We start from the raw sequence: 1,153,433 nt of genomic DNA, 5'->3' as shown, positions 1-1,153,433 counted from the left end.
CCAACCACAGTCTCATCTCCTACTGCAGCTGGTATAATTCCTTCGACCCGGATTTAGAAACTTCCCTGGCTTCCTCCTGCCCTCACGCTATGCCTCTGTAAGAAGTGGCTTCTCTTCACCCCCCCCGGCCTCCTCTTCCACTGCTTCCTACTTCCCTTCCTCTTCTCACCAATACTTGCCCTCATAGGTCTTTGACATGCTTTATGCCAAATCCTCTGCCGGGCATGCCATCATTCTCATCCTGCACGCACCCTGCCCCCGGTCCCTGCTCACTCTTGATCTCCTTCTTCAGATCTTAGCTATACCTTAATTTCCCAGGAGCTCTTTTTTGACCTCCAAGCCCAAGATGGTCCCTCTGTTTTATTCTGTCACTGCACGTTCTACTCTTTCACGGTCCTCTGACTATTTCTAATTACTTTTTCAGCACATCTCTCTACTCTGCTGGATTGTTAGCTTGTTCACTGCATTAACCCCAGGGCACAGCTCATTTCCTGGCGTAGGGTAGGTGTCCAATAAACATTTGTGGAATGAAGCAACATAATGGTAACTTCGAGCTGGAGTTGTTGACTCTTTGGGCCAGCCGTTATGGCGTGGCCCCGTTTCTTGGTACCTATTAGTTCTCTTACCTCTGTGAAATTCCTATATTGGGTTTGCAGTAGATTTTTGGCAGTAGCTTTCCCAAGTTTGCCATCAGGGTCAGAAAAGTTTCTGAAAATCATAGCGGCAGTGGCGATGGCTTTTTCCAGATCTGAACCATTGCGTAGAGCTGTGAAAGAAGAAATGTACAACTGTGTAGCCTAGGTTAGAAATGACCCTTCCCCAGACATGAGGCTCTACCTTCCAGGGGAACTTAGGGAACAGGGATGGAAGGTTTGTGTCAATGTGATCCTGGCCTTGGGCTCTTTGCCACCTATCTGGGAGTGGGACATGGGGGAGTCTGATCCTTGACCTTTAAACCATGGAGAACAAAAGTCCCTCAGTAGCAATTAGAATTAGTAGAATTAGGATGAGATTTATCACCCTCTTCCCCTGTGACCTTGGGAAAACACCTGACCTCTCTAAGCTTTGGTCTTCCGACGTGTAATTTCATTCAGTTATTCGACAAATCTTTATAGAGCATCTACCGTGTGCTTGGCTCAGTCCCTGGCATTAAGGATACCTCATTGAATAAGACAAAGTCCTGCTCTTGTGGAGTTTATATTCTGTGTCAGATAGAGCATCACCACATGCCAGTGTGATAAAGGAGAATGATATCCAGGACAAGTCCTTTGATATCATGATAGACAAGGGATCTCTCTGAATCATGGCCTCAATCACAGTGATCTAGCTGGTTTCTCTGATTTAAATTCCTTGAAAGGATGGTACTAGCTCAGTCCCTTCCAGTGGGTAGCACACAGTGAACTCTGAGAAGTGCACGAAGGACAATGAAGACAAATCTTACCCTCTCTGTTCTCTCAGTCCCCAATATATCCCCTATTATAGAACTTTTCCTGCTTTACACTTATTGCATGTTTAATCATCTTTCTCTCTAACTAGAATACAAGCTCCATGAGGCCAGAGATCATAGCTTTTTTTATCACTACATTCCCAGTGACCAGCACAAATGCCTGCTATGTAGTAGGCGCCAGTAAATGCTGTTGAATGAATGAATAGGAAGAAGAGAAAACAAAAGCCAACAGCTTTCTGCCCAGGTAAAGTGCAACAATCATGGATTCAAAGAAAGATGATCAGTCAGATATTTGTGACTTTTGTATTGAGCACTTACTGTGTTTCTGGTACTTTCTGTGCTGTTCAGCACATAGAAGTGACAGAACCAGATGTGGCCTCTGCCCTCATCTATATTACAATCTAGTGGGATAATAAATAATAATCAAGAGGATATGTGTGTATACATATATTTGTTTTATACATATTTGACAATTATTTGTTTATCCATATACACATATATTATGCATATTTGCAACTTGTATGAGGCAAAGAAGGTATAGAAACAGAAGAAACAGAAAATTACAGAGTAGGTCTCAGAGGAAAAGTACTGAGATAGGTTGTCTTGGAGGCATCTATTATATAAGTAGATTAATATTTAAGCTAAGACCAATACGGTGGGAAGGACCTGCCATCTAAAGGGTGGGGTGGGTCAGCCTGGGATTAGGGTTGTTTTGAGTGTTCCAGGCTCAGGTAACAGCATATGTGAAGGCTCAGATCAGGAGTCTGGCACATTGGAGGAGCTGAAAGGAGACAGTTGAGGCTGGAGTCTAGAGGCTGAAAGTGTGTTTCATTAGAAAGGTTGGCAGGGGCTAGACCATCCAGGGCTCCTAAGTTCTGGAAAGGAATCAGGATTTTCCATCAGATGTACAGAGAGGGCATTAAAAGGTTTTAAGCATTTAGTTGTTTTTTTTTTTTTAAATTAAAGTTCAATACACAACATGGTTAATCAACTATACCCCAATATAAAATAAAAATTTAAAAAAAAGTTAGATGGAATGACAAGAGTTAAGAGGAATGCATGAAGGGAAAACAACTGTGGACCTTCTCAGTTTTTACTGTATCTCTGAACAGGACTCCGACTAAACGGTAAAGGGTGTATATAAACATCTGCCAAAGCATTCTAATCAATGTGTTGGCCTCTCTCTCTCTTGCATGAGGAAATGTGTGTCCTCTCCATCCCCCCGTGTCATTTCACCCACAATTAGGCCGAAGCTTGAGGCATTCGGACTTCCTGGTCCCGCAAATGGATAACTCTTTTTTGGCCCCCACTCAAGAGTACCCACTTATTTGCTCCAAGCTAGAGCAAGTCAAGGACATGTGTGTAAGCAGCAATCTGGTTGGGATAGGAAGTTGGAGCTGCCATTTATTGTGCATCTATTGTGTGCCAGATACTTTAATAAATTGTATATTTACTTCTCATAACCACCATAGGGATTATTATACCATTTAAATTTTTATTGCATTTTTAACCTTTTTATTTTGATATGATTATAAATTTACAGGAAATTGCCAATGAATACGCAAAAACAATCTCCCGCACCTGTTCCCCCAAGAAACATCTTGCATAATTACAGTACAACATCCAAAGCAAGAAACTGACATTGATACAATCCACAGTTTGTTCAGATTTTACCAGTTACATATGCCCTCATCCTGTGTGTGTGTGTGTGTGTGTGTGTGTGTATTTCTAGGCAATATTACCAAATGTGTACCTTTGTGTAACTATCACCACAATCAATATACAGAACTGTACCACCAACATAAGATTCTCTCATAGTAACCCTTTATAGTAACAGCCAATCTTTCTACCTGGCCCCTCCCCCATTCCTAACCCCTGGCAATCACTGATCTGTTCTCCATCTTCATGTTATGAAACAACACATGTTCTGTGAATGGAATCATACAGAAGTTCTCTGAGAATGGGTTTTTAAACTCAGCATCATTCCTTTGAGTTTTTTTTTCTGTTTTTATTTTTTTATTGGGGTATAGTTGCTTTACAATGTTGTGATTCCCTTGCGTTTTTTAAAAAAATAAATTTATTTATTTGATTTTTGACTGCGTTGGGTCTCCGTTGCTGCGAGCAGGTTTTCTCTAGTTGCAGCGAGCAGAGCTACTCTTTGTTGCAGTGGGCAGGCTTCTCATTGTCGTGGCTTCTCTTGCTGTGGAGCACGGGCTCTAGGCGCACAGGCTTCAGTAGTTTGGCCACACAGGCTCAGTAGTTGTGGCACACAGGCTTTGTTGCTCCACGGCACGTGGGATCTTCCTGGACCAGGGCTCGAACCCATGTCCCCTGCACTGGCAGGCGGATTCTTAACTATTTCGCCACCAGGGAAGCCCCTCCCTTGCATTTTATCCAAGTTGTTGAATGTAGTGATGGTATTTTCCTTTTCATTGAGTAGTATTCCATGATATGTATGTACCACATTCACCAACAAAGGACATTTGAGATGTTTACAGTTTTGACTATTTTAGTCCCCTTCCCACATAAAGTTGAGAATAAGTTTGTCTGTTTTTTTTTTAAAACAACTTGAATGTTGTTATATTTCATTAAACTTAGAGAGCAACTTGGGGAGAACTGATATCTACTATGTTGACTCTTCCAACCCATGAACACTGTATGTCTCTCCATGATTATACCATCGTATAGATGAAGAAAGGATAGGATCTTGCTGAGGACACATTAATAAGTGGCAGAGCTTGAATATGAATCCATGTTGAAAACATAAGCCTTAAGAAGACAGGAATGTTTTGCCTGTCTTCTCTTCTGTGTAAACTTCAGCACTGAGAACAGTGCCTAGGATCTAGGAGGTGCTTCACGAATCTGTCGAATCAACGTCTGCAGAATCCGTGCCCTTAGCTTCTTACTCCTTGATTTCCTCTTTGGTTTCTGATCCTCAGTCCCATCCTGACCTGTGGCTTCTGTCTGCTAGTCCAGTGGCTGGCTCTCCATCTAGACTACTATCCCAGACTCAGAAAGTTCCCTGCTTCTTTGCATTCAATTTTTAGCTCTTTTCCCTCCTATCCTTATCCACCTCTTCCCTTCACTTCTGCCACATCCTGAAACCCACATTTAAAATTGGAATTTTTTGGCTTCCCTGGTGGCACAGTGGTTGGAAGTCCGCCTGCCAGTGCAGGGGACATGAGTTCGAGCCCTGGTCCAGGAAGATCCCACGTGCTGTGGAGCAACTGAGCCCGTGCGCCACAACTACTGAGGCTGCAAGCCACAACTACTGAAGCCCGCACGCCTAGAGCCGTGCTCCACAACAGGAGAGGCCACTGCAGTGAGAAGCCCGTGTGCCACAACTACTGAGCCTGTGCTCTAGAGCCCCCGTGCCACAACTACTGAAGCCCATGCACCACAACTACTGAAGCCCTCGCACCTAGAGCCCGTGCTCCGCAACAGGAGAAGCCACTGCAGTGAGAAGCCCGTACACCACAACGAAGAGTAGCCCCCGCTCACCACAACTAGAGAAAGCCTGCGCGCAGCAACGAAGACCCAACGCAGCCAAAAATAAATAAATTAAAAAAGTAAAATTGGGATTTTTTTCCTCAATTACTCAAGATTTTCCTGCTCATCAAAAACAAGGAGATGGCATATTTCTTTTAGCTCATGTCTCCCTTCCCTGGAAGGTGGGGTTGAGGTGGTGAGGAGCTGTATGGCGGTAACTTGGCATTTAAGCGGCTAAAGAATAAACTCTGTTTATAAATAGTCTTGCTTTTAAGAAGCAAAGTGCTTAGAAGAAACACCTTAATTCCTTCGGAGGTAAATGTCCGTTCTGTAACTTTTACCAGTTGATTTATTTATTCATAACCCAGAATAACTAGACAGGGCTTTAGTATGGGTTGTTTTGCTGGGTCTGAGACTTCTCATGGGGAACAGTAACCTCTTCCTCTCCTGGCTGTGCCCTTCTGGAAAGGAACGGGTGAGCTTCCAAGCTGTGAGTGAGCTTGCAAGTAATGATGGACACCTTTCTTTCTTTTTTTTTTTTTTTTTGCGGTACGCGGGCCTCTCACTGTTGTGGCCTCTCCCGTTGCGGAGCACAGGCTCTGGACGCGCAGGCTCAGCGACCATGGCTCACAGGCTCAGCTGCTCCGCGGCATGTGGGATCTTCCCGAACTGGGGCACGAACCCGTGTCCCCTCCATCGACAGGCGGACTCTCAACCACTGTGCCACCAGGGAAGCCCTAGACACCTTTCTTGCTTACTATGTGCCAGATGCCTTTCAAACATAAGCTTATTTAATGCTTCATAAACCCAGAAGGGTAGGTACTATTTGTGTCTCTATTTTACGTATTGGAAACTGACACATGGATAGATTAAGAATCTTAAGGTCACATTGCTCCCGGGTGGCAGAGGAAAGATTCGAAAGTCTGTCTGCCTTCAAAGGCCACAGAAAGATCTGCCACTTTGGAATAACTCCTTCTAAGGGCATCTCCATGGAGGCTGCGGAACCAGACGTTCCCCAGTCCTCTGATGAAGTTCAGGTCTGACGGCTCTCTAAATGGGGACTCCATCTGGACTAGCCCACTTCTCTTCCTTCTCCTCCATTCATTTTAACACAGCATGCATTTTCCCTGACTGTAAAATAACATATGCTCGTGGTAAAAACCAAACTAGAAAAAAATTGAAAATAAAAGATAAAAACGAACTCCGCTTATCCTACCAATACTGATGAGACTTTGTGAGGCGTTGTTTGGTTTCCTCTTTTTATGGTTGGGTTCTTCCCTTAATAAACTCAGTGTGCTGCCTCCTAATTCCTGCCCTGCCTGCCTCACAGAGCTGTGGGCGAATATGTGAAAGCATATTGTAAAGAGCGAAGCGCCATTAAAAATGCAAAGGATTGATGTTTCTTTTTGGGTCTTTTATTGCCTCTCTTGCCTTTGGAAGGCGGGTGGGGGGTGTTAATCCAGGCACATCACGTCTACATTTCCTGCTAGCTCCTACCTCGCTTTTTATGCTTTAATAATACTAAACTGTCTGCAGTTCCTTACACACTCTGTCCTCCCAGCAAGTACTTATTGCCGGGCCTTGTCCTAGTTCTGGGGACAGAGCAATATTAAGCGAGCAATATTAAGAGAACAACTCCTTGGTTCCTGGAGCTTGCATTGTGATGGACGATTATGGAGCCCACGCTCTGTATGCCAGCCACTTCTTTATGGGGTGTATATGATTTGACTCATTTAATTCTTACATCAGTCCTCCGAGGTGGGTTCCAGTATCATCTCCACTTTATAGATGAGGAAACTGAAGCACAGAGAGGTTAAGTAGCTTGCTTAAGGTCACACAGTCTGTTTCCTCACCGTGATGCATGATACCTCTAGATCTCGTTTTGCAGGCAGTGTATCCTGCAGGATTCTTTCCCAAACCCTGGGATAGGGCTACCTGCCCCTCCTTTGTGCTTTTCTACTTCCCTAAACATAAGCTTGTCATAACCTTCAGACTGAAACACTGTTTATCTGTCTCAATTACCCTCTAGATCAGTGCTGTCCAAAAGAAATGTAATACGAGCCCGAATTATAATGAATTTTTTTCTAAGTAGCCACATTAAAAAAGTAAAATGATTCAGATAAAATTATTTTAGAAATATATTATTTAACCTGATTTATCAAAATATCATTTCAGCATGTCATTAACGTGAACAAATTACTCAGATACGTTACACTTCTTTCTACTAAGTCTCTTAAATCTGTCATATATTTTAAACTTGCAGCACAACTGGATTCAAATTAGCCACATTTTAAGTGTCCCATATCCACAGGTGGCTAGTGGCTACCATATTGGACAGTGCAGCTCTAGACTGTATGTTCCCTGAGGGCAGTCACTGCATCTTATTTATCATTGCATTCATTCCCAGGCCCTGGCGTGTCGTAGGCCTTAGCATAGACATGTGCTGAACTGAGCTGACTTGAACTTGAGAACAATCCCTGCCTCTTTCTCCTCACTTGCCCTGAAAAGTGGAACCTAAAATGTGAAACACTTCATCTAGCGAGTTCCTAACACTTTAGTGTAGTAGAAACACAAACCTCAGTACAGCAAAGTGTCAGAATCACCTCATTTTAGAACTTTTCTTAATATTAGTTATTTTTTCAAACAAAGAAATGAAGACCTACAGGAGAAACGTGGTTTTTCCCAGTACGCATCAGTCGTACATGGCAGAACTAAAAATTAGATCTCTTCTGTTTTCTTGCTAGATCGATAGTTTCCCCAATACTCTAACACTTTTCAAACTTTTCCACTATAAAACTACTTTGGATGCTACAGGCAAATATGTTCTCAACACCCATTTCTATCCACCTCCCCCAAGAGATCAAGGGCATAAGCCCAAACAGCCAGAAGTGAAAATGTGGGTTGGTACTGACTTCTATTCCATGATCTAGCCCTGCTGGATTTCAGGGAATAACACTTAAAATTACCATTGAATAAAATGCATTCTGGCAAGATGAGCCATATTTATCCTGTGTTTTCTTAAGGCATGGGAATAAATGTGGCCCAGTTGTCTACTGTAAGGAGTCTGGTGCCAGGAATGGTGTGTGTGTGTGTGTGTGTGTGTGTGTGTGTGTGTGTGTGTGTGTGTGTGTGTGTGTGTGTGTGTGTGTGTGTGTGTGTGTGTGTGTGTGTCTGTGTATTGGTGGGCAGTGTGGATGATACAGAGTTACACTCCCCCCTCAGCCTCTCAGAGGAGGCTGTTATATGAGAAATGTCATGGGTATTTATCATGTCATGGACATGATATTTTGTCATTGACATTATCAAAAGTGCCTGAAATTGTGAAACAGAAATCATAGGTCTCTTGTGTTGTGATGGTGTAACAATAATATTCTCACCAAGATGAAGATTTATTTCAATAGAAATATAAAGCATCTCCTCTGGAGACATAGAGCAGCCATCTAGGAGGAAAAATAACTGCAATATAATAGAATCTAGCTGTGCTTGTTACTCTATAAAGAAGCCACATGTTTTGGAATAAGATAATGATCCCAGTGTATGAGTATATTTTTTCTTATACTGTTATTTCCATGACAGCATTGTTGGCTCTAAAAATATTTTACCTATAAAATGTAATGCTGATGGCAAATGTTTACACCTTGGGAGTTTGCCACACTATGTCTTGATCAATCAACAGAGGCAGTTGGGGACTGATTGCATCCTGAATACCACTGAACGTTTATGAGTCAGATGCTGACTTGGACACACTGAGGATACTGCCCATGGAGGGCCAACTGGCCATGGTGGGATGAACACTGAATTAGGAGTCAGGGATCCATGCTCCTATTATAGCTGGGCCTTTAAATTTGGGTGAGCTAATTCCTACCACTGGACCTCAATTTCCAAATGTTTAAAAAGAACATCAGGGACTTCCCTGATGGCGCAGTGGTTAAGAATCCGCCTGCCAATGCAAGGGACATGGGTTCGAGCCCTGGTCTGGGAAGATCCCACATGCCGTGGAGCAACAAAGCCTGTGTGCCACAAGTAGTGAGCCTGCTCTCTACAGCTCGCAAGCCACAACTATTGAAGCCTGCATGCCTAGAGCCCATGCTCCACAACAAAGAGAAGCCACCGCAATGAGAAGCCTGCACACCACAAGGAACAGTAGCCCCCGCTCGCCACAACTAGAGAAAGCCCGCGCGCAGCAACGAAGACCCAATGCAGCCCAAAATAAATAAATTTATAAAAAAATAAAAACAAGAATAAAAAGAACATCATAAATGCTTGATGATTTACCTACAAGTTCTCTTACATTGTTGGCATTCTTTGGTGTCCTATTATTTTTAACTCTTGGCATGCTCTCATGGTAGAGAAGAAACACATACATCTCTGTCACACCAGGCCTTACCTTTTATTAAAGCCAGTTGTTTGGATATTGAAATGCTGCCAACAAAATGATAGAAACATAATGATTCTAGGAGTTTGGGTATTGATATCAGCATCTAAAGTAGAGCAATATAATGATTTAAAAATTACTTTATTTTCAGTAAATCTGCCCTGAGCATTCTGGTGGAGCTGCCATCTGTCTTTCAAAATCCTTTCTCCCTTTGTCACATGGTAAAGAAGTACAATACTCGGCAATGGCTGGCCCACATATCCTAGCCTTTTGTGCAGCCTTTTGTGACCGTATGACCAAATGCCCTCCAATGGAAAAGGAGCAGAAGAGAAGTGGTTGCCTTCTATGCAGCCTCTTCCCGTGCCCTTTCCTGTTTCCAGCCAATTAACACAGAAATTATCAGGAGTACTTTGCAAGCCACAAGCCCCATCAGCCTGTGTCCCTACATGGTGGCATGGAGTAGGACTGCCATCCACCTGGAACCCTGACTCTGAACTGTCACATGAAAAAGAAAAAAATAACTTCTTGTTCTGTAGAAGACTGAGGATTTGAAGTGTTATTTGTTCCAGCAGCTTAGCCTCCCTAAGAATCTACATACTGTGCTAGGGCGTGGGGACGCATCAGTGAACGACTGAGATGTTCCCACGCTCTTGGGGCTTAGAGTCTAGCGCACAAGGCAGATGTTCAACCCGTGATTCAATACAGAGCAATGGCAGAGCGCATACAGAGGGCAGGGAAGGACGAACCCAGTCTACAGGTCAGGGTAATGGTATTTTATCTCAACCCAATGAATCATTAGGTGAAGAAGGAGGAAGAGTGTTCCAAGCAGAGGGAACAGTGCGTGCTGAGCCCCGGAAGCGGGAGAGAGCATGGCAAGATTGAAGAACCAGAGGAAGAACAGCATGGCTGGAACATGGAGAGGGAAGGAGAGAGTGGTGGAAGAGGAGGCTGCAGTCAAGGGTCAGGACCAGAGCACTTGGAGTGAGCCTTAGGATGGACCCAGGTTGTTAGCCTAAGGGTAGTGGGAAGGAAAGGGGTGGCATGATCAGATCTGCATTTGGGGAAGTTATTCCACCTGATATATGGGAAGTAGAGTGGAAAGGGACCAGACGGGAGGCAGGAAGATGGACCTTGCTGCTCCCTTATAAAAAGCAGACAAGGGCTTCCCTGGTGGCGCAGTGGTTGAGAGTCCGCCTGCCGATGCAGGGGACGCGGGTTCGTGTCCTAGTCCGGGAAGATCCCACATGCCGCGGAGCAACTAAGCCTGTGTGCCATGGCCGCTGAGCCTGCGCATCCGGAGCCTGTGCTCCGCAACGGGGGAGGCCACAGCAGTGAGAGGCCGGTGTACAGAAAAAAAAAAAAAAAGCAAACAACATTTGCTTGATACTTCAACCCCCAGTGGCTGGAGTGGTTTGGAGAAAGCCAGTAAGAACAGTAGAACTTGGTCATATCTTTGACAGCTCTTTAAAGGGAACTTTTGGGTTCGAGATCTGCTTTGGCACTAACTAGTTAAGAGATCGTGACCTTTGGGGACCTCATTTTTCTTACTTGTAAAGTTAGGAAGCTGGACTCTATGATATCTTGGACTTTTTACGGCCTTCTCCATGAGCTACTCCTAATTTTCAAAAAACTCTGCACCCAGGCTTCCCTGGTGGCGCAGTGGTCGAGAGTCCGCCTGCCGATGCAGGGGACGCGGGTTCGTGCCCCGGTCCGGGAGGGTCCCGCGTGCCACGGAGCGGCTGGGCCCATGGGCCGTGGCCGCTGGGCCTGCGTGTCCGGAGCCTGTGCTCTGCGGCGGGAGGGGCCACAGCGGTGAGAGGCCCGCGTACCGCAAAAAAACAAAACAAACAAACAAAAACACTCTGCACCCTTATCTCCTTCATAGGACAAAGGGTGTGCACTTTATCCTATGTACACTTTACACGACGTACACTTTACACGACGTACACTTGCAACATGGCTCGTGTTATTTTCTTTTGCCATGATCTCCTCCATCAGAGCGTGAGGCCCTTGACAGCAAGAGTTCTGCAGATTCTCCATAACTCCTACCCCTGGCCCAGCAGAATACCTGGCACCTGTCAAGTGTTCAAAAACTTTTTTGAACTAAAGTAGGTCCCCTAAAGGGAATTACGTAAGGAAGAATATTTTTCATTTATTAGGCATAAATTCACACATTTGCATGATCCGAAACAATTTCCCTCTCTCATGGATAATTTGAAAGAATATGTCATACCCTTAAAAGCATTACCAATTTTGATTTACAAATGTTTTTCAAGAGGCAATCAAAGACATTTGTGTTAATTGTATCACTTTTTCAGTTTGCAATCAAAGCTGTAAATTTGTTCTCTTTAATTTTCCAACTCAGTTGAAAGCGGGATTGAGGTGGGTAACAAGCGCCAAACTGGCACCATTTTGGCTACCAAGTTGTAGCCATGAGCTCTGGAAATAGACCTGCAAGCTTAAATGAAACTTGATAAAGGACAGTCAAGCGCCACTGACCTTCTGGGCATTGTCCTAGGTGCTAAAGTAGATGTTGCGGCTGCAGAAGGGTTGGGCTCCCCTTCCAAGTGGAGTGCTTGGTCCTGGGTACTGTGCATACAGCCATGCATACTCTGCTCTCCTGTTGTGTGTTGGCCCTTCCTAAGCGACAGTTACTTGCCCACTGTTACTACTGTCATTCGTTCCATGGCAACTATACAGTGGCCCTTGTAGAAGAGCCTTTCCCTAGTGTTATTTGCAGGCAGACATTAAACTAGTCATGCCATAGTCAATACATATTTGAGTGTCTGCTGTGGGCCAGACACCGTACAAGGTACTGGGGACACAACAGTGAGAAAACTCAGCCATGGACTTTGATCCCAGAGAGCTTAGTGGTCAAGACTGATATTAATCACGTAATCGCAAAAGAAGTCACCCCTGTGACAATACCGTACAAGGGGGATGCTATGAGGTTGGTCTCAGTCAGGGAGGTGAGGGAGACACCCCTGGGGAAGTGATGTTTGATGCCGAGTAGGATGGAATGAAGTAGGTGAAAGGGCAAGGGATCCACAGTGTAGGCAGATGGAACAGCCTGTGGTAAACCCAGTGGCAGGAGGGAGTGTGGTGATTGGGAGGGACTGAAAGAAGGCCAGGGTAGCTGGACCAGAGAGGCTGAGGGGGAGGGAGGCTCCAGGTGAGGATGAAGAGGAGGCACGGTGACTAGACGACGCAGGACCTGGGAGGCCACGGTAGGGAATTTTCACTTTATGTCAAGAGAATAGGAAACCATTTGTGAGTTTTAGGCAAGGAGGCTGATAAACTTAGATTTACAGTCTGGAGACGTCACTCAGTCTTCAGTGTGAACAATGGTTTAGAGAAACGAACAGAGTAAATTCAGCAAGACCAGTAGGAAGGCTATTTCTCTTGTGTTTGCTTAGAGCTTGCTCTGTAAAAGCTGGGGGATGTCAGCTCAGTCAAATGAGTCTGGGTCAGGGAAGACATGACCAGCGATTACTTAGATCGCTGGTGAGTTGATGGGTGAGAGGAGATAGATCTCAAGAGAAGCCAGGAATAGTCATTGTTCCGGCTTCCGCTTGGCTCCAGGGACACTGCTGTCATTACTGCATCACTGGTCACTGCTCCAGCATATGCCCACTCCACTTGCTCATTAATGGCCTGCTTCTCTTTATGGTTTTCTTTTCTGTCCTCCCTCTACCTCCTGACTAATTTCCTTAGCATTTTTCATTTAACTACGGGAAGGAGAGAGAGTTTGATTGATCTCACTAATTACTGTTGCCCGTACTGGTCAGAGTTTTAATGCCAGCCCGCCCCATCGGTTGTCAGTTAACCTATGCAATTAGCTCCCTCGGAGCAGGTGATGACACTAAGCCAGCTTCACTGCCCACGTTAAAACCAACAGCTGGTTTCCTCAGCGGAGAGCTCTGAGTAGGTTTCTGAGAATCTGGATTTGTAAGAAACATGCCAGATGATTCTGACATGGACTGTATTGCAGAACTGTTGGCAGTGGTTAAAAAGAGGCTCTGGAGTAGTTTGAATTCTGACTCTGCCATTTACTATTTGTGTTACCTGGGATAAGATCTTTAAAATGGCTAAGTCTACTTTCTCATTTATAAAATAATACTTTCCTCATGGAAATACGTTTCTCATGGAAAGCACAGTGTCTGATACACAGGGAGCAATCAATAATAGACACAGAGAAGATGACAGTAGAGATGACGTGTCATCAGGATCCTGGCAGGACACAGACTCTAACTCGGATGGCATCAGAGACACCCACGAAGGGATCACTCAGCGGTCACGGTTAGGAAAATAAACATGGATGTCGAGGCACCCAGAGACTAAAGCGAGGGGAGACTTATCACTCATGTCCTGAAGGAGCAAGGAGAGGAAATCAGATGATGGAGCCCAGAGAGGGCAGGATTCTTGGAGCAGGGGCCACTTGACAGAAGTTGTGGATGAAGGGAGACAGCAGCGGCTACAAATGAGGCAAATCAGGGAGGGAGTGGGGAAGAGATACCCCAGGCTCTGATCTCCAGCCTGTGCCTCCCGTTGACCAAACCAATCAGGGAACCAGCAGGAAGGAGGCCTGGGAGGTGGAGTCTGAGAAATCAACCTCTTGGGGCAGAGACTGGAATAGGAGGGTGGGGTAAACAAATGGGCAAGAAGCATGATGATGATGGTGATGATGATGATGATGGTGATGACGATGGTGCTGATGGAAGCAAAATACTGGGAATCAGGTTTATTCATAACCTCCTCCTCAAGACTGAATCAAACTTAGGCTCAAAAAGGCGTAGCAGGGCTTCCCTGGTGGCGCAGTGGTTAAGAATCTGCCTGCCAAGGCAGGGGACACGGGTTTGAGCCCTGGTCCAGGAAGATCCCACATGCCGCGGAGCAACTAAGCCCGTACGCCACAACTACTGAGCCCGTGCGCCACAACTACTGGGCCCGTGCTCTAGAGCCCGTGAGCCACAACTACTGAACCTGCGTGTCACAACTACTGAAGCCTGCATGCCTAGAGCCCGTGCTCCGCAACAAGAGAAGCCACCGCAATGAGAAGCCCATGCACCATAACGAAGAGTAGCCCCCGCTTGCCGCAACTAGAGAAAGCCCGCGCGAGCAACAAAGACCCAATGCAGCCCCCCCCCCAAAAAAAAACAAGGCATAGCAGTATTTACAGACAGTTCAGGTGATAATATATCATTTTCCCCTATACCTGAATTTCACAATATCATGGAACATTTAGACTATTTACACACAGTGTCAAAGCATCTGGAAAAAACATTAAAAAAATGTTTGGGGCTTCCCTGGTGGTGCAGTGGCTGACAGTCCGCCTGCCGATGCAGGGGACGTGGGTTCGTGCCCCAGTCCGGGAGGATCCCACATGCCGCGGGGCGGCCTGGGATATATGTTGCAAAAAGAAACCCCAGGGAATCCAGTGCCTTGTGGTTTGAATCCTGGAGTCCCTTAAGTCTGTCTTCTCTCCTCCACCTTTTACACTTGTGTTTGTTTTGCGTATAATGTCCAGGGTTTTTAGCTGTACTTAGTAGGAGGATTAGGGAAAATATGTCTACTCCATCTTCCCAGAAATGGAAGTCCCTGTGTAACTTTAGAAACATTAGCTTATTTAAATACTTGCAGTGTAATAACGAACAAGCTCAGAGAGCTTAAGTAACCTGCCCAAGAGCCTGTTTTCGGACCTGATACCTACAGCTTATATACCCTCACTCACGATGCTTCTTTGCCAATAACGGTACCCGCCTTCATGGAACTCCATGCATCCCGGTCAGTGTCCCAGTTGCCTCCACATACTGTGTAGCTGGGTCCTTATTTATTTATTTAGCCTCTATAATAACTTTGGTATCTACATTTTGTCAACCTATTTCTGTATGTCTGTGCTGTTGTGATGCCCTAATGGTCGGCATTGGGATGATCCTGTCTTTATAACGGGACCCTGCTATTAAACCCCTATGGTGACGGCCAGCACACTCCCACAGAAGGGTAGAGATTCAGGCTTTCTGAAAATACAGTTAGTACGTAGCAGAATTTGACCCTCACACGTTACATATTTTACGCGATATCTTTTTCGTCCGTCTGTTTTTAATCAAACAGTTATTTTGGATTTGTTATCCACAAGCCAGCAGGCACTGGGGCCCCAAGCTCGTCAACAATGCAAGGGGCTCCCTTGTCAGACTCTTCTCCTCTCTTTGGTTGGTCATTGTTGGCAAAACCACATGAAAAAAACAAAACAAAAACAAAAACGTGGCTTTGCTATGGGCCGAGCTGGTGAAGTTGCCAGCAGATGGCTTAAAGCATTTAACTACCTGCCCTGATGTAGTGAAAATTGGATTTCTGAATAAGAATGCTCGATGTTTTATTGGTCTGGGCTTTAATTATCTTACCATGTAATGGGAGAAGAAGTGAGAGCCTTTCATTTTCCACTGGTGACTGTCATTTTGCAGACCTTTCTGACGCTTGCTTGAGAGAGAAAACTGCTTCTACTGGTCACTGGAGCAGCCTGCGGCCCCTGCATGAATAAAACATGACGGGTAATTTCTGTGATGCGGCCAACACACATGTATGTAGAATCGATGCTTATTATCCCGTCAATTAACAGAGATAATTAAAAAGATTTTAAGCTTTGTGATTGTCGGGAATCCCCCACTCACGAAGAGGGTCTCTAATTTCTTTGGTTAATCCTTGGGTTCTTAATTTAGGATTTTAATGCCCACAGGGAAAAGGAATCAGACGAAAATGCTCAGCTCCAGAAAATATGCTTAAAGAGGTTTGACGTTCGAAAGACTGAAGGAATTGTTCATCCTGACGATGAAATGCTTGCTTGTATTCTCCTGAGATGGTACCTTAGGCGGGGAAAAGATTTGCTTTCAAAGTCATCTGGGAGTGTTTAATGATATACATTCAAACTTTTAATTTATTTTTTGAATAAATATCACATTTTCAGGCTTTAAACCAAACATATAAAAGGCATAGAGTAAAAATTTCCTTGCTATTACTGTGCCTCATTTCTCCAGTTTTTTTCTTTCCCCTTATAACCACCTTCATCTGAATTAGTTAGAAAGTCTGAATTTTTTTTTTTTTCCCTCAAAAAATCCCGTGCATGGTTCTCATACAGAATCGCGATTGTCTTACGTCCTTTAGGGGACCAGACACAGAATAAATGAGGACATAAATCCCGAACTATAAAACCAAGGATCGAGGGGAGACATGATAGAGTGATGTTTCCCCCTCTCTCTCCCTTGTGGACCTTTCAGAGGTTGTGTGCCTGCTGCCTGATTTCTAATAAGCCACTTTCTGTGTTTCCGAGAGCGGGAGAAGTCATGGCACTGCTAAGCTCAATAACTGGGAGTGTTTTGAGCCTTTGCTATTGTCCTGGTGGGAATCTTGGCCGTCCCCTCCCCTGTTTCCTTTACTCATTTTTTTTTTATATTGAAGTATGGTTGATTTACATTGTTGTGTTAATTTCTGCTGTACAGCAAAGCGATTGTTACACAAATATATACATTCTTTTTTTTCATATTCTTTTCCATTATGGTTTATCATGGGATACTGAATACAGTTACCTGTGTTATACAGTAGGACCTTGTTGCTTATCCATTCTATATATGATAGCTTACTTATCTACTCCTGACCTGCCCCAGGGAATTGCAGGGCTCAGCCTTCATTCAGGCCTTTCTTTTTCTCAGTTTATGTCTCCAGCACATGAATTTTCAAACCCAACAGAAGCTTTTTTCTACGCTGGTGTTAGAGTTTGAGACTAATCTGCACTGAAGAAGTAAAATATAGTATGATATAAATCTCCACTGGTGCTTCTGTGCTGAAGGGAATGTGATTTAACCTGGAGAGACTTGCATTCCCAAAATACTCGCAAGATCTATTTTCCTTTAGCACTTTTGTTTTACTCTATTTTGGACCACCTTCTCACCATAGTGTGTATATGGGGTTTAAATAGATGGTGTTGATCAAACTGTCCTTTTAAAACTTGAAACAGCTGGCAATATGTCTTCCTAGTGGTATGTTTGAAATTGGATGGATACAAATAAAGATAAGCAAGTTGTAAACAGAAATGGCCAATGTTGAGCCCAGCAGAGATATTAATACACTGAAGAATCTATTTGGAGGGTTCTAATTTCCCTAACACAGTATATTTCCTCCTGAGCTCTGACTCTGGGAAGTGGGGCATCAGCAAGTTGCCTTGAACCCCTTAGCGCCTGTCATGGTGATAAATTGTTACACAGCATGTCTGCTTGAGCAAATCCCACCAGCAATTTTAAGTTGCTAAGCCCTTTGTAGGATTCACAGAGCACAGAGTATACCTAAAAATAACACCTAAATAAAAATGAGCTGATACCTCCGTTACCTCCGCCTGACTATCACCGACACCACTTTTCAGCAAGAATTCCTATCTATTCGTACACTCTGAGATCACCTCTTTTCAAATATCTAATTTAGAACAAGTGTTACTTTTGGAAGGAACACACTTTGGAATCATTTCTTTAGAGTTGCATGAGTCAGAAGAGGTTCTTGCTTTATATATATATGTCCATCCATTCATCGATCCATCCATTTACAGAGTCATCCATCATTTGATGTTCATTAACCAACACAGGTTGGGTGCCAATTGTGTACCAGGCACTGTGTCAAGGGCTTAGGGCTATCTAAACGCAATAAAGTTAATTGAGAGTAAAAATTCAGTTCCTTCGTCATATTTTAAGTGATTAATAGCCACATGTGGCTAGAGGTTACCATACTGGACAGAAGTTGAATGTCTTTATCACTGTAGAAATTGTTATTGGACAGCACTGCACTAGATTTTAAATCCTGTGTCAACGGAGAATGTCTCAACTTTGTTTACTGCTGTATTTTGGGTATCAAGCACATAGTGCTTAGCATACGGGTACTCAATAAGCATGAATCGATTGATTGTTTAATTGGCTGGGAGGCTGTTTTGTGAGGAGAGTCAGCTGCACTCAAAAAATGAACTGAGGCTGCATAGTTATGTGTAGATAAAAAACATTCAAAACATCTCTCTTATCTGTGTCTTTCTAAAAGGTAATTCTGTACTGTCTGTGCTATTTCAGATGGGAATGATCTGAAACACCTGAACGATTTAATAGCTTTCATGTTTCCTTGGCAGTCCTTTCCCTGAATGGTTTCATGTTCCAGAATTTCCAAACAGTTGTGACTAAGCAAGTCGAGACATGCTCAGGTTTGTATTTTTTCCGCAATGGATGGAGTTGGTGCTTTTCCTAAAGGCCTCTAAGCATGAGAAAAGGCCTAGCTACAAATTCAGTGAATATAAAATGTTTAGTAATCATACACTGTCACTAAAAGAAATAGCTTAAGTGTTTAAGAGCTTCTATTCCAGATCACAGAGATCTGGATTTGAATTGTGGCTTCACCACTTAAAACCAATAGCATAAAAGTCCTAGTTTATTTCCTGACATCACACTATAAGGTGAGTACTACTTAAAGAAGAAAAAGGAAACTGAAGCAGAGAGGGGTTAAATTACTTGCCCAAGGTCACACAGCTAATAGTTGTGGTGGAGATGTGGGTGAAACCCAGGTAGTCTGATTCCAAGGTCAGTTTTTTTTAACTACAGTACTCCCATGTGTCTGATCTTGACTTCTTTGTGCCTCAGTTTCCTCATCTGTAAAATAGGGATAATGCTACCTAGCTCACATGAATTGTTGCAAAGATAAAACTCTTGGCCACAGTATCTGCCAGCTACTGTTGGAGTTGTTTTCTCTTAAAGGAAGGTATTCATTAAGAAAAACACTCAGTCGCATCACAAAATAAATATATAAACAACAAGGTTATAACAGTTGTCTTTTACCTATGAGACTGACAAAAACTGAAAATGAGATAACATCCTCATTTGGCTAGGGAGAGGTAAAAAGGGATGCCTGGGAGCTTCCGGGAAGATGGCGGAAGAGTAAGACGCGGAGATCACCTTCTTCCCCACAGATACACCAGAAATACATGTACACTTGGAACAACTCCTACAGAACACCTACTGAACGCTGGCAGAAGACCTCAGACCTCCCAAAAGGCAAGAAACCCGCCATGTACCTGGGTAGGGCAAAAGAAAAAAGAAAAAACAGAGACCAAAGGGTAGGGACGGGACCTGCACCAGTGGAAGGGAGCTGTGAAGGAGGAAAAGTTTCCACACACTCAAGCCCCTTCGCGGGCGGAGACTGCGGGTGGCGGAGAGAGGGAGCTTCGGCGCCGCGGAGGAGAGCACAGCAACAGGGGTGCGGAGGGCAAAGCGGAGAGATTCCCGCACAGAGAATCAGGGCCGACCAACACTCACCAGCTCAAGAGGCTTGTCTCCTCACCCTCCGGGGCGGGCGAGGCAGGGAGTTGAGGCTCGGGTTTCGGTCAAAGCGGAGCGCCGGGAAAGGACTGGGGTTGGCGTGCACACAGCCTGAAGCGGTTAGTGCGTCACAGCTAGCTGGGAGGGAGTCCGGGGAAAAGTCTGGACCTGCCGAAGAGGCAAGAGACTTTTTCTTCCCTCTTTGTTTCCTGGTGCGCGAGGAGAGGGGATTAAGAGCGCTGCTTAAAGGAGCTCTAGAGACGTGCGCGAGCCGCGGCTAAAAGCGTGGACAGCAGAGACGGGCATGGGACGCTAAGGCCGCTGCTGCCGCCACCAAGAAGCCTGTGTGCAAGCACAGGTCACTCTCCACACCCCCCTTCCGGGGAGCCTGTGCAGCCCGCCACTGCCAGGTTTCCGTGATTCAGGGACAACTTCCCCGGAAGAACGCACGGCGCGCCTCAGGCTGGTGCAACGTCACGCCGGCCTCTGCCGACGCAGGCCCGCCCCGCACTCCGTGCCCCTCCCTTCCCCCCCCACCCACGGCCTGAGTGAGCCAGAGCCCCCGAATCAGCGGCTCCTTTAACCCTGTCCTGTCTGAGCGAAGAACAGACGCCGTCCTGCGACCTACACGCAGTGGCGGGGCCAAATCCAAAGCTGAGACACGGGAGCTGTGAGAACAAAGAAGAGAAAGGGAAATCTCTCCCAGCAGCCTCAGGAGCAGCGGATTAAAGCTCCACAATCAACTTGATGTACCCTGCATCTGTGGAATACCTGAATAGACAACGAATCATCCCAAATTAAGGAGGTGGGCTTTGAGAGCAAGATTTATGATTTTTTCCCCTCTTCCTCTTTTTGTAAGTGTGTATGTGTATGCCTCTATGTGACATTTTGTCTGTATAGCTTTGCTTCCACCATTTGTTCTAGGGTTCTATCCGTCCGTTTTTTTTGTTTGTTTTGTTTACTTAATAATTATTTTTTAATTTTAATAACTTTATTATATTTTATCTTACTTTATTTTATTTTACTTTTCTTCTTTCTTTCTTTCTTTTTTTCCTTCCTTCCCTCCTTCCTTCCTCCCTCCCTCCCTCCCTCCTTTCTTTCTTTCTTTCTTTCTTTCTTTCTTTCTACTTCTACTAATTCTTTCTTTCTACTTTTTCTGTGTTTTATTCTGAGCCGTGTGGATGAAAGGCTCTTGGTGCTGCAGTCAGGAGTCAGTGCTGTGCCTCTGATGTGGGAGAGCCAACTTCAGGACACTGGTCCACAAGAGACCTCCCAGCTCCACATAATATCAAACGGCGAAAATCTCCCAGAGATCTCCATCTCAACACCAGCACCCAACTTCACTCAAAGACCAGCAAGCTACAGTGCTGGACACCCTGTGCCAAACAACTAGCAAGACAGGAACACAACCCCACCCATTAGCAGAGAGGCTGCCTAAAATCATAATAAGTCCACAGACACCCCAAAACACACCACCAGACGTGGACCTGCCCACCAGAAAGACAAGATCCAGACTCATCCACCAGAACACAGGCACTAGTCCCCTCCACCAGGAAGCCTACACAACCCACTGAACCAACCTTAGCCACTGGGGACAGACACCAAAAACAACGGGAACTACGAACCTGCAGCCTGCAAAAGGGAGACCCCAAACACAGTAAGATAAGCAAAATGAGAAGACAGAAAAACACACAGCAGTTGAAGGAGCAAGGTAAAAACCCACCAGACCTAACGATGAAGAGGAAATAGGCAGTCTACCTGAAAAAGAATTCAGAATAATGATAGTAAAGATGATCCAAAATCTTGGAAATACAATGGACAAAATGCAAGAAACATTTAACAAGGACCTAGAAGAACTAAAGGTGAAACAAACAACCATGAACAACACAATAAATGAAATCAAAAATACTCTAGGGCTTCCCTGGTGGCGCAGTGGTTGAGAGTCCGCCTGCCGATGCAGGGGAGACGGGTTTGGGCCCCAGTCTGGGAGGATCCCACATGCCGCGGAGTGGCTGGGCCCATGAGCCATGGCCGCTGGGCCTGTGCATCTGGAGCCTGTGCTCCGCAATGTGAGAGGCCACGGCAGTAAGAGGCCCGCGTACTGCAAAAAACAAAAAAAACAAAAAAACAAAAAAAACACAAAACTCTAGATGGGATCAATAGCAGAATAACTGAGACAGAAGAAGGGATAAGTGACCTGGAAGATAAAATAGTGGAAATAACTACTGCAGAGCAGAATAAAGAAAAAAGAATGAAAAGAACTGAGGACAGTCTTAGAGACCTCTGGGACAACATTAAACGCACCAACATTCGAATTATAGGGGTTCCAGAAGAAGAAGAGGAAAAGAAAGGGACTGAGAAAATATTTGAAGAGATCATAGTTGAAAACTTCCCTAATATGGGAAAGGAAATAGTTAATCAAGTCCAGGAAGCACAGAGAGTCCCATACAGGATAAATCCAAGGAGAAATACACCAAGACACATATTAATCAAACTGTCAAAAATTAAATACAAAGAAAACGTATTAAAAGCAGCAAGGGAAAAACAACAAATAACACACAAGGGAATCCCCATAAGGTTAACAGCTGATCTTTCAGCAGAAACTCTGCAAGCCAGAAGGGAGTGGCAGGACATATTGAAAGTGTTAAAGGAGAAAAACCTGCAACCAAGATTACTCTACCCAGCAAGGATCTCATTCAGATTTGATGGAGAAATTAAAACCTTTACAGACAAGCAAAAGCTGAGAGAGTTCAGCACCACCAAACCAGCTCTACAATAACTGCTCTAGGAACTTCTCTAGGCAAGAAACACAAAAGAAGGAAAAGACCTACAATAACGAACCCAAAACAATTAAGAAAATGGGAATAGGAATATACATGTCAAAAATTACCTTAAATGTAAATGGAGTAAATGCTCCCACCAAAAGACACAGATTGGCTGAATGGATACAAAAACAAGACCCATATATTTGCTGTCTACAAGAGACCCACTTCAGACCTAGAGACACATACAGACTGAAAGTAAGGGAATGGAAAAAGATATTTCATGCAAATGGAAACCAAAAGAAAGCTGGAGTAGCAATTCTCATATCAGACAAAATAGACTTTAAAATAAAGACTATTAGAAGAGACAAAGAAGGACACTACATAATGATCAAGGGATCGATCCAAGAAGAAGATATAACAATTGTTAATATTTATGCACCCAACATAGGAGCACCTCAATACATAAGGCAAATACTAAGAGCCATAAAAGGGGAAATCGACAGTAACACATTCATAGTAGGGGACTTTAACACCCCACTTTCACCAATCGACAGATCATCCAAAATGAAAATAAATAAGGAAACACAGCTTTAAATGATACATTAAACAAGAGGGACTTAATTGATATTTATAGGACATTGCATCCAAAAACAACAGAATACACATTTTTCTCAAGTGCTCATGGAACATTCTCCAGGATAGATCATATCTTGGGTCACAAGTCAAGCCTTGGTAAATTTAAGAAAATTGAAATCGTATCAAGTATCCTTTCCGACCACAACGCTATGAGACTAGATATCAATTATAGGAAGAGATCTGTAAAAAATACAAACACATGGAGGCTAAACAATACACTACTTAATAACGAAGTGATCACTGAAGAAATCAAAGAGGAAATTAAAAAATACCTAGAAACAAATGACAATGGAGACATGACGACCCAAAATCTATGGGATGCAGCAAAAGCAGTTCTAAGAGGGAAGTTTATAGCAATACAATCCTACCTTAAGAAACAGGAAACATCTCGAATAAACAACCTAACCTTGCACCTAAAGCAATTAGAGAAAGAACAACAAAAACACCCCAAAGTTAGCAGAAGGAGAGAAATCATAAAAATCAGATAAGAAATAAATGAAAAAGAAATGAAGGAAACGATAGCAAAGATCAATAAAACTAAAAGCTGGTTCTTTGAGAAGATAAACAAAATTGATAAACCATTAGCCAGACTCATCAAGAAAAAAAGGGAGAAGACTCAAATCAATAGAATTAGAAATGAAAAAGGAGAAGTAACAACTGACACTGCAGAAATACAAAAGATCATGAGAGATTACTACAAGCAACTCTATGCCAATAAAATGGACAACCTGGAAGAAATGGACAAATTCTTAGAAATGCCCAACCTGCCAAGACTGAATCAGGAAGAAATAGAAAATATGAACAGACCAATCACAAGCACTGAAATTGAAACTGTGATTAAAAATCTTCCAGCAAACAAAAGCCCAGGACCAGATGGCTTCATAAGCGAATTCTATCAAACATTTAGAGAAGAGCTAACACCTATCCTTCTCAAACTCTTCCAAAATATAGCAGAGGGAAGAACACTCCCAAACTCATTCTACGAGGCCACCATCACCTTGATACCAAAACCAGACAAGGATGTCACAAAGAAAAAAAACTACAGGCCAATATCACTGATGAACATAGATGCAAAAATCCTGAACAAAATACTAGCAAACAGAATCCAACAGCACATTAAAAGGATCATACACCATGATCAAGTGGGGTTTATCCCAGGAATGCAAGGATTCTTCAATATATGCAAAACAATCAATGTGATAAACCATATTAACAAATTGAAGGAGAAAAACCATATGATCATCTCAATAGATGCAGAGAAAGCTTTCGACAAAATTCAACACCCATTTATGATAAAAACCCTGCAGAAAGTAGGCATAGAGGGAACTTTCCTCAACATAGTAAAGGCCATATATGACAAACCCACAGCCAACATCGTTCTCAATGGTGAAAAACTGAAAGCATTTCCATTAAGATCAGGGACAAGACAAGGTTGCCCACTCTCACCACTCTTATTCAACATAGTTTTGGAAGTTTTAGCCACAGCAATCAGAGAAGAAAAGGAAATAAAAGGAATCCAAATCGGAAAAGAAGAAGTAAAGCTGTCACTGTTTGCAGATGACATTATACTATACATAGAGAATCCTAAAGATGCTACCGGAAAACTACTAGAGCTAATCAATGAATTTGGTAAAGTAGCAGGATACAAAATTAATGCACAGAAATCTCTGGCATTCCTATACACTAATGATGAAAAATCTGAAAGTGAAATCAAGAAAACACTCCCATTTACCACTGCAACAAAAAGAATAAAATATCTAGGAATAAACCTACCTAAGGAGACAAAAGACCTGTATGCAGAAAACTATAAGACACTGATGAAAGAAATTAAAGATGATACAAACAGACGGAGAGATATACGATGTTCTTGGATTGGAAGCATCAACATTGTGAAAATGACTCTACTACCCAAAGCAATCTACAGATCCAATGCAATCCCTATCAAACTATCACTGGTATTTTTCACAGAACTAGAACAAAAAATTTCACAATTTGTATGGAAACACAAAAGACCCTGAATAGCCAAAGTAATCTTGAGAACGAAAAACGGAGCTGGAGGAATCAGGCTCCCTGACTTCAGACTATACTACAAAGCTACCGTAATCAAGACAGTATGGTACTGGCACAAAAACAGAAAGATAGATCATGGAACAGGATAGAAAGCCCAGAGATAAACCCATGCACATATGGTCACCTTATCTTTGATAAAGGAGGCAGGAATGTACAGTGGAGAAAGGACAGCCTCTTCAGTAAATGGTGCTGGGATAACTGGACAGGTACATGTAAAAGTATGAGATTAGATCACTCCCTAACACCATACACAAAAATAAGCTCAAAATGGATTAAAGACCTAAATGTAAGGCCAGACACTGTCAAACTCTTAGAGGAAAACATAGGCAGAACACTCTATGACATAAATCACAGCAAGATCCTTTCTGACCCACCTCCCAGAGAAATGGAAATAAAAACAAAAATAAACAAATGGGACCGAATGAAACTTAAAAGCTTTTGCACATCAAAGGAAACCATAAACAAGACCAAAAGACAACCCTCAGAATGGGAGAACATATTTGCAAATGAAGCAACTGGCAAAGGATTAATCTCCAAAATTTATAAGCAGCTCATGCAGCTCAATAACAACAACAAAAAAAACCCAATCCAAAAATGGGCATAAGACCTAAATAGACATTTCTCCAAAGAAGATATACAGACTGCCAACAAACACATGAAAGAATGCTCAACATCATTAATCATTAGAGAAATGCAAATCAAAACTACAATGAGATATCATCTCACACCAGTCAGAATGGCCATCATCAAAAAATCTAGAAACAATAAATGCTGCAGAGGGTGTGGAGAAAAGGGAACCCTCTTGCACTGTTGGTGGGAATGTAAATTGATACAGCCACTGTGGAGAACAGTATGGAGGTTCCTTAAAAATCTACAAATAGAACTACCATATGACCCAGCAATCCCACTACTGGGCATATACCCTGAAAAAACCATAATTCAAAAAGAGTCATGTACCAAAATGTTCATTGCAGCTCTATTTACAATAGCCCGGAGATGGAAACAACCTAAGTGTCCATCATTGGATGAGTGGATAAAGAAGATGTGACACATATATACAATGGAATATTACTCAGCCATAAAAAGAAACGAAATTGAGCTATTTGTAATGAGGTGGATAGACCTAGAGTCTGTCATACAGAGTGAAGTAAGTCAGAAAGAGAAAGACAAATACCATTTTCTAACACATATATATGGAATTTAAGAAAAATGTCATGAAGAACCTAGGGGTAAGACTGGAATAAAGACACAGACCTACTAGAGAATGGACTTGAGGATATGGGGAGGGGGAAGGGTAAGCTGTGACAAAGCGAGAGAGAGGCATGGACATATATACACTACCAAACGTAAGGTAGATAGCTAGTGGGAAGCAGCCGCATAGCACAGGGAGATCAGCTCAGTGCTTTGTGGCCGCCTGGAGGGGTGGGATAGGGAGGGTGGGAGGGAGGGAGACGCAAGAGGGAAGAGATATGGGAACATATGTATATGTATAACTGATTCACTTTGTTATAAAGTAGAAACTAACACACCATTGTAAAGCAATTATACTCCAATAAAGATGTTAAAAAAATATTTACCTCTTGTAGTTATCATTATCTGTAAAAAAAAAAAAAAAAGGTATGCCTGTACATTGCTGGTGGGAGTATAAATGATGTAACCTCTAGGGAGGTTACATCAATTATAGGGAAGGAATTGGAAATATCTGTGAAGGTTAAGAATATACATATCTTTCGGCCCAAGAAACCCACTCCCATAAATTTATCTTTTAGATATTCTTGCAAATGTGCTCAAAGATATGTGTTCAAAAATATCAGTTGCTGTCATACTTGATGTAGCAGAAGATTGATCTAATAGTAGAGAATTTATTTGGTAGAGAATAAACCAGGGCTTGGCACACTTTTTCTGTAAAGGGCCAGACAGTAAACGTTTTAGGCTTTGTGGGTCACAAGGTCTCTGTCATAGTGTGAAAGCAGCCATAGACAATGTACAAACGAATGGCCATGGCTGTGTTCCCATAAAACGTGACTTACCAAAACGGGGTTGACTGCATTTGGCTGTGGGCTATCATCTGCTCACTCCTGGTCTGGATAAATCATGGTATGTCCACACAAGGGAATATTATGCAGCCATTAAAAGGAATATAGAGCAACCTCCAAGATATACTATTAAGTGGAAAAATCCTGATTTGGCAAGCATCTACAGAGTAACGACCATGTGCCAGACACTATTCTAAGTGCTTTACATGCATTAACTCATTCATATTCACAGTTACCCTATGAGGTAGGTAGTTACGACTACTATTACCCCTATTTTACAGATGAGAAAACCAAAGCAGGGCACATTAAGAAACTTGGTCAGCTTCCCACAACTAATATGTGTTGGAGTCAGGATTCAAACCACAATTTGAAACCCAAGACCAAGACAGGCTGTCTTCTAGAACAGGACACACCAGGGCAGCATACTGCCTCTCATGTACACAAGAAAGGGGAATTATACCAGCATTTCTTAACCTATTTTTCATAACATCTTCTGTAAGGAACCTTTTAAGATATTTTTTCCTAATGCCCCTCCAAGTGAAAATTTAATATCACAGATATTAGATCTGTTTATGTACTGTATTGTCTGCACTTTATACATAAACAGTAAGATATTTCTGCCCTCATGGAAAAAATGTTCACCCCTTTGGGGGCAATACTGCCCCCGTTGAGAATTAATGGATTATATATGTACTTAGATCTTCATGGACCATCTCTGGAAGGATCCATAAGAAATTGAGAACAATGGTTGCTTCTGGGGGTGCAGTCTGGGAGGCTCAGAAGGGGAGGACCTCTGATTATATTACTTTCCACAAAAAAAAAAAAAAAAAAAAAAAAGAAAATAAAGGTCTCTGAGTTGCCAAAAGAAGTAACCACGTAGTGAAGGAGGGAGAGGCCCCCCAAGGGAGTGCCTGCTGAGCCCCACCTTTGTCCTGGGCTGGCGGTGCTTCCGGAGCGCTAATGAGACCTCTGAGGTCCTGGGAAGCCCTTGGTTGGAGGAGGGCTGCTACTTTTTACAACTCGGGGGAGGGTTTGTTTGCCCAGCTTCAGTGGTTCAGTTGACAGCCTCTCCTTGCCTTTCCCACACAAGAGGCTTTCAGGATTCTCTGTTCCCCACACAACTCCAAATTGGGAAAAAAGAAATGATTTTTAGTGAGTTCTTTAACCCCTTGTTACAATGCACCTAGCCCTGCCTTTGTCTCTCCTGGACCCCAGAAATCCCCTCATGACAGCAAAGCAACCTCCCCACTTATTCTTTGTTTCCCAACAACTGAAGCCTCTGCTGGATGCAACAGTATATTTGGGGGAAGAAAAGGAGTCGTGGCAAAGAGAACTGCTTAGTACCAGGATAAACATCTTCTTCTAGGTTCTAAGCTTTGCTCTTTTGCACTAAACCACACCTCTGATCTGGTGTCAGAACTGTGTGTGTCATGGAGACTCTAATGACCTGGCTGAACCATTAGGGACCCTTTAGTGCACGTGAGTCAAGTGAGCGAAGAACAGCATTAAAAAACAAACGAAGTACCATGGAGTGGGATGGCATTGAATTTAGTGGAAAACAGAGTGTCTCGTGTGGTAAAGGTAAGATTTGTTTTGTGTAACTTTGAGTTTAGGGCTCTATGTACTGGAACACATTCAAAATGTATTTAATTTTTAAGAGTGCCTGTACCATGGAGAGATGACCCTTGTGCTTTGATGGTCCTTTTGTGATTGCCCGTAGCTTCCATATAAACATCTCACCCCTCCAGGAATCCTTTATTCCATCCCTCTTTTTCGTCTCCTCCATGGCTTATCAATATCTGCAATTTGCTTACTTGCTGCTTATTGGGGGATGAGTGGTACAGAGGGAGAGGAACGATGCCATGGATAGTCCTTAAATGGGCTTCAGGTCATTCCTGGCTTGCGATCTGGGGGTGGTGTAGTTTGCAAACAGGGGAATGTGAATCGGTGAGTCACGAGGGCCAAGAGTTGCGGGCCCCGCTGTGAGCTGTCTGTAAACATGCTGGAAACTTCAAAAGAGCATTAAGATTCTTCTTCCTCTCTGGCGAGTCGATCTGTTATATCACCTCTAAGTTTGCCTATTCTAATGCATCACATTATAGTTGTTCAACAAATATTTACTGAGTACCTAGTATAGTCTAGGTACTGTTCCAGGTGTTGAGGACACAGGTGTGTCCAGTCTAGTAAATAAAGTCCCAGCCCTTAGTGGAGTTTATATGGGAGCGGGAGAGATCTAAGGCACAAGTAAACAAATGAATACATAATGTAATTTCAGGTCTGTATGTAATCTCTCCCACTGGGCTGTAAGTACATTGAGGCAAGCATTGTATTCACCCAGCTGTTTCTCCAGCCGTGAGCTGGGCTGAAGGAATGTTTAGTACCTCAAGGATTGCATGTGTAAACAATGCCTTTTAATCTACTCCAGCACCTTAGCAGGGAATGCGATGAACATTGGCTACCTGATGGGAACGCAGGAGTTCCAGGAAGCCTTCTTCTGTTCTCATCTTGGCCTTTTAATGTCCAATGTCCATTATTCATGGAGGCCCAGAGAGGACTGGAGGAGCCAGGGCCGTTCTTGGAAGCACTTGCTGGCAACAGGCTCTGAGGAGCATTTAGCTGAGCCCGAAAACCCAGCAAAGCCTCAGACTCCAAGTCAGGCAGGTTAAGAAATAATTCTTCATTCAGCTGGACCTCTCACACTCTTAATGACTTAATGAACTTAGTGAATTGAGTTTGATTTTATTCACGTTGGCAAATGATTCTGACAAAAGCTATCCTTATATCTATGAGGGACTCAGCATCCCTATGGAAGGTCCAATGAAGCACTTGATGGTCTGGGTTATTGTTGAATGTACCCCAGTTGGACAAAGCACATCTGGCTTAAAATGTAGGAGAACAGTGGGGGGGTTGCACTGTTGTGGTTTAACAAGGTTTAGAGCAAGTTGTTTTGGACGCGGAGACCTGGATTTGAATTTGGCGTCTTCCCACTTCCACCTCAGTCATCTTGAGCTAAGAGGTTACTTGATCTTTATGAATCTCAGTTTTCTCATCTGCTCAACTGGTATAAAAATAGTACGTGATCTTGCATTATATAGGAAAGTGGAGATAAAGCGTGTGGCATTGTTCTCTGTGTAGACTAGATGCTCAGTAGATAGTAGCAATTAAGAATGATTTTTATTAGTGAAGGTACTCACAAGGATTTTGTTGTTATCTAACTTCCCTGACCTTTGGTTTTCTAACCTGATACATGGGAGTACTGCTAGCATCTATCTCATAGTGCTGTCGTGGTTAAATGCGAAATGCTTAGCTCAGTGGCTGGCACACTGTACGTGCTCAATAAATGTTACTTGTTACTTGATAGTTATTAAAAATTCTTATCTTCGGACAGCCAGATAAAAATCACATGGCATATTGAAATTAAAGTCTTATTTATATGCTGGGTAGACTGGGAGTTAATGGGAAAAAAAATCACTTAGGAAAGGGACAAGTTCTAGTATTTTTCCTGGCATTACTTGTCCATTATTTGAGCCTTTCAATCTTGAGTGTGAGCTCCAAGATGCCAGGAGCTGTATTTTGCTCACCTCACTATGATTAGAAGTCTTTGACTTATAAAATCTCAGGCTTATGTAAGTGTGGAGTAGACATTCAATAGACAACTAATATTTGTAGAGTGCTGTACAGTTCATCAACCTTTCCCGCACACCACCAGGTCGGTTCTTGTCATTACCCTATGAAGCAGGATTCTCTGCGTTCCCATCTTACATTCTAAGCAATAATAGTAACATTCATCCATCACTGATCACTGTAGTAGGTGATTTTGATGCTCTGGGCTGTTTTCTCTTGGCCAGTCTCTAACTTCAGCCGCAGTTGTGAGGGGTAGTTCCTGCTCACGTTGACAGTGACCTGCACCTTCTGTGGCTCCCGCCTCATCCTTCCTCAAGGCTACTGTCCCCGGGAATGGGGTAAATGGGGAAGGGGAGGGCGGTGATAGCACTCATGTCAGTTCCCCTCCTCCCACAGCCAGCATGCTGCCTAATAGTTGTTAGGACTCAAGGTCACAAGAGCCTGCTCAGTCTATAGGCAAGTGCAACCTGGAAATGTGGGAAAGTTATCAACCCTTTGGACAACTCTCAACCAGTTGAGGGGATGGAGGTTGGGAGATAAATATTCCCACTCTTGTCCCTTGCTTGAAAATTGCTGGAGTCACTCTGAACACTAGTCAGAGATCCTGACGGAACTGAGCTCCTATTGGTCTTACCAGCAACAACTAACGTGCTCTTTTAACGGATGGATTTTCCTCCTTTCCTGTCTCACTCTCCCCCCTTGTCAGTCCTGCATCATAGAATTACCTAGAACCCGGACTGAGAATGTGCCCACTGTATGCCAGAGGCTGCTATGATGTCTTTACACCGCTTACCTTTTTCATCCTGATACCAACCCTATGAGGCAGAGCTTATCTTCATTGTAGAGACAGGGGAACTGAATGAATGAGTTTAGCATCTTGCAAAGGCATTTACTGACCTGCCCACAATCCTCAGTGATTGAAGGTGGTGCCTAGGGTGTAAACTCCCCTGCGTTCCAGGGTGCACCCGCCTTCAGGTTGTGGCTCCACAGAAGTCCCTGGGCTTTGGAGAAGGCGCGGAGGAAGACAAAGGACAGGCAAGTAGATGGCAGCACAGGGATTCTACCCCAGGCGGCGGGATCTCAGAGCCCACTCTTTTTATTTGGATGCTTTACCTCCTCCGAGGAAACGAAGGCTCAGGAGGTGAAGTCACATCCTGAAATACAGCTACTGAGCAGAGAGGCTTCGATGCCAAATGAGGTCTACTGGAAACATAGACCCAAGGACTCCTACCACACTGATTACTCTCCTTTTCAAAAGGCCAGATCTACTGTTCTTTTCTTGGAACCAGAAGGAATAAAACCAGCTTAACGAACTCCCCGTTGGACTACAGCAGCATTTTACTGCAAATCTGCAGTGGACTCTGAAAGCATGTCTCTATCTGGACCAGGGTGGATAGTGCTTTCCATGACAGAGCCCCGATGTATTATGGGACTGTTAAGGTTAGTAAAAAGAACTGCTGATTCTGAGGATTTCTCCACTTTGGAGAATTCATGACAGCATAAGAATCAGAGGCCAGGGCTTCCCTGGTGGCGCAGTGGTTGAGAGTCCGCCTGCCGATGCAGGGGACACGGGTTCGTGCCCCAGTCCGGGAGGATCCCACATGCCGCGGAGCGGCTAGGCCCGTGAGCCATGGCCGCTGAGCCTGCGCGTCTGGAGCCTGTGCTCCGCAACGGGAGAGGCCACAACAGTGAGAGGCCCGCGTACCGCCAAAAAAAAAAAAAAAAAAAAAAAAAAATCAGAGGCCACTCTGTGCCCTGGACAGTGCTGAAGCAAGCAGTCCAATCCAGCCGCTATCCCGAGAAATCAGAGGTGGATGTGGGGAGAACTCATGCCTGTTCTCCCAGCCCACTGCCTAATGGGTGTTAGGTCAAAGGCCAGGATGTCCTCCACTCTATCCCGCACCCACCAAGATCTTGTCAAAATGCTGATCTCATCACGTCCCTCCTCTGCTTAAATCCTTCAGTGCTTTCCCTTAGCTTCTTTAGGATAAAGACAGAATTCTTGACCGTGGTGCCCAAGCGGGACACCCCCCCGCCCCCCCGCCGGCTCCAAAGCAGCGACACCTCTCTCAAAGCCCCCCTCACACATTATGTGCTACATAACCACCCTGTCTCCTGCCATCTGAGAGCTCTGCAAGCCTGCTCTCTGCCTGGGATACTCTCCCTTCCACCATGTCCTTGTGAAATTCTGCACTGTCTCGAGGCAGATTCAAGCTCCTTGACTTTCCCCTAAGCAGCTCGAGTTCCCCTGATAAGCATTCTCATAGAATCCTGTGTCTTTGTTGCACACAGTGTAACTGGGGTATGATTATTTTACTGTCTGTCTCCTCAATAGAATGTAAGTTTCCTGAGGTGGGGTGTGTTTCTGCTTTCGCTATTGTATCCCCAGTGCCCGGCAGAGCAGTGGGTATACAGGAGGTCCTGGAATGACGGAATCAACGAATGAACAGCCCTGGGCTCATAAAGTAAGGTCAGGGTGAGAGACTGGGAAGACTGTGCACTTATCCTTTGTTCTCTCATTGTTCAAGCTCACCAGGTTCTATTGCTGTAATTCTCCATTATCCAGCCAGCACTGTATGCAATAACTTTATTAAGGTCAAAGAGATATCACAATACAGATTTATCCAACAGGATCCAGAAATGGTTTATACATATCATCTAAGACACACAGCCGTTTTGGGCTAAGATATTTCCAACATCACAGATCACACAATGAGTTTATACATCGATAATGACTTTTATCTGGAAATACAGATGCTCAGCTTGCTCTCACTGTTGGGCCCTGGCATTTCAATTGAGTTAAAACAAACAGGCGAAGATTAACATTTTCTTGATAATGAATACATTCTGGGGAATATTTTTTTTTTTATTTTTTTTATTTTTTAACATCTTTATTGGGGTATAATTGCTTTACAATGGTGTGTTAGTTTCTGCTTTATAACAAAGTGAATCAGTCATACATAAACATATGTTCCCATATGTCTTCCCTCTTGCGTCTCTGGGGAATATTTAATGAGAAATATTTAATATTTAATGACAGAAAGGAAGTCATTTTTAATTTATGGGTAACATTCAAATCAGACTTTGTAAGTTGAGCTGAGACTTGAGAATTTTTAATAATTGGATCTAGGACATATTAGCTTTACAAATAAACAGGATTTAAAAGTTTAGCTAATAGTGTAGTTTCCACAGACTATCCTTCATAAATCAACATGTTAGCACACTATCTTGACTATGGTGTCTGATACCTACATCTCCATTATTCTAAGGAAAAAAAACTCCATCCACACTCATAGTTATTGGGCCCATTGTTCATGGTCCATAGAATAAAAGCCACAAAACACCATAGAAAGTTACAAGAATGTAAATATTTAGCTAACTAAATAGCATAAATATCGGGCAATTTCCATCTACAACACTGAATATCTACTAATCAGGGAAAAACAAAAACCCCAAATCTTAGTTACAATGCATTCAGAATTGGATAAAGCCAGAGAGACAAATTTGCAAGTATACAAAGTAGTGAATATATTTCTTTAAACGTCCATTTAACAAATACGTGGTACAAACTGGAAAATTTTCATAAATACAGTTCAAATGTTCATTTTGTGAGAAGATGCTTATTCATGCACTAAATCATATGAGCACTGATTCATCAAATAAAAAAAAATACAGAGTAATTGTCTGAAAGCAATACTTAGAGACTCACAATTCTACAGGGTCTGCAACTAAAGAATAATAATACATGCACGTTGTGATGCACCAAACAGTATTAGAGAAATCAGTAAAATGCCTTCCGCGTCAGAAATCGTAAGAAAACTCAATGCTGTTTAATTTACGTTATGCATATTACATACCAGAGACTTTAAGACAAAATGCTTCTACTATCTCAACACGCATACAAAACGACCATAAAAGTATCTGTGTATATAACAAGGTACTCTCCAATCAGCCACCTTGATGAATCATGTATCTCCTCATGTCATCTCATCTCTAAGTACCATTCATCACGACCCAGGCCGTGCTGCTTTAATGAGGACTACAGATCTCTTATTTACATTCAACACTCCCTGAATTAATAAATGATTGAAACTCTTAAAAAATTCTCCTGCCACTGACATGGAAGGTGGTGAGGCTGTCTTTGGAAGAATGCCAACACTACCCTGTTAAATCTGATTGGTAAAAGAAGCAGGGCCCCCGGGCTGTTGGCCAAACTCATCCGAGGATGGCCCCAAACTCGCCTGCTGGTTGTACCCACTGCTTGATCCATAGCTGTCTTGGTTGTACCCGCCTTGGTTATAGCTACTGGAGTGTCTCTCCACTGGGTCTGAAAGGTATCTCTGGCTCGAGGAATGCCAGCCGGTCTCCTTGAAAACAAACCAGATGTTTCCAGCCCAGAGAATAAAGTTCAAGAATCCAAAAACCTGAAGAAGGATCAAAGCAAGTGAGTTGATAGACTGGACAGAAACCCCAGAAAAATCTCAGTTTCAGAAAAATCCTTCACAACACAAAAGGTCACTTTTCACCTCAATGTGGAGGCCTCTCCCAATTTCACATTTGGAGTCTCTGTTTCATTTAGAATATCTGACTTTTCGCGAAGGCTTGCTACAATACATGTTAGGCACTGCATAAAAGGCTTTATGTATATCCATTCATTTAGGCAAAGAAGGTGCTCTTATTACACCCATATTAAAGATGTGAAAACTGAGGTTCAGCAAAGATAAGGATCTTATTCAAGGTCACGTGGCGTGGTTAGTAGTAGACCTGGGACAAGCCCTGTTCCATCTAACTCCATAGACAGAGCGCCTACCTAATCCATCACTACCTCCCCAGATGAGGTAATCCTCATGGTGTGTAAGATATATTCAGGGGACACAGGGTTGAGTATTTTCATTTTAATGATGGTGCATTAATTTATAAGGTTACCTTCACTTTAATGCTAGAGTTACTACTTTTCCATTTATTGAAATGATATAAATAAAATGAGTCAACCTAACAAGTATGGAGTGGGCTTCCCTGGTGGCGCAGTGGTTGAGAGTCCGCCTGCCGATGCAGGGGACGCAGGTTCGTGCCCTGGTCCGGGAAGATCCCACATGCCATGGAGCGGCTGGGCCCATGAGCCATGGCCGCTGGGCCTGCGCGTCCGGAGCCTGTGCTCTGCAACGGCAGAGGCCACAGCAGTGAGAGGCCCGCGTACCGCAAAAAAAAAAAAAAAAAAAAAAAAAAAAAAAAAAGTATGGAGTAAGCAATGGTACAGGTGGAATGCAGACAAGCACACGCATGGTAGTGTACACAGAGGTTGTGCTTCTTTGAATAATTTTACTTTCTGTGCCTCTCACAGTCAGAAGTGAATGCCCAAACCACACTCTGAATAAAGTTCAGGTTGCAGAGAGGTATGGAATGTTTTCTCAAGAACTGAATATGAGACTTTCCTATGGAAACTCCTCTCACTCTCCAGAAGGGTGTCCTTGGTGAGCCAGAGGACCGGGTATCACTTCTCTGGGGCCTGAGTGTTTGACAGAAGCAGAACTGTTTGCTTCTGTAAGAGGCCCAAACAGAACAGTTGTTCCCCAGCCTCTTCCAAGGCGGACTCATTGACTGGGAATTAAGCAAGACAGTCAGTTTTAACAGCCCGCTTTTGGAGACAGACAATGATAGTGTGACACAAAGCTGTGATGACATTAAAGTATATTTAATAGCCACTCCAGCACGATGGTGTCCAAACAAAATGGACTTGGGCAGAGGCCACAGCTCTGGAGTAGGCTTCTAGAAGTCCCTCGCAGTGTCAAAATAATTTATCCCTTATTTGTTGGATGGTGGGATGCTTCAGAGTGCCCTGGGGGTGGGAGTGGCAGGCTAGGTAGTCAAGATGAAGGACTTCGGGGGCTTGAAACATGGGCTCCAAACTTCAAAATTTTTGCAGCAAGTGGATCAGGACACACTACCTGAATCTCAGTCTTGGAGCCATCCCTCTGGCTTTGGAATTCGAGTGGCCTGGGCTCTGCAATCTTTTGCTTTATGATTCTGGACAAGGCAGTTAGCCTCTGAACATCAGCATTTTTTAAATTCTATGAAATGGAGACAATTATTCCTTCCTTGGGGGATAGTTGTGAGGATTAAAGAGGATGTGTGTGAAGCAGCTAGACAGTGCTGGACACGTTAGTAAATGCTTACTGATTGCTAAGCTATGCTATGAATCACTTTCTAAAATATTTCCATGAATTGTATTCAGTTGACTCTTTTGCTGAGGCATAAACTGAAGCAGGGCTTTGCGGCCATATTCTTGAGGTGTCAACAGCCAAAACTGAGCATCTAGGCGGCTAACCAATCGCATTGAAGACTGGGTTATCCAGACCTCCCTCCCTCCCTTCCTTCTTCTCTTTCCCCATCCCATCCTTTTGTCTTCCTTTAACCTTAACTGAGATTTATTTAACATAATTTTGTGCCATGTTCTAGGCTCCTTGCTGAGGAAGATACAAAACACAAATAAGGTACTTATAGTATAATAGTTGCATGATCAAAATGAATTAGGTAATCACTGACATAACTAATTTACATACAGGACATTTTAACCATGTGTACAATAACTAGGACACTTTCCATCAAAGGGGAGAGCTTGATTAAATTACACCTCTGTAAGTATAAGTTGATATATGAGTAGAAAAAATGATCTTGGAATCTTTTCAGATATGAAGGGATGGCTCTGCCCAGGGCTGTAATTTTACCTGTTTTCTATTCCTTGGTCCCTCCCTTTCCCCTGATGCTACTTTGTTTCTAAAAAAGGGATGCTCGAGAAGAGCCTAGAAATTAGGGAAATGCAACTTAAAAGTAAGTACATAAACAAGGCATTGCCATGGGCCTATTTAGGAGCGGTGATGTCTTTATCGTCATCACAGAGGTATCACAGATCTCTTGCCTGGCACATTTTAGGGGCACATGAGCCCTCGAATTTGTTCTTGCCGTTTTGTTGCAACTGAAATCAGAGTAGGGATTTTGATTCTAGCCTCGATGTGGGACAACAGAAAGAGAGACTGAAAAACACAGTACATAACATGAGAAAGAATGGAGAGAAGACATCTAGATGATCTGAGGACATGTACCATCATTGCTTCCGTGAAGCTGGAGGAACAGAAGTAGAAATTATGGATGGTTCGTCCGTTTCTGGTACTTGTGACCCAACCATTATACCCCATATAGACATGGGTACCAGAAGTGGGATACAAAGAACGGATTTTACGGATACGAAGACTGTTTTGCTTTAGCCAGTTTAAATGGAGTTTTCTCCCACTAGGAACTGGAGCACACAAACACAGATCCAGAACGATAACAGCACCAGACCTGCCCTTCCACACACGATATGCTTTGCTTTCCATCCATTCTTCTTTTGATTTTTAAGACACGTCACATTGCTTCTCATTCAAAATTTGCATCTCCTAGTCTAAACTTATTAGAGACATCAGAAGCAGAATTAAATGGACTGTGCAGGATGTCATAATTTACTAGAAGAACTAACAAACACACTGAATGATTTTATCTTTCTTCTCTTAAATTCAGAGATCAGGGTTATAATAACTTTTATTAAGCACTGCCTGTAAACAAACTACAGAAGTAGTGGAAAGTATTTTAATGTACACCTCAAACTATTCATCCATAGCTGTGGCCAGAAGTAAATAAAAATTACTGTGAGACCCTAATATATAGTTTATTTCAATGTTTACTATCTTATTACTAAGGCAAGATGCACAGTCAAATCACCAGCAGCTGATTAGCCACACTTTTTCCCTTCTTAAATGCCTTCTCAGATTAAATTCCAGAAAGCTGTAGAAACATAAGTTAACCTTGAAGCAAAGATAATTAATTTTTAAGGGTGGCTAAAGAATGTCGATCTTTTATCAAACACTCTTTTATCAAACACCGAGCCCTCTATTATTCTGTAACTACTGCTTTTTGCTGCTACTATAGCTTCTGTTTCTCAGATACGGTTTCTTTCTTTGGAGTAACACAAGTTCTTATACTCATAAAATAAGAATCCAATTTAGTGGCCCTGCTATCTGTCAGGTGTTCTGTCTCCCTGTAAGAGCCATACACTTGATGATAATATTTGACGGTTCAACTAATACAGTTTGGCTTTTCCAAAGTTATCAAGCAACTAAATCAGAAGCACGGAGAAGATTAAAAAAATTACCATAACTATTATAGGTATTTTTTATACTTTGCATTTCTATCTGTACCCTACTGCGTCTGCGTATTTTTCTCTAGACAATCAACTGGGTGTATTCTAACTATGTGTGGCTGGAACAGTGTTTTCTTTCCAGGAAACCTCTATGCCATCAAATATTCCTTTCAACTTCCGGCAGACTTCAGACTTAAGGTTTAGATTTTATATCTGCTTCTGGCTTAGAATTCTGACTTGACTGTCATCCAAGCAACAGCTGCCAGTACCTGCTGGGCTCTTATTAAGAACTCTTTAATTGGCAGCATTAAAGTCTATGGGTAGAAAACTGGAAGGCCAAAGGATCGTCTTGCCTGTGGAGTGAACTATCACCTTTTAGACTGGACTCATTTCAGAGGCAAAATTCCCCAGAAGACTCCTGAGATGTTTTTCTGACTCCTGTGACTGGCAAACAAAGATTTGGGAGGTAAAGCATAGAGGGAAACATACCACAGAAGTGTTTAGGCTGGACATCACAGGGCTGTGGACAGCCATGCATTTGTTGGACGGCTGTTTGCAAGCTGACATCAGTAACAATACTTCTTTGGGATCCGTAGCAACCTTGACATCAGACAGCCCTTTTGCCCAAGCTGATGAACCCACCAACCACAAGAAAGAAAAGACTACAGTGACGATGAAGTCCTACAGAGACAAACAGAAAGATAAAACAGGAAGAGAAAAGTGAGTTCTAGAAACAAATTGATTCGTTTATACAACTTTTTGGTTTGCCTTTTGAAAAATTCCAAGACCCCATAGCATTGAAACCATGTTGAGAAACAAATAAAAGAAAGTTTTGTGATACTGTATTTATATTTCTAGAAAATAGACTTATTAAAATCACAATAGTAATAACTTTTACTGAGCACTTATTATGTGAAGTATTATTCCAAGTTTACATGTATTAATTCATTTAATCCTAACAACAGCACTATGAAATAGATGCGAATCCTGTCCCCATTTAACAGTTGAGAAAACTGAGGCACAAAGAGGTTAAAAAAGATTCTGAGTCATGAGTTAGTAAGTGGGGTGGGGGGGCAGGATTCTAAGCCTGGTCGTCTGCTTCCAGGACCAGTGAGCTTGACTATTCTATACTGCTTTTCATGTCTGCTTTAAGGAACATTCATGTTTTTATTTAAAACAAGTACCTTAAGATAAAAACACTGAGGTCCTGCTTAAGTTAAATATGACACAATAGAAATGAATCACTTTCCATAAACAAACTTTATGGCTGAAGTCAGGATCTATGTCCTTGGAGTAAATATGTTATTTTGGGGAGCTAATGGAACCCTTTTCCCCCCTACTACCATTTTATACAGAGGGATGGTATACTGTACTAAGGTATCTCATATGAGTTAAAAGCTCAGTCTATCATCTATAGGCCTGGGGTTGAATCCTGACTTTGCTGCTTACTAGCTGTGTCCTTAGGCACTTTGCTAAACTATTAATACTTGAAGCCTCAATTTAACCCTCTGTCAATTGGGATAATAACAGTACCTGTCTCACTGGATGGTGGTGAGGAGTGAAAATGTGTGTGTTTGCCTCTTTTCCCCAGTGAGGGGTCAGCTCCGTGAGGGCAGGGCCTTTGTCTCTTTTGCTTATTGTTGGGTAATTGGCAGAAGAGGCGCCAGCAACATTTGTTGAGAAAATAAATGAAAGAATAAATGAATATACAAAATGGTCCCACCTGGGTTCTATAAACTTCTGTATAGGAGCTTACCAGGTGGTAACGGTAGGATTAAAGACGACTTTTGTTTTATATAAACTCGTGTATTTTAAAACATATTTTATAATTAGACCAAATAAAAACAGCATGGCAATGTGATCAAGGCACTGATTGATTATATCAATGGCTCACCCAGACAGAACTTCAGGTGGCCCTATTTGTCCTTACAGCAGCACCAGGATTTATAATTAGACCACATAATAAATGTCATTAGAATTGAGAGTTTTAGCATCAAAAGTTTCAGAAAGCAGCCTCAAGCCAAGTTTTCTATACCTGAGCAAAGTGTGACGATTTGGCACCTATGTCAAAATTCTAGCTAGAGTACAAATTAGCCTCAACTTTTTTTTTTGGTCTTTTGCTAAGCCTAAGTTTGAAGCTACATTCAGGGAGAGATGTGGGAGCAAAGCCCTGACCCCACTTTCCTCCCATTCTTTAATCTACCAAACCAGGTTCATTTTGCCCCATGCTCAGCAAGCCAAAAGCCTGACAGGCCTAGGACTGCAGCAAAGAAAAGATTTTTTTCCGCGATAGAGCCAAGCGCAGGGATGGGAGAACAAATCTCACATGCACCCCCCAGAAGGCGAGGGGCTGGTGGGTGACGGGGTATTTATGGGATGAGGAACAAAGCAGCAGGGCGGGCAGAGGCGTGCTGGGCGTGGGGAAAGGTGATTGGAAAAAGGTGCAGGAATCCTCATTCTGCACAGGCGTCACGAGGCTACAGGCCTCTGCACGTGGCGTTTTCGACACTCTGACGCCAAAAGGTCACCTAGAGGACACTGGCGCATGCCCAGTTGAAGGGTTGTTGGTCCCATCCTCTCTTGACCAGCTCATCTGGAACTAGACACAGCTGACTCCAAGTTCCTTCTGCCTGGAGGACAGGCAAGTCTTAAAACAACCTTGATTAAGGAAGGCAGGTGAAATGGATTTAACCCACGGTTTCCCTCCAATTGGCCAAACCCAATTGGAACCCCATGTGATCCATGCAAGTCACCTCTTGGACATAGAACATGGTGGACAGGGCAGCGTGTCCATCAAAAGCTGTCCCAAACTAGTGGCTGTCTTAGGAAACAGCTGCTGTCACATTAAATGTGCTGTCACATTTAGAGTGCTTCCTATATGCTAGGCACTCTGCTAACCACTTACAGACATCGTTAGCCTTACAGCGAGGTACTGAGGTTAGCCCTGCTTTTCTTAGGAGGAAACTGAAACACAGGTCAAATACTTTCCTTATAACTAGTGCCTGGCTTGACAACTGTGCGTATCATGAGCTCACCCTCACCCTCAGTGTAGCTGGATTCACTTTGCTAAGTCAGCTTTCAGGAATACCAGAATGAAGCTGTGAATCAGGGAACACAGAAATCAAACAGCAAGGTAGAAGCTCAGCTCACAGAACAGCTTTGGATTTTTCGAAGAGAGTATCACTAAGCAGTGGCTGGATGGGATAACTGTCTGGGTCCACTCACAGATTTATTTCATTATTTCATTTGGAACACTAATAAAAGTGACACCTGACTTCTAGAGAATGTCTAGTTTTTAACACACTATGGCAGAAGATCATTTGATCTTCACAATAACTGCATGAGGGCGAAGACAATTATACCCATTTTACAGATTCAGGGAAGTTAAATGATGTGTCCGAGTTGTCATAAGTAACAGAGATTTGAATTCAGGACATTGGGCTCCATGTTTAATGAGTGGTTTTCCATTATGCCCAGGTGTTCTGAAATTTGGGCTACCTAATTGTGGAGACACAGACATAGCAATAAATAACACTGAGCTACAGAGGAAGAAATGCTTTCTCCTTCAGGATTCTCTTGTAATCTGAGTAGTAAAGAAGAAAGTCTCAGCTGGATGTTAATATGTCTCTAACGCCTATTTAACAAATATTTAATACCTACCTATCAAAGAAAATTGGCCCCAGGCTCAGAGCCTTCAGGCAAACAATGGTACCTGGCTGGAATACAGTACTCTTTATTTTCTAATGATTCATTTCTATGTTTATCTTCTAATTATGTCAAATAATGCTGGATTTCTGTATCCAGGAGTGGTACAGGAGTTTCTTAAAAAATAAATTTTATTGAAGTTACCAAATAATTTAAAGAACAACAGTAAATAATTTCTGGCCCACATGACAGAAGCAGGGCAGAGAATGTCTGAGGTTTGGAAAGATCTGCATGGCCACATCCTGGGCTGGGAACACTGAGACTCTAACCCAGTGCTATCTCATAGGCATAGAATGGGAGCCAGAGATGTGAGTCACATATACAATTTTCAGTTTTACAGTAAACACATTAAAAAAAAAGCAAAAAGAGATTGGTGCAATTAATCATATTAATACATCACATGTATTTATATAATACAGTTCAATATATAAAAATATTATCATTTCATACATTATAAAATTATAAATAAGACATTTTACTTTTTTTGGTATTAAGTCTTTAAAAAATTTATACCTACAGCACACCTTAATTTGGTATCAGCTACATTTCAAGTGTTCAACAGTCACATGTGCTATGGGACAGCATAACACCAATCCACAATTAACAAGTGGAAGCCCTTGTTGAGGGTCCACTGAAAGTGATGCCCTTTGTCTTGTTTTGGGTCACTAATGTCACAATTTTTCTTGGTACTTGAGTCTGAGATGGCCCTGGTAGCCATCTTTCAGCTTAGCTTTTACAAGGCCAGCACGCCTCTTGCATGTGTCCTGGCCTATAGGATTTCTTGCGTAGGTTGATAGGATGGCATAATCCATTGCCCCAGTGGTCTGGTGGAGGACTGAAGGCAGATCCATGACCAAAGGGAGGCTTGGGTTTTTGGTACTGGCAGCCAAGGGAAGAGATGGGCCCACAGAAACAGCTCCACTAAGTGGGAGCTACATTTCAGCCTAGATGTAGGGGAAAAGTCTGACTTGACCCCTCTATTCTCAACACATGTGCCAGGATGGTGACTGGTGAAATGGGATGAAATATAAAGTCCCATTTTACAGATGGGATAAATTACTTCAACCCAGCTTGAAAGATGCAGAGCCAGGATTTGGACCCAGGGAGTTCAGCTCCAGAATCTGTGTTTTTTTTCTAAAATATTTATTGGAGGACAGTTGATTTACAATGCTGTGTTAGTTTCAGGTGTACAGCAAAGTGAATCAGTTACACGTATACATATATCAGAATCTGTGTTCTTAGTCTATTATAAAAGCACTCTGTTGCTTTTAGAGGCCCATGATTTTATTGACTCATAATAAAAATTAAGTTGCAATATTCATACTTATGGCTATCATTTACAGAGCAGTTACTATGTACCAGACACTGTATTTCACGTATCACTCATTTAAGTCTCATAATAACACTTTGAAGTGGCTATTGTTGACCCCACTTTACAGATGAGAAAATCAATGTTCAGAAAGATCAAGTGAGTTGCTGGAGGTCTGAGAGTCACTAAGTTGCTGAGCTTTGTTTGCGACCAAGGTTTGCAGGGCTTCAAAGTCTGTGTCTCTCATCAGAAGGTGAACGTCATTATATTCCAAACCAGCTTTGATGGGGGGCGCACCGTGTGTCAGGCCTGAGGTTGATGTGCTTTACACGTTTAGCCTCAGTTCAGCCTAACCACAACCCTATGGAGTAGCGTCAGTTTTTCTATTTTACAGATGAAGGAGGAGGGCTTAGAGAAGGTAAGTGATTAGAGGAATTGGGTACCAAATTCATACCTGACTCCAAATCCCATTGATTTGTTCATTCGTCCATCATTTTACTTGTCCCTTTTCCCAATCATATGTTCAGCATTGATTATTTTCCCACTCTGGGCTGGGTACTGTTCTAAAAATGGAGGAGGGGCTGGCAAACACCGGCCAAAGAACTGTTCCCGGCCCTCAGGTGGTTTACATCTTTGCCCTTTCTGCACTGTCTGGGTTGTTTTATGTTATTACTGCCAGATACACCATCAGCTAATCAGGATCTTGCAGAAAGAAAGCTGCAGTGGATGGGGTTGTTCTGTTACAGGGGCTGAGTAATAATCAGTCATCTGGTTTCACATGTGAAGAATCTGGCTGACACTGGAGAATCAATGTAGGATTTCATTTCTTTTTCTCTTCAGTTAAATTTGATTATGATCGACACACTGCACTTTTTCAGTCTGTTCCCAGAGAACTTTATCAATTGATTTGTGGTTGTTCAGCTGTGGAACTGAGGCCTCCTGTTTCTTCTTGTTTTCTTTTCTTATGAAAAGAAAAAAAAATTTATGCATCTCTCCCTGTAGCTCAGTGAGAGACAACTGATTTCATAATCTGGGTGCAAGAAGGAGGTGTTCTTGGCTGTTTGGCGATCTTGGAGTAGATGGCAAGGTCTTCAGTAGCTTTCTGCAATGCTGTTGTAAATCACAGGTTAAAAACATTCCTTACAACCTGCTCTGAATTCCAATCGATCCAGCCTAAACCTTTCATTACAAATAGCACAAACATTTCCAAACAAGTCCATAATAATATAAGAAAGTTAATAACTGCTCAAAATAAATGAATAGTAATAATGTTACTAGTAGTAGCTGCTATTGATTCAGTGTTTACTATAAGCCAAGCACGGTTCTAAGAACTTTACATACATTATTCTACTTTCTTCACCAAGAATTTGTGAGGTAGGTCTTATATATAGGTTTTTAGGAAAGAATCACCTAGTAGTTCACTCTACAGTCTTTGGAATCTGGTAGCCCTGGGTTCAAATCTCAACTCTTTCTAAGTAGCTCTGGGACCCTTTAAAGCCTCAGTTTTCCAATCTGTAAAAAGGAGCAATAATAACATATATTTTCATAGGGTTTTTGCTAAGGATAAATGAGTTAATTCAATAAAATGCTTTGCTCAGTGCTTAACACAGAGTAAGCCCTCAATGAATTCACACACACAAACACATATATAGGCAAATTCTATACATAATAATTAAATATATAACAGTATAGAAAAGTGTATTAGTATTATTCAGTGGGTTTTGATGGTCAAATTAGGTGGTTCATTCATTTATTCAACAAATCTCTAGTAAGAACCAATTAGATGCCAGGTCTTAGGAATACAGTAGTTAATAAAAACAGACATGGCCCCAGTATTCATCCTGTTGGAGGAGAACAACTGACTCACATAACCACAGAAGAATGTGTAATTGCAAATGGTGATAATGGCTTTGCAGGAAAGGGACTTGGTGTTTTTAAAACAAACAAAAAATGCGTGTGGGTCACTGGCCAGTCTAGAGGGACGGGGAAAGCTGCACAGATCTGGTTGAATCCAGAATTCTTTTAGGTTTGTCCCTTGGGTGGCTCTCAAAGCAGACTCATGTTGAATAATAAACACACTACAAAATGACTTATCTGGAAGGCCTATGAATTGTTGTGTAGAGGGAGCTTTGGGCTTCTCTTTACTACCTGCTTAATCTATGCCCAAGAAGGATGCATGTTGACAATGGCCAGGACCAAGAGGGAAGTTTGAGTGGGAGGCGGGGAAGCTTGTTTATTGGGAATTTTGGTGGCCCACATGTCTGCTGAGGCTATCAGCTTTCTGCACTTGCTTACCTGTAATTCTCTCCCTCTAAGAAAGCCAAGCAATAAACAGAGTGAGACCCAGGGGTAAAAAGATCTAGGATGGATCTGCTTATGTATCTAAATGTTGGCAGAAGCGTATTCCTGCCTTTCCGGACCCTTGTACTCTACAAGTTTGTAAGCCTAGGAAAACAATCAGGGATGCTACTGTTTCCAGGTGAGTTGCTAGCTTATGTAGAAAATGACACTCTTTCCAAATAGTTGGATACAGGTTTTGACACCTCTACCAGTAAGTACAGAAACAAGTAAGATGCCCAAGTCTTAGACCAGAGGTGAGGCAACTGCTGAAACCAGTTTAGATGTCTTAAAAATCATTGGGAAAAATCATATTTGTAGAGTTAGTCAAGGATAAGTCTGGAGATTTAGAGATGCTTATTGAGCATCTTATCAACCTTTTTTATTTTTATGTATTATTTAGCATTTCTAAAAGATATTTGGGCCTGCCATTAAGCAACTAGGTGAAAATACTAAGGTTTAAGCAATTAACCAGCTTTGTCCACTTAACGTGAAACATCTGGGCATAGTAAACATATCTGGAAAACATCACATGTCAGGCGGCATAGAGATGAAACAGCTGGAGGAAATGTAGTATATAGGAGACACGGTGGGAGGCTTGAAGTCAAAAGCAGCCCGATTTGAACTTCATCACTCACATGTACCTTGGACTACAATGTTCTTTCAATGTGTGAACAGATAGGTCGAGAGATAGATATGACTTGGGAGTCATATATATGTGACAGCACACACACACTTTTAAAAAAACAGGTGACACACAACTACTTTTTTTCCTCCATACAATGGCAAACAGTAGAGACATGGATAGTTAAACTATCAGGCAATCCAAAGTAATTTCTTAAACTGTCTAAAAATTTAAGTTGCCCCACCGCCAACCTATATTTAAGAATGGATACGTTTTATGGGAAATCATTTCAAGTAAGCTACACTGAGAAATTGTGACTCTGAAAATGCTAGCAGACCTTTTAGGGGCCACCTTCCGAAACAAGTCAGCTCCTTTTTGAACCCTGCTCTGTGCTCTCTTGCTATCACCTTCCCTGAAACTGAAAAAAAAAAATGCTTCTCCGGAATTACATAATATTAGAGTGGGAAGGAACTGCTGAGGAGATAAATCCAGGCTGTCAAATACTCCTTTGAAAACATAATCCTATTATTAACTTACTATTCTACACTTACTGAGATATCTCCAGATAGGACATGGAAGAATTGCTATGCACGGCTGGAAATAATACACAGACTTAGAAATTCTCTGGGCTTCAGTGTTGACATCTGTAACATGGAATAGGAGTGCTTACCTTACAGGATTGGTGTGAGGATTAAAATTAAATACAAATGTTAATCATGGAGACTGGAGTATTTTCATTGTTGCATTTATGATGGTGGTAAAGGTGATGTAAGCTTCAATAGACATGGCCTGATTATGTCATGGTCAGTGATATTTGACAATGAATTCAGCTGTAATGACTTGCTTTCCCCCCCCTCCCCACTCTGTATTCTGATGTTCTTTCAAAAATACATTCACTCTGCTGAGGTTAACTTCATATGGCCAAAACTTTGTATTTTCTTAATACAGTCTAAAGTTCGAGTCAGTGGTTCTTTGTGGGTAGAGCTTCAAACCTATTTGGCAACGACCAGGAGTGTGCCTGTCTGTGTGCGTGTGCGAGTGCGTGTACGTGTGTGTGAATATATCATCCGGTTACAATACATGATAGAAAAGAACTGGGATAATTGTGTTAAGACACGAAAGGCCATTTGAAGAAGAAGGTCTGCCTGGGATACGTTGGTCACTGCTACATTCTCAGAAGACACACAGTATGTGCTATTTAAATTCTGTTCCTATATTGACCTCATTCACTGGAACGTAAGTTCCTTGGGGATGGAACAGTCTTAGCCACCTGTGTCCCTGTGCCTAGCCAAACGTCTGGCGTGACTTCTCATCTATACCCACTGAATGCAAGAAGAAAGGGAAGAGACTTCACATTTGGCAGTCACCCAGAGTGGAAATCATTTGGATTTCAAAAATCTCACGTTTTGTAAATTATTTCGAAGATATAAGAAACTCCTAATACTGGCTGCCTATAAAAAATTACATGACTGGAAGAAAGGGATGGAAAAAGGGTTTGGGGGGTTTGTTTTTATTATTTTTCTTTAAATCTATCCCCCCGTATACCCTTTCAAATAACTGGATTTGAAAACTTTAGTATAATTTTAGAATAGGCATATTTTACTGGATTTGACCTTTGGCAATTGTGAGAAACTCTTCTGTTTAGGGGAATGATTATGATTATATTTCACACTTCCCTCCCACCGACATTTTTTTTTTTTTTGCAAGTGAGCAAGCGGTGTTAGCACAGTTAGGTTCATGAAAAGAGCTGTTATTTTTCAAGCATTGCTTCTGCCTTCCTAGAATTGAAGACCCATTATTCTGTCATATATCAACCCATCTGTCAGCCTGCAACAGATGGTTAAAACGAAGAACTTCTAAAATACCAACGAGGAAATTATCCTGCACTTCACCATCCACAGCTTAAATTCAGCCTGACTTAAGAAAATTCCTTCGCCACTTCCCCGCTCACCATACAAAGTGAAAACGAGGGAAAATACTACATTTGAATTACAAATTAGAAGCCATTTCCCGAGAGGATGGTTACTGGATTCATCGATGCTGGCTTCACTCTGCCAGTTGGGGAGAAGACAGACCCGGGTTCGAGCCTCATTTATGCTGGTTCTCAGCTGTGTAGCCTTTGGTAGTTTATTTGACCTTGTGGGTCCTTATTTCCTCAACTGAAATAGTAGACAGTTAATGGCCTGTCTTAGAGAGTTACTGTGGGAATGAAAAAAGAATGGCTAATCTGTGGGACAATATCTTGCACAACTAGGTACCCAATAAATGATAGGTATTATTATTTTCATCATCATTTCTTCCTTCTGTTCTTAGCCTATTTCTCATAAGTCTATTCCAGATGGAAGATTCTGTGTCCCTGGCAGGCAAGATTTGAGCAGGTGCCTAAGGACAGAAGGAAGGCAAACATGAAAAAGTGGCAAGGTGTGGATGAATCTGAGTGTGTGTCTGTCTGTAATGTGTTCTGCGTGCATAGTGTAACTCATGGAAACACGGTGTTGTTGTTTGGTGTGTGTTTGAGGTGAATGAACAGGGAGATGTGTGGAATTGAAATGTCATTGCCTTCTGCAGGAATCCGTTTTTTGTAAGCCTGAGGGGACCAGGGACTTCTGCCCAAACACTCCCCCAAAGAGTCATCATATGTTTTCCTGGTTTTCGTTTTCAGTCTGGATGAAATAAATATTTGTGATTTATACCCTGTCGAGGCATAAATATTAATGGAATCATAACTTATGTTTCTTGCTTTATTTAGCTGATTCCACTTATTTTTGTCAGTTCTATCATATTCCCAACATATAACTGTTAGAATGTAACGCTCACAGTTTTTTTGCAGTGGGAGTTTTGGGGAGGATAGCTTCCTTTTCCCCAGTGCTATTCTTTTCTAAGCGCCAATGTGTGTGATAAGAGAGAATGGCAGGCCTGAAAGCTCTGAGAAGCAAGGTGTGTCCGAGAGCTGCGCTTCTCCACTTTAGGTGCCACGGATCACCTGGGTATCTTGTTGAGATGTGGATTCTGATTCTGGTTCAGTAGGTCTGGAGTAGGTCTGAGAGTTTGTACTTCTAACAAGCTTCCAAGTGATGCCAGGGCTGCTGATCCAGGGACAAACTTTGAGAAGCAGCATCCTAGCCTATGTGGAAACTTCCTCCCTAAAAGTGACCCAGTCCACACCAGAATCCACTGCTCACCACTCCTGCTCTCAAGGGCTTTCCCGCTATTTGCACACATTGCCACCCTGCCTCACTTTCATATAGGTAGGTCTCATTTTCCCACTTCAATTTTAAGATAACTTTCTTCTTTTCTCTCTTCCAGCATTTATTAATTTCTATCCACCAGGCACTGTGCTGAGTGTTAACCTCATTTAATTCTCAGTGATAAGGTAGGTACTATTATTACCATCAATTAACAACTGAGAATACAGAGGTACAGTGAGTTGAAATAAATTGCCCAAGGTCACCCACCAAGCAAGTGGTAGGCCCAGGACATATACACAGTTTGACTCCAGAGCCTGGGCCTTCAACCATTATGGCTTTGCTAAGATTATGTCTTATTGAAACTGTGTCAAATATATTTTTATACCTACTGCCACACCTAGTCCAGTATTATTTTTAATAGATATAAGCAGAGAGAGTAAAAATCTGTTATACAAATAAAGAAGAAACATGTATGCTCTTTTTTCCCTTTTTTCCTTTTTGCTTCCCAAACTGATGGCTTAATGAAACCTGTGGAGTTGAGTATCAGGGGGTTAGGACTAACATTATCATACGAAAGTCCAATAATAGGCACTTAGCTAAAAACTGCATATTATTAGAATCTGGTCTCGAGAAGTTATGCTATGTGGACACAATTTGACCTATGGTATATTAAAATCTGCTATAATGAGATCTCATTATATGCCATATTGTGTCCTGTTGATGAGAGGAAGAAATGAGCTGTTAAAAAAGTGAAGGTTCTACATAAGATATTCTTAGTCACAAAGAGGACCCTGATTCCACACAGATTTGCAGAAATTAGTTGAAGATGTAATAATCTCACACCAGTTTGCAGAGCTGTCCCTGCTAAGTGCCGCTCATAATATTCTTTTTTTAAAGAGAAAAAATCTTTTCCACTATTACAAAAATGAAGCCAAAGAGAAAGTGGGTTTTTATTTTGGAGCACAAAGAAAGCTGCACCCTGTTCTGCAAGTAACTATATAACACCCTGGTTCCAGATTTCAGGAACCACCCTCATGCCATTTACGCACCGTGTCAAACAGTATTGAAACTAGCGGAAAACACCTGGGAAATAAACATTTTGCAAGTACCTTGTTTTGATGATTTGGAGAGAATCTGAAAGCTAAATTATGGTACCTGTTAAAGTAACTGTGTGTAGCTTAAGGTAAAAAGAAATCCTCACTTGCAATAATAATAACCTTTTAAAATGTGTTGGAAATATGAGTTGAATCATGCACAATTAGAGATGGGGTCTAAGGTTTTTTTGTAATGAGAAAAATCACCAAGAGTGGAAATAACCTTTGATAAACCTTTCAAGTCTCCCACACTGAGGGCTGTCCTAGCTGTTGTGTATGCATAAGGTTGTGGGCTTGTGTTTGGAGGCCATGTATGAAACATACGGAGCTCTGAGCCCTGGAATTGCTTCCGTTCAGGGAGATGCTCCCACTGAGATGGACCATGTTGCTGTGTTGATGCTTTTTGGTTGGATGGAAGACCAAGTGCCTACAGGGTGGAAGTGTTTTATGTTTCTATATATCTTTCTTTCTTTTTTTTTTTTCTATATATCTTTCTTATATGTGGGCACATGTTTTGTGAGTTTTTGCCTTTTTTTGTTTTTGAATTGATCATTGAATGATCATATGTCAGATGCACATACAGTGCACTCTGCTATGTTGTGGGCTTGGAATGGCCATCAGGTCTTTTTGTTTGTTTGGTTGGTTTTGTTTTAGTGACAACTCCCTGCCCCTACCTTACCCAAAGGTTTCAAAACAATGGTTCCCCACCTAGGGCTCCCTTGAAGCACTTTGTGAAGTGTCAGTTTGGAACTGAGACTGGATGAGTCTTGTTTCTGGTTTAGTATGTAGCTTTTCTGACCATATTCAGGACAGTGGTAGAAACACACCCCTTGGAGGTCACTTCTTTACCATTTTCCCATCTCCTTAGTTTTCATTCTTTAGAGGGTCAGGAGGGCATAGGGATTAACTGCTATAGTTTTAAAGTCAGTGCTGGATTCTTCATGGCTGATTCACCGTGTGACTTTAGCCAAGATCCCTGAACCCTCTCAACCTCAGTTTTCCCATCTGTAAAATGGTGGGACAATACCTACCTCTGAAAACTTTTGTGAGGATTAACTGAGAGGTCACACACGAAACACTCATTACAGGATGCCTGACTTTCATTAACTACTCAACAAATGTTGACTGCTAGCATTATTCCTTCCAGGTGAACTAGACACAGGGCAGAATTGTTTTACGAGGAGACATACTTGTCAAGAATGAGTTCCCAGAGCAGATCATTGGTGGCAGAGGTGCAGCCTTTCTGGAAGTGAGACTGTGGATGCTGGATGCCAACCCACTTGACTAGAATGAGAGCCACCCATTGGCTTTCAGGGCCAGAGACTGGCTGAGTGGTAACTGAATCTAACTAGTTTTGGCATCACTTTAATGAAAAGACTGACATTGGCTTCGGCTTCTTGGATGCTCAGCGGCAGTTGCCCAGCTGAATTCCTCCCTCTGAGGCCCCGGTACTGCACTGTGCACCTGGCTTTTGTGGGTATTTCTTTCTACTTATTCTGAGAGCGACACTGCCTTTCAACTCTCCACAGGCCATGCCTGATTTAGGATTTGTATTGCTATGAGCAAAGAATAGTTATTAAAGTATTTTTCTGAGTCACAGTTTCAGTTACCCCAAAGCACTTAATTCCATGAATTTGGGAAAAAAATGCAATCTTTCCCACAGATACTGTTGTGTTTGCTAAACCACCTGCGTTTTATCAGTACACATATTTTCCACAAGCAAGGCAAACTTTGTCACAACGGTGAGTCTGTCCTAAAGAGGTTTTGATTAACTTTGCTCATAAAAAAGTAGTGAAATAGAGAGCTTTCTTTTTCTAGCATTCACCAACTTCTTCGTTTCTAAATACAAAATGGATGCAAAGGCTAATTTCACCTCAGTTATTTGAGAGCACCTACCTCCATTGGGTCATATAGTAGCTACTTATGAATTTAATGAATGGGAAGACCTTGCAAATGAAAATTCCTAATTCGTTTTTCATAATTTTAAATGGAACAGTCCTCTAATCCACCCCACCCCTGCCATGCTTGGCATTCAAAACTAAAGAGAAATACCACAGTGTTCTTCCTTAAAATGATAGACAGCAAGTATTCTGTTTGTTTGTTTTTGTAGCTTAATACGAGGAACTAACCTCAAAAAGAATTTGAAATTACTTATTCACTTCAAGTGAGAACTAGAAAAATTATCTAGATAATCCAGGACAATTAAAAAAACCCAAAAGAAACAAAAAAATCAGTAAACATCATTGATCATTCATTTACTCTTCCACCGTGTGTCACGTGGGCTCCTAGACCCTAGAAATATAGGAGCGGACAAAAGCAGACAAAAATCCCTGCCTTGTAGAGTGTACTTTCTTGTGGAGGAGACAAAGAACAAGGTAAATAAGTGAAGTATGTAGTGGTCTGAATAGTGGTGAGTGTTATGGAGAAAAAATAATGCAGGGAAGAAGGAAAGGAAGGGCTGTGATGGGGAGGTGGATGCTGAAATTCTAGCTGGGGTGGCCAGGGAAACCTTATTAAGAAGGGAAGTTTTGAGTAAAGACCTGTAGAAAATAAGGGAACCAGCCACGTGGACATCTGGGTAGAACTTCTCAGGCAGAGAGAAAAGCAGGCTCCAAGGGCTCCAAGATGGGAGAGAGCCTGGTGGGTTTATCAATCTAGAGAAATGGAAGCTTGGAGTAATTCACTTTAAATGAACAGTGGTTCTTTACTTTGTTAGGGTCAGAGACCCTTTATAAGGATGTGATAGCAAATGTACATGTATTGCTCCTGGGAAATTGGATCTGGTGAAAAATGAGGAGGGGAAGTAGGAGATTATGGTCACATTGTCAAAAAGAAGTGACAGGGCTTCCCTGGTGGCGCAGTGGTTGAGAGTCTGCCTGCTGATGCAGGGGACACGGGTTCGTGCCCTGGTCTGGGAAGATCCCACATGCCGCGGAGCAGCTGGGCCTGTGAGCCATGGCCGCTGAGCCTGCGCATCCGGAGCCTGTGCTCCGCAATGGGAGAGGCCACAACATTGAGAGGCCCGTGTGCCGCAAAAAAAAAAAAAAAAAAAAAAAAAAAGTGCTACCATATTTCTAAATGTTCTCTTTGAATACGGATGATTCAGGAAAACCTCTCATTTATTCATTTTAAAATCTTTTAGATGGGAGGCCTTCTGATGGTCAGTTCTATTACCTTAAGTTCTTAAGAGTTCTCTTTAAGAGCCCCTTTCTTGTTTATCCCTAAAATATGGGAGTTTGTGAGGTCATAACTTCCCTTTTCACTCCCCTCTCTCCACACTCTCATCCACAGTCATGACCTCCTCTGAATTTCAGATCCGCATCCCCTTTCTTTGCTACTAGCCGCATATGGATGTCCTACACTCCTTCAATTTAACTTGTTGGAAAAAGAAGTCCGCCTCTTTCCTGAACCTACTTCTCCATCTGCAGGTATCAGCTTGGGTGAAGGCAAAATCTCCTGTCACACGGGGAAGCCTTCTTAATCTCCTTCCTATCCCTGCCTTCCTGTGGGATAGTGTCGGGTGGTGACTGCCAGCCCAGGCCCTGGATCAGACAGATGTGGTTTCACTCCTGGCTCAGCCATTCACCAGCCATATTACTGACCCTGGACCTCTCTTGAAATGGGGATTAAAACATTTAGCTCACAGGGTTTCTGTGAGCTTTAAACGAGTCATGCATGGGAAGCCCTTGGTTTCCCGCCTGGTGCTCAAGAAAAGTTGCTCAAGAAAGAGATGATGTTATGTTTCAGCTCTTATTGCTTCCTCTTTAGACTATTGCAATTGTCTGCTCTTCAGCCCCCCATCTCTAGTACCAGCATGTTATTTAATTGTTAATATAAACTTTTAAAAAACACAGGTTTGCTAATACCCTTCTCTGGCTGAAAACTTCCAATTGCATAGATAAGTGCATTAGAATTCATTGTGCCTTGGGAATATTTTTTGGGGGGGCAGGGGAGGAAGAAGGGTCAGAGATCTTTTATAGAATGTAAATCTATGCTCCATAATTAGGCTCATCCCACCTCTAATAACCTCAGGTTGTACTAATCCCCCACTTTTAAATACACTTACCGTCACTCACACATACCTACACTCACACATACACACTCCTTTCTGCTCTCTTCTGTCTGGCCCCTCACTCCACTTCTCTCCTCATAGAGGATGCTTCCCACCATATTTACCCATGGAAGCCAACCTATGTTCCCCTCTTTGACCTCTGCTCCTCAAAAAAAACTTCCCAAGTTTTTCCAGTTGAAATCAATCCCTTGTTCGTTCTTTCTTCCTCATTGCTTTTCCCTCATTTGCTTTCCCCTTATTATAGCCCTTGGCAGAGTGAATCAAAGAACTCTAAAGCTAGGACTCTATATTTCAGCTTTCTCAGAACCTAGCACAATGTTTTGCACATAACGATTTCCCAATAACTGTTTGTTGAATTCAATTAGAATGATTTCAGTTTCTGAGAGCTAAATGTAAACATCCAGACAGCATTTAAGCATTGCGTTTCCCCAGCCACCTGCTGCTCCCTGGTTCACAGTTTACCTTACAACTGAGTGTGAGAATCCTATTTGCATAGCCATCTGTCTTACACATTGCCAACAGGCCCGGATTTACCCAGTCTTTGCATCACTACACCTTATGTTTAGTTCTCCCCACCAGTGAGCCTTTTGGGTGAGATTTGCCACCTGACAGTTTAGACCAGAGATTAAAAACCAGTTCATCCAGTTTGACTCTCTAAAAAACGGTATTGATTAGGGGCAGAGTGAATGTGCAAACGGGTCCCGGGTTTCTGAGGCACACCTCTGTCCTGGTCAATATGTTTACCGATGATTGGGAAGAAGACTTAGCTAACATGTTTTCTATGCATGGGATAGTGTGGTCTGGCCTGACATACTGTTAAGCAGAATGATAGCACAGTTTTAAGAAAATCAGACAGGTGCTTTTCGAAACCTGGAAAGTCATTCCAACTGAGAATTCCCTTCCTAACTCTGGGTGAGAGAAATGGCCAAGAACTTTCCAAAATTAGCACCGATTCCCTTATCTTTATACAAATTACCATCTGGTGTTTGTTTCACGTACTCACAGAAAGCCAACTGGAATAGAGTATATCAACTACCAGTAACATTTTATTCTGAAAGGTCCACCTGATATCAAACTGATGTACAAAGTTGTGAAACCTCTAAATCTATACAAGGGTGATGGCCTCTGTTGATTTTGTGTCAAGGAGAATCTTTTTAATCTAGTGTAGGAAGAGGCAGTGCATTACAGGCTCAGTTGGGGATTTCTCTAATGCAGTAGTGTGTCAGATGGACTACAGAGTAAAGGAAGTCATTTTACCTAAAGTTAAAGATAGTAACTTTATTGTCCCTAATATTTACTCAGATATTATGACACTCTGGATGATAATAAAGTAGGTGTTTATTTTCACAATCACTGTCCTAAAAATTATAAACAATTGGTTCTTATTGAAAAAGAGTTTAGTACAAAAGCAACATAAGAAGTCAACTTGACGCCTTCTTTCAAAGCCTAGGCTTTGAGAAATCACAAACCAAACTCGTCATTTACCTTTACTCTTTAGCAAGTTTCTACATAAGATCTTCCTGACCCCCCAACAAAGAATGCCTGCGGCTGAAGATAACTTTACCTACCCAGAAAGCAGGAGGCCCAGACCTTCTGTCAGGTTTCCATGGGCTTGATGATTCAATTTCCTTTGAGTAAACTGACCGCAGAGTCTGTTTGAACATTGTCTCTTCTCTAAAGCTTTTCCCCCGCAATCCTAGCCAAGGTTAACCTTGCCCTTCTGTCTGTAACCACAGTACGGCAGAAACCCCAACTGGAGCTTGGAGCCGTGAAAACCACATCTGGGAAAGGTTACTTTTTAAATTTTATTTATTTATTTATTTTGCGGTATGCGGGCCTCTCACTGCTGCGGCCTCTCCCGTTGTGGAGCAGAGGCTCCGGACGCGCAGGCTCAGCGGCCATGGCTCACGGGCCCAGCCGCTCCGCGGCATGTGGGATCTTCCCGGACCGGGGCACGAACCCATGTCCCCTGCATCGGCAGGCGGACTCCCAACCACTGCGCCACCAGGGAAGCCCAGGTTACTTTTTAAAAAAAAATTTTATTTTATATTGGAGTATAGTTGATTTACAATGTTGTGTTAGTTTCAGGTGTAGAGCAAAGTGATTCAGTTATACATATACATACATCTTGTTCAGTTTCTTTTCCCATATAGGTTATTACAAACTATTGAGTAGAGTTCCCTGTGCTATACAGTAGGTCCTTGTTGATTATCTGTTTTATATTTAGTAGTGTGTATCTGCTAATCCCAACCTCCTAAATTATCCCTCCTCCACACCGGGAAAGGTTACTTTTATTTACAATCTCTAACTGGTTCCCATGCAGGGAGGACCCCTTGGTGACTGAGCAAGGCTAATGGGTTTGGGGATGCAAGCTGAGAGAGAGCTGCATGTTTGTGATAAAAAAGGGGAGCAGGGGCATCATGAAAGAAGCACCCTTTGGAAGGCTGGAGAGGCTGGTGGGGGGAAGTTCAAGAAGCGGAAGAGACAGGAGCTGGCCTCAGAGCACCTGCCAGAGGGTTGGCATGAAATGGGGGCCTGGGATGAAGACCCAGCCTCTGACAAAGTTTTACTTATTTATTGACATTAACTTTTTGTTGTGTGACATGCAGTGTAAACTTCTCCAGCAACTCATACCGTCTTCCATAGTCGAATCCCTCACGTGTCCCTCACGTGTGTCCTGGTGGATTCTGTGAAGCATCAGCGCCTGCTTCCTGCTGGGTTCAGTAATGTGTGGGCTGTAGAAGGGTTTCACCTGTCGCCCTGCCTCAGCTATTTCAAAGTGCTCACTTCCATTCTCAAAAGTGTATCTGTTTGGAGGATAACTTACAAGGTCACACAAAATAGCTCTCTTATCTGACCATACTCTGAAGACCAGACACATTTTATCCCCGAATTGCCTGTTTACTGATCTCCATTTCTGAGATCATGGGCTCTCTCAGGGATAGGATACTGTCTTCATTAATTCATTCAACACTATGTATGGAGTTCTGGGTTACATGCGTCAGGTACTGGGACACAATGAAAGATAAGTGGTTTCTGCACTCAAAAATCTTACAGTATGATGAGGGAGACTGATATATCTGACATATAACCAAACAATTACAAACCAGACAGAGCTCACCACAGGGCTCCTCTACCTCGGCACCACTGACATTTTGGACCAGATAATTCTTTATTGTATTAGGGTGTCCTGTGCACCCTAGGATGTCTACAGCATCGTGGGCCTCTACCACTAGATGCCAGTAGCACGCCCTCCAGTAGTGACAACCAAGAATGTCTCCAAACATTACTGGATTTCATACTCCCTTTAGTCCCCCCACCCCCAGGCCCCGCCATTGAGAACCACTCATTCCATTAAGGTTAGTCCCGAGGCATCCTGGGAGGAGCACCTAACTCAGACTTGAGCACAGTCTTATTAATTCTTCATGTTCAACACCTAGTCAATCCTCAGTAAGTACTTGATAAGTGAATGGAATGCATAATAGCATACTACCCTTCAGGAGTCTTAGAATGAAGTCTAGTAAGTTAGGGGGGTGTTTAAGTATGAGGCCTCAGGCAGAATTTGGCCAATGAATCTGAATCATCGGCACCAACATTGTTCCCAGAAACACCCTATGTTACCCCAGAGGGACTGGATGCCTAAATGTCACAGTGCAGATTTTCTAGCAGTTATTTTTCTGTTAATAAATACTGATTGTCAAGCACTTGGGCAAATATCAGCTGCATTAAATGCTAACTAGTCATTATAAAGCCACATAAATATTTTAGATTTCATCAGCCACAGCACGGAAAGAAAAGAACCCAGATTCTAAGGGGAAAAAAAAAAAAAAGCCCTGACATTCAACTAATGGCTTTACCTACTGATGCAACCCACCTGGTAGCTTGAGACCTAGTGCATCTTGGAAGTAAATGTTCTTTGCAAAATACAGCTAAATCTGTCCCAACTTTGGTTGAGGCATTTGTCCCCAAGTCAGATATTGTTTTGATGTAAATGAGGACAAAAAAAATTCACAGTACAACCCACATATTCCTTTCACAGAGCCTCTGCCCTGAACCAGACTGACATGAGGAATGGGACAGCGGGGCTGATTGGCAAGACAAGCTTGATCCACATGTTGGCCTATCCTCATGGATTTGGACGTGCTGAACAATAACGGAGTTTTCCAGAACAAGCTTTGTGACTCTGGGCAAGTGACAACTTCTCTGGGTAAGACAGAGGGTGTAGAAAGCAGTGATTTCAAAGCTGCTCACAGCACTCAAGATTATATTTACAGTTTTACATCCTTAAAGATTAATGGAATTGAGGGGTTCACAGCATTAATTTTGACTTTGGGGGTGGGGAAGAAATGTCAAACAAAAGCCAGCCTGTCAATAGTCCTGACATCCCTCCTTAATAATGTAATGTCAAAACTACAATAAGGTATCACCTCACACTGGTCAGAATGGCCATCACCAAAAAGTCTGCAAACAATAAATGTGGGAGAGGGCATGGAGAAAAGGGAACCCTCCTACACTGTTGGTGGGAATGTAAATTGGTACAACCACTATGGAGAACAGTATGGATGGTCCTTAAAAAAACTAAACATAGAAGTACCATATGATCCAGCAATCCCACTCCTGGGCATATATCCAGAGAAAACCATACTTTGAAAAATACATGCGCCTCAATGTTCATTGCAGCACTATTTACAACAGCCAAGACATGGAAGCAACCTAAATGTCCATCGACAGAGGCATGGATAAAGAAGATGTGGTACATACTGGCCAACCCTATAATATATATATATATATATATATATATATATATATATATGTATGTATATATACACACACACACACACATATATACATACATACATACACACAATGGAGTATTACTCACTCATAAAAAAGAAAGAAATAATGCCATTTGCACTAACATGGATGGACTTAGAGATTATCATACTAAGTGAGGTAAGTCAGACAGAGAAAGACAAATATCATGATATCACTTATATGTAGAATCTAAAAAAATGATACAAATGAACTTATTTACAAAACAGAAACAGACTCGCAGACTTCGAAAACAAATTTATGGTAACCAAAGGGGAAACATGATGGGGGGGAGGGATAAATTAGGAGTTTGGGATTAACATATACACACTACTATATATAAAATAGATAATCAACAAGGACCTACTGTATAGCACAGGGAACTCTACTCAGTATTGTGTAATAACCTATATGGGAAAAGAATCTGGGAACGAATGGATATATGTATATGTGTAACTAAATCACTTTGCTGTACATCTGAAACTAACACAATATTGTAAATCAACTCTACTCCAAGATAAAATAAAAATTAAATTTAAAAAAATAGTGTGATGTGACATCTGATGAAACCTCACAGAACAGAGTTCTGAGGTTGGCAGCCACAGAGAATGAATGGGCGTGATGACTGGCTTAGTCTGAGCTAGCTCCCAGCTGTCCTCTAGCTGGTATGGAGTTGACCATTATAGCACCCATGGACCGGAACATGATCCAGCTGGTAGCCCTGGGCTTTAGGTTATTAAATCTCTGGGAATTCTCTGAAACCTCTTCTTTCTCCCAAGATAAATATTCCCAGCGACTGCACGGAGACCCACTGATGTTATTTAGAAGTTGCAATTAATAATATTTCCCCCCTGGAGGAATTAGTTGTCCCCCTGATCGCCAAATCATCATTTCTTTGCTGACTCCCCAGAGATTCATGTTATTTGTAGCACTGTCAAAGCACACACAAAACTGGGCAGAAGAGCTGCTTCTTTGTTTTAATGTTGCTGCTAAGCTTAAAAAAAAAAAAATCTTCTCCCTCCTTTAATTCCTTCAGGAAACATCTCATTCTCAGTATTTATTAAAAATGGGGAAGCAGTCCTAGGAGGCTTTTGGAGGTCTAAGTTCATAAGGTGAATATGCATAAAGGCAGCAGAATATCAAATTTTTATAATTACACCTTTTCATGCACACAGTTCCTGGAGTGAAATTGGCTTTGATTTAGGCTGATTTAATATAGCCTTTCTAATTTAAATCTATCCCTTCACTTCTACTTAGCTGTTCTAGATGGGAAAAATGGGTTCCTATTTCTCACTTTAGCAAACCAATAAGAATTCTTTATGTCTAAACAAGAGTGCTGGGATAGCATTTAATATCTGACCTCTTCCCCTAACTCAAGAGCTACAGGGAAGGAAAGTATTTCTGTTTTGGAGAGATAAACTATTAAATGAGAGGGCAAACGAGGATGGAGAGAGACAGGCTTAGGTGACGGTGCCTCACATAATGCTTTACTCAGAGTCAGCAGGCACTAATCTTTGTTGCAAGAACAATGCCTAAGACAGGAGCAAAGTCTGAATAATCTCAGAGCAATGAGGCAGTTAAGAGCACATACAAAGCATACATAGTTAGAAACGGAATTTTGATGGAAAGGAAGGCCTGTTAGAGTAATTTGGTTCAGTAGGTAGAAAAAAACCAACTGGAAAGACTTTGAGTTGAATTACAACGGAAAAAGCCATCTGTTCTGCTAACCCAGCACCTATGGTAGCACGGAGAACTCTCACATAGATGTATGATTGCCTTAAACAGACAGACAAGTGGATGTAGGGGTCGGAATTCTAGTTAAAGGACCACGTACACACACATTGGAGCTTGGAGTTCATTCTATTAATAAGCGCTTAGTGAATTCCTGCTTTGACCCAGTTAGTGCTGGTTCTTCAGAGATAACAAACCCAGTCCTACCTTCAAGAAGCTCTTTTTCCAGCATAGGAAACTGACACACAAGCAGACAACTGAAAATGTGGCACTGTCCTGGGATCAGAGATGTGGACAGGGTCACCCTGTCCAGCCAGGAAAATTTTTTCTTCCAGGGAATTTCACTTGTTTCAAAGGAATAAGTTGACTTAACTTCCACTCACCCCAGCAATCCATTCATATATATTCTGTCATCAAATTACTTTATATCAGCAAGAGTATAAAGTCTTGGTGAATTAGCTTTTTTTTATTAGGCATGATAGAAAAGATGATTCTTTTATTTTACAAGCACTTGGCAAAGAGCTGCATTTTGAAGATAGAATATTACCAGATCTCGACTTCTTTGTGGAGAAAATTCATATCTGAGTCTTTAAGAGAATCGCTGTTATTCAAGAGTAATTCTTTAGTTTTCTGATTACGCATTTCCCAAATAATCTCTCACAAGCACAAAGCAGATAGGCGTCAGTAACCAGTGGCTGAAAGGATGCTTCAGAAGTTTATAAATTTGAATCTGCCTCGATGAAGTACAATTATAAATACCTCTTTTAAATGAACAGTATGAATTAAGGCCAAATTTCACATTTCAGAGAGGAACAAAGATGACAGGGATGCTAATGTACTATATTTTGATTCCATTTCCCGCTTACAAAATGCCTAATCAGAACAAAGTACACGACAGAGATACCTTAAGATACCTTGGTTGGGCAGACTCCTTGTACATTGTAGCATGCTTGCTGCAGGCGGAATCTGAGAAGAGCTAGGGCCCAACATTTTGAAACGGCAAGCTCAGTGTCTTCTGAGCTGAGGGACTGTCTTCATAACAATGATGCTTATTTCGATTTCTGGGATTCTGTTGCTTGAGTGCCAATGGATACCTCCAATATCTAGAGACCCAGATCTTGACAGTGCATATTCTATACTTCTGGCAGTTCTTCCTGTGTCTCTCTTGGAATACACATTGGCTGTGTGCAGCCAGTGTAACCACAGTTCCTGGCATGCAACAGGAACTCTCAACAAATACGTGCTGAAGGAATGCACACAACAGACCCTATCCTTGATGACCAGCTGGGAAGGTCATTCGTTTCACTTTCATACTGACTTTAGGGAACTATAGCTGTGTTAGAAATAGCCCTTGCCCTTCAGAAATTTGATGTTTAGTCATGGAATCCGACAAAACAACATCTAACTCAGGTACAAAGCAGTACTTGTACAAAGAAAGATTTCCACACAGAGGTATGGAAGTTTGAGGAGGGAGAACTCAGATACCTTCTGGAGGAAGGATGTGGACGATGAGGAAATACTGCAGGGAGCAGATAGCGTTTGAGCTGGGTCTTTGAGGATGACTCAGATTTTGATAGGCTGAGATAGGGGAGGAGATGAGAACCTTCCAGGTGGCAAGTGCTCAGTAATTATGCAGAAGTAGGCCTGTAAACAGCATGTTTAGGGAATGGTGAGTCATCCAGTTTGGTGAAAACTTGGGATATAGGGAATGGTAGGACATGGCTTTGAAGAGTAGGTGAAGGGCCATGGCTTAGGAGGGCCTTGAAGGCTGGAGTGAGGAGAGGTGAGCCAGAGATGGACCATGGCATAAACGCAGCTATGTTTGGACTGATGGCTGGAAGAATGCAAGACAGGAGGTGGGGGACCACTTCACTGAGAGTCTCCACAAATATGACCTAACATGAATCAATTCTCTCCTTTCCAGAGCCCCTCCCCCTGCCCGTTCCCTATAAACTTTGCCAATCCTCCAGGCCTGGGGGTTTCATAAAGCTCAGAATGGGGTTTTCAGCAGCCAGATCTTCTAATCAGGGACACGAATCCCATATAGTTTGGTCTTGGTTTTTTCAATCCTGAATCAACAATTTCTAGAACAAGTGAAAAAAAAAGGGAAGGAAGGCTGTGGGATATAGCTTAATTGGGGGTTTGAAAGAAGCCACCAGATTTATGCAGAAGCTCATGGGAGGCCGTTGGCAGCCGGGCAGGGCTGGACACAGATGCCCTGGTCCTGCTGCGCCCCGGCCATCTGAGGGCTTGCCACACACAGAGCTGCAGGCCTGAGAGACACCCCAGCATGAAACTTATAAAGCACTTCCTTATTTTAAAAAAGCATCCCATGCAACTTCTGTATGTTTGTTTTCTTCTTCTGTTTGTGGCCAGAGGAGGAGTTAATGATCTTGAATTTCACTTACTGAGCCTCAGTGAGAGGGGAGATTGCCAAAGCTAAAGGTATGCAGAGCCCACCTCTGGGGCCAGGTGTATGCTGCCATGCAGGTTAAAGCCTGTCTTGGGGATTCTCCCTAGTAATTAAAGCCTGAACTCCTGCATACTTAAACATGGCTTGAATTGAATTTTTGATGTCCCCTTAGTATCCCAAGTTTAAAAGAAAATGTTTCAGTGGAAGCCTCCTTAGAGCAAGTGGTTTTATTTTTTCTCCCTCAGAAGAAAATATTCTCTTTGCAGATCGTTTTTGGAAGAGCTCTTCTCCAACAGTGTAAGACTGAAGGGTCTACGGTAGAATCAAAATCTGGAATCCAAATTTTTCATTCAGATCAGAGGTAATTTGTTAGGGATATATTTTATATGAACTTAAAAAAATAGAAACTTCTATAAAAATCAAGAGAACAATCAATTTCTGAGTTTTTAATCCTAAAGAAATGATTTAAAATATATGTCAAGATTGAAGCACAAGGCTGATCATCACAGCATTGCTGAAGAGAGAGAAAAATTCAAAACCACGCAAAATTCAAAATCCAATAACGAGAGGCTGGTTAAATAGTTCATATTATCTCGTGATAATGGAATATTATGCAGCCATTACAAATGGAAAGAACTAGAGTTAAATAATAATGAATATTGAAGTACTGCCAGAGTTATTCTATCTTATTCTTTCTTGGTCCTATGAATAAATAAACTGTTTTTAAGCATCTACCATGTGCTTAGCACCTAACCATCATATTAGACATTTGTTATTTAATCCTAGCAAATATCTTTTGACGTATGGGTTCTTATAACGTTTTTTTTATAGAGGAGGCAGAAATTATGTATAGGTCAAGATTATTTCATTTGGCAAGTATGAGAAACCCCAAACTAGCAAGCACAAAGGGAAACTCAGTAACTTACAAAAATGGATAGTCTAGAGTGTGTCTGGCTTCAGGTATGGCTAAATCCAGGTGCTCATTTTTGTTTTTGGTCAAGTCACTCTGTCTCTCTCTACCTTTCTTTTGCTCCATATCTAGGATCTGCTTATCTCTGCTCAGCTTTATTCTTTTCACAGATTCCTTCCACATTGTGGGCAGTGTGACCACTATCAACTAAACTCACATCTTCCTAGCCTCACAATTCCAGAGGAAGAACTTCACTCCATAGATAAATCCCAGAGGAGACTCTGACTGCCTGGCTTGAGTCACCTGACCATTTTATGTTATTGGGTGAGGCACCATGACTGATAGTTCAGCAGGACTATATGAGTCTACGAAGGAAGGTGGCAGGCCAAGAGAAATGTCTACTATTATATTATTTCCCCCTACATTCTTGCTCAAGCCATTCCCCTAGTCAAAAAGCCCTTCCCTCCATCCAGCTGGTCTCTACTCTTTGTCAAGTCTCACAGACTCCATAAACCTTCTTTGACCACTCAAACCAATAAACGGCACTTGCGGTTTCCCATTGATTCCTACATGATGTCTCTATCACCAGCACTAGTAAAACACACTTCTGTTGTGCTTTTATCATGATGTGTCTTTGTCCTGCCTTATTGACTTGACTGTCAGTTGCAGTACAGTGAGGGTTTGTATATTTCATGCCACTGCAGGCCCCGAACGTCTTGCACATAGGGGATGCTGAATAGGCTGATAGACATTCTTAGATTTCATTTTCATACTTCCAGATAAAAATGGGGTGGCAGCAGAGTACCATGATGAAGAGTGTGTCTCTGAAGCCTCACTCTCTGTGCATCACAGTACAAGTTACTTAACCTCTGTAAATCTGATCCAGCATCTGTAAAATGGGCACAATAATACCCACCTTAAAGATGTTTGGAGAATTAAATGAGGTAACTACTGTCTAATTTAATTTCTGGCTTGTGGAAAGTGCTCGAGAGTAAACGGCAGCTCAAACAGTGGCATTTTAGCCTTCTTTTCCTTAGCCTCAACTGCAATTTTTCTAAGTTCTTTTTCCATTGTAATAATTTCCTTTTTTTTTTTTTTTTGGTCTTGTAATTTCTAGGTTGTCAATATCTACATACTTTTCTGCCTACAGGGGTGTGGCTAGTCAGTTCGGTAGTGGGCCCACAAAGCTATAAATAAAAGTCACTGCAATTCAGGCTTAGGTGTTCTTGAGGCAGTATATGAATCAATAAGATCTTTCTTAGACATTTCAGAATAACTTAGAGACAGATTCCAAGTTGCAGGTTTCAGATAACTAGGTGTTTGAGTGAAGGGGAGATCACAGCTTGGCCAAGCTCTCAGGTATTTTCAATTAACCATGTCCCTCATAAGGAATCCAAGCCAGTTTTACCTTGAGTCACATTCTCTTCTGTTCCCTGGGCAAGGTTTGAAGCTCTCTCCCTTGCATGGCTCTGTGGCTTTGATTAGAGTCCTGCTAATAAGCAATGGAAATGAAGATGCCCAGCTGGGAGAAAGAGCCGCAAAAAATCCAAGCTCTGGACTTTGTGCCAATTATTTGAAAGTTTAATGAACCATGGGTATTAGCGCAAGACATTACTGAACTGCTGAAAGCCCCAGTGAATCCAAGCTGCATGTGTGAGTGTCTGCTTGTTCTGGAATCAAAGAAATAAACTTAGCAAAGAGTAAGGATATTTTTGCCACCATGGGGGCGGGGTGAGGTGGGCGATACTTCATCACTTTCAAAATATGATAGGAGGAGGGTAAAAGTCTGAATCTAGTTTCTCAGTTGGATGCCCCCAAACAATCACATGTTCCACGTTTCTACCTGTTACACCACTTTGCTCTTCACACTCTGCTATTTTCAGACTTGCCAACTGACAAGGGATTCAAGCTCCTGTTCTCTGGAGCCTAGCTTATTTAATGGAACTGTGTTCTTTCCCCTCTTTCCCTAAAGTATGAGATCTGAGTGCCAGGATGGGGGTGGGAGAGCTGAAGGGAGGGGAACTGAGCGATGGGGACAGAGTGACCCCATCTTAGGGCTGACTGCATCTGTCTCTAATGACAACAGCTTATACTGAATTTGGAAGCTCTAAAAAACAACAAAAATAATATATGAGTGTTTGATGTCAACAGTGCAACAAGAAGCCTTCCAAAGCATTTCTCAAGACGAGAGTCAGAGAAGTTAGTATTTATCCACTTTGTTTTTCAGCCCGTCAGTCCACTGGAATGTAATAAACTCTAGCTGCGTGGACAGCGCAGTATGGACGCCAGACTACATGATGGAAAATAATGGCTTGCATTCATGAGCACTTGCTCCTGTTCTAATTGCTTTGTGTGCAATAACTCATTTAATCTGATCGACGACTTTCCGGGTTGGGAACCATCGTTATCTCTATTTCACAGGTGAAGAAACACAAGTACAGAGAGGTTCTATAACCCGTCCAAAGTCACACAGGTGACAGACAGTGGTGCTGAGATTTGGACACAAGCAGTATGGGTACAGAGCCTGAATTCTTAACCACTGGTATACCCTACTGTCTTCCCATGACAGATTTAGCCTTCAAGGGTAATAGGAATAAAGCAGGGAACTTGAGGCCAGCAGCTAGGTCTTACTCTGCAGTGTGTCCTTGGTGCCTAGCACAGGGCCTGGGACCCAGCAGGACTTAGACAGCCTTGATCATTACTCTTGAATCCAAGGAAGAGCTTTGTCTTGTAATCAAAAAGGAAACACATTTGGGGCTTTGCCAAATTTCCACTAGGTTCTGGTTTTTCTAATTGAATGATGAGTTCCCTGGAATGAGAGGAAATCTGACAAAAATGGATGGGGTCTGGACAAACACTCTCTGCTAGCCCTCTGAAGGCACTGGCTCCAACGCAGGACAGGAAGAGCTCTGGGCCCCTGAAGAATCACACTAATTCCATAAGCAGTTCACTGCTTTTATTAAGGCTACCGGACTACAGCTCATCTCTTTGTTTAACTAGTTAATTGGAGAAATGTGGTACCAAATACGGTGGGGATTAACGCTCCTCTAAACTGTAATTAAGAATCTGCTAATCATACGAAAGCTGGAAAAGAGCTGAGGATGTAAAATCTGATCAAACGTGTAGACGTTGTGCTGTGGGAACATTTAAAGCGGATCCATTTATTTGCCTTCATCTGTGGTGCCGATTCTGGAACGATGTATTTGTTGATGCAAAATATACAGTAGTTTAGATTAACAGTTCATGGTAAGGTTAGGTCCATGCCCTTTTTTTTTTTAAACATCTTTATTGGAGTATAATTGCTTTACAATGGTGTGCTAGTTGCTGCTGTATAACAAAGTGAATCAGCTATACATATACATATATCCCCATAACCCCTCCCTCTTGCGTCTCCCTCCCTCCCTCCCTATCCCACCCCTCTAGGTGGTCACAAAGCACCGAGCTGATCTCCCTGTGCTAAGCGGCTGCTTCCCACTAGCTAGCTATTTTACGTTTGGTAGTGTATATATGTCCATGCCACTCTCTCACAGCTTACCCTTCCCCCTCCCCGTGTCCTCAATTCCATTCTCTACATCTGCGTCTTTATTCCTGTCCTGCCACTAGGTTCTTCAGAAACTTTTTTTTTTTTAGATTCCATATATATGTGTTAGCATACGGTATTTGTTTTTCTCTTTCTGACTTACTTCACACTGTATGACAGACGCTAGGTCCATCCACCTCACTACAAAAAACTCAATTTCGTTTCTTTTTAGGTCCATGCCCCCCTTTTGTACTGCCAACACTTCTTGGTTCAAAGAGCGAGGAAGTGGAAACTACAGACACACACAGGCACGCACGCACACACACACACACCCCCACAAGCCAGAATGTCAGATTCTGACAGGTGTGCCTACCCCAACAAGATACACATTTGGGAGGCTTCAAATGATGGTATTCTTTTTTTGCACCAAATACATTATACTTGGGGCAGAATTTCAAAATAATCTCCTCCGTTTAATCTCCTCCGTTTATCCTCTCATCATCCACTACATGCTGTGGAGTTGTCTTTACTATTAGCCCAGCCCACCTGGGGAGGGAGTGCCTTGGCTTCCGGGTGGAGGTTCACTTCCTCCGCCAGGTAGGTCACCAAAGTCCATCTACATAACCTCTAGCAGGTCATTTGTAGGAGAGTCATAATTACTAAATAATTTTCCTCACCAGGCTGGATGCTTTTAGTTCACCCATATACACACATTGCTTGGCCTGTTGAAGATACAATTTAAGTGAAATACACTTAGACATGAAGTATAACTAACATGAGGAGAGAAGAGAGAAGAAAGAGGGAAGAAAGAGAAGAGAAGAGGGAAAAAGGGTGAGGAAAGGGAGGAGAGAGAAGAGGAGAGGCGAGAGAGGGGCTTCTCAGCAATTTCTGAATAGCTCAGAGACTGCAATTCTGATTTCCATCTCTAATGACAGCCAAGAAAGATGCAGTAGAGAGCAGGAACACGCACTGGATTCTCTGAGCATCCAGCTCTGTGCCTGCCTCCTATTCTCCTCTCCGTGATGGCCTTGGCCCCTACTTGACAATGGGGAGCCTTATTTTGTTACGGGGTTAAAAATCCACCTTCCAATCACCTCATAGAGCGGGGTTCCAGAAACAGAAAGGTTAACTGGAAGGCTCAACCTAGCAATTGCAATCTTAGAAGGAGTCCTGAGTCGAGCTTGATCGTGTGGGACTTGGCAGCGGGTGGGGGCCGAGGGAAGAAAGTGCCTGGGATAAGGGAACTGGAGGAGAGTAGGATTGTGAGGGCTGCAGGCAATTAAAGGAAGGTGCCTGCAATTCCTCTTCAGGGGGCTAAGGTACTACCTAGTAACGGGCAGGAGAAAAATTAACATGAGGATAACGACAGGGCTACAATTAGATACCATTAATCCATCACTGGCTGGCGTGCCTCTCCCTGTGCAAAGCTCTTTGTAGGCATTAACTCTTCCTTTTCTTACAGCAGCCTTGTGACATGTGTATTATTATTAGCTTCATTCTATAGATAAAGTCGTAGGCTTCCAACTGTTAAATAACAGGTCATACAGGGGGATTAAAATCCAGGACCCCAAAGTTTAGCCACTACCCTCAAGACCACTGGCCTAAGAGTCTGAGTCCTTGTTCTGCCATTAGCTTCTTTGACCACAGGCAAGGTCCCTAATCTCCCAGCGATTCATTTTCCCATGCCTGGTGCTTGATAAAGAGAAGTCACAGTGAATCTGTGGAATGAGGCTCATTGTAATCGCTCCACGTCTCTCTCAGGATTGTTTTGAGGTTGGATGGGGAATATGAAAATATTAGGAATGCATCGGGCATAAAACAAATGTGAGCCATGGTACCACCGCATGACCGCAACGGTTGTAAACACTTCTGGTCCCATAAACTGCCTCTGGTCAACCTGATCTCCTTTACGGGAAAAGGAGAGCTTCAACAACACAGCCCCTTCCCTTCCCACAAAATCTTAAAGTGAATATTGATTCTACTTGACATTTAGAGTAGTTACTTTAAACCAAATCTCTCCTGAGAAGGATTCACCAAAATGTGGGATGGTGTTTATTAGATACTCATTCTGAGAGCACTCTGTCAGCTCTGTAAGATAAGTTATTTTTTTAAACTACTTTACATTAATACTAAAAAAAAAAACACCCTAAAGCCTCACATCGTCACTATTTGACATGAGATCTGAAAATGGTTCAGAACATCCTGTCTCAGAAATCTAGGCAGGAGATTTGGCTTTAAAACTGTACTCTAAGGAACATGACAGAATGATACAACCAGAGGTGACATTTCAATTCCACAATCATGAACCATCCAGGTGGCCAATTCTGCTTTCTGAGAAAGATATTTATTCATCTGTACAAGAAGGCACTCACTGTGGTGACGTACAGTAGCTGGCTGAGTTTTTGGCCTGATTTTCTCACTATTGTGTCATTCAGCATCATTAACAATTATGTTACTTCTAAAGACATGCAGATTCTCGTTTTCACTTGAAGGTGGGCAATCTTGTCAAGCATATTCAGTAGAGAAAAAGATGCCTTAAAAAATAGCCATTGATCATAGCCATTGGCTCCAGTCTGCCTGACATTGCTCATGACTGCTTACAAATACACAGTAATCAGTCCTGGTAATCGCTGATTTATAACAGCCATTGATCTTGGGCATGTTTAAAGCCTGTTTTCTATCACTGACATCCCTTATGTGCAACAGAGATAAACAGCAGAACCCTCTAGTTATCCTAGCATCATAGATTCACGGCAGCCATTCTATAACTCCAAATGGATTCTGAAGGCAAATTTTAAAAAACCCTCTATGACAGTCAAAGAAGCAGAGAAGTCTAGGGGTTCTAGGGTTTGGTTTCTCTATATCCTGAGCAAGAAAATAACAGGAGCTGTCCAGGTGTATAAACCAATTTGTCCTACCCACCTATGCCCCTCCAAATTTGTAGCACGTTGCCTATCAGGATTTTGGACCCTCTTGCATGGTAGTTATGAATTTGGGCCCTGGATTTGGAGAGACCTGGGTTCAAACTCTACCCTCTGACTATTAGTAATGTGACCTGGGAGAGTTAATTGGGTAACTTCGAGCCTCCCTTTCCTCACCTATAAAAGTGTATAACAATACAAGCTACAGTTGTTGTGAGTATTAAATCAACTCTACACAGCGTAAGAAACTCTATCAATACCAGCCGGTATTATTGTTGTTACTATTATCAACACCATCACCATCCTCATCACTTTCCTCCACAGTGATCTTATCTGTGCATGATGTATCCTGTCATGTCCTAGAGGATTACAGAGAATCCCGAACTACAGAATAAAGGGGAAAAAAAATCCCTAAACAAACAAAGCAACAATAACAAAAGAATAGTTAGTGACAGGAACAGAGAGAACAAGTAATGATCAGTAGCCATCTTTCTGGCTTTAAAAAAGTACAATTTCTGTTAGTTTAGTATTTGAAGGTTTTCTTAGGTATGAACCACATTCTTGAGATCTTGCTCACACTGTGGACTGGCCTTAACCTACTAATTCACAGTTAAGGGTGGGTACCATAGCCCACCCCTCCCTCCCCAGTCACGGCCCCACTGTGGTGGGATTAGAAGTGGAAAGGCTTGTCATTTGCAGGTGCAATGGCATCATACTGATCCTCTACATTCATTCTGTCTCTGTGACTCTTAGGATTCGGGCTCGCTTTTAAATTAACTTTTATCTGCTAAGTAATGAGCACATCAGTTTTTTAATATCACTGAAGTCTCACCTAGGAGCCTTTCCCTTTTTATTACTAGAATTAACTCCCCGCTCCTCTCCTTCTTCCACGATGTAATAAAACAAAACCTACCCAGTGTAGTAAACAATTCAGGATTTCATAATATCCTGCTTGATGGGAAAGACTATTTATACAGAGATGAAGTAGCATGGCCTCACAAGGTTACTTCTTATGAGGAGAATGTAGTTTTATATAACAAAATAGAGCTTTTCCCACTTTATAGGCAAACTAACTGAGTCAGTTTCTTCTCTCTGGAAGTCAGAGTATTTCCTCAGACTTTAGAATTCTATGAGAGTGTCTGCATGTATCCAGGAATGGATGCATACATGTCAGTTTTATAGTATACATACACATACACACACACACACACACACACACACACACGTATCTCAACCTCTTTGATGTATCTATCTACACGTCATGCGAGGGTTAACCCCAAGGTAGGTGACACTGTTAAAGATCTTTTAAAATCATTAAGACCAGTAGCTCCAATTTGGGAGGGAAAATTAAAAAAAGACATCTGTCCAAAGGTTCAAGTTCTGCTGATTGACTCTTCTTTTTCCACAATAACATACTGAAGTGCTATAAAACAGATCTTTCCCCAGTCCCTTCAAACTTAATCATGACGTTTTACAAATAAGGGTTTCTCCCAGCTACCCTTCAAAACATGTTGATTTTAAGTTTCTGGTCTCTATAATATATAGATTAGACTAGAGATCTGTAAAATTTATTTCACTCATGTACTCCTTAAAAGAATTTGTAAAAACTGTGTGCCTATTCGTATAAAGTTGACATATAATTTTGTTTTTATTAGAAGTCTAAACAGTTGCAAGAGTGTAATGTTGGGCATAAGTATTGATATTTAAAAATATATCCCATTGTATCAATTTTTAGATGAATTCAATGGAATTGTTATTTGATACTCTCTATTACCCATTTAAAAATTATTAAACAAATTCCTCATTAACAGTCAGAATCTTTACATGTTCTTTTTGTTCTCCTTGAACTTGTATTTCCATTATACTTCCCCCACCGAGTCATAGCCTCATATAACATTTTTTTATACTGGAAAGCATTTTATCGATCACCCTGTTACATTTCTTTGCAACAAAAATATGTATATAAATTAAAATTACTCTTTGATTACCCATGACCCTAATGCTATCAAAAATTTTTCTTTTGAGCTGGGTAATAATTAAAAATGTTATTAATGCACAATTGTGCAAAACAACATAAAGATATTACAAATGTTAATAATTATTAAATTTTAAAAGTAAAATTTTTATTAGAAATGTATGGGACTGTTTTTTTCTTCAATTAGCTGATGTACTTTTGAGGGAAAAATATTACTTCTAACATGGGACTTGATTCAGCATAAATTCTATTTCCATTTCTCGTTGTACAGGTGTGTTGAGAAGGTTTGCTCACAGAAATGAGTAGATGAGAATGGATGGGGTTTTGTTATAGTGATGCCGTTAATTTCTCTGAATTCCTTCTGAGTAATATGTCCCAGACCACAGAGTGATCTGTCATCAAAAGTTACTTTTTAATGATCTATCAGCTGACATAGATTAGGAATTTCTATTTTATTGAAAGGAAAAAATTCGAAACCTCCTTAGATGCAAAAGGATACACTACCCAGCCATTTGAATAACTCACTTTTGTCAATACCAACACCGATATTTCAAATGGTCCTTTTTTTTTAGTGCCTCCAAGGCTTCGCAACCTAGCAATATCCCGTGTGTGGGGATGGAAAAGAAGGATGCTTTTAGTTTATAAAAGGGGAATAGGTGATTAAGAAAGAAGCATTAACATATTTTCAGAAGCAGGGCATTCTCAGTAAGATAAGTTTTAGGCAAATGTACATGAGAAAGCTGAAAATTTTTAAATGTATTTCCTTAAAGTTATCCACACTTATGTACCCCTCTGAGAGTTGTGTTCCCCTAGGTGTCTGTGTGTCCCTATTTGGACAGGCTGAGCTAGACTGGTTTCACCCAGGTGAGTCCTTGAACCATTGTGTAAGGAAAAGAAAGTGGGGGCGGGTTGGTGGTGGAAAGAGATAAGATAGAGACAGAGACAGAGACAGAGACAGAGACACACACAGAGAGAGAGAGAGAGAGAGAGAGAGAGAGAAAGGGAGATTCAGAGACAGAGAACTCCATCTTCAAACTAAACCATTCTATGACCAGTCTATCATATACCAAAGGAATAACACATTTCAATAAGTACAAGTCACACGGTCTAAACAACCAGTGAGAAAAAATGGTCGACTAACTCCATAATACCGGAATTATAAATAAATCTGCCGCAAGCCTCACTACTCTTTCCTTGATCTCATGAGATTTCCAAGCATTTATTGCAGAGGAGTTTCTAGCAACTCTTACAATACGTCTCCAGCGAAGGGGCACAAAAGAATGACAGGCATCATGTTTTCGTTTTAGATCTAAGAGATTTGGACGAAAAAGAATGTGATTGCCTTTCAAATACATGCCCTGAGGGCTCAGGTAACTCCAAAGACTTTAAGCACTGGAAAAAAGAAATTAGAAAGGACAGAAAAAGTTATTTCATAAAGCAAACCACTTACTATGAGTGGACCCCGGTTGTTTTCTCGATACTTGTTCTGGAAGAAAATGTAAACGACAGTGGCGGCCAAGGAATAGAGGAAGGCAAAGACAGCCACGGTGACGAAGAACTCTGCCGAAGATGAGGAGTCGCCAATCAGGGCCACCTTCTGCCGTTCCTTCCCCTCACAGGTGGGCACCTCAAACGTCACCTGGTGTAACCTAAAGTACCAGAGATACCAGAGAGGAGAATCGTTAAAATGCTCTGGAGAGAAAACTCGATGCCATAAGTGAGATGTGATTTGAGACCTTCATGGCATGCCTCTGTGACAAATTCATTAGAGAAATTACAGAGACTGTAGCTGGACTCGTGGAAGCAGATACTGCAGTTAAACATCATTCCATTAGGTTTCACAGTAGCTAGTCACTTTAGAGAGCGGGGAGGAGGGAAGGGGAAAGTGATCCTGAAATGATGATGGGTTAGACTATGACATCCTTCCCCTTAAGTTCTCCAGTGGTTTCTCATTATACTTGGACTCACACCCTAAATCCTAAGCGTGACCCACCAGGTTCTGGCTTACGGTCTTTTCACTGACTGTTCCCTTTCCTTCAATCACTCTGTCTCCTGACATTGCCCATGGCTGGTTCCTTCGTGGCATTCAGGTGACAGCTCAAAATGTTATCTCCTGGGAAAGCCTTCTCCTGACTATTAATCTAAAATAGTTCTTTTCCCTTAGACATTTCTATCACATCTCCCTGTTCAATGTCATTCATAGCGCCCATCACCAACCACACTTCCTTGGTAACGTATTTAATTACTTTTTTTTTTTTCTGTCTCCACTTGATTTGGGATCTTGACTTTCTTCTTCTCTGTAAATCCTGAATGCCTGACACTTGTTAGACACTCAGTAAACAGGACTTGGATAAGTGAACAAACATTCTTGATTCTGTAAGATGACTGATACGCCCTAGTTTAAGTGAACTTTGAGAACTTCTATTTTAGAGAATAAGTTCTGTCAGGACAGCCTCCAGGCCCAATATATTACTTAATAGAGAAAAATAAGATTTTGGAGGGCAGTACATTCTGCTCAATAAATGACACCTAAGGAAGATGTGTTATATCTAGTACATGGCTCATGCTGTGAACTGGGTGGTGATCTGTAATTCAATGTAGGAGCCAAAATTCTGCTTCTTCAGAAATGACTAAATTATTCCTTGAGTATTAGGGAGGCACTTGGAAATAGACATGAATGAGGCTTAGTGTTATCAGTAAAGGAACACCTGGAAAATTATTTATAGAACCAACAATGATGATAAAACCACTGACGAACACGATAAATTCCCAACTTATGCTTAAGAAGTATTTCTCTTACTAAGCAAAACTTGATTCCTTTAAAATATATTTTTTTGTGTACATTCTCTTACAATTCGGATAATGACAAAATGATAAAATAGTAATACTAATATCAACTAACATACTGGAGCATTTATGTGCTAGATATTGGTTTTTTTTTTTTTTTTTTTTTGATATGCGGGCCTCTCACTGCTGTGGCCTCTCCCGTTGCGGAGCACAGGCTCCGGACGCGCAGGCTCAGTGGCCATGGCTCACGGGCCCAGCCGCTCTGCAGCATGTGGGATCTTCCCGGACCGGGGCACGAACCCGTGTCCCCTGCATCGGCAGGTGGACTCTCAACCACTGTGCCACCAGGGAAGCCCTAGATATTGTGTTTTATATGTACTGTTTCATTTAATGCTCACAGCAGCCCTATGATGTAGGCATTTTATTGCCCCTTCCCCCTTTACACATGAAGAAACAGGCTTAGAAAAGATTAATTTGTGCTAAACCACAAAGCTAGTAAATAGGGCCAGGAACTTTTTAACTTCTACGTTAATCTGTTTCTATTAAATAATGAGGATATTAAAACTAGGATGAGTTTTTTAAAAAGTGGAGCCCACGGACAACTAACATCATAACTATGGGTCTTGTTAAAAATGTATATGCCAGAGTCTGCCCCAGACCTACTGAACTGAAATCTCTAGGGGTGTAGCCTAGCTGACAACCAAAGAAGAAAACTCCAGTCCCCCCAAGTTCCTTATTTCTCAGAAATCTATTCTTTTTCATTTATTGCTTGACTTGAGAAAACTGTTTACATAGCTTGATTTTGCTTATTTATACTGAAGATCCTCTTGTTTCTTGTCAACCAGAAAAGTGTACAGCTTCAGTAACATTCAGGAAAATAGAAGCATTCGTCATGGTTATGCTGTAGAGACCCTTCCTCCCCTTGCCAGAGATACTAACATATTTCTCAATAGCTGAGTCTGTGGGAATGCTGAAAAATGAAATAGATTGAAAAGGTAATCATGCCAATTATTCTGATAGAGGTGATTTTCAAATAATGAACACTTTTTTTCTCACTATCTTGTATACGTCATCCATGCAACATATTTTTTTAAAACATCTTTATTGGAGTATAATTGCTTTACAGTGTTGTGTTATTCTCTCACTTCGTCCCAGCTTACCCTTCTCCCTCCTTGTGTCCTCAAGTCCATTCTCTACATCTGTGTCTTTATTCCTGTCCTGCCCCTAGGTTCATCAGAACCATTTTTTTTTTTTAGATTCCATATATATATGTGTTAGCATACAGAGAAAGTTTTTCTCTTTCTGACTTACTTCACTCTGTATGACAGAGGGAACCCTCTTGCACTGTTGGTGGGAATGTAAATTGATACAGCCACTATGGAGAACATTACGGAGGTTCCTTAAAAAACTAAAAGTAAAACTACCATATGACCCAGCCATCCCTCTACTGGGCGTATACCCTGAGAAAACCATAATTCAAAAAGAGTCATGTACCACAATGTTCATTGCAGCACTATTTACAATAGCCAGGACAGGGACACAACCTAAATGTCCACTGACAGATGAATGGATAAAGAAGATGTGGCATATTTATACAATGGAATATTACTCAGCCAGAAAAAGAAACACTCAACCTGTATTTTTAACAAGAAGCTCTGTAGTTCACGCAATGTCTATATTCTGGGGATAACACAGGGAACAAAGATAGATGGGCTGGTCCCTGCTCATGTTGAACTTCAAATTTAGAGGGAAAAGATAGCTCTTCTGAGAGGAGCCCTAGGCTAGTCTGGGGGTGGGGTGGTCAGGGTAAGATTCCCTGTGGAAGTGATTTTTAAGCTGCAGCTTGAAAAGTGAGTAGAAATTGTCCAGATCAAAAGCTGAGAAAAAAGCACAATGAAATACAACTTCACACCTGCTAGGATGGCTACAATCAAAATGATTATAAAATTGGAATAAGAAGTGTTAGTGAGATTAGATTGGAATAACAAGATAGGATTGGAATAGTAAGTTCCAATTAGAAAGCTGGGAACTTTCATACATTGTTGGTGGAAATGTGAACGGTACAGTCACTTTGGAAAAACAGTCTGGCAGTTCTACAGGTGGTTAAACGTAAGAGTTATCACACGGTCTGACAATTCCACTCCTAGATACATATCCAAGAGAAATGATAACATTTGTCTGCACTAAACTTGTACTAGAATGTTCATATCAGCATTATTCATAACAGCCAAAAAGCGGAAACAACCCAAACATCTGTCAGCTGATGAATGGATAAATGAAATGTGGTATAGCCATAGGGTGGAATATTATTTGTCAATACGAAGGAATGAAGTACTGATCCAAGTTACAGCATAGATGATCCTTGAAAACATTATGCTAAGTGAAAGAAGCCCGTCACAAAGGACCACACATTGTATGATTCCATGTATAGGAAATGTTCAGAATAGACAAATTTATGGAGACAAAGAGTAGGTTAGTGTTTGCCTAGGGCTGATGAGGGAGGATTGGGGATGATGGCTTAGTGGTACAGGATTTCTTTTGGGGGTAACGAAAACACTTTAGAATCGATGGTGGTGATGGACACACACTCTGTGAATATATTAAAATCCATCCAATAGTACATTTTAAATGAATGAATTGTATGGTATGTGAATTATATTTCAATAAAGCTGTTAAAAAATAGAGATGAAAGAGCATGTAACAAGATCCTGAAAAGACAAGGAGCACAGCACATGGGATGAAATATGCCTAGGGATCTGGCATATGGCAGGAAAGGGGATGAGTGACGGAGGATGAGATGGAAAAGTAGCCAGAGACTCTCACTGCAGGGTCTTGTGGGTCAGGTTATAGACTTGGGTCTTTATAACTTTTAAAATTTTTCCTAGTGATGACAACTTTTAGGATTTATTCTCTTAACTTCCATATATAACATATAGTATGTTATATTTATCACGATGTACATTACATCCCTAGTACTTATTTACCTTATAACTGGAAATTTGTACCTTTTGAATGTCTTCATCCAATTCCCCCTCCCCGCAACCTCCACCCCCCAGTACCCACAAATCTGATTTTTTTTTCTGTGAGTTTGTTTGTTTTTGAAGTATAATTGACCTACAACACTATGTTAGTTCCTGTTGCACAACACAGTGATTTGATATTGCTATACATTTCAAGATGATCACCACGATAAGTCTAGTTATGATATTACAACACAAAGATATTACATAGTTATTGACTATATTCCCCACACTGTCACTCACTTATTTTGCAACTGGAAGTTTGTACCTCTTAATCTCCCTCAACTATTTCTCTCCTCCCTCCAGTCTCCTCCCTCTGGCAATCACCTATTTGTTCTCTGTATCTATAACTCTGTTTCTGTTTTGTTATGTTTGATCATTTGTTTTGTTTTTTAGATTCCACATGTAAGTGAAATCACACGGTATTTGTCTTTCTCTGTCTGACTTATTCCACTAAGCATAATACCCTTTAGGTTCATCCATGTTGTCGAAAATGGCAAGATTTCATTCTTTGTTATGGCTAATATTCCACTATATATATATATATATATATATATATATATATATATATATATATATGTCTTTGTCCTTTCATCTATTAATGGGCACTTAGGTCGCTTCCATATCTTGGCTATTGTAAATAATGATGCGGTGAATACAGGGGTGCATATATCCTTTCTACTTAGTATTTTTGTTTCTTTGGATAAATACCTAGGAGTGGATCTTTATCTGAAGACCAAGATTGGCAAGATTTTCTTATAATAAACGACATGTAAAACAAAAACAGCAGGCAGGACCACGTCACCTGTGGCAACTATTTAGAAGCACACACACGTGCTTTCCAGATGTTAGGATCAGCAACGCTTCCAAACGCCAGTTCCCTCAGCTCACACGTACAGACTGGGTCTGCAATTTTTGTGTACTCTGAGAGCAGCAGGAAGGGGGAGAATAAAATAAGTTTTTTCTGTGCAGTCAGCTGAATATCAACATTTTCCTCGTTGCTAACTTATCGCATTGATTTACAGTAAATGTTAATGGTGCTTATGGGCACAAGGCAAAAAAAATAATCACTAACAAATCTGCCATGCTTATTAATACCAGTGATCTATAGCTTGGCATTTAGCTCTCAAGCCACGTGGGGTAAAATCAGGAGCAAGAGGGAAAACAGAAGTGAAGCTCTATGCTGGTGTCTGTTCCGTGGAAGGCAATAGGGATCGTTTGTAAAGCAAGAGCACATCAGCTCAAAATGGTCTGAGCATAATAATTCATACCACTGAACATTTTGAATGCTATGGGATGGCATCTATTCCTAAATATATTTTACCAGAAAGGTTCTTTTAGGTAACAGTTACATACATATGCATAAATATATATGCTTTATTTTGGAGGGAGAGATTTTAGAATCAGCATGTGTTTAGCAGCTATAATAACTTTGGAAGCAAATAACATTCATTTAGAACCTAAACAAGGGAAAAACCGTTCTGTACAGACAGAGCGGGTCGGCTGATGGAATCTGGAAACTGACGGGGCCACCTCTGATCTTCTGAAGGACTAGTCAGGCGGCAACTGCTGAGCCTCCAACAGGATGAAATCCAATTTGTTCATTTCAAATGTATAATTCCCTCCTCAGCTGGCCTGACTCAGTCAAGGGGTAATTGAATTTTGTTGGGTTTTACTGCATTGTGTCAATCCACAAAAAAACCCTCCATGTGACAGTCGGTTCTTCTTTTTTCTTTTTAAAATTTTACCAACACTTAAACACAGCCTTTTAAGCATTTCACTCCTGCTTCAATTAAACTAAAGGAACTGCTGGGCACCCATAGTTTTTAGTTCTGTTTGTATGGCTTGGAAGAATATTAAGCAAGTTGGTGTTGCTTTATTAATAAAAATATTTATGACAACACCACCACCATTTTTCAACCTCCAGGCATTGTGTTAGCTTCTTTACTGGCTCATATCTCAATGCTCATAACAACTATCTTAAGTAGGTACTATCTGTCACCATTATACAGATGAGGAACTGAGGCTTGAGGTGGGTAGTGAGCTTGCTGTAGGTCACGTGGTAGTGGAGGGCAGAGGTGAGTCTGAATGCAAGCAGATTAGGAGGACCTATACTAGTAACTACGGCACATCCCTGCCTCTATGCTTCTATACACTACCAAACGTAAAATAGATAGCTAGTGGGAAGCAGCCGCATAGCACAGGGAGATCAGCTCGGTGCTTTGTGACTGCCTGGAGGTGTGGGATAGGGAGGGTGGGCAGGAGGGAGACGCAAGAGATATGGGGACATATGTATACGTATAACTGATTCACTTTGTTATAAAGCAGAAACTGACACACCATTGTAAAGTAATTATACTGCAGTAAAGATGTTAAAAAAAAAAAAGTTATAGCATCCTTAGATTTCCAGACAAAGGTCTGTATAAAAATGACTAAGCCAGCTTTCCCATGCCATCTAATCTAATGGTAGACGGATAGTTTACACTGAATAAAATTCTAAACCAACATTCGCTCTGCTTCCACCTCGAAGCACGTGAATTAGGCATCGTACAAGGTACCTAGCAATGATGGAATTGAATCCCTTTAGGCCGACCAACAGGAAGTCATTAAAAGCTTCCTAGTTTCCAAATTTTGTGCTGGGTTATTCTAACATTTCCTTTAGAAGCAAGTAGAGGGCAAACGAACCTGACTGCTTCACGTACTGAAATTGTGATCATCGTAGTGTCCATGGTTCTTTACAGGAGGGGGCTAGAGGCAGCACAAATTCATCTTCAGAGAGCACTGTACCATTAAGGGCATCTGGTAGTAAGACTTTTGAAGTTGTTGACAATATCTTTCACCGGGTGTGGAAGGAAATTGGACTAAAGCTCCTAATAGCACACTTGGGGGTGGTTCAGTGCAAGACAGTAAGGACACATCCCAAGGGTGGTGATCCTACCCAGGAGTTAATGTGGGAAGCATTAGGCTGTTGGGGAGCAAGCTGCTGCCACTGAATTTCTGACGGCCAGGATTCAAGTGGCCAAGGTGGGGACCAGAGGGCAACTGGCCAGTTGTGGTGCTGAGCACGTTTCTCTTCCCCAGATAATTTTCTACAGCCCCTGTTTCAATCCTTTTCGATCCCAGTTGATAAAGACTCTAACCCTCTTGCTCCAGTTCTTTCTCTCTTCCCAGTAGGAAATACTGGCATTTGTCTGGTTTTAGATTGACTTTTCCTTTGCTAGTCATGTGTGTGTGTGTGTGTGTGTGTATAATAAGTGCATTTGCCTGTGCATTTACACACTCACAGAGACCCCTACTCACTCAGTCTGTATGATTCACAACAGAAATCACTACAAGATCCTGGAAGTTTACACACACTTTCACACACTACATCTCATTTCCCCCCACTCCCCAGCAACCTTCTCCATTTGAGAGACGAGGAAGCTGGAGCTCAGACATCTTAAAAGAATCATCAAAGATCACCCAGTCGGCACAGAGAAGGTAAACTCCACTACGCTCAGGTCTTTCATTCATTCAGGAGGAATTTGTTGAGCCCTGCGTGCCAGGCATCAGAGAAGCTAAGATGGGAAGGCAATAAGTTGTGAATGATGCGAGTAGAGATTATGTATAGGACGTTGAAAAGGACAAGTCCCCTCTGACTGTCATTTCCCCTGGTTTTCTTACTGAACCTGAAACATGGCACTTGGTGACACTATAGTGATAGTGAGTCCACCTCTACTACCACTGAGTGCTAATCACCAACTGACAACATTATTGAGCACATACTAGGCCAGGCACCATGCTAAAGGTTTTCACGCATTATCTCACTTAAACCTTCAAACTTGATAAAGTGGGTACTATTTCCCTTCTTTTAGCAGTGAGGAAAGTGAGGAACAGAGTGGTAATACAACTTTTTGAAGCAAGGGCCTTGAAAAGAGTCTATCCAACCCCAAAGTTTTTACTCTTAGCCTCCCACATGAAAAAAATATAATGCTATTCACTGTTTTTATCACTCACATATTTACTGACTTCCCACACCATGGCTGCCTTTTCTGAGAGACTTCTTATAGTTGGCTCTCTCAATCTCTCCACTTCTGTTTGTTTCTCAACAGGACAGTGGTCATGGACTGAATGTCTGAATGTATGGGGTCCATGCTCCCCAGGCTCACGGGCAATTTCAAACTGTTTCTGAAGACTCACATGTTGATTAGAGCAAGGTTTTCCTTTATGCCACCAGCACCTCATAAGGCATATTTATATGCTGTGGTCAAAATCTGGGGAGTGTCTCACTTCACAGAGCCTCAGGTACAGGATCTACTTGGAGTGGACAAGGCAGAAGACGGGGACAAGGTGAGGACTGAGAAGAGTCTTGGGAAATACGCTGGCTGCAGTGAGAGCTGAGAGGAGGCTCCAGCATCTGCCCTCAGGTTGCTAAAGTTGGACACAAGTTTGAAGTCCTCATCTTGCAAAGAAGACTGGAGAGACTTTGTCTGAGATACAGGACTCAGTGACCGTAAGGTGATAAGGATCCGTTTACCTGGAATGCCTCTGTTGACAAAAGGGGTCATTACTAGGCTCTAGCCAACGTTAAAGAAACAGCAGAAATAGAAAACAATCCAGTTCAGAAATATCCTTCTAGAAGCACCTCAGGGATTTTAATGATGCTGTTTGTTCCCACGAAGGTCAGTGGACCTGGAGGTGGTACCTACACCCCTGTCTGCTAGACCTGAGAGCTGACTTCCAGCTCCCTTATTTTCAGGTAAATGGCATTGTCTAGGCAGCCAGAATCATTTTTCCAGATATTTTTGTCCTAACCTTGGTTGAGTCAAAACCAGCTTCATCTCCAAGACTTGCAACAAAAGCACATCAGGTATTCACTAAAAATATTTTACTAGAAGAAGAAATCAAAACTAAGGGAAAGACAAAATGCTGTATGCATTTCTGTTCTTTTTTTTTTTTTGCGGTACATGGGCCTCTCACTGTTGTGGCCTCTCCCGTTGTGGAGCACAGGCTCCAGATGCGCAGGCTCAGTGGCCATGGCTCACGGGCCCAGCCACTCCGCGGCATGTGGGATCTTCCTGGACCGGGGCACGAACCCGCGTCCCCTGCATCAGCAGGCGGACTCTTAACCACTGCGCCACCAGGGAAGCCCCTGCATTTCTGTTCTTAAACACAAGGGCATTTCTCCCTGGTGTGATTATGTATTAAATGTACTAAAGCTTACTGTTTCCATGGGAGGAACATTCCATTACTTTTTGTGCTCTTCACTTCACTGTTAGGGAAGATAGTTGTTTTCTTAGGGAGAGTAATAATAAATATCAGACAGAGGGAACTGAGCTAGACATTGGAAAATGCAGTCAGGATTACTGCAAACACTACTCTTTTCTACACAATTCACTGTGCTTGTTCATATGAGGACAAGGCTGGAAAGTGACCGGCTCTTCCCTCAGTGTGTGCGTGTCATCTCCATGGGCCACAAAGATATTTATCCAATTTACTGAAAGTGCGTTATACTAGAAGGATCTTTTCAAATTTCCTCCCTCCTCCCGCAAGTTTGCATTTATATAGATAAACATTTCAAAGTACAAAGGAAGACTCCAAGGTGATAAAAAAGGAATGGATCAGTGGAAGCCAGGGCATGGCCTGGAGCAGGACTGAAAGAAGAAAAACTCTATGAAACCCATGTAATGACTTGCAAAGAGGCACTGCCATTCTCAGTAAGCTGTGATTTATTAATTTTAGTTTCTTCAAATAGAATTTGAGTCATAGGGAACTCAGACTGCCCCTACATTGTCAAATTAAAATAGATAATGAGGTCATTATCTTATATTTCAGGGAAAATCGTTTTTTTTCCCCTCTTGTTTGCCTTCCCTGGACTGTGGTGCTGTACTCAAGTGAGTTATGAAACAAACAAGTCCCAGAGGTTTTTTCTACACTTGAATGTCCGAACAACTGCCTATCTCTGTCCATTTTATTTTGTTAGTATGGAAATGCTTCACGAATAAACAACTTAAAGGGTGTGACTAAAAGATATTTATGGGGGCTTCCCTGGTGGTGCAGTGGTTGAGAGTCTGCCTGCCAATGCAGGGGACACGGGTTCGTGCCCCAGACTGGGAGGATCCCACATGCCGCAGAGCGGCTAGGCCCGTGAGCCATGGCCGCTGAGCCTGCGCGTCCGGAGCCTGTGCTCCGCAACGGGAGAGGCCACAACAGTGAGGCCCGCGTACCGCAAAAAAAAAAAAAAAAAAAAAGATATTTATGACATTCAGAACACACACAGGTCGCATGGGAGAGGGCCACAGAAATCTATCTGAGCTAAAGTTTTGTTTAGAATTTAGGTCAAACTGATCTGACTCATTAACAGTCAAAACAGGCTATGTATAAAAATTCAGTCAATACAGAAATGATTAAAGGAGGAAAATGTAAGGTTCCTCATAATTTCATTCAGTATTAACAACTTAAAAAATAGAAATCAAACAGGTTCTTTAATCTGCCGTTTAGTACCTAATAATATGACCAGTAAATACCTTATTTTTAAGGAAGGTTTAGCTTATTCTTAACAGTCATAATATACCTACAGGATATATAAATTATATTGTGTAGAATGTTCTGTATTAGCACACGTTGCACAACGGTTTTCTTAATGATCCCCCAGTGGTGGAAATTTTGATTGTTTCTCATTTGTAACCATTAAAACAATGCCTTGAACGTATATTTTTGGATATCTGTATGATTGCTTTCTTTGGATAAATTTCTAGAAGCAGAGCTGCTGGGGAAAGGAGTATATTAGTCCGGGTTCTCCAGGGACTAATAGGATAGATATTTTAAGGGATTTAAGGAATTACTCACATGACTATGGGGGCTGGCAAGTCTGAAATGCACAGGGCAAGCCAGCAGGCTGGCGATCAGGTAAGAGTTGATGCTACCGACGAGAGTCCAAAAGCCTGGACAACTAGAATTTCTGCATTGCAGTCCGAAGACACAATTCCTCTTTTCACAAGAAACCTCAAGTTTTGCTCAGCAGACCTTCAACTGATTGGATGGGGCCCACTCACATTAGGAGATAATATAATACATTGCATTTATTGTAGTGCTTGCATGCAATGGGCAATTACAGCTACTACTACTAGGTGAACTGCAAACAGTTTCCAATGCTCAAAATTCAAGGTGTTAAGTCTAATTACTAAAGTTGATTTTAAGAACCCAAATGCTTTCAAAAAGCAGAATTCCGAGACCTAGAAATATGACGTGTTCTATTACTATATTGCTCTGTCAAAAAGTCACCCTATCAAAGCACTTATTTGGTCATTTTCTGCTGCTGCCTGCTGTCATTTCATTCTTCACATAATAATGACCTCATTGAATGTTCAGGATAGGGAAACTAACAACCCTTGCTGGGTAGGAAATTCAATATATCTGCCAGATTATAATAAAATAAGAAGAAATCGTTTATACACATAGAACAAAATGCAATCTCCTTTAAACCACTGAAAAGCTATTGCCCTGTCAAGCGGCTATGGAATTGTAAACCTCCAATTCTTCGGTTGTTAATATTGAATATTACCACAAGTACACAAATGCTTTTTGGAAAAAAAAAAGCCTGAGGCACAAGGAAACACTGTTCATCTTAGTTAACTAAACACAGTTTGTTCAATGTATTTATCAGCTCAGCATGGAAAAAGTGCTCTTCGTTGTTAGCAGATACAACGTCACCCATGTTTCCGATGCTTTGCCAGTGTCAGGGGATGAATCATACTTTTTTCAAGTTGCATCTGGAACATGACAGGTAAGAATTCATTTTCTGCACAGCAACCAGAAATCTCTTAGAAACATAAATAGGAGCGTGTCACTCCCCTACAAAAAGCTCTCCCTCAAGCTTCCCCTCCCACTCAGGGCCATATCCAAAGCCCTCATCGTGGCCTACAAGGACCGACATCATCTGGGTCTTGCCCACTTCTTTGCTGTCATCGGGCCCACTTGCCACTTTCTCTTCCTGAACACAACTACCCTCACCCACCGGGGCCTCTGAGCTGGCCTCTATGTTGTCCACAGTCAGCTTCATCTCTTCATTCGGGTTTCAGTGCAAATGTCACCACCTCTGAGAGGCCTCCCATGACCATCCAAAGTGCATGTCCCACCCCTAGTCATTATCTTTCACATTACCCCATTTCATTGCTTAATTTATCTTGTTGTTTGCTCTACTGTCTGTGTGAAATTTCCCTTCTTATTTGTGAAACTGTGTTTTGCCTGTCTCTCCCGCTAGGCGCTCTAAGTAGCATGAAAGCAGGGATCCAGTTTATTTTTGCTACCTCTCTGTGACTGAGCACCAGGGCAAATCTGGTTCCCAGTAAAGACCCCATATGTATTTGTTAAATTAAGAAGAAAGGAGGGATGCAGGGAAGGGATGCAGGGAAGAAGAAAGAGTAGAAAGAGAAGGGATAGATCTCATTAAATTCCTAAGAAGAGATATTTGTCTGGAAGCTGACCCTGTTTTTACCTTGCAGAAGAGTAGGAAGAGATGCCTCACCTGTTGTGTCAGAGGAAACCAAGACTCAGAGAGGTGCAGGCGCTGGATCAAAGTCACATACAGCAAGAATCACAACGCAAGCTCTCTGCTCCTAGATCGGGGGACCTTCCACTACGGTGAAATTCCTGTGAAGAAGAAACTCTCTGGTGGCCCAGAGAGGCCACACCTGGAGGCTCGAAGAGCCAGAGGACTAGAAGCCCCAAATGGAAGGCAACCTCGGGGGCCTGGGGGCCTGCTGGAGAAGCCCAACAAAGAGCCCGACCATCCAGGCCTTCTCAGGCATTCCCCATCGACCCTGAATGTCTGAGCCACACCTGTGCAGCTGGGTGCTGCCTTTGTCCCAGTCTGTCAGGACCAGGCTGCAGGATCACACACTTCCAGCCTATCCCCCACTCATTCATTTAGTCATCCAGCCAAATCCTACATGGAAACACTGTGCCAGAGATTACGGATATCAGAGCAAACAGTATGGAGATGGTCTCTGCTCTCAGTCTTTGTTCTAAGAAGAGGCAGACAACTGAACAATCCATTTCAATAAATGGAGATGAGGGGTTTAAGTCCAGGGGTTTATAGGGGCCCTAAGCTAATCTAGGCAACCAGAGAAGGCTTCCTGGGGGAGGTGATGTTTAAGTGAAGCCTGGAGGGTGAAGAGGGTATAGTGGCTAGAGAGCTGGGGAAGGGCGGGCTCCAGGCCTAGAGGTGAGAAAGTGTGTACTTTGAGGTACTGTTTTCTTTCAGAAAATGGCAACAGGATTGCCATAGTCACTTCTATCATTAATGGTGATAATAGTAACAATAACAGCTAGCAGGTATAGATCCCTGCCTTTGTGCCAGCCACTGCACTCTGTGCTTTACATACCATATTTCCTTTACCAGGGACCTGAGAGGTATAATCATTATTATCCCTGTTGTACAGATGAGGAGACTGAGGCCGATCATAGTCCTAAAAGGAATGAGCTGGCTTCCATCCCCACCCGTTCTGGCCTAATACAACTGGTCTGTCCAGAGAGACTCTTCTTGCACAATGGAGCGTTCTTCACCTTGCCTCTCCCAGGCATATGTTATGCTTTCCAGCAGACAGGATGTCTCCTCAGCTATTCCCAGGGGTTCATCTGAGCCAGTTCCCTATTCACCTGTAGTGGGGAGGAGCTGGGGAAAATTTTCAGAATGGTTGATGCACGAGAAACTAGCTTGTTAAAAATTAACTGGCTGTGGTGGTGGCGGTGTGATGAATTGGGCGATTGGGATTGACCTGTATACACTGATGTGTATAAAATGGATGACTAGTAAGAACCTGCTGTATAAAAAAATAAATAAAATAAAATTCAAAAAAAAATTAATTGGCTGAAAAACCAATCTGCCAAAGAATCAATTAACCTGAAACTGTCAAGGAGACTTTTACCACAGCCGTTTTGCCGCCATGTTTGAGGTTAAAGATGCTCCTCAACTGGAAGGCTGGTAAAGATGTAGGGGTGTGTGTGTGTGTGTGTGCGTGTGTGCGTGTGTGTGTGTGTTGGAGTGTGGTACAGGGCTTGGTCCAGTGCAGCTAATACACTGGAAATATTTTAGGAGGGAAAAATCTATCTTTCAGCAAAATGATTATTTGGGGAATTGGCTCAAGGGAAATGTCTTTCTTGCATATTTGGTTCTGGTGGGAATGAACAGAGACCCTCAGGGCCACCCCACACCATCCCTGGAAAAGAACTCTTAGGGACTGACTTGGTGCCTTTGAAGCTAACATCAAGAATGAGACTTTGTCCTTCACACTGCCCAGGGGAAGGCATGAGGTGGCTTCCTCCCATCGCCCATCCTAGTCTACATACATGTTTGTGGTCCCAGGCAGTCCTGTTCTATGTCCTGCTTAATCCCATCCTGCTTATCCAAGCCAGCCTCCTGAACTTCTGTCTCCAAATAACTCACCCCAATTTGGAGCAATCTTCCATGAAAGACCATTGTATAAAATGTCTAGCAAGGATTCTACCAGAAAGACTTTGAATTTTTCAATGAGGCCAGTGATACCAAGCTATTCATTGAAGGGTCCAAAAAGTCTTCAAAAGGAAAACAGTATTTAGTCATTGGAAAGATTTCAAACAAAACAAAACCAAAAATGCTTCTCCTATGTTTTTTCTTCTTGAGTCATAGAATGCTTAAATGGAAGAGAACAGAAGCTAAATCCAACTTCTTCCCCTGATAGTTAGAAATCAAGGTCTAAACCATGTGAATATATGCTGCACATAAGTCTTGCAAGTAATTTCATGTTCAATATTTTTATTTAGCTCCCTGGAAATACTTACTGTTTCTGAAAATTGTAGATCAGAACTCTTCAAACTGTGGTTCAAAGACCCCTGAGGATATCTGAAACCCTTCCAGGGGGGTCATGAAATCAAAACTATTTTCACAATAATACTAAGATACTATTTGTCATTTTCAATCTCATTCTCTTGCAGGTATATGGTGGAGTTTTCCAGAAGGAAAACTGTTGTGGGACGTAGCCATTGTTCTGATGGCTAATAAAAACGTGTATCTGCATATTTTTATATTTTATACATTTCTTAGCTTTGATTTCTAATACGGTGATCTTCTAAATATTCATAGACATATTCTACACAAGTGAACAGTTCTTTGTGGTCTTCAATCATTTTTAAGAATGTAGAGGGGTCTTGGGACTTAACGTTTGAGAAGCGCTGCTCTAAATGAAGATTTTTTACTTCCCCCAAATTTTTCATTTTTCTTATGCGCGTTTTTGATATTCAGGTTATATGGGCATGCACGGCCTGATACTGAGTACCTATCATGTGCACGTCATCAACCTAAGCAATCGTTTTTATTGTCATCAGCCAACGAGCGCGTAGAGTATGTATTAGCTCCCTGTCCTTGGCAAATACTGAATAAAGGGCTGTTGTATTGGAACTGTAGATGACACTACCTAGACATCCTTTATCCAGCTGACTGTGCATGTCTCACCTAGAGGGCATACACCTTTATCTCAGATTATGAGATGAAGATTTAGATGATAATAAACATAGAATTACATGCAATATTATATGTGCCTTACTCCATAACAAGGACCAGCTCTGTGTACTCTCCAATGAGGATATTTTGCTGAATTCATGCTCCTTATGTTACGGCTCCCTTCCGTCTTCCTCTTCCCCCGTCCTTATCATGCACAGGCTCGTTTCTTTTTCTGCACTTTCCCACTTAAAGTACTACTCAAGTACATTTCCACAATGAAGCCTTTTCTGAGGATTACATGCCTCACTACTTTCCCCATCTTTGCGTTACCCGTGCTTCTGTTTTCTGCACTTAGCCCTTCATGAGTAAAGTGTTGTTTAGACCCCTGGAGTCTGACTACCCACGTTCAAACCTCCACCATTTACTTGCTTTGTCGCCTTAGCAAATTTCTCAATTTCTTTGTCTGCAGAGGATGCTAATCCCAGTATCTACTTCTTAGGGTTGCTGCAAGGATTAAATGACATGATATACATAAAAAGCTTATTAGCACTGTGCCTGGTACAGAGTAAGTGCTCACTAAATACTATCATTATATCTGATGGAACGAATAGCTGTGTGCCATGTCGCGGACACAGGTGATGCCTTGTACTGTATTTCCTTGCCTACCTGAGTGCAGGTAGCTGCTGGAGATGTTGATAAAGCTCCCATCTTACGCTCTCTTCTCTGTCTGAGGGCCTCCCTTGGCCCGAGGAAGCCTGTTCTGCTGCAGGGAAGGGCAGTTGGAAGTGTGTGCGGGGTTAACTCTCTTGAATGCAGCCTGTAAACACTTGGGGATGAAAGTCCCAGCCTCCCTGGCCCCTGGTCTTAGGAGTCTTGGGTGTGTTCCACACAGTTTCTCAGAGGATGCCAGCAGGATTGGGTCCCAGTTGCCCATGGTGGTAACCTGCTCACTAATGCAAATTCTTTTGGCTTTTCTCCCTTCTCTGTCTCACTTTCTTCACTTTTTTGCTTGTGCCTCTTGGGATCACCTCACATAGGAGCTCCCTGTTCCCAAGTCTTTGTCACAAGGTCTGCCTTGTGGGGTACCCGAATTAAGACAGCTCCCAGCAGTTTCAACTGTTAGAGTCATTTCTCAGGGTACATTTACGTAAGGCAGGGATCTCACCCTTTTTCTTTTAATTGAGATGTAATTGACATACAACCTTGTATTATTTTTAGGTATACAACATAATGATTTATGTATATATTGCGAAATTATTACCATAGTAAGTTTAGTTAACATCCATGACCACATATAGTCACAATTTTTTTTCTTGTGATGAAAACTTTTATGATCTTAGCAACGTTCAAATACAGAATACGGTATTGTTAACTACAGTCAGCATGCTGTACATTATACCCCCAGGTAATACTTATTCATCTTATAGTTGGAAGTTTGCACCTTTTGACTGACTTCACCCATTTTCCCCATCCCGAACCCCTTGCCTCTGTATGGCTTGACATGTTTTGTGGACCTACACCCAAGAACTCCTTGCTGAGTGACTGATATATTTTGAGAAAATTTTTAGCATTTAGATTCAAGACAAGGAAGTCCTATGATAGTTCTCATCACAGCTGATGAGCTTAATTTTCTCTTTGTATTCCTGTTAGGTTCAAGTTTGGAATACAAAGTTATGAAAGCTTGACCCCTTTTTGGAAAATTTCACCTAGGAACTGTAAATTCTGAAAATGAGCCATAAACAGCGTATATTTATAAAAATAACTTCACACTTTGTTCGGTGGATTTTAGTTTGTTGAGGAATCGCCCATCTATTGAGTGACTAGTACTAACATACAACGATGCCAAAACATACACTACAAGCTACAGAGTTGTATATTTTTTTAAGTAATGGAAAACCTTCAAACTATGGAACTGAAAAATAGATGTCCTGGTATAGAGGTGGAAACAGAAATGGGGAAAAGAGAAAAGGCCTTTGTTTCCTTCTACTAAACAATGGCTGGAATAAATTAGGAGTCTGGTCAGGTGAGGTTCATTCTTTCCAGTAAGGTAGTTAGGCTCATGTTTGTTTCATTTATGGCTTACAGATGACCTGCCATTTTCAGAAATGTTTTGGTAACTGTAGATTATATAAACAATAAATAATGTTTAAAAAAGTGAAAAATAGAAAGAAAGGTATACTAATAGTGTGTAACATTAGTATTGAAGACTGTATGGGTAAACTATTGCCATGGTAAGTCTGCATAATAAATCATGCCCGAACTCAGAGGCTTATAACAACCTCCTGCCTTTGTGTCCCTAGGTTGGCTGGAGTAGCTCTGCTTGGTGTATTCATGTTAATCCTGGTGCTCAGGATGAAGGGGGCACAACCACCTGGAGGCCTTTTGTTGCTGATGGAAGAGGCACAGGAAGGTAAGCAGCAATACGCCATGCCTGTTAAGGTCTCATCTGGGAAATGACATACCATTCTGCTCACCTTCCATTGGCCAAAGCAAGTCACCTGCCAAACTCAACATCAACGGGTAGGGAAATATAATCTGTCTCTATGTGACCATGGTGACAAAAGGTGGCTTTGCAAAAACTAGTTTGGGGAAGCGGATAAAGAATTGTGACCAATAAGTCTGTCTGCCACAGGGAATAATATTAATGATCACACTGCTTTCTAATGTTCATTATGTCCCAGCCACCCTGTTCTCCTTCAGTTTACCAAACATCTTATCACCTTTACCTTAATTATTCTCTCTGCCTGAAATTATTTCCCCTTACATTTCTTCCACTTCTATAATGTAAACTCCATGAAGGCAATTTTTTGAGGGTCTGTTTTGCTCATGGATGGTGACTTCTCATCTCTCAGACGCCACCAGCTGCTTATATATTGGGATTTGAGTCCAAAAGTCTTATTGATCAAAATTCATTGTGTATTCTTTTTTTTTTTTTTTTTTTTTTTTTTTTTTTTGCGGTACGCGGGCCTCTCACCAATGTAGCCTCTCCCGCTGCGGAGCACAGGCTCCGGACGCGCAGGCTCAGCGGCCATGGCTCACAGGCCCAGCCGCTCCGCGGCATGTGGGATCTTCCCGGAGCGGGGCACAAACCCGTGTCCCCTGCATCGGCAGGCGGACTCTCAACCACTACGCCACCAGGGAAGCCCCATTGTATATTCTTAATCTATTTGTCTATGTGATAACTTTGTTCAGATGTTTCAACCCACAATGTGCTTAAGTAGCAGAGCATCGAGATATTGTTTTAGAAGGACAGTAATCTGGATAAAATTTATTCACCAGAGGCTCTATTTCCCACCACAAGAGACTTAAGATTCAAAGCTTAAAATATCTTGGGCTTATTGACAACCAAGACTAAATTCTCCAGTGAAATGTTTTAGGATCCTACAACATAGCTGGTTAATTGTACAAGAGTATTCCATGAAGTAGAAAAAATTACTTGTTCATCCTAGGGAGCTCAGCTTATCCTGAGACATGTAAGGACTGAGTTAGCGTCTCACATTTAGAAGGCCAATATTTATTTACTGTAGCGTTGATTTCCACAGGTAATCTGAATTTATCACACAAAAGTATTTAAGGTTTAAGTCCAAGACACTTTCTGAGATCAGACAATATCCTGATACCATAGAATCCATCAATGCGGAAACATTAAATTTTCTATCTTTAAGCATTTATTCATTTATTCAATCAGTAAACATTTCTAAGTACCCATTATGTGCCAGACATCGTACCATACCTCAAAACACAAAGACAATGCCTCAAGGAGCTTATACACTAGTGGGAACACAGACACTTAAACAGATAATTACCATGGAATATGATCTTTGCTGGAAAGAAGACGTGTATAACGTTCACTGGAACCTTCAGATAAAAGCAGCTCAAGGTTGAACTAGGGATTCAGGGAGATTTTCTAGTAGAGATGAAATCTAAGCCAACTCATGAAAGAGAAATAGAACACTTACACGGCAGGAAAGGGGTTAGAATGGGGAAAGGAAAGTGAGAAGAAGTTTGTAGACGAATGGTAAAGTGAGTGGATAGGTATAGAAATATATGAAAATAGCAAGTCTCGGGAACTACAAGTCACTCCACAAACTTACCATCACACAGGGATGATGACTGACCATGATTTTTAGGGTTAAGCAACAGCTTTATTGAAATATAATTAACCATAATATAATACCACAAAATTCACCTGTTTCAAGTGTGCAATTCAGTGTTTTTTGTATATTTATAGAGTTTAGTACAGTCACAGAGCAACTTACACCGCTGTCTAATTTTGGAACATTTTCATCACCCCCAAAGAAGTCTCCTATCTATTAGTAGTCATACTCCATTCTCCCATTCCTTACCCCTGGAAACTACTAATATACTCTGTTTCCATAAATTTGCATATTCTAGATATTTCATATAAATAGCATCATACAATATGTAGCATTTTGTGACTGGGTTTTTTACTTAGCATATATATATTTTTTTTTGGCTGTGCCACGCTGCATGCAGGATCTTACTTTCCCGACCAGGGATCGAACCTGTGCCCCCTGCAGTGGAAGCACAGAGTCTTGATCACTGCACTGCCAGGGAAGTCCCACTTAGCATAATGTTTTCAAAGTTCATCCGTGTTGTTGAACATTCCTTTTATATTGCTGAATAATATTCCATTGTATGGATATACCACTTCTTGCTTATCCATTCATTAGCTGATAGACATTTGGGTTGTTTCCACTTTTGGACTGTTAAAAATAATGCTGTACAAGGAACATCCTTGTACAGATTTTTGTTTGGATGTATGCTTTCACTTCTCTTAGGTATACACTGAGGAGTGGAATTGTTGGATCATATGATTTTACATAAACATACTCATATGTTTAACATGTAAGTTAAACATATGAGTATGTTTATGTAAAATCATATGATTTAACAACCTTGGGCAAGTTACACAATTTCTCTGACTCATATTTTCCTAATACTGAGAAACTGTCAAACCATTTCCAAGGTGGCTGTACCATTTACTATCCCACTAGCAATGTAGGAACATCCTATTTTTCCTCATCGTTGTCAATACTTGTTATTATCTGTCTTTTTAATTTTAGACATTTTAGTGGGGTTTGATTTGCATTTCCCTAATGACTAGTGATGTTGAGCATACTTTCATGTGCTTATTGGATATCTGTATGTCTTCTCTGGATAAATGTTTATTCAAATCCTTGCCCATTTAAAAACTGAATTGCCTGTTTATTGCCAAATTGTTAGAGTTATTTATATATTCTGGATTCAAGTCCCTTTTTCAGTTTATGACCTGCAAGATTTTTCTCCCATTCTGTGGGTTGTCTTTTCACTTTCTTGAAGTGTCCTTTGAAGCACAGAGTTGTTTTCTTTCTTTAATCTGATGTAATCCAATTGATTTGTTATTTCTTTTGTTGCTTATGCTTTAGGTGCCGTACCTAAAAAATCACTGCCTAACCCGAGATCATATAGATTTACTCCTATGTTTTCTTCTAAGAGTTTTACAGTTTTTAGCTTTTATAACATCTATGATCCATTTTGATATGGTGTGACGTAGGGGGTCCAACTTCATTCTCTTGCATGTCAGTATTCAGTCGTGCCTATACCATTTGTTGAAAAGACTATTCTTTCTCCATTAACAAGTCTGGAATCCTTGTTGAAAAATCAATTGACTGTAAAAGTAAAGGTTTATTTCTGGACTCAATTCTGCGCCATTTTTCTATATGTCTATTCTTATGCCAATACCACATTTTCTTGATTACTCTGATTAAAAAAAAAATGTCAGAGAACTACATTACACCTCTACCTTTAATAAACTATTCAAGAGGCAAACAGAGCCAAGGGTGGAAAAATTAATCAATTAGTGTTTTTAATCTCAATTTAGTCATAATATAACAACTGAAAACCATTTTCAGAGAAAGTAGAAAGAATTACAGGTCATCATGTTCTCTATAAAAAGCTCTTTTATGCTGATGGATCTTTTTCCCTACCCACAAAAATTTCCTGGAAGTCACATTTTTGAATCACATTTTAAATTCCTGCCTTTAATATGCACTTATTGAGAACCTGCTCTTTGCAAGTATATTTCATCTAAATGCTTCAGAAAATAATTTCTAAAGTTAATAACCATGTTTGTAATGGTATGTATTAATGTATGTGTAGTGTATTCATTTTCCACATCAGTATTTTCTGTATTTTATTTTATTATTTTACTTTCTGCCACTTAGCTGTACAACCTTGGGTAAGTTACGTAATTCCTCTGACCCCTATTTTCCTAATACTGAGAGTACCTCCTCTCACTGAGTTCTAATAAATATTAAATAAGAAATGCATATAAAGATCTTAGTAGAGTGTCTGACACACAGAAGCACTTAAAAGGCTTAGACTATTAGCTTTTACTATTAGAGTATTAGTAGGAGATGCACAATGATTATCTGTTGAAAAAATGTAATTTTCATGTGTTAATTAAAGAAACCGGAAATGGACAATAATGCAATTCCTAGAGTTCTATTTCACTAAATAAGCTCAGTTTGTTCATCCTTCCGCCTAGCTGTAACTTGGTCCCATACCCACATGAGAAAGTAGAAAGTGTTGACAGACATTCAGTTACCTTAATGTTTCCACCAACTCTAACTTCTGATTTGGTCTTTATTTGATGACTTCTTCCAAGATTGGTCCTTTTATCTTTCTATAAAAAAGATGGTTTTCTAAGCAATTTAACAGGTAAAAAACTCCTGAAATATGTGGGCAACACAAATGATGAATAAACTATTTGAAAGCACTTGTCCAAATGTACCACACTTGAATTTCAAGTCTAATCTACTTAAAAAATAAAAGTTTGCTAGTATCTCATCTTTCCCATCAGCTATAAGGGAGTTTCATTCCTTTAAATAGTTTTCTGACTTGTATATTTTCCAAGGTAAAAGTTAGTGGACATTAGCTGTGCTTTGGTTACCAAGCACTCATTCTCCTTTCTCTTATTAATAGCACCTTGATTTCTTTTGGAGAATCGCATCTCTTGGGGGATGGCATCTGTTCTACAAAAGGAACATTCCTGAGCCAAGAGGGGTGGGTGTGTGGCCCAGCTTAGACAACTAGATTATGTTTTTGGATTCTGGACCTTGAGTGACATTGCGTAAGAAGGGGATGAGGGGCTGAGTTGAATCATTCCTGTAGCAATGCACAGATTTGACTATGAAATGAAGCCATTCCTTAGTTTCAACCATATATATGTCCTGAGCTGCCTCGTTTCCTGTATTTTTTGCAGCCCAGTTCCTCAGCATTCCCTTTCATTATGTGAACTTCCCTAAATCCTTCCAAGAAATCACTTCACTTGTTACTCAAAGGCCATTTCTGTTACTTGCAACCTCCCAAACTCTGAGGGATACAAAGTCTGCCTCCATCCCTACCCATTTCCAGACCATCCAAAAGAAGTAGGGCTACTTTTAGCAAGTTTTCTGTATGCATTTGCTTGTTAACTCATTTAAGCTCCCCAAAAAACCATCCGTAAACTCCCTTGAAAGTCTCCTATTCCTTTTAAGTTTCAGAATCTCTTAAGAGTTCCAGAACTCTCCTCCAAAGTATTTGATTGAAACCATGTGTGATAGGACAAAAGTGATGTTTGATAATGATGGAGAAACCCACAAAATCCTCCTTTCCCCTCCATCCTTCAGTTTTTCAATAAATATCTAATGAGGGCATACTTGCCCTGTCCTAGATGCTAGAAATACAAAAATGACTAGGACTGAGTCTTGTCCCTTAGAGAGCCTAGAGTCTAGTAGGGGAGATAAGACACACAGAAATAGTGGTAATGCCAACAGAGACTGTGATAAGAGCTACAACTGACGTACAGATCAAGTGCTAAAAGAGCCCAAAGGAGGGAATATTAATTCAGGCTGGAAGGACTGGGGAAGATTTCAGGGGAGGAGGTGAAACCTCCAGCCGACTAATCCTCCTGTAAGTGTCCAGTGGCCAATTACCTCCAGGAAATGGAGTTTGCAAAATTAAGCCTGGCCTGCAGAAGATCATTTATTTTCTCTTAGCATGCCATATTACAGTTTCCAAGGTTTATGCCTTCTTGGCCAATGTACTAAATTGCTTAGGACAGGACTGAGAACATAAGGGTGTCAAACCTTGTCTCTGCCTAATATGTCTGGGGCCTGGTGTTTGCATCATTCTAGTCAGTGGGACCAAGAGACAACTGACCGTGGTCTGAATTGGGGCCAATGTGTTTCTCAGCAGTCTTTAAATATGGTTTAAAATTAACTACCACCTCCAAGTAGCCACGTGGGCTTCTTTTCTTCAAATGGGAACAGCGGCTACACCAAGCCTGCAACTCGTTTTCAGCTGCCTTGAAAACAGATATTCCTTTCACATCCTTTTATTTCCACATCTTCCTTTCTTCTGTCCACATAATATGGCCAACGTTCTTCTCCATTTTAACAGAGAAAGGATGCTCTGAATAAATCTGGGATGGACAATTGGTCTGACAGAACGGGCTTGAAAAACTTATTACTGTTCCCGGTCACACTGGCAGGGGTTTTGCGTGAAATGCTCCTTTCATGCTGCTAACCTTGAAGACATTAGGAGGCAGTGTTATTTGGCTGTTGTGTACCTAGGTGACAACGAATTCATCTATCTAGCCAGAGAGTATATAACTGAAAGACAGAAAGCCACTTCTTCTTTAAAAAAGTTCCCATTTTGGGCTTCCCTGGTGGCGCAGCGGTTGAGAGTCCGCCTGCCGATGCAGGGGACGCGGGTTCGTGCGCCGGTCCGGGAAGATCCCACATGCCGTGGAGCAGCTGGGCCCGTGAGCCATGGCTGCTGAGCCTGTGCGTCCGGAGCCTGTGCTCCGCAACGGGAGAGGCCACAACAGTGAGAGGCCCGCGTACCAAAAAAAAAAAAAAGTTCCCATTTTTCCAAGATTTAATTTTTAAATTTAATTAAAATTTATTTTAATTAAATAAATAAATAAATTTTAAATTTAATTTTCCAATTAAATTTGATAAAATAAGTAGCCCAGTGCCGCCTTTCACCTACCTACAAAATTCACATTGTGGACAGTGTTTACATTAGTCTTCTATTGGACAAGAGCAAAGGGAAAAAATGGAAGGCCACTGCTTCTTACCAAGTTTAGGAAGAAAGACTTTGTACGTCATTATTTTATTGAACTCTGCTGTGTGAACACATTAGGGATGGTGCTTCTGGGTCTCACACTCCCAGAAGCTCCTTGGGAACGACATAACATTCCTATGGAAGTCGGCATAAAAGAGGAAAGAAGGCTTCAGTGGGAATTCTAATGCTACCCTGATTTCCCCAGCCTCAGTGTCCTGAATTTCCAGCTTAGTTCAGTGACCAATGGGATGTCCTGACGATCTTTCATACTTGGGAAGGGGTGTAGATAGAGAAGGCAGAGGTCTTCAGCGCTGTGGTCCTTCATTTTTCCCAGTGGGAAAAAGTCATTTCTGAAGTTTATCCTATAGGGCAGAGGAGATTTCTGGGGCCCAAAGGGGGCATACATATTTGCTGTTATGCGTTGAATTGAGTCCTCCATAAAAGATATGCTGAATTCTTAATTCCCAGTACCTCAGACTGTGACCTTATTTGGAAAGAGGGTCACTGCAGATGTAATTAATTAAAATGATGCCATGCTGGAGTAGGATGGGCCCCTGATCCAATATGATTCGTACCCTTACAAGAAGATGGCCTCGTGAAGACAGAGACACAGGGAGAACGCCATGTGACGACTAAGCCAGGAAATGCCAAGGACTGCCAGCAAACCTCCAGGATCCAGGAAGAGGCCAGGAATGGTTCCCCTGCAGGTTTCAGAGGGAGCCTGGCCCTGTTGACACTTTGGTCTCAGACTTCTAGACTTCAGAACTATGAGATAATAAATATCTGTTGTTTTAAGCCATGCAGTTTGTGGTACTTTGTTACGGCAGCTCTGGGAAACTCATACATTTGCTTAAAACTCTCCTAGATTGTATTTTCTTGATACCTGAGACTCAGACATCCAGGTCAGTGGTCCACTTTATACATACCTCCTCCTCCAAACCGTGTCTTTTGTTCTACGCCCCCTGAGCATCTCCTAAGTTTCCCATATGCTTTCCCACTTCTGGGAGTGTGCTGCCTTCCTGGCACAGCCAGAACCCAGGACGCCGGGTCTGCTCAAAGTCTACTCATCATTCAAAGGCAGTTCAAAGGGAAAACTCCCCCATCAATCCTGAGTGAGCAAGAGTAACACTGCCCTCCAAAGTGGACTGTTTGTACCAGCACTCTGCTGGCCATTCAGCTAGCTGACTGCATGTCTAGGTTCCCTCCATATATTATAACTCTTTAAAAAGTTGAGACTGTTCACTTCCTTTTGTATCTCTGAGATGCTTGCTTCTCAAAGTACAGTCCTTAAACTAGGAGAATAAGTTCAGAGAATATTGGTCCCCATCCCAGACCCAAATCAGGATGTGCATTGTAACAAGCTCCTGTGAGATTGCATAGATAGTAAAATTTGAGAAGCAGCCCCTAGAGGACCTTGGCATACCAGCGACTATTTACTCAATGTATCCTTTGCATCTGCTACTTAGCTGAGTGTTTTTACTGATATTATTCCAAATTAGACAAGTCTATTAGCAATTCAAGGTACGTATTTATTACCCCATTACACAGATGAGAAGATTGGAGGGAAGCTAGATTGGAAACTGCAGGGAATATTCCCACCTCTCTTCCCAGTTCAACACAATTCCCACGACTTGGCCTACCTAGTGGTTTTTCAGGCAACAATCGTAGCTGTGCAGGGAGTTGGAATCTCAGGGGGAAATCTGAGCATCTGTTGCCGACATAGGCCTCTTTTTGCTAGTTTAACACTTAGCTGATGAACCCATGTCTCTCCAGATACTCCATCAAAAAAGGGTTCCATGGAAACACTCACTTTGGGAAATGCTGCAAATTACACAGCCTTCTTGAAGATTAATAGTGTACAGCCACCTATTAAAGGCTTCATTCTATGACCTCGGTAAATATACCTACTTAGCTTGGTTTAACTCAGTTTTCCGTAAAGTTTATTTGACTCCAAATTCAGGTTGTGTAACAGCCATTAACATTCTGTGAAGGGCACGTTGGTTTAAAATGAAATGTTAATGACAAAGGGAGATTAACAGAGAGGTTCAATTCATGGGTTGCTTTTTAATTGAGAGAGAAACAGACACACACAGAGAGAAAGACAGAGACAGAGAGAGAAAGAGAGATTTCTCTCCTGTAGTATTCTTCGAAGTGGAAGTTTTCTCAAAATGAGGTATTAGCATGTGGGAAGAGCTAGGAACCAGCATGAGCTCCTGAACCACTAGGAAGAACGGTTCATTTCTCTATGCATTATTTAATATAACGTCCTCCCTAGAATCTTCTGTTCCATGCTGTAACTCAAGACAAAGGCCTTGGATAAAATTAAGTAGGATGCTAACTCTGAAGCACAATGGGAAGATAAAGTGCCAGATTAAATCATACTAACTTTTAAAAATGATCACCAAGGTCATGGGCTTGACACATGGGGGGCGTGGTATGGCAAAGGAGCAGGATAAAGCCATGCAAAAGACATTAATTACCCATCAGGGGGTTGCTGGGGAGAGGGAGCAGGAAGCCTTATGCATTTGGCTACCAGAGGACATCTCTTTTCAAGGATTCTTTTCCTCTTGAGAGGAAGGGCTTCATTAAGAGGCTTTTTGCTCGGGGTGGACTCCGGGTAGTTCCAAGGGTAGATTTATCTGTATTCCTGGCACTGATGAAGAGCAGCTCCTGGTCCACAGAGCTTCTCAGGGTTCTGGCAAGTAATGCCCCCATTCTCTGGAGTTTTTTTTTTATCAAGGACAGGCATCCCTTTAATGCAAATCTAGGGCAGTGGTTGATCACTGCCTGTGCAATAACAATGGAAATGACAGGATGGGGTTTCCCAGGTATTTTCTTTTCAGAAATAAAGAGTGGATTTGAGGTTGTTATTTAGAAGTAGAGATGTCTTCCTGAAGCTCCTCTCTGTGAGGACATGGACACAATCGCCTGAAATGCCTTTTGGGTGATGCATCTGCCATCAGTTATACAAAGAGACACGAAAGCAGGCAGATTGCAAGTGCTACATGGGTTTTCCACTGAAGTCCATAGATATTTTTTTTCCCATTTAAAAAAATATTCCTTTATTCAAATAGTTTTTCAGGTTGTATCACATCTGGCCAGGGTTTGTGACTACAGAGGATGGGCATCACCTAGAAGCCACACTGAAACTGAAAAATGCGGATCATCACAGAGGAATATAAAGATTCTCAGGCTGTTGCCTAGCAGTGGAAACAACTCTGATCCCCATCACCTTTTCTGTGAGAAGGGCTTCTTCTATAAAATAGAAAATTTAATAACTTACAGACTTTTACCTCTTTACCCAAGCTCTTTCTCCTGGAAACATTAACAATTAATGATTTTTTATTTTTTATTTTTAAAAGAAAATAGCTTTTTATGGGGTTTGTGAATATCCTTAAGGAGATTTTTTTTTTTTTTTTTTTTAACTTGTGAGATGAAGCAGGATTTGTGGTTTTAAAGTAGTATCTTATTTGGGGTAAGATTTCAATTTTAGTTTGTTTTCCAGATTTTTCTTACAAGTTTTTTTTTTTCTTTTTCTTTTTAAAAAGGGGCATCCTTGAACCCTCTTAAGTTCTATGCAAAATTTCATGTTTCTGTTCATTTTTCTGGGGAGAAGGTCCAGTTTCTTCATGATCCACAACAATTTAAAATATACTGCCTTAGAGTATAGAGATTATAAGTAAGAATCCATCAATTATTACTGTTATAAAGAAGGTTTAGGTCAATGTGGTACAGAACTTTCAGGACAAAACAGAAAAATCTTTTTTAACTTTTACATAATTGCCACCATTTAATACCATAAGAACAGTGGTCATATTAATCAGGGTTAATAAAGCTGAAATTCTTAGGAAAACTGCTTCATAATGACAGAGCATATTCAGGGTGATTTTAAATGGGATTCTTGGTCTTTATGTCAATTATTATGAGACTAAACTTTGAGCAGTTCTACTTTGATTGTTTCTAGAATTTATAAGTTGCCCAAATAGCATGCTCTTAGTTTGATTTACCTTCCAAACCCCATTTTTACCTTATATTTAACAGTTCTTTTCAACTCAGATTGCAAGGGATGGGAACTAAGTTTTAAAAACCACTTATAGTGGGGCTTCCCTGGTGGCGCAGTGGTTGAGAATCTGCCTGCTAATGGAGGGGACACGGGTTCGAGCCCTGATCTGGGAGGATCTCACATGCCGCGGAGCAACTAGGCCCGTGAGCCACAACTACTGAGCCTGTACGTCTGGAGTCTGTGCTCCGCAACAAGAGAGGACGCGATAGTGAGAGGCCCGCGCACTGCGATGAAGAGTGGCCCCCGTTTGCCACAACTAGAGAAAGCCCTCGCACAGAAACAAAGACTCAACACAGCAAAAATAAATAAATAAATTAATAAACTCCTACCCCCAACATCTTCTTAAAAAAAAAAAAAACACTTATAATTCAGAACATTTTCTTTTATTCCCAGTGATTTGGGAACTCAAAACCTTGGCTGTCTCTTTCCCTATGACTGACTGCTGTAACCCACACTGAGAGATTCTGGTACCATGCTTATTTTGACAGAATGTGTTCAGTTTCTCTTTGCCCTCCGAATCACATCCTAACTTTACCCAGCAGTAAGTAGTAATATCCTTTAAGGAAGAGTCTGCTTTTCTTTCCAAGGGCACGAGGCCCCTCATATTTTCTTACCCAATCATGAAGAACAGATTTATAGTTACTGGTATGAAATCTTGTTTTCTTTTTTACCAGTCTACAGCATGGACTCTCTAAACTGGTAAATACTACTTTTTTGGTAGGAAAAGTCTGCCAAGAGGATAGCTGAACTCAGCCATGTTCAGCTACCCAAAACATAATTGGAAAGAGGAAATTACTGTACTGGATATATTCCCTCTCGGACATAATAATGATGAAACAATAGGGTTTATTAACAGGCTCAGTTCAAATGCTTAGCTTTAAGCACAACGAATATAATTTTGAGTTTCACTCTACCTACTGAAAACACCCAAACGAGCATTCCAGGTTGGCAACATTTATTCTGCAATTTAAATTCAGAAAGTCAGAATTTCCTTGTGTATTAAAATCCATCGCCGTTTCTACTTCTGCTGAAGATTTTCATTGGTTCAGCTTCCGATCTTCACCTCATGAGGACTCAGTCACAAAAGGCACAAGGCTAAAAATATTCACTTTACTTATCCTGTTGGGTCCACTTGCTCCAAAGGATTGATTATACAGCAGTGCACAGAAATAAAGACTATGGAAACCCTTCTGCAGCTTATAAGTTAATCACTATCCTTTATATTTTTTGTACATGAGGAAAGGTACAAACTTGATACCCACAATACTGTTTGCTTGTCATTTCTAGTCTGCAAAGTAAAGTTTGGGTTGAAAATCCACAGTCCAAAGAAACCTCCCCCGCCAAAGCCATTCCCTCCAAAGAGGGAGGTAATGGTCAGGTCTGATAACAAGGAAGAGTTCTGAGCCTGTAGAGGTGAATTCAGGAGACTTGCCTCTCTGGGCCACGGCAGCAACTCTTTTTAGTAAACTGTGCACTAATTGCTGCTGTCACTTGGCGTCAGCCCTCCAGTAATAAGCAAAATAAGGTCAACAAACTACCAAATCCCAAGTCCTCCAAGTGTCAAGAGCTTCCCTACTGCTGTGTCAGCGTGTCCCAGACAGAAACGATCTACTCCAAAACACCCCAGGAAGAAGGAGTAGAGCAAAGTGCTTAGGAAGTACTGTCCAGTACACTTTATACAAGGTTTATTCTCTCGTAGGAAGGTCCTAGGACTGGCACATTCGATTCCGTCCAGGGCGCGGCACTGGACGGAGGTGTGCTCCACACCACTGTAGGCCTGGCCACCGAACTTGAGACAGCCATAACCAAGTTCCTGGGAAGCCGTTGCATTTCCAACATGGTCCGCTGGGTCTTCACACTATAAATTCATCGGGTAGGTAAGAGCAAGGGATGACTGGAGAGTGGGGTGGCCATAGCCCTAGCTCACAGAGCAGGTGGCGCCCTCCGGGTGGGTAGCGCCAGCGGATGTGGGCTCGGGCTCGGTGGTAGTGTTGTGCCAGTGGCTCCGAGAGACACAATGCAGCAGAAGGAGATTCCCCATCAGCAAAGCCTCCTGGCCGCAGAGAAGTAACTCACTCACCGGGCAACCACCCAGCACCATCTTCCCGGGCCCAGTGGCGGAGACCCGGCCTCAACAGCAAACCCCGGCCAGCACTGCTGACCCAAGCCCCGCCTGGTCAGGCCTCTCCAAGCAGCCCCCCATAGATATTTTTTTTCACTGTGCCCTGTGAGCTCATTTCCATATATTATTTGCTGTTATTCTGCCTGGTGTTCCCTCTGTCCAGAATGCCTTGGTTTGGCCCCCATTTCTGCCTATTGAAATCTTACCCGTTCTTCAAGGTCCCATGCAAATTTCTCCTCTTCAGAGAAGGGTTTCCTGATTACCTCCAGAGAAACAAATGCTACCCTTCTGTGGTCTCTTTGGACCTTTCCTATAGCATTGATCACATTTTGATTTCTACTGTCATAGGGCCCATGGCTATCTCCGAGGTTCACCTTTGAAAATGGGATTGGATGCTATATCTCACTTACCCCCCAGTCACACTGAGCTCATAGCTGATGTTCAGCAAATGCCAGATGAATTGGACCTCAACACTGTAAGAAACTGCGGTTGCAGGTAGGCCAAGTTTATCATTCAGCATCCTGATTTGGATGACTAGATGATATTCCCCTTACTTCTAGGCTTGTGCTTCTTTCTTTGTTTGCCGATCTGCTTCTAGACCAGTGTTTCCCAAATGCCGGTCATTCGCATCACTCTCATGAGTCATATCACATCTGTGGATCACTTATGCCTCCACTTACTTAATATCTTTCTTTAAATTGATTCCTCTTTTCCTGACACTAACTCATTTAAAAAGTAGACCAGGGCTTCCCTGGTGGCGCAGTGGTTGGGAGTCCGCCTGCCGATGCAGGGGACATGGGTTCGTGCCCCGGTCTGGGAAGATCCCGCATGCCGCGGAGCGGCTGGGCCCGTGAGCCATGGCTGCTGAGCCTGCGTGTCCGGAGCCTGTTCTCCGCAGCGGGAGAGGCCGCAACAGTGAGAGGCCCGCATACCGCAAAAAAAAAAAAAAAAAAAAAAAAAAGTAGACCATTTACCTCGAATTAAAAGTCTAGTATCACTTGCCTTTAATAGAAAATAAATATACGTATGAATACAATCAGAATAAAACCTTATTGAATTCATTCATATGACAAACATTTATTGTGCATTCACTCTGTACTGGGCACTGTGCTAGGAGCTGGGATACAGCAGTGAACAAGTCCCAGCTCTTTGGGCTTACACTCTATCAGGGAAAATGGAAAATGAACCACCCAACAGGAAATATACCACAATAAAAGCTATAAGGCAAGTGAAGCAGAGCAAAGAGATGGAGAGGAAGTAGGGCACTATTTAGATAAAGAGGTCAGGAAGGGCCTCTCTGAGGAGGTGATATTTGAGCAGAGACCGGGAAGAGCAAATCAGGCAACTATATGGAAGCAGAGGCTTAAAGAGCCCAGGGAAGAGCAGACATCATGGTCCCGAGAAGGGAATCGCTCTTGGTGGTATCTCAAGGCCTCTGTGGAGGCGGATTTTATCTCAAGTCCTGGAGGAGGGGAGTGCGGCTGCAGGGTACTGAGGGAGGGAAGAGCACCAGGAAATGAGGTCAGAGACAGAAGCAAGAACAACAGCACGTCAAGCCTCACGGACTAAGGCAATGACTGATTCATAAAGGGACAGAGATTCTAGAACATGCCACTGCACTCTGGGAAATAACGCCTTTCGTTCAGTGAAGATCTCAGGGAAGTCTCCTTCGGCCTCCTAACTGGAACATCGTTCTTGGTTCATGACCAAACCCTGCAGTCAGCAGTCTTGTCTCCAAGAGATGGGAGCATTTCCGGGGACCCAAAGGGTTCATTGCCTTCTCTCTGGTTCCCTACACTCTTCGTCCCTTTTGGACAGTGCCAGGCGCACAGGAGACACACCTTTATCCTCGGTGGAAGGAAGGAAACGTGTACTGCTTCTGCCTTCCGGACTGTGTCTCTCTGCTATGGATCCTGCTACTGACCCCACCCTGCCAGAGCGCGCAGGGAAGAGAAGTATCATCAGGAAAGGCCACTGCCCTTGACTTCTCCTTCTAAAGCAGAGGTTCTCAGTGAGGGCTGTCCACCAAAACCATGTGGAGAGTTTTGTCAAGATACCGATACTGCCTGGGTCTCAGCTGCAGAGGTTTGGGCTTAACTGGTCTGGTGTAAGACCTGGGCATCTGTGGTTTCAAAAGGTCCACGGGTGATTCTAATGTGCTTCAGGTTGAGAACCACTGCTTCAAGGGAAGTAAGCATTTTCACCTCCATTTTCACAGAAGGAGAAATCAAGAATTTCGATTTTCTAGGCTTGCATAAAAACTAGTATTTTGAAGTGATATAGATACATGCGTGGGCAGGGAATAGGAACACACTAGATGTGAGACTCCCTGTGCCAGGCATAGAATATTAAACAAGACTGTATGTAAAGTGCTTTGAAACAAACATGTATTTTGTTATAGTCAGTGACTGCAAAGATCTGTGAAAAGTGTTCGGATCAGAGGGAACAGCAAGTGCAAAGGCCCTGAGGCAGTATTGTATTGGAGGAATTGTGGAACAGGGGAGAATGGTAAGAAATGAAGTCAGAGATGTTAATTTGATTCATTCCCTATTTATTACCCCAGCAAATGAGGTCTTTTTTCTTTATAAAAATTAACCTCCTGCATAAAGTCTCTTTATCATATGCTACTCTCCAGATACATTCTGCATAGCTGGAATGTCCTTCACCCTTTCTGGTTTACCATATCCTAGTCTAGATTCTCTATGTCCTTCAAAGTTCTATTCAGTTGCCACCACCTTCAGGAAGCCTTCCGTGATCATTCCAGATGGATGCAATCTCTCTCCTCTGTAAAGCACCACAGCCTATTCCTTTACCCTTCTAATGGACAGTAGCTCTCTTTGTCTTATTTATCTCTCCAGCCTGTTATGTACCCCCTACCCCCTGCCCCACTCGAAAGACTAGGTCCAGGTCTGAGATCTCTGGAAGTCCCTTTCTCTTTGCTTAGTGCTAGCCCTGCATTACACACAAAAGTAGGGCTCAAAAACATTTACTGAAGGGTTAGCTATGTGCCTTCAATTCTCTTCAACAAGAACAGCAATCCAACCAACCTAAGCACATCTACACAGTAATTAAAGCAACAAACAAAACTGTATTGGCTCTTGGACTCTGAGTGCATTCTTGACTTTCCGACAATGGTTTCTGATCATTCACCTTTGAAAGAACATATTGCAATTGAAACGAAACATATCAACCCAGACAGTTTCAGAAAAGCCAAGTCATTTGTTCACTAAGAAGGATCACGGTAGCCAGGAATGAAGACCACAAGGAAATGAAATGCTATCAGTTTCATCTATTTGAATAGTCACTTGGGAGTAGTGCAGAAAACAGAAGGTGGCGAGATGAAAAAAAGAGAACAGATAAAAAGCATTGTTGATATAGACAGTGGGTTGGCTTGCTGTGGTCGGTGGTGTGTGACTTTCTGTGGCCAACCTGATTTCTCCCACGCCTATGGATTCTCCCAGAAGGATTCCCTTTATGGTCGGGGACCCTAGTATTCAACGATTGACAAAACCAGTCTTGTTTAACCCAACCACTACTCTGAAGAATGGTCAGCATCGTCCCTGTATCACAAATGCTGAAATTGACCTGTGGCACTTGGAGGCACCATGGACTTGGGAGTGAGGGTTCCAGCCTTGGGGCTGAGTAGCTTGGGCTCCATTTCCAGCTCTGCCCACTTGCTGTGTGATCCTGAGCAATATTCAATGGTAATAGTAATAATTCCTTCTTCACAAAGTTGTTTTGAGGGTGGGCCGAGTCCACACATGTAAAACACTTAGGACAGGACCACAGATACAGGTGGCATTCAGTACATGTTAACTCAGTATTCAGAGAGGCTAGGTCACTTGTCCGAGGCTGGCAGGTGGTAGGGCTATGATTTGAATTTAGGTGTGTCTAAAGGGAAATACTTAGTAGTGATGGGCTACTGCAAATGGAGTTAGCAATACACTTGAAAGTAGAGAATTGCTCTAATTTTGCTCCCATGCTCACTTGAACATCACTGAATGGCCAGGGCATTTCCTTAGTACCTTCCTTTTCTTGTTTGTCCATGTTAGAGCCCTTTGCTGAGCAAGCAGGCCTCCAGGCCTGGGACACAGCTAGAGTCCTCCATAAACAAGGTTGTGTGTGCAAGGTGAAGTGGTGTGTCTGTTCCCTCCTCCAGATATTTCGAATCAAGAATTCAGGAATTTCAAGGTGTGGGTATTCCAGACATTATAGAATAATATAGGTGAGATAAAACTTATCAATCAAAGATGAAGGTATGTCTCCTGATAAGTTTCCATCCTTCCATATCCCCTGTTCCATTTCTCTCATATAGAGAAGGAGGATGGACTTAGTGGGAGAGGACATGGGTGATTCTTTGAGTTACCTGTAATCTGGGACTTTGATTTTGATGAAATACATGCCACATGGTTCACAGAATCTCCGAAGATTCTGAAAGACCCTGGGATCACTGCTGCACTTGTGAAATCATATTGTTTGCAGCCCTCCCTCCTCAATCTGCATCATGAAATCATTCCTTTCAGTATATGTGCATATTGTCACTCTTGCCACATTGCACTGTGCTCATTCATTTCCCTATTTGTCTTCTTTTCTACATTATGAGTGCTCAAGAGCACAGAATGTATCCAGCATACAGCAATGATTAGAATCTCTGGCTTTGGCGTCGGGTATTCCCAGCTAGAGCCCTCTCCCTTCTGACCGTGTTCAGATAAATGAAAATGTGTCTACAACCTCTATGTTTGGGGGTAATTTTAACCTGGAATAGATTGGTGCCCCCAAAGTTGCAAAATATGATGTGAATGTGCACGTTTCTATGGAGAATTCAAAGCTTCATCAGATTCTCAAATTGGGTGGGGGGAGGAAGGAACAAGGTTCCAAAAGAAGTGAAGAATTTCTCCTGTAATTAAATAAATTAAGTTTATGAAGTAACTCTGGGTTCTTCACAGTACTTCTTTTCTATAATAAAGAAAAAGGGATGCTATATCCTTGATGTCTACATTAGGAGAGGCAGTTTTTACATCCCTTTAATGCTTTTCCAGTACAGATTCACTTAGTGTATGATTTTTTTCTGTTTCTTAAAATATCTTTTCCTCCATGATCATCCACTGAGATCAAACTCAGGTTTGATCTCACCCTACTAAGCACCTGAAAGCACATGAACTCATTTAACCATTAGGATGATTCTCCAAGTAAACCTTACTATCCCCATTACACGGAAAAGGAAAATGAGACTTAGAGGTAAGATCAGTTCCAAAGCTTTCAATCTGTGCTGATAACCCCTATGCTATACTGTCCTCATCTTTGCTAGAGTCCTCAGTTTATGGATACAAGCTTGTCTAGTTCACTGTTTGGTTCCTAAACCATCTTTGGCTAGAGATGTCAGAATTCTCCTTAAGCATTCAGTCAATACATATGTAGAAAGATCACTCTAAAGCCCACAGTTTATTTTTCCTTTGACTCAGGACGTTAACATCCTCCAACAAGTAGTTCTTGCTTTGATAAACAGACTTTGCAAGGCAGGTTAAATGACATCCCATATATAACACTATTCAAAGCCTTCATGAATTTATATTACATTTTTTAGGCAAAGAGAAAAAAGAATAATACATCAAGGATTCTAGTGAAAATATGACCTACAAGTAAAACAAGAGAAATGTTGCTTTCTAACACTTGGAAAGCCAACCAAATTGATATTTAAAGAGAAAGAAAAAATTGACAGAACATAGAGCTAAGTGAGAGGCAGACTCTTCATGGCTTTTGGAACTCTGTTCTGAGTAGTTAAACTACAAAACTGAGTTATAGAGGGGAGTAAAGACCATGGTCTTTGGCATCAGGTAGAGATGGATTTGAATCTAGTTCAACTACAAAATGAAGGTGAAGCTTCACTATCTTATAAGATTGTTAAGAGAAAACAATGTCAGCACTGTATAGGTGGTCACTAAGCTTAATATTCCTTCTTCCTTTACAATTTCTCTTCTGATTTGGCATAAAACCAGTGTAACTGTTTCCAGTCGGCGGTTCTTTAAACATGAATTTGCCTCTGATACAACTGATGTCCTAGGGATACAGGACCTTGCTGATGAGTCATGAGGAGCCCTGGACCGTTCTTTAGAACCATTCTAAGAATCCAAGTGATATTTCCAAAGCATGTTCATCCAGAAAGAAGACCAATCCAGCGTTAGATGTCTAAGCTAAGGAAAGACCAGGAAAGAGACACTCTGACATGGGGTGTCCTTTTCTAACCCACCCAAGATGGGCAGCTTGAGTTAGTACCACTTTCTGGGTGTCTTTCTAAATAGCCAATGCTTACGAAACTTTTATATCCTTTGAACAGCAAATCTAATTTCAGAAATTTTTGTTGAAGAAATAATTTTTAAAAAAACTATGCTGGCTATGTATAAAGGATGCTGATTGCAGCATTGTTTATTTTAGTCCAATTAATTGCTGGACTAGTTGTTGATTGGAAACCAACTAATTGTTCACCTGTGGGAACTGGTTAAATAAGTTGTGGTCCATCTGTATAAGAGGGGGGCCTGTGGTCATGATGATGAGAAGAATATGTAATTTAAATGTTCACAGTGCATTAAGTTTAAGCATAAGTTAGAAAACTTATGCTTATGTTCAGGTTGACCCTATTTTGTGTGTGAAAATAGATTAATATGACGCTAGTATATACTATATACACAAAATTTGGAAGATGAAAACACATGTCATATGTCTTCTCAACTGTGTGTTTTTCTGAATTATCCAAATTCTCTACAACAATTTTTTGTTGGTTTGGTAATAAAAACAGAAGTGATTTAAAAAATCTCTAAGACTGTGATCATTCACAATACACATTCTAGTGTCTCAATCTTCCCTTTTCGTTTTCCCAGGCCAAAAGCACATGGATATGCCTCCATTTCTGCTAACAGGCAACCTGGGAAAAAGAACTCAACTATATTTCCATTCTTCCATTTAAGGAAACATTGTGTTCATTATTCATACCCAGATGACTAAGAGACAGAAAAGAATGAGAGGGAAGAAGGAGAATACGGTGATGCGAGGCTTCAAGATAATAATTAGAACCATCCCACTTAGCGCTGGGACAGCACCTCACATCTTCAAAGCTGTATCAGATGTTATCTAATTAAGCAAAGCGAGGAGGAATGACAAGAGTGGAGGATTTAATCTAAGAAGCACAAGGGGTAGTGTATATATGTCCATGCCACTCTCTCGGGCCTTTGGATACTGAGAGGCAGTAACAAGAGGGGCCAAGTGAGAAATTCAGTGCAAAGTCTGAGATACCAGAAGTTCACAGAGGTTTTGAGGGTTGAAAGCAAAAATCATAAATGGAAAAGAAAGACAAGGGGGGATAAAGGAATGATGAAACTAGTAGAAAGCTGCTGGAAAATTTAACACCACCATATTGTTTCTAGAACCCCACATCATTAATCCATTTAATTATGCCTTGTAAATATTTGAATGCAGAACGATTCCTGCGACCCTGCGACTCAGATAATTCCAAAAGCCTTAAACATTGGGCCTGCCAATCAGAATTACCGACGACATTTATCTCTGTTACAGGGAAAACATTAAACACACATCACAGACCCATGTTCTTGGGGGAAGCTTTAGAGCACTGCTGGCTCCTGCCCCATGACCCAATTTAAATGCACTGAGAAAACAAGCACATCAGAGGCTATCAAAAGAGCAAGTCATCCTAAAAGCACAAGGTTATTCATCAGGAGTTCTAGGAAATGTTGAAATAGAAAAATGTCATTTGGGACTCTGCAGTTCTTGGTTGGTCCAATTCTTATTTTTTTTTAAATAAATTTATTATATTTATTTTTGGCTGTGTTGGGTCTTCATTGCTGCACGCGGGCATTCTCTAGTTGCTGGAGCAGGGGCTACTCTTTGCTGTGGTGCGCGGGCTTCTCATTGCAGTGCCTTCTCTTGTTGTGGAGCATGGGCTCTAGGCTCACGGGCTTCGGTAGTTGTGGCTCGTGGGCTCAGTAGTTGTGGCTTGCGGGCTCAGTAGTTGTGGCTCGCGGGCTCTAGAGCGCAGGCTCAATAGTTGTGGCGCACGGGCTTAGTTGCTCCGCGGCATGTGGGATCTTCCCAGACCAGGGATCAAACCCGTGTCCCCTGCATTGGCAGGTGGATTCTTAACCACTGTGCCACCAGGGAAGCCCCCCAATTCTTATTAACACTGGTTCACATTCTCACTCAATTACTGGTCCCCAGTGGCTTTATCCTACAATAAATATCAATTATTCCAATTTAATAAGATCTGTGATGTGTTCCCTTGAAGTTCTATCCAGGGTAGGAAGACGAGAGGTAGATTTTGCAATGGGCCTTGATGAGGGGAGGAAAATCCAGAAGAGGGAGCAGCAGAAGCCAAGGCCATGTGTGTGCTGAAAAGCCGAAAGCCAAAGGCAGGCATTATACTACGGTCCAGCAGTTACCATAAGCAGAGATTTCTTAGAGTTTTGCTCCATTTTCCATGATTTTCCATGACTTACTCTGTCTCCTTCAGCATGTTTAAGGACAGGCAGTGATACACTACACATCCCCAAAATAGGCATCTCAACATCTGCTCTTTTTTTTTTTCCCCCCAAAACTTTCAAGCCTGCAGTTAAAATACAGCTGCCAATTATCAAGTATGAGCTTCCTGGCCCAACGGTAATTCACACATGTCAGAAGTCGGATGAGAAAAAGTCCAATGCAGTAAAATACGTGTGTACTGTGATTATACCTGTATGCGTTATTGCCTTTTTTTTTGGTTTTGTTTTTAGTGCTTTACTGATCAAAAAGAATCAGATTCCTAGCTCTCAGCTTGGGATACTGTTCACTGCATTTCAATATTTGACTTGAAACAGTGAGGGTGGTGAGAGTGGAGGCATGGCCAGCTTGTGTCATCGTAGTGGATACCAAGCACGTTCTGAGCATTTTCAGCTGTTCGTGAATTAAATATAAAGGGCTTAATGCCCTACACGGCATTGATCGAAAGGGGGCATTCAAAGGTCTCCACTGGTCATATCATGGTCTACTTTATCTGTCTTTTTTCCTCCTTCCCCCCGCTTCCTTCCTCCCTCCCTCCCTCCCTCCATCCCTTCCTTCCTTCCTTCCCTCCTTCCTTTGTCTATCTATTCATTCCTCTTATGCACAACCACTAAAAATCTATGATGCTATAGATCACCAGAGAGGATTCTGCATAAGCCTTCACTTTGCTTTGCCACTCATTTAACACTGGGTCTGCCTCTCTTCCATATATCCACTGGGAGCTGACTCTGAGGTATAAACTAATTTCATCATTTGTTTAAACAAAATGGCACTAGAAGATAAAAATCACAAAGCACATTCACAGAAATGGACACTGAAATGACTCCTGTGTGCTATATGGCTTTTGGGATCTGACCTAACATTCCTCTGTCTTCCCAGATGATTGACAGCTGGCCACTAGCCAAACGAAGGAGGGCAGGAGAACCAGTTGCTTTCACAACCTGTGTTTTAGTTTCCTAGGGCTGCCATAACAAATTGCCATTAACTGGGTGGCTTAAAATAACAGAAATTTATTCTGTCACAATTCTGAGGGCCAGAAATCAGAAGTCAGGTGTCAGCAGGGCTGTTTCCTTCTAGAGGCTCTGGGGGAGAGTCTATACCATGTCTCTCCCCTAGCTTCTGGTGGCTGTTGGTAATTCTTAGCATTCCTTGGCTTTTAGAGGCATCATTTCAATCTCAGCCTCCGTCTTCACATGGCCTTCCCCTGTGTCTCTGTGTGCTCTCTTTTTGTGCACTTATAAGGACACTTGTCATTGGATTTAGGGCCCACCCTAAATCTAGAATGATCTCATCTCAAGACCCTTAACTTAATTACATCTGCAACAACCTTGTTTCCAAATAAGGTCACATTCACAAGTACTGAGGGTTCAGACTTGCACATATTTGTTGGGGGGGGCACCATTCAATCCACTACGCCTATCCTTGTTCTATTCTCCATTGCACCCTCACATTACCAGTGTTGAGAAAAAAATCAAAAGCAAGTCCTATGACATGCACAGAGATATATCGAAGGACACAACGTTCAGTCTTCTTTGGAAGCAAAGATTGGAAACATCCTAAATGTCCATCAACAGGAAACACGGTTGAATGAGTTTGGTTCATCTACCCAATGGAATACCAGGCAGCTACTAAAAAGAACAAAGTAGGATTTTTATAAATTGAAATGAAAATATCCCCAAAATATGTTGTAAAGAGAATTAAGCAAATTATAGAACAAAATATATGTCACAAACCCATTCTAAAAAGCAAACTATGAACAACAAACCCACACAATCCTCCTTTGGGGGAAATGCTCTGTTCCCATGCCAGTTATGTGATTCTGAGGAGAAGGGCTGCCAATCACACCTCTTGATCCCCTTTCCCTGCCATAAAGAGTAATCAGATCTAGACAATTAGAGTACCTGATGCTGTTGACCATGGTGACAGGGATGGAGGTTGGCTGAAAACCAAGGTAGGCTAGTCAGAAGCCTTGCAAGGATTTTTAAAACTTTTTATTTTGAGGAGAAAAAGTCTCTTGCCTTTTGGGCCCTATATTAGGTCTCTCCAGCTGCTAGAACAAATTAGCACAAACTCAGTGGCTTAAAAGAACAGAAAATGTATTCTCTTATGATTATGTAGATCAGAAATATGACGCAAGTCTCAAAGTGTCAGTAGAGCTGTGCTCCCTTCTGGAGGATCCGAGGCGGGCCGGGGGGGATCCATTTCCTTGCCTTTTCCAGCTTCCAGAGGCATCCACTTCCGTGGCTCACAGCCCCACTCTTCCATCTTCAAAGGTCAGTTGATGAACAACTTTAATTCCATCTGCAGTTTTAATTCTCCTTTGCCATGTTAAGACAACATATTTACAGGTTCTGGGGATTAGGATGTCCACATTTTTGCAGGGAGATGGGGCATCATTTTGTCTTGAATCTAGAGCAAATCTGGGTCTGCAGATAGCTATCCTCCCCAACACCTGGAGAAAGCTAAGTGAGGGGGGAAAATGAGGCAGACGCACAGAAAGAGGACACGCTGAGAGAGAGAGAGATGAGAGAAAGAAAGACTAGCCTGTTGGACACCCTGGATCTGGCCATTCTTGAAGCTAATTCACCTCAATTAAGTATGATTATGTAAGCCAAGAGATTTCTCCTATTTCTCAAAAATTTTTTGAATTGGGCTGGTCTCATTTGCACTTTAAAGAGTCCTAATTACTCGTGTGTGTGTGTGTGTATGTGTGTGTGTGTGTGTGTGTGTTAATCATATATGTTTATATATGTCTAGAAAAATAGCAGAGAATAGAATTGAAGTGGTTGGTATGTGGTAGCTTTTATTTTTTTTGGCCGCGCTGCACGGCAGGATCCTAGTTCCCTGACCAGCGACTGAACCCATGCCCTCTGCGGTGGAAGCGCAGTCTTAACCACTGGACTGCCAGGGAAGTCCCAGGAGCTTTCATTTTTCACTTAATATATCTGTATTATTTGAATATTGTACAATGGGCATCTATTACTTTTGTGATTTTAAAAATGAAGTAAAAATACGAGACTGTAACATAAAAAGTAAGTTCCTCCAGGGCTCCAAGGCCTAGTTAAAGAGCAATCCTCATAAGTTTCTCTTTCATCTGGTGCTTTTAAACAGTACCTGAGTCCATTCGAGAGCCCATAATTACAAGTTATTTCTTAGGCCCTGATAATATACTTTATCCTTTAAGAAAAGCTATTTAGATGGGACCACAGATGATAAAAGGGCTATGCTCAGGGCGCAAACAAAGAACTTACTGGCTCACTTTTGGAGGCCTGACGTGTCCCTGCCCAGGTCCACATGGCAGGCCTTGAAAACACAAGTCTGTCCTAGTTCTCTTTCTTGCCTCCTTGGACTATAAATACGTGCATTATATGTATCCAAGTAAAAAGAAAAGGAGCAGAAACAAATGCCTGCATTCCCCTTAGCAAAACAAAGGGACAAAAGCAGCCTCTATGCCAGCTGCATTAAAAAATGGGAACAGAATAGTTTGTTAAAATGTCACAATTAAGAGATCTGAAGAATTCTCCTGCTGGACCCAGCACAGTGGGAGTTAGTATGCTGGATCCAAATTCCCTGGTCTTCTTGTTACAAAGTCTGATAGACAGAGAACCCTACACGCAGGGGGGCAGTTCAGTGTCCCTTCCCTAGAAGAGACCCTCTGAGCACCCCAGCCAGTGAGCAGACGCATCAGGATTCAAATCTGGGCCTTTCTGGCACCAGGATCTACGGTTCTCAATACCCAGTGGGCAGAAGAATCACTTAGGAACCTTATGAAACACACAGATTCTCAGGCTCCATCTTCCAAAGATCTGGAATCTAGAGATCTGGGGCTAGGTCCAAGACTCTCCATTCCAACAGGCACCTCACATAACCGGATGCAGGAAAAACACACACACAACATAGGACAAATTCCCTCTCTCTCTCTCTCTTTCTTTTTCTTTCTGTTGCACCTCTTTCCTTTTAACTTCTTTAAGGTATCTCAGACTGTGAAAAGCAGAGGTTGCAGGATTCCTTGTACACATTTCTGACAGCCACTCTTTTCTCACATCCCAGAGCAGAAAGAACTGCGATTGGAAGGTATTTCAATGAGTAACTATTATTGACCAAAAGTTTAAAAAAACAATGAATCTCATACTCCATCACAAGGAGAGTAAACAAAATTCACAAACCTCTAGAGAGAAGAAATCAATTTTTCAAATATGTTAAATTCACCAGGCTGTAGGTAATTATTCAAATTTCAGGGCAAGAAAGAATCAAACCCCATTGATCAAACCTTTCTGGACTCATGTCAAGAAATTGCAGGGCTCCCCTGGTGGCGCAGTGGTTGAGAGTCCGCCTGCCCATGCAGGGGACACGGGTTCGTGCCCCGGTCCGGGAGGATCCCACATGCCGCGGAGCGGCTGGGCCCGTGAGCCATGGCCACTGAGCCTGCGCGTCCGGAGCCTGTGCTCTGCAACGGGAGAGGCCACAACAGTGACAGACCCGCGTACCACAAAAATAAAAAAAAAAAAGAAATTGCAGTGGGCTGCATAATTTCAAAACCCTCCGTTTTCTGCTGAGATATCCTAGTCCTTGTAAGACAGCTCCTCCATATTTCTGCTTCGGTTAGCTGGAGGGCTGGCTGTTCAGAATGCTATCACCTCCTTTAAACCAGATGTTGAAAATTGCAGTCAGGGCCTTCCCTGGTGGCGCAGTGGTTAAGAGTCCGCCTGCTGATTCAGGGGACACGGGTTCGTGCCCCGGTCCGGGAAGATCCCACATGCTGCAGAGAGGCTGGGCCCGTGAGCCACGGCCGCTGAGCCTGCGCGTCCAGAGCCTGTGCTCCGCAACGGGAGAGGCCACAACAGCGAGAGGCCCGCGTACCGCAAAAAAAAAGAAAAAAAAGAAAATGGTAGTTAGGTGTTGCCCTCTATGACGGAGCTGCACTTGACCTTATTAAGTACTAAATAAGTCAAAGCAAAATATTGTTTTTACTTTCGCATTATTCCTTCCATTCAAAATTGTCTGTTGAAATTAAAGAATGGAAAGTACCAGAATGAAGCCATAGGTGATCTGGGTTTGATTTTAGGTCTTGCCTCTTTTAGCTTTCCTACCCCCAGCATATCTGAGTCACCTTACTCAGCTCTGTGCCCCTCACACCCTCACTTCATAGCACTTACTATCTTCTAATTACTGCATAATTTACTTATTTACTATAGCTACTGTTTATGTCAATCGCTCCCTCAAGAATGGAAGCTCCAGGAAGTTGGAAATTTTTGTCAGTTTTGTGCATAGCATAATGTCTGGAACATATAAATGCTCATAAGTGAGGAAAGGAAGGAGGAGTCTATAGTAGGAAAGAACAAAACACTCATGGGAAGCAGTAGAAATAATGCAAACAGAATGTGTCTTGATGGTGATAGATGTGTGTTGTTCAACATGGTAGCCACTTGCCACATGAGTCTATTGAGAACTGGAGAGGCAGCTAGTCTGAATTGAGGCTGGCTCTTGAAGACTTAGAGTGAGAAAGAATATAAAAGATCTCAGTAATTTTCTATATTGATTATATGTTGAAATGATAATATTTTTGATATCCTGAGTTGACTTACTAAAATTAATCTCACCAGTCATTTTTTTGCTTTAACTTGCTCCTAGAAAATTTAAAATGACATATGTGACTCATATTCACGGCTCACACTATATTTCTATAGGTTAGTGTGATGCTGGAGTTTCTGAATCCCATCATTTCCTTTTCTTTATTTTTCTGCTATGCTTATTTTTTAAACTCATTTTAGACTGATAGAAAATTTGCAAAAAATAGCATAAAGAGTTCATGTATATCCTTCCTCCACTTTCCCCTAATGTTAATATCTGAATATTTTTAACTAAACTATAGACCTTATTCAAATTTCAACTGTTTTCCTCTTAATGCCCCTTTTCTGTTCCAGGACACGATCCAGGATTCCACATTGCATTTAATTATTATGCCTCTTTAGTCTCCTTCAATTGGTGACAGTTCCTAGTTTCTCCCGGTCTTATGACTGTGGCACTTCTGATAATTACCAGTCAACTATTTCACAGAATCCCTCATTCTGGGTTTGCCTACTTTTTCCTCATGATTAGATTGAAGCTATGCATTTGTACCAAGAAGGCCACAGAAGCGATTTTGTGATCACAGTGCATCTTATCATGGGGTCCATGATGTCAATGCTATCTTATTGCTGGTGATGTTAACCTTGGTTAAGGTGGTGTCTGCTGGGCTTCTCCACTGTGAAGTTTGGTATTTTGTAATTTATAAATGTCTTTTATAAGTATCTTAGGAGAGATATTTGAAATTATGCAAATATCCAGGTCCTCCTCAAACTTTCCTGGACTGCTTTTAGCATCTGTCAGTGAGGATCCCATCATTTCTGAGGTGGTTCTTCTTAGACCTGAGTGACAGTGGCTGTTTCTCCATTCCTCTTGCACTGTGGTGTTTTTATACCCTGTCCACTTCATCATCGATGGCACCTGCCTGGCACTACTGCTATTTCAGCTTGCAGCCTCCTTGAAATGGGCCCATTATCTATGAAGCCAAGGATCTCACAGCCCAGTGCTCGTGAACTGCCAACAGAGTAGCTTCCTTAGAATCTCAGTCATTGCACGTGATTCTCTTAAACATTAAATGGGTTCTACAACAGCAACTCCTAATACAAATCCCAGTCCTCTCTTATTCTTGGGAGATGTTTATTTACTGCCTCAGAAGAGCTCAAGTTCACCCATGTTGTCTCATCCTCCCTATCTTGGTCACTATTTAGATCCTGTACTTGCTCTTCAGAGAGTAGGGGAAGGGAGGAAGCAAAGCTGTAAAGCCTAGTGCTTTTTCACGGGTGAGGTGTTGGGGCATAAGACTGGGACCTTCACTCATTAGTAAATTTTGTCTGGCCATATACTTATGAACTGTCTATTTACAATCAAGGAAAGTGGAGCACGATTAAGACACACCTCCAATTTATAATCTGCTAATTACTTGACCACCAAGATAAAATTACAGGAGACATCCTTGACCCCTTCTTCCCGCTCCATGTGCATTTGACCAACGTTTCTGTCACATCAGACACTTAATAGTCCTTAGATCTTTATCCACCTCTCTCAGCATCGCCACTAAGTCAGGCCAGCAGAGTTAGTACTCAATATAACACACTGATTAAGGAATGGACAACATAGATTTGAGTGTGTTAACCCATAGAACATCATTTCCATCCCCATCAAAGACAGATCCATAAAATGGAAAGTGTATGGGTCTGAGGCAGCATGGAAGCTTTTAATTTTTATTTTTAAATGATCCTTTTAAGAGATATAGCTCTTCTTTTGCAGCTGTAATGAAAATTCACTAATACCTAACTCAAGATTTCCAAAGTATGTTCTGGGGAAGTCTAGTTATGTGATGTTAATAGATGTTATAGTTTAAAACAAGGTTCTATGATCAAATGAGTTAGGGAGATGCTGGGTTAACAGAGATAAACAGATGTACACAGTGTACTATTCCAATGTGCACTGTGAAGGGGGCCAGTAAATGGTGTTTCTCCACATTTTAATTTTTCCCCCAGTCTTTCATTATTATTTATTTATTTTTCTAGCATTATTGAGATATAATTGATACATAACATTGTGTAAATTTAAGATGTACAGCATGATGATTTGATACAGGTATATATTGCAAAATGATTAGCACAATAACGTTAGTTAACACCTCCATCACCTCACATAATTACCTTTTTGTGTGTGTGTGGTGAGAATATTTAAGATCTTAGCAACTTTGAAGTATAGAATGCAGTACTGTTGACTATGGTCACCATGCTGTCCATTAGATCCCCAGAACCCGCTCATCTTACAACTGCAAGTTTGTATCCTTTGACCAGCATCTCCCCATTTACCTGACCCCCCCTACCCAGGCAACCACCCTCCTACTCTCTATTTCTGAGTTTGGCTTTTTTAGATTCCACACTTAAGTGAGATCATATAGTGTCTTTCTTTCTCTGTCTGATTTATTTCCCTTAGCATAATGCCCTCGAGGTCCACCCACATTGTTGCAAATGGCAAGACTTCTTTCCTTTTTATGGCTGAATAATATTCCACCGCCTATATATTTATACATACATATCAATATATGTATGTGATATATAAATATATGTGCACATATATATGAATGTGATATACATATATATTTTTTTTCTTTATCCATCCATTTGTTGATGTTTCCATGTCTTGGCTATTGTCAGTAATGGGGCAATGAACATGGAAGAACAGCTATTTCTTTGAGACAGTGTGAATCCTTCTTTGAAGAGCATTTCACAGGGCTAATGTTTCTCAAAAATCCCTTTGGGTATCACTGGCCAAACTTATCTACCTAGTGAGGCAAAGAGGTTTTTCTCAAAATATTTCAGAAGGGACATTCGGGGAATTTCGTGGCATGCAATTGGCAAATACCTGCGTTGGGGGCACACTGCTGAGAAGTAGGAATTGCAAACTTGGCAAGATGCATGTCTCCTCCATCAGCCACCTCAGGCCTGACCCACTGCCTCCTCAGGGTACTGGGGCCCACATCCAGCCAACAATTCCTTTCACATATTTGCTCTACAAGGCTCAGTCAGGAAGAGGCAAAAACACAGATGGAAGGAGGGAGGGAGGAAAGCAGGAAGCGAGAAAGGAAGGGAGGGAGGAAGGAAGGGAGAGATCAGGGTCTAAGTCTGAGGACACAATATGCACAGAAATAATCTCTGTGCTGTGTTAATATCCAGAAGGAATGACAAGTTAAGCCCAGAACAACAGAAGGAGGTGCATTTATTGACAGATAGAGGTTTCAGTTCAGGGATGAAATCGTCGGGGATGCGAAAATATAAAAATCAATAGAAAGGTCTACAAAGAAGGTCCCTTACAAGACATTACTGTCATTGATTGAACACCTCTCACTGCTGGAATGCTCTCCACTGAAACTTAGAGCCAAGTGGAGTAGAGTAATTTGCATAAGACGCGAGCTATTGAGAACCCATGAAACCATGCTTTCCTAGTAGGGTGAGGGGAGATTAAAATGTCTGTCTTGTGTCTAAACCATGTTACAATGTAAGCATGCTGTTGTAGAAATGGCCTTTACTCTACGGATTAACTTTTTTCTACAGATATAAAGTATTTAATGTAGACATATTTCAAGCTAAAAAGCAGACATACAAATTACCTGTGTATTCAAATGACTGGTTCTGCTCTATACCTAACCCTCAACCTTGCTTTGAAAAGCTCCTGGTCATTCCTTCCCCCATGGTGCCACCACCCTCATGGTGAGAAGCGGGTCCTGTCTGATGCAAGATCCCCCATGACATGTTTTCTCTTCCCTCCAATGTCATTGTGTAGATGTGTGGAAGGTGGAGGAAAGATTAAGTGCTTGGGGGCCAGGTAGAGTTGCTTTTGAAACCTCATTCCAAAATCTACTATTCTGTGTCCCTGGGAAAGGTATTAGGTGGAACCATCTGAAATTGCCGTACGCCAAGCAAAATATCGGCAATTTCATATGGTTCAACCTAACACCTAAGCTTCTGAGCCTTGGTTTTCTCATTTATAAAGGGGACTAATACTGCCTTTAATTGTGAAGATTACATGTGTGTCAAACACATGGCACAGTCCTGGAACAGCATGGGAGCTCAGTAAATGAGCTGTTATCACTGATTACTGAGCAAGTGCCACATTCTCTCTTCTTCCTTCCTTCCCAGTTCAGTTACTGACTGTCACTCGCACTCCATCTCTTTAAATAACTCCCCTCTTCTACATTTCACCTCTTCCTCGATCATCTCAGAAATCTCTCTATGCTGTCCCGCTCCTTTTCTGTTCCCTTTCCCCACCTTCTGTCCACCTGCGCCACAAAAGCACCTCAGCACAGTTGAGCCGAACAGTAATGAGGGGGGCGTACCCCAGTCAGTGAAAAGACAAACATTGAGAAACACTATTCGATGATAACAGAACCTTTGCAGTTAACCTCTGTGGTCCCTGAAAGTTTCTAAAGCAGCTCTAGGATGTCCACAGAAGTCCCTCCTACTCATTTTTCAGTTGCTAATTAAAAACTGCTTCTCATTTACACACATATAGACATTCTTTTTTTTAATATTCTTTTCCATTCTGGCTTATCACAGGATACTGATTATAGTTCCCTGTGCTATACAGTAGGACCTTGTTGTTTATCAATCCTATATATAATAGTTCACATCTGCTAATCCCATTGTAAATCAGCTATACTTCAATTTAAAAAATAAAAAAAAATAGCTACCCCCACACACAAAAATACTGCTTCTCTTCATACATGGATCTTCAAGACACTTTTTAAAGATGATCTTCAGTTCTGTAGCAATCTCTTTTAATTAATTTTCTTGCATCTGCGGTGGTCATTGTAAATGCATATACCATTTTAGCTGTTCGTGTGGCTTTATTGGGCTGGCCTTAGAACCTAACACTCACTGCATTCCAAGAGGACGACTGACTTGGAGATGAACTTTGGAAAAGCAAATCATTTGTAAATTTGGAGACGGGTATATTGTTAAAATCCTGTAGAACAAAGGAGGAAGGTGCAGGGGATGGGATTACAGAATCAGTGATGTTTCATTTTTTTTATTTTGTGAATTATGAATTCTAAGCTAAAGCAAGCTGGTGCTTAATACCTCTTTACAGGAAGTTACTTTGGGTGCTTCAGAACGGTTCTGGAATGTTGTTAAGAAAATCTCCATAAAGCAAAGCAGTTTCTCTCTGCTTTTAGCTGATAAGGGCTCTTCATTTAGAACCTTCTCCAAAGCTCAAATACCCAGACCTACACGTGGCCAAAACATGTGCAACCATATAAGATTTTAAAAGTTATCAATACATTATTTTATAAAATGTTTTCATTTCAAAAGTGAACTAAATTGACTCATTAAAAGGTCACCCTGGGGCTTCCCTGGTGGTGCAGTGGTTGAGTCCGCCTGCCGATGCAGGGGATACGGGTTCATGCCCCGGTCCGGGAAGATCCCACATGCCGCGGAGCGGCTGGGCCCGTGAGCCATGGCCGCTGAGCCTGCGTGTCCGGAGCCTGTGCTCCGCAACGGTAGAGGCCACAACAGTGAGAGGCCTGCGTACCGCAAAAAAAAAAAAAAAAAAGGTCACCTTGTTATATATACTGTCTACTTGATGGAGATTTGGGAATGTACATGTTATATAAGATTATTTTCAGTAAAAACCCACTGGATTCACAAATTAATACGGTATATTGTGTAGGACATGGTAATCAAGCATAATGGCACTACTGAAAGTATTTCACTGTTATAAATTAATCAAAATACTATTGATATTTAAACAATCCATCACTGTTTTAAGACTCATCACCTAATTTCCGCCACTGACTCCCCCTCAAGATTATTTATAACATTAATTATAACATTAGTCATTTCTGTGTTTGCTATTTTGTTAATTTTAAGGTAAACTGTCACTTTCTCAACTCTTTCATTCAGTGGAAACAACTATGTTAAATTTTATGTTACAAAGTAATGCATTTTAAATACTGTACACTAAGATACAAACAAATAACAGAACTAGATGACCAAACTCTACCCACTTAAAATCGTGCTTGCTATAAAACAATAAGTTTAGAAAGTGGTTTCAACAGATAAAAACTATTACAAAAATAGTTTACATTAAAATTCTGAAAAAACGTTGCTATTGTGAAGATGAGCCTGATACTTTGTCAACATTTGAACTATGAAATGGCTTAGATTAGTTCTGTCTCATAGAAATATAATGCAAACCACAATGGGGGCCACAGGTTTAATTTTATATTTTCTAGTAGCCCCATTATAAAAGTAAAAAGAAACAGGTAAAATGAGTTGAAATAATCTATTTAAACCAATATACCCCGAATATTACTATGTCAATGTCTAATCAATATAAAACATTATTAATGAAATTAAAAATTTTTTTTCACACTAAGTCTTTGAAATCTAGTATGCATTTCACACTTTACAGCATATCTCTGTTCAAACTAGCCACATTTCATGGGCTTGTGGCCACACATAGCTAGTGTATAATAGCACAAGTCTAGATTCTTATCAATAAAGAGCTTTAGGTATTCAAATCACACCAGATGCTAATCTCTCCTGTTTCTCATGTAGTATCTTTTGAACATCTATTATTCTCTAACACTATGCTAAACTCCTATAGTATTTTTTGAACAATGGAACAGAGACAACAACATAGACAATCAATTCCGATTTAACAGAGAATTTTCTACAACTAAGAATCCTGTCATCGAACCCTGCTTTATCCAAAATATGATGTCCTGTAATAAACACTGAGATAACAAAAGCTGATGAGGACAGCAAAGGCTTACATTTATTAAGCACTTATCATGTGCCAGACATTGTTTACATGTGAGAACTTTGATTTATTTCTCACAGTAACTCTAAGAGGTGGGTACTATGATACGTGGAATCATAGACTCCTAATAGATGTCACCAATGTGAAGAGCAATTCTCATCCTTCATGCAGTAAAATAATAGTGGCTGATATTTCTTTAGAGCTGTCTATGGCTCAGGCACTATATTAAACAATTAACTGTCATTATTTCACTAAAATTCACAAAACCCTTGCAAAATAGGGATTATTATTTCCATTTTACAAGTTAGGAAATAGATTCAGAGAGCTTTATTATCTCATACAAAGACTGTAGCCGAAAAGGGGCACTAAATCTTTGCTCATGCCACTCTGTACACTATAATGGACAGTCTATTTACAATAAACTCATTTGATAAAAGAAGGTGCCTTCTCTGGGGGCTCCCTCATACCCTTGGGAAGACAAGGCTTGCTTGCTAGAAATAATTGAAAATTATTTTGAGCACAGTCCAAATTTTGTGGTTCTGATAATAGTGAAGACAAGTTTAAAGAGCTGGAGGATTCTGGAGCACAGCTTAGATGAGAAAATATTCGTTTTGGTTTTTAAATGCCAGTATTGCCCCAGTGGCACTTACATTAGGAACCCACAGGTACAATCATTATGGTCCACAACTACATTCTCAATAAGCACTGCAATTTGTTAGGCACTTTGTCTTTTGCAAAGCATCTGAACATACCCTGGGGCTTATGTGATCTCTATAATCACTTTTTAAGATGGGCAGGGAAGGTATACAATCATTTTATTGCTGAGGGAGAAAGAGACTGATTTGCCCAGAACTGCACAGTAGCTTCTTGGTTAAGGAGCCAAGTTCAAAGTCAGATCTTGTAAATTTGAGTCTAGCGCTTTCCTCTCTATGTCACTGTTTCCAAAAATCTGGTACTTGTAGCCCTGGTGGTTGTGGTATGATTTTAGCCACATGCAGGTCGGCTTTCTATTTTCATACTCTGTATTTATTTTTATGAATATTAGAAAACGATGTAAATAGCAAACAAATCATTATTTCAGGGCTTTATTGCTTAGGATGAGGCAGCAGTATGTATCTAAGTTACAAAAGTGAGTTTAACTACGTGAAAACATTAAGTAAATAACAGTCCAGGTGGGATGCACATTCGGTAAAACCCATGATCAAAATATGGGAAACCTTATATAATGCCATATATTTCCTAATAGAAGTCATCATTTGCAGTTTCTATTACTTGATGCAGATGCCAACAGACAAGTTGTACATTTAATATTTTGCTTGCTTATAAAAGAACATGTAATACTAAATGGTAGATAAATAACATTTTAACCCCCTTAGCATTCCATTTGGACTTTACAGAACAGTTCTTTGCATTATTATCTTCTTTACTGGGCTGTGAACTCATTGAGGACGGTGACTTTATATGACTCATCTTTGTGGTCCTCAGTGTGTTGAGTTATTTATTTCAACTATGTTAGTTTATAGGAAAGAAACAGCAACCCACCTAAATTACATCAAGAAAACAGCATATTTTTGGAAGGGTACCTATGGACAGAACTAGAAAGTAAGAAAGTAGAGGCAGGTCTAGGGAGCAACAACTCACCTCACATCTCCCTCTCGGGCCATGTACCCTGACGACTCCTCAAGATGTATTTAACTCTTTTGATCTGATACTTTCCTTCCTCCAACTGGCTTCCCTTTTGATTCAGTTTCTGCTTCCTTATAATTTTGGCTCAGAGAGAGCTCTGCATGGCCTCTCTGGCTTTGGCTCATCTGCATCTCCCTCCCTCTCTCCAGTTTCTGAGTGCACCTACCACAAATAGGGAATCTGATTGGTCTACCACAGCTTTCTACAACAGGCCATTCATTCGTTTTAAAACAACAACTGTTGAATCTAATAGGCATCTCAACTTTACCTGTCCAAAATGGAACAATTGATCCATGTGCCACCAACCTCCCACTACTATCCTCCCCATTCTTGGACCCCAACCCTTGAATCCTTCTTTGCCTTGCCTGCTCCCCACATATAGTTTCTAGAAGCCAGTTCTATGTACCATCTCTTTAAATACATCCCAAATCTTTCCAGTTTTCTCCCTCTTAATCACTAAGACCCTATTTAAGACACTATCTTCTCTTGCCTAGATTAACTGAAAAATATATTTTGCACACAACAGCTAAAATAACTCTTAAAATATGTAAATCAGATCATGTCACTCCTTTAGTCTTAAGCGAAGGATTCCCACTGCATCCAGAATAAAATTCAAGTACCTTACATGGCCCGTGAGGCCCTTTCTCTTATTGGCCCCTGTGTGACTCACCGTACCCCACTCTCCCCTTTATCCACTGTGTTCTCCCTGCGCTATTCTTCTATCTGTTCCTCTACTGCACCAGGTTCCCTTCTGCCTTTCCACTTGCTCTTCCAACTTCATGTTCCACCTAGATCTTTCATGGTTCATCCTTCTTGTCATTCTCAGCTTAAATGTCTCCTCATAAGAGAGACCTCCTTGCCTACTCCATTCCCAGTTATTATCCACTGTATCACTCTGTTTAATTTTTGTCATCGTGCCTGTCTGACATGATCTTTGTCTTTGGCTTGTTTGCATGTTTCTTTTCTCTATTCCTTGCCCTCACTACAATGTTAAGCTCCAGGAGAAGACAGACCCAATGTAACTTGCTCTCCACTTGATCTCCATCACTAAGAACAGCTCCTTGCACAGAGTAGGCATTCAAAAAAATGTGCTATATATCTGGAGAAAACCATAATTCAAAAAGATAACATGCACTTCAATGCTCACTGCAGCACAGTCTACAATAGCCAAGACATGGAAGCAACCTAAATGTCCATCAACAGAGGTATGGATAAAGAAGACGTTGGATATACATATACAATGGAATATTACTCAGCCATAAAAAAGAATGAAATAATGCCATTTGCAGCAACATGATGGACCTAGAGATGATCATTCTAAGTGAAGTAAGTTAGACAAAGACAAATATCATATGATACCATTTATATGTGGAATCTAAAAAAATGATACAAATGAACTTATTTACAAAACAGAAACAGACTCACAGACTTTGAAAACTTTGAAAATTTATGGTTACCAACGGGGAAACGTGGTGGGGGGAGGGATAAATTAGGAGTTTGGGACCAGCAGATACACACTATTATATATAAAATAGATAATCAACAAGGACCTACTGTATAGCACAGGGAACTTTACTCAGTATTCTGTAATAACCTATATGGGAAAAGAATCTGAAAAAGAATGGATATATGTATATGTGTAACTGAATTACTTTGCTGTACACCTGAAACTAACACAACATTGTAAATCAACTACACTCCAATATAAAAGAACAATTAAATTTAAAAAATGTGCTAAATGAATGAATGAGTCTCTCTTTGTCCCAGCAACCATGTACAGATTGTTGACCAACTAATAATTTGGTGCCTACCCATCATTCAATTAGCTAAGATGGGTGGGGCCCCTAGGACCCAAACATGGCTGAGTATGGGCTGGATCTGCAGCAGAGGGCAAGCACGCTACACTCACCTGGTTCATGCACTGACTGACCAAATGAGTAAATGGACAAGTTCAAAAGTTCAACAAGTCTCTGAGGACTCCTGGTGATGTACAGTGAGACTCTGAAAGAGGAGCTGAGTATGCTTTTCTTTTCTTTTTTTTCATACTGTCTGTATTTCTCTTCCAGAAAGCATTATAAAAAGTGTTAGAGACACACATTGTTTATTTGGCTAGTGGCATTTGGTTGAAAATTGAAGTGATTTTTAAGACTACAGAAACACAGTCATCTGGGCACTAGTGATGAGCCTGAGCTAGAAAGTAATTCACATCACATTTTCATTTAGTCTTGTGCAGTAAGGCATTTACATTCATTTTCTTCTATGGTGCTGTTTGTTCCAATATGGAATACTTGTGCTTTACATTTTTTTTTAATCTGCATAAAGGAAACATTAAACTTTGTCATTTTTTTTCAGAGAACATTCAGTCTGCAGAGAGACTGAATTCCATCTCTAAAGACCATGGTAATCAGAGTAGTCATTTCAGGTTTCGAAATGGTAAAGTTCACGTCAGTCTAAGACGATGACTTAAACTGACAGAAAATCATATTTAATGGGGCACAAATGACAGAATTTATTTTCTCTTAACAATTGCTTATGGTGACTGGTGAAAAGATCAGAGAAATCAGTCCTTTCTCACTTTGACAAGCAAGAAACTAAACACAGAGATAAACAAGAGTAAACACTTAAAAATTAACCTCGAAGACAAATTCTTTTACGACATTTTTGTACCTGTAAAGGACCAGGGGTTGGCAAATGAGTTCTCTTTGCAATCACTATTGGGCAGACTCTTTTCAAAGCCAACACTTAATGAGGATTTGTTAAGATGAGCATTAATTTGATATATGAATTCTTAAAAAGTTCTATCACACTGTGTAAATATTAATTTGTCAATTTAGGCAATTTGTTCTAGACCCCCCTGTCGCTAGTAAAGATTAATAGGGCCTTAATTCTAATTATGTGCACTGTGACTCTGTACGTTGGTGATATTGGGAAAGGATTTCAGGGACATTAGTGCAAATTCCTGTAAAATTGAGGACTTGCTGTGGGTCCTGACGAGCCACGTATGTCTGAATTTCATCCTTGTATGAGTATTCTTTCAAAAGACTAAGCTCCATGGAAAGAGAACCTGTTCTCTTTTCATTTTTAAATTTCCATCATTGCCAGGCACCATGCCTGGCCCATAGTGAATGTTTCATCGATTAGCAAATCTCATCAGAGTGCACTGAGGAATGCTGATTTAATGAGGTAACAGGGGTGGGGGGAAGTGATCAGGTGAACATGTCAGGGATCAGACATAAAGAAAGATGAGTACACTGCTCTTCAAAAATTTTTGCCAGGAATACAAACGTTTACTAATTATATAACAACACACTTATCCTCACTAATAATTAAATATGTACCTCTATAGGATTCCATTATTGGGTAGAATGTGAAGAACCAGGCACCTTCATATCCTCCTGGTGGATATCTAATTGCTTTCTGGAGAGAAGTTTGGCAAAATCTCTGAAAATTTAAGGCTTATATACCTTCTGTCTCAGGAACTTACCTTACAAATGAATTTATAAAACTATGTTAATTGCAGCATTGTTTGTAACAGTGAAAAACGAAAACAACCTAAATATCTATCAATAAGTGATTGGCTTAATAAATTACGGTACAGCTATGAGGCTAAAGAATGCGGTAGATCCATAAAAGCTGATGTGGGAGGATATTTACAGTTGTTTTTTTAAAAAATAAGAATTAATTTACAAATGATATTTACACCAAAATCAGTTTGCATAAAAATGAGGACATTCAAAGAAAAAGTCTGAAATGATACACACTGCAACTCTTGATAGCGATTATCTCTGAGAAGTTACATTAAGGAGGATTCTGATATTCTACTTCATTAGTTTTTATACAATGGGGTTTTTATTTTAGTTTCTGAAGTTTTGAATTTCATTTTATTTATTTATACAGCAGGTTCTTACTAGTTATCCATTTTATACATATTAGTGTATATATGTCAATCCCAATCAATGGGGTTTTTTAGAACAGAAAAAATGTGTTCCTTTTTCTAATAAAAAAGAGATATTTAAAAATGTGGTTATAAACAACAGAATGTAAGTGTCTTAGACGATGGAATATCAAATGGTGGAAGAAAGGGTGGAAAATGAACCCCCAGTTCACTTATGGAGAGGTTGTTGAGCATAATTCTCAGCTAATTTCTAAAGAACCCTAGAGCTAATCAAGGACATCTCGGAAGAAGTCCGACCTCTGCACTTAAGGAAAAATGGTTCTCTGCACTTTTTCCTTACTTCTGATATTTCAGTGTTAGGCTTAAGGAGCGTTGTAACTAAAGATCCTTCACTGTGATCAAAGATGTTGAAGGTGGGCTCCCCTGGTGGCGCAGTGGTTGAGAGTCCGCCTGCCGATGCAGGGGACACGGGTTCGTGCCCCGGTCTGGGAAGATCCCACATGCCGCAGAGCGGCTGGGCCCGTGAGCTGTGGCCGCCGAGCCTGTGCGTCCGGAGCCTGTGCTCCGCAATGGGAGAGGCCACAACAGTGAGAGGCCCGCGTAGCGCAAAAAAAAAAAAAAAAAAAAAGGTGTTGAAGTCCCTCGATTGGTATCTGGGAAATCTCCATTCCCCAACTCCTGCTTCCCTCCACAATCCATCCCTTTGCTAGGGAAACGAGAATCTGTTGTAGCACTAAACCCTTTGGTGTAACTACATTCTTAGAAAACCCTGTCATTTATGTGAGTTCTTAACAGTCTCCAAGTGACAGCTGCTACTTTGGCACAGAATCTTTCAAATTAAAGAGTAAAATATTCTGCAAATGGTATGAGCAACAGCTCACTTCTTTCAAATTCTAGCCAGCTGCAAAAGGAAAAAGGGTGGTCATGACAGTCCCAGCCTGGGATTGTTTTGCTTTCAGAGTTTATTCCTGGACCTGGGAAATTAACTGGAAAATAAATGCCTGTAATTCTGAGTCCCAAGGAACACGATGTCCCCAAGAACCATTCCCTACATCCCTCCTGCCTGCCCAGCTTGCCTGCTGGTGGGAAGCAGGCTCGAAGTCTAGGAGTGAGGAAAGAATCTCTGCTATTGTGGTGGCTTGTCAACCCAAGGACATCACTGCTACTCCCCTCGGTGTGATGGTGAAGCACATGACCTTTGAGGGAAGCCAAACCCAGCTGTTAAAAGTCTGGTCCTGCCACTTATCAGCTGTGTGGCCTTAGGCAAGTTATTCAACCTCAGTGAGCTTTAGTTTTCTCACCCGTCAGGTGGAGTTCCGAGTAGCTATCCCACTGGGATGTTGTCAGCACTAAAGCATACAATACATGTGATGGGTTTCGTACAGTTCCTCACATATGGTAAAATGACCAATAAACAGTGGCTTTTGTTTGATGATAATGATGATGACGATGATGATCACCTTCATCATCATTCTTTGTTGTTAAAATAGAGGTTGGAGTAGTTGGTAAAAAACTCCATTGAGACACCCATGGAAGTCACAGACTTGGACAGGTTTCCAGGTTTGGCATTTACTAGTTGTGCGACCTTGAGAAAAGTTTTAAGGCTCTGTGTACTATCTGCAAAATGGGGGGAAAATACTCTAGCTCTGCCTCTGTTACAATGCTGTTGTGACGGTCAAGGGGATAATGACCCTACCAATAACTGTCAATCATTATATATATATGGAAATATATACATGTGTATGCGGGTATATACATATACACGCGTATATAAAATACACTAATACTTTTTTTTTTTTTTTTTGGCGGTATGCTCCAATATTCCTCTGGTTCCCAAAGAGAAGGAAGCAGAGGCGGAGCTTAACAGCATGGGGCAGGCACCTAGCATTTCCAAGGGACATACACACAGATGTGAGTGGGATGTTTCCTTCTGACATTCCTGGGCTACTGCTATAGCTGAATTCCTTTATCCTTTTCTAGGCACCTCAACCCTCGTCCCCCACCTCCTGCCCCCAATTCTAGGAAAGAAAACAGCTGAAAGGAAGAACTAGAATTTGCTTTTTATAACTTTGAAAAAAGCAATGTTTACATTCTTCTAGGGAGTAGCGCTTCTCCCAGGTAATGAGGCTCTGCCCACCACACTGCCCCACACCTGCTCTGTAAAATGACACACAGGGAGACCGAGAACTACAGAAAAGGCTCACCCAGCATACACTGATTTAATCTCTGCCACTTGTCACCTCCCTATGGGAGCTCAACAGAAACAACAGCCTTGATTATATAACCCGCAATTATTTTCAGAAACTGCCCAAATCCCGGTTTTAAAAGCCCTGTTCAGATTTTACCGAAATAGGATAAATATCAGAGGAAGCCCTATGAGGCTGAAAGAAAAAGACATATAGAGTAAGTCTGCTGAATTTTTATATTTTCTTCTGCTCTCTCTGAAGCAGCAGTGGCTGGGGTGCTATCCGGGTTCCCGGCCGAGGTCAAGTGTAACTGTTCCCCCTAAAAGGAAGTTAGGAAAATGTATTTCTGCTTTCATAGAATTAGAGGTCTAATTCTCTTAAGAAAGCATCAATCCAGTTTGTTCATTTTGTAGATGAGGAAACTGATGTTCAGAGAGGAACTCTGTGCTGGCCATTGCCTGTTTGTTCTCAATTCCACGATCTGCTCCTCCCCTGCTCTGCTCTGCATCTCAGGGGCCTGATTTCCTTTCCAACTGGCTTTCAGTTAGGCTGGGCCAATGGGCAGCTCTGGTGGGAGGCTAGAGGGCAGGAGCATGGGAGAAGCCAGAATATCTCTCCCCCTCTTTCTCTTGCTGCTTTGGGTCACATGTCCAGCAGTGGCTGCATCTCTACCTTGGTTCATGCTCCTCTGGACACCTCCTCCATCCATGGTCCCAGCTTCTGTCACACAGGTGCCCCATCTTGTGCTCTAATAAGACCACCTCTCCCTTTACGCCTCTTGCCCAGGGGTCAGTAAACTTCTCTTTTTAAAGGTACAGATAGTAAATACTTCAGGCTTTTCGGGCCAACGGGCAAAACCAAGGATATATTGTAGGTACTTACACAACTATAATGTTTAAAATGTAATCACTAAACAACGTAAAGCCATTCTTAGCTCATGGACTAAGTAAAAGCAGGCTGCACTCTGGCTGGATTTGGCTCAAGGGCTTGACTTTGCCATCCACGCTCTGGGCTTAGCGGTTGTGGTGGATTCCTAGTCACTAATCTCTGGATTGCCTCCTGATCCAAGCCCTGCCTCCCTAGTTCCCTATATTAACTTTTAAAAATTGAATCACTTGGCATGAGGTCTCCTTTCCTGACTGGACCCTGACTGATAGAGGCAATGAGTTGTTTCAAACCATATTCCATGAAGAGGAATTGTTATCCACTTCATATACTTATTGCTTTCAGAAACGCATTCACAAACATGTCTCGATGGAATCGTGTACGTTTCCTTTCACGTTAAGTCAGCTGGCTGCCTACTTGTGTTTTGACTGTCCTGGATGACATGCAGTGTTGAAAAACTAATGACCCTTCCCAAGGGGTTGCCCACAGCTAATATTGGGAACAAGAAACTGAAAATATTAAAGCTGATCCCCAGACTGACCAAATGCTACCCAACATCACTGGCAAAAGATGACAAACCGGGCTGGGTTGTAGACGCAAATTGCCATAAGAGGTGAGGCGTGGATGACCATGCAAATCTGACGCGCTACGTACCACACAGTACCCTCCCCACTGCGTCTACACGTGTCTAACCCCCCACTGTCTCTTCCCTGCACAGTTGCAGCTGCCTCCTAACCGGCCTCCCTGACTTCACCCCGCCCCATGCTCCCTTAAGACTATCTTCATAGCTGCAAGCCAGATCTTTTAAAAACATCAATTGCATGGCTCCACTGCACAAAACCTCCAATGACTTCCCACCTCACTCAGTATAAAATCCCGATTCGTCATGTTATCTCACCAGACCCTATGTGATCCAGCTGCTGCCGTCTTCTTCCAGCTCATCTCCTCGCTCCCTCCCTCCTCCTTCCAACCTGCAGTGCTGGTGTCCTCGCTGGTTCCCAGACTCTCCCCAAGCTCAGACATCAGGCCCCGCACTGGCTCTTCCCTCTCCCCGGAATACACCCTCAGGGACCTCTGAGGAGCACAGCTCTCTCTTCTCTCTCCTCTCTCTCTTAATTCTTGCAGGCCTGCACTCCACTGTCACTTCATCAGAGAGATTTTCCCCACCAGCTAACCTACTACAGCACAGTTCCATTCGTCGTCTTATCTCCTCGGCATGGCACGCGCCGTTCCCTTGGCTTAGATCATTCTTCCTCTCCTCCTTTGGTTCTTTTTCGTGTGTTTTAAAATTAAAAAAAAATTTTCTTTACTTAAGAATAGTTGATTTACAATGTTGTGTTTAATTTCTGCTGTACAGCAAAGTGATTCAGTTATACATATATATATATTTCATATTCTTTTCCATTATGGTTTATCACAACAGGATACTGAATATACTTCCCTGTGCTATACAGTAGGACCTTGTTGTTTATCCATCCTATATATACTAGTTTGCCTCTGCTAATCCCCAACTCCCAATCCTTCCCTGCCCACCTCCCTTCTTCTCCTCTTTCAACCGATGTCTTAAATGCCATCTCCTCAGGGAGGCCCTTCTGGATCATCCTGTATGGGTAGGTGTCCTTTAACCCTCTCCATCCCCATTTCACATTTCTGTACAATGTTCACCTTTTCTTATAAACCGCCACTACTGTGTGTGTGTGTATGTGAGTGTGTATGTGAGTGTGTGTTCTTTGTCTAGCTCTTTAATGTCTTCCTCCCATTCCCAAATGATTGTAAATTTCATGAGGGAAGAGGCTGCGTCTACTTTACCAACCAATACATACCAACAGCCTATATAGTTCAGGGCCTTGTACACTGTAAGTGCTCAGTAAATATTTATGGAGAGAAAGAATAAATGATCCAACATGGGATCAGTCATAGATTTGGAGAGATGATTAAAGAGGCTCCCCATTGTATTAGAAGCCATTCGTTGCCCACTCATATCTCTCTGGTACTCATCATTTCTGTATACGATGATGACTTTCTAAAGAAAGCATCATGATCTCTGCCTGAAGGCTTTCACGGGCTGCAAGTGCATGCTTGGTCTGCATGCACTGCTGGGGGGTTAATGCCTGTTGGAGCAGCTTTTGATGACCAACAGGAGTTGGTAGATAATTACCCCAGCTTCATCACTTGCCAGAAGTGAAGTGTGTTATCCACGCTTTCCTGGAAGTCTTAGTTGCCCCAGGGCCCACCGTGGTACCTTGCTCATTAATCCACTCTTCACTGGCTTTTTTCCCTTCCTTGTCTCACTATCCCACACCTTACTGGTATTTCCAGGGATCACCTGCCAAGAAAACTACAAATCCTTGTCTCAGCATGTGCTTTTGGGAGAACCCAAACTAAGACATCCTTCTATGGAATTCCCTACCACTGTCCTTTTGGAGAAGTGCTACAACAAAAATGTTCCCATTCTATCAGTTACTCAGGTTGCCAGGGGAACAGTGCGGTGGGGATGAGGTAAATGAATTGGTCATTCTCTGATTTTTTAATTTAACCCATTCCATGGCAGCAGCCAGTGTGCCACATTTTCTGTGATCTCTGCAGACATTCCCTACAAATGATAGCTCCTCTCTTTATTGTAGATATCTCCAAATAGGACTGTCCTGGGTCTACAGCTGTACTCTGCCAGGTCCTTGCACCAAATTCTATTGATACAATTAACAGCAAGGAAGACACCATTCGCTGAATACTTGATGTGCGCCAGACTCTGATTCACGAACAACTTGTATGACCTAATTGAATGCTTACAGCCATCCTATGAGGAAAGTACTCTCATTTCCTTCTTAGAGTAAGGAAACCTAGGCCCAGAGAGATTATAACTTGCCCATCTGCGGGGTGGCAGAGCTTGGACGTGAAGCCAGGGGTGTGGCCAGAGATCCACCATTAATCCTTTGGCTATACTATCTTCCAATCTCCCCACCTGCCTGCCCCAGAGAACCACCAGGTCTCAGCACATCCAAAATTTATTTGAAGGCATAACATGAAAATGAGATACTGTAGTTACAAAGTTTCTGAAATTTTAGCCAAAAAGAGTGAAACCCTCTGGCAATGAGAAACAATAAACACATGCTCAAATGTAATTGCAAATGCAGCATTTCCTGAACAGAAGATATAAAAAATTGCAGCTCTTAACATTTTTATTTTCCCCAATTTGGCCTTTATGATAAAAAAGAGTTTATCACCATCGCACTAGGGCAAGGATCTTAGGGGAAAAATTTTTTCCCCCATGACAGAGCTAGCATTACCAAATAAAGGCCCAAACTCCACAGCTTTCCTGGCATCAACCTCCACCCGTCCCCACATTCCAAACAGAAGTGGGCGAATCAGAGCAAGTGGCCAGAATCATAGAGAGAACAGTGCTTCTGCAGCCAGTGCCCAGCAAGCCGCCTCGGCTCACCTTTCCCTCAAAACAGAAGACCCATCGTAAATTCTGTTTCAAGGATCACAAAGATCAGACTCAGAATCTCATTCTCCCATCCCACTCCCACCAAACAACCCCGGGAAGATCATGCTTGTGCCACTGAGTGTTTCTGTTCTGTACTTTGGGAGCCCTTCATTCTCCCATTAGCTTAATGAGAAAAAAAAATACAGGCTCGATAAGAATACCTTCCAGGGCAACCCAAATAAGCGTCAAAGAGCTAAAGCAAGTTAATAAACGAGAGATAGTTAAATATGTACACATCTCTTAAAGTTTGCATATTGGGAGAGAGAGGTATAGGGAAGCTCCCATTCTGCGTAAAATATAACACAATAAAGGGGTCATTTTCTTGTCTTGAGGGTCATTTTGCTAATTAACTAGAACATCTTCTTCAGCTCTCTATTTTTAATTACCTTTTCTTGGTAATGAAAGTAAAAACAATATACTAAAAGAGACTTTATTGAGTGCCAGGCCTTGTGTTAACCATTTCCTATACATGATTCACTTAATACAACACTACTATGAAATAGTTAACACTGTCTCTGTTTTCCAGATAAGGAACAGAGGTGGTAAGCAATATTCTCAACAAAACACAGCAAGGAAGTTCCAGAGCGGGGATCTGAACCCAGGCGATCCACCTCTAGAGTTCAAGCTACATTATGTTGCTTCGGTAAATTCACAGTGTAAAAAGTCATAAAACTTACTGGAGAAAATCTGGAAAATGTGGACAAGTGTACAAAGAATATTTGATGCATTCATAATCTCACCACCTAGAAATAAATTAACATGTTGATGCAGTGATCATGACATAATCTCTATAAATAGGACATGGTTTTTGTTGTTATCCCGAGTGAAAAGCTGTGTGGTTAATCACCAAATGTGGAGAATATATTTGCGGTGGACGGACAAACTATGGAGTACGTTTTAGACAAAATTCATTTTGGAGGCCTCATGGATCATCTCCCAAATCTAAGCCATCATCTATTTTTCAGAAACGAAGGTTGAGTACATGCTATTATGACTGTCAATTGGAAAAGACCTACCACATATGCTAAGATACCATGAACAGAGAAAACCAACCGTGGCTTCAAATTTGAAACCTGAATTGAAAACCACTGAAGGAGATTTCTGACCAAGCTGGTTTTCATATGAGCAACAGTGTACAACATCTTTTAGAGTGAGAGAAAATAGGGATCGATCTGTCTGTCTGTCTATCTATCTATCTTCGATCTACCTATCTATCCATCTATCTACCTATCTGTACCTCTCTCTCTCTTTACCTATCTATCCATCCACCTGTCCATCCATCCATCCACCCACCCACTCACCTACCCATTCCTCCATCCACTTTCTTTAATGTTGGTAATTCACACAATGGTAGTGTCTTAGGTTGGATTACCCAGAAGCAGACCCTGAGATCAAGATTTGAGTGCAACTTGTTTTTGGAAGATTCATCTCTGGAAACACCAATAGGCCAGTGGAGAATTGAGACAGGAAAGGGAAAGCAGGTAGTAAAAGGTGTGTTAATTAATGACCATGTTTCCACTGTGGGAAGTACCTGCTGGGTATTCTGAGAGATGGTGTGGGACCTGGCTCAGAGCTGTGCCTCAGGAGAGGTGAGGCACTCAGGACATTTATCCTCCAACTCACATTTGTCATTGGATGAAGGCTGCTCCAGGAGATATTAACTCCCCAGCATTTCTGGCCTGCCCTGCATACTGACCAAGGAAGTTCCTGTGGCTTGAGAAAGCCCTTTAACAGCTATATGGGTTTACAATAAAAAGTGTAGGTGTGAATTGTGAGGGACTAACAGGTATGGGCAATGGCAGCCTGTGCTACAGCCAGCTAGTATAAAATAAAACAAAATTGGAATCATTATATATATATATATATATATATATATATATATATATATATATATATATATATACCCTTAAATGTTATTTGAGGAAATGACTTTCAGTGTCTGCCTACCACATTTTATTTAACTGATTCCCTATTTTTGGACACATAAGTTATTTCTAATTTTGAGGTACTTAGAATAATTCAACAATAAATACCTTTGTACACACTTCTTTATATCTCTGGTTATTTCTTTAGGATGAATTAATCAAGGGCAATTTTGTTAATTATCTAAAGCAGGGATTACTAATCCCATATCTAGAAGAGTGCTTGACACTGATAGAAAACTTAATATCTTTTTTATCCTGACAGGCGACTCCAGACGTAAAAGTGACATAACAACTTAATTTACTTTTCATGATGAATCTGCTGTTATTCTCTATACTCAGTTGTTCTCAAATGATGGAAGATTTTTATGCCTTTATTATGGAAACCTTTTTGACTATTTAGCCAAGGTGGCAAGTTTATCACCCATCATCAAATGAGCTGATTATTTTCAAGAAGCCAGAGATGAACGCCTTTCCTATAAGAAGGTCGTTAACAACCTTGCTCTCTTTCTTCACAAACATCACCTCACACAGGCTTAAGGGAAAATGGTTCGAGCCTTAGCATTTTGCATTTTACTTGTCTGAGGGAAAAACATACCGAATTCTATTTGCCATTCATTGTCCAACAGCCTGGCATGCTTTCCTTCCTACAGAAATATCTCATGAAATTCCTCAATGACCACCATTCATTACCTTCAGTGGCCTTTTAGTTTTCACTTTTCTTTGAAGTGCTGAGTGGTATCACTCATTCACGACGTATCCCTACCTTCTGTGAAGCCTACACTTGCCTGGTTGTCCCATCCGTTTTCCTTCTGCCTCTTCTTGGTCTCGCTCAGTCACTGCTCTCCTTCATTTCTTCAGTCACTGCTCTCCTTCATTTCTTCTAAGTGTGGGCATCTCCCATAGCTTAGCCCTGTGTGCCCACGCTTCCATCTGTCTTGAAGACCTCTCTTCATCTAGGACTTACTTCTCACTCCATGAAGATGACTCTTGGAGCCCCATTTCCAGGCTAACCCTATCTCTTCTTACATGGGGTTCAAGCATGAAACTTCTTGATAGAAAACACAAACTCAGCATGATCAAATCCAAATTTATCTTCTCCACTTTAAAATGGTTTTCCTTATTATTCTCTCTTTACCTTCTTGGACTCTTTCCCCATATTCAATCACATAGGAGTTCAAGGTCTTCTAAAATCTTGTCCAAAGTCATCTTTCCAGCTTTACCACTTTACTCCATCATTTTTGGCTCTACTCAGCATGTTTCAAACAACCCGAACATTGCTTTCTTCAGTTTTTATTCAAATTAGTAGATCATATTACACAACATATGAAATCCAAAATCTTGAGTTTGATTTTCTATGTGATGCTGAACAAATTTCTCTCAGCTTAGTCTTCTCAAACGGAACCTCAGAACCCCCTTCATAGAGATGGTGCAATAATTATGTAGTATACTCTGACCCTTCAAAACTAACCTTTGCCATGAAAACTTTTATTCCCATAGTCCCTAAGCTCTCCACTCTGATTTCCTCTGTCATGTGACAGGCATCATATATAAATGCAAAGTGTTAGTTGGTATTCCTCAAGTAGGCTTCCTCCAAATGTGTTAAATTTCTTTAAAATAAGAAACTCTACTTCCCATTTTTATGGATAAATAAAGTGCTAAAAATATTGAACACAGAACCCCTCCAAATTATCAAATGAGTTTTCTACGAAAGTAGCATATTACGGTAGATGAGGAAAACAGTTAAATGCTGTTTGGTCATTTTAATCACAGACCAAACAGGTCGGGTGACAAATGCTTTATTCCCATAGTAAAAGGACATATTGCTGAATTAAATTGCTCCTGATAGAAGCGTGCATGAAAAATGCATACATGTGGTGGTGTGAAGGAGTTGTAGTTTGGGCATATTTATTGGAAGCAGCACATGAATATTTTGTAAACTATCTATGATTTTGTAAATTGAGGTTATCTCACATTTGATAATCTGATAAGGGAGTTAAGTAGCTTCCTTTGATCTGTCATTTACAGACTAATTGTTTTTGTTCAAATGACTTGGCATTAGAGTTTACTGTCTTCCTTGTGTTTTCAATGAACGGAGTAATCAGAAACTGCTGAATACTCTCGTTTTGTTTCTAAGATTATGATCAAATCATTGACATTGGTTTGTAAAATTTTATTTTTAAAACTATTTATATTATTTTTTAATAGATCTTTATTGGAGTATAACTGCTTCACAATACTGTGTTAGTTTCTGTTGTACAATAAAGTGAATCAGCCATATGCATACATATATCCCCATATCCCCTCCCTTTTGAGCCTCCCTCCCACCCTCCCTATCTCACCCCTCTAGGTTGTCGCAAAGCACTGAGCTGAACTCCCTGTGCTTTGCTGCTGCTTCCCACTAGCTACTTATTTTACATTTGGTAGTGTATATATGTCGATGCTACTCTCACTTCGGCCCAGCTTCCCCCTCCCCGCAAGTCCATTCTCTATGTCTATGTCTTCATTCCTGCCCTGCCACTAGGTTCATCAGTACCATTATTCTTTTTTTTTAGATTCCATATATATGTGTTAGCATATGGTATTTCTTTTTCTCTTTCTGACTTACTTCACTCTGTATCACAGACTCTAGGTCCATCCACCTCACTACAAATAACTCAATTTCATTTCTTTTTATGGCTGAGTAATATTCCATTGTATATATGTGCCACATCTTCTTTATCCATTCATCTGTCGATGGACGTTTAGGTTATTTCCATGTCCTGGCTATTGTAAATAGAGCTGCAATGAACATTGTGATACATGTCTCTTTTTGAATTATGGTTTTCTCAGGGTATATAGCCAGTAGTGGGATTGCTGGGTCATATGGTAGTTCTATTTCTAGTTTTTTAAGGAACCTCCATACTGTTCTCCATAGTGGTTGTATCAATTTACATTCCCACCAACAGTGCAGGAAGGTTCCCTTTTCACCACAGCCTTTCCAGCATTTACTGTTTCTAGCTTTTTTGATAATGGCTATTGTGACTGATGTGAGGTGACACCGCATTGTAGTTTTGATTTGCATTTCTCTAATAATTAGTGATGTTGAGATTCTTTTCATGTGCCTCTTGGCCATCTGTATGTCTTCTTTGGTGAAATGTCTATTTAGGTCTTCTGCCCATTTTTTGATTGGATTGTTTGTTTTTTTGATATTGAGCTCCATGAGCTATTTATATATTTTGGAGATTAATCTTTTGTCCTTCGTTTCATTTGCAAATATTTTCTCCCATTCTGAGGGTTGTCTTTTCGTCTTGTTTATGGTTTCCTTTGCTGTGCAAAGACATTGGCTTGTAAAATTTTAGAAGAAAGTAACTTTTTGATGATATCCATCACCAGCATCTTGCTAACTCAACTTACTTCTGAAACAAATGACTTCAGAGTAATCTGAATAAATTCTAGATGTGTCTCTTACTACTGAAATCTTCCCCGAAAAGATAGTGGCACAATATTTTAAAGTACCCAAATGCACAACTGAAATTGCAACTCTAGTAAAATTGGGCCTCTTTGGAATGTATATCTCCTACATGGACATTAGTGGGACAAAAAGGTAAGACATTCTGTGGGAGGAGATAGGCTAATCTTGATTTCTTAACAGTACAGACAGTAAATATTGTACAGATGTGATCTGCAGAGTGGCAAAAGCTTTCCTGCTTTTTTCTAGAATGGTGGTTTTTAAAACGCTTCTAGGAGACCTAGGGTTCTGAGGAGATATGACAAGTGCGGTACAGCCGGGGGTGGGCAACGTGTGTGGCAGGGAGAGGGCTCAGGAAGACCAGCTGGATGCTTCAAGTCCCCTTCCTCCCCTTGTTCAACTTTTTCAATGACTCATATCTGTTATATAGAGAGAGCTTCAGAGCAAGATAAGGTACGGAAGAAAAGTTCTTCTATTAAAAAAAAAAAAAAGGTTCATAATTTTTGTTTCAGAACCCAAGTAAAAATCTTTCAAATGAGCAGGCCACTATACTTACAGATGGTAATAAACCTTTTAATCCAATTTCTCTAGCTGCTTTTAATTGGGCCAGTAATATATCTTAGGAAGAAAATGAAGAAGCCCAAGGCTGGAAAATGTTTGCGTGAAAGGCCTTTTCAAATTGTTCACTTAGCTAAGGACTGTGTGAAGTTAAATATCACCCTGCTCTCTACCACCACCCTAACCTAGGCACTGGTTTTCCATCTACACAGGTTTCTTGACTGGTAGATTTTAGTTTGAGGGACAGACAGACCTGTGTTCAATGTTCAGCGACCTGCTGCTCTTTAAATATTAAGGGACTGGGACTTCCCCGGTGGCGCAGCGGTTAAGAATCTGCCTGCCAATGCAGGGGACGCGGGTTCAATTCCCGGTCTGGGAAGATCCCACATGCCGCGGAGCAACTGAGCCTGTGTGCCACAACTACTGAGCCTGCGCTCTAGAGCCCGCGAGCCACAGCTACTGAAGCCCGTGCGCCTAGAGCCCGTGCTCCGCAAGAAGAGAAGCCACTGCAATGAGAAGCCCGCGCAATGTAACAAAGACCCAACACAGCCAATGAAGAAATTAATTAATTTATAAAAAAAAAATTAAGGGAAAATTCTCATCTCCTCTTCTAGATCCCCTGTGTTGATGAGTAAGCATGCATTGGCTTGGCCATTCCACACTAAAGCCAAGGAGTTCCTCCAGAACCTTCAGATGTGTCAAGCATCCCCACTCCCACTTCCACTAGCATAGGAAGCTCTGGTAATTACTAAATTACCAGGCATTCTATACTTAATATTTCTCTGCTTTGGACTCCCTTATTAGTTAATTAGGAGAGTATCTACTTGAGCAGAGGTGTTTGCAACTTTTATCACTGTATGACTCTTAAAAACCATTTAATACATTGGTATAAATGCCCTGTCTGCGTGATTTATGGGCTGTGAACTGAGGCACTTTTGTTTTGGACTAGGAAAAGTTCACTAGATCAGTATACTAAGGATGCGTTCCATGATATACAAATCTTCTGGGATGCTCAGTGAGAAAGGGTTTCTGTGGCCAAAAATGTTTGGGGAAACACTGTGTTCTTGGTGATTCAAAATGTGTATTAGAATGGCAAAGTGCTAAGAAGTATTTCTTAAACTTATTTTATCATATAATTAAAAAATTCTGGGAATTCCCTGGTGGCACAGTGGTTAAGAATCAGCCTGCCAACGCAGGGGACACGGGTTCGAGCCCTGGTCTGGGAATATCCCATATGCCGCGGAGCAACTAAGCCCGTGCGCCACAACTACTGAGCCCGCGCACCCAGAGCCCATGCTCTGCAACAAGAGAAGCCACCGCAATGAGAAGCCCGCACACCATGATGAAGAGTAGCCCACGCTCGCCACAATTAGAGAAAGCCCACGCACAGCAACAATGACCCAACACAGCCAAAAATAAATCAATAAATAGATAATAAATAAATAAATTTATAAAAAAATAATTCTGCCTCCCTCCCTCCCTCTCTCCTTCCTTCCCTCTCTCCCTCTTATTCTCTATTGCTTTCTTCTTACTTTCTTCCTCTTTTCTTTTTAGAAACATTAAATATGTAGGGCTCCATGGGATAGATTTTGAAAAACACTGTACTTGCCTATTTAAGCAAAGTTTTTAGGGGCTAATTTCTACTTTTCTCTGTAATTCCAGAGCCAGCACTGTGTCTGGCACAAAATGAATATTCGAAAAATGTTTGCTAAATTGAAGGGCACACATGAGAGTATATTAATAAGATGTCAAAATATTAGGTTGACAGTGTTTTACAAAATCACGCCAGTTATTTGGTACCAAGTGTTTGGTACTTTTACAGAAACAAATTATTTAGAAATTGAATTCAATTAATCCACTTTGGGTAGATGGATCAGAATCACAAGATGTCTGATTTGGGACAAGTCCTAGTAGGTATTTAGTCATCATTTTATAGACAGGTCTTATCTTTCATAGTGAATTTATAAAGAGGTTGAAAGAGTTATCTCAAGCAACTGAAGTACAGGAGTAAAGATGTGAGTTCTGGGCTTAACCCGAGTGCGCTCGAACACTGACTCTGCCACCTACTGGCCAAGGGAATGTGGGCAAATATATCTGCGCCTCAGTTTCCTCATTTGAAAATGGCAATGGTACTTGTACTACCCTCAAAAGGTCACTGTGATGACCTAATGAGATTCAAGCTAAGCACAATGGCACATGGAAACAATATTAATATCATTAAACGCATTATCAGACAAGATTGCATAGTCACTATGAAATGAGAGGTGACCACACAATTGCAGAGAGAATTTGGGAGACCTTAAAGAATTATGGACGGGAAGGAAGAAATTGTATAACTGAGATCTCCATATTGATGGACCCCAATACTGGGCAATCTGTAGCATTTTTGGGGGGAGGGAGAGTTAATTCTGCCTTGCAAGTACAACTCCCATGGAATAACTCTTCCCAGGGTAGGGTGTTAGGTGGGCATTTTACTTGTTCGGGCATTCTTCAGGCTCAGGAAGAATCCTCTCTTTTTACTCATAAGTCCCTGGGAGATTGCATTTTTAAAGAAACCACAGAAAGAAGAAAGTGCCCTGCCCCTCCGGGGGGAGACGAGTGAGCACAAGTCGCCATTCCCTACCTGAACGGGTAGGCAAATGCTACGTCAATGCTGAGGTTACTTTCCGTCTTGTTGACACAGTCCACACTCAGCCGCAGGCCTCCGGAATAGCCACCGCATGTTGCAAATGCAAAGATTGCAAAAAGCTGTGGAGAACAAAGAAACAAAAGAGAAGGCGGCTATTAGGATGGTGCTGATCTCACGAGATCTGTCAACAGGAGCTCAGCGTCTCACACTGAGAAAGGTTGGAGTTCTTCTAAAGTGCGGCATCTTAATTTGGTTCAGGCTGGAATGAAGGCCAGGGTGATGATGGGGAATGGGGTGGTGGGGTCTGAAAAAACTGTCTGGAAAGCTGGAGTAATTTTGTTTGTAGAAAAATTAAACACAAGGACAAAATATCTGTGTTTGAGGCCAAATATCGGTGTAAAGAGCTGTCACACCTCAGAAGGTAGAGAAGGTAATCTCACATCAAAGGCTCTGGAGAGCTACACACCAAGGGATTAATGATGGATACTTTCAGGTGGGAAGAATTTGGTATGTTTCCTTGCTTGCTTCTTTTTGTTTATCTGTATTTTTTGCAATACACATGTTTTGTCTTTTGGAATAATATAGATTTTTAAAAATGCATAGTCAGAGAATTTTAGAGTTGATGGGTAGAGGAAGAGGAGGTGAGTATCTAAAATATGCTATTCCAGAGGACAAGATCTCAGTATATGTCAGCCTCAATGCCCCTTTGGTGGTTCCAACTCTGTATTCCTTGCTCTTTCTGAGTCAACTACTAAAAGGTTCAGCTGGTTACGAACTAATGTCATAGTCTATCCTAGTGCAGAACATGCATCTATGGGAATTAGGTACTGAAAATTAAGAACAGGAACTCAGAGAAGTCTTCCAGAGAGAAGATACATCTGAGAAGGTGAGAATGGCCTAAGATGGGAAGGAAACAAATGACAAACTTTGTCCACTTAGTTTGGCTAAATTCAAAAGAACTTCCTGCTCATTTCCAAAGAAAGTCAATCAAGTGCACTTAACACTCACCCATTCTGTAATACTCCCATTTATTTTATTTTAATTTTGGAACTCAGCTTCTTATAGTAGCTTGGAGTCCCCATTAGGAACACCAGATCACTTTGCATAGCAAGAGGAATTCTTGTGTAAGGGTTAAGTGCATGGGCTCTGGAATGTGACCTTGGGAAAGTTGCTTAATTCACCTGTGAAGCCGGCTGGTCCTGAACTTTTGTTTGTTGGGGTTTTTTTGATTACTGATTCAATTTCATTACTAGTGATCAGTTTGTTCAGATTTTCTGTTTCTTCCTGATTCAGTCTTTTTTTGTATTTAATTTTTTTTATACAGCACGTTCTTCTTAGTTATCTATTTTATACATATTAGTGTATATATGTCAATCCCAGTCTCCCAATTCATCCCATCACCACCACATACACCCCCCCCCGCCCCTGCCCCGTCCCTGATTCAGTCTTGGAAGATTGTATGTTTCCAGGAATTTTTCCATTTCTTTGTGGTTATCTAATTTGTTGGCATATAATTGTTTGTAGTAATCTCTTATGATTTTTTCTATTTCTGTGGTGTCGGTTGTAACTTCTCTTTCATTTTTGATCTTATTCATTTGGGTCCTTTCTCTTTTTTTCTTGATGGGTCTAGCTAAAGGTTTATCAATTTTGTTTATCTTCTCAAAGAACCAGCTCTTAGTTTCATTGATCTTTTCTATTGGTTTTTAGTCTCTATTTCATTTATTACTACTTTGATCTCTATTATTTCTTTTTCTTCTACTCACTTTGGGCTTTGTTCTTCTTTTTCTAGTTCCTGTAGGTGTAATGTTAGATTGTTTATTTGAGATTTTTCTTGTTTCCTGATGTAGGCCTGTATTGCTATAAACTTCCCTCTTAGATCTGCCTTTGCTGAGTCCCACAGATTTTGGAATGTTTTGTTTCTATTTTCATTTGTCTCCAGGTATTTTGTGATTTCCTCTTTGATTTCTTCAGTGATCCCATGGACCAGGAGAAGCATATTTGGTAGCATGTTGTTTACCCTTTAAGTATTTGTGTTTTTCACAGCTTTCTTGTAATTGAGAGTCTAGTGTGATACCACTGTGGTGGGAAAGATGCTTAAAATGATTTCAGTCTTCTTACATTTGAGACTCATTTTTTCATCTAACATGTGATCTATCCTGGAGAATGTTCTAAGTGCATTTCAGAAAAATGCATATCCTGCTCTTTTGGGGTGGAATATTCTGTATTTATATATTAAGTCAATCAGATATAATGTGTCATTTAAGGTCAATGTTTCCTGATTGATTTTCTGTCTGGATGATCTATCCATTGATATAAGTGGGGTGTTAAAGTCCCCTACTATTATTGTATTGCTGTCAATTTCTCCTTTTACGTCTGTTAATATTTGCTTTACTGTTGGATTAATCTTTTCTATTATTATGTAAGGCCCTTCTTTGTCTCTTTTTACAGTCTTTGCTTTAAAGTCTATTTAATCTGATGTAAATATTGATACCCCAGCTTTCTTTTTGTTTCCATTTGCATAGAATATCTTTTTCTACTTCTTCACTGTGTGTCTTTCACTCTGAAGTGGCTCTGAGGCCCGACTGGGACTGTTGTGGGTATGCTGGTATGTGGGGCTGGACCCCTGGAGCAGGAGACACCTGGAGGGGTGCCAGTGCCAGCTGGGGATGCCTGCTGGGTAGAACGCGGCAGCAGCTGCTGTGGAAGAGCCAGGTGGGGCAGGCAGGTTGGGCAGGGTAGGTCCTCAGGGAAATACTTGGTTGGTGCACATGGTGTTAGTTAAGTTGATGGAGAGTGACAGAAATGGTACATGCTCGTGCTGGGCCCGCGAGGTGGATGGAGAGTTTAAAAAAAAAAATGGCACCTGCGACTTCTTCTGTCTCTGGAGAAAATTTCACCAGATCTCTGCTCCTCCAGCACATGCCTTAAAATTTAGTCAATTGAATCTCTGTCTTCTATGACACAGGCACTTCTTAAAAAAATTTTATTTATTTTTGGCTGCGTTGGGTCTTTGTTGCGTGCACAGGCTTTCTCTACTTGTGGTGAGTGGGGGCTGCTCTTCATTGCGGCGCGAGGGCTTCTCATTGCTGTGGCTTCTCTTGTTGCGGAGCACGGGCTCTGGGCATGCGGGCTTCAGTAGTTGTGGTTCGTGGGCTTAGTTGCTCCATGGCATGTGGGATCTTCCTGGACCAGGTCTCGAACCCATGTCCCCTGCACTGGCAGGCGGATTCTTAACGACTGCACCACCAGGGAAGCCTGACACAGGCACTTTTTAAGCTGCTGCTTCTGCACTGGGACTTGGAGAAAGTAAGTATGTATGTATGCTCTTCAAGAACTAAGTCTCAGTTTTCCACAGCCCTCCAGCTTTCCTGGACATAAGCCGCTCTGGCTTTCAAAGCCAGACGTTATAGGGGCTCATCTTTCTGGTGCAGCTCCCCCAGGCTGGGGAGCCCAATGTGGGGCTCAAACCCCTCGCTCTTCAGGGGAAACCACCATGGCTGTGATACCCCTCCCTCTGTGGGTCAGGGCACCAGGGGTGACAATGAGATCTCCGGAGGATAAAGCTCTGATTTATAGCATTTGCCAATTTCCATGGTGTAAATACTCCCACCATGGCCAATTCCACGCTACCAACATAACACCTCTGAACCTTGACTGGGAAGAGACCTTGGGCTTCTTTCACTGATTTCACTTCAATTATTCATTCATTTATCCATTCAATCACTTATTATTCACTTACTGATTTAGCTACTGTAGGAGAGACCGTTGATGCTCTGCTGAGATCCCCGCAGCCCACCCTACAGGCCACCTGCATTTTCAGGGGGACAGTCCTCATACCCATCAAAGGCTCCTCCTCAAACACTCGAGGCTCTCCGCTGAGGGCTTTCTCAGGCAGCAGGAATGCAGCCTGTGACTGGGGCACGGTGCGAGTCTCTGGGAGTCAATTCCCTGGCAGCTTCCAAACAATGTGGGATGGAAACTGGTGGATAAACCCCCAGTGTCCCTGTCTGTCTGTGGGGAAAGTTTGAGGCGTGTTCAGTATAGTTTCTTCCAATGGGATTAACCCCCTGTTGCCCACAGCAACATCTGCTCACAAACGACACCCTTGGTGGGTGTTTTCCTTTTTCTGTCTCATTTCCCCACTCATCATTGTGCTTCCTGGCATTACTTCTCAGGTGACCTTGCTGAGTCTAAATTCTTGTATTTTCAAAAAGCAGGTCTCAGGATCTGCTTTTGAGGAATGCAACTGAGACAGTTACCAAACACGGACCCAGCACCGATTACTCTCTAGGTACTGCAGTGGCCCTAGGACTGTATTAATGGAAGGACTGGTACCACTCAGCGCACCTTAGCTCATGCCTCTCAGCTTCTAGCTCGCCACGCTCTCATCTCTGCAGCCCTCTCCAAAGAAGCTGAGCTCCTTGGCAAACAGAAAGTCTTCTTGGACTACGTTGTCCAGAGGAGGGCTCCTGACCCCAGCCCACGCCACCCTGACTCCTATTATTCCCTGCTGCTGTTGTTGTTTACCTGAGCAGACATTTAAAAACCTGTATTTGGTCGGCATAGCGTATTCACCTGTTTATGTTTTGTCTGACCACTTCCCCGAGGAAAGGTGATACCCTTGTCTGTGTTTACTGATGAATCCCAGCCCTTGGCACGAAGTAGGTGCTCCCTAAACACACGTTGACTAAATATAGTCGGCTCCCCTACCTCCAGGGAACTTGCTGTCCATTTGGGGATGCAGACAAGTGGATGAACAGGTGCAGTGACAGTGCTTTATGGTGGCGGCAGTCACTGGAGCATGCTAGAGAAAAATGTGGTGCGTGCTTGCAGAGGAGTGGAGGGGATGTGCGGAGTGGAGTCTGGAGAAATGGACAGCTAAGCAGACAGCAGGCAAGCGTGCCAGGTTTAGCCACGTAAGAGGGAGAAAATGAGTGTTTTAGGCAGAGAGAGCAACAAGTCAAAGATACTCAAGTGAGCAAGCGAGGCACATCTCGGCTGTGCAGTTGGTAGGACAGGAGCAGACATTGTAAGATGGGAAGAAAGTGGTGACTCCATTCAGGAGGCAAGAGGGATGCGTCAGGTCTGGTCTAGGGAGGATCCAAAAACTAAGGCCCCTGAGCCATGTCCAGCCACACCCATTCACTCGCGTATGGTCTACGGCTGCTTTCAGGTTAGGATGATAGAAATGACTATGGACAGTAAAGATTCTACGGTCCAAAAAGGCAAACCTATTTACTATCTGGTCGTTAACAGAAATCGTCCGTCCGTACGAGGAAACCTGGGTTTTAGGAGGGGGTTGGGTTTTCGGCAGGGGAGGGGCGTGACAAATCTGCATTTCAGAAAAGCCACACTGGCAACAGTGGAGAGTGCGGATGGAGAGAGGGCAGGACCTGATGCTGGAGGATGAGCAAGTGTCTCACTTCCCCAGACAGTCTGCAGACGCTTCGCCAGCAGGACCGCACCTCAGTTCTCTTTGTATCCTTGCTGTGCCAAAACATGGTAGGCGGCTCATAAATGTTGTCAAGTGAATGAAAATATGAATGAATGAGCAAGACAAGATGAGAGGATGAAGGGCTTGAAAACGTGAACCCTGGCACCGAAGCCCAGAATAATAAACACTGTGAAGGCGACGATGACGGCAATGATAACGATGATGATAGCATTAAAAAAATCAACCGCATTTGATTCTCGGGGCCAGTCTCTTCAGTAAATACATTATTTATATGAGCCCATTTAATCCTCTCAACAACCCTCTGAAGTGGAAACATAACCCCTCATTTTTCACATGAAGAAACTGGGTCAAACTGCACGCCAAGATCACATGGGTTATTGGTATGTTAAGTAGTCATGGTTTGAACTCGGATCTGCCTTTCTCTAAAGTTTATCTTCCCTCTTCCCAACTCTCCCAGGGCTGTGAAGGGCATCTCACTTGGCTGGAGCAGGCTATGGAAAGACTAATATCAATTATGGGCTAGTTAAGGCTTTCTCTGTCACATCAATGCTCAGGAAGCCAAGTGAGGACTAAATGAAGCACCTGTAAGACAAAGTCCTGACCATCCACATGGATGCCAGCGGCAGCTCGTGGATCTTGCCTCAGCCTCACAAGCCTTCGCTCTGCAGTATCACAGGACATTAGGGGGGAGGAACTTAGAATCTGCTATGATAAAGACACTGGAGAAGCCTGCCAGGAGTAGTTCTGCCAATTACATTTAACAAGCCCCTCTTCCTAATTCTCAGCCACCCATGGTGGGTCGGGGGGCGGGGGGGGGCGTTCCTCACTTTCACTCCCGTCCATCATTCAACAGCTTATAGGTGAAAGAGACCCAGTTCCTGCCTCTGATGAACCCCTCTGGTGTCTTCTCCTTTTATGATTTGTCTTGGGCTGATGAGTCATTGGTCCTTAGCACCCCTGAGGAGCATTTCTGGGAACACAGCTGTTTAAAAGAGCTGATTACTCACTAGTAGCCCTGGAAAAGTGAGGAATACACACTGTCAGGATATTTTCTGGTGCAGAAACAGTGTTTGATTAACTGTGGCTTCCCTCATATCCCAGAGGCTGCCCAGGAGGCCCTCAGCTGACTGATGAACGCCTCTAAAACTTAATGTTCCAATTTTACTCATTTTGGTCCAATTCTTCGTTCTTCTACTGTTTCTTCTCTTATTGATAATTGGATTTTTCCAAAGAAATTGACAAAGCACCTATTCTGGCCATCAGTTTATGGTTACTGCAACACTCTGACCCAGAAAGTTTTTGTGAACAACCCTGTAAAATCTCAGATGAGACCTTCCTGTGAAGATAAAAACTGCAGGTCATCCCTGGAAGACAATATAATTCTATCTTATTTGGAGGCACTGAAAACCATGGTCAAAAAGCTCTCCCCCATAGAGCTGTATGTTTTTTCTTGTAGTTGTATATAACTATCTGTGTTCTTAACCAGCTCCAATATCTTCCACGCTGCTTTCCATTTCAGGCTACCTGTCAAGAATTGTATACTGTGCCCTTCTAGCTGCTTTGTGATTTACATGAAATCTTCCCAAGCAAAGGCAGCCTCCTAAAATTGGTACTTCATAGTAGCACCTGAGGAATTCTGACCAGGCCCTGCAGAAGGAGAACCCCAAAATACTCATATAGCATAAGAAGTTTCTGTTTTCATTTTCTTAAACCTGTAGCCTGGAGATGGATCACTTAATAACGTATTTGGGCACAGGTAACAGAAAGCTTGATAAATAGTGGTTTAAACAAAGAGGACTTTGTTTTTCATATGTATTGAGAAGTCCTGAACTAAGTGGCTGCTGGTATGAGGATGTCTGAGCCAACATCTCTTTGTTTCCTGTGGTCTCTGCCTCATCACCAAAAAATGGTTGCTGCATTTCCATGGATATCCTTAGCTGCACGGGAGCCTAAGAAGTGAATATTTGGCTTGCCTGGGCTGCAGAGGGGAGGCAGGCAATGGTACAAGGGCTGGGAATGGTTATTCAGTCAGCCAGGTGCCACTGTCTGCCCCAGAAATTTATGGGAGATGAAGAAGTAAAACAAGCATTTATGGCATTTTATAAAGGCAAGATAGCATAGTCAAGCCCATTCAGCATCTAGTCATTTCCTCTTCCCTGGACAGTACCTAGAAAGTCCTGTGCCTTATATGCTAAATTTAACACTTGCCCATGAAGAGAAATGTAAATTTCTGCTTGAATTTTATTTTCCAACATAAAGCCTGATATAAATTTTTAAAGTAAAATGCATGACTGAAATAGTAAAAATAAATTGCAAACTTCATGCCTATTAAAAAAATAATCAAATAAATTTTGAAGTAGTCAATCAATGAACTATTATGCGATACTTAAAAAGTATGAAAAGCAGTATAGAAAGTTATAGGTGATCTTATGTAAAGCAAAAAAAAAAAAAAAAGCAAATTGCCAAGTATGACATATGTGCATTACATTTTTGTAAAAGGAAGTATTTATAGATGTATACATTTTTAATGGACTTGAAAAGGTCTAGAAAGGTTGTACTGAAGTATTATCAGTTTTTAACATTAAGGAGTAAATTTTGGAAGCAGAATCTTATTTTTAAATTATTTTTGTATTGTTTCAACTTCTTCCAATAAGCATGCATAACTTTCGCAACTAAAAAAAAGATATTATTAAAGCAAATTTACTGTTACCAAAGGGGAGAGGGAGGGTGGGAAGGACAAATTAGGCATATGGGATTAACAGATACAAACTACTATACATAGAATAGATAAGCAATAGGACCTACTGTATAGCACAGGGAATTATATTCAATATCTTGTAATCTACAATGGAAAATAGTCTGAAAAAATATATAACTGAGTCACTTTGCTGTACACTGGAAACAAACCCAATATTGTAAATCAACTATACTTCAATTTTAAAAAAAGATCTTATTACAATTGCAAATTTAGACAACCTCTGGGTAACTTGAACAAAGTAAATTCAGGCCTGTCGTTAGACAGGTATGCTATTTTTAACCTCCATTTTGATGAAAAAAATGTAAAATCAAAGAAAACCCACTCCCTTTCAGAATTATCTTCATAATACCTTCAAATTATTTACATTTGGGGGAGGGACAATATAAGAATGGGGGGAAAAGGGTTATTATGGGATTATATGAAATCATGTGTGTGAAACTTCTGAAAATTGTAAAGCACTATAGAATTCAAAGAATCTTTCATTCAATAAAAAAAGTTAAAAAATTATTTACATTTATAGAGAGTGTAAATGGAATCACATTTTTGACTTGCTCATTTATTAAAATACTTTGGCAAAGTCACTGTTTACAATCAAGGTAAGACTATTTCAAAATATACCATGGGAATATATGCTTAAGAATGTGTCCATCTTTAGTTGAGTAAAAGTGTAACTTACCTTTTGTCAGATTCAGTGATGGTCATTGTTTTTAAAGGACTCCACTCCCATTCTCTCATATCCGTCATAACGGAGTAACAAGAAAAAATAAAAATTCCACAGAACTTCTCACTGAGAACTGAAACCATTTCTCTGACACCTGACTTAAAAGTCTTATGAATTAATTTCTTGCCTATTGCAGTGGTTTTGAACTTGACATTTTTCTGGAGAAATTTGATCTTAGATCACTGAAGAAAATCATTGATAGATATCTTAACTGCACACTTTTGCTTGATAGGAAAATTAGAGTGAGATAAACGCATGGAACACAGCCACTGTTCTATAATTTAATAACATGTATAGAATATGCTGGCATGAACTATTCCTTGCCAGAAGCCATGTTTTCATGATAATGTAGCATGTTTAGAATTTTTTTAAAACTAAAGTCACAATCCTTTAACCCCATTTTTTTTTTTTATAAAGAGCAGGCTTTAGTTACCATGTCTCTCAATAGAAAGTAAAAGTCAGGTTGGGATTCTATTCTGGATGAATTCGGTGTATTTCATGTGTCTTCTTTAAAATTCGAACATTTCATGAAACAGAGTTATATTTATATCCATAAAGCAAATTAGAATAACATAGGATTATTTGGGGGAAAAATACTGATCCATAACCAACTGGCCACATTCAATTAATTCTTTTCATTAGACTGTATGGCTCATTAAACAGAAGTTTCTCTCATTCACACTCCTTTAAAAAAAAATTAAAACAAAAAAATTTTGTCTTAAATGCAGCTTCACTTTAATGAAAGACAAGCACAGGGTCCCATGAAAAGAACAGAAGGAGCTGATTTTTTCTGCTTGTTTAGCCATTTTTATGCTTGTGGCTATATTATAAATAAATAAAATCCAGGGCTTATCAACTATAAGCCAGGAATATGAACAGGCATCATATTTAAGCTCATGAACTAAGAGGCAGAAACCCAGAATGAGTCATAAAACCATTTACTGTCAAAAGAATTTTTAAAACATGCAAATAACTATGTAGAGAGATTCAAAGGCCTTTCTACATTCTACTTGCTTTGCACACACCTCACTGGCAAGTTGCATTTCTCTACTGTTCATACTTCAAGATATTTGTGAAGTTCTGATTGTTCTGATTCTTGACCTGGGAATCAATGTCTGAACCTCCCAAACATAATGCACAGTCATCAAATCACCTCTGGAATAACAGGGCACTTGCTACCATGTATTATTTTGATTATGTAATGGAAAAGAAGCAAGCCTGACATAGGCAGTTAAAATGTAGCATTTATTCATTTGAAAAATACCCAAAATACTAGAGTAGAAGTTCTGGAGGAACAGTTTGAAGTATATTCTAAAGTAATATTTTCTAATTATAATTCTAATCATAACAACACAACTGCTGCTACCATTTAGGGAGCCTCTACTTGTGTCCGGCAATACACTTGTCTTTAATGACTGTAATGTGCTTTACAGACATTATCTCATTAAAATCTCATACCTCTGTGAGGTAGGTATCATCATCACCCCCATTTCAGAGCTGGGTAAGCCATGGCATTGAGGGGTTAAGTGACTCATCCAAGACCACACAGATAGAGAATGACAGTTTGAATCCAGGAGGTCATAACTATACTAAAAGGAACAATTTATCATAAAAATCGAATTGGTCACTGTTAGAGGATACTAGTGAACTAAAAAACTCGTAAATGAAAGGGAAGCATCAATCATTTATCTTGCCTTTTCTTTAAGAATGCTACTAGTAAGTGGCCTAATAGCAGAGAAGAAGTTTGCCTTCATAGAACTATTCAGCTAATAATGACAAAGAATTAGAATATCACCATTTTGCAACCTGTTATGGACTGAATATTTGTGCCTCTACCCTAATGCATATGTTGAATCCCTAACCCCCACTGTGGCTGTATTTGGGGATGATGCCTCTAAGGAAGTAATTCAGGTTAAATGAAGTTAAGGGTGGGGCCCCGATCCCATAGGATTAGTGTTCTTTTATTATTATTATTTTAATTAACGTATAGTTGACTTGCAATGTGTCTGCTGTGCAGCAAAGTGACTCAGTTATACACGTATAGACATTCTTTTTTTATATTCTTTTGCATTACAGTTTATAACAGGATATTGAACATAGTTCCCCGTGCTACACATTAGGACCTTGTTGTCTGTCCATTCTAAATGTAATAGTTTGCATCTAGCAACCCCAAACTCCCAGTCCATCCCTCCCCCTCCCGCCCTCCCTTACGACAACCAAAAGTCTGATCTCTATGTCTGTGAGCATGTTTCTGTTTTGTAGATAGGTTCATTTGTGCCATATTTTAGATTCCACGTATAAGTGATATCATACGGTATTTGTCTGCAACTAGAGATTATCATACTAAGTAAAGTAAGTCAGAAAGAGAAAGGATTAGTGTTCTTAAAAGAAGAAACACCAGGGCTTGCTCCCTTTCTCTGTATCTCTCCCTGTGTGTACTGACCAAGGAAAGGAGCACACAGCAAGGTGGCAGCCACTTACAAGCCAAGAGGAGAGGCCTCAGAATGAAATCTACCTTGCAAGCATGTTAATCTTGGACTTGTCAGCCTCCAGAACTGTGAGAAATAAATTTCTAATTTTTAAGCCACCCAGTCTTTGGTACTTTGTTATGGCAGCCCAAACTAAGACACAACCCTTAACAAATTAATCTAAACACTGATGACTGATAACACAAAAAGAGAGACAGCCAGATATTATGTGCCTCTAATGGAAGAAAATCTTACCAATTTTGAGGTATTCTTTGCAAAAAAACCCCCCAAACCTGAATTTGATCAAGTCTCTATGTCCAACTGCCAATTTACAAAAAAATGCAGGAGAGAGAGAGAGACATGTGTAAAACGACATCACAAGGGTGAAATCAGCAAAATCCAGATGCTGAGAAACTCTCCAGGTGTAAATACCTTGTTTGTTTAAGAATAACAACAATAAATTATTAAACTGTATGAATGACACAGAAGAGGAGACTGAGAGAGAAGAGCTTATGCATGAAAAGGTCTAAAAGATATATCAAAAATCCAGATTTCAGAAAACTAAGAAAAAAAGTCATGAGATTAAGAGAGAGATTTGGAAATTAATAGATATTTGATGACAACTGAATTATTGCTCATTTTTAAGACATGTGAAGTGGTATTGTAGTGTTTTTGTTTTCAGTACCTTTGAGAGATACACACCAATTTATTACAGAAGAAATGATCTAATGCTTGAGGAGTATAAAAGGAATAATGTTAGCTATGAGTTGATTATTGCTGGAATGATGAGGAAACAGAGGCTAATTATATTATTCTGTGTTTTTTATATGCTTGAAATTTTCCATTATTAAAAGTATTTTACAAATTTGAGATCATATTATAAACCAATCTAGATATACATGTCCATGTGTAGTCAAAATTCAATAGTTTTTAAAGTTTAATATGTATGTGAACAGTTTTCAAGATATTTCATTTAAGGATATTCAAGAATAATCTTAAAATTTCTGAGAGGATCACTTAAAAAAAATTTTTTATTGGAGTATAGTTGCTTCATAATGTTGTGTTAGTTTCTACTGTACAGCAAAGTGAATCAGCTATACGTATATATATATCCCCTCTGTTTTGGATTTCCTTCCCAATTAGGTCACCACAGAGCACTGAGTAGAGTTTCCTGTGCTATATAGTAGGTTCTCATTAGTTATCTATTTTATACATGGTATCAATAGTGTATATATGTCAATCCTAATCTCCCAATTCATCCCACCCCGTTTCCCCTTGGTATCCGTACGTTTGTTCTCTACGTCTGTGTCTCTATTTCTGCTTTGTAAATAAGATCGTCTATACCAATTTTTTTCAGATTCCACATATATGTGTTAATGTACGATATTTGTTTTTCTCTTTCTGACTTACTTCACTCTGTATGACAGTCTCTAGGTCCATCCACATCCTGAGAGGATCACTTTTTAAAGTAAGGAAGTCTCATTCTGTTTTATTATTATAATACTGCAGGACTTAGAGGAAAATACATTCTCTTTAACACAAATTTTTTCTTTTTTTTTTTTTTTTGTGGTACGCGGGCCTCTCACTGTTTTGGCCTCTCCCGTTGAGGAGCACAGGCTCCGGACGCGCAGGCTCAGCGGCCATGGCCACGGGCCCAGCCTCTCCGCGGCATGTGGTATCTTCCTGGACCGGGGCACGAACTCGTGTCCCCTGCATCGGCAGACGGAATCTCAACCACTGTGCCACCAGGGAAGCCCGAATTTTCTTTCTTAATAATCTTTTATTGATTGTTCCAAGAACCCATTTAGTTCTGCCTCATTATGAGAGAGCAGCCTTTTCTCACTATGTTTTAATGAGATGAAAGATCACCATAGCCTAAAGGACTATACATTCTATGTAAAGGACATTATTTCTTAGATAATAAGACAGAAATTCCCACCATCATTCAGTAATGTCTTTCTATTGATTAAATTCAAGAGATAAAAAAATATATCAACTTACTTAATATTTAACAGATTGGCTTTAGTTTCTGAGTACTAATGTTGTTAAGTGGAGTTCATATAGACCATACCCATAAGCACAGACATAAATACTATCCCAACTCCAACACTGAAGAAGAGCCTGCAAACATGTAGCCATCTAGTGACTATGGACAGAGTGACCTTTTCTAAACATCTTAGCTTCTGGATCCCAAGTTAAACTTAAACCACTTTTTAACACATCTAGCAAGGTTAAAATACCATCAGAGAATCATTTTATTTGTTCATGGGACTCAAAGACGATTCTGCAAAACAAAACAACAAAAAAAGTGACACAATTCTAAAAGAAGGGATTTGCATGGGCTAGAGAAAACTGGAAGATGTGGGAACAGAAATGTAAGTGGGAACTGTCTTGCAAATAGTTGATGTCCAATAAAAATGCACTTAATGAATGTGAGGGATAATTCTTCCTCTAAAGAACAAGAAGTAGTCACTGGATGGGGCTCCAGGGAATCATGTTGGGTTGGAAAGGAGGGAAATTGAGGAGTCCTATGTGAAAGGATCTTAATTTTCTTAGCGGATGGATAAGTGAAATCAAATAATGAATGGAAGTGAAGGAGGAGATTAGGAATTTGAGGAACTAGGAAAAAAAGCTCAAATACCTACTGAAGAGGTGGAAAGAAATGAACTAAAAATGAAACAAGAATTACAAAAGGGCATGATGTCATTATGCTATCTGCCTTGCTTGGTTGGAAGCCCTCTGAGGGCAGGGACCATCTCTTGGTTATCTTCACATCCCCCATATTGCAGAAGTGCTCTCATCACGTCTGTAAATTAAATAATCTCCTCAATTTGTGCCAGTACACCCAGAGCACGCCTCCAGGACCTGTCAGATACACACAGAAGTAAGCTAAAAAGTAGGATACAATAGTAGAGCCAAAGTTCTTTGATGAAGGTAAATAAAGAACAGCATGTCAGAACTGTCATCACGGTAAAAATACTTAGCTCATAGCAGGCATTTCATAGTAATTTTTTGAACTAATGAAAATACATCTCTTATCTCCCTCCAAACAGGGCGGGACCCACAAGTTTATATCAAAGTACTTGGTGCGAGGGCGGGTAGGGGGTCCACCAGAAGTGGTTAAAGTAAAAGAGTCTGGAAAGAAATAAGTAGAACTAGAAGAGGGGCCCTCTTTTGATCTCACTGAGCCTTACCACTGCATCTGGCAGATGCTGGGATGGAACCCAGAATCCTAAGAGAGCCAGTGGTCTGTGGGGAGAAGATTAGAAGCGATATTTTGAAACAAGCCCAGGAAAAGGCCAGAACAAAGATGTAAGAAGGTGTCAGACTTGCTCAAGTGAAAGAAGGAAGCTGCTGCATTTGGCTTTTATCGGTTGATGTGTTTATATTCCCTGGGAAGAAATGGGTGACAAACACCAGAGGGAAGTAGAAAGAGCTGGAAAATGTAGAGCTTGCTTCATAGGAAGCTGATCTCTTTAATGGTTATGATTATCACAGTGTTCTCATTTCTTAATGCTACAAGTTCAATGAAACATTGGAAATGAAATAACAAACCCATTTACCTGGTATGGCATAAAGACTCTGGGCTTAATGAGCATTTAAAGGCTGTGTTCCCTTGAACGTGGCTCCTAGAACCCATGAGAACAGCCTCCTTTGAGATATGCTCCATCTAAGCCCATGGTACCTCCTTCTGTCCCATTATCAAAGTCAAAAACCTGAGAGTCCTCCTTCACCTCATTCATTCAAACAGTCCCCTGGCTTTGTTGGTTCTGCATTCTTAATATTGATCAGAGCTTCTCTATTCACTTGCTACTTCTTTGACCCAGGCCACCATCACCACTGGCCCAGAGTAACGGTGCGGTCTCCTCTCAGCTGTACCTGCCTTCAACCTTGCCCTAGGACATCCAGGCTCCATTCTGCCGCAAGGGCCACCTTTCCAGAATCCAAGTTTAACTACCTTGCTTCCCTTTTCCACTTATCACCATTGAATGGCCCTCCACTGCCTACCAGATCAAGTGTGGCTTCCTTAGCATGGCACGCAAGGCCTTCTGTCTTCGGGTCCCTCCCTCCTGCCCTCTCTGGCCTCACCTCTCATTATTTTCTGTGAACAACAAATTACTTACGACCCACCCTGCCAGATTATTAGCCATTCTTTGCATGTAAGCCCTCACTTATGTGAGTGTCTTCATCATCTTTGTGTTTTAAGACTCAGTCCAAGTACCACTTTCTCCATGCAGCTCTCCTTATATCACTCCTTTATAACTTGGTGGTAGACAGAATAATGAACTCCCCCAAGGATATCCACGTACTATCTCCTAACATGTAATTATCTTACACAGTAAAAGGGACTTGGCAAATGTAATTAAATTAAGGACACTGAGATGGGGAGATTATGCTGGATTATCTGGGTGGGCTCAATGCAAGCACAAGGGTCCTTATAAGAGGGAGACAGGTCAGAGTCAGAGAAGATGTCATGACAGAAGGAGAGGTGAGAGAGGGAGAGAGAGAGCGAATTTCAAGGTGGCTGACCCAGGCTACCAGTTTTGAAGTTAGAAGAAGGGGCCACAAGGAATGCAGGAGGCTTCGAGAATTTGGAAAAAAGCAAAGAAAAATAATTCTCCCCTAGAGCCTCCAGAAGGAATGCAGCCCCAATGACACCTTGATTTTAAGATTTCTCATCTCCAGAACTCTAAGATAAACTGCCATTGTTTTGTCACAAATTTTGTGGTAATTGTGGCCATGGGAAACGAATACACATTCCCTGTCCTTCCTTCCCTCCACCACAAGGGAAAATTGACCCCTCTGTCTTTAAGCTTCTATTGGACCCTTCATACTTTATAATTTACATACCTTCCTCTCCTAACAAGAATATAAATGCTTAAAGTCAGAAACTGCATCTCTTGCATATTTATGCATGAGCATAGGGCTAGAACATACACGACTATTCATTTATTCATTCACTCATTTTCTCCTTCAAATATATACTATTTATTGAGTGTTTAATATGCACCAGACACTGCTATGTTCAGTAAATGCACTGAAGAGCAAAAACAGAGGCTTCCTGTCTTCAAGGAGCTTATAGCTTAATGGAAGAGTGAACATCAATTAAATCACCCCCAAAAGAATCTGAGGTGGCTGAAGGATGTATAAAAGTGGATGATGAAAGGTACTCAGGGTGGGCAGAGGGAACGGAACACGCAGAGGCTCTGTGGGAAGTGGAGCATTTGCGGAGCTGATCTGGATGAAGCAGGTCAGTAGGGGCACGATGGGAGGGCGCGATGTGGCGCAGCAGGCAGGGGCTAGATGCCACAGGGTCTATGGCTTCCACTAAAGATACTGACCTCTAACCTAACACTGAAAATTTACTGGAAGGTTTTAAGCAGGGGAGCTGGATGAGCAGCCTTGAATTGAGAAATGATTGCTCTTGTCACCATGTGGAGAATGCTTGGAGGATGATGTGGGTGGGCAGAAGAGTAAAAAAACGGTGAGACCTTTTATGGGAAGTTGCAAGAGAACAAGGGAAAGCGAGAGAGGTAAGAGTGGAGATGGAGAGAACTAGACAGATGAAGGGATATTCCGGAGGCAAAAGTGACAGGATTTAGTGTTCAGTTGGATGTTGATGGGCAAGCGAGGTGTCAAGGACAATGCTTTTGAATGAGGGAAGGCAGCGTGTTCCTAGAGCTTGGAAGTAGAGAAATCATAGTAGAGTACTGGATAGGTTGCAAAAATGGGTGGAATTCTTTGCAGCTACTCCCATCAAGAGGTAGAGTCTATTTTTCCAACTCTTGAATTTGTGGTGGCCTTGTGACTTGCCTTGAGCAATAGACTGTGATGAAAGTGACATTGTGTAAGTTTTACGCTTAAGCCTTTAAAGCGCTTGCAGTTTTCATGCTCACTCTTGGAAACTCAAGATTGCTATGGAAACAAACCTAAGCTAGCCTCCTAGATGTTGAGAGGTAGGTTGCCCAGTCATTGCCATTTCCCCAAGTGAGAGATAGTTCAGATAACCTCTAGAAAGAGAACCATCTTATTAACTAGAAAATGACCATAGATGCATCATGAGTGAGCTGGTCAAGACCAGCAGACATACTACTTAGCTGAGCTCAGGCCAACTTGTTGAGCCACAGAATCATGAGCTACATAAATAGTGTGGATTGAAGCCATGAAGTTCTGGGGTGGTTTGTTATGCAGCAAAAACTAACTGATAAATAAACTCTGAGAGAGAGAGAGAGAAAGAGAGAGAGAGGGGGAGAGGAGAAGAAGCAGAGGGCAGTGTTATCTAAGTAAAGTATATAAATTCAAGGAAGAATGAACCTTGTTAGTAGATTTTATGTGACTTTATTAATGTAACAATTCAATGACCTTATCATATATCAAAAACAAACTTTTAGGCCCCCAAATATCCTGATTTTCATAAAAGGTGTGTGCACAATAGGATTAGGAGTAGACGAGGTAAGAAGAAAATTAATTGAGCGTCTCAAAAGGAGAGTACGATTCATAAGAAGTAGGTTGAAAATTCCTCCATTTAGAGTAAACAAAGGCAAGTCAGGCAAGCCAATACAAACTTATTGTGATCAGTAATATCCAATCATCGGCCAGGAGTAAGGTAATTACATAACCTTCCATGTACCAGGCATGAACACTGTCCAGGCATTGGAGAGTTCCCCCTTCCTGGACCAATACTTGCTAAATATTTAATGTGCCCCTAATAGAGTTTGAGCTCTGTGGGCCTGTGTAATTCTTCAGGGAACCTTTTCCCTCTTTCTAAGGTAATGCAAATTGGAGTTTGCTCCACTGAGACTTTTGACCCTTTATTAAGTGCAGGAGTTTAATGACTTCCTTATTCTGCAAGTTCTTTTCACTTCTTCCTGTTTTCTAGCTAATAAAGTCAGTTTGTTAGATGCTGAGGCACTTGAAGCTCTCTTCAATCTTATTGTGACCTAATTTATTTTAGCGGATGCAAGAAACTTCACCGAAGAACTCATTAAAATGACACTTCTGTGCTTCTCGTGCTATGCGTATTGGTGAATTCTCACATGTCCTTAATTTCTTAGGGGAAAAACAATGACCTATTAGAACTTTAAGGAAGAAAAAGGAAATAATAAAAAAAAGGATCATTCTAAGTGGAAATATCAATTCAAGAGAATGAATTACTAGAATAAAAAACCTAACTGGAATTGAAAACTATCCTTGGTAAGTCAGGGTTTACACAAAAACACCGAAGGGTTTACCGGGAAGATGATTCTTGCCCTGAGAGAGGGAAAACAACAGCGCTCAGGCATGTATCAGAGCCTCAGATAACTCCCAGAGAGGTACTCTGAGGCAAGCTAGAGAAGACATTCTTAGTTTGGAGAATGATGACCCCAGATAAAGAGAAATGAGCAAAGGCCCAGGACGATAAGTGTACCGATTTAACTCCCAGCTGGGCTGGCCCTGCAGCACAGCCCAGGGGAGGCCACTGTTGAGGTGCCACTCAGCAAAGAGGGGATCTGCCCTGGGTCTACCAATTCTGGCAGAAAATGCAGGGCACTTTTTGTTGGTATTTGTGTTTGGTCCTCATTTAGGGTGCACAGCTCCAATCTTATAACAGCTGAGGGGGGGGTCTCAGGATGAATGTGAGGAAAAGGACTTCAAGGCAGGGGAAAACGAAGGAACAAACAAATAAACAAAACCAAAGAAACTAGTAGCTACCAAAGGGGAGAGGGAAAGAGGGAGGGGCAAATTAGGGGTATGAGATTAAGAGATACAAACTACTATGTATAAAATAAATAAGCAACAAGGATATATTGTATAGCACAGGGAATTATAGCCATTATCTTGTAATAACTTTTAATGGAGTATAATCTGTAAAAATACTGGATCACAATGCTGTACACCTGAGACTAATGTAATATTGTAAATCAACTATACTTCAACAACAAATAAACACAGTTAAACAGATAAACAAAACAAACAACCCCCCCACAAAAACAAACAAACAGAAATCGGCTGGCTGGAGAGTGGGTTCACCTGAGGAGTCTTAAAGGTACTGATGCAACGGAATGTTCCTGCTGAAAGAGCAAATTCTACATGGTTGTCAGTTATTCACTCGACAAACATTTACTGAGGGCCTCCTCTCTGCCAAGCACCATGACTCAGAGACGGTGGAATGACAGCAAAAAGAACAGGGCCTTGATATTTGAGGTTTATTTCAGAGTAAACAATTTAATGGGAACAGGATAAAACACTTGACGTTTAGCATTGAGATTACTGAAGATACACACACACACACACACACACACACACGACTATACACAAAGCAAAATGAGAGGAAAAATGGGGGCATGTTTTTTGAGGTTTAGTACAACTAACTTACTGTGTGAATAAATACACAAATCAGTTGGTGGATTCAGCAGAGTGTGGCTATTACCAACTTTCCATAAGAATTCAACATGCTGCAGGAATTAACAATTTTTTTAAAGAGGGAATAAGAACAGTGGTTAATCCAACAAGTACAATGAGTAGGGTTTTTTTTTTTAAAGAGCTTCTACTGTGTTTGCAAATAACAAAATATTATTATTTTCTAACACCATCAGGTCCCTCTACTCTTTTTATTTTAACTGTGGAAAGTGCACTTAATATGAGATCTACCCTCTTAATAAATTTTTCAGTGTACAATACATTATAGTTGACTAAGGTACAATGTCGTACAGCAGCTCTACAGAGCTTATTCCTCTAACTTGACTGAAACCTTATGCCCAGGTCTCTCTACTCTTGATATGTTCTGATTTCTAGCTCCAACCCATCTGCACATGGCAGACACCAAAGCTAACCTTGATGAACTATAGCTCTTAGCTTTGAGGACCTAGAAGAATGAGGCTAAAGAAAGATGCTTTCAGAACATTACTGTCTTTAAAATTATGATTACAGGGAAAATTGTCCTTCAATCATGCTGCATTATTTATGAACCAATTTCTTTTTAACTGACAATCTTAACTTAAAGTTGACACATTTCTGGATACATATCTGCCTTGTCAGAACTTTGGGGCCACATATATTAGAAAACCATGTGCACTGTGTGTTTAGCTGTTTGTACTGCCATCAAGGATGGCTGCATATACTGGATGTTTCCTATTGTTTCCTGAATTTTATGTTCCATATGTAGCTGGGGGGAAAAATGTAGCATTGTGTGCATGACTAACAAAGACATGACCAATTATGACAGTAGAAAATTTCATTATTTCATTAGAGAAATAATTGCAAGTGGAGTTTGAACAGTGTAATGTGAATTTTAACCTCAATGTAATAAGATGAGAAAATTAATGAGGCTGTTCTAGAGTCCAGAGGTAGCCATGGCTCCAGTGGAGCCCAGTTGTGTTCTAATCGTGCTGGAAGAGTTAACATAATAGTTAGATCCACTTCTAATATTTTTCTCTTTTAACATATTCTGTCTAGTATTGTCATTATTAGAGTGTAGCATTGTTTGTGGACTAGTGAGAGAATAAGAAGTAGAAATGTTACAGCCTCAAGGTACATTTGAATGTTTAGCTGGTAGAATTCACTAGGATATAATTCCAATTCTGAGTCAGTAAGAATAAACTGTTCCTAAGTTTTAATCAGAAGGTGTTAAGAGAGCAGTATTAGGAATAAAATGCTTAAAAATACCCTTCTAAAACCTAAGTAAAGTTGCTTTGGAAAATTCCATATGTTCCAAACTGTTCTGAAGCTGATGTTCCATGCTTCATAAATTCCATTTGCCATTATATTATTTAATTCCATTTTCATTCTCAGCACCATCATATTTAGACAATGGTAAGAGCTTAAACCTAAAATAACCTCAACAAGTCCCCACATTGCAGACCAATATTCTAGAGCCCTGACCTATATTTTACAAGGCTTTGTAGAGACTGTCAAATAAGGAGAGATTCTGCGGTAGAGTCCACTGTTGAATTCGCGGGGAGAGGATCTTTGCATTATCATTGACCAGTGGTAAACCTCTGGTCAATTGAAAATGTTTTTTCTGAGCCATAGTTTTGCTCCCTTGACAGAAAACTCAATAAACAACTAATCTGTTTGTTTCCTGGGGTTACTGTTAGTATCACATGGAATGATGCACGACGTTGTCAACTTTAAGGGAGGTGTGGAAAGGTGGTACCATTGGTCACTAAGTCTTGAATCAAGTTAAGTTTTTCCAACAGGCTGATTCTTCATTTTAAAGAAAACCTGGGGCTTCCCTGGTGGCGCAGTGGTTGAGAGTCCGCCTGCCGATGCAGGGGTCACGGGTTCATGCCCCGGTCCGGGAAGATCCCACATGCCGGGGAGCGGCTGGGCCCGTGAGCCATGGCCGCTGAGCGTGCGCGTCCGGAGACTGTGCTTAGCAACGGGAGAGGCCACAATAGTGAGAGGCCCGCGTACCGCAAAAAAAATAAATAAATAAAAAATAAAGAAAACCTAAAGATGAAATCCTAAAATTCACGAATGTGAAAAATAGTTATGTACACTTCTACAACTTTTCTGAAAGTTTCCCTTGATAAATTTACTGTTTAATTCAATTTATAAATATATGGGTTTGAAAGAACAGCCCATTCCCTCTACCTGATGTATCTAACAGCTCTGCCCACTATCTAACATTTTCTTTTCTTTGTTTATTATTGCCCATCTCCACCCTGCTGAGTAACATATAACACTGCTGCATCTCCAGTGCCTGGGAAAGTCCCTTGCACTTAGTAGAATCTTAATAAATGTTTGTTGAATGAATAAATGAATGAATGAATGAAATGATAAGATATATATGCTAAATTAAGTTAAACATCACTTCTAAAGTATTTCAAGTAGGTTTTTCTTTATAGCAACTAATCTATAATTTCATAATTATGTCATGATAATATAGACAATTTGAGAGTAGTGACTTTATAAAATTTCATTCAACAACCAATGATAATAATTACAATCTATTTAGTGTAGTACTCCATGCCACATACTTATATACACTATTGAGAACCTCACAACAGCATCTCCCTCCTCCCAACGGTGAGAATCCTTTCCTCATTTCACAGATGTTAAGTCACTTCATTAAAAATCACACAGCTGATGGGGAATGGGAACCAGAATCTGAAACCAAGGTCTGGATGGATCATTCCACAGAGATAGTTCCTCCCAAAAGAGGATTAATTAAATGTAAAAATTAAATGTGATTTAATGTAATCCGATAATGTCTTTACTGCATCCTTGTTCTGGATAAAAACCTTAGGAAGGATATTCAATGCTAATCTGACAGTCATTTTCTCCTGGTGTTTGAAGACACCGTTACACTATGTATTTTGGCATTTGCTGCTGTTCTGAGAATTCTGTTTTTAATCTAAGCATCATTTTAAATGAATTCCCCAGGTGATTCTGATATAGGTGGTCCACGGACCACAGTAGCAGACACAATTCTGGAGATAAAAGAGAGACTCAGAGCTTCTACAGAACCTTCCTCCCCAACAGCTCCAGGCTCCTCCATGGGATGACCTGTGATCCCATCCACGAGGAGGGTTAAAGTCATCTCCACTGAAGACACAGAGCAAAGAAAATCTGGGGAGATCAAACAACTGGTCAGTTAGCATCACAACCAGAGCTGAAAGCTGAAAGCCCAGTCTCTTAACTTGTTCTAGAGCTGAGCTTGTGAAACTTAACTGTGCATGTGAACCATATGGAGATCACATAAATGTGGATTTCAGTACTCAGTAGGTCTGGGGTGTAACTCGAGAGTCTGCATTTCCAGCAAGCTCCCAGGCGATGTCAGTGCTGCTGGTCCTTGGTCCATGCTTTGAATTGGAAGTTGTAGAAGCAGCTGGTGGTCCCCCTTGGAATATGCTTAAGGATTAAGCATATGTAAGGACACAACGCTCCTGGTCCCACAAGCTCCGATTTACTCCAAGAAGGATCACTGTATTTCTTACTCAGATGCACATTAACAAAACCCTCTCTGTCCCCATTCTAGAGTATTTTCCAGAATATGAGCCAAATGAGGAATGTCCTAATCAGCCTTTCACAGGTTATCATTGTGTTTAAGTGCCCAGGCTTGGGGTCAAACACACCTAAGCTATAGTCTCAGAATCACCACTCATAAAATGTGTGACCTTGTGACCTTGGACAAGCGGCTCAGGCTCTCTACATCTCCTTTTCCCCACCTTGGAAATACTAATAGCAATCCCTCAGGATGCTGTTGGGAAGGTTCAGACTGTGTGAGATGCAGAGCACAGTGCCTGGTAAACAGTAAGTGCTGTCTAAACGTCAGCTACGTGAACTCTTAGCATCATGTTGTGTGACCCTCATTCCAATATTCCTAGACTTAAGAAAGGAGTCCAAGCCTTTCAGGATTTTATGAGCTCTAATCCTTCCCTCTTCAAACCCCCTCAAAGAGTTATTATGAGGATTAAATGAATTAATATGCATGAAACGCTTGGAGCTGTGCCTGTCACATAATTAGTACCCAAGATGGCTTAGCTTTTATTTTTAGCCCTTACTACAATGATAATTAAGTCACTTTTGAGGGATTTTTAAATTGCCTCTTCCCTCATTAGACTGCAACTCTTAGCAGAGTAGGGACTACATCTGTTTTAGTCACTTCTGTATCCTACATCTTAACACTGTGCCTAGCACACAGTTGCTGCTCAATAAATATACAGTAGAAACATAAATGAATGTGTGAACAAATGAATGAGTGAATGATTGAGAAAACATGCTTGCCTTCCTGAAGAGATCCACAGGGAAAAAAAAAAAGCCTTGAGAAACACTCTCCTACAGTGTAGAGGCAGTGGGAGAGAGAGAAGGCAAGCATATTGGGAAACTGGTCTGGGGGAGGGTTGGAGGAGATGTCTTCCAAACTCCTCAGAGGATGAGGAATTTATAAATACCACTCAGAGGAAAGAGGTGAGTTGAGGGAAGGAGACTGGGAGAGGGCTGCCAGCAGATAATGCTCCTGGAAAAAATACCAGCTAACCAAGTTTTCGGATCAAATGTGTCAGGAGATGCTTTGAGGCAAATAAAATATGAGAAATGAGAAACCTTTGAATTTCCTACACCAGGGGCTAATGAGAAACTCAGGGTGGGCAGCAGGAGGCTTTCCCTGAGCTTTGATCCTTAGGGAGGAAAAAATTGGGATTTGTCAATTCACCTGAGGAGCTCTCTCAGGTGGAGAGAGAAGAGGGTTAAGGTCACACAATATCAGGTCAGAGATCATGTCAACCCCCCTCTTCCCATCCCCTCATAACGAATGGATTATGCCTGGACAGATGGCAGGGAAAGGCTTCCGAGGAAGTTGAAAGGGAAGCACAGAAGCATTCCCTGAGCTGAGCTGATTACAGGGAATTGCTTTATCCATATTGCATTTGGTTTTATTACAGTTATTCTTCAGTGAAGATACTCTGTCTCTGCAATTTATAGTATGAACATAAATCTCTGCTTGAGATAGAATTACCCATCAAACCACTGATAGACTACTGTAGACCCATCCCACAACTGCAGTCATTTTCTTGGTAGACTGGGGAAACGTTCCCCCTCACCTCATGCACACATCAAGGGCACCGAGTGAACACTGACAGCAGAATGAACTTGGATTACAGAGGGAAGGACATAATGATACAATTGTCTAGGCCCACGTGGTCTCCAAAGGGTTTTCTCATATCATTTATGAGAGCGATCCTCTCCAGAACTCTGGGGAGGGGACCCATTATTTCCATTTTACAGATGTGGAGACTGAGGCCCAGAGAAGACTAATGAATTGTCTAAGACCATGAGTGGCAGAGGCAGGATCTGGATCTATCTCCTCTCATTCTAAGTTCAGTTCTTGAAGACAATGCAGGCAGAAGACAGCTTTCTTGATGGGCACTCTGCCACAGCAATATGCTTGGAATGACTCTTATCTTGGCAAAAGCCACGAGGGTCTCAATAGTGACAGATACCTTTTAAAAGTTCATCAGATGATGAAGGATGTGGGCCCAGGTACAGTTGGAGGCCTTCTCCTGGGAAAGCCCTGCATCTATCCAAGCTCAGGAGTACATGTGATGAGCACCACTGCAAATTACTGCCTGTCTTTAATGTGTTCCAGATTCGTGTCCACAACTCTTTTAAGATCCATCCAGGAGCTCAAGGTCTCCTGTAGCCTCTAATGAGGCTGAAATATGGTTAAACTAACCCCAAAGATTCTTGGGTGTACCCAGTTCAAAACGTACGGTCCGATCTCAGGCACCCAGACTTCTGGTGATAACCCAGAACACATGCATTGCTGGCATGTGCCAGATCCATGAACTGGCCTTTCTCCATCTGAAATGATTCTTCAGCTCACTGGGCTGGAAGTACACTGAGCTCTGCTTTTATCATCCTTCTGTACTGATGTCACCATAAGGCCTGGAGAAACGCAACTCACCTTTCAGGGCTTCAATTTTCTGACTTAAATTAAGGTTTAATGTTTTACTGTCACTGGCAAGAGGTCAGATGGTTTGAGGATGTCATCTCTTCCTGCTGGGATGCTGACTCATTCAGTAGGTACATCTGACTTCAAAGCCCGTGCCCCATCCACTCTGCTGGACTGATCTCTAGAGCTTCCTGTGGTGTTTGTGATGTGTCACTCCACATTCCTTGAACTACTGAGGATGGGAATGAAGAAGCGATGCTGCTATTTGCTATTTGCACTAAGAGTGCAAAACCACCCAGTTAACAAATACTTAGTAAGGAGCCAAGCCTGTGGACCTCCATCCACAGCTACATTTCTATTATTTCCAGTACAGCCTCAAAGAGAGAGTGTGCTTTAAAAATACTTACCTTGGTTTTCTCATTAAATTTTATAACTCTGTAGAAAAACACTGGATTTTTGTGTCAGGACATCTGAGTATGAATCTAAGCTCTATCCACTATTAGTTGCAAGAATTTGGGCATATAGCAATTCTAAATGTCCATTTATTCATCTGTTAAAAGGTTATAATATTTTCCTATTGCCTCATTTGTTGATTGCTGGAATCAAATAGGACAAAATGTAAGGCAAATGAACATGGTAAAGTGTTATACAGAAGGGATATAATAGTAAAAAAAAAAAAGACTTAGAGATGCCTTACTTGTCTTTGTTAGACACGTTGTACAGAATATTTGGGGAAAACCACTGAAAAATCCTGGAGTTAACCATGCAGCAGTGTATCTGAAAGTCAGAGAAGTAGAAATGCTAAGGGAAGATTCAGTCAAAGCTGTTGGTTATTACTCAGTTTCTTGCAAGGTTTTAACTAGGGGTTACTTGGCATTGTCTGGAGATGATTTTGGTTCTTACAACTTGGTGGGTTGGGGGGGCATTTGGCTACTGACATCTAGTGGGTAGAGGCAAGGGATGCTGCAAAACACCCTGAAATGCTTATAACAGCCCCACATCAACGAATTATCTGGGCCAAAATGTTAATAGTGTTGAAGTTGAGAAATCCTGGCCTACTAGAAGCTGCTTGAGTTCAGAAACTAGTATACCATATTTATTACTGTGTTCTAGCACCTAGCGTTGCACTTGGCACAAAGTGAACACTATATATATATATATATATATATATTCTGAATAAATGAACACCCACAGAGAACCCGATAATGTCAGTTAGAACTAATCATACTGCCACTGCAAGTCTTATCTCCTCTAGGCACCCTCTCTGTCTACTCTTGTAGCTTCTTTACTTTTCTGTCCTGTTGTAGCTTCATCCCTCTTTCCCCCTCCCAACATCGGGCAAGAGTGAGAATAGCGTATCAAATCTGAGGATGCCTTGTAACGACAAATAATGCTTAGAAGGCACAACTACAAGACTTCCCCCGGCTCCCCACCTTCAGACCACTCCATTTCAGCCAGACGAATAATCACATCAGTAAAAAAATGGATTCACTCTCTGAAGGAAATGGATTCCTTCACTGAGCATAAACAGACAGGACCAAAAGCACATATTTCCTGCAAATGTCTTACTAGAACAGTTCAATTATGCTTTTAAAAAGACACATCCTGAGCCATGAAAAAGAAACTAGGTTTAGATGAGAAAAAGGAAAATGAAGGCATTTAGTTCTGGGAGCACAGTTATTATGTCTATCTGTTCATCACGGCATCTCTGAAGCCTAGTGTGGTACCTGGCACTTGGTAAGCATCCTTAAATATTTGCGGAATGCAAGAATAGCCTGGTGAAGTCAACACTCCAAGCATTCCCTCAAATCTGCCCCCAGTTAAAAAAAATTATTTTTTGGTCTCAACCATTCAATTTCATAGGAAGGCAAATTGAATGTCATAGGCTTTGAAAAATTATATCCCGTTTCTTCCCTCATCCAAAGCTAGATAAACATATATGGGTTCATCATTGAGAGGTAGATGTCACTATGGTGACTTGAAAAGTCCTCAAGTAATAATCTATATTGGGCACAAATGTTCTTAAAGCCATTTTTTACCAGAAATAAAACAAGTCTAAAATATTTGTCATATCTTTGCCAGAAAGCCTACTCAGAGACAGTGTGTGGTAATTTGGGAGGATTTAAAGATTCTGTAAGCAGGGCTAAAGAAGTCACATGCGGATTATCAATAGAAGCATTTTACCCCCAACCTACCAGTCCCCCCCGCCAAACTCTAATGAAATGATTACCCTCTTACATTTGGCCAACCCAAAGCTCCACAGTGAACTGATTGCCCCGTGTTGGGAATAAGCTTTCCAGAAACCGTAGTGGAATGCGTTTGAAGTTGCCCAGGAACCATTTTCCATTAAGACTTTTGGCTAGAATCTGTTCAAAAATGATCACTGTAAAATATATTAATTATGCAGATCCATCAGTCTGCAGAGTAGAGTGACTGAGGTGCTTCCATTCTCAACTCATCCCTAAACTTTAAACATTTAAAGGCACACCAATGACCAGGAGCCTCTTCTAGAGGACTGAATGCCTCATGTGTTCCTTTCAGGCTCAAAATCCTCCCTGATTCCATCTTCTTAGACAAGGATGGAACAGGCCCACCAGCTCTGTTTGTACACCAGCTTAGAATGTTTGATGACAAATTCAAGCCTCGTCCCACGCTCATTATGTCTTAACACCAGATGCTATTCCTGCATACTCAATAGATCATTCTTAAGCTCTTAAGGATCAACTTGATTAAGTACACACATCCACAGCCAAAGAAAAGGCAGAAGGAAATGTAGGTAAGATGAAAGAGTCTCTCCTGTGATTTATTTTGGATTTGGTCTCCTCTCGGAAGAAAGCTCTATCTTGGAGATGGAGACTGACATATGATGTGCTTTATAAAATTGTCTCTAAGCTTAGTTTTAAGGGATAAGCCTACATTTCATGCACACTGTGGATGAGTACAACATATTTCTTTAAAGTAAAAGTGCTCATTTGATGACTGTTAATATATTTAAAACTCTCACAGATGCTGGTGGAAAACGCAGATTGATTTAAATTTCTTTATCCTGACTGGCTCTAATACCACACTCTCTGATTAAACCATCCAATTATTATTATTTATTTATTTTTTGCGGTACGCGGGCCTCTCACTGTTGTGGCCTCTCCCGTTGAGGAGCACAGGCTCCGGACACGCAGGCAGGCTCAGCGGCCATGGCTCACGGGCCCAGCCGCTCCGTGGCATGTGGGATCTTCCCGGACCGGGGCACGAACCCGTGTCCCCTGCATTGGCAGGTGGACTCTCAACCACTGCGCCACAAGGGGAGCCCCCAGTTATTATTTTTTAAGAGCAAGAAAAAGAGGTCAATAAGTTTTACCTCTGACAAAAATGACTATCGTTTTGGAAACACATCTTACTGAGTACTGCACTCTGATCTCTTTAATTTACTCCAGGAGTAATTCAAAAGCTATCACTATTAGATGCAGCAGACCACACCAAGAAGTCAATATTGTGTCAACACTTCAAAACTGGACCCTTAATCCTCCCAATTTGGGATGGCTTGTTTTTGTTGGTTTGTTTGTTCATCTGTGTTTTTAGATCCCTCCGGTTTGGGGTGAAATAGAGCAAAAGTGTCCTAAGCTAGGTTCTCCCTTCTAGCAACATTTTCATCACTCACAATCCGTTCTCTCTCACTGAGGGAAGAAAATGCAGCATTTCACAGGCTCACCTCATGACGGGTGTGCCCTGCTTCTAGTCTGAAAACTGCCAGTGGAGGAGAAATTTCAAACATATTGATTCTACTCAGTTGCATTTTCCTCCTAAAAGATCCAGTTGAATTCTATTGGCTTAAATGGATTTCAAATGGAGAGTTCCGTGCTCAGGTGCAAAAGAATGCATCTGGGGCCTCTGAGTTTCAACTTTGTCACACTTCTCAGCATGCTTATTGGCAGCTGTTTTCAGTTTTTCATTACCCAGGTGGTAGAGGCGCTTTGCAATATTCTACCTGAAGGGCCACGTCAGTGCTTTCCAGCTGGCCACAAAGTGCGAGAAACTCATGCTGGGTGTGAGTAAGAAAAAAAAGGTGAGAATTTTACAAAGTCTCCACAAATACATCAATTCAGTAGCAACTGCTTTTTATATTTTGCATCAGTGATAAACCAGATACCTTGAGGTATTGATACGTGTGTTATCATCACATCTTAATTTTGACTCTATGTTCGAAAGATTGAAAACCAAAGGGATGGATTTCTTGTGATCAATTAAAAAAAGCTACCTTAATTCAGCCACTTCTGCATATAGCTCTCCCTAGACTGGCTCCCTCTTGTGAGATCCACATCTTTATAGTTGAGTGGAAATACAATGCACACTCGCTAGTTACAAACACATAATTAGCCTGGAGTCACAAAGGCAGAGCCTGAGAAGAAGGAGGCTATGTAGCTTCAGAGGGGGGGGGAAAGCACTAATGAAAATATGGTGTAAAAAAAAATATGGTGTGTTATGGTACACCCTGCAAGTCACTGCAGGCTAGGAGTCGGCTGTAGATTGTACTGATGAAGTGAAACCCTGGCTGAGGGGAGAGATGAAGAGCCTGACTCTGGAATGAGCCTGTCTGGCTCTGAGTTTCATCATTATCACCGTGTTGCCACAAACGAATGGCACACTTGCCCTCTGTCTCCGTTTTCTTATCTGTAAAACGGGGATTTATCTGTAAATCTCCCTCCTGGGATAGCTGTGAAGATTCAAGGAAACAAGCCACGTAAAATGCTTAGCACAGTGCCAGGCATACAGTAGGTACTTACTAAATGGAAACGACGACTGCATTCCTCATCTTGCTAAAAAGAATAAGTGGTCTCAACGTGAAATCAAAATTCCCTTTGTTATTCTCCCCTACATGGCACAGATTTTTATTCCTTTGAAGAGACTACAACAGTTTTGGGGGTAATGGCATTCTGGACTTTTCCAAAGGGATGCTTTCAAGACCAGGCACGTTCATCCTAAATCACACAAAAGGTCTTGACCTCTCCAAGATACAGATGCCCCACTGTCCTTCCTATATCAGTGGGTGCGAGCCTGCTGGGAGCCCTAACAGTTTTGTAAACTGGCAACCCGCAGGACAAGACAGATGCTTTCACCTGCAGGGTGACCCCCGCCTTCCACCGCCCAGATCTGCATTCACTTCTGTTACTGAACAGCTTCAGAGGATGATCAACTCCGTTTACAGCTAGCGACTTTGTACATAACCTGTTAATGACGGCCATGTAAAGAGAAAGATGACAAAAATATTAAGGGATGTTGGGGGAGTGGGTGTTTGGGGAGACAAAGACAGATGTTCAGTGCTGTTGAGTTTCCTTAGCGGTAAATGCTAACAGCCCAAGGATAGATGTTTTCTTTTTCAACAAACCACCAACTAAGGAACACTTGGTGCTCGTGAGGGTTTATGGCATCTAAGGCTGTTATAAGGAACATGCTTCTTGTGACCAGTAAGAGGCAATGTAAGTTCATATGGGTTTAGAAGATTTTTAAAAAATGTATAATGGTTTATTACTATACATTCAAATGAATACTTTAAATGTAGTCTTATTTCTTTTAAATTTTTACTGGAGGATTTTTGAGGCTGAACTCAATTAACCAAAATTCAAAATTCTGTTTGTCAGAATGAGTAGTTCCATTCCAGCTTGTAAAGGGTGTGTGAGGGGCAGAATGCCCAAAAGAAGCAGACGTGAGGACCACATTCCTATATTCCCAGACACTAGTGTTCCCATGAGCTGCCCCTAGATTACTTCAGGATCTGAATCATTGCTCTTCCGAAAAAGAATTCTATGCCTAAGAGGTCTAGGCACACACAACGTTCCTAACTTTACTTTCAAAATCTCTGAAGGATAGTCAGACCCCCTCTTGCTTCTTATTCAGTGGTGCCTTTAACTTTCATTATAAATATATTCTCTAATCCATTTCACCATGAAAAAGACTATGCAGATTTGTTGATTGTGTAACAAAAAGAGAAGATGAGAACCTCAGTTTATTTCCATTAGAGCAATTATTTAATCATCCAATCATCTCTGTCTAGGATAATTATATTGACAGACTTTCTCTCAGAGTTCTGAATTAACAACAAAGAATTCAGATCCTCTAACACTCTCTAGAAAAAGAGATGATAGAAAAAAAGCAGTTAACCAGGTAACGCCTTTAAAAATCATAACTAGCAGTGGCGAGCAGATCACGGTACGGCACTAGTTTGAATTGAATAACAGCAACTTTTCTCTTGATCAGCGTCAGATACAGAAACATGAGAGCCAGGGCTGGGCATTTGACAGACGGTGGCACAAACACACAGTGCAAAGACAGAAGAGAAGCAACAGCCACTTGTGATTAGATCTTTTCAAGGAATTCTAGAGATGTACTTTAATGATCTGAACACTTTTCATACATTCAGGTCTTTTAAAGGTGCACGTACCTCACCTTAGAGGAAACTCATCTCATCCATTCTACCCTGGCTTAAGGCCTCATGAAATTAGCACACCCCTTCTTGGCACAGCACAAAATATTTGGTAACTATTTATGGAGTTTATGAAATTCTTGCCCTGACATTGAGGAAGAAACTTTAATTAAAATGATATGCAGATTATGGCACAACGAACATACTTAAAGACATTAAACACTCCCGGTGGGAGGCAGAATGACGTTACATTTTTATGAAGCCAAATGTAAGTTTGCTTAAATAGTTTCCTTACTATGTTCAGAGAAACCCAGCGCATCCTTCAACAACTAAGGTAAGCATCACACTCTTATACAACAGAGCTCTCTGGCTTAGACAGATGAATATGAGCAAGCAAAGTAAGAAAAAAAAAGACATTGTCCCTAAAGATTTCAGAAAATGATATTTGGAAAGATACGTGACGGTACAGTCTAAATCTATGCAAACACACACACGCACACACGCGCACACACACACACACACACCCCACCCCAGCCAGCTGTAAATCAAGAGAGAGATAAAACTTACCGGAGCAAATATCACCATACACATTTACAAAAGAATTGATCATCCAACTTCCCTCTCCTGAAAGAAAATAGAGGCTCTCTCATACTAAAAATCAAGCTTCTCTGTCCACAGCACGAGCCACTGGTCCCTCTTTTTATGAAGCAAAGGAGGAGAACAAGAAAATCAATGAGGAGGGTAAGTGAGATGTTATACCAATCAGGTAGCAGCTTCTGCCTTATTTGCAGAGAGATGGCAAAACGGTCATATTATTAGACAGTGACAACCCACAGCCGAAGTACAGGAACCTGATACTTCCCTCTGGTGAAAGGCTGCCTGGCTTTTTGGGAGGTGGTTACCATCCCACACTTGGCTCTTTGCTCCCAACTGCAAGGGCAGGACCGGCTGCTTTGAGCAAGCCAGCTGCATCACCCAGGGAGCACCATCTCCCCCTTGAATCTGCGAGCCCCCTCCTCCCTCCACCCAGTGCTTAAAAACAAACTGGGAAATCAAAAGGAGCTGGGAATTTGTGTGTCCAGGGTGCGTGGGGGAAGTGGTGGTTTTAGAAAATCCTTATGAATAGATTTGCATACATTAAGGAGATGTGTATATGTTTGCTTAGAAAAAATTGCCCTCGTTTTTATGGAAATGCCTGGATGCGATGCCTGATGCCCATTTGGGAAATTCATACACCATCCATAAATAATCACTACGGTGATGGTACCTGAAGACAGGCTTTCCGGGCTCTGGCAACTGGGGAAGGGACGAATTATGACTCGGTTGCTTACTCGTCCCAGGAGTGTGACTTAAAGTCTCCCCAGCCAAATCTGAAAAGCGAAAAGGTTTCAGTGTGACCTGGGTCTGCTTTGTCTACAAATGGGCCTCTCTAGAGGGAGATGAGCTTGACAAGTTCAAGGGGCTGAAAGCATGGCATCCTGAGGCAGCACGATTTGGAGGGACTGGCAATGAATTCACGGACAGGGTGCCCACAGGTGAGACACTCTCCACACGCTGGCTTCCTGAGGACCCCTTCTCTCTGAGGTCTACACCACAGCAAAGGAGGAAGAAACCCGCATGCCTCTTCCCTTCACATTCCCCATCAGGAGCCCACTCGGGACAGGAATGGTGTTAGGATGGCCCAGGCATCTCTGCTTTATCTTTTGTGTGGTCGGTGATGGCCCGACGGAAACTCACCTCAGCTGGCCAGGCTTTTTATTGGTGGTTGTTAATTTGGACTCTGTCCTGAGTGTTTCTTTGGGTCCCCCTCTCTGTCTCTGTTTCACATACACACCAGCACGGCAACAGCAGTCATTACCATCACAGCTCCCTCCTCCCTCTCCCCCTCCAAACACACGGTAACAACTCAAGGACGTCGGGAACCAAACAAACAAACCAAACCTGATGAGGAGTCAGGCCACCCGGGGTCCAGCCCCAGCCTTCCACTGACTCGTCATGTGACTTGGGAAGTACCTTAAGGTCTCCTAGCCTCAGTTTGTCTTCTGTGTAATGGGTACACTAACACCTCATAGAGCTGCTGGTGGAGGGGAGGGGAACAGATGAAAAATGGCTAAGGCTTTCAGTGCACGTACAACCTGGGCTCAGCATCCTGCAGCCGTCTGTTTCCTCCTCCTCCTCCTGTGATGTGCCTGTTCCTCACACATCACCCTCCAGGAGACTCTTGAAAGTTTCAACCTGTACGTGGTCCCTTTGCAATTCTGATTGGAGTCTCATTCCCCCCACACTCTCCCCTCCACTCTCCCCACTGCCACTCTTCACCTGCCGGTTGAAAGATCACTGCATTTCAAGGAGAGGAGTTACTCAGGGGAGTAAATTAAGCAAATGAACCCAGTTGAAGCAAGGAAAAAAAAAAAAAAAAGGCTGAGAACCACCAGGCAGTTCCATTAGCTCTCAGTAGGCATTTGTGGAATAAATGAATGAAAGACTGACTGAAGGAATCGGGTCCCTGTGCTAAAGGCCACAGTTCCTGCCAGGCGGCTGGTGACCCGCCGTGTTAGAGCCCAGTTAAAGCGATGCAGTTCCAGCCACACACCTGCAGGGCAGAAGCACTCTTAACAGTTTCGGGTGGAGAGTGAGTCACTTTTATCAGGGTTTTGAATATTAAGAGCCCCATTTCCACTAAAAGAAGTTCTGAATTCCATATAATGATGCCAAACATTTCTTGAATATTTGTCTGTGTCAGGTGCTAGTCTAAGTTTTTTGTTTGTTTGTTTGTACAAGGGTGTTATCCTATGTGGGCCTCACAGAACCAAGAAAAGTTATGATTTTCATTCCGGTTTACTGAAGAGGAAACCCAAGACCCAAAGAGTTAAGTAACTTATCCAAAGGCACACAGTCAACAATGGGTAAAGCCAAGATTGGAACTCAGTTGGATGCCAGGCGCCCAGCCATGAACCTCTCTGTTCTAGATGTCACATTGCGGCATTTACATTTGTATTTACTCAGCCTCCAGGGTGGGCATGATCCACATATGGCTCCACGGACCCTGGCATAACTCCACAGCTCTTGCCACTGCTTGGATTCACACCACAGAGACTGGGAGGCCCAACTGTAGAAAGGGGGCCTACCAAGCTGCCACAGCCCCCGCCCGGGGTCTGCTGCATTCTGTGTGGACTTGACCTTATTTAAGCCCCTGGAAGACGGGAGGTGTGAGGCTCAGTCTCAGGATTGCCAGTGGCCTGCTCAGGGACCCTGGGCGTGTCCCTTCATTTGTCCATCTTTCAGGTTTTCTCATGTTAAATGGAAGGGTTTCCACTGAGTGATCTCTAAAGGGCTTGTGGGCTCAACTTTGACCAGATAAGGTTCTAAGACTAACGGTAGGATTCTATTCTGCTGCTGGGGTCTGCTCTTCCTGCCTCCTATTTTGTCCCAGATAAAGCGTCCACATTCTCTCCGGCTCCCCAACACCCCCTGCCTTCCTTCATCTCTCACCTGGGCCACTGTGATAGACCCCCTGCAGACCTCCCTGCCTTCACTCTTATCCCGATAAAGCATTCTCTATATGTTATCCAGATTGAGCTATTTAGAATATAAATTAGTTCATATCACTCGTCTGAGAAAAATAATTTCCGTCATCGTCCAGTAGGTTGCATGTAAAACTCAAACTCTTTACTGTGTCTCCAAAGCCTTATGTGATGCGGCTCTCATCTGCCTTTTTGTTTTTAATCTAATTCCAACCCTCTGCCTCCCCACTCTTCAGCCACACTAGCCTTTTATACCTTTGCACTCGCTATTTCTTCTGCCTGGAACATTCTTTCTTCAGATCTTTGCCAGCTCTCTTCCTTTGTCACTGGATCCTTAGTTCTATTGTCCACTCTTTAGAGGGTCCTTCTTCCCTGATCACCAGACCTAAAAACACCCTCTCTCTCCCCAGTCACTCTCTTTCATGTTACCTTGTATTTTGTTGTTGTGGTCGCTTGAGACAGAGGAAAAGAAACCTGCTTCTCAAAAGACCTTAGACTTGAAATGCAGCACAGGTGAACAAAGGTGATTGACTGACTCATACTGATGGACACAGACTGTACTTCCTCATTCGGGGAACGTTCTTGAAAGGTTGCAGATTTCTGCATCATGTTGATTTAAGTGGAGGCCGTGTCAAAGACAGTGGAGAGCTCCTTTTGTAAACCATATGGATCAGGTGTTCTATAGAAGCTTGGGTGCCCAGGGTTCAGTTTATCTAGGCCCACACAGATATTTGGATATTTGAATACCTGACTGTAAGTTTGTCATTAGAGAGCAAATAGTCTTGTCAGTCAGTCACTGATACTGTCCTGACTTCCATTCTAGCAGACAGTTCAGAAAGTCGGCTACCACTGTGCAACGTGCCATTAGAACTGACATGAATAAAGCAATATGCCATTGTTTGATGGTTCTTATTTGGAAAAAATGATACTAGCATTGTCACTACTGCCTTCAAAATAACATTTACCCATTATTAGACTATTAAAAATAGTACAGTGTTCTCTGAGTTGGGTATTTATAGAGAAGGTTAAATAGATGTAAATAATCTGTGATTCTCTGAAAACATCATCAGCAATGCTAATTTCCAATATGGTCAGATCTTCAACTCTGATCTTTCAACTGAGCGTGGCCTTCAGACAACTTCAAATGAATTTTTTTTCTAAACCGAAATGCTTGTCTCCCCTTTGGTGGACACACCACCTGGTAAATGCAACAGCTCCTTTCCCTTACAGCTTCTGTTTCCAAACATCTGGCTTCTCACAAGGGGTCCTTTCAGGCCTGTCTGCTTCAGGTTGGGATGGTGGGAGGTCTAGCTTTCTAAGCATTTAGCAAACACTGAAAGGAAAATTGCAGCACCATGAGGACCTCTCCCTCCATTGCTGCAGGGAGAGGAAGGTAATCCAAGACAAGAAGATTACTCTGGCCACACTAATAAATGACTGAGGGCATTAGCTAAGTTTCTTCCATTTTGCTCCCCAAACAATTTCAACTCTTTCAAGCTATAGTAATGAGAGCACTTATATTTAATCTACTTATGGAACAACCTTGAAATCTTTAATGGTACCTTCCTTACTCTGACTGCAAACAGCTCCTGGCAGGAATAAAAGGACATTTACTCTGACGTGGACAGGTAAATAGGGTCAGGGCAGAACTTTCTAGACCTCTTGTTATTTATTTCTCTGGAGGGAGAAAGAGTGTTTTCCTCCAACTCTGTCTCTTTTCTTTTTCAAAGACCTAATGAGAAAGTAATATCAATAACATTTGAACATTTATTAGGTTATGAGCTTTCCTCAGGAGAGTTCAAGGCTGGCAAACAGAAGCTGAACACAGAGAAGAAGTTTGTGGAAACAAGAGAAACTAAGAAATATAGTGGAACAAGGGTTGAGGAGTGTTTGGGTATTGGGGTGGAAACACAGCCCTGCCTAGGAGGACAAGGGAGACAAATGATAATGAACATAGCAAATGAAGCAGACAGAGAAAACAAACTATGCTTACCAAAGGAGAACGGCAGGGGAGGGATGAATTAGGAGTTTGGGATGAACAGATACAACTATATAAACTAGATAACCAACAAGGACCTACTGTAGAGCACAGGGAGCTACAGTCAATATCTTATAATAACCTAGAATGGAAAAGAATCTGCATAAGAACATATATATAACTGAATCACTTTACTGTAGACCTTAAGCATTGTAAATCAACTATACTTCAATAAAAAATGATAAAATTTAAAACAAAAACCAAAAAAAACCCCAGCAAGTGAAAAATGTTTGACAAATTCTCTGAAAACTGTGAGTGTAAGCAGTATCATACCGTATCCATCTCTGTACCCTCCAAAGCAAAGTGCCTGACACAGAGCAACCAAGCAAAGATGATTTGCTGAATGCGGGAGGACAGAAGGATTGCGGGGTAAGATACGTATGGTGAAGTGCACGACGACCTTTCGGGCAGACATTGTGCTGCACAGCTTCTATTTGTCCCTCCAGCTCCCCTTCCCCCCACTACTCTGTGTCCCAGGCTGACCTAACTGGACCACATGAATGAGCTCCCATCTCCTGAGGCATTCCAGTGGAGGCACAGCCAATGGGAAGTAATGCCAGGAGGTCTGAGGCCAAGAGGAGACTGAAGCCTGGGTACTTATTCTCTCGGTCCCTCGTGATGGGTTTCTAAGTGGGGTCCGTCCCTCTAGCAAAGGCTACAGGTGCTGTAAAGTTGCCTTCTCCACACACTTTGTCTCTCTTTCGGTCTCTCTGTCCTCCCCCGCTCCACTTGACCCTTTGGGCTTGGGGGGGTAACAGCTCGTCTCAGTTGCTATCCTTAAGGTGCTGCATGGGCACCATCCCTTTTTGCTTTACTTAAGTCTTCCCTTACTCCTTTTTAATAAGTCCCCTCCCCTTAAAAAAAAAAAAAACTCCCCTTAATCACCCAGTTTGAGTGTGCCAGCTCTTTCCTACCTGGAGCCTGACTACACAAACAGGTGGACCCGAGTTCCAGTTCTGTCCCTTACTCCATGTAGAGTCTTCTCACTCGCCATCACCTATAAGATCGAGTACTTGTAAACTACTGCATGCAGAGTGTAAGTACAGAGCAAACGCACAGCATCTAACAAGGTGGGGACAGTTATACTCCTGATAATGATACTTACTCTCTGCCAGGTTCTGTTTGCGTTATAGAGATGATGCCTGGCTGTTCCATTTCTCCTTTAGAGGGAAGAGATTGTCAGGGTTTGGAAAGAAAAGGACAGCCCATGCCTTGTTCAGAAAGACTTAACATATTTTCCTCAACTATGAGGGAGTTATGCGAATGACACTGAGGCATAAGGCTTAAAGTAAGTAAGTGTTTGTTGAAAATGGTTTTGAATGTTGACATTTCTGAATATTCATAGTATATACATGGGTCCATCTACTCAGTCTACAGAGCAGGTCTTTGGAGAGTTGCTTCCTTCTGACACTTCATGGACGGCAGTCTAGGGATTCCCCAATATCCATCCATGATCTCCTGGACTGCAGGCAATAACTCCAGAACTATTATAAGCTGGGTAATTTCTGCTTTCATCCCTGCTCTAATTAAATATTTCAAGCCAATGGAGGGATTGAGTACCTTTAGGAACGCTCTAGAGATCTCAGAAAAACCAACTCTGGAGAGAAGGGGACTCAGGTTTTATATATCACAGCTAAAGCCTACTTGGGGCTCATGCTTTCAATAGGGAAGAACAATCCTCAAATCCACAAGAACTTTGTTATTCTCCCACAATGAAAGGACAGTCATTCATTAGTCTAAAATTTCAGTTCAGCAATTGTTCATGGAATGAGTGCTATATGTCAGGCATGTGCTAAGTTCGGTGGATTCAGTGGTGAAAAAGATAAATAATAGTCTCTGCCTGATAGGTTCTTAGGATCTTTCTGATTTATCTGCATAAGTCAGGAACCTACCGGGGCTTGGTGCATAAATAGCGCTCAAAACATATTTGTTTAATGATTGAATGAATAGTGCTGAATTACTCTGATGTACTTCTTAATTATAGAGGTAAACACGTGAACATGTCGGCCTACCCTCACATGTAAAATATAACCATAAAATAAATATTGCTGTTAAATTCTTGTATGTACCAGAATATAGATAGTACATCCAAATGACCAGATCATCTCAGCTCACAATATAATTATAAGGATAATCTTTAATATCATAGCTTTCAAGCTGAATGCTAGGAATTCCATGGAACTGCTCCTTGGCACACAATGGAGGTGGGAAGATGGCGCAGGGGGCTCCACACCCTTCTTTGCTCCAACCCCTCCACTCCACTCCACTGGTTGCTATTCTATATCCCAGGCTTCTATATACGGTGGTATAAGAAGAGAATGTTCTATGTCTTAAGCAAAAAAGCATGGAGAACCACTGATGTAATGGAGGAATTTGGCAATTGTCATTTTATTTTTTAGCTGTAATAAAATCTCTAAATCTAAATCTTAATTATGACTTAAAAAATATTTTTATCGGCATATAATTGACTTACAAGGTTGTGTTAGTTTCAGGTGTACAGCAAAGTGAATCAGTTATACATATACATATATCCAATATTCTTTTTTTTTTAGATTCTTTTCCCATAAAGGCCATTACAGAGTATTGAGTAGAGTTCCCTGTGTTATACAGCAGGTTCTTATTAGTTATCTATTTTACATATAGTAGTGTGTATGTGTCAATCCCAATATTCCAATTTATCCCTCCCCCACCTTATACCCTGGTAACCGTAAGTTTGTTTTCTACATCTGTGACTCTACTTCTGTTTTGTACGTAAGTTCATTTGTACCCTTATTTTTGGATTCCACATATAAGCAGTATCATATGATATTTGTCTTTCTGTGTCCGACTTAACTTCACTCAGTATGACAATCTCTAGGCCCATCCATATTGCTGCAAATGGCATTATTTCATTCTTCTTTATGGCTGAGTAATATTACACTGTATATATGCACCACATCTTCTTTATCCATTCCTCTGTTTGGCAATTGTCATTTCTTGCAGTGGGTCTTTGTGATACAAATAACGATGCTAATGTTTATTCCTGGGTATTAGCCTAAGCTCTGTTCATGCACTATCTCATCTGATTATCATTCAGCCCTGTGATCTAGAAGCTATTGTTATTTTCATTTTACCAATGAGGAACCTAATGTTTACTGCAATTCAGAACTTGGCCCAAATCTGCACAGATAAACAGTGTTAGAGCTAGGGTTTGAACCTAGGTTGTCTGACTCAAAAGTCCTGGTTGTAAATCTCATTACCAGCCTTGCTAATGTGTGCAATTTTGGCATGTACTGTATATACAAGGTGGGCAGCTGACCGTCACTTCTCTGACTGAGCTTATACTTACTGGAAAACAAAAATGATGATGTATTTCAATGGCATAATTTCTGATGATAATATCTGCTGTTCTGCTGTAGAGGGTTAAAAGTGGTCTCACCAGAAACCCCTAGACAATAGACTCATTCTTCCCACTAATCTTGCACAGCACCCAGTTACTGCTCCGCATATAGTAGGTACTAAATACGTCTTTGTTAAATCAGGAAGAGAAAATGAATGAACTTTCTTAAGCCCACATTCATAACTCTAATCAGAAAGAGCAAAGATACAGCTCTCTGTTTTCATATCATTTTTTTTATAATAGAGAGAGCTCCATCAGCTTACAAGTTTGGCTGTTCCTGACACATATTTCTTAAAGCCTGGTGCAGAACCACAAGATGAATAGGGGTTGCTATGATAAGGATTAAGACTTTATATCAGAAAGAATCCCTGAGGTCCATTTTTTACATGAATCTTGCCGGTAATATAATAAGAGGGAGGGAAGAAAAACATGGAGACTATTTTCAATAATCTTGCTCAGTACACTGAGAAACGAATAGTAAATCAGATCATGAGCTGTGTGACTTCACTGATGGGCTCCCCATGAAGAGAGGGGTCATGGCCAAGTGTGTACACTTGTGGGCCCCTTTGAGCCTTTCTAAACTTCAATTTCTTCACCTGTAAAATGAGAATAATGCTGATGCTAACGTGTTATAAATAACACAGGGAAGGAAGCCTGAGGGTAATTATAACAACACAAGTGTCTTGTACTGTCTCTCCCTGCTAACGCTTAAGGCCAGATAGATCTAAGAATCAAATCCATGCAAAATGGCTTTCAGGTTTTCCTTTCCTTCCCAACAAACATGCCTCCAAAACCCACACTAAATTACAGCTCTTAATAAAATAGGGCGTCTGTAGGAAAGAGAATGAGGTCTGCGTCCACCCCACGTAGTTTACAAAATGTAGAATTTGAAAAATGAGAGCCGTGGAGCTCCAAGCATACTAGCCATGGCCAATTTGGTTGATTCCATCTGAAACTATTCCCAGTCCATCCCACCTTCCCACCGCAGCCCAGCTTAGGGATGTGATTTGTTATGATGGGGTGCAGCAAGAGAATGGGGTCCGTCAAAGAGACCTGGAGCATTATTTTAACTTAAGGGCTTATGAATCTTTGAAAAACCTCTCTTTTTGGCCTGAGTATGTCCTACCCAGAGGTGTCTCTGGATTCCTATGATATGGGATTTGGCCATTTGGCTTAAAGCAAATTAAGTCTCTGTTGGCCAATTCATCTGGCCAATAAAATCTCTCATAATTTTACAAACCCAAAAGATCCCTCCTATCTGGGGATGCTTCCTGCATTCTTAATTTATATTTTTCCCAAATCCTTGGATTCAGGACTACCAAGAAAGATGCTGCAGCCTTGGCTATCTCACAGGGCAGCTGTGATGCCAACACAAGACATCTTTGGTGAAAATACTCTGAGAATTGAAATTTACAATTCTAAAGAGAGTTCCTGTTCATGTCTGTGCTCAGTGTCTGCCTCCATAAACATACTATGCAACCATTCCCACTGTGTTAGTTGATTATTTATTATTGCAGGCCAGCTTAGAATGGTTCAACGTGCCATGTGCACTCACACAGAGGGAGTTTTCTTTTTCAGCTGTGCATCTATTTTTAAAACAGACTGCTTTACCAATGTCTCCCTTAAAATGTTAGCTCCTTCATAAACCATCCCCGAGTTGTTAAATGATACAAATTAAGAGAGCGAAGCTGAAGAACAGGACATTCTGATATTTCCAGAATGTCACTTATCTCAACGCTAAGAGCAGCCCTTTTCCTCCCATCTCTAGGGAACTGTGGGCACAGAAACTCCCTGTAAGGGACTAGAAACACAACTTGTTCTGACATTAGCTGTAGTAGTCTAAGGGAAGTCAGCCTTGCGTTCTGTTCAGAAAAAGAAGAAGAGTCCACCCTTTCTGTTCGGATACCACGTTGCTCTGGGACGTGGATCCTGGGGATCAGAGCCACTGCAAAGTACGGTTCTCAAACCTGGCTGCACATCTGGATCACCTGAGCAGCTCAGACGAGTCAGGAATTACCAGTTCCAAACTCAGACCTCCTGAATCATAAGCCAGAAGGGTCCCCACCTCGTTCTCCCCAGTGAGAATTGGATAGGACACAGGTGTTAGCGACCCCCTGCACAGTGGATGAGGTCAGTGCTTGGATTAAATTATAGTCAACACAGCCACGATGTTTGTCACACAAGGTGAGATCCATATTCACCCAAGGCTCTGAGTAGGAAGAAGACTCTCACCTCCAGAAAGGAAGGCTGCCTTCCAGAATCTGTGCCATGGGGGTGGGAGTGAGATTTCAGTAAGCACGCTCTCACACGCACAGACAAGAGGGGAGACCAATGCAAAGATAATGATGGCAATGACCATGCCGGGTATTTATGTGCCAGGCCCTGGCCTGAACACTTCATATGAATTAACTCATTTCATCCTTCTGAAAATATAACCAACTAAAAAAATCCAAGTCCCCCAACCAACAAAAATGCTCCTTGAGCCGTTTGCCAGAATCAGCCTGGATCCTGCCCTCTCCCATGAAACCAGCCCCAACCCTTTCCAGGAGCCAGGAGCAGGCTGTCTTCAGTTGTCTTCTCCAGCAAGCTTCCTCCTGAGACAATACTCTAAGGGCAAGTAGTTTATTCGGAAGGTGATTCGAGGAAAGGCAGGGAGGGATTAAGTCGGGGAAGGGAAGAGAGCTAGGAAAGGGAGCTAGCAAAGGATGCATTAATGGGTAGGTCACCATGAGGTGCAGGAAACTGGCCCAGTTATTTTCCAATCCTTTTTCGGCTCCCGCAAGCATTAAACACCCTGCCGATCCCGCTTGCGGGGTTAAATAAAGCCCTCAGGCTGAGAGGCCGGGTCCCTGGAGAATGATACCAAGGGCCTATGTTGGTGCAGTGAGCGCTCAGGATAAGGCATGGCCTCGGCACTGACTGCTGCACAGCTTACAGGTACCTTTGAAAGGTCTAAGTCATCAGCAGGAAAGGGAAAAAAAGGGAAGGAGGAAACCATGACTTTTTTTTATGAGGGCATCAAGGAAAGACTATGTTGGTTGTTGCTCTATTTCTCTCGTGTGACTGTTTTCTTTGTGTTTGTTTGGTTTTTAAGGGGCTTGGTGATTTTTGGAACAGACCAAGCTTCTCTTTTCACCTGTTTGCTTTAATGTTTCTGCTCCTTTGCTTGTGCTGTTCCTGCCAATAAAATGCCTTTACTTTTCCTCTTGGGTAACTACGTCCCTACTGGCCCTTCACAGACCAATGCAATTGCCTCTGCTATCCATTCTAGTTTGTTTTTTTCATTTATAGTCCCTATTTCCTTTGGTCTGACTCACAGTTAACCATCTTGATGTTTGTCTCTCCCTTTTAATCCATTTTTTTGCAAGTGATAGGTGCTCAATAAATGCGCATTCAATAGAGGGACAGACCACTTCTAAATAAAGAGATTTCAAGCTTCTTCCCTATGATTTATCTTCAGACCCTAGGCATATGGTGGCGGAAGGGATATCTTGTCCCTCTTTGTACAATTTCAAAATTCTGTTAGTTTATGCAGTGTTACGGATTTCTAGCATTTTCCTCCCCTTCCTTCATAAAGGCCCAATACTGCCTGATTGCAATGAGGGCTCAAATAACGTTTTAGTAGTGAGGTGGTGCAGGTGAGTTGACAAATCACACTAGTCAGTGAACTAGCTTTCCTGACGACAGTGAAAGAAATAGAGAGGCACTGTTGCCTCTGCTGAGAAGCATTGTTGACTCTGCTGAGAAGGGCAACAGCCTCACAAATCACCCTCCACTTTCAAAAGCAAATCTCCACATGTTTTTTGTTGAAAAGCCTCTTTCCCTGTTGGGGATTTGTTATTTGGTTTGGTTTGTGAACTCCTACTCATCCTTCGAAACCCAGCTCATTTGTCACCCCTCTGGTGAAGAGGAAAAGGAGAAAGGAGCTGTGGAGCACTTATTCTTTTCCAGGCACTGTGTGGGGCACTTATGTTCTTTTATTTTATTCTCCCAACAACACCGCAAGGCAGGCATTAGCCCCATTCTCCAGAAAAGAAAAGTGGGGCTAAACAAAAACCTAGCTAATATGTGATGAAATCAAGATTTGAATCCAAGTCTTGCCTTATATATAATACTTTATATAATAAGCTTTGAGTTTACATGTCCTTACTCAGGGTTATAATTAAATCCTCACAATAAAGCTGTTAGTTGGATATTATCAACCACACTTTACAGGGACAGAGAGACCTAGGGGGTCTTTTCTTGTCTCCATTTTCTCTTCTTCCATAGTGGCTGACATGTTTCAGTTACAGTATTTGTTTTAATATTTCACAATTATGTGCTTATATTTCTATTTTCCAAACAATAATACAGTTTCCATGTGGACAGGGTTTCTCTCACTGTGTGTGTGTATGCACACACATGTGCACACACACACATCTTCAGAGTAGAAGTAAATAAATGAATGTGTGGAATAAATGAACAAACTCACCCTGCACCCTAAATTATCATGTAAAAATAAGTCAATGCTTTGGAAAAGTCTGTAATTTATGTGACAAACTAACCTTTGGCAAAACAGGGTTATGGAATGTTTAACGTCCTTAGCACAGTGAGCCCACCTAGAATGTATTTTATTTATTCATTCCGGTCACTCATATCTTTTACCTCTTGGACACCTGATAATGTGCTTTGGATTTAATGTGCTTTGGATTCCCAGATCTGGCTCTTGTCTTTCCTTGGATAGAGGCAAGACCAAGAAAATAAGCAGGCAAAGGACATGTTACCAAGCTTCTGTACACTAAAGGTCACGCACCTTACTCAGATTAGAGGCTTCCTGGTCCTTACTCAGAGCGTAATTACTCTTATCCTACAAATAATCTTAATAAAGTGGGTTTTTCTAAGATGACAGCATATTAGAAGAGGCCAAGCAAAATGGAACAAACTGTCGGAGGCAGGCACTCTTAAAGCCCATGGGAGCAAGAGAGAGCACGGAAACAATAAAAAGGGGATAAGTGAGAACTTGAAAGCATAACATTCTCAGAATATTTTATGTAAGGGTGAAGAAACCCTACTTTGCTCCACAAAGATCTGAAGATGTCATTGCATTGTGGCAAAGAACAATATTGTCAAAAACTATGTTATGTTCAAATGGTTTTTATCAACTCTATTTTAAAACACAAGGACATGAACTTACACTTTTAAAGAATGACTTCCGTTCAAAATAGTTACAATCTTTTTTTAAAAAGGAACTAAAATTTTGGTTCTTAAATGGGCAAAACTTCAATTATCAGAAATCATGGCAATTAAAGAACAAATTGTTCCCTGGGGGTTCCAGAGATTGCTAAAGCGTTACAGATCTGAGACGGTGCCAGCTCTGGTAATATGCAGAGTGCCCAGAGAGCTAAGAATAATTGTACATCTCATGGCTAAATTCCACTTGAGATCCAAGGCCACTGGATGTATCTTAGAGAACTACTTTGGCAATTTCAGGATCTTTCCATTGTTACCCACTTGCATGCACTGCAGAACAGAAGGCTATATTGATTGGTTTGTGATATGCAAATTACGGATCCAATTCTCTCAGTATAGTGAGTAATGAAGTGGTTGATCTTATTCTCACTGTGGTTCCTCTTACTGTGTTTTTCCTTTCAATCACTGTTTATTGCACCAACAATGTTATAGCTACCTACATGAAGTAACAAAGTCATAAAGGAAAAGGAAAAAAAGCCCACAGCCCTAACTTATGAACATATCAGTTCTTTGCTTTTTTAAAATATGTCGTCCAGTTCTTGTTCGTATATGTGGTTTATTGATGCAAAAAAGTGATGCTCTGATTCCTTTCACCCACGCTCATTCAGTGACACTCTGTAACTCTTCTTATGTAAGAAATAGAGTCCACTTCTGTCCTGCTTGAATCTGGACTCACTGATTACTTCCTTTGGTCAATAGAATGTGGCAGAAGTGAAGTTGTGCCTGTTCTCAGCCTAGGTCTCAACTTATCTTGCAGTTTCCACTCTCTTTCTTGGAAGTTTTCCAAGCAAGCATGTGAATAATGCTGGGATAGCCTGATGAATGATTTGGAAAAGACCCATGGTCTAGTCACTACCTTGCCCAGCCAACAGCCAGCTGACCGCTTAAATATGGCCATGAGGTTGTTCTAGACTAGTGAGTCTCTGGCTGACTTGACAGCTGACTATAGACACAAGAGCAAGCCCAGCTCATCACCAGCAAGCCTGTTTATCCATAGATCAATGAGAAATAATAAATGCCTACTGTTATGTGGTTTGTTATGTAGCAATAGCTGACAAAATATGCATGCTTATAGTTGACCTAGTGGTAATCATGTTATAAGTCATGCTTTTTAATGGCTCTCTGACATGTCATACAATGGATATACAAAAATTTATTTAAATATTCCCTCTATTGCTGGATATTTAAATTGTCTACAGTTCCTTAGGAGAGGCAATGATGCAGTGCAATGAGCATGTTATTGGTCTTCTAATTTGCTGCACTGGCTCACAGAACTCAGGGAAACGCTTCACTTGCTATTACTGGTTTATTATAAAGGATATTATCAAGGATGCAAATGAACAGCCAGATGAAGAGGTACATAGGGCAAGGTCTGCGAGGATCCTGAGCACAGGAGCTTCTATTCCTGCGGAGCTGGAGTTATGCTACCCTTCTAGCACGTGGATGCAGTCACGAACCCGGCAGTTCTTTTTTTTTTAATTAATCAATTAATTAATTAATTTTTGCTGCGTTGGGTCTTGGTTGCTGCGCACGGGCTTTCTCTAGTTGCAGCGAGTGGGGGCTACTCTTCGTTATGGTGTGTGGGCTTCTCACTGCAGTGGCTTCTCTTATTGCGGAGCATGGGCTCTAGGAGAGCGGGCTTCAGTAGTTGTGGCTCGTGGGGTCAGTAGTTGTGGCTCATGGGCTTAGTTGCTCCGCAGCATCTGGACCAGGGCTCAAACCCATGTCCCCTGCATTGGCAGGCAGATTTTTAACCACTGAGCCACCAGGGAAGTCCCCCCAGGAGTTCTTTAAACCCCATCATTTAGGGGGTTTTATGAAGGTTTCATCACACAGGCGTGATGGATTATTAACTCAATCTTTAGCCCTTTTCCAGTCCTTGGAGGCTGGAGAGTGGGGCTGAAAGTTTTAAGCTTCTCATCAAGATTTGGTCTTTCTGGTAACCAGCCCCCATCTTGAAGCTATCTTGGGGCCTGCCTCATGAGAACAAAATACGTTCCTATCAGTCAGGAAATTGCAAGGGATTTAGGAGCTCTGTGTAAGACAGTCCTATCAGCCCCATCACTCAGAAATTTACAAGGTTTTAGGATCTCGGCGCAAAAAACTGGGGATGAAGACCAAAATATATATTTCTTGTGATATCGTAATATCACACGTTAAATATAAATAAGCAGATAGACAACAATGCATCTGAGGAAACCAGTGCTTAGAGGGAATTACGGGTTTACTCAGCTTCCATTTCATCTATTCAGTTTTTATTGAGACGAGAAGCACTGCAAGAATCAATGTCCGACAACAGTACAACTGTCCTCAACCTTGTAAATCAGAAATCAGCAGTCTGGTGGTTTCCAAACACCAACGCCTGGTAAGAACTAAGTGGGTATACAAGTCTGAGCCAACGAACTTCTTTAACATACAGATTCTTGAGAGGCACAAAGCCAAAGATTCTGAGGCAACAGGTCTGCAGTTGGGTCCGAGAATCTGTATGTTTTAAGATTTTGCCCATGTGATTCTGCTATACAGCCAGTTTGGCGAATCACTGCCTTATTAACCACCCCCTCCTCGCTTTTCAGATGGAAGATTGAGACCAGGAAAGATGAAATAAGAAGCTCAAATCTCCTTAGGGAGTCAAGCAATGGCTGAGCTGGGATTGGAACCTATGCCTTGGGACTTCTGAGCCACTGTTCCCATATGGCTTACAACTGGGAGAGTAATCCTGAGTTCATCAAAGGACAGAAATCTGCCGACACCCTTGTTCCAAGCACTTAACTTTTCTTCCCAAGGCCAGCCTTTACCTCATCTTCACTGATACATACGTTATACACTGGGAAAATGATTAATGTGAATATCTTTTTTTCTTCACTGAGAACATGTCCTCCGAACTGTAACCAAAGTAACTGACTTTCAGACAAGTTGAAATATATCAAGAACTAGTTTATCTTGTATATCAATATAGAGCTCAGTGTTCGCTTTCAAAAAAAGAAAGCAGTAAATAAAATCAAGACAACAGATTCTTCTAAATTTCATTGTCTCCATGAAGCTTTGTAATACTTTTTTTTAAGATAAAGAGCTTACCGCTGCATATAACTCATCCTTTCAAACAAATAGCACAAGATATGTTTTGTCTTCCACATTCGAGGTTTGGGAAGACATTCTTTTGTCATGTTATTTCTTTAAGAAATGGAGCTGTCAAGATAGGTATCACAACAAGAGTATTTATTTTGGTAGACCTGGAAGGATTGATAGGGTTTTAGAGTTATTTAAAAATTATTTTAAAGTAATTTGGAAGTTGAATTCCAGCTCAAAGCAAGTTAAATTATTTACAGGGACAAAAAGAAAAATTCCAGCCCAACTTAATTATCTGTAAAGTCTTAAGCTCCCTGTGGTTTAGCAATGAAAGTAATTCCTAGTATAAAGATTAAAAGCTTGACACTTGAGAAGGCAAGTGTTTGAATGCTTCTCTACTTAGAGACAAGGGACCTTGGAAAATAACTCAGCTTCTCTGAGCCTTAACATCTCCATCCATATAATGGGGATAATTATAGCACACTTTTTTTGAATGCTCAACATTTACCGCATATCATTATTTCATCTATTACTTATAAGAACTCTGATGTAGGTGCTACTGTTATCCCCTTTTATAGATGCAGAGACTGAGGCTCAGAGGGGTTAACTTGTCTAGGTCACATAGGCAGTGGGGGATAAATCTGAAACTAGGCAGGCTGATTCTGGAACCTAAGCTTGTAGCAACTAGGCTACAGTGACTCGGTCTTTATGAAGTGCTACAAGGAATAAATCAGATGTTCTCTACCAAGTGCTTGGAAATAGTGAGAGCTCAAAAACGGCGGTTCTTATACCATGATTGGCAGAGTGGTACCTTGAGATGGATTACTTACATGGGGAACCCTCTGCGAGAGCTGTAAGCTACCTTCATGTGTGCCTTTAATGATTCCTAGCGCATATACCTATAATAATAAATTAACTTACACCTGCGTCTTTTCCTTCTCTTTCAAATTATGTCTATTATGATCAGAAATATGCAGGAAAGTATTCACTGAATCCCACCATTCAGATAAATACTCTTTTAGTGAAGAGTAGATCCTTCCAGTCTCTTCTCTATGCAAATGAATATTCGCTCATTTTTTTTTTAACCAAAATGTGGATTACTCTACACATAGGATTTAATCTTGCCTTCCCTTCCTGACGATTATATTCTAAGTATTTCCCCCATTCCACACACTAGTCTGTGAAAACAGGATTTTTCAATGGCACATCATTTCATTTTATAAACAAACTGTGTAGCGAGGTAGGCAGACTGCCCTTTCCCTCTCCTGCCTCCTTAGAGGATGGGGCTAATGTGGCTGGGATCCTGCATACGCCCTAGTAAGAAAGATCACTGTGTTAAATATTCACACCCAGACCTCTTGCTTTCCCCTTGTCTCCCTCTCTTAATTTGGCTGAAGGAGGAAGATAACTGTCATTTGCACTTTCTCCTTTGTTCTCTCTGCTCTCTGGATAGAGCGTGGTGTAATGAGATTTGGCTTTGGATTTATGAAGAGTGGGAGAGAAAATTCTCCTGCGTAAACATAACGTCTAGTATACGGATATGCCTCCACTCTCCAAAGTGTCCTATATTGTCAAAGGGACTGTTAACATTGTGTACGTTTTACACACATTTACAAACATTATGTGTGTTTGTTAATAGAGGGATTAGAAACCTGTCCTGGGGCATTGGTATATTAAACTCAGACAATTCAAGGTTGCTTTTTTAAAAAAAAAAAAATTATTTATTTATTTTTGTCTGCGCTGGGTGTTTGTTGCTGCACGTGGGCTTTCTCTAGTTGCGGCGAGCGGGGTCTACTCTTCGTTGCGGTGCGCGGGCTTCTCATTGCGGTGGCTTCTCTTGTTGCGGAGCACAGGCTCTAGGCGCGCGGGCTTCAGTAGTTGTGGCTCGCAGGCTCTAGAGCCCATGCTCAGTAGTTGTGGTGCACGGGCTTAGTTGCTCCGCAGCATGTGGGATCTTCCTGGACCAGGGCTCGAACCCGTGTCCCCTGCATTGGCAGGTGGATTCTTTTTTTTTTTTTTTTGCGGTACGCGGGCCTCTCACTGTTGTGGCCTCTCCCGTTGCAGAGCATAGGCTCCAGATGCGCAGGCTCAGTGGCCATGCCGCTCTGCGGCATGTGGGATCTTCCCGGACCGGGGCACAAACCTGTGTCCCCTGCATCGGCAGGCGAACTCTCAACCACTGCGCCACCAGGGAAGCCCTGGCAGGTGGATTCTTAACCACTGCGCCACCAGTGAAGTCCCAAGCTTGCTTTTTTTAAAAAAAACAAATATGGATTCTGGATACTATGGTTTTCTTACCTGATACAAAACACATCTGAGGTAATAATAATTATAATAAAATTGGAGTAATAAGTACCTCTCTGCAACTCTCTCAACTTCTGACCCTGGTATGATAAACAAAATTCTAAGACGACTCTCAAGTTTCCCCACAGGTATACATATCCTATGTAATCCTCTCACCTTGAACGTGAATGAGACTTGTACAGAGGATAGAACAGCACTCTAGTGATTACGTTACATATGTGGCAAAGGTGAAGAAATTTTGCAAATATAATTAAGGTTCCTAATCAGTTGACTTAAGGTTCCCAATCAGGCTGATTAACTTGATTAAGTTAATCAAAAGGAAGGTCATCCCAGATGGGTCTGATCTAATCATGTGAGCCCTTTAAAAGAGGTTCTAAAGGTCAGAGAAAGAAGCCACAAAGATTTGAGAAAGCAGACAAGAAGAACCAAACTGCAGTGTTGTAGAGACAGCCACATAAAAAAGACAGCTGCCTGCAGAGTTTAGGGTCTCAATCCTACAGCTGCAAGGAACTGAATTCTGCCAACCAGAGATCTTGAAAGAGGACCCAGAGCCTCAAGAGTTTGCAGCCCTGATTTCAGCCTGAGCAGATAACCCAGCTAACTGCTGTCCTGTGGGAACTGTGAGATAATAAATGTGTTGCTTTAGGTCTGTAAGTAAGTTTGTTATAATTATCATGCAGTAATGGAAAATGAATACACCAGGTAACAAATGATCTGCTTTCTTTCACCAAAGATCAGTTTGCATTTTCTAGATTTTTTAAATTAATGGAATCATTCAGCATATAGTTTTCTTTCCCCTTTGGTCTGGATTTTCACTCAGCATAATAATTTTTCAGATTCACCCACTTTGTTGTATATCAGTACTTAGTTTCTATTCAGTGTATGGATACACCACATTTTGTCTATACATTCATGGACATTTAGGGAGTTTCCAGTTTTTTGGAAATTACAAATAAAACCACAAGTCTTATGTGGACATATGTTTTCATTTCTCTTATTTTAATTTGAATTTTCTTGATTGGTGCCACTGATTAATTTTTCCTATTTTATTGCCTCCTTGAATGTCCTCTCCTGTGAATGGCCTCTTACTATCTTCTGCAATTTTTCTGTTGGGTTATTTTGTGGTTTCTTCCTCACTGATTCATAAGATTTCTTCATGTATTAAAAATGCAAGTTCTTTGTTTATCCTTATACATGTTGAAAATGTCTTTTCCAAGTTGACTACTGTCTTTTAACTTTAAGATATCCATTGTCATATAAAATTTTAATTTTAATAAAGTCTAAGTAATTTATCTTAAAAATGTTTGTTTTTATTACTTGTTTTAAGAACCTCCTCCCAGACCTGTTATAAAGATGTTTTCTTAATTTTTTTTTTATCATAGTTTTAAGAGTTTTGTTTTTTCCCATTAACATCTTTAATCCTTCTGGAGTTTATTTTTGTATGAAGGGAGGTAGGGGCAAAATTATTTTTTTTTCTATAAGGAAAGCCAATTTTCTTAACTCTACTTACCAAATAGTTCATTCTTACTCCACTGATTTTCAATGTCTGATATAACAATTCTTATATGTGCATGGATCTATTTTTCAGCTTTCTATTCTGCTGCACTGGTGTACTTGATTATTAATGAACGAATATGACACTGTCTTAAATATAATATCTTTGCAATCAGCTTCATATGACATTTATGACATTTGCTTCTCTTTCATCTTTTTTTTAATTTGTAGACTTAAAAATTTTTTTTTAACATCTTTATTGGAGTATAATTTCTTTACAATGGTGTGTTAGTTTCTGCTGTATAACAAAGTGAATCAGCTATACATATACATATATCCCCATATTTCCTCCCTCTACCGTCTCCCTCCTACCCTCCCTATCCCACCCCTCTAGGTGGTCACAAAGCACCAAGCTGGATCTCCCTGTGCTATGCGGCTGCTTCCCACTAGCTATCTATTTTACATTTGGTAGTATAAATAAGTCCATGCCACTCTCTCACTTTGTCCCAGCTTACCCTTCCCCCTCCCCATGTCCTCAAATCCATTCTCTATGTTTGTATCTTTATTCCTGTCCTGCCCCTATGTTCTTCAGAACTTTTTTTTTTTTTTAGATTCCATATATATGTGTTAGCATACGGTTATTTCTTTTTCTCTTTCTGACTTACTTCACTCTGTATGACAGACTCTAGGTCCATCCACCTCACTACAAATAACTCAATTTCATTTCTTTTTATGGCTGAGTAATATTCCATTGCATATATGTGTCACATCTTCTTTACCCATTCATCTGTTGATGGACACTTAGGTTGCTTCCATGTCCTGGCTATTGTAAATAGAGCTGCAATGAATTGTGGTGCATGACTCTTTTTGAATTACGGTTTTCTCTGGGTATATGCTCAGTAGTGGGATTGCTGGGTCGTATGGTAGTTCTATTTGTAGTTTTTTAAGGAACCTCCATACTGTTCTCCATAGTGGCTGTATCAGTTTACCTTCCCACCAACAGTGCAAGAGGGTTCCCTTTTCTCCATACCCTCTCCAGCATTTATTGTTTCTAGATTTTTTGAGGATGGCCATTCTGACCGGTGTGAGGTGATACCTCATTGTAGTTTTGATTTGCATTTCTCTAATGATTAGTGATGTTGAGCATTCTTTCATGTGTTTGTTGGCAATCCGTATATCTTCTTTGGAGAAATGTCTTTTTGGGTCTTCTGCTCATTTTTGGATTGGGTTGTTTGTTTTTTTGATATTGAGCTGCATGAGCTGCCTGTAAATTTTGGAGATTAATCTGTTGTCAGTTGCTTCATTTGCAAATATTTTCTCCCATTCTGAGGGTTGTCTTTTGGTCTTATTTATGGTTGCCTTTGCTGTGCAAAAGCTTTTAAGTTTCATTAGGTCCTATTTGTTTATTTTTGTTTTTATTTCCATTTCTCTAGGAGATGGGTCAAAAAGGATCTTGCTGTGATTTATGTCATAGAGTGTTCTATGTTTTCCTCTAAGAGTTTTACAGTGTCTGGCCTTACATTTAGGTCTTTAATCCATTTTGAGTTTATTTTTGTGTATGGTGTTAGGGAGTGTTCTAATTTCATTCTTTTACATGTAGCTGTCCAGTTTTCCCAGCACCACTTATTGAAGAGGTTGTCTTTTCTCCACTGTATATTCATGCCTCCTTTATCAAAAATAAGGTGACCATATGTGCATGGTTTTATCTATGGGCTTTCTATCCTGTTCCATCGATCTCTATTTCTGTTTTTGTGCCAGTACCATACTGTCTTGATGACTGGAGCTTTGTAGTACAGTCTGAAGTCCAGGAGCCTGATTCCTCCAGCTCCGTTTTTATTTCTCAAGCTTGCTTTGGCTATTAGAAATTGTGAAATTTTTTGTTCTACTTCTGTGAAAAATGTCATTGGTAGTTTGATAGGGATTGCATTGAATCTGTAGATTGCTTTGCATAGTATAGTCATTTTCACAATGTTGATTCTTCCAATCCAAGAACATGGTATATCTCTCCATCTGTTTGTATCATCTTTAATTTCTTTCAACGGTGTCTTATAGTTTTCTGCATACAGGTCTTCTGTCTCCTTAGGTAGGTTTATTCCTAGGTATTTTATTCTTTTTGTTGCAATGGTATATGGAAGTGTTTCCTTAGTTTCTCTTTCAGATTTTTCATCATTAGTGTATAGGAATGCCAGAGATTTCTGTGCATTAATTTTGTATCCTGCTACTTTACCAAATTCATTGATTAGCTCTAGTAGTTTTCTGGTAGCATTTTTAGGATTCTCTATGTATAGTATCATGTCACCTGCAAACAGTGACAGCTTTACTTCTTCTTTTCCGATTTGGATTCCTTTTACTTGCTTTTCTTCTCTGATTGCTGTGGCTAAAACTTCCAAAACTATGTTGAATAAGAGTGGTGAGAGTGGGCAACCTTGTCTTGTTCCTGATCTTAATGGAAATGCTTTCAGTTTTTCACCATTGAGAACGATGTTGGCTGTGGGTTTGTCATATATGGCCTTTACTATGTTGAGGAAAGTTCCCTCTATGCCTACTTTCTGCAGGGTTTTTATCATAAATGGGTGTTGAATTTTGTCGAAAGCTTTTTCTGCATCTATTGAGATGATCATATGGTTTTTCTCCTTCAACATTAATATGGTTTATCACATTGATTTGCATATATTAAAGAATCCTTGCATTCCTGTGATAAACCCCACTTGATCGTGGTGTATGATCCTTTTAATGTGCTGTTGGATTCTGTTTGCTAATATATGGATGAGGATTTTTGCATCTATGTTCATCAGTGATATTGGCCTGTAGTTTTCTTTCTTTGTGACATCTTTGTTTGGTTTTGGTATCAGGGTGATGGTGGCCTTGTAGAATGAGTTTGGGAGAGTTCCTCCCTCTGCTCTATTTTGGAAGAGTTTCAGAAGGATAGGTGTTAGCTATTCTCTAAATGTTTGATAGAATTTGCCTATGAAGCCATCTGTTCCTGGGCTTTGGTTTGTTGGAAGATTTTAAATCACAGTTTCAATTTCAGTGCTTGTGATTGGTCTGTTTTACAGTTTCTATTACTTCCTGGTTCAGTCTTGGAAGGTTGTGCTTTTCTAAGAATTTCCATTTCTTCCAGATTGTCCATTTTATTGGCATAGAGTTGCTTGTAGCAATCTCTCACGATCCTTTGTATTTCTGCAGTGTCAGTTGTTCCTTCTCCTTTTTCATTTCTATGATTTGAGTCTTCTTCCTTTTTTTCTTCATGAGTCTGGCTAAAGGTTTATCAATTTTGTTTATCTTCTCAAAGAACCAGCTTTTAGTTTCACTGATCTTTGCTACTGTTTCCTTTATTTCTTTTTCATTTATTTGTGATCTGATCTTTATGATTTCTTTCCTTCTGCTAACTTTGGGGTTTTTTGTTCTTTCTCTAATTGCTTTAGGTGTAAGGTTAGGTTGTTTATTTGAGTTGTTTCTTGAGGTAGGACTGTAGTGCTATAAACTTCCCTCTTAGAACTGCTTTTGCTGTATCTCATAGGTTTTGGGCCATCGTGTTTCCATTATCATTTGTTTCTAGGTATTTTTTGATTTCCTTTTTGATTTCTTCAGTGATCTCTTGCCTATTTAGTAGCATATTGTTTAGCCTCCATGTGTTTGTATATTTTTACAGTTTTTTCCTGTAACTGATATCCAGTCTCATAGCCTTGTTGTCGGAAAAAATACTTGATATGATTTCAATTTTCTTAAATTTACCAAGGCTTGATTTGTGACCCAAGATATGATCTATCCCAGAAATGTTCTATGAGCACTTGAGAAGAAAGTGTATTCTGTTCTTTTTGGATGGAATGTCCCATAAATATCAATTAAGTCCATCTTGTTTAATGTATCATTTAAAGCTTGTATTTCCTTATTTATTTTCATTTTCTCCATTGGTGAAAGTGGGGTGTTAAAGTCCCTTACTATGATTGTGTTGCTGTCGGTCTCCCCTTTCATGGCTGTTAGTATTTGCCTTATGTATTGAGGTGCTCCTATGTTGGGTGCATAAATATTTACCAGTGTTTTATCTTCTTCTTGGATTGATCCCTTGATCATTATGTAGTGTCCTTCTTTGACTCTTGTAATAGTCTTTATTTTAAAGTCTATTTTGTCTGATATGAGAATTGCTACTCCAGCTTTCTTTTGATTTCCATTTGCATGGAATATCTTTTTCCATCCCCTCACTTTCAGTCTGTATGTGTCCCTAGGTCTGAAGTGGGTCTCTTGTAGACAGCATATATATGGATCTTGTTCTTGTATCCATTCAGCCAGTCTGTGTCTTTTGGTTGGAGCATTCAATCCATTTACAGTTAAGGTAATTATCGATATTACCATTTTCTTAACTGTTTTGGATTTATTATTGTAGGTCTTTTCGTTGTCTTGTGTTTCCTGCCTAGGGAAGTTCCTTTAGCATTTTGTTGTAAAGCTGCTTTGGTGGTGCTGAATTCTCTTAGCTTTTGCTTGTGTGTAAAGGTTTCAATTTCTCCGCCAAATCTGAATGAGATTCTTGCTGGGTAGAGTCATCTTGGTTGTAGGTTTTTCCCTTTCATCACTTTAAATATGTCCTGTCACTCTCTTCTGGCTTGCAGAGTTTCTGTGGAAAGATCAGCTGTTAACCTTGTGGGGATTCCCTTGTGTGTTATTTGTTGCTTTTCCCTTGCTGCTTTTAATATTTTTTCTTTGTATTTAATTTTTGATAGTTTGATTAGCATGTGTCTTGGCATGTTTCTCCTTGGATTTATCCTGTATGGGACTCTCTGTGTTTCCTGGACTTGACTATTTCCTTTCCCATATCAGGGAAGTTTTCAACTATAATCTCTTCAAATATTTTCTCAGTCCCTTTCTTTTTCTCTTCTTCTTCTGGGACCCCTATAATTTGAATGTTGGTGTGTTTAATATTGTCCCAGAGGTCTCTAAGACTGTCCTCAATTCCTTTCATTCTTTTTTCTTTATTCTGCTCTGCGGTAGTTATTTCCACTATTTTATCTTCCAGGTCACTTATCTGCCTCAGTTATTCTGCTAGAGAACTTTTAATTTCATTTATTGTGTTGTTCATCATTGTCTGTTTGCTGTTTAGTTCTTCTAGGTCCTTGTTAAACATTTCTTGTATTTTCTCCATTCTATTTCCAAGATTTCGGATCATCTTTACTATCATTACTCTGAATTATTTTTCAGGTAGACTGCCTATTTCCTCTTAGTTTGCTTGGCCTGGTGGGTTTTTACCTTGCTCCTTCATCTGCTGCGTATTTCTCTGTCTTCTCATTTTGCTTAACTTAACCGTGTTTGGGGTCTCCTTTTTGCAGGCTGCAGTTTCGTAGTTCCCATTGTTTTTGGTGTCTGTCCCCAGTGGCTAAGGTTGGTTCAGTGGGTTGTGTAGGCTTCCTGGTGAAGGTGACTGGTGCCTGTGTTCTGGTGGATGAGGCTGGACCTTGTCTTTCTGGTGGGCAGGACCGCATCCGGTGGTGTGTTTTGGGGTGTCTTGAACTTAGTATGATTTTAGGCAGCCTCTCTGCTAATGGGTGGGGTTGTGTTCCTGTCTTGCTAGTTGTTTGGCATGGGGTGTCGAGCACTGGAGTTTGCTGGTCATTGAGTCGAGCTGGGTCTTAGCGTTGAGATGGAGATCTCTGGGACAGCTCTTGCTGATTGATATTATGTGGGTCCAGGAGGTCTCTGGTGGCCCAATGTCTTGAACTTGGTTCTCCCACCTCAGAGGCTCAGGCCTGACACCCGTCCAGAGCACCAAGACCCTGTCAGCCACACGGCCAGGTACGTGGGGAGTTTCTTGTCTTTTGGGTAGTCTGAGGTCTTCTGCCAGCATTCAGTAGGTGTTCTGTAGGAGTTGTTCCACATGTAGATGTATTTTTGATATATTTGTGTGGAGGGAGGTGATCTCCATGTCTTACTCCTCAGCCATCTTGAAGGTCCCTATCTCTTTCATCTTCTCTTTCAGAATTATCTTGGCCTTTCCTGGATTTTACTTCTTCAGATAAAGTGGAAAATAAATTTATCTAAAAACATTTGATGCATTTTTTAACATTTGAATTGCATTGAATTTATAGACCAATTTGGAGAAATTTGCATCTTTACAATACTGAGTCTTCTCACCATGGGCATTTTTTTTAATCTAACCAATTTTTCTTGTCTTCTTTTAGATGTCTTAATAAAATTTTGCATTTTTTCCCATAAGATCTTACACTTCCTTTGTTAGATTTATTCCTATGTAGATACAGTCTTAAAATTTTATGCAAACCATCATGGCTATTTCCCTAGGAAGGTTTTACTGTGAAGAAACTGGAATTTCACCAAGTGGACTACTTTGAACAAATAAAATGAACCTACTCCTGGTATTGTTTATAAGCTGATGTCTACAATAATATTTTCTCTATCTTATGCTTAGAAGGTAGAGTGTTGTGATGCCTCATGTGAGAGTTCCATATGCCTTTCCTGGAAAATCATCTCCTATAGTCAGGATTCAAGGTATGATTATCCTATAACGTCCCTGACCCACTTAATTGAGGCAGCAGCTACTAGGCCCCAGATCCCACTGCAATCAGGAAATGTGAGGACCAAGGTTGCTAGACCTCAATTTTTCAAGAAAAGCTGGCAATCCAATATGAAGTTTTGACTTTTAAACACTGGCAAATAATTTTTAAGAAACACTAAACGTTATATGGGACAAATTATCAGGCTTGAGACCTGATATGACACAAGAGCTGCCAGTTTGCAACTCTAGGGGTAGCTCTGTCACCACAAGATTCTCAGTTTAGCCCCCCTCCTCCCCTTGCACCACTTTCCTTGAGCCCAGGAGGGTGGGCAAGGCAGTAATAACGTGCCTGGGAAACACTTTGTAGTTCTAAGTATCTGACATCACAGAGTGTGAACTGTAAGGGATATTAGACTAGACTTTGTCTAGTCCTACTTCCATTTTGGTGGTTATAGCAATTTTGAGGCTAAGGCAGGGAAACACCTAGTCCAGTTCAACCCAGTGACCTAGAGGCAAGGCCAGACCTAGAACTCAGGTGGGCTGAATCCACATCGAGTAGGCGTACCATTACTCACACTGTCTGATTATTTAGAGAGCCTTCGAGGGCCAGGCTGTGGCCCTTCCCACAAGCCCTCAAATAAATAAGTTTGTTTAACAGGTGAGATACTACAAAGGCACAGTTCCTTGTCAGCATGCATGTGGAGAAACCCTAGACAAAGTGGGAAGAACGCACAGGTACATAAATGTTGCCCTTCAAGACGAAATTAAAAATGCATACAAACTATTAAGGCTCTATTAAGCCAAATATTCCATTAAATCTTAGTGGCTCATGGGCCTAAAAGCTGGGCGGTTGTAATGCGACTTTCCAGATTATTGGGTGGAAAGACTGAGAACAGTGAGAATGTTCAGACCTTAGGCATGTTTGATGCATATCCTGTGTATGAGTGTATCTAGGTAGCTACACATAAACACACTCATATAAAATAGAATGAAATACAATACAATGCCAAGCTTCTTACTACATATAGCCATGTGAACTGAAATGGAATAATACAACACACGTGAATCACCCTAAGAGCACAGATTACAGTAAGAGGTAGTGAAATAATTAGAAAATGGTGACTTTTAAGTGTTTATTCTTTTTTTAATATAACCTATTCAGTTCTAAGTCTATACGATTTTATTTTTAAAAATGACCATGTTTAACAACCAGCTCACAGAGTCCTTGAAAACTGGACCATTGGCTCTTGGGAGCCAGGACAAGCCTCCTGCACACATCACTGAGTTTAGGAAATATTCACTGCTGAGAGAGAGAAAAAGAAAGCACTTTACTACCTTACTATAAGTTAGAAAGTGGTAAATTTCAAAATATACACATACACTTAAGGGGAAGACTTAAGCACGAACATGTTTGCTAAAGAACGTCATCTCATGTGCAAATGATTTGGTTGAATTACTATATATCTAACCTGAAAAGCTGCCGTTTATACAGTCAGTCAGCAATCAGACTCTCATACTCTCCATCCCAAATACATTCTCTTTTAACAACAACAACAACAACAAAACACCTCAGTAGCAGGTGGATTTCATCTTGATTGTTTCAAAATATTCAGTGGATAAATTTTCCAGTTTTTCATTAGTGATGGGTGGTTTTGAAAGTTATTGTAATCACCTTGAATACTGACAATATTTATAAATTGCAAAAATGAAGAGACAGGGGTAGGTTTTTTTTTGCCCCAACATTGCTGACATCTTCCTATCATTGTTCCCTTGATGAAGGCACTTGGCGGATTTGCTGTGTAAAATCTCTTTTTACACTTCTTCCAATTCAATAGACTTAGAACCTAGGCTCAGGGGAAACGTTCACAGCTTAATAAAACTCCAAAGAGTAAGGAGTTCATCAGATGGGTTTCTATTGTGTGTGTGTTTTTTAAAAAAGATATTGGATGTTTAATGTTGTTAAGAAAAAAGAAACACAAAACTAATTACTGTCAACTATATTTTAAGTTTTCAACTACCCAGCCAGCAGAAAGCCGTTCTTAAACCACTGTAAGCCTCCTTTGTTTTTCTTCCCACATAAGAATCATTTTTTATTCACAATATTGGCTTCATAACAGAGGCTGTCAATCAAGATACTCAAGTTACCACCTGAAAAACAACCATGGGTCTTTGTTTCTATTTCAGAGAGATATATATATGTTTTTTCTTCTTGGGGTTTCTTATTCTCACCTCCAATTGTCACTAAAGAAATAAACGGAGAAGTTTCCTTATTTGATGATACTGCAGCTCCTTGCTTTTAAGAGATCATTTCTTTTGTTAATGTTCAACTCCCCCATAATTTCCATAGCACCAGAACCTTTTAGCATCTGGGCAGCGTGGAAAACACATTTGGTGGCGATGTTTTTCCCCAGTCCCTTATTTCCTCTTTCTCAAGCAGCAATCACCTTGAGCAGCAGCTGCCAGCAACTTACATGTAACAACATACAGAACGACCAGCACTCACAGTGATTTGAATAGGCTAAGCCAGAAGCGTCCATAGTAGTGCTAGTTGAAGTCCTAGCTTAGCATAGCTGTTCTCTGTTGAAGTGGTACTTGGGGCTCTATTGTTCCAAGTATCTTGTCTTAACTTTTGTCCTCATCACCTACGTCAGTGAAGAAACATAAAATGGCTTTAGCCTAACCAGCAAAACTTAATTTTCTGTCTTGCTTTATTGGTGGACCAAATAAGTCATTACATAAGCCTGCAGGGACTCCTTCTTAGAATTTGTTCTCAATTATTTACTCATTTAAATTAAGACCAAACAAACCCAAACTTTTACCTCCAATAGCTACCTTCTGAGCCTTTGGCAAATTGTGGCAGAATGATGTAAGAGGACTTCATAGTTCAAGTCACCTATAGTCAAGACACGGCGAGTCATGGACCATGATAGGAGGTAATCTACATCGATTAAAGAGAGATTAAAGACACACTGTACCTTGTTCCAAATTTGCTTTGTGATGAGAATACGGCTGCTTAATGAGGAAGGTTATTTTACGGCTTCTAACAAGGGAGCAAGCCAATGACATTTTGTGATCGTTATCTAATTTAACCGTGAAAAGGATGAAGTATGCATTTTCTAACTGCCATGCTTCACATGAGATAAGATAATGACATGGACACTTGGAACCCTAAAGGTACTAATAAATATAAAATCCTCTACCGAAAAGATGCAGAGAGCAAGTTTGGATACTGGAGATTGATCTCTTGTTAAAGCCATCCACCTATCTATGCAAGACACAAATCTGATTCCATTCTCCCATTCTTGAAATGCTTCTGTGACACCTGGCAATTTTTAGGTTAAAGTTAAAAATGTTTATAGGATTGCTGATACCAGGATTCTGCCTAAATCTCTAGCCTCACCTTCTACTACTGCCCAGCCCCCAATTCCCTTGCTTCAGCCTTACTTAATAATATTGGTGATTCCTTAAGAACAATGTACTGACCGATGTCTCTAAGCCTTTGTAGCACTGTCCCCCATTCCCAGAACAAAACTCATACCTGTACCTCAACCCTAAAATACGCCCTCCAAAATGCACCTTTTTAAAGACTTCTGTCCATACCTCTACTACTTACATTTTATTATACTCGTGTCTTGACTCTTCTACTTGACAACTATACTATATGCTCCTCTAGGTCCGTGTCCCCTTCTTGTCTCTGTATGCCCACACTTGGTGCAAAGTCTATGCTCGATGACACTGAATTGAATAAGTGGGTGAATGCACCAAACTTGGGTTTTTCAGTCTGGATTTAGTCAGATTGTAGTTTCAGAAGATTCTGATTTTTTCCCCCCAGTTTTGTGGGGTTTTTTTGATTTTACTTATTTTTAATTGAAGTATAGTTGATTACAATATTGTGTTACTTTCAGGTATACTGCATAGTCATTCAGTATTTTTGCAGATTATATTCCATTATAGGTTATTACAAGATAATGGGTATAATTCCCTGTGCTATACAGTATATCCTTGTTGCTTATCTATTATATATAGATATATTTTATATAGTGTTAATAAAATGTGGTATATATACACAATGGAATATTAAAAAAATTACTCAGCTGTAAAAAGGAATGAAACACTGCCATTTGCAGCAATGTGGATGGACCTAGAGAATATTCTGCTTAGTAAGATAAGTCAGACAGAGAAAGACAAATACTACGTGATATCACTTATTTGCGGGATCTAAAAATTAATACAAATGAATGTATATGCAAAACAGAAACAGACTTACTGACACAGAAAGCAAACTTGTGGTTACCAAAGGGGAGAGGGGAGGGGGAAGGGACAAATTAGGGGTATGGGATTAACAGAAGATTCTGCCTTTGAGATCAATAGAGAGATATCTCCAGGGCAAAACTCTCTATGGAGCTTCAGATCTTCATATTCAGCTACCTCTGTACTTATTTCCTCCCTTGAATGTTACAAAGACACCCCAGTCTCAGCATGTACTGTCCCTGCTCTTTTGTTGCTCAAACTGTTGCTATTCCAATGGTCCTTATGTAAGTTGCCCAAGTCATAAAAGCTGGGGCCCACAAATCACATATCTAACTCATCGTGAAGTTCATTGATTTTCCTCCTCTCCATCTCTCCAATCCCTCTACCCTTCTCCATCTCTCTTGCCAATGCCCTAGCCTGATCTAGCAACCCACTCATGCCTAGACTATTGCAATAGGCTCCTAATTCACTCTCTTGTATTCATTCCACTCGTGGACCACATGCTCTGTCCCCACTATAATCAGCATGGCATTTCAGAATGCAAATCTGGCAGTGTTAGTGCATGACTTAATTCAAGAGCCTCCTGTGGATTTTCGGAAAAAGATCAAAATCCTTAATAGAGCTTCTGGACTCTACATGGCTTTCGCTGGCTCTGCTGTATCACTACAGCCTTAACCTCACTCCATTATCACCTTTTCTGTTCCCCTCAATCTCATCAGCTTTATAGTTCTTCAAACAGACCACGTTCACTCTGTCTCTGGCATCTGTGCACATGCTGCTCATATCTACTGGAATGTTCTTCTGCTGTGTCCCACCCCCTGCTTGTCCTTACTCTTCTGATCTCAGCTCCAAAATCACCTCCTCAGGAAGGTTTCACTGCTCTCCCACACTTGGTCATGTCATCCTATTATATGCACTTAGAACATCACTTTCTTTTATTATTCATTTGTAATTGTGTATTTGTTCATTACTGCAATCATTTGATTATGACCAGCCTTCCCATTACATAAAACTATTGGGATTATGCCTGGTTTATCCACCATTATATCCCCCGGTGCCCAGCGTGGAGACAGGCCCACAGTCTATGCTCTCTAAATATTTGTTGAATGACTAAATGAATGGATCTAAGAGTCATGGGCCTGCAGAAGGATGCTGTTCACCCCAATGTGTTCATGGGGAACCCGAGGCTTGCCTCCTTTTCAACCCTTCCCACCTTTGATCTCAGATTTCCTAGACTTTAATTCTCCACCTTCACACCCATGCACCTTTAGATTGCCATTTGCTGCTCTCTTTCCCCAGGATCTGGCTGGAAACTTTTCTGATGCAGCTTCCACACTGCATCAGCTGGGGCTCTTCCTTACCAGAAGCAGAAGCTGACTGTGGCTGATTAAGCAGAAAACAAGTTCATTAAAGGATAGTGGGTAGCTCACAGAATTATTGGGAGGTTTAGAGAACTGGGCTTAATGCCAAATTTCCAGAAATAATGTCCCAAATCATGTTCTAGAACTAGCCTGATGAGAAGAACGCTGCTCCCCCCAGCAGTGGTACTATTGAATGAGCTACTTTCAACACTGCAGCCTCATTACAGATGCAACACACATGCCAGGCACTCACCCCTGCCAGCACTGCTCTCAACACCGGGACCTCTCTGTTGCCCCTCCCCAGCTAAACGGATTCCACAGTAAGCCTTTTCCCTCTGATTGCTCATTTCTGAATTAAAGTCTAGAGGGGGTGAGTCTGCTTGGTAGAGAATTGTTATATGGCTCTGTGTTCTAGCTGCAAAGGAAGCTGTAAGTGAGTTTTCGGGCTCCCACACTGGGGAGGTGGGAACCATCAAGTGGGAAAATCCTGTAAACATAACAGGATTTAAAAGTTGCTAGGCAGCCAGAAAACATGACTGATGCCTTCCCCATAAAACATGGCCAAGTTCTGGCATCTTGTTCAGCCTCTCTTTGGTGGTGAGTCTAAGTTATTTTACTTTGTCCATTACAACTGAACTGACAACACATAAGGAATTTAGCCTGCTATGCTAAGATAGATGAGACCCAGCCCCTGAAAGATTTAAAAAACCAATTGTAAACTATTCTAGAAATCTCTGTTTGAGACAGTAGAATGCAGCATTTCAGAGCACAAACTCTGGAATCCAATGGTTTAAGTATGAAACCTAACTTAACCATTTCATGACTTTGGTGGATAAGTTGTCAGAGGCTATAACAATAAGTATCATGCTTTGTTTTTGCAGTACCTAGCCTATATCTGGCACAGAGTAGATATTCGCTAATCATCTATTGAATGAGTAAATGGATAAATAACTGCATGAATGAGTGACTTCTGTATTAATCAGGATGATCAAGGTCAAGTTAGGCTTACAAACAACCTCCAAAACCCAGTGGCTTAAAGCAACAAAGTTATCTTTCTTGTGTGTTATTACCTGTCCACTAAGGGTTAGACAGGGCTCTGCTCTATGTCATCCTTATTCCAGGATGTAAGTGAATTGAGTTTCCACCACCTGGAACGCATTGTTGAGACACAGAGAAAGAGAGTATGGTGAACTGTGCATTGACTCTCAGAGTTTCACCCATAAGTAACATGCATCACTTCTACTCATATTTACCAAATAAATTATATAGGTATACTTAATACCAAGGAGGTAGAACAGCACTTAAAAAGGGGAGCTGAAAATGTGATGAACAGCAAAAATGATGGCCTCAACTTTTCTGAATCTCAGTTTCCTCATCTGTAAAATAAGGATGAAAGATGTTGTGATGAATGTGAACTTCAGGAAACCCACATCACCCTAGTACTCGTATTATATCTTCGTGAGGGTATGATAGCAGAGCCCAGGGATCAGTGTCAGCATGGAGTCAAAGACAGGCAGCAACTTGCTGAAACCTGAAAATGGGACTCAGAATGAGCGGATGTAATGTAGCACGATAGGATCTTAAAACATCAATCATTGTACTTTTCTTCCTTTCCTTGATTATGACCCTTCATCCTATCAGTCAGAAGCACCACATTGCCTCAAGGAGAACTGGTGTGGTTACAGCAGAAATGTAAAAGGAACAAAAGAAACTGATGTTCAGTGTTTCTGAATTCCAAACTATGTTCTTGAAGCCCACATCAGAAACAACAGCTTTGAAACCATGGCTTTTGATATATAAGGAATGCTGTTGAGAGAAGAAAGGGCTTTTGAGAATCAAAATGGAAGCCTCTGAGGAATGAAGGAAGGAGATCAGGTTTATGTTCTGATCTTATCAGAAAGAGAAGAAAGAAAGCTGCAGACTGATCCATCTGTAGGGAGACAAGACAAGGGTGCCTCATCCCCAGAGGGCAGAGAAGACAGGAAGAGAGGAGTGGGGCTCAAAATCCCGAGGGACAGTGGTGGAGTCACAGAGGAGAGACTTCATGAAGAGTAGAGGGTAGCGTGAGTAGGGAGACTGCAGAGGCTCTCTGTGGGCGGCCATGGGGAAGCCAAGCCAAAGCCCATGAACTTCCAGGGGTGAGCACTCCGTGTCCCAGAGCTTTCTCAGAAGCCCAGTCGGCCGGTGTGCTAAAGATGTCTGTGAATCATTCAATAGAAAGATGCCCTCAGTAGGTCCAGCGTCTTTGCTGACCCCAATCCAAGTGGACAGTTTCAGCCCCTTCAAATGGACCTGGGTAGTCTAACCTTCTGAAAGACAGGCCATCAATATCAACATGGTGTTACTGCCGGGAGAGCCCAAGCATCTGTACTCTCCTTTCTCTCTCTCCCTCTCCCTCCCTCTCACCTCGCACCTCTGAGAGTGCGCCTTCTTCTGATTTTGATGTTGATAGTGTCCAAAAGCACCAAAGAGCAAAACTCTGCCAAGGAGGGAATCAGAAAAACAGCAGTTGATTCAGAAAGAGAACCATAGTGCCTTCCAGAGTGGACCACTCCCAGGAGCACCCACACAAGAAGACATTCAGTTAAGTCAGCCATGCCCATCATTAAACTATCTAAGCTAGGGAGAAAACAAAGATGATGCTTTGAAATTCATTCATAGGATTTCAAGACAAAGCTGGTTTTACCTAACTTTACAACAGCCAGTTTCCACTGAACCATGTCACAGCTCCACAAGAAAGGCCAAATGGCTCATTACGTGAAAAGTTCCAATGACTGTTTTTTAATGTTTAGCAGCGGTTTGCTTGGCTTGGCCACTGCAACAAATATTGCTGAACTGTTTAACTTACGAGAGACATTTAAAAGCTAAAAAGCCCAAATTCTAAATATGTAATTCATAAAACAGCATATTTTCTTTAATTCATTTTCTCAAAGTTTACAATATCTGTACTAATTCTCCGTAACTAGAAAATGAAGACACCCACTCTGCATTATAGCCTAACATCCAATTACCCTTTCTATTCACCCCGTTTGTTTTGCTCCCCAACAAAATTAGACTGCACCTCTGGATCCACCTCTCAAAAGAATGATTTCTGCATGTGTATTTCTTTTTTTTCTCTTGAGTAAAGGTATCTTTGGGCAATGATATAAGATTATATATAAATAAGGCATTTCACTTGTAAGTTATTAAAACTGACGAATAAGTAACAGCTAACACATGGAGCACTTACTATCTATACATCAGGTCTTACTCAGCACTTTAAGTGGAGTTATCGTACCACAGTATTATTTCCATTTTACAGGGGAGAAAACTGAGGGCAAGAGAGCTCAATGTCAAACACGTAGCTAGGATGATCTGAACCTAGACAATCTGATCTCAGCATCCAGAGGCTTGACCACTAAACTACACTGCCTCACTATACAGGAATAAGTTGCTCATCATTCCTGCTACTCTTCATTCATTCAAGCATTTTTTGAGAGCTTGCTGTAAATTAGACCCTCTATTAATCACAGGGATAAAGAAGCCACCTGGACAGAGCATTACTACTCTTGAACCACTCCTGGTCTATGCTGCAATGGGTTATTGCTGCTGCAGTCATATACGGGTCAGGTGACTGCTCCATGGAAAGCCAAGATGCAATGGAAATAACTTTGTGTAAGCTTTACCACCAGGGACATGTGTGACTTTCAATAGGTAAATAAGTTATTTAAACGGCCAGTGCTTCAGTCCTCCAATTTTAAGATCCTGGGGAAGGACAGACAGACTGAGTTGAGGTATCATCTACTCCAAGGAGACTCAGAGGTGAGCTAACATTCCTTGGACTCTCAATTATTCAACAAGCAATGACCTTTAACAATCCAAAGGGCACCAAACCACTTCTACCAGCAGTAAAAATATCTAGACTGGAACTTATGTTCTGGTCCTGACTTCTAATTGTTGTGGAGTTCAAAGTGGGGCACTAAAGCTAATAGAACACACTCCCGCTATCAAGGAACTTGGCACCAATGCAAAGAGAGGAGAACCCTGTTATTCTAATGAGACCTGCGGTGGGATTGCCCAGCTCCAAACTGTACACTCATTAAAGCTTTCCTTTTTCTTCTCTACTTTTTGCATCCTTGTTTCTTTCTGCCCCACGGTCTACCTGCCTTGCACATCTCTGTCCTACTTTTCTCTTCGAGAGGCAGCGGTGTGCTCTGCAAAGAGAACAAGAGCCTGGCTGGGCTCTGCCCTGTCCTAGAGGAATGACCTTGGACATAAAGCTAAACCACTGTCAATCTTGGGTTCTGAATCCATCAAATGGAACCACACCCCCTGCCACCTAGAGTTTCTTAGAAGATTAAAAATAATACATCCCCTGCACCTGGCAGAGTGAGAAATAAAAATGAAGCACCTAGAAAAGTACCTGGTATAGGTAAAGTACTGGATACCTAATCCATGCTTAGACTGTTAAATATTTGATTTCTTCCTTCTTTTTCTCTTTCCCACCCCAAACCTACGTTTTCTCCATAGCAAAAGGAGTAAATCTCATTGAAAACCCAAGGATATTGGTCCTGACAAGTAAACAGAGTATTGGTAGTAAAAAACAAACAAACTACACTCTTAGCCCACATACCTCAAGACTCAGGTGTTATATGAATCCCATTATTGGTCTCCAACATTTATTTCCGGCAAGGACATGGGCTCTGGAGTCAGACTGCCAGCACTCAAATCACGGCTCTGCCACCTACTCGTAGTGTGACCCTGGGCAAGAGATTCAACTTCCCTGGTCCCTAGTTTTCTCTCTCTGTCCCTGACAATGTCTAATTCATGGTGGTGGTGTGAAGATTAAATAAGAAGTGTTAATCAAAAGTGCTCTTCATGGAGTATACACCCAGTAAGTGCTATTATTATGATCGCTGTTATTATTTTGGTGTTATGGTTGAACCCAGCACATCGAAATGTTCTCCAGTAACACAGTATTGTTGAACCCAGCACATCGAAATGTTCTCCAGTAACACAGAAGTCAGTACAGTAAACCAAGTTCTGTGGATTCTGTTACTTAATGCTCTCTTCAAATCTATTTACTCTTTTTTACCCCTTAGCTCCAGCCACCACCATCTCCTACCCAGGATCTCGCAGGAAGGAGCCTCCAAACCACTCTCCCTGATGACAGCCTTGGTCTTTCCAAACCACTCAGCACATGGCAGCCTGGAGGAGCCTCCTCAAAGGTTAATCTGATCTGTTCGCTCTCTTGCTCAACACTTTTTATCTGCTTCTGATTGCTCTTAAGATAAAGTCCTGGCTGTCACAGGGTCCTAAACTTAGCTGAACTCAACACTAAGCATAGCTTCCTCCATCTTTCACAATCTGGCCTTACAGAACTATTTTCACTTCCTTGTGGGGGTCCCACACTCTTGCTTTCAGTGCTCTGCATCTGATGTTCACTCTTGCCCTACGTCTGCAGTTGGTACCACCTTCTATCAGTTGATAGGTCATTTCTGCTGGGAAGGTTTCCTTAACTCTTGTTGTATACCACCCATGTGATCCACAGTTTCAGGTATTTCTTCTGTTAGACTATTGATCACACCTATTGCATTCTGGAGACCTCCCATAGACGGTTATGGACAGGGACTGAGCCTCTCTTGTTCATCACTGTATGTCAACCACGTTTCTCAATTGGGATGGGGAGGGACAGCCATCTCCTGGGCTGCAGTAGCTGTCGTAGGGAGCCACTAATACCAATGGCAATATGTCCTTTTCCTTAGGAATGTCACCAAATAATGGTGTGGATTACTGCCCACTCCTCTTCCATGACACGTAACACTGGTAGGTCTGCAACAAATATTTTTGAATGAATGACTAAATAAATGCCAGGATGTTCGTTGACACTGCCTACTGGTAATTTGTGATTACAAAGAATTAGAGCAATGCCTCTCCCTTCTGTAGATTTTTAAATTCCAGCTTGAGAGGGTAGATTAAGCTTGCCTTACCTTCAAGGTTCATATGAAATGTGTTAAATACATGAAGCAGGTGCTCTATTTAAAAGAATCAAGTGACTTGATTCTTTTAAATAGAGCATCCTTTAAATAAATAAATAAGGAGGGCTCCTTCAATATTAAAAAAAGGAGGGCTCCTTCAATATTAAAAAAAGAATAAATATCTGCCTTAAATATTGATACTCCAAATTGTGATTTTAAAAAACACTAAAAATAAATTAAATAAAAATGTCTTATGAAGTAGATGATCATAGAAGTTATTGCAGAACCAGAGGCCCTGTAGTAGATAAAAAGCATGTAATTAAAATATCATTAAAATGATAGGCTAATAAAATCTGTGATATGACCCAGTTCTAAGGAAAATCAGAAGGATACAGCCTAAAATATTCCAATGAAACCTTGAGGCAGAGATTTAAGATAATTGGTTTTCTTTTAAATAAGGGATCCTGTCTCAAAACCTTTTTTTTATGATTTTCCTCAATATATCCTATATACTTCACGTGTGACTATTATCATTGTTACAGTCCTTTGTTAAGAAACCTATTTTACTCTAATTCTATTCACTGTAATTTTCTTAGTAACAGGCTGCTCTCTCTTTCTCTTAAAAACTATTAAAATGTCATTCACATCACATTCTAGATGTGGATCCAGCTATTCCCAATAACTATTCAAAAAACATAATCACCATAATTACTGTTGACATCTAATTAACATTCAGCTTCCTTTCTACAGCATCTACAACTGGACAAACCATCTATTCCAGGATAAAAACTAATGCTGTTGCCTCTTCTTCAGGATGCTATGCATCTCGGCTCAGTGTTTTTGTTCTCCCTGTAAATGGTGGTTGGGGGCTCCTCAGGTGGCACAGTGGTTGATAATCTGCCTGCCAATGCAGGGGACACGGGTTCGAGCCCTGGTCTGGGAAGATCCCACATGCCACGGAGCAACTAGGCCCATGAGCCACAACTACTGAGCCTGCGCGTCTGGAACCTGTGCTCCGCAACAAGAGAGGCCGCGACAGTGAGAGGCCCGTGCGCTGCGATGAAGAGTGGCCCCCGCTTGCCGCAACTAGAGAAAGCCCTCGCACAAGAACGAAGACCACACACAGCAAAAATAAATAAATAAATAATTTAAAAAAAAATGGTGGTTGAAGGTAGGACAGCTACCATGAATACCTTTCTAAATATTACCAACTGGTAAATTGGACCTGGTCATAGAACTTAAATCCATCCAATGGCTTATGGGATGGCTGATGTTAAGGTGCAATGTGAGAGTTGTGCTCCATTAAGGATGACTCCCAGAGTTTGCTAATGATGGTCTTTTGATGAGGTCTTCCTTGATCATCTTCCTTTCTATCTGGCTTACTTCATCCCTTGCCACCCGCTTCTTTGTTCTCTCCACATAATCCATCTGGACTCCTTCCAGCTTCCAACATCATGTTCTCTCTCACCTCTGTGACATCAACCATGCTACTCCTCTGTCTTCCTCCATTAGTGCGATGGTTCAGGGTGCGGCTCTAATATGAGAACATTCAGGTTCGTATCTCAGCTCTCCATACCACGAGCAGTATGACCTTGAGCAAGTTAGCTTAGCCTCTGGGTACCCATTTGATTTTCTCATTTGCTAAATGGCGATGGTGTCCAACAAAGGTACCCACTTCGTGGGGTTACTGCGAGGATTAAATGGGTTAATATATATATTCTAGAATATATATATATAGCTGTTTACTGTTTTAGTCTTTACTCCTGGCCAAAGCCTTCTGGTCTCATATTATATTATGAGACAGTTTAGATCTCCAAGCTCTGTGCTCACTCCCACGGCCCCCTGTATTTCCACATTTGCAATACCATCACACTTGTAATGACCATGTCAAGCATAGTATGCTGTACTCATTTGTACAACACAGATTGTTTGAGCTGCCACTCAGTGCCAGGCACAAGGAATACAGCAATGAATGAAAAAGATAAGATCCTTGCCCCAGTGGGGCTCACACTCTAGTGAGTGTTTGGAAATAGGAAATAAGTACCTGCTCAAACTAAGAAAACAAATTCAGAGGTGAAATATTGTGGTAAAAAAAACAAAAAAAGCAACAGTATAATGAGATAAGGCATGATTGAGGGGATGCATTATTTTTGGTTGGGTGGTCTCTGAAAAAGTGACATTTGAACTGAGCCCTGTTTGATCAAAAAGAACTAGCCATATGCAGATCTGTGAGAAGAGAGCTCCAGGCAGAGGAAACAGCTAAAGCAAAGGCTTGAAGGTAGACTTGTGGCCCTACTTGCTTCCCTCTCCTTCAGTGAAGGCACAGTCCACACCCCATCCACTTCCTCCATCTTGGAGTTATCAGAATGGGAGGGAGCCTCCCCAGCTCTGCCCACAAACAGACTGGCCCTTTCTCCTGTTAGGGGGAAGCTGCCAGAGGGGTTAATGCAGAAAAAAATGAGGAAAGGGCAGAGTTTCTAGAATCCTTCAGTGCTCTGATCATCATGGACAGACATGTTACAAAATACTTTTTCATTTTTGAGATGGGAACTGGAATTCATGTTGGAATTCAATCCTGTGATTTTTATCATCTAGAGCAGTGGTTTTCAACTGAGGGAGATTCTGCACCCTTTAAACACCCCAGGGAACTTGACAACATGCGAACACATGTTTGATTGTCACAGCTTAGTGGGGAGCGCTACTGGTGTCCAGAGGATAAGTTGCTAAGCATCTGATAATGCACAGGATGGACCCCACAACAAAGCATTATCTGGCCTCAAATGCCAATATTAGCTGATCTAGGAAGTGGTCTTCTTCAAACCCCTTTTGCTACTTCCACCTGCATCTTTAACTAGAACAGCAGGGGCTCCTTCTTCTGCAATAGGCCTGTTTCTTCATGAGTAGACAGGCTTGAATATATGAAATTAAGGATGAACAGCAGGGGTCTCTTTGGAATTTGGAATCTCTTCTTCATCAGCATTATAATTAAACCTTCTGTGTGTATTACATCTAGTTCTTGTGTCCTGAGCTTACCTCTGCCACTGGTCACTCTACTGCCAATTCTGCTTTCTTCTGGACAACCTCAGAGGATCTTCCATCACAGTATATCACACCACTCTGTCTTGCTGGAGCTCTTACACACATTACCCTATTCCTTTTCCTCAGGGCATATCAAGGGAGTCTAAGCCTACTTTACATGACATTTCCTCCTTTTGTGTTTATTTTTTGATTTCTCTGCTTCCACTTCCCCTTCCTTTAGCATTTTATTTTGAGAAATAACTCAAATATTTTTTGGGGGGGAACTACCTTATTTTATTTTGGGGAGCTACCTCTCCTGCATTTTGTTCGATTCAATGATCTCTTAACCTAGTACCTGCCTGTGGGGCTTTAAAATATGTCCAGATTCTTTGACACACCTACTTTTGAATGGTGGAGCGGAATTCTCCTCCCCTTAAGTGGGGGCTAAACTTAGAGACTCTTTTCAAAGGAATAGAATGTTGCAACAGTCATGGTGGGTGACTTCCCAATCCATCACCAAGAAGGAATTGGGGCCCCCTCTTTGAACTCTCTCTTGGGGAACTTCTTGCTGTGGGGAAGGCCAGCTGCCAGGGTTGTGAGGACACATGAGCAGGGAAGTCCATATGACAAGGAAATGAGGTGTTCTGCCAACAGACAGCTCCAGCTCACCATCCATGTGAGTAAGCTATCTTGGAAGGAAAACACCCAGCCCTTCAGGTAGTTGTAGCCCTGGCTGACATCTTAACTGTGGCTTCATGTAAAACCCCAAGTCAGATCCTTTCAACTAAACTGCTTCTGGATGCCTGACCCACAGAAATTATTTGGAATAATAAAAACTTACTATTATTTTGAGCCTTTAAGTTTGGGCTAATTTGCTATGCAGTGACAGATAACTAATACACTGTATCTCATTGAGAAAACAAGCTATTGCTGTGTAAGAGCCCCCAGATCTTGTTTGCATATAAATACCATCATTCTTTTCCTCACACATCTACAGGTCAGGTGGGATGGCTTGGTTGATCTTGGCTGAGCTCACTCATTTCTCTACAGAATTTGTTGGGGGTTGGCTCAGCTATATGGCTCTGCTTCCAGTGACTCTCATGTCCATTGAACAATAAAGGCATCGCCTTCTCACAGAAGTAGCAGAGGCACAAAAGAACAAGCAGAAATATGGGAAACCTTTCAAGGCACAGACTAGGAATTGACATGTCACTTCTACCTCTTTCGATTGGACAAAGCAACCTACATAGCTGAATACAAGACACAAAAAATAAATAATTTAGTGAAACGAACTACAAAGACATGTGGCAATGACTGTGGATGTATAACTCTGTTACGTGGGAGGAGGTAAAGTGTTGGCATGATAATCTAGTCTACCACAGCCAGATCCTCAATGCACTAGGCATTGTGACCTAAGCTGATCTAATCAGACACTTTCCACATGGGTTCTGCGTCTCAGACTGAATGGTTCAAGGTTGGAGAAACTTGCTCCAACATCTTGCATCTCATTTGTTCTAGCTGTAGGTCCTGGTGAGCTTTTCCTACCATAAAAGCAGTCATGTGTTCCTGCTTCCTCGCCCAAGAAATGTCTTCGTTTCTGCCTATTTCCCAGCCTGGGTCTCATTCAAACATTCCTCATGGGATGTGTTCTTTTTATTTATTTGTTTGTTTATTTATTTTATTTTATTTTTGTCTGCGTTGGGTCTTCATTGCTGCCCGCGGGCTTTCTCTAGTTGTGATGAGCGGGGGTACTCTTCATTGTGGTGTGCGGGCTTCTCACTGTGGTGGCTTCTCTTGTTGCGGAGCATGGGCTCCAGGCACGCAGGCCTTAGTAGTTGTGGCTCGCGGGCTCTAGAGCGCAGGCTCAGTAGTTGTGGTGCACGTGCTCCGCGGCATGTGGGATCTTCCCGGACCAGGGCTTGAACCCATGTCCCCTGCATTGGCAGGTGGATTCTTAACCACTGCACCACCAGGGAAGCCCCATGGGATGTGTTCTTCATTCCTGCCTCATTTAGTTGTCATCATCTGATAGATCCCTCTGAAAGAATACTCTCAAGTGGTCAGATTCAAATACAGTTCTTCGTGCATGTTTGAAGCAGCAGAGAGTAAAGAGAGCATATCTCTTTGTCATAGAGACCCGGCTTTTGTTAACAGGCCCAAGATGCCATTTGCTTTTACTGATCACTCAAAATCTTTTTATAAGGCACTGCTCCTAAGACACTTCCCCCATACTCTACTTACGCAGTCAAATTTGTCACCACTTGAAATGAAGAGTCCTCCCTTCCTTTGGCAACTGACTTCACTTACAGACGGTGAAGAACCATCAAACTTGGGCTAAGTCATGCTCCCAAGAGCCAAATTGGTTACTTGATCATTTTGTATCCTAGGTTCTTCTTTTTTTTTTTTTTTTTTTCTATTTTTTTCTTTTTTTTCTACGTTCTTCTAAGAAAACTTTCATCCTCCTCTTCATAAAACTCTCTTGGAACAGTGAAAAGCTTCTCCCTCCTCTGTCCATCTCCAAGGATAACTGGAAATTCTGTTTTCCATATGTTATGGGTATGTTACATACCCCCAGATTTCTTTGCCAAAGCTACTGGAATGCCTATCTCAATGTCACTTTTTACTTACTCCAAAGACAATTCTTGGGACACAGGAAAGAAGAGAATTAATATCTCTCGAACATTGGTCATGGGCTTTATTACTGTTTATTTTTTTGAGGAAGCACTCATCTTCCTCAGAAGAGAAAAGCGTTTTTGTAAAGAAGATAACTGACTTGTCCAACGTTCTGTGGCTAGCCCATGGCAGAGCATGGATTGAAACCCAAGTCTGCCTAATTCCCAAGTTGACAGTCTTTTTTTTCTACACCATGCTCAATGGCCTAATATTGACCTGGCTTCTGACATCAAAAATCTTCAGAACTAGTAAGACCTTAGGATTTGCTGAAAGCCATGATTTCCTAACTGTGACAATCTGGGTCCAAGAGTTCCTCAAAGGTACCTCAGAAGCTGCCAGAAGAGGAGAATGGGGGAGAAATCGGAGGAGGGGAAAGAAAAGGAAGAAATAAGTGAAATGAAGGCCCAAGCACTTTGGGCCCCTCAGTTCTACTTCAACCAGAGTTGAAGTAGATTTCTGTCTGCTTCATACATCAGAGTTCCAAGTAAGAGGTTGTTAAAGGGTTCCACTGCATTAAAAAGTTTAAAAACTACCAATTTGAATCAACTCTCTCATTTTCTAGATCCATGACTGGAGAGAGGTTAAGTGGTGGGCTCCAGGCCTCAGTAAACGCAGTGCCAAGATACCTTGTCACCCAACAAAACACTTCCTCTTGTCTCCCTTCTTTAAAGCCTCTTAGAGCTAACTTACTCCACCATATTTTCATGACAATGCCCTTAAGGCTTCAGACCGCTCCCTTATTCTATTACTAGAGAATCATAAGCAGAGAGTTCTCACAGAAAACAAGATAAAACACAGGTATGAAATAGTTAACTTTTACTATTTGCCTCTTTGTCAGATTTTGAGTACTGGTGGTCCCTGAGCTGGAGGGAGAACTCAGCCCCCCATCACACATCTTTTCAAACCAAAGACCTGACAGCCCAGAGACTTCATCAGGAGTGTTCTTGAGGGGTTAAGATGTTGTCAATCTGGGAATTGAAGATGTTGGTTGGAAAGAGACGATACCTGAACTAATACTGTTTCTGAATGGGAAGTTGATTTAAGGATGTCTCAGGAAGGAGTGATTGAAAACTTCTCCCGCACCCTCTCCCTCTAGACGTGGGATATTGACTAGCCCACAGAGTTGGTTTTATAATGTTCTTCCTCGGGTTTCTATAAAACCTGTTTTGTCAGAAAGGGAGCTCTCAAAGTTTCATTTTTAGACTAATAGCTTTTCTTGGAAGAAAGATCTTGAGGCGTCTTGTGATATGATGAATCACTGAACTGAAGGGCAGAGAGTCCTTTCATGGAGAGGGCATGCCAGCCTCAGAATTAATTAATTGTGGAGCTGATGTCATACAAGGGACTGTCCAATGTGTGGGTATAGTCACCCCAAGGGGGTAAATACGCAGCCAGCAACAGCTGGTCTCTGTCTGGGCAGGAGTTCAACTATAGATGGCTGGTTATGCTTGAGTGGTTATTATTAGGTTATTCTTAAGTAATAGCTAACTTTATTAGGCTGCTTACTATGGGCTGGGAATGCTCTCAATGCTTTCCATGTTTTCACTCATTAAATCCTTAAAAAGGATGAGGAAATTGGATATTGAATAGGAGAGATGCTCACCTTTACAATTAAGAAACATTTTTTTTTAACCCCAAGGGATGATTTTGTACCCACTAAATAAGAAAAAGAGAAGAAGATAGAAAGAAAATTTGAAGTACAATATCTAATGCAGATAAAGTTATAGTGATAAAGTTAAATACATTAAAAAGGTGATGTACAGATAACATATATATATAATATAATATATATAATATATAATGTCTATACATGCAATACTTGGTATATATTAAACATTCAATACTTGTTATCTGTTATTGCTAGTTAATACTACTGTTACTTCACATGTAATGGAGAGACAACACTTACGAGCTGTGTGACCTTAGGGAACTTGATTAGTCTCTCTGATTCTCTGAATCTCATCACCTCCATCTGGAAATAGGCATAATTATAGTACCTATGACACAGGGTTGTTGGGAGGTTCAGAAAAGATAATGTGTGTGTAAAGTGCTTAGCACAGTGCCTAACACACAACAACCACTCAACAAATAGAAGCTAGTCATTTTGTTACGGTTATTATTATTATTGCAGATATTTTGCCAGCAGCACTGAAAATGTGTGCCACCCTTCTGGAAAAACACTAGGATAAATTCACATACTAAGAGTCATAAAGAGGCTATTTCTACTTCTGGAAATTTATTATAAGGAAATAATTTAACAGAGTAAAGAAGCAACATGCAAGTTGCCTTTGGTAGCATTATCTTCAATAATCTTGTGGTTCAGGCAAAGAAGGATGGACATCCAACACAACTCTCTGAATAACATGGAAACTGGGGCCAGAAACCAGCAACCAGTATGATTTTCCCTTCAAGCATCAAAACTGTTTAATAATCAGTAGTCAAGCCCTGAAGCAAGTCTGATTTAAACCTAGTATTACCCACCATGTGTGGGTTATAATAGCACACTGCTTTTCATATGGTGGTATAAACTAGTAGATTCATATCCTGATGAATGTGCCTATTTAAACTGAAGATTTTGTCAAATAAACTTTGCCCCATAAATATGAGATAATTGTGAACTTTATCTGATGCTAAAGCTCAGAATTGCTTTAGTGGTTAATATTGGCTTTTGGCTAAAGCACTGTTTAAAGCATGATCACTTAAGACATTTTAATTTCTTTGAACATATTTCTATTCTCTCAGAGGTAAAACCCTGGAGAAGTGATTCTGAACAGAATAAGACTTGGTATTTCAGCTTTCTTTGGTTAGATATTGGCAGTGTGGCCTATAGCAATTCAACATGCTTACCGCCCACGGAAATCTGGGGAGCATTTCCTCTTTAGAAGAAAGCTGAATGGCTCCTTTGATCCAAAAATGTTGCAAATGGTTTGCTTTAAAGGTAAGAGATTTCACCATGATTTAAAAAAAAATGTGGATGCAATTGCCCAATTTTTAAGAAAGCAAGAACAAAAAGTTAAGTACACTTAGAATCTCATTCAATATTGTCCTCAGGGACCAAACCAGGAGATCCTCAATGTGAATGTAGTTTTCCATTTTTTCTAGTAATAATCCCTTGGACAGAGTCAAAACAAGATTTAATTTAGACCAAATTCTGGGTTAGAATGAGTAGAGTTAAAAACTAGACTCCAGGATGTGAGGGCGATCTGGCTGCGACATCTGTCACCCCATTGATCGCCAGGGTTGATTCGGCTGATCTGGTTGGCTAGGCGGGTGTCCCCTTCCTCCCTCACCGCTCCATGTGCGTCCCTCCCGAAGCTGCGCGCTCGGTCGAAGAGGACGACCTTCCCCGATAGAGGAGGACAGTTCTTCGGTCAAGGGTATACGAGTAGCTGCGCTCCCCTGCTAGAACCTCCAAACAAGCTCTCAAGGTCCATTTGTAGGAGAACGTAGGGTAGTCAAGCTTCCAAGACTCCAGCAATTATACCCCAAAAAAGATGTTAAAAAAAAAAAACAAACTAGACTCCAACATCAAATTAAACAAAAAGGAAGAACAAGCAGAAAATAGAATTACAAAATGTGTTACAGGTAAGGAAAAAGGCTAAGAGAGCTTTAAAAGACTTGTTCAAGGTCACTTCAGACTTGTTCCAAAGCTCATATGATCACCAAGCATATATTTATTTTTTACCTACTATGTGATAGTGCTGTGATCTGGGGAAAAGTATTGGCTAAGATGAAACACAATCCTGACCTTGGGGAGATTACATTCTGACAGGAGAAACAGATATAAAAAATAATGATTAGTCAAATAATTAATTAGCATTATGCCAGATGCAATGAAGGAAAAGCACATGGTGTCTTGAAGGAGTATACCAAGAGACCTGATCTGATCTGGGAGGTCAAAAAAGATTTCCCTGAGGAGGAGACATTTATGTAAGGACATGAACTATGAAAAGGAAAATTTTATTTATATACACTTTTAGATAGGTGTTAAAATTTTGCCTACTTAGAAAGTATTTATAATATGTATATAACAGACCAAAAATAGGAGCCATAATATGTAAAGAACTTTCACAAATCAATGAAAAAAGAAAATGCTCTGTAGACAAACAAAGGCTATGAAATAAAAAGCTCTCCATCAACAAGGAGATAGCAATGACATACCATTTATTATACATTAAATTAGCAAACATAAAGAAATACGCCAATATTTCCGTGAAAATGTGGGGGAATACTCACTCTCTAACACTGATGAAAGGAGTAAATATAAAATGTGCAGCCACTTCGGAGACCTGTATACTCTGTGACCCAATAACTGTACTTAGTATTTACCTTAGGAAAACACTCACATAACATGCAGAAGGAAACATGCATGAGACTATTTATTGTAGCCTTATCTATGTTATAGAGAAAGAAAGAAAGAAGGAAGGAAAGAAAGAAAGAAAGGAAGGAAGGAAGGAAGGAAGGGAGGGAGGGAGGGAGGGAGAAAAGAAAGAAAGAGAAAGAAAGAAAGAAAGAAAGGGAGAGAGAGAGGAAGGAAGGAAGGAAGGAAGGAAGGAAGGAAGGGAGGAAGCGAGAGAGGAAGGAAGCTATTTAACAGTAAGAAGAGGGATAAAATAAATGTTGGTATATTTGATCCTGTTCAAAATCACACAGCTTTTCCAGTGAATGGTTTATGTCTCTATGTAACAAAATAATAAATGTCCAAGCATATTTCCAGTGATTTATAGTTGAGTCCAGCTGCAGAACAATGCATACAGAATGATATCATTTATGCTAAAGATTCCCACCCATACCATTTAGTTTTCCAGGGCCATATACATATAGAAAAGCATAAAAAATGTCTAGAAGAATCAAAATAGACTCACTATAGTGCTTGCCTCTGAGGAAGGAGGCCAGGTGGGAAGTAGGATGTGAATCAAGAAAAACTGGAGATTTACCTATGCAATTTTAATTTAGTTTTTTTCCCAAGAATAATTCATTCATACATTACTTGTGTTAAGAAAAGCTAATAAAAAGAAAATGTTGCTTACTGAGTGACAGCATTAAGAAAATGGAGGCCTCGTTCATTATCACTTTACAGAAAAAGCAGAGTTTTCACTTGGGCGGGATATTATGGCTGAACCATCAGGCACCTGAGGTATAACTGAATTCCCAGGATGATGATGAATAATACCACTTTCCATTTGTTCAGCACTTCGCAGTTTTCAAAGTTCTTCCCCCATACATTATCTCCCCAGATTCTCACAGCAGCCTTATAAGGATGCAGTTCTATTCCCCAGATGATGCTCAAGACCACAGGGAAGACAACAGATTTCCAAAATTCCATAAACAGACACACACAGACACACAATGCCATTTCTTCAAGGATCATGAAGAGCCTTATTTTAGGGGTCCTTCTGTGTATATGGTCATCCCTCTGGTTGGGCAAATGTGGGATGGAAACCAGTAATTTGGAGAGTTTGTGTACAATAGTGTAACCTGAGAATCTATTTGATTTTTGCCTCTGAAACCAAAGAGCAGTATCATTTCTGAAAACTTGACTCTTAACTGCCTGGAATTAGGCAATCTAATATTCCACTCTGAGTATACTAATGCGAGACCTTGAAGGAGGGATGTGCGGTGCCATTACTGGGACTGATCCTTGTGTCTTCTCTTCTCCATGATAAATGTATCATTACACAAATAGTAATCATTGATAGGCCATTTTAGTTAGGCAATAGAGTTGCTAGTCCTAATGGAGGTGGAGATGACTGATAACATAAGCTCACACTTAGAAGGTTCTGCTCATCCCTCACGTCTGATAAGAGGCAGCACAGTTTAGGGAAGAGCAGTAGACATGGTCATCAAGGACCACCAAAGTTGGGCATACTTGAATTATTATTTCGCCTCTGTTATTTTTTAGCCATGAGACTCTGGGTACATAAAATTACTTTTATAAGTTACAGTCTCCTCATCTGTCAAATGGGGTTAGCAGAGGAGTTCAAGCAGACTCTGAACCCATTCATCTGGGTTCACACCTCAGCTCTGCCACTATCTTCCTGTGATCTCCAACGAGCTACTTAATATTTTTTTTGCCTCATTTTCCTCATCTTTAGGAGAGGTAATAATTGTACCCACCTCATAAGGTTGTTGTGAGAATTAAGCCAGTATGTATTTATATACACACCCACAAACACACAGACATACCTAACGTGTGTGTGGCACATAAATGCTCATAGGTATTAGCAATTATTATGATTGCCCTAATATAGTATACAGCACATAGTAAGTCCTCAGCTAATGGTAGTGGGTGCTAATGGTGCTATTGATACTACAGACCTTCAGAGAGAGAATTCTTCAAATTCAGATAAACATGAGGCCGGACTCCTCCATCCAGGTAGAGGTGCAAAGTGGTACTCAGTAAATTCCTGTTACCTGAATGACTAACAGATACAAATGTCCTCAGGAAGCCAAAATAAATGCCTATATGAAATGGAGAGTCACAAAGACACACTGGTGCCAGTTTTACGGACTTGCCATGTCACAATGAGGCAGAGTCTGCAGTGGCCTAGGGCGGGCCCCAGCAAGGGACTGGAAAGATGGGTGGCAGGTAGGAGTCCACCAGCCCATTTTCAAGCCTGGCTAGAATGCTCAGTAGAGATGGAGAGGATTCTAGGAAGATCCATCCCCGATGTTTTCCCCCATAAATAGGCCAAAAGCTTATTATTAGAAGCAGCTGGGTTGTGATGAAATTCAGTATATCTAATTTTAATGATAATTAATCCATTCAAAAAATACTGAGGACTTACTATGGCCCAGCACTATCCTTGGCATTAAGCATACACCTGGGAGCACAGTAGATATGATCCTGAGCTTCATGGGCTCACAGTCTACGGGGAAACACAAGAAAGAGGGCAGAGGGTTCTGGACCAGCACAGTGAACTGTGGAGGCATCAGGAAACCCAGGGAGCACAGAGAACTTCCAAGGAGGAGGAGGGCTTGGGTGAGTAGCTGGGAGAAGTTAGAGATGAGCATTCCAGGCAGAGCAAATGCTGTGAGAGAAGGCGCTGGGGAAAGGTGCGTTTTTAAGAGAATTAACAAAAAAATCAGGCTGGAGCCAGAGGATCACTAGGAATGTGTGAAAGGATGAAGACTCCGAGGTCTAGGGCATTAAAACATTTTGCCCAAGTTCACACAAGAGGATGCTTGCCCACGACTGTCCGACCACAACACTGCTCTATTTCCTCTTACATGGTGCTGCTGGCATTATATTCCCACGACGGCAAAGGAGATACATGTCCTCAGAAAGCAATCATCAATGACACTGTATCCTCTTTCAGAGATCCGCCCAGATCCCTTTCTTTCAGGTGTAAAGTCTCATTTATCTCTAACCTTTCAGTCACTCACATCAAAACCCATCACACGTGAATTTCATAGTCATTCATCCCTTTCTGGGTTTCCTGCCTTTGAGGTATTTAACAGCCACCTGGGTACCATTTGGAGAACGTATTCTTGCTACTCTGATTTGTTAAATGCACCATCAAGAGAAAGGCCTGACTGAAATTCTATCTACTTCTGTTCACTCTTTTGACTAAGATTCAAAATTGGGCTGCAAAACATATTTGTTGATCATGATCTTTAGAGAGAGAACTATTTCCCTGTTGCCAATCTGTGTGCAGGGTGGAAAATGCTGAGATATCACATGTTTTTTCTCTTCATGGTGCTAGGACAACGTTAACTATCCTATGAAAAGATGGATGTCATTAGTGATTGGTCCAATTTAAAGGCTTTTCATAGGTTCCTAATGGAAAGTGAGATAATACTGTGGAAACAGAATAGAACCCAGAGCGTGCTTGCTATTAACTGTAATGATAGTTCTTAATTAGTGAGCACCCCCTATGTTTCAAAGAGCTTTTATGTACACATCAACAACTATCATAACACCAATCCTGCCAAATCAGAATTATCAGCCCCATTTTATATATGAGAACAGTGAGGGGAAAAGAATAGAAGTAATTTGCCAAATAAAAGTGGCAGAGGTGTAATTTTCACTTTGGTATGAAAGGATGGTAGATGTTAGGTGTTTTAGCTGACTGGCATCCATATACCCCATATATTACAGCCAAAGAGCATCAGTCCCACAGAGTTGGCTGGAACCATCGATAGGGGAGACACTCTTTCTGTTCCGTACTTAAACTGGAATGATGTAAGCCCACGATCATCAACAGCCATCTTAGGGGGAGCCTGCCTGAGAAAGGAGCCAACCTGATAACATCATTTGCACTGGGCCCCAGTCATGATGAGACTCACAATTTTCTCTTTCCTCTCTTTTTTATGCTTAAGCTATGCTTTGTTTATGTGGAGCCCCCCAAAAAATTTTGTCTGGAGTCCAGACTCACACTCCATCCATTTAACGCCATGTGCTATGCACAAGGGGAGCTTAATGAAACATATTCTTTTATTCCTAATTTCTCTCACAGCAGTTCCAAAGATACCACCACTCTTACTCTTGCTGATCATAATTTCATAAAAATAAAAGTCCAGTTGTAGCCAAAATTCTAAATCTCCTCATACAAAGGCTAAAAAGATCTAATTTCAGAGATAAGGACCACTGTTTTGTTAAAATATAATAAAAACCATTTCTCCCTACCCCTTTTTTTCTACTTACGGAAATTTGTGTTATGTGAGCAGGTATCAATTAATAGGTTTGGGAATCTAATATTAAATTTCTGGGTATAAATCTAATAACTCCCTGGACCTCACGGGGCTCAGTCTCTGCACAGCCAGTGCTTAAATGTACCATTAAAAAAAAAAAAAATATATATATAGCTTGAAAAGTAACTCCAGATTTTACTTTAATATTAAATGGCATCCAGTTCATAATGCACAGTATGGTGGATGCTGTGATATGCCACCCAGATAGCCCTTCAGGAAGAAGGGACCTATCAACCCAAGCTGTGGGTCATGCTGCCAGCAGACAGCACCCGTCTGGCAGCCCCTTCAGGGATGGCTTCAGATGAAGAGGGCCGCCTTGCCCAGAGTCCTCTCGCCCTTTCCTGGGACAACCCACACGCAAGGGCTGACTGATGCGGGGACAGCTCTGAAGGGTCATCCTGCCTTCAGAACTCCTGCAGGCTCAGCTGAAGTCTTTCTCTGACTATACTGCGGCTCATCTTCTTCCTCTGCCCGATCCTGCTTCCTCTCCCCAGGGGTTGACTCAAGCCCTTGCTGATAAATGTCCTGTGTACTCATCTCTGACTCAGGGTCAACTTCCTGGGAAACTTAACCTTTCACACACAGCGATATACCCATCCCCAAGATGTTTCCCTCCCCTCGAGCTCTCACACCCACAGCGGCTTCGTACCTCTCATTTCAAACCCCCAGCTCCCTCCATAGCCTCCACCCCCTTTTTCCTGTTTCCCCAGCTCCCCCTTCTGGCCCAGCTCTTTGATAAACTGGGCCTCTTTGACTATGATTGTGTTCCTATATTCCTTCCCACTCTGTCTTTCTCTACCCACACTCCAAATTCTGAAGCTAGGTTAGTGAAGAGGAGTCTTTGGCTGGATGAGAAAGATTTAGGAGAATACATTCAAAGTTGTTCTAATCACATAGGATCACAGCAGTGCTAAAGTTCTCTTAACATAGTGGTAAACTTAAGTATGGAAAGAGGCAGGGGCTGCAGTGACATTTAGAGATCATTACGATGAACTTGCCAGTGGAAAATTCTAAAGGTTAAGAGACGTAAAGCCCATCTATGAGAAAATCACAGATTTGTACCCTTCCTTCCGAATATTTTGGCGCTTTACATCTTTACATTTATTTAAACAGTAGTGATTGAAAAAAAAATACCATTGTCTACTTGGATACAAGGTAGTACATGGATGTAATAAAAATTGCAGAGGTGGTATGCAAATAACTAAATGAGAGGAAACCCTCTCTTGTGGGGCTAGTGTGGGGATCAGGTCAAATCATTACATGAGCATAACGCTGTGTGTGAGTGCCAGACATTTGCTTTGCTCTATGAAACATCGCATGATCTGTTAAAGGATGGTCCCGACTTAGAGAGATGGCAGTTCTTCTAAGAGGACTACCAGGCCAGATACCACCTCACCCCAGAGACATGGGATTCTTGAGGGGCAAGACCATTTGTTCTGAAAAATCCTAATTATCTGGAAAGAAGAGCCGAGGCCAGTTGGCAGGGTCCCCGTTGTCTTGTCGAGGTTCTCCTATGGCCCGAGGCTCACCATGAGCCGCGGACGCCCGGCACAGCCTGATGTGCTGACCTTGGGCAGCCCCACGCTGCATTCCGCAGGACCAGCCCCCTGTGCCCAGCAGCTTGACCCTGGCTGGCTGTACAGCTACATCCCTTAAGGGTAAGCCCAGGTCAGTCACCCGCAACGGAACACAGTGAGTCACAGTCAGATTTGCATGTTAAGAAAAAGAAACAAAAGAAAAAGAAAAAAGGAAGTAAATATAATCCAACTCTGCTCTTACTCTCATAGAAGATAATTACAGCCAAACAAGAAAATTAACTGTCAAAGTGCCAGACTATATTATAATTAAACAAACACAAAGCAGGTTTCAGGAACATTAAGAATGCCATCGAAAAGATTCAAACAAAGCCTGCTAACGAGAAAAGCAGACACCTTGTCATTACTCCAGAACTCAGTACTTCCCCATGCCTTCTAAGATGGCAGGCGGCAAAGGAACATGTGGACTCCTACAGGGGAGAAGTTTATTTCTTTACTTTGGGGGTGAGACAATCAGGCTCAACAGCCAAGGCAGAAGCTATGGGGTCAATTAAAACAGAGTTCAAATGCCACTCAGCATAAGCACCCTCTGTGCCTCCTTTTTTTTTTTTTTTTTGCGGTACGCGGGCCTCTCACCGCCATGGCCTCTCCCATCACGGAGCACATGCTCCGAGCACGGACGCGCAGGCCGTGGCCATGGCCCACGGGCCCAGCCGCTCCACGGCACGTGGGATCCTCCCGGACCGGGGCACAAACCCGCGTCCCCCGCATCGGCAGGCGGACTCTCAACCACTGCGCCACCAGGGAAGCCCTGTGTCTCCATTTCTTATCCGTAAAATAAGGATAACAGGCGGTTATGAGAAATGTGGGAAGCCATCCACCATGGAGCTTCATCTGTAACAAGTACTCTGCACATGTTAGCTGTGTGCTACCACAGTAATTAGTACGGACCATAGACCTGATGCATTACAGGGAGCCAGGAGATGTTGAACAAGATGAAATTAAGGTTAATGACCTTCTAGCTAGTTATGATTCCCAAGATATAATTCGGCATTCATCGGGTATGCTCTATGATAGGGCGAACGTTTGGTCTTGAGTCTCTCAGCTTTGATAGTCTATGCAAGACTTTTAGTTCTGAGAGGTTAAGAACCATATTTGTTTTTTCTCCATAGAGTGACTTACATATAGCATGTGCTTCAAAAGAGTTGTTGACTGACTCCATCATTAAAAGAGCATTAAACAGCGTATCATGTATGTTTTCCCAAACTTGCAACAGAGGGTTTTCTCTTGGCCTCATAGAAAGTCTAAGCACATACTCCCAGTCCTCAGCCACTACCTCATTTGAAAACATTTTGTAGATAATTTTTGGAAAAAATATAAATTAGTGGTAGCAGAGAGGAGAGCTAGAGGTGCTATTAATGTTACAGCCAAATTATGAGTTTATGTTTCTTCAGTGTGAAGGGAAGTTCTAAAGGAAATTTCCAGTTTACTGAGTGATTTCATTTCCATGCTTCCATTTGATTTTGATGAACATTCTCAAAGAGTTTAAGCCAATGATCTTCAAATTGTGGGGCACGTTCTTAGAATGAGAGGTAATATTTAGGTGATACACTAAACTAATGACATCGAACCACATTATCAAAAATTACTCCCTTTTCCATTATTTTTCAGTATTTCTTATTACAGCCAGGAGAAAGTCTCAGTTTGGTGCTAGCACATCTTTAACACCTCCATAATTATTACTAAATAACCTTCAAGAAAGAAAGGGAAGGAGAGAAGAAGGGAGAGAAGGCAATGGAAGGATGGGGGAACATATGATTGTCATCTTCAAAGCAGTGAGTAGTATTTAGGAAGATATTAATAATACTTTCTTCTTCATTGTAGTTACCTTCAGAGTTATCTACTCAAAGAAGGATATCAGGTACATACTGAGTAAATAATAATACTGGAGGTAACAGTATAATGCAAAAATCGAGGAAGTGGTTTTAGGTGAGTAAAGTTCATATTTGCATCAAGTCATAAAGCTGTAAGTATGAAAGCTGAGGCCAGGGGGTCCTCTCAAATCTAAATCTTATGCTCTTCCCCATTTGCAGCAACATGGATGCAACTAGAGATTATCACACTAAGTGAAGTAAGTCAGAAAGAGAAAGACACATACCATATGATATCACTTCTAAGTGGAATCTAAAATATGACACAAGTAAACCTATCTATGAAACAGAAACAGACTCACAGACATAGAGAACAGACTTGTGGTTGCCAAGGGGGAGGGGGTTTGGGGAGGAATAGAGTGGGAGACTGGGGTTAGCAGACGTAAGCTATTATACACAGATTGGATAAACAACAAGGTCCTACTGTACAGCACAGGGAAATATATTCAGTATCCTATGATAAACCATGATGGAAAAGAATATTAAAAAAGGATGTGTATATATACATATATATATATGTATAAATGAATCACTTTATTGTACAGCAGAAATTAACACAACATTGTAAACCAACTCTACTTCAACTAAAAATTTTTGTTTTAAATCTTGTGCTCTTTCCACCTCAAGAATGCCTTCTAAATTATTAAGTCATTTCAAGGACAAGTGTGAAGAGAGGTTAAGAGTTCTCCTCTCTAGTTAGAAAGATCTGAAATTGAATCCAGTTTCAAAGCCAGTAGCTATGCTTCACTGGACAGGTTACTTAACATCTCTAACCCTCGGTCTCTATTTTTTAGTAAAGGAGGTAATAATGGCACCTAACTCACAGGGTTGTTATGGTGTCTGAAAGAGAAAAATCAATATCAAGCATTTGGCACAGTCCACGCACATAGGAACTCCATAAATTTCTACTAAAAAATACTGATTACATAGCTGGAGGCATCACACTTCCTTCTTCATACTATATTACAAACTGTGTTACAAAGCTACAGTCATTAAAACAGTATGGTACAGGCATAAAAACAGACACATATACCAATGGAACAGAATCAAGAACCCAGAAATAAACCCATGCATATATAGTCAACAAATCTTTGACAAGGGCACCAAGAACACACAATGAGGAAAGGATAGTCTCTTCAATAAATGGTTTTAGGGAAACTGGATATCCACATGCAAAGGAATGAAACTGGATTCCTATCTTCATATTCAAAAAACTTAACTCAAAATGGATTAAAAACTTAAATGTAAGACCTGACATGGTAAAAATCCTAAAAGAAAACATAGGGAAAAACCAGCTTGACACTGGTCTTGGCAGTGATTTTTTTAGATATGATACCCAAAGCACAGGAAACAAAAACAAAAATAAACGAGTGGGACCACATCAAACTGAAAAGCATCTGCACAGCATAGGAAATAACCAACCAAACGAAAAAGCAACCTAAGGAATGGGAGAAAATATTTGCAAACCATAAATATGATAAAGCATTAACATTCAAAATATATAAGGAATTCCTACAACTCAACAGCAAAAAAACAAACCACCCAATTAAAAAATGCGCAAAGGACCTGAACACACATTTTCCAAAGAAGACATGCAAACGGCCAACAGGTACATGAAAGGGTGCGCTACATCACTAATCACCAGGGAAATGCAGATCAAAACCACAATGACATGTCACCTCACATCTGTTAGGATGGATATCACCAAAAAAGACAAGAGATAACAGGTTGGGTAGGATGCAGGGAAAAGAAAACCTTTGTACATTATGGATGGGAATGTAAATTGGTACAGCCATTATGGAAAACAGTATGGAGGCTCCTCAAGAAATTAAACATAGAATTACCATATGATCCAGCAGCCTCACTTCTGGATGTATATCCAAAGAAAATGAAATTTCTATCTCGAAGAGATATCTACACTCCAGTGTTCACTGTTCCATTATTATGGAACCAACCAAAGTATCCATCAACATATGAAGAAAATGTGATATATTCAAATACATATATATATATATTTCACTTCTATCTATAAAAGACATATAATGAAATATTATTTATCTATATCAGAGAAGGAAATCCTGCCATTTGCATGAACCTGGAGGACATTATGCTAAGTAAAATGAGCGAGACACAAATAGGTAAATGCTGTGTGATTTCACTTACATATGGAATCAGAAAAAGTTGAACTCATAAAACCAGAGAGTAGAACGGTGGTTTCCAGAGGCTCGGACGTGGGCAAAATGGGGAGATGCTGGTCAAAGGGTACAAACTTCCAGTTATAAGATGAATGAGTTCTGGGGATCTAACGTACAGCATGGTGACTATAGTTCATACTATATTGTATACTTGAAATTCACTAAGAAAAGCTAACTGTGTGAGGTAATGGATGTGTTCATTAACTTGATTGTAGTAATCATTTCACAATACATACGTATATTAAATCATCATGTATGACACTTTAAAAAATCACGTGTACAACCTAAATACATACAATTTTTATTTGTCATTCATACCTCAATAAACTGGAAAAAATACTGACTGAAAGGCTTAACATCAGAACTTTGCCAAATGCTTGAACATTCTAGCATTATAATGGGTGGTTATTTTTACCACCATGAACCGGTCTACCTTAGGACATACTGTTAATTTCCTTTCTAGGACAAACTCTAACCATGGTTAAGGAATTCTAAGGCTTTTTCCTGAGACTGACTAGTTGAGATATAGGAAACTTGAAAACACATTTTGGTCAGGCAAAGATAATGTCATAAACAGACTCTGGGGAAGAAAGGGAGGTGAGAAATTGACCTTAATTGAATCTCAACAAAGGATGCTCTATTTAGAAGTAAAAGATACTATTTTGCAGGATGTAGATTAGCATCCAACAAATTTAAGAATGCTTAAGAAGCACTCACTCTGGGCTGCACTCTCCACTAGGTGCTGCGGATACAGCAATAAATAAGAGAGACCCGGGCCCTGCCTTCACAGTGCTGCAATGAAATGTTCTCAGACTCTAGCCCTGAGGTCACACAATCTCCCTAGCACTATTCGGGAAAAAGCATAGCCAGAAAGGAGCAACCGAATAGGCATTAGGTAACTGGAGTTCAGATCCAGCACTGATTGCCTTCAAATCATGTGATGCTTTGGACAAGGCGTTTTTCCTCTCTGGGTGTCCACATCGATACAACAATGTCATTAGGTGTTTAATCTGAGTATTACAAATATTAAGCATTTACCTAATGCTTAGTTATTATACAATTATTGTCATAGCTATATTTCACCATACCGTTCTTCACCTTTACATTCTTTATATTACTTCATGTTTTTATTTTAATCATTTATTTTTCAAAAGAAAGCCTCTATCACTATCATAATTAAAAACTGGTATCTTATGACATAAACAGAAGTCATCTGTAAAAAACAAACATTTTACTAAACTTTAGTAAAATTGTATTGACAGCTCTCCATTAAACTGTTGTAGAGGAGAAAGACAGGAAGCCAAGACGTGCTTCTTGGGATTGCAAGGAGGAGAGCTGTCACTACATACAGGCAGGAGTCCTACTAGGGTAACTAATGGCCTCTTCCATCCCTTTGCTCATGCTGCTCCAGGAGAGCTAGACTGACTTATCTGCTTAATGAATGTGGGAAGGATAAAGCAAAATCTTGGTTCAGATCCACTTCTTTCTCTTGGGAGCTAATAAGTCTCATGCTAAGTTGTTTTCCCCAATTAACACTTCAATGGCTGCCATGTACTTGCTACTCCTCGATTTTATGATCAATTTTGTTCAGAATGCCACTGGGTAAAAGGTGGGCTATTTTATCAGCACCAAAAGAGAACTGAATGTGAAAGTCATCAGGGAAAGTGGATAGGAAACTATATAATGGATGAGTAAAGCCAACAACTCCTTAGCTCTCTGATAAATCTGTACTTCCCTGAAAGTAAGAGATCCAGATGTTTAGCATCTCCTAGTGTGACGGTCACAGCACCATCTACAAAATATCTGTCTAAAGAATTAAACCCAGAACTAATCAAGTCTCTGGTTCTGTCAGCCTATGGAAATACAGGAAATAGAAGAACCTACTATATGATACATAAAAATGCAATCAGCAATCCAGAATGTTGGAAATTCTTCAAAACAAACAAAAAAATAAAAACGCTCCTTTTTCCAATAAATAAATGGCAGGAGAAGGGGATGAGGTGAGAATATAAAAACCAGCCGAGGGGAAAGATGGGAGTAGGCGTCGTTTTCATTATTCCTCACGCAAAGTACAACCACAAATTGTAGTTTGTAGTTTGGAAATTATATGGAAAACAGACATAAGAAGACTCTGAAAGGGAGAAAGGAAAAGGCAGGCTGCTAGGGAGCTCGCAACTGAAGAAACAACATGGCGGTGAGTTCCCTGGGTTTGCTTCTTGCCTATTTTATCCCAGACACAGAGATGAAGAAACCAGCACCCTGAAAACACCACGGGGTGCAGACCAAAACGTCCCTACTCTGTTTAGACAAAGGGCCAGGAAAAGAGCAGAGTCTCTCTCGTCTGATGATACTCCAAATCTCTGCTTTAACTGGCTTCCTCTGATACCACCCTAGGAGGAGTGGGGGAGGAGAATGCTGCCTCATTATTGCCAGATGGGAGGAGAAGTCCAAGTTCCCCACTGGGCCTCCAATGACACCTAAGAAGCAGAGGGTTACTTGTTAGTGTTGGTGGGAGCGGGAAATCCAGCCTCCGCCTAGGTCTCTGATGATCCTCCCTGGCTTGGAGCAGTATAAGTGTCTGGTTCCTGCTCTCTCCACTGACAACAGGGGAGTGCGGCACAGGTGCATCTCTACTAAGCTTCTTCTGATCCACTTCAGCAGGGATGGAAATCCAGGCTCCTTAGGTGGTTTTCTGGACCCTGCAGGGGGTGATGGAGCTTTGTTACTGCCCAGCAGGCAGGAAAGTCCTGGCTACCTACACAGCCTTCTCCCGTCACCCTGGTTGGGAGTGAGGAGTAGGTGGTTAGCGTTCCTCATTACAGCCTGGAGAATTTGGAAGTCTAGCCTTCCCACGTGACCTTTGCTGGCTCGGGGGAAAGTGGGGTCCACAGCTGTTTTCAGTGGTGTTTGGTATAGAATAGCTAGCGTCTAAAAGTTTTCTGTCTTGCTGATTGAACAGAGACTCAAGGATTTGTGGAACTAAAACAAAAGATCTAACGCTCATGTCATTGGAGTCCCAGAAGGAGAGAAGAAGAGGATAGAGCTGAAAAAGTGCTCCAGAGAATTATGGCTGAAAATTTCTAAAATTTAGCAAGAGACATAAACTTGGGCGATCAGTGTATGAACATACTATTCTCTTTTGTTTGTGCTTGCAAAATTCCATAATAGTTTTAAAGGGAGAAAGAATTTGACAGTGAATACCTTTTCCAGTCTATGATTTAATGTTATTTAATGCTATGACTTTGGGCAATGTAAAGTCACATAATGAAATATTGTATTAGATATCCAGTTATAATACTAATATTATAAATATCTGTAATTTTATCTAAATACACATATGGAGTTATTCCTTGTTGAAAATAGTCTACTAGATTGTATCATTTTTCTTTATAAAATGTTTGATTTTATGCTTATAGTAAATGTTATATGGATCCATAGATCAACTCTAAAGAATCATAACTTGAACTTTTTATTCTTTACTTTCTGAACCAATACTAATGAGACTTCTTAGTGAACCTGATCTGTTTAATATTTTGTGCCTATTTATTCTAACAGTCCAAGTTTCTTATTTTCCTCCAGTTTCCATTCTATTTGTTTATTAAAGATTCAACTTGGCAGTAAGGGTAAAAAAATCACAAAACACTGAACATTCTGTATAATAACTCTACAGTGCTCTGCTTAGTATAAAACCATATAATTAATGTTTTTGTTTAATAACATAGATTCCAATTTTCTGGAGCATTGTGACTTCATGAAGCAGGTTTTTTAAAGCATCTAAAATGTATCTCACTTGGTATGCTTCACCCTTGCTGTTTGATTCTTTAAAATTTTTTTTCATCTTTTGTTTTTTTAGTACACTAAAACAAAGACTTTAACTCAAAGTATGTGATTTCATTAAAGATGATATGTTGGCATTACCTTACCGAAATCTGCTATTGTCCTGAAGCTATTTTACTGTACCTTTCCAGGCTGTCAGTTTCACTTAAACCTGATAATTATACTTATAAAATAAGACTTCTTTTCTTACCTGAAAGTGACTTCTAACATGGAGCACGTTGCCCTTTAAACCTACAATTGTTAAATTTGTCTGTTTAAGCTTCAGGAAACTAGAGAACCACTGGCTAAAAAGCTGGAAGTAAAATGTCACATTGTGTAGAGAGATCTCAGTAAGAAAACATTTTTCTGGTGCTTAAATATTTATTTTTCATGTGCTCTTTGCTAAATAAATGTTTAAATCATTGACCAGCAGATGCTTTTCAAAAATGTCATCTCTATTATATAGCATCAGAATCTATAAACTCTATCAACATATATTAATCCTGGTTTTTCTCTAACCTTTTTACGGATGATTTAGAAATGAACTATCACCTCAACTCATACAGAGCTAAGTAAGCTGAAGTTGGTAAAAGGGAATATTTAAGAGGGAATGGTAAGGAGGGAAATTAGTCTAAGGCATGACTTTCTGGAAACCACTAAAATGAGCATACAACACTGACATGACTCTGCATCTAAGCATTTATTATGTGCCAGGAGCTGTGTTAGGCACTAGGAATATAATAGCAAATAAGACAAGTAGGGTCTTTGTTTTTGTAAAGCTTACATTGTAGTGGAGGAAAGAGTCAATAAACAAAGAAAGAAAAAGAATTTTTAGATGGTAACTAGTTGCATGAATCAAATATAAGGGAAGTGATAGAAAGAGAAGGGAGATGTATGTAGCTACTTTAGGTGAGATGATCAAGAAAGGTCACTCCCATAACTTGGTACCTGAGCTAAAGCCTGAATGAGGAGAAAGACCTCATCAAGGGAAGACATGAAAGAGAAGGGGAGTGGTAGGCAGGGCATTGTTTGGGGCTGAAATTCAGCAAGTGCAAAGGCATTGGGGTGGGAAGTTTTATGTATTTACAGAAATAGAAAGAGGCTCAGGGTGAAGGGAGAAGAGTGACTAAGGTAGAGAGAGGTGTATAGTGAGGTAGAGAGGTGGGCAAGAGGTCATATCATGTAGGACCATGTTACAGAGTCTGTATTTTACCCTAAGTGTAAGGAGAAACCATAAGAGGTTTCACAGGGAAGTGATGTGAACTGATTCACACTACAACAAGATCATTCCTGAAGCTGTTAAGGGAAATGGATTTGAAGGGGCAAGAGTAGAAGAAGGTTCAGGTTAGAAGACTAATACAGGGGAGGGGCAAGATAGGAGTAGGGGATTAGGAGGTACCAAATACTCTGTATAAAATAAATAAGCTACAAGGATATATTGTATAGCACAGAGAACATAGCCAATATTTTACAGTAACAATAAATGGTGTATAATCTATAAAAATTTTGAATCACAAAAAAATAAAAAAGAAGAGGATTGCAGGAGCCCTTTTGAAAGATGGTGATGGCTTGGACTAGGGTAGGAGTAGTGAAGATGGACAGGAGCAGATGGATTTGAGATATGTCCAAAAAGTGCTAGTGACAGCACTTGCTGATGAATTTGAAAGGGAAGGGAGAGAAAAGGAAAGAAACCAAGGTTGACTCTTAGGTTTGGGGCTGTTTAGTTGGGTGGCTGGTGGTGCTATGTCCTGATAGAAGAATTCTGGAGGAGCAGGTTTTAAGGTGGAAACCAAGAATTCCTTTTCTGGACATGTTAATTTTTAGATGCCTTAAGACATCCAAGTAGACATGTCTGGTGGACCATTACATATTCAAGTCTGGAATTTCAAGGGCAGGTCAGGGCTGGCGATAGGAGTTTTGGACACACTGGCATCTTGATAATATTTCTTTTAAAGTAGTACCCAATGAAATCACTATACTGACATTAAATATCATATAGGGCGACTGTGTAGAATACAATTTAATTGTAAACCTAAGTCTTCAGCAAAAACTGATGGTAGGCACTTCCATTTATACCAACTATAATCAAAATATCATATAAGTGTAACTGGAAACCCTGCAGGACTTGGAGACTCAGGGTCTAAAAGTGCTTTAATTATACAATCAAAAATGAGATTATTTAAATTTTCATTCACCGATGTGGCTTGGAGGATATTTTCTGAGCTTCTGAATGTACTCTATTTATACAGGATTCTTCAGCTCAGCACTAAATTTTTGCAAGGTTCTCACTCATGAATTCAGAGCTCAACCTGATAGTATAAAATATAAAATTTGAAAAACTTCCCTTATTTTGAAACCCAAAATGTGCCAAAAGATCCATCCTGCAGTTTTGCCTCTGACCTAGAAATTTCCAACTATGCACACAAATCATATAGAAAAAGCCATGTGGCCTCGGTCCGCTTTCATCCCAGCATGAAATGGGCACATTTAAGTTCCAGGATAATATTTGGGATAAGCACAAATTTTGTTTTCAGATCTCTACAGAAGATTATGAAGTTCTATTAAAAGACAGTGTCCAACAGATTCTTTATTGGTGCACTAGACAGCATGTTAATATGTTTTTTTTTTTGTTTTTGTTTTTGTTTTTTTTTTTGCGGTACGCGGGCCTCTCACTGCTGTGGCTTCTCCCGTTGCAGAGCACAGGCTCCGGACGCGCAGGCCCAGCGGCCAAGGCTCACGGGCCCAGCCGCTCCGCGGCATGTGGGACCCTCCCGGACCACTTTTGAATTTTATTCTCTGCTTCAGATAGGAAGATTCAAATAAGCTAATGTGAAGGAGTTCATCCATGACAAATCTCATGGGACAAGAAAAGGACTTGGACAAGCTCTGAGGTTCTGAATCTTTGGATACTGTGGGTGGGGAAGGAAAATCTGCTTAGTCTTCACTGGCCTGAATCAATCTCAGAATTTCATACAATGACGAAGAAACAAGAGGGAGTCTAAAAAATGCTTTAAAGTGGTAAGTAAAATATAGTACTAGATGACCGAGAAACATCCCAATTATGAGCAAATTAAGAAAAGGACATAGAAGGCCTTGAGAGCAATATCTCTCTCATTCACCTTCACACCAACAGATAGCAATTTATTAAGTAACAACAGCCACAAAAAGGCAGCAGAATGGAAAAAGAGATCAGACCTTAGGGAGTTTGAACACCTGGCTCCAAATTTCAAAGGAATGGATGGGTGTGTTCAGTGGAAAAAGACAAGAATTGAAATGTTTTAAGAAAAGTAAATGATCAAGAAATATCACATAGGTCAGGTTATTTGGCAATAAGCACTTAATTGTTTTAACTTCTCAACTGACTTTATACTGCTTCTGCATGTACAGTGTTCTTTTCCAGGCTGTCCCTCTTTGCACATTTACCTTTGTCCCCGCCTTGCAGACTGCCTTAGTCAGCTCTGGCTGCCAGAATACCACACACTGGGGGTTTACACAACACAAATTTACTTTCTCACAATTCTAGAGGCTCGAAGTCCAAGAGAATGTGTGAGGAGTGTTGGTTTCTCCTGAGGCCTCTCCCTGTGGCTTGCATATGACTGTCCTCTTGCTGCCTCATCACGTGCTCACCCACTGTGCACACACACCCTTGGCATCTTTCTCTTCTTGTAAGGACACTGGTCATATTGGGTTTGGACCCCATCCTAATGGCTCATTTTAATTCAATCAACTCTTTGAAGACCTTGCTTCCAAATACAGTTAAATTCTGAGTTACTAGGGGTTGGGACATCAACACGTGAATTTGGGGGAACAAAATTCAGCCCACAACACAGACCATAAGCACAGATGCTTTATTTCTTCCTAATCTTGAAAATAACGGCATCCTCACATAAAACTTGCTTCTCAACTCTAATAAACCCCCTGGCTCAGGTCTGCTTTGAGTATCTATCAACGAGAGGTCATCATTTTCACACTACAATCCCCGCAGCAAGTCTTTGCAATCTACTTGAAACAACACCATATAAATAAAAGAGCTCTTTCCAAAGCTACCGATAAAGTTCTTTGGCCACATTCAAGGACCATTTCTCCATCCTACTTCTCCTGGTTCATTCTGTAGCACTGGACACTGTTCGCTGCCTTCTTTTGGAAATACATTGCTTCCTTTGGGACCGTAACTTTCCACACCGAAGGGCTCCTCACTCTTCCAGGTCTTCTCTGTTCTCACTTTCCTTAAGAAAACGCTGCCCTTTTCACTTCAACATCACCTTCTACACAGGTGGCCCTGAAGTGATATCTCCAGACCTGAACTGCCTCCGAACTTGAGTCTCTTACATTCAATGCTAGGTTCTGCACCCGCAATTGTTTGAACACACACACACTAGTATATATAAAATAGACAACCAACAAGGACCTGCTGTATAGCACAGGGGACTCTACTCAATATTCTGTGACAACCTATATGGGTAAAGAATCGGAAAAAGAATGAATATACATATATGTATAACTGAGTCACTTTGCTGTACACCTGAAAGTAACACAACATTGTAAATCAACTATACTCCAATAAAATTAAAAAAAAAAAAAGAATCTGCAAAATCACATTCCTCTTTCCCTCAAACCAGCACCCTTGCCAGCACTCTCTTTGTTTCTGTGCAGGATACTCAGGCTGGAAGCTTGGCATTATCTTGGACATTCATCAATGTTTCCTACAAGTGTTTGGAGAGCCCTGCTGGGACATACACACTGTGCTAAGCAATGCAGATACAGTTGAATGAAAGAGACACAGTCCTTAGCCTTGCACCTGCTCCTGGTCTAGCCAACCCTCCTTTTCATGCCCCACAGCCTGACATTAATTTCCATAGAGCCTTCCTTCTACACATCACTCAGGTGCATCTCCTCTCTTTTTTTTTTTTTTTTTTTTACCATTCCTTACTGTCAAAACCCACATCTCGTTTCTCATTACATCATTTTTATCCCACTTGATGGATGTGATCATCTCCAAACTGATCCTAGGCCTCTTACCTGACTTGAACTTCACCAGCCAGTCTCTCCAAAATATCACTACAATGCCAGCCTTTAACCACCAGTGTTGTCATCGTCATCCCCTGCAGAAATTTTTCAGTGAGTATACCAGCCCTCTGAAAAACAAAATCCAAACTCCAGAGCTAGGAAGCCTGGACAAAAAGGACAGATTTGGGGCTTCCCTGGTGGCGCAGTGGTTGAGAGTCCACCTGCCGATGCAGGGGACACGGGTTCGTGCCCCGGTCCGGGAAGATCCCACGTGCCGCGGAGCGGCTGGGCCCGTGAGCCATGGTTGCTGAGCCTGTGTGTCCGGAGCCTGTGCTCTGCAGTGGGAGAGGCCACAGCAGTGAGAGGCCCGCGTACCGCAAAAAAAAAAAAAAAAAAAAAAAAAGGACAGATTTGAGCTCCCGCTTTGCCATTTCAATGTCTGGTGTCCCCAAGCAAGTCATTTACCCTCGCTGGGCCTGTTTCTCAACTGAAATATTAGGATCAAAACTGCTAAGGAGCTCATGGGGTTGATATGAAGGACATTGGCATGTGGTATTACTACTGCCACTGCCACCACCTGCTGTACAAGCTGACGCTCCAGAAGCACATCGTGTACCAGGCACCGTGATTACTGCTTACTATTTAGTATCTCATTTAATCCTCACTCTGTACACTCACTGTGTGATACTGGGCAAGTTTCTTAACCACTCTTGGGTGCTTTTTATTTTCAAAATGGGACATTGTAAGGAGCGAATGTGATAATATATGCAAGTGACAGTGCCTGGCACAGAGTAAGTTCTCACTAATGGTCCTATGACTCTTACTCAGCAACACTTATTGTAATTCCAGCATAGAGACTGTAAAACTACGTGTGTTCCAAGTGTATCCCTCTCCTATATCCTAGCCTAGACTGATGAGCTGCCAGCAAGAAGGAACTGTGTCTTCTATGTACCCTGTTTTCTGAACAGGAGCAAACAGCATATAGAAAGTATAATAAACCCTTGCTCAGTGAATGACAATGAATGATTTACCAGATGACAATGTTATCTTTAAAGGTGTACATTCTTTACTTGAAGATGTGATCCAGAAGTTTCTGAGAGTGACCTTTTTTTGGTTTATATCATATTTGGCTTTTTTCCTTTCATAGCATAGTGAAATTACTCTCTTCTAGCCCTATAATTGTAGTGATACTGATTGTCTAAATTTATCCAAGACAATAAATATTCCTCTCCTCATCCCACCCCCAGATAAAATTAGCATTTTAGAAGAAAAAGAAACCTATAGGGAAAAAGTAAACCCTCAATTTTATCCCAGGGAAGTCTTGAAAAGATTTAAATTCTAATTGAATTCAATACACAATCAGAGAATATATATGGGTTAATGAGTGCCAGGAGTAAAACTAAATAAGATTCTGCCTCTTTTGCAGAAAATAAAATAGGTTCAGCGTAATTGTCTCCCAAATCTTTTATCGATGTAATCACTAAATGCAAATATTAATGAATTATACAGACAATGTTCAGTATCATCTAAAATAGCAAAGAGCTGCTGCTGCAACAAAGGAAATCAGGGAAGAGAACATCAAAAGCTGCGCACAGATCATTTGCTCACCACGTTTATGTGAGAAATAATCAGAAGATGAGGCGTGTCCTTATTATAGACTCATCATGCTGAAGTGGTACCAAAGGTCAAAACACCTGCATTGCTTTTCAGCTAAATAGAAAGTGTAATAAAAGAACAATTTCATTCAGAAGATAGATAGATAGATAGATAGATAGATAGAGGCCTTTTTTTTTTGCCCTGGGTAACAGTTTTTCCCCAAATTAATGGGAAGAGCGCTGTATATGTTTCCTTCCTCTTTTAGCATCCTTTGGAGAAAATACACCCTGATGATATTTTTGACAGCAAATTGTAAGGCTGACAGACTTTTCAGGAATTCTTCAGCTTTATTTCCCCACGTTAAATTTTAATCAACCAGATTTAAAATTAAATTTCCCATACAAGCCTCTATTTGGACACCTGAAGTGTAAAAGAGATATCAGCAGAGCTGCTAGGGTTGAAGCTCCCTTGGGGGCAGGAATGCTGAGCACCATCAACTGCCTCCCCGACACAACCCCGAGTCAGGAAGCCTCCCTGTGGAACCCTGAGATCCACGCAACTCTGTTTGAGTACCTCTGGACTAGACTGCTGTAGATCATTGGAACTCCGAATTTTATTCTTCTAGAAGGACATTCTGGTTGTTGAACACACAGGGTGTCACACGGTGGAATCTGCGGGGTGAGTTATAAGCTGTACAGTTGAACTCTCGTCCCTTGGCAAATCGCCTGTGCGTCAGCTCACATTTGCTGGGCTGGAAGCCACAGCCCTCTGCTGGCATGGTTTTACTTTGCAGTCAGCCAACCTCTACATATTGCTTGTAATCACTGATCTTAAGCTATCACTCCCCCTTCATGTACTAGTGCCGATGGCTTTCCAGACCCTCCAAAGTAAACCTCTGCATTTACCCCTATGTTTTTGATGTCATTTCATTAAACTTGGCCTTGTTTCAGTTTATCCAGGTCACTTGAGATTATAATTGAGCCACCTAATGTATTCATTTATCCTCCAAGCTAATGTCATGTACAAGACTGATGAAAGTAACTTTTTTAAAGTAGAACACCCCAGGTCCCATCTCACGCCCACAGAATCATAATCTCCAACATTAGATCTAAGTAGTTTTATCTCCCCCATGTGCCCCTGGTAATTCAAATGTTTGGGAACCACTCCTTGAGGTCTTAATACAAGTTGTTGGTGGCAGTGCATGGATCAGGACCAAGGACAGAGACCATCTGAACTCTGGTGGCTTTTAATTTATAGTTTATGTTTGACAGCTCAACCAATTTAGAATTCACTGACTCTGTTATCCAAGCTGACAACAAGAATTTCTTGAGTGATTTTTCCAAATACCTTACTTACATCCAGACATATCCATTCAAAATTTCTTTTGATCTAACCTTATTTTTTTAAAGAGGCAGTGAAGTTTATACTTCTAGTTTACCTTCTTCCTTCTCTATGTGCTCATAAGCCATCTATCTATTGGATTATCTAAAATTTGCCACTGGATTGACATTAAGCTCCTGAATCTATAGGTCGTACTATCTACTTACCTCTCCCACCCCTTTTTAAAAAGCATCACCAATATCCAAACAAACTGAGAAGCTCGCTTATTACCTTGTACAAAAGTACAGTTCATCTAGAATAGACAAATGGACTCATCCAGGTTTCTGCCACTTCACATCAGTGTAGATGCAATATCCTTAGCAGTGACGTGTTTTACATTTCTAGACTGATGGTCCCTCTTTTTGTCAGCGAAAACAGGAAAAAGAACAGGAGCTGAGTATGGGAAAGCTTTTGCAGGTGGTAACTTCAATATTATTATTACTCAGTGGTATTTGTTAACATTTTATCATCCTTCCAAATCCAGGAACCTGCTTCTTTGGGGATAATAGTGCCAACAATAGTAATAAGGTAGTGGTGATAAGTTTCCTTTCATACTTAATGCTCTTCCTCATTATCATACACAATTTTCATAACTGGTGCAGGCAATGATTCTACAGAGGAGGTTATAAAAAAAGAGCAGAAGGAAATACTATTACGTGAGCCTTAAAGCACTTTCACTGTTACCTACTAGTCTGGATGTTACATAAAAGCAAAGACTGTCTTACTGAGGGCTGTATTCTGAGTATCTAGACATTACCTGAAACTGCGTGGGGTTCAAATAATACTTCAATGAATAAGTAAATAAATGATTACATGAGTACAAAGCAGCTCATCTTGTTTAATCCCTACAATAGCCCCAGGAGTTCGCTATCATTTTCTACGTTCTAGATGAGGAAAACGAGGCTCAGAAAGGTTAAGTGACTTGCCTAAGATCACAGAGAGAATCAGTGTAAGAGCAACAACACAAGCCCATGGACTTCGGCTGCCAGATTTTGAATACACCTCATCTGTCTCTAAGCCATGGTTTCAAGAGAATTGAATTTGCTTTGCTCTTCAGTCACCTACCAGCTACAATCCCTGGGAAAGTCTCAGAAACTTCTAGAGTCTTGGTATTCATACACAAAAGAAAGGAGAAAATGTTGCTGGCTCTGCTTATCTAATTTTTTAACACTCAAAGGAGAAGATGTGAAGTTAAACATGAGAAATTATTATTATTATTACTATTTCTCTTATCTTCCTTAGAAGAAAATAGCTAAATAGCTAAACATCAAAGAGCTGATATTTCCTCCTATAACACAGATGGTGTGCATGGAGAATTTTTTAAATTGCAGCACCAGATAGCAATAAAACAACTAATAATTATGGGAAATGATGCTGGCTTCCAATATTTTAAGTACACAAGAACATTACTCTGGATGGTATAAAAACCTAAAGCTGTATTTGCTACCATGAAGATCAGTTGCACATAAATACTGTAGAAATTTTTGCGTCATACTCACTACTACCCAGTCTCCATATTCAGGGAACTGTTTGGAATTCAGGTAATTCTATTGGTGCCAACAGTCACTTTCCTCAGGAATCATTCAGATAATGGCTTTGGCTCTCCATGAAATTTTGTCTTATTACTTGTCTATCAAGAGGCTGAAGGTATAGAGCAAGTTGTAGAAAGAAAGGACTGAAAGGAACAGATTTCAGAAAGTAGAATCAATATATAGTCATCCCTCCATACCCATGAGGGATTGATTCCAAGATACCTTCCTCCAGGCTCCCATACCAAAATCCATGGATGTTCAAGTCCCTTACATAAAATGGTGTAGTATTTGCATACAACCTATGCTCCTGTATACGTCAAATCATCTCAACATTATTTATAATACCTATCACAATGTAAATACTATGTAAGTAGTTGTAAATGCAGTGTAAATATTATTTAAATAGTTACCTGCCCATGGCAAACTCAAGTTTTGATTATTGGAACTTTCTGGAGTTCTTTTTCAAATATATTGACCCAAGGTTGGTTGAATCTATAGTCTATTCAATGACTATGGAGGAGGGTCAAGTGCCAAGTAAGGGGGAGAGAGCTACACAGTGCGTTTGGAGATGTAGCCAGTGTCTGGATAATGTTGGGTCCTGTAGGCCAAACTCAAGATGTTGGATTTTATTTTTAATGAAATGGAAAGTCATTAGAGGGTTCAAGGATAAGTGATATGTTTTAGTTTTGTTTTAAAAATAATTAATCTGACTTCTTTGCATAGAATAGAATTGGGACAGGGGCAAGAAGTGAAGCTGGGAGAAGAGATAAGAGATCATTGCAATGGTCCAGTTAAGATAGGAGGGCTTCTGTGTGGTTGACGTGTGGGAGGTGAGACGTGGTGAGAATCAGGTATAGGTTGAAGGCACGACTGAAGAATTTGCTGATGGACTGGATGTGAGGTGTGAGTAGAAGACAATGAAGCTGTCTATAAGATTTTTGGCTAAAGTAACTGGATGAAAGGGGATATGATTACAAAAATAGGGATGGCCAGGATTTGGAGGAAGAAGCAAATTTTATTTTATAAATATTAATTTTAAGGTGCCTATTATAACTCTAGGTGGAGATTTCACATGGCAGTTGGATATTAAGTCTGGATTTCAGAAGAGGGGTACAAACTGGGATGTATATTTGACAAGCTGATGAGACTAGCTTTTAATTCCTAATTCATGAATCCCCAGGACTGCTTAATTGTCATTCTTTGAGTATGCTTCTTTGTATTTTCACTAAATCTACCCACCAATTATGGGTAGATAACCTATGGGATCCCATAGATTATGGGATAACCCAAGTTATCCCATAATCTTCAAATAAATTCTCCACCTTGTGTCCCCTTACATTTACGAAAATAAGTTTCTGTTGTTTGCAACCGGAAACTGAGGCATATATTATTATCCCCATTCTGTAAATACGCATATAATTATTATTATTATCCCCATTCTGTAAATATGAATACTGAAGTCCAGAGACATTAAGAAACTTGACTAAAATCACACAGGTAGTCACAAAGAGCTGGGACTTGAAGCCAGATGTGTTTGTAAGATAACCACCTCTCTCTAAAGTCAGAATATTACACAGCTGCTGCCTGGTCTCCTTAGCAAGAAGTTTTCAAAGGCCTGGAGCCAACAGTGCGGTTCAAAGTGACTTCCTGGTGGCGAGGAGGGGCTGGAGAGAGGCACAACTTCAAACAGAAAAGAGCCTCTCTCTGGGAGAGCCAGCAGTTGCCAACCTGAAATTTCAGGAGACGTCTCAAAGCCACAGGGAGTTTGCTTTTTCTCCTTTGGTAGCACACTGTGATTTTACACTGAGCCTCTGTCACAAAGTGCAAACAATCCAACTTTGAGGTGAATTTTCCTAACAGTAGAGCTATTCTGAGGGTGGAGAGCTATTATTCTGTGCCCAGGTATAGACATTCAATTCACATTCAGATACTTAGAGGTGGGTATACTCTCTTGCTGGGAGAATCTGATAAAATTCTTCTACATGAAGTACAAGGTAAGGTCCTATGGAGATCTTATTGAAGGCCAGCCTCTCATTAGGTTACTACCTAGAAGAAGAAGGGTGTTTCTCTTGTTCACTCATGTGCTCCTCGGAGCCCCGCACAGTGTCTGGTATTCAGCATTTTTCTGTGTATATGTTGAAGAAAAACATGGAAAATATTTGCATTTCTTAATATCAGATAGAAGGCTTTTTACAAATTCTTAGTATCATAAAAAAATAATGGAAAGACATTAAATTTTATGTGAGACTCTTGAGGAAGGAGAGGTAGATCATAAAGTGCTTACCTTCAGTGGTTCTAATGTCAAACTGCCTGGGCCACTATCCTAGCTCAGCCAGAAACTAGCTAGGCCAGGCTCCAAGCTACGAGTGGAGATTCCAGAGAGGTTGGTAAGAGGCAGCCTAAAGTGGGAGGGATCTTTGGGTCTCAGATGGGAAAGCATACCGTGGGACTAGGGAACAGGGAGGGGGTGAGAGCCTTAGAGCAGCAGTAGAGCTAAGGGCTGTTCACCCCCCAGGCACAACCAGGGACAGAGCTAGGACACAGGATCCAAACCCTGCCAAAGCCAAGAAAGCCCATTCCAATTCCAGAGAAGTGAGAAACAGGTCTCTGATGTCTGGGCCAAGTCACAAAGGTTTGTATAATGATAGTTACTATTTGCAGGGCATTTTTCACGTGAAAAGCACTGTTTTAAGCATTTTTTACATGTTAAATCATTTCGGTCTTACAACAAGTCAATGAGGGTATAGATTTTATTATTACTTCTGCTTTGCTTACCTCTACTGATTTCCTTGCTTAGTTTCATTTGCCTTAATCTATTGGGAAAATCCTTCTTTTTCCATTTCTGAAGCTGCTTATGGGTTTGTATTGGGACAAATATATTTCATATTCGGTGAACATTAATTGGGTACTTGATATGTAGACATGGGGACTAGAAAGATGAGTGAGACCATTGGCTCTCACAGTCTCATGAGGAGAGGGGCAGTAATGGCAATGACACATGTCCTGAGTCCTTTGGGAGCACAGCAAAATGAGGAGGGCACTGACCCAGTCTCGGGGATTCAGGGAAGACACCATTGCCTATTGACCTTGAACAAATTGTTTTGCCTGTCTCTCTCAGTTTTATTCCCCCATCAGCAATAGAGAGAATGATAACAGAACCCTAAGAGCGTTATTCTGAGGTTTAAATGAGATAATGTTTGTAAAGCATTTAGAATAGTGTCTAACACATAGTAGGTGTTTAATGAATGCCATGCGATTGTTGTATTCCTTGAACAAAGTTCCAAAGAACCCCACAGAAGTTAGCCAAACACTCTTGATGAAACACTCTTGATGCCTTGTGATTCCAATGGTGTTTAGTGAAACAACTCTAACCAAGCTTCTTCACCAGCCCCTGTGCTGGCTGCTAGCAATACAATGAGCACGGCAGTCATTGCTAAGTTCATGGAGCTTACTGATTTGTACAAAAGGCAGATAATGAATAAAAAAGTTACAACTGTGGAAAGTACTACAGAAGAGAAGGATGAGGCAAGACAAGACTAACAATGCCATGTCCTGCTCCTTAAGGAGACAGGCTTGAGCTGAGACCAAGGATGAGTAGGAGGGAATTTGGAGTCCCAAGGCTGGGTGGCATGTAGAGAAGGTCACAGGTTGAAGAGCCACATCCTACCTGTGGCGACATCATACCCAACAGAGGGTCACAGCTTTGACAAGTGCTATTAATGCAGGTGAACAGCCCTGAGAGAATGCAGGCAAGAAGGAACTGACCTTCGGGGAGGACAGGGCACCTTCCTTGAGGAAGTGGTCTTCCAGGTTACAACATGGTACATGAGTCAAACAACCAGGTGGAGAGCCAGGGAGAGGCCCAGGCATGAGGAAGAACATTTGCAAAGGTCTCATGCTAAGGAAGGGGCCTGAGCAAGGGTTGGGGAAGTCAGAGCACCCAGAGGCAAGGGAGAATGGGAGGGGATGGAGGATGCAAAGCAAAGTAGGACCTGGAACATCAGGGTCTTGGAGGAGATGTTAAGAATCTTAAGATTTTTGAAAGAGTAACTTGTTCAAGATTTTATGCAGGTGAGTAGCATGCTCAAAATTGCATTTTTAAAGACTCACCCTGGCTGATGAGTGTAGAATGGATTGGGAAGTGGGGCCAGCGAAGATCTGGGACAACCAGTGGGAAAACTATTATCAACGGCCATTATCTTAGCCCTGGAAATCTGAATGATCTGGGAGGTGGGGGCTTAGGGCCTGCAGTAGATGCTGGTCTCACTGCCACAGGCTTTGAAGCCAGACACCTTGGGTGAAATCCTAAGATCTCTTGTCCTGTAAGTCTGCATCTGTGAGCTTCTGCCTCCTTACTTGCAAAAGGCAAAGTCATTCGCACTCCCCAGCTTTACTGTGAAGGTCACATTACATAATGGATATGAAAGCACACTCAACAAATATTGATGATGCTTATTATAAACATGCATGTCCCTAGCTTATAAAGCAGGCTCCATTCTGTCTCAAGATGCTAATGATCATTCCTGCAAAATTTTCTAGACCAAGACGACATTAGAAGAAGAATGGCGATAAAAAACAAGTCCTGATATAGCATTTACTATGTACCATGCACCTTTTGAAGCACTTAAGACATATTCATATATTTAATTCCCACAATAACATTATGTGTTGTGTGCATTATTTGTCTCCATTCTTCACTCCTCCCCGTAGCCACTCCCTTTGCCATACGACTTTGCAGTTCCTTTCACTGCAGGGGCAGAGTATATAACTCTGCCCTTTGACTTTGGGCTTGGCCATGTGCTTTGGTCAACAGGACAAGGCAGAAGTAATGGTGTGCCAATTCTAAGTCTACCTCTTAACAGACCTTATGTGCTTTTATCTTATGACTTTGCCATCATCATAAGAAGTGCCAGTCTGCTGGTCCAGGGAGTAGCAAACCCTAACTTGCAGTTTGGAGCGGAACCAGCCGAGGTGATCTCAGCTCAGCATAATCCACTAACCTCCAACTGACTCTTATTTATACAACTCAACCTCTGAGTTATAGGGTAGCCTGTTACGCAGCACTTTTATGGCAACTGCTAACTGATGCACTCTATAAGATAGTTATTATCATCAGAGCTCCTACAAAGAGGAAACTGAAGCACAGAGAAGTTCAGCAACTTGCCTAAGTTCTTGTAACGAGGAAGCGCCAGAGCTGAGATTTGAACACAGGCAGCGTGACCTCAGAATCTGTGTTCTTACCTTTCCTACATACAACCTCATAAGAAAGCCAAACCCTTCAAATTTAAAGTGTCAGTTGGTCTTTCTAAACATAACACAAAAAATAGATAATCAATAAGGACCTACTGTATAGCACAGGGAACTCTACTCAATATTCTGTAATAACTTATATGGGAAAAGAATCTAAAAAATAACATATATGTATATGTATAACTAAATCACTTTGCTTTATGTCAGAAACTAACAACATTGTAAATCAACTATACCCCAATATAAAATAAAAATTAAAAAAATAAATAAATGTAACATAAAGCATGAAAAGCAAGTAAGTGAAAAACAAGGAGCTGACAGCACTCTACTTTTGTGTATTAAAATTCACACAAAAAATTAGATCTCTCCATGCTAAGACAATGCCTCTTCATGGATTCCTATCATATCACCACCCCCAGCATTAAGAAGCCCGCCTCAGTCACCTAGCTGGATGCATTCACAGCTCAGAGTGATGTAAAACGTTTGTAAGTGGAGGGGATGGTTTGTTTCGAGTGGAGCTGAGGAGGGTTGGAGTCACCAGTGAGTCAGGCAGGAGTGTGACTACGGAGGGCCGGAATCATCCAACTGACCTGTCCTCACTGTGATCCAACTCCTGGCTAATCCCCAAAACTCCACTCAGTGCTGCATGACCGAGGACTCTATAACCCAGCATGAATGTTACATAAGCCCAGAATGTGCAGCTTAAACCACAGGAGGCTCAAGGCCAAAGTCAGAGGTTCCATTTTAGAAGGTAACCCATGGCACGCCTAACTATACGCAGCCTCGTGAAGTCTCCCTCACTGTCAAGGAGGACGAATAATGATGATCCAGCTTATTCCTGGGAGGACATCTCAACTCCTGTGGGTTGATAGCAATCTCTTTTCCCTCTGAATTCCCCTAATAAACTAGTTGTGCCTATCTTCCTTGATTATATGTTTCCTTGAGATGAAGACTCTTTGGTGGATTTCTATTTCACCCCCAGCACCTTGTATACAGTAGGTGTTAATAAATGTTTGCTCAATTAACAAATAAATGTACATGGAGAAAGGAAGACATGGATTTAGAAGGACTCACTTGTTTATCACTGTATCACCAGTGCCTAGCACAATGCCTGGCCCTTGGTTGATGCTTAATAACTAGGTGGTAATGAAAGGGTAAATAGCACTGGGAGGCAGAGTACCTGGCTTGGACTTGATCTCTACACTGCAGTGTCTGGAAAAGATGCCCCATTGTTTCTGCAAATCTAGCTGCCCAGAACATCTTTGGGTCTTGTTAATCAACTTCCCCTTGTTCCATTAGCTCCCCAGCTGCCTTCCATAAATTCTCTGTTTACTTCACTTAGCTGGAGTTGAAATCTGTTGCTTGCAACCACAGAACCCTAACTGATAAACCAGCGTTTTCTCAAAATGTGGTCCACGGACCCCTTGCAAAGGGAAGCCATGGAGCTTAAAGAGAAGGAGCCATAGGCCTCAACTTAGACCTGCGAATCAGAATTTCCAGCAGACTCTGCCTATCTGACAAGCTCCTTGGGAGATTCTTCTGCGAGCTTCAAGAACAACGGGGGGATGACACTAAAACTACAATTTTACGAGGCAAACAGCAGCTCCTTGCCAACACCTGCACGTCTTGATGCAAGGTTCCTCACCACCTCTTTCAGTGTATTTTCACCCCCTCTCCTCCCAGCTCTCCCCACTCCAGCTTCACTGGCATCGTTCCCACCCCAGGACCATCATACTTGCTGTCCCCTCTGTCTGGAACCCCTCCTCCAAGTCTTTGCCTGGCTGGCTCCTGCCTTTCATTCAGGTCAGCTCTAATGCCACCTCCTCAGAGAGCACGTTTCATATCACCTGAACCACACTGCCCCTCAAACTCCACACTGTCTATCATAGGATCTTAGCAGTTATAACTACCCGAATCAGTCATCATTCATTTGTTCACTTGTTTTACTTCACCCTTACTTAGAATGTAAGTTGCATGACCACACGGATGAGTTTTTCTTGTCTCTGCAGTATGCCTAGTGCCTAGAACTTTACTTATCATATAGCAAGTTCTTAGTTGGGGTTCAAATTAGTTGAATTAGTTGAATAAAGGAAACCATGAATATTAGATAATCTTTGAACACTATGTTACATAGGACATTACTCGAACTAGCCAGGATATCTTCAAGTCCATGCTCTAGTAGGTCTGTGTCTTTATTCCCGTCTTACCCCTAGGTACATCATGACCTTTTTTTTTTTTTCTTAGATTCCACAGATGTGTGTTAGCATACGGTATTTGTTTTTCTCTTTCTGACTTACTTCACTCTGTATGACAGACTATGGGGAGGGGGAAGGGTAAGCTGGGAAAAAGCGAGAGAGGGGCATGGACATATATACACTACCAAACGTAAAATAGATAGCTAGTGGGAAGCAGCCGCATAGCACAGGGAGATCAGCTCGGTGCTTTGTGACCACCTAGAGGGGTGGGATAGGGAGGGTGGGAGGGAGGGAGACGCAAGAGGGAAGAGATATGGGAACATATGTATACGTATAACTGATTCACTTTGTTATAAAGCAGAAACTAACACACCATTGTAAAGAAATTATACTCCAATAAAGATGTTTAAAAAAAAAACAAACTAGCTTGGGATTAACAAAACCAAATGTCACATCTACCTTTAGAAATTTGTCGTCGGTTTAGTATTTCTCAGTATATCATCCGCTGCTCCCAAATTTGATCTCTATTGCCTAAAAGTGCGAAAAAACCACTGCTTCTACTTTATCAGCTAGGACAAACCTGGCCTACATTTCCTTAAAGCAACAAATAACCAAGAATTCTTGCTTCTTGGAGCATTAGAGGAAAGCCAGCTGAAATGATTTCCCCGCTACTGCACACTCACACAGTTGATTTGAAAAGCACACCTGCCATCTACTGGATGTATATCATATTGCAGCTTGAACTCAAACTGTCAAACCCATTAGGCACAGAGTATCCTCTTATCCCTGAAACCAGATGAAGTAAGCAGATGAAAAGAGCAAGACCTGCAACAAATAAACGAGCAGTAACTCACGGTGCCTATCTGTTCTGAGGGTTAAATTCACCAAGACCAAGTGAGTGGATCACTCAGAATTCTGACCTACGAGACACTGAGCATATGTCTTCCTGCAAAACCAACAAAGATGAGAGATAACTGGTCACTTTAGGACAATCTAAGAAACAATTAGGATTAAGTACTAGAGGGAAAAATATGCAAGAGGGAAGCAAAGTGTCTCAGAAAAGGCACATAGTCAAGAAAGTGAGGATTTGACCTCAGGTAACCCCAGTGGGGGTCAAATTCCTCACGGGTGAAACAAGGAGGGATTAAGAGGGGCCCAGAGTAGCTGTACCTTGATAAGAGGTCAAGAAATCACTCACTGATGGGCTCTGGGGCAGCTCCAGGCTACAGACATGGTTCAGCCCACACAATGCTGGTTAAACTATTAACCACGAGTGGCAAGGGCTCTCCAAGTTGCCCCAGTGTGTCTGTCTCTCATGTGCACACATGCACACTTCTGTGATGTCACTACTGAGTGCAAGAGTCATTTCTATTTCACACATTGATGGTTTTCTAACAGCCAGCCTGCTTCCTGCATCATGTGACCTGCCTGGCCCCTGAGGCACCTGACTTTACACTTTTGCCTGATACCTTTGGGATGTTCTGCATAATGGTGAAACATCTCTGTCCTCTTCACCACAAAGCACACACTCACTCACAAACACACGACTGTAGCAATATGCATTTTCTTTCTCCCTCTATCATGGTATGCTCTGACGTCCTCATTTGCCAAAAAAAAAAAAAAAAAAAAAAAATGAACGAGACAGAACTCCCCTATTCCTAGTCTCTCATCCCCAGCAAACACCTTGTAGGCAATTTATCAAGCATGAGAAGCTAGGATGATACAGGTCCTTATTGTAAGGAAAAATCTCCCTGTCCACTGAAAAGTTAATAAGTGTGTGTTTGTGTGTGTGTGTGTGTGTGTGTGTGTGTGTGTGTGTAGGGGGGGATTAACCTACATGTTTTCCCTTCTCCTTAGTATTTGGAGTACTAATTATAACTGTAAATGTGATAATTAAGATTCCTTTCCTACAATGCTGTAGAAGGGATACTGAAACGGAAAATCATGACATGTTAGCTCTTCTTACCAGTTTCTGCATGAAGGGACTACAGAAAGACCTGCCTTTTAGAAATATAATGCCAGGGTATTAAGAACAGCTTACAGTTTAAGCTTTCATTAGCTTAAATATAATTGGACAAACTCAATGGCTTATTCCTATTTTTTGCATTTTACCTTTAAGAGAAAGACAAGAAAAAGAACCAGAATGGAACTAAAAGACAAATATGGAAAGCAAGGCAAAACAGCATCATTTGGTACCTGAGGCAGGTACAGCTGATTCACCCATGCTCTGCCACCTACTGGGCAAAGAGAACTGTTTAAAATGAGGCAGAAGGTCCTTCAGTTCTCAAACCAACAGAAAGAGGTCCGAGTAGATTCAGCAATAGTTTACTTACAGGAAGGAATCTGGTAGGTGTGGAATTCAGGCAGAAGATAAATAGGTCTTCATAAACCATCTCTAATCGTCCAGAAACTAGCCTGCCTCCTGCCGAAATTCAAACTAGAAATGAGGGAATTTATCCACAGCAACCAGATGAAAATGTTTTTCAACCACACATTTGCATTTCATTATTGCTGAATCATGCCTTTAATCTTACTACCTACTAGTCTGACTTTGAGTACTCGTCAGTTAAGATAGCTCTTCAGGGACTTCCCTGGTGGTCCAATGGCTAAGACTCTGCACTCCCTATGCAGGACCCTCCCAATGCAGGACCCTCCCAATGCAGGGTTCCATCCCTGGTCAGAGAACTAGATCCCATACGTTACAACTAAGAGTCCACATGCCACAACTAAAAAGATCCTGCATGCCGCAACTAAGACACGGTGCAGCCAAATAAATTCTTTTTTAAAAATAGTTCTTTAAAGAAATGGATTATTTAGGGCCATTGAGAAACCTTATAAATAATTAACATGAACCAAATGACATTAGGTACTTAGAATGTCCTCAGTTTTGTGTTACCTTCTCTCAATTTTTCTCAGTAATTCTCTGAAGTAAGTACAAGTATTATTCTTATTCTACAGATGAAGAAACTGAGATCTAGATAGTTTTAGCATCATATGTCTGAACAAGAGAATGTTTCCCTCACAAAATTATTCCTGAAGTAAAAAGGAACAGCCTTACATGTATATCATTACAAAATCTCTCAAATTATACGGTATTCCATCACCAAGTGCCACTTGGGGAAGGCACAACAGTTCTGAAGTGACCTCAGTCAATCCTACTTTTGTACACTTATTAAGGCAAGCTGATAGAATTGGTCAAAAGAGAAGCAAAGAAATTTAATACATATTTCATACTTTCTATTAGTATGACCTTTCAAGTAGAAGGAACAAATACCATTAAAAATAACCTCTTAAAATCATTTTTAGAAGTAAAACAGTAAGTAGTTATATAGCAAAGTATATAAACATAATTGATCTATAAGAAGAATGAAAAAATAATAATATGTGGAAGTCTGTTTGTGACTTGGGTAAAAAATTCCAGTAATAGGATCATAGAAAGATTTAGAAGTTCTATTATTTAAAAAGTGAAGATCTCATAGAACCATATTAGGTGACTCAGAGATGGCTCTAGTGATGAAAACAAAATTGATCCATGAATAGAGTTCAAATATAATAGTTTCAGTAAATGATGAAATTGACAAAGGCAATATTTCAAAATTAATATTTTAGGATAGAAATCTTTTAAAAACATATGAATTTGTCTCTCCAGATCCACTTCCCAGCTTTCTCTCCCCTATCCTCTCCCCAGGAGATAACCTAGGTAGACCACACCCATGGGCTCCCTTGGGCTCTGTTATGGGTTGGATTCAGCCAACGGGAGCCCAGCCAGAGATCGGAGGATGGGGAAGAGGGGGAGAGTGATTGATTCCTCAGCCTTGTTCCCACAAGGGCCCCTCGACCAGGCTATGCCCCTCACTGGAGGTCACCACTCTCTCATGACAGCTCCCTTTTTCCAGATTCCACAGGTGCTTCTTCCTGCATCCCTCTGGGCTTATGATGAGAACCTCTCTGCTGCTACAAACCCCAGGCAAATGCCCTGCCCCATGTGGTCCCCCTATACCAGCTACACTCTTATTAATACTCCCTTTGTAGTGAACCATCTTCTTTGACTCTACACCTGTTTCCCACTCGGATCTGAATACATTAAAGAAGGAATTAATCTATATATTAATATGGTAAGATTTAATATTATAATTACATATTAACTATTGCCTCTATATTTCAAAAAGTTTATGCATTGAAGTTGACCAAAAGAAATTTTGGGGGGACTTCCATATTAGGAAAAAAAGCAGAGCTTCTAAAATGAGGATCCAGGGCTTTCTGACTTGTGAGGTCAAGTGTCTGCCTCCTTATGAATCATAAAATAGGTAAGGAAAAGGGAGAGGCTGCAGACAATTGGACAATTGCGTCAAGTGGAAAATGGTGTATTCCATTATCTAAAGGGCTGTTGATACTGCGGATCTTTTTTTTTTTTATGCCCAGTTTGTTATTATAAGCAAATTCTGTCGAACACAAGAAGTTTGGTCATTACCTTTTATCAAAGTGTCAGGAGGGCAGATTTCAAAGGGAGCTAGACAATATGAGAGAACTTTCTTCCCGTCCACAGAATCTTTGAAATTGATTGCAAATGAATCGCTTCTGAACAGCATAGGAGCGGGGCTGAGAGCTTTCCTAATGATGTACATCTGTGAGGCTTCACTTGGGGTTTGGCTGCATTTCCATCACTATAAACTCTGCAATTACAGCTCGAGCCGTTTCCGGCACTGACACGAAGAATACGAATTGCAACAGCAGGTTTCCTGAGTTGGATTTCTGCCAGGAGCCTGAGTCACCGTCCCAGACATCTGTAGCACATTAAACTGTACTCTCAGTTATCTCTCAAAACTGAACAATGGCCTAAAGCTCTGAGAAAACAAACGGCTGAAGCCTTTTTGAGAAACCCTCTAACGTGAGGCTGGGAATTATGAGCCTGTACAAAAATTTTAGGCTCGTTAACGCTGTAGAAGAAAAGCCAAAATAGTGTTGCCCTGATTTTTGACTGTCTGATCTTTATTTAAACTTCAGGGATTTAGACGGTCTGAACTGCAGACTGAATGTCTGTGTCCCCCCAAATTCATGTTAAATCCTCATTTCCAATGTGATAGTATTTGGAAGTGGGGTCTTTGGGAGGTGATGAGGTTATAAATGGGATTAATACCCTTAAAAAGAGACCCCAGAAAGCTTCCCCACCTCTTCTGCCACGTGAGGACTGGGCAAGAAGATGGTCCTCTATCAGCCAGGAAACAGACCCCAAACCTGCCCCAACCTTGATCTTGGACTTCCCAGACTCCAGAACTATGAGGAATAAATTTCTGTTGTTTATAAGCCACCCAGTCTATGGTCTTTCTGGACAGAAGGAAAGAAAAAATATAGCTGAAATGATTTTTGATGGTCTGAACTTCATTTCAACTTTGCAAATTTAGATGGTCTGAAAAAAAAAGTAACTGTGCTGAAAGAGCAACCAAAAAGTATGGCTAATCCTCATCCTCAAGAGAAGAAGTTCAGGCCAGTTGGGCAAAGAGGGATAGAAACAGTATCTTCAAACCATGTTCCCACTCTGGCTCCAACTCTCCATCTTCCCAGCTACACCTCAGAGCCAAGCCACCATCCTTTTGGAGAGAAAACTGCCAACTCTTCATCACTTGTCTTCTGATTCGTGGCTCTCCTAGCATCCATTCCCCACATAGCAGCCATAACGATCTTTTATCAATATAAATTCAGGCATGGTTTCTCCTGCTTTAAACCATGCAACTATGTCCCACTTCTACAATAACATCTAAGGTCCTTCCCATGGCCCAAAGCCACCACATTCTCTAACCCCAGTCCTCCTCTCTCTTATAGCTTTTCCTACTCCGGCTGTTTTTCTCTTCCTTAAACATGCCAAGCTTGTCCCCTCCTCTGGGCCTTTGCACTGATGTCTCTCTCTGCCAGTAATGCTTTCTCCAGTTATCCACGGCTGGCTCCTTCAGATCTTAACTCACTTATCGCCTCCTTGGAGAGGCCTTTCCTTATCATCCTTGTTTTCTGTATTCATAACACTTATTATTTAAAAGCATGTGCAAAAGAATAATAAGGGAATATGACAAATAACTTTATACTCATAAATTCTACAGCTTAGAAGAAATGGACCAATTCTCCAAAACAATAAACTACCAAAACTCAATCAACGTGAAATAAACAATCTGGATAATGCTATAGCCATTAAAGAAATTGAATTTATAATTAAAGAACTTCCAATAAAGAAATCCTCATCCCAGAAGGTTTCACTAGAAATTCTACCAAACATTTAAAAAATAATTAACACCAATTTTACACCATCTCTTCCAGAAAACAGAAGAGAAAGGAACACTTTTCAACTCATTTTATGAGGCCAGCATCACCCTGACAAAGACATCACAGAATTAAAAACTGCAGACCAGTATCTCTCATGAATTTATACATAAAATCTTCAACAAAACATTAGCAAACTTTGTCCAACAATGTAGATAAATAATTATATACCATGACTAAGTGTATACCTGGTCACTGGTCATGATCAAGTATGTACCTAAAATTTACCCTAGGTATGCAAATTTGACTCACCACTCATCAATGTGACTCACCACATCAACAAACTAAACAAATAAAATTGTCCAATCATATCAGTCATTTGACAAAATCCAACAGCCATTCATGATTAAAAACTCCAGGCAAACTAGGACTAAAGAGGAACTTCTTCAGGTTGGTAAAGAACATCTACAATAATCAATACAATGCGGTATAGGAGAAACAATAGAAGACTAGACCAATGGCACTGATCAGAGAGCCCAGAAATAGACCTGTGTCAATAGAGTCAACTGATTTTGACAAAGGAACAAAGGCTATTCAATGAAGAAAGAACAGCGTTTTCAACAAATGGTGCTGGAGCAAGTACTTACTCCCCCACAAAAAAAAAAAAAAAAAAAAAAAAAAATCTAAACATGGACCTTACAACTTTCACAAAATTAACTTCAGTGAATAATACATCTCAATATAAAATGCAAAACTATAATATTTCTAGAAGATGACAAGAGAAGATCTAGTTGATTTGGATTTGCTAAAAACTTCTTAGATACAACACTAAAAACACAATGCATGAAAGAAAATAATTGATAAATTGGGCTTCATTAAAAGTTAAAAACTTTTGCTCTGTAAAAGACACTGTTAATAAAATGAAGAGGCATGCCACAGAATAGGAGAACATATTTGCAAAACCCTGTCTGATAAAGAACTTGTATCCAAGATATATAAAGAACTCTGAAAACTCAACAATAAAAAAACCAAACAACCCAATTAAAACTGGGTAAAAGGTCTGAACAGATATCTCACAGACAGCAAAAAAAAAAAAAAGCATATGAAAAGATGCTCAACATGAAATGTCATTAGGGAATTGCAAATTAAAGCCGTGAGATACCACAGCAACGAGTGGTTAAAATGCAAACACTCCCAACACCAAATGCTGATGAGGATGTGTAGCAACAGGAACTCTCGTTCATTGATGGTGGGAATGCAAAATGGTACAATCATTCTAGAACACAGTTGGGCAATTTCTCACAAAGTTGAACCTGGTCTACCATCCAATCCAGAAATTGTGTCCCCAGTACTCACTCCAATGAGTTGAAGCATACATTCACACAAAAACTGCCCACAGATGTTTATAGCAGTCTTATTGATAATTGCCAGAAACTGAAAGCAACCAGGATATCCTTCAATAGTTGAACGGATAAACAAACTGGGGTACCGCCAACCATGGAATATTATTCAGCAATAAAAAGAAAGGAGCTCTCAAGCCATGAAAGACATGGAAGAACCTTAAATGTACATTGGGAAGTGAAAGAAGCCAGCCTGAGAGGCCACATATTGTATAATTTCAGAGACAGTAAAAAGATCAGCGGTTGTCAGGGACCCCAGCAGGGATGAAGGGAGGGATGAATTGGCAGAGCGCAGAGGATTTTTAGGGTGCTGAAACTATTTTGTATGATACAGGAAGGTGTACACACGACACTGTGCGTTTGACAAAACTCGTAAGACTATGATACAGAGTGAATACCTAATGTAAAGTATGGACTTTAGTTAATAATAATCTATCAATATTGGTTTATTAATTGTAACAAATATACCACATGAATGCAAGATTGTAAATAATAGGGGAACTGTATACAGAGGAGGACGGGTATATGGAAACCCTCTACACTATCTGGTCAACCGTTCTGTAAACCAAGTACTGCTTTAAAAATAAAGCCTATTAATTAAAAAACTAATGATAGAATCTGGGTAGTGGGTATATAGGTGTTCACTGAAATTATTTCAACCTTGCCTTATGTTTGAAACATTTTATAATAAAATATGGAGAAGAAAAAAACTTACAGTCACACAAAACCTATACACAAATGTGCATTCCTAACAGCCATGAACCAAAACCAGCCTAGATATTCTTCAGTGAGTGAATTCTTAGACAAACTGGGCTCCATCTATACCATGGACTACTACTCAGCAATTAAAAGGACTAAATATTGATACACAGAACAACCTGGATCAATCTAAAGGGAATTACCCTTACTGAAGAAAGCCAGACCCCAAAGGTTACATACTGAAAGAGTCCATTTATATAACATTCTTAAAAAAGAAAAAATTACAGAAAAAGAGAACAGATCACTGGTTGCCAGGGGTTCAGGACAAGATGGGAAAGGGAGGTGAATATGGTTATAAAGGCAACACAAGAGATCCTTGATCCTTTTCTGTCTTGACTGTGGTGGAGGATACATGAGCCTGCACATGATAAAATCATATAGATGTGTAGACACACACACACACACACACACACACACACACACATACAAGTAAAACTGAGGAAGTCTTAAAAAGAAGGTGGACTGTATCAATGTCACTATCCTGGTTGTGATTTTGTACTATGATGTTGCTGTTGGAAGACAGTTTAATTCTGCAACAGGAATTGAGCCCCCAATATGGGTCCTGCACTGTCACATGTGGGATATATATTTCTTATACTTGCATGTGAATCTACAATTATCTCAACAAAAATTCAATTAAAAAATTAAATGCACTACAAAATTTGTTAATTTGCTTACTCTCTGTCTCTTCCCAGCAGAAAACAAGCACCACGTGAGCAGGGACATTGCCTGTTGTGTTCACTGCTGTATCCCCATCATGGCTCCCTGGAATTTAGTAGGTGCTTCATAAAAATGTGCTTACTAAATGACAATGACAACATGTCAGCATGAAATGACTGTTATGATAGACGTATTATTCCATTCATTCACTTATTCATCCGACAGAAGTTTATTGAGTGCTACCCAAGCACCTGACAGTGTACCAGACAACAGAGATGAAGCCAAGAAAAAGTCATCGTCTTCAGGGAATTAAAAGCCAAAGCATGAGGCAAGGATTCTAGAAAAGGGACTGTCTGCCTGACCTTAAATCATCAGTAGTGTCTCGACTGGGGGAGAAGGGAGGGTACCCTAACGTTCACTGGCGTGGTCACCCCACTTTGGACAGTGATGGAACTGCAATGCAAAGTAAGAGTTGAAGGAGGCAAGCAAAGCTAGAAAACGAGTTGGCATGTGGTGGGACTGCTGGATTCTGAGATGTCCCTGCCTCTGGGAAGCCCGTCTGAACAGAGCAGAGACGATGATCACTGGTCCCTGCAGTGTCACTATGTGTGTTCACCAGCTATGTGCCCTTTTGGGCAAACTACTCAGACTCCTTGAGCTGCAATTTTTCTCAGGTATAAATGGAATTAATAATCCTACTCCTGTGTGTATGTAACTCTTAGATTAGGATCTGGGCCATGGTTCTCTAATGGTTCTTACACATCAGGCTGTTGACAGAGATAAGCTTGAATTTGGAGCCTCTGAAAAACATTCAGAAGGCATCTGAGAAGGCTTTTCAGACAGATCTCCTACCAGGAGGTTTACTCTACTGTCATCAACTTGATTCGCTGTTTGAAGATGTTCAAAAAAGAAGAGAAGGGATGACCAAGAAAGCCAGATGCCCCCACCCCCAGGTGCTTTCTTTGGTATTTTGAGGGAACTAGACATCTAGACTTCCTCCCGCTTATGACTTGCCGTCTCGTGAATGTGAGTGGGTGAGAAGCCAGACTGGTAGGCCACAGGGCCAAATGTCAGAACAGAGTTTTTGAAGGGTTTATTGGAGGCCAGATTTCTTTCTAAAAAAAATGAATAGAGTTTTATTTCTCAGAGCAGTTTTAGGTTTACATAAAAATTGAACAGATAATTCTCATACATTCCCTCTCTCCACTGCCCCCCTCCACCATAAAACACATTTCCCCTATAATTAACATCTTGCATCGGTGTGGACATTTGTTACAACTGGGAAACCAATACTGATACAATATTATTAACTAAAGTCCATACTTCACACTAGGGCTCACTCTTTGTGATATATATTCTATGGGTTTGTCAAATGTGTGATGTCATGTATACACCATTATGGTATCACACAGAATAGTTTCACTGCCCTAAACACCCCTTAAGCTTCATCTATTCATCCCTCCCGAAGCCCTGGCAACCACTGATCATTTTACTATCTCTACAGTTTTGCCTTCCCTAAAATGTCATATAATTGGAATCACACAGTACGTAGCCTCTTCAGACCAGCTTCTTTCACTTACTAATATATGTTTAAGGTTCTTCCATGTCTTTTGTGGCTTGATAGCTCATTTCTTTTTATTGCTGAATAATATTTCAGTGTTCAGAGGTACCACAGTTTGTTTATCCATCCAACTATTGAAGGATATCTTGGTTGCTTCCAGTATTTGGCAGTTGTGAATAAGGCTGCTATAAACATTTGTGGGCCATGTTTTGTGTATGCATACGTTTTCAACTCATGTGGGTAAATATCTAGGGCACACTTGCTTCATCATATAGTGGGCTAGGTTTAGTTGTGTAAGAAACTGACAAACTGCCTTCCAGAGTAGAGACTATAAGTAGAGACTGCCTTCCACAGTGGCTGTAGAATTTTGCATTCCTACCATCAATGAATGAGAGTTCCTGTTGCTCCACATCCTCACCAGCATTTGGTGGTGTCATTGTTTTGCATTTTAGCCAATCTAACAGATATGTAGTGGTATCTCATTGTTGTTTTAATTTGCAATTCTCTAATGACATCTGATGTTGAGCATCTTTTCATATGAGCATTTTCCATTTACAATCTTCCTAAGCTAGGTGTCTATACAGTCTTTCATTGTTCTGTTATTGTTGTTTCAAGATTTAAAATATAGATATGTATCTTGGTTAGTAGGCCTTTATCAGATATGTGTTCCACAAATTTTTTCTCCCAGTCTGTGACTTCATTTTCTTAACAGTACCCTTCCCAGAGGAGAAGTTTTTTAAATTAATAAAGTTGAATTTTCAATTTTTTTTCTTTCATAGATCATATTTTTGGTGTTGTATCTAAAAAGTCATCACTAAACCCAGGGTCATCTAGACTTCCTCCTATGTCCTCTTTTAGAAGTTATATAATTTTGATCTTACATTTAGGTCTCTGATCCATTTTGACTTGAATTTTGCGAAAGCCATAAGTCAGTGTCTAGTTTTATTTTTTTTTATAAATGTCCAGTTGTTCCAGCACTATTTGTTAAAAGACTATCCTTTCTCCATTGGATTGCTTTGAGGCTAGATTTAAAAATAAAGTTTTTAGGTTATAAAAAATTAAATGTTTATGAATACCCAGAGGTGATCACTGTTAACACTTTGGTGAATATTTCATCAGTCTTTTACTCCATGTAGTGTGTGTATATGTGTATTTTACACATTTGGAATCCTGTTATGTATGATCTCTACCCTCCACCCCCTGTCCTCACTCAGTACTTTCTTGGGACAATTGCTAGTTTCATCCTAAAGCAGCAATTTGTGGCAGTGGCAACTGGAATATGTTACACATACTCTTTTATAATCTAATTTTTTGCTTAACTAAATATTATGAATATACTTTTAAGCAATTTTATATGTCATCACTTTTTGCTGTTGCCTATCATCCCATGATATATTTAACCAAATTCTAATGGTCAGACATTTAAGTTGTTTCCAATATTTCTATTTGTTGACAAATGAGACATAAGAAAGGAAGCTACTGTGAACTTGAGTGCAGCCAGGAAAGTGGCCTTTAAAAAAGATAGGAGACAGGCAAGCAGAAGAGTCTGCAGAGAACAATGGCCCAGACAGAACGTACAAGGCCAGGAGGGTGAGAGAGTTTTGTTAATCAAGAGAACACGTGAGTTAAGGCTACTGAGCTCAGAAGAAGCCCTCAGATGAACAGTTTTCCAAAGGCATGACTACTCCTAGGGCCCTGGGTCAACCAAACTCAAGGAAGGTGGAAAGCTCGTGGACTTCCAGATCTGGTGGGTTCTACTGGCCCAGCCCTCCGTCATGCCCACTTGCACTTGGTGCTCTGTCTACATAGCACCAAACCCAACACTGTCGTGACCACTGTTTCCCCTGGACTTTGTACCCCCGAGTACAGGCCTATTTCTCGGTTGGCTTTATACTCCAGAGGTTAGTGCAGGGCCCATTTTGGGGGCTCAGTCCCTGTTCCAGAATTAAACTGTCTTCCAGTAGCATGATTTCTAGGCATCTCCTAATGGAACTAATTTCAGCGGCTACAAGGAAGCAAAGGAAACACTCATTAGCAAGAGACTGGGTCAGGAGTGACTGCAGGGAAATAGCAATTATGAATCAGCCCAGGATTCAAAATCTGCACAATGGGTTTGTAAAAGCAAGAGAAGCATTTTCCTCTGAGGCACCCAGTTTTCCCTCTGAGTGCCTGTGACTAGTGAAGGGGCCTCTAAACACCATCATCTGCCTAGACACACACACACACACACACACACACACACACACTCTCTCTCTCTCTCTCTCTCTCCACTGAGACAACTCAGTCCAAACTTTAGCAGAGGAGCTAATGAAAGGTAGCCATGACAATGGCTGTTACGTGTACCTACCTGGTGTCTCTTGACTATATCCTTTGCCACACCAGGCAAACAGCAGTTATCTCCCATCTCACCAGACTCTCCCTTGTAGCAACCTCGTCCAAGCCATACCCTTTCCAGGTGGGCCACATTTTACAGTCACCCAAGGTTAACTTTCTGATTGTAAGAGTCAAAGCCAATTCCTGGTGGAGGTCTTATAAGCATATGGATTGCCTCTGACCCTGTTCCGCCTGCACGAGGCTCTTACATGCCAGAAGAAAAGATGTATTAGCTATTCTGAATTCCACTGCTAAACATTTGTAATTATATACTCCTGCCCTGCTCACTAAAACAGCTGTGAGCCAAAAATACTTTATATACGTGACTGAAATAGCACAGATTATTCTCTTTTAAAAAAATAATAGTAACCCTGTTTAAACTCTAAGAAGCTTTAGTAGGGTCTACCACCAGGTGTCACCAATTTCTCTATTAATACAGACCATTGCTTCATTCTCATAGAGTTTGTTTAGAAAATCTTTCAGTGAAACATTTCAGCTTTTAAAACAATTCCCCTTTGCACTGAATGTGAATAAACATATAAAAATGAGTTAGCTGGAAAAGACAAAATTTAGTTGCAGATTAAATTTTATAATTGTCTTTGGACTAGTGACTGCCATGAACGAAAAAGAGGTAATCTGATAGCAAATCAGAAATTCCCCCTTCAGTCTGAGCCATTACTTTAGTGCTTGGCTTCCCTTGAAATTGAGGCTATTGTCTTTGCTGTTCCGATTCAAAGATGACACCAGGCTGAGCTGAGGACAGCAGGAACTTTCTACTTGTCAAGTTTCTGAAAAGTCCAAAGAGAGAGTGTAACCAATGAAGAGTTCACCAGATTTGAAAGTTTCCTTAATTTGAATTCAGCAAAGGAAGGTTAAGATAAACATAAGGATGAGGAAAAAGCCTGTTCTTAAGAAAGTATGAATTTCAATCTGCTGTTTTTAGGAGGTGGCTTATTACTCTATGACAGTGGTTCTCAGCCAGGGATGATTTTGTCTCCCAGGGGACGTTGGCCCTGTCTGGAAACATTTTTGGAAATGGTAGTAGGGGAAGGTGCAACTGGCATCTATGAGTCGAGGCCAGGGATGCTGCCAAACATCCTACAGGGCACAAGGGAGTCCCAACAATAAAGGATTATGCGGCCCCAAATGTCAATAGAGCCAACGTTAAGAAACTCTGCTCTTGAATGATATAGACTCCAGGAAGAACCTTGGAGTCAGACAGAGGTGATATATCCTCTATGCATCACCTGATAGCAGAGTGATTTTAGGTGAGTTATGAAACCTTTCTGGGCTTTGATCTCTTATTTATAAAATAGGAATGATGAAACCTACATCTGAGGGAAATGAGAGAAGCAGCCTGGGACATCATAAGGGATCAATAAATGTTAGTCTCATTTTCATAATTATTATTAAGGTTAAGACCGTAAGTTGTATACTCTTCTTTTCTCTTGCATCCTCCTTCCCTTCTTTCTTCCTCCAATAAATATATTGAAGGGGTACTCTGAGCAAAGTACTGAACTAAGTCCTGGGGATCCAACAGGAGAAGGGACAGACATATTTTGACCCTCGTGGAGTTTACACTCCAGGGTGAGAAACAATCATTAAATGATCAGTTACTTTATGAGCCTAACACATGTGAGCTGCCCAGAGCCACACAGGCAATAAAGGAGACCAAATTTGAGGGCAGGAGTGGGAGGTGGCCATCAGGGAACACCTTCCTGCAGAAGGGAGGTTGGAGCTTCATGTAAAGGATGAGTCAGAGACATGAGCAAAGAGAAAGCCATGCCCTGGGAACCACAAGTCTCAAGTTTCCAAGGCAAGGAGGCATGAGACTCCAGGAAGTCCAATTAGAAGACTCAGCCATCTTATTCCCTTCCTCACTTGCTTGGTTTGGAACTTTTTATTCTAGATCTATATGGTAGATATCATTTGAAAGAGAACACAGTCCGGAGAGGATGAAACCACAGCCCTCAAGATTGCCCACAAGCTAAAGGTAACTTCAGGATTCATAGAGCACCTACTTGTTACCTCATCAGTGTTTTTTATTCGTCCTGTCTCGCCAATTAGAAAGTACATGCCAGATAGAAACACTGGCTTAAGCCTCTTTCAAACCCTCAGCTTCTAGGTTTGAACACGCAACCTGGACTGGAAAAGCTCAGTATATATTTGTAGATTTGTTGCTAGAAGCCTGAGATCCAGGACCCAATTCTGTTACTTCCAGCTGTGTAACTTTAGAAAAGTCTCTTGAACTCTCTGAGTTTCCATTTTCTCATAAAGGAAGTGGGAGAGTGTACTACCCAGAGCTTCTGAGAACAGGTTCAGGCCCTGTAAAGAATTTTTCAAGCTCCCCAGGTAAAAATATGTACCTGGGTTTGGAATGGAGCCCTAGACCCCTTCGAGACTTCTGGCTTGTCTCAGGAGTCCTAATGGAATGCACTTCAGAGAGTGGGTGCAAACGTACATGAACATATAAGAAGAGGGATTTATGGTATGTGATCACTATTTCTGTTCTTACTAGAAGAGGAGGAAAAAGGATGGAACAAACCAAACAGTTTGGCAGGATGAACTGGAGAACTGGTGAGAGAAGTCTTGAAGGATTCTTAGAACTACACTTGCTCATAGCAACTAATAAACTCTTGTGATTATGCTTTGTAATTATGCTTTCTGACTGCCTCAGCTGCCTCAGAAGAATTCTGAAACATTAGCCTTGGAAATGTCTTCAGCAATCTTTTAATCCTAGAATGGCAACAGGTTTCATTTTCACTTGTAAACTCTGTCCAATTAGCAAGGCTCCCTGGATTAGTGTGTGGAGAAGGATCCTGAGGCTGCATCCAGATTTAAGGGACAAATAATGTGATGATAGATTAGCAATGTCTGCCAGGGGAATAGAACGGGCATAATGGTGGTTGTGGTATGTGTGTTGTATATTTCAGATCCTCATCTAGACCAATACTTTCCTTATAATGAGGATGAAGAATTGGAGGGTTCAGTGACCTGTACACGTATGATTTAGGTCTATTGGACAATGTTAGTGACCTCTGTTATTGTCAGATTTTTGTCTGAACAGAAAGTTTTATTTTAGAATACTGTTTCTTCCTCATCTGGTGGAGCTATCCATTATTTGCCTCTAACTATATCCATAGTTAGACTCCCTGGGTTCAAATATCAGCTCACCTAAAGAAGATGTGGTACATATATACAATGGGATACTACCCAGCCATCAAAAAGAATGAAACAATGCCATTTACAGCAACATGGATGGACCTAGAGATTATCATACTAAGCGAAGTATTAATAAGTCAGAAAGAGAAAGACAAATATCATATGATATCACTTATATGTGGAATCTAAAATACAGTACAAATCAACATATGTATGAAACAAAAACAGATTCACAGACATAAAGAACAGATTTCTGGTTGCCACCAGGGAGGGAGGGGAGGGGAGGGAAGGAACGGGAGTTTGGGATTAGCAGAAGCAAACTATTATATATAGGATGGATAAAAAACAAGGTTCTACTGTATAGCACAGGGAACTATATTCAATATCCTGTGACAAATCATAATGGAAAAGAATATGAAAAATATATATATGTATAACTGAGTCACTTTGCTGTACAGAAGAAATTAACACACTGTAAATCAACTATACTTCACTAAATTTTTTTAAAAATCAGCTCACCAATTACAAGCTATATGACCTTGAACAAATTAATCTGTTTGTACCTCAGTTTCCTTATCTGTAAAATAGAGATAGTAATGCTACTAATAATTTTTCTTTCATACAGCTCACGGAGAGATTAAGTGAACTAATACATGTGAATAAAGTATTAAACTGTGACTAGCATATAAAAACACTTTTTTAAGTGTTCACCATCTCCTCTTTTATCTCTTGTTTGGCTAGAGCATTTATCTAAGGGCTGAAACGCACACAGAGAGCAGTGGTCTCTTTTTCTGAGGTCTCAAGCATGAAGAACTACGGAAGCTTGGACCTGGTTGTGATCATTGTGGCTGCGTGTAATTAGACTGTCTACAAATACAGGGAAGAACAGCCAAGAGATGGAGACAGACAGATCCCAAAGACATCATTTGAAATCCTGGAACTGGCCATATCTCATGCAGGAATCTGAACCCAGATTTTAAAGGATTTTTTATTTGTCTGCTTGTTTGTTTTGCCTAAGCCAGTTGAGGAATGTTTTTAACGCTCACAATTAGAAGAGTCCTCACTATTCCCATGAGGGGCATTTAACTCTTATGTAGAGGTCTGTTCCTGAAGTCCTGTGTTTCAGAAGAATGCACGCAAAGGACCTGGAGGAGACTGACCAGTCCCACCACCAAGGACTGACAGGGCCCCAGGACTGCTTTTCTGTAGGGTACATGGGCTGGATAAAAAGCTCCTGAGGGCTGAGAAGCACTTTAAAGGCCAGAAAGGGTCATTGAGCTTCCTGACAACACCAGGCACAGCTGAGCTGACACGTGTCAGATCACAGGATTCTCAGCTCAGCCAGCCCAATTTGATGCTAAAATCTCTGCCCAGATGCCCATAGCCCTGGGAACAAGGTGTTACATGGCCCCCTGCAGGCCATCTGATTTCAAGGCTGTGCTGTTACTTCCCTGCTCTAATAAGGGGAAGGTAAGAGAGGGGGCTGCTTGGCCAACCAAGGATCCCCTTTATGGGTAAAGCCCAGAGGTGCCTGGACAGCTTGTTTCTAGTCAAGCCGCAGCCTGGTCTTAATCCTGAAATCCCCGGATCAGATGAAAAAATTGGTCTCATCCTTGATAGATTCTAGACAACTGAGCTTTAATTGAGAAGTCTGGACATCTTTGGCAAAGACAAATATGTTCATAGGGTAACCATATAGTTTATTGTCCCGAGACACTTTAGTGAGTGAAAAGGAATACTGTGAACTGTTCCAGGCCCCAGGTGTAAACCAAGATGGTCTTAAACTTGTAATCCACCTTACTAGTCACTAGGAAGTACAGTCCTCTCCTTAAGAAATGTGTTGCATTACATTTGGAGATTTGGTCTGATTCAAGAAATAATTTGTATTAAGAACAAATTCATTCATTTTCTTCCAAATTACAACATCATGATGACTTGGTTAGCAGGTTAGTAAATTACAACATCATGATGACTTCCTAAAGGTTAGCAGAGCAGGTTGGTTAAAGGATTCGACTATTTTAGATATATTTATCTATTTTAGATCCTGGGTTCAAATACTGACTTGACCACTAAATGGCTGTGCCATTTTAGGCAAGTTACCTCTCTGTGCCTCAGTTGTCTCACCTGTAAAATAGGCCTAAGAAGAGTAGTTACCTCTTTGGGTTATTGTGAAAATTAAATTATAATGTAGGTTAAATGGTTAGTGGCTGATACATAGTGAGCTTTCAATTATTATTAGCTATTATTTTTAATATTTAAAAAACCCTCAACTATGAATTGAGAGCTCTGGAGCCAGGTTGCTGAATAGTCCAAGTCTTTCATTTATTTGCTTGAACAGGCAGTGTATTTTTCTAGGCTCATTGATAATAATTATTACTTTTGCACTAAGGACCTTGAGGACTGGCCCTAGTTTCCAGAACTGGGATAGCTGAGATCATCTGAAGGTTGGATTTGACTTACAGATTGTATTCAAATCATTCAAATAGGAAATATAATGTGCAGTTACTACAGTGCATCTTATTTGATAAATGTTGGAGATATGACAGTAAATTTGGAAAAACAGGTCCTGGACTCTCCTGGACATTATAATAAGTAAAAGGCAGAAAAAAAGTAAAGCCATCCAATACTCGTGTCTCCACACAAGCCACTAACAAACGTGGCAGGTTTATTTAATCATAGTGGCTTCAGACACCAGCTCTCAGGAATTCAGTTCTTCAGAGGTCACGTCCATCCTCCGGTCATATGCTGGTTTGCATGACCACAGTGCACAAGCCTCCACAGTTTTCCTGCTCAGCCCTAGAGCATTTCATTCTTCCCAGGACTGCTGGCTACTATTCTTAGTCACCAGCAATTTTGCTTTTATGCTCATCCTCTTGTCCATTTAAAAAACACATGATTGTGAGTCAAAGCCAGAGAGAACAGGCATGTTAGGGGAACTGGGGCCGGGAGCTCTCAACCCAGTGATTAAGTTTTTAGATCACGCTGGTACATTATGAATTCCTCCTTTTAAATATAGACCAGTTTCATTTGATATGAAATGGGCTGACTCAGGCTAGGAATGCTAAACGGGTCACCTAATTGTAGTGAAATGTGCTGCCTGAATAAAAGAATCTGGACAGACCCAAAGAGGGAGAGGACGGCTCTGAGCTTCTAGAGCCTGGGGATAAAGGGAAGAGTGAGAAGGATCTCTCTGCTTCTATCACAGTTTTTCTGAGGGTATGTATATTTTTTATGGCTTAGTATTGAACATCTTGAATGATATATCTGGTCTTATGACAGATATGAAATTTGTAGACTTTCGTAAAAGTAATGCTAACACCTAGTGATGGGCCCATGAAAATCTATTTTAGATTCAGCATACGTGACAGTCTATGTTTGAATAAAATTTCGCAATTTATATCTTATTCATTTGTTAACAATATTTAGTTTGCCCTGCTTTTTCCACCTGGCCCTCTCCTGGTCCTTTTCACACAGTTCCCTTTGCAAAGCAAATTTCTTGACCTATTACATACAGAAAAGTGCAAAAGAGCTCAATGAATTTTTACAGAGTGAACACATCGATCGACTCAGTTCCTAGATCAACAAAAAGAATATCATCAGAACCCCAGAAGTCCCATCCTACCCTCTTCCCAGCAAAGTTAGCTATTGTCTTGACTTCCAAGACCGTAGATCATTTTAAAAATTGAATTACCTACTATATTCTCTTCTGTATCTAGTTTCTTTTTATTTTTTGTGTGAAATTCATCCATGGTGTGTGAACTCAGTCTGATCATTCTTCTTGCTGTAAGCAGCTCAGTGTATAAATTCATCATAATGGATGTGCCTATCATGCTACTGATGAACATGTGTGGTTTTACAAATAGTCTGTTATGAACATATTTATTTGTATCTTTTGGGGAACACATACTTAAGAACTGCTTGGCCATGTAAGTTACATTACATATAATAATATATAATATTACTGTATATAATATATATTATATACAATTACATACTGCATATATATGATATACCTACATATATTCCACATGAACCTACATATATATCTACTTTAGTAGGTACTACTAAATAGTTATCCAAAGTCACAGCCACTGACATCCCCAACCAGCAGTGTAAGAAAGCTTCCATTCTTCTCTAACCTTGTTATCACGTAGTATTGTTTTGTTCATTTTAGTCATTTTGGTGGAGGCATATTTCCTTTTATAGTGTATATATTCATCTCAATTCATCAGTCAGTGGCTATTTTCCTCCTCCCAATTTGCACAAATGACTGCAACTTTAACATAGCTAGTAATTAATATATATCAAGTCACTGAAAAAGAAAACAAAATGCTAAAAATAAAATGTCAGTGGTTCATTTTATTTCTAGAAGGGATTTAGTCTTCTAATGGATTGAGAAAACATCACTACTAATTTTGGGAAAAGTTAGGAGTGGGGAAATGGATCTGATGGTCATTTAAATCCAAGATATTTCCGTATTACACATCCTAAAACCAGCCCAATGTAAACTTAATTAGCAAGAGTACAGGCACAACCCTTCAATTAACTTCCATGAGTTACTGAGTCCAGTTCTTGCCATGGACTTCTGCTTTCTTCTGAAGATCTCCAAGTTATTAACAACCACAACTCCCTTTCTTGGTGCTATTTAACAGAGAGACACCAATGGGGGATGAAGAAGACATGGGTATCGGGGCATCACTGTGGGAAGGTGAAGACCAAGGACCAGAATCTAGGCTTCCAGGCTTTCAGTTTCATCATGCCAGGATATCACCTTTGGGACAAGACTGGCCACTCGGTGATCTGGAGTAAACAAAGCAAAATCCCAACCAGTGACCTTCTGAAGTTCCTTTTAATCCACAAGAAATGGTGATGTCCTCTGGAACCCCAGCATAATCCCATTTGTATGAAGGAGACTTTCACAACACTGACATGGCTTAACTGTGGCTCCTGATAGCTGATAATGGAAAAATAAAGTCGTTCCATCACAAGGTAATTTGGTTCATACAACAGTCCCAAATACATACCCTGAGAAATAAGTTCTATGTGATTAACATAAGCCAGCCTCTGCCTCTACTACCTGGAGAGTGATGGGTAAGAAAGAGCTCACCGTTTGCAGTCAAACAGCTCTGTCCAAACTCCTGCACCGCTGCTGGCTTTAGTGGGACCTCTAACATGTTCCTTAACTTTTCAAGGCCTCATTTTTCTCATTAAAGTCATTGTTTCCATGACCAAGAGGTGTTGTGGAGATTAGAGATCACCCATGTGTGGCCGAATCATAATTTGAGGTCTTTACCAATCTCTTCTTTTACTCTCCCTGCCTCAGCCCCATTCAGGTGGGGAGACATGGGTCACCATTTGTCCTGGGGCTGGAGTCCTCAGAAGTGGACCAATGAATAAAAATGACAATTTCTCAGCTTCTGGTTCCATCTCAGACACACAGGGGTATGGAGACGAAATGAATCTCCTCTTATAGTCCCAAGACCTCCAGAGCCCTAAAGTGTTGTGAGGATGGGACCTGCAAAATTTCCCCTGGGTCTTAAGGGGGAAGTGAAAGTTGGCTGAGGAGGAGAGGTAAAATGGACCAGTACCAGGTCCTGTTACAGGCACAAGGAGCTAAGTGTGAGACACCCACTGTGTAGATAGTTTCCACTGGGAATAACGGGAGGATTGACCTTCACCTCACCAGGTTATCTGAGCCAGGAGTCTAATGGGGGCAAGTCAGAACTGGCAGATTAACTGGTCTCTATTTGCAGGTTTATAAAGATCTGATTAAGTGAATTTACATTGAGTGTAGGAGGCTAGCAGAGGGCCTGCCAGGTCCAGACAGAGAAGTGGACACCCAGTCCCTACTGTCAGCAGGTTGGCACTTTAGTAAGCTCTCCTGGGCTTAGTACCCTCCCCGGGTCAAAGGGAGGAATACACTGGAGGAAGGGTGATTCTGAACATGATTGAATTCCAAACCGGGCTTGACTAACACATTTCGGAATCACACCTTTCTTCAAAGTATGTGGATGATGTTCTGATCACTAGGTAGATTGCGGGCTCAAATTATTTTATTAAAGAAACTGTTAAGTTATGTTTCTTGTATACCCCAAGTGAGTCATGCTGAGAATTCATACCTTTTACATGTGAAAAAAATGCCTGGTACTAGTCAGTGGTCACTACTATTATCTGAGAGGTCTAATTAACATCCTGTCTCTCGTCACCGCAGAATTAAGTTGTAATTGCAGTGGCTGTTCTGCCATGCTATAAGTAGTTTTTACTAATACTGTACAAGCAGAGAATTTTTCAGCTTCTTACCTGCTGGGAGGACTTTTTGGCTATCAGGATATACAAATCCAGACAACCTACCAGATGGCCTCATTAAAAGAATATCTGATTTGTATAAAGCATTCTTCACCATTATCCATCTGAGTTCATATAACTGAGATAAAATGGGAAGAAAATACCTTGAGAGAATCAGAAACACACAACGCAAGTTTCCTGAGTCCATGGGAAGCCATGCGCCTCTCACTTGTGATATTTGTTGTGTTCTCTCTCGAGGTCCGTGGAGAACAGCCAGTTACCCATCACCATCTGGCCAGGCTAATTCTGGGTGGCTGCAGCTGCAACCCAGTGTCTGGTAATCACAGCTCCAGGTTCTCTCCATACTAAATAGCTCCTAGCTCAAGGGCCAGCAGATTCACTAAAGGCAGCCTCTCTCTCTAGCAAGCGATCCAGATTTCAAGGCACAAAGAGCCACGCTTATCATTCATAGACCCAATACTTTACGCTTCCTGTCTCTCCTCCCAGGGGTCTCTATTGCACTTTCAGCTTTCAGGACCAATTACCTGGACCACACATCTCACCTGGATAGGACCTCTTACATGGACTCTTGCAGTAGGTCCTAAAACTGCTCTCTCTCTCTTCTGATTTTCCATTCTATCAATATAATCTATCCAATGCCAGTTCCAGGTTAATCATCCAAAAACCCAGATCAAGCCATATCATCTCCCAGCTCACAAACCTTCATATTTCCATGTTAGCTACAGGAGTCATCTGGTCCCAGTCTTAGGAAGCAATACAATGTAATGGCTGAGGTCACTGATACTGATTCAGATCTGCTGCTCCCTTAACATCCTTTCATCAAGTTAGTTACTCTCTCAGTTTACTCATCTTAAAATGAAATTAATGATACTTACACAACTGTGGTGCGGATCAAGTCAAATCAAAGTGATTTGCCTAGTACCTTTACACTGAAAATACTCCCTGGGGGCAGGTGATAGTTATAATATTAAATTTTCAGTAGTATTACTTCTTGCTATTGGCCAATATTCCAGCCACAAAGGACTATCTATTGAGGCAGTATATTGTCCGTGGCTAAACATTAGGATTTTGCAATCAGACTGGGGTTAAATGACAAGTCTGCTATCTACTGTGTGACTTGAGCAACTTATTTAACCTTTCTGGACGTCACTGTCCTTGTCAGTAAAATGCAAATATTAATACCTATCTCGTGGAGAGGTTCTGAGTATTAAATGAGAGAATGCATGTGAAAAACTTAACATAATTCTTGGAACAAAGTAAGGGCTGAAGGAAAGTCAAGCATTACTTCCTGTCCTATTTTGAGCTTACTTTAATATAATCTCTTTGAATGTACCTTCTTTCATTTGCGTCTTTTGCTTTTGCTTTCCCCCCCTATTCTAGAACCACCATTCTGTTTATAACTCACCAGGTCCTATAGTCTTTAAATCCAGAACAACTACTCAAATGTTTCCTCCTCCAAGAAGCCTTTCCTGATGTCTTAGCAGGAAATCACCTCTCAGGAATAAATTACTCTGAGTATAAAGGAGTACTTTCCAACATAACTGAGGCATTCTGGTGTGGACAAAGAATGTTGCCTGCTATTTCAGTAAACGAAGAATGTTGCCTGTCATTCTGCGCAACAAGCCATCAGCCACTGGAGCCACCTTAATGGTGCACCCTGGGGGAATTCAGGATAGAGAAAAACAGGATACTGGCCCGAGACAGCCGAGATGCAAATGAAAGAAATAATTTCAGTGAGCCCAGACTCACTGAGATCATTAACTTAAGAAGTCTGTTTTTTTGTGATTAGCAGTAATCTTTTGATGTTTGACTACAAGTCTTCTTTTTTTTTTCTCCCTGAGCAAAAACTCCTATATATCCTGGTTCCTCCCTTACCTCTTGGGAACAGTTCCTCAGAGCTATCTGGGAGGTTGTCTCCTGGGCCATAGTCCTAAGTAAGGTCCAGGAATAAAACATAACTGTCAGCTTGTAGGCTGTGCCTTTTTTTAGTTGACAGTGAACTGTGTATAATTTTTTTGAATTTTATTTTATTTTTTTTATACAGCAGGTTCTTATTAGTTACCTATTTTATACATATTAGTGTATATATGTCAATCCAATCTCCCAATTCATCCCACCACCACCAACCCCCTCCCCGCTTTCCCCCCTTGGTGTCCATATGTTTCTTCTCTACATCTGTGTCTCTATTTCTGCCTTGCAAACCAGTTCATCTCTACCATTTTTCTAGATTCCACATATATGCGATAATATATGATATTTGTTGTTCTCTTTCTGACTTACTTCACTCTGTATGACAGTCTCTAGGTCCATCCATGTCTCTACAAATGACCTAATTTCGTTCCTTTTTATGGCTAATATTCCATTGTGTATATGTACCACATCTTCTTTATCCATTCGTCTGTCGATGGGCATTTAGGTTGCTTCTGTGACCTGGCTACTGTAAACAATGCTGCAATGAACATTGGGGCACATGTGTCTTTTTGAATTATGTTTTTCTCTGTGTACATGCCCAGTAGTGGGATTGCTGGGTCATATGGTAATTTTATTTTTAGTTTTTTAAGGAACCTCCATACTGTTTTCTATAGTGGTTGTATCGATTTACATTCCCACCAACAGTTCAAGAGGGTTCTCTTTTCTCCACACCCTCTCCAGCATTTGTTGTTTGTAGATTTTCTGATGATGCCCATTCTAACTGGTATGAGGTGATACTTCACTGTAGTTTTGATTTGCGTTTCTCTAATAATTAGTGATGTTGAGCAGCTTTTCATGTGCCTCTTGGCCATCTGTAGGTCTTCTTTGGAGAAATGTCTATTTAGGTCTTCTGCCCAGGTTTTGATTGGGTTGTTTGTTTTTTTAATATTGAGCTGCATGAGCTATTTATATATTTTGGAGATTAATCCTTTGTCCATTGATTCGTTTGCAAATATTTTCTCCCATTCTGAGGGCTGTCTTTTCGTCTTGTTTATGGTTTCCTTTGCTGTGCAAAAGCTTTTAAGTTTCATTAGGTCCCATGTGTTTATTTTTGTTTTTATTTCCATTACTGTAGGAGGTGTGTCAAAAAAGATCTTGCTGTGATTTATGTCAAAGAGTGTTCTTCCTATGTTTTCCTCTAAGAGTTTTATAGTGTCTGGTCTTACATTTAGGTCTTTAATCCATTTTAAGTTTACTTTTGTGTATGGTGTTAGGGAGTGTTCTAATTTCATGATTTTACATGTAGCTGTCCAGTTTTCCCAGCACCACTTACTGAAGAGACTGTCTTTTCTCCATTGTATATCCTTGCCTCCTTTGTCACAGATTAGTTGACCATAGGTGTGTGGGTTTAACTCTGGGCTTTCTATGCTGTTCCATTGATCTATATTTCTGTTTTTGTGCCAGTACCATATTGTCTTGATTACTGTAGCTTTGTAGTACAGTCTGAAGTCACAGAGTCTGATTCCTCCAGCTCCGTTTTTTTCCCCTCAAAACGGCTTTGGTTATTCGGGGTCTTTTGTGTCCCATACAAATTGTGAAATATTTTTGTTCTACTTCTATAAAAAATGCCATTGGTAATTTGATAGGGATTGCATTGAATCTGTAGATTGCTTTGCATAGTATAGTCATTTTCACAATGTTGATTCTTCCAATCCAAGAACATCGTATATCTCTCCATATGTTTGTGTCATCTTTGATTTCTTTAATCAGTGTCTTATAGTTTTCTGAGTACAAGTATTTTAACTCCTTAGGTAGGTTTACTACTAGGCATTTTATTCTTTTGTCACAATGGTGAATGGGATTGTTTCCTTAATTTCTCTTTCTGATCTTTTGTTGTTAGTATATAGGAATGCAAGAGATTTCCGTGCATTAATTTTGTATCCTGCTACTTTTCAATGAATTGCTACCCAATTCATTGATTAACTCTAGTGGTTTTCTGGTGGCATCTTTAGGATTCTCTATGTATAGTATCATGTATCTGCAAACAGTGACAGTTTTACTTCTTCTTTTCCAATTTGTATTTCTTTTATTTCTTTTTCTTCTCTTATTGCCATGGCTAAGACTTCCAAAACTACATTGAATAATAGTGGCAAAAGTGGACATCCTTGTCTTGTTCCTGATCTTAGAGGAAATGCTTTCAGTTTTCACCACTGAATATGATGTTTCCTGTGGGTTTGTCATATATGGCCTTTATTATGTTGAGGTAGATTCTCTCTATGCCCACTTTCTGGAGGGTTTTTATCATAAATGGGTGTTGAATTTTGTCGAAAGCTTTTTCTGCATCTATTGAGATGATCATATGGTTTTTATTCTTCAATTTGTTAATACGGTATATCACATTGATTGATTTGCGTATATTGAAGAATCCTTGCATCCCTGGGATAAATCCCACTTGATAATGATGTATGATCCTTTTAATGTGTTGTTGGATTCTGTTTGCTAGTATTTTGTTGAGGATTTCTGCATCCATATTCATCAGTGATATTGATCTCTAATTTTCTTTTTTTGTTGTATCTTTGTCTGGTTTTGGTATCAGGGTGATGGTGGCCCCATAGAATGAGTTTGGGAGTGTTCCTTCCTCTGCAATTTTTTGGAAGAGTTTGAGAAGGATGGGTGTTAGCTCTTCTCTAAATGTGTGACAGAATTCACCTGTGAAGCCATCTGGTCCTGGACTTTGGTTTGTTGGAAGATTTTTAATCACAGTTTCAATTTCATTACTTGTGATTGGTCTGTTCATATTTTCTATTCTTCCTGGTTCAGTCTTGGAGGGTTATACCTTTCTAAGAATTTGTCCATTTCTTCCATGTTGTCCATTTTATTGGCATAGAGTAGTAGTCTCTCATGAAGCTTTGCATTTCTGCGGTGTCTAGTGTAACTTCTCCTTTTTCATTTCTAATTTTATTGAGTCCTCTCCCTCTTTTTCTTGATGAGTCTGGCTAAAGGTTTATCAATTTTGTTTATCTTCACAAAGCACCAGCTTTTAGTTTTATTGATCTTTGCTATTGTTTTCTTTTTTCCTATTTCATTTATTTCTGCTCTGATCTTTATGATTTCTTTCCTTCTGCTAACTTTGGGTTTTGTTTGTTCTTCTTTCTCTAGTTCTTTTAGGTGTAAAGTTAAATTGTTTACTTGAGATTTTTCTTGTTTCTTGAGGTAGGATTTTTTTTTTTTTTTTTTTTTTGCGGTACGCGGGCCTCTCACTGTTGTGGCCTCTCCCGTTGCGGAGCACAGGCTCCTGACGCGCAGGCTCAGCGGCCATGGCTCACGGGTTCAGCCGCTCCGCGGCATGTGGAATCTTCCCGGACCGGGGCACAAACCCATGTCCCCTGCATCGGCAGGCGGACTCTCAACCACTGTGCCACTAGGGATGTCCCATGAGGTAGGATTTTATTGCTATAAGCTTCCCTCTTAGAACTGCTTTTGCTGCACCCCACAGATATCGGATCATCGTATTTTTGTTGTCATTTGTCTCTAGGTAATTTTTGACTTCCTCTTTGATTTCTTCAGTGATCTCTTGCTTATTTAGTAATGTATTCTTTAGCCTCCATGTGTTTGTGTTTTTTACGTTTTTCTCCCTGTAATTGATTTCTAATCTCACAGCATTGTGGTCGGAAAAGATGCTTGATATGATTTCAATTTTCTTAAATTTACCAAGGCTTGATTTGTGACCCAAGCTGTGATCTATCCTGGAGAATGTTCCGTGTGCACTTGAAAAGAAAGTGTAATCTGCTATTTTTGGATGGAATGTCCTATAAATATCAATTAAATATATCTGGTCTACTGTGTCATTTAAATCTCGTGTTTCCTTATTAATTTTCTGTCTGGATGATCTGTCCATTGGTGTAAGTGAGGTGCTAAAGTCCCCCACTGTTATTGCGTTACTGTCAATTTTCTCCTTTATAGCTGTTAGCATTTACCTTATGTATTGAGGTGCTCCTATGTTGGGTGCATATATATTTATAATTTTTATATCTTCTTCTTGGATTGATCCCTTGATCATTATGTAGTGTCTTTCCTTGTCTCTTATAACATTCTTTATTTTATTTATTTATTTTTTTATTAAACCTTTTTTTTAAAAAAAATTACGTATTTATTTATTTTTGGCCGTGTTGGGTCTTCATGGCTGCATGTGGGCTTCCTCTACTTGTGGTGAGTGGGGGCTACTCTTCGTTGTGGCGTGCGGTCTTCTCATTGTGGTGGCTTTTCTTCTTGAGGAGCACATGTTCTAGGTGCGCAAGCTTCAGTAGTTGTGGTACATGGGCTCAGTAGTTGTGGCTTGCAGGCTCTAGAGTGCAGGCTCTGTAGTTGTGGTGCATGGGCTTAGTTGCTCCGCAGCACGTGGGATCTTCCCAGACCAGGGATTGAACCCGTGTCCCCTGCATTGGCAGGCGGATTCTTAACCACTGCACCACCAGAGAAGTCCCAACACTCTTTACTTTACGTCTATTTTATCTGATATGACTATTGCTACTCCAGCTTTCTTTTGATTTCCACTTGCACGGAATATCTTTTTCCATCCCCTCACTTTCAGTCTGTATGTATTCCTAGGTCTGAAGTGGGTCTCTTGAAGACAGCTTTTTGTATCCATTCAGCAAGCTTGTGTCTTTTGTTTGCGGCATTTAATCCATTCACATTTAAGGTAATTATCAATATGTATGTTCCTATTACCATTTTCTTAATTGTTCTGGGTTTGTTTTTGTAGGTCCTTTTCTTCTCTTGTGTTTCCTACTTAAAGAAGTTCCTTTAGCATTTGTTGTGAAGCTGGTTTGGTGGTGCTAAATTCTCTTAGCTTTTGCTTGTCTGTAAAGCTTTTGATTTCTCCATCGAATCTGAATGAGATCCTTGCTGGGTAGAGCAATCTTGGTCATAGGCTTTTCCCTTTCAGCACTTTAAATATATCATACCACTCCCTTCTGGCTTGGCTTGTAGAGTTTCTGCTGAGAAATCAGCTGTTAACCTTATGGGAGTTCCCTGGTATACTGTTTGTTGTTTTTCCCTTGTTGCTTTTTGTGTGTGTGTGTGTGGTACGCAGGCCTCTCACTGTTGTGGCCTCTCCTGTTGCGGAGCACAGGCTCCGGACGCGCAGGCTCAGCGGCCATGGCTCATGGGCCCAGCCGCTCCGCGGCATGTGGGATCTTCCTGGACCGGGGCACGAACCTGTGTCCCCTGCATCGGCAGGCGGACTCTCAACCACTGTGCCACAAGGGAAGCCCTCCCTTGTTGTTTTTAATAATTTTTCTTTGTCTTTAATTTTCGGCAATTTGATTACTATGTGTCTTGGCACGTTTATCCTAGGGTTTATCCTGCCTGGGACTCTCTGTGCTTCCTGGACTTGGGTGGCTATTTCTTTTCCCATATTAGGGAAGTTTTCGACTATAATCTCTTCAAATATTTTCTTAGGTCCTTTCTCTCTCTCTTCTCCTTTTGGGACCCCTATAATGCAAATGTTGTTGCATTTAATGTTGTCCCAGAGGTCTGTTAGGCTGTCTTCATTTCTTTTCATTCTTTTTTCTTTATTCTGTTCCATGGCAGTGAATTCCACCATTCTATCTCCAGGTCACTTATCCATTCTTTTGCCTCAGTTATTCTGCTATTGATTCCTTCTAGTGTATTTTTCATTTCAGTTATTGTATTGTTCATCTCTCTTTGTTTGTTCTTTAATTCTTCTAGGTCTTCGTTAAACATTTTTTGCATCTTCTCGATCTTTGCCTCCATTCTTTTTCCGAGGTCCTGGATCATCTTCACTATCATTATTCTGAATTCTTTTTCTGTAAGGTTGCCTATCTCTACTTCATTTAGTTGTTTCTCTGGGGTTTTATCTTGTTCCTTCATCTAGTACATAGTCCTCTGCCTTTTCATTTTGTCTATCTTTCTTTGAATGTGGTTTTTGTTCCACAGGCTGCAGGACTGCAGTTCTTCTTGCATCTGCTGTCTGCCCTCTGGTGGATAAGGCTATCTAAGAGGCTTGTGCAAGTTTCTTGATGGGAGGGACTGGTGGTGGATAGAGCTGGGTGTTGCTCTGGTGGGCAGAGCTCAGAAAAACTTTAATCTGCTTGTCTGCTGATGGGGGGTGCTGAGTTCCCTCCCTGTTGTTTGTTTGGCCTGAGGCAACCCAGCACTGGAGACTACCTGGCTCTTTGGTGGGGCTAATGGTGGACTCTGGGAGGGTTCACGCCAAGGATTACTTCCCAGAACTTCTGCTGCCAGTGTCCTTGTCCTCATGGTGAGCCACAGTCACCCCCCGCCTCTGCAGGAGACCCTCCAACACTAGCAGGTAGGTCTGGCTCAGTCTCCCATGGGGTCACTGCTCCTTCCTCCTGGGTGCTGATGCGCACACTACTTTGCGTGTGCCCTCCAAGAGTGGAGTTTCTGTTTCCCCCAGACGTGTCAAAGACCTGCAATCAAATCCCACTAGCCTTCAAAATGTGATTCTCTGGGAATTCCTCCTCCCACTGCCAGACCCCCAGGTTGGGAATCCCAACGTGGGGCTCAGAACCTTCACTTCAGTGGGTGGACTTCTGTGGTATAATTGTTCTCCAGTTTGTGACTCACCCATCCAGCAGTTATGGGATTTGATTTTATTGTGATTGCGTCCCTCCTACCATGTCATTGCAGCTTCTCCTTTGTCTTTGGATGTGGGGTATCTTTTTTGGTGAGTTCCAGTCTCTTCCTGTTGATGACTGTTCAGCAGTTGGTTGTGATTCTGGTGCTCTTTCAAAAGGGAGTGAGCGCACATCCTTCCACTCAGCCATCTTAACTGAATCACTGAACTGTGTATATTTTATCTCAACAATTATCAAGTTCAAGGATAGAGACTTAATTTCATCTTTCATCTTTCTATCATAGTAGGAGTTCAGTGAATGCTCATGGAACTGACTATGTTTCATCCAGTTCCCAGCTGTTTTGCCAAAGGACCCAGAAGTTTAGAAACTGAAACCACAAAATGAAGAGAAAAATGGTGGACTGTCCATTGCAAAGTGAGCATCGCTAATCCTTGAGTCAATGTATATTATTCCGTTAGCCCTTTCTTATTTCCTCTGGAGCCAGCTTTTGAGCATTTTGTCCTTGAAAGAAAGCTTGCTGAGGATTCAAAAGCTCTGTTGTTGTTTCAAAAGGAACCAATGTCAAAAGATCTGCCCTGACAAATGGCACAGTGGCTCTGCAGCTAGAGTCCTGCTACTTGAATTCTATTGATGTGCTTAAACTACTCTTTCTGCCTGAGCCTTTCCTGGATCTTGAAAAAGAGGTCTCTTTGAGGTTTAAGGTCTTATCTTCCGGTCTTTTCTTTTCAGTGTCTACCTGAGCAAGCTCTTACTGGATCATGCCCAATGGATGGCCTCGCCCCGTTCCTTAACGGGATGATTATGCAGGAGAAATGCCCCATGGACAGGTGGCTCTTACCGTGACTTTGCAGCCTCTTCCAGGAAAGATCACTCCTAAGGAGCAAGTAAGTCTTCGATGGGGACTTGTAAATCTCTTTACATCTGTGTCTATTCGTCTCCGTGAGGAGCTTCTCAAGGGCAGGGGAGACACTGGGATTGAGGGAAAAGGGCTTGGCCTTTGACCCCACACAGATCTAAGCTGTAACACCGAAAGGCTGAGTGTCATGGGCAAGTGACTTGGCTCTTAGCACTTTAGTTTTTCCTTTGTAAGATGGGGGCGGAGTCGCCTAACTCACAGAGTCATTGTGGGGATTAAAGACTTAAAGACATATATAAAAAAAGCCTTTATATGATCAGTAATGTAACACTTCTAAATACATTTATATTTGTGGAGGCGGTACAGACCAGTGGTCAAGCATGCAGATTTTTGGGGTATCAGGTGGATGTGGATCCAAGCTCTCTTTTATCCTCTTCCAATTATATGACCTCAGAAGAGTGCTTCTCCTCTCTGACTTTGTTTCCTCATCTGGAAAGTGGAAATACCACCACTTACTTGAAAATCTATAGGAAATCAATGAGTTAGAGAAAGTAAAGTGCCTACCACAGTAACCAGTCCATATGTGGCTCTCAAAAGTGTGTGTCCGGGCTTCCCTGGTGGCGCAGTGGTTGAGAGTCCACCTGCCGATGCGGGGGACACGGGTTCGTGCCCCGGTCCGGGAGGATCACACATGCTGTGGAGCAGCTGGGCCCGTGAGCCATGGCCGCTGAGCCTGCGCGTCCTGAGCCTGTGCTCCGCAACGGGAGAGGCCATGGCAGCGAGAGGCCCGCATATCGCAAAAAAAAAAAAAAAAAGTGTGTGTCCATCTCCTCTGTTACATGTGCTCATATCTTCAGCATCTATACAAATGTTTGTGGGTGATATCATGGGAACCCTATATTCCTCTAAGCCCTGAATGCAAAGGATTGCTGTGAACGTCTCCAACTGGTGTCGGTTCTCCTACTATTCCTCCATTAGGAATAATTTCCTAGCGTTCTGGCCAAGCAGGGACACTGCAAGGCAACATCTCTCCCCACTGACTGTTGTCACAGACCTCACTGGGTGAGTAACAAGGGTGGACTGCCTTGGTGAAAAGAACAGCCACAACATCAACCTCCTTAGAGCTGAGAACTGCAAATTCCCCGGCAGCCAGCATGACATGGCTGCTTTTTAGCTGCCCGCTTCAAGGGAAACTTCAGAGGGCCCACTGGGAGCTTCTAACGTTAGGGCACAAGGAAACCTTCGGCTGATTTTATTCAAGGGGTGTTTTCTTTGTGTTCAGACTGGCTACCCACATGGAGACATGTGTGTACCCACACAGAGAACTTCCATGCATATACAGAGGGCTAGAAATTTAAACTCTTCTCCCTAAAAGGGAAGCAGAGAGAGTTTCTCCCGCTCTAGATGATAAAGCGTAAGCACCTACCATGTGCTAAGCAACGAACTGGTATTCGAATGACAGACAAAATAAAGCACAATCCATATTTTTAAGAAACCAGCAAACTCACAGGAGATTTGGACACACATACCACTCATCCTTCAGGGGCTCAAAATTAATTGCTCCTTTCTCTGTGCCCACAACTTGACTTTCATAATCTTTATAACAGTAATCACATTAATCTATTCCAGAAATAGAAATGGATTCTTACTGAAATATGTGACCCTCACAATTGTCAACAAAGCAAGATTAGAGAGAGAATAAAGCACACTTTCCTCTTTGATCTTTTCCCCAGGAGCCTCATTTTCCAACAGTAAAATAAGTTTTACTTACATACTAAGATGACAAAGAAAAGCGTTACTGTATTTATAGGTCATAATTGGACTAAGCCCCCGAAGGCATATTTTGACAAAATGAAAAGGCTATAAAATGTTGATATTTAAAAAAAAATAAGTCCAAAATATGTAAAATCTTTTCTATAATTGAAAGAAATTTCTGACGGGTATGCAGTCAGAAATTCCGAACTTCCAAATGCAGTCTAAGTAATTAGGTTATTTTGAGTTAAGAATCCAATCCACATCCAGCATGCTTATCCAAGCAATGCCCTTTGTTCTCCCGACTTCTCCATAATACATGTTTTCTAGCACTGTTACTGCTCCTGGCTTTTGGATTACAATTTCTTTGAAATGGTAGGGATTTCTGTAAAACCAAGTACTGCATCTTCATTTTACAGAGGGGGAAACAGAGAACAACAAGGTCACAGAGTAAAGCACAAAACTACGATTAAAAATTTCTGTCTCTCCAAGTGATGCCATTTCCATGCAGAAAGTCAGCAAAAAAATTCGTAATTACAATTCCTGAAATGTACGGATGAGTTATTAGGGTCTAAAAGTTCTGTTACACCAATCAGCTAATAATGGTTCATTCACTCACTCAGTCATTCACTAGACATCTCCTAACTTACTGGACTCAAAGTAGAGTGACAAAAATAACATGACCTTACAGAATTAAGTAGTTTTTCTAAATCCCAAATTCACATGTCTGTGAAAATGTGTTACTTCAAACCTCTTGAATAGGCTACAAGTTTTGACTCAGCAGAACGTTGTCAGAACTCTCCAGTGTTATATCCACGAAGTAAGGGCAATTTCAAATGGAAATTCTTCCATATTAATTTCTTACCACACAAGTAAGGAAAAGGGTTAAATTCATATAACATATTAAAATGTCTATTCATATCTTACTTTTCAGGTGAACTTGTATGTGACATTCAATTGGTTCTGAGAAGACAGTGCAAACTTTTCAAGAAGACCTGGATTAGAATCATGAAGACTCTGGGGTAATACCATAAAATTTAATCTCTAAATGTTTACGAGTCTGGCCTAGATAAAACATTAGGTCAACTTTTCTTCAGATGAAATGTTTCCCAAGTTAGGAAGATATTTGTTCACTCATTCATTCATTCGATTAACACATGATAACAGTATTTGGTACTCTGCTTGGCCCTGAGTATACCTTAGTCGTTAAAACAGAGTTGCTGCCATTATGAAGTTTCTAACTCTGTGAGGGAGACAATGAACAAAGGAACAACCCAAGAATCCTACAATGTCTACTGCGATCACTGCTGTGAAAGAAACAAGTGTGGTACTAATATAGAATCTATCAAGGTGAAGAGACATCTCCTGAGACTGTTACAGAAGCACTTGCAAAGGAAATGGAAATGTGAAAGATGGAATGTGGCCAGCCCTGGGGAGAGTGGAGGAAAGACCATTTCAGAAACAGGGACAAGAACGAGTCCTAAGACAGGAAAGAAGTTGCCCTTTTCAAGGAACTGAGATGGGGCTTGTGGCCAGGGAGTGGAGACCTTTGGGGAGCTCAGTACTGCAGACTTGGATGGGGCAAGGCCACTCCGGGAGAGGCAGGGATCCAGGACACAGGTGGACAGAACAGCAATGAGCAGGCCTGGAACCTCTTTCACGAAGGAAGGAGAAAAGTTATGTAAGTTATGTAAGTGGGTTTTATAGCAGGAAGTTGAAAGAAACGGGTTCTGTCTTCTCTGGAAGTAGGAAATGAGTGTGTCTGCCGGCAGGGAAGGGAGAGATGGATATGGCTGAAGTGTAAGATGTGGCCTAGTTTGCAACAGTCCCCCTAAACAGCAGAGAGAGCTGACTAAGGAAACAGAGAGAGTGCTGGGCAGCACTTAGATCCCAGCTGGTAAAAGGTCGTGAATTTATAGTTTTAGTAAGAGCAAATTAAGTCTTTGACCATCAGGTTACAGAACAGCAAGTACAGTCAATGTTAACATATGTAAAATCATATGCATGTATCTTTGGGCACAGAGGCAAAGAAAATCCTAGATGAAATTTCATCAACATGTCCAACACTATCCACTTACAGGGTGAGTGACTTTGATGTACACATTATTCTTTGCTGTTTGAATTATTCTATATGACTCACTTCAATGTTAGATTTATTTCCTAGTTGCACAGCATTGGACTTTATGATATTCCCAATGGGAGGGTCTAGAGAACCATGGAATTCTAGATCTGAAAAGAACCATCTTGTCTGCCTTTTCCTTTTAAAAATGAGGAAAGTGAGGCCCAGAAAGAGGAAGGGTTTTTTTTTTTGTTTTTTTTAAGTCTTACAAGGATTGAACTGCAGAGATAAATGTGTCCCAGGCCTCCTAACTGCCACACAAGAGTCTTTCCTATGCTAAGTTTAGATAGAGTATTAAATTGAAAATAATGCATAGAAAACTGGCTTTAACATGGGTGTTGAAGGTATTTTTTAGATAAAGACATATCCTGTGTAATATTTCAAAGTATGCATAGATGGATATGAATACGTGTATATATTTGTACATATATATGTTCATATATACATACACACAACTTTAGATTTGGATTGCATTATGTACATCATCTATTTTACCTTTGAGATCACCTATTTCTACAGATGCCACACTGGGCACGTCCATGGAAAAGTCTATCAGATTTCCTTCACCATCATTTTCCCTACTGTCAGCCAGTGGTTGTCAGAGGCACAGATGAAATTTCTCAAACCAACAACTGAGATTCTCTTATGAATGTAATTACATCTCATTTCTTCTTAGAGTAAGATGTTAAGGGGAAAGCCAGAAGTTAATTAAAAACACAAAGAAAGCAAAAAGATTTTTAAATGAAACTAAGCAACAAAACAACAAAAATACTACCACTGTCCCTTGCCTTCTGTTCACACGTGCACACTCAACTTTACACATCTGATTTTTGGCAGAATGTGGGAAGGACAACTGCATTAAATGATGTGTGTGTGTATTCTGGATGGCCTTGAGTTAGCTAGGCAAGAGCGTGCAGGGAACAGCCCACCAGCAGCCCCTCTAACACACTGGTCTGCACGTGTTTACCTCAGGCATCTGAAGCAAGACACTCTCACGGTCTGAGCTGGTCCCATGTGCCCCTTTCCTAATTTTATCAGGAAAACAAGCCCTCCCAACATTCATGCTGTGGTTCAGGTAGGACTCCCCTGCTGGTTCTAAGGCCTAAGCCAGCCAGTGCCCCACAGCAGCCTCAGGACTGGCTCAGTGTTGGGCACGTGAGTCCATCAGAGCCAGTGGGGCAGCATGAACCTTTTGTTAAGACCTTAGAGAACAAGAGTAGACATTTTTTCCAGTGGACTTGGACCTGAGAAGGCATAGGCTGGGGCTGCCATAGCCATCTTGACAACACGAGGTAGAATCTGTCTGACACAGAGAGCAAACTTATAGTTACCAAAGGGGAAAAGGCCGGGGCGGGGGGAATAATTAAGAGTTTGGGATTAGCAGGTACAAACTACTGTATATGAAACAGATAAAGAACAAGGTCCTACTGTATAGCACAGGGAACTATATTCAATATCCTGCGATAAACTATAATGGAAAATAATATAAAAAAGAATGTATACATATGTATAACTGAAAGCTTTATATGCTGAGAACTATAAAACATTAATAAAGGAAATTGAAGATGATTCAAAGAAATGGAAAGATAGCCCATGCTCCTGGATTGGAAGAATTAATCTTCTTAAAATGGCCATATTACGCAAGCAATCTACAGATTATTGTGATCCCTGTCAAATTACCCATACTTTTTTCACAGAATTAGAACAAATAATCCTAAAATTTATATGGAACCACAAAACACCCAGCATTGCCGAAGCAACCCTGAGGAAAAACAAAGCAGGAGGCATAACTCTCCCAGACTTCAAACAATATTACAAAGCTACAGTAATCAAAACAGTGTATTGGCACAAAAGTATTGGTATTGGCACAAAAGCAGACATATGGATCAATGGAACAGAATAGAGAACCCAAAATAAACCCACACACTTACAGTTGATTAATGTTCAACAAAGGAAGCAATAATATACAACGGAAAAAAGACGGTCTCTTCCACAATTGGTGTTGGGAAAGTTGGACAGCACGTAAATCAATGAAGTAAGAACACACCCTCACACCATACACAAAAATGAACTCAAAATGCCTTAAAGACTTAAGTATAAGACATGACACCATAAAACTCCTAGAAGAGAACACAGGCAAAACATTCTCTGACATAAATCGTACCAATGTTTTCTTAGTTCTATTATTTCTTATATTTAATGGATACTTAGGCCCTCAGTCTTCCTCTTCCTTAATATTTTCTAATATTATTAAAGATAATCTTCCTTTACTCTTTGTCCTTTAAAGTCCTTAACTTTGGTAAAAATCCTTATTCATTATTTTTCCCTAATGTGAGCCATGAACTATGTCCTTCCCAAGTCTGATATCAGATCGCTATTAGCCCCTTAATACCAACTGCAATTAGACTAGAGTTTAGCTTTTTCTTGAAAGAGAACTTTTTAAATAGACTCCCCCTAGGAATCTTATCAACACAGGATGTCTCACTTCATCTCATTGTGTGACCTCTGTTAAGACAATTTAATATACGAAAATCAAAATTTATAGAACTTGTAAATTGAGGGCTGATTATCTGCATGAGAAAGGATTTTCATGAAGAAATTTCTTCAACTTAAAATTGTTTGGCAGAGGTGAGATGACAGGGAAAGGAAAGACCACGAAACTGCCAGCTAGAAGCCGAGGAAGCTGCTAATTAAAGGGCAAAGAGAAAGGAGGATGAAACATTTCTGAAATTATATATCGGTCAATAAGAAAATATAAATAATGAGTATACATCTTCTGGGGAAACAAACATATTAAGGAATAAAGGAATTAAAGTGAACTTGACACTCTATCAATGTGTTAGTAACCATTTTTTAAATGATGTATGTAGAAGCAAATTGATTTCAATAGAAACCTCTTGTTTAAGAAGGTGGTGAGGGTGGTGGAGTAATGCAGTAGCTATGAACTTGGGTTTGGAAGTCGGACTGCCTGGGTTTGAATCCTGGATGATTCTTGTAGCTTGTGTGTGACCCCTGGGTGAGTCACTTCATCTCAGAGTCTCTACCTCCTCACTTGTAAAATGGAGACAGTAACTCCTCCTTTGTCTTACTGGGAAACTTAAGTTGAATAAAGCACTATCCGATATTGGATAAAGCACAAGACTACTTTAAATTCACAAAGGGATCATAGTGAGAAACTTCACCCAAAAGAGATGCATTCACTTAGCACAGATCCTAGAACAGACTAAGTATTCAATACATGACAACTAGTATTATTATTATTGCCCAGAAATGTCCTCCAGTTATTCTGCCTTCACCAGGGAGACTGTACATTTTATATTTTAGGAGAGCAAGCACAATAAAAATGAGGACAGTTGACTGGGCATATACCCAGAGAAAACCGTAATTCAAAAAACACATGCACCCCAATGTTAACTGCAGCACTATTTACAATAGCCAGGTCATGGAAGCAACCTAAATGTCCATCGACAGATGAATGGATAAAGAAGATGTGGTACATATATACAATGGAGTATTACTCCGCCATAAAAAAGGAACAAAACTGGGTCATTTGTAGAGATGTGGATGGACCTAGAGACTGTCATATAGAGTGAAGAAAGTCAGAAAGAGAAAAACAAATATCGTATATTAATGCGTATATGCGGAATCTAGAAAAATGGTACAGATGAACCGGTTCGCAAGGCAGAAATAGAGACACGGATGTTAGAGAACAAACGTATGGACACCAAGTGGGGAAGCAGGGGTGGGGGGCGATGAATTGGGAGATTGGGATTGACACATATACACCAATATGTATAAAATAGATAACTAATAAGAACCTGCTGTATAGCACAGGGAACTCCACTTTGCTGTACAGTAGAAACTAACACAACATTGTAAAATAACTATATTGCAATTAAAAAAAAAAAATGAAGACAGTTGAAAAGAAAAGCCTCCCTCCCCTCCCTAGGAGGGGGAATGAATTTGCCTTCCTCGAGTCGAAACCGAGTTGACGTCAAACCCATGATTAAAATTACCTGTCCCCCAAGGGCAGTCTTCTTTTTGTATAGAATCCATCTGAAGCTGGGCATAGAGAACTTCATCCTTTTCAAGGATGAGAGAGTGCTTTGATGGATTTCTTTGCATTTTGAAGTCCTAATTAAGCATATTGAGTTCCCTGCTACTTTGATCTTTATCATTATAATGAACTCCTTGGCAAATTTTAATGGGCCATCTACAAATTAATTTTATATTGTTTTTCATCATGGGTAAATCTGACAGACATAAGTCGGGTATAAGTGGCAGTCCCTAGGAAAATGTCAGTTCACTCTGCCCGTGAGGAACTGTCAGGTGTCAGGAAAGAAGTCACCTGCTTCTGTGCAGCGTCCTATTCATAACGGCAGCCTATTTACTGTTTCCAGAGTGAGGAATACAGGATTGCTTTAAATTCAAACATACTGAAAGGGAGCATATTAAGAAACCTCACTAAAGAGAGAGGCTTTCTTTCCTGCCCCAAAGGTTTGCTCCTTGGGGCTGCAGCAAGCTGGCACCTGATCTTGAATCCACACTTCAAATCAAGGAGCCTGACATTATGAGATGAATAAGACAGCAGTCCTTGCCTCCAGGAGTTTACAAAGGATAAAGAAGGTACAAATGTTACTTTTATAAGTTGCTGGAAAAGGAAACATGCTCTGAGAATCTAAAGGCTCTCAGGATTTTCAGAGGAACCCGAAAAGCTGTCTGGAATGGAGACGTGGCATCTGAACTGGGCCTTGAAGGTTGGGTGAGACGCTGACAGGTAGAGATGCAGAAACTGGGGTGAAGAGGGCATTCTGGTTGCAGAGGCTGGTATGGGAAGTTGCGAAAATGACCAATCCTCCTAGTGAGCCCACAACTGAGGGATTTCCTGGGACATAGGATTAGACCTGGGAAAAGTCCATAGCAAACCAGGATGGACTGTCATTCTAAGATATATAAGGACTGGAGTTGGTTCTGAGAGAAACAGCTCAGTTGGACAAGGGCAGAGTTTCTGTGAGCTGGTGTGTGGGTGCTTGTTAAAAAGAAAGATGCCTAAGCCCTGGCCTTGATTTATTAAGTCAGAATTTCTGGTGGTGGGGCCCAGGTATACTGTTTTTAAGCAAGTTCCCCAGGTGATTATTAATCACAATATAGTTTGAGAACTGACAGAAAACATAGGGTTTAGGTAAGGAAGAAAATCTAAGACACAAATCTCATATACTCCCTACTTAAATATTCAACAAGTTTTCAAATGTGTAGAGTATAAGAAATACTCTTGGGCTTCCCTGGTGGCGCAGTGGTTGAGAGTCTGCCTGCCGATGCAGGGGACGCGGGTTCATGCCCCGGTCCGGGAAGATCCCACATGCCGCGGAGCGGCTGGGCCCGTGAGCCATGGCCGCTGAGCCTGCGCATCCGGAGCCTGTGCTCCGCAACGGGAGAGGCCACAACAGTGAGAGGCTCGCGTACTGGAAAAAAAAAAAAAAAAAAAAGAAATACTCTTCTTCCTGTCGTCATGCATGTTGGTTATCAACTACTACGTAGCAAATTAGCTCAAAAATTAGCCACTTAAAATAACAAACATTTACTATTTCACATACTTTCTGGGCCGGGAACCCAGGAATGCTGAGCTGGATGATGCTGGCTCAGGGTGTGTCAGGAGACTCAGTCAAACTGTCAGCTTGGGCTAGAGGCATCTCAAGGCTCAACTCAGGGCTGGAGAATACACTTTTAAGGTCATTCATGTGTTTTTTTGGCAGGCCTCCTTTCCCCTCTGGCTGTTGGCCGGAGGTTTCAGTTTTCTGCCTCCCGGGCCGGGCCTCTCCACCGGACAGACTAATTCGGCGGAGTGTGGGAGGGGACCACACCAAGATGTGAACACCAGGAGGGAGGGTCATTGGGGACCATCCTGGAGAACAGCTAGTACATAATGTCATTCCAAAACCAGACCCATTATATACCTCTGGAAACTGAGGCTCAGAGAGAATATAAAACTTTCCCCATTGTTCTATAGGTAACGTGGCAGGATCAGGACTGAAATCAAGATCTACCCTAACCTTAAACTTTTTTTTTTTTTGGCCGCACCACATGGCTCGTGGGATTTTAGTTCCCCGACCAGGTATTGAACCTGGGCCCTCTCGGCAGTGAGAGCGAGGAGTCCTAACCACTAGACCGCCAGGGAATTCCCTTTTTTTTTTTAACTTTTTTTCCCCCCTGATCCTTAACTTGTGTAAAATCTTGTAATCACTATCGTAGTCTTCTTCACAAGAAGGATTTAATAAAAATTATCATATGAAATCATATTTACTAAGACACTAATTTGTCTTATCACTAAACAATACAATTATCCATTTTATATTAAACAATTAATAAAATTAAGTAACATAAATTTAACTTCCAGAAAGGCCAACCCTTCATTACCAATCCTCTCCTTCCAGTGAGACATAAATGTTTTCATTAAAAAAAAAGAATGGGGGAGATTGTGATACTTCTAGTCCCAAGAGGAAGAAAATGTTGAGTATTTTTTCATGAGTCATTCATACAATTCTCACTAGTCATTTTTTAAATCAGAGAACTCCAACTGGGAGGCTCTGAGAGGGACAAAATCTTTTAACAAGAAATGAACGGTTGTAGCAAGCCCTGCGACCTGAAGGATCAATTGCCTTGTAAGTTATGCCATTTCTCTGGCCTGGTCTTTGCTTTGCTCTTAGCAATTCTGACATTGTTTAAAGAGACAAACTACATCCAAATGACCAGTAATTTAAAATTTCTTTGACACCCACGCTTTTCTTACTCAAGGTGAGTGATTCTCAAGGTGACTGAAGGTCTTACAGTTGTTTGGGAAGCTGAGCTGGCATTGGTGATACCTTTCTCTCTCCCCTTAGTTCCCAAATGCTTTCTCCTATAACAGAACCCACTTGCAGAAAAGGATCTGCTAGCAGCCATTTACAATGCAATATAAAATGAACCCAGCTGTTACTTGTTTGAAGAAAATTTGCCATTCAAATGCTATCACTGACTGTGGAATGAATGGCTTTTTTGAACAGTCCTAGAATAAGAAAAGAAGCAAAGAAACACCAAAAGCACTCATTGGAGAATTCATGTGATGTTTCAAGGTAAAGTTGGTTGGTGCAGCTTTTTATGCTGGATCAGTTCTACAGCCCTTGGTAACAGCAGACTTTTGCTCCTCAGCTCCCCAGAATTACCCACTGAGAGGGTTTCATTAACTGCAGAGGATCTCATTGGGCCATGAACCCTTCAGCCCTTAACCCTCACAGAAGATGATGATGGCCAATGTCTGCAGATAACTCAGCTTTCTCTTGGTAAAACTCAAAAGGACCATTCAGCTCTATAGGAGATGACCAGGTAACACCAAACAATGATGTAGCTTTTTTCAAAACCTCACCCAAAATTGCTGGCAGAGTCTAACATGTCTGTAAAGTGAAAATGGATTTTTTTAAAAGGAGAAATAGAAGAAACTAAAGTCCTCATTCTTCATAACTCTTTATAGTAGCTAGCCTTTGCCTAGTACTTATCCTAAGTATTTTACATGCATTTAAAAATTTCATGGTCACAATAAATGTATGAGGTAGGTATATTAATCCCAGTTTTACAGATAAGATGAAAAACTTTCCCACATGTGGAAGTAACTGAGTTCAAACTTGAACATGAATCTGTCAGACTCCACAGGATAAATTACCTTCTGTGCATACAGAGTTTAGTAGGCATGATCACACACATGGCTCATATACTATTTGATCTCCAAAATCTGGGAAATAAGCTAAGCAGGTACCACTCACAGAGAGAAGTGCTTTGCCCAGGATCTCAACAGCTAGTACATGACAGAGTCAGGACCAGAATCAAGGTCTTTTGATGAACAAACTCAGGCCTCCCTCCCTCTATGTCACCCTGCTTCAAAGGGAAACTTGCACATAGGGCACCATGAAAATAGCAGTGATGTTTATAAGATAAGATCATACAGAGCATTTTATTCTCAGATTTTTTTTCTGAGTTCTGAATTACAGGTTAGAATATTTCTAAAGCCACTATTTCTATATGAATGTTTTGCAACTTTTTATACCTGATGATCTTCACCTCTGAAAATATACGTTTTTGAAAGTGAATTCTTTACTGTACTCACTGCTCATTTCTAAATTTAGGATGATGACCATCTATTACATTTATATTTAGAAAAAATTATTTTTAAATGAATAGGATAAATTATGCACATTTACTCAACGTGGCTGTTGAATAGTATCAATGCTTTATTTCAAAAATGAAAACCAATACATTAAAATTTTTGGTAAAAATTTATCTTTTACCGAAGAATGTAATATATGCCTAGATAATCTGAAGACTATTGAAATAAAGTGCCACAGAGGATTGCATAATAAACTTGGGGTCAGGCCCAATAAGATTTAATTCTGTTCCAATGACTTATAGTCCTGTGGCTTTGGACATAATGTTCATTATGTTTGAATAATAACAGGAAGAGATTCCTGCTGCAAAGCCTAGTTTATGTTGGGAAACACCAGCCTAACTCATTAGGGCAGACAGTGAAACCGTGAGTCTCCCAAAACAGGGTAAGAAATTTCTTTCATGAAAGTTCAAGTAAGTAAAAGGAACAATCTGAGAATCTGACATGGTTCTAGAAGAATGGGTAGAATTTCAACAGGGGAAAAAAATGATCAAACAAGGGATGCTGATGAGGAATGGCATTCCAGGTGGGAAAAGGACTAATTCATTTATTCATACATCCATTCACTTGGGAAATATCTGAGTGCCTGCAATGAAACAGGCACAGCTCTAGGTAATGGAATTGTAGAGGTGAAGTTCACAGATAGGCTTATCCTCATGAAGCATACATTCCAGTGAAGCTTGTGGTAACATTCAATATTAGAGTGAAATTAATTCATTAGACAGACAACAGGTGAGCAGCTGCTGCAGAAGATAAGATGGGAACTTGACAAAATCCAAAGGCATCAGAAAGTTACACAAATTCATGTCATAAGCATCCATTTGCTAGTTACTGCTAAGCTTCTATGGAGAATTTTCTAAAATAGTTCAACTCTCCTCCTTAAATCATATGTATTTAAGCATAAGCCTGCAGCAATATATGTGGAAGAGTTGTATATACTGCAACATGTCATTTCCAGAAGATTCATATCACAGCCCCAGGACAGAAGGTCTTTTACTCTGGTGAAGGAATACTGTAGGAAATTTTAATTGTTGATGCACTTCAGAACAAAAATAAATTTATCAAACCAGTGAATGTTGGTATATGCATGAAACCCAGTATGAGACAGTAAACCATGTCCTCTACCCATTTCTTCCCTACCAGTGCAACTTAAAAAAAAATAGCTAAATCCTTGTAATGGAACCTTTTCTAGGTTTTGTTCTATGGCTTGAGCTGTCTCTTAAGTAAGCCAATAGTTACAAACGTATGCCTTTTTAAGTATAAATATTTTTAAAGAATTGCTCAAAATTCACAACACTTTTAAGGGCCCACTCTACATTAGGTATAATAAGCACATCTTATTCTAAAGGTCATTCAAAACATTATATAAATATCCAGATCTATTTCTCCAACTTGTCACAGTAACACTACTAAAAAAAAGGATATGTCTACAAAACACCAGATTCGCAAGAGATGATGAAGGAAAGATCAGTACATACTCCTATTTTCCCAACGAGGGAGCGGAGGCTCAGAAAGTGACTTGTTTAAGGTCATGTGGGGGAACAGAAATTCAAGCCTGGATTTTCAAATCCAGTTCTCTTTTCACTAAATCTTACTTCACTGCATGTAACAGAACTACTTCCAACCCTCCACAGCTTCCTTCGCCAATACGCTTTTTAAAAAGTTGGGTCTAACGGCAGTAATATCCCTATCTTTGAACAGGTTCACTAGAGGCAGAGCCTGAGACAGAGATTGGAGTGCTCCTGATTTACCAGGGAAGTGCTCTCCAGGGAACAGTAGAGAGCTGTTTCCTGGAGAGCTCAAGGAAGGGGATGCTCAAGGATGTGGCGTCAGCCAGAGGCCAGCTTCAGTCTGACCCCGCCAGCTGCTCTCAAGTGTGAATTGTACCAGACATGGTCCCACCCTGAGGCAAGGGACCCAGTCTTTTGTGTACCCCAGTATTAGACAGTTACCAGCTGTAGGTTTCCCCTGGGGCAGAGAATAAGTTCCTAGTTTTGGTGGCTTTCATTCAGCCAAAGGCAATTTTCTGGGTAGGGGACAGCTGTGATCTGTTAGCAATCAACATTCACAATAGCTGAAGTTGGAAGTACAGGAACCCAGCACGATTATTTTATCCTTAAAGCATATCTGACATCAAGCTGGCATCAAGCTAGTGAATACCAACACCATGCCACATTTTTTTAAACCAAAGCATTTGAGTCAGCAGGTCCATGCTGACATTACCTTAGAATGAAGATGGATGGATGGATGAATGGATGGAGAGAGAGAGAATGTACCCTCTAGAATTCACGCTCAGAACTCAGAACACAAGTAGCATTTTTAAAAGGGGTTCTGGGTAACACATTTTATAAAATATCACTTGCCAAAGTACAATTTGCAAGGCATCACTTGGAGGTGAGTCATATTCCCGCCTTCTTCCACTCCCCATTTCTGTACCCCAACCAGCTCTTCTGTGAAGAGTTCTTCTGAAACTGGCAGGGAAACTTGGAACAGTTATCAAAAATATATCCCAATCACTCTGGAGCACCAGAGGAAAACATATTCCAATTCTGCAATCAAGGACACTCATCATCTGCTGCTAATTTTAATACCAAGCTCCTCTAATGATTAATGAATTCAACGATGCCACGTTCAAAACATGGAAGAGCCTCTTCCTGCTGCACAGGAGATGGTCTGAAAAGGAGTGTCCCCACCATCTAAGTGGCGGTCACCACCCACAGAGACACCTCATTTGTGCTCATTTCTCAATTATTGTGGAACTACTACCACCATTCTCCTGGGAGTTTGTGATTCAGCAATGATTACCAACCGCCTTGGGATTCTGCTTTCTTATAAATGTTGCAATTTCTCATACTTGAAGAAAGTCACTCGCAGTGAAGTAGAGATAGCAACCCTTTTCTCCCCACTCATTGCCCCTTCTAGAAGAATCTCCTTCCTTCCAACACTGGCTAGCCTCTGTATACTGTGTGGTCCTACTCCTTTGCCCAGATCTGGGGATAGAACCTTAGCTGAACCACACCAAAGGTGAGTCTGAGTCAGCCATTCTCCGTCTCTGGAGAATTTGTGCCAAGAGCAACAGTGCTGGATGCTCCTACTGTGTGGTTAGAATCAGGCAGGGGGCAGATGGTGCCTTCCTTGAATACAAAAAGCAGAGCAAGATACTGACAGTAAAAGTCAGAGAAATGGAGCCAAGATACAAAGAGGAGCGAAGAGCAAATGAAACAAGGGCGCGGCAAGACGATGGAGGGATTTTTCACCTCCCAGCTCTCCCTTTCCTCTTCCTCTCTCTCGTGAAGCCTGACTAATCTTGTTTTTTGATAACCCTAATTTCTTCCAATATATCCTATTTTTCCCCTAAGCCAGTTTGAATGGGTTCCTGTTCCTTGCAACCAAATGATTCCTGCTTAATGATCTCTGGTAAGGATCAGAAAAGATTTTTGCTTTAAAATATAAATTCAGCCAAAGCAAAGTGGAGAATTCAGCAACTATTTGAAAAATATCTGTTGAGGAGCTGTGTCAGAAACTGGTAACTCCCCAAGATCCAGTCTCTTCCTCTTCTTTAGTAACAGTTCTGTTGGAGGTATCAACACACCTAGCTACAGCCTTTTCCAGCCTCTTCAGAAATAGCAAGGTGACACAATTATAGCCAATGAGTGTTCTACGCTGGCCTCCAGTATCTCCCACTGGGATTAACCTTCAATTGCCAATGGTGGTAACATTTTAAATAATGTGTTCTCTATTGCCTCCCATTCCCTGTCCCATTTCTCCACCCCCTTACCAGTGTTTGCAGGAATTACCTGCCAAAGAAACTACTGTCATCCTTACCTCAGAGTGTGCTTTTGGGAAACTAAAACTAAGACAGGAGTTACTTTCCATGAGGCCACTCCTGAGTAACAGGGGCGGGAGCCAAAAGGTTACTATTTCCCCCTTTTGTCCCCAAGGTACTTAGTTCCGAGATGCATTGCATGAAGCTCTCTCAGGAAGCCCTATGAGTTATTGGTTATGCCTCCTTCCCATCCCCATTTCACTTCCCTGGTGCCTCATTCCTATTCCCTGGGATCACTTCCCAGTAAATTACCCTCATAGATGCTGCTTTTGACTTAGGTGTTGCTCTCAAGGGAACCCAAACAAAGACACTGCAAAACTAGGACACTAGGGCCAACTTGAAAATTCTATACTATCTATGGGTGACTGAAACAGCGGGCAAGCAGGGTGTGAGACATGTAGACTTGCTCACTTTCAGGTCTTGCTCATATGGCTGACACCACAATAGTGATGCATCTGTACCACTGTTGCTCTCTTGATCTGATTACCATGCTCTTATTCCTCTTAAATGTATACCTGCATGCTAATTATACTGCTCATATGGCCACTGTCAAAACATTACCAGACTACCTTGCTTATCATGGAATAAATAAATGTCTCAACATGATTTCTTGATAACTAAACCTTAAGGAAATTAATTTTTCTGCATAACATGATACTGAGCAATCTGTGTAACTTTTAGCCTGCTTCCCAAATAAAATGCATATCCTCATTAAAAAATAGTAACTATTATTATGAGATATTCTTGTGCTAACAAATTAGTACAAATTTTAACAACTGTCATCTTGCTTCATATCGGGGGCAAATGGAAAAGGTTATAGTTTGTTTTATCTTTTTATTTCAATCTATAAAATTGATGTATAAAGTTCACAAATATATGGAAATACATAAAATGCATAAAAAGCATAAAGGGCTGGTAAAGCTCAGAAAATTCAGGCAGGGTCTGATAAATTTCTAGAAGTTGGCTTGAAAAACTCCCTGCCACCAACTGTATGATGCATGTTGAAAAATAAATGTAAAATTGAATGTTTTAAAGAACAGAGCCAGTCCCTATTAAGTTTTTTGCTGAAGTTTAGCACGTCACCCTTGCAAGACAGGTAGATGGTCTGATTCTCTGCACACGGGCTGTCCAATATGGTAAACACTAGCTATTTAAATTTAAATTAATTATAAATAAATTGAATTAAAAATTTGGTGGCTCAGTTTCAAGTGACCCATAGCCACACATGGCTAGTGACTGCTACGCTGGACAGTGAAGAATAGAACACTTCCATTATTGCACAATGTTCTATTGGACAGTCTACTCTAGATATACAGACTTCTCCCCCATTAGTCACTGATTCCTTAAACTATAAACAATTAAACTGCACTTTTTATGAACAGAATTCTTTGAGATTACACTGATTGACTGAGAAATTCAGTTCTTCTCAATGCACTGTCTGGGACCCAGTGCTGTATTACTAACCTATCCTACATTGCTACTAGGAGCCATGGCCTCCATTCCCATTATGGTTTTGGTCCAAGACATAGACCTTATATTTTTATGCTTCCTAGATATTTAGTGAAAATAAATTTTTATTTTATCTGACAAAAGGCAAAAGGGATCCTTGAAGTCACTAATTCCATCATTTCAAAAACCAAGCTAGGGTTAATTTCTGAACACCAAAGTTCCCATTCATCCATCAGTCGATGGTTCCTGAGAACCTTCTGTGCAAGAGGAACTGGGCCAGGTCCTTGGGGGCACAGAGACAAAGCCTCCAGGTGCCAGGATTCTGGGGTTCAGTGGGAACAAGCTGGAGACTGTGGGCTACATCCAGAAGTCAGCCATGCTTTGTGTATTCTGCAGAGTATGGGCCTCCTGGTGTTTGAAAAATAGAAGACAGTTCCAACATTAAGACCTCCCAAGGAGAGGCTTCCCTGGTAGCACGCCTGCCAATGCAGGGGACATGGGTTCGAGCCCTGGGTCCAGGAAGATCCCACATGTCGCCGAGCAACTAAGCCCGTGCGCCACAACTACTGAAGCCCGCGCTCCACAACAAGAGAAGTCACCATATTGAGAAGCCCACGCACTGCGAAGAGTAGCCCCTGCTCACCGCAACTAGAGAAAGCCCGCCAGCAGCAGCAAAGACCCAGCGCAGCCAAAAATAAATAAATAAAATAAATAATTTTTTTTTAAAAAAAAAACCTCCCAAGGATAGCACCAGAATTCTTATTGCCGTTTTCTTAAGAAAAGTGGAAATTTCTAGACACTTTAGGCCTATGCTCTTGCTCAGCAACAGCTGGCTAGAGTGGAAGCAGCTGCATCTATAGGCAGAAATGCCATCACCTCTGGTCAGCAGTGTTGCCTCTTACGGCAGCCTGCTTTCTGCTTCCTCACACATTAGCTGCCTGGCCCCCAGCAAACCTGGTTTGCATTCTGGCCCCCAACATTTACCAGCCAGATGGCCATGGGCATGTTCCCCAGGTTCTTCCAAGGCAGGCTAACCAGTATGGGAGAGGAAACTGAGTGTCGCTCCAAACAAGGCAATAAAACAAAAGGTTTACAAGCTCAAGGATCTTTGCATTTTTACAAGCAGATGGGGGTCAGTTAAGGGGTGGCGGAGACCTTCCTGACAAACTGAAAAGGCAGGGAGCAACCAGTCCCTGGCTCTTTTTGAGTATTTTCCATCCTTTGCCTAGGCCACTGTGGTACTGATTTCTACAAATCAGAATTGCTTTTACAATTCAAAGCAAATAAAAACCATGCTTTCTTTCATTTATTGTTATATCAAGTGAATTCATTAGACATGCTTTTTTATTTTTACATCTTTATTGGAGTATAATTGTTTTACAATGGTGTGTTAGTTTCTGCTTTATAACAAAGTGAATCAGTTATACATATATATATGTTCCCATATCTCTTCCCTCTTGCGTCTCCCTCCCTCCCACCCTCCCTATCCCACCCCTCTAGGTCGTCACAAAGCACCGAGCTGATCTCCCGGTGCTATGTGGCTGCTTCCCACTAGCTATCTATTTTACGTTTGGTAGTGTATATATGTCCATGCCACTCTTTCGCTTTTAGACATGCTTGTTTAAAAAAAAGTACTTGCCTTTGAACTGCAAAGCTGCAAAGAGAACTGAAGAATTTTGCTCTGCCGGCCCACAAGAGAATTCCCCACCTAACTGAGAAAAATAAGTAGGTTCAGTCAAACCACCACCTTGGTGGATTTTGCCCTGACAGGTACCATCGGTCTGGCTAAATGGTTGGGACTGTCCCTCAGTTGGGTTCACTGAGGGCTACAGACAGCAGCCCTGTTGGCTGGGATGGTTCTTCCCATAGGGATCTGGTCTCTGGGAGAGAATGGGAACTCTTCTTCCTCTACAACTGCTAGGTGAAGCACACAGTATCTTTCTGAAGTACTGAAGACCTGGGTTCAAATCTCAGCTCTTTTGTTATCAACTACACACACTTAAACCGTACACAACTAAACTTGTTTTTCTAATCTTCAGATTTCTTGCCTGAAGAAGGGGAAATAATGATGTATGCCTTGTAATAGAGTCACTAGAATTAAATGGCATACTTGTTGAAAGCATTTTGCACAGGGCCTGGAGCTCAGTAAGTATACAGTGAACGTTAACAACTGTTATTTTAATTCAGAGAGGCCAAGGTGGCCCAAAATAGCCCTGCGTGAGGCACAGGCAGAGTGCAACCATAACGTTATCATTGTTAATAGCAAGTGTGGTCAGGAATGTGATCCGAGAGAGAGGAAATGCCCTTGGCATCAGGCAGCTGCTGAATTCATTTTATTTTATTGAAAGGGCATTCTACAATCATGAGCCAGATACACCCCACGATTCCTCAGATGATGCAATAGCACCCCATCCACTCTGCCTTCCCCTCAAAAGAGTTATTAAAGTTCCAAGTGCCTCAAACCCGAAGAAGGTATGTATAAATCTGTATGCCTAAGTCACTACATACCTATGCGTGAGCTTCACATTTCAGAAAGGTACTGAGTATGGACCAACACTTATGAGTATCATTTAAGGTGAAATAAGTTACTGATGATAAATAAGTTTAATATTAAAAATATAAATAAATGCAAATTGGATGATAAATTTAGATTATAAAGTTATATTATTAAAGATTCATAACACAGAAATTAACTTTGGTATGCTAAATATTACATAAATCTATTCTTATATAATGATTCAGAGAAAGGAAGGCTCAGTATTTGCCTCTCTACCCAAGTCAGAGTACAGCAATCTAAGTAATTTCCAAATGGTGGAGTAGTACAATGACCAAGAAAGATTAAGGCAGCAGCTTAAAAGCCCACGTGAACAGCATCATGAATTTGGCAGCCTCAGCTACTGCTTTACAAATCCATTCTGTCCATTAAAATGTTTCCAAATGAAAATGAGAAGATGAACAATCTTATAAAAAAATGTGCAATCTCACTGCAAATTAAAGAAGTACAAATTTAATCAAGATTACATTTTCGTCTATGAAATTAGGAAACCTTTTAACTGGTAATGCCCACAGTGGAAGCACCTCATTGGAGGGCAATCTGGCATTTGTTTCAAATACCTTAAAAATGCATAACCTTTTGAACAAGAAATTCTACATGTGGAAACTAAGTAAATAATAACAGAGGTACAGTAAACATTTATCTTTAAGAAGGGATTGTTTACAGGTTTTAAAAATAATATCCATTTAAAAACTATTAAAAGTAGAGACTAGTTAAATAATTTCTAGTATAGGCATACAGTGTAATAATACACAGCCATTAAAATTGTGAAGAAAGATATTTTATCTAGTGGCAAAGCAGATGACAAAGTAGTATCTATTCTAAGAACCCATCTGTTATGGGTTGAAGTGTGTCCTTCCAAGATTCATATGTTGAAATCCTTACTTTTAGTACCTAAGAATGTGACCTTATTTGGGAATAGGGTCATTGCAGATGTAATTAGTGAAGATGAAGTCACACTGGCATTGGGTGGGCCCTAATCCAATATGACTTGTGTTATATAAAGAGGGAAATGTGGACACAGATACAAACACAGGGAGAACACCATGTGAAGACAAAGGCAGAAATTCAGGCAATACATCATCTACAAGTTAAGGAACACCAAAGATTGACAGCAAACCACCAGAAACTAGGAGAAAGGTAAAGAACAGTTTCTCCCACGTGGTCTTCAGAAGAAACCAACTCTACCCACACCTTGATCTCAGATCTCTGGTCTCCAGAACTATGAGACAATAAATTTCTGTTGTTAAACCCACCCAGTTTGTGGTACTATGTTATGGCAACCCTAGCAATCTAACGCATCTTTTTTTTCAGGGAAAAAGGTACATCAACATGTCGGAAAGAATATTTTTCCAAATATTAACCTTAGTTGTCTCTCAGTAGGACATTGAGTAATTTTGCTTTACTAACTTTTGCTTATAGTTTTGTGATTTTAAATTACTAAACAAATAACTTATGCATAAAAATGGCTGTAAATAGCAAGTCAAAAGAAATCCATCCTCCAATACCCATATACATAGTATGTTTAGATCACAGCAGCGTGGGAGAGGCAGGAGGTCAAACATACGTGGCTTGAAATCCTGCCTTGGTCATCTATCAGCTCAGTAGCTTTGGGCAAGTGGACCTTATGAGGTCAAGAGTTGAATGAAATTGTAAATTGTATATATAATGTACATAGCACTGATTTAGGACAGCCTGGCACATAACAAGAGTGCATTTATTTATAGCCATTTAGTGAACTCCCACTGTTTATGGGGGCTTTTTCTTTAAAATAAAAAAGTATGTTATTCCTTTCAGAAAAGCAAATTCATGGTCATCTAGCCAAAGCCTGCAGACAGCCTGGGGCTCCAATGTGTCTGGGACACTGATCTAGGACTTGATGGTCTACTCTAATCATTGTCCTTGACGACCACACCTGCCGGATCATACTGTCCCATTTGAATTCATTTGGCTTAGGTACCTGCTCTTTATGGCCTTTAGTACAAAGAATGCGTGTGTGTGCATGTGTGTGTGTATGAAAGAGAGAGAGAGAGAGAGAGAGAGAGAGAGAGAGAGAGAGAGAGAGAACATGAGAACACCAAGGAACACCTAGAGAAACAAAAAGACTTGTGAAATTTTCCAGAATTTCACAAATTCTTTAGAAATTTACATTGGCAGTAAAACACATTCTGAGGGAAAGAAGGAAAGGAAATAAAAATGTACTGAGTGCTTGCTATGAGCCATCACTCTTTGCAAGTGTCATCTCATTTAACCAACACAATAATTCTTCCTGCTAATTATTATTATTTCTACTCTTATGTATATGAAAGGCCCAAAGGGGTTAAGTAAGGTGCCCAAGGTTACCTAGCTTGTCAGTGGTGGAGCTGACAGTCAAACCCAGTCATTCTTTCTGTTACCAAATGAGGGAAATGTAATGAATAAAGCCAGGCATTAAAAAGAAAACAGAAAGGGCCAGCAATTTAAAATAGTAATAAAAAGTATAAATAATATATATACTTGAAATTTATCATTCTTGCAAATAAGCATAGTCTTTGCCCCAGAAAGACTATACTTTTCCCTCTAAACTCTAGGTTAGAGTTTAATGCCACAAACAATTTCATATATATTCTTTGTTTTTTTAACCAATGAAGCACGTCATCTAAAATAGATTTCAAATACATATATTCATGTTTTGCTTTCAGTTCCTTCATAAATAGAATCTGTGATGCGATTCTGATGACAAAAGTTCTTCTACACAGTCTAGTCAATGATTATGAAACATGAACATATGCCTTCTCCCTTTCCTCAGATAACTGCAACTGTAGATGAAAAGTAAAAGTAACACATCAGGCATTGCTCCTATAGTAAAGAGTCCCCAGACACCTGGGCTTTAGTTTTCTAGATCTGGGAACATTCAATATTTATTGAGCCCTCTTATGGGAACTTCCATACATGTTGGCTCAGCTTATTTCACAAGTCTGTGTTCTAGATTTTATCCTCATTTTACAGTTCAACAAGTTGAGAGTCAGGGACAGAAAGGCAGTCTCATGGTAGACAAGATGGATGTGTGAGTGCTTCTTGTTAAAGCCATAGGGGGTATGTCTTCTTATTTGGCACACAAATCCTTCAAAGTAACAAATCCAAAGGATGGCAGCTCACACACACACATATGCACGCACACACACACACACACACACACACACACACACACAATGGGCAGACAGTTCATTTGCTCTTCCTGCATCCATGATGGAATCTGTTTGACTCAAGTAATTTATCAGGCATCCAAAGAAAATTTAAGTGTTCATCATCTTGCTAAATATCTGGATCCTTTCTGACTTCTACAAAACTCTTTACAGGCATGTTTCAACAACACATTTCTAAACCTGAATTTCTTTATGCAATGGATCAGTGAATAAAGATTTTGTTAGAAAAGGTACACAGACCACTAAAATTTTCTCAGGGGTTAGGAGTATTTTTGAGAAGGAAAAAGGTCCCTGAGAAGGTCTGGACATCCTTAGTCTTTATCGGGATGAGCATTTATATTTTTCTTTGTGCTCTGACAACATGAGATAGCAGAAAGGGACCTGAATGAGGAATAAGAAGACATGACTTTAAGAAGCAATTATATATATTGTCCTGGCTGTTTTCATTGGGGAAATCATTTAACTTCAAGATTCAGAGGTAATGAGTGATCACTACTAATGGGTGGTGCGTGATATGGAAAAATGATTAAGATCAAGGGGCCTGGCATCTAGATGCCTGGGTTCAAGTCCTAGCTCTCTCACATGCTCGCTATATGATTTTAAGCAAGTTGTTTGCCCTCTCTAGGCCTCAGTTCCTTCACATATAAAAAGGGTTATTATTTGGTCCTTCAAAAGTAAAGTGAGATCAAGTGAAATAACACATGTAGGGCACTTAGGTTAAGTCCTTGTCTCTATGTATTAGTGTTACTACTATTTGTGTATATTTTATGATTATCTCACAATGAAGAGAGAATAGAAATAAAAAACAATATGATGATAATATATTGACCAAACTTTATGTTTATACTCTCCTGAAAAATTTTGGAATGCTTAATTTTATTTACAGATAACATATCATTGTCTTTAACAACCTCTTCCTTAGTTACAGTTAGGGAGCCTCAATATAAACCAGATGCTCTGCTGGGGGTTTTATAAACACTCTCTTACTGAACCCTCACGGTAACCCAAAGATGTGACTTTCATGACCTTCATTTGACGGCCTCGGACCTGAGAACAAGCACAATCACGTAATCTGCTCAGTGTCCCATGGCTGGAGAGAAGAGCCAGGCTTCCAGCAAAAAGCTCATTCCAAAGCCCAGGCTCCTTCAAGCCCCATATTACCTTCCAGGTTTTTCATAGGATTCTTGCTTGTCAACCAATTCCTCCCCCATACCCTCCTGAAACAAACAGGACCCATCACACCAGGCAAGCCAATGACTCTCCCATGAGTAAACATTCAAGATAAAAAATTTTATTTGCATAGGGATATTAAATTAACCCCCCCCATCCATTCATGTTCTTCTACCATGTTAATAAACACAAGCAGATAACTGAGGTACTCATTAATGTAGTCTTCTAATGTTAAGGGCCAGTGTTGAATTAACCTACCAATTTATGAACAAAGATGAAATATGTGTGGTTTGGGGTTATACGTTTTCCTTCATGAGTCATGAGATAGCCTAAGGAAAAACCCCGTCGTTATTCTCAGAAAGAGGCTTTTCAACTGATGAACAAGCGGCACCAGCTGGCAGAGCCCACGTGTTGAAAGGGCAAAGGCACAGCCCCTCCAGATCACATTATCGGTGTGGATCCCCCCAATGGCCCCTCGTCAGAGCGAATTCCAGGAAGCCTGCTCCCCAAATCTCAAAGAGGCAATGTCTTCTCCTTAAGAAAATTACCAGTTCCGCCTTCTTCGTCCACAAGACACATACACCTCTCCCTGTGCCTAAAGTGCCCGGGACTTAAAGAACAGTCTAGGGGACATGTTTTGAATCTCATGACACTTTGTATTCAGGCCACAAGTGACAGGGACTCGCAGTGAACCTCTGGCCCAGGGCAGCCAATCCATAGCCTGATATGGCCTGGGGCCGACGGTTGTGTCCCCTGAGCAAATTATCCACTGAGCCAATCGTATTCCTTCTCTTAGGACGTGAGATGAGAATCACAGAAAGAATGAGCTCAACGAGCAGGAGAAAGGGAACACACCAAGAAGGCAGTGGGATGGCGGCCAAGGCACGATACCGGCAACACTCTTGCTAAGGCGTTGCCTTGAACCGAAGACCTGCAGCCTACGCCTGTGCCACTCCTCGTGCGATTATTTTCCCTAAGAGTTCTTTCTCCTTCTGCGCTGTGCAGTGGGCATGCCTGCAGCTGCCCTCCTTCCTTGACAGTTGAGTCAGGAGTTACTCTCCTCCACAACCAAGACTGACAGCTAAACCTTTGTTTCTATGGGAGTCCCTACAATTCCTCTTCACAATGGAGATCATGAAAGGTACTTGACACTCCACCCAATGTGTTCTCAAGGATTCATTTATTCATTCTCTATTCTCTTTCCTCCCTCCTTTTTTCCCTCACTTTCTTCAACCAGTACTTACTAAGCACCTACTGCCTGGATGTTTTAGGTTTTTTATTGAAGTACAGTTGATCTATAGTGTTGTGTTAATTTCTGCTGTACAGCAAAGTGATTCAGTTATATATATATATATATATATATATATATATATATATATATACATTCTTTTATTTATTTATTTATTTTTTTGCGGTATGCGGGCCTCTCACTGCTGTGGCCTCTCCCGTTGCAGAGCACAGGCTCCGGACACGCAGGCCCAGCGGCCATGGCCCATGGGCCCAGCCGCCCCGAGGCATATGGGATCCTCCCAGACTGGGGCACGAACCCGTGTCCCCTGCATCGGCAGGCGGACTGTCAACCACTGAGCCACCAGGGAAGCCCTATACATTCTTTTTTATATTCTTTTCCATTATGGTTTATCTCAGGATATTGAATATTGTCAATTGCCTGGTTCCTATGTTCAATTGCCTGGGTGTTTTGGTGGGACTTATGAATGCCCCTGGAGGTGTTCCTACCATGTGTCAAGCACTGTGTTAGATACTTAGAATGTACTGATGAACAAGACAAACAAGATCCTTGTTTTCACAGAGCCTTTAGTCTGTTTGAGGAGCTAAAATGTAAAAAAAAAAAGTCACTAAATAGTGTGCTCTGGGAGCCATCAGGAGACTGACTTCATCTGGAGGGACCTCCCTACTCAGAGAGGCCCTCCCAAAATAAGTGATGTTGGACTTCCCTGGTGGCGCAGTGGTTAAGAATCCACCTGCCGGGCTTCCCTGGTGGCGCAGTGGTTGAGAGTCCGCCGGCTGATGCAGTGGATGCGGGTTCGTGCCCCGGTCTGGGAAGAACCCACATGCCGCGGAGGGGCTGGGCCCGTGAGCCATGGCCGCTGAGCCTGCGCGTCCGGAGCCTGTGCTCCGCAACGGGAGAGGCCACAACAGTGAGAGGCCCAAGTACCGCAAAAAAAAAAAAAAAAAAAGCAGGGGGCATGGGTTCAATCCCTGGTCCGGGAAGATCCCACATGCCACAGAGCAACTAAGCCCACGTGCCACAGCTACTGAGGCTGCGCTCTAGAGCCCGCAAGCCACAACTACTGAAGCCCACGCACCTAGGGCCCGTACTCCTCAGCAAGAGAAACCACTGCAGTGAGAAGCCCGCACACCGCAATGAAGAGTAGTTCCCGCTCACCACAACTAGAGAAAGCCCACGTGCAACAAAGACCCAACGCAGCCAAAAATAAATAAATTAAAAAAAAAAAAGTCCAAAAGAAGTGATGTCTAAATTGACACCTGAAAAGAGAAGAGGAATTTGCCAGCCAAAGGGAGGTTGGTGAAAAGAGAGAGTGTGTGTTCTAAGCACAGGAAGGGGCATGTGCAAAAGTCCATCAGCCCAGCAAGAGACCATAACCAGGCCCCCGAAATATCTAATAAAGGTGAAATGTGTACAGAGCAAGAAACAGGCTTTTAGTGTGAGAGTGAAAAGGGTTGAGGGTGGATTTCCTCCAAGTTTTGATGATGCATCAGTTTCAACAGACAGCAGGTTCCAAAGAGATCAAAAAGACTGGGGCAAAAGCTAGAGGATGGAGAGTGGTTGAGAAGGGCTCAGCCCCGCAGGGAGCAGAGATACTTCACACCCCAGTCTTCATCAATTATCCCATGATATCCAGAGTCTCCTAGATTGGAGAAAATTGCCTCTTATCATCACCATCATCATGATCACAACTATCTTTTACTTTTGGAGGACATTTAGTAGTTTACAAAGTGTTTTACTTGCTTGTTCTTACTTAAAATTTCCAAAACTATGAGAAGGTAGGCAAGGGGTGTTGTCCCCAAAATTCAGTGAGGAAGTGAGGTTCTCACAGGATGGCTAAGCTAATAGAATGAACGAGAATAATTACAAATACAGCCAAGGTCAAAGACAGAAGGAGAAGACTCAAAGGAAAGTCATTGTGTTGTAGATATATTCCTTAGAGGCTTTTTATTATTTTTTTATATTAACATAAAACTATTTTTCCTACTTGAATCAGGAGGAAATGTGAATCCTCTGGGGAACAGAGAACTAAGGGTAATGTTTCTACTTGAGCATGAGAGCTGGGTTCTTCTCCTACTTTTATCTGGGTGATTCCCAAGAGCCAGGTGTACCTGGGTATTAGGGTGTGGTTAGTAAGCGCCTTATAGTGGTTGATGCTATAAGAACCTTTGTCTACACCCTGGAGAATTCAGTTGGATACATGTAACTCTTCGAAGAATAAGCAATGTCTATGGATTATGATTTCAGAAAGATCAGGAAAACTGTCTCCCCACACCTCAGCAAAAAATTCCTTAGAACTAAGTTCCTGCAATTCTTCTTTTCCTTTAGGTTCAACACTGGCCTCTCTGGAATGTTCCTTGAATGCAATTATTCCAAGGAGCAATTCCTTAGAGAGTCACACATGCTATGGTAAAAAAAAAATCCCTGGCAGCAAGGTATAAGTGGTGAGGGGCTCAAAAGAGGCACACACATAACTGTGAATATAGATTTTCTACGTCAGAACTTTGCCAAGGCTCTAACTTGCAAGAAGTTGCCATAATGTTATAAATTACTCTCCGGTAGATTTCTACTTCTTCCTTTTTCATCATTCCCAGAATCACTCAAATTGTTATCATCATTATCACCATCATCATCACCATGTCATCATCATCACCTTCACAATCATTTGCTGAGCACTTTTTATAGCCCAGGCACCATGCAAGGTGGTTTATGTGAATTAAGTCATTTATAGCAATCCTTTGAAGTAGCAACTATTGATGTTATCAGTCCCATTTTACAGATGAGAAAAAAATGATACCTAATACAGTTAAATAACTTGCCCAAGGTCACCAAGCTAGTGGAAGAATAAAATTGGGATTCAAATCCATACGCAGTATTTTAATCTTTTTTTCTGTATTCGTGGCGCAAAATACCAATGTCTTAATGAAACTCAGAAAAGCCTGAAGGGACAAATCCATTAGCCCACTGGGGAGCTGCTCTTTTATGAAAAGTGTATTTATTGATTCATATTTCATTTATACATGATTTTTGTCACTTGAGAAGCTAGCAGTTATAATTAAATCCAAATTAATGTAGCTTTGAAATTATATCCCACCCTCAGTGGCAGATTGCAGCTCGTAATTTAAACAAGTTGTATGTTAGAATTCCTGTGTTATTTATGCTTAGAAAAGAAGAGTTGTCTGACTCATGCACAGGTATTTTTAAAAAAATAGAAAAAAACGACCCATAAAATAAGGTTAAATTATTGGCTTTATAATCAAAATCTTTTTCTATGTATTTTAAATGAAAAGATACTGATTTTTAATTAGAACCTACTCTACCTTGGTTAATTAATAACCAACAGAAAATAAAACAATATCAAAGACAACTGTCGTCTCTTGAGTTAGTCTCTAAATATAAACACTCCTTGGCATTTTCAGAAGACGCCTGAAATACACATCAGAGTGGGTGAGATAAACACTGCAAAATCGGATAGCACCTGCCTTTTAACGTTTCTGAGGATTAGGGATAAGTTACAGCAGGTGCCTGTCGCACTGAAGGAAGCAGAAGAGTGTAGCATTTAAGAGAACACAGTTTGGAGTGAGAATGTCAAATCTTGGCTTTGCCATTTCCTACAATTTTGTCCCTGATGAGTTATAAACATCCCCTGAATTCCATGGTGAAATGGGAATGTAAGCCATACAGATTCAATACGATGATGTATGGAAAGCACTGGAATATAGTGCCTCATATGAAGGCTGCATGACAGAGGTAGCTACTGTTACTTCTCTCCTTAAGAGTTTAAAATGATAACTATATTATATTATATTTTATTATATCAAACATGCTTACTGTGTTATTATCAATAACATGATCAGAAATACTATTCATATCAAGCAAGCAGTATGACGTTTGAAAAACATAGATCAGAATTCAGATTCAGGAATGAAGATTAGAGAAGCAGGTATCTCCATTTAAATCAAGGAGCTCTATGCCTCGTACATCAGACATGCTGCATCTCTGGATAAGCTGGCCTCCTTTGGAAAGGCAGAAAGGAAAGGCAGAATGGAGATATGGAGCCCAGGGGTTGTAGCAGAAATGGTAGCAAAATGGGGGATGGAGGTCAGAGAATAAGAATTAGAGGAATCAAGCAAGTTGCCCCAGCAGTTAATTTTAGAGGGACGGAGTCTGGACCTGCCAGCCAAGCAAATATCATTTGGGGGAGCTGAAGTCCCTTTGATGCCCTTACATGTGCACCAACTCAAGTCCTGGACAATTTGGAACTGTTGGGGTCCCTACATTCCATTACACATAAATCCACAGGTGCAAATCCAGAGCCTTGTAAATAGTAGACAGAAAAAAGAATGTATTAAGAAAAATGCTTTAAAAGGAAAAAAAAAAGCAGGCCAAAATTCTACTGGCAAAGAATTGAAGTAGCAAAATAAGAATGATCAGTGGAAGGCAGGATTCTACACCAATTTAGTAAGTCTGAGAAATAAGGTAAGTTCAATTAAAAAAAATTTTTTTACCATCTCCAAATGATGGTTTAAGACATTTTTCTGGACCTATTTTATCATCAGGGAATAAACAAAACAGACCACCAGAGTCAGTGCTGTGTCCTGAATTTTGGTTTTGACCCAAAAGATAGCGGAAAGTCCCCTGACCTCATTTAAGTAGAGATTAAGGATTTGGAAGTTTTGCCTCAAGGTCTTTGAAATTGGCTAAAGCTTTTTCCCTGAAGACTTGACTTTTATACGTTTTTTAAACTTTAAATCTACTGTATACATGAGCCTTTCCTAAGCAAAGAACACATCAATAAAGTGCATTTTCCCCCCAAGGCAATAAATCTCAAAGTGGAGGATGTATTTAGAAGTAATACTGCTTCAAATGGTCAATCCATAGAAGATCATTTAAAATATAAGTTATTTTTTTTAATTACTCATGCGCACAACTGTGGACAAGTGATACGCCTGTGATTCTTCCTGAAGACCACAGCTTTCCTTCACCCTCTTCTCTCCCCACTGAATCTCAAATTACACCCTTTGGGAAAAACATCAGTTTTAACAGTTCAGAGGTATACATCTATGGTTATACAAATTACAAACACACGTGCCCACATTCACATACATAACTATATTTTCTTATTTTCTTTTTACAAAAATATTATATGCTATACATTAGTCTGAAATCTGACTGAATACATTTCCCATGCGTTGATTAAAAGAAGGAAAACCGAAAACCACTTTTTTCCACATAACAATTTCATCAAATACTAAGAATGAAACTCATTTTTCTGCACTTAATAATTTTATCAAACACAGTTACCTATGCTGACTGCCAGCACAATGCATATCAATTTAACCCATCTTTTTAACGACAGTATAATATTTCACAGCATGCATGAATCATACATTAACGATTTTCCTATTAACGGACTTACTAATTGTTTCTAGTTCTTTCCTCTACAAAGGATGTTGCAGTAAATAGCCTTGAGCATAGATCTTTACATACACCTTTACTTCTACAGAATAAATACTGAAAAAGAAAAAGGATTGTAGTTCAAAGTCTTTCAAGACTACCAACTTTGAAGCTGTCGCCCCACAGAACAGGAGAAACCAGGTGTTTTAGTGCTCTGTCACGGTCAATCTACACTTTTTGCTGATCACTACTGTTTACCGAGCACCATGAAAGGCACCTGTGGGGAACACAGAGGCAAGCAGAACAAATTTCCTGCCATCCAAGAGCTAGAACTCTCTCCTCACTCTCTCCCACAGAAAACAAAGACCTCAGAGTGACTCTTCACCCATGGCATGCACAGAAGAGATATTTTCCTTTCTCCATTTTGATAAACTTTCTCAAAGCTTCTATGTCCCTGCTCTCATCTCTTGACCTTAGCTCTTTCAAAAGGTAGTGATCAACTAACTTATCTGACCTTTTAAGGTTTCACTGGTCCATTATTCAGCTTCTCTCCCACAAATGAGAGGCTAATCGCTGATTTACAAGCAAAATACCTTCTTCCTTAGAGCCTCAGAGGCCCAGAAGAGAGGAAACCAACTATACATAAATCAAAAAAATATTTTAAATGTAATAAGTTCTCTCTCCCTCTCTCTCTCTCACACACACACACCAAGAAAAAACTATAAGGCAGTGTGATAAATTCTCATGAATAAATGAATGGATAAGATGTCATGGAAGCCCAAAGAGTGGGGTGAATCATTCAGTTTGGGGTAGAGGAAAGGGGAAGAACCAAATATTAGAGAAATCTTCACTGAGGAGGTAATCTTTAAGCTGAGGTTAAAAGACAAACATTTGTTCTCAGCTTGGGCTGTGAGGGCATTCCATATAGTATTAATAAGAATTACAAGAGCCTTAAGGTAAAAAGCGCTTTGGAGTTTGGGGGGCTCCTTGTATAGCTTAGGGTGGTAGTCCTCTAACTTTAATGTGCATAAGAATTATCTGGGGAGTTTGTTTAAAATCCAGATTCCTGGGCACCCACATTCCCAATATTTTTATTTTGTGTCCACAAATCTGCATGGAAAAAAAAATTCATCCAGGTTTACCACACTCTGAAAGATACTCATAGAGGCTGTGTGTGGGGAGTGACATGAAATAACGTTGCAACTGAAGGGGATACAAACTAATGTTTCAGGTGAGTGACAGTGTGAAACAATAAGAGATTCTGTCAGAAATGATGTCAGGCCTTTGAATTTTGTTTTGAGAGACAATGGCTTGACAATGGAGCCTTTACACTGAGCAAAAAAATCACTCTTCCACAGAGAATGTTTGTTGAATGGCTGAATGATCAAATGTGGACAGAACTCTGAGAAAGTCAACTGAAAGCTGCCCAGACTGTGACTCCTGCTTGCTTTAACCGGTGGCTGTGAGGAAAATAGTTTTAGAATAGCTATCCCCAAACCAATAGTTCAAGCCTTCCAAATGCTGTCCTGATGTTATGTGTGGTTGATATATTCGTGCATTTTTATGCAGGTTTACAAACAAGGCAAATGTGATTACCCTGTAGATCATCCACGTAAGCATGTACCACAGTTTGTGTTGCCAAAGCTGGATACTGGGCCTTGGAGCTAAGATCTGGGAGGACAGAACACGCTCTTACATAACTTCCCAGCTAGTCTGTGGTAGGGCCTGTGATTAATGCTACATGACGGGCTCTGAACTTTCTGTTCAGATAGGTTCGCTTGCCTTTCAGAGCTCCTAGCAAGAGAATGTGTGACCCGCAGATTTCACTCTGAATAACCATCATGCAAGCATTGACACTAACATGGCTCTGTGGCCCCCTGGGTAACTGTTTCTGCGCCTCACTCCTCTGCCAACAGATAAGTTGCCCTAGGACTATCAAGTTGTTTGTTAAGGGGACCGAAGAGAAGAGTACTATAACTTCCTAAAGCCCCGTCGCTGAAGCAAGCTCCACAGAGAAGGCTGGGAGGTTCTAGAAGAAATCAGAAAAGCCCTCGAGAGCAGCCAGGGTAGAGAAACTCTGAGATGGGAAGAAGGAGTCCCGCTCTCGACGGCAGTATCTTTCACAGCCTCGAAGCTTCTCTCTCCCTGGAGCTCCGGCTGCGGAGCGCGGATCACAGCGCTTCCAAGCATCCCGGGCGGGGCGGAGAGCTGCCCCAGTGCTCACCAACTTTCCCAGCTTGGCAAAGCCCTCCCCGCTCGCTACTCCGCTCAGCCCCGGTCCCTCCTCTCACGCCCTCACCCCCGCAATAATCCAGGTGAGCAGCTAGAGCCCAGCGGCAGCTCCCCCATCTGTTCCCCTCCCGGTCTCCCCAGGAGGCTTCTTTCCCCAGCCCCTGAGCGTGTGCAAGCGCCTCGGTGACATGAGACATGACACCTCGTCTAAGCGCCTGCAAAACCTCGTCCACGTTCCCGCCTCCAAGCCGGGACCCTACATCCTGTCCCCGCCATCCCGGAATGGCACCTGGGGAGTGGGGAGGATTGAAGGAAGCGGCTTTTGCATCCCAGGCTTGGAGCAGAACCGAGCAGACAGCACCGCACCCGACCTCTCCTCACCTACTGGTTCGCCGCCTTGGTCCCCTCCCCGCACACACACCGCTACTCACCAATTCCAGGGCTCGCAGGAAGGCAAGGGGCTCCTTCAGCACCCGGAAGGTGCCTGCCGAGGCCAGCTGTGGACCAAGGAGGCAAGAGAGAGAGACAGCGTGAGGAAGGGTCTGGAGACGCAGCATCCGGAGCCCGGGGGTCCCGCGGCATCACCCGCGCTGCCCAGTCGGTCCTACCTGGCTCACGGGGTCCATAGCTCGCCTCGCTCGCTCTTCTCAACCAGTGGTGCCTTTGAAAATGAAGTTTGAGGGCCACTACCGTCCTCGTCCTCAGAGCCAGAAGCCCCCTTTCCGAAAGAGCCGGAGGAGCTAGGCCGGGGAGTGCTGGGTGCCGGGCGCGGGCTCGCGGACGCTGGGTTCTCGAAGCCTGCGCGCGGCTGAGGTGAGCACAGGCGGCGAGAGTGGGAGGGGCGGGTGGGGAGGCGGAGCTGCGGTGGAGGCGGGAGACCGGGACGGCGCTGGAGCCCGCCCAGCGGCCCGGGGGAGGCTGCAATTGGCCAGCTGCGAGGTCCGGAAGGGAGGACGAGGAGGTGGGCGAGGCCCAACTGCGACCTTGGGAGCGGCGCTGCCGCTCGCGCCCGGTTCCCTGAGGCTCCAGGGCAACTTTGGGGCTGTAGGTTTGGGGAAAGCAGGCTGGCACCCTCAGGAAGACGGTCCCCTGCCTGAGGACGGGGTTTCCAGGTAAGAGAGAGAGGCAGCCCACACCTTACGTGGGGAGGTGTGTGCGTTCTGGTGACTTCTGAACACCAGAGAAAGACTGCTGGCTCGGTCATTCCTCTCAGCCTTCATGGAACGTTCTCCATGTGACCAAGCAGTGCCAGGTGCTGGGATACATCAAGGAACAGGCTAAACACTGCCCGTTACCTCAGGGGTAAGCAGAGGGTCAGGCCAGGGGGAAGGGAGCTAGAAGGGGGAGAGGGGAAACGAATAAATCATGAAAATATGGGACAGTGTGCCAGGCAGGTAATCCCATGGCCACTGTGTGAGGTCAGGAGAGAATTATAATGTCCATTTTTTAAAGTAGGAAAAACAAATAGACTTCGCGAGGCTGAATTAGCCAAGCTAACATAGCTCATGAAGGGCTAAACAGGGATTGGAATTCAAGTTCCTTCAAAACTCATGCTGTTTCTAGTGGGATACTTTGCCTAGGATACAACCCTCGAATGAAGCTCCCCCAGTCCGTCATAAATAGGCCTGAGTGCATCCCCACCTCAACTCGTACTCTTTCTCCCTTAGTCTGCTAAGCTTGCCAAAACTAGTAAACAACAACAAGACAATTGAGTTCTTTCTATGAATCAGAAATTGTGTTAAGGGCTTTATAAACATTACTTCATTAAATATTCACAAAACCCCATGGGTTAGTAGTAGTGTTATTCTCATTTTAGGGATGACGGAATTGAGGGCCATGGAAGGGGAGTGCAGAGACTGAAGCCAGAGTTGAATTCAAAATAATCAGAAAATTAGGAGGAGTCGTCTTCAGCACGCTTAGCCATTCCACCTTGTAGCTGATATGTCCCCTTCCTTCTCACTCCCTTTGGACTGGACCCCATGTATGAAGTGGTCTCCCAGCAACACAGATAGCCCATCTGTTTACTAATAAGATTTGCCAAAAAGGTCTGGAGTTGGGGGATGGGGGGAAGAGGAGGAGGGAGAGTAATTAATATTCAAGAGTTGGGGAGAAAGATGCAAATGAATAGTTTAGAGTCTGAGAAGGGGAGGCAGCGGGCCAAAACTGGGTAAGAAAGAGTGTCCCAATGTAGATGCCCCCTGCCCGTGGGTTTTGTTGGAGAAAAACTAGAAAGTTAGTGAGTCAGAACTCCAGAGGGCTAGTTGCACCATCTGCAGCCAGCCAGTTTTGTTCCTACTGCTCTTCCTACATGCAGATAGAGTCTAAAACAATTAGAAACAAGTTGTTTCAAAAATAAGCCATTATGCAACTACAAATACTTACTGTGTGTCCTGCAATTTTTGTATATGATTTTGTGTGTGAGGTTATCTAACGTCCTAAAGACCTCATGTTTTTAAAAATCTGTCAAAGGGAGCCAACAACATTAATTTAGCTGGTTGTTATGAGGACTCGATGAGGTTTTGTAGATAACGTATCTTGGGCAGAGTCTGGTACATCATAATCTCTCCGTGTGTATTAGTTGAATTTCTGACTGCTAACACTTCTACAGAAGCAAAGGTGAAGGCTCAGAGGCCCACATTAGAGGCGTGGTCGATTGTGGCACCGTCTTGTCACTCTCTGCAGTGCCCCTCCGCTATATATCCTTGCCCCTTTGAACTCAGGAGTTGCAGCGTTACTTGCTTTGGTCAGTGGTTGTGGGCAGAAGTGATGAATGCATTTCTGAGCGGAAGTTTTAAGAACTTCTTCATGATTTGCCATCTTGTTAATTTCCTTGAATACAATGTACAATATTACACAGAGGCTGCACTCACAGCCTGGATCTTGGCATAAGACTGATGTAGTGTAGAGCTGCAACTGGACCTTGATGGATGCGGAGCTGAGCAAGAAATTAAGTTGTAGCTGTAAGTAACTGAGATGTTAAAGTCTTTTTTTTACTACAATGCAGCATAACCTAGGCTGATTGATACAAGTGTTCACACAGCTAGTAAGTAGCTGAACCAAGATTCCACCCTGTGTGACTTCATTGTCCTTGAATCCTTCCTCTTTCCATTATTGTCAACTAGCTTATGCGGTGTAACACCTCCTGCATATGTTTAATAATGATGATAATTATCATAATAGCTTATATCAATTCAGTTCTCGCTACATGCCAGCCACTGTGCTAGGTACTTTAAATACATCATTTAAGCATCACTGCCATCCCCTCTTTTATGGATAGTATATCCAGGTTAGAAAGGCTAAGTGATGTGCCTAAGATCATCTAAACATTTGTATCTCTTTAGACAGAGAGATTGATTTATTTAAAATACCACCCACTTGCATTTCATTTGAGCTGAGAACTTGGCGAGGATGAAGTGTGATGACTGAGCCTATTCCCCCAGGCCTGTCTTCACACCCAACATTCCTCCTTGCTAATACGGTGGCAAATTTTCCAAGTCCTCTAAACACCACGTGAAGGGAGCCAGAACTGTGGCAAATGGCAATGTAGTCGCTTAGACAACAATTGCACATTGTCAGAGGATGCTTCTCACGTTCCAGAAATGTATGAGCTGTCAACAGCTGCGTCACCAAAATAACCCAGAGTTCCATATCCCATTTGCAATGTTAAATACTTTGTAGACATTGGGGCTAGAACCTCTGTATTCGGACCTGGAACTAACATTAGGTTCCTTTAAGAACTGGGTTGGGAGAAGTAGGAGGGATGATAAAACACTGCCACAATATTACTCTCAGTGACTGAGGGTGACCCCTTCTCTTCTGCCCCATGATGACGAAAGATAATTTCCCTCTTACAATAACAAATCTCTCGAAGTGATTCAATAATCCTGTTAACATTGGTGGAGAGTAAATGATCCATTTTAGTGCCCTGTATTGATTATGTAAATCAAATAGCTTCCAAATTCTTCATTCGTGTTCAGCCAGGAACTTATAGTTTGGAAGATTTCCTTTGACATGTCAAGGCAATACATTCACTTGCTGCAGTGGTTTCAATAAAGGGCAATGTGGACCCTTCCCTCCCCCAAAAGACATTTGGCAATAATTGGAGACATATGAGGTTGTCACAGCTGGGAGGGGTGGGTTGGTGCTACTGACACCTACTGGCATGTAGAGGGTAGAGGCCAACGATGTTGTTCAACATCCTACAATGCAGAAGACAGCTGCCCACAACAAAGAATCAAATGGAAAATGTCAGTAGTTGCCAAGGTTGGGAAACCTTGACTTATGCATTCGACAAGTAAGGACTGCCTTCTAATATGGGTTAGTATTGCTCTGTAAACTATAAACAGCTTGACAAAATTCCTGAATTCACAGGTCTTACCTTGTAGTGGGATATACCATAAGCCCAATTTGTTCAAGCTCCAATATTTGATGAGAAGAAAATAAACAAAATTCAAAAAACCATTTTGAATCTCAAAGAGTGTTAATCCTGAATCAAAACTACCAAAAACCAAAGTACCAACCTGCTGTAGACAGACTTGAGTTATTCAGGCAAATTAAATCTCATTCTCAGGGAATAACATACGTGGGTTTAATCTTCCTATATCTCTTGTGGCAAAAAGGAAAAAGTAATTTAAAATTTTATCCATAGCAACTTAATACAGGAGGAAATACTACCCACACATTATGATATTTAAAGTACTGGAAGTACGTAATGAGTGAAAGTCATTCAAAATATTACATATTTCACCCTCTGCTCATACTACTAACCTTATATTTCCAAATCTTTTCTTAACTAGTGAGGGTGAAAGCAAAAGCCAGTAGCGTGTTTGTGTAATATTTATTTGTGTGTTTGGTTTGCATGGGGTCACTGGTACACAGGACAGGAGATGGTGTGGAAGTATTTTCAAGATCTCTAATTTTACAATAAAGATAGCATTATCTCTCCACCCCATGATCGGGTAAAGCCATCTTTACTTACCTATGTTTCAGTCTTAAATGGCTTCAATAACATGTAAGGATGTGTGTTTTTTGTTTGGCTTAAAACTTCGTCACAAAATAAGATTCCATAGGCTTCCTATGGAATTTTTAGCATTCAAGTAGTATCATACTTAATTAACTATCAGAACTGATATAAAATTTCAAGGGTGGTTGGCCAGGGTGAACTCACATCATAAAATGCTTTTGCTATTTCTACTTCCATCTTTGTTTTAAACAAAAGTTATCTGTGTCAGTATGACCAAGCTTTAATACCTGCCCATTAGAGGACCAAAACTCATGTCAGAGGACTTATCATTGCCTGCAGGGAATAATGGTAACAGTAATCATAATAATGACTCTTGAAATGTGTTAAGTAGTTGCTGGACAGAATGCTAAGCACCCCTATAGGCATACCTCATTTAATATCCTCATCAACCATATACGTATGTACTGCTGTTTCTTGTTCAGACAAGAAAACACAGGCTCAAAGAAATTTAAAAATCTCAGCTAATCTTTTATGGATAGTAAACAGCAGAGTCATGATTTTTCTCCCACCCTCATAACTTTCCAAGAAAAAGAGGATATGCATTTTCCATTGCAAATCTGAAAAAGTCACAAGCTTTAGGCAAAAATATTTTTCTTGCTGAAACATAAACAAAATTCCTCTGCAGAAAGAAAGTAAAGATGGGCACCATAGTCTATTACTACTTTTATGACTACTACTACTGTTATTCCATGAACACAAGTAGAAAAATACCCTCCCCTCTCAAAGGCTCAATCATTCTAATTATTTTTGTCATTCATCATTAGCTGTATTTTCCAAAATGCTCATCATTTTTGATGTTCTCCTTGGATCACTCCCTCGTTTTCATAGACTCATGGATCACAACAGCATTGAGTTAATCTCACACCACTCACTGCAATTTTTTTTTTTTTTTTGCGGTACGCGGGCCTCTCACTGTTGTGGCCTCTCCCGTTGCGGAGCACAAGCTCCGGACGCGCAGGCTCAGCGGCCATGGCTCACGGGCCCAGCCGCTCCGCGGCATGTGGGATCTTCCCGGCCCGGGGCACGAACCCGTGTCCCCTGCATTGGCAGGCGGATTCTCAACCACTGCGCCACCAGGGAAGCCCTCACTGCAATTTTTGAGTGAGATAAATTCTTCTTTCCCAGGCAAGAGTCCAGCATAAAAGGTAATGACACAAGTTCTGGAATCAGATTCACTGAGTTCATCATATGCTGGCTTGATCACTTCCTAGGTGTGTGATCTTGAACAAGTAAGTCCCTTAAACTCTTGTCACTCAGTTTCCTTATCTGTAAAATGGGGTTAATAATTATACCACGCACATCACTTTGTAAGAAAGAATAAAGGAGTTACAAGTGAAGCACTCAGAAGAATCTAATACAGAAAGTTACTAAAAGGCCAAGAAATATGACCTACCTCAGTGGTAAGGAGATGGTCTATGATATTTGCACCCCAAGTAGTTATCACACAACCACTACTTATAATAAACACTTTAGAAAAATCATTTGTTTTCTTCTATTTCCCTTCTTCTTTTCATAATTCATATTTCTTTTCCCCCAAAATACTTCTCTCTTTTTGGTTGGTAAGAATATTGAGTCATTCAAAACATTTTTAGGAGGGAGGCTTCCTGATACACCTAAAAAAATAACAGTTCAATATGAAAGTTTTTTTATTTCTTTAATGTTTATAACTAGAGCTTTGGCAGGGATTTTTATAATTTTCTTAAAAAATACTTTTACTTGGCAGTGTTTGCAATCTCTAATAATTTTATTCTTGTTTTAAGAAACATTTATATATAAAAAACTTACAGATGATGAAGATAGAAAAGATCAGATCGATTCTCTCATATCTTTAATAAAAGTATGTAATCCAAATTGTATTGCATCCTTTTAATTTTAATAAATTCTCCAGATGGTCTTTAGACCTTGTGTTGCAGTATGACAAAATGGCTTTTGCATCTGCTCTGAACGAGGCAAAAGAAAACCTTACCCTGTACAGTGATTCTAAGAACACATTTACTTATTCCTTCCTAATCTAAACCTTTAAGTAAAAAAAAAAATTAAGTCAAATATGAAACATTAGAAAATTGGCTCCTTTGGTCCTTCATGGTCATATTCTCTGCTGGCCTGGGTTCTTTCACAGGGCATGACAGCTGTGTGAGGACCCTGCTGGAGCCACTCACATGGAGAGAAGCACAAATCCAGAACCTAAAATTAGGTTTTACTAAATTATATTGCACTGCACTGTACACCTGCTTGGCAAATAATACCCAGAAGAAAGGTACAATTACACAGGCTCTTTACCAGAAATAGAAGACAGGTTTAAAAAAAATACTAAAAAAGAGAGAAGGAAGGAAGAGAAGAAAAAAAGAAGGAAGAAAAAAAGGAAGAGAGAAAGAGGGAGATGAGACAGAAAATGAAAGAATCCTGTCCCCAAACCATGGTCAGCAGTTATCATCAACAGCATCCCTGGAAGTTACTTCTATTGAGAGTTTGCTATGTGCCAGGCACTATGATAAGCTCCTTATAACACTATGAGTTAGTTATTATCCATATTTCACAAATAATAAAACTGAAGCATCGACAGATGAATTGCTTGCCCAAGTTCATACATCTAAATGGAAGTGAAGCCAAGTTTGAAGCCAGTAATTCTTGAGAGTTTGAACTTATTTTAATACCTTCTAATTATCCAGAGTCTAAAATATGCATCTCTCAGACCCCAACTGGAAACTGGAGATATTGATGAGCCTTTTATTTCGTTACCAACCCCAATTACCTAATTAAATATTACAGAGATGATCACCTACATTCTCAACTGTTTCTAAATTGTGGTAAAGAACACATGGATATCCAGCCTCCCCAACACCTTTTGTTGAAGAGATTATCCTTTCCCGATTATGTAATCTTGGCAATCTTGTCGAAGATCTGTTAAATGTAAAATGCCTGTGTTTATTTCTGGGTTCTCGATTTTGTTCCATTGGTCTACGTCTGTCTTTATGTGGGTACCAACTATTTTAATTGCTGTAACTTTATAATGTATTTTGAAATCAGGAAGCGTGACACCTTCAGATTTGTTCTTCTTTCTAAAGATTGTTTTGGTTATTTAAGGTCTTTGTGATTCCATATGAATTTAGAAATTTTTTTCTGTTTCCGTGAAAAATGCACTTGGGACTTAAATAGGAATTGCGTTGATTGTAGATTGATTGCTTTGGGTGCTATGGACGTTTTTAACCTTATTAAGGATTCTAATCCATGAACACAGATGTCTTTCTGTTTATTTATGCCTTTGATTTCTTTCATCAGTGTTTATAATTTTCACTGTAAAAGTCTTTTACCTCCTTGGTTAAGTTTATTCTTATACATTCCACGTTCTCAATCTTTATATGCTTTTTAGTTTCAGTCTTCTGAGTAATGATTTTTGGAACATCATTTGTTCTCAAGAAAAGCACTGTTCTCATTTATTTTTCAAGATATCCAAAGGATATCTTGTTTTACCTTAGTGTTATAGGACGTTAAATGCTAATGAGGTGACATGAACATGCTTGATTAAAAAAATAAATTGAGCTATTAATTCATGAAAAGACATGGAGGAACCTTAAATGTACGTTTAAACATTGGAAGCCAATCTGAAAAGGCTACATACTGTATGATTCCAGCTATATGACATTCTGGAAAAGGCAAAACTATGGAGACAGGAAAAACAAGAGTGGTTTCCAGAGGTTAGGGTGGAGGGAGGGATGAATAGGTGGCACACAGAGGATTTTTAAGGCGATGAAGATACTCTGAATGATACCATAATGATGGATACATGTCATACATTTTTCCAGTCCCATATAATATGCAACACCAAGATTGACCATATTGTAAACTATGGACATTGGGTGATTATGTTGTATCAGTATAGCTTCATCAATTGTGAAAATTATACCACTCAGGTAGTGGAAGTTGATAACAGGGGAGGCTATGCTCATGGGGGTGGGGAGCAGGGGGTATATGAGAAATCGCTGTGCCTTCTGCTCAATTTTGCTGGGAACCTAAACTGCTCTAAAAAATAATTTAATTTTAAAATATGATAGATCTAGCAATTACAGGTTGATGTCTTGAAGTTAAAAAAAAAAATGTTAATCACTACTTAGTGCTGTTATTTCTCTAGCCAAGGACCTATTATGCCCAATGGTAGAATAAGAAATGGAGCATGTTTATGAAAATCTTCATTTAATAAAATGAGTGTTGGATTACTTTTTCCTTAGCATGGTTTAAATTAACCAAGAGAAAAATGTAATTGTCTCTGATGGCTTTTATCTCGCTGTATAAAGATTAATTGAAGGTAATGTTTTTTGATTTAATGTGTAAGTTGCACGTGTTTGTGCATATGGAGAGTTTATGGAGAGAAATACAAGCACATTAACACTTCTGGCAGCCTTTCTTCTCTTTATTTTACAGATATTTTAAAAGTAATACATATAAAATTTCAAATAATATAGAACTACTTAAGGTAGAAATCCCTCTTTTCTACCTGCTACTTCCATTGCCCAGAAGAATATACAATCTCCTGTATAGAGATATATGTGCATGTGTGTGTATATATAAGTGCATATATTAGATATATATACATAAAATATATGAATATATTTGCATATATTATGCATGTATATATCCCCCAAATATAATATGCATACATTATTATATACTTCAAATAGTATATATGCTATATTTTACAGAAATGAGATAATACCATATAGATTATTACATGGCCTACATTTTTCACTTTACATTTTATCATGGTGGGATCTTAGTTCCCCGACCAGGGATCGAACCCACGTCCCCTGCATTGGACCACCAGGGAAGTCCCAGGCTTTCCATATTTTAAAAGCAGTTGTGTGAATACTCATTTCAACTTGAACCCTCACACCTACCTTTCCATGGTCAAGCATTTGTGAGGAAAATTTGTCATTAGTTATTTTCTGTATTCATAAGCACATCATATCTTTATATTATTAGGAAAATAGAATTTATGCTTATATTATAATTGGTATAATATATATTGGGGATACTTAAATATATAAATGGGTTCTTAGTCATTTATTATTTTTTATAAATTTATTTCTTTTTATTTTTGGCTGTGTTGGGTCTTTGTTGCTGTGTGCGGGCTTCTCACTGTCGTGGCTTCTCTTGTTGCAGAGCATGGGCTCTAGGTGCGCGGGCTTCAGTAGTTGTGGCTGGCGGGGTCAGTAGTTGTGGCTTGCAGGCTCTAGAGTGCAGGCTCCGTAGTTGTGGTGCACAGGCTTAGTTGCTCTGTGGCATGTGGGATCCTCCCAGGCCAGGGATTGAACCTGCGTCCCCTGCATTGGCAGGCAGATTCTTAACCACTGTGCCACCAGGGAAGCCCTAGATTCTTAGTCATTTATTATCACTAAAGTTATTTAAAAAATCTTTTTCACAAATATTTCATATAAGTAAAATTACCTAGAAATTGAAGATTGACACAGTGAAGACATTACAAAAAATGGTATATTTGGGAGACTCACTTTGAATGCTAAACAACTCCATTCAACTCCCCATATGAAAACAGGTTTGATATTAAGTTCTCTAAATTTTCAAAATATTCCATATTTTCCATGAATATTTTTATATAAACAGAAACAATCACAATCAAACACATGCCTTGTATGTATCAAGAATGGACTGATTGACGTGATCAACGATCTACAACATGAAGTGGGGATTTGCTCAGCCCCCAGTCTTTCTGCTGCCTGGATGTCGTGTTATTATTGACTGGCACCTTCCTCTCTTTAAAGGCTCTTTGGGGACTCTTTTGCCTCACTTATGACTTGGCATGTAAAGTCACGTGTTAAATTCTGTGCTCATTTTGTCTGTTTGTTTGCATGAAGAATGATTATTCCATGATGTGAAATAATGAATATTCAAGTGACAGGAAATCTGAATTTGTGAAACCATTTCTGAAATTCTTAACCGTACCAGAATATTTTTGCTGAAATGGATGATACTGAACAAATTGCCAGGTTTTGTTTTGGTTTGTTTCCCTTCCCTTGATCCTCTTAAAATGTATTTGATGGAGGCGGGGAAGGTCCCTGAGGCCCCTGAAACAAACCTCAGGCATGACTGGATTGCTCTCTTAACAAAATGTTAGATGGTCATTTAAAATAGTCTTGATTCTGAAATGTAGACTTCCCATTCCCACATAATCATCAAAATGGCAAAACTGAGTAGAAGTTTACTGTTCTCCGATGCCCCAGCCAGGACCTAATGCAGGTAAGAAGCATACACATGGTGGAGGATGGTGTGGTTTGCTTCTTCTTCCTTTTTCTGGCCCTTCCTCTTCCCCTTGTTAACATCTTTCTGACAAAAACAAACAGAGGTCAGTGGAGCAGGAAAGCTCTTAGTTAACTGACATTGTTATAAATTGCTTTATTCTCTTTCAGCCTGAAAGATTTTCTCTTCTTCAAAATGACACTCCCAACTCCTGTTAGGGACCACTCACCTGGCCCCCCCTTAAGCTGAGGCATGTGCCCCTACCTTAGCTGGTCATGTCCTCCTTCTGCAGCTGCTTAGGAACCTGGCAGTCCCTTCAAGCACCCTTTTGTTGGGGTCCTATCGACAGTCCAGGAAAGCCCTATGACAGTGCTCTTAAATGCGGCCCAGGATTGGTCCACGGGAAAAACATATGAATCCTTTTTCCCAACAAACGTTGAGAGAGCATGTCCCCCACAGTTTCCACCACTGGCTTTGACTTCCCCCCCATACCTAACCCAGGTTATTTGTCAGATGGGAGCCAGACATCAGCTTACTATTTCCAACTGCCAGGGACACCCATTGAACCCCAATTTTCAATGAGCTCAGTGCACTTCTGTAGGGTCGCCTGTTCTTCAAGCAGCCTAGGAGAGCCAGGGCCACATCATGATTTTCTTGGACTCTGGGAAGTTTTGCCTTCATGGGCCCTTTCTCTACAAAAACATTAACAACTGTATTTTATGACTCTTTTGGTATAAGGATGAATGTAATCCAATCTGGATTGTTTCTTTTTTTCTACTGATTTTAAAAGAAATGAAACCATCTTCATGGTTCCTAGTCATTGTGCCTCTTGAGCAGAGTGGGCAAACCAGTCTCCATAGATGTAACCAGTATATAGAACAAGTGAGACTCAGGAGGATGCTGTAACAAATACAACTTTATATTTGTTTTCTTCCTGTTAAACTACTGGGTACCAGGAACTATGGTAACAAACACAACAGATACTTTTCAACATTTGAATGTAGCAGTTAAAAAAAAGTGATGTAAAGATAGAATAATAAGGCTAATGGTGCTTAAAAAAAAAAAAGAAATAACAAATGCTTGAATTTGTTTATGTGATACATTCTTCTCTATTCCAGGCCACATCCCACTTGGGGGAATGTGGGCACATGTTTGGTTTTGTAAGGGGTAGCCATGTTTCACACTGATAATGAGGATAGCAACGTCTTTGTTCACTTGGATGGGCGTCTACCTGGTTTGAATCACTACAACATCTGCGAACATTGGCAAGGTTTTCTAGATTTTGTGATTCTAGGCTCCATTTCTTCATTTGTAACCAAGGTTTAGAAGAGATGGTCTCTAAGGTGCCTGTTGCTCTGTAACAAGAAAAGGAAGCAAGGTAAAGTGTATTTTTAAATATAGATGAATCTGATTTAAATCCATTAAGTGGACATAGATTATGACTAAATATTGTTTCTTGAAACAAATGAAACATCTCATTCATTCAACAATTGTTTATTGAAGGTTTCCTTAACACAAACACAATACTAAGTATTGGCATTACAAGAATGAATGCAACAGGCATTGTTCCAGCAGTGCAGATGGAGTGTGAAAGTCTGGTGATCAAATACATCATCCTCTTCTCCACATATTAGTGTATTGAACATCATGGAAGCCAAGATTTTTATTACTGACTGAAAAATAAAAACAGTCCTTACCTAAGGAGACAAAAGACCTGTATGCAGAAAACTATAAGACACTGATGAAAGAAATTAAAGATGATACAAACAGATGGAGAGATATACCATGTTCTTGGATTGGAAGAATCAACATTGTGAAAATGACTATACTACCCAAAGCACTCTACAGATTCAATGCAATCCCTATCAAACTACCAATGGCATTTTTCACAGAAGTAGAACAAAAAATTTCACAATTTGTATGGAAACACAAAAGACCCCGAATAGCCAAAGCAATCTTGAGAAAGAAAACGGAGCTGGAGGAATCAGGCTCCTGGACTTCAGACTATACTACAAAGCTACAGTCATCAAGACAGTATGGTACTGGCACAAAAACAGAAATAGAGATCAGTGGAACAGGATAGAAAGCCCAGAGATAAACCCATGCACATATGGTCACCTTATTTTTGATAAAGGAGGTAAGAATATACAATGGAGAAAAGACAGCCACTTCAATAAGTGGTGCTGGGAAAACTGGACAGCTACATGTAAAGGAATGAAATTGGAACACTCCCTAACACTGTACACAAAAATAAACTCAAAATGGATTAAAGACCTAAATGTAAGGCCAGACACTATAAAACTTAGAGGAAAACATAGGCAGAACACTCTATGACGTAAATCACAGCAGGATCCTTTTTGACCCACCTCCTAGGGAAATGGAAATAAAAAAAAATAAACAAATGGGACCTAATGAAACTTGAAAGCTTTTGCACAGCAAAGGAAACCTTAAACAAGACGAAAAGACAACCCTCAGAATGGGAGAAGATATTTGCAAATGAAGCAACTGACAAAGGATTAATCTCCAAAATTTATAAGCAGCTCATGCAGCTCCATATCAAAAAAACAAACAACCCAATCCAGAAATGGGCAGAAGACCTAAATAGACATTTCTCCAAAGAAGATATACAGACTGCCAACAAACACGTGAAAGGATGCTCAACATCACTAATCATCAGAGAAATGCAAATCAAAACTACAATGAGGTATCACCTCACACCGGTCAGAATGGCCATAATCAAAAAATCTACAAACAATAAATGCTGGAGAGGGTGTGGAGACAAGGGAATCCTCTTGCACTGTTGGTAGGAATGTAAACTGATACAGCCACTATAGAGAACAGTATGGAGGTTCCTTAAAAAACTAAAAATAGAACTACCATATGACCCAGCAATCCCTCTATTGGGCATATACCCCTAGAAAACCATAATTCAAAAAGAGTCATGTACCACAATGTTCATTGCAGGACTATTTACAATAGCCAGGACATGGAAGCAACCTAAGTGTCCATCGACAGATGAATGGATAAAGAAGATGTGACACATATATACAATGGACTATTACTCAGCCATAAAAAGAAACGAAATTGAGTTATTCGTAGTGAGGTGGATGGATCTAGAGACTGTGATACAGAGTGAAGTAAGTCAGAAAGAGAAAAACAAATACCGTATGCTAACACGTATATATGGAATCTAATAAAAAAAGAAAATGGTTCTGAAGAACCTAGGGGCAGGGCAGGAATAAAGACGCAGACATAGAGAATGAACTTGAGGACACAGGGAGGGGGAAGGGTAAACTGGGACGAAGTGAGAGAGTGGCATGGACATATATACACTACCAAATGTAAAATAGTCAGCTAGTGGGAAGCAGCCACATGGCACAGGGAGATCAGCTTGGTGCTTTGTGACCACCTGGAAGGGTGGGATAGGGAGGGTGGGAGGGAGACGGAAGAGGGAGGAGATATGGGGATATATGTATATGTATAGCTGATTCACTTTGTTATAAAGCAGAAATGAACACACCATTGTAAAGCAGTTATACTCCAATGAGGATGTAAAAAAAAACCCCAAAACACCAAAAAAACAGCCCTTACATTGTTTCTCAGGATTAAAGAGTTTTTGTTTTTTAAAAACAGAAAGCACACCTTTGGAAGTTAAAGAATGTCGTTGGAAACCAAACTGCCACTCTACGCTGAACACTTTAAAACACATTTATTTCTATGACTTTGAATGGCTCCTGTGTTTTTCCTTCTAGGAAGAAATCTGTTCTGTCAACAAGCCAATAATGTGTCTTGCACCCTACTGAATTTTGAATATTTTTATATTTTGTGTTAGAGAGCAAGGGTTATTCTCAAAGGGTAGAACTGAGTTTCATGTTGAATATCTAAGTACCGCTTATAATTAAAATCACAGAAAAAAATACTAGACCCTATTTAGTATTCAGTTCTGGAGACATAAGAAAAAAACACACATACTCCTGCTATGTGCTGATAGGGCTTGTTTCAGCTTATAATAAAATTACTTTTCACTTAGAGCACTTTTCCTCTTAAAGGCTCAAAGAATTTCAGTTCATGCTTAAGGGATGTGCATCTCTATCTGGCATAATTTTTTCAAAAAAGTTAATAAGTCAAGAGTGACTTTCTCGTTATTATTTTGCTTCAATTCAAGCATGATATTGATCGTGTATCTGCTAATCCTTCCATATTTCTTCCACAGATTTCTGAGTTCCTTCACCTTTTCATCTACTCACTATCAGATGAGATCCCTACCCATATTTTTCTCAATTTATGGAACTCATGGGTCATTTACCCTTAAGCAACAAATCCTGACTATAAATTATGAAGGCTGTAGAGTTTTATATGCACTAATCACAAGAAGAGACAGAACAGCAGCGTCACTGGAGCCTGGCTGTGGACACAGGAAGACCTGGACTCAGGTCTTCGGTGACATGTAAAAGCTGTGTGACCTTGGGAAAAATTGATGAATATCTCTTTGTGTCAGTTGCCTTGTCTATAAGATTGGGATGTATTAATAGAAAATACACCTCATGTGGTTATTTGAAGATGTGGCAGTTTGAAACATGGCACCCCAATTTTTGGACACTTCTCTCATCAAATGAGTAGAGTCAGTGTCTCCTCCTATTTAATCTGGGCTTTATGGTCACTTCACCAGTGGAATACATGGTGTCAGATTCTGGAGCCTTAAGAAACTAGGAGCTCCACTTACTATCTCTTGGGATGCTTGTTCTAGGAACCCATCCACCCAGCCATGCTGAGAAGAAGACCTAGAAACTCATGGAGAGGAGTGGGGTCTCCTTGCCCTTGGCCATGACTGAGCTCCCAGCTGGCAGCCACACCAACTTGCCAGCCATGGAGTAACACATCCTGACAGCAGATTCTCCAACCCCAGTGAAGCTACCCCAACTGACACGACATGGAACAGACATGAGCCATCTCTGTTGATTGCTGTTTGAGCTGAAAATTCGTGAACTAAGTAAGTAATTGCTGTGGTTTTGAGCCACTATGTTTTAGAATGGTTTGTTATGCAACAATTTTAATTGGAACAAAGATTACATGAGATACTATAGTAAAGTGTTCACAGAATTCCAGCATACAGTCATCACTTAAAAATATTACCTGGGAAAAAAATTTGAAAAGGCAATTTAACTTGGACTTCAATATTTCAGAGAATGTTAAGGTTGAACGGATCTTAGAGACCATCTAGGTGAGAGATGACCAGTTGGTGGTCCAAATGGCTGGCAAGTGTATTGTGTTTGCTCAATACGTTTTTGCTGAATAGTGAATGCTTGACTAAAACTATATAAGTGAAACAGTTTGATAAAATCACACCTATGCTGATTACATTTGATGCACTCTGGTATTTTCTCTTGTGTATTTCTAATATTGGTTGCAACCACTAAATTGGTTTCATAACCCACTTTATTTTTTTTGAATTTTATTTATTTTTTATACAGCAGTTTCTTATTAGTTATCTATTTTATACATATTAGTGTATATATGTCAATCCCAATCTCCCAGTTCATCCCACCACCACCAAAACCCTCCCGGCTTTCCCCCTTTGGTGTCCACATGTTTGTTCTCTACATCTGTGTCTCTATTTCTGCCTCGCAAACCGGCTCATCTATACCGTTGTTCTAGATTCTACATAAATGCAATAATATGCGATATTTGTTTTTCTCTTTCTGACTTACTTCACAATGTATGACAGATTCTAGGTCCATCCACATCTCTACAAATGACCCAATTTTGTTCCTTTTTGTGGCCGAGTAATATTCCATTGTATATATGTACCACATCTTCTTTATCCATTTGTCTGTTGATGGGCATTTTGGTTGCTTCCATGACCTGTCTATTGTAAATGGTGCTGCAATGAACGTTGGGGTGCATGTGTCTTTTTGAATTTTGGTTTTCTCTGGGTATTTGCCCAGTAGTGGGATTGCTGGGCCATATGGTAATTTTATTTTTAGTTTTTGAAGGAACCTCCATACTGTTCTCCATAGTGGCAGTATCAGTTTACATTCCCACCAACAGTGCAAGAGGGTTCCCTTTTTTCCACACCTTTTCCAGCATTTGTTGTTTGTAGATTTTCTGATGATGTCCATTCTAACCATTGTGAAGTGATACTTCATTGTAGTTTTGATTTGCATTTCTCTAATAAGTAGTGATGTTGAGAAGCTTTTCATGTGCCTCTTGGCTATCTATGTGTCTTCTTTGGTGAAATGTCTATTTAGGTCTTCTGCCCATTTTTTGATTGTGTTGTTTGTTTTTTTAATATTGAGCTGCATGAGCTATTTATATATTTTGGAGATTAATCCTTTGTCCGTTGATTTGTTTGCAAATATTTTCTTCCATTCTGAGGGTTGTCTTTTTGTCTTGTTTATAGTTTCCTTTGCTGTGCAAAAGCTTTTAAGTTTTATTAGGTCCCACGTGTTTATTTTTGTTTTTATTTCCATTACTGTAGGAGGTGGGTCAAAAAGGATCTTGCTGTGATTTATGTCAAAGAGTGTTCTTCCTATGTTTTCTTCTAAGAGTTTTATGGTGTCCAGTCTTACATTTAGGTCTTTAATCCATTTTAAGTTTATTTTTGTGTATGGTGTCAGGGAGTGTTCTAATTTCATTCTTCTGCGTGTAGCTGTCCAGTTTTCCCAGCATCACTTACTGAAGAGACTGTCTTTTCTCCATTATATACCCTTGCCACCTTTGTCATAGATTAGTTGACCATAGGTGCCTGGTTTTATCTCTGGGGTTTCTATGCTGTTCCATTGATATATATTTCTGTTTTTGTGCCAGTACCATATTGTCTTAATTACTGTAGCTTTGTAGTATAATCTGAAGTCAGGGTGTCTGATTCCTCCAGCTCCATTTTTTTCCCTCAAGATTGCTCTGGCTATTCGGTCATGACCCACTTTAAATGCTGATCTAAAGTATTTAGAAATATAGCTTTAAAAATCTTATAGTTCCATATTTTAAAACAATTATAATATAGAGAATGCTACTGTAAGTCATTAGGTTGGTTTTTAACAGACAGGATAAAATTTATTCATCAAAATTAATTTAAAGTAGTCTGTTAGGAAGGCAATGCAATTGTTCAAAGGATGCTATAGTTTTTAAAACACTCAAGTTTCTTTGGGGGCTAGGCATTATTTCCTTCAGTGCTGTAGAGCAGTCATGTTATTTTAGTTATACCATGCTTTTTTTTTTACTGTAAATTTATTATCTAAATTGAGCGACTGCCTTATTCACCATACTTGACTGTAAATGGCCTTTGAGTGCTATTAAAATTTAAATTTATCCTTAAAGGGTGATGATTTGGTACCTGCTATGTCATTCAAAACAACGTGCCATAACGGTGGAAGTAATTCCCCCAAAATGACTTATTAAATGTTTTCTGTGACTTGGAATAACTATAGGATGACTTTGAAGGAACCATTCTTTATATGCGTATGTAAATTTTGATGATATGCCCAGTGTCTGTGACCTGTATGTTTGACCATATGCTAGAGTGTATGAAAATGTATGACTTTGTCCAATTCTTCAAATTACGCATCCTTATTCTGGTTATTGACGCGTTTTTAGGAAAGTTTTCTGTAGCTTTGTGGTGAGACAAGTTCGCATATCCACTTTTACAGAAATGATGGAGAGAGGGCAGTTTTCCCTTAAGGCAGATTGCAACACCTCTTCTCACTGAAAAAAAAAAAACCAAATGAATTCTCTTTGGCAGCTTTATGCTATACTCAAAAGATGTTAAAGACACATATTTTCATCCTATATTCTGAAATTATCAAAGTAAATGCTACATAAATGGAATTCTAATTAAATGTAATGGATCGCAAAACATGACTTAAGGATAAAGAGGATATTTTATTACATATAATAAATATATATCATAAAATAATATAAGCTCTTGGTTTAAAAGAAATCTTTATAAAATGGTATTAAATGAAGAGTCTCAGTTTCTAGAGGAAATCACAGTTAATCATTTCTTCCATATCCTGGGAACAGTTAGAACATATAACATTTTTATGCAAATGGAATGCACACTACTCAAATTGTTCTTTCTCTTGCCTTTTTTAATTTAAAGTTTATCTTGCAGATCTTTCACATTGGAGCATATATACTTGCCTCATTACTTTCAATAGCTGCACATTATTTCATGGTATGTGAAGTGAGAGACTCTCTCATCCCACTAACTCAGGCAAGGAAGACGTTCAGTCATCCTTAGTTTTCTTTAATTCAACTTAATTTTATTTTAGGATTCTATTCCCCTGGGCAGTCCAAACTTAATATCTGCCAATTCTGGGTCTGGCATTTAGCTGAGTTCCACGAGGCTTAGGTAGAACAGAGGTCGTGGCTGCAGAGTCTTGGCCTTGGTTGTTGACTTTCCATGCTGACAGATGCTGAGATGTATTTGTCCCATCTGGTCCTTCACCCTAGTAGATCTCTGGTGAGCATCTCTGGCTCTCACTCCAGTCCCGTTAGATCCTTCGGTTCTCCTTCATGTGTATAAGTCACTCTCACACACACACGGGATTACTTTGCCATGCTGTGACTGGGAGGAGGTCTTGCAGGCTCTTTAGACCCATCTTTTAGTTACACCAGGCAGCCATTCCGTTCCTACTCTTTTAACACTATGTCAGGATACTCTGAAAATGGCGGGGAGGGGATCAGGAGAGGGCTTGGTCGTTTCTAGGCATCTACCTAATGAGCAAATGTTCTTTTCGCTCAGACTCAGCAAAATAGTCTGTAGTTTTTGTTACTTCCCACCCCTGGATTCAGCCTTCAATGGAAGCTCCTTTCCAGTGCACGTATATGCTCCCCTTCTGACTTCCTCGTTTCCCCAAGCCAGGAAGTTTTTAATTTATGGGGCCAGATAGGTAAGTTTCTCTTATTTACTGCACAAGCTTCTAAATATCAGGGTCAAGCCTTTTGAAACTTTTTGAAACTCAAAAGCCAAACATTTTCTACTTATTTGACCTTTGCATTTTGCTCTGCCCTTTGATCCTGAAGCAAGGCATGCAGTATACCAGAGAGAAAAGAAATTCAAGCAAACAGCCCTCCCTAAACAGCTAACATTACCAAATATTATCTCACATATGTGCGAATATACTAATTATGACTCTTTATGGTTAGTAATTTATGTTGTTTCCATATGTTGTCGCTGTTACAAGCTACAGTAAATGTCCTTGCCTACGTAGCTTGGAAGTTTATGTACAGATATTGACAATAAAAATCCTAGCGTTGGAATTCATGGAAAAAGTGGGCAAGGGCAGGTGTATGGTAAATAGTAATGGACATCACCACATCTCCTTTCCAGAAAGGTTACAAAACCACAATCTTGTATAGAAATGCCTGTTTCTCCATAGTGTCATCCACTAGGTTTTCTTCCATGTTTAAAGTTTTTCCAAATTGATAGCTGAAAATATTATCTCTTTATTTTCTGATTTCCCGTGTCTTTAATTAAAAGAGAGATTGAACATATTATTACAGATGTTCCAGCATTTTGCACCTTGTGTTCCCTCAATTGCTTTTTTTTCTATTTGTTTGCTTTTTAAAAATTTTATTGAAGTATAGTTGATTTACAATGTTGTATTTAATTCTGCTGTACAGCAAAGTGACTCAGTTGTACATATATATATATTCTTTTCCATTATACTTTATAACAGGATATTGAATATAGTTCCCTGTGCTATACAGTAGGACCTTGTTGTTTATCCACCCTATATATGTTTGCATCGCCTTAATTGCTTATTGATATGAAAATGTGGTATTAAATAATTCTAAAGTGGTTTATATAGAATTTTTCTCAAGAGTTATATACTGATTGATTGAATGAGTTTTGTTTTGGGAGGCAGGTTGTATAGAGTTTAAGGCAACTACTACTTCTCAGTCTTTACTGCATTTGACAGCAACTGAATAAGTATTACATAAGGTTAGGAACAAAATAAATCTGAAGATGAAAAACTGAGTCACCGACACAGAGGCAATAATTATGCTCCAACAATGTTGTAATATCTCCACTCTGTAAACACAGAGCTAGTTCTCATCAAAACGGCATTCGATCCAACCGTCACATGATAGCAGACATGGGAGACAGCTAACAAAGCCAGTGAATGGCCCTTGAGCATGTGTAATTATGCAAGGATTCCAATAACTAATTAGCACAATGGATTTGGTCTCAATTCAAGTGTTGCAGAACATCCATTCACATGTCCCATGATGTCACTGCTTCAAAGAATTGCCACTATAATAGATTTGCTGCCGGTAAGCATTCCACAGAGAAGCTAAGACACGTAAGAACTTCAGGAGCAATGAATGAGAACTGATTGCCAACTGCGTGATTACGTTTTCAACATCTTAATCAAATCACGTAACATCTAAAATATCTGACTTCTCCCTCTTCAGATCTTCTCCATGTCCATTTCTTACATTTTCTATTTCATACTTACCTGTATCTTAACCAAATCAGCATCCTGTCTTCCAGGTAGAAAGCACCTTACAATCTGAGTAACTCCTTACAACCAGCACCCTGCCCCTTTTTCTTGATGATAATTGCTACCATGTCCTGAAGCCATACTGTGTGCCAGGCAACCCTGCTAGGTCATTATCATGACCCCCATTTTATAAATAGAGCCTGACACTCAGAGAGGTTGGAAAACTTGCCCAAAGTCAACATCCAGTAAGTTGCAGAGTCAGCAGTATCAGGTTGTGAGGTCTGATACATTCTGCAAGGGAAAAGGAAGGAGATTTTTAATATGAGTTGCAGCATTTCTCAGAGTAGACTTTGCTGAAACTGCTACTTAATAGCTAGCAATGCCGAAGCCTCTCTGTACATGATTTTGCCTGTGGGCAGTTAACTGTCCCTTCAATGCTCTGACTAGTTCTGTTTAATCCCATTTAAAGATTATATGGTTGGGTAAGGCAGTCTGTGCTGTATGACCCTTAGACTGCTTTTCAAACACGGAGAAAGATGCCGTATAAGGAATAGACTAGATTCCTGACTCCTCATCTCATTTTTTGGCCGCATTTTCCTCATGGAAATGGCTGAAGATGGACCCCTTCCTCTTCTGCCTTCTCCTTCTTGGTTCGCCCTCCCCCCACAGCCTTGTGACCCTTCATCTGACCATATTTACGCTGATTGATGGAAAGAGCTTGGAAAAATGGCTTTCCCTCTAGAGGCAGAAAGGGAAGGAGTAGGATTTGGGGAGAAAGGTTGGAAGGAGAATTAACCCTGTGGAAGGGACCCAAAAGTAGTCCAAGTGTTGGACTTAGACCTGGATGATGGAGCCCTTTGAAAATATCTCAAGAAGACAAGAATTTGGGGAAAGCATTGCTGTTGGGGTAAATGTAAACTGGGCAACCTTTTGGGATAGCACCTTGTCTGTACTATCACACTTCACAGCCAGTGGTCTTAGCCACCGAATTCCACGCTTTGTAATTCAGCCCCCAGCAAGCCTGATGGTCAAGTCCCTCATTACCCTTATCAGAAGTAAATATATATATTACATTTACAATGGATAAACAACAAGGTCCTAATGTATAGCACAGGGAACTATATTCAATATGCTGTGATAAACTGTAATGCAAAAGAATATAAAGAAAACGAATGTCCGTATGTGTATAACTGAGTCACTTTGCTGCACAGCAGAGATTGGCACCACATTGCAAATCAGCTATACTTCAATTAAAAAAGGAAGTAAATATAAAATTTCATTTTCAGGAATTTTCAAACAGGGAAACTAGCTCTCATACTACCTTGAAGACTTTAGACTGAAGTGACTGGTTTAACTTAATTTCCTCATTTTGCAAAACTTAAGGTCCATAAAGGGAAAACAGCTTATTCAGGACCACACAGAAAAAGAAACATTTCTACTCATGTTATAATGTTGGACTAATATTTAGAAGAGAGTTCTAGTTCAACATTCCTATGATCCGTTTCAATACACAAATGTTGCAGAAAACTCAAGTGTCCCTGAGAAGCATTTTTTCCCTGGTCATAGCTAACATTTATTGAACTCAGCACAATGCCAATTACAATGAATATCTTTGTCTGCACTCTCACTTAGTCTTTACAGTAACACTGGGAAGAAGGAAGTTGTAGGAATCCCCATTTTATAGGTGCTAAAATAAAGGCTCAGAGATTTCAAATCATTTGTCACTTGCTAATATACAGAATCTTATCCAAGTTTTCGAATTCCAAAAGTCAAGCGAGGTCTTAACTACTGTGTCATGCTGAGCCCCTAGACAACATTTGAAATATTTAAAGGGTCCAAACTCAGAGAGCTTGCCCATGCTCTTCCTTCCACCTGGAATACTCTTTCTCTAAATGCCCCATGAGGTTTAAACTTTCACTGACCTCAAGTCTCTGCTTATCAGTGAGGACTTTTCCAACCACTTTGTATAAAATACCCACCTGCTGTACACCCACGCTTCTGATCCCCTTCACCCTGCCTCATTTTTCTACATAGAATTTATCATCAGGCATATTCTGTACATATTTCTGCATTGTATCCATCTTTCCTAGCTAGAAATGTCATCTCTATGAGGTTGGGAACTTGGATCTGTTCCCTGGATCTCCAGTAGCTGGAAGAGTGCCTGGCACACAATAGATGCTCACAAAATATTTGTAGCATGAATGAGTGTGTGAATGAATGAATCAATCAACTTCAGTTACATCTCCCTCATCAGCCTCATACAGTATCTATCAGGAGCAGCTGGGGGACTCCAGGAAGTCTGATTTAAAAGGTGTCCGATTTTCTTTAAAAAAAATCCAGTTGAATAAAAGAATATTTAATTGTGTCAGTGGCTGGGATTAAACCATACGAGGGCATCCATTTTTTCTTCAAGCACTGACAGCTGGGAGAAGAATATACAAGTCTGCTCTCCTTGTCTGTCCTTGTGTTCCCTTCCTCCTTGCATAGCTCTGTATATTTAAATCATTGGAAATACTCATTCTGAGAAATGTGGAAGCAGCATTTTTTTCCCTTTTCATAAGCCAACACTTATTCCCAGTGGGTAACGTTTAGCAATGAAGTGTTTTTTGACTCCAGCACTTATCAGTGTTTCTGAAATATACAGTATAATTAAATTACTCGGAGGTGGTACTTTAATCAGGAGCAAATTTAATGAATATTCAAGCTGTTCACTGTTAGGAAATGAAAAAAGATTGTAGGAATTACAGCCTCAAAAGTCATACAGAAGAGGGTGCTAACGTTCTTTATGAAATATACACACGCACACACACAAACACACACACTCAAGAAAGCTTTCTTACATAACTGATCAAGTGATATCAACTATATGCACTGAACATTAAGTAGAGAATTTATAAACACAGGCAGTTCAAAAGTCAAAATCACTGCCTAACAATAGCACTAAATTTTTTAAAAATTGGGACAGTTTATAAAATCTACCTCAGTTTTAGACAGATTAGTTAACAGTTAACCACGTCACCACCAAAAGTAGCATACTTTCAATCCCAAAAATGCCCGTCAGAGTCAATGCTGTGATATTTCATTAAACCATTCACCTCTATCAAAGCTAAACGAAGATGAACAAAAGAAAAAATATTTTGGCTAAAATTTCATATTATAGCCCTTGATATCTTTTAAATAAAAAATAACATTTTATTTGATTAACTGCATATTCTTTGTTCAAAGGTTTTTCTTTTGAGGGTAGATAAAGATGACTACCAGTTATTGCTTAACTCTGACTCCAGAAAAATCATGTTATAGTTTCTGGTTATCTACTCCAAAGGAAAACAGAGTTTTACCATTGACATCTTTTCTGGTTCACTTACTCTAAAATAAAATTTCAGGAAGGATGAAGTTTCTGTGAAGTAAGTAAATCTCAAAATTCTCTTCTCCTTGTGCTTTAGAGATGTTATTTGAAGATAGCCATGGCAAAAACCCCTCTCACTTATGTTTCAAATGTGCCCTAATTTCTCTTCCTTCTCCAAGGTTTTCTAAGCTCCTGCCTTTATAGTTCAAGCAATTTGTATTTTGATTATTTCTTTGAAGCAGAACAGTCACGTGAACTGTAAATTTTCTGTGGGCAAAATAAATACAAATAAGAGGAACTTTCGATATCTGCCTTAAATGAGTTACTTAGAATACAAATAAGAAAAGCCATTCCAACAGGGAAAGCTACTTTTATACTCCACTGTAAGTTTCTAGGCGTAGCAGCTTTGAGAGGATATATATATTGCACAAAGCTCAGTAGATGGATGGTCTTAAATGAAGTTCCCATTTGTAGAGCTTGATTGGAAGAAGGCAAAGCCTTTTCCTCAAAGAGTAGTTCGTTTAGTCATTCACACCCAAAATGCACGTGCCACTTTCAAGCCACCACTGACTAGCCAGCTAAAACGGAGGAACTCAGGCAGATGGGAGAGTTAGAGAACAGAGCAGACACTGAACAGACCTCTGACACTGAACACGTCTGCCCTTACGCTCAAAGCCATTGCAGCCACTCACCTGACATCATCAGCTAAGGGTGAGCTGGGTCCATCACTTGGCTTTTGTTCCCAGATCCATTCTCTGCCCTTCTTTCCTCGGTTGTGTACTGGAGGACACTACATTTCCCAGGCTCTCTCGCTTTCTGCTTTTAGATGGGTTTAGCTAGTGGGAGACTCTGGGTGCAAGTGTGGGGAGCAAGAAGGGAAAAAGCCAGGATAGCCCCCATTCTGTTTCAGGTGGCAACTCCAGTACTTGATGTAATACCTGTGTGGCTCCAGTTCCTAGAGGATGTCCCCTCTCTCCATGGTCTCAGTTCTCTTCAGACAGGCCCACCAGGGACCCTGACTCCTGAGCTCTGATACAACCACCTCCTGCTTTTCACACTCCAGCCCTAGGTTGGTAATAGCTTCCTTGCTTTCGCTAAATGCAGGGTCGCTTCATAATACTGTTTAGTTCCTTAGCTATTCTATCATCTGAGTAAACAGTCCCTTGTATTAGATTCTTTTGGTTTGAAATATTTAAAGGGCTCTCTTTTTACTGATACAGAAGACCATCTTTTGTTCTCTAGGAATATTTGGAAAGGACTCACTGTCCTAGTTTAACCCAAATATTTTATTGCATAACTTCTTTAAATCAGTCTGGTTGGGCAGTGAGAAAACAAAGATTAGGTTAAAAATATATCTACTCCACCAGTTTCTACCTTGCTCACTGTACACACAAAAACAACCATATATATAACTCTGAAGCACTTACCACAATCTGACACTTCTGGGGCGGTTATAGTTGACACATATTTTGTATTATTATTCAACTTCCAAATGTTTATGGATTATTAAATATATGTCAGGAAAGAAACAACCTCCAAGCTTCACTCTTGATGAAGGTATGGTAAGAGATAGAGTTACAGGTAGAATTGTTTATGCCTCACCACTTTGAATATGTTATTCCATTGTCTTTTATTCATTGTTCTGTATTTATATGTGAAATGGGGATAGTAAGGTATTTTCCCCATCAGATTGTTATGAACATTAAATAAGAGATACCGAAAATACTGCCCAGCCTACAGCAACTACTTAAAAACATCAGCTCTTATTGCTGACTAGAAGTCTTTTGTCAGTCGAATAGTCATTCCTTTGTAGGAATATGTCTCTTAGTCTCTGGTAGCTTTTAAGAATTTTGCCTGTCTTTGATAGTCTGCAGTTTTATCACAATGATTCTTTTAGACGTGAGTTTGCTTGTCTCTGTCCTATATGGATATTGGGGTACTCTTTAAATCTTAGGATGCCTTAGATGACTATTTGTTCAATTCTGGAAAATTCTCAGCCATTTTCTCTTATAACATTAGGTCTCCCTCATACACTTTATTTTATCCTAGAACTCCTATCGGACATATATTAGACTCCATCTTCCTATCTTGCATGCCTCAACTTCTCTTGTTTTTATTTCTCTCTTCCACACTCTAGGTCACTTACTTAGATCTGTGTTCCAATATATACATTATTTTTGAGTGTGTATTTTTACTGTTGTTCAACTAGGTAATTGATTTTTAAAAATTGCAGTAATTTTGTGATTGTCATTTAAAGATTTCCATTGTATCCTTTCCCATTTCTCAAATCTGTCCTTTTTATACTGTTTTGTGCTTGCTTTATCTTTATTATTTCCTCTTTACCTATTTAAACATTTAAAAAATACTTATTTAAATCTTCTTTTAGATAATTCTATTATTTCTTGTTCGTACAAGGTTTTCTTTCTGTCGCACCATCCTATTCTCCTTCTCAGTGATTCACTTCCTTCCATGGTTTGAATCTTCAACTGGAAGCTCATCTTCAGTTGAGGCTTACTTCCCTGGCATCCTGGGCTCCCTGAGCTGTGGTATTTTCCCTGTTGTGTTATGGTGGCTTTGCCGCTTCTGAGAGTCCACGGGTTTCACTCATTCTGGGTCAGTTTTTATGTTGATTTCTCAGTTAGGAGCTTCTGCTCCACACTGATGGCATGAATTTGGACCTGCTCATTCACGTGGTGATGCATTTGAATTTCCTTGGGTTACTTTTCTCTAAATTCAACCTTGGATGTAAAACAAGCTTCCTTGCTGATTCCCCCACCTGGTGGGGCTGGAGTCTGCCCATCCGCATGACTCCTGGCTTGTTGCAGGTATCACAGCTCTAGTTCCCTGTATAAATAGTGTCTGTGTCCTAGACTAGCTTCTCTGCACAGGCATCCAAACCCCCAAATGCAGCTATTAGGGCCTACATCTGCTTCTCATAAAACTCTAATACATTTTCACCTAAGCCCCTTCCCACCTCTCTGATTCTGAGTTTGCTTTGCAATTCTGAAAATGGGTATTTCTATCTTCTGGTTTTGAATTTGCATATGTGTTCACCTAACTTTCACTTTCTTATATAATATTTTATCTATTCAGAGTCTAATTCGGGGAATCCTTTCCTCAGCTTTATTCCCCATATTGACCATGCTGAAAGAAAAAAACACTTGAAAATTACAGAAAGATTCTTTCATAGAGTGTCATCTGTGCAATCTCAGAACCACCTGGAATGGGGTGTAGGTATAGTCCATTACCAGAAAGAAGATACTGTTACTCCTTGCTGATCATGAATCCACAAGAAGTCCATGAAATGATGCAAAAGATTTCTTTTCTCATCAGGTAATTAATTCATTAGGTATGCTTTTGGCTGAAGGTAACAGAAAATTCAACGAAAATTGGCTTAAACAATAAGAAAGATTTGTTTTCTTATCTATCCAAGAGCTAAAAATAGGGCCATTTCAGAGTCGGTTAACTGAGTGTCTCAACCTCATTATTGCTGCAGCTCAAATTCTTCTCATACCTCCGGCTTTCCCCGCATGGTCACGAGATGACAGTAACAGTTCCAGGCGTGTCAACCTGAATATCTATCAAGATGGAGGAAAGGGGAGAAGAGAATTTAGTTCTTCCATAGGCGTATCTTTTTAAGAGAAAGGAAGAATGTCTAGAAGTCCTCGTGGTGTAGCCCTCATCTCTAATTGGTTAGAAATGTGTCATAGGCCCGTTCTCAAACCGATCCCTGACAAGGGAAATAGAGTTACCACAAATGGCAGAGATCAAATTAGACTCACTCTGGGGTTGGTAATGAGTCCAGGCTTCCCTGAAGTACAGGGTTGCCCCACGACTGAACAGGATCAGGAATCTCTTACCTTGGAGAGCGGGAAATAGCTCTTGGGCAAAGTCAGGTCTTTCAGAGTTGGCCTTAGGAGGGGTTCGGCAGGTCCCGTCTCTGGGCTCCTTTCCCCCTGTGTTTGCATCCCCTTTTCCTCCCCCAACCCCAGCCCCTGCTGAGGTACAAGCAACCTTCGACACTATCACTGTTTCTGTCTCTATCCTGTAAGAGTGAAGGTGGAACCTTGTGATTGGTACCACCTTGCAGCCTATGGAAAGCCTAGATGTTTTTCACGTCTTCAGACTGAACCATGTATGAGCTAAATAGGGGCCATACTCATCCCTGTCCTGCTTTAGAACTTGGTCTTCAGAGGTCTCATGGCATTGTCTAGAGGTGCACACACAGGGAGCCTTTGGATGGGGACAGTATAAAGTCTCACAGCATGGGGAGATGCTACTGCTGTGGGGAAGTGAGCTGGTGATGTGCTGGTATGAAGTGAACAGGGTTTCTATCGGTACAAACTGGAGTCCCGACTGGCACAGGCTGCATGGCCTGCATTATGAATAATGGGAAATTCTCACACGAAGGCTATGTGGGTGACTGGCAATGACTCCAAGACGCCGCAGGTCATAGGCCTTTTAACATGTCCTTTACAGTGATCCTCCTTTTGGTTCACTCACTGTGCATGTCACAGGTTATGATACAGTGCCCTCTGGAACGAGTGCCCCAGGGTCAGATCACTTGTATTTATCAGTCACCTCACTTATTTCCCCACCTCCAGACACACCTCCAGACCGTCTTTATCGCTCTGCACAAAAGGTGTGTCTCTTCGTTTATTTCCTTCTAGACTTCAGGGGACCATACATTCAGAGCACAAATCATAAGTCACAGGAAAAATTTTCTCTTTCCATAAGTGCAGGGAAAACTGCCTTTAACATTGTCTGCATGGTGAGGGAAAGCATTTGTTTTTCTCCTAGAGTGTAGACAGTAGAGGTGAGTGCTCTGTTAAAATGGAATGAATGCTTCTTATACAAAAAAAGGGAAAAACAGAAAACAGCTAAGTTTTTAGAGTAAAGAAGATTGCACATTTTATTCTGCTAAATAAGTAAATTCTTCTCTTGCCAGTATTGATTGATTTGTATGTTACGGCCTTAATGCATTTTGTATTTTTTAAAAATAGTAAAAAAACCCAAAACTCATGACGGGTGAGGAAGTAAGATATAAAGGAGTAAAAGAGATGCAGAAGATCAGACACCTGCCCCATCTCACATATAACCCCAGCCTAATTAAACTGAATCTCCTTAGCCCAATAGGGATAAAAAGAAAGAAGTGAGATTGTCAAGGACCTAAGTCCATCTCATAGTCTATCTCCTAAGTCTTTTAAGCATTAAACCGTTGCTTGACAATGGTAAGATGGCTACATAACACCAGTCACACTTTCCCAGTCAAGGGGGAGGGAAGGTGGATTTGAAGGACCAGTGCCAGAGTATTAGATGAAAATGTCAGCAAAGACAGATATTGAGTCCACATCTATAGAGAGAGCTGGAAAACACACACTACAACTTACACCCAACGGACAAGAGCCTGCACCTTATGGCCTAATTAGTGGTCAGCTCCATAGGAAGACAGAGTTTGTTTCCCTTCATTCTCTAAAACAATATTGCTCAATCTTGGTTTTGATCACACCTAAAAATCTTAACTCTAAACTTTTTGAAAGTTCAAAGTAAATGAACTATTATGATTAAAAACATAACAAAGCAGTGATAATTTTAGAATCCAGTCTTTAAAAATACTATAGTTTCCTCCAAGATACGAATATACTGAATTATCCTCTACCACACTTCAAAACTCACTGTTAGGAAATAATATCCTCACTTCTTTGCTGTCTGAAATTATGCCTTTAGGGCTCTGTTTTGTTTCACTTTGATTCCTATGAAATACAAATAACCTCTAAGAATGTTGAAACATATAAGCTCCATCAGTCAGTAAAATTAAGTGAATGAATGTCAGATCTCTTCTTATTGGAAAGCACAGAATTCATTTAATAGTACTACAAAACCACTGGTACCTAAAGCTCCCTGTTTTTTGTTTTCTTCCTTTGCGGTACGTGGGCCTCTCACTGTTGTGGCCTCTCCCGTTGCGGAGCACAGGCTCCGGACGCGCAGGCTCAGCGGCCATGGCTCACGGGCCCAGCCACTCCGCGGCATGTGGGATCTTTCCGGACCGGGGCACGAACTCATATCCCCTGCATCGGCAGGCGGACTCGCAACCACTGCGCCACCAGGGAAGCCCCATGGCTCCCTGTTTTATAGCTGCCTTTGTGTTTAACCTAACATGGAAGCTGTTTTGTTTTGTGTTTCTGCATTCCCTGCCACTGGTTTCTCCTGTTTAAAAATCATTCCAAAATTATACCTCCATAGATGGGAGGGTTAAAGGGGGGGCAAGAAAGGGGAGGTGGAGAGTGGAAAAAGAAGGAACTGCTGAGGAGAAAAAGGGGCAAAACCAATAAGGCTAATTAATGTTGCCTCTTCCCTATGGCAGATGGAAACTGACTCACAGAAAAAATGATGTGAATTATTTGTTTCAGTTGAGTTTTTTCCTTCCTTAAAATAAAATAGAGTGACTTCGGGTCAGAGCAAGATGGCGTAGATGAATTTCTCCCTGCTCCTCCCCACTCCACAGAAATATAAACCCTGGAAACCACACAAGAGACAACCAAGGAGAATGCTGAAAGGGTGTAAGACGAAGGTGAGAAGGTCTCCTCAGGACTTAAGGAATAAAATAGTGGCAGGGTGTCCCCCAACAGGGGCAGATGGCCTGGACCCATCATATCCCAATCCCTGACCTAACAAGAGAAGGCAGCCCAGATGGGGTCATTCTTCTCCCAGATGGAAAAGGAGTCATGCTTGCAACATCAGGCATAAACCAAGCAGACCAAAAAAATACCACAAAGGCTCTGAAAATTAAACTGCCGTTGAAACCACAGCCCACAAAGTAGGCCAAGATCTATAAGTGAAATCTAAACAGGTGACTGCCTGTTAAAATGGAAGATTTAGACAGGACCTAGAGTCTCCTAACATAATAGGCAAAATGTCCATAATACAACTTGAAATCATGTCACACCAAGAACCAAGAAAATCACAACTCGAAAGGCAGAAGACAGCCAACGGATGGCAACATCCACAGATGTAAATCAGATGTTGGAATTACCTGACCAGAATTTTAGAGCAGTCATCATAAAAATGATTCAGCAATCAATTATAAAGTCTCTTGAAACAAATGGAAAAATAGAAAGTTTCAGCAAGGAAATAAAATTAATTATCTTAAAAAAAATGGAAATTATAGAACTCAAAAATACAGCATCACCAATGAATCACTCAGTGGATAGAATCAAGAGTAGAGTGGAGATGACAGAGGATAAAAGTGGTGATCTTGAGGACACAGTAGAATTCACCCAATCTGCATAAGAGAGAAAATAGACTGAAAAAATAAGGCAAAGTGTATAAGGATCTCTCTGTATTCTTTCTTTCTTTTTTTTTTTTAATGAATATATGTGTTCTGTATTAGGATGCTCACAAGAATGACACAGTAGCACTGTCCTTCTGATGTGATAGAGAATACATACATCTGACCCACATCATGGCAGGAAATAGGCAAGGGGTAAGGGCTCTCAGAGCTGGTACCAAGTGTCTACTGAAGAAATCTCCATTCACCAAAGCAAGGATGTTCCCTTGAATTCCATCATCTTTGCTGTAGCTTCCAGTTCTCCATGACTGGCCCAGAATCCTCCATTCCAGAACCTCTTGCCACACCTTCAAGACCTAGGTCAACTGTCCCATGTCTCACTCACCAAGGCGCCTCGAATTTTGCAGCGTATCTCTTTGGTATGTTGCTGCCCTGCCACCCTCAGAGGCATAGGTGGGAGTTGGGGGGAAATATATTACCAAAAGCAAACAGCAGGGGTACATCAGAAACTGACTCTTGGGACATATACCCAACAACCTCACAGAATACATGCTTCCTCCCCAAATGATACATAATGTCCTAGAGAGCAAAGAAAACCCCTTGATTATTCAAACATGATCCTGTATGCTGGGCACAAGGGATACAAAGTGGACAGTGCTTACTTCCATCATGCCCTGCACAGTAGGAAGGTGGCACCTGAAAGCTGGAACCAAATCTCTACCTTGGCTCTTCCCTGCCTTTGAATGGTGTCACCCACCCTGCTTCCACCTGTTCTGGGCATGCATTTTCCAAAAGGGAGGATAAGATGGCAGAGAGAGAGTGGAAGTGGAGATTACAGGAGAGGCTGGGAAGGAGATGACAACCTAAAAACAAGACAAAAACAATACAAAAATACAAAAACCAAATTGAGCACTAAAATATTTTATAACAATAGAAGGTAGCTGGAAATACTATATGCTAACAGACAAACGATACATAACCCCTGGGGTAGCAGTCAGCAGCAGGGAGTGTGGCAGAGGCCACCTGTTTAGACTAAGAGCCTTTCAATGGACTGTTGGATGGATTGGATCTGCTGCTTCAGTTGTGAGCCTTCTTTGATGGTGACAGAACAGGCGATGACAGGCCTGGAGGCCCCACAGGCTCGCCCCAGGGCCTGCTTGGAGCGCACAAACACGTAGGGCACATTCTTGTCCTCACACAGCAGTGGGAGGTGCAGGATGATCTCCAGGGGCTCGGCGTCTGCAGCCATCACAATGAACTCAGAGATGCCTCTATTGAGGGTTTTTGTGGCCTCATTGGCTCCTTTTCGAAGCTGCTTGTAGTTACATGACTGCTGAACGAGGTCCAATAGTTTCTTGGTGAGGTGGGCATCTGCAAGAGGGTAGGCCTTCGGATTTACATCAGCCTCAGTCATTCCTGAGCACTGAGCAGTTCGCCCACAGCGGTGCCGTCTAACCCTGGGTTTGGAGGCTGCAGATTATACATGTGTGCGGTGCCGCGGTGCTGCGGCGGCACCGCGGTTCTAGGTGGTGATCCATGGGTGATGGCCCAGTGGGAACACTCACCATTGAGTCCGCCTCGGCGGTGTCCTGCCTGATGCTGCAAGGACCTCTGTATTATTTCTTAACAGTTACATGTGAACCTACAATTACATCAAGAAAAACTTTGTTAAGAAAGGAAATAGCTTTTCAGTATCACATTAATAATTGAAATTTTTACTACTGCATTTAACTGTTGCCTGTAACATGTACAAAACATCTTTTATGAGAAACAAGCAATCAGCACAGGCCACTTGGCCCAGAGCAGAACATACTGCACTCAGTTAACAAGAACTCTGCTTACAGGCAAGTTATCATTTCAATAGATATTGAAAAATAAATTTCAGAGCTTAGAAAGTCGACTTTTCTCATTTAACAGTTCTGCAGAGGGGCAGCTCCAGAGTTTCTATAGAGCTGGGCCTTCTTAGAGGCAGCCCTTTGTTCATTTTATAAATTGGGGAGAGCTAAACTGCTAAAAGACTACAACATCAGAATATGATTCCTTTTCTTCCATCTTGACCCTAAAACAATGCAGGGCAGAAGTTCTTGGTTAGGATGCCTGTTCTGTAGTCCTAAACCTTCCCTCCAGTGGTACCCAAAGGTCTAGCCGCAGTCTCCAACCAAGCTTTTGTCAGAAATAAAGTTGACATTTTGATCTTTATTTATACTTGCCCTGGGTCTATTGCTCAAGTATTTCTAAACTCAGGTAAAGAAGAAGGGGGCTTGAGGTCAGCCATGTGATTGGAAAGGGGAATGGCCGTGGCCATTGGCAACATTGCTATAGGCTGTCTCTGCACAGCAAACACTTGGAAAAAGTGGCGTATGGAAATGGGATAGAATAAATGCAGCCTGCAGAACAACTCTTGATGCTTCTGCCGTTGATCTCAATTTTGTGTAGCATTATCCTTTTCAGTTTCATTAATGATAAATAAAAATGGAATGATATTTCCAATCAAATTTAAGTTGGAGGAAGGCATATTCCATATAGAGTGAATAACGTTTAAATATGCAGAATCAATTGCATAGATTTCTAGGTGGAATTTAACGGTGGCAATAGTATCAATATGGGGCAGAGGCAAAGAGTAATAGAAGCACCAGGGCCTGGTGGCTGGGATGTAGCGTGTGGACCGTGAAGCACCTTGTGTGCTGTGCAAAGGAACGTGATCCTTATCTTGGAGTTGCCAGGAAACTGATGTTGTATTTATTTTCCACTTCTTGAGATGAAGAAAAGAGAATTTAACTTTGTACCTCTCCTCAAGGTTTAGAGATTTGCCTCCTAACTACACACCAGATTTATGATAATGCTCACATTCATACCATGCCTCTCAGGGAGCTAGAACATTGGTTTTTAAATTCCAGTGGGTTTCGGAATTAGCTGAGTTCTCCATTAACTGTGCTGACCCCTAGACCCTACCCTCAAAGAGCCTGGTTGAGTTGCTCTTGAGTGAGCTCTGGCAAGCTGGGTTGATTCTGAGGGCCCAGATCTTTGGATTACACTTTGAGGACTGTAAATGATTACAATTTAAACAAAACTCCCCCTACTCCTGTCCTGTGAACGAAAGGTCTGAATGTACTTTCAGATGGAATTTAGCAACGTTGCTTCCAGTCTCCACTAGAGGGTAGTATATCAGAATTCTGAGTTTTGAACAAAACTTGTTTAAATTGTGCGATTTTTTGTTGTTGTTGTTTTGGGGTGTTTTTTGTTTGTTTGTTGTTTTGAGAATCAGAGGGTTTAAAACTTTTTTTTAATGTGGATTTTTTCCCACATGGAAATGTTGAAAGGAAAAGCATTCTTTGGAAAACTTATTCTCCCTTTGTTTTTTTCTAGTTTAATCAAATGACTTGCTCAGATTAAAATATTTCCTCAGTTGCTAACGCACTGTCGTTCTGGGTGATGGAATTATAGGATGTTAGTGATAATACCTCCTCTGTTTTACAGATGAGAGACATGAACCCCAGGAATAAACTAGCTCAAGGCCTCTACAGTTAGTAGTGGAGTTGAGGATAGACCCCAGCTGGCCTGACCATCAATTCAACATCATGTTCCATAAACCATCTTATAAAAAATTTAGATAATTTTGGGAGTGCTGGGGATGGAGAAGGGAATGCTGCATTATCACATTTTAGTTCCTTTAGCTACAGTTCTAATGAGAGTCAGAACCTGAAATATTCATTTGAAACAGACTTGAGAGCTGTATGAAGTAACCATGCTTAATGACTTTATAAATCTGGTGTCTCCTCTGTAGATGAAGCTCCCCACTTCTCTTTTTCTCTTTTTCTGCTGGATTATACCAGTTCTGAGTTAAAACTCTTTGATTTCTGTCTTTTGATCTTGTGCGCATGGCTTTATTGTTGTTGTTTCTAAATGGTGGAAACATAGCTTCCAAGTAAGGACGAAATGAATTAGGATTTAAAAGAACAATAGCAAGTGAGCATTGTCAAATAAGGGAAAAATGGGTATAAATGTTCCAGTAGGTCAGCCAGTTTATATTTTAAGTTGTCTTGGCTTTGATAAAGAAATCTGTGCAAAAGAGTTGCACTCTCTCTCTCTCTCTCTCTTTTTTTTCCTTTCTTTTCTGACATGATGCATTTGCTTCCCTGAATGCCTTAGTGTCTGGTGAAGCCACGTGCTTTTTTTTTTTTTTGACATGGTTCTCACCCCCAAGAGCTGCTAAAAGAAAAAGTGACCTTTTTTTAGAAGGATGTTGACCACTTTCAATCTAGGTGCTAGTATTTGGCCAGCCCAACAATGGTATTATGGTATTATCCCCATGAGGAAGTAGCAATAGTGTTACTTCTTTGTTGTGATGGGAGTGATTTCCTGAGATGGAAGATTTAAGAATTTAATTGGGGTATAAGAAGGAGTCAATAGGCAGTAACCTAACATTTTCCCCTTTTTAATGGGAAACTACCGGTCATTTCATGCCCTTTAAAATGGTATCTCCTGAGCATCCCACTTATATAAAACCCTAAATTTCCAAGGTGTAAACCAGCCTTACTATTATAATAAAAGCGAATTTTGCCAAGCTCCTGGTAAGTGTCAAGCAATAGGCTAAGAGGTTAATCCATCAGATCTTATTTATCCCTCATAACCTTATAAGGTAATTGCTATTATTATCCCCATTTTACAGATGATGAAACTGAGACTGACATGGACTAAGGAATTAATATAAAAAACTAGAAGTAGATGAGTTGTTACTTAAATCCAGGCAGGCGAAGTACAAGTGCCTGCACTTCACCACTCTGTTGTCCCATGCTTAATTTACATACAGCCCCTAGGATGGCAACACAGAGAGAAGTGTATCCCATGGTGCAGAACCATTTAAAATTGAAACATGATGTGTATCTATCTTCTCTTTAAGGTTAACATGTTCTTAGCAGGGGGAAAAAAGGTTAATTATTGGCCACACCTCAGCCAGTAAGAATAGCCTGCAAAAGCTGAGATAGGGTTAATGTCTAGGATAAAATTCAAGCCAGACCTGATTTTCATGCTCTATTTACTGTAGCAGACCAGAATCCTTCCTTCAGAATCTCTGAAAACAGAAAGAATAAATAGCAAATATATTAAAAGGACCAGAACCTAAAATTGCAGTGCATATTTACATTAGAGACAGGTGTTATTTCAGATATAGCTTAAATTACATTTCTGGGGCATCAATTGGGTATGTGCCTCAATTCACAAGAGTTTAAAGCTCCATCTTTACAAGATTATCCAGAGCGTTCACTGAGACGTGCAAGAGGGAAAAGAAAAGCACTGGAAGGAAAGAGAAACACTGAAATTCCTACTCCAAGGATTGGCCTGGGTATATACTGGGTGGTCCATGTACCACAGGTGGTGTCTGAGATGATGCAAGATGGTACATGAATACATTTTTATAGAGAAATGTTAATAATTGCATAATAATTAAATGAGTTTTAGGGGGGGAAACCTAGCATCTAAAAGTCAGTGGTTTTTATGGATAGCTCTTAGGACAAGTCTGGGTTTTAAGGAGTGAGCAAACAAATTTGATTTGAACAAAAGTATTAAGTGAATAATATTCATAGAGATAGACAGATATGGGAAGAATTTTGAAGGTGTTATACAAGAGGAATTGAAGTTTGGGAAACTTTAGTGTGGCAGAATCAGTATATGATAAAGGATCTAGATATGTGGGTCCAATTTCTTGTTCTGAAATGGACCAACCATATGACTGGGGGTAAACCATTTCACACCTCTAATCCACAGTAGCTTTGACTAAAAAATGAGAGGTCTAGACCAGATCAGGGAGGCCCTTCCAGGGGCCAGGGACCCATAGAAGACCTTGGCATTACCACAAAGGATCTGAGAACTCATGTACTCAGTAAGCAATGACTCGAGATGCAATCAGTACATCCTAATGGTAAACATATGACTGATTTACAAAAGCATATAGATGCTGTCATGATTAGTTATGAATTTAATTAACTTGAACTAACTTAAGTGAAAACTCTACTGAATGCATAGGTACTTGAACTTAATGTACATTCTCCAAAAAACAGATACTAAAAGTACAATTGATATTTTTGATATCGTCACACATCCATGCAGATTTTCCCTATTAATACAGTTTAAACTTCCATACTGTGGAAAAATTACAACTGTGCACAACACAGAAAGGTGGCCCAAGAGATGGTGAATGGAAGCTAATTAGTTCCCCTGTTACATTAGTTCCCCTGTTCCCCTGCTGAGGGGAAAATACCCTCATTTGATCTTTTATCTGACCTAGAATATCTGCACACAGAAGAGACACACTCATCCTAATGACCTTACATACCCAGGCCAAATTTCAAAAAAGTAAATTTGTAGATAACTGTTTTGGATGGAAATTACCTTAATGATAACAATGGTAATAATGATTGAATTGCACCCATTTATTTAGTATATAATGTGTGTGTGTGTATATATCAGATGCTGTGCTCAGTAAATCTTTCAGTGTATGAACACCCTTAATTTGTAGTTGATGAAACTGTAAGTCAGGGAGGTTGAGGTTTGTGCCCAAGACCATAAATCCATAAGGTGCCAATACCAGGATTCAAATCCAGAGCTCTTTGGTTCCAAATGTCTACCATACTACGCTGTTTTCTGAGATACTGAAAGTGGAGAGTTCTAAACAGACATAGGCATAGGAGAAAGAGCTGTAAGTATAAGTTCAGCAGAATTTTCTTTGAAGGAAGATAAAGGCTCTGAAGTTAAAAGAAGAGATGATTCAATCATATAAGACCCATTGGGGGTCACTGTTAGGATTAGGCCAGGACTGAGAGTGAGTATTAAGTTTTCACAGCTAAGGTCCCATTACTGTATCTCCTGCCAATTATTGAAAAGTCTTTCTCAAAAGTTAGGCTACTGAATAATGACAGGATTCTGATGGCTGTCCCCATACTTATAGAACTGTTCAGACATATTTTTTGCAGCATCAGTTGGCATCATCCAACAACCTGGTAATTTGAGGGACTAGACTGATGTAGAAAGCTTATTGCTGATTGCTTGAATCAAACATTGTAATCATCATATATCCGTAGTTGTTCTCCTATGTCAAGGAAACGCCTGTGAGACAAGCCCAATGGGAAAGGAGTTAAATAATATTCTGGGTACACGATCACTTGTAGAATGGCTTGGGACATTGTTTGTTTGCACTCCAGCTACGCTGAATAGAAAAGAAACTCATTCATCCTTTCATTCAAAATACATTTGATGAGTTCCTATCATGTAGAAGTTACTAATTACTAAAGAATGCCAGTAAATGATACAGGAATCAGAGTCAGAGAAGTCCCAATCTTTACCCCTCACTGATCGTCAAGACTGATTTTCTAACTAAAAGTGCATGTTTTCTTCTGGCCACTGTTGTCTATATATAACAGTGATTTATGATACCATAGTTGTGAGAACACTGGACAAAGAGACAGGGAGAAGTGATCAAGTCCCAGTTTTCCTGCCTACCAGCTAAAGGACCTTGGATAAATTGGGAAACTCTGGGATTCAGAATATATGGAGATAAGAATATTTCAAGTCAAAGAAAGATCTAAAGCAATGATCCTTTCCCCCATCTTATAAAGACTATTTACTCTCCTCCAGATCTACATGAGAGAATCCCAGGGTTCAGAGAAGCTCATGAAATAACATCACTCCAAGATGTATGCAATCAAGCTATTTGCTGGTGTCTGGTGTCTCAGGTGGGCGGGAAGCAAAAACAAGTTTTACTTTTTCCTGTGCAACTCCTGGAGTAGCCGCTTGGTGGTGCCAGATGGCCTGTGTTTGTTTATTTGCAGACAAAACTTCCAGAAACAGTTTTTTTTTCTATACTTATAAGACTACCAGGGAGTCCTCTCCTCTTTGCTGTTTATACATATCTTCAGTCCGGGTTTAACCCATAAAAAGGTATTGAAGGGGACATCTGGAAATCTTAAGAGCATAGTAAACTGAGGAGAAAATAAATAAAGGAGAAATGAAACTAAGGAGAAAGATAGAGGAAGGAAACAAATGTAATACTCAGCAAAGTGTCACAAATGTCAGATTCAGAAACAAATTCAAGTAATTGCCTTTAACCATAAGTTAAAGAGGTGGTATGGTCGCTCGCAGGTGCAACTGTCTCATCTATAAAATGAAGATAATGATACCTTATCTTCCTAGAGGGAAGGCTGGCTTTCAGCTCCAAGACCGCAGGCTCTGTTAAAGGGACTGATCAAATTGAGACCGTGTTTACCTCTCAGAGGCCGCTCTCCCCTCATGGTAGGAGGAGTCTAAGCAGAATGGGTTTATCTGGCCAAGATGGCAGTTACACGTTCAAGTTTGGAGAGTCTTCATAAACCCCCTGTGCACTGCTGCCCCTGTCGCCTGAGCCATCTCATCTCCCTGGTGACCTAAGACAACAGCCTCCTATATGGCCTCCCCTCTCCCTCCCTTCCTCTCTATAACCCATTCTGCATCCAACTGCCTGAGTCAATTCAGTCATGCACTCTCCTCCTTCAAACCCTTCGATGGCCACCCGTCACATTTAGAATAAAATCCAAACTCCTTCCTGTGGATGCCAAGGTCCTACATGATCTGGTGTCTGCCTGCCTGTGGCAGGCAGTGCTGGTTGACTATCCAATACTGTATCAATGTTCTCTTCTTTCTTGTGAGCAGAAATCTGATGCTGTGAGTGACAGCATGAGCTCAGTCATAAACTCAACTCCTTGGATTCATGTGAGTTAGGAGTAGCCAGACAACCCATTTCTAGCTAAGGAAGTATGAGGGGAAGACTTCTGGTGAGGTCCTTCTGGGAAAGCTCTTGTTCCCCATCATTTCCGAAAAGGACAAATTCAGCATGCATGGCTCTTTTACCCTTCGCCTATCTTCTTCCTGCCTTGATTAGGAATGGAATACCCATAGGGAGAGTGACTATTTCATGACCATGAGGATAAAGCCTACATGCTCAATATAGAGAAGCAAAAGATAAAGGTATCTTGAGGCCCTGATAGCACAGAATGTGATACCACCTTGAACCCCATACCTCTAGATTTTTTCTAATGTGATAAAAATACACCTATATTCAGTTAAGTGACTGTTAAGTGACTGTTGTCTGGTTTTTGTTTCAAGTTGCCAAAAATAATTTTATGTAATATTCTCTCTCTGATTTTGTCTTTTATGTTTCTCCCTTACTCATCCCACTTGGTACAGGTGTGCTGTGCTGTGCATCCCAGATCTTCCCCTTCAAACAGAAAGGTCTGTTTTCCTACCTTTTAGGAAGATTAAGTAACAGTATTCACCTCTTAGACTTAGAGGATGGCCTTGTTTGAAGAGAGGCGTCTTTCCGAAAGTATCACACTCCTTCTGAGGCAGCCCACATGCAGTGTCTAAGAGGCTTAGGGATAGAAATCTCAGCCCCATCCTTTTTCCAAAGGGGACAACCATGAAGGACTATTCCAAATTCAGAGTTATTGTGGGGTTGGATGAGGCCTTTGTTGAGACTGTGTCATAGCCCAACTACTCTCTCTTTCCAACTTTGCTTCTTCCCTTCACTTCCAAAAATATCGATCCCCGAAGTATTCCCTAATAAACCTCCTGCGTGTTTTTTTTTTTTTTTTTTGCAACCTATATATTTTATTAATCCTCCTGCATGTTAATCACCATCTATGAGTCTTCTCAGGGAGCCCAACTTTCAAGGACCCATGTCCCTTCCAGGCTCAAGCAGGAAAACTCCCTGTGTTCTCGTGGAGCCTCTTCCCTTCCCCTGAGGAGTGTGGAGCCCAGGTTTGAGAGATGGGAACATAAGATCTCTGAGTCATCGCATGCAGTACAGCAGCCGAGGGACTGCTTGATCTACAGCAGATTTTGAGTCATCGAGAAATACATTCTTACGTGTTCAACCACTGAGATTTGGTGGTTGTTACCAAAGCCTAAAACTAGCCTAGCCTGTTACAGGGTTTTGACTACACAAATGTAACAAAAACTTTCCGGCACTTATTCTGAAATGCCTTTTGCTCGTCAAGATAAAAAAATGTGACTGGTCTTTTTTCAGCCACCTATAGACTCCCCCTTACACCTTGAGTTAAAAATCACAGGACAGAGGTCAGGAGGCATTTTGTAAGAGATGAGAATATTTTAAAATTTGAAATAGGCCCTTTTCCTCAAACTCAATGCATAACACCAGTTCTGACCTCCTCCGGATCAGTCTTTCTAAATGTTCACGGTATTGTCCTAGTCTTAGGTTCTGCCGTTTACCACCTTCCTTTTGGGTTTGGCTGAGCCACGAATTATCCTGAAACTTGGCAGTACGCTGTATAAGGAGTTGAGTTCTTTCATCTAGACAGCCAAGGCCATGCTCACAGCTGTTCACTGCTTGTCCCTTTATTAGGAAGAATATTTTGCTTAAAGGATCTCTAAAGTGGCAGAAGCTTGACACACAACTTCCATTAAACAAGAAGTCTACAGAAAGGAGCCATGCTCTGCTCAGCACTTTGCAAGAAACTGTTGGGTATGGACTCTCGCATAGAGGCATATAGGATATTCTTCTACTACTGTTCTGATGGCTGCCTTAACTACTACCATCAGCTGCCACTTATTGATAATCAACAATGTGCCTGGCTCTGTGCTACCCCTTTAGAGATGTTGCTTAATTTGGTTCTCCCTACATCAGTGTATGGTACAAATTCTTATTCCTATTTTACCACCAAGGAAACTGAGACTCAGAAAAGGCAAACTTTCCTAAAATTGTACAGCTGCATAGCATTAAAGCCAGGATTCAAATCTGGTTTTGCCGACTTAAGAGCCCATGCCTTTAACCACAGACCTCTGCCGACTTCCATGTGGGGAAAGAGGAGAGTCACAAATGCAGGGCTGAGATATGCTTCCCCTCAGTCTGTCTGTTTATCTCCTGGCTGCTTTGTGCTTTGCTTAGGATCTAGAAGGTCTGACACAGGAGATACTTTTTCAGCTTGGAAGGACTCATTTTCAATAAAAAAGAGTAGTTTGATGGCCCTTACTTCAGGGAAGGGAAAGGCATTTTAAAGCTAGTACAAGTGAGTTTTCCCCTTGAATTCAGTGTTAAATGGCTCTTGCAAGGACTCCCTGAAAGTTGTTTTCCCCCCACCAGCCAGATTTTGGCTGACAGATTACATCTTTGCCTGAGAAGTTGCTGCCAGGCTAAACACCGTCACACGTGCTCCTTTGTGCCAATGGCGTGTTGTCAGGGATGAGGATGCAACCAGCAAGCACGGCCAGAGAGGCTAAGATAGAGTCATACAGACCGTCTGCATGGCTCTCCAGCCTCCTGGGCTGCTTTGAGACCCTCCCAAGGACATCCTTTACACTGGGGTATTATCCACGAAGCACTGAAGAAGAATCTCCCCTTTCTGTAAGACACTCTCTGTCAGGGACTGGTGTTTATCTGTATCTTCCTTAAATTGCCAGTGACACTGCAGAGAAGACCTGTAAGACTGAACTTGGGTGGCGTCAAGTGGATGGAGACATCTGCTACATTATACAGCTAGCAGTTCAGCTCTTGCAGCTGACAGCAAAATGTCTTCACACGTTGCAGGGGTGATTCTGTTCCCTGCTCTCCTTTCCTGGGAGGTTGCCCTTCAGCATCTGGGTCTGAGAATGCCCGTCGGTCCGACATAGCCCGCAAGGAGGAACGTGTTCTCAGTGGTCCAGAGGAGACCCCCAGGGCCTGGCTGCTCACCACACTGCCTTCCCCGGCAGCATCCCTTGCATGGCTGAAGGGGAGCAGGATTAGACCAGTGTTTCCTAAAATATATTTGATTCTTTCTCATGAAAATTGTTGATTCACAGTGAGTATAAACATATTGAATAGCTACTCAATCCTAGGGCTCCTTTTTCTTGTGTCTCTAGGTGAAATCTCTTTTCATCTCTTTCCATTCTCTTTCAAGGTGAAATCATCCAGTCCCGTGGATCGAAAGTCTTGACTTCCCAAATGATATATCATTTAACCTTCTCCTTGGAACACTAAACTTATCTACCCTAGTGTCTGCTTGACAGCGCCACTTGCAGTTATCACAGGCTTTCAAACTAAAGATATTTAGTTCCAAATTCTTCACTTCTTCCCCTTCAATTTGATTTGTGCATCTTCCAGTCTTTCCCATACTCCTCTCAATCAAATTAGAAGCCAAGTGGATCGATCAGAGTCCAGTTGGGAGAGAAACCACAACAGTAAATTGAACAGAGACTTGTTCAAATACAAAGATATATTTGTATTTGATATATAGGTATAGAGTTGTTAACCAGATAATATGAATATGGCTGGTGAGGGCCTACTGTATAGCACAGGGGGAAAAAAAGGTACAGTCTGTTTGCAGGACATATATTAAGTTAATGCTAAAAATGCATTCCAGGGCTTCCCTGGTGGCACAGTGGTTGAGAGTCCGCCTGCCGATGCAGGGGACACGGGTTCGTGCCCCGGTCCGGGAAGATCCCACATGCCGCGGAGCGGCTGGGCCCGTGAGCCATGGCCGTTGAGCCTGCGCGTCCAAAGCCTGTGCTCCGCAACGGGAGAGGCCGCAACAGTGAGAGGCCTGCGTACTGCAAAAAAAAAAAAAAAAAAAAAAAATGCATTCCAATATACATTCAATGCAGACAAATACCATTTGATTCCACTTCTACGAGGTACCTAGAATAGTCAAATTCATAGAGTCATAAAGTACATTGGTAGATGCCAGGGGCCTGCGGGGAGGGGGAGGGGGAGTTAGTGTTTAATGGGGACAGAGTTTCAGTTTAGGAAGGTGAAAAAGCGGGAGATGGATGATGGTGAGAGTTGCACAACAATGTGAATGTACTTAGTGCCACTGAACTGTACAGTTAAATAGGGTTAAAATAGTATGTTTTATATTATGTGACTTCTACGACAATAAAAAACATTAAAAAAAAATTAGAGGTGAAGGTCAGACACCCCAGGAAGCAGTGCCAGTTGGCACTGGTGTCTCTGAAAGGAGGGCCATGAGGCTGGTTCTGTGAGTGTCGGAAAACTGCGACCTGGGTTAGCCTCTGCCACGGGCAGGAAGAGCTTCTGCTGGGGTCAAGAAGTCGGAGGCTGGAGTGATTTTTATGGGAGCAGAAAGCCTACAGGAAGGACCTGGGCCCTTCTCTTTCCTCCTGCTTTTCAGTCTCTCTGTCACACTTGCTATTGGCAGAGATTGACAGGGAGCAGCTGGGAAAGCAGAAAGGTGGTTTGTTGCGTTCCAGCCCCAGAACCACACGGTGGAGTGTAGAAGGGCAGCCTTCAAGCTGAGAGACAGTAACCTAATAATCAACCTATCCATTATTAGCCACTTGATAATTCAGTTATCCTTGGTTCTTTCTTCCTGTTTAACTACAGCAGCAAGTCCACCAGGAAGTCCTGATACTACTGTCTCCAAAATAGTCCTTAATTTTGTTGACTTTTTTCCTTCTTTCCTGACATAAACTTGATCTAAAGCTCCATAACCTCTAACCTGGACTCTGGCAATATCTGTCTAACTGGATTTCTAAATTTCACTCTTGCTCTCCTCCAAATTACATATTCATTCAATCAAGGTTCATTGGGCACCTATTATGCACCAGGAACCAACCCAGTCACTTTGATTACAACAGTGAAGAAAACAGATGAAGCCCTGTCCTTGTAGAGCTTTCGTTTTAGTCACTCTTGTCGACCCAGAGCAGCAAGGTGGCTCGATTATAATTGACTTTACACTGTGTAGCGTCAGAGGCTTTTCTATTTCAAATACTGTAGAACAAAAGCCAAACTCTATGAAGTATAAAGTCTGGTATGATCTGATGACTTCCCACCTCTTCAAACTCCGTGCTGTCCCTCTTCTTCTGTATGCTCTGAACACAGTGGCCAAGTTTCAGTTTCCTGGACATGCCAACATTTTAATTCTCGTCCTTGTTAGACATATGTCTCCCCCACTAGACTGAAAGTTTCATGAGAGCAGGATCAGTGTCTATAGGCTAGCAAATAGTGCAGTGCCAGCTATTCTATATTTGTAGAATGAATTAATCACTTAAAAGCTCCAAGAAGTCAGTTTAATGTTGTATAACCCAGCAATATCCAAACTTATTTGGCCACAGAATCATTCTTAACGTATTATCTCTCAACCCTCCTGAAGAACTCATGATTTGTTAATACACATTGGGGAACGCAAGCTTTCAGCTGGATCCTCTCTGGCCCCTTGCTTAACTCCAGTAAAAACACCTTTCAACCACAGAGTACTTAGAATCAAGTTTTACTCTCTCAAAATGCAAAGAGAAAAGGATTTATGGGTCCTTTTTATGAGACCCCAGGAGGCATCCTAGGTTGGAGACAAAGCTATGGTCATTGAGTTCTAAAAAGATTGGATTCCAATGCCAACTTTCATCTGTAAAGTGAAGATTACAATTCTGACATTTCAGGATAGTTGGAAAGGTATAATGAAATAAAACACACAAAGCACCTGGTATAATATGTGGCACAGAGTAGGTTCTCAATAAATATTAATTCCCACACTCTCACCTATTCCCTTTTGTCCATCTATTGAGACATAAATAGCTAACAGTCTGCAGGGAATAATGGAGAAATAGACAGCAAAACTTTGGTACAGATTTTATTAACTACTAGTGGAAAGGATTATCAACTAATGCATTTTTATAATTTTTCATCTGTATAATTTGCTCAGCTCTCCAGTAAATGTAAGACATGGTCCTGCCCTTGAGAATTTAAAAATAATTGGGGAAAAACAACTAACTGAAAAGAAATAACTAGAGAGATAAAAGATGCCAGTAAGAAATAAGAGTTATAAGAAAGGAGGCATAAGGTTTGACATATCTGAGGTTCTCTCATAAAGGCATGGATTTGCGATTCCTCTTAGGGAGCCTCCTATACTGAGCAGTTTCACAAACACTTTTGGATGGACTTGGGGAAATCCACCCCAAATAAAAGGAAATTCTGATTTAACAATGTGTCCTTCCAAGATCAAGGCACATATTAAGGAGTCTGTCCTCAAAAATCCCCAACTAAAGAAAGATCCAAACTACTTTCTAAAACCTGACTTCTCAGCAGAGTACTTCATTACAGATCCTGGTGAAATCAATTGGGTAATGATTACCCAGTAATTAGTTAAGTCCATGTCACCTGTAACCTGCCTTCGCTAATCAAGCTCGTTTTACTTGTTGCTACAAAAGCCTTGCTTGTCCTCCAAGGGGCACGTAGCCTTAACTGTAAGACGTTCACCTGAGTTGTTTTCCAGGAACTTGGACTCAGCTGTGTCTAGTTCTGGCTGAGCCTGTTACGCCAAGATAGGCCCACTGACCCTCCAACTGGGCATGTGCCAGTGTCCGCTCGGTGACCTTTTGACGTCAGAGGACGGAAAACTCCACCCTCAGATCGTGCTAAGCACCTCCAATTGCCCGTGCGGAGCCCTGTAGCCTAGTTACGCCTGCGCAGAAGGAAGATTCCCGCACCTTTTTCCAATCACCTTTCCCCACGCCCCACACGCCTCTGCCCGCCCTGCTGCTTTGTTCCTCATCCCATAAATACCCCACCCCAGGCTACTACCCTCCTCCAGCTTTTTGCCTTCCGGGCGGGCGGGAGGTGGGTTTGAGATGTGTTCTTCTGTTTTCTTTCTTGGCTTTCTGCTGAACCTCCTTTTTGCTGTAAACCTCGGGGTCTGGGCTTCTTGGGTTTGCTGAGTGCCAGGCAAAACGAAGCCGATTCAGGAACACTGGAAAGTTCAAATGGCAGGCTGATTTTTCTTCTTCACCAAAATTGAAAATCCCTTGAACTTTGAGAAGTCTCTGTTCTCTACTAAGGCGGATAGAAACTGAAGAGAACAAAATGACAGCAGGACTAACCTGTGCGGAGGGATGTCTGGAAGGGATTCCACAGAATACTATTTCTGCAAAAGGCTATCACCTTGGGTCTCCTTAGAAAAAGACATGAAGTGAAGGAAGGCACTGTGGTCCCTGTCCCACAAGTCTAATTTGTGAAAGTAAATGAAATTAGTTTGGGGAAGAGGCTGAAGGGTGGCCACAAGAGTTTGTTGCATACTGAGTGTGAGGTATCAGTGAAGCACCTAGGAAGACATTAAGTATGAAGTTAGATGACCAGAAGTGCTGTTCGTCTACAGTTAGGATAAAATTAAATCCAGTTTTTGAACTGGGTTCTGCTGAACCTTGTAATTTATCGAGGGGACACGGGGGAAAGAGAACGGGCAAATCAGTTGGCCTGCACCCCTCTGTCAGCCCAAGCAGCTTCAGTCTGTCTTACTGTCTTAATTCTGTGTCCGAAAAATGTGTTCGCTGCTTTCAAAAGACGAAGTTACAATCGTAGGTGACTTGAGGATTCTCCAGATTCTAAGTGTGGATCTACAGAACTGGGAGAGTTTCCAGTGTAAAACGGACCCTGCCTAAAGTTCCCCTAAAGGTGGTTACCTTCTGGGATTATGGCTTTTCTTCTGTGAGGTGATTTTCCACATTGCATTTCTTCAGTTTCCTATGACCTACTGACTTGATTACAGCTTTCAGTATTAGGCAGAATTTTTTCTATTAAAAACAGTCTAATGAAGAGAATCTTACATGGGATTTCTCAAATATAAACCAAGTCCTAGTTTAATGAATTGGCTAATGATTCATCTTTAACATTAAATTTTTGGTAGGAATGTGTGTTGGGCATACAAATGCTTGAGAATCCACAAAACAGTATATTGGTGAGAGACAGATAAAACAGCCATCAGATATTTAAGAAAATCCAAAGGAAGGATATACGGGAAGATGGAAAGAAAGAAACAAGGGTTAAAATACTAAATAAGAGGGAGGGGGAAAAAAGGGAGAGCAAAAACAAAAACAGCTTACAGAAAATCAAGATAAATGTCTTTTTTTTAAAGTAAAACCTAAGTGGTTTTACCTTCCTCCATCCTTTCTTCAGCTATTCTCCTGTTGCTCAGTCTTCTGAACAGCTGGTTAAAAGGGCAGGAATGGTGATTGTGAAAATGACTAAAAAGGAAAGGAAAAGAGAATGGAAAATAAGATTGTAGGAATCCAGACCAAGCAAATCTACTTTACTTGCCGCAAACATGATTTAGAGCAACCTTGCCAAGGTCTGATCCTGAGATACAGAGAAAAGAGGGAATTCAAAGGAGAGAACTTGTATAAAACAATTTTCATCGACAATCTATTTCACTTAGAATGAAATTTCTCTTAGGGCCTGATCAGTCCTAATTTCCATGAGGATTTAGCTTTTGGCTAGATGACTTGCTCCTGGAGGAAAGCAATCCCTAAAAATAGCCTTTTCATTATTCTTAGCACCAGGGCTTGCTTAGGAGGTGCAGCTGAGTTAAGTAAAAGTACTTAACTAATGCTGACCAGAGATATAAAAGGAAATAATGACTTTCATTAGTGAAATAGGTACAACTGAAATCTCTATTTTAATTACTCAAATGGTTTCCACAATGATGTTTGACTGTTTTTTCTCTTAGTAAAAACAATGTCCTGTTAGGGAAAAAATGTTAGCTAACATGAGTTCTGTGGCATTTTCTAAGCCCCGTTTAATTGGAAAAGCTGAATGAATCCAAGAAATATCAAAAAACAAAATACCCATCAAGCACAGGATTTTAGGCAGCACCGAGCAAGACCAACACCACCTACGTCTTGTGGAGCTTCCAGTCTATAGAGAAAGATGGTTATTAGGCCAATCATTACCTAATTATTTGATTAAAATTGTGTTGAATGCTACAGTGGAAGAAGGTGATGTAGCTGAACCCGTTAGCAAGGGAGAAGTAGCACCAAAAGGGTCTGAGAGGATGACAGAGGCCTGTAAGATTATGAGAAGCTGTCCCTAGCTGTGTCTTGTGTTAAGCTGAGCCCCAAATTACTCAGAAGTTTCCGTGGTAAGCCCTGGATTGTACATTAAAATTGTCAGTGTCTTGAACTTGTGACACAGCTGATTCTGGGGTACAAGGACTTATCCATTCTAAAATTTCTCCCATTGTTTACCTTTTCCTGACCTTTCAAATATAAAATGCTATGTAGATTTCCAGACCAGATGTGTAGTTTTGAATGATAGCTGAGTTTAGGTTTTTAAAAAATTCTGTTACTGAAGGAAGAAAGTAAACCTTAGAGAATGCAGGACAATAATCATTATCAAATTATGGTCTGTGAATGTAATACGGTGCTGTTACCAAGTCCAAGCTCCTACTTCTCGCCACAGGACTGGTCAGTAAGTCGAGAGACAAGGGGCAAGGAATAACAACTTCATTCAGGAAGCCAGCAAACCGAGCAGACACCGGACTAAAGTCGTAGAGAACCACCTTTACTAGGAGTGGAATTTGGGCTTCTTTTACACTAAGGGAAAAGGGGAAGCAGGAGGGTTCAAGATTAAAGGGTAAAGGCGGATTGCAGTCTTGGGGCCACCTGGGCGTCAAGGGAAGCTTAACACTTCTTTGTTCTTCTCACATAGGCTAGATCACAAGGCTTCTGTAAAACTTCAAGTTGTTCACGGTTATTTTCACTTTACGATTCTTGACTCTGCTTATTTACAAGGTTTCTGGGCTGCAAACTTCTCTACAACAAGTAATAGCTACAGCTAACTCGGAACTGCGGGATGGAAACTTTGTTAAGGGAACTTAATGAGCTCTTTGGGCACAAGCGACATTTCTCTAACGTTTAGCTCTTGACATGCAGAGCTAAAGTAATAGAATGCATACCCTAAAGAATGAGGGAGGCAGTTAAAACATGGCATTAGTTCTCTTCTTCCTCTGTTGCAGTGTTACCGAAGAACTTTTTTTTTAAGGTAAAACCTTTGGGGGAAATAGTAGGCTAAATAAAGGTAAATAGTTCCCTATCGAAGACTTCCTGAGCCTTTACTATTCTATCTAATCTGTGTTTCATACTAAGCTACTATATACCAATCTCAGACTGAGCCCAGGGGTATAGAATGACTGTGAAAGACCTAGTCCCTGACCTCATGTAGCAAGGTGGATTGTGATCCTCCAGAAGGGAAATAGCCTTTGCGGGACTTCCCAAGATTACTTGAGTGCAGAATATTTTTTCTTCATCAGAGCCTCTCAGAGGACATTATTTGAGAAATGCTTGCTAGTCCTATCTAGAAGAATCAGTACTAGGCATCCCCCAAACACGTAGATTGAGTTTTATGGAAACATTTTAAAAAATGCCAGACAAGACCTTGTTTCTTGGAGGCAAACCAGATAACATGTGGTAGGATGCCCTTTTTAACTAATGAAGAAGTAGCATCATTAGAAGACCATATGTGCCCCAGAGTGAGAAATAATAACTCCTATGCTGGATTTGATAGCAGCATTAGGGAGTTCTCGGGATAAGCATAGAAACCCACATCTTTCCTCATACCAACTCTGGAGACAAATCAGTTAAAGTTTCCCAAGTAATTTAAACCCCATGCCAGTTTTGCAATAATTAGGTCCTGGTGTGGTGTCTGTTGGATGCAATTTTAATTCAGAGAAGGGTATTACTCTAGATGTGAAGCTAATTTAAGACAACCATCTCTGTCCTCTAAAAGCAAACATATGTGGAAGTTGATGACTGTGTGTGTGTGTGTATGTGTGTGTGTCTAAAAGTAATGAAACACTTACCTTCTGGCCATCTCGAACCCAGAATCTCCTCTGAAGGGCTCTTCCCAGAGAACAAACACCAAATTGGCATTGCCCAAATAAATGAAGAAAATGGGCATCTTGCTGGGATAGAGCAGTGGAAAGAGCTGCTTAGTTTTCATATTATTTTAGGTCTGTTAAAGTTCATCATGCTTGATGGTGAGTTTTTGAATAGAAATTTCTTTTTTTTCTAAACTACTGAAGACAGTAATTAGACAGATTTACTGATATTAGAATCAAGAGACCAGATGATGACTTGTGTTTCAATTCTAGCATCTCAGTTTTCCTTTCTGATGAGCTATTTTTTCAAGAATTTTACTTCTTGTCGATCCTCACGATTCACACTACACTGAGTTATGGGTATTGTTTTGTGATTTTATTTAGGATACAAAAGATGGTTTATTTCAGAAATCCATGTCATGAAGATGTCTCAGTACATAAAAGGGGCTTAAGAATGCTTATTCAATTGTTAAATCTTGTTAGTGACAAATGTTGCCTATGAGTCATTTTCCCTTTGGTGACAATGCCATAAGTCGTCAAGTCAAAGATTAACTCCACCTGCTCTGGTTCCTGATTTCAAATATACTTTTAAGAGAATTAGTATTTTCAAACAATGTGACAGGAGAAACCAGACCAGAACACATGAAAATTAATACTGAGTTGAACACTTAAATACATGTCAGGCTGGTACATGCCATTGAATAAAAACCCAGTGAGATGTGTGGAGCCTTCATCCTCCCTACCTCATTCATCACCCAATTAATTCTGCACTTTTATTAACAAAAACCTTGGTTACAAGGATAACAAGAATACAAAAACTAAATGGCATTCTTTTACCAAAAAACATTGCACATTGCCCATCAGACCTGGTACCTGATACTGGAAAATCAGTAACTAAACTTCCTCCTTCTCCCTGAGAGCCTCGTGCTTCTTTTTATGCACGCATGTCATTCTGTCTTCATTCTGTTCTCTTCTGCAGAATGGTTTTCTCTACTTCTCTGTTGCAACTGGAGCAAGACGATAGCCATAAACCCAATCCCAGCCACAGCCCTAGGTGTTACTCCTGATTCCTGTTCTCAAAGCTAATTTAATTGGGTTAATCTGATTGGCCCAGCTCAGATCAGGTGCCTACTTCTGGTGGCATGATCTATGACCAGGATCAGTGCTCCTCACACAAGGAGAGGCATGGTACGCAAAGTGATTGGCGCGTCCCTTACACTTTGCATTCCTTTTCGAATCTAAATGCATTTCTATGTAGCATTCAAAGTTTTAGCTCCAACAATGCAAACTTTAAATGATTCAAATAAATCATATAAAACCTAAATATTGTAATTTTTCTATTGGGATGAATTAATAAAATACTCATTGAAGAAATCTTACCATAGATTTTTATCTTAAACTGGTCACTAAATTTTAGGGCACATAAGAATCCCCCATAATTTTGTTAAAAAGGAGGATTCCTCTGCCCTACCTTGGGAAGTCTAAGTAAGTCTGGGGAGAAATTAAGATTTGGACATGCTCTCACTAGGTGATTCAGTTGTAAATGGGCCGCAGTTTGAAAAAACGTGCATCTAGAGTAAAGAAAAGAAAAGAATAGGGGCTAAGAATTTCAGAGAAGGATCTTCAGTGGAAGGAAGAACAGAAGAAAAGCAGTCATATATTTCTGGGGAATCCTTTCCTTGCTAAAAACTCTCTCAACCACCAGGAGAACCATCAAACCCTTATTCCTGAACCAAGCTTACCCAGTGGATTTTCACCACTGTATTTAACATGCTCCTGGGGCTTGTGGTCAGACTCGTCCAGTTATTCCCATGAAAGTATGTGCAACATCTCATTTCAGGGGAGTTTCTAACTGAGCTAGATAGCACATTACGTACTCCTGCCAGGCTGGATAGCCAGAGCTATTGCTCATACAAGCTGTCGATACAAAGGCAGCTTTGCGATCAGACAGAGCTCAGTTCTCCTTAGAGATCCACCGAATGAAAATGATACAGCTTCTCTTTTCAAGCATCTGTTAAGGGAAGAGCATACGCGCTCCACAAAGGGGCTACAGACAGGAGCTGGCACTCAGAAGTGTGCCGATCGTTTCACTGTTTTGCAAGAGTCGACTTTAACAATGACAGGAACTTAACAGCGACTCCAAAATTCCAGAGGCACACCCAGCCCCCCACCATGAGTGAAGAGGAACACACCACACTGAGGGCGGTTCTGTTTCTTTCATTTTAGGCACTAGGTGGTACGTGAAAAGGTAGAGACTTCTTTCTGGAATGTCTGTTCAGAAAGGCTCTAATTTCATTGATTTTAGGATTCATTTGTCTATTCACATACATTATGGTAAACATATCAAGGCACAGTTTTCACTAAGCGGTGCTGGGGACTGTGCTCCGTGCTAGGGATACACCTGGATGCAGAACTGACACAGACCCTGTCTGTGAGGAAGGAAGGTGAGGAAGACGATGTGAAGACAAGAGTCACAGGTAAAATAGAAAATAACAAGTGGGGTAAATGCTATGGGACAGTATTGTGCGAGGCTAGGAAATGGAGCAGTGACGCTGGGAAAGAGCAGTAGGGTAATGGTTGGAGTAACCAGCTGAAGAATAGCCGGAAGGAAGAGTGTTTGCAGAGGTCTTGGGATGAAGGGCGTGGAGGAGATATCTAAGTAATTCAAGAAGTTGATGAAGACTCCTAACAGCAAGGTGTTATTTTGGGTTGAATCATGTCCCCCCAAAAGATATGCTGAAGTCCTAACCACTCGTACCTCAAAATATGCCCTTACTTGGAAGTAGGGTGATTGCAGATGTAACGGGCTAAGGTGAGGTCAGACTGGAGTAGGGTTGTTGGTTAATCCAATGTGATTGGTCATTATCAGACAAGGAAACAGACACAGAAAATGACCACGTGAAGACGGAGGTAGAGATTGGAGTTGTGCTGTAGTGAGTCAAGGGACACCTGGATGCCCCAGAAGGTGGAAAAGCAAGAAAGGATGCTCCCCTACAGGCTTCAGAGGGAACACGGCCCTGTCAACGCTTTGATTGCAGACTTGTAGCCTCCAGAACCGTGAGAATAAACTTCCGTAGCTGTAAGCCTTCCAATTTGTGGTAGTTTGTTATGGCAGCCCCAGAAAATGAGCATGTGAATTAAGACTGGTGTTTAACCAGTTGGAGCACAGATGAGGCCAGACCACACGGGGCCTAGGAGATCTTGTTAAAGGTCTTTCTCTTAAGAACAAGGGGGAGTTAAATTAATGTTTTGAAGCAGTGAGGCAATAATGACTAGGTACTGTGTGAGGACCAGTGTGCTTTTTTGCTCACCTGCATGTTTCTTCAGTAAATGAATTGGAAAGATATGAGACTTAGTTAGCCAACGTTGCAAATCACTGACCTTTCAAAACAGCCACCCAAATAGATCAGGTTTTTTCCCCCCAACTACCCCAGAGTACAGGAATCAAGCTTTCTGTACTGACTAATACAGAGCACCTGAACCGATGTTTCCAAATGGTGTTCCATGGAACACGAGTTCTGAGAAACACGTTTTAGAAAATGTTCCATAGTCCAAGAAGAGTTAAACACTAAGTTTCTTAGTGTTTCCTCTTGCTTGCAGAGTCATAATATGTATTAACATGAAGTCTCGGGGAAGTGCTACAGTAAAGAAAGAGTTGAACCCCAAATGTGTTTGATCATGAAATGCCCTTGGGTCAAACCAAAACCAGAAATAGGTAAGACTACCTGTTAACATCCTAACGAATTCACTTTGGGACATGCAGACAGGTTTTTAAAAAATATTTTCATGCTCTCAACCCACTTTGGGAACCAGGGAATTCTACCCAGTCCTGAGATGAAAGCTTGCTCTACTCTTACTCTCTTCCCTGAGTATGTGGCGTGCTGGGGGGATAGCTGCTTAGGATCTGTGAAGCTCGAATCTCCCTTCCCCTTCTCTTCTCCCATCTGAATCTCATCTGAGGGATCTGCCCTCAAGCAATTCTACAAGCAGAGTATGGGAAAAAATAAGTGGAACAAAAGGAATTGTAATGCTTTTTCAAACGACGGGTTCAAATGCGATTTGAAATGGGTAGCCCCAAACTTCAAAATGTTGGCCAGCATAACCAAGACCAACAATGCTGGAAAGGATTCCAGGAGTCATTTGGTTAAATAATGCTCATTTTGCTCATAAATAAATTAAGGCATAGATAGCCAGAGACAGCACCAAAGCCACACAGCTGATCAGATAGACAGCTGGAAGGAGATCAGAGCTGTCTGCTCCCAGCCCCCCTCCTCTTGAAATATATTTTCTGGGGCCTTTTAAAAAAACGTAAACTCCTGACAGCCTTTGATCCTGACATTAATAGCTAATGTAAAGAAGATCACCAAAAAGGCAATCTAATTAATTCGAGTCTCAATAGCACATACCTTCTCTGTGAGTGATGCTAATCAATGCAATAAACCAATTCAATAACACTTGGAAGAAACTTTGGCACATAGTAAAAATAATACCCTAGAAAGTTTTATGTACTAGTTACCCATGTACCACATAAATGATACCCTTTAAGTTACCACAAAATAACCCCTTTGACACTTTCATATATTCATTATAAGTTCTCTATTCTTGAAGGAGTTTATTTCCTTTAAACGAAATGTTAAAATGACTCTGAAAATTACCTCCTTTTTGATTTTCTTTTCTCTCCTTCCCTTCTGCAATTTCTGGTTGCAGATAGCAAGTATCTCCCAATCAGCATCACCCGTTTAAGAGAGGAAAGTTATGTTTTGCTATGTCTGCTCTTTCTACCATCCAGGCTGCTAAAAATCCTTATTAGTGCATTTATGGGAGTCAATTTCAGCTCATTCTGTCACTGCTGCCCCAGACAGATACATGTTTTGCATTTGTAATTCAACACCTAAGCCTTTCAGACAAGGTGATGGGGCCACAGCAGGAAGAAAGCTGCATCCCTGGAGATGGCGCTGCCTGAGCATGAGTTTCGGCTGCGAGACATGCACAGGCGTCTCTCCGGATGTGCACATCTTAGCCACTCAGAGAAGCAGTATCCATGCAGCACAGCCCCTTCGCACAAACCTGCTTCTCCACCTTGTACTCCACTGAAGGAGGAGCACTTTGTTCTAATACTGGAGCATAGCCAGGCTAAGGGAACCTGAGACAGTGGTTCAGTAACCATTTTATCTTTGTCAGGAATTTTTAAGGATCATTCTGGCTCTGTGCAATTTTCTCTTTTACTAGCTAGGTTTAGAACCTAATCCACACACAAAATGTATACTTCCACATGGAATTTCACCAAGATTAAACAGGAGTGATACTGCCTGGATACACCTAGAGTTACTCATGCCCATCTGCCTCTTGCTGGCCCATTTTGCTTCTTCTATTAAGACAGAACATTGGTATCATCCCTTTGGGCCAACTTAAAAACACATCCAGGTCCTAATGTTTGCTTATCTCAGAAAGCAGATAAATCTTCCAAAATGCTTGGGGAGCTGCCTTTAAAATGCTGCCACACCCATGGCAATAAACACCTTGAAGTTGGAGTCAGTATTTCTTTCTCTGATTCAGGTAGCAGCCCAGTGTACGGCAAGACTGAAAAATTAAAAAAGAAGCAAGAGTCTCAATCATGGTCCCACTACTTATTTGCTGAGGGACCTTGGATAAATGTCTTCATTATTCTGAGCTTGTTTCCCCATCTGTAAAATAAGTGATCATATTTACTCAGAATATTGTTGGGACAGCAACTGAGGCTTTACGAAATCTTTTCAGTTGCTGGCGTATCAAAACTCTCAGCATGTACACTTCCCCTTCCTTTCTCTGGCTCCTTTGAACTTCAGTATTCAACCCAAGTAGCTTCAGAAATTAAATGCCCAGCTGTGTATCTAAAAGAAAGTTCTTTGTGAAAGTTTAACCTAAAGGAATCTGTCATCCAGAGTCTGTAATATCTAGAGTTAAATACAATATCATTAAAGCAATGCATTGAGGAAACAATACAGAATACACAAGAAATTGCCTCCATGGAATGGCATAGTGAGGGCTAAGCTCCATGAATTGGAGCTTAAGAAAATCAAAATACTCAGTGCAGCATATAGGCCATATCAATTCCACTGTTACCTACAGGGAGAAGAATCATGGGGTTATTGGACAGATCCAGGATGCAATTAAATGCAGTGATTAACGGCATACATTTGGAGTCAAATACAGCTATGTTCCAGTCTCAGCTCTGCCACATACTAGCTGTGCCTGCTTAAGCAAGCTATTTACCTCTGTGAGTTTGAGTTTTCTCATCTGTAGAAAAGGGGTAATATAATAGTATTTAATTTATGGAGTTGTTTTGGGGAGTAATATTGTAATGAATACATAGTACTCTGCACAATATTAACCAAGTAGCAGGTGTTCAGTAAATGCTATCAATAATTATTGCTGTTCATGTTTTTTCTTTTTTTGAGACACTTAAGAGCAAATTTGATTCACCTGTAATCCGAGCTTCAGCCTTTCAGCGCCCCCAAATGCATAATAGGAACCCAATGCTTGGAGACAGAAACAAAAGAAAATCCTCCTCTCTGGTGGATGCTTCTCCTCTAAACAGTCAGGAAATTAGATGGTGACTATCAGTAGGGCAGGACAAATCTGAAGAACTATTTCTAGCCATCAAGAAACATACAGTAAGACAGAGTCCATGCTCTACAACCATCACACATGAGGTGTGAGTCTTGTGAAGCATGCTTGGTTTTTAGCTCGATTGTCAGCTTTTCTTCTAGAGCAAAAACTAAGATACTTAGCTGTGTAACCAGTGGGGAAGTTTTTGTCTTAGTCCTAGCCAAATGGCTGATATGACAGCTGAAATAATAGCACTTCTTTTTAGATAGGAAATCTAGATCTGTGTTAAATGGCAAGTATTCGAAGAGAAATCCAGCAGATGTACCCATGTTTCATGGGTAAAAACAAAGTAATTTTTTTCAGAAGGATCCCAGTTTTTCTTTACCTCATGGGAACATTGACAGCAAGTTGTTAATCATCATGGTGCGAGGATGAAACATCTCAGCCCCAGTCTAGAGCAGTGCAGGGGTTTAGCAAGGAAGACTAGTGTGATGTGGGATGAAAATAAAAGGAAATGTTTATTACATTACTGCTTTGTGTGAATACCAGTTGGGAAAAGAATATTTGGGGGGAAAAGTCCAATGAATGAAGTCAAACTCAAATGGATTGCTCTTGCTGATCCTAGACTGGATGTCCCAGGAGTCAATAGACTATTGTGGCCTCTCCTGTTGCAGAGCACAGGCTCTGGACGCACAGGCTCAGCGGCCATGGCTCACGGGCCCAGCCGCTCCGCGGCATGTGGGATCTTCCCAGACCGGGGCACGAACCCGCATACCCTGCATCGGCAGGCGGACTCTCAACCACTGCGCCACCAGGGAGGGAAGCCCTAATTTTACGTTATTTTTAAGTAGCAGGTATATATGGAAATTCATGTTATTTAATAGTAAGCATATGTTTATGTGTGTGTATACATATAATTTGACATTGAGGAGGCTAATTTGAAGTCTTAAAAGCACTGAAGTGCTGTGAAATTATAGAGTTTATAAGATCCAAATGAGAATGCCTCTGGGTTGGCTTTATACACAAATGTTTGACAGCTTTATTCATAATCATCAAAAGCTAGAAAAACCCAAATATTTTTCAGCCTATGAATGGATAAACAAAATGTAGCATATCTATATCGTGGAATACTACACAGTATAAAAGGAACAAATTAATAAAGCACATAACAACGTGAATAAATCCGAGAAGCATTGTGCTGAGTGAAAAAAGCCAACTCAACAGGCTGCATACTCTAGGAATACACTTATCTGACTTTCTGGAATAGGCAGGAAACCTAATCAGTGATCGCCAGGGGCCAGAGGTGGGGTTACGGATTGTCTACAAAGGGGCATGAGCATTTGGGGAGATCTTATATATCATGATTATGGTGATGTTTATGAAAGCTCATAGAACCATGGACTAAAAAGGATAAATATATATACCTACATTATATCTCAAATTTTAAACAAACTTGAGTTTAACAAAATTCCATTGGAGTCCAGCTGCTCAGACATAGCTGTGGATAGCCGAGGCCCCTTCGTAAGGCAACCTAAGTGACTAAGCAAGGCCTTATTGAGTTGCAGTTACCGGCTGGCTCACCAGGCAGTAAATCACTTCCACTTGGCCTCAATGCTCAGCCACAAGCACCAGTGAAGGTGGCAACAATTGCCCACCTGAGACACTGAGTTTCTCCCGCCTTCCCCTTGGAGTCCCCACGCTCCAGGCCCCAGCTGGATACTTCTGGTCCCCGTGTCAGGGCTTCTTCCCAGCTTCAGCACGTTAGTGACTCAACTCAGATACTGTCCAGATTCTTGGGCAGTCTCTTCCCTGAGACTTCTCCTTGTCTCCGTAGGCTAAAAAGTATCCGCAGGAGAAACCAACCTCCCACATCAGCCCACATTTCTAGACCAAGGCCTTAGGCACTGCAAGTGCCCCTTGTTTGAAACAGCAGAAAAACTCTTTGCTGGAGTTCTTCCAGAATAAATCAAAGGAAGAAAACAAGACTAGAATTAGGGCTCAGGTGTGTGAGAGACTAATCCTCAGGGCCTCCCAATGAAAAGTGCATTAATTAGGTAGGACTCAGTTAAGTAACAGGAATCAACTTGAGGTAGAGTGGTGATATTATATCTCAATGTATTAGTCTGTGCCCTGTATATATTTCCTTCTTCTAGAATGCCAAGGATATTGTCTTCCCTCTCCTAGTTCATACAGAAACAAAGGCAAAGGCTGAAAAATGCATATGTTGTATACCTGAAACTGAATGTTATGTCAATTGTATCTAATAAATATTCTGCCTCATGCTTAGGTCAGAATATTTATTAATTAGATACAACTGACAACATTATTAGTTTCAGGTATACAACATAATGATTTGATATTTGTATGTATTGCAAAATGATCACCACAGTAAGTCTAGTTAACATTCTCACACAGTTACGATTTTTTTTTCTTGTGATGAGAAATTCTAAAATCTACTCTCAGCAACTTTCAAATATGCAATATAGTATTACTAACTGTAGTCACCATGCTGTACTTAATATCCCCATGACTTATTTATTTTGTAACTAGAAGTTTGTATCTTCTGACCACCTTCACTCACTTTGTCCACACCCCACCCACTGTTGCTGGCAACCAAAAACCTCTTCTCTATATCTATGAGTTAATTTTTTGTTTATTTGGTTGGCTGGTTTTTAAGATTCCACATGTAAGTGATATGTTTTTCTTTCTCTGACTTATTTCACTTAGCATCCATTATGCTATCACAAATGGCAAGATTTCCTTTTTTATAGCTGAGTAATAATCCATTGTGTGTGTATATTTATATATACAAAATTATAATATTTAGTCATCTGTCAGTAGACACTTAGGTTACTTCCATATCTTGGGTATTGTAGATATAATGCTGCAATGAACATAGGGGGTGCATACATCTTTAAGTTCCTGGTTTTGTTTCCTTCAGATAAATTCCCAGAAGTGGGATTGCTGGACCGTATGGTAACTCTATTTTTAATTTTTTGAGGAAACTCCGTACTGCTTTCCACAGTGGCTGTACCAGTTTACATTCCCACCAACAGTGTAAACGGGTTCCCTTTTTTCCATGTCCTTACCAACATTTGTTGGTTTTTTTTTTTTTTTTTTTGTGGTACGCGGGCCTCTCACTGTTGTGGCCTCTCCCGTTGCGGAGCACAGACTCTGGACGCGCAGGCTCAGCGGCCATGGCTCACAGGCCTAGCCGCTCCGTGGCATGTGGGATCTTCCCGGACCGGGGCATGAACCCGTGTACCCTGCATCGGCAGGCGGACTCTCAACCACTGCACCACCAGGGAAGCCCTGTTGTTTGTTTTTATGATAATAGCCATTCTAACAGGTGAGGTGTATGTCCTTGTGGTTTTGACTTGCATTTCCCTGATTATTAGTGATGTTGAGGCAGAACTATCTAAATGCAGTTTTTATCAGCTAGTTCAAATTGAGATCTGCTATAGGTGAAAAATACATACCCATATTTTGAAGACTTGGTACAAAAAAGATAAAATAATTCAATTTTTCTGTTTTCATGTTGAAATGGTAACCTTTTGGATATACTGAGTTACATATATTTTAAAAATTAATTTCTTAGACTTTTTAATGTGGCTCTAGAAAAATATTAATTGCCTATGAAATCTAAAATTTGAAGTAAAAAATGTGAAATTTTGTGAGTCACATATTTCTGTTTGCTAGCACAGCTCTATAACCTTAGTAAATGAAGTTTCCTCTTTTGTAAATTGTAAGGATCAAAACTAATGAAGGTTAAGAACTTAGCGTAGTGTCTGGATCATAGGGAACTTTCAGAAGTGGTTGCTATAATTAACAGAAAACTATCGATTTAAGTACTTATTCACATACCATACAGGGCTTTCAAGAAGTGTCTAATTATTAAATGACTATAACAGAGAGAGAAGTTTCGGTGTAGCCAGATTATAGAGTTTAATTACCTTTCTTTGTAATTCATTAAAAGGCAAATTCCTTCAAAAGGCTTTGTAGGCAAGTCAGAGTTGTCACCCAAAGGGAGTGCGGGGCAGTAGGGGGAGCGTCATACAGAAATCTGGAAGGGCTCTATTTGAGGAAGAAAGCATATTCTCCGGAGTCTGGCAACACTGAGTCACTAAGTGGTTCTAGGGATGGTAGGGACCTGAATCCCACTCCGTGAACCACCCACGGGTCACAGAGCCCTGAAAGGAGAAAGCTGCGTAAACCGAGGCCCCGGGGAGCTGGGTGGAGTTCAGAGTCATGGGGAACCTCAACCGCAGGCTTTGCACAGAGAAAGCATGGGGATCAAGCTGACAGCACTAGAAGAGGCACCCTGGGGGACTAAGGACTAGGGACCCTTCCTCCTATTTCTGGATTCAATAAATCCAAGCATTTCTATATGATTTTAAGGTAGGAAAGGAAACAGACACACACTGGCAAGTGACTGAACTGGTTTAGAAAAATAAAGGATGTTATATTTCGTGCACCTCAAGTTCTATGTTACATACTCACAGTGGATTCCCAGATACAATTTTGTATACTCGTGGGAAAATATTTTGGTATATTTTCAGGTGTCATCATTCATTGTCTCTTGAGATGGGGTAGAAACTAGAGGGGGTTTCAATTTACTGTGTCACTTTTCTATATGTTTTGAGGACAGTGAAACTTATGCATTGCTATAATAATGATGATAATAATAATAATACCATTTGGGAAAAAATAAGCCCACAGTAAAAGCTTTGAGTTGTCAGTAATGTTTCCAGGACCTTCTCAGACTTAGATAAGAGTTTGTTTGCTAGTCTCCTGAGGGTTCTAGATGTCCTCAGATATTTGGTCTGTATCTACGAACTGAAAAGGACATGGCTTTCACTGGTCGCACCCTGAGCGGCCCCATTGATCAGAGTATTGCCACTTGCAATGGGAGAGCCTGGGCCATTGGCTTCAGAAGTTCCTCCTTAAGGCACAGAGTGTAGTCAAGCTCAGCTCTGGCTTTCATGGTTAGTCATTCAGGTAGCTCAGGTCATCAACCGTTGGCCCGTCTGCTTACGAACTCTTGCCAGGAACTGTCTGCAGGAGTGAGTTCCATGTTCTGCTGTGTCACCATGCACCTCTCACCATACTGGTCCACGGCTAGACACCTGGCTCAAACAGGGGCAATCTGATTCTGTGTCTCACAGTAATTTGATGGGGATGAAAAGGGTGTTGGTCTCAGACAGCCTCTGTGGTCTCAGACATGCATACTTACAGGCAGCAGAGAAAACTTTTAGAAAGCGGAAAGAAAGGATGGCAGCTGAGTAAGAAATGGGGGCAATTAGAACATCGGTCCTGATGGCTCAGCTGTGCCAAGTTCCAGTCTCTGCCCAAGGCCCCATGGTCTTTGGGTTCTGTGAGGAACCCCTGTACCTTGGAAAAATTTCCCTCATTTTGCTCAAATTGAATTCATTTGGTTTCAGTTGCTTACAATCAAAGGGTCCCAAGGAAGGAAGGAAACTCATCTCTACTCACAGTTTAAACAAGTGAGAAATACAGTTGACCCTTGAGGAAGGCAGAGGTTAGGGATGCCGACATTGTGTATAGTGGAAAATTGGAATATAAATTACAGTCAGCTCTGGTACCCAAGATTCCTGTGAATCCACGGCTGCACATTCACTGATTCAACCAACTGCAGATTGTGGAGTACCGTAGTATTTACTATTGAAAAATCCATGTATAAGTGGACCCACACAGTTCAAACCTTTGTTGCTAAAGGGTCAACTGTAATCCTCACTTGGGAGGGTCCATAAATAGGGGGAAAGATTTGTCTCCACCTTTTCACCGATAATAAGGACTCGTGATACATTTCTTCCCTGTGCAAATTATGAATTTATAGGAAAGACCAAAAATATTTGCTAGAGAATTTTGACAGACAATAGGATATTCTGACAACCCTGTGTAGACGATTACCGAATCCAAGCTGCTACTGCTCACAGGACAGGCCAATCGAGAGACCAGATGTCAGGGCAAGGAATAGCGACTTTATTCAGAAAACCAGCAGATGGAGAAGATGGTGAACTGGTGTCCCAAAGAACCATCTTGCCTGAGTTTGGATGTTGGGCATGGTCAGGATGTTTCCTATGAGCTAAACAAAGGTATTTTAGCTTTACTCATAGGCGTGGGAGGCAGGGTTCCTGGAGATGGACCATTAGGTGTACTTTAAGCTATAGGCAGCATCCCTTTAGTGATTAACTTGTAGCAAACGCAATAGAATACAAAGCTGAAAGTAAAAGAAACAGATCCAATATGGGGTCAGATTTGTTCTTCCCTCTTAATACATTCAGTCCACTCTCAGCATCCTTTAGCTACCCTGGCAGTCAGAGGTGATGCTAACAGCACCCTACTTTCCTCCGTATCTTATACAGAATAACTGCATCTGACTTTTCAGCCTAAGATATAATAATCTGCACTACTACTGTCAGGAAACAGAAGAGGGCACCCTAAGAATATTTAAGCAGCAGCAAACAGTACCTCCAAAGTAGTTTAAAGTATACAGTAAATGTTTTTTCTTAAGCATAGGAAAGCAAAGCATGGTCAGTTTTGCAACTAAAGTTATTCTGCAGAGCTCCGTGATGAAGGGATGAAGAGCAAGAATGCCCAAGTTCATCTCTGAGAAATAAGGCAAGGCCTAAAATAAAACTTAATATCTGTCAAACATGGTATATTCTCAAATAATCTAATTGAATTGTCACACTGGTTTAGTGAAAAAGGGTGCTCAGAGTTATTACTGTTTAATGAGTATGGAGAAGGAAATAATCAAACTTTTATAGAGCAATTTCTATATGCCAAACATATGTCTATGAACATGACTGAATATTCTACAGCAACTCAGAGGTAGGCACCGAACCCCCCTCCCCCCAACACTTCAGTAAGGAAGGGATCATTGTCACTAGCCCCTCTTCGGGCCCATCCAAATAGTCTCCTCCATAAGGATAGGATCGGAAATAAACAGATTATTTAAGAAATTTACGTTGAATTAAGAGGATGGAGAAACCAAGAGGAAGGAGAGAGATGAAGTTAACGAGAAGAAGGATAGGACCAGGCAGGTGGAGAGAAAGAAGCGGGGGAGGACGGAGGCGGGGGGACAAATGGAGAAGAAGGAGAGAAGAGACAGAGCAACAAAGGGAAAGAGAAGGAGGGAGGGGAGACTGGGGGGGAAGGCTGCTCCTGAGCCTTCAAAAAGGCCTCCATAGATCTGAGTGACCACCGTTCCCTTTATTCTCATACACACAAACAGCCCAAATACACATTTCAGAGGCCCAACATGATACCAGACAATGTCCACATAGGCTCCAGTGTCCACGCCTACTAGTGAATGCCTAGGAGGGAGCCAAATGCAGCTGCTAGAAGGGGAACCATCGAGGGAGGGTATTACTTGAGCAAGCTCGGGAAGCAGCCTTCACAGAAAGGCTTACCGGTCTCCAGCTGTTCATTAGTTAATGAATATGAAATATTGACTCAAGGATGGTCCCACAGGTGTTCAGGAAAACAATCTCATTTCAAACCAGTCAGTTGCCCTGAGCCGGAGGCTACGTGGGTGGGGGAGGGAGAGAGTCCTTTACCAGCCCCCCTTTACCTCTCCCCAGAGCCTCAGGATAACCTGGGTCATTGGATCCAGATACTTCCTCCCCTTCTCTTCTGGGGGGGCTCCTGAAATAAAGACAAAGGAACACATCTGTTCCCCTCCTCTTTCTAAACACTTCAGGACAGGGACAAATTGAGTCCCAAGGTTTGGCAATTGCTGTAGGTAAACCACTCCTCTACTCCCTTTTAAAAAAAATTAACTCCTGTGAATTTATTTCAAAGTATATTTGAAGAAAAATAAACTGGCACATGAAGCCCTCAATTTCACAACTATTGTGAAAGGAGCCAAAGGAGCCACTTATATCTTTTTAAAGTAGATATTCTAAAAAATTAGACCAAGTAGTGTGTAGTTATGACTATAAATATTGAGACCAGAGGGTTAATGGCTGCAGTTTGAGAAACACAGATTTAAGACAGATCAACTAGGAGTGTTGGAAAAATGGGTGGGTGGGTGGGTGGGTAGATGTGTACATGATTCAGGAGTGTTAGATGGATAGATGAGTGGATGGATGGATGGTTGGACTATTGGATGGTTGCATGAGGGATAAGTGTGTGATGTAAGATGTTCCCTTAGCTTAATTGTTTGCCCGTGCAAAGTGGGTGCTACTTGATTGAGAGGAAATGGAAAGGAGCGCATCTGATTCCCGTCCAGTGCACCTTGACAAATAAGGGTGGGGTAATCCCTTCACAAGTGAGCTGGCAACCTATGTTAATTAAAATATTTATTTTTCTTATGATCTCAGGATCTCACCAAAATTGTTAAGAGTGTGCGCTCTGGAATCAGATTTCCTTTGTTAACTTCTAGCTCTCACTTGCTGTTGACCTTGGGCAAGTTGCCTTACTTCAGTGCCCATGCCCCCTCAGCCGTAGAATGAGGCCCATCTTAGAACCTGCTCTGAAGTGTTGCTGTGAAGTTGACAAATAAAGGCATCCGAAACAATCAACCTATACAATCCAAATTGACATTAATTGATGGATGATTTTGCTTTGCTGGTATTAAATTGATGGAGTATAATAAAATGAAAAGATATTTGCATGTTTTAAGTTTCCCTTGTCAGTTTGAATTGATTATCAATTTTGCTGTTTTTTCCATTTTAACAATGAAGTTATTTTTCATCTCTAATCATTAGTTTGGTAAGCCATTCAATTTAATTGTGTACCCCCAAATACAGTATTGAATTTTTAAGTAGCTGTCTAATGAAAGATTTATTTTGACTTATATACTACTTTAAAATAACTTTTTTTGGTAGGCAGACTCTAAAATAGTTCCCAACCACCCCTCCTTGTTCCCACACTTTTATGTAGTCCCTTCCTCTTAGGTGTGGGCTAGACTAAGGGTCTCAGATCTAATGAATAGAATGTGGCAAAAGTGAAGGGATAGATCACTTCTGTGATTAGGCTATAAAAGACTCCAGTTTCTATCCTTCGTTCTCTCTTTGCCTCTGACCCCTGGCTCTGGGGAAAGCAAGCTGTGATGTCATGAGTAGCCTTATGGAGAGGTTCACATGGCAGGATCTGGTATCTCTGGACAATAGCCCATAACACGTGCCAACCGATGAGTAAATGGTGGTGGAAGCAGGTCCTCCTCCAGTCAAGTCTTGAAGTGACTACAGTGCCACTGATACTGTGATCACAGCTTTGTTAGAGACCCTGAGTCGGAGGCCTTGCCCCAGAGAAACTGTGGGATAGTGTACGTTGCTTGAAATTGCTAAATTTGGGGGTAATTTGTTATGCAGCAATGGAGAGCTAATACATTATCAAAATTTAAGAACCTATAGAACCTTAAAGAAACACTGTACTAAGTCACTAAGGTTCCTCAACCTATTGTGCATATAAGCTTTGGCCATTAACTCAACCTTTTTGAATTCTATTTCCTCATCCATGATATGGGAATAATAAACCCCATAACCCCACAAAATTGTTCATTTATTTAACCTTTGCTGTAAAACTGGTAGTAGAGTTTCTTACTCCACAAAGAAGTTTGTGAAAACACGAGCTCCCTGTTTGCTACATTCTGTGAAGGTGGAAACGGACGGCCTTTGTGAGGTTGCAGAATTTAAATACGAGGTTTTGGGACCTCCCTGGTGGCGTAGTGGTTAAGAATCCACCTGCCAATGCAGGGGACAAGGGTTTGAGCCCTGCTCTGGGAAGATCCCACATGTTGTGGAGCAACTAAGCCCGTGCCACACAACTACTGAGCCTGTGCTCTAGAGCCCACGAGCCACAACTACTGAGCCCGCGTATCACAACTACTGAAGCCCGTGCGCCTAGAGCCTGTGCTCCTCAACAAAAGAAGCCACCGCAGTGAGAGGCCCATGCACTGCAATAAAGAGTAGCCCCTGCTCACCGCAATGAGGGAAAGCCCGCGCGCAGCAATGAAGACCCAACGCGGCCAAAAATAAATAAATAAAATAAAATAAAAAGCAACAGTTTTTAAAATGGGTGTTTTATCTTGGGAAAACTAAACCTAGATCAATGTGCTCAACCTGCCTTTGAGTCCAAATAGGAATTCAAGTCCAAATTAAGTCTGACTTAACTGTCGCCTCCTTAAGGAGGTCTATCCAGATGACCTGGCAGGAAGTAGCTCCTCTTTTTATCTCTTCACGGCATTTAGCAGTTATGGAATTTATTGCGTTCGTTTGTTTCTTCTCCTCCCTCAGGAAAGTTAATATTTTGAGGGCAGGGACCTCTCTGCCTGGTTCATGGCTAGAACATTGCCAACATGCACTAGGAGCTCAATACAAAGGTACTGAGATTGCCTGCCTGACATGGAGGGGGGAAATGTGCTTCCTGCCTTTGTCATCCTGCCAAGAAAGAGTCACTGAGCCTTTAGGGTAAAGGACCTGATTAAAAATAAATAAATCATCGTTATGTTCAATTTAGGATTTTTCTGGTTTTCATAGGATTCAGTATAAATTATAATACAGAGGCTGTAAAAACTGTTGAAAAATCTGTAGCCCGGAAAGTGAGAGACGGACCAAAATATCTGAGGCCCTTCTACCTGCTAGCAATACCCTTTTGAAACACTTATGTTTCAAGGAAGGAAATTACCATGTTTTCCCTTCGCTGTCATTATTAATATTTGCTTAGGAAATAGACCCATTACTGGTTCATAGGTGGTTAAGTACCCATGTTCAGAACTTGTAATTGAGAGAAAGAGAGGTTAACTTCTGAAATTCTTATCTGGAAGGTTAATTTTCTTCTACAGAACCTCCATTTATCCTCTTCCTGGACTGTATCCTTTGTTGAGTGAGCAGGTGTGTGCATTCGTGTGAGTGTGTATGTTTGAGGGTTGGGGGGCTTTGAAAGAAAGAATGAGGGGAAACATGGATGTATTCACATTTTTAATAGTACCATAGTTGAAAAGCATTTCCATGTAACATTCTGGAAAAAGTACATCACTTATATCACTCCATTTGAGGCCCTGAAAGGATAACATGCAGTTGTACTAAATAAGTTGCTTTAGAAAGATGTTTAGAAAATAACAGCTCTATAGTCGTCTCTTCTTCATCTCAGGGAGTTCACTGAGTCTTTACCCTAAACAAAGGTCTAGCCTTCTCATTTAGTTTACCTTCTAAAGTAAACATCACAAGATGAAAGATTAATTTCGTGTTTTCACAGATGTGGGAAAGGGTTATGGGGAGGAGCTGTTTTCCATCTTACTTAACCCTTCTTCCCTCAGGCCTGATTCTGGATCTGAATAAAGACAATATGTTCCAAATTGCCAATCACATTCGTCTCTGTGTGGGCTGCTTAAAACATGCAAACGGCTCTGAAAAATGCCTCTCATCCTACAAAGATAAATGAAGGTATGCATCACCATCAATTGCAGTGGAAGTCAAAGGAGGACAGAAAGCATTGATAAACGAGGAATCTTTGCCTGTCCTCATAGACAAACATTCTGTAAGGAAACACGAGTGTTGATGGATGACTTCAGCCTCCTGACTGTATGCACACCTGTAGCCTCCACTGCAACCCACCCTCCCTGGCATTGCCGGGGAAATCTTCCTAAAGGACAGCTTCGTTTACTTTCATACTCAAACATCTTCATTGACTCCATACTGTCCATTAAGGAAATAAAGCCCGACTTTTTCATCCCAGTGTTCAAGGCCCCAATCAACCTGGCCATACTTATTAGCCACAGCTTCTCAATGTATTGCTTATATACTGGCCAAAGTCAACTACAAGGGATCCTTATTACCTTAGTATGTATCAGAGTCTCCGTAGTGATGATGTTCCCAAAGGGAATCAAAACTCTAAGTTTTGTGACCTCTTCATGGCCAATCTGTGAAAGTCAAGTATGAAGTGAAAGAGGTCAGTCATCTCATGTTACCGTACAATTGTGACAAAAGTATTGCGCACACACACACACACACACACACCCCTCAGCCTTGATCCATCGTTTAAGACTTAGCAAATGGCTGTGATTATAATTGACAGATTGTAAAATATAAACTTACTTTGTAAGTTTTTCATTTTTGAGAAATTTCCAATCAAATTTTCCTCCATTTATTTAGGAACTTTTGGTTCGCACTTGAAGTGGATTCCCTTTAATAACATAGGAGCAAGGACCAAAGGAAATTGCTATGTCAAAATATTCCATACTTTTCTATTCTTGCTGAAGTGTGCATCTTCCTTATCCTTCTAGGTACAGCTCAGATACTACTTCTTCTAAAACTCTTTCCTAACCTTTAATAAAAAGGAACCCTTCTCCTCAAAACACCCAGCAGATTTTGCTTGTAGCAGCTACAGAACATTTCAGATGTTGCCTTGAGTTATAGGTACTTGACTACATAGGCTAGGCCAAGGATAGGTTCATTCATTCATTCAGCTAATATTTGTTGAACTCTTTATGTATGAATCAGTGCTCTGGGGTTGGTGGGGAGATAATATCCTAAACCATATCTATATTGAATTCTATTTATCCAACAAACGGGCAGACAAGCCCATTTCCATTCTATGGGCTTTCCAAAAAAGAACAGAACAGTTACAAACTTGCATGCCACTTAGACAAAGGGAGATGGATTACTTTGCACTGTGGAACTCTGTATAAAAGGAAAAGGTGGGGGATGACAACTCCTCCTTTCGGGGGACCCGCACACAGGCCAGCTCCCGCCTTGTCTTAGTCCCACTGCATGGTTGCTGGTGATCTGCATCTCAGCCTCTGTGTGGCCAAAAGCAGAATCCGGCAGGTGGTGCTCTGGTGGAGTGGTGTCAGATGGAGCCACAGGTCCCATCCCTGGTGAATCCTGTAATTAGTTTGGGTTAGTTTCTGCAGAATTGGAAAGCTGTTTCTCAGCGTAACGTTGGCCAATAATTCACAAGTTGATCCAAGTTTGTGTCCAAGATCCTTCAAGGAGAGGATAGAGAAGGTGGTTCTTGGCTGGAATCTCCGTAACACTGATCAGCGTTCCATGTCAACCTTTGTAGAGAATCCAGAATTTAAAATGCCAAAGAACAGAGTTTAGTGGTTATGAATCACTCAGTGACTGTTGAGACCAGTCATGTGACATGAGTGCATCAAGCGGCCTCGGTATAGTAATGAGGACTGTGATAGGGTGAGCTAGAGATTGCACACCCCTTTTAAAGGGGTTCAAAGTCAATTTTTTTGTAAACTTGTGTGCTTAACACAACGTAATTTGGGGTTTGATGTGGCCTACGGATGCCAGTTTGCAAATCCTAATTTGACAACAATGAATCTTTATTTAAAAATTATTTTTCCTTCCTCCCTCCTTCCCTCCCTTCGATTTTTGCTGCTGAGGCGTCTTCCCAATATCTCTTTGTACTGAGAACAAGGTCATTTTTCCTTACGACAAATAATCAGTTCTTCTACTAAAGCGAAGGGGAAAGTGGTGGATATGTTATCCTAGAGTTTTAAATGTTGAACTCCAAGCTCGTGTGCATGCTTGGAACCAGCGTTGGGACTACAAACTGATTCTTGTAAATCTACTAACATGATAGGAAATGTGTAGACTGCTGTTCAGTGCTGCGGTGGCCCCAATGGCAGGCTAAAGCTGGAAGCGTGGCTGAACCCCCAGGGGTGTTTCTAGCAGTCTTTAGGAGGGGACTGTAGAAAAGATAGGCCTCGGTCGGCATCCCGTCTCCTGTTCACAAGGAGGGAGCTTCTCAAGAGGGGGGAAACCACAGGACACTTCCTTCCTGTCGTTCCCAGGACGAAGTGTCGTGAGAGTTTAAGTAGTTTGTCACTGAAGGTTTATCCCTTGCCACCAAATGTCATAAATATAATTGTAAAGGCTGCATAATGTTCTGTGTACATGTGATCATTTATTAAAACAGTCCTCTACACTTACACATTTTGGTAACTTTACCAAAGTTAATTTTATTTTATTTTTTTAAACAGCAGGTTCTTATTAGTCATCCATTTTACACATATTAGTGTATACATGTCAATCCCAGTCTCCCAATTCACCCACCACCACCACCACCCCCGTCTGCCCCCCGCTTTCCCCCCTTGGTGTCCATACGTTTGTTCTCTACATCAAACATGCTATAATGTTAGTAAGCATTTTTTGTACATTCCCCAAAGACCTAAATTTTATTTGTTCACTTATAAAACTTCATTAGTTTACTATACCCCTTAAGTCAGTAAAAACCTTAATTTATTTTCATCTTGCATAATTTCCTTAGAAATGTAACAAAATGGAATGTACTCGTGGATTATAAACCAGGTCACACTGCAGGACATACTGCAGAAGAATCATCTAGAGAGATTTTGAGCAATACAGGTTCCTGGATTCGTTCCGTAGGAAACTCTCATTTGTGAGATTGGATCTAGAGTCGGAGCCTCTGTATTTTAGCAGAGGCTGCCCAGGTGTGGCCGGTCTGTGTTCAGGCTTGGGTACCACTGTAACGTGTTATTATGAGAATGTCTCCATAACTCTCATGTACATATATATCATCGTCCTTCTTAAACTTGACACCTCTTATTTATAGCCAGCAACTCAAGAATTATTTGACCATGATGTTCCTTTTAAAATTATAATGGATTGTTGGAGCATCAGGTGCTTATAAATTAAAATTCATGATAGGATTAAAGTAAAATGTTCTTTCAGGTGAAATAACTGTGGCAAGAAACAATGAACATGTGACTATTCTGTTTAATATAGAATAAAATATATCACAAGTATGTTAGAATTATAAGGCATAAGATACATAACAGAGACCAGAGCTCATTAATAAGGTGGTATACCAGTCTAGGGGGAGCTGGTAAGTGTGTCTCAAGCATCCATTTACAGATTAATAGTATTGATGAATTGGGTATAGCCTTTCATGTTCCTTTTGATCTTCAGAATGGTGCCCCATTTCCCAAGTCAGTTACGTGTTTTTATTATGATACACTTACGTGCGTGTGTGCATACATATTAGAGAAACTTTGGAGAAAAAAATGAATGTTACCTTTAGAATACCTATACATTACAGAGAGCACTAGTACCAAGAAATGCAGTTTGGGAAATACTGAATTAGGGCATGTCCTGTTGCAAAGGGAAATACATTCAAACTAAGTCACACAACAAAGAGGTTTAAGGAAAGAATATAAGAACATTTCACACGAACCAGAAATGACAGCATCACAACTAGCACATAGTAAGTCCTTGCTAGGTTTAGTTGTTGAGATGGTGAACGCATTTCCCTGTAGACACCTGGAAATCAAAATACCAAGCTACCTAAGGTTTCATATTTAGTCTATCTCAGGAGAGAAATGAAGAAATGAACTCCAAGTTTCTGGGTGGAATGTGGTTCTATGTATTAGGCTAGCAAATGGGAATAGCATTTGGAAGATTATTCAAAAACCCAGAAGAGTAAGATAGTTAAAGTGGCAAACAATTATGTCTGTGATTTTTTTTTTTTTTTTTTTTTTTTTTTTTGCGGTACGCAGGCCTCTCACTGCTGTGGCCTCTCCCGTTGTAGAGCACAGGCTCCGGACGCACAGGCTCAGCAGCCATGGCTCACAGGCCTAGCCGCTCCGCGGCATGTGGGATCCTCCTGGACCGGGGCATGAACCCGCATCCCCTGCTTCGGCAGGCGGACTCTCAACCACTGCGCCACCAGGGAAGCCCTCTCTGTGATTCTTGAATGCAGACACACACAGTGGCTCCCAGCAGTGCACTGTTTTTTGTTTAGCCACTACTGTTTGAATTCCAAATGGAAAGGAAGACTTCTGTCAGTAGAAGTATGTACTGGTGAATAATTCAGGAATGATAAAGTTTTTGTTTTTAAAAACACTGAGTTTTTCTCTTTAAAAGGATGAAATTTTTTCTCTGAATATATATAATCATTCTAAAAATATCTAGTGAAAATCTCTTGCATCTCAAATCTACTGTCCCCAGAATTCATCACTACTAGTCATTCAATGTATGTATATACATACATTTTGTGGGCATATAGATTTAGTATTGATGGGCTAGTACCATACAATTATTCTATAATCTGCTTTTTTCACTTGACGTATTATTGACACCATATCAATAAACAGATATGACTGCAAAATTTTCCACACTACAGATGGACTATAATTTTTTTGACCACAGCCATTTCATGGACATCACTTTTCCTCCTGAATTGTTGCTATTATAAATATCTGCACAATAAGTTGCAATCATATACATTTACCTCCTTGTATTCTTGGGTAATTCTTAAAAGTGGAATTTCTGGATTGGTATCCGATTAGTTTGTGCCCAAGTTTGTGTGGCAGGCAGAATGATGTGCACCCCCTCCCCAAAGATGTTTATATCCTAATTCCCAGAACCTGTAAAAGTTAGGTTACGTGGCAAGGAGGAATTAAGGTTGCAGATGAAAGTAAGGTTGCTAATTAGATAAATGTTTAAAAGTGGAGATTATCCTGGATTATTTGGATAGTCCCAACATAATCGGGAAGCAAAAGAGAAAGTCAGAAGACGTGAGCACAGAAGGAAGGCACAGAGAGATGCAACTTTGTTGGCTTTAAAGGTGAAGGAAGAAATGAATGAATGAATGAATGAATGAAAGGAAGAAAGGTGAAGTAAGAGACCATGAGCCAAGGAATGTGGGCAGCCTGTAGCTGGAAAGGGCAAGGACATGGATTCTCCCCTAGAGCTTCCAGAAAGGAGCACAGCTCTGCCAACATCCTGATTTCTAGCCCAGGGAGACCGATGTCAGACCTCTAACCTACAGCACTGTAAGGCGATAAATGTGTGTTGTTTTCATTCACCAAATTTGTGGTGATTTGTTACAGCAATGATAGAAAGCTAATACAATCTACTCCCTGATTAACCGAGTCAGAGTCAGCATCATTTCTCGACTGGTTTTTATTTTTTGTTCCACTTTAGGGTGAAAGGATGGCTTCAGGGATCTCATGATACCATGGACTGTGGGCCTCCTCAAAAGGGGCCTTAAGTATCATAAAGGGATGAGATTTGGGAGGCTTATAAATATGATTTTCCAAATCTCACCACAGAGAGTTGACGGCGACAGTTATGACCCACGTCTCTGGGTTCCAGCCCATTGCCTTTTCCCCCACCATGTCTCCCCAGGCCCCAGCTGTGGCAGACGCCAGATGGCTTTGCTGAACTGCCAGTAACAACTCCCTCGGTCCTTACCTTCGTGTACTAGAAGCTGTAAAAGCCTCTGCAGTACCTTGCATGTGACATGACGTGGCTCTGTTCTGGCCAGTGAATGGAAGTCAGCCACCACACCTTCCTTCCTCATTTTTCTTACCTTGATTAAAGACACAAAGGCTAGATCTCCAACATCCATCTTGCAATAATCAGGGAAAGACCACGAGAATATCAGACATGCTGGCCCCGACATCACTGGGTCCCTGGGACAGATATCTTTACGTGAGAAAAATAAACTCCTATTTGCTTAAGCTACTGTTAATTATTTATCCGATGATTTGCATTCCTACCAGATAGATGCCCTTTCTATTCTTTACTCATACCCTACCCTCTTTTTCTCTTCCAATCTAATCCTATCCATCCTCAGTCAACCTCCCTCACGAAGCTTCCTTTGCATTAAGGCTCGTGAAAACTTCCACCTTCTCCCAACATCTCCAGCACCATTTAAGCTTGCTATTTTATGTTGTGTATTTTTCCGACTGCCTCATGTGTCTCATCCTTGGCCGCTCTCTAGAGCAGTGCTGTCCAATGGAACTCTCTGCCACGAGGGGAATTTCTGTATCTGTGCAGTCCGATACAGTAGTCACTAGCCACGTGTGGTCATTGAGTACTTGCAACGTGGCTAGTGCGACTGAGGAACTAAAATTTCATTTAATTTCATTTTAAATAGTTACATGTGGCAAGTAGCTACGATATTGGTTAGGCCAGCCCTCGAGTGACAGTTCCTTAAAAGAAACAATGATGATTCGTACACTTGTTTACTCTAGCAGAGGGGTAGGCAGCAAGTATGTAGTAAATCATTTTTAGATGACCTTTAATTATTCCACATCACCCACAGCTGAAGGGTGAATCAGTATGGTCAAATATTCCCATTTTTCAGGAAAATCTGGAATTCAGGATGCTTGGCTGAAAACATAAGATTTTTTTAATGTTGGTAATTCAAAACTTCAGAGAAAACAGCTTCGGGTCGCACACATAAAAGACATATGTTGGCCAAATGTGGCCAGAGGCCCACTAGTTTGAGGCCTCTGACCCATAAGATAAATTTCAGATTTTCACCAACATGGGCGAACTGCTGCCAGCCCAGGCTGGACTCCTGCTGTTCCTCCCCAGTGGCCCTAGCGCGCCTGCCGTTCCCCAACCCTGTATTCCTTGATGCCTTTGCTTCTGCCATTCTCGGTGCTTCTACAACACCCTCCCCTATGCATGCCTCAATACCCTTGACTTCATAGGCAAATCCCATTTATTACTCAGGGTTCAGCTCAGTCATCTCTCCTTCTATAAAGTCTTTCCTGAATCTGCACAAAACCAAAAGTCTAACATAGCCCATTGCACAGACAGCTGCTATTTGATTTCTTCTGTATTAGAGTTAGTTGCTTATCAAGCAGCTTTAGTAATAATTACTGCCAGTTTCCAAGCACTGTGCTAGGTGACTTGCATAACTAACTGTGCTAAGGGGTCTGCATAACTTACTACCTGTTCTCCCCAGGGTTAATTCTCAGTTGCTATTTCCGTCTCTGCAAAGAATAGGTAATGATAGTAACTACCTCCTGAGCTGGTGAAGAATAAAAGAGATAATGCATGTCCAGTGCCTAGTACAGGATCTGGAGCACAGTAACCTCTCAGTTTTCCCTCTTGGTCATCTCTTACCCTGGATATAGAGTATGCCCATATGGTCATGTGATCTGACTTAAGTTAGTTGGATGGTCTGACTTAAGATTTAAGATCCAAATTTGGTGGAAAATCCATGCAACTATTTTAACCTGAAATAGCAAGTAGATAAAACAATGTTGTTGATACAGAATGTCCAAAGCCACAGGGGTGTTAATGCAGGGATTTAAACTCAGGTCTGTTTGAAATTGAAGCCCGACAGTGGTAAAGCCTGGGAGATGGGCTGATCACCTATTTCCCAGGCTGGAAAAGCGACTAAAACAAGTAATGGCTACGGGACTTAGCAAGGGTTACGCTGCCAGAGCAGGAACCCGAGTCCAGGTGTCCTGCCTCCATGGCCTTCTTCCATTCTAGCCAGAGGCTTCTCCCTGCCTAAAAAGCAGTTTGCATTCAGGACCATCCTAAAGGAGGGATGGAGCTTCTGGGCGGCCTTTGTATTTCCTTAAGACACAGTCCTTGGAATAACAGCCTGGACCAGACCCGAGGATCATCCTGGAAGGCACTCAGGCTCTGAAGATGCCACGGGGCACGGCTGCCCTCCATGACAGCCAGCCCAAAGGGGAAGGGGCATGGGCCTGGATTCAAAGCTGATAAGCAGACCTCTCGGGACACTCAGCCCAGCTCTTCTTTGTTTCTTCTTGGGCCTTTGAAGAACCTGGAATATCTAGAAAGATCTGTTTCATGCCAACAAGAGCAGGCCCTCTGCCTCCCAAAATGAATAGCTTCATTTCTTAGAAGAATAGCATTCATAAGGCTGTGAGGCCTTTGGCTTCCAAGAATCCTTGAGTGGTAGAAAGTCACAATAAATCCTTTCTTATTTCCTTGGGGGGAGGGGAAATGGATTTTTTTTTTTATTGCGGTAAGAATGCTTAACATGAGATCTAATCTCTTAAATTTTAAGTGCACAGCACAGCATTGTTAATACAGGCACGGTATTGTAATGCTGCACATCTGTAGAACTGATTCATCTTGTATGACCGAAGCTTTATACCCCTTGAGAAGCAACTTCTCATTCCCCCCTCCTCGTAATCCCTGGCAACCACCTTTCTACTCTGTTTCGGAGTCTGACTATTTTAGATACTTCATATAAGTAGAATTATGCGGTATTTGTCTTTCTGTGACTGGGTAATTTTTCTTAGCATAATATCCTCCAGTTCCATCCAGGTTGTCACATACAGCAGGATTTCTTTCTTTTCTAAGGCTAATGATATTCCATTGTGTGTATATACCAAATTTTTTTTACCCATTTGTCTGTCAACGGACATTTAGGTTGTTTCTGTAGCTTGGTTATTGTGAATAATGCTACAACGAACATGGGAGGGCTAATATCTCTTCAAGATCCTGACTTCCATTCTTCTGGATATATACCCAGGAATGGGAGTGCTGGACGATATGGTAGTACTGTTTTCAACTCGAGGAAGCTAGATACTGTTTTCCCTAGTGAGCACAACATTTTGCATTCCCACCAACCGTGTACAAGAGTTCCAATTTCTCTACACTTACTACCTTTCGTTTTTTGATAATTGCCATCCTAACAGGTGTGAGATGATATCTCATTGTGGTTTTGGTTTGCATTTCCCTGATGGTTAGTGATGCTGAACATCTTTTCATCTATCTGTTGGCCATTGGTATGCTTCTTTAGAGAGATGCCTAGTCAAGTCCTTTGCCAATATTTTAAAATGAGTTGTTGTTATGCTATTGAATTATGAGAGTTTCTTTTTTTTCTTGGATATTAACCCCTTACCAGATATGTGACTAGCAAATATTTTCTCCCTTTCCACAAGTTCCATTTTCACTCCATTGACTGCTTCCTTTGCTATGTAGAAGGTTTACAGTTCGATGTAGTCCCATTTGCCTAATTTTGCTTTTGTTGCCTGTGCTCTTGGTATCATATCCAGAAAAATCATTACCTAGGTTGTCATCATGAAGCTTTCCCCGACGTTTTCTTTTAAGAATTTTATCATAAATAAAAACACAAAACTTGCAGGCTACAGCAAAAGCAGTACTAAGAGAAAAGCGATAAATACCTACATTAAAAAAACAAAGATCTTAATTTTACACCCGTAGAAACTAGAAAAAGGAGAACAAACTAATCCCACAGGTAGTAGGAGGAAAGAAATGATGAAGATTGGAACAAAAATAGAGAATAGAAAAACAGGAAAATCAACAAAACTAAGGGTTGGTTTTTGAGAGAGAAAACTGAAATGCTTAGTTAGATTAACTAATGAAGGAAAAGGAAGACTCAAAATAAAAATTGAATTGAGACATTACAACTGATGCCACAGAAATAAGGATCACAAGGGTCTGCCATGAACAATTACACACCAACAAATTTGTTAACCTAGTAGAAATGGATAGATTCCTAGAGACATACACCCTGCTGAGACTGAATCATAAAGAAATGGAAAATTTGAACAGACCAATGAAGTAAGAAGACTGAATCAGTAATCAAAAACCTGCCAACAGGGCTTCCCTGGTGGCGCAGTGGTTGGGAGTCCGCCTGCCGATGCAGGGGACGCGGGTTCGTGCCCCGGTCCGGGAAGATCCCACATGCCGCGGGGCGGCTGGGCCCGTGAGCCATGGCCGCTGGGCCTGCGCGTCCGGAGCCTGTGCTCCGTAAAGGGAGAGGCCCGCGTACCGCAAAAAAAAAAAAAAAAAAAAAACCTGCCAACAAAGAAAAGCCCAGGACAAGATGGCTTCACTGGTGAATTCTACCAAACATTTAAAGAAGACTAGGAGAGAATACAGATACTCCTGACCACAGCCCCAGACTGATGTTCACATGTTTGCCAGCCCGTCTTCCCTTTCTGGAGGATGACCCATGTGTCTACATTCCTGCTTCCCCCGCATCCAGCAGAGCACCAGGTGAACATACAGGAACTAGAAGATACACAGTGCTCGGCGAGTGTTGAGTGAGTGAACAACCCATTCCACAGGAAGGAGTTAAAGGAGTCTTCTCCCTAATAGCAGCACCCTTCCTCTTTCATCTTTATTTTTACACCATCCATCAAAGGCCCAGAGGAATCTGAGCATAATCACAACCCCACTTCAATAATTTTGTCATTTCCAGATAAGACCATTTACACCCAGTCTCAGCCTCAGCGCCCTGGACTTTGTCTGCAATGTAGGGTTCTCACGATGACAGCTCCTGCAGAAGAGGGCTGGGTGCTTTGGTGCAGGGCCTCCATGGTTAACCGCTGGGGGGGTGACCCCAGCAGCCCCTGCTCAGAGGTCCACGTTGCCATTCAGAGTTCTGCCTAGAGAGATGAAAAAGTAACCACAGTCCCCCGGAACTGAAAGCTCAAAGTCTGAAAAAATCTCTGCTTTGAGAAACAGACACCTGACAGGAGCTGCGAAGTCGGCAAATCTAATTTTAGACTACCTAGGGGAAAAAAAAATAGGATCCCAAATTCAGCTATAATGGCTTTGAGGAGAATTCAGAGGGCCTGGCGAGCACATATGTACATGTGAGCCGTGATTAGGAAGGCAGCTCCTTCCGAGAGCAGCCCACACCTTGTGGGGCCTCTTACCTTCACTGGCAATCATAGCAAACCAGAACTACAGGGAATTTGGACTGTCACATCTATCCATCTCATTTCACACCTGAGCAAGCCAAGGACAGGAAAGAAACCACTTTGCAGAGAGACACCGTGAGGCATGGACATTAGCCTCTCAGCTAATGGGTACATTTGTTCCCCCTAAAGCAACTGGTTGCATGAATCTGCTTCTCTGGCCTTGGGTGACCTAGGAACTTGAACTCTACAAATCTCCTGAATGGCCTGACATTCAAAAAGTCTGATCAACTTTCCCAGGGAAGAATCACTCCACACGAAGTGCTGAAATTCCTTATAGTATCTCTCATCAAGCTTTCTTGATCAGCCAGCATTAGTTTAAAAAGAATATTAGCTCATCCATGAATTTTCATCCAGACTCTGTGCTTGGAGGTAGCAGATACCTTTCAGCTTACACGTTCAACTTGTGGTGATACCCTTTCTCTGAGAAATACTCCTCTCCATACCCCCAGAGGACTTCTGCACACCCACTCCTATGCATATTTGTATCATGTGACTGTTTCGTTGCTCACAGTTGATTGGACCATGGATAATACCTAACTCAAGCTGAGCCAGTCAGATCCTCCTTTCTATGGATTGTGAAACCTGAGAGATTTAAGCAATTAGCCAGTCATCTGAGCTGGTCTCTTAAATGGAGAAAATATAATCTGGAGAGCTGTGAGGAAGGCTTAGCTATGAACATGAAAAGCAAAGAAAGCCAGTGGAAGGGAGAATAATAAGAGAGGAAGAGAATGATAAAAAGAGTGGGGGGGGGGGAAGGGAGCAAGAAAGGAAGAAACTGATGGAAGGAGACGGAGCCAGAGGCAAAGACACAGAGGGCAAAGGGCTGGGTGTGAGAGATTAAGAGATTAAAAACTACCTATTTCAAATTTCTTTTTCAAGTAATTGAAGAGGCCCAGGTGCTCTAGAGTTCCATGTTCTCACAATGTTAACACAATGTTCTCTCAATAATTCCCCCTTCTATAATTTGAGCTTTTGTTGTTTTCTGTTCATGGCAACGGAAGAGTTTTAACTCTAAACAGCTTGGCACTCATTCAAACAGCAGTGCTGGCGAAAAAGCAAAAAGAAAAAGAATACAAGCCCAAAAGTGACACATGATAGATTATGACATATTTGGAGACTACTTAGGATGCTTCTTATCCATTCAAACACTACCTAATTATCTTAGGTTAATAAAAACCTTCACCATCAAAAGCAGTTTAATTCAGCTCTGCCACTGGGAATGTCAGTTAAGAATTCTTTTGCTAGAACCATATGATGGGTTGAGCAAGTTAATGTATCCAAGTTTAAAGGAAATAGAACGGAGATGGCTAAAGAGAGCCGCATACTTAGTTAACATACTAGAGCCCAGCCCCAGGTGCTGAAGGCTTCTTTGAGAAAGTACCTCTGGAAACCAAAGTGGGAAGTAGGGGAAGTCAGTGGGTACCAGGAAGGTGGGGGCTGATGAATGGGGATTAACCCATTGTGTCGTCGCTGTGTGTCGTGTATGGCGTCGTCTGGCCACACTGTATATTATTTACAGTCACTCCCTTGGACTCAACCTTTGCATCCTCAATGCCTAAACACATCGTGCAGTTATGCAGTTTCATGCATCCATCTGTCTGTTTCTACCTTGCCTTTTCTCCACAATGCTCGTAACTTATTCCTCCATAGATTAACCCTGGTGCACCTTCCAAGGCTCTGCTTGAAACATTGTCCCCTCTGGTGCCTTCACCAGCCCAGCCTGGACAAATTGGGTCACCTCTTTGTCTGTTACCTCCATTTCATTCAGCATTTGATGTCTATCATCTGCCAGGCACAGTTCTAAATGATGGGAACAGAGCAAGAAGCAGAACCCTTGCTTCACTGGTGCCTGTATTCTACATTGGGAGACAGTAGGCACATAAGCAAATAAATATATATTTTTCGGTATTGATGAATACTATGAAAAAAGCTGTGTAAGGTAGTGATTGATGGGGACAGGAATGGGATCTTTTTTAACATCTTTATTGGAGTATAATTGCTTTACAGTTGTGTGTTAGTTTCTACTGTATAGCAAAGTGAATCAGCTATATGTATACATATATCCCCATATCCCCTCCCGCTTGCGTCTCCCTCCCACCCACCATATCCCACCTCTCTAGGTGGTCACAAAGCACCGAGCTGATCTCCCTGTGCTATGCGGCTGCTTCCCACTAGGTACCTATTTTACATTTGGTAGTGTATAAATGTCCATGCCACTCTCTCACTTCATCCCAGCTTACCCTCCCCCCGCCCCGTGTCCTAAGTCCATAAGGAATGGGATCTTATTCTAGTAATTTTAATATGTTAGATCTAGCTGTCTCTGTGGCTGTTCCACCAACTATGAGCTCTGAGAAGATCTTTGCCTGGGAAGTAGCATGTGCTCAGTAAATTCATAATAAAATTAGGACACATCAAGGCCACAAGTTCAGTGTTTCACAGTGACTGCTGTTCCAGGTTTTACAGACAGTAAGTGAGCTAGAGAGTTAACCGATTTCTCAGTGAATGACTAAAAATTATTTTGTTCCCTGAAAAATGTATCATATTTCTCTCTGATTTCACCCAAGAATGTAATTAACTGGAAAGCTCTCAGTACTGGTACCAAACATCAATATTCCATTTCTCAGTTTCATAAATAGCTGTGTAGACTTGGCCCCATGTTCCACTTTCACTGGCTTCAATTATTTAATGCCATGCTTTCCTGTCCCAAACCTGCTGTTTATTATCTATGTGTCTCGCATTCGTTTTTCAGCCACCAACCCAGCTAGGTTGTAACTTTCAGTTCCAGTACACTGGGGTTTGTTGTCTGACTTCCATTCCAAATACTGGTTGATTTGGCTATGGGGAACCTTGAGGGGCCGAACTGCTTGGCTGGAATAGGATGCATTTTGTTGAGCAAGAATATCCAACTCATTTCTGATTACAGGCATGAGGATGGAAGTATAGAAAATGCTCAGTAAGTTAGAGCATAGCATTAAAGAAGGCAGAGTCCGAGATTTGGAAGGCAGCAAAGGGCATAGGCTTTGGGACCATCTAGACCTCGGTTTGAATTTCTATTCTGCAACTTATTATTAATGTGTTCTTGGACAAACCAATCAAGGTTCCTCCTCTCAAAATGAGGAAAATAATACCTCCTTTTCAGTGTTGCTGCAACAATCAAATATAGTGTCTGCAAAACACCTAGAGGACTATCTCACACATAATATGCACCTATAAAATTATTAATAGACCTCGATCCAAGTGGACAATAATGTTAGAAGGAAATCTACATTCTATACAGTCTCCCTCAAGATCGTATCTCAAAACTGTGTCCAGTCATAGACAGCATAATATACTCGTACACTCTTGGTATCAAAGTAGAGAGAGGTATTCAAGAACACACTGCAGGACCACAGAGCCTAGGGACAAATTCCTTAACCTTGCAGTGAGTTCCTGTCTCCTCATCTGTAAAATGGAAATAGTCATGGCACCTATTTCATAGGATTATTGTGAGGTTGAGTGAATACATTCACGTTACTAAGCATAGGAATCAGGAACACCAACTGCTAGTTGCAGTGACACCAGGATCAGAAGTAGGACCTTAGACAAAGTTACTTAGCTCCCCTGTGCCTTCAGGTTCCCCTGTGCCTTCAGGGAAATTAAGGAACTGGAACTCAAGGATTGTGATGCTGCTTGAGATGAAGCTGGGTTTATTGCATCCCTCGGTTTAGCACTGTTAGAGAAATCTTCAGTGACCCATGCGTTCTCTGTTGAAATGACCTGACTGCTTTGTACTACTGACAATTTCCTGGGTAGGTAATGTTCTCATCTCAGCTAGGTGGGCAGTTATTTAAAGGCAGGAATGGTGCTCATTTTGTATTCCTTCTAGTGCCAGATTGTGAAAAAACTTGATTTTTATCTGCTTCATCTAAATAGGACAATATTTACTTTTTGAACAGAAAGAGACAGAGACAGAAAGAAGTATTGACAGAAGTGAAATCTTGTCACTCTGGAAGAACATACTCAGAGACCATCGCACAATCCCAGATTCACAATGTAAAAAGCTTTGTACAGACTTCCATCTTCCAACATGGAAAGCTCAGGATTCCTAGGATGAACCTATACCAAAAGTAAACCTCATTTTAATATTTTTTTTAAAACATGTTAATTTTTTAACATTTTAAATCTTTCTCTGATCATTAAAAAAAATCTTTTTTGGAGCCCTTACTAAAACAATGTGATAAACCCACCATTTGTTTAATTATAAAGGGCTAGCTCAAGTCATAGAATTAAGCCACTGACAAATTTAACATTCTATTTTTTAATTTATGCTAAACGTCTGACAACGCACCTTCTTTTTTATAGACTTTTCAGTTTTTTGTTGATGTCAACAGGCCTAGCCCTTTTACTAAGACACTCTTTTATTAATTTCTTCTCACTTGTTATTCCCTACACTAGTAGGAGGCATAAAGAGAAAGCTCCATTGCTGTGTGGATGTTGGGAAGCCAACTAGACTCGCTCATTAACCAAGAGATTCACCCTACATTAGTAGAGCTCTTCAGTGGCAAGCAACAGAAATCAATTCTGCCAACATGGAATTTCCTTAGAAGGATGAGGAAGGAGATCACAGAGTAAAAAGGAAAACCTGTGAATCAAGTGGTTGAGACAGAGACCTAATGCCCCACAAATCCTAAAATATTTGCTAGCTGGCCTTTTACAGAAAAAGTTTTGGTGATCCCTACTCCACATAACGGAAATGGATGGACAGTATTTTCAGGATATCACGATGGGGCTAGATCTTCCTCAATCACTTTCCATCCTTTTATCTCTTTATTTCAAGTTTCAAATTCCTAGGAGAGAGAGTCTGGCTGATTGAACTTGGGTCACATGCCTAGACCCTTCTCAGGGTTCCTTGGCTGACATTCCCACTATAGCAGTATCCAACACAGTGAGACACAGTGCCTCAAAGTAAACCCAAGAGCTCTTACTGAAGGATGGAGAAATAGGTGCCAGGCAGGCAAAAACAACAGATGTACAGTACACACACTCCCACACAGCAGGCTTGTTGCAACTCAGACTCGTGCTTCAGTAAAAATGAAAATATATGCACACATGCTACAAGTCAGGGAGCTTCAGGTTGTTCACAAGTAGTCAAAAGCAGAAATGGTAACTTTGAATTCCAAGGGTCTAATATACATTCCATTTCCCTTAGTCCCAAAGGCATTCGAAATAGCTCCTAAGGGTAAAACCGAACAGCACTGAATAGGCCTGACACTGATAAGCAAATCATGTCACCTCCCAAGAATCAGTTTCCCCAACCTTCTCTGCCTACCTAGCAGAGGTGGGGTAAGATTCAGAGTCAGGTATGGAATGGGTGCTCCCTAATTATTTGTAAAATGGTTGAGGATCTCATATGAATAAAGGGCGTTATGTATGGACAATTATTAGAAAAAGTAAGGCATGATTAAAAATCCAAAGCAAGCCATTTATAGTAGCATTTGACTGTCTCTAAATGCAGTATGCTACACTTCACACATTCTTTGCTTGTCAATCATTTCTTTCTATAGCCTGTAAGTATCAAGACTTTTCTCTCCCTCCCCCCCACCCCAAACCTATCCTCATCTCTCATGGGTGTGTCCCACCAGGGTAACATGGTAAACTTTGGACACCAATCCAATTTGTAGGATACAAGGAAATAATACTGACTTCAAGATACCTACCGCCTTCTTGGGAGTAGACAATGCCTCAAGCTCAGTTCATTGGAAGAAGTTTTCACAAAACTTTGCACAGACTGGACTCCTGAATAGCACAACCTTCAAGATGCCCACTCAGGTCAGCCTCACTTCTATCACCATAGCAACCTACTTTCTCATTATTCAGTGATGGTTGTTAATCTGATTTTGTATTCCTCACCAGAGCTCCTAAGACCCTGGTATGTGCAGCCCCAAGACTAATCAGTGCTTTAGATCCATCTAGTAATAGTAACAACCACAAATCCCTAACACTGTACCAAGCATTGTGTTAAGACTATCTATATATTTCATTTACTTGATACAAGGTATTTAGTTTTCCCGTTTGTTAAATGGTGCTAAGAGCAAGAAATATGTGACAAGCTGAAGGTCATACAGCTTGTAAGTGCTGGCACTCGGATTCAAGTCTAGAGTGTCACACAGGAGTTCTGTCGGGGACAGTGTTTCATCATTTAAGCCATCAGCAGTATCAAAGAAAAGGAGAGCACTAACGTTATGTAGATTAGGAAAAAATAAATACGGAAAGCAGTAAAGTATTCCAATTGAAATCAATTTCCTTTACCTTAGTCGTAAAATAAGAAAACACCAACTATAGATAGAGAAATCCAGAAAGTTATAATTCTGTACCACTCTGATATGTAGACTGAACAGGCCAGGGTGAAGTACGTTTGACATCTGTGTTGCATACCTCCGCTTTAAGCTAGGTGTTCAGTAGAACTGACCCTAGGCCTGGACTACTGGTAACTACTGTTTATCACTTCTTAACACAGTGTTCTTGGGTTCTGAAAAAAGGAAGGAAGAAAGAAAGAAAGGTAGTAGGAGGTCTGCCAGTTGACTCCTTCATAAACAAGGTGACTTCATCTGTTTGAAAACTGACCTACCCTCTGGTCAATTGTGTATGGATAGAACTGGTAAATTGAATAGGGATATTCCGGAGGAAATCAGAAAGGCTTGATCCTGGCCTGAAAAGAAAACCACTTACACAGCCAGTCACAGGCATGGCATGATTAAGCTTGGCAGCAGAGCGCTGGCCTGGGTTGGTAGCTTTTCACCCAGTCTGTGCCAGAGGGCATTTAGAAGCATGGGTCTGCCTTCTCAGGACTTTCGTTTTTCTCCAGCCCATATCTTGATTCTCTAGCCAACTGCCTTCTTGATAGCTCCATCTGAATGTCAGTTTCAACATGTCACAACAGTACATTTTTTTTTCCCTTACAAACTTGTTCCAGTTTCCTCATTTCTGTAATCAGCAGAACCACCCTTCTAATTGCTCAAGCCAGAAATCTTGGAATCCTTCCTAATTATAATTATTCTATCAATGAATCCTGTCAGTTTCACCTCCCACATATATCTTGAATTCATCAAATCCCCACTATTTCTACTGCTTATCCCTGAATTAAGCTACCATCTTCACCTTTGTGGTCCTCTGCAGTAGCTTCCTCTTTCCATTTTTGACTCTTAACAACGCATTGGCAAAAGAGACCTGTATAAAGCATAATATCTGATCCCATCATTCTCCTGCCTAAATGCCTTCAGTCACTTTCCATGGCTCAGAATCAAAACCAGCACCCTTCTTGGTCTACATGTTTTTTTTTTTTTTATCTCGTGTGCCTGCCCTCTCTCTCTTCCTCAGACTCCTCTAGGCATACTTGTCTTCCTTGAGTTGCTTTTTGCTTGGGACCTGCCTGTGTACCCCTTTATCTGCTGGTCTGACTCCATCCCACCCTCCAGGCTCAATTTCCCATACCAAGAAGGCTTACTGATTCAGCTCTTCCTGTTTGTTTCTCTCACGATGTCCTATTCCTCTCCTTTCTAGCACTTATTACAGAGATGTTAACTGCTTGCTTACATGTTTAATGTATGTCTCCCCTCTCAGGCTGCCCGCTCCACAAAGATGGGGGGCACCTCAACTGTCTGATTTACCACTAGTCTCCAGCCTTGAACACAGTGCCTAACACCTTCTAGACACTCAGTAAATATTAAATGAGTAAATAATGAAAGACCAAATCTACTTTTGATTTTTTACCATTTCTACTGTCTCATTTACGGTTTCACCAATTTGCTTCCTCCCATCTGCTTAGAGATTTATAGTTTGTGAAGCCCTTTCATTGTCTTTCTCTTACCTGTGAAGAAAGCAGAAAAGATGAGCTTATCCTTTTGATACAACTGGAAAAAAACAAGGTTTGGTTTGTTTCAGGGACTTGCTTAAGGCCTAAGAACAGCAAGCATGTGGCAGAACCAAAACTGGAACCCAAGATTTCGGACCTTTCCTTTAGTTCTCTTAAGCTGCGTTAAATGCCTTGAATTGTCTCTCCTAAGGGGTAAATGTTATCAACACAGAATTAAAAATACAATGAAACACAAAAGGATATTTCAAATAGAGATAGGAAAAAGCAGGAGTCCTATTTAGTCTCATTTGTATTGTTTGTCTTCAGGTAATAAGCAAATAAGGTTCATTTATGCCTTCTGCTCTAAGCAAAGCTAGACAGAAAAGCCTCTCTCTCGAATTCAGAATTGAAAACTCTTTTCAGGTTTTATGAAGATATATTACAAGTGAGACATTATCATGGGTAATAAAGCTAGCTTCATTGACTGCAGCAATGATGAAAAGTAATTAAAAACTGTGGCCATACTAGATTTTAATTATTGTAATGGACATGGCTAAAATGCAGGTATATCCATTCATTATTCTCTGAGAGTTCCATATTCTTGAAAGCATTAATGTGCAAAAGTATATCCCGAGACAGAATGGCTATGTGTAATGGATTATTTTAAACATGGACATTATTTTAAATTTTGGCCGAGGACAGTTAATATTTTCAGAAATATCATCTAGGTCATTTTTCTTTAACATCTTTATTGGAGTATAATTGCTTTACAATGGTGTGTTAGTTTCTGCTTTATAACAAAGTGAATCAGCTATACATATACATATATCCCCATATCCCCTCCCACTTGAGCCTCCCTCCCACCCTGCCTATCCCACCCGTCTAGGTGGACACAAGGCACCGAGCTGACCTCCCTGTGCTATGCGGCTGCTTCCCACTAGCTATCTCTTTTACATTTGGTAGCGTATATATAGGTCATCTTTAACGAAAAGTTTCCATTATCATAGAGCCACATTAGCCCCCTTCTTCCTCCATTAGCTTTCTACAAAAGCAACTTATCCCTTTCCTGTTTGTAGAAAAGAACATCAGCACTGTGTCCGAGCGTGGCTCTCCAAATGTCATAATTGAGCCATTTATTTTTATCTTTGAAAGTAACATCATGTGTGCAAAACAACGTGCCTCCTCCCCAGTCACCCTTCTTGACTTTTCCAAGGATAATCTAATCCACAGAAATATTTTAGTTCCAAAATATACAAATGGAGTTATCTGGTTTAGTTACCCGAAATGATTGAATTATCAAATGTAGACTGTCTGTAAAGACGGACGCCAAGAATTTCTCCCAGGCTTGTCCTGTCAATCCTTCCCTTGGAACCTATTCTCTCTCCTTGAATCTGAGCTGGGCCTGCAAGTTGCTTTAACCGAGAGAAGGTAACAGAAGCGGCATGGTGTATTCCAAACAACGAGGCCTTAAGACTATTAGCAGCTTTCAGTTTTGTCCTTTGGGGATCTAGGACCCATGTCAAGGAGCTCAGGTAATGCTACTAAATGATGCCTAGAGAGAGAGCGGTCCAGCCAGCCCCAGCCATTGCCGCCAACCCGGCTGAGATGCCAGACACGTGAGTGAATCTTAGATGCTCTAGTTCTCGCTGGATTCTCAGCTCAAGGAAGCCACATGTGTGACCCCAGCCAATGCCCCATAAGATAGGGACAAGCTGTACCCACTTGCCATGCTCTAGCTTCAGAATCATAAAAAAAAGGAATAGTTATTGTTTTAAGCCACCATACTTAGGAGTGGGTTCTTTTAGCCATCTGAAACACCAAGATAATCACGCTTATCTCTGTTCCATGTAGACATAAGCTAAGTTGGTCAGTTCAATACACATTTATTGAACAACTGCTGTGAGTGCTGGGGATACAACAATGACTAATCCATGGTTCTAATCTTTAAGTAGCTTCTTGTCTAAAGGAGGATACGAAGTACAATTGCAGAATTACAACAAGTTTGAAGGGTTAACACAGAGCTGTGCAGCTGAGGACCATGAAGGCCAATCTACTGAATCAGAGAAGGCTGTGGGAGGGAACAGTTGAGCTGAGTCTTGAAAAATAAGTAAGCACTAACCAGATGTAAAACGAGGTTATAGAAAAAGCAATTTAGGAGGGAGTGCTGGGCAGGGGGGATGTTGAGGAAGGGGCGCAGTGGAAGAACGAAAAGGAATTGGGTGTGTGTAGAGTGTGACAGGAAACTGGTAGTGATGGGAGGGAAGCCTGAGAAAGATGCAGAATGTGGTTAACCTCGTGTCATAATAAGGGCCTGGTCTATTCAGCACATTCAATAGACTGGACATTGAACATGAATCAACTAATTTTCTAAAGGGAGTCATCAGAATACATACATTAATGGGATCCACATTTATCATTGTAGTAGCCTGGACTCTTAGTTGTAACAGAATCTCAGTTCAAATTGCACTAAGTGAAACAGAATATATATATTTTTGGACTATGTGGCAGTGAAGGAAACTGAGGCAGCTCACAGATTGGAAGAAGAGCTGGAGAAACCTGGGACTGAAAGAACAGAACGAGAAACCCCAAGTCACCAGGACATACTCAACAACCCCAAGATACATTCACTTACTATCTCTTGATCTCCCCAGGGGCAACTACTGAAAACCCTTTAGCTGTTTCTTCTGGTTATTTTCCTGTATTTCTAAAAAAAAAAAAATGCCTAAGCTTCTTCTTGAATTCTCAAATTTAGACATTGTCCATTACTTCCTCTTTAAACAGATGTTGTTAGTACTATTACATTCCGTTTCCCTTACCTCTACCCCTTTCAATATAATTACATCACAATTTTTGATTAACTACACATCAGTGCTTTCACTATTATGACTATGTAAATACTTCTCACTGCTCAGTGAAGTAGTATACCGTCATTACATTTAATCTCTTATCCCACTTTGTCTCACATGGAGTTAAAATTGATTGCTTTTTATTGCTCCGTTTTATGTACATCAGTGAAATGTCTCCACACCTTGTAATAACTCTTCAAAACACTTTTCAATGACAAAGTTAGAATCTGTTAGTTTCAGTAGTTTCTTGAAGACATTTCTCCTTGTGCCCTCAACTCTGCTTTAATCGACACCGCCATCTCTGTAGCATAACTTGAACCTGGGGTTTCTCTTAGCTAACGTTATGGAAATTCCCTTAACCTGGGTTTGAAGCTCCTCCTCTCTGGATTCCATTCCTCTAGCTTAGTTCATTCTTCCATCTCTCCAGAACAAAGAGAAAAGGTGCATTGAAGGTAATTATTTTGAAACGTGAAAGTCTTAAAAGTGTCCCTCCGCTGTGGTCCCCGCACGCTTATACTTGATAGTTTAGAAGGCATAAAATTTGAGGTCCAATAACTTTGCCAGAATTTTGAAACTATTCTTTCATTCTCTCCTAACTTTCCCTAATGCCTTTCTGATTTCCTTTTTTTTTTTTTTTTAATGTGAATTGTACCCCCGCCCACTCTGGATAATTTGACGGTCTTATTTTCCTCCCTGGTCTTCTGAAATGTCATGACACCTCAGCATAGGTCTGTCTGTTGCCGTTGTGATGTGTACCTAGTTAGGTCTTTGAATCTGGAGACTCATGTTTTCCGGTCCTTGAAAATTTCGTAACCTTCTTTTTTTCTACTGCCCAAACTTGAGGCAGTGAATTTTATGCTTTAATTGAACATTTTATTGCTTATTGCTTTGCACTGCCCTTTAACTGTCTCAGATGTGTCCATGTTGTCCCCCTACACTGGAAGTTTCCTCACTCTAAGAACTGTGTCACAGCATCTTCTCTGGGCCTCACAGTGGATGGCATATTCTATAGTAAAGATACTTGTTTAATGGAATGATCCTAATTTACTTTAAAAACCTGAATAGACCAATCAGAGGTGCCTAGTTATTTCATCCAACCTTATGTAAACTCTATTTTTTTTTTGAGATTAAAACCTAGGTGTATTTTACTCCAAAGTATGCAGTATTCTTCGATTATTTTTGTAGCAGATGCTGATGCTGTATTTCCCTGTCCGTATCCTCTCAGCATTTGCCTCCACACCAAAGGTTACTATAGTAGGTGGAATAGTGTCCCCTCTAAATTCATGTCCACCTGGAACTTCACAATGTGACCTTATTTGGAAATAAACTCCTTGCAGATGTAGTTAGGTTAAGGATTGAGATATGACCATATTAGGTTAGGGTTGGCCCTAAATCCAATGGCCAGTGTCCTTACAAGGAGAGGAGAGGACACAGACACAGAAAAGACAATTTGACAACGGAGGGAGAGATTGGAGTGATGTGTCCACAAGCCAAGGAATGCCTAGGATTGCCAACAACCACCTGAAGCTGGGGTGGGGGAGAGGAATAGAATGGTTTCTCCCTATGCTTTCAGAGGGAACCATTCCTGCCCACACCTTGATTTTGGACTTCAGGTCTCCTGAGGTGTGAGAAAATAAATTTGTTGCATTTAACCACTCAGTTTTGTGGTAATTTGTTACAGTAGCCCTAGAAAACATATACAGCTACTTATTGTAAACTTCTGTGACTTTATCCATGAGTGATTTCTTTTTTTCTGGCCATGGAAACACATTTGGCTTACATGTGAACAAGCCAAATATCCCTGGAAGCTACCCTCAAACAGTGGCAAAATTATACCCTGCCCTTCTTTGCGGCTGGGATCCCAAGTCTGAAGCCTCTTTGGTTCATTTCCATCAGGGACCATTCTTTTCATCTTGTGAAGGGTCTTAAGAGATAGAGGTCTTGGGGCCTGCAGGTACAATTGTTCCTTATACTGACTTGGAAGAACATATTCCTGTTTTCAGTCACTACCTGATTGCCACAATCTGAAAAACCAGGTGCCTTCAATTCCTGAGCTTTCCTGAGGTTCTTCAGCACAATCTGACAGCTGAGTAAATGGTCATTTACCATACCTACGTATCTGCCTTCTGTTTTCATATGTTGTGGTTTGGGAGTTATATATTTAATCAAAGATGGTTTAATCCAAGGTGGAGTTTGTATTTCTGTATTCCTTGAAATTCTGGGGGTGATTTTCAAAAGGAGAAAGTTGACTTTACGTAAATAAATGGTGAAGCCAACTGATTTATAAGGAGGTAACTTTTACATTAATTAGAAATAGGGACTTCCTTGGTGGCGTAGTGGTTAAGAATCCACCTGCCAATGCAGGGGACATGGGTTTGATCCCTGGTCCGGGAAGATCCCACATGCCGCGGATCTAAGCCTGTGCACCACAACTACAGAGCCTGTGCTCTAGAGCCCGCGAGCCGCAACTACTGAGCACGCATGCCATAACTACTGAAGCCTGCATGCCTAGAGACTGTGCTCCACAGCAAGAGAAGCCACTGCAATGAGAAACCCGCACACCGCAACCAAGAGTAGCCCCCACTCACCGCAACTTGAGAAAGCCCGTGCGCAGCAACGAAGACCCGACACAGCCAAAAGAATAAATAAAATTAAAAAAAAAAAAAGGAAAGAAACGGAGACTAAAAATGGGAGCAATTTAAATAAAATCTTGTTCCTGTCTTACTACTTTTTGCATATAAACTTATAAGGTCTTAGAGGGCAGGGAACCCACACACTTCTATTATTTTTCACACTACTCCTAGCTATTTGATAAGTATTATATAAGGTAAATTAAGAATGGATAAAAAACCCACACATGCCTATAATTTTCCTCCAGGTTTAACATTGCTAGAGCACCATTCACATTGCCACCTTTGCAAACCCAATTTTCCCATTTCTTTCTTATCCACGGGGACGTCTGCAGTTTGCAAAATGGAAAGCTGACTTCATCTCCGTGTTTCAGAACGAAACTCTGCAACTCTTCAGGAAACAGCCACTGTCTCATATGTTAAGTCCAAACTATTAGTGACTCAATCCTCTATAAAAAGCAATTCACACCTCCCTCCACCCCTCTCAGTGTCCATAAACAAGAAGAGCTTCTGAAAAAGAAAAAATTTCATGACTTTTCAAGATGATCAGATAAGGAATGGCATGAGTACAATACATGAGGCCTGATTCCCAGGGAGAGAAGACAAGCCAGCAGTCATAGAAGGGCAGCCAAAGAGATGTCCAATAGAGAAAGCAACCTGTGTCACATACATTTGTCAATCACTGAATAAGTGTCCCCTTCTGGAAGAGTCTGAGCCCATTAAAGGCTCTGAGAAGTCCTGTAGTAAATAAAAACCGCTCAAATTGGTTTAATAAAGGGATTCCAAAATATATTTTAGAATATAACTTATTGTTTTCAAAATGATAATTAACCACTCCAAGACTTGGTTTCCTCTTCTGTAAAATAAAGGTAATCTAGTTCAAAAGAACATTTTAAGTATTTAATAAGGTAGCTTTAAAAATAATATTTAACCGGTGCGTGGTTGATAAAAAGCCTTTAGTAAATTTTAAATGTGGTAGTTTGTTGAATTATACTTTAGATGTGGTAGTTATGGGTTTTATTGTTGTTAATAATAATAATATAATACAGAATATGCCCTGGGAAATGCTATATGAGAAGTATGTCAATATTTGCATACCACAATCAATGAAACTTGGTAAGTGAGCAATCCTGAGACTGTTGCAAGTCTCCCACAGGATCGAAGGTTTCAATATGTCCCCTGAAGTCCTCTGACTTAATCGTTTAAGCATGCTATTCATGCTATTGGATCCTGTCAGTGTCCAATCTGACCTGGGTATCAGAGTCATGAAATCATCACACTGCGACTTCAGGAATACAATGTGGATGTGTGGAAAGAACAGCAGTTTTGGAGCCCGAACACATCTGGGCCCAGATCCTAGGTCTACTCTTTACTCTCTGTGTGATCAGAGACAGCTTCCTTAACCTCTCTGGGCCTTAACTTTCTCTGCTAGAAAATGAGAAAAGCTGTTTCTAGTTGATCAAATGGTTGGGTAGACGAACTGGGATTATTTGTAGAAAGTGAGTGACATAGTGCCTGTCCCTACGAGGTTAATTCCTGCTCAGTTTCTTGTGTATCCTGGCCTTCATGTTACTTACGCTGATGGCCTCTGCTCTACTGCTGGAATCTAGAAACTTAATCCTGCTGGTTACACAGAAGGATACCAGTTGTCTGTTGACTATACCTCTCCCTACCCTCATATCACCTCCCCAGCCTGTGTCTACTGAGCTCAACCACGTAGGGCATTAACCATGAGGATCCAAGCACTAAAATCTCACCACCTTAGCACAACTCCATGGTGGCTGTACCATTTGCTTGCAGAGGTTCCCATAAGGGAAAAAAATTGGAAACATTAGGGCCTTTTTGCACAATCAGGAAAATTTATATTCTAATTGACTCCAAACATAAGACTTGTATATACAAGCCTTGTCTCATTTCACATGCATAACAGCCCTATAAAGTAGATGCATCACTTTTTGTTATCCTCTATGTACAGAAGGAGAAAACAACTTCAGAATTGGTTTAGGATTTCCCCAAGGTCATATTATGCAGTGGAGCTAGTGCTAGAATCAAGTCTTTCGAACCCAAATAATACATAGCAATAATACATGAACTACTATGACAAGGACCGCCTTGGAGTGTTCAAGCCCTTCACTTGCATATCACCTTTCATCCTGAAAAACATCTCTGGGGGAAAGGTAACATTATCTCCCTTTCATAGGTGAAGAAACAGGGGCAGCTGGAAAGTGGCAGAGCCAGGATTTGAATTGATGTCTGTATGACTCCAAAGCCCTTGTCCTGCCCACTAAATTAGGTGAACTCCAGATAGAACCCTTGGATTCTGTTAACGGCATAAAGGCCTTCGGTTATATGTACTCCAGTAAACTAGCGCCCAGGGCTGCAAATGAGTTTTGATGAATACTTACTGTATACACACATCTCGTTGGCTGTTCTCTAAATACAGGTTTTGAGGTGCCTGGGAAGACTGGCAGAGTGAATAAGCTTTCATTAGGACTGAGTCAGCCACGTCGCAAAAATCTGCTAATGGCTGAGTCAGTGTTTGCCCAGCCCCCTTGGTTTTCTGGGTTCCACCCTCAGCCTCTGTTGATCCTGCTGTGCCCACCCTTGCACAGGACACTCCGCCTGCTGGGCTGCTTTGATGCTTTGCTTCATTTTTTCAGATCAGAAATAGACAATGATGGTAACAGTGAACATTTCCAGAGAATTTACCATGAGGCAGGCACCACGCAAAACTCTTTACCATCATTATTGTGTTTAACGTGCCTAAGTCTTCAGGGAGCTACTCTTCTCTCAGCCCAGTTTTGTCAACGAGAAAACAGATTGGGGGATGCTGTGTAACTTGCGCAAGGTCACATAGCGTGTACATGGTAGGGGCACGATTTAAACCTTGTCAGTCTAATTGCAAATGGCAGCCTTTCTGCCATTTTGCTCGACTACCTCTTCTTTAGAGAGAATGCAAAAAATATCACATTAAAAAACAACCCACAGGGCTTCCCTGGTGGCGCAGTGGTTGAGGGTCCGCCCGGTCCGGGAGGATCCCACATGCCGCGGAGCGGCTGGGCCCGTGAGCCGTGGCCGCTGAGCCTGCGCGTCCGGAGCCTGTGCTCCGCAGTGGGAGAGGCCACAACAGTGAGAGGCCCGCGTACCGCAAAACAAACAAACAAACAAAAAAAACCCACAGGGCTTCCCTGGTGGCGCAGTGGTTAAGAATCTGCCTGCCAATGCAGGGGACACCGGTTCGAGCCCTGGTCTGGGAAGATCCCACATGCCGCAGAGCAACTAAGCCCGTGCACCACAACTACTGAAGCCCGCGCGCCTAGAGCCCATGCACCGCAACGAAGAGTAGCCCCCACTCGCCGCAACTAAAAGAAAGCCCGCGCGCAGCAACAAAGACCCAGTGCAGCCAAAAATAAAATAAATTAAACAACAACAACAACCCACAAGAAATACCAGCTGCCTTGTCATTTATCTTCAAACACTGATTCCAATAAAACTAGAGAGGGGGGCTGAGAGCAGTTTAGATGACTTTGGAAGCACATACTAGAAGTGAAATTGATGATTTTTTTTTTACACCAAATTTTACCTCCAAAACCCTCCACCTCTGTGTCTTCCTGTGGATTACAGCCACCCAGGGGAGATACTATAGATGCATCCATCAAACACTGTGTCTTGAGGTCTTAAAAGGCTCACTGCATGCAGGCTGCCCAGAGAAACATGAGTAAATAATCCACCTCGCGAAGGGTAATTGCTTCACTTCCTTTGAGAATCCTATGTGTATTTCTTGCTGGATTATCTTGGTTTTAGAGTGTATTTGTTTTCTATTGCTGCTATAACAAATTATCACAAAGTTGTTGGTTTAAAACAACACAAATGTACTGTCTTCCAGTTCTGGAGGTCAGAAGTCTGAAATGGGTCTCACTGAGCTAAACTCAAGGTGTCATCAGGGCTGCATTGCCTTCTGAAGGCTCTAGGGAAAATCCATTTTCTTGGCCTTTTTCAAATTCTAGAGGCTGCCCACATTCCTTAGCTGTGGCTCCTTCCTCCACCTTCAAAGTCAACAATGACCTGTCGGTCTTGTGTTTCCCATGTTGCATCACTCTGATACTGACTCTACCACCTCTCTCTTCCACATTTAAGGACTCTTGTTAATGTCAGCTGATTACCACCTTTGCCATGTAACATAACATAATCCTAAATTCTAGAAATTAAGATATGGGCATCTTTGGGGGGCCATTCTTCTGCCCATCACATGGAGCTGTTTGTAAATTCTGTCTTCGGATGGAATGCTTCAGCAGTGTTCATAGTTGAGAACATAAAGGAGAACCTAAGCTAGAAGGATACTGATTTCAATGAAATGTAGTGTAAAACACATCATTGGCAGCATCCTTTATTTTCAGGAGCATTTCAGCATACAAAGCATTTTGCATGATAACTCGTTAATCTGCACCGCAAAACTTTAAGGTGGTCACTACCCACAGCACTTTAAGGGTGAAAGAATCCAAGGCCCAGAGGTAACACAGGAGCTGTGGCCAAGCTGGGTGCAAACCTAAGACACAGGACCCCATGACCTGCTCTCTGCCTACTACACACAACTACTCCAAGGAAGGGTTCCCACCTTCCAAGGTGTATTTATTGACAAAGGTCACTGCCTGCTGGGACTGAAAGTGCTGATTAACTAAAGCATATCTTGTAGGGTCAGGGCATATGGGAACAGATGCTCAGGGCGTCTTCAGCTGGAACATCCCCAGGTCTGTCCTTCCAAGCTCATCTCATGGATGAGCTGCTAAGGCAACAGGCTTCTCCTGGTTTCTTAGCTTCTCTGAATCCTGAGACAAGGTCTGTTCTCTTTGGGAATTTGGTGGGAAGGAGTCTGCAGCCCCAATTCTCTTTTCCTATTTGCCAGTCAAGGACAAATGCCCTAGGCTTCCCATTTGCCAATGCCTGTGGAAGGTAGGGAGAACAGCCTAACTTCCAGTTTTTAAAATGAGAAAGTCCTGGGGAAACCAAGGTATGTTGGTCACCCTAATAGGAGGAGAGACAATATTTTTTAAAGAGTCCTGAATTGGACCCCGGTGTTCTTTCTAAAATACCCATGGACTCTAATTGTTAAATCTTTATGGATATTAAAGTGAATATGTATGGCTTCTCAGATATATCTGGGTCAAAATCCAGCTCTGCTACTTACTAGCTGTGTAACCTTGGACAAGATGCTAAACTGTTCTGGCCCTCACTTTCCTCATCTGTGAAATGAGCATTTCCATCCTAAAGTGAGTGTGAGGATTGAATGAGACAACGCATGTACGTTTAGCATAGCACCAGGCTCTGAGTCATCAGTAGAAATTGCTACTCTTACCTAATTGGTTCAGTAAATATTTAAAAATTCCCCAGTAAAATTGGTCAGGGCAGCACAGTGCCAGGAGTGTGGCTACCTAGTCACACAAGTCTTTGTTCAAACTCCAACTTCTTTATTCCTTGAAGGATGACTGATGACACATTTTTACCTTCACTGAACCTCTTCTGTAGGAGAGAATGATAGTATCTCCCTCAAAATGTTATTGCTTTAATAAATAAATGAGATGCTATTTAGGTCTTAGCACACGTCCTGGCATATTATATTTAATAAGAGATGGACATTCTTCCTAAGGATAGGATATTAGGACTTCTTGATTGCAACTAGGAAAACCAAAGTAGGGATTTTATTGCCTTATGGCTTTCAAAATCCAGGGATACAGCTGGCCTGAATCATGCTGGACTTTCTAGATGCAAATAATGACATCACCAAGGATCTCTCTCTCTCCATGTCTGGGCACCATTTCGCTTTGGTGATAACTTCACTTTCAGCAAACTTCCCATAGGAAGGAAGGAGCCTAGCAAACCCTACAGAAGGGAAACTGCTTCCAACAAAATTTGGGAATTGACTATCACTGAACCAATATGACTTCTTTGCCTGTCCCAGCACCAGTCACTGTGGCTAGAATAATGGAATATGCTGATGGGCCGGGCCTGGGCCACCTGACCATGTCTGGACCTGAAGGAATGGATTAAAATCGTCAGTTCCACATGGACTAAGAGAGGTGAATGGGGGTTCCCAAGTGAAATTAGAAGAAAGTGGAATGGATCCTGGGCAGGCAAAACGGTAGTTATTCTTCATCATTGCATTATTAACACAGAATTATTTGAATTTTTTAAAAAGCCAACCCTGGCCAAGGAATAAAGGGCTATCAAACTGCCACCTAATGTGACACCTGAAAAAAATTTTCATGCAGTACAGTTTTGGCAATCTGGTTCTTTGTGCTGGCTTGAATTTCCCCCTTAGTGGATAATGTTTAAGCCAACCAAAGAGCAGGACTGTGGTGGTTTTAACATGCGTCCATCAGCTCCTGGACATTCCTCCTTTCAAGATTTGGAGCTTAATTCCACTCCCCTTGAAAAAAGGTGGGACTTAATGAATCACTGCAAATGAATAGAATATGGGAGGAGTGATGGTGTGTGACTTCTGAGCTAGGTCATAAAAGGCACTGCAGCTTCCTCGTGGCTCTCCCTCTTGAAAGAGTTTTTGGGGGAGATGAGCTGCCGTGTTGTGAAGACACTCAAGCAATCCTGGGGAAAGCTCCATGTGGTGAAGAAGGGAAGCTTCCTATCAACAGCCAGTGAGAAATGAAGGCCTCCAGTCAACAGCCAAGAGAGCACACCATGTTGGAAGGGGGTTCTCCAGTTCCAGTCCAGCCTTTATGCCCACAGCACCAGCCCACATCCTGACTGCAACCTCAAGAGAGACTCTGGGCCAGAAACACCCAGCCAAGCCTTTCCCTGACACCCAGAAACTGTGAGAAATTATGAGTGTTTGTTACTGGAAACCACTAATGGTTAAGGTAACTTGTTATGCAGAAATAGATAACTAATACAAGGACACCAGACTAAAGAGAATTGGAGTAATAGCATGGGGTAAGTACTAGAAGAAGTTTCAGGAGATGTGAGTTTGTGTTTTGGATCTAAAATTAAGCATCACTATCTTTGTACTAATGACTTAGTTTCTCTGAGCTTTAGTTTCTCCAAGTGTGAGCTGGGAAAACAGTACATCCCTGCATATTTCACAGGAACTAGTGATGATCCAACTATGTGATGTAGGCATCACTTAAGATACTAAAACAAACTTTGCAATTACCTTATTAATTTCATATAATCATATCACAATAGGTGAAAAAGCTTTTATTAGTTCTATAAAGAACTGGATCTTAGGATTGTAAGGGACCTCAATGTGTAGTTCGTTCACTTGTGCTTTTGGCATTTAAGATTTGTCTTTTAGTCACAAGGTCCAAGAAAGTTAAATGAATAGTTCAGGGTCATGGAGAAGCAACAGGGAAATGCAAGGTGGAGAAAACTCACACGTCAATCATTTTTATCCTTCATCACTCTCATGGGTTGGCCTCTCCTTGAAGTAGACTCTGAGACAAAGTTGAACATGTGAAGATTTTTTTTAAGGAGGGAGCTTGGGACAAACCCCTGTGGAGGGGAAGGAAACAGGATTGGGCAGAGGGAAACGTGGAGCTGCCACATAGGTCCAATGCCAGCCTGAACCGACCCCACAAGGAAAGTCTGACATCAAAACAGCCCATCAAAGCTGTCCTGCATTGGGCTGACTTGGCTCAGCCGTTATAGGGTCACCTTGATTCGTCAGTGAGGGAAGCTCGTGACCTTGGGGAAGGCAGCTCTCTGCAGCTGAGGCAAGTCCTAAAGGAGCTGATGAGAGAAGGCTGTCTGCCAAGGGCACGTTGAGCAGCTGCAGCACCAGCCTGCAGGGGGACCTGGGTGGCTCGTCACGGTGTTCACCACACTCATGATATATGTGCCTGGCACCTCATAGGCAATTAATAACTAAGAGCCACTCGCTGGCTCTGGCTCCGGGCCACTTTGTACAGCATTGCTGTGATCTCTGTCCCTGTAACCATGAGCCTCCAACTGCAGGGAGCCCAAACTGAAACCAGTGGACACAGAGTGAGTCTAGGAAACCCACACAATCAGAGGAGACTGCCCTTTCAATGTCCTAATGTTTACTAGGCAGGGAGTCTTGTTCTTAATGGGCCATTTCTAGGAGCTCTAGACCATGCAGGGATCTTGCTGGAATGCCTGAGATCTGGCGCAGAAAAGGACGCACTAGTGTGTGTGCTGCCAGGCACTATGTTTCCTTCCCCAGATTTTCTTCCTTGGTCTTCAGTTAGTACTGAAGCAGCTGACCTCGCCAATGACGGTCTATAGTCTGAGTCAATAGAGCAGGCAACTGTCCACAATGGAGGTGCAGGGCTCTCCGTCGGGGAAGTCTCAGCCAGCTCCTCCAGTGCAGGCACAAACAAGCCTGCTAATCCTCAGCTGCCACACTGTACAGGAGAAATCAGGTCAAAGGACTATCACAGGCAGCCTTGAAGGAAAAGAGAAATGACCAGCGCTGAACCTCGGGGACACGTGAAAAGGGAGGATGGCTGATTTTTCTTCCCTGAGAATGAAGGGTTTATGAGCAGGTTACACTTAGGAGCTGATTAACTCTCCATCCCCTCTGCCTCTCTCAGGCATTGCCAGGAATTTATGGGCAGAATTGGAGTGATCATCATTTTGTAACGACCGAGGGGCAGCTGTGAGCACACCACCATAGCAGGGACTTTCATTCATTTACTCATTCAGCAGATAGGCCACACTAGGCCTAGGGCTGCAGCAGGAAACAGACAGCAGTCCATTGTCTTAGCCACAGACTGTGATATTATAGGTCCTGTGTCTTGCAGCTGAAATTTGCCCCCACGTTAAGAGCATTGACCTCAAGTCTCTAATCGTCACTACCACCCTATCATCTCCACCTCTGCACCTCCCACCATGGATCTCTTCCCCCTCACCATTTTATTTTTTGTTGTTTACAGCATCTAAAACCCCAAGGTTTGTTGCACGTCAAACTTACTGTAGAAAGACAGGCAGCCTTGGAATTCCTAAGAAACGAAAATGCCTACGTCGCACACTTGTTGGAATAATGGAATTATAGACCCTCAGCACTGGAAGGGCCCCAACGTACCATGAGATCCAGTCCTCCCTTTCTCCTTCTACCCTGTCTCCTGCTTCATTTCTTTTTTTTTTTTTATTTTTTTTATTTTTATTTTTTTTTAACATCTTTATTGGAGTATAATTGCTTTACAATGGTATGTTAGTTTCAGCTTCACAACAAAATGAATCAGTTATATATATACATATATTCCCATATCTCTTCCCGCTTGCGTCTCCCTCCCTCCCACCCTCCCTATCCCACCCCTCCAGGCGGTCACAAAGCACCGAGCTGATCTCCCTGCGCTATGCGGCTGCTTCCCACTAGCTATCTACCTTACGTTTGGTAGTGTATATATGTCCATGCCTCTTTATCGCTTTGTCACCGTTTACACTTCCCCCTCCCCATAGCCTCAAGTCCATTCTCTAGTAAGTCTGTGTCTTTATTCCTGTTTCACCCCTAGGTTCTTCATGACATTTTTTTTTTTAAATTCCATATATATGTGTTAGCATACGGTATTTGTCTCTCTCTTTCTGACTTACTTCACTCTGTATGACAGACTCTAGGTCTATCCACCTCATTACAAATAGCTCAATTTCGTCTCTTTTTATGGCTGAGTAATATTCCATTGTATATATGTGCCACATCTTCTTTATCCATTCATCCGATGATGGACACTTAGGTTGTTTCCATCTCTGGGCTATTGTAAATAGAGCTGCAATGAACATTTTGGTACATGACTCTTTTTGAATTATGGTTTTCTCAGGGTATATGCCCAGTAGTGGGATTGCTGGGTCATATGGTAGTTCTATTTGTAGCTTTTTAAGGAACCTCCATACTGTTCTCCACAGTGGCTGTATCAATTTACATTCCCACCAACAGTGTAAGAGGGTTCCCTTTTCTCCACACCCTCTCCAGCATTTATTGTTTCTAGATTTTTTGATGATGGCCATTCTGACTGGTGTGAGATGATATCTCATTGTAGTTTTGATTTGCATTTCTCTCATGATTAGTGATGTTGAGCATTCTTTCATATGTTTGTTGGCACTCTGTATATCTTCTTTGGAGAAATGTCTATTTAGGTCTTCTGCCCATTTTTGGATTGGGTTGTTTGTTTTTTTGTTATTAAGCTGCATGAGCTGCTTATAAATTTTGGAGATCAATCCTTTGTCAGTTGCTTCATTTGCAAATATTTTCTCCCATTCTGAGGGTTGTCTTTTGGTCTTCTTTATGGTTTCCTTTGCTGCGCAAAAGCTTTTAAGTTTCATTAGGTCCCATTTGTTTACTCTTGTTTTTATTTCCATTACTCTAGGAGGTGGGTCAGAAAGAATCTTGCTGTGATTTATGTCATAGAGTGTTCTGCCTATGTTTTCCTCTAAGAGTTTGATAGTTTCTGGCCTTACATTTAGGTCTTTAATCCATTTTGAGCTTATTTTTGTGTATGGTGTTAGGGAGTGATCTAACTTCATACTTTTACATGTAGCTGTCCAGTTTTCCCAGCACCACTTATTGAATAGGCTGTCCTTTCTCCACGGTACATTTCTGCCTCCTTTGTCAAAGATAAGGTGACCATACGTGCGTGGGTTTATCTCTGGGCTTTCTATCCTGTTCCATTGATCTATCTTTCTGTTTTTGTGCCAGTACCATACCGTTTTGATAACTGTAGCTTTGTAGTATAGTCTGAAGTCTGGGAGCCTGATTCCTCCAGTTCCTTCTTTCGTTCTCAAGATTGCTTTGGCTATTCGGGGTCTTTTGTGTTTCCATACAAATTTGCTTCATTTCTTTAACCAGTATTTTTCTTGAGGGCCACCCAGCTTCTCACAACCTTTGTTAATCAGCAGGCCAGTTCATCTTTGGACAGATCTGAGTGGCAGAATTGTATTATTTACACTCAGCTAGAATCAATTTGCTCTCACAGCCTACCTCCATGGTCTGGTTTCTGCTTCCTTCCAACCTCTCCTCCAAGTGTCTCCCTTTTCTGCTTAGGCTACTGGCTTCCTTTCAGGTCCATGGAAGTACCAAATTCTTTGCACCTTCTCTGTTCCTTCTACTTGACATGCTTATCTCTTCTGTTCATCTGGCTGTGATGAAGGCATCCTTCAGGTCTAAATTTAAATGTCACTTCCTCAGGAAAACCTTTCATGACTCCAACAATTAGATTAAAATACTGAGTCCTGTGACTCTCTCCTTCCAGTTTGTTAGATGGGTGCGTGAATGGAATGGGTAGCGATTTTTTACTCATGACTTTTGATTCCATCTTTGAGGCTTCACTGAATAGGCTTGGTTCCACTTCTTTACAGGATCCCTTCCATTATTTGCAGGATGAGTTTATACCCTGTCTGACTTTTTTTACCATCTAAACATCCTCAGCACCTGTCTTCCATTGCATATCAAAGCATCAGCATGGCCTCTGTGTTGTCCATAAGGCACCTCTCATAGTTATATTTGATTCAAGGTGGTTTTGAACAGAATGGAATTTAATGCATGGGGGGAAAAGAATCCTTCACAGAGGCCAGCTGTGAATGAAAGGAGCAAGGGATGGAAAGAAGGACAGGAAATCAATATAGTAATATTGCCAAGAGCAGCTAAGTATAGAAAAGACTCACATTTATGTTATTTATAACATTCTTACAAATATCTCAAGACGTTTTACCAACCAGCCCTTTCCCCAGGAGGTCAAAATTTCCTCCTGATAGGGGGATGATGAGTCTATATGTAAAACTGACTGACTTTAAATAATAATGGCTTAGAGCCTTTTCTAACTTCTTTACTTTTAATATTTGTAAAAGTGTTGAAGTCATACTGCCTAGGTCCTCCTCCTGTCTCTTAATCCTTCTTTAGATCTAGAATCTCGCTTGAAAGAATCATTTCATCTCTGAGAGTCAATTTCCTCATCTGTTAAAAAGAGGATGGTAGCCCCTGTGTTAGTTGCCCCTAAAAGATCAAATGAGATAAAACAAAAGTGCTTTGCAAGCTGTGATGCCCCATACAAATAGAAGGTATGTTAGGGAGATGATTTTACTTAGTGAATAAGATGAAACACATTTTAAGTGAACCACCACGTTTCAAATGAATGTAACTCTGGGAAGGGTTTAATGTAAACTCTAAGCAGGTCACATTTCACAGGTGGGATATTGGTGGATATTTCTAGGGCTGTTGATTTGGTTTCGGGAGGCAGCCAGTGTGTGGTAAGATCGGCAAGAAAGATTCTCTGATGGTGAATTCCAGTTTATGGAGGCCAACATCTCATACCCAGAAGTGTGACTTTTCCTAACACACACAGAATCAGATTGTGGGCAGAGAAATCCTTTAAAGAATTGTGCTACTTCCACGTTGACATGAGTCAAGATCAAAAAATGAGTTTCAAACAATGATGGGATGCATTTTTAACTGTAATGTGAACTTATCAACATCATTGGATAAAACTGCCCTCAGATGCACTCGAGTCAATGTTTTATCAGATTTTAACCCTTGATCTTGTTCTTGAAGCTACTGAGATACTCTGCAGAAAAATGACACTGGAAGCATTTAAGGTACCGCAACTCCCCCTGAGCCATCCACCCAACACCAAATCTCAAGACTCAGTCTAACTGGTGTCTCCAGTTCCCCCCTTCTCCCCTTATCCATTCCCACAAGGCAGCCAAAGCGATCCCCTTAAAACACCAACTAGATCATGTTACCTTCATTCCCACCAACGTTGCCATGTTGCCTAAAATCCTGCTATGACTTTTCCTTATATTTAAAATACAGTTCAGACTCCCTACCATAGCCCATAAGGTCTGTCCGACTTTCTCACCTCTCCAGACTCATTCTGTGCTGGAGTTCCCATTGCTCAGTGTTGTGTAGACACCCCAGATTTAGAACAACACTAAGAACAAACCAAGAGTTCCTCTCTACCTAGAGCACCCCCTTCCCCGTCTTCATCCTACTCTGATCCCCAAAAGTTCAAGTTCAATGTCCCCTACTTCAGCGAGGCTTTCTCTAACAAGCTTATCTAAGAGAGCGCCCAATCCCCTTACCCTCTATCAAGGTACTTTGTGTCTGTCTTAAAGACTTGTTACAGCTGTCATTATTTTACTTATTTACACATTCACTGGCTTTTGGTCTAGCTCCCCGTGATAAATATAAGCTTCATGAAAACGGGAACCAGATCTTGAATCCAGAACACTGGGCATCAGCATCGCATCGTGTTTGGCTTATAGAAAAGCACTTAATGAAAATCGTTGTATGACTAACTGAATAAATCCAAGTTTCACCTGTTTTCCTTCATGGCCGGTCCGTGAAGACAACAGCCTGGCAGAGTGATCACCACTTGGTGGTGTTTATTCACTCAGTGTTTATTCACTTGAGAGGAAACACTTGCATATCACAGCCAAGCTTTCTCGGCAAATTAAGAGAAAAATTGAAGTTGTGAATATGGCCCATGGATTGCTACTGTAAATTCTCACAGTTAACCCTGGTGCAGTCAGATTAATTCCCTCCTTCCCCAACTCAGCCAAGAATACAGAGGAAGGGGCAGGTCTAGGTTTTGGGGTGTGACGCTTATATAGAGGGGGGCGGGGTGTCCATGGAGGCACGCTGCTCACATTTACCTTGCAGAGAAACTGCTGCAGGTGTCTAGGGGCCTGACAGTCTTCAGCTGCAGCACCTTTAGACCCCCTGGGACATCGTTGCCGAGGCCTCGCTTTCCTCTGGTTGTTCCAGCCAAGAACTGAGCGCAAGAGAGGTTCCAGAGCCCTACCATTTCTGCTTGATGCCACGCTCCTCTAAGGAGTAACCTTCTTCAAGGAACCTTGGCCTGGCCAAGGCTTTCTTTTAACTTGACTATGTTCTGAGGTTCTTTTCACCCAATCCCAAGTCTTCCTTTTTTTTCTCCCTTCATAGCTGTCAGGCCTGAATTGCAATCTAAAGGCTCTACCCACCTCCTCCTGCTTTCTCTCCCCTTTATCCTTCGTCAGTAAACTCTCTTGCTGTCCACATCTCAGAGGACCCAAACTGACTGAAGAGGCCTTCTCTGAGAAAAATAAATCATAAATACAAATTTAAATACACATCTTTGTACGCAATCTGTGTGGAAATGGCGAGCCCTGAGGCTTAAGCTTCATTAGCACCAGAGCAAAGTCTCCTCTGGCAGAGGAGCCAGATCAGGCTTCCCAAATGTGGGTGTATATTGGACATTTGAAAATGCTGATACCTGTTTCCCACCTGAGTCTGGAGTGTGGCTTTGGCATCAAGGTGATTGAAAGCGGAAAGGAGGATTCTGATGTTAGCCAAGGTTGAGAGCTACAGCTCTTCTTGGATTCCTGGAGAGGCAGCTGACCATAAGAATTGCCGATTTCTGGATTTACTTGTTTAGAAGATAGGACAAAATTCTGCTGCAGTGTTGCTTCCCCTACTAAGCAGCAACATGATGCCGAGCAAGACCCGTACTTTCTGAGGTTTTCTACACAGACCTGGAAAGTCGGAGTTGTATTACCAGGAAACAATGAGTATGACAACGCTTTTGGAATTACATTTTGGTTATTAACAACGGTGATGCAATGTGAATCTTGCCAGATACAAGTGTCTTTATAAACATGGTGTAGGAATAAGGATGTCCGGTAGAGATATATAAAACTTCCTGATCACTTAGCTCATCGAGAATGTTTATTCCTTTGGAGGCAGGGATCATCTTGAGTATTTGGAGGTACCAGTCAGTAGTAGGTAAGGACAGTACATTATAGGGAGGCAATTCGTTTTTGTTTAAATGAGCTAGACTGGTAGTAATTTCTCTTGGGTATTTCCCCTGCGTTAGAGCATCTTGGAGGTGCTGGTTTAAAATGTGGGTGCCTGAGCCCGTGTAAGACATTCAAAATAAGGATGAGGGAAGGTGAGGGATGGGGAAGAGTTTGCATTTTTAATAAACACCCCAGGTGATTCTTAAGCAAAGCAAGGTGCCACCTCACTTCTGTGCTTGGAGCCTAGTTAAAATAACAATGCCCTCCGTTTCCTTGTGAAAAATTCATTTCATCACAAACCTATTTTAGCACGAAATCCAGCCCACTTGAAAGGACCACTTGCTTGCAAATTATTTGATCAAGAGTACAATTGATTGTGCGCGTTAAAATGAAAATAATTTTGAAACGGGTTTAAGAATGCAGTGGATATAAAAAAAAAGAGAATGCAGTGGATACAGAAATAAACACTCAGCAGACGTACTGTGCTATTTAAGGATATAAATCTAAAATTCTCCATTCTGTAGCATTGATCCAGAAGAATCAGCAAAGTAAAAGAATAAGTCTTTTTATTGCTCCCTAGCACTTGACACAGTAAATCTAATTCCTGTTTTCACCATTTCTCACGTGGATATTGAAATATCTTCCTAAATGGTTTCCTGCCTAAGTCTTCCCCACCTCCTATGCCTAATAGGACCATCCCAGTACAGCGGGGTGATGTTGCTGGAATACCCGAGTATTCCCTGCTTCATTGTCTTCAGTGCTTCAATCTTTGTTCCTCAAAGCATGGGCTATGGGCCACCAGCACTGGCATCACCACAGAGCTTGTTAGAAATGCAGGCTCCCCAGAGGTACTGAATCAGAATCTACAAGCAAGATTCCCAGATGATCTGTATGTTATTACAATGTGAGAAGCCTTAGTCTACAGCATGAGGTTCAAGCTTAGCTTGGTAGGCCGAGCTCCTCCCTCGAGCTCTGCCCCGTGCCTTACTTTCCTTTTACTTTCAGCAACTGCGAACCATCCACAGTTCTGCAAACGTACTCTGCTCTTCCACGTCCACTTTCACACTTGCTGTTTCCACTGCCTAGAACTTGCCCGAGCATTCCTCTTCTGTGAAGCCCACCCTTGATTTCCCCAAGGGAGTTAGTGACGTTCCCCTCAGACCTTCTTCTGTATCATCTATATCACATGATGTTGTGATTGTTTCTCATTGGTTTTGCTTTCCTAGGTTGTGACCATTTTATTTTGAATCTTTGTATCCTTTGCCTAGTGCAATCTCTGGCTTAGAAATGTGACTCGATTAATAGTTAATGAATTGAGTTGAACACAGGAGATAAGTTGCTCAAGGACTTGGTGACTTTGAAGATCAGGGTCCACTGCATATGGTTATATAATGCAAACTGTGTTGTGACTATCACCCCCTTGTGTGGTGCAGTGAACCACCATACATGGCAGCTCTGGTAAAGACGAAGTTTGGTCTCTGTACTAGTTAGGTATCTGTGATGACAAGTGACAGAAACCACTCTGGTTTCTTGGCTAGCTTATGCCAAGAATGGGAACTTATTCTGAGAATAAAGGAATGACTTGGGGAATATAACCAGAATTTATGAAACCTACCTGGAACAGAAATTCAGAAACTTTCAGGACATCCTCTTTATTTCTCATGGCTCTTTTCCTTTGCATGCCAGTATTATTTGTCTTCTAGATGCAGACAGATATTATTTGTTCCTTGTTGCATACAAATTTACGGCCACCCCATAGCCCCCAAGTTTAGGTATTACTGGTTCAGCCAATCACAAGGACAGAGATAGGGCATACAAAATTGCCAGGGAAGATAATGTGATTGGCCCAGCTTGGGGTAGTGTTAATCCATTGACTAACCAGCTATATCTTGGGAAACGGTTATACAGTTCAAATATGACTGCTAGGGGCATATTTCTGTGGAGGTGTGCATGGCAGTGTCCCCTGAAAGATGGAATCATACCCCAAAGAAATGGTGTTCATTACACTGTAATTATGTAACACACTGTCTTTGCCTGCTTAACACTAGTAGTACTAAGGCAGGGGCCATAGGTTCCATCCCCACACGAGCAAGGGAGATTTGCTTGGCTATTTGTAAAGTGTCACACTGAGCCTTCAATTGTTGTCTCAATAATGTTTTAGTTAAGAGTCTCCCTTCATTCCTTTCCTAGTCTAGCTTCCACAAACTATAGAGAAGGAATGAAAAGTGAGGGGTAACAGACTCCAAGAGTATAAAGACCAAAATCTTCTGATGGACTTCACTGAGGGCAGGAAATGTATCTTATTTAATCTTTGTGTTCGTTTCGCTTCCCGGGAACTATAACACTTTATGGGCTGTATGCATCTTCTAGTGGATTGAATTAAAATGGACTGGACCAAGCCATTTTTACTCCAGACACAGAGTCCGATTAGAACACTATTGAAAGCAATGTGTAAGCAGAATGACATGAATTGTTGAATATGAAACAATTGCCTTATAAACTTTGTTTTAGTGGCTTCTAAATGAACGGGACCTTAACTTTTATTATGAATGTAATCGTGGTTTTGGATTCAGGTACAATGAGGTTTATATTGACTTTGCCATCTGCTAGCTTTGTCTCCAGGCAAATTATTTAACCCATCCAACCCTCATTTTCATCACCTACAAAATGGAGATGATAATTATACCTACCTTGTAGGATACTTGTGAGGACGGAATGGGAAAATGTGTATATTGTGTACATGGCACAGTGCTTAACATAAAATGAACATTCAACAATTAACTTATTGTTTTTATATACTTATTTCAAACATTGGCTAGCTAAGGGAAACTTTGCCAAGACTCTAGGTACCCACATGAGGGGCTTAATATTTCTGGGTTACATCATAATCCCAAAGCAACCGTGATGGCTTGGATACAATAATAATGCTTCAAACCTAACTAATTTGCCACTAGGGAGATTAACGAAAATAACACTGAATGAGAAAATGTACAGCCAATCTGCATGTATTAGTTCTAGAGCCTGCCCAATTCCCAAGGGACAAAAAGTCCAAGTCAATATTAAAGTATTGTAGAAGCTAAAAACATTGCAGAGTAAAAGCTAATGGCAGAATAACTAGTTTTCTCTTTCAGTATGCCCAAGCATCTACCTTCCTGTCTAATCTCCTGTAAATCACCTGGACTAAAACCTTGCCGCTGTTTAGGTCAGGAAGTAAATACCATCCCTCTAATTAGAAACTCTGGCATTCCAGAAATCTTGACCAAGCTCTCTTGGCTTCTTTTTTAGCATCTGTCAGCTAAAAGGTCCTCAGCGCATTCTTCAGTCTTTTCAATTATGTCTCCAAAATAGATGCTCCAATTGCCAATGGGGTTGTCTAAAACCAGAAAGCTGCAGTCTGAATAGTTTTCTTAATAAAGAATGAGAAGGCAGAGAGACAACTCACCAAACTGAAAGAAAACCCAGTGACAGCTGGTCCAATATTCTATAAGCAGGTTCTGTCTAAAGATCCAAAGTAAATTGGATTGGGTTAATTTACTGAAGGTATATAAAATATGAACCAGCCACCTATAACAAACTGAAACATTTCTAGTTCCTTCTCCCCATCTACTTTTATTCATTTGTGTTTTGTCTGTTTCCTCCATAATACCTGAAGCTCCATGGGGCAGAAACCACAGTGTATCATTTTACTGCTGAGAACCCACTACCTAGTACAGTGCCTGGCATATAATAGGCACTCAAGAATGTGTTGGTTAAATATGGATTATTTGGTGTTAATGGGAATATAAGTTTCTGTCACAGGTTGTGTTCTCTGGAAGCAGATTTTGAGTCAGAATTCGGGGTGCAAGATTTTTATTGGGGATCAATACTACTGAAAAGAAGGGAGGGGTCCAGGTTGGGCAGAGAAAGAAGCCAAACTGTGTTGCAGATCTAACAAGACTCGCCAACTTGGCAGGGAATCTTTGGAGCCAGTTTTGCCTATCAGAGTGTCTTGATCACCAAGATGGTAGCCCTTTATATCGCCAACTTGCTGAATCACTCCTTGCAGGCTTCCCCAGGAAGGGCATGACCACAGGTAGGGAAGCTCTCTGCAACCGAGGGCAACCTTGAAAGAGGTGAAATCTAGAGTCTGTCTGTTGACCCCATTCTCCCACAGCTAGACAGCAAGTCCTTCCTTGAAGGGGTAGCTGGGTGGTACATCTTTGTATATGCCACAGTCTCTTGTTACCAGAGCAGAAGGCTCTCTGTCGGCTGAATACATTAATGAATCTCCAGGTGGGAAAGGAGAGCAGTAATGAATCTCCGGATGTGTAAGAGAGATCCCAAACTGAATTTAGAGTTTGACTCAGACACAGATGAACTTTTCTTTATAATAAAGTAGGAGGCTTCTTTTTTTCCTAATTGCTGGAGGTTAGTGAGTAAAGAAATGGATGAAAACAATGTCGAGAAACTGAGCTGAAGACTGATGCTTGATGTCTGAATTAGCAGAAATGGTTAAAGAATTTAAGCCCTGAAACACATAATAGTTTTAAATTATCTGCATGCAAAGCTGCAGCATCACTTCCCAACTTCAGTGACTGTTACTCTGTTCCTTTATTTAAAAAGTATGCCTCCTGGGAGATCAGCTCAGTGCTTTGTGACCACCTTAGAGAGGTGGGATAGGGAGGGTGGGAGGGAGACCCAAGAAGGAGGGGATATGGGGATATATGTATACGTATAGCTGATTCACTTTGCTAAACGGCAGCAACTAACACAACAATGTAAAGCAATTATACTCCAATAAACATGTTAAAAAAAAAAGGAAGTATGCTACCTATCTACATGTATCTGTTTAGTCCATTGGGACTAAAGGTCAAGCTCTACACATTTTAGCTTTAAAAAACACACAATATATTAGTGTTAAGGATGTACAGCAGAGATGTAGCCAGAAAACATGGAGAAGATATCCACCAAACAGAGACACTTACAAGTCTATGAAAATGAATCTACCGAGATAACAGAACTGGAGCAGACCCAAATGAACCTGGCAATTACCCAATCTGATGAGGCTCTGTTTTTACCCTCCCTTTCCAGTGTGTGGGTCCAGGGGACATTGATCAATGTGATAGGTTCACCTGAGCCAAAAAATCAAGCTTCAAACCCAACAGTGACTGAATGAATACATATGAGCACACATAGACGTGTCTGCCTTTTAGTGACCACCCTTGTAGGGTTCATAGTCTGGGCACGTCCCCATGCCCACTGAGACCCCAAAAGTGATTTCGTGGAAATCAGGGAAAGAGAATTGAGTTTCATATGTGGGTCACATAGAACAGAGAAAAAGACACATCTGGGGAAGTTTAAACATCCACAGAGAGCAGGAAATTTCATCATGGGACCTTCTCCTTCTCCTTCTTCCTCATCTTTACCCACCAACTCTTCCAAAATATAAAAACCATTCTTAGATCACAGGCCATATAAAACCAGGCCTGTGGCTACACTGGGCCTTGGGGCTGTATTTTGTTGACCCTACGCTTCCCTGGCTTAAATCACTATGTGCTTACAGGAAAAGTTTGCTGATTCCTATGACAAAAGAGTGATCGTAAGATATAAAATACTGAATATGGTAGGAGAGCTGAGGGAGAGTACCAAAAAAGGACAGACTTCACCCGCTTCTCAAGGCTGCTGTTGAGTCGTCACCAGAGAAGGTATAGTTGCAGCTCACTAGGTGGTAGGAAAGTTCCCTGGTGTGTTGGGCCAGAGCTGGTCCACAGTGGCTGGGCAAGCAGGCAGCAACTCTTGGAGCAGGTGGTGTGGAGCTGGTAACTGGGCGTGCAAGCTTGCAGAAGGAGTTGGAAGGTTGAGGCATGGAGTCTAGATGTCAGTGTCCTATTGAAAGGACCTTGGGAAGACGAGACTAACTGGGGCTGCTAGGTCACTGAGGAACTCATGTTCTGAGCTCACCACAGGGGCAGAATCCCACCAGATGTCCCCCCATCCATACGGTGACTGCCACTGCCACTGCTGGAACCACCAGGAGAGCCCGTTTCCTCCTGAAATGTCCTTCCAGTGCCCTCTACAGAGAAGGCTTATCGTTGTGCTCACTGTAAAAGAGAAATGCTTAAATTCCATCCATTATCACAGAACAGATAGTGAAGGGTGAATTGGGCGCTGAGGGGCAGTACGTGGATAACTGGCACATGTGTAATTTTTCATAATCCTCATAATCAACCAGTAAGGAAGGGATAAAAATTTCTCACATTTTATAGCTGAGATTCAAATAAATAATTTTTCCACAGTCATACATGTAGGAAGATTGAAACCCAAGGAGACTGATTTCAGAGCCTGTGTTCCACAGGTACTGGCACACTGTGCCATTGCTCATATATATTTACATGCGTGTATATTGCTTCGTGTGTGTGTGTGTGCATAGTGTGTATATATATATATATATATATATATATATATATATTTGGATAACTCATTGTGAATTGAAGAGTTACCTCTGTTTTTTAGGGGAGGTGGGTATACCCGTGAAGCCTTTAAAAACATTGTCTCCCAAATGCAGCCAAGTAATATGCAACTGGCCAGCCAACTTGGCACTGGCCTCCCTTTCCCAATGGCTCCTCTTCTTCCTTTGTGTGTTGGATGTTGCCCATGGCTGGAAACACCCCAGGAAATATTTACAGATCAGAATAGAGGATCACATCACCATTCCTTTTTTCTCTTCAACTCTCGAGAAGCTGTTATTGTTCCTTTGGTCAAAGATGTTGAGATGTTGAACCTAAAAAGTATCGCCTCTTTGAAAAGCTTCACTTTTCTAGAGCTTCAAGGAGAAATGAAAGAGTGCTTTTAAAATTCCGATCACAGACACATCGATATTTTTATTCAATTTTATTACTGTCACAAATATTCAAAGTACTAAAGAACAGGAGATGGGTTTCCTGGAATGTGAGCATCTCTGAGCTTTGGTCTAAAATCTCATTCATCACTCTATTTACTACTTGGTCCTTGGACACTCTTATTTTGCAAAGCACATGAAATGATCATTTCCACACTTACCAAGTGCCTCTTCCTCATGAATCTTGCTTTACCAATACCAATAGAAGCTGAAAGCAGCCCTTGGGAAATAACATTTATGGGGTGTAAAGTGAATGTCAAGGTCCCTCGATTTCCATGGCCACTTTGTTGTTTTGACATTTGTATTAAATAGGCATTTGTAGACATGGGGTTTCTTTTTGTGAATTTGCTGGGACTGGGTTCTCTTACTTCTAAATTAATAGAATTGATTTTTAAATAAAAGCATCTGTATAAAAACTTAGTTTTAATTAGTTTTAGAACTTAGGTGAAAATATCTTTATAAATGTAACACAAGCGTATTGCCAAAAACTGAAACAATGCAGAAAAATATTTTTAAAAATCCAACCACATTTTCACTGCTCAGAGTCAGCCATGGTTAACATTTTGGAGTGTTTCCTTTCAGGCTTTTTCTTTCTAGGTGTGAAAGTTTAGCATGGTTGTGATAAAGCTCTCAATAAAGTTTAGTTTCTGCTTTTCTACAGAGGAGTTTTGTTTACCTCCTCTGAGCTTTATATTAGAATATAATGTACATACAGAAAAGTGCTCACTTCATACATGTACAAGCTGATGCATTTCCACCGACTAAACATGCCCACGTGACCACCATCCAGACCAATAAACAGAGGTCATTCGCACCCTTGCATCCTCCCACCCCCTGCCCGATGCCCTGCAGTTGCTACCCTGTCACAGGAGCAACCAGGATCCTTATTTCCATCCCCGTAGATGAGTTTGGCCTATTTTACAACTTTATATAAATGGTATGCAGCGTGTACTTTATCGTGTTTGGCTTTTTTTATTTAACAGTTTATGTGTGAGATCACCCATGATGTGTAGTAGCCCTTAGTTCATTCTCATTACTGTATACAAAGAACTTTTTAAAAATATGCAGGTGAGAAGAGTGAAGTTGTTGTTTATCCTAGTTGAGAAAACTGATCTCTGCCATCTCCCAGTAAGGCAGTGTTGTTCAGAATTATTTCTCTCAAGAGCTTCAGAGTGACTTTTTATTCAAGCGGAGAGCTAAAACGAAGAAGTATGGAAGATAACTTCCACAATGACCTCCAAAGATTATGTACTGTGTATGTTTCCAAGACTCCAAGAGTCCCTATGTCAGAGAGAGTTTTCTTTCTTAGAAATATGTGTTAAAAGCAGAATGCATAAAACATTGGGAGTAGAAAGAGCAAATTAATGAACTCCCAAGAACTTCCTTTATTCTAGATACCTCTATGGTGTGCTCACAGCTCAGAGATCTGTCAACTCATAAGACGGTTCCTTTCATGATCAGTTACAGCAGAAGTGCTACTCAGTGTGGTCCTTAGCTGGCAACATCAGCTTCATAGCAGAGCTTGAAGCCCCATCCTAGACCTACAGAATCAGAATCTCTGGGTACAGGGCCCAGAAATCTGGGTTTTAATGAGCCCTCCAGGCGATTGAGAAGCTGGTTGAAATTTGAGAAGCCCTGTTTTGGAGCAGGAGAGGGCAGTGGTGCAGCGCCTGGATTTTGAAGTTGAGGTGGGGTGGGTTTAAATTGAATTTCTGCCATTTAAAGTATTTGATCCTGGGCAAATTTCTTGACCTGCTGTGTTATGTATAAAGTGAGATCATAACCCCTACCTCGTAGGGTTTCTGTGAATTTCAGACAAAGACAGTCTACCTGAAAGGTTCGCCGCAGTGCTCAGCAAGAGGTTCTTCACGTTAGGCTTGAGTTTCCTGAGGGTCCGTATTTGGGCTTGAGGGTTTCCAATCTCTGACGGAACCCTATGTGGACAAAATGGACCAAATTTAGCTGATCCTGGGGATTTGGAGTCCCCAAAGATATGAGAATTTCAGTCTTCATTCACTGTTTGACTTGTGAATGTCAAGGGCAGGTGAATGACGAAACCCGGGGCAGCCATCTTCTGCATGTACAGAGATGGAGATATGGCAGGAGTGCTGGAAAAGAAAAAAATGAAGCTGAGGTGCAGAAATAAGGGGAAATGAGAGACCATCTGACCTCAGAAAGACAGTAGATGTTGGATTTCTCAGCCCAGTCTCTTCAGAGGTCAGACTGTAATTAACACAACTGTGTTCCATTAAATGCTCCTGGACCCTTGTACTATAACCCCCTTTATGTTTCATCTAATTTGGGGGGAGGGCATATGTTACTTGTAACACACAAAGTACAATTTCAACCTTGTCCCAACAAAAGCCCCCTGCTACCACTACCCGAACCAGCACCTGCCCGCGGGAAGGTCTTACCTGGTGCCTTGCTCCTGATGCATCAGCATCTTGAAAATAGAGCATCTCCGGCCAGCTGCACTAATAATCACAGTAGGGGGAATATTTACATGTTCAACATAACTGCCTGGAAGAATAAAGATGGAGATAAGGTTGTCTGTGGTTCATAGAGAAATAGGCCATAATTCTCTCTTATAATAATGAGAGATATTTATCCCCTGGAGTCTAATAATATCAAAGTGGCAGGCAAGTCTGCTCATTAGGCGATTTTTTTAATTCAGCAAATTTATTTCTAGCTTTCATGACATGTCTGGTAATGTAGGGACTCTGCTTATTCACAGTCCTCAAGGAAAGAGGCTGACAGAGGCTTTGACACCTTGACCCGGCACCATTGGGAACATGTGACAGGGTAAAAAGGGGATGGATGAGACACACAAACTGTTAACTACCTCAGCTCAGAAGTAACACAAGTCACATCTGCTCACAGATCATTGGCTAGATCTAGTCACATAGCCCCATTCTAACTGCAAGTGTTACCAAGTCCAAGCTCATACTGCTCGCCACACAACAGGCCAATAAACTGCTGGGGCGTATGTATGTCCATGCCACATATACGCCCCAGCACACTACCAAACATAAAATAGATAGCTAGTGGGAAGCAGCCGCATAGCACAGGGAGATCAGCTCAGTGCTTTGTGACCGCCTAGAGAGGTGGGATATGGAGGGTGGGAGGGAGGGATATGCAAGAGGGAAGAGATATGGGAACATATGTATACGTATAACTGATTCACTTTGTTATAAAGCAGAAACTAACATGCCATTGTAAAGCAATTATACTCCAATAAAGATGTTAAAAAAAAAAAAGAAAAACACCTGCTGGGGCAAGGAATAGCAACTTTATTTGGAAAGCCAGCAGATGGAGAAGATGGTGGACTGGCACCCCCAAAGAACCATCTTCCCCGAGTTAGAATTCAGCCTTCTTTTCTGCTAAAAGCATAGGGTGTAAAGTCCCTGGCCAGACTCAGCAGGGGATGTGTTAATTTCTTTCTTCCTGCAGCCATTCACAGGTGGGCCTGGTCAGGATGTTTCCTGTGAGCTAAACAAAGGGATTTTAGCTTTTAATGCTCATTACCTGGGAGGCAGGGCTCCCAGAGGTGGGCCATTAGGTATAATTTAAGCTTATAGGCAACATCCCTTTAGAGATTAACTTATAGTACTTATTTATCTTATATTTGGAAGTTTGTACCTTTTGACTGCATTAGGGTATTTTTGATGACTTTTTTGGCTAGTACCAGGGTGGGATGGGGGGAATTCTTTTCTTAAAAGTTGCAGATTATTTAGAGATGTAACAAATACTCGCAACAAGTCTGTCTCCTATATCTGATTTGCCTCTTCCCTAACCTGATTGACAGCTGACAAAACAGCACTTGGACTCCTACCTGGGCTTGCTTAGGCACAAGTGAAGTTGGGTTTTAGCCAACTTCACAGGGTAGGTATTGATTATACCTACAGACGATGCAGTGAATGGAAAATGGAAAGAAGCTTCTCTCCCAAGCCCACCATATGTGGGCTCCTTGAGAGCAAGAATCCAGACTATATTTAGAGTCCAGCAGAGCACCTGGATTATTCAAGGAGACTCTCCAGGGAGCTGGTGACATATGAAGTGGTTAATTTTCTCTTTGCCTTGCAGGGAGTAGGAATAAAATTAACAAAATATGACTATTAAACTCTCTGGGCTCCACCAAAGAAATTAAATTAGACATAATAAAAGGGAATGAAATGTGTAATATTTGCAAGATCCTTCTAAAAACTTCTTTTGTTCAGAAATTATGCTTACTTGCTGTTGAATGTTTCCATTAAGAGAAGAAGTTATACAAGTGGCATTTAGCCAATGCCATTATTGCCTAAAATTTCTGCTCTTGATACAGTAATAAAAAAGGGGGTCAGGGGCTTCCCTGGTGGCGCAGTGGTTGAGAGTCTGCCTGCCGATGCAGGGGACACGGGTTCATGCCCCGGTCTGGGAAGATCCCACATGCCGCGGAGCGGCTGAGCCCGTGAGCCATGGCCGCTGAGCCTGCGCGTCCGGAGCCTGTGCTCCGCAACAGGAGAGGCCACAACAGTGAGAGGCCCGCCCGCGTATCGGAAAAAAAAAAGGGGGGGGGGTGTCAGAGGTGGGTGGCCTGCTAACCAGATATCCTAATCCACCAGATTGTCCAAGTGACTTACAACTTGGGAAAGAGTAGTGAAAAGAAGGGGTGTCCAAGATGGCTCGGGCATTCAAAACAATCACACCTTCATCACAGGGCGGATGACAGTGGCCATAATAGCTCAATGATGATTTTCATACTAGAGACAGGATAAAGATGCAATTAAACTACTTTTTTAGAATGCTTGATTAATGTCTGTCTTGTCTACTTCCACATGTCCTGTAATTGTGTTTGAAAGAATCAAATTAAGGCTCATCCATGGAGTGAAGTTTCGTTTTGTTAAGTTTTAAAACATTTGTTCATTTCCACATTCACTTGTTCTACTAATTCTTTAGAAAGTATCTACTTCAACATCCTCGTTACACAGGTTAAAAGAAACCTGAGGTCAAGGAAGGTAAAGAAGCCTCGTCCAAACTAGCAAATGTCAGAGACATAACCCTAACCCAGTCTTCCTTATTCTCGGGCAATGGTGTTTTTCCCTTGCATCATAGTTTTGCTTCAGGCTGACCCTTGCTCTGTCCAAGATATGCTTAATACAGCTTTAAAAAATCCTGCAGATAAGGCTTTTCAAGTGACTGAAATGCTCATTGAGAGGTAAGATATTATACACTGGGCACCTTCTTCACCATGTCTGAGTCATTCTCTAGATGTAGGTTAAGCCCTGGAACAGCAAGTTTCCTTTTACTTCCGAAACAGAAACAGGGCCATGTCCCAGGAAGAAAAGCTGGAGGCGGGCCCAAGGGACTTGATCATCAACCATCAAACCAAAACTACACTAAAGAAACCATTTTATGCCAAGAAGGTGCCTGTTGTCAAACTTTCTAGAAAGTTAAGAATTATATATTTTTTTATTATTTTGCCTCAGGAAAAGGGTTTGTCTTATATTAAACATGTAGTTTACACTTGTTTCATGAATATTATTTTTCATTCTGTTTTCTCAGAATCCTTTGGGGACTTTCCCCTGGCTCTGACCCTAGGTGATTCTAGTGGGAGGTCACTCATGGGGTCCAGAGTCCCTGACTACAACTTAGGTGAAGGTCCCAAGAACTGATGACAAATCAAGTCTCTTCCTCCAGGAATTTGAACCATAGACAATTATATACATGAGGTGGCTGAGGCTGCATGACCAGATGGAAAAATCTTGGAGAGACTATTAATGAGGTCCTGCCACCAAGACCACTGAAGATACTTGTTCCCTTCTCTCCCAATGCCTAGGCCTTCAGCTCTTCCTTCAATTCATTAGTTGTCCAGTAAGCATCTTATTTGTCTGTCTATTTATGTGTCTATTGCTTAATCTACACGGGGTTGCTGTTGCTTGCAATCAAGTAACACCAGCCTTGCTCAACTACTGAATAGGGATGTGATCCTGAGCAATTTCCTTCCCCTCTCTGGGCCTCAATATTCTTATCTATATAATGGGCGTGATAGATTGGATTGGATGGTCTCTACACATGAGTAAATAAGGGAGTATGCATAAGATGATGAGCAAATTTTAAAAAGAAGAATGCCTATTTTAAGCTTTGTGCTAAGCCCAGAGGACTACAATGATAAATAAGACACAGAGGAGTGTTAAGACTCTCATTCTGGGCATCTAACTTTTTAGGTAACTGGCATAACAGAGCCAGTATTTCCAAATTTTCCTGATTGAAATAAGGAATTTTACTGTACAGAAATGATGAGGAACCACAAAAGGGCTCACAGAGTGAAATACCTTGAGTGTAGATATTTGCTGCAAGCAGTCTCTTGGTCCCTATTAGCCTTCCTGGCACCCCTGACGGAAGGATGGGCACACTGTTGTTGACTTGACGCCTCTGGAAACAGTGACTCTTACCCCAGAGCAGCTCCCACCGTGCGTCTCAAAGCTTTGAACCTTCACTGATGAATGCTTGGCTCAGCCAGGGCGGCTGTCAGTGGGTTGGCCCTATTTAATCCTCACATTGATGTTCATGGTATCAGGCAGGTTTTGAAGCTCTTACACACAGCTATGTACTCAGTCTGAATTTAAGAGAAAAACAGGAAATGCTACTTCATCACTTGCCTCCGAATTGGTCTTTTTTACTTCTCTTGAGCAAACCCCAAGTGACAGCCACTATGGGTGTATGGGTGAAGGTAGCAAGATGGCTGGAGCCTCCTTTGAAGATGTGGCTTATGGCCCACAATCACCCCACCCCACATCTGAACCTTCACCCATCTTCAGACTCAAGAGGGAGAATCTATAAGCATAAGCTTTCTTTTCTGAATTAATCAGATGAGTCAAGATGTATGAAACACCGTATTTTATATATCTCCTTTAAACTCACAAGAACCCAGTGAGGTAAGCATTACCCTGGTTTTCCAGTTGGGGAATCTGAGACTTAGTATCTACCAAGAGGAAAGCCAAGATTTGAATCCAAGTTGTCTGACTTCAACCTCTTGGCTTATCTTTTTTAGATGTTGGGGGTAGGAGTTTATGAATTAATTTATTTATTTTTGCTGTGTTGGGGCTTCGTTTCTGTGCAAGGGCTATCTCTAGCTGTGGCAAGCAGGGGCCACGCTTCATCGCGGTGCACGGGCCTCTCACTATCGCGGCCTCTCTTGCTGCGGAGCACAGGCTCCAGACACGCAGGCTCAGTAGTTGTGGCTCACGGGCCTAGTTGCTCCACGGCATGTGGGATCCTCCCAGACCAGGGCTCAAACCCGTGTCCCCTGCATTAGCAGGCAGATTCTCAACCACTGCGCCACCAGGGAAGCCCTCTTGGCTTATCTTAACCACTCTATTTTTCTGCCTTTTGCCTTTTCCTTTGGTAATGGGAAGCAGGGGAGGGAAATTGATAAGTAACTAGAGGCAAGATTAATAACTATACTCTTATGCTCTATGTGGCATGATTATGTAAGATTCATTACTAATAAACACTGGAAGCATTCCTACCTGAGCTTAAGCATAAATGTTAGACTTTGGAGCTGAGATCTTGGTGAGGCCATCCCAAGAAATAAAAGGCACTTGACTTTGTCTCCCATTCCTGCACCTTTAGACATTCGGCTTTCAATTATCCGCAGTAACATTTTCAATTCCAGACAGTTTCACCCCAACACTCATGGAACTTTGGAGATGAATTTCTCTTGTCCTCCTTTCCCTCTAGGTACAAATTCTATTTAATATTGAATTGTGAAAAAAAGCTAATAGAAAAGGAAACAATACACTCCTGCTAAATCCTACCATGCGTTACAAAGTTGAACAAAAAGATTGTGAGCAACTCATTCTCTGCTAGTCAATAGTATTGGCAGAAAAAATAATCATTCAGACCTCCAGGTTAGAATAACATAAGTACACAAGTACAACTGGAGAAAGTCCTTCAAAGTTATTAGCATGCTTGCTATTGGGTTTTCTTGAGGCCTTCTATCATGGATCTAATTTTCATATATTACAATTATTACCACTTAGTAAGCACCAACTGTGTGCCAAGCAGTGTGCAGAATTGCATATGAATACCACCATGTTTAAGCGAATAACAAGAGGTAGATAGATAACAAATGCTTCTGTTACCCTTGGGAAATTGAGGCATAGACATTTGCCCCAATAAATGGCACAGTCAAGACTCAAAGCCAGGAAAGTCTAATTTCAAAGCCTATATTCCTAAGCCCTGTGCTAGATGACTTCCACTCTTCCAAGAAAGGAAGTGTTTCTAGGTTTAGAAATCATTCTACCGATGGGTTCAATGTCATGCACTTTACAAATATTCCACCTCCCTCACTCCTACTTATCAGGCAATAGAGGAAACGTATAAAAATATCCAGTCACATTTGTCAAACATGATCTGTTTTTCATGACTGCAGTAAAGACTCAGTAGATTTCCACTGATATCAGCTGGAGAAATAATCAATTCCACTGCAAACTCACCTTGCACTTAATGTCATCCGTTTGCCCTTGTAGATGATTTAATAGACTTTCTGGGGACCTAAGTGTTCATACTATAAAAGGCCAATATTGAGAGATGTAAGAATGTGCTAGGAAAAAAAAAAAAAGATTCTACTTTCAAAAAGTCTCAGCTTCCTAGCACATTCTTTATGCCTATGTGAACTGGGTGACAATTAATAGGGCATAGTATTAGGGACTTCCGTTGGACCCAGGATACTGAGGGGCATGAGGTCTCAGGGACAGTGCAAAGGACAGTGCTTCACGAAAAGGCTGAGATCTCAGTCCAGCCTCTTTCACTTCTTCGGAATACAAAGTGTTTTCTCCCTTTCTTCCCTCTGCATCAATGTCACAACAGATCCAAAACAGCAAGACCCATAGCGAAGAACCAGCAGGGACACTGTCTCCACTGATGACCTGACTACTTGATATTTGGTCAATTACCTCCTTTCCACAGAATGTAGCTTAGATTTTCCTTCTATGTATTTGGTAAAAGCAAAAGTAACCGTCTCAACATCTGTCATATCAGGAAGACATTTTTTTTTTTTTACTCAAAATAGTATCTATTACCGAAAATGACAATAGCAACAAAAATAAAGCAGCAAAAAAAAAAAAAAAAAAAAAAAACATGCTTCAGCCGTGCTGAGTCCCAGCTTGGGATCGTCTTCAGTGACCATTAGTATGCCGTCTTCCATCACCTATATTTTTCTGCCATTGACTGCTGTGTTGGTAATTGAGTCTATTATTCAACTATTAAAAAATTGCCCAGGAGGGGAGTTTGAGACAGGTTCTGATGATACAAGTAGATAATGCTTGCCTTGTCTCCAACAGTTTATTCAGATGCCCACTGTCTTCAGAATTGAAAAGCTATCATTAAAATGACCCTAAAGGGGCTTCTTGGATTAGCTACATAGAGCTGAGGGTGCAAGGAAACTGAATGAACTAAAATTCTAGAAAGTGATAAGACCTTCCTAAGAGAGAGGAGAACAAATAGTTATTTTATCCTTGGTAGAATTGTGGTGGGGGAGAGGAATCTGTGAAAACATGGATTAAGATAAACCAGCCAAACATTTAACAAACTTTTAATGGCTGCATGAGAGCTGGCAGGAGCAATGAGAATCCTAAGAAGCCTCAACCATGGAGAAATTCTGCACCCATTCATCAACTCTTTCCCATAGGCTTTCACTAAATGCTTGAGGGTGTGACGCTGAAGACTGAAAATGGTGAGGGAGAGGTGACAGAAATTCTTTCAGGGGATCCCAGACTTTGAACAAGCTGTACTTCAGTGGTCCTCCAAAGGCCAAGGATGGGGCAGGAGGCCAAGAGAAATCCCCCAAGTACCCAGCACTGAGAGCAAAGAGAACTTCTCTGAGATCAAAATGCTGAGAAAGGCCGTAAAACGGAGAGGTCCAAGAAGTCTTTTACAGGACTCTGATCCCAAGCCCTTCTGAAGGGAAAACCCTTCAGGTGAACTGGATCTAACTAAAGTTAAGTCAAAGCTAAATATAGATTAGATTGACTCAGCTCCCGATATGATTAGCCCCACAGAATAAGGGACATACCATTTTCAGGAGACAAATAATATTTACTTACATTTCTGCTGGTCTTGGACACAGTATGTAGGACACAAGAAAAAAATGTGAGACCTTTTGAAGAAGCAAGAGCATGTGACCTGTGGTCACATAAGAAATAATCAGTAGACAGAAGACTCAGAGATGACCCAAATGTTAGTAATATAAGACAGGGAATTTAAAATAATGATGAAAATGGATTAAAGAGCTAGAAGGAATGGTGGACAATGTGTGTGAACAGATGGGGAATTTTAGCAGAAACTATAAAAAGAACCAAATTAAAATGCTAGAAATTAAAAAAAAAAAGTCAGAAGTAGAAAATTCATTTGGCTTTAACAGAAGACTAAATACAATAAATGCAGGGATCAGCAAGCTTGAAGATAGGTCAAGAAAAGTTACCCACACTGACCCAAAGAGAAGAAGAATGCAAAACATAAAACAAAGGATCAGCAATCTGTGGATTACTATCAAAACCATCTACCATATATGTAACTGGAGTCCCAGAAAAAGGAGAGAGAGAGAGAGAATAGGACAAAAAATACCTGAAGATGGATGAAAATCAACCCACAAATCTAGTCACCAGGATAAATCAGAAGGTACCCATTACTAGGCACAGAGAGGTCAAACTGCTAAAAAACAAAAATAAAGAAAAAAATTTTAAAGAAGCCAAAGCGAGAAAAAGAAATACTACATATTGAGGAACAATAATACAAATTATAGGTGACTTCTTACCAGAAAGAATAGAGGCAGAAGACAGCAAAACAACATCTTTAAAGTACTGAAAGAACAAACAGTCAAACTAGACTATGTTTAATGAAAATATTCTTCAAAAATGAAGGTAAAATAGAGACACTTTCATACATCTAAAAGTTGAGAATTCATTTTCAGCATGTCTGTATATTAAGAATGCTAAAAGAAATTCTTCCAGCTGAAAAGAAACATTAGATGAAAAGCCTGAATCTTTGGGAATGGAGAGCATCAAAAGAATAAATATGTAGGTAAATGTAAAGACCTTTTTATGACCTATTTGTATATCTACAATAATACCTTTCTTTAAAAATCTTTGGCTGTTTAAAAGAAGAAAGAATAAGAATATTCTGTGGGGCTTACAGAATGTGCAGAAGTAAAATATGAAAACAAGAAGACAAAAGATGAGAGATGGCAATGGAAGGGTACTGTTGTAATATACTACATCATGAAATCGTTCCATAGTATTTGAAGGTTGATAGCACTAAGTTAAAAGTGAACATTCTGGCCTCTGGAGCTATCACTGAAAAAATACATAAAGATATAAAACTAAAGAATTTTAAAAAGAAAATTCTAAAACCATTTCTATTCATCCAAAGACAAAAAGGAGAAACACACACACACAAACAGATGGGTCAAATGGAAAACAAATATCAAGATGGTAAGCTTAAACCCAACTATATCAATAATTACATAAAATGTAAACAGTTTATATTCTTCAATTAAAAGTGAGAGGGTATCAGACTGGATTTTGAAATGATGTTTGGAAGAAACACCACTTTAAGTGTGATGACACAGACAGGCTGAAAATAGGAGGGTGGAAAAGATAGACTATGCAAACACTTAGCATAAGAAAGCTGTAAGCACTACATTAATGTCAGACAAGGTAGACTTCAAGAAAAAGAGTATTACCAGCCATAAGAGGGCAAATTACCTAATTAAAAAGGGTCAACTCATCAAAAAGTCATAACCTGTTAAATTTATATGCATCCAATTCCAAGCTTTAAAATATGTAAAGCAAAATGTGACAGAACTAAGGAAAGAAATAGACAATTTCTGTCTCATGAATTAATAGAACACAAAGACCAAAAAACGGTCCAGCAAGCATAGAGAAAAGTTGAACAATTCTTTCAACAACTTTATCTAATAAACATTTGTAAAACACTATACCCAACAACTGCAGAATATATATGATTTTCAAATGCACATGGCACGTTCATTGTAAAATATACTGAGACTTGTTTTATGACCCAGTCCTAAGACTGAAATTCTCTTTACTGCAACAATATCGTTAGTTTTTAACAGTAAGATGTCCAGAAAACTCAGACGTCTGGAAATTAAACAACACGCTTATAAATAATCCATGGATCAAAATGGAAATCTCAAGGGAAATTAAAACATATTTTGAAGAGAAGTAAAATGAAAACACAGTAAATCAAAATTTGTGGCATGCAGCAAAAGTAGTGCTTATAGTGGAATATATAGGTTTCCAATGCCTATATTAGTAAACAAGAAAGCTCTAAAATCAAATGAGTAAGCTTCCATCTTCAGAAGCTAGTAAGAAGGACAGATTGAACCCAGATATAAGTAGAAGGCTCAACTAATCCCATTCCATCACCTTTCAGATGCCCAAAGTTAAGTAATTCGCATGAGGTCACACAACTAATCAAGAATGAAAGCAAAACTTTTAAAAACCCATTTCTTACAGATGATGTGCCTCCTCTCATACCTCAGCCTTCTGTTCTTCCATTTTACTTCCTGTGATTTAAAATTCTTCCTTTAAAGGACCCTGTTTCTTCCTGTAATGGGCAGCAGAACCCATCCAACCATCGTTGGGAAGTGAGGAAACTGAGCTTTCTTGTAGCAGTTTGAGGTGGTGACCAAACTCACAGATGCATTTCTGCTGAGGAGATGCCACCCTACTAAGTTCTGAAATGGAAGTCTTGCTGCAGGCCTTAGACCAGAGGCCAGAAAGGAAAAACTTCATTTTCTTTATGTGTCCTAATTTCAGTCATGATAAGGCTACTAGTGACCTAGAATGGAAAGCATGGACTTTTACTACCTCCCTTTCAGCTTCAAAACCCAGCACAGCATCCTGAGCTGTAACTGGGAAATCCATGGACCCAGCACTCGTTCACTCTTCTGAGGGCAGCCCCCCAATTTTTCCTCTGAATAACCCCCCCGATCCACTTAGAGTCCACCTTATTTATTTATTTAGCCGCACTGCTGGGCATGCAGGCTCCTAGTTCCCCCACCGGGGATAGAACCTGTGCCCCTTGCAGTGGAAGCAGAGTCTTAACCACTGGACCTCCAGGGAAGTCTGAGTCCACCCTGTTTATGCGGTATTAGTTTTAACTCATCTCTAGCGAGTTACTGAATCGTACCTACTTGAGCATTGCATCGCCTCCACGCTCAACCCAACAACTGAGATTGGATCAGGAATGGGCACATAACCCAATATGAGCCTTTAAGACACAGTCTGACTTCCTTTTGCTGGGGTTTATGTCTTGTTGAAGGATAGAGGGATAGTTTGTCTTTTTTGCTAAACTTAGAAACGTTAAAATGTAAGCTTTCAGCTTGCATGGGCTATATGAGGAAGGATTTTACGTGAGAGTGACTCTAACACAGAGGAGAGCTGAGCCCAGAGCAAAAGAGAGAAGGATGCTGGCACTCCATAACACTGCTAGTACTCTGAATCGAGCATAAGTATTTCCTTTTATTTTTAAACTGGTTTTTCATGTTGGATTTTTAAAAATATATTCAACTAAAAGAGTCCCAATGGATGAAGAGCCCAAAAAAGGACAATGTCTTAGAGACATATAAACTTCTAGATAGTACCCAAACTCTAGACAGGCATGGAACCAGCTCTGTTCCAAGGAGAGTGAGTACCCTGCCCAAAGCCCAGACAGTGGGCCTGGGTTAGGCGCTGGATGTAAAGGCAGCCAGTGAGCTGACTAACTGGATTCTTGCTCTCACCAATTTTAATTCGAAAACTCAGAAAAAAAAACAAAAAAATGAGATGGTGGGTATTCTGGGCTGAATGTTTGTGTCCCCTCAGAATATGTAAAATTTAACCTATCCCTCAATGTGATGGTATTAGAAGATGGGGCCTTTGGGAGGTAATTAGGATTAGATGAGGTCATGAGGGCAGAGCCCTCTTGAATGGAATTAGAGCCCTTGTAAGAATCACAAGACAGCTGTTTCACTGCCTTCTTTCCACTACGTGAGAATACAACAAGAAGTTAGCCATTAGCTGTCTTCAACCCGGAAGAGGATTCTCACCAGAGCTCAACTATGCTGGCTCTGAGCTCAGACTTCCAGCCTCCTGAACTGTGAGAAATCAATGTTTATAAGCTCTTCAGTCTATGGTTTTGTTTTTGTTTTTTGTAACAGCCCAAACTGACTAATATTGTTGGCAATAGGAACTAAAGCTTAAAGTATTAAATAGTTTTTTTTTTCCAAAGATGAAGATATAAGGTAGATTTAGTTCCTCTGAGGTAGAATTAGGATGCAAGAATCATGGTAACTCCAAGTTATGAAAGCAGCAGGATCCATAAGGAAGTGGAAGTCATGAGGTATAGAAAACAAATTGAGAGAAGAGGGAAGAAATACGCAAGTCAAGAGTGCAAGATAAACAGAAAATTAGCAAAAATAACAGAAGACCATGTGGTCCATGAGAGAGAAAGATGGAGAGAGAAATAAGATCTGAGATAATACTAAGTGTATTTCAAATTCCATTTCTCACCAGACCTAGCTTGTCTCCAGCAGTCCTTGGTTTTTGGATTCTACTAGACATAAGGACTCTGTTTTCATGTGGTCCTATATTCTCAGCTCAGTTCCTGTGCCTACTAACTTGGCGATCTTGAGCTAGTAATTTAAAATTCACTGTGACGCCTTTTCCTTGCCTGTAAAGTGGTATAATGATGGTACAAGCTTCACTGGATTGTTGTAAAGATAAACTAATCCATGTAAGGGTATTAGCATAGTAACTGGCACACAGTAAGTAATCAATGGAGCTTTTTTCACTTGTATTATTGTTTTTTTATTATTCATTCAAATATGTGTGGAGACTCTAATTTTGATAGTCCTCTACACACTGGGGATACAGTGATGAATGAAAACAAGACCCCTGTCCCACAGAAAATAAAACAAAGCAAAGCATATAAGCCATGAAGGTTACATGTTATCTTTCCTGTTTCATTTATTATCCTCCCAAAACATCCTTATGGTAGTTTACAACTCACCTCATTTGAATTGTCTTCTTTAAGACTCTATTCCTTTATCCAAAAATGTGTAACCCAAACCAGCAGCCTGGTAGAATGGAGATGTTAGGAATCTAGGGACATGCCTCTGGATCTAAAATGTCTCCTTTTGAAATTTTCTCAAATTCTCCATACCCTAATTTGCTTACATGGGAAATAACCAAAGAACATGAAAAATAAGTCATGGGGATTTTTTTGACCTCATTGGAAGAAAGATACTAGTTAGACTCAAGAAATTATAGTTATTTATCCATGTTACTATCAGTATTATTTCTACCATTCATGATTTAAAACTCAAAAGCATACACATTTAAGAAAATTTGTGGAGTATTTGTGACAGGAGCTCAGAGTCCAAAAATATTATTTTTCTTAATAATCTTGATTAAGAAGTCAGACATCCAAGGGTTGACAACATCAAAAAAACAACAACAACAACAACAACAAAAACCAGCTCTGGTGAGGTATATAGACAGAAATCTGATCCTTCTTGTACTTGAAAATTGTTATTCTCCTGTCCTTATTTTTGATGAGCTGATCAAAATCTGAAACTGTGTTTCTGCCAGAAATCAATCATTGAAAAATGGTGACTCAGATCTCATGAGCCAAAGAGAATTGTGCCTATTGTGACCTTTAGTTTTATATTCCATTTCATTAACTTATGTCTGAAAAGAATGAGAAATCAACAGCAAGTCTAGACTGAGTTCCAGCGTCAGCCATAACTGTGGAAAATAATGTGCCTGACAGCTCTTGTTTTATAACCATGCATCACTGAAGCCCAGTAAATGGGCATGTCAGACACCAAGTTCACTAGACAGAGGACAGTTCCTGAGACTCCATGGGGACAGACAATACCCTATACTCAGTAGATTTCCCAGTGGAGACGAGCATCAGCCTGGGGATCAGGAGAATTCAGTGTGATTCTTGGCTGCCATTGGCTCTTCTTGCTTATGGACGTGTCACATTCCCTGCTAAGTCTCTATTCCTCCTTTGTAGGTTGAGTTATAATACCTACTAGTTGTGAGGTTCAGCATCAAAATGAGACGGTAAACATGTCTGGAAAACACTAATTCTGTAGCGATTATATGTTGAATGAAATATGATACAAATGGGTTGGAAAACACTGTAAAAAGGGAATATATTTGAGCCAGCTGAGTAATTTCCATGAGCAACTTCAAAAATAGTGCTAAAATAATCTATTATATTATTACAGCCATAATATTAATTTCTTGTTGGGCTTTATACAAATTCCCTAAAAACTATGTCTCAATTTCCCATATGAGCAATAGATGAAAATGACAGACAGCAATCACATATACATACACACAGATATGCGCCCACACGTATAAAATATACCCACACGAGTGCTAAATTTCTTTTAAAATTCCTATATTCAGTCATTCACTCAACCATTCAGCAGATACTTTTTAAATTTCTACTGCCTGCCCAGCACGGTGCTAGCCACAGTAGACAAAGCAAACAACGAGACCCAAAGTTTGCCCCTCGTGGAGTTTACACTGTAGTATATTTGAACAAATGAATTGAGCACCATGTGATGGCTGGTGACGGGAAGTATGTGGGTTGTGTGCGATTGCATCGGGAGCCCTTGCCCTACTACATATTTTACTAAGAAAATCCCTCGAACCCAAACATTTCAGTGCTCTGGCTTTTCTAGGTAAGAGTTAATACCATCATCAAAGACTAGCAGTCTCCTTGAGCTCAGCTGTCTGCTGTGACATCTCTCACCGCAGATGACACTGGCTGTCAGAAACAATTGGATCTTTAAGAAAGGATGAAGAAAATTCCCCCTCTGGCTCTTAAGCGAGTGTGCCAGGTGTCAGTGGTATGTAGGAGGGGACTTTTCAAATCAGCAGCTACAGCAGAACTCAGAACAGCCTAGAAAGCAGCAGAGCCATCCATCAGGTGGCTGGCAAGCCTCCCTGCTGGAATGATGTACATTCTGTGCCAGTGAGGGAACGGGCCCTATTTATATCCAGTAGTGCACAGATCTTTCTTACAGGTTTAGGTACAGAATTTTATTCTTTTGCCTGCCCACAATTCACCAACCCCCATCTTTAGTAAAATACTCAAACTGTCTCGAGGAAATCACTCTCCTCTCTACTGACATGACATGATTTCTGGAAGAGCTGGGCAGAGGCCTATCTCTTGAAGCACCCTATCCTCTTAACCAGAGTGAATGGCTGGAGAAATGGGGACATTACCTAGGCCAAGCCAACACCTTCAGTCAAAACTAACCCAGTACTTTGCTTTGGGAAAAAAAAAAAAAGAAATAAGGTATTGCAGTTCTGAAGTTGAAACTGAATATAAGACTGGACTGACTTGTAGCCATCTTGTCATCCCATTAGGAAAGTGCATTTTTAGTTTTTTAAGGAACACCTGTACTGTTTTCCATAATGGTTGTATCAATTTACATTCCCACCAGCAGTGTAAGAGGGTTCCCTTTTCTCCACACCCTTTCCAGCCTTTATTGGAATAGAGCTACCATATGATGCAGTAATCCCACTCCTAGGTGTATATCTGGAGAAAACCACAATTGGAAAAGACACCTGCACCCCAGTGTTTATCGCAGCACTACTTACAATAGTCAAGACATGGAAACAAGCTAAGTGTCCATTGACAGAGGAATGGATAAAGAAGATGTGGTACATATATATAATAGAATATTACTCAGCCATAAAAAAGAATAAAATAATGCCATTTGCAGCAACATGGATGGACCTAGAGATTATCATTCTAAGTGAAGTAAGTCAGAGAAAGGCAAATATCATTTGGCATCACTTATAGGTGGAATCTAAAAAAAAATGATACAAATGAACTTATTTATAAAACAGAAACAGACTCACAGACTTCGAAAACAAACTTATGATTACCAAAGGGGAAATGTGGGGAGGAGGGGAGTGAGATAAGTTAGGAGTTTGGTATTAACATATAAACACTACTGTATATAAAATAGATAATCAACGAGGACCTACTGTATAGCACAGGGGACTCTACTCAATATTCCTATATGGAAAAGAATCTGAAAAAAGAATGGATATATGTATATAACTGAATCATTTTACTGTACACCTGAAACTAACACGACATTGTAAATCAACTATAATATCAAATAAAAATTTAAAAAAAAGAATGGAGCCAACAGGGAACAAAGTGTAGCCAAAAGAAACAGAGAGAGAACCTGGATCCCCATGAAATAATTTTCAGCTTGGAGCCCACTGTGCCTAAAACAGAACTCTTTTTTTTTTTAAAGAATTTGAATTGAATTTTTTGTTGTTTGCATTTGAGAAAATTATGGTGGATCTGGATGGTACATGTCTAATCACTACTAGGGCAAATGCTCTGGGTTACAGGTTGGTTTGAATTGTTTTATCCACCTTCTTTCTACACAAACCAACTATGTGATAGCTGAATTTGTACCCAGAGTTGTATGATTCCACAGCCCAGGTACATAACTGTTCTGTTAGATTTGCCTTCCTATCAATTAACATAGTCATCCTACCCAAGGATGTTTGAATTTTAAAAAGTGACACTTGGTTAAGAATTACATATCCCAAAGGGATGCATCTTTTTAACAATATTTGTAAGATGATTGAAATGTCTTCCCTTCCTCTCTCCTTATTGTTTATTGCTAAATCAAAATATATCTGAAAAATCTTAAGAAAAGAAACGTTATAAAATGGTTTTCCAAATCATACTACAGTCAGAACTTCCATTTCTCCCCCTTACTTCTAGCCAAAGATTTACCAAATGGCTGGATTTCAGGTATACAGTTTGGGAATCATATTAGTAAATGATCCTTAGCTTCTAGTTTAATGTGGATAAATCTTATGAAGACAGGTAGCGCTGAAATATCAGGGGCTTGTAGAAACCCCTGACTGTACGCAGGCCAGGCTGGAGCCCTCCATCACTGTGACAGAGTCGATAAATCATTCAGAGCCTTCTGATTGCCCATAGTGGGTATAGATGGAACGCCAAATTGTTGAAACACATAGGCTCTGAAGTTAGACAGCCCTCAGGTTAAATTCTAGCTCAGAAAACTAATACTTAACCCTTCTAAGCCTTGATGTCCTCTTCAGCAAAAGGGGTATAATCATAGGGCCTATCACATAGGGCTGTTGGGAAGATTAAATAAGATAATATAGGTAAAGAACTTGAGAACAGAAGAAAGGCTTAATCAACTTTAGCCATCATTAAAATATACAAATTATGCCTAAAGCCTTGAAGGAGTCCTCATTCATCAGAGTGCTATATTTCACTGCATTTGAGCCTTGAGAAGAGACAGGAAGGCTTTAAGAACTGACTTCCATGGCCCACTGGGTGTGAAACTAGAACCTTTTTCTCCATACTCGGAGTTCACTGTCTTTTTCTGCGCTGGAGTAGGTCACCAGCAGGGGTTCCTTTACAGCCAGGGGACGGCCAGACTCCTCCAGTGTTTGGAGGCTCTTAGTGTACGAAATACCAACATGTGATTCTAAACAATAGTGGTATGCATATGAATATATATAATTGTTTACATTAACAATTCACAGTGTACTTCAGGCAATGTGGTCCAGTAACAGGGCACAAGCGCAAGGCTGAAAGTTAAGCCTTTCTTTCTGTCTTGTCACTGTGCCTCCATAACTATATGGTAACCTTATCTTCACATAATTTTAAGTGACCCTCATGCTTCACTTCTCCTACCCCATGCTGGGTCCACATCACCAGAAGTGGAATTGATGTGTAAAGGAAAAATATTATAATCTCACTAATCAGCCATTTATTAGTTAACTATAAGAAGCCATACGTCAGATTTTTTCCTTCCCTTGTAGAATATGTTTTGTGACATTTAAGATGTAGCACAAGATAGAAAATATAACAGAAAGTTGTGTTCTTACTCCCCAGAGTAAGAAATAAAACATTACTAATATACTCGAAGCCTCTGTTCATAACATATTATTTTCAAGTGGGTCTACTTAAATTACAGAGAAATAGAAGGCATATTTCATTCATTCCCTCCAAATTACATAATCCATTGAGAGCACATCTTAATATGAAGGCAACAAGGGTTTTGTTGTACCGCTTTGGAGGCCAGAAGGCTTCCTGGCTCCACAAATTACACCCCTCTTCTCCAGATCTCCCTCTCTTCCCTGTGACTTAAACATCCCGAGCCTCCTTCCTCCCACATTATAGAAACTGCAGCCTGAAACACTGCAGTGTGAGTATTGATCCAATGGCAATCTCTCAAGCCATTGCAGATCCTAGTGGGACCTGGCTGAAAATGGCAAATCATCCAACAATAGGACTAAACTTAGAACTTAGGTGCCATGTCAGGTCTGAGCTTCTATCTGTAAATTCCCTATGTCCCCTTTGGACTTTTCATAAAGCACAGTGTGTCAGCTACTACTACAAAAACAACTTTGGCCTGGGAGATTAACCTGAAAAAACGTATTTTGGGTCTGGATTAGACATGATCCCCACCTCTGGCTTTCAGGAATGAGTATCAGTCATTAGGTATTACAGTTGTCTGACGACTCCTTAGTCGCACTCTAGCTTTCATCTCAGCTGAAGAATGAGAAACGGGTACAGACCTAGGGTTCAGGGTGAGTGCTTAAATGGATAGAACTCTAGTGATATTCAGGATGCCACTGGGCTCTGTGGTCTTTAGGTCTTGCTGGGTGGACCACACTTACCCACTAAAAACGCTTTACTCAGTGCTATCCGATACATCAACAGAAATGAAAACTTTGTTAATCTTTTTTTTTTAAAACCACAGTTTTCAGCCTATTCAGCTGGCATTTGAAAGTGTGCAATAACATCTGTGAAATCACTTTATAAACTCAACATCTCCGTGCCGGAGCAAGGAATTCTCATTGTTATGAAAAGCAATTTTCATTGACTTCTGTGTGGTAAACCATTTTGAATCGTTCAGGGCAAATGTGCCATGACCAACAAAGAGGAGGAGGGTGGTATGACCTGTGAGCCCTGGGGAAGCCAGTCAAGCATAAATCTGTCTCCTGGGATATAAATTTCCATAAAGGCAACCACAGATATGATTATTAAGTGAGCCTATGCCTTGCCGAAAGTCCCTAAAGGCAACATACGCTGCTAAGAGGGATGGCAAATCGCCTTCCATGATGATTTGCCTACAAATTAGATTCTTTATAATAAACAATTGGTTGTATGGAAAAGTACTTGAGATGATGGTACCTTGTTAGCATCTAGCCTCTTCAATTCCACACTTGTTTATTTAACACCTAATAGGTCTCTGCCAGAGTGCTAGGCACCGCTGGGGATGCAGCTATGAAAAAGACACAATCCCCAGATTTAAATAAGCTACATTCTAACAACATGGGTTTGAACTGCATGGGTCCACTTATATGTGGATTTTTTTCAATAAATATGTACAATAGTACTACATGATCCAATAGGCGGTTGAATCCGAGGATGTACAGCTGCTGCACGGAGGGCTGACTGTAAAGTCATACATGGAATTTTGACTGCGAGGAGGTCATCACCCCTAACCCCAGAGTTGTTCAAGGGTCAACTGTAGTTACATCCTAAACCAAGAACACAAATGGCTGTAATTCCATCAGAGATATCCTGAAAACTATTAGGGATTACAAGGATGAAGAGATTATGCAGTTGAGGGCTTCAAAAGAAAAAAAAAATTAATGACGTTTGTTCATATGATATAGACCTTGAAGGCTGCAGAGGATATTGACAGGTGATGATGAAAGAGAAAGACATTACAATCAGAACAAACATGAGCAAGATACAGAGATTTGAGCTGTGGGATACTTTTAGGAGAAAAGCAAGTAGTCCATTTTAATTACATCACAGATATCCACTAGGAAAAAAATGGAAAATGATGTCAACGTCAAGAAAACAGCAGTAGGGACTTCCCCAGGGGTCCAATGGTTGAGACTCTGCGCTTCCGTTGCAAGGGGTACAGGTTTGATTCCTGGTCGGGGAAAAAAAATCCCACGTGCTGCATGGTGTGGACAAAAAAAAAAGGGGGTGAATTTTTGCACAGCAGAGATTGGTATAACATTGTAAATCAACTATACTTCAACAAAAAAAATGTTTTTAAAACAGCAGTAATTGAATAATGGTGACAGTGAGCACAATAGAAACATTTATTGAGCTGGGCATCGTTCTAAGTTCTTTCTATTTAATAATCATAGACTAGGTGAGGAAATCAGCACATTTATACACCATGTAGATACAGTCGTCCCTTGTTATCCGTAGAGGGATGGGTTCTAGGACCCTCAAGGATGCCAAAGTCCATGGATGCTCAAGTGCCTTATATAAAATGGTGCAGTATTTGCATCTAACCTATGTACATCCTTTCCTATAATTAAATCATCTCTCTATTACTTATAATACCCAATACAATGTAAATACTATGTATATAGTTCCTGGGACGTTGCAAATTCAAGTTCTGCTTTCTGGAAATTTCTGTGATTAGGAAATATATACATTTGCCATTTGCAGTTGGTTGAATCTGTGGATGCAGAAACTGTGGATAGGGTGGGCTGACTGTACCTTCTTTCTTGGTGTCAATTTGCGAATATTAATTCAATAGACCTTGTTGGTTCACAAACTGACCCCTCTCACTGAAGCTCAAAGAGAGACTGAAGAGGGAGGTGGGCCACTCCAGACTGGTAGGTGATAGGTTTTAACAAGCAAGGGAACTTACTTACCAGGTTTTTCTTGGGTGTCACAAAGCAAGTAGATTTTTGCACCCACCTGCCACAATCTTAAAAGTTCATGTAGAGGCCTTAATGGGGTTCAGTCGCATAAACCATCCGGATGGTCTCAACAACACCTTACTCTCTCAAGGCCGTGTCCTTGAATATGGCTCTCACTGTCGGACGGGTGGGCAGAGCTTTCCTTCCAAGGATGAGGAGGGGGTGAGGAGGCTGTGATTGCTCAGGACTCAATCTAGGGTCAATCAGTGGTAACATCCTCTAGATCATCTTCTCCAACACACCTAAAGAAACACACACACACACATATTTAGATCCACCAGTTTCCTTTCAACTTACTCTAAGGGAAGAGTCACATATGCGCAGAGAGAGAGGTGTACAAGAATGTTCACTGCAGCACTGTTTACAAAATCAAAGATTTGGAATCAAAATTGCCCAACTGTAGGTAATTGAGGAAACAATTCTTGGAATATTATCCGGGCATTAAAAATGTTAAAATACATGAATTGAACTTTAAAGATCTTTCCAAATAGTTGGTAAGAGTGAAACAGAAGATCTGTTGATAATTCATAAAACAAATATGTTTTCTTTTTGGATATTAAACAGAAAAAAAAAATTCTGAAGGGTATAAACAAAATTCCTAAAACAATTAAATATGAATGTTTTGTATAAGCTGGATATTTATTTTCTCCTTTGTCTATCATAATTATACAGTATTTTTATAAGTATAACATAAAGTAAGATTTAAAGTGTAAAGACAGTAAAATATAAAAAATGAATTTGTGCTTTTAAGCAGATAGATCCTACTCTATATGTTTTCCTGGAATCATTGGTAGCTTATCCAAAGGATCTTAGGGCATCCGAGGATTTGGGGATCTCTATCACAGGGCACAAAGCAGCTGTCAGACCTTTAACTTAATAGGAGGGAATCTGAATTCATAGATCAGGTCAACTACATCCTTTCACATTCTCAACATTCTGTGAACTCTATGTGTACGTGATGCAAATGTTAGATGAGAGCGGAAGTGGTCACGAATAATTTCAATGGAATCTGAAAACGAGGAAGGATTTTGAAGGATGGTAGTTGGACTGAAAGACTCTCAGACTGGGGAGACCTGGAAAACACAGCAGATAAACTTCATGGAAGGACCTGAGGATGCTCGTTGTTTTAAATGGCATTATTTTTATTTAATTTTTACCACACCTGGATGAACTAAATACTATTATACTAATCTTGTAGATGAAGAAACTAAAGCTCAGAACTTGTAACTTTCCAGAGGTCCCTCAACAGGAGAATGTTGGAGCTTGCATACAACGCAAGCATGTAGAAATGATGGAGAAGTAGATTTCAGTTAAGCACAGAGAAGGGCAAGTAAGAAATGGGCCTCTACCGTATGTAGTGAGCTCATACGGTAGAGTTTGGTGGCAATCAAGTTCATCTTAGATTCCTTTTAGGCAGTGATTCAGAGGAGGAGACTATGTATTACTGATGGTGTGACACCATTTGAACACACAGTCCCTTACAACCTGAGAATTCTGTCATCTGACCTTCCTGTGCCGAGAATAAAATTAGGTCCCCTCCTAACATTCAGACAAAAAAGAGTTCAGAACCTCCCTTGGGGGCCTGAAATTCTAGGAATTGACAAAGGAATATTTTCCACATATTTCTCCTTTATCCTCACTACTATAATGTTCTTTTTCTTTTTATTCTTATTTTCCCTGTCCAAATTGCCTTATTCCATATCTGTTTCCTTCCCCCCCCCACCTCCATTCTGTCTCATGCTCTGTAGGAGACATCCTATGATTTCAGTTTTCCCTTTGCAGTACCCTTTTTAGACACTTTCAATCAATACACAGCAGCAAGGATGCAGGAAACAGCAGACAATGGGAGAAATAATGTCATCAAATACTGTTAGAAGTGCTCAGAACTCCTTTGTTCATGGAACTCAAAGCCAAGTTCTGCTATTTTCTCCCAGCCAACGTCCCGGAAGCCATTCTTGCAATGTTAGAGCAGGAATAGTGATCAAGGCCTGCTGTGATCTTACAGTTTAAAAAAAAGACAAAGGGGTAACTGGAACCAAAAAGGAAGCAAAGTGACACATAACCTTCCCTCAGATCTTCTCTACAGAAACAAGAGTTCAGGGTGGTCCTTGCTCTGTCCACCCATTCATTCGTTTCTTCATCAATTATATAAGATTCCACACCAAAGGAACCAAGTAAGACTTGGAAGAACAAAGGTGACCAAAGAGGATGCAGGAGGAAAAGAGCCTCCAGCAATAAATTCAAAGATAAATAAATGTCACAGGAAAAGCCACTGTTAGTCATAACAGACATCATAACATGATAGACAGTCATAACATGGATTCATTCAATCCCTCTGACTCTACAAGGAAAATCGTCCGAATCCCCATTTATAGGTGAATTACATGAGATTGAAAGAGGCTAAAAGACAAAACAAAACACCCTTAAGGTCACACAGCCCAGAAATGGACGGGTCTGGATTGGAATCTGTCTCCAAATTCTATGCTCTTGGCACGAGAGGTGAGGAGAAGTGAAAGAGTATGTATCTCTATGCTTTAGGGAAATTTGTTTTCACCACCCCTGTTTCCCGCCTTGAGGAAGCAGAAAGGCAAGATGAGAAATAAGGGCAGGATGGAGAGCCAAAGAAACAGAGAACAGGAGCCATTCCTGGCTTCCCTTGTCCCACAGCCCTTCCATCACATGCAGGGATGCAGGTATTAGCCCAACCGTGCTCTTGACCTCTCCCACTCACTGCATCTTGTTTCTCTTCCTTGACTATCTTTCCTAAATACTTAGGTCCTATCAAGGGAGGCAAATTTGGATTGAAACTCTGATTTTCATCAAATCCATATTTATTTATTTTAAAGATTTTTTTTGATGTGGACCATTTTTAAAGTCTTTGTTGAATTTGTTACAATATTGCTTCTGTTTTATGTTTTGGTTTTTTTGCTGCAAGGCATGTGGGATCCTAGCTCCCCAACCAGGGATCGAACCCGCACTCCCTGCATTGGAAGGTGAAGTCTGAACCACTGGACCGCCCGCGAAGTCCCCACTAAATCCATATTCAGACTATTGCTGATTGTTTTAGTTCAGAGTGTCACTCTTTTCTGAACTAAAATTCTATTAGATCCTACTAAATCCTGCCATTGGAATGACCTTGAATTTATACGCAAACATAGCTTGTCTAACAACTCTACCTGAAAAACCCAGAAAACAGAGATCTTGGTTTCCATGTCTTGATTTCCTGTTTTATAGCATGCCTGGGCACAGAGGTTTTTTTAAAAAACCTTCCTTGAAAGATACAATTGAGAACAGTTGGAAAAAATTGATAGTAGAACGTGAGTGGAAGCCATGTGGCAGCTCAGTGCAGTTGGCCAAGACGTAACATTCTTGTTTTTAAAATTGAAATATAGTTGATTTACAATGTTGTTAATTACTGCTGTACAGCAAAGTGATTCAGTTATACATATATACCCTTTTTTTGTGGGGGAGGGTGGCACACCACAGGGCTTGCAGGATCTTAGTTCCCCGGCCAGGGATCTAAGCCAGGCCCCAGCAGTGACAGCGTCAGGTCCTAATCACTGGACCGCCAAGGAATTCCCTGTATATTTTAAAAATATATTTTCTGTTATGGTTTATCATAGGATATTGAATATAGTTCTCTGTGCTATACAGTAGGACCTTGTTGTTTGTCTATTCTATATATAAAAGCTTCCAAGACCTAACATTCTTAGGGGGTGGTTTCAGACTTGATCAATCCAAACCATCTCCAGGAGGCACTGGAAAGGACTGGTAGAGTCTCCAATCTGGAGGGTTGACTGACTGACAGCAGGAATGAGAAACAATCCAAGCCTTGTCGATGTCATCTCTGAGCTCTGTCAAATCCAGCCTATTAAGCTGTAATGGGGACTGAGGCCTCAGCCAGGGAGGGACCTCAGAGTGAAACAAAGAGGCTGGATACCAGTTGATCAGCATTTCTCCCCAGGGGTTTTGGTTTTGTTTCTAAATAATCCAGAGAATTCTGAACTTGGGGGGAGTTTGCATATGGGAGTGGGAGAGAAAATACTGATGGCCTGGTCAACAGAAAATGGGGAATTGGAGAACAGTGCTCAAAAAGTGAAACAATATTTTGTTCCATTTTTTGATTGCTAATCCAATGGAACAGCTCCTGATACGAGACATTTTTCAGCTGAATTTGCAGTATTAATATTCTCTCCATAACTTTCTTAAGTTTTAGACAATCAACAGAACAATAAATCAAGCCCAGATTTGTAGCCTCTGCCGATTTCTGTGGTGTACATACTCCCACCATGTCCTCTTGCAAGCTACCAATGGGATATCCTGATGCTGGAATTAGAAAGAGGTAACAACTTACATAACCCATAGGGATGATCACGGCCATGCAGTAATTAGAAAACGAAGTTTTGAGTACTTACTGCTTTTGTTTTTAATTCACTTCATTTAATTTTAAGTTGACATAAATTAAACTTTAATAAAGGCTGTGTTTAACAACCAGCTTAAAAAACTCCTGAAAATTCAGCAGTCAGCTCTCTCAAGCAAGTGCGAGCCAATTCCAGAACAGAAACTATTCCCTCTTGCACTAGTAACTTTCTCATTATATTGAGACTTTTCATTATATACTTAGCAAAATCTAATATTACAGCATTTCTTTTGTACTTTAGTGTCTGTTTCCTGCACGTCTATAGAGCAGACCCCACAAGAGAAGCAGCCTTGCTGTGCTTCATTGGATTGTATTTCCAGCACCTGAAACAGCCCTGGCGCTACAGTACAAGGCTCAATAAATATCTACCAGAGTCTGAATAAATAGAGAATATGTTATACCTGCCAATTAATGTGAAAAAGACAAGTAAACTAATACGATCTGGTTTAGGGAGCTAGCAGGCGTTTCAGGTGAAGAAATTCATAAGGCCATAAACATAGGACAAGATGATCAACCTCAGCTAGAATTAAGAAAATGTCTTTATTACAATTACTATACACCTGCCCACAGCTGGGGACTGTTTCTCACCACACCTTCTCATTTGAAGATACACCTCTGCGCATCCCTCTTTTAAAATAAGCAGTGTGTCTATAAGCGATTCTGACTCAGGTGGCCCGTGACTGTATTTTTAACAAGTACCTTAGATGACTCTGATTTTCAAGGTAAAATTACTCTCTGGTAATTCAAAGAGCTCTTCTTTGAGAAGCACAGTTGACCGACGATGCAGTGTTCTTAACCCTGGCTGAGCTTAACCATTATCTGGGAGAGGAGGGGCAGAAGGGGGGAAAAAGGGACGTGGGATGGGTGGGGGAGGGAAGGGGGAGAAGTGATGAGAAGGGAGGGGAGAGAGGTGAGGAGAAGGGAATGCGGAGGGAGGGTATTAAAAATAGACACCTGGTCCCCATTGCTTCTTCTTATACACATTCATTGAAAATCTTTCCCTGAGCTTATTAAGGATCAATTTCGTGTGTGTGTGTGTGTGTGTGTGTGTGTGGGGGGGGGGGGGGGGGGGGGTTCCTTGCTCCCTGGTGAAATCTAAAGCCTAACATACAGCTAGAGTCTAACCTATAAGAAGACAGCCCTAGTTAAGCAACACTTCCTGTTTTATCTCCGTTAAGTATAAATACTACTGAAAGAATGAGTTTACTGGGCTAAAGAATTATAAAGCCACGTGTCTTAAATGTATTTCAGATTTTTCACCATTTAGGCTGAACTTTTCCATTGTCTATTCTGAAATATGTCTATTCATGAAACACACAAATATGTATGTCTTCAGCTTTGTAGCAACAGTTGCCTATGATTCTTCCGAGTGTGACTGCCTGGGATGGAATCCTAGCTCTGCCCCAAGCCAGGCCTGTGATTTTGAAGAGATTCTCTAACCTCTCATGCCTCAGTTTCCCACACAGGTTTGTTGTGAGGATTAAGCAACTCAGCACATCTGAAGTCTTAGAATAGTACCTGGAAAGGATTGAGGGGTCTGTTAGTATTCCTGTTAGATCATCAATCATCAGGATAGCCATAGCTCCATAAATGCGTGTTCTCGGAGGAGAGGAAGAGGCTGATACTAAACACGAAAAACCAACTGATGATTTGTTTTAAAATTGCACCAATCTGCATGCATCAGCACCTGCGCTCCCTAGCCCTTGCTCACTTGATAATAACTGTGACTATATAAACCACGTAATGGGTTGCATAGGTTGTCAGCAACTCCGCAAATTAATGCGGTTTTCTTCAGGTCTTCCAATGAGATGAACTTCAAGTGATCTTTTATTATTCCAGAACCAAAGTTTCAAGTGGCAGCCAGCACGATCTTTCAAGTGACTTCTCAAAAATGGGGGAAATGACACCATTTTCACTTCAAATCATTTCACCAGGAAATGGAAGCAGATTTGAAAAGGGAACCAGAGTCACCAAAAGAAATTCTAAAGACCATTGACATGGTACTGCTGTCATCATCCTGGAGACAAATGATCAAATTTTCCTGTATTCCCCCAAAGCCTTAGGGTTTTTGGTAGTTCAGTTTACAGAGTAAAATACTAATAGGGTTTATCCTACGCAATATAGTTTGGCTTCAAATAGGTTTTGTAGTTTATGTAAATAGCCTTATACTAGATGTGTTTCTGCTACGCTGTTTTCTTGCCAAAATTATGTTTTGAGAATCACCTTGCTGATTCACATGACCAGTTTATTTCAGTCATCTTCATTTTCCCTTTGTATGAGTTGACTGAAACTCATTAGTTATTATCTTTTTGATGGATATTTGGGTTTATGTCCAGTTTTTGGTTATTACAACCACTACTGGTACAATCTTTATTGTATATACCCCTGTGTTAAAATTATAAAGAAAAGCAAGAGAATGATAAACAAAAAATTCAGGACAGTGTTTCCTCCTGGAGGTGAGAAAGGGAAATTGGCGTTAGAAAGAGGGATGCGGGACCATCAAAGGAATGATAATGTTCTACTTTCTTAAGGTGGATGTCTAAATAGAGTTTTATAGTGTGTGTTTATACATATATATAGAGAGAGATACCCGTAAAATACAAATATACTTTGAAAAAACTTTAATTTTGAGATAATTTTAAGATAATTCATATTGAGTTATATGAAATAATACAGAGATCCCATATATTCTTCCCCCAAGTTTCCCCCAATAGTAACATCTTATATAACTGTAGTATTACAATATCAAAACCATGAAATTGCTATTAGTACTATCTATAGATTTGCTTCACCTGTTTTGCATACACTTATTTGTGTATGTATAGTTACTTGTATGCAATTCTATCATAAGTATAGATTCAGATAACTACTACCACAGTCAAGATACAGAACTGTGCCATCATAAAGGTCCCTCATGCTAGGTTTTTACAACCATAGCCACCTCTTTCCCTTCCCCTCTTCCTAACCCCTGGCAACCACTAGTATGTTCCCCATCTCTATAATTTTGTCATTTCAAGAATGCTGTTGTTGACTTAGAACAAATAGACTGCCAGTTAGTTCCCCAGCAAAAATGGGTTTATTTGATATCAGCAAAAAATTGCAGTTTGAGGTCTATAATCATGATGAGCCACATGGAAGTTCCCTCCGCAAACCCAACAAGGAGAGAATTCTTTTAAAGAGGGGAAAGGAAGTTGGGAGGGCTACAGCAAACAAAGAGTTCATTGGAGGGATTGAGAGTTCAAAGCAGAATGACTTCTCATTGGCAAAGTTGTGAAGGTCTCTCATTGGCTGAGTTCTTGCCAGGCAAACAGAGGAAGTCTTTCTTCTTCCTGCGGTGCATGAGATTTCCTGTTTCTGGGCTTCTGACTCTATTTTAATTGAGATCTCTGTTTACTAATTTTTGATACTCAATATATGAACCAAACATATATAATCTTTGGAGGCTGGCTTTTTTTTAAATTAATTATTTATATTCTTTTTTTTTTTTTTTGGCTACTTTGGGTCTTCACTGCTGTGTGTGGGCCCTCTCTAGTTGTGGCAAGCGGGGGCCACTCTGCACCGCTGTGCGCGGGCTTCTTTTTGCGGTGGCCTCTCCCGTTGCGGAGCAAGGGCTCTAGGCACGCAGACCTCAGTAACTGTGGCAGGAGGGCTCAGTAGTTGTGGCTCACAGGCTCTAGAGTGCAGGCTCAGTAGTTGTGGCGCACGGGCTTAGTTGCTCCGCGGCATGTGGGATCTTCCCCGACCAGGGCTGGAATCCGTGTCCCCTATGTTGGCAGGCGGATTCTTAACCATTGTGCCACCAGGGCAGCCCAGAGACTGGCTTTTGAAACTCAGTAACTTTAAAGATGCACTCAAGTTATTGTGTGTATCAACAGTCAATGCCTTTTTATTGCTGAGTAGTCGTCCATACATGTACTTTTAAACTGTACCATTATAAAAAAGGAAAATGTAACTGGGTGCTTTAGATGGTAGAGTTAAAAGGTTGGGATTAAACAACAGGAGAGAAGATTTTCAACCACTGTTGCTTTTTAAATCACCATATTTTAAAGCAAGAAAAAAAATGTATAATTGGCTGCCTGGGAGATGTGTGGACTAGGAAGAACTGTATGTGGCCTTACCAGTCTGACTCTGAGATTTTGATTTCTATTAATACATGATCAAGTGAATACTACTAATAATTTTCTACCACCATAATCAGCGAAAACCATAGTTTTCTTCAAAGAAGGTAAATAGTGTTGCTCTGGGTTCATTGCCTGGAAATGATTCTAAGAGGGTGGGGTGCTAAGATATGGGGCCTAGTAATTCTAATACAATTTGCAAATCTTGATAAGATGTTTAAGTCAAGGGAGGGAAATTTCTCTGAGGTGTCTGCCATCCTATCATTTTTGTTTTACTCATTCATGTAAGAATTCATCAATTCATTCATTCAACAAACTGTCTTAAGTGCCAATTGTATGCCAGCTCTAGACTTCCTGCCATAAAATACCAGATGATCTAATAAAGGAGAAGGATCAAAAGAATTGCAGTTCTCTCTCACCAAGTCCTCTGCTCTTTGACCAATATGTTTCTCCAGTTCATAGATGAGAAAATCAAGGCACAATGAAGGGAAGCATTTTATCCAGGCTCAGTAGTTGTGGCGCATGGGCTTGGTTGCTCCGTGGCATGTGGGATCTTCCCGGACCAGGGATCGAACCCTTGTCCCCTGCATTGGCAGGTGGATTCTTAACGACTCTGCCACCAGGAAAGTCCCTAGTGCTAGTTATTGAAGCAAATCCCTTTTAGGCATTGACACCAGCCTGTAATTTAAATGTCAAAGATTTTGATAAGAAATATGGAGACGGGGCTTCCTTAAATGTAGAAGTTGGAACTAGTGTATGCAGTGGATAAGGAGGGGTGTAGGGTGAGGCACAGTCTGCCGCAGATGCAGGCAATAAGGGGGTACATTGTCGGTGGGTAATTTCAAAAGAATAACAATCTAGACTAATAATAATCTAAACTAAAATGAGTCTTTTTTAATTATCACCAAGTATCAGAAATTCTAAACAATGTCATGGATCACACACTTCTCCCCACCCCTGGGGTATATCACTTCCACTACCAACCCCACACCTTGCCACTGGATGGAACTTTTCAAAAACGAGGTACTTTCTTTATGTATATTAACTCATTTAATAATTTTAGTAATAAACTATGAGGAACATATTCATGTTATCCCCATTTTATGGATGAGAATACTGAGAACCAAAGAAGCTTGTCAATGTGCCCAGAGTCACACAGCTAGTAAGTGATAGAGAGCTAAGACCTGAACCCAGAAGTCAAGCCCCAGGGTCTACGCTCATCATCACAAACCCAGATGGCCTTCAGTTATACACCACTGCCCCCCCCAAATTACAGCTGAGTAAATCTTTTGAGGAACCGTATCTCAATTCTCCTAATACATTAGGCATCTTTCTATCAGAAAATAGAGCAGCTTCAATGTTGACTAAATTTCCCTATAATACTAATATTGGGAAAATGTAACAATATAGCAAGTTGTCGGGTTCCCAGAGTAGCAAGCCTGTAGGTCAGAGCCATGATTCCATTGCCCAGATATCTGCAGTAGCAGACACAGAGCAAGGGCCTGAATAAATGTTTGTTGACGGAATAAGTGTTTACTGAGTCAGGCAGAGAAACGCTCAAAGGTCTGGCTCCTACAGATGTTTTCGCTTGCTTGTGGGCAGAAAGCAACATCTGCCACCCAGATGCCTAGGCTTTCCCCAGATGTTGAGAGGACACTAATCTGAGGTTGGTTTGTCTCAGTGTGAGTAAACATGTGCTCTGGCTTCTTCTGTGCTGAATAACGGTTTCATAGGGTCTATTTTCATAGATAAAAAGCAGTATCGATCATTCTATTTCACGATTGGGCGCAGAGGTTTTGGAGCAGAAATTGGCGTGATGTAACTCCAGGGAGGAGTAATTCGGATTCCCATGGAAATATCCTGCTTCTAAATTTGCTCCTGAAGACAACGTAGGGAAATCAAATGTGTGAGTCAGGCAAGGTTGTAACAATGAGCTCTATGCTAATTAAATGACAGACAAGCAAAGGGTTAAATGTGGGATGCTCACTCCTCAAGGAAAGACTTGAGGTGAGGGTGCCCCCCCTCACCTCCTCCATGACAGAGCTGTGCGGTGATAATTAATACCATTTCCCCATAAGATGGAATAAAATGAGAGAGGTTGAAAAGGGCTTACCTCTTTACCCATAGAGAGGTGGTCAATGAAAATACCATTTATCTGATATTTCAAAGAGATGAGCAGCACCATTTCAGTGTATTTTCAGATAGCAGAAGGGCCAACATTTCACTTTAATCATTCTTTTTGAAAGCTCTGGGTTACCCATTTTCCTACCATCCTAAGAAAAGCCCACAGCATTTTTGTGCTGATTTGGGGCTTACATAATGATAATTAGCTATAGGACTGTGCATAACAAAATAATACTCTCCAGTGTTCCTGACTCATTTTTCCCTTAAGCTTATACTAAATGGCTCCAGCCTGCTGTCCTTAGAGCTCATCTATCTTTGCTGTGTGTGTCACTTCCCCCGATGCCTGTGGGTTTATTTCTGGTGGTCTTGCCTTTTGGCCTATTCTTCATGCCTCTGCTCTTCTGTTGAAGTCTGGGAATCCAGATCACTACGCCTGTTAGAACTGTTCTGAACATAAGAGTGAACAGGTTCTAAATGAAGCAGTGGAAGGCTCTCCTATGAGTGAGGGGAAGAATTACATTGCCTTGATGATGACTGTTTTCAACCTTGAGCCTTCATCAGCCCCAGGAGAATGAGATCAAATCAACCTCAGATTAGTTTGCTTTTACTGTACTTTGTAAATAAAATTAATCTTGTCATTTATCCATAAAAAATAGAATATCTAGGTCAAATTATGCTTCCGAGTTTTACACTCAGCCCTGAATTCTAAACACAGAACACTCTTGACCTGGTGAGGCAGATAATCTTATTCCATGTTTTCAGATAATGAAATGATGACTCAAAGGGTTAACCAATTTGCTGAGAGCAGGCAAAGGGCTAGATCAAGAGCATAGGTATTGAAACTTGGCTGTGTATTAGAACACTGAGGACAGGTCCATCCCAGATGAATTATATCAGCATCTCTAGGCAGTACGGTCCACTCTCAGCACTGTTTAAAAGCTGCCCAGGTACCATGTTCAATGGCATCAAAATGTATCAGATACCAAAGAATAAATCTAACAAAAGATTGCAAGACTCTTTACTACCGAAAACTATGAAACACTATACAAGAAAACTTAAGTAAATATACCATGTACATGAGTAGGAAAAAGACAATATTCTAAATTGTCAAGTCTCCCAAACTGATCAATATGTCTAATGCAGTCCCAGTCAGAATTGCAACAGGTTCTTTTGTGTAAAAATTGGAAAGTTGATGCTAAACTTATAATGAAATGCAAAGAGTCAAGTGTAACCAAGACCATCTTGAAGAAGAACAAATCTGTAGGACTTACGCTCAGGCTCATAATAGGTCTTGGTATCTATGAGAGTTAAGCTAGTGTCGTATTGGTGTGAGGACACACAGATAGGAAGATGGAACAGAATAGAGTCCAGAAACAGATATACACATGTATGGTCACCTGATTTATAACAGAGGAAGACTAGTGAGTTGGGAAAGGTAAAGGAAGCTGGATCAACTGGATATCCAAATGGAAAAAAAAAAAATGTGTCTTGACCCCTACTTCACACTGTATTCAAATGCTGATTCCAAAAGGATTTCATGTCTAAAAGAAGAAAGTAAAATAATAAAACTTTTAGAAGAAAAAGTAAAACAAATATTACCATGAAGTAGATAAAAATTCTGTGAAATGACGCTAAAAGCACTAACTATAAAGAAATAGGTGATAAATCAGACTATATTAAAATTAAGAACTCTGTTCATTGAAACTGGGCAATAATATTTATAATACATAAATCCATCAGTGGCTCATATCCAGTATGTATAAGAACTCCCACAAATCAGGGAGAAAGAGACAGAAAGCCCAATAGGAAATGGGGCAAAAGACTAGAGCAGTAAATTTGAAACAGTGGTTATATAAAGGATCAGTAAGCATAGGAAAAGGTACTCAACTTCATTATTCATCAGGGAAGTGCACCTTAAAACTACAAAGCAATATGACTGCATACTCACCAAAAAGGTGCAAATGACAAAGACACTCGAAACTAAGTGTAGGGCTTCCCTGGTGGCGCAGTGGTTGAGAGTCCGCCTGCCGATGCAGGGGACATGGGTTCGTGCCCCGGTCCAGGAAGATCCCACATGCTGCGGAGCGGCTGGGCCCGTGAGCCATGGCCGCTGAGCCTGCGTGTCCAGAGCCTGTGCTCCGCAACGGGAGAGGCCACAACACTGAGAGGCCCAGGTACCACAAAAAAAAAAAACTAAGTGTAGATGAGGATGTGGAGCAAGCAGACTCTTCTGCACTGCAGGTGGGTATGGACAACAATGGGACTATTGCTTTGGAAAACCACTTGGCAAATCTACTAAAGCTGAACTTACACACGGCCTATGACCTAGAAATTTCACTCCAAACAGAAATATATCCCAACAGAAATGTCCCTATGCATGCCAAAAGACATATCCAAAAATGTTCACAACAGTACTATTCAAAACAGCCAAAAAAGAAGAGGAACCAATTGCCTTTGGAGATTACATAAATTTTGCATTCACACAAAGGAACACAATAAACAATGAGTATGAACAAACGAATGCCCCACACAGTATCTCAAACCTAATATTGAGTGAAAGAAGCCAGACAGCAGAGTATATGCTGGTAATTCCAATATGTATATTTCCAAAACAGCCAAAACTCATCTGCAAGTCCAGAAAGTGTTTCCCCTTTGTCCTGGGAGATGACTGGAAAGGGGCATAGGGGGAGCTTCTGAAATGGTGATGATGTTCTGTTTCTTAATGTGTGTCCATCAAGCTGTACACTAATGCTGTGGACAGTTCTCTTTATGCTTGTTATACTCAGTAAAAAATTAAAATGCACAGAAACTCTCTGAGTGAGTCTGAGATACAGGCAGTTGAAAACCATCTGTCGCTAGCTCAGATCAGGTTTCTTCCCTCTCTTTATTCCTTCCCTCCCCAGGTCCACCCTCGCAAGTCTTCCTCTCCCTAAGTCTCTAGCTCCAAAGTATCAAGTGCTGTTCTAGGTACAAAGGATACAGAGAGGAAGAAGCTATTATCCCTGCTTTCAAGGAGCTAAATGTTTTCTTGTCTATAACTTCAGCCTGCCACTTGACAATAAGATTCACCTGTCTACACTGCAGTTGTTACAAGGTGGAGTTAGTACTAATTCCAGCTGCAAGAAAAAGCCCCATGACCATCCTGAATAATTACAGTGCTAGCGCACAGGACATGACCACATTATGAGCAAGCTCAATTTCAACAGAAATTAATCACCTAGGATTGCATTGGGTACCATTTGACCCCAGGGGTAACAGAATTAGCAGAAAAATGGGCTGAGTTGCTGGCACAAGAGATCTAGAACCCGTTGATGTTTCAGTTGTATATGGCATAAGGATCATTCTGCTCCCAGTGGGACCGTCTTATTCCCAGTCAACACCACGTGCTTTCCTGAACACAAATTATGATCATCCTCGTTCTCTTGGTCTGTCTTTTGCAAGCAGTGTATGAAAGTTAGGCTTTCTTCCATTTATTATTTCGTCTGCCTCTCTCAACACTCTCGCTCTGAAGTGAATAAATAAACAAATAAGCAAGCAAGCAGGCAGTGTCTCTGCAGAATCTAGACTGCATTTCCAGATCACGTCTCCATGCTCCTATCTTTGTCCTGAGGCACTCCCGATAACCAAGGCACCGGCTGACTTAGAAAGTCAAAGCAAATCATCTTTATCTTTCACGGCACACACTGTCTTTTAAGAACCTGGCTACTGATTACTTGACCATGGTCATTATTCCAAGGTTTGGCTTTATAAACAAACAAAAGATGATCTAACCTTGGCCTGAATCCTGCCTTGAGTTCATACTCCCTCCGATGGCTGTAACCAGAAAGCCTAAATACTTAGGTGGCCAAGGGCTCTGAGAAGTTACCAATGGCTTCAACTTTGGGCACAAATTCCCTTCTGCCTATATCTTCTCTCTAACGTAGATAAACCACCCTGACAAGAAAATGTAAAATGTTTCCCAGGTATGGCTGTTCATTATTTCCCTGATGCCTGCCTACCCTCCAGGTCCCAGAGTGTATGTTACTTTCTAGGGCAATGCTCCTGAACCCTTCTGGAATAGTTTAGGTCCCCAGATTAAAAACTTTCACAGAATCATATAATTTTCCTTCACAGCACTTAGTTCAATTGCAGCTAATCAATTTTTGTGATTATTTGTGTCACTCACTGATGAATCTCCAGCACCTTGCACGATGCCTGCCTCATAGATGTTCAGTAAATATTGTTGAGTGAGTGACTGAACGAATGCATGAATGTGAGCCTCCTGAAGAATGTATGCTACTTTTTTCATTGTTGGGAGATCGTTTCTCTTCTCTAAGATTATGTTCTCTTGCTCTAGATAAAGTACATCCCCTCCTGCTCTGTCCTCAGTAGAGATGAATAGCAAACAGGTGGCCAGCAGCTTCCATGTCAGAGCCCTTCATATAATCATAAACCATGACAGAGATACTTATTCTGAGGGGTTTTTTAAAATAAATTTACTTATTTATTTTTAATATTTTTATTTTTGGCTGCATTGGGTCTTTGTTGTTGCGCGTGGGCTTTCTCTAGTTGAGGCGAGCAGGGGCTGCTCTTCGTTGCGGTGCGCAGGCTTCTCATAGCGGTGGCTCCTCTTGTTGTGGAGCACGGGCTCTAGGCACATGGGCTTCAGTAGTTGTGGCACGTGGGCTTCAGTAGTTGTCACTCGCGGGCTCTAGAGCGCAGGGTCAGTAGTTGTGGCACACGGGCTTAGTTGCTCCGCGGCACGTGGGATCTTCCCTGACAAGGTCTCGAACCCGTGTCCCCTGCATTGGCAGGCAGGTTCTTAACCACTGTGCCACCACGGAAGTCTTAATCTGAGGTTTTTGTCGTGATGATTTTCTCTGAAGGAGATCTAGGTCATGGTGTCAAACTCCAAGAGAAAGGAGGGGTGAGGAATAAAGTCATCTATATCCTCTGGTCATTGGCATTAGATTAGTAATTGGGACCATGGTGTGTCTGAGGCTTTTCTCGAGATCTTGACTAAGTCCTTCCCACTCTCTACTCTTGAGTCTCTTATCCACAAATCATGAAACTGGACTGGATCAAAACGAAGGGTACGCAGCACATATGAAGCTCTATACCTTTGCTTGTTCATCCATTCAATAAGTGTTTTTAAGAGACTAGAACGTGCTTAGTCTACACTAGGCTGTAGAGACCTACCAGTGATCTAGAGAAGCAGGGTCCTGCCTTGAAGGGATCCAGTCAAGACTGGGGAGAAGAGGGTGGTTAGGGAAGTCTTTCTGGCATAGGTGTTGCCTAGGTCCGTGATTCAGCATCTGTCCTAATCGACAGCAGGGCTTGTTAAAACACAGATTGCTGGACGCTACCCCCAACTTCTGATTGTCCAGAGTGGGCCTGAGATTCTGCATTTTTAACATGTTTCCAGGTGATGCTGCTGCTGCTACTGATCTGGGGACCACACTTTGAGGGCCACGGACCTGATGACATGACATATTAAGTTAGAACACAGTTAGGCTTAATAAATATTTGGATGGATAAATGAACGGGTGGATCAATCAGCCAATCAGGGCAAATCCATCACTACATCAATAGCGTAAAGTCCTGATAAAAGGAGACCACAGAGATAGCTTTTACAGTGGTTGTTTTTTTAATTGCAAAGCCATGAAAAGCTCTGCCCCTTCTCTCCCTATGGTCTTTCACGTGACTCATGGCTAATAAAAATGGTATGACTGGTATTTGTCAAGCTGTTTTTTCCCTATTTCTGTCTTGCTCTATGTGGAGTTGCAATGGGCATTGCCTCCTCTGGAGTGTAATTCAGGCTGACTCATTTCCCAAGTCACCGATGGGAAGGTCAGCGTGGCTCCAATTCACAGCTGAACGCATACCAGGAGCTACTGATCACGAGTTGCACATCAGATAGATTACCAGCTTCCTTTGTGTTCTTTCTTGGCCGTCTTGCCAAGAATCCAGCAGGTCAGTTGAATTAAAGGTTAAAAACTCACATTGGATGATACATGCAGTCAGCAGCAGAGAAAATTACATTAGTCAAATAGAGAGTGCTTAAGTGCATAAGCTTTGTTTATATCCAGACAGATACGCATAGGTCCTGATTCTGTCACCTAAGAGTTACACAGTCAACACCTCTGATCCTCAATTCCTTCACATAGGAGACGGACATAACAGTAATAATTAACTCATAGGATTGTTGCACATAAGGTGCATAATGTGTTTAGCCCAAAACTGACTTCGTATTAACCATTCAACACATGTTAGTTAGCATTATTATTCATAAGCTTCTCAAACTTCCTTTGTCACATCTATTAATGCTTTTATACATTATCTTCTGTAAATAATAAACTGAGACTCGGCATGTGCCCTTCAATTACCTTTAGACTGGATCTGTAGGAGGAATTTCAGGATTTTCAATTCCGAGCCAGAGAATGGAGTGATTCATACTCAGCTAATTTCTCTTTGCCACACAGTATATAGATTCCCACACTGGGCCAACATTCATTCCCTGTTAAAGGTATCAAGAAGAGAGCTGTAGAAGAGAGCCGTCTTCCTGAAAATCAGCTTTAAAAGGTAAAGACGGAATTCTTCAAGTTCCCCTCTCCTTGTCCTCCAAACTTCTTGAATCTAGTAGTTTTCCCGAGGATATGAACAGGTGAATGAGAAACATTCCATATCAGCTTGGGGGTCAGACACCCCTGGTTTCTAGTCCTTGTTCCACCACTACAAGCTGTGTGATCTTGGAAAAGTTACTTATGCTCTCTGTTTCTCTGTTCCCTCATTCTTAAAATAATAATCTTACTAATAATTATTGTGAGGATTAAATCAGTCAATGCATTTTCCAGTACCTGAAAAGGACTAGTGCTACATAAATGTCAGGTATATGCACTCTTAGCATCTTATCCTGTTGTGTGACCCTCATTTTAATATCTCTGGGTTTGTTGAAGGAGTCCCTGCCCTTCAGGATTGGAATGGTTTCAATTATATCTCCTTTCAACCTCCTCTTTTTAATATAAAAGCCCTAATCCTTTTAGAGAGTCCACATTTCTTTCATTCTTTTGAATGGTATAGTCGCCTGGTAATTTTTCCTAGAGCTGCCTTTTCAGTCTTTCTGGCAACACTACATAAGACCTTTCTAAGGTAGGCCTTTCATCTACTCTGCCAGATGCAGGGCCTTGTCCATAATAGGCACTCGATAAATATTTGTTGAATAGATGAATGAATAAAGACAGCCAAGACATTCAAAAGTAATTGTGGGGCTTGCCTGGTGGCACAGTGGTTGAGAGTCCGCCTGCCGATGCAGGCGACATGGGTTCGTGCCCCAGTCCGGGAGGATCCCACATGCCGCGTAGCGGCTGGGCCTGTGAGCCATGGCCACTGAGCCAGTGTGTCCGGAGCCTGTGCTCCACAACGGGAGAGGCCACAACAGTGAGAGGCCCGCGTACCGCAAAATAAATAAATAAATAAATAAATAAATAAATAAATAAATAAAAGTAATCGTGGCACTGAGCTAAAAATAAGGGCAGCTTTGTTCTTCTGTAGATACGCAGTGGGGCTAAGTTACCACATCCCTTTCAAAGAATTGTTCCAAATCAGTCATTCATGAGGAATTGTACAAAGCCCTATTAATCATAATGCTGTTACAAAACACAAGGGTAGAAAAGGGGACATCTCCTCTGCATTAGACATCTTTTGGTTCTTATCCTGGCCAAAAATCCACATCACCTAGAGAGAGCCAAGATCGAAGGGAAAACACCTCGGCTGTCATCTCCAGGTGCCTTGGTTGACTAAAACTTGGCAGAAGCTCAACTATAGTTTTGAACCCTGTGGACTGCTAGTGAGCTTTTAAAAAGATAAATTAGATTATTTTACCCCACTAATTAAAACTATCCAATGACATTCTGTGACACTTAAAACCTAAACTCTTTTCCATGGTCTAAAAGGCCCTATGTCATCTGGGTCCTGCCTGTCTTTTCACTCAAGTATCATTTTCTCACAGAGCCATCTCTTCACTCCACCACCAGACACTCTGTATCTTTTGAGATAGACTTTCCTGTGAAGGGACCGATAGTAAATATGTTAGACTTTGGGGACCATATCATCTCTGTGACTATATCATCTCTTACTCAATTTTTCCATTGTTGTATGAGAGCATCGATAGACTGCGTATAAATTCACGAGTATGCCTGTGCCCCAATAAAATTTTATTTACAAAAACAGCTGGCCATCTGCATTGGGTCCATGTTCCATAATTTGTCAACACCTCTCCTAAGATAAGACCCCTTCCATAACTTGCTACCCCCATACCCCATATCCTCCTTTAGTTTTTGTTACATATTTTCACATTTGTTTGTTACTTGTCTGGTTCAGTCACTAGAATATGAGCTTCATTTAGGATGGGACCTTTGTTTTGTGGACAGCCATGTCTCCAGCACCTAGGACAGTTCCTAGCACCTCTGTGTGTTCAGTGACTATTTGTTGAATTAATGACCTCATCTCTTGTGGCATTTGCTATCATGCACTACTGTGACCTTCCTTCAGTTCTCAGGACACTCCAGGGTCATTCTTGCCTCCTGGCCTTTGCACTTGCCTTTGTCCTCTGCCTTAGTATCCTTCCCCCTTATCTTTACACATCTACCTCTTCTCTTCATTTGGGTCTCAGATCTTTGGAGTAGCCTTTCCCAATCATGCTAAATAAAGTTTCCCAGGAGTCTCAGCCACTCTTATTTTCTTACTAAAACTTATTAATAACTGGAGTTATTTTTTACTTGATTCTTACAAATTCTCCCCCATGAATCCAGAAAGTTTCTCAGCTTCTTTTAAAGCCTAGAAAAGTATGTGACACAGAGGAGGTTTTCAATAAATATGTGTCTAGGACAGTGCTTTTCAAACTTTAATGTGTATTTGAATCACCTAAGTATCTTATTAAAATGCAAGTTCTGAGTTAGTAGGTTTGGGGTGGGGAGTGTCTTGAAATTCTGCATGTCTGACAAGCTTCCAGAAGATGCTGATTCTGAGGGTCCGTGGACCACTCTTTGAACAGGGGGAGTCTAGTGAATATTTTTACTGCTTCACCTATAGGGCAGGAAGTGGACTGTAAGCTGAGGATCCTTGAAAAAACATTAGAGTTGTTTGCCATCCTGCCAAAGACCAAAGCAAAAAAGAGCAATCCCATCTTTAAAAGGCACATCCAGTGCAAAATGGTAAGGACAGATTTTCCTGAGTCACTTATGTGGTTTTGGCGTCAGGCATCAGGTCTTCAATGAGCAGGAACTGGCAACATTTCCTGTATTAAATTCACCTTGAAAATGCTGAATCACCCATGGGAACCAAAATGAATCTATCTTCATTCCCTTTTCAGTTATGTCTCTGTTTCTTTCAGTCACTCTGTTGCATGCATTAGGGAGTTACCTGCTTTACACCTCATGTAGTAACCCTGAGAGACCTCATGTTTCTGAAGAAGAGTGGACCATGCTGGTAGTGTAATATGGCAGTGGCTTGACCTAAAAGAGGACTCCCACATCAAAACTGAAACGAAATGTATCCAACAGGGAAACACAGTATGGTGGACTGATTAAGAGCTGTTGGTCTGCAATCTGATTACTGCTTAATCTCTGTGTGACCTGGAGCACAGTACCTACTTTTTTTTTTTTTTTTTTTGCTGTGTTGGGTCTTCGTTTCTGTGCGAGAGCTTTCTCTAGTTGTGGCAAGCGGGCGCCGCTCTTCATCACGATGCACGGGCCTCTCTTGTTGCGGAGCACAGGCTCCAGACGCGCAGGCTCAGTAGTTGTGGCTCACGGGCCCAGTTGCTCCGCGGCATGTGGGATCTTCCCAGACCAGGGCTCAAACCCACGTCCCCTGCATTAGCAGGAAGACTCTCAACCACTGCGCCACCAGGGAAGCCCCAAGTACCTACTTTTAATACATCAATTTCTTATTCTTAAATGGGACATAATGGTGTCTGATTCATAGCACTGTTGTAATAATTAAGGGAGGCAATTCTTGTAAAGAAACTTGGCATACTTCATGCATGTGTGCATATTAATGAATATTGGCTAGAATTCTTATTCTGGTCCTCCATAGAATATTGTTACTGTATTTATTGAAAGTAACATTTTAGAATCCAGGAATTCCAATTCTGGGTATATACCAAAAGGAAAGAGAAATGAGAGTTTGACTAGATATATGCATTCCCATGTATATCATAGCATTATCCACAATAGCCAAGATATGAAAACAACCCATAGTGCCCATCAACAGACTAATGGATAAAAAAGATGAGATATATATACACAGTGGAAGATTATTCAGCCATGAGAAAGGAGGATATCTTGCCATTTGCAACGACATGGATGGGCCTTGAGCACATTATGCTGACTGAGGTATGTCAGACAAAGAAAGACAAGTACTGTATGATATCACTTATCTGTGGAATCCAAAAAGCCAAAACAATAGCAACAACAAAAACCAGAGAATAAAAAGGTGGTTACCAAGGGATGGGGGCCAGGAGGATAAGACTGATGGCATTTAAGGGTACAAACTTGCAATAAGCACTAAATAAGGCATAGAGATCTAATACACAGTATATTGAATATAGACAATCATATTGCTTTGTAAGTATGTAACGTGATAAATATCATTATTACAACAACCATATTACAATATATAAATGTGTCAAAGTAACATGTTGTACACCTTAAATTTACACAATATTGTATGTCGAATATATCCAATTAAAAAGAATTTGCAACTGGCTTTGAGCACAGTATTCAACACAGCTTTTATAATATTAATAGTTAAGGTGTGGAATGTTTACTCTGTACCAGGAAATATATTCAGTGCTTCTTTGTCCCATTTAATACTGAAAATAAATCTAAGAAGTAGATATGAGTCCCTCTGCTTTACAGATAGGGGAAACTGAGGCTTAGATTGGTGAAGGTTTGTGAAAGATCACTCAACTAGTAGGGTAGGAGTCAATATTTGAGCCCAGGTCTGGATGACCTCAGGGCTCCAGCAATACTATACCACCTTGCTTGTTATGTCATTCATATAAGTATGGACTTGTATGTCTTGGCTCCTGAACAGGAAATATTTCCATCACATCACCAACTCTTGGGGTGGTTTTCTCTTCTATAAATGAGAGAATTCTGGTTGAGGATCATCAGATGTACTTCCAATTAGCAGCCTAAGGTGCCGAGTTCTATTCTAAAGGATTTAGTTAGTTTACGTTCCATTTGTTTAGTGTTCGCCATTGTAAATATGTCCTGTTTGAAAGAGCTTTGGCCCAATGAACACCATCATGTCTTGAAGGCTCAGGGAATGCTCCCTGATGGCTATGCTGTCCCTGATGTTCTAGTTATCTATTGCTAATGGTTAGCAACCATCTCAAATTTCAGTGGTATAAAACAACAGCAGACTCTGAGCCGGGAATTTGGAAAGGGCTGAATAGTTACAGCTCTTCTGTGCTTATAACATCTGCGGACCTAGTTGAAAATACTTTGGAGCTAGGAGGTGACTGTATTGTCTAGAGCCTGGAGTCATCTAGCAGTATCTTCACTCACATGCCTGACACTTGGGCCAGGATGACTCAAGGGCTGGGATCGGCTGGGACCATGAACTGCACCTACCTGTGGGCTTTTCATGTAGCTTGGGCTTCTCCCAGCATGGCAGCTCAGTTCTGTGAGATAGTATCCCGAGTGGGAGCATCTGGAGAACAAGTGTTCACTCCAGTCTTCAGACGTATCTTTGGTGTCACTTCCTTTGTACTCTGTGGTAAAAGTGGATCACTAAGAAATACCCAGATTCAAGGAGAGAAGAATTAGATTCTGCCTCTTGATGGAGGGAAGCAAGGTCACAAGGCTGAAGAACACATGGAATGGGAGATATTGCTGTGTCAGTCTTTGGAAAATACAGTCTGTTACAATCTTCAACTTTACATTTTCCCTATTTTATCATATTGAATATCAAACACCTTGCAAGAGGCTAATAACTTCCCTGCCAGCCTCAAATGATCTGGCAATGAGGAGAAAAAGAGCTTATCCAATGTCTTGAACTCTCCCAGAAAAATATTACCCTCTGTATGGAGCATGCCTTAATTCATGAGCAGTAGTACTTATTGGAGGCTTCTGGAATTATCAAAAGGTCCTAAGTAACTGGTGGTAGCCAAGGATGTCCTAAAGTGAGAAAAATTGCTATAAAAGAACTATAATAAATAATTCTACCATTTATTTGCACCTTCCTGGCTACTCTTAATGTGCGTATAATCCTCACAAGCCAATAGGTAAATAATATTCCAAGTTCTCTATAGTAAGAAGAAAATTGAGGATTGGAAACCTTAGGTAACAGTTCAGGTTTCACCCAGATAAGAAGTGGTACAGCAAGGGTTCAGGTCCAACTCTTTCAGACAACCATAGATGTTCAGTGACAACCTGGTGATGTTCCTTGGACATCAGTTAGTCTCAAACTCTTTTTTGTCAGTCAGGACTCTTTTTGCTTTAGGTGATGAAAACACAACCAACATTGGCTCATGTAAGTGGCAAGTCATGCCAGTTATAGGAGCTTCAGACATGGCTGGATCCAGGAGCTCCAACTGTGTCCTTGTGAGTCTGTCCCTCTCCAACTCTTGGTTCTCCTTCCTTGTCTTTTGGTTTCATTCTCAAGCAGCATCTCCCTGTGTGGTGATAAAGATGGCCACTACCAGTTACAGGCCTATATCTTACCATTGGAACAAAGCCAACAGGTATTAATCTTCCCTGTTCTATAAATTTAAGAAAGTCTCTTGAACTTCTTATTTGGATTAACGCTAACTGATCTCAGTTGGATCGCAGATCCATTCTTGAATCAACCACCTGTGAGCTGGGAGATGAAATCAGATGGTCGCCACATTTAAGTCAGACCTTCACAAGCAATATGGACTGTGCATGAGGGAGGAGTGGTTTCCCAAAGGACTATCAGGGTGAAGGATCAAATGGCAAAGTAATGGTTATCGAGCAGGCAAAAACATCAGGTGCTGACTGTACCTTCATTCTGCAGATGGATAATCTTATAGCTGGAAGACGGATCCTTATTCCATTTTTATGAGTTCCTTCCCTCTGGCTCCCAGTGTTCTAGTACCGCATCTGTTCCTCCTTCCTTGAGGAAAAGAGTGGACAAATATATACACACTAAGGTGTGAGTCACCCAGTCACCAAGAATGCTTGTATTCTAGTTTCTATAATAAGCATTCACTTATTTGACTAGTATCTGTTGAGCACTCACTATGTGACAAGCCTGTGCTAGGTGAACACTGCACGTGCAGAAGTGAAATAAGACAGGTCTGACTTAGATAGATTTGAGTATGTATTAATATTATAATGGAAAAAATAAACTATTTTCATGTTTAAGATGCTGAGGTCATCAGGCAAAGGGCAGATACCCGGGTACTGTCGGATTGGAGGACTCCATAAATATTGCGTGGAGCTGCTTTCCGTCCTCCAGCCCCTCAGAGATTTGATTCAGTCAGTCTGGATGTTAAGACGCAGGAATCTGAATTTTTATAAAGCATTCCCAGGAAATTTTGATGAAGATGGTTCAGGGACCTTACTTTGAATCCCCCTGGCTTAACCCAAAGGAATTATTCTCTAATTGACTGTATGTCTAGAATATAGAAATCTCTGAATTTTTCTGGAAGAACAGAAACCTTAGAGCAAGAATGCCTTTCCCTTCAAAGCACACTGCCTAAGAAGTGTTGAATCTGGTCTCTTCATAAGCGTCCACCCCAATTTCCTTTGTGTTAGGATTTGCAAGGTGGATAAATGATGCTTTCAGGGCCCTGCCCAGTACCAATCTCTTCACGTTGAAGACTGCTTACTCTGACACCTGAGCCTCTGTCTGATGGTTTGGGGGGGGGTTACCTATTTTTTTAATTGAAGTATAGTTGATTTACAATGTTGTGTTATTTTCTGCTGTACACAAAGTGACTAAGTTATACTCATATATACATTCTTTTTTATATTCTTTTCCATTATGGTTTATCCCAGGATATTAGTTCCCTGTGCTATACAGTAGGACCTTGTTGTTTATCCATTCTAAAGGTAATAGTTTGCATCTACTCACCCCAAACTCCCAGTCCATCCCTCCCGCACCTCTCCTCCCCTCTTGGCAACCATAAGTCTGTTCTCTATAACTGTGAGTCTGTTTCTGTTTGGTCGATAGGTTTATTTGTGCCATATTTTAGATTCCACATATAGGTGATATCACATGGTATTTGTCTTTCTCTTTCTGACTTACTTCATTTAGTATGATAATCTCTAGTTGCATCCATGTTGCTGCAATGACATTACTTCGTTTCTTTAATGGCTGAGTAGTAGTCCATTGTATTTATGTACCACATCTTCTTTATCCACCCAACTGTCGATGGACATTTAGGTTGTTTCCATGTCTTGGCTATTGTGAATAGTGCTGCTATGAGCATAGGAGAGCATGTATCTTTCTGAATTATAGTTTTGTCTGGGTGTCTGAGGGTATTTTTGTCTGGCCGTGGAAAGAAACTTCACTTAGGTGTGTCCAGGTGAAAGACTGAAGAATAAGTGCCCCTAAGGCTGCCCTCAACCAATGTCAGTTGGTAAATACATACCCCAGCTCCTTCCTTCTTCATTGGGGTATTCCATTGTTCTATATCGTCTCTCAGGATCCCCCCAAAGTATCAAGCTGCAGTTGTCCACCATGGTAACTGGCTTGTGAAAGTTTCTTCCAGTGGCTTTCTTCCCTATTCCTCTACTGTTTCCTGTGATCAATTCCCTTATAAATGGGCACACTCTAATCCTTATCTCAGAGTCATGTTCTTGGGAAGCCCTAAGAAATACACATGTATGTCTAATTGTAAAATTCCTGTGCTGTGCTTCCATTGTTGTTAGAGATATTAAGTGCTGACAGTTGCCTTCAGATTAGATCAAGGAAGAGGTTCCAGTCAACTGTCTGAAGGAATCAAGCAAAGCCTTAAATTACAATGGATTCCTCAATATCTGACACAGAAACTAGTACACACACTCTCAGCTATCAAGCAGAAGATGGAGACCTTATTACTATTATTACTACTTTTACCATTAACTCTGAAAAAAGCATTCAGCCCAAATCATGCTAAATAGTTATTCCAAAGAAGCGGGGGTGGGGGGGGGGAAGGAACAGACTGATATTAAAATGTTATTGTACTAAAATAGTCATTGAAAGTGCAAAGAGTGTGTTGATTATGCAGAATGCATCCGAGAATGATTAGATGTTTGGCAGGAGAGAAACTAGGAGGGAGTGGAAAAAGCCAAGCAAAAGCCAGCCAGACCTAAAGACTTACTCAAAAATGAATGGATAGAAAACCGTTTCTTGGAATTTGAATGTTGATGAATAACTGGCATCTCCGTTCTTCATCTACTTTCAAATGGTAACAAGTCATTCTGATGATAAGTTCAGAATGTGTCTATTTTGGGCAATCTGATGGCCATGGAGATCATCCCATTTTGTGTTCTATTGATTACCGCCCCCAGGCTTTTAGAAGAATCTGAGAATAAACAGTAGCATCATGCTTTGTTCTCTGACATAAAGAGAAAAAGAAAAGAAAAATACTTGTTGAATGAAAGAACACATAAGTAATAAGAGAAAAACTTAAGTATGGAGGATAAGTTTATATTTACATATATATATAAACTCATATATACAATACATAAGTATATATATACAAATATATAGCAGGGGAGGGGCAAGGAGTGCTCTTTTAGACAAACATTCAGTATACCTGTTTCTGTTCTTGCTAGAACCATCAGGGAGAGATCAGTTTGGAAATTTGTTTTCAGTTCTACTGTCCAGGCATCCATTGGGTTGTAGAGGAAAATACACCATTGAAGAGCTTCTGAAAACAATTGTGCTGTATTTTTTTCTGAGAATTTCAGATAATGCTACTCTTCTGAAATTTCAGCCACCAGAGCTGGAATGAACCATCTCCAATGGCTTTTGCAGCCTTCGTGTCATGCCATTAAAGATTTAGAATACTAGGAAAAAAGAAAATTTGTCCAGCTTGTGTTACAGGTCTACCTCTTGGCAAGGGAGGGTGGTATACCTGGAATGACAATTCCACCAAAATGGCATGCAATGGAGGAGAACTCATTCCTCCAAAAGAAAACTAGTTACTGGAACCAGAAGAAGAGGGCTATAGAGCTAGGACTAGAGGTATTGATAAATGATTAATGAGTAAACAAGTTTGTTTTAAAAAAAAAAAAAAAGACCAGTCTTAGAGCTTTGCCTTACTATTGCATGGTCTTGCTATTTTTCTGCCTTGTCCAAAATACATCCTTTATAGCCCTAATAATTATCACAGCAACATTAGAATTTTCTGGAAATGCATCACTTTTGGAAGACACCCCCCTCTTACCACTAGCTGGCTTTTGCCCCCAAGCCCTGAAGCTTCACTACTCTTTCTCATTTATCCCTCCAAACTCTAAACACAGAGTAGCCCTTCCCATCTGCTCAGCCTCTGCACGCTGCGGCCTTAAAGACTCAAGTTTGAGGCACAAATTGTGACTCTCTGAGTTCGAGTACATGACCAACTGCTATGTGCTAGAAATCTGGCATTATATTCCCTGTGTTAGGTATTTTACATTTATATTCACCTTTGTGCAGATAAACCCTATAGCATAAAACAAAAAGTAATGATGGTAATACGACAGCCCTTGAAAGCTCAGTGGGATATTTTCCGAGGCCTTTGAAAACCACCACATTCTCAAGTATATCCCTTTGAATTATATTTTTCCCCACAAAATGCAGTAAAGCATAGTGGATAAAGTATAAATAATCCCCTTGGTCTTTAATGATTCTAGAAATACAGGACTAAAGTCATTTACACAGCCATTAGAATAAATACTGGCTGGAGCACTCACTGAAACAATTTCACAAATCCTTGTTCTTGCTTTCCTAATAGTACAGAGATCTGACTCGCTGCCAAACATAACATCTCCCCTTCTATGTCTTCAATACATGGAATGTCCAGAAGAAGTCCCAATTGTGTAAAGCTCTTCATGTTGACCACACATGCTGGAAGGAGGAAGTAAGCAAGGAGTTGGGCTCTGGAGTTTGACTTCCCAGGTTCAAATCCAGGCTGCACCACTTAGTACTGTGTGAACTTGACAAGACCTCTCTTGAGTAAGCTTCGTTTCCCTCACCTGGAAAATGGTTTCATGACAGCATCTTCATGTGAAATTTATTTTAAGCACTTCGTTAAGTGTCTGGTACTTCATAAATGCTCAGTATACATTAGCAACTACTTTTTTAAAAGGTTTTAAAAAATTATATTAGGAAAGCAATTGCTTCTGCAACAATGAATAGAGAACAGCAAAGCACCTTAAAATATATATGCTGGGTTTTCAGCGAAGCCCATTTACCAGCTAGATGACTCATCCCACACACACAACTTATATTTGTGTCCTAGAAAAATTTAAAATTCCTTTATGGTATTAACCTTCAGCGTCCCTTACAAATAACTGAAATCCTAAATCTGTATGCACCCAGGATCTAATGCAGAGTTGACAAATAATTGGGAAGTAAAATAGTGAACTTTTAGAAGGAATGTCCCTGAAATACCATCTGGCTTTGTGACAAAGACAAAAACATATTAATGTCTAACAAAGTAATTTAAAACATAACTGAGCTACAGAATGCTGTACTATGAAATTATGTAATCCTCTGAGTGCCTTATTAGAACTTCAGGATTAATACCAGGCTAAGTAGATTGTTCAGCTCACTGAAGCAATCATCCCATAATGATAATGTAGGGTTTCCCAGGAAACACATCAGAGTTGCCGAAATGGAGACAGAGCATAAAAAATAAGTCAAAGTCCCATGATTTTCTGTCTTCTTCCAAGAGGTGGCTTTAAAATATCATGGAAAACACATTCATGGTAAAGTCTATATTACTACTAACATCATAGTAAAAGCACTAACTGATGACAGCTATTTGGTGGCAAGAATTTCCCATTAATTTCCATGGAACATATTCTCCTGAGTTTACAATAGAAAAGTAGAAATGTGAACTCAAACACGGAGCTTGTGTCTGTACAGAATTTGCATCAGTAGAATGTGGTACAGTTTATAAATGGCTTTAGAGAAGATATATGACTCCAATTAAATAAGGAACCGAAAGATGTCAAATAAAAATTCCTCTCAAAGACTCCTCTCAGCCCAAGAAGCCCAGGAGATTTATCTAGAAGGAAATTTACTAGTAAGCACGTTACCTCTTTGGCAACACTACAGAGGAATAGCTTTCCAGCAAGGGAGATTTGCTTGATCTACTGCTGGGCATTGCCACGTTGCCTTGGGTCTCATTGATCCAGAGATATCTCTGCTCCTTCATCCAGGTGTCACAGCACCAAAACATATCGGCATTGTTCCTTCACTCCTTGGGCTTACCCATTCTCCTTGCAGCAGATCTTATGTAAAATACAAATACTCCTGGGAGGAGGCAACACATTATTACTATTGCCTTAGTATGAATTAATTCAGAGTAACCAAATCCCATTAACACATGGGGAATAGGCATAGAACGTCTACTGGTGCTATAGAAGGGATGGTGGTGCCACTGTGAAGCAAAAAAGGATGCAGCAAAAATAATTAGGTGGACACTTAAAGAAAATGCTGTTTTACTTGGATGCCAAATTTCCAAATTATGATAGGTGAGATTATTTTCAGCAAATACTTACTTCCCTACTTTGAGTGGAACACTTCCTGCCTCATTGACTTTGGGCCTGGACATGTGACTCATTTCGTCCAATAGAATGTGGACATGAAGTTAGTATCTCATATGTTGGCATGCTTTGGTTTTCTCTCTTGCACTCCTGCCATTTATCATAAGAGGGATCCCCAGGTAGACACTGATCCAGGGAGGATGAGCAGAACTGAACACAACCCATCGACTTGAGTGAGCCAGGACCAGTCAATCCACATCACAACACAGAACCTCTCCAGCTGACCTTCAGGCCCATGGGCAAGAAAAATAAATGCCTACTACTGTAAGCTGTTGAGTTAGGTGATTTTTTTTGTGCAGCATTACTGCACAATAGTTGACAGATTAATAGCAGCAGCTAATACCAACTGAGCTCTTCCACTGTGCCAGGTACTGAACTAAGGACTTAACATTCATGATTTTTAAAAATTTTTTAAACAATCTGGGGGGGTAGGAGTGATTCTTCTATTTAAAAAGTTAAGGGAGTGTCCTGAAGACATGATTAGCAAGCAGCAGTATCAAGCTTCAAATCCAGGGCAATCTGATTTTAGCGCCTAGTCACCTGCTACACCACCTCTGTAAATATTCATTCTTATCAGTGTTGAAGGGGCAAGACTCCATCTTTCTGCTGGTCTTGAATTCATTTGTCTTACATTAATAATTATTTATTGTGTACCTACTACATACTAGGCATTGAGTCTTGCGTATAGTAAGCACTCACTGCTTAAATGTATGGTACCTACTATTTTATCATGTGAGTATGTGAAAAAATTTTAAATGGACAATGAGATCTTAAAACAAAAAAGGGAGAAAATAATGTGGTTTTATGAAAAATATATTTGATGTAATTGAAGATAGAAACCACTTCTAGTTGTTCATGTTAAATGATTGATTGCCACCAAATAAAATCTCAGATTTAATTTCATTATCAGACCAAATAAATTCATCTGACACCTAGAAAAAAATTATATTCTAATTTTATCACCTTTTTAACTGACAGCTTTTATATTCTAAATTATCTCTTGGGCCCTAAGCTCGTTTAAAAAATAAAAACAAAAAACTGCCACAACAACATATAATCTCCTCAATCATCGATCTCTGTCTGTCTTTCTCTTTTTCTCCTTCTCCTGCTTCTAACATGAGGAGGAATTATATGGACGCCAGAATATCTCTACATAGGAAAAACTGTCTATATACCAAGCACTATTCTAGGGTGTACAAGGAAGACATTCTTCATAAGACTTTTCAAAGCTTTTAAGAGTTAGAAAGGACAAAATATTTCTTGAATAACTACTAGTTATCAGGTACTAATATAAATTCTGGGAATCTTAGCACTAATAAAACACCTTTGTTTTACATTTAAGAAAATCACAAAAAATACTCACAATGTCCCTGGTCACAGAGCTAGGCATAGTCAATGGAGACTTAGAATCAAAGTTCCCCTAATATAGCAAATAAAGCATCTTGTTTTGCCAGAACCAGATCAGAACTAAAAAAGTGATAAAAGTTGATCTGGGCCTGGCGCCAAAAATGCCAACATTTGCAAAGGTCATTGAGGTAAAGTAAATGAATGAAGGTGGCCAGGGGCAATGCCCCTGAAGAGGATTTGTGATAAGATGGAGAGCACAAACCCTGTGGCCATCCCTGTTGATTGCCCAGGACAAGTCACTCCTGAAACCCTTTCTCTTGCTAACAGAACCCTGACTGTTCAGGTCATAGTGTTCTCAAGCCCCCGGGATAAATCAGCATTGATGTAAACAAACTATTATATCCCATTACCCTTTGCTAGTAGTTAGGGGTGGACATGTGACCCAGCATCTGGCCAGTGAAATGCAGAGAAAGACTTTGAGGTGGCTTCTCAGAAATCTTTCTCTTCCTTGAAAAAGAGATAAATGGGAAGGAGCGCTCCCTTGAATGACCCCTTTCCCTTCTTATTGATATGATAGCAAAGAAAAAGAAAAAACCCAACACACTGAGAATGGCAGCAAAAGATACCATTGTTAAAGCTTTTGAATGAGGCCCCAAAACCTACCTTCAGGTTCCTTAAGCAAGCAATAGATGTCCCTGTGGGTTATGCCTCTATTACTTGCAGCAGAATGCACCCCTAACTGCTCCATGTCCCAACTACAGAGGCAGCTGCTGTTCAGCTCCTGCTGACTACCGATTACAGGAATGTGGGCCCACTGTTGCCACATCTTCCATTAAGTAGAAATCTAGATTTTTTAAAAATGTGAAATCATTCACTTTTAAAATACTGGCAACTATATCAAACTAGTAAAACATTGTGCATGCCAAACAAAACACACCTCCAAGCCAGGTCTGAGAGCTACAACTCTGCAGTTCCTGAGCACTATGCATATCGAGTTTGTAAACTCTGTCTTAAATTAACTACCCCTTTTTCAGGCTGGTCTTATAGGAAACCCACAAAAGGATCACCAAAGAACAATTATTATGTGAACACTAAATCCTGCAGATATGAGAAGCCAGATTTGCCTTCCTAGACTCAAGAAGAAAAGGAACAGCTTCTCCATAAAATTCTAGTCTTGGATTTCTAAAGAAGTTGAATCATTAGGTCATAGAGAGGATTGAATCTGTTCACACATTTCAATGGGTCTGTCTTCCAACTTGATTTGTCATCCTTTTGACAAGATCTCAGAAACTGATTGCAGAGCTACTTGGAGTTCAGGCTTCATGTAACTCATCAAAAGAGAAAGAAAAAAACACTCTCTATGTTAATTATCAAACCAGGGACTGGCTGCTAATCTCAGGTTTATTGTGTGGCTTCGGATACTGCCCGGGGCTGGAGTAAAAATAGCAGTGATGCTAGCAACTGCAACAATAACAGCAATGACTTCCATCTAATCTAAGCACTGAAGGAGATCTCTGTTGTTTTCATGTTGATGAAGTGCCCTCCCCTGCCCCATATGGTACCAGTGGAACTATAAATCCCAGGGGCTTGCCTACCTTACACATGCAAAGGAAAACACATGACTCAGACGTGGCCAGCCATCTTCCAGTCCCTGACAATACCATTTAATTCCCAAATCCAATGGTGCCTGAAAAATGTTCATCCCTTGGACATTCCAATTTAAGTAAGCCAATGAATTCCATAAGAATATTGCTAAAAACTTAGAATAAAAAGTAGCCATGCACTGAGGTGATGGAGCAATTAAATGTGAACTCTAATTGACTGACTAGGATGGGTGGAAGGACAGTTTTAATCCAGATGCCTATCAGAGAATTCTCAGTGGAAAGACAAGGAGCGTTGATAGGAACCAAAACAAAAAGAAGTTATACAGTACATAGAAATGACATATGATAATAATAAAAAAAAAATTCTCTGCTACCTATTCTTAAAAAATGACCCTGTCTTGAACTGTTGTCTTCTTTTGACTTCTTTTCTCCCCACTCCCTCCGAATGCGGTGTGTATTGTGCAGACAAAAGAGTATGACCTCCAGTGGATGATGATCTGCGGACAAGCATCCTACAGGCCATAGAAATCCTGTGTCTTTCTTAAGCCTTGTTCCTTGCTGATTGTTAACAAATTATTTCAATGTCAAGGGAGAATGACCACTTCATTCATTCTGAACCCAGGTGTTACGGTCAGGTAGATTTTGTTCAGAGTCTCAGCTCTGCCCCTGAGTAGCTGTGATTCTTAAGTAAGTTACTTAAATTCTATGAGTGTCTTGTCAACAGTAATATAGGTTTTGATGAGCATTACGCAAGCTATCGTGTGTAAAAACACACAACACAATGCCTTGCACATTGTATGAGCTCAAATCAAGAGGTTTTGGATGCTCGGTCCTTTTTTTCTCAGTTACTTTTTTGGCCCTCAGACTCTCAACCTCTTGGCTTTCTTTTCCTGTTAGTTCTCTCTTTACCAACGTTTCTGTGACCATACTTCTTTTGTTTCCCTCCCCAAATAGAGCATATTGGAGAACACAGAATGGCGTTGCGTAAATCCCCTGCCCCAACACATGCCTCGAGCTCCCATATTCTATCTTCAACTGCATCCTTGATGTCTCCACTTAGCTCTCCCATAGGCACCTGGAATTTAACATGGCCAAAATAGAACTCTTGATTTCCTTCATAGCCCCAGGACTGGTCTTCCCTCAGTCTTCTCCACCTGAGGAAATGGCACCACCACCTAGCCAGTGCCCAGCTGAGTTGGCTCTTTTATTCATCCCCCATATCCAAATCAGCAGCAAGTCTTACTGGTCCTACCTCCTAGATACATAATGACCCCACTTCTTCCATTACTGCCAATGCTATCACCCTAGTTCAAGTCACCATCACCTGTTGCCTGGTCTCCTAGCAACCCAACTAGTCTATCATTGAGTTCTGAGTTGCCCTAAACTGTTGACCATGGGACGGTTCTGATAAAGACAGAGGTGATTTCCAACATCAATACTGTTTCCCCTTGGACACCTTGAAGATCATATTCAACCAAGGATTATTCACTGCAAGTTAGAAAAGTCAAAGCACTATGTAATGAATTTTCTCAAAGCAGGACAAAGTCTAGGAATTCTTGAGAATCAGGAATCGGAGTGTCATGCTGAGGAAACTTGAGCTGACATAACCTGGCACCAGGTCATGTATATTCTTTCAAGCTTAGCCATTCTTCCTAGGGTTATTTTCCCACCCCCGTAACTCGAGGAGGGAGACCTGGCTTCTTAAGCTCTTGAGAAGTTCACCGGGAACCTGGTGAATTAATTAGACTCTTGTGAAGTTCAATCAATCACTGCCGAAAGCGCTGAAGAGAAAGGTAGTAATTCATCTCAGGTTTCTACTGCTCAAACAGGAGCATCTAGGCTACACAGAAATCTGGCAATTACAGCTACCCTCTAAGAACAGTAATATCCAGTGGAGCCATATGAAATTGCCATCTTTGTAGGTCAAAATGGTTGAATATTTAACCTAATAGCAACAAATGTTTATTCATTGTTTACTATGTGGTAGGAAATATATCAAATGCTTTATATGCATTATATGAAAGGACTTAACACAATTAAAGAGATTTATAATGACTGGCAGTAATTATAGTAGTTAATAATGCATCACTCAATCCCATAGTACTCCTACAGAGTATTATTACCTCATTTTGTAGATCAGGAAACTGAGAGTGAGAGAAGGTTAAGTGACTTGCCCCAATCTGACCTACTGATAAATGGCTGCGTCAGAAATATTGACAGGTCTCTCAGTAGCTAAAGGCTGTGAGTTACTGCTTTCTTGAGTACCTACTATGTACTGGGCACTTAGAATATACTATTTCTAATTTTTACAAAAAGTGCATGACAAGTAAAGATTATCCTCATTTTAAACAGAAGGTAATGGGGGGCATCCCTGGTGGCGCAGTGGTTAAGAATCCGCCTGCCAATGCAGGGGACACGGGTTCGAGCCCTGGTCTGGGAAGATCCTACATGCCGCGGAGCAACTAAGCCCGTGCGCCACAACTACTGAAGCCCGTGCGCCTCGAGCCCGTGCTCCGCAATAAGAGAAGCCACAGCAACGAGAAGCCCACACACCGCAATGAAGAGTAGCCCCTGCTCACCGCAACTAGAGAAAGCCCACGTGCAGCAATGAAGACCCAACACAGCCAAAAATAAATTAATTAATTAATTTAAAAAGATTAGAATGTTTAAAAAAAAAAAGAAGGTAATGGAGCCTCCAAGAGGTTAGGCGGTCTAAATCCAGGTAATACATGGCATAGCTGTGATTTAAACTCAGAGCTATCTGATTCTATAGTACTTACTTTTTTTCAGTATGCCAAACTGCCTTTCATACATGGAAGAAACTGTTTTGGGGATGGGGGGATAAACACACACACACAAACGCACATGTGCATGCATAGACACACATATATGTGTACACATAAATAAGTGTGTGTGTGCTTTGTTAAGATGAATCAGCTGGATTTGTAACAAAAGAAACCCATTTCCTTTCATTTTTGGAGACTATATGATTTGTATCATTGTCCCAAGAGTACAGTATCCAGGCTAATCAGCATGGCACTCAGGAATGAAAGCCAGGACCCTGTGCCCCAAGTTTGTTCTGGACAAAAGTGTTGCTGGTGGCTTCCTGCTCCCCAGTGAACTTCCAAGCCCTTCACTCTGGCTCAGAAGCCTTCCTGCCTCCTCACCTCCCCTCGGGGAACCAATGCCAACAATGTGTGTGGAATGACTCACCGCAATGTTGTGAAAAATGAATAGATCTTTCCGAGGCTGTCAGCCAACACCGAGAAATTTGGTACAGACCATCAGCCGCATGGAACTCGATTCATCTAATATTAGGATGACGGGAATGAGTCAATTCTTGGGAGCCTCGAACCTTTTATTTCAATTAGTCCCAATAATGTAAAGCAAATGCTTTTAAACCACTAGAATTCAACAAGCTGCCCACATCTCCCCATAAACACTCCACCTCCACTCTCCCCCTGCTTCCCTTTTCACAGACACAAGAGAATGCTGAAGTCCAAGGAGGGCCCTTGACTAGAATCAATTTCTCTCTACTCACATGCTGACTAAAGTCTAGAGTTGCCAGCATTCTCATCCTGTTAGCCACAATCTTTTCCATAAGATCACCCTAGGTGAAGAACTCAAAAGAGGAGAATTAGGGATCACCCCTGAAATCGAAAAAGAGGTGGATTGGAGTAATTCTTTACATCCTGGATAAACACAGGATAAACTATCCATTATGTGAAGACATGTGCACCTTTGCTCATTGTATTCATCCTAACGTTGAGGTGAAGAGCATGACTCTGAAATCAGACAGTCCTGGGTTCACATTCTGCCTCTAGCACATACTAGCTGTGTAGACACAGGTGGTTTTCTTAGAAACACCTCACCTCAATTCTCTCACCTGTCAAATGGGACTTAATATTAGTTCCTAGTTCATAGGATTTTTGGTAAAGATTAAACAAAATATAAAGTGTGTGAAGTGCTTTAGAACAATGTCTGGCACATAATAAGTGCTCCACAGGTGTTACATAGTATCTTATCATCCAGATGTTAGACAATAATCTTTTTGTTGTAAGAAAGAGAAATCCAGCTTAAACAGGTTAAAGCCAAAACTCACGTAAAGCAAAGATAAAAATAATAGGAATGTAAATCTGTAGACTCACATAACTTGCAAGTCGAGGGAACTGTTAGGTTCAGACATAGCTGCGTCCAGAACTTATATCATGAAGAGTGGGAGTACTCACCTGCAGCTTCTTTTTACCCTTGCAAATTGAATCCTCTCCCCAAGGTCCACAGAAAGTCCTAGGCCTGGCGTACAGTGAGCTAAGATGCCTACCTGACCATCTCTAAACTAATTGTCGTGGCTCTTAATATGCACGGCTGCCTCATGTTTCTGAGCCCAGAGGCAGTGGGAGGGAGCAAACCCCACCTGAACTCCATGGCCTAAGCATGTGGGAAAAAGGAGTCTCCAAAATAAAACTGAGACGCCATTACCAGATGAAGGAGGTCTGGGGCCAGAAAGGCACGTGTAGCAGATGGTCACTCAAGCCTCCAGGAGTTAAAACAGGTTTGAGATGGAAAGTCAAGCCAGGCAAGTTTCTTGTGATTCATCGTGTAGAAATCAGAGAACTTTGAGGATGACAAGAGTCTCTTTTTATTTTCTAAAAGCCATTCTCCATTTTGAACCCATTCTTAATGCACTAGATCAAGTAAATCACCTTTAGACTATTTTAAATTCTTCTCAAAGCTGTTGTAATATGAATGGCCGCATGTAGAATGGCATTTCCCAGGTCAGTTAAAATCACTTATAAATGTATGAGAATCTGGAGACGGCTTCCCTTGTGGACAGCAAGGTTATAGCCTGCATCTCTAAGTAGGTTATCACCATTTTACAGATGAGGAAACTGACAGTTGTCAGCTTTGAATGAATTGCCAAAGCCATGCAGATGTGAGCATGACCTAGTTGTGTTTCCAATCCAAAGTTGTCAGACTCCAAAGCTGATACTTTCCCTATAATAACGGGCCATTGTGCTTCTCGGAAAGAGTCATACTTCGTCCCCTTTTTGGCTCCATGTTCCATATTTGAAATGCTTTGTAAAAGAGGTGGCATAATCCTGAATGAGTCTGAGACGCTCCACACACAAGCGATCTTTTTGTAATGACACCAAATACAGGTGAAAAGGCCATTTCACAATAGCTACAGCTCTGCCACTTCGGAAAAAACAGCCACGCTCTTCAAACTGGAATGTCTCGCTCTCCATCTCAGCTCAAGGACAGGTGCTCTTAAAACATCGCAGGAAAATCCTTTGAGCCATTTTGAGTTGGGCAAGTGTGAGAGAGCAGACATTCTCCATTCCACAAAGAGCCTGTCCTACATTTCCTGTACTCATGTCACTATGGAAATTCTAACTCTCACAACAACTAATTTGACATGGGCGCAGATTGTGCTGAAGGGAAATACATCTTGCTGTAAGAATTGTTTTGTAGTTGTTGTTGAAGGATTTTATATTTATTGTCTTTTGAGTTGACAAGCACAGTGGTCATGGGCACCTCTTGCATTGACGAACAGGTGTGGGGTGTTTCTGGGAAATTTTACAAATGAGAGGAATTCCCGATTCAGGAGATTTTTTGTCAGAGTTGATGGTTTAGCTGAGACAACTGCTTTCCTTGAAATATGACTCAGATTATTTTATGTTACTCAAGGATTCCCGCCACGTAATTCCTCATTGACGTTCTCATTTAAGATGTAGAAAGCTTTAAAGCTGGATTTCCTGCCTCCAGAAGAATCGAAGAACATTCTAGAATGTGTCCCTCATCCTGTGAGGCTGAGGATAGGCACCATCCATCCATTTCTTCATTCACTTTATTTCTAGAGCTCTCAGCTGCATGACTGCCCACAGCCCATTCTCCATACAGTGACAGATGTGGCAGAAGGCTGCTGGGCATGGTGACCCTAATGGTTACCTTGATTACTTCTTTGCCAGCAGCTCTTCAGGGGTGGAATGGATTGGACCCTGGGGAGTATGCACATGAAAGCTGAGATTGTCAACTGTTCAAAAAAATGCTACCTGTATTTCCTTCAAAATGTGTGTAGGTAGTACGAAGATACACACATACACATCAGATACATAGATAGTCCACCAAGTTGGAACTGATAGTAAATATCAACATTATCAGCCCATAGATTTTTCTCTCAAGCCTACAATTAACATGAGAACTAAAAAGAAATGAAAATTTCCATTCTTTCTTCATTTCAAAGCAGGCCATGAAGTGCAGAGATTGACTTTTTAAAATTTGGGGCGCTCAGCACATAGCTGTGTGCGTGAGTTTGGCAGCTGCTCAGTAAGTAATTGTTAAAGAAAGAACAACTTAGACAGCTGTGTGATTCCTTGGCATTTGGTGACTTCTCGTGGCATTTCTGGAATGTGCAAAAAATGTTTAATGTTTAAGATTTTCTTAGTTTCCCTGGTAGCAGTCCACAAGACAAGGACTAGAGTTAAGTAACTTGAGGGGTGACTCCAGGAAGTACCAGTAAGGAGAGGAAGTGAAATATAGCTAGGGGGGATGAGGAATTGGAGAATGGGGGAAAACTAGTAAAGGGTGCTTTCACCAATAGTTACCACCCTGGGGAACTAAAGCTCAATGCCCACAGGGGCATCAGAGAAGCAGTGTAGCCTCAGAGTCCTGGAGTATTTATTCAACTACTCCCATCCTTTACAGATTGAGTTCTGTTCCTGGAGACAGTACCTCCCCAGTGCTCTGGTCTGTCCCACCTGTGAGCCAGGCATGCCCTTGTGGCCAGAGAAAGACCTTGGAGAGTTGCAAGTTCTTGAAGTGGTTTGCCATCGCGTGTACTAGAACGGTGTGTGCACTGTGTACCTGTAATGTATTCGTAGCCCACAGCCTCCACGCACCAGTGCTCCTTTTGGGATTTATACCCTTGTGTAATCCTCTTTTCTGGAGTGTGGGCTCGATCTAATGACTCAATTCTAAGGAAGAGAATATGGCAAAAGTGAGAGGATGCCATTTCCTGGCTGAAGTTACAAAAAAAACTCGTGCTCACCCTCGCTCTCTCTCTTTCTCTCATGGGAAAAGTGAAGAGCCTTGAGGCCCATGTGACATGGCCTTCAGACCAATAGTCCACAAGGGATGAAGACTGCCAACAACTATGGGAGTGAGCTTGGAAGTGGATCCAGTTTTGAGACAACCGCAAGCCAGACTGCCATCTTGACTACAAACTGGGAGGGAGGGACCCTGGGCCAGAGGCACATGATTCAGTCACACCCAGATTCCTGACCTACAGAAACTGTGAGATGATAAATATTTGTTGGTTTCAGCTGCTAAATTCTGGGGTAATTTGTTACACAGCAATATGTAACTAATACAGCTGCAGTATAAAGGCCAAAAGCTTTTTCTATGACTTTCTAATAACAAAGAGCTTCAGAAGAGGTATTAATTTTGTTTTTGTTTTTACTACTAAGGCGCACTAGCTTTCAAAAGAATTTCAGAGGAAGAATTTAAACAGGTCAGTGAAGCACTTGCCCAGCTTTCTGTAACTTTTTTATTGATTTAATTGGGCCTAACTTACCATCTAGAACAATGACTTGCTTATTGGACATAGTAACTGAAGTTATAATCTGAACAAATGTTTCTGAACAAAAATGTGTTACAGCCAAACGAGATTCAATTAACTTTACACAATTGATTCCTGACTCTTACATTTAGTATGTGTTTGTCAAACTTATCGAGTGAAACCCTGAGCCCTGCTACTCTTACTCTTGAAAAACTAAATCTAGGAAAACAGCCTTTAAATAACATAAAGTCTGGGTATATACAATATTGAAATACAGTTTGGAAGGTTGTAAATTTGAGAGCCTGGGGATTTGTTTCTTAACTTGGGACGGAACCATCATATAACACTTCAATTTCATTTCAAACTTGAGCATCCTACCTTGTCCTAGAAGGTAGTTAGTAAGCCAAGTTATTTTATTATGAAATGTACCTATTTTGAATACCTTCTTTTGATTCCACTAGTGAAGGAATCCCCGCCCTAGGGTTATGGGGGTGACCAAAGACATGTCACTTGATACTGGACAGATGAGATTGACAGCAATTTATTAGTCATCTATGATCTGTAGACTGGGGGAGAAGGGCACCATGTGCCATACAGGGCCAAATGGGGGCTGTGTGTGGGGATGGAGTGAATAGTCAGGGACCTCGGGAGGCAGGCTTTGTAGTATCAAGAAGGTGCGGTGACCCCGGTTCCTATGAGACGATGTAGTTGGCCGGTTGGGGAAATTCCATGGGCTGGCAGGGAACTGAAACCCACTACTCAGGAGAAGTAGGAACTGCATTCGGTCCATTTGATAAGAAGTTGAGTGGACCCTTTCCATGGAGGAAAATGGGGCCATTAGAGACTCCCCTGATTTCATCAGATATCAAGGAAGAGCATTATGTTAATTTTATGTCTCATGCTACAATACCCTTGGGACATGTCCCATCAAAAGACCAAGGAGGGCGTCCCTGGTGGCACAGTGGTTGAGAGTCTGCCTGCCGACGCAGGGGACACGGGTTCATGCCCCGGTCCGGGAAGATCCCACATGCCGCGGAGCGGCTGGGCCCGTGAGCCATGGTCACTGAGACTGCGCGTCTGGAGCCTGTGCTCCACAACGGGAGAGGCCACAACAGTGAGAGGCCCGCGTACCGCAAAAAAAAAAAAAAAAAAAAGACCAAGGAGTCTCTGTTCACAGTTCCTCTTGAGAGGTTGATGGGATAAACAGGCTGTATAAGCTGTTAGAGTTAAGTAAGACGTAATAGGATTTACATGCACTTTACTTGAAGATAAGCCAAATACCAAAGGACATACATATTCCTTTTCCAAATCCCCTGCTCACATCCCTTTTTGGTTTAGAAAACTTGCTTGATTTTTATGATTTTACAAAAGACACTCAAAGTCATCCCTCAAGGTTGCAGATGACACTAAAGACTGTTATTTGAAGCCTGGACCCACAATTTCAGCACTGCAGGGAACGAGGCAGGAGGCTGCATTTGCCTGGTCACGTTCACAGTCACAACTGCAGAGTTGCAGGCAACCCCTCTGTTGTCTGCCCCCAACAGTGAGACAGCTTGGCTCATTCTGGTGTCCAAGATCAATTGGGAAAATGAAGAATTCAGAGAGAACAGTTCTGGAAATTTTCTATATTGCCGAGCACTAGATTTGACAGGGAATAAAGGCATAGTCAGTTCCTCCCGGCAAGTTTCTGTCCCTTCTTAGTCCTGATAATAAGTATCAGTTGTAATCTTGCTTGAAGAAAGGAGCTGTCCTTAATTGGGGTAAAACACCCCTTGATGAGATAGTCAAGGAAACGGACCCAGCAGGGTGAAAGCTGCTTGAAGATCCCGAGGCTGGTTAATTGCTTTTAAAGGGTCTGTTCTCCAGGACACTGGGCAGTGTGTTAAGAGGAGCAAGGCATGAGTGTTGCAGTAAATGTCATCAGCATTTGAATCCCCGCTGTCCTGTCCACCCAAAATGCCACAATCAGCCCGTGATCTGAAGTTTCCTCTTGGGTATGAAAAGCTGGACATAGTACAATGCCTGACCCGGAGATTGTGTATATATTCACGTACTTATATTTTAATTTTCGTTGAGGTAAAGTGACAGTAAAATGCCTATGATCAACACAGTTAAGGCAGAGCTTGCTGCCTGGGATGTGTGACTCTCAATTCCTGAGCTCCTGGCACTGTGCCCACAGTTTCTCATTGAAGAGCAACCATGCCACTAGGCAAACCTCTCAGAGTGTTTTAGCACCTACAAAGTCACAGAGAGATACGGCATCACCAGAAAAATGTACCAGGAATATATTAGGTCCTCGAAATTAGTACTTTTTTTGCCGGTAACACTGACACGCTTTTCATCTCCTTGAGGAACACTCCCAAGGTGATAAATGAATATCTAATTTGATTGTACGTGTATCTAAAGCTAGAAAGCAAAGATAGATCATAGGTTAATGGGAAGATAGGTTGTAATAGATCTGGAATCATCTGAGTTCAAAAGCCTTTTGCACCTGTAATAGCACTTTACAGTTTGCAGTGCCTCTTCATAGAATTTTAAACATTTATTCCAGGAATAATTACTGCATGTCTACTATGCCTGTTATGTGCCAGGCACTGTTCTATTGGCCAAGAGTATAGCAGTAGACAAAATAAGACAAAACACCCTAACCTCATGCAGCTTAAATCCCAGTGGACAGGTAGAGAGGCTATAAACAAATGAGGAAATAAAAGCTGTTATCCAACATATCGTGGATGATAAGTGCTATGTCGGAAACTGAAGCAGGGAAAGAAGATAAGGGGTGTTGAGGGTGAGGGTTGAAATTTGAAATATGGTGATCTGAGAAGGCTGCTCTGAGATGACATTTGAGCTACGACTAGAAAGTGTTAAAAGATCAAGGGTGTTTCTGATATTGACCACAGCAAATGCAAAGGTCCTGGGGCAGAAGCGGAGCTGTACTTGCTGTTGTGTGTTCCAGGAAAAGCAAGGAGATCAATGTGGCTGAGGGCAGTGTCCATGGATGGAAGGCCAGGGCAGACTGTGAGGGACCTACAGGCCATGGTGAAGACTTTAGCTCCCACTCCGAGTGAGCTGGGAGGGTTAGGACATGGAAGTGGCATGGTCCAACGTATGTTTTAAAGGATCACTCTGGTTGCCAGGCTGGGAATAGATTGGGAGAATAGAAGGGGGGAGAACTGGACAGGGGGCCAAGGCAGAATCTAAGGGAGAGATAATGTTGGTTTCAATCACGATGGGAAGAGTGGAGTTGGCGAGAAGAAATGTGATTCTAGAAATATTTTAAAGGTAGAACCAACGGGATGTGCTGAGTTGAGAAGAGTAAAAGGAAGAGAAGATTTGTGGGCGACTCCGAAGGTTTTGGCCAGAGCAACTACAAGGAACAAGCAATATCTAAGTATGAGGAGAGGAAGGTGTCCATGAGATGGGGCCAGGAGTTAGCAGTTGGTGGACATGCTAAGTTTGAAATGCCTATTAGATGACCCAGTGGAGGATTTAAGGAGACAGCTGTAAGGAGTATGGACTTCAGCAAAGAGGGCCAGATTGAGAGACCTCCATTTGAAGACAAGGGCCTGAGCTCTGGGGCTTCCAGTGTTTGGGAGGGAGATGAGGAGAAACCAGCGCTCACAGCCTCACCCGCATCTTCTTCATGACGTGCAGAGCTTGTATTGTCCCCAGAACGTGTTCTTTCCGGAGCCTCCATTTCTCTGCAGGGACCAGGAAAGGCCCAGATGGGAAGCCTGGCTGGTAAAGAACACTTCTTAGGCAAGACAGAGACAAATTAGGAGGCACCCACGTCAGTGTCCCACAGCCTGTGGCCAAGCCGCCGAAGACGTAGCTCTCGTTCACTTCAGGCAGAGCAGAGGGAAAGGGACTTGTTTATTTGAGCTTAAGGACAAGAAGGAAGCCGCCCCTGTCACTCAAGCCCCCGTTCTCCCACCCCTGCACTCAGGACTGCTGTGGAAAGCACTGGGTATTTTTCCACTGGAGGAAGGCTTAGAGTGGATGCGGTGATAAAGCTCCTTCTTGAAGATGACTCAGCTGCTCTGGTGTTCTGCCAACGTCCTGTTCAAGAGAGCTGAAAGAGGCTCCAGACAGGGAGGGTAGACTGCCTGCAGCAGGAACTTCTATGGTGAGGAAGTCCACCGTTTACACACCCAAGAGACAGCTTAGAGAAGTAGTGAGCTGACATATCCAAGGTCCTTCTGAGCCTGTGCTCTGGACCCCCATGCTTTTGGCCTTTCTGAGCAGAACCGATTCCTCCTGGTGCCCTCCCCTCAGGTGTCTTGATATCAGGAACTCAGAGCTCTCTCTCTTTACCTCCCTTCTCTGTTAGACAATACCAGAGGCTTTTTACTCGTGGCTCAGCTGCTAACTCTTTTGTAAGGAAACAGTTTTGGGGGTAAAAGAGCAAAGCACACTTCTGGATAAGTCATTTCACCTTTGCAAAGCTACCTGTGATGTAGAATAGACTTGAAGCCCCAATCCTGCCTGTGTTTGGAACTCAAAACATTGGTAGTATGACATTGCTTGTTTTCCTAGGAGAGAAAAACCCAAGTATATCAAAAATCCCTCTGTTTGGCTTGATACTTCGTTCACCACTTGACCTCAACTCCCCAGTGTATATCATTGCTGCCATAAATACAGAGGTTCTCCCAGGTAAGAACATCTGTCATTGGAAGTTGCACGGAATGAAGAGGCGTCTTGGCTATGTCTCCTCACCTTCTCTGTCCCCGCCAGGGCCCTGAGCTGCACTGTTCTCAGATCCAGGGTAAAGAATGATTTTTTACCCCAAATGGGAACAATGTTTCTGTATTTATAAATCCCAGAGACTCAGACACATCTGCTCCTATTTATACCGATTCTGCTGCGGCTGTGAAATTGCATATGCTATTTTGATGAAACTTTATCTTAATTTCATTACCAGTCTGAGTAATGATGTGTTAATTGCCTGATTTCCAAGTGACTGGGCAAAAATGATATTTAGGGTTTTTTTTTTAAGTTTCTCTTTTTAGACCCATGGCTTTAATAAAATATTAGGCTATTTTACCTTCCTAAGTGGAAGTCAAAGTAATACATTTTCAAGCTGCTTATGAGTCTATACTTTGAGGGGAAAATGGTTGAATTTACCTTTAAGAGGGGGTCATTGATGGTCTTGGTGATGGTCCAATCCAGGCACAGAGAGCCCATTAACGTCCATTTGAAGTAAGAAAAGTATAAGAAAGAGCTCAAGATTTTGCATCAGATAGATCTGGGGCTGCAGCCAATTGCCTTCACTAACTAGTCATATCATCTTATGCAAATAAATCTGATAAATTTTCTGAGCTTTATTTTTCTCATCTAGAAAAAGGGCTTAAAAATTCCCATCTTCTGTGAATTTAGCAATTCCGTATATCAGGTACTTAGGATGATATCTAGGCATTATAGGTGCTTGATAAATGATAGCTTTAAATATTTCTATTATCACTTTCCAAACCGGTGCATATTCTGTTGTATCCAAACTGCTTGATGTGTTGTGATAAGAGATTTTTATCCAGTTCATCTGATTGAGACAATACATTGTTTTGCTGATTGCACTACACTTCCCTTGTTGGAATAGGAAACCAGGGCTACCACGTTGCACAACCCCACTCCAGAGTGTGCCATTCACATTTTAGTCCATGTGAATATCCTCTCTTTGAGTTAAGCATTGCAAAACCTGGAGGAACTTACCCTGGAACTCAGCAACCTATATAGATCCCAAAAGATCCCTCTCGCCTTCCAGGCTGACCCTGTCCTGCTGGCAGGCTTTGGGACCACCTGGAATCATGATGCTGCTACTCTATGGATTTTAAGTAGTCACTGTGAAGGAATCTCCTGTTGCCACACCTCGCTCACCAGGCTAGGTTCCTTGGATATGACCTTGGTTGAAATCAGCCTGAGTCTGTTATAACCCATTGGACATCTTCCTTAAGGCCGTCCGTCAGTGGTAGGGGCAAGCCCTACATCCTACAGACTGACTAGTTATCTCTAGCTCCAGTTCTGCCAAGTCTGTCCTGCTTTTCAGGTCAAAATATGCATTAGAGGCTATACATGCATAACACTTCTTTTGGTTTCAATTCAGACAAAACTGGGAAGTAAGCACCTTGAGTTCTAGTCCTAGTTCTTCTACAAATCAAAGGTGTGATTTTAGAAGTATTGCAAATTGCAAAATCATCACAAAGTCCTTTTCGTCTGTGTGCACAATCATTTGCCATGTGACTTTGCATCCCATCCCATCCCATCTCATCAGGAGGTATAATCTCGTTCTCTACCCCTTGAAGCCAGGCTTGGCTAAGTAGTGTGTTTCAGTCAATGGAAATAAATTAGCAAATAAATGTAAGCGGAGGTTTGAAAGTGCTTGCACACTGGGCTTTGCTGTCTCTGGCGGCTGAGACCCATTCTGCCATATGTGAGAAAGTTCAGGCTAGCCTGCTTAATGATGCTTGAATTTAAGCCTATAGCCAGACTGTGAATGAATGCTGTCCCACTAGACTAACCAGCATCCAAATGTGAGACTGTTCTAGATCATCTGACCCTAGTCAAGTCAACCCAAACCAGAAAACCCACCCAGGCAACCCACAAAATCATGAGCAAATACATGATTGTCCTTTTAAGCACAATGATGTTGGGGAAAGATTGTAAACAGCTACAGCCAACTGATACAGTAAGTCAGTTTCTTTCTCATGTCACATCTAGAAAATGAGAATACTGAAGTTGATCAATGCTGGTAAGTACAAGACAGAGAAACCACCATCCTCCTAACCCAAGGCCACATGAAATATTGTTAACTAAATAGTATACTTTCTCACTGGACCCAGAAACAGTGCTAGAATGATTCCCATTCCAACCCTCCAGTAGTTACATCCAATTTACAGTGTCAGCAGTGGGATGACACCCATTTGTCAACTTTGTTCCAAACCAGTAATTCCCAAGCCTGACCAATCATCACAGTCACCCAGGGAGAGGTATAGTACATCAGATTGTCTGGTTCTACTTTGTTGAAATAACATTCAGTAGTTTTGGGTCAGCCTGGGACTGTACATTGGTTGAAAGCTTTCCAGGTGATTCTGATCATGAGACAGGTGTGGGAACAGTAGACCGAATGATTCCTTTGGTGTTTTTCCAACTCTCTTCCTTGATTATTCTTAGCAAAGCATTTTCCTTAGCCTCAGATTTGACTAGATAATGACAATATCTTCTACCTCTCAGTAATCCTGTGCAAATATACGTGTGAATCTTCACATGAATTATCCACATCCCTTAGAGTAACATGAGGTTTTCCTCTCATATTCTTCTTTCAGTATGCAATAAGCCAGAATGAGAAGGCCTTCTTGGGCATTCAGAGGTAGGAGAGAGCAAGAGAGATTCCCAGATTCAGGGAAAGGGAATTAACTGGTTTCTTCTCTGGAGGCATATACGATGGAGCCTGCTCTGGGAGAGTTCAGAGTATTGTCAAGAAGGCAATCAATCCATACATGAGCTTCCTAACAGTTAGGGAGCTTCCTAACCTAGCATTTGAGATAGATGCAGTTACCTGCAAACCAAGGCTTCCAGATGAGAATACTGAAAGACAACCATGAACTCCCAGCCATAATAATGACATCTAATGTTTATTAAGCTTCTACTGTGTGCCAAGACCTTCTGTGTCATCTCACTGGATCGTCTCAATAACTGCCTGAGATGGGTACTTTTATTATCCCCATTTAATGGATGAAGAAAGTGGGTTCCAGAGGTAGAAGTGACTTACCAGGAGTCACATAGCTAGTGAGTGGCAGAGCCAGGCAGGGTGCCCATAGATCTGACTCCCCCACTCCACACCAGTGTGCCATACAACCTCAGGACGATGCCTCTATTAAAGCAAAGGAAACACAAGCAAGTTCCTGAAAGACATTCTTCTCAAACACAACTATGACAGCATGTTAAATTCAAAACCATGCAAAGAAAATAAAGCCCTGATTCTTTCCCCTTACATTTTCTCATCAAAATTCACAATCCCATTATGTGTATTGCTCCCTTTGTTCCAGTTTCTTCTTACAAAGAAGTTTTGATTGACGACTTCTTGGAAGTCACTATAATTCAATCTACTTACCTTCTCTTTTATCATTTTACTTTGTTTCCTCTCTCAAGTGTTTCTATACAAAGGGAGAAAAAGATCACTTTTCTTTCACTTTTTCTGCCTTGATCTATTTGGAAAATCTTGGACGGCTTTGTATGTTTTTCTTGACTTTTCCAAATTCCACCATTTCCAGGAAGAAAATCATATATTCTAGAGGATGAAAAGCAGGGGAGCTTGGCTCCAATTATTTGTTTTTCAAATAATTAGCTAAAAGAGGAAAAGACTACGGGCAAAAATATGCTAGGCAGAGAGAATAGCTCATGCAAGAGAATAGCTCCCTGTGGGGAGAAGGGTTTAAAAGAAGACCAGAGTCATTACAGCAGAAAATGAGGCAGTGAGTGTGCTATGACCCAAGAAGACAAAGAGGCAGACAGCCATGCTGGACATGGAGATCAGGATGTGGATTTTTGGATTTTATCTCCAGAACAGTGAACATATTGAAGGATAATAACACAGAGAGGATGGTTCACTCAGATTTGGATTGTGCCAAGATCACTCTAGCTGTAGTGATTTAAAAAATAGTTTCCCGTAGAAAGACCTGGCTCATCATCATGAATTTTGGTACACCAAAGCAAGCCTCACACAATTATTTTCCAGTAGACAGAGGTCTTGGCTTAAGTGGGATGATCTCAGGAACCTTAGTTCTCAAAATCCTTGCTACGGAGTTTAGCAGTGAAGGAATATACCCAAATACCATGTCATTAACAAAGAAGACAGCATCCTAAGCTCCCAAGAGCTAAGAGGATCTTAGCCAGGATTCGTTTCTCAATTTCTTGCAGTGATCAAGGTCCTTTGGAAATCATCGTGATCATCATCAGCATCTCTACATTTAAATAGCTCTTCCAGAGTTTATGCAACACTTTCACAGATGTTACTTGACATTAATAATTATAACGTACACTTGAGAACTAATCAAGTACGCCCAACTACCCTTATTTAATCCTTACCATATCTTGTAGGTAGGTAGGGAACACTTACGCTCATTTTAGAGATGAGGAATCTGAAATGCAGAGAGACGCAGTGAATTGCTGAAGGTAGCTCAGCTTACAACTAACCAGCCTGGAAAATCTCGGACGGCTTTGTATGTTTTTATTTACTTTCCCAGGTCTGCTGACTTCTAGTCGGAAACTTTACGACTACATATGTCAGCAGTTTATGGACTGCCTGGACTTAACTCTTGCCTTTACCATTTACTAACCATATGAACTTGAGCAAGTTTTTAACCTTTTCGAGGTTCAGCTTCCTGATCTATAAATGTAGATAATAGTAGAACAACTTAAAAGAGTTATAAAAATTAAATATATTAATAATTCATAACACACTTAGAACAGCTTAATACATAGTAAAGGCTCAATGAATCTTAGTTATTATTATTATCATTAGTAGTAGTATATATTCCACTATACCATGCTATTTTGGGTGGGGCAGGGAAATGCCTAAAAATAATAAAAATTTAAAATTTTTCAGGCACATATTCTTAGTGTTTAAAGGGTTTACAGTGAGGTAGGCGACAATATTATTCTCTTTACTGAGGAAGACATTGAGATTAAAAGTGACTTATTCAGAGCCCCTAAGCTAAGACGTGACAGGGCCAATTTTTGGAGCCAGATAAATCTTATCTCCAAGGCAGCAGTCCTGGAAACCTTACCAGTCTGCCTGAAAGCACCTAGATCTATTGAGAGGACCACAAAAATGAAAAGACCCAGGTGGCAAAGGTAGCCCGAGGGAACCAGGAGCTGAGAGGTGAGGGAAGAGAAGCTCGTTGGAAATGGATTTTCCTTCTCACTGGTTGAGTAACCTTAGAAAGTTTATAAAGGCTGAGAATTTTAAGGGCCTACACATCTATAAGGGAAGAACAGGATGATAATGAAAACATAAAATGTCTTTGTCAATAAGAGATTAGATATTTTTAGATGAAATGAATAAGCTAAAGCTTAGAAACTAAGGCCTAAAGGCTTCCCAGCTAAGATAAACAAAAGAGTATGTTTCCAATTGAAGGGATTATCCAGTGATCTAATATGGAATTGGTCTTGTTTGTTTCCAATGCATATTTTTGGTTTTTCCTTCTTAAAACCCTTTCTTGCTATTCACCCTGGCTTAACTCCATGCCTCAGGTTAGAAGGTTTAATTACTATTACTTGTTCAGTAAGATGGCTTTTGTTCCCAAGTCCGTGTCGAGCAATGCTAGACCCACTTTTTTATTTATTTTATTTTTATTTATTTTTGGCTGCGTTGGGTCTTTGTTGCTGCGCGGGCTTTCTCTAGTTGCAGCCAACGGGGGCTACTTTTCGTTATGGTGCGCAGGCTTCTCATTGCAGTGGCTTCTCTTGTTGGGGAGCACGGGCTCTAATCGCGGGGCTTCAGTAGTTGTGGCTCGCGGGCTTCTGTAGCTGTGGCTTGCAGGCTCTAGTGTGCAGGCTTAGTAGTTGTGGTGCACGGGCTTAGTAGTTGTGGCGCACGGGCTTAGTTGCTCCGCGGCATGTGGGATCTTCCCGGACCAGGACTTGAACCCATGTCCCCTGCATTGGCAGGCGGATTCTTAACCACTGCACCACCAGGTAAGCCCTAGTCCCACTTTTTTAAATGAATAGGTAATACTAACTCTCTTTGAAGAGCAAACAGCGTATTCATTTGACTGAAAAATGAAAATCTGATCCCTCAAACTGAGGTCTGACTGTTCTCTGGGCCATCTGAAGCTGAGAGATGGTCTTGTGGAATTCCTCTCCATGCCCCTCGATTTTAGGAACATTTCCATTTTGTTCTTCATGATGCCACCAAAGTTAAAGTTTAGTCACAGACCTGAGAGCCTCTCTTTATGGTGGGATATGATCACTGTCTATACTGAGTAAAATAATTAGATAAGAATCAACAAGAGAACAACTGGCCCTGTTGAAAAAAAAAAGTCTGTATGAATTTTTAATGCAGTTTGCCCATGTGGTCAAGATTGATTGATTTTATTTTAAAAATATGCTGGGATTGGACTACAAATGAATATTGTATAATTTCCCATTTAGAGCTTTCATAAAGACCATATTAGATGCTGGCAATATTATGTGCCGTTCCCTTTATTTGACCATAATCATATTTTGCCCTTAAGTGTTATTTACCTCACTGTGAAGGATAAGTGAGTATAATAAACAAGCAGGCGTTTCATAAAACACTCTAAATCATTCTAAATTATGCTCTTATAATACTTTAGCAGGAAACGCTTGGTTCTTTCAAAAGATCTTATTATACATGTCCATGTCTGAGCACATTTACATCTATTCTATAATTTATAGAAGGTAAGACCGTCTCAGCTTGACGTAAAATACATGATCTTTCTTATATAGAGACAAAGCTAAAGACCCATTAGTGTATCAAGACGTGTGCTTTAAATTTTCTCCCACTAGTAGCTGTAGGTCACAAAAATATTTTTAAATTCCTATTAAGGTACTTTAATCCCTCTAAAAAGGTTGTGAAAGGCCATGACAAATAGCATGAATTTCAAGATGGTGAATCAAGGTTAAGAGGGCAGTGAGTGGTCATCAGGGCTCAATCTTTTTCCATGTGAACCGTATCAACCATTCAATGTCAAATTCAAGTTTTGACCTCATTAGAACTTATTAGCTGAGAATCATAATTCTATAGACAAGGCCCTTCTTGCAATCTAAGAAAAACCCTGGATGTCTCTTCTCCTACCCAGCAATTACCAGTTGCTAAGTTGGGTTGTATGCATGTAAAAATAAGAAAGAATGAATTAGAGTGAGGCTAAATATAGAAGCCAAGATCGAGATTCTGTTGTATTAGAATTCCAGGACTCAACCATCTCTCATAGGTTAACAACCAGTCTAATTTTAAAACTATAGAGACTTTATAGCTGTAAAAAGTATTTCCTAATTAGGTAAGGAATTCGCCTGTCATTCTCCACTTTTGATAGTTACCATAAGGAAGTCATTTACATTTTGAACTCAACATTCAAATTGAAACTCCGAGAGTTTCCAGTTTTGTTCCAAGCCCCATTTGACTTCCAAGAACTGTGCCTAATTGTTTTACATGTGGTTGAATCACTAAACAGGGTGGGAACTGAGGGGGAATTTCCAGTAAGCAGAGATTTAACTACAATGAAAAGACTTAAGTGTCACTCATGCTGACCAAATCTCAAAAGCATAGTAAATGATAGAACCTCATTTAATTACCATTTATTCTTTCGTGACAGTAAAAATTGTAATAAATTATGCAGATAAGTAATTCATCATCGGGGATGTGCCAAAAAAGTTTGTGATGTTAAATAATGTTGACTCAGGGCTTTGTGAAAATTAAAATTATAGAGCAAGAGGATAAATTTTGCTCTAATAATAGGTACAAATGAAGTCTCTTGTCTTATTTGAATATCTCTAGTCTTAGCTACTCTACAATCATTGTTCAATTGTGCAGTGCAAAGAGATACTAAAAAATTCACAAAAATTTACTTCAAACCAATTGATGAGGTATTTATTCAGCATCTACTATGCGCAAAGCCTTGCAATAAACTCTGGTTCATAGGCCACTTTGGTCTCATTGGAATTCAAGGCTGTGCTGCCAGTTCGTTTCTTAGAGTGGTAAATAACAGCTCTTCCCTTATCCCAACAAAATTTCTCCTAAATTCTTGATACTTCAGCTTTCCAAATTCAGAAGGATTTGTTAAAATTTTTTCATTTAACCTTATCAAAGTCTGAAGTCCCAGCTTATGTGTTAGTGAACGAGATGTTTGCCTTCAAGTTCAGTGAGTTTTCCCTTACACAAGATGGCTTCTTCTAAAGTTGTAGCAATGGAACTGATCATGGAGGCCAGCACTATGACATATCTAAGAGGCTTGGGACAAGCAAGCTCTGATAGGAGTAACAAGGCATTGTGAGGGGGAGAGCAGCCTTAGGGTGACACTACTGGGGAGTGTAGGAGAACCAGAGAGAAGCAACAGTACCTCGGGAAGTCTTAAGAACTGGGATACTCCTTCAAGGAAAGAACACTGCAAAAGAAAGATGACAACAATGACTAGTACTACCAGCATTTTTAAATTTATTTATTTATTTTTTTTTGCGGTATGCGGGCCTCTCACTGCTGTGGTCTCTCCCGTTTTGGAGCACAGGCTCCGGACGCGCAGGCTCAGCGGCCATGGCTCACGGGCCCAGCCACTCAGCAGCATGTGGGATCTTCCCGGACAGGGGCACGAACCCATGTCTCCTGCATCGGCAGGCGGACTCTCAACCACTGCGCCACCAGGGAAGCCCTACTGCCGGCATTTTTGAATGCATAATGTCCCAGGAATTGTACTAAGCCTTTTATATGCATTATCTCATTCAATCCTCAACATTACAGCCATTCTCTACTGCTCATTTTTCAGTTGAGAAAACTGAGCCATAGAGAGGTTGATAAACTTGCCGAAGGACACACACAGCTGAGAAGTGGCAGAGCCAGGATTCAAACCCAAGGCTGCCTCCAGAGTTCAAATTCTTATTCACTATGTTCTAGTCCCTCACAAATACACATGTCACAAATCCAAGGGTGGGCAGTGCTTGGATCATGACAGTACGGGGGTGTGGACTTAGTCTCCACTCAGTAATGGCACCTCAAGTAGCCCAAGTCAAAACCTAGGAGCAATCCCTGGATAACTCTGTTCCATCTTTTACCCCCAGCTTCCAGTTCATCTTGTCAGTTCTACCTCCAAAGCGTATTCCAAATCCGTCCACCATTCCCCAGCTCCACTGTGTAGTCCTGAGCCCCGGAAGCCATCGTCTCTTCCCTAGACTACTATGAAGGATTGTAAATGGTCTCCTTGCTTTCACTCTCAACTCCCTACTCATTCTGCCAGAGCAATACTTTTTTAAAGTAAATTACATTATGACAGTACCCTGTTTAGAATTCTCTAATGGCTTTCCATTACTTATAGAATAAGATCCCAAATGCTTCCCAGTTTGGCAGGTCCTTCAGCATCTGCTGTGTCTAGTTCATATTCATCTTCAATAACTCTTATCCCATTACACTTTAATCCAGTTATAGTGGTCTTTCTGTTCCTTGAAGGTGCCAAGATGGGTTCCATACTGGAGCCATTGCTCCTCCCTTAACTGAGTGTGTTTTCCTCCACATCTTCTCCAGACAGGCTCTTCTTTGTCACTCAGGTTCCTGTTAAAGCATCATTTCCTTCATGAATCCTTCTTTGAACCCTCAGTTTCATTACCCGCCTTCTCCTAGACGCCTTGGTTTTGTTTCTTCATAGAACTTATAGTATGCCATTCATTACGTATTTATTATCTGCCCCTCCCAATTTCAAATATAATTTCTATGACAGTAAAGTCCTAGTCTGTCTTTTTCCCCTCCATTTGCCAACACTAAGAACACTACCTGGAAAATATTAGTTGCTCACAAAATACCAAAGATTGTATGACTGAATGAATAAATGAATGGAAAAAGTAAGGCTCAGGGAAATTAAGTGAGACTTAATCTGTGGTTCCACGGCCAGAACAAGGTGATGCAAGCTAAGGCCCCGAAGGTGCTGAGATCTCAAAGTGCTAGGGAGCACAGAGCTCAGGGGGTCAGGGGAGAGTTGGTATTAGTTAAGTCTCAAAGAGAGTAGTATTTGGTAGTGAAGTCATTGAGAATGGGGCAATCGAAGCAGAGGGGACAGAGTGGGCAAAGGCAGAGAGATGAAGAGGTTCAGGGCTGGCATTTTCCCCTACAAGAACAAAATATCAAATTGGCTGAGATGAGCAAAGAGAAAGAGGCTGCCACAGCCTCCCACTCTGCAGCCTTCAAGCTTGTGGGAGAATTTTTGCAACTGACACTGGAGGTAAGAGATTGTTAATTGTACATTTTAATTTTTTAGCTCGTCTATTGCCATGCCTAGGCTACTTCTATTCTGTCTCCATCATGAAACTCTCACACAGCTCAAATTTAATTACCACTATGTTACTTTAGACCCTGATAACACAGTTCTGGCAAAACTTGGTGGTGGGTGGGAAGGAGTGATCATCAAGAGATGTGGGCTCTTAACTTACCTTGGGACCTTAAGCAGATGTTTTCACCTCTGTATATATCAGTTTACTCTCCTGGTGAGATCTAGCTACATGTTAAATTTCTAAAACTCTGTGGTTTGATGTAGAGAATTGGTTACCATGCAACGAGTCCTCAAGTCATTCATTTATCTGTTCATGCATGCAGTGTTTAGTGGTTGTCTTCTTTTATGGGGAATGTATTTTTTTTTTAGGGCTACCACAAATTGGGTGGCTTAAAACAATAGGAATTTACTTTCTCATATTTCTGGAGGTCAGAAGTCCTAAATCAAGGTGTTTATATACAGAACCTCAAAGTATGCTTACCCTGATCGCGATACCCCAGGTGCTTTCTGTAGCCGAAGCAGCTGCATTCTCCACAAGACCTGGTCTCTGCTTGCTTCTGCAGCCTCGTTATTCATGAATTCATTCGGTAGATATTCTGGAGCAACAAGGCTGATCAATTTCATATCATGCAATCTTTTCGACACTGAGCACACTTCCAGTGACTCATCAGGTTTCTCAAAAAGAGATTTTTCTAGAATTTTTTAGTTCTGTCAGAGAATCCCAAGGAACCAGACCATGGCCTCTTTAGGCTACTATAGGACATGATCTCTCAAGATACAGGCCAAACGTGACAGACATGTTTTGTCCCTTCTGGAGAATTACACGTCTACAATATTGCATCATGAGGACGGAGAGTAGGGTGGGATTTCTGAGAGTGGACTAGAGAAAGCTCCCTGTCTGGAGCTTATCAATTTTTCCCCGGGTGTTTCAGGTTTGGTCTGTGTCACTGTCCTTGTTGTAGTCCCTGAGAGCCTGCCATTGGAGCAAATGCCTTAATTTATATTACCCCATAGCTCTGGAGACCAAGGTTAGAGCACGGCCCTGGGACTTTTCCATCACCTTCATTTGACTTAAACCTCCATAAATGATGGCAGCAACTGTGTCCGTTTTGTTTATCATCATGCCTGCCTCCTGGGATACAATCAGTATCCCAGCAAGTGTTCTTTGTGAAAAGAAGAGAGGAAGGAAGAAAGGTAAAAAGGAAAGGAAGGAAAAAAAGAAAGAAGGAAAGGATTATATCAAATACTCGTGACTGAGCTATGTTCCTTGCTCAGCTGTGACTTACTAGCTGTCTGCCCTGTTGGCATTAACTTTGTTTTCTAGCTGGTACTTTCTCATGATTTTAGATTCCTTCCAGCTACAGCTTACCATGATCTAACCCTGTTAGGGCCTCTCTTCTTATCCTTACAGCCTTGACTCCTACTAATTACCTCCTCTCTCTGTCTCCCAGTTCAAACTCCCAAGAGGTAATCACATTGGCTCATTTTCTCTTTTCTGTTTTTTAATCCTGCCACCTCACAAGTCATTAGTCATTAATGGCTTGACTCAGTTTATGTCAGATGCTCACCCTGAAGCCAGTCAGCTGTGGTTAGATTTATTAGGCAATTTGCAAGATATAATATTTACTTTATATAAACATTTTCCGAAGAGAAATGCAAAGCTTCCAAGATGAGTCCACTCAATGGCATACCAATTTTTAGCAGCAGTAGCTCATTGCCACGTTGGCCAATATATTTTTAAAAGACAGATACATCTGAGACCAGAATCATCTTATTAGAATGACAGTGAAACCAAGAAAACACATCATCCATATAGCTTAGGAGAGTAAGCCTGATCCATTCCTAGAAAACTGGCCCAATGGGAGTGCCTATAAAATCCTTCTCTGTTCCCCCACTCGCCACTCTGCATTATGTCCACATCAGTGAATTATTTTTGCACAGTGAAAGTACCCATATAGGAAAATTTTCCAAATGTAAATATGCTCACTCCTACTTGAGAACTTTATTGGCTTCTTTATTTCACAGAGTGCAACTTACACCATTTTCCCTGTTGCTCCACCCACTGACACAAGTGGAGAGAACCAGGTATGAAATAAATGGTCAGTTTCAAAGATATCATTGCCCTTTGGATAATAAAAAGGCCTAATGTTGGGGCAAACTTGAAGAAATAGTAAGTTTTTCTAATTTTTAGATGCTGAGATATGTGTCTAAGTGGAGAATTTGTGGCAATTAAGGGATCACCAAAGCTGAAATGATGTTACAGTTTGTAATGATACCAGAATCTGTGCTCAGCACGCACCGCATCCAGCTCTCCAAACCTCCCTTAAGCTTACAAATGATATTTTATTATTTTAAATCAATCAAGTGTCCCTAGAGGATTTCACCAGAAACCCAAATATAATTACATAAACACACAGGCTTCTTAGCTATGCATGTGTTATGCCAACAGAAAAATACAGCTTACGTGCAATGCAGAAAAAGTAAAGGTTTATAAAATGCATTCTAATGTCTTATGAATAACAGTATTAGAATTAGAGTTGGATACATATACCTTAGCAAAAAACAAAAAAAAGAATATGCACAGAGGTTGCGATTAGACCCTTAGTGTGGTTGGAATTACACAAGAGTACCCTCTCTTCATTTAAATGAAGTTTATTGTTTCATTTAGCCTTCATTTCAGTAACATACTTATTCATATCCTAGAAAATGGCTAACTTCATCAGCACTAGGCAATACAAGGGCCCAAGGATACAGCGAGTCTTTTATTTATTCATTAGATTTATATAACATCTCTATTCCAAAGAGCTCCGGGCACTGCAGAGAATGTTTAACTGATGTTAGACCAAGATTTCATGGAAATGAGAAGTGGAACTGTGTCTCTAGGGAGAAATGGCAAAAGACGAGAGAAAACAAGAAGAAACAGGGAGAGGAAATGGAGAAGCTTATGATGGGGGGAGGACAGAGCCGTCTTTAAAATGCCAAAATGAAAATGTGAAGTCCCAATGCCAACTCTCTGTAGTTAGTCCAGAAAACGTTGTGATGACAGAAGTTCTCCTTCTATAAAGGAACACATTGGAATCTCTTTCTTAGAATGATACATGTAGATTAAGCTTCTATGAATCTCATTTTTAACAGACATGTTAAATTCACAAGCTATATGCTGATGAAATTTAATGTTCATATCCAGTAATATTTATGTTAACACGTTTTAATATGTCCTTATTTAATGAATAAAATTCCATCCCACTTCTCCTGAGTCAGATGTGACCAAGTTTTTATCACGCCATTTAGGAAGTACTGAAAGTCAGAAAGGAGAATGGATGGACAGTGGCAGAGTTCCTATTTAGTAGACTGTAAAAGTCCGTAGGAACCTGGAAACTCTAGTGTGGCACGTTCCCCACATGTGTCATGCTGCTTCCCGGGCCAGGGAGTGGTAGGGGGGACTTCAGGTGAGATTCTTCACATAGAAGAGCCATCGTACTTCTTCTATGACATTTAATCTCTGCAAAATTTAGTGAATAGTGGATCCAGCCAGGCTTATGCCAGTTTCAACAGTAAAGAGAAAGTAAGGGAGTGGATTATGCTGAGATGATGGGAAATGGGTAGCATTTTAAAAACTTTATTTGTGAGAAAAACAGGAGCTGGAATAGTTTATACATTTTACACCCTTGTTGATCTTAAACATTATTTATTAAAGCACTGATAATCACTGGCTGTAAAACTTAAACTTGACATTTCAACAAATTACATGTAAATAATTAAGTCTAGTGCTGATGAAGAGGAATCAGAAAGGACAGACCCTGGGATTTTTCCTTTAACTTTGAGAGCCTGGCTAGTGGAAGATAAAAAATACGAGGATGTCCTTACTCCTAGAAAAATACTTCTTTCAGAACTATGTTGGGGAATCATGGAGAGACCAGTGCTTTTCTCTTGGACGAGCATTTTGGGTCAATTTAATTTAGTGCAATTCACTATTTGTTGGCTGCCTACATTGTGCTTGGAGCTAAGGCATGTCCCCAGCTCACACTGCTTGAAATATGAGTGGTTCCAGAGAGAAGCTTGACATGCCATACCATAAAATGTGTTTTCAGGGGTTTCTTTTTTTTTTTTTTGCGGTACGCGGACCTCTCACTGTTGTGGCCTCTCCCGTTTTGGAGCACAGGCTCCGGACGCGCGGGCTCAGCGGCCATAGCTCACGGGCCCAGCCACTCCCCGGCATGTGGGATCTTCCCGGACCGGGGCACGAACCCGTGTCCCCTGCATCGGCAGGGGGACTCTCAACCACTGCGCCACCAGGGAAGCCCTCAGGGGTTTCTTTGTATTTTCAAACAACCTCTGTTATCAGAACATTATAAGAAACCAGTAAAATAAGAATCTTTGCTCTCCATGAGCATTTTTTGAGGGGTTGAACAAAGAGCGTGACAAATTTTTATTCCCATTCTTTTAGAAAACAAATTTATCTTCATTGGCTCTCTGGAGAAAACTCATGTTTTACTCCACAGATCAGTAAATGAATTCCAAATCAGATGAATTAATTAGTAATGGTTTATTGTCATTGAATAAACACTTACTCAATTCATTATCTGCCAACTTATTGGCCCAACAAAATAAATGTTTAAGAATATCATGGCGAATGGAATGCAGGTAACTGAAATGAAGGTAAGAAACTTTAGCTCTTGCCTATTCTTTAAAAAGAAACTTAAAACCAGGTCCTTGTAACCAAAAGAGTCCATTAGAAAGCTGGATTAGGCTAAAGTTGGCATTGTATTACCTAAACTCAGGCACGTAGGCTCTCTGTTCCAGGTGTGTGAATCTTGAGTAAGTAGCAGAAAAGCAGAAGGAGTGGCCGATGGGGACTTACGCCAGCAAGTGTCCAGTTACAGACTCTCCCTGCCTCTGCAAAGATGTGTCCAGAGTCCTGGCTCTCTGCAGTTGCCTTAGAGCCTTCCTGTGCCCAGATCATGCCCCTGCAACTTTCATAGGTTTCACAAACTTCTGATGACCTTGCGGTACATTTCCTTTTGCTTAAGATAGGGTGCCCAGAGTTGGTTTCTGTTGCCTAAAACCAGGAAACTTGGTCAAGTATGTGTGAAATGGTCACCTGATTTTTTGTGGATTTCCAAATAATGAGATGTCTAGAGGAGAGGATGCTTTAATTTGGGGGCTTCCCTACCACACTTCTTGGGGTGTGTGAGTCAGAGGGAAAGAGGAGCTTGTTTATTTACTGATAGGCGTTACTCTGGACAGTGGTCAGTGAAGAGCATGAGAAGACCGTTGGGTGTCCTTCGATCAAGCAGCCATCCTCCTTCTTGGTGTTTTCTGACTGGCTTGCCCCTTTCAGTCCAAACTGCACCCAGGAAACTGAAACCAATGATCAAGGCTTAAAGAGATCAAAACGAACTTCTCGAAAGCATTTACTCAGGAATTTCCAAATCTAGGTTATGATGGATAGATTGAGAACTAAGGAGTGGAGTTTCCTGATTTTTGCCCATTAAATTTGAAAAAGAGAAGAGACAAAATGATAGGCCTTAAATATAATTGTGATGCTTATGTATTTCTTGACAGTTAAAATGGTGTTACTGTTGCAGCAAAAATAGAAATGAGATTTTTCTGGTAAACAAGGAAAATAAGGAAACAGTGAACAGGCTGGGGAAACAATATAAACAAGGAGCCAGATTTGGCAACATCGCTTTACCCTCATGTGATGTGTTGGGGGGGAAATAACAGAATGTCAAATTATACAACATATAATTAGAAATATTTAATTCTAGTAAAATCATTGGCGTGTCTCTGGGGGATTTAAAGACATTTTACACACTTGTTTTAAAACAAGCAGTCCTGAGAGTATTTTCAGATCATGCAGTGATACAAGTGTTTACACAGGTAATGGATTCCATTTCTAACTTTAACTGCTCTTATTTTTCCCCTTTGTTTCCTTTTCAATTTGTTGGTGGATACTTTTTTTTTCTTAACTACAATTCCACCTGGACTTCCCTTTCTTTTTGAGCACAGTCCAATTCAAAGGAGAACATTGCTTTCATATTCCTAGGTTGTTCTTTGTTGCCTCTTACCTGCAATTGATCTCAATAGAGACTTAATTAGCCATTTACAAGCCAACATGCTAAGATTTCTGATTAATGGTGGCTTGCCTTTCAAGTTAATATCCTTGCAAATTATCTCCTTCTAGAGATTATTACCATTTGCAGATGAAAAGCCATTATTTATTATGTAGGGGCCTTAACAGACACTAATTTTAAACATCAAGCAGAGGTGTCTCTAACCATGAAAACGTAAGCTCAAAAGACAGAATGTAAGATGAGAAATGTGTGTAGTCAAATTTACCCCCTTGACAAGCCCTTCAATGGCACTGCATTGGAGATCAACATTCTGGAGTCCATCAGGGCTGCACACCCACACAGACCACCCTTTTCTCTGGAAGAGCAATGGATTGGCATTTAGTAGACACGTTGAATGAAAAATGATTACTTTTAAATACTGGAATCCCATTAAGCATGGCAAGGTGCCCACCCTATGAGATAAACATAGAAATAGTAGGTTCCCATCACAGTAGATTCCCATCACATCTCAAGCTCAATCCAGAGGAGGCATACTGATGGGATATGGCCTGAATTTCCTGCATTATTTAAATTGTGCACTTTTTGTATTGCCTCCTTCCTACCCAGTACCTTTCTCTCTCTTTGCCAAGCCTATACAGATGAACTTAAGTAAGTTAAATAGGTACAGGATATGATACCACTGTAATATATTTTTAAGCAATTATAGTACTGATAGTTTCACGGCTTAACTTTGGCTCTCAGAGGTTGCCCTATTTTTATATTTGTATTATTTCTTTAATTAATAAAACCTATACTCCAATTTAAAATTTTCTACCAGAGCCTATACGTCAAAGTTTCAAAAGAAACCAAAGAACTTTACTTGAAATCAATTGGGATGGATAGATACCCAGTGGATTGTCTGTGATCTGAGGTCTGATGAATACTCACTCAGGAGAACCCCAAAGTTAGTTGAGAAACTTATTTTCAAGACAAGTACGTCATCTGCAGCTGGAAATGTTCCCTTTGTCTTTTTCTCCCAGGGATTTACGACGCACTGGCATTCCTGTAGGTCCTCAGAAAACATTTACTGAATGGAAAAGGAGGACAGGGAGAGAAGTAGGGAAAGAAGAACGGATGAAGGAAAGAGGAAGAAAGGAGAGAGTGAGGAGAGAAGGAAAGAAAGAAGGGAAGGAGTTAATGAGTTTGGGGGCTGGTTCTGCACACGTGGAACTCTATGACATTGGGCAAGTTACACTTCCTCTTTGATTCTCAGTGCATAGAGAGAAGTAAAATGCCTGGCATGTAGGGAGTCAGTAAATGGGAGTTTGACCTGCTCACCAGTTATCACTGGGCCATATTTAACATTCTGACCATTTTGAAACCTCACATATCTGCTCTATTCATAAAAAGTAAATTTATAAACGTTTATGTCTGCAGGTTAAAGTGTTGGCCAGTAAGTAGTTGTGTTGTCATGAACAGTCTGCTCGCAAAGACCATCATGAAGCATGCAAATTCTTCTGAAAGACCATCAAAAGACTTTGCCCTCACAGGCGAAGAGCACATAGTCAGGAAACAGTGATGTAACACTGTGAAATCATTACTAATGTTACTGAACACAAGTCCACGTGCTCAAGGCACAGTGAAGCCAAACAAACTGAAACATCAGAGTTTGGAGCAGAGAAAGGTTTATTGCAGGGCCATGCAAGGAGATGGGTGGCTCGTGCCCCCAAAAAAACCCTAATCCTTGAAGGGTTTCAGCAAAGCACTTTTAAAGGCAAGGTGAGGGAGGAGCGTGGTTAGTTGCAAACTTCTTGGTGTCACAATCCTTTATTCTTGTAGCTGTCCATGTAGGTCAGGTCATGACGTTCCTGTAAACCTCTCATAAAACAAATGTTATTCTCTGTTCTGCAACTTTTTGTCTTTATATGAATGGACTCTTAAAGGTCAGAGCCTTGGATTGTAGGGGAGGAGTCAAGATGGTGGTGTGGGAAGATGCGGAGTTAGTGTCTCTCCACAATTAGGGTGCCTGCCAGCCACTAATGGGGGACTCTGACCCCCAAGGAGATGGGAGGAACCCCAGAGTGAACTGGTAGGACGTAGGGGGACTGAGGGGGGAGAAAAAATGGGCATAGAGGGAACCTACCTCAACATAATATAGGCCATGTATGACAAACCCACAGCAAGCATCATACTCAATGGTGAAAAACTGAAAGCATTTCCACTACGATCAGGAACAAGACAAGGATGTCCACTCTCACCACTCTTATTCAACTTAGTTTTGGAAGTCCTAGCCACAGCAATCAGAGAACAAAAAGAAATAAAAGGAATACAAATTGGAAAAGAAGAAGTAAAACTGTCACTGTTTGCAGATGACATGATACTATACATAGAGAATCCTAAAGATGCCACCAGAAAACTACTAGAACTTATCAGTGAATTTGGTAACGTCGGAGGATACAAAATTAATGCACAGAAATCTCTGGCATTCCTATAAACCAACAACGAAAAATCAGAAAGAGAAATTAAGGAAACACTCCCATTTACCACTGCAACAAAATGAATAAAATACTTAGGAATAAACCTACCTAAGGAGACAAAAAACTTATACTCAGAAAACTATAAAACACTAATGAAAGAAATCAAAGATGATATAAACAGATGGAGAAATATACCATGTTCTTGGAATGGAAGAATCAGTATTGTGAAAATGACTATACTACCCAAAGCAATCTACAGATTCAATACAATTCCCATCAAACTACCAATGGCATTCTTCACAGAATTAGAGCAAAAAATTTCACAGTTTGTATGGAAACACAAATAGCCAAAGCAATCTTCAGAAAGAAAAATGGAGCTGGAGGAATCGGGCTCCCCGATTTCATACTATACCACAAAGCTACAGTAATCAAGACAGTATGGTACTGGCACAAAAACAGAAATATAGATCAATGGTACAGAATAGAATTCCTGGAGGTAAACTCACGCACATACGGTCACCTTATCTTTGATAAAGGAGGCAAAAACATACAATGGCGAAAAGACAGCCTCTTCAATAAGTGATGCTGGGAAAACTGGACAACTACGTGTAAAATAAACTCCAAATGGATTAAAGACTTAAATGTAAGACCAGACACTAAAAAAATTTTAGAGGAAAACATAGGAAAAGCACTCTTTGACATAAACCACAGCAAGATCTTTTTTGACTCACCTTGTAGAGTAATGGAAATAAAAACAGAAATAAACAAATGGGACCTAATGAAACTCAAAAGCTTTTGCACAGCAAAGGAAACTATAAACAAGCCAAAAGGACAACCCTCAGAATGGGAGAAAATATTTGCAAATGAAACAACAGACAAAGGATTAATCTCCAAAATATACAAACAGCTCATAGAGCCCAATATCAAAAAACAAACAATCCAGTTAAAAAATGGGTGGGAAACCTAAATAGACGTTTCACCAAAGAAGACATACAGATGGCCAAGAGGCACATGAAAAGATGCTCAACATCACTAATTATTAGAGAAATACAAATCAGAACTACAATGAGGTATCACCTCAACTGGTCAGAGTGGCCATTATCAAAAAAACTAGAAACAATAAATGCTGGAAAGGGTGTGGTGAAAAGGGAACCCTCCTGCACTGTTGGTGGGAATGTAAATTGATTCAACCACTATGGAGAACAGTATGGAGTTTCCTTAAAAAAACTAAAAATAGAACTGCCATATGACTCAGCATTCCTACTACTGGGCATATACCCTGAGAAAACCATAATTCAAAAAGAGACAGGCACCACAGTGTTCACTGCAGCACTATTTACAATAGCCAAGGACATGGAACCAACCTAAATGTCCATTGACAGATGAATGGATAAAGAAGATGTGGCACATATATACAATGGAATATTACTCAACCACAAAAAGAAATGAAATTGAGTTATTTGTAGTGAGGTGGATGGACCTAGAGTCTGTCATACAGAGTGAAGTAAGTCAGAAAGAGAAAAACAAATACTGTATGCTAACACATATATATATATATATATATGGAATTTAAAAAAAAAGGTACTGATGAACCTAGTTGCAGGGCAGGAATAAAGAGGTAGACATAGAGAATGGACTTGATGACATGGGGTAGGAGGGCGAAGCTGGGGCGAAGTGAGAGTAGCATCAACATATATACACTAACGAATGTAAAATAGTTGGCTGGTGGGAAGCAGCAGCATAGCACAGGGAGATCCACTCCGTGCTTTGTGATGACCCAGAGGGGTCGGATAGAGAGGGTGGGAGGGAGGCTCTAGAGGGAGGGGATATGGGGACATGTGTATGCCTATGGCTGATTTGCTTTGTTGTGCAACAGAAACTAACACGGTACTGTAAAGCAATTATACTCTAATAAAGATCTATTAAGAAAAAAAAAGGTCAGAGCCTTGAGAATAGGCTATCCTGTATATTTCAGGCTGTAGGCAACATTCTTTTTTAAAAGGTGCAGAGCCAGCATGACTAAGCACAGGCAATAGAGCACAAAGTTTAAAGTAAAAAGGAATAGATATAATATGGAGTCAGATTTGTTCTTCCCTGTTACACTAATAGAGCTGTGACTTGCTCTCATGTGCCACACATATAGTAGTCATCCTGATACCATTCAGTGAGGGAAGTGTAACTATTCTCATTTTTAAAAAAATATTTATTTATTTATTTTTTGGTTGCACCGGGTCTTAGTTGTGGCTCGCCAGCTTCTTAGTTGCAGCATTCGGACTCTTAGTTGTGGCACGCATGTGGAATCTAGTTCCCTGATCAGCGATCGAACCTGGGCCCCTTCCTCTGGGAGTGTGGAGGCTTATCCACTGCCACCAGGGAAGTCCCTCTCATTTTTCAGATAAGGAAATGGAATTCAGAGAAGTTGAGTAACTTCCCCAAGGTCACATAGGTGATAAGTATCAAAGCCTACATTCAATCTCCCCTCCCCTGACAGCGCCACACCCAGGCTTTTTCTCCCACACTGTCCTCACTCTCCTTATTGTAAGCCACCAGACTAACTCTACAGAAAGTATTCAGCTGTGCAAAGTAGACTGTTTATTGGAGACACAGCACTAGTAAAGAGATTGAGTATAGTTGTAGGTGTTGAAAGAAAGAGCTAAACATAATACAAGTGCACTCGTTCCCAGGTGTCCTTGGAGGACTTTTGTTTTGACAATATAAAGCACTGGCAAGTGATACTGAAGGACCCTGTACACGTAGGTCCTTGAATACTTATTATGTGCCAGGCGCTGTTCTACATACTCTTAGAGGTAGTAACTCACTTCATACTTACAGTTAACTCCTGGGAGCAGATACTGAAGCCCTGAATGTTGATATAACGTATAAGTAAAAGATAGAGTTGGTATTGAAACAAAAGCAGTCTGGCTCCAAGGACTTTGTTCTAAATAGCAGTATGTGTTGGTCTGATTGTTTTCCCATGCCAGGTCTGCCTCAGAGGGCTGGTGGGGAGATGGGGCAGCACAACACAGGCATCATTGCTTAGCGGTGAGCCAGGACTTTCTGAGAACGCTGATGTGGAAGTCAGAATATCTTGGACCTGCCATCTTCCATTTTCTAAGCCTTAATTACTTCATCCATAACGTATGGCTGATCATGCCCAGCTACACGACTTCCATGAGGATGCCCGATAAGAAACACAAAACGTAATTGTTAAAGCACAGGTGCCCAAATCAGACTGCCTGGGTTTGAATCCTGGCTCTACAATTTAGCAGCTGTGTGACCTTGCATAAGTTACTTAACCTCTCTGTGCGTCGGTTTCCTTACCTCCAAATAGTATCTACCTCATAGGGTTGTTTATAATATTACACATTCAGCGGCTGGGAGGTAGGAAGCAAACAGTACTATGAGTATCATTATTATTCACTGTGAAGGATTTATACATTTAGGAAGGGAGCACCAGTATTTCAGATACGTCAAGTTTAGATCAACAATTCAGGCAGTCCCCATTCTTCCTCGAAGCACTGTTGCTTCTTCCAAAAGCACTTGAAGCTGAGATAATAGAGAGAAATAGTATAAGGAGGAATGCAGTGGGTATAGGAAGGGGATCTTTCATCTGCTCTCTGCTTTGCTGCCTGAAAGAAAACTGCTTCAAACATGTCCTCTGCTGGTTGACATGTACTGCTTTCAAAGCCAAGTTTACATCTTGTCTGGCTTATATTAACACATTTACGGTGTCCCTCTTGGTACAATAAAGAGATGGCAGCCTCTGGGCTCCCCAAATTCACTGAACTGTTAGAAAAACATTTGTAGTATAAGAGCAGTAGGACATTATGAGAAAAGGTTGGGGGGCAAAGGGGAACAAGGCTGTACAATCATTTCCTCTTTATTTAAATACAGCACCCCAAATTTCCTCAATAAATAATCCCTTCCCCACTCACAGTCAATATGGTGTGCGTGAAATTAACATTACTCACCACTTCTTCCTTGATTGAGGGACAGGAATTGACTCAGGGCTGGCCAGTCAACATGTTGCATCCTCGTGGTGACTGAGGTTGGTCCAGGGATAGGCACTTGAGCCAAGTTAGACCAATGAGAATCAGCTCCGGAACAGTTTTTGATAGAATTAGCAAAGAGAGGGTCTTCTTCCTGCTGAGGTCACTACCTGGACAAAATAGCAAGTTGGAGGGACTTCCCTGGTGGCGCAGTGGTTGAGTCCGTCTGCCAATGCAGGGGACACGGGTGCGAGCCCTGGTCCAGGAAGATCCCACATGCCATGGAGCAACTAAGCCTGTGCACCACAACTACTGAGCCTGTGCTCTAGAGCCCGCGAGTGACGACTATTGAAGCCCGTGTGCCACAACTACTGAAGCCCACGTGTCTAGACCCCGTGCTCCACGAAAAGAGAAGCCACCGCTATGAGAGGCCTGTGCACCGCAATGAAGAGCAGACCCCGCTCATCACAACCAGAGAAAGCCCGCGTGCAGCAACGAAGACCCAATGTAGCCAAAAATAAAATAAATAAATTTATTAAAAAAAATAGAAAGTTGGAGAGATTGGCAGCCATCATGCCACCAGTTTAGGGACAACCTCATTGAAAATGGAGCCAAGCAAGAAGGAAGTAGAATGTAGAGAAAGTGAGATGGTTTCATGTGAACCCCTGAATCAACAACACCTGAGCCAGAACTGCCTCTAGACTTCTTTACAGGATCAGTAAATTCTCTCTGCTTTCTCTCTCTCTCTCTCTCCCTGCCTTCCTCCCTCTATTTCTCTCCCTTTCTTTCTTGGTTCCGGTTGGGATTCTTGTCATAGTGATGTGTGTTCTCAATTTCACCTCATGTCTGGCTCCAACCTTCCCAAGGTTATGGAAAGGCTGCATCTCTCTGTGGGCTCTGCAGCTCTATTCAAAAAATTCAGGCACAAGACATCAGAACGATTGCAAGACTAACTAACAGCTCGAGCAGAATCTCATTTTCCTGGGGGAATCGGTTCTCCAAATTAATAAAAATAGCCATGTCTACATTGTGGAACACAAACTCGTTTTCCCAGGTTTATAAACCTCCAGATATATATCCGACTCTATTAAAATGCTGATGGCTTTTATGAAGCTACACTGAAAAGGGGAAAAACAGATGCTTCCCTATGTGATAAGCTCGTGGGGCTCTTGAGTCCCATTCATCATTTCAGAGGTAACACAAGGAACATTGAGGGTGTTGGAGAAGTGAGGGGAACAACAAGGGGTCCTTTTCAAATCATTTCACTGTTCAAGCTGAAGTTGTAAAACAAGAAGCCAAGTTTTCATTGTGTCCATCTTGCCTTTCAGATGGAGAATACAAACCAAATTAGATTTGAAACATGATTGAAGAGAGAAGAAACTACACATAGCTTCTTAGGAGTCAGTGTCCCTTTGAACATTCCTAATGAAATAACCATAGCTGTTGGGTAATATACAGCATTGTGACTCTTATAGATGTCTAGTACTATTACTTTATAGATTATTTGTTAAGTTCTGGGATGATTGGCATACAATTGAAAAGTTTAAAAAGGACAAGAGAAAGGTTTTACTTGGAAAATTATTGAATTTGGGTTTTCTTCTTTGGCTTGATATCAGACATTAATTCCATTTGTTCAATATATATTTACTTCTTGAGCATTTACCACATGCCAAGCACAGTTCCAGGTACTGGGATATAGCAGAGGCCAGTACAGTCAAGGCCACTGTTCACGTGGAATTCACTTTCTAGGTGGAGACATCTGAAACAGGAAAGCCCTACAAATGAAAGTATAAGGTCACTTCAGAGAGTGTTAGTGCTTTGATAAATACAGTGTCAAGACAGAGTGACTGGTGGGCATGGCATCTTTAGAGAGGTAATTAGGTGATGCCTCCCTGGGCAAGTGAGAGAGGAGGGGACCCAGGCTGAGAAACAGCAAGTATAAGTGTCTGGGTTGGCCAACTAAAATATAGGACACCCAGTTAAAAGTGATTTTCAGATAAACACATACTTTTTATACTTCTAGTAACAAAGGGCTTTTTAAATCTAGCAACTCAAGGCTCAGAAGCAGGACTAAGCTTAGTATAATCAGCAGGGCTGGGACGGCTGGAGTCTGTGGGGAGGAGAGTGATGGGACATGAGGCTGAAAACTGGAAGTAATCAAGGTGAGAGGCTGGGATGTTAGTGTTAACGTGATGGAAAGTCATTGGGGGCCTTTATAAGGTGAATGGCCTAATCTGACTTGCAGTTTTAAGTGATGAAGGAGGCTAGGTCGTGGCAGGTGGGAACACGGAAGCTGGGAGCCAGGCAGAGGCTATTGTACTGGTCCAGTTGTGAGATGGTGGGTCCTCAGTCTGGGGGGATAGCAGTGGAGAAGAGAAGTGACCTGCATCTGTCGGGGATTTTAGTTGTCAGCACTAGAAACTGACTCTGGCATCTCTAGGACCAAAGGGAGTTTCGGCAAGGGTTGGGGCAGGGGAGCTGCATATGTGTGAAGGCTGAAGAAATAAACTCTGCAGATGCTCAGGGACTAAAGAAATATAGGCAGCAGGAACCCGCCAAGGCCACGCCATAAAAATAGCACCGGTGCAAGCAGCACACCTTGGCCCTTCAAAGCTGTATTCTCCATGTCACCACCTCTCTGTGAATATGTTTGCACTTTTCCTGTATCTTCACATTGTTTCCTTAAGATTTTAAGGCCCCGGCAGGATCATCTGAATGGCCAGCCCAGTCACAGGCCCGTACCTAGGCTGCCAGGGGCATGGAGAGGAATTCTTTGCCTCCTTTGGGTTTTGTAGGAGGAGGCTGGGGGCTCTGCTCCCCACCATGATTCAGTCTCATGATTTACCCCAAAGGAATCATGCCCAAACTGGGTAGTTCCAAAAATGGCCAATATCCGCTACATGGGTGATCGTTCTTCAGGATAGAAAAGTGAGCAAAATATCATAATTCTTGGAACTCTCTATAGTTTACCAAAGAACAAAGATCATAACAATGAGATGGAATATTTTTAATAAAGCACTATGTCCAAAAGTGCCACCTGTGTGTTTAGATAAGGGAGGAAATAAGACTTCTCAGTAACATGTATAAAAAAAGGACGGGGGATTTTAATGGCTGGTAGGCATATTCTGAGTCAACAGCGAGCTGTGGCTGACAAAACAGCATAAATCCCCATAGAAACGAAGCCAAAAGAGATTAGGAACCTCGGACAAAAAAACATACCTGAGGCTCTCTGTTCAATTCCTGGTTGACCCAGGTATTTTTGCAGAGTTTATTTTTATGGCTGAAATGAATGATCTGAATGCTCTGACCATCACTGAGCTCCCATTCTTTCTGGGATTATGAAGCTAAAGAGTGAAGTTGAAACCTTGCAAGGAAGTTAATATTTTAGGCTCTGTAGTCAGACAGACCTGAATTGGGCAAGTGATTTAAACTATGTCTTAGGGTTTTTTTCTTTTTTTTGCGGTACGCGGGCCTCTCACCGTTGTGGCCTCTCCCGTTGCGGAGCACAGGCTCCGGACGTGCAGGCTCAGCAGCCATGGCTCACGGGCCCAGCCGCTCCGCAGCATGTGGGATCTTCCCAGACCACGGCACGAACCCGTGTCCCCTGCATCGGCAGGCGGACTCTCAACCACTGCACCACCAGGGAAGCCCAAGGGTTTTTTTTTTTGATTGAAATATAGTTGATTTACAATATGATATTAGTTTCAGGTGGGCAACATAGTGATTCAATAATTTTATAGATTATACACAATACAAAGTTATTGTAAAATATTGTTTATATTTCCTGGGCTGTATATTACATCCCTGTGACTTACTAATTTTATAACTGGTAGTTTGTACCTCTTAATCACCTTCACTTGTTTCACTGGTCCTCCCACTCCTCCCCTCTGGTAACCACTAGTTTGTTCTCTTTATCTGTGAGTCTGTTTCTTTTTTGTTGTTTTAATTAATTTATTTTATTTTATTATTTATTTTTGGCCACATTGGGTCTTCGTTGCTGCACGCTGGCTTTCTCTAGTTGCAGCAAGCAGGGGCTACTCTTCGTTGCGGTGTGCAGGCTTCTCATTGCGGTGGCTTCTCTTGCTGCGGAGCACGGGCTCTAGGCACGTGGGCTTCAGTAGTTGTGGCACGTGGGCTCAGTAGTTGTGGCACGTGGGCTCAGTAGTTGTGGCTTGCGGGCTCTAGATGCAGGCTCAATAGTTGTGGCACACAGGCTTCGTTGCTCTGTGGCATGTGGGATCTTCCCGGACCAGGGCTGGGACCTGTGTCCCCTGCATTGGCAGGCAGATTCTTAACCACAGCACCACCAGGGAAGCCCTGTGAGTCTGTTTCTGTTTTGTTATATTTGTCAATTTGTTTCAGTTTTTAGATTCCACATATAAGTTAAAACATACAGTATTTGTCATTCTCTGACTTATTTTTCTAAGTATAATACTCTCCAGGTCTATCCATGTTGTCACAAATAGCAAGATTTAATTCTTTCTGGCTGAGTAATATTCCACTGTGTATATGTGTGTGTGTGTGTGTGTGATTATATATATAATCACAATTTTTTATCCATTCATCTGTTGATGGGAAGCACTTAGGTTGCGTCCATATCTTGGCTATTGTAAATAATGCTGGTATGAACATTGGGGTGCATACATCTTTTTGAATTAGTATCTTTGGCTAAATACCCAGGAGTAGAATTGCTGGATTGTATCCAATTTAAAAATGCGCAGAGGACCTGAATAGGTATTTTTCCGAAGAAGGCAGACAGATGGCCAACAGCCACATGAAAAGATGCTCAACCTCATGAATCATCAGGGGATGCAAATCAAAACCACTATGTGATACCATCTCATACCTTTCTATTGTGAGAAAAACAAGAAATAACAAGAGCTGGCAAGGATGTGGAGAAAAGGGAACCCTAGTATACTGTTGGTGGGAATGTAAATCAGTACAGCCACTAAGGAAAACAGTATGGAGGCTCCTCAAAAATTAAACATAGAACTGTCTAAGTCTTAGGTTAAAGGAAGACCCAAACTGGTAAAGTCACTGTAACGCCTAAGTGAGATAATACATGTAAATTAAGGTCTAGTGCCTAGCATGTAATAAGTGTTCAATAAGTGTCAGTTATTGCTTTCACAAAGAATGTTTTGCAGCTTCTAATAGCTAGTTGTGTCTCAGAATTGGACCCACATGGGCCAATTAATACATATTCATTGAGTTGAAATATCTGCCTAGACTTGCCTAGGGAAAGAAAAGGAGATTTGAAAACAAACACATACACAAAGGAAAGAACCTGGATGACCCAGTGTTAATACGTTTCTCATCTCAGGAGAAGGGTCTCTTTGCATTGGCAGGCTATTACTCAAAATTTATTTATCAAAGTCGTTGTTTCTGTGATTCTAACATAATCTTTAGAAACTCTACAAACATCCAAACCAGACGTAGCCACGATCAACGTGGATGTTGTACGCGTGGGCATGGACTTTGGCTCCGGGTCATACCCCATCTATTTCCACCTGACCTTTTCAGCCAGCTATCTAGAAATCTAGAATCAAATAATCATAAATAAAATTCCCAATCTGCCCTTACATGTTCTACTCATACCCCATTTTATGAGAATTTTGGAGGACAAAGTGAAGTAACAGTTGAGTTGTTCAGTTTGATGTAACAAGGAATATTTTATAGAGGGGAAATGCACCCGGTTACATCAAAACCAGAATATTGACAGCAGAATTCATCATATTCATTTACTGTCATGTATATGGTTTATATATTCTGCTTGATACTTTATACAAATATTTCAAATAAATCCTTAACTTTATAAGAGTGGGACAATGTTTGCCTTATTCATCTGACCCTTTAATTTTTCTCTTTCATGAAAAACTGATCAGTAGACCAGCTGGAAAGGAAGGCAGTAGGCAAGCTTTCTGAGCTTGGGAGCAGCAGGCATTCATGGGGGATATAAAACAACATGCATTAAATTCTAGGCCAAAGCTCCATAAAGTATATACATTGTCCCCCCCCAAAAAAATTGTGTTTTAATATGCCACAAGCAAGGGCATACTTGACTTGGCTGTATTTTTTGTGGGCTATCATGTAAACCATCTTTAATATCAAGTTTCTTTTTATCGTCTACATTCAGCCAGAGCTTATACTCGTCTCTGCAGGGCATTTTGATGGAGTCAATAAATTGAATTTCCAGCCAGCATCAGTAAGGAGTAATCAGAAATCAGATCTAGGAAAGACTACATTCCTATTCAGCTCCAAGTCAGAGATGCAGCTGGAAGGAGCTTTTTGTTTTGTTTTGTTTGTTTTAATGTTTCCAGTGAACAATAAGGCATTTTCTCGTAGTTCAGTTTATTTATCTCTGAACTTCAGCTTTCTTCTGTTATTTTGGTCACTGGCTTCTTAATGATGACTCTTCTGTTCTGAATATAATTTAGTTCTTTATTCATTTACTCATTCATTCATTCAATATGGATTTGAGGACAAGATGATGATAGGGAGTACGCTGTGTGCCGGACAGGCATAGAATAGACCCTGCCTTCCAACAGTTCTTTTTTCTTTTCTTTTTTTTTTTTTTTTTTGTGCGGTACGCGGGTTTCTCACTGTTGTGGCCTCTCCCCCGTTGTGGAGCACAGGCTCCGGACGCGCAGGATCAGTGGCCATGACTCACGGGCCCAGCCGCTCCGCGGCGTGTGGGATCTTCCCGGACCGGGGCACGAACCCGTGTCCCCTGCATTGGCAGGCGGACTCTCAACCACTGTGCCACCAGGGAAGTCCCTCAGCAGTTCTTAAGAACTGAATGCTTTAAAATTAAATATAATACTCATGATTGTATCCCCCATGGACCTGAACATTCCCATGGCTTTAGTCATTGCGTGGTTTTGTGGGCTGGGAGTCTGAAGCCATATTTGTAGTGTCAGATCTGTCATTACTCTCCCCTAGGACCTTAGATAAATCAATGAGCTCATTCTAGACTTCAACATCTTCATCTCAAAAATAAGTAGGTGGGATGAGAGATCCTCTAAATTCTCTTACGATTTCAAATTGGTTTGTGTTTCTGGTGCAAATCTTTCATAGGACTTGGCCAAGCCCTCCCAGCTGGGGAGTGGAAAGGAGAGACTGAAAAGTAAGCCTCCTGACAGTATGACCTACCAAGCCAGAGGCAACATCTTGGTAGGGAACTGATTAAATACAGCCACAGACCTAAGTTTTTGGTGAGGAAGGTGTTCTGTGTGCTTGTTTGTTTAGTTGAATTAATTGACAGTACATAAACATTGGGAGAGTTAATAAAACATGGATTCATGGCTTCCCTTACAAAGTAAGAACCTAGAAATACTGAGTTACATTCCCGTGTGTCAGTAATTGACAGGAGATAATTAGCAGCAACTCCTTCAAGTGATGTGTTCAGGCAAGTTTGCTGTAATCCTTACTACTCCCTATTGTCTTACATAGAGCTTTTTCTCCTCCTTTATGTTACTTCCCTTGTCTTTAAAGCAATGAGTTTGCAAACCCTATACTAAACTATAAATGGATATGTGAGTTTGTGTGTGTGCATGAGTGTGTGGGAGTGAAGAGGAAGGGAATATATCTTCATATAGGATTTACAACTATTATATCTGAACTAACAAAAGAACTAGGGAAAAAAAAACACGGATAGGTTTTATCTCCAGCTAAAAAATAATTAAAATTTTGGACTTAACATCTTTGAATCAACAGAACAGAAATGGAAATGCCATTCAGAACTTAGTTATCATTGAAATTACTCGCCAGCTTAGCTTTATAGATATTTCTGCTTTGATTCATCCTATCCAATAACCACAATACATATAGAGATACTTTCAGGTAAAACCCACGCTACAAAGGTAGAAAGCTTGATCATAAGAAATGATAGACTTCTCGTTGTTTGAGATTGTTTTCTTTAATGTCTGCCTTTGTAAAAATGATCACACAGCTAAAGTGATCATTTTCAATCTCCTTAAACACTTTAAACAGATTATCTTGCTAGCAGCCCAGGTTGGTTAATTAAAGAAGGAAATAAGGAAAATATTCTCATCTGATTTTAGTTCTATAATTCTTTTCTTAAAGTGCAAGCCATTTTCTTTATAGTTTTATTTAGTATTTCACTCCTGGTTGAGGTCAGTGTGACTTAGTATTTATTTTCTTTTGGTCTTCTATTTTTCTTTTTCTCAGTGAAAGATAAAGTAGTTAATTAAATGTTTATATTAAAGAGTGTGTTTAAGAGAAGAAATCACTTTTTTATTTGAATTTGCTCCCTTCTGGACATTTTTCATTATTTTTCAAATTAAACAGTCATCATTAACTGCACCTCATTCTTCTTATATATTTTTGGCCTCGTATCAATTAAAAAAAAAAAAATTTCTCACCTTATTCTCCACCAGCACTCCCAATGTCCCAATGATGTTTAGTCTTTCCTGTCTCTGAGTCCACTAAAGGAATTAAAATTAAAAGATTATCAGTTAGCAGACTTTTTTGTTCTTGTTGACAATTTGTTTGACACAAAGATCTGAGGAAAGGCGCAAATTGTGCAGTGTTTCTTCCTCTCCAAGGAAAAAATTTTTAAGGCAAAAACACCTCTCTACCCATATGAAGATCAGTCATTTGAATTCAGTGCAACCTTTCTCAAGATTATGATTTCTACTCTGATGCTGAGAATTTCTACAAATGTTATGCAAGGTCTTAAAATATCTTTGGTCTTTCCTCTGACAGCTTGTTGTTCTGCATCATTTACTGCTTTCAAACAATGTTTTTTTAAAGAGATGGCAGTTTTTCTAAGGAAAAGTGACAATGCATATAAGACATTTCCCCCTTATCCATAGATAAGAAAGGTATAATTTTGAGATTGAGTTTCTTTCCTCTAGCATCTGCAAGATGAGTTTCCCACAATATGCAATTATGTGGCTCAAGGCAAATAATTTCCCGGGTATAGCAGACTCAAGCTGACTGGAGAAAAGACGTTGGTGACATTTCATGAAAAGGTACAGGATGCATAATTCAAACATATGAGGACATTGAAAAGAATTCTAGAAAGCATGACTATTTCTATTCAACCTTTGCTGAACAACCTGCCTTTCCTCGCTATCAGTTTGTTTGCTCTTCCCTTCACCGTCCTAAGGAAGAATGGAGCAAATTAAAATCCACTGGCCATGGGAAAAATAGTTGTTTTCAGGCTTTCAGGTACCATTCATTTCTGTCCATTCTGGTATTTATATTCAAGGGATACTTTGATTTGTTTTTTACTCTGAAAAAGATGGAAAGCCATTAGCAGCCTCTGAACAGAGGGGTGATTTTATCCGACTCATGGATTATCGGAATCGTTCTGGCTTCTGCTTTAACAAAGACTGCGGAGGTGGAGGGGCAGAAACCAGGAGACCATGGCAACAGGAGACCGCTGAAACAAGACCCATGAGAGATGCTCATGGCTGGGGCCACAAGAGATTGTAAGTGGTTGAATTCTCCTACATTTGGAGGGAACAGTAGGATTTGCCAGTGGATTAGAGATGGAACATGAGAGACAGAAAGGAGCCAAGCATGACTCTAAGGTTTTTCTCCTGAGCAACGAAAAAGAAATTGAGTCCTATTGACTAAGATGGGAGGAATGGTATGAAGGAAATCAGGAGTTCTGATTCAGCTATGGTGAGTTTGAGAGGCCTGTTAAGAATTCAAGTGGAAATGTCAAATAAGCAGTTGGATATGTGAATATGGAATTCAGGGGAGATATTGGGACTGGAGATAGAAGTTGGGAGTTGCTGATATATAGTTAATATAAAGCCTGAGACTAGACAAAAATTACTTAATTGTTCCCAATGCTGGCTGTGCATTAGAATCACCTGGGGAGCTTTCAGAAAGTGTGAGGGCTGAGCCCTGCCCCAGATTAATTAAATCAAAACCTCTGAGAGTGATGCCAAGGCATCAGTATTTTTAAAAAGCCTCACGAGTGATTCTAAAAAGCAGCTGGGGTTGACAACCATTGATCTACAGAGTCAATGAAGAGAGGAAGGGAGGTATAAGAAGTAAGCCCTGGAAGGCTCTAGACTTCATAAATCTGGAAGATGAGAAGGGGCCAGCACAGGAGCCAAACACCAAGCAAGATAAATGGAATGTAGAGCAGGGGTCAGAAAACTCTTTGTAAAGAGGCAGATAGCAAAGTTTTTTTGGCTTTGTGGGCCATTCAGACCCTGTCGCCCTTATGAATTCTGCTGTTGTAGCATGAGAGCAGCCTTAGACAGTACGTAAATGAATGAAGGTGGCTGTGTGCCAATAAAACTTTATTTACAAGAGCAGCTGGTGGGCTATATTTGAGCCACGGACAATAGTTTGCCAACTTTGCCTGTAGAGCATCACAGGATTATTTTAGTGGTCTCCTAGTAAGATTACAACTGTGAGCTGGTGAGGTGAGAATGAAAAAGGAGCCCTTGCTGTGGCATGGGTGTCCTCTTCAGGGACACTCGTGAAGATATCAAAGCAGTTGGAAGAGCCGTTACTGGAGAATGTGGGCACTCATTTAAATATTTCAGAAAATTTTTCATTGAATCTTTTGTGTCTAATGTAATGCTTATCAGTGGAAGCATTTCGGTGGAAATTCAATAATAGGTTTATGTTTTTATAATTTCACAAAAGTCTTGCTCAAATAAGACAGAACAGAATGAGAAAACATAATAAAGTGGATCTATGAACTCACTGGTTAGTGTTTTCCCTTTAATGTTGAATATACTGATACTTTTAACATGGAGTGAGGGTGCATCATTCTCTCAAGAGCTCCTGTTTGGGGTTTCCCTGGAGAAGTTTATTTATTCTTCTCACTACACTTGCTAAAATGAGGCAGAATGTATTTCGTCTTACTTATAGGTCGTCCCAGACACGCAGGGGTAAACGCGTATTACCAATGTTGGAACCAGAAGCCTCTGGAAAATTGTGAGGAACCCATTGAAAATACAGCTTCCCACATAAGGAAAAAAAATCACAAAGGAAGTGATTTTTTTTGGTGACCCAGACTGCTGCTTTCACTCGATTAGCAGCTAAATTATGATAATCATGGTAATTTACAGCTTTGTAGGACCTTTAACTCAAATACCTCAAAGGGTTTTGGAAACCCAAACAAGCCTTATTATACCTCTGTGGCTAAAAAGCATGCAGTCTACAGAGACATGAAGGAAACGGCAGCAAGGCTGAAGTAAGTAGTTACTCTAAGTGGTCAGAGAGAATGACAGGTAGAAGCAAATGCTAGGAAAAGAATTTCAGAAATCTGGCCAATCCTAGATACAAGTAAGGTGCCATGCCCCTGTGAGTGCTAGAATTCCATAGGTGGCCTGGGGACTCCTGCACGAAGTCATGAGAGGAATCATTACACCGTAAGCCTACAACCAGAATTGGCTAGTTGAAAGTACACCAATCAGGTAATCAAGTCACAACTCTTCAACAATATACAGGTGGGTCAAATCAAGCAAAGCTTGGATTCCAAATCAACCAGCACTTACTGAGCACCTACTGTGTGCCAGCCCTCAGTTGGGTTATACTATTAAATGTTGATATTAAAACAGAATGGAGCAGAGGACTTCCAGTTCTGGGGAAGATAGAGTAGCCCCACTCCATCCAAGCTCTCCTTACAACTAAAAATCCCTGGACATAATATAATATACAGCATAAGAAAACTCTGAAAAGTGGAAGGAAGGAGGCAGACTGCTTAGGAATCTTAAAAATTGAGGAATGACACAGCAATTAGTTCCATGGGCTTCCTAATTTCTCCCCACTTCTGCAGGACAGGGCACTTCAGAAGCCTTCAGCTATGAACCACCAAACAGTACAGCCTAAAAAGAGTCAAGAAAAGCCTGTTGGGCTTCCCTGGTGGCACAGTCGTTGAGAATCTGCCTGCTAATGCAGGGGACACGGGCTCGAGTCCTGGTCTGGAAGGATCCCACATGCCATGGAGCAACTAGGCCCGTGAGCCACAACTACTGAGCCTGCGCGTCTGGAGCCTGTGTTCCGCAACAAGAGAGGCCGCGATAGTGAGAGGCCCCGCGCACCGCGATGAAGAGTGGCCCCCGCTTGCCACAACTAGAGAAAGCCCTCGCACAGAAACGAAGACCCAACACAGCAAAAATAAATAAATAAAATTAATAAACTCCTTCCCCCAACATCTTCTTTAAAAAAAAGAAAGAAAAGCCTGTTTTCCCCAACCAAAGGATGAGGAAAAGTGTAGGCTAACAACAGCAGAGCTTTTTGGTAATGCCCACCCTACACCAACCAAAAACCAGTAGAACAAACGCATCCTCCTCAAGCCCAACCCATCCAGGGCCCAAGCAAGGTGCATTCTGATTCCCCCACCCAAGTGGTGTAGGTGAGGCCAAGTGGGAAGCTGTTTTCCCATCCCCCGACTGGCTCGGCAGAAGTAGGCAGTTCTCAAATTCCCCTGCCAGGAGGTATCAACAACCCATGCAGGGAGCCTGGTTCTGACTACTATCACCATGGACTATCTTGCCCGTTCTTGAGCTTCATATAAATGGAAACATACAGTGTGTATTCTTTTGTGTCTGGCTTCTTTCCTGTAGCAAAACATTTTTGAGATTTGTCCAAGCAGTTGTATGTATCAGTAGTTAGCTCTTTTTTTTTAGTGAATAGTATCTCATTGTATGGATAGACACAATTTGTTTATGCATTCCCCTGTTGATTGACAGTTGCTTTGTTTGCAGTTTGGGGCCATTATTAAAAGCTACTATGAGCATTCTTGTGCAATCTTTGTACAGACGTAACTGACTTTGATTTGATGGTATAGACAACATTTCAGCTATATAGCAATCTCCTGGATGTTTTCATTTACTTTAACGATCTCTTTTAACTACCGTAACCAGATAATTCTTAAATTTTATATCATTTCATGCTGTTTAAAATCAACCTCAAAAGGAGAAAAAGAATGGGAGAATTAAGGGGTATGAACCTACTGTGGTTAAAAGCTATTTCAGGTCAAACTAATTCTATAAAGTACAGGTTTGTATTTCATCTAATCAACCAACTTACTGAATCTAATTAAGTAGCAACATGTTACGATGAATGGAGTTCCATCCTTGCTGCTGACGTGCTCACAGCCAAGTTACTTGATAGTATAAAAGTTAAACTACTTAATTTGAGGGAGTTTGGAGCTTGGGGGATATCTTACTGAATTCTCAGTCTTTGAATATTATTCTTCTATAAACATTTTCTGAAGTTGGAAGTGATGAAATTTCATGCAGAGCAAGAAAATGGATAAGCTTGTAAGATCAACAAACCAAAGGGAGTGATAAGAATTGAAATGGTCTCCGTTCTTGGAAAAGCAGAAGTTGATGTTATGTATGGGTAGAATGTCAATTCATCTTCACTGACGGGCCATTCCTAAGGTATTCTATTCTCTCCTCCATGAAAGAAAGAAAGAGAGTGGTAGGTAAGTCATTTTCAAAATAGACCAATGACATAGAGAACCCGTTCCTCCTAACAATTTAAAATCTGTACTTTGCCATAATTTAAAAGCTAGTCCTTGTAAGAAAATGTATTTTGAAGTAGAAACTAGAATGCCTGGCAACTGTGATTCAAGAAGGAAAAACGTCTTTTAAACACGTACGGGGGAAGTGAATCCCAACAATAACATTATCCCAATTTCTATCTTCATTCACAATTTTTAGTCGCATCCCTGCACCATACCCCCTCCGTAAGGACCCATTACGCTTCCATTATGGCTAATGGACTAGATTCAGAGTTTGCCTGGCATTTCTCTGAAAGGTTTGGTATACATTTCCTGTTAGATGCTGCTAAGTGCTAATCATTTTTATTAAGGAAGACATGGTTCAGCAGTAAAAGTCCTGCAGAAAGGAGCCGAAGCACAATGGGTGGCATTTCTAAACCCTTTAGACTAATTAGGCTTATTCTCAAGGGATCCCTGAAGGAGAAACTTGACTTACCTTGTTTCTGAGAAGCTCTGTGGACTCAAGTCCTCAACTGCTTTATTCTGACCTTCACAATATGCTTTTCTATTGATATTGTGCATCTCTGTGTGGTAAATTCACTTGAAGTACAATAAAGTCTTGATCAACTAAATTAAAAATAGTGGTTTCTTCTCTCTCATGCATCCTGCAAATTGTCTTTTGCCCATTAGCTAGTAATGGTTTCCCTTTCATTTTGCATGTCTTTGCAGTTTGGGAGATCTCTCTGGGCCCTCTCTGCACTCTACTTCTATGTTCTGCTTTTGGACTATCACCTCCACGTGAGTTTTTGCTTCTTTATTTGGTAGGAAAGAAAATTCCCCAGTTGTCATAGTGGAAAAGGTTAGCCATTTCTTCCTGTGTAAAAGCTTTAAGTACCACTTGGCCATAACATCTTAGGACCATGACAATCATTTTATGTCATATAATCAATCATTTTTAATCTACCCATGAAGGAATGACGTGGTAGTAAGTTCCCTGAGCTCCCAAGTTGGTCACAGATGCTATAACTGATTCTCTCTTTGAAATCTCCCATACCTATTGTGTTTCCTGTTACTAGAGGTAGGACATGCCTTAAACCTCTTTTCTAAGCCAAATGTTAGTTTAAAGGCCACTAGCCTGACATTCAATTCCAAGTGCCAAAGCCAGGTACAGCTATTCTAACCTGAAGTGTCATTCTACAGCAAATCCTGTTATAATGAGATTGCACTGTGCAATGTTTTCGAAAAATCAAGGCATCCTGACAATTACCGTAACGGCAGACATTCTAAATAAGAGGACACAAACCATTTGAATGACTGTTTGAGACATTCAAGATGACAAGCTTTGGTAGCTTAAGCTCTGGTTTATCCTGGATAAAATGAAAATTGCCTCCTGGCTGGTCTTGCATAAATTTGGATCGCAGGTAATAAGTGACAAGATGAATTTTCCTTTCTAGTCAAATCACTTGTCACCCTTCAGTCCACCTTCAATTACTTGTGCTATCTTTAGCATTCAAGAAATATTTCTATTTATATAACAAAGTGTGGGAAACTATTTTGGAGCTAGATTGGAATTTTCTTATGCTGATCTTTTTTGTATCCCCTGAATTGCAAAGTCATACATTTATGGCTTATTGCAATTCAAATCAACTCTACTGCTTAGTGAACATTTATTGAATGCCTACTTAGTTTAAACAAACAAACAAAATGCTGCTAATTCACCCAATGTGTATCACACTTTCGTGACTTTTGTGTTGATAGCCCTGTATCAGTTTACCTATAGTCCCTTGATTCAGTATCACTCTGATTAACAATCAGTACTTGAATTTCTTTCCTTGTGGATATTTATACAGCATCACCACCTATTTGCCTGGCCACTTGATCGATGTGTTTCACTTCTTGGTCACTAGTTGGAACACCTTAGAGTCATCCATACATTTTTGTCTATAGGTTTTGCCAGCAGGCATTGACCGTGAGTGGCTCACTTACATGCTTACACTGATTATTTAAAATAGCAAGTGTAATGGTAGCATTGCAAGCTAGCATAGATGAGATCCTGCAGGTTGGATCTGCCTGCGTTGTGAGTCCACTGTGCTGTGCTAGGTACCATGGAGACACAAAGATGAGCCTTGTGCTGTTCCCAAATTCAAGAAGATCCCACCCTGATGTGGGAGGAAGACGGTACAGCATAAAGCACAAGGAACAAGGCAGTGAATGTCTTAAGCAGAGCAGAGGAAGAGGTTAAATCTGAGAACAATCCTAGAAGCTAAAGGGAGGATGTGGCATTTGAGCCGGCCCTGAAAAGATAGGTAGGATGGTAAGGGGGATAAGTGGAGGGAAAGGTAAGTCCAGACAGAGCGAACATAAGCGAACTCTCGGAGCTGGGAAAGGGCAGATGTGTTCAGGGAACGAGAAGATGCTGGAAGTTGCTACTGATGGGGTAAAGAGGGGAGCGTGTTGCGGAGGGGCAAGAGGAAGACGAGTAGGATAGGGCCAATCTGGATGTGAAGCCCAGCTCTGCCTCTTATGTGACCTTGGACGCTGCAGTCAACCTCGTTAAGGCTCCCTGCCTCATTTTTTGAATAGGGAAAATAACTGTCTCATAGGATGGTTGTGAGGATGAAATGAGCTGAGGTGTCCATTGCATGTTAATACCCTTCCCTCATACCTCATTTTTCTTCTGAAATCACTGTACCTCCAAAGAAAGCAAAAGAAGAATTTAAATACTGATGTTTTTCAAAATGTAGGGTAACAGTCAGTGTCTATTGAGTGTTCAGTATATACCAGACACGGGGCTAAGTATTCCATCTGCATCCTCTCCAAGAGTTCTATTTTCATACCCATTTTGCAGAGGAGGAAGCAGGGACTTATAGAGATGAAGTGAATGTCCCCAAACTATTAAGCAGTAGAACAGGAACTTTGAGCTGGGCAGTCTGCCTCCATGGTCCCTGTTCTCAAACACCCCACTGACTTCTGCCCTGTTCACGTCCATCCATTTATTCAACAGAAATCCACTTGACACATAGTATGTGTCAGAGCCTGTCAGTGAACCCAAGAGACAAAGATCTCTGGCCTCTTGAACCTCTGGTCTTTACAGAAAGGAGGCCAATAGACAAGTAAGCAGGTTGTGTAATATTTGAGGAGATGTCAAGGGCTATGGGGCAAGAAGAAAGCAGGAGCAGACAGTAGGGGGTGTAGGAAGGGGTTACAGTGTTCAGATATAGCGGCCTCAGGGAAGGTTCCTGAGCCAAGGTGACACTGAGCAGAAACTTCAAGGAAGTCAAGGGGGGCCCTTGAGGATGCCTGGGAGACTACATGAAAGGGTCCTGAGGGGCGAGCAGGCTGGGCACCTTGTAGAAAGAACAAGGAGGTCAGTGTGGCTGCAGTGGGATGAGTGAGGAGGAGAGCGGCCAACCAAACCTTGGAAGGTCTTGTGGGCCCTGTAAGGACTTGGGCTTTTCTAAGAAGGAGCTGGGAGCCATGGGTGGGTTTTGAGCAGAGGAAGGGCATGATCTCATATTGCAAGAACATCCATCTGCCTTTGCTTTTGAGGCTCATGGAGCCATTTACAAGTACTGCAGCCACTCAGGCAAAATGAAGATGATAGATAAATGATGATAAAATAGGTGGGAACAGCAGCGGAATAAAAGTGGCAAGGGTCACATGATGTATCATGAAGGTGGAGCCAGTAGGGTTTGCTGATGGGTTAAATGGCGGGCTATGAGAGAAAAGTGGAGTCTGCCGATGAAGCCAAGGGTTTTTTGGAGCCTCTGTAACCGGACAGCTCCCTGGTGCTCCAGTCATCACGTGTTGGCTCCCACTAACCAGCTTACTCCACCAAGACAGGGAAACCTGCTCTCCTAGGACTCTCGCTTTGGGGTAATGACCTGGAGACAGTGAAAATAAGGCTTAGCGGAACACAGGTGTGCCAGGGTAGAACACAAAGTGACTGCAAAGTATGGAATTTGGGCTGCTGTTATTGCCCCTAAATAGAACAATAGAACTGTGTCTTCAGTCTCCCTGGCGCACACAAAGCTATTCAGTTTGAGAGGGAAGTGGCAGCCACTGATAGAACGTGGAATGTCTATCTGGGGAGTTTTGCTACCAGTTTTGCTTTAATTACTCTACTTTTTTTTTAAGCTGCAGAAAATAATCAAGGCTTACCTAGTCAGCCCAGCTTTCCCTGTGTGTCTTGGAAAAAGCCATTTCCTTTCACCTAATCTCTTCTTCTCTATGCAAATGCGTGCGTATTCTCCTTGAGGAGAATCCAGGGTTTCTGTACACAAGCACGTGGTCACACACATATCCTTAGTACCCACACATATCAAATGAGGAGCGATGCCATTTTTGGACCAGGTGCTTTCACACAGGTCATTAAAAGAGACTGTATATACCATCGTCCCTGGGTATCCACAGGGGTATTGATTCCAGGACCCCCGCCCCATACCAAGATCCCCAGATGCTGAAGTCCCTGATATGAAACAGATGGTACCGTCAGCCCTCTGTATCTGTGGTTTCGTATATTCTGACATGGAGGGCAGCTGTATATGGACTGGTTCTCCGAATTACCTGCTCTTTGCTCTAAGCCAAGTTCCTTAACCTAGAGGTACCCTTTGTCTTATTTGTATCATGGGGCCATTGCTAACACCAACCTCTTAGGTTTTTTATGAAGACTGAAAGAAAACATATAAATCCTTTAACTCAGGACCCGGCACCTAAAAAGTCCTCAATAAATAGTCTTTGCCATTTAATTATGATCATGGTTATGTTTGTGGTTAACCTTATTTATAAGCTTAATTAGATGGCTGAAATAAAGTAAGTGCTCAATAAATATTAATCCATTCTCTTTCTCTCTCGACAATGTTGGAATCAGAATCTTGCAAAACACCCAGGCCTCTTGAGGCCTAGACTTGGAGCTGGCCCACCGTCGTCTCTCCTACCACATTCTATTGAATATTTGCTGCAGCCAGTCACTGTCAACTATTGGCCATGCAATGAGCGTGGAGAAGGGGGGAGAGAAGGTAGGAAGGACTGAGGCTGTTTTACAATCGATTGCAGTTAATTACACATCAGCTTAATGCAAGTCAGTGCCTGCGTGGAAAGGAGAGGGCGTCAAACCATAACCCGAGTCTCATCTTGTGCTCAAGCTGGGTTGCCCTGCTACAAACTTAGGACAGACTGCCGGCCAATCATGCGAGTTATTTGTATCCTTCCTAATGATGGAAAAGTGGAGTTTTCAGCTACTTTCAGGCAGGATCCCTGTCCAACCTTCACCACCATCTCAGAGAACTCCACTTCATGGAGGCGATATTGAAAAGTTGGATGCAGATCCAACTGTTATAAATTGATCCTATTTCCCCAGAGCCCTGTTATGTTTGTTCTCATCATTTCTGATTGATCTTGGCAGGATCTGTGAGTCTCTGCTGTCCACTAACCCTTAGCTTCCAGATTTCTCTGATCCCAACCTCTCTGACAAGCTGATTTGTAAATGATTTGTCAACAAACACTTCCATTTATTGCACTTGTAAAGCAATTTGGTGACAAATCCTTGCTTCAGTCACCTGTCTGCTTTGGAAAATAGGATTTTTTTTAAATGAAGGCAGCCCTGGACATATTCCTTGGTAGATGCGGAAATCAGAGTAACTGCCTGAGCAGTGTTTACACTGAGGTTTCACCTAGAATCAAAACGTCATCCTTAAACCAATGAACTACTGCTTGGTGATTAAGTGATTGAATGGTCCCTTAAGTGAATGTGCAGAAACCACCTTCCAAGCAGACTAACTCGACGATTTCCTTACAAACTGTAATTTTAAGGCTATGGAAAATATATCCATTCATCTGCTCAGTGATAGCTGAAATTGATAGCACAGGCTCTTTTACATAATTAAATAAAGACTTAAATTGCAAATATCCTTGTTGGCTCGAACACAGCGTCTTGCATTCATATTAATGATATAATATGATTAAATAAGAAGATAGATTGATAGACTGATACTCTATCATCTATTTCTTTATTCACCAAATATATTCTGAGCACCTACTGTGTGTTCAGGTCCTTCCTTTCCTCTACTTTTTTTTCTTTAAAAATATCCTTTCCTTCTTGCTCCCATTCTTCCTTTCTTCTTTCCTTTCATTTTTTTTCTTTTCAATCCGAAGTGTCATGATGTTTTTTCCAATCCTCAGTGCAGAACTCTCATCCTTTAGAAAGGACAAGTAAGGATGTCATCTGGTGAACTAGTTAGCCCTTATGTAGAAAGCATGTCTTTTTATTCTGATGCTTTGACATCTTGGGGCCTTGCTGACACTGGAAAGGACTGCCCTTCCCAGAGTTATTACTTAATTCCTAGAGAAAACAAAAAACTCCCCAAGACTGCACCTTTTACATGGAAACTAACCATCCAGCGCCCAGATTCCCCAACCACATCCTTTATGTTCTTTATGTTCCTTTATGTCCTCTTATGTTCTAGGCTGACATCCACCTGTCCTAATCACCCCAGGCCAGGTAACAGACAACTAAGGTCAGCCCCCATGCCACAGAGTCTGCTAAAATTATTCACAGTAGCCAATTCTAAGCCTGTTTGCCCTGCCTCATACGTTTTCTTCCTGCAGGAACTACAGTAAAGGGTCTCTCCACATTTCCCCCCTCCTTCTGGCTCCTAAATGACTCTGGTGCTTCCCTATGTAGCCCTTTGTGGGAGTGATGTGTTTCCTGGTTCTAGGTATCTGTGAGATTTTAAAACTTCTTCCTTCATGACTGTCTTTTTTGTGTCTGCATGTCTTACCACATCAAATTCCAGCTGTGTTTTAATAAACCTTAACATCTAGAGTCAAACAGAAGATGAGAAGTGTCCATTTTTCCATCTCCCAGATCCTCTTCCGAGGCCCACACGAGTCAGCTCTGATCACTACAGTATGAAAAAAGTGGGCCCAAGGGATACCTACGAGTGACAAGGCAAATAGCCAAAGCAAGAGATGCATTAAGAGATTCTCAGTACCCAACACCTGAGTTGCGTAAGCTTCCTGCCCCAGGAGAGGAGGAGTGCCTGCGTTTCCATGCCAGGCATAAAGCAGTGATGTGCTGAGTGTCAGTTCATATTCTCTCTTCAGTGAAGAGTTTGGAGATAGAAAATTGAACATGTCCCTGCCCTGAAGGGGATCACCTGCTGGCGAGGGAGAGGGACAGTACATGAGGTAACTGCTGTAAGCATATTACTGCTTCACACAGCTCTCAGGGGAGCTGCCGGTACAGGTGGAATTTGCACTGGATCTTGAAGGGTGAGCAGAAGATTACTTGAAGAAGGTCAGGATGGATATCTTAGATAGAGGAGCATTATTTCTTTGCAAGAAAAAAAAGCGTGGGAAAGAGTTAGTTTTTAGAAACCTGATAGTGTTTCTGTGGTTTTACATTTTTCCTTAGCTTGTATTTTCTCCATCAGCCACTGCCATGTCAGCAAATCACAAAAGTAGAGCAGAAGTGCGGCACTGCAGTGTGTCAGTTTCAGGATTGTGACTTTGCAGATATGGGGAAGATCATTCCCTCTTTCCAGAGCTCAGACCCTGACTCAAGCGTCTAGGGCGCAGCGGGTAGGCAAGAGGGAGAAAGCAAGGTGGTTTGCATGTGTCTGGCCCTTTAAGAGCCACTTGAAATAATACCAAGAAGAGAAAAATGAGCTGGTGCATTTTTAGCAGCAGATTTACACTCCATATTACTGGCCTTGATTCTTCAGCAAACTGTTATGTGTCCAACCCAAAATATTGGGTGCGAGTGCGGGGGTAGCATTCTCAAGATGCCAGCTATTAAGCACAGCCGTCATATTTTTTCAGTGGCCCGGATCTTTGACATTCACTGATGTTCACCAGTTCCCAAATTCCAAAGGTTTACACAATGTAGCCCTCTTAACAGACTTAAGGCACTCCATTACTTTCAAATTGCTCTACTCTGTCCAGACCCAAGCTGTACTCATTTCCAAAGGAAATGACTCTTGAGAATCTGAAGGGCCTCAGTTATTCTAAATCACCCTACAAGGCAAACACAAAATTAATCGGGCCTCCTGTGTTTGGCATCAGTCAGGCATGCAGCGGAGAATGCCATAAATAAAAACAACGAGTCTGACTGTTGGCCAAACCTCAGGGAAGTCTGTTTTCAACTGGGTAAAAGAAAGCCATGCCAACCTTTCAACACATTCTTCTGTGAGAGGAAAAACTAGAAAATGTCTCAAACAAACAAAGCCCTGATTAGTGAAGGAGTTGCCCCTTCACTATTAACCCATTAACAGAGATATTGGCTAATTTTCTTAAAATGTTAAATAATCATCCTTATTTCCTGCTATTGGGTCAGCAGTGTTTCCAGCTAAACAGTAGTCAAGGTTTAGGGTCTTTTGATGCACATGACCACCACAGGGGCTAAAACACCTTTGGTCCTTTGTTGGCACTTGCTTCCTTGTTAATGTTTTAGAATTTGAGGATGCTTTAAGTGGAAGAGACCTTGACGATCTCCTTTGCAGAGGAGAGAAACACACACACATGAAAAAAAAAAAAAAATTCAGCAGATAAATCATCATCCTAAGCTTTTACCAAGCATTTATTACGTGTGAGACACTCTGATAAAAGCTTTACATGACAACTCTTGAATTCTCACAACAGCCCCATGAAGGAAGGCCTTTTATTGCCCCCATTTTATATATGGGAAACCTACACAGACTAAGTAATCCATCCAGGATGACACAACTCAGAAGTGGAGAAGCAGGGATTCAAGCCAAGTTCCTCTGCCCTCCAACCACAGGGCTGGACCACACTGGGTGCTGGGATAGGATAGCTGATAGCACCGGGATGCGTGGTGGGCCAGAAGGAGGACCCAGCCCTTCCAAATCCATTTACTTCTCCCCACACAAGGCTGGCTAGTAGAGTCACAGGACAAGAATATGCATTCTTTACTTTCAGCCCAGCTCAGATTAAGAGCTTCTTGGAGAAGATACTATGTTTCTTCTAATTGTATACCCAACACCTACTATAGTCAGGCCTTAGGTTATGGATCAACCAATGTTCCTTGAATAAGGGAATGAATGAATTTAACCAAAAGTTATGTTCCCTTTGACACTTCTCAAGTTTCAGGTAAAAAACACAGAGAAGTTCCAGAGATAAAAATTCCAAATACAATTTGGCTTCCAAAAGTATCCATGTATCCACTTAAAAAGCAGAGTCATTCCAAACTATCATCAATGTTCCACCCATCCTAACATGTATATTAGGCAGCAGGTGGACCAAAGGAGCTCAGGGTAATTATAGGGCTGTATTGGACAAGATGCTTGAATTTAAATGAAAGTCAACCCCAGTGGGGACAGATTCCTGGCCTCTGTCTCAGACGTAATTCAGCTGAGGGATAGAGGGGAGAATTGCAGTTGAAAATACAAGAGAACGTATTCAGGGGAGTTTCTTATTTCTCAAGGAAAACTACCTATAAAAAATAATGAAAATGTAAAGTTGATTATTCAATAGATAGCTTTCAAAGATAATTCCATGATAAGTAGGAGTTCATTAATTTTATATACTCAGTCCATTTTGTTTCTTTTCAGAACCGTAGCCACTCAATCCCCAAACACACCTTATCTCAGACTAACTAAGGGTCATTTCCCTTACCCAGTCTTGTGGATATATTCATAAAGGACTGTTTTCTGGAAGAAAGTGATGGGGGTGCAAGAATTAAGAACAGGGCAACTGAAATCAGTCTTTGAATCTTTTCCCTGCCACTTAGCAACTGTGGGACTTGGGCAAGTTATTTTATATCTTTGTGCCTTATTTTCCTTAGTTGTAAATAGGGATATAATGAGAGTACCAAGTACCCAATCCCATAGGAATGGCCTAAGGATTGAATAAAAAGATACATGCAGGACTTATAAAACAATGGCTAACCCATGGTAAATTCTTCAGAAAGGTTAAAGATCATTATTGATTTTCTGTTATTAATAATTTACTTTATTTCCTTAGTTCTCATTTGGAATAATGTGAATTGAGAGGGCTCTACCATTCAAGAGTTAGCTTTGGTAATAAAGCTGTCACCTTATTTGCCAGTTTAATCTGTTAGAGATTCAAGTACCATTTCCACAGCCCAGACAACATGCTATCACCATATGCTCAACACAAATGTACCTGAGTTGTCTGGGGATAAACTGAAGAAAACAAACAAAAATGATCTTACCTAAATATAGGAATAATAAAAGTGACCAATTATGATGACCTACTTTGTATTGCAATTTTATATAATTTCGAATCCTCACCACCTTAAAGGTAGATATTATTATTCTATTTTATTTTATTTATTTATTTTTTGGCCACGTGCCCCTCAGCTTGCAGGATCTTTGTTTCCCGACCAGGGATCTAACCTGGGCTCCCAGCAGTGGAAGCATGGAGTCCTAACCACTGGACTGCCAGGGAATTCCCTTATTATTCTATTTAATAAATGTAAACTCTGAAGCTGGGACAGGTTAAGTATTCTGCACCAGGTCACACAGCTAGCAAGTGACTGAGATGAGTTTTGAATCCTGCTTTTTCTGACCAAAGCCCACATTATATTATATACACACCCCTCCGTAAGACCGAGGTTCTCAGCCTTGAAAACTATCGATACTCAGGACTCATCTGAAACAACTGAATCACCTCAGCAGGGGGTGGAGGGAAAATAGGCACCTGTAATTTATAAACGTTTCCAGGTGGTTCTACTGTGCTGGCAGGTCTGAGAACCACTTATCTAGACTCTGCTCTCTTCTGAGATGTGTAAAATAACTATTAACCTAAAGCACCATCTTTCCCATTATGTATTCCATTAATTAGTTTAAAGTAGCTGAAGTGAAGACTCATTTACATCATTTACTCAATGAATTAATTTTCACTGTTTAGAGAGTCATCCATCCAAATTTGGATGAAGAATCTCATGTCACTTTGTTTCTAGATTATGAGCCATACAATCGTTTCTGGTGATCTTTTTCATTCAAAAAGTATTTTTGAGAGCCCTCTTTGTGTCCTTATTGTTACTTATGAGAGACATAAAGAAATATGAGCCACTGTTCTTCTCAGAGTTGGTGATCATTATTACAACATATACCTATAGAACATTTTATTGATACTGGTCACTATAAAACCCATCAGGTATATAGTGGCAAACATTATGTACGTGTAGCTACTGTCCTCTTGGAACTTACAGGCTAGTACAGAGATAGGAGATAAGCATGTAAATTGGTAAATAAATATGTAATTACAAAGTATGGCAAATGTTATGAAGAAATAAACAGAGAGGGTCTCCTTTAGGTTGGGTGATCAGGGATAGTTTCCATGCAACAGCTTCAAAGTCATGAGTCTCTTTGAGAATTGTCTGATGTATTCCTAATAGTTAATTTTATAACAGTGGGTATGCCCAGTATATCCTCTCTTGTGTCTGACTTCTTTACCTCAGCATGACGTTTTTGAGATGCATCATGTTACTGAGTACATTAACAGTTCATTTCTTATTATTGCTAAGCAGAATTCGATTGTATGAATATACTCGCGGTGATGTTTATGCACATGAAAATGTAAGAAGCACTGAATTTGATTGTTGCTTCTTTAAGGGCAGGAACAATGCCTAATACATTTATCGTACTTTCCAAAAAAATTGGCACAGGAGATTGCCGTTAGTAGGTATTAGATTGCCGTTAGTAGGTACACATTAGCTGATTGGATGAATTTTGATGCTCGGGGGTGAGACCTATTGTTCTCTCTCCAGTGTCCCTACTCACAATAATCATATGACTCTTTTTTCCAAAAAAAAAAAGTTGACTTAATTTGAGCCAACAAAAGACAGGAGTGATTGAGCATTTTCACACAATGCAAATGATTCATTTGAGGCGAAGGCGAGGAATCACATCAACAGCAGTGAGCCTGTTTATTTTCGGGATTCTTTAAAATCAAATGTGTATCTACCAAATGTAAAATAGATAGCTGGTGGGAAGCAGCTGCATAGCACAGGGAGATCAGCTCGGTGCTTTGTGACCACCTAGAGGGGTGGGATAGGGAGGGTGGGAGGGAGACGCAAGAGGGAGGAGATATGGGGATATATGTATATGTATAACTGATTCGCTTTGTTATAAAGCAGAAACTAACACACCATTGTAAAGCAATTATACTCCAATAAAGATGTAAAAAAAAATCAAATGTGTGTAACGCAGGTAGACATTGCCACATTCATAAACGTGTCTGTGGTTGGTTCTGACTCTTTAGCTGTGATGCTAATTAATTACACAAAATTCAGATGCATTGAGAGGTGAGGATGATACTGTAAGTTCCTAAGAAAATGGAGCTCGCCTTTATTCGTCTGTGCTTCCGCTACAGGCTGAGTCACAGCAGCTAGAATCTAGTAGGTGCTCAATAAAGGTTTCTGGAATTGAACTGAATGTAGACAAATTGCTTTAATACCAAATACAAATGTTTACAATGTACCTATCCATAATAAGTAGTTTGGGAACATTCAAAGAAACCCTCACCCAGCCTACATTTTAATGCAGGGTACATTTCTGAGCTGAGCCTGATGTTCTCCAGAATGACTCCCCTGAAACCAGGCTAACATTTAAAACAGGGTGCCAGAAGCAGTCTGGGAAACGTCAGTGTGGTTTGCAATTACGAGCTGGTCTAAATGAAGAAAACAAGCTCCCTTTAATAAACTGAAGCTTTATACAGACTGCAGAAATTTATTAAAATGAAGGGAGAAGGGCTTGACTAAACTAAAAGGCTTAGACATATTATTGCCTATTAAAATTTATTCATTAATTACAGGCTAAAACCATCAAGAGTGATTCCATTATGATAGGAGGCAGTTAGAAGATAGTTGTTGAGTGTTTTGAGCTCTGCAGTCAGAATTAGGTCTACCATGTCCTACCTGAGACCTAGGGCAATCCACCTAACCTCTCTGACCCTTAGTTCCCTGGCCTACAAAGAGGTGATAACATTAACAACCTCACTGTGCTGTACTCTGATTGAATCATATAACTCATTGTATAATGACTTTTTTTTTTTCAATTTAACATCTTTATTGGAGTATAATTGCTTTACAATGGTATGTTAGTTTCAGCTTCACAACAAAATGAATCAGTTATATATATACATATGTTCCCATATCTCTTCCCGCTTGCGTCTCCCTCCCTCCCACCCTCCCTATCCCACCCCTCCAGGCGGTCACAAAGCACCGGGCTGATCTCCCTGCTTCCCACTAGCTACCTGCCTTACGTTTGGTAGTGTATATGTGTCCATGCCTCTCTCTCGCTTTGTCACCGTTTACCCTTCCCCCTCCCCATAGCCTCAAGTCCATTCTCTAGTAAGTCTGTGTCTTTATTCCTGTTTCACCCCTAGGTTTTTCATCACATTTTTTTTCTTAAATTCCATGTATATGTGTTAGCATACGGTATTTGTCTCTCTCTTTCTGACTTACTTCACTCTGTATGACAGACTCTAGGTCTATCCACCTCATTACAAATAGCTCAATTTCGTTTCTTTTTATGGCTGAGTAATATTCCATTGTATATATGTGCCACATCTTCTTTATCCATTCATCCGATGATGGACACTTAGGTTGTTTCTATCTCTGGGCTATTGTAAATAGAGCTGCAATGAACATTTTGGTACATGACTCTTTTTGAATTATGGTTTTCTCAGGGTATATGCCCAATAGTGGGATTGCTGGGTCATATGGTAGTTCTATTTGTACTTTTTTAAGGAACCTCCATACTGTTCTCCACAGTGGCTGTATCAATTTACAGTCCTACCAACAGTGTAAGAGGGTTCCCTTTTCTCCACACCCTCTCCAGCATTTATTGTTTCTAGATTTTTTGATGATGGCCATTCTGACTGGTGTGAGATGATATCTCATTGTAGTTTTGATTTGCATTTCTCTAATGATTAGTGATGTTGAGCATTCTTTCATGTGTTTGTTGGCACTCTGTATATCTTCTTTGGAGAAATGTCTGTTTAGGTCTTCTGCCCATTTTTGGATTGGGTTGTTTGTTTTTTTGTTATTAAGCTGCATGTGCTCATAAATTTTGGAGATTAATCCTTTGTCAGTTGCTTCATTTGCAAATATTTTCTCCCATTCTGAGGGTTGTCTTTTGGTCTTCTTTATGGTTTCCTTTGCTGCGCAAAAGCTTTTAAGTTTCATTAGGTCCCATTTGTTTACTTTTGTTTTTATTTCCATTTCTCTAGGAGGTGGGTCAAAAAGGACCTTGCTGTGATTTATGTCATAGAGTGTCCTGCCTATGTTTTCCTCTAAGAGTTTGATATTTTCTGGCCTTACATTTAGGTCTTTAATCCATTTTGAGCTTATTTTTGTGTATGGTGTTAGGCAGTGATCTAATCTTATACTTTTACATGTAGCTGTCCAGTTTTCCCAGCACCACTTATTGAATAGGCTGTCCTTTCTCCACTGTACATTCCTGCCTCCTGTGTCAAAGATAAGGTGACCATATGTGCGTGGGTTTATCTCTGGGCTTTCTATCCTGTTCCATTGATCTATATTTCTGTTTTTGTGCCAGTACCATACTGTCTTGATTACTGTAGCTTTGTAGTATAGTCTGAAGTCAGGAAGCCTGATTCCTCCGGCTCCGTTTTTCTTTCTCAAGATTGCTTTGGCTATTCGGGGTCTTTTGTGTTTCCATACAAATTGTGAAATTTTTTGTTCTAGTTCTGTGAAAAATGCCAGTGGTAGTTTGATAGGGATTGCATTGAATCTGTAGATTGCTTTGGGTAGTAGAGTCATTTTCATTTTCACAATGTTGAGTCTTCCAATCCAAGAACATGGTATATCTCTCCATCTATTTGTATCATCTTTAATTTCTTTCATCAGTGTCTTATAATTTTCTGCATAGAGGTCTTTTGTCTCCTTAGGTAGGTTTATTCCTAGATATTTTATTCTTTTTGTTGCAATGGTAAATGGGAGTGTCTTCTTGATTTCACTTTCAGATTTTTCATCCTTAGTGTATAGGAATGCCAGAGATTTCTGTGCATTAATTTTGTATCCTGCTACTTTACCAAATTCATTGATTAGCTCTAGTAGTTTTCTGGTAGCATCTTTAGGATTCTCTATCTATAGTATCATGTCATCTGCAAACCATGACACCTTTACTTCTTCTTTTCCGATTTGGATTCCTTTTATTTCCTTTTCTTCTCTGATTGCTGTGGCTAAAACTTCCAAAACTATGTTGAATAAGAGTGGTGAGAGTGGGCAACCTTGTCTTGTTCCTGATCTTAGTGGAAATGCTTTCAGTTTTTCACCATTGAGGATGCTGTTGGCTGTGGGTTTGTCATATATGGCCTTTATTATGTTGAGGAAAGTTCCCTCTATGCCTACTTTCTGCAGGGTTTTTTATCATAAATGGGTGTTGAATTTTGTCAAAAGCTTTCTCTGCATCTATTGAGATGATCATATGGTTTTTCTCCTTCAATTTGTTAATATGGTGTATCACATTGATTGATTTGCGTATATTGAAGAATCCTTGCATTCCTGGAATAAACCCCACTTGATCATGGTGTATGATCCGTTTAATGTGCTGTTGGATTCTGTTTGCTAGTATTTTGTTGAGGATTTTTGCATCTATGTTCATCAGTGATATTGGCCTGTAATTTTCTTTCTTTGTGACATCCTTGTCTGGTTTTGGTATCAGGGTGATGGTGGCCTCATAGAATGAGTTGGAGAGTGTTCCTCCCTCTGCTATATTTTGGAAGAGTTTGAGAAGGATAGGTGATAGCTCTTCTCTAAATGTTTGATAGAATTCACCTGTGAAGCCATCTGGTCCTGGGCTTTTGCTTGTTGGAAGATTTTTAATCACAGTTTCAATTTCAGTGCTTGTGATTGGTCTGTTCATATTTTCTATTTCTTCCTGATTCAGTCTTGGCATGTTGTGCCTTTCTAAGAATTTGTCCATTTCTTCCAGGTTGTCCATTTTATTGGCATAGAGTTGCTTGTAGCAATCTCTCATGATCTTTTGTATTTCTGCAGTGCCAGTTGTTACTTCTCCTTTTTCATTTCTAATTCTATTGATTTGAGTCTTCTCCCTTTTTTTCTTGATGAGTCTGGCTAATGGTTTATCAATTTTGTTTATCCTTTCAAAGAACCAGCTTTTAGTTTTATTGATCTATGCTATCGTTTTCTTCATTTCTTTTTCATTTATTTCTGATCTGATTTTTATGATTTCTTTCCTTCTGCTAACTTTGGGTTTTTTTGTTCTTCTTTCTCTAATTGCTTTAGGTGCAAGGTTAGGTTGTTTATTCGAGATGTTTCCTGTTTCTTAAGGTAGGATTGTATTGCTATAAACTTCCCTCTTAGAACTGCTTTTGCTGCATCCCATAGATTTTGGGTCGTCGTGTCTCCATTGTCATTTGTTTCTAGGTATTTTTTGATTTCCTCTTTGATTTCTTCAGTGATCACTTCGTTATTAAGTAGTGTATTGTTTAGCCTCCATGTGATTGTATTTTTTACAGATCTTTTCCTGTAATTGATATCGAGTCTCATAGCGTTGTGGTCGGAAAAGATACTTGATACAATTTCAATTCTCTTAAATTTACCAAGGCTTGATTTGTGACCCAAGATATGATCTATCTTGGAGAATGTTCCATGAGCACTTGAGAAAAATGTGTATTCTGTTGTTTTTGGATGGAATGTCCTATAAATATCAATTAACTCCATCTCGTTTAATGTATCATTTAAAGCTTGTGTTTCCTTATTTATTTTCATTTTGGATGAACTGTCCATTGGTGGAAGTGGGGTGTTAAAGTCCCCTACTATGAATGTGTTACTGTCGATTTCCCCTTTTATGGCTGTCAGTATTTGCCTTATGTATTGAGGTGCTCCTATGTTGGGTGCATAAATATTTACAATGGTTATATCTTCTTCTTGGATCGATCCCTCGATCATTATGTAGTGTCCTTCTTTGTCTCTTCTAATAGTCTTTATTTTAAAGTCTATTTTGTCTGATATGAGAATTGCTACTCCAGCTTTCTTTTGGTTTCCATTTGCATGAAATACCTTTTTCCATCCCCTTACTTTCAGTCTGTATGTGTCTCTAGGTCTGAAGTGGGTCTCTTGTAGACAGCAAATATATGCGTCTTGTTTTTGTATCCATTCAGCTAATCTGTGTCTTTTGGTGGGAGCATTTAGTCCATTTACATTGAAGGTAATTATCGATATGTGTGTTCCCATTCCCATTTTCTTAATTGTTTTGGGTTCGTTATTGTAGGTCTTTTCCTTCTTTTGTGTTTCTTGCCTAGAGAAGTTCCTAGAGCAGTTATTGTAGAGCTGGTTTGGTGGTGCTGAACTCTCTCAGCTTTTGCTTGTCTGTAAAGGTTTTAACTTCTCCATCAAATCTGAATGAGATCCTTGCTGGGTAGAGTAATCTTGGTTGCAGGTTTTTCTCCTTTAACACTTTCAATATGTCCTGCCAGTCCCTTCTGGCTTGCAGAGTTTCTGCTGAAAGATCAGCTGTTAACCTTATGGGGATTCCCTTGTGTGTTATTTGTTGTTTTTCCCTTGCTGCTTTTAATACGTTTTCTTTGTATTTAATTTTTGACAGTTTGATTAATATGTGTCTTGGTGTATTTCTCCTTGGATTTATCCTGTATGGGACTCTCTGTGCTTCCTGGACTTGATTAACTATTTCCTTTCCCATATTAGGGAAGTTTTCAACTATGATCTCTTCAAATATTTTCTCAGTCCCTTTCTTTTCCTCTTCTTCTTCTGGAACCCCTATAATTCGAATGTTGGTGCGTTTAATGTTGTCCCAGAGGTCTCTGAGACTGTCCTCAGTTCTTTTCATTCTTTTCTTTTTATTCTGCTCTGCAGTAGTTATTTCCACTATTTTATCTTCCAGGTCACTTATCCGTTCTTCTGCCTCAGTTATTCTGCTATTGATCCCATCTAGTATTTTTCATTTCATTTATTGTGTTGTTCATCATTGTTTGTTTCATCTTTAGTTCTTCTAGGTCCTTGTTAACTGATTCTTGCCTTTTGTCTATTCTATTTCCAAGATTTTGGATCATCTTTACTATCATTATTCTGAATTCTTTTTCAGGTAGACTGCCTATTTCCTCTTCATTTGTTAGGTCTGGTGGGTTTTTATCTTGCTCCTTCATCTGCTGTGTGTTTTTCTGTCTTCTCATTTTGCTTATCTTACTGTGTTTGGGGTCTCCTTTTTTGCAGGCTGAAGGTTCGTAGTTCCTGTTGTTTTTGGTGTCTGTCCCCAGTGGCTAAGGTTGGTTCAGTGGGTTGTGTAGGCTTCCTGGTGGAGGGTACTAGTGCCTGTGTTCTGGTGGATGAGGCTGGATCTTGTCTTTCTGGTGGGCAGGTCCACGTCTGGTGGTGTGTTTTGGGGTGTCTGTAGACTTATTATGATTTTGGGCAGCCTCTCTGCTAATGGGTGGGGTTGTGTTCCTGTCTTGCTAGTTGTTTGGCATAGGATGTCCAGCACTGTAGCTTGCTGGGCATTGAGTGAAGCTGGGTGCTGGCGTTGAGATGGAGATCTCTGGGAGATTTTCGCTGTTTGATATTATGTGCAGCTGGGAGGCCTCTTGTGGACCAGTGTCCTGAAGTTGGCTCTCCCACCTCAGAGGCACAGCACTGACTCCTGGCTGCAGCACCAAGAGCCTTTCATCCACAGGGCTCCTTAATTTGGGATGATTCGTTGTCTATTCAGGTATTCCACAGATGCACGGTACATCAAGTTGATTGTGGAGCTTTAATCCGCTGCTTCTGAGGCTGCTGGGAGAGATTTCCCTTTCTCTTCTTTGCTCTCACAGCTCCCAGGGGCTCAGCTTTGGATTTGGCCCGGCCTGTGCGTGTAGGTCGCCGGAGGGCGTCTGTTCTTTGCTCAGACAGGACGGGGTTAAAGGAGCCGCTGATTCGGAGGCTCTGGCTCAGTCAGGCCGGGGGGGTAGGGAGGGTCACGGAGTGTGGGGCGGGCCTGCAGCGGCAGAGGCCGGCGTGACGTTGCACCAGCCTGAGGCGCGCCGTGCGTTCTCCCGGGGGAGTTGTCCCTGGATCCCGGGACCCTGGCAGTGGCGGGCTGCACAGGCTCCCCGGAAGGGGGTGTGGATAATAACCTGTGTTCACACACAGGCTTCTTGGTGGCGGCAGCAGCGGCCTTAGCATCTCATGTCTGTCTCTGGGCTCCGCACTTTTAGCCGCGGCTCGCGCCCGTCTCTGGAGCTCTCTTAAGCAGCGTTCTTAATCCCCTCTCCTCGTGCACCAGGAAACAAAGAGGGAAGAAAAAGTCTCTTGCCTCTTCGGCAGGTCCAGACTTTTCCCCGGACTCCCTCCCGGCTAGCCGCGGTGCACTAACGCCCTGCAGGCTGTGTTCAAGCCGCCAACCTAAGTCCTCTTCTGGCGCTCCGACAGAAGCCGGAGCCTCAGCTCCCAGCCCCACCCGCCCCTGCGGGCAAGCAGACAAGCCTCTCGGCTGGTGAGTGCCGGTCGGCCCCGATCTTCTGCGCTGGAATCTCTCCGCTTTGCCCTCCGCACCCCTGTTGCTGTGCTTTCCTCCGCGGCTCCCAAGCTCCCCCCTCCGCCACCCGCAGTCTCCACCCCCGAAGCTCCCGCACTCCGTCACCCGAAGTCTCCGCCCGCGAAGGGGCTTCCTAGTGTGTGGACACTTTTCCTCCTTCACAGCTCTCTCCCGCTGGTGCAGGACCCGTCCCTATCCTTTTGTCTCTGTTTAGTTTTTTCTTTTGCCCTAACCAGGTACGTGGGGGGTTCCTTGCCTTTTGGGAGGTCTGAGGTCTTCTGCCAGCGTTCAGTAGGTGCTCCGTAGGAGTTGTTCCACGTGTAGATGTATTTCTGGTGTATCTGTGGGGCTATAATGTCTTTAGACAAGTTGTGGACAGAAGTTCAGCACATCTGCATCATCTAAGAGCTTATTAGGAATGCAGAATCTTAAGTCCAACCCCAGACCTATTGAATCAGAAACTCCATTTTAGCAAGATCCCCAGCTGACTCGCATGCACATTAGAGTGTGAGAAAAGTGGATCTGAAGCATTTACACATGCCAGGCACACAGTAAATGCTCCATAAATATTTGCTATTATTATTGTAAGGAAAATTTTAGAAATATAAATAAAACATAGTTTTTCCCTCTCCCCAAAGATAGATGCGTTTCTTTACTATATTGTACTATATTGTACTATGATGTCTTTCATCTTCTTAAAATTGTTTCACCATTGCAAAGATCAATATACAACATTCAGTGTAAACACTGACTCTCTTAATTTTGACGATCATTTATAAAACCAGGGTTGAATAGTAGACACTGATCACCTAAAAAGCAGGCTAGATTTCTTTGTGGACTACAAACATGCAGCTTTATCAGAATTGGCCAGCTGATGTTAATATGAAATTATTAGTTGACCTTTCTTCTTCCTCACAGCCACAGACAGATATATTGGTTTTAAACAGATTCTTCACACTCTGGTACCTTGGTTCCTGCTTTCCACACCTACAATTGACCGAATAAGATGAAACGTAAGGGAACAAATAGTAAAAATTTAAGAGGTGATCATTTTTAGTTTTCTTGAGCCTATTTTAACAAAGATTGGGGGACAACAGCGCTTCCCTCATGGTTTTTTTTCCCCTCTGCATCAATACACTTGTGTGTGCTCTCTGAAAACCTCTGAGAGAAATAAGTAGTTCACCATTTGTCTTTAAGAATCCTCTATCTCACCTGAGTAGGAGCTGAGAGCATAGCAAAGACAATGCATTTCTTACGAACTTCAAATGAAAAGTACGAACCACTGAAATTTTTCAGGGAGGAAGTTAGCCCCAAAGCAAATGGGCTGAAGATGTCAGGCTGGAAAAAGTTAATGTACTGGAGTCTCTTCTAAGAACAGTCAAGTCATTTTAAATTCTAATGCAACATTTCTGTACAGTGCTTCCTCAACCCTAGGTGAACTGAAGAAGTAGGAGGCATTTACAATGGACGCTTTATAAAAGCAGTCTCAGAAGTTTGTGTTCCTGGTTGTGTGCTGACCTGAGCTGTTATCCCTCTCTGCCTTCACTGAGAATGTTTTCTGGAATCCTAAGAGTTGTACAGCCCACTGCATGGAGAGGAGATCTCCTGCACATTGTTGGTGGACTGTTATCTGGTCGTCAAAATTGAGAAAGTTCAATTTGTCTTCAGCGACCATTCCCTACACACACACACACACACGCACACGCACCCCCATGGGTGCACACATATTCCCTTCTTGGGTCCTTTGACCCCACTTTTAACAAATTTACCTTCATGGGGCCCTCAGGTTGTCCCAAGTCCCTCTTATCACAGACATGGTGAATCAAATAAAATAATTCACATTGCAATATCTGCATCAGATAACATCTGTCTTTTAAAGCATTTTGAGATGTTGAAGGCATACGCAAAAGGCACGAAGAATAGAGCTTTTCTACAAAACATACTCCAGAGACTTCTTAGCTCACAGAGAATAAACCCAAATTCCCGACACGGCCTTCCAGCCGTCTGTGAGACGCTTTCCCCACTTCCCACTGTTCTGGTCCTACCCCTCTCCACTCAGCCACTGCTGCTTCCCTGGTTGGGGCCCAGAACATTATCACACAATGTTCCCTTTACCTTCAGTACTCTCCTCCTAAATATCTGTTGGACTCCTTCCCCTGATTTCTTCAGCCCTCTCTGAAATGTCTCCTTATCTGAAAGGCCTTTCCTGACGACCCTGAATGAAACAGCTCTCTCTGCCCAACGCCAGGCTCAGTATCTCATATCCCCTTGGCCTGCTTTGTGTTTCTCCATAGCACCAATCACATACAGTATGTATTTAGTTGTGTACTTAAATACTGTCTGGTGGTCCTAACTAAAATGTTAGTTCCAGGAAGTCAGGGCTTTTGTCTGTTTTTTTCCTGCTATATTCCCCAAATCTAGAAAAGAACCTGAGACACAGTAGGTGCTCAATGAATAAGTGTAATGAATGAATGATTTCAGCTTTTTCTGCTCCCACCATCCAGCTCAAGAAAATTATAAATACATATAATCTAAATAAAATAAAAATTATGTATGTGTGTGTGTTACCCATGTAACTCATGTATCCTTCCTGGTTTCAGGTACCTTCCTCTCTCCTAGAAGTAACCACTATCTTGAATCTAGTGCTTATCATTTCCATGCATTTCTTTATCTTTCATAGACGTGTATTCTTTTTTTTTTTTTTTTTTTTTTTTTTTTTTTTTTTGCTGTACGCGGGCCCTCACTGTTGTGGCCTCTCCTGTTGCGGAGCACAGGCTCCGGACGCGCAGGCTCAGCGGTCATGGCTCACGGGCCCAGCCACTCCATGGCATGCGGGATCTTCCCGGACCGGGGCACGAACCCGTGTCCCCTGCATCGGCAGGCAGACTCTCAACCACTGCGCCACCAGGGAAGCCCATAGACATGTATTCTTAAGCAGTACATAACACTAAGTAGTTGTATACTGTACTAAAGCATAGCAAAGCACAACATGGCATAGTGGAGTATTAAAGTATAACATAATCTGATATAATCATATAAAGAAGAACAGCAGTTCTCAAACTTTGATTCATATCAGAATTACCAGGGCAGCTTTAAAAAAATCCCAGTCCCTCTATGAGTTTTATCTGAAAATCCTTGGGGGTGGGATCTCAGCAGTTTCTTTCAAGCTCCTAGCTGATTCCAATGGAAGCTGGGTTGGAGGACTAGTGGTATTGCCCACAACAGAGTGTAGTGGTCAGGAGTCAAGCTCAGGAGCCAGCCTGCCGGGGGTACAATCCTGCCCCCAAATCTCTCCAGGGTTTCTAAAGTTCGCCACACACCACACTCCGCCACCCCAGTTGGAGCAGCCCACAGAATCCCTTCTCAGAGATACTGACCAGAATCCAAAGCCAGCCCTTCAGCTAACCTCTCTTTGGCATTTTTCTGAAATACTCAACTCTCAGTCATTTTAATATGGTCTTCCATCTAAGTCATTGGCAATCCCCCCCACCAAAAAAAAAAGGTCAATTCCTTGCTTCAGAACACTCACTGGTGTCTCTGAATTTGTAAAATCTTTATTGAAATACAATAGATAAATCATCGCTGTATGGCCTGATGAATTTTCACAAACTGAACATGCACAGAACAAGCACCTAGATCAAGAAACAACATCCCCCAGGGCCCCTCTCAGGTCTCCTCCAGGCGCGACCCTCCCAAGAGTAACAACTCAGTTGCCATTGAATAATGGATTAATTTCCCCTGTTTTTGAACTTCACACAAATAAAATGATCCAGTATATACTCTTGCACCTGGTTCTTTCATTTGACGTAATACATATTCTTAATATCCGTTAGATTAAAAAGAAAGATGTATAAAAAGTAAAACCATGCAGGAAAGAAAGCAAGGCACTAATTATGAATAATGTATCTGATTCACTACCTAGAAAAATTGGAGAAACCATGTAAAAGGTTCAACAGTAATTTATTTCTTAAAAGACAGTTAACCATTTTTTCTGTAAAGAATAGAGAAACTTTTAGATTGCCTATTTTATCAACTCATTCATAGACCTGTCAGTGTGCTTTTGCATAATGTATATTACCTAGAAAACAGCATGTATATAGATTATTTGTAAAGGCAGTGCTAGAAAGGCAGGTGAGGCCAACTTTGCGTGCCCTGTTAGTAGATTATAATTAGTCCATAATCTAAGTTCATGTTTGTTTCATCTGGGGGCGTATGCTTTCAGGGATAAACGTGAACTCACACTGATCATTTTAAGCTAACAAAAATATTAGCCTGGGGCTTTCCTGGTGGCGCAGTGGTTGAGAGTCCGCCTGCCGATGCAGGGGACACGGGTTCGTGCCCCGCTCCGGGAAGATCCCACATGCCGCGGAGCGGCTGGGCCCGTGAGCCATGGCCGCTGAGCCTGCGCGTCCGGAGCCTGTGCTCCAAAACGGGAGAGGCCACAACAGTGAGAGGCCCGCGTACCGCAAAAAAAAAAAAAAAAAAAATATTAGCCTGAAATACCTCTTGATTCATTTATTCAACACATTTTGAGCACTGGTAACATACTGTTGACCAAGTAGAAACTTGGTCCCTCCCCTAATGGATTATACAGTCTAGTGAGAGACAGATATTAATCAAAGAATCATGCAAATAAATTTAAACTTAATGCTAATGTCTGAGTGACGGCAAGCACAGCCCTGTGAGAGTATATCAAAAGGGTGGACTGACTTGATTGGGAAAGTCAGAGACAGTTTTCCCAAGGAAGTGACAGTGGAGCTGATAATTCAAAAGCAGGATAACAAAAGAATAGTGCTGGAACTTAAAAAGAGCCTTGAAGGTTTGTCAACTACATAAACAGAAATTGAGTGCACCATCTGCAGGTTCTGTTTGCCTACAATATTCTGCATTATTCTCACTAGTATTGACTCCACGCACGCACACACACTTTGCTGTCTAGCTTTTACGCAACCTCAGGTGTCAGATGCAATTTCTCTTTCTTAAGGAAGAAGTTCCTGAATGTTCTTCATGCACCTAAAGTAGGTCAGGGTCCCCAGTTTCATGCTATTGTTCCTCACATCTTCTCTGTAGCATTTGTGTTAGATTTTTTCCCCTTTGTTTGTAAGGAATAATATGAGATTATCTGTGCTTCACACAGTGCCTTGCACACCATGAATATGCAGCAAACAGTAGCTCTTAGTGCATTTAATGTGTACAGTCTCTGCAGAAACACTGTAAGCTCTATGAGGGCAGGAACCATATGTCATGTTTTCTCCAGTAACCCCAATACTTGGCAGGGTGCTGGCACGAGTAGGCCAGCACAGCACAGTGCTAAGTGTAAGAACTGGGGTCAGACTGTCTGGGTTTGAATTCAGGGCTAGCAGCATGACCTTGGGCAATTTGTTCAAGTTCTCTTGTCTGCATGTCTCATCAGAGACTAGACTTCATGATAAAACCTACCTCATAGGTTTGTGAGTGTCAAATGACTTCATGTTTATAAATTGGAAGGAATTATCCTTAGGGATTCAATCACTACTACCATTCCACTCTGCCTCCTTTAATGCTATGCTAATAATATACTGTCAGAATCCAAGAAAATGAGAATTGAAACCTACAACACAGTTCACCCAGGGCCTCCTCATCCTTCCTGGGCCCTCCTCAGCTGAGTTAACTGAGGCTTGGAGTAGACCCATGAACTCATCAGGACTCCCTTGAAAAGGGCCTGAATTAATAACTCAATGAAGTCATCAACAGTAGAGTTTCAGTAGAAGCAATGTGTACATACTATTGGAACGAATCTCTCTATGAAGACACTGATACATGGGACTTGTGAAGCAAAGAGGAGAACTTATTAGAAAAAAGAGAAGCCATAATTCTCTCTGAGGTTAAGAGACCCAATGGATCACCTCTCCCTTTTCAATTTGAGAGCACTTTTAATTAGTTGGAAATTGTATGTTGTGACCATTTCAGTGTAAAAATTCCAACATGGTGAGAAGAGGGTCTGGAAATGTTAGATAGTCCTCATAAAGCACTTATCACACAAGTCACCCAGAACATCAGAGAATTGCTTCTTTAATTTGTGTTTATATTTTTCATTTAATAAACACTTATTGAAAAGATACACATGTTAAATACTTTGCACATACTCTCTCATGGGACTCATTACATCAACCCCATAGGGAACATGCTGTTATTATTCCCAGTTTACAGATAGTGGAATTGAGGCTGTGTTTCTCTAGATCTAGAGCTGTGTTATGCCAATGTGTACAAAGCACATAGATAAGAAAAATCGTAATGCACTGAAGGGATCCAAGGAAATTGGGTATGCCCAGAGGGAAGAAGCTCAGAATAAGAACTATATGGGTCAGATCCTCTGCTAAGCTAAGCCATGTGAATTTATCTTGAAGAAAAGGAGAAGCTACTAGGGGATTTTAAAACAGAAGACTGATAGGATGTTATTGTTGTTTTATAGCATATCAGCTAAAACTCTTTTTGTTGAACGCAAAAGAAAATCCAATCCAAACTGGAAATGTTAAAAAATATGTATTGGTTCATGTCATTGAAAAGCTCAACAGGCTTCAGGTAAGCTTTGATCTAGGTGCTGAAAAAAGTGTTACCAGGACTTCGTTTCTCTCTTTCCATTTCTTAATTCTGATTCCTCATTGCTGGATCTGTTTTGGGCAACCTCACTCCATGTGCTCCCAACATAAACAGCAACACTTTTCAGAATATTATGATTCCTTATCTACATCCAGTGGGAGGGAGAATGCCTGCTTCTCTAGGAGTTTACAAGAAATGCCTTTAGTTGAACCTCTGCCCTCATTTGGTGCTGTACCCATTTCTTATATAGGCAAGGGGAACAATCCTTCAATTGGCATAGGCCTGGGTCACAAGATCTGCACCTGGAGCTGGAGGTGGACTCAACTAAGATTGGAGCAGTCCCCAAGGAAGTTCAGAATCCTGGCTTAAGATGCCATTTTTGCTCTTAAGGAAATCAAAAGAGGTTGGCTGCTCTATGCCCCCTGATGACACCAGGCAAAGGGTGGTGGGTGCCTCTAGATACCTGATGCTGTGGTCAAAGCTTCATCTTTTGATATGACTTATAGGAAAATTTATTTATTTATTTGTTTATTTGGTAAGAACATTTTTATTCTAAAAAGATAAATTTCTGATGTGATGGTTATGTTAATTACCTAAATGGGGAGAATCTTTTTACAATGTATACCTACATCAAATCATCACAATGTACACTTTAAATATCTTACAATTTTATGGGTCAGTTATACCTATATGCCTATGGATTTTTTTTTTTTTTAATAAAGGAGAATTTCAGAAGTAGTAAGTGATATTGTGGCTGGTTAACTAATAGTCCAATAAAGGGAAGAGGGAGAGAAGAAGTGGTACAAAGCAAAGAGAAAATAGGTTGGATGTGGTTTGTCATTTTTACTGGTCAGGAGAAGAAATTCATCAATCTCCCCTCAAAATTGTAGCTATGGGACTTCCCTGGCGGTCCAGTGGTTAAGACTTCGCCTTCCAATGCAGGGGGTGCAGGTTCCATCCCTGGTCGGGGAGCTAAGATCCCACATACCTTGTGGCCAAAAAACCAAAACATAAAACAGAAGCAGTATTGTAATAAATTCAATAAGACTTTAAAAATTGTCCACATCAAAAAAATCTTAAAAAAAATTTTTAGCCGTGGCCAAAGGAGACATTTCATCATTATCATCACCTTGATTGGTTGGCCCTTTTCTATTGACAGTAACAATCTCTGTGTTGAGAACTAATGGCGAAATGAACTACCATTCTCAGCTCTTATAAGAAGCATTAAATTTCAACAGGAAAAAAAGAGTCTTTCTGTAAAACAAAACCAGCAAATATCTCCAACTAGGGAAGTTAGGTCTGAGAGAAAACTAGAGAAATTAAAGAGTGAGTTTCAGGCTGTGCATTACGTGTTTTATTTTCTAGTAATGATTTTTGCTGGTTAATTAGAATGATTCCTTATTAAACACTTGCCCCAAGGGATTTGGTAAATCTTTACTGTACTCTTTTATATTCCCAAGAAGTAAATTATATTTCCTTGTATTATTTCTACTTTTATGCCCTAACATTTTTCATAACAGATGCTTATAGAAACTGGTAGTTAATAAAACAGATTCTAATGAAATCTTGACAGAACAGTTTCTAGCAGGATCCAAATTCTCTCGGATTGAGAAGTTTAAAAGAAAAAAATAAAGCTATTTTAAAATAAAGCTATTTCATGAACTTTTTACAGTTCTGATATTATATTTCAGTTTCTGCCCTCATGCAAAGTAAAACAGAGGAATCAAGACACAAGGGCAAAATAAACAGATTGCCCCATATTTTATTGCACCTTGATATTAAGAACATCTGCTTGATGAAGCTATAAAATTCATATTTAAATCCCGCTAGACTAGAACATTAGCCTGATGAGGACAGGGGTGGTTCTGCTTATTTTCACTTTATCAATGTCTTGCCCATAACAGAAGTTTAAGAAATTTGTTGAGCAAATAAATTTAAGATGAGGAAACTGATTTCTACGGGTTAATTGAATATGCAAGTCTTAAAGCTATGAGAGGATCACAATTATGACATGCGTCTCTTAATTTACCCCAACCCAATGTTCTGTTATCTAATTAGAATGATAATAATGAAAAATAACATGCCTGGGCATACTACTGTATCCCCAGCATCATTTCCTTTTCTGCTTTCCCATTAGCTCCCAGTTTTCACTGGAGAGACACAGGATCTTTAAAAATCTGACTCCATTCCCAACTCCAGGAATACATGACCTAAGTTAAGCCAATCAGTGCATTCCAGCTTCTAGTTGCAGTGATTGGTTCAGAGAAGGCATGTGACCTAAGCCAATCCAATTAGACCGACTCTCAGAACTTCAACAAGAAATGTTCTTGCATATGCTTTCTCTCTCTAGATAGGACGGAGTGATTGAGTGAGGCCTAGAACTTAGGCAGGGATGTATAGAATAAGGCCTGTGGCTGATGCAGTCAGCCTTGTCATCATGTTGGAAGCCAGTCAGATGAAAATTCAGATTCACCTGGAGGGTATAACTAAGAAAATTAAGGGAAGAAGAACCAGAGTCTGTTGTAAATCTCTAGATCAAGCCACACCTAAAATTTTGACTTATCTTAGAATGTTCTGCCATGTGAAACAACACATTTCACTTTATTGTCTGAGTTGAAGTTTGGAGGGAAAAGGAGTTATGATCAACTCAGTGAAATCTGTAGAGCTCTCACCATGTGCAGGTATGGTGATAGGCACTTAACATGCAATATTTTATTTAACCTTTACAACATCTATATGAGGTAGTAGTTACATTATCCCATTTTACAGATGAAGAAACTAAGGCTCCAAGACAGTTAAATGATGTGCCCAAGATTACAGAGTGGTGAATTCTGGCTCCAGAGCCCACCCAATTAACTACTGTTCTAAAATCCCTAAAAGCACATTGCCTCCTTTCAGACCCTCCTTCCTACTTAGGGCCTTTTAACTCCTATTTCTCCCTGCTTAATTAAGAAGTTTGTTCTTGTCATTTATGTCTCAAGTCAGTTAACAACTCTGAAGTGGCCTCCCCTGACCACCTAATCTAAAGTAGCTCCCTCCCAGGAACTCTGTATCCCATCATCCTGTTTCTTTCCTTTAGTATATTCTTCTCATTCTGTGTTTATTCCCCACTAGAATGTAAGCTCCATGAAGGTAGAAATCTTGAAACTTGTTCACTCCTGTATTTTCAGTGCCTTGTCTAGAGCTTGGCATGGGGCTGGCACTCAATACATGTTTAATATTTTTGAATGAATAAATATCTCAATTAATTTAAAATGATTATGATTATTTAGATAATAATTTCACTCCCATTAACATATGTTAATGAAATAAAGCAGGGATGAAGAGAAAGAGAGATGCTTTAGAGCCCTTGGAGACCGTGATCGTTGGTAGATATGTTTTGCTGTGGCACTTAAGCAGCTTGATGAGTCAGCCGGTCTGCATTCCTCTGTGAATAGCCAAGTTATCGTTTTAAATGTCCTCTGTATCCAGTCATATGCCTTGCTGCCCAAACAGCTATTTAAGGGAAGAGGGGAAGGAGTGGACTCCAGGCTCTGTGTGATTCATGGGCACAAGGAGACTGAGGGGAAGGAAAATGGAATGAAAATGAGAGCTGAACAAGATCAGCTCTTGCCCAGGTTTGTGTAAACTCTGAGGACCTCTGTTTAGCATGCTCCTTCCTCAAACCCACTTCTGCCAGAGCGCTCTCAGAAAAACTTCCAGCCTACAGCTGTGCCCTGCAACACATCCCCTAAGCCCACCCAACTTCAGAACCTCTGTGATGGACAGTTCCATGCATATGCCCAATATCCCACCTTAAGCACACCCGCCTGGGGAAGTCTATCCACTTTTCTGCCTCAGAAGGAGAAATGGCCCCAAAATGTGGGGTCATTTGTGTCTGAGGCATAATCGTCAACCAGTGGAGGGTGAAAGTCAGAAGGGCCCCAGTCTCCCATTCTTTGATTGACAATTTGTGCAAATTTTCCTCAGAGGGTCCTCAGAGGAATTGAGCTCTAGTTGCCAACAGTGTGAAGCAGCTTACTAACGTAAACTCTACCGACTTTTCCCCTCCCTGTATCACTCTTTCTTTTTCACTGTGCTTTCTGGTGTCTCCTCCCAAATAAACTACTCGTTTCCAAGTCCTTTGCCCCAGGATTTGATTTTAGGGAAGATGTTGAACATATTACAAAGAAATTCTCCCAGATGTGTGTGAATGCAAACAGGAGACCACTCTGGTGGAAAAATTACAAAAAGCAAAAAGGCACCTCTTCCTTTGGGTCGACATAGACCCTCCCCGCCATAAGCATAGCTTGTATTTTAGCCCACCTGGTCTGTCTCCCGGGTGATTTTGTGCAGCCCCAAAATGCACAACGGTACGTGGCCTTCCTATCCTAGTCTCTTTCTGTATCTCTTCAGATGTAGCAAAAACATTTCTGAGGTGTATCAACTTCTATCAAATTCCAAAGTGACCATATGCCCCCCAATCCAATTTTTCCCATAGTAAATCTACCATGTGTGAATGTGTATATTTAAACCTCTTCTTATACACAACAATAATGATTACAGTGAAGGTTACATGTGTTTAGGTTTTGTTAACAAATTGCTATACCATACATTACCTCACAAGTTCATCACATGTGGATATTATTCCCATCGTACAGATGAGAATATTGAGACTCAGAGAGAATAACTAACTTGCCCAAAACAAAAACTAGCTAGTAGTCTAGGATATGGTTAACCCAATATTTTAACCCGGTCTTATGATTCCAAATCTTAAAACCTGTCCATCAGCCCAGGCAGCCTCAACAAGCAGCTCATGAGACAACCAGATATTTTTAGAACTTGGCTATCGTTTTTCTTACTCGACTGAGTTCTATAAATTTCCTGCTGATGTGCAAAGTAATTTTGAGGGGCAAGGATCTGGCATGTAAAACTCAGTATATATTTTTTCACTGAATGGATGAATGATTGAAAGGATGATTAAGGGGAGAATGGAAATACTCCCTTATTGATTCCCTAATATTGCAAATTAAAACCCAAATGATTAATTTATGACAACTACCATTTACCAAGAGACTCAAAAATGTAAAAAAAAAAGTATCCATTCTTTTTTTTTTTTAACATATCTGGATACTTGTATGGGTATAACAATCACTTTGCTGTATACCTGTAACTAACACAACATTGTTAATCAACTACACTCCAATATAAAATAAAAATTTAAAAAAAAAGATTCCAGACCAGAACTGGAATCTTTCCACTTATTAACATTGAGGTTTTGAGCAACTTACCTCACAGGGTTGCACTGAGAATTAAATGAGGTAATATTTTCCCCAATGTCTAGGGCAATTTCGGGAACATAGTAGACTCTCAACAATGAGATGTTTTAATTACTATATATTAAGTGTCTGCTCTATGCCAGTCACTGTGCAAGCCACAGGGAGGAACTAGTAGAAGACAGTCCCTGCCCTCAATGAGCCCACAGTCTGTGCTGTGTAGATTTGAAATGCTCTTGAGTTTGGAATGTCCCCTGGCCATGTGTTACAGTAAACATGCCCCTCATTGCCTTGTCACTCTCCTGTGAGTTCCAGGGAAATCACTCAGCTACTGTTTTGTTCAGGGTTGTGTATGAATTATGGTTTGTGCTAGGTTTCTCCGTCCCTTTCCCATTTTGGATCAGTCTGTATTTATCAAAGCCAACTGACTCAGGAAAGACCTGGAGCACAGAATCAAACAGCTAGATAATTTCCCACACTTCCCAGCTGTGGATTCTCAGAAGAGGAGTAAATAGGCTAAATAGACAGAGCCAGAGGTCCTGAGTTTTAACTAGTTCCTGTCCTGTGGCTAATGAAGACAGAGGGTATGATTTTCAGTTCATGAGCTTAGCTGCGCAAAAGAGAGAGAGAGAGAGTGTTACCGTAAAACAAACAAAACAAAACAAAATCCCTCTTTTCTTTATCTTCCTTCAATCCACTTGCTTCTAATTCAGAGTCCACACCTCCTGGCTAACTGGCAGAGAATGAGCTATTAGAGAGTTTCCTTCCTAGACATGATGGACATACTAGAGGCTGTGTAGCATCACAACCTCAGGAAAGCTTCTCTGATCATGAACTTTAACCTGTCCTAGTTAGCACTGAGAGTCCATGGTGCCTGCAGCCCACACCATCCCCCCAGTTCTGATGGCCGCAGTTCCTCAAGGCCACGCCTAGGGTCTTTGGGAAGGCTGGGGCTGCTGGGGTCTCCAACGACCCGAAGCACTCATTCCTCTTGGCAGTCGGGACATCTTCCAAGGCCGCTTCCAGGGACAGCTCAAATCTCTACTGCTTAGGGCAGGCACGCGCGCATGCACGCGCACACACACACAGCTCTGTCTCAAAAAATTTGTTTTTTAATCCAAAGTAAACATTTTCTTCCTTTCTACTCCTGTTTCCCATAGAGGCTCCTCTCCCTCTTCTCTCCCTGCCAGAAAGAGATCTAGTATCATCTATTAAGTGGACATAGACTTTTGAGATCCAGAGTCCAAAAGGGAACTGTCCCTCTCCTTTCTTTTTTGCTGCTAATGTTCCCAGAGGCAAGAGAGCAAGCCTTGTTACCTACTTGAGTGAGGCAAGGGAAAAGAAAAATGTATGGGAAAACCATGCAAATTAACATGTCTGTAGATGATTCTACCACAGCTCTATGCTCCTTGGGTTTCAATGCAGCAAGCAGGGTAGTCAAGTAGGGTTTTGACTACCTAAATGTTTGATATTATATAATCAAAGGAGGAGAATCATCTTATAATAGCATGTGTTTATAGATAATTAGAAGTTAGACATAAAAGGAAATTGCTGCTACAATGTTTGTATTTGAGAAGAATTGATTATGATGAGGTGTGAGAAAGGCTAGCCTGCAAGAAAGTAACACAAACCATCCAAGGCCTTTCCCTAGAGAGTCCGACTTGGCATCCAACAGCACACAAGAGGAAAAGATAGAGGAAGAGATATAGTTGCAATAGCCATCACTCACTGGGCGTTTACCATATGCCAGTAACTCTATAATATTATCATATTTAAACTTCACAAAAAGGCAAAATGTGAGCTCCATGTGGGAAAGGATTTTGTTTCTTTCACTGTTATACCCCACAGCCATAAACAGTGCCTGGCACATTATAGGTGTTCCTTACGTATTTGTTAAAAGAATGAATAGATTGAATTGTCTCCATTTTATAGATTAAAAACAGATTTGGGGTGGGGGTGGTGATTACATAGTAAAAAAAAAAAAAAATAGAATTTGGACCTAGATCAGTTTAGCACCAAAGATCCTACTCTTTCTAACCTAAACCCTGGGAATTGACCAAGAAAACTAATTCAAATTATGAAAATCAGAAATGCAAGAGGAGACATCTTTATAGAAGTAAAAAGAATTGTAAAGAAATAGTATTAAAAAAACAAATCAGATAACCTAAGTGAAATGGACAAATTCCTAGAAAGATACAAACTACTGAAAAAGACTCACTCAAAAAGAAATGGAAAATTTGAATAGACACATAACAAGAGATTGAGTTAGTCACTGTAAAACTTCCTCAAAAAAGAAGCCCAGGCCAAGATGGCTTTACTGCTGGATTCTTCGAAAAATTTAAAAAAGAACCAATAACAATTCATCACAAATGCTTCCCAAAAATGGAAGAGGAGGAAACACTTTCCACCTGGTACAACCAGTGATATGAGACTATGTACCTAACTCCATAGAACCCACAATAGTTATTAACACAATCTCCCAGCTACTCCAAATTCCAGGAAAACGAAAACTGAACTGAGTGTTTATGATCTGGATTATAGAGGATGCGGTGTCTCAACACAGAACATCCACTCAGACCCTTCACGACAGCCCAAGGGGGTGTAACTAAGACTGTAGAAATCGGAATATCAGGACTTGGATGGCAAGCGTGGCAGATTTTAGGTACCTGTTTGCCCCGCATCACAGGTGGTGTACTGTGATGTGTAATAAAGTGATCCTCCAGTGGATCTGTAATATAATCCTACAGCACCAAATAATGGTGCAGGCACAGCACGTTCCAAAGGAACTAAAGGGCTGTGGAGCATGGGAATCACATCCAAGTTTAAATCATGCAGCCCTGGTGGTTCAAGGTAGAGAATCTTAAAAGCCTGCGTTGGGGGGAGGAGATAGCCTGAGAGTGTTCAACGTGAGGGCCCCTGCTGCACCCCCCCAGCTCTCCCTTCAGTGAAGGACTCATTGCCCCAGCTGCCAGGAGGGGGGGGTCAGCACACAGCCTTCAGCTGTCAGTCCCTTCAAAGATGGCCTTGGCTATAGGGGTCACCTCCTTTTTCTGGGGTAGCCCATATCCAAAGGCCAATATAAAAAGAGATGGCCCGGAGTATAACAACCTGGCCACCTTAGCCCTACCTGAGACACCTCATTAGGGCCTTTCTGGCCCTGGAGCTCCTTGGACGTTTTGTGGAAGCTGTTGCTGGGCCTGCTTTGCGGCTCAGTTTCTCTCTCTGCTTAATCCTGCTTTATTCCTCTCCCTTCCACAAGTGTTGATCACAAGGTTGCTCCTTAGATAAACCTCCTGCATGATGACTTCTGTCTCAACAGCTACTTCCTGAGAACCCAATGCTTGACACTCCTTTAAAATTCTTGTCCCTGACACAGTCCCTGATCACTTTTGTATCATTTTTTGGTATCATCTGTTGACGGTCATCTTTAACGTCTAACAAAACTCCCGGGATGGCATTTTCCCTGGGGGTGGGGGGAGAAATTTGCTTGACTTGGAGAAGTGTGAGGCATTAGAACTTCAATTTATTTGTTTCATTAGCTTGTTAGCTTCTCTTTCTTATACCTAGAGCATTGGAGGGGAGGAAAAAGCTTTCCACAACCTTCTGAGAGTTCCTAGGTGGGTTGGAAAATTAAACTGACAAAGACAGATTGTTGGGAGAAATGCAGACACATTTATTTTATATAAGTTTTACATGGACATGGGAGCCTTCAAAATGAAATGAAGACCTGAAGAAACAGTTCAACCTGAGATCTTTCTGCTAGGTTTTATGAAGAGTGGACCATTGTGGAGAAATATGATAGGTCAGAGAGTAAGAAGTAAGTGGAGTAACCTGGGCGAAACTTAGCAAGACCTGTTCTGATTCTTCTCGGCATCCCTTTGTCTAAGGAGATAAGGATGCTCATTTCCTTCGGGGGTAGGGGGGCATCCCTCACAGAAGTGTTTTATGATCTACTTCAGGAGGGGGAAGGTCAGAGTGACCTTTCTACTGCTGCCATTTTCTCAAACTCCTTCATCTGATAATTCCATAGGCCAAGGTACCATATTTGGGGGTGGCATGTCCAGAACCCCATCAACATCAAGGTAACTTTATTCTTTCTCTTCAGAATCTTTATAGAATGAAGCATTCTCTGTCATTCACTTTCCCACAAGTGATTAAATTCACTTAAGCAGTTTTAACCTGTTCTTCCCCTCCCCCAGCCCCCAGTTTGGTTTTTATGTCTAGATTCATCCAGAATACAACAGTTAATGGTTAATAAACACCTAGTTTGTGCACACTGCAGGAATGGGAAGGAGAAACAGCTAAGCCATCCAGAGGCTCTCAGTGGTTTGTGTCTACCACGTGGGCCTCACCACTCAGTCCCTCTGCCTGGTTCCAGTGGACAGTCGTGGCCTCTCTTTAGTCAGAAATACCTAAAATTAACAGACACCCCTATGGGAGCCCTGGACCAATGACTGAGTGATGGTAGTTGGTGTATAAAGTCACCAGTACCCACAGCTCTCAGTGGGATCCTTCTGAGGCACATTTTCTTTTCTTTTCTTTTTATTTTGTGAATATTTTTTAACATCTTTATTGGAGTATAATTGTTTACAATGGTGTGTTAGTTTCTGCTTTACAACAAAATGAATCCGTTATATATATATATATATATTCCCATATCTCTTCCCTCTTGCGTCTCCCTCCCTCCCACCCTACGTATCCCACCCATCCAGGCGGTCACAAAGCACCGAGCTGATCTCCCTGTGCTATGCGGCTGCTTCCCACTAGCTATCTACCTTACGTTTGGTAGTGTATATATGTCTATGTGAGGCACATTTTCTACACCATTCCTCAGAGTTCCACAGCAGGACTCAACTCCAGGAGCTCTCTAGTGGTAGCTAGATGCTACCTACGTCATGACAACACAAGATGTCACTGCCTTCTCTTCCCTCTCTTGTTTCCTCGCTGCTCTACTGATTTCCTCACCCCCTAATAAACTACTGACACTCGAATCTTTGCTTCGAGATCTGTGTCTTAGGAAACAAAATTAAGGCATGTGTCATTCCCGAACATGAAGAATTTATAATCTATTAAATACTCAATTGACACACAACATAACATAAACATGCATGCAGATTTTCAATGTTCATCCAGGCTTTCTTTGAAATCAAATAAATAACAAATTAAAATTTCAGCTTAGCTCTTAGCTGTCTGTGGCTCCCACAGGGGGTTGTTCGCTAATCCCATCAAAGGCTGTCCTTCCTGATGAGAGGGCACAGCCCTCCTCCTGTTTCCTCCACCCTTTCCCAGCAGGGGCCATGCCACCATTAGCACCTCATTGATGGCAAATTCAGCAACTAGAGAAACAGAGAAAGGCTCCTTCTGGGAACCAAGGACACTGTTGCTGCTTTGGTCTCAGAATCAAAGAGAGGTTTCCATGTCAGAAGCTATGATTGAAATGATAAGCCTTTCTTTGAAAGTTTAAGAAAAAGTCACTTTCAGGGCCAGTTCTTTCTGAATAGCCTGGAAGGAAACACACACACACACACACACACACACAAACACACACACACACACACAGAGTAAGGAAGATGTTCATTGTCCAGGAATCTGGAGAGTAAGAAAAATAATAAAAAGAATACAATAATAGTTAACCTTTTCTGAGTATGTACAATGCACCTATCACTCTGCTTACGTCAACCCTAAGCGTTAGGCATTTTTATCCCCATTTTATAGATGAGAAAACTGAGCCTTAGAGAATGTAGTCACTTGCTCACATATTGAGGAAGAAAATAAATATAAGCTCCATGGAAATAGGGACTGTATCTTGTTCATGACTGTATCCTTTTAGCACATTGTTTAGTGCCTAATTAAACAGATCATTTAATAATTTCCTGAGGACCAAGTATTCAGTATCAGAGGAATCGTATAGGGTGGTGGCAGCAAAGTTTTTCTGTTAAAGGCCAGACAGTAAATATTTCAGGCTTTGCAGGCCATAAGGTCTCTTGGCCCTGCCATTGCAGTGGGAAAGCGGCCATAGACAACACGTAAGCAAATGGGCATGGCTGTGCTTCAATAAACGTTTATTTACCAAGCTGGTAGAGGGCCGGATTTGGCCCACTGGCTCTAGTTTGCTGACTGCTCGTCCAGGACCTTGTTCCTCAAAAGTAGTGTCTGTGGACTGGCTACACAGGCATCACCTGGGCCAGAAATGCAGTGTGAGCCCCAGCCCAGGCCTGCTAAATTAGAATCTAAATTCTAAAATTAATAAGAGCCCCAGGGATTCATATGCTCATAACATTTGAGAAGCACCACTTTAAGAGACTTGCATAGTGTTGACTATCAACCAGAATAATTATATGAGTTTTCAAATAAACTTTTATTTCCATTTAACATTGCCTGAGTGTAATTACAGCAGAAATTTGCTTGGTTTGATGTGCCCAGGTCCACACTGTTTATTCTTCCTGATGAGTGGAGAGAGGAATGTGAAAAGCTGAGGAGGATACGTTTTAAGGACTACAAAATTGGAACAGTTCACCAAATCTGGACGGTCTAATTCAGTGCAATTCACAAGTCATCACACCATTCCACAAAACCAAGAAGCCGCCAACGCCTTCTTTTCCTTTCCTCCCACAAAATGGAAACAGCTCTTACTGAACTGGACCAATCAGCTCTGAATCTGATTGCTCAAAAGCATGTACAAATAATTTAGGTGTCTTTGCCATCACAGGTCATTAAATGCCCACAAAGTGCACAGCTGTTCCCATAAAGGTCACTCTCAGAGCCTTGAAAAAAACAGAATGCCTCTCTCCAAGGACTGAAATGCCTACTCGTTAAACTTACTGATCATTTTATGTTCTGTCAAAGATGAATCCGTAGTAGAAAAGACAAAGGAGGGAGAGTGTGGGCTTGAGAGTACTGTCCTAGTGCAAAAACAATTGGCAAACTCTTCCGTCTCTTAGCAACCACATGAGCCTGAGTGAGGCACTTGGGTCCTCAGAACCAGTGTTCTCCAGTGGAAAACAGGCATTCAGATCACCAGATTCTATTTTCTCAGTACCTGTAAACATTTTACTGGCTTATAACTTCTGACCCAGCAGTTACACTACTAGGAATATGTTCTATAAAATGTTCATATAAGTATGCAAAGGTTTATGCTGACGTATATTCATCCAGTGTTATTTTTTAATAGTAAGTTTGGAAGCAATCTAAATGTTTAGCACTATGTGGGAAATATTCAGTAAATGTTCAAAAAATTGTGGGAGAGTTAACTATGTTATAATATGCAACAGTTTAAAGAGAAGTGGATCCATTTGCACTGACGTGAGAACATAACTGTGCTTCACTATTAATTGAAAAAATAAAATGCAAAACATTGCCATATTTCATTGATTTTAAAATGTGCATTTTTCACATTTTCACATCATTATGTCTTATAACGGATGGTGTCTTACAGTTGCTACTGGCCAGGCAACAGTCTTGATGGTGTTATATACAATAACGACAGATTGTGTAATCAGTGGCATCTTAGATTTAATACAGTATGCAAAAAGAACGGCATACATATGTGAGTGGATGTGTTCATATATGTTTCCTTTACACTATGTGTGTATATATATATATATATTTACAGTGTGTATATATATATACTTTGATATATATATATATATATATATATATATATATATCAAAGCATTGAAAAATGCCTAGAAATATGCATACCAAATGAACAGCAGTCACTTTGAAGGAGGAGAAGTAAGCAAATAGGGCTGGGAGTGAGTTGAGAGAGGTAGATTTGCTTTTCAGATTTTATACTTTTTACATTTTTTGCATTGTATTGACAGTGAACACATTTTACTTTTCAAATCACAAAAAAAGTATGATAGGGGCTTCCCTCGTGGCGCAGTGGTTGAGAGTCCTCCTGCCGATGCAGGAGACACGGGTTCGTGCCCCGGTCCGGGAAGATCCCACATGCCGCGGAGCGGCTAGGCCCGTGAGTCATGGCTGCTGAGCCTGCGCGTCTGGAGCCTGTGCTCCGCAATGGGAGAGGCCACAGTGGTGAGAGGCCTGCGTACCACACACACACACACAAAAAGTATGATAATAATAATGTCTTCATTCTTATTTCACAATACTGGAGCGACGAATGTTATCATACCAAAGTAATTGCTGTAGAGCTCTGTGGCCATTCTGTTTTCCTTTCTCTTCTACAGAGACCAGGCATAAGAGACAGAAATTGAAGACATTAAGTACAGCCACCTCTTTTATTTTGCCTCGAGTGCAACATTTATTCTGTGCAAAAATGAGCGGGGATGGCCCATGGCAAGAGGAGAAGCCAACCTTTGGCTCATTGGAATGTCACTTCTGATCTCGAATGTGTCATGAGGCATTCATTCATGAGGCAAATCATCAAGGAAATGTCAAAACATCAGGAAATGGTGAGTAAATAGACTCAGATGCTTTGGTGCAAACTTGCTGAGAACAGAGGCTGTGGTTTCCACATGCCTCTATAGACTCCAGTGGTAGAAGTCCTCATGAATAGTAACCACTTATACATTTCAGGGTCAATGATGGTGGCACAGCCAAGCATGCCAGGCCAACTGGTGAAGAAGGGCCTGGACTTTAGGTGGGAAGGACTGAAGGGAGGACAGTCCAGTTTGACAGTTCGAAGGCTTTCTCTGGGAGCCAGAGAAACAATGCCCAAAGCAGAGCCATTTTCTCAAAGAGGGACGTTCCATCACTTATGATAAAACTTAGGTCGGTGCTTTGCAAACTGTGTAGCATCCTGTTCCTTCCTATTGTGTAGGTAGGGGTGTACATCTCAGGACAGGGTCTATATGTTTAGCTACCTGGGACCTTGTGCTTCACTGTAACCAGGACCAAGCCCACTATAACAGGCACCAGGCAAATTTTCTTTCTTCAGCAAAATTAACAGAGCAAACTTGCCTCTTTAGAAGTATGGGACTATTTCAAGTTTGCCCTTGAGGATCTGCAGGGTGAGTTAACCTCAAGTGATCTATAGACAGAGAAGTCCAAATGGAAACCTGGAGCCAAAAGACATGAGCAAAAAGTGGGTGCAGTTAATGAAACAAGACTGATGTGCATTGATAATTGCTGAAGCTAGGTGATGGGTGTATAGAGACTTTTTGCTCTACTGTGATATATGTTTGATTTTTCCATAATTAAAGGTTAAATAAAGGAAAAATAACTGCGGGCCTCCTGAACAGGAGTGCTGAATTTGTATATCAGCAGGGGGGGCTAATGTGTCAGCCACATTCCTCTCATTATATTCTCAATTTCCTTACCTGAAAAAATGGAGGTAATATCAACTCACTGGGTTGTGACAGTTAAAGGAAGAAATGAATGTAAAATTCCCAGCACTGAGCCAGAAAGTGTGCTACCATTATTAAAATAAAATACGATAAAAATACATCTAAAATACCAGTGATTGACAATGACTATATTTTAATGATGGAAACATTTTTACTTGCTTTCTTTTATTTTCCCCATTTTCTATGTTGAGCATGTATAGAATTACAATTAGGAACGAGTGAAATAATATGTTCTTGAAATTAATGTTGGTTCATCTCTTCCCATACGCAAAGGCATCTGAAAAACTTGGACTACAAAACATTCAAGAACGTTCCTAATATTGTAATTTCAATTCCTCCCTGTCTGAAGTTTAAAGGCTTTTTCAAAAATAACTTTGGTTTAAAACTCCTTAAAGAACAATGAAAAAAAAAAAACACCCTGAATTATAACATACCCACCTCTTTCTACCTATTGGTTCCAAAAGGCATTTAAGTTAGCTGCTGGCTATTCCTGTGTAAAAATAGTTCGTGATTTTACTTGACAAGTGATGGGTTACATAGCTCACCCTGCAGTTCCCCAGGGAAAAGCATGAAATATTCTACTACTGTCAAAGAAGCCAGATTGCTGTTGGGTTTTTTGTCTAAAACGTATGTACCATATGCCTGTTGCTTCCGCTTTTATTTGGAACATAAAATAAATAGAAGACTGACTTCCAGGAGTTATCCATGTTGCTGCTGTTATGAAATGGTCTTATACACTGTATCAGTTATCAGTTTGCCATGGTGATGCTACATAACTAGGTGAAATTGACATAGCAACATCAGTTCCCTGAGAGTAGTAGAATATTTCATGTTTTCCCCTGGGGTAACTGCAAGGTCAGTTCCTGTAACCCTCAAACTATCTATAGACAGAGAAAATTCAGATGGAAACTCAGCAGCCTACAATAATAAGCATTGATTTAACTCCTGAGTCTGCAGGGTACCGTCGATCATGCTGGGCTTGGCTGATCTGAGTTGGACTCAATCTCATTCACATGTCTAAGGTCAGCTGACTGTGGGCTACTTCAGGGTAGCCTTGGCTGAAACAAAGGGGCCAGGGGCTCTGCTCTGCTCCAAATGATTTTTGTCCTCCAGGCTCTCCTAGGCATGGTCTCCGGATGGGAGAAGAGCAAGCACAAGCAAAAATGCCCAAGTGCTTTTTATTCCCTCATCATTTTTTTCAAAATACGTCTTATATTTTCCCCGTTTTTTTTTCAAGTGCCTTTTTAAGCATCTGTTGTGTCCTGTCTGCTAACATCCCCATGGCTAAAGCAAGTACCTAAGACAGCCCAGGCTCAAGGGTGAGGAAGTAGATTCTGCCTCTTTGGTGAAAGGAATTGCAGTCAAGTGGCAAAAGTTGAGGCTACAAGAGAGGGTTAAAAAAATTGAGGCCAATAACGCAATCAAAGTGCCATATAAAATTACATAATAAGAACTAGCATTTCTCTGTGATGTTGTGTGTTTGGCAAAACATTGTTATGCATCTTCTAATATCTAAGTACATCCCTAAGGACTGAAGAGGGTTAATCCTTTTAGGAAGGCACTATAAGTTGTTTCAATGTTGAAATTTATTTTTACTTCTACCATCTTATCCTTTGGTTTGCTCATATATGCAATGATAGTTTGAAGTTAAATTTTAGAGGTCAGTGAGTAAAATTGCGTCTTTGTTTTTGGCACATGCAGTTTGTGGTTGCCTGATAAACACCCATTCACCTTTCAAAACCCACTTATTACATCACCTCCTCTAGGAAGCCTCTCTGGTCCCTCCAGATAAAATTAATCATGCCCTCCTCTAATCTATCTTTGTGCCTGTGCTTGAGCCCGCTTTCACCCTTATCTATTGGTTTGAGCTGTGATCTGTCTCTCTACGAGCCTGAGCCCATTGAGGGTCACAGGTTTTGGGATCAGGCTACCAGAGTTCAAAAACCTGGGCTACCATTTTTTCCATGTGGGACCTTGGACAGCTTGGACAACTTATACAACTGGGGCTAGCGTGCCTCCTTTTTATCATCTGTATGATGGGAATAATAATTGTACTTGCTTAAAAGTGATATTGAAAGAATTAAATGAGTATTAAACATTTAGTAAAATATCTGACATGGGCTACTAAATAATATTAGCTGTTATTAATTATAGTCTTCTTATCCTTAGTGCTATTTAGTTGATTTTATACCACCTTGGGAGTAAAGTTACAACACTGGGTCTCGACTGGCAAAGTACCCCTAGATCCTTTTTGTTTTGTTTTGTTTTTCAAATATTTATTTATTTATTCGGCTGCATCAGGTCTCAGTTGGGGCATGCGGGATCTTCATTGTGGCATGCATGTGGGATCTAGTTCCCAGACCAGGGATCGAACCCAGGCCCCCTGCATTGGGAGCACAGAGTCTTAGCCACTGGACCACCAGGAAAGTACCCCCTAGATCCTTGAATCCTAAAAGGGTCTTTACAATTCTACTGTTCAGATCGAAAGTACAAATGATATTGTAATCAGCACCTGAAGGAGAAGGGGGCAGAAACTTAATAGCTGGGCCAAGGGACAAGCCTCTCGAGCCCACCTGGTTCTGACCCCAGCAGGTAATTCCATGAAGATAAAGAAAATAAAATACAGGAGGATCAAAATATACTCCATTAATATTCATCTTTATAGATCTCATTTCTAGATATTGTTTTTCTGTTCCTCTGAGCAGAAGTTTCTTTTCAGTCATTTCAATAAGCTCTGTTTGCCAAAAACCAAGTAATAAGATGAGGTAGGGACAGTGGGAAATCAAATGAAATGGCATAACCCATCCCTGAGGCTAGAAGAAGCAATGAAATAGAATTACAAAAGCCACCCCTAGGTCCAGAATTTGAATGTCACGTTTACTTTGAGATGTCTCATCTTCAAAATGGGTGAGCTGAGGATTAGAGGAATGGAACAGATGGCATCTTGATAAATTAATACTCTGGAAATGAGGGAGGAGACATATTGTCTACAAAATGCAGAAAGCATGAATAAAGCATATGGTATATTTTGATGCAGCTGAAGATTAATTTAAATGTTTATGTCATTGTCATTGTTATAGCATATTTGGGGGGAGAATGAATCTTAACAAATGGAAAAATACACTTTAGCATTTATTCACTGTGTCATAATGCTACCAAGTAGTAAATTGAAAAGATGTACTTGGTATATAAATAAAAAACATGCTATTGCTTGTCAAAGAAAGTAACTTTGTAGAATCATGTAATTGGGATTTTCAGTAGGTAAAATGTATACATAATAAAAGTAAAAAACACAAATAGTACAAAAGGATCTACAGTGAAAACTGTCTCCCTCCTAACTCTAATTCTCCATTCTTCAAGGAAAACACTATTACCAGTTTCTTCCTTTCTTTTCTTATATATGCTTATATATTCTAAAAACTGTATTACTGCTTGAGAGAATTAAAGCTTTTTTTAAATTTATACCTTCCTTTTGCATACATTAAAAAAACCCTAAAACGAAAGCCATGTAGCTTAGAGAATTTACATGCCCAATTTATATTTGGGCCAGTTGTATAGTGAATCAGTTAGGATTAGTTTGGTTTCAAGTAACCAAAAGAAAGCTATTAGACACACAGACACAGAAAACAAACTTATGGTTAGCGAAGAGGAAAGGTAGGGGGAACGGAAAAATTGGGAATTGGGATTGACATACACACACTGTTTCCTACAATACTGACTTGAATTCAATAGTACAATAATTCAGATTTTGGTCACTTTCCAACTGCTTTCAGAATCATTCCCAGCAAACACATGGTGATAGCTTTATATTTTTCTCCCTTTCAGGAAATCCATTATTGGAATGCTTCTTAGCCACTAAAACTAGCAATTAAATTTTTCCATCACCCAGATAGCATAAACATACACACTAAAGCCTATCAGAAATAAAAAAGATGAAAGGATACAGATGGCTTTTATCAAATTTGGGAAATAACAGGTGAGACTCAGAAGAAGTAAACCGGTAGGTAATACAAGGCAAAATGTCTCTTCCTTAAGTGTACATTTCAAGTGACATTTAAGACTGCTATTTACAATCAAAAAGCAATTCACTAACGTTGAAAATGTATTGCTTTTAACCTCAACACTGCAGCAGATTCAGGCAGGAATAGAGATCACCTAGTCTAGTGATCTGGATGTGGGACAGAGCAGACCACTGGGAAGAGAATTAACTCAGGTGCTAGCTTAAAGTGCAAATTGCTGGGCATGACCAAGAGCTAATGAGCTAACGATATGCAGGTGGGATCTGAGAACCCGAATATTAATTAGCTCAACTGGTGATGCTTATGAAGGCTACACTTGAAAAAATGTTGATAATCTAACTCCGTTTTATAAACAGGACCATAGAAGCGCAGAAAGGGGAAATGACTTGTCGGGAAATGGCAGAGCTGGGGCTATACCCATGTGTCTTGATTGCCCTACTCTTAACCTCATCTCTTGCTTTCTACCCATCTGTACATCCATTTCCACAGGGTCACTGAGAATGAATCTGGCTGACCAGACTGTCCAAGCTGGTGTGACATGCTATTAGAAAGATATCCGGTGGGGAAATTACCATATCAATGGGCTTTAACTGTCCCTGAGAGGATTCATTTTCCTGACTGTACAAAGCGTCCATCTGGTTTAATGATGAGTTAGTTGGTTCTTAAACAAAAGGGTTCAAGACAAGGAATGGTATTTCTCTTGGTCAAAAAGCCATATATTTCAAAGATACAAGATGGGACTCATTCAAATTCAGGGTACACTGTACCTGAAATGGGTCCACCTCATGGTACAGTTGATTCCTTTTGTGTTCTCTACAATAAAAGTGAAGAGAGACTGAGAAAACTTAAGTTAAAGCCTAGATTATAGTTTTCCTGGCTACCTTAGGCCTATTTCACCATACATAAAACTGTACCTGGACAATTTATTTGACCTGACATTTCAAACTGGAATTAAGCAGCCTCCACAATCTTTTAATTGTGGAGGATGAGATTTTCTCTTCCTTCCCTCTACTGTGACTGATTCAACTTTGTATCCTCTGCATCCAGCATAACGCCGAGTACATAATATCATGGCATTATATGGAGGTATATGTCACAATTCTAAAGAGAAAGGGCCACTGGTGCACTGGTGTTTAACAACTGGTTCCCTGGGAGAAAAAAGTCCCCCTGATTTGTAGCTTTTGCCTATTTCCCTGGTGTAAATAGCCAACCATCGCCAATTTCAATCTACCTATGTGATGTCATTGAATGCAGAGTTGCAAAAAGATATGCCGTAACACACCATTACACAGTATTTCCACCGTAGAGATTTAATATACAAAAATGACTTCAAGAGCAGGGATAAAGTAGAATGTACTAAAATAATTAGGAAGTGATGAGTTAGAGTTTTTATTACCTTTGTTTTATTGCAATTTATTTAGTCAAAAGTTTGTGTAATTTAATTTTTAGTAATGGCTGCATTTAGCAACGGGTGCTCAACATTGCTGAATATTTAACAGTTGGCTCTTATGAACCGATAGGATTTGACTTCAGTTGCCACTGGAAAAGGCTCTTGGGTCCACAAGATTAGGGTTTGTGTCCTGACTCCTTCAACTACTAACTCTGAGACTGAGCAAATCTACTTCACCTGCTTATGCCTCACTTTCCTTATCTGTATAATGGAATAATAGCAGCAAGTATGTCATAGGTGGTGTGAAGAATAGGTGAGAAAGTACCTGTAAAATTAGTGAAATTTTGTAAGAGTTCAACTAACATTAGCTTTTAGTAATAATAGTAATTATTATTATTATTATAATACATGCTGACTCAATGGTGAATGGATGGATGCATGGATGGACAGATACTTTTCAAGCAGGAGTAAAAAAAAGGCTTTTGGGCTTCCCTGGTGGCGCAGTGGTTGAGAGTCCGCCTGCCAATGCAGGGGACGCGGGTTCGTGCCCCGGTCCGGGAAGATCCCACATGCCACGGAGCGGCTGGGCCCGTGAGCCATGGCCGCTGAGCCTGCGCGTCTGGGGCCTGTGCTCCGCAACGGGAGAGGCCACAACAGTGAGAGGCCCGCGTACCGCAAAAAAAAAAAAAAAAAAAAAAAAAGGCTTTTGAGTGCAAAAATTACATATAAATAAAACTGAGCTGTGTTCACCCATAAAATGTCTCTGAGGAGGAAATGAAATCCTCCACTCTGAACTGCTGGGTGGATTTAATCAGCTCCTCTGCTTTCTGTGGAGCAATAGGCCTACTATTATATACTAAGAGACACAACATGACTGCTATCAATAGTGTCAGCAGCCACTGACAGAGTACGAAAAGAAGCCCCTGTTACTCACTCTTAACCTTCCCTGGGAGCACAAGTGTTAAATCCCGTCCTTCAGACCTCATTTCTGCGTGTCTAGGGCCTCTTCTCCTCAGAAAAGGGCTGTCTGTCTTTTTCAACATCACACCTCAGCTAACATCAAGAGGCATTGTTTTCCCTCCAGCTACTGCCTTCTCTCCCAAGACCACCTGAGGAAATGTCTCTCTCGGCTCACAGTGGATTGATCCCAGCACGCTGAACAGCACCTGTGCAATTTTCTCTCACTCAGGTGGAAAGTCTGAGCTATTAAGAACTGTGTTTCCTCTCAGACTGAGTAAAGCTCTTTTCCTTCTGAATAACCTCTTTCTCCTTGCTCCAGTTAAAGCTTTAGTTTACCCTCATACGCTAAGAGAGAGGAGAAAAGAGGGGCCTGACAACTGCGGTTTCTGGATTGTCCATGCAATACCGTCTCAGAAAAACCAGAAGTGGAGGCCCTGTTACCATAAAACTCAGCTTTTCTAAATCATTCAAGCAAATCCCCAAGTGGTGGTGCAACAGCAGTGAAAATAGGCGACCTGCAAAGAGACCTTTGACAAAAGCCGGCATCAGTTAGTTAGGTTGAGAATATTGACCTCCTCACTCGAAGTCCAGAGCTTTTTTGCGTTGACTCATGCTGCCTTTGGGTGGGGGAGGGGCGGGAGTTTGTGAGGAATTTCTTGACATATAAATAATGCCCTTGATTTTTGCATCTTTCAAAAGTTAGACACTGGGCTTCCCTGGTGGCACAGTGGTTAAGAATCTGCCTGCCAATGCAGGGGACACTGGTTCGATCCCTGGTCCGGGAAGATCCCACATGCTGCAGAGCAACTAAAACCATACGCCACGACTACTGAGCCCGTGTGCCACAATTACGGAAGCCCACGCGCCTAGAGCCCTTGCTCCGCAACAAGTGAAGCCACCGCAATGAGAAGCCCACGCACCACAACAAAGGGTAGACCCCGCTCCCCGCAACTAGAGAAAGCCCGCATGCAGCAACGGAGACCCAATGCAGCCAAAGATAAATATATAAAATAAATTTATTAATAAAAAAAGTTAAACACTGAGAGTATCTATGTGTTTGCCTGAGGACCCAAATCTAGTTCTGCTGTTCTAAACACTTTAAAACAAAGAAGACATTTTTAAGTATCTATAACAGGACTGGTAAACAAAAAGTTCCATCAGAGGACAATAATAGAATGTGGAGATTTGAAATAGAAGGAACATCTTTAACCAGAAAAGGTTACCTACTAAAGCCCTAGAGCAAGCCCCACACTTAATGGTGATGCACTCCTCTTAAAATCAAGGAAAACCCCCTCATATCCACTCTAACTTCTTCTGTTATCCTAGAGATTGCAGGAATTTGGAGTAAGACAAGAAAAAGAAAACAAAATTATAAAGTTTAGAGAGGAAGAAATGGAACTGTCATTGACAAATGATAAAACTCAAAAAGCTCAAAATCATCTTCAAATTATTAGAATGAATGATAGGAGAGTTTAAGAAAGGTAATTGGATATAAAATCAGTACAAAAAATAACTCTATACAGCTGCATCAAAGATTTAGAAAATTGATTTTAAAAGTCTTCATTTATAACATTTTTATGACACTGGGGAATAAAGCTAAAAAAATTGCTACCATGTGAACAGATAGGAATATTCTACTCTGGAAGTAAGTCAAGTCTCTCCAAAATTACCTGTACGTTAAATACTATTCCAACCTGAATTCTTTATTAAAATAATTTGATATTTGAAAGCAAAAATCTCTATCAGGAAACAGAACTAGAAACTCCTACGATGGCAGTGAAGGCACTAGGAGAACGAGCTTTGGAGTCAGAACAAACCTGATGTGTGTTCTGGGGCCAGTTACTTCAATTCTCTGAGTCTCTCTTTTCTTGTTCATAAACTGGGGGAAATAGTAACTACTTGTAGATTTGGGGGTTGGGAGAGCATCATGAAATCATGAATATAAAGTGCTAGTCTAGTGCTTTGTTATAATGAGTACTTAAAATAATACCTGTTATAGTATTAATAATACATTATCACTACCGTGAATTGACCCCTATGTTGCACCCATCATTCTATGCACATAGTTTCGTTTAATCCTCCCAACAGCCATGCAGTTGCTTGAAGGGCCAGGCTAAGCACTTTTCATGGTATGTGTGCTAGGAAACACATGGTGTGTGTACAGGAACAAGAGGACACATTCCAATTTGAAGAGACATTAATAAAGATGTTATTCACAAAGAGGAAGATAAGCCTGAAGCAACCGGGGGAAGGAAGGGTCATGAGAACATGGAGAGAACTCTATGAAGAGAGTCAACTAAGGGGAGCTGTGGCCTTTCTGAGGGGCAACCTAGAAGGGAGGGACCTGGAGAAATCAGTGTCCCGACCTCATGCTCCTCTTGCACTCAGGTCTCCTGCTGTTCTCCCACCGGTCAAGCAGAATCCACAGGGTGTGGGAGCCCGTTGAAGTAGTCCATATGGTCAGCATACCAGGCACAGAATGGGGTAGAAAGGGATGAAGAGAAGATTTGAGTGGAAGTGGTTCTGTCTTGCACACACAACTGATTATATAATCTTTGCAACAGCCCCAAGGAATGTGGACTACTATTATCCCACTTCACATGAGGAAACTGGAGCCTTGAGAGATTGGCAGCTGACATGTGATGGAGACGGGGTTCTGGGTCTAGACAGTCCCAGTCCTGAGCCGTGTAGCTCACCGGTAGAGTGAAGCTCGTGGCTCCCTCAGAGGTGAAGAGATTGTCTTAGATCAGGTGAAAAGCTGGACCAATGTCAAAAGAAAGGGCTAGCATTTCCCAGTTCTGCCTGGTTCCAAATGCCACATTCCACCCATAATGCCTTATGTGCGCCCATGACATGGCGACCCATGAGAGGCAAAGACTTGGGACTTTTCCTCATAATAACAAGGCAGAGAAACGAAGACACCTATAGTACCAGTTGAGGTTCTCAACTGGTTATCACCTGAGGCGAGAGGGCAGCCATCCTTAGAAAGGAACAGTCTTCATGGAATGAACAGTGACATGGAAAAGAGCCAGGAGTGGGCCAATATTTGCTAACCTGCATTTTGCAAACCCCCAGGAGTCACTGGAGGTATTCTGAGGGTTACATTGTTAGAGATGTTGGGGTATCCGCATTCATTTTGATTTTTTTTAACATCTTTATTGGAGTATAATTATAATATCAAATAATGAGGTGCAGTTTTTTTCCGTTAAAGAAACAACAGAAAGCAGAATACGCTGAGGACTTGCAGCTCTTATCATTAGCACTTTTAAGTTTACGTGGTCACTTTTCACTCAGCTAAACGCTGTTGACCAACTTAGGGGCTTTACAGTTACATAGCTTTGTTTGGTTTTTTATTATTGTTGTTCACATATTTTGCTTAATTTATACTCTTACTAGATGGAATAAAGATAGGAAGCAGGAGGAAAGCAAGACATTAATGATCATGCAAATGATAGCAAATCTACAATCTTTCCCAATTTTTGGTACCTTTCTAGATTCATACCTTGACTCATCTGATCAGAATTTTTTAAACCACACATGTCAGGATGACTCTATTGCCTTAACATGCCTCGCTCAATAAAAAACTTCAGTGGTGATTAGAGTCAACTTGGCTTTTGATTTATTGGAGATAATAATGACTACCCATATGATGGTTTGTTTGCAGAAAAACGTTGCAAATAGAAGCCCTGAAGTTTTTCACTAACTTGCCATTTGGAAACAAAACAGAAAAGCATTAAAAATAAACCAGTTAATTTTAAAGTGAAAAATCCAAGCCTTCCAAGCAATGGAGTCATGAAGCCATTTTTAAAAATCTATTTTTGATGCTGTAACACCTGTTAAATCCCGATCTCTATTTTAATAACCGTTCAGTCCTCAAACGAAAGAAGATATGATGTTCTTTTAAAATGCATTTTTCTTCCAGAATTGATTCAAAGTAGATTAACCAGTGTCTGCCCTCTTAAAGGAGAAAAGTTGCATTTCTTTTCACATATAAAGTGATTGCTAATGATGATCATTTAAAAATTTATTATATAATACAGATCTAAATTAAAAAATAAAATCACTTCTTCATGATATTCCATGAAAGAAATAATGAAGTTATTTATTAACCTGACAAGGGGATTCATGAAGCATCCCTGTGTGTAGTAGACATTTTTTACTTTTTTCCGGTCAGCATCATTTCCTCTTCTTCTGGCAACTTTGCCTGGAATCTCCTTTGAGAACTACTGCCTCCCAGTCCCAGTCCCATATGGTTTAGGTGACACTGACCTGACTCCCTGCCTTATTGATGGGCACCTTGACCCAGACCAAGAAAATCAGAATGTACAATGCCCCTTGCCAGTGATTGGTTCAGAACTAGGCCATGACCCAAACTGGGCTAATGACTTTTATTTGAACCAGTAGCATAAAGAAGCTCTCTTTTGGCTGGAGCCACTGAGTTGGAAGGAACGAAGACTAGAATTATCTCATCATTGCACGAGAAGAAAGCAACACAGAAAAAAGCAGAGCCAAGTGATGGATGGAGACAGATTGCTGATGACGTTTGAGCCCCTGGACCCAGCTGTTACTGTACTCAGTAGGCTTTTCACTCCTAGATTTCTCAGTTATATCGAACAATAACTTGACAGATGAACTTGAGCAAATCACTTTATTTCTCTGGACTTCAATGTCCTCATCAATAAAACAAAGGCGTTGGACTAGATGACTGCCTAAGATCTCTTTCAAATCTTACATATTTTGATACTGTGGCTGACCATGTATTAGTGACTCCTTTGATATAATTCTTGAATAGACCCAATTTTAATTGACAAAATAAAGGGTGCTGACCATCTCTGCCCTCTTCATGGATAAAAAAGGTAACTCATACAGTAGTCATAATTGTAGGGGTCTTGAGGGGTCATCTAGTCCTTCTTCTGAGTCTCTGATCTAAACTGAAAATATACAAAAACTGGTTTATACATGGTATCTTCGTTTTGATGGGGCTCAAGGGCAAAAGTCTAAGTTAACTTAATCAAAGATATCATTCACAACCCGTGTCATGATCCTAAGTATTCCTGCCCCCATTTTGGTGAATAAATCTGGCCGGCATCCATTTTGGTTTCACATGCATTTGATGAAATTCTCCTTGTACAATTTAGCAAATGCAATGAATAAACCCTTTTATATAATCTCACATAGTTTAATAATTCTTTGATAGACAGCATCCGTATCCCCTGCTAATTATTTTCCCCGTAAGGCAGGGTATTATACTTCCCAGAAGATGTTTTACAGGTGGGAACGCTTTTGAAAATATATAATATTTTGAACTTTTGAGATAAGAGATCTGTCGTGCAACTAGTCCTTTTTATTACCAGGGTGTCATTCAAAATAAAATAATACGTTTAGACATGTTGCCACAATTTACTTGCTATTACTCAAATCTTACCCTCTAATTAGAAGGAGAAATATGAAGCCTCATCAGTACATAATTTAACAAACTCAATGTCATGAAATTACCATATTTTATTCTTGCCTAGCACCAAAATTTGTGGGCATGGAGGAAAAATGTTCATTTCTAAAATGCAAGATATGACTTATAACAAAAGAACGCTCGAGAGGTGAGAGTACAGGTTCAGGCTAATCAAAGGTTTTGGATGAGTTCCAAAAGGCAGACTGTAAAATATGACTCAATCTCCTTACCCCATCTGCTCTGGGATGCAGGAGAAAAAGATACGAAGTCATTTAGGGAGAGAGAGAAAACTCTGAAAACCAGAACTTTTTAGAACACTGTTAGAAATGATAATGAAGCAATGGAGATGCTAGGAAGAATTCTCCAGGGAATTAGAGTTTCACCTCCAGGGAGAAAAACACATACCTGTGAAAGTGGCATTGGAGTCCCCACACTGGAAGCCAAGTGTACTTTGCTCTATCATCCCTCTATCCACCATCTACTTATTATACCCATACTAGGGTGGGTCAGAGGCTTTACAAGACAACCCTAAAATTATATTAGTGAACCTTCTACTTGGTCATTTCATCGTGTGGTTCCACCTTCCTCTAGGCCCTCAGGGTCCTCTTCGCTCAGCCAGCAGCAGGAAAAAGAGGATATAGGAAAAGCACACCCACATCTTAACTACTTTGAATTAGAAATGACACAAATCGTTTCTCTACACATTCTATTGGCCAGAACTCACTTGTACGTCTACATCCAAGTGAAACTGAGGCAGGGAGGTATAATCTAACTGCATATCAAGAGGAGAAGGGAAAGGTTTTGGTGAACATGTCATAGTCTCTGCCACACTCCCTCCCTCCCTCTCTTCCTTGCTTTCTCCATCCCTCTCTCATCTTTGCAGAAGTAATATTGCAGAGCAGTTAGGAATGCAGAGTTAAATATGCCCTCCAGTCAGACTACCAGGATTCAGATCCACGTTCTGCTTTCAGTAAGTATGTGATCTTGAGAAATTATGTAGGCTTTCTGTGTTTACTCTTCTGTAAAACAAGAATAAATGAAAGTACTTACTCATAGCATCCTTGTGAATATCAAATAAATTAATGTCTGTAAAAAACGTAGAATGTGCCTGGCACTTAGTTACTTCTCAGTATCTCATATTAGTCAGACTTCCAGCTTGCAATAAAAAAAAAAAATCTTGATGACTTAAGCAAAAGAGAAGTTATGAGGGGACCAGGCAGGCTGCAGAAACAGGCTTAGAAAACAAGCCCAAACCAAGCAACTCCTGGAGGGCCAGGCATCCTGGAACCAGAGCGGTTCTTCCAGTAGGAACAGGTCCATTCATATATCCACAGGCCACCTCTGCTGTGAAGATGATGATTTCCTTCAGATCCACCACACCCTACAGCACTTACTCAACTCAACTTCCAAGGGCTGTAAAGGACTGACCGATCGGCCACGCTGAAGTCAAATGCCTGCTCCTGAACTTGCCAGAACGGAAGTGAAGGGAATTTGGCCCCAATTGCTTTCCAGTTCCCAAGAATGCACACAATGACACATTTCTAAGAGGAGAAAAGAAGTTTTAATAGTTATAGTACCTTCCCAAGAGGGGATGCTGGACAATCAAATAAATAAATAATTAAATATTCATTGTAAGACCCATCTCCACATCTACTCATCCACCCATCCATCTACCTACTCAGCTAAATACCCAGCCATCCACCCGTCCAGCCAACCACCTACCCAGACATCCATTTACCCACCCATCTACCCATCCAGTCATCCATCCATCAGCTCAGCCTGGCAGCCAGCCATTTATCCATCTATCCACACATAGATACATATATATTTGACAAACACACATCATCAGATTTCAGTCATGTTCTTTATATCCAAGGGGCTGTAAAAAATGAGTCTTTCAGCGGAAGCTTTTATGGACCTAATTTTCCCCAAGGCTTATGTCTCCCTGAGCAGTAGATGAATAATATTGCAGACTGAAAAGACTTGACTTGAAAGAATTAGGGCCCCTGCCTAAATGCTTAACATAGTATAAAAGAGTGACTCTAGTCTCAGGGTGAACGGAATCTTATGTTTCATAAGGCAGGACATTTGCTACAATGGCAGGAGAAAATGGCCTCGGTCACATCTTAAATGCAGGATGCATCTAAAACAAGAATGTCACTTTCAAGTTCAGAGCCCAAATTCACATTAATGTGAATTCATAAATTCACGTTAACAGCAAACAGTGTTTATGAATTCTATTTACACGTCCCTTTACAGAAACGGATTAGAGTTGCCATTGATACCAAGCTTCTGTTCTACCTGAGACGTATTTAGTGATTTGAGCAGAGTTCACGGCTTTCTTCTGGAACTAACAACCTCATTTAATTTGCAGTTTCTATGTTAGAACTGACGTACTCAAAATAAAAGAAAAAATTACATTATTTTCTTCAGTGAAATTCTAAATTAGCCCTTGGGGTCTCCAACTATGACAGCCCGCACAAAAGATGCTGTATTTCAAGGGAGCTCATAATCTTGGCATTTTAATGCCCTGTTTTTGAGGAATTAAAATTCACTCACCAAAATGTGCCGTGATGCAACTGTAATAGACACCTTGTTTTGTCTGCCTCCCTCACGTTAATGGTTGGGTGCAGGGCGCCATATGCTAAGATATCTACGTACATCAGATCGTTTAGCCCTCTCAACAGCCCATGACGTAGGCTTTATTGCTTCCATTTTATACATGGGGAAGCTGAGACTTGCAACATCAAGTAGCCTTCCCAGCTTCACATACGTATAAATGATGAAACCAGAAGTCAAACCCAGTTGTCTGATTCTAGAACCCAGGTTCAACCACCACATAGCCTTGCAGATCCATTTACCTGTCTCACTCATTCAGATTGGCTCATTGGCAGCCATGCTTGGTATATGTGACCTCACCATCTTGATTCCCACCGTTCAGGTTAGGTGTCTCACCCGAGAAGGACGGACTGGGGTAATTCTGGAAATCTGGAATTGAGATCAAGAGACTGCTGCTTAGTCTGTGTTAACTTTAAAAGGTGGAAGAGATATAATCTGGGAAGGATTGGGTGGACATATTCTCCACATGATGTGGGGCTTAGGAGCAGGAAAACTTGGATGGCAGAGGGCAGAAGAATGAAGAAGATAAGCCAAGAGAAGTTTTGATATTTCTTTCTTTTTTTTTTTTTTTTTGCATGGAATACTTTTATTCACATGGAAATGGAAAAAAACTAGGAATAAATATTAAGTAATTAAAACTTGCAATTTTTAATTACAAATAAAAATTTAATGGTAGCATCAAGGAAGATAGGATATCAATGAAAATGTTTTGAACCAGTGATACTTTGTTTCTTTCCACTAATTCTCCAAATACTACTTTCCTTTTCTTTTTTTCCTTTTCGGGTTTACTTTTTTTTTTTTTAACAGATCTTTATTGGAGTATAATTGCTTCACAATACTGTGTTAGTTTCTGTTGTACAACAAAGTGAATCAGCCATATGCATACATATGTCCCCATATCCCCTCCCTCTTGAGCCTCCCTCCCACTCTCCCTATCCCACCCCTCTAGGTCATTGCAAAGCACCGAGCTGATCTCCCTGTGTGTGCTACGCGGCTGGGCTGCTTCCGACTAGCTATCTATTTTACATTCAGTAGTGTATATGTGTCGATGCTACTCTCACTTCCCCCCACCTTCCCCCTGCCCCACCACCCCGTGTCCTCAAGTTCATTCTCTATGTCTGTGTCTTTATTCCTGCCCTGCCACTAGGTTTATCGGTACCATTTTTTTTTTTTTTTTTTAGATTCTATATATATGTGTTAGCATATGGTATTTGGTTTTCTCTTTCTGACTTACTTCACTCTGTATGACGGACCATCCACCTCACTACAGATAACTCAGTTTCGTTTCTTTTTATGGCTGAGTAATATTCCATTGTATATATGTGCCATCTGTTGATAGACATTTAGGTTGTTTCCATGTCCTGGCTATTGTAAATAGTGCTGCAATGAACATTGTTTTACATATATCTTTTTGAATTATGGTTTTCTCAGGGTATATGCCCAGTAGTGGGATTGCTGGGTCATATGGTAGTTCTATTTTTAGTTTTTTAAGGAACCTCCATACTGTTCTCCATAGTGGTTGTATCAATTTACATTCCCACCAACAGTGCAGGAGGGTTCCCTTTTCACCACACCCTGTCCAGCATTTATTGTTTCTAGATTTTTTGATAATGGCCATTCTGACCGGCGTGAGCTGATACCTCATTGTAGTTTTGATTTGCATTTCTCTAATAATTAGTGATGTTGAACATGTTTTCATGTACCTCTTGGCCATCTGTATGTCTTCTTTGGTGAAATGTCTATTTAGGTCTTCTGCCCATTTTTTAATTGGATTGTTTGTTTTTCTAATACCGAGCTCTATGAGCTGTTTGTATATTTTGGAGAATAATCCTTTGTCCATTGTTTCATTTGCAAATATTTTCTCCCATTCTGAGGGTTTTCTTTTCATCTTGTTTATGATTTCCTTTGCTGTGCAAAAGCTTTGAAGTTTAATTAGGTCCCATTTGTTTATTTTTGTTTTTATTTCCATTACTCTAGGAGGTGAGTCAAAAAAGATCTTGCTGTGGTTTATGTCAAGATCTTTTAAGTCAAAAAAGATCTTGCTGTGGTTTATGTCAAAGGTTTGTTTTCCTCTAAGAGTTTTATAGTGTCTGGTCTTACATTTAGGTCTTTAATCCATTTGGAGTTTATTTTTGTGTATGGTGTTAAGTAGTGTTCTAATTTCATTCTTTTACATGTAGCTGTCCAGTTTTCCCAGCACCACTTATTGAAGCGGCTGTCTTTTCTCCATTGTATGTTTTTGCCTCCTGTGTCGTAAATTAGGTGACCATATGTGCGTGGGTTTATCTCTGGGCTTTCTATCCTGTACCATTGATCTATATTTCTGTTTTTGTGCCAGTACTGTACTGTCTTGATTACTGTAGCTTTTTGGTATACTTTGAAGTCAGGGAGTCTGATTCCTCCAGCTCCATTTTTTTCCCTCAAGACTGTTTTGGCTATTCAGGGTCTTTTGTGTCTCCATCCAAATTTTAAGATTTTTTGTTCTAGTTCCGTAAAAAATGCCATTGGTAATTTGATAGGGATTGCATTGAATCTGTAGATTGCTTTGGGTAGTATAGTCATTGTCACAATATTGATTCTTCGAGTCCAAGAATATGGTATATTTCTCCATCTGTTTATGTCATCTTTGATTTCTTTCATCAGTGTTTTATAGTTTTCTGAGTACAAGTCTTTTGCCTCCTTAGGTCGGTTTTTCGTAGGTATTCTATTCTTTTTTTTGCAATGGTAAATGGGATTGTTTCCTTAATTTCTCTTTTTGATTTTTTGTTGTTAGTGTATAGGAATGCCAGAGATTTCTGTGCATTAATTTTGTATCCTGCAACTTTGCCAAATTCATTGATTAGCTCTAGTAGTTTTCTGGTGGCATCTTTAGGATTTTCTATGTATCATGTCATCTGCAAACAGGGACAGTTTTTCTTCTTTTCCAATTTGTATTCTTTTTATTTCTTTTTCTTCTCTGATTGACGTGACTAGGACTTCCAAAACTAAGTTGAATAAGAGTGGCAAGGGTGGACATCCTTGTCTTGTTCCTGATCTTAGTGGAAAGAAAGGCTTTCAGTTTTTCACCATTGAATATGATGTTTGCTGTGGGTTTGTCACATCTGGCCTTTATTATTTTGAGGTAGGTTCCCTCTGTGCCCATTTTCTAGAGTGTTTTTTATCATAAATGGGTGTTGAATTTTGTCAAAAGCTTTTTCTGCATCTATTGAGATGATCATATGGTTTTTATTCCTTAATTTGTTAATATGGTGTAGCACACTAATTGATTTGCATATACTGAAGAATTCTTGCATCCCTGGGGTTATTTCTTAAACCATTTTCGAATTTGTTTAAATAGCATTTGCTGAAACAAGGATTTAGTGGCAGCCTCAATAGTAACAGCAATGCTGGAGACACCCCTTCCCAGATTTTTTAAAAATACAGTTATTTCAGTACTTAAGAAAATCTGTAGAATCTGATAAATTAGACAATACTACTGAAACCTGTATCTGTTATTTGCTTCACTATTATGCTTGTAACTGACATTTTTTAGCACTTCACTTAATTCATGTTAGCATTCCCAAAGGCACCCCATTTGTAGGTTAGTATTCTCAATAAAGCACTGGTACTTAACTCATTGTTTTCTCTTAGGGTCCCCTCTTAATGTGCCTTTTTCTTTATTACAAAACTTCTAAATGGCTTCCTAATCTTTATAAATTATGTTTAAATAATATATGTTTAAATATTATAAGCAGTATGTCAACCAAATACTACCCATGTTCTTTTTGGCTTTTCAGGAGTTCAAATCTCTCTTAAGCCCAGTTGCATTTCTTCCTTGGAGTTTTGGGATTTGCCCCCTTATCTATACAATGCATTTCCCAGTGTGCTTAAGATAGCTGGAATTGCTATCTGTTATTGCAACCCCGAGTGTCCTGATCCAGTAAGAATTAGGGGAGGAGCCCAGTATTTATCAAATGTTTACTACCTGCTAGGATATTAACATAAGTTTACTAATTTAATTCTCATGACAACTCTGGGACTATCAAATGCAAAACATTTAAGTGATTTGAAGTAGTCAGGATTATGGCTGTGGTCTCCTGAACTCCAGAGCCCCAAGCACTTTCTCCTACATCATGCTGTAAACTACCTCAGAAGTAACAGGGGAAAAAAAGAAAAACCTCAGAAGCTCAGAAATGTTAGTCAAAAGCTAAACGTCAACATTTGTGAATTATGAGGGTACAAAGAAAATATGATGACAGCCGCTTGCTTCTGAAATACATCCCTGCCCCCTCTAAAGCATTAATGAGTAAGTGCCTATTTTCTTTACTAGCCTCTGTACCCAGGGACTATAAAAGCCTACACAGTTACTGTCATAAATTGTTCAAAGCAAGAACGAAGAACTAGGCCCATCCTTCTGAGAAATGTAGGCAATGAGCAAGGAATAAACAAAAAAAGAAGAAAAGAAGACACAACTACGGGCAAAACTACAATGTACATAAAGTTGTACAGTTACATTTGTGCTTACTTTACATTAGCTCTTTGCCCGTAAGAAAGAGACTCAGACAAAATTATGGCAAGAAAGTTAATGGCCGGTCAGTAGACAGGGACCTCAAGCAGAAACCCGGGTGTGAATGGGCCTCAGAAAGACAAGAGGGGAAGCCAGAGCATCTCAAGAGACCTCGGCAGGACTTGAGCAGATCTTCCCACCAATGCTCAATACAGAAGGTGACTTGACTACTCGTCCCACCTTTGTGTATTTTTGCTTCTCTCACTGCTGACTAGCTTCCTTGCCCACTTCTCTGTTTCTCTCTACCTCATCACTTCTGTTACTCATGGCTTCTGCTCTCTTGTGACTTCCGTGTACTTATAGCTTCTCCTACATACTTAGTTTCATCATGGCCCCGGTTCCTCTACCTGGTACCTTTCAACTTCATCCAGGACAATTACAGCCTGGTGGGCTCCATGCTTCCCTGTTCAAAGTCCTGGAGCTAGCTTCTGACTGCCTGAGCTCATCTTTACTTGGACAGAAGTTTTGTTTGTTTGTTTGGGGGCTTTTTTGCCAGTTCCTCTCCTACAGAGCTGCCCAGGCCATGGATTGGCTGTGATGCACGTCCCTCATCCAAAGAACTCTGGTGTGTGTGTGTGTGTGTGTGTGTGTGTGTGTGTGTGCGCGCGCGCGCGCACGCATGCGAGGGTGGGGGGAATGGTAGAACCCGGATACAGTATAAAAATCATCCTGGCGTAAGACGACCCCCTCATCAGTGGCAGTGGTGGGAAAAGCTGTGACAGTCACCAGGACAGATGTGCTTATTCTGGGCTTTTCCTGAAGTCTCTCTGTATTAATAAAACAACAGGTATTATGTGTCAGCCCCTTCTGTGTGCTTGGCACTATTTTAAATGCCTTTTGCCCACAATCCTGTGAACTGCTAATCATAACTTTATGAAGTTGGCCCAAATTTTAAAGTATCATCCTACTTAGAGATAGAGAAACTGAGGCACAGACAGCTTGTACTCTTAGCCCCTACATAGATTAGGAGTTATTAGGGGACGTGACGTTCAGAAAGTGCAACAGGGCAAAGTGATTGCTTGTTTGGGGTATTTCTAACCCCTGATAAGACCTGAGGATTTTTTTAAGCCCCTAAACAAAAAAACAATCAAAAAGCCAAGAATGGAGGGGGTTCCACAGTTGATGTGGCAATGCCCTCAGCACACTGTTCAGGGTCCAAATACAGTATCTGACCCTAGGGATCATCTGGAGAAGGGTCTTCTCCAAAAGGAGGTTGGGAAAATGGACTCAGGAAAGCAATGGAGGTGTAATAGACAAGGACACTCAGGTCTTCCTCTCCTAACCCGGATCCTTGATTATAAAAAAGGAACAACGGGAAAAGCTAATTCAGATTCCACCTGCCCTTAAGATGTGCTAAGTTCGCCTCCTCCAGGAAGACTTCCCAGGTGATTGCAGGATCTCTCTGGCATTGGAACTCACATTGCCCTTATTCTGTGGCTAACACCATAATACTCTCCACAAAATAGAAAAGGAAGAAATAATCATGGGTCCAACGTCTGAGCTACTTTGTAGCAGCTTCAGCTGTGGCAGCAGCAGGGGCCACAGCAGCTGCTGACGTAACAGCACTAGCAATTTGGGTAGATGCCCAAAGCCAAAGGCAGACATGTGTCTGGATATTTTTTTAGTCCTTCTGCCGTGGCTGCTGTGTTCTCTTCCTCCTGGTGTTCCCATCTCTCTCTTTTCTCTTTGGAGGGCCCGGTCCCAGGTTCTGAGGATGCCGGCAGATCTGTGTGACCTGGTCAGAGACCGTTCTGCCTGGGTGAGTCCACTGGGTGGGCAGACGGAAGGGAAGACAAACAGAGCCAGGAAACAAGCTGTGAAATGAACTGAAACAAAACAGAAGGACATCACGAGACGGCTGCGGTCATGGTCCCTAGGCATTTGGCGATGTACCTACTGCAAAGGGAAGGGTTAAAGGAGACGGCCTCCCTCTCACGCCTCAGCAGATGCCTCCTGTGGCGAATGGGCTGTCTCCCATCCTCTTGAACACAGTCTGCTGACGCCTTTCAGGCTGCACCAAAGCCTTGGTAAAAAGAAATGCGCAGTTATGTTCAAAATCCATCCTCTTTCCCTGCCAGGAAATAGTTACTACTCTCTGTCGATCAATTGCAAGTCTTCTATCAGGGAAATGCCTAGGAGGCTTTCTTTCCTTTCTCTCAAACTTCAGAGTATTTTTTTTTAATGTATTTGCGTGCCTGTGTTTTCAAGGAACAAATTCCCTGCAGAAGCAAACACCTTATCACGTTTGCTGAATACTTGTCTATCAGTTATAGAATTGAAAAATGTGAAGACTTCAACATGGAGGCACTGTGTGTGTATGTGTGTATTTGTGTGTGTGTTTTATTAAGACCGAATTCTCTTTCTGAGCCAGAGTATTTCTGTATTTTAGAGAAGAACCACTGAGATCCAGTAAGTTTTTTGTTTTTGTTTTAACAGCACAGCGGTATTCTCTTTGGAGGAAAAATGCTTTTTAGGTTTTTAAAAAATAGACACCTACAAGTCTTTTCTTTGCTTAGTCCAGGGTTTCTCAGCCTCAGCACATGGCTGCTTTGGACCAGGTAACTCTTTGTTTGGGGGATGGTCCTATGCGTTGTAGGATATTTAACAGTATCAAGGATGCTACCCACTAGATGTCAGTTCAACTCCTCCCCAACCCCACAACAACTGTGGTAACCAAAAATATCTCCAGACATGACCAAATGTTCCCAAGGGGACAAAACACCCTTGGTTGAGGACCACTGACAGTGTAAAGGCACAGAGGTTTTACCCAAGAGGCACTCAATACAGGAATTTAATTGTGGGCAAACCAAAGTGTTTCCCTCTGCTCTTGAGGAGAAGGCAGAGCATCTAAACTTGGCCTTTTTGGCTAATCTGCTCTGGCCACAGCTCACCTGTCAATCTGGATCTTAAACCCATACACCCCCTGTTTTCTTTCCTTCGGCTACACTCCCCTCTGCATGGGGTTTATCACAAGCTGGTACCTCTATGTGGAAGGACCTTCCCTCACCTACTTTGCACACTAACTCCTGTTTATCCTTCAGAGCTCACTCAAGGGACGCTTCCTCAAGGAAATGACCATAAGGTCCTTCTTTATTGGATTTCACCTTTTATTACAGCCCCTCTCCACACCTCATGTCTCTCCTTCTTAGCTCTTGTCTTGGTTGAAAGCTTCCATTTGTCTGTGGATTTTTGATAAACGTCTCTCTGCCCCACTAGTTTATAAGCTCCCTGAGGGCAGGGACAGCGACCAGGCAGGTTTTGCTCTTTGATTCTCGTGTTTTCACCTCCATAGCCCAGCATCCAGAACAGTTCCTGGATCATCTTGAGATATAAGGTATTTGAATCAATGACTATATGATTAAATGAGTCAAAAGTCTGTTTCTGAACAGACTATTTCAAATATCCTACTTCCTTGTTCCAGTGGGTAAAGAGATTTGAAATCAAATAGATGCTGATAGCAAAAAGGTGTCCTTTTATTTTAAAATCTTTAATTAGCTTAATACACTCAATCGATCCCTCAAAGACGTGGAAAATAGCAAGAATTTGCACATGATAATTTGGAGTAGAATTAGCTAAATCAGAAACCCCCAGAGCCCTCTGATGCACTCAAAATTGGAGGGCTTGTGGAAACATCAAATTGCTGAGCCCCGCAGAGCTTCTCTCAGTAGGTCTGGGGTGGGGCCTGAGAATTTGCATTTCTAACAAGTTTCCAGGTGATGCTGAGAATTCGGTTGGAGTTCCACATTTTGAGAACCACTGTGCTAGAGCAAGCAGACGCATGGGAAGACTGTGGGAGTCCAGACTTCTCTTAGCTGTGGCTTTTCTGCAAACAAAACAGAACAAAACAACCCGGAAACAAACAAACAAGAAACTATTCTAATAACCATTTTACTGGAATTTGAGGTTCAGAATGGTGAAATGACTGGCCGTGACCACACAGCTAAGTAGTAAGCTATAGAGTCAAGACAGGGATCCTTTTTCTGATTGCAAAGCCCATGCTTTTTCCTCTCATACCCATGTGTCTCCAAGCTGCCTAACGGTTCCAACTGCAGAAGGCTCATGTTAAATATACAGGTGAATCTCCTGATGAATCAGGTTCAGGGAGCACTGCACTGGCTTTACTTCCGGCCTCCCGCTCAGAGACACGCTCTGGGGCTGGGTCTTCTCCAGCACCATCTTCTTCCAGAGCCGCCCCCAGCCTGTTCCATCACTCAACTGTGACACCAACCAACCTACTTGGTACTTCTTCAGCTGGGATCTCTCCAGAGATAAGCAAGCCTGGGTGGGAGTTATGCAAAGCTACAAGGTAAAAGGAGCTATTTTAATTTTTCTGAGCATCAAGTTTTATTCCTTCATGAGTAATTTAAGACATTAAAAACAGAGCTATTATAGACTGTGAGAGTAATTGTGTGTGTGCATGCGTGTGTGCGTGTGTGTGTGTGTGTGTGTGTGTGTGTATGCTTGTGGAACTCATTTTCCGTCATACAACCCTTTTTTCCTGCTCTTAGGGTGATTTCTTTTCTGCTGTTGGGGGAATTTGGTGACAAGTTTGAATGTTTTTTGGCTCAATATATGAGAGTATTTTAATAGCATCTAGGAAAACAGCGAGGACATCTAAGGATAATTTATTCTTTTTTTTTTTGCGGTACGCGGGCCTCTCACTGTTGTGGCCTCTGCCGTTGCGGAGCACAGGCTCCGGACCCGCAAGCTCCGTACGCGCAGGCTCAGCGGCCATGGCTCACGGGCCCAGCCGCTCCGCGGCGTGTGGGATCTTCCCGGACCGGGGCACAGAACCCTGTGTCCCCTGCATCGGCAGGCGGACTCTCAACCACTGCGCCACCAGGGAAGCCCAAGAATAATTTACTCTTAATCGGGGTTTGTGGGCCACTCTCATCCCTGAAAAGCAGAAGCAAATTGGACGTAGTACCTAATTTCAAGAAGTTACAGTTCAGTGGGGCTTGGGTTGCCAGATAAAATTCAGGAAGCCCAGTTAAATTTTAATGTCAGATAAGTATATCCCAGGCAAGACTTAGATATACTAAAAGATTAGTTATTATTTAACTAGATATCCTGTTGCTCCCCATCTACATCTAGCAATCCTACGTGGGGCAAGAAAGTGAGTATCCGTGCAAGTATAATACAGTTCCAGCAGTGATTAGACAATGAAAATTACTTCATTCATTACTTCAACCACAAAGGAAGTGGTTTCAAAGGAAGCAGAAGCCACATCTGACTGAGAAACTAAAGGAAGATGATGTAGGTGGTAGACTAGGAGTCGAGCCTTAAAGAATAAGCAAGATTTGGAAGCAGCAATATATGAGAGGGTGCTCCAAACAGTAGGAAAAAGTAGGAGACAGGAAAATATAGAGGAGATTTAGTTCACCAGAGTATAGATTTTTGTCAAGCACATAAAGTTAAGAAGGGGTTGATGAAGCCAGAGTATAGCGGTGAAGGCATTTAGGATTCATCAGCTCCATAGGTATGAGGGACAATCTGATGGTTTCATAGGATCTGGGCTTCAAAGAAGGTTAATTAGATAAGGGTCTATAGAATAGACTTGAAAGAGAAGGTTAATTAGCAGGCTATTCCAATGACCTGTGTCAGCTTTTTTCTGTGAGTCACAGCTTTTTAGTGGGTTGTGAAATCAGTTGAATCACTCATGACCAGCACTTTTAAAGAATGAAACAGAAAAAAAAGATTCAGAAATTTCAGTATATATCAGCAGTCATCACATTTAAGTGTCACTTTAGTAAATATTTGTTTGGCTTGTGTGTGTGTGTGTCTGATGGGGCATGAGGGAAAATGTGCTTCTTACAGAGTCACAGTCCAAAATGTCTGAAGACCACTGTTCTATACAGAGGATGGGTCTGTTGATTTCTTCACTTTGTGCACACCATCTTGCAAAGAACCCATTCTCTCCCGCTGACTTTGGCAGTGGCTGTTCAATGTGCTATATGATCCCTTGCTCGGACCAGGGTGAACATCTGACCCAAGAGGAACCACTATATCGACTGGATCTGAGCCAGTCATCCCATCCCTTGGAGAAGTCTTAGGAGACGTAGTCTGAATTGTGGCCTGCAGCCATAAATGCCTGTAATCTTATAGCTGGTGGCCACGTTAGGCCACTGGCAAACTGAAGCAACAAGTCAATAGGGAAATGAGCAAGCATGAGGGGAACAACCCAGTCCTCAAGAGGTGGAGAGAGGTGAAACCCAGCAAAGGCAGTGACAGACAGAGAGTAATTTTGTCTTCCAAATTTCCACTTCTGGTCCCTATGTGACCAGACTGTTATTTCTGACCCTTAGATGTCTGTGAGATTGCCTCTTTTGTCTGTGTGTTTTTATTTGCAATAAATTTCCCTTTTTCTTAGGCAAGCTTGAGCAGGTCCAGTTCCTTGTTACCAACTGGTCTCTCACGAAGGCAGACTATTTGGGCAATGATGAAGCACATAAGTAAATATTTATTGTGGAAGTACAGGGAAGGAGATGTACTAAGAGGATCTAACAGCTGAATAATAATAATAAATTATTGCTATTTATTTGTTACCTCTGTGTGACCAGAAACAGCAGGATGGATAATCCACTGGTTGTGACCGCCATAAATGTGAATCCTCACCAGCACTCTGCAAGTTCTATACTTCTACCTATGTAGATACTGACTCTCCAACTGATTAGGGAAATAGTCCTGGTCACCTCACTAGTAAGTGACAGCAGGGACTTGCCCAGGCTCATCATCCTCCATTCTTAGTGCTTGACCTCACTTGATGTGACCAGTGAAGGGCTAAGAGAGAGCCCAGATGATAAGACCCCCACAGCCCCAGGGACCATGAAAGTAGCCCAAACTCTAGCTGTGTTGCTCTTTCCCTTTTCATCTCTTTCAAATTACATTCCGACAGCAGTCAGTCAATCTTGCAGCAGGAGACTGTTTCCATACAACCCCAAATGAAGTGGAAATGACTGTTACATAATTTGATCAACAGTCAAGCCACACAATGAAGATTTACCAAAAAAAAATTTAAAAAAAAAAGAAATCTTTAGAAGTGATTTGTCTTCTCTGATTGCTTGGTTTCAGTGCTGCACTAGCTCCACGTGCACGATTAACAAGCCCCTGGTGAGACAGGCAGTGGGTACATAATGGTGTAACCCTTGAGCCCTCACAAATTCTCTAGGTCTGATTAGTAGTGTGCCCACCCCACCCTTTCTGTTGCCAATAACGGGAGGACCCAGGGCTGCTGTGTACTGTCTTCCTGCACCAAACGTTTAATGGCCCTTTCTCCTTCAGGATTTAATGCACTTCCTTAGTACGATATTCAGGTTCCTCCAGAACCTAAAACTGACCTGAAATGTAAGAACTCCCACCTTACATTCAATAGTCCATTCATGCATCCATGGACCTATGTATTTGTGCAGAGAACATTTATCATGTTCCTACCATGTGCCATCCATGTTCTAGCCACTGGGCATTCTGAAAGTAATAATAATAATAATCGGGATCATGATAACTAATATTTATCAACTGCCTAACACAGGCCAGGTACTAGACTAAGCAATTTATTTGCGCTAACCTATTTTGTGTTTATACGTGTAGGAGGTGGGTACTATTATCATCCATGTTACCATCGAGGAACTCAGAACAAAAAGAAGGTGTCAACCTTCCTATGGGTCACACAGTTAAAAAATGGCGGAGTCAAGATTCAAAGTCACACGTTTCTAACTCCAGAATCTAAATATTGAGCAGTTGTCCCTGCTGTATCTCCAGCATGAGATCTAGATAGTTCCTGTCCACAAGTAGCTTACTCTCCTGAAGGAGAAATAGGTGTGTAAATGTAATGAAATACAAATGGAAACTATCATGATGGAAGTATAGAAAAAGGGCTCAATCTCAACAAGTTTGTTGACTGGTTCTCCCCAGGGACCAGCAGCAAATGTTTACTCTGTGCCTTTGCTCACTGACCTTCCCCTGCCCAGAGTCCCCAGGCAACTTCTCTCAATTTGTCTAATCATTCTGCTGTTTTAAGGCAGGTTGTATCTTTCCTCTCCTACGGCAGACATAGCTAATCAAACACAAAGCTCTTTCCTGCCTAACCTGTATATACCTCAGGATTCTTCCCCATACAGCCTTCAGGGCAGCTGTTAGTAATTAGAGTTGGCACATAAATATATTTTGTCTCTCAATGCTAGTCTACCTTGATTCACGTTAAAAATGAGGAAGTTGAGGATTGGAGAGCCTGAGGTCCCCCAGTGAGGCAGAGACACACCTAGGTCTGGAAGTCGGGCATCCCCCGTCCCGATCTGGGACCCCCGTCCTCCTGCCCCACCTCCTCCCCATTCTTAGCCTGCCCTGTCACCTTTTGCCCATCATGAGAAACGATGATCAGTGAAGTCCAAGTATAAAACAGAGAGGGAGAAAAGAAGTAAAATGCCAATTACTCAGTCCCAACAGACTGGGTGCCTGCTTGCAAGCTGCATAGGGATACACCTACGGAAAATGTCTTTAATTAGAGCCAGATTCTGATGAAAGGTTGGCAGTGTCTCTGAAATCCTTGTTTGCATTTAAGTGCACAGAACACTATGTATGTATATCATTTCCGTGCCATATTTGAATTGAGGAATATTAAATATTTATTCTTTGTCAGTTACTGAGTAACACTCCTCAACTTCCCTATTTACTAACATGACTCATTTATTTAGTCCACAGCTGCGTTTCCAGTGGGATATTTGAAATATCACTTTCAGTAGATTCTTAGGTATTTAAAGAAAATGTCAGTTGACAAAAGAAGGCATAGGTCTTACACCTGTAAGACAAAGCACAAGCCTACTCATGGTTGTTTAATCCTGTGGTGTTATAGGAAGGGGCCTTAGCATCAGGAAAATTGAGGTTTGTCTCAAAATTCTGTTCTTTCCACCTGCATGACCTTGGACCAGTTAATCTCTGATTCTTGTTCCTCATCTCCCTCAGAGGTGCAAGACTGGTGTGAGATAAGAGGGACTATATTGTGTCTGACATTTTAATTTGCTTGCTGAAAATATTTTTTGCTTACTTTATGCTAAGGTAGTAATAGCCAATAATAAATAAGTACTTACTACATTCCAGGCCTGTGAATATGGGCCTGTGAATCATGTGGTCACTGTACATTTGTTAGTTTGGGCTTCCTCACTATGGAGGTGTCTGGGTCCCCGGGTGAGCATCCTGAGAGAGAGGAAGCGCCAGGCAATGTGACCTGGCCTTGAGGCATCACTTGTGCCACAGTTGATTGGTTGGAGCAGTCATGAGCCCACCCAGGTACAACAAGAAAGAAATAGGCTCCGCCCTGGGTAGAAGAGTGACAAAGTTCTCTTTGTGGAAGAATGTATGGGGCTAGAAATATCACTGGACCATTTTGGGGAAATACAATCTTGCTATACAATATAAGTGCCATGAGGGCAAGAAATGATGGATGTTTTGTTCCCCATGTGGTTTCCTTGTCTCGGAGAGAACTGACTCCTAGAAACCCAGAGTGCATTTTTGTGGCATGAATGAAAGAATGCCAGTTTGTAAGAACTTGTCAAACACCTTGTCTTATGGAAGATGAAACTGAGACCCATTGAAAAGAATGAATCTGTGCAAAGGCAAAGCTCGGACTAAATCTGCCATTCCTGCTTCCAGTCTCATGTTCTTTCCACACCCCAAATTCTGCCTCTCTTGGATGAAGTTACTGGGAAAGTCTGAGAGTAAAAAACCACATTGTGATTCAATGTCTGGCGATAATGACCAATTTTGGAGCTCCCGGAGAGCTTCTGGAAGTAACAACCCTTCTCCCAACAAAATATCAGCACTATAAATTGCTGCTTGTTAAGAAACTTGTGGGTGTGCACCATGTTCATAGAAATAGCTGGGAACCGAGAGAACAGTTATTACAGAATTTATCGCCCATGGCTCACCCCAGTGAGATTTGGATGGTCCTGTGTTGTGAGGTGCCAATGGACGAAATCATGTGATATTTTAGAGAAACCATTGATTGTCCTCTGAATAAGATTTGAAGCAATTTGAGCCAAAAGCTGCATGGGATTCCTGGTGAAATTTTTTGTGGCTCCTGTGAAATACATGTTTAGAAAGTAACTGCTAGGCTCGTCGAGATGATTTAGTGTTCTGGTTTCAGAAGACTGCACAGTGTTTATGTCATCCAATTAAACTAGTTTATTAGATTAGTATTAGATGATACTGTTAAATATCATCTAGAGCTCCAAGACAATAAATCAGAGGTCAGAGCAATGCCCACAACAATTCCCAGTTAGAGTACTAATAAGATGAAGGATAAACAAGATAAAAACTTGTGAGCAGCAGTAGAAGAGTGGTTAAGCACGTCGACTTTTCCACCAACTTCCCTGGACTCAAATCATCCCTCCATTACCTATAGCTGTTTGAATTTTGCAAGTTGCTTAAAATTCCTGTCCCACGGTTTCTATAATGGAGATAATCACAGCATATACCCGTAGTGTTGTTTGAAGATCGTGAAAAGTAATGAATACAAAGTATTTAGGGCAGTGCCTGGGATATACCAATGGCTCTATGAATGTTAGCTGTGATTATTATTATGCGAAGAAGTCATCCACCTAGACATTCGATCACCTCCCAACAAAGATTTGTGGTAAAGCTGAGACACAAACTCCAAAGTCCTGCACCCAAACTCTATGCCTTGACATCCTCCAGTAAGAAGGCTCTTTTTTTCCTCTCCGGGGAGCTGCGTTTGCAGTTATCATTCGTTGAACAAGTTATCCATCAGCTGGTGCAGTAGACCCTTTTCCTACAGACACTGGCAGATGGGGAGGGAGCAGAAGTTGAACTTCCAAGAACGAGTCTGAGGTTCACTGAGCTGAGAAGTTCCTCTAAAATGAGGCTGTGGGTAACAGGATGAGAGGAAGCAGCCCAAGGGACCCCCCCAGGCTGGAAAGAATTAAAGCTTGGTGGGAAGTATGGGCCATCTGCCTCTCCTTATGAAAGGAAAAGGCTTATGGCTCCTGCTTCATCCCTTGTGGTGGCTGGGTTAATGACATCCTCTGTGTTTGCCCCATAATCTCCATGTACACAGACTGAGGGCCCACCTGCCCTGACTTCTCTGCTAAATCCTCTTTTACGTAGGAAAGCTCTTGAGAGTCCAAGTGTAACTTCTTGCCTCTTCCTACAGAATCACTTCCAGAGTAAGGAGAGGGGGACATCAAGCCTTGACACTGAGCAGAAATCTGAGTTGCAGACCCATGTTACTTTACATAAAAATTTATGTACGTTGGAATATTACTCAGCCATAAAAAAAGAATGAAATTAATGCCATTTGCACCAATGTGGATGGACCTAGAGTACACTATGCTTAGTGAAAGAAGTCAGAAAAAGACAAATACTATATGACATCACTTGTATGTGGAATCTAAAAAGTGATACAAATGAATGTATTTGCAAAACAGAAACAGACTTAGATTTGTTTGACATGGAAAACAAACTTGTGGTTACAAAAGGGGAGAAGGAATGGGGGAGGGACAAATTAGGGGTTTGGGATTAACAGATACAAACTACGATATATCAAATAGATAAGCAACAAGGATTTACTGTACAGCACAGGGAATTATACCCAGTATCTTGTCATAACCTGTAATGGAGTATAATCTGCTAATATACTGACTCACTATGCTGTACACCTGAAGGAGACCCCAAGACCATGATTCATTTGCAAGTGATTTCTTCAGTGCTCTTAGGAGAAACCAGTGAAGGAATAGGGGAATCAGGACAGGGGATGGGAAGAAAGCCAATCACAGGTGCCATTTCAGACAAAATCTCAGCCTCAGACTGGTCGTGCCAGAGAGGTCTGGACCCTAAATTACCTCTCAGAGTTTGTCGCTACCCGAGGCAGGAGAGCTGGGCTTTCATACCCCACACCCGTTAGTCCTGCTCTATAGGATGCCCTGAGGAATGCCACCTCTCTACCTGAAGCAGCTCTGGTAGCGCCAGGCCAAAGATAGCAGGTGCTGGCTCACCCAGCAGACAGGGGAGGGGCCCAGGTGATAGGGATTCTAGGGGACCTGGGTGGGACATATACAGTGTCTACTCCCCTTCATTGTCTTTAACATTCAGTTTGGAACTTGATTGCTTTCTCTTTGGTTCTTTGTACTATCCGCCCCCAGACCCCCTTACGCCCACCCCCATGTCTCCCAGGTTTCTTCCTTCCCTCACATAGATATCAGTACGTTTATTGAGCACCTATAACAGACCAAGCACTGTGTCAGGGGCTATACATGGAGTTCACAACCCTCCGCTGCTTACAGAACAATGCCACGTATCTTCACCACATGAATGGCTGTAGCCAAAATCACCCCATTTGACATTTATTCTATTGAATGCTTTAACCAGTTAGAGGACTTAGAATTACCTGGTATTAATTAGGCATAGTACAGCTTATTTAATTCTCACGGGAACACAGTGGCATATGTATAATTTTCTTCATTCTACAAATAAGGTAAATGGGGCTCAGAGAGCTTAAGTGTTATGGAGCTTTAAATGGAGCAGCTGGGGTATGAACCCAGGCCAGAATCACCCCACAATCCATGCTCCTTTTTTTCTCTCTCTGGGAGAACGTGGGGTAGAAGGAGGTAGACTGGTCGTAGGGTGGGGTGCTCTGGCCAGGACTTCTATCCACCTTCTCTGGGCAGTCGGGGAGTTAGAAGAAGCCCTATCTATGGCTTGTGGCTTCCTCGTCTTGGGTAGTCGTAATCTGGTTTTAGGTAACTGTGGAATTGATTACCTTAAAATACATTTGATTTCATTATCTGAGATGCTTAGAATCTGTTAGGGTATTTAGAATTCCTCCCAGTTTTTGTCACCTACAGATTTGTTCAGTAACAAGTCATTGAGAAAAATGTTGATGGAGTCATATTTTAAAAATATATATCTATACATAGACTTCTCGGTTGGTACAAATGCAGTTAAATAGCTCTTCTGGAAGCAAGTGCTTCATCCACTCCACTTACCTGTACTATTGTCCTGGTCCATTTCTTCTCCTTTTTTTTTTTAATTTTGTGACAACATTTGTCACATTGATTTGATACAATCCAGATATGCTATGTCTGCATTATTCTCCTGACTTTCCAGACTTCTGACCTTCATAGAATTTCATGGGGAAAACACCAGCCTAGGATTTAGAAAACCTTGTTTCAAGTCCTGAATCTCTTTCATCTTACATGTTACCTGAGCAAAACTCTCTGAATCTCAGTTTTCTTGCTTATAAAATGGGAAAAAATAAAAAATATATATGACTACCTATCTCATAGGGATGTTACAAGTGCCTGGTAGGTACATACAAAGTGACCAATAAATGGTCACCATTATTAACTTCCTAGACTGTTTGCATTTTTAAGAAACAGGAAAGGAAGTTATAGTTTTGCATCTTTATCCATAAAGAGCTGTACTATATCAGTCATCTATGGCACAATAGAGTAACAACCAACCCCCAAACTTCATTGGTACACAGTGAAGTAATATTTATTTGTGCTCATACATCTATGGGTCAACTGGGTGTTTCTGCTGATCTGGACTGGATTCAACCCATCTAAGCTGGGTTCACTTATGTCTGAGGTCAGCTGGTGGGTTAGCTGGGGCTGGCTGGTCTCAGATGACCTCTCCTCCGTGCAGTCTCTCCTCCTCCAGCAGGCTAGCCTGAGTTTGTTCTCACTGCATGAGTCCAAAAGAGAGAGTAAAAGCACATAAGGTGTCTTGAAAGCCCAAACTCAGAAACGGTATACCATTTGTCTGCCACATGCTATTGGCTAAAGCAAGCCACAGGCCAGCCCATATTCAAGACGTAGGGAACTTGAACTCCATCACTTAATGGGAAATGTTGCAAAGTCACATTGCAAAGGCAATAGGTACAAGGAGGCCCTTAATGGGGGTCAAAAAATGGAATCCACCTACCACATAAAACTTCCATTTTTCCTTCCTCGTGCATGTCCTCTTCCTGGCATACAAGGCCTTCACTACTCTGTCTCCACCTTGCTAATCTGATGTTTTTGCCTTTACTCTTCAACATGAGCCTTCTACCCTAACTAGCTCAAGCTCTGAACTTTGTCTCAGTGGCTCCCCATCTCAGCTCCCAGGAGCAGCATAACCCCCCTCCCTCTCACCCATTCAAGACCTACTCATCCTTCTAGTCTTGGCTCAAGTCTTCCTTCCTATAACCATCCCAGACTTCTCTTGAGCCCTCCCTACCCTGAACGCTGGTTAATACCCATAAATCATTCAGGTCGACCTAGGAGTTAATAAAAGTTAGATGCTATCAGGAAATTTTAAAAATCCACTGGCCAACCCTAGAAGATGGCAGAGGAGAAAGCTCACATAGGGAAGCAGTATATAATACTTTGGCAATGTCTCAGCAGTCAGACCAACTTGGGTTGAATCCCTACTCACCCACTTATAAGCTGTGTTAGACAAGTTACTCAAACTCTCTGAACCTAAAATGTATCATCTGTTCAATAAAATACTCTATCATAGAGTTTTCTTGGGGATTAAACAAGATCACGTACGTAAAGCACTCAGCACAGTGCCTGACACATAGTGTTCAGTAAATGTTAGCTACAGCTATAACTGCCGCTACTAATAGTATTCCCTTATGTTAGTAATTTATTCAGCTTCTACCGTTCCCCTATACCTTTGTCTGAATGAGGTAAGTCAAAGTCACGAAACCACTCATTACCTCTTTATTTTGACTACCCTCGTGAGTTACACTAGAGAGAACCTTTGCTTATTTGATTAAACTGTTATTCAAGATGTCAAGATTTACTAGTTGGGAATGGGAGAAATCAAATGAGTTTATGTGGTATTATATTTTGTCACCTTGGCTGGTTTAATCACATTGAATTGGGCTCTAAACGCCAATCTAACCTTAGCTGTTTGGCAAGATTAATCATGATGACTGATCGTCTCCTGAGACTTGAGTCTTTCATGTAGCTCCTAAGATGGGCAGCCTCTTCCTGGGATAATCTGTTTTTCTCCAAAAGATTGCCACTTTCAGATGATTAGAAGCATGTCAGTGTTCTGAACCAAAGAAGTTTGTTTAAAACTTTATAATATGCGGGCTTCCCTGGTGGCGCGGTGGTTAAGGATCCACCTGCCAGTGCAGGGGACACAGGTTCGATCCCTGGTCTGGGAAGGTCCCACATGCCGCAGAGCAACTAAGCTCACGCACCACAACTACTGAGCCTGCACTCTAGAGCCCACGAGCCACAACTACTGAAGGCCGCGCTCTGCAACAAGAGAAGCCACCGCAATGAGAAGCCCGCGCACTGCAATGAAGAGTAGCCCCCGCTCTCTGCAACTGGAGAAAGCCTGCTCAGCAAGGAAGACCCAACGCAGCCAAAAGTAAATAAATAAATTAAATAAATAATTTTAAAAAATAAAACTTTATAATATGCATCACGTTTAGCTTAAATCCAAGAGAGAACAAAATGATACACAGACTTTCTGATCAGCTAGAATTGAATTGTATGCTCAACGGGGTCAAGGGGCATGATCATATTACCAAGTAATATATGTGCAACAACAGCACGGTGCCTGGCAAGCAGCAGACCACCAGTTCACACGTGTGGGATGCATGGATGAACGAATGAACTATATTACAATAAAACCCAAAGTTTCTAATGAGAGCAATATTGCAGGTCTTAAGCCACTCTGAATCCTTTAAGGATCAAGGCAGGATATTAATTAATTTACTAAAATCCCCAGTTTACCAGGCTAGTGGCTCTCTCAAGAAAAGGAAATCAGATTATGTTACAAATACTGTAATTACCTTAACAATCTTCCTCTGGGGCTTTTTTCCCCTTCTAATCTATACTACAAATCGCCTCTGAATTAATCTTCTTGGAATTTAATCTTTTATTAATTTCTTCCTCACACCACCTATCATTTCTTTCTCTCCTTCAACTCATTCATCAAAGATTTCAATTAGACAGTAATAACATTCTGTTTAAGGCTGATATTTCCATTTTAATGGGACTAGGTAATGCCCAAGGTAGAAATGTCTTAGAAAAGTACTGTCTGCCCAGAATGACAAATATCCCTCACAAACAATATATTTACCCTTTCACTCTCTTTTTATTGCAAACTTTAAACAATTAGGAAGCTCTCAGGAGCAAAGAGCATCATCCAGCAGGTTGAGATCCCCCTATGGCACGTGGCAAAAAACTAGACACGTGCAACTATTTTGAAAATAGAAATTTAGACTGATAACTGACTCTCTTAGAAAGGTAAACTTATGCACAACCCTCTTAGATTAGCTTTTTCTACTGTTAAGACCTTATGAAATAATTAGTATCCATTTCCCAGAATATAATTTCTTACCAATGATAATAACAACACCTGTTTGTCAAATACTTATTTGCATGTCAACCACTATGCTAAAGGTTCTACATCTGTTTATTGAAGTCTCACCTCTCTATGGAGTAGTTCCTGCTGTAATCGCAGTTTCATAGATGAAGAAGGTGAAGCTCAGAAATGTTGAGTAATTTGCCCAAGGTTACCCACATAGCAAGCAGCAGAACGGTACTCAAGAAGAAGCTGTCTAGTGCTTCCCTGGTGGCGCAGTGGTTGAGAGTCCGCCTGCCGATGCAGGGGACACGGGTTCATGCCCCGGTCCGGGAAGATCCCACATGGCGTGGAGCACCTGGGCCCGTGAGCCATGGCCGCTGAGCCTGCGCGTCTGGAGCCTGTGCTCTGCAATGGGAGGGGCCACAACAGTGAGAGGCCTGCGTACAGCAAAAAAAAAAAAACAAAAGAAGAAGAAGCTGTCTGACACTACTGTCTGCTCTCTTAATCCCTGGCTATCTCGACCTCATATGTTTCCTCTAAACGGCAGGAGGTTGGAAAGAGAAATGATGTGAATATTTCAACATTTCTTCTTTGATTCCTTCCATAAATATGGAAAGCCACTGCACTGGGCCCTGTTAACCATTCTGATCAATAGATCAATGAGTGTGGGCAAAGGAGAAGCGGAATGAATGCAAACATTTTAGCACTGAACATGTATTAGGACCTGTGCTAAGTGCTTTAAAAGTATTTCTTTTAACCAACACAGCAGCACTGCCCTTAACATAGTACCTGCCACAGAGTAAGTACCCACCAAATATGCATTGAATTGGACAGCCAAGCTAATACTTCAAAGTAGAGAGCATCAGGTGACAGATCTGGGAGTACTGCAATAGCTCATTCTTTGTTCCTTTCCACAAAATTTGTAGTGACTCAGGGAGATCAGCTTGGTGCTTTGTGACCACCTAGAGGGCTGAGATAGGGAAGATGGGAGGGAGATGCAAGAGGGAGGAGATATGTATATGTATGGCTGATTCACTTTGTTATAAAGCAGAAACTAACAAACACACCATTGTAGAGCAATTATACTCCAATAAAGATGTTAAAAAAAAAAAAAAAGATGATCTTTGAAAGTTTTCCAAGATAGATCAACTACTTGTTTGAGGGCTAAGGGGTATTTCTTTCTTGCTTTTTTTTCTTTTTTTAATAAATAAAAAAAATTTATTTATTAAAAAAAAAAATTTGTAGTGACTGAACCTCCCAATCAGGAGAGCTGTGAAAATACTCTTCATGAACAAGGACTGTTTAGATGGGAAAACAATAATGTAAAATGTGAATCTATATTTCAGACTGTAGATGTAGCTTAGCTATACTTCTGTAAACCACCAGAAATAATGGCCCAAAGTGCACTTCTTAAAATATGAAGGATGCGCGGGATCTACGACAGGGTCCAGAGTCCAATTTTATGGATTATTTGTCAAAGCAGAGGTTCCAGAGTTCAGAGAAGATGGCTGGAGTGGTCCCATGGGCACGGAGAGATGAAGGGGGCCCCACTCTAGGGAGAAAATTCAAACACAGGGACCAGACTTCTCACACCTCGTCTAACTCAGTGGCAAAGGATACGAACAAGAAGCAGCCTTCTACAAGATAGAGCAGATCTGCTGACCATTCCGTTCCCCGCCCCCATTAACGGCAGGCTCCTCCCACCTGCCTGCCAGCTCAGCAGCCCCGCCCCTTTCCAGATGTCCACCGGAAGCCACCTTTTGCAAACCTTTGGCTCACAGTCGGGCGTCCCTCTCACGCCTACCCCTTTCTTTTAATTCTCCAGGTATCTGAGAGTGATGCATGGAGAAAGAGAACCAGAAGCAGCTATCTTTATTTTTAGCTTATTTTATTCTTGGCTAACCTTAGGGTAATAGCGATAGCCACCAAGAGAACAGCTCAGAAAATGTGAAGGGCTTTGAAAATCCAATCCAGGAGTGAAGCCATGTCCCGCATTCTACAGATGGGAAAATGGAGGCTCAGAGGATGTAAGTAACTTGCTTGAGGTCATAGAGTGGGTGGCAGAGCTGGAATTTGAGTCCAGATCTCTCTCTCCAAAATGTATACTCTGATTCTGTGTAAAGAGGATAAAACAGAAAGCTTTCTAAAATATATGTTTAATTTGGAACTCAAAACAGATCTTATGGAGAGGTGGTGACAAAAATCAAGCAACAAGATTGATTTTGGACATTCTGCTTCAGCAAGAACTTCAGCACTAAAATAACTGGAGCTAAAACAACAGATTGGGGTGTGGAGCTTATGGGGCGGCACCAAACAGATTGTTTAAAGAACCTTGTTAAAGGAAACTATTATCTATTTGTAGAGCACTGAAGGTGGAAATGGGGGGGAGAAAAACCTATATCACACAATCTGCTGTGGTGGTGTTAAACTATTTGAATATTTTGGAACTGGAGGTTTAAATTATTTGTAAAATAAGTTAAACCAGAACTAAGATTATCTACCTAGCAGAAGAAAAATGTCACCAGCCAGAAACATCTTCTTCTTGGTCGTCATGACCTCCTACAATCAAAGGATTAATATGAAGAGAACAAAACTAGAAATGTTATTTGCCAAGTCATATAAATCCTAAGAAATATTTTGTCCTCATAAGAGCCACACACACACAAAAAAAAACAAAACCCACAGAAGAAGGCAATAATACAACAAGTCAAGCCCAGTTCAAAGGAGTAAACCTTGATAAAATCCTGAGTAGACTGCAATCCTTTCTAAAATAAAGGAAGACTTGGGAAATGGTCACAGGATGCAGGGAACTTGGGAGCATAACTAGAGATGTAGGAGGTATAATAACTAAATACAATGGAAATTCCCAAATTGGATCCTAGAACAGTAAGAGGACATTAATGGAAAAGCTGGTGAAATCCAAATAAAGTCTGAAGCTTGGTTAATAATGAGCCAATGTCACACAGTTTCTCGGTTTGACAGCTATACCATGGTAATATACAGTGGGGAAAGATAGGTGAGGGGTGTATGGAAACCACCTGTAACTATCTTTGTGACTTTTCTGTAAATCTAAAATCATTGCCAAACTAAAAATTTAACTTAAAATACCCTTTAGTGCCCCCTGTAATATTTTTGCAATGGTCTCCCAATTCAATATTCTCTTCCCCTATCATCATAGCAACCTGCATCCTATGACAAGTGGTGGGGTTACAAGAGAGGAGGAATAAGCAAGCAGGAAAGTACGACCTTGGTTCCCAATCGCCCAAAGAGGACTCCTCCAGCAAGTTTGTTTTTTATTGTTGGTACTTGGTATCTTGGGATATTTAACACCTGCCCACGAACATGGGAAATATTCCAGTTTGTGCTCCTGATTGTTTTGGCATTTAAGGATATTGCTTAGTTCATAAGTGTTGTTTCAAGTGTCAACAGTTGTATAAATGTTAGTATAACATACGTGTACAAATCCCATAGGGAGAAGGGCTGAACTTTCAAAGAAAAAGACAATCGGGAAGACCCTAACCTTAGATATAGCAATCTCAAAAGTTAGAAAGCTTTTGAGATTGCCAACTTAGAGATGAAAGAGAAAAAAAATTAACTGGGTAAACTCTAATTCTTTGAGAGAGAGGAGGAAAGATGAAAAAAAATCTGTCATAACTGGGAAAAATCCAGAAAGTATTCAGGACATTGGATGCTGTCTTCTGATAATTCTATTATTCAACATTGACTAGTTATTTACTAAATCCCCACTATGTGCTAATTGGACTCATGTGTATACATGATTCTTTTCACTTAAAGAGTGATTAACAGTTTTTAGAAAAAGTGTCTATAATAAACTGCCCAACAGAGGCATCATATTTGCTGAAATGTATGTGATTCCCCAAAATGGGAGATGAAACCAAAAACTATGATGCAAGCTGAATTCAGCATAAACTGAGGAAAGTATGTAAACTTCAACATGTGATACACATGTTACTTTTGATTTTAAATGTAATGAGATAGAAAATATTGTGTGACTTTTTTGTAGTATACCTGGGATAGAGAGGGTGCACTCCATCATAATATATGCAGTCATTCATGTAGACGGGTTTCAGGAGCCCTGTTGGATACCGAAATGCACGGATGCTCAAGTTTCTTATATGAAATGTCATGGTACAGTCAGCCGTCTGTATCCATGATGTGAAACCCCAGGATGTGGAGGGCAGGTTGCATATATTGCGTATGTATATATGTACACACATATAAATATATACACACAGACACGCATATATATATGCACATATGTAAGTATATATGTATATGTGTGTGTGTGTGTGTGTGTGTGTGTGTGTATATATATATATATATATATATATATATATATATATATATATATATACAGATCTTCCTCGACTTACAGTGAGATTATGTCCTGGTAAACCCATTGTAAATTGAAAATATCACAAGTTCAAAATGCATTTAATACACTTAACCTACCGAACATCATAGCCTACCGTAAACATTCTTTAGAACACTTACATTAACCTATAGTTGGGCAAAATCATTTAACACAAAGCCTATTCTATAATAGAGTAGTGAACGTCTCATGTAATTTATTGAATATGGTACTGAAAATGGACAACAGAATGGCTGTACATATATCGGTTGTTTACCCTGGTGACTGCGTGGCTGACTGGGAGCTGCAGTGGCTGCCTCTGCCGAGCATCACCAGGGAGCGCGCCTGCACATCGCTAGCCCAGGAAGAGATCCAAATTCCAAGTGCAGGTGCTGCTGAATGCATAGTGCATTGGCACCATGGGAAAGTGAAAACATTGGGAGTTGAACCGTCGTAAGTCAGGGACCATCTCTATCTGTGTGGCATGGGTGGGGGACATAATTTTACTATAACTCTTATTACAAATCAGTGAAGAGTATAATCTAAAGACTAAATAGTGCACTTCTTCACTGCAAGCCAAAGAATTAAGTCAGTTAATTTGATATTACCTCGATTTGAAATATTAAAATAATGTAATATCTTTTAAAAAAAAAAAGAAGGAAAGAAAACAAGTAAAAGAAAGAGGGAGAGAAGGAGGAAAGAGGCAAGAAAAGAAAAGGAGGCAGGGAAGGAGGGAGGGTGGGAGGAAAGAACAGATGTTTTAAAAACAGATACTGCCGGGGCTTAATTGAATACACCAGCATTTCTTCTCCCACTCAAAAAGCTTAAGAGTGTTCCTTTTCCAAGAATACTGAGTTTGAGAAGCACTCCCACAGTTTTAAGACGCTTTCTAAGAAGGAAGAAAGATAACAGATTTGTCTCTTTGGTCCTTGTCACAGTAACCCTTCCACTAGTCTCATGGGAATTGCCGTTCTGAAGGAGAGCTTTAGCAGGTTGCAGCCCAGCCTCACCTTTTTCTTGGGGTTAGTTATTATTTTTGGTCATAAGATGCTGGTTCTGAAGATCAGAAGATTATCAGTAGGAACTGGGCTAACCTCCCAGGTAACTCTGGCCAGGAGTGACATGCATGGACAGTTGTTGCCTTAAATCACCTTCTTCCCCCTTTGTTATTGCCTTTATTTAATAGGATTTTTTTTTTAAAGTATGAGTATAATATGTACTTAATCATGACAAGACTCACAAAAGTTAATATGCCCTTGCCTCCAAGCATCTCTCCCCATACCCTCTGGGTAACAAAGCCAATGTTAAGAGGTTAGTAGGTAGTAGCTATCTACTAACCTATTAACATGGCATCTGTGCTCATTCAAACATGTAAAAACATAAATGCCCACAAGTCGTTTTTAGACATAGTATTTTACAAAAATGGGATCATATCCCTCACTCTCCTCTGAAGCTTGTTTTTTCATTTGACGATTACATCATGAACATCCCTGTAGGCCCACACATAGAGGTCTAATATACTCGTTGTTTTTTTAATTTACAGCTATGTTGTACTTTATAGTATAAATGTGTCTAATTTAATCAACCAGCCCTCTATCCGTGGACTTGGTTTTTTGTTTTGTTTTGCACTACAGTGTTACAGTAAATACTCTATATATTTATATACTAGATATCTACATTTTTATATAAATGGGTATACATAGATACTTTATTTCTGTAAGAAAGATACCCCAAAATGAGATTACTGGCTCAAGGAAGCAACCTATTTTGCAATCCAGATGTAGAGGCAGTCATAACCACAAGTAACGATTGTCCTTCTTTTAATATTTGGGACCCCTTGAGGGTCCTATAGTAACATAAAAAAACAATGATCCGCAGAATTCAAAGTGAATTTATTGGCACAAATACCCTTCACATCACAGGACCAAGCAAAGTCCCCACCTGAGCTTGATGGAAAGAGCTTTTCACAGAGAATTCAGTTACCAAAGTGTGATGTTAGCTTCACTAGGCCTTTCATCATGGCCTGTCTCATCACCATGACAACTTCTTAGTGAAGGGAGTAGGTAAAGCTGTTTCTAATAGTATCTTAGCCAGGGTGTCCATCTCCTCCTTAAAATGCTAAATTTACCCATCGCTAGTTAATTACTATTTTGAAGAATCAAAGGCACCTAAAAGTTTTTTTAAAAAGTGAGACTGGACCCTTCTTTTGAGGGGAGCAGAGTTCGTGACAGCCTTTGGAAATAGCAGTTTTCGAAAGGGTTAGGGGCAATACAGATAACAAAGGGAGAGTCAGTTTTGTCTGCAGGGTGATAAAGCACTCTTGGATCTCAAGAAGGCTTGCTAGGGAAAGGGAAGAAGTTCATTCTCTTAGATTGGAGCCCAGTTGACATATTAGACTTCTTATACAGAATAACAGTTCTTTTATGATTACTAATGTTATACTTCAACAGAAGCCTTGGCACAGAGATGCTATGAAAATGGATCTTGAGGGCTTTAAATACCCAGCAGAGAAGAATTTGTACTGTGAATGCCCTCCCACTTCTGTTCAGTGTAATGGAAACTCTCCGCACTAGAAATCAGGAGATCTAGGTACCATTGAGCAAGTCATATAAATTCTCTGAGTTTCCATTTCCTTTCTGCAAAATGGGGCTAATACTTCCCCCTGCCCCCTGGGGTAACACCTCACTGCAGTCAATGAAACAACATACCTGGAAGAACATTGAAAACAAAGATAGAAGTTGAGAATACAGACTCTGGAGTCATCCAGTCTCTGTGGCTTTCCTGGTTCCTCCTCAGTAATCTTGATCCTATTACTTGCCCTCTGAGCGTCAGCTTCCCAAAAGAGGGAGAATATAACTACTTTGATGACTGATTTAAGAATGAGACGGGATCATGCCTTCAAAAGTGCAAGCACAGTGCCTGGCACATAATGAGATCTCAATAAATACAGAGCTATTATTTGTAAAGCGCTATTCAAATGTGATAATCCTTTTACGAAGCTCTAGATTTTTCTTCTGACGTTACTAAAGCATTTCTTTCCATTAAGTAGCTGCTTTTCTTCCTCTCCTGAGCCCTCTGTTCTTGCCAAGACCCAGTGACTCTGTCTCTGAGAGATAGATAGGGGCCTCAGTGCAATCAAGGCTGCAGAAAAGGGTTGAGAACGTGAGATCCAGCTTGTGGTTTGATTGCAAGCCAGTGGTCAGGAGCCCCTGCGCCCCTATTTAGGCCACACTGTGAACTGCATTAGCTCCTGACTGCTCTGTATCACAGAACAACCCAAGAGGTCAAAGAGCCACAGATAGGGCCCAATATAAGCAGAGAAATGTCCTTCCATCCACTCACAGATGTCGTGGAAGAGGGAGTTAAGGAATCAGCAAGTATATTCCCTTGGCTTGGCCTTTCACTAGCTGCCCTGTCATCTTGCTTTCTACATGTTGCCCTCAAGTTCAGGAAATAGAGATTATTTATCTGAGTCAGTCATTCCAGGACAAGAATGGAGGCCAATTTGTGTTTGCCTGGGCTGGGGCAGGATCATTTGACACTAGCTCTAGGGCAAGGGGCCTTATTCATAGGTAAGGAGGTCCTGTTCAAAATAATTATCACAGGAGAAGGTCAGATGGCCCTTGTAACACGGTGATAAATCAGAGGACTTGGAGACCCCCTTTGGAGGTGCGCAGTCCGCAGGCCCTACAAATACAATAGTAATAGTTATTATCCAATATTAAATGTTCCTTTTCTGCTTTATAATTCTGTTCCTTAAGTCTGTTAAATACCACAGCCCAGTTGTCATTGTGTTTTGAAGAGCTAAGAGAAGGGTCTGTAGTCATGCTTGGAGTGAATAAAACAAAGAGGGAAACACATCCCAGGATGGCAAAATTGACCCATGTTACCCTGAAAATGTAGTCGGGGGTGCCATGAAGCCTCCAAGACAGATTTCAGCATGTCCCGAAATTACCTAGGAAGGGGATTGTGGTCTGTTGAGAGTTGCCTCAGGATATTGTCTTGTTGGTTTTCAACAGAAGGGTGACTCCTGAAGGCTGGAGAACTTTGGGTCATCTGAGTAATGTAGTCATCATAATAGTGACCTCAGCAGCTGCCAGTTCTTGGCCACCAGCAGACACTGTGTCAAGGATATTAATGCTGATAGGAGGCAAGTTGTATTAACTGGACTTTACAGGTGACGATCTGAGGCTCATGCTTATCTGAGGTCCTGTTGTAGGGATGTGATGATCTGGGATTCGGATCAAGATCTGTGTGTCTCCAAAGACTGGGCTTTTTTAACACACAGGCAGTATCTTGTAGGATATCAAACCAGAGTTTTATATCCATCCCCACCTTTGCCAGGATCTCCTGCCAACAATGCAGCCAGGTTCCCTGCCTTAAAGCTCCCAGCAGAACTTAGGGGAGGGGGTAACGTTTATTGGCTGTTGACTCCTGCCTGATAAGACTGTAGAGATGCCCAGAACAGACAGTATGTAAAGGGAGGGAGCATGGAAGGGCAGCCACCATAGTGGGTAGGGATGCTTCATGCTCCAATTCCACTTCCCTTATCAAGGCTGGGAATGCTATTTGCAATTCATCTACTAGTGCCACCCAACAGAATTTTCTGGCAAGAATGGGATTGTTCTATATCTGAACTGGCCTCATGTGGCTACTGAAGACCTGAAATATGACTAGTGAGCTGACGAACTAAACTTTCATTTCGTTTCAGTTAATTTTAAATAGGCATATATGGCCAGTAACACATTGGACAGTGCAGGTGTGCTGCCCAGTATGGTCTGTCAAAATTGTGAGTTAAGGAGCTGGGTTCCTATTTTCATGTTTACATTCATGAAAATTAGTATCATTTCTAGAAGGGGCTCTGAGGTCAGACTGCCTGAGATTGAATCTTCCATTTACTGCCTGTGTAACCTCTCTGTGCCTCAATTTCCTCATCTGTAAAATGGAGATTACAAACTGTAACTGCTTCTTAGGGTTATTGTGAGGATTAAACGATTTAGCGTTTTAAAAAGTACTTTTTACATAGTTCCCAGAATAGAGTAAAACGATAAGGCTACAGAAATGAACAAGATCTATTCCCTACCCTTAGGAAGCTTTTGTACCACTGCTATGCCTTTAGAATTTTAATTTATTCCACTGCCCCCAATCCAGTGAGTCTAAATAGTATGCATAGACGAGCAGTATGAATCTAAATAGGTTGTACATGTCAGCATATTTGCTCTGTGTGTGTGTGTGTGTGTGTGTGTGTGTGTGTGTGTGTGTGTAGCACATGGTAGACGCTCACTAAATAATAGCAATTTTTCTCTTGTTAAATGAGATTTTGTGATATGCAGGAGCTAGAATGGAGCAAACTTTTGTGCAGTCCTCCTGTACATTGGGCTCTCCAGCAGTACAAGCAGGTGGTACCTGTTGCTCTTTTGCTTCTCTTCGTTTGGCCATATTTCAGAGGCTACATGAGATTTGGGATTGTGAGGGCCCTGGGGATAGTGGGTGGCCTCCAAATCCAGAAGTCCATCAGGGGCCTCACAGTCATCCTTTGTTTTGCCATATTATTTGAATAATACGTACTAGGGTTGTTTTGCTCCCCACCCCCACCGAGGTCCACTGATTTTCTTCTGAAGACCAAACAGTTATTTTCCTTGGGGAACCACTCCTTCCCGTTGCAGTTCACATCCTTTGGTGGGTGATTCTGACTCTAAGAGGAGGCATGTGATTATGGGTCACGTGATTATGGATCAGCTAATCAGAGCATGCATGCCCTTAGCCATGGTGATGGAGCACAAGCGGCATTTGGCCCAAATCAATCCAAGGAGGTTCAAGTCAAAACTTTTGGGGGACTCTTGGGAAGAAAGAATATTTCTTTCCAGAGGACTTCAACTGAAAGGATGTTGTCTGGGGTTGCCAGAGGATATTACATGGAGAAGCCCTGAGCTGGAGTAAAAGCAGCACAAAGCAAGGCAGAACTAGAGACAAAGGGACTGAATCTTGATGACATCTCTTAAGCTCTGGACGAACCATGCTTGAAGTGCTATTGCTGGACTTGAGGTGTGTGAGCCTTCTGTGTTTCAGCCAGTGTCAGCTGAGTTTCAGTTTCTTGTAACCAAAGCAGGATATTCACTCTGCCATTTCCTCATTGTAAGAGGCTTGCTCCCAGCAACTCTGTAGGAGTAGAGGTCAGATGACCTGCATTCTCCTTCCCTTGGTAACAGCCTCAGAGCTCTTATTGTAAAAGACCAAATGGCAAAAGCCATTCATATGCTCATGGCAGCAATTTTAAGGTTGTCCTGTGTGAGACTGACCCTAAGAAGGGATTCTAAAAAGGGCCTTGCTTATGTAATTGAAATTCTTAAAATAACTGCAGACGGAGTCTGAGAATCCTGCTGGGGCTCCAGACTGCCTACCCTAGGATGGAGGGGTCAGAGATTCTCTGTGAATGAATAATTGGCTGACAGCAAAACAGGCTAAGAACAAAATCACCACATACCCTCAGCAGAGCACAAGAGTGGGTCAGGACTCCAAGTGCCAAATGCATGACTTTGCATTTATTTAATGACTTCTCAAAACTACCTTTAGCAGCACAGGAAGAGAGCTGACCCATTTTGGGGTCTGGTATCAATAGACTAATAAAAGCAATCTTTAAAAATAGCTTTCCCTTCTTAAAATATATTTCCCATTGAGTAGGATCCAGAGGAAAATTTTTATCTGGGCCCTGACTCATTTTTCTGTGGACTGAAGCAGAGTGAGACCGAAGCCTTGGTGTATGAGGCAGTTATGCACCTGGATACTGTACACAGGGATTCCGTTCCTGAGTGCAGACTCCAGCCCCGATTTCCCAGCTCTCCCTAGTGAGCTGCTCCTCCAACCTCAGGTGGGGAGGAGGACCAGGCCTTTAAGGCTCCCAGACTTCACTTCTCCAAGCGATGCATCTGGTGTTCTCATCCTATTTCCATGAAACTGAAGCCTGGAACTGAGAGTAAGAAGCAGCGTCTGGAGTGCCGAGAATGACAAGTTGGAAGAGGGCAGGGAAGTCCTTGGGAGGAGTGGCTGCTTAGATTATCCTGGAGCTGATTGAACAGACGAGAGGGAAGAAATCGATCCTCAGAGCAAAGCAAATCCTTCAGGACAGGCGGTGATTTGTGGATAGTGTCATTTTCTGGGCCTTGGGTATTTCCTCATTCTGACTCCCTCAGAATGACAAGGTCATTAAGACCCCATTCTGGTTGTTTTTTCCCCAAGGATTCTCTTTCCTGCATACTTTGAAGAAAATATCTTTCTTTCTTCCATTTCTGTTCAGCACTTCCTGCACAAGTAATAATCTGAGATCTGTCCCTCTCCTCCATCCATGTATCTTAGGAATGAGAATTCCCTAAGGAGTATTTCTCAAAGGAAGGATATGGACCATTTGCACCAATGGGCGCCTGACAAAAACGTATATTCCAGAAACCCGCTATAGACCTAAGACATCAAAAACTTGACGGATGGAGCCCAGAAATTTCCATCTTTAAGATTGTTTCCAGGCATCCTTTATGCACACTAAAATCTGAAACTCATGGTCCAGTGGTGAGAGGAAATGTTTTGAGTTACCACAGGCAGATGCAAAGTAGGGCCTTGTACCACCATATGCCCTCCGACCTCCAGGCGAAGGCCCCACTTGAAGGTGTGGTGTTCAAACTTGATTGAGGGGAGAAGTAAAAAAGAAAGAAGTAGTGTAATGCTGCGTTTTCCTTCCCACCTCATTGTCAAAGCAATAGGTCCTGTTTCTCTCTAGTTTGTGGGGAGAGACTTACTTTGAAAATTCCAGAAGCTTCAAGCTCCTTCCTAAATTCAACTCAAAGTCACTTCCCATGAGATCTGTGGTTAATGCTGTTTTATGGGCTTTGGGGGTTTGGCAATCCCTCATGCCACCAGAGATGGCAGTGTGCCGTAAAAATCATTTTATTACCGACCATAACCTGCATTTTTGGTAAGGGGGAGAGTGATTAATTTACAACCATACCTTCTGAGCTCTAAGGCTGAATAATACCCATAGGAGGGACAATGAGAAACTTGTTTCCAAGTTTCTTAACTAGAATTTGGAAAGGATGGGAAGTGTGGACCAGAAGTTATCAGTGGGAGATGGAGTAAAAATTATTATCAGTTGCAAATTGCACCAAAGGGGCTTTCTAGGGAACAGAGAAAATAAGGTGAGAGTTGTCCATAATGGTATTTGAATGGTGTCTCACGGAAGCAAAATAAAGGTGCTAAAATGATGAGTGACCCCACAAGGTCAAATATCTTTACTGAGGAGCCCTCCGTTAAAGTGAGATTAAAAAAACCAAACCAAAAGGGGAGTCCTGAGCTCTGCTCTTGTTCGTAGTAGCTATATCCATCAGGAGTAGGGAGGAAAAAACTAGGTGATGATTATGATGAAATCTAACAGTTATGTTTCTTGAGCCTTACTTCTTAATCCTTGGAATGAGCCTATCAAGTAAATACCATAGCAGAGGAAACTTGGGACCTGAAATATTAAGTAACTTGCCCAAGACACACATCTTTGTCAGGTTGCTGTGGTAAAGGATTTGACTCAAATCTTTTAATGATGGCCTTTCTAATGACCAAGAAGCAGCCTTAGAACCTTATTTGCCCTACAGTGGTATATCAAGGTGTCTAACAGCACAAGTTCAAATCAAGACCCTCAGGCGCTTGTTTGGAAGAAAATGAGAGGAAACATATGAAACCCTTAGGGTCTGCATGGATGAAGCAGGCACCCCATAAACAAACATCATATCTGCCATCTTTATTATCATCAACAATATGTCATTATGATCATTACCATTATTCCCCAAAATAGACAAATTTTAAAGGTTACTTAATCTTAGACTTATTTAAAGCTAACAATAAAACTCTAAATTAAAAATACAATAACAAAGCAGGTTGTGAGTAGATTCAACTGCCCTAGGCGATTTCTACATGGTTGAATGTGAGCTAGAGAATCACAGAGTTGGGATTTGAACCCAGGTCCATCTGATTCCAGTGTCCGAATAGATCTTTCCATATGCCATTCTGCAATTTGCCCTTGAGCTTCTGTTCACAGAGTTCTCCCTGCCCAGAAAACCCCTTCTGTCCTCCTTCTCCTTTTAGAAAGGCATCACCTTAAAACCTTTCTGGCACTATCATAGAGACATATATCCATGTAAAGATTCTCCCCAGATCACACTCTTTGGTATATTTTCCATCTTTCAGATACACTGGACTATAACGCATTGTCAGCTGTTTTTCTAGTTCCGCATACTATTTCATATCCTGACTCACAGCTGATCCTGTAACTATAGGCTTACAGCTCTATCCTCAAACCTTCCAGAGGACATTATCATTTTTTTTTTATTGCCTGTTTTCCCAACTAGACTGTGAGCTTCTTGCAAGTGAAAAACTGGGCTCACTTGACTTTGTATTCTCAGGATCTAGCCCAGAATCTGGGACACAATAGGGGTTCAATAAAGGGTACAAATAGGTGTGTTCATTACACCAATGAAAAAAATAATTGAACTCCAGAGTCAAGAGTTACTTAACAAGCATTACTGGAAGTTTCCATATACCTGCCATAAACAGATGATTAGGATTATCTGAGCCCCTGCTCACAAAATCTAGCTTAAATGACAAGTGTTGCTGGGCCCAATGGTTAAAAAGACACCCGCATTTTAATTAGCAGAATCGAAGTGCCTTTGAGGTCCTGGAATGCACTTTCAGGGCGTATACACCAGAACTCTTGGCTCACTGCAAGGTTTCACATATAATTCTTGTCATTTAGCATCCTGAGGCTTGAAAATTGGCACATGCTGAAAGGAATCTCTGGGGTAAGAGAAAATCCTGATTCCCTGATATGTTCCAACAGGGACAGAAGGATTGCAGTTTCATTTCCTGCCAGTTTCTAAATTATGAATATTTTGGTATGATTATAAGTAAGCAAGACAAGCCTACCCAGGGAATCAAATAATCCAGGAACATGAAAACATAGATTATTGTTTTCCTTTCCTTTTCCTCTCAAGTTGATTTGTTTTGCCTTTGCAAAGGCAAATAAGGTCAGGTGGCAGGAAAATTACTTAGGGAAATTTAAATCTCCAAAATCATAGTGAGAAGAGATTTGTTCTCACTTACTCAATCACACCATCCAAGTGCATAAGTCTGCTCTGGTTTCCTTGGAATTATGGACAAATTATTTGATTAGATTAAGCCCTCTTTTATGTTAAAAAAAATCACCATGCTTGACCCGCCCCCCAAATACCTCTCCAGAGTAGGGAACGTCTTTAAGAACCACCTCTTTGAAATATTCATAGTAAAATATAGACTATTTTAAAAGAATTCAGAACAATAATAGAGGTGAGAACAGACTTCCTTTTAAGTTTCTAGAGTGAAATATAAAAGCTTAGATTTTGTGGCATCTTTTTGTAGTAACCTGAAACACGGTTTTGTTACGTTAATAAAACAGTACTATTTGAGGACTCACTAAATTTTCCTTTCATACAAAAGCACTTTCAGAATCCAGACAGATTAAGTTAGGACAAGACTACCTTTCCCATCACCATTTTATAAGCAAATCTTCCAACATCCAACATATGTTAGTTGAATTAATGTGAGCAATAAACAAAGAAACCAAGATTAGGGATGAATGGCACTCATTGGAAAACCTCATCTCAGTCTAAAGCCTTCTCTCTTTTTTTGTCATTTGAATGTTATGGCTAAATATAGGATGAGAATGCTTTCTTGTATACTTCCTTTATGTTTCAGTCTCGTTCACAGACTTTCTGACTCACCCCTATTCATGATCAAACACACATTTCACAAAAGGTTTAATTGCATCTAGACTTTAATAAATATTCTATTTGGGAATCTGCGAATAAGACTATAGGAAGGTGGGGGAATCTTTTTGTTATGCAAATACAAGCTAGTGGAGGCTCTTTCTAAAAGCTATTTAGCTGAGCCCTCAAAAAGCGATGTTTGAATGGCCTTTCTTTCTTTTTTTTTCTTCCAGGAATGTCAACCTCATTACAAGTCTGGATATAACATCCCTATTTTGTGGTCATTTGGCAAATAAGTATTTCCTCAGATGAATTTTGATAAAACATGTAAAGATAACTTCATGTGTTTTTATAAGCTATCTCAAATGAAGCTCTTTATTCAGGGATGGAAGCTTAAAATCTTGATAACAAAGAATTTTTGTAGAAGCTGTTCCAACAGGACCTGTCCTCTCTGCAGTGGGCAAGTGCTGGACACCTCTCTGTGTTTTGAGTTCTTCCACAGAGTTGGATACCAATTCATGTGTAATGTTGACAATAGCTTTCCTTTCCTGAACAGGTGTCAGCCATTGTGCTCAGCATTTTAGATGCATGAATTTGATTCACCTTCATAAAATCCCTATGGATTATTGGTACTTTTATTGCCACTTTTTTGTTGTTGTTTGTTTTTTGCGGTACACGGGCCTCTCACTGTTGTGGCCTCACCCGTTGCGGAGCACAGGCTCCAGACGACACGCAGGCTCAGCGGCCATGGCTCACGGGCCCAGCCGCTCTGCGGCATGTGGAATCTTCCCGGACCAGGGCACGAACCGGTGTCCCCTGCATCGGCAGGCGGACTCTCAACCACTGTGCCACCAGGGAAGCCCTATTGCCACTTTTAAGGTTGAAGGATTGAGGATCAAAGAACTATCTTTTTCAGGTCACACAGCTAAGAGCTAGGATTTGAACTCAAGTCTGATCCCAAAGCCACAACTCAAACCTTTGTGTAAAATTTGGTGTTTTAGATTCTTGGTTTGAGTTTCTTTTTTCTTTCTAGAAACAACTCGGTAAAACAGGTGGTATATAGACATGTTTTACCCAGTGAATCATGTCTATAAGAATTAGAAAAAAAATATACAAACCATGGCAATAGCAAAGGGAATAATGAGGTTGAAAAGACCAAATATTTGACCATGAAACTATATCAATGATTATGGAATATAAGGTTGATATGGAGATGTTAAAAGTTTTCTTTCATCACCAAAATGCCAGTTAACCTGGGCAAACCTAGGGATAAAAACAAACTCATAACAGGCTACAATTTCTCTTATTTTTTAAACTCGTTACTCCTATGAGAGATTAATTTTAAAGTCACATATTTTGTGTTATGAATTTGGGCACAGTCTGAACATTCATCACTTTCATCACCCAACTAGTAAATTGTCAGCAGGGGACTGACGACTCAACTGCCCTCAGTAACCTTGACTATATAGTTGAGCCCCATGATGGAGTTACTCCGTCTTGAAGCCATTCCCCCTGCCTGTGAAGTTGCCAAAGGTCATGCATATGTATGGATGGGGGAAAAATTATGACTCGGTTCTGTGTGATTACTCAGCCTATTGCCTGAAGGCATCAAGACACCTGTAAGGTCTTCCCTTTTCCGCACATTTTCTGAAGTAATCAAATAGGTTATGGCCACTGCACGGTAAATGCGCTGTTTTAATCGCTGACAGGCCAAATGACTTGGTGACTCATAGGAGTCTCATTTTGTTGTGCAGAATAAATAATAACGGGAGGAGAGATAAAGCCTTATGATTTGGGTCTAACTTTTTGCTGTCTCTTCACTATGAGTTGACTTTGGTGCAGAATATTCTTTAAACATTTATTGCATTTCCTATGGTGAGTTGTCTGAAATGGAGATTGGTTTTCACCAGTCCAAGGAAAATCTGTATGCTGGTCTTTTTTTTTTTTTTTTTTTTTTTTTTGTATGCTGGTCTTTTTATAGCATGAAGTCATGCCTTGCAAGAAAAAGGTAGGAAAGCATCTTTATGACAATTGATGTGCCTGTTTAAATACACTCCAAGGGTTCCCCTTAGAGTTCTAGCCAACTCTTCCAGCTTCACGACTTTGCCCCGTCCTTCACTTAACTCTCCTCCTTATGTTCGTATAACTTCTAAAAATGTGGAAGTAGGGCTTCCCTGGTGGTGCAGTGGTTGAGTCCACCTGCCGATGCAGGGGACACGGGTTCATGCCCCGGTCCGGGAAGATCCCACATGCCGCGGAGAGGCTGGGCCTGTGAGCCATGGCAGCTGGGCCTGCGCGTCCGGAGCCTGTGCTCCGCAACGGGAGAGGCCACAACAGTGAGAGGCCCGCGTACCGCAAAAAAATTAAATAATAAAAATAAATAAAATAAAAATGTAAAAGTAGATCAAGACATTAGAATGGGTGAAGAAGGGGAGGTATTAAATTTACACTGAAGGAACACAATGCCCACTTCCTCCAAGACCTGTATTGTAGCTCTGGTGCTGACTCTCATAGTCTGCTGTGGGCTTCCAATGCTAAGTTGTCTTTCTCTTAAGGGCAAGAGGTTCTCACTGGCCTTAGTGAACTATGCCCCTCTTCCCGCTTGCAAAAACTAGAACCTAGCCTTGTCATTTTCAGTAAGTTTCATAATAGTTACCAACAGCATCTCCATCTCCACCGACATTTAACAAATGCTTACTATATACTTACTATATAGTATACTATATACTTTGTTCCAAGCACACACATGCATTAACTCATTATCTCTTTCAAAGATATTGCCAAGAAAGTGCCAGAATTCCAAATAAATACAACCGATGGAGAGAGACCCACTCTTAAGAATCAAATACAGCGGTTCACCCGGGTTCTTGGTTGCAGGACAGCCAGGGATCTGAGAACCTGAGCCACTTGGTGAAAGGTGGTAGCTTGGGTTATGATCTCTCAGGGAGGAAGGCAAGCTTCTGGCTCTCTTCTCTCTCCTCCTCAAGAAGAGGGCATATTAATCAGATTTATCAGATAATATATACCAGTTGAAGCATGTTAATGAGTAGGCAGGTCACTGTGCATCAAAGAGCTGTGGCAGCCACGTATATCTCTTTTGTTTTCTTCTTCCATTTAACTGGGGTGAGTGGATTCGAGGCCTGCAGTCTTGGGGCAGGGCCTTCTCTCTCTCTTTTTGCAGGCATGCCTAATTGTTATTTCAGTTTTCTGTACCTTGCAACTGGTCAGAAAGTGGTAAAACATCAAAATATGAATTCTGGATGACAAAGGCAGAGATTCTGCTTAGATACAAAGCCTAAAATATATGTTTTACTCAAGTATTATCAGCCTTTTGCTAATGGCATGTGGGTGACTAGACCTGGTTTAAAGCATTTCTCCCAGCAGGTTAGCCTCTATTGACCTGTGACCCAGATGATAGTATCTACCCCTTAATGGGACCCATCCTTAGATTTTTGCTTGCTTTCCCTTCAGTCATCAAGCCTCTCTCAACTTTTGTTTCATACTCATTATCTTCCTCCAGAATATTAGCTACTCAAAAGACCCATATGTTTTAGGGTAGCCCAAGTTAAAGGAATTTACTATTTTCAATTGTTTAAAAACAAACTTGTTAATATGAAAATACCGTGATGTCAGTCATTCCTATGTACAAGCTGTTAAAAGCTTCCTGGTCTAAAGCCAATTAAATATAACCAAGACAATCAACCCAGAAAATTATTTTGAGAAGGTAAAGATATAATGGTAACAGCATATACCAGTGTAAGCCAAATTAGAGAATTGGGCTAATTAGAGGAATTATCTACCTAATATCTCATATGGAAACAGCTATACTGGTATTTTTTTTTTCTTTTATTTGCTGGCATGTCACTGTATCCCAGAATCAATGCAAAAGACTCAATCCTTCCCTTTGTCCACGTAAACACCAGCATAAACCATTTCAATCTATACCACATCTAGCTCCTACTTCTATTAAAAGAAATTGTATACACAAGCAATGTGATTACCCTTGTGAACAGTTGGTTTTCAGAATTCAAGTTAAATATTTATTGTAAAATACAGTGTTCCGTTCTTATCATCTTTTTTAACTAATAAGGTGGTTTTCTGAGACCAATTCCTGTAAGTAGTAGTATTTATCATTCCAAAACCGTTTGTTTTGTTGCCTGGAGTAAAAGAAAATGTTTTTATGTGGCTCGATTCTATTATTTTAGTCTTATGATTATCCTTTAATTCCATCTTAACCCACTTCATTTCACTTTAGCAAGGATTATTATATGATAAAGAGTAATGATGAAGAGCAGCTTTTGCAAACAAAAAACCATTTTCTAAGTCTCTGAAAATACTGTCTAAAACAAGATAGGGATCAATTAAATAAATACTGATAAGTAACTATTCTATTTTTCAAGGATCTATTTCTGGATTATGTGATTTTTTCTTTTTCTCTTCCATTTTTATTGAGGTATAATTGACATACAGCACCATATGCGTTTAAGGTGTATGGTAAAATGATCGCCACAATAATTTTAGTGAACATCCATCATCTCCATTTATATATAGATATAAAAGAAAAAGATGGTTTTCCTTGTGATGAGAACTCTTAGGATTTACTCTCTTAACTTTCACATATAGTATACAGCAATGTTAATTATCTTTATCATGGTATACATTACATTCCTAGTACTTACTTATCTTAAAACTGTAAATTTGTACCTTTTGACCACCTTCATCCAATTTCTCCTCCTCCCATCCCCTGCCTCTGGTAACCACAAATCTGATCTTTTCTTTAAATGAGTTTGTTGTTTGTTGTGAGGTATAATTGACTATAACACTATGTTAGTTTCTGGTGCACAATATTTCTATATTTCTCAATATTTCAATATTTCTATACATTACAACCACCTGTATCTATGACTCTGTTTCTCTTTTGTTACATTTGTACATTTGTTCTTTAGATTCCACAAATTTGTGGATTCATACAATATTTGTCTTTCTCTGACTTATTTCACTTAGTGTAGTACCCTCTAGGTCCACCTATGTTGTAGCAAATGGCAAGATTTCATTCTTTTTTTATGGCTAAGATTCCATTGTATATATACACCATATTTTCTTTATTCATCTATTGATGGGCACTTAGGTTGCTTCCATATCTTGGCTATTGTAAGTAATGCTGCAATGAATATATAATCTTTCCGAATTAGTGTTTTTTGTTTTCTTCAGATAAATACCTAGGAGTAGAATTGCTGGATGGTATGGTAGTCCTATTTTTAATTTTCTGAAGAACTTCCATACTGTTTTCCACAGTGGCTGCACCAATTTACATCCCCACTAACAGTGCACAAGGGTTCTCTTTGCTCCACATCTTCGCCAATCCTTGTTATTTGTTATCTTTTTGATAATAGCCATTCTGACAGGTTTTGTTTTGTTTTGTTTTGTTTTTTTCAGTACGCGGGCTTCTCACTGCTGTGGCCTCTCCCGTTGCGGAGCACGGGCTCCGGATGCGCAGGCCCAGCGGCCATGGCTCACGGGCCCATCGCTCCGCGGCATGTGGGATCTTCCCGGACCGGCGCACGAACCGGCGTCCCTGCATCGGCGGGCGGACTCTCAACCACTGCGCCGCCAGGGAAGCCCCATTCTGACAGGTTTGACATTGTGGTTTTGATTTGCATTTCTCCGAAAATTAGTGATGTTGAGCAGCTTTTCATGTGCCTGTTGCCCATCTGTATGGCTTCTTTGGAAAAATGTCTTGTCAGGTCCTCTGCCCATTTTTTAAATTTTTTTTTTTTTAATGTCGAATTGTATTTGTTCTCTGTATATTTGGATACTAACCCCTTATCAGACATAACATGTGCAAATGTCTTCTGTTCTGTAGGTGGCCTTTTCATTTTGTTAATAGTTTCCTTCTCTGTGCAGAATCTTTTCGTTTAATGTAGTCCCATTTATTTTGGATTTTTTTTCCCCTTGCCTGAGGAGACATACCCCCCAAAAGATTGCTAAGGTCGATGTCAAAGTGCACACTGCCTATGTTTTCTTCTAGGAGTTTTATGGTTTCATTTACATTAAGTCTTTAATCCATTTTTAGTTTATTTTTGGATATTGTGTGAGAAAGTTCGGCTATTTGATTTTTTAATGTTGTTTTTCCTTCCAGTTATGCATGTCCAATTTCTAGTCAGCTCATTTATTATAAGTCCATCTCCCACCAGTTGAAAAAAAGTTTAAACCTAAAATCTGTTGAAAATACTTTCCTTATAATATTGAATTTAATTTTCTTGTCATTCTGAGGGAAATGAGTACTACTATCCCTCATTTTACAGATGAGGAAACTGAGTCTGAGTCACTGAATAATTTTCTCAGAATAACTCTGCTATTAAGTAGCAAAGGCAGAACTGCCTGTGTCGAGAGCCCAAGCATTTAACTTGACTTTAGGCATACCGTAAGGTTCAAATTTACCCTTTTTGGTGTTTGTGAGTTATTCTTAAATTAAAAAAATATATATTGATTGGATGAGATGATTACATCTAGATAATATGAAATTTATTGTGAGATTTAAAAATACATAATTTGGCCAAACTGTCCTCTAGTAACAAACTGAGAAAAACATTAAGATGGGCATTAAACTCAGTTTTATCTGATTGAAACATGTTATATGAGTGACATAAAGAAGGAAGTGATTGTTTTTCACCAAAGTGTCTATTGATTGCCAACAAGTCAGCTATTCCTTCTTACTTGCAGCTTTTTACACAATCACAGCAAACGATTCAGGGAAGAATGAGGTTTAGAAATAATCAAGGTCCAGATTATAAAACCCTGGTTTAGTGTCTCAGTCATTTCTATTTCCTCTAGGTTTTGCTGGGATTTAAAAAATTCCATGTTATAACTTCTACTTTCATGATATGGTCTCCAGATGGCTGACTAAAATTTATTCTATCACCTTAAGGTTATTCAAGTTTCCTACAAAGCAGAACTGGAGGTAGAGGCAAACGTGCAAGCACCTAAAATAGCTTGTGTGAGCGTATAAATACTTATGTGTATCAGAATCTATGGTAGATTTGTATTTTAAAACAGAAGAATATGGGGCTTCCCTGGTGGCGCAGTGGTTGAGAGTCCACCTGCCGATGCAAGGGACACGGGTTCGTGCCCCGGTCCGGGAAGATCCCACATGCCGCGGAGCGGCTGGGCCCGTGAGCCATGGCCGCTGAGCCTGTGCGTCCGGAGCCTGTGCTCCACAACGGGAGAGGCCACAACAGTGAGAGGCCCACGTACTGCAAAAAAAATAAAATAAAATAAAATAAAAAGAAGAATATGGATGTCAACAAAAAGTAGGCAAATGTTCAGAGCCTTTGGATATGTTCTGGGGTTCTTTTCTTCCTTCATCAACATTTGCATCTAGGAAAGCCACAACTCCTGGTTTAGATGCTGAAGGAGTTTGGGTTGGCATATCTTATCTTCAGCAGTAGCAAAGAGTTATAATATCTCCCAGGACACTGAATTGACTTTCAGCTAAGGTAAAAAATACCTTTGAAGACATACATTTTAAAAGTCAGTAATGGACATGTTTTGAAAAAAAAGATTATAAAAGTATTTCCAGTAAAATTTAAGTCTCTTTGATTGAACGCTTATGGGTGTATTAAGAAGAGTGTTAGATTTATCTAAGCAACGTCATATTTAATACTGATATCATAGGTTTATATGATTAACACAAGGTAGATACTGAGTTTATGTTCTAATGAGTATAAATGGAAAAAAACCCCACAAAACTCAAAAAGATTTGTAAAAATACAAAACTAAACAAAAATGTACTACAGTGATTGAGAAATTCCAAATGGTTCTAAAGACAAGAGTTCATGATCACTCTTCTACCAGTGCCTAATGTGATGATACTTAAATGCCTTATCTTGCTTGAAAAATATCTAATTAGTAAATGGCTTTGTCTTGCCTTCAAAAGCACCTCCTCCACAAATCACCACATGCTCCCTAGCTAACAATTCATTTCTTTGTGTCCTAAATATGAACCCTCCCCCCCCACAATTTGGCCAAATGGATTATAATTTTAACTCTTTTTTTTCCTCCTCAATTCCCCCTTTCCTACCCACACACCATCTGCATAACACTCTGTACCTTACTTGGTCCTTTGTCCTATCACTATGTCTTTGCATGTCACCCTTTCCACTTATAATAGCTTCCCTTTTCACCATCCAGTTATATGGCTCCTTTCTTTAAAATTTAACTCTCTTTTGAGAAATATATGATTTTCTTCCACTCCCAGTTGCTTCATTCAAGCAAGCTTTTAGCAGTTTAGTAACTTGAATTGGTTGATATGTTGCCTTGAAATAAGTGTTGTTAATCTTTTTCACATACTTGTATCTCCCAAAGGAGATTTTAGACTCTTTAAGAGAATGTCTTCTAAAAATTCCACCTACCCCAAGCACCTAGAACAATGTTCACTCGTAAAAAGGTGCTAGATAATGGTTAATTTACTGATTGATTGGCCTACTATATTTCACATCCCAGGGAAACCAAGAAAACATAATTTGAACATCTTTTACTTCTTTAGAAAAAATTTAAAAGTGAGAACTGCCAACATATAACACTTTCCATGTTGCTGGATTACTTATTTTAAATTGATACAGAATGCATGATGACCACAAAAGTTTTGTCCTTGAGGTGAGTATGGTGGTGAAGTCAAGTATGAGCCATGTATATATTACTTAATTAAAAAAATTTAAACAGGATTTTGGAATTAATGTGGAGCTAGTTGTTTTAAATTCATTTTTAGGTCTCAAACAGACTAGCTAGAAAACTTCCTTTGAGTATCAAAGCCTACAGTAAAACTCATGGTAAATTTTAAAATACATAAAGACAGATGTGATATACACTTTAAATTCGTACTACACTTTAACAATAACTCCCACGAGTATCTACGAATAATTAGAGCACTGAAAATACATAAATGTAGGAGATGGGGTGAGGAAAAGCCAAGAGAGCTCTCTAGATAGCCTAAGATCAAAGGGTAAAAGGTGTTGGTTTGTTTTCAATCCATCTGCCTGTCGCTGATAAGATTCAGCACGCTGGCCAGCTCCCCCGTGAGCTGGGTTTTTTGGCTTAAGTGAAAGGAGCAGGGAGAAGGAAAGCACCATCTGCTGCTTTGAATTAATAGATAACGGAGAAGCAGGAAGGAAGACTGCGCGACAGCGTAAACGCATTAGATGTTGATGCACTCAGTTCTTAGGGTATCTTTGTCTGATCTTGGGGTCCCCAATCCTCCACCCAGATCTTCCAGCGAGCCATAATGGAGGAAGGGCTCAGCAACCAGAAACCCTTCTGTTGCTACGGTAGGCTCACCTCAGCATAAAGTATCACCAGTTCTTGGAATTGAAGAAGGCAGAGTAAACAGGGGCGGGGGGGTTTCTACTTAAATAGTTGAGCTGCATGGTCGATACGCCAATCCGCTCAGAATTGCATTCACCTGTATCTTAATGAGGGTGGGCGTATGGAAATCGCTGGCGTCAGAGTTTACACAGGTGGGACAAATAGGCTGCGCAGCCCCACTGCCCCCGTGTCCCAAGTGTGAAGAAAGCTGGGGATAGGAAATAGCCTCTTTCTTTCGCGTATAAGATCTCGCCGACTTCCTCTTAGTGAGACCTCTGAATTAAGAGTCTCCAACAGCCTACTCTTCGATGACAAAAAGTCATCACTGGTTTGTCTATTTCCTCCTCCCGCAAGAACTTTTTGTCCGCGGGAGGGGGAGAGAGGTCAGGCCAGGAGAGCTGGGCATCAAGGAGGAAATTATCCACAAAGGGGTGGGAGTGAGGAGAGCGGGAAAGCATTAGGGTCAGTACGGAAGCTCTGAGACTTTGGGGGATGCTCTGCGCTCTCCCCGCTCCAGCCCTCTGCAGCCACCCTTACGCCGCGGACAGGGGAGAGTTAAGCCAATAAACACGTAAGCGCCGCTCCCTCCCCAATCGGCAAGATGCCTCTTCGGCTCTAGGCTGCACCGACAGCTTGCAACACTCGGCATCTTTTCTGGAGGCGCCTCCTTCAGCGGCTGCAGATGGCATCCGGCTCCGGGCTCGGGGCTCGCAACTGACTCTCCCCCTTGCCCACCTCGGGTCCACGGACGCAACCCTCCCTCCCCCTCCTCCCCTCGTGCTTCTGAGTCTGAGCCCAGCTCTCGAACGCCGGGCGGAGGAAGCAGTCGCGGCGGCCGAGGCTGAGCAGCAGCGCGCTCGCTCCCTGATTTGGGGAGAAGCGGCCATCCGGGAGAGCCGACCCCCAGCTGCCTCCAGCGCCCCCCACCTTTTGCACCCCAAGCCAGGGGCTCCAGGGACCCCCCTCCCCAGGCGCCACCATGCTGGACCCTTCATCCAGCGAAGAGGAATCGGACGAGATCTTGGAGGAGGAGAGCGGCAAGGATGTGCTCGGCTCGGCCGCGTCCGGCGCGCGCCTGTCTCCCAGCCGCACCAGCGAAGGCTCGGGCGGCGGCGCCGGGCTGGGGGGCGGCGGCGGCGCCGGGGCCGGAGCTGGCGCCGGCGGCGGCGGGAGCAGCGGCGCGAGCAGCGGCGGCGGGGCCGGGGGACTGCAGCCCAGCAGCCGCGCCGGTGGCGGCCGGCCCTCCAGCCCCAGCCCGTCGGTCGCGAGCGAGAAGGAGAAGGAGGAGTTGGAACGGCTGCAGAAAGAGGAGGAGGAGAGGAAGAAGAGGCTGCAGCTCTACGTGTTCGTGATGCGCTGCATCGCCTACCCCTTCAACGCCAAGCAGCCCACCGATATGGCTCGCCGGCAGCAGAAGGTAGGTGCGCCTGGGAGGCCCAGCGAGTAGCGCCGGGATGTCGCCAGGCGGGCGGGGCGCACAATGGGAGCTGGCGGCGCAGCTGGCGAGGAGGAGCTGGAGGCAGAGGAGACCGCGCCCGGGGGAAGGGGTTACGAGGCCCCCTCTCCGCGGCTGGGCCTGGCCCAACCCAGCCCGGAGCGCGCCAGGAGCTGCCCGGGCCCGGCAAGGAGCCTGGAGCGTAGCATCCAGTGCCCGGTCTCCCTGTCGGGGAGCGAGGCGGGCAAGTCCCGCTTTGTGGCCCGGGAGGCTCGGGGAGTGATTTGCAGCCCGCGGCGCCCAGAGAGGCCTGGCTTGCTTGCAGGGCTCCCAGCACTCTCCGGCGCCGGGCGGCTGCGCTCAACTCCCGGCCCGCCCTCCTGGGCGTGCGCTGGGCGGGCGGGGGCACCCGGCAGAGTGGGGGGCTCCGGTGCGGAGCGAGTAGAGCGCCTCCGAGCCGCTCTCAGGCTAACGCGGGCAGAGAGCAACCGCAGGGGCAGGCGGGAGGAAGCGAGCCCAGAAGGCGAAGCTTCCCGTGATGCTGCGAAGGGCACCCTCCTCCTCCCTCCGCCTGGGTCAGCTGATCACCTATTAGGGTCGCCTCGGGGGTCCTTGGACATCGCTTCACTCTGGCTGGGCTTCCCTCCAATCTCCCTTCCCCTTGCTCACTGACCCCAGAGCAGGGGCACGCCCCTTCTGCCTTCCCCCCTCTGACCCCCTTCTTTTCCCAAGGTGACTTCGCCGCCACCTTCTGGTTCTGCGAGGCCCTCCAAGCCCTGGCGCTGCTAGCTTGATAAAGTGCAGCTGGAAAAAGCCTCGCAGTTATAAGCATCAAAAGCTTTTTGTGTCTGAGGCTGGCAAAGCTGAGGCGGCTCTGGGCTGCCTTTGATGTGTAAAAAGTGTCTATTTCTATCACCTGTTCTCCAGCCAGAGAAAGGAGGGGTTAGTTAATGCAGGTCGAGGGCGTCGGCCCAGAAGAGAAGGGGTCAGGTACCCAGCTGCAGTGAGTGAATGAAGAAAGCATCCCGTTCTGTCTGTTTTAGATGAATCTGCAGCAGCTGGACTAAGAAAAACCAGTGAAGCCCCTAGAGGGGCGGTGTGAGGGGTGATTAAAGCCAGCTGTAACCCCATCGAGGTTAGGAGACCAATTTCTTAAAATAGTGAATTTCTCGGTTGCTGCCATTTGAGACTGAATTACGTGCTGCCTGTAGTAGACTGCTGGGTTTTCCCATATTTATCTACCCTTATCTTGAGTTAGCACAGATTTCTCTGTTTGCTTTGCTTGTATACATACACACACCACCCAGAGCTGATGATTTATTTCGGCTGTCACAAGCTTGGGTATCAGTTTTATTAGAAATAAAACTCATTTCCTGGTTGAGAAAGAGCAGGTGGGCTACACACTGCACTCTCAAACCCCCATCAGTGGTCCCTTGCTTTTTCAACGAGGATTTTGAACTACAGTAGAGCAAAAGTATTCTCCGAACAGTACAAGTTTTTGGATATTCTTTTAAGGTTGGGTTTGGGTCCACAGGGCCTGATATTTCAAGTTTCAGGTTGGAATTATTTTGGTAATTGTGTCTTTATAGCAGGGGCAATTCCGTCTCCAAAATCTATCCCATTATTAACAGCACCCGCTAAAGATGTCCTGTTCTTTCGGCAATGAAAACTGTTGTCACTTAAAAGTTAAAAAACAAACTTCCCTTTATCAGTCAAAAGACTCTATAGCTCTGTCCTTCCAATAGAGGCTGAAATCCCAGCACCACAATGGGGAAAGAAATCCATTCTCATGAAGACCCATTTCTTCTAAACAGAACCTTCAGCCACCTGAGAAAGATTGTCATGAGGCTAGTTTTTCTGATCTGATTTGGTATGTTTTACCTGGATCCATTCAAAGCTGTGGTTTTGAGGGGCAAGTGAGTTCTGTTTTTACACATGACCTTAATATCAGACGGACTCCAGGACAGATTGATAACACTGGCATTTGGTCAAACTATTTTTAGTTGTTGCAGCATAAATACATATCCCGGCAAAGCTGCCTCACAGCTGTTGTCTATACTGGGAAGCTGAATATCTATCTCTTTATTACAACAGAAAACAAGTTCTCCCCATTACTATATCTTTAAGTGTTTTGTGCCTTTCTGGAAAAAGCTGTTCTGCTATTTTTCTCCAAGTAGAAAGCTTGAACTTTGAGTCTTGGAGAAATAAAAACTAGTTGTAAATGTGAGTTGGTAGTAGAATAGAAATGGATGAACTAGAAAAAGAGGAAAAATGATGTAGAGAAAGGGAATAGAGTGGCATGGGGTCGGGTAGAGAAAGAACTGCCTATGAAAAAGAATTGCTGAACTGCGGAAAAGGTCATATTGTCAAATCCTTATGCTGTATTCCTTAAAGTTACACAGTGTTCTATGTCAATTACATCTCCATAAAGTTGGGGGGGAAAAGGTCATACTGTACAGAGTTTAATAGACTTTATGAAACCAAATAGTCTATGTCATTAACACTGGCTGCCATTTTTCAAGTACCTACTATGTGCAAGGCACCTACCTTAGGTCATTTAAAAAAAATAGACTTTAGTTTTTCAGGAGTTTTAGATTTACTGAAAAATTGAGAAAAGTGTACAGAGAGTTTCCATACAACCCAGACGCAGTTTTCCCCTATAATTATCTTACAGCAGTATGGTACATGTGTTAAAATTAAAGAACCAATAGCGATACATTATTGTTAACTAAAATCTACAGTTTGTTTAAATTTCCTTAGTTTTTTACCTAACTTCCTATTTCTGTTCTTAGATCATTTTAAGTTCTCTTCATATTTTAGGAATTACATCCTCATTTTTAGAAAAGAAAGCTGAGACTCAGAGAGGTTTTGTAATTTGCCTAAAGCACCGTGTAGACAGGTGAAAGAGTGGGAATTTACGCATGGAGTTCTCTCATCCTATCTTTTTAATATACAACACTGGCCAGGAATATTCTAAAATGAAAAATAGAAGAGATAGCATGTCTCGTGTACTTGTTTACTCAGGATTATTTCTATTTGAGTTGAGAAAGACCTGCCCCTCCCCCTTTGGGCACCTATCAAGTAGTCAACATGGGCAAAATAATCGTTTAAGCACTAACTTCATAAAGAGTATGAAGGAGAGAAATGGGCTGTTAGCTGGTAAATCTCAACAGCAGACTGTTGTCAGTCTTTCTGTGCGGTTTGAGCTGGGGGAAAAAAAAGTATTTTAGCTCAGAACACTTGGGAAGTAGAGGAAAAAGGTGCTGTTGCTGGATCATTCTAATAGTTAATTACTCCAGTTTTACTTTTACTGGGAAAGAGAATGCCTAGACTTTCTAACACTCTTCCCACTTAAAAGAGGGGACTCGAAACAGACTATGTGAAAACATATCCTTACCGAACAAAGTTTGTGTGCCCGAGGCACAGTGAGGCCAAATAAATGGAAACGTAGGACTTTGGAGCAGAGAAAGGTTTATTGCAGAGCCAAGCAAGAAGAACAGGATGGCTTATGCTCAAAAATCCCGAAATCCCTGATGGTTTGGAGGGAGGTTTTTATAGGCAGAATTTGGGGTGAGGGCTGCAGGGTGTGTGACTTTCTTCTGGTTGGTTGGTGGTGATGTAACAGGGCGGTGCTCCCGGAATCTTGTGCTCAGCCAGAAGTTGCCCTCCTCCACCTGGGTGTGGGCCTTAGTTCTGCAAAAGAGCTCCAGGGTAGTGTTACAAATTCCTTGAGGAGGAACTAGGACCCTGACCCAAGGCTGCATTTTTGTTTCTTGCCTGCTCCCGCCTTGTCTCTGCATCCTCCCATCCCTTCCCTGATTAGCAACTGAACCTGCCCTTTGGAACTCAGGGAAGGTCATAGAGGTTAAGTGAAGCCTATTTCCTACAAACAAGAAAAGGGGGACACAGAAAGCATTTGTACCTGGGAGCCGCACAGAGTTTTGCTCGGTTTCAATATTTTATCATTTGTAGGTATATATTCCTTGTACTACTGTGAATCTAAATATAACATGGAGGTGATGATAATTTATGACCGCAACAAAAACCTAGTCATCAGGCTCTCACCATGTATGTTTCAGCAGCTGATACATGACAATTTGAAAAACAGTTCTGAACTTGTTTTTTCTTCTTTTGTCAGAATGCTAGAGTGAATACCTAGAAGTTGGCATGGCAGAGCTACACCATATGTTTCTAAGTTGTGTAGTAATGGTGATGAGTGGCTACCTCATGTGAACTAGCTACTCATAGGTGTTCCTGAGAGAATGTAAAAAAAAGCAGGCACTGTAAAGAATTCTGTGTAATTGACATGACTAGTTTTTTTGCCTTCTTTTTTTTTTTTTTTTAGTTAGCTAGGAACTATTCATAACGCCTGGGTTACAGAGGTCCAAAATGAATATTATGTGTGCATATGCAGGTGTGTATACATGTGTGTCTGTATGTATGTGATGAGAGAAAGGGGCAATCCTAAAGTTGTGTCAGTTCTATATGAATTCTTCATTCAAGAGAACTGTTGCCTAGGGCAAATGTGTTGTAAGTTCAAGTTACTCATTTCCATGTGATTCAGCTTATATTTTGCCCTAAAATTATGGCTAACATTGAGTCACTGTTAGCCAGAGAAATTCCTTCTTTATTCATTAACTTCTTTGACTTTGTTGTTCACTTATGACTCAAAAACCCATAACTTTCATAAAATTTAAGGCCTAGTGCTAGGGAACTATATATGTGTGTGAGTGTGTGTATTTTAAATCAATAATGGTGATGCATGCTTTCAGATGTGCTTTGAGGCACTTGGGTTAGCTCCACTATTCAAAGTTCTGAAGGGTTGTTTGTCAGGGCAACATACAATTTGCATTTAAAAAAATAAAATATTCTCACCTTTTGAGAAAACTAAATGACTGTTCAACCCAGGATTCCTTCAGAAAGAATTGTATGTTTTTCTCTGCTTCAGGGAAAGAATTGAATTCTTTCAATATGCTTTTTGGCATTTCCTCCCCGATCTTCTTGATGCAATGGGCAGGAACTGTTATGCACTCGTACAAGTAGAGACATTTTGAAGATGCAGGTTACCAAAAAAGTAATAAGAGACGTTTTTGCCTCATTACACACTTGGAATAGCCTTTTGCGTCCCTAAAACTGGACTGAAGAACAAAGGAAATTAAATCTTTCATTCCTAAAAAGTTGTACTGTGTAAAGTGGTAAATGTCAAATGATTCCAAGGTCTTTTTCTGGCAAAAGCAAATTTAATACACAACCATACGCCATCACATTGAAATATAACCAGTATTTGGGGCCCGGTGTCTATACAACTTAAGTTGGAATGATCAAGAGAGTTCTACTAACATAAAGCTAAGTTCTAAAAAAGACCAGTTCTCTCTCTGGCTTCGTGGCAGAACCAGAAGATAGCTTTGAGATATGCTTCTGAACTGTCAGCTTATGTTCTAGTTTGGAAGATACCAAATAAATTGAGAATAAGATGGTGTTTAATTGTAAGATGCTGATTACAAATACTAAAGTAGGGGAGGGGGACAGAGAGTATGTATGCGCGTGCACGCGTGCGCGCGCGCACACACACACACACACACACACACACACACACAGGATTGGATATAATAGTAGCGAAAATCTTCATGGGGGAAGTAGAGGAGGGTTAGTGATGCCGAAAAGTCAGCCTCTGTGCACTGGTGCCAAATCGAATCTCAGAGACAGACTTTTGGGTGAAGTAGAAAAGAATAGCTTTATTGCTTTGCCAGGCAAAGGGGGACACAGTGGGCTCGTGCCCTACGAAACTGTGGGTCCCAACTGGGGGGAATTCGGTGAGGAGCTTTATAGCAATGGTTGGGGGGGTGGTAATGGCGGGGGCGGTGTCGTGTTGCTGATAAGGATCAGGGTGTGTGTAGGGCCTGTATTCCTTTAATCTGGCCTCAGTTCTTCTCTCTGGAATGAAGAATGCTTCATCAAGTAGATAACATCTTCCATTTGTTGGGGGGTTCTAGTTCTGAAGAAGAGTTCAAAGATACTGTTGTGTGTATCTCTTGAGTCAGAACCAGGACCCTGTCCCAAGGCTGCACTATTGTTTCTTGGCTGCCCCTCCGTTGTCTCTGCATCCCCTCCCTTCCCTTATTAGCAACTGTTTGAACCTGACCTTTGGAAATCAGGGAAGATCATGGAGGCTGAAGCCTATTCCCTTCAAACCAGAAATGGGGGACACAGAAAGGCTTCCATGCCCAGGAGCCCCACAGTATCCTGCTCAGTTTCACTAGGTCTTAAGAAATTTGTATGATTTGTGTAAGCATAAAGAAAGGCAAGTATTCCCATTTGGAGAAGAGCATGATGTAGCAGGAATGTGGAAAGGAGTCATTGCTTCTGGGACTAATAGTCCCATTCTTTTGGTTGCAAGTGACAGAAACCCAACCGAAGTGGCTACATCATTAGGAAAATAAGGGGGAGGGGAAAGGTCTCCTGGTACTTGTAATTGAAAAATCCAGTGCAGGGTGATTGACTACTGGCATGGCTGGATCTAGGAGTTCAAATGACTTCCTTGACAGAATAAAGAAAGCTGGCTGATGAGGAGAAAGGTTATGTATTGAAACTTGTGTTTGAGCTCAAACTCTACCATTAATAAACCACTGATTGTGGGAAAGTCATTGTCTGTCTCTGGTGTAATTTCTTCATCTGCCTTATGAAGAGGGGATAGGGAAGCCTCAAATAATCTCTACTTTCACCTCTGCTTATAATAGTTGATATTTCTTTCTGGGAAATGAGGTTACTAATTATCGACTTATAATTTCATTCAAACTTGTATTTGGTATGTTTTCACATTGCAAAGTAAGGCATTGTCTTCAAAGAATCTGACATAAAGTTCACTATGTCTACCTTTTTAGATGAGGAGGTGAGATCTTAAGAGATGATAAGGCTACAGAAATACACAAGAGACTCAGCCTATGGGATGAAACTGACACAATATATATTTCGTTTTGTCTAAAATGTATTTTTCAAATTTTTGAATTCTCAGTATTTAAAGCTTTCAAGTTATTTCATGTAAAATGTATATTTCTGGCTTCTCTTATAATTGGAAGATGTGGCAAAGCTGAGGCTGAGTTTTTATGAGTCTGCAAGAAGAAATAGAAATAAGACTACCAGCCATCACTTAAATAATGGAATGTTAATCACTTTTAACTAAAATTATGCTTGTTCTAAAGGAACATCATATGTATATGGTTGTTAGGACACCAGCTATCTGGTTCTTGCCAACACTGTCTCTTCTTGCCATTGCTGCTCAGATATTGATGGTCTGACCCTGACCTCTGTAATGCATCCAAGAAAAAGATCTAGAATTTGGATCTCTGTGTTCCCTGTCTCTGGCAAGAGTTTCTCTGTTGGGATCAGATTTATAGTTTCTGCAGAATTGGAAGGCTGTCACAATTACCTTATTATGTTTTCTTTTGTAAGACCAAGCATATAACAGAATTACTTCTCTGTTGTTAGCAGGTAAAGAAAAGGGCATAAAGTCAGTCAATGACTCAAAGTCTGGTCATTGCTTGGGACATGCGATGGGTAGTGAAGGACGGTGGTTAAAAGCATAAACTCTGAAACTTGAATGCCTAGGTTTGCTTTCTTGGATGTACCCCAAACTGGCTCTGTGATTTGGGGCACCTTACTTAAACTCTCTGTGGCTCAGTTTACTCATCAGTAAAGTGGGGATAGTAATGGTAGCTCCATCATGGAGTTCCTGTGAAAATTCAGTGAGATAATACAGTAGAGCTCTTAGAACAATGCCTGGCCTGTGGTAAGTGGTATGTAAGTGTTTGTTCTTGTTATTGCTAAGTTGATATGTGCAATTTTGTGTTATTTTTGTTTGTGAAAGGGCTGTATGTGAAGTTCTGACCAGAGTAAGCCTTACTGATATCATCATCCTGATCATCATTATTGACATATAAGCCAACCCAGAAGGCAATGGTTACCATGATAGCATTGTCTACAGAATAGATGGGGTTGAGGGTACAATACATCCCTATTTCTCTTTTGCTGAGACACTTCATTAACTCTGCAGGCCATCAGTCTCTGATTCAAATCCCTGGTCAGTTTTGTGACCTAGTAGCAATAATGGTATTGTTGCATTTTTGTCCACCAAATGCCCCCATGCTATTTCAAACTACAATACCTATTTTCATGCTCTTCCTTCTGTTAGAACATCTTTCTCACTTGTCTTCACTTGATTTGCTCTTGTTTGTTTCTTAATTAACTCAGGTGTTACCTCCTTCGAGAAACCTTACCTAAATCTTTATGTTGGGCTAAGTGCTACCTTAATTCCCTCGTCTATTGCTCCTTTTCCTCCTATACATTATATTTAAATCACCTTTTCTGTGAGTGCCTCTTTCCCACTAGACTGTAGGAATCCCAAAGACAGGGACCACATTTTATTCCTCTTCGATTCCCCATCTCCTGAAACAGTGCCTGGAACACAGTAGGTGCTTGTAGACATTGACTGTTGAAATTCTGCGCTGATGCTTTATTTCCTAGGAAGTTTCTATGGAGAGGACATGAAGGGCTCTTAAATACAGTCTGCCTTTCTCATGGAGACACAACTCACATACTTTTACAAAAGCTTCTTAGTGGAAACCATGGAGGGTAATCCAGTTACCCCATGGTTTCAAAATAATTCATGTTGCAGAAAAATACCATCAGTCACCTCCCAGTCTGGTTTATTTATACCAACAACTGACAAATTTCTAGATCCGTTATAGAGGAAAGCTTCTTTCAAAGACCATAAGCAATGATGAATTTCTCGCAGTGGCTGACTCTCAGTTGAACTTGAATCACCGTAGTGCATGTTTAAGTGACCAAACTTTAAGCCAAGGTGAGAACTAAATCTCCACATTGGGCATATGTTTTATTTGACTTAATTCTTTCTGAAGAAAACAAAATAATGAGCAGTCAACAGCACTAACGAAAGTTAGGCTGTTGAAAATATTAGCAATCTCAATAATGCCAAAGTTATGTAATAGAATCTAAGTTCTATGTATTTAGACATAAGTAAATATGCTTCTTTTCTCTACTTTTATTCTCTTATGGGATTTTGGCACTGTTTTCTCTCTCACTGTAAGCTGTTTAAAGTCCCTTCAGAGTGTAGTTAGAATATAAGTAAATAATGACTGTAGTGCTATCGCATATTGGATGTGGTAATAAGAATATAAGATGGGGCTGAAATATCTGTAAAGAAAAACTGCTTAGGTATGGATTTTTCTGATGCCTTTCACTAGTCAAAGGGAAAATTATCTTTGCTAAGCCATTCCTTTCATTTTAACAAGGAGAGCAAACATTTGAGAAGTTTGAAAAATAAATTGAATTATCAAACCCCTAAGTGTTCCAAGCTTCCGGCTACCCTTCTAAAATTGAGAGACATGGAATAAACTGATAATATATTGATGTCCTCTAGAGCCTATGGGAGGAAAATGCAACCTGTCCATGTGGTGGTTTTCAGGACCACTTCATGCAGTAGGAAAGTTTTGAGATACTTTGCAGTTAACTTCTTTTTTTAATCCCTAAGTTTTTGGGGAGTACATGCTAAGTTTCAAACCCTCCAGGGGCTGTAGTGCTTTCAGAAAGACAATGGGACTTTGGAGAATATGCACAGTGGTACAGAGAAGATACTGTGCCACTTAAGAAAGCACAGGGAAAACACTGAAAATTCTTGCAAATAATTATGCCTTCTGTTGCCCATGCAGGGGAACAGCCTTTTGGTGTGGATGGTAGGCATAGAGTTGTTTAAGCAAATGAGTTAAAATATATCTTGAACATCTCCTTTGGCGATTTTTCTGACAAGTACAGCAACTGTTGCCTATAAGGCAGCGTGTCACAACATACTGTGCTCAAAACAGTTCTTAGGGGCTCTTCCATATTCAATTTTTGTTTGTTATACATCATCAGACGACATTGTTTTGAACCAGTTCTACATACAAGAAACTCACTAAATCCTGTAGGCAAAATATGGAAAAACATTTTAGACAGTTTTCCTGATCTCTAAGAACCTATCAGTCTGCTTGAGAAGTTGAGGTACATCAACACTGAACAGAGAGCTCATAGTGTAAGGCAGGATGTGGTAAGCGTCTGAATCTTAAATATTTTTTCAGGTCTTCATCTTTGGCTCACTTTTATGGGTTATGTCCCCCCAAAATCCATACGTTGAAGTCCTAACCCCCAGTACCTTAGAATAGGGACTTATTTGGAAATAAGGTCTTTGCAGATGTAATTAGTTAAGATGAGGTCATTAGGGTGGACCGTAATCCATTATAACTTGTGTCCTTATTGAGAGGGGAAATTTGGACATAGAGACAAGAACACAGGGAGAACAGCATGTGAAAAGGAAGGCAGAAATTGGGGTGATTCTTCTACAGGGGAGGAACACCAAAGATGGCCAGAAGCTAGGGGACAGATATGGAGTATATTCTTCCTTACAGCCCTCAGAAGGAGCCGACCCTGCCAACAGCTGTAAGACAATAAATTTCTGTTGTTTAAGCCACCTAGTTTGTGGTACTTTATTACAGCAGCCCTAGCAAACTAGTATAGCCCTCTTCTCATCTCTGTCCCGTCTCTCAGCAACCTCACCACTGATGATGGCTTTGGCTACTGACACCTCTACACTTGCATTCTCAAGTCCGGGGCTCCAGGACAGGCCTCTCACCAGACCTCAAATCCGTACATCAGTGCTGCTGAAGGGGTGGTCTCAGACTGCTGCAATCAGTGAATGTTTGGCCATGGGTCCACAACGAGATAAGGAACTTGCACTAGAATGTAAATCAACTCACTGCTTTCTTCCAGAAAGTCTTGCTACAGAAAAGTGTCAGCTAAATTGAACCGGTTGATGATAGAGTTGATGTAATTTCCAGTACTAGCACTTTATCTTGGTGCAGACCAGTAACGAGCAGGTCACAGATGGCACAGGTCTGCACATGACACCTGGAAGAGCGTTGACCTCCATCACATCTCCCCTAGGATGTCCTCAGACCACTCAACAGTGGAATTTCTCACTAAGACTCGTTCCCCCTCTATTTTCAAACTCAACGAAGATAAATGTATTGTCTTACAGTTCTGGTGCTCCTATATAACCAAGCTATTCAAGGCTGAAGTGCACAACTCAACTTCAGATCTTCACTGTTGGTCATCGCGTCCTTGCCACCAAAGGATACACACATCCTGTTGATGTTCCTCCTGATGAAGTTTTCATCTCTTTCTCCTCTTCATCACTGGTGCCCTGCTTTAGGCCCTCATGATGGCTTGCATGGACTTTTGCAATAACCTTTTAACTGTTCTCTCTGCTTGCTTTCTTGCCCTCATTCCATCCGTCTACCATAGTGATCATTCTGAAGCACCAGTCCAGTCATGACCTTTCCCTGCTCAGAATGCTTCTGCAGCTTTCTGTTGCCTACACAGGATAAACTCTAAACTCATTTGCATGGCATAACTGGGTCCTTCCTCCCCACCCAGCTTCAACTCCTGCAATTCTGCACACACCCTTGGCTTCAGCCTGTGTTAAGCCCTTAACATCCCTGCATTATCATATGCTCTTTTGTGCCACAGTGTCTTTGCACATGCTCTTCCTCCAGCTTGAAAAGCCCTTCCCATCTTGCCCATCACACTCATAGGCAGACAGTGGCACCTAGGCATTAAAAAGAACAGGAACGAATAGTGACTATTTATTGGATGTTTACTCTGTATACTCACTGTTCTATAAGTTTATAAGCGTTATCTCATTTATTCCTGATAAGAGATGTACTAATCCTCTTAACCCTACAGATGAGGAAACCAAGAGGCAAAGTAGTTAAGGAACTTGTACTAGGTCACACATTTAGTAAGAGGTAGAGGTGGGTTGGAGTCCAGGCGGTTTGACTGTAGCTGGTACTGTTAACCTTGTGCTGTTTTAATTATATTATGGCATTGGGCACATCTTACTTCAATGTACACCTGTTTCTCCTGGCTCTACGGAGATGATCATTTAGTATTCTCCAGCGTCCGGTAGATGGTGCACCGTAATAGGTGCTCAGTAAATAGTTCATGCATGAATTTATGCCAGTTGAATTCATGATTATTTAAAGTAATAAACATTCCCTACCATTTATAGCAAGTTCACTGAGATAACCTCATTTCTTCTTTAAAACAAGCTTTTTGCATACGTGGAGTATGTATTCTAACTCCCTGTTTTGGAGTGGGAGTGGGGTCCAGAGATGTCCTGCTGGCTGCACAGGGCCATAGAACACCAACCTGGGCCTCCGGAACACATCTAGGGCCCTCCCACCACGGAGCTGGTCTTGGAGTCACAGGGACACTGAAGACTTTTGAAAGTCATAGTGACTCACGTTTTTAGAAAGTCTCATATCAAATATATTAAAATGTACCTCACTTCCAACAGCCACTTATCTTTTTTATTATGAAAAAATAAAAGGATTTTTTTCAGTCTTGCTTTTGAAACTCTTTGTCTATATGACTTGGTTAATAAATGACTATGATTTCTCAGGAATCATAATATCTTCATAGGAACCTTGGCAAACTGAAAAAAAAACCAGCCTCACCAATTGTTGTTAATTGTAGTGATATTTTAGGAGCTCTAAATTTAACAATAAAGTTGACATACGTTTGGAAGTCATTTAAATAAACATTTATTAATTTTGGTTTTCCAGTTTTAGTTGTACATTTTGGAGACAGTACATTTCATTTGAGATCTTGGACTTTTTTTAGGCCCCTGGAAAATTTCGAGATTCTGGTCACTGTGCCTAAATTGCTTAACAGATAAAATAGGCTTTGACCAGGCTTGATGGAGGAAGTGACATTTGAATTAAGCCTCAAACTAACTGAGATCAAAGGATGGGGAGGTGATGTATTTTGGGAGGAATGAAAGATACTTGCATATATTCAGAGATGAGATAATGCAAAGCAAGTCTGAGGACGTCTGAACAAATAGGATTGTGTGAGATTCCAATATTGGGGATAAAAAGAAATAAGAACAAAGGTTTTGTTCATGACTGTGGAGGAACACCACCAGTGTGAAGGAGTGGGGCGGGGTCGGGGGTACTTTATCCTGTAGGCCATGGAGAACCACTGAAAATCTGAGCACAGCAAAGCCGTGACCACTAAATGGTTTTAAGGAGATTCATCTAAGCGTAGTGTGTGGAGAGTGTGGAGGAGGGAGGGGTGTAAATGTCTTCACAGTGTGAGGAAAGGTCTTGTATTAGGCTTGAATGTTTTAGCCAACACAGATCATCTTTATATTTTTGTGGGGAAATGTGTAGAAAATCTCAGAAAATTATTGCCTATGTATAGAAGCGTCTTCAATCACTAGTTCAAAGGCATTCCATTAGAACAACTGTTGACCCTTCTCTGCAGTTTATTAGAGTAATTTTTATGTATTTGTCATAATGCTTGGGGTATGAGTGTTCATTTCTCTTCTTACAAATCTTAAAAAAGCAAAACAAGGTGCCTGCCCTTTAAATTATATTGAATTTCAGTGACCAGTATCTGATACCTTCCTGTGCAGGTGCAGAAACACTCCTGCATAACATTGGGGAGGACATAATGACTCTTGAACAAAGATCATAGAGCTGGACCTGGTGTCATTTCAGAAAGTGTACATGTGATTCCACTGCGCAGTCCAGTTGACCTAAAGGATTCACATGGAGCTTAATCTGGCCGCAAGAGGGCCTGAGCCCCATAATAACGCCAGGTTTATATCAAGCCTACAGGAGGGCAATGGAGGGGGCCTGGCTTGTGGTACAGCTATGGGATCTGGAGAGAATGTTTCTAAGAGTGCCAACTGGACTAGGGGAGATTCTTGAACTTGTCCCTACCACCCTATGATTCTATTCCCCAAACTGACCCCAGTTTGCACAGGCATCTGTGGTGCTGGGGGTGGGTGGGTAGGGTACATTCACACTCGCCGCCCTTCCTCAGTTCTCAAGTGGAAAGATTCTGCTATTAGTGGTAATATTCCAGAAAAGATATTGGACTATATTTATTAGTGGTCAGAGTCCCTTACATTGAAAGGGAAGCACAAGGTTCCCAGTCGTCTTTTTTTTCTTCCTGCACATTGTTGGGTACTATCCTCTTTTCTACCTTTCACATGTTAATAGAGGTGGTAAAATTGGATGTAGGCCTAGGGGTAAAGAAGGGTTATGTGCTCCGGCCAAGTCTTCCAGGTTCTAATAATAAAGAGGGATTTGATTTTCCATTTGTCAGTGTCATCTGTGTGCATCATTCTCCTGAGAAGATGGGTGATTTTGGTCTAAGATAAGATTCAGGTATTCCTGGGTCAACAGGTTATGACAACATCTTAGAGCTTCAGGACACTACATTAATTACCGGAGGATCACAGTCGGCTTCCTGGAGGAGGGTGCACCGCAGCTGAGGAATACGTAGTATTTGAATACGGGGAGGCAGGAGAATAGGTATTCTAGGGAGAGCATGAGCAAAGACACAGAAGCCACACAAAGCTAGAACAAAGAGCACATACGAGGCATAAGATTAGAAACGGAGGTTGGGACCAGGCAGTGGTAAACACTGAATCCTAGTAGGCGTGTTGTTCTTTATTTGATAGGCAGTCGGGAGCCTTTGAAAATGACCTGTACCCCTGAGTAGCTCCCATGGAAGTACCACTAAACTGAGGCCTAGGGCCCATCGCAGATAATGCAGACATCTGAGCGATTGCCAAACGGTGGGGGGTGGGGGGTGGGGTGGGGGGGGTTGGGGGAGTGATTGGCCTTGATCTTGTCTAGATGTGATATGTTTTCCTATAAGGCAGCTGAAGCTTCAAATTTTCCAAAGAATATGTCGACACAAGCAGAATGTCTTATTTGCAAAGGACACAATTTGCTCCAGCATTTTTCCATGGCCAGGTTAGAAACTACTTCCTATGAGCTTTGACAATGACCCTACATTACCTGCCAGCTTTCTTTTCTATTTGCCTGGCAATGGAGAGAAGAAAAGGATTTCTTTCTCCTATCTACTCGCCTCAGGCAGCCTAGGTACTTCTGTGTGTTATGATTCAGCATTATAGACCTTCAGAGTAAACAGACACAGGTTAAGATTTGTACGTGTTTTAATTAATCAGAAGCACATTTCCCCTACCCCACCGAAGCAGCAGTTCTAAACAATTGTGAGTCTGTTGTTTGATCCAACGAGCTTTTTTTTTCGTATTTCTATGTGCTGAGACCTCAAATCTGTCTTTTAGTCAATATTCAATTAGGATTTGAGTTGGAAGGCTCTGCTGAGCTCTTTACAGGAGGGCAAAACATAGTAGTCACTTACTCTCACCTCTGTGTGCAGAAAACCATCCATTTTCACTAAAGAAAGAAATGTAGGTCTGCTGCAGCATAAGTTAAATATTATGCTAAATTAAGTGTCTGTTTACTTTTTATGACCTGGCAATAAACAACCATGTTCGAAAAGACTTGATGGAAAAGCATACCAAATTTAACATTCTGCATATTGTATACACCAAAATTTAGGGTGATTTATGATCCAGAACATTTTCCTCTTCTCCACTTACAGTAAGAACTCTGTGTGTTTCTGGCTTGTGTACTCTTCCAAATGCTTTTATATAAGGATTTCTCTAATCACTCTCCTCTGGCATAATCTTTGTTTCTGGCAAAATCTATTACTCAATATTATCTGTCATTGAGCTATGGTTTGGGAACAAAAACAGTTCACTCCTAGGATTTACAGTAAAAATCTTAACAGAGATTTTTTACAAATATGATAGCAACAAAGATATTTAGAGACTGCAGTAATTTATTTTGATTTTAGCTACACCAAATTTATCTGCCTACTTAAAATGCCAGATCCTTGGGGACAACAGCAATGTGAGACATTTATATTAATTTGGGTGAAAATTTACACTTGTTCCATGACCCCAAACTCATTTAAGCAAAACATATCATTAAAGTGATATGGATAATCCCCCAAATTATCCAGTGAATTTTAATCAGTATGATAAGCCAATTGAGATGATTCAAATGAAACTTTCAATTGTACCTTGTAAATACCAGAAATTGTTATTTTTAGTGGACAGTATTGGTTACCTACTTGTTATTCATGCCCTGATGCCAAACAGAATTATAGTTTCTTCAGGTAACTATTTTTCCCCATCCCTAGCTTCAGGAATAGATGGAGATTTGTCCAAGGCAATCAGCACACGACACTGTACTAAAAATGCAATTGGTTCATGGGTGACCACGTGACCTAAATTGATCCAGTGAGACTAAATGTAAGGACTTGTATTTCATGCTTGGGAGAAAAGTTTTACTTCTCCTCTCCTGATGGACACACCAAGGAAACATGTGCTGTCACTGCTACTGGCAACCATTTTAGAACCATGATAAATGGGATTGTTTCCTTAATTTCTCTTTCTGATCTTTTGTTGTTAGTGTATAGAAATGCAACAGATTTCTGTGTATTAATTTTCTATCCTGCAACTTTACCAAAGTCATTGATGAGCTCTAGTAGTTTTCTGGTAGCATCTTTGGGAGTTTCTTGGTAGAGGAGTGTCATGTCATCTGCAAGCAGTGATAATTTTACTTCTTCTTTTCCAATTTGTATTCCTTTTATTTCTTTTTCTTCTCTGATTGCCATGGCTAGGACTTCCAAAACTATGTTGAATAAAAGTGGCGAGACTGGACATCCTTGTCCTGTTCCTGATCTTAAAGGAAATGCTTTCGGCTTTTTACTGTTGAGTATGATGTTAGCTGTGGGTTTTTCATACATGGACTTTATTATGTTGAGGTATATTCCCTCTGTGCCCGCTTTCTGGAGAGTTTTCATCATAAATGGATGTTGAATTTTATCAAAAGCTTTCTCTGTATCTACTGAGATGATCATATGGTTTTTATTTTTCAATTTGATAATGTGATGTATCACATTGATTGATTTGCAGATATTGGAAAATCCTCACATCCCTGGGATAAATCCCACTTGATCATGGTGTATGATCCTTTTAAGGTATTGTTGGATTCAGTTTGCTAGTATTCTGTTGAAGATTTTTGCATCTATGTTCAGAGGTAATATTGGCCTGTAATTTTCTTTTTTTGTGGTATCTTTGGTTTTGGTATCAGGGTGACATTAGCCTCATAGAATGAGTTCAGAAGTGTTCCTTTCTCTGTAATTTTTGGAAGAGTTTGAGAAGGATAGGTGTTAACTCTTCTCTAAATGTTTGGTAGAATTTGCCTGTGAAGCCATCTGGTCCTGGACTTTTGTTTGTTGGGAGTTTTTAAATCACAGAATCAATTTCAGTACTTTTTTGTTTGTTTGTTTTTTGTTTTGCGGTATGTGGGCCTCTCACTGTTGTGGCCTCTCCCGTTGCGGAGCAGAGGCTCCGGATGCGCAGGCTCAGCGGCCAGGGCTCATGGGCCTAGCTGCTCCGCGGCATGTGGGATCTTCCCGGACCAGGGCACGAACCCGTGTCCCCTGCATCGGCAGGCGGACTCTCAACCGCTGCGCCATCAGGGAAGCCCAATTTCAGTACTTTTAATTGGTCTGTTCATATTTTCTATTTCTTCCTGGTTCAGTCTTGGGAGAGTGTACCTTTCTAGAAATTAGTCCATTTCTTCTAGGTTGTCCATTTTATCGGCATAGAGTTGCTGTGGTAGTCTCTGATGATCCTTCGTATTTCTGTGGTGTTGGTTGTAACTTCTTTTTCATTTCTGATTTTATTGATTTGGGTCCTCTCCCTTTTTTTCTTGATGAGTTTGGCTAAAGGCTGGTGGTAATGTAAATTGGTACAACCACTATGGAGAGTAGTATGGAGGTTCCTTAAAAAACTAAAAATGGAGGTACCGTATGATCCTGAAATCCCACTGCTGGGCATATATCTGGAGAAAACTATAATTTGAAATGATACATGCACCTCAGTGTTCATAGCAGCACTCTTTACAATAGTCAAGACATGGAAGCAACCTAAAGGTTCATCAACATATGAATGGATAAAGAAGATGTGGTATCACTTTGCTATACACCTGAAACTAACACAACATTGTAAATCAACTATACTTCAATTAAAAAAAAAAAAAAAAAAACACTGAGGAGCTAGGCTGAAGCCAAGGCTGAAAATAGTAAAATAGTTGAGATATGGAAATAACTTGAGTTTCTGATGATAGTAAAAAGCCAAAACATTAAGTCAGACTGGGAGCCTAACTTTTATCTGGACTTCCAGTAAGGTAGCAAATTCTGTTGTTCTGTAAGTAATGTTGAGGTACGGGCAAAACTAGCGTATCCATGCTGTATTTCTCCAAAACAGGAGTTCCAGGACTCAAATTATCAGGCCTTAACTCTCAAATTTATTTTTCATATTTAGATTCAGACATAGGTAGAAATAAAATCCTATTTATCATGTGAGAAGCAAAATAAGCATTATTTCCTTCCAATTCCATGTATAATTTGGCCAAAAATAAAGTTTGTTGATTAGATATAAATCATGTCTGACCACAGGGTTAGCTTTTATTATAACTAAAATGGTAAAATGAATTCAATGAAATAGTCTTCCTTAGTCTGACTTAAGTTGACTCGTTTACATATTTTTCTGTTAAAAAAAAAGTAAAACATGTTTATTACAGAAAAATCAAATAATATGGAAATATGTAAAGTAGAACTAAAAGTAATCCCCTTATCCCACCACCCAAAGACATCCACGCTACACATAAAACATATTTATATTACCTACATGGAGACAGAGAAGGAGACCAATATTTTATATATATACTTCATATGCAAGTAATAATTCTATATATGATGTTTGCATCCTGCATTTTTACAGGACAATATGTAAAGAAAATCTTTCCATGTCAGTAAATATAAAATATGTCTTCTGCTAAATAGCTTGTAGCAATCCAGTTTATGGATGAACCATAATTTTTTCAACACGTTGTTTATTGATTTCTGTGTCTTACTACTGTATGTGTTCCACAGTATCTTTGTGCACGTATCTTTCCACACTTCTTCAAATGTGTATGCCCTTAATATAAAGAGTATGTTTGTTTAAAATTTGTTACCAGTTTCCAAAGCATCTGTAAATATTTACACCCCCACCGGTGGGGCATGAGCATGTCTGATTCCCCATGTTAAAATTGGACATCATTTTTTGTTTTGTTTTGTTTTGCCAACAAGATGGGTGATTTTTAAAATTCTGTATTTACATTTCCTCTTTACATATTTATTGCACCTTTATAGTTCTTCTTTTACAAATTCTATGTTACATTCTATTCATTTTTCTATGTGTTATTTATTTTTAAAAGCTCTTTCTATTTTAGTGGTATTAACACTTTGTTGTATACATGCAATTTATGTTTTGTCATTCGTTGTTAGACCTTTTTAGTGTTTATTTGTTATGTTCTTGACCTATTTATGTTTAGCTGAACAGAATTTTTTAATGTAGTGAACTCTGTTCACTTTCCCCCTTTATGGTTTCTGGGTTTCATGCAAAGAAGTACCTGTTCTTCCCAAAGATTATAAAACTGTTTATGCATATTTTCTTCTACAACTTCTGTGGTTTCATTTTTTGCCTTTATATTTTCGACTCATCTGAAGTGTATAATGGTGTAATGAATGAAATATGAAACACACTTACTTTTCTTTTCAAACAACTAGCCACTTGTCTCAACATCATAGATTAAATAATCTATTTGGTTTTATTTTTGTGTCCTGGGTAGAAAGCCATTAATCTAAGTTTCCCTTCCTGCACCGTAACTACTTTATTTCATGACTGTAGCTTTTTGATAGGTTTTAAGATATAGTAACAGAGAAGTTCCTTTTATTACACTTCTTCAGAATATCCCTGTGTCTTCTTGCATTTTTTATTTTTTGGGAAAATAGTATTTAGTGATTCAATTTTAAAATAAAAGATCATTTGGATTTTGATTAAAATTCCATTGTATCTATACAATTTCCCTATAATGTAGGGAAAGCTGATATCTTTATGGCATTGAGTAATCCTGTCTAAGAATTAAAATCTCTGCATTAATTCAAATATTTCGATGTATCTCAGTTTATTTTTGTAGTTTTTCAAAATATATGCCCTAAATATTTATAGTAAAATTTATTTCTAATTAAACTATGATATTATTTGGGCGCTCTTAGGTGACTCCCTGCATTAACCAGAATTCTCTATTCCCTCTGCAAAGAAAAGATGCTCAGGGCTATTAGGCTGCTGTCTAATATACTTCTGCCCCTATCAGCTGAGATATTTGCTCATCAAGAGTAATTGTGCTTCCCAAATCTGTTTAGGCTAGTTTCTGTAGTTATTGTAATTCCATAATTCAATTAAATGTTATATAACTTAATGATATATGATTGCAAAAACAGAAGATAGTCTTTGTTTATTTTAACCAAGTTGATTGCTCTGGGAAGTTTCAATTACATCTGAAAATGTCATTAAATTATAGTTGGGCAAAGCTACAGCACAGTTTTGGTGGAAAAGTCATAAATATCTGAAGGATTTTTTGATCAGATTGCTTTGCAAGTTCCTTAATTTTTCCTCCTCTCTCAAGAAATAAAAATTGGAAATCATCTCTATATTATGTGTATTAATAAGGATGTGAAACCTATATATAAAGGCAAAGTTGTAACCATACATCAAAAAATCAGCAAATGAAGAATCATAAATTTTAAATAAAATTAGGTATTTGTTACCTTATGTGTTATGATTCTCTACTTCAACTACGTTTTCTTTTTAACCCACCAAATGCTGTCTTGATTGCATTGGACAAGAGGAATTCTTCAGTATTTTATGTTTTTGTTGCCATGTATAAAGCATACAAATCTTTCAAATATTTATTACTTGTCATTCTAAATAATTTTAGGATATTTTTTTGTATTTCTTGATAATGAATTATTTAAAATTAAAATAATAATTTTACTTCTTTTCCAATATGCTTACCTTTTCTTCCAATTTCCTTGGCTAACATTGACTTCTTTGTTACTACTATACATGGCAGGAGAATGCTTTCAGGTATATAAAATTTGAAAATAAAATCAGGACAACTAATTTTATTATAGTTATAGTTCTCTTTGAAAATAATTGGAACTTACGGGTAGTGAAAATTGAGTATACACCAAGAGAAGAGAGTCCAATTACCATGCTGAGATCTTTGTCTATTTTGAATAGGGTTCATTCTAAATACCTCATTCTAGACTAAAAGTTTAAAAATGTATTGAATGAATATTTCTATTTTTGCATATTTGAAATAAAAATGTTATAAAATATAAGAGTCAGCCAACTTTTAAAAAGTTAAAAAAACTAGCACTCCATCTGCATTTAAATTTCACTGTTATTTGTCTTTTTAATGAAGAATTTATCATGCACAAAGGAGAAGTATTTTCAGGCTCAGGGTAGCAGCTTCATATTGGAAAGAAGCTAAGGAAACGAACACATTTTCTTATGACCACACAATCCCATCCAAGCAAAAGATATATGCAATCTTTTGTAAACTAGACTTTTCTCACCCTGGTCATGTTTCTCACCCACATCCATTGAAGGAAAGCAACATGTAAAACTCCTAAGCTAGCTGTTAATAATCTGCTTACTGGTCTCTATGTTCTTGGACTGTAGAGAACACCCAATCTGAAAGGCATTTCCCAGAACCCCCTTTGTCATTAATGAGTGTCCTCCCTCAGAAAGGTGTGATCTGAAGCTTAAAATTACACACTTCATATTTAGAGACTCTGGAATAAAATTCCCTGCACCAAAACAGATGAATGTTCCTGCCACCAGATACATTGATTGCTTGCTGTGACCTTCATTCACAGGGCAAAACTATGAAAGGAACGTGCAGAGACACTTATTGTTTTAACAGAGAGATTAGTAATTTTGTTCTATCAGTTCCAGCCACATAGATTCTCTCAATCTACATATTAAAGAAGTGTTGAACTTGTGGGTTGGAGTTGTTGACCAGTGAGTCGCTTTTAAAGCTTTCTGAGCTGAGGTTTCTGTGTTTTAGTCATTCCAAATAAAACTTTTTTCTCTCTTCTTTTCTTTTTTTTTAACAAATGGCCTGAAAATGCTGAAATGGATGCCGTTCAAGTAGTTTGAGCATAAAAGGAAACGAAGAAAAGAGGATTCAGGCTTTCCTTTTACTTACTTGGTCATATATATTTTAGATGCCCTATCACAAAATATCACTATATTCTTGACTCTAGGCTATAAATACTGAATTGAAAAACAGTGTGATTGAGTATGATGGAATCCATTCTGACTTGACCTGGTAGAATTAGATTTTCCGGAGGTTCTTTCTTTCTTTATTGTTTTAGTTTGCCTGCAGAAAGAGGTGGTAAAAGTGGCAGTGATCACAGTGATGTTTCCCCCTGTTTGTTCTGTTATTCATTTAAGAATTCAGTTCATTCCCTTTGTGCAAAATTAATATGTCAAGTTTGAGATAAAGCATTTGAATCACTGCTTAGGTAGGCTTCCTAGGGCTTGCAGCTTATTTACTATCACTGGAGAATTGGGAGAAAAGATGCCAGAAGATATTATCAGTCCAGTATCTTTTAAACATTTTTTAAAATAAAAGAATAATTGAATATTGAAAATTCAGTAACATAGCTCTGATCTGAGTTATTATAAGTTTGTAGTTATTTATGCGTTCATTCTGTGCTACATAGACAAGTGGATGAGTAACTAACATATGAAATGTTGAGTAAAAAATGCCAGAAGGAAGAGACAAAGATGGTTCTTGGCTTGTGAAAGCTCCCAGAAGGAGGTAGCTTCTAACCTGAGTCCTGAACTATTACTGTGATTTCAAAAAAGTGGAAATGATGGATCAGCTTAAGCAAAGTCATGAAGGTGGAGAACTGTAGGACATTTTTAAAGAATTGAGGTGATATTGTTTGGTTTTAGAGTGGAATATGCTTCAGGCAATTCAAAGTGAAATGAGGGCTCACCGGGGCCAGATCATGGTGAACCTCGAAAATCAGGTCAGTAAATTTGGACTTATTTTGTATATAAGGAGAGATGAGTTTCTGAAGATTTTTAAATAAGGGAGAACTATGCTTACATGAGTTTTTTGGGGGGTAAGTCATTGGGGTGTGGGTGAGGAAAGATTAGAGAAAGTGGGTCAAGCTAAATAGGAAGAGTTAATCTCTTGATGGGGCCATTACGAATTGAACTTGACTCCTGGCAGAGGACAAAGAAATAAAGCATGGATGCAAAAGTCATCTAAAAGCAGTGCTGATGGGATTTTGTAACTGGAAGTGATGGGGCAAGAATATTTTGTCACATCAAAAAGCACGTTAGTTATCAACAAAGTTATCAGAGACTACTAGGGTCATGGCACACAGACTCAGGAGCTTAGTAAAATCGGCTCTGACTGGCCAAAGGGGGGGCCAGTTGACCATTAGTAAGGATAATAACTGCGATGATTTGAAACCCATCAAATTTATTCAGATCCCTAAGTTTATAATAATACTGGGAAGAAACACTCATCTCACTGGCCGTTTCCGGAGGATGCTAGAAAACCATTATACTTTGAAAACTATTAAAGGGATAGCATCAAACATTTATCCTCGCTTTCCTTATGGCTGTACTTTAGGCCAACCAGATAAGGAAGGGTTTTTCCTTATAGAACAGCGGTCCCCAACCTTTTCAGCACGAGGGACCGCTTTCGTGGAAGACAATTTCTCCACAGACGGTGGGGGTGAGCGATGCATCAGGCGGTAATGCACGTGGTTGGGAGCGGCCGATGAGGCTTCACTGGCTCGCCCGCCGCTCGCCTCCTGCTGTGCGGCCCGATTCCTAGCACGCCTTGGACTGGCACTGGTCCGCTGCCCTGGGGTTGAGGACCCCTGTTACAGAGCATGTCAAGTAACATACGAAAAAGGAATGATAGAATTGCAGTCCCTAATGAATGGATGGGTCTCGGTAAAAGCCTAAGTGCTGAAAAAATAAAAAGAGAAATAACTAGACATTATGTATCATTGTGTATGGAAGCACAGCACACTGCCTGTGGAGTAGTGGTGCCAGAAAATTGAACGGGAAACTGATCAGCCATCTAGATCCAGCTATCACAGTACAGGAAATACAAGTGAGAGAGGAACATGCCCCGTGACAAATGGGGATGAAATCAGGAAAACGTGGGTGTTATCAGATACTCCTCAGAATAAAACTCCCGGTCTCTTCAACAATAACAACAACAACAAAATCGCAAGGGAAGATAGATGATAGAGAAAGGGAGGAAGAAGGGGAAGAGGAGGAAACACTGATAGATTAAAAGAGATTTAAGGGACATATCAACCAATTACATCAAATGCTGCAGGGCAGCAGGGGTTAAATGGAGTTTGGAAATCTGAATTCTCAAAACCCATTCTTGATAATTATGATGCTAACAACAGCCATGAAAATCATTATCTTACTAATGTTGATGGAATCAAGCATTTTCCTTGTCTTTCCTCACAACTGCACATTAGGCCGAGATACTGAATGCTTATTCTGGGCTTTATAATTAACAGTTACATGTATAATCTCGTTTGATCTTCAAAACGACCCTATGAGATGTGCATTAATTATCTCCTTTTTAGAGGTAATGGGTCTGAGACTCAGAGCTAAAGTAACTTGCTCCAGATCACGTAAGTTGCAGATTCCTTATGAATGGCTACATTTTTGGCTGGCCAACCTCTTGAACACTTCTGTTTGGGGGAAATTGTAACAATGTTAAGTCTTGGGATTTGGGGCTCAGTTTTCTCTGACAGAAACTCAAGAGGCTATCTGACAAGGCCTGAAAATCTGACCTAAGATTGACCAGTATGGTGGGTGTTTCCTTCTGAGTGTGAAACAGTTGATGACAAGGAATAGAAACCCTTTCAACTTATTCCACCCACAGTGATAGCATCCTGTGTCCAGTGGTAATAAAGGCAGCAGAATGAAAAGCCCCACCGTGTAATGGTGAGTGTCCATGGCTGTTTCCAAGCTGATCTGCCTCTTTTCTCAGCAGCTTAGCTTTGGTTCCAGCCTGTTTTCCAAACCCATCTGCCTCCCTGAAGACCCTGAGGCCTCCCCAGTAGTTTTCCAGTAAGTTCCTTTTGCTGTTCACTTAACCAGAATTAGCTTCTCTTGTTTGCATTCGAGAACCTTGATTAGCTTGGCCGAGAGTTCGACCACAAGTTTGTCTGAAACTGAGCTTGTCACCTTGCCACATACTATAGGAGACTACCAGCCTGACAGTGGTCAGCTCTTTGTCTAGTTTATATATGACATTAAGAATCCATTTTCTCATTTACATTCATATGTTAAATAATCCACCCCTGAGATCTTTAAGTCTCTAGTCTTCAACTAGTTCAGAGGATATGATAACTATGGATCCTTGCGACTTCCTTAAATTTGTATTCACACTGAGATTTTTTGCTGTTCCCCTGCCAACTTGGCTCCTGTGTGTCATTGGCTTTGACAGGTGTGCACTGGGGGACGAGGTGCTCCTCAGTACAGGATAGTATAAAAGGAAAGGCAGAACAAATGGGAGACTTTTTTCAAGAACTGAACATTTTTAAAAAGCTAAAATAACCTATAGGAATAGGCAATTAATGTCAAAAAGGAGGCATTATCAACCCAAATCCAAATCAGATTTTTCTTTCATTGCACATTCCAGCCTGAATTCTTCTTCTAAACAAGATGATTTTACTGTTTTATATTTTCCCTTCTGTTACATTTTTATCAGGTCTAAGCCTTCTCTTGTTTGTCAGTTTTAAACTTGCTGAACTAAAGTTTGTGCTAATGGATGACACACATGCTTGCTAACTTTATCAGAAGAGGTCTAATCTTAACATCATTGTTTGGCACTGTTCCCCCCCTATTTTCCTAGACAATGGTGGTAGAGGCTCAATGAAAGACATTTTACAAGAGCATAACGGTGGTACCATTTGCTCTTATATATCTAAAATGTCTACATTTAGCTCTGGATTATGCAATTTGAATTAAGGTTTTAGATTTTGTATAGTTGCCAAGAGCCTAGATTTTGGGGTGAGAATACCTATGAAGCCCAAGGGCAATGTCTTATTTTAAAGGAAAAGAGTTTTGACCTTTGTACATTCTTAAGCTCTGGTAGAAACTTTTAATTTTCTTCTAACATCCATTCTCCTCTTCTTCCTAATAATGGGGCCCTATTTTTTAGCTGGAAAACAAAATAAAAGACACTTGCCAGCCCTCCTATTGTAGTTAGATATGGCATTGGGACTAAGATCTGGTCAATGGGATAAAAGCACAGGTGTCTGAGTGACTTCCAAAAAGTGTCATTTAAAAAAGCACCCCTCTCTTCCTCCTTTTTCATTCTTCCGACTGGTTAGAAAGCAGACCTGATGGCTGGAACTTGGGAAGCCATCTTGTACCATAAGGCAGAAGTTCTGTTTTGAAAGTGGTGGCGAAACAAAATGGAAGTTACTGGGGCCCAGATGAGGTTGAGTCCAACTCTGTACTGCTTTCCCCCATCGTTAGTTTGTGTGTGTGTGTGTGTCCCAGTACACACACATAGCAGCCACTATCTTGTTTACATCACTGTTATTTGGGGATATTTTATAATTCGATTGTGTTTCTTTTCGAAATACAAATGTGAAGTATTGTCTGTCTTTAACATAGAAAGCTCAGATATTTCTTTTTCTTGGCTGTGAGTCTTCATTATTCATGTCACTAATAATGTAAGATCCACGTGATTTTGGCCATAAAGAGAGTAAGGAAATTATGTGCAATTAATTGTTTTCTGTTTAATAGTGATTATTAATAATCACTGAAATGATTATTTGCCTTTAATACTTGGAAGGGTAATTCACTTTCACTTTAAACTGCATCATTTGTCTTATGGGAAAGATCATTCTTGATAGAATTACCTGTTAATGTTTTTGTAATTCAGGAAAAAAATAGGAAATTAATTATCCATTGGAACATAGAAGAAAAAATGTTTCATCACACCAGAGCCTGATAGTGATGCTAAACTTTATGATTAACCATCGTTTTTATTTTAAACATATTTGTCATGTGCTTTACAAAATACCATACCTTCCAGTGGCTCGGAAAACCATTAACTCACAACCAGGCTCATTGGGTACCTTCTAAGAACCTTGGTTAAGCAGCCATGGGTGTTTGCACTGCACACACAGGTATGGCTAATCTTGTGCATCATGAGGGTGAGTGTAAAACTTTTAAATGATCATAATTCTAAACAAAGTCTATGTCTGTAGAGTGAGATGGAGGCTGCGTATCATTATCAGAGGCCATGAAGTCTAGATTCCTGGCTCTCCACCTCTCTGTTTTTGACCCTAGGAAAAGTACTTTACTTCTCTGAGCATCAATTTCCTTACCTATAAAATGAGGCTAATTTCTGCCTTGCTAGAATTTTTATAAGAAATCAATTAAATGAGATAATCTAGGCATTGTACCTATTCTAGTGCTAGGCACATCATTGATATGTAATAAAAAGCTCTTATTGTTGTTAATATCACGATGAAGACGTTTAAATGGATAATTGAGGTGATCATGCAGAAAATTAAACTTGTAGTCTTGCTGTGAAATTAAAAACAGTATTAGCTTGATCTGTATATTGGACAGATTTACTGAAGAAAGTCCTCACTGCATAGTGGGTAAGAATACAGACTCTGGAACCAGACTGCCTAGGTTCCAAACTCATCTTTACTATTTACCAGCTCTTTGGGCAAATTACTTGACCTTCCTGTGCCTCAGTTTCCTCATCTGAAAAACAGGGATGATAGTACCTACCTCATTGGGCTCTTGCAAAAATTAGTTGAGATAATATTTATAAAGCTCTTAGAACAATGGCTTGGCCCTGGTAAGTGCTGTGTTAGTGTCAGCTCTTGTTATTGCCAAGTAGGTAAATGAACACTGTGCCCTCTCGACCAGGGATGAATGAGGTCCATGGAGATTTTGTCTTATAAAGTATCCCAGATGTCTTGTATTGTTTCAGTGAGGATTATCTGTCTTGGATGTGGGTTTAAATGACTTCTTCATATTTGGTTTTCGTCTGAGTGTATAGGTTGTCTAAATCTACCCTTGTGGCTAAAGTCCATGAATAGGAGAACTGTCATGGAAACATTTTTAGTAAGTGAACAATGGTCTTCACTTACAGGAAATAAATCATTTTTCTCAGTCCTCTTTTGTAATGGGAAAGAACCATAAGCCAGAAGGAAATATTGTATTGACTTATTTGGGAGACAACATTGTAAATAGTTGGCAGACATAGTTTCAAAGTGCCTTCTGAGGGAAGTCCTGGTATTACAAGGGGATGCCAGATAGCTTCAGGATTTTCTATCTTTTTTTAAATTTAATTTTTATTTTATACTGGAGTATAGTTGATTTACAGTGTTGCATTTCAGGTGTACAGCTAAATGATTCAGTTATACAGATATCCATTCTTTTTCAAATTCTTTTCCCATGTAGGTTATTACAGAATATTGAGTAGAGTTCCCTGTGCTATACAGTAGGTCCTTGTTGATTATTTCATATATAGTAGCGTATATATGTTCACACCAAATTCCTAATGTATCCCTCACCCCCCCGCCACCATTTCCTCTTTGGTAACCACAAGTTTGTTCTCTGTGTCTGTGAGTCTGTTTCTGTTTTGTAAATAAGTTGATTTGTATCTTTTTTTTTTTAAGATTCCACATATAAGTGATATCATAAGATACTTATTTTTCTCTGTCTGACTTACTTCACTTAGTATGATAATCTTTAGGTCCATTCATGTTGCTGCAAATGGCATTATCTCATTCTTTTTTATGGCTGAGTGATATTGCATTGTATGAATATACCACATCTTCTTTATCCATTCCTCTGTTGGTGGATGTTTAGGTTGCTTCCATGTTTTGGCTACTGTAAATAGTGCTGCAGTGAACTTCGGGGTGCATGTATCTTTTCGAATTATGGCTTTTTCCAGATATATGCGCAGGGGTGGGATTGCTGGACCATATGGTAATTCTATTAGAATTTTCTATCTTATTCCATTTCGATATGAGTTATTTTCTGGCTTTCAAGCCCAAGTGCCAAAATGAGTACCCAGGAAATAAGGATTTCTCCCTTTCCAAGAAGATACTTGTGAGACAAACCCATACATTATACTGGGTTTTCTTGTTTTGTTTTCGTTTTGTTTCTCTGTTGCAGAAAACCTTTTGCAAGTTGCTTTTTTTACATTGCCAACTTTAAAAAGGTTATTAAATTAAGTTAACTGGACAATAAACTAGGAAGAAATCACTTTACAAGAGGAGGGAAAGCCCCAAATGCCACTTTCTATAGAGAGCCCACAGGTCAGTTTTATTCAGAGCAAATTAATGAAAAAGAAAACACTCAGAAGAAACTGAGAAAAAGAAGAAACTCAGCCATAGGTTTGGAATCTGTACTCAAACTATACATGCAATGAGGACAGTAGGCTGCTAATACAATTGAACGGGCTGCACGTGTCACTCTGAGGAATGCCCAATGAGAATCTGGGCTGGTGGCCTTGCTTTTGTTTGTTTTGGACTAAAAGGTTTTCTTTCTTCTCTTCGTAGATGATATAAGTTTTCCTCTCAACGTTGCACATGCTGGTTGGTTGCCTAACAATGGATTTAGTTGAGACTTAGAGGAGATATTTGCTGGCAATAAGGGCTGTTAAAGAATAGAACGTGTTACAGGGAGGAATTTAGGCATCTCATTTACTACCTAGAGACAGGGAATGGAGTAAATCAGGTCCCTTTTGCTCAAAAGCGAATGGAGTTTGAGATGAATGAATACAAAGCCTGTCTGGTTCTTGGAGACACCAAGATGAGTACTATAAAACAGGATTTCGCCTGACTGATTCTATTGTGATTTCCTGACTTAGTTAATGTATCCTACAGGGTTGGCAGTAAGCCAGAAAATTAGATATGCAAACAAGAATCTGCATCTTTTGGGACCCAGGATTCACCAAATACCTTATATAATTGCCAGTCCTTAATTTTGACTATTGATTATTTCCTATGAGCCAGTTTTGCTGGTTAAAGGTTTATATTAAAGTATAAAAGCTTTTTATGAAAAGTATTACTTCCTTTAATTTACCCACCCCCAGGGACCCAGGCTGTTAATTAATTATTTCCCATCTGTACATGTGAGGGAGTACCCACTTCAGGTCACATACACACACACAAAACATACACAATATTGTGTTTTCCAGGAAAGAATTCTCAAAAAATAGACGTATGACATAGGAAAACTGAGTTCTCACTTATACGATTAAAATTCTCACGGCAATCTGGCTGTCATGTTAAACCATGCATTTCAGAGCTGTAATTGTCGTCTCGTTACTAAATCCTGTGGAAATCATTGTTGTATATGTCTCATCCCTTTGAATGTAATGCCATTTGATAATATTGTGTTAGATTTATGTGTCTGTCCCACGAAGTGCTCGATGTTTCATAGACAATTTCACTTTATACCCAAATATCTTATGAGTTGGAAATGAGGGGTGGTGATTATTCCCATTGAAGGGGACGGAACATTTAAGGCTGAGAGAGGTTAAATAAGAGCTTGTGAGGCCCATGCTAAAGGCAATAATAATGACGATAATCAGTTTTTTGTAGTTCATGAAGCAATCCATGTGCATTATCTAATTTAATCCTTATTAGAGACCTAGCCTGGATTCACTCAATATGTCCCCAATTTGCTCCAGCTCAGTGTATCCCATACCGAGCTCACCATCCCTGCCTGTCCCCCGCTGCACATATGCTTACCCCTCCTCACTCTCCTCATTTTCAGATGTTGGAACCACCATGTACCTAGTCATCCAAGCTAGAAACCTCAGTGGTTACACTTGAATGTGTCTCCCTTGCATCCCGTGTGTAATCAGTCACCACATCATTCCATGTTTATCTCTTCAATGTTTTGTGTAGCTTTCTTCCTCATAATATCCCCTCAGCCACAAACTCAGTTCATGCTTTGGCCTTAGTTCTTGCCACTCTCATTTCTCTCCACGTGTGTACTTCAAAACCTCTTATAATTAAGAAGTCTCTTTCCTTCAATCCCAGCCCTCTCCAACTCATTCTTCATCCCTCTAGGTACATCCTATAATGTTCCCTTCAGGGTGAATCTTAGCTGCTCTCCAAGGCATCCAGGCCCTTCATGGTCTAGCCCCACTGTACTGCTCCCTTCTCACCACTTTTTGTGTCATATTTTGGACTCCAGAACCGTGAATCCACTGTGGCCTCTCACACTTGCAGTGGTATTTCTTGTCTCTTGGCCTTTGCTAATATCTCTCCTTAAAGGACTCTGACCATTTCCTCCCTCTCCCTGAAATAACATCTTTGTAAGTAAAGCTTTCCTGGACTGGATCTTTCCCCACAACTGAATTAGCATCTCCCATCTGTGTCCCCATCATCCTCTGAATGTATCTTGTTACTGAATTTGCCAGTTAATTATAATTATATGTGTTTATTTTGTACTCATTTTCCCATCCCAGATCATGAGTTAATTCCTCCAGGGAAGCAGCGTTATCTTACCTTTATATTTAGAGGGCCTGCCCAGTGCCTGGAGCAAAACAGGTGTTCCAAAGCATTAGAGCTGGGAGGCATCCCATTTTATATATTGGACATCTGATGCCCAGATTTCTCAAGTGACTTGTTTATTAATTTTAGGGCAGGGTTGGTCCAGGACCCACAGACAAGCCATTCCTTTTACATCCAAGATGATGATGATGATTGGTGAACGCTGGCGATGCCCTAAGTACTTTTCTAAGTGTGTTCTAAATATTAACTCAGTTAATTATCATAACAACAGTATGAGGTAAGTTTTATTATTATTCCCAGAGAGGTTAAGCAACTTTCATAAAAATCACAGAGGTAGAAATTAGCAGAATCCAGATTTGAATGGAGTTCTAACCCTTTTGAAAATCTGAAGATTGTAGACTTTCTGCCCCCGAGACCCTCATACCCACACAGTGTTTTGCACATAGTTTTAGGAGTTTCATAGATTCCCTAAGGACCATCTAAGAGTCCCTGTCTGAGAACCTCAGCTAAATGACCCTAACATTGGATTTTCCTTCCTTTATAGTATCTCAAAGCTTTTATGTTGTCAAAGTATGGCGTGCTTTATACTTCCTCCCTCCTGCTTCCTGACTTTGACTTTTTAATTTACCTTCTATAAACCAAGTGCATTCTCTTTATAACTTTTTAAATCGTGTTGCCCGGCTCTGTGGAACCAGGAGACCCACACGTTTCGGAGGCATCTCCAAGACTCCTCATTCCATCACCCATTGGTTAGTGAGGACGGTAATACATCCAGCAAATGAAACCAGCCCCTGGGCTCATCTCCAGGTGTCCCACGAGTCGCCGTGGTTTTGCAACTCTGCACAGGTGCTGGGCGCTCAGAACTCACACCTCAATGACATACTTAGGGAGAATGTGAATTTCTCACCGTATCAGAGAGGGACATCTGTTTTCCTAAAAGCTAGTCCATGCCTGCATAGCCAGTCCTCTCTGTCAGCTTTAGCATGTCCCCTTCGGAGGCTGTTTCGCAAATGGCTAATTAATATCAATCTTTAGTCACATCAGAAGCGGGACACCCGTACGTTCATTCAGAGCTCACTCTGTGGCACGAGTTTGATTTTCATACACGATTTCTAGTGGTCACAATTTTCTGCGTTTTGTAGCTGAAGAAACTGAGACCCAAAGAGGGTAAGTCTTTCGCCCCAAGTCAACTCAGTTCCTAAGTGGTAAACAGAGATTCGGATTCGACAAAGTCCATATTCTCTGCTCTACGGTAGCTTGCTGTGTGGTCTTTCCATGTTAATACATATCGATTACTTGGCGATATCCTCATATTCTGGCACTGAATCACTGGATAATTTATTGTGAAACATGATATAGGGCAGCTCACAAGAGCAAAAGGAAACAACTGTATAAAGATGTTGGAACATTGAGTAGCCCAAGCTATGAATCAGGGGCTGTTCTATATTGCTTCTGGAACATACATCCAGTACATAAAGCTACCCTGGAAATAAACCCTGGATTGGTCCACATGCCTAGACCCTCATTAGCATTCATGAGGCTCTGTCTGTATAACTGGGAGGAACTGGTGATGCTTTCCTCATCTTTCTTTTTGGATTGATTTTATGGAGCTGTTGGAAGTGCCCCGGGAGATTGTTGTTGATGCTGTAGTTTTCTCCACTTCCCCTCTGCTATGAGGCCGGGGGGAGCAAAGGGTGTTGTCTCCGTGGGTCGAGGAATTGAAAAGTGTGAGAGGAAAGAGCTTTGCAGTCAGATTGGAGTTTTGTTTTGTTTTTTCTTTCAGTTTATTTTCCACCTTAATAAAATCTAAACACTGATTTTAGAGCTTTGTATTCCTCCCTTAAAATAAATATTATTTATTTTTAAGAATAAATATATTAAGAATTATGAGAAATAATATTTATTTGAACATATGTGAGTTTTCATCCCAGCTGTGTAATCTTGGGTGAGTTACTTCACTTCACCAAAGCCTCAGCTTCATCCTGTGTAAAATGAGAATAATAAATCACTTAGCAGACGTCACTATAAACATTAAATGTGCATAAATTCCCTGCCACATAGAATGTGATAGAAGTTATCAATATTAATGTTATTATTGTTGTTCTACCTGAAGGAGGAGTTTTAGTGCCCCTCAGATACTAAGACATGGTGTGAGGCATCCGCCTTCATCCTGAAAAGTTATCTACAAAATAGTTAATAAATTCTGGCTGAGGAGCAAGATGTCTACACTGGCATGAAGATGGGCAGAGAAACTGTTTACTGTAGATATCCTAGGCTGAACAAATGTGTCTTTCGTCAAAAGGCTTCAGGATTTGCTTCAAAACCAAACCTTACTAGTTTAAAGTTCTTCAGAAGCTTCTCCATAGCCTTCAGGATGAAGCTGCAACTCATGAGCATGGCAAACAACACTGCTTTATAGTCTAAGCCTAGCTTATCCCGCCTTGGTCCCAAATGCACCCTTTACTTGAGCCCCACTGAGAGACCCAGGGCTCTAAAGGTGCACAGCTCCTTCTCGTCTTATACCTTTGTACATGCTGTTCCCAACGACTGAAATGTCCTTGCCGTTATATAGACACACGTGCATGTGGACATACACATTATATATACGTATCTACACATGTGTATATATACACATGCACATTGATACATGCGTGTGTGTGCACTCATATATTTTATATGCGTGTATATATGTACACACATACACATACATACATGGGCTAATTGTAACTCAACCTTGAAAACTCAGGTTGCATTTACCTCCTTCACAAGATTTTTCCTTAAACCTGCATCCTGGCTGGTCAAAAGGCCTTCCTTTGGGGATCCCTTTGAATGCAGTGTTTATCTTCCTCTTTATTTTATTTTTATTGCTTATGTCTCCCACCAGACTATGCACTCTTGGGGGACAGGGCACTGTCTCTGTTGCCTCAGTTTCTGGTACATAATAGATACTCAATAACTATTTGAATAAAAGGAAGGAAGGAAAAAAGGAAGAAATGGTGCAAGGAATATTTTAGCTTAATTTTTTGTTTATTTGGGTCTGAATTTGCCTGATAATTTAGTAAGTTCCTGGAGATTGGGGGAAATGCCTGATTGATCTTTGAATCCCATGCATCTAGACCAGTTATTCTGAAACTTGGATGTGCACTGGATTCACCCGGGAGCTCTACAAGATCCAGAAGCGCAGGCATCAGTACGTTATTTTTACAATCTCCCTGGATGATTCAGTGTGCGTCCAAGGGTGAAGAAACACTGGATTAATCAGAAGGTGCTCAACAAATGTACAGTGGTTGAATCATCCAGTCAAAAGTCTCACCTGAGCAGTGTGTGTAAATAGATACAGGAGGACAGGAGAAGACCGGAGAGGAAGGGGCAGAGAGAAGAAGGGGCACCATTAGCTTTTGATTGAGTCACCTGAATGTGTTCGACTCCCTTCAGGAATACAGAATGATTTTCAAAACTAATTTAATGTAAACTCCCCTTTTTGTCTTTCATTGCTAATTTTGTTGGTCGTTGTCAAGTCTAGCTTCGGGGTAAGGAAGCTGAGTTTCCCTGAGATGTTGTGAGTGTATCTTGATAAGCATCACAGTAAATAGAAGGATGTCTGATGGGTCCTCTTGTCAAGACTACGCAGCTCAATTTTGCCTCTTCGGTGACTTTCCTTTGTGAGGTCCGCACAGCTGTGCTCCCTCATAATAAGACGGCCAATACTGGCCTGCATAGTTCAGGATTACAAGGTGTATAAATGTGATAATAAAGGAAACTGATATTTAATTTACACAGCCCCGTAGATTGTCATAAAGCACAAACAAATCACAGACTCAAAAGTAACAAGGAGGGTGTGTCTGGGTGTCATTTTACAGACATGATACAAGAAAACTGAATTTGCAGATTATGTGACTACCTGAATCGAAGTAGGTTTTTTGAAAATTCAACTGAGGTGTGGCATTTCACATGGAATTTTCTGAATTTGACATGCCAATCTTTTTACCATTTCCTGACTATTATCATTTGCTGCGGGGTAGGCTGCAATATCATTTCTTTCTATTTCTATTTCAAAATAGTATGTAATGGGGAGAGGGAACCTATCTTGTATATCTTCATTTATTTCCATGAAACTATTTTTAAAAAGTGCTTTAACTTCCTTTTTCCAATTCAAAACCTACCACTAGAATATTGTTTCTTATAAAATGGATTTATATTTTGCAAAGATTTAGAAAAATCTCAAATTAAATTTTATAAAGTTCTCTGCTTTATAATATTTTATGGTCTGTATTCCGAACAATGAACCTTGCTCCCTTCTCTTCCATCTTATCCCCTCTTCCAAGCAAATGGAAAATGGAAGTCAAATTCTGTATTTGAACTCTTATGACAGACCGGATTATGATACTACTGTCTGCTACCTGGGTGTATTTCTGTAAGAGAAGTGTCTTTGGGAGAACTTTGCAGCCTTAGTTTTCCCAAATGCCAGAGAAGCCTTTTACCTACCCCATCAGCTCATCCTCTATAGCTTGGCTGGACTTAAAATCAAATTCAATTTTGATGCTTCCAGGAAAAGCAGATAGATGGGAGGGGCAAAGGAAATATGCTAATAATACTTAATCATACTGATAAATGTTTGCTGAGACCAGACTAGGTCTAGCCCATGTGTTAGCTGCCATGCATGAGATTATTGGATCCAAGCCTCACAGTAACCCTGTATAGTAAGGTCCTGGCCCTGATGTTTCAGATGAAGGAGCAGAAGCGTGGAGAAGATAGGTGACTTGTCCATGGTTGTAGCTGGTGAGGGGTCTGACCTCAAAGTTGGTGCCCTTAACTACTGTGCTGCTGTCTCAGTTTGTCACTGAAGAAGGGTTAACAATGAGCAGTTGATTCAGAGGAACTCAGAAGACCTGATTTTCCATCCTGTGTGGTAGCCTCAGCAATCACTTCTCCTCTTCCTTTCTCATCTGTAAAATGAGGGCATCGGCTCAATGGGGTTAGATTGTTCTTTAAATATGAATTGCCTGCTACTGGATATACTATCTCCATCAAGTTGGAAATGGTGATTGTCTTAGGGATGCTGGGCGGGGCCAATTGAAAGCCAACAACTTGCCCTGAGCTGCAGAGATGCCCAAAGCAAATGCTTCCACACGGGAAGCAGGATGTCATCCTAGGCTGTGTCTAGGAGAGCATCTCTTCATGTGGTACCAAACTTCACACTGCCAAGGAGTTCTCAAACGTCCAAATTCGTTGAAAACATGGAGACTTCTTTAACCTACACTCGTGATTCATTTTTCTTCTTATAAAACCCCATGACAGAGAACTTAGAAACGTAGAAAACACAATTAAAACAGCAAAAATGTGAATTACCACTAATCACTAGTACCTTTTTTCTGTGCATTATAAATGCACATATGTATATTTTTATAAAATGAGATTATACTATATACGTGGTTAATGATCTCATTTTTTTCCCTAATTAATTTTTTCTTAGTAACTGAAATCGTTTTCTCAAAAACAATCTTATGCAGAGCCCTAATAGATAGATAAAAATGGAGATGCTCTCTTTTGAGGGAAGGGGTGTGGAGGGAGGGAGGGAGCATAGCTCAGCTCCAGTTTCTGTCTCCCTTATGTCCCCGTGAAGGATCCTGAAGCACTCCAGGGCAAAGCCCAGAACTTAGATAATGAATATCTTTTCCAAGATAAAAATTGTATTCAAAGGTACTAGTAGCCACAGTTGTTGCAACTATCATCTGTTAAAAATCTAAGAATAATAGAAAAATCTGTGTTCTCTTCTCCCAGGCTAGAAGAGTAGCCTGGACTCTCCCTAAGACCCGACCACTGAAAGAGAACTGGGGACAAAAGATAGTACCCTGTGGCTTTCCTACTCTTTCCTGATTTTAGACATTGAAACATATTTGAAACACTCCCTACCTAGAGGAAGCAATTCCTCCAAAAGTGAACAAGAAGAAGTTGTTGGTTGCTGTTGTTGTTTGAAAGAAGCAGAGGGGTCTTTATTCCTTCCAAGCAGGCATGGATCCGTAGCCAGCAAAAGCAGATGGCCCCTTCTGCTCTGCCCTTTAGTTTTACGACTGTGAGACTGGGAGATTTTTTCAGCACTTGCAATAGTTGGCTTCATCCATCACGCCAGGCAACGCCTCAGCTTGTCTTTTTACGTTTAGGTTCTATAGATATGGACTAAGCGCAGCTTCGTGTTTTCACATCAGAAGCTTTTGATGAGCTATGTGAGGTGAGACGGTTAAACAGATTCATCCTATCTCTCCATTCCTTGGTTCTGCTGGTAACGAGTGCGCTTCAAGCTGGAATTGATGGTGCTGGGTGAAAAGTCTGCCCTGAAATTTATCCTCTACAATGTCCTCTGGTGGAATGAAACCTTACCTTCCTGGTGACCTTTGATGCCATCAAGAGTAGCAGAAATATCTTTATCTTGAAATGTTCCCTGAGATCCAGGCCCTGGATTTCTGGATTCTGTTTTAACTTCATTGGATTTTATGGTATGACCTGGGCAAGTCATTTAAGCTCTCTTTTCCTCTCGGATCATAATGCCACCTCACTGAGCCCCGAAAGCTTAGCATAAAGCACTTCTTTAAGATACCTGCATGGATTGGTGGCTCTTAACCCTACTTGCACATAAGGACCACTTGGGGTACTTTTTTTAACTACCAGGACCAAGCTCCAGTGATTCTAAAGTATAGCCAGAATTTAGAAATACTAGCCCTGACAAACCCAATCAGAATTACTCTCAACTTCCTGTGTTTGTTCTCTTTCTTTTTTTTCATAACTCTTAACCCAACAGGTCTCTTTTTTTTTTCTGCCCATGACTTACCTATTGGCAATGAACTGTAAGCTTCTTCAGGAAAGAGACAGATGAGTAATCTGTCTTTGTGTTCCCATTGTATCTTGACCAGAGGGAACCTGATTTCAAAAACTAGCTCTAAGACTTAGCCGTGCAGTCTCGAGCAAGACACTTAGCTCTTGTGCATCTGTTTCCGTTCTTGCTTCACATGGATGGGAATTCAAATACCTATGCTTCTATGCTTCACCATGGTCTTGAGGCTTAAGGAAAGTATTTACATTACGCTAGTAGCACATAGTAAGTAATCAGCTCAGATCAGCTATGTCACAAATGTTTGCTGAATTTAATGCCTTTTGCATAGTGATTTTTCCTTTGTTGTGTCGTTCATTCACGCAACCAAAATTTTTTAGCACTTCCTACTATAGTTCTAGTTATTTGGGAGAGTATGATCATGGAATTTACATTCTAGAAGATCATATCTGTGACCTTTTAAAATTTTTACAAATAACTGTGTTTTCTTATGCCTGAATCATATGAGACCCTGAGGGTTAAGAGAAATTAAGTGATTTGAGGCCTCACAGTAATCTGGTGATGGAACCATGCCTGCAGTCCAGGTTTTCAGACTCGTACCCAATGCTCATTCCAGAGAACTTGATTGCCTACTCAGTGACTGACAATGGGACTGTAGTCATAGAAGCAACCTCATACAGGGGATAAGATGGTAGACTGCCCAGGTGTAACTAATGTGACTTTGGAAAAGTTACTTCACCTCTCTGAGTTTAAGTTTCCTCATCTAGGAAATGAAGATAATAATATTTACTTCAATGAATTTTTGTGAGCATTAAGTATATATAAAGTGCTACCCACTATGTTGCATATAGCACACAATAGATGTTAGCTATTTTGATGCTAATTATTATGTCTGTGGTTAAAAGTGAGGAGGCGCTATTAAAAAGCTGCCCAGGACTTTAAGGAGGTTCCATGCCCGGCCACTCTTAAAATGGTGAGGTTCTGTTAACAAGCAAATATCCTGGTTATCATCTTTGGAATGTACATACTTGTCTACAACAGTATGTCTAGGAGACACAACGATTCTGACATTTGTGCATATGAAAGAATAAATCCTCCCCAGCAAATTGGAATTGTTCCATGGACAGCAGTTGGTAAAGTCCACAATTTGCATGAGGATATGTGAGGATTTATACATCCATTTCTAAAAAGACTGACTGGATAATAGGAATATCCTATGGCATCTCTTGCCTGGGCTTGGACAAGAGGATCTCTTGTGTGTGTTTGTTTTCCTAATGTAAGAATAATCTAATCGATGTCTCCACAGAACATGTGGACTCTTAACCTCGGGAGAGAAATGTCCAGGTCCAGCACACCCCATCAGCCAGTGTAATAGCTTCAACATCACTGAAAAGGCCATGCATTGAAAGGTTTCTTAAACCAGGACTCTGCAGTTATAGAACCAATTTCCTGTAGGGAGACTTTGTTTATGACCGTCTGGGGTTGTGGGGTTTCTAATTAATTTAGCTTCTAGTCCTCAGTATAGCCATTCTCCTTCCACCTTGTTTTTCCTGTATTTACTTTTCCAGGGAAAGATGAGGAGGAGACAACAGCACGAGCATTTTCAACATTTCCCTCCTTGGTGTACCAGTTTGGCTGATAAGCGTATCCAAGGGGGGAGAAGGTTGCAGACGATTGAGATTAAAGTGGACTAGGCTTTTATCTCAGATGGGGGTAAATGTTGTCTTTTATGTTGAAAATGATCCTGATTTGTAAAAATGTCAGAACCCTAGAGAAGCAACTTTGGTGACTTGCTGTGGGCTAGAGGAGAGAGAGAATGACTTTCAAAGATGAGCGTGAGTTGGGCCTTTCAACAGGACCTACTGGGTGCCAGGCCTCCACCTGGGCCAGGATGGTGTGAAGATGCTTATGGTCTTCTGGAATGGAATGTTTCAATGCAATGTGATAGGTGCCTTAACAGAGCTAAGCACTAACACAGGATGTTATAGGAGCAAAGAGGATGACCCACCAACCTGGTGGTGGTAGACAGAAGAAAGGGATAAAATTTCAGCAGAGGAGATGCTGTTGTTTATCGACAACAGGTCGTGCATTGGGTGGGGATAGCTCCTGAATCAGGTGGAGAGTTGAAACAGCATCTCCTCCAACTTCTCTAGTCTTCATCTTGCATTCTTCTGAAGATGACTATTTTTTTGGTCCTCTATCAAAGAGTTGGCTGTCAAAACTGAATAGAGTACTCATTAATATTGAGTGTAAAGGCCAGAGAGCTAATACAGGCTCCAGGAAGCCTTGGCTTACTCATTATTCTGGCCCAGAAGCCAAGAACCAAGAGTATCTAGTAAATTGTAGGCCCTTGGTAAATAGTCTGTGTATGGGTGGATGCTGTACTTATCAAAGTGTTTTCACATCATCCATTCATTCAGTCTTCACAATTTAACATATGACATGGGGAACTTACACTAGTGTCATTTTTTTCCCTGGGAAACCAAGGTTTCAGAAGGTGAAAAGCCTGCATACTTCAACTGAAATACAGTTGATTTACAATGTTGTGTTAGTATCTGGTGTACAGCAAAGTGATTGAGTTATACATATTAATACATATTCTTTTCCATTATGATTTATTACAGGATATTGAATAGTTCCCTATGCTATACAATAGGACCTTGCTGTTTATCCATCCTATATGTACTAGTTCACGTCTGCTAATCCCAAACTCCCAGTCCATCCCTCCCCCGCCCCTCCCTTCCCCTTGGCAACCACAAGTCAGTTGTCTATGTCTGAGTGTCTTTCTGTTTTGTAGATAAGTTCATTTGTGTTATATTTTAGATTCCACATATAAGTGATATCATACGGTATTTGTCTTTCTCTTTCTGCCTTCATTTAGTATGATAATCTCTAGGTCCATCCATGTAGCTGCAGGTGGCATTATTTCATTCTTTTTTATGGCTGAGTAGTATTCCATTGTATATATGTACCACACCTTCTTTATCCATTCATCTGTTGATGGACATTTATGTTGTTTCCATGCCTTGGCTATTGTAAATAGAAGGCTGCACACTCTTAAATCATTAGCATCAGGCCCCTAATTCTTGATGTGCCATCATTTTCATGAATCCTCAAACTTTTTTTCTTGTATAATCAGCCTTAGACTGTGCGCCTTTACGTGGCCATCAGATTCGGTTGCCTACAGGAACTGTACATATAAGGTAAAAGATTAAAGTAAACTAAATGCAATCCAGTTGGGAGCGGTGGGGATTGTGATAAAAGGGAGCAGGCACACATATATACGTAGCAACTAAAGGAAACCAAAACCAAGATAAAAAACATAGGGAGGGGCTTCCCTGGTGGTGCAGTGGTTGAGAGTCCGCCTGCTGATGCAGGAGACGCGGGTTCTTGCCCCGGTCTGGGAAGATCCCACACGCCGCGGAGCGGCTGGGCCCGTGAGCCATGGCCGCTGAGCCTGCGCGTCTGGAGCCTGTGCTCCGCAACGGAAGAGGCTGCAGCAGTGAGAGGCCCGCGTACCACACAAAAAAAACCCCAAAAAAAACAAAACAAAAAAAAACAGGAAGGCCAAAGCAAACACTCCCATTTAATTGTAGGATTGGGTTCATAAGTAGCCAATTTGCAACCTCAGCAGAAAAATTGAAATATAAAATATGTCCTAAGCAGAATTATAAGTAGGACAGATAATTTTTAAAATCTGTTGATATGTATTTACATGTTATTAAAAGCATGCTAAAATAAAGATCTAATTTGGCTTCCCAACTGTAAACGTATCACTAAATTAAATGGAATATTAAAAGGACACTGATACGTGAGATAAATTTAGAACTAATCCTTGTGTTTTATAAGGCTCCTCTGCATCCATTTGCCCTTTGGTGGAGATTCCGGTAATTTATGTTAAAAAAACAATCCTACCTTTCATGGCAAAGGTAGGATTATCTCAGTGACCAACTGGTCATTTGCTCAGTTCCTTGGTGATAATCCTATCCTTCTGCCCAGTTGCTTGACAGTACTCTCCTTGACATGATGGTACCTGTTTGATGAAGACCACCCAACCCTGGTTCGGCCACTACACATTTGATGCCCTGACACAGTGATAGCATAGAAAGGGCACTGTAATTGCCACCTGGAGACCAGATTTGAGCCCCTGCTCCATGGCTTACCAAAGTGTGACCTCACCCTGACCCCTGCCATATGTCAGTGGCTCTCTATAGGGCATGGGGCGTTCAACTCCCTTAGGACCCATTTGAAAATGTGGTTGGATGTAGGGTTGGTGGTGACAATGACTAGTCAGAGCTCTTGGCGTTCAATGGGTGGGAGCCCAGGATGGCTACACATCCTGCAGTGCAGAAGACGGTCCCACACAGTGAAGCAGTGTCCTGGCCAAAACTCATAAGTTCCCTCTTTGAGAACCAGTGCTCTGGCAATTTGTTTGCCCTCTGTGAACCTCATTCTCCTCATTTGTGAAATGTCCTGCTGAGCTTATAGGATTATTATGAAGAGCAAATGAGATAATATATGTGAAAGTGCTTTGTAAGCCCTAAGGCATTGTATGCACGGGAGGTATTATAGTGATTATGCTAAGTGGCAAAGATAGGCAAAGAGCTTTACAACAAATTGTGAACCGTACAGATCTGTGATCTCCATCTTTTTTTTTTTCCACATGGTTTAATCTGAACCATCTGGGCCAAAATGGTTGTTTTGATCCTTTAAGGTCTTCTGGCTGTCTCTACTCTTAAAGAAAAAAACAAACAAACCCTCAGTTACCAGATGTATTTATTTTTGAAAGAATCAACTGTGATGGTCCTTTACCAGTATCTAACTTAATATCAAAGCTACTCAAAAGAATAGTTTCCGGATTATGAAAAATATACAATTAGAAAAGTCTGTATAACATACACACTGTAACTGCTAGATGTATGAATTTATAGTCGAAAGACATCCAGTTTGAGCTGTGACCTGCCACCACATCTTTCCTGTCTATGAGGTCATGGCGAATTCACTTTTCTAATCTTCAATTATCCGTAAAGTAGGGATTAAAGTGCTTACCTTGCGGGTGTTGTGAGGGTTAAATGATATGTCTTTGGCATGTGAGTGTTTCTAGTAAACACATACTTGCATCTTGTCCAGCCCCCAACATTTGCTTGAAGAGTGGCTATCCTGCCTCAGTTTTCACACCTCACCACCAATGAAAGCATTCATCTTATTTTCAGACTTCCTGGAAAGATATGCTTAGGGACTATAACGTATTTCCACTTACAGGGTGGAGAGATTCCTTCATAGAACTGGGGGAAAATCAAGCAATAGCCCTCACCTTGCCCTGCAGTATATTGTCTTATATATTGTCTGCCATCACATCATCTACTGGAAGGCCAGGATGTTATATCAAGCCTCCCACCAAAACCATTAACAGGTAGTCAGTTGATGTGACAGTCTTGGTGCCCAACAACAGCTCAGGTGTATTTTTAAATATTCCGTCTGGCAGCTCAGGAAAAAAAAAAAAGAAGAACTGAATAGGCAGCAACCAACAGATTTCTTTCCAACAACGATTCCCTCCCCACAACCTGTCCACCCCTTTCGAGGAAGGACTAAGTTGAACGATGCTGTACCAAAATAGCAGAGTGGCCTTGTTACCTAGCAACCATGCCTAAGGATGGGTGCTAGACACGCCCACTAATTACCAGATCAAGGAGACCCTCCCTCAGCTGTGGCTTTAACAATGAGGAAAAGCATGGGTTTTAGTGACTCCTGTGAAGGAATAAGATGATGTGAGAGCCTCCCTTTCAGCTGCCGGGAAGCGATTGGGATTCTAAGGCCCGGGAAGGGATGACATTTAAGGATTTGAAATAGCAGAGCCCTAGGTTACTTTCCTCAGACCACTTCCTGCCCTTCTTGCATGACACCAGTTTTTTTCCCCAGCTTTATTGAGGTCTGATTGGCAAATAAGAATTGTGTATATTTAGGTAGTATGACATGGTTTTTTTTAAGGTGTACCATGTGATGATATATGTCATGACATGATTACCACAGTCAAGTTAATTAACACACCCATTGCCTCACATTTACCTTTTGTGTGTGTGTGTGTGTGTGTTGAAAACACTTAAGAGCTACTCTTTTAGCAAATTTCAAGTATAAAAGACATTATCATTAATTATAGTCAGCATTTGATCTCCAGAATTTATCCATCTTATAACAAAGTTTTTACCCTTTGACCAACATCTCCCCATCTTCCCCATGCCCCCAATGACACCATTTTTTAAAAACCTTTCCTTCTGAGATCATTGTAGATTCACATACAGTTGTAAGAAATCATACAGAGAGATCCTGTATGCCCTTCACCCAGTTGCTCCCAGGGGTAACATTTCACACAGCGATGGTACCACGTCATAACCACAAAATTAGTACAAACCATCAACCTTATCCAAATCTCACCAGTTTTACATGCACGATGGTACCAATTTTAAGGAAAATATAAACCTAGCACAACAAAACCCCCTTTGAAAAATCTTTCTTGATAACTCTGATCAGCTGAACACAGTGGTCTTGGAAATGTCTCAGTAACTCCCCAAGAATCTGTCTGACTCTCCTCCGTCTCTTCTATCGCCCGACTCAGAATTCTTGCGTTGGAGTAAAGAGCTCTGTCTCAAGGTCACGTTAGGATTTAGGATCAGGCACGGCAGCCCATATTTCAGTTACTTATAAGCCTCTATCCTGTGTATAGTTGGGAGGCTAAAGTTTGAATTCTTTGAGATCAGAATCACGACGATCTGGTCATCACCCTGGGCTACTCTCCTGATGCTTTAAATGCTGCTCAAACTTCCCAGCTCACGTGTATGATGCTGTCTGTTGGACTGAGGGCTGAGGGTAAAAGAAGGTTGTGACTACAGGTGTATATAAAGAGGGAGACCCTCCATGCCTGGAAAGCTGCTTCCTCTCTGGGCAAGGCCAGGCAGAGCTGTTTGCAAAGTCTGAAGTTGTTTTCTATAGCCAACAGGATTTATACTGAAGGCTGCATGGAAGAGGTTTGAATGTTAGAAGCCTGAATTATTGGAGTTTAAATCTTTGCCCCATCGTTGACCGGCCGTGCGATAAATAATCTTACGTCTCTGAGCCTCGCTATTCTCGTCTAGAGGAAACTGGAGATGCACGTAACAACGCATACTTCATAAGGCAGTTATGACCTTTCAGTGATGGAAAACAGTGGTTCCCAAGCTTGAGCGTGCACTGGAATCACCTGGAGGGCTTGCCCCAACAGATTGCCGGGTCCCACCGCAGAGTTTCAGATTCTCTAGGCCTTGGGTGAGACCTGATAATGCATTACATTTCCAACAAGTTCCCGGGTGTTGCTGCTGCTGCTTTGGGGATCACACCTTGTAAAGCCCTGTGAGCCCTGTGTGATCACACTTTGCAAACCTCTAATATAAGGCTCATAAAGTGCCTCATAACATACCTGACCCTTGGTATTCACCCAGTGGTAGCAATTTCCCCTCTAAGCTAATAAGGAATGAGGTGCCTTCTCTAATAAAAAACGAAACAAAAAACCCAAACCTGAGTTCTCTGACTTTCCTGAAATTAACTCCCTGGTCAACATCTAAGCAGCAAAATGTAAAACCGAAGCCTGTGAAATTATTAAGTGTATTGGACAAGGGTACCCAGCCAATTTTGATATTTCCCAGTTTCAAAGTATTTTCCCCCTAAAAGCAAATTTAGGGTAAGAGGTCTCATGCTGGATGTACGTACACGTGTATGTGTTTGCAAGCACACAGGTACGCACACTTCTTTGCTTTCTATGTGCGAGCTTCACCCCCGACACATAATATTTTCACCAGGCAGGCCGAGCTTACGTGCTTTTTTTTTTTTTTTTTTTTGCCATGTGGATGTGGGAGAGATGTGGGAGAAGGAAGATGGAGAAAACAAGTGTTCTTAGAAGAACCTCAGAGAACCTCTCATTAGAGAAGAGAATTAAAATATTTCAGTCCCTGGGGTATTCTCTTTAAGTACACCAAATTACATCAGTTCTTGATAGAATAAACTGCAGTCTATAGAATTATCTTTTTTTTTTTTTAAAGTGCTGATATCCTTCGCTTGTGCTGTGAGCAATATAAAGAAAATCACTCTAAATGTTATTTTCTTTACCACCATGGATTTTTTTTTGTAAGAAAGGGAACCCCAGGTGTGAGCCTGAGGGATTATTTTAATAATCTTCAGTGCCCTGGGTCTCCTGCCACTGCATGCAACCCTTCATTTTTTTTTTATTAACTCACCCTGCAGACTCCATACATGCTCTGACTTGCGGCATTGGAGAGAACACTCTCACAGCCTCTGCGAGAACTCAGATTTATTGCCCTAGCCTCAAACTTGACTTCCAGATTCTAGGCTCTTAAACCCATTGCTGCCACATGTGGTATAATTGACTCCATTTTAGCAGATATTAACTGTTGAATATTCATGCTTTAAACAAGTATCAGTAACTTTAGCTTTCTGTCAAATATCTGGCTGTGTTTTGAAATATATGTAGCTTTGAAAGATACCTCCGGTCTTTTAAGGTTCTAGCAACAGGTACTGAAACACCAGCTGCAAAATGTTTCAGAATCGTGAGGTTTGAATGGTCATGGCGATCTCAGCCTTGGATATCAGCTTGGATTTGGTTCTTTGTCCGAGTCCTTCTAATCTGAGATTATTTCAGGTCATTTCCCCCTTGCGTATTATGTAATGCCTGCATGGCAGAAAAACACGGGTAGGGTTCCTTTAGGCTGTTGTGTGACTTACAAACCTGCAACCCCTTAAGGTCCAGCAAGGATGGAATTGACAAGGCTCCAGATCCCAATCAGTTCAACCCTAGAAAAGGAAACCAGCAGGAATTGAAATAGTAGTTGCTTTCCTTTAGTCAAAGAAATCGTGGATGAAACGGTTAAACAGATTAAGGTTTACTTACCTCCTACAGAACACCAGAATAAATGTAGTCTGGCTTTCCGATAGGACTGTAACTGCCGAAGGATTAAGCCCTTAGCCGGTGGAGAGAGGGGGTGGCCTTAAAATGTATTCAAATTTGTAAACTACAGCTGTGTATTTTAATCCTGGACCTACTCATTGATCTCCTCCTTCTTTGCAGTCTGTTGTTCTATTAGCTACAGGCTCTCTGCCCCCGACCACTATTTTTTACATTTAAAAAAAAAAAAAAAAGGATATTTTAAAAACCTCACTTGAAAATAGGACTTCATTGAATCACCCAAAGGGGAAATATAATTAAAGGTAACCATTTGCATTACCCTCCCTGAGGACAAACTTCACAAGGGTGATCAACTTGGAATACAAGAGTCTGGTCATTTCAGTATTGTGTATCTGAATTTTTTTTTCCCAGCCCATTCTGGATTTCGTCCTTACAAGGTAGCTGTTTTTCCATTTAGCAGTTCAGTTGAGGGCTGAGTGTAGGTTTTTCCTTTTAGCAACACAGATATGCCTGTTGGTTTAAGTCGCGTCAGCTGAGTTAGTACAGCTGCAAAAGGCACATTCTGTTTTCTCATTAGCTGTCATCCAACTGTCTGCACTTATTGTTTGAAAAGGTAATAGATATCCCTAGAGAAAGCAACAAAAAGTGGCAGAGTAAACGACAGGCCATTTCTCACGTGGTAACAGAAATTAAGCATTTATATGTTTCTGACTATCTTCCGTCAAGGGTCTGGGTTCCTTATCTCAACCTTGACATCTGGGTTTTACTCTGCAAACCCAATTTCTTCCCACCATTTTCCGGCCTGAAAACAAAAGTCCCATCAGCAAGACTGTGTTCCCTAATGTTTCTCTATCTGATGAACAAACTAATGCATCAACTACTGTATTGAACTAGAAGAAATCCCTCCATCTTTCCAGCCTCCCATCCATCCACCCAGCCATCCATCCATCCATATATCCATCCATTTGTTGATTCGTTTATTCAACAAGGGCCTTCTCAGTCTTATGCTTGGTGCTCAAGACACTGGCTGTGAACAATAAGCATTCATTTCCTGCCCTCTAGGAGCTTACAATCCAACATGGAAGACAAATTTTGAATAAGTAGTTAGACATTCGAGGAAAGCTGCAAAAGAGACTGGCAAAGGGACATATGGTGGGCAGAGTTACAAGAGTGACCCCCAGGGACCCTCACCCTTGTGTGATTTCCTCTGCTTTGCGTGTGGGTGGAAACTGTGAATAAAATATCGTTATTTCGATTATGTCAAATTATATGGCAAAAGGGAAATTATTCCAGTGGGCCTAATCTAATGATACGAGCCCTTTAAAAGCAAAGCATTTTCTCTAGCTGGTGGGCAGAAGGGGGAATCAGAGAGATTGCAGACATGGGAAGGATTAGATGCACAATTACTGGCTGGAAGAGGTGGGTAGCCACATGATGAAGAACACTGGTGCCCTCTAGTAGCTGAGAGCAGGCCCTGGCTGACAGCCAGCAGGGAAACAGAGACATCATTCCTGCAACGGCAAGGAACTGGATTCTGCCAACAGCTTGAATGAGCTTGGAAATGAATTCTTCCCCATAACTTCCAGATAAAAGTCCAGCCTTGCAGACACCTTGAATTCAACCTTGGGAGCGTGAGGGGTTGAATCCTTCCTACCATAAAAAGATACGTTGAGATCCTAACCCCCAGTCCCTTGCTAATTGGTGTGTAAAATGTAGCAACGTTGCTCCACAGCCTCTCTTAACACCAGTCGCCTGTCTTTTTAATTTTAGCTGTTCAAATATGTGTGTTTGACTCACCTACTTGAAATATTTGACGTACTTATTGTAGTTTAATTTGCATTTGCCTGATGGCTAAGGATGTTGAACATTTCTTCATAAACTTATTAGCCACTCTTGCATCTTCATTTGTGAGGTGTCTGTTCAAATCTTTTGCCTATTTTTTTCCTTTTTTAAAAAATTTATTTTATTGAAGTATAGTTGATTTACAATGCTGTGTTAATTTCTGCTGTATAGCAGACTGATTCAGTTACACATATATATATACATTCTTTTTCATATTCTTTTCTATTATGGTTTATTACAGGGTACTGAATATAGTTCCTGTGCTATGCCGTACGACCTTGTTGTTTATCCATCCTATATATAATAGTTTGCATCTGCTAATCCCCAACTCCCAATCCATCCCTCCCCTCCACCCACCAGCCCCACCATCCCTGGCAGCCACAAGTCTGATCTCTGTGTCTGTGAGTCTGTTTCTGTTTCATAGATAAGTTCATTTGTGCCGTATTTTAATTTCCATACATAAGTTATATCATATGATAGCTGTCTTTCTCTTTCTGACTTACTTCACGTAGTATGATAATCTACAGGTCCATCCATGTTGCTGAAAATGGCATTATTTCCTTCTTTTTGATGGCTGAGTAGTATTCCATTGTGCATATGCACCACATCTTCTTTATCCATTCATCTGTTGATGGACGTTTAGGCTGTTTCCATATCCTGGCTATTGTAAATAGTGCCGCTATGAACAAAGGGGTGCATGTATCTTTTCGAATTATAGTTTTCTCTGATATATGCCCAGCAGTGGGATTGCTGGATCATACGGCAACTCCATTTTTACTGTTTTGAGGAACCTCCATACTGTTTTCCATAGTGGCTGCACCAATTTACATTCCCACCAACAGTGTAGGAGGTCTTTTGCCTATTTTAAACGTTGGGTTTGACTTCTTATTACTGAGTGTAGCAGTGCTTCCTTGGCTTAGGCTTTCCTGAGATTTTGATACAGTATATGGAGTGGGGGTCTCCATATGACTCTGAAATCCAGACAAGCTTGAGGAAGATATGAGTTTGCTAAGACTTCAGCTGTTTGCAGCACCCATCATTTGAGACTTTCCCATCCAGAGGCTTGCTTGGTGATTATTTTAAATTGTTAAGAAAAACATTTGAAAAATGATTCTCAGCATGTGGTTTTCTTCTTGGTCTGGAGTTGGCATTGAATTTTAATGTCAAACTTCAGCTAGAAAATTCTTAGTTTGATTGGACACAGTCACTTAAAGCAAAAGTGGGTTGTATACAAGGTATTACTATCATTATCAAAGGGCCCATTGGTAGCAGCATTCTAAAGCACATCCTGTTTTACCTCTCTCAGTAGGAAATGTGGTAATGTTGACATTTGAATGTGGAAACCTATATGAAATTTGTTCTAAGTAAAACTGGTTTGAAAACCCCTTGAGCTTTGTGTTAACATTCATAGTGTACCAATCTGTCTAGGAGGCAACCTTCTTGACCCAGAATGTTAGGCTTGTACTCAGTAATTCCTTGGACCTTCATACTGATTCACAGAGTATATTGAACAAGCTACCTAATTAAGGACCCCTCTTTACCCTCAGAGGAAAATATTAAACAGTGGATTCCACCTAATTATTTAATAAGCCCTAGACATTTTTTCTGTAAAGGAAACTCCAGATTTGGAGTTGTTTTGACCTTGGTTCATGATTCTGGGAGGCTAAAGGGCTAAAGAATCGTAGTATCCAAGGAATCAAAAACTTTCTACAAGCTTAGGCAGCTGGAAATGTGCCAGCAGATTATCGTTCTTTTTCAGGGAGCCCTACTGCCTTAATAAGTTAATACAGAGATAGCTAGCAGGTAGATTGCATCTCATATGAAAATGCTGAATGATGTGGTTTCCTGGAGGGTCACACAGAGGTCCTTCCCTGTTCCTTAGGAAAGTGGGATGCAGTTGATTTGTGATGCCCACCATCTATGAGCAAGAAAGTACCTTTTTCAATACTGTGTACTTGACCTTTCAAGATATGAGGTTCTGAAGTTAGCCAGAGAGCAAAGGCAAACAAATTATGCAGTGTCTATCAAATATTCGGTTATCCCAATGTTTAGAAAGGCTCCTCAGTCAACTTTTGACTCTCCATCTAAGGGAGAGGAGATATTTTAAATCTTAGGGAAGAAAGATGTTCAAATCCTCAGAGACTCCAGATGATCTTTGCTCCAGGGGCCTCATCTGTCTCTGTTTTTATTTCCTGACCTTGGACATTTTCATGTTATTCCCACTAGGTCAACGTTGAGAAAGGCCAAGAAAAGTTCAACCCAGGTCCTTTACTTCATTTGCAACTCTGGTTGGAATATTTTGATAAGGAGAAGATGGAGGAAACCTGGGCTTTGACAAAGCTTCTGGGTCATTCAAAGATTTTCTTGTCATTGCAGACTGTGGAGATTTGAAAGATGGGGGAATTAGCACAAGATACTGAAATGTGAAGGGAATGATGACTGTGTGTCAGCTCTGTTTGAATTACTCCAGGAGAAATGGCATTTTTAAAAGTCTCCTGTGAAAAGACTTGAGGCTTTCTTTTTTTTAAATTATTTTTTTATTGAAGTGTAGTTCATTTACAATGTTGTGTTAGTTTCAGGTATACAGCAAAGTGATTCAGTTATATAAGTATATACATATTTTATATGTGTGTGTGTATATATATATATATACACACACACACACACACACACACACATATATATACTTTTTCAGATTCTTTTCCCATATAGGTTATTATAAAATATTGAGTATAGTTCCCTGTACTATACAGTACAGGGATTGATTATTCTATATATAGTAGTGTGTATTGATTATTCTATATATAGTAGTGTGTATATGTTATTCCCAAATTCCTAATTTATCCTCCCCCCGCCCACCTTCCCCTTTGGTAACCATAAGTTTGTTTTCTATATTTGCGAGTCTGTTTTGTAAATAAGTTCATTTTTATCATTTTTTCAGACTCCACATATAAGTGATATCATATGATATTTGCCTTTCTCTGTCTGACTTCACTTAGTATGATAATCTCTAGGTCCATCCCTGTTGCTGCAAATGGCCTTATTTCATTCTTTTTTATGGCTGAGTAATATTCCATTGACTATATATACCACAGCTTCTTTATCCATTCCTCTGTTGATGGACATTTAGGTTGCTTCCACGTCTTGGATATTGTAAATAGTGCTGCAGTGAACATTGGGGTGCATGTATCTTTTTGAATTATGTTTTCTCTCGATATATGCCCAGGAGTGGGATTGCTGGATCATGTGGTAGCACTATTTTTAGTTAACGTGAGGCTTTCTGAAAGCACAGTTTCATACTATTCTGCACTAAGTCAGGTTTCTGCAAAGATAGTGGAGTCATCTTACTCAGCAGTGCCAGGAAGTTTTCATTTAGCCACGCCTGATTTTTATTTTATTTTATTTCTTTAACTTGCCATTAAGGGGAAATTGCTTCCTTTTTTCTTACACTGGAGTATTGCATTTGCTCTAAGTGACTGTCCTAGGCTGTGAATAGAGTTGTTTTTTTTTTAAGTTGTGGACTCTGATTTCTATATGATGCTTTGAAATGAGATCATTTTAACCCAAGTTACTTTTGTGGGAGGGACTAATAAAATACCCACCTTTGTAAACAAATTTATTTGATGTTGGGTAGGAGTGGGTAGCAAGGGACAACCTCTTAAGTCCAGAATGTATTCAGTTCCTTGGTGACCGTATCCAAAGCCTGCAGCTAGATTACCATTTTCCTAAAGAGACAGGAAGGGTTGAAATGGGAAAGGGTTTTTTGCCATCACACACATATATATATATAGGTCTTGGTGTACAAAACACATTTTTTCATCCTTTTGGTCTTATCTATTGTCTTATAAGTATTCATAGTAAGGCAGGGTCAGAATGTTTATCACACAGTTGTTAATTTAAAGCTTTAGAAAAATATATCCCTCTCCTGTGATCATCTCTGTGAGACCGGGATGGGTGGAGAAAAATTGATGTCTCTTTCAGCTCAAATTGGAAAATGAAATGAGAAGTTGACAAAAAAAATTTTAACTCTTCAAGATACCCACATCATCATGAAAAGATTAATTTGAAGGTATCAAAGACAGTCCATAGCTGTTTTAATTCAAGCAGAAAAGTTTACTTATTGCTAATCTCTCCTTTTTTCAGTGAATTTGCACACCTGAAGAAGACAGAAGGCCCTAGAGACAGAAAGAGAGATAGAGACTGACAGAAAGAGAGAGAGAGAAAAAAAAAGGCACACGCACAGAAAGGAAAAAGTGCCTTATACAAAAGCCATATCAGTTGTTTTATCTCAACTTACTTAGATCAAAAAGGCAGAAGCAAGAAGCAGCATAAAGTGACCAATCTTTAGAAGAAACACATGAGATAGGAGTGTATGACACCAAGTTTCTAACTTTCTATGTGCCCTGTTATTTTTTATTTTTTTATTTTTTTTTTGCAGTACGCAGGCCTCTCACTGTTGTGGCCTCTCCCGTTGCGGAGCACAGGCTCCGGACGCGCAGGCTCAGCAGCCATGGCTCACGGGCCCAGCCACTCCGCGGCATGTGGGATCCTGCCAGACCGGGGCACGAACCCACGTCCCCTGCATCGGCAGGCGGACTCTCAACCACTGTGCCACCAGGGAAGCCCTGTGCCCCGTTATTTTTATGTAAATAGTATTGAAGTATAAAGGACATACAGAATATCACACAGATCTCACATGTACACATATACAGTCTGCACCCAGATCAAGGAAAAGGATGTCCCGTGGCAGCCTCTTCCAGCTCCGACCCAATCACTGCTCCCATGGAGGGTCACCACTATTCTGATTTCTAACGCTATGGATTAGTTTTGCCTGGCTTTGAACTTTATATGAATGGAATCATGGTGTGATGTCTCTGGTTTCTTTCACTCACTAATCTGTGGGTGAGGTGCATCCATGTTGTCGCATGTAGAGCAGTGGATTCATTTTCACTCTGTGTGTAGTTCATTGACTATCCCACCGTTTTTCACCCATTCTGCTGGTGATGGACATTTTAGCCGTTTGCAGTTTGAGACTATTACAATTTGTATCGCCATGATCAAGCACACATCTTTTGGTGAATACATGCATACATATTTTTTCCCCACTTATCTTTAGAACCATAGTCCCCTAGAAATCTAAGAAACAGAAATTTAAGTTTTTAAGAAATCTGTACACATCTTCAAGAGAAGGACAGAACAGTTTGAAAGGGGTTTGATGAGCTCCGATAAGGGAGGGACCAAAAAGAAGACAGAAATCAAGCAAAACCTGTCTGTGAGGTTTGTGTCTCTGCGGAGCCCTCAGAGTTGAGTTTGCTTTTAAAATGTGAAAATGTGTTTGGTGATTCATGTCATCGACTAATTGCTTTGATCTTTAAAGTAATGAGAACAGTTGAAGGAGGAAGAGAGTGCGTACTCCCTGTGCTCGATGATTCAGTTTCATGGAGTTAACCGCTAATGATTGCACAGCCCACAGAATACACTCCAGCCTCATTCAAAACCTGTTCTCGCGGTAACAAATGCACGTCTGCATTTTCAGAATATGGCTTGTTAGTTTGGAAGGAATTGTAAATTTGTAAACAACCGTAGTTAGGTTCTCCCACGGTGTAACTTCTTACTGAGATTTGCTTAGAGATTTTGGAAAGTTAGAAATCTGTGCTTTCCATGTAAAAATACAGACAGGTTTAGAAGAATTGTAGAAATAAAATGGAACTTCCTACATTGATTACATTTTAAATGATAATATTGTAGATGTGTTGGGTTAGATATAGTATTAAAATTAATTTCATCTATTTCTGTTTATTTCATTTATTTTATTAAGACAGCTACCAGAAAATTTTAAATTATATATGTGGCTCACGTTACATTTCTTATGGTGTGTGTAGACCTTCCCATCACCTTCCAAAGACTGGTGGTTTGGCCCAGAAAAAAACGAGCTTAGGTAACAACTTGGACTTGTGATTGGAATCAGAAGGAGAGGGGGCTGTCCAGTTAGACTGAGCCCTTAACCTGTGGAGTCTGACGCTGTCTCCAGAATTGAGTTAAACTTTGGACAATTGCTTGGTGTGGGGTAACCCCGTCAACACCCCGTATGTGTTGGAATTGGGTGTTAGAATCAAAATACCTACTTTAGGCACTTTTGACCAGTGCTTTTCTATTCCCATGCTTCCCCCTGCCCCCCACTGACACAAGCCTGTTTAATTTCTACCAGGAAGTCAGAGGGTCAAAAGGTCACCAACCAAGAGTGTTCTGGAAGGGGGTTCTTATGCACACATAAATCATTTGCTGGTAGACCCATGCCTTTGGCTAACGCTTCGGGGCACTGTCTCAAGTGGAGTGATGGAGAACTACTCAATCTCCTATAATTCAGAAAGGAAGCCAGCATCAGTTTTGTAAAGGAGCATGCTTATATTCTTGCCCGTGGAGAGTGTATATTTTGAACCACTTAATTGCTCCTGTGAGTGATTCGCATAATGCCTAAGAACCACCTAGACAGCCTGTGTGGACTGAGGCAGCAAACGCCCATTGTTTTCTCTGCTGCCTTTAAAATGAGATTGCATGCATATCTGAAGCTGAGACTTCTGTGGTTGCATCTTTACACTGACTCCAAATGTAAGAGATGGCTATCTGTTATTTGCTAACAGGAAGGAATCGTTTCTTAAGGGTGACAGTTTTTGGGTTCAAACTCGAGCACTAATACTCACTAGCTTATTAAGCTTGGGCATATTAGCTAGCCTGTCTGGGCATTGCCACCTCACCGTGGAAGGCCATCTTACAGATGAAGGCGAGAGGGCTCTTAAACAGGGACATCTCCGATTATACCAGTAAAATTATGCTCATTGTATAAAATGTACTCATGCAGAAAAGCATATAAAAATAAGTTTAAAATCACCTGTATTCCCACCACTGAAGAAAAATAGGTTAACATTTTTTGTGCATTTTCTTCCATTTGTTTTTTTGTTCGGTTGGTTTTTTTTTTCCATTTGTTTTTGAATACTATTTTTTTCATTATTGAGGTCATACTACATTTATATAAGTACGTATCCTGCCTTTTCATTTGACATTATTGTGTAAATATTTTTAGAATGAAATTTAGTAAATGTTATTGTGTAAAAATGTTTTCATAATGAAAAAATGTTAACATAATTTTGATTTCGTATATAATTTTTCATAGGGGTACATAGGTAGTTCAGAGACATTTAAGCCCTCGGAGGATATTTAAGTAAATAAAAGGCAATTTTAGAAATTTAGAGCAAAGCAAGTATAGCATTTTAAAAGTTTAATTCAAACTCCAACATAATGTATCTTTTGATTTTTTTTAAGGTTATAAATTAATTTGCTTAAACTGTGACACAGAGGTAATGGATGTCTTCATTTGGGAGAGAAAGATACTTTCTAACAAAAAGTAACTCAGTTATGATGATTTAATAATCACTAGTCCTTGCCCTAGGAAAGAATCGTGAATTATCAGTTTCAGTGCTTGGACAAAAATATTAGATGGCTTACCTGTGAGAGAAGGCTTCAGGAAGAGTTGGGTGGGCCATAGCTGGGCTTTGAAGGATGGGTTAGGATTGAAATAAGTCTCCATAATGCAGGGCGTTTGACAGTCACGTGGCATATCCCTTCATCTACAAATACTGGTTCTTGTGATTCTTTTAATACAAATAAATGTCAATCCGTACTGCCAGATGCATGCATTTCCTCACAGCTTGCAGCGTGGACAGGGTGGGCTTCTGAGAGAGGTAAATGCCAAGGAGCTAAATCTGGTGGTGATTACACAACGTACAGCACTGAAGGAAGGGGTGCGGGAGAGGAGGGCTTCAAAGATTTCTCATGAGATTGGAGGAGAGGGTGGGATCTGCGGAAATGAGAGGAAAGAGAAATTCGGTAAAACTATTAAGCCACTCTCTCAGTTAAATGTTAAAGGTGTCGTGAAGTGTTGGACTTGATTCATTTCCGTGTGCTTTACAGCGAACACTTTATGGAATTTACATCTCTGACTCTCAGCTTTTGTTGGGTGTTCAGCCTCCGTGAAAGCTAAGGACCCACTCCCACACCCATCACCGGAAAAAAACGACTGTATGCATTCCCATCTCAATATCTGCTTTTTTACTTACAGTGTCATAGGTTCCAGGGGAAGAAGGGCTGATTTAGAAACAGAGTATGGTTACGTAAAATACTATTTCCCTATTGTGAGTCTGGGCCCCCCTTTCTAATTCCTTTGGTTTTTTTAATCAGGCTCATTGGAAATGGAGAGGAGAGCTGCGCTTGACGGTGCACTTCTCCCCTCCCCGACCCCAGCTCTGTGCTTGGCATAGAACACACACTGGGGTTCTGAGTCCTCACAATAGACGGGAGTGGGTGACACCTCCACTGAAGAACTGGTTGTGGAGCATGGTTTTGATTCTATTTAGAAATATTAAGATGGAAACAAATATCGTATATTATTAACACATATATGTAGCATCTAGAAAATGGTATAGATGATCATATTTGAAAAGCAGAAATAAAGACACAGACGTAAAGAACAAATGTATGGATACCATAAGTGAAGGGGGGGTGGGAGGAATTGGGAGGTTGGGATTGACATATATACACTATTGATACCATGTATAAAATAGATAACTAATGAGAACCTACTGTATAGCACAGGGAACTCTACTTAATGCACTGTGGTGACCTAAATGGGAAGGAAATCCAAAAAAGAGGGTATATATGTATAGCTGATTCATTTTGCTGTACAGTAGAAACTAACACAACGTTGTAAAGCAACTATAATAATAATTGATTTTTTTAAAAAAGAAATACTCGGAATAAAACTGAGAATTCCTAAAACTACATATGATAAAATTTGATATTGCCTAAAAATTGATGGGAAATATCAATAACATCTTCTTGACAAAATTTAGATTTTGCAGAAGTTGGCCCAGGAAAATGTGCCTTAGTAGCGATAATGGCCAATGAGAAAATTCACTCTGGCAAAAACTCTTTGAAGTCATTGTGAAAAAAAATCTGATAAAAGAAGCAAATGTTTATGAAGGTTCAAAAAAAATGAGCTCACCCCTGTGAATATCATTTTGATAAAACTGAAAATGGAAAAATTGGAGATGATTCTCCTGTGCTGGATAGAAATTTGATTAAGGAATTAAATTTTCTTAATGTCATTTACCAGAGAAACTATTGCCTTGATAAAGATTCTCCAGTGTTGATTTAAATCTGATTAATGTTTGTAATCAAAATATTTGTGGCATTGAAATGGCAGGGTCAAACGTTGGGGTCAAAATGTTTTGTTCCCCGATAGGCCCATTTTATGCAATAATACACCATGAACACAACTGTCTTGAAAGTGCAAGAATTAATTGCTGTTCCAGAAGTTAAAGGCCCACGGAAATAATTCTTAATTTCAAAGTCCTTGATTTGAAAAACTGATCACTTCGGACTATAGCCTTTGCTGTCACAATTAGGACTGTAAATGTTAGAGAGGAAATAATTATGCCAGCATCTTATTCAGGAAGAGTTGTAGGTTCCTTGCCTGAGCAAGGACAATTTCTGAATTTGTGTCATATGAATGAGTACCTTTTCGGAAACAGTTCTCTCTAAAATGTGTTTGTTCTCATGCTTTTTTTTTTTTTTTTAATTGTCTTTGGTTGCATTTGGGGTTAATATTAGTCCAATTTGACTCTACTTTGATCTCTAAATGCAGTAATATGCTCTGCCAGTTACTGGTTGTATGGCCTTAAACAAGGTGCTTAATCTCGTTAATCTTGTTTCCTCAATCATAAATGGGGGCAGTAACACTCACACCATAGGATTATTGTGAAGATTAAGTGAGAGGAAGATTTTAATACTTTGGTTTAAAGTAGATGCTCAAATTGTAGTCTTTACTTTCACCACTATCATTAGTATATTTCATATTTTCTATGCTCAGCACATAATTACTCTAGCTGTTTGGTTTAAATGATTTGTTCCCCAATTAGGATAAACATTTTCCGAGACAAGGGTTAGGCTGTCTTCCTTTATTCGTTCTTTATATTCCTCCTTATCAGTCATCAGAGTCCTAGCAAAACAAAACAAAACAAAACAGCTTAGCTTACCCAGGTTGGGTAATTGAGGCATGCTGAATGAAGGGGTTATTTGAAGCAGAGTGGGCAGAAAAAGGGAAACCCATAAGGGATGAAGGAGCGGGGAGACCAGAGTGCCCAGAGGATGAAGAGGCAGGGGAGAAGGGCCACCCAACAAGAGCTTTAGGTAGAGAAGCACCAAACCGCTATCTGACAGGAAGGGAGCCACTAGGATAAATACCCCAACCTCTCTCTCATCCCACCCTCTGATCTCTTGGTGGCGCCTCTCATTGTCTGAACCCAACAGAAAGCCAGTAGACAAGGATGCTGATTAAGACCATGTAGAAATGACATCCCTAAGACAAAGCAGGGAGGAGAAAGGAGATTGAGTGGATCTGAGAAGTAAACTGCTTCTCTGGGCTCAGTCATTTAATATAGCTGCTTTACATACAGTGTGTGCCGATAAATGTTTGTGGAAGGAAAGGAAAAGAAAACTGATGGAAGGTGGTTCATAAAATGTTGAAAATTCATCTTTAATGTAGGTTGAGAAAGAGTCTTCCTCATAGCATAGTAGTTTGGAGGTAAGGTTTGGAATCCCACCAACCCCAGTTTGAATCACGCCTTTCGCCCTTCCTAACTGTACGATTGAGGGCAGTTACCAAGTGACTCAGCCTCACTTTCTTCCTTTGAGAAAGAAAGATGAGGTTAATATCTACTCCATAGGCTGCTTTTGAGGAGGAAATGAGATGATATTTATAGTATGCCTGGCACAGAAAAATTCTGAAAGCATATTAGCAAGTGAATTCTCAGTATTAGGGGCAGTTTTGCCCCTCAGGCATCACTCTGCAACATCAAAAGATGTTTTTGGTTGTAACAACTGAGGAGGTGCTATTGGCATCTAGTGGTAGAAGCCAAAGATACTACTAAACCTTCTTTGCCCAGGACAGCCCTCCACGACAAAGAATTATCTGACCCCAAATGTCAATAGTTCCAAGGTTCAGAAATCCTGGCCTAGAAGGTTTTCATCTCTGTATGTCTATCTTTGGGCCTCTGTGTTATTTGATACTAGTGCCTTGTTCATTCTCAGTAAATTTGAGATTTCTGTCCTCCTTCTTCCATAAAAAGATGAGGTGGCATTATGTACATAGCACTTCAATACTCGGTAACTTTGTCCTTCACTATGTTAAGTGAATAAATAAATAAAGCATAGATAAATAAGGAAAAAAATAGAAATCACTGTGATATGTCATGACCCAAACTACAACTACCCAGTATTAAAGCACTTATGTCAAATTCACATTATAGACTTGTAAGGCAGTAACAGTACAGAGCTATTTCTAGGGGCATTTCAAATCACCAGGGGGCAGTCTGTTGGAACTATTGTTATTCCTGAGCTGTAATCTCTGGTGAGGCTCTTTTCTATAGGAAACAAAAGCCACAGACTGATAAAACTAATGAATCTGAAATGGATGAGTAGAATTAAACATCATGTTAAATAAGGACCACCCTTAAGCCTAGTTTGACTGTGTTATTTTATCTATCCCTTTTCTCTCTCCTTCAGCTCAGTGCCATTCTATCCAGAGTTGTTGCCCCGGGCAACAGTAGACTTTCCTCTCAAGAAAGTTGAGGTTATTAAAGCAGAATGCCCTCGACCTCAAGATGGCTCTGGGGCTTCACTCTTCGTTTCATTTCCTCCAATCTCAAAGGAAGAGTGGTTCTCCCAGCCCTCCAGTGCATTCATTCATCAGTTTTCACTCCAGTCCTCAGTTAAGGCAGAACAAGCATACAACCTGCTGTGGGATGGAGCATTAATGAAGTAAACAAGCAAATTAATAAGTACCAATTGTGACCAGGGCTGTAAAAGAAGCAGAGGCCATGACAAAAACAAAACCAGAGTCCTCCTTCAGCAATCTGATCAAGGGAAGGGCTCTTTGAGGAGATGATATATAGGGTGAGGCAAGAAGGAAGAGAAGGGGTTTTCCAAGTGCAAGGCAGGGGAAGGGCCTCTAGGAAAGGGACTGGCATGTGCAAAGGCCTCCCAGGCAAGAAAGAGTTGGGTGTGTTCAGGGAATAAACATTGATGAGTGCGGCTTCTCTGGTAAGAGGATATGGAACAAGAGCCGCTGGAGAAGAGAGCAGGGTCTGTGAGGTGCTTGAAATTATTCTGAAAGCAGTGGGAAAATGGAAATATTTTCAACTGGGCAGAGACTTAATGTTTGTTAACATTGTGTGCATTTTCTATGGGCTGAGAGCAGTTTATACGTAGATGGTAACTCATTTAATACATCCATTTTGTGAGAAAAGACCTATGATTATACCCATTTTACAGATGAGAAAACAGAGGCATGGGGAACTTAAGAAACCGAAGGTCATATAGCTATACACCAGGGTTTCTCAACCTCACCACTATTGACATCTGCAACAGGGGCTAGAGTGTTGATTGTAGGATGTTTAACAGTAACCCTGCCCTCTCTCCATCAGATGCTAGTAGCAACCTCCCTTCTCCCTCTGGTTGTGACAACCAAAACATGTCCAGACTTCGTCAGATGTCCCTTAGCAGGGAGGGGACCAAAATCTTCCCCCAGGTTGAGAGCCCCTGCTTTAGAGAAAGAGAAAAAAATTAAATCCCCGCCAATCCCATCACCCGGTCATGCCTCCATTGATGTCTTGTGTGCTCCTCTCTAAGCTTTCCCTTCATTTGCTTCAAAACATCGTTCTTGCCAAGGTCAGCCACTTCCGAGCAATGGTTCCGTTCTTCCCCGGCTAGTGGGTACTTGAACCCCATGGACCTACCCGCTCATAAACTACCCAGCGAGAGTACTGATGTGGAGTTGCATGGCTCAGCTCTCCTGGGCACTGAAACAGACTTGGAAGGTGGAAGGATGGGATGTGCTGAAGGAGGCCACTGTTGTCTGCCTCACAGCCACTCCCCGTTGATGAGAGATCTCCTTGCTCATCTCAGAAGCCCACTCAGCACTACTGGGTGACCCAGGGGCAGTGCCACCACCAGCTCAGAACTAGTGCCTCTTAGCAATGTAGGGTACAGCTGGTGAAGACCTAGTTTGGGGACCCAAGAATGGTAGGAAAGAGAAGGACAGAAAAATGGAAAAAATGATATACTATTGTGATACACCATTAGCTTCAGATTCTTGATTTGAAAAGTGTGACGGTCTACCATTATGAGCGTCACTTAATAAGTGTCCATAAGTATTTGTTGGTTTATTCAAGTTATTCAGTATCTGGAATGTCAAGGGGGTGTCTTGATCCCTTTTCATTTTAAAACCATCTTCCTCACCCAGGGTACCTAACTCTACCCCCAGCGAAGTACAGCAGTTAAAGACTTGCTGATTCATTCAGTGAAAATATGTTGGTTGTCTATCATGGGCTGGGAAACACTTTCTCTGTCCTCGTGGAGTTTAAGGTGTAGTAGAAGAGAAAGAAGCCCATCGAAGAATCACATGAATAAATGTCAAATGACAGCTCTGACCACCACTTTGAAGGGGAAGGTGCTTGGTACCTATTAGGAGGCCTAGGGGGGGTTTGACCTAGCCTTGGAGTGAGGAGAGTAGAAAACTTCTCAGTGGATGCAAAGGCCGTTCAGAGATAGGATGAATGAGTAGAAGTGAATTAAGTGAAGTTAGAGGCACGGGAGACACTCCAGGCAGAGACTAAAGCATGTGCAAAGGCCCAGCAGACCGGATGACTTTATCGCGAGAAGCCCAAGATGATGTGTTTCACAGCTATGTGCGTTTGTATGTGTGCATGTGTGTTTTAATATGGCATCACTGGCCACTGCCCACCAGGTTACAACTTCATGTATTCTGTAGTTGAATCATATTTAAGGTCCATGTATGTGTATTATTTGCTTACACAGATAGACTTCTGCTGTTTAGCTCAGCTTTGGAAGCAAATATCTGAATCTTTGTCTTTATGAATGCCTCACTGAATAGACACTGGAAAGTAACATGTTAATACAAACAAAGGGAGACCAAAGAGTGATGCCTACAGGACTGTGTCCAAAAAATAATAATAATAACTCTAAAGAGAGGAAAATCAAGATCCAGGAGAATCTAGACAGGCCAGATGATCAAAACTGAAAGTAGTATGACACTGTGGAAAGAACATAAATTTTAAGGTCAGGCTCACCCAGATTCAAAACTCAGCTTCACTTCCCGTGCAACTCTGAACAAATTGCGTCACTTGTCTAAGCCTGTTTTCTTATCTGTAAAATGGGGTGATGATACCTACTTCATTGGGTTACTGTGAGGAGTAAGTATGATTGGTGAAAAACACCTGGCACATTGTTGGTGAAAAATAAATGGTAGCTACCATTATTATGATTAATGTGATAAAGTTGGGTTGTAAACACTGAACGACAGATTTCATGTAGAGCTTCCTGGTGTCCACAGCAAAATAGGAAATTTACATGATTGTGTCAGTGAAGTAAAAGCATAGAAATTCCTTGAGCAAGGTTATCTGGGAAGTTAGGCATGAAAGAAATGTCTTATCCAGGTCTTCACTGAGACCTCACTGGGTAACATCATTCCCGTGGCAAATAAACATAAATTCTATTCATTTATTCTTTCTTTAGTATTTCAGAGTAAGCCAAAGAGCATTTATTGGCAGGAATTGTCTTTAATTCAGCCTTATATCTGCCAAAATATTCTTGAATTGGTGGCAATTACTAAACAGGAATTGTCTTTAATTCAGCCTTATATCTGCCAAAATATTCTTGAATTGGTGGCAATTACTAAGTAGATCACCTATTTTTTTATTTTATAGGCACACATTTCAGTAGTGTGTGCTGATAGGTTATGAAGCACTATCCCTTGGTTAAACCTCCACGTTAAGTCTTAGAGGTATGTGTTACAATCCACATACTACAGATAAGGAAATGAGGGTTCACATTTCAAGGTTAGTCACAGAGATGGATGTAGGACTCGAACCAAGGTCCATGTAACTCATTCGATTCCATTCTAATCCTGTACCCTAGCCTGCCACCTTCACAAAGACACCTAGGCTTCGTGTTTCCCCTGACAAAGCGCTTCGTATAAAAATAGACAGAAAATGAAATTGGGGGTTCTAGGTGTAAAATTGTCTTATTACTAAGACATCAAAGAAGAATGTTTTATAAATGAGTTTTCTGGGAGCGATGTTTTAATCTTTTTGTTGCTATTGTTCTGGTTTATTCCAAATCATTTAACTAAAATGACACAGATTAAAAAGGATATTAACAAACACATTCAGCAAGATAACGGCAGTGCAATATATGCACCAAATTGCCCGGATGGCTCTGTTTTGAACTCTGTGTGTTCAAAACAAGCAGAAGCAAATGAACCTGTTTATATTAACGAGGCAAATGCAAATCTGCAGTTTGTAACCTAAATGTAATTCTATATTTAATCAGGTTAATGCATGTCCAGTAAACACACTCAGAGTTACCTGGCATTTAAAATATTTACCCAGTTAATTATATTTCCATTTATCTACATGATTCTGAGTGAAAACAGAATAAATTAGTTATAGTCATATATTAAACTCAAATGATGAGAGCCTTCATAGGGAGTGGTACCCCTGAATCACGTAAGGAGCTTCACTTTGGCTAAAGACCTTAATACTATAGGCTTTCAACATTTTCTTCTCTCCGAAGAATGATGATAAGGAGGATGATGCTCAAGAACTGTGAAGCGTCTGAGATTTTACTCTACTTGCAAAAGCTAACAAGTTAACTTGCCAGAGAGTCACAGATGCTGGCAGAGGACACAGAACTCCTGTGGCAGTGGCCAAGGGCTTTTCCACTCATGGCACAGCATGGAGCCTGTGCTTCCTTCCTGTTTACAGCGGCTCCCCACGTTCCCCACGCCCCATGGGGCCACAGGGAGGAGCCCAGGTAGATATTGCTTATTCAGTGGGTCTGCGTCGTAGCTGAGGAGCACTGAGGTTAGGAGACTCCAGTTTTATATGGGTGCTGCTAGCAAACCTGCCCGGTTTTTGTCCTGGAGGGAGACTGTATCTTTATAATTCTGGTGGGAAACAAATCTTCCCTCTGCCCTGTAGAGAAACCCTATCTCTGTCTTCCCAAAATGTTTGACATATAAACTAACTTGAAAGGATAATCAAGAAGAAAAGCTGTCACAAGGGGACTTCCCTGGTGGTGCAGTGATTAAGAATCCGCCTGCTAATGCAGGGGGTACGGGATCGAGCCCTGCTCAGGGAAGATCCCACATGACGCGGAGCAACTAAGCCTGTGCACCACAACTACTAAGCCTGCGCTCTAGAGCCCGTGAGCCACAACTACTGAGCCCGCGTGCCACAACTACTGAAGCCCGCGTGCCTAGAGCCCGTGCTCTGCAACAAAAGAAGCCACTGCAATGAGAAGCCCGCGCACCGCAACGAAGAGTAGACCCTGCTCACCGCAGCTAGAGAAAGCCCGCACGGAGCAACGAAGACCCAGTGCAGCCAAAAATAAAGAAAAAGAAAAAAAAGCTGTCACAAGAATTTTAACAACGTCATGGAGGATTATTTCCCTATCATGATGATTGTGGCAGCGTGGTGGTGGCTTACATCTATTGGCTCCCATTTCCCAGACATTGGGCCAAGCCCATGTCTCATTCAATCCTCATTTCAACCCTAGAAGTAAACAGTATATTCTCCACATTCATACATAAGCACAGTGGAGACTCAGAGAGGTTTAGCAGCCTTCTCAGGGTCCCGTACACAGAAAGTGGCAAAGCCAACTCTTGAATGCAGGTCTCCTTAACTCCAGAATCTGTGGAATTAAGGAATCCTGCTGTTATCTTGCTGCTTCACAAAATATACTTACATTTAAATATTTGCCATAGGGGAAATAAGTTATTATATAAAATAGATTTTAGATTGGGTCTGCAAAGGTATAACCTTTTTTCTTACCAGATGTCAAGAGAGTGTTTCACAAGTGAACTTATTGGGAGAGTAAGTGACAGAACCCAGATGTCAATCTAGGAAATCTGTCTGCAGAGTTGGAACACTTTGCCATGAGGCTAGATGATCAACAGTGGACAGATAACCCTCAGTTACAAAAGCCAGAGTTCACAGGTAACTCTGGGCGACTACCCACCTTGTCTGATGCTTTAACCTTCTATTTAAGAAATGCACAGGCCCTCGAAACATGAGGGTAAAGTGTTGTCAGTAATGGTGTACTACCTGTGCATCACTGCTCTTCTCCTGGAGAACGTGGGCAATTTAGAAACACGTGACCTTCATGGGCTATCCAGAGATGGACCATCGCAATAGGATGCTGGAAAATGACAAGCAGCCACAACTTACCAAGTAGTCCTATAGGGTAGCACCATCAGTGACTGGTGAAGTTAATGCCAGAATGTCTTATGTCTAGAGAGACTTGTGGATTGTCCATCAGCTCCTGAGAGATTCTGACACTTTAAGAGCCAGGACAGGTCATTCATTCATTCATTCTTTCAACAAATTCTTAAAGTAGGTCAATCATGTGTGAGATTTTTGGTTCTAGTCTGGGGTAAATACTGACAAGCAAGAATTATTAGAATACAAAGTGATACATTGAGTCAAGGAGCTGTGTGGAAAGTTCAATGGAAGAAGACAGGAAAAAGTAGCTAACATATCCCAGGGACATTGTGGGCAGCTTCACATGGGTAACACTTGGGTTGAGCTTTAAAACAAATGGGTAGAAATTTGATATCTCTGTTCATATTCTTCATTTCACTTATCTCAATTTGTAATGTTTAATTTATTCAACCCTTACTTGTATATGGTCTGTCTCCCACGTCTGTCTTACCCACGTTTGTATTCACAGTCCCAAGAATACTGCCAGAAACAGGGTAGATGCTCAGTATTTGTTGAACGAGTGAATAAGTGTTAAACATTCAGCTTTGCTTGTATTCTTCAAGATGGTGTACAAAAATTCCACATGTGCATTTTGTACTCCAGAAGATTCTTTTGTTGTAAGTAGGAAACCTTTAAATTTGCCTTCATGGCAATATCTCTCTTCCATACAAGACAGGAGACAAAGTGGAGTGAGAGTTGATTGAGTCAAGAAATGTTTTTTGAGTGTCTACTAGCAGTACATCCAAAGCTAGATGTTAATCAGTCATGTAGAAGGCAAAGAGTTGATCCCTATTCCTGAGAAATCAGACATAGCCATGGGACACGGTTTGTGGGCACACTGTGTAAGAAAGAACAAAATAAAGAGGCATAACTGAAAACAAAAAGTGTGGAGTTAAAACGCTATTTCTTAGACTTTCCCTGAGTAGAACCTCAGTACCTCGAATTTTGATTTTCTGGGAGGAAGACTTCTGGGTTGGATAATACAGATCAACTCTGTACATTATTCATTTCCCCACACTCTTTCTCATCCCCATCTTCCTTTTATTTTTCTCTTAGAAGAAAGGAAAAATTATGCAATTGATGAAATTATAAATATAAGCATGCTTACAGTTTAAAAAATAAGTTATGCTTAGAAATATCCTAGTATATATTTAGTTAGTAGGTGATTACTAATGAGTAAATTATTGAAAACTAGTGGTTTCATAGCAATGGGTTGTTTATCCAAATAATTTCTGTCACACATCTTTTCGATTCTAATGTTCCCTACATTTATTCAAGTTTTATTTTGTCTCTGCAGCACTAAAGCAGGCAAGTTTATTAAGTAGTCTAGCTTATTCTCAAGTGTGCTGATCCTGAGTGGTTATAAAATATTTATGCAGGTCATTTAAGTTGAATCAGAAATGGTTTCCAATCAAAATGAAATCATCTCTTAGCTTAAGCAAATGATGCCAGTATTAAAAAAAAAAAAAGGAGTTGCAATTATGCCCGTGCCTAGACACTAGACATACTCTTTGTTATGGGCCTTCTGCAGGAAAAAAAAAAAAAAATTAATGTCTTTTTAACTCAGCATTTGTATTCTTATGTAACTCCTTCCTTCCTCTTTCTCCTAAGCTGACCGAGTGTGAATTGCTGCCCTTCAGGAGCACAGGAAAGGAAATTTTGAGGTTGCTTTTTAAAAATCTAAATAATTTAACAGCTTCCCTGGAGATTTTACTCTCTGAATAAAACCCTCAATAGTTCCCCCTCGCTTATAGGATCAAGTTCAAGCTTTTTAGCACATGATTCATGACCATCCATGCCATCCGTTCCTCACACCTCACCATTTAATATTTAACCACTTAAGAGTTTTGCCACCATCATGATTTCTGTACCCTTGTTCACGCTCTTCCCTCTATCTGGAATGCCTGTTAACGTTTTCTTTACTTGACTGTCTCCCTCTTGTCTTTAAAAAACCAGCTCCTCTCTCACACCCTGCAGGAAGTCTCCTCCCCAACTCCCCCACCGCAGTGGTTTGGCTAAGAGTCCCTGTGTACTCCTTAATACCAGTGGCAGACAGAAGCTTCTGTTGAAATCATCTATGCACGTCTGCCACGCCCAGCAGACTAAAAGTTCCACAAGGGCCAGAATGTGTGTTTTGTTTGTTTGTTTGTTTTTTGTTTTTGGCATGAACCGGTGTCCCCTGCATCGGCAGGCGAACTCCCAACCACTGCGCCACCAGGGAAGCCCCAGAATGTGTTTTATTCATTTTTGTGCACCAATGTCTGGCACTTTGTAGATACTCAAAAAAACATTTGTTGAGTGAATAAATGAATGAACGAAGGCCCGTGAGGAAGAACTTGAGATGGGAAATCAATGGGGCAGAGAAGACCTTGAGAATTCAATTCTAGGCAGGCAAGAAGACAAGTGTGAGGGTGACAGCTAATGCAGAGAGGAGGACATGTATGTATTTGTTGAATCAATGTTTACTGAGCATCCGCGTGCTAACATAAGATGTGGAGCGACAGACAAGGTAAATAAGGACCCTATTCATGGAGCTTACCTCTAGGGCATAAGCCTAGATTATTACAAGAAGAAAAGAAGTAAGTGCTTTAAGGAAATAAATAAGGTGTAGGTGCTGAAAGGGTGGTAGAGGGGAGAGATTTAGATTGGATGGTTAAAGCAAGCTTCTCTGAGAGGAAGATTTTGGAGATGACACCTAAAAATGGTGGGATGGGGAGCCAGTCTTGTCAAGAGCTGCTGGGAGAGTACTCTAGTGGATGCAAAGGCCTTGAGGTGGGACAAATTCAAGATTTTGAGGAAGAGAAGGTCTATCATTGTATAGAAGTCAGGTTGGGGAATTGTAGGGCCTGAGTTTAGAAGGCAGATGGTTAGTAAAACTTAGGGTGGCTTGTCGGCAACTTGGAGACCAAAGACTCAGAAGCCTGCAGAGAAAGGATCCCTCAGGGCTCGTGAGGCTCCGGCAGGGAGACAAGGGTCTGAAGGAGAGTCTCCCACAGGCTAAAGACTGGCCCCTGCATTCTGTAAGCTGATGTGCAGGAGGAGAAGGGAGAAATTAGATTTGGGGAAATTCTTTACCTAAACCACTGAAACCACAACATTCATCGGAAAGGACTCTTGGATTCTTTACCACTTGCCCCTCCCTTGTAAATACAAACCACAGATTTTTCTAGCCCTCAAAAGTGTATCAGCAGGGCCCTACCTTCCCTAGGGAGGGACAGATAATGGCATAGGGACATTAGCAATGGTTTCTGCTCTAATTTTTATTACTGTCCAGCAAAAATGCAGTAGCAGTAATAGCTCATATCAATGACGATTTATGTCAAGCAACTCACAGCACAAGGGTTAACACGTGGGCTCTGGAGTGAGACTCCTTGAGTTAAAATACCACAGCCTGCACTTACCAGCTCTGTGGCTTTTGGCAAGTTACCAAGTATGTGTGCCTTCGTTTTCTCATCTGTAAAATGGGTGGAAGAGGAGATAACAAGACATGTCCTGTGGGGCACTGTGAGGCATAATTAGGTAATAGAGGAAAAGTGCTTAGAACAGTGCTTCAAACATACTGATATAAACAAAATATTCCCTAACTAACTTAATTATCACAACCACTTTATCAGGTGGGTAAGGTTGCTATCCCCAGTCTACATATGAGAAAACTTCAGCAGTTTTATGTCATTTGCCAAGGTGTCATAGCTAGTCAGTGGCATAGCTGGGATTTGAACCCAGACTGATTTCAGAGCCTAAAAACCTCATCCATTTATTCATGCTTTTGTTTTGGCGGGTTCTGAGTGTAGGTTTTATTTGTTTTGTGGGGCAGTAAGCGAAAAGGGGCATAATTCAATATCCTATAATAAACCATAATGGAAAAGAATAGGAGAAAGTATACATACATATAACTGAATCTCTTTGCTATATGGCGGAAACTAACACAACATTGTAAATCAACTGTACTTCAATAAAATACAAATTTTTTTTTAAAAAAAGGGAAGGGGGCATAGTGAACTGAGTAGCCAAGAGTCTTGGGTCTTGCCCGGACTCCTGGTTTCTGGGATAACCCAGAGAGTTCCTCAGGTCCATACAACAAATTAGATGCAACTGGAATTTCTGCTCTTCAACAGCTTATCCATGGTGTTATTTAAAGTTTATAATAATGATTCTGAGAAACAAAGTCATCAAACACATGTGTGTATACACACACATACCTCATCCTCAGATGGTTTCAGTTTTTTCTATAATTTTCTCCGAACATTGGAAATCTATAAACATATCTAGTAAAATTCTCTAAAAACCAGGTTAACTACCCTCAGACAATAACCATGTCCCTAATCCATGTGAGATAAGCAAGTTTTTTTTTCTGTAGGGAGGGTCAGGATGAGTCAGGGGAAAGGCCTCCCGTTATGTGGTGCAGTCATTTTCGAGCAGTGGTTTGTGTCAAAAGGTCTGTGTTCTGGTTTAATAGTCATGTTGGCAAATGAGAAAGGGAGCTTCATGGGACGGTCTGCTACATATATTAGCTCCAGCCTCTTCCATAATTCTTAATTCAGTTCATGGATAAATTTGATCCGCAGCACCGTTGAAACTGACTCTGTTTAATTCAGGTCTGTGTTGGATTCTTTCCAAGAAGACTCACAGCGAATGCCAAAAGGACCCTGCTTCATATAAATAAGCTTCTATTTCACCTTTAACAACAGCATTGACCCCAAAGAGACCATGGAGGAAAGTTTCCAATTAATAGACCTGTTCTAAGAAATCAAATAAGCAGTGATTCCGTATGCTACACCATATTAAATTTTGTGTATTATATTTCCCCAGCATTGTACATGCTTGTTGTCACTTGGCATTCACAAGTCCTTGCCACATTGGTTTGAAAAGTGAACAAAGTAGGAACAGAACTAATTAGCAAAGAAAAGTACTTCCAAACACTTCTTAAGCACATAACCTTTAGGCTTTTTTTCTTTTTTTAAGGTACATGTATATTTTCTTTTTATTCACCTCTAGTGTCTTTCTAGCTTATATTTGCTGAGCCCCTGGGTACCCAACACTCTACTGAGTGCTTTAAATGTATCATCTCATTTAATCTTTACACATTGCTGTGTGGTTGGTGTTACTGTTATTCCCATTTTACAGATGAAGAGACTAAGGCACAAGAAAAATTTGCTAATAGGTGACAGAGCTGGGCTTCCAGTCCAGGTAGCTGGACTGCAGAATCCATGCTGTAAATCTCTATGCCATACTGCCTCCCAGAAGGAAGTTATCAATAAGTATTTGTTAAATAAATGAATCATCATGTGAGCTGTAGTTGGGAGGACTTACCAAGGGCCTGTGACAGAGGACATATTTAATTAAAAATTAAATAGTACACTTTTTATTCACATGCGTCCATTATCTTATGATATTTTACTTAATGAAAAAAATGTGTCTCTACAGAAGATCTGTCTCTTCCTACCTGCTGAATTTGGGATGAGTGACATTCCCTGAGAATGCTGTGAGTCAGCATCTTTTCAGCATGGACTACCATTTACATTCTCATCTGCTGCAAAGGTCCATCTAAACAACTGGTGTAAGAGTGTGAATCTCCCGCAGCTCCATTTTTAGAGCCTTGTTAATTAAAGCAACAGCAACAAGGACCATTTATTGAGTGCTTGCCAGCCAGGTGCTCAGCTCTTAATGTTCATTATCTCATTTAATCTTTACAAATTGTTTCTATCTAAAGGATGGAAAACAGTCTCAGAGAAGTAAGATAACTTGCTCAAGATTTAGAAAGGGATGTTGCCAGAAGACTTTGATCCCAAGCTCATGCCCTTATCCCCCATGCTACGCTGCCCAGTGCTCATTCCGGTACCTTCTCTACTTTCCCTCCTGTGCCTAGTCCAGTGCCTGGTGCCATGGACAGATCCTAGTACCTGCTGATGATGGAAAGATCAGTTGGTTACTTGAGTGACTGATGAAATGGAAAGTTGAACTGTTGTCTCTAGAGTGGTGCTTCTCATATGTTAGTTTGCATATGAATCACCTGGGATCTTGTTCTTTTGTTTGTTTTTAAATTTAATTTTTATTTTATATTGGAGTATAGTTGATTTACAATGTTGTGTTAGTTCCAGCTTGTACAGCTAAGTGATTCATATGTGTGTGTGTATATATATATATATATATATATATATTTTTTTTTTTTTCTTTTCTTCTTCAGGTTCTTTTCCCATATATGTTATTATAGAGTATTGAGTAGAGCTCCCGGTGCTATACAGTAGGTCCCTGTTGATAATCTATTTTATATATAGTAGTGTGTATATGTTAATCCCAAACTCCTAATTTATCCCTCCCTCCTCCCCCACCCCACCACTGGCAACCGCAAGTCTGCTTTCAAAGTCTGTGAGTCTGTTTCTGTTTTGCAAATAAGTTCATTTGTATCATTTTTTTAAGATTCCACATATAAGTGACATCATATGAAATATATACATTGTATATATGTACCACATCTTTATCTCTTCCTCTGCTGATGGACATTTAGGTTGCTTCCACGTCTTGGCTGTTGTAAATAGTGCTGCAATGAACATTGGGGTGCATGTATCTTTTCGAATTAGGCTTTTCTTTGGCTATATGCCCAGGAGTGGGATTGCTGTATCGTATGGTAGTTCTAAGTTTAGTTTTTTAAGGAACCTCCATACTGTTCTCCATAGTGGCTGTATCAATTTACATTCCCACCATCAGTGTAGGAGGGTTTCCTTTTCTCCACACCCCCTCTAGCACTTATTGTTTGTAGACTTTTTGATTATGGCCATTCTGACCAAAGAGAGGTGATGACTCATTGTAGTTTTGATGTGCATTTCTCTAATAGTTAGTGATGTTGAGCATCTTTCCATGTGGTTTTTGGCCATCTGCATGTCTTCTTTGGAGAAATGTCTGTTTAGATCTTCTGCCCATTTTTTGGATTGGTTTCTTTTTTGTTTGGTATTGAACTCGATGAGCTGTTTGTGTATTTTGGAAATGAATCCCTAGTCGGTTGCTTCACTTGCAAATATTTTCTTCCATTCTGTGGGTTGTCCGAAGATCTTGTTAAAATGTACCATCGGGCTTCCCTGGTGGCGCAGTGGTTGAGAGTCCGCCTGCCGATGCAGGGGACACGGGTTCGTGCCCCGGTCCGGGAAGATTACACATGCCGCGGAGCGGCTGGGCCCGTGAGCCATGGCCGCTGAGCCTGCGCGTCCGGAGCCTGTGCTCTGCAACGGGAGAGGCCGCAACAGTGAGAGGCCCGCGTACCACACACACACACAAAAAGTACCATCTGGTTCAGTAGATTTTAGGTAGGAATGAGATTCTGCATTTCTAACAATCTCCCAGGTAACCCTGATGCTGCTGGTCATAGAACCACACTTTGCATTGCAAGGCTCTAACCCGAGCTGTCCAGTGTGGTAACCACTAGCTACGGTGTGGTTATTTAGATTTAAAACAATTAAAATTAAATAAAATTAAAATTCAGTTTCCCATGTGCACTAGTCACGCCTTTCAAGTGCTAAACAGCCACGTGTGGCTATTGTCTACCATATTGCACAAGCAGATATAGAGCACTTCCATTATCACAAAAAGTCCTGTGGGACTCCACTGCTGGGGAATGTCTCTTAAAGCAGAAATAATCTGCTTTAAGAATCCCAAATACATTTGTATCTTATTTTATGGGTCTGAAAAAGTGTCTCTTTTCTCATCATCTCTTATGTTATCTTCCCCATATATCAGATACCCAAATCTTTGATGGGAAATGTCAATATTGTACAAAGAATACGCATAAATATATTTTCACTTTTTAACTTAAGATCCAACACATGTGCTTGAAGGAAAAAAAAGGGCACTGTTTTTAAAATAACAAACCACACGATTGTCACGACTCCAAAAGCACCAGAACTTTATTGAAAATGTTCTAATTAGACTCAAAAAATATATGAGAACACATCTGCAAACCCAGCGCTTTCTGGTCCTTCTTAGTCACATTTATGACTTTTCTCCACACATATCTTGTCAAAGACTCAACTTCCATGCCTTGGGGTCTAGAGCTCATGGTCATTTTCAGCAGAGTAAGGAAAATCATTTTATTCATTGACAGTATACTAAAAAATCATTTTGTCCAAGCCTCTCATTTTACAGATGGGTAAACACAGGCTCAAAAAGAGATGGAAATTTCACTTAGCGTTAGTTAAAGCTGTTCTTAGGTGCAGGGTGATACTTGCTGAACTGATGTCAATCAGTCTTCCCCTCCTCGTCCCCCTGGGATAATCTGCCTTTGAATGACAGAGGGATCACTGAAGTACACTTTTTTTTTTTTTGGCGGTACGCAGGCCACTCACTGTTGCGGCCTCTCCCGTTGCAGAGCACAGGCTCCGGATGCGCAGGCTCAGCGGCCACGGCTCACGGGCCCAGCTGCTCCGCGGCATGTGGGATCTTCCCAGACCGGGGCACGAACCCGGGTCCCCTGCATCGGCAGGCGGACTCTCAAGCACGGCGCCAGCAGGGATTTTTTTTCCTTCTCCTCTCCTTGCATAATGTCAAAGATATACGTGGAGACATTTGGAAACAAATTGGCTGGAATGGAAACAAATAGGGCTACAACATTTACAAAGTAATTTCTTTTTGTATCAGTGGTACCTCCTCATTATAAGAATTTAGAAACTACACATAAGAAAAAAAAATAAAATTTAAATCACCTGTAACAGTTATTCAGCAATATTACTATGAATTTGATTATGTAGCCTTCTTATTTTTCTGTCTGAGATTTATAAAAATATATATCACGTACTCTTTTGCAATATCATGAACATTTTCCCAAATCATTTCGTAAGATTCTGAATCATTTCTAGTGGCTGAAGTAGTAATTCATTATAAGGTAATATCAAAACGTATCCATTTGAATCACAATTGTTCAACATTTATATTGCTTCTTCCTTTTATTTTAAACCAACCTGTGGTTTGTAGGAGTAATTGATATAATTTTCTTCATAAGTTCCTAAAAATGGAACTACTTGGTGAAGTATTTTTAAAGATTTTAAGCCTTCTGTTGCCAAGTTTCAAAGTCCCCTCCAAAGTGCTTGTATTCCTGGATCCAAGACAAAATATATAAAAGTAAACTCCCTGAGGATATGGGTTCTGGCTATTTTATTTCAGGCTATCTGCAGAACCTAGAATAGTACCTAACAGATAGTAGGCCCTCCGTACATATTTATTAGCCCAGAGGCTGACACATAATGATGTTTGATAAATGTTAATTACAGTATACTTTCTTTAAAGCTATTATTATTTTCACTGTTCACACATTCTCACTGCATGACATTTTTATAGGTTTATTTGGAATAATGTCTAAAAATAAACATAACACTCTTGAAAACTCCAGCCTAACCTCTTTAGTATTCTCCTGTGGGTTGTTTCCTTTGCTGAATATCTTTGGAACATGGTCAGTGTAGAGCTGGTTTCTGCCTTTTTTTTTGGCCAGTTTATTTGTAAAACTTCATGCTGTCACTTGATGTCTTTTCAGGCTCAAAGAATACAACTCGCTGAGGCAAATTTGCCTGAGCAAAATACTATTGAATTTATGAAAAAAAAAAAAAGAAAATGATCACAGACATGCCTTCTCCAATATTAGAGCTTTTTTGTGTGTCTACTGGTTGGACTCACATCGTCTTCCCCTTTTCCAGGGAATGTAGCAGGGTTATTGAAAACATTGGCTTTAGGTTAGAACTTGGGTCTACCATCTCTGTGACTTTGTGCAAACACAACATTGTAAATCAACTATACTCCAATAAAATTAAAATTTTTAAAAATGTAAAAAAGATGAAAATTAATAGTGAAAAAAAAATTACCCAGCCTCCATAAGTCTTGCTTTCCTCACTTGTAACAGTAGTGCCTATTTCTCAGAGTGGTCAAGAAGAGCCCCCAAGACGGTACATATAAAGCTCTTAGCACCAAGTCTAGATCAGAATGAACACCCAGTAAACAGTGGCCACTGATACTAGAACTTCATTGCCACCAGTGATTAAGCAGTGAATATATGTCCAGTTTTATGTTCCCGTGGTTCTATTTCATGGACTTGACATTGGCTTTTAAATTCTGAGATTAGTTCATTAGATTTTGCTGAGCTTACCACTTGGGGAAAGCTTGCAGCAAATTTTTACTGAGCCCATTTTTGACTAAAAGAAAAGAAGACCCAAGTTGCACAGCAAATGCTTCTGGCACTCCAGAGATCCAGAAAACTGTTGGAACTGGAACTCTAACCAAAGCATCTCCTTTCTCAATTCAAAGTATCAGACTACTTCATGATAGTCATGCTGGTAATAATGGTCATTCCAAGGCTGATGAAGGCGTGCATAAAATGAGTGCTTAGTTTTGGCTGGGAAGCATGCATTTATACATAGTATTACATTTAATTCTCACAACAACCACAAACGTAAGTGCTATTATTCCCAGAAGCTGAGAGGATTTATTAATTTCTCCAGGATCACATAGTCGGGAACTATGACCAGAAACCAGTTCTATCTAGACTGAAAACCTGTGCTCTTACCTACCACAGTTTGCTTTGTAAAACCAACCATTCGGAAGTTAGTCCCTGCTCTTAGCAGAAGTCAGTGAGGTCATTTTTTCCCTGATCGTTGAAAGGACTGCCAAATCACCGGGATTGAATGGGTAGCCAGAACAATATTAGAACCTGATCTCTGTTTCCTATTTTCAGTCCTATTTAAGTTCAGTGAAAAATATCCTAAGCCACTAGCCTTTCAAATCTGAAGTTCACTGGAATTTATTTTTTAAGTCTTCTTCGAAAAAGACCTGAGTGCAATCCCAATTTGCTTTGTAAGAAGAGATTTATTTTGCCTGTATTCATTAGCTCTCCAGTTGAGCACACAGAGAGAAACAAGACAGCAGATTATTCAAATAAACAAGTCATCTGATTGAAAACACACTAATAACCTCGTTATTGAGGGGAAGCCCTGTCTGCTGGAAGGTCTCTTTAGCAACAAGTCATGTCATTGAATCGGGAGCTAGAACAGGGACCAAAGGACACGTGTAATAGCTTTGCAGAATTGAAAAATGCAGCTGTGTGGTTCTCCCGGGTCATTCTGATCTTTAACATGCATGGATTGAAGGCATGAATCCTTGTTTTGTTTGTTTCTTTTTGAAGTATAATTGACCTACAACACGATATTAGTTCCAGATGCACAGCATAGTGATTTGGCATCTGTATACATTACAAAATGATCGCCACAATAATTGCGGTTACCATCTGTCCCCATATGAATTTATGATGATATTATTGGCTGTATTCCCCATGCTGTACATTTCATCCCTGTGACATACTTATTTTGTAAGTGGAAGTTTGTACTTCTTAGTCTCCCTAACCTATTTCACTCACAGACCCGCCCCCCACCGCCATCCTCCTCCCTCCTGGCAACCACCTATTTGTTTCTGAATCTCTGAGTTTGTTTCTGATTTGTTATGTGTGTTCATTTGTTTTGTTTCTCAATTCCACATGTAAGTGAAATCATTTGGTATGTCTTTCTCTGTCTGACTTATTTCTCTTAGCATAATACCCTCTAGGTCATTCCATGTTGTTACACATGGCAAGATTTCATTCTTTTTATGGCTGAATAATATTCCATTAGATAAATAGATAGTTGATAGATAGACAGATACCACATCTTCTTTATCCATTTATCCACTGATGGACACTTATGTTCCTACTCTATCTTGGCTATTGTGAATAATGCTACAGTGAGCATGGGGGTGCATATATGTTTTCGAGCTAATGTTTTTGTTTTTGTCGGAAGAATACCCAGAAGTGGAATTGCTGGATTACATGGTAGGTCTATTTGTAATTTTTTGAGGAACCTTCATACTATTTTCCATAATGGCTCTACCAATTCGCATTCCCACTAACAGTGCACAAGGGATCCCTTTCTTCCACATTCTTGCCAATGGTTGCTTTTGTTGTCTTTTAAAAATTTTTTTTAAATTTTATTTATTTTTGGCTGCATTGAGTCATCATTGCTGTGCGTGGGCTTTCTCTAGTTGCAGCAAGTGGGGGCTACTCTTCCTTGTGGTGCGCGGGCTTCTCATTGCAGTGGCTTCTCTTGTTGCAGAGCATGGGCTCTAGGCGCGCGGGCTTCAGTAGTTGTGGCACGCAGGTTCAGTAGTTGTGGCTCGTGGGCTCTAGAGCACAGGCTCAGTCATTGTGGCGCACGGGCTTAGTTGCTCCGCGGCATGTGGGATCTTCCTGGACCAGGGCTTGAACCCATATCCCCTGCGTTGGCAGGCGGATTCTTAACCACTGCGCCACCAGGGAAGTCCTTGTTGTCTTTTTGATAGTAACCATTGTAACAGGTTGAGGTGATATCTCATTGTGGTTTTAATTTGCATTTTCCTGCTGATTAGTGATGTTGGGAATCTTTTCATGTGGCTGATGGCCATCTGTATGTGTTCCTAGGAAAAATTTCTATTTAGGTCCTCTGCTTTTTAAAAAAATTTATTTATAAATTTATTTATTCATTTATTTTTGGCTGCATTGGGTCTTCGTTGCTGCATGCAGGCTTTCTCTAGTTGCAGCAAGTGGGGGCTACTCTTCATTGCAGTGCTCAGGCTTATTGCAATGACTTCTCTTGTTGTGGAGCATGGGCTCTAGGCCTGCAGGCTTCAGTAGTTGTGGCATGTAGGCTCAGTAGTTGTGGGTCACGGGCTCTAGAGTGCAGGCTCAGTAGTTGTAGCGTATGGGCTTAGGTGCTCCATGGCATGTGGGATCTTCCCAGACCAGGGCTTGAACCTGTGTTCCCTGCACTGGCAGGAGGATTCTTAACCTCTGCACCACCAGGGAGGTCCCCTCTGCTTATTTTTAAATTAAGTTTTTTTGTTTTTGTTTGATGTTGAGTTGTATGAGTTTTTGAATATTAACTCCTTATCAGATATATCATTTGCAAATATCTTCTCCCATTCAGTAGGCCAGTGTTTTGTTTTGTTGATAGTTTTTTTTTTCCCCTGTGCAAAAGCTTTTTAGTTTGATGTAGTGCCATTTGTGTATTTTTGCTTTTGTTTTCCTTGCCTCGGGAAACAGAGCCCCTCCAAAATATTGCTGAGGCCAGTATCAAAGAGCACACTGCTTATATTTTTCTAGGTGTTTTATGGTTTTCAGGTCTTTAATCCATTTTGAGTTTACTCTTGTATGTGGGATGAGAAAGTAGTCCAGTTTGATTCTTTTGCATGTAGCTGTCCAGTTTTCCCAACATTGTTTATTGAAGAAGCTGTCTTTTCCTCATTGTATGTTCTTGCCTCCTTTGTCATAGATTAATTATCCTGTTAGCATGTGTTTATTTCTGGGCTCTCTATTCTGTTCCATTGATCTATGTGTCTGTTTTTATGGCAGTACCATACCATTTTGATTACTGTAGCTTTGTAGTATAGTTTGAAGTCAGGGCACTTTGTTCTTCTTTCTCAAAATTGTTTTGGCTATTAAGGGTCTTTTCTGTTTACAAACAAATTTTAGAGTTATTTGTCCAAGTTCTGTGTAAAATGCTGTAGGGATTTTAACAAGGAACACACTGAATCTGTAGATTGCCTTGGGGAGTATGGTCATTTTAACTATATTAACTCTTCCAATTACTGAACCTAGTATATCTTTCCATTTGTTTGTGTGGTCTTTAATTTCTTTTATCAATGTCTTATAGTTTTCAGAGTACAGGTCTTTTACTTCCTTGGTTAGGATTATTCCTAGATATTTTATTCTTTTTGATGCAATTGTATATGGGATTGTTTTCTTAATTTCTCTTTCTGATAATTCATCATTAGTGTGTAGAAGGCATCACATTTCTGTATGTTAATTTTGTATTCTACAACTTTAGTGAATTCATTTATTCAAATAGCTTTTTGGTAGCAGTTTTAGGGTTTTTTATATATAGTATCATGTTCTGAAAACAGTGTCAGTTTTATTTCATCCTTTCCAATTTAAATTCCTTTTTTTTTTTTTTTTCGTCAGATTGCTGCCGCAGGATTTCCAATACTATGTTGTATAAAAGTGGCAAAAGTGGGCATCCTTGTCTTGTTCCTGATCTTAGAGGCAGTGCTTTCAACTTTATATCATTGGGTATGATGTTGGCTGTGGGCTTGCATATATGGCCCTTCTGTGTTGAGGCTTTGTTGAGCTTTTATTATAAATGGATATTGAATTTTGTCAAAAAGTTTTCTGTATCTATTGAGATGATTATATGATTTTTATTTTTCAATTTGTTAATGTGATGTATCACGGTGATTGACTTGAGCATATTGAATCACCTTTGCATCCCTGAAACACATCCCGCTTGATTATGGTGTATGGTCTTTTAAATATATTGTTGAATTTGGTTTGCTAATATTTTGTTGAGGATTTTTACATCTATGTTCATCAGTGATGTTGGTCGCTAATTTTCTCTTTTTGTCTGGTGTCTTAGTCTGATTTTGTTATCAGCATGATCCTGGCTTTGTAGAGTGAGTTTGGAAGCATTCCTTCCTCTTCAGTTTTTTGGAATAGTTTGAGAGGGCTGGGTATTAACTCTTATTTAACTGTTCGGTAGAATTCATCTGTGAAGACACCTGGTCCTAGACTTTTGTTTGTTGGGAATTTTTTATTATTATTTTAATTTCTTAATTTAATTTAATTTATTTTTTTTATACAGCAGGTTCTTTATTAGTCATAAGTTTTATACACGTCAGTGTATACATGTCAATCCCAATCACCCAATTCATCACACCCCCCCCCACCCCCACGGCTTTCCTCCCTTGGTGTCCATACGTTTGTTCTCTACATCTGTGTCTCTATTTCTGCCCTGCAAACCAGTTCATCTGTACCATTTTTCTAGGTTCCACATATATGCGTTAATATACGATATTTGTTTTTCTCTTTCTGACTTACTTCACTCTGTATGACAGTCTCTAGATCCATCCACGTCTCAACAAATGACCCAGTTTCGTTCCTTTTTATGGCTGAGCAATATTCCATTGTATATGTGTACCACATCTTTATCCATTCATCTGTCGGTGGGCATTTAGGTTGCTTCCGTGACCTGGGTATTGTAAATAGTGCCGCAATGAACATTGGGGTGCATGTGTCTTTTTGAATTATGGATTTCTCAGGGTATATGCCCAGTAGTGGGATTGCTGAATCATATGGTAATTCTATTTTTAGTTTTTTAAGGAACCTCCATACTGTTCTCCATAGTGGCTGTATCAATTTACATTCCCACCAACAGTGCAAGAGGGTTCCCTTTTCTCCACACCCTCTCCAGCATTTGTTGTTTGTAGATTTTCTGATGATGCCCATTCTAACTGGTGTGAGGTGATACCTCACTGTAGTTTTGATTTGCATTTCTCTAATAATTAGTGATGTTGAGCAGCTTGTCATGTGCTTCTTGGCCATCTGTATGTCCTCTTTGGAGAAATGTCTATTTAGGTCTTCTGCCCATTTTTTGATTGGGTTGTTTGTTTTTTTAATATTGAGCTGCATGAGCTGTTTATATATTTTGGAGATTAATCCTTTGTCCATTGATTCGTTTGCAAATATTTTCTCCCATTCTGAGGGTTGTCTTTTCGTCTTGTTTATGGTTTCCTTTGTTGTGCAAATGCTTTGAAGTTTCATTAGATCCCATTTGTTTATTTTTGTTTTTATTTCCATTACTATCAAAAAAGATCTTGCTGTGATTTAGGTCAAAGAGTGTTCTTCCTATGTTTTCCTCTAAAAGTTTATAGTGTCCGGTCTTACATTTAGGTCTCTAATCCACTTGGAGTTTATTTTTGTGTATGGTGTTAGGGAGTGTTCTAATTTCATTCTTTCACATGTAGCTGTCCAGTTTTCCCAGCACCACTTATTGAAGAGACTGTCTTTTTTCCACTGTATATCCTTGCCTCCTTTGTCATAGATTAGTTGGCCATAGGTGTGTGGGTTTATCTCTGGGCTTTCTATCTTGTTCCATTGATCTATGTTTCTGTTTCTGTGCCAGTACCATATTGTCTTGATTACTGTAGCTTTATACTATAGTCTGAAGTCAGGGAGTCTGATTCCTCCAGCTCCGTTTTTTTTCCCTCAAGACTGCTTTGGCTATTCGGGGTCTTTTGTGTTTCCATACAAATTTTAAGATTTTTTGTTCTAGTTCTGTAAAAAATGCTGTTGGTAATTTGATAGGGATTGCATTGAATCTGTAGATTGCTTTGGGTAATATAGTCATTGTCACAATGTTGATTTTTCCAGTCCAAGAACATGGTCTATTTCTCTGTCGGTATCATCTTTCATTTCTTTCATCAGTGTCTTACAGTTTTCTGCATACAGGTCTTTTGTCTCCCTAGGAAGGTTTATTCCTAGGTGTTTAATTCTTTTTGTTGCAGTGGTAAACGGGAGTGTTTCCTTAATTTCTCTTTCAGATTTTTCATCATTAGTGTATAGGAATGCAAGAGGTTTCTGTGCATTAATTTTGTATCCTGCAACTTTACCAAATTCATTGATTAGCTCTGGTAGTTTTCTGGTGGCATCTTTAGGATTCTCTAAGTATAGTATCATGTCATCTGCAAACAGTGACAGTTTTACTTTTTTCCAATTTGTATTCCTTTTATTTCTTTTTCTTCTCTGATTGCCATGGCTAGGACTTCCAAAACTATGTTGAATAATAGTGGTGAGAGTGGACATCCTTGTCTTGTTCGTGATCTTAGAGGAGATGCTTTCAGTTTTTCACCATTAAGAATGATGTTTGCTGTGGGTTTGGCATATATGGCCTTTATTATGATGAGATAGGTTCCCTCTATGCCCACTTTCTGGAGAGTTTTTATCATAAATGGGTGTTGAATTTTGTCAAAAGCTTTTTCAGCATTTATTGAGATGATCATATGGTTTTTCCTCTTCACTTTGTTAATATGGTGTATCACATTGATTGATTTGCGTATATTGAAGAATTCTTGCATCCCTGGGATAAATCCCACTTAATCATGGTGTATGATCCTTTTAATGTGTTGTTGGATTCTGTTTGCTGGTATGCTGTTGAGGATTTTTGTATCTATATTTATCAGTGATATTGGTCTCTAATTTTCTTTTTTTGTAGTATCTTTATCTGGTTTTGGTATCAGGGTGATGGTGGCCCCATAGAATGAGTTTGGGAGTGTTCCTTCCTCCGCAATTTTTTGGAAGAGTTTGAGAAGGATGGGTGTTAGCTCTTCTCTAAATGTTTGATAGAATTCACCTGTGAAGCCATCTGGTCCTGGACTTTGGTTTGTTGGAAGATTTTTAATCACAGTTTCAATTTCGTTACTTGTGATTTGGTCTGTTCATATTCTCTATTTCGTCCTGGTTCAGTCTTGGAAGGTTATACCTTTCTAAGAATTTGTCCATTTCTTCCAGGTTGTCCATTTTATTGGCATAGAGTTGCTTGTAGTAGTCTCTTAGGATGCTTTGTATTTCCGTGGTGTCCATTGTAACTTCTCCTTTTTCATTTCTAATTTTATTGATTTGAGTCCTCTCCCTCTTTTTCTTGATGAGTCTGGCTAATGGTTTATCAATTTTATCTTCTCAAAGAACCAGTTTTTTAAAAAATTAATTAATTTATTTTTGGCTGTGTTGGGTCTTCGTTAATGTGTGAGGGCTTTCTCTAGTTGCGGCAGGTGGGGGCCACTCTTCATTGCAGGGCGCGGACCTCTCACTGTCATGGCCTCTCTTGTTGCAGAGCACAAGCTCCAGACCCGCAGGCTCAGTAGTTGTGGCTCATGGGCCTAGTTGCTCCGCGGCATGTGGGATCTTCCCAGACCAGGGCTCGAACCCATGTCCCCTGCATTGGCAGGCAGATTCTCAACCACTGTGCCACCAGCGAAGCCCAGAACCAGCTTTTAGTTTTATTGATCTTTGCTGTTGTTTTCTTTGTTTCTATTTCATTTATTTCTGCTCTGATGTTTATGTTTTCTTTCCTTCTGCTAACTTTGGATTTTGTTTGTTCTTCTTTCTCCAGTTCCTTTAGGGGTAAGGTTAGATTGTTTGAGATTTTTCTTGTTTCTTGAGGTAGGCTTGTATAGCTATAAACTTCCCTCTTAGAACCGCTGTTGCTGCATCCCGTAGGTTTTGGATCATTGTGTTTTCATTGTCATTTGTCTCTAGGTGTTTTTTGATTTCCTCTTTGATTTCTTCAGTGATCTCTTGGTTATTTAGTAACGTATTGTTTAGCCTCCACGTGTTTGTGTTTTTTACGTTTTTCTCCCTGTAATTCATTTCTAATCTCATAGCTTTGTGGTCAGAAAAGATGCTTGATATGATTTCAATTTTCTTAAATTCACTGAGGCTTGATTTGTGACCCAAGATGTGATCTATCCTGGAAAATGTTCTATGCGCACTTGAGAAGAAAGTGTAATCTACTGGTTTTGGATGGAATATCCTATAAATATCAATTAAATCTATTTGGTCTATTGTGTCATTTAAAGCTCCTGTTTCCTTATTTATTTTCATTTTGGATGATCTGTCCATTGGTGTAAGTGAGGTGTTCAAGTCCCCCACTATCATTGTGTTACTGTCAGTTTCCTCTTTTAGAGCTGTTGGCAGTTGCCTTATGTATTGAGGTGCTCCTATGTTGAGTGCATATATATTTATAATTGTTATATCTTCTTCTTGGATTGATCCCTTGATCATTATGTACTGTCCTTCCTTGTCTCTTGTGACATTCTTTATTTTAAAGTCTATTTTATCTGATACGAGTATTGCTACTCCAGCTTTCTTTTGATTTCCATTTGCATGGAATATCTTTTTCCATCCCCTCACTTTCAGTCTGAATTTGTCCCTAGGTCTGAAGTGGGTCTCTTGTAGACAGCATATATATGGGTCTTGTTTTTGTATCCAATCAGCAAGTCTGTGTCTTTTGGTTGGAACATTTAATCCATTCACATTTAAGGTAATTATCAATATGTATGTTCTTATGACGATTTTCTGAATTGTTTTGGGTTTGTTTTTGTAGGTCCTTTTCTTCTCTTGTGTTTCCCACTTAGAGAAGTTCCTTTAGCATTTGTTGTAGAGCTGGTTTGGTGGTGCTGAATTCTCTCAGCTTTTGCTTGTCTGTAAAGCTTTTGATTTCTCCATCGAATCTGAATGAGATCCTTGCCAGGTAGAGTAGTCTTGGTTGTAGGTTCTTCCCTTTCAGCACTTTAAGTATATCACGCCACTGCCTTCTGGCTTGTAGAGTTTTTGCTGAGAAATCAGCTGTTAACATTATGGGAGTTCCCTTGTGTGTTATTTGTCACATTTCCCTTGCTGCTTTGAATAATTTTTCTTTGTCTTTAAGTTTTGCCAATTTGATTACTGTGTGTCTCGGAGTGTTTCTCCTTGGGTTTATGGGATTCTCTGCGCTCCCTGGACTTGGGTGGCTATTTCCTTTCCCATGTTAGGGAAGTTTTCGCCCATAATCTCTTCAGATATTTTCTTGGGTCTTTTCTCCCTTTCTTCTCCTTCTGGGACCCCTATAATGCGAATGTTGTTGTGTTTAATGTTGTCCCAGAGGTCTCTTAGGCTGTCTTAATTTCTTTTCATTCTTTTTTCTTTATTCTGTTCTGTAGCAGTGAATTCCACCATTCTGTCTTCCACGTTACTTATCCATTCTTCTGCCTCAGTTTTTCAGCTATTGATTCCTTCTAGTGTAGTTTTCATTTCTGTTATTGTATTGTTCATCTCTGTTTGTTTGTTCTTTAATTCTTCTAGGTTTTTGTTAAACATTTCTTGCATCTTCTCGATCTTTGCCTCCATTCTTTTTCCGAGGTCCTGGATCATCTTCACTATCATTATTCTGAGTTCTTTTTCTGGAAGGTTGCCAATCTCCACTTCATTTAGTTGTTTTTCTGGGGTTTTATCTTGTTCCTTCATCTGGTACATAGCCCTCTGCCTTTTCATCTTGTCTCTCTTTCTGTGGATGTGGTTTTTGTTCCACAGGCTGCAGGATTGTAGTTCTTGCTTCTGCTGTCTGCCCTCTGGTGGATGAGGCTATCTGAGGGGCTTGTGCAAGTTTCCTGATGGGAGGCACTGGTGGTGGGTAGAGCTTGGTGTTGCTCTGGTGGGCAGAGCTCAGTAAAACTTTAATCTGCTTGTCTGCTGATGGGTGGGGCTGGATTCCCTTCCTGTTGGTTGTTTGGCCTGAGGCAACCCAACACTGGAACCTACCTGGGCTCTTTGGTGGGGCTAATGGCAGCCTCTCGGAGGGCTCATGCCAAGAAGTACTTCCCAGAACTTCTGCTGCCAGTGTCCTTGTCCCCACGGTGAGCCACAGCCACGCTCCGCCTCTGCAGGAGACCCCCCAAAACTAGCAGATAGGTCTGGTTCAGTCTCCCCTGTTGTCACTGCTCCTTCCCCTGGGTCCCGATGCACACACTGCTTTGTGTGTGCCCTCCAAGAGTGGAGTCTCTGTTTCCCCCAGTTCTGTCGAAGTTCTGCAATCAAATCCCACTAGCCTTCAAAGTCTGATTCTCTAGGAATTCCTCCTCCTGTTGCCAGACCTCCCGGTTGGGAAGCCTGATATGGGACTCAGAACCTTCACTCCAGTGGGTGGACTTCTGTGGTATAAGTGTTCTCCAGTCTGTGAGTCACCCATCCAGCAGTTAATGGGATTTGATTTTACTGTGTTTGTGCCCCTCCTACCGTCTCATTGCAGCTTCTCCTTTGTCTTTGGATGTGGGGTATCTTTTTTGGTGAGTTCCAGTGTCTTCCTGTCGATGATTGTCCTGCAGCTAGTTGTGATTCTGGTGTTCTTGCAAGAGGGAGTGAGAGCACGTCCTTCTACTCCACCGTCTTGGTTTCCTGGATCTCGGGAATTGTTTTATTATTGATTCAATTTTATTACTGGTAATTGGTCTGTTCATATTTTTTATTTCTTCCTGATTCAGTGTTGGGAGAGTGTATGTTTCTAGAAATTTATCCATTTTTTCCAGCTCATCCATTTTATTGGTGTACAACTGTTGATAATAATCTCTGATGATCCCTTGTATTTCTGTTGTGTTGGTTGTAACTTCTCCTATTTCATTTCTGATTTTATTTACTTGGGACGTCTCTCATTTTATTTGATGAGTCTGGCTAAAGTCTTATCAATTTTTTTTGTCTTTTCAAAGAACCAAACTTAGTTTCATTGATCTTTTCTGTTGTTTTTTTAGTCCCTATCTCATTTATTTCTGCTCTGATCTTTATGATTTATTTCCTTCTACTAACTTTGCTTTTTGTTTGTTCTTCTTTTCCTAGTTCCTTTAGGTGTAAGATTAGGTTGTTTGAGTTTTTCTTGTTTCTGGTGTGAATCATTTAAGTGGACATTGACAAATGAGTAACTTTCTATGAGTCACCAACTTTCTGGGTATCCGCCTAATAAAGTGCATGCTTTTTTCAACTTCCTCTTAACTCAGTTTGTTCTCGTCTAAGGAAACCCAGGGATATAGAAACTGTATAATGCAGTGACATATGCAGAAACTGAGAGGAAGCTAGAGAAAGGATACATATGGTAAAAAGTGCTGTCATTATGCCCTGTCAGCTTTTTTCCAAGACCCTCTTATTTTTCATTCAAGTACTTTGTAAACAAATTAAGTGAGGTAACTAGTGAGGAAAGGTATTGCATCCTCTGCCCTTCAGTTATTTCAGAGTTGACTGTGTGTGATACATACCATGTCATTCAAAGGAGCCTTGAGGGACACCTGACCTAGTTGAGCAGCCGTGCTTTAATAAAACTGCCACAATAAGTTATGGAATTTCTTACACAAGTGTGAGATCCCCTCAAAGACACACTGAAGGTTACTTAAATTTTAATATTTAGAGCATAGCATAGATGGTAGTGACCAGATGGCTGGGTTGCATGACAATGATGATGACAGTGACATGATGAGCACGATTATGATGATGATAATGATGATGATGATAGTACCTATCATTTTAATATACTTACCATATGCCGAGGACAGAGTTACAATGTCGTATATTAGCTCATTTAATCTTTACAACATCATAATGAAGATGCTAAGAGTATACCTACTTTACAAATAAACGAATGTTTAAAAAAACTAATGCTGTTTTCTCAAGACCACATAGCTACTGGGTGGTGGATCCACAATTCAAACTCAGACAGTCTGATTCCAGATTGAAGATCTTTAATCACCGTATCTGTGGTCTCCAGACTTTTTTGAACACACACTCTGTCAGTAAAACATTTTGCTGATACCCCTTTTATGTTTATTTATTAATAACTAATACTATACTAATATACTATGTACATAATAAAAGCATGTAAAGTATAAATGAAGGATGGCCAAAAGATGAAATAATACTTGATTTTGTTATATTTCTCAATGGTATCAATACAAAGCATTTTTGATATCATAAAAAGGTAATAATTGATGTTTTGATGAAAGTTACATGCTTGAATATGTATGCTTCAGTATTTTTGAAATTTTTGTTTAATGCTTTCTCAATTAGTAGCTCAAAAGCTAAGTTCTGAGTTTTTTTCACTGCTTGGTCATAACTGGAAATGACGCATTAGAAAGATCCTTAGATCCAAATGGAAGATGGGCATCACTGGATGTATTTGTGAAATCAAGATATCTGTGTTTCAGTTCTTCCCACCAATTATGCAAAGATTTTTGTTGAAATCCACCTAGTGAATTGTCTTTTCCAATGTCAATCTATTGTTGTTCTGCAAATGTTGCATCTTTATATATTTTTAATTTGTTTAAGAATTATTAAAACTCTTAGTACAACACTTTTGAATACTGATTAATCAGGCTTATAAAATTTTTTCCAATATTTTAAAGAGATTTTTAGAGATACATCCAATATATGATGCACCCTGACATCACACAATAAAAGAATCATTTTGTTAATGATTTAATTTTTTAATGATTTAAACATTTAATGTTCCAAAAACATTATTTGCTTTCAAATTGCTCTCTCCATAACATCCTTTTTTTTTTTTTTAAAGCGTTTGTCTTTATGTCCAAGATGCTTGGTGTTTATATATCTTCCTACTTGTGATGGCTTGAAGCCATCATTAGCTAGTGTCTCCAGATAGCATGCATGGGACATAGTTCACTGTTGATGATGATTATCCATATATCAAATATTTTTCTTATTATTTTGCATTGGGGAGGGTTGGCCTCGTGATAGATTTGAAGAGCTCATCTTTGTAATTCTTAATAGGCTGATGAGGAGTGAGAGGGGAAGTTTGGATTCTGCCGTTTTCTTATTCATTTGTGCTGATATTGTTTATTAATGTAACCGCCTCAGGCAGGGTTGGGAGGTGGGAAACTGATGGATCTTTAATGGTGTTACACTGCGTTCTCTTCCTGGGTTCCTTCAGTTTGGGGAACGGCCAGAAATCTTACCGTATATGAAGTGGGTGAACACTGCAGTTCTATAAGAAGGCTATTTTGGTATCAACAACAATAAAAATTGCTGGATGACAAAAGCAAGGCTCAAAGTGTGGGACATTCACAATCCAGTTTTTCAAAATATTCAAAGTACAGTATGAGCAAATGAACCTCATGGGGTTGGGAGGTTGAGTCTCTCAGTATTATCATGGTGGGGAAGTTAAATTGCTATAAATAGCCCTGGTCACTGACATTCCCTGCCCCTGCCCCAAACACCACTGCCACCAGAGTTAGATCACTCAGTAACTTTTAGAAAAACTGTATGGAAATTATGGAAATGTCAAATGTATATACATAAGTAGAGAAGTTAGTGTCATGAACCCTATGTACCCATCCCTCAGTTTATTAACTGTTACTTCGTCGTCAGTCTGTTTTATCTATATTCCCCATACCTCCCTATTGAATTATTTTGAAGCAAATTCCAGACATAACATCATTACACCCATAAATATTTTAGTATGAATCTCCAAAATAGAAGGACCTGTTTTTGTAAACATAACCCATGGTACCATTATTATACTTGATAAGTTAACTTCCCTGAGGTCTCACGAATGTTTTTTAGTTTGTTCACTCAAATCAGTTTCCACATAAGGTCCATGTATTGTAATTGATTGATATGATGCTTGTGTGTCTTTTAATCTATAGAGTTTTCTCTCCCCTATTTTAAAGTGATTATTATTTTGCTTGCAATTTTTTTGTTGATACCAGGTCATTTGTCTTGAAGAGTTTCCCATAGACTGGATTTTGCTGATTGTACTCCCTTCGTATTATTTAACATGAGCGTCTGCAACCCCCATAAACTGGTAGTAGGATCCAGTGAATTATCACATTAAAATCTGATTCTTTTACAAGAATACCTCAAAGGCAGTGTTTGCATTTCTACCAGTAGTCATATAATAACTAGTTCTCTCCCTTTTGGGATCTTAATAGCCCTCGATGACAATTACCTAGATCCATTATTCTGAGGGGTTGCAACAGGTGATACTTTCTTTTTTCACCTACTAGCTGGAGCAAGTCTGTAAAGAGAAAATTTCCTTTATCAGTTTTTTGATTACTCTGAGGTACAGATCACACAAGAAAGGCAAAAAAAAAAAAAAAAAAAGGTTGATACTTTCTCTTCATTTGTATTACCAAAATAACAGGTTCGTTCCTTAGCAACCTTGGAAGGTAACCGATTATGGTTTTTGTTCTGTTTTGGTTGAATACTGTTATGATCTGAACATACTTTACATGACATTCTGTGTAGTCATTATTTTTATTGATTCTCAAATTATCTATGGCCAGTGTCAGGCTCCTCTAACTGGTTTCTGGATCCTTTTAAGAAGATCCCAGCAGTCTTTGATAGCTTCCTTAATTTCTGATAAGATAAGGGTCTTCATGTACATTACATGCCTCAGACACGGAATCAGCAGAGGAACCCTGGGCAATTTTCATGGGAAATTCAGAGATCACAGTCTGGAAATCATTTTCATTACAAGCTTTGGTTTATCCTCCATTTTTTAAATATAAGAGTGTGTGTGTATGTGTGTCTATTTCTCTTCCTTTCTCTTAGATGCATAGTACCATAAAATATGCACATGTCTCTGCCTGTCATTTTTTCTGTTAACAATGTGTACTGGAGGTCATTCCGTATCAGTATCTAAAATGATTCTTCATTCCTTTCTTATAATTATACTGTACTGCATTGCATGGTGATTCAATAGTTTCTTCAACCAGTTCCCAATAATGGGCATTTGCTATTATAAGTAATACTTCAATGAATAGCCTTGCATATATATTTTCTTAAACTTGTCTCACTTAACTTTATAATCATAACTAATAGGTTAAGTACATTGCCTGAGGTCACACAACTAATAAGTGATTATCTGAGATTTAAACCCGACCTTGTTGTCTAGCTCCCAAACCCAGGTTTCTATTTGCTGTCTCTTTATTATCGCAGGATAACTGAAACATTGGGCCTGGAATTATATCAGTTCAGTGTGGAGGTACTGCTGATCGGAAGCTCAAACTTTACTTGGCCTTTGATTAATAAAACTAAAGGAGAAAAGACTATTAGGTGTCAAATGCAGGGTTTTAGGAAGGAGACAACTTTCAAAACTTGGGTCCTTGGAGGGAAAAATAGAAGTTCTTGATGGTGGAAAAACTTGGGGTGCACCATTCCCAGCTGTGCTTGAAACTAATTCAGCCTTTTACTGGGGCACAGACCAGAAGCACACACATCAGTGAGACTCCCCCAGATCTCAGACTTGTCACTTGGGTCAGCTTTGTTCAAGGAGAGCCACACTCTTTGTTGTTTTCTTTTTGGAACCTCGGGAATATTCTGGAAGGATGGTGCTATTAGGAAGATAACAGTCTAGACTATATTCAAAACTCCTCAAATGCAATGCTTAAGCACCAAAGACTGTTTCTTTGGCTATTTTTCCTCCTGTCCAGGGTTACATAATACAACTCTGTATGTCCTTCCATAGAAAGGAATTTGGCTGTCTTCATAGCCAGATCTGACCCATTTTTTCCCTTTGGAGACTGTCTGGAAAATTATAAGTCAGAATTTACCTCTTCTTTTATTATACATTAAGTAAGATGTTGGACATGAACTCATACCATCCGTTGGGTATCATGAGGGTAATCCAGAATGGTAGTTCCAAAAGGGCAAGGTTTTTTCTTTTTTAAATTGCCATTGAATCCTCAGTGCTTAGAACAGCGCTTGACACATAATGGCGCTCAATAAATAACTCTTTGAATGTATGAATGAATGAATAAATGAATGAATAGATGGATGAATGAATTTGGGCTCCAGAAATTTGGTCAGTGTTGATATTAAACTTTAAGGATGGCCCATTAGTCTGCCTTGTGCAAAAATTACCAAGAGGGGGAAATGCTTTTTTCTTCTCACCTTTCTTCTTTTTCTTTCTCCTACCTTTGGACATCCTCTCCTTTTTCTAGAGTTTTTCAGCCAGTTCCAGAATGATGCTTCTCTTCTTCTCTACCCTCACCACAAGTCCAGACTTCTTAGTAGAGCAGATGTCAGCATAGTATTGGTGGGGCATTGGGGGAGACTAGAGGGAGGTGAGGAATATTAGGGTAGGATGATTAGAAATTAATATTCAGGTTTTTCTTTAAAAAGCTTCTTAGAACTAAGAAAAATGGGGGATGGGAGGTGGTGGTGGGATGAATTGGGAGATTGGGACTGACATATATACACTAATATGTATAAAATAGATAACTAATAAGAAAGAAAAAAAGAACTAAGAAAAACAAAAACAAAAGCAAAACTCAGTCAAATCTGGGGACCAAAAGGAAATAAGAAATTCTAGTGCAGCGGAGGATGTAAAGCCTACATCCTGGTCTCTTATTAATTTCTAAAATCAAAGAGGCAAACTTCCAGAAGGTGGTCTCTGAGATGCTAAGACTTGGAATGTCCGGCCTCTGCCATCTTGTGGTCTGCTTGGCTTTGTGTATGGCTTCCACGGGACACCTCGGATCACTCCCACTGCCATCTGCCCCCCTCTACCAACACAGCATGTCCTGGCCCCCAGGAGTAGTTTCCTCGGCACTCCAGTCCTTTGTGCCCTCCCAGCCTTCTGCTCTTTGCAGAAGCCTTGTCCCACATTGCCCCTCTTTCTATTTCTGCTCCAGGATTCTCGGCTACCCATGCTCGGTGTCCGCTGTGTCATCTTCCATTCATCCTGGTATATCAGAGGCCCACGAGGCTGACCCAACATTATCTGCTCTTCTCTGGGTTTCCACACCCAACTTCAAAGCTGCTTGTTCTTTGAAAGGAGGAGGTTTGTGTCGGAAAGGCTTCTGTATTTCTAAATGGAAGTGTGTCAATGCATGCACATCCTGACATACCCTCAGGTGTTTCCTACCTGCACATTCACTGCTCTTATGTTTGGCAACAGCCAACTCAGCTGCCACAGGGCTGGTGGCTTTGTCTGCTGTGAGCCCTCAGGGCAGTGAACACTCCTGAGGAAGACTGTGGAGTCTACCCTGGGACAAGCCTCCCAGTTATGTGTTATATGAGTAGATAAGTGTGTGTCCTCTCACCCAAGGTTGCCTGTTTCCAAGTTCATGCTTTATGTTAATATATAATAAATGCAAAGAGGCAGGGGAGGAGGGAATTCAGACAGAGGGGATCTAGCTTAGGGAGTAGGAGGGGCCATCAGAGAGAGGGGACTTTATTAGCATTTTGCCAGAAAAGTAAGCTTTAGCCAAGTGAAGAAAGTGAAGGGAGAGGGCAGAGGGAAATGCTCTCCAATGGCAGCAATAGCCAAAAAAAGAACAATGCATCAGTGGAGTTGTGAGGACTTACAGAAAAATGACAATTCGACTTCTTATTGCCCATAGGGGCAATATTCTAGACACAGCATAAAAGCATGTTGTTCCCCGACTGCAGACAAATATCCCAATGGGTAAAAAAGCAACTTTCCTTAAAGAGATTTCAGTGATATTCCACGCAGTCTGTCCACGTGCTTACCCGCACATGAAATCAACACTGCTTGTCTGTTTGTTAGGAAAAGTGGTATTGCTCAAATTGCAGGAAATTTACGCTCTCAGCCACTTCCAAAAGGAACCCACACTGTTTCTCTGTTGGACAGAGCAAGGGTAATTACATCACCAATGCTTTTAAATTATCAGTAACAGAATCTTGGGGGAGGGAATTGAGCCAATAAGAAATATCATTTTAATAAGCCAGAACTCATTTGTGGATGCAGAAAGGTCTTTGGAAACCTCTGTCCAATCCAGCTGGTTCATATTGCAACAAGGCGTTGGGCAGTGGAACTCGAGAGCACTGATGGCTTTTTACTCTTTGCTACTCTGAATCTCAGGACAAGCTTGAGTGGGAGGATTTTCTGTTCTCCCCTGTGCAGGCCTAGGGCTGCATTGTGCGTGCTGCTATATTTGGTTCCCTGTATAGAAAACTTGCACGTGTGTGTGTGTGTGTGTGTGTGTGTGTTGTGTGTGTTTAATCAACCTAGTTTATTTTTTAGAGCAGTTTTAGGTTTACAGAAAAATTGACTGGAAAGTACAGGGTTTCCACATACTCGGCATCCCCCCTTCCCTCAACAGTCTCCCCTATTATTAGCATCTTGCATTAGTGTGGGACATTGGTACAACTGATGAACCGATATTGATACAGTATTATTAACTAAAGTCCATCGTTTATATAAGGGTTTGCACTTGTGTCTTTAGTGTTTCCCAGCTTCAGAAAACCTCCCGACTTTGTCCTATTTCTTCCCTCTGCCACTCTGCATAATGATGAAGATTGTTGGAACCAGTTAAGATCTCCACATCCGTCCAAATACCATAGTAGCTTGAATGGTAACTGCTGATCTAGTGTACATTCTTTCACTGTCATGACCGACAGGACAAGGTTCTGACGTGCATCAGTTTTGGTGACGCCCCCCAGTTTGTGAGGTGTTACATTAAAGAATCTATTATAACTTCTACGTAGACTGCATTCAGATTTCCTCAGCTTTTTCTCTGGAAATAATTGCTACTGATACGTTCACTATTGAACCTGATAAGACTCACTGAACTGGTGTTCAGTGATTTCGTGATTCCACGTGTTGCCGTGCTGGCCTTTGCGATCTGGGCTCCAGCCAAGTGAAACTCTCTGCCGCTCCATTTCCAGTGGGTTGTTGTGACTTTATTTTTGGATCGTCCTGTTGTACACGCTGGATGCTTGTGCTAAGAGCACCTCTTTTTTTTTTGTTAATCAGCATGGTTTAAATTATAAACTGACAAAAGAAAGTCTTACTCTGTCCCCCCATATAGGTCCCACATTTTATCATCTCTCTCTCTCTTCTCTCCTTCTGTAACCCCCTCATGAATGCCCTTTTCATTCATTCTCCCACGTTCCGACCCTCCTTCCTTCTCCCCAGTATTCCTATCTCTGCCAACTAAGATTTTAGACACTATTCAAGACCCGCCTCTCCTTAGATGTCATTTAGATTGCGTGAAACCTTCTCCTGGTTCTTCTCTGAACCTGAGAACTCATGAGTGTTCTCTGATCCTGTGTGCTCTCTAATCATGTCAGATTTGACATGTCATGAAGGAAACATTTCAGTGGTTTTTGCCCATCCTACTTTGAGTTAAATCCTAACTCTGCACTTAGGCACGTAAGACCTTGCAGCATGTTCTGTTCCCCGCTTCCCTCTCTAAGACTGTACCCTTCCACTCTCCTCCTGGCTGCCTTCCTGGTAGCACTAATAGCTGGTCAAGGTTGGTGATTCGCTAGATCCCTCTGATAAGGTCCCAGAGTGTGGTCCATATACCCTTGGGGGTCTACAAGATGAGTTCCCTAGCAATACTAAGACACTATTTGCTTTTTTGCCCCAGTGTGTTGACATGTGCACTAATGGTGCAAAAGCCATGGTGAATGAACCTGCTAGTGCCAAACCATACTAGTCATTGTCGTCCTTACCGCCACTTACTCACTGTTTAAAAACTGCCAGACTCACTGGATACTCTTCTTCTTTTTTTTTCTTTTTTTTGCGGTACGCGGGCCTCTCACTGCTGTGGCCTCTCCCGTTGCGGAGCACAGGCTCCGGACGCGCAGGCTCAGCGGCCATGGCTCACGGGCCCAGCCGCTCTGCGGCACGTGGGATCCCCCCGGACCGGGGCACGAACCCGCGTCCCCTGCATCGGCAGGCGGACTCCCAACCACTGCGCCACCAGGGAAGCCCTGGGTACTCTTCTTGATGAAGCAGTAGACATTATTGGTTTCATTAAAATTTGACCCTGAGTACACCCTTTGAATACTCTGTATAATGAAATGGTAAATATACATAGAGCACTCAGACTGCATAACAAAAGCAGTGATTGTCTCCTGGAAAGGGACTGGACTGATTGAGTTGCCAATGAACTAGCCATTTTTTTTGTAATGGAGCATCAATTTTACTTTGAAAGATCAACTGAGAAAAAGGAAAAGAAAAGAAAGGAAAAACTGAGGTTATGCAAATTTAGTTGTTTTGCCAATGTTTTCTAGAAAATGAATGGAGGTAGCCTGTTAATTCAAGAAAAGCAATTGATAGTATTTTTTGCCAGTGATAAAATTTCCATCCACCAGTATAGCTTGACAGTTTCCTAACACCTAAATGCTTCTTTAGTTATGCCAGTATGATAGTAAATAACACGACTTTTTGTTATTGTGTAATGAAATATATCAATATTTGAAATATTTTCATAACTCAATGAACTACTTACTATTTCCCTATAACCAATGCATGATACTTTTAAAAAACCATGCATGGAGAAATGATTCATTCAAAGAGCAAGCTAGACCAATGAATTTTTTTTTTTTACATCTTTATTGGAGTATAATTTCTTGACAATTGTGTGTTAGTTTCTGCTTTATAACAAAGTGAATCAGTTATACATATGTTCCCATATCTCTTTTCTCTTGCGTCTCCCTCCCTCCAACCCTCCCTATCCCACCCCTCTAGGTGGTCACAAAGCACTGGGCTGATCTCCCTGTGCTATGCGGCTGCTTCCCACTAGCTATCTGTTTTACGTTTGGTAGTGTATATATGTCCATGCCTCCCTCTCGCTTTGTCACAGCTTACCCTTCCCCCTCACCATACCCTCAAGTCCATTCTCTAGTAGGTCTGTGTCTTTATTCCTGTCTTACCCCTATAGACCAATGAATTTTAATGTAATAGAGTACAGAAAGGTCACTGATGAGGTTTCCAATTTTACATTGCAACAAACTTTTAAGAAAGTACCACTAGTTGAGCTTTGGTATAGTATCAAAGATAATCCACATCTCTCTCAAAGGGCTATTAAAGTATCCCTCCATTTTCCAACAGCGTATCTGTGGGAGGTTTCTTCACATGCTTCCAGAATTTCTTCACATGCTTCAACCAAAACAGCATATTACAACAGATTGAATGCAGAAACAGATTTGAGAATCCAGCTGTCTTCTATTAATTTTTGAAAGAAATTTGCAATACTGTATCATGTTGCCAGCCATTTCACTAATTTTTGTTTTAGAAAATATAGTTATTTTCTTAGAGTGTTATTTAGGTTAACATGTAGAAAATGTATTGTTATTTTTGATTAATTCATCAATATTTTAAACTCCCCAGTTTTAATTTCTATTACAGTGCATATCAGTAGATGTAAACTGCATAAACAAAAGCTCCTTTGGAGTCTTCAGTAAATTTTCAACATGTAAAGAGACTTGAAACCAAAATATTTGAGACTCGTGGCAACTTGAACAACTCTCCATGAGGACTTTGAGTCTAAGAATTCATATCTGACCATCTGTCAGAAGATTCTGGGTGAATACTGCCTGAGTGCTTCCAAATTGGAAAAATATAATCTTATTTTTTAAAAAACTAGAAGTGTTGCATTCAAGGATGGGACCTTTGATCCAACTTTTAAGAGCTTTGCAGTGTGTATACAGGCTACTTTCTCCATCCCTTCTTTGCCTCTACCTGTATCCTTTACCTCCTCTCATCCCATCTTTAATCCAACTATTAGTCTGTCTCATTCTCTAAATTCATTTTTCCTAATTTTTTTCCTCTTCTACTAAATAAGTATTTTCTGAGAGAATTCCAGCTTGGTGTTTAAATTCTGTTCCCAAGGTCATTTTTCTTGGGTCATAGAACGCTTCGTTCTTTCTCTCCTGCCCAAATAGGTCTTTAGGAATAACACGTTGGTTGGTCTTTCTATTATTTAATGATTTAAAAATTCAAGTTGAAGTTTTAAAGGTAGTAATTAAGTTAAAGATATTTAGCTGCTGCCCTAAAATTTTGAAAAAGGAGCAAGAACTTTTATATATCGCAGATAAAAATTTTTTTTCTAAAGAAGCACTTTTAAAAATGTGGTAGATGGATAGAAGATAATAGTACATATCTGTGTAAGCTATAGCTAGTACATAAAACCTGTGATTTCACAAGTATTATTGCTTAGAGTTTCAGTTTAAAAATGAAGTTATTTGAAATATATTCAGGACAAAATTTAAGTAAATAGTAGCATGGTTGGTATATAGAGAGGGCATACTTAGGAAAACATTACTTGAATGGTTGAATTTAGGAAAATCATGTTCCAAAGAGAAAGCCAGGGTTACAGCCCTAGCATAACTTCTCCCTCTTCAATACTTTTGCCCTTTCAGCTTACATTTCAGAATTATTGTCATATTTTTCTGTGATGAAGCCTTTCAAATTGATTTATTTCCTCAAGCAAGTGAACAAAACTCACATAAAACAGCTTTTTTCAGGATATGTTGTATAATTGTACATAATATAGAAGGTGCTAAAAATTTTAGGGAAATAAGTAAATATTTGGTTAGGATGATATGATTTTTACTTTTCCTAAAAGCGAGACTTCATTTAGGGTAGAATATATTTTAGTCTGGTTGTAGGAAGAGATTTTATTTATGAATAAAATTAATGGACGAATATAAATTTTGATAACCTTCAAGGAAAGGAAATTAAATAAACATTGCCCTCATCTCTCTAGACTAACTTAAGCTTTTAAAGTACTAGTTGAGGGACTTCCCAGGTGGCGCAGTGGTTAAGAATCCACCTGCAAATGCAGGGGACACGAGTTCGATCCCTGGTCTGGGAAGATCCCACATGCCGCAGAGCAGCTAAGCCCATGCGCCGCAACTACTGAGCCTATGCTCTAGACATTATTCTCATTGTGGTGACTCATGTCACCACAATGGGAAGCCCACACACAGCAATGAAGACCCAACGCAGCCAAAAATAAATAAATAAATTTTAAAATAAATAAAATGAGTGATTTTAAAAAAATAAAAAATAAAGTACTTGACATTTTTGTCAGTTTTCTGTAATGGAATAATAGTTTCTTTTTTAAAAAAGAAAAAACATAGCTCACATTAATAGATTGTAATCTACAGTGCTCACCTTATACTTAAGAGAAGGACTTCATGTACGTGTATAATTGAAACATCTCTCGAACACCCCACACGATTTTCTACTGCCTTTTCCCTATGCTTAGAATGCTACCATTTTAGAGTCATTCTTTCTGGGTAAGCATTGCTTCTTTCCTCTTTCATAGCACAATTGCTGCTCTCATAGGAGGCATATTAACCAATCAGCACCTTAGGAAGTATGCTTTTTTTCATGCCTAGAGAAAGCCGTATGTATACATTAGGAAAGCATTTGGCTGCAAGTAAAAGAAAAAACACAATGACTTGAACAAATATCACTTCATTTTTTTCCTCACATAATGAGAAGGCCAGAGATGGACATTTTATAAATATTTGAGCAGCTCCACAAAAATATAAGTACCAACACAACCTTCCTTCATGGTTACACGGTAGACACCACAGCTCTAGACAATATATTTGTATCCTCAGCAGAAGAGGGAGGCAGCAAGAAAGGAAAAGGTTATACACGCAGATAGGTTCCTTTTTATGAGTATTTCATTCAAAAGCTTTTCCAGAAGACCCTCAATACCTTTCTGCCTCTGTCACATGGCTACCTATAGCTGCAATGGTGACAGGAAAAAAGTACTTGGCTTTTCAGCCTCTAAAATGGGAAGAACAAGAGGGGGTAAATGTAACTTCAAATGACTGAATAAACAAGAAAAAAGGAGCACTGAAATAAGATTAAAAGATTGAAAGGGGAAAGGAAAAACGAAATCCTAACAATAATACTTCTTAGTTTCGTTTATTAAGTCCTTACTCTGTGTCATATATGCTACATGTACCTTACATATATCATGTCATCTAGTTTTCACAAAAACCCTACAAGGTAGATAAGATTATTTCCGATTTACAGAGGAGAAAACCAGTGTTAACTACGTGCCCAAGGACTTGTATTCAAGCTGGGATTTGACCTGAGTTGGTCTAACTTCGACACTGCCTCTCCTGAGACCAGCACTTAGAACGTGTGGTTTTCTCCTCACTGTGGATCCCATTTCACACTTGTCCAGAATGCTGCAGTAGATTACAAACTGCCTGAAATGCAGTGGGAATCTTCAGGCCTGCCTAATGAGGTGGATTGAGCCAAGAATGCTTGAAGAGTTCTAGCAAATGCTGCTGCGGCAGCACTTCTCTCTGCAATAATTACCTTTCATCGGTTCAGGCTTTCTGCTCTCGGAACTCATTACTTCAATTCTGAATTCTGATCTGATGCACAAGTGGTTTCCTTACATATTGAATGCTTTGAGATGGCCTTCTATTTTAGGAGGATTCTGTTTGTAAGCGGCTCATAGAAGCCTGTTTGTCTATTTAAAGTTGTACCGTCAGTTACTCTGGGCCAATTATCTTGGTGTGTTCATGCAAGGTCACCTTCAGGATTCAATCCTATCGAGATCTGTTACTTTTATCTGTCCTACAGATCGGTTCTTAGACTTGTTATTTAAGGGAGTTCCTAAGAGAGATTTTCATTCACTTATACAGTCAGCAAAAGAATGCTAAGGAATCAAAAATGAATATGGTCTCTGACTATACTGTGCCTTGGTCGTTTTATATCTTCAGAGCTTAATACTGTGCCTGGGATATATTAAACACTCAGTAAGCATATGTATTCATTCAACGCATAATTGGTTAGAGCCCATTATGTGCCAGACACTAGGAGCACAGCACTAAACAAGACAGATGTGCTTCTTGTACCTGTGAAACAGATGCTCTTACAGGGAGATAGACAATGAAAAGAAAGCAGAATTGTAAAATAAAGAAACAAGGCCCAACTGTCCATCAATAAGAGAATGGATAAATAGTGGTAGAGTCATACCATGTTGTACTACTCAGCACTGAGGATGACCAAGGGATTGCTACCCCCAACCATCTGCCAGAATCTCGTAATGCTTGATTGCACTGACGTCAGGTTCAAAAACAGACAAAATCAATCTGTGATGATAGAAGTCAGGTCACCACAGAGGTAGAGAACAAACATGTGGACACCAAGAGGGGAAAGTGGCAGTGGTGCGTGGTGGGATGAACTGGGATATTGGGATTGACATATATGCACTAATATGTATAAAATAGATAACTAATAAGAACCTGCTGTATAAAAAATAAAAATAAAAAAATTAAAAAAAATAAAAGAGATAGCTAGTGGGAAGCCGCCGCATAGCACAGGGAGATCAGCTCGGTGCTTTGTGACCACCTAGAGGGGTGGGATAGGTAGGGTGAGAGGGAGGGAGACGCAAGAGGGAGGAGATATGGGGATATATGTATACATATAGCTGATTTACTTTGTTATACAGCAGAAACTACCACAACATTGTAAAGCAATTATACTCCAATGAAGATGTAAAAAAAAGAAAAGGTTGCCTTTGGAGGGGGGTAATGCCTTTGGGGACGTGCAGGAGCTTCTGGGGTCCAGGTCATGTTGTTTATCTTGATAAGAGGATTGGTTCCATGGGAAAGTTCACTTTGTGAAGATTTCTCATGCTTTGTGCTTATGAGGTATATTTTTCTACATGCACGTTATAATTCAATCACATAAATTTATCTTAGAAAAAGGTAAATACTGACTGTCATAAAGGCTGTGGAGGAAATGCATAGGGTCTAGGGCAACTTGGATTAGTTTGGGGGAGCATGATGGTAGGCAGGGTGGTCTGAGAAGACCTTCGTGGGACATGCTGGGTAGGCTGAGTCTTCAGGGGGAGAAGTTGGCAGCCATGGGGAGAGGCAGGGGAAGAGCAACTCAGGCAGGGGGAACGGCAAGTGCAAAGGCTCCTGGGCAAGAAAGGTTAGGGTGAATTTGAGAAGGAGAAAAGAGGCCAGTGTGGCCAGAGCAGAGTCATTGGAGAGCAGAGTGAGACGAGACAAAGCCAGGAGTGGACAGAGGCCACCTCATGAAGGGCCCTGGGGCATTTAGCCTGTGGCCTGCCCCTTATCATTGGACTCTTCTTTTGTCCCAGAGTGTGCTAAGATCCATGGCTACATCATCCCATTTCCTAGTCATCTTTCCAGCAACCCTAGGAAATAGGTTTTATAATCCCTATTTTATATTTGAAGAACCAAAGCTTAGGGAAGGTAGCTTTCCCAAGGTCAGCCACCTTGGAAATGAGTGGTATCACTAGGATTTGAACCCATATCCCTTTGACCCCAAGCCTACATTCTCAACTCCTGATCCTGCCTCTGAGCACTGGCGTTTAAGTAAAGAACTACTCCAGAGCATGATGCATGTGCCCTTAGGGTTGTGAACAAAGTCCTGAGCAAGTAGAAAACTCCAGCTGGGGAAGGCTGGGAAGGAGCCCATGGGCTGGATTTTGAAGATACATGTGGAATTTTCCCACGGGCATGCTTTCTCAAGGGCACAGTCTTTGCCTTTCTCAAGGCGAAGACTCAAGAGGATCAAGCTTCACAGCAGCTGATGTCCATTGAGCGTACATGGTGTGCCAGGTTCTGCAGTGGCTATTTTACGTATCGCAGTTAATCCTGACAACGATTGTATGAGGTCACCATTGGCACCATTTTACAGGTAAAAAATGCTGAGGTGTCCAGAGGTTAGCCGTTTGCCTAGTGGACACAGCTAGTGAGTTGATTAAGTGGACACTATGCTTGTTAAATTAGTGGTGAGAAAAGTAGTGAACACGGATGGGCAGGTGTCAAGCCCAGATGCAAACATAGCTCTGCTACGATAATCTGTCCCTAACTCTCCTGCCTGGAACTTGGGGTATCCAGGGAAGTGGCGTATGTTTTGTGGGGCTTCATGATGTGAGTTCTCTGAACTCAACTGAAATGAATGTTCCTGGAGGCCTTCTCTTTTTTTTTTAAACCATCCCATTTGTGGTAATTTTTTAAAAATTTTAATTTTATATCATAGTGTAGTTAATTTACAGTGTTGGATTAGTTTCAGGTATACAGCAAAGTAATTCAGTTATACATATATCTATTTTTCAAATTTCGTTTTGTGAATTTTATAGTCTGTAATCTCTCTCCTCTGAAACCCTAAACCGTACTTTTGTTTGTTTTTGGTATGCTGATACCCCAGTGCCTAGCCCTGGCCGGTGAGTTGAGAGGTCGAATGTATTTTGTTGACCTCAGGGCCTGGGGCAGGGCCAGGCAGGGGCTAGGTGCTCTGTAAATATTTCTTAAAATAAATGAACACTAGGCTTATTTAACAAAAGGTTAGGGTGATAATGGATTTGGCCTGAGTCAACAATCTTTATGCTTCAGATGGTGTGCACCTTATTTTGTTTCACATTACTTAAGCACTTAAGGCAAAAGCACGGTTTATGGATCTCCCTTCCCTCTCTTGCCCCATCACCCCACTCCACCCCACCTCCCAAATCATGCAGAGTTAATATGAATCCAGACTTGGAAGGAATTCTGAGCAAGAAATTCTGTGAGATGCCTCTGGTGGTGCTATGCTGTAAAGGTTTGAGACTTAAATCCACCTGCATAAAAGAAATTCACATGATGGTGTCATTTTTATGAGCAAATCAACCACTGCCTGATATTTCGGTGTAAATGATTTCAGGCACATACAAAATAACTATGATTTTCTGTATAACTCCTCTGATAACCAATATCGTTGCGTCAGAACAGGAAAGCTTAAGCGGCTTAGAAGTGAGTTCATTCCATGCGCTAGGCCCACGCTGTACAGTATGGTAGCTACTAGCCACATGTGGCTACTGAAAAGTTGCAGTGGGGTTATTCTGAATTGAGATGTACTTTAAGTGTACAGTACATTAGATTCAAAGACACAGTGTAAAAAAAGAATGTAAAATGTTTCATTAATAATTTCGCTAATGATTACATGTCAATGTGATATTATCTTGACATGTTGGGTCTAACAAAGTATATGAAAATTCATTTCACCTGCTTTTTACTTTTTTTAATGTGACTAGAAAATGTAAATTTACTAGAAAATGTAAAATTACACTGACATTGGGCAGTGGTGCTCTAGAACAAAACTACCCCCTCTATATCTGCGCCCCAATTCACTATTCCCCACTTCTCCCCAAGTACAAAAATTAGCTAAAGCACCCCGACTTTCATCTATGTCTGTTCTCAAAAGTCTGTTTTGATTCATTTCCTGATGGAGTTAAAGCTCCTGTGAGGCTTCAGTCTTCAATACTCTTCAATATAGCTTGAAGCTTTATTTTCTACTAACAAGACTTACATTGACTCTGATGATGCAAACACTCTAAATGAATATACAAACTCATAATTTTAAAGAACTCATGTGATTGAGTAGCTATAACTATCCCAAGATAGTGAGTAATAAGGATTATCATCATTTTTCAAGTGAGAAAACTGAGGCTAGGATAACATTCATTTATTTAAACCCGGCCCTATTCCAGAAAGGCTTTTAAGTCTGTGGCCAATTCTGAGAACCTAAGTGGCTTTTCCAAGATGACACAATGGTCGATAGAACTGAGCCTGGAATAATCTTCTTCCTCTTTCTACTAGAGCAGCAGTTCTCACAGTGTCCCATTGTTAATTAGGAAGTGTGACTTTGCATAAATAATGGTTAAAAGAGTAAAGTTTTTAGCTGACTTTCTTTTTCGATAAATTAGAACTGATGAAAGGATACTCAAAAATAATTTGTCTTCCATACACTTCATTTATTCACTCATTCATTTAACATGAATGCCTGCCATGTATTAAAGCACTAAGTTGGCCCTGGGGAAACATCAAAGAACAAAATAGCAAGGAAAGGCAGATCATCTAACAAATTTGACGTTAAATAACAAGTAGTTAGAATAAATGATGTGCCCCAGAATGACTTAGCAGGAAGATGTAGGCTAGGGTTTGGGAAGGGCTTCATAAGTTAGCACTGCTCATGCTGAGACTGAAGGACAGTGGGACACAGCCAGACAGAGAATGGAGGAGGAAGAATAAATAGGAATCTTTCAGGGCTTTCCTACGTGGGGAAGAAAGGGGGCTTGATGAGGCAGGGAATTACACATAACCTACTGCCCAAATTATCTATGCCACATCCTGGAAGTGTATCTTCGACCTAAATATCACCTTTCATGTGATCATGAATGTAACAACAGTAAAGTTTGAAAACCTTTGTATATTGCCATGCTGCACTTAGCAGGGTATTTTCCCCCAAGCTTTATTGAGATATTATTGAAATATAACATATATAAGTTTAAGATGTCTGATGTGACAATTTGATACATGTATATATTGTGAAATCTAACCACAATAAGGTTAGTTAACACTTTCATCCCCTCACATAATTACTGTTTTTCTCTTGCGGTAACAGCATGTAAGATTACTCTCTTCACAACTTTCAAGTACTTAATAGAGTATTGTTAACTATAGTCACTATGCTATACATATTAGATGCCCAGAACTTACTCATCTTATAGCTGGAAGTTTGCACCCTTGGACCCCATTTCCCCTCCCCCTCAACCCCCAGTAACCATTATTCTAGTCCCTCTTTTTATGAGTTCAGATTTTTTAGATTCCTCATATAAGTGAGAACGTACAGTATTTATCTTTGCCTGTCTGACTTATTTCACTTAGCGTAATGCCCTCAAGGTTCATACATGTTGTTGTAAAAGGCAGGATTTCCTTTTTTGTGGCTGAATAATATTCCAACGTGTGTGTCTGTGTCTCTGTGTATATAATAATCCAATGTGTGCCTGTTATATATATGTATACATGTGTATATATGTGTTTGTGTATTTATATGTGTGTGTACATATGTATATATATACACACGTGTGTGTGTGTGTATACATACATAGATCACATTTTCTTTATCCATTCATCCATTGATGGGCAGGTAGGTTGTTTCCATGTTCTGGCTGTTATAAATAATACTGCAACGAACATGGGAGTGTAGATATCTCTTCAGGATAGTGACTTCCTTTCCTTGGGATGTATACCTAGAAGTGGGATAGCTGGATCTTATGGTAGTTCTATTTTTAATTTTTTGAGGAACTACAGTGGCTACACCAATTTACATTACTACCAACAGTTCATGGGGTTCCCTTTTCTCAACACTTTTGCCAATACCTGTATCTTGTTTTTTTGATGATAGCTACTCTGGCAGGTGTGAGGTGATAGCTCATTTTGGTTTTGATTGGCATTTCCCTCATAATTAGTAAAATTGAGCACCTTTTCATGTACTTGCTGGCCATTTGCATGTCTTCTTTGAAAAATTGTCTATTCCAGTCCTCTGCACTTTTTTATTCTTTTTTTTTCCTATTGAGGTATATGAGTTCCTTACATACTTTGGATATTAACCCCTTATCAGATAGATGGTTTGCAAATATTTTCTCCTATTCCATAGGTTGCATTTTCATTTTGCTGATTATTTCTTTTGCTATGTGGAAGCTTTTGAGTTTGATGTAGTCCCACCTGTTTATTTTTGCTTTTATTCCTTGTGCTTTTGGTGTCATATCCAAAAAATCACTGCCAGGACCAATGTCAAGGAGCTTTTACTCTACGTTGTCCTCTAGAAGTCTTAAAGTTTCTGGTCTTACATTGAGGTCTTTAACCTATTTTGAATTAATTTTTGTGAGTGGTGTAAGATAGGAGTGCAGTTTCATTCTTATGCATGTGAATATCCGGTTTTCCAACATTATTTATTGAAGAGACTATCCTTTCCCCATTGAGTATTCTTAGCTCCCTTGTCAGATATTAGTTGGCCATATATACGTGGATTAATTTCTGGGTTCTCAATTTTGTTCCATTAATCTACGTGTCCGTTTTTATGTCAGTACCTTACTGTTTTGTTTATTATATCTTTGTAAAGCAGGATATTTCAGACCACCTGAGGGGCCCGTGCAATGGTGTGTTGAAAAAACCATCTCCCCAAAAAACAAAAACAAAACAAAACAAAAGAATCCAACCCTGATGTGTAGCATTTGCCAATTTCCATGGTGTAAACACTCCCACCTTGGCTGATGTCTAGCTTCCAATAAAAAAATCATTGAATGCAAAATTGGGAAGAAATGTGTGGTAGCACCACATTTTATATCATTTCCACCATACAAATACATAGATGTAAGTGACCTCAAAAACTCAGCTAATAGCAAATGTGATAAAATAACCAGGAAGCATTGAATTTTGAGTGTGTCTTACCCTTGTTTTCAATATAATTTAGCTGTAATTTATATTAATTTTTAGTAATGGCTTTGTTTAACAACTGCCTCACAGAATTCCCGTGAATATAATAATCAGCTCCCACACGCCTGTATAAGCCGGCTCTAGCACGTCAGTGGGCCTGGCATCTTCAACGTAAAGTAACCGTGATCCTTGTCTAGAGAAATTCCTCACTGTCCCCTACTTCTCTGTTTCTTACAGATCAGCAAACAGCAGCTGCAGACAGTCAAGGACCGGTTTCAGGCTTTTCTCAATGGGGAAACCCAAATCGTGGCTGACGAAGCCTTTATGAATGCTGTCCAGAGTTACTACGAGGTAAGATGCACCGGGCAGAAGAATGCCAAGACTGCTTGAGCCTGAAGCTCAGAGTTTCTGAACTACTGGTCGGTGAGAATAGTAGCCTTGGCCTTCTACAGGGCCATCCCTCCTGAGCCCAAGGGGTTGGTGATTGGTTACAATTTAAAGGAAAACAGCATTTTGTTCGGCAGGGTATGGGGGGAGTGGGGAAGAAAGGCTACTGTTTGCCAACCGATTGTTATAACAGGCAGAGTGGTGAGTACTTTATGTACCATTTCTTGTTTAATCTTGACAACAGTCTTTGAGTTAGGTACTGCCGTTATTCCCACTTTACTGATGAAGAGACTGAGGCTCAGAGAAGTTAGGTTAATTACTCAAGGTCACACAGCTGTTAAAATGCCACAGGCTAAGACTTGAACTCACTTGAAAGACTTGAAATGGGAAGCATTTTCCCACCACTTAACCCACTTTCTAGAGGATGGCAACACCTCCAAAGGATGTTGCCTTCACTAGCTTCCTTGTTCTTTCCGTTAAAATGGTGCTGTGAGTTCTTTTCTGCAAGTTAGAACAGCATCCAAAATGCAGCACTGTTCTCAGGTAGAAACCTATAAGTGAGAAAATATATCCTGAGTATATACCACAAGTGAATTTTCACCTCTAGACTTCAGAGGTTTAGTTATCAGTAAAGTGAAGTTGGAATTCCACTAGTATTTTAAATTTTGTAGTTATTCTTTCAAAATGTGCACATTTGCTATCGTTTGTACGTCATTAATGAAGTGAACATGCCATATCTTCCTATTGGTAATGTTTACCTCACATACATATCATTTGGTCTTTGAAAGACATTTAACTTTGTATTAATCTATTTTCATCTGAACCAGATATTCTCTGTATTTGGAATCCTGTGCCCCAAATGTCTTACCTATTGTCAAGGCTAGATTAAAACCATTAGAAACCACCCCCTAAGCATTAAAAAACTGATGGAATCCTGCCATATGCAATTCAACCTAATAACAATAAATTGTGAAGTAGGTGTTAGGAAACCCAACAGACTTCTGATTTTTCCCCTGTGGGATTGCTTTGCTGATTTTCTTCCTTCTTTTCTTTTTTCAATTATTAGGTGGAAAATTATTTTAAAACAAAAACATAGGTGCTCCCACTTTGCTGATGCTCCAGGTACATGCTTCTTCTGCCCATTGGGTGTTCCATTTCTCAGAAGATGCTTTAAAAAAGTTATTTGATTGATTCCGTAACACTCTCCTTCCTATTGCTCCAGCACTTGACTCCTTCTTTCATGGAGAGAGTTGAGCAAGATTGCAATTAGATCTTGTGAAAATATTATTGATTTGTTTCCTAATTAGCCTTTAATAGTAAACAGCCTTTGTCTCTGTGATGTTTGCTGGGTCCATCCACAGACTCATCTTGCACACCGTTTCCTCAATGAAATTTCTGTTTGGATCTGTTCTAGACATCTGGTTTGTTTTCATATGTGTCAAATTTAAACATTTTTTCATTAATACAAGTAGTATTAATGATTGCCAGTAAGGGTCGAACTTGGTGCTTTCTCTGATGTGACACATTTTTTGGTTGGATTTGAGGGAGAGTGGAAATGAGGTTTGTAATCACGGTGGTGGTGTGGTAGTGAATAACCTAAATATATTTAAGAAAAGTTCTGTTTAGAAACCACCAGGGAATGAAATTAATTTTTCTCCCTTTCGTCAAAATCCAAAACCCAGTTGAGACCAGGTAGTTCCTTATCAATAGTTCTCCATGTTTAAAGTCATTCACCAGTTTGTAAACTTGTAGATTGCAGATCTTAATGAGAAGGCTCATTTGACTAATGATATAAATTACAAGAAAGTGCCACTTCTGTCTGTTAATTAAATTTGAAAATTAATAGTCATCAACTTGCTAATGAGTCTCTGGAAATTACCACGACATCTATAGTGATCCTGATATCTTCCTCTATCGTGGCTAGTTTATTTGAAAGAGCTTCCTTTAAGTCTGGTGAGAATACAGACCTTAAGAAATTACTGAATATTTAATATTAAGATCTGAGCAACAGGAAATAATGTGGGGTATTAATTATTTACCATAGTCATTAGCAAAGCTTTAGAGAGTCTTAAGATTCATGTTTCCTGGGAAGCCTAATCCTCTGAAACAGAGGTCCCCAGTCAAGGGATCAGGATTAATCCTTCACTGGGGCACACTCCAGGTTGATTACCCATCCCTTTCTCTCTCTCCCTCTACTCTTGGGCAGTGGAGAAGCTCGTGTGTCTTTCTCTGCCCTCCTCTGGGATGCAGTTGTTTCCCTGTCAGTATCTGTCCCGGGCAGGACTCTTTGGATTACAAGTACAGACACCTAGGTCAAACTGGCTTAAGCCAATAATGAGATTTGTTTGCCCAAGCAGCTTAAAGTCCAGGGATAGATCTGGCTTTCGCTGGATCGATGTGGCTGGATCCAGAGACTCCAAAGATGCCAGCAGGGTGGGTATCTTTCCCCCCACACCTCGGCTTTGTTCTTCCCCGGTTGGCTGCATTCTTGGGCAGGTTCTTTCTATGTGAACAACACTGAAAGTTCCCATCCTGCCAGCTTAGCAACTCCAGGGGCAAAGAGAGTACTTCTTTGCTGAGAGTCCCAGCAAAAGGCCCCAGGTGACTTGGTTGGACCAACATGGGCCCTGTGTCCATTCTTGAACTAATCACTATAGATGAGGGGTGGCATAGACCGAGGACAGATAACACCGCTGGAGCCAGAGTGCAGGCTCGGTTGTACTGGAACCGGTTGTGTTGAAAATGGCCTGGTTTCCCATCAAGAAATTGGGCGTGCTTTTGAACAGAAGGGGGAATGTGTGCTCAACAGGCAAAACCAACAGATACTCTCCTTCTAAATTCTCAGCCGCCACCCCTCACATACACACACACACACACACACACACACGCACACACGCGCGCGCGCACACACACATACTCCACTCCACTGTTTGTATAAACACTGACACATCCCAATTTACCAGTGAAAATGACAATTTAAAAAAAACCAAACTTTTTCTCCAGAAACTGACTATAGTCAGTTACTATAAATTACTATAGTCAGTTACTAAAGTCAGTTTCAGGCAATGGCATTGTTTTGCTAAGACAATAATGGTTTGTCAACTTGCTAGAGTAGTAAAGAGCAATTTTTTAAAAGTAAAGCGAGTGGGGAGCCACTGTCCTTCTGCCATCTGTGCCCACCCATATCCAGCCCAGTCTGGCCCCAGCTGGCCAGCACTCCTTGCAAGCTGGTCTCCAGGATAGAGGGAGACCAAGGTTCCCTATGGCTCTCGCGAGTGTGCAGGTTTATTTTGTCCTTCCCGTGTGGCCCTGATTGGCAGAGCAGATCAAGCAGAGCAGGAGATTAATCCTTTAATCTCTTTCATTGTGGCTTGGAGGGTGGGCACTGAGATGGATGCTCTGAGATCTGGCCCTGCAACTTTATCCTGTTTTCACAGCCACGGTCCTAAGCCATCAGAGAGCCCACCCTTTTCTCCAGGGCCCCCTCATCTTTTCTAACTCTCAGCTCTTTTAAGACAAATTGTGAAACATAAGCCCTCCCACCCTCCATCCTCACCTCCCTCCCCATCTCCCTGCTTGATTTTGGTTCCTTCACACGCTGGCCCCGACATCATAGAAAAGAGGTGGATGGAAAGGTCTTACAGAACCTTCCTCACTGAGATCCTGCCAGGAAGGAAACATGGGGAGATATAGTGGGAAGAGGGAGTGTAGAATAAGGGAGAAGACATACCAACACTCATTTTAGAACAGGACAGCCGGTATCTGGACTTCCGCCAGCGCCACTGTTACAACTGAGTTTTGTTTCGTTTTGGTCTTAGCTGATCTTCTCTAACAAAGCCCCAGTTAGTTTTTGTCAAACTAGATTTGAATGGTGTATCAGACACAGTTCTTCGGTTGCTAGCAAAAGAAACTGACTGTGGCTGAATTAAGCCCTAATAATTACAACAACTGTTGTTTTGTTATTAAAGGAAATAACCAACCTAAAGAAAAGATGGAAACCAGGACAGCTTAGCCTCAGGAAGCCGGGTAGCAGGATTTAATGCACACGCCATCACTGGTATGAATCTACTCCAACCCCATTCCATTCTTAGGCCTCCGCACTCTGAATCTGAACCCCAGAAGGGGAAGTCTGATCGCCAGTCACAGGACCTTGTCCTTCCTTTGCAAGGTCCTGTGATTGACAGTCCCACTGAAACTGTGTGCAGTGACAAATGTGTTTTCGGACTGAGGTGCTGTCATCAGAAGGGGACGGACGGTTGGCAGGCAAAAACTGCAGGTGTTCTCTGCACAGGGTGACAAACGTTCGTTTGTCTTTATGACTGACCTTATTTTAATCTAAGAAAAGTAGACGTCAGGTCACACCTGGCTATTTTTCTAAAATAAAGCTACACATTTTCCAATAAGCAAAACCACTACAATTCCTCAGTGGCCTTGAAATAGATATATCCCTAGGAAAAGAGTAACTAGCCATTCTAAAGGCATTCATTCTTGTGAAAAAAGTCAGGCAAGGAAGGAGGGGGCAGAGGGCCAAGTGGTTAAGAGGATGAGTTGAGTGTCCAAAAGACGTGGAGTTGAACTCCATTTCTGCTGCACACGGGCTGTGAGACCTCAGCCACATCTGAGCCTCAGCTTCTTCATCTGTAGTGGGATCTTGCTTGCATAATTGTTGTCAAGACTAAATTACACACACATACACACAAACACACACACACACATACACACACACACACTCAGACACACAACCTCCCTGTAAATCTAGCAACTGGAAAGTGCTATTATGAATATATTAAGGTTAGAGGGGAAGAGTGGTGGTGTAGTGCCCACGTGCTGTATAGAAATAAATGAGAGGGACTTCCCTGGTGGCGCAGTGGATAAGACTCTGCACTCCCAATGCAGGGGGTCCGGGTTCGATCCCTGGTCAGGGAACTAGATCCCACATGCATGCTGCAACTAAGGGTTCGCATGCCACAACTAAGGAGCCCATGTGCCACAACTAAGGAGCTTGCTGGCCGCAACTAAGACCCAGTGCAACCAAATAAATAAATAATAAATATTAAGAAAAAAAAAGAAAGAAATAATAGAGGAGAGTTGAAAGTTATGGAATCAATCCACTCCCTAGTTTGGGGCCTGGACATTGGGTGTGGAAGATACAAGGTCAAGGAAGGGCAAAAGGGCATAGAAAGGGGAAAGAGAACTACTTTTGTTCCTAATCTACCATCATGTACCACAGCTCATGGCCCCAGATGTGCTTCCTAAATTTGCCCAGGACAACCTTACTTTCTGGTGAAGAATAACTTTAAGATCCAAAGATGCTTTTTATTTTAGAAATTAACATGCGCCTTGCCTCAGTGAAGGTAAAATTTCTCATTTTTCTATGTAGAAAGGGGTGTTTTAAATGACTGTGAAAGTCAAACATGCCAAATATAAAAATAGACAATGTAGGGAAAAATGTAAATGAAATGGTTAAGAAAAATACCTGTAATCCCATGATCCTAGACAACCACTATTACATTTTGGCATATATCTTTCCAGGTATTTTTTGATGTGTCTGTACACATAAAGATAGCTCCTTGATTTCCATGTTAAGATGGAAAGTAACTAAAAAATATTAATAACCCACTTGTTTCATTTCACAGTTGTTTTCTATCTTCTTTCGACTTCTGCAAAAGTCACACGTAAGATATACTCTCATCAGTAAACAGTGTTATTACCTGTGATGTTCTCAATCAAGGGTTATGCTCCTATGCCCCAGCCCCACTTCACCCCTACCATTGGAAGTCTCTGGTTTGACAGCATATCATGGACATCTTTGTGGGTTTTTTTTTTATTGGAGTTTAGTTGATTTACAATGTTGCGTTAGTTTCAGGTGTACAGCAAAGTGAATCTGTTATACATATACATATATCAACTCTTTTTTAGTTTCTTTTCCCATATAGGTCATTACAGAGTATTGAGTAGAGTTCCCTGTGCTGTACAGTAGGTCCTTATTAGTTATCTTTTTTTTTTTTTTTTTTTTTTTTGTGATACGCGGGCCTCTCACTGCTGTGGCCTCTCCCGTTGCGGAGCACAGGCTCTGTACGTGCAGGCTCAGCGGCCATGGCCCACGGGCCCAGCCGCTCCGTGGCATGTGGAATCTTCCCGGACCGGGGCACGAACCCGCGTCCCCTGCATCGGCAGGCGGACTCTCAACCACTGCGCCACCAGGGAAGCCCTAGTTATATTTTATATAGAGTAGTGTGTATGTGTCAATCCCAATCTCCCAATTTATCCCTCCCCCCCTTACCCCCTGGTAACCATAAGTTCATGGACATCTTTTGATGCTGATGAAAAAAAAAGTTACCTTTTTAATGGCTTCATGATACTCTATTTAAAAATAACAGGTAACTTTTATTACATTCTTGTAGTAGAGCACCATGCTCACCAGTTGACATTCATTGTCTCACTGAATCTTCACTCAAATCCTACACGGGAGGGTGATTGTGATTCCCATTTGAAAGATGATAAAACTGAAGCCCAGAAGGCTGAAGCAATTTGCTCAGCTGACCAAGCTAGCACCTGGTGGAACCAGGATTTGATCCCAGGTCATCTGACACTAAAGCCCGCTGCTCCCATTATGTGTGTGCCATTCATTAGTAAAACTCATTAGTAACCTGGTTGTTGTAGGTTTTTAAAATCTTATTTACTCTAGCATCTAGGTATTTTTCTTATTTATGTTGAAATGGTATGCTTTTGTAGAGCAGGAAAGGATCCATCTTGTGTTCTCAGCCTGTCTGTAAAGAAGCTGGAGATGGGTCAGCTTTACCCCGTATCGTCTACAATCATCAGTTACCGATGTGCTTGTGTGTTTCTAAAACAACCTTGAGGTTGCTTGGCTCTGGCGATGGAGCAAAGGACTGATGGATGGGGTTGAGTCGCTGAATTGACTGCCCTTCCCCTTTCCGTATTTATTTGTTTATCTGCCCTCTCCCATCATGACCTACCTGTCTGGGAGTTGGCAGACGGGTAGGGAGGATTTATGGATGTGCTGCATAGAGTTATGCCTGGAGTTGAAGCCTCTCGCAACAGTTACCAAAAAATGAAACAGAAAACAAAACCCAAAGTACCAGATAGAGCTCCCGGTACAAATGAGTTTCAGGGGTCGTTTTAGAGACACACAAGCATGTCACTGGCCCCACTTCCCTTCTGACAGACTGAGAAGCCAAGACAGATGATGTGCCTGGAAAATTAGTTTTCCGCTACCGCCTTCTCTCCCCGTGGCTGTCTTGCTGCCTTTTGGCACTTGGCTGTCACCTCGATGTTCCGCCTCCTTCCTCTATGCTCTTGACATTACACTCATCTCCTTTCGTTCTGGGGCCTGGCAGTTATATCCTACCTGTGGACAGAGGGAGCCTTCCAGTTTTCAGAGTCCTTTCAGTTTGATCCTCATCAAAGAAGTCTGGCTGGGTGAACCCCATGTGATGGCAAAGGAGAAAGTGGTTGACAGAAGTTAAGTGACTTATCTAAAGCCATCTGCTAGTAGTTCAACAAATATTTATTGAGTGGTTACTGTGTACAAAGGAAGGGACTGTGGGAAACAGATAATGTGCTCAGGGTCCAGGGGTCACCAGTTATGGATGCCATCTGGGACCAACGTGCCAATATCCTCATTTCTTACCCTGTGTTGTCAGGTCCCATGGAAAAATGTAGCGTCAGTCAATCGTTTTAAGAGACCATTATATTGTGCTTGTTGGTTTCTCCTTTACCTTCGTTCCCCCATCCAGATATAATCTCCATAGGGTCTCTGCTTTGAGATGTCTGCTTTGTTCGTGTTGTTCCTTCACCGATTCTGTCATTCAGCATAGCACCAGCTATGTGCCAGGCACTGTCTTAGGCACTTGGAATAAATAATAGGAAAAAAGCAGCTACAGTTCCTGCCTTCCTGGGACTTATAGTCTAGCTAGAGCCTCAGATATTAAGTAAATAGTCACAGAGACAAATGGCAGCTATGGAAGGGCTTTGGGAGAAAGGAATATGGTGCTGAGAGCTTATAACGGGGGCCTGCTACAGGTTTCTGGGACACTGATATGGACAAATGGGAGGAGGGTATGGCTTCATCATTGATTGAATGTTTTTAAGTCACCTCTGATAGTCGTTAGCGCTGACAACAAAGAATTAACCCCTTTGCAGCCCTGCCACCATCAGCACTCGCCTATGCTCATAAGGTGTCTCTCAGCTGGCCTCCTGCCTATTCTCTTGTCGCTCTTCAGGTCTGTTTTCCACATTAAAGCCAGAGAATGTGAACTTGATTGTGTCGTGTCCCAGCTTAAAGCCTTCAGTGGCTTCCCAGTGCCCTTCAGATGAAAACCAGTGTTCTTAATGGGGCCTCCCATGCCCTTGGCCAGCTGACCCCTTCTGCCCATCTTATACTGGTCATTCTCCTACCCCTCACTGCCCCAGCCATACTGGCTTCTCCTTATTTTCTCAGATCCTCAGTGTATTTACACATATTGTTCCTTCTTTCACTCTTTTCCTACCCATCTTTCACATTTCATGTCTCCTCCAGGAAGGCTTTCCTAACTGCATATTGGAATATATTCCTGGCTACGGGCACCCATGAACCTGTGTATTTTCCCTTGGCTAGCACTTGTCCCAGATTGTAATGATGTCTGTATGGGATGATTAGGACAATGTCATGGAGGCACGAGGGCTGGATCAGCATCTGTTTTGCTCCCCACTGTAACCGTGGCAGCTGGCACGTGCCCTCCCCCAGTGAGTGTCCAAAGAAAGGGTGAATGGGCTCATGGAGAAGAGTATAAACATTACAGCTGAAAAGACAAGTTCAAACTTTTATAGTTCAACTCCCTCAGTGTACAGAAAAGAAGTTAGAGGATCAGAGAAAGGAGGTAACTTACCCAAGGTCACACAGCAAGTTAGTGGCAGAGCTGGCCTGGGATCATGGTTTACAAGTCTTGTCACAATGTTATACTGCCTCTCCAGAAACTTCCTCTTTTGCTTCACAACTTTGATGTACTTTGAGATGTAGACCTATAGCTGAGGCACAGTGTGTTACATGGAGAAACTACCTGCATTAAGCATTACAGATTTTCGGGTGAATTCCTAGCTCATTAAAGCTCGTAAGGCCTGAGGATTCATTTGAAACTTTTTTTTTCTATAATTGATTTTTAAATGAACTCTAAGGTCTCAACTGAGTACCAGTTCCCAGGCACAGTGGAGCTGGCCATGGCCTCTAGCCTGTGAAGCACACCCTCAGCCCCCCTTCTCTCTAAATTAGTTCATTCAGTTGACAACAAATGGAACTCATCTTTCTAACATCTCTTCTCCCCAAGGAAGGCTTTGTGATGAAGCAGGAGGCAATGAGATGCCCCTCAAGCGATTGCCTACCAAAGGCATCCCCTGAAATCCGACAGGGGAGTGAACATTTCTTCCGCCTCTGGAAGGCTATTTATGCACCTACTGAAGTGTGACCAGGACACAGCTCAGAAGTGTCAGACGTTTCCTCTTTGTGAACGGGAAGCAGCAGCTTCACTGCCTTGTATGACACCCTAGAACTGTGTAGCTTGTATAAGCTCCCGAATGGTGGGCACTGGGGTGAAAGCAAATTATTCTTAATGGCTGCTTCATCCCAGGACCCAGGCAGCACCAGCAAAGCAACCAGGGGTTCTCCCACCAGGCAGGTGAGACCCGTAGGAAAGGGAGGAGCCAGGGTGAAGTCAAAAGACCGTGCGTTTAGAGTCAGCCAATTTGAGTTACCAAGAGCAAGTCCCTTCCCCTCTCTGGAGTCTTGGTTTTTCCTTCTACAAAACGGATCGAGTCTAATGCCTTGTCATTCACTCTCAAAGCGCCAGGCTCCCCTCTAGAGATGGATGATATTTGGGGGGACAAGAAAGGCACAGTCCTTGCCCACGTGGAGTTGACATTTGGGGAGGGGAGACAGGCGTTAAATACATATTTACCTAATCCTTGTTCAGTTTTAATTGTGATGAGTATCACTGAGAGGCTAAAATGAGATATAAATAGTGGACTATGTACTGTGTAAAGTGCTGTGTACCAGACATCATGCCAGATACTTTACATATAAAAATAATAACAACCACAACAACTTATATGGCATTAATATGAGCCACTTTTTAAAGTGCTCATCATATATTGACTCATTTAATCCTCATTTAAAAACACTTGTGCTGTAGAAACTACTGTTATCCCCATTTTATAGATGAGAAAACTGAGGTACAAAGAGGTTAATTTGCCAAAAGAAATACTGCCACTCAGTGGCACAGAAAGGCCCCAGGCTGTGTGAGCAATTGAGTCTCTACACTATATGCTGCTTCTCAGGATATGACTGTCTCATTTCATCCTTTCCACAACCTAGTAAATGCCATTGTTATTCCCATTTTTCAGATTTGGACACAAAGGCAAAACATGTAAAGGCCCTCTCTCAGTTCCCACAGCTAGGAGGTAGCGGGGCAGGATGCGATTCACACTGGTGCCTCCCGGGAGGCTCGTGAGGGGGTCCGCCCAGGCCCAGCCGCCAGCCTCCAGCCTCACAGGGAGTGTGTTACTGCCGGGCGGCTTCCTGATGTCTGTCCTGCCCTGCTGTTGCTCAGGTGTTCCTGAAGAGCGACCGCGTGGCCCGCATGGTGCAGAGTGGAGGCTGCTCCGCCAACGACTCGCGGGAGGTCTTCAAGAAGCACATCGAGAAGAGGGTGCGCAGCCTGCCCGAGATCGACGGCCTCAGCAAGGAGACCGTGCTGAGCTCCTGGATGGCCAAGTTTGATGCCATTTACCGCGGGGAAGAGGACCCCAGGAAGCAGCAGGCCCGGATGACAGCCAGCGCAGCTTCCGAGCTCATTCTGAGCAAAGAGCAACTCTACGAGATGTTCCAGAACATTCTTGGGATCAAGAAGTTCGAGCATCAGCTCTTGTACAACGCCTGCCAGGTAAGGTGTCTGTCACCTGGGCCCAGAGCTGTGAGTAAAGCAGGCCACATGATGATGTCTGTGTGCCCTAGGCATCACTGCCTTCATGTGCATTTCTTGATTAAAAAAAATATTTTTTATTACATCTTATAGCTGCATTGGTAAAAGTTGAATATAATCCAGGCTAGAATATATTCAGGTTTTTCTTCTGATTTTTAAAAAGAAATTTAAATGTTTTGTGAGCTCCTAAAAATCTCATGGACCCTGGGTATTATGTGTATTGTGTCTAAGGGGTCAATTGGCCCATGTGTGGAATGTGCCAAAAGATCAAAATGATGTTTGTTTGTTTGTTTGTTTAAAGATTATGTGCTTTTAAAATAGGTGGTATTTACCAGTTGAAGGGCTTGTATTTCCTCAGCTGGGGAGACAGCTGGACTTAGCACCTGGTTGTCAAGTGAAATTATTTAAAACAGAAAGCTTCCAGAACACCTGAGTTTGTCATACCCATATGTTAGTCACATCTACATTTCTGAGATGGCTAGCTGAGGCTCCACTTGGGCCCGCCCCAAAAATGAAGTTACATTTTCTCTGGATCACAGTTTGGGGGCGTGAAGTACCCTAGATCTTCATTGCCTGTGACCGTTTCCCTGTTACATTTCTTTATTCACCCACTATTTATCATGTGCCTACTTTGCAGTCTTTGCAGATTTTATTGAATGTCGCTTGGGAGCATTTTTAAAAGGCACATTTGCAGCCCACAGCCCTAGATTCCAGTTCTGCATGCTCAGGGCAGGGCCCAGGAATCTGCATTTTAAACAAGGGCCTCCCTTCCTGGTAATTTTGCTGCCCTTTGCCTTTTAAGAACCATTATAAAAATTCAGCTGTGCCCTGGTTTCCCTGTACCAACTCTGCCCCTAAAGTTGGTAAAGTGAAGACACTGTAGTATATTGGCTAAGAGTTGTTCCTTGCTCAGAATCCAGCAGACCTAGGTAAATCTTAAGATGGCCCCTCACTAGCTTTGGGGCCTTGGGAGTTAGTTAACCTCCCCACATATGAACTTGGGATGCAACTGTTACGAGAATTCATGTGTGTAAAGCCCAGAGTAACATGGGGCACTTTGTAAATGGTAGCAGTTAAAGTATGTTATAGTCTACTGGAAGAGGCAAAAAGTCAACAGACAACATCAGAACAGTGCCATAAATGTTTTTATTGGTTTTTAATTTTTAACGTTTTAAAATTTATTTTGGAGTATAGTTGATTTACGGTGTTGTGTTACTTTCTGCTGTACGGCCCAATGAATCAGTTATACATATCTCCACTCTTTTTTAGAATCTTTTCCCATATAGGTCATTACAGAGTATTGAGTTCCCTGTGCTATACAGTAGGTCCTTATTAGTTATCTGTTTTATATATAGTAATGGGTATTTGTCAATCCCAATCTCCCAATTTATCCACCCCCCTTTCCCCCTGGTAACCATAAGTTTGTTTTCTCCGTCTGTAACTCTATTTCTGTTTTGTAAGTAAGTTCATTTGTATCCTTTTTTTTAGATTCCACATATAAGTGATATCATATGATATTTGTCTTTGTCTGTCTGACTTACCTTCACTTAGAATGAGAATCGCTAGGTCCATCCATGTTGCTGCAAATGGCATTATTTCGTTCTTTCTTATGGTTGAGTTATATTCCACTGTATATAAGTAAATGTTTAACATGAGAGCTACAGGATTTTGAGGCTTCCTTATTCCTGCCTCCATGGCTACCCCCTAATTCAAGACACCCACATCTTTTACCTGGATGACCAGTGTCTACCCGACTGGTAACCCTGCCTCCCTTCTTGCCCCATGATAATGCACCCATCACGCACCAACTCAAGTGATCTTTTAAAATTGTAAATTGGATCATGACATTTCTGTGCCTAAAACCTTCCAGGGGCATCCCATCACCCCTAGAATGATATTCCAACTCGTCACTACGGCTTGAGGAAGAACAGGAATCAGCCCCGATCTATACCACTTTCCCTGCGTGCTTACTCACTGGCCTTCTTTCTGTTTCCCCAACACATCAGATTGGTTCTGGGCCTTTGCGTTTGCTCTTCCCTCAATTTAGAATGCTCTTTTGCCAAGACCTTTGCCTGACTGGAACAGCTCAAATGTCAACTTCTCCAAGAGGTTTTCCAAGACCACCCCATCTAAAGTTCCCCCTTGCCACACACCTCATCAAGTCATTCTCTTTCCCATTCCCCCATCCTATTTTTATCAAAGCCTTTACCACTATTTTCCATTTCTTGTTCATCTGTTTTTATCTGTTTACTATCTGTCTCACCCTCCCCGCCCATCTTTCACCAAAATGTTGGCCTCATCAGGGTGGCAGTTCATCTCTGCCTTATTTGCTAGTGTCTCCAATGCATGAAACAGTTCTTGGCACAAAGTAGGTGTTCAGTAAATGCCCACTGAATTAACAAATGGATCATGGCAGTTTGCTTTACCTGGTTAGTAGGGTCTTATCAACCATTGTAGCTGACCCAGAAATTTCTGGATGTTTTACTAAATAGGAATCTGTTTAGCATTTCATAATATAATATATACATTACATTGAAAGGAATTCCTGACACCCTACTTTCTTCTAAGCCCACTTCAATTCAGAGCACTATTGCCTACCTGAAGGTAGAGAGTTCCTGTGATGGGCCAAGAAGTATTTCGAAATTCTCAAATAAGTCTCAATGTGAAATTAAATTTAATTATTCTTTTTAATTAAAATGGTACTGCATCCCATGTGGCACTTGTAGAATAGGGTAAACGGGTGGCATTACCATCCATCACCACCATCTTCTCTACGGTAAGAAGATGGGTTGTCATAGCTTCAAAAAGATCGACAATCACCCAGCTGGGTGATAAGTAATACTCAAAATTACAGTTAGTCAAGTGTTCCTAAACCTGCTAGGCATAAAGTGATTCTAGGAATTCATTTTTCTTCTTATTGCAGCAGCTAGCTTATCATGCAAATATTCTGTTCTTGCTTAGACATCAGCGTCATTGGAAAGAGTCTATTGTTATGCCATTCTTACCTTGATGGCTTTGAACTTGTTGAATAGGGTTAAGAGGCAGCACCTTATTTTGCTCTTTTGTCATAAAAAATGAATTAATTTGACTCGTATTTTCAACATCTGTTCTATGAGTTAGAAAAAAATATAATAAAAGAATCATGTCCTCTCTCCCCAAAATAATGATTGTCCCCTTAGTTAAAAGAGAATTATAAGACATATAAAGGGAAGTACTTCTTGGGACAGGAATACTTAAGACATTTCTTATTATATTTTATACTCACACCTACATCTGATTATTGCTTCAGTGGTTCAACTCAGTAGAAATTAGGACAAATAGCATATGAAGAAGAAAAAAAACCCACAAATTAACTCTAAATACATGATTATTTTTAACTTCCATGTCTTTAGTCATCTGAGTTATGCAATTGTATTGACAAATACCAGAAATATTTTAAAAGAAATATAACATTGGTAATAATAATACATTACAAATGTTATAGAATTGGGTATTCTCATAACTTACTGGTGGAATAATTTATTATGGTAAACTTTCTATAGAATAATCTGTTAATTTGCAGCAAAACCCCTTTATAATGGGCAAACCATTTAACCTGGCAGCTCTCCCTCTAGGAATTTGTTATAAGGAGATACTTAGAGATGTGTACAAGAGTATTAAGTCCAAAGATGTTCATTGCAGCATTTTGTATGACAGTGAAAAAATGGAAGCAACTTTAATTCCCAGCAGTAGGAGATTAATTACCTAGATTTTGATTGAACGGTATGAGAGAATACTCTTCAGCCAGTAAAACAACTGAAGAAGAAAGCTTACCACATGGGGAAATGTTCAGGACATATTTCTAAGTGGAAAATCAGGCTATGAACCAGAGTGTGAAGACATAATCCCACTTTTATGGAAAAAGTACTGGATGGGTAAAAAATAAAACCTTCACTATGCTTATCTTTAGGGATAGCATTATGGTTGATTTTCATGGTTTTCATTTGTGCTTTCTGGCATTTCCAAATTTTCTTCCTGAAGCACATAGGTACTTTGTAAATAGAAACATATAGCAAAAATCTCAACAAAGAAACTATCAAAACAATGGGATAAGAAGAAAATCATCTTCAGCAATGTATTCTAGACTCCAGCCCTGTATACCACCTTGATGATTTTTTCCATTTCCAAGTATTACCTGTGTGATTATTTATTTAATATTCCTAATTAAGCCAACTCCTAACTCACTTTTTAAGCCTATCTTTATTCTTAGAAGTAATATACGTGAAATCACAGCTTTGGTGTACTAGATCTTTTTAAACAATAGGCATTAAAGTGAAACATAACCATTAAAATAGGAGCTCTTCGTTAGTCTGCCTCTTACATCATCTCACGCCACCAGTGATACAGGAGACCTGGCTATGGTGACCAGGGCCTTGAAGTACTGACGTCGGTGGGATAGATCCCTCTCACGCCATCCCTGAAAACAGTCCCAGACTGACGAGAACAGATTTCACCTGAAGTCTGTACTTCTCACACCCTGCAATCAGGTTTCAGAAATCATAGATTTACTCACTCGCTTTCTCAGAGATTACACTCAGCTCTGCAGAATTCGATCCACTTGTAGGGGCAAAGATACAGAACTGAAAATCGTATGACTTACGTTCACACCCTGCTTGTATCGGTTTTTGTTTTGTTTTATATTTTCTGGTCCTTCTCCTTACAAGACAGAGCAGTTCATAGGTGCTTCCAAATCCAGAAATACGCATGGTTCCTTGTACGCATATTGCATTTCAGGGGAAAGTGTAATCTGATTTCTGGTGTAGCTTTCTGATGGTCCCTATGATCTCTCTATGAGGTACTGCTGGGAACTGCAGTTTTTATCTCAAATGAGAAATGATGTTTAACAAAGAGTGATTCTATCACTTAGAATATCAGCTGTCTGTTATAACATGAACCATGTCTATCAATCCATTTTTTAAAAAGGAAGCTTAATAAATGTCTCCATATTTACTCATAGAATTTTTAAAAGTAGATTGTGTTTATCTGAGATTGCATGGGTCTGTCTCTTAGAAGAGCTTGCTCATACTCAACAGAATCATTGTAAAATCATTGGAAACCCTTATTGTGAAATCAGTGTTGTTTTTATTTTCCTAAACTGTTGAGAGGAGGCAGTCAGTTATGTAGCTATTTGAGCATTTGAGTTGAATTCTAAACCTAACTCAAAAAATGAGTTGAATTCTAAACCTAACTCAAAAACCTAACTCAAAAAATGAAGCAGTCAGTTACGTTGCTATTTGAGCATTTGAGTTGAATTCTAAACCTAACTCAAAAAATGTAGGATAACCTTTTTGAGAATGGGTGTTATCATCTGAGAAATGAGACCAATATAGACCTGCTTTCCATTTTCATAAAATGCAAAGATGATAATGATGTATTTTAAAAGTTTAAAGAATGCAAAGCACTGTTTTTCCTCATTTCTTTAGTAGCCTCCACATCTGGAGTTGACTTAATGACCAGTTAGAGGTACCAGATGTCTGCAACTTCCTACCCCCTCTTGTTAATTTTATGAGTTATCCTTAATTGCTTTGTTCTGAAATGCATGGGCATTTCCCCTTGAAAAACACCTCTGAGATGTTTTCATTTTCATATATTTTAAAATAAAGATAAATCCTTCTTAGGGAAGCAACCCAGCTAATTTTCAAGGGGATATGGATGAGTACAAGCTAAGAAAGTTAGTTGTTTCTTCATGTTTCAGTTCTGCTTTTTGAGAACAGCATTTCTGGTTGTGCCCTCACTAGTCTCACCTGTAGCTCCTGGAAATATCAGTAGTGTGACCCTGACCTTCTCCTCAGACATCATTTGTTTCTCCTGGGCAGCAGGCATAACCTACACACTCTAACTAATTGAAGATGACAGTATTCTCTTCATTTATCTTCTCCCGATTTCTAGAGATTTTTCACATAATCCAGAAGACTTGACTGGAGGCACATGGAATATAATTTCCCAATCTATAAACATCTTCGCATTTTCAATATTAAATTCCCCACCATTACTGAATTACTAACTTTCTTAACATTTCCTTTCCTGTCCTCCAGTCCGTCCTTGACGTACCTTTGATGGTGTGGTTGTCTTACTCCAGGGCTCTCTTCCTTGGACTTGGTTAACGTACCTTTGACGGTGTGGTTGTCTTACTCCAGGACTCTCTTCCTTGGACTTGGTTAACGTACCTTTGATGGTGTGGTTGTCTTACTCCAGGGCTCTCTTCCTTGGACTTGGTTAACCCTCGGCAGCTTTCCAGTTTATTAGACTGAGGAGAAACCTCAAATTATCAGCTTTCAGCTGTGACCCAGATTACTGGGTTGTATCTATACCTCATTATAGAGTCTTTCATCTCTATAGAAGTGCATATCTTTTTCCTAATCTAGAAGTTTCCAGGAGATCTGTTGTCTCAGAATTTGCTTCATGGCCAGGCTGTATTTCTTAATCACTTTTCTTGGCCCTCTGGCAGCAATACAGTTCTCTGTACCTAATGGTCTTCCAATAAGTATCTATTGAAGAAGTGTTTTAAAATCTGAGAGGGTGGACATAGCAGTCTACTATTAAGCACTTCTATTTAGCAACATTCTTTCATTATTCATAAATTCATTCATTCAACAGATGTTTTAAGTACCTGCTGTGCACTAACCACCACATGTCAGATACTGGGATGAAGCCTAAACTTTACTGTTTTCTCATATACAAGCCCCTGTTCTACCTCCTGGCTGTCTTCCTCCTTGCTCACCACAAAACAACTGCCAATGACTTTTATAGCATTTGCCTGCTCAGAGTATTGTATTTGTTTTCATTGTATTGCTATGTAAAAATTACCACAAACTTAGTGGCTTGAGAGAATACCCATGTATTATATCACAGTTTTCATAGATCAGAAGTCTAGCATTACTTAGCAGGGTTCTCTGCTCAGGGACTCATAAGGCTGGAATTCAGGAACTGACTGGGCTGTGTTCTCATCTGTAGGCGCAACAGGGAAGGATCCATTTCCCTGATCCCTCATCTTGTTGATCCATCTCATATCCTCGCAGCTGTAGGAGTCTTCCAAGCCAGCAACAGAGAGAGAGAACATCTCTGGTGCTTCAAGTCTTTGATTTCTAGACCCTCTTTTAAAAGAAGGTCTAAATCACCTGATTAAGTTGGTCCCGTCCCGGATAATCATCCTTTTCTATTAAAGTCAACCGATTAAGGACTTAAATTACATCTGCAAAATCTCTTCACTCTTGTCATATATTATCGATTAGAAGCAACTCATAGAGTCGCCCACCCTCAAGGGGAGGTGAATAGGGTGTGACTCACTGGGGATCATACTAGGGTTTTGGCCACAAGTGCTTTTCTCCCATCCCAGTATTCTTCTTAGAACTCCTTCCAGTATCAATTTAAATGTAACCTTTTAAGAGAAGCCCTCTCTTATCATCCTGCCTAAAATAGGCTTCTCCTTGTTTTGGGTTTGTTTGGTTTTTTTTTTTTCTGTAACAGTCCTTGTTTATTACCATCATAGAACTTCACACAGTCTGAAATTACCTTGCCTACTATTCGTTCTCTTATTGTCTGTCTCCCCCTCATGATTATCTCTTTAAGAGCAAGGGCCATGTCTGTTGCATTCACCACTATGCGGCCAATACTTATCACAATCCTAGGCACACAATAGATGTTCAACTAAATACTGACTAAATTAGTAAATGCAGGGGCCAAGGCATTAATGGTCTCCTGAGGCTTAAATGCCCACATTGCACAAAGGTGTGTGTTTGGTCGTTTGTTTCTCTTGAGTCAAAGTGCAGCAATGGAGCAGGCATGTCAATCTGAGACCTAAATCAACCTGCTGATTCTCTTATTTTATAGCGTGGATTTCACCTGAGGTTCACAGTATGTCTCTAGCCATAAACTTTCCTTCTGGTCACAGCCTGTCTCTCGCATCACAAGGTTGGAGGAAGAGGTACAGAAATTAAATCTTGTCTTTCCAAAGTCACGTGCTGCCTGTAAGTCATTAGATATTTGATGGACTGCTGGTTTTCAATGGCTTTGCTTGCCAGATGTACTCTAATTTCAGCATTCTTGAGATAAGGAATGAGATCAAGATGTATCCACCACATGAACATGTTCTACTCTGTTAGCAGGAGCAAAATTAGAGGGAATTAAAGATGTGGAGGGTACAGGGCAGAGAGGGCCAGAGAGCAATATTTAATTTCCCAGAGCAACAATTTTCTGATGACCCCATCAAGACTTTTCATCTTACTTCTCTATCCATTTTTCCTAGAACACATAGCCAGATATTTCTGTCTAACTGTACCTGCTATTATGGAGAGACAGACTGCAACGGAAAGTTGAAATTGAGAGGCAGTGGGAATTGGGTATTTTCTATGCAGGCTTCGAAACTGCTGTAGACATTTTAGAAAGCTCTTCCCTTTGTTGCCAAAGTGGAATTATAAATATACTCTTTTGGGCTTCCCTGGTGGCGCAGTGGTTGAGAGTCCGCCTGCCGATGCAGGGGACACGGGTTCGTGCCCCGGTCCGGGAAGATCCCACATGCCGCGGAGCGGCTGGGCCCGTGAGCCATGGCCGCTGAGCCTGCGCGTCCGGAACCTGTGCTCCGCAACGGGAGAGGCCACAACAGTGAGAGCCCCGCGTACCGCAAAAAAAAAAAAAAAAACAGACTCGCAGACCTAGGAAATAAACTTATGGTTACCAAAGGGGAAAGGGAGGAAGGGAAGGGATAAAATAGGAGTACGGGGGCTTCCCTGGTGGCGCAGTGGTTGAGAGTCCGCCTGCCGATGCAGGGGATGCGGGTTCGTGCCCCCCGTCTGGGAAGATCTCACATGCCGTGGAGTGGCTGGGCCCGTGAGCCATGGCCGCTGAGCCTGCGCGTCCGGAGCCTGTGCTCCGCGACGGGAGAGGCCACAGCAGTGAGAGGCCCGCGTACTGCAAAAAATAAAATATATATATATATATATATATATATATATACTCTTTTATTTGAAGTTCTTTTATAAGCCATGAACCACAAAATTGTAATCAGAGGTGTACTTTCAGAAAAGGACATACAGAAATAGTATTTTCTAATTTTGCCACTGCTCACCCAATGATGGAATCTATTATAAACCATATGACACAGCTATGCACAGGGAGACATCTGACAAGCATTCTGACGTACTTCACCAACCCAGACCCCTCATGCTCATTATTTGACTTTACCTTCTTCTTCTTTAATGATTCAGACCTACAGTTAGCAGAAACTTGGGTAATAGAGGGTAGTGCACTGGTTCATTTTTGTTGTTAACCTCTTGTTTTAACCCTTTCTGAAAGTATGCATAAAATATCATAGCTCTCTTTCCTGCCCAGCTTGTGAGTGATTCTGCATGTCTATCGTGGTGGGCTTTTATTCAGGGGAGGCCTCCCATCTATGTCCTGACCTCCAGTTGGAACAGTAATAATGCCTACCAGATATGAAGCCTTGACCACGTGCCAGGCACTAAGCCTAGTACTTTACATATATTATCATATTTAATCCTCATAATATGCCTGTAAGCTAGATAATTTTACCCACATTTTAATTAGCAACCTAAAAAAGAGAGAAAGAAGGTAAACAGTTTTTCCAAGGTCAAACAGCAAAATCTGGATTTGAAGTCAAGGTTATATGACTTTAAAATCATCTCTTCCACATAATGGCTGAAAATAGTGGCGATTTTCCATTGACATAAAAGGTTCTGGAGAGTAAGTAGTAAGTTTATTGGTCCAACCTGTATTCTAGGAAGACAGGTATGTGTGTGTTGTACTCAGTCTTTTAGGAGTCTCTTTTTATATAGCCTGTTCTTTTTTTTTTCAGGTTTTATTTTTTAATATCTTTATTGGAGTATAATTGCTTTCCAGTGTTGTATTAGTTTCTGCTGTAAAACAAAGTGAATCAGCTATACGTATACATATATCCCCATATCCCCTCCCTCTTGAGCCTCCCTCCCTCCCATCCTCCCTATCCCACCCCTCCAGGCGGTCACAAAGCACCGAGCTGATCTCCCTGTGCTGTGCAGCAGCTTCCTACTAGCCATCCATTTTACATTTGGTAGTGTATATATGTCAGTGCTACTTTCACACTTCGTCCCAGCTTCCCTTCCCCCCTTCTTGTCCTCAAGTCTGTTCTCTATGTCTGTGTCTTTATTCCTGCCCTGCCACTAGGTTCATCAGTACCGTTTTTTTTAAATTCCATATATGTGCGTTAGCATACGGTATTTGTTTTTCTCTTTCTGACTTACTTCACTCTGCATGACAGACTCTATGTCCATCTACCTCATTACAAATAACTCAATTTCGTTCCTTTTTATGGCTGAGTAATATTCCATTGTATATATGTGCCATCTGTTGATGGACATTTAGGTTGTTTCCATGTCCTGGCTATTGTAAATAGTGCTGCAATGAACATTGTTTTACATCTATCTTTTTGAATTATAGTTTTCTCAGGGTATATGCCCAGTAGTGGGATTGCTGGGTCATATGGTAGTTCTATTTTTAGTTTTTTAGGGACCCTCCATACTGTTCTCCATAGTGACTGTATCAATTTACATTCCCACCAACAGTGCAGGAGGGTTCCCTTTTCTCCACACCCTCTGCAGCATTTATTGTTTGTAGATTTTTTGATGATGGCCATTCTGACTAGTATGACATGATACCTCACTGTAGTTTTGATTTGCATTTCTCTAATAGTTAGTGATGTTGAGCATCTTTTCATGTGTTTGTTGGCAATCTGTATGTCTGCTTTGGAGAAATGTCTATTTAGGTCATCCGCCCATTTTTGGATTGGGTTGTTTGTCTTTTTGATATTGAGCTGCATGAGCTGCTTGTATATTTTGGAGATAATCCTTTGTCAGTTGCTCCATTTGCAAGTATTTTCTCCCCATTCTGAGGGTTTTCTTTTCATCTTGTTTATGGTTTTCTTTGCTGTGCAAAAGCTTTTAAGTTTCATTAGATCCCATTTGTTTATTTTTAATTTTATTTCCATTACTCTAGGAGGTGGGTCAAAAGGATCTTGCTGTGATTTATGTCATAGGATGCTCTGCCTATGTTTTCCTCTAAGAGTTTTATAGTGTGGGGCCTTAGATTTCGGTCTTTAATCCATTCTGAGTTTATTTTTGTGTACGGTGTTAGGGAGTGTTCTAATTTCATTCTTTTACATGTAGCTGTCCAGTTTTCCCAGCACCACTTGTTGAAGAGGCTGTCTTTTCTCCATTGTATATTCTTGCCTCCTTTGTCAAGGATAAGGCAACCGTATGTGCCTGGGTTTATCTCTGTAGCCTGTTCTTTTCTCCCTAAAATTTGTTGGAGGAAAAGAAAGGTCAGCTGAGGCTCGGTTCTGTGTATTTTCTTTTCTCTTTTTAAAAAATGTTTATTGGAGTATAGTTGATTTACAATGTTGTGTTAGTTTCAGGTGTACAGCAAAGTGAAGCAGTTATATATATACGTACATCCATTCTTTTTTAGATTCTTTTCCCATATAGGTCATTACAGAGTTTTGAGTAGAGTTCCCTGTGCTATGTAGTAGGTCCTTATTAGTTATCTGTTTTTTGTATAATAGTGTGTATATGTCAATCCCAATCTCCCAGTTTATCCCTCCCCCCTGCTTACCCCCGGTAACCATAAGTTTGTTTTCTACATCTGTAACTCTGTGTATTACATTTTCTAATTAGGATTTTAGTGGATGTGTCTGACCGATAAAGTTTACGTTTGCTTCACTCATCTAGGTTCTACTGTATCAGTACAAGTGTTTCCTGATTTCAATTTTGAAAACGTACTTAAAGCCCCACAGTGTTCAGCAGATAGTGAAGAACAGGAAGTGCTTGTCTTCCTTGTCTTGTCCTTGCTAGTGCATGATCGAGCCAATTGGATGACTTGAAAACATGACTGCTTTGTGTCTTGCGTCATGAGCGTCTTCCTGTCAGGGCCCAGTGACCCCAGAATTAAAACAAAGTTGCTCTTTGGAGAAAGAACACCCACAGAAGCGTGCGTGAACATTCACATTACAAAGCTGTTAAATGAAGAATTAAACCAGGGGTTGGGAAATATTTTAGGCTTTGTGGGCTCTGCAGCCTGTGTAGCAACCACTTAATTCTGTCATTGTAGTGAAAGCAGCCATGGACAGTATGCAGAGGAGTGGGCATGGCTGTCTATGTTCCAGTGAAACTACTGGCAGCTGGTGGATTTGACTCAAGGGCTGCCGTTTGTCAACCCCTGAGTTAAGTAATATGTCACATCATAACAGAAAGAATTCTTTCCTTTCCACAGAGTGGCCCTATGAATATGAGATGTAGCTTTTCAATCCACAAGGTTTTAACATAAAACTTAGCCTGGCAGTTCTGTGAACAGTGAAAAGTAATGGTGGTTTACAGTGTTGGAACTGAAGACAGTCATTACATAACACAGAAGTCAAGTGTGTTCTGTCAGATTCTTAATATACTAGACTCATCACAGTCTTTTTTTCTTTTTGATTGGTTGATTTTATAAGAGAAAAGTACATTTTAATAAAGAAGGACATCAGCGGTGAATTTACCTCACCACTGTACGTCTTGGACAAGTCACTTCCTTAAGCACTAGTGTGCTTCTCTGAAGAGTAAAAATAACAACAGAATGCGCTTTACTGCATTTGTTGTGATGCCGTGATAAGTTAATGAATAAATCACTTAGCACCATGCTTGGTATACACACATTTTTAAACTATCATTATTTGTTATCATAATTTATTATTACTACCACTTGAGTCAAGATTTTGTCCATCATTATGCTTGGTCTTTATAGAATTTCACAGCTACAACTTTCAGCATAGTTATAATTTAACTCTAGTATTGGACAGAAAGTAAACATTGAACAGCATGGGTTGAAAAAAATAGCACTCTAAAGTTAGAGATTTGGGGTTGCTTGTTCACTCTGCTACTTTGTGTTCATGAGCCAGTCACTTAACCTCTCTGAGCCTCACCTTTTGCATAAATAAAATGAGAATAATGATAGTACCCACCTAGTAAGATGGTTGGTGCTACTTATTATTAGCCACCATTAATGAATCTCATTCCTGTGTCTTAGGAAAGTTCCATTCTGTTGAATAATGATGTTTAGGATTGGGCTGGTTCTCTGAAATCAGTTCTTGAAATCAAACAATTAAATCACGTTAAGGAAAAATCTGAAGAAGCATAACACAGCGTCCTTGCCTTCAGTAACTGTACAGTGTAGTTAAGGAACAAAAGTAATACGCAAGCAAAATGCATCCACAATACAAAGTCATTATGTGACCAAGTAGTCATTTGTAATGTGTAGAAGCAGCATGATATGGTAGAGATATGTTTATAGACACATCCGGGTTTGAATCAGGCTCAGTTACTTATTATTATCTATTTAACCTTTAGTAATTTCATTAACATCTCTATAAAGCAAGGATATTAATAGCTACCAGGTAGAAATAAGAGCCTGCCACGTGCTAGAGATTCAGTAAACAGTAGCCTGAGTTGGTCACGGTAGTTAACGGCAGTGGTGATATGGCAGTGGAGGTGCTGGCCAAGGGATGTAAGCTTCAACAGCCGCAGGACTTTGGAGATCTCAGATAACAATGGGATTTGATTGGTCAGGAGCCACTTGATAGAGGAGGTACTAGTTGGTTTGGGTTTGAATGATCAGGGTATGGTTTAGGCTGAATGAAGAGAGATTATCTGAGATGTCTGTTATCCTTTTTTGTCCAGTGAGAGACCAGAGAAGAGAAGAAATTGTATCATACAGATAACATGGCTGATTAAATAATTAGTCTCAATTCCTCACTCACCTGTATTTAGAATGAAACATCCTGCCATTCTTTACGGGATTAAGTAAATTTATACACCTCTTAACTTTGGGCCCAGCCATCACATTTGCTTTGTCAATAGGCTGTCATCAGAGTTGAAAAGCAGAGGATTTGAAATATGCTTATATATGTGGTTTTGCTGCCATTGCATTTTGGTCATCTCCCAAGAGAAGAATATGCCTCAGGTTCACTCCTGAACACATCTCCAGCCTGGGCTTTAGAATCGGGTTGGCCAAAAGGTTCGTTCGTTTTTTTAACGTGAGATGGCTCTCGTAGCACTTAGTTGTGTTTAACTTCATTCGAAACAATTCTGTTAGATTGTATTGTGACAGCTGTCATATCAGCGTGCATTTTAAAAAAGACATCAAAATGGGTGAATTTTTGTGTAGCCATTTTAATATTGAAGGTGGAAGAAAAAAAAGCAACGTTATCAGCATATTATTTCAAGAAAGGTAAAAACACAACCGAAATGCACAAAAAGATGTGTGCAGTGTGTGGAGAAGGTGCTGTGACTGATTAAACGTGTCAAAAGTGGTTTGCGAAGTTTCACGCTGGAGATTTCTCACTGGACGATGCTCCACGGTCGGGTAGATCAGTTGAAGTTGATAGCGATCAAACTAATTGAGAACAATCAACGTTATACCACGCGGGAGATAGCCCACCTACTCAAAATATTCAGATCAAGCGTCGAGAATCATTTGCACCAGTTTGGTTATGTGAATCTCCATGATGTTTGGGTTCCCCATAAGTTAAGTGAAAAAAAAAAACCTTCTTGACTGTATTTCTGCTTGCGATTCACTATTTAAATGTAATGAAAACGTTCTGTTTTTAAAACAAATTGTGACAGGAGACGAAAAGTAGGTACAATAATGTGGAACGGAAGAGATCGTGGGGCAAGCGAAATGAACCACCACCAACCACACCAAAGGCCGGTCTTCATCCAAAGAAGGTGATGTTGTGTGTATGGTGGGATTGGAGGGGAATCCTCTATGATGAGCTTTTTCCAGAAAACCAAACGATTAATTCCAATGAGTACTGCTCCCAGTTAGACCAACTGAAAGCAGCACTCACGAAAAGCGTCCAGAATGAGTCAACAGAAAACGCATAGTCTTCCATCAGGATAATACCAGACCGCATGTTTCTTTAATGACGAGGCAAAAACTGTTACAGCTTGGCTGGGCTGTTCTGATTCATCCGCCTTATTTACCAGAAATTGCACCTTCAGATTTCCATTTATTTAGTTCTTTACAAACTTCTCTTAATGGAAAAAAATTCAATTCCCTGGAAGACTGCTAAAAGGCACCTGGAACAGTTCTTGGCTCAAGAAGATAAAAAGTTTTGCGAAGATGGAATTATGAAGTTGCCTGAAAAATGACAGAAGGTAGTGGAACAAAAGGGTGAGTACGTTGTTCGATAAAGTTCTTGGTGAAAATGAAAAACGTATCTTTTATTTTTACTTAGAAACCAAAGGCACTTTTTGGCCAACCCGATATAATACACGTGGAACAGAGCTGAACTGAACTGAACCCATAGTGTAGAACCAAGCCCAGCCAACTCTAAGTCTAAAGCGACCCACAGTCTAAAGCTTATAGCCAAGCCTAGTCTAGAGCAGCAGAACCCCAGGCCAGCTCACAGACTCATGAACACACAACCAACGTTGATTTGTGTAAGTTACTGAGTTTGGGAGCGATTTGTCATGCAACGTTATCATGGCGATAGCTGACTAACACAAACAACATTTGAAATAAGTATACATTATAAGTAGTAGATCACTAGTAAGATACGCTGTATACTGTAAAACTGCATCTTGTCAATCCTCAGGTATAGTGGGGGTCTATATTAACTACTAATTTTTCTTTACTGTTTCAACTGCTTAATCCAGAATCTCCTCTTTTGCCCCTCTCAGTTTCTATTTTTGACCTGAGTTGAACTTCTCAAAACTTCACTGATGTGCTGGCTTCCTGGTGTCAGTGTTAATGTGCTAACTTTAAAAGCTCCTTCTATGAAACAGGAAAGAAGATAGGTTGGCTGGGGGTATATAGTTGAGAAAGAAAGCTGTGTCATTTTACTCGTTATCCAAGAGTGAGGGTCGAGTCTGAATAGTTCTGGGAACTGGACAAGTGAACAGGATGTCTGAAATCCCCCTTTATTAAAGAGGCCAAGGCAAGTTAATAAGGATTGATAGAAATCTGCACAGCCCTTGTCCTTTTTTAAAAAATTTATTTATCTTCATTTATTTATTTTTGGCTGCTTTGGGTCTTCGTTGCTGGGCACGGGCTTTCTCTAGTTGCAGGGAGCGGGGGCTACTCTTCGTTGAATTGCGCAGGCTTCTCATTGTGGTGGCTTCTCTTGTTGCAGAGCACGGCCTCTAGGCCCTTAGGCTTCATTAGTTGTGGCATGAGGGCTCAGTAGTTGTGGCTCGCGGGCTCTAGAGCACAAGCTCAGAAGTTGTGGTGCACGGGCTTAGTTGCTCTGTGGCATGTGGGATCTTCCCGGACCAGGGCTCAAACCCGTGTCCCCTGCATTGCCAGGCAGATTCTTAACCACTGTGCCACCAGGGAAGCCCCCCAGCCCTTGTCTTTTAAGGGGTGCATTTATTTTACTGTTGTCAGGATGCCTGTATCTGTTGCCAGGATGCCTGTATCTGTTGCCGATTGCTGCCTAACAGCTCTCAAACTCAGTGGCTTAAAAGAGTGAGCATTTATTATTGCTCACAAGTCTACAAATGAGCTGTGTGGCTTCTCTGGTCTTGGACTCACTTATGTATTTATTGTCAGCTGTGGATCTGGTGGGAAGTTTTGTCCTCTTTGGGGATGAGTCGACCACAGATGGATTAGGGTGACTTTGGTGGGGATGACTTGGTTATCCTCCATGAGGTCCCACTCCCTGGACTTCTTCAAGTGGCTGCTAGACAGGGTACCAAGGGAGAGGACAGAAGCGTGCAAAGCCTCTGGAAGTCTTGGTTCAGGGCTGTCACACTGTCACTTCTCTTAGCTAAAGTAAGTCACAAGTTCAGCCAGGATTCAAGAAGAGGAGAAACAGACTCCATCTCTTGATGGGAGGAGCTGCAAAGTCACATTCCAGATGGTGTGGCTACAGTCAGTGAAGGGTCGTGGCCACCTTTGAATCTGCCACAGCTATTGTTGGCATCACTGTTACTAACACGCCCTAGTATTCAACTGTTTAAACCAGTATATGTGCAACATACTTCACCCATTTCTTTTAATGAATACAATAATAATATTTTTATTGCTATAGTATAAATAAATACCATATGTAACAGGAAATTAAACCCAAAGGTCCTTGACCTCTACTATTGAAATGTGAAGCAAAAATTTTAAATGCAGAAGTATTTTTGTTCTCAGGAAACTATTAGCAAATGTAGAAAGGTAAGTTTGAAAACGCTTTCAATTAGCAGTTGGGGTCGTCATCAGCTTTTTATTATTATTTCAAATGCCTTTCAGAGAAGAGGACATATTTTCCCTTCCTGATCCTTTTGTCATTGAGAAGTATTAGTTGCTTCATGATGTGGCTCTGAGATAAATAGTCATTGCTTTTCTATCTTAAAATACTGTCCTGATTATAATAAAACCTCATAAAACAGTGAGGTGAGAGTGAAATTAGGTGTGGAAGCCTGGATGCACCGATAGCGATAAGACATTCAATCATGCATTTATTCAACATGAATTGAATGTCTATTGTGTGCGAGATATTGTTCTAGGAACTGAGGATACAGCAGTGAAAGTGAAAGGCAAGATCCCTGGCCTCGTGAAGCTGACATTTAATGGGCAAGACAGGGCAGTGTCTGTGTGCACAGGAGTTAAGCTGTCTCACCAACAGCACATTCATCTTCAGCCCACAAGGAGAGAAAGAGGAAGTGGTAGGCAAGCTGCTTCTTTTGATGATGTAACTTAGAAGTGCGTTCAGCGCCTCTCCAATCCCATTGCAAGCGCTTAGTCATATGACCACGTGTCTTTACAAAGAAGCCTGACAAATGTAGTTTCTAGCTGGGCGTGCACATTTTCAAGTAAAACTTTTTGGGAATTGGGGTCTTCAAGTCCTGATAAGAAGAAAGTGAGCACAGATACTGGGGCTTGCCTAGCAATCTCCACCACTTTGACAGATTCTTTACTTATTCTTAGGTAATATTTAAGACATGCAGCATGATACAAAATAGAATATACCAACACTTGCATACCCATTACCCAAGTTAAAAGTAAATCTTATTAGTAAAGTTGAAGTCGCAGTCTCTCCTTGTGCCCCAAACATAGAGTAACCATTGTCTGCTATTGCTGTTTACTCTTTCCATGCATTTCTAAGTACTTTCATTATATATCTATATCTGTATCCATCCTTAGTAGGTCTTTAGTAAGTCTTTGGCACTGCATTTTGGGCTTATCATTATATTGAGAGATTCATTCATATTGATATGTGTAGCTCTATTTATTCATTTTCTGGATTATATTCCATTATAGACATATTGTCATTTACTCAATAAAGAAATTCCTTTCTTTGCTATTACAAAAATGGTGTTATGGATATTCCTATACATGTCTCCTTGTACACATGTATAAGAATTTCTCCAGGGAACATACCTAGAAGGATAATTTACTAGGACATGAGGTAATTGCATTTTAAAGTTATTAGGTATTACCAAACAATGCTTCAATCCGTTGTACATTGCCTTGAACAGCACAAAAGTAATGATTGTACTGTTTACAAATATCCATAGTTGAAAAGTAAAATTTAATTTTAATGAAGGAACTAGACCTCTCCTACATTGCTTTTGGGAGGATAAGACTGAGCAATTCCATCCCTTGGTACATACCCAAGAGAAATTAGTATACGTGTCCACCAAAAGATATTGCCAAGAATATTTATAGAAGCTTCATTGACAGTAGCCAAAAATTGGGAACAAACCAAATATCCATCAACAGTAGAATTGATACACAAACGACAGTACATTTATACAATGTAATACTCAAGCAATTTAAAAAAGAAGAAGAACAGTGGTGCATTCACCAAAGAGGATGCATTTCACAGACATTATATTGAGAAAATATATCCCAACCCAAAGAGTATATGTTCTATGATTTCATTTATATGAAATCCAAGATCAGGAAAAATTCATCTACGGTGATAGAAATCAGAAGAGAGATTATATCAGCAGGGGGAGGAGGGGAAACTGAGTAGGTATTGATTTGAAGATACTCAAACGCTAGGAATGTTCTGTATCTGTAACATCTCAAATGGCAACCACTAACCTCATTAAATAAAATTTTAAATTCACTTCTTTGTTCATACTAGCCATATTTCAAGTTCTCAATAGCCAAGTATGGCTTGTGGTTGTCAAAATGGACAGTGCAGACAGAACATTTCCATCATCGCACCAGGTTCTTTTGGATGACACTATTCCATATCTTGAGTTGAGTGGTGTTTACATGGTGCACGTATGCGAAAATTAACCAGGCTGTGGCCTTGAAATTTGCACTTGACAATAGGTATGCCTCATAAACAAAATATGCTTCAAAATAAATATATTATACCTCATAAAATAAGAGGAAAGAGAGCAAAAAAGGAAAGAAAAAACAAAAAATATAAATACGGACTTTTCAAATTGAATTTTGAAATTAAAATGTGACATGAACTCAGGAGAAAAAAAGCACAAGAGCTCTGCATAAAAATATCAAATAAAACTTTTAAAATGGAGATTATTTCCCATTAACTTTAATTAGGCTCCTTCTAGGTTTGCAGGTTTAGCAAATTATCAAACCCAAAATAAAAACCTTGGGCTCAGCTCTCAGGCACGTTTTCTCAAATTCTGAAGCATCCATGCATGCTCTTCTGGCATCATTGCCTTTGTTACATTTCTATGTAACTAATCTATGTTGCTAATTAGATTCCAGGATGAAGCATGGTTTCAATCATTTTCTGTCCAACACCAGCATCTTTGCTTGTGTAGAAATGCGTGACGCCCAACTGTGCACAAATACATGCAGGATAACGAGTTAGAGTGGTCTGGTTTCTGTTTTATGAAAGTTAATTGGAAGTATAACTTCACTCTTTGTCACAGAAACCTGATTAACCCATTGTCTATCTCACATTTGCTATAAGGAATTCCTTTCAACATATATTTGATTTTAGGTTATCAAGAGCATAAAAGAGAAACAGTCTGAGAATTGTAGGTCAAAATAGTCACACTGGAGATAAACACAGGTCCTTCTTCATGTGTTTGAACAGAGCAGGATGAATCAGAAGAGCTGTGTGACCTTGAGCAACTTCTTACCTTCTCTGAGCCTCAGTTTTCCTCACTTCCTGCCTTCCCTGACTCTGCCAAGAAGAGTCATTGTCTCCCTTCTGTTTGTTCCCAGCACAAGACATGGTGAGCACAGGAGTGGCACAGAGCACGGTGGTCCTATAATTTAGTACCATGCACATCGTCTTCCTCTATGAGACTATGAGCATCTGGGACTATGAAATTTATCTTTGTTTCCTTAGCATCTAGGCCACTGCCTGGCCTGCAGGGTATCTCAAGAAAGATTTGTTGCATAATTCAGTTGGTGAGTGAACGAATAAAAGAATGAACGCTCTATTATGTATTGCTGTATAACATATTACCCCAAAACTTAGTGGCTTGAAGCAACACACATTTATTATCTCATGATTCTGGACGGTCAGGAAGCTGGGCATAGCTTAGCTGGGTCTTCTTTTTCAGGGTTCCTCACAGTCTACAGTCAAGGTATTGGCTAGAGCTACAATCCTCCCCACTAGGGCTGGATCTGCTTGCAAGCTCACTCCGTAGTTGTTGAAAGGATTCAGTTCCTTGCAGGATGTTGGACTGCGCCTTTCCAGCATGGGACTGGGACTTTCCAGTGTGGCAGCCTGCACCAGCAAGAGAGAGAGTTTGCTAGGGAGGCAGAGTTTTCTATAATTTTTTATAGGCTAGTCACCGAATTGACATACCATAGCTTTTGCTGTGTTTCATTTATTAGAACCAAGTTACTAGGTCCAGACCTTACTCAAGGGGGAGAGATTCCACAAGGGTATGAATATCAAGGTGGGGATCCTTGGGAGGACATGTCAGAAGCTGCCTACCACAAATGCCTACTTCCCAAGACTTCGAGGAAGTTCAGAATGAGGCCATGTCTGTGAAAGATACCATACGCTTGCTGTTTGCTCTCCCTAGACTGTTCCTTTTCCTAGAATGAACTTCCCCACATCCTACTCATATTTCATGTTTTAGCTTAAGTGCTACCTCTGAGGGGCCTTCACTGAATATGAGCCGCTCTTTTAACCCAGCACCCGCTTATTTTTTTCCTTTCTGGCACAAATGGCCATTCATAATTATTTTACTTATGATCGGTCTCCTCCATGGGAAGGTAAGCTCCATGCGGGCAGGAACCCTGTCTGTCTGATCTCTCCTCTCTAACCAGTGCCTCACACATATTAGGCCTCAGTAACTATGTGTTGGGAAAAAACCCTGTTTCTTTAGATCCTTTTACAATTTATTTGCTTTGTAAAACTAGCGCCAGTTGGAGTCATCATCCTTTGAACAGTCTTCAGGGACTTGGAACAGAGCTGTCCCAGGGGAGGGGACTCTTTGCTCAGATTTGAGAGTATGCATCCCCAAAAAGCAAACCCTCTTTGGGGTGTAAGTTATTAATAACCTGCAATGATAAATTTGGCTTACCTCATTTGAGAGGTAAGAAAATATGAAAGCACTGTCACACAAACGATAGTGACATTTGTGTTTTCTTTTTGTCACCTCCCTTCTCTGCCCTCTCCTCCAAGCTTCAAACCTTTAAAGCAGCCGACAGCCCTGCACCTCCTGTGCCGTCCCTCTCAGCTCTGCTCCCCGCCCCAGCAGTAAGGGCTACGTTGTCCAATGCTGTAAGAGCCCCTGTTTATTGAGTAATAACTACATGCCAGGCATTGTACTAAAATGTTTACATATGTTCTTCCCAATTCTCACCACAACTTTTACTTTTATTTGAAGTACAAATAAGTTAAAATAAAAAATTCAGGGCAGGCAAACTTTCAAGGCCAAGCTAATTCCATCACCATCACCCACTCACCAAGCCCTCTCCCCTTCCCAAGGCATATTAGAAAAGACTGAAGATTTGGAGGTCAGTAGGAGGTCTGGGTTTTGGTCCTGGTGATCATGTTACCTCACATATGTCACTTTTATTTTTTTGCAGTACGCGGGCCTCTCACTGTTGTGGTCTCTCCCGTTGTGGGGCACAGGCCCCGGACGCGCAGGCTCAGCGGCCATGGCTCACAGGCCCAGCCGCTCCGCGGCATGTGGGATCTTCCCGGACCCGGGCACGAACCCATGTCCCCTGCATCGGCAGGCGGACTCTCAACCACTACGCCACCAGGGAAGCCCACATACATCACTTTTAAAGTCTGTCAAATATGATCATCTCTTTGAAGGAGACCTATTAGTAGTTCAGTTCAGGCTTTGCCTACAGGTATCAGACTGTCAGAAGCCTGGGTCCCAATGGACGTCTCAAACCTGTGTCAAATCCCCTTCCTTTCCAAGCCTTTACACTGACATGTTTAATGAGCCAGAGTATAGATTTTTCTGTAATGTTACCAGAAGACATGAGGCCAGTGTACGACTCAGTGGCCACCACGGCAGCTTGTGACAGAAGAATAGAACGAGGTTTCTGGAGGAGAAAGACGGCTTGTTTCTCCTGTAGTGTCTGGACTTCAGGCCTAGCTCAGCCCCTGGGGTACCCTTAGCAAGGGTGCTCAGCAGAATCTCGAGGCAGAATGTTGGTGGGTCCTAATGTGGCTTAGTGTCCCAGTTAACCACATGTGGTTGACAGATAAACATGGTCCCTGTGGCACGATAGGGACCCAGGTGTTGGGCAAGGGTTTAAGAGGGTAGGGGAAGCTCAGTGCTGGGCTAGGGTATTACTGACGTTCTCACTGGGTAATTCATTCTTGTGGGGGTTGCCCTGTGCATTGCAGGGTGTTCAGCAGCATCCCTGGCCTTTACTCTCGAGATGCCAGTAGTTCACACACTCCTCCCTTTGTGACAACCAAAATGTTCCCAGACGTTTCCAGATGTCTCTCAGGGGAGGGGCAAAATCACCACCAGCTGAAAACCGCTGGATCATCGGTAGAGATTTGGTGTGGTTAGGACTGGCTAGATAGGTTGTAGTAACAACCACCCCCCCCCCACCCCATATCTCAGTGGCTAAAAAGAAGCAAGAATCTGTTTCTTGCTCATGCTCTATGACCATTGTGGGGTGACAGAAGGACTCTGGACTTTACAGTTACCCGGAGGCTCAGGCTGATGGAATAGCCAACATGTCCAATGTCATGGGTGTCATGACAGAGAGAATAGAGTACGCTGGTGAGTCGCAAACCAGCAATTAAATGCTTCATCCCAGAAGTTTCACACCACTCGCTCTCACAACCTTTGATTATGGCTAGATTCACAAACCACAAGGAGACCAGGAAGTGTAGCCTTACCGTGAGTCCAGCAGAGAGAACTAGAAATATTTATCAAGTAGCACTAATGACCATTAGAGATGCAAAGGAGGTCGTCTTCCCCGTTGACACAGAATGAGAAAGTGTTAAAGGCAGAATATACAAGGTTACCCAGTATCTCCAGAAAACGACAAGAATAACTGTGATGTAGTAATAACAACAATTTAGATTGTGTTTATTATGTATCAGATAATCTGATTCTCACAAACAACCCAATGTGTGGAGTCCTTCCTTTCCTTTTACTGATTATGACATTGAGACACAGAATGCTTAAATAACTTGCCTAGAATCGCACAGCTAGTAAGCAGCAGGACTGCGATTTGATCGCAGGTCTCTCTGACATTAAAGACTGATCAGGGTTTCCCTGGTGGTGCAGTGGTTGAGAGTCCGCCTGCCAATGCAGGGGACACGGGTTCGTGCCCCGGTCTGGGAAGATTCCACATGCCGTGGAGCGGCTGGGCCCGTGAGCCATGGCCACTGAGCCTGCGCGTCCGGAGCCTGTGCTCCGCAACGGGAGAGGCCACAACAGTGAGAGGCCTGCGTACCACAAAAAAATAAAAAATAAAAAAGACTGAGCACTTAAACCCCACTTTACAAATCAATTTGGCTGTTGTGCAAACCACTTTCTCTCATTATGGGGCTGAATGAGCAAGTTGTCTCTCCAGTAACCTGCTCTGCCCTTTTGTGGTTTCCGTTGGAGGCATGTTTGAGGTGTTGTTTGCAAACTTGGTCCATCCTTCCATTCCCTGACCATTTTTCTTAAAGAATCCCACCATCTTAGAACCTTTGGAAGACAGCCAGCAGTCACTCCATCATTGGGTGATCGTGGTAAGAATGATTCCACATACTCAGAGGTAGCACTGAGCTCCGCATCAGTTTGGGTACTGAGAAAACAGACTCCTACACAAAGTCAGACAGTGGCCTCAGCGATGTGAATACTTGAGGATGCTGTAACCACCCCACTCAAATATACCTAGTGTTTTCAGATCCCAGATGCTAAGGCCAGCGGGTTAATTACAAAAGCTATTAACATTAACAATGACTAACATTTATGATAAGGATGGTTATAAGTATGCATTGTCTTATGCAAATAAATATGCTTAATATTACCATTTTTTGCTTTAAAATAGGCTTTAATAGATTAAGTTAATAGATTAGTGCACAAATACTTCTGAGCCTTTGGTATATAATATATATTGTTAATCACCCAGAGCTTGTATAGTAGTATTGGAGAGGAAGAAATTTTCCAGTATTACCAGTTTTTGGAGATGAGAAAACTAAAGCTGAGAGAAATAAACCAGCAGGTTTTTGGAGGGATTCCAGATTTGATTCCAAATTTCAAGCATTTACCCATCCTAGTGGATGTGTGAAGTTGCTTAACATTTTAAACATACACACACCTCTCTTTCTAGTGACTTCCATGCCCCTAAGATAAGCTTACAAAATTTATTTCTAAAGAAAGGGGAATAAAAGACAGATTTCATTTTTTTTTTCCCCTTGGTCCGAGGGGTTACCTGAGAATTGTTCAGTTCACCATATCTAAATACAAACATTCAGACTTTCCCAAGCAGCCTTCAGAATGAGATAACTCAACCACTTACTCAAGTTATTATCATGGAGAGAAGCTTTACATTCGGATATGAAATGACACTGGCTCCAAAGTTTCCCCCAATTTCAAACTCCAGTTTCCAATGCTATATTTGAGGGAGCTGTTAAAGATCTTTGGTAATAATTATTGTTAAGAGAGAAAGTTAAAGGAATGTGGATGTAGTAGGAAAAAGAAAAGATGAGAAATGACTCTTAGTATCTTCCAAAGAATTTAAATGAATATATTTAAGAAAAAAGCGAGATGAGTGTTAGATTTAAGAAAGACTTCCCTAATTAAGTTGAAAACAGATTGTTAAAGGTAATAAGGAGCATATAACATCTCCCTTCCTGCAAAAATCTGAGAAGAAGCCAATCCATGCCAGATGCAAAGAGCCAGTACAGTAGAGAATGTGGACTTTGCAGACAGACACTTCTGGTTTGAGTTCCAGCCCTGTCGCTTACTAGCTGTGTGACTTTTGAGTGTGGGCTTCACTTTACTAAAGCCTCAATTTCCCCACCTGCAAAAGAAAAATAGTAACATGTGCTCTCCTGACCTTGTAGGATTATATACGCAATTGAAAAAACATAACATCTCAATGGCCATTTATAAATTGTTAAGAGCTATGCAAGTGCAAGTTGAATCAAAATTGAGTTTATGCCGTTTCTTAAGACCTACCCCTGGGCTTCCCTGGTGGCGCAGTGGTTGAGAGTCCGCCTGCCGATGCAGGGGATGCAGGTTCGTGCCCCAGTCCGGGAAGATGCCACATGCCGCGGAGCGGCTGGGCCCGTGAGCCATGGCCGCTGAGCCTGCGCGTCCGAAGCCCGTGCTTTGCAACGGGAGAGGCCACAACAGTGAGGGGCCCACATACCGCAAAAAAAACAAAACAACAACAACAAATTCTACCCGTGCTCCTGAATTTACAGAAAAAGAACAAGACCAGCAATCAGAATGTTCTCATTTTAGTTTCACTCCAACTAAGTATTTGGGAGGAGGCTTCATCAGGATTTCCATTTTCTGTATCCAGTGTCCACCAGATGTATCACAGGCACCCAGGACTGAGATAATATTTGCTTCTAAATGAATGTTAGTCTTGTCCCTCAAGACAATGGGTATAAAAGGCCTCCATGGTGTTCTCATTCAAAGTTGTGTTAGTATTATCGTTTTTGTTTTTTTAACATCTTTATTGGAGTATATTTGCTTTATAATGGTGTGTTAGTTTCTGCTTTATAACAAAGTGAATCAGCTATACATATACGTATATCCCCGTATCTCCTCCCTCTTGCTTCTCTCCCTCCCACCCTCCCTATCCCACCCTCCCTATCCCACCCTCCCTATCCCACCCTTCTCGGTGGTTACAAAGCACCTTACAAAACCTTTCCCTAACGGGAAAACGTGTAGAAAGCCCCACATCACTGCAGGTACCACTTAAACAGGGCATTGGCCACTTTCCCAGGCAGCTGTTGAAAACAGCAATGCCTCTTCTGTTGAAGAGTTTACCCATTTGAGTCTGTGACTATTACTATGGAGACAAGTGTGAAATCAGGGAAAAACTAGGTATTGGGCTTTTCAAATCAACATTTCTCTCCAGATTGCCCACCAACTGAAACGGTTCTTGGGGATTAGTTTTGTCTGTTCTAACTTCCTGTAAATGAAATTATTAAATTTATTATTATTATTTTAATAAATTTATTTATTTTTGGCTGCATTGGGTCTTCCTTGCTACTCCCGGGCTTTCTCGAGTTGCAGCAAGGGGGCCACTCTTCATTGCGGTGCACAGGCTTCTCATTGCGGTGGCTTCTCTTCTTGTGGAGCACAGGCTCTACGTGCATGGGCTTCGGTAGTTGTGGCACACAGGCTCAGTAGTTGTGGCTTGCGGGCTCTAGAGCACAGGCTCAGTAGTTGTAGCGCATGGGCTTAGCTGCTCCACAGCATGTGGGATTTTCCTGGACCAGGGCTCAAACCTGTGTCCCCTGCATTGGCAGGTGGATTCCTAACCACTGAGCCACCAGGGAAGCCCTTAAATTTAAATCTATATCTACCTGTACTTCTCCTCTTGTGTCTTCCTTCTTTTTCCCAACTATACATCTTTGAGATGTATTTTTATTGTTGCAGGTAACTAAGAGTAGTTCATTCGCATTCATTCCGGTGTGTGAATACACCAAAATTTACCCATTCTACTGTTCATGAACACTTGGCTTATTTGCAGTTTGGAGCTACTACGGATAAAACTGTTAATACTCTTAGACATGCTATTTGATGGGTGTTAGAACCCAGTTTTTGGGTAGATAGTTAGGAGTGGAATTCTGGATCATGAGACATATAGATATACAGTCATACTTCAGTATCCATGAGGTATTGGTTCAAGGACCCACCACGGATGCCAAAATCCCCACATGCTCCAGTCTCACGGCTGGCCCAGTGTTCCGCAGGTTCTGCTTTTGCTTGGTTGAATCCACGGATGCAGAACCCTGGATACGGAGGGCCAACTTTATAGATATTCCGATGTTCTTCCTCAGTAGGTACTGTGAGACCGTTTTACAGAGTAGTTTTACCAATAAGCTGCTACCAGCAATGTAAGAGAATCTGGGTTCTTCACATTTTCACCCACAAATAGGCCTTGTCTATGTCATCTTAAAGCAATGACTTTTAAAAAAAGAGTTGCCTGTTAAAACCTGTATAATTCCACGTAACTCTCCCAAATCCCTGCCCATACTGGATAAAACCAAAAATAGAACAAGAACTTGACTCTCTGGTGGACGGTTCTTCAGGTTTTACTGTGACATTACAAAACAGAGGGAATTGTTGTTTGAGGATGAATTGGTTGGTAGCAAAAATATAAAGGAAGCAGAAGGGTTAATGACCTTGAGCTCAATACTGTTTTAACTTTCTTTTGCCAGAATCGTGTATTATTTATCACTGGCCATTGATCAATACACTTAACGGGTCACTTGAAGATATTGTACATCCCCTGCATAACTAGGAACTGAGCAATCTTGGATCCCTGTAATTAAGATGAAAGCAAATTAGCATTCCTAGTAGAGTATATCTCATGTCATAAGGTAATCCCGTGTCTCCTCCTGTGAAGGCCAGGTCGGTAGTCCCTGTCAGCCGTAGGCAATACTCCGTCCCTGTGATATTTGTGGCTAAGGCCTGGTCTAACCAGGAACCTCGGGATTGTTTTGTTGAGTCCGGGGGGTATGACTCTTTCATGTCATCTAGAGCCAGAGTTTTATTTCATATTGGATATAGGAAAGTCAGGAGTTGCAGTTTGGAGAAGGAGGTATAAAAGCATCATGCTGGGCTCCCCTGGTGGCGCAGTGGTTGAGAGTCGGCCTGCTGATGCAGGGGACACGGGTTCGTGCACCGGTCCGGGAGGATCCCACATGCCGCGGAGCGACTGGGCCTGTGAGCCATGGCCACTGAGCCTGCGCGTCCGGAGGGAGAGGCCACAACAGTGAGAGGCCCACGCACCACAAAAAAAAAAAAAAAAAAAAAAGCATTATGCTGTGAAGTGCTATGAAGGAAATCAGTGAAATTACTCTTCCAACCGAATGAATTGAAAAGCCCCTCTGTGGACTCAAAGTGGCCATTTCTTTCCCTGTCTCCTTACCAGGGTGGATCTATGGCAGGCCAGAGTCACCAACGATAGCTGCAGACAACCACAGTCCAGCAGCAACTTGCTGCTCCATGCTTTAATTATTTAAGGATGGAGCTCAAAAACTATCCACACGACTCCGCCCTCAGCCAGTTTCTCTCCCCTATCCATTTCTTCCGGGCCTTTTGTCAGAGTAGCATCCTTCATGAGAGGAGAGGCGTTAACCTCTCTTTGAAGGGGGCGGGGGTGGTGATAACAACTCCTGGTAGAGCAGCGAGTATCACGTGAGGTCCTGTAGAGCAGCTCTGCCACTGCTGCTGAGATTCCAGCGATCTGTCTTTGGGAGTGTGACACCTCCAGAACATCGTCTGAGGAGCAGGGACTAATCCCTATCTTTAGCAAGTAGTCCGAACTTAATCGCCAGGCCTTACGTGCAGTGTGAAGTAAGTAATGATAATGGCAAACACACCAGCGCTTCCTATAGGCCAGGTGGTATCTAAGCATTTGGCACGTGTTAACTCATTTCATCTTCGTCCAGCCCTACGAGGTGGGTACTATTATCATCCCTGTTTCACCGTTGAGGAAACGTTGACACAGAGTTGTTAAAACTTGTCCCAGGTCACATAGTTAATTAGTGCTAGAATTTGGGTTCAAACCCAGCGGATCTGGCTCTGCTACACTATACTTTCCCTTTGAACATTTATGGGAGAATTGACGTGGGCTGCAGGTTATTGTTATGTCTGCTCTCACAGAGAAAGGTCTAGACCTTCACTGTCCAGTGCAGTAGCCACCAGTCACATGTCGCTATCTAATTTAATGTTAAATTAATTAGAATTTACTAAAAATAAATATTTCATTCCTTGGTCATACTAGCTCTATTTCAAGTGCTCACCATAGCCACGTGGGGCTATTGGCTACCGTCTTAGCACAGATATGGAACGTATCCATCATCGAGGACAGTTCTGTTGGCATTTAGATTTGGGATAAAGCAAGCAAGATAGAGAAGTCCAGGTCGGGTGTTGAGGACAAGATCAGGAATTCAGATGGTGGCAGTCCGGGAGATGGGAAAGGAGGAAAGGCAGACAAATGAAGCCTTGCCGCCGGCCTACAGGGCAGCCAGCCCCGTGGGGAGCGTGTAGCTTACTGGCTCACAGCAGTGTCAGCAGTCATGTATGCCTGGGTTCAAACCCAGGCTCAGTCCAGAACTCGCTGTGTGACCCAGGAGAGTGATTTCACTTGCCTGTATTTCCCTTGCTCCGTGTGTTTCACCTTATCCTGAGGATAGTTGAGGGGCTATTGCAGGGTTTTCAGCAGTGGGGAGGTGTGATGAGATTTGCCTTTTAGGAAGGTGTCTGTTGGAGGTTTCATGGAGAGGGCTGATGAAAGAGAGAAATCAGTCGGGGAAATAAGTTGGGTTGCTGGTGCCCACGGGTGGGCCCTTGGACTGGTGACAGTTCTAGGCAGAATTGTCACTGATCCATCGAGAAATAAGGAAGGTAAAGACTGAGTGTATTGTTTTGTGTGTGACCATGTAGGTGAGAATTCCACTGTTCCATCTGTACTTTCTTGAGAAGCCCTTCTTATTCAGAGACTACTGCTTTTCTACTTTTTTGATGTTAAAATGACTTTTGTTTATGAAATAACGCTCATACTATTATAGAAGATGGTAGGGATTTTTTTTTTAATGTCCTTGCCTGACAAGACAAAATGTAGGTCTATGCCTTGGTTTGTTTCTAAATTATTATTTCCTAGTCCATGATGTCCCCAAATCTGGGAACTGCTGAGTTAGACAGTTTGGCGGTGATGCCCTGGTGAGAGCTGATGAGTTCTCAGGGGATGGAAGAGGCATGTTTCAGCGGGAACGAGACAGCCAGAGACAAGTGGATGAGAAAAAAATCAAGGAGGGGAGAGTAAAAAAAAAGAGGGTGGTCTCCAAAGAGTCTGTGGCTTCTCCCTGCGTGTGAGTGCGGGAGGGGGAGTGAGGATTGTCCTGAAGTCCTGCGGAGGTGCCTTCATTTCCGTGTCACCCCTGTGTTCCACGGGAGCTCCTGACCATCCATCCTGAGCACACACACATCAAGGTGAAGTGCATGCAGGGAAACACTTGGCTCCCATCCCATGGCACCAGAAAACCACAGGCAGGGCTCCCTTGGACACAGCAGGACCCAAGTGAGGCCACCTGACGTGTGATACCCTCTACCCGGCACCCTTCCTCTGCCCTGCCCCGGACAAATGGCCCTGGGGAGAACGCTGTCCGTAGCACCTCAATGAATCCTGCCCTTCTCTGAGACAGTGGCTTCCCTGTGCCTCTCAGACAGAACCTGCAGAGGAGGGAAGGGCACTGCCAGGCCCCCTGCAGCAGGCTTCTCACGTTTTAAGCAGCATATGCAAATTAAATTAGCAGGGGTTCCACTTCATCTCCCAAGCAGCTCAGCCGTACTCCCCAATAATTCCCAAGCTGAACTGACCCAGTTTGAAATTAAAATCAGGTTTATTTTTAGAGGGATATATTTTCCCCTTGCCTCAGTCTCAGTGGAGGCTTTTTCTGTGTGGCCTGATAAACATCCGAGTTCATTATCCCCAGACCCGCTGAGCCCTTCTGACAGCCACTTGACAGGTAAAAGGCCTCGTGGAGTCGAGCTCATACATATTCAGATGGTCAAGGCAAGCCCCTCACCCCGCGCTACTGAAGGGAGGCTGTGTACACTGGGTCCCCTTTTCTCCACCTGTCTGCCAATCTTAAGGCTGGCATCAGGGTTCCTTGACTTGAAAAAACCTTAGAGTTTAAGGTGATTTAGAGCCTGGTCACAGTCAAGTTCAGCAGAGTCTACTGGCATTCACTGGAGACCTATAACATCTCCTCTTGATAAAAATCTAGTCACTCAGAACTGCCTCTTTGCAGCCAGGTCCAAGAACATTTTTCATCCCAGCTGAAGGCTCTGTACTTTCCCTGTACTACTTTCTACAAGGAATGGTTCACAGAATTGTGTGGTTAACATCTGGTTCTTTTCTCAAAACTCCCTGAAGGCCCCAGCCATTTCTGACTTGCCCAGCACCATCCCCAGAACCTAATGCTATGATAGGTTCTCAGCAATGAGTGAAATTAGCTGCTGGACCAGTGGTTCTCAGCTCGGGACAGTTTGGACATCTATCCCCCCCGCCCCAACCCCTCCCAGATATTTTCAGTATTTGGAGACGTTTGGGGTTCAACTGTGGGGAGGGGTGCTACCGGAATCGGGTAGAGGCTAAAGGCCGTGATGCTGCTAAACGTCCGACTGGCACAGGTCAGCCTCCACCACAGAGAATTACCAGCCCCAAATGTCATTAGTGCTGAGCTTGAGAACCCCTTGCTGGATAAGTCCATTCATGGGTGGTTCTTCCTACGCTGGGGCAGGCCTGCTCTCTCCATGATTAGCAGCACGTGGCTTTTGGAGTAAGACAGAGTCAGGCTCCACCTCTCACAAGCAAGCTGAATTTGCACAATTTCCTTGACCTTCCTGAGCCTAATTTCTGCATCTGTAAACTGACAATAAAACTATTACCTCCTTTATACCATTTTTTTAAAAATGAGATTGACATAATTCCTCTAAAGCGTATAGAACCATCCCTGACACGTGGTAACTTTTCAATAAATGCTTATCATTCTTATTGTCCTTATTGTTCTTGTTCTTGTTACTTTTTAAGCAAGGAAGTTTGGATTCAGCTCTTACACCAGTCAGTTCAAGCTACACTGGGCTGTAGTAACAAACAGCCCCGAAATCTCAGTGGCTTCAAAGGCAAGGGCTTCTTTTTCTTTTTTTTTTTTAAGTTCTTAATATATTTTTTATTGAAGTATAGTTGATTTGCATTGTTGTGCAATCTCTGCTGTACTGCAAAATGACTCAGTTATACACATACATTCTTTTTTCATATTCTTTTCCATTATGGTTTATCACCAGATACTGAATATAGTTCCCTGTGCTCTACAGTAGGACCTTGTTGTTTATCCACCCTATATATAATAGTTTACATCTGCTAATCCCAAACTCCCTATCTTTCTTTTATGTTACATGTCCTCCATAGGTGGGCAAGGGGGCGCTGTTCATAATAATTACTCATTGACCCAGGTCGATGGTGCAGCTCCTGGTTCAAATGATGTTCCCACTGGGCCAGAGCAAAAGAAAGCTCTGGCGGGTCTTGAGCCAGCAAATAAACCTTCTACCCTGGAAAGGACACACGGCACATGGGCTCACAATTCATTGGCCACACGTAGTCTCGTAACTCCACCCAGTCCCACAAGTTATAGGAAGTTGACTCCTACCCTGTTAGCTTAGGTAGGGAGCTGGATAGCTTTGCTGAAAGAACGAATGAGCAGCGCAGACCTTTAGCATAATGATGGGATGAACTTTTTCTTTTGGTGATGGCTGCATTTTTCAGGATGTGTATTTTCCAGGCAAAAGCATCACCCTTATTAACAGATTACCCAATTATATTTAACAAATACTTGCTGAAGTTGGGCATTGTGCTAGGCACCGGGTATATGATGGTAAACAAAAATAGAAAATCCTTGTACCCGTGTACCTTACAGACCTTTGGGGGAAACCAAGATTAAAGATCTCACCAATGAGTTTGTAGTATTAAATTGAGATTAAAAAAAAAAACTCTAAAGGAAAGAAACGGGTCTCTGTGGGGGAATCAGATATAGATTAGGAGGTCAGGAGTCTTAACTGATGTTTGAGTTTGGTATATGAAGGATGAGTAGCATTCACAAAGTGAAGTACAGGGTGAGGGAGAAAACTGTAGGACGGGGGAAACAGTAGATGCAAAGGCCCTGGGCCGGAGAGGGACTAAATTTATGAGGAGTTGAAAGCAGGTCTGTTGGTGAGAGTAGGGCAGAGGAGAGGCGTGGTGGCTGGTGGAGCTGGAGAAAGAGGCAGAGACCAGGCCATACAGATCCCAGGCGAGGTCTGGTTAGGGTCTGATTCTTTATCTCCACTATGAGCTGAAGCCTTTGAAGGACGTAATGCAGGGGGCTGGCGTAGGAACCCAGATAACATGCCCATGAACTCTGAACTTACAAAGGAATCCTTGTGTTTGGAAGGGCCCTGATTCCTTTCCCTCACCAGCAGTGTTCTGAAATCACAGGTCCTTACCTTTACCTGCAGCATTTTAAGGCAAGCAGTCTGAGCCTCTCTACAGACCTGAATCCCAGAGCCACCTGCTGTGCAGCTAATGTGTCCCTTTCTGTTCGAACTTCTCAGGCTCATGGAGGCCTCCCACAGACTCTGAGACAGAAGAGTGACATATCCTCATAGCAGTGCAGCTGCCTGAGGGGAGCAAAACATTCCTAATGCAGCTGACAGTAGGCCATTCCCTCCTGGGAATGTAGGTTGCACTCAGTCTGTCAGATGGGGCGAGGGTTGGATGTGTCACCTCCTTAGCCTTGGAAGATTAGAGTTTCCACATCTCCTGCCAAAACTGTTGTGAGTCACTGAGCGCACCCAGTCTCACGTCTATGTCTTTACATAGATATGAAGAATAGAGCAACGGTTACTCAACTTGGAAGCATCCAGGATTCTCAAGCTAGCATTCTAGGAATTTCACCTGGCCATGCTCATCGTAGAGGAGAGAGAGAGTGTCTGGCTGTTGCCCTTCAGAGTTGGACAGAAGAACGGCAAACTGTCTGGTCATTCCCCTCTGAGTTGAAAGATACCGTTTAGGAACTCTGCAAGGGTAGAAATTGTTTAACCTTTGCACCCTCAGAAAAAAGGCTCCTGGTTTATAGTGGGCCCTCAGACATTTAAATGGATGGGTTTTTTTAAATGCACTGATTTGTTCATTATCATAGCCATCATTTATTGAGAACCTGCAATGAGCCAGATGCTGTGCTGGGATCTGGGGACGTGACCCATGTGAACAGGACAGATGTGCTTTTAGTTCCATGGAGCTTTCATTCTGGTGAAAGAAGACAGACAATAAACATGTAAATAATTAAATAAGATAGTTGCAGACGGTAGTAAGCGTTATGAATAAGATAAAAGACTATGGGATGGAGTGTCAGGACAGAGAGGAGCAATTCCTTTAGCTGGAGTGGCCAAGGGAAAAGTCACTCTAAGAGGTGACATTTGGCCCAAGAACTAACTCACAAGAAGGAGGCAGCCATGAGTTGTGTAGAAATAAGTTTCTGGGTGGAGGGAACAGCCAGGAGAAAATGAGCGTGGGGTGTCGTAGGAGCATGGAAAACAGAGAGGAAGGTGGTAAGAAATGACGTCAGAGAGATGGACAAGATCCAGATCTTATGGGGTCTCATAGTCTATGATCATGAGTTTGGATTGTGTTTTAGCTGCATCGGGATACCATTGGTGAATTTTAAGCAGAGTAGTAATAAGATTTCGTTTATGCCTTGAGAACATTCTGGCTGTTTTGTGGAAACTAAGCCACAGGGTGAGCAAACATGGACGTAGGGAGATCAGGGGGAACGTGAACAGTGGTCAAGTGAGAGATGACGGTGGTTTGGAGATACTGAAAAGCTGTCAGATTCAGCAGAAGGTACAGAAAAAGGACCAGAAAGAATTACTGCTAGACTGAATATGGGATGTGAGGGAAAAGAGGGTGATCCCCATGGTTTTAAACATGAACAATGGGATGGATGTAGGTGTTACTGTCCGAGATGAGAAAAGAGCAGGTTTGGGGGTGGTGGCGTCAAGGTTTCTCTTTTGTGCAAGTTAACTTTGATACATCTTTGAGGTATCTAAGTGTACATGTTTAGGAGGCATGCACATATGTATGGAGCACCGGGCTGCAGATACAATTGAGGTATTCAGTTGTGTAATAAATACCAAAAACTGGGCTTCCCTGGTGGCGCAGTGGTTGGGGGTCCGCCTGCCGATGCAGGGGACGCGGGTTCGTGCCCCGGTCCGGGAGGATCCCACATGCCGCGGAGCGGCTGGGCCCGTGGGCCATGGCCGCTGGGCCTGCGCGTCCGGAGCCTGTGCACTGCACTGGGAGACCCCACAGCAGTGAGAGGCCGGCATACCCCCCCCAAAAAAAAATAAATAAATAAATAAATAAATAAATAAATACCAAAAACCACAAAACTAATATGCATCGTTACCAGAACGTTTGACATTTCTCTATTCTTTCGTTCAACAAATAATGTGTTTGCTATGACAACATGGCAGGTTTTGCATTGAACTCTAGCAGATCTAGTCTCATTTTGGTTTGTGAGGGACAAGTAATACAACTCTTCATTGATTGTTTATCTGTCTAGTCTTCAGTGTAATGGGTCTATCGAAAGAGAGGAGAATGAATAGGAGATATTGGCATGTAGAAGGAGAAAAGCACAAAATCAATCCATTTCAATATGTTGACTTTCCATGGCTGTTTCTGCAAGAGTAAATTGCCTTGCCGCTGAGAAATTCTGAAACAACCTAAAATTGAAGAGCCGGCTTGAATGCCTCACTGCGGACTTCACCAGTCTTTTAAATATCTCTGCCTTCCTGGAGTTAGTCTGACGAGCCATTAATATTTCTAGAATCTGAATTTGTACCATCAGGAGATTAGAAAAAGAGGATCATTTGGTCCACGAACGCTAGATTTTCAGACTTTGTGTTGCTTTGACGCTCTCCAAAATATCCACTAATTCAGCCAAAAAGTCAGGCAAGCTACATGATAGAAGTTAGTCAAAGCAAGCAGGTGATGAGGGACCAATACACTCTTCAGCTAATTGTTCTGGTAACCTGTAAGTCTGATGTACAAGATAAAGATCACGTCGTCTTTCTGCCCCAGTTCTGTTATTTGTAAAGGTTTGGTTTTGATGTAGGCAAGTGGTAGAAAATAGCAGTGAAGTCTTCTTGTTTGGGTGACAGTATCTACTGTAATGCCACCTTCAGAAAATGGCAAAGTGATTTGATCTGTCAGAGTATGTAGCAAGCAAATGGTACGGAGTGTTCCAAGTTTGCATAAAGACCTAGCTCACATTTTAAAAACTATCATGCAGGGACCTGGACCCTAAGCTTTCTGGATTTTTCCAGAAATCCTCCTGTCATTCTCTACTGGGTCTAGATTTACAATAGTATAAATTGAAATGTTGTCCCATGCATTGCAATCTATTGTTTTCTCATCTGTGAACAAGAGATACATATGAATTTGCGTAGTCTGATAGTATTCTAAATGCTACACTGAATTTTAAATTACTAAGCTGAATGTCTTAATACTTCATTTTAAAAGACCTTATATATCCTCAAGTAGCATTTATATTTAATGTGCATGTGTTAAACACGTGACAAAGATTCCTAACATTCAGGAAAACTGTCTTTTACTGGAATACAGTGTAGATACGGTGTCTTTTCTGCCTTAAATAAATGTAATTTAATGCTTAATACCCGTACTTATTGAATTCCTTTTACTTACAGTATTCTAAGGAGGAAAAACAAGCACCCCAAAACATATCGAAGACACAATAGTCATTCAGTGAATGTTGAATGAATAAATACCTCAAAAAATTGTATATATTATTAATAATTATAATGGTACTAGTTAACATTGCTCAGTTTTTATAATATCTCAGGCTCTAGGCTAAGTACTTTACAGAGATTGTCAATTTAATATTTGCAAAAATGCTATAAGGTGTGCTTTATTATTATCTTGGTTTTAAAGATGAGAAAACTGAGATATAGAGAAAGTTAAAGTAACTTATCCAAGGCCCAACAGCTGAGTAGAAATGAGACTCACACAAAAGACATTCAGAGCCTAATAAATATTGCAGACATTGGCTAAACCGAAGAAATTAATTTCATGACACAGATCTATCATATATACAAAACAGTATATGTAATGTATAAAGAGTAATAATAAAATGACCACCTACACCTGGCTTAAGAAATGCATTTCACCCTTTTTTATTTAACTTTTTACTGTGGAATTTCTCTCACATGTGCTAAAGTAAAAATAGTATAATGAGCCCCCGTGAAGCTCAGCTTTTTACCACCTGTCACACAGTGAGTTATAGACATCCTTGTTTCATGTCTGTCCCACCTCAGCCTCTACCCTTAGATTATTTTGAAGGAAGTTTCAGACATCTTATCATCTGTATATATTTCAGTATATATCTTTAAAAGATAGGAACTCTTTAAAAAATAATTATCATAGCCACAAAACCATGATCACACCTTAAACAAATTTACAAGTGTTCTGTATCGTGTAATATCAAATGTGGTCACATTTCCCTGTTTTTTGGGGTATGCACCTCAATTTTTTTTATAGCTTGTTTGAATTGCTCTGCAACTGAGGTTTGTACATTGTGATTGGGTACCATCTCTCTCAAGTCCCTTTTTAATCTGTAAATAGGAACTTTACTTTTTTGAATAAAAGCTTTGCTCTCCTCAGGAAAAATCAGTAAGGAGATTTTGCATCAGCAAAGACTTGAAATGACGAAAATGTTGAGTTCTTGGGCGTCTTCTCTTTAGGACTCTAAGCTAGCCATATCTGTTTCTATCTGTGAATTTTGTCAAATACTGATTTTTTTAAAAATATTTTTTTTCTACCCATTTAATTGGTTTCTTGGAACCACTTGATATTTTGCAAGCAGGCTTCTTTTTATTTTTTTTTGTCTTAGGAGTCTCTTGCTTTGCACAAAGCAGTCTCCTCCCCCTCCCCCATTCCTTCCCTTTGCATTTGGAATCAGCCCTGCAGTGGTTGGATTTCCCAGGATTTCTTTTGGCCTCCATTTCACCACAGCTAAATAGCAGTTCCAAAGCAGTAAGTGGGAGGGCAAAGCCTCCCTTGTTAGGACCCCGAAATTGGCCAAATAGGAATTTTAGTTCCTCAAGCAATCTCTCCAAAATTAGGAATTTGGGTGTTGCAGGAAAAAAAATGGGGCACAAGAGGGTGGTCATGTCCCTGGTCTCAGGTGAGTCCCTGGGACTGGGCACCAAGTGAGGGTCCTTGGCTTCATATAAGAAGGAATTCAAGAGTAAGCCGAGGTAGAGTGAAAGCAGATTTTTTCAGGGAGATACACACTCCATAGACAGAGTATGGATCATCTCAGAAGGCGAGAGACCCCAGGGTATGGGGTTGTTAGCTTTTATGGGCTGGATAATTTCATAGGCTAATGAGTGAGAGGATTATTCCAGCTATTTTGTGGAAGGGGCAGGTATTTCCAAGAATTGGGTCACCACCCCTTTGTTGTGCTAATGTATTACAATGAGTGTACAATGAGGCTCAAGGTCTACTGGAAGTTGAATCTTCTGTCATCTTGAGCCTGGTTGGTTCTAACCAGTTGACGTCGTGTTCTCAACAGCTATGTCATTCTTTTAAAGGTTGTGCCCTGCCCCCTTCCCTCCTGTCTCTTGGGTAGCATAGGGTAGCAAAATGAGCAATTAATTAAACATGATATTAAGCTATTTAATACCGTATATGCAATTCCTTCATTAGGAGAAGGATTTTAAAATTCAACTACTGTAGTTTGTAACAGAGAAGTTAAAAGAAACTTTCAAAGTTTCTCTGCTTCCTTGCTTTTCCTCTGTTGCCAACTAACTGTGACCTAACTGTTACGTATCAGTGTTGAAGAGCTTTTTGGTATAGAACAGGTTTTTGGTAGTCCCCAACTTTGTAACTTACTTGTTGGGTGAGCCTCATCTGTACAATGGGACTAATAAAAAAAATTATGCAGACACTCTGGTTGATTTATCCAAAGGTGAAGGTATTGGAAGGAAATGTAGAATTCAGAGAATCAAAGAAATAGCCATAAACTACGTTCACATAAAGGCAGAAAGCCAAGTGGTTATAGGGATCTAAGTAGCAAGACCTAATGAAAAGCCCCACAGGTCACAACCCTGGTGAAGAATAAGCTCTAACAGAAAGATTTCAAGTCGCTGGAGAGTAGTCCTGGTCAGGGCTGGTCACAATATCCCTCCTTGACAAGGCTCCTTAATTGACAGGTCCCACCACGACTGAACAGTAAGGATGAGGTCATTCCCCCATCCCGACCCCCCAGAAATTGTTGTCCTTTACCAGGAAAAAGAGGGTTGGTGTGGACAGGAAAAAAAAATCTACAACAACGAAACAAATGCCCATCACATTATCTTATAGAGTTTTAATGAGCATTAAAGAAGATAACACATATAAAATTCACAGTATCTGGTATTGGTAAAAGCTCAATCAATGGTGGCCAGTATAAAGGAGAAAATGAGCAACAATGCAGCCATGATGCGAGGCTGTACAATCATTAGCAATTCCTTCACTACCAGAAAGTCCTGACATTGTAACTCTAGAATTCTCACAATTGGCCTGGCTTGATGTTGGCTTGTTTACATCCATTAACTTTACAACCTTGAGTCTTAAGCTTTCTGGCCAGTTCGTCCTTGTATGAAATGCTGGTGATAATACTTAGTCATGTCAGAGAACTACCGTAGAGCACAATTTCTGACCAATTGTCAAGGACTTAGGGAAATAGAGAGGGCCAGACATCTCCAGTGAAGTCAAAGAAAAGAATTGAGGCAAGTTGCATACAAATAGTTTACATATTTTTAAGTGCTTTTGTTTATAACTCTGACTTCATTCCAAAAGGATTGTTGACTGTTCATATTTTGTATAAGTAACAATGATGCAACTCTTAACTAATCATGTTAAGGATGCAAATTGGTAAAATGAAATTCAGAGGTGAGCAACAAGGCTTCCATTTTATTTTATTTTATTTTTTTGCTTCATCTGTAAATGGAGATAATAGTAATGCTTCCTACTTTATGGATTTGTTAAGGTTTAGAAGAGGTGTGTACAGTTCTTCCCACGAGTCTGGACTAGCTAAGTGTTCCAGGTGTGTTAACTATTATTTGTTTGTTTGTTTTGCGGTGCGCGGGCCTCTCACTGTTGTGGCCTCTCCCGTTGCGGAGCATAGGCTCCCGACGCGCAGGCTCAGCGGCCAAGGCTCACGGGCCCAGCTGCTCCGCGGCATGTGGGACCTTCCCGGACTGGGGCACGAACCTGTGTCCCCTGCATCGGCAGGTGGACTCTCAACCACTGTGCCACCAGGGAAGCCCCTGTCATCCCATTTTGTCACTATGTGTTTTTAGATATTTAAAAGGACTGAAAAGCTACAGCTCAGGAATCTGTTGTTTTTTTTCATTTGCTATTGAGCATCCACTATGAGGTTAATGAGGTCACAAAAGAAAATAAGACTGAATTCCTTGGACTTAAACTTTAAGTTATAATAGGAAGGAAATAACAGGTATGCATGTAGCTATTAGAATCTAAAGCGACACTATGAATAAATAATACAGTTAGTCAATAAATAGCAAATAGTTGGCAAAGCTGGTACAGACCAAGAGAACAATCAAGATATTCCTAGCTGCTAGGAAGATTGACATGGGGAAGGACCTGGAATTCAATCCCACTGACCAGCTGTGTGACCCTGGACAGTCACTTCAGCCCTCCTTATCTCAGCTTCCTTGTAGGTAATATGACCAAGCTTGCCCACCTAATCACCCTCACTAGCTAATGGTTTCTGGTCCAGAAAGTCACAATAAGACTAGAATTTGAAACTGTCTCGCTCAGGGGATTTAGGGAGACTTAAGGGGGTGTCCATAAATTGCATTCGAGGGGTCCATGAACTCAATAGGGAAAAAAAAGTACATCTTTATTTTTACCAGTCTTTACCTGAAACTTAACATATACTTCAATTATAAATGTAGGCAACCAACTATAATGGTATTAACAGCTACTATTATCTTCGCAGTTGCTGCAGATGCCTTGAAATACTGTTTATACTCATCACTCCATCAAAATTACCGTAGATAATAGATTTGTTGCTAGATCTTGTTATTTAATGAGTTATTAAATAAGCACATTTATTAAAAACGTTTCAAATTGTTTTGATATGTGTATATCAACATAATTAGTTGTCTTGGTAATCCTACATATCTGATTGTATGAATTTTAAAACATGATGAGAAGGAATCTATGGAATTCACCAGTCTGTGCCAAGGTATTTGTGGCACAGAAGAAATTAAGAATCTCCACCTGTTTCTTGTTTGCTTTCCTGCTGCAGCTAAAACCAGAGACTGGCTTCCTGGTAGGGGCACAAACCTCAGAAAGGTAGCAATTCACAGGGGAACCCTGACAGCATGAAGGAATAGGCACAGAGGAAATGATAAGTCAGAAATTGAAAGAAGCGATGAGCATGGGAAGCAGTGATGATAAGCTTGTGTTAGGCAGGAAGTGTTTCGTTTCCTCTTTGCCCTGGTAATTAACTCAATTAAGATTCATCCCGTTCTTTCCTATTCTCTGTCACCTCATGAAGAAACTGCCCAAAGACAAATTCACAAAAGTGATGGGAAGGGGCAGAGATGGAAAATCCAATGGTCTAGAATTTGAATTCTCAAACCTAGCTGTACATAGATTTTTTTTTTTTTAATTTTTGGCCGCATCACAAGGCATGTGGGATTTTAGTTCCCCGACCAGGGATTGAACCCGTACCCCCTGCATTAGAAGCGTGAGCCTTAACCACTGGACCACCAGGGAAGCCCTTGTATGTAGATTTTTAAAACATATCAGTGGGAGGGAGTAAGGGTCAGGTATGTTACTGACAAGAAGAGGCATAAGGAACCTTCCTAGATGGCCAGCAGTATTTCATGTCTTGATCTGGTGATGGTTAAATGGGTATATCTATGCATGCAAATTTATTGAGCTATACATTTAAGATTTGTTTGTGCGTTTATTTTCCAATTTTTAGAAAAACAGCAATTCTCAGGCCTCACCACTGAAAAGTCTAATTCAGTTGATCTGAACTAGAGCCCAGGAATCAGTATTTCTTTTTTTATTGTTTACTTCATTATTATTTTGTTTATTAAAGTATAGTCGATTTACAATATTGTGTTAGTTTCGGGTATACAGTGAAGTGATTCAGTTATACATACATATATATTTTTTTTTTTTCAGATTCTTTTCCCTTACAGGTTATTACAAAATATTGAGTAGAGTTCCCTGTGTTATACAGTAGGTCCTTGTTGGTTGTCTATTTTATATATAGTAGTGTGTATATGTTAATCCAAAACTCCTAATTTATTCCTCCCCCCACCCCACCTTTCCACTTTGGTAACCGTAAGTTTGTTTTCTATGTCTATGGGTATATTTCTGTTTTGTATGTAAGTTCATTTGTATCATTCTTTTTTTTTAGATTCCACATATAAGCAATATCATGAAATTCATCTTTCTCCGGCTTACTTCGCTTAGTGTGATAATCTCTAGGTCCATCCATGTTGCTGCCAATGGCATTATTTCATTCTTTTTATGGCTGAGTAATAGTCCATGGTATATATGTACCACATCTCCTTTATCCATTCATTTGTTGGTGGACATTTTGCTGGTTTCTGTGTCTTGGCTATTGTAAATAGTGCTGCAGTGAACATTGGGGTGTATGTGGTTTTCAAATTATGGTTTTCTCCAGATACAGGTATTTCTTTAAAAACTTCCCCTGCCTCCACCCAGTTGATTCTAATGTGCAACTAAGATTGAGAACCACCTAGAAGCTTCACAGGATGAAATCAGTCATTCAGTCATTAAGTCCAGGAATATTTGAGAGCTAATAAGGAGTGCAGCTAGGGAGAAAGAGAATCTCTCTTCTTCAGACATTTTATGAAGTGGAATAAAGTAATAATTAGCACTATTGATGTCAGCATGGAACCTGCGGGTTCTCTAGGTTTACTAGTCATCCTCAGACTCACCCGGGGAGCTTGTTGAAACTAAGGTTCCCAGGCTGCACCCCAGAGATTCTGATTTAGTAGGTCTGGACTGGGACCTAAGGAATGTGCTTAAGGAGTGATAAATAACACGAGGTCTGGCACATAGTAGGGGAAAAACAGTTATTGAATGTATGAGTTACTGGGCCAAGTGCTTCATATACAATATCTCATTTAATAAAAAGCAGCAGGGCTTCCCTGTTGGCGCAGTGGTTGAGAGACTGCCTGCCGATGCAGGGGACACGGGTTCGTGCCCCGGTCAGGGAGGATCCCGCGTGCCATGGAGCGGCTGGGCCCGTGGGCCATGGCTGCGGAGCCTGCACGTCTGGAGCCTGTGCTCTGCAACGGGAGAGGCCACAACAGTGAGAGGCCCGCGTACCGCAAAAAAAAAAAAAAAAAGAATCCGCCTGCCAATGCAGGGGGCACGGGTTCGATCCCTGGTCCAGGAAGATCCCACATGCCACGGAGCAACTAAGCCTGTGCGCCACAACTACTGAGCCTGCTTGCCACAACTACCGAAGCTCACACACCTAGAGCCCGTGCTGCACAGCAAGAGAAGCCACTGCAACGAGAAGCCCACGCACCGCAACAAAGAATAGCGCCCGCTCGCCACAGCTAGAGAAAGCCTGCGCGCAGCAACGTGGCAAAAAATAAAATACAATAAATAAATAAATTTATTAAAAATAATAATAAGCAACAATCCTCTGATGGTACGCATTAAATAAAACTCAGCTCTACAAAGAAGGAAACTGCAATTTGGAGACAAACAATCTGTCCAGGGTCCAGTAGTTAATAAGATAGGGAGTGGGGATTCAAGCACATGTCTCTCATAATGACTTCAAGTCTGAATGTTCATGAAAAAATGTAGTTTTGTTTTGTTCCCCTTCCTGAAGGGACCAGTATTACGGGAATAGAAGAGGAGGGAGTGACCTGATTCGTCAGACTCTTGCTTGGACACACCCCTCTGTTTGAGAGGGAGCTGGAGATATCCTCATTAAAGCCGGTATCAAGTGTAAGCTGCTGGAACACAGAATCTGGAAGGTCTGAGTTAGGTCTTGCAAGTACCTTCAGATGTCTTTGCAGTGAAAGGGAAGGCGTCCTGGCATGGGAGTGCCTTTCCTCACATCCCGTGGAGCTTTCTTCTGGGGCTGAGCCCTGCCAGAGAGAGGCCATTAGCTAAGTATTCTGTCAGTTCTTGCTTTCTGCTCCACTCCCAGGCCCTCCGGCTTCCCTGAAAGTCGAAAAGCACTTACTAATGCCCCTGCCCCTTTCTTTATCCTGTGTGCCTACGGCAGATGCCACAGCCTCTCACTTTCTGCTTCATCTTGATACAACAGTGGAGGCGATTATAGCAGGGTCACCAGTTACTCAGCTGAGTTTCTCGTTCATTGTGTCTGATCAGGCTCCATCCTAATGAAGATGGGGAAGGTAGTTGAATTTTCCTACACAGGGGTGGCGAGGGAGTTGTTCTACACTCCCCAACTTAGCCTTTGGCTCTCTTCAGTGCTTTTGCTGTCTCCAAATAGATAGCTGTCTTGTGAAAAGGAAGCAGTGTGTGAGTGAGTGTGCTCTGGGGCCAGGATGGCTGGGTTTAAATCCCCACTCATAGTGTCCCTGGGCAAGTTACCTGATCTGCAGTCCTTCACTTTCCTCATCTGTGAAATGGAGATGATAATAATAATAATAGGACTTCCCTGATGGCGCAGTGGTTAAGAATCTGCTTGCCAGTACCGGAGGCAAGGGTTTGAGCCCTGGTCCGGGAAGAACCCACATGCCGCAGAGCGACTAAGCCCATGCACCACAACTACTGAGCCCACATTCCACAACTACTGAGCCTGTGCTCTAGAGCCCACGAGCCGCAACTACTGAGCCCATGTGCCACAACTACTGAAGCCTGTGCACGTAGAACCCATGCTCCGCAACAAGAGAAGCCACCACAGTGAGAAGCCCGCGCACCACAACGAGGAATAGCCCCCGCTCGCCGCAACTAGAGAAAGCCCGCATGCAGCAACGAAGACCCAATGCAGCCAAAAATTAAATAAATAAATAAAACAAAGATTAAATAAGATTTTATATGTCCAGTACTTAGCACAGTGATGGATGCATAATAATAGATATACATACACACTACGTATGTACACTGGCAGTATATATATACATTCATACCAGTACACACAAAAATATTATTATTGGGCTTCCCTGGTGGCGCAGTGGTTGAGAGTCCGCCTGCCGATGCAGGGGACACGGGTTCGTGCCCCGGTCCAGGACGATCCCACATGCCGCGGAGCGGCTGGGCCCGTGAGCCATGGCCGCTGAGCCTGCGCATCTGGAGCCTGTGCTCCACAACAGGAGAGGCCACAGCAGTGAGAGGCCCGCGTACCGCAAAAAAAAAAAAAAATTTTAGTAGTCACATTAAAAGTAAAAATAAGCAGGTAGAATTAATTTTAATAATATTTTAAATTTTATTCAATATAACCAAAACATTTTTCAACAATATAATGAATATAAAAATTATTAAGAATACATTTTACTTTTTTTTTTTTTACCAAGTATTTGAAATCTGGAATGTATTTTGCAATTACAGCACAACTCCAGTCGGACTAAGCCTTATTTCAAGGGCTCAATAGCCACGTGGGGCTAAAGGCTAATGTATTTGACAGCATAACTTTTCCTCCTTTATGGAAAATTACCAATCCATTATTTCTCCTTCAGGGCCCATTATCAGCTTTTGATTTTTTCATTCATTCAGGAAATGTTTAAATGCCTACTACCTGTCAGGCACTGTGTTGAGTGTCATGGATGCAAAGTGACATAGTTTCCTGTTATGGAGTGAATAGTGTCTCCCAAAAACTCATGTTGAAAGTGTTAACCCTCAGTGAATGTGACCTTATTTGGAGATAGAGGCTTTACCGAGGTAATCCAGTTAAAATTGAAGTCACTAGTGTGGTCCCTAATGCAGTATGACTGGTGTCCTTATGATAAGGGGAAATTTGGACAGACATACAGGGAGAACGGCATGTGAAGACAGGCATTCTGTTGAAAGCAGAATGGATTGGAGGGGAGTCAGACAGGCTCCCTCTTAAGCCTCTCTGGCGGGCAATCAGGAGCTACTGAGGAAAGAAGAGTGAGCTGAAGGAGGTGGGTGTTTGTGGGCAAAGGAGAAGAATTCCTCACTGTGCCCAGCTGCCTATAAGGATAAGGATGCTGCCTTGGAGGGGAGAGAGGAACCCCAAATGACCTCATCCAGCCACTGGTACCTTTCCAGGTTTAGAGCATGTGACACAAATAGTGAAAGAATCCTGCAAAGACTATCGTCAAATTAAGGAGGGAAGCACAGCAAAGTGGGCTGATTTTATTAATTTTCCCCCAGAGCACTGTTCTGTCTGACTCACAGGAATATTACTATGGATTATTTTCTAATACCAATCTGGAATCACAAGCATTAGCAAAGTGCAGATATGCTGGGCTTGGTTAATTCATACGGGGGTTTCCTATTCTCTTGAACCTTCTGTTCTGCTGACTCTATTAGGAGCTATTTCCCTCTATTGGGCTTTCCAGAAGAGGTACAATGAGGAGGGGAGAGGGATCTTTCCAAGCTGCAGTTTGTATGTTGATTAAAATGTTGTCAATCTACAGAGCTTCTACAAATTCTATAAAAAACAGCCCTTCAAGTACTATTTGATACTGGATCCTCCTGTGCTGGCTACAATTTGATGGCATCATTTTAGAAGTTCAAGAGTGCTATGTCTGGCTGGTATTAGCTTTGTACTAGAGGAGGAAACCATCCTGAATAATCCCCAGCCCTTGTCATTGAGGGGAACTTGAATTTCCATGTAACAAATCCATCGTCATTAGCACTAAGTCCAGTTCAGAGCAGACAGATGAAGGAAGGCCTGCCAGATGAAAGGAAGAACAAATTAGGGATCTTCCTTGGAGGCAAACAAAGTGAAGAAAGAAAACAGTAGTTGAAATACATAGAACCACAGTGGATACCAGCTAATTTCCTTAGGTCTCATTAAAGCATAAGTGAGTCAAATGGAAAATAGAATGAGTCAAATCAAAGTGAAAGGTACACTCACACGAGTATAGCACAGACAGGCATCTCACAGCTACAATTTCCCAGGAGTGATTGGTAGAACAGATTCAGAGAGCAGGGAAAGAATATTCTCTGAGAGTAAAGAATGAAGTTACCCTTTGTCACTCAGGCCAAGAGAAATGTCCCCTATACAAGGAGACCATGGTATCATAACATCTGATTTTATTTTCTGCAGCACAGATACAATGAGCTGAAATTGTTTTCTTTGTTGAATTTTCCTGTTTTTTTGCCTTCTTTCCCCACTAGAATATTAGCTCCAAGTACAGACCTCACTCAGGTCGTTCAATGTTGTGTCCCCAGTACCTAAAATCTTGCCTGCCACAACATAGGTGTCCAATTAGTGGGTAAAGGGAATGAATGAAGTCAGAGTTAAGTCCTACAGCATGATGACCTGGCATTGCTTAGCTAAAAATTCTCATGTTGCCGGGAATTCACTTGTGGGTGCCCAGTTCTAGATGAGGGAACTTGCAAAGGGACACGCTTTACTGTAACAATAGGTCAACTGTATTAAACATTGTGTTACATACACCACTGGCTCATTGGGGGTCTTGACTCATCTTCCAAAATTTCACCTTTTGCAACTAAGGGAAAATACGACGTAGCATTTCATCTCAGTGTGATGTGCCTGCTTTTTGTCTTGGGAGTCACACATTATGTGACCTTGCCAGTGTTCTGGAGCTGTGCCACATCACACTAGGAGCCACTTGTTCAAATCTGTCTTAGAGCCCCGTAATTCACTATGACTCCTGCCCTAGGGTCTATCCCTTCTAAGATTTCTCTCTTCAACTTGCCACTAATCCTGCTGGAGAAAAAACTGGTGTCAGAATTCAATTTCAGCTTCCGGGTGGGATAGGCCAAAGATCAGCATCTTTGAGGACTGGAGAAGGATGTTCCCAGGAGCTTTCTGGCATCCACGCAACCATCTCCAGCGGTGAGCTCTAATGCCCATTCCCTACACTGGAAGCCAAAAAGTTCCCGTTCATTTCCCTTAAATGAACTACAGAACCCTCCTCCATGCCCACTGAGAGGTCCCTCCCTGGATTAAGTGACTTCTGGTAGGAAAGTGTTTGGAGTCCCTTAAGAAGTTTAATACAATTTCAGAATTCATTAAGTAGAGTCACTCAGTTGAAGGTGTGAACTCTCTCAGCCAAGTTCTGTAGATTTACCAAAAAGTTGAATCAGGATGTTCACACGTGTATTCATTTAAAGAACAAGCTGCCTTCATACCTTGTAAATAATTCTACTGTCAAAAATCTCGCAAACTTTTAACATCTTTGTTACATAATGGGGCTGATCTCTACAAAAAGGTTTGTGTGAACAGAATGCTGAGATAGTCATAGAGTGATTGAGAGCATGGGCTCTGGGGCCAGGATGTCTCAGGTCACATTCCGTTTACTGGTTAAGTCATACTCGTCCAGTGACTTCACTTCTGTGTGCCTCAGTTTCTTCATCTGTGAAATGGAGCTAAGGGTGGTACCCATTGCATAGACTCATTGTGAGAATTAAATGAGAAAATTCATTTAAGGTACTCTAAATATACATTAGGGACTTCCCTGGTGGTCCAGTGGTAAAGAATCCACCTTACAATGCAGGAGACGTGGGTTCAATCCCTGGTTAGAGAACTAAGATCCCGTATGCCGTGGGGCAACTAAGCCCACGCGCCACAACTACTGAGGTCGTGTGCCTCAACTAGAGAGACCGTGTGCCACAAACTACAGAGCCCATGTGCCCTGGAGATTGCGTGCCACAACTGGAGAAGAGAACACCTGCACGCCACAAGTAGAGAGAAGCCCGCACACCACAACAAAGAGCCCATGCCGCAACGAAAGATCCAGCGTGCCTCAACGAAGAACCCGCATACCGCAACTAAGACCCGATGCAACCAAAAGTAAATAAAATAAATGATAAATAAATCTTTAGATGCTTTTAATTAATGTACATTTTTTAAACATTTAACTCCTGAGTTGCATTAGCCACATTTCAAGTGTTCAATAGTTATGTGTGACTAACAGCTACCATATTGAACAAGAACAGATAAAACATTTCCATCATCATAGAAAATTCTGTTAGACAGAGATTGCCAGAAACAGACTGAAAATCAACCCAGTAACTCCTGCATTTCTTTTGCTTCCATCCAGTCAGTCACCACATACTCCTGAGTCCATATTTTTCTTGTGTGTTCCCTTCTCTCTGGTCTCATCACCACCAACCCATTTATTTCATTTTTTTAAATTGAAGTATAGTTGATTTACAGTGTTGTGTTAATTACTGCTGTACAGCAAAGTGATTCAGTTATACATATATATACATTTCTTTTTTTAATATTCTTTTCCATTATGGTTTATCATAGGATATTGAATACAGTTCCTGTGCTATACAGTAGGACCTTGTTGTTTATCCATTCTCTATATAAAAGCTTACATCTGCTAACTCCATCCCTTCCCTAGCCCCTTCCCCCTTGGCAACCACAAGTCTGTTCTCTGTGTCCTTGATTCTGTTTCATAGATAGGTTCATTTTGTTGTATTTTAGATTCTACATATAAGTGATATCATATGGTATTCGTCTGTTTCTTTCTGACTTACTTCACTTAGTATGATAGTCTCTAGTTTCATCCATGTTGCTACAAATGACCATTTATTTCTTGATGATACGGCTCAACTGGTCTCCCCATGCCTGTCCTCCTCTGTGTCATCCTTGGGAGCTCCCCCAAGCCAAGCCCCACTGCACTTTCTTCATTCCTCTTCTGTCTGGCTCAGCCCATAACATTGTAACTGGTCACTTGGGCTTTGGTCTTCATGGATCCTTAAAGGCAGAGACCATGTTTTACTTATTTTTGTGTCTCCCACTGTCCTTGGCATATAATAGGCATATAATAGGCATTTGAATGTTTGCATGAATGAATGATTTGGTGAATAAATGAACAAACCTCCCTCTGCTGGGGAACAGGAGGCTGTATCCTATTCTTAGTCATTCTGCAAGGCACCCTTCTCTGAACTGCTTCTGTGCCCCAACGCAGTGCCTCCAGGTATGAGCCTGTACATATCTTCCAGTGAAATCAGATGACAAGCAGGGCATCTCTTCCAAGGATCACTTTGCTTCAGGCTTTTCGGAGAGACTCCCAGCGGTCTCATGGTCCTCTGGCAGAGGCCAAGAGATATCCTTCCATCTGTGTTCTTGTCATCCCTGTGCCTTTAAATGGGATATCTCTGGGCCCCTCTACTGGGATTGTTTACTCCTGAACCCCTGCTCTCTGCAACTACAGACACTAATAATAATTTTTCCCCAAAGTAGCTGCTCTCTCTTGTCCTGGAAGAATAATGGGAGTGAGACTGCAGTTTCTGGGAGCCAACTAAGGGTTCCCACACTACCTCCACCACTTTCCGGCTGTGTTGCCTCGGGGACATTACTTAAAATTTCTGTGCTCCATTTCCCTAGCCATAAACTGAGGATAATAATGGTACAACCCTTATAGTGTTCCTGTGATGATTAAGCGAGCCATAGCATGTGAAGGGCAAGTACATTGCCGGGGACATGGTAAGAACTAAATAGAGACTGTTAGTCCTAGAATTCCCACTTTAATGGCACTAATGAGTCATAGGATTAGCTCCCCAATGCCTTCCTTTAAAAATGCAAAAATCATCCCCTAATAGGAGTGAGCCACTATCAAGGACTGAGTTATGATAACTGTACTGAGAACCAAAGTTTATGAAGGGGCACTTACTGTGTACCAGACACTATGCCAAATGCCTGACCCACTTTATCTAATTTAAACCCTGAGGGAACCCAGGAGAGAGAGCAACCAAGGTGGAAACCACAGTGCCCTTCTAAGACCTAGTCTCCAAAGTCACAGGTCATCACTTCTGCTGAATTCTCTTCCTTAGAAGTGGATCATTGTGTCCCGCTTCTAAGAGAAGAAGACTTAGGCTCCACCTCTTGAAGGGGAGACTACCAAAGACTTTGTAGACACGTTTTTCCAAACCACCACAGATACAAGTTGTACTTTGTACCCTAGGCAGTGGTCTAAAAAGTTTGAACATCACTTCTCTAGGTTGACTATATTATCTAATTTATCAGATAGGAATCGTGGATCCATAGTATGGTAGAGATAGAAGACCCATAGAGATCATACAGACCTTTAGAATAAGAGGTTGGCAAACTTTTTCTGTAAAGGGTCAGTTAGTAAATATTTTAGGCTTTGTGGGCCATATGGTCTTTGTCGCACTACTCTGCTTCAATAGTGCCATAGACAATATGTAAAGAAAAAAGTGACTCTGGGTCCCAATAAAACTGTATTTGTAAAAATAGTCCATTGGCCAGATTTGGCCCATAGGTTATAGTTTGTCAACCTCTGACCTACACAATATTGATGAACCCTGGCTTTAAAGTAGACTGAAGAGGATTTGTTCTCTTTTTTTTTTTTTTTTTTTTTTTTTTTTTTTTGCTGTACACGGGCCTCTCACTGTTGTGGCCTCTCCCGTTGCGGAGCACAGGCTCCAGACGCGCAGGCTCAGCGGCCATGGCTCACGGGTCCAGCCGCTCCGCGGCATGTGGGATCTTGCCGGACCGGGGCACGAACCCGTGTCCCCTGCATCGGCAGGTGGACTCTCAACCGCTGCGCCACCAGGGAAGCCCAGAAGAATCATTTTTGAGGTGTGTTTTACACTGTGCCAGGTGAATGCACATTTAAGAAATTCTTTGACAAGGCAGATGGGATATTCTGTGTGTGGGGTGTGTGTGTGTGTGTGTGTGTGTGTGTGTGTGTGTGTGTGTGTGTGTGTGTCTGTCCGACTCATGCAGTAATCCAGCCTAACCATGAATTGAGGTTTCCAAGCTGTAACCCTAAGGTCCAGGGCCCAGCCAGGTTGATAGGTACGAGCAGAATTTGGTGGGTGGAGGTTGGCTTACCACGATGCTTCAGTGAACAGAGAGATAGCCCAGGTGCTTCTTTTTAATTTTTCCAGGGAAGATGAGAACGGTCCCTGGATCTGCTGTATTTTATTGCCAAGTCAGGCATTGACATCCCCTGTGGCTCAGTTTCAGTCTCCCAGTCTATAAAGAAAGGAGCCCACTATTCACCTTGGAGGAGTTTTATGAGGAAGAAAATGTAAAGCTCTGTATGACCACCGTGATAGCAGAAAGGGTCTACTCCTGTATGTAGTCACTCACCTGTTTAATGAGCATCTACTATGTGCCAGGTCTGCTCCAAGGGCGAGCACTATAGCAATGAAGAACAAATAGTGGTCCTGCTCCCACAGGGTAATAGGAGAATATCTCAAGGGGGATTTGTGGTGGCAGCTGATGTTCGCGGTATATTTCCAAATAATGTTCATGGTTAATCATACAAATCTCCAGGTCATTCGTCTTGATGTCCAGCATCATATCATCAGTAAAATTCACCAATACTGTCTTCTTAAACATACGTATAACAGTGAGAATATTCGGGTAGCGAGCAACTTAAACTGATGCCAGCTAACTTAAACAACAGTGATTTTTTAAAGTGATGGTTAAGGGACAACAATCATACCTGGGGACAGGAATAGCACCACTCTGAGGGTAACAGCAGCAGATGCTACTGGGCACCATCATCTGAATGACTCAACTGAATTCTGTGCTCAGACTCCTCTGCTTAAGACTCTCAGGAGAAGCTCCGATGGGCTTTCTTGGGTCTTCTGCCCATGTTTTGGCTTGGGTAGGAGATTGGGGACAGTGCGTGGGAAGAACTTACTTGCTTGAGACTGCCATTCCTCCAGAACAAGATGGAATTAGGGAATGACCGTTCACTGAAAGAAAAGCAGTGCATCATTGACAAGAGAAAAGGATACCACTGTAGCCCAAGCAAAATCCAGAAAATTTCCACCCTGGATGCTCTGTTCTTTATCATGCAGAGGTGTGATGGTGGTTTGAGAAATTCAAGTGGTTGGTGTCAAAATGACAGATGAGTTTATAGAACAAAACCCACACATTCATGCCCAGCCCCAAACAAGGTTTCTCATTTTAAAAATATCTGGTAGTGTACACCGGATTTCAGAATGTTGGTGGCAATGGAAGGACTGGCTACTCTCTATGAGCACATTCCAGTATATGGCTGGGACTATTTTAAACAACTCTGTCTGATCCTTTAGTTCCTATGCTTATTTTTCACTTCGTGGCTTAGAAACCCTGGTGATTAAGCCTTTATGTAATTTATTTAATAGATTCATTAATATACATCATTCCTCAACTTTCTCTGAATCTGGCACCACCCCCATGGGGCCCTCTAAATTCAGTGGTCCTGCCTCAGGCCACAGCCTTCTCATTGTGGGTCCTTCTATCTCAGACTTCCCTGCTCTGCACCTCTCATCCTGCTTTGCTTCCTTGGTTTTTCTCTGGCTGCTCCTTCTCTGGCTCCTTCATGGTTTCCTCTTGGCTCCTTGCCATAGACTGAATGTGTGCCCCGAAAATTCAAAGGTTGAAACCCAACCCCTAATGTGATGGTATTTGGAGGCAGGGCCTTTAGAGGATGATTAGGTCATGAGGGTGGAGTCCTCATGAATGGGATTAGTGCCCTTATGAAAGAGACTCCAGAGAGATCCCTTGCTCCTTCTGCCATGTGAGGATTCAGGGAGATGATGGTCATCTGTGAGCCAGAAAGTGGGTCCTCACCAGACAGGGAATCTGCCAGTGCCTTGATCTTGACTGTGAGAAATAAATTTCTGTTGTTTATAAGCTGCTCAATTATGATTTTTTTTTATAATAATTTTTAGAGCAGGATTAACAAACTAAGACCCTCCTAAATGTTGCTCTTCCCATGGTTCATACATGGACTTCTATTCTTTCTACATACCGTCTCTCAGTTTTAGTGACCTTCCTTTCAATAATATCAAGTGCCTTTTCTTTTTTGTTTTTATTTATTTTTTTTTTTTTTGCGGTACGCAGGCCTCTCACTATTGTGGCCTCTCCCGTTGCGGAGCCCAGGCTCTGGACGCGCAGGCTCAGCGGCCATGGCTCAGGGACCCAGCCGCTCCGCGGCATGTGGGATCCTCCCGGGCTAGGGCACGAACCCGTGTCCCCTGCATCGGCAGGCGGACTTTCTACCACTGCGCCACCAGGGAAGCCCCTGTTTTTATTTTTTTTTAATTTTTATTTTATATTGGAGTATAGTTGATTAACAATGTTTTGTTAGTTTCAGGTGTACAGCAAAGTGTTTCAGTTATACATATAAATGTATCTATTCTTTTTCAAGTTCCTTTCCCATTTAGGTCATTACTGAATATTGTGCAGAGTTCCCTGTGCTATACAGTAGGTTCTTATTGGTTATCTATTTTAAATATAGAAGTGTGTACATGTCAATCAATCCAAAACTCCCAATCTATCCTCCCCGCCCCCCCTTCCCCCTGGTAACCATAAGTTCTCAACTGCATTTTCCATTCAGGTGATTCCCAATTCCCTGCCCTAGTCTCATATTTCCAATTAATCTGCCCAGTGTCCTTAACAACGCATATCCAAAATGAGCTCATCACTCACCTCAACACTCCAGTTCCTTCTAATTTTCCAGTTTCTGATGTCATATGCTCAGGAAGCTAGAATAAAAACCTCAAAATGTCATCTTCTTCACCCCTGCATCTGAGTTACTGCCCTCTCTATTGCTACTTCCGCTAGCCTGGTTTAAACCCTGTGAACTACAGTTACATGCTAATTCTGCTCTGTCTTGGAGCACTCTTCCTTCTTTTCCATCTGGTGTGGTTTCTTATGCCCCAACTGAGGTATAATTTTGGTCCTGTCACCCCCGGCCCCAAAAACCTTTTAAAATCTTCCCCTATTTAAAGCAGGGGTCATGATCTCAGATGCCGACAGAGTTAATAGAAATGAGTGAAGTGGGTCTGGTGCAAGAAAATTCAACTTGATTTTTCATGAGCCTCAGTATAAGAACAAAACACAATACAAACATGCATCTTCTTGGAGATTATGATTCTCTCCCATAAGAAAAAATTGACAATAAAGCAAAACTTCTTTTTTTCCTTGGTGTGTTGGGAAACAATAGGGAATGGTGGGGACTGTGGCCAACTGGAGAATAAACACCTCACCGAGTGGAGACAGCTGCTAATCAGGTTCTGCTCCAGCAGGATCATAAGCCCATTGCGGACAGATCGTCCAGATTTTTAAGAGAAGCTAAAAACCTTGATTAAAAAAAATATATATTGAACAGGACCAAAGCACATTTTTACTCCAAACATAGCGAACGAGGTACCTGTTTGGGACTCTAGTCTAAAGAAGAATCAGTACTCTTCCTGGCTAAAATGCTTGCTACTCTTTTGACCAGTTTTGCCCTGTGGTCAAACCAGACTACTCGTTATGCTTCTCAACTTGCTTTGAGTTTTCCTACCACCGTACTTCACTTATGCTGCTTCCTCGACCTGGAGTGCCCTCTCAGCTCATCTCCCATTGCCACCTCTTGAAATCTCACCCATCCTGCCCATCTTAGGAGCTGCTTTTTCCTAGAAGCTCTTCCAGTTATTAACAGAGAAATGTATCTGCTGGGAAAGATGACCCAAGAAGCTATTAGCACATTTGTGTGAATTGATTTATCAACCAGAAGCAGAAGCTAAGGCTTTGAAAGATTCGAACAGGGGTCTGATAAATTTTAGCGACTTGGCAGAAAGAAGTTCTATAATATCAAGTACACTTGGGTCCAAAGGGTTATACAAATACATCATCCAGATAGAAATTAATGTGTTGTGTTTGGTTTTATGCCTTACAACCCCCCTCCTGAGAATGATGGAGAATCGACTACATTTTATAAAGCAGAGATTCAGTTATCACTCAGGGAGCCCTAGGGCACTGACATTCAAGTGAAGGTCTTGGCTAATGCCCAACCTGTATATCTGGGCATCAGTTTTCTTTTTCCACACTTTTACAGCTGTTAGAGGTCATTATCTCATGATGACATTCCATCCTCTTGGCATTATCTCTTAATTATGTTTACATTATAATTTTTAAAGTTCATTGTGTACAGTCTCTTTAGATTCACATTTCCTATTATAGGGAAAGTGTTTATAAGCCATCTAAGGTAATGCCAGAAGAAAAGGGGGATGGAGGAATGCATTTATTTTCAGCTCAGGTGCAGCAGGGCAAAATTAATTGCACTGTTTTGCCTAGAGAACACACTTTGCTGCTTGGATGAAATCTAACTTTAGCCCTTCCTTGTTCAAGATGTATTCATTGTTAGCCCTAAGAAGTTTTTCTACAAATAAATATCACTAAAACTCTTGAAAGCTGTCAAATCACAGCCTAGTAACAAAGGAAGTCAAAAGATGAATCATTTGTCACACTTATTCACACTCTGGAAAGGTTTTTTTCCCCCTTCTGGGACTCATTTAGAGAAAATTGCTGACAATGTCAACTCATTTCTTCTCTTCCTCTCTTCCCACATCACCTCTCACTGCTGCCATAGACCCCTTGGGGACAGTGAGTTACAGGATCCCCAGTTCCTTCTGGCACTAGATATTCGGAGGGCTTTGTGATCCGTCGTGTGTGGGTTGTTCACAGAAAGGACAGCAGGATGTCACGGAGCCTCTGAGCACGGGACGTTCTAAAATGTCAGCCTGAGAAAAGCCTTTTCAAACCTGAAAGCTTCCTTACAAGTTAGGTGACAAGACATGAGGACAGACTAGGACAGGAAGATGTTTTCAGATGGCGAGAGCAAGAACAAGGTGGGATGGGAGGCTTGGAGGAGTGACCAGCTGGTGAAGCACAGGAGGCAGTATAGATAGAAGGCAAAGTCTGGAGGTTAAGTCCTGGATCTGACCCCACCTTCCTGTTGGCAGGTACACGGAAGGCACTCCGTAAGTATTGGATGACCTGAAAAAGAATCATTATACAGCAATGACATCTCTTGTTACTGGGCATTTCCGGTCAATTCATTAGCCACAGCAGGGCTGATGGGTGGAGACTGTTATACCCATTTTAGAGTTGAGGGACTGAGGCCAGAAATTCAGTTATCTCAGTGGTTCTCAATTGAGGTAACTTTGCACACACACACACACACACCCAACCAGGGACACTAGCCAATGTCTAGAAACACTCTGGGTTATCACAGGTGGGGGAGGAGTGCCCCTGGTTTCTATTGGGCAGAAGCCAGGGATGCTGCTAGACATCCTACAGTGCATAGGACAGTCCCCATGATAAAGAACTATGCATTCCAAAACGTTAGCCATGCTGAGAGTGAGAAATCTTGATGAACTGATGGAAAATTGGGATTAAATCCTGATCTCAGCTCCCAGGCATAGCCTCCTGACCACAGTACTTTTCCACCTCTGCACCTCAGCTCTGTAATGTGGTTGCACACCTAGCATAGTGCCTGCTCCCTGAATAGTTGTTGAATGAATGCATAATTGGATTAGATGAGTGATTTACCTTTCCAGGCCTCGATTTCCTCAACTGTAAAATGGGTATGACTTACGTCAGTCCTACCTACTTCACAGCACTGCTCTTGCCACCTACTGCACAGTCGTTATGTAGGGGAGATAATGTCTTTAAAAGTTCTTTGTAAATCCTAAAAAAAGAAAAAAAAAAGGGAGGCCGGTTGGGGTTTTTTTTGTTGTTGTTTTTTTTTTTTTTTTTTTTAAATAAGAAGGGATTTTTGCCATAGTCATGTTAAGGTGAAAACAAACAAAAAAAAAAAGTGAAAGGTAAGCAGGAAGCAGCAATAACGCACAATGTTGAAATTTAAGGACAAGATTTCAAAATACACAAAAGATAATATTAACAGAAAGGTGAAGGAGTCATGTTACCCAGCCCTGAAAATTGAAAATGTTCAAGCCGACCCACCCTGGCTCTAAATGCCTGGGGTCTCACGGGTCTCCCTTTCTGATTATGTACCTTCTCGTTGTTCAATTAAAAACAAGAAGAAATTCCTTTCCGTGGCAGCACTTAAGTGCTTTTTCTTAGAATTTCTTATCGGTCTCCCCCCAAAATGCCCCTGGCATTTGGAATGTTGATTGAAATCATTTCTACTTGAATCGGGTGACACTTTGCAGTATTTCCTGCCCCATTTGGGACTTTTTCACAAATTTCCCGAGGAGGTTAGTATGAACTTACAAACCTATAAATTGATATTGAGGGCAATGAGCAGGAAGTTTTAGCCATTTTAAATTGTTCACTGCTATCAGCCCTTTAGAAAAACAAGAACAGATGGGAGAGATTTGCCACCCCCCTGTGGGTGCCCCCTCGACCCTAATCTATACAAGCAAGACTGTTGATCCCTCTTCTCTGCCATAAACAAAGCTCCTCTGCTGTTTTAATCTTCAAGCCTTTGGCGGTAAAGGAAGTAATCCACTCCTGATGGCAGTTCCCAGGCTGTGGTGACAGCTGCTGCAGCTATGCTGCGTGGTGGCAACCCTCAGCCATCACCATTATCACAATTATGTTATTAAGAACTAGCTGAGGCCAGCATCTTCTGGGCATTACTGTATGGAGAGAAGCACGAGACCAAAGGGCATGTGCAGTGATGACAAATTCTCTGGTCCCTGCTGGCTTAAAATACATTCCTGCCTAATTACCCAATGCATTCTGGGATGCTCCCTAACTGAAAGATGTTATCAAAATGTATGATGTTGAATAAATGGCCACGGGGAAATACACACTAAAATACAAATGAGTTGGACATCACTTAAACAAGATAGGTGAGGCACCATTATGAAATATATTCCATAAACAGAATATTCAAAGAGGCAAACTCGGAAAGAAGGGACATGATAAATCCTGAAGCATACGCCATTATGAAACTGGGAGATTTTATTTGCCTCTGCTTCTCCTCAGACTAATCACTTCTTTCTTACATAATGACTTACAATGTACATTAACTCCCATGGCCAAAAAAAGAAGCTTCAGAAATTCCAGGGAAATATCTCTCATATTCACAGTTAACACATAAATGTGCTTCTGTTGTTTGCAACCAAAGATGTCTTCCTGCCCACTGATGTCAGCCGATCTGTTGAGTTCCTCCCCCACTTGACTTTCTTTTTCTTTTTTTTTTAAATTTTACTTTTTTATACAGCAGGTTCTTATTAGTTATCCATTTTATACATATTAGTGTATACGTGTCAATCCCAATCTCCCAGTTCATCACACCACCACCACCACCACCCCCCGCTTTCCCCCCTTGGTGTCCGTACGTATGTTCTCTACATCTGTTTCTCTCTTTCTGCCTTGCAAACCAGTTCATCTGTACCATTTTTCTAGATTCCACATGTATGTGTTAATATACGATGTTTGTTTTTCTCTTTCTGACTTACTTCACTCTGTATGACAGTCTCTAGGTCCATCCACATCTCTACAAATGACCCAATTTCATTCCTTTTCATGGCTGAGTAATATTCCATTTTATATATGTACCACATCTTCTTTATCCATTCATCTGTCGTTGGGCATTTAGGTTGCTTCCATGACCTGGCTATTGTAAATAGTGCTGCAATGAACATTGGGGTACATATGTCTTTTTGAATTATGGTCTTCTCAAGGTATATGCCCAGTAGTGGGATTGCTGGGTCATATGGTAATTCTATTTTAGTTTTTTAAGGAACCTCCATACTGTTCTCCATAGTGGCTGTATCAATTTACATTTCCACCAACAGTGCAGGAAGGTTCCCTGTACTTCGCACCCTCTCCAGCATTTGTTGTTTGTAGGTTTTCTGATGATGCCCATTCTAACTGGTGATATCTCATTGTAGTTTTTTTTTTAATAGATCTTTATTGGAGTATAACTGCTTCAGAATACTGTGTTAGTTTCTTTTGTACAACAAAGTGAATCAGCCATATGCATACATATGTCCCCATATCCCCTCCCTCTTGAGCCTACCTCCCATCCTCTCTATCCCATCCCTCTAGGTCATCACAAAGCAACAAACTGATCTCCCTGTGCTATGCTGCTGCTTCCCACTAGCTAACTATTTTACATGCGGTAGTGTATATATGTCGATGCAACTCTTACTTTGCCCTAGCTTCCCCCTGTTGCAGTGGTGAGTGTGATTATTTCCTTAATTTCTCTTTCTGATCTTTCATTGTTAGCATATAGGAATGCAAGAGATTTCTGTGCATTAATTTTGTATCCTGCAACTTTACCAAATTCATTGATTAGCTCTAGTAGTTTTCTGGTGGCATCTTTAGGATTCTCTGTGTATAGTATCATGTCATCTACAAACAGTAACAGTTTTACTTCTTTTCCAGTTTGTGTTCCTTTTATTTCTTTTACGTCTCTGATTGCCATGGCTAAGACTTCCAAAACTATGTTGAATAATAGTGGTGAGAGTGGACATCCTTGTCTTGTTCCTGATCTTAGAGGAAGTGCTTTCAGTTTTTCACCATTGAGGACGATGTTTGCTGTGGGTTTGTCATATATGGCCTTTATTATGCTGAGGTACGTTCCCTCTATACCCACTTTCTGGAGAGTTTTTATCATAAATGGGTGTTGAATTTTGTCAAAAGCTTTTTCTGTATCTATTGAAAGGATCATATGGTTTTTATTCTTCAATTTGATAATGTGGTGTATCACATTGATTGATTTGTGTATATTAAAGAATCCTTGCATCTCTGGGATAAATCCCACTTGATCATGGTGTATGGTCCTTTTAATGTGCTGCTGGATTCTGTTTGCTAGTATTTTGTTGAGGATTTTTGCATCTATATTCATCAGTGATATTGGTCTCTAATTTTCTTTTTTTGTAATATCTTTGTTTGGTTTTGGTATCAGGGTGATGATGGCCTTGTAGAATGAGTTTGAGAATGTTCCTTCCTCTGCAGTTTTTTGGAAGAGTTTGAGAAGGATGGGTGTTAGCTCTTCTCTAAATGTTTGATAGAATTCTCCTGTGAAGCCATCTGGTCCTGGACTTTGGTTTGTTGGAAGATTTTTAATGACAGTTTCAATTTCATTACTTGTGATTGGTCTGTTCATATTTTCTATTTCGTCCTGGTTCAGTCTTGGAAAGTTATACCTTTCTAAGAATTTGTCCATTTCTTCCAGGTTGTCCATTTTATTGGCATAGAGTTGCTTGTAGTAGTCTCTTAGGATGCTTTGTATTTCTGTGGTGTCCATTGTAACTTCTCCTTTTTCATTTCTAATTTTATTGATTTGAGTCCTCTCCCTCTTTTTCTTGATGAGTCTGGCTAAAGTTTTATCAATTTTGTTTATCTTCTGAAAGAGACAGCTTTTAGTTTTATTGATCTTTGCTATTGTTTTCTTTGTTTCTATTTCATTTATTTCTGCTCTGATCTTTATGATTTCTTTCCTTCTGCTAACTTTGGGTTTTGTTTGTTCTTTTTCTAGTTCCTTTAAGTGTAAGGTTAGATTGTTTATTTGAGATTTTTCCTGTTTCTTGAGGTAGGATTGTATTGCTATGAACTTCCCTCTTAGAACTGCTTTTGCTGCATCCCATAGGTTTGGGATCATTGTGTTTTTGTTGTCATTTGTCTCTAGGTATTTTTTGATTTCCTCTTTGATTTCTTCAGTGATCTCTTGCTTATTTAATAACGTACTGTTTAGCCTCCATCTGTTTGTATTTTTTACGTTTTTTTTTCACTGTAATTGATTTCTAAACTCATAGCATTGTGGTTGGAAAAGATGCTTGATATGATTTCAATTTTCTTAACTTTACCGAGGCTTGATTTGTGACCTAAGATGTGATCTCTCCTGGAGAATGTTCTGTGTGCACTTGAGAAGAAAGTGTAACCTGCTGTTTTCGAATGAAAGTCCTATAAATATCAATTAAATCTATCTCATCTATTGTGTCATTTAAAGCTTGTGTTTCCTTATTTTCTGTCCGGATGTTCTGTCCAATGGTATAAGTGAGGTGTTAAAGTCCCCCACTGTTATTGTGTTACTGTCAATTTCCTCTTTTTTTTTTTTTTTTTTTTTGCAGTATTTAGCCCTCTCACTGTTGCGCTCTCTCCTGTCGTGGAGCACAGGCTCTGGATGCGCAGGCTCAGCGGCCATGGCTCACAGGCTCAGCCGCTCTGTGGCATATGGGATGCTCCCGGACCGGGGCACGAACCCATGTCCCCTGCATCGGCAGGCGGACTCCCAACCACTGCGCCACCAGGAAGCCCCAATTTCCTCTTTTATAGCTGTTAGCAGTTGCCTTATGTATTGAGGTGCTCCTATGTTGGGTGCATATATATTTATAATTGTTATATCTTCTTCTTGGATTGATCCCTTGATCATTATGTACTGTCCTTCCTTCTCTCTTGTAACATTCTTTATTTTATTATTATTATTATTTTTGTGACATTCTTTATTTTAAAGTCTATTTTATCTGATACGAGTATTACTACTTCAGCTTTCTTTTGATTTCCATTTGCATGGAATATCTTTTTCCATCCCCTCACTTTCAGTCTGTATGTGTCTCTAGGTCTGAAGTGGGTCTCTTGTAGACAGCATATATACAGGTCTTGTTTTTGTATCTGTTTAGCAAGCCTGTATCTTTTGGTTGGAGCATTTAATCCATTGACATTTAAGGTAATTATCAATATATATGTTCTTATTACCTTAATTTTCTTAATTGTTTTGGGTTTCTTTTTGTAGGTCCTTTTCTTCTCTTGTGTCTCCCACTTAGAGAAGTTCCTTTAGCATTTGTTGTAGAGCTGGTTTGGTGGTGCTGAATTCTCTCAGGTTTTGCTTGTCTGTAAAGCTTTTGATTTCTCCATCGAATCTGAATGATCCAGGGCACGAACCCGTGTCCCCTGCATTGGCAGGCGGACTCTCAACCACTGCGACACCAGGGAAGCCCTTTCTAGTGTATTTTTCATTTCAGGTATTGTATTGTTCATCTCTGTTTAAACAAACAGAGATGTTTTTTCTTTAATTCTGTTTTAACAAACAGAGCTGTTTGTTCTTTAATTCTTCTAGGTTTTTGTTCTTTAATTCTTCTAGGTCTTTGTTAAACATTTCTTTCATCTTCCTGATCTTTGCCTTCCATCTTTTTCCGAGGTCTTGGATCATCTTCACTATCATTATTCTGAATTATTTTTATGGAAGGTTGCCCCTCTCCACCTCTTTTAGTTATTTTTCTGGGGGTTTATCATTTTCCTTCATCTTGTATATAGTCCTCTGCCTTTTCATCTTGTCTGTCTTTCTGTGAATGTGGTTTTCATTCCACAGGCTGCAGGATTGTAGTTCTTCTTGCTTCTGCTGTCTGCCCTCTGCTGGATGAGGCTATCTCAGAGGCTTGTGCAAGCTTCCTGATGAGAGGGACTGGTGGTGGGTAGAGCTTGGTGTTGCTCTGGTGGGCAGAGCTCAGTAAAACTTTAATCTGCTTGTCTGCTGATGGGTGAGGCTGAGTTTCCTCCCTGTTGGTTGTTTGGCCTGAGGTGACCCAGCACTGGAGCCTACCCGGGCTCTTTGATTGGGCTAATGGCGGACTCCAGGAGGTCTCATGCCAAGGAGTATTTCCCAGAACTTCTCTTGCCAGTGTCCTTGCCCCCAAGGTGAACCACAGCAAGCCCCCGCCTCAGCAGGAGACCCTCCAACACTAGCAGGTATGTCTGGTTCAGTCTCCTATGGGGTCACTGCTCCTTCCCCATGGGTCTTGATGAGCAGCTACTTTGTGTGTGCCCTCCAAGAGTGGAATCTCTGTTTTCCCCAGTCCTGTCAAAGTCCTGCAATCAAATCACACTAGCCTTCAAAGTCTGATTCTCTGGGAATTCCTCTCCCCGTTGCCGGACCCCCAGGTTGGGAAGTGTGACGTTGGGCTCAGAACCTTCACTCCAGTGGGTGGACTTCTATGGTATAATTGTTCTCCAGTTTGTGAGTCATCCACCCAGCGGTTATGGGATTTGACTTTATTGCGATTGTGCCCCTCTACCATGTCATTGCATCTTCTCCTTTGTCTTTGGTTGTGGGGTATCTTTTTTGGTGAGTTCCAGTATCTTCCTGTTGATGATTGTTCAGCAGTTAGTTGTGATTCTGGTGTTCTTGCAAGAGGGAGTGAGAGCACGTCCTTCTACTCTGCCATCTTCAACCAATCTCTCCCCCACTTGACTTTCTGAAATAACTTTAAAGAAATATTTTCTTTATTGTTGTTTACCTTCCATAGGAAGGCACAGCTATTTTATGCTTCTGAAGTGTTATACTGAAAAAAGTAAAATAGTGTTCTGTTTGCCAAAAACACATAGGTTTTTAAAAAAATTTTCATTCACTGGTATGCAGTTAACTTATTCTCTTAGCATGACTCTTCATTTGTGACTGTTCATTTCTTCACTGCCACTTTCTGGCAATGTGAATGAGTCACTTCACACTCTAGACTTCAATTTACTAACCTCTCAGCTGAAATGTTAGGATGAGATTATTATTTATTTATTTTAAAAAATTAATTAATTAATTTATTTTTTGGCTGTGTTGGGTCTTCATTTCTGTGCGAGGGCTTTCTCTAGTTGTGGCCAGCGGGGGCCACTCTTCATCACGGTGCGCGGGCCTCTCACTGTCGTGGCCTCTCTCATTGCGGAGCACAGGCTCCAGACGCACAGGCTCAGTAGCTGTGGCTCACGGGCCCAGTTGCTCCACGGCATGTGGGATCTTCCCAGACCAGGGCTCGAACCCATGTCCCCTGCATTGGCAGGCAGATTCTCAACCACTGCGCCCCAGGCAAGCCCCAGGATGAGATTATTTTTAAGCACCGCCCACCCCACTTCTCTTCTAAACATTAGAATCATTATCGCCACTTCTTTGGTTTATATGGTGCGTTTATACTTCACCAAATGCTTCCGTAGAAAGTCTATTAACTGTTTCTTTGATTATGCATTCCTTTATCCTTGGTCCCTTGTGTCGTGTGTGTGTGTGTGTGTGTGTGTGTGTGTGTGTGTGCGCGCGCGCGCATGCACGAGCACACTGTGCAAGTATGTATTAGCAGGCCAAGTTGGATACCTGCAAGGACCGGTTAGCTTTATTCTGCTACGTAACCACATCATGCCTTCCTCGCCCTCTTACATGGTATTAATTATGAAAACTGAACAAAGGAAGTAATCACAAAGGCAGAAAAGTCACTCCTCCCCTTACACATTTTTATAGCTTATTTTTAAACAAGGGGAATTAAATAACATGTTTATTGCAAAATAATATTTTTAAAAATCAGAAAACGACAGAGAAGGAAACAAGCAGCCCCAGGAATGTTCTGATTTAGTTTCTGTCACCACCTAACAAGCTACCCCCAAATTTTGGCTTAACAAAGCAACCGCTCTTATTATCTCTCAGGGTTCTATGGATTGGTTGGGTTTATTAGAAGGATAATTCTTTTGTTCTATGTGCTGTCACCTGGGATTGCACTGAGCTGGAATGTTGAAGATGCTTAGTCACATGGCTTACAGTTAGTACTGATGGTCTTTTTTTTTAATATATATTTATTTATTTATTATTTATCTACTTATTTTGGCTGTGCCGGGTCTTAGCTGTGGCACACGGGATCTTTGTTGAGGCATGTGGGCTCTTTAGTTGCAGCATGCGAACTTCTTAGTTGTGGCATGCAGACTCTTAGTTGTGGCATGCACGTGGGATCTAGTTCCCCAACCAGAGATCGAACCCAGGGCCCCTGCGTTGGGAGCACGGAGTGTTACCCACTGGACCACCGGGGAAGTCCTGTACTGATGGTCTTTACAGAGGGCTCTTATTCTCCTCTCACGTGTGTTGGGCTTTGCACAGCACAGCAGCTGGGCACCAAGACACAGGAAGTAGAAGCTTCCAGTCAATTTAAGCCTTAGGCTCAGAACTTCCAGCGCGTAATGAGCTACATCCTGTTGATCACAGCCATTGACAAAGACAGCCGACAATCAAGGGGAGAAGAAATAGAATCCACCTCCTGATACCAGGAGTGACGCAAGCCTACAAGGAGAAGGAACTAGTTAGAGGCCATATTTGGAGACCACTACTGTGAGCATTTTGATGTCTGTCTACATGTCCACTACTTCTCTGTCCTTAGGCAAGCACATGGATAGATGTCAGTGCCAAGTATGGATTTTAGTAAGTGCCATGCAGTTGTTTTTAGCAGCAGAATCCTTTTTTCAAATGAAATGTTTCATGGATTAAAGTCTAGAGCTGCTGTGCCTGAAGTGAGTGTGCAAAGTCTGGAGCCCCGCTCTCGGCCTCTATACAGCCCTCTCCTGTGGTCCCTGAGGGATCTACAGGGAACCCTGGGATCCAGTAGATCACAACTTGGAAATCACTGACTAAAGGATGCTGGATAAAACATACATGAGTACCATCATTCCTTCCAATCTAATCTCTCCAAACAAATAACTGGGGGGGGGGGGCAGTGAGGAGAGGAGATAATTACAAAATAATGTAAGTTGGATGATAGATAGACAAGAAGTAAATGATTTAGCAACCCCAAAGAAACATAATCCTAAACCAGCGATAAGGAAATCTGAGCACCCTAGGATATATATCCTTAAGTAGCTCAGGAATTGGTGCCAATATGTATCTCTGAAAGTGGGGATTTAAGAAGGAGCTAAAAATAAGGATTGGTTGAAAGTCTGAGAAGCATTGCTATCCTCAGAACTCCAGCCACACTCCTTGTGGAAAAGGACTGAAGGGGATAAAACACGGGGTCTCTGGACAGGGTACCTCAGGCACAGCTGAGAGTCTAGATTATATAGTGAAAGGAGATTAAGTGGACAGGTGCAAATTGGATGTTGAGATCCTCGGCTTTCCTCTGCCATATAGCAACCAGATACTGATAATTAGGCGTTCATCCTCCAAGCAGGAGACAGGAAGCATCTTCTCTGGGGAACCTGAAGCCCTCAGTAGGGCACATCAGGAGATAGTGACATTGGAGATTTCCGCCAAGTAAACCTCCTGGATCATCTTAAGTGAGCTCCGAGTTGAAAGCTCCCTCAAGTTCTCAGTACTTCCCACTAGAAGCATACTTCCCCACTCCCTTCTTAAAAATGACCAGAAACCAAAGATTACCAGACACCTGAGAAATGCCTCTAATAAGGAAGATAAAGACCAAAAGGAAAATCAGAGACAACTAGAAAATCAGAGAAAACATAGACCATGAGGAAGAAGAAAACATCAGCAGATGCTAACATCCTTGGTGGGGTCAGACAAAATATTGGAACAAGAACAGTGTATTACCAAAAAAAAAATAACAAAAAAAAGGAAAACAAAAAATTACTCTTGGAAATAAAATCTTTGATAGTAGCAATTAAAAACTCAGCAGAAAAATTGGAAGATAAATTGAGAAAATCTTTTAGAATATGAAGCAAAGACTTAAAGAGATTTTTTAAATAGGGAAGAAAACAAAAGAAAATGAGAGAAGCAGTTCAGGAGTTCCAACATCAGAATGACAGTTCCAGAAATAGAGACCAGAGAAAATGAAGGTGAGGAAATCATTAATAAGATAATTTCAAGGAAGTTTCACACAACTGAAGGAAATGTGGCCCAGATTGAAAGGTCCCACTAAGTGTCCAGCACAATGGATGAAAACAGACCCACACCAGAACCCTTAGACTCAAACTTCAGGACATCAGGAGCAAAGAAGAATCTTCAAGCTTCTGGAGGACAGGACAAGAATAGGTTTAAGTAACAAACAGTAATTTAAATGATTTTGAGTTTTTTGACAGCAACACTGAAAGCTAGAAGGCAAGGGATTGAAGCCTTCAAATTTCTAGAGACTAATGTTTCCAATCTAGGAAGTTGCATTCTCAAACTATCAATCAAGTATGAGGAAAGAAAATGGTAATTTTAAGACATGAAATGTTTCCCAAAATTTTATGTTCCATGCATTGTTTCCTAGAAAGCTACTGAAGGGAGTATTCCACCAAAACAGGGAAGTAACCCAAGAAGGAGGAATACTTAAAGCAAAAGGAGAGCCAACACAGGACAGGAGAAAAGTAAAGATAATCCTCCCTCCTCAGATGATCGGAAAGGGAGAATCCCAGGATGAAATCTTTGGATCAGTTGCAGAAGACAACCAGTCCTGATTGGAGAAGGTCAGAAAATTCAAAGAAAGGTGTCTTTAGGAAGATGAAATTGACGGAATAAATGATGAATCTGAACATCTTGAGAGGAAAGTTAAGATCAGAGAAGGATTTGGGATTGAATTTGTAAAAATGCCAAGTGGCACCTTTACTCTTTTTTTATTCCTTAAGATTCTTTGGAATGTCCTCCTATAGCAAGTCAGTTCATTAAAAGGCCACACATCTGGGCAATCCACCCTCAGTTTCTTTGGGAAGCATTGTAGAGGTAACCTTAATACCCTTGGCTTTGAGGATGGATATAAGAACTGGCCTTCAGAGGAATGGTCCTACATTGTTTGTGAAGCTACTCTGACGGACACCGACAGTCATGGAGTTCAAGGTCCCCTTTGCAAATTGTGCAGTGACAGGTTCCTCTCAAGAGTTCAGAACTGGCACTTTTGAAATTGATTATGAAAACAAAGTAATTCACCACATTCCTCATTTTTCCTTCTGTGATAGGAAATCCAGTATCCTGGTTATGCTCAATTTCAATACGTTTCCTGAACCTAAGTTTTTGAGTGAAACGATTGTTCCCAGTTTCTCGACCGACTCTTGTCCTGTAGAGGTTTGTTGCATCCATGCTTTGTAGGAAACCACCTAATTCTTTTCTGGAAGCAAAGTAGATGTATTATAAATTATAAGGAAATGAATTACCATCTTTAACTGGTAGCAGAATTTTCAACTCTATATGGTCTTATGCCCTACTTTGATTTTAAACTACTGAGTTCAAGGACAGAATCTCTGCCTTCTTTGTTTCCCTCACAAGGCACTGCACAGTCTTGTCCTGCAATAGGCTCTTCTTCCATTTCCATTCACATCCAGCAGGAAGAATTTTCCCCCAGCATCTCTCTCAGAAGAGCGAGAAAGTCTCTCACCCAGAAACCCTCTTGAAAATGTCATCTTGCCTCAGATTAGTGCATATACTTTATACCAAAGTATCCTGTCTGTGAGCTGATCACTGTGGCTGGGTACAGGGGATCTGCTGAATGGCTTAATCCAGAAGGGAGACCCTCACTTGGAGCTGAGGATAGGCTCAGCTTCCCTCAAAGTACATAGGCCAACTAGGGAAATGGTGGGTATGGAATGAAATTTAGAGTATTGTTACAAAGGAGAGTGGAGGAAAGGATGTTTGGTTGAATCTTGGCTAGGTCCTTTACTTGGGCGAGTCACTTATACTCTAATCATCAGTGTTCTCATCTGAATTGAGGATAAAAATCCTTTCCGCAGCGGCAATGAGCACATCCAGTGCCCATATCTTGGTTTCTAATACCATTGTTCCATAAAAGGAACCGGGGCTCCTTGGAAAAATGACTAATTCTAGGACTGGGGTAGGCAACATACAAGATGAACCTGGAACATCATGTAGTGCCAAAAAGTAAGGATGTGCTCAAAAAAAAAGCAAAACAACCCAGCATATGTAAGAGGGATACATGAACCAACGGGAAGAATTCCCAATGGCCAAATCTGTAACAATTACAGCAATATATTAAATAACACATTGGGTTATTCTAATGTAAGTAATAAAATATCCTTAAGTCCATACTATAATAAATAAATGAAAATAAATAAGTACATAAATGGAGGAGAAGAGACAAATGGGAGACAGATCTCCCATACAGAAGAATTCCAAGTAACTTATGTAGATAATAGTCACAGAGGAATATAATTTGCCCAGTTTGGCTGTACTTAGTGACTTTCTTCCAAAGAGAGCAGAGAGAGGCAGAGAAAGTAAATTCACAGTGGAGAAACCTGGAAAACATTACCTGAGCCAGGTGATCAAGGTTGATATCAATGACAAGGTGGATACCATGTTGATAGCAGGTACCCTCAATATGCTATGCAGAAAGTGCCTCTTCCCTTCTGTGGTTTCATCCTCAAAACCCATAGACCCAGTCTTTCTGTGAGAAAAAACTTGAATGAGGGACATTCTACAAAATACCTGACCACTACTCCTCAGAATTGTCAAGGTCGGGCTTCCCTGGTGGCGCGGTGGTTGGGAGTCCGCCTGCCGATGCAGGGGACGCGGATTCGTGCCCCGGTCCGGGAGGATCCCGCATGCCACGGAGCGGCTGAGCCCGTGAGCCATGGCCGCTGAGCCTGCGCGTCCGGAGCCTGTGCTCCGCAACGGGAGAGGCCACAACAGTGAGAGGCCTGCGTACCGCAAAAAAAAAAAATTATCGAGGTCATCAAAATCAAAGGAAGTCTGAGAAACTCTCACAGCCTAAGAGGAGTCTGATACATAATGGCAAAATGTAATGGGGTAGCCTTGATGGGATGTTGGAAACAGAAAAAGGACATTAGGGAAAAACTAAGGAAATCGACATAAATTATGGACTTTAGTTAATAATAATGTATCATTATCGGTTCATTGGTTTTGACAAATATACCATGGTACAGTAAGATATTAACAATAGGGGGACGTGGGTGTGGGGTATATGGGAACTCTCTGTACTATGTTTGCAACTTTTCTGTAAATTTTAAACTATTTTTAAATGAAAAGTTCAAATATTTTAAAAAGTCTCAAAAAAAAAGTCTTTATAGGATTGTAGTTCAATCAAATCAGTTTATGTACAGGACAAAGCACCTAGCCCAATCAGTGTAGGCACTTGTGTATTGAGTTGACTTGGCTGTATCAGTAGGATTCACCCTTAACCCTTCCAATCCGTTCTCCAGATGAGCCCTATGAAACCCCAGTCTGAGCTTCTCATCCCTCCTTTCCATGTTTCTCACGCTACCTTCCAGCTCTAACCCTTCCAGTGGTTTCCTGCTGCTTGTAGGATAAAGATGAATAGCCCTCCCATGACCTACAAAACCCCACACGCAGTCTTTCTATGACCCCATGCATGGCTTGACCCCTGTCTCTCTCTCCAGTCTTATTTTGTACAACTGTCCCCCTCACCCTGTACTCCAGCCACACCAAGATGCTTCCACATGTCCTCCTGCCACAGGCCCTATACACATGCAGTCATCCCTCAGTATCCACAGGGGACTGGTTGTCAGAGCCCGCACAGATACCAAAGTCCTCAGATGCTAAGTCCCTTCAGTAAAATGGCATTGTACCAAGAATACAGTTAGCCCTCCGTATTCACAGATATCGCATCTGCAGATTCAACCAACAATGACTGGATCCACGGATAGCGGGGTTCACAGTTGGGAAACCTGCGAATACAGAGGGTTGACTGTACTATGCCTGTCTGCTATGTGCTTCTTAATTCTTTGTCCAGTTAATCTCTATGTATCTTTTGTTCTCGATTCAAGAGCTGCTAGGCCAGACTTGTTTCACTGAATCTTGTTCTCATTCTTCGGAGCAATTACCTATTTGTAAGTTTACGTTGACGTGCATGCTTATGTGATTAATGTTGGCATCCCTCTCCAAATCATACATTCCATGAGGGAAGGACCACTTACGCTCATCACTCTATGCCTGACGCCTAGCATGTTGCCTCATACAACCTATGTTTAGTATTTGTGGAAAGAAGCAAATGAGGAAGGAAAGAATGCACTGCCTCTGTTATAATCCTTTTCAGAAAGGCTTTCCCAGAGAGCCAGATCTCTTAAATAAGAATTATGAAATGTTAAACTAGTTTCCTGGACTCTCAGCTTCCAACTCTGAGCTTTCAGCAAAGTAAGGGAGGGTATGAAAATGGACTAGTTTGGAAATCCTGTGACTTGCGGGACAGTAACCGTTTTCAGAGATGGTTTTTAAAGCACTAACATTTAAAGTGGAAAAACAGTGCTTGCAGAGGAAGTGTGCACGGCAGTGATGAAGAGCTAGCATCTCCAGTGCTCAGAGCTTCCTTGCAAAGATTCTCAGTTGAGCTCTTTTAGGATTTAAGTGCCTCACGTAACTGAGACTGAGCATGTCCATCCTTGCATTTTCTGGTCATTTGGTGATACACTGGCTTCCTAGGGGTATAGGTTCCCTATGCTAAAGTAGAATAAACAGTGAGAAAAATAGTGCCTGCACTTACCTTTACTGTCAAAAAAAAAAAAAAAGCTGAGTTCTTTCTGGAATAAAAATATTCCAGAAATACTTTTATTGTGGTATCAATGCACAGCCACAAAATCTGTGGACTGTGCAATAGGATTTCAGTGATTAAAGAAGGAAGCCTCCCCCTTTCTGAACTGACCATCCATTGTGCTGCTGCAACTTCTATTTTCTTACTGCCTTTGAATTTGTTAGTTAATAAGGCAGCCCTGCAATAAACAATGTTTAATACCTCTACAGGTGCAAACATGGTGTGTCTCTTTCAATATGATTGTTTTTCCCCCAAACAAGGGCCTCTGGAAGAAAAGTACCTAACATTTCATTCTTCCCTCTGTTTCATCCGTACCCAGCATCCCTTGTTCCCCTAGACCTATTGCCTAAGTCAGTGTGGAACAGAATTTAGAATAAGCAGGGGAATCTCAGAGATAGTGTAGACATATTGAAGCCATTGAGTTGGTGCCTGGAGAACCAGAGTTCTTCAAAACAAGATTTTGTAGGAGACTCTGAATGAGACACATCCGTGTGGGTTTGTTCCTGTGGGTTTGTCAGACAACAGAAATCTTGCCCACTGTTTCTTTCTTTCTTCACTGTTCAGAGATCGGGAGAGAAACCAGACATAATTCCTGCCCTCTGAAGTTTCTAGTCTCATAGGAGCATTAGATATGTGTGCAGATAATAATAACACCAAGTTCTGCAGTGGTAAATGTTGTGAGGGGGTCATTGGGCGTGCTCCATACGGAAGGTACATTTCCTTCTTTCTGTCCTCAAGAATTTATTAAACCCCTAACAGGCCACGCTCTATGCCAGTCTCTAAGGTTACCATGTAAGCACGAACCATGGGACTTACAGTCAAATGGAGAAAGAGACGTCGATCAGCGGTAACACGAATGGATGTACAGTTGCGCACTAACCTGAGTTCTCTGATGATGAGTGTGTGGTTTTCTGAGGGCCTTTGGGAAAGGAGTCTGAATGACAGGATGTGGTGGGAAGCCTGCCCTACAGAGCAGAGATGGCAGGGATCGCCTTAGGGTAGAGAGCGGTAGGAACATTCTAGACAGGGCAACAGCACATCTGAGGTGGGCTCTGGAGCCTGGGAGACCCTAGTCATGCAGCGATGTGTTTTCATGAGGGAGACCTTCTTCAGAAGCTCCCCGTCTCCCAACCACACCTCACTTCCTACCCCTGGGACTCCATTCCAGAGCCTCCCACTGCTGGGGTTCCCTGCACCAGCATGGGACACTCTAGGACCAGATCACGGCAAGATGGCTCTAGCTCAGCTACCTTTCTCTGTGTGCACGTGGTCCATCAGAATCCCATGCATCTTTGCCTCACCCAAACAGTCGTAGTCAAAATAGGCCATGGGTGCACCCCACCACCACCCTGCCGTCTTCCTCCAATTCTCTTTGTGTTTTAGATCTTCCTAACGAGACATAGATCAGCCAGTTGGTTGCAAGGCAGACATCCAACAGGAAAAATGAGATGACCCTGTTCTAACAGGCACCCCAATATCTCCAAGTTATTTTCTTAAAGGAGAAGTAGCAGGTAGCTCCCCAGGGGCGTAAACACAAACCATCGCCATGCCCCTAGATCAGTGTCCCAGGAACCCTGATAGGTCTTTCTTTCTGATTGTCCCCTCTCCTCTCCTTTCCCAGTCTTCTGCTTCCATAGTCACGGGAACAAAGGTGGTGCGGAGGGTGTCGGAAGGATGAGCAGGGTAGCAAGTCAGGCCAGACAGGTCTTCATAAGCCCTGGAGGGTGTGGATGTTTCCCTAACATTTATGTCTCCAATTCCTGAACAACAGAAACAGTCCCCATCAACACCCCACGGCAGACATTCCGTTGGGTCAACGTGTGTCTTATTTGCACCTTTGTTCGCATAGAAATTACATGTAAAGCTATGCATACATTTATGCTTCAAGAAAACTTTAACAAGGGACGGGTGATATAAGCCCAGCCCCCAGAATCTCAAGTTCCCACTCACTGCGAGGCTTATCAAAGAAGAGAAACTGGCTTAAGATGTTCTTTGGTGAAATGAATTCATTGCAAACTCTTTCTTCTGTACAAGATTAGCGTGGTTTCTCATTACAGTGGAATAATCTCCAGAAACACAGATGTTAGGATCCAGCATTATTATTTTTTTCTTCCTTATGAAGTAGTGACATTGGGAAACCTAAAAGGGTAACCAAAAATGGAATTTAGTGAGGAAGGAGGGCAAAATCTTTTGCCTGACTGGAAAAGAAATGGGTTTTTTTTCCACTTACATCTTAAAGTGAGTTAGATGAAAGGGACTGAAAGCATCGCCTACCTAGATATGGTCCTCCTTACCCATCCTTCCATCCTATCCCAGGTTTTCTACTTCTTGGGTTCTGGGAAGCATCTCAGGCTTTTAAATCAAGGAGAGGTGGTTGTATGTTTGGGTCACCCTTTCCCTCTGAGCAACAGGCTGGGGTTCTGGTTTGTGAGTATGTTACGATCACCGGACCCTTGATAGAATGCTCGAGAAGGTAGTGTGCTTCTGGGGACCCTGCTGCAGGTTTCTGCTGGAACAAGGAAGCCTGTGGTAAGAACATGCACAGGACACACTGGGGTTGATACACTTGGAACACTCTGGTTCAAGCTTCCAGTGGTTGACACTCGCTCCGCGCCCCCCGGCCCTGTCTTACACACACTGCAATGCAAGAACGTCTCAAGCAGGGTTCCACCAATACCTGCCGGGATTTCTTCCGCAAGCCTGGCATCTTCTGGAACACATTTTTTTAACCGCAGTCTGAACTGCCAAAATTCCCATTCTTATCTCTTTCTTTGCTCATAGTATTTCAGATCTCAGCCCGGCTGGTCACACTGGGAAGAGTTTAACAGCTAGAGGATTAACATGATGAAGTTAAGCCTCCATGTCAGTTTAGCTGTGTTCTCTTTGCCCCCATAATCAAATATTGTCAGGGCAAACAGCTTGCTTGCCCGAGGTCAGCGTCTACAGGACAGCTTCTCAACCTCAGCACTGTTGACACTTTGGGCCGGATGAGTCTTTGTGGTCGGGCCTGTCCTGTGCATTGTAGGATGTTGAGCAACATTCTTGGCCTCTTACACCCTAGGTGCCAGTAGCGCTCTCTCCTTCCATTGTGGCAACCAAAAATGTCTCCAAGCTTTACCAAATGCCCCCTGGGGAGCAAAATACCTCCCCCCAACCACTTCTGCCTGGTTAAGAAGCAAATCTAAACCATTTTTCGGGAACTTGTGATTAAGGAGAGACTTGATACCTTCATCTTATACATTAAGATGGCTAATGTCATGGTTTATGCTGAAGATTGTCTCCTGATTTTCTGTAGCCTTGCTTTTCCGAAAAGAAACTGAAAGTTGCCGTGAACTTAATTGCTTCAGAAAGGTTTGCAGAGGGAGGCGTAGCTCCAATCCTTGGCTGTTCCCAAGTGCTGGCCAGTGTGAATTGCCAGAGCTTGTTGGCTTGGAGGTTAATTATTAATGACAGGGAAGCTCATGAATCTTTCAGAATTTTTTCCTTGCTGGGCACTGCCATCCGACTTCCTGTCAGCTGCCTAGGATCCCTTCCAACTGTCCTACATCAAAGCCACAGGCTGTCACCCAGGTGTTCTCTTGTTCCGTGCAGGCTGGCTGCATATGTGGACTCTAAATTTTTTCATCAGCCATTTTCCAACTCAACTGCACATGTCAAACTGTAGAGACAGAATCCATTAAGCACCATCTGAAACCAGCAGGGGCCTGTGGCACCATGACTGAATATCACTAAGGCAGAATTTCACAGTAAGAAATTAGAGGAGCACACGTTTTGCTAAAACGTCAGCAAAATACCCGCAGAACTGAAAAGGAGGTAGAACCCTGACAACAACGACAAGGATAATCTCTGTACAGTCCTTTCAACTTTTTGAAGGATTTTCATATCTATTTAAGTATCGCATTTTCTCCAAACCCTCTACTTTTAGATCTCGCCCTTCCTTTTTTTGTTTGTTAATTTTTAAAAAGGTGCTTATTTTAGAGAAAACAAAGCAGTAGACTTGTAAAAACATATTATTTACTCCAAGTCATGAAAATGGAATATTTAGACCGTTTTTTAATTTAAAAAAATTTATTGAGGTATAGTTGATTTGCAATATTACATAAGTTTCACATATAAAGTATAGTGATTTACAATTTTTAAAGGTTATACTCCATTTATAGTTGTTATAAAATATTGGCTATCTTCACTGTGCTATGCAACCTCTCCATTTTTTTTACTCAAATAAAATGACAAGGCAGCTGATCCAGTCATCTCATAGAGAATATTTTTTTAATTTAAAAACACATAGATCAGCTCAGAATACTGAGGGTTCCCTGTTACATGGAAGACAAAATATTTATAGGCAGGGGGCTTCCTTGGTGGTGCAGCGGTTGAGAGTCCGCCTGCCAATGCAGGGGACATGGGTTCGTGCCCCGGTTCGGGAAGATCCCACATGCCGCGGAGCGGCTGGGCCTGTGAGCCATGGCCGCTGAGCCTGCGCGTCCGGAGCCTGTGCTCCGCAACGGGAGAGGCCACAACAGTGAGAGGCCCGCGTACCACAAAAAAAAAAAAAAAAAATATTTATAGGCAATCACTCAATAAATATATATTGAACACCTACGTTGTGTCAGGCACTAGCAGAGCTATTCACTTGAAAATCATTTGAGTTTCGCTTCATGTTAAAACCATTTCTCAGAAATGTATTTTTCCACTCTGCTGCTTTAGAATACAGTAAACATCTTGCTGAAAGTCATCGTCTTGCAAATCAATTCTGTGTCCAGGAATGCTAGCATAAAAAGGACAGGGCATTGACCTGATACATATATTTGGCATTGCTTTTTAAAAACACAAACCCCATTGTGAGTTTATTTTCCTTGTTCCTTTTTAAAAGGTATTTAAATGTGGTCCCTGACTAAATTTTTGTTTCCTTTGAGATTTTACAGTAATCTGTGAAGTGGGGAGAAATTTGCTACAATCGCTAGAAATTTTTTCTCTAAAAGACCTAGAAAGCATTCCCTTTGCTAAGCAAATTCAACTTAGGTGTTTTTGCAAATGTGAAAGGCCGACATCAGCAAATGGACTATCTAATCTTAAAAACTGTTTCACAGAGGATTAGTCTTGGATCTTAAGCGCAAATAAAATTTCAAGAGACGAGAAGTCATCTGTGTCGATGGTGGTCTACCACTCAAAGTATTTCTTAGCCTGTCGCTTTTGAGTCATTAGAAATAAATTAGATTATGAGACCCTAGGGCCATCTTGATTTGAACCTCTTCAGTGCCAGAATTGTGTATTTCAATCAATAATGTTTTAATTTATACTGGTTAAAATACTGTTTATTTGCAGTTTTCTCTCTCAGAGAAGAGTACTTCTTTAATTTCCCTCCTCTAAACCACAGCCATATTTGCCTTTCACAATACAGATTTAATTGTGTTTCACAAAGTTCAGTCATATTAACTTGAAACAATGTAGAATTGTCCACACAGGTCAGGTAAAATAGAGAATCGAACAATTTCCAGATATTCAAGATAGACTTTATATTATAAGCACTTTAACTAGAATCCATAGTAGCTTTTTGTGGCAGAAACAGCAATACAAAATATTTTATGTCTTCTTTTACATTTTCTAGCTTCCCTTGCAATTAGGTTAGGACCATGTGACTGGTTCCAGCAAACGGGCTGTGAGTAGTCCGTGCTCTGTGTTCCCCTGTCACAGTGAGCCTGGAAGCCACATGTTGAGATGGCAGTCACAAATAGTGGTGCTTCCATCTGCCTGGATCCCTGAGTAACTTTGTGGAACAGTGTCCCCCATAATCCACATTGGGCATGTAGGGTGAACAAGAACTAAACCATTGTTATCTTAAGACAGCAATGAGATTTCAGGGTTAATTTGTTACTCTGGAATAAATTAGGCTCTCCTGATGAATTTGTTCCCCTTTTCGAGTTTACTTTTTCAGTATTTCCTTATATTTTCAGTATAGCAGTATATCACATGTGTTAGAATAGATGACACCCTGATGCCTTTGCTCATCTTGAGCACATGATACAGATTATTGCAAGCAGGAAGCTGTCAGTAAATGCTGACAGTGTAATTTGGGTGGGGTTTTTTTGGTCATTTCTTTTCTCCCATCTGTTGGAAAGTTTGGAACCTCACTCCTTTTTTTTTTAAGATGTTGGGGGTAGGAGTTTATTAATTTTTTTTTTTTTTTTTTTGCTGTGTTGGGTCTTTGTTTTTTTTTTTTTTAACATCTTTATTGGGGTATAATTGCTTTACAATGGTGTGTTAGTTTCTGCTTTATAACAAAGTGAATCAGTCATACATAAACATATGTTCCCATATGTCTTCCGGGTCTTTGTTTCTGTGTGAGGGCTTTCTCTAGTTGTGGCAAGCAGGGGCCACTCTTCATCGCAGTGCGCGGGCCTCTCACTATCACGGCCTCTCTTGTTGCGGAGCACAGGCTCCAGACGCGCAGGCTCAGTAGTTGTGGCTCACGGGCCTAGTTGCTCCGCGGCATGTGGGATCTTCCCTGACCAGGGCTCAAACCCATGTCCCCTGAATTAGCAGGCAGATTCTCAACCACTGCGCCACCAGGGAAGCCCCTCACTCCTTTTTAATACTGCCTCTTCCTCTTGCCCACAGACGCCTTTAAAATAACTAATAAAAAATATATCTACTTAGTTATGGATTTGATAGCAGGAACTAACTGTTCCTTTGACAGGTCTTAATCAAGGTGAAACACACCCTTTATAAATATTTTTGGCTTTGAACAATCATATCACCAAGGAAGACACACACTCTTCAGGGCAGGCAAAATGAGATAATGATATATGTGGGTAGACGTATGAATAGACCTAGTTTCTACCAGGAACTTGTATAATGATCAGCCTGGGACTAGAAATTAAGCATATCTTGTATTTGTGACATGCTACTCAAAGGAAAGAGAGATGCATGTGACAGTCCTCACATGCCCTGGAAATTATACTACTTCACCTCAATTTTAATTGACGGGCTCTACGATTGAGAGCTCTGGATGTTTCCTACTGCTTGAGATCTCTGTTATACAAGTGCACATACACACACGGGTGCACACACACACACTCAGCTGCATGCACATACATATTCACTAAATCCATAATTGCAGAAGCTGGAAAACTGGATTTCATTTTGACCTTGTGAATAACTTTTATACTGCATTATCGATGTTTGAAAATGAAGTTCACTTCCTCTTAAAATAGTGGGCATTTTTAGCAAAAGCATTTGATTTTGTTAGTGTATAGAGGTATTTTAGGTATCATTGGATGTTTTCTGGATTTCCTGTTGAGTGCATTATCTTTGCCAGTTATAAATTGCTTTTCACTATGATTCAAAGCTTTTGAGGTATCAGAATGATTCAACAGCACAAAAAGACATTTTCTTTCCTATCATATTCATGTCAAACATCTCTTGTGGCTCATTTTGAAGTGATCATGTTTCATCGAATCAGTTGCCTGAACAGAATTTCAGAAATTAGTGAAAACTAAATTCAAAATTAATGACAATAAAAATAATTTACATTTGTGTAATAGTTTACTAATTGGAGGGTAACCCTTCTTTTTTGGTTTTGAAAAAATCGTGGAGGTTATCCCCACTGAGTGTTGTGACAGCAAGCTGGTTAAAAGCTTACACTCTGGATTCAGACAGAACTGAATTCATATCCCAGTTCTCCCACTTCTTTGAGATGTTACTGTGATCCCTCTGAGCCTCAGTTTTCTCATCTGTAAAGTGGTGTTGACTGTAAGAGTGATAGTAATAATCTCAAGGATTAAACATGACAATGAATGAAAATTCAGTACGATGCCAGGCCGTAGTTTATACTCAATATTCAATATACGTTGGTTCTCATGTGGACCATAAACTCATAGAAGACTAGTTCTATGTTTGTTCTACTTTCACATCTCATAGTACAATGCTTGATATAAGACAGGTGTTTAATGAATATTTTTTATATGGTGAGTTGAGTATTAATACTCCCAGTTTCCAGATGAGGAAGCTGTGCTCCCAGGGCTTAATTGGTTCAGACCTCTGTTACTGACACCCCCTTAGTCAGTTATTCTGTCCCTTAACAATTTCAGTTATGCATTCAACAAGGATTCAGTAAGTTTAAACTATGTGCATTCAGATTTCTATTTAGGTCATGATTTGAGCACCTATTAAGTGTCAGACACCACACTAAGTGCTTCAATAAACTTGTCTCATTAATTCATCAAAACTACCCTGCCAAGTGGACATTATTATCTCCATCTCAAAGTTAATTCTGCAAATACTTCTTACACACCTACCATGCATCAGTCTCTGGAGATTTTATAGTGAACTGGACAGACATGGTCCCTGTCATCAAGGCATTTATAGTCTCTCAGAGAACAGGAACTGGAGCAAATAATGCACATGTAATGAGAGTGATAAAAGAGGAGGTTCACGATGTTGTCGGGACCTTGAGGAAGTGACCTTGGCTGGGGCCAGGAAGAATCCTAAGGAAGCAACGTGGAGGCTGCTGGAAGTTGGGTTAATGAGTAAGTGTCAGTGAGATGAAGATGGCAGAGGAAGGCAGTGCAGGAGCATTGGCCTGGGGGCACAAACAAATATGTCATGTTTGGGAACCTAGAAGCATCACAGGATGGCCTGGGTCGGGAGGGTAAGACAAAGCATTGGGAGAAAAGGCTGGAAAGCTGTGCAAGAGCCAGATGGCAATGCTCCGTGAGGTTTCTTTTTTTAATTTTTATTTTATATTGGAGTATAGTTGATTAACAATGTTGTGTTAGTTTTAGGTGTACAGCAAAGTGATTCAGTTATACATATACAGGTATCTATTTTTTTTTTTGAATTCTTCTCCCATGTAGGTTATTACAGAATATTGAGCACAGTTCCCTGTGCTATACAGTAGGTCCTTGATGATTCTATTTAAAAAATAGTAATGAGTATATGTCAATCCCCAAATCCCAATTTATACCTCCCCACACGTTTCCCCTTTGGTAACCATAAATCTGTTTTCTAAGTCTGTGAGTCTATTTCTGTTTTGTAAGTAAGTTCATTTGTATTATTTTTTTTTTTTAGATTCTGCATATAAGCGATATCATATGATATTTGTCTTCGTCTGACTTACTTCACTTAGTATGATAATCTCCAGGTCCATCCATGTTGCTGCAAATGGCATTATTTCCTTCTTTTTAATGGCTGAGTAATAATCCATTGCATAAATGTACCATATGTTCTTTATCCATTCATCTGTCAGTGGACATTTAAGTTGCTTCCATGTCTTGGCTATTGTAAACAGTGCTGCAGGAACATTGGAGTGCATGTATCCTTTTGAACCGTGGTTTCCTCTGGATATATGCCCAGGAGTGGGATTGCTGGATCATATGGTAGCTCTATTTTAGTTTCTTAAGGAACCTCCATACTGTTCTCCATAGTGGCTATACTAATATACATTCCCACCAACAGTGTAGGAGGGTTCCCTTTTCTGTATATCCTCTCCAGCATTTATTGTTTGTAGACTTTTTGACTGGTATGAGGTGATACCTCATTGTAGTTTTGATTTGCATTTCTCTACTTATTAGCAATGTTGAGCATCTTTTCACATGCCTCTTGGCTATCTGTATGTCTTCTTTGGAGAAATGTCTATTTTGGTCTTCTGCCCATTTTTTGATTGGATTGTGTTTTTTTGTTGTTGTTGTTTTTTATATTGAGCTGCATGAGCTGTTTGTAGATTTTGGAGATTAATCCCTTGTCAGTCACATCATTTGCATATATTTTCTCCCATTCTGTGTGTTGTCTTTTCGTTTTGTTTATAGTTTCCTTTGCTGTGCAGAAGCTTTTGAGTTTGATTATGTCCTATTTGTTTATTTTTGTTATTTCTATTACTCTAGGAGACTGATTGAAAAAAATATTGCTGCAGTTTATGTCAGAGTGTTCTTCCTATGCTTTCCTCTAAGAGTTTTATAGTATCAGGTCTTACATTAGGTCTTTAATCCATTTTGAGTTTATTTTTGTGTATGGTGTTAAAGAATGCTCTTATTTCATTCTTTTACATGTAGCTGTCCAGTTTTCCCAGCACCACTTACTGAAGAGACTGTCTTTTCTCCATTTATAGTCTTGCCTCCTTTGTCATAGATTAACTGACCGTAGTTGTGTGGGTTTATTTCTGGGCTTTGTATTCTGTTCTATTGATCTGTATTTCTGTGTTTGTGTCAGTACCATACTGTTTTGATGACTGTAGCTTTGTAGTATAGTCTGCTTTGATAATGATCTGGGACTCCTGTTGCCAAGGAAAATGGAACATTATTGTAGGGTCTGAAGCAGGAGAGTAACGTGAGCATATGCACATTCCAGAAAGATGAGCAGAGTGCACTGCAGAGCATGGATTCTGTCCTTGCACTCAGAGTGTGGTTCTCAGCATCAGCATCACCCAGGAAGGGCAAATTCTTGGTTCTCACCCCAGACCTACTGAATCAAAACTCTCCAGGGATGAGGCCCACAACTCTGTGTTTTAACAAGTTCTCTGGTCGAGTCTCACCATAGTTTGAGAACCACTGACTTTTGGTAAAGGTTCTCAATCTTCACTGCACATTGGAATCACCTGAACCGTTAAAACAAACAGACAAAAACTGACGCCTGGGCCCCAACCCAAATGTCTGATTTAGTTGGTCTGGATGCAGTCTGGGTATCAAGTTTGTCTTTCATGTACCCTAGATGATTCTAATGTACAGCCAGGTTGAGAACTGCTGTGTCAGAGACGATGCCGGTAAACAGGTCAGCGCTTCACCATGGAGACAGTGGTGGCCTCCCCTAGGGAAGTGGATAAACAGAATAGATGGATTCAAGAGATACTGAAGATGTGACTTCATAGTTAAGAAGGAATAAATCAGCCGAGTCCCAAGCACAAAACCACCTGCTTCTTCCATCCCCTGAGCTTCAGCGGCCACACTCCCACCCTGAAAGACAGTGTCCATTCTCTTCTCTGAGTGGCTTAACGTTCTGTGTCTTCAGGATGGTGCAGGTGAATTGGACCATCTCCCAGCCCCAGCTGTGAAGACCATTAAGATGATCCGGAAAAGGCACAGCTGTGTCCATCATGCTGGATAAAAACCATAGTCTGTGGCCTCAGTAGTACTAAATCATAGCCTTGACTGTTTGGCCCTACATCATATTCGAGGCATCACGCTAAGTGCTTTACGAGTACTGTCTTCTTTTATTCTCATGACAAGCCTCTGCTGTTGGCATTGTTACTATTAGGACTCCCATTCTGCAGATGAAGCGGCAGACACAGGGAGTATATTGCCCAGTGTCACAGAGCTGGTAAATGGCAGAGCAAAGATTTGAGCCCAGGTCTGTTTCTAGTTCCCTAGGTTCCTGACCATTGTGCCCTGCAGCTATTCTGGCAGGAAGGGAAATCGGAAACATGTGGCACAGAGGAGGTTGAGATCCTAGACTGGCCAGTGCTGCCTACAAGAGCACGTTGATACATGGCCAAAGCAATCAAGGAGGGCTTCCCTAAAGAAAGCATGTCTGAAACCAGACCATACCCGGATGGTATGTCAGATTTGAAATGGTGGAAAGCAGAGGGGAGGTCATTGCAGGACTGGGGTGGGGATGGGGGAAGGCTGGTTGAGCACTGCAGGATCATAAAGGAATGGATTGGTTTTCCATCCAGAGTATTTTTATATATTTATTTGCTGCTCACTCCGAGAGTTACTGCATTTGGAGCTCTTGGGTTATATTTACTGCATTGCCAGAAGCCAGTAAAGACATAAAATGGGTGACTCGCATGCAGAGGATGTTCTCATTGGCTGGCAAACTCTGAGAGCTAAACCTTGCCTTATGCAGTCAAGGAGAAGTGCATCCTTCAGAATGGAGACTTTGACCTATTCAGGGTCTTCTCTTGGAGAGGAAATAAGGCACGGTAAGGAAAGGCACTAGTGATCTTATTTTAACTCGTCCACAAATGGGGTGGTATCTCCTTGGTTGAGTTTTAGAAAAACAATATAATTGTGTGTGCACAGGACATCAAACTCCACAAATAACCTTGGAAAAGAGCCCCAGTGAAGACTTACATCAGAGGCATGGCTGCAGATTTCATCAGATTCATCCCCAGTGATAATAATAGAAGTAATAGTAAACCTACAATATGTCGAACCCCTAGAGTGTGGAAATGTCTGTTACGATTATCATTACAGTAGTCCTCTGAGGGTATTATTTTAGAGCTCCAGGTATAGATGCTCAGAGAGGTAGAGTTCCCTGGCCCTGGTCACACAGTGAGTGTGTGACAAAGGTGGGGTTTGATCTTAAGGTTTTCTGATTCTAAAATCAATGCTCTGTTTTCTCAGGATTGTCCCCTCTGTGCAGATTCACCTATCTCTGAAACTACCGACAAACTACTTCATCTTTTTTTTTTTTTTTTTTTTTTTTGCGGTACGCGGACCTCTCACTGTTGCGGCCTCTCCCGTTGCGGAGCACAGGCTCCGGACGCGCAGGCTCAGCGGCCATGGCTCACGGGCCCAGCCGCTCCGTGGCATGTGGGATCTTCCCGGACCGGGGCACGAACCCGTGTCCCCTGCATCGGCAGGCGGACTCTCAACCACTGCACCACCAGGGAAGCCCTACTTCATCTTTTGAAGCATGGTTTCCTACCTGAAAGCTGGGGAAAACTGTTCTGCCACTTGAAGTGTTATTAGAATCAGAATTTGTGTGAGGGTGAAGAATTTGTGCTGCGGAATGCCACGTGCTAATAGCTGCTAAGATTTACAGAAAGTGACTGCATGCCAGGCACCCTGCTTAGCATCATACACATACCGTCTCATTTAACCTCTTATCAATCCTACGAGGGAGGTATTCTCATTATTATTCCCGCTGTAGAGTTAAGGGAGTTGAAAAAATTAAAAGTGAAGACGTGGAGAGACCTAATAACTTGTTCAATGTTGCTCGGCTTCAGAGTGGAAAGGCAACAACTGATCCTAGACAAGAGAGGTCTGACGCTATTCTACAGCCTCCACCTTAGAGGTGGAGAAAGGAGAGACAGGCTGTAAGAGATGGCAGGACAGGAGTTGGGAAGTGGCAGCCAGGCACTGAATGCAATAACGTAGCCAACATCCAAAGTTCAGTGCCTTCTTGAGGCTGGAGCTCGGGCACCCATATCCCCTGATTGGGAACTGACACTGTCGCAGCTGTAACTTTCCAGACTGCAGTGCACCAGGAAGGCACCATTGGCTGGAGCAGTTTGTGTCTGAAGGAGGATAAAAAACACAGGGCTTTGGAGGAAAGGGGGGCCGTGCCACTGATGAGAGTGCCGTATGGGAGGCGCCTCTACCCTCCTCCGCAGTCGCACCTCCTGCTCAGACACGAATCCGTGGGCACCGAGGGACCAGGCTGGGAAGTAAAGGGGAAACAAGGGGAACAGATGGAGCTCAACCCAGGTCGGCAGGTGGCTTGCACCGCAGCTGCTGACAGGCCCACCTGCCTCAGTCCCCCACAGTCTGGAATTAAGGATGCTTTATCAGTGATGTGACTGGTTATAGGCCAGCCAAGTTCAGTCTTTACCTATTTCTGCAGAAACTGGCACTTCCCAGGATGCAGCTGCTAAGCAGCAAGACATAGCATAGAAGTGAGCAGGTTGGGAACATGGTCCCAGCTCTCTCACTGATGATGGTGTTACTGTGGGTGGGCCGCTTTCCTTCTGGGTCACAGTTAATTGACTCAGTCCTTCAGTTGGCCATGCAGTCATCAGAGCCCACTCTGTATTTGGTGCTAGGCTAGGTGCCGGGGATGCAGAGGTGAGCGAAATCACATGCACCTGTCCTCACAGAGCTTACAGTCTGGTAGGTAGACATCACACAATCACATGAGTGGATGTAAAATTAAAATTGCAATAAACGCTAATAAAGGAGAGGTGCACAGTGCCAGGAGAACATATGACAGGAGAAACGCGCCGAGTCTGGAGGGGTCAGAAAAGACTTTGCTGCAAAGCTGAAGGATGAAGGAGGTTAGGGTTAGGGTTACCAGCCAATGGGGGAGACAAGGGAGAGTGTTCCAGGTGTGGGGGACAGGATGTGCAAAGATCTGGCAGCAGGAGAAAGCAAACCCTTCCAGAAGCCCCAGTGGGGACCCTGTGCAGCGGACTGAGTGGGGAGGTGGTGTCTGACAGGCCACAGAGCTCAGCAGGGCCTCCACCCCAACTTGAGGTCACTGCGGCACCTTTAAATCTCCTTCCAGCCACAGTCCTGGATCATGTCAGTATAGTCCTGAGGCTGAGCTTGGTCCATTTGCTTTGAGGCCGAGGCCTAGAGACTTGTTCAGAAATCAGAACAGTTACTCAAACAATGCATCAAGTAACCTGCCTGTTTATTTCAATTTTCTGCATATTTGAATCATGTCCTCTCTTTGCTTGATCGCAGGCTACCTGGTGGTAGAAACAGTGATGACTTTGGACGGGTCCAGAGTTGGACTCGCCTCCCCAGCATCATAATGTGTAAGCCCCAGAGAACTGAGGCATCCCTAGGGAAAGCCGGTACCCAGGCACACTGTCAAGGCCCAGGGCTTTGGGGTTAATGACGAGGCTGCATGCCTGGGCCCTGAGATGATATCTCCATCACCCCAGAGGTCAGACAGGGTGTTCCCGGATGGGCATTCCCTTTTCACTGAGATATAGACCTATTTACTTAGTGGGGTTGCTTCCTACCTGCCTCTATCTCTCCCTCCAAAATTCTGTCCGTGGACATGAGAGAAATGAAGCACATGAGAGAATTGCCTCGGTGAGCTTAGCCCAAAGTATGCCGGGGTGTTCAAACGTATTACCCACGTGTTCAGAGAAGTTTGGGAAATATGGGCCCACACAAGCTTGCCTTTGTGTAACATTTCTCACCAATGTGTCTTGTGGCTTCTCCAGGAAGGGGAGAGAGGGAGATTTTATTTGGCCACAGAACCCTTTCTCATAGAGGATCTGCGGGACCAGGCTTCCCCAGAATATAACTTTGAGAAATGCTCGTCTAGGCTTTTCAGAGACTCCTGCAACATAATCACTTAGGGTTTCTCATTTATCACATGAAGGGGCTGTGGACAGAGAGGTCGTGACCTTGGCCCGAGATCCGCCAGCTAAGGGTAAAGCGTGACCAGCACGCAGGCACCTCCCGTCCACGCCAGGGCTCCCCTGGTTTCTTTCATAAATCTCAAAGGGCAGGGAGGGGAGTGAACATCTGATGAGCGCCCACCCTCAAAAGGGATCATTCTAGAAACTCGTTGCTAAGCTATAGGACCTGCTACGTGCCAGCGCCACACTAGGTGCTGTGCATACGTGATCACCCCACTCCATCCTTCTGTCAACACACTGAGGTAGGTCTCTTATGTTCTCCCCCGTTTTACAGACAAGGAAGCTGAGGCTTAGAGAGGTTCAGCCACCTGTGTGATCCCTTTGAGTAAGGAAATTGCAGAGCCGAGATTTGGACCCAAGGAGGCCTGACTTCCTTTGAAACACATGGTCTCATTCAGTCCTCTCAGTAGCCATGCAAGATAAAAATGGTCCCCCCTCTACAGTCGAAGAAACCGGGGCTCAAAGAGGTTAAGAGGCATAACAAGGTCTTGCATACCAGGTAGTGGGATAGCTGGCTGCAGACTCCCCCGTACGGGGTCCTCCACCGCGCGGTGCTCCTGCCAGGGCGAACGAGCCCGACAGCGATGCTGGTCCGGGTTCTCATGTCTGCACTGACCGAAGGGACACAGCTGTGAGTGGAGAGAATCCCAGACCTCGGGATGGGCTTGAACCTGTGGCTTAGGTGGTACCTGTCTGCGCTTACCCAGCACCGAGCTGAGTTCTCCATCACTTTAAAAGAAGAGCCCAAGGAAATAGTTCCCTTTGCTTGGCTGGCAAATCAAAACAACCACAGTGCCTCTGTTTGACCTCCGCTAGTAGGAAGATTATTTGGCTAATTAGGTGAAAAGCCTTCTTGCACATGGCATATTTTAACCCCAATGAGCTGTCCCCGGGAAAGTTTGCCCTTGGCCTGGTTCGCCAGGGGATCTTTCCTTTCCTCAGTGGAAAAGACCAATGAGGTAAACAGAACCTCGTTTCCATGGAAGCTCACTCTCTGGCCTTTTCTTTCCAGCAGTTGAAAGGTAATTACTTGATTTCTCTTTATTTGGGGGGGTTTCATAGAGCGGGGCTGTCAAGGCTTTTGATGGAGGATGGCCTTCTCTCTCACACCAGGCTATTTTAGGGAGCTTCGGTTGCATTTCTGTTTCCATCTTCCCTTCAGCTCATTAGCTCTCAGGCAGCAGCGTCCTCCTTCTGGTCACTCCTGCTAATTAAAGTCTAATGGAGCAAAGGACTTGACCCTGGAGAAAGTAGGATACACTGAGAAGCCAAAGAAATTCATCCAGAGATGGAAGCCCCCATCACCTTCCTCTCCGGACACAGACTATCACACCAAGACCCCGCATCCACACCAGGGAAGGACACTAGCCCATCTGGCACTTTCTCACCTGAATCTTTGATGCCCCATTGTGGACCGCGTCAGAAATACAGCCAGCGTGGGCTGTTCTAATAACGCAAACAGCAGCCACTGTTTCCTGAGGGTTTGCTGAATGCCAGGCACTGGGCTGAAAGCTTTATATCTGTGGTCTCAGTGAATCCTCATGACAGCTTTGGGGTAGACTTATTATACTGATTAATCAGATGAGGAGGCCTGAGCACAGAGAGGTTAAGTAACTTGCCCAAGGTCACACAGCTACTAAGTGGCAAAGCCAGGTTAAGAACCTACCCATTACTGTTATTTCTTAGGTAGGGCTCTTGCACTGCAACAGCCTCCCCAGAAGAAACCAGTCATGATAGGAAGTGGACAGTAGACATTTCTCTGCCCCTGAGTGGCAGCTCTTTGTAGTAAACTGAACCACGTAGGAGTGTGGAGTTAGTTGTCAGGGCCAATTAGAAAACCAAAACAATACACTAAAGAAGAAAGTCAACATAAAGCAGAACAGAAGAGTTCCAGTCTGAGGCAGAGCCAACTCCCATTTCAAATGGCTCATGCCACTTTACCACATTCCTGAACCTTATAGAGACTTGGTGTCCTCGTCTGTCAAATGGGAATAATAGCGGTACATACCTCATAAAGTTGTTTTACTTGGGAATTTCTCAAACTGCTCTGTGAAATACTTGTCTTCAGTGAAAAAATTGTGTCAAAGGCAAAGTTAAACACAGTTAAACAAGATGATTTACTCTAGAATTTCTTCGAATCTTAATTATGCTAATACGTATTATAAATTTTCAGGAAGGAGCAGTGTCTCTTGACCCCAGAATCCTTTTCCTGGGAGAATGCACGTTAACATCTATTTCTTGGGACCCCTTAGAGAAGGCTTTAATATAGGTCATACAGTCCCTGGTCTTGAAATAGACATCAATAAATGCTAATCCCCTCTGTTTTGTGCCCAGATTATTCAAATAGCCATACCTGTTCTTGTTAGATTTAAGTTCCGTGGAGGCAGGAACTGGGTCTGTCTTGTTCCTTTCTGTATTCCAGTATCATGCATAGCAAGACATTCCATAAAAATTTGATGAATGAATAAATGAACCAATGAATGAAGCTTTGTGTAGACGTAGCCTGCTCATCTTCACTGCTGGCATCCTCTGCTGTTTCTAATTGTATTTGGTGAGGCCAGTGGGAGAATTCAGACACCTCTGAGAAATTTCATAATGGGGATGGTTCTGTTGGGTTGTTTTTTCTTTTCACTTTTAACCTCGAGCATCATATCTTCTGACAGAACCCCCCCAACTTTAGCCCCTAACCGAATCATTTTGCTTCTTCTCAGTGAAGTAGTCAGATGTTTTCTTTGCATATGTATTTTGAACAGGATATTTCTGAGTGTTCCCAGTGGGTTTGCACCTGGGTATGAAGAAGTCTTGGGCTTCCAAGGGAATAGAATAAAAACAGTTCATTGGAGCTTAAAACCAGCACGGAGGATACCATGTTTCCCACGTGTGCCTATTGCAAGTGGTGATGGAGGGACCACTGGTTAGTGGTGTGAACGCTCTCCAGTGGTTCTCTTGATTTATTTAGAACAGGATTTCCAACTCATGTTCTCTGGGCGTTATGCAAAAAATAAAAATTTAAGTTAAATAATAGTTGAGTTGGTCAAAATCTGACAGATTTCCTTACTGCTGAGCTTCTCAGAGATTTTGTGCATTTCGACACAGCATTTTACAAACTTATCTAGCCATTCTTTTTTTTTTTTTTTTTTTTTTTTTTTTGCGGTACGCGGGCCTCTCACTGTTGTGGCCTCTCCCGTTGTGGAGCACAGGCTCCCGGACGCGCAGGCTCAGCGGCCATGGCTCACGGGCCCAGCCGCTCCGCGGCATGTGGGATCTTCCCGGACCGGGGCACGAACCCGTGTCCCCTGCGCCGGCAGGCGAACCCCCAACCACTGCGCCACCAGGGAAACCCTCTAGCCCTTCTTTTGGAGCCCTTCTCGATCCTTTCTTCTGGAGTCTGTAATAAGGGTGTTGTTCAGCAGAACACCCGTTTGGAAATGCTACTTTAGAATATATGACCAAAAGTAACAATCCCATCTTTATGATCTAGAAAACAGTCCTGCTTATCAAAACTGTGGGAAAAAGAAGATAAGGCAACTCCTGAGTTGAACAGGGTGATAAAAATGCAGAGCAGAAAGCCAGATAGATTTTTATGTTTTGTATAACAAACCCAAGAAGACTATTCATGATGCTTCAAAACTATGACCATAAAGTGTCCAGTGTTCTTATTTACATCATATTAGAAATAACTTATTTTCTATACCACTTCATAGCATAGATTAGATTCTTTTTTAAGCATGGAGCTGGGTTTTCATTTTCAAATATCTGAATAAAATTCCATACTTTTCAGATTTCTGAATAAAAATGGCTTTTAAGAGAAAGGGACTTAGAAAACTCACATATTTCTTTATCTACTTTTTGTTGTGAGTTAATCTGTTCTGAAAAGAAGAATACAGTACATCCCATTTGAATGTCACTGTTCCCTACTTATTAAACTTTTCTGTGAATAAAATAATTTATCAGGTACTGAACAAAGCAGACTCAATTACAGCTTGACGTATAACGCTAGGCTTGCTTGGAAGTAAAGAGAGCACTTCAGTTCCTAGAGCAGGGATCAGTAACTATGGCCCGCCACCTGTTGTGCATAAAATTTTATTGGAACACAGCAGTGCTCATTCATTTACGTGTTGCCTGTGTCCATTTTCACATCTCATTGGAAGATGTGAGTCACTGCAACAGAGATCTTATGGCCCTCCAAGCCTAGAGTGTTAATTATATGGACCTTCGTAGAAATATTTGCCAATGTCTTTCATAGATTTATAGAAAGATGGGAGAGGGATGATGGAGATTACATAACCAACCCCTTCATTCTATGGATCGGAAAACTGACACTAGAGAAGTTAGCGAATTGTCTACCCATCAGAGAAGACAAAGATAGATTTCTTTTTTTTTTTTTTAAGCCAGATGTAAATTTAATGTAGATGTGGCAAAAATCACCTGAGTGGGTAACTATCTAAGTGCAAATTTCACAAGCAGATTACGGATGGCCTCCCGTTGAAGCATACTCTGTGTAGTTTCTAATGCATGCATTCAATTCGTTAGGAGAAGGAGGCTCGCACCTACTTCCACTTTACTGCTTAATTTTTTAAAGTAATTTTTGTTACAGTATAGTTGCTTTACAATGTTGTGTTAGTTTCTGCTGTACAGCAGAGTGAATCAGCTATACGTATATATATATCCCCTCCTTTTTGGATTTCCTTCCCATTTAGGTCACCACAGAGCATTGAGTAGAGGGAACTATGTGCTATACAGTAGCTTCTCATTAGTTATCTGTTTTATACCTAGTAGCGTATATAAGATATCAACACCAACTGAGAGGTAGCAGCCATTTGGAGTACTTGTTGAAAAGGTCTCAGGGCTCAGAGAGAAAGGATGCAATGATTAACTAATCATCCACGGTCCAGGGGTGGGAGAGCAGCAGGATATATGCCACGTAGGCGCCATGGATGCGGACTATGTCCGCTCGGTACGATACTAACAGTTATATTACCATCTCCTTCCTTGTACGTCTGCCCTGTAAACACTTCTTCGCTGGACCCCAAAACAGGAGAGCTGCGTCAGGCCCTCATTAGAAGCACTGCTGCCTAGAAGTTCAGAGGTGGTTCTTATTCAAGTGCATTTAGATGTCTTTCTTAGCAACAGCCTGCCTACCCCATCACATTCTCCTTAAAACGATTTAACTTGGGATTTCCCTCAAACTGGATTTGTGTGTCCCACGATTCTTACGTTTTAGTGGAATAGGTCTGTGGGGGCACAGAGTAGCTGGGTGTCAAGTCATGAGTTCCTTGGCTTTTGTCACCCAAACTGAAAGTCTCCACATTTGTGCTTTTGTGCAGCTGGACAATCCAGATGAGCAAGCGGCCCAGATCCGACGAGAGCTGGACGGACGTCTCCAAATGGCAGACCAAATAGCCAGGGTAAGGAAACGCTGGGGACATGTGCTGGGGGACCGGGCCAGAGCCCCACACCGGAAGTGCACTGATCGTTAAGGGCCGTGGAAAGATAAAACTGAGAATTTTACCTTCTCAGGAAGAAGAGGATAATCACCTGGTCGGGTCCTCAACCCTTCTTTCTCAGGGCAAGTGTCCTAGACACAGCTCATGTATTTCCTATCTTCCAATCAATACTCAAACTCCAGCCTCACCTTTCTTCTGAGTCCCAGACTTACATTTCCATCTGTCTGTCGAGCATTTCCACGTGGCCAGTCGCCTGCATTTCAGGTTGGATGTGTTCCAAATCTTAACTGCCCGCCGAGTACACACACCTGCATAGACTCCTCACGTGGCCTCCACGCAGTTACCATGGATGAAACCTCCCAGTCACTGTCAATTTCTCTTTCCTCCCCAGAACACTCCACACTCCCGTCTGCCACCTGGCTTCTTGATTCTGCCTCCCAAATGTGGGCCAGATCCCTTTACTGGTTTCCGGCACCACTGCTAGTGCTTTGATTCAGGCCCCTCATCTTCCACGCCTGGATCTTACAATAGCCTCCTAGTGGGTATATCCCTGGCTTCACTCCCTCCCTGTGTCCTGTCCATCCTGCATGTAATCATCATTCGAAACCTCATATATGAACATCTCATAACAGAGCCTCCAAATCCTTCAATAGAACCCTCCAGTGTCCCCAGAACAAGATCTCAGTGCTTTAGAATGATACTCAAGGCTCTTAATCCACAGACCATATCCTTCTTTATTGGCCTCACCTCCCACAACTTTCCCACCAGAGCTCCCCATTCCAGCTCTACAGAATGTCTCCCTCTGAATATCCCAGGCCCTTTCCAACCTCAGTGCCTTTGTAGCCACTAGTGTTTCAATGTGGATTGACCTTTCTCCTCTCCTGCACTTAGCAAGTTCTCCTACTCAGCCTTCAGTCCTCAACTGAAAATCCCTTGTCTAAGAGCTGAGCTCATCCTGCCCACTTTGTGCTTTCTTCTTGCCACGTGTAAACTTTTATTATGACAGTTCACTGAATGGTGACTATTCATTTACATGTCTGAGTCTCCCAGTAGATGGGATTGCTCCAGGGTTGGGATGTCTCCCTGTTGAGGACTGGGAGCCTAAGCATTATCTCCTGTTCTTTTTTTTTTTTTTTGCGGTACGCGGGCCTCTCACTGTTGTGGCCTCTCCCGTTGCGGAGCACAGGCTCCGGACGCGCAGGCTCAGCGGCCATGGCTCACGGGCCCAGCCACTCCGTGGCATGTGAGATCTTCCCGGACCGGGGCACGAACCTGTGTCCCCTGCATTGGCAGGCGGACTCTCAACCACTGCGCCACCAGGGAAGCCCCTATCTCCTATTCTAACTGTTCTACCATTTGTGTTAACAGTAATCGTGCTAGTGGCATTTCTTCAGCACTGACTCTGCGTCAAGCATGTTACATGCTTTACATATGCCATCTCATTCCATCCTCCAAACAGTTCCATAGGGGCATTTGTTATTCTTGTTTTAGAGATGGGAAAATCTAGGCTGGACATGAGAGGTACTAGTTAAGAGGCTACGGTGGACCCTTCACTCAAGTCTAAGTATCAGGACTGGGCTCACCCTACGTGCAAAATTTAAAAATGGGGGTCGGAGTGTGGGGAAGGATGAGCACAGGGTGGAGCTTGGTGTTCAGCCTTCCTCTCTATGGAAAGAAGCATCTCAGGATTTGTACCCGTGGAAAGGAATTCTACTGGAAGAGAAACTGAGGAGAGACTCCAAGAAGCAGGAAAATCCCTTTTCGTGCTCAAGCAGGAAAATCCCCTTTCGTGTGTTGAAACGTTCTGCATCTTGTTCTTGGACACCTTCAAAGTTTATGGTCGGGTCGTCTGGCTAAAAGTAGTATGTAGTTCTCTGGCTAAAGGTAGTGTAAAAGGCTCTTATATTTGAAAATCCTGCTTAATGTGGGAGTAAACATCAATAAGGCTTCGGAATGTACTTCTCTAAATTCAGCACCTCCTCAGCAGATTATCCAGAAAATAGAGGTCATTTGGTCCATGCCCTGCCCTTAGGCAACTATTATATCCCCAACTAATAAGTATTCGTGCCACTTAAAGAAAATTTTACACACACACACTTCAAAAACAAGCTCATGGCACCTTTATTTTAGTTGTCTTGTTTACTTTTAAGGCTTAACATGATAATTTTAGAAACTTGCGTAAGCTAATTTTAATTTTTAAAAGACCATGGGTGAACAACTGTTACATAGTGCGCCAAGTTGCTCATTTCTGAACAAAGATCAAAGAACTCTCGCGAGGAGCTTCAAGATGGCGGAAGAGTAAGACGCGGAGATCACCTGCCTCCCCACAAATACATCAGAAATACATCTACATGTGGAACAGCTCCTACAGAACACCTACTGAACACCGGCAGAAGGCCTCAGACCCCCCAACAGGCAAGAAACTCCCCACGTACCAGGGTAGGGCAAAAGAAAAAAGAAAAAACAGAGACGAAAGAATAGGGATGGGACCCGCACCAGAGGGAGGGAGCTGTGAAGGAGGAAAGGTTTCCACACACTAGGAAGCCCCTTCGCGGGCGGAGACTGCGGGTGGCGGAGGGGGAAGCTTCGGAGCCGCGGAGGAGAGCGCAGCAACGGGTGCGGAGGGCAAAACGGAGAGATTCCCGCACAGAGGATGGGGGCCGACCGGCACTCACCAGCCCGAGAGGCTTGTCTGCTCCCCCGCCGGGGCGGGCGGGGCTGCGAGCTGAGGCTCAGGTTTCGGTAGGAGCGCAGGGAGAGGACTGGGGTTGGCGGAGTGAACACAGCCTGCAGGGGGTTAGTGCACCATGGCTGGCCGGGAGGGAGTCCAGGAAAAAGTCTGGAGCTGCTGAAGAGGCAAGAGACTTTTTCTTGCCTCTGTGTTTCCTGGCGCGCGAGGAGAGGGGATTCAGAGCGCCGCTTAAAGGAGCTCCAGAGACGGGCGCGAGCCGCGGCTAACCGCGCGGACCCCAGAGACGGGCATGAGACGCTAAGGCTGCTGCTGCCGCCACCAAGAAGCCTCTGTGCGAGCACAGGTCACTCTCCACACCCCCCTTCTGGGGAGGCTGTGCAGCCCGCCACCGCCAGGGTCCTGGGATCCAGGGATCCAGGGACAACTTCCCCGGGAGAACGCACGGCGTGCCTCAGGCTGGTGCAATGTCACACCGGCCTCTGCCGCCGCAGGCTCGCCCTGCACTCCGTGCCCCTCCCTCCCCCCGGCCTGAGTGAGACAGAGCCCCCAAATCAGCGGCTCCTTTAACCCTGTCCTGTCTGAGCGAAGAACAGACGCCCTCAGGCGACCTACACGCAGAAGCGGGGCCAGATCCAAAGCTGAACCCCAGGAGCTGTGTGAACAAAGAAGAGAAAGGGAAATATCTCCCAGCAGCCTCAGGAGCAGCGGATTAAAGCTCCACAATTAACTTGATGTACCCTGCATCTGTGGAATCCATGAATAGACAACGAATCATCCCAAATTGAGGAGGTGGACTTTGGGAGCAACGATATATATATATTTTTTTTCCTTTTTTCTCTTTTCGTGAGTGTGTATGTGTATCCTTCTGTGTGTGATTTTGTCTGTATAGCTTTGCTTTTACCATTTGTCCTAGGTTCTGTCCTTTTTTTTCTTTTTTACTTATTAAAATTTTTTTCTTAATAATTATTTTTTACTTTAATAAATTTATTTTATTTTATTTTTACTTTATTTTATCTTCTTCTTTTTTTATCTCTTTCTTTTACCCCTTTTATTCTGAGCTGTGTGGATGACAGGATTTTGGTGCTCCAGCCAGGTGTCAGGGCCGTGCCTCTGAGGTGGGAGAGCCAAGTTCAGGACACTGGTCCACAAGAGACCTCCCAGCTCCACGTTATATCAAACAGCAAAAATCTCCCAGAGATCTCCATCTCAACGCCAAAACCCAGCTCCACGCAACAGCCAGCAAGCTACAGTGCTGGACACCTTATGCCAAACAACTAGCAGGACAGGAACACAACCCCATCCATCAGCAGAGAGGCTGCCTAAAATCATAATAAGCTCACAGACACCCCAAAACACACCACCAGCGTGGACCTGCCCACCAGAAAGACAAGATCCAGCCTCATCCACCAGAGCACAAGCACTAGTCCCCTCCATCAGGAAGCCTGCACAACCCACTAAACCAACCTTAGCCACAGGGGACAGACACCAAAAACAATGGGAATTATGAACCTGCAGTCTGCAAAAAGGAGACCCCAAACACAGTAAGTTAAGCAAAATGAGAAGACAGAGAAACACACAGCAGATGAAGGAGCAAGGTAAAAAACTCACCAGACGAAACAAATGAAGAGGAAATACGCAGTCTACCTGAAAAAGAATTCAGAGTAATGATAGTAAAGATGATCCAAAATCTTGGAAATAGAATGGAGAAAATACAAGAAACATTTAACAAGGACCTAGAAGAACCAAAGAGCAAACAAACAGTGATGAACAACACAGTAAATGAAATTAAAAATTCTCTAGAAGGGATCAACAGCAGAATAACTGAGGCAGAAGAACGGATAAGTGACCTGGAAGATAAAATAGTGGAAATAACTACTGTAGAGCAGAATAAAGAAAAAAGAATGAAAAGAATTGAGGGCAGTCTCAGAGACCTCTGGGACAATGTTAAATGCACCAGCATTCGAATTATAGGGGTCCCGGACGAAGAAGAGAAAAAGAAAGGGACTGAGAAAATATTTGAAGAGATTATAGTTGAAAACTTCTCTAATATGGGAAAGGAAATAATCAAGTCCAGGAAGCACAGAGAGTCCCATACAGGATAAATCCAAGGAGAAACACACCAAGACACATATTAAACTATCAAAAATTAAATACAGGGGGGCTTCCCTGGTGGCGCAGTGGTTGAGAGTCCGCCTGCTGATGCAGGGGACACGGGTTCATGCCCCCGTCCCAGAGGATCCCACATGCCGCGGAGTGGCTGAGCCCGTGAGCCATGGCCACTGAGCCTGCGCGTCCGGAACGGGAGAGGTCACAACAGTGAGAAGCCCGCATACTGCAAAAAAAAAAAAAAAAAATTCAGGGACTTCCCTGGTGGCACAGTGGTTGGGAATCCACCTGTAAATGCAGGGGACACGGGTTCGATCCCTGGTCCGGGAAGATCCCACATGCTGCAGAGCAACTAAGCCTGTGAGCCACAACTGCTGAGCCAACGCTCTGGAGCCTGCGAGCCACAACTACTGAGCCCGCATGCCTAGAGCCCATGCTCCGCAACAGAAGAAGCCACCACAATGAGAAACCCGCGCACCGCAGCGAAGAGTCGTCCCTGCTCGCCATAACTAGAGAAAGCCCTCGCACAGCAATGAAGACCCAACTCAGCCATAAATAAATAAACAAGCACTCTTACTTTAAAAAAAAATTAAATACAAAGAAAAAATATTAAAAGCAGCAAGGGAAAAACAACAAATAACACAAAAGTGAATCTCCATAAGGTTAACAGCTGATCTTTCAGCAGAAACTCTGCAAGCCGAAGGGAGTGGCCGGACATATTAAAAGTTATGAAGAAGAAAAACCTACAACCAAGATTACTCTACCCAGCAAGGATCTCATTCAGATTTGATAGAGAAATTAAAGCCTTTACAGACAAGCAAAAGCTAAGAGAATTCAGCCTCACCAAACCAGCTCTACAACAAGTGCTAAAGGAACTTCTCTAGGCAGGAAACACAAGAGAAGGAAAAGACCTACAATAACAAACCCAAAACAATTAAGAAAATTGTAATAGGAACATACATGTCGATAATTACCTTAAATGTAAATGGATTAAATGCTCCAACCAAAAGACACAGAGTGGCTGAATGGATACAAAAACAAGACCCATATATATGCTGTCTACAAGAGACCCACTTCAGACCTAGAGACACATACAGACTGAAAGTGAGGGGATGGAAAAAGATATTCCATACAAATGGAAATCAAACGAAAGCTGGAGTAGCAGTTCTCATATCAGACAAAATAGACTTTAAAACAAAGACTATTAGAAGAGACAAAGAAGGACACTGCATAATGATCAAGGGATCAATCCCAGGAGAAGATATAATAATCGTAAATATTTATGCACCCAACGTAGGAGCCCCTCAATACATAAGGCAAATACTAACAGCCATAAAAGGGGAAATCGACAGGGACGCAATCATAGTAGGGGACTTTAACACCCCACTTTCACCAATGGACAGATCATCCAAAATGAAAATAAATAAGGAAACACAAGCTTTAAATGACACATTAAACAAGATGGACTTGATTGATATTTATAGGACATTCCATCCAAAAACAACAGAATACGCATTTTTCTCAAATGCTCATGGAACATTCTCCAGGACAGATCTTATCTTGGGTCACAAATCAAGCCTTGGTAAATTTAAGAAAACTGAAATCGTATCAAGTATCTTCTCTGACCGCAACGCTATGAGCCTAGATATCAAATACAGGGGAAAATCTGTAAAAAATACAAACACATGGAGGCTAAACAACACACTACTTAATAACCAAGAGATCACTGAAGAAATCAAAGAGGAAATCAAAAAATACCTAAAAACAAATGACAGTGAAACACGATGACCCAAAACCTATAGGATACAGCAAAAGCAGTTTGAAGAGGGAAGTTTATAGCAATACAATCCTACCTTAAGAAACAAGAAACATCTCAAATAAACAACCTAACCATACACCTAAAGCTATTAGAGAAAGAAGAACAAAAAAACCCCCAAACTTAGCAGAAGGAAAGAAATCATAAAGATCAGATCAGAAATAAATGAAAAAGAAATGAAGGAAACGATAGCAAAGATCAATAAAACTAAAAACTGGTTCTTTGAGAAGATAAACAAAATTGATAAACCATTAACTAGACCCATCAAGAAAAAAAGGTAGAAGACTCAAATCAGCAGAATTAGAAATGAAAAAGGAGAAGTAACAACTGACTGCAGAAATGCAAAGGATCATGAGAGATTACTGCAAGCAACTCTATGCCAATAAGATGGACAACCTGGAACAAATGGACAAATTCTTAGAAATGCACAACCTTCCAAGACTGAACCAGGAAGAAATAGAAAATATGAACAGACCAATCACAAGCACTGAAACTGAAACCGTGATTAAAATTTTTCCAACAAACAAAACCGCAGGACCAGATGGCTTAACAGGCAAATTCTATCAAACATTTAGAGAAGAGCTAGCACCTATCCTTCTCAAACTCTTCCAAAATATAGCAGAGGGAGGAACACTCCCAAACGCATTCTACGAGGCCACCATCACCCTGATACCAAAACCAGACAAAGATGTCACAAAGAAAGAAAACTACAGGCCAATATCACCGATGAACGTAGATGCAAAAATCCTCAACAAAATACTAGCAAAGAGAATCCAGCAGCACATTAAAAGGATCATACACCATGATCAAGTGGGGTTTATCCCAGGGACGCAAGGATTCTTCAATATATGCAAATCAATCTATGTTATACACCATCTTAACAAATTAAAGGAGAAAAACAATATGATCATTTCAATAGATGCAGAAAAAGCTTTTGACAAAATTCAACACCCATTTATAATAAAACCCCCCTGAAAATAGGCATAGAGGGACCTTACCTCAACATAATAAAGGCCGTATATGACAAACCCACAGCCAACATCGTCCTCCATGTTGAAAAACTGAAACCATTTCCACTAAGATCAGGAACAAGACAAGGTTGCCCATTCTCACCACTATTATTCAACATAGTTTTGGAAGTTTTAGCCACAGCAATCAGAGAAGAAAGAGAAATAAAAGGAATCCAAATCGGAAAAGAAGAAGTAAAGCTGTCACTGTTTGCAGATGACATGATACTATACATAGAGAATCCTAAAGATGATACAAGAAAACTAGAAGAGCTGATCAATGAATTTGGTAAAGTAACAGGATACAAAATTAATGCACAGAAATCTAGCATTCCTATACACTAATGATAAAAAATCTGAAAGTGAAATTAAGAAAACTCTCCCATTTACCATTGCAACCAAAAGAATAAAATATCTAGGAATAAACCTACCTAAGGAGACAAAAGACCTGTATGCAGAAATTATAAGATACTGATGAAAGAAATTAATGATGATACAAAGAGATGGAGAGATATACCATGTTCTTGGACTGGAAGAATCAACATTGTGAAAAGGACTATACTACCCAAAGCAATCTACAGATTCAGTGGAATCCGTATTAAACTACCACTGGCATTTTTCACAGAACTAGAACAAAAAATTGCACAATTTGTATGGAAACACAAAAGACCCCGAATAGCCAAAGCAATCTTGAGAAAGAAAAATGGAGCTGGAAGAATCAGGCTCCCTGACTTCAGACTATACTACAAAGGTACAGTAATCAGGACAATATGGTACTGGCACAAAAACAGAAATATAGATCAATGGAACAGGATAGAAAGCCCAGAGAAAACCCACGCATGTATGGTCACCTTATCTTTGATAAAGCAGGCAAGAATATACAGTGGAGAAAAGATAGCCTCTTCAATAAGTGGTACTGGGAAGACTGGACAGCTACATGTAAAAGAATGAAATTAGAACACTCCCTAACACCATACACAAAAATAAACTGAAAGTGGATTAAAGACCTAAATGTAAGGCCAGACACTATCAAACTCTTAGAGGAAAACATAGGCAGAACACTCTATGACATAAATCACAGCAAGGTCCTTTTTGACCCACCTCCTAGAGAAATGGAAATAAAAATAAACAACTGGGACCTAATGAAACTTAAAAGCTTTTGCACAGCAAAGGAAACCATAAACAAGACGAAAAGACAACCCTCAGAATGGGAGAAAATATTTGCAAATGAAGCAACTGACAAAGGATTAATCTCCAAAATTTACAAGCAGCTCATGCAGCTCAATATCAAAAAAACAAACAACCCAATCCAAAAATGGGCAGAAGACCTAAATAGACATTTCTCCAAAGATATATAGATTGCCAACAAACACATGAAAGGATGCTCAACATCACTAATCATTAGGGAAATGCAAATCAAAACTACAATGAGGTATCACCTCACACCAATCAGAATGGCCATCATCAAAAAATCTACAAACAGTAAATGCTGGAGAGGGTGTGGAGAAAAGGGAACCCTCTTGCACTGTTGGTGGGAATGTCACTTGATACAGCCACTATGGAGAACAGTATGGAGGTTCCTTATAAAACTCTAAATAGAACTACCATACGACCCAGCAATCCCACTACTGGGCATATACCCTGAGAAAACCATAATTCAAAATGATACATGCACCCCAGTGTTCATTGCAGCTCTATTTACAATAGCCAGGACATGGAAACAACCTAAGTATCCATTGACAGATGAATGAATAAAGAAGATGTGGCACATAAATACAATGGAATATTACTCAGCTATAAAAAGAAATGAAATTGAGTTATTTGTAGTGAGGTGGATGGATCTAGAGTCTGTCATACAGAGTGAAGTAAGTCAGAGAAAAACAAATACCGTATGCTAACACATATATATGGAATCTAAAAAAAAAAAAAAATGTCATGAAGAACCTAGGGGCAAGTCGAGAATAAAGATGCAGACCTACTAGAGAATGGACTTGAGGTTACAGGGAAGGGGAATGGTAAGCTGGGACAAAGTGAGAGAGCTGTGTGGACATATATACACTACCAAACGTAAAATAGATAGCTAGTGGGAAGCAGCCGCATAGCACAGAGAATTCAGCTCGGTGCTTTGTGACCACCTAGAGGGGTGGGATAGGGAGGGTCGAAGGGAGGGAGACGCAAGGGGGAAGCGATACGGGGACATATGTATATGTATAATTGATTCACTTTGTTATAAAGCAGAAACTAACACACCATTGTAAAGCAATTATACTCCAATAAAGATGTTAAAAAAACCAAAAAAACTCTCTCCCTTGGCCCACACCACTGGGTATTTTGATACCTAATAGGATGTTACTGACAACTTAGAACTAGAGTTTCTTGGACAATGAAATAGACAACCAAAGTAAATCTTGGGCAAAGTATATGGAGGGTATATTTCAAAGTATGTGGAGGGTATATTTAAACATTCAGGACGATTTCTATGGGAATCTTCCCACTACTATCTCCTGTTCTCCTGGAAATTGACTGTCTTCTTTTGCAATATTCGTTCATGCCAATGGCCCCCTTGCCACAGTTACTTGGTTCTGGAAGTGGACTCCTCACCCAAGTGGAACCAATCACATCTCCCAGCCTGCCCCGGCCATTAGTGATTGGTCCAGAAATGGATGCAACTAAACCAATGAACCCCTTCACTGCGACCTGTGGACTGTAGGCCAACAGAGCTATGTCTTGTAGTGGTAGAAAGATGTCTGCAGCCATGTTCATTTCTTCAGTGTAGGGGAAAGAAGATAAAAGAGTGAAGCTAACATACATACAAAGATAAACAGAATATACTGAGATCCTCAGGGTGTTCAAGACACTGAATCTACTTCTTCCTGATCGTCAACTGTGTAACTGTTTTTCCTTCAGTTTAGTTGGATTCCAAGAAAAGGAAATTCTACTTCTGCTTAAACCAGCCCGGCTAATACTGAGGAAGAGTGAGAAGTATCTCATCTACTAAAAATTAAATACCAAGTTTTCAGATACAGGCTAGTTCCTGAAAAGATATTGAAACAAAGCACCCATGCTTATCTTCTTTTAGCATGCCCTGATTTTTCTATTTGTAGCATCACAGTGAATTTTATTGAGGGTATGCAATTCAACCCATATGGCTAAACGTCAGCTCCTGTAAATATCATAACCAGAAATTCCTGGAGATAGATGTCATCCATCATACATAATTCACTGTGTTCTCTGAATTATAAGATGGGTAGAGTGTCTTCATTGCAAATTAGAAGCACCAACTCAAGGAAGCTTTTAAGAGAGGGGATTGATTCTAGGGAGCAAGGAATGTCTCACAGAGCCCATGGGCAAGGTACAGCCAAGACCTAGGAAGGGAGTGGAGCCAGGGGCCACCAAGTGGTCAGGACTTTCTCCCTTCCCTTGAGCCTGTGTGTCCCATTCATTATTCCTTCTTTCTCTGCAGACCATCTTTCTTTGCTTCTCAGATGGGAAACATGGCAGTTCCACAGTTCTCCGTGTTTCCAGGATGGCCAAATAGAAAACCATTTAGCCAGTCAACCTCTGTCTCAAATCTTTCTCCCAATCTCCTCTTTCCGCTTTTCTCATTACCCCCTCACATTCACAATTTCAAGAGTCAGTCTTCTGACTGGCCCCGCTTAGTTCAAGGGCCAACCCCTAGAGCAGTCGACCAGTCCACCGTGGAAAGGGGGTGAGGTCTCGGTGAACACATGGATGCTAGAGATACATCACTGAGGGAGGGTGGTACCGACAAGGTAGGGCTCTGGGTGGGGTGCTCATTATGAATTGGGAGCCCCTCGAAGTTGTGTGCAAAATAACTTGCTTATGCGGTGTTTACCATGTGCCCAACTCTCTTCTAAGCATTTTACATTTGAGAACCTACCTAATCCTCCAACAACTTTATGAGAAGGGTGCTCCCAGTATCCCCATGTCATAGAGGCGGCTGAAGCACAGACATTAGAGGCCTTGGCCAAGCTCATTCACTGACCAGAACCTTCTCTCTTAACCACTATGCACACTACCATTACAAAATGCCTTCCCAAACATAGAGCCTCATTTCCCCATGGCCCCAATCCAAAGATCCAACATGCCCTTCACCCAGGACTTCACCTTTCTGCATCCTGACCTCTCTCTCTGCTGATCAGTCCTTTATTAATTTGCCCTGGCTATGCAATTCACGTGAACTCTCATTTAGACCTGTGACAAATGATCCTGCGAGTTAACGATGATTCTCCGCAGTTCAGGCACATCAAAGAGTTTAAGTGACGTATCAAAGTTGACGCAGCTAGTAAGTAGAAAGCCGAGTGCTTTAATTCCAAGTTTCACGTTCTTTCTTTTGAGTAGTCAGATGACAGGCAGTTACACCAGGACAGTTACACAGGCAGTTACACCAGGACAAGACTGCCCCCAGCTCCTCCCTCCCTGACGGTTGCCCCTCCAGGAAACTGCTTTCTCTCTTGCACGAAAATTTGCTGTGCCTTCCCTTCAGTTTATCCAGAAGCCCAAAGGAAGCAAAAGCAGCAGGCAGAATGGGCTCCTGGAATTCTGAATCCCTTCCACTTTGATTTCCTTGGCATCTGGGAAAGAGGTGGTGGAGACCTAGGTGGTTCCGCCAGCAGCATTCTTATCCTCACATGCTTACAGAAGGCAAATGTTTGTCTTTTCTTCCTGGGAGAGAAGGGAGGCAAGTGCAAGGTGGCTTTCCTCTACCCGCAACCCTACCCTGTAATCTATCAGTTCGGTCACACCAACCTCCAACGAACGAATCATCAGAGACGGCTGTGTGAGCCCTCACTGTGAACATCAGATACGCTGCCTTAAAGATCCATGAAGACATCTGAATGCATTTTTTAAATGTGGTAGAAAAGACTTCTTAATCCCTGCTCAAACATTTTCCCAAATCCTCTCATGTTGACGTTAAAGAGTCCCCAAATTTCACCCAGGAGTTAAGCCTAAGTTATTTAAATTGTGTGATTAGAAGTTGACATTGGAGCTTAAACAGGCAGCTTGTGGCATTAGTGCTGCTGTGATATTTGCCAGTCCTTTTGGCCACGTTTTGGGTAAAATTCCAAAATTCTTGAGCTGATTATATAAGACAAATACTACAGCTTTTAAAATAGAGGTAGAGGTCTGGGAGTGAAACACCATTGTTTTTTCAAGCTGTCATTTCAGTGGGGAGTTGCCATTTAAACCGCATTCTCTGCAGAAGCAAAATGACCATCTCATACCACGGTCCCATTGCAGGTATTAATGATGTGCCTAGGTGAGAAGTGACATCCACATATTTCCCTGATGGAAAAGTTCTGCTCCATACATTGCCAACAATCAGATAAAAGTGGAATCCTCTCCTACCAGAGAATGATAGCACCCCCAGCTTACAAATGAACGTTGTTGTACCCGGCATCTACCCTGTGTCCAAGCACATGGTAGAAATTTAGTTCAATTTTTGGCCTGCAAGAATGTGTGTAGGGAGCATCTCCCTGACTCTGGCCTTTGTAAGGCAGCTAAGAACCCAGAGGAATCTGAGTTCAAAGAAAAATCTAAATGCCAAGGGCGTTCATTCAAGGAAAAGGAAGTCCACCTAAATCAAAGAAGCTGAGGAAGTAAAACTAAGCCACTGAAGGACAGCTTTGAGTAAAAGGACCAATCCAGGAAACTACTAATATAATACCTGTGCCCAAAATGCCTTCTAATGTCTGTGAGGCTGCTTTTGAAATGTGTTTATAGTGGGACTGCCATTGAAAACCCCTTTAGAAAGTCAGCCTAGATTGACAGAATGCTATTCCTTCTCAAGGCTTAAGTACTCAGAGTAGAAAAATGGCCTTGTTTTCCCTTGCAGACTTCAGTGGGGTTTTTTTAAATTTATTATTTATTTATTTTATTTATATATATATATATATATATATATATATATATATGTATTTTTTTTTTTTTTTTTTTTTGTCTTCATTGCTGTGCGCGGGCTTTCTCTAGTTGAGGCGAGCGGGGGCTACTCTTTGTTGCGGTGCGTGGGCTTCTCACTGCGGTGGCTCCTCTTTTTGCGGAGCACGGGCTCTAGGCGCGCGGGCTTCTGTAGTTGTGGCTCTCGGGCTCTAGAGCACAGGCTCAGTAGTTGTGGCGCACGGGCTTAGTTGCTCCACAGTATGAGGGATCTTCCTGGACCAGGGATTGAACCCATGTCCCGTGCATTGGCAGATGGATTCTTAAGCCCTGCACCACCAGGGAAGTCCCCAGACTTCAGTTTTATAAGCATCTTTTTATGATGTCATTAGGAACTGTCCAAGTTCTGGGAGGAGTGGTCATTCTTTGGATTTTTCCAATATTCTCCTGCAGAAAGTTTGGTGGATGCCAGCTCTGGGCCAGAGTTGTGGTATCTGTAATCACTGGGTCTTCTTCCAAAATTTCAAGACTGTGGAGTTAAAAGGCCTTGAGTGAGTCCCAAAGATGGGTGTGATGAAGGGACTGCACTTGATAGTAAGGCTGATTGGCAGGAGAGAACCCACTTCACAGACACAATGGTTTTTCTCTCCATCTCCATGGCAACTGCAGGGCCAGCAGCTGCCAGTAAAATCAAAGGTACACTTACCCAGCTCCTCCAATATCCCATATAGTTAGAAGGTTTGGGCCCCAGTACCAGGAGGAAAGAGATAGATCAGTGTCCCAGCCTTCAGGCTGTTAGTATGTAACCTGTGCTGCTTGGCAGCCTTTAACATCAATTAACTTACCTCATTCTTCTCTTCACTCGTTAGAATGACCATGTTCAAAAGAAGAGGGGGAAGTATTTTGTGATCACGTTCAGTTATATAGACCTTCTTGGATTCATGGTTGCCTATTACATATTTCTCAGAAAAGAGCAAATAAAAGTGGCCCTGTCTCAGCCAACTCAACCCGGTGTCAAACGCTTCCTCATCCATCAGACTCTCAGCCTAAGGGTCACCTCCTCTGGAAGGCTACCCCTGATTCTCTCAGGAAGAGATCACTTCTCATCTACTTCCATCAACCATCTACCTTGAAGATCTTTAAAGATCTTTTAAAGATCTTTCCTTAAAGATCTTTCCTTAAAGATCTTTCTCTCTGCTAGCTGTAAAGCTCCAGGACAGTTCGCATCCTTTCATCATGATCTCCCCACGCCTAACACTGTGCCAGGCAGAGTTTGGGTGGCAGTAAATATTTTCTAAGTGATGATGGCCCAGCAGCCCAGGGCCTTTGTCATAAAGGATACCCACGTTTTTGAGGCTCACATTTGTCCTCTGATTGAGCCCAAGAATGATAAAACGCCAGCCCACTGTGCAAAAGTTTCGAAGATACGAGTCTTGAGTATTGAAAGGAAAATAAGAGAATCTCAGGCATCTAAACTGCAAGAGGAATAACTTGGCTTTCTTAGAATTAGAAAACCAATAAAAGTCAAAGCTCCTTTCTGTGACTCTAAATACCCTCCTCTCTCCTCTTCTCTTCCTTCCCTCCTCCCTCCCTCCTTCCTTCCTCTCTCTCACAGTCTCTCTCCCTCCTCTATCTCCCCATCTCTTTCTCGCTCTTTGTCAAGTTCTTACGGTGCTTCCACTTGGTCCAACATGGACAATATGGCAACCACCCAAGAGTCTATCTTTATGATCTTACTGTTGCAGTTTCACCACTGATCGCAATCTCAACATCTCTCACTTCAATTGCTTGAGTGATTAAATCCAGTTGATTGCTGGCCACTTAGTAGAATTAGCTGGATGACTTTAAGTCAGGTGCCCACATATTAGACATCTTATTTTTCTGCCACCCAGAATTGGCAAACCAATTCATGTTCCGTGGGACCCAGGTGGAGTTCTACCCTGAGCCACAGGGACAGAGGAAATAACGCAGGCCTAAGCGATTCAACATGACATCACTGGCCATGGAAACTGGTTCAGGGTATGCACATAAGTCAGACTTCAGGTGAGGATTCTGAGATAAAAGATCCTCCATCTTCTGTGAGCATTACAGGAGGAGATGTTCGCTCTTCCTTTAGATAGTGTGATGTGGTGTTGTGAGGTACAGATCTTTAGCAATCTTTTTGTCACATTAGAAGGAGCCAGACTGAGCATGAAGCCAGCCCAGAAGAACCCAAACCAAGTTTTGGAGGAAAAACTCAGTTATAATGATATTATCTGACTCCTAATTCCAGTCTTGTCTGAAGCTGGTTCTACCCTAGGACATTTTCAAACCTATACATTCCTTCATTGTTTAAGCCAGTTCAAGTGGATTTTTCTGTCACTTGCAAAAAAAAAAAAAAAGTCAAACTGATTTGATTTGCCACTCACCTGCTCATTTATGGAGCTGGGCTGCAGAGAGCACATTCATGTTTGAAGTGGGAAATGATTCTTTGAGAAGGTGATTGATCCAAACTCTATTCATCTGAGGCACCTGGACAACTCAGAGGTATGAAGCTGGCTAAAGCATGTTGCCATTACAACTGAACTCTTAAGGAATGAAAAAATATAGAGTTCAGTTCTGATACTGAATTGCTTTATCTTCTCTTCTAAGGAATTTTAATCATGTTTTTCATCACTTGTTTAATTTTTTTTCAATTTTTCTTCAAAACAGTTAACTATTCTTCTTAGAAATAGCCACAGGCTGTGTTGAAACATCTCAAATGAGCTCCTTTTGAATTATTCATGTGAAAAAATCTCTATAGATATCCAGAAATAGGGTGCTTTTCTGTCTCCTCAGCTTAAAAACAACTGGCTGCATTTTGCTGAAAAGAAAAACTGTTTGAATTGAGACCGGATTTGAAGAACATCACCCCATTTTTCTTTCCGTAGATCACATTTGCTGGAGAAAACTTGGGTGGGGGGAATAGAACTATAATAAAATATTTGCCTCTTACTTACTATATGTTTATGTATGTGTTTCTTACCTGTTAGAGATTATAAATAACTAGAAGGCAGGCAGCTGTCTACTCAACCCAGCTGAACCATTTTTCTAGCACGATGCCACAATATCTGGGCAAATGTCACTAGTGGTAGATGTCAGCAGAGGTCTGGACTGTGTTTACTCCTCTGCTCATTCCTTTCTCTTTCTTTACAAGGAACGCAAATTTCCCAAGTTTGTATCCAAAGAAATGGAAAACATGTACATTGAAGAGCTGAAGTCATCCGTCAACCTGCTCATGGCTAATTTGGAGAGCATGCCAGTTTCCAAAGGCGGCGAGTTCAAGCTTCAGAAACTCAAACGCAGCCACAACGCTTCCATCATCGACATGGGTGAGGAGAGTGAAAACCAGCTCTCCAAGTCAGACGTCGTGTTATCTTTCTCCCTGGAGGTAAAAGCCCTAGACCGTTGAAAGTTTCGCAGGCAGGACATGGGTGATGAGATGCCTCACAATCAGCTTGTTTTCCTCCTTGCACCCCAGGAGCAGTTATTAAAATAACAGCTTACTAAGCATAGCTCAGCTAATCGGCAAGTAATTTCCCATCTCCAGGAGACCATACTTTTTCCTTAGGAAATGTAGTCCTAAGAACCACTTACTAAATTTAATGTTGGGTTACTTTCCCCAACTTAAAGCAGCCCTTAAGGGTTTTGTAAATACCTTGTGCAATTTAGAGAGTTTAACATTTTGGCAACCTGTGTTACAAAAAAAGCAATCTAGTATCATTTCATGGTGGGTTGTCAATTTTCTCTTCCATTCTCTCTCCCTCTGGCTGCCCCATTAGAGAGTCCCTTGTTGCAGTGGAGACTCTTTTAGTTTGTCTCATCACCCCAAGAAAGAACCCATTTTGGCCAGAACTGTGGCAGAAGGCTCAACATGTCAATATTTCTCTGTAACTTTTACTCACATGTTTGTTTATCATACGTATAATCTAAGGAGTAGATCTGATCTACCTACGTCAGAATTATTGAAAACTGGTTCAGTATGCACATTTCCTGTGCCACCCAGAACTGTTGACCCAGAGCTCTAGAGGATGAGAATATAAAATGGTGTGGTCACTTTAGAAAACAGTTTGGTGGTTTCTCAAAAAGCTAAATATAAAATTACCATGTGATCCAGCAGTTCCACTCTTAGATATCTACCCAAGAGAGATGAAAACACGTCACCACAAAGACTTGCTTACAAATGTTTATAGCAGCATTATTCATATAGCCCAAAATGGAAACAACCTAAATGTCTATCAGCTGGTGAAAGGGCAAAATGTGGTTCATCCGTATGATAGAATACGCTTCACCAATTAAAAGGAACAAGCTACTGATACATGCTTTGATTTAGATGAACCTCCAAAACATTATGCTTAGTGAAAGAAGCCAGACGCAAGAGGCCACATATTGTTTGATTCCATTGATATAAAATGTCCAGAAAAGGTAAATATCCAGAAACAGAAAGTAGGTTAGTGTTGCCTGGGGCAGGAGGTAGAAACGGACATAAGGGACCTTATTGGGGGAGATAAAACTGTTCTGAAACTGATTTATGATGATGATTTCTACAACCTAGTAAATTTATTTATTTATTTTTAATATTTATTTATTTATTTGGTTGCACCAGGTCTTAGTTGCGGCAGGCGGTCTCCTTAGGTGTGGCTTGCAGGCTCCCTAGTTGCAGCACATGGGCCACTTAGTTGCAGCTCGCTAGCTCCTTAGTTGTGGCACGTGGCCTCCTTAGTTGTAGCATGCGAACTCTTAGTTGTGGCATGCATGTAGGATCTAGTTCCTCAATCAGGGGTCGAACCCAGTCCCCCTGCATTGGGAGCGTGGAGTGTTCACCACTGTGCCACCAGGGAAGTCCCTAAATCACTGTATTGTACACTTGAAATGTGTGAATTATATGATATGTAAAATATGCCTCAATAAAATTGTCAGGAATAAGAGCTCTAGGCAGAGTATAGCCCTGGAATGTGCATTTTAATGAGCTGCCCAGGTACTTCTTACACTCCAAAGTTTGAGAACCATTCGTAGCATATGAAAGCTCAACCCCAAAAGGATTTTATGATAATCCAACATTTAGGGAAACCAAGAGAATAGATCCGATTTCTATAGATTTAATTAAAATTTGTAAGACTAAATTAATATTTGAGAACATCATTAAGGCTTGCTGTGAATTAACTGCAGGTAATTTGTTTTACTGTGCTCAGTTCAGATTGAGATAGTCACATTACAGGGTTTTCAACATGTATTTTGCAGGTGGAAGAGGCAGTATTCCATTAAATATAGAGCACTTGGTGTGTGAAAAACTCATCAGTGTAATTTCACACAAACTTCCTTTCTTTTTTTTTTTTAATACCGCCACCTGAGATACTGAATGCTTTTTCTTAGGTGTCTTTGGATTTGATTACTGCCAATTAAAGGTGGCAATTTATTTCCTACTGCCTCTTGTCTTCCTCCTGAAAGGTGGGGGGTGGAAGTGATTTATTGATATTCATGGAGCTTTTAAATCTGCAATTTTCTAATTCTTCGTCAGTACTCAATATTACACAGCTGATTATCTAAAATATAGATGTGGGTGAGTCCCCAACCATACTGCCAGACGTACATGATTCAAACAGGCTGTAACTTGGAAGTACAAGTACCGAATGAAACGCTCTAGGGTTCCCAAATACTGTTTAATTAGAACACTAAATTGCACATCATACTAAACCAGCCAGCAAAAAGCATTGAGTATCTATTTGTGAATGTGTTTTGGCAGACACAGTTAGGGGGGTAAAAAGAGAGAGAGAGAGGCCTGTCACAGCATCAGGGCAGACTAGTTTGAATTTGCAGGTTGGTACAAGACTTATTTTATGTAATTATAGAATTGCATGGCTAGAAGGGACAGCAGAGAATAGTTACCTGGAGTAAGAGAACTGAGGTCCAGGATTACAAGTGACATGGCCCTGGGTGGGTGGAGTGCTCTGATGAAAACTAATAGGTATTTGTAGAATCCTTCACCATCATTCACTCAGTGAATCCTCACAACAGTCTTTCAAGGCATTTGCAGATGTGGAAACAAAGCCTTGGAGTGGTTAAGAACCTAGCAAATGATTACACAGCTAGTGAAAATGCAGATTCGGGATTTGAACGCATCTTTAAAATTCTAAAAATTGTCTTCTTTCTCCAGTGCCTCTCATTTCTTTTCATTTGATGGTTCTTTCCACCCAGTGTAAAAATTTCAATTACATACATCATCTCATATGATCCTCACACAACGGCCATGGAGAGAGAGAGAAGACGTATCGTTATCCCCACTATACAGATGAGGAAACTGAGGCTCAGGAGATTTGAAAGAAAAGTACAGTGACTTCCAGGTCAAGATCTGCCCAACATCACATGAGTAGTACCCTGGCTCCTGGATCAGCAGCATCAGGGAAATGGTTAGAAATGAAAAGTCTTACATACACACACTACTATATAGAACATAGATAACCAACAAGGACCTACTGTATAGCACAGGGAACTCTACTCAATATCCTGGGATAACCTATATGAGAAAAGAATCTGGAAAAGAATGAATATATGTATATATACAACTGAATCACTTTGCTGTACACCTGAAACTAGTACAACATTGTAAATCAACTATACTCCAACACAATTTTTTAAAAAAAGAAAGAAAATGAAAAGTCTTGGACTCCACCCCAGATCTCCTTGTCAGCAACTCGGGAGGTGAAGTCCAGCCGTGTCTGGTTTAACCAGCGCTCCAGGCGATTCTGATTCACACTAAGTTTGAGAACCCCTGGGCTATTCAGCAGCAAAACTGACCTGTGAATCCTGATTCAATGCCAGCCCTGTTGTACTTCCTTGCATCAAGCCCATTAAAAAGCGTACATTTTTTGCACACCCACATCCTTCTTGTGTAACGCCATTACCTCTTTTGGAGTACAATCCAGTAATTTTTTTTTTAATATACCTTGGTCTTTAGAGATCTCTGATTGTGAGTCATTTGTTTCCGATTTTTAAATCATTGTCTCTCTCCTCTCCTCCCCTCTGTCCCCTCCTCTCCTCTCTTCTCCCTTCTCTCTGATGAGCAGCACCTACCACTAAATATGAAAATAGCAGGTGATTGAATGGAGTTTGAGGGTAGTGGTGGGAAATGCCAGGAATTATAAATGATATAACTTGTTCCATCAAAACCCCAGCCTTTTCCCTCAGTCTAGACAGAGAGTATGCAACTGCAGGCTTTTTTTTTTTTTTTTTTTGACCCAACAATGTTGGCCTGCACAGAGTTTGTGTATTTTATTTCTCCCCTTTAAAATTATTGTCAAAATTTCAAAATCAGATTTCTGACTTTGATTCTGATTCATATTTCCATTTCTCAGTAAGAGAAATTGGAGTCTTTGGCAACTCTGGACTGGGGTAAAACAAGGCAACAGTGGGCTGCAACTGAGTAGCAACTGCTCCCTTTAAATGGAGTGCTCCCGTTTGCCACAGTCCCCACTACTCCCTGTTGTATCTCTGACTCTCATGCTAAATGGTACTTGCCCTTTATCTTAGCAGTTGTGTTATCACTTATTTTATTGTAAAGAGGAAAGTAAATTCCTTGGCCTATGTGTCCATCACGTTCTGAGTTAAAAGCTAGACTATATATATTTTTTAAATAGGAGAGTCTATTTCTTGTGGAAATGAAAAATCATCTTATGTGTGTGTGTGTGTTTTTAATTTTTATTTATTTATTTATTTATTTTTGGCTGTGTTGGGTCTTCGTTGCTGCGCACGGGCTTTCTCTAGTTGCGGTGAACGGGGGCTACTCTTCGTTGTGGGCGCGCAGGCTTCTCCTTGCAGTGGCTTCTCTTGTTGCAGAGCATGGGCTCTAGGCGCGCAGGCTTCATAGTTGTGGCACACGGGCTCAGTAGTTGTGGCTCATGGGCTCTAGAGCACAGGCTCGGTAGTTGTGGTGCACAGGCTTAGTTGCTCCGCGGCATGTGGGATCTTCCCGGACCAGGGCTCGAACCCGTGTCCCCTGCATTGGCAGGTGGATTCTTAAGCCCTGTGCCACCAGGGAAGTCCCCATCCTATGTGTTTAACACAGAAAAGAGTAGCCCGTTTCATATAACCTTTCTAGCTCCTATGAGCATTTGAGTTAGTGAACTTTGTCTTTCCATCTGCAAGGCAATGAGATACACTATGAAGAATTGTATCTTCATGCTGGACTTGTCCCAGCCTGGCTGGTAGAAACCTGAAAGAAACCATCAGATACCAGTTGGGATTTTTGTAACTTGTTATGTATATATTTTCCCCGGGTGATGCTGCCCATAGACTTTGTCAATAACCTCTGCTGTGTGTGACTCTGTTTCCAGGTGGTGATCATGGAAGTCCAAGGCCTCAAATCTTTAGCTCCAAATCGCATTGTATATTGCACGATGGAGGTGGAAGGAGGAGAGAAACTACAGACCGACCAGGCCGAGGCTTCAAAACCAACGTAAGTTATGTTTCTCCGTGGTTCGTCTTCCAGAAGATTCTTCTCATTGGCACCATTTTGGCCAACTGCAGATTAAAGGTTTGGTTTCCCCAGAAGGTTATATGAGACATACACCTTGTTTATTTTCCAAACAAAATGACTTGACTACATTTTTATTTGGCAGCCTTAATAAGGTTTCCAACTCCTTCAGAGAGGAGACCAGAAGGAAATTTAAGACACAGCCTCCTTTCTGGAGGCTCTATGTATCACCTTAGAGAGTTTAGTCACAACCTGCAGGCTTCAATAGGATGTGTGGGAGACTTTGATAGAAATCTGTTTTCATTATGTTTACCAAATAATATTTGGTTTATGGTATGTACAGTTTTTTTTCAAAATCTTTCTCTGTGCCACAGTTATGACTGTATCAGCAAAGCAGTATGTTACATTAGGCACAATCTATTAATTTGTTCGGTCAACACATATTTGTCAAATGCTCACTGTGCCTGTGTACAGGGTGCTGTTGAACAGCGGAAAGGAAGATAGTCCCTGTTGTTGCCCTACAGAGCTTATAGTTGAGTGGGGGAGCAGAAACATAATTGCACAAATTTATAGTTACAAATAGATATGAATGCTGAGAAAGAAAGAGTGCTTTGTGAGGAGACAGCAGGGGGACCTGAGCCAGTTTGTGGAGACAGAGTAGGAGCAGGCCTTCTTGAGGAGTTATAAGACATTTGGTCTAATATTTAAAAGTTGAGCCAAAGGGGTTGGGAGTAGAAAGAACATTCCAGGCAGAGTCAGCTTGTGCAGAGGCCCTGTGGTCAGCAGAGACCCTGTGGCAAGGAGGCATTGAAAGAAGGCCAGTGGGGCTGGAGTCCAGAGAACGAGGTATGCCATAAGCTGCCAGTGAGGCAGGAAGGGGCTACACCATGAAGGACCTTGCTAGGCCCCGGAGAGGAAGGATGGCCATGTATGATTAGATATGTGTTCTGAGAAGATTACTCTGCCTGCAGTGGAGAAGGCCAGAGTCGATGCAGGAGACCAGTTAGTATTCTATTGCATTGGTTCCCAGGAGCGATGATGATGAGAGTCAATAGACTCTCAGGCTGCAAAATTCTTGAGAGATCGCCACTCTCTTTCCTCCCTCCCCGCTGCCTCTCTCCTTTTCTTTTCTATCTCAATTAAGCCGGCCAAGGCTAATGAGCATCTTTTTTTATTGTTGTTAATTCAGAAGAAAGTCATAAAAAGGATAACCCATGACGGCAGCTCACTGCCTCTCCTCCCTCAAAGCACTAGGAGATGTTTGGCAGAACAGGAATACCGTACCAGGATGTTCAAACAAAATAGTTCAAAGAAAGCACTGAATGTTTCCCTGACTAGAGAAAAATCTGAGGGCATTGTGTGCCTTCAAGTGGTGCTTTGCATGAATAGGCAAAGGCCTCAGATGCTCAGATCTGGGTGCGATTAACAAGTGTGTGGAGGAGGAAATGGAAACCAAAGCAACTTGTTGCACACCATCCTTCCTCCCTTTTTGTAAACTGAGTTTCAATCTGAAAATGAATGCAACTTCTTTTTTACCACCATTGATAAAAATCCCAGTTTTTCCCCCAACTGTCACCACAGCCCGATCATAATCAATGCTATTATGCTGTTGCATTATTTATATGTGCCTTTGAAAAATGTGTCACTTAGGGGGAATAAAAACCTCTCTGGTGTTTACACTAACCTTTTAAGTTGTTGAGCCCAATATGGTATCATATGTTAGAGAAGGAAGGAGAAAGCTCTGATTATTCTAACAGGCTGTTGCTTCATTTAGGCTATTGTAACTCAAAATGTAATTTAGTTTATTGGGTTTAAAGGTTTCAGTTACCAGAGTAAGTGATGAAGCTGATTTTCATGTGCGTATGAATGTTTAAAACAGTTTCAGATTAGAAATAAATATGGAATGCTTTGGTCGAACTACTTGATATGCCTATATTTCACATATACACTTACTCATATCCATCCACATGCATTATGTCCATATGAATACATCTCACACTGAAGAAGTATAATTTTTTTATTCCTCTTCAGTCAGTGAGGGGGTATTACCAAAACCCCTCAGAGGGCTTGTTTGTGTTTTAATACAGTAAGAACGCAACTTTCATAACTCACGTCAAGTCAAATCAGTCTGTAGTGGCTATCCAAAGTGCTGTGTTGAGAAGTGTTCTGAAGCGAAGTCTGTATTCAGAGGAAAATGATGCATGATCGACTCATACAGGAAGACATACATGTGCCCTGTATTTGCCATTTCTAGAGTATCTCAAAGAGATATACCCAGAGTATGAAATCTACCAAAATGCATGTCTCTTCTTGTCTCTTCTTTTCTCCTTTCTAATATATACATTCTCCTTATAATCTCTACTCAGCTGCCTTCTAAAACCAAATTCTTCTTCCACTTCTTTTCTTTGCCGTTTTCTTGGTCATAATTCGCTAATACTTCTCCTCTGCCTCCACTTTTGTCTTGAGATGATGAATGAGCCTGTTTGTGCAGGTGCATTTTCTTCCTCGTCTCATGTTTGTACTTATTCTGCATCCTCTCCACCCTTTCTTTTCTTTGAAGCTTATATTTCTTCTCTTTTTCCTCCCTGCTTCTACTCGCAGTTTTTCCCATTACTGATCTCTAGCTGTCGTCTCTGCTACTTGATTTTGATTATCCCAAAAAGTACCCTTTGGAGGATCATCTTTCATGTGTCCTAATAACTCCACTTCATCATCTGACAAATTTAGCCTTTTTCCTGCCCTGTTCATCTTCTGATTCTTGTCTTTGACGATTCCTACAGCTAGCCGATGTCCATACTTTATCAATACATTCTAAAACCAAGGTTCCATTCAAGCCTGTTTTATTTACTGCTTATAAATTCTCTTGTTGCTGCTACCAAGTATTTTACCCAGTAACTGGAACTCTAATATCTTATCCTATAACGTGTCTACAAGGAATTTGGCTTTTTCTTTTTTTTCCAAGTACAGTCACAAAAGCAGGAGTACACTGCATGACCCAGTTTGTCCAAGAGTGTTTTTTAGAACTCTAATATGTAGACTACTCCAAGAAAAACAAGGATGGGGAGAGCGGTATTACAGTCAAGTGAGGCTGGGAAATGCCAGACATTACATTTTTTCTGAGTTATTTACAGCGTACTTTGGCATTTTAAAGGCTTTGAGGATTTAATTATAGAAAATAAAGCTTTTTACCTTTGTTTATTCATGAGTTTCCCAAACTTTTTTCAACTACCACCTATTAGCATCCATTGGAAATGCTGTTCTATATTGTTGAAACCTAGCAGTGGAGGGTCCAAGCTCTCTGTCACCTCCTCTATCAAGGTCACCTCTTCACTTATAACCAGGGCCCTGCCCCCAAGTGGTCATTTTGAATTAGGTGCATAATATAAGAAGGCTGTTTTCATGAGTGAGATGTGTTTTGTGGTTGGAAAACATGGCTGTGTGTGTGTGTGGCCCCCCTCATCCTTCATTTTACCAGTCTCTTTGCTACACATGGGTTATTTCCTAGCCGACTGTGGATCCTCTCAATGCTGTTGTCCTCCTCTCCTGGGTTTTTAATGCAGGAAGCCAGAATATGAAAATCAGAGTTTTTCACAAGATGTATTTACTTTCAAAAATATTGCCTCCATTTGTGAGCCACCATTGCTGCTTCTAGCAGGAAACCACTGAGGGTGCTGAGGCAGGGCATGAGTAATTGAAACCCTGTTTTGTCGTGAGCAATCTCAGGGAGTCATGGAAATGCAGACGGGAAATACCTTGTGGATTCAAGAACCCACCTCCTAAGAAATAGAACGGAGGAATTTTCTTACCATAAGACAGTGTTTTTTTTTTTTTTCAATTTTTGTTGAAATATCGTTAATTTACAATGTTGTGTTAGTTTCAGGTGTACAGCAAAGTAATTCAGTTATATATATATATATATATATATATATATATATTCTTTTTGAATATTCTCTTCCATTATAGTTTTTTTTTTTTTTACAAGATATTGAGTAGAGTTCCCTGTGCTATACAGTAGGTCCTTGTTGGTTACCTATTTTATATATAGTAGTTTGTATCTGCTAACCCCAAACTCCTAATTTATCCCTCCCCCCCACAACCTTCCCCTTTGGTAACTATAAGTTTGTTTTCTATGTCTGTGAGTCTGTTTCTGTTTAGTAAATACAATAAGTCCCCTACATACGAACAAGTTCCATTCTGGGAATGCATTCATAAGTCCAATTTGTTCATGAGTCCAACACAGTTAGCCAAGGTACCCACTAACACAATCGGCTATATAGTACTGTACTGTAATAGGTTTATAATACTTTTCACACAAATAATACATAAAAACAAACATTTTTAATCTTACATCACAGTACCTTGAAAAGTACAGTACAGTACCAGCTATATCACCACTGCTTTTATGCTTGCTTCTGGACATGTGGGCTTGAAATAAAGATGCTGTACTACTGTACTCTATACAGTACCGTACAGTAAAGTACACAAAAGCACAACAACTTGTAGAGGATGCACGCACGTGACAATCCACGCCAGAAACATGAACTAACTTACGTGATTGGACATGCAAACTCACGTTCACTTCTTTGAAAGTTCGCAACTTGAAGGTTTGTATATAGGGGACTTACTGTAGTTTCACTTCTGTCATATTTTAGATTCCACACATAAGTGATATCATATGGTGTTTGTCTTTCTCTTTCTGACACTGTTCCCTTAGTATGATCATCTCTAGGTCTATCCACGTGGCTGCGAATGGGATTATTTCATTCTTATTTATGGCTGAGTAATATTCCATTGTGTATGTATACCACTTCTTCTTTATCCATTTGTCTGTTGATGGAACTTAGGTTGCTTCCATGTCTTGGCTATTGTAAACAGTGCTGCTAGGAACATTGGGCTTCATGTATCTTTTTGAATTAGAGTTTTCTCCAGGTATATGCCCTGGGGTGGAATTGCGGGATCATATGGTAGTTCTGTTTTTAGTTTCTTAAGGAAACTCCATACTGTTCTCCATAGTGGTTGTACCACTTATGTTCCCACCAACAGTGTAGGAGTGTTCCCTTTTCTCCACACCTTCTCCAGCATTTATTACTTGTAGACTTTTTTAAAAAAAAATTAATTAATTAATTTATTTATTTAGGTTGTGCCAGGTCAGTTGCAGCTCGCAGGCTCCTTAGTTGTGGCATGCAAACTCCTGGTTGTGGCATGCATGTAGGATCTAGTTCCCTGACCAGTGATCAAACCCAGGCCCCCTGCATTGGGAGCATGAGTCTTAACCATTGTGCAACCGGGGGAGTCCCTACTTGTAGACTTTTTTGATGATGGCCTTTCTGACTGGCGTGAGGTGGTACCTCATTGTGGTTTTGATTTGCATTTCTTTAATAATTAGCAATGTTGAGCATCTTTTCATGTTCTTTTTAGCCATCTGTATGTTTTATTTGGAGAAAGTGAATTAATTTAAACGAAAAATAATATTAAGTAAAAAATAGCACAGGTGGTACCTAGATATGATAAACTATCATGAAACTATCTTGTTTGGTATGTGGAAATGGCATAGTTTGGGAAAACAATATGCAAATTACTTTAATTTGGGAGAAATGATGTAAGGAAACCTGATACATTCCCTGAGTACAAGATATACTCCCAAATGACTGTCTTTCTCAGTGTTTTCTTTCAGTGCATGTTACCCTCCAATGAAAGCATGTCCTGAGGACTAAATACAAGAGAAATTTAAGTGATTTTGCTGAAAAGAAAGGCAGTTTGAGTTAGCAGCCCAATATTGTGCTAACTTCTCTGAAATTGTATTCTTCTGAGTTGAAACCAAGGGTGCCGCTTGGTATTTGATTATTTAACAACTTTATTATTCCCTGACAAACCATGGGCTTTATGATACATGGATTTCATTACTGTCAAGAATTTGAAAATACAATCAAACCATTTCCTGCCATTTTCCAAGAGAATAAGAAAATAAAATACCCTAACAGGTAAATCTTGCTATAGCCCTAGCATCTTCTAATGGCATCTTATCTGATGAGAACATAGTTAAAAAAAAAAAAAAGAATAAAACACAATGACTTGCTATCACATTTTCTTCTGTGAAATATCTTATTTGTCCTAATGGCACAATTCAGAGTGGATTGTGCTTATTAGGCCCAAATTATTCATAGAAATACAGTTCCATTAAATCGTCCCACATTAAGTCAGTTACAAAGTTAGAAAAGGAAGTCATGCCCTCCAATTTCTTTCCTCACGTATCATCTTCTTGATGGTATGTCCTTCCTCAATTTAGCTAAAAATGTTTTCTGTGTACTTGGAATGGTTTATATGGAAACAGAGTACATTTCCTGAATGGCCCCTTTGAAATTTAGGTATAAGGGAATGATGTGAAGGGTAGGCACTTACATTTCCTCAACAAGTGTACATGGGGTGCTCTACTTGTAACCAACTAGTACTGGGGCTACAGCCATGAATAACACCTCAAGCCTTGGCCTCATGGAGCATACATTCTAGTAAAGGACACAGGCAACAAACAAGGAACAAATAAATATACAAGATAATAACAGAATGTAATTTGGTTCCATAAGAAATGAACAGGCTGCTACAGTACAAAGTAATGGGAACATACGTTACTCAAGTGGCCGAGGAAGTGCACTCAGAGTAGGTAATGCGTGACTTGATACCTGAAGGATGAGAAAGATCCAGCCGTGAGAAGAGCTGGAAAAGCATTCCTGGCATAGGGAACAGCATGTGCAAAGGCTTTGAGGGAGGAAGGGGCTGGACGTGTTCCTGGACTGAAAATAGAGCAATGTGAATAGAGATTAGTCAGAGAGGGGGAATGTGCTACAGGAAGAGTCAAAAGATCAAGGCAGGACCAGACAACGCAGGGCCTTCTAGGCACATGAAGGGTCTTCATTCTAAGACCATGGAGAAACCATTGGAGGATTTTAAGCCAGGGAGGGTACGACTGGATTTCCACCTTGAAACCTGAAGCCTCTTCACGGCCCAGAGTAAACTTGAAAAGACAGGTGTATTAGTCAGCAAATATGGAGCACGTACTGTCTGCCAGGCATTAGTGTAAATTGGGGGATAATACAGACATGGCCCTCGATGTTGTAGAGCCTGGAGAGAAGCTGGCTGGAAACATCTGAGTGCCTGGGCACAGAGTGATCAATTCTTCACTCTGCAAAGCCACCAGAGAACTGCAAAGCCACCAGATGGAAAAAAAGAGGGAGGCCTCCTGAGATTCAGCTTTTTTTTTTTTTTTTTTTTTTTTGGTATGCGGGCCTCTCACTGTTGTGGCCCCTCCTGTTGCAGAGCACAGGCTCCGGACGCGCAGGCTCAGCGGCCATGGCTCACGGGCCCAGCCGCTCCACGGCATGTGGGATCTTCCCCGACCGGGGCACGAACCCGTGTCCCCTGCATCGGCAGGCGGACTTTCAACCACTGCGCCACCAGGGAAGCCCTCAGCTTCCTTCTTGTCTACCTTTCTTGAAACTCCAGCTCAAGGTCACAGTCCAGAAGACATTTATGTAACACTGAGTGAAAGCCTGGATACCATTTCTCTCATTTTTCCTTTCTGAGGAAAAGGCTTAGCTTCATTCAAAGTTAATTAAATCTTAAATGGTAAAGGCCAACGTTGACCCAGAAATTCAATTTTGCTAGGTTCCCTGAAGACGTGTGGGTTGGGAGGAAGCACAGTTCTAATCACAGTTTGGGATGCTCAGAGACCAGAAAGCGTCGTCCAGAAGCCACAACTTGTGTTGAAAGCCAGTTTGTGTTTGCTTGTGAGCTGGAAGGTGAAAGCAGACTGGCTGCTAAAACAACAATCAGCAGGGTAGCCAGTAGAAAGGAACAGGATGCTAGAGAACAAGCTTTGGAGAAGGTGCTCCAAGTGCTGCATCCTCAGTTAGCCACCCTCTCTTATGTAGGTCACCAAGCTTTCTGGCTTTACCGTGTCCTGATAAGTGGTATCCAAGGCTCCTTCTCAAGAGTTTTATAGTTTTTTTTTTTTTTCTTTGTCTAGCTGATCCTGAGAAGAGCCATAATGGTAGAACTTAATGCAGAATTTTCAGGAATTTCAAGTAACAGCGAGTTGGTGAAATTTCTAGAGTTGGTAGGAGTTTCAGAAGTGGATAATCGAGTGGTGACTGGAGTTTGGCATTTAGACAGTGATGCTCCATCCAGTTGTGAGACATCCGTGAAAGTTCTGGTTTCACGAGGAGTCCAGCATTGGGTGGGTATGAAACAAGGATGTATCTTTTTTTTGAGGTGGGGGGCCTCTCACTGTTGTGGCCTCTCCTGTTGCGGAGCACAGGCTCTGGACGCGCAGGCTCAGCGGCCATGGCTCATGGGACCAGGCGCTCCGCGGTATGTGGGATCTTCCCAGACCGGGGCACAAACCCGTGTCCCCTGCATCGGCAGGCGGACTCTCAACCACTGCGCCACCAGGGAATCCCAAGGATGTATCTTTTTATAGCCCTTTAAGGACTAAGTGACAGTAGGTCCATTTCCTGTCTAGTTCAGCTCCTTGAGTACCTTGTCTGAGCTTACTTGCCAGTTACATCCGTTGATGACATGAACTGAGAACTGGACTGATTGCCCAATCACTGTTCAGTGGAAATACGATTCAATACATGTCTCCCCCAAGTGTGAAAAACTGCTGTAGTTGTTATTTAGTCATCAGGAAAAATATAGGATGGAATGTCATACCGTCACTTATCTGTAGGAATGAGATAGAGCCCAGAAACTCTAAATTCTCACTAATAAGAAAACAAGAGAGGCTTGCTTTAGATTCATTGGTGCATAGAAGCAGTACAGTGTTGTGGTCAAGAACACAGAATGGGAAGGCAAAGTGCTGGGTCTGAATCTCAGCTCTGTGACCTTGGGCAGGTCACCTAACTCTCTGTGCCTCATTTTCCACATTCTTGAGAAAATTAAATGAATTCACATATATAAAACACTTAAAACAGTGCCTGTCACATAGTAATCCTGCTGGCTATTATTATCATGGCTTCATTCTTGTTGAGAGGGAGAAGGGAGGAGGGCGGAGGGAGACATGCAAAAAAAAAGTGATCTGAGAGTGGCATGGACATATATACACTACCAAATGTAAAATAGATAGCTAGTGGGAAGCAGCCGCATAGCACAGGGAGATCAGCTTGGTGCTTTGTGACCACCTAGAGGGGTGGGATAGGGAGGGTGGGAGGGAGGGAGACGCAAGAGGGAGGAGATATGGGGATATATGTATAGCTGATTCACTTTCTTATACGGCAGAAACTAACACACCATTGTGAAGCAATTATACTCCAATAAAGATGTTAAAAAAAAAGTGATCTGAGTCTAAAATAGTAATCACTAATATTGATCCAACACTTTCTATGGGCCAGGTACTATACTAAGTACTTCACAGTCAATGTCTTATTTAATGCCCTACTGAAATTATAATACAGATTCTATTGCTATTCCATTTTACTGATGGAACTACTGAGATTCAGAGAGGTTAAGTGACTTGGTCAAAGTTGCACAGATAATACATAGCTAAGCCAGGAGCCAAACCCGAAGGCTGTAGTTTTTGCTCATTCTGCTCCCCTGCCTTTCTGAAGGAAATCACTTCCCTAGAAGAAAGTCTTTTAATTAGCATTAACTACTCAGCAAAACGATCTAAGAGGGCTCATTTCCTTTCCATAAACTCAGTTATTTTGTGGGTTAAATCACTGCCCCTATTTAAATGGTGATGAATGTGCTGGCGCACAGGTGTTCCACGTCAGTGCACACGCTCAGCTCAGCAGGTGGAATTCAGCCCATAGGCAGCTGCTCTGTGCGGTGCTATGTGTGCAAGTCTGCAAAGATGAGCCAGAGGTGCTTACAGAATTCCAGGAGAGCCACTAATGATCATCATCCTTCCTCGGGGAAATCATTCTCAATAACAGTTGCTCCTACCGTTTATTCAGATATCCTAGGCACCAGGCGCTGAGCCACCTGGTACCAAATGGTAGAGCTGCCCAGAACTGGGTGTGAATCCCAGCTCCACCACCTACCCGCTGGGTCACCTTGGGCAAGTGGATGCTCCTCACTGAGCTTCAGTTTCTTCCAGTTTGAAATGGAGCCAGTAATACATCCTACCCCATGGGGCTGGTGTTGAAAGACAATATGACCCAAGCTAAGGACTGAGTACGGTGGATGGCATTTCTTGAGAAATATTGCTAATAGGCAAAAACCCGTTATAATATCACTGAATCCCACGTGGTAGTGTTAAGAAATAGATACTTTCCCCTCATTACATATAAAAAAAAAAGAAGCTCAGAAAAGTTAGGAAGGCTGCCCTGAAGTCCTCTAACTCCCAAAACCCAGGTTATAGGATTCTAAGCACACGGAAAGCAAAAAGCCAAGTCAGCCAAAGGAGAAAGGGCACTATTGCCAAAATGCTTTCCAGAGCAAGAGGACAGACCCGCAGCATAGGCTTCCATCAATTTAATGATACAAGACCTGGTTCCCAGGAGAAAGAGGAATGGAAAAGGGCAGTGGTCTCCTTGAGTCCTCATCCAGACTCACAACACACCTGAGCGTCTCGCCCCCTACCGCTTGGATCTCCACAAGCCCATTCTTCCAGCTTCTTTCTGGATCAGAGCCTTTGTTCAAGAGAGGTCAAGTGCCGCTGAGATCATACTTTCTACATGTTCCTAAGTGTCTTATTTGTTTTACGGCAAAACCCCCTGTGCTGTGATATATCGATCACCTCACTGCAGGGATGCTGAGGGGTATGGGGCCTCCAAGGACGACAGATGCTCTTCTTGGCACGATGCCAGACATCAGGGTGTTTGGAAGCCTCTGGGGCTCTGGTGCTTCAGTTCTGGAATCCCTGAAAGTTCCCTGGGTTCATGGGTAAGGACTTAAAAGCTGTCACCCCAGCCCATAGCTTCTGGTTCACAGGATTTGGGGTGGAACTGCTATTTCAGAAAGCCTTCAGTAGATGGAATCTGGTTGGAAACATTGTAGTGATTATATGGAAAATAAGGCTCAGCACAGGCATCAGAGCAAAAGCTTTGGGCGAGACAATTCTAGTGTGGATTCCAGTCGTGCAGCTGACATTGTTACAGTGGGTAAGTTACTAAATCCGTCTGAGCCTCAGTTTCTTCATCTGTAAAATGAGGCTAACGATACTTACAAGCTTGTTAATGAGGTATCTATTTAATAATATATGCAGAGCACTTGACACAAATCTAAGAACTATTATTTTTATCTCTATAATTGTTGTTGCCATCGGTGGAGCCAGGATGGAAAGGAAAACAGCACAGACCATCAGAGTCAGGTGGTGTGGACAAAAGAAGCTTAAGATACTTTCTCTCTCAATTAGATGTTGGTTTTTTGGGGTTTTTTAAATATTTATTTATTTATTTATTTTTTTGGCTGCGTTGGGTCTTCGTTGCTGCACGCAGGCTTTCTCTAGTTGCCGCGAGTGGGGGCTACTCTTTGTTGCGGTACGCGGGCTTCTCATTGCGGTGGCTTCTCTTGTTGCAGGCTCTAGGCGCACAGGCTTCAGTAGTTGTGGCTCATGGGCTCTAGAGCGCAGGCTCAGTAGTTGTGGCACGCGGGCTCAGTAGTTGTGGCTCACGGACTCCAGAGCACAGGCTCAGTAGTTGTGGCTCACAGGCTTAGTTGCTCCACGGCATGTGGGATCTTCCTGGACCAGGGCTCAAACCCGTGTCCCCTGCGTTGGCAGGCGGATTCTTAACCACCGCGCCACCAGGGAAGCCCCTTAGATGTTGTTTTGAAGTTTGCCTTGGAATGTGTGCATTTATTTTGTTGGGGAGGGGGAAATCCCCCCCCCACCCCTCTGGAGTTCTTTCGGCTGGTCTAATAATTAAACTGACACAAGACAGGTTAACAGGGAAAAAAATTAAATTCGTACCCATAGGAGGTCTCATAAAAATAAGACCCACAAAGTGACCAAACTAGGCTATTTATATATCATTTATAGACAAACAAATAATTATTTGTGAAGATTTAACAAAGGGGTTTTTGCTTGGGAAAGGAAGCTAATGAAGAAGTAACAAAGTTTGTTTATACAGTTTTCTTAGCCTTGAATCCCCTAGCTCTGGTGATAAGGATGCTTTCTATCCTCCTGGTGCAGCAAAGATACTTTCACGGAGGAGATTTATATCCTGCTGTCGGGGGGAAAGAGAGAGGTCAGCGTCGGTTTTTTTTTTTTTTTTTATATATAATTTCCCCCTACTGGCTGTTTTCCAAGTAACTCTAATTCAGAATAATCAGTACTGCATGTTGCATATTTGGGGGCAGCCTGCTGTGAGCCCCAGAAATGTGTAGATTCCTTACTCATACCTGGAAAAATCTATATATCAGGCTAGTTTTCATATAATGCCTTACGTATAATACATGGTCAATAGGTCTTGATTGACTCTGATCTAAGCCTTAATGCGAATGGTGAAGGACTCCGGTCAAAGCTAAAAAGTGGGTGCTACAGGATGGCCTCGGAAACCTCTTTAGAGTACTCATGACCATAACGATAATTGTGGCAGAGATTTCTCCACTCAGAGGAGTGCTCAACATCTGAAAGAATAGAATTGGCTACAGAATATCCAAAAGAACAGAACAAAGTCTGAAAAATAAAGTGAACCCATTTTGTGAGTTCTTACTGACACCAAACCACTGTTACTTTTCAAGTAATGAACAAAATACACACCAGCTACACACACGACCTCCAAGGACTCACTAGGGACATCACAAGTTAAACTAAAGCTATGGAAATTTGGGGATATCTTGACATTTAGCAAATAGGCTGCCATGAAATGTAAGGAAGGCAGGGTTCTGCAGTTCTGGATTTTTTTTTTCTTTGTCGATTTAGTAGAGAGAGAGAGATGGAATAAAGAGACCCCTTGTCTACCGTTACTTCACATATCAACTAGCGCAATAGAGCTGCAGTATCAATATTTGAGGACTATTAGGAAAGAGGAATTAGAGGCAGGAATCTCAGTGTCTAAAGTCCCAGTTCTGCCCTGCCATGCACTGTCACCTGATCTTTCTCCCTGCCACGTCAGAGAACACAAACTATCTACTCCAACAGAATAGGTGATTTTCTCTTGAGCCAAATGTATCAAGATTAGAGACCTGGAAAATGCTTCTCTCTCGTTCTCACTTTCCTACTTTAGAGAGACCCCAAACAAAACAAATGTCAAAACCAGCCTGGTCTCTGAGAATGACAGCCTCTGGAAGAACTCGTTATGTTCTTTGGGTCACTTGTGATCAGCATTCATCCTGTGGGCCTGCTCCTTGATGATCGCAGTACTTGCCAGTCGGGGAGAATCAGATCACAGGGAGAGGAACACAGATACCACTCACCATACTCCTTTGTTTATTCCTTAGGTCCTTCCGTCCTTTATCTCATTTATGTGACTGGCTTCTATACGCTATACCCTGTGCAAGGTGCTGGGGATACAGGAGTGAACAAAAGAAGCAAAAATCCCACCATTATGGCAACCACAGTCTAATGGGACGAACAGTAGACAAGGCCATTGTAAATCATTGGGTAGAGATGCATCAAAGTTTGGCTTTGGCCTTGCTGTTTGGTCAGAATGTATGTAGCTTTGCTTCAACTTTGCCATTGGAAGGCCTACTAGTCAAATGATATTTCAGTCATTTCTAGCTTGTCTGCACTTGTGCCTGGTCAGTTATCACGTAATCACATAGCTAATCGTCGTAGCCAATCAGAGTGATAATATACGTAATACAAGCAAAGTATATCATTCTGCTTTAATATCTGAGTATTCCTTTTGAAATATAAGTGAGCATTCCAAATGCATATTAAAGTGAAAATCTTTGTGCTTTATATGTTGAAATTCTGTCGGTCAGTGGCGCTATATATATATATATATATATATACACACCCACACCCACACACATTTATTACCAAAATGTCGACATAAGTAATAATTAACCATTAAAACCTTCTTATTTTATATGAAAACACAATTAAAATTTTCAGTTGAATAGATGAATATTAAAAGAATATAACTTGACATCTTTAGGATGAGTATCACATCCCATTTGAGCCAAGAGATCTTTGTAAACTTTAAATAATAGTACAAGGCAGAAAAAAAGATTAGGCTATATCACAATTGTAATCTTTGGATAGACCCATTTGCTGTTCTAGCATTCACCACCTTATACAAAGTAAGATAAAGCTTACGTTAATCTGTTGCTATCTAGAAGGAAGGAACGCTTAATTTGCTCTCACTGTTACTATTTCCCCACACTGGCAGAGCTGGCCCCCAAATATTCCACCTCTTCACCAAGCTCGAGGCAAAGTAAACATCTCTTTGGCATCCATCTTTAAATGTGCAATCTAGTGGCACCGAGGGGAAGTGTTTAGTCGATAGGGCTAAGAAATTATTGTTCCTAGACCACAATAACAGAAGTTTGAATTTTGACTATTAAAATTGTAATAATAGAATTATAATAATGACTAAATTGTTTGTTTTTGCAAATTTAAAATATTGCTCTCCTGAATTTTATTCTTCTCAAATATAGGTAATATTTTTAGATAAATGATTAAATCTGTTAACATCTCTTTATTTTTTAATTAAGTTTTATTGGAGTATAGCTGATTTACATTGTTGTTTTGGTTTCTGCTGTACAGTAAAGTGAATTAGTTATACATATACATATATCCACTCTTTTTTAGATTCTTTTCCCATATAGGTCATTACAGAGTATTGAGTAGAGTTCCCTGTGCTGTACAGTAGATTCTCATTAGTTTTCTATTTTATGAATAGTAGTGTGTATGTGTCAGTCCGAATCTCCCAATTTATCCCTCCCCCCACCCTTGGTAACCATAAGTTTGTTTTCTGTATCTGTGACTCTATTTCTGTTTGGTAAATAAGTTCATTTGTACCATTTTTCTAGATTCCACATGTAAGTGATATCATATATTTGTCTTTCTCTGTCTGACTTACTTCACTCAGTATGACAATCTCTAGGTCCACCCATGTTGCTGCAGATAGCATTATTTTGTTCTTTTTTATGGCTGAGTAATAGTCCGTTGTATGTATGTACCACGTGTTCTTTATCAGTTCAGCCATTGATGGACACTTAGGTTGCTTCCACGTCTTGGCTATTGTAAATAGTGCTGCAGTGAACATTGGGGTGCATGCATCTTTTTGAATTATGGTTTTTCTCTGGATATATGCTCAGGAGTGGGATTGCTGGTCATATGGTAGCTCTATTTTTATAATTCCTTTGATTCTTGTGTTCTCAGGAGCTTATTTTGTGATATCAGTACTCAGCTGTGGCCAAATATTTATTTGTAACACTCAGTCCATTTAGCGTTCTGCCAAGATGTGGGTTCAGGGCCCCTCCAGCTCTGCTGTGAAGGAAAGATGCAGAGGGATTCGGTGGAGGCTAACCAAATTGGGAAGAAGCAGCTGTTTTAATTGGGTTGGTCTGAAAGTGTCCCCAAGAGGTGACAGTTGAACAAGAAGGAGCCAGTCAGACAAAGAGCATGCTGGGCAGAGGGAATGGAGGCTTCAGGGACCCTAAGAAGGAAAGTGGCATGTTCGGAGGGCAGATAAAAAGCCAGAGGAGCTGGAGCAGAACAAGGGGGAAGGGCGGGATAGAAGTGGGTCAGCCAAAGGTAGATCCCACAGTGTCTGGAGGCCGAGGTATGAAGTTTGGATTTTAAGCCTGAAAGTAACCTGATGGTATTTACGTATTTAAAAGATTCTTCTGGCTGCTGTGTGAGAATAACTTCATGGGCCATCATGGGAACAGGGCCACCAGCTGGGATGCTGTTGCAGTCATGTAGTAGATGATGGCAGCTGGTGGTGGCCCAGGAACAGGAGTGAAAGGAACTGGTTCAAGAAGGTGTGGCATATATATACAATGGAATATTATTCAGCCATTAAGAAAGAACGAAACATTGCCATTTGCAGCAATGTGGTTGGACCTAGAGATTATTATGCTTAGCGAAATAAGTCAGACAAAGACAAATACCGTATGATATCACTTCTATGTGGAATCTAAAAAAAAATAATACAAATGAATCTATATACAAAGCAGACTCAGAAGCAGAGAAAACAAATTTATGGTTACCAAAAGGGAGGGCGGGGTGGGGAATTAGGAGTATAGGATTAACAAACTACCATACGTAAAATAGATAAGCAACAGGATTTACTGCATAGCACAGGGAATAATATTCAATATCTTATCAAAACCTATAATAGAATATAATCTGAAAAAACAAACCCTGGGGCTTCCCTGGTGGCGCAGTGATTGAGAGTCCGCCTGCCAATGCAGGGGACACGGGTTCGTGCCCCGGTCCGGGAAGATACCACATGCCGCTGAGTGGCTAGGCCCGTAAGCCATGGCCGCTGAGCCTGCACGTCCAGAGCCTGTGCTCCGCCACAGGAGAGGCCACAACAGTGAGAGGCCCGCATACTGCAAAAAAAAAAACCCAAAAAACAAACCTGAATCACTATGCTGTACACCTGAAACTAATACAATATTGTAAATCAACTCTACTTCAGTTTTTAAAAAAAGATACATCCAGACCTCGAACCAAGATTTTCCTCATATCCTATTTCTACTCTTTTCCAAGGGGAGTACTATGCCCTCCAGGGGTTGCATTCTAGTCCTTGCCATTGCTTGGTTTTCTCCTGTTTGTAATTATTTATTACCCCCCCCAGTCCTTGCTTTGCACAGGTTACTTGCCAATTTGTAAGTTGCAGTTCGGAGGACTTGGCAAATGACCTTGAGTGAGTTGCAGTCAGCAGGCGACTCTTAAGACCTCCTGGGTAATGGATGTACAGCTGGGAACTAGGACAGTTGGTTCCCTAGCTGGGTCCTTTATTCTCTGCAAGGATTACTCTACAGCGGTGCCAAATCTGTTCTTTCTCCAGTTAGCAAAGACATGTCTTTTACAGAATGTTACATTCTGACATTAGGGTGACATTGGCACCAAACCAAAAAAAATTAATGCACTTACTTCCCCCTCAAGGTTACATGCCCTGCTTGGTTTAAAGTCAGATGGCACTGTGCTTGTGGCCATACTTGCTGCTAGTAGGGAAGTATGAATGTGAAAGGATTTCAAGAAATAACCTGCAACGGGCCCAGTGTCACTGAGTGAGGGAGCAGTTTTTTGTAAATAATGTGAGTGTTAGGTACTTGAAGTCTTTCATGAGGGTCATGTTTAATTATATTTAAGTAAATCAGGCTTGACTCCAAGTTCACCATGGAGTCTTAGACCTAGGATTCTCCTAACAGATGCAGCTGCTGAAAAACGCGGGCAGGAAATACATATTTTGTACATAAACTTCAAATAATATTTTCTTAGTATCTGTTTTGTGTAAAGCACCGTGCTTAGTCTTCTTATTGGCTTAGTTTTAAAGATTAGATTTGATATTTCAGATCAAAAAATTCATATTTTTTAATATGAATTTCCCCAAAATTGAGGAAAAGTGTAAGGAAAAATTTTACAGTATCCATCAGCAATGAATAGAAATGTTTTGGTGGTTTTTTCTTGTTTGCTGTTCTGTATCTATGAGTGTGTGTGTACACAACACCCCACAGGTATAAGCATGTGATACATAACCTTGCATGGAAATCTTTATACTCATCTATGATTGTTTATTTTGGAGAAATTCTTAGGAAAAAAAATGGTTCATAGCTTGTTATTTCCTACGTACTGGTGAGTAGGGCGACCACCTTTCCCAGTTTGCCCAGGACTTGCCAGTCTTAGCACTTAAAGTACTATGTCCTGAGGCACATTGGGATGCTTGGTCACCCTATTCTAGTGAACACATATTTCCAACCTCTGTCATCCTGTAAAAAAGGTGATGGGGAGAAGGTACAGCTGACAGTCACTTGCTGAGTTTATTTGTTCGGAGTCCTCAGCTTCCACCATCAGGCTGCTGTCTTTGTCTCTGGCAGCCTCGGAGAGTTCCTGGCAGCATTTAAACTTGAGCCTGAAATTAAGATGCAGTTCAGCTGTTTGTACACAAACAGCAAACAAGTCATTGTGCTCAAATGAAGGTCATTCTCCGGCCTCACTGAGCAAGCTCAATTTGCTCCATTTGTCCGGATACATACAAAGGCTCACAATTAGAATTATGAAACAGCAGAGTGATACTTCCCGTAACTAAGCGAGCAGATTATGTTGTGGTGTTTGTACATTAAGGTGAGAACAGTTAATTTCTTAGGTACATTTGTGCAGCGTCTTGGGTGGTTAAAGAATCAGGAGAAAACAGAGTCACATTAAATTATACAGGGAGAGATGATAAGCATGAAACAAACACTACTCATTGTTGGAATTTTCCAGGTCTTCTGCAATAACTAGTAACAATATAAGTCCTTTTTTAAGTAGAGTTTTTGAGTTATTTCCTTCCCATTTTCTTTTAACCTACTGGGATCAGGACAGCATATCCACATGGTATGTGTTAGGTTCAAGCGAACATGTGTCTGCTAAACAAGTCGTAGAATCAAGGTTAATACCACTGGGTTTAATTCAAGTAACCTAAGATCAGCTACCAACTTCATTACCCAATACCTAAATTTTTTCTAGGATCTAGGAAAAAGTATTATATATAGAAAAATATATAGAGAGAAAAAAAGATATATTTTTCCTCTACATAAGTATATAGAGAAAAAGCAATATAAATATAAATTGAGATAGATACATAGATATTGACATAGTTTGAGGAAGGGATTCTCTCTTCCTTTTGGCTTTTCTTAGCTCTTTTTAAAAAGTAAACTAAGAAAAAGATTTGACCCATATTTGAAATGGAAGATACTCAGGCACTTAAGAAACAAGATGAGAAACCTACATAACCTTGAGGACACTCTAAATAGAGAGGCAGTTAATAGGGCTTAACTCTAAACCTAGGTTGCCAGGGTGACTAAAACCATTTCTCTTGAAATTGACATCAAACACCTCCTTAGAAAGCTGGGATAAATCACAAAAAACTCCAAACCGGCAGTATTTGCAATGATATTTTAGACCCAAAGTACTGATTAGAAGTACACACTTTCTCTGCATGAGGTTAAATCTAATCAAGGGACAAGTGATTAAAATTTCTTCCTAGGATTATTTATTTTAAAAAAGAAAATGAGGAAGTGCAGATCCAAAAATATTGTCAGTTCAACCAAAACAAAGACTGTGGTTTGGTGCGGTCTACTGTCTGGCTGTTTCAGATCTCTAGATCCAGTTTGCATCCTGATTTATTCTGTTTATTCTGCCATGATTCATACCTGTTTCCTTAGTTATTCAATAAATAGTCATTTATATAAAATATGCATCAGACTCTGCTCTAGGCACAAAGGTACAACAATGAACAAGACAGTCCTTGGACTGAGAGAACTTATATTTTACTGGGAGGAGATAGAAAATAAGTATGAAAACAAGATCATTTAAGACAGCAGTGAGTACTATGAAAAAAATGAAGCAGGGTAGTGTGAGGGGGAATGACTGGATAGGGGGAAAATTCCCTTTAGATTGTCCAGGAAATCCCTTCCTGAGGAGGTGCTCTTGGAGTTGAGAATTCAATGTCAAGGAGTCGGTCACCTGGAGAGCAAGCAGAAGAATATTCCAGAAAGAGGAAAGAACCAGTTTAAAGTCCCCAAGGTGGGAATAGCTTACGAGGGTCACAAAACAGAAAGAAGAGCATTGTGTCTGGAGAACGTGAGCAAGGGGGACAGTCATAAAAGAGGTAGGCAAGGGCCAGATCAGGTAGCTAGAGCCTTGTGTGCCATGAAAGGACTTTGGGTTTCATTTTAACAGCCACAGGAAGCCGTTGGAAAGTTGTGAGCAAAGGATGGCCACCATGCCAGATACTATGTGGGTGACGGCTTGGAGGGAGAAATAGAACACTAAATAGCTTTGTAATGTATTGGCTCGGAGTTGAGTAATGGCTTCCTTGGGTGTTTAATTATTATACTTTAGAAATTACATATATGAGTATACTACTTGGCAGTAAAAAGCAATGAAGTGCTGACGCATGCTATAACACTGGTAAGCCTCAAAAACATTATAAGTAAAAGAAGCCAGATACAAAAAACCCCATGTTATATGATCCCAGTTGTATGATATGTCCAGAAAAGGCAAATCAATGGAGACAGAAAGTAGACTAGTGGTTGCCTAGGATTGCAGGCAGGAGTGTGACCAGCTGCAAACCGGCACAAGGGACCTTTTGGGGGTGAAGGTTGTATTCTAAAATTGGATTATAGCGGTGGTTGCTATAATGTTGTAAATTTACTAAATACCATTGAATTGTACACTTAAAACAGATGAATTTTTTTTAATTTTATTTTTTTTTATTGGAGTAAAATTGCTTTACAATGTTGTGTTAGTTTCTGCTGTACAATGAAGTGAATCAGCTATACGTATACCTATGCCCCCTCCCTCTTGGACCTCCCTCCCCACCTGCCCCCCGCCCCATCTAGGTCATCACAGAGCAGGTTCCACTAGCTATCCGTTTTACATATGGTAGTATATTTACATCAAACCTAATCTCCCAATTCACCCCACCCTCCCCTTCCCCACCTGTGTCCACGTGTCCGTACTCTATGTCTGTGTCTCTATTCCTGCCCTACAGCTAGGTTCATGTGTACCATTTTCCTAGATTCCACATATACGCATTAATATATTATATTCGTTTTTCTCTTTCTGGCTAACTTCACTCTCTATGACAGACTCTAAGTCCATCCACATCTCTACAAATGACCCATTTTCGTTCCTTTTTATGGCTGAGTAATATTCCATTGTATATATGTAACATGTCTTCTTTATCCATTCTTCTGTCATTGGACATTTAGGTTGTTTCCCTGTCCTGGCTATTGTAAATAGTGCTGCAATGAACATCGGGGTACATGTATCTTTTGAATTATGGTTTTCTCAGGGTATATGCCCAGTAGTGGGATTGCTGGGTCATCTGGTAACTCTATTTTTAGTTTTTGAACGAACCTCCATACTGTTCTCCATAGTGGCTGCATCAATTTACATTCCCACCAACAGTGCAAAGGGTTCCCTTTTCTCCACACCCTCTCCAGCATTTATTGTTTGTAGATTTTTTTTAATTAATTAATTGATTTATTTATTTTTGGCTGTGTTGGGTCTTCGTTTCTGTGCGAGGGCTTTCTCTAGTTGTGGCAAGCGGGGGCTACTCTTCATCACAGTGTGCAGGCCTCTCACTATCGCGGCCTCTCTTGTTGCAGAGCACAGGCTCCAGACGCGCAGGCTCAATAGTTGTAGCTCACGGGCCTAGTTGCTCTGCGGCATGTGGGATCTTCCCAGACCAGGGCTCGAACCCATGTCCCCTGCATTGGCAGGCAGATTCTCAACCACTGTGCCACCAGGGAAGCCCTGTTTGTAGATTTTTTGACGACGGCCATTCTGACCAGCGTGAGGTGGTACCTCATTGTAGTTTTGATTTGCATTTCTCTAATAATTAGTGGTGTTGAGCATCTTTTCATGTGCTTCTTGGCCATCTTTGGTGAAATGTCTATTTAGGTCTTCCACCCATTTTTTAATTGAGTTGTTTGTGAAACATGAATTTTATGGTATGTAAATTAAACCTCAATAAGGCTGTTATTTAAAAAATTACCAGGAGAAAAAATACCATATATATTCTTTTTTTAAAAAGAGCAGACACTGGGAGACTAGTGGGAAGCCTACTGCGACTGTTGAAGCAAGAGGTGATGGTGGCTTAGACTGTATTGACAGTAAAGGAAAAATAGACATGTTTTGGAGAATGATGCAAAAAGGCCCGTGGTTAGATTAAATGCGTGCGCGTGTGGAAGTCATGGGGGGAGAGAGGCATCCAAGATAGCGTCTCGGTTTGGGGTGTGAGCAGCCAGACCGTCGTGGTGCTGCTCCCTGAGTGGCCGAGGAGCAACTCATTCACTTCTTGCCACACCTGCTAAGTCACCCTCTGTGAAAAGCCTGGTGCTAGTAATTAGTAAATTTTACACACACGCATACACATATGTAGTCAAATATAGAGGATTCAAAGTTGTTCTTGTATTAACAGCTCTCTGAGTCTCTTGTGCTTTTATATGCATTTTTTTTTTTTTTTTTTTTTTTGGAATCTGGAAGAAAATGACTGCTTCCTGGCCAATATACATGGGGGATTGCATCTCATCTGCATCCTGCTGTAGCAGTGTCATAGCCCTGAGCGAGTGAACGCCGCTCAGGCAGCGTTTTCTGTTGTAGCAGCATGAGCTAGCGCAGTACTTTACTCCTCCGCATGTGCCTGGGGGTGGTGTGGGGGGGTGGGGTTCCTTTCCAATCTGGTTAAGCCCATGGGAGCGAGTCACACAGCAGAACACCTTTCTAATTTGTGCATCTGAACAGAGGAAGAGGAACACTCCACTTCACCTACAGTAGAGAAGACCTAAATATTTAGACATTATGAGCACGAAAAACGTTGCCTGGAAAAACTTCCTCCGGGCCAGGGATGGATCAACTGACTTATGAACACACTGCTTCCCCTGAGGTTTCTCAATTAGAATTTCATATGACAGTTTGAGGCTGAATATATTTGAGATCTCAAATAATAATGGCTGTACAAGGAGAGGGAGAATCCTGTTTCTTCCCAGCGGTTGTAAAAGCATGAACTATGAGTGACATAGTTCGCAGGAGGGAGGGAGGCGACTGAATGCAGGCTTGAGCGAGCTGCTGTGATCAACACTAAATTACAAAGAAAAACTCACAGGTTAGAGCCCTCTATCTCAATAGATTGTTTAAACAACAGCTTAAATGGTGACTATAAGTAATGTATTTATATACAATTTTAAAATTCCATATCACCATATAATTTAAAAGAAAAACATCAAATACTGGTTTGCTTTAAAGATTGTCAGGTTATTCTGAGAGCATTACTCTGTTTAGTCATTTCTATAGTTATGGTATCAAGCTCGTTGAGGTCTTTTTAAAATCCCTTGGTTTGAAATTTTCTGTTCCATAAAGAGGCCGTAAAGTAGGTCTTATTTGCTTTCTAACAAATAAGGCAGAACAGCTTGCCCATGGGGATTTAAATCATAATTTACATTTAGGTTTATTTTTACAGACAGGCCATAAGTACGATTTGCAAAGCTGGATAAAACTAAGACACTAGAAAATTAAAAAGAGAGATTTATTTTTCCCCTTAAAATTGAGCTCAGTTGTAATTTAAAATTAACTGCTTTAATTATACAGAATAATTGGATTGGGCAGAGGTTTGCATAGTTTGTCAGAATCAGAATATGACAGTTCACGTTTGCTTTTGTGTTCTGTTGAAAGCAGGATGTGCACACGCACAGACAAAGACACACACACACGTACACACACAGAAATCGGAAAGAAAGTAGACTGTAACATGGAAATGATTCAGAAGAATTAAGGACTTAAAACGTATGTAAAAATTAATCCTCGTATATACATGTTAATGATGAGGCTTCATGAAAAATCTGTTCCAAATTTGTCTTTGAGAATTAGGGCATATATCTACTTGTAAGTCACCCTCCCTTTTTCAAATCCGACATATTTTTAACATCCACTGCAGTTAAATACACAGTGTCTAGCACTGGCTCTATCTATCTAAAACTACAGTCATTCCTGACCCTCCTCACTCCATACCTGCACACCACCAGCACTGTTCGTTGTCTTATATATTTTTTAAAAATCTACTCCTATTCTTGAACTTAGATTTTAAAGGAGATCTTTTTCTGTCTGATTGTAAATAGAGAGTAGCCATAAAAATAACTTCAGTGAAAACAAAACAATGTTAGTAAATTCTAGTTTGATTCTGTTCCCTGCAGAAGGAGGCTCCAAATGTTAACAGACTGCCATCTCTTTTAAACAAGAGAGGATGAGCAAATTTAAGACGTTCTTATGCCACACTGAGACAGTCTTCCTGAAGTAGTCAGAAGGAAGGGAAGAGAATGACTGTCTCGCATAGCTGTTTGTCGCCCCACCTTTGTGCCACTTAAAATCACCTCCAGGATACTAGGTCTGCATTTTGAGAATCACAGTGCTCCATCTCTATTTGGTGAAGGGTTTAACTATACTCTGAATTTCTTGGGTGGTTTTTCTCGAACATCCTGTGATTTCTTTTCTGCTTAGTAAATCTTCCATGCCAGCTTGCAAAGTGTAGTGACTGAGAAGCAATTAGTGATCTTGTTGAAGGTGGACAGTCAGGACAAAAGAAAGAAAACATTTTCCTCCACGGTTGACTTTGTCTCTTGAATTAATCTGAATAAAACATCAAATGAAAGTGTTAATTTTGTTTTAAATAAAACCAATATATTTTATTTATTTTACTTATTTATTTATGGCTGCATTGGGTCTTCACTGCTGTGCAGGCTTTCTCTAGTTGCAGCAAGCGGGGGCCACTCTTCGTTGCAGTGAGCGGGCTTATTGTGGTGGCTTCTCTTTGTTTCTGAGCACGGGATCTAGGCGCGTGGGCTTCAGCAGCTGTGGCATGTGGGCTCAGTCACTCCACGGCATGTGGGATCTTCCTGGATCAGGGCTCGAACCTGTGTCCCCTACATTGGCTGGAGGACTCCCAACCACTGAGCCACCAGGGAAGTCCGAAAGTGTTAATTCTTAATGGGAAAACCAAAGAAAGCGCCGTAGGGAAGGAAACATTTGAAATAGGTCCTTGCTTTTCTCTGAATTTTATTTTGATGTACATTAGCATTTTATTATAGCCTTGAAAAAGATGACAATTTTTGAGGTTCCCAGACCACAAATAAATAAAATGAATAATTCATTCATCTGTTAAGTTTCAATTGAGTATCCAATGTGTAAAACACTACTAGAGGCCAAAGATGAATAAACGAAAAGCGAAGACCTTGCCCTTACGATGCATACACACTCACAGGGAAATAAGTCATGTATATTCATAATAAATATGAAATAGAAAGGATCCCGTTTTGAGGTAAACTGCAGATTCTTTCTTTTTGGGAAAACCAAAGAATGTTCCTGGTGGAGATAGCTTTTTTTGAAATGGCCTTTGAATTTGGCTATGAAGTGCTTGCAAGTTCAGGACTGTGGTGGGAAGGTAGGTTCTATAAAGGCATAAAAGGAAAAGGAGAAGAGAATGAAATCGATAAATATAGGCTGAGTCAAAGGCAAAAAGAGTCTTGAAAATTAAACTAAGGGAAGGGAACTGAAAGACACAAGGACGTTTGGAAGGGGCAATGTGAAAACTGGACAAAGAATGCTCGTGAGCTGCCGTCACTGTGACCCAGCTCCAGTGGTTACCTGTTTCTGGGCTTCCCCATTGTAAGTGTCCAACTCTGGAATGAAGGGATCTGATTGGCTCAGCCAGGGTCGGATGCTCATCCCTGGAGCAGTCAGCTGTGGCCAAGAGGGCAAGTTCACATACCACAGACATGGCTACTGGAGGCCAAACCGGTGCATGGAGGAGGGGCCGGAGAGAAAGGATTATCGTCAGCTGGAAACTTGTGTGCACCCACCTCAGAACAACTGTATAGTAGGTATTGTCATCCCCATTTTACAGCTAAGAAAAACTGAGACTCAGTAACCCTGTGGAATGGAGAGAACCTTGAAAATGCAAAGGGAGGAAGTGAAACAAATCTGTCTCTGAATTCTCTGTAGAGCAGGAAGAAAATTCATCTGAAAAGAGACGGGCAATTTAATCTTACAACAAGAGATTTTTAAAAGAGATACTTTGAGGCTGGAGAAATTCGGAAATAGTTTTCTTTAAAAAAAAAAAAAAAAGCTTTACCAGCCCTGGTTTAAATGGTTCTTTGCACAGCTGTATGCTTAGCAGAGAACAAGTCATTTGCATTTTTGGATTCCTCTTTCCTGGAGGCGGATGGATGGTCTGATGCAATTCTCAAGCAGCTGGAGTTGGGAAGGGTATGCAAGTACACTAGGATGGGGATGGGGGAAGAGTGGGAAAGGGAGAGATTAAGGAACCAGACATTGTCTCCTACCCCAACAGTCAGAGACAGCCCCATCATTCCTCTTACTGGCTTGTGTAACTCCTAGAACTACCTAAAATTTCCACACCACTGGATGGAAGTGGAAGATGTGGGCTAGGGTTTCTCACCCTCGGCACTATTGATGCTTGGGGCCAGTTAATTTTTGGTTATGGAGGTTGCCCTGTGCATTGTAGGACATTTATCAGTATCCCTGGACTCTAAACAGTTCTAAAATGTTCTTAAAAGCTATGAGGAAGAAAAGAATAGAATAAAATCTATAACTATAAGCTGGATAGATGCCAGTAGCATCATCACGCCTGGTTGTGACAACCAAAAAATGTCAACAGACACTTGCCAAGTATTTCCTAGAACAGGGAGGGTAAAATCACCCCCAGCTGAGAACCATTGATTTAACTAATTGTCCTTTTCATCTGTGATATCAAACCATTTTATTTCCACTGGCTGAAATAGGAGTTTAAGAAAAGAATTGTTCAGCTGTGGGAAGTTACAGTTTGTGTTCATTGGCCTTGTGGGCAGTATCATCAAGGAACAACTATATCGAAGAGTCTGGTTGCCTGGTGGTTAACTCAAAAAAGTGGCTGGTCTGAGATCTAACCCTCTTCATATTATTGCCAAATAGGGACCAAGGTACAGCTAGCAAGCAAGGAAGCTGGGAATTGATTCTAAATCAATTTAGGGCTTTATTCTTGAGTCATATTATCTTCTTGCATGCCAAAAATAAGTAGAAATCCATTCCAGTCTAGTCCATTTCCTGATGGGGCCCAGGGATGGAACCTGATTAAATTGATTCCATCAGGGGACATGGAAGGATTACATTTCAGTGTTAATTAAATACTAGGGAGTTATCAGCCACTAATAAAGACTAATCCAGTGGTACTTTCCATTCAAAACTCACCTCCCTGCCCCTCTGTCTCCCTGATCCAAGTGTCAGATTCTGCAAAGCATGAGACTGGAATGGCTGTGCTTTGTCCTTGTGTCTTTGTCTGGCGCTGTCAGCTCTGGACGAGGGGCCGAGCCACGTGGCATAGATGTAAACCACCGGAGCCCCAAGTCCACCCCACATAGAGGAGACTCCTCGTAGAGAAGGGAGAAGGAACTCTCGTGAGATACGCTTACCTCTTTTATCGCTGCTATGCTTTTGTATAAAGCAGAATCAAGGTCCTTTTTTTTCAAAAAACAACCAAGGTGCATTTTTAAATTACACGTGAATGTTAGCACTAGTTGCAGTTCCTCCTAATTATCAATCAACTCCACTTGTTGAATTAACAAGATAGTTAAGAATTCAAAGGACCTGGTGCGTTGTTGAACATTTCCAACTCGGCTGAAGTATTTCTGCAGCAAGCGGAAATGTGCTTGGGAACACAGGATTGAAAATCCACCGTGGCCGAGTGGTAGCCATGCTCTCCTTGGAAGGCCACTAGCGCCCAAACTGGGGAAGCATTCACAGCCTGGGGTTGCCATCTAGTGGCTAAATCCTATAACTTCCTTTTTTCCTGGGCTTCAGGAATCCTTTATTTGTATCGTATCCGTGAACAAATGATAAAATAGGCCAGTGTATCCTCGAAGCCCAACTCAGGGATAAACAACAAAGAATTCTGTAATCAGAAGGAACGAGGATCCCTAAAAATACCAGTACACCTAGTGCTTGGCCCCTTTCCTTTTATTAAACATTTTGTATCTCTTCCTTCATCAAGGCTGGCTGGCGACCTTTAAAGTCCTAGCTAAAATAGGAAAGCCTACATTACCATGTCCTGGACAGCAAATCAGATGTGCATATGCATCTAGGCCTGATCATTTAGCTTTTGGAAGAAGTTTCATAGCCAAGAAAAAAAAAACTTAAATGTCTGGAGCACATGTAATAGTGCAAGTCTGTCTTGTGCCCTGGAATATATCCACAGCACCAAGAACTCATCCAGTCATGTAGTCGAAATGTAATAAATACTTGTTGTTGAGAGTGGAGGGTATGCAGAAGTCGGGTACCTTTTTTTTTTTTTTTTTTTTTGCGGTACGCGGGCCTCACTGCCGTGGCCTCTCCCGTTGCGGAGCACAGGCTCCGGACGCGCAGGCCCAGTGGCCATGGCTCACTGGCCCAGCCGCCCCGTGGCCACGGCATGTGGGATCCTCCCGGACCGGGGCACGAACCCGTGTCCCCTGCATCGGCAGGCGGACTCTCAACCACTGCGCCACCAGGGAAGCCCGAAGTCGGGTACATTTAACTCCAACTCAACCCCTTCTACACTCAGACTCTCAGAGGCGAGGGAGGGCCTATTGAGCCCTGGGCCAGATTCTCTGAGAATACACACCAGCTCCAAACCGAAACCAGCACAAGGGAACCGATTCAGGAAACTGCAGGGTAGGGGTGGTTGCAGAAGGAGGGAGAGATCAGCAAGGGCTGGAATGATCAGGAGAGGTGTGTGGGGCTGAGTGGGATTTGCATCAGAGAGGAATGAGGGGCCTTTACTGGTGGAGAGAGCAGCCTCAGGAAAGGTTTAACTTCATTTATTTTTTATTGAAGTGTAGTTGATTTACAATGTTGTGTTAGTTTCTGCTGTTCAGCGAAGTGACTCAGTTACACATATATACATATATATATATTCTTTTTCATATTCTTTCCCATTATGGCTTATCACAGGATATCGAATATAGTTCCCTGTGCTCTGCAGTAGGACCTTGTTGTGTAGCTATATCATTCTATATATAGTAGTTTGCATCTGCTAGTCCCAAACTGCCAATGCATCCCGCCCCCTCAGGAAAGGTTTAGAAGCGAGGGGGACTAGAGAGCTTGGGGGCAATGAGGTCACCATTAGGAGAGAAGAAAGGGGAGTTCAGGTCATTGAGATTCTGCCAACCCAGCGAGCATTTCCATTGCAGGCTGCTGTTCTGCCCCGCCTGGCTGGCACCCGCAGCTCTTGACTTCCCGTAAGCCACTCTTTGTACTTAAGGGCAGCCACTTGTTGCACCTCTGCCACCTGCCTTCCATCCTTCCCTCCAAGTGAAGGTCCTCTGGATGCAGGAATGGCCCCAACTGGGTTCCAGAATGTGACATCCAAAGTCCACTTCCCAGAAAACTCTGGGGTTCCCCCACGTCCAGAGATTTGTCTGTACTTTGTATTCATACAGGAGTTGGGAAAATCTCCAACATCTGGGGCAGAGATGAAATAGACCAAAGCAAAGATGCTGGACCCAGGAGCGAGTGTTAAGTTACTCTAACCCAACGCCCTCACTGCGCAGATGGAATGGCTGACCAGAGAGAGCCTGGAGCTTGTTCAGAGTTGCACAGGACACAAGCAGGGGCTGGAACCCGGGCCTCCAAACTCTCCATCCTGTGCTCTTTCTAATTTACCGCCCTGCATCTTGAGAGAGGCACAGGGAGTTGGGATTCCTCTTCCATTCTGGAATTCCTTCTCAGTCAGAAAGGCCGGGCCCTCCGCTAGAGGCGCCAGTCCGCAGGCTGCTCTGACAGGTTGTGGGACCCGCACTGCTGGAGAGAGGGGTGTTGGCTTTAGCGGGCACTGCATTTGTTGGATCTCAGTTTCACTTCCCAACAATAGGGCATGTGCTTCTAAAAAGATGACTCTGAAGCCAAGCTGTCTGGGCTGGAATCTCAGCTTCACTCCTCACTAGTCTGGCGCCCTGCAAGGGCTTTCTTTAACATTTTGAGCCCTGGTTCCTTGCTGTGAACACGGCAGTGCTGATGGTACCTGTTCTGTAATGCTGCTGCCATGATGAAACAAGACGCTGGGTTTAAAGTGTTCAGCGCAGTGCCCAGCACAGTGAGTGTTTAGTCAGTGTTAACTTACTATTATTGTTGTTGTTCTTCAGTTGAGTGACCTCGATCCAGTTGCTTAAAGACTGTAAGTGTCAATGTCTGTAAAATGGGAGTGAAAGTTCTACCTTACGATGATGGGGGTACCGATTCAGTGAGATCCTGCAGGCAAAGTGCTTAGCACAGACCAAGCACATAGTAGGGCCTCAGTCAGGGGCTTTCATGAGTGAGCCATTCGACGGCCCTAAATGGTAACCATCCCTCAGCCCTACCTGCCATCCTGCCCTGCCAGGAGGAGGGGGCTGAGTCTGTCTCGCTACGTGATTCTCTTTTCAATCAGGTTAAGCAAAAGCTAACAATATAAACATCCCAGTTCCCCAAGAGTAAAAAAACAATCGATAGCACCCAATAAATAATGAATGCCTTTTTGTACATCAATAAGAGTGCAGTGCTCCAACCACACAGAACAATCTTTCTACCACCAAACATGCCCAACAAATAAAAAGGCAACAAAATAAAAATCCATAATCATAACCTCAAGCCAAGAAGAGGCGTCCTTAAACAGTCTGTCCACAAATAACGTACTGATGGGCTCCGACAGAGCGCTTCAAAGAGAGGTCACTTGGGGAAGGGCATAAAACACAGCATAAGGAATAATAATCTGTATGTCTCCTCTCATTAGGAAAACTGTAATGCTTCCAAAAAACCTAAAAAAATAGGACACCAAAAAGTTTTTTCGGATCCTTATAAATTCTCAGTATGCCTAAGAGGTGTAAGGGATAGATGCTGGGGCCAGAAATCACCCGGAAGCATTGGCCTTTCTGATTGCTGTCATCTCTTTGATGGGGACAGAGGGGCTGCGGGAGCTATAGAGAAAGCCTTCCCTCCCCTAAGCCTTGAGTTGAAAAGTCTCACGTTAGAGACATATTATTTTGTATGCAGGCCACGCTTTTCCAGTTGGAACATGCGTGGAACCCAGAGTCCCAGAGTTCAACAGGGAGCATCTTCCTGTCGTATCAACTTACTTGTAAAATTGGAAACATTTTTATATTGAAACATCAACAACAACAAAAAAAACCACGTTATGGGATAGAATGTAGGGTTTTTAAAAATGAGTGACTTTGAATAAATGCCTGCAGAGTGGTGTTTCAGACAGGGCCACCAGGCTCCTAAGAGTTCAAATTTACCCTTTATTCACCTCCACCATGAAAAAGAACTGAAATGAAACACCAGATCTCTTGGGATCCCACTTACGCTGCACACACCTTTGTGGAAATGAAGGTTAGACTACAGGTCAGCACGTGTTTTGGTGAAGGGCCATATAGCAGATACTCCAGCTTTGCAGACGATGCAGTCACAGTGATTCAACTCTGCCATTCTCGTGAAAGCAGCCACACATGACGTGTAAATGAATGGGCGTGGATGTGTCCCAATAAAACTGTATTTACAAAACGAAGCAGCAGGCCAGTTTGGCCTATAGGATATAGTTTGGTGACCCCTGGGTTAGACCATTCCTAGTCATTGTCACCTAAGTAGCTTAGATTATTGTACAACTAATCTAGAAGGTGAGCTCCATGAGAGCGGGGACCTCTCCTATCTAATACTCCAAGTATTACAGTGCCTTGGCCTGGTGGGGGCCCATAAATGAGTTGAACGAATAGATAAAAGGAAATTTTGGGTTTTCAGACTAATCTGTATTCTATTAAGATCCTGAAGGAATAGGGATTTCCCTGCTGGTCCAGTGGTAAAGAATCTGCCTTACAATGCAGGGGACGTGGGTTCGATCCCTGGTTGGGGAACTAAGACCCCACATGCCACGGGGCAACTAAGCCTGAGTGCCATGACTACTGAGCTCACATGCCACAACTACAGAGCTCACGTGCTCTGGAGCCCACACACAACAACAAAGAGCCCGTGCACCACAATGAAAGATCCCACATGCCTCAGTGAAGATACCATGTGCCACAGCTAAGACCAGGTGCAGCCATAAAAGTAAATAAATAAATATTAAAAAAAAAAAAAAGAACCTGAAGGAATAGAACTCAGGGCAAGTAGATTTGTTTAAGAAAAATTCTCAGGAAATGTCCAAATAATGGAGTAGTGCCGACCCAGTTCGGAGAGCAAAATGTCAGACTCTGTCATGAGGGAAGAAGCAGATGAAAAAGGAATGGGCAGGTAAAGAACTACAGATAGATGGGACCTTGCTTTACCTCTTATGTTGCAGTGAACAGAACTCTGATTCTAACTGGCTTAGACTGAGAAAGGATTTCCTCATTTCATTTAACTGAAGTGTGTAGGGCTGCAGGCATCGCTTGATCGAGATGCTCAAATGATGTCAGCAGGTGTTTCTCCTGGCCTCAGCTCTATCCCTCTGGATTGTCTTCATTCTCAGGCTACGTCTTTCCTCACGGAGGCAAATTGGTTGCTGTCAGTCGTTCGTGGGTTACAGTTTGTGCATGTAGTAACCCCCAAAGAGAAAGCACCTCCTTCCCTGTGTTTTAGCCCAAGTCTCATGGCTGACTCTTACTCAGCTGAGTCAGAGATCCACCCCTGAACCAGTCATCCTAGTCTAGGAAATGCAGTGTCAAGAATGGCCACCTCTCAATTCAGGAGTGGGGTCAGCTTTACCCAGACTAAATGAGCCAAGGTCAGGGAGCAGTGGTTTCCAAGGAAGAATTAGAATACTGTAACTAGAAGCAGGGGCAAGGGTGTTGAGCAGGAAAAATAACAGATGTCCATGAACTTCACCTAGTTCACTAACTTTCTCTGGGCCAACTCTGCCTGTCCTGTGATAGCTCATTCATCACACCAGACCTACAAATTTCTACCCTTTAATCCAGTAGCCTAAGTCAGCCATCCTCCATACCTGCCATCACGCCTCTGTGACAGTGAAGAACAGATTCCATGTGTGTTAGATTCTATAATAGGGCTACTGAACAGCCTTGTCCTCTGACGGATATTTAGTACTTCCCTTCCCCAGTATACGCCCTCTGCCCATCCATATTTTATCCATTCTTAAGACCCGTTCTAGTTGCACCTGCCCCCACTGTGATGGACTCCCAGATCACTGCCACCACATCAGTCTTTCTCTCCTCTGAACCATAGTATTCAGCCATTTATTAGCTGACTGTATTCTGCCTTGGGACATTTCTTGAACTATATTAAACTGTTTAGTTGCTCTGTGCATTCCTTTAATTGTTCAGGTAACTACTCTTGTTCTTCAAATGAACAAGGACAAAAACTGAGAGCCGGACATCTTTGTAGCACTTCAGAACTTAACCTTGTGATGTACAGAGTAGATTACCAATTAGTGTTTTCCAGAGATTGATCATAGATTTTTTTTTCCAGGGTGACAGGGTATCATAAAATCATAAAATTTAAGATGTCATCTTTTTCTGCAAGATTTTTTCCAGGATTAGAACATCTGAATAAAAAAAATTTAATTTTAAAAAGTCCCTAAGTTTATTCAAACAACTTTAGTAAAATGGGGACCTAACAATATACAGATAGACCATCCATCATGATAAATACATGTGGAATTAGACACTCAAAAACTGCCGTCAGCCTTGGTGAATCCCTAGGACATCTTACCTGTAAAATGGAAGTAGTCATACCTACATCATAGGGTTATTGCAAGGATTCATGCACACGATGTCTGTATAGTGCTGAGCGTTGGTCTAAGACATAGCACTTAGTAAATGTTGTTGACGGTATACAAAAAAAAGTGAAACTGCAGACAAGATGTGCTGTAACGTGATCCATTATTACAGATAGAGCATTGGCTAAATGAAGATCCTCATGATAGTTGGATGAGACTTTGGACTTTGGGGAGAGCTTCTGGAATGGCATGAATGTATTTTGCCTGTGAGGTCTGGAATTTTAGAGGTCCAGGGACATAAGGTCATGGATTGGATGTTTGTGTCGGCCCTCCAAATTCATATGTTGAAGCCCTAATTCCCCATATGACAGTATTTGGAGGTAAGGCGTCTGGGAGTTAATTAGGTCATGAGGGTGTTTGCCTCATAAATGGAGTTAGTGTCCTTATAAAAGAGACACAGGAGAGATGATCTCTCTCTGCCATGTGAGGACATACCAGGAAGAGGTCTCTCACCAGACACTGAATCTGCTGGTGCTGGGACTTCCCAGCCTCCAGAATATCCAAACAAAATAAATGTTTGTTGTCTGAGTTACCCAGTCTAGGGTATTCGTTAGAGCAGCCCAAGCTAAGACAGTGACAGTATACAAGAATGTAGAATTATATACAAATGTGCTGTAATATGAGCCACTGTTAAAGATAAAATATTAGCCAAGCTCCGGTCCCTGGACATGACCGTCAAATTGCTATCTAACCCCTCCTGGTAAGGTATGAATATGTCAGTCATTTAAACTGTCCTGCAATACCACTGCTGTAGGAAGGGCTAAGTCATGTATCAGTCACTCATTGTGTCACTTAATGATTCTTTGGCATTTTTTCCTCACTCTTCCTCAGAACATAGCTCTGCTTTTGCCACCCTTTATGAAAGGGAAGAGAAAGTTTCAAAGCCCTAAACATCACCAGTGTTTGTGCCTGACATAAGGCAGAGGAGAAGAAAAGAACGTCTGTCTGATCCCGACAGTTCGGTGTTTTACCTTAGGCACATGTTGAACTTTAAAGGATGCAAATAAGTCATAAAATTTTACAAGCAATTATAATGGATAATGAAATTATCATCCCCCGCCCCACTTAAAGTGATGGAATTAATGACCACAATTCTATAAATTTTCTTGGATGATTGATGGAGGGAATCAACCTGATTTTATCGTGCTTGTAATGAGCTACCAGAGCCTACGCTGCAGATCAGAGGGAGGGAGAGTGTTTGCAGGCAGAGGAAAAAGACACGCAGACTTCCGTAGGGGGATGTACACTGGAGCTTAGCTGAAGAGCGGTGTGGTATTGATTCCGCTCTCCTCCCTCGTGGGCAGGGAGGTGAAGCTGTGTGGCAGTGTACACACAGGAGGTCATGAAGTTGTTTTATTATTTATGTAAATCTGGAAGCTAGGAGGGGAGGGTTTAAAACACTAATGGATACTGGGAATTTTGATTTTCAACAGACTTACTTATCACAACATTTCACTCAGAGACAAATGTCTTTCCTCCGCTCCCTCCTTTCTCCTTCCCCCTCATCCCCCCCCCCCCACCGCGCCTTCTTTCTCCTTGTCCTTTCTTTCTCTATTTCTCTCTCTTCCCCCTCCCCATCACTGGGATTGGCCTCATAATCTTTTGGTTGCTTCCTGTTTCCCACAATATTGTGAGGCCATCCCATTAAGGCAGACCATTCTTGGATCAAACAGATCCATTCTCCAGGAATCAAGTGTACATGGGGGTCTCCGACATGCTTCATGAATCAAGCCTTCTTGACTTGGGCTGAGCTCCCCTGACTCAGACGTGGGATAGTCAGCATTCATTCAACTCGGGTTCACATCTCAGTTTAATGAATGAGGTGATTCATGTAAAAGTCCCTGGAACAGTGATTGGCATGTAATCAGCCCTCAGTCAGAACTGTATTATTATCATCACCATTTGCTGGGGAGTGGGAGAGTCACTCATAACTTCACGCTAAGAGTCACTATTGTGGTAACTCTTACAAAATCGTCGTTCCGAGAACCACCGTTCCAGTGTGCCCATTAACAGCTCACAAACTAAAAAAGATAGTTTATGTGGTGTCAGCATCTCAAGGAGACTGAGTAATTATTCTTTCCTTCCTTTAGGGGCCACCTGATATTGAGGGGAAATCTGTAGTTGGGAGACCAGGGCCTGTCTGCTTGTTCATCTTTGTGAACCTTAAAGTATTTGCTGCAGTCCTGTTCGCTGTTCATGTAGCACTCAGCTAAAGACTGTAGGCTCCGTAGTAGTTCACAAACATAGCCAAGCAGCAGAATCACCAAGGAAGATCTTTAAAAATAAACTCTCCTGGACAGACTCCTCTCTATATAAATGTTTGCACAGTTGATATTGGGGCCTAGAAATCTCTGTTTTTAGTACCTCACCCATCCTCCCTCCAACTCATGATTCTGAGACCTTTATCTTGTGGCGTCTAAACTATTACATGTCCCTTGGCCTGTTCATACTCAAATCCATTCTGTACATTCTTGCCTAATTAGCGTCCTAAATTACAAACCAGCCAAGATTTCCTGAGGACTCTCAAAGGTACCTGACACTATGCTGAGCCCTTGACATTCATTGTCTTGTTTAATCCTCTCAGCACCCCAAAGAGGTAGACATTGTTACGGTCCCATTTACAGATGGGAAATTTGAGGCTCAGAGCGGTTAGGAGACTTACCCAAGGTCACACAGCTGGTTAGTGGTCTGCCGTATCTGTATCTACTTTAATACCTGACAACAAGAAACTGAGGTGTGTCTGATTTCAGAGCTCCAGCTCCTAAGTGCTGCATAATAACGATGACATCATTATGTACACACAGTACGTTAACACATTATTGACTGGAGGATTTTTGCAGAAAGTAACACCTGTAGCCGTAATACATCTCTGGTCAAAAATGTGTTAATACCTACACAATAATCATTACATCCCTCCCCTGGAAATGTTTTAACTCTAAAGTAAAGATAGTTGCAAAATCAAAAAAAAAAATTGAATTACATGTCTCTTAAATTTAACCTATATCCAGTAGTTGATGACAATTCACTTCAACTTTCATCCAGTTTTTTATACTTTTTTTTACAAGTTGGTCTGGAGGAGTCCTTTTAGTGTGTTTAATATTATGTGCGTGGGAGTCCCAAAGTAAATGTAGCTGGGCCCTGTGGAGGACCCCTGTGGTCAGCCCAAGGAGAGCCAGATGTTTTCACCCCACTAAGATGGCGTTGGTATACCATGGACTGGTTGAGTGACGGTGATATTTCTCTAGAACTGAGATTTGTCACTTTTCAAGAACAACTTTCTGGCTCCACATTGGGCCTATGCCATCGCACTTGGTCTAGAGAGCAATTTCCCCGATGCTCTAAGACAACACCTCAGTTCTTACCGAAGGACATTGGGCCAGCTGGCCCGTTCACCATTTCCCTTTGAGACTCCTGGCATTCATGGCCACTCCCAGCGGTTTCTCGCAAATGTGAAACAGAAAAAAGAACAAATCCACCAGCCAGTCCTTGGGGGAAGAGACAAGCTTAGCTCACAACAGGGTCCTCAGGGATCCCTCTCTGTGGGATGGTGGGAACCCAGCCCAAGAAAGCAAAACCAACAACAGCTCCTATAATCCCCTCTGTCAAAGGCAACTGGGAGGTCTCACAGGAGGGGGCTGGCTGCTTGGAGGGCAGCCAAAGCTCTGAGTGGCCATCCCTGAACCCCCAAGGGCTGCCTCTGTGTGCCCATCACAGCTTGGATGCCCATTCAGACAGAACCACAAATGTTGGGGGCGCTCAAGTGTTGCCGAGGTTGGCTTAGTGCTCATCACCTTCCATGTGGGAGGCTTCATCTGGAACGCCTTTGATGTGGTTAGGGCTCCCCCTGGGAGCACTTGACCACAAGCGGTGTGAGAGACACTGGCTTCTGGCCTTGGCCTTAGGAGGTGTTGACCCTCTTGCTCTTTAGGGGACCTAGACAGTTCCTGTGGCAGCCTTCACCAGCACACTCAGGCCTGAGTCCAGTTCTTACACTGTGGAGAAACTGCCTCATTTGACACTGGCAAACAGGGAGGTTGTTTTATGAAGACATATGAGCTGGGAACTATTTTTTCAAACCAACAAGGTTATTAGGCGGGTGTTTATTGTGTGACTACAATAGACTTTTTAAAAATATGAAAGGACTGTGAGATGGGTCTGAGCTCTCCAGTATGTGCTCTTCTAGCTCAGGGCTCCAGACCAATCTACACCATATGGAGTAGCACCAGGATGATGTGATTAGGCACCAGCTAAAGGCACTGTATCAGTTAGTTATTGCTGTGTAACAGTCTGTCTCAAAACTCGGTGGCTTAAAACCACAGTCATTTATTTCATTCACTTACCTGCAAATCGGTTGGGGGTTGGCTGGCTCAGGCCAGGCTCGGCTGGGTGGCTGTGCTGCACGCGGTGGGTCTGGTTGGCCTTGGCTCCGCACGGTGGCTTGGGCTCAGCCCTGCTCCATGTAGACCATTGTGGGATCCAGGCTGAAGGATCCACAGCTACCTGGACGAAGTTCTGCTGTTGGTGATGACAGAGGCTCAGGAGAAGAAGCCCGAGCATTCAAGCACATTTCAAGCCTCTGCTTCCATCACATCTGCTAATACCCCACTGGCCGAGGAAAGCCACCTCGGTAATTTCAAAGTCAAATTTGGGGATTATATGTGCTCTGCCCAGAAGGAGACCAAAGCAAGTAGTCACATGGACAAGGCTAATACCAGTGGGGCAGGAAGAAAACTTTTCTCCTGGAGAAGGCAGGAGAAGGTGAATCTCTTTGAGTAATACTCTGATATACCCGCCAGGGTCAAGAAAAGGCCAGTGAAGGATGAGAGGCAGGATGGGGGTGAGAGGAAGTGTTTCAGGCACTTTGAGAGAAGGAAGTCTTAAGACAGTGAGAATGAGTTCTCAGCTCTTACCCCTTTGCCATAGCTGCCCCAAAAAATCAACCCAAATTCAAGTCCCAATTTGATTTTACCCAGACTGAGAAAACACAAAAGCCACTACTCAGATGGTTTTGAAAACACTTACAAGGTCAGCTCACATCTTGATGTCTGATTCTAGTGCTGGCACCTGGACTAAGTTGTTCTGTATCTCTCAGATGTCCTGAATAGTTACGGAGGGCTTTATTGATGACCAGGCTGGGTAGCATTTTCACACCGAATTCTAACAAGAGGTATGCTAAGAGGGAAGCACTATTAGCGTCCCATTTTACAGGTAAGAAAATAGAGGCCACAAGACATTCAGTCAGCTGCTTAAAATCACTCGGGTAGACAGTGGCACAGCTGGATGTAGAATCCAGGCTGCTAGACTCCCGAGCCTGCTCCCTTAATCCTGAACCCCCCTGGATAATGCACGCTGCCCTTTGTTAAGAACTTACATTGTACTCAGTGCTTCTGTCATTTAATTGGGGGACAGGCAGATAGAAAGCCCTATAAGGTAGATGCTGTTAATGTGCCCATTTCATAAACATGAAAACTGAGATCTGAGAGGCTAATACATTTGTCTGAGAAAATAAAGCTGTGAAATGATAAAAATTAAACAGGCTGACTCCAAAATTCATCCCCACTGCACCAGCTTCCTCATTTGTAAATGAGGAGCTTGGCCACAGTGATCTTCAGGGCTCCTGTCAACTCTGAGTCTGTTGCTCTGTGTCCCCCAGTTGTTCCTCCTCATTTGGTTCATGCTCTTAGTAGAACTGGCTGGAATGCGAAGGGGTTTGCGTTGCATTCTGTAATTGCCCTGGCCAGGTTTCCTGACAGGGATAGCCTCTCTGACTGTATACCGTGAGCTTTCTAGAGCCTGTGAGGTGTCCTAAGGCAGGTTGAAGTTCTAAAGACACAGTCAACTAGAGCACCTCCTAGTTGTTTATGAAAATCACAGGTTGCAACACTAATAACGAGGCTCAGGTTACAAGAACAATTATAGGAAAAAGCCCAGTGGGGGAAATTAAACAGGCGTTGGTTGGCTGAGTCACAGAGAGAAGAAAGTGAATGAATGTGTCCCCAGCAACCTCCTGCGAGTGCCTTTTTGATGTCCACCATGCAGTGAACAATTCCTTTTCTCTAACGGTCCTTAGGAACTTGGAATAAACAGATGGTTAGAGGAAGGCAGCTAGGTGATGGAGATGCAGGAGAACCTCAGAATGGGGAGACAGCCATCATTTCCAATGACAAAAACTCACCGCCTTTCATAATGACAGAGGATGTCTTTAGGCCAAGCTATAAACTCCATTCCAGCGAAGGCAACCCTGTCAAGCCACGTGAGGTGCTGTCATCTTCATGATGTACCCCGTGATGCCCAATCCCAGGCCCACCCCACCCACTGTACAAGCACCACACCCCACCCCATGCACCCTAATCCCACACTAAGTAATAGAATCCCCATTCTAAGTAATAGAATCCCCATTCTAAGTAATAGAATCCCCATTCTATTACTTAGCTCCAACCTTGGGTTTCCCATTTAGATTTTCTTCTTGACCATCTATATAGATTCTTATGAGTCAACCTCCAGTGAAGAATAGAGTCTAAGCTCTCAGAGCTGGATAGGATCTTGACAAGTCCAGGCTCCAGGGGATTTCTGGTTTCCGGTCTGGCATGTAAAGAGCTTGGAAGGCGTGGTTTTTGTCCTTACAACAAGAAAAGGGCTGAACAAATGGAAAATCAGCAACTCTTCTTAGATCCATCAGAGAATTTTAGGTCACAGGGCAAACCGCTGCCCACAGATTTAGAGAGATAGACAAACGGATACAGAGAATCATAGCCTCCTGGAACAGAGAACTGGGAGAAGAAATTGCTCCTGGAACCATAAGGGGTTCCATTTGCCCCGCATGTCACTTCCAACAAAAGTGATGAAAAGACAAAAAACGCAGTTTGAAGAGACAGGTATGGTAGAGATGTTGGAATTACCAGACTGGGAATTTAAATCAACTATGATTAATATGTTAAGGTATCTAATGGCAAAAAAAAAAAAAAGTAGACAACATATAAGAACAGAAGGGTAATATAAGCTGAGTGATGAAAACTCTAAGAAGGAACCAAAAGGAAATGCTAGAAATCAAATACCCAGGCTTTTGTCTTTAGGACAGAAAATATCAATATATTTGCCTCCCTACCCCTATTATAGAGATAAGTAAATTGAGACCCTACCAGTGGTTTGTCCAAGGTCGCATAGCTAATGAGAAAATTAGGATTGAGGCACAAATCTCCTATATTTGATCTCCTCTGGCCTTCATTCAACAGGCATTTATCAAGTGCTTCTTCTGTACTGGGCAGAGCTAAACGTTGGACTACAACAGTGGTGGGCTTGGTCCCTGCCCTTATAAAGTTTATAGTATAGAATGTTCCTGTACTTCCTCTTTAACCATGCCAAAGAATGTAAGTCCAGGAGAAGCCACCGTGGTTCAATTTCGCTTTCAACTTGAATCTCATCTCCAAATGTGCATACGTCTGTGGAGAAAATCACAATTCATTGAATTCATTTCTTCAGTAAATGCTTGTTGGACTTGTGCCATGTGACAGGCACTGCCCTAGGTGCTGGGGATACAGCCATCCTCAGACATAGAAGGGAAACAGACACAGATCCCTGCCCTTGAGGAGTTTACATTCTAGTAGGAGGAGACAAACAAGAAACCACATACAGAGTACCCGTGCTAATTGCTTCTTGGTAAAGCTCTGACTGTCCACGCTACGTAAATATACCACCCACCCTCTTCCTGGTACTTCTAACCTTTCTTTTCTGGGTGGTTGGCAGTTCCTGTGACTAAGCTGGGAAAACCTGAGAGGAACAGATGTGCAGGGAGAACACTAAAGCTGAGGTTTGAACACATTTGATTTCCGATTCCTGGAGAAGAGCTATTCCAGTGGAAATGTCAGATAGGCAGATTGGCGCCTCCATCCCTCCGCCTCCCAGACAACCCAATTTTTACAAAGCAAGCGCCTCATTTGCGTAGATAAGAGGTCGTTTAGCTTTTCTAGTACATTAAAGGGCCCGAATCACATCCTATCCATGAGTTTGCATGAAACACACTGCGATGGTACAATTGATTCGCTTGGTGTGGAATATCATGCCGTCTGCCTGAAAGGCAGGCCAACAGAGTTTAATGCGGTTGTCTCCAGGCAATGACTAACTTTCCCTCTTAGCAATGGGACCAAGGGACTTTCCTTCCCCGAAATGACACTTCTCCCTTGTTAAAGCTGGAGGTTAGTTTTACGAACCACACCAATCTAACACCCAGCTCGCATGAGCCATATACCTTGAATAAACGCAAATCCAGTCTCCGTGGCATGAATGATGACCTTATGCTGAGCATCGCCATGGCAACTAATGACATCATCCCCCAACGCCAAACTGCACAAAATCCAGTTCTCCAAGGGTCCTTATTTGCCCGAAGTGGATGTGTTCTTGGCCTAGTCACATACGCATGCGTAAATATCACTCTGTTGTCAAAGGTTTGCAGTGGATGTTTACTGTCATTTTGGGAGGTATATTCCCTTTGTGGCAAATGTTTGTTTTTTGTTCATGAGGGGGGGTGGGGGAAATTCTGATGAAAATTACTGTGTGTATTTGATTAGCAACATTTGTTGATAACATATGGTCTGAGGAGGCTTCCGCAAATAAGAGGCTTTAAATAGTAAACAGAGATGTGACTGAGATGGAGCAGATGCTCGCCAAACACACAGTAGAAGGTTGCTTTGCCCGTAGATTTCTCCCTCCCTCCACCCAAGCACACCCCTCTCCCTTATTTTCTCCCCCAGATCAAAGTATTCCCTTTCAAAGCAGTGGCTCTGTGGAACAGGTTCGGAGAAATAATGTGCTGTGACTTTAAAAATCACCTACACCCTCCCCCAAATATGAATTGTCTGTTACTCTTGTTTATTATTTGATATTAATAATGATGTAGTGTGACTGAATGAGTCAGCCAGCTCAAGTGGATCTGGAAGCAGCATTTGGGCACCACGTGTCTGAAATGCTGTGATACGCAGTCCCCAGTTTTCCAGTACACCAAGAGTGCTAGCAAGAGCTCCAGGGAGAATTTAGAGCAGCACATTGAATCGCCATGGGGTGAGCTCTCCTTGTAAGTGCATGTTTACAGTTTATCTTTGTGACTGCGCTCTGGTGAGCATACGTACTTCTCATCTGCTAATGAAAATAAAAGTACTCCCGTGAGCCGGCGATTTAACTGTGTATATAGCAGGGGTCAGCAGACGTTTTCAGTAAAGGACCAGAAAGTAAATAATTGAGGCTTGTTGGCCATAAGGTCTCTGTCGTAACTGCTCACCTCTGCTTTTGAAGTGCAAAAGGCGATTTGTATCAATAAATAGATGGACGTAGCTGTGTCCTAATAAAACTTTATTGATGGACATTGAAATTTGAATTTCATGTAATTTTCATGTGTCCCAAAATATTACTCTTCTTTTAATTATTTTCAGCCACTTAAAAATGTAAAAAAAACATTCTTAGTTCATCAGCCATACATAAGCAAGTAGTCAGCCACACTTGACTCAGACCTTAGTTTACCAACCCCTGGTCTATAATCCTAAAATGAAAGACTTACTTTCTTTGGTGCTTTCCACGTGCTGGGTATTGTGTTGAACACTGTATGTGCAGTAGTTTATCTCCTACTTATCCTTCCATCGACTCTCTGGGGTCAGTACTATTCTTATCCCCAGTTACAGATGTGAAAGCCAAGGCTTCAGCTCACACCTAACAACTGTTATCATTTCTGGACCTGACATCACCCTAAGTAGAATATCACATCCATAAGGGCAGCGCTGATATCTCATGCATCTTTGGGTCCACAGCAGCACCTAACACAGTGATTTGCACGTCGTAGACATTCAGGAAGTGTTTTCCAAATGCAGGGCATAGTAGAGGTCTGAGCCCTCAGCAGTGGAAGTCAGAGCTTCATCCAACACCATGTGCACATGTAGGTTCGTCAGCTGGACTGTTCTTCTCTTTGTTCTCCAGCCTCTTGCAAAAGGTATTTGATTTGGAACGAGCACACATGTGTCATTACATGTTCCTTCATTTTTGGAGGTGCCACTGTGGGTGACTGCATTTCCATAGTCTGTGCCTGTGTTGCTTCTGGTTGAAAAGACCAAAAATAATAACAGTAGTTCATTTTGTAACTCAGTGGTGCTTTCCAACATCATACTGTCGGCATCCACATTTCTTCCAGCTCTTGGCCTCATGAGCTAACCACTCCTTGACCTTCAAAGACCTACGCCCTGCTCCTCAGAATGCCGTCCTTGCTGCTATGTCGTCTCGGTCCCCTCTTCATGCTGCCAGCCACTCTGTACACTTCAGAGCGTTGGTGTGCTCTGACAAAACATCTGATCCTCAAGGAGATAAACCCTCACTTTGGCTTAAAGGGGACAGTCACACTCTTGGATATTCCCTGTGTGGCATCTCTCCACAATCCCCTGAATCTGGCGACATGAGTATTCTGAATTAGTCACATCTTCCTAGTCATTAAACAAATATTTATTGTGTGCCGCCCTGTGCTTGGTACAGTAGATTTAACACACACACACACACACACACACACACACACACGCACACACACGCACACACTATGCTCCTTGCCCCAGGGTATTAACCATCTAGAGAGAGAGCCAGTTACACACACAGATGATTGTCACACTACACTCTAATACTGTGTGATGAGTTACGGAGAAGCAGCAAAGCTCTACGGTTTAATGCATGGGCTTTCAGGTCAGAAACTCTGAGTTTGAAGCCCAGCTCTGTGATAGTTTGAAACCCTGGCCCAGTTACTTAACCTCTCCAAGTCCTAGTTTCTCCATTGATAAAGTGGGGATCATCAGGATATATCTTGCAGAACTGTCAGAAGGATTAAATGAGATAACCCATGAAAAGCCCTCAGCCCAGGGCCTGGCAAACCATAAGCACTGGATAATTGGTGACTATTTTTAGTGCTTTTGTGAGCTAGCTGTACAGTGTGAGTGTAGTAGCAGATATGATAAGATCAGGGAAGTGAGACACCTCACCCACTTGACTTTAGGTACTGTATGTTCAGAGAGAAGTTAGTTAACCTTCCCAACTGCTCCTTGCCATAAATACTATCAACCTCCGGTCTTTTCAAATCAAAGCAGAATTTTATTTCAGTCCTGGGAAACTTTTAAAAGAGATACTCATTTAAATAGCCACAGCCAGTGCTCAGCAAAGGAAAAGACATGAGCAGAGAAGAAGGCGACAGTGAGAAATAGATCCATTTATCATTACGCGGCTCCACCAAAAGGCCAAGGTTCCACCGCGGACTGATTTGTCTGCAGGTTACGTAGCGCTCTGTGAAGTACATTGAGCGTGTGAAATAAATCTAGAGCAGCCCAGAGTCCCATCCGTTTTGAAACAGAACTTTCCAGTTGAGTTCCGTAGGTAATTGTTACTCACTGGATCCAGACACAGAGGAGCAATTTGTGGTATTTGGGAGCAAGGCAACATGGCGGCATGGCTAAGAGTTTGGGTTGTGGAGTCAGATTTGCCATTTTCTCCCTGTGACCTTGGACACATGACTAACCTGCTCTCTGAGCCTCAGTTTCCTCATCGGTAACTATGGGGGTGATAGTTACAAGCATTTCACAGGATGGCCAAGAGGGCTTAAAAGGACAAAATACACGTATGACCATCTAACATTTTGGAGATGGGACTGTGTGCCTGGCAGATAGGAAGCGCTGAAGAAATATTAGCTGTTTTTGTTATAGTCAGGTCTTTCCATGCATGGCCGGAAAAAGACAAAAAGTGGACGTTTTCATGATTTTTTTCCCAAAGGGGACAGGGGCAGGGAAAGTGCTCATAACTAAATCTCCTTGGGGCCCCTATGAATAGGAAGCATTGACCCAAAGAAGGCAGGAGGGGTTTTCACAGAGTCCTGTGACTGTAGCGACCCCCCCTGCATGGCCCATCCTCTGGCCACGCTAAACAGACTGGGTGGCCTTGGGCTCAGAGCCCGATTCACGAGCTTGCGACCGCTGGGGCCGCACAGGTCCCACACTCAGACCATTTGGTTTCATGCTCCGCGTTGCCGTCTTGACATTCTTAATTATTTGATCTTTGAGCTCGAGTCAGTTAAGTGGGGTCTGATGGAATAATGAGCATGTGTTTGAGCAGAGGAAATCCTCAGAGAAAGGAAAACACTGTATTTTAGTATCTTGAATGTCACTTTTTCCTGCTTTTTGAACAAGGAGCCCACATTTTCGTTTTGCACTGGGCCCTGAGAATGACATAGCTGGTCCTGATTAGACTTTCTTTTTTGGCCTGCTCCGCTGGGCCAAGTAGCCATCTTGAAATCTGGTGGATAAATTGGGATTCAGTAGCGACCTAGCAACTTGAGGTGAGCCAAGGGTCATGGTAGGAAGCCAAGAACACAGCTGCAGGCCTGGTGGAAGGGAAAAGCAACTCACTGTCCAAATGCACAGGGGTTGTCAGGGCAGCCTCCAGTGGCTTCAACTCCATCCAGCTGATGGGGTCTCAGAGACCTCGCCCTGCCCCACGGTCTGAGTCATGTTGAACGCATTATGAGCTGAGCATCCTTGGGTAGCCGCAGGGGTTCAGGCAGACTGGGTTCGTGCCCACTGAACAGGCCAGAAAATCCCTATAAACCAGTTTCAAGGACGGTGTCCCAGGGATCCAGTGTGGGGAATTCCCAGGGACCTGCGATCAAGGCCTCTTCATGGATTAGTGTTAGAGCATCTCATTCCAGAACTCTCTTTGTTTCTGCCAGGAATCTTCCTTATCTCCATGACCAAGCATGAAAAATGCCCAAAGAGATTCATAGCACAATTAACCATGAACAGTAAAGTAATGATCATGTTTTTTGCCAAAATTGTTAATCATTGGTCATGCGTGTTATTGATAATCATGACAGTAATAGTAGCAAGAGCTATAAACTGGGAATTAAGAGATTTGTGTTCCAGCCCAGCTTGATCACCGTTCACTGGAATAAAATGGACAAGGTCTTGAGGTTCTTTCTCAGTTTTCTCATCTGTGAAATGGGTACAATATGAACTGTTTTACCTCTTACCCTGTGTAATAGGAAGGGTACTGTCCATCTTGCTTGCCCAGCGAAGCGTCAGATACTCAGTAGGTGCTTAATAAATATGTGTTGAATGGATAACGCAAAATGTAAGTGATTATCACTGTTACTAGAATACGTCTTGTGTATCCTCATTTGGGGAAGGGAAGGTAGCCAAAATCTGGGGGACTCTTATGCTGTTCCAAGCCTGGTGCTATTTACTCTTTATAACTATTCTGTGAAATGATATTATTTTATAGCTCAGGAAACTGAAGTTCAGGGATGTTAATTAACTTCTGCAGTTTGGAAGTGACTCATCAGGATTTGAACTAAGAATGCTGGGTTCAAAACCGTATGCCTTGTCACGTTGCCTTTGCTAGAACAAGGGTTCCCCTGTCCTAAGAGCTTGCTGCTGTGGCTGATGTCCAAAATTAGGAGCTTCCACGTGTACATCTCACCTTTCGCTGTTGTGTTTGAAACCTGTTGCTTCTCGCCCTGTCTCATGTCCTCTCCGTGTCCTTTCCCTTTCTCTCTTGCGACTGTTGTGCTCTCTCAGTGGTTCTTGCACACTTGGATCCCCATGGAGCTGGGCACCTCCTTATCTCCTTCTGGTGCTCTCTTACCCACAGTCTAGAGTCCTCAGGTCTTTGAGTTTAGTTAATGGGATATTCAATTGAGTGCAACCTTGACACTAGAAGTCAGGCTTCCGTCATTTACAAAAGAGGAAATACAAACAGCCAATGAACACAGAGTAAAATAGTCAAGGCTGCTATTAATCAAGGAAAGGCCCATGAGAACGGCAGTGATTAAATTGGCCAGAAGAAAAAGTGAATAGGGACACCCAGCGTGGGCAAGAAGCCATGTGATTTGCACTCTTTTTCCCAGATGGTAGGAGGATAGTCACCAGCTGTGCGGAAAGCATTTTGGGAATAGATGTCCCAAGACTCGAAAGTTTTCAATGATGAGCACAGTTCCTGCAGCACTGTAGGAGCACCATCATGTTTGTTGACAAATGAACGAAGAAACAATCTCCCATTTAACTCTCCACTTCCCAAGGAAATAAACAGAGATGAAATTAAAAAGTAATGTCCAGCCCAATCTCAATAATAGAACAATGGTTAAATAAATTATGCATCCATCAGGTGTAACATTATAGTCATTAAAAATAATATCAAATGAGTAACTTGAAGTACGGAAATTGGCCATTACGTAGGCAAAATAAAAAAAAAAATTCTGTACAGAATTATATCTATTCCTGTTTCCTAGTTCCGTAAAAGAATATATGTTTGCACAATTTATTTATTCAACAAATATTTATTAAGTGTCTTCTGTGTGCTAAGTACTGTGGTAATGCAATATAAACAAAACACACAGTCCATGCCCTTATGGAGCTTACAGAATATTAGAGGATTTAGCTGTTAAACAATCATGTAAGTACATCAATTATTACAAATCCAGTGATTGCTAGGACAGAAAATTAAGCAGTATGTTCAAGAGAGTTTAACACTGGAACGAAACTGATACTGGGAGATCAAGGGACATGTTCTCAGCTCTGGCTGAGCCCCAGAGAGGTAGCGGGTGAAGAGAAGGGTGGGGAGAAGCATTGCCAACAGAAGGAACCGTGCATGCAACAGCCCTGAGGTAGCACAATCAGGAGGCCCATGACACTCGAGTGGATGAGTGGGAGACCATACCAAGGGGTCTGGATTGTGCCCAGTGCAGTGGAGCAGGTGCCGTGGAAGGGTTTAGGAATCCAGTTGATACTTCCTGAAGATCATGCTGATTTCTGGTACAGAGTGGATGGAGATGGCTCTGTAAGAATCATGATGAAAAGATCACATCTGAGGGGCCCATCAGGGGCTCATGTCAGTTCAGACTGGCACTCTACCCAGATGCTAGGTAGGCCAGGCTCTCCTCTTGGGAGATCTACTGTGATTCCCAGAGACCAGTGAGTGGGGAAGAGCGTTTCCCACATCACATCCTTCGACCTTTGTTCCTCTTTAACAGGGCTAAACTAAGCTTCGTCCATTGCTCTATTCAACATAACTTTGAATGCCAGTGGAAATGGGGCTCCCTCCCTTCCCACTACTGTTGAGGTCTCATTGTAAGGTCAGGTGTTAGCTCCTGCCGAAGGAAGCTCCATCTCAAAATCTAGAACAGCGGTTTCCAAGAACTAGGGATTCTTGGAAAGGCTGCAAGGAAATATTAGTGGTTACCCTGGAATGGTTTGTAGGGATAGCAAATGCACGGGGCAAATTTCTCACCAACTCGATTTCATGCTAATTCCAAGTGATTCCTTCTAGTGCTCTGTGAAGACCCCTGGCAACTTTCTGAGCATCTGTCTTGCCTAACAAGATAATTAACACTTTTTGTCATTCTGGCAGCTTGGGAGGGGAGGGGGATGTGACAGCCAGCATGCCTCGATGCCTCAATGCCTCGATGCCTCGGGTTAACCCTGCATTCACCCGACCCAGGAAGAAGGCGGGGCTAAGTTTAGCGTTGTCAAGGCGGAGGTCTCAGCACTGACCTCTCTGATTCTGTCTGCAGCTGGGGCACCCAGGGTGACTTCTCTACGACCCATGCACTGCCCGCCGTGAAGGTGAAGCTGTTCACAGAGAGCACAGGAGTCCTGGCCTTGGAGGACAAGGAACTGGGACGGGTAAGTGATCCCCGTCACAAGGATTCTCCATCACAAGAAGCTGTGGAGGGCCGGAGTCCCCGGGTCCCGAGAGGCAGTATTGCCAATTTCTGATAAGCCCAGCTTCGAGGTTTGACTCCCTGGCTCTACTCTTTTTTTTTTTTTTTTTTTTTTTTTTGCGGTACGCGGGCCTCTCACTGTTGTGGTCTCTCCCGTTGCGGAGCACAGGCTCCAGACGCGCAGGCTCAGCGGCCATGGCTCACGGGCCCAGCCGCTCCGCGGCATGTGGGATCTTCCCGGACCGGGGCACGAACCTGTGTCCCCTGCCTCAGCAGGCGGACTCTCAACCACTGCACCACCAGGGAAGCCCCCTGGCTCTACTCTTCATTGATTGTGTGACCTTGGGCAAGACCCCCAACCTCGCCAAGCCTCAGTTTCCCCTCTTTAAATCTGTGTGCATTGCAGAAGATAGGTCAGGAGTTCTCAACGCCACGAGCCCCACACACCCTTGAGAGCAAGGATGTGCAATACCCTTTCTATCGTGAAGCAAAAGTAGTATATAATTTAACAAACTGACACCCTAACAATTTTAAAATCAGCACAGTGACATAATATAAAAGACACATTAAAGGGAAATTATAATAATTTCAAAATGTAAAGATTCAACCACAACTGCACTGAAGACCTGAGGAAGGAGTCTTTACTTTTCCTGTATGGAGAATCACTGTGCAGGTGACAAAGTCCCCTGCAGAGGACGGGGGCTCAAAAACCCAACTATCAGTAATTTACTGAAACAGTAAACCAATCTTGGTAACAAAGTTTCCTTGATTTCCCTGGAAAAGTGCCAAACACGCTTATCGTGTATATGTAAAAAAGATTTAGGAGCTAGACTCAGTTAATCACCAGCAGTTTTTTCTACCTCCGTTCATATCTTGTGAGAATATTCAAAAATCAGACGGGTTGTACGCTTCCTCATTGTTGAGGAGTAGCTCGCTCACTGTAGGATGATTAGTATCCCTGGGCCCCGCCTATTCAATACCAGCAGAGCCCAGCACCAATTATTTTGTCAACCAAAAATGTCTCCCAAATTTCTGAAACATCTCAAGGGGTGGTACCAATCCCTTTGAGTACCACTGGGATAATAATTCTTTTTTAAAAAAAATATTTACTTATTTATTTGGCTGTGCCGGGTCTTAGTTGCGGCACACGGGCTCTTTTAGTTGCAGCATGCAGACTCTTAGTTGTGGCATGCATGCGGGATCTAGTTCCCCGACCAGGGATCGAACCCAGGCCCCCTGCGTTGGGAGGGCAGAGTCTTAACCACTGGATCACGAGGGAAGGCCCAAAATTTTCTAGTAGTCTGTTTTTTTGGGGGGCCACACTGTGCGGCATATGGGATCTTAGATCTTAGTTCCCCGACTGGGGTTTGAACCCACCCCCCCTGCATTGGAAGCACGGAGTCTTAACCACTGGACCGCCAGGGAAGTCCCCAATAATTCTTATCTGAATAATTTCCCTTATAATATCTTCTTACATCTCAGCTCTTGACTCTGTACCAAACAGATTTTCAAAACACAAGTTGGATTTGTTCCTTGGTAGCTTAAAATGCTTCCATGACTCCATACCGCTTATAGTAAAACCTGAACTCTGTAGCACAGCCCACAGACTCTCGGGTGATCTGGCTCCTGCCCACCTCGCCAGCCTCATTTGCTGTCGCCTTTCCCCTCATCCAGTATGCACCAGCATCGCTGGCCAAATTTTAGTCCCTCGAATAAACCGAATTCTTTCTCATCTCAGTAGTTGTGGCTTCGTCTCTGCCTGGAGCACTCTCCCCACTGCCCAGCTCTTCCAAAGGCTACTTGCTTCTCTATATAAATGCCACCTCCTCCTCGGAGAGCCCTTTGCTGACTGCCCATCCACCTTCGTTTACTACTTCAGCTCCTCCCTATTCACATCCTCCACCGAACCTATCACCAATGAGACAGAATTTACAGAAATTTTGGCTTCTGTCTCCTCCACTGGACTGGAAAACTCCATGGGAGAGAAACCTATTTTTTTTCCTTTTTAAAAATTAAAGTGTAGTCAATTTACAATATGTTATTGGTTTCAGGTGTGCAATGTTGTGATTCAATATTTTTATAGATTATACTCTATTTACAGTTATTGTAAAATATTGGCTGTATTCCTTGTGTTACACAATATATCCTTATATCTTATTTTATACGTAGTGGTTTGTACCTCTTAATGCCCTACCCCCTTTTTGCCCCTGCCACCGTCCCTCTTCCCATTGCAAGAGAGTATACCATGACCGTGAAACTTAAAATTATTTTGTTCACCACCCTATTCCTATACCCAGAGCCCAGCACATAGACTTAATAAATTTCATTTCTACTGGTTGAATGCATAATCCCTTCTGAAAGCTGTGTGACATTAGCCAATACATTTAACCTCTCTGAGCCTCTGATACAACATCTGTAGAAAAATGACAAAGTATCCCAAAGCAAGCACACAGGTACACACACCTAAGAACACCAGCAAGAACGTTAACCACACTTTCTTTTGTTTTTAATTAATTTATTTATTTATTTTTGGCTGCGTTAGGTCTTCATTGCTGCGCACAGGCCTTCTCTAGTTGTGGCGAGCGGGGACTACTCTTCGTTGCGGTGTGCGGGCTTCTCATTGCGGTGGCTTCTCTTGTTGCGGCGCACGGGCTCTAGGCGCATGGGCTTCAGTAGTTGTGGCACGTGGGCTCAGTAGTTGTGGCTCCCGGGCTCCAGAGCTCAGACTCAGTAGTTGTGGCGCAGAGGCTTAATTGCTCCACGGCATGTGGGATCTTCCCAGACCAGGGCTCGAACCCGTGTCCCCTGCCTTGGCAGGCAGATTCTTAACCACTGCGCCACCAAGGAAGTCCCCTTCCTTTGTTTTCTCAATTCCTTAATCTGGCTTTCACCTATAGAACTGACCTGGAATCATATTACTAGGACCTAGATCGCAGATGGAAGTACAACAAAAGGTAAACAAGGCTGATAGCAAGGCTGACCCTTTTTTTTGCCCCCCACAAAAAAAGGAGGGAATGAAAGAAAAGAAGAGCTTTACCCATTATCTTTGAGAAATGACAAATACTCACTTCTGTCCTTAGGGAAAGAGAGACACACAGAGTGGGGGAAGGACCCTGCCTTTTCTTTTTCTTCAAACCTTTCTTTTCCATGAAGACATGAATCAGGAATCAGGAGAGTCTCAGAGACCTAGAATATCAGTGTTAGAAGAGGCAAGTCCAGGAACCATCAACGTGAGTCCACTCCATGGGTCTCAGGAGCCCCTTGAAACCGTTTACACATGTTGGGGGGAGGGGCGTATGTGCATTTTTCTGGACTTGCTAATCCAAAGCATTCACCAGCTTCTCAAAGCTGTTCCGCTCGAAAAAGTTAAAACACACTGGGCTAGTCAAAGCCTTTTCCTTTATAGAGGAGAAAATTGATTCCCGTGGAAGGCAGGAAACACACCCCCAGAGCCACCCAGTTAGTTGGGGCCCATGCACAGTTGCATGTTTACCACTGGCCAGGCTACTGTCCTGAGGGCTCTGTGTGCAGCCCCTCACTGATTCTTTATCTGAATCCTATGAGGAAGGTCCAGTTATTACTCCTCCTGTACAGACCACTACACTGGGGCTCAGAGGAGGTAAGTGACTTGCCAGGAATGATGCCACGTCATCTCTGTTTTTACTACACTGCGTTGTCCCTATGCAAAAATAAAAATCTTGGCTCTGCTGTTGGGGTGAAGGCCACGAGCTTGCCATTAATCTCTTAACAAATCATACTCTCCTCTAGTCTCATGACACATTCCCCCAGATACTAGTTTATACTTCCTGCCACAGAAAACTTTCCACCTTTGCGGTGGAGCCCACCTGCCTGGCCCTTGCGCTGGTGGGACGGGCGCCCTCTGCTGGCAGCACCTCCACAGACAGTGGCTGGGGGACAAAAGTGCTCTTTTTTTTTTTATATATAAATTTATTTATCTATCTATCTATCTTTGGCTGCGTTGGGTCTTTTGTTGCTGCGCATGGGCTTTCTCTAGTTGTGGCGAGCGGGGGCTACTCTTCATTGCAATGCGTGGGCTTTTCATTGCGGTGGCTTCTCGTTGCAGAGCACAGGCTCTAGGTGCACAGGCTTCACTAGTTGTGGCACGCGGGCTCAGTAGTTGTGGCTCGCGGGCTCTAGAGCACAGGCTCAGTAGTTGTGGCACACAGGCTTAGTTGCTCCGCGGCATGTGGGATCTTCCCGGACCAGGGCTCAAACCTGTGTCCCCTGCATTGGCAGGCGGATTCTTAACCACTGCGCCACCAGGGAAGCCCAAAAGTGCTCTTTTCTTAAAGTGATTCCTTGGACCCCTTGGAAAGTGTTTCTACGTGCTGATTTTTCCCAAGTTTAGCAGGACATAGCCACATTCAAGATTCTGGTGCTGTGTTCACTCACGCAAGAGTATTTAGTTTGTTCCATTTTAATTTTTATGTTTCCTTTTTGTTAACCTTTGAACTGAAAAATAACTCATGCATATAGTAAAAAAAATAATCAAAATGGGTATATAGTGAAAACTAATGATCCCACCCGACTGACTTGAGTATCTTTTCCCGGAGAAAAACGTTGTTTTCAATTTACTGGGCATTCTTCCCGAAATATTCTATGCATGTACAAGCATAGCATATACAAGCATATTTGTATATATCCCTCTTAAAATAATAAAGAAAGGGAGCATAGTTGGAAGTTACTGTGTGCATACTGCTCTGCACTTTGCTTGAAACATGAGGATATTTGGAGATGAGTCTGTATCAGCCCATACTGACTTCCCTTTTGTTTCCATAGCTACATACACTGTGTAGATATATCATAATTTATTTAGATTGTTTCCAGTCTTTGGCTGTATAAACAATGCCTCTATGAATAACCTTGAGTTTATTTCTTTGCACATATGTCTGTGTGTGTGTGTGTGTGTGTGTGTGTGTGTGTGTGTGTGTAGGATAAATTTCAAAAAAGTATCTTGCTGAATGGAATTTGAATTTTGACAGATACTACCAAATTGTCCCCTAAAGAGTATACACCAATTATAATTTCACAAAAGGCATGAGAGAGTGACTGTTCTCTACACTCTTGACAACAGTGCAGTACTCTCAACCTGTACTCATCAGATAGGGTTACGGGCCCACTGTGTCCATTCATTTGCGCTATGCACAGAGCAAACAGGAATAATGACAGTCAAAAATCCTTAACCACACAGAACGTAAGGAATAGAGACATAAAACCAGAAATTACAATGCAGTGTGGTGAGTGCCCTGTTAGAGAAAGGACACCTGGGAGGCACACAGCAAGGGGACATAATCTAGTCTGAAAAGCAGGCACGCCTTCCCGGGGGAATGCAGAGGTAAGGAGAGACATGGAGGCTAAGTGCTTGAGAGGATCAGCCAGGTAAAGCCTCAGGGTAAAACCGTCCCCCAGAAGGACCTGCCCAAATGCCCAGGTAACTAAGAGAAGCTGGGGCTGGCTGACATACAGCTTACTGCAGAGGACGGGTTGTGTTCCCATATCAGCATCACCACATCAGAGCACAGCACAGAGCCTCGGCTGAGATGACAGAGCGCTCAGCTAGCAGCCTGGAATGCCCAGATGAGACGTGTGGACCGCTCGGGACGCATGTGCGCCCATAAGGACCCTAATAATTCAGCGGGGCTGACACTTACAAAGGAGTCACTGGCCCGTCGGGCAGATGGCAGAGTGGGGATGAAGATGGAGGAGGACTACGGTGACCTCATCTCTCCATCCACCCTAGAGAGGAGGTGTCCCCAGGGAGCGACCACGTCGGGGAAGAAGCCTCGGTGGAGCGGCCAGTAGTGAGCTGCGGCCATTTGTGTCGGCGAATGGACACTATATTGCCGGTGGGAAACGCGCCCAGGACCCATATGGTGGATGGCCTGTTAACAAGCTCCGGGTGCCCAGAGCGCTCCACCCGCTTTGAATTTGCCAAGCGAGCAGAAGCAGGAGGAGGCCTTGGGCCTTACCTACTGCTGTTCTGGCCCTGGTGGGGTTTCTCTTACCAGTTCCTCCCCTTCCTCGTTTCCCAACACATCACCCACCGACCCAGCCCCACCTCTCAGCCCAAACTAGCACAGCGGAGAAGGTCAGCTACACTGAGATTGGCAAGTCCTTCCTCTCCATCTTCCACAGTCTGGGGTCTCAGGATACGGAACATGATACAAGGTGACACGCAGGGACAGGTGTTATCTCGAGAGATAACACAAGAGGTCTCCACGACCCGGTGGCACCCTGACTTACTCATTTCCTTCCAGCATCCTAAGGCATATCACAGTTCACTAGTGCCAGTCACGTGAACTGTTACATTTTATGATAGAATTTCTACTAAATTAACCCTCACAAAATGAATAACTGGCCGAGAAGACTATTACAGCAGAGCTATGATCTGAAGATAATACTGGTATTGCAAGCCTGGCAAACAACGTGAAAATGGTAGAGGGGATATCAGTCCTGCTAACAAGTAGTTCTGCCATCCACGTCACGAGATAAAAACAGTACGGGTGCACTCAGGATGAGAGGTCAATGAAAATGTTTTGAGTTTATCTACAAGTCCGCTTGAACCACAGATTCGCATCCAGTATCGTCAACAATGAGCCTTGCCTTACATGTATATGGTACCATAACATATGGCAAACAATAGTACAAAGCCACCACAGTTACCAAGATATTTAAAAATAGAGTTTTTTGGGAATTCCCTGGCAGTCCAGTGGTTAGGACTCCGCACTTCCACTGCAGGGGGCATGGGTTCGATCCCCGGTCGGGGAACTAAGATCCCGCGAGCGGCGTGGCGCAGCCAAAACAATAAATAAATGAATTTTTAAAAATAAAAATAGAGTTCTCTAGCCCATCTTCTTAAAACTTCTGTATTTGTGTATGTTTTATGAGATATGTAATAATGTAGTATATTAATACAAAGTAAACATACATCATGTAAAAGATACATGGATATATATTTGACTGATATTTATACATTATATTGATATATTTTTATATTACTAGTGATCTATTTAAAGATATTTGGCTCATTGCTCAAAAATATTTTACTGAAGTAGGGCAGGATCAAAAAAAAAGTTGGCAGCCTCCGGTTTGAAAAATCAGGCCTTCTTGTATTTTAATCGTGTCATGAGACCTTGAGAAGCCTCCAGTGTTGGGTTTAGCAAGAATATACTAATTTTTTTTTCATCGAAGAGAGGGAATTTAGTGGAAAAAAGAGGGTTGGGCCTGGAATCAGAAGGGGTCAAACATCAGCGCAAGCAAGGCACATCAAGTGGGCTGATTTCATTTTCCTGCAATGATCTACTCTTCTCAAAGCCCTTGTTCCACAGTCACACAGACAGCCGTGTGTGTCTACTCCCCAAGCACAGGCCAAGCTTGCATGATGGCGGTGAGGTCGACACAGCACCTAGAAGGCTAGAGTGTCCACCCCTGAGACTCTGAGCCCCTCCTGTCCCTCTGCAGAGGTGAAAGAAACCCAGGAAAGGAGCCTGCCTTCCCTGCGCCTGGAAAAAACAGACCAAAGCAGGGCACAGTGCCACCACAGAAACAGATCTTAGCAGGCCCAGCTTTGGTTGTGCCTGTAGCTCGTCCACATTCCCGTCGTTTAGGGGATTTTCCAAATATTTCGCTCCTCCTTGAATGCACATTTCCTAGACCCCACGTGGCTCCTGAGTGAGAACTCTTTCGTCGCATCCTGAAAAAGTGGATTTACTGGAGAAGTGGGTCCCCTTCTGGGTTCATTTACAGCATCTGTGACTGTGAGAACTGGGACAAAAGACGCAAGTCATAGCACCGACTCTGAAGCACCCTGGTGAAAGGCATTTCCTAAGAACAGGCCCTTCTTCAAGCTGCATGGGCTTCCCTCTGGGCCAGGACAGGGTTGGGTGCTGTGTGATAAGGTGTCAAGTCCAGGTGAAATCACATTGAAATGTGGGACCCTAAGCACGTTCCTTCTCACCTCTAAGTCTCACATTTCTCATCGGATATGGTCCCTTCCCTCTTCCCCTGCAGCCTCGGAAGGAGTTCTCCTCTTGACATAGCGGAAGAAATCCTGATGAATGGAAAAAAGAGTAGACTAGAGGTTCTGTCTAATATAGAAGGACACTTCTTTCTCTTATACATCCATCTTCTTATTTGAGGAGAACAATGTGTGGAGTACATTCTCAGCTCAGTGTTGTTTTAGTACTCCTGAACTTTAGAGAAGTACAAAAGCAGAAATCGTGACCCCTACTCTTACAGAATTAGCCAGAGAGAGAGAGAAGAGAGCAAAGAATGCCATTTTTGTCCTCAGCCCGGGCTGCTTGGCACCAGCCAGCCCTGGTAGGTGGAGCCTTGGATCTGAGTCCGATGCCCAGGCCTCCACTTCATGTAACTGCCTTCCCGCTGGCTGTGGGACACGGATGAGACCCTCAGTTCTCAGCAGCCAAGTTTCTCGTCTATGAAAACATGCCCATAACAGTGTTCCTATTTTCTGGCTAATATGATTGTCCTTTTTCCCTGCAGGTTATTCTCCATCCCACTCCCAACAGCCCCAAACAGTCAGAGTGGCACAAAATGACAGTCTCCAAAAACTGCCCCGATCAAGACCTCAAAATCAAACTTGCCGTCCGAATGGACAAGCCTCAAAACATGAAGCATTCTGGGTAAGTGTTCCTTCTCCGAGTGGTAATTTTGGACCCACCCCATTCATTTCTTAAAATATTTAAAAATAAAAATAGATAAAAGTTGATCTTCAGAGAACGACATGGAAGAAAAGCCAAAGAAATATGAGAGATTATTAAAATACCTGACTTTGATATTTACTATATAAGCTTCCTCGATTCTTATGACTACTGTATTTGCATTTGCTAAACCACCAGGACAGGGTCATTGCCTTATCCTTTTCTAATAGAATTTCCAGTACAGTTCAAAACCTTCCTAGACTCATGCTCGGTGGTTCTGGTCTAAGAGGTTTTACTGGCCTCACATACCTCCTTAAAGGCATCCAGATCTTTCAGATTCTCTGAATCATGCACTTGCACCTTCATTAACAACCACACCCAGGAGGTGTAAGCAGTTGCTGTAGGGGACCTTCAAACAATCAACTCACGTTGAATCAGTTTTAGTGTTTAGCATAACATTTAAATTAACCAGAGAGTAGAAATTGTATGACTGTCTTCAGTTTCTTAAGGTTTGAGAGGAATGACCAATTAAGTAATCTCAAGTAGGATAAAAAGAATAGGTAAACTGTCGTTTTATTTTGCAGATCAAACCAATGGTTTGTATAGGAAATGTTTATTGGCAAGTGGGTATGTGCTGAGCCCCATTGCCTATTAAACTAAATTGCTTGGACACCTCTATCTCAGAAAATCTGACCACTTAGAAAGGAGCTGGGCCATTTAACTCTGACTAGGGGAATGTTTAACCAGTGGAAGGGAATGGATTGTGTTCCAAGGATTTTGCAGGTACCATTTGCCAACCAGCTATCATTCTGCTTACGTGTTTGTGAAAGGACTTAAAGTAATAAAACTGACATGAAAACTGAAGCTTGGTTATGCGCTAGAGATGTGGGGAATTCAAAAACCCAATACCAGGGGCTGGTCACTGATTAAGACAGATTTAAACAGAAGCCCGTGAGAGATTCAGGCGGGCGTGGTTGGGATAGGAGGTACACATCCCAGCAGCTGAGCACACCACGGCAGCATGCAGGCAGAGTAAAGAGCAACGCCCTGGCCTTGGTGCCTCTGAGTTCTAGGGAACAAAGAAGGCTCAAGTTTCGAGTGAAAGATACTTACTAGGGAGGGTATTGGAGGGGGTCAGGCATGGGGAACTCCAAAGGAAGCAAAGGTCTCCCACCAACTAGAGACTGGCTGCTGAACCTGAGCTCTGGCTTGGATTTGGAGAATTTCCATGTCATTGTCTTTTTTTTTTTAACATCTTTATTAGAGGATAATTGCTTTACAATGTTGTGTTAGTTGCTGCTGTATAACAAAGTGACTCAGCTGTACGTATACCTATATCCCCGTATCCCCTCCCTCTTGTGTCTCCCTCCCACCCTCCCTATCCCACCCCTCTAGGTGGTCACAAAGCACAGAGCTGATCTCCCTATGCTATGAGGCTGCTTCCAACTAGCTATCTATTTTACATTTGGTAGTGTATATATGTCCATGCTACTCTCTCACTTAGTCCCAGCTTACCCTTCCCCCTCCCTGTGTCCTCAAGTCTATTCTCTACGTCTGCATCTTTATTCCTGTCCTGCCCCTAGGTTCATCAGAACATGGCATTGTCTTGAGGCCAAAGTATTCCTAGAGTTTTAGGTGGGATTTTGGCAAAGCTCTTCTGCCTGTGGCCGTGAGAAGGCTGTAGGGGAATGAGCCAGTCCCCTGCTATACACTCTGTCCTTTTTCAACTGTCCACGATAAAGGGCTAGCTTTGCCTCATCTCAGTTAGCATCTCATGAAAATGTTTGTGACATGTTTCTAAGGTCAGCTTTCCCTCCTTCTTATCATTATTACTGGCATATATTCCCAAAATGTTAAATGGGATTTCTCCCTAATATCCCTTCCTCTGCAATATAAACATCCTAGTTTCAAGGCAAAGAATCTGAGAATTCTGTTAGGTTCCTGTAGCACCCAGGAACAGCGTTTGTGTCTTAAGCAAAGCATTGGCTCGTAAATACTTGGTAAATATTTGCTAAAGGAATGAGAGCATGAGTGAGCAGGTTGGAGGGAAAGAGGGCGAAGTGAAGAGGGTAGAGCAGACAAAAAAGAGAAACAGAAATATGAATGAATATATCTGTCCTTAAACCTACTTCTTAAAGAAACTTCTTAAAAAGATCAGTAGCTCAACCCACTTTCTAGGCCCCTTTGAAGCTCTGTGCTAGGAGTTTTACAAACACTCTCTCATTTAATCCCCACGGCAAACACTTGACATAGGTATTACTTTCCTTATTGGACAAATTCCCATTTCCCACATTCTCTTCAGTTCTCTAACCAATCTGGATTAAGAAATTTTTCTCTTGATTCATTCATAAAATTACTAACATATTTCAGACCATCTTGACCCTACGGATGATAGAAGAAATCTGTAACTCACTTCTGACAGGCTCCACAGTGATTTCATTTTACTAGGCTGCCATCTAAAAATTACCCCTGCCGGGAAATATACCAGGAGGGCCTAGGGCAGCTCTGAAAGGTGGACAGTGGGTACCTTAAAAACACTGTCAGACCCACTGTGGCCTAAATCAGGGCTGGACAACCTTAGCTACCCAAGGGATGATTCAAGGAAAATAAAAATGTTGTGAACTACATTTTTTTTTCCATTTAAACTTAAAATAGCTTTATGAAGCCCTATTATATGGGGAAGGAGGATAGAAATATCAGAACAGTGTCACAGCTTAGAGAATGAGAGAGAGAAAGGAATTTTTAAGAATCAACTCTGAGGTTATAAATTGTGTCTACTTCGATGTTTATTAAAACCTAGAGGAAGGGAGGGTGGGAGGGAGGGAGATGCAAGAGGGAAGACATATGGGAACATATGTATATGTATAACTGATTCACTTTGTTATAAAGCAGAAACTAACACACCATTGTAAAGCAATTATACCCCAATAAAGATGTTAAAAAAAATAAAAAAATAAAACCTAGAGGAAACCTCAGAATTACTGTGAATTACTCCTTGTTGGTGGACTGTGGTTCCTGGAATGAGCCACTGAGCCATTCAGAATAACTTTATTGAATAGAAAAATGTCAGTGAGAAAATCCACACTAGCTTTTGGCCTTAAGACATGAGTATTAGGGATATCTGAGAATGAGCATCTCCTCGGTGACTTTCTAATTTTTCATCTTTTATATCCATATGATGTTCTCAAGTTCAGGAAGTGCATTCACGTGCATTATCTCATGTTACCCCTGAAACAGCCTCCCAAGGATTAGTTATTATTATCCCTCCATCTTAATAAATGGCCTCTCCCTTCGCCCAGTTGCTCAGACCAACATCCTCAGCGTCATGTGACACTTTTCTCTCTCTCTCACCCTTCATCTCATCCATCATCACGTTCTCGTCACTCCACCTTCAAGGTAAATCTAGAGTTCAACCTCTCATCACCACCTCCACACCATCATTTGAATCCAGGCCTCCCTCATTCTCCCTCTCACCTGTTGCACTTGTCTTGTCAGCAGTCCCCCCGCTGCTGTCCTTGCCCCCTGTAGGCTCTTTCCCGTCCTGAAGCCAGAGTAATTTTTTTTAAAACACAAGTCAGATCCTGCCACTTGAATGCTGGAAAATCTCCAGTGATTCCCCATCTCGTTCAAAATAAAAGTCAGTGTTGCCTCTGTGGCAACAAGGCCCTGTCTAATAAGGACACCACTACTATCTGACCTTGATCACGGCTCTAGCCTCCCTGGCCTCCTTGCTCTTCCTGAAGACTTCATGTGTACCCCCACTGCAGGGCCTTTGTCCCCACTGTTTCCTCTGCCTTGGATGCCCCTTCTCCCCCACCCAGATGTCCACATGGCTCACCTTGATTTCTGTGTGTCTCTATACCTTATCGGAATGCCTTTCCTGGCCCATCTGTGTCCTCTGTCTGTCTCTTACTCTGCTTTGTTTTCACCAGAGCACTTACAGTCATCTCGCATACCAGCTATTTCTTCATTTATTATTTTGTTGTCTGTCTTCCCCACTGGACTTTGAGTTCCTTGTCAGCAGGGGCATCTACCTTCTTTGTTCGAAGAAGCTAGTACAGGGCCTGACATGTAGTATAAGTCCAATAAATGTTGTTGCATAAATGAATGTGAATGAGTCAATCTCTACAAATAAGGAAACTGAGGATTAGAGTGGTGAACACACTTGCCCAAGTCAGAGTAAGCATCAGAGCCCGGTCTAGAATTGTGTTATTTCTTTCCATTTGAAATGAAAGAAATCAACTTAACTGAGGACCTGAAACATGAATAGAATACAGAGCTTCCCATGACTCCACTTGGAATTCATTCATTGCACCACAGCTTATAAGTCTTAACCATGCTTTTTTTTTTTTTTGGCTGAATATTTTTAATTTAATAAAAGCTATAAAACTTACATCCAAAAAGTTCAACAAACCCATGTTTAAGAAACATGAAAAAAATTACAGCAAGGTACAGTGTAAGTATAAAGCTAATAACGAGTGATAAAGAGAAAATCATAAAAGCAGCCAGAGAACAAAGAAATGTTACACAGAAAAGGATAAAACAGTTCTTGTTAGAAGCATTGCAAGTGAGAAGACAGAGGAGCAACACCGTTAATGTACTCAAGTCTATATATGCAATGAAAACATCTTTCAAAGTGAATGACAAAATAGTTACCCATGCTTCTTAAAATACCCTTTCCTTTTCCACCTTCTTAGCTGTGCCATTGCTCTAGACTTCTTGTTTTCAAAACCATCACACTCCTCTCCCTTCCCCATAAGTCCCCAAGATACCACTCATATTGACACAGACTCTCAAACAGAACTACCTAGACTGACCTAATTCAATATATTTAGGATCCCACTTTATTTCCCATTGGCTTATTTTCTATAATTAGATCAATTAAATCAAGTTAGTTGATAGTGTTGTTTAAATCTTCTAAACCTTTACTGATTTTCTGCAAATTATTGAGACAGAGGTATTGAAATCTGACTATAATTGTGGATTTGTTTGTTTCTACTTAAGAGTTCTGTCCACCTTTGCATCATATATTTTGAAGTCTGTTATTAGATGCATAAACATTTAAGATTACTGTGTCTTCTTGATGAATTGACCCTTTTATCATTATAAAATGATCTTCTTTATCCCTGGTAATATTCTTGGTCCTGAAATTTATTTTGTGTGACAGTAATAAATATAACCACTCCAGATTTTTTAAAAACCAATGTTGGCATCGTAATTCCTTTCCCATCCTTTTATTTTTTGCCTCTTTGTGTCTTTAGATTTAAAGTGCATTTCTTGCAGGAAGCATAGAGTTAGGTCTACTGAGCACTTACTGGGGGCCAGTTACTGTGCTAACAACTTGACATGCATCATCTCCATCTGTCCTCACAACAACCAAATGAAGTAGATCCTATGCTAACCCCATTTTACAGCTAATTAAACTGAGGCATGGGGCAGCTAAGCCTAAGGACCTAAGGACCCAGAAATCCCACCTAGGTATTTCCACCTTGAGTTTGAGATATAACCCCTCAGCTAAACTTTGGCTCACTGTACTAGAATGTTGATTATCTATTCATAAATCCAGATTTGCAAATATCTGGATAGCCTGAAGAGGTAGTTGAGGGTCACTAATGCCCGCACAGGTAGATCTGTCTATGGAATGAAGAGCTGGAGGGGGGAAGCCACCTGTATGTCTACAATGACAGAATTCCATCTGCTCCAGGTACTTTTCATTCTGCTTAATGAGTGTGTTTCAACCTAAGAAAATATAGAACCAGAGCTGACTAGACAGAAACTGTACATTGTAGCCCTCAATTTTTCTTGGTTTTGATATCTGGTATGTGCCAAATTAGCAATAAATTCTGAGGAAGCCTCAGAGGGAAAGCCCTTCTTTCATGCAAACCAAATGATACTTCCCTCTGATCCCACTCAGCTTTCCCATTCAGAAGCCTTCAACCACAAGTCCTCTCTGTTTGATTGCAATAGCCATTCATGTTCTTAGTTCAATAAAGAAACCAAAGTTTGTCATCTATAAGAGGAAGAATAGCATGCTGAAGGGGGCCCTCTGGAACCAGAGTGTTCTGGGTGTAAATTCTGCCTATGTCATTCACCAGCTTGGCGCCCTGGAGAAATGACTTGACCTTTCTGAACTTCAGTTTCCTCAGCTGTAAAATAGGAGTGATAACATAATGACATACCCAGTGATAATTGCTTACTTTGTGCCAGATATTGTTCTAAGCGCTTTATGTCTCATTAACTGCTTTAATCCTCACAGCAACACTTGAAGTAGGTACCCTTATGACTGTCCCCATTGTACAGATGAGAAAACTGAGGTAGACATAAGTTTAGTAACTTGCCCAAGGTCATGCAGGAACGTAAGCAACGTAAGCTTAAGCAACATAAGCTCCAGATTCAAGCTCTTAACCCTTCCGGTGGGTATAATAAATTCACATAAAGTACCTGGCACAGCACAGAAGACTAGTAAGACTTCACGAGCAGTAGCTAGCATTTTTATCATGAAGGAAAAATTAATGATACCATATGAATTACATTCTGTGGGTTCACGTGAACTCCTTTTCCTACTTCCGTTCTCATCAGTTAAAACTATAAACACTTTAGAGGTCGTAGCTGTGTTTGTTGTTTTGAATCTCTTTATGTGGACTCAAGTTAAGAAGTAAGAAAAATTGATAGTAGCGGCCAGAAAAGTATGACAGTTACAACGTTACTAGGCATTACTAAAAATAGAAAAATTTTCGCCCATTGTCTTATTTATCTTTTAATTCATCTATTTCCCTATGTACATATGTCCAAGGAGATTTCTTGTCACATATTTAGCTATTAATAACTACTCGTAACGATACACTTGCCTCTGTACTCAAAGATATTTTATAATAAGGCTGATATTTATTATGCATCTACTTCCTGCCATGCCTCGTGCTTATACTTCACAAGCATCATCTCATTTAATCTCCACAACCACCCTGCAAGAGAGGGACCATTCCTGGCCCTGTTTTCCAGAGCACCGAGTGGTTAAGCATCTTGTCCAACATCTCAGATTAACCACTAGAACTGGAACACTATACTCTTAATCGGTACAGACCAATAACCCTGTCTCTCCTTGGACCTGGCTGAAGGTTCCTGTTAGGTCCATTTCTGCCATGGATACATTTATATATTATTTCAAGAAGGTTAAGAACACTGTCCAGGGCAGCTAGGTAATCCACATAACCAGAGCTGACCATGTTGGCCTCGGGGCTGATGCACTTACCAGCCGTCCAGCCATTTCCACGGCCTCAGCCTCAGTCCAGCCACCATCCTCTTTCTGTCGTCTGCACTACTGTAACCGTCTCACTGGTGTCCCTGCCTTCTCTCTTGCCTTTTCCATCTACAGTGCATTAACCACTCAGCAGCCACCGGGATCATCTTAAATAGAAATATAATTGTGTCACTTGCCTGCTTAAAACCCTTCTATAGTTTCCCATCCTTATTTAGATGGAGTGTATTCCTGATCTAATTTGCCCATTAAAAGATCACTCTGTCTGCCATGTAATGAAAAGAGTTAGAGTGAAAGCAGGGAGACCAGAGAGGAGCCTGTTGCTGTGGTCTGGGTAGACATGATAGTAGCTTGAATGGGGAGTAGCAGTGGAGATAGAAATAGATGGGATATATTTTGGGAGGAAAAAAAAAAAAACTCAAAGAACTTGGCAGTGGAGTGCATGTCTCTATGCAATGTGTGAAACTCTCATCAGAAAGTTTGATAAAGATGGCTCCGGTTTCCCAAGGCATTCATAACTAACTGAAATATGGCAAATGTATACTGACCACCTACCATACATCAAAAGCTGTGCTAGGAATTTAGAAAGGAAAATTGAGAAAAAAAGAACAAGTTTCCTTCCTTCAAGGAACTCACAATCCAATAGAAACAATACATATGAAAATAAATAAATTATAGCAGTGTGATCATTGTAACTACCAGCAGAATTATCTGCAGGGCCCAGGAGGTGATGACATCACAGTAAGGATTCAAACTTAGGAAGAATATGAATTCTAACATAAGGAGCAGGGAGAAGGCATTCCGGGCACCATAACACGTGCAAAGTTATGGGGGTGTGCAACTTTATGGTGTGGTGAGGAATTACAGGTAACATAAGACACAGAAGCTAGCAAACAAAGTCATTTTTAGGCCAGGTCAAGATGTTCCATTTTGTTTCTATAGGCTAAGGTTTCCCTGGGTCTCTTCTTACCACTGATGGTACACAAGATTGTTTCGTGGTATACAGACAAGCATATATTAGTTAAGCAGTTATTTATGTATTTTAATGTGCATTATGTAATATAAAATTAGTATATCAAAGCTACAATGTAAAGTTTCCTTTCAAAATAAATTTATTCTTGTTAAATACGTCAATTTAAAGAAAAAAGGCAAGTAAATCATGCAACAGATGGACCGATCTGGGATAAATCATGGAAGTGCAAGATGAGTGGTCAAAGTTGCGGGCTCCCCTCGTGTCAGTGGGGGGGACTCACTGAAGGAGTTTCAGCAGGGAAATTCATACATGCAGATGGTAGGATCCGTCCCACGGCCAGGAGGAGGATGAAACTCATTCTGGTGAAACCGATTAAGAGTTTCCTCTGTGGTTTACCATGGCCGTAAACTGTGTGCTGGGACTGAAAGAGTGGAGGTGTGAGCAAAGTAAGGAACTTGGCAGGAGGTAAAAATCAAATGCACTTGGTAATTAAAGAATCAGCATGAGGAAGCAAAAGGACCCGGAAGACTCAGATTCCTGGCATGAAGGTCTGAGTACTTAGGCCACCAGCCACTGCTAGGAGCCCCTGAAATTTGTCAAACAGTGTACATTTTAATTAGGTGCATTCTTCATTGTGTTCCAAAGCAGAAACTGTGTCTGATTCCAAGTGAAGTGGGGATTTGGAAGTTGTCCAGTTGGGTTTTGATAGCACATAAAGCCAGTTTTGGAACTCGAGGATTTGATTGGGTTTGAGTATGACCAGATCTCTCTTCAGTTGGTCCAATAGAGCTTGAAAACCACCAGCCTCACCTCCTTGATCAATGCCAGGTCAACGTGTATCAATCCATCAGGCCAACAGGGTAATTCAGGAATGAATTAGTAACACTGACCATGAACTCTCCAGACAGCTTGGAAGTGTGCCTTTGTTGTTCTCAACCCTCCTTTAACTAAATTTTTTCCGCATAAAGATTAATTTCCATCAACAGAAGAGCAATTCGGGGAGAGGGACGGGTGTAGGGAGGGCTTTCTATGCCGACTTGAAACTTCCTTTCTGTAACATAACTACATTTGCCAGAATTACAGGAAAAGCAGACAAGGTTTGCTTTGTTTACTAAAGGTTTTCCTGAAAGAGACTTGACAGGAGGTGAAAGAGTTGGAGTTGTGAGATTTAGCACTCTTTTTTTCTCTCCTGTGCAACAGCTCTCAGGAGTTTCCCTACCTATAAGACGTTTAGCACATAAACAAATTAAGGTACAATGTAACATTTTCCAAGGTGTTTCCTGGAATCAGTCAAGGTTCTAAGGCAAGTCTGATGATGGGCCACAATTCCTCCTACAAACCAAAGTAAACCCTGCCTGCTGCTCTTCATTCTTCTCAACCACACACTCCAGAGTCTGCAATCTGTTCCTGAGCCCTGTTTGCGAGCACCCAGCTTCATGGTAAAGCGAGCTAAACAGCTCACTAGCTCAAGCATTAACGCATCTCTGGTCTTTTTGCTTTCCTTCAGGTATTTATGGGCCATCGGTAAGAATGTCTGGAAGAGATGGAAGAAAAGATTTTTTGTCTTAGTGCAGGTAACTCTTCAACTCTCATCTCAGTCTTAAGAGCCATTATTTTTAAAGATTCGATAGGATTCATTAATGTTTTTGATATAATTTACCTTAAGTGCACAAAGCTCGAGTGCTTAACTCAGTGAATTCCTATATATTACTTATGCATGCAACCACCGTTCAGAGGGATACAGAACATTTCCAGTACCCAGAGCGCTCCCTTCTGCTCCTTTTCCTTTTTACATCACTTTCAAGTTCTAAAAATTAATGCATGCTCATTATTTTTTAATTCTAACAATACAGAAATATATATGAAATGTGGGAGCAGTAAACTCCCACCCCTGCCAGCGATGCAGGAACCTAGGGAAGGAGCAAGTGTGTGCCTGATTAGGGCAATAGGGACACTAACATTATTTTAGAAGAATCTGCTGTTTCTAAAAGCACTAAGGTAGTCATTATGAGAAAAGCCAGAATTTAGTTGGACTTTTTGCATCTCTTTCATTGTTTAGTAAGTTTGATTTTGAATCACCTGTGGAAGAACATTCCAGTCTTCTTGATGTCTGAGGCTTCCAGACCCCCTATAATTATGTTTAACCATCTAAATATATCTTTCCACATAGGCTTTTTTTAAATAATCAAACTCTTCATGTTGTTCATCAACTTGCTTTTTTGTTTTTGAACACAATCATTGTAGACATTGTTTCATGAATGCACATATAGCTCTGATTCTAATACCTGTGGAATTTTCCTTTTGGAGGTACTTTGGGCTTCCCCAGTTGGAACTATCATTAACCATGCAGCAGGGTACATCTCTGTATATAAAGATGCAGGTGTAGATATTGATATTGACGTTAATAATACATCAGTAATATATAAATAATATTATTGCCCTCTTCATTGTATCTTTAAGAAAAAAAGATTCCAGAAATAGTAATGCATGTCCTCGAAAATCTCCATGCCCCCCCCTTTTTTTGGTTTGTTTGCTTTTTGCATCAGGATTTTTCAGTTTACAAAGGAATTTGTCATTGCCTTTTTTTAATTTGCAAGTTTCACCAGAGCATGTGAGCTATAATTCAATTTGCCAAAAGTTAATTTATTCTGTCCTCTGAAAGCTGTCACAAAGTGAGTCAACTTGTAATTTAGTGACTAAAGGTGTTTACTGGGTTATTGTGTTGGCTATGAGCATTGACTAGTATTTTGAGCACTATGGATTCTGAAATCTCACAATAAAAGCAGCTGCCTCTTAGTCTAAATGGCCTTGAAAGTTCCACCAACCCTGAGCTTCTAAGGCTACACCTTCTACAGATCTACTCAAGCTTCTGTGTCTCTAAGGCAAACAGCATCTGTCTTGCATCTAGAAGCAAGAGGTAATCTTTGCTTTCATAATCACTATGGGGTGCAACAAAACCTTAAAATAAATTAACCAAAGGAAAACTTTGGAATTATTCCCAACCATCCAAATAAGCCACAGCTAAGTGATGGAAGACATTTCATCCAGAGATACATTTCCTCAGAATATCAGCTAACCAACACTTATTGAGTACCTATTTTGTGAAGGGTACATTGATAGGTCATAGAGAAGAACTGGGAGACCTGGTCTCTCACTTCCAGAAGAGGATCTCTTACAGTTCTTTATAGGCAAATAGCAGAAACAGACTCAAGGTAAGTAAGGTTTTAGAAAAAGTGTATTGGAAGGCTCTTGTGGCAGTTCATAGGATTGGTGATAAAAGCTAGTACCCAGAGTAGTTCCAGAAATCCAGGTGGTGGGAACCATGGCCAGTAAGGCAAAATCAGCTCTGACCGTTTTCTGTCTTTGTGTCTTCACTTGAGGACAAAATCTGAGAGAGGGAATTGGATTGGTCCAGCTTGTGTCACACCAGCTTTTCAGAAGGGCAGACCATGTTGCTTTGATTCACAGTGCCACTGAGCTGTCTCCAGTGCAAAATCAGCATGCCATTACCAGAAAAAGAAATGGATGCTGAGTAGGCAAAAACAGCTGATATCTACCCTAAAGAGAGCATGTAAGTGGAGCGACAAGACACATAAAAAAAAAAATACCTAGGAATAAACCTACCTAAGGAGACAAAAGACCTGTATGCAGAAAACTGCAAGACACTGATGAAAGAAATTAAAGATGATACAAACAGATGGAGAGATATACCATGTTCTTGGATTGGAAGACTCAACATTGTGAAAATGACTATACTACCCAAAGCAATCTACAGATTCAGTGCAATCCCTATCAAACTACCACTGGCATTTTTCACAGAACTAGAACAAAAAATTTCACAATTTGTATGGAAACACAAAAGACCCCAAATAGCCAAAGCAATCTTGAGAAAGAAAAACGGAGCTGGAAGAATCAGGCTCCCAGACTTCAGACTATACTACAAAGCTACAGTCATCAAGAGAGTATGGTACTGGCACAAAAACAAAAAAAAATTGATCAATGGAACAGGATAGAAAGCCCAGAGATAAACCCATGCACATATGGTCACCTTATTTTTGATAAAGGAGGCACGAATATACAATGGAGAAAAGACAGCCTCTTCAATAAGTGGTGCTGGGAAAACTGGACAGCTACATGTAAAAGAATGAAATTAGAACACTCCCTAACACCATACACAAAAATAAACTCAAAATGGATTAAAGGCCTAAATGTAAGGCCAGACACTATCAAACTCTTAGAGGAAAACATAGGCAGAACACTCTATGACATAAATCACAGCAAGATCCTTTTTGACCCACTCCTAGAGAAATGGAAATAAAAACAAAAATAAACAAATGGGACCTAATGAAACTGAAAAGCTTTTGCACAGCAAAGGAAACTATAAACAAGACGAAAAGACAACCCTCTGAATGGGAGAAAATATTTGCAAATGAAGCAACTGACAAAGGATTAATCTCCAAAATTTACAAGCAGCTCATGCAGCTCAATATCAAAAAAACAAACAACCTAATCCAAAAATGGGCAGAAGACCTAAATAGACATTTCTCCAAAGAAGATATACAGATTGCCAACAAACACGTGAAAGGATGCTCAACGTCACTAATCATTAGTGAAATGCAAATCAAAACTACAATGAGGTATCACGTCACACCAGTTAGAATGGGCATCATCAGAAAATCTACAAACAACCAGTGCTGGAGAGGGTGTGGAGAAAAGGAAACCCTCTTGCACTGTTGGTAGGAATGTAAATTGATACAGCCACTATGGAGAACAGTGTGGAGGTTCCTTAAAAAACTAAAAATAGAAGTACCATACGACCCACCAATCCCACTACTGGGCATATACCCTGAGAAAACCATAATTCAAAATGACACATGCACCCCAATGTTCATTGCAGCTCTATTTACAATAGCCAGGACATGGAAACAACCTAAATGTCCATTGACAGATGAATGGATAAAGAAAATGTGGCACATATATACAATGGAATATTACTCAGCCATAAAAAGAAATGAAATTGAGTTATTTGTAGTGAGGTGGATAGACCTAGAGTCTGTCATACAGAGTGAAGTAAGCCAGAAAGAGAAAAACAAATACCATATGCTAACATATATATATGGAATCTAAAAAAAAAAAAAAAAAAAAGGTTATGAAGAACCTAGGGGCAGGATGGGAATAAAGATGCAGACCTACTAGACAATGTACTTGAGGACATGTGGAGGGGGAAGGGTCAGCTGGGACAAAGTGAGAGAGTGGCATGGACATATATACACTACCAAATGTAAAATCGATAGCTAGTGGGAAGCAGCCACATAGCACAGAGAGATCAGGTCGGTGCTTTGTGACCACCTAGAAGGGTAAGATAGGGAAGGTGGGAGGGAAGGAGACACAAGAGGGAAGAGATATGGGGATATATGTATATGTATAGCTGATTCACTTTGTTATAAAGCAGAAACTAACACACCATTGTAAAGCAATTATACTCCAATAAAGATGTTTAAAAAAAGATTTAAGATGAAGATTTCAAATACTGGAATAAAAAAAAAAATACATTAAAAGAGGCAGCTCTGGATTATGGGTGATTCTCCCCTTTGCATGCTTCTCACCTAGCAGAGCAGCCTCCCTTAGAATCACTTATGTTCTGGCCTCCCTCAGTAGACCATGTGCTGTTTCAGGGTCAGTTCTGTTTCCAACTCATCTAGCTGTGCTTCCCTCTTTATCCCCCCCCACACACACACACACCTTCCAGCTCAGTGTCTGGCATGGCCATTCAGGAAGTGTTTAGTGGAAGAAAGAAGGAAAAGGAAGAAAGAGAAAAAGAGCCCAGGCAATGCTTCACGTGGTTCTGAGAAAGGAAAGATCGTGTGACCTAGAGAGTGGCTGGTGACACCTTCCAAGAGGAAGTGGGGTAAGTGGCCTTGTCATGTAATATGGAGTCTCTCCTCCCACTGAGGTAGCCAGTTACTGGACACAAGACTTTTCTCTGACAATCTTTGAAATGATGAAGTACTTAGAAGATGTCACTGGCCTCTTAACTTTGGGAGAGATTTTAGGGGAGAAAAAACTCTTCAGAAAAAAAAAGAGGAATTGTGCTGCAAATATTAGTGAAGCCATGTCTGTACGATACATACTGAACCCAAAAGAAGAGAATGATTGTTCTAGGCCGTGTGACTGGAGCACAGACGTTTTAGGTCCTTCACACTGAGCCTTCTACCAAGAGAAAATAAGAAGCGCTCAGTAGCTACAAAGCAAGCTATGTGCTCACTTCTGAAAATCAGAAAAGGGCATCCAAAGCCTGTCTACAGCTCGGCATTTTTCCTACAAGGATTTCATGAGAGGTTTCACGTACGTGTGATTCTCACTAGCTTTAAAGAGCCCTTGAGGTACACTGGGGACATGCATCCCCCAAATTCAACCTTCTGTTTCAGCCTAAATCCAAAGTCTCCATTAACACCTTCTGTGGCCTGCAGAGGTGAAATGACAGCCTCACCATCACAAAGGTAATGGGGGAGCCAGGAGGAAAACTCAAGTCTTCTGTTTCCATTTTTGTCCTGTTCACTACAACAGTGTCTACAAGCAGTTTTGGTGGCCTACCTAGAAAATACTGCATCACTTTTAGATTCTTCTCAATTTTTCATCTCTGCTGTTTAAGTGATCACACAGGCATTCTATGAAAATGATAAAGAACAACTTAAGCCCTTTGAAACAACCCCAATGCCAACAGAGTTGCAGGAGAGAAGTTCAAGGCCCTCAGTCCTGGCCCAATTCAGGGAAAGCAAAAATATCCCAAGTTGCTTGAAAGAAAGATGACAGCTCAGGCAGTGACCACAGGCGCCCAGCAGCTGCATGCAGTGTTGAATCCAGTCTTACGTACAAATGATTTTCGGTTTCTTTAAGCCACCACACCCTTCCACTGAAATGGAAAAGTGAAAACAGGAGAACCAGTCTGGTCAAATATGGGGAAGGGTGAGGGAGCTGAGGAAGAAAGCAGATTCTCCCTGTCCTGCACCCAACTCCCCAGCAGCCTCAGAGGGATCTGAGGAGTCATAGCTACCACCACACAGGAGTCATAGCTACCCAAGTGACTTACTGAATGTGCCTTTCTATTCAAGCGCTGGGTCTCATGGAGTGTTTTTTGTAGAGAGCTGGTAACACATAATTTCAAACGTGATTATGAGTTCCGTTAGATTTAATACAAGGAAAATTGTTTGAAAAGCCTAAGGAGAACACATCCAACATCAGTCTCCTCAGAGTTCATCTCCCCTCCCACCCCAGCTGTCTGTCTGTCTGTCTGTCTGTCTGTCTGTCTGTCTCTCTCTCTCTCTCTCTGACACACGCGCGTACACACACACACACACACACACACACACACACACACACACACAGAGAGAGAGAGAGAGAGAGAGAGTCTACATTTCTGTCTGTAATGCAAAACTATTAAATTCTCTCAGGGAGATTTCCTTTTAGAGCTACTAACTTGGGGAACCAAAGATAGGTTATAAATGGGCTTCCTACTAACCAGGGACAAAGGCCACCCTTAGAGGGGTGCTGAGCCAAAGCAGCAATTTCCGTGTTTAAGGATCGAGGCTAAAATGATTATGGATGTGGCTGGAGTCTGCCCTACCGGCTCTGAAGGGAATGAAGCAGTTGCAGGGTGTTTCTCTCCCAGAGACTTCAGTGTTCCTACACAGTGTTCTCCAAGTATGGCCCTGGACTGCCTGCACTGGGTGTTTTTTAAAATGCAGAGGGACTTCCCTGGCGGTCCAGTGGTTAAGACTCCGTGCTCCCAACGCAGGGGGCACGGGTTTGATCCCTGGTCGGGGAGCTAAGATCCCACATGCCATAGGGTGCAGCCTAAAACGAACTAAGTAAATAGAATGCAGATCCCCAGGGCCATCCAGAAGCGTCTGATGCACAGAAGACTCTGAGATGGAGCTCAGGAATCTGTGTGCTTCACAAGCAGCCCAGGAGATCCTGATGCAGGGGGTCCGGTGACCATCTTTGGAGAAACACTGCCTCAGAGGTCATTGTCCCTTTTAAACTGAAGTCTCCCATTCCTTTTCGACCACACTCTCTCAGAGTTTATGTTCTCCAAGGAACTGAGCATCAGAGTAGCTAAACAGATGATTTTGTGCAAATGGCATGACAAGGCCTCTCAGCTGTGTTCCTTGAAACCCCAGTATATGCCCTGTGAACATGGCTGCAGACCCTAACACAAGGAGTAAGGAGAAATGGGTCCCCGGCACCCTGAGTCGAGACATTGCTGGGTAAACTCATTCTAAACCCCAGGGGCCATGGTAAGGAGCAAATATGTTGATTACCATCGTTAGGAACGGCGACCAAACCATTGTTAATGATGAAGGTGCCAATTCCACGAGCTCCACCCTGAGCTCCCCACCTTGGGTGTGGGAGGAGAGGAGTGGAAGAAGCCAACCCGTCATCCAGACCAGGTTAGAAAGCCTCACCTCCATCATCTTTTTATTCTAAAATATTTTTCTTCTGTGCCCCAAAGATTTCTGTACTGTGTTAAGGACACGGCTTATCCCTATTTCGCATTGGAGGAAACTGAGGCTGAGGCTGGTTAAATGACTTGCTCAAGGTCAATGGCTCATAGGCAGCCTATGTGAATCCTCACATAGGCCTTCTGATTCCAGATGTCTTCCAGGACACCAAGCACTGAGACGGCACTGTGCTCAAGGAGGTTTATACAATGTCCTAGATACAGTGTCCTAGAACTCACACACCTTGCATCAGTTAGAGACAATGTGGTCCCTAAATCATAACCTGTTTCGGATAACCTAGAGATAATATAATGCACCCAAATTCTGACCGTTCCAGTTTTCAAAAAAATCTAAATCTGAATGAGATAAGACATTGTCTGATAATATAAAACACCTTGTAATACAACAGTTGTCACCCAGAAAACAATATTAAGTTAACTATGAAAGTGAATTGTAAGGCATATAGTGAATGATTTATAGGTGAATGAATTATAGGTGAATGATTTATAACTGAATAAATGTTCATTCTTCCCACTCAACTTCACAATGGCCCTAAAGGGCATTTGCATTTATGTTCTGTTTGTAAATGACAACAGTCAACCCGAATTAGCTTAAGTTTTAGAAGAGGAAGAAATATCTTGGTTAGTTCATTAAATTACTAATTAACTAAAGAGTTTTCTGGCATGGCTAGGTCCAGAGCTTAAACAAAGTCATCAAGACTCAGTCTCTCTATCTGCACCATCTGTTGACTGTACTTTCATCTAAACCGACTTCCCCCCAAGCCGACTTCCCCCTGTCAGGCAAGCTTTCTCAATGCAGCACACTCTGGAAGGTCAAGGCTTAAAACAGTTTAGCAGCTCCCAGACCCTTGCTATTCCCTCACACTTCAAGCTCTGTAGAAAGTCTGAGGCTCCCTCCAACCTTGCAGTAATTAGAAATATGCAAAAACAAATCATTTCTTCTCTCCTCCTTTTTTTCCTAAAGTAAGTTGCCAAATTCCAGATTAAAATGGTCCTAATAAACCAATTCGAGTTTTTTTGAGCCCCAAGTTTGCCCGGAACAACTTCAACAGTATCACCAGAAGGGGGCAGCAACATACAGTGCTCCAAGAAGCAAGGACCTGAAATAGAAAAAGGAAAAGTCAGAAAGCCCCAAGCATGTAGTAAGAGTAAATGCCTGAATCTTGAAATAACAGCCTTCTGTCGTGATATTTCTCTGATCTCAAGTAAGTGTCTGCAATCGTCTATTTGGCTAATCATCATATTAACGAACTATATCATCTCGGTGTTGCCAGAGAGGTAAAAAATCATTGCAGAACTGTTCCAGCAATGTCTGTGTTCACTGTCATGCCAGGGGGTGTGGGAGATAGGTTGTCCGTGGGATCAGTAGTGGATTGGAGAAACATGTAAATTTGGGAGGGAGAAAACCTCTTTATTGGGTGGTACGTACTCATTTCTCTAGAACCAATCAGACTCAATTAGTGAATGCCCGTTACATGGTAGATTTTGCTCATGGCAAGGGGAATATAACCAAGGTGCATGACTCCCTAGGCCTGCCTTCAAAGGATTTATAATTTGTAGGCAAATACACCTCCTCAGCTACTTTGTGTTAGGATGTTAGTGCCAAATGCATGGCAACTGCTTACGTAAATGCATAAATTGAGTATTTGCTAGGTGAGTGTCGCGCACGGTGTGAAAAGCCCTTCACTGCTCTATTAATCCTCCAGTCACAATAAGACCCAGGTAAAATACAGATGAAGACTCTGAGTTCTATATATGACAGCTTCTGAGAGCTGGGATGGGGCCCCAGGCCTGTGTGACCCCACCCAAAGCTTGCACTCTTAAATCCTCCTTTTTAGAAGAGACTGTTATTCGTTGTTCTGCTTATTACAAAGCGTAATACATGTCCACTTATGAACATACTCTGAGTGGCTTTATGTTTCCCTTGAAGCCCATCAAGACCTTGCAATATAAGGAACAGATTCTTCAAACTATATGCGTGATCAAGAAACCCATGTCGGGCAGAAGTTTTCATCAGGAACCAACAGAGGGCAGCAATAGATAAATCAACCAGTAAAACGTTCTCCCGTGGACTCCCTTTATCTTGCCACTGGGACCTTCAGGCTGAGGACTGTGGGAGATGTGTGCAGGCTTTGAGAGCGCCAATTTCTTACCAAAAAAAAAAAAAAATCAGACCCATGGAGAAGGAGATAAAAAATGTCCCCCGCCGGGATCAAAGTTCACTTAGGAAATGTCTGTTTTAATAAAGGGAACTAAGAGATGAGGGATGTGGCACTACTTCACTAAGACGTTTGACATCGTGGATGGTAAATACGCCCCTGAGCTTTTAGCCCGAAGCCTGAAGGAGTCTTGCTCTCCCCCGGGCTCCTTGCAGACAAGCCAGCTGTAGAAATGCTAAGTATCTGCGCTGGGTCTGGATGCACCGAGGCGACAGGAACCTGAAGGCTGGCCTGCAGCTGCAGAGCCCGCGCCCAGCACTGACGTGGGCCGATGCCCGTGTGGGTCGTGAGGGCCACACCAGCGACAACAGCCGTGCCGTCCAGGGCTGAGGATGGCTCTCCCATGACTGGCACCTAGAGATCGAGCATTCATTGCTTATGACAGCATGTCACTCCTGCACTTGTCTGAGATGAAGGGAAGACTTTTCAAAGTGACCAAAAGCACTCCTTCAGTGGCAAGGGGGAGGGTGGGCTGAGACATGCGGCTCAGTGCTGAGAACTGGCCTGCAAAACGTAAAATACTGAAAGAAACGGAGGGCATAAATAAATGCATAAAAGTCTAGTCTCTAACTTCTGACCGAAAGGCCTGTGTCAAGTCTGAGAGCTTGACAGTCTCAGCCAGAGCCAGGGCCATAGTCATATCAGGTAAAAGCTAAAAGATTGCTGCTATGCGACCAGTTTTGACCCACCCAAATGTCAGTTTCGTGTAGCTCAGCCCAATTAAACTAGCAGCAGTAATGATAATAGCTAACTTTTGTCCAGCACTTCCTAAGCATCCGGGAAAGATGCTAAATGCATTCTACTTATGAACGCATTCAATCCGCACAATAAGCCAGTGAGAAGGTAGGTTCTCAGATTATATCCATCTACAGATCATCTAACAGGACCAGAGAAGTGTTTTAACTTGCTCCAAGTCACACAGCCAGGAGGTGGAAAAACTCAATTTGAACCCAGCTCCTGAGCGCAGGGCCTCAGGGGAAAGGACAGGCTTGAACACGGAGGGTTTTTTTTTCAAGGAAAATGGGCTCTAGAGAACCAACCTCACAATCTGTGCTTTTCTTTTTTAGGTGAGTCAGTACACGTTTGCCATGTGCAGTTACCGGGAGAAAAAAGCGGAGCCTCAGGAACTTCTCCAACTGGATGGCTACACTGTGGATTACACGGACCCCCAGCCAGGTACCCGCCCACCCGCTAGGCTGTGAACCCATAAAAATCCCCCCCTTCCCACGTGAACATTCAACTAGCATTTTCTGGGCACTTCCTCCCTGTTGGACACTAAGCCACGTGGATGAGTAAATGCCATTCCAATCAAGGGCTTTGTTTTGACTCAAGGGATCCTCATAAAACCAAAATGAAAACAGAATACGTTTTTCTTCTATGTAGCTGTGCCCATATCAAATTTGTACTCCCCCCTAGAATGTTCAAAAGAAATTCCTGAAAAATAAGTCCTACATGTACACCAACGACTTTGTGTGCATGTGCGTGTGTGCGTGTGTGTGTGTGTATGTGTGTCTTGTTCACCAGTGATGTGTGGGCTTGGCAGGTATTGCGTCTCCACGTCCAAATAAACCTGTCCTGTACGTACACATTTGTTAACTACAATTCAAAGTTAGCTGATGGTACTTGAAAAGAAAGTCCTCGCTAAATGGTTTTTTTCCTAAAAAGACACTAATCTACAGTGTAGACATCCAAGCTCCTCAACCTTATGTAACTAAGAACCACACAAACGGTAGTATTTCTCGTAAGTTCTACATTGCATAAGTTCCACATCCTGCCCCCTCACACCTCTCCCCCCACCCATTTTATCTTCTTCCCAGAAAGAGATGAATAGAAATCCGCCTCAAGGAACCTTCAGAATGGGGGGGAGGGGTGGTGCGAAATCATTTCAGCATATTAATGAGCAACAGGCACCAACAGCCCTCTCCCAGAGAAGTTTATTTTTATGCCAAATCTGCACAAGGAAAGCATTTCCAACCATACTGCATTATTTGGCCCAAAACCTTTTTTTCTACTCCCATATTGCTCTTCCACATGCAACAAAATACACATAAAGGAAAAACAGAGTCTGAGAGAAGATGGGGTGTTAACCTGGAAAGGTGTGGCTGGGAAGACCTTTGGCCCAGCCCACTTAGGAAAATCAGCAGTGGGCTTCAGAATCCCGACCCGGAGTGCTTTGGACCAGCCCCGCCTCCTCAGACTTCTGTAGATAATTAGCATCCTGCCAGAGCACAATGATACAGAGCTGACCACGTAAGACATAAACGAAAGGCTCTGCCTGGAAATCCCTCCTCATCAATAGAACCTACAAGTTTGAGCCAAGTTCGTGCAACAACTCATGGAAAGGATGTGGCCCCTGTACTAAGAAAGCAGCCCTCGTGGCATTCTGTGATGGTTTGTGGTCTCAAACCATTGAGTTCCCTTCAAAGAAACAGAGTCCCTCTTTCCTAAGACCTATATTTTCAAGTGGGAGACTCAAGGACCAATATGAGAAGGAAAAACAATACCATCTTATGACACTACCTTCTTTTAAGCCAGTTTACTATTCCTTTCCTCTACGTGATGGCATTTGGATTTTACCACAATCCACCAATTATATGGGACCCGGATTATCATCTCATTTTGTAAAGGAAGAAGGAGAGCTGGGACTTGGGGTCTAACCCATCACACCCTCTGGCAGCTGCAGTAAAACATAGCTCTGTGTACAGCTATAGCAAAACTAGAGTTGTTATTTTATCATTCAAATGCAGAATTCTCTTCCTACAGTGGGGAGGGCAGGAGTGGGGAGAAAGCTGTTCTGTCTACATGCAAAAGGGGTAACTGTGCGTATGTATTATAAAAGCTTCTCTTCTTTTTTTCACATTGATCCCATGGGATATAATTTATAAATTCCTTTACCAAGGATGTCAATGGAAAGTAAAGTGATTATGTTCTTGAGAATAATAAGCAGAATCCTCTCTGCCTTTCCGTGTGCCAAGTCCTAGTTATTTTCAAAGCAATGTTTGATTGAAAATGGAGATTCAGATACTCCCAATCGTCATGAGAAAAGTCTAACCCAGAATTTCTTAAAGAGTGCTTATGGAAAATAGGAGTTCCTGGACCCCAAACCTAACCAAGAACCAGAAAGGGGAGGGCAGAATCCTATTTCAATAGGCACTCTAGGGGATCCTTATGTATAGTAAAGTTTGCCAGTTGGAGATCAGGGTAATGCACAATTTAGCCAGTGTCTTCAGAGATTTGTGGAGTCTCTCCCTCTGCTCCCTGAAAGGTGAGTGTGCACCTGGAGCAGGACTTCTGGGTCCATCTGTCCCCCCTCTCCTCTCGGCTTTATCCTGGTTGTCAATGGAACCAACTGGTGGAGATGTTTATGGGGCAGGTAGCCTTGTAGCATGGACATCCTTGCCTTTGTACCAGCCTGAGATCCAGCACTCATCCAGACATAATCACTTGCTCTAAATCAACTCTACCTGTTTAGGGTCCTTGAAAGATTGGTTTGGGGAACTGGTATATAAGTGTAAGTAAGTTTTACATTCAGGGCCATCATTTTAATCAAAAGATGAAAACACGACACTTTACCTTTCCCTGGGTATGGTTCGAAGAGTACGCAACGATCTCTCAATTCCTATTAGATCGAGTAATTAAGTCTTCAAATAGGATATTCATTCAGAATAATTCAGTGGCACAATTTAAACAACTAAATTAAATCTTTGACAACTCAACTTTACCATAATAAACAGACCACGTCCATGTGTGTTGTTGGAACGGCAGTCCCCAGCCAGGAGCTGGCCCACATTCCTTGCCTGGTCTGCCTCCATCCGTTCCCAGACGTGTCCTCTTGTTCTTGACAGGTCAGTACCTGTGGGGTATCCCGTGGAGAGCCCAGGCACTGTCACACGTTGCATTTTGCAGATGCTGTCCCCGACAACTGCTGCCTTGCCCAAGACAGCTGCCTAGGAGCACGTGTTGATGTTCACATTGCCTTCTCCTTCCTTGGTTTTCTTTCAGCTAGTTTCTCTGCTCTCTCCTCACCCTCAATGGTGTGTCCTTGGTCTCCCACGCTTCCTGGAAAAGCTCTGGTGCTCTCCGCTGCTGTCACTGTCCTTGCTTGTGCTGCTATAGATGTTTCTGTTTGCCCCACTCCCTCCACGATTAGGCTTCACTCTGTTGTGAATAACTGATCCTCTGCGAGCAGTTACTGTGTGCAAGGCATGCTGTCCGGCTCTGCAGCAGTCCGGCACAATGCTTATAGTCACCAGCTCTAGAGTCAGACAGCCCGGGCTAGAAGCCCAACTCTGATGCTTACAGCTCCACTTTGTGTTCGTGGGATAGTTAGCTCCTTCTCTGTGACTCAGTTTCCTCATTTATACAGTGGGAATAAGAGTACTTGCTTCCCAGGGCTGTTGGGAGGATTAAATAAAAAATCTGAACACTTAGCATCTTTCCATCTCTACCTCTCTACTTCCCGAGGCAGCCCCATGAACTGACTTTCTGACTGTAGCTCCAGGAACACAGTGTCCCTATTCCCAGCTGTGGGCCCTGGCAGACGGGAGGTGGTGGGGCAAGGAAAAGGACCCATCCAGTGATGTCTAGCCTGCAGATCACCTACGGTATCATAGTAGCTTATCCCGAAGGTTACCATGAGACTAGACTACGGGAGCTCTACTGACCCCACTCTTCCTTTTAGCTCCTTGGTACCCACTTTTCAGGGGTTAAAGCATCCCTCAAGGCTCTTCTTCCTCTCTCACCCTGCAGAATTTTCCTTCTTATGGTTGTATCCATTCATTTCATCAGGTTTTCCCAGCTTGCTAACTGTACCTCATCCTATCCAAATCACACATTTTAAAACTCTCTGTAAGAAATGAACCAAAATATTCCTTCATAATCATAACCACCATAATGGTGCACCACTAGACCCTTCATATAAAGATGATGCTATTTATTGTTCTAGAATCCCTGGTAATTCTAAGTGCAAAACTACCAACACATACCCACTCTTGTGGAATAGACATTAGAATTAACGTTGTCACCAGAAATCTTTTCCAATGCAAATGTCATACAGGTTAGTGACTGGGCCTTGTTGGAAATTTAGGGATGCTAATCACTCTGTTTACTCCCCTTTCATCTTTAAACTGATAGCTGGTGGGGGTGGGGAGGGGAGGAAGGATGAGGAGCCTGAGGAAATATGAAGCTTTATTTATGGACAGACAGTCCCAGTAACCACAAAATACAGGCTTTTGGAATATGTTGACAGACACAATGTCTCTCTGGCCTGAGACCAAAGAGAGGCTTCTGCCTACTTCTCTCTAAATTTTAACCTTGAGAACTGCCTGTGGGACAAAAATGGGTCTGTAGAGCATTCATTCATCCAACTTGTATTTGTTGAGTTCCTACTCTATGCCATGCACTGTTCTAGGTACCAGAGATGCAGCAGTGAACAAAAGAGACAAAAACTCCCTGTCTTTAGGAAGTAAATTATATAATTTGTTAGAGGTGGTAAGAGCTATGGAGAAAAATAATACAAGAGAAGAGAGGTGAGTAAGGAGAGGTAGAGGTCAGGGAAGGCCTGAACAAGCATGTGACATCTGAGCAAAGACACAAAGGAGGTGAGGATATCTGGAGGAAGAGTTCCATGCACAGGCAATGTCATGTGCAAAGGTCCTGAGGTGAGAACACACCTGGAATGTTCAAGGAGCAGCAACAGGCCAGCATGGCCATCATGACTTGGGTGCATACAGGGGCACGTGAGAGAGAGAGTAGTAGGAGAGGATGGTAGAAGTAGTGAAGAGTCAATTCATGTGGGGCCTTGCAGGCCCTGTCAGAACCTAGACTCTTCCTCTGAGTGAAATGCAGAGCTACTGGTAGGTTTTAAGCAGAGGGGTGGCATGACCTGACTCTTACGCTAAACCGATTACTCTCGCCCCCATCTGGAGAATCAAGTTTAGAGAGTGAAGATGGAGGCAGATGGATCAGATAGGAGGCTATTGAAATAATCTAGGTGAGAGATGAGCATGGCTGAATTCAGGGTGGAGGCATTGGAGAAGGCAGAATGGGTCAAATTCTGTTCTGACGTCCTGAAAGTAAAGCCTTCAGAATTTCATTGGAATGGGCAGTGAGAGAAAATCAGGAGTCAGAAAGGACCCCGAGGTTGTGGACTTGAGCACCCAGAAGGATGAGGTCAGCTTTACTGAGATGGAGAGGAGGTTTGGGGGAAACACCAGGAGTTCAGTGTTGGATGTGATAGATTTGGGGTCTCTTTCAAATATCCACGTGGAGAAGTCAAGAAACCCACTAGATGTTCAGGTCCGCTGTTCAAGGGAGGTGTCCAGTGTAGAGCTAGAAATGTAGAGACCATGAGCATATCCATGGTATTTGACACGATGGCCATCACGATGGGGGATTGGATGTAGACGAAGAAAAGAAGAGGTCCAAGGACAGAAGACCAGGATGCTCCCATGTTTAAAGGTCAGGAGGAGGAGTGAGAGGAGGAGGAACCAGCAAACAAGACTGAAAGCAGCAGCAAGGGAAGGAGGAAGAAAATCAGATGACCTGGAGCCAAGTGAAGAAAACCTTTCAAAGAGAATGGAATGAGTTGACGGATGGAACAAAATGAAGCCTTTGAGTTCATCATCGGACTTAGCATCGGGGAAGTAATTGGTGACCTCGACAAGTTTCACTGGGGCTGCAGCCCGATCAGAAGGGCTTTAGGGCTTTAAGAGGAGAGAGACCCTTGCTACTTGAAGTGTGGTCCTCCAACTGGCACCATCAGCATCATCTGGGAGCTTGAGTAGAAATGCAGGATCTCAGGTTCTAGCCCCACTTACTGAATCAGAAGCTACATTTTAACAAGATGCCCAGAGAATTCACATGTGCACCAAAATTTGAGAAGCCCTGGTAGAGATCCACTTACATTGTAAAGAGAAGAACAATAGGGCAGTAGCTCAAGGGAGAAATGGGGGTCAAGAGATGTTTTCGTTGTCTGGTTTGTTTGTATTTAAAGATGAGAGAGGGCTTCCCTGGTGGCGCAGTGGTTGAGAGTCCGCCTGCTGATGCAGGGGACGCAGGTTCGTGCCCCGGTCTGGGAGGATCCCACATGCCGCGGAGCGGCTGGGCCCGTGAGCCATGGCCGCTGAGCCTGTGCGTCCGGAGCCTTTGCTCCGCAACAGGAGAGGCCACAACAGTGAGAGGCCGGCATACCGCAAAAAAAAAAAAAAAGAAAAAAAAAAAAGATGAGAGAAATAATAGTGTTATTTATAGACAGATGTTTACCCGTCCATTAGGCAACTCAGTTGACAACTCTGTCTCCAACCAAACAAAGACGGCGGGAGACAAGAGCTGGGCTCAGAATGCCTCTTGGACACCATGGCCCCACCTTGTGGCCAAGTGGGTATCAGATTTCCCATCCTACAGTCAGATAAATGGCTCCTCCCTTCTGCAGCCCAAGAAAAAGCACAGAAACTGCCTCTCTCAGAACTTAGTCCTGCCAAGAACATTGCAGCTCAACTTAGCAGTTTTTTTTTCCCTTTTAACCCAGGTTTGGAGGGTGGCCGAGCCTTCTTCAATGCAGTCAAAGAAGGAGACACCGTGATATTTGCAAGTGATGATGAGCAAGATCGCATTCTCTGGGTCCAAGCCATGTACCGGGCTACCGGTCAGTCACACAAGCCTGTGCCCCCAACCCAAGTCCAGAAACTCAACGCCAAGGGAGGGAACGTGCCTCAGCTGGACGCCCCCATCTCCCAATTTTGTAAGTAAATATGCCATTTGTTAAAAATAGCTCTGTAGAGTAAAGTCAATCTTTCAAAGTTGAGTTAGAAAATCTAGTTGCTTTAACATTAAGGATTCACAAAATCATGTTTGCTGAAAAGAAAAAATAGTGACTTCAGAGGGGGAAAGTTGGGACAAAAATGTTAGATGAAAGTAATTTTAAAGTGCAATACTTGACATTTCCCCCTAAGGACTAAACAAAGAAAATATATTTTGGGTGGATTTTTATCTCTCTGTTTTGGTGAGAGTTTAGAATTCACAGCCAAACATGTATTTGTTTGAGTCCTTCAAATATGGTAGATTATGTATGTCCTTGCCTCATTTCTTCCTATTAAAAGTAATTGTAAAACAGGGCTTGATTTGAAATAAATTTAAATCTGCAACTTAGAACCATTTAAAAATAAATGATGACATTATCACATGCAGTGGAAAAAAAAAAAAAAAAACCACGGTACCCATTCTGAGCTAAAATACCAGAACCCAAAAATGAAACTTCCTCCTTAAACAGCCCCAGTTCATATTCCAGTCTCTTCCCCTCTTACCTCAGCATCTGCTTTAATTTTTTGCCCCTTTGCCATGCCTTCTTGCTACCTACGTTGGTTTTTTATCTTGCAACACTTCAGACACACAGGGTCAGATGAAAGACAGCATACGCTTGGAGATGCTTATTGAAACAAAGACAATGGAAGCACTGAAGACATAAGGCACCAAATTAAATAATTCATTTTTTACAAAACATGAACCCTAAATAGAGATGTTACGGTTCTGAATAACAGGTCAATTAGGAATAGCTCGGGTACAAGGCATTTTTAGCAAAAATCATGGTGAGTCCTGACTTTAGCATGGAACCCACTGATTCAGTGTAGTTCACTGAGCAACTGTCTAGATGACAAGACATTGATGAGGAAGACAGGTGAGATCCCTGCTCTCAGGATACCTACAGCCCAGTGGGGAAGTCTAGACAGTAAACAAGTAAAAAAAATGAGTAAGATAGTTTCAGACATTGAGAAATACCATAAAGAATGTCATGCAATGGTGACTGAGTGGGGAGAGGGAATATAAGTCAGATGATCTGAGCTTCAGCCCAAATGATAGGGAGTCAGCCCCACAAAGATCTGTGGACAGAGAATTACGGCAAAAGGGAAAGCAAGTGTGAAGGCCCCTCGTCAGAAATTTGACCTTGAACACAGTGCTTTCACACTGTCTCTCCTCTGTTGCTCTTAAAATATGGATCGAGGGCTTCCCTGATGGCACAGTGGTTAAGAATCCACCTGCCAATGCAAGGGACACGGGTTCAAGCCCTGGTCCAGGAAGATCCCACATGCCACGGAGCAGCTAAGCCCGTGTGCCACAACTGCTGAGCCTGCGCTCTAGAGCCTGCGAGCCACAACTACTGAGCCCGCCTGCCACAACTACTGAAGCCTGTGCGCCTACAGCCCATGCTCCACAACAAGAGAAGCCACTGCATTGAGAAGCCCGCGCACCACAACCAAGAGTAGCCTCCACTCGCTGCAACTAGAGAAAGCCCACGCGCATCAATGAAGACCCAACGCAGCCAAAAATAAATAATTTTTTAAAAATATGGATCGAATAATTTTGTAGCTACAGCAACTAAACAGAGAATAGTCTCTTTTCAATGAATTCCACTGCCATGTCTGTTTTTATCTAACAAGACTATGTTCTTAGACCTTGTAACACCTTTACTGATGGGGAAAAACTCTTTTTGGATGACAAATACTATCCATCAGGTGCTCCCAGGGATTCCTGTCCAGTACTGATGGCTTTTTTTTTTTTTTTTTTTTTTTTTTTTTTTTTTGCGGTACGTGGGCCTCTCACCGCTGTGGCCTCTCCCGTTGCGGAGCACAGGCTCCGGATGCGCAGGCTCAGCGGCCATGGCTCACGGGCCCAGCCGCTCCACGGCATGTGGGATCTTCACGGACCGGGGCATGAACCCGTGTCCCCTGCATCGGCAGGCGGACTCTCAACCACTGTGCCACCAGGGAAGCCCCTGATGGCTTTTTAAAGGAAGATGCATTCCCTGTGGGACCTTGTACATAATCACACAATCATGTGGGTTTCCACAAAGAAAACCCTGAAAGAATAAGGAATAAGTTGAGGAGGGACTCAGGGGAAGAGGGACAGCCCTTCTGACCATGACCACCACCAAGTGTCCTACTCTCTTTTTTCTCTAACATTTGTGGCGTTTAAGTTTGAGAGCAAAGAGAGAGAAGGAAGCATCTCTTTTTAAATGGTTTAGTCACTAGTTGAAATAAAAGCATCCCCAGTCTTTATTGAATTAAAATAATTCCTCTGCAATGGAATCCCTTCTTTCACCTTGCCTGACAGTCTCCTTTTAAATAAATTTAGAAACAACACATCCCATTATATTCCTCTGAGATGGAATTAACTGTGTATCAGGAAAAAATTCCTAACTATAACCACCATCTAAATCAAGCTCATGAAACATGTGTCACAGGTGATATTTGGAAAATCCTGGTTTTATTTCCAAATAATCTCCACTTCTTCTGAAGTCATTTCACCTTACATTCAGTGTCTTTGTTCTATCGTCTGCCAAGATTAAGAAATTACTACTTGGTTCTTGGTTTTCTCTCTAGTGTAGGAAAGAGGATGGACATTCAGGGGTAAAATTAAATGGAGACCAGACACTGATTTTAAAAAGGAGCTTAGTAATGGAGGCTCTTGAAAAGGGAATGGATGTCCCTTCATGGAAATACACACGGCCTCTCGATTTACATTTCCCTCCGTGGGTAGGATCCGTTTAGCTGTGCAATTAGAATCTAGTCATTAGGCAATCAGCTACAAGATTCAGTTGAGTACACACAAGCCTGAGGTATGTCACTATTCTAGTCGACAGAGGGAACTTTTATTAAATGGAGCATCCAGAGAAAAATTCTAAGGGTTCGAATTTGTGGGGTGGGGTAAGTAATGTCATTCCTAGAGAGCATGTGAGGTAGGCTGAGAGATGAGTGAGAAGGTCAGGTAATTCATGCATCTGGGATTTATCAGTACCTGGTGGCAGAACCACCCTGTTCCTTATTGTTCCCTTAATCACTGCCCAGGAACAGAGGTTCTCTAGAGAGTATGAGGACTACCTTCCTTCTTACCAGCTTCTGTAAGAAGGAAGCCACCACTTTCAGCCATGCAGATTGTGCCCTGCAGGAGACACTTCTCCCATAGACAGAAATGCGAATGGTGCCTCCTGAGTTGTGCAGTGCCCATTCTGCACAACTGTACACCATGACCCTGCAGTCAATGACAATCTTTACGCGGAGCTTCAACCCACTAGTGTTAAACCTAATAATCCCATAGTTACTTTACTACCCCTGAAACAGAGCCTCAACTGCTCCAGATTCTATCTAATGCTAGTTTAGGCACTTAATAAAAACTGCAGCCAGGGTACCTGCAAGTGAGGCTGTGTTCCCATACTTTAGAAACCAGCATCGGAATCCAGTCAGGGTTTAACCAAACCAACCTTCTGTATCTGATCGTTTACAGTTAGGGGTATTTAAAACCCATGAGAATGATTCAAACAGGAGCCAAGAATTTTACATTGTGTGGTAATGCACTGAGTAGTTGTGCAAAACAACGAAAAATGGCTGGGGGTAGGGGATAGATCATAATTTTTAGTGGAGTCTGCCACAGAATCGTGGTTACATAACAGTTACTTCAAAGCTGCAGTTAAACTGGTAAATTCAAACCCTCACTATTAAATAGATCAGGCTTTATATTAAGTCAGTCAGACTTACAATGTTTATTCAGACTTAACGTAACCAACTCATCCAGATTTGCCCAAGTCTTGCCTGGTTTTAGCCATTAAAGTCCTCTGTCCCAGAAGCCCTTTAGTCCTGAGCAAACTGGGATAGTTTGGTCACCTGATACTACAAAGTGAGATAACAGAAAAATGAAAAACAATTACAACATAGTAGTAAAGTAGCAAACTTTGATCCTTCACTGACACTTGGTTCTCAGTCTATACCTCGATTTATTTTGTCACATCACAAACGTTAAGTCAATCACAGACCCTCTAACAAAGGGAGTGAAAACAATCAAGTATTGCATTTTAAAAAGATCTCCCTGACTTCCAAAAGGTAAGGGTCATTGTTAAATACTTAATTCTGTACACATCTCATCAAATCCCTGCTTTTGAATATTTGCTCAAAGTATTTGCTGTTCTTGCAAGTGAATGATTTTTAAGAACAACTTTTCTATGAGTTAACTTTGTAATCACTCTGTTAATATTTACATGGCAAAGGGAAGCTACAGAGAAATGGGATAGGTTTTTTGGATAGAGAAAAATAAACACTCCAGTCTTGTCATGTCGCTGTCTGCTCAAGGGAAACTTGAGAATGGAATATTTTACAGTTTGGGATACTTGAGCGTAATTGTGAGTTTATTTGGGTCTTTCTAAATTCAGTTTAACAGACTTCTGGGTGCAGATTTTATTTTTTTTTCAATTTCGAAAGCTCGATTTCAAAATGAAAAGACACGTCTAAGAGTGGAGTGGAGTATTTGTATGGAATCGGAAAAACTGAAAGAAAAATAGATCCTGCTATTCATTAGTTTGTATGTGACTCTACAATGATTTTGGGAGGGTTCCACCAAGCTTGTAAACCTTTTTGTTCTTTTGTGGTTTTTTTGATGTGTGTTGCTGTTGATTTAATTTCTCTCTCTCTCTCTCTTTTATTTATTTATTTTTTTGGTTAAAACTTGAAAAAATTAAGGCAGTGCCTAGCTATACAACTTTTTAAAACAAATACTTGTAATTTTCCAGTTTTTTAAGGCCAATGTTGCTTACCTTGGAAATGACGTCCAAATCATTGAGTTGAGTGTTGCCACGATTTATTCTGCCAAGTGGCCTCTCATTGAAACACCCGATCCCTGCACAATGTGTTAGAGGAACAGTGGAAAATCAGTGCCTCCGTTCTCAAGAGTGCAGGGGGAGGGGGTATTTTAAGCTTTGCTCTTTGGTCAATGATTGATATATCACTTGCAATGAGTCTCATACTGATGTCTGTTTCTCAACTGATAAGTGTTAATCACATCATAGATCCCTAAAGTTGGATGTCTTTGAGAATGGTTCTAAGTTTGCTACCACCTGAAGAGTCTTCAACAGTTAGGGGGATCTTGGTTACTATTGGTTTGGGGGGGGTTGACTTTGGTTTTTCGTTTTGTTTCATTTAAGTTTTCTTGTTCAATCTTTGCTCAAACCCAAGAACTTTAGCTGCTAGGTTAGAACTCCTGTCTGCTTTCCTGAGCCTTGTTGCTAGTCTTTATGTTATTCTGGTTTGTTCCTTCTTACCCTGCTAACTTCTAGCTGGACTGAAGGGTAAGTGTTCCCCTATAGCTAGCACAGCTCAGATAATCAGACTAGATTATCTGACACCTGCAATGTGCTTCCTCCCTCTCCTCTGAAATCTTCCTCATGTCTAGACTTTGTAGTAAAACTTTTCATGTTATTTTCCTGACCGTAGGTCTGAAATGTCAGCTTCATACTGAAACTAGGATGCATGTGATGTGTGCATAATTGCCTCCTCTCCTTGGCTTTCATATTGGCATCAAATGATCCTCTGAGTAAAGCCAACCATGAACATATCCTAATTTTTTTTTATTCCAAGAATATTAATGAACGTCACAACAAAATGGCAAATAATGCCTTTGTTTCGTGGAATTCACAGCTACCTGACTGCTTAATGCCTGAAAACAGATCATTTTGCACCCTGATGATGTGTTGCTATTGTTGTTTTTCCTTTCCCATTCCAAAGGTTAGAATGGTCAGCGAACCAATGGTGTGGTAACCACGGGTACCTTAACAGATAGAAGGGGGGGTGGGGTAGGAAACCCAAAGATGTTAACTGAGCAAGACTCCAAGAAATTGCAGAACACAATAAAGTAAATTCATTACTTGAACATGAAAGAATTCATCCTACCTGGCTTGAGGGTGTGCTCTAAGACCCAAGAGAGGATTAATTTTGAAAAGAGACATGTAATACATGCAGCTAGCCCGCACAAAAACAGGACACTAAGGACCCAATTGAATTCATGTAGCTTATTCACAGAAGCTTCAGATTCACAGTCTCACAATGTCATGGAGGGTTTTGACCTCTGGTCTCAAATATCTCTCTGCTGCTCTCCCAAGAACAATGACAACAATAACTTTTTAGGACATCATTTGTATTTGTATTCATTTTTCTAAAAATACACCTGTAAGAGAAAAAAAGAAACTTGAAAACATAAAAACATCGTTCTCTTCACTATTTGAGTTATTAATAAAAGAGAGTACACAGTTCCTTTATTCATAGAGGAAAAAGCTGTCCACCAAAAATGTGTTGAGGGAAAACTAGACATTAGAGGGAGCTAGAAAAATTGGTCAAGAGAGCAGGCAAATATGTACTTGAGTATTTTGAATGCGAGCTTAGAAGTTGTAGGTCACATCATTTCTCCTGACCATTTAATAATAGTCCTTTCTTCTTTTCGTTTTTTTCTTTAATTTGCTTTCTATCCCTCCTTTCTTTCTTTTTTCTTTTCTTTTGCATAAATGTACCCCTGGCTAGCAGACAGATTTTTTTTTTTTTACCACTTCAAGCAGATAATTTAACTTTCCTTTCCTTTCCATGTCCGATGAGGCATTTTTAAAAGCTTACCATAGAATGTGAACTTTGTGGGCTTTTAGGATTTTGCTATACTTTTTTTAAAGATTAAAAGAAAGGATGGATGAATAGATGACTCAATGAATTTTGTTCTAGTGAATTTACATGTATTTGCACAACAATGCATTGCTGTCCTGGTAGACTCCCAAATAGTTGTTTGCCTCAATTCCTTCTATAGTTTTGTCTCAGATTTTTGCTGCATCTTCTTGTATTGTCAACTTGCAGTTGCTACATTGCAGGAATGCAACATCAGAGAATGAATTCAATATTAATTTGCGTGACCCCAAACCACACTGTGTATCACTTTCCTTCTCACTCTAAAGTAAATGACTTTTTAAAAGAATAGTCTCTCACAATCAGGGCCAAAATTTTCCAAATACCATTTTAGGATGTCAATAGATCATCTTAAATGAAGGGTCACTTCATTGTTAACTGCTTCAAACACATTTAACATACTATTCACTAATCAGCTGAGTATTTTCATGACCTATAGTGATTTATAGGAAGATACATTATTAATTAGTCAACTATAGAAAATTTGTGTTTGCTCTTATTACAGGGACATAAAAATATTATCAAGTACTGTGTAAATTAATTGAAAATGTAGTAACTACAGCAGGGAAAATTACAAATCATTTATTGGTTTTGAGATCATTGACAAAAAATTCTGTTATGATTTTTACTCAAAGCATTTGTCTTATGAAGAATTATAAAAATGAACATTGAAATAAATACCACATGTTTATCCCCTTGGGTGTATTGCCAGAGATTTCTGCAAAATGCAAGGTGGACCTTGATAGCTTCGGAAGAAGCCATCCTCTCTTGGCCATGCAAGTTAGCTTGATTGAGTCAAAGGGACCATGAAGGAATTAAGTTGTTTCTCAAGGGCAGCAGGCAGGGGAGGACCAGTCTTTTGCTTGCTGTGCAGAGCTCAGGCAGGGCACAACATCCCCTGGTTATTTGATCATGCCAAGAAAAACTCTTCTAGAAAAATCCGTAAACAGTCAGCTGCCATCAATCATTGTCATTTCTTTATTTCATGTCTTCTGATGAGGTTGACTACTGTCATTGTTCGTTATTGTCCAAACCATACATTCACTCTTGTACTGTCAAGCAGATATGACAAGCACACATTTTCCATATAGGAAGGATACAAAGTCACCTTTTAATTTGCAGTTCGAATTCACAGTGACTTTATAGTTACATGAGCTATTCTCTTGCCTCTAGCATCCATCAGGAATAACAACAGCCATAACTGTGCTCTGAATTTCAGTGATAAAGCAGCTACCCCTAGTTTATTATAAAAGGGATTCATTAGAGGAAGGAGCCTCCCTCAGACAATTTGTTAACAACACAATCATAGTTATTTTCAACAGCAGCATTTTTTCCCTAGCCTATAAAAAGTTCTAACAGGTAATACTACAAAATAAAAAGATTTGACCTTTTGTATTCATTCCTCGAGCTGTTGGGATAATAGAAAAATCTCAACAAAATGAAAATTGGAAAGCTATATTATTCCCCTCCCACCCAAGAAAATTCCATTCGGTAGACCTTACTGCAAACATAGCTAAATTTCTTTCTATCGGAAAAAAGATCACACAAATATGCTTGCTATTAAGACGAGATCATGAAAAACTATGATATATTGTTTCCCATTGTGAAGGAGAAAAAGAAAAAGAATATCGAACATGAAATGAACCCAAACATCACAGACAAAATAAACGATAGGATGGTCAATTAGGAACATCACTTGAAATTTAAGTAGATTAAATGAGAGTATAAAATCCACATAATCGTATCACTTTAGGAACCATTATTTTCCCAACATTCCTTAAATGCCAAACCAAAATTGTTTCTGAGCAAACTTGGGGTAAAAATTTTAATTAGTTTCCTCTTGAAAGCATACTTGCCTTCCCTAAGTCTGCATGTCCATCAGCCCGCTTCTGTGTCATGGATACCCATTGATAGTTCTTTTAAGTTTATAAATGTAGTTTAGGTACCAATATCAGCTTTATTCATCTAAGTTTAGTCTGAAGTCAGTCTCCTATGCCCATGCTGTAAAGAACTCCAAAATCTTTATGCAATTACAGCCCAGAAGTGAAACAAGAAGCATTGTTTGGAAGATGTGTTGAATTATGCCCTAGCTCCAGAGCCTATGAAATTACATAGCCCATTTTCAATACATTTGAAGCCCTTACAAACTAAGCAGGACTGAGCAACTGTTCAGCCAGGTCTGAAAAAGGTAAAGATTGAAGTAAATTCTTAAAATGCAGTCGATCCTTGATTTCTTAAATAATAAAAAAAAAGTACATATATTAATGAAAAAGAACATTGGTACGTGTCTCCCAAAGCAAGAGATAATCCAAACGTCATTAGAGTTTTAAGCTTCTACTTTCCCCTCCTAATTCTATTTCGCTCAGCCTAGTATTTAAATTCATTTGCATTCCCTTGACACATGCCAAACATTGGCAAGGGAATTGATCCCAGGGTGTCCTGAATCCAGGAATTGACTTTCTCATCCTTTTGCTCTGGGCTGTTTTCCCCTCGCTAATGTCAACATTGGAGTTTTCTTTTTCTCTCATCAACCAATTCCAATTGTTTGCACAGGGCAAAATGCGACTGCAAGGAGGATTTAGTTTTTAATGTTCAGCACTGTAGAAGAACAGACTGGGACCATGAAAGGATGACTAGGTGGTGTTGCTTGAGAAGCACCCACAAGTTCTTTGAAACAGAATTTGGAACAGCTGGACCACTGCAGTGTTTTATTTTAAAATAGATAACATATGTAATGCATATGGTCCTAGACATGTATGGAGACACAGGCAGACAATCTGAATGGTATCCAAAGACACCTGCACCTAGAATTCTGTTTCCTTTTATAAGATTTTTTTCCCCCTAAGAACACATGTTCCCACTTTGGGATTTGCAAGATGCCATCTGAATCCCCATGTGTGTGACTCCTTTAATAAAGTCGATGGGAAGTTTCCTGAGATGCAAATGTCAGAGTAAGTCAGTTAATAAACACCTTCTAAGGACCTGGCTCCTCTGGTAGCTGCCAGGGGAAGTAACAGATCAGAAACTTACCCCTCAAGGAACATTTTATCTACCAGGGGATTTAAGTGTGTGTTCTGACCACGGAGAAATTGGAACATCACCCAGCCAAAACAGAGACAGAGAATAGGAGCTGGTTATACAGGGGCAGAGGAGAAGCATAAAGCAGAGAGCTTGGAAAGGACTCCCAGCTTCCTAGAAACAATATAGTTTAAGAAGCAGCCTATAACGAACAATATAGGTTAATAGCGATCAATGTAGTGAAAGCCTTGGTCTCTAAGAATATTAAACAAACTGGCTTTGGGGGCACTAAGAAGCCTGCCCGTTCACTCATGGCTAAGGTTTTTGAGCACTTAGTATATGCCAGGCATGTAGGTGCTTTACAGGTTCTGCTTATCAGATCCTGTCAACAGTCCTCTCTGAGGGTAGACTCAAACACCATTCTCAACTTACAAATGAGGAAAATGAGACTCAGAAACACTAATCAACTTCCTCGCATTGCATACCCTGTAACGGCAGAGCTGGCCTCAAATTCAGTCTTCGTGACCCTCTAAGCCCAGAGGCTTAGTCACCTGCTATCCTAGCTCAAATAAACTATGCCTGTTGAATTTAGTGTATCAACATTTCCTAAAATCAAGAAATAGAAAATATTTTTTTCGAGAGCACATTTATTTATCTCAGTGAGATAAATTCATTATTTTAACACATATGTTTCGAGTGCCTGCTGTGTACCAGGTACTGTTCTAGGTGCTGTGGGAACACAGCAGAGAACAAAAATTTCAAAATCCCTGCTTGGATGGAGCATCAAAATCACACCCCTTCCTTGGACACCTTAAAAAAGCGTTCCTGGCCTGCTGCTCCTCTTATTTTTTTTTTTTTTTTCGTCTGAATGTAACAAGCTCAATGAAACTCTCAGAAATTTCATGGGAGCCAGCCACCCTGTTAAGCACTCTTGAGTTGTTGGAACCATTAAGATAATGAGCCTGATTCTGAGTAAATGATGATTTTGTGTAAGCAAAATCCAAGGGCTGCTCGTTTTACTTGCTGGAAATTCCCACTGCATTAAGCTCCATCCCATGGAAGGTGTAAAGGGACCTTAAGGATGATTAAATGACAGTGGCAGCAGAAAGGGAACTAAAAGTTCGGCTCATTTGACACACGAGGAAACTGAGACTCAGACAGATCAACACTTCAGCCAGTGTCCCACACCTATTTAAAAGCGGAGCTCACGGGGGCACCCAGACCTCCTTAAATCAGTCCCAGGCTCAGTCACCCCCATGTGAACTGACAGAGAGGAAAGAAGGAAGAAGGGAAAAAGGAATTTTTATGTTGATAGGGTTACTTTCGGAAAAGGAAAACAGGCGGATTTTAAGCATATTTTAAAACCTGCTTTAAAATGTAAGTAAAAATGAAATTGTTCTTTAGATGAAGTCTGAGCCACGAATTAGCGTGGTGAAGCCGTCTTGTGATGATGGATGGGGAGGTGGGAGGGGGTAGGTCTGTATCCAGGTCTCCACGGAGGAGGCAAGCTCTCTTTCCAGATCCATTTCCTGAGTGGGCAGCCATGCAAAATAGTTCATCACAGAGTTTTCAAGAGGTTCAGCAAATAGAGGAAGAGACTTCAAACGTGGGGCGTATTTTTAACAGCTACAGAAGAGCCCCCTTCTCTCTGGCTAAATGACTGTTTGCACCATCATAATTGAAGAGCACTAAAATAGCAGAGGCAAACTGGCCAAGTAAAGGGCCCGACCGATTTGTCAGCCTGCAGCCTCTTCTGAGAAACCTGAGAGCAAGAAGCTGATGCTCGCCAAATTGCCTCATCTATCTGCTAGAATTGGGAGGCACGGAGTGAGTGAGGCTTTTTATGAGCAATGGGTGTACCCCACTGTTAGTTTCTCCGCGGACTGACGGGATGGGGGCGAGAGGGCAGAATTGTCCTAAGGGACGGAGCAGTATCACCTGGATTACAGGAGTGCCATCCTGCAGGGGGACAACTAAAGTTGGAGCAGGTTTCAGACACTTGCTTTGAGCCAGACACACACACACGCACACACACACACATCCTAGAAGCAGCTAGCTTTCTCCCCAGTACCAGCTTCCTGGCCACCTCTCTTTCTAGCCATCCTGAGTCAAAGGAGAAATATAGCTTGGAGACCAAATTACCAAACAAAAGAATCCTCCTAGATAAAGCACCTAAACTCAAATTGAAAGCACTCTCCTGAAGACAAATCTGAGGCAATTAACCCAGCAAAGAGGATTCTTTCAGATGCTCTAATATAATTCCTGCTCATGTGTTATCCCTTCCAGAATTTTGTGTTTTATCCTATTAGTAGAGCGATTTGGCTATTAAAACAGACATTCTTCAACTTGCCTTCTGGTAACCGTTGCTTCTGTGTGTCTTGGGCATAAACAACACATCCTGTTCAAACACTGACCACTTGCTGCTTCTATGAAAGATGACTGAAGATTTAAAACCCAACAAAAAGAGGGCATACATCTGACATACCACACATTGAGGTTGGAAGGATACACAAAATTAATAATGTGAGGAAAAATCATCATCTTAATATCACACTGCAGCTATAACCCCCATTTTCAGCCATCCCCCAAGCAGGGAGGAAAAAAAAACTGCCTGGGATGAAGGCCACTTTTGAAAATATTATTCAAATACCCTCTCAAGTCAGAAATCCGTTTTCCCGTGTCCTGACAGCATCACTGGTCCCTGGCAGGTGCCCGTATTCCAGTAGAATGTTGCACGCAAGGGGATGAATAAACTCTTGCTTGATTTAAGATTCTTTTTCTTCACAGCATTTCAGGACAGTGAGTAAATATGAGACAGAGTGAGCCGATTCCCTTAATGTCTAGGACCTTCATTCCTTCCTCTTTGGGATTTGCTTGGTCTCACTCGAGTCGGATTCTCTGAGTTATTTTGCCGATTGAATATAGACTATTTTAGTTACACATATTGAGATTAATTAGTTAGCCCTTAGGAGGTTTTGCCTACAGCCTTCACCCTGTAAGGAAAAGTGTGAATACATTGAGACTATTAATTCACAATAAATGGCAGATCATAGCTCTTGCTGAGTACATTTGTTTGTCTTTCATAAGCTTCGCTAACTGAGTAAGCACACTATAAGGCAATGTCCTTGGCTATCACAAACTAAATTCCCGTTGAACTTATTCTCCAGGTTTCAATGAACATCTTTTGTTATTATTTTGTTTTAATTTTGGAGGATGGGGACCCAAACCTTTTGTGCAACCAAATCGGCCACGGGGATTTGGAAGGGGAGGATAAAAATATTGTCACTTTGCTGAAAATCAGCATAACCCTTTTTTTCCAGATAATCCCAATAATTGTAGAGAAATTGCTCTAGATATAACCACTGGAATGGCAGAATCTATTAACCTAAAAGCTAAATAGGCTTTTATAAGCAAAGATCCGATCTGCTTTCAGTGTTTGGTGAAACGCAGGCGAAGTTACGGTCGAGTGCTTAGTTTTTCAAGAACAACATAAATGCACTGGAGTTGTGATCATTTGATAAACATGTTGATGCCAATATATTTTTGCCGAAATGCAATAAACTCACCAGTAAGTGATGCAAGTTGACAATGGGAGGTATAAAAAGAATATCTTGGGGATGTTGGTGGGAGGTAACGGGGAAACAGCTAGCATTTGTAATGCCTAGTGAATTCCTGTGTATTTGAAATGTCAAAGAAAATATGATGTGTTTCTCTAAATTGTGTCTCTCTCTACATGTATAAATGAACAGACGCAGATAGAGCTCAAAAACATGGCATGGATGAATTTATCTCTTCCAACCCCTGTAACTTTGACCACGCTTCCCTCTTTGAGATGGTGCAACGTCTTACTTTGGATCACAGACTTAATGATTCCTATTCTTGCCTGGCAAGTATATTCTTTGGTATACAGCAATTGAAACGTGATAACATTTCAAAAAATAAAATATTTTTCTACCTTTATGTCAGAAGCTCTTTTCTCCGTTGTGGAGCCCCTTTAACAATTATAAATGTGTTCTTGATTTCCTGTGTTGAGATAGTTTTAGTTACCAAAGAAAGAAGACAGAGCGGGAGGAAGTTATCAGTAGAGACGGATCCAATTCCCCAGCCTCCCTATCTGAGCTTCCCCCTTTTCAGCTGCTACATGAGAAATATTCTCAAGAGGGTAATTGAGTTTGGCACCTGCTTATGGAGAACTTGTAAAAATTGCCTCGGTTTCTTAGACATTAAGATTCCCCTCGCGCCCCACCCCACATAGTAAGACCCTGTGCTCCTGTCTCAGAAATGAATGGGTCCTTTTTGTTTATTTTTTTAAAGATCAAAATGATTTGTAAATCAAGTTCACTTCCCTTTTCATAAGGTAAATGGGTTTGGGTTTGTTTGTTTGAGTGGCTTTCTTCTTTCTACCTAGTATTCGAAGCATTTTTCACCCTTTGGGGGAATTTTCGTGTGGTGCTTTAGACGTTTAGAAGTCCCGCTCTCCAGCAAGAGCATGAACATTTCTTGAAATCCTATTTTAAGCCTAGATTTAAATCCATTTAAGTTTAAGGGACCGCTATTACGTGTTGATTAGATTTATGAAGATAGATTTGAGGTTATACCATCAAATTCAAAAGCCTAAAAGAGACCCAATTTATTTCCTTCTGCAAACCAGAAATTGTTACTTCCTTGCTTAAAGATAAAGGCTATTAATCCCACATTATAGATGGGAAAGGTGAGGGGAAAGGATGAAATGGCTTTACACAGAGGAAAAGCCTCATCCCTGACTCCACATACTAAGGTTAATATATCTGTATATTATTAAATTTAACATATTATTGATATTAACATAAATATAATGAAAATCTGGGTTTTTTGTCTACATGGTATGGCTATACCCTAAATCTGTCCTGACTAATTTTTTTGTTTTAAATTCCTTTTCTTGTTTTGTGCCAAGATCCAAAATATTTAAAATGGTAGATAAAATAGTCTAAAAAACAGAAGCGGGATTATGTGGAATAATTTATTAATCTTCGTCTCACAAAAGATTCATTGATTATCTCACGTTTAGAATCACTTCATCAGAAGTCTGAACTTTGCCAAATTGGAAAGGAATACATCATTTTGACTTAAAAAAAAAAGAAAACCTTACCTTGCATTGCAAGGCAGTTTTTCTCAAATGTATTTCCTACGATTATGTAATTATTCATGTAATTATAAATTGCATTCGTGAAACTTGTAAGAATATGCCTCTGAACTTAAATAATTTCTTTTTATGTACAATTCCTAGTCTCTTGAGGAATTTTTTGAGGAGTCTTATTTTCAAGACTTTTTTCAAATCCTAATTTCTTAAAACGATTTTCTTTTTCACTAAGAAATTCATCACTAAGGAGTGAGTGCCCTCTAGAAAAAATTAAACCAGAAATGAAATTTTGAAGCTCGCTCCCTGTGAATCATATATAGGCCTAAAAATCCAAAATTAATTCTGAATATCATAAAACAGTTTCCTTTCCCGTTTGTGTACCTGTATCTATTAATCATCATCCCCAAATTTCAGAAAATAACAGCCATTAAAAAGACCTTATCTCCTGCCTCTATATATTCCATTTTCTCATTATTACAATCTTTTTTTTCAGTTAGTTTTGGAGACCGACCAGCAGGAATACATAAATTTTTCTGTGTCTTCGACTGAGTTCCTAATTGATATTTCTTCAACTCTTTTCAAAGCAGCTATTTTGGCATCTACAAAAGACTTGGTGTCATCTGAGTCGTAGAAAATATATTTTAATCTTTCACAGCAGTGTTGTTTCTAAGATTTAGCATTTGGGGTAGCAGATGGAGTGGCAAAGAAGTTGCCTATAGGGGCAGCCCACTGCCTCGACTACTCTCCCGCCCTCTGCAGTAACTTATCATTTGAAATAGGAAAGATGCCGTCTTTCGTTGGATGCATTGCTGAGCTGCATGTTGTCTATAGAAGTTTCCCCGGATCACTAATACCAGAGGAGAGTGTTGGCAGGGGCCTCCCTCGCTGCAATTCCTTGGCCTTTACCTGCCACCTGGTCACTTTCTCCTTTTGCCTTTTCTCTCCCAAGACGGAGCCATATTCAAAAGATGACTCAGAGAAGACCCTCAAAGTAAAATTAAATTTATATTTAAGACAATCCTAAATTCTCTGCTTACAATGTATCACCTCAGTTGGTTTCTTTCTTGCTTCAGAAAGGTACCCAAACTGAAAGAAGTGATTGGATTTCAGGCTTGTTCCAAGGGTGCCTTTGAGTGTCAAGTCGTTTAGCCTGTCTGATCAGCTCTTAAGTGCATGATAGAGGCAGCACTTTCTACCCCATCATGCCTACCAGTCTGCTCTGGATCGGAGATTCCATCCGGGTTCTCTTTCAGAGCAGAGTTTTGTGTGGTCCTGCAGCGAGCAAATACATGATAAGAAAACAAATAACCTCCAGGGAAAGAATAAGGCAAAACGCTCAGCCGGGGCCCAGGAAGCTCCTCTCAGTTTAATTGAATCCTATATGATTCACAACTTGAAAACTTAGTCATGTTGTTCTCTTTGGAAAGTTCTGTTATTATCTTCCGTTTTAAATCTAAAAAACTTTTTTCTTCCAAAGTGAAAGGATTTATGAAGTCCTAGCATGTATGTAGACCAATCCTAGTATTTATTAGTGCTCCAGAGTATTAAAAAAAAAACAAAACACCCAGAAGACTTGGAGTAAGACAGAGCTGGGTGTGCAAGAGGGAGGGGATATGGAGATATATGTATACATATAGCTGATTCGCTTTGTTATACAGCAGAAACTAACACAACATCGTAAAGCAATTATACTCCAGTAAAGATGTTAAAAAAAAAGTGAAATAAGAATCCAATAGTATCATACTTACATACTATTTTACAATAATTTATTGCATTGTGACCATATTTCCATGTTAGTAGGTATATTCTGTAATATTAAAAAGAAGAAAGACAGAGCTGGGTTCGAGTCCTGCCTGTTTTGTGTTATTTGTGAGCTCTTATTTCCATCTCCTCATCTGTGAAATGGAGATAAACCTGCTCTGTCTGCTTCTCAAGGCTGTTACGGGGCTCAACTGAAAGTTCTTTGTCAAGGGTAAAGCACTGTACCAATTTAAGGCATTCATGTTATGATTTCCTCTTATCAGTAACCAAGACTGTGCCCTACCCACACTCCGACACTCTTTTAAGGTGTACGCTTCAGTGTTAAAGCAGTGGGTGAGCCTCTCTTTCTGGAATCATGCCCTCTGCTAATCCAGATGCCGTCACTTACTAGCTGCAGGATGCTGGGGAAACTCTATGTCCTCCCTCGAGCTCAAATTTCCCGACCATCAAACAGGGATAGCAGCACCTGCCTGATAGGGCTGTCATGAGGACTAAACCAGATAGCACGCACCGCGTTGGGCACAGCGGCTGGCACTTCATAAGCAATCAGCAAGTGTTAGCTCTGTGGCTATTGTTAACCCCCTTCTCCAGTCATCCCCAACTCTAGCAGCTCTCCCCCAGAAAAACCCAACCTATATTTAAAAGAAAGTCTCTCCTTTATTCTCCAAACAGGGCTGGTTCAGTCCTGGCCAGGTGTTTGTACTAGACGAGTATTGCGCCCGAAATGGAGTCCGAGGGTGTCACCGACATCTCTGTTACCTCAGAGATTTGCTTGAACGGGCAGAAAATGGCGCCATGATTGACCCCACCCTCCTTCACTATAGCTTTGCCTTCTGTGCATCCCACGTCCATGGGAACAGGTAAGCACATGTCCAGAGGTATTCCTTTAAAAATATTTTTTAAGGCACTGGCCATGGTTTATGACTGGTCCTGCTTTTAGGGTCATCTCTAACTCTATCCATCCGCATTCCCTCAGTAGTACAGACCAGTGGGCGTGCACACACACACACACGCACACACACACACACGCACGCACACACCAGCCACACAAACACAAAAAACACACAGGTCTGAATTTCTTCTCCTTTCAAGAGACTTAACAGAAATGGCAAACAGGACTTCTAGAGTGGTCTCTGAAATTAGAACAATCTAGGCTCAAGTCATGACTGCTCCATTTGCTCTCCATGACCCTGGATGGTAATTAAACCCTCTCTGCCACTGTTTTCTCATCTGTAAAACAGGGATGATAGTGTCCTCGTGGGGTTGTCAAGAGGATGCAAGTGGATATAAAGGGTTCAGCACAATGCCTGGGACATGGCAAGGGCTAAATGAGTATTTGCCTTTGTTGTTGCTATCATTCATTCCATAAATATTTAATGATTACTTGCTAAGGGTCAGGTACTCTGCTATACCTTCAGCGTGCACGGTGAGCAGAAACCAGACACCAAATGAGGGCAGAGTTATATAGAGATTGGTCCTCTGAGAAGAAGGAATAAAACTCCATGGTAGCAGTTAATAAAGGAACACAACTCAGATGGGCTGGCAGGATGGCAGGAAGAACCTCCTCGAGGAATCGCTGCTTGGGCTGAGTGCTGAAGTAGGAGTTGAGTGGTTCCAGGCAAAAGGAGCAGCATAAACAAATGCTCTGCATAGGCAAAGCAAGAGCTGAAACAAGCTAGGTGAAGCTGGAAGGCACAGATAATCATGACACTTAGAGTTTAACCGCAGAGCTGGGAAGAGCTTCAGAGATCACAGTGTAACCAACCCCCTCAGTTTATAGGTTTTATAGACAAGGCCAGAACATCAGTCCCAACTCCATACTAAGTACTTTCTTTCTTTAGACATTGCCCAGCTCCTGGAGGAAAAGTTCCGTGTTCTGAATAACGCAAGGCAGCAAATAATTTAAGAGCATTACCATTTGGCTGTGAAGACATGGAATAAGTTTCCACACTGCCACAGCCAGTTTACTATCCCAGTGTATGTAGCCTCACATTACTATAAAGACAAGCCCTACATTACCCCGGACACCTCAACCAATAGCCAGGGAAGGCACACCCAAGGAAAACTAGGTATCTTCAGAAACCCAGCCTGTGATGAACAAGTTGCTGCTCTGCGGAAATTCATATGTGGGGGCATGCAGAGTTGACTGCATTTTCTTTTAAATCAGAACTGTATCAGTCATCTTCATCTTTGCACGCTGTACAACTCTGAAGTGTCTGTGGGGTTAGTTCTGTGCTTTTCCTCTCTCTAGCACTGGTAGATTTTATGAGATGCAACTTCAACATTCAGAGCTGGATAACAATAGCATTGTAGGTTTGAATATTTAACAGGCAACAAGATTTTCATCACCTCCCATTGTTATAAGGTTTGCTAGCCCAGCACGTGACCTTTCATTTGCATAAAAGATATTCATGAAAACTCTGATACCTGGGGACTGTCTCTGCGTAATTCAGCTTTTTATAAATATACACTTTGATGACTATCTGTTACAGCCTCTTGGACTGAATTCTTTAAAGAGAGAGAGAGAAGTTGCATTATATTCTCTGGGTTGTCACACTGTATTCTACATATGTTACTGAATAAGGAAGTGTTATAAAATAATGAAGTGTTTTTGTAAACTCCCTGGTAAACATCATCATGAATTATGATACACATTGTCTGGATTTCATATTGTAAGACTGCCACTTGATTCACAGTTAGGTTTATACATCTTGTCATGGAAACAGTTTTGGATTTCTTATTTTCAGTTCTGATTTTCCTTATGCAAGTTTGCATCTTTTTTTTTTTTTGCTTATTATTTTAGTTTGAATGCATTTGCTCTTGCTCTTTGATGCATCCTTCTTTTTCTTTCTTTTGTTTGTGCATGTATGTGTGGTCTTGATTCTCCCATGGCTGGCCACACTCTCTGCATGCCCCATGCGACCACCCCTTCTCCAAAGTCAACAAATGCATGCGTACCTTAGTGGGCTGACACCAAATACAGACCCTGAAGGGAGCAAAACTCCCTCCCCATCTGAACCAGAGGCTAAAAAAGATACCAGAAAGGAATCCAAAAAAAGAAAAAATCCCAAAACCCAGGCAAATCCAGAGCCCAAAAGGTAAGAAGTTATGTGTGTACTGGCTTGTGTTTTGCGATGTCTGTGACCTTCTCTACCCCCCCATCTATGCCGCAACCTCCACCTTAGCAAACCCCAAGCTTTGTGTATTCCTGAAGTCTCTGTTGAAACGCGCACTTTTTAAAAAAATCCTAGCAATGGACAAAAACACCGTGTATTAGGAATGAATTTGAGTCAGGTATTTAGGGACACTTAAAACATGTTTGCATTGAAAACAGAATAACTGAGCAGTATGTAAACAGAATCATGAGTCAGATTGCTATTTTAGTGGCATCTAGTTAGGGGCCTGGTACCTTACCAAGTCATTCATAATAAGCAACCCATGTTTAATAATTTTGAAACTGTGGTTAAGAAGCAAACAAAATGGGTTGGCATAAGATGGGTTTATACATTTATAGTAGGTCCATCATTTTTAGCAAACCCTCTCAGTTCTACGTTTATCTCATGAAAGAAATCCATCTTCAAATAATGGTTTATAATAAAGGCACAAAGTAAGGTCTGTCACTAAATTAATGACTCTTACTAGAATCGTTTATATGATGAGGCCACTTTGAAAGCACTTTTAAGTTCTAAAATTTATACTGATCCTGTCTTGTTTCCTGTGTCCTTTAGGGATGCTCTCTTTGTGAATTGGTAAAATGGCAAATTCGTGGCTTTTATTCCCTTTTAAAATAGATTATTACAGTTATCTCCAGTGTTATCCTGTGTCCTTCTTCACCTTCCCTATCTCGCCCCAAATTAACATTGACATTTTAAAGTTTTGTTGTTGAGGTTTTGAAATGGATATTCTGACCCTGGCATTGCCAGGCTACACAAAGTTCACAAGGAGGTATTCATGTTTCAGCATGAATTTATTCACTTGGATATTTCTAAGTCCTAAAATATATACAGTTCACTTGTAGGCAGACCAAATGAAAATGCCAATTTTCACTTCCTGGAGAATGTAGCAGGCTATCAATCAGTGTATGCAGGTCCAATAGTGAAGGTCAAAGAATGCCCCGAGCCCATGTGGACACCCATCTTCTGAACTCGCAGTATACAAGGATGAAGGTGGAGTGGAGTTTTGTGTTTCCCTGTGAGGGTCAGACCTCAAGGTAGAAGTAGCTTGCAGCCAGTAAAAGAGTGCATAGAGCGTTGTAGGCGCCTGAAGGAAGCCTCTCTGGCTGCTGTCCAAGGTGCTGCTTTTGGCGTGATCAGCACTGAAGCAGAGCAGAGAGTAAATGGCCACCCTTGCTGGAGCCTGACCTATTCCCTGTGCCGTGAAAAACTACCGAAAAGGATTGTGAGTGGCACGTTGAGGCTTGTGAGGGTCTATGTTTGCATTGCATTTTTAAAGGAAGAAGAAATCGTAATATTAAATATCAGTTGCGTGGAATTCTACAGTTTACAAAGTGCTTTCATACATTCTATCTCATTTGCTATAATGTTTTCAGGTTAGCTACTTTGACACGCACTTTGCAGATGATGAAACTGAATTCTGTAAATTGAGGTGGCAATCCCAGATATTCTGAGTCCAAAGCTCTTCCTCTTTGTACTACATCAGCACTGCACATAGATTCTAAAGAGCTGAGTATTAGAACCTGTTCTGCATAAATCTAGGATTATCATATCTCACTTCTATACCTCAGTTTTCTCATCTGCAAAATGAGCACATAGAGCATCTGTAATATCCCATCAACCTCTGAAATTATCTTCTGTGGGTTATAATAACAAGTAAAATAGTCCATTGTTAGATTTCGTAAGTAACATTGAAATAAAATAAGGATAATTGCCACCGTTTAATAAGTGTTTGCTATATGCCAAGCACTGTAGGAGTGCTATTTACATATATTATCTCATTTTATACTTATTGCATCACTGTGAGATCTGTATTATTATTATCCTCACCTAACAGATGAGGAGTTTGAGGCTCAGATATATTCAGTCACTTGCTTCATAGCAAATACCTGTGTGGGCCTAATTCAGACATGGCTATTCTGACTTTGGAGCTTGGATTTGTAACCTCTCTGCCTTACTACCTGCCTAGCATTAGCATTTGTGTATAGCGTGAGATGCAAATTCAGCCATTCGATATGATTTCAGCATTTCCAGGTGAGATCCCCTAGCAGCCATCTGAATTAGTTAAAGACTTTTTCATTTTTGTCCTAAAGATGTCCAGAATCAGTTTGGCCCACCTGGTGGTTTTGACCTTGTGGAAGAACTCAGAGTGTATCTGGAGCTTTAGACCACCTAAAAGGAGGGTCTCCTTTGAACAGCAATTAACAGCCTTTTGGTACTGGGGGAAAAAAAACCCATTTTCCTACCTCTTTCAGCAGGATGAACACTGTTTGTGTGTGGAGAGGTTATCTATTCTTTGACCCACAATAAGAAGGAACTCGTGACTCATGGAAACAAATTGCCCTTGAACTGAATTTAACTGAACAATAGAGTTCATTCCTACTGGCCTCTCACAACCAACTTTAGATTAGGTAAAAAGTAGCTTTTTACCTAATTTTCCATTTTTTACATATTCATAACTCAGCAGCACCCCCCCTAGGTGAAGGCAGAGCCTGGCCCTACTGCAACTGGACATCATTAGTGATGGCTCAGGTGCTGGTGACTGAGTTTCTCCCACCTTCTTTGAAAACCCGTGCCCTGTCTCTGTGAAACACTAGACCTACTTGAATCTAAAGTATCTAATCCAAAGTAGACATATCTGGTCAATCGGGAAGGTGTTTGCTGTTCATAATTCCAAGCAGTGGAAGATATGGAACCGTCACGTGTTTGGAATCTTTTAGCATAGTGGTTCTGGACTAGGGGTGATCTCTTCCCCTGGGGACACTTGGCAATGCCTGGAGACATTTTTGATTGTCACACTGGGGCAGGGCGGTGCTGTTGTCATCTATGGGTAGAGGCCTGGTATGCTTCTAAACACCCTACAATGCACAGGGCAGCCCCCTGCAAACAAAACCCCAAACATCCAACTTCCAGGTGATGGGATGAAATTCCTCCTTTTTACTTGGATTTTGGGTTCTTTCACACAGACGTATTCTGTGTCTAAAGGCATGACACTGATTTTCAGCTTGTGCAGGGGGTGTCACACTGTAGGGTGCGTATAAATCACAGGGGGCGTTTGTTAAAGTGGAGAGTATGAGGACCCATCCTCAAATAATTTCATTCAGCAAGTCTTAGATGGAGTCAAGCATCTGCCCTTGTAATCAGTTCCTCCCCACGTATTTCCAAGGCATTTGGTCTGCAGATCCTACTTACGCAAGGCCTTGGTAGTCTAACTTGGCTGCACGTTGGAATCACTTAAGAGCCTAAGAAATGTTGATGCCTTAGCCCCGCCTGCAGAGGTTCTGATTTAGTTAGTCTGGGATATGGCCTAAGCATCATGGTTTTAAAATCTTATATGTAGCAACATTTAAGAACCACTGATGGAGGGAACATTCGTTTGCACTAGCTCTTTAAAACGGAACCCATTTTCTCAAAGAGAGAGGGAAAGAAAAGGAAAATGTGGGTATGTTCAGCTGGTTGCACTTGGCGATCATCAGATCCACAGATGTAAATCGCTATATCTTCTAATTTTTAAATCAGCTCCTAAGGTTGCAGTACTTAATTTTCACCATAATATTTTTAGTATTCTTTCTAGATGACATTTAGATTAACATCGCTTTGGTCACTGTCCCACAATGACAAGGCAGTCAAACAGCTCCGATGATTGCAAGTTGCGTCAGTGTTCCTTGGATCCCTTTATTATTGGGATTGGAAATTTTTCTCATTTACATTATTATTTAACATTTCTTGAATGCCAGTGCTGTTCTTCACATATGGCCTGCAGAGAAAGTACATTGTATCAGCAATTAACAAATCCATAATGCCAACGCCCCAGTCCAAAGTAAGCTGCGTAGATTAATGAGTCTGTAAGCAGATGTAAGAGGGCATGAGTCCTAAAAATCTCTGAAAATGCATCCAAGGATTCTTTGGGGAGATGTATTTGGAGCCAAGGTGCCACTTGTGTGCAAAGACCATGTGATCCCTGTGGCTTAGATCTGAGTAACTGAACGCTCAGATGGAGCTCACTTTTCTCTGTTACTCCATCAGCTTCCCTAAGTCAGTAAGTGGTTCCATCCACCCAGTTGCCCAAGACAAAACCTTGGGAGCCATGCTTGATGTTTCCTTCCTCAGCACGTCACAAGGATTCAGTTACCGTGCCCTGTCAGTGCCCTTAAATATCTCTCAAGTCCATCCACTTCTCCTTCTCTTGGATGCCACCGCCAGAGTTCAGGTCTCTGTCTTCTCTCCCCTGGACCACAGCTTTACTGACCATGTCCTCGCCTCCAGTGTGGGTCCCTCACTCCCAATCCATGCCCGGACCACAGCTTTACTGACCATGTCCTTGCCTCCAGTGTGGGTCCCTCACTCCCAATCCATGTCACATAATGGCTTCCTTTATTCCTTTTTGGGGAACGCCTAGCTGGAAGTAAATGAGTCATTTTGCGTATGTATATTTTTCCTTCTTCTCCAATTTCTGCTTCCCTCCTTCCCTTCCTCCCTTTCTCTCTCTCCATGTTACACACACATACACCCATCATGACATCATGTCTGGTGTTTTTACCTCGCCCTCCCCAAAAGAGAGAGAAAAGACTATAGCAGGGTAGTTCTCTTTTACCATCCTGTGAATACAGCAGTCTGGTAGCAGGCAGGCATGGTTGGGGGATGACAGTGACATTCACATTCTTGGTCTCATGTTACACGCTGACACAGGCATTATTGCGCTTGTGGACAGGAGCACGTGGCTGGTTGGCCTCCTCTCCTGGCTCTGAGCAGGTAGTGCTGGGCTTACAGATGTCTGCGTCATGCTCTCTAAATCCTAAAGAACCAGCTTCACCTAAGCAGAAGGACTTCTAAGAAGGAGGGGGGAAAAAGTCCAAACACATTTCAAGTAAAAATCTGCATCCCAAGAAAAACTTTTCTCTAGAGCTTATATTCTGACTTTTAACCCATGTGACTCTCCTCCTAAAGGAAATCTGTCCCATGACAATAGCATATTTTCCAGCTCAGACACAAAATCTTATAAAACGTGCTGCATCATCTGTCTCATTGGTGCAGTCTCTCTGGCCCATGACAAACCATCCAAATAATGTGCATTTTCCTTCTAAAATTCCACCAGTGTGTCCTCATGCTGTGTTTGTTAGATTCATTGGTGCAAAAACATATTTTCAGACGTCACACTCTATTTAGGTAGGGTAGGTGTGATACCCAAAAGCCACACATATCACTGCTCTGACCACTCAGAAATCTGTACATAAGGTCATTGGGTGTTCAGGGTGGACTTAAAAACCTAATTGTCTATGTTTGTCTAGAAATAAAGAAATCCGCCTCTTCGCTTAGTCCTCAAAAAGGAAAATCTATGTAATACAAATTTTGGAAATTGGTCCTTCTCTGGGGAAAGAAATATGTACTTTCCTGCGATGCATACATTTTATACCATTTCTCTAATCATCTGTTGGGTTCTTGCTTCATTCAGAACGTGGGCAGAGCCTGAGCCACTTTAACTAATGTCCTTGTGCCAATAACATCCACATTCTGTGAGATTGTTCAGAGGGAGGGACTTCTCCATCACTCCCATCCTTATGAGAGAATGAAGACACCTTCTGTTATTGTTGGCTTATAGCTACATATTTAGAAAAGCAGTAAACAAGTCAGAAAAGTCTTGACCTGTGTATTTTTGCCCTCTGCTGGCCTCTTTCTCAAACTGAGTAGAGCCAACCTCAAAAGCTTCAACGTGCATTTGTAATGTAGAAACTGCTTGTTGTTGTTCCCTATCTTACTCTTTGTGATACAAACACTTGATATATTTGTTTTAGCAGCGTGTCTAAGCCCCAGGGCATCAGGGCATAATTAGAAAAGGGCATGGGCTGGAGGGAGAGGAGGAAGAAAGGGTAAGGCTGGGCTTTCATAATGAAGCGGTGACTACAAGACGTGAGAGTCCTAATTACAATTTATAATTAACTTAGAGATTATACATACTGTAAGGTCGGATCTTAACAAACGGCACCGCAAAACAGAGGAAAGCTTCAAGTGAGCTTCATTAGGGAGCGCTCCCGGGTGAGGTTCACTGGTCCGGGAGAAAGGGGCCAGAGAAGTCGCACCCGGGCCAGGGTTGGGCAAGATTTTATAAGGGGAAGAAGGTAAAGGGGTGTGGTGAATCTGGGAGGGCGCAGGGTATTCCTTATTTGGTGGTCTTTTCGGGTATCCTGGGGAACCGTTAGTCCCGCCCCTCGAAAGGCGGGAAGGCTGGGCTGGGTGCAAAGTCCCCAGGTCAGTTCCTGGAACTGGGTGGTCCGGAATGTCTCCAGGTCAGTTTCTGGAACTGGGTGGTCCGGAGAGTTTCGGCCTGATGCAACCTGTGAATCTGATTGTGTTCCCCTGCCTCGGGCCAGTTGGCCTTACACATACCATCCAGAGGAGTGAGTGGCGATGTCTCCTTTTGAGATGATGATGCTTTGGTGCGGTCTTGAATGTGTAGTTATTAACCATTTGAAAGAGACAAAGGAAAATATTCCACACTAGGATCAAATTCAAAAGTATCATTCTGGAAGTTGTAAGGATTAAGAATTGCTAGAAGAAGTCAGTTTTTTTTAAAAAAGAGAAGTTAAAGTGTGTTTGGTCTAAATGTTCTATTTAGGGACCATTACAAGGAACGGCTACTAAAATATTCTGTTCCACTCTGACCCTTTCAGCTCTCGTGTTTCTGGGCTGGAACATTTTTGGAGCACGTAGGATTCAGTTATCATGCTTGTTTACGGACATTTTCATGGATCTGTAATGCGGTCTGTAGGCATGCATCCATTTGGAGAGAGAGAATATATCATGTTTACGGTGCCTGCACCGGCATATGTGGACATTTGCATTTGGAGAGAAAGTATATTCCCACTTCAACTGGAGTTTTACCCTTTGTTGATAGTGATTGGAGCTTAAAGCTGGCTGTATGCAGAGAGGTGGACCAGACGCTCTTTCCTCTTTTGTTGAATTCACACATTTCTTTTTACACTGGATTCTACACTTGATCACCAAATAGATGCAATAGCAGAACACATCAATCATTGTATGCTTTGAATTAATTTAGTAACCTGACCTTCTTGAAAAGATATCTTACCTTCCCAATGGAGGTTTTGTGGCCCGGCTTTCAACATAATGTGGAGAACCCTGGTAGCAGGATAATTAAACGCTAGGACTCTGCGTGCTCACCTGGGTGAGTAGCAACAATTTAACGCCCCCAAAGAGGTCATTTCACTTTCACAAAACACAAGGTAGCTTGAATTCTTTGGCTCAAATGTTCACACTTAATTTCAAGCATCAAAATAAAGGATTTCACATTAAAAGCCTTGTGCTTAATCATATTGGATTAATCCTACAATAGACATTAATTAACAGGCTCTAGCTCAGAAACATTTGGGGAAAGGGAGAAGAATTTGCATAACTAGTCCTAAAGTGTGGGCAGCCGGGTTAGGGTCATTTTAATCTGACAAAAAAAAAAAACCCAAAGAACCCAGAAAAACACAGCTCTAGATGTATTATTATTTGTGACATGGCTCAAGATGGGAGGCTGTGAGGAGAGTGAAGATGACAGAACTGGTGCTAACCACCGTGACAAGAACTTGAAGAGCAGCCGACGTGACATCTTTCCTATCGTGCTGCCGAAAATGTCAACTTTGTGAAGGACAGTGAGAAAATGGTTTGCCAAAAACTTGAAAGGTGGATTCCAGAGATGCCTGCTGTGTCAGATGCAATATAGTCTGTCGTGGCCCGAGAGGCCCACTTTGGGATCCGATGATGGCCTGCAGGTGGGAGAGCTTCCAGTCTTTGACAGGGCTCCAAAAATGACTGCACTTGACCTGCATATTGTCTCAAGTTTGCAGGGTCATGATATACAAAAGGTGAGTGGTTAGCCAGTGTGCAGTTAGGTGGAACCAGTGACCAGGGGCCATATTTCCTTGTGTGTGTGTGTGTGTGTGTGTGTGTGTCTGTGTGTTGCTAAAGCTAGGTTCAAAGGTATCAATGCTTCTACTAAAATTGGGAGCCAGAGGATGTGTGCTTTATGAACTTACATCAGTTCCACATAAGTAACAAAAACTAATGCTGGATAATCTAAATAAAAGAGAGTTTATGGGGATGATGCCAGGAGCCTCAAAAAAAAAGGGAGGGGGAAACTGGAATCAAGGCAGCAACAGAAAAGTAGGAAACAGGATCAAAGCAGTGGTCCAGTCCTTACCTGCACATTGGAATGACCTAGGGAGCTTTAACTTGACATGTGTAGGCCCTGCTCCAGACCCATTGAATCAGAGCTTGAGGGTGGGACGTCTCAAAGCTCTACTGGTTCTAAGATACAGTCAGAGATTAAGAACTACCGACCTGGGAGAACAAGCTGGGCAGGGCACAGCTGCTGAGACAGCAAACCCCACCAGTTTCTTTTATCCTTACATCATTTATGCGATATAAAGGTTCCGGGAACGAGTGTCCAGTTGGCTGAGTGCAGTTCTTAGTCCGGCTAAGATGTATAGCGACCCCCCCAAGGCAGGAGCTGGCCTGCAGGAAGAGTAGACTCCTCAGTTTACACACAGTGCAGCCAAGGTCATTCCTCCAAAGGAAATTCGAGTGCCCTTAGGAAGTGGCAATGGACCCTAAGAAGTGCAAAGCCACCAGCTGAAAATGTATCAGTCAGGATACAAGAGGGCAGAGGATTCAGGCTCCTAGACAGCCTGGGATTTGCTAGGTAGGAGTTTAAAAATCCAGCTTCAGCCCTCCTCTTCTCTCATTCTTTGTGATTCCTTAAGTGTTAGAAGTATTGAGAAAAGAACAAGATGCAGAGCCAGTTTTATGACAATTATAGAATCACCCCCAAATGTTTCCAAAACAGAGAAACAAAAGCATGGCTTCTGAGAGACACCAGTACAATTCTTCTACTTATTTTGCAGCCAGCACTGCTTGGAATGGCACCTAGAAAACAGTGCAAATGCCATTTTGGGAAGGGGTTGCTAGCTTCATAAGTGGACCATATACTTCTTAAAGAAGATCTCTGGTTCCAAATTCACTCAATCCAAGGGAAATTGGGAACCCTGGATTCCCAATTCCAAAAATACCGTTTCATGCATTCAGCCACCCACCAAATATTTTTTCGCTCTAAGACAGAGGTTCTCAAAGTAAGGTTCCCTGAACCAGCAGTACCAGAGAACTTGTTACAAATGCCAGTTGTCAGGTCCCACCCCAGATCTGTTGAATCAGAAACTGTGAGGTGCCCCAGCAGTCTGAGTTGTCACAAGCTTTCCAGGTGAGTCTGAGGCAGGCTCAGGTGGCCACTACTCTAGGGAAAGTATGTCATTGCTTCTGTGAGAACAGTGCTCCCTGTATATTGAACCAGGATTTTTCAGTTAGTAGATCCATAGAAATCTACCAAAACCTGTACAATTAACACTGAGAGATTACAGGGGTCAATGGAAGAGAAATCGAAGTTTGACAGAATTTTCAATAATAACTATGAGAAATCAAACACCCCACAAAGGATATTTTTGCTTTTTAACTGATGGAGTGACAACCTGTGATCTTGGACAAATTATATTTTTCCTGCACATCTCTCCCTCAGTTTGTAAAATAACGCCCCCTGTTACCAGTATAATTTCAGAGCAATTCCGGCAATTACAAATAAATGTGCATTGGATGTCGAAATTGTGATGTGTTTTATCACCTGGTTTTTTTTTTTGGTAAACTCCGTACTATGTGTCTTACAGACTCAGATTGGTTTGTTTCATTTATTTAAAATGAAACTATTCGGGCTTCCCTGGTGACGCAGTGGTTGAGAGTCCGCCTGCTGATGCAGGGGACACGGGTTCAGGCCCCGGTCCGGGAAGATCCCACATGCCGCGGAGCGGCTGGACCCGTGAGCCATGGCCACTGAGCCTGCACGTCTGGAGCCTGTGCTCCGCAACAGGAGAGGCCACAGCAGTGAGAGGCCCACGTACCGAAAAAAAAAAAAAAAAAAAAAGAAACTGTTCACACTGACGTAGGCGATTAAGAAGCAAATTTAAGAAATGACAATAATTTTTAGTTGTTTACCTTTTTTGAATAGGGAGATTAATGGTGTTCACAGAGTAGTTCAAGGAGACACGGAAGCTGCCATCTGATACCTTTGATAGTTATAAATGTGAATCATCAGAACAAAAGGGGAAAAAACATAATCAGATGTTATGTTTATAATACCCTTTGTAGTGAGAATTACAGGAAAGCCAGGCACAGACTAAATGTTCAGTTTTTCTCATCTCAAACACGAATCTAAAAGCTGCCTTCTAATTGCCTAATTGCCTTAGAAGACTTGTTGGGTAAGGAAGGAATGATTTTCTTCACAGAGAGGTTTATTTCCTAATAATGGCCACAAACATCTCTGGGCTGCCTGTGTTAAATGGTTTTCAGGCTTCTTCCTGTGATCTATAAACTCCTCTCTGAATTGTACCTTATATTTAATAACATTTTTCTCTGGCTTAATTCCCTGCTAAGAAACAAAATGCTTAAAATGGCTCGACTTTTCCCAAATCGATTGTGTGCATGTACACACGCCAATTATATAAACATGTGTTCAGTGCATTAGCAAGCTGAATTTTGTATAAACAAAATTCAAAAGCCACAGCTAAAGAAAGTTGTAGATTATAACAGACACATGAGACGTTACTACAGAAAGTGTCGCAGGTATTTCGTGGGGCCAGTGAATTCATCCTGAGATTTAGCTACAGATTTGTGGGCATTTTATGTTTAAATCATTTTTAAATAAATTTCGTAAATGAACATTTGAGATTTTTCCTGAAAATTTGAAACTAAGGACACATGTATGGATTCCAACAGCCTACCTGATATTTACGATTTTGCCTCTAAGTTCAGGAGGGTGTGAAGAAATGGACTGTATAGCATTTTACTATTTAGGGGTATTTTCTACAAAGTGGGTGAGGGGAAGTTTTTTCTTTTTTCAAGTAGGGCATTTTTAGTACTTAAAAAGAAGGGAAGCTGACCAATAAACCCCTAACAGGAGGTACACTGCTGTCTTTTGCCAAGTCTTTTGTGCAGTCAGACTGGTCTAGTATACAGGATTTTCCCAACTTCTGCTGGATCCTTGAGAAGGCCTATAAATAAGACCATTTGTTTGGTCTCAAGATGACTTGCATTTGCAAACTGAAGAATGTTCCAATAGAAGTTTCATGGTGACGCACCAATCTGCAAACTGGCTCAGCCAGTAGTCAAAACAAGTCAGTACAAGATCTGGGAGCTGAAGACTTTGAATGGGTCAGATTATCCTTCGTCTAATTTGGCACAGATAAATTTGGGCTATAAATATGCAGCCTTCCTTTGTATTTTCAACTTGAATGGGCCAAAGGAAATAAGGAAAATGTGTGTGAACCTACTGGTGATTCAGAAACATGAGAATACTGTGATTAAACTGAAATTCACTTATTTATGCCAGGGTCATTCTTTCTATTAAATGAGCAGTAGTTCTCTAAGATTGAAAAATAGCCTATGTGGTTAGTTCTTTTTTCCACCCTTATTGAGATATTAACACATACCATATGTAAGTTTAAGATGTACAATGGGATGATTTGATACACGGATACATTGTAAAATGATTACTTCATAAGGTTAGTTTCGTATAATTACTCTGTGTTTGTGTGTGTGTGTGTGTATGTATGTGTGCGTGTATAACATTTAAGATCTACTCTCTTGACAGCTTTCAAGTATGCTGCAGTTAACATGGGGGTGCAGATATATCTTCAAGACAGTGATTTTCCAGACGTAGAGAACAAACGTATAGACACCAAAGGGGGAAAGCGGAGGGTGAGGCGGGTGATGGTGGTGGGATGAAGTGGGAGATTGGGATTGGCATAGATACGCTAATATGTATAAAATAGGTAGTAAGAACCTGCTGTATAAAAAATAAATAAATAAATAAATGAGGGAAAAAAAAGATACTGATTTCCTTTTTTTCAGATACAGATACATACCCAGAAGTGGGATTGCTAGATCATTTGGCAGTTTTATTTTTAATTTTTGAGAGACCTCCGTACTGGTCTCCATAGTGGCTGCACCAGTTTACCTTCCCACTAACAGTGCAGGAGGGTTCACTTTTCTCCAAAGCCGCTCCAGCACGTATTTGTTGTCTTTTTGTTTTGAGAACAGCCATTCTGACAGGTGTGGGGTGATATCTCACTGCGGTTTTGATTTGTATTTCCTTGATGATTAATGATGTTGAGCATCTTTTCATGTACCTAATGGCCATTTGTATGTCTTCTTTGGGAAAAAGTCTATGTCCTCTGCCTATTTTTAATCAAATTATTTGGGGGGGTTTCTATTTTTTATGAGTTCCTTCTATATTTTGAATGTTAACCCCTTATCAAATAGATGGCTTGCAAATATTTTATCTCATTCCATAGGTTGTCTCTTTTTTTTTTAGCAATAACAATAGCAAACATTTATTGAGCACTTATGTGCCAGGCGATTTGTATGTGTTATCATGTTCCATGTGCTAATTAACCCTTATAGAAGCCCTCAGGAAGAACTGTTTTTATCCCTATTTGACAGATAAGGAAACTGAGTCTCAAAGAAGTCACAGACTATTAAGTGAGAAATCCAGCTTTAGATGTTAGGCAGCTGTAGGTTGTCTTTACATTTTGCTATGCGGAAGCTCTTTAATTTGCTAAAGTGTCACTTTTTTTGTCTTGTCTATTTTGCTTCTGTTGTTCGTGCTTTGGTGTCATATTCAAAAAAATTATTGCCAAGACCGATGTCAAAGAACTTTCCCTCTATATTTCATTCTAGGATTTTTACAGCTTCAGGTCTTACATTTAAGTCTTTAATCCATTTTGAGTTCTTTTTTGTGAATGTTCTAAGATAAGGATCCAATTTCATTCTTTTGCATGTGGATATCCAGTTTTCCCAGTGCCACTTATTGAAGAAACTATCCTTTCCCCATTGAGTATTCTTGGCTCCCTTGTCAAATATTAGTTGACCATACATGCAAGGGTTTATTTCTGGGCTCTCAACTCTGTTCCATTGGTCTATATGTTTGTTTTTATGCCAGTACCGTACTGTTTTGATAACTACAGCTTTGTAATATAGTTCAAATTCAGGAATTGCGATGCCTCCAACTTTGTTCTTTCTCAGGATTCCTTTGGTTATTTGGGGCTTTTGTGGTTCCTTACAAATTTTAGGATTTTTTTTTTTTTCTATTTCTGTGAAAAAAATCCCACTGGAATTTTGATAGGGATTGCGTAGAATTTATAGATGGCTTTGGGTAGTACAGACATGTTAACTATATTAATTCTTCCAATCCATGTACACAAGATATCTTTCCATTTATTTGAATTTTCTTCAATTTCTTTCATCAAGGTCTTGTAATTTGTACACTGTCTTGTAATTTGTTCTTTAGTTAATACATGAGTGGTGAAATTAATCCGAACATCTGTAGTTATAAGCTGGAAAGTGAGTCATTTAACAGCATTTACCTCTGGGAAATATAGACATTTACAGGACTCCTGGTTTTCATAGGAGTTTGTGTGCATAGTTCAGGAGTCCCAAACATAAGTGCCCACAAGAGAGACAGGTAATGTAAATTAGAGATATGGACCCGGAGAGTGCCTGCCCCAGCTAAGGAAGAAGCTGTTTGTTGCCCCTCTTCAATTAATGCCAGCTGTTCCAAATTTGCAAGAGAATTGTATCGTAAAACTTTCCTAATGTAAAAAAATGTTGGCAAGCAGTTCAAAATTTCAAAAGGCTGTGAGCCAAACAGAGCAGGTCTAGAGGTTGGCTTTAACCTGCAAGCCGCCCCTCTGTACATTTTACCATTTCACAATAAATGAGCGACAGTTCTGCAAATGTCTCCAAATGATAACCTCAAAATACCCCATCCCCTCTAGTCGCTGGCACTGAAAAGCAGGACTTCTCCTAAAGTCACATCGATCACTGTAGTTGTTCTTCTAAAATGGACAGTTTCCTCCTGCTAGAGATCTGATTTGATGGTGTCAGTGTATGAGGTTCCCGTCACCTCATGACATGTCTTCTTTCAGGCCTGATGGAATTGGAACTGTGACTGTTGAAGAAAAGGAACGTTTTGAAGAAATCAAAGAGAGACTCCGAGTTCTGCTGGAAAATCAGATTACACATTTTAGGTAAGGATCTGGGGTTAAAGGGCTTTTTAGGAGGTTGAGACTGGGGAGGGGCAAATTAAGGGCTTGATTTTCTAAAACTGTAAATCTCTCAGAGACACACTAAATATTAGAAAGAGCTGAATGAGGACCTACTGGATAGCACAGCGAACTATACTCAATATTTTTTAATAACCTATAAGTGAAAAGAATCTGAGAAAGAATATATGTAACATATGTATATAATATATATATATATAACTGAATCAGTTTGCTATACACCCGAAACTAACACAACATTGTAAACCAACTATACTTCAGTAAAAAAAAAAAGAAAGAAATAGCTGAATGAAAAAGCCAACCAAGACAGTGTTCCCCAATATCCAGGAGACTTTGAAATCTTAAGTTCATTTTATTTCCACTGAAAGAACAAAGCCCTCTTTGTGTAAGCTGACCCTGAACATCAATCTATTTTTAAAAATCTACTAAAATGTTGAATTTGACGCTTCTTCAAGGTTTCCTCCCCACAGTGAAAACTCCTGTGAATCAGTTCTCATAGGGAAGGAAGGCAGTGGTACCCAGAAGAGCATCCCCACCTTCTCCGTTACCTGAAAACAGGACTAGTGGGCTATGTGGGGAAAGAAAGAATCTTGGTTCAGCCTTGACAGACTGATCATGCACTTCCTCACACTCTCGAGACAGCTCGCGGATCTGGGCTTGAGCCTTGCACCACACAGCCCACTTCTCCCTTAGAGTCAATTAGATATTTTTGATGCTGCACTGGTGGTCCTGAACCCAGAGATCTTGGAATAGGAGCTCATCAATAGTAAGAGCATTTATAATAGTATAGTAAATAGTTCCTATTTATTAAATGCTTCCTGTGCCCTACGCAGGGAACTAGAGGCTGGATAAGAATGAACTCATTTTTTTTTATTCTCAGGACAATTTGTAAGGTAGTTATTGTAATTCCCATTGAAACAAGGAGTAAACCGAGGTTGAGAGAAGTTAAGTAACTTGCCCCAGGCCCCTCCGCCAGCAAGTGGAAGAAATGGCATACATACATAGGATAGTCTGGGTTTCAGTAGCCCATCCTGTTCCTTTTGTACCATGAGGAAGAGTGTCTTGAAAGGCTTCCGACAGCCTGAAATAGTTACTAGAACTCTTAGTGGTACCTGACATAGGTACCATCTGTGCCATCAGAAACCTCCTGGATAAATCTTTACGGGTCATACACTCTATGCTAGATACATTGACAATAGCAAAAGATCAAATAACAATTAAAAACTACAATCAAGGAAGGACAATGAGTAGAATCATGAATTTGCTCAAAATACACTCCTGTATTTCCTATACTAATCCTCTGGGGATTTAGGTAAGTGTGTTTGCATTTTAGCCTGTTTCAACTAATATTGTTTAATGCCGGTCTGGTCTCAATAATTATCTATAAGGTCACATTTGAGCTAACAAATGGTTCTCCTTCACAACAGAAATCTAAACAGAGCCTTATGTCATCACTGGAAATATTCTTTTCTGCTGCAGACATTTGCAGAGTCTCTCTTTAGTCATTATTCACACATACACATATATACATTATATACACACATATATGGTGTGAATTCAGATTAGCATAACACAACGTGACAAAATAAAAAGCATTTTCTGTTCCTGAGAGGGAGTTGCCATAGGGATCAAGTTACAGCATATTTCATTCTAAAATGTAAGTGATTCAGGCAACCTGAACATTTTTCTGTCTTTTTTAGGTATTGCTTTCCATTTGGTCGACCTGAAGGTGCTTTGAAAGCTACCCTCTCGCTCTTGGAAAGGGTAAGAATGAAAGTAAAAGACAAATGATATATACACAGAGACATAAACATCATGGTAATTAAATATTGTGGTTGAATGGCCTAGATTGTCATTTCTGAAGGATTTGTTTACCGTTCATCAAATACCAGAATAAATAGGAAGAAATTGCCAAAATTCTAGATGTTTTATCTCCAGACTCTCAAATAGTTAGGATATATTGAAGATACGCTCCTTGCCCTTCCATGATTCATGGACAGCCTTTGACATCCTAACTGTGCACTGGAATTTTTTATTTTCTCTTTAACAATGGCACTCAATCTATGTTAAGTTGCAAAGAGGCATTCACAACTAATTTTAAACTGAATTCTTTAAACGTAAATGAGTAACACATTTCGTTGAACCATCTTAAGAACCTAGTTTTTCCACCTATAGGTCTTGATGAAAGATATTGTTACCCCAGTACCACAAGAGGAGGTAAAAACAGTCATCCGTAAATGTCTAGAGCAGGCTGCTTTAGTCAACTATTCTCGGCTGTCAGAGTATGCCAAAATCGAAGGTAAGGCCCCCTTCTGCCCCCAATTTTTAATTTAAATTTCGGTATGCCTCCCTAGGGAAGTCTGTCTCTTTTCTGACGGGCACCAGAAAACAGTGGCCCATCTCTGTATGTTAAGCTGAAACTTGAAAGCACTTGAAATGGGATAGCTTCCTCAGCTGTGGCCACATAAATGACTGAAGGCACAGGGTCTCAGGAAACGGTCTTTGTAGGGAAGGATTTTGAATATAGGATGTTATCAGACAACTAAGGTCCTTCCAAGAGGCTGTGTTGGCCCTGACTTTGCTCTGTGGCTAATGTTTTTCTATGAAAGAGTTCTGTAGGGTGGCTACCTTCTTTAAATAGAGGAAAACTAAACAGTTTGTTGTCCACTGTTGATAGCATTGGAAGCAAAACAGGAATTGAAAAAAGCAACATCGAGATTTTGCCTAACTCTTTCTGGTCTCTTGAACATATCTTGTCTCTCGGTAGCTTTTCAAACTTGATGGCAGGTTAGTATTCGGCTGTCTCTGATGGCTCCTGGTTTGCTTTAGATCTTATTCAATCTTGTTACTCCAAACCTAGGATGGTGGTTATCACTGCCCTCTCAAGTTTTAGGAAAGTGGTCACTAATGACCAAGCAATTGCCCAAAGTCCACTCTACTTGAGAAGATATGGTTCTTTGGGACCTGTTCCTTTGCAAAGGTATTAATCACTTTTCATTGTTACCCTGTTGGCTGCTATAGGGTGATTTGAAAACCACACCCAACTTGACCGTGGTGTAAGTGTATAAATGTGGAAGTTCTGTGTGCAAAACTCAATGTGTCCGCATTCTGGAATCTGATGTTCTCTCATGTGAAACACCCAAACAAAACCAGCAAATACCCATAGTCTGCCTTCAGGACATGACTGGGAAAAGAAAAACTAAGAGAGACCTAATCAACTACCAAAACCCCATCACTTACCCTGCCAAAGTCCTTGTTTCCTTAGAGAATTAGGTTAAGGTCATTGTCAAATGCGCAGTGTTCTGTACATTCCATGTCCTCCTTCTCTCAATTTTGTCTGTCTGACAATGCAAATTGTGTACCAGTGGTAATGAATTCGTTGTTATGCATCCAGGGAGAAACACTTAAGAATTGGGCACTAAAAGGATGTTTATCAACTCTTGACTTGGTAATGAGTGACAAAAATAGAGGAACAAGGAGATCGTTAAAGGGCTATATTAGCAAATAATGATTCCAGCATTTACCTTCCCAGGACATAATGATTGGTTGTATTTGTTAAAGTCAACCGGGTACCTAGTAATTCTAGGCCAGGCCAGGGATGGGATGGGATCAAGAAACGTTCTGTTGCCACGTCTGCTGCCTCATGTGTAGGTCTTGGTCTAGCTATGACTAGTCTTTTGGTAAGATCTGCTCTCTTCTTTCAGATAAATATATCCAAAAACAAACTTTAAGATCTGTAAGTAAAAATGCATTCATTTCTGAAGTAGATCAGCTGGTCTGTAATTTCCTTTTGTGCCTCAATTCTTCTTGGTTGTGTTAATTATCTTTTGCACTGTGACTTTTAGGGCTGGGGATTCTTTGAAGAAACCAATCTTTTTTTTCCAACTCTCTTTTCAGAGAAGTACCTCATTCCACACTACCTGCTCTCTTCCGCTTCTCTCCTTCCTTGTCCGTGATTGGCTCAGCCACTTTTTGACGTTAACCCTGCAAAAGTGGCTGTGACACCAATTTCAAAGCATGCTGGGATTGTTAATTCAGACAACCCAACATCCTCTGGCTGCATGTATCAGGTTTTCTTTCATGAACATAGTCCACCATAGGCTGAGACATGGCAGCTTTAACTATATTACTACCAGACAACTTTCTTTTACAAGGTTCTGATCCTACCCCCGGCAAAGAAATCTTGCCTTTTGACATTTGAGATTCTCTGTGACCATTAACAGCTTAGTTCCCTGAGAATGTTGGGAAGAAGTTGTAGTAATATTGCTGGAGACTATGTTTATGAAGAAATACCTCAAGAGCCTTAGATACTAAAGTCTGAAATCCTTAGTATCTTGGAGCCTTCAATCAATGAAATTCTGTTTCCCTTTATTCATGATGTTTTCGGTCATTGTATTCTTGCAAATAATTCTAAAGAGACGTGTAAAATCATGGTCACAATCTCTCTCGTGACTCACGGCATGCTGAATGGTTAATCCAGTAGATCTCCAATTTTGAAACTCCTTTTTCTTTTATCCTGTGTTTATCCCAAAATATTCTGTGGCTATTTTCCTTTGAGCTAATGTAACGTTTTCCTCTAACCTGTGACCTATAACCTCTTGACCTCTGACCTAAGCCTCTTGCATGCCCAAATCCTCTTTTATAGGGAAAAAGAGAGAAATGTATGAGCATCCTGTCTTCTGCTTGGCCTCCCAAGTGATGGATTTAACCATTCGTGAGTACCTACCACCTCCTCGCCATGCTGTCTTCACTCTTTCTGTTTTCATTATTTCAAGAAAATTCAGATCCAAACCAACTCACTCTCCTTGCTTCAAGTTTTTTAGCATTGGCTTGTCTGTTGATTCTGTCTGTGAAACCCAGTGTGAGAAGTCCAGTCACTTTTATCAGCCTAACACAGGTTAGACAATTAAGCCATTTGTTTGTGATAAACTCAGATTTGTCTGTAAGTTTTTCAGTTATTCTCTGTCTGTGACCTGAATGCATTTTTACTTTGCTTGTGTGTAACCCCAATTTGTAAGGTGCTTGTCACTGGTACACAATCAAAAGGTAGCAGCTAGGTGGGGAGCAATGTGTTAGGTGTCAGATAAAGGACAGTCGGGGCCAAACCGTGCTTTCTTTTCCATGTTTAAGATGTCAAACTGTTGTGGGTAGATCACACAGGGTGGTCCGTTCTCTGTAAAAGTTGGATCTTATATGCCTGCTGTCTGTTCTCGGAAACTGGGAAGCTTTTTCTTGTGCTTTCTGGAGATTTGGAGTTGTCCTCGTCCTCTAAGCTCTGGCTAGAACATATGACTTAGTTGTCACTGGAGAGTTCATGTATGTGTCACAGCTTGACTTCACATTAAACTTAATTTGACTAATTTTCTATTTGTGCAGCATTGACCCCACACTTCTGGGCGGTGGGAACTCAAGGGCAACTTTTTCCTTCCAACATCATGTATCACACATAAGTGGGGGGCATTTTGGTTCACTTGCTCATTAATCCTTGCATATGTGTTCTTGTTTCTCTCTCTCTTCTCTCCTTGTCGTGCTTTCTCTTTCAAATAGAGAATCAAAAGGACGCAGGTGAACCAATTGTATATGCATTATAAACCATCAGGACTGTTGAGTTATATTTAGTTTTTGTTTCTGTTTTTGTTTTTTAATAGCTCCTTAATGTATGTACTCCCAAAGACTGATGTGGAGTTGCAGTAATACTTAAGGAGTTAATTTGTGCTGTCTAACTACATCTCATGCCCACTAGACGTTGACCTCTAGAGAGCAGAATTTCTGGAAAGGCATAAGTTTTGGAGGAACAGAACCCTGGTTTGCTGTGGAGCTTCATTTCATCTTTGGTTTCAGGATTCCAGTGATTCGGCCTCATGCGCTTTTTTAAAAACAACAGTGACTGAAGCAAACTAATCTTCCTCTTTGTTTTTCGTTTCTTTCCCTGTTTTCTGCCCTATTGAGAAGTTTGTGTTCTTTGATGAATGTTTCTCGGCCAAGGCAGAGAGGAGTTGTGTCCGTGTTGTTCTTGTATGTATCACGTGATGAGGCAGGATGCACGCACAGGTGGCTAAACAGGGGCCATTGCTAGAAGTTTCATGAGAGGAAAGCCCTTAAATGTTTTCTGGCTTAGGCAGTTTCCTTCTTGTTTGGTCCCCAAACTTCTGAGTATATTTTGAGGAAAGCTCAAACTTAACACTTTAATAAATATATAGTATGGATCATGGTTTTAAAGTCTAAAGGATTCTCCAAAGATAATTATCATCTGATTAGAATTAAATGCATTTCCAGTCAGTTCAGAAAGCATTTTTGAGCACACTCCAAGCACCAGGCTAGCAATAAGTATTTGAAGACTCAAAACCTGTGTTCAAGGCATACAGGCCTTTTTCTCCCTGGAAGGAAAGGTGTTCATTTATTCATTCACTCATTCATTTGTTCATTCATTAGACAAGTGCTTAGTGGGAGACTACCATGTGCCAGGTATAGTGGTAAAAGCCAGGGACTATGTAAACAAGAGGAAACAGCTCTTACCCTTACGGAGCATATGTAAATAGGTGCATAAGTGTAAATTACAAATTCAGTATGCAGCAACACCGATTGGTATAGAGTTGTATGTAAGAGGGCCTTGTCAGAAAACCATGGAAGTCTTCCCAAGAATGGCAAGCTTGGACTTCGTCTTGAAAGATGAAATAGAATCAGTGAAAAGGAGGTGGGATTGGAAAGTGGAGAGGCACCCTAGATAAAGAGAGTAATATGTGCAAATACATAAAACCATAGAGTTAATAAAAATAGCTAAAGCTTATTAATTGTGTATTACACGCCAGGTACAACTCTCAGTACTTTATGTATATTCACTCATTTAATCCTCAAAACCCCTTCTGAGGTAGCTACTACTATTATTCCAATTTTAGAGATGAGCAAACTGAGATATGGAGAGGTTAAATAACACACTCCTAGAAGATTAAGTGAAGCTAGAGTCTTCTCAAGAGTAAGCAGGGCTGGGGTGCCCAGGCACGTGACGGCCTGAGCACATGATGTGGTCAGCGCCTAGGTCCTCAGGGGAAAAAAAAAGAACAAAAAGAAAAATAGTTGGGCAGGCCTTCAAGATGGTGGAGGAGTGAGACATGGAGATCACCTTCCTCCCCACAAATACATCAAAACTACATCTACATGTGGAACAGCTCCTAAGGAACACCTACTGAACGCTGGCATAAGACCTCAGACTTCCCAAAAGATGCCCTCAGGCGACCTACACACAGAGGTGGGGCCAAATCCAAAGCTGACCCCCAGGAGCTGTGCAAACAAAGAAGAGAAAGGGAAATCTCTCCCATCAGCCTCAGGAGCAGCGGATTAAATCTCCACGGTCAACTTGCTGTACCCTGCGTCTGTGGAATACCTGAATAGACAACGAGTCATCCCAAAATTGAGACGGTGGACTTTGGGAGCAACTGTAGCCTTGGGGTTTGCTTTCTGCATCTAATTTGTTTCTGGTTTTATGTTTATTTTAGTTTAGTATTTAGAGCTTATTATCATTGTTAGATTTGTTTATTGATTTGGTTGCTCTCTTTTTTTTTAAATATATATATTTTTTCCTTTTTCTCTTTTTGTGAGTGTGTATGTGTATGCTTTGTGTGACTTTGTCTGTATAGCTTTGCGTTTGCCATTTGTCCTGGGGTTCTGGCCGTACAGTTTTTTTGTTTGTTTGTTTTTTAGTATAGTTTTTAGCTCTGCTTATAATTGGTGGATGTGTCTTTTGGTTTGGTTGCTCTCTTCTTTCTTTCTCTCTCTTTTTTAAATTACTTTTTTATTTATTTTTAATAATTTTTTTCTATTTTAATAATTTTATTATATTTATTTATTTTCTTTCTTTCTTTCTTTCTTTTTTTCCTCCCTTTTTCTCTGAGCCACGTGGCTGACAGGGTCTTGGTGCTCTGACCAGTGTCAGATCTGAGCCTCTGAGGTGGGAGAGCAGAGTCCAGGACACTGGTCCACCAGAGACCTCCCGGCCCCACGTAATATCAAACGGCGAGACCTCTCCCAGAGATCTCCATCTCAATGCTAACACCAAGCTCCACTCAATGACCAGCAAGCTACAGTGCTGGACACACTATGCCAAACAACTAGCAAGACAGGAACATAACCCCACCCATTAGCAGAGAGGCTGCCTAAAATCATACTAAGGTCACAGACACCCCAAAACACAGCACCGGATGCAGTCCTGCCCACCACAAAGACAAGATCCAGCCTCATCCACCTGAACACAGACACTAGTCCCCTCCACCAGGAAGCCTACATAACCCACTGAATCAACCTTACCCACTGGGAGCAGACACCAAAAACAATGACAACTACAAACCTGCAGCCTGTGAAAAGGAAACCCCAAACACAGTAAGTTAAGCAAAATGAGAAGACAGAGAAATACACAGCAGATGAAGGAGCAAGGTAAAAACCCACCAGACCAAATAAATGAAGAGGAAATAGGCTGTCTACCTGAAAAAGAATTCAGAGTAATGATAGTAAAGGTGATCCAAAATCTTGGAAATAGAATGGAGAAAATACAAGAAACATTTAACAAGGACCTAGAAAAACTGAAGAGCAAACAAACAATGATGAACAACACAATAAATGAAATTAAAAATTCTCTAGAAGGAATCCATAGCACAATAAATGAGGCAGAGGAATGGATAAGTGACCTGGAAGATAAAATAATGGAAATAACTACTGCAGAGCAGAATTTTTAAAAAGAATGAAAAGAATTGAGGACAGTCTCAGAGACCTCTGAGACAACATTAAATGCACCAACATTCAAATTATAGGGGTCCCAGAAGAAGAAGAGAAAAAGAAAGGGACTGAGAAAATATTTGAAGAGATTATAGTTAAAAACTTCCTTAATATGGGAAAGGAAATAGTGAAACAAGTCCAGGAAGGGCAGAGAGTCCCATACAGGATAAATCCAAGGAGAAACATGCCAAGACACATATTAATCAAACTATCAAAAATTAACTACAATTAAATTGTAGCAAGGGAAAAGCAACAACTAACATACAAGGGAATCCCCATAAGGTTAACAGATGATCTTGCAGCAGAAACTCTGCACGCCAGAAGGGAATGGCAGGACATATTTAAAGTGATGAAAGGGAAAAACCTACAGCAAAGATTACTCTACCCAGCGAGGATCTCATTCAGATTCGATGGAGAAATTAAAACCTTTACAGGCAAGCAAAAGCTAAGAGAATTCAGCACCGCCAAACCAACTCTACAACAAATGCTAAAGGAACTTCTCTAGGCAGGAAACACAAGAGAAGGAAAAGACCTACAATAACAAACCCAAAACATTTAAGAAAATGGTAATAGGAACATACATATTGGTAACTACCTTAAATGTGAATGGATTAAATGCTCCCACCAAAAGACATAGATTGGCTGAATGGATTAAAAAACAAGACCCGTATATATGCTGTCTACAGGAGACCCACTTCAGACCTAGGGACACGTATAGACTGAAAGTGAGGGGATGGAAAAAGATATTCCATGCAAATGGAAATCAAAAGAAAGCTGGAGTAGCAATTCTCATATCAGACAAAATAGACTTTAAAATAAAGACTATTACAAGAGACAAAGAAGGACAATACATGATGATCAAGGGATCAATCCAAGAAGAAGATATAACAATTAAAAACATTTATGCACCCAACACAGGAGCACCTCAATACATAAGGCAAATGTTAACAGCCATAAACGGGGAAATCAACAGTAACACAATCATAGTAGGGGACTTTAGCACCCCACTTTCACCAATGGACAGATCATCCAAAATGAAAATAAATAAGGAAACACAAGCTTTCAATGATACATTAAACAAAATGGACCTAATTGATATTTATGGGACAGTCCATCCAAAAACAGCAGAATACACTTTCTTCTCAAGTGCTCATGGAACATTCTCCAGGATAGATCATATTTTGGGTCACAAATCAAGCCTCAGTAAATTTAAAAAAATTGAAATTGTATCAAGTATCTTTTCCAACTACAACGCTATGACACTAGATATCAATTACAGGAAAAAAATCTGTGAAAAATACAAACACATGGAGGCTAAACAATACACTCCTAAATAACCAAGAGATCACTGCAGAAATCAAAGAGGAAATCAAAAAATACCTAGAAACACATGAGAGTGAAAACATGACAACCCAAAACCTATGGCATGCAGCAAAAGCAGTTCTAAGAGGGAGGTTTATAGCAATACAGTCCTACGTCAGGAAACAAGAAACATCTCAAATAAACAAGCTAACATTACACGTAAAGCAATTAGAGAAAGAAGAACAAAAAAAACCCAAATTTAGCAGAAGGAAAGAAATCATAAAGATCAGATCAGAAATAAATGAATAAGAAATGAAGGAAACAATAGCAAAGATCAATAAAACTACATGCTGGTTCTTTGAGAAGATAAACAAAATTGATAAACCAGACTCATCAAGAAAAAAAGGGAGAAGACTCAAATCAATAGAAGTAGAAATGAAAAAGGAGAAGTAACAACTGACACTGCAGAAATACAAAGGATCACGAGAGATTACTACAAGCAACTCTATGCCAATAAAATGCCAATAAAAAGGACAACCTGGAAGAAATGGACAAATTCTTTGAAAAGCGCAACCTTACAAGACTGAACCAGGAAGAAATAGAAAATATAAACAGATCAATCACAAGCACTGAATAAAAATCTTCCACGGCTTCTCTGGTGGCGCAGTGATTGCGAATCCGCCTGCTGATGCAGGCGATACGGGTTCATGCCCCAATCCGGGAAGATCCCACATGCCGCGGAGCGGCTGGGCCCGTGAGCCATGGCCGCTGAACCTGCGCGTCCGGAGCTTGTGCTCCACAAAAGGAGAGGCCACAACAGTGAGAGGCCCGCGTACCACAAAAAAAAAAAAAAAAAAAAAAAAAAAACTATTCCAACAAACAAAAGCCCAGGACCAGATGGCTTCACACGTGAATTCTATCAAACATTTAGAGAAGAGCTAACACCTATCTTTCTCAAATTCTTCCAAAATATAGCAGAGGGAGGAATACTCCCGAACTCATTCTATGAGGCCACCAGAACCCTGATACCAAAACCAGACAAAGGTGCCACAATAAAAGAAAACTACAGGCTAATATCACTGGTGAACATAGATGCAAAAATCCTCAACAAAATACTAGCAAACAGAATCCAACAGCACATTAAAAGGATCATACCATGATCAAGTGGGGTTTATCCCAGGAATGCAAGGATCCTCAATATATGCAAATCAATCAATGTGATACACCGTATTAACAAATTGAAGGAGAAAAACCATATGATCATCTCAAGATGCAGAAAAAGCTTTCAACAAAATTCAATACTCATTTATGATAAAAACCCTCCAGAAAGTAGGCATAGAGGGAACTTTCCTCAACATAATAAAGGCCATATATGACAGACCCACAGCCAACATCGCTCTCAATGGTGAAAAGCTGAAACTATTTCCACGAAGATCAGGAAAAAGGCAAGGTTGCCCACTCTCATCACTATTATTCATCACTATTATTCAACATAGTTTTGGAAGTTTTAGCCACAGCAATCAGAGAAGAAAGAGAAATAAAAGGATTCCAAATCGGAAGAGGAGAAGTAAAGCTGTCACTGTTTGCAGATGACATGATACTATACATAGAGAATCCTAAAGATGCTACCAGAAAACTACTAGAGCTAATCAATGAATTTGGTAAAGTAGCAGGATACAAAATTAATGCACAGAAATCTCTGGCATTCCTATACACTAATGATGAAAAATCTGAAAGTGAAATCAAGAAAACACTCCCATTTACCATTGCAACAAAAAGAATAAAATATCTAGGAATAAACCTACCTAAGGAGCCAAAAGACCTGTATGCAGAAAACTGTAAGACACTGATGAAAGAAATTAAAGATAATACAAACAGATAGAGAGATATGCCTTGTTCTTGGATTGGAAGAATCAACATTGTGAAAATGACTCTACTACCCAAAGAAATCTACAGATTCAGTGCAATCCCTATCCAACTACCAATGACATTTTTACAGAAGTAGAACAAAAAATTTCACAGTTTGTGTGGAAACACAAAAGACCCCAAAGAGCCAAAGCAAGCTTGAGAAAGCAAAACGGAGCTGGAGGAATCAGGCTCCTGGACTTCACACTATACTACAAAGCTACAGTAACCAAGACAGTATGGTACTGGCACAAAAACAGAAATATCGATCAATGGAACAGGACAAAAATCCCAGAGATAAATCCATGCACATATGGTCACCTTATTTTTGATAAAGGAGGCAAGAGTATACAGTGGAGAAAAGACAGCCTCTTCAATAAGTGGTGCTGGGAAAACTGGACAGCTACATGTAAAAGAATGAAATTAGAACACTCTCTAACAACGTACACAAAAATAAACTCAAAATGGTTTAAATACCTAAATGTAAGGCCAGACGCTATCAAACTCTTAGAGGAAATCATAGGCAGAACACTCCATGACATAAATCACAGCAAAATCCTTTTTGACCCACCTCCTAGAGAAATGGAAATAAAAACAAAAATAAACAAATGGGACCTAATGAAACTTAAAAACTTTTGCACAGCAAAGGAAACCATAAACAAGACGAAAAGACAACCCTCAGAATGGGAGAAAATATTTGCAAACGAATCAACCAACAGAGGATTAATCTCCAAAATATACAAGCAGCTCATGCAGCTCAATATCAAAAAACAAACAACCGAATCCAAAAATGGGCAGAAGACCTAAAAAGACATTTCTCCAAAGAAGATATACAGATTGCCGACAAACACATGAAAGGATGCTCAACATCACTAATCATTAGAGAAATGCAAATCAAAACCACAATGAGGTATCACCTCATACTGGTCAGAATGGCCATCATCAAAAAATCTACAAACAGTAAATGCCGGAGAGGGTGTGGAGAAAAGGGAACCCTCTCTTGCACTGTTGGTGGGAATGTAAATTGGTACAGCCACTATGGAGAACAGTATGGAGGTTCCTTAAAAAACTAAAAATAGAACTACTATACCACCCAGCAATCCCACTACTGGGCATATACCCTGAGAAATCCATAATTCAAAAACAGTCATGTGCCACAATGTTCTTTGCAGCTCTGTTTACAATAGCCAGGAGATGGAAGCAACCTAAGTGTCCATCGGGAGATGAATGGATACAGAAGATGTGACACATATATACAATGGAATATTACTCAGCCATTAAAAGAAACGAAATTGAGTAATTTGTAGTGAGTTGGATGGACCTAGAGACTGTCATACAGAGTGAAGTAAGTCAGAAATAGAAAAACAAATACCGTATGCTAACACATATATATGGAATCTAAAAAAACAAAATAATGGTTCTGAAGAACATAGTGGCAGGACAGGAATAAAGACGCAGATGTAGAGAATGGACTTGAGGACACGGGGAGGGGGAAGGGTAAGCTGGGACAAAGTGAGATAGTAGCATTGACATATATGCACTACCAAATGCAAAATAGATAGCTAGTGGGAAGCAGCCGCATAGCACAGGGAGATCAGCTCCGTGCTCTGTGACCACCTAGAGGGGTGAGATAGGGAGGATGAGAGGGAGACGCAAGAGGGAGGAGATATGGGGATATATGTGTATGTATAGCTGATTCACTTGCTTATACAGCAGAAACTAACACACCATTATAAAGCAATTATACTCCAATAAAAATGTTAAAAAAAAAAAGTCAGCAGAGGCAGCATCTGAGGCCAGTTAGAGGCCACACTCCATAATTCGATGTGGCTGCAAAGCAGGGTGAAATGATGGCAGGAGTGGGTGCTGAGGATGGCAACAGACGCAGGAGGCAAGATCTCCAAGACATTTACGTGCCATCGTAATACAGAGTTCAGACTGTCTCCCATGGTCCAAAGGGTTTTCAGCTGGCTTTGTACCACCTTTTTTTTTTTTTTTTTTTTTTTTTTGGGGTATGTGGGCCTCTCACTGTTGTGGCCTCTCCCGTTGCGGAGCACAGGCTCTGGACGCGCAGGCTCAGCGGCCATGGCTCACGGGCCCAGCTGCTCCGCGGCATGTGGGATCTTCCCGGACTGAGGCACGAACCCGTGTCCCCTGCATCAGCAGGTGGACTCTCAAGCACTGTGCCACCAGGGAAGTCCTATACCAACTTTTGCATGTAGATTTTTCGCAAGAAAAATCCCACATGTCTCACTTCCAAAGGTGATATAGAGCCATTGAAAGCTCTTCAAGCACGGGGACGGCGGCTTGGTGTTTTGCACTCCAGAAAAATCATACTGGCTGGGATGGAGAGAAAGGATGCAGGAGGAGGAAGAGAGTAAAACTGCACGTAAAAGTTAAGGTCAAAGCAGAGTTGCGTTTGAAACTTGGTACATCTAAGGCCTCTTCTTGGCAAAGTAGATCTCAGTCATAATCGAAATCATAATCACTTCTTTCCCGATCTTTACATCTTTTTTCTTACCCTCCCCCTCCCTTTTCAATTTCCTTCGAGGGAAACAAAGCTTGAATCGCTGGATAGGTATGCAAAACTGAATGCGTGCAGGTGGCCCGGCACAGCTGGAGTTACATGTACAAATCGGGGTGAAATACAGACAGCTGCAGAGTCCTTCGGTCAGGCTGTGTTTTGCAAGGCTCCGGGACTCTGCAGATGGCATTTTTGGTGGGCTTATGCTTTCTGTCTGGTAGCATTATTAGAAATTAAATGTTCAGTTTAATTACAGTATCTCAAGAAAAAATATATAAAAGGCTGTTACTCTACAAGAGAAAAGCTGTGACTCCTGTAATTGAATTCTATTATTTTAAATACATTTCCATTTAAACCATCACACATCGTGAACCCAGCAAGCTCTGAGAAAGTCTACACTACTATTGCTGTTTTGCCTCAGTTCTTGGCTAAATACTTGCATAATTTTATGAGCATCGGAACAGTTCTACTGGAACTTGAAATAAAACAATTTTTCCTTCAAATATGGCAAGGATTTGCAAAATTAGATAGATAGATAGACAGACAGACAGACAGTGTACCCATGGGCCCAAGCACTGTGCTAAGGACTTTACATGGTGATCTGCTTCATTCTTTACCTTAGTCCCATGGAGAGTACTTCATTATTGCCCCTCTTACAGGTGAGGAAGCTGAGATTGGGAAAGGATAAATGACATTTTCCAGCAGGATTTGAACCCAGATCATTTAAATTCAAACACCATGCTTTTTTTTTGTTTCTTTCCACCATGCAGTCTTTCCAGCTAATGTGACGGGCAATTGGATAATACCCTTTCACTCAGTGGATACATTCAAAAGTATACAACTTTTAATTCAGGAAGACCACCAAAAAACAGAGCAGTCCTTTCTGGGACCAGATAATTGCCAAAATCTTTCCCCTGCGAAGTCTTATGAGGACAGTTGAGATTCCCTGAGATTGCCAAGGAACTGAAGATTTTTCTTTTCTTCCCAAGTGACAGAAACCTTCTAGAGCAAGCCAAATCCATCCAAAGGACTTCCAAGCAGATTCTGTAGTGTTGAGTTTCTGTATTTTTTCCCATCTCCATCAAACTTCTTATAGGTTCAAGTCCAGTAGAAGGAGAAAAAGGGGACAAGCAAGATTGTGATATTCACCACACACAGTATGGGGTCACCCACCCAAGAAACCAGTGAGGGCAAATCTATCTCAGCAAGGTCCAGGCCATCCTAAAATCCTAAACCGAGGACCATCTCATGCTTCAGATCTTATACACAGGGACTACATGTTTTTCTTTTCATCCTTCTTGTTTTAGTGATACACAAATCAGGGTTTCCAAGCCAAAATTATTCTGTAGACTAGTATCTCATCTATACTTTATAAAAAATGAGGAGGGCAAGGAGAAACATGTTTCAAACACTCTCACCAAGGAAGATCTTGGAGGAAGAGAGGATGTGTTAAAAATATGCCACGAATCAATAAATACGAAACTAATGTCTCTTCTACCAGAAAAGAAAAAGACATGATGCCGATCATAATCATGATAACAACTGTCATTTATTGAGAATTTAGTATGTGCCAAGTAGATACATGCATATCTCATTTAATTTTCACAACAATTCTATGAGATAAGTATTTTGTTACCATATTTCATTGAATCTAAAAGCCATCAATTATAAGACACACCATTAATTTATGTACTCCTAAGAATAAAATAATGCTGCCAACTAAATTGTGACACACCATCAAATGTAAGATGCTTCCAATTTCAGAAATGTTAAAATGTGCTTCTTACACTCCATGAAATAAGAAATCACTCTGTTATCTGTGGAAATACAGAGAAATAGAAATAGATGTTAAGTAACTGGGTCCAAGGCCTCATAGCTGGTTAGTTGTAGAGACAGAATTTGAACACAAGCCTGATTCCAAAGCCCACACTTTCAACTTCTATACTATGAAACACCTGTGATTATTAATGATAAAATTATATCACCACAAAGGGGTTTCGCAATCCCTGAATCCCAAAGCTTCATTTGACAGGTGGGGAAACCAAGGCTTAGAGAAAAGAAGCCAGTTTCAAAATAAGATGGGCAGTGAGTGACTCTAGCCTGGGGTCCTGCACACTGTTTAGGGCCTTCACACATACCCACTCCCCTCCAGCCCCTGCCACCAGGCTGCCTTGTCTTTTAGCCAAGAGATACTGGCCCCACTCACAATTTAGTAACCGGCGTCGCTTCCAGCGTGACAGCTGAAGAAGCCAGGCGTCCACACACTAGAATCCTAAACATACAGCTCCAAGAAGACAGTACCCCAGGACCAGCCTGAGCACTCAGGATCTGTTATACCGAAAATTTAAATCACAGTCTTGGCTCCAATGAGTTTAAGTCTCCCTTTTGTCTTCTGTCAAAGAGGTTAATAATGGTTCCTCCTCCCAAAGGGTTGTTGCAAAGATTAAAACACATATTCCAAGCAAAGCTCTTAACACAGTGCCTGGCATATGGTAAACACCCATTACTATCTATCTATCTGTCTATCTCTAGAGGTATAATTTTATATATGTTATTATTATAAACATAAAATTATGTGTTATTATTTGTGTATTGTTATTTAAAAGGAAACCTCCAAATCCAAAATATAGACATATTATTTGATTTCAGAAATGGAATATAAAACAACGCTTCTCAAAATTTGATGCTTATGCAAATCTCTGGGGATCTTGTTAAGACGTAGCTTCTGATTTGGCAGATCTGGTGTGGAGCCTGGAAATCTGACAGACTCTCAGGTGATGCTGAAGCCGCTGAGGCAGGGGTTGCAGTTTGGATGTTAGCAGAATAGAAGAGGCAGCTGATTTATCTCTTTATCATAAATTTCAAAATAAAACATTGCACTATAGTTCCACATATATTTGTTAAACACCCACTAAGTTCCAGGACCTGTGCCAGGCGCCAGGGGAGGGAGCAATGAGGAAAAGCAACCGAGGTCCCTACCCTTGGGGAGCTCCAAATAAACTGGAGAACACAGGCATGAAACAAGTAATTTCATCTGGTGACTGTGCTGTAGAGGGAGATGCAAGATGCTGCAGGAATGCAACACATGGGGATTTCACCTAGGCCAGGGTCTTTGATGCATGGCGGGGAGGAGGATGTCATGGAGGTAAAGGACTGGTTCCTCAAGAAGAACTGTCTGGGATGTCCCTGGGCCTTGTCGAAGTGTTTGCCTCTGCTCATCACCCTTCCAGATGGCCCAAGATCCTGTCCCAGAGAGCTTGTGGCCATATATGTGAAAGTTTATTTGGGGGCTGGGTGAATATTTAATAGTACTATTAAATCAGTATTCTTGCTAGAGCAAGTGCTCAAAAACAACAACAACAGCAACAGCAACCTTAAATAGCTTAAGCAAGGAAAGGTCATCTTTGGTCTAGGTAGCTAGGAAATGCATGGAGGGATTGGGCTCAGAAATAAAGACTTTTAGTTTGTTTTGATCTCTCCAACTGTTGACAGCCTTCTTTAATGTGACGGAGGGTCATTGTAGGAGAGGTTGGGAGCAACATAGCCACAGATAGCACCAGCTTTTTATCCTAGCCAATGACTCTGGAGGAAAAAGAACTTTCCTCCCTATGAAACTATATACAATTCCAGAGGACAGTCTCATTGGCCCAGCTAGGGTCACATGTTAATCCCTGAGCCAATCACAATACCCATGGTGGTGTTGGGATGCTGTGGTTGGCCTGGCTTGGCTCACATGACTGTCCCTGTAGGATTTATTGCTTGCATTCCCACTAGATCCACATGGAGTGGAGGAGAGGCATTTCTGAGCAAGGCGACTGCACATACAAGAATAAGAGATGTCCACTACTGTGTCTATCCAGAATTAACTTTACTTTTATTAGGTGCAACATCTCAGTCTCAGGGACAAAGCCTGACTTGGGATACAAAGATACGAAATTGGAGAAAGAAAATATTATAATAGCATTATTTCTTTCTTGTGGATATAATTTATCTTAATTTAAATACAAATAATTTTATTTATCTTAAATCATTTTTTCATCACATTAAGACACCTGAAGTTGTTCTCTGGTTTGGGGGTTTGAGTTATAATGTTTACTATTCAACAAACCAGCTTAATGCATTTGTTAAGTAACCAGGGGCTTTGGGTAAGAGATAAAAGTTGCTGTATAGTTTTTATGCACATGGCAACCACAGAGTATTTGGTTTTCCATGAAAGCACACCATTGGGCAGGATCCACTGAGGATTTTCTTCCACCAGTATTTGAGGACATGCCCTGGGCCAGGTACTGTTCTAGCCCCTAGAAATAAAGAATTCTTTGGGCTTAGGGGAAGACAAACATACCTATAATTGGCCATTATTAAGGGGCCATAAGTGTTCAAGTAGAGGTATCAACAGAGGAGTTGAGCCTGTGTTATGAAGGCATAACTCTTTTTGGTGGGGAGAGGAGGGAAGGCTCTTAAAGGCTTTTGAGCAGGAGTATGGCGGGTTCAGATGTGTGCTTTATGGAGATCAGCATGGACCCCGCGTGATCAATGAACTACAGGGGACGGAAGGAACTAAATGCTGGCTTGGAGTCTTTAGCAACAGTTGAGGTGGAGGTGATGAGACTTGAGTTGCATATCTACCCCCCCACAGCAAGAGTGTGGGCACACGATCTCGTACAGTGGGAGATAAGATCAGGAGACATGTTAGAGATAGAATGGACAGGCCATGCCGCCCATGTCCTTATGGGGAAGAGACAAAGATGGTTGCAATGAAAAGAGTAGCGAAAACGATCCATGATTCATCCGCTGGTCTTTATTACCATACAGTTTATACTGTCCTAAAGATGAAATCTTCTGAAAGAGCGTGATGAAGATACAGGGAATCAAGTGTATATGATGGCATGCCCCACTAAAGAAATTATGTTGAATTATAGCCCTGCGCTAAATGTATGGTCCGCGGAGCCATCATTTGAGGGAGGCAGAGTGCTCTGGAGAGCGTGTTGTGGCTATCTGCTTAGCATTCTGTTCCTACTCTAGCTTTCATCCACCCCTACCCCCAAATCCTAGTGAATTGCTCCAGGCTAGTTATTTTTAGTAATAGTGTAATACAAACACTGGCATCTTCAGCAACACATAAATAGGTTGGAACTTGGTTGTAAGTGGGCTTTCCATCAACCATATCCATCTTTCCTATGATATTTCAGGGACTGGCAATCCACTTGCTGGAACAGAGACGGTCAGGTTATTTAAGGGCTAATTGGAGAGCCTCTCACTCCTGGATGCCTCTCTTCCTTGGCTTAGCTGAGGCTGCAGAGGAATTCTCTTTTTATTTTTCTGCAGTCGCATTTAACTCCCTCTCTGGAAGCCAAGCAGATTTAATTGTGTAAACATGAGCAATGGTAATTGGGTAAATGAAGTTGGAAACCAAGGTATGATGTTTTTGTTTTGCTCTGTGAGGGGAAAAAAATAGGGAGCTTGTTTTTCTATGGTGGCAAACCTCACTGTCAGAATTCTGGACAGACAGTTGGCAGGAGGGAATCCCTTTACGAATTTTCATCAAGACCCATTGAGCTGAAATATGTGTCTGCTGCCTCGCCGGTTATGGTTCAGCCTGGGGACATGTCATTGTTTTCTAAAGCACCATATCAAGTGGTTTGCACAGGTTCTGTTATCTGGGAAGAATAAATGAGGAGTTTCCCTAAGAATTGCACACTCAAGTAATACGCATTCAGAGAGCCAGAAGAAGGTGTTACCAGAGATGCACCCAACCTTCCGCCCAGCTATAGGCGGGGACCAGATTTTAACAAAACGTAAAATGTGGAGTACCTTTTTATAAAGAAGAGATTAGTAGTTGCCTTCCTTTATATAGCTGTCAGTTAAAACTGATTTTTCTAAAATTCTATTTACACGCAGTCATTCCCAAACAAAAGATTTAAGTAAGAGGAGAATAGTGAATAGATTTTTCTTTTTTTTTTTTGGTCTTTCGTTTCAAACATTGAGGTGATCCCACAAGAAAAGAATGACGTGAACTTTTGCTTTTAAGAGATGGTTTTTCCAGAATATTATATTTATCCTTATTTCTCATATTTTTTAAAAAATTAATGGTGCTAGAATTGCATTTCCTGTAAGCCTGCAGTAAAATGCATTCTCCCAGTTGAAAAATTCAAGCAAACCAAGAAGCAAACTTGGCAATCACCATACAGATTGCTCTATAAACGAGAACCATTAGAAAGGACCAGGTCTGAGGTTAATGAGACACTCATTAAAGAGAATTGCAGAAGCTGATAGTGTCAGTGCCTGTGTTGAAGGAGAGGCTATTGTTACAGGATGTTTGCTCTGCTGATATTGTAAACCACATGACAGATGGGTCAAGTGCTGATTACCGTATTCTAACATTTGGAATAGCAAGTAACATATTTGATAAGCTGGCAAGTTTTTATATATGATTCAACCCACAATATAAAAGCCATGAGAACTCCAAGTTGAAAATAATTAAATGAGCTGGAAACAATCAGATACCACACATTTTTTCCCCCCAAATGACAGATTTTGACACGTTGAAATTCCACAAAGGGAGCAAGAATATTCCCGAGCTCACTTGAACTAATAACGGCTCTTCATCTGCTTTTGCAAAGCAATTAATTCCTGCCTTCTCACCATGTAGGAGATAACAGTGAACATTTGTAGGCACCTGAAGCTTTCCAGAGATCCATCCCATGCACTGTTTTGTTTGTTCTTATCCACAACCCTGCAAGGTACACAAAAAAAGATGTTAATAGTCTCAATTTGTAGAGGAGGAAGCTGACGCACAGAGAGGCTTAAGTAGAAGGTACAAGGTTCCGTAGGAAGTTAAGTCACATCCTGGGGATAAGAAGCCAGATCCTCCAATTACGTCAACATCGAGGGCTGTTTCTGGTCACCTGGAAGGAGGAAGCAGCTCTTAACATATAGGTGTTCTTTATTGTACAAAACGTCTATCTTCTTTCGGTCAATGATGCCGCCACCATCATTCATGAGTATCCATCTGGATGAAGGCATCCAGGATTTGCATTCCGCTTCTGAGTGTCTCAGTACGGTGGTGCTGAGGGTGCTGGTAAGAGTCCCGTCCCTCGTCAAACAGCGTCACACTTCTGTAACGTTGCAAGGAAGCAGCAGCTCTCCATTCGTGTTTGATCGTTTTTGCCTGTTTGTTTGTTCTTCTCGGAGTTTGTCATCTTAATTGTCATCCTTCGTGACAGTCACTTTGTCTCTTTACTTTTTTACCACCTCTCTTCACCTACCCGAGCAGCTCCCCCTCCTCCTGGGCCTTCTCCACCCACCCACATGCAGACCAGCATGTTATATCAGAGGCTCAAAGGCATGCCTAGGCCCAAATCCAGTACTGTAAACTTCTACCTTTCCTTTATTCGACAGCTTTCTGGTTTAGTTTGCTTTTTTCGTTCATTCCTCTGGAAATTTTGTTTAGCATACTAACCTGAGGCTCAGACTCTGGAGTTTGACACTGTAGGTTTTGAGAGACTCGAAAAGAGAGCATTTATTTCCCAGTGTCCACATTTTTTTTTTTTTTTTTTTTTTTGTCTAGCTCTGTCTGACATATGCAACATTTTCAAACCTCAATGTCAGCACAAAATAACATTGTTGCATAACATTTTGCATGACGATTTTTTTTCTATGTTATGAGCTTCAATTCTGTTGTATGAAATGTTTACCAAGTATATTGTATTTTTAGTTCCCCTTCGTCAGTGCTCCAGCTAGTACAAGATTGGGTGATAGGAATATTGCAGTACATTTCCAGATATTGCAGACAGCAGATGTGACCCAAAAAAATCGTTTTTAAGCACAAATTTCTCCTTGACCTCTGTTGGGGGGGGGAGGGAGGAGGGACTAGAGGATTTTGCACAATATTTTCTTTAAAGACAACATCTTAAAGAAGTTGCTTTTTGTACCATTTTTACTAGCTAGTGAGTTAGCAGTGCAGGTGAAGAGGAAATTACAGTTGTGTCACAATAAAGTTGCTTGATCTGCAGATAATGGAATTGCAGCCAATTAATAATAAATGAAAGTCTGGCTACATGGGTTCATTGGAAGATCAAACGTTCTAGGTTCAAGGATACTTAACCTGCTGACTTTAAATGGTTGCATGTTAAAGCAAAATGGCAGAAGGTTTTATTAAACATACTGTCTGTATATATACATCAGGCATACACATATCTGCGTGCATGTGTACACACTCACAGAAAGACTGCGTGCGCATGTGCACTTTATGTGTATCTATTGATATATATGGTAGTCAATCTAAGAGCACTGCATATTAAAACAAATCTTCAGGTGATCCTAGCTTACGCATCTTGGATTTCTCCAAAGACAAAAATCATTCACAGCTTCTAAATAAAAGTACATAAAAATACTGATGTGATTTCCATTTCTACACCATATGTCATGGACAGATAGAATTCCCCTAGATTTGGTGAGTGTTCCACCTGAAAGGACAACGTTCTCTATTTTGAAAGTAAGAGATTTCAAAGATGTGCCCCAAGTGGGATTTTCTGCAGATTTGTATTAACGTGCAGGCTTGTCTGCTTCCTAGAAGATGTATGTAAGTGTGTGATGTGTGTATGTGGGTGTATGTGTCAAATGGGTAATAAGCATAGGATGAGGAATTTGCAAATTGATGTGTAAATGTGAATATCAACTAACAAAAAAAATAGTAGCCTATGCATATTTACTATCAAAATGCAAATACCTCACTCTACACATATTACCCCAACATATATACACAGTATGTTTGTAGAAATGCCTGAAAGTCTACTAACAGAATTATGATAGTCCACTTATGAAATTATAAACAGACCAGGTGCCCCAAAAGCACAGAAATCAATCTTGTCACTCATTCTTTCTCCAAATATTTATTGCTCCAGACCAGGCAGTGAGCTGTCAGTCCCTAAACACTGCACATTTCCTTACTCTGAGTGTTGGAGGTTCTCTGCCTAATCTGCATATTTATTTCCCCACAGCTCCCACCTTCATGTCCTAACCTTTTATGCAGCCACATTTCCAGCTGAGGCTGGCAGAGACAATGGAGCATTCCATTGGCCTGAGTCCACAAAGCCCAGTGTCACACCAGAATTCAGGCTCTGTTGGAGAGAAACTTTCAACACCTCAATAACCTTACTCTTAGGTCCATCACGCTTAGGTCCCATTGACTGGACCACTCCATTTGCACAGTGTTTCACAGAATTTTTCTTTTTCGTTGCTAAATCGTAGATTACTAATCATCTGACATGTTCATCACCTGTTTAACAAATGCACAAGGAAAAAATTATGAGGAGCTGCTTGTTTGTTTGTTTTTTTAATTCACAATCTCTATGATTTTGTTTCCCACTCCACACCACGCAAAACCAAACCAGCAACAACAAACCGACCCTTCCTGTGAAGTATTGAGTAATCTTTAACCAGAAAAATCCTGAAGCCAAAACACACCTGCTTCAGATGAAGAGATTAAAATAAGTTTCAGCAGTCCTTTTGTGCATATATATATCCCCCTTGTGGAATCGTGCTCAAGGATCTGTATTGCCGTTACACCCATGGGCTCTAAATGACTCAGGCATCAGGGTTTGAAGGGGTCTGAGCATGAGCTACAAGCTCCCCTGTGAGTTTAGACTGGTTGAATTCAGGCCATTTCATTGGCTAAGAAAACCTTTATGTTTCAAATATTACTCTTTTCCCCCACAGGAAAAAAAAAATGTAATTTTTGGTAACATAATAACACTGGCAAACATTCATGAATTTAGCTCTATAAAGGATACAACAGAAATCAGGGTTCAGTTTGTTCTTGAGTGTGATCAAAGCCCTTTCAACACAGTAGAAACTAAAAGAAAAAAATAGAGTACATTGTTGCCACCTAACTGACAACATTTCAGCTGTACCAACCAGTGGTTCAAACCACTTCATCCAATAATCTACACCCAACACTCTTTTAAAAATTCTATCCTGCCTTCTACCTAATGGCCCAAGAATGTCCGTTAATTCTCAGTCTCCTCCCTGGGCAATTTAAAACAGCTAGACCATTGAATCTGCTTTTTTCCAATACGTGTTAAACGTGCAGACCTAGAACGAAAAACAATGCTGTAGTATCAACTGTGAAGGGACAAACGTGGCAGCAGTCAAGACTAAGCTTCTGTTACACCTTCTCACCTCAGAAAGCGCGAGCACTGTCTAGAGAGGGATATAAGATACTCCATTTATGCTGTCTTTAAAGAACATGTGTACAAAATGTTGCCAAATTTGAAATGGGCTGTCAGTCTTAATATAGCTTAATAAGCAAATTGGAAGCTGGAGCACTGCTTTTTCTTAATATGTATTATAATAATGACGGTGATAATGATAATAAAATGGCGTTATGGTTTGCTCACTACTAATTATGTGGCACTTAACATTTGCATGAAACTTTCAGAAAAATGGGTAACTCTTTGAAATTTCTTATCCACTAGCTCTAATGGCCACAAAACTAGCCTGCCGCTTTCGCTGAATTTTAACACAAATTCTTGTACTACAGAAAATGTAGGCCGGTTAATCACTCCTGCCAAAAAGCTGGAAGACACAATACGTCTTGCTGAACTAGTCATTGAAGTTCTTCAGCAGAATGAGGAACACCATGCAGAGGTAAGTGGGCATCATGGGCAAAAGCCTCTTGTTCCTTAGATGATGTTGCAGAACTGATTCTACCAGCAACTTTGTGAATAAGATGCCTTAACACCCATTTCTTTTAACTGGCCTTGTAAAGAGAATGAAAGTGACAGTTTTGCAGGAGGAGTCTTTGGAGGTTGTTTAAAGCAACTGAAAAGTGGTTGCGTGATACACGTTTCATCTTGAGTTTTCAGATGTTTCTAGCAACAAGCCAAAGAGGTGAGTATATCTTCAAGATAATTATCAAGCAGCATATGGTTATTGTCAGGAACACATGAAATACTTTTTGGTCTTTTGTGGTTGTTTCTGTTGCTCCCACTGTTGTTTCGATTTATTTTATTTGGTGTGTGGATCGAGAACCGTCTTTTTGAATTTATCTCTGTAACTTAGCCCACTCAGCCTAGAGTCTTCATTTATTAATCTCAGATGACCTGGGTTGCTAAACGCAGTGACAGAAACAGATTATTCTGTGTTGTTCAACTTGTCGATTCTCCAACATACATCTAAATAAATTCAGCTTACTTTTTTTTTTTTTTAACAAACCACTGTCAAAATGATTATTTTGATAATAATTATAAACTGAGGGATTTCAAGGCTAACTAAATCCCAAACCTGTAAGGACTTAAACAACCCAACCCTTCCAAGAAAAGATTCCAAGATTTCATTATGATCAAACTGTTATATCACTGCTTGTTTCAAAACTGAGATTTAAAATCATCTCTCTTAAAATAGCCTTTTTGAAAACTGTACTCATGCTCACTCTTCCCCTCCAAGCAAATCTACAGCAAAGGGGGGAAAAAAGGGGGCATCGATAAAAGTAATGTCAGAAGCACCTAAAATGATCATTCCCGTGACTAGATGAAAATCGACAGCATAGTTAAATAATATATAATACACCATAAAGCCAGTCATCCCAACTAATGCCTGATTTGCATATTTAAATTTCCTCCCTGTTTTTCCGTTCAATCTTGGCTGATCGTGGCAGGGGAAAGAGGTATGTGACCAAAACGAATGAGTCAGCCACCTGCTGTCATAGTCTGTGCATGCCCTTCCAGTACCATGTCTTCTAATGGGACTTCTCCCAGTGCCCCTGCTTCCTAACACCGACCCAAGGAATGTCATGGCAGTTGCCAGTGGACTGCTTGTGCAATGGGTGACCCTTCACGGCAGGGTAAATGTGGGAGATTACCTCGTGCGTGCATGAAGCAATTGATACACTTAAAAACCACTGCAGTTCCATTTCCACACACACCTCCTACCTGCCTTGATCCTGTCCCCTTAGCCTGTCGTAGTACCTATGTCCGTCTGTACTTACCCTTACTTCAGCAGATGAGTACCGAACGTAGTCACCAGTAGTAGCTAGCCAGAGTGATACTAATCTTCCTCTACAGCTGCCTGTATGTGAACCATATATACAGTATTTATATATAGAGAGAGTGCCAGAGAATCGTGATTTCCCCCAAAACCCGCTCTGGAATGGGGTGAAGACCCCTTGAGGCAGGTACAACTAACTCCTTCAGCACCCAGCAAATGCACAGCCGGGAGTGAGAAGAGGGGCTAAATCAACACACTCTAAACGTAAAAACTTAGGACTCACCTTCAGACATAAAATTAAGCTGGGCTAGAATTTTTTTCTGCTCTGTCCTGTGCGACGTGCTTTTCAGATTGGGGGCATCTGGGGTTCAAGTGATGGTAAGTATGTTCTTTCCGGGTGTCCACAAAATCATCTCCAGACCATTCCTCCCCTGCTGTGGGTAGTGAGGCTTTTCCCAAGATGTCAGACCAAATTTGCGAAGACATGGATTCAAAGAAGATGGTTTTCCTCACTTCCAGTTGTTCTTTAAGTGAATGATAGAAGAACACGGACATGTATGTTTGATTCAATCAAGTTATTTTCTGAGGCTGCTGCAGTCTGAGAAAGGAGGATATTTTCCCAAATTACTCACAAGGGGTACCAAAGAAAAGTTGATAACCCAAAGAAGACATTTTGTTTTTCACTTTTCCAGAAAGCCCTTTTTCACTATGTGCTAATCACCATCTTAAACTGCCCTCATAACCATCATCACAAAAATATTTTAATCTTACCTATTCAAAAGCCATTCATAAATAGGGTGGAAATCAATTCGATTCTTGTTTATTAACTTTAGAAGTTAGGAATGTCCTATATGGGAAAAGAATCTGAAAAAGAATAGAAATATGTATATGTATAACTGAAAAAGAAGAAGTTAGGAATGAAAACTTCAGTATACTTTGGAATTCCGAGACCCAGTTTGCTTTTAGATCAATGTACAGGATTATTTCCTGAATTCGTCATTTCACCCAGTCACAAAACCTCATTACTCGATCAATCAAAAACTACCTGTCTGCTAAGCACTGAGGCAGCTACCTCAGTGCTCTTTTGAGGGACAAGGAAGCATCAGGCAGTCTCGACCTTCAGGCGATAGTATGCAGAGTGGCCAGGAGTTCAGGCTCTGAGGTTGAGTTTGAAGTCCAGCTTTGCTGCCTTCTTGCTTTGTGATCTCAACCTAGTTACTTAACCTCTCTTATGCTGTAAATTGGAGATAGTCATAAATGGACCTCAGATAGTCATTGGGATGGAAGGCCAGTAGTAGTGCATCTAGTATTATGCCTGACACACAGTAAGTACTCCACAAAGCTTGGCTATTGTATTATTAGGAATACATCACTAAGGAAGCAAAATATATGCATATGTAATCATAAAAAGGACAAAACCTACGTGGAATGTACCAAATGAATGACACAGACAGAATATGCTGGAAGGAGGTGGGGTTTGAACGATAGAGTGGGCCGGAAAGGCATCACCACCTGTTCTCAATGCTCACGTACAGATTTCAACCACCTCAGAAGCTTTTAAAAATTGCTGATGCCCATTTCTCACCCCAGCTCAATTAATTGGAATCTCATAGGGAGGGGCCGAGTACTGGTCATTTTTTAAACTGCCCAGTTGATTTCATGGTAAAGCCTGGTCAAGAGCCTCTGGGCTGTAAACAAGGAAGTAGAATTTGCCCTGGCACACTGAGGATGAGGTTTTGCTGACAAAAGGATGAAAGATGAAATTGTTTTTCTACTGGCCAGTATTCACTGCCATCTTCTCTGGGTGCTCAATAGACTCTAGAAAATCACTAAATCCTCAGCATGGATCTTGGCTGTGTGGTCATGCTGTTTGGTGACACCACCACACAAATAAAAGTGACAAGTAGAATTGCCTCCCCCCCAAAAAATCAATAAGCCTTAAAACGATTTTGAATTCCAATATAAAGTAATTAACTGTTTCAGGAGGAAAAAAAGTCCCCCCAGGTAAGACTATGTCATGTATACACACGTGCAGTACATGGTAGAAGTTGTCCCTCGTATCTCTAAATTAGAGCTTAATTCTGCTCTCAGAGCCTAAATTATGTGCACACACACACCTGCACACACGCAGGAATTATGCCTTCATGCACTGTTGCTTCACTTGCCCAATCTCTCTCTCTATGTATACGTATGTATATGTATATATGTATTGTGGTACACAGAGGGGTACATATATACATGTAGTTTGTGTACAAAATATAGAGTGTGTTCAGTGTGGCTGACTATATCCCTAAAGCATACATCTTTGCCTTTTCATAATGAAAAGCACTGGGTAAGTATTTAGAAGCCAAAGTACAACTCCTTCTTGTCTTTGGAAAAGATTTCTGAAGACTTTAGACACCCACAGACATTGAGTTAGCTCATGTACAAAAATAGCATTCACCTGTCTGAGCAAGTATAAGATAAATAAATATAATTGCTGTTGTTGTTTTATTCTAAACCTTCGCCTTGCCCACCCTAGATACACAGACTCTGTTCGTTTGATTGAAATTATGATATGGCTTTTTGGTGATTACTGCCCTTGCCTGAATCCTTTTCTCGTTCTCAGAGAGTCAGGTTTGATTATGAGGTTCTGAAAGAAATACCTTGGGTGTAGAAAAAGAAATTCTCTTCCTTCACTAGAATCCTGTGTTCCTCTGCCAGACTTCCATGGTGAAAATTCATATCACAGTAGTCATTGTTCCTTGTAGGGCTACCCATCTATATGATTATTAATGTAACAGCTGTAGATAATTTCTCAATACATTATCAGATTCTAACAAGGGACTACATTTTCTGTAGGTAGTAGACATAGGTGCTTCTATGGCCTCTGGTTTGCAGCTTTTCAATAAAGCTGGTAAGAACCAGGTATGACGTTGGGCTGAGAAATGTTTAATTACAGGCATTTAGGATTTGTTTTTTGTTTTGTCTCATTTTTTGGTTGTTTTTTTTTTTTTTTTTTTCTTGTCATCCTAGAGCAAAATTGTGTCTGGGAAGGCAATTCAGTCTCTCTAGTAACTATTTTCTTGGGCTCACCCTGAAGATGCAAAGTGAAATAAATAACTAAAGAATAAGTACCAGCCAATATCTGGTGTGCCTTTGTGAGTTTTACAAACATCCTGCATCAGGGATGAGGAGAGTCAGCCCTCCACATAGGGTTGGGGGGGAGGAGTGGGACTCCAGCAAGTTTCAGTATTTAGAAGATCCTTGCCTAGTAGGCAGATGGCTAGGAGAGCTCTGCGGGTGGGGTTGAGGGTTTCTTCCTCTGCTGGATTTAGCCACGTAGTCGGTGGAACAAGCCCCAAAACCCAGGGCTCTCATCCCCAGGTGGTAAAACTACAATAAAACCTCATCGATTCAGACCCAACTACTCTTAATTTGTGACAATTCAGTTGTAGATGTGGCTCTTTTAATTTCTCCTAAGGAAAATATTTGACATGGTCTCAACTTCCTCTAGAAGTTCTAAAGGCCCGTCTTGCAAGTTTCATCCCAGGATCTATAAAATTAAAGCTTCCCTCTCTTTGAATTCAATTTATAGGTCAATTTATCTACAATTATTAGAAGTTTTGTTTTAAAAAAGTACTTCTACATTTATGATACATTTATATGTTAATCAGTACCTTTTACTTGGGTGCCCTGGTACAGACTGCATACAGAAGGCAGCAAAAGGATAGTTCTCTTTTAGAAAGCCCAGTAATTTAGGTTTTTTTGATGACAGACTAGCATCTCTCCTCTCCCATTACTCTGAATCAGTGAGGTTTTACTGTCAATTGAAATGGAAACAGCAGGTGTCTATTTCCAGCCAAGCCGACCTTGCAGAATGGTCCATGACTTGATTTTTTCCATTTAATTTGCAAACCAGCCACATGTTGATAAAGGAGAAGTAAGTAAAATGAAATCTCATGAAAGAAGAGAGGTGGATCCCTATCCTGCCTCCTTGTGGCTGTTAGAATATCCCCAAATAACTAATAGATCACAGAAGAGCTTGGCCATTGAACGAACTCTTTCATTTATGGAATTATTTCCATAATCATCTTTCATGTTTCCAAATGCCTTCTCATCTTTTTTTTGGTGAATGCTCGGGAAAGTGTTTCCCATGTAAACACATACTTCACAGCACTGGGTGGGGAGGTGGGGCAATAGAAGGGGCTGGTAATTTGTTTTTGTTTTTCTGCTCTCTTTGAAATCAGCAAAAGAAAAAAGGGGGGGCCTCTTGACACTGCCACTCATTCTGCATGCCCCCTGCCAGAAATGATTAGTCAACATGCATGCGTGCCTTTGAATTGCATTCACATCTGGCCCATCTGATGTGAATGTCACCTCTGAGACCCTGCACAATGATTTCCAAGGACCCACGTGCATGAAAATGAGTTACTTCACTGATATTTTTGGTTTTCAATGTACATATGTGTCCAGCCCTCAGAAAAGTAAGTTCTAATCTTACTGAGTGTCTCCTAGCTTAAAGCCTGATCTTTCCTACGGACAGGATGCAAAACCAGAGGCTCCCTGCTTAAAGAGATTTCGACTCAAAAGTTTTGCGACAATTGCAACAATGGTTTCCTTCGCCTTGGTATAAAATAGGAGTAACATTTCCAATGTGTAGGGAAACACGAGTTGCTGAGCTTGTATGAGACCACAGACAATTAAGCCCGAGATGCGTAGATATAAGTAAATGATGATTGCCTATTTTCAAGTTAGACCAGCAGAAAACCCATAAACACAGTGAAGAAACTCCCAAATTCTAATATTTTAGAGCAAGAACTAGCCAACAAGAGTGATAAAGAGCATGACTCAAAATGTACTGAGTTATTGTAAATTGAACAGAAGTTCCACACCTGTCATTTCTACAGCTACATCCTCTGACCGGTAGGTCAGAGTAAAGACTTTCTAAGGCAGGCTTGGAATCATGAAAAGCATTGCCTTGGGACACATAGAGGCCCAACTCGATCCAAAAAAGCTGTTCTCTTTACAATAAAATGACCAAACCTTGCTGGATGCACAGTGAATCTTGAACAGCCAGGCCTTGACGTCACATCTTAGGTCGGAGACAGAAGCTCATCGCCTCTTTTCTGTTGTTTCTCTGCCACATTTCAAAGGCCTTTGCGTGGTGGTCAGACTTGATGGTGGAACACGCCGAGACGTTCCTGTCACTCTTTGCAGTGGACATGGATGCAGCACTAGAGGTGCAGCCCCCAGACACATGGGACAGTTTTCCACTGTTTCAGCTGCTGAATGATTTTCTCCGGACCGACTGTATGTATCATCTTTGACTGTCTGACTTTCCTAAGTAGTGTGCAGTTAACAGATTGCTGGAACATCTTTATCCCAGGCAGACTACAGGTTGGACACAGCTCTTCATAGTTTTATGATTACTTAAAAAAAAAAAAAAAAAAAACTTACAGCTGATGAAATTCCCTTTCTTCCAACAAGCGTCCTGTTGCAGGGAAGCCCCCTGTTGACTAGGCAGAAGAACCCAAGAGCAGTGAGAAAGTGGTACCTGTGCCTGTGGGTTTTATTTGCTCTTGAACAAGCTAAATTGACCTCTACACGTTTTGAATTTTTATCGAAAGATGCTTCCTAGATGAAAAACAATTTCCTGCTAAGTAACACCCCAAGCATTTCCAAGTATCTTACAGCAACACATAGCCATAAAATAGACCTTCCTCCCCAGGGAGAGTGATGACAGAAGAGAGGGGTACAGAATGTTCTTTCTTCCTGGTAACGTAAGGGGAAGAAAGGGAGCAGGTGCAAGGAAAACCTAAAAAAAAAAAAAAAAAAGAAAAAAGTATCAATTGTTGCTTTTTTTGTTCTTTAAGGGAGCATTACTTTTTTCCCTTTTTAGAAGAGTGACACAAATGGGTAAAAGGTTTTTGAATTCCATTTTCCTTCCAAGCAGATTGAAGCATGACGCCGCTCATGTACTTTTTTCTTTTCTTCTTCTCCTCCTCTTCCTCATTCTCCTTCTTCCTTCTGGCTTTTTTTTAGAAGCGGTGTATTTAATGTAGAAGACAGTCCTCTCTATGTGTACGTCGCATGCTGATGGAGCAACTGTGGATTCTTACCGAGCTTTTGCTTATCTGTTCTAGATAATTTGTGCAATGGAAAATTTCACAAACACCTGCAAGACCTGTTTGCCCCACTTGTGGTTAGATATGTGGATTTGATGGAGTCCTCAATTGCACAATCCATTCACAGGGGCTTTGAGCGGGAGTCATGGGAACCAGTCAAGTAAGGAAACCTCTTTTGATACCATCGGAGTTTGGGTGCAAATGGCTGCAGAGTCATACAGAAATGGATTAATGGTGTCTTATGGTTTTCATTGTTCACATGGATAGACGGCACACGCCATACTCCCAGCTATGATGCTCATAGCCTCTTTGTCCAAGGAGGGGAGGGGGGCAGAGATTGGGAAATGTTTTATGAAATGGAATCTTTGGTTTATTGCACAAGGTAAATAAGCAATACGGGATATAAACCTGTGATATTCGTACTGTGTATCTTACTCCAGTGGTTTTATCCCTAGGTATTGATGTTTCCCAAAGTGTGTTCCATAGGGGTCTAGGCAAGGGGTCAGCAAACTTTTTCTCTAAAAGGCCAGATAGTAAATATTTAGACTTTTCAAGCCAAATGATCTCTGTCAAGTCTCAACTCTACTGTGTAGCACAAAAGCCGCAATAGACAATAGGTAAAGGAACAAGCGTGGCTGTGTTCCCCTAAAACTTTATTTACAAAAACAGGAAGCTGGCCTGTGGACCAGAGTTTGTCATTTCCTGGTCTAGGCTTTTGAGACTCTCCTCAAGAAAAGGACTCTGTGGACAGATATATTTAGGAAGCTCTATGTATCCGCTCATCCACCCCACGCCCTTGTCTCCTGGAGAGCCTCAAAGTACACCAGCATATTTCAAAACTCGAAGAATATAGTCATACAGAAGCTTGTTTAACTGTGCTTAATCCAGAGTTCCCTAAATGTATTTGACCACACTACTTTTTTTTTTTGATGGGATATCTATCCTGTAGGACCAATTACAGGAAATCCTGTAGGTCGTGAATTCGGCAATTTCCATTATTGCTTGGCAAATAAACCCTATCTGAAATGTGTGGCAGATCTGGTGCCACCTCCATTCCCCAGCAAGGAGGAGGACTGTCACTCAAGGCTGCCAGAGGGTCAGTCTCAGACTCCCCTTTCTGGAGAAGTGGAGAACTCCTAGGCGGAGAGAATTTTCTGCTATAGTTTGAAAATCTCCAATAAAGCCTGATAGTAGTTTTGCTCTGTTAGATTCCCTTTTTCCTGTAGGAAAAGCATTTTGTTCTTTCTGGTCCTTTACAGACGTGGAATGTGGCAACCAGCACGGAGCGAAGGGGGGCATGCACGGCACACTGCCAGGCACTTCCAGAACAAATATTCAAAAGCCTTTTCTCAATTTGGAAGCCTTAACTTGTGCCCTGTCTTTAAGCAGTTTTCTGAATTGAGACCCTCCTAATATTACACTGAATAAAATTCTGACTCATAAAGAAATCAAAGCAAAATAGCTTTTTCAGTCCATCCCCCTTTCCACATCTGAGCCACAAGAGAAGTTTCCTGACTTGCCCTCCTGAGCAGGTTAATAGGCAGTAGCTCTTCATTTGTAAGTACCAAGATATCTAAATTTTAGCTTGTAATTCTCAGGTTTATAACAGTCTCTTAATATGGCCCTGCTGACTTCCAGCTCATGAGAATAGAACCGGGATCCTTGATGATAAAGCATGAATGAGTGATTGTGGTTTTTTTTAATGCTCACTCGAATCAAGAGTTGTCCTGTGCAGAACGGCTGTGAAAGAGGAAAAGGTTAAAATGAGTAATATTCACATTTTGCAAGTAGCAATGGTCTTGAAGTAGCATTTACTCACTTGGGTTTAAATGTGGAGGCTACTGCCCCCAACACACGCAGGAGGAAATGATGGGTATCCTTCCCTGTTTCTTAAGGAGCCCTAGAGGTAGGGGTCTTGTTCTCCAGTTTCTCGCCAGAAGGCAAGGGCTTAAACCTCCCTAACTGTCTTCTCATCTGTAAAACTAATTTTTAAAAACATCTCTGCTCAGTGTCTGAGAATTGTCACGAAGCTCTGTGCTAATGTCACTGAAGTCATTTTATAACCTGTTAAATTCCTTAGAAACCAAGCTAATGCCTGCTATCCCTTTTGAACCATAACGTATACTTGATCAGTCAGAAGTAAAGGTAGACTTGAAATCATTTTCACAATTGGAAGTCTTAGTCTGGGAATGTTTTCTCAGGGTTTTTTTAAGGAGTGAAAAAAAAAGTAAAGTGTGAACTCTCGGATCAGTAATTTAAAGATCGGGAAATTAGCAAAGGATTGATCGTTCGTGACTAACAACCTGAGAATATTTTATAGGGCTGTGTTTTGTTTCTTAAGTAGATTTGGGCTGTCCAAAACGGTGCTGTAGGCTCGTGAATATGACTGTGGTTTGTTTAATTCATACTAAATAGTACATGCTTTTCAGAGCAGGTGGAGGTATTGGAAAATGACAACTAAAACATAAGCTAAATTAAAATTGTTTGAAATCACCTACATTTTATTAGCTGATTTCAAAACAGAATGTGGATGCCGTGGGACAGATTTGCAGAATGGCCAGCACAAAATGAAGGGTATGAAAAAATTGGGAACACACTTATGTGATAGGAAGGAATAAATCTCTCTACTTCTTACTATGCCAAGAGAAAGTATGAGCTTCTGCCTGACCACTAGATAGAGGGTTGATAAAGAAGCAGAGGTTCTTTTTTTTTTTTCCAAGTAAAGAATGATCTTTTGGGGATATTTTTTCACCAAGTTCACTCAAAAATAAGAAGCTGACTTAGATAAATAGATTGTTTGCTCAGTCTTCTCTAATTTTGACACATGATCCCACAGTGTACACACACACACACACGCACACGCACACACGCACACACACGTGCCCCCAACAGCCCTTCTCTCCAACAATTCTTATACTTGAATAGTTCTGTTCTTCTACTTTTCAAAAGTCATGATTATAGGTACCTGATTATAGGTAAAATGACTGAGAAATGCATTGCAAAGCTTACTTCAAGAAAAACTAGGACAGTTGACCCTTGAACAACACTGGTTTGAATGGCACAGGCCCACTTATATGTGGATTTTTTTCAGTAGTAAATAATGACAGTCCTACGTGGTCAGAGATTGGTTGAATCCACAGATACAGAACTGAAGATAAGGAAGAACCACAGATACAAGGGATAATATAAAGTTATATGTGAATTTTTAACTGTGCAGGGGTCAGTGCCCCTAAGCCCCGTGTTGTTCAAGAGTTAACAAAATATTTCAAATGTTAAGGGAAAACAGAACTCTGACAGGGAAATGCTACCAATATATCAAAGTAGCTAAAAGCAGATTTTAAATATTCTTTATTGTTCAGATTTTCTTATTTCAAAATATGGTCCTATGAAAGAAACTAGAGATATCATCATCATTTCGGTTTGATACAACTGAAGTTATTTGATAGAAAGGGTAAAATGTGAGTCCTTATTGCTTATTTCTCTAGAAGGGTGGCCTTCCATCTCTGAGGAGAGAAAAGGGAAGCTGCATCTCTGTTTCCATTAAGCCAGATCATGATGGTCATGATTTGAATCTCTAGGCATTGGTGGAAAATGTCATCCCGTAGCTTCTAACCACAGCTGAAGATAGTCAGCCCCTCGAGGGCAAGCCCAGGCTGGACCCCATGGCCTTCTCCGGGGGTCCATGAGGACACGTCATAGCGCCACCACCCACAGCTGGGCAGGTTGTTCAGAACCCTCCCAGCAGCCCTGAATATGAGCTTTTGATCCTACCTAAGAGACGGACCACACTTCTGCCAGCTCTTTAGAGTTGGTTTGTTGCTCATCTAGTCATCCTGACCTTCTATGTGGAAGAAAACTTAGAAAGCGTCTAATCCAAAGCTTGCCAAGTCTAGAAACCCCTCTGCACTACTCTTTCCTTGACAGGTTGTCTCTTAGTCTCTACTTAAACACTTCCAGGCACAAGGAATCCACGCTTCACTGTTGCCCATTTCAGGTCAGGATGATTCTGAATTATAGAACTAAAAACACTGCTTCTTGATATATGCGCACTGAAAACCTTGGGTTTCTCATTTCTCAAAGTGCACTTTCTCTCTCTCTGCCTGAGACAGACATGTGAAAAGTATTTTTGAAACAACGTCTTTTCCCAGATTGTCAAAGTTGTCAATATCTTAATGATAATAAAATGTCAGACCAGGGAAACCTTAGCAATACAGTGGGTGGCCTGGTATGAAATAGACAAGTATTAGACAAGTAGTCAGAATTCTTAACTCTGCCAGTAATTTGCTGAGTGACCTTGGGCAAGTCAGATGACCTTCCTGAGCCTCGGTATCCTCCTTTGTAAAACAGGAACTTTGAATACCCACGACTTTCCAATACTAACATCCTAAGAAATGTGATTTTCTGTATTCACTTCATATATGCATTTAATCGACACTGCCTCCCTAACACCTAGAGCAAGGCCTGGGACGGGTGTTCAATAAATATTTATTGATTAGCTGACATTTATTAAGAAACCCATACAGGCTGAAAATTTTAAGAGTACCACAGGAAAACTATGGGGAAACTATGAGGAAGCAAAAGATACAATCCCCTGATCGGGGATTTCAGTCTGGTTGGGTCTGCGTAACATGCACACAAGAAAAATGACTTCAAATATTTCCCAGTGTACAAAGAACATAAGGAAGAGTTATGAGAGCATAAGTAGAAGGGAATGAACCTCCACTGAGGAGTCATAAGGGAAGTAGCCTGGAGAGTATTTCAGAAGGGGTAGGGATGTTGGGAGAGAACATGAGCAAAAGTAAAATTGGGGGGAAAGTAGGGTAGGCAGTAGAAACAGTGAATGTTTGGTTTGGGCCAGCATGGATTATAAAGGAGACAAGCTATAAGGTTGGAGAGATAGTTGGGAGGTTCTAAAATCCCGTGAAGTTTAGAACTTTGTTCACTAGGTCACGCATTCTGAACAGGAGACTTACAGCTCCCAAAGATGGTGGAAATTGGTTCTTGGTTGGGGGGGCAGCGGAGGAGGGTGTGCAACAAAAAAACTCTTCCTCTTGTTGTGTATATGTATAAAGCACAGGTCTGTATACAGTACATAAGCAGATATGCAGTATATTGGTGGTATTAAAGTTTCATGGGGAAGGCAGTTGGGGGATCTGGTGGTGGTAGGAAATAAAAGCTTGAGAAACACCCCTCTAAACTCTAGAAAGATATCAAAGAGTGCCCCATGCCCCTAAGTAGGGATTAGACCTAAGAGTAAGCCAGGAAAGAGGTTTTAGTGTTCAGAGCACCAAGAGAAGACGAGATGTACCGCATGTATTCATGCAACAAAAGGCTCATAAGGTGGACGGCATTCTGTGTCTTAAATCTAGCCCCATCCATAAATCCGAAGCAGAAGACTTTGAGAAAAGACCCAACCATATCCTCTCTGCACAGAGACCCAACCTTAGTAGAATTAATCCTGGAAGGAATGACTCTGACATCCGTAGAAAGGATGAGACATGCACACATTTGTACCTTTCATCCGTGTGAGAGAAAGAGCAGATGAGAATTTTTTAATCCAGTGCTCCAGGGATGGATCCTTTGATATGAATGGGAGCTACCCTTTTTCAGCAGTCCCCAAAATGAATGAGTCTAATTTTTAACATGTATCCATTGTTAGGATTGTAATTTACACTTCTTACGCTATCCGGAGATATCCACTTATGATTTTCACAGATACGCATGCTGGACTTGTTTTTAGGTAGTTTTTAAAGGACCCTCTAAAGTAATAATTTGTTATTATCCATCAGCAGCTTCAGGAGTGCTACAGGAAAATTCCCCCTTTTTATGTATAATGCTTGGAATTGTCTCTCTGGTTATTAATATGTTATTAATAGCCAAATGATTTATTAATAACATTAGTAATACACTATTATTTTGCTAAGAGCAGAAATATCGAACATGTTTCTTCAGCCTTTTAAAAGTAGATCATGATGCTATGTCACAGGAAGGAAATGTTTCTATGAGTGCAGTGCAGCCGTCCAGCCAAAATGTCATATTTTACAAATACAATATGTTTTGATTAATATAAGTACTTTTTTTAAGTTTTGATGTTTAAAACGAAGCTCATTCCTAATTTGGGTGCCCACCAACCGCTAAAATGTTTAAAGTTGCTTTTGCATACATTTGTATGTTATTCATTCCTAGCTACTTTTAATTCACTCAGAATTGACGTTTTAACTTTCCAGGCTGCCATCTCGAAAGATCTCCTAATTCCTTGATCAATATTCAGTGTGTGTATCATTTAATGATCACATTTGCTTATATAGGCTTACACATGTCTCAGTGGAAATCGCCAACGGTTTTGTTCCATAGCAGTGTTTAAGACTGAGAACCACCAGGGACTGAATTCAAAGGCAGATTCCCCAGTTAGACAGAGAAACATGGAAGGAAAAGTTCCATTTTCCCTTCCACTTAATAGTCAGCTTTAGCTAATCTTCTCTTGAGTGTTCCCACGAGAGCGCCCTTTCCTCCCAAGTAGGGAAGTGTAATTGGCTTTCCCCAACTGTGAAGTGTAAAGGATGAACCTGTGAGACACCTGTTTCCCTTAAGGAAGAGAATGCCAGGTTGGCAATTTTGCATTCTAGGTTTTTCCATCCACCAGCCGGGGCTATATTCCCATCATGAAAGGGTAGCTCATTTCTAGAGAGAGACAGGTGTCCAGACTATTTCTAGAGTCCAAATTTCGGGTGTATCAGGAGATTTGCCCCCCTGAGCAAGCCCAGAGGCAGCTCCAGCCTTTGCAAGAGCTGTGTTAGTCAAATACAGCTTGCCCGGGGCAGAGCTGCTTTGGCAAAACTTGCTCTTCTGCAAGATCCAAAAAGAAAACCTCTACTTCTTTGCCAAAATGCTGTCAGCTCCACTTAAACAGGAAGGCTCCTCTCAGATGCAGAGTTAGGCTGGGCTCCACTGTGCCAGTGACTTTGGCTGGATGGAACACCCTTGAAATGCCACTACAGAATCACGAGGTGCCAGCTGGTTGAGCAGTATATGATACAGTCCCTCCAGAGAGATGTGGTTGATGCTCTCTGAGGTTTTTGTTTTGCTTTATTTTCTCTCTTTACCCATAAAGCCATCCATCTCTCTTCCATCACATCAGTTGATCGATCTTTGTTCAAAAAACAAAACCTGATACGAGGTCACAATCTTTAACCGTTTATAATTTTTAACTTACATTTTAACTTTTTACAGAAAATACAAAACTTGATTAATATTCACAAGCTGAACACATCCATGTAACAATCCCACAGATCAGGAAACAGAACATCACCATCACCCCCCAGAAGCCCTTGTCACCCTTTCTCACAGTCTCTGTCTCACTTTCAAGGGTAATTACTTGTAACAGAAGACCTCATTTTAAATCCACTGTGGTCAAAGAATTCACTATATGAGCTGAAGTTGGGATTCTTTTCTTTTCCTTTTTTTGAGTGTAAACCTTTCTCTACTTTAACTGGACTTAGTTCGGGAGGGGATGTTTCCATTTTCTTTCTTTAATCTATAAAATTATGCAAAGCTATTCATTCTTTTTGATACAATTCCTTCATCTTCACCATCAACTCTGGTGCTCCATTGCACGTACACCTGTCTTCAGAAGTAGCGGTTGGAAAGAATTCCATTTCTGTCCATTACCATTACGTATACGTTCAATTCGGTAAATTTCCTGCTGCACCTCGTATCTACTCTCTGACTTAAGAAATGTGCTTCCGTCAAAACTAATTTGTAAATAAAAGAAAAAATCAAAGTGTTCCACCCTTTCTATCAGTCCCAGCTACTTCACTGCAGCCCTAGCCACAGCAACACCAAGAATTCCATGAACTTCAAGTTCTTTGTATGAGACAAGGTCTAGACCCTTGTGGCAATGGATTTGGAAACTGAAGGCCCCTCACAAAGGCATCGAAATAACACGATCATTGTATACAGGCGTCCATGAGTGTCCACGCTTTTCAGTCGCTCTGTGGTTAATTTTTTTTCCATTAACTTTTATCATTTCCCTCTGAACCCTGAGCCACACCACAGCTCCCCATCCGTAAGCTGCTTTCTGAAACGTGTCGCTTAAGTTTTCGTTGTCGTCTTGCTGTGGACTTAGCCAATTTATTTACAACTGTTGTGTGCTTCTGCCACATCTGCATTGTCACTGTGATGGTATCTTTTTCTTTCTGTCTGTTTCTTCCACAGGAGTTTAACCAGTAATCTACCCAATGTGAACCTACCCAATGTGAACCTTCCCAAAGTACCAAATCTACCAGTTAACATCCCTCTAGGCATCCCACAAATGCCTACTTTTTCGGCACCGTCATGGATGGCTGCTATATATGATGCTGAGTGTGTATTCAGTTCACATTAGATCTAATTTAAATTGAAGTGATCTTGGCATGGATATGTATTGTTTATTTCTCTACATCCTATATAACGGAGATGGAGATGGATAATTAGACATCTTTTGCTGATCATACAGAGACAGTATTGTTTATTTCTGGCATGCAGCGTGTTTGTAAGACGTTTGCTATAGATACAGCACTAACAAATTGTCTTACGCCCACTGAACGTTTGAGGACTATGTTTCACTTCCTGAATTCCTTTGCCAAAGGCTTCTTCCCATATATTTATTTTATTTTATTTTATTTTTAATGCAGGTGACATGACTTTAGGAGTCAGTCATCCAAAAATAGTCCAGGAAACCTCTTTGCTGGGCCAGCCGGTCATTTCTGGCTTGATCCAAATCAAAGAGGAAAGCACACCTACCTAGAAGCTGGTTTGGGCTTTTTTTTTCTTAATAAAAAATTCCTATAGACTGTTTAAACCATGTTTCTAGTGTCAGCAAATGGCAGGATATAGTAACAGTATGTTCAGGGCTAAATGAAAATTTCTGAATGGATCAAGCCTTGGTAACATAAATGTTATGTAAGGGTACATTCCAAGGTCATAATACAATTTGGAGCATCGAGATCTAGGTAGCAAGAAGATGTCTAAATTTGCGAATGCACTGCAGTTAAATTTGGCGGTAGCCGTATCATCTGTGGTCTCAGTGTAGGGCCGCTCTCTACCCTCATCCATACAAATGCCAGCGATGCCTGGGGTTTGTTTTCCTTGGAGGTCAGGTCACCCCTTAAAGCCAGCAGTTTGGAGGGTGGAGGTTGAGAAGCCATTTCTTCCAGCTTAGGAAATGAATCCTCTCTCCTTCTTTCCTTCTCAAGTAGAAGATCCAGCACCCCGAAATCCTACCTCAGGGAAATTAAATTAGAACCACATGCATGATTTAATATGTGAAAGAAGGTTTAGCAATTCTATACCCTCCTTTGATCCTTTTCTTAGACCACAGCTAATTATAGGCCAGATAAGCTTTTTCTTGAAAGAATAAATTGGCACATTTTCAAAGGGAAGTGTTATTATCAAAGGAATAAAAAATGATCTGAAACTGGCAGTGATGTTTTGAAATCTCAAAATCACATTTGTCAAGATGGCCCTCCACGTTTTTATTTCTGCAGTAACCCAGGTAGAGAACAGAACTTGAAAAGGACTGCTCTACTCGGCTTCTCCACAGCTACCTAATATTTTTCAAAACCCGTATTTGCTCACAAGTTCACAATGAAATCGTCTGGTCAGTCTGATTTTCTTTTAAAGACAAATAAAAACCTCCAAAATTTGTATCTGGAAAAAAAAACCCTTCAAAAACAAGCCCATAAATCATATTCATGCTAAGATGACTGTATGAAAAGTTAGATTAGGTAGTATCTGTTAAAAATGAACAAATAAATATCCAGAAGCTTCTCTTACCTCCTTCTGTGCATGCTCTGTGACATTGTTTCTGAAAAGATATGAATCAAGACATTGTAAGAAAGCAGATAATGGTCTCCATTCAATTAATTAAGACATGAGTGGGAACACATTTTGGTAACTGATCAACAATCAAAATAATCTTGGTGCTATTGCCTTAACATTAACAGTTTATCTTAAAAATAAAAAGAAAATATTCTTTTCCTCATGTCAAAACTTAATAATAAGCTCTTCAAAGAAAAAGAAAAAAAAACCCTAGAAGAATTTTTTGAAACTCTGAAACCAGATGGGTGTCAAAATGTTGTTGTAATAAATACCAATTATTGCATTCATATGTACTTAATGATTTAAAACATACAACCATGCAGTTCCAAAACGGGGTTTCGGCTAGGCAAAGTTGGGGTTTCTTTTCCCAGGCATAGGATGGGATGGGGGGAAGGCTGAACTTTTACGGAGAAACAGTGCATTCCCCCACTTTTGAACAGTGCCTACGACCGTATCTGAAAAGAAGGCGTAGATTCTCAATCACCCACCAGGAAATGCCTGATTCTATATCTTTTCATATTTTCAGTTTTCTCCTCTGCCATCTTTCATTTTAAGGACGTGTTTCCATGTTACCTGCTCCTTCGTGTCAGATACATCTACGTACTGACCTCAGACTGGTCTGTCCTTGAAAGCGTTACCCTGTTGGTCCAGGCCGTGGGCTCCCTCCCGGCATGTTGGGAGTCTTCTCCTACCCCCATCCCCCCGCAGTAGCTGTGTATGCCTTTATGCACTAGCTATATTTCTCTCTCTGAAGCATTAATTCAATGCAGCTGGCATCTGTCACAATAGAAACACCCACTCTCATCTGTTTCTATAGACGATGTCGGAACAAGTGGTAATGCATGGTATGTTGGACGTTTTATAAATTGCCGTGTTAGCATTAGTGGTATGCGAGGAAGGGGGTGGGAGGTGGCCACCCCACAGAGCTGCCGATGGGATTCTTACAAAAGAGAAAGCCAGCCAGGGAAGGGCAAGAGGGTGAGAGGTGGAGCATCTCCTGTACGTGGGCTTTCCGTCGATGCCCCGGGTAAAAGTTTCTTAGACATCATTGTACAGAAAGGAATCAAGACCAATTTCTCCATCTGTACAGAGGACTGGGTAAGATGGTGCAACGGTACAAGAGCTCAGGTCTTGAGCCCTAAAGCTTTGCAAATATCCCTTGTCCACTCACGTCCCCCCACAACCCACCTTGTCCTGGGGCTGCCTATGCAACGGGCTGGTCTGTGCAAATTGGACTGATAACCAAACTGAACGAGAATCTTGGATTCAAGGTATCCAGGTGGACTCGGCTTGACGTGAGTCACCCCAATTTCCTTCCAGCCCTTCAAGAGAGAAAGCGGGTCCTCGCTCACCACTTTGTTAGCACTGTCCTTTTACAAATGAAAGTCTCGTGCAGTATCCAAGAGGTCTCCGCTCCGGAGGGCAGCCGGGGAAATGCATGAAACCCTGAATTCTAATAACTGCATGTTGCCATGTAGTTATTATCTGTTGAGACCTACTTCTCCCTCTGGTTCGTGGCCTTCATCTGAATCATCACATGTGTTAATGTGGTTATTAAAAGAAGGCTGATTTTTACCATACCTTCTTCCAGTTATGGGGCAGCACCTTCCTCAGACTTCTCACTGGTCTGGAATAATTGGCCGAACAAAGCCCACGAAGTCACGTATGGTAAAACTCAAAATCTGCCGGTGGAGATCGCCCCCACCTCCACCGCCAACATGCGTCGTTTTGTATGTTGAAGCCACTGTTTGCCTTAAGCCTTCTAGCCCCCAACTGTTCTTGTGTCAGCTTTTGCAGAACCCTAGGCCGGTGGGTGACTCTTGTTTTCAAATTTTTATCCTGCCAGTAACGGATCAGGCACTTCCGAAGATCTGTTCTGGAAACTTGATGCCCTTCAGACCTTCATTCGGGACTTGCACTGGCCTGAAGAAGAGTTTGGAAAGCACCTGGAACAACGGCTAAAGCTGATGGCAAGTGACATGATTGAATCTTGTGTCAAAAGGTGAGCATAGGTGGCCGGACAGGTTTCTGCACCCCTTCCCCGCTGGGCACTGACTTGGGGAAAGGTGAGGGCTCCCACTCTTACAATTGGCCGTAATTTGGAGTGTTTTGGAGAAGGTGGTTGTCAAATTCAGCTGGAGTGGTGACCACCTCACTGTAGCTTCTATTCACCTTCCCCACGTCTGTCCCAGACCCGGCAAAAGATGGCACAGAATATGGCTGCCAGTTTTTTCATTTAGCTCCATGAGGAAAGTGTCCTTCTTGTCTCTGTATCCCCAGTACCCGTGTCTGGCACAAAATATTTAGTTAATACCTATTTGTTAACTATCTGAGTGTATGCATGGGTGGATAGCTGGCTGGAAGAAAGAGAAGCACCTACAGTTCTTGCGCCAGCGTATTCAGTACAGGTAGCAGGCATCTCTTGACTTTCCAGCAATGTGGGCAGGACCTCCACGACATCATTCACTCTGTATATATGAACTGAGCATGTACCATTTGCCAACCATGAGTTGTCTTGCCTAAAATCTAACTAGATAGCAACAAAGGGGCATGACACATTAAATCTGCATTTTGATTTCCTACACATGGCCTGGGTTGTCACCGTGGCATATAGGATTGAGGTGGGAATGCTGCATCTGACCTTTCTAAGTAGACTTTCCTGAGAAAGAAGAAGAAAATGAGGACAGTACACATCCACTCAACAAAAATTGTTGGGGCTTCTCCTGTATGCCAGGCGCAGTGCTAAGTTCTTGGCACACCAGGAAGGATGGGAGATCGCATCCCTTCCCTCATGGAGTATCTGTTTCTGAATATCAGAGGCAGAAATGAAATCCGTCTGATTTGACATCATTATCATCACCCTGTCTATCCCCAGACACACATCCAAGTTCCCTTTCCAGTTCATAACGGTTCCATTATTTTTCCTCGTTCAAAAACACCCAGAATCCCCCAAGCAGCACAGACGACTCTGGGTCTCCAGATGTTGTATAGTTTAGTTGATGGATCAGTTGTGTGTGATGGGGGCTGGGTTTGGCTGAGAGTGAACTGAGTTCATTATTTTGTATCTTGGAAGAAGAAAAGAGAAGTAATAGCATCAAAACTGGAAACCAAAAGGGCAAAAGCCCTGCACAGCCCCAGGTAGGGGAGCATCTCGGCAGGAATTGGTAAAGGAGCCACGTGCTGTGGGGAATCTGGGCAGGTGTCCGATGGCAGTTCTGGAAACTTAAAATCCTGGTGATTCAGATGTTGTGTTTTGCTCTTTTCTTTCCAGTTTTAGAAGCAAAGGCAGGTCTATTTCTCAAACCAAAGGTCAAAATCTTTCCTTAGGGTTTTGAATTCCACCATTTCCTACCTGGTCTGTATCAGTTTTAGGAAAAGTAAGCCTTTCCCTGTGGCCAAACCATCCCACCAAAAACTTCTTGCAGGGCAGTTTGCCTGTGGTGAAAAGTTCTCCCTTCATCTGTACTAGCGGCTACAACGCAGTAGAAAGAACCCTTACTAGCTTCTGATCTGTGTACGCAATCGTACAGAAAGACATGTATGCCCTTCTCTGAAAAGCCAGGCTTCTGAGTAGGGAGGAAGAAATAAGGAGATGCTGGGAGGAAAAGGGAAGACATAGGGATGTGAAAGGTCGATAGTGACTCTGTTTTCTCCCTTACCACGTGCCTTGGTGTGCAGGGGCTTAGCTCCCTGACCAGGGATCGAACCCACCGTGCCCTCGGCAGTGAGAGCTCGGAGTCCTAACCATTGGACCACCAGGGAATTCCCCTGACCACATGTCTTTATGGACCAGCCACCTCCAAGAGTGTGAGCTACTGAAAGGCACGGAGTGTATCTTGTTCATTTTGATCTCCTCTCCCTCCCCGGGGCCCCGCCTCATGCCTGGCACATAGTGGCTGTTAAGTAACCTTTTGCGAACAGAAGTTGGTCAGCGGCACGTGTACACCTGGCACTGGACACATAAATACCCCCATGTCCCTTTCAGTGGAGGCCCCAGACAAAAGCAGATCAGGGCAAACATAGGGGCACATGTCATCCCCAGACCTCCAGATTCAGAAGGTAAAATATGAAGAAGTCCTTGGAGGTTGTAAGACATAGAATCTACATTAGTAGAGCCTGGAACATTTGCTTTCCTCTTCGGGACAGAATAAAAGGACCTTGTTCTAGAAGGGCGAGGACATTATTGCATAGATGGAAATATGCAATGCCCAAAAGTCAGTCAGGCACTCATTTCCAAGTTTCTCAGCAATTGGAATCGTTCATTTGATGGACTCGACGGTGCCGCTTCTCTAGTCTGTGTCAGGTCCTGCGCTCCACACAAAATAAGGCACCCTGACTGCCCTCAGAGAGTCAGTGGATTAAGCGACCTCTCCATTCTTGGCTTTTCCTTCCCACGGAGGCCTATCAGTCATATTAATTTTGCATTCAGCTTCCTCTTCTCACAGCCGCACACTCCCAGGGCTATGAACAGCTCTCCTGTGAAAACAGAAGACGATTGCTTCATTGTAAGGGAGTGATTTAGCATTTCCATTTCTCAGATTGGGCCGGAACTGGCACACAAACCTCAGAAGATCAGCACAGGGACCTGTCCAAGTCAGGCCCCATCAGGCCCCCTTTTCACAAAACCAGAAAGTGATGTATTTTCAACGTAGCTTAAAATGATCATCATGATTAGAAAGCTTCTTCAGTGCACCGAGTCTTTGGAAGCCAAGATCATTTATCTTTAACATGATCATATAATATATAGGAGTGTTTTAAGAGGCTTTTTTTTTTTTAAGTTTTTTTTTTTTAAGAACTGGGCTTCCAACCTTAGAAATTATACTTGGCTTCCCTGCCTGCACCCAGGGTGTGTTAGCAAGCTGGCATCCTTTCCTGAGCTAACTAGCTGTGTGGTCCTCCCTATGCACTGTTAGAAAACTGCTACAAATACCTCTTAAAGCAGTGCTTTCCTGGTGGCTGCATGATCTCCAGAACCTGACTGTGAACAATGCTGAAAAGATGCACTGGTCGAAAGGAGCTTTAATAAAACCACTTACTAACCAGGTGCTTTTCTTTAAAGACGTGTCATGATGTGACCCACTTCTCTGAAACCTTTTAAAATCTAACTGGTCCCCTTTACGATGCTGATATCAAGGATTAAATCTTACCCCTGTATTACCAGCTGTCCATGTCGGACTAGGGTTTTCCTGTGTGCAGTTAGCACATTGATGGGAGCATAATTTGGCCTGTGTCAAAATTATGTCACCTTACGTTTCCACCGTTGTACGATTCTTGAAGTGGTAAGTATATTATGATATTTTTGCTTATAAAAATAACATATTCTTATTACAAAATAATACATTGACATTGCAAAAACACACAGACAAACATAGTGGAAGCCCCCGGGACCACTCCTCCTAATTTCACTCTCCTCCCCAAAGGGAGCTATCTTATTTTTGTAGTCTTTAAAGCAATATAATAAGCTTGTTGGATTTTTTTTTTTTAACGTCACTCTCTTTCAAAACCAGAAAGGAAAAAAAAAAACCAAACAAAACAATAAGTGTAATTTAAGATATTTCCCCCCATGAAGTTTTTGAAGTTTAGAAGCTGTTTTGGGGGGAGGGGTTTTGCTGTTTTTTTAATGAAGTGATTCAAGGTAGTCGGTTGCCAATATGAGAGAACTTATATATGCTATAATGCTATAATTGGGTTTTTGTTCATTCATTCATTCTCGTGCAATTAGGGTTCTCCATAGCATGTCAACTATAGACAGAAGTACGCCAAGCTACAGGTGTTCCATGAACTGCAGAGAAAGGAAGGGTTTTACATGGCTGTCTCTGTGAATAGGCCTTCCTTAGCTGGGAAAGTCATTTTCAAAAGAACACATGTGAAGTCATTGTCGATTGAAACTGATTACAGCCTTCAATTTTCTTTTTCACTGACCTCTCGGAAAATGTCTCCTCCACCTGCTGCCATCTGGATGCTGAATTGGTCTTTTCCTACTTTGTTTTAATAGAACCAGGATTGCATTTGAAGTTAAGCTGCAAAAAACCAGTCGATCAACAGATTTTCGAGTCCCACAGTCAATATGCACCATGTTTAATGTTATGGTTGATGCCAAAGCTCAATCAACAAAACTTTGCAGCATGGAAATGGGCCAAGAGGTAAAAAAAAAAAAAAAAAAAAAAAAAAAAATTACGGATTTTCTACCCCTCCATTGATCATGTAGAAGAAAACTTCACAAATTCCTTCCATCTACACTAGTCTGCTAGTTTCAGAAATATACTCTAACATTTGTGGATTAAGCCACAGATGAATGTTTGGTATCTATTTGTTAAGTAAATTTCTAAGGCATGTGCTGATGACTATGCCAGTCACTTGGAAGTGATTCTTGGCTGGGGTTGGGGTGACCGTAAAGTTCCCTTAAGTCAGATGAAGTTTGATGACCTTATTTATTAGGCTGGCATCTCCAACAGATCTGTTGGCCAGAATGCAAGTCATTTTCACACTGGAAGTGCATTTTATCACTTTGAACATCTGGACAGCAGGAGAGAGCTCTTCCTAGTATCATGCAACTTCCAGGATGTATAATGTTAGATCACCCTGCTACTCAGTCCCCAGCCAGCAGGCTTTGAATTTCCAAGAAATCACAGGCTCTCCATTTTCCTTAGATTGAGTTGATTGTGAATCTTCCCTGACCAAAAGTTTAGTCCTTTGCTAAGTTTCCAATTCCAAAGTGGTATTTAAAATGTAAAGGAGAAAGAAACAGCAACTTGGGCTTGATTAAAGACTATCATGATCATTTTTCTCCGATGGCCTTAAGCCAGCTAGATATTCATATACCAATTTAGAATTAATTCAGAAACATTTCTGGCAACTCTCGTGTTGTTGCCAATTGGCATAAATTGCTCCTAAATCAGATCTTACGATACCAGCCTTATATGCTCAGAATTTTTACTAAATTATATTTGCTCCTTATTCGTTATTTATTTTCTCTCTCAGCACCTTCCATTTTTAAATGTGGGTTGGTGGTATTCTCTTCCTGGCAAGGTCATCTCTAACCTTCTTTCCCCTCCAAATCAGCTGCCTCAACCATCCCTGTTAGCTGCTGCCCCTGATGGATTTTCTCTTTGGGTACCTTGCCCCAGGGGCTGTGTTCTAAGCCCTGGGGTCAAATGCAAGGTGCCAGTGGTTCTCTTTCCTGGCTCCATTTGCTGCATGAGAATGATCTAGAGCAGTAGTTCTCAAATTTCAGGGTCTATCAGACTTATCCAGAGAGCTTCTTAAAACCCAGATTGTTGGGTCCCGCCCCGCGAGTTTCTGATAGGTCTGGGGTGTGGTCCAAGAATTTGCATTTCTGACAAATTCCCCAGTGATGCCGGTGCTCCTGGCTGGTCTGGAGACCACATTTTGAGAACCACTGGCCTGGAGCCCCAGTATCCAAAAAGAGTTAAGGAGAAGAGCTGAGGTACAAAGGACAGCCTCCTGAGGAAGGCTTGGGTTGGGTGTCTAGACCCTGGGTCTCTTGCCCTGGCTGTGCTGCAGACTGGACCTGATCAAGTCACTTGGCTCTTCAAACCTCAGTTTCCTCATCTGTAAAATGATGGCACTATTCTAGTTTCACTCAGGCTGTTTTTAGCTATAGACTCAATTCTTCAAACCTTACCAAGAAGGCCAGCATATGAAATGAATAAAATTAGAGCTGTTCTGAAATGGGGGGCAGGAATTCAAGGAAGAGGGGCCCCAGAGCCCAAGCTACCATATTCGTCTTCACACTGCCCCCCAGGCACCCCCCCCCCACTTCTCTGGGGGACTCGGAACAATCTCATAGGCTTCACAGAGCCCACTGTAAAAACCCTGTTTTTAGTGATCTCTAAAGTTCATTAAAATCCCTTTGAATTCAAACTTTTCAGGGTCCCATCCCTTTAAAATTGTTCTCCCTTTGAGCTTCCTTTTTAAACACTGAGATATAATTCACATACCATAAAATTCACCGTTTTAAACAGTATGATTCAGTCATTTTTAGTATGTTCACAGAGTTGTGCAACCGTCACCACAGTCGGTTGTAGGACGTTTTCATCACCCTGAAAAGAAACTCAGACCCATTAATAATAATTCCCCAACCCTCCCTCCCTAGCCCTAGGTAACCACCACTCTCCTAGCTGTCTCTAAGGATTTGCCTATGCTAAGCATTTCATATCAGTGGAATCTCATGTGTAGCCTTTGGTGTCTGGTTTCCTTCACATGGCGTAATGTTTTCAAGATTCATCCATGTTGTTGCATGTATTAGTACTTCCTTTTTTAGCTAACTGGTATTCTATTACATGGATAGACTACATTTTGTTTATCGCTTCATCAGTTGATGGACATGTGAGTTTCTTCTACTTTTTAGCTGCCTTGAACATTCCTGTACAAGTGTTCATGTGGACCTAGGAGTGCAATTGGATATATACCTAAGAGTGAAATTATGGGGTCATACGGTAACTCTGTGTTCAACTTTTGAGGAACAGCCAAATTTTTTGCAAAGTGGCTGCACCATTCTACGTTCCCGTCAGCAATGTGTGAGAAATCCTATTTCTCCACAACTTAGCCAAAGCTTCTTATTATCTATCTTTTTTGGTATCACCATCCTAGTGTGTGTAAAATGGTATCTCATAAAAAAAAAAAGAAAAAAAAATGGTATCTCATTATGGTTTTGATTTGCAGTGATATTGGCCATCTTTTCATGGGTTTATTGACCACTTGCATGTCTTTGAACAAATGTCTATTCATTCAAATCTTTTGCTCATTTTTAAGATTGGATTGTTCTTTGTTGTTTAGTTATAAGGGTTCTTTATATATTTTGGATACTAGACCATTATCATATGTATGATTTGCACCTATCTTCTTGCCTTCTGTGGGTTGGTTTTTGTTTTTCACCTTCTTGGTAGTATTCTTTAAAGCATAAAAGTTTTTTTAAGTTTTATGGAGTCCAATTTATCTGTTTCTCCTCACAGCTGCTTGACATGTCCATTTTCACCGAGTTTCACAAGGATGACACCGTTCAGGGTAGGGAAGCGTTGTTACACAGGGATTGGCCTCCTTTCCCCCTTGGCGACTTTTACAGTCCCTCTTCAGATTGACTCAATGGTGGCCGCAATTATAGAACTCCTACATGCCTGGACAGATGGCTAAACAGTCTCTTCAAACAAGCTTAGTCACTCTGATCTTTTCTCTTTGAACTGGAGTTTGGGGAGAGTAATAGGAGTTGGGTGGAGGAGTGGGGGGGGGTTGTCAGAAACCCTACTGAAAATCTGATGAAGTGTATGAGGCCATTTCCCAGAAAAAAAAAAAAAAAAAAATATATATATATATATATATACTTTCATACAGTTTCACTATACAATCTCTTATCAGGCCAAACTATAGACCGTGGTTGGAGGTATATACTAAGAAATAACAAGTTGATTTTGTCACAGTGGACCCTGTCTCTCATCTTTACCACTGATTACTTCTGTGGTAGAGTAGAATGCCCTTGGCTTACCCTTGAAGTCTTGGTTTTCTAGACTAACTTGTCCAGTGGCTTAATAACTACATCACATGGACTCTACCCCTTAGCTGCCAAACTATGTGACCTCGAGCAAGTCACTTACCCTCATAACCTTGCTGTCATTTGTCAAATGAGAGATAATAGCATGTAACACACACCCTTTGAGAGGCATGCAGCTTGTCAAAATTGGGGATAAAGCTTCCTAATTTCTGGATGTAAGATTAGAAAGTTGTCTTGGATATTCCCAAATAGTAACATTTTTGAGGCTAAACTACTTCTTTCTGGACATTGTTCTATGTGATATAATAGAAAAGACTTCATGTATTTACCCCTAAATGATTCAAGGTGTTTTGTTGGGTTTTTTTGTTTTTTTTTAATGAAAACAATAACTGAGACTCATAAATGTTTCCCAGTTTCCCAGAACTAGTGCACAGACGTCCAGGCTAAATGATCTTTGTTAAGGGCCCATCCAATACTGTATTCTATCTAGTCTATGATTCTTATCCGAAGCCTGTCAGTTTCCCAAGCCATGCTAGAGAGACCTGCTATGCCATTTCTCCTTAATGTAACTGAATCAGAGACACCTAAGTGACCAGCTTGTGAGAAATGAGGCCTTTTCTGACCTTAGAATGCCAAGTGACTGAACAGTGAGAATGAAGCCAGACATCATTGTCTGTAAATATATACTTCCTTGAAGGACCTTGCTCTGTGGCTGTGACCTTGACTAGAACTTTATCGGGAAGTCTCATGCAAATGGTCTCTCAATTTTTCTCACTTTGTGGAATGGAGATATTCATCTCCAAAGTAAAACTGAATTGTTAAAGTGAGATTGGCCAAGGGTGGCTGGAAACATCATGATATTGGGAGAAGTCCAGTGTTTTTATGTAGTTTTCATTTTGTGAATATTGGATAGCAAACTCATATTACAGATCTAGTTACTAATACCTGCTTCCACCTGGATTCCAACTCCCTTCAGGTATTTTGGACTAGATACCGACCAGGTGATACAATATTCTCCAATTTTAAGATCACTTCCTGAATTTCATCACTGGGATAAAGTCTCATTTAAAGGCAGCTGTTGAAACATTTGTTAACCATACTTTTCCATCTTAAATATTTATTTTTTCATTAAAATTTGTGAAGCACCAATAGAGAGGAAATTGTGTATTAAATAGTTTCTCACTTGGTCTAGTGTGTTTTCATCTCACTTCCAAGGTCAGATGGTCTTAACAGAAAGACAACATACACACAATCTGTTCCATGACAAGGCAAAATATGCAGCACAGGAAGTCAAGTGGAATAATTTTCACGAAGTGATTGTGAATTTGCTGCAACTTAGCTCATCAGAAGCAAAAGTAAACTCTCCAAACTTTCCACACCATTGAAGATTAGTAGTTCCCTTGCCATCGTCATCGTCATGATCTAGTGCCCCAGAATATAACTTTAGGAATATTGTTGTTGTTATTAGGGTCAAGTCAATCTAAGAAGGCCAACAGAGAGGACTGGAAAATGCAAAAACAGGAAGGATCCCTTTCTGTACCCATATGAGGATGCAGATAGAACTGGATAGTTCAACTGACTGCAAAAAATTTTGTGACAAGATAGTTTAGTTAGGGGGATGGTAATTAAAAGATGCCCCAGTAGTATTTGTATCCCTTCATGGAGCTTCACATCTGCATGGAGCAATGTCTCTCCCAAGAAAGAGCAGAGCGAAGGCAAAGTACTTACTGTTTCTCCAGAAAAGCAAGTCAATCAAATAAGTCTCCGGAGAATCTGGTGAAAGGAATTCATGTATTTTGTAATTACTTGAATAGGAATGGGGACTGCTTTGATACGTACCCCTTTGCCACGTGATAAGCAGGGTAGATTTTCCCCTGCCCTACTATATATCCCAAAGTAGTTCTATTTAATTCAAATTATAGTTTACATACGATCAAGTGTATATATTTTACGTGAGTTTAGAGAAACGTATACACACATGTAACCACCATGCTAATCAATTAGTAATTGTAGGAGTAATTCAGCCAGATAGCACTTCTGAGTCTCTAAACCATGTTTCCATGCGTGGTTTCATGACTTTGTTAGGTGAATATGATTTCTACACTCACAACAGGGATAATTCTAGCCCCATTGAGGAGATAAGGAAATAGACCAATGGAGATGAACATGCTCAAGTTTCCTCTAGAAGTAACAGACAGAATAGTCCTAGCAAACACTTTGTTTTCATAAGTAGAAATTAAGAAAAGTGGAGAGGAGTGGAGGTCATAATATTCACCTGGAGAGAAAGGGAGAGACAGTGGGACTACCTGGAGAGTAGTGGGGACCATATTTGGCATGGGAATATTGAAGATAGGAAGAGGTTCCCATAAACCACCACGTCTCCCTATACTTTAGTTTGGATTCCTTAGAGAATGAAAAGGTTTGAGGTTCCCCCACTTCTGCAGAGAAGGCCTTTTTGTCTTTGGAGAAAGAATGACATTGTTAACTCTTCAGAACAAGAGCCTCAGTCTTTCTTGGTGCAGAACGATTGCTCCTGGCTTTGCCATTTCAGCCAAGTGTTTCGAGAGATTGTTTCTTTTCTCAATGATGTTCTTTGCTTGGTTAGAAGCTCCTCCTTTCATATTTCATATTATTTTGCCTGCAACTAGCTTTCCGGAGTTAGTTAATCCTTGTAGTTAATTTAATATAGGTGGATCATTTCTAGCAATTGCAAAGAATATCTAGCGGCGTGAGGCAGTCTCATGAGAAGGGAAAGTAAGCATGTGATTCTGGATCTTATCTCAAGACCTAAAAATGAATTTGGAGCCCCATCAATACTCCTGAAATTCTTTTGCTCTGACATCTTTCTTTGTGTTTCTAGCACAGAATTCTGCAGATAGTTTTTGCATTTACTTTGAGGTTTATCGCTCTGACTGGTAAATCCTTTCACAAAGCTAGCAGTAGAACCAACATGTGTCCTGATTTATCAGGACTGCACAACATGGGCCATTCACTTTATTATTTTCCTCTAATCAAGTAAAAGGAAAAACTAAAATGAGATGACTCATCTCTCCCTACCCTTATCTTCTCCATTATGACCTTGAACAAATAATAATATTTGAATTGCAGTTATAGTTGACAAAATGTTTTCACATGTAGACAGACCCTCAATTCCATCTTCAAAATAGATTTATGAGTCTGAGAGCAGGACTGGCAGGAAAGGACTTAGCCCTGGTTTTTTTAAATAATAATAATAATAACAATAGTATAATGATAATAATAATAATTGAACAGACCTGCTAAATATCTTCATACAGAGTTTGCCTCATTCCCTTTCCAAAATCAGTAATTTGTACTGGCTTCGCCCCTCCTCACTGGTCCGGGGTAGTAGTAGTATTACCTGTCTTTTGTTTTTTGTTTTTACAGATGAGGAAACTGAGCTATATTTTCTTAGACATCATGACTTCCCAACTTTGCACTGGAACTTTACCTAGGTCTTCCAGTTATAATCCAAATTCACCTATGACTTTAAGTGAATTAACCTAATTCACATCCCTTTGGTCACTTTCAATAATTCTGACTGCCAGTTATCAGAATATCAAACCACATTACTATGGCTTATTATTTCTGTATGTTTTCATAACTTTTTGGATGGTTTGTTTAATTTTTATTTTTCTCATGTGTCCTTTTGTCCTAATTTTTATTTGCACTGTTCCTTTTTCTTTTCTATTCCTAATTAATCATCCTTCTGAAAGTTTGCTAAAGAGTGGGTAAGTGCCTTTTCCTTTCCAAATATCAATGTTTGCCTTGTTATTTTTTATCAAGGAAATATGGAATAATTCAAATGCATAGTAAAATGAGCTAATAAATATCAAGGAGCTGGCACACAGCATCTCTTGTTGAAATCGCTTTTCCTTTTTTCCTGGCATTTATAGCAGATTTTTGTTGGTGTGGGGTTGGCTTTTGCATTACTATTTAAGTTTAAGTGACAGCGGCAGTTCGAGAAATTGAAAAACTTAGCAGCCGTCTCAGGAGAGGCTCTAAACCTGGGTCTGCTTCTCCACAAATGAAGAAACTAAGTAGCTGCCACAAGGGTTCATAAAGAGACTCTTTGCCCTCACACTGAGTCAACACTTGGAGGTAGAACCCGGGAGCTCTGAGGCACTAACCCAAAGGACCTGATGGTTTGAGAACAGTTTTTGCAAAATCAGTCAGTGTCTTGGTCAAATTCCCTTTGGAATCTGTGGCTCCCTAAGTCACATCACCCAGCAGTTTCCCAAAGAGAATTTTCAGCCTCTCTATTAAATCACTGTGGTATCTTGCTTTGTAAGACCCAGATCAGCACACTGCCAGACCAGCCCTTAAGCCATCCATGCATGCTGTTTGTAAATGTGTGTGTGTGTCTACACGTATCAAAGCCAGCAAAAGCTTTGGGTGAGGAACAATGCGCCTGTTAATTGTTTTGAGAGCTTCTGATCTTTCTCCATCAAAGACCTGGAGTCAGAATCTTACAGCTGCTTCTGGGACTGTGGAAATAGACTGGGTCCCATGGCCAGGTTTTACTAATAAATTGCGTTGTCTAAAAATTGCCGACGGATGCAACGCCATCACCTCCCAAACATGCTAATATTTGTCTTTCTGTGTTCCTCAGCATCAATACCATTCAAAAATAGATGAACTAATTGAAGAAACTGTTAAAGAAATGATAACACTCTTGGTTGCAAAGGTAACCTTCAGCTTCAGGTGAAATGTTTCATTGTGAACATTGCTCTGTTATGTCTGCATTTCCAGTAAAATATGACACGTTAAAAAGTTGTGCTGGGCACTTGCATTTCTCAGGAAATAAGATCGTACGTCACCCAGCCGCAGCTCCGAATGATTTTTCTGATGATTGCGAGCGTGTGAAAATGAATTGATGAAGCGCCATTTGTTACCTTAATAAGAATTTGTCCCTAAATGTTGCACTAGGTTATGCAGGAGATATTTGTTTTGTTTTTCAGCCCCGACAAAGTTAGATTTTTAAGAAAGAAAGTTAAACGGTAATAAGGAATTCTGCCATCATGAAAACCCCCTTTCCGCTAGTTTCACATGCAGTGAGAGTCATAATAAAACATAAAAGTCAGATAAAGCTATTTCAGTCACCCTCATGAATTATAGAATTTTAACTAAGTAATGCTGAATGGGAAGACATTTATATTTGCCAGTGCTAAACTTCTGTTTCCCCCAAATTACTGATAAAATACAAATAAAAATAGATTGGATTAAATGTAGTGCTAATATGTAACGTAAAAACTGCTTTGCACAGTTTTGGATTTTGAAAAGTGCATTTAATATTATCGCATGCTATACACAACTCAATAATATTTTGTCACTTTGCACTTCTGTAACACTCTATATTTGCAATCACATAATAATGAAGAGAAAGCCGAATAAGTCAGATATTTCTATGTAAAGGCAGTCTATTCCTTTCCCCAAAGACGGGAACCAAATAATAGAACTTAAAAATGATCGAGGGCTCATTGCTGGTCTCTAAGCGGTTGGGAAATGTTGCTCTTTCTTGTGAACAATCATCGTTTGAAGTAATCATTCTTTTTCCTTTTTTGCTCTTTTACTAGTTTGTTACAATCCTGGAAGGAGTGCTGGCAAAATTATCCAGATATGACGAGGGGACTTTGTTTTCTTCTTTTTTGTCATTTACCGTAAGTAAAGAACTGCTTTCTTTCCTGGTTTTTGTTCTAGTTGGGGTTTGGGTTTGGGTGTGGGGAGGCGAGCTGTTGTGTCATTTTGGTTTGGGTTTGTGAATATCTGTTAATTGCAGTCAACTACCAATGTATAATAAGAACACAGGGAAATAAGGAGAACATTTCATGACAACAGGTAATCCAAAATCATTCCTATTTAGTTTGTGAATATATAATATGTATGTGTGTATAAGCATGTACATAGACACACACACGTACGTCTCTATATGTATGTATCCAAAGAGAGGGTTGCCGGCTACGCCCACCTTAGCTATCTCAGGGAGACCATTTAATGTTTCCCGGCTACCGTTTCCTGCAAACGAGGAAAATTAATTTTAGAGGTTACCAGTGGAGACCTACAAGTCAGATAGAGCTTGTAAGTAGTTTTTATTTGGTCCTCACTGCGTCAGGTACACTTTTCTTTACTGAATTAGTTGCCCACATTTAAGCATCAGGAGGATTCAGAGGTGTCTGTATCCCAGGGTTTCCTCATGAAGTGAACAGTCGGCAGCCCTGGGTCTGCACGTGTGCACTGCAACAGTCTACTGGAGCTCAGTCGGGTAGTCCCCACAGACCAGGCGTGTGTTTGCCAGTTCCCTGTAACCCCCCTCCTGACTGTTCTGCTCATTCCCCTACCTGCCTGGGCTTGGGGACACTGGAGTTCACAACCTCTGGAGCAGATGATCCAATCTGTACACGTCCTGGAGAGCTCTAATTCTGTGCCAGAACTGGGCATGTGCATGGAAGTGAGTTAGGTCGTGGGCAGAAGCCAGCCTAGTTCTCTGTAGGTAAGTGATCAGTGGAGAAGGTCGCTGTGAATGGGCTGCCTCAGGGGCCCAGTTCTCCCATCCTTCTGTGCTAGGCAGGCCCTGCAGCTGTGTGCTTTCTTGCCCTTTCTGATAGCAGGGTTCTTGCTGGCTCTAAGACCATCTGTTTTCCTGTAACAATGCCATAAGAAAGGCGATCAATTTAGGACCCACTATCTATGGGTCTTTAAAGCAGCCTTGCTATCTGTGGGTCTTTGAAACATCTCTTCTAGGAGATGAAGAATCTCCTAGAGAGGCAATGAATGCCAAGGCAAAGCCCAGCACGGGCCAGGGAGTAGCACGTGATCATCTTTGGAATCCAGCAGAACCGGGTTCAAATCCCATTACCTATCTTAACCAGCTGTGTGATCTAGAGAGGTGTCTCATCCTCTCTGAGCCTGAGTTTGGTTTTGATTTTGGTTTGTAGGAGGCATGCTATTGTGTCCTTTTGTTTTGGGTTTATGTATGTGTGTGTTAATTGTGGTCAACTACCAATGTTGTATAGGAGTGGGGAGTAGATAATATCTTCCTTGATGAGCTGTTGTGAGGATAATAATGAGAGTGGAAGAGCTTAGCACGGTCCTCAATAAATGGCGGCTATTATTAATAAAAGATAACTAAGATGATTATTATACAATGCAAACATACATGCCATGCACGTAAGTTCTCCCCAAATATACCCCTACTTTGGTCTTTCCCTAACCCACACGTTAGATTTCCTGGGGATTAAGGGAAATGTAGACAGAAAACATTCAAAACAGTGTTTAGATTGTATGCGTATGCACATTACCTACATGCCCAGCTTGTTTTGATGTACAGCTCTGACCTTCCCAAATGTAAGGATTGAACTCAATCCTGGAAGTGCGATGGCCTTGGTCTCTGGAATTTATTGGCAAAGGTGGGGTGGGAAAAGGATGGTGACGATAGGAGTTCTATTTGATTCACTCAGTAGAACCACCCGTAATGTGTCAGAGCTGAAAGGAAACGTATCCAACCCATTTCTCTGACAAACAAAAAAACACAAGGGACAGAGAGGGGGAGTAATCTGTCTGAGGTCACACAGCAATGGGAAGAATGGGGACAGGAGACCAGGTCTTCTGCCAGCTTCTCCCCACCACTGAACAGCTTCCTGGAGAGAGTGGGATTCAGCTGGCAATTGCCTGTCACTAGAAGGCAGATGGGCAAATGAGTCGGGAAGATTCATAGAGAAGGATTCAGGGCACATGAGTGGGGAATATTACAAAGTCTTTCGTTCCTCAGTGAAGTCATGGAAATGGTAAAAAGAGGCAGAATTAAATGCAGCTTTTCTGGAAAACATTCCCCTGACACCCACAAAAGATACCACTTTCTTTGAGTCTTCCTTTTGAGCAACTGTTTTTACTGCACTGCATTCGAACCAGTGCAAACCGGAAAAGCCCCTCTGCTCTTTCTCGAGCAGAATTCAATCCGCCAAGGGCCCACCCTAACTCCCGACCTTCCAAGGGAACTAGTGAAAGGTGGGAGCGGGGGTGGGGGTGGGGGTGGGGGGGCGGCGATATCAAGGACACGGGGCCAGGGAGATTCTCACGGGAGGATTAGAAACAAAGAAGACCTAGCGTAGCCCATGCGGGAGTTTTCAAGCCGAAATTCTCATCCTCTCATCTCCCTTTTCGGAGACATTTTACAGCCGCACAGCCTGCCTCGTGAAGTCCCCATAACCACGGAACACTTCGGGGCTGTCGCTGGGCCTGTGACTTCCCTTCCTTAGTGACACTTCTCCCACGTACTTGGCTACCCCAAGGCCAAAAGCACCCACTTATCATTTGCAGCCTGTGTTCTCATCCCTGCTGGTGTTCCAGTGTTGGAGAAGGCGAGCTCTGCCGAGAGATGGCAGGAACTTCTCCACACGTGGATCCGGAGCTCCTGCCCAAATTCTAAAGGGCCTTTGAAGACTTCCTGCAGCCCAGTGGTATTAATTACCCCGGAGAGGGGTGGAGGTATAAGGGGAGAGCAGAAGTGGCAGGGATTGCGGAAAGAGCCTTGAAATCAAGGGTGAGAGAACCAGCTGTGGGTCCTGGGACCCCGGACAAAGGCGTAGAGATGGTGCCGACACCCTGGCAGGATCTCCTTAACTCCGCTCCCATTTCTGATTCAATTCTTCGAGTATTACTGTGCACTTACCATGTCCCCACCTCAGCGGGGCTGCCAAGTCTGAGCCATGTGCTCTGCCCCCCAGAAAGCTGACAAGTACTGACAAATGTGCCACCCTTTCCCCCTCTTTCTCCTGCGGAGCGCCTCCTTTCCTGGGTGGGCTTGATTTCGTGGTCCAAGCCAGACATTTTGGAAAACGTCTGCAGTGGCACAGAGCAGGCAGGAATATTTATTTCTCGTCTCCATCTGCATTGCTTCCTCTCTTGGAGAGGAGCTGGGGGGAGGAGGGAGGAGGAGATGTGGCTTCTCCGTGCCAGCCCGAGAGGCGCCCAGGCACACCCCTCCTCTCCTCCATCCCCAGCTCCAGCAGCGGTAGCAGCCTGGGATTTAGGGAGGTTAGCCTTTCGAACTTCTGAAAGATCAGCCCAGTTGGAAGCCACAATTAACAACTATCCGCCCATTCCCCCACCCCCACCCCCCCAACCGCAAGATGTGCTTTTGTGTGGGTTGCGTGCTTGGAAGAGTCCCTCTCTTTGTGGGTAGCCTCGCGCTGTTCTTTTAGGAGGCCAAGAAGGGGGACAAGCAGGTGTCCAGGTCGCCCTCCCAGCAAGTTTAAATCCTTTCCTCGGTCCTATCCAGGTGTTACCAAATATGCTGTTTCCAGAATCAGTTTGTTCGTTCGTTCGTTCATTCACCCAGCATATATTTACCAAGCACCTATGGGTTGTGGATTGTGTCAGGTGCTAGAGACCCAGCAGTGAGAAAGGGCGACGTATTCTCTGTCCTTTTGGAGCTTACATTTAGGAAAGGAGATGGAATTAAAAAGGAAAGAAAATTGTAGAGTCGGACACTGCAGTACAGACCACAAACCAGAGACAGAGAGAAGGGGTGGGGCGCAGCGTTCCTTCAGCCGCGATGGTCCTGGACGGTCTCTCCAAGGAGGAGACGTGGGGGCCGAAACTTAAAGGGGCCAGCCATTGGTAAAGAGGAGGAGAGAAACTTCTGGACAGAACAGCAGCCACAGTGGCCATGTGGCAGGAAAGCAGACAGAATTTTTGCAGAATATTTTGAAAGGAGCACGAACAGGATTTAGGGATTGAGTAGACGTTGAGGGTAAAGATTCAATTGGAGGAGACTAAGGTGGAAGGCTCGAGAACCGTGATGTTTCAAGAGCTCAGCTGAGCTGAATGAGTCCTGAGAGTCGGTGGGCTACCGCGAAAAAAGGCATCGTGGTGTGGGGAGACCTGGGAGACAGGACCCCAGCTCTGCCCCTCCTCAAGGATTGGTGTGACCTGGAACACGGGACCACCCTTTGGCTTTTAATTCCCCTCAGTGGCTACGTTAGATGAATTCGGAAGTCCAAAATAGCTACAAGAGCTTCAGCTCCTATCCTTTAAGCACTTGCTAAGTGCCTGGCACTGGGCTAAGTGCTTTAAATATATTTTTTCTCGTTGAATCCTCTGAGTAATCCCACTCCAACAAGGCTCTCCTGCAGATGATGGAACTGAGGCTCCAAGAGGGAAAGGCCTCCAGCTCGAGCAGCCTCCTCTCTCCCTCTAAACTATGGAGGCTCCCAAAAAAAGTGAAAATGTGGGAGGATGTTCTATCTGCCCCTAGGAGATAGAACAATTACACCAAATTCCCTGAAGCCTCCTAGAATTTACCTAAGATCCCTCCATCATCCACATCCATTTGAGATGGTCACAACATAGCATGGAAGCCACTCGGTTCAGGAAGAATAAAACCCGTGTTAGGGCTGTCAGGGACCCAAATCCCATGGTCTGTCCATTCTCCTAGGTCTCAAATTACCCTCATTCACCGTTTTTCTTTTTGCCAGCATTTTAATTGTTCTGCCACTTAGAAATGAAATGAAGTAGACATGCCTCTTTTCCTGCTAGAATCCGAGACCAGGGCTGGTGTCAGTGTAGGTCAAGCAGCATGGACTGCTTTGGTGCAGAGCTCTTTTTTTTTTTTTAAGATTTTTATTTATGTGGACCATTTTGAAAGTCCTTATTGGATTCGTTACAATATTGCTTCTGTTTTATGTTTTAATTTTTTGGCTGGGAGGCATGTGGGATCTTAGCTCCCCGACCAGGGATCAAACCCGCACCCCCTGCATTGGAAGGCGAAGTCTTAACCACAGGACTTCCAGGGAAGTCCCGGTGCAGAGCTCTTGATAACAGGCCAGAGAACGAGACTGCCACCTTGGTCCAAGGCCAGAACTGGATCAAGGGAATTCACTTCTGTCCACAGAACATTTTGGTCAGGAGGCAGTTCAAATGGTAGAGTCGGGTGGGTGTTGATAGTCATTTGTTAGTGTTGTTTCTGATGGTGTTCCATTTTTGCTGTGGCCTCAGGGAATGCCCAGCATGGGAGAAATGGCTTTTTATAGTGTGGGCTGGTGATGGCGGTGTAGACAGAGAGGTCTTGGTTCACCCTCAGAGGGTAACCTCATCAAATTATCAGATGCTGAAATCATGTGATTCAAGTCATTTGGCTTCTACACTTCAGAGTGGAGGTGCCTGCCTTGGACAGAAGCACCAAGCATGGTAGTAAACACTTACATTTATTGAACATACTATGTGCCGGGTACTGTGCTAAGTGATTTACATGCGTTTTCTCATCGGATCCTCACAATCGGCCTCTGTAATAGATATGATGATTATCCCCATTTTACAGATGAGGGAAGTTGAGTAATGTGTCCAAAGTCACACAGCTTCTGAGATTGCTACAATCTGGCGTTGGGTTTGTGGTCTTCTGAGTTTGAAGCTTCGAGCCACCAGTGGAAGGCAAGACTTATCTCATCTAACGTATTTTGTTCACACGGACCAAACAAAACCACCGGACCCTGAAACGCTCAAGAACTATAAAGCACTGATCTGCCATGTCTTCTACAAACTTCTTTCATCAGCTGCTCCCCAGTTTTTCAGAACTTGACATCCACTTTGGGATCTATGACAGATAATTTTATCACCTAGTAGGACATCATCTTTCTTTCCAGTTCATGCCTTGAAAACGCAGCTGACAATTAACATACCTGCTGTCCAAGGCAACGCTTCAGAAGCTTTCAGAAGAAAAAAAAAAAAAAAAAAGCATCCAAAGTCAACCATTTCCCTTAATATTCTTTAGCAAACATATAAATGTCATTCAAAATGAACGTAAGACAGACACAGTATTTTCTTTAGACCGTGAGGCGCTGAACTACAGGGTCATAGAAGTGTCAGCTATGAAAGAAATACCTAACGAACATGTACATGTCTTCAAACAGGAAATAATTGTTCCGAAATTAAAAGATAGAGATTCTGACCTGACCTCCGAGCCACATGCAGTGGGAAGCTTATCACCAGAAAGGTAGAGGGAGAGATGTGATTGTGAAGCCCAGACTTACAGACACGTGAGCACATTATCGAGCGTTTGTGAGTCCATTTCTTCAACTCTAGAGTGGGGATGCTAATACCTGCTTCAGGGAGTCGAGGGGACAAATAGATACAAAGAGAGCATTGGCCTTGCATGGTACCTGCCATGTTGTGAGGGCCCCATAAGTAGCCATTCTTAACCTTCCTTCAACTTAAACCTGTCGGAAGGTTTAAATGACCCTAGTGCTTTTAACCAACAATTTTCTCACTGGTTCAGTCCTTAGCATAGTATCATTTCTCCTAAGCAACCCAAACTATTATCCGTAACGGGATCAACCAAAACTCTCTTACAACTTCTATTTCAGCACATTCTCCTGTTCAAAATTTGATTCATCAAAGACATTTTCCGTTGTTTAGCGTGCTTTTAGCACTTCATGCTTTAATTCTTCAAGAACTTTGCATGCATACGTAGTCTCTAGAATACCTCTCTAGTAATCAAAATGGATGTTTTACCAGAATTGAAGATCCCATTTTCCAAGCATATGTTAAATTGAACCAGGTTTATTTCAACATGCACCAAGGTTACTTGCTTTTCCAGTTCTGCCGCTTACCAGGGTATAATCTTGGACAGATTAATTGACTTCTTACCTTAGTTTACTGACCTATAAACTGGGAATAATAGTAAGACCTATATTATGTGGTATTGTTAGAAATAAGTGAGAAAAATATTATATACCTGGAATGGGATAAGCATTCAATACTTGTTTTAATATTGTTATGATTGTGGTTGTTCCTGTGGTTATATCACTGAGTATTAGAATCAGTTAATCAGCCACCATGTTTTAAATGATTGCTCTCTGTAAATTATTGAGCTAGAGCTGTAGATGGGGAAAGACTTTTTAGAAAAAAAAAAAAAAGACCTTATCTCTGTTTTCTGGAAGTTATTGTCTAGAGTACATACAACAGAAGGAACTTCGGAAATTTTCTGGTCCAGTGTTTCCAGTGATGTGCTCAGTTCCTACTTGCTGTTCAGAGCCAATTCTTTGCAACTCTTTTCATGTCCAGATTTAGTGATGTCCTGTTGGTAGCTTAAAATTGACCAGAGTCAAAGTATTTGCACCATGGAAATTGGCAAACTCTGCCTAAACAAGGCTGTTGCTTCTCCTTCTTCCCCTTCCTCCTCTCCTTCTCCTTCTTTTTGACAGCCTTTTTCCTAGCACATCACTGAGTGTTTTCCAAGCATGGGATATATACCACATGTTACCTGAGAGAATGTTAGATGCGGCAACAACTCAGTATTAAATAGAACCAATCAAATTGTGAGAGGGTTATTTTTATTTATTTTATTTATTTTTGGCTGCGTTGGGTCTTTGTTGCTGCGCGTGGGCTTTCTCTAGTTGTGGCGAGTGGGGGCTACTCTTCGTTGCAGTGCGTGGGCTTCTCATTGCGGTGGCTTCTCTTGTTGTGGAGCACGGGCTCTAGGTGTGTGGGCTTCAGTAGCTGTGGCACGTGGGCTCAGTAGTTGTGGCTCGCAGGCTCTACAGCACAGGCTTAGTAGTTGTGGCTTGCAGGCTCTAGAGCTCAGGCTCAGCAGTTGCGGCTCACGGGCTTAGTTGCTCCGCGGCATGTGAGATCTTCCCGGACCAGGGCTCGAACCCGTGTCCCCTGCATTGGAAGGTGGATTCTTAATCACTGTGCCACCAGGGAAGCCCGAGAGGGTTATTTTTAAATTATATTTTCTTCCTTATCCTTCTATCAAGGCGAAAGTTTCGTTTGAGGGCTTATCTTCCTCTCACACTTCTCTAAAATTTCACATCTTCATGTCTAATGAAGAGAAAGAGGGAGAGTGAGCAGGCCTCAGGCTGTGGACCCGCCGCAGGCAACCCTGCCTACCTAGGAAGTAATAATGTCGCTGCATTGGGTTGGCCAAAAAGTTCGCTCGGGTTTTTCCATAATGTCAACCTAATATTTAAGTTGTATTTATTTTTATACTTCTCTTATTGAGAGTGATATTTAGTTTCCATGTATGGTAGTGACACCAAGTTTCTTTTTATAATTAAGTATTTTTTAAAAGAGAGCCAATTTAAAGGAAAATATTAAGTAAATAAGTAAATAGAGTACAGATGGCACATGGGCAATAGCCCAAATGGGGAAGGTGGTATTGATGCCGGAAGTTTGGGAAGTTGTGATACATTCTAGTCACCCCATTTTGCAGCTGTATAAACTGAGGCCAGGGAAGGAAAATGACTTGAACCACTCGTTTCGTCACAGAACCCAGACCTTCTATCCAATCCATGTGTTTGTTTTCCCCACCCTTTACCTGAGCTGAGCGGGGTGGGGGTGGGGGGAGAAGCAAAAAAAAAAGAAACCTCTCCACTCTGTAGCAGATCTAGGCTGGCTACAAGAGACAAGTTGTCACTGGCAATGGTGATGTAAGCAATCTATACCCTCAACTTCACGCTGAGGCAGCTGTGGGGAGAAGAGGAGGGCAGCAGGGCTGACAGGTGGTCCCTTCGTGCAGAAACATTAATGTTCAGTAATGACGGTACAAGCCTCATTGGCTTCGCACCCGGGCCATGCGGAAGCAGGGGCACGAGTAAGACATGGTCCTTGGTATCTTCCAGCTTGCGTTCGATTGGGCTTCTTAGTGTTGAGAGACGTTTATAAGGCAGAACAAAACCTAAAAATGCCAGAGGTGGGCAAAGCACCTGCCCCCCCACCTTCACTTATAATCAAATAAAAATAAGCCTTCATGCCTGCTTCGAGATTTTACAAAATTAAACTTTCCAATTCGCCCTTCCGAGTTTCTCCTAAAATGAGAGGATGCCGTGTAAATAAGCATGGAAGAGCAGCTCAGCATCCTTCAGAGGGTACAAACCCTGGAGTCCAACAGACCCACATTCACATACCAACTTCATGGTGCTGCCAGCTTTGGGTCTTGCAGGAAGTCACTAAACCTCTCTGAGCCTCAGTTTCCTCATCTGTAAATGGTGATAATCATCATGCCCCCCCCCCCGTGAGGGTTAATTACTAATAAATCACTTAGCCTCGTGCCAGCCAAATAATAAGCATGCAACCATTGTTAAATCTCAGCAGCATTAAAACGGTAGGTTTGGAGGAGCCCTTGAGCCTTGCAGAAATCCTCTCTGGGAATGAAGTGTTGGGACAGACATGAGGGAGAGTGGAAGGAAAAACAGGTCTACTTCAATCAGGCATCTGTTCGGAAGCCCCAGGGGGGTGAAGAGAGATGAGAACATACACTTCCTGGACCCAGTCTCCGAGCACAGTACCCTGAGCAACAGGAGACGAGAACAATTCTCCTTGTTAATGAGGCTGCGGCTCCTAATCAGCGCGTGGAACAGAACGCTTTTGCTTAATAGAGATCATTTCCCTGCCTCTTGCCCAACTCCCCAGCAGTGCCAGCAGCTCTTTGTTTAATGAAAGGTGGGGACTTTGAGTAGTGCGGTGGGATGGGCTGGAGGAGGTATTATTACCCTCATTACTATGATAATAGTTTAATCACAATCAATATTTATGAACATGCACAGAAGCCGTGCAATCAACCAGCAGCCCTGCAACTCACGTTCTTGCCTAAGGATGCTTTCCAGGAAGGCCTGGGCTCTCTCCCACCTTTCCCTAGCCCCTCTGAAGCTCTACAGTGGTCCTCAGAGGTCATTTCAGAATATCAACGATGGTTACATCAGTCATTACATATGAGGTCTTGTGGTAATCGGTGAATAAAATCATAACGTAACTTTTTGCTTTTCAAAGTGCATCCATAGGCTATTGTCTGGATTTTATCTTCAGACTTTAGTAAATTAGCTTGTGAAAAAGGTAGGGCGGGGTAGGAGAAGGCATAATGCAGTAGTGAATCCTTTGAAGTCAGATCCATTCAGGTTCAAATCCTAGTTCTACCCCTTCTTAGCTGTGTTCCCTGGGGGAAGAAACTTAACCTCTCTGAGACACAGTTCCTTCATTTGTAAAATGAGGAGACAAGTTCTTAAAAGAATTAAATAAGTTAGTGTAAATCAGGCATTTAGTCATTGGTAAATGCATCCATATTTTTATATATGACCATATATCAGGTATTAATTATTTCTATGTTGTCTATGAGAAAACTAAACAATTACTGTTCCAAAGTTCACATAGTCAGTCATTGAAGGAACAGTAGTGAGAGTCCAGACTTTGAATCCAATATTCTCTTTCTATTATCTGAAAAAAAAAAAAAAAAAACCCTGGTTTCATTTATAGGCAATTTAGAGAAATTTTATTTTAAAACATTTTGATGCTTAACTCTTTCAAATATGAATCACATTTTCAAAGCCAGAGATTATCTTTCTGAGCAATGACCATCTGATGACCCACCCATAAAAAAATCTTTGGTATCACAGTTCCTACATCTGTAAAAACAGTGTTTATAAAATCTGGCCCTCCGAAAAAGGAAAGCAAGGGAAGATGGCCTCCCAGTGAATGTGCATCTATGCAGCAAGTACACGGTGCTGACACGGGCACAGCATTTCACAGTTGGCCTGAAACACCCTTGATCTTCAGCAAGCATCGAAAACATTTCAGCCCCTCTGGTGGCAGAGCTCTGGGAATCCGTCGCACGGTCTGTGACTCCAGATCTACTTCAAGGGTTGTGTTTTTCTCCAGTGCTCAGAAATTGTTGGAAAGGGCTTTCACTGTAATTGTTACTTGGCCCCAAGCAAGAGCCACCGAGGTTTGCTCAACTGCTTACCCGCACACACAGTCCCAGTACATCCACCCACTGGCACATTCTGTCTCCCCCAAGCCGTCAGTCCCTTGGTTGGCACTTACAGTTTATTCCTCTTCCCAAGATGCACTTAGAGCATCCAGATTATGTATTGGGGAGCGGGAGGTGGTTTGCTCCATTTTGCTTCTCAGAATCATGATTTCATTCACGCAAAAACCTTGAAGGAGTTACCCTGGAGAAGATACATTCTTCCCGCAAATGCTCAAATGCTGAAAATTCTATCACTTGTTTTGTTCTTTTTGCAATATCTTTTTATGAAAGAAATATACATACGTGGTTAAAATGTGAAATAGTACAGAAACACAATAATTATTTTTTTAAAAAGCAACAGTTCTCTGTCGCATCCCTTTCCATCCTCCATCCCTTACCCCAGAAGGGACCCTTGCAAACAAGTTTGCTTTTATCTTCCTAGCTCTAAGTACTGTTCTTATACTGCAGTTTCTTGGTTTATTGATCATAGAGATGATTTACCTCCCTGCTGTAGTACAATAGATAACTCACTTTGCCCTCTCCACTTTCCACCCCCCATCCTGTTACAGTTACATCAGTATTACCAGTCACTTTACATACTACCCATCCACCTTTAGTTCTTGTTTCATCCACAAGACGATGCTCTTGACACCCATGTCCTTTTCCTTCCCCTGCTGCTGCTTCCAGCTGATCTCTTGTTCTAACAGGGAACTGAATGACACACCTCTTCACTCTTATCACTGAAAAATGTAATAACCTATATTTACGAATGTCTCGAGTCTAGACCAGTGCTGTCCAATAGAACTTTCTCTAGTGATGGAGATTTTCTATATCTGAACTGTCTAATACAGTAGCCACCAGCCACCTGTACTTGAAATGTGACTAGTTCAACTAAAAAGTTGGATTTTTAATCGCATTTTGTTTTCGTTTATTTAAATATAGTCACTTGTAGCTGTCCGATAGTGCCAGACCAAGCTTAATATCAAGCCTAACTACCTAAAGCAACTTGATTTTCCAGCAGAAATGATACTAATAGCTGACACATAGTTCTTACTTACTATGCCCCAGGAACTATTCTAGAAATTCGCTTAGGAACCCAGCAACTCTATGAAGAGTACTATTATCCCCATTTTATAGATGAGGAAAGTAAGGCATGGAAGAGTGAAGTAACTTGTCTAGTCAGTGTTGGATCTAGAATTTGGCCCTACACCATCCAACCCCAGAGTCTGTGCTCTCAACCATTTCCCTGCACTTCCTCTAATCCCCGTGAGAAATGACCGCATCCTTTTTCGGGTATTTCCATTCTGCTGATGAATGCTGTGCTCGTGGTTCTCCCATGTTACTGGCCTGAGCGATGCTTATCACTGGGGCTATGTGCATTTAGATAGAACCCTGCCCATTCCATTTCTGCCACAAAAAAAAGAGAGCATGGGGCTTCCCTGGTGGCGCAGTGGTTGAGAGTCCGCCTGCCAATGCAGGGGACACGGGTTCGTTCCCCGGTCCGGGAGGATCCCACATGCCGCGGAGCGGCTGTGCCCATGAGCCATGGCTGCTGAGCCTGCGCGTCCGGAGCCTGTGCTCCACAACAGGAGAGACCACAACAGTGAGAGGCTCGCGTACTGCAAAAAAAAAAAAAAAAAGAGAGAGAGAGCATGAAAACTGGAGGTTGCGGAAAAATATGGGCAAACGTAGGCACTCAGGGCAAATTAGCTGATTTTGCCAGTAGAATAGAAAGGCTGTTCCTTTGGCGTGCAATTCCAACAGTAGTAATAGCAGCTAGCACGTACTGAGGACTTGCCATGTCCTTTATTCTGCCCCTGTATGTGTATCATCTTCATTAATCCTCACAACAGCACAGAGAGGTACAGATGATGAGGCTGCATCTCGAAGGTACTGGGAATATTAAAGGAGGTGGTTCAGAAGAAACAGTGAAAACAGTGCCTGGCACAGGGTAAATAAGTAACACATGCTGCCTATTGTAATCCTGATATTTCATCACCAAGTCTACCCAGTGGTCCCTGCTACGTTGTCTGGTACCTGTGTGAATGGTCTTTATCGCTATTGTTTTTTCCTTTTCCCTGGTACTATAATTTTTCCTGGAGCCTCATTTCCAGAGCTCTTATTAATACTAAGATATTAATAGCCTTTTGTTTTACTGCTAGAGTATTTATAAACTTTTCAAGGTGTGGGAAGTGTTTCCTATTCCACATTCTTCCTAGCACCTGCCTCATACACCATCTAAGAGTCGTATTTCTGGAAGGAATCAGGGGTAAACGTTTAGCTCTGTGCCCTATTATAATAGGTAAGGACAGGAGGCCAACAGGTTAGACAAGTAGTCAGTCAACTAGTTAATGGCCGTATTAAGATTAGAAATTTACATTTTATGATTCTTCCCCTACCCCCCACCCCAATGGCTCCTCCTCTAGTCCAGAGGTCAGAAAATGTTTTCTGGAAACAGGCAGAGAGTAAATATTTTTCACTTTACAAGCCTTATAGTCTCTGTCACAGAGACTCAGCCTCCTCCCTTGTAGCGTGAAAGCAGCTATCGACAAGATGTAAATGAATAGGCATGGCTGTGTTCCAATAAAACTTTATTGATGGACACGGAAATGTCAATTTCCTGTAATGTTCACATGTCAGGAAATATGATTCTTCTTTCGATTTTCCTTCATTTAAAAATGTGAAAACCATTCTTAGCTCGTGAGCCACACAAAAACAGGCAGCAGGCTAGGTTTGACCCACAGGCCAGAGTTTGCCAAGCCTTTTTGCTAGTCTGTAAACTATAGATGGGAACACACTTGGTACAGTCAACTCGCAGGTAACGACAAGTGACTGAAACACTAGTAACAATATTGGGTAATACTTCTTGAGCTCTTACTAGGTACCAGACATTGCACTGAGCACTTAACATGATGTCAGCCTGTTCCGCCTCACATGAACCTCCTAAAGAAGACATTGTTGTTACCCTCATTTTGCAGATGAGATTATAGAAACTGTGGGAGGTTAAAAATTTTTCCTAAGTTCATCTAACTAGTAAGTGATGGAGCATAATTCCAACAAAGCTCTGTCTGACCCAAAGTCCCTATACGTCCCACAAGTCGGCTCGCCTTCTCCCAGATCCCAGGTGATTATTAGGTAAGAAATAGCTTTAGAATGACACATCATTTTCACAATATCAGCAGCTTGATGTCCTGAAAGGACTCTGCACTTAATAACCAGACCTGGGCTTGGACACTTACTGGTTTACCTCTAGAGATTTGCTTAACCTCTCTGAACCTCAGTGTCCTCATCTGTGAAGCGGGGATGGTGAAATGAGCCTTCTAATGTCCTACAGGAATGACTAATTGAGTTAGTTATACGTGAGGTGTCTAGCTCAGTGCCCCATACATACATGCTCAGTAAATATCATTGAGAATCAGATGAAAATCAGCTGGTCTCCTTTTACAGCCAGGAGACCCAGGAATGCCCAAATCCTGTCCTAGACCATCAGTGACCTCCCCACAGCATCCTCCAGGAAAATACATGCAATGGATAAAATTGGGGAAATAGGAGACCAAGCGACACCTTCTTGAATATCTTGGTTATCTATTGCTGCATAACACACTGTGGCAAAGTTAGTGGCTTGAAACGATCTGTTTGTTTTGTGTACGATTTTGTGGGTCAGAAATCTGGGAAGAGCGTGGCTAGGGGATTCTTTGGTTCCATGTTGCGCTGACAGGGGTCGCTTGCTTGGCTGGGCTGGGGCTGAATGTCTGATAGCTTGATGTGTCTCCATGTGCCTATTTCTCCCCCATATGGCGTCTCATCCAGCTGAGCTTCTCCACGTGCCGTGGGCTTCTGATGGCACGGCAGGCTCGGCACAGCTGCACTTAGTGGCAGCTGGCTTTCAAGGGTGAAGAAGCAAAGCTGCTGGCCCTCTCCAAGATTAGGCTCAGGGCTGATGTGGCGTCACCTCCATCGTATTCTCTTAGTCACGGCAGTCACGGGCCAGCCCAGGCTCAAGGGGGATGGAGGAATAATAGACCCCGCTTCTCAATGGGAGTGGCATGCCCACACAGGGAGCAAAATAATAAGCTACCACATTGTGAGGTGGGCTTTGGGTCCATATTCCAATGCAGAGAACTCTATGGAGCCCTGCTGGTCTCCAGGGATCTCTTTGTTAAGCGCTGAGGCCTGAGGATCCAAGGAGAAATAGAATAGAGAGAGAGTCCAGACCACAACCTGGTACAGAGCCAGCAAAGAAGAGAGGAAGTAAGATGGCCAGGCCTCTTACAGCAGGATTAGTCCCAGACATCATGAAGCTTTCTAACCGTGAAACAGAACCACGTACCTCAGTGTGCAGATGTTTAAGGTTTAACAACCCCACCCACTAGCAAACATAGCCCAACCTGTGCCCTGGAACCTGAACTATCAAATCAGCCCCTTCGGACGTGAAAGGAAAAGAGAATATAAAAATAATAGGCAACATTTATTGAACACGTACTATGTGCCAGGCCCTGTGCAAAGGTTTTCACCTACAGTGACTCATTAGATGCTTTGCAGGCACTAAATGAATTTAATACAAGTCAAATGCTTAGAATAGTGTCCTGCACGTTTTAAGCCCTTAAGAAATCTCTTTTTTCTATTAATAATCTGTACAACCACCCCATGAGGAGGAAATACTGTCATTATCTCTATTTTCCAAGAAGGAAACTGATGCTTAGAGAAGTTAATTGCCTGGCCCACAACCGGTGGCTGATCAAAGCAGATGCCAGCCCAGGTATCTGACTCCTGGCCTCGAGCTCCCACCTCTGTGCTGTACTCATACTGTAGGGACACAAGAGACCCGTTAAGCTCATCTCACAGAAGCAACAAAAGCCATTTCCTTTTGAATTGATAGTGCCCGGTTGCACTTAAGTGATTCTTTAAGAGTGTCAGAGCTTGAATAACAGCTTCAAGAAAGCACTAGAAACCTTTATCCTGGGTACAGAGTAAAGAGTACCATGCTCAGAAGTTCATTCTGTCAACACATTTTTTAAAATTTTTTATTTTATATTGGAGTATAGTTGATTTACAATGCTGTGTTAGTTTCAGGTGTACAGCAAAGTGATTTAGTTATACATATGCATATATCTATTCTTTTTCAGATTCTCTTCCCATATAGGCCGTAACAGAGTGTTGAGTAGAGTTCCCTGTACTCTGCAGTAGGTCCTTGTTGATCCTCTCTTTTATGTATGGTAGCCAACCATATATATGGTTAGCCAACCTTGTTGATTCTCTCTTTTATATATGGTTAACCAACCAAATATATTTTTATTGAGCCCCTACTATATACCAGGCAGTGGAGATAGTGAGGAGAGAAAAAGAAGTTCTTATTCCTCATAGAGCCTACATTCTAGACATAAGGCTGGTGATAGATGATAAAATTCAACTAATAAAATCATTTTACTGATGATGGTGGCACGAAGTAGCACGTTGACATACCAAACTGCCTTAACTCTCACAAAAAATAAAGAAAGAAAGAAAAAATCCAGATCTCTAAGATCACCTGGGTTAGGGAAGTGGAGAAGGCAGCAAAATAGCCTCATGTTCCTTGCAGCAGAAATTTCACAAGCCAGACACTCAAGTAAATGTTACCGGCCCCTTGAAAGAGTGGTGTGGTCGGCAGTTTGTAGGCAAAGACAGAGAAATCAGCCCCAAGTTCTTGTGAAGTCAAACAGGCAGGGGTGGCGTCAGCTTGTGCAGAGAATAAATCGTTTGCTTGGTTGGTTTTTGTCTTTTTTTTTTTTTAAGAGACCACGGGGAGAAAGGAGAGCTCAGGCAGTCACTAATGCAGTGGTATCTGTTCAGACTTCTTTTTTCTTCCATCTTTGCATCTTACCCACCAGATTTCTGTTTGCAAAAAGGGCCTAATCCACTTTTTTTTCTTGTCCGTGCATTGATTTAATAGTAACAAACCCTGAGGTCCTCGTGGTCTGCACCTGGGTTGCTTTTTCCCCTAATGAAGCAAGAGAAGTGGTTTAAGCCCCCGCCGTGCTCCCTATCAAAGCTACACAGTGATTAACTCAGGTCCCCTTATTAGGACCAGGCAGAAGAAAATCCCTTAGTCATCAGCATTGTGAAAATCCTGGAATGGTGAGTGTTCAATGAAAAGATTACCTTTGGGCACCTGAAAAATAATGGAGGAGCTCAATAGAGTAACCATTAAGGCTGTCCACACACGCTAAGTCAGGTGGAGGGTCGAGGTAATTAGCTGGGACATTCAAAGCCAGAGAAACTGTGTTGGACCTTCTGCCCTGACTGAGTCGGTGCAGATAATTATTCAAATCTCTCAGACATTTTTCCTGGAGAGGCCATTTTAGGTTGTGTCTACACACACAAAGAAACAAGACTTAAATATGACTGGTTTGATAGGTTGTTTTTTTTTAACTGAATAATAGGGAGCTTAAGGGATGGGAGGTTCAAAGCTATAACTTATTAGCTGTGTGACTTTAAGCCAAATTGCTTCCTTTCTGTTAGCCTCAGTTTTGTCAACTGTAAAATGGGACTATTAATAGGACCCTTTTCCAGAGGTCGTTGTGAGGATTAAATACAACGCATGCAATCTTCCTAACTCATCTCCTGGCAAGTCGAAAGCACTCAAGAAATGTAACTTACAGTTATGAATTGTTGGATGGACATGACTTATTCTGGGTGTTTAGAGAGATTGTGCATTAAGACAGCATCCAAGGAAGGCACTAGAAATCAAGGAACAATTGCCTTTACCTACAGTCCCAAATGCAGTGCCTTGGACCTAAGACTCGGTCTTTGCTGCAGGCCTATGAAAATGTGAACAGGTTGCTCGCTGACAGCTCATCTTCCCACCTTCACCCTTGGCCTCCGTCAGACTCTTATAGTTTGTGTCTCTTTTTCGAACCTGCCTTCCCAGAACTGGCTCTGTCTGGTCGAGGGGTGGGGGTGGGGTGTTCATGGATACTGCTAGAGAAGGGACGTTCTTTGTCCCACCAGAGGGGATGGTGAGAAAGCAGGGACATCAGGAAGTGAAGTCTGGCTGAAGTTACAGTTCTTGTCTCTCCCATGAGGGCAGTTGAGTCCCTGCAGAAAAAGGACGCCAGACCAGGTGTCTGGGGCAGACGCCTCTCCCGCAGCCATCTCTCCTATGCCCCGGGACGTTTGGCTTTGTACCAGAGAGAAGTAGGGATGTGCGATTGAATATACAGAGCGCCCTGGCTTGGGGAACTGCCCTCTCACTCATGCCCTGCCTTGGGCAGCCTGAGGGAGGGAGCAGAGGTCTTTGCTGCTGCCTCAGTGTTCTGGAGAGAAGTCCAGTGTGTACGGTGTTCATGGAATTGGCAGGAAGTTTGCCAGACTGAAGACCAGCTCAGATGCCTCCTGGTAACCTGAGGAGATCCCAGCATCCTTTTCATGGCAAGAAATTGCCCGTGGGCTAGAGGCGAGCAGTGAAACTGTCACCACGACCGCCAAGCTAAGGAGGAGAGGCTCTAGCTACACCAGTAAGCCGATATTGCCAGTAAGAAGAGGTGCATTTATTAGCTTTGACCATGTCCCCAGCTCTGTTCTGTACCCTTGGATGGATTACCTCACTCAGTCCTCTCCATATTCCTTCGAGAAACATTATAATTGTCCCATTTGCAGAGGAGGCTCAGAAGTTGACTCGGTCAAAGTCACCAAGCTAGAAAATGGCAAAGCCCGACTTCTGACCCTGCCAATCTTCAGCCCAACCTTTTAGCCACTTCACCAAGAAGAGTTCTTTTGAAGTTAAAAAAGAAATGAAAATTACACACAAACCCACACACTTTTGACAGACCTTGATGGGAAAAAACGCATAATGACAAAATTTTATAAAATAGGTTGTGCTTTCTAAGAAATCTGTATTTTATTCATCAAAACAACAGTCTTGTTGGGAAATAGTCTTGATGGGAACAACAGTCTTGATGGGAAATAGTCTTGTGTAGATTACAAGGTCGGTTGTTTATTTGATCTACACAGTGTCTGGTGTGCGCTTGGACTTTCTGACCCTTGGCAATAATTCCAAACCCTTAGTGGGTTGGGAGGATCTGGTCCTTCCTCTCTACTTAGAGTATAGCTGGCCAAAAACATGGTCAGTCCTATGGATACTTCAAAGAAACATGATGCTTAAAAAGGTAGCACTGTTGACATTAGGCAGGAGAGGGTTCTAGGGACCAGAGTTCTGATCCTGGTTCTGTCAGTTTATTCACTCTGCTATATCCCAACATGTATACTGTAAAAAAAGAAAAAGAAAAAAAAAAACAGAACTGATGACAGCTTTCTACCTCTTAAGGAGGTGAGCAACAGAGACCAGCCTTCCAGGTCACCTCTCGCATAAGGAAAGTCTCACATCGGAGCATCCTACATACCTCCTGCTTGAGCTCCTCCAGCAAGGAGGGTTTTTTTGGGGGGTTTTTTTTTCAGCAATGAGTTCTTGATCACCAGAGATAGCCAGTGCCTGGCTAGACTGAGATAGCTGTTCGCACCTTCTTCTGGGGCCCCGTCATGTTACTCATTCGTCCTGATTCTATGCTCTAGAACCACCGTGACCAAGTTCAACCCTTCAACATTGAAGGTCCTTGATTAACCACGTGAAAGTTTTCATTTCATTTGCTGTTAGCCCTTCCTCTTCCAGGCGAGATGCCTTCTCCTTTACTTTTCTTGTAGAAGACACTTCTAGACTGCCCTGTATCCTCAACATCTTTCTTCAAGTTCAATGGCCAGGACCAAAAAATGATACAATCCTAATAGGACCACAGTTTACTCTGAGCTGTTTTTTCCTGTTTTTATGGGATGGGAGAAAGATCAATAAGACTAAATGCAAGTCAGCAGTTACCAGATTTTAAAAAAGACCAACAAACTGAAGGCTAGTGCATGTAGGAGAGGGGATGGTTTCCGTCATGACATAGAGCTTGCCTTATCTTCCCAAACTGCTTTGAAAGGAATAGACTTCGGCTGGTGTCATTTTCTGGGTTGAAACTGTGTGTTGGTGGTAAGAGTGGGTGTGTTTAAAGGTTGATCATTTCAGCTGTAGCAAAACTCCTACCAACTGCCAAGCACTAAGTCTACAGAGGGAAGGAGGCAATTTGTAGCTGAGAAGAATTGTTTTGTCAGCACCTGCCCTGACCACTGATGCTTAAATTCCTCATACTTTCTGCCACTGGTGAAAAGACCAGGAGTTCAAAAGGAAAAAGTGGGGCTCGGGAGACCCTCATGTGAGTCCAGGCTTCTCTGTCTTCTGGCTTAGATCATGATGAAATAAATTCTTAAATTCTGTGGATTTTAGTGTTCTCAATAGTGAATAGATAAACAATTAATAGCCACCCTTTTGCAGGGTGGCTTAGAGAAGAAACAGTACGTGAAAGTGCTTTGCAAAGTGCAAAACATCATACAAATGTTATATATTAATGTACATAGAGGAGGTTTGAAAGGAAAGCCACCTTCTTGCGCAAACGAAATTCTAGAACAGGAATAAAGAGGAAAGATTTCGAGTTGAGAATCATTTAGTAAAATGTTATTTAGGCAAATTCTGGAAAGCTTTCCTCATACCCCCCTTAATGGTCCAGAGTGGTTTCCTTCACTCACCAAGCTTTGCAAGCATCCAGCTTTATATGCAACCCTGTTGGCCTTCAGACTAACTCAGGCAGTGGCTTCTCAATCTGGTCTGTGTATTCCTCAACCATCCTGAAGCCGGCACTGGTCACTAGCTTTTTCTCCTTCCTTCTACAAATTTTCACTGAGTACCCTTTCTAAGCCGGGTAACAAGTGAGTCACTGGGGAGACAGCTAGGGACAAGACATGACATTCTGTGGGAGACAGACATGGCACCAAAATTACTGAATTGAGATTGCAATCAGTGCTGCAAAGGGAAAAAATGTCGGGTTCTGAGAGAATCTGTAACTGGAGACTCTAGGAATCATCTTGGGTGCTGGCGATGATTCCAGGAGACAGAATGCATTGCCCTCTTAATAATTAATTGATGTGTGTTCCGCCCTTTAAAGTTTATGAAACACTTTCCCGTACATTTTGTCACTTGATCACGCTCTCAGCCCTACAAAGTACACAGTGGTGTCACCTTGTTCTAGAAATAGAGAAACCCAGGCGAAGAGACTCGAAGTGATGATCCCAAGGTCAACTAATTCTATCACTTACAGAACTTTTGACTCTAAATCCTGGACTCTTTCCACCCCACCCATTGGCTCGCTGACTTCTTTCTTGAGATTTGACATTTTGAAAAGTGGCTTTGAGAAAATAGCAACAGGGAGAAACACTCCCCTGGATACTTTCCTCGGAGACATGGGGGTAGAGGTAGTGACTCCCAATACTGGCCTCAGCCAGGTGGCAAGAGGCAGCCCACCTGAGATGTGAAAAGACATCCTAAGTGCTGGGTGCGCACCGCAGTCTTGGTACTTGCCGACAGAACTGAAAACGCTCCTCTGATCCCAAATGTAGCCCCTCGGTCTTACCTGTGCTAAGTGGAACGTGTGTGACCCGAGTCAAAAGGAAACGCATAGAATATCAGACATCCTCCTCAGGTTCTGTTCCTCAAACCCAGCTGTTCATTGACTTCTCACAGGACCCAGAGCCCCGCCAGATCTGCTTGTGAATCGATCCTCTCAGCCCCCATTTATTCTGTGCTTGCTGTGTCCCAGGACTCTGTGTGTATTCACCCTTGTATCGACCTGCTGCAACAGTTACCTAATGGTATCTGCATTTTGCAGATGAGGTAACTGAGGCTCAGAGAGAAGAAGTCACTTGTCCAAGGTCACACAGCTTGTAAGTCGTAGAGCTTGGATTTGAACCCAGATCTGACTCCAAATTCCATGCTCTCAAACACTGTACGTACTCCACCACACTCCCTCCACCAGAACTGAAAATAAATGTCATACCCTCTTCCTGCACTTCCCTTCTGGGTTTTTTATTATTTAAAACCAGGAGACATAACAACAGCCTTGGGACAGTTTTGAACGGCTCTGGTACCCTCCCAACCCCCTCCCACAGACACCCATCTCCCTCTGGGTTAAGGGTGCCCACCCGCTACATCCCCTTCTCTAGAAGAGAGTTACTGGAAAGTGAGAACTCAAAGATTCAATTAGGATACACCTCTAGCCAGATTATACAAAGACCCCCAAGGTACAAGAAGTGACAGTGGACTTAACTGCTTTTCTAGACTGGTGAGCCTTCCACTCAATGGTCTGGGTTTAGCTACAGTCATTTTTCTCCCTTTGAAAGGGAGGGAGGAAAATGCAGATCTCCCACACCAGCTACAGAAGCTCAGTAAAAATGTTGCTGTCTTTTTCTCTTTCCTTCTCCCTCCCTCCCTCTCTCTCCTCTCCCTCTCTCTCTTTCTCTCCAAAGCAGTGGGTCTGGCTTGCAGGGTAAAAAAAATTAGCAAACAGATTTTATTTTTTTAGTACCTTTCTGTGTTTCCTGGTCAGCTCCGTCTGCCAGCATATTGTTTTAACTCTGATGGTGATACAGCATTGAGCTGTGAACAATTAAACATAAACACCACCCTCACTTCCATCCTCTTCTTTCCTCCTTAGGTGAAGGCAGCTTCCAAATATGTGGATGTACCTGTGAGTATTTGAAAAATGTTTTTGTGGGTGTTTTGGCTTTCGTGAGAATTTTGATGGTGCTCTTTTCATTAGTTGCCACTAAACTGTATAGTCAAAAGGAAGCGAAGACTATTTCACAGTAAATTTGTTTTGAGATGAGACGAGGGTAGGAAACTGTAGTTTCCTTCAACAGGAAAAAGAGATCCTATTTTGAGGGTAAACCCAGTTCACTTTCATTTCCATTTTCATTGGTTTCTCTGGTATATTTCATTCTGTTATCATCCAGCTCCCTTCCCCTCCTGCCTGCACACCTTGGGAGCAGGGCCTTAGGCAGAAATTTGCACAAGGGTGCCAGGAATTTTTTAAAACAAATAAATTCGGAATTTGTTCATTTTGGGGTCAATTCTGCAATTGTTTTAAGGGAAACTTACAAAGCTGCTTATAATTAGTGCAGACCTGGTTAATGAAGGGCAGTCTCCAAGTTCACAGATAAAGCACTCAAAGTTGCCCAGAATTTACATTTAAATTGAGGTTAAGTTCTACACATGAATGCTAGAGTGTGGGATTACCTGTGATAAATCAGGATACGTTTATAGACAGACTTTGCCCTGCCTATTAGCAAAATAGAATTGGAGAGATTTAAATATATTCCAGTGAAGGAGAAAAGAAAATGATTCTGTTTCTCCATTTCTAACAAAAGAGGTGTGAGTCTATTATAAAATATTAAATTTAGAGAGCTTATCTCAACAGCCACCAACGGGCTTGTACTGAGGGTTTCTCATTCTGAACGTGATTAAGTACCCTCCTTGTTCAAATACTTATTTGTTAAAATTTGTTTTTTTTCTAAAAGGATTTATATTAACATTTAAATTCATTTCCCCAGGAAGCTAAGTGTGTAATGGTTTATTGGCTTATTTCTCAAAGGATGGCAAAATGGAAAATTGGAGTGAGTTTAGCATTAGCATACATTTTGTTTGTTTAATGAAAGAATGTACAATCAATAATTATGCTTTGAATTTATATAATACTTCTTATTGGGGGACCTCCGACTCCTTCACCTAGATAGTCCTTATAATAGAGAAGAGAAAAAGGTCACATACCTGGAGCATGGAGAGAAGTTAAGTAATTTATTTTCCCAAGCCCCAGAGTAGAAACTTTCAGTTCACAGGGAGCAAACTACTCAAATTCTCTGAGCTGGTTCTCCATCCTTAAAATAAAGATAATAATACCCACGTCACAGGCTTGCTGTGCAGATGATATGGTCCATATATGGGATGCTCAGCACTGTACCTGGCACTCACTAGATATTTCAGCAGCAGCAGCAAGGCCCTTGGGTTGAGGGAGGGGCGAGGGAGTGCTCTGCTCTATTGCACAGGGTCGGAGCCGGGGGGGGGGGGGGGGGGGGGGGTGAATTTGCTGACATCCACCCTGGCCTGCACTGGGCTTCAACAGTAATAGAAATGGCAATTCTAGTCCTCAACCCGAAGATCTGGTAGCTGAAGTCTGTTTTCTCTTATACCTCAAAGCAGAGGGGAGATCTCACCGGTGAGATATAAACAGGCGACCAGGTAGGCAAAACCCAAATACTTGGGGAAAAAAATGATCTGGCTGAAATTATTGAGGAGGTCAGATTATTTGGGGTAGGTCAGAAAGTCAAGTATCGGCAATGTTAATTGGTTCAACCTACTTCCTGCCAGCCAGGCTCAGATGTATTGTAAAGATGAGGAAAAAATGGACTCTACGTCAAGGTGAAAGGGAACAAAAATCAATGAGCCAAGTTTCGGCCCTCCAGGGAGGCAGAAGAAAAGGATGCGGCATGTCCCAAAATGGGGTGCATTTCCCACCGATGATACACAATACCATAGAGACAGAGACGGCCGCTAAGCCTTACAAAGCAGCCACCGTGTGCCAGGCGCCGTTCAGAGTGCTTTACGCTTAACCTTCACAACAATCCCACTGTAAGGTGAGGATACAGTGGCACAGAGAGGTTGACGTGCTGAGGATCCCACAGGTGATAAGGAGCAGAGCTGAGACTTAAACCATGCTCTTAAACACTACCTCATTTGCAAGATGATTTCCTTTAGTGCACGGAGAAGCATCTCTGTTTGGATAACTGAGAAGTTATTTTAGTGAGTATTAGAAAAAAACACGATCGGCACATCAAATGTGCTCTCTCACCATGATTTCACCCCTTAGTACAGCTTGGGACAAAGCTAAACTTTAAAATTAAGTTCGTTAAAGTATTTTTGTAACAGATGGTGTTATAATAAGTTTTAACAAATAAACAATTTTCTAGAAAATGATCGTACAGAATACACAGGTACTACCTGTACGTTGTTCACATAGAGTAAATAGTCATCATTTACGTCTCAAAACAACCCTATGAAGGGAGTAATATGATCGTCCTGTGTCACAGCTGAGGAAACTGAGGCGCAGGGAGGTTAAGTGGCTGTCAAGGTCACCTGTCGAGTAAATGGGAGCGTGAAGAGTCACGTGCTTGCAGTCTGATGTATAGAGCCTGCTAGCACTGGCTCCCAAAAGTCAACTGCGTGCATTTCTTTCCAACTCTGCCTTCAGTGAGGGCACTTTGGTAGCTCAGACTCAGCCATGGCGGGAGTATTTACACCACAGAAACTGGCGAGCACTACAGATCAAGGTTTGCTGTTTTGTTTCATTGTTTTTGTTTTGAAGAGTCGGTTGACCAGCTCACCAGCAAGTATCACCTATTAAGTCAGTGGTCCCCAAACCAGAATGTGCAGAGGTGATACTTGGCAAGGGTTTTTTGGTTTGTTTTTGTGGGTTTTTTTTTAGTAGAGATTCCCAGCCCCTTGCCTCCAGAGATTCTGATTCAGTCGTTCTGGGGTAAAGCCTGGAAATCTCTTTCTAGAACAGCTCTCCACCTGATTCTGATAGATGGTGCAAGTTTGGGAACCAGTGATTCTGGACCTTGGTGTTGTATATTGGAAACATCTGGGGAGGTTTTACGAGGGGTAGCCTGAGGTTGCTTGCCAACTTAAAGCAGAATCTCTGGGTATGGGGTCTAGACATCAGTTTTGTTTGTTCGTTTGGTTCTTGTTTTTTAGGCATCAGGTTTTTTCTTTAAAGCTTCCCATATCCTTCTCATTTGCAGCCAGGTTTAAGAACCATTGGCTAAAATCACCTTTCAAGTTTCTTCTAGCTCTGAAGACTGAGTTGACCTCTGTTGCCCTGCGAGGTTTTTAGCACACGGTTTATTGGTTTAGTTCCTTGTGGGGACTAGTATTTAGTTACCTCAGAGGTTTGTCTCTTAATTATCGACACTAAGAGAGAGAAGCGCCGTTACCGGGTCATTCAAAACATTGCATAATCCCCAAAGCATATCTCTTTGTCTTAGATGGAGTGTTCGACCCTTCAGTTCAGAGCAGATTTGCATTCCTAATTAGGGCTTGCTTAAGATGCCGAAAATTTGAATTTGTTTTCCTCAAGCTCAGCAATATCCTGGGAGGAGCAAGCTACAGTTAAAATGTCCTGTTTCTTCCAAGCCACCAAGTGCCTTCTTCACAAACAATGTCTTCCACACATGCATGGAGTTAACTATACAGACATTTATATAGTCTTTGTTTGTTTAATTATTTTTAACATCTACATCCTATGCCATCAGTCTGTCCAAGCCGCACTTAAAATAAACAATGGAATTGTGAGATATTAAGACTTCACCGTCACCTGAAGTCTTTCCCATGGTGACTAGATAAGCCATGTGGTATAAAGCTTCATTTACCTAATAGCATCAGTTGTTTAGTCAAGAATATTTTCCATCTACAACTACAAGTTAGCTTGTTGGTCGGTGGACAGTTTTTATTTTAACCATTTTGGTTGAAAACCTGCTTAGAATGCATTGCACAGCCTTCCCTGCCTTTTTCAATAGGGAGCCGACAGTCCTTGAACGTTTTCCCTGTGATCCAGGATCACCATTGTGACTGTGTCTTTCCCCAGTGGCCCCGCTCCCCTGAGGACCTCTCAAGGTATAGGGGCGTCTGCCCTTCATAGCCCCAAACCTCAGGGGATGCTGAATATACATGTCTGGTGCTCCAGTTCGGCAGCCTTCTCCCTCAAGCTCAGGCTATCTCGAAAAGTGAGAGCTTTAATCAACACACCTGTTTCAAATAAGTCCCCTCATCCCCCTTCCTGGTCCCCCAAAGGATGGAAAACAGACCTGTTAGAACTGGACGTAAAGCTGGTTAAAATGGAAGATGGTTGTGAGTGGGGAACCAGGGGACTCTGAGAAAACACATTTCCATGCAGAGACTTTGTCATTTTTATTTTGACGTTGGTTTCTCTGAAGCCCTTTCTTTCTTCTTGGTTCCAAAGATAGGTAAGGTCATGAAGTGATAAATCGTGTGGGGGGGAAAGAATCATAGTGGCTCATGTTTGTATAGCAATTTAGGACCTTTGAGGCATTTTAACATCCATTATTTTAGCTGACGATCACAACAATCCTTGAAGGTAAGTAGGGGAACTGTTATTAATCCCATTTTACAGGTGGTATAACCAAGGCCCAGAGAAATTGAAATGATTTTCACAAGCTCCAGTGTGTGGGGGATCCAATAAAAATCCATGTAGTGTGACTGAGGAGTCTAAAAAAGGAGGTGGGACAGGGGCTTATTCATTCATGATTTTGTTCATTTGGCAAGTATTTACTGAGCACCTACTATGTGCCAGTTCTCATTTATATGCTGAGGACACAATAGAAAATAGAGCCAATAAAGTCCCTGTATTCATGGAGCTTATGTGCTAGTGGGAGAAGACAATAAAATAAATATATAATACAGTGTCAGGTATTGGTGAGTTCTATGAAGAAAAAAGAGTCAAAAGATAGAGACTCATGGAGTTCACCTGGGTGAGCTGAACCGCACTGATGTTTTTACCAAGGTTTTTAAAACATAAATGAAATGTCCCTTTGAGGACAGTAATTTAGTGAAAAGAGAAGGAGTGGTGAAAATAACCATTATCGTAGATCACTGTTGTGGTTACAAACAGGTCTGCTGAATTTGGCTTTGAATCTTAGCTCTAAGATGGCTGCATGTGTCCAGGAAAGGGTTATATCTGCCACAAGCATCACCAGGGAAGAAATGGAAACAATAATAATGTTTCTCAAGTGCCCCAGGTAGGGGTCCCCATTCCCACTGAGAACGCCCTGTGATGTGTGGCTGCCGAAGGGAGAGGAGAAGAGGGGTGCCAGTTTAGAACTGATAGCTATCACTTGCATCTCATTGGAGAACCTCTGTTGTTTCGTATCATAAAACTGCAACAATTATAGGACCATCACACAACCTGAAAATTGCTTGAAAGTGTAACAGTTGACTACTGTGGCTTTGAGTGGTCCTCATTGTTTTTCAAATTAATACCTTGTCATTGTTTCAGCAGGTGTTAAGAAATGTTACTAGCGTCCCAGGGGCCAAGCATTGGCCCTTTGCTTGATAATTGTTTGCTTTGTATCAGGAAAAAAAAAAAAATACAGTCCTACTGTTTCCAAACCTTCCTCATTTTCACCCTGGAAATTACACAGAAGTGTTAACTAACTTCAATTTGCAGTGCCTGACAGTCACGTCTTGTAGAGAAATGATACTTTGTGATCTAAGGTAAACCACAGTAATGAAAACTAATCTTTTTAGTTATCAGCAAACATACATACCCACTGTGGAAATTTAAGGGGTTTGTGGCAGCTCTCCTAATGACCCATATTACAGTGTTTTAATAGGTTTCTTCTGAGATAACTTTGATTGCAACAGCTCAAGCAGTGTGCATTCTTAGTTTCTTTTTTTTTCCTTACAATAAATCGTTTTGTAACTACTGGATGAACCACCTGCTTACCTTTCCAGAAAATCTAATTTATTTAAAAAATCAAATCCTTCCCCCTCTCCATCTTTTTTGAATCATTGGACTCTAAGGCTGTACCTTGGACTCTAAGGGAAGCAAAGACCACTGGTTAATGTCTCCTGTGAGTAAACTGATAAGGAAATACTTACCACATACTCAGGTTAAACTACCCCCAAAAATATGACTTGGGTCGGAAGGGATAGAGATTTAAATACAATTTCTTGACTTGGCACTTCCTCAGTTTTTTAAAGAGGGGATCGGGGAAGGCTGTCACTTTTCTAATATTATATTAAGGACAGTGGAAGGCAGTATGTTTGAGTATTTTTCAATGGAGGTTTCAATCCAAAGAAAATCCAGAGAATGTCTCTGGGTTATCTGGTGAAGATTTATCCATCAGAGTATCTTTTCCAGAAAAAAAAATTAATAGTAGAAAAAAATAATAAACTATACAACCCTGTAATCCCAACTCCCTTCTTGCCAGGTTGGATTTCTGGAAAGAGCAGGAGGTTTGAATATCAGTTTCAGTTCCTGGACTATCAGAGCAGGCTGTGGATAGCGATACTGTATACTATGGATAGCTTCCAGCCCCAGTGGATAGCCTCAAACTCCAGCCAAAGCTCTGGGGGTGCACAGCAGGGTAAAATGCATGGGTCATCGAGAAAGGGTCACTGTCCGAGAAGTCCATTTTCATGTTCTCCTGTTTCTTTGCAGAAACCCGGGATGGACGTGGCCGATGCCTACGTGACTTTCGTCCGTCACTCTCAGGATGCCCTTCGTGATAAGGTCAATGAGGAGATGTATATAGAAAGGTTATTTGATGTAAGTAAGTGCCTTCTCCTCCTTGGAAGCCAAGGAGGAGACCCTCCAAAATGTGACAAAATAAGAGACAGGAGGATAAGTCACATTTTGAGAAAATGGATTGGTTCTGATGCAAACAAAATCTTTTCCTCCCCGTCTGCCTTAGGCTCTTATCTGTCGTGTGTCTGTTCCCCAACCCACCGTGGCGTGGCTGTGTCTCGGTCCCAATCTGTGTGATACGTGGGATGGCACAGCCTTGCGCAAACAGGCTCATCCCTGCACGAAGCTTGTGAGGCGGCAGCTTCGTCTCACTGGCAAAGACCTTCCTCGGTCATGGTTCCCCTCCTTGCAATCTGGCCCTGCTGTAGGGAGGTGTTCCCTGCCTTCCAGGAGGCTGAGGCCAGCTCCCTGTCCTGAGGGTGGTACCTCCCTGCCACCAGCCGTGGCGTGCAGCTGTGCAGTAAACGTATCGTTATCGCTTCAAAGATGCTTCTGTTTCTGGAAGACTAGAAGTCTTTAGCTAGCCCTGGGTTTTGGCAAACACGTTAGTTACTTGGTCATTTGCCGTTCTAAACCCAGGTGCCCCTCCTCCACTCCCCCTCCACCCACTTGAAAATTTGGGAGAAGAAGCAGGTGTACAAAGAGCAGGTACATCAGGCTGCCAGACCCAGATTGAACTTCCAAAAACAGATTTCTGAGGGTTAATAGTTATCAAGCAAACTTACTTCCAGTGTGACTGCATCTGCACTTCCAAAGCAAACCACTGAGGCAAAAAGAAAAAAAAAAAAGGAATCTGCTTCAGTCTCAAATCTCCTGCCTCTTTCAGGCCAAAGCAGATGGGGCTGCCTAATTTAGCCAGATATTTTGTTTCAAGTTTCCACCGAATTTGCCAGTGTAGACCCGGCCAGAGTGCATGGAAGCCGACGTACTTGTCTCTGTGTGGCTCTAATTGTACAGCCTACTTCTGTCTCGTGAAGCGTGAGCTCCTCCTGTCCAGGTTTCCGTATTTTTAGTGCCAGCTCAAACATTAATGTTTTGGTCTACTATGGAATCCATGTTTCTATATTTTTTCTGTGATTGTGTTCAGCAATTTGCATCGAGTTTGTGTGTGTGTGTGTGTATGTGTGTGTGTGTGTGTGTGTGTGTGTTTGTTCCATGGCTAAGTGAGCTCATTGTTGGCACTGCTTAAGAGTCTGCAGCTCCTGACTTTTCTATGCTTTGTCTTCCAGCTCATTTGCTTTCCTCGTGTGTTGAAAAGGCTCCTGTCTTTTTTTTTTTTTCTTTTCTAATCATCCCCTCTCTGTGCTCAATATCGCTCTTTCCTCTGCATCACCTTTCTTCGAGAAAACCCTTCTTACTTTTTAATTCCCACCCGTCCTCTCTCGGATTAAAATGGAACTTATCTCTCATGTCAAATGTTTTATCACATTATATCAAGTGGCATGAATTAGAATCAAATAATCTTCCTGTGTACATCTTCTAGCATGGCCCACATCCACTGAGAATGCCTCATACATGCATAAAGCTCACCGGCGGGTCCTCCCCCTTCTCTGCATGCGTGCCTGTATGAAAATACCGAGCCTAGAATGTCTGGGGCCCAATCACCCAGCCAATAGGCATTGAAAACAGGCAGGCAGCACCCTCAGGTCTGCAGCTTGGAGTGTGGACACTCTGCCCATCTCCGCTGAATGAAATTCCAAGCCACAAACGTTCAAGAAGCCTGTGGGTTGTTCTTTTCAATGCCTAGGTTGCCTTCTTCTTTTCTTTTTTTTCTTTGATCAGTATCTTCTGATTCTCAGTTTTGTGTGGCCCTCGTGTGCGTGTGCGTGCGTGTTCCTGTGTGAGCGTGTGTGAATAACCCTGTGCTCTCCAAAACTTTCAAACATCTAGAACTGAATTTCACGTTCAATCTGCCACTTAGCCCATTGTTTCATTGACAAATAACCCACCCTTCCCTCTTGATGTTTTTTTTTTAATTAGAAGTACAAGGGGGGAAAAGTTTTTTTTAAGGTAGCTTTGTTGAAGGCAGCAGGGCCAATTGTCCTTTTCTGGGGCTTTTTTAAAGGGAAAGTACAACTGACTCTTTATTTAAGAGTGTAGCTTTGGACTTGCCCGACTGTTGAAGAACCCAGGCAAATTCAAGCCCTCTGGGCATTTATTTGAATGAATAATGAAAAAAAATCACTAAGAATTTGTTTTTCAGGATGCAAATTATGTCTAGGGTCATTCAAAAATTCACAAATATGTCAAGTCCCTTGTGGAATTACACTGACCAGCGTAAAATGGCATCAGTAACATTATAAGAATCCCCACAATTTAGTCTCTTATTGTCCCAATTCTGTTTTCCCAAGGGAGTCTTAATTACCCTTCCCTGAATATCTGATTTTAAAACTTAACCATTACAATCATTTGCTGCACATCACTCCCATCCCTATGGAAAAAATTTTTCAGTAGCCTATTTAGAGATAACGAATTGAATTTCTTTGCCACTTACTTCCTTACTTCCCAAATAACCTGCTCCCCTAATTTACAGAATATTGGTGCTAGGCAACCTAGCTGATGTCGTGCAAAAAAGGTTCTTGAATCTGTCATGGATTTAAAACATTTGTCATTCGAAAAAACCCAGAGCTTCTCAAAAAGCTTCATTACCATGCAGCCCCAGTAATTTAATTCAGTACTTACTGTTTTTCTATAGTCTAGCAGCAAAACATCAGATTACCAACATGTTTGATTATTTTCGGCTTCTGTTTCCTCAAGCAGGGTGTTTATTTCTTTACATATATGCTCTGGAAGGCAGTCGTGTCCACCGAGCTAAATAAGGGAATCAGAATATTAAGGCAAAAGGGTGTCTGTGAAACCTCCCACCCTACATTTCTTGCTACAGTGAACTTATCCTTTCAACTTCCTTCCTAATGATAGTGGTCCTGGGGCGGGTTTCTAAACAATTGGCAGAAAGCTACTGAGAAAAACTTGTTGATCTGAGAGGTTTCTCTTCCAAATTGTTGCATTTTGATAAATGGCAAAAATGAATAATAGAAAATTAGCATTTTGAATGAGGAAAAATATATATCTCTCAGATTGTTTGCTGTTTGGAGGTTGTTGATTTTGACTCTTGTGTCATTCTCTGGTTTTTAGTTCCTGCTGGCATCTGTCATTCAGAGGCATGTTCTCAGAGCTCCTGTTGTGTTTTCGACTGTGCTTCAAAGTCTCAGTTTGATTTACCTGAGAAGTCCTTTAAGTTCTTGCTATTTGGGATTATTCCCATTTTTTGGCCAGAGTGTACCTTGTGGAAAAGGCTGGATGGCATTAGTGTGTGTCTGTATCTGAGAATATTTGGAGTAATAGCTGGTCATTTAATGAGTACGTCTTCCGTTTTAACCAGGCGCCTATCTCAGTGTTCTCTCTCTCTCTGTCTGAGCTGGTTTTTTCTTTGCCTCGTCATTGTACTTCTGGCTGCAATTGGGTGCTTGTGGGAGATTATCGGCATAGCATTTGGGGCTCTATATTTAATGTTCTGCATTTTTATCTATTTTATTATGTAACTTAAGAGCAACTTTCCAAATTCATCTTCACCAAATTTTTTTAAACAAGCATTTTCTAGGTTGATTGTAGAAATACAGTCAGACATAACGTTGTCTCACCAGGTCTTTTTAATGCAGTGTAAGTTTCCCTGTTTATTAATAATTGATTTACGTAGTCCTCCTATAAAATGCTAGCAACCTCTTTAGTCACGCACCTCAGAAAAAAGCTAATCAGTCCAAAATTAAGTGCTGATGGGAAGAGAATCCTCAAACTGTTTTTCTTGGTATTTCAGATATGCAGCTGTACATTTTTCCATCTGCATTTTTGTAATTTTTTCCCTAAAAAATGGCAAGCCATTGTAAACTGGTTTCAATTGCTACAGAGATAACAGTTTATAATATTTGAAACAAAAGATTCAGAGGTTTAGAGCAAGAGAATATGCCGAGACGTACACTAACAAGGAATCTAAATTATATTAAAGGTGCCGAATTCTTAAAAGAGAATCCGATTGCTGTCGGACTCAAGTGAGAGCTTGGCCTCTTTGAAAATTATTGCTGACTTTTAAAGAAAATATAAAACATGGAGATGAATAATGTCCATATTCCTAAAGCAGCAGCTGAAAAGGAAAGCACGGCCCAAGAAATAACTCGAAGACAGTGATTTAAAGCTTGAGTGTCCATAAATCATGCAGATAGCTTCTCCCCCTTTCTCTGGTGATTAATTCACTGTCTTCCCTGAAACAAAAACACGCTTTTTGAAATTAGAGATCAGATCATCAGGAGAAGCACCTAAGATTTCAAGGTCTAAACAAAAATTAATTTATTTCCTTTCCTCCTTGTACTTCTTGAAGACACAGACTGAGAAGAAAATCAGGATTAAAAGAGATGTGCTTAGGGTGAATTCATCTGCTTAAACCTCACAGGCTCGGCGATGAGTGATTAAAAAGCCATCTCGAACTTGGATGGCATCCACATTGGGGGTAATGCTGCGTCCGCACTGGCTTTCTTCAGGCCCCCGTGTTACCGTGAACCAGGCCCAGGGAACATTTGACTGGAGATGATACGTGGATTATATAGGTCAATTATACACTTAATCTGCCTTCTGGAGGATTAAGTATTTGCAGATTGCCTCTGCATTTGGCTTCTCCGTGGCAGTTATCAGATCAGGAAAGGACCCCTCACCAAACTGCCTCGTAAGCGCTTAATCAGGCAGCGCGGTCAGGTTCGGATGGGGCTGCTGCTCCGTATCCTTTGCCTTGCACAGATTCTAATTTGCTGTTCCATTATCAAATCGTGTATTTGTCCACTTTACGTGTCAGCACAGTAATTGAGTGTGAATATGTCCCTTTAAAGGGGTAATTTGAAAAATGAAACCTCTGCCTATTAAAATATATTTGCTGTATTTATATAAGACGCCACAGATAACCTGATCATTCATAACCTGATTAAATTACAAAAGCACTACCCATGTGAACGTGTATCGATCAAGGTAGGAGCCATCCTGCTCAAGGAAGTAAGTACAGAAGAACAGGCAACAAGGAAAGCATTATGTTATTAGGTGATATCTGTAAGGTATGGCCAACTGTCCAGCTGAGGGAAATTACTTTCCAAAGTACAAAAGTGGGGAGAAGTCCACAAGATTCACTGATATAACAGGTTGCGGTTCTAAGGGCTGATTAAAGAAAGTCACAGCATATGGCATTCAAGACACTGAGACGGTCTCCTCTATAAGCAAGAAGCAGGTTTGGTTGCCCCTTCATGGGAGCTCTTGTGTAGTGAGCCTGGGCCTTGCTTCTGGAGCCTTCAGACTTCACCCTTGATCCTTACAAGCCGGGTGACCTTGGACAAGGTATTTAATCTCTCAGAGCTTCAGCTGATTCATCTACATAACAGAGATGATAATAAGCAGAACCTTCTCGTGGAGTCCTTATGAGCGTGAAGCACCGTGTGCTCCTGCCAGCATCGCGCTATGGAAGCATTTGGTAAGTGTCCTCCGCCGTGGCCACCACCATCATCGCATCATCATCATCATCATCGCCGTCACTGAAATGGAAAGGCTTTTCCCAGGCATCTTTTTTTCTTGTTAAACAAAACCCCATCTCCGTGCTAAGGTGCTGTAAGAATCTCACTGTCACTTTCAGGCATTAACTCCAAGCTTGCTTAGAATTACATGACGTACAGCAGCCTAGTACCGGTTTGCTTTTGGCAAAACATAGTTCTGAAACAAGCAAAAGAGTGATGGTTAGGGCTGGGGCTTTGAAGTAAGCCAGACAGGAGAAGGGATCCTGGTTTTGCCACTTCTGAGCTGTTTAACTTCGGGTGAATTAGTTAACCTCTCTGAGCCTCAATTTCCTCAGCTGTAAAGAAACTTACTTCTTACAGTTGTTGTGAGGACTAAATAACACAGTGGATATAGACTGGCATAGTTAAAAATTCGACAAGTCTTTTATCATCGTCATCATCATTATCATTGTCTCGTAGAAGTATTTGTTCCTTACAGTGACATTGAAATGACCTAGCCCTACCCCCTAAACAAAACCACAGTGCATCGGCAAATAAATCAGAATTGACCTTCTGAACTTGAGGAGTTGGGGGGGGAGGGGAGGATGAGTAATGCCTTTTATTATTACAGATGTAATAAATTTACATTGTGGACATTTAGAAAATACAGCTAAGCAAAAATAAGAAAATATTACATGCCCAGCAGGCATAGATTATTCCTTGAGTGTTTATCCTTTGAATCTTTTTCTATGTGCTTATATACTTGATGTATTTTTAACCAAAATAAGTGAGCAAAAATTGCTGTTTTTAAGTTAATGGTCTTGATTTTCCCTGCGAATAAGTGTTTGACTGATACACTGTCCGTTTTCAAAGCTGCCCACTCATCCCCACAGTATCCTTTCTAGTTGGTTTTTGCAACCCAGGCTCCGACGCAGGGCCACGCGTCGTATCTGGTTGTGATGCGCTTTCAATTTCTTTTTACCAGCACTGGCTTTTTTCATGATCCTGACTTAAAGGGACCACCGTGCCAATTGTTCCACAGACTGGAGGAGTTTATTACTATCTAAACATAGAACTGATTTCAGGAGAAAAAAAAATATCTAGCTGAATTCAACCAAGTAGCTCTTTTGGACATAATTAGTAACTCAGCATAATTCAACCAGGGTTTTTTTAAGCTGTTCTCTGTATGTAAGGAAAAGTTCTGAAGCTAGTTATTTTTTTTAAAAAAACAAAAAAACAAAAAAACCTAAACAGCAAGAAATCCACAGAGGTCAGGGAACAAGTTGGCCATATGAAGAGCTACAGGGATTTTATTTCATGTACTAAGGCACAGGTGTCTGAGCTGGATGGGTCAGTCTGAGGTCCTGGTCCAGTGTTTCTTGTCTCGCTGCCGCTGCTTTGGTGAAATCTTGATGAGGAACTTTCACTCCCACCTGAGATCATTAGGAAGGTTTCTTTGCTAATTCTGCTAGGATTTTCCCTGAGGTTATCAATCTGAAATTAAGCCCTTCAGATCAGTCTGAAGCTGAGCTTTCAATACTCTTCAGATCAAACTTTAATTGAACTATGACCTCGACTCTATCCTCCTCAATTATGAGGCTACAGAACCTTTTCTCTGGGCTACTAGGATAGCCTTCAGAATCTGTGTGATTATATATACTAGAACAGGAAAACAAATCCGAAATGGACCGGGAAAGACAGGAAAGGAGAGACAGTTGACTTTTTTCCACCTAATTCTGAATCTCAAAGTAAATTCTGGCGGTTAAGCCATGTCCTGGGCCATGTGTCGTTCCCCAAGAGTGTCATTTCTCAAGAAGAATATGGAAACTGGACAGAGTCAGAGGGAAATGAGACGTGAAAAGCCTGTCCTCACCTTGATTTGTAACATTATAAGGAATATAATACACACACACGCGCGCACACACATACGCACCCACACACATCATTAGGGTTTGGGTTCTTGCACGTGAACCTCGACTCAGGACCTTTCCAAGCTGGAATTATAAAACAATCCAAGTTCACCTTCGTGACTTTTATCCTCCAGTGCCCCTTAAAGACCCAGTGCCTTCATGATTTCCCTACTTCCTATCACCTAAATCTGTTTTTAGCAGATGTGCTGTTTCCTCCCCTATTAAGGTAAAGAAAACTTAGTGCTGGCCTTGTTGGGGTATTTGCAATTTTAACAAAATATTAAGCTAAAAGAATGAGGCGCTAATAATGGAAGTTTTTGATCTCTGACATGACAGAGATCAAAGTAAAGCAAGCTCTACTAGGATGGGAGGGGATGGAAAGAGGAGTGTTTCGGTGCCTCTGATGCCCTATTGCAATGACTCTCATACTCACATATGCATCCTCTTGCCCGTGACCTTCACACTAACAAGTAAATGATAACAATGCCTTCTTTTTCTTTTGGAGTCTTAGGTATAGAAACACATTTCTATTCCACATGGACAGGCTTTTCTTCATGCTTGGGCAATTTGAGTTTTCAGCAGTCGTTCATGCAGAAAAGATAAGGGGGCATTAATAGATTTGGATTACTTGGATTAATTGTATCAAACGGGTTGTTACCATCCAAAAGGAAGTGTTTATTTTTTTTTAGTGTCGTTGTTACAGGTTTATATTTCAGGGCCATGTCTTCAAGTAGTTCTTTCTAACCTAGATGCTGCTTCCGAAGCCATTCACAGAAGTAGGCCTCGTTTACTTTCAGGCAAACCTGACATAAAACAAGTCTTGAATTTTCTCTGGAGCTTGTGTGCAACAAAGAGTTTTGCTAAGTGTCTTTATCAAAACAGCTTTCTGTGTTCCACGAGACATTTGGTGAATACAGTTAATTTGTTTTCTTTTCCAGTGGAGAATGTTCCAATAATCATTCTAAGAAGCCAGGCTGATTGCTCTGTTACATTAAGGTCACAGTATGCTTGCTAACATGACCCACACAATACTTTTGTGTCTTCGAAAAGGTTTGTTTTTTTTTCTTATGGCAGACTTATGGCATGGAAGCAGTAAGTGACAGACTCTTACACATACACACACACGTACATGCATGCACACACACACATGCACACACACAGTAGCCAAGGCACATTTTGTGGAACGAATATTATCACATTGCGTAGCAAGATACGAGATATACTAAATCCTCAAATACTTCCCATTATTTAACCAAGTAACTGTTTCCCTCCTTGCCAGGCTCTGTAGAGGCTACTGTCAAAAGATTTCACTGTCTCTTCATGTCTAACATCATAATCGCTTGCCCTAAAATTTTTTAATGAATGAACTTAAAATATCATCTAGGTTCTTATTATGCAAAATGTGGTCCGTGGACCTCAGCATCAGTCTCCACTGGGGGTACAGAATCTCGGCCCTAACCCCTGCCAAATGGATCTGAGTCTACATCTTAACAAGAGCCTCTGCTGATTCAAAGGCACAGTAAGGTTTGAGAAGGACTGGGTAAGATCAGTGACTCTCTTCTATGCCTGTGACCCACCGTAAGAAGCACATTTTACATTGCAACCCAGTATGTATGTATACACACACACACACACACACACACGCACATGCATACACACATACACACATACGCGCACACACCTACGCACGCACACACACACACACCAGAAGTTTATAAAACAATATTTACTCTCTATGTGATGCAGTCTGATATTTTCTATTCCATCTTTCAAAAATCTTGGTAGTAACCAATGCGATGGTTTCATCACACATTGTATGATGTGTAGGTTGTTATAGGTCCCAACCCTCAGAGAGCAAACTTTCTTACCCTCGCCACTACTGACATTTCGAGCCAGATAATTCTTGGTTGCGGGGTGCTAGCCTGTGTATTGAAAGACGTTGAGAGCATCCCTGGCTTCTACCCACTAGACGCCAGTAGCAGCCCCTTTTCTCAGCTTTAATGACCAAAAATGTCTCCAGACATTCCCTGATGTCCCCTGGGAGGGGGAGGGGGGACCGAAATCACTCCTGCTTGAGAACCGCTGCTCTGGATGAACCAGGAAAGAGGTCTACAAGGGAGCGCTACCTCTCTGTGTGTCACATGTCCCTCTGCCACCACCATCACACACACTCGATGAGTATGTGTAGCATCAACAACAAAGTGACCACTTATCAACCTGGGAGTTGGCTTGGGAGCTGTGCCGGTCTTGGAAGTAGATTATGTTTGGGGGGCTTCATGCAATGATAGGACAAGCTTGTGAGACATCCAGGACCCTTTACCCCTCTCACCGTGTCTCCCCAGAGGAGTCCCGCTCCGAGCCATGGGAAGGAGCCCTGCGTTAGATCAGCAGGACGGATTCCCAGTTTGGCCTCCCTCAATTGCTTTGCTTTTTATGATTCCATCAGGATCTTGGTTAAAAAAAAAAAAAATCGCTTCTACCAGGTGGCTACAAGTTATTTTTGTGCATCCAAAAACCTGAAAAGAAGGCTCAAGTTGAATACTTCATTCATTCCAAATTCCCAATTCAGAAGAGAACAGTTAACAGCCTCCTGTTGTGTTAAACTCCTGCCGAGTTGACTAAAAATCCAGTTAATGGAGTCTAGCGATTTGCCAGCGGTACGACTATTCCTGTGTCAGGAGCCTTATAATGATATAATGCTCCCTGCCACATTGAGCTGCCTTGACTGCCTTCGGCAGAATTTTTCACTCTAACCATCCCTGGACTGACAGCCATTATGCCAACAAACCTCCGGGTCTTGCCCAGGATGGGATTATTATTAATTACCAGATCTTCATGCCAACCAGGATCTAAGAGCCCCTCTCATTTTGTGTAAAAAAATTTTTTTTTGAAAAGAACAAGTAATATGTAAAGTAAGCAAAGTTAAATTCATGAGTTTTCTCGTGCAATTCTCTGTCACTTTTTTCTCTTTCCGTTTGTCTTTTTTTTTTAATTTTTAAGTTTTTTCTACAATTTTAAAGGTTACTTTCCATTTACAGTTATTACAAAATATTGGCTCTATTCCCCATGTTGCACAATACATCCTTGAGCTTACCTTACACCCTTTTTCAGGAAGAGAACCATCACTTCCTTGTGGTCAGAAAATTCATTATTTGGCCTAGGGAGCCATCCTGTTAAAGAGAAAAGACCCAGCTATTAGGTGCTGGGTACTATTAGTTTAGGGAGTACTAGGCCAGTGTTTTTGACCCAGAGGTGATTTTGCCCCCCCCAGAGGACATTCAGCAATGCCTGGAGACGTTTTTGGTTGTCACAAATGGAAAGGTGCTCTTAGCATCTAGTGAGTAGAGGCCACGGATGGCTAAACATCTTTGGATGCACAGGACAGCCCTCACAACAAAGAATTATCCAGCTCAAAATGTCAATAGTTTAAAAACCCTTTGGCTAAAAAAAAAAACCCTTTGGCTTTAATGATATGGGTGATTTGAGTTTAAATATTGGTATCCATCATGAGCATTATCTGTGGATCCTTTTCTCACCAAGGGATTCCAATTCCTTTCTTTAAGAATACTCCACTTGGGAGATTTATCAGGAACTAGTCTCCAAAATCCTTTTGACAAGCTTCATCCACAGACATCTTCTTAGGGTCTAAAAATTAAAAACTGAAGAATCATTAACACCTACGTTTCTCAGCTTGAACTTAACACTCATCCGTGCATAGTTCCCATGAAACTTCAGTACTTCAATAAAAGCTCCGATCTTGTCAGTTAAATGTATCACCACAGCTTCCTTCTACTCGAAAGTGCCTTTTCGAGTTTTAAGGAACTGGCTCTTCTACATCAAGCAGACATTAAGAGCGTAGGCTTTGTTGTATGACAGTCCCAAGGTCAGTTTCTGGGTCTGCCACTTACTAGCGGTATGACTTTGGGTTATTTACTTGATCTTATCAAGCCTTGATTTCCCCCTCCGTAAAAATGGGGATAAAAACAGTACCGAGTTCTTTGGATTAGGAAAACTAAATGAGGCAATGAATAAACCATAACGATGCTCGGAGCACATAAATTACCGCACAAATGTCCGTTCTTGCCATCGTCTTCATCAGTAGTGGTAGGAACGTGAAAACCAACACACATCCTTGCCTAACGCTAAGGCAGGCTTTGCACAGAGAGAGGAAAAGTAGTGATACATTCCATGCCAACAGGAATTTGAAAAGCCGGAGATGGAATGGTCAGAGAATATAATAGCAAGTAACAAAGAGCCCAGGTGTGCTACAGGATCCCTAAAGAAAATCTTTTTTTTTTAAATTTTTATTGAAGTATAGTTGATTTACAAGGTTGTATTAGTTTCTGGTGTACAGCAAAGTGATTCATTTATACAGAGAGAATTTTCAGATTCTTTTCCATTATAGTTTATTACAAGATACTGAATATAGTTCCCTGTGCTACACAGTAGGACCTTGTTGTTTGTTTTATGCATAGTAGTGTGTATCTGCTAATCCCAAACTCCTAATTTATACCTCCCCCACTCCCATTCCCCTTTGGTAACCATAAGTTTGTTTTCTGTGTATGTGAGTCTGTCTCTGTTTTGTAAATAAGTCCATTTGTATCCTATTTTAGATCCCACACGTAAGTGATATCATATGATATTTGTCTTTGTCTGACTTACTGCGCTTAGTATGAGAAACTCTAGGTCCGTCCGTGTTACTGCAAATGGCATTATTTCATTCTTTTTTATGGCTGAGTAATATTCCATTATGTATATATACCACATCTTTATCCATTCATCTGTCGATGGACTCTTCGGTTGCTTCCATGTCTTGGCTATTCTAAATAGTGCTGCTGTGAACATTGGGGTGCATGTATCTTTTCGAATTAGAGTTTTCTCTGGGTATGTTCCCAGGAGTGGGATTGCTGGATCATATGGTAGCTCTATTTTTAGTTTTTTAAGGAACCTCCATACTATTTTCCACAGTGGCTGCACCAATTTACATTCCCCCCAACAGTGTAGGAGGGTTCCCTTAAGAAAATCTGCTTTAAGACAGAACAAAGTCCCACTGGGATGGAGCCCCAGAGATAGTGCCCCAGAGGAGGCAGCCTGGGGCAGACATCTAGGAGTTGGGGAAGAGAAAGAGACAGGATTCTATGTTTAGGTACTCTGCAGGGAGACATTACCGCTTCCTCCGGGAGCGTCCCTCACTCACCAACACTGTAGCTTCATCAGCCTCGGCAGGACTGTGCTTTGTAGAGGTCGTTTCAGAACTTAAACAGGTGATGGCCTCACCCGGGTTATCATGATTCCAATCGACGCACCTGGATATTTGCTTTGTCGGCATTTATCTGCTCCGTAATCTTAAGGGCTAAATTCTTTCTATATTAACAGGTATTGTTTTGTCTTTTCATATGTGCTGCTTTTTTTTTTTAAGAGGGTTACTTTTTTAATATATAAATTTACTTATTTATTTATTTATTTTTGGCTGCGTTGGGTCTTTGTTGCTGCGCACGGGCTTTCTGTAGTTGCGTCGAGTGGAGGCTACTCTTCGTTGCGGTGCTCAGGCTTCTCATTGCAGTTCTTCTCATTGCGGTGGCTTCTCATCTTGCAGATCGTGGGCTCTAGGCGCGCAGGCTTCAGTAGGTGTGGCACGCAGGCTCAGTAGATGTGGCTCACGGGCTCTAGAGCGCAGGCTCAGTAGTTGTGGCGCACAGGCTTAGTTGCTCTGCGGCATGTGGGATCTTCCCGGACCAGGGCTCGAACCTGTGTCCCCTGCATTGGCAGGCTGATTCTTAACCACTGCGCTACCAGGGAAGTCCCTAATATGTGCTTCTTAACCAGGGGTGTACATCAGAATTACTTATGTATTTTTGTAATCCATAGTTTACTCATACTTTTTTAGTTTCACCTAATGTCCTTTATCTGTTCCGGATCCTATTGATAATATCTCATTATATTTAGTTGTGTGTCACGTTAGGCTCCTCTTTGATAACGTTGTAGATTTTGAAGAATCTTGCTCAGATATATTGTAGGCTACCCCTCTGTTAATTATCCGATGTTTTTGTCATAATTAGATGAAGCTTTGGGATTTATATGTATTTTTTATTTTAAAAATGTATCCATCCCAGCTGTATGCCACAGATTCTGAGTCAGTGGATCTAAGATAGAGCTCAGGCATCTGTTTTTTTAAACAAGCCCAAGGGTTTAATGTGATCAAGAGTCACTGATTTAGAGCAGTGTTTCTCCACGATGGATGATTTTGTCCACCCAGAGTTTGTCTGGAAGTGGTCTGGAGGCGTGTTTGACAGTCACAACTCAGGGGCTAGTGGGGAGGGATGCTACCAACATCTAATGAGCAGATGGTAAACATGGCACTGCCCAGGCCCCCAATTCCAACGATTGCAAAGTTGATAAATCCTGATTTAGTCGATAAAAGATACCGAAAGACATGTTTAGTTCTACTGTTTCTATTAATTCCTTTGTGTCCAACAAACCAACTTTATAACCTTTTTATTTTTATATCTATAGCAACCATACCAAAAGATAGGAGAAGGTACTATTATTTCCATTTTGAAGACAGGAACCTAAGGTCCAGAAAGAGCTTGCCCAGGACCCCAAGGTCCCAGGGACACCATCTCTTGAAACTGGCTTTCCATCCCCCGCTCTGTGAGAAAAGTGATAGTATCCATCTGATTCGCCGTTGCATCCCCCCCTCCGTATTCTAGCATATGTGAACCCTCAGTAACTGTGTGTTAAAGAAGTATTGATGAATCCCTAGCCTATGTTGTGCACCTTGTTGAGGATATTTTCTAGTTCAAATTCTAAGTCAAAAATAGTAATTAAATCCTTTAAGTGTCTCACTATGGATTTTTGCAATTGTCACCTGATTTTTTGTGGAAGCCTTGAATCTGTAGTGTTCTGGTTAATTTTTTTTTTTTTTGCGGTACGCGGGCCTCTCACTGTTGTGGCCTCTCCCGTTGCGGAGCACAGGCTCTGGACGCGCAGGCTCAGCGGCCATGGCTCACGGTCCCAGCCGCTCCGCGGCATGTGGGATCTTCCCGGACCGGGGCACGAACCCGCGTCCCCTGCATTGGCAGGCGGACTCTCAACCACTGCGCCACCAGGGAAACCCCCGCCGTTCTGGTTAATTTAATGAGGAATGAATTGTTTTGGCCCATTTGGTTTTTTTGGTTAATTTGAAGATTTATTGGAAAACCTTTTCTCTTTCAACCCCTACTTTTGAAACACTTTCTAAAATGTCTTAGTTCTGTTTTCTGCCTTACTGAGCATTTGAAACAGAATCTAATTCTCTGCGTCAAGATCTTTCAGGATTCTGGCTTTACCCTACTTAACCCTAAGTGACACTCTCCAGTCATGAAGACGTAAAAAGAGTGACTTATCCAGTATTGCCCTACTAATGACTTCCCCGGCTCCAAATACAGTGATCCTTCTATCATACCCCATGAGGACGATGGGCTGAAATGTTTATTAGCCAGAAACACATTCTAAAAGCTGCTCTTTTAATTCAATCCCAAAGAGGACTTTTGGAGGGAGGGAAAAGGACAGCTTTCTCCTAAAAGACAAATGCAAACCAGGAGAAAGAATCCCATGAATTGAGGGGTTTAATAAATGGCTGTTTAATAATTACGATAAAATTTCTTTAGACTTCTTTTATGTATATTTTCTGACGGTACATTAGCAATAACCACATCATCTTGTTAAAGGCGTTATTTCTTTTAAGTCTTCTTAGCAGCTCTAGGAGGTGGGTACCTAATGATCACCGTTTTATAGCTCCTGAGGCTGATGAGAGCCAATATTTATCAGGTACCATCTGTGTACCAGGTACTGTTCTAGGCACTTAAATGTAATCATTCATGTACCTCTCATAACTTCCTTGTGAGATAGGTTTTTACAGATAAAGCAGTTGAGTTACTGAGAGGTAAATTGACTTCACTAAATTCTGAAGGCTGGGAAGTAATCAATCCTAGATCAAACTCCTACCTTTCTGTTGCAGAGTAGACACCTAACCATAATGTCTTTCCAGAAAACCTACACTCTTCGAATATGTGCCCCCATCCCCCACTCCAGTGAGTTCTCTGCATCCCGCGTTCATCTACCGGGGATGTTACTGTAGCGATGTCACTGTTTCGTGCTTGGTACCACAGCAGCACTCAAGACAGAAATTTCGATTGTGACCCCCTGGTAGAAAGTGGCTTATTAGTCATGGCTTGTCCACTAACAGTGATGGGAGTCACATAGCTATTCAGGCAGACCCCTTAAGGAAAACTCAACCCTGCCTCTCCTGAATGGGAGGACTTTGTCACCAGGCTTGAGTTCCACCGACACCAGCAGATCCTAGACCTAAAAGTGGGAGATCCCAGGAAGCGCTACTATACCCACTTCAGGGTGAAACCCCATCCTCAGAGGAGAGGGACCACAACACAGTGGGGAAGGTTGCATACCATATGTGCTGCAAAAAACACTTCTGCCTAGGCCCAACTAAGGGGTGGGTTTCAGCTTTCAGTCTATATCTCCCTCTGTGTTCTGTCTAAGATCTCTTATCCCATAAGAATAAAGTTTTGTGGTTTATTGAGGGTGGGGGAACGATGGTAACACAATACCATTTCATCGCAGACAGTTGATAAATGGTTTAGGGTAGCAGCTTAAGTTCCTTAAGCAAATCTTGACACAGGGCTGTAATTCAACAACAATGCCCAAGATTTTCCTATGAGGCCCTGTGGACTCTTTTAACCTACCCACATAGCTGTGTTTTCAGCGACACTGTGAAGTTTCCCAGATCAGCAATGCTTTACAGGAGGGGAACAGTAATCCAGAATTACAGAATAACATGGTTATAAAATCCATGCCTAATACAAACGTAGTTGCAACTAAATCATTACGTGGTCATTATCCAATAATGCCTAAGATGTCAGCGATGTGAATGTTTGCAATCTGGTTTCACCAAAGCCCTTCCTTGACTTATTTCCAGCCAAAGATTACAATCCACAACGTGACAGGGTGATAAAAGAGAAAGGAAGGAAGGAAAGGAGGGAGGGAGGCAGGCAGGGAGGAAGGAAGGAAGGAAGGAAGGAAGGATGGATGGAAGGGAGGGACGGAGGGAGGGAGGAAAGGAAGGAGTTGTTTTTTTTTTTTTCTCTCAGCTTTAAAGAGCTTACCAGATAGATCGTCAGCTGTCAGCCAACCCTTGAAAGTAGCAAATCCTTTGGCCCCTGGAAGGTTGTCTCTATGCATTGTTTCTAAAGAGTTTGTTTATTCAAAATATGTCTGCTTTGGGCATTCAGTTTCCTAAGTGAGTGCGGGCTCACGGGTAGCAGCTGAGGTCAACACTGTACACCATTTACTGAAGCTCGCTCCTGCCTGTGGTTTCTGGAAATCACCAAGTAGTCGTGACTGCAGCACAGGAGGATGTGGACGTGCTAGAATTCTTTTAAAGGCTCCCCACTTGGCTTACAGAGAATTAGAGACACGGAGGCCTGTTTGCCTCTGTTGGTGCACATTAGAAATAAATTTGGGCATTCAGCTTAAAGAACTCGCTAACGGCACAAGATGCACAAAGACATGCTCTTCTGTGCTTCGTGCAGTCTTTGTGAGCCTGGCCAGGCAAGGGGGGTTATCAAAAGAAATATGTAAATAATGCAACCTGCTTTACAAAGGAAAAGAGAAGGAAATTAATCCAAAACATCCGTGGCGTAATACTATTTTCTGCCCTCGGCTTTTCTCTTTATAACTTGAGACGCATGGCCTAACAGTCCAGTGCAAACGATATCGTGCTCAAAAAAAAACCCCAGACCCAGGGCATCCTTCGGTCCCTAGGAAAGAACGCCGAATCAAGTCTTCAGCCTCCCGCACAATATTATTATTAAATCTAACGTGATCATAGCCAAATCTTTGGCTTGGGCACAATCCCCCATTCTCCCTCCTTTTCTTTTTTTGGGGGGGGAAGGGGGGAAGCATTGGGAGGGCCAAGCCAATCAAAGTTAAAATAAAGTCTCTTTCTAGCAAGACTACTGTCTATAACATGTTGTTCCTTATAGAAAGTGGGATATGGTGGCATTTGCTTGATTAACTTGCTCGACAAAAGTGACAGCTGCTGTGGGTGCCTGCGGATAAGCTGCACGGCGCAGTTCCGCCTTTGTACATCTGTCAGCAAAAAGGGAAGAATAAAGAGTGAAAAGAGACAAATTGGTCCCAAAAGACACTCCATTCAACTTAGGAGGTTTGCCCCATTCAGGCACTCGCTGTGCGCCTCAAGTACTGAGAGCTTATTCAATTTCATTCACTCTTTCGAATGAACCCACAAGTGTTTAATTTCTTATTCTGTCGCCTCAAAAAAAAGGAAGGGGGGGTGGAGAAGGCGGAGGGACCTTGTGGACGGAAAGCATTAATGGCAAGGCAGAGGGATCCAGCCTGCACATATTAACTCATGGCTAATTTACGGTTTAACTCTATGTGCTCAGGTCCTAGACCCATCTGAATGCTTCAACGGGGGACCTGACTCAGCCTTCTCTCCTGGCTGGTGGATCCCAAACCATCTGTAGATGTTGAGAGTACCCAGCAGGGTCAAATGAGTATCTTCTGTAAGGACAGTGGTCTGAGGTTTATGCCCTTTCCAGAGGTGGGATGACGGGCTCCCTAGGATGAGGTTTGTGTTAGCGATCTGGCAAATGTGAGGGTTTTTTCCCACTCCCAGAAAGGTAAAAAAAAAAAAAAAAAAGAAAAAAGAGTCACACTCAGTGAGAAGTAGTGAGAGGGGAATATGGTTTCCAGAGATTAAAAATAAAGCAAGCGGAAAGGGCGCTATTGGGAAGCAGAGCGTAGCTGTACACGGTGAAAACACATGTTAACTTTTAAAACGCAGCACTTTGTCTTTCTTTTCTTCATCTCTGATCCCCCGGCATCAGAACTTGTCTTCTGATCTCCTTTATAGGGGCAGTCCCCACGCACCCCTAAATGTTTCCTCCTAGGAGTTTGAGAAGTCTTCACCAGTCCCCCCGCCATCTTTTCTCCTGCCTTCGTGACACCGCCTTCTCTTTGAAACCCAGCACTCCTGAAGCAGCATCTGAGTATTGTCCAGTTCGTTGACTGCTTTTTGGAAACCGAATGCCGTCTCTGGCTCCTAAAAAGATCATACCCCTTCCTTATGAGAAATCATTCCCCACAGAGCCCAGGTTCACTAGGGCTGACATGGATCTAATTTTAAAACTGCTTAGAAGACTTTGGAAAAGCGTTCTGGAACCATAGAAATATAGTTGTTGGCTTTTGTTGTCTTGGAATCCCGAGGGCTCTGGACCGTGCCTCCTGGGTTGTATACGAGTATCCTGTCATCTTCTGCTGGGAAACTAGCTGTGCGGTTGAACCAGCAGCATACCGTTTGCCTATTTACCTGAATGTTTTCCATGGAATAACATGGAAGTATGTGAATGTACAGACCATGGTTTTTGTTCTGTTTTGTTTTGTTTTTTAATATTGAGAGTAGGGACTAAAACAACCTTGTCCAGAATAAAAACTCCCTGAAGTCAATGCAAATTTTCCTGCCTAAGAGCTTCAACTTTGACTTACAAAACTCTCATGAGTCATGACTTTAGAGAAAGTTTAATATGTGCAAATTATGAAATTAGCCCCTAATGTGATTAAACCAGCCCTGTTTTAAAAAGACAAAGTTGGCACTCCGCTTTATCTTTCCGTTCGGTACGTGAGTTACAATCCTTATTTTAGAGTATGATTTCTATAATCATTTCTATATGGTATGCAAATTTCTCATTCCGTTGCTTACGTCAATCTGCTTGTGAATTAATGCAGTTAACTCTCAATGCACTTCCCGTACCTAAGAAGCAGTCGGGGGGTGGGCAGATGCTGTTCGTGAATAATCTGATCTCAGTTCGTAGGATGAATCTCTCTCCTCCCTCTGAAGCCCTTGTATGCGTATCAGAGAATAGTTTTCAGATAAATTATTCACCCTTCTCACATGGATAATAGGTGGTAAGATGCGTCACCAAAACCAGAATTTCGTTTTCAACATAATTGAGCTTTAAGTGACTGAGATGACTTGAAAGTGTGAATTTGGATTGTAACTATACATTTTCTCAAAACAGTAGGTTCCTTTGAGAGGACGGAGGCTAAAGGCATGGGGGTCCATTTTCTCAATGCACAGGGAGGCCCAGGACTAAATCCCCAACATATCCAGAGAAAAATAGGCCCCAGAAAAAGGTATTGTTAACCGTGGTGAGTTTGTTAAGGTCCAAACTGCACACCTGCCCTGGGCAGCCCAGGCAGCAGACAAGGCCTGGTTAGAAGCCGACTGGGGATTAATCACATTGGGCTCATTATTTACATCTCTTGGAGAACGAAATAGTCTGAGAAAATCCAGGTACATAAGAGAGCTTTTTCTTTTTCCCTTAAATATCACAGTTTGCCAAAAGTTAGGTATCAGCTTCTGACGTTTGCTAAAAAAAACTCATCTAGTTAACAAAAGTCCCAAATACGAGTGTGTCCTGATTTGCCGTGATAGGTCCCGCTGGTCAGCCAGGGGGTGTTAGAACAGCTGGTGTTGGGCCCATGTTCCATGTTTCATTCAGGGCTTGACCACTAGTTACATTTTATTTTTTTTTTTTACTAGTTACATTTTTATTCAATTACTCAGATGTCCAGCAGTTTTCATGTTGTGTACAGGCAAGCACAGATCTAATTTTGATACCTAAATTGGATTCTGTCTTTCAGGACAGCAGGGCTTTGGAGACTAATCAAAAGAGACAGAGGAGAAAGGTATATTTCTCTATTTGTGTACCTTAAGTTCAAAGGTGGAAGGATTTTGCAGGGAGTCATGCCTCGCTCCTCGTTTAACTTGTTATTAAATCGGGCCTGGAGTTATAGGAAAAAAACCACGTATTTGGGGAGCTCACAGGCTTCAGGATCTCTGGAGAGTCAGAAGCAGGAAAAATAGAATGAACATTAAAAGCCGATTGATTACATATGGATTACATCTCCTTTTCTCTCTTTTTCATGGAGAATGAATTCATATAAATATGCTGCTAGAGAAGTGTAAAATGGGATTTAAAAAGTAACTATCTCCTGAGGTTGTTAGAAGAATTAAATGAGTTTAATCCATATAAACTGCTTAGAATAGTGCCTGGCGCATAAAAAGTGCTCACTAAATGTTTACTGTCATTATATTTTACTACCGTTACTGTTCGTTTTTATTAGTAATGTCACTATAGAATTTTTTTCCAAAGTGGATTCAATGGAACATTAGTACCCTGAAAGCTGTTACTAGGAGGCTCATGGAAAGTGGTTCTATAGTCAAATACAGCTGGAAAATAGGAAGCAAAGTTCAGTGGGTTTCTTTATTACAGGACTTGTCAGAGCATTTAATATGTTAATGTAACCCTATGAGTCTGGATCACCAGTAGTATTCAGACAGAGTATACCGTATGCATATATGCATCACAAAGACATCCACAGGCCAGGGGAAAAAATGAAAAGCTGGAAAATGTTAATGCTAGTATCACTTTTATTTCCTTTTAAAAACTTGAGATTAAATCCCTCTGGGTAGTTGCGTTGTCCTGTGTGCACTTAGCCCACTGATAGGATAAAATAGCCAACATTCCCCAGTAAGAGGTTCCCATTTTCCACCTCCCAAACTTTGGAGAGGAGAGCTGGAGGCCCAAGTGGGGAACATGACTTTCTGTGCATCTGGGAGGCTGCTGGTCTTTGACGCACACATGTTCTTTTCTTGTTATTGGGCATTGTTCTGTGTCTTTATGATGTTTTTGAAGTCGTCCCACAGCCTCCAATCCATAAACTTCAGAACCACCTTGGATTCAAAAGGTGAAAAGGCCTTGCTCAAAATTTCAAAACAAGTTCTGATCTTGGACAAAGAGAGCAGTAGCCTCCCTCTGCAGCTTTCCAATCCAAGTAGATGTCACCGTTTAAATAAATAAAGAGACACAAACTCTTTGGACTGGTTCAGCTGGGCTGGGAGCCTTGAGATAAGAGGTCACTGGTGTGAGTTACTATGGTAATTGAGTAGTATCAGAGCACTAGTTTTGCTCTCATGAGCATTAAAGCACATAATAATAGGCAAACAACAGTGGTTAAAGCAAGCAGGTAGGATTACTATGTTCTTTTGTCAGAAGTATATAATGTCTTGTAGTCAGTTTTAAAGACTTCTCAACCCTCAAATCCACCCCACCGTCACCTGCTGAGTAATTTTGTATGCTTAATCTCCTGCCCTCAACTCCCAGATCTCTGCTAATTTGAGGCAAATGGGTATTTCTGACATTAAATAGGGCAGCCAGGAAGCTCTGACCTAGAAAACCTGCGTTCTGAAGCACCGAGAAAAAATATTCTTTCACCAATTTTGTTCAGGCTCTTTTGAATGACGAGGGGGGGAAAGAAAGTACCTTTCACTGCAACGGGAGGTTGCAGCCGCCCAAGGACGGGTTTTTGCAGAACAAGAAAAAAAAAAAAGAAAGAAAGAAAGAAAGAGAAACTTGCCGAGCATCCCCGCTCCCAACTTCCCCCATAAAACTTGTCACTTCGCATTGCCATCCGCTACCCCAACAATAATCACTCCGTGCCTACTGCTAATTGCAAGCACAGCTGAGGCCCAGCGGGAGGCCCTTGCACAGTCTCAGGCCTTTCTAGGAGGCTCAATCTGTTGTATGGTACTTGTTCACACACAAAAAAACTACCAGCAAAGGCAGAAAGAGGCAGAGTCACAGGTTTCTTGTAATCCCTCCGCCTCCCCGCTGACAGCCCAGCCCTAGAAGCATTCCTGGTTTTGTCCTCCGCTTTACAAAATCTGAAGTGACCTTAAGCTACTAGCATGTCAGCTTTTGAATGTCGAGTTGCCGGCTTCTTCAGGTGCATTAAGGAGCTGGGGGTGGGGGGACTACATCTGGCTTCTGCGTGTCTGTTTGCAGCGCCCCTGGGGCGAGCTGTGGCTTCCTGTAACATGTAAAATATGAGTGTGAACTCAGGGTTCATGGCAAGGAACAGGAGGTCATGCCTCCATTCAGTTCTAAGTAAAGAAGCTGGGAGTTTGCAGATGTTTTTCTGTATGTGTAATGACACCACCTCCCTCCCCAGCCACCGAGCAACCGAGCGCCGTTTTTTGATGAAATGTGCCACAATCAGTGTGCTACTTGCAGATTTATTCATATCAATTTTTGCGATTTATATATTCAGAGACAAGATTGCTATTTCGGCAACTTTATGTTGGATGTCGTACGTTTGCATGTAGAGAAAGAGGGAAAGAAGTATGGGGAAGGGAGGGTGGGCAGAGAAAGAAAAGAAATTAAGTCTGTTCCTCGGGCCACCAGCTGGGGTGTTGTCAAGGAGACAAAGCGTCCAACGGGAGGGTCTGTGTCCCCCTTTTGCCCAGCGGTCACTTCCTGCCCAGGCTTGGAGGTGGGAACTCTGTAGCTCCTGGCCCAGAAGAAGGCCCTTTAATGGCTACTGTGAGAGGGAGAGTGGGATTGGAGATTTGGGGGTGAGAGTCCCGTCAGTAGATGAAGCCCAGGCTACCCGAAGTAAGGTCTTCCCATCCTCCCTCGGGGTCAAGGATAGGCCCAAGAAGGTCTTTGGCATGGCCTCCATGGGGGCCTGGTAGGGGGCACCCAGCCCTTCCTTGTCTACCTTGCCACCCTCTACGATGAGAAGGGAATTAAGCCTCCTGTGAAATTCCCGCTTGCAGAAATCAGAAATTTCTGTTTCCAGCCCAAAAAGCCTCCTACTGTATTTTCACCAAAGGAAGACATTGGTCGAGCAAACACGGAGATTAATCCTCCTTAGCCTGGGGAATAAATGCTCCTCGGTGGGGCAGTGTTAATTGCCGAGCTGGGTGCAAAGATCATTTGGACGCATTTAAGAAATACATGATTTTTATTAGTATAACTGTTCCATGTAGGAGTTATTTCTCAGCAAAGGGCAAAAGCTTTGCCTGCCTCGCTTTATTAGCCTAATTCTACTTAATTGTTTCCTAAAATAGGGGCTTCCCGAACACACATTCCAAATCTTAATAAGTCTGTTGCGGGGTAGGGTGGGGGAGTGATTCTGCATGGGGGAGCCGCTGCCCTTTTGGGCAGAGGGAACCGGGGTCTCGGGGCTGAGTGCTGCTTGATCAAATCTGTGCGTGGAACATCAGGGGGCGGGAAGGGGATGGGGGAGTCTCCGTGAAAACATATGAGGTGACGCATCACGCAGTGTGAAAAATGCATCCTTTCTTGTTGTTTGGACCCAATCCTCCATGAGGATTCTCAGTTCTCATCTCTGGGCTTCATTTAATTCTCTTTCACAGATTTAGAAATGTTGGCCCCGTGGCATGTTTTAAATAAACCCAATAAGTGACTGAGCAAATGCTACCAGATATGTTCTTTGTTCTGCAGTCGCAGAACTCGGCCTTGGGAAATTGTCTCAGCCCTGGGATTAAATGAAATGCCCCTGTTCCTCATGCACGTAATTTTTTGGCTTTTTGTGAAACGCGGTTGGATGTTCCACATTAGAATATGTACCTTGCTACCTCGCCGTGCTTTCTTTAGCGAAGTTTCCTATTCAGTAAGGGAGCAATTTTGCATTTCCCTTCTTTTTGTTTTGATTGTGGTAAAACAAGCGTAACGTAAAATCGACGATCAGGTTAACCATTTCAGAGGGTGCAGTTCAGTGGTGTTAAGTGCGTTCACACTGTTGTGCAACCACTTTCTAGAACTCTTTAAGTCTTGCAAAACTGAAACTCTATAGCCATTAAACAGTAACTCCCCATTTCCTCCACCCCACCCCCTGGCAACCACCATTCTTTGTTCTATGAATTTGACTATTCTAGACACCTTATGTAAGTGGAATCATACAATATTCGTCTTTTTCAGTGGCTTATTTTACTTAGCATAATATCCTCAAGCTTCCTCCATGTGATAGCATGTGACAGGATTTCCTTCCTTTTTAAGGCTGCATAATGTTCCATTGTGTATAGATACCACCTTTTGTTTATCCATTCATCTGTCAATAGACACTTGGGTTGCTTCTGCCTTTTAGCTATTGCAAATATTGCTGCTCTGAACATGGGTGTGCAGATATCTCTTCAAGATCCTGCTTTCAGTTTCTTTGCATCTGTGCTCACAAGTGGAATTGCTGGATCTCCACCTTTCTATAACAGCACATACTCAGGTTGTGGAAATGGTGGAAGAACGGTATCTGAGTGTAAGTTGAGATCGCGTTTGCAGTTGAAAATTCCCTTTCGTGCCTCTGCTTTCCCATCCTTTGCCTTTCTGTCTTTAGGAAAATATCTATCTGTTGATCTTTGACTTAGTTTTCTCATTCAGAGGTGGTAAACTTTCCAGCAATATCTTAGGAGTATTAGGAAAGCAAGCCTTTTGGATATGATCACATCTCCTTGCAGGTGACCATCCACCATATTGAGACATATTGGGCAGGATACAAGAGGATTTGTTACTTCTTGGATTTCATACAGTCTGATTGATTCAGAAGCGACGAACTTGTTTCTGGTCTGGCTTTGGGTAGCTTGGAAAGCTTACTGAGATTGTCAACAGCTTCCTCAAACCATTAAACAAACAAACAAACAAACAAACAAAAACAGAGAATGTGCCTTCCAGAGAGAGAGAGACCCCAGTATAGCCTGTATAAGCTAAGCTTTGTATTAAACTCTCCTGCTTGATTTACTTTCAGAAAGGATCCTTCAGGACTCTTACTTCCCTTGTATTTTCTCCCAGGCACCTAAAAGTGATAGTAATGACTTGGTTAGAAGGCTGCAATGCGTTAAATCAGGAGTCCAAGTACGCAGTCATCATTTTGATCGTCCATTTGAAATATCATTGCTAAAGACACTTGTTGCTGGATATTTCTCCAGGTTTAGAGAGTTGAAATTTCGTCTTGAAGAGATAACTGCTTATTTTAGTAAAAGAATATTAAGGTATCATTTAGGCTCTTTCTAAGGAGGTTAAAAATAAAATTGCTAAAAAAATAAAAATAATAAAATAAAATAAAATAGCTCCCAAATGTGAAATTCTACACGTTCCTATAGAAGAAGCAAACATTTTAAGCAGTAGCAATTTAAATCAAAGTTTTTCTAAAAATTATTTCGTTTGCACTGTCTCTTCCTTATGAGAAGAAGCTAAAGGCAAAGAGTTGTGGGTGCTTTTCACACCAGGTTGTAGATTACCACAGTCTCTGGAACCACGGTTTCAGCAAGGAGCCTCTGACTTCCTCCTCAGTGTTGATTGCATCAGACTTTCAGGGGGATGCTATCCAGAGTTTAGAACCTTGAAAAGCCACGGCACTAAGACAGCTTCATAAAGATTTCAATGAAATGGTTTTTAGGCAACCAGAGAATTAATGTTTTTTTTAAAAAAAACCCAGCCTCTACTAAAAAGGACACTTGAGATAGCCTGGAAGGTTATTCTGATTATCTATACCCTCTGATTTTGGTGTCGGTTATCTTCGGTGTCTTTGTGCTTTTAGCTGGGCGTCCTGAAGCTGTGACTGGAAATACCCATTTCTAGGAGCAATTGTTTTGGTGGATCATATCCTGAATTACAGTAACACTCAAGTAAGGCAAAAGATTGCATCTTTCAACTGCGTATCCATTTTTTAAGGTACTCAGATGATATGCCCCCTTAGAAAGGCATATCAGCTCCCTTGGGGAGCTCTGACAAACCCCGAAACTTGCGTGCAGTCTTTCGTTTGTGCCCACTTGGCACAGATGTCTTGAACGTGCCAAGGCTTCTTTGTCAAGCCCTCTCTGAATCCGGATTAGAACACCAAATACAACCAGATTCCTGGTGATCCTTAGCCCTAAAGAGATCTGTGAAGCTGTGGAATTGCAGCTCAGGCTAACGAAGCTGTGGGGACTTTGGTAGAAGTGTGGAGAAACCCCTGATGAAGTTTTTCACATGCTCTTAAATTACCCAAATTGTAAGGAAGAAATATGCATTGAAAGTTTCAAATGTAAAAGATTTCATTACAGTATTTCAATACAGCCATTTACATAGGTTGTGGGTTTTTTTCCCCCTAACTAATAATAACCCACTTTTGTCACAAAAAGCAAAATGAAGACTTAGTCACATGGGTGTGGTCAAAGTATTATCTTCCTCTGTGCCTCCTTGCCAACAAATAAAATGTCCTTTCTTCATTAGACAGTCGAGGCCAGGTGCTGAGGCAATTTCTCTGCTGTGTGGCTGTGTTGAGCTGGAGAAAGGGTACTTTCCAAAGAGGAGATAAAAATCTTCCAGGTTTCACTGTGTTTCTTCAGTCCAGAAATTCAGGTTGGTTACCAAGAGGTTACAAATTACCTTTTTGCTCAGATCTTTTTTGAAGAATGGAAGCTGCTTAGAAAGCTTTGCACAACCTTGAAGAGCTCGCACTTAGGGAGATACTCTTTCTTATTCGTGAAGCAGGGTAGGATAGCGGGGCTAAAATAGTAACAGGTAACACTCAGTATGTGCCCGGCGCTATTGTAAGCACACCACACACATTAACTCATTTAATCCCCACAACAACCCTAAATGGTTTTTATTATCATCCCCATTTAGCAGATGAGAAAACTGAGGCACGGGGAGGTTAAGGGATTTATCAAGATTCAAACACAGGACAGGCCTGATTCAAGTCTATTCTCCGAGCCACTAGGCTGTACCGCCTCTCAGCCTCTTGAGTCCAGGTTCCATCTCTTGCTAGCTGCTAGAACACTTTACTTCTCTGAGCCTCAGTTTCCTCATCTGTGAAGCAAGACTACAGATGATAATAAAGACTCAACTATTTACACTTTAGTCATGAACTGCCCAGGCATTGAGAGCTTTGCCTCCCTGGCATATATAGCATGAACATGCCAGTTTCAAAGGAAATATATATTTGCAAATAAGCCAACCATAAGACTCAGGTCCTTGTGAATTTCAGCTATCATTCATGCTCAGGATATATTGGACTGAGTCACAGGTTTTTGTTTTTTATAAATTTATTTATTTATTTTTGGCCGTGTTGGGTCTTCGTTGCTGCACTCGAGCTTTCTCTAGTTGAGGCGAGAGGGGGCTACTCTTCGTTGTGGTGCGCGGGCTTCTCATTGTGGTGGCTTCTCTTGTTGCGGAGCATGGGCTCTAGGCGCGCAGGCTTCAGTAGTTGTGGCTCACAGGCTCTAGAGCACAGGCTCAGTAGTCGTGGTGCATGGGCTTAGTTGCTCCATGGCATGTGGGATCCTCCCGGACCAGGGCTCGAACCTGTGTCCCTGCATTTGCAGGTGGACTCCCAACCATTGCGCCACCAGGTAAGTCCCTGAGTCACAGTTTTTAATCAAAGAAAGTGTGTGAAGATGTGTGTTTGTGCATGGTGCAGTTATTGGTCCTTAGGTGAAATACCAAATTTTCTAAAAGCTCATTTTCACTATATTGGACTAAATATTACCTTCCATTGTAGGCACGGGGCAGCATGTCTTGTTCAGAAGGTGTGTGTATGTGCGTGTGTTTTGCTAAAAGTGACACACTGCAGTACGCATGTTAGACTTCAATAAAATGTTTCTTTAAAGAAAAAAGCAACACAGGAAGAACTGAGTTTTGCACTAAACTATTTTCATTGGATTTGTGACTCTGCCTAAAATTTCTCTTCTAGCACTTCTGGTGACATCTTTAATTACACATGAAACTGAATTTCCCCAAGGTTCTATTTTACTCTCCCTGTTCACAGAAAATGTTAAAACTTATAATGGATAATTTTTCAGAAATGAAATTTTTATCAATGTCATAACTTTTGTATCTCCAAAACTCTGTTAGGAAAGTTCAATTCATTGCGACCAAGGCAATATTTCTAGTTGTATTTCTCACTGAAAACTCAAACTACCCACAGTGAGAATTTTCTTTTAGTAGCAATTGCTGAGTTACCAACCTAAGAGAAAGTAAGAAGAGATTAGGTAGGGCTACGGGGGAAATTAAAAATACGTTGATGCTAACACAACATTGTAAATCAACTATACTCCAATAAAAAAATTGTTTTAATTAAAAAACCATATATATATATATGTTGGAATATATATATATTTTTTCAAACAATAAACAAATGGGGTAAAATGTTAACAATAGGTGAATCTGGGTAAAGGGTATATGGGTATCATTTATACTACTTTATTTTTACAACTTTTCTAAGTTTTAAAGTATTTCTAAGTAAAACAGAATATGCATATTATATAATAAATATATTTTCTGATTAATAAAACAAATACATTGATGCCACCTAAGAAATGGCACCTCTCATCCCCATCCAACTTTCTAATCACTTCCCTTAAGAGTCAGCAATGATTGTCTCTCATCCATTAGTTCTTTAAGGCTGTTGAGTGGTTTTCCGTGGGAAAACCCCTGACTCCCCTCCCTCTGCCTAGTGACTTTCTAAGCTCATAAAAAAGTAGAATCTTTTCAACACCAGGCCAAGCTTGGGCTCTGAGGGAGACAGATCCAAGAGCATTATCCTACCCACACACTTGTCCTTTGAGACGTTCAGAGCTGAATGACTTTGCTGAAAAGGCACCTGGAAGCTAGAGCTGTTTCTATATAAACAAGCCACTGCTTTTTAAAATTATTGAGCTGAATGTGACAGCTCATACAGATGTAGTGGTAAATAACCAACTTGAAGCCTGTCCCACTGCTTACTAGTTGTGTGACCACAGGCTACTTATTTAACTTACCTATGCCCCTTTTTCTCATCTACAAAACAGGGCTGTTAATAATATTGAAACTCTATTGTTTGTTTGTTTGGTTTTTTAATTTTATTTTTTATTGAAGTATAGTTGATTTACAATGTTGTGTTAATTTGTGCTGTACAGCAGTGACTCAGTTTTATACACACACACACACACACACACACACACACACACACACACACATTCTTTTTTATATTCTTTTCCATTATGGTTTATCCCAGGACATTGAATATAGTTCCCTGTGCTCTACAGTGGGACCTTGTTGTCCATCCATTCTATATGTAATAGTTTGCATCTGCCAACCCCAAACTCCCAGTGCATCCCTCCCCTTATAGATACTCTTAAGAGTTCAACTCGATGATGAAATTATACAATGCTTGTGGAATGCTCCTCACAGTGCGTGTACATTGTAAGGACTCAGTGTTCAATGAGTAGGTAACTATTTTTATTAATTTTGTGAATGTGTATGTATGTGTGTATTAGGAATCCTGTACAAAATAGGACTTTGTTAAAAACTGAGACTCTATAAAGTCCTATGGAATGGTATTGTCTGATGGGGGGGTTGTGTAAGTTACGCGGGTATGTTACCCTTGTAATTAATGAGTATGGAAACACATCGAGTAGTTCTGTCTCCTTTTCAGCCTCTGTCCCTTGTTTTCATTGCCACTCAGGTATGCGATGTGGCTGGCTCCAAAAACAAATGAATCATTAACAGTAAGGTCCCTTTAGGACGTTGAATTAACATCAAGATAGGGGTGGGAGTAGGGAATTTAGACTCATCTAGGTGGCTGTGATGACAGAGGCATAAAGGCAGCAGCAATCACTGGAGTAACACTCTATCCTGCTGATGAGGGATTATCCAAATCCAAGTGAAAGTCCATTTTCTGGGAACCCTATAGTGTCCCATGAGGTGTGCAGTATTCATCCTGTCTCACAATCCTGCAGCACTTCCCAAGGATAAAATTCCCAGGGGCAACAGTGAACCCAAGGCTGGGGGACTAGGGAGAGGTGAATGATTCACTTCTCAGTTGCAAAATTTAAGGAGGAGCCAGAAAATATGGTAATCAAATACATATTTTAATATGTTAAAAAAATCAAAATGAATGCAAAAAAATCCATGATGAACAAAATACTAAAATGTTCATTAAAGGCAGCATCCGATCCTGCACTTGCAAGACCCTGCCTCACCCGCCTCACCCCAGTCCTAGCTGTAGTGAGCCCCTCCATGACAGAGAGACATGTTGTGTATAACGATTCTTCTGCATGAAGTCAGTGTAGTTGCGGGGCAGAATGTGTGGCCCCATTATCGGCAAGTTAATTTCTACTAGAAATGGATCAAGAAAATTCTTCTGTACGGTATATTACAAGGATACCTGTTATGTTTTTGAGAGTAATAATAACAACAGTGGCTAAATTTTATTGAGTGCCTACTATGTGACAGTCACTATGCTAGGCACTTTACATAATTACCTCTTTTAACACTCACAGTAATCCTATGAAGTAAGTGTTAACCCCAAGAGAAGACTAGGGGTCAGAAAGTTAAGTAGCCTGCTTGAGTTTATCCAGCTAATAAGTAGCCAGCCCAAGCTGAAGCTGTAATTTATCCACACAGGGTTTGAAAAATCACTCGTTATTTGTCTGAATCCTTTGAATCCAGTATATAAATCTAGGTCAGTATAGTTTTAAATGTGTGGAATGCACCCAGGATGGTTTTCTAGGTTTGGGTGATGATCTAACACAAACAACTTTACAGTGGAATTACTTTGAGCTAGTCGTGTGTCCTGTAAGACTTATGCGTATGATTCCAGAGATATTCCAACAGGAATAATTTCTTCCACCATTGCATGCCTTTCTCTGGTCACTTGCTCTGCTTTCTTCCTTGTTTTGTGGTATTTCTTGGGTTGAGAAAGAGAGAGAAAAAGAGGAGAGAGATGATGTTAATGGTGATGATGATGAAGATGGTGGTGGTGACGGTGATGTGAGAATTGTGACGATGCTGGTGGTGGTGGTGGTCTTGGTAGTAGCTGACGTATATTGAGGCCTTATTATGTGCCAAGTACTGTGATGTGAGCTTTATTAACATTAATTCATTTAGTATCAAAAAGCCTATGAAAGGCTGATTAATTCCCATTTTCTGATTGAGAAAATGAGTCTCTGAGAATATAAGTAACTTGCCCAAGATCACAAACCTAGGCAAAAGAGAGGTAAGGCCTGTGCTCTCAACAACTATGATGCAAGAAAGGGAGGGAGGGAGCGAGGGAGGGAAGGGAGGGAAGGAAAGGAATTAAATGGCACAGTTTTAGATCACCCTTCCAGGTTCTCTTCTTTTGCATTCAATTAAAAAAAAATTTTTTTATTGAAGTATAGTTGATTTACAATGTCATGTTAGTTTCAGGTGATTTTAACTACCCAAGAAGTTCCTGCAGGCCATAGCTATGATGGGCGTCCTTTTGGCTTCCAACTCTAACACCTTCACAGAATTATCCCCAGAGAACATACTTTAGAGGTACCCAGGGTACTGGGGATTTTATGTCTCTAGGGCTTTTTTAGGCTTAGAGTAACCTTATGTAGAAAGTTTCCATTAATATACCTGAATTAAGGGCAGGCAGCAAAGGAGTCATGAGTATACTTAAATACTTAGTATATGTCATCAGCTCACAATTCTTATTTCTAAGGGTTTAGAGTGCATTTTACCAAAATTTTAGTGCCCAGGTATCAGGCTGTCTCTGGAAAAGGCATATCTGAACCAGAGACAAAACAAAGTGGGGAGAACTTAAAATGTTTGATGAATTTCCTCTTTTGAAGAATCATAACAAATCTACTGTATTAGCATCGATCTCAAATAAAGCAACCCTGATTAACAAGCACTGTGAACTGACTGTTATAACAACTGGCTTTCTGGAAGGGAGAATGCCCTGGTTTGTGGCATTTGCCAATTTCCATAGGGTAAAACCCCCCCACTAAGGCCTATTTCCACATATCAGTGTGATACCCCCGAATGTACAGTTGGGAAGTGATACACAAGATCAGCTCTCGTGTCCAGTGCATTATTACGCCCTCCTAGGGAGGAGTCATTAGGTGATCAGCTTTTTCACTCCAGTGCCTAATCCTGGAAAACTGCCATTTCTGGACTCACTAGCTGTGTGACCTTGGGCAAGTCACTTCACCTCTCTGGGCCTTTGTTTCCTCCTCTACAAAGGAGGAGCTCTGTGAAAGATCCCCTTCACCTCTAATGTTTTAAAGTTCTAGAAGGCAGTGACTCCCGCTTTCTCCAACATCCAAGTGCCTTTAAGCGCCTTTCTGGAAAACCAAGTTAGCGCTGTGCTTCATCCAAGAGTGCCTCCAATTTCATCTACTGAGCATAAGGTTTGGAAAGGCGTGACTTACTCCCTTTTGCCTCTTGAAATGTGTAGCCAATGGGGCATCATACATTTTTTACACTTCTTTTGCTAGATGTGAGATCCAGGAGAAAAAGCATGGATGTTCCAGGGCTTTCTTGTTCTCCTGGGGTGGGAATCTGTGAGCGTGATGCGCTGATCCATCCATCGCTACATGCATTTCCTACCGCCCTACCCTTTCAACAGCAGAGAAAGAGTATTGATAGCAGTCTACCTTTCCCTTTTTACTTTTTAATAGCCAAAAGCCATTTACAAGAATGGGAATTACTTACATAAAATGGAGGCTGGGGGGAGTTCGTTATTTTTTCCCCCTGAAAGGTGGCATATCTCTCAGCAAAGAAAAAAAGGCATGTTGCACAAGGCTTGCTGGCAGTGATAGAAGCCAGCGCTGGTTTGCCCGTTGTCACAGCCAAAGCAAAATGCCACCTCTGCCTAGAAGCCAGAGTGCCACATTCCTCTTTTGTGTCCCTGAGATGCACTCATCATGGGGTCCTGGTCTTGTAGGTTTGGCCAGGTGGTCACCCAGGTTCCTTTGAAGGTCGTTTTCCAACCCCAGGAGGTAGGAGTCGGGGGTAGGGGGCGTTGCTCATGACTCTCAAAACAGATTATTTGAGCCCCCAGATTTCATGTCAGAATAAGTCAGTAAATACGGAATTTGAGGCCTCGGGTAAACACAAGAGGTCCCCCAGCTGAGAGTAAAGCAGGGCTATAGAAACACCCATGACCTAGTCGTATTCCTGTCCCTAGCCCCTTAACAAACCCAGATGCAATGACATCAAGAGCTCCAGGATCCCAAGGCAGGAGGTGCCAAAAACACCTCCAAATAATCACAACCCCCCCCCCAAAAAAGTTTCAGTGACATGTTCTCACTCCTAGAGGGGAAAACCTGTCCATGCCTGAAGCAGCTTGACCACGGCAAACACGCTCCCTACGTGGAGTGAACTGCAGATCTCAAGAAAAAAATCCTTCCCCTCCCCCCCACTCCTCCTGCTCCCTTGGGGAGGGACAGAAGGTTCCTGAAACTGACAGTTTCGCCTCCGTGATCTTTAAAAGAGCAGAAGTTGGCTGTGAGGCTGCAGTGCTGCCTTGATTGGGGTAGTGTGGTCTCTGTTTGCGGCTGGGCTCCAAGGAGAGCCACAATTGGCTCTGATGAGGAAAGAGCCTAGGAACGAAAGATTGCAAAGAGGGCTTCTGAACGCCATGGCTGAGACTGTGTCGTTTCTTGCAAGGTGAAACTTGGCAGTTCTACCTTGCAAGTAAAAACCCAAATTAATTTTTTTTTTGAAGAAATTAAGTCAGAAACAAGGCTTCGGAAAAACTGTGAGTGTTAGGCATAAACTGATTTTGGATGATCTTTAGGTGAGAAAGGGTGGAGTTACCATCAGAAACATGTTTTTATTTATGCTTTTCAAATCTCCACTGGTGTGCGTGTGCGTGTGTGCGTGTGCGTGTTGGTTAACAGGAGAGTATGCAGCGTTTCAATTCTCTAACCACTTTTTTTTTACATCTTTTCTGCGCACAGTTCATATACATGCCGTATAAATAAATATATAGGTCCATCCACACCTTTTCATTTTATTTGTAAATTGTTTGGTATAAGCGGCAATGCGTAATGAAACCTGGTGAAGTTTAAAAGATTAGATTTTTTTTTTTGTACTGACACTTCATAACACTGTTCATATGTCTCCGAGTGAGATTTATGAATATATGAGCAGTACTGCAAAATTATACCGCACCAGAGACTCCGTGCACCACAGGGGTGGCAGTCTAAAGTGACACAGCTTCAAGCATTTTTCACAGACAAGAAGCAAAATTTAACCCCCTTAAGGGGAAGTATGATTTCAACAGCTTGAAATGAGCTCATTTGTAGATGTTTTTTCTTCTCTCATCTTCCATAATTTTTTGGTGTTAAGATTAAAACAGATTGCACAGCCAACGTAAGGCCACATGAGCTGCCCAGAGTATAATTTGGCCCTTAAAGAGAAACCCTCCTTCATTGTCTTTATCCGAATGCCCCTCTAGAGTAAATGTAGGTAAACTTTGCCCTAAACTCCTAAGGCTCTCAGCCTGATTCCTAGAATTGTCCTAAGCAGACAGGGTCTGGATTTTTTCAAAAGGTAAGTAGCACGTGGCATCGATTGGTTCAGTGGAGAAGCCCCCATCGTCTTGGACACCCGAGACAATGGCGTTAGGACACAAACAGTGACTTAAATCTCAACTGAGTAACATGAACCAACAAAAAGGAGAATCAGAAGAGCAAACGGTGGTCTTTATGAATTGATTGTATATGAGGTGTGTATAGTGGAAGAGTTCTGTTTCCGATTCAAAGTCCAAACCGATCTCTTTTCGGCTGATCTGGTACCTCGTGATTTTTTGCGTCAATTACTGTTCATGATCTCTGTGCTCTCAAATTCTCTTTAACCATTTTGTTTTCCTCTTGGAACAGAGCAGGGTGCTCGCACGTGGCCTGTTTCGTCTCTGTTCTTTAAATGCTCCGTGATGTGTTGGCTGGAGAACTTTTGTCTTTTTTTTCAGCAATGGTACAGCAGCTCCATGAACGTGATCTGTACCTGGCTGACGGACCGGATGGACTTACAGCTTCACATTTATCAGTTGAAAACACTAATTAGGATGGTAAAGGTAAAAGAAAACATAATGATTCTCCTTTGCAAACAGCTCACTGAAATACATTTCATTGGCAAGCTGCAGGACTTCCTTAACACAAAAAATATTAGTTTGTGTATAAAACAAGGTGATTCCTAAAACAGTATCTCAGGCAAGAAAAACCGGTGAAATCACTTTGGGATGCCTGGTTAATTTATTACTCAGACATCAAAGGGAAATTTAATAAAAAGGAATTTGATCGTTTATCCAGACTGGAAAAATACTTTATGTATTTGCCATGCAAATATACTGCAAGAGCCATCACGCCCTTTGCATTAAACTTTCAAAAGCTGGCTTTCGGGTACCACTGTGCTAATCGCATCCGTTACCAATTTCATTTATGGTTTAATTAAATAAAATTTTGCCACAATTAATTTCATAGAAATATTTACCTCCGGCTCTTTCTAAATATGTCCTGTGGTCATTATCTGGATGCAAATCAATATTGTTCTTTGTAGTTAATTGAAGTAGTTTCTCTTACAATGCGTGTATACAGTCAAATGTAAAGGATCACGAAGGTGAGGTAACATACCCTGAACGTAGCTTTTTTTTCCCCCTGTTCTTGTGTGTGTGCCTTGGACTAATGATAATTATTTCAGCGTGAAATCACAGTGGTTTACATGAAATAATAAGATCACAGAAGGGGGTAAATACATTTTTGATCATTTCAGTTTCCATTTGATGCTTCACCATAGAGGGTTTTAAAACATTCGTATGCAAAAATCTCATTCAGAGCACAGTCTCTTTAAAAATATTTTAATGATAAAACGGAGATGAATTTCCATTTCTTAACAGTTTGCCGAAAGTCCCGCCCCCCCGCCCCCCGCTATTCCCCCCCCCAACCCTGCCCCATTTCTTAGTCTCTTTCGGATTAGCGCCATTTTATTGAAGGTGCTCTTCTACCCCAGTGCTGACTTAAAACCAATTACTGTTCCGTTGAGTGTAATTAAGGAGAATTATTATCATATGCATTTGATCTCACAAAGAGTCCTCCCAGGGAAGGTTGCAGACAGCAGTGTACGGCAGCTCTTAAAAAAGAAATCTATGCACTTGGACTATGCACCCAGCCTAATTTTCATATATTTAAATTTCAGTTCCTTAAGGCAACCTCACTAACCATTGCCCGACCCCTTGCATTCCGTTTTCTGGCTATAAATACTCTTAAGGGGAATTTTTTCTGTTTGACCCTTCCTGGGTAGACATGAAAAGAAGACATGCATTTTAGTGTGTTAGGATATCTTCCCATTACTGATTTTCAGATTTTTGTTGAGACTGTTAGAATTAGCAGTATTTTATTAAGAAAAAAATATAAGTCAGAGAGGAGGTTTCTTCTTAGCCTCTGCCAAAAACAACACAAACACGAACCACAGGCAAGGGACAGAGAAACGTCCCTGCCGAAGGAACTCCTTCACTTTTGCCAAAAGTGGGCCCAGCTTAACTAGAGCCACAGCACAGAGGGATGAAGCAGAATTCACCACCTCTTCCCTAAGTACGTTACCCAGGGGCCTCCTTCTCCGAGGCAAACTTCTAATGATAATTGCCTTTTTCCCTGCCTCTGCATCACTTGGTTTATTCATCCATTCATTCATTATCCAGCAAGCATTTATTCATCCAACCTTGGACAAGTATTAGTTGAGCCCCTACTTGTATACTACAAGATGAAGTATTTAAAAAAAAATGACTCTGTGTGGTCCCTGCCCTTAGACATTCAGAGTCTGGCTGGGAAACTCACAGCTCTGGAATTTGACTAGAGAGGGGAATATTCAAGTGAGTTCTGCCTTTTTCCCATCATATTCTGGCAATCAATTCTAAGTGATTGAAAAGTACAGAAAAATCAAGTAAATCATCTGGATATCTGGTCTCCACCAGACCTAGCATTTTACTCAGCCTCCTACCCTTCCCCCTCCAGGTACAGACACAGTTCCGCTAGCTACCTAGCCTTGCAGCTCGGTCCATAGTTAGGATGAGCTTTGAATTTAGTGTCGAAACCAGATGACTTTGAAGAAAGAAAGAAGCTGCCACACATAATCATACTGGGACCATAGATATAAACTGGCAAAGGGAACACGTGGTCATCCCATCCATAATCTTTTATTACTGGACTTCACTGAGCTGAACAGCATTCAGTAGTTAACTCTGCAGTCATTACCACATGGGACCTTCAGGAGTGGTTGACATGGTGATTGACACTAGGACTGCGTCAGATGGACTCCAAAAACCAGAAATCCTAATGCAAGTGGCGTTGAAGTATGTTACCGTTCCTTCTTTTGACCCCTTAGCAAGTTTCCCATATCAAGAGGAGAAACAAACAGCAGAATCAGTAGCTGAAATGATATGCAGCGTGATGAGGAGCGTTGTAGTTAGAGAGGGACCTTTTTCAAAAAAATGTTTTGTGAAGTAGACAACAGGCAGATGCTTCTGGTCATGTTCCATTAACGCGAAGGGATTCCTAGAAAAACAGTCCCTGGGATACCTAAGGAAATCCAAGAGAAATCGCCTGAAGGAACAAAGAAAGAACTTGTGGTTCAGCAATACCAAACCATTGTTCTTGAAATAGAGCCAAATTTCTTCCCTGAGACCATGAAGTTGTGAACAGAATAGATACACTTCTTTCCTAAGGAGACGAGAAATGTCACATGCCCGCAACATACTGATGAGGCATTAACGCTCCATCTTCCCCCTAATTGTTGCTGCCCGTGATCGGTTTCGTATACCGACATGCATATGTCTGTCTTGTGAATGAGACTGAGGGATACGCAGTTACAAGCCTCACAAATACTAAGGACCAGACTGCAGCAGAAATCGTAAAATACCGTAATCATTTGATCCATTATTTACGTGTTATAGCCCCTCACACTGTCTATCATATGATGTGATACAAACCTAAGAGAAAGAACCAGACCAAAAAAAAAAAAAGAACCAAAACAATTATGGAACATTTCCCTTTACAGAACTGAATAAACACAAGCTTATGTTCTTTGCTTTGTCTCATCTAATACAGTTTATCCTGTCACCATTTCTCATTTTCTGTCATTCAACAAATCTCAGTTTTCAGTACAAGTGAAATCTGAGCATGGTGGCTTTTCACGTGCCAGTGCATGAAGTGTGACACTTAGCTGAGGTCAGTGTTCTCACCCCCATACTTGCCTTGTGCCCTGTCCCTCCCTTCATGGAGATGAGATCTCCCTCATCACTGCATCTTTTCCCTCCTTAGAAAACCTATAGAGATTTCCGACTGCAAGGAGTCCTGGACTCAACCTTAAACAGCAAGACCTACGAAACCATCCGGAACCGTCTCACTGTGGAGGAGGCCACAGCGTCCGTGAGCGAGGGCGGGGGTCTGCAGGGGATCAGCATGAAGGACAGCGATGAGGAAGACGAAGAGGACGATTAGAACGCTTGGGCCTCGAGTCCACTAGGCCAGAGTCTTGTAATCAATGCATGTCCTTAGTCTGTTAGTTAACCCCATTATGGAATTTTCTGTCAACTACCATGCCATGAGATGTGTACTGATGGTACAACTGCCATTTTAGCTACGTGGTACCAAGATTAGCAAACGACCTTCGACTCTACGATTTCCTGAATCCATGTCTATCTGTTTACAAGCAATATGGAGCACCATTCTTTAAATACCATTTATGGAGAATACATAGCTCAGTTGCTAGGTGTACCCTGTTATCAGCAGAGTTCAGTGATCCTTCATCAGTGTGCTGTGTGCGCGTCGACGGTAAATGGATGTGAGGGCGAGTGCGCCAGGTCCTTTCTTTGTTTCCCATATGTGGATGCCGGTTGCTTAAAGGAGTACAATAAATGAATTTAACTAAGACACGTAGATCTGCTTTGTTTTTTGAAAAACAGAAGGCAAGTCTCCAATAACCAACTTTCAGTTCTTTCTGTTCCCCTAAAACTGAAAAATGAACCCTTGGTGTCCTTGTTAACCCATCCTTTCATTTATCCAGATAGTTACCCAAAAAAGGATGGCTACATACCAATGGATTGATCCTCCTAGTTGCCACGGCAAGGGCGATCCTATCATAACATCCAGCACAGTTCAGAGTGACTGTCTTCTATCAAAGTTCATCCTATTAAATGTTATGTTTTGCTTTTATGTTTCGATAACCGTGTATGTAAAAAAAAAAAAAAAGACCTGAATATTTAAATTATGACCCTAGACTATAAATGTGTTTATAATAAGACATGGATATTTCCTTCAGTAGATTGTAACCATAATTTAAATTATTTTGTTTCACACTGTTTTTTATATCTGTCATGTACATTGCATTTTGATCTGTAACTGCGTGACCCTGGGGTCCTCTGCAGAGCTCTTTCTTTCTGTGTAAAGTAGTGGATCCATCTTGCTTTTGCCTTATATAAAGCCTACAGTTAGGAAAGTGTGGAAAACTGTGGCTTCTCAATAAATAACTGTTCACGTGTCCCAAGAATACTTTTGAGTCTTTTTTTTCCCTCTGTCTCCTTTGAAAGCCAGAACTGAAACACGCAAAGCAGGAAGACGCGGGGAAAGAGGAGGGAAGGGGTCATTTTCATAGAGTGTTCTCGAAACTGTTGGAGTGGGTAGTTTTCAAACGCTTGTCTCCACGAGACACAGCCTAAAATTCCATTAATTCAGACACCACTAATTCAGAATCTGTGGGCATTTGGACATGTTGGGCTGATTACACTTGCATTATAGGATAAATAAGGGTTTGCTAAGCAAGAGAGTAGTGTAAACGAGAGAAATGTTTCTCCTGTACGAAGAGAAGGCCAACAAACTGTTTTTAAGCACCACTTTAACAGCAGTGTTTGCATTCAAACAAAGCGTGTGCCAATTATATATGATTCTTATATATTTGTTAAAGCATTTTACAAGATTCTCTAAGACATGGAGTACTCTTTTCGCTCCCCAGTCCTTGTCAGCCGTATACTCACCTAAGTTTAAAAGAAACCAAACATTTTGGTAGCCTTACCTGTTTTACTTATGCCTGCCACTAAATCAAGCTGAGCTCTCCTTGGGGCTGACTCTGCAGTTTTAGAGAAATGACTACTTTTTCAATAGGACCAGGCAGAATTCTCACCAGTTGGTCTCGACAGATCAACCCCTCTAAATAGCATGTCTCTCTGTTTAATCCTTGAGGTCTGCAGGGACAGATCACCAGTACTTCCTGCCCTTAGTACTTCAAACAACTCCCATTTATTGAGCAACTATTTTATGCCAATAGTTGCCATTATTGGGCAACTATTTTATTATCAAATGTATTTATTTTATACATCCTGCATGTCTTACCGCATTCAAATCTCACAACAACTGTAAGAGGAGAGGACTGTTACTGTCTTCATTATAGACGAGAAAATTGAGATCAGAAAGCTTAAGGTGACTTGCCCTACGGTTACACAACTCCACTCAGAAACGTTAGAGATACTAGCGTAGCACTGTTCAGATGAATGATGGGGATATAGCATCAGGTGCGAAAAATCTTTGATCACCTAACAGCACAAAGTTAAGTCGGTGTGGCAAAGGTAGAATTCTGTGAAATATATTTGTATTAATGATATTTTGAGTTGCAAAACTAAAGCATATTTCTCTCAACAATTAAAAACAACTCAAAGACGCACAAGAGAGAGCATCGCCCAGTGCATAGGATTGGAAAAAGGAAGAAAATGCTCAGGAGCCTGGAGGAGTGAGTGAGATAAGTAACCAAGAGGCATAAAGAGAAACAAGTTAGACAAGACCTTAAACCAAGTTGTTGTTGTTTTTTTTTAAGTTTCCTTCAAAAGAAGAATTCACCACAGCCTAGCACTGAGGGTCCTGTTGGATACCATCCCCCAGCGGGACTGCCCCGGAGGGAGGGCTGTGGAGAAGGACATGACATCAGAAGAGCTCAGAGACAACAACAACAAAACTGACTAAGTTCAAGCCTCAGGTTTTCATTGCCACAGACTCAAAGCAGAGCTCTAGCTCTGGGGACCTAGAGCTTTCTTTTTCATTCCTTTGCGATGTAATCTGAAGTTTTCTTTTCCTTTTTTTTTTTTTTTAATTAAAATACGATATACCTGAAAAAGAGCGCACACATCCTAAGCATACAGCTCGGTGATCTGTGAAAGTGGCCACCACACTCTTTGAATCGTCACCAGGTCAAGAACTAGAACACAATGAACACCCCAGATAGACCCATGCTGGTGCCCCTTCCCAGTCTCTCCCCCTCCTTAGGGGTAATGGTTATCCAAAGGTAACCACTCTCCTGGTTTCTAATTGCATCAGTTAAACTGAAACCTTCGTGCAATTAGACTCACAGTACCTATGCTTTTATGCCTGCCTTCTTTTTGCTGTATGTCATGCTCTTGGCGTAGCTGTGGTTCATTTCTTCCCAATGCTCTATAGTATTCCAGTGTATGACTATACCACAATTTACTTATCCATGTTAACGTTTTGTTTTTAATTTGGGGCTCATAGGAATCATACTGCCATGAATTTCTTCGTATGTATCTTGTGGTGCAATTGCTGGGTCAGAGGGTAAAGATATGTTGCTCATTTTTAGGAAATACTGCCAGTTCTCCACAGAACAAGAACGAAGTGACACTCTTACCAGCAGAGGATCAAAGCCCCTGACAACAGTAGGTATTGGCCTTGACAGTACTAAGTATTGTCACTAATTTTGGTCATTCTGGTAAGTGGTGCAGTGCTTTATAATTGTAGTTCACTGATTACACAAATGGAGTTGATTGCCTTTCAACACATGTATTGGCAGTTGGGGTAGCTTCTCTTGTGAAGTGCATGTTTACGTTTTTTTCCCTTTTCTTAAAAGAGGAAAATTCTAGAGTTATTTGAAGACTGGTAGGGAAGAGGCCTTAGGAAAAAGTGCCAGATGGATGGTGAGAGATCGAGACGTAGAGGGAAATGTTAACCTGATGGAAAAGCATTCACTATACTAACAATCAGTCCACAAAGAGTTGAGTCCATACTGGCTGGGGAGTGCTGGAAACACCCAGGCTCTCTCTCTAATCCATTCCCTCTCATTAGCCAGTGGGACCTTTCCAAAAGGTAACTGTGCCCTTGTCCATCCTCTAATTAAAAGAATTCAGTGGCTCCCCTCGCTCATAGAATGAAGCCCAAATTGGTTAAGGTGACGTACAAGGCCATGTGTGATCTGATCCTCACCTACCCCTCCAGCCTCCTCTGCTAACCCTACACCTCTCTCTCTCTAGGTTACAGCTACCCCTGCCATCTTTCACTTCCTGTGCACCATGATGCTTCCCACCTGGGCCCCTCCCTCTGAGCACTTCAGTTCTTCCTTCACATCCCAGCTAATTAAATCTGACTTCCCCAGGGAAGCCCTTCCTAACCCTGCCCTCAGTCCAGCATCTATTTCCCTGGTATATATCCTCCTGATGCTCTCTACTTCTCTTTCATACTATTCATCACACTATTCGTGGAGGGGTTATCTTCATCATTACATGTTTCATGTAGCTCCTCTCCACTTCAGGTGGATGTGATCTGTGCCAGCTTCCCTACTCTATCCTTACTGTAGTCACTCAATATATAATTAACAAATGAAGGCTGAAAGTACAAAAATGTTAAGTCATCGAATTACTGTTCTCTTAGAACCTTTCGTCTAGCCGTTATGACTCTTCAAAAGACTTATATAGACTAAATACTGTAAGATTCAGAGGAGGGATAAGGAAAGGAAGGCTTCCTGGAGGAGGGGGTCTTGAAGAGCCCATAGAGAAGACAGGAAAAGACATGGACCAAAGCAGAGGGAGGTGAGGGGATGTACCACTTGCTTGAAGCTGTTTTTTTCTCTGATGGATTCCCAGTGCCTGTAGTAAGCAGTCAACAAATACATGTTGACTTAAGACATCAATGAATATGCCCAGTGTGTTAGGGGAGCCTGGCTTCATGGAAAGATTTATGCAGGGGGTTGGGAGAGATTAAGGTGGGAAGGGTGGATTAAGGTTTCCAAAGAGGACATCTAGTTTCATTTAGTTTGGGCTTATTGTTCCTCATAACAAAGAGCTAACTAGGATTTTTATTTTTTCAAAATATTTAAAGAAATTTTTTAAGTTAAAAAAAAATCAGAGCAGAATTCTATGAAACAAGAAGTTGAAGTCTCTCCCTTCCCCAACCCATTTCCCCAAAGTAGCCATTGCTAACAGATGGGCATATATTCTTCCAAATATGTTCAAATTATATATAAGTATATTGGATATATATTTATATATATAATACATATATCCAATATCCAGTTGGATATATTTATATTTTTACATATTTTTATATATATATATTTAAAAATATATTTTCACAAATGGGATTGAGCCTGAGCCTACTAAGGCACATCATATTTTTCACTTATCGGTGTAGGGCCATTTCCATGTCTGCACGTACAGATTTTCGGTATGACTTTTAATGCTTGTGCTGTATTTAAGGAGATTGTCTAATCAAAGAAGAAACAAGAGCAAAATAAGGTAAACGAAAAATCCAGGATCAAATGGAGGATGGATCAAAACATAATGGTGGAAATGAGCCATCTGTGGAAGTGACCCAAGAGTCTGTTTGAAATGTGTGACTCAAGAATTTCTGAAACACCCCAAATGCAACCCCAGTCTAACTGCACTGTATTCTAATGATTTTTTTATGTGTCTGTCTCTCTGCTAGACTGCCAACTTCTTGAGGTCAGGAACTATGCATCTCTTTGTGTGTGCCGGGTGGTGCCTGGAATATAGGCACTCAGTAAATGTTGGTTGAATTGAATGGGTGAACATCAGAGAGGCACACCTGAGGATGATCGTGACTAAGAAAGTGTAAAGTAGGGGCTTCCCTGGTGGTCCAGTGGCTAAAACTCTGCACTCCCAATGCAGGGGGCCTGGGTTCGATCCCTGGTCAGGGAACTAGATCCCACATGCATGCCACAACTACAAGATCCCGCGTGCCGCAACGAAGATCCCGTGTGCCGCAACTAAGACCCGGCACAGCCAAATAAATAAGTAAAATATTTTTTAAAAAAGAAAGTATAAAGTAAATTTATTACAGTAGCCTCTCTCTATAAAGAAAGAATTACTAAAAAAGATGATGCATCTCAATAGCTTTAGGAAAACCATCCTCCACCTCATCATTAACGTGACCTGAATTTCCGGTGCCGGCATGAATAGTCATGCTGTCATAAATTTGGGATCCTGTAAGAATTTTAGGAAGTCAACCAACCAGTAAGGGTTGTATCATTATTGTTTCAACATAAATTTTAAGAAGTTCATTTTATTTAAACTTTAAAATCCAAAATAAGTGTGTTCTTTGTGGCCAGTTTCCATCAGCACATGGTTAACAAATCTGAAATCACATTATGCACAATCTTGCAATTCTGGGTAAACAAATTTTTAAAAATCAATATTCATCTTTTATTCAAGATTGTTTTCCTTCTTCATCTAAATACTAAAAGTATCATCTGTTTTCCTTCTTATGAATCTATGCATTTCAACCAAAGTCGTAAATCTGCCTTTGTTGTAACTAAGCAAAGGAGGAGAGGGTGCCGTCAGCCAGCAGAGTCCTCTCCCCTGACGACCGTACGTTGAAGGTCAAAGAGAAACACTACACGACAAGTGATCACAGCCACCAGCTAACAGAGGAATAACAAGATCACAATTACTACAAATAAGAGGAATGCAAAGGCTGTAACAAAAAGCCAAGAGTACCCAGATAGCATTTTTTCTTATTTCCTAAGAATCTATGATGTGATGGCAAAAAGCAATTGTAAACACGGTTAAGTTGGCATATTTCCCTCCGTCCATCAGAAAGAAGTTGGCTTGTTTCCTGGGTAGTGAATACAATTGCAAAGAACAAACAAGGCTCTGCTTAAATCTCCAAGCAAGAAACATGTGATTGAAGATAGTACGGATTTTAGAGAAAGCGTTGGAAATTTTGGAACGCACTTAAGAGAAAACCAAAGGCAGCATGAGAAGACAAATACTGCCAGTATTTGGTGCAAAGAAAAGTACAGTTTAGGTGGAAGCTGCGACCGGGTTTCAAACTCTAATGTCACTGTATGAATGTCACTATGTTATTGTCCTGAACTGGGCACCTCACTCGGTCTCCCCAGTCAACCCCTGGAACAGGGCTTTGAGCACAATAAATTCCTCCACAGTGTTCTTTAGTGCAATTACTTTCATTTTAAATAAAAACCACCCTTCAAAAAAAATCAAACATTAAGGTTATAGACTGAAAATTCCAGAGCATATGGAGAGTATCAACATCGCAATGTATTTGGAAAGTTTGAACTCTTCAGAGGACGCTTTAGTTAAACGACAGTCTCTAGTTTTGTGATCCTACAAGTTGAACTCCTACGAAATAATTTTTGGCAGGATGAAGAGATGTCTTTCTGTCCAAAACTTGGAATAGTTCTGATAAAATAATTCTGGAGAGATTAACCTAGACTAGTGATCTCCCAATCAAGGAAATGGGTTTCTTTCTACATTGAAAAGAAGTAGAACAATCTCTGATCCATTTCTTATCCAACTTTTAGTCAAATCAATTCTTATGTTTCATTGATTCTAAGATAAAACTTTTTTTTTTTCATTTTTAACGTCTCTGAAATTGGAATTCATCCTTCACTGTAAAAAAAAAAAAATCACATTGCATCCACTCTCTGCCACCACCCCACCTCTGTAACAACACTGCTGTACACACAGTATTAATATTTCTTTGGAGAATGCAAGGAAAAGGAGGTATCTGTCCCAGGGAAGAGCCTCCCACACAGTGAACTGAGGGCAAGGGCAGAGCTAGGAACTGACTCAGGAGTGGATGAGAAACAAGTGTCCATTTGCCCCCAGGAGGTAAGAAAAAGATGGTTCTTGAGATGGGGAGGGACTCAGACCCTGTTATTACAAAGGATGGGGGCTCAAACCACTCAATTTAATGTTGAAGTAAAGGTGAAAGGGGCTGCAGGATCTGTAGGCCATGGGTGGCAGGAATAGCACGAAGGAGTAGCAGGTGGAGATCAAGAGCACAGGTTCAGGTTCTGGAGTCAGGCTGACCTTGGTTCTGATTTCAGTCGGTGGTAATACCCACCATGTGACCTCAGGCAAATTACTTAATTTCCCTAGGCCTCAGTTTTCTCATCTGTAAAATAGAAATAACCAGAATAATACCCTAAGCATGACCTATTGTTACAAGCTCATTAAAAGAAGGACCCAAAAAAAATAAAATAAAATAAAAAATAAATAAAGAAGGACCCAAAGGCACAGCAGCATTAGCAAACCTTCACTACAGCTGCGGGTTAGACCAGGGGCATCCAGGGACAGGGAAGTTGCCCAGCAGCAGCAGCAGTCCCAGCAGAGCTGTCCCTGGGGCTCTTCTGGCTGTGCCTCACCTCACTTGTCCCTTGGTTCCTGACTGAACCTGTCTCCCCAGCCTTCAGTGGATTCTGTGAGCTACTCCATAAACTCCTTTTCTGCCGTCAGTTTCTGTTGCTGGCGACCAAGAGCTCTGAATGATATAGGAGGGATTCTGGGAAAGGGGACATATTTTTCAGTACATACTGTTTTATGTTTGATTCTTTTAACCATGTGCATTTATTACTTTTTCAAATTAAAAATATTTTAGAGGAGTGTAGTTTAAATAAATCTACTGTTTACAGTGTCTCAACAGAGCATCATCTGGACAAGAAAAATGTGGAATTGAAGTATAGTACTAATAGCAGGTGCAGGATGGAAGGTTAAGTATTACCCTCTAACCTTTGCTCATGTCCTCTTACAGGGGAGAGAGTCTGAACCTGGAGTGTTAGGCTAGAATTCAAGAGGTCCATGAACTTGAATAAGACAAAAAAAAAAAAAAAAAGGAGGCAGCAAACCACAGTAGCACTTGCACTGTCTGTGACTTTGTCACCAAGATAAATCACAGATATTTTCATATCACATTACAATTGTTGCAATATCTCAAAATATCATTTACACTCATCAGTACTTCTAAATTTCCTTAGGGTTACACCTGCCACCAGATCTTATTTAATGCGTTGGAAAGGAAGCTTATATGTCACTGTGCCACACACTTATTTTCTAAAGTTTTTGATAACCGTATATCAATGCAGTTGGTCTCCTCTGGAATTGTACCTATTTTATGCATTTTAAAGCATTATGCTGAGAAGGCGTCCCTAGTCTTACCAGAGTGTCAAAGGGGTCTATGGTTTCATTACTGTACACATACACTCACCCATAAGCACACACACTCACACACAGAAAAGTTGAAAATTTCTGCCAAAGCTCTTCATCTTTTGCTTCCCCATCCCACGCCTTGCTTTATCTATTGTCTCTCTTCCTAATTTCCTTACCTATAAAATGGGGACCATGTCTTTTTCTTTTTTATACAAACCTTGTAAGCTGTAGAGTTTTAATATCTTGAAAGAAAGTCAAACCATCAAACTGGCCAAAACAATTTGACAAATGAAACTTTACTGTTTGAGGATATCAGTAGGTCGTATTTTTGTATTTCTAGATAGGGTGAGTTAATGGTTAAGAACAATGGGTGTGGGATCCCATGCTGGCTTGCTCTGAGCATTGGCTCTGCCACTCATCTAAACGTGTGGCCTTAGGCTAATCACCGATACACACCGAGTCTCATTTACTTCATCTGAAGATGAGGACAACAAGTCCACTTGCTTTATAGGGTCACACTATTTATGCAATAGTAACAGAAACTGGTAATAATTAGTAAGCTCACAGGACCTGGCACACAGTAAGAAACCAGAGTAAGCAGCTGCCTCTAGGGAAAGAGACCAGAGAGTTAGGTGGAAGGGAGACTTGATTTTCATTGCGTACTCCATTACGTTGCTTGAACTCAGTAAGCATTAGGAATTATGTTAATTGCATCCCAAAATTCACTGAGTCTGGAGACACAAAACTATGATCTACTAATAACCTCCTAGGTGATCAATATTAATTTTTTTTACTCTTTTATGTGCCCTAGGTGAAAACTTAATCTAGTCTGCAAAAAAATTGAGGGAGAATTTTTCTTATACTTGACTATATTAAATAAGCATGTGCTCCAGTTTGATTTAACGAGAGGGATGGAGACTTCCTTGCTACGGCTCTTCTTTCGTTCCGCAATCAAGCAAGCACTTATAGAATGTTAAGGTTCTCCTGTACAGAACTTTGTACCACCTCCACTTCCACCCCCAGGGGACCTATGGAGGTGTGGGTGGGAGGGGGCAGGAGCTCTAAAGGAAATCCTTATTCTGGAATTAAAATAAATATCTTCTCAATATCCAAGGAGAAGTCTGGGAAGCCTTCCTTCTCTTCAGTTAACAACTAGGTACCTTTTAAAATATTAGTCAGAAAGTGAGAGAGTGGCATGGACATATATATACACTATCAAATGTAAAATAGGTAGCTAGTGAGAAGCAGCCGCAGAGCACAGGAGATCGGCTCGGTGCTCTGTGACCACCTAGAGGGGTGAGATAGGTAGGGTGGGAGGGAGGGAGATGCAAGAGGGAAGAGATATGGGGACATATGTATATGTATAGCTGATTCTTATACAGCAGAAACTAACAAACCATTGTAAAGCAATTATACTCCAATAAAGATGTTAAAAAAAACTTGCTAAAAAATAATAATAATAAAATATTAGTCAGGAGAATAAAAGCACCAATGTACATGCCAGAACCATAGAGGATGAAAAGTCAGTCAGCCTTTGAACTATGGTCGGTAACTCAGAAACTTGATCTGTGCAGAGCACCCTTACAGAACAGTGGAGAAAATGTCTGTGTTTTTAAAACCAGCATGAGGTCTATCCTGTCCTTAGACACTAACACACGTGGGGAAAAAAAATACATATAGTGCAAAATGCAGGGCTGCAAGCTGAGTTCAAGGGTGTACAGGGCAGAAACATAATGAAAAGAACATAGTTCTTTCAGGCGTTCGATTCATCCAACAAACCAGGTGTGCTTGCTGTCCAGGTGGTGAGTGTAAGTGACGGCAGTGACCAAAACCGAACGAGAGATGCCGCTGCCCTACAGGAGTCCACAGACCACGGGACTTAGACAGCAAAGATTTGCTCTCAAAGGAATGTTCAAGAACGAGTGGCAGTAAGAAGGACAGCATCTAAAGACGTGAGTTTTCAAAATTGCCAAAACCGTAGCGATGCTGTCAGCAAAATGCAGACTATAAAAAGAAAATTCTATAGAACAAAAAAAAATTTTTTTGATTTTTTTCAAGAAATAAATTGCAAGGGGAAAAAAAGAAATGGAGAGAAATCTATAAATTAAAGGAGACTTGAAAGGCATAACAGCCAATCATAATGTAAGGACCTTATTTGAATCATAATATAAACCAAAGATTACTTAAAATTCTGACATTTCAGAAATTGGAATGCTGGGTATTTGATGATATAAAGAAATTATTGTTACTATTTTAGGTGATGGTAGTGAAGTTATTTAGGGATGACAAAATAGTATGTCTAAAAAAAAAAAAAAAAGTATGTCTAGGACTTGCTTTAGAATATAATATGAGGGGGTGAGTACGTGGGGATGTACCTGAATCAGAATTGGCCATGGATTGGTCTTATTGAGGCTAAGTGTATGGGTTCCTTATTTTATTCTGTACTTTTTCTGTGTATGTTGAAAACTTCTCATATTAAGACTTGGTTATTTTGTAATCATTAGGAAAGATTCAGTAGAAATCAGAGAGGTAATGAAAAACATGCTGTTCTCTGGTTCCAGAGAAGATGCTGAAGATCAACATGAAAATCTAGCTCTTGGGAGTAAATACTCCTCCTTGCACCCTCTCTCCTGTTTGTGTGGCATGGGCAAGACCGCTCTGCTCATTTCTAGTGCTTCCTTTGCCTGGAGATTCTGGTTCTTTTTCTCTGCATGCTGAGAGGTGTGAACTAGTTCAGCTGCCTTTGGGAGGAAGGGAGACCACATTAGCCTCCTTACCTCAAGGCTCCCACTCTTGGGGCTGGACCTTCAGCTACAGGTCAGCACCCACATGCAGAACCTAGGGGGAGCTGGCCTGGGAAGGGACAGAAGGTCTAGAAGATGTAGAGGGGCAGCAGCTCACTTTCTGACTGGTGGCTTCTGAAGAGCAAGGTCGTGAGGGGGCTTCTTATGAAATGCTTAAAACCTAAAGCAAACTGGAACCATTTGGATGCCCCAAAATATGTGATACTGGCCCCCCTTTTTCTGGATGGTTCTTTCTCTGGGACATCCTTTCGCGTATTTCTTCCTCTCTTCTGTCACCCCAGCCTGTACCAGCATTTCTACGTTCCAAGTTCTCTATAATTTGGCACCTGAGTCTGCCCTAGGCAAGAACATATAGGCAGAAATAGTAATGAGGTACGTTTGGGATCTATTAAATTGGTAGGGATTTTTAAAATGACAATGCCCAGTGTTAGGGAAGGCACTGGGAAAGAGGCATTGTACCCCCTGTTGGAAGGGCAATTTGTCACTTGGTATCTAAAGCTTTAAAAATGTGCATATCTTTTGTCACAGTAATTCTACTTCTGGGAATTTGTCCTACAGGAATTAGCTATGCACAAAATTAACGTGTGAGAATGTTCCTGATGGAACTATTGCAAAAAAAAAAAAAAAAAAAAAATTGTGACCAGCCTAAATATCCAACCACAAAGGACTGTTTAGCTCGTGTTAAAGCCAGAGAGTGGAGTACTACAGAGACATTAAAATTGTGTCTTCGTTGCATATTCAAAACACGGGGTAATAGTCATACTATATTAAATGGAAAAGCAGATTATAAAACAGTATATATTATATGATGTCAACCGTGTAAATGCAAAGAAAGGACATATGCCAAAGCATTGTCTGTGATTTGTGAGTAATAGGATTGTGTACAATTTTAATATGCTCCTTTGTAATTCTCTGATTTTCCCAACATTTTTCTACTGCTTTTTAAATCAGAAAAAAAACCAACAACAACCCACCTCGCTTTATTTACACAAAGAAGCAAAACAAGTACAGAGCGGAATAAGAAAGCTTGTTGCTCTCTTCTCTCATCTTTCCACCAGTCAGACTGAAGGACCGTAGTTATGAATAACAAGAGTTATTGTAATAACTATAGCAAATGTTCATTGAGGGCTCTCCTGTGGACAGTCACGGGTACTGAGCTCTCTCTGTGCCTTTTCTCATTTGGTCCTCAGCACCCTGGGACCAAGTAAGTGTTCATCTCCTGCCCAAGGTAGGCAACTGGGGCTTGCAGAGATGTTTAATAACCTGCCTGTGGGCCCATAGCTCACAGGTGAGCCAGGCTTCTGACTTGATATGATTCCAGAACCTTCTCTGATTCAAAGATACTCAGCCCTACAAAGCCCAGAAGGGAGTTTCGTGCTGTGTCTTAATATCCTAAGAAATGCCATGCTCCATCCAGACCACAATTCTGTCTCTAGAAAAAAGCACCAGACCATAAATTGCTAAAGGAGCAGTCTACCCACCCATCATGGAAACGCCTCTAGAAACCTGGTATTTATGAATTCACCCTGTGGCCTCTGTTAGAGTGAGAAGTTTTTAAATTTTTTAACTTCACCGTCAGGGAGTTCTTTGGGTATGGTTTTTGTTTGCTTTTTCACTTCTTCCCTCTCACTCCGCCCTCTTTCAGAGTCTTGGACCATCCTAGCCACGCCCATTGTCCTTTATCCATTTCTGGGCCCATAGCCTAGTTTACAGAAGGTACTGATGCATGCCTATTGGCTGAATGAAGGAATGTAAGTGGCATGAGGGAAGGGATTATGTCTATCTTGGTAGGCACTATATCCCTGGCATCTAGATTGTAGGCCCAGTACAGAAAATCTCAAGATAGGTGTACTGGCTAACTAATGAATGAATTACATCACCTTGGGTCTTATCTTGTCTCACTCTTTCAGAAGCAGAGAATTTTTATCTTTTTAGTCTGTGTAAATTACAGCACCAGCCCTTAGTCCTCGCTCCCACCTTACCTGCTTTAGCTGTAGGTTCTTTAGATCTTCGTTTTTTTAATATTTAAAAATTTCTTATTTTTAAAAAATTTTTATTGGAGTATAGTTGATTTACAATGTTGTGTTAGTTTCAGGTGTACAGTAAAGTGAATCAATTATACATATACATAAATCCACTCTTTTTTTTAGATGATTTTCCCATATAGGCCATTAAAGAGTATTGAGTAGAGTTCCCTAGAGATTGTCATACTGAGTGAAGTAAGTCAGACAGAGAAAGACAAATATCATGGGATATCACTTATATGTGGAATCTAAAAAAAAAGGGTACAAATGAACTTATTTACAAAACAGAAGTAGAGTCACAGATGTAAAAAACAAACTTATGGTTACCAGGGGGTAATGGGGCGGGAGGAGGGATGAACTGGGAGATTGGGATTCACATATATACACTACTATATATAAACTAGATAACTAGCAAGGACCTACTGTAGAGCATAGGGAACTCTACTTGATATCTTTCTTAAAGTGCTGAGATCAGATTTGCAACCATTGCCACCACCAGAATTCATATTTGCTTTGCACAAAGGGATTGTCAAGTATTTGATTTCTGGGTCCCAAGGCTTTTTCCTGCTAAAATAAACTTCCCCATCCTCTCCCAAAGCAGAACTGTTAGTTCTGCTAACTGGGTCACTTGCCAGGGAGCCAAGATTCTTTTTTCCCCTGGTGTCGTCTAGGGCCAAGACCCAGTGAGTTAAGCTCTAAGGACTTGCCAAGGCTTTCTATTAATGCCAGTTCGTACAAACATCCCATACCCCACCCTCCTACCTTCAACCTGATCTCCATCTCCCAGCACAAGCGGCCAGATTGGGTCTCTGGAAAGTGTGAGGCAGTTCCTGGCCAGAGGTTCTTTACCTGCTTCACCTGCAGCAAAGGGTACAGGTCCAAGTTCAATGCTGCCACCCCTGTACTGAGGTCTTGGGTGAGAAGAATGCTTCAGATGTGCTCCCCTGATTAAGCGTTCTTGAGCCCGTTGCAGGTTCCCTGAAGTTGTATCCACTGCCCAGGCTCCAAAGACAATTGTGTTAAAAGTCTGGATGCAGCTTGTTTTTAAGTCTGTGTAAGAGGCCAACTAATTGATGTGGTTGTCTGGTCCAGAGGAAGAAATTCAAAGTGCATTACTCAAGAGGCAGGTAAGGAGTAGTATCTCTTTGGGAAACTGGGGGAGGGGGGCAAGTCGATAAATTCAGGCTGATTATTCACTTATTTAACAGATATAGAGGTAGTATAATAGATATTAAAATGTGAACAAATAAGTGCATTTAACAGATACATGGAAGCATAACAAACATAGAGAAAATATTCAAATAAGCGTGAACAGCTCAAAAAATATTCACAAACCAGAACCCAGATCAGAAAACAAACCCTTACCAGCACCCCAGAAGCCTTGTGTGCCCAAATGTTGCCTACTTTGAACTTTAAATGAGATCATGCAGTGTGTAGTCTTTTGGATCCGGCTCCTTTGGTCAGTGTTATGTTTGTGAAACTCATCGATGCTGTTTAGTATAGCAGTGGTTTGTTGATTCTTATTGATGTATATAGTATTTCATTTTGTGAACAGACCACTCAGTTTATTTATGGATTCTGCACTTGATGGCTATTCAGAAAATTTCCAGTGTAGGACTATTACAAATCATGCTGCTGTGAACATTCTAGTGCCTCTCTTTTGGTGAGCTTAAGTACACATTTCTGTTGGGTATATACTTAGGAGTGGAATTGCTGGGTTGTTAGGAATGCAAACATTCAACTTTAATTGATACAGCCAATCAGTTTTCCAAAGTGTCCCAATTTACACTCCACCAGCCAATTCAGGCTAATTGTTTAGCTGGATTTTTTTTTGCATGGTCTTAGGAATATGGGTTCTGAAAACAATCTCTTGCCAGTTATGTGACCTTGGACATGTTATCTGTATAGTGGGCCCATTGATTGTATACGCTAACTTCATAGGACAGAAATGAGAACGACTAGAGCAGGTATTTAGCTAGTACTGTGCCGGGCATGTAAGAGGCCCTCGGTAATAAGTAATCATCTACTGATTGCCACCCTAGCTAAACCCGCAAAGAGGGAGGGTCTGTGTGTGGGAGGAGACAGGGGTGGAGGAAGAAAGAGACTGATTCACGGTTGGTGGAGCTCTACTCAGCATTTTTGCAGTTCCCATTTTTGTCTTTACCTAAGCCAAAATGCAAACTCCGGGGTAGAGAACGCAGACAGAAATCTACCTAGGAGAGGAGAAGATGGGGTTCGGCTGAACTGGTGAGAACTCGAGAAACCTGGGCAGGAAAGAACTTTTCCATTCTCACGCATACCTGGGGAGTTTCTAGCCAAGCCAAACCAAACCAACCAAACAGAACCGAGTGATTCGCTTGTACAGCGATCACAGCGTTTTGGGTTCTTACCCAGTGGGCCATCCAACTCAGACCTACTCAGGCCGGCAAACTTCCAGAAGTTTGGGCGAGACTGGAATCAGTGCCTCTCACCCCTTTGGCCCCTCCAGCCCGTCGTTTTCACTGCCGACTTAACTCCAGCTCTTAGCACTTAACGCTAATACCTTTGGGCAGGCTCCACCGCGGAGTTTAACCGGCTGCCACGTTAAATAACGCGGACGATCCTAAGCCGTCTTCCCAGGGAGTTAGAAATCGACAGCACCCGAACTACGCAGGGTCTGTCCACCACCAAAAATGCCTTTTTATTTCATATATATATATATATTTCGTATATATGTATATACGTACATGGTGTGTAAAATATATCACAACTGTCCTTTGTAAACTATTGTTTCCTTTGGGTTGCACGTCAAAACCGCGTGGCAAGAGGAAAAGGCGTTTGAGAGAAGACTGCCTCCCCCCACCCCACCCCGACTACGCCTCGGGAAATGACACGTCCGCTGGCAAATTGCTGCGAGCAGGTATTAGATCAGAGTCCTCATCAAACGGCATTTTTAAGTGAAGGGTTGTCGATAGCAGTGAAGGTATATATACATATACACACAATATGCATACCTATGCATACATATGCGCGTGTGTGGTTATATATGCCTCTAAAGCAGAGAGGACAGCGTACCAAACTTGCGCGCGTAGGGACTGCAGATCTGCTCTTTTGGAAGACTCCCTCTGGCCTAGGAGCGCGCACACTGCCCAGATTTCCGAAGGCGCGGTGAAAGTCCTCTTACGTGATCGTGAAGGGGGTGGGGAGGGTTCTGGAAATCGTGATAGGTTTGCACCACCTTCCCCCTTCCTACTTGGCTGCAAAGCCGGCTGCCCTTGATTTATAGGCGCCTCTCCTGTTCGAGGGTGAAAACCAGTACCCGAATGCGAGGGGCGCTGCGAAACAGCCGGGTGCAGTGGGACGGGCGCGCCGCCACCCTGGCTGTGGGCGCCGCAGCATCCCCGAGGACGCGGGCAGATGCAGACGGCTCTGGCCCATCTGTCCCTGGAGGCCCGGGCCCAAGACGGTGCTCGCGCGCTGCGCGCGGGTACCCGGAACCCGGTATCTCTCCGGGTGTGCCCGGCCTCGCTTGGCCGGGGTATCTGGGGCTCTTTGTCTCCCGGCCGCACTAATCCTGCTAACCGCGCGCACCAAAGGCGGAGGCCCGTGCGCCTCGGACAAGCCAGCCACTGGCAAGACGGTTCGAATGTTTTCAATAAAATGCTTCCTGGGGTAGGAAAAAAAAGGATCGCAAAAGAATTTCTCTTCAGAAGTTAATCTATTTTCAGCGGTTAAGCGCAGCACCGTGTAAATCAGATCCTAAATGTCCCCTTAGAAAGAAGTAAGAAAGGAAGGGAGGGAGGGAGACTCCTTAAACCGAAAACTTTGTTTGGTTTGGGTTTGTTGGTTTGGTTTCGGTTTTTTGTTTGTTTCCAAACGAGTTACGCAGCAGCGGGGAGAAAATATCAAATCTGCCCAGTGGGTGTTTCCCCAAACTCAGCAGCCTCGAGCGAGCCGTCTGCCCCCAAGCTACTCAACTCCCTGGGGAGATGGCCCAGGACGCTATATTATGTATTGCAACCTCATAATCGGGTGAGGAAATAATAATAATAATGGTATTTAAAATAACGGTGCCTCTTGTCATCTAGAACCAAGAGATACAAGCCACCAGGGCTGGAATTGCAACACTTTTGGGGAGTAGAAATGCTTGCCTTTTCCCTCTGTGATCCCAGAAGTAGTGCAAATGTGTGAGCTTTTGCTCCAGAAAGGGATTTTCCTCTGAGGTTGTCTACACCCCAGGAAGGCATCTGCTAAGTAATTTATTCTAAAGTGAGGGCGATTTCTGGCATTAAAAAAGAAAAAAAAAATTTTTTAAACAGAAGTCATCCTTACAGTGTTGGGGTTAATGACCATAGAAAGGCCTGAGGGAGGGGGCAGAAGAGGAGGACTCTAGCCGTGCCAGTCATATTTAATATGCTTCCACAAGAGAATCCTCTGCAAAATCAATAGACAGCCGCCAGCTGTGCTTAAACCTGAGATTTCAATTAAAACATTGCGCTCCAGTCCTTGCTTGAGCATGGATCCGCAATCAGTAGTGTGCGAGTGGCTTGGCCTGGGTGCGGCGTCCCACAGCCGCAGATCCCCGAGGTCGCGGTCCGGGTCAGACCCAGCGGAGCTGCAGAGCACCGGGCTTTGGCACCCCGCTCTGCAGCGTGGGAAGAGCACAGGCTGCCGAGGGGCGTCAGGCTTAACTTTGGCAGTGTTTCCCCACCGCGGCCGAGCTGTGGAGGCCCCAGCGTGGGCCAGATGGGCCGAGCGAAAGCGTCTGGCTATCGGCTGAGACGCCCAGAAGGAGATGGGCCGGAAGCTGAGACCGCAGGGCGGACAAGGACCCCATGGTGGGTCCAGAGCTCGTAGGCCGAGCGCGGTAGGCTGCAGCCCGCACCGTCCAGCAAGGCCGGCAGCCACAGGCCTGGGTGCCCCGGGATTGCGGGCGCCCAAGCTCATGATCCGGCCCCTGGGGCTGAGCGCACGCTGAGCGAGGCCTAGTGGGCCTCGCTTGGGCCGCGGCCACGTGCCTCCAGGTCGCGCGCTTCGCTTGGGTCTGAGCCTCCAAGGCACCGGCACCTCCAAAGTGGAGCTTGTGTACTAGTCTGGATTGGGAGAGAGCCTAGGATTTCTAATCTATCTCGACAGTCTCTGCTCACTTCTGTCGGAAAACCATTGCTTAAGAGGACAGGACTTCTTTATAGTGGGAGGCTTTGGAAAACTTTGGCATAAAAGGATCCGCATCCCTGACATACAGGTGTATTCCTGCAGCCTCCTATTGCCCTTCATGTCGAGTTACTTTGGATTTTTTTTCCCCTCACTGAAAATGTGTAGGTAGAAAAAAGTTATCCCTATTCTCACAGAACCCCTCCAACAACTCCCTAAAATCGTCAAATTTTAATACTCTCCCTTCCCCCCTGTTTTAAAGCATTTCAGCCTCAGGGGGAAAAGAGACGCTGCGGTTGAGAATGAATTTGGAGGGTTGGGGGCAGCAAATCGAAATCTCAGCACTCCCTCCACCGAGTGCCACGTTTCCCCAGTCCTCTATTATTCTGCCTGAAATCATCTCGTTTACAGAAAATATTTGTTTGCACTATTAGTTGGTACTGGAGTTAATTACTCAATGTGTTAACGTGAAGTAATATGTATAAAAGTAGGATCAGTGTTTATTGTGTGGGTGAGCTGTTGAGCGGTGCTTGAATAAACTGCAATTAGGGTTAGATAGAGATTAATTAACATGTGAGTGGCAAGGTGTAAAATAGTTTCCAACCCTCCACTTCAATATAATCTGCAGGCGAGGGAAGGAGAAGTTTGTGGAAGCTAATTAAATACTTTCATAAAAGCCAGTGTATTCACCCAACATTTGGAAAGAGAGGCACATTAGGGGCAACTTGTTTTTACCCAAATGTTTTCTTTCTGTGGAGGTAGCACTCCTTTGTGATGCTGGGGGAGAGAGAGATGGCTTATGCAGCTACAAAGAGCGCTAGGGATGGCAACGCAGGTTCACGGGAAGCCTTTGGAAGGCTTTCAGCCTGATGGAGCTTTCAAACCAGCAGATCTTTGGAGCTGCTGCCGAGATCAACAATTACCCAGTTTGGAAAGGGGGTTGGGGTGCAGTGCTGATGGCTGAACGGGATCCACAGGAAAGTCGGGATAGAAATTCGGGTTTTGAGACCCTGCCGGTGTATTGATACTGTTTCAATGTCCCGGTGAGTTGCTGGTTGGTTTCGTGTGTGGTGATGGGGTGGGGTGGGGTGGGAGGAGTTCATCTGTGTTGTTTTCACATTAACACAGGGATAGGGGTATACTGAGTCTGGAATTCTGCCTCTCTGAACATCTAAATGAAATCGGCTGTATGGAAATGTTCTCCTCCCGAGGAGCTAGCCTCTTTCTGGCTTTGAAATCTGGAAGTTCGGTTGGGTGGGGTGGAGGGGTGGTGATGTTGGGGAACAGATTCAAGACTGCCGAATTCAGGGGTAGTTTCCAAGCTTGGCAGCGTGGACAAATTAACCCACGGCAGTTGCCATCCAGGCCACTTTGCCTCGGAGACTTCTCTCTTTGTTCCCCATCCTAGCTTTCCAAGTACACTTTTCCTTGCCTTTACCTGCCACCTCAATATCCTGTCTGCAATTACACGTCAGAAGGGGAGTGGGTAGGAGAGAGTTCTGAAGGGGAAAAAGGAATGGTTTGCCTGAATTTAAAATTAGACCTTTCCTGTCTTTTTCCCTGATGCGCTTCCTGGGATGTTTTGCGGCAGAGAGGCCTGGGAAGGGGTACTCAGCCCCTCGAGACCTGTTCTTGGGTGAAAAAGGAGAGGGTTTTCTTCCCCCCGACCCCGCCAGCACTTTCTTGGGCTCCACAAGATCGTATGTCTTCGGAGATGGAATTCAATATCAAACTCTCAACCCTGTTTTCTCATATTATACCCACCGTAATCCTCTGAAACTGTAGTTACGGCTACAGAGCTCGTGGTCTTGCAAAAGCCGGCTGGCAAGATATAATTGTCCCGCAAACAAAACCCTCCAAAAGTTTTTTTTTTTTTTTTTAACCCCTGCATTCCCTCCCCCCCCCCTTTCCTAAACCTAATTCTCTCCCTGGCTCTCTTGCTAGCCGCTACGCCCCTCCCCATAAGAACCCTCAGCCTCCATCACTTTTGTTGTCGCCAAGAGCACCCGGCCTGTTGAAAGTGCTGGAGCGTCTTTGAGCAGTTTGTTGTGATACGCAGGTGGAATGGTCTGCAAACAGATGAATTCAGCCCCTCCAAACCGAGCGCGGAGCGCGCTGCTTTTGTGCGCGAGGCACAAAACGCTGAATTCCTCCGAACTTACTTGGGGCCTGTCTAGAAAAGGGCCTTTTCTTCCCTCTGCGTGTACCTCTGGCCACACTAAGTCTCTGCCCGCCCCCCTTCAGCCCTCCTCCCTCTCCCCTCTGATAATCCTTCTCTTTATTTTAGAAAAACACAAAACCCGGTTCCACGCGGTGCTTTAGTGGCTAAAAGTGAAAGAGCTGCCTTGGCAGAATTCAGCTCTATGAATCACTTCGGAAAATTGGTTCGACTGAATGGCCTTAGGAGGAAAAACGTTTTAATAGGATCCAGGGGAGGTTCTGCTGTTTCAATCTGCTCCTTAAACAGGTGGAGATTGGACCTTCTCAACTATACAAACAGTAAGTACCTATCAGCGGGGAGAGCTGCCCTCCGAATCCTCGCCCGCAGCCCTAAACCAGCAGCGGAGCCGGGCTTGGCCTCAGAAATCCGATCACAGATCAGCGATTCTGATCGATTAAGATCTCAAACGACCCTCCAGCTCGCAGTGCAGTCTCCCCCAGCCGCAGGCGGAGAGCCGGCCAGAGAGGGGGAGGCGCACCCGCCAGGCGCCGAAGCCCCCGGGATCTGAGCGCGCGGCCTTGCTCTTCCGGATGCTACGGGGTTGTCCTTAGGCGGCAGGAGCTCTCTCCCGACCTCCGACGCCAGCCAAGGCGAGCTCGTTGTTTTTGCATAAATTAATATTTCCCCATTAACAAGTTCCCCCCTCCAAACGCGGCGCCCGCGTCCATGCGCCACATCCTAATGAGGTAATTATCATTTGCGCGTGTTCGCGGCTGGCGCCGGCTCCGTGGGTAATGGCAGTTTATTAGCACGATGCCCAGCTCGGCTGCAGAGGGCTAAGGGATACTTCGGCGACTAGACGGACACCCGGGGGCCCTTTGGGGCGGCGAGTCCGGGACCCCCTGCCCTTTCCGCATCCCCTAAACCTGTAGGCCCCCAAAGTTGTGAATCACGTACGGAACTCTGCCTGGGTTTGGGCTCCCCCCCCCTTTTTTTTCCACCGGCAAAACCATCACGATTCCTCCCCCTCCCCCTCCCGTCTCTTCCCTCCTTGCCGATTCGCGAACCGCTCGCACTTTCCCGAGGGGAGCGCGGGCGCCAGTTGCCTCCTTTTAAAGTTTGAGGGGCGGTGGCGGCGGCGGCCGGCAGGCGCGGTGGAACACAGGGGCCGCTACAGGAGCCGCGCCGCCGCCCATGTCATTCCACTTCAAGTGACTTCATGTGATGTCAGCTGAATGTAAAAGACAGTGATCTCACGCGGAGGGGAAGATGTTTGCCATCAAAATGTGACAGAGGAGACAGGCTGCATGGCTCGGAACGCATCTCCTTGGCGGTGGGGGAAAGAGGTAAATGCGAGGTGGCTCTCCTCGTGCTCTTTAACTTTGCCCCTTCGCTCTCCAGCTCCCAGCACGCGTGGCGGAGGCCGGGGTCCAGGGAGCGGCTCGGGGGGTTAATTTGAGGCTCTTTTCTTTCTTTCTTTTTCTCCCTCTCTCTTTTTCCTCTGTAAACCCTCCCCCTTTCTCCCCCTTTCAAAGTCCCAGGGCAGGGGATGGTGGGTTCCTTTGCGCGCCGGGTTAATGGGCGGTAATTTGGTACCCTTGGGTGCACTTTGTTCTGCCCCTGTTCATTTGAATGCAAATGGGTGACCTGGACCCTACAAGGTGCTTATTAAATTGCGGTTTCCCTCCCTGCCTTTTCTGGAATGCAGACCTAGTGGAGAGAGGCTGCGCCCTGGCCCAGTCCGATACGGCTCAGCTCGGCGAGCCATGGCAAGCTCGGCTTCCCTGGAGACCATGGTGCCCCCGGCCTGCCCGCGCGCTGGAGCGTCGCCGGCCACTTCCAAGACGCTGGCCTTCTCCATCGAGCGCATCATGGCTAAGACGTCGGAGCCCCGTGCGCCCTTTGAGCCCCGACCCGGGGCACTGGAGGCGGACGGCGGCCAGGGCAAGAAATTGCTCAACCTCTGCTCACCGCTGCCCTGTATGATCCCCCTCCAGCCCCTAGGCTACGAGGTGCCGTCCAAGACGCTGCTCAGTTACTCTGAGCTCTGGAAAAGCAGCCTCCGGGCGGGCGGCGGCGGCGGAGGAGGAGGCGGCGGCGGCGGCGGCGGCGGGGGGGCCCCGGTGTGCGGCGCCAGCGGCTTGTGCAAAACCAACTGTGGCGTGTGCTGCAAGGCCGAGCTGGGCCTGGCGCCGTCTGCGCTACCCGCGGGCAGGGTCATCAAGCCGCAGGTCATCAACCAGGCAGTGGGGCTTCCGGCCAGCGGCTCGCTCTACTACTTCAACTACCTGGACTCTGCCGCGTACCCGCCGTCTGAGCTCCTGGGCGGCCACCTCTTCCCGTCCGGCCTCCTCAACGCACAGGCCCCCGCTGCCCTGGCTGCGCACCCCAAGCTCTTTTTGCTGGAGAACGCCAAGTTGGCCGGCCTGGCCTCAGACAAGTTCCCCCATCCGGCCCCCTATGCCCATAAGGAGCGCCTGCCCGCGCCACTGGAGCAGGTGCTGAAGGAGAACTCAGCCCTGACCGCCGAGCGCGGCGGCGTCAAGGGCCACAGCAAGCTGCCTGGGGGCTCCGCGGACGGCAAGCCCAAAAACTTCACCTGTGAGGTGTGCGGCAAGGTGAGGCCCGGGGTCCGCGGGGGCCGGGACGGGTGAGCAGTGGCGGCTGCTTCCCTGGGGGGCAGCCTGGACGGCCCCTTTCTCGAATCTGGGAGCGCCCCAGTAGCTGTCTACTCGAATTGGGGGCACAGCTGGGCCTCAGTTTCCTATTCTGTAAAATGGGGATGCCTTTGTCAGCGGCCACATGGGACTGGCACGAGCAGCCAGTGGGTTGGGAAGCTCTTTGCAAAATGAAAAGGGCTCTGGTTTCCGAAGGGGGTTTTTGGTTGGGGGAGGTAGGTTGTGCCCTCCCCAGGCTGACTCCGGACTCTCAGGACAGACACGCCACAAGGCCCCCTTGTGTGCTTCCGTAGGTATTTAACGCTCACTATAACCTCACCCGCCACATGCCGGTCCACACCGGAGCCAGACCGTTCGTGTGCAAAGTCTGCGGCAAAGGCTTCCGCCAGGCCAGCACGCTCTGCAGACACAAAATTATCCACACCCAGGTACGTGGCCCCCGGGTCCGACCCGACCCGTACCCAACACCCGGAGACTGAGCGACGGCGTTGGGGAGAGGATGACCAAGGGATCCCCTAATAACCCCCACCAGGGGCCCCTGTCCCTTCAAGGTGCCCCTTCCAGGAGCACCCGAGGTGGCTTCTCCCGGCCGGGGCCTCAGCCTCACGGTGCACACGCCCCTCTCCGCAGGAAAAGCCGCATAAATGCAACCAGTGCGGCAAAGCCTTCAACCGCAGCTCCACGCTCAACACACACATTCGCATCCACGCGGGCTACAAGCCCTTCGTCTGTGAATTTTGCGGCAAAGGCTTTCACCAAAAAGGTAACGTGCGGGGCAAGGCCCTCTCCTCACCTCCCCTCGGGACTCGGCGGGTCACCGCTAGCGGGAAGGCAAAGAAGGATCCGGAGAGAGGGAGCGCGAGAGCCGCAGGCTCCGGCGCAGCATTTCTTTGGAATCGGGTTGTGCAGGGTTTGGGTGGAAGCTCTCCGGGCCGGGTTAGTAGACCTCGCTGGACTCAGTCTGGTTGCACGGGGAGACTCCGAATTTGGGAGGTGGGAAGGGAGGAAGGAAGGGGCAGAGGGAAAGGAAGTAGGAGAAATACAAGGTATTGCGCTATAGAGAAAGCGTCCCTTTGTAGCCGGGACTCTCTTCTGAAATGAAAAAAAAAAAAAAAAAAAATCGAGGCGTAATCCACCTCCCGGGAAAGGTTTAGGCTGGGGGAAACCGCTGCTGTCTCCAGGACACTCCGCTTGGATTTTCCAAGGCACTTTCGGATATCCAAGTGGTAGTTAGCGGACCAGAGGGAGTAACTTTTAAAATGAGAAGAAAAATAATAACAAGGGACGAAGCCCGGGTTCATGCGAATTTCTTCGAGCGAGGCAGCGGCCGGGAGAAGGACCCCATGCGTCTCTGGGCAGCGCAAAAGTTTCCGGGCCGGCGGAGCACAGCGGGAGGGACGCTGTGTGGGCCTCAGGCCCCGGCGGGGCTGGGACGCGGGTCGGCTACGCGGGACTCGGCCCTCCATCCGGTAGTGAGAGCCCCGGGCTTGACGCGTACGAAGTTTGACAACTTCTTCACTCGGAGAGGTCGCGCCCGCCTAGCCAAGCGTCGCCTTCTTTGCGCGGGCACCTGAGCCAACCCCGGGACACCCGGCCCCTCCCCGTCCCACTTCATTCCCACCCCCCTTTTTGTTTTTGGTCTCCTGTAGGGAACTACAAGAACCACAAGCTGACCCACAGCGGCGAGAAGCAGTACAAATGCACCATCTGCAACAAGGCCTTCCACCAGGTCTACAACCTGACTTTCCACATGCACACCCACAACGACAAGAAGCCTTTCACGTGCGCCACTTGCGGCAAAGGGTTTTGCAGAAACTTTGACTTAAAGAAACACGTGCGCAAACTCCACGACAGCGGGGGTCCCACCACCCCCTGCACAAAGGACCTGACTCGGACAGTGCAGAGCTGAGAGCTACTGCCTCGCCCTCCCTTCCGGCCCTATCCAACCCCCAAACAGATCACACGTATAAACTTATTTCTAAAATTAAAAGAAAGGAGAAAAAAAAAAAAGCTATAGCAGAAAGGCTAAAATCTATTTATCGAAACCAGCATATTTTTGGAAAGCTAAACGTTTCCTCGATGACTGGCAGCAAACGCCTGGCTCCCACCTTTATATATTCGGGAAACATTTAAACCCAGTGCGCCGAAACGTATTTAATTCCAGGCCTCGGCTTCTCCTCGGGCGGCGGGTTTTAACACCAGGCTGTCACGTGAACGTCCCGGAAGAGCGCGGCGCCCCCAGCCATCTTTATACAGCCATGTAAATCCTCCTGTACACACGAACACGGAATATATACATATATAACTCAATAAACAGAATCATTAGTGCGTCTTTTCTTCCCCCCCCCCCCCCGCCCTCGCCGCGAGTCAGCTCACACACCCCAAAGAAGGAAAAGGAAATAGGCGTTTATAGCGTTTCCCGGCCCAAATGCGACTTCCTCTGGGGCACTGGGACCAGGGAAAGGCCAAACCGTTGCTCGTGCGGCGCTAGCGTGTACATATGCCCCAGGAACCAAGGCTCAAAGGCCTTCACCGGCCCCTACGTTGTACCAAGTTTTTATTTGGTAACTGTTCTGACCGAGGGATTCTGGGTGTTGCCTTATTTGGGTGAGAAAATTGCAAAAAGAAGGGGTTAAAAGGGGCTGGATGTCGGAAAGCAGGTTTTGGGTGCGTGTCCTGGAGCAAAGAGTCGCGCCGCACCGCACCGGGGTAAACGGCCAGGGCGCTGCTCCGCCGGGGCGCTTCTGGGCACATCCCCTTCTCTGGGTGACCTAAGGGGAGCCACTCTTCCACCCAATCGTTCCTGGCGGCCAAGTGTCCCAGCCTGTCCGGACCTCTGGGGCTCTCCGGCCCGCGTTGTGGTCTGGGGCCGGCCTCCGGGGGCGTGCGCCCTGCCGCGGGAGGGCGCACCCGGGCTCCCGCAGCTCGCCGCCGCCGCAGCCCCCGGCGTCTTGATTACGGCGCAGTTAGCCCATTTCCTGAATAGCCATCTCCGCCGCCGAGCACGCTGATGAAATGGTCTCACGCTTGCTTTCTAAGTAATGACCCAAATTAAGAGAGAAAACAGAGACCCTTCAAACAGCATTACATTAATCATCTAATCATTCCCAGGAGGGGGCCGGCCGCCGCCGCCCCGTTTGATCCGAATCTGGATAATCAAGAGCTCGGATTACTGGCTCGGCGCGCCGGGCCTTCTCCCGCTCCCCCACCCCTAATATTCGCGCCGCGATTCAGCCCACGTTTTCTGGAACAATGTTCCCCAGCGCCGGGAGGAAATGTGGAGCGGGGCCGGTGAGTGCGCTTCCACGCAGCCTCGCCATTGCAAGGGCTAGGGCGGCGGCGTCTGGGCGCTGATCCCACGCGGACTTCCACTGCAGGTGGAGGCTATTGGGAGAGATGGTTAATGCAAAGGGAAATCTCCAAGTAACTCTGAAAGTGACTCGAGTGAGGTTTATCCCAACGCCCGGTATACAGTAGGCGCTCAGTGCTGCTTGCGCAAGGGGCTCCCATCATCAAAGAAGCTCGCATTTCCCGAGCGCTTGCTCCACGCCAGACACTCAAAGCACATTCTTTGGAATATTCACAACCCGCAAGCTGGGGATGATTATTCCCACCTTGTGGAAGGACGGAGAAACTGAGGACAAGATAAAAGCTAAATGACATGCCTCGGGTCACAGGAAAAGGTAGGGTCAGGGTTCGAAGTCTAGGCTTTTAGAAAACTCAAACTGCCTTCAGTCCTCGTCGGTGGAGGAGGAATATCCCGATTGGGACTCGGGCAAAGACATGCGGCTGCTGGGTGGACGCTCCGTCCAGGTCACAGCCAAAGGTTGGTCCCCACCCCCAGCCCAGTTCGCACACCCATTGCGCGGGGAAGGAGAATTGTCGATTTTGTTTGCACAGAGGACAGCGACAGCTTCCTCAGGCTGTCGCGGGGGTATTTTTAGTACCTCCGATTCAGAAATAGGAACGTGTACATTAGAATTCCATTTCCTGAAAGGAGAGCGTCCTCGTTTTTTTTGTATTCCTCTCCCCCTCCCAAGTCTGGGAAGACGCAGCCAGGGGAGGGGGGGCGAGGAAGCGAGGAGGAATTTAAATGTTAGCTCGTTCTGGCTGCATTTCGCTGAGGGGAGATTGGGACCCAGAGCGATATGCAGATTTAACTCCGAAATCTCGGTGGATGCCACAAACCCCAGGAAACCCCACAATGGGCAAGGAGGACTTGGCGGCTAAAGATATGGAAATAGCGCCTTGCTCTTCCCAGACATCTATCCCCAGGGGGCTTGCGGGCTGGTTCGAAGAGTCCGCTCCTTTCCTAGTTATCTTACTAGGTTTGATTAGCCCCGCCTCAGAGACACACACCCCTCCCCCTTTCTGGGAGCTGCTGGGTGCCCTCCGACAGTTGTCTCAACCCAAAATCCTTTACTTCTTGCGTCTCTGAAAGGATCCTTGGTAGATGCGCTTCTTGGAGGCCAGACAATGGCCGGGGCAGGCCCACCTTCTTCCTAAACAGTTCCAGAACTTTGGGCAAGGGGCAGACACAACAAAATTTAGTGCAAAAGCATCCTCTTGGGGAATTCTTAGACAATTGCGTTAAAAAGTTGGCCTGCATATGGGAATCGTGATTCACTACTCCTCTTTCTCTTTAAGAAGAAAAGATAAATAAAAAATAGATGGGACACTCCCATGCAGGGAAATAACTTTCTAACCATCAAGTAAGAGAACCTTCTCTGAGGAACTTCTTCTGTAATGTTTTCACAGGAGAAAGACTAAAAGGGTTGCCCATCTCATAAACCGGAGAAATTTATTTCCAGGTGACAGTCCTGAAGAGGGTTGAAGATCCCATGCTTGCAAACGACAGCAAATGAAATAAAACCAAAGCGTGGGGGAGGAGGCATTTCCCTCCTGGACTGCTCATTTCTGTCTGCCGTCGGGGAGAGGTAAGGAACCGGGGCTCTGAGCTGAACCTGGGCAGAGTTACTGGAATACTCCAACCTCCTTGAGCTTGTTTCCTCCTAACCGATTGTTCCTTAACCCTCACACCAGCGCCTGTCAATCGCTCTCACCTGAGAAGGTGTTATTTCACATCTGGTGGTAATTGTAGATAAACAGAGCCCCTCCCTATCTACAGGGCTTAGCTCGGCTTTCCCCAGGTTTGAAGTCCCTCCTCCTTGGGTTAAGATGTCTGCTTCCTTCAGCTGTGGGATTCAAGAAAGGATTCCTTCACCTGAAAAGTAGTGCGAAGAGAAAAGGAACCTTCTGTCTGAATGACTAAACACCTTTCACAGCCAGGGCAGGTTCTGACACCCACGCTAAGCCGTTGTAAGTAACCATCCTAACTGGGGTCCTTCTTAGTCATTTATTCCCCATGCATCGGAATTGATGGGTGAAAGGCTCTGTTTTCTGATATTTTTCCCCCTCTTAATATTAAACTGTTTGCATGACTCGTAGTTTCCATTAT

At 41.5% G+C, this 1,153,433-nt stretch overlaps 4 protein-coding genes, 1 long non-coding RNA gene and 2 pseudogenes across 12 annotated transcripts in view; 3 read left to right on the top strand and 4 right to left on the bottom strand.

Moving 5' to 3' along the window:
* The window catches only part of SNTN (sentan, cilia apical structure protein), a 17,678-nt gene extending 5,758 nt beyond the window's left edge, over positions 1-11,920 (bottom strand). Inside the window, exons 1-3 of the mRNA XM_019947711.3 lie at positions 11,811-11,920; positions 9,324-9,358; positions 627-766 (exon numbers count right to left, since the gene is read on the bottom strand). Coding sequence (XP_019803270.1) covers positions 627-766; positions 9,324-9,358; positions 11,811-11,920 — 285 coding nt within the window. The remainder of the gene's footprint in view (positions 1-626; positions 767-9,323; positions 9,359-11,810) is intronic.
* A 21,426-nt stretch (positions 11,921-33,346) lies between these two features.
* Positions 33,347-325,631, bottom strand: SYNPR (synaptoporin). Its single transcript, XM_019947709.3, has 6 exons — positions 325,424-325,631; positions 325,247-325,312; positions 147,705-147,829; positions 75,012-75,210; positions 39,439-39,630; positions 33,347-35,200 (listed from the first exon to the last, which is right to left on the bottom strand). Exons 1-6 carry the CDS (start codon positions 325,439-325,441, stop codon positions 34,943-34,945), a joined length of 858 nt encoding a protein of 285 aa, XP_019803268.1. The 5' UTR covers positions 325,442-325,631; the 3' UTR covers positions 33,347-34,942.
* LOC101339095 (TM2 domain-containing protein 2 pseudogene) lies at positions 105,463-106,104 on the bottom strand (annotated as a pseudogene).
* Positions 325,632-357,965: 32,334 nt separating the features above from the next.
* On the bottom strand, positions 357,966-358,656 carry LOC117313964 (NHP2-like protein 1 pseudogene; annotated as a pseudogene).
* A 286,779-nt stretch (positions 358,657-645,435) lies between these two features.
* CADPS (calcium dependent secretion activator) lies at positions 645,436-1,125,474 on the top strand. 8 transcript variants are annotated; one of them, XM_073811329.1, is made up of 30 exons: positions 645,436-646,343; positions 754,454-754,567; positions 765,208-765,540; positions 858,328-858,408; positions 875,142-875,375; positions 880,315-880,436; positions 929,403-929,514; positions 938,076-938,215; positions 947,969-948,035; positions 958,269-958,377; positions 964,730-964,942; positions 978,452-978,588; positions 982,255-982,442; positions 984,522-984,680; positions 998,783-998,884; positions 1,000,621-1,000,684; positions 1,001,096-1,001,219; positions 1,003,566-1,003,634; positions 1,023,958-1,024,064; positions 1,030,538-1,030,694; positions 1,031,528-1,031,669; positions 1,039,724-1,039,870; positions 1,043,214-1,043,369; positions 1,047,363-1,047,510; positions 1,055,506-1,055,580; positions 1,056,470-1,056,553; positions 1,079,187-1,079,219; positions 1,085,766-1,085,873; positions 1,120,912-1,121,016; positions 1,124,255-1,125,474. In XM_073811329.1, the coding sequence occupies exons 1-30, from the start codon at positions 645,906-645,908 to the stop codon at positions 1,124,432-1,124,434; spliced, it is 4,248 nt and encodes a 1,415-aa protein (XP_073667430.1). In that variant the 5' UTR covers positions 645,436-645,905; the 3' UTR covers positions 1,124,435-1,125,474. The 8 variants fall into 8 exon arrangements, with proteins under 8 accessions (XP_073667430.1, XP_033721124.1, XP_033721121.1 ...); XM_033865233.2 differs by lacking the exon at positions 984,522-984,680 and having other exon boundaries at positions 645,439-646,343; XM_033865230.2 differs by lacking the exon at positions 1,003,566-1,003,634 and having other exon boundaries at positions 645,440-646,343.
* A 2,112-nt stretch (positions 1,125,475-1,127,586) lies between these two features.
* On the top strand, positions 1,127,587-1,135,127 carry LOC117313756 (uncharacterized). Its single transcript, XR_004528313.2, has 2 exons — positions 1,127,587-1,127,649; positions 1,134,975-1,135,127. It is a non-coding gene; the product is annotated as an uncharacterized lncRNA (long non-coding RNA).
* A 3,375-nt stretch (positions 1,135,128-1,138,502) lies between these two features.
* On the top strand, positions 1,138,503-1,150,260 carry FEZF2 (FEZ family zinc finger 2). The gene is made up of 7 exons (XM_033865229.2): positions 1,138,503-1,140,902; positions 1,145,424-1,145,635; positions 1,146,510-1,146,643; positions 1,147,006-1,147,915; positions 1,148,269-1,148,403; positions 1,148,606-1,148,738; positions 1,149,625-1,150,260. Exons 4-7 carry the CDS (start codon positions 1,147,064-1,147,066, stop codon positions 1,149,882-1,149,884), a joined length of 1,380 nt encoding a protein of 459 aa, XP_033721120.1. The 5' UTR covers positions 1,138,503-1,140,902; positions 1,145,424-1,145,635; positions 1,146,510-1,146,643; positions 1,147,006-1,147,063; the 3' UTR covers positions 1,149,885-1,150,260.
* The last annotated feature ends 3,173 nt before the right edge of the window (positions 1,150,261-1,153,433 follow it).

The sequence above is a fragment of the Tursiops truncatus genome, chromosome 10 (assembly GCF_011762595.2).
Source record: "Tursiops truncatus isolate mTurTru1 chromosome 10, mTurTru1.mat.Y, whole genome shotgun sequence".
Classification (NCBI taxonomy): Eukaryota; Metazoa; Chordata; class Mammalia; order Artiodactyla; family Delphinidae; genus Tursiops; species Tursiops truncatus.
The sequence above is the reverse complement of the archived record's forward strand: the minus strand, read 5'-3'. Positions and strand labels throughout refer to the sequence as shown.

Bases quoted from the DNA above. Each gene is read 5' to 3' on its own strand.
- SYNPR (XM_019947709.3), bottom strand. The intron at 147,830-325,246 runs GTGAGTAGCGGT...TGTTCTCCACAG, and splicing joins TCCTGCGAGCCCTGGAATTG to CTTTTTGCAATCTTTGCATT. The intron at 75,211-147,704 runs GTAGGGAATGGC...CTGGTACTTTAG, and splicing joins GCATTTGCCTACCCGTTCAG to GTTACACCAGGTGACGTTTG.
- CADPS (XM_073811329.1), top strand. From the start codon at position 645,906: ATGCTGGACCCTTCATCCAGCGAAGAGGAATCGGACGAGATCTTGGAG. The intron at 754,568-765,207 runs GTAAGATGCACC...GCTGTTGCTCAG, and splicing joins CTGTCCAGAGTTACTACGAG to GTGTTCCTGAAGAGCGACCG. The intron at 998,885-1,000,620 runs GTAAGGATCTGG...TGTCTTTTTTAG, and splicing joins AATCAGATTACACATTTTAG to GTATTGCTTTCCATTTGGTC.
- FEZF2 (XM_033865229.2), top strand. From the start codon at position 1,147,064: ATGGCAAGCTCGGCTTCCCTGGAGACCATGGTGCCCCCGGCCTGCCCG. The intron at 1,148,404-1,148,605 runs GTACGTGGCCCC...CCCTCTCCGCAG, and splicing joins ACAAAATTATCCACACCCAG to GAAAAGCCGCATAAATGCAA. The intron at 1,148,739-1,149,624 runs GTAACGTGCGGG...GGTCTCCTGTAG, and splicing joins CAAAGGCTTTCACCAAAAAG to GGAACTACAAGAACCACAAG.